This window comes from Sorex fumeus, unplaced genomic scaffold (genome assembly GCF_029834395.1).
Source record: "Sorex fumeus unplaced genomic scaffold, SorFum_2.1 ptg000008l, whole genome shotgun sequence".
In the NCBI taxonomy this organism is placed as follows: domain Eukaryota; kingdom Metazoa; phylum Chordata; class Mammalia; order Eulipotyphla; family Soricidae; genus Sorex; species Sorex fumeus.
Genome location: NW_026606065.1, coordinates 81,038,315 through 82,115,000, shown reverse-complemented (window position 1 = coordinate 82,115,000; position 1,076,686 = coordinate 81,038,315). Strand labels below are relative to the sequence as shown.

The 1,076,686-nt window shown below is 41.4% G+C and overlaps 4 protein-coding genes, 2 non-coding genes and 1 pseudogene across 7 annotated transcripts in view; 3 read left to right on the top strand and 4 right to left on the bottom strand.

Annotated features, from left to right (window-relative positions):
- The window catches only part of LOC130018322 (phospholipid-transporting ATPase IB-like), a 187,596-nt gene extending 56,029 nt beyond the window's left edge, over nucleotides 1-131,567 (top strand). Inside the window, exons 11-33 of the mRNA XM_056109025.1 lie at nucleotides 25,352-25,479; nucleotides 28,071-28,148; nucleotides 33,882-33,970; nucleotides 37,464-37,505; nucleotides 37,924-37,999; nucleotides 39,198-39,303; nucleotides 40,114-40,203; nucleotides 45,636-45,678; nucleotides 55,376-55,445; nucleotides 67,553-67,637; nucleotides 69,650-69,789; nucleotides 70,263-70,401; nucleotides 76,359-76,423; nucleotides 83,365-83,537; nucleotides 86,784-86,967; nucleotides 95,564-95,674; nucleotides 105,922-105,996; nucleotides 108,943-109,065; nucleotides 124,150-124,261; nucleotides 124,895-124,929; nucleotides 125,839-125,895; nucleotides 128,998-129,105; nucleotides 131,481-131,567. Coding sequence (XP_055965000.1) covers nucleotides 25,352-25,479; nucleotides 28,071-28,148; nucleotides 33,882-33,970; nucleotides 37,464-37,505; nucleotides 37,924-37,999; nucleotides 39,198-39,303; nucleotides 40,114-40,203; nucleotides 45,636-45,678; nucleotides 55,376-55,445; nucleotides 67,553-67,637; nucleotides 69,650-69,789; nucleotides 70,263-70,401; nucleotides 76,359-76,423; nucleotides 83,365-83,537; nucleotides 86,784-86,967; nucleotides 95,564-95,674; nucleotides 105,922-105,996; nucleotides 108,943-109,065; nucleotides 124,150-124,261; nucleotides 124,895-124,929; nucleotides 125,839-125,895; nucleotides 128,998-129,105; nucleotides 131,481-131,567 — 2,216 coding nt within the window. The remainder of the gene's footprint in view (nucleotides 1-25,351; nucleotides 25,480-28,070; nucleotides 28,149-33,881; nucleotides 33,971-37,463; nucleotides 37,506-37,923; nucleotides 38,000-39,197; nucleotides 39,304-40,113; nucleotides 40,204-45,635; nucleotides 45,679-55,375; nucleotides 55,446-67,552; nucleotides 67,638-69,649; nucleotides 69,790-70,262; nucleotides 70,402-76,358; nucleotides 76,424-83,364; nucleotides 83,538-86,783; nucleotides 86,968-95,563; nucleotides 95,675-105,921; nucleotides 105,997-108,942; nucleotides 109,066-124,149; nucleotides 124,262-124,894; nucleotides 124,930-125,838; nucleotides 125,896-128,997; nucleotides 129,106-131,480) is intronic.
- LOC130019259 (importin subunit alpha-3-like) lies at nucleotides 47,619-49,229 on the top strand (annotated as a pseudogene).
- A 65,122-nt stretch (nucleotides 131,568-196,689) lies between the features above and the next one.
- On the top strand, nucleotides 196,690-201,339 carry SHISA2 (shisa family member 2). Its single transcript, XM_056109786.1, has 2 exons — nucleotides 196,690-197,025; nucleotides 200,456-201,339. Exons 1-2 carry the CDS (start codon nucleotides 196,692-196,694, stop codon nucleotides 201,007-201,009), a joined length of 888 nt encoding a protein of 295 aa, XP_055965761.1. The 5' UTR covers nucleotides 196,690-196,691; the 3' UTR covers nucleotides 201,010-201,339.
- Nucleotides 201,340-210,022: 8,683 nt separating this feature from the next.
- Nucleotides 210,023-210,129, bottom strand: LOC130019441 (U6 spliceosomal RNA). The gene has a single exon (XR_008791771.1). It is a non-coding gene; the product is annotated as a U6 spliceosomal RNA (small nuclear RNA).
- A 10,233-nt stretch (nucleotides 210,130-220,362) lies between these two features.
- LOC130017871 (phospholipid-transporting ATPase IB-like) lies at nucleotides 220,363-908,594 on the bottom strand. Of its 2 annotated transcripts, none has more exons than XM_056108642.1 (37): nucleotides 908,154-908,594; nucleotides 805,924-806,068; nucleotides 756,267-756,366; nucleotides 755,771-755,869; nucleotides 754,775-754,820; nucleotides 754,324-754,364; nucleotides 748,621-748,694; nucleotides 746,724-746,793; nucleotides 745,548-745,675; nucleotides 744,230-744,341; nucleotides 736,061-736,226; nucleotides 732,996-733,123; nucleotides 731,983-732,060; nucleotides 731,484-731,572; nucleotides 729,900-729,944; nucleotides 728,043-728,118; nucleotides 720,268-720,373; nucleotides 719,085-719,167; nucleotides 716,496-716,545; nucleotides 714,900-714,969; nucleotides 712,562-712,646; nucleotides 711,043-711,182; nucleotides 708,714-708,852; nucleotides 698,070-698,134; nucleotides 611,753-611,925; nucleotides 510,809-510,992; nucleotides 506,136-506,246; nucleotides 438,120-438,194; nucleotides 427,368-427,490; nucleotides 425,047-425,125; nucleotides 411,265-411,326; nucleotides 410,359-410,415; nucleotides 407,658-407,765; nucleotides 292,326-292,414; nucleotides 284,715-284,819; nucleotides 227,099-227,190; nucleotides 220,363-221,189 (listed from the first exon to the last, which is right to left on the bottom strand). In XM_056108642.1, the coding sequence occupies exons 1-37, from the start codon at nucleotides 908,227-908,229 to the stop codon at nucleotides 221,092-221,094; spliced, it is 3,567 nt and encodes a 1,188-aa protein (XP_055964617.1). In that variant the 5' UTR covers nucleotides 908,230-908,594; the 3' UTR covers nucleotides 220,363-221,091. The 2 variants fall into 2 exon arrangements, with proteins under 2 accessions (XP_055964617.1, XP_055964624.1); XM_056108649.1 differs by lacking the exon at nucleotides 908,154-908,594 and adding an exon at nucleotides 851,944-852,004.
- On the bottom strand, nucleotides 714,166-714,376 carry LOC130019576 (small nucleolar RNA U3). The gene has a single exon (XR_008791870.1). It is a non-coding gene; the product is annotated as a small nucleolar RNA U3 (small nucleolar RNA).
- A 27,156-nt stretch (nucleotides 908,595-935,750) lies between the features above and the next one.
- CYSLTR2 (cysteinyl leukotriene receptor 2) lies at nucleotides 935,751-1,044,898 on the bottom strand. Its single transcript, XM_056109024.1, has 3 exons — nucleotides 1,044,848-1,044,898; nucleotides 1,044,608-1,044,699; nucleotides 935,751-936,789 (listed from the first exon to the last, which is right to left on the bottom strand). The coding sequence occupies exons 1-3, from the start codon at nucleotides 1,044,896-1,044,898 to the stop codon at nucleotides 935,751-935,753; spliced, it is 1,182 nt and encodes a 393-aa protein (XP_055964999.1).
- Nucleotides 1,044,899-1,076,686: the final 31,788 nt, after the last annotated feature.

The window sequence follows — 1,076,686 nt, the reverse complement described above, 5'->3', positions numbered from 1 at the left end:
GACAAGGAGCTGTCATTTGGGAAATATATACATATATATATATTCTGTCATATATATATTAAAGAAGATACTTTTTATTTTTATTTTTTATGTTGAATCACCATGAGATAGAGCATTACAAAATTGTTCATGATTGTGTTTCAGTCATACAATGTTCCAAGACCCATCCCTTTACCAGTGTAATTTCCCAAGACCACAAGTAAGACACTTGTTTTAATTGATTTTCTGTTTTTTGTTCTTGTGAGGGGGATATTTAGGAATGGATGGTTATTGAGATTTAGAAACATAATATTTCCTTCTGAAGTCCTTCATTTTAAATATTTATCTGCCATTTCACATAATTCTGGAATTTAGAATAAAAGAGAGAGGAGTCATGGCAGAGGCATGATGCTGTGTCAGATACTCAAGAACCATATCTTTGGCTCTACTTTAAACCCATTAAGAACAACTAGACAAGCTTAGTTTTACTTTTTTGTACCATGTATTCTTCATTTAAAAATATGTAAAATTTACTTCTTGGGTTCCTATAGTACTTTGTGTACAAGGAATGGTTTTTAAAAAATGAGGAAAAACAAGGGCTAGAGCGATAACACAGCGGTAGGGCGTTTGCCTTGCACGCAGCCAACATGGCCAACCCGAGTTCGATTCCTCCGCCCTTCTCGGAGAGCCCGGCAAGCTACCGAGAGTATCTCGCCCGCACGGCAGAGCCTGACAAGCTACCCGTGATGTACTTGGTATGCCAAACACAGTAATAAGTCTCACAATGTGACTGGGCCCGCTCGAGCAAATTGATGAACAACGGGAGGACTATGACCATAATGACCGAGGAAAAACAGGGATTTACTATTTATATTGACCATCTGCTAGTGAATGATATGATGAAATGCGCATATAGGTATTTGACATTAAAGTAAAGCATTTAAAAAAACTATGAAGGAGAGAGAGAACAAAAGGGAGTGCCCTGCCACAGAGGCAGGGTTGGATGGGGGGGGTGGGGGTGGGTGGGAGGGATACTGGGATTACTGGGGGTGGAGAATGGGCACTAGTGGAGGGATGGGTACTCGATCATTGTATAACTGAAACCCAAGCACAAAAAATTGTAAGTCTACAACTATACCTCATGGTGTTTCACTAATAAAAATTAAAAAATAAATAAATAAAAAACTATGATTTTACATATGTTCAGAGTAAATCTACTGTGCATTTCTCTGAGTTTCCCATTTTATCTCTTGAATGTTTTAAATCTAACCTACTTTGAAAGCAATCTGTTTCAGAGCACTTTAGAAACAAAGTACATATAGACTTGTTAGATTGTATAAAATCAAGAGTTCATTATTATTATTATTACTTGATCACTTGATCACTTGATATCCCGTTACTCATCGATTTGCTCAAGCGGGCACCAGTAACGTTTCCATTCATCCCTGTTGCGTGCTAGTGTAGCCCAATGGCATCTGCTCATTCTAGGAAAACGAAGAGCCTCAAACGGATCATTCAGATCAGACAAAGGAGTCTGATCATCTCGTAGGTGGGCGGCCATGCGATCTTTTGATGTTCCATGGAATCCAGTAGGTAATGGCTCTAGTCCAGCAGCTGTCTCCAAATCTCATTACGTGTCCAGACCATCTGATTTCGATGCCTTGGCAAACAAGACAGCGTCCCTAATTCTTGAGCATTGACAGAGGTCGGAACTCTGGATTCTTTCTCTCATTTGAGTGAAACGTGATACTCCAAGCACAGCTTTTTCAATTCCTCTTTGAGAGACCTGAATAGTGTTCTTGTCATGTTTGTGTAGGGCCCAGGTCTCTGAGGTGTATGTTAATTCAGGAAGAACAGTGGAATTGAAGAGATGTGCTCATAGCTGGAGGTTCTTCATCCTCTTAGTTATTTCTTCAACGCTCTTGAAGGCGTTCCAAGCCGCTCTCTTCCTCCTGCACAACTCAGGTGCCAGGTCATTCGTCATGTTGACTTCTTGACCTAGGTACACATGACTGTTGCATTCGGAGATGTTTGTTCTGTTGAGAGCGAATGGAATGTCAGGAATAAGACCGTTTCTCATGAACATTGTCTTTGTGAGATTCAGCTGTAATCCAACATTTCCTCACTCACGGTCGAAGTTGGTCAGCATTTGTGCCGCTTGGCTGATGTTTGGTGTTATTAGAATGATGTCATCAGCAAAGCAGAGGTGGTGCAGTTGCCGACCATCTATCTTCACTCCCATTCCTTCCCATTCCAGTTGTCGCATGACGTTCTCGAGGGTGGCACTGAAGAGTTTTGGTGAAATAGTATCACTCCGCCGAACCCCTCTCTTGCCATAGATGATCACTTCTTTGTAGAATGGTGAGATCCTGGTAGTGAATCTGTAATACAGCTCACTGAGGATCTTGATGTATTGAATTTGAATGCCCTAATTGGCTAGGGCTTCAATGACTGCTTCCGTCTCAACAGAATCAAAGCGTTCTTTAAATCAATAAACATTAGACAGAGTGGCATCTTGAACTCCTGAGAAATCTCAATGAGCTTGGTTATTGTGTGGATATGGTCGATGGTGCCGAATCCTTTTTGGAACCCGGCTTGCTCGCATGATTGTCCTTCATCTAGTGTTCTGCCAATCCTATTCAGGATGACTCGAGTGAACAGCTTGTAGATGACAGACAATAGGCAGATTGGCGATAGCTGCCAATGTCATGGATGTCTCCCTTCTTGTATAGTAGTACAGTCCTGCTGGTTTTCCAATGGATGGTTTCCATTATTAATAAATAATAATTTATTATTATTAATGATAATAATAAAATTATTATTTTTTAACTTATTTTTTTTATTAGTGAAACACCATGAGGTACAGTTGTAGATTTACAATTTTTTGTGCTTGGGTTTCGATTATACAATGATCAGATACCCATCCCTCCACCAGTGCCTATTTTCCACCACCATGGATAATATCCCCCCACCCCCATCCCCCCATCCCCCCCTGCCTCTGGGGCAGGGCAATCCCCTGTGTTCTCTCTCTACTTTTGGGTGTTGTGGCCTGCAAAAGAGGCATTGAGTGGCAAACATGTTCAGTCCATAGTCTACTTTCGACATGCAGCTCCCCTCCTGGGAGGATCCTCCAAACACCCTTTATTTGGTGTTCCCTTCTCTATCTGAGCTGCCCTTTCCTCTAGAATGCCCGGCTGGCCACTAAGCTATGGAGTAATCCTCCTAGTGCTGATCTCAGCTATTCTTGGGTATTAATCTCATATTTTGTTATTTTATATCCCCCAGATGAATGCAATCTTTCTATGTCTATCCCTCTCTTTTTGATCATTTCACTTAGCATGATACTTTCCATGTTGTACCACTTGTATGTAAATTTCATAACTTCATCTTTTCTAACAGTTACATAGTACTCCATTGTGTAGATGTACCAAAGTTTCTTTAACCAGTCGTCTGTTCTGGGGCACTCAGGTTTTTTTTTTTCCAGATTCTGGCTATTGTAAAGAGTGCTGCAATGAACAAACAAGTGCAGATGTCACTTTGGCTATACTTTTTTTTTGCCTCTCTGGGATATATTCCCGGGAATGGTATTGCTGGGTTAAATGGGAGCTCGATTTCTAATTTTTGGAGAATTGTCCATACTATTTTCCAGAAGGGCTGAACCAGTTGGCATTCCCACCAGCAGTGAAGGAGGGTCCCTTTCTCGCCACATCCGTGGCAGCACCAGTTGCTTTTGTTCTTTTGGATGTGAGCCAATCTCTGTGGTGTGAGATGATATCTCATTGTGGTTTTGATCTGCATCTCCCTGATGAGTAATGATGTAGAGCATTTTCTCAAGTGCCTTTTTGCCATTCGGATTTCTTTGAGAAGGTTTCTGTTCATTTCATCACCTCATTTTTGATGGGGTTGGATGTTTTCTTCTTGTGGATTCCACCAGTACTTTGTATATTCTTGATATCAACTGCTTGTCAGATGTGTATTCGGCGAATATCATTTCCCATTCTGTAGACTGTCTTTGTATTTTGGTCACTGTTTCTTTTGACGTGCAGAAACTTCTTAGTTTAAGATAGTCCCATTTGTCTATCTCTGTTTTTACTTGCTCGGCCAATGGCGTGGCATCTTTGACAATACCATTAGCCTCAATGTCATGGAGGGTTTTGCCAACTTTGTCTTTAATGTACCTTATGGTGTCTGGTCTGATGTTGAGGTCTTTATCCATTTTGATATTACTTTTGTACTTGGTGTTAGGCAGAGTTCTAAGCCCATTTTTTTGCACATGGCCGTCCAGTTTTGTCAGCACAATTTGTTAAAGAGGCTTTACTTACTCCACTTAACATTTGGTCCTTTATCAAAGATTAGATGATCATATTTTTGAGGGGAGATGTCAGTATATTCAACCCTGTTCCATTGGTCTGCAGCTCTGCCTTTGTTCCAGTACCATGCTGTTTTAATTATGACTGCTTTGTAGTATAGTTTGAAGTTTGGGCCATTGATTCCTCCCGTTTTCCTTTTTCCAAGAATTGCTTTGGCTATTTGTGGGGGCTTATTGTTTCATATGAATTTCAGGAGTGTTTGCTCCATTTCATTGAAGAATGTCAACGGTATCATTATAGGGATCACATTGAATTTGTACAATGCTTTGGGAAGAATTGCCATTTTGACTATGTTAATTCTCCCGATCCATGATCAGGGGACATCTTTCCACTTCCTCATGTCCTCTTTCATTTCCTGATGTAGCGTTTTGTAGTTTTCTTTGTGCAGGTCGTTTACTTCCTTAGTTAAGTTGATTCCTAGGTACTTGATTTTCTGGGATACAATTGTGAACGGGATTTTTTTTCATGTCACTTTCTTCTCTCTCACTGTTTGCGTATAGGAAAGCCATGGACTTTTGGGTATTGATTTTATAGCCTTCAACTTTACTATACAAGTCTATTGTTTCTAGGAGTTTCTTGGTAGAGATTCTAGGGTTCTCTAAGTATATTATCATATTATCTGCGAATAGTGAGAGCTTGATTTCTTCCTTTCCTACCTGAATGCCCTTAATATCTTTTTCTTGCCTAATGGCTATTGGAAGTACTTCCAGTACTATATTGAACAGCAATGCAGAGAGTGGGAATTCTTGTCTCATCCCTGATCTTAGAGGGAAGGCTCTCAGTTTTTCCCCATTGAGGATGATACTTTGCTGTAGGCTTGTGATAGATGTCTTTAACTATATTGAGGAAAGTCTCCTCTATACCCATTTTGGCAAGGGTTTTCATCATAAACGGTTGCTGGATCTTGTCAAATGCTTTCTCTACATCTATTTTATATGATCATATGGTTTTATCTTTTCTTTTGTTAATATGATGGATTATATTGATTGATTTCCGAATGTTAAACATCCTTGCATCCTTGGGATGAATCCTACTTGGTCATGGTGTATGATCTTTTTGATGAGTCGTTGGATTCTATGGTTGTTGATTCTACAAGTTGTTCACTCGAGTCATCCTGAATAGGATTGGCAGAATATTAGATGAAGGACAACCATGTGAGCAAGCCGGGTTCTGCAAAAGATTCAGCACCATCGACCATATCCACACAATAACCAAACTCATTGAGGTTTCTTGGGAGTTCAAGATGCCGCTCTGTCTAACGTTCATTGATTTAAAGAAGGCCTTTGATTCTGTTGAGACGGAAGCGGTCATTGAAGCCCTAGCCAATCAGGGCATTCAAACTCAATATATCAGGATCCTCCATGAGCTGTTTTACAGATTCACTACCAGGATCTCACCATACTACAAAGAAGTAATCATCCATGTCAAGAAAGGGGTTCGGCAGGGTGATACCATTTCACCGAAACTCTTCAGTGCCACCCTCGAGAACATCATGTGATGACTGGAATGGGAAGGAAAGGGAGTGAAGATAGATGGTCGGCAACTGCACCACCTCTGCTTTGCTGATGACATTGTTTTAATAACACCAAACATTAACCAAGCGGCACAAATGCTGGTCAACTTCGACCGTGAGTGTGAAAAGGTCGGACTACAGCTGAATCTTATGAATACAATGATTATAAGAAACAGCCTCGTCCAGGACGCTCCATTCGCTCTCAACCGAATGACCATCTCTGAATGCAACAGCTATGTGTACCTAGGTTGAAAAGTCAACATGACAAATGACCTGGCACCCAAGCTGCGCAGGAGGAAGAGAGTGGCTTGGAACGCCTTTAAGAGCGTCGAAGAAATGGCTTAGAGGATGAAGAACCTCCGGCTCTGGGCACATCTCTTTGATTCCACTGCTCTTCCTGCATTAACATACGCCTCAGTGACCTGGGCCCTATGCAAACAGGATAAGAACGCTATTCAGGTCTCCCAAAGAGGAATTGAAAGAGTTATGCTTGGAGTATCACGTTTCACTCAAATGAGAGAAAGAATCCGGAGTTCTGACCTCTGTCGACGATCAAGAATCAGGGATGCTGTCTTGTTTTCCAAGGCGTCAAAAATCAGATGGGCTGGTCACGTAATGAGATTTAGAGACGACCGCTGGACTAGAGTTGTTACCGACTGGATTCCATGGGATGTCAAAAGAAGCCAGAAGGTCAGACTTCTTCATCAAGATCATGAACGATCGGTTTGAGGCTCTTCGTGTTCCTAGAACGAACAAATGCTGTTGGGCTACACTAGCACGCGACAGGGACAAATGGAGACGTTACTGGCGCCAGCTCAAGCAAATTGCCGATTAATGGAAAGTCAAGTGATCAAGTGATCAAGCTGGATTCTATTTGCTAATAGTTTGTTGAGGATCTTTGCGTCTGTGTTCATCAGGGATATCGGCCTGTAATTCTCTTTCTTTGTGGTATCTCTGTCTGCTTTTGGTATCAGGGTGATATTTGCTTCGTGGAAACTGGAAGTGTGTTTGATATTTCAGTTTCGTGGAAAAGCTTAAAGAGTATTGGGAGTAAGTCACAAATATATTTTCATGATGATGAGTTTTCAGGAAAGTACAATTAATTAAAAACAAAAGAAAAAACAAGTGCCTGTTATAATGTCTAATTTAAAACTCTTTATTATAGCTTATGAATTTATAATAGTGTTGACTTTATGGTCTTGATGTACATAGTTACCTCATCTCACCACTCCTAATGTGTCCAAAACCCTCCACCCATTTTCTTTGTTACCTCCAGTCTACCTCACCATTCCTTCCTCTTTCTTTTTCTACTCTGTTGTCCACAGTTCTCTTTGGTATGCAGGTTTTGCCATCATTTGATGCCTTCTAGTTCCTTGTCTTCTCTTCTATCAGAGATGAGTGAGATCATCTCGCATTTGTCCTCCTCCTTACTTATTTCACTTAATACAACGTCCTTCAGTTCTCTTCAAATAGCAGCAGACTGCATGGTTTCATTTTTTCTTGTGACTGCTTAGAATTCTATTGTGACGTATGTGTCATGACTTCATTATTCATTAAAAATTCTTTTTTGTTAACAAGCGGAAAAATAAACATTTTAATTCAAAAATAGAAAATCACTGTTTTCAAATCGTTAAACTAACTAAAGTTACTATTTAAATATATTATGTGTAATTATTGTATTATATTTTAGCCTTAAAAATATGAGATAGGAAAATATCATTCTTCATTTTAATATGTACATCCATTACAATATTTTATTTTCATAATTTTTTCTAATAAAGTTATTTTAATGTAAGCACAACAATATTTTGACTAGATGTAAATACACTAGTTAAGTGTTATTACAGTCAAGCTTAATGTTTTAGTTCAAACATACAGGTATATAAAGAGTTTTTACACATGCTATTTAGCATACTGGTGTGCCAAGAAAGATGGAGAAAAAGCCTTCTATAGTGTGCACAAAAAGCAGTAGAAAAACTTCATCCTGTATTGTTACTTAATCTCAAGTATAATTTTGTTGAGTTAGTATATGTTTCTTAGCTTTTAAAACTAAATCTTCTATGTTTCATTCTACAATGACAGATTAAAGAATTGTTTGCAAAATATAATTTTACAAAGTTTGAAACATTAGCACTAACAAATAGAAAGTAGCCATTGATCCAAAAAAGTAAACCATATTAAGTTGAACACACAGTGATATTTTGAAATGATTATCTGTGTTCACAGGTTTATATTAATTTTTTCTAATTAAAAGTATACAATAGACAGTCATAGGAAAAGGTCACTCATTTTAAATTATTTTCCTGATGTAATTAGATATTATCTGTGGATTAACATTTGCAGGATTAAAATGCTTATTAGATAAGGTCATGTATTAAAAAGAAGCAAAGGGCATTTTACATTAGATTATATTTCTTTTTTTGTAAATTATTATTAGTGAAACACCATGAGGTACAGTTGTAGATTTACACTTTTTTGTGCTTGGGTTTAGGTTATACAATGATCAAATACCCATCCCTCCACCAGTGCCCATTTTCCACCACCATGGATAATATCCCTCCAACCCCCATCCCTCCCATCCCACCCCGCCTCTGTGGCAGGGCAATCCCTTGTGTTCTCTCTCTCCTTTTGGGTGTTGTGGTCTGCAAAAGAGGCTTTGAGTGGCAAACATGTTCAGTCCATAGTCTACTTTCAACATGCATCTCCCCTCCTGGGAGGATACTCCAAACATCCTTTATTTGGTGCTCCCTTCTCTATCTGAGCTGCCCTTTCCCCTAGAATGCCTGGCTGCCTCTAAGCTATGGAGTAATCCTCCTGGTGCTGATCTCAGCTAATCTTGGATATTAATCTCATATTTTGTTACTTCATATTCCCCAGGTGAATGCAATCTTTCTATGTCTATCCCTCTCTTTCTGACTCATTTCGCTTAGCATGATACTTTCCACGTTGTACCACTTGTATGTAAATTTCATGACTTCATCTTATCTAAGAGCTACATAGTACTCCATTGTGTAGATGTACCAAAGTTTCTTTAACCAGTCATCTGTTCTTGGGCATTCAGGTTTCTTCCAGTTTCTGGCTATTGTAAAGAGTGCTGCTATGAACAAACAAGTGCAGATGTCACTTCGACTATACATTTTTGCCTCTCTGGGATATATTCCCAGGAGTGGTATTGCTGGGTCAAATGGGAGCTCAATTTCTAATTTTTTGAGCATCATCCATAGTGTTTTCCAGAAGGGCTGAACCAGTCGACATTCCCACCAACAGTGAAGGAGTGTCCCTTTCTCGCCACATCCGCGCCAGCATTGGTTACTTTTGTTCTTTTGGATGTGGGCCAGTCTCTGAGGTGTGAGATGGTATCTCATTGTGGTTTTGATCTGCATCTCCTTGATGATTAATGATGTAGAGCATTTTCTCATGTGCTTTTTTGCCATTTGGATTTCTTCCTTGAGAAAGTTTCTGTTCATTTCATTGCCCATTTTTGGATGGGGTTGGATGTTTTCTTCTTGTGGAGTTCAACCAGTATTTTGTATATCCTTGATATCAACTCCTTGTCAGATGTGTATTCGGCGAATATCATTTCCCATTCTGTAGACTGTCTTTGTATTTTGGTCACTATTTCTTTTGAGGTGCAGAAACTTCTTAGTTTAAGATAGTTCCACTTATCTATCTCTGTTTTCATTTGCTCGGCCAGTGGCGTGGCATCTTTGACAATACCATTAGCCTCAATGTCATGGAGGGTTTTGCCAACTTTGTCTTCAATGTACCTTATGGTTTCTGGTCTGATGTTGAGGTCTTTAATCCATTTTGATCTTACTTTTGTACATGGTGTTAGGCAGAGTTCTGAGCCCACTTTTTTGCATGTAGCCTTCCAGTTCTGCCAGTACACTTTGTTAAAGAGGCTTTCCTTACTCCACTTCACATTACTTGCACCTTTATCAAAGATTAGATGATCATGTGATTGAGGGGAGATGTCAGTGTATTCAACCCTATTCCACTCGTCTGCAGTCCTGCCTTTGTTCCAGTACCATGCTGTTTTAATTATTACTGCTTTGTAGTACAGTTTGAAGTTAGGGAGGTTGATTCCTCCCATTTTTTTTCCCCCAATAATTGCTTTAGCTATTCGTGGGGGCTAATTGTTCCATATAAATTTCAGGAGTGTTTGCTCCATTTCTTTGAAGAATGTCATGGGTATCCTTCTAGGGATTGCATTGAATTTATACAATGCTTTGGGAAGAATTGCCATTTTGACAATGTTAAGTGTCCCGACCCATGAGCAGGGGATATCTTTTCATTTCCTCATGTCCTCTGTTATTTCCTGAAGTAGCGTTTTGTAGTTTTCTTTGTACAGGTCCTTTACTTCTTTAGTTAAGCTGATTCCTAGGTACTTGATTTTCTGGGGCACAATTGTGAATGGGATTTTTTTTTTCATGTCGCTTTCTTCTCTCTCACTGTTTGCATATAGGAAAGCCATGGACTTTTGGGTATTGATTTTATAGCCTTCAACTTTACTCTACAAGTCTATTGTTTCTAGGAGTTTTTTGGTGGAGGTTATTGGGTTCTCTAAGTATAGTATCATATCATCTGCAAATAGTGAGAGTTTGATTTCTTCCTTTCCTACCTGAATGCCCTTAATATCTTTTTCTTGCCTAATCGCTATTGCAAGTACTTCCAGTACTATATTGAACAGCAGTGGAGATAGTGGGCATTCTTGTCTCGTCCCTGATCTTAGAAGGAAGGCTCTCAGTTTTTCCCCATTGAGGATGATGCTTGCTGTAGGCTTGTGGTAGATGTCTTTAACTATGTTGAGGAAAGTCCCCTCTATACCCATTTTGTCTAGGGTTTTCATCATAAAGGGGTGCTGGATCTTGTCAAATGCTTTCTCTGCATCTATTGATATGATCATATGCTTTTTATCTTTTCTTTTGTTGATATGATGCATTATGTTGATTGATTTCCGAACGCTAAACCATCCTTGCATCCCTGGGATGAATCCTACTTGGTCATGGTGTATGATCTTTTTGATGAGTAGTTGGATTCTATTTGCTAGTAGTTTGTTGAGGATCTTTGTATCTGTGTTCATCAGGGATATCGGTCTGTAATTCTCTTTCTTTGTGGTATCTCTGTCTACTTTTGGTATCAGTGTGTTATTTGCTTCGTAGAAACTGTTCGGAAGTGTTTTTGGTATTTCAATTTCGTGGAAAAGCTTAAAGAGGATTGGGAGTAAGTCCTCTTTAAAAATTTGGAAGAATTCACTAGTGAATCCATCCAGGCCAGGACTTTTGTGCTTGGGGAGACTTTTTATTACCATTTCAATTTCCTTGATGGTGATAGGTCTGTTCAGATATTCCAGGTCTTCTTGGTTCAGTCTTGGGAGTCTGTAGGAGTCTAGGAATTTATCCACTTCCTCGAGGTTTTGATGTTCCGTGGCATAAAGCTTCTCAAAGTACTCCCTGAGGATCCTTTGAATTTCTGTAGTTTCTGTTGTAATGACCCCCTTTTCATTTCTGATTCGGATTATTTGGGTTTTCTCTCTACCTTTCTTTGTGAGTTTTGCTAGAGGCTTATCGATCTTGTTAATTTTCTCGAAGAACCAGCTCTTGGTTTCATTGATCTTTCGGATTGTTTTTTGGGTTTCCATCTCGTTAATCTCTGCTCTGAGTTTTATTATTTCCTTTCTCCTTCTCGGGTTGTGCTCCTTTTTTTGGTCCTTCTCCAAGCTGTTAAGCTGTGAGGTTAGGTTACTTATGTGTGCTCACTCCTCCTTCCTGAGGAATGCTTGTAGAGCTATAAACTTTCCTCTTAACACAGCTTTTGCTGTGTCCCATAAGTTTTGGTAACTCGTGTTCTCATTTTCATTCGTTTCTAGGAATCTTTGGATTTCCTCTTTGATTTCCTGTCTAAGCCACTCTTTGTTCAATAGAGCACTGTTTAATTTCCAGGTGTTTGATTTAGTTTTCTGTTTTTGTGTGTGATTTACTTCTAATTTCAGCGCATTATGGTCTGAGAAGATTGTTGATACAATCTCTATCTTCTTAATTTTATGGAGGCATGTTTTGTGGCTCAGCATGTGGTCTATCTTGGAGAATGTTCCTTGTACGCTTGAGAAGAATGTGTATTTAGCTTTTTGTGGATGAAGTGTCCTGTATTCATCTACTAAGTCCCTTTCTTCCATTGTTTCCCTCAGATGAAGTATGTCCTTGCTAAGCTTGAGTCTGGTTGATCTATCAAGAGGTGTCAAAGCGGTGTTGAAGTCTCCCACTGGTATTGTGTTGCTATTGATGTCTTTTTCCAAATCTATGAGTAGTTGTTTTAAGTACTTTATTGGTCTCTCATTAGGTGCATATATATTTATTATTGTAAGTTCTTCCTGTTGTACAGATCCTTTGATCAATAAGAAATGGCCTTCACTGTCTCTTATGACCTTCTTCACTCTGAAATCGATGTGGTCTGATATTAGGATGGCTACCCCAGCTTTTTTATGGGAGCTGTTTGCCTGTAGGATTGTTTTCCAGCCTTTGACTCTGAGTCTGTGTTTGCTTTGACTATTGAGATGTGTTTCTTGCAGGCAGCAGAATGTTGGGTTCAATTTTCTAATCCATCCTGCCACTCTATGTATTTTAATTGGTGCGTTTAGCCCATTGACATTGAGAGAGATTATTGTTATGGGATTTTGTCCCATTGTTCTGTTGAAATTTGGTGTATTTGAGGGGCCTTTCTTGCCTTAAAGTAGCCCATTTAGTTGTTCTTGTAACCATGGTTTTGAGTCTGAGCTGTTGTTTGTCTGTGAAACTGTGTGTTGTTCCTTCTATTATGAATGAGAGTCTCGCTGGGTAAAGTATTTTTGGGGAGGCATTTATTTCATTGAGTTTTTTCACTATGTCCCACCACTGTTTTCGGGCCATGAGGGTTTCATCAGAAAAATCAGCTGTGAATTTTAAGGATGCTCCTTTGTAAGAGATTTCTTTCTTCGATCTTGCTGCTTTCAGAATTTTTTCTCTGTTTAAGGTTTTCGTCATTTTGATCAGAATGTGTCTTGGGGTATTTTTCTTTGGATTTCTTCTAGCTGGTACCCTTCAGGCCTCGTGAATGTGGTCACAAGTTTTCTTCAGCTCTGGAAACGTTGTAGCAATGATGTCTTTGACAGTTTCTTCTTCATCAAGGTTTTCTTCCTGTCCCTCTGGGACTCCAATAATTCTTATGTTAGCCCTCTTGACTTCATCACGATCTTCTCTTGTCATCTGTTCCTGAATAGTGAGTCTCTTTTCCATTTTCTGCTTTTTCCTGGAGAGTCTCTGAACTTCATCTTCGAGCTCACTGATTCTGTTCTCAGTGGCTGTTACTCTGCTGCTGAGGCCTTCCACTATGTTTTTCAATCGCCTATGAGATTTTTCAGGTCTGACATTTCCGATTGCATTTTCCTCATTTCTGCCTTCAAATCCTCTTTTCTTTTATTGGCATTGCTTTCCATTGTTTCTTTCAGTTCCCTAAGCATCCTAAGTAGTTCCCTTCTGAATTCCTTGTCAGAGAGGTTGTCTAACACTACAGTACTGTTGATGTCTTCTGGGCTAGACTCTTCAATAAGAAAGTTTGGTGGGCTTTTGCATTGCTTTACCATTGTGACAAGTGTGGTTTAGTTCTTCACGTTCACTGTTACTATTCTGCTTGATATGCAATGTGAGTTGAGATAGGCTAAAGTGGCTGCGGCTCCAGAAAGGGTCCCTGCGCTGGTCCCGTACAGATCAGGGGGAAAAAACCGGCTGTCCTATGAGATTGAGCTAGCTGCACATGCCCAGAGAAGGTCCCAGGCCTTGGGGGCGGGCTGTACCTGAATGGAAGGGGGAAAAATAAATTCTTTTATTGGACATTTAGGTTGTTTCTAGGTTATGAATATTGTTAAGAATTAATAGAATAATTGTTAACAATTAAGAGAGGTGCATATATATTTATATTTTTTTGTATTTGGGTTTTGTTTTTTTTTTAATTTTGCAAAATTTCTATACTGTTTTCCAAAGAGGCTGCACATATAGTATTCCCAGGAACACTGGTGTTTCCATAGTTTTTATTAAAATTTTTTATTTATTGAATCACCGTGAGAACAGTCACAAAGCCTTTCAGTTTAAGTCTCGGTTGGTCATACAATGATCAAGCACCCATCCCTTCACCAGTGCACATTTTCCACCACTAAGAACCCCAGTGTACTCCTTCTTCCAACCCTCCCCCTGCCTGTGTGGCAGATTTCCACTTTACTCTCTATGTTGATCACATTCAATATTACTACAAAAGACCCACCATTATTATTTGGAATTTTCCCCAACAATCAGACCTACCAAAAAGACATCATTAGATAAGTTTTCTATTGCTGATTATGAAGAGCATATGATGCTGCACTGCTGCTATTGTGGCCACATGATTTGGATTTCTGATATTCTAGTAATAAGTCTGGAATGATTACTGCCAAAAGCCGCTGGGTTCTGAGATTGGTTTGTGTGCCTCTGTGATCATGGTTGTTCAGGAGCAGGAGGAGGTGTTCGTGGGTGGCAACTCTGGGCCTTCTCAGGCCCGGAGCAGGGCAGGTTCCACCCCCATCCCATGAGGCCCCGCATGTCTCCTCACTGCAGTCTCATATCTGGCTCTCCATTAGGCTCTGAAAGATGGTGGCCACCATGCCACTACCGCCAGGGGGAAAAAGCAGAGGGACAAACACCCTTCCCCTCCTGGGGTGGCATGGTAACGTAATTTAATGCACAGTCCAGTGCATTTCTGTTGGGCATTATATTTTGCTCGAATTTTCCCACCACTGTTTGAGGTACAGACGCTAGATCATTTACTTTCCATTGCTCACTTTCCATATCAGAAAAGATCATGCGGCTGTGTAAGCCTATTATCTTGGTGCCCACACACCGAACCCATGCTTGTAGAAGCTTATGGTCACTGGGTTTCCACCTGGAGAAGGCGGGGAGACAGCACCTGCTCCATCTGGGACCTCCCGGTGATATCGGCTTGGTATGGGGCCCGGAGAATTCTCCGGGTGTTGTGGTACCTGCTGGCCAGGTTTCTTCACTCTGTTTCCATAGTTTTGCTATATACCATTCTCACTGGTGTGAGATGACACCTCATTGTACTTTTGATTTGCATGTCCCTGATAACAAGTGATGATGCTTAATTTTTTTTAGTTTATTTTAGTTTTTTGGGGGTGATACTGGCAATGTTCAGGGGTCACTCCTGGCTCTGTACTTAGGAATAACTCTGCAAACTCTGAGGACCATATGGGGTGCCAGGGATCTAACTCGGGTTGGCTGTGTGAAAGGCAAGTGCCCTACTCGCTGTACTGTCTCTCCAGCCCCCGTGATGATGCTTCATTTTATGCAATCTGGATTTCTATACACTAGCTGCCAAAGTATGATTCAATCTTAAGGATTTTGGTGACATTTTAAAATAGAAATGATTTAAATTTGCTTATTTAATGTGAACATAGTTTTGAAGCAGATATAAAAACTATTAAAAGTTTGATTTTAATGTCTATAAAATGTGTCAAGTTCTCCACTATACAAATGATCTCAATCTTTCCTTTTTTTCTCTTTTCTTTTTAAAATTAAAAAAAGTTAATTATAAATTATAAAGTCACAACATTATTCATGATTGGGCTTCAGGTGTACAATGTTTTAACACCATTCAGTCTTTCCCTTCTTGATCCTGTCTTTCCTTCTTGATAATACTTCAGGGAAGAGACAACACTTTCTGTTTCCTTACCTTGTCATTCCTGTTCTCATTTCAATCATGCGTATGTTTTAATTGTTACTCAAAATTGTTGCTCAAGAATAAGAATAAATTTCTTTTTCTTTCTTTTTGGGTCACACTCAGAGATGCAAGGGGTTACTCCTGGCTATGCACTCAGGAATTACTCCTGATGGTGCTCAGGGGACCATATGGGATTCTGGGAATCAAACCCGGGTCGGTCATGTGCAAGGCAAATGCTCTATCTTCTGTGCTATCACTCCAGCCCCCCCACCCCCCAAATAGGAATAAATTTCTAATGATCAAACCCAGTGGAAATTGTGTTAGGGTTGGACCACACCCAGAAGAGCTGGGAAGGTTAATCCTGGCTCTATGCTTTTGGGTCACTCAGGCAGCACTAGGGGATATTATGTTGTTAGGGATTGAATTGGATTAGCAGTATTTGCTTTAATTCCTGTACCGTATCTCTGCTTCCTCCAGTGTGAATTTATTTAAATTGTTATTTAAGTGGACCTCTGCCACCAATGACTTTGAAAAATAGTATCAGGGCTGGAGATATAGTACAGTAGATAAGGCACTTTGCCTTGCATGTAGCCAATCCTAGTTTAATTCCCAACATCTCATATGGTCTCTGAAATCCTACAAGGAGTGACCCCAGAGCACAGAACTAGAAGCAGACTTAAGTAAAGCTAGGTGTGGCCTCCAAACCAGTTAGATAGGTGATAGATAACAGGGGATGTAGCTCAGTGTTGTTTGCTTTTCATGTATGAGAATTGGGTTTGATCTTAGAACTGCCCCAAAATGTATCCCTAACCCATTTTCTTCATAGAAACTGTGATTCTATGTTTAATTGGTGATTTTCAGGTTTCAGGGACTAGACAAGAATATCTGAAGTTGGGTTGAAATCTGTGGGATTTTGGGGGAAAAAAAGTGTGTGTGTGTGTGTGTGTGTGTGTGTGTGTGTGTGTGTGTGGTGTGGGTGTAGGGGGTTGGTAGGAGTGCCTTTTTTCAGGTTCATAAATGTCTTATTCATGACAATTAACCTAATAGATTTTCCCTACTCTAATAATTTAAACAGTCATCCACCAGCTGATGTCTTTCAAGTGTTTGTTTCCAGTCCAGCTCTCTGTACGAATTGTTAACTCATTATTGACAGCACATTACTTTCCAAATTTTAAATAGGCTTCTCACCTCAGCACATACAAAGCAAAATTCATCTTTCTCCCAAACAAGTTTCTATTTTTTATATTCTTTTCCATGTGTGCTAAAGGTACTGTGTTACAACCCTCATCAAAGGTAGAGACATAAAGATCATTACACTCACTCCTCAGTGTGTACTCTCCCAAAGTCTCACACCTCTGACCTTTATCACTTAGGAGTCTCAAAGTCTGTCTGATTCAGTTTTTTCAGTATTTTCTGTGTAAGTATTCTCTTCATTTTTGGACTACTGACAGTATCCTAACTTCTATCAGCCCTCAGTCAAGTTTCCTGCTAATTCATTCTTCATGTTTACTTAAGGATATACATAGAAGAGGCTGGACAGATGGTACTGTGGTTTACCTTGCACACAGCTGATACTGGTTTGATCCCCTGCATCCAACAGGGTCCCTTGATCCCCACCAGGAGTGATCCCTGAGCACAGACTCAGGAATAAACACTAGCCACAACTGGGTGTGGCCCAAAAATTTAAAAAAGGAAAAGAAAAAAGGACACACATAAAAAATTTTATGACTATATAACTATCTCAGTGGTTACAGAGTTGGCACACTTCTGGTGAATGGATCACTGTTTGTTTTCGTAAATAAAGTTTTATTGGCACATAGCCACACTTACTTGTTTACACATTGGTGTGACTGCTTTCATGTGCAATATCAAAGTTGAGTAGCTGAAATTGAGACTGTATTACCCTCTACCTCTGAGATAGATACTCTCTACCTGTTAGAGAAAATGCTTTCTGATATTTGATTTACATAGTCAAGATACACTTACTTATCATGGCACATCATATTCAATCGACGCTTTTGCCTGACTGATGTCGCTGTTGTCCCAAAATTTCGAACAGGATAGGACCACCGTCTCCTTCGTGCAAAATTCTACTTCACAGAGCAGGGAGAAAGGGCTGCAAAGTTCAAAAAGAGAACTCCCAGAATGACCACCAACTGGGAACTCTTTGGTACTATTGCGGCAACATGGGAAGATGCCATTGTTGACAACATCGACAAGGAATACGATTGACTGGTTCAGCACCTCCATGAATGTGCGAGGAACGCCAAGAGAGAGATAGCCACAAAAAATCGCCTATCTTCGAAAACTCTTGAGCTAATTCGCCAGCGTGGTTTGGCGCATGCCTCAGGCAACCGCAAGCTAATGTCCGAGCTCGCAAAGCAGTGCAGAGAGCGATCAAGGAAGACCTCAAAGAGAGAAGAGCAGAAGTACTGGTAGATGCGGCAGAAGCCGGGAAAAGTATTCGTAACGCCCGCCTGTCCTTCACCAACTACAAGACCAAGATGACTGCCCTCCAACGTCCTGAAGGATCCATCACATCCTCCAGAACGGCAATGGAGAAGATTATCCATGACTTCTACTCAAATCTCTTCGATAGTCATGTCCACTTGCCGACATACCAAATTCCACAGGATGGATATGTCGTTCCCAACGTTCTCCCTTCCGAAATACGACACGCCATTTCGTCGGTAAAGAAACAAACAGCACCTGGCCCAGACAAGGTCAGACCTGAACACCTGAAGAACCTGCCATCAGTACTCATCAATACACTGGCTTGGCTCTTCATTCGCTACCTGTCTGAATGCAAGCTTCCGTCCCAATGGAAAACCAGCAGGACCGTACTACTGTCCAAGAAGGGAGACATCCATGACATTGGCAACTATTGCCCGATCTGCCTATTGTCTGTCATCTACAAGTTGTTCACTCGAGTCATCCTAAATAGGATTGGCAGAACACTGGATGAAGGACAACCATGCGAGCAAGTCGGGTTCCGCAAAGGATTCAGCACCATCGACCATATCCACACGATAACCAATCTCATTGAGGTATCTCGGGAGTTCAAGATGTCGCTCTGCTTAACATTCATTGATTTAAAGAAGGCCTTTGATTCTGTTGAGACGGAAGCGGTCATTGAAGCCCTAGCCAATCAGGGCATTCAAGCCCAATACATCAGGATCCTCCGTGAGCTGTATTGCGGATTCACTACCAGGCTCTCACCATTCTACAAAGAAGTGATCGTTGATGTCAAGAGAGGGGTGCGGCAGGGTGATACCATTTCACCGAAACTCTTCAGTGCCACCCTCGAGAACATCATGCGACAACTGGAATGGGAAGGAATGGGAGTGAAGATAGATGGTCGGCAACTACACCACCTCCGCTTTGCTGATGACATTGTTTTAATAACACCAAACATCAGCCAAGCGGCACAAATGCTGGCCGACTTTGACCGTGAGTGTGGAAAGGTAGGACTACAGCTGAATCTTACGAAGACAATGTTTGTGAGAAACAGCCTCGTTCCTGATGCCCCATTCGCTCTCAATGGAACAACCATCTCCGAATGCAACAGCTATGTGTACCTAGGTCGAGAAGTCAACATGACAAATGACTTGGCACCCGAGCTGTGCAGGAGGAAGAGAGCAGCTTGGAACGCCTTCAAGAACGTTGAAGAAATAGCTAAGAGGACGAAGAACCTCCGGCTCCGGGTACATCTCTTTGATTCCACTGTTCTTCCTGCATTAACATATGCCTCAGAGACCTGGGCCCTACGCAAACAAGATGAGAACGCTATTCGGGTCTCCCAAAGAAGAATAGAAAGAGCTATGCTTGGAATATCACGTTTCACTCAAATGAGAGAAAGAATCCGGAGTTCTGACATCCGTCGACGATCAAGAATCAGGGACGCTGTCTCATTTGCCAAGGTGTCAAAAATCAGATGGGCTGGTCACGTAATGAGATTTAAAGACGACCGCTGGACTAGAGCTGTTACCGACTGGATTCCACGGGATGTCAAAAGACCGCGTGGCCGCCCACCTACCAGATGGTCAGAGTTCTTCGTCAAGATCATGAACGATCGGTTTCAGGCCCTTCATGTTCCCAGAGCGAACAGATGCCATTGGGCTACACTAGCACGCGACAGGGACAAATGGAGACGTTACTGGCGCCCGCTCGAGCAAATCGACGACTAACGGGAAGTTACGTGATTAAGTGATAATGGCACATGAGAATTTTTATAACCAGTTCTATCTCACGTTCCTTGTTATTTCAGCACATCTTCCTTAGCACTTCATTTCTATCATAGAGAAGTGCGTTTTGGTATTTTAAATTTAATTTAGTTTTACTTTTTGGTTTTGGACCACATCTAGCAATGCCGTGCTCAGAGATTTCTTTTGGTTCTGTGCTCAGAGATCAACCCCCTGTGGTGCCCGGGGGTTGATATGTGGTGCTGATATGGAACTTAGGTGAGTTATGTGTAAGGCAAGTGCTTTAACCCCTGTATGAACCTCTTCAATCCTTTTTGATATTTTTATTGATAATTCCATGGACTAGTTGCTTCCTTTTCTCTAGACTTCTGGCTTTGTGTCCCTTCTTCTTTAAATGTTCCCCTTTCTTGTATGGAGACTTGCTAATCCTCATTTGGACCAAAATGAGGCCTTACATCCTCCAGTTCCATTTCCTATGTCTTACTACTCCTTCTGACAATGTTGACGGCTTAGTCTTGATTCTGAGCTCAGGGATCATTCCTAGTGGGGCTCAGAGGACCACATGAGGTTGAACCTGGACTATCCATGTGCAAAGCAAGCATCCTACCTGATTTACAATTGTTCCATCCCCTAGGAACAAAGCTTTGAAACAATTTCAGAGTTAGAATAGAACTCTACAGTTTTTCAATCCAATTCCTTGTTTATGAATATGAGATAGGTTATATGTTGACTGAAGAGTATGGAGGAGATTAGTAGTTTGTTAACAGAATTTAGGCTACCAAAAAAGTAGACTAGTGAGAAGGAATCTAGAAATAGTGGTGGAAAAATACTGGTAGTCTGGTGGTGAATGTGGTGTAGTAACATTGCAAACATGAATCAATAATATTCATACTATTGTAAATAATGAACGCTATTATTTAAAAATTTGACTGGGACCAGAGTGACAGTACAACAGGGCATTTGCTTTGCATGTGGATGGCTTATATTCAATCTCTGGCATCTCATATGGTCTCCTGAGCTTTTCAGGAGTGACTTCTGAGAGCAAAACTAGGAATTACCTCTGAGCATTACCTGATATGGCTCCTAAAAAACCCATATTGATTGAGAAAAAGAGAAGTTAATGGATTGTTTAGAATAGCAACCCATATTTGTTTCTGGACTACTGCAAATCTGCCAAGTTATCTAGTTCAAAAGGAAAAGACATTGACTTATTAAAGTTATAACAACATTTTCAGTAATCAATTTGCTCGAGCGGGCCCAGTAACGTCTCCATTGGAGACTTGGTTGTTACTGTGTCTGGCATATCGAATACTCTCGGTAGCTTGCCGGGCTCTCCGAGAGGGGCGGAGGAATCGAACCTGGGTCGGCCTTGTTGGCCGCTTGTAAGGCGAACACCCTACCACTGTGCTATCTCTCCAGCCTACAGTAATCAATAAACTTTGCAAAAACTAAAGATTTTGTCTTCACTTCTCTTTGTATAAAATAGTTATAATATATGCCTCTGATTTTCTTAAAATAATTATAATACAAAGTAATGTTATAAGTATAAGAGCAATAGGAGTATGGGCTGGAGCGATAGTACATAGGGTATTTGACTTGCACACAGCTAACCCGAGCATCCTATGTGGTCCCCCAAGCAATGTCAGGAGTGATTGTTGAGTGAACACTCAGGAGTAAGTCCTGAATGAACCCTGCCACGTGTGGCTCAACCCCCTCCAAGCAATAAATCAATAAAGGTAAATTAGTAAACTTAAGACAATATGAGTTCAAAGAGATGTCATAGTAAAATGAACTTGGCTTTTAGACTGATGGGATTTAGAAGTATAGATGTAGCTACTCTTACAAGTATGCTTGCTTCTAAGAAAGATTAATATACAACTTTAATTCATAAAGAAATTATATTCTTTGTATTTTCCGTGTCTTTAAATTACTATTTAAAAGTTTATTTGTTGGCAAAAAGGCACATGAGAAAATGCTCTACATCACTAATCATCAGAGAGATGCAGATCAAAACAACAATGAGATATCATTTCACACCACAGAGACTGGCCCACATCCACAAGAACAAAAGGAACAGGTGCTGGCGCAGATGTGGTGAGAAAGGGACCCTCCTTCACTGCTGGTGGGAATGCCGGCTGGTCCAACCCTTTTGGAAAACAGTATGGACGATTCTCAAAAAATTAAAATTTGATCTCCCATTTGACCCAGCTATAGCACTCCTGGGAATATATCCCAGAGAGGCAAAAAGGTATAGTCGAAGTGACATCTGCAATTGTTTGTTCATTGCAGCACTCTTTACAATAGCCAGATTCTGGAAAAAACCTGAGTGCAAGAGAACAGATGACTGGTTAAAGAAACTTTGGTACATTTACACAATGGAGTACTATGTAGCTGTTAGAAAAGATGAAGTTATGAAATTTACATACAAGTGGTACTACATGGAAAGTATCATGTTAAGCGAAATGAGTCAGAAAGAGCGGGATAGACACAGAAAGGTTGCATTCATCTGGGGAACATAAAGCAACAAAACGGGAGACTAACACCCAGGAACGGCTGAGATTAGTACCAGGAATTTTGCTCCATGAATGGAAGGCCAGCCACACGTTCTAGGTGAAAAGGAAGCTCAGATAGAGAAGAGAGCACCAAATAAAGGGTGTTGTGAAGACCCTCCCAGGGTGGGAGAGACATGCTAAAAGTAGTATATAGACCAAACATGATTGCCACTCAGTGCCGCTCTTGCAAAACACAGTACCCAAAAGAAGAGAGAGAGAATAAGGGGGAGTGCCCTGCCACAGCGGCAGGGTGGGACGGGGGATGTGGGGTGGGAGGGATGGTAGGACCCATGGTGGGGGAGGATGGGCACTGGTGGAGGGATGGGTACTTGATCATTGTATGACTGAAACCCAAGCACAAAAATTTATAAGTCTATAATTGTACCTCATGGTGTTTCACTAATAAAAAATGATTAAAAAATTACTTTCTAGACATATTTAACCACCTGGTTATTAGCAATAAATTTGAAAAAAAATAAAAGTTTGTTTGTTAATTCTTTTTAGTTATAACCATCCTTCCATAACTCAGCTATGTAAATATCAAGGTTAATTTCAGTGAAATTGCGTTGAATTATTATTGGAAAATTAGTCTCAAACACACATACCTGTTTAAGAATGAATACATAACTGAACTTTACAGAATACATAACTGAACTTTACAAAGTATCACTAGCTTTCTTTTTTACTTTATTTTCAGCTTCTTTTCTTGAGTTTTAAAGATTGCATTAGTTCCCTCTTTGACTTCAAGCCTGCTGTACTTCCAGTTTAAATGTATTCGGGAGGGATACTGGGACCCGTGGTGGTGGGAAATGGGCACTGGTGGAAGGATGGGTATTTGATAATTGTACAATTGAAACATAAGCACAAATTTTGTAAGTCTACTACTGTACCTCATGGTGTCTCACTAATAAAAATTTGAAAAATGTATCCCTTCTCATTTTTTCCCATTGGTCTCCTACATTTTACAAACTTTTTTAATCGAATCACCATGAGATACAGTTACAAAGCTTTCGTGTTTGAGTTTCAGTCATACAATGATCAAACACCCGTTCCTCCAACAGTGCACATTTTTCCACCAACAATGTCCCCAGTATTCCCCCGCTTCCCAACCCTCACCTTGCCTCTATTGCAGACATTTCCCCCCATATTCTCTCTCTACTTTTGGGCATTATGGTAAGCAATATAGATCTGAGAGGCTATCATGTTTGGTTCTTTATCTACTTTCAGCACACATCTCCCATCCCGAGCGATCCCTCCAACCATCATTGACTTACTGATCCCTTCTCTATCCCAGATGCCCTTTCCCCCAGGACATGAGACTGGCTTCCAAGCCATGGAGTGATCCTCCTGGCACTTATCTCTACTGTCCTTAGGTGTTAGTCTCCTGTTATGTTGCTTCATATTCCACAAATGAGTGCAGTCATTCTATGTCTGCCCCTCTCTTTCTGACTCATTTCACTTAGCATGATAGTCTCCATGTCCATCTACTTATAAGCAAATTTAGTGACTTAATTTTTCCCAACAGCTGCATAGTATTCTATTGTGGATGTGTACAAAGTTTCTTTAACCAGTCATCTGTTCTCAGGCACTTGGGATTTTTCCAGATTCTGGCTATTGTGAACAGTGCTGCAATGAATATACAGGTGCAAATGCTATTTCTACTATGCTTTTTTTGCATGCTCAGGATATATTCTCAGAAGTGGTATTGCATAGTCATATTGAAGCTCAATTTCTAATTTTTAAAGAAATGCCCATATTGCTTTCCAAAAAGTTTGGACCAGTTGTCATTCCTACCAATGTTGAAGGAGTGTTCCTTTCTCCCAACATCCACGCCAACACTGGTTGCTTTTGTTCTTTTGAATGTGTGCCAGTCTCTGTGGTATGAGATGATGTCTCATTGTTGTTTTGATTTACATCTCCCTGATAATTAGTGATGTAGAGCATTTTTTTATATGCCTTTTTGACATTTGTATTTTTCTTTTTTTTTTCTTTTTTGTTTGCTTTTTGGGTCACACCTGATGATGCACAGGGGTTACTCCTGGTTCTGCACTCAGGAATTACTCCTGGCGGTGCTCAGGGGACCATATGGGATTCTGGGAATCGAACCTGGGTCAGCCACGTGCAAGGCAAATGCCCTACCCGCTGTGCTATTCCTCTAGCTCCCATCTGTATTTCTTTCTTAAAATACTTCATACTTCTGTTCATTTCTTCTCCCCATATTTGGATGGGGTTGGAGGTTTTTTCTTGTACAATTCTACTAATGCTTGTATATCCTGGATATTAATCCCTTATCAGATGGGTATTGGGTAAATATTCTTTTCCATTCCGTGGGCTCTCTCTTTATTTTGGTCACTGTTTCTTTTGAGATGCAGAAGGTTCTTAGTTTAATGTAGTCCCATTTGTTTATGAACAAACTTCTTTCTAATCTTTGCTCCCTCCCTTTTCTGCAGCCTTCTCGTGAGCCTTTCACTTTTTCTGTGGCTTCACTCTGTTCAGCCCTTTGATGCATATATTACAGCGTGATTCGGGTTTTATCTTGCTTACCAAGTCTACTTCCAAAGCACCCTGAGGCAGAGAGTGAAGTGTGTCTTTTTTGTTGATTTGATTTTGAGTGCCAAGTGGAGTGTGTGTGTGTGTGTGTGTGTGTGTGTGTGTGTGTGTGGTGTGTGTGTGTGGTGGGTGCTACTTCCAGCTCTGTGCTTGGTGGTAGCTCCAGGTGGTGCAGGCCAGGGTGGGAGGAGAGGTATACAGTGCCGATAACCGAACTACACTTCCCATAGCAAAGCAGTCTTTATCCTATTATAGCTTGTGCGTACCATACACTCTAATACATGGTTGGCACTTAATCTAAATACCATTTTTATGTATGTCCACTTAATTATACTTGTAATATATTCCATAGAAAAATTTCATGAAATTTAAATAGATTGATACAAAGATGAAAAAGTATGTCACCTGAAGCTCTGATAGGGTTCCTCTGATTTTATTCAACAGACGTCAAGAATCATGGCTTTGCATTTGACTTACTGGTATTTATTATCTTGTACCACAATCTCATCCCCATCAGTCTACTGGTCACTTTGGAAGCTGTGAAATATATGCAGGCCCAGTTTATAAACTGGGTAAGTATTAAAATAAGACAAATGTAAACAACAAAAAGCTTTCTCTTGAGTTCTGTCTTTTTTTTTTTTGCTTTGTTTTGTCTTTTGGGCCACATCTGTCAGGGGTTGCTCCTGACTCTGTTCTTAGGAGTCACTCCTGACAGACCTCGAGGGACCATTTGGGATGTCAGGGATTGAACCTGAGTTTGCTGGGCACAAGGTAAGCGCCCTACCCACTGTGCTATCTTTCTGATCCAGGGTCAGTTTGCTTTGACAGGTGAGTGTAGCACTGGGGTCACTGGTTCAGCTGTGCCTAGAACTTTCACTCTCCCTTGGCGGGCACCATTTTGTTGTATGCTTTTTATTTTTTCTAGCAGGTAAAAAAGATTTTACAGATAGTGGTTTAAAAGCAATTATATTGAGAGAGTTAATCTATTAAAATTTAAGACAGAAAAAAATAAAATTTAAGACAGAAATCTCAGCACACTAATAGATATTTTGATCTTGACATGACCAGAAATGTCAAAAACAGTGCCCTCTATAATTATTTTAGGAAAAATTTTGGGTCACCATCTGGTGACCATTGATAATGTTGAAATTTAATGACTTTTCCAATTTAAATGAAGGATTGCAGTAGAAAAATAATTTTTAATTTTTTTCTTTTTAAAAATTTAAGGCTTTTAGTTTATTTCACTTTTTTACTTTTTGGGGGACTATATATGGCTATGCTAATGACTTACTCCTGGCTCTCTATTCGGGGATCACTCCTAGTGAGGCTTGGGGGACCGTATGTGGTGCCAGGGATTGAACAGGGTCAGCCGCATGCAAGACAAGTGTCCTGCCCTCTGTTCTATCTTTCTAGCCCCTTTTTAAAAATTTCTTTTTATTGGATAGTTTAGGCATGTTTTAAATAGTGTTAGCATTTATAAAAAAAGGTAAAGGCCCTCCCGTTGATCGTCGATTTGCTCGAGCAGGCCCAGTAACGTCTCCATTGGAGACTTTGTTGTTACTGTGTCTGGCATATCGAATACTCTCGGTAGCTTGCCGGGCTCTCCGAGAGGGGCGGAGGAATCGAACTCGGGTCGGCCATGTTGGCCGCGTGTAAGGCGAACGCCCTACCCGCTGTGCTATCGCTCCACCCGTTAGCATTTATGGTATTATAAAAATTTACTGTACCCCTGCACTAACCAAGCCTCAAGACCATTCACCTTTGTCCCCTCTGCCCTCCTTAGTTTTATCTTCATTTTTCCACACCTCTCTTCCCACTGCTTATTAATCCGAGTTTTGTAATCCAAGCCCAAGAGTTTGTCAGTGATCAATGCTGTCTATTCCCTTGTTTTCTCTTTCTGTATTCCATAAATGAGTAAGATGATCTGGCCTTTATCCTTCTCCCCCTGACTTACTTAGCTTAACATGATTCATTTCAGTTGCGTTCATGTTGCAGCAAACTGCAAAATTTCATCTTTTCTTATACACAGAATTCCATTAGGTACAAGAGGTTGCAATTTTTTTGTATTGCCTTTCTTTGAAATAAAATTTTCGCTAGATGCCCCTTTAAAACTATTTTCTTAATATGCCAATGAATCACCATAAATTTTTTTGGGTTTGTTTTGTTTTGGGGCTATACTTAGTGAGGCTCTAGGGTTACTCCTGGATTTGCACTTGGGAATTACTACTGGTGATTCTTGGGGTACAGGAATTGAACCCAGGTCAGCTGTGTGCAAGGCAAATGCACAACTCACTATACTATTGCTCTGACCTTTTGAATTGCCATAATTTAAAGTCACAAAATGAGAAAAAATACTTTCAAATGTGTTCTCAATAATTTTTTACATTAGTGCTGAGAGATTTGTGCTACTGTTCTATGCTATAGTTGTAGCTGAGACACTTTCAAGACACTTTCAATTTGCTAATGTATTGATGGGCTAAAGAAATAGTGCTAGAATGGAACATAACTCTCTAATCTTCTAGTCCAACCTCTTGTGTTAGGAAGTGTGATCATTTTTAATATGTTTACAAAAATTCCACAGAGGAATATAATGGTGTCTTTGGGGTCAGAACCCATAATTGGTTCTGGACTATGTCACTCTGACTTGGGTATTGTTGACCCAAAGAAATGACCTGTGCCATTAAAACTATCAGGGTTTGAAAGCCAAGTATATTAATTCCAAGGGGTAGCACATTGATATTTTTTGTGTATGATATTTAACTTCTTTTAATTATTTTTATTATTTACTTATTATTTCATTTATTTGTTTATTTTGCTGAGGACACACTCAGTGGTATTTTGGGTTACTCCTGGCTCTGCCTCAGGCTTGAGATCTGGGTCTGGGGATTGAACCCAGGTCGGCCACATGAAGGCCACCTTACCCACTGTATTATCGTTTTGACCTTTAATCTATTCAAGGAAAAAATATGGAAGAAATATATCAATCTCTCTATTTATTGATAATTTTTTTCTGTGCCAGTTAAAATCTAACTATACTAGACTCTCCACTGTGAATTCTTCTACATGTGAGATGCATGGAAAGTAATTTGGCAATATAGTCTTCCTGGAGAAATTTTTAACCTAGTTCTGACTGTAGTTTGAATACTTTGTTCATTTCTTGCAGGATGAAGATATGTATTATAAAGAAAATGATGTCTATGCTATGGCCAGAACATCCAGCCTTAATGAAGAGCTTGGGCAGGTGAGTGGCCCTTCAGGGACTGGACATTTGATGCAGGTGGATTGAGAAGAGTTTGTACAAAGCTCAGATGCCATACCCAGCATGGGCTACAGTTCATATGACTCCTGTGGGTAGCTTTAGAAGAATGAATTTGCTTAAAGAGTTATGGCATTGCAGTAAGAATTTCAAATATAATAGATGCATTACAGATTATTATGTGTTTATGAAAGAATAAAAAATTAGTGGCAGGTATAAAAAGATGGTGTTAACTCTAGGGTTCTTGGCTTTCTCTCAGGAAACCTGGAACCTGCTGGTGGTGGCCATGTCCTGGTTCCCTAAGGCAGATGACCCATAGAGAAGCAAAGAGAGGTTGCTACAAATTTCCACATCCACCAAATCCATGCATTTACCCATAGTCTGAAAAGGGCAGTAATATAGTTTCTTTTTTCAATTTAAAAAAAATGCATTACTTTCTAAAAAATTTAAACACTGTGATTTACAAAGTTGTTCATAATACTGTTGTTTCAGTTATTCAATATTCCAAATCAGTCCCACCACCAATGTACCCTTCCCTCCACTATCATCCCCAGTTTCCCATTCACCCTCCAAGCCTGCTCCCTTAGCAGGAACAAATAATTAACTTTATATTGCCTTTTTACAACATATATCTCATAATGGTCTTGTTAAAGTTATGATGTGTAGATATACTGAGCTGTCAGATGTGAGTTGAGCCTTCTGTGTTATTGTTTTCACTCACTGAGCTTAGTGGGCTTCTATTCAGTTTTCCCATCTATTTTCTGTGCTTCTACTGGGTTGTCAGCTCCATGAAGTTTGGAGGTGCTGCGTGCATATGTGGCTGCACACTTCAGGGGCTTTGGAGCTGGGACGATTAGCTGCTGGTGTCTTTGAGATCAGTTGTGGAGCTGGGCCATTCCTTTGGCAGCACATGTGTGCAGTGGAGCACTGGGCCTTTGGCAAGGCAGAGACTCATGGCGGTCAAGTCTATCTGGAATAACTCAGCTGCAGATGTCTCTCCAAGATCAGTCCTGAAGCTGGGCCATTTTTCTATCCTCTCATGGTCTATTTTAAGGTCATACTGGAAAGTCCTATCTATCCAGCTTTCTAAGTATCTGAAGTTTTGTGGGTCTCCATTAGATATTCTTCATTTATAGCGTTCAGCATGATGTTCTCGAGGGTGGCACTGAAGAGGGCACTCAGGGCATTCAAGCCCAATACATCAGGATCCTCCGTGAGCTGTATTGCGGATTCACTACCAGGCTCTCACCATTCTACAAAGAAGTGATCGTTGATGTCAAGAGAGGGGTGCGGCAGGGTGATACCATTTCACCGAAACTCTTCAGTGCCACCCTCGAGAACATCATGCGACGACTGGAATGGGAAGGAATGGGAGTGAAGATAGATGGTCGGCAACTACACCACCTCCGCTTTGCTGATGACATTGTTTTAATAACACCAAACATCAGCCAAGCGGCACAAATGCTGGCCGACTTTGACCGTGAGTGTGGAAAGGTAGGACTACAGCTGAATCTTACGAAGACAATGTTTGTGAGAAACAGCCTCGTTCCTGACGCCCCATTCGCTCTCAATGGAACAACCATCTCCGAATGCAACAGCTATGTGTACCTAGGTCGAGAAGTCAACATGACAAATGACCTGGCACCCAAGCTGCGCAGGAGGAAGAGAGTGGCTTGGAACGCCTTCAAGAACGTCGAAGAAATAGCTAAGAGGACGAAGAACCTCCGGCTCCGGGCACATCTCTTTGATTCAACTGTTCTTCCTGCATTAACATATGCCTCAGAGACCTGGGCCCTACGCAAACAAGATGAGAACGCTATTCAGGTCTCCCAAAGAAGAATAGAAAGAGCTATGCTTGGAATATCACGTTTCACTCAAATGAGAGAAAGAATCCGGAGTTCTGACATCCGTCGACGATCAAGAATCAGGGATGCTGTCTCATTTGCCAAGGTGTCGAAAATCAGATGGGCTGGTCACGTAATGAGATTTAAAGACGACCGCTGGACTAGAGCTGTTACCGACTGGATTCCACGGGATGTCAAAAGACCGCGTGGCCGCCCACCTACCAGATGGTCAGACTTCTTTGCCAAGATCATGAACGATCGGTTTGAGGCCCTTCATGTTCCGGAGCGAACAGATGCCATTGGGCTATACTAGCACGCGACAGGGACAAATGGAGACGTTACTGGCGCCCGCTCGAGCAAATCGACGACTAATGTTCCAACACCCGCCCTTTGGGTGTACATTTGCACACCAGTGTACATTTTCCACCAGTTTAACCTCCTGCTAGGCCCCAAGAGCCTGCCTCCATGGCAGACACTTTTACTCTCTCTCATTCTTGCTCTCTTTCCTTTTGGGCATTATGGTCTGCAATACAGGTACTGAAAGGTTTGTCCCTTTACCTCTTTTCAGCACTCAGTCTTTGTCCAAAGCGATAATTTCCAACTATCATTGTTATTTAGCATATCAGTATTAAATTTTTTAAAAATTTTTAAATGAATCACCGTGAAGTACAGTTACAGACTTAAAAACTTTCATAGCTCATCAATAATTATTTGTCAATGATACTCAATAAAGCTGAAACAATACATAAAATAAGAAAGACTGTTATTTCCCCCTTATTGACTTTAATTTTTTTACTAGATAATAGTAAACTTTCCAAGCCTTGATTTTTCTCATCTGTAACATGAATATCATATCATCAACCTTAAAAGGTTTTTATGAAAATTAAATAAGAAAATGTATATATACAAGGTATTCAGCACCTAGAGAAGAACAGTTTTAATTAATGTTAATGATTCTAACCAGGAGTTGAAGAATATATATTTCTATGATTTCTCATCACATTGTCTAGTATCATTTGAATAGTATTTTCTCATCAGATATTTATTTAGGTTTTATTTTCTTTTGGACCATACCTGGTGATACTCAGAGCTATTGCTAGCTCTGTGCTCAGGGATCAGTCCTGGCAGAGCTCAGGGAACCATATGGGGATGCCAAGGATTGAACCCTGGTCAACCATGTGCAAGGCAAATGACCTACTCTCTATACTATTGCTCCATCAAGAGCAAGATTTATTTCAAAAGTTTTTTTTTTTTGCTGTTATTTCTGCCTCACCTGACACCCTCCCCCACAAGCATTCAAAGAACCTGGCTTTACTGGGGACGGGTATAACAGCTCTTCTCTCTCTCTCTGCTTGACTTCAGAACAAGCAGTTGGCTGCCCCGCCTCAGTCCCTTTTCAGCTTCTGGGTAAAAGAGAACCACTTTCAGACCTTTCTATTTTGCAATTAAAGATGAGGGATGGAAATCAGATCATCTCTGCTCATAACATCAGACTTTTTATCAAAACTTTACAGTGTTTTGTTTTGTGTGTGTGTGTGTGTGTGAAGTAAAGATTTGTTTAGAGAAATATTGGAGGGGGAGAGAGAGAGAGAGAGACAGACAGACAGACAGACAGACACACACACATGTGTTAAGGGAGAACATGGGCGCATGGGCATCTCCAGAGATGAAAACCCTCATTCACGTTGAAGGTTGAGGTGAGGGCGACTCTCAAGGGTGGAGGAAAATGTATCTAGAATGTACATTTTCTATGGAAAGTTGGAAAAAGATTACTTCACTCACCTTGCCTAGTAAATTGACACCCTTTAATAAAATTGTTGAATAGAATTGACTTTCTTACTCAAGCTTTGAATATTTACTGTTTGTGACGATACCATATAAAATTCAGAACAGAACTCCTTAAATTTTAAACCAGAAAAATGAAGAGTTTAATTAATTAATTTGGTTTTGGGGCCACACTTTGCACTGATCAGAGCTTACTCATGGTTCTATACTCAGAAATCACTGTTGGCAAGTGTCAGGTGACCATATGAGACCATATGGGATGCAAGAGATCAAACCCAGGTGAGCTGCGTGCAAGACTCACTCAGGTTTCATCTATTGTTCCAGCCCCACAACGAGGAGATTAAATCCAGAATATAGGAAGGATTCCTACAACTCAACACTAACCTAAAAATAGAAAATGAGGGCACTATTATGGCTCTGGGCTTTGCAAGTGTGAGGTTCTAAAGTTCTTCAAGTTTTTTTTTTTTTTTTTTTTTTTACTCTTTGTCACACCTGGCAATGCACAGGGGTTACTACTGGCTCTGCACTCAGGAATTACTCCTGTCAGTGCTTGGGGGATCATATGGGATGCTGGAGATTGAATCCTGGTTGGCTGCATGGAAGGAAAACACGTCCTACCTGCTGTACTATCACTCCAGCCCCATGAGGTGCTAAATTTCAGTCTCTGGGGTCACCCAGTGCAGATCGCTCTCCTCGGAGGCTCTGCTACTTGGCACCTTGGGTTGCTGCAGCAGAACACATGGACTTTGGCAAACTGGCTGGCATGTGTGAGGAGGACCTCAGGGAAAGTGTGCAGTTCCTAGCAGGCCTAGAGCGAAAAGATCTGAGCACCATGGCCCAGGAGTGCAGTTGTCTTAGTGCAAGTGTGTTAACACCACTCTGAACCCCAGCAAGCACTGCGACCAGAGTGTGTAGCAAATTAACTATGGAGAGCAGTTGCTAGCCTGGGGCAAGCCTGTGTGTAGGGTCCTGTCACAATTCCAACAACCACAACCATGAAAGGAAAGAGAAGAAATAAAATGTGTAAAATGGGTAAAAGGCTTGAATAGACATTTCTTCAAAGGAGAGAACTAATAACTAATAGACACATGAAAAAATGTTATTATCACTCATACTCAGGGAAAGGAAAATCAATGCCAAAACGAATTATTGTTTTAAAAGACTACAATGGATATTATTGAAATAAACATACAGTAAACAAGTGTCTCATGAGGATGTGGAGAACTGTGAAAATGCAGACTGGTGCTTCCCTTGTGGAAAACAGTATGGGGATTGTTCAAAACGTTGTATATAGAGTTAACACACTTGTATCATTTTTAAATGTACACAAAAGAAAGTACATAAAAGAATTAAAAGTACATCATGGGTCTTAGCAGCCATTGTTCACAATAACCAAAAGGTGGAAACAAGTCAAAAGTCCTTCAATGGATGAATGGATTAATAGAATGAGTATATGCATACAATAGTATTTTTTATTTAAAAACATGAAATATATTTTAATACATGAATGAAACTTGGAGATATTGTGTAATGTAAAATAATGTACCAGAGACAAAAAAACAAATATGTAATATGAGAGATACCTGATTACAGAGATAGAAAGTAGACTATTTGGGGGTGAGGGAAATGGAAGTTGTTGAATTAATATGAATATTAAGTTTGGTGTGATGACAGGGTTCTGGAGGTGGTTGGTAGACTCGTTACAGTGATCTGACATTTAAAATGATAAGTTTTTGCTTTATTTTGTTTTGGGGCCACACCCAGCTATGCTCAGGGCTTACTCCTGGCTTAGATACAGCAGGACATGGTGCCCTGAGCACTTCTGGGAGTGACCATTCCATAGAAAAAGAAAACAATCAGGCATTGTAAAAGTAAAAAGTAAAGGCCCTCCCGTTGATCGTCGATTTGCTCGAGCGGGCCCAGTAACGTCTCCATTGGAGACTTTGTTGTTACTGTGTCTGGCATATCGAATACTCTCGGTAGCTTGCCGGGCTCTCCGAGAGGGGCGGAGGAATCGAACTCGGTTCGGCCATGTTGGCTGCGTGCAAGGAAATACTCATAATAATTATTTCATTTTTTCTATGTTTAGGTAAAATACTTATTTTCTGATAAAACAGGAACACTCACTTGCAATATTATGATGTTTAAGAAGTGTACCATTGCAGGTATAATTTATGGGTAAGTTGCTTTTATTGTAATGTTTTTGAACTTTCTCATCTTTTTCTTGTAATCATTATGTTTATAGTGATTACTATGGTAATCACTATGTTAATCACTTGTCATGCCGTTGTTCATCGATTTGCTCGAGCAGGCGCAGTAACATCTCCATTCATTTCTGTCGCATGCTAGTGTAGCCCAATGACATCTGCCCGCTCCAGGAACACAAAGAGCCTCAAACCATTTGTTCAAGATCTTAACGAAGAAGTCTGACCATCTTGTAGGTGGGAATCCAGGTGTTCTTTTGACATCCTGAGGAATCCAGTCAGTAATAGCTGTCGTCCAGCGGTCATCTCAAAATCGCATTATGTGTCTGGCCTATCTGATTTTTGACACCTTGGCAAATGAGGCAGCATCCCTGACCTTCGATAGTTGATGGAAGTCGGAACTCCAGATTCCTTCTCTCACTTGAATGAAGCGTGATACTCCAAGCATAGCTCTTTCGATTCCTCTTTGGGTGACCCAAATAGCATTCTCATCCTGTTTTCATGGGAACCAGGTCTTTGAGCATATGTTAATACAGGAAGAATGGTGGAGTAGAAGAAATATGCCAAGAGCCAGAGGTTCTTCGTCCTCTTAACAACTTCTTCGATGCTCTTGAAGGCTTTTGATGTGGCTCTCTTTCTCCTGCACAGTTCTGGCGCCAAGTCATTCCTCATGTTGAGGTCTTGACCCAGGTACACATAGCTGCTGCATTCGGAGATGTTCATTCTGTTGAAAGTAAATGGAATGTCAGGGACTAGTCTGTTTCTCATGAACATTGTCTTCATGAGATTCAGCTGCAGTTCAACTTTTCCACACTCATGGTCGATGCCGGCCAGAATTCGTGCTGCTTGGCTGGTGTTTGGTGTTATTAGAATGATGTCATCAGCAAAGCAGAGGTGGTGTAATTGCTGACATCTATCTTCACTCCCATTTCTTCCCATTCCAGTTGTTGCATGACGTTCTCGAGGGTGGCACTGAAGAGTTTTGGTAAAATGGCGTCACCCTGCCAAACCCCTCTCTTTATATCTATGATCACTTCTTTGTAGAATGGTGAGATCCTGGTGGTGAATCCATAATACACATAATACAGCTCGCGGAGGATCCTGATGTACTGAGTTTCAACGCCCTTTTCAGCTAGGGCTTTGATGACTGCTTTAGTCTCAACTGAATCAATGAACATTAGACAGAGTGGCATTTTGAACTCTTGTGAAACCTCAATGAGCTTGGTCATTGTGTGGATTTGGTCGATTGTGCTGAAACCTTTTTAGAACGCAGCTTGCTCGCATGGTTGTCCTTCGTCTAGTATTCTGCCTATTCTATTCAGTATGACTCGAGTGAACAACTTCTAAACGATGGACAACAGGTAGATTGGGTTATAGTAGCCGATGTCATGGATGTCTCCCTTCTTGTATAACAGAATGGTTCTGCTGACTTTACATTGGGATGGAACCTTGCATTCAGACAGGTTGCATGTGAAGAGCTGTGCCAGTGTATTGATGAGTAATGGTGGCAGATTCTTCAGGTGTTTGGGTCTGACCTTGTCTGGACCCGGTGCTGTATGCTTCTTTACCGACGAACTGGAGAGTTGGATTTTGGAAGGGAGAACTTGAGAATGACATACCCATCCTGCGGAATTTGGTGAATGTGGCTATCGAAGAGATCCGAGTAGAAGTCGTGGATAATATTCCATTACCCTTCTGGAAGATGTGACAGATCCATCAGGAGATCAGACGGCAGTCATCTTGGTTTTATAGTTTGGTGAAGGACAGGTGAGTATTGCAAATACTTTTACCAGCTTTTGCTGTGTCAGCCAGCACTGCTGTTCATTTCTCTTTGAAGCCTTCCTTTATTGCTTCTCTGCACAGCTTTGCGAGATTGGATGTTAGCTTGTGATTGCCTAAAGCTTGTGCCAAACCATGTTGGCGAATGAGCTCGAGAGTTTCTGAAGATAGGCCTCTGTTTGTGACTTTCCCACTCAGAATTCCTCGAACAGTCATGGAGGCACTGAACCAGTCAATCGTATTCCTTGTCGATGTTGTCAATAACGGCATCTTCCCATGTTGCTGCAATAGTGCCAATGAGCTCCCAGTTGCTGGTCGTTCTGGGAGTTCTCTTCTTAAACTTTGCAGCCCTTTCTCCCCACTCTGTGAAGTAGAGTTTTACACGAAGGAGATGGTGGTCCGATCCTGTTTGAAATTTTGGGATAACAGCAACATTGGTCAGGCAAAACCATCGATTGTATATGATGTGATCAATTTCATTGTGGAACTGTCCACCAGGAGACTCCCATGTCCAACGTTAAGATTCAGTCTTCTGGAACTGTTAGTTATCATAGATGGTCTTGGTTGACATGATGAACTCAGACAGTCTCTCACCCTGTTCGTTCCATGGGTCCCGATGTGCAGTTCTTTGGGTGAACTTCTTAGTCCTATCTTGGCATTAAAAACACCAACAATGATCTTGTAGAAGGTGTGGTCTTCTTTATAGAACTTCTCCAGCTCCATGTAGAACTTCTCAGTTTCTTCTTCATCATAGTTGGATGTTGGTGCGTAGACAACAAAGATAGAAACTGCCGGCAATGAGTCACATCTATTCAAGCATCAACATCCGAGTTAGGTTGTTAGGTATTCGAATGAATTCGAATGCTCATGGCCAAGTTCGTGTTTACGAGGACACCAACACCACTGATGCCTCTACTGTTGCATGTTCCAAGGAATAATTCTTCTTCAGAGTCGAAAGTGGTGTGATGTGATTGATGCCTTCTCATCTCTGTCAGACCAATGATGTTGTGCTTGATCTTCTATGCTTGCACCATCAAGTCCTCACTTCTGAAGCCAGTGTATGTGGGTTGAAAGTACAGAGAGTCATTTTAGTCCTTCTTTGTTTTCGCAGCCTAGTTTGGCCCTGAGATTTTATCAGCCTCTCCTTGCTCATTTTTCTTTAAGCTGCCGTATATGGTTTACCACCTCATCATGGCGGGGGGTGGCAATGGTGCCAACCTACAAAGAGTGAACCAACAGGTGCTGCAGTTCGTTACAACATGCTTGCATTTGGTAGACGGAGCACCTGCAAGGGCGATTAGAGGTTGCCCTAAAAGCCTCTGTTCCTCTCGGAGAGTCTGGCAAGCTACTGAGAGTATCCTGCCCTCACGGCAGAGCCTGGCAAGCTACCCATTACGTATTTGATATGCTAAAACCAGTAATAATAATGGGCCTCATTCCCCTCACCCTGACTGAGCCCCCATCTTTTTCTTAATAAAATTAATTGGACTTTATTTGTGCAAAAAAACCTGAAAGCTTATAGTTATATATGAATAAAGTAGAAACTAACATAACCAGTATGAAACATTATTGTACAAAAATATGGTTTACATATGTACTTTTCATATTAACCTCAGAATTAGAATTCCAAAGGAGTTTTCTATTTGTATTCTTATAATTATTATATTTCCTCCCCCATTTCCCCTTAGAAATCGGCCATACCTAGATGATATTGACTTACAAGACCTAAGGTAACTAAGTGACCTTCTTTTCTTTTTTCTTCCTATTTCCCTGCATGTACATTTTTTAAAATTAGTATTGGAGCAGGAATGAATCGTAATCTACCAGTGATATTTCCCAAGAAACTCCTTTGGGCAGTTCTTGGCCATATGGAATTCAGAGAACACAGAACCTAGACTTTAATTTACTTTTTTTTTCTTACTCCATATCAAACTCCTTGAATCCATAGTTTTCAACATACATTTTTATGTGTTTCCTAACGCTGTATTGCAAACTTGAAGCACATAATTTAATAAAACTTGCAATTTTCAACTTTTTCAAATTTGACTTATTGGAAGCATAAGAGGCATGTGTTATGTTTGGCCTTTTGATTTCTGACTAGTGTCTTCAAAAACTTACTGTTAACATGAATTTTCTGGTCTTTTTTAGTTATTCACCTACTGACACTAAAGAATTCTCTGAGTTTAATGACCCAACATTGTTGGAAAACTTTGAGAGTAACCATGTATGTATATGTGCAATGTACATTTTAAGTCAATAAGATAATGCAATATAACTTTAAAACATAAATATGTTTTGGACATTATCTATCTGTTTATATCTATATCTATATCTATATCTATATATCTTTCCCCTAAAATAAGCCTAGAAAAGAAGGTATGGAGTTTTTGTTAATGTTAAGGTTGTAATCAAGGGATTTTATGCCCAAATAAACTGAAAACTGAGTTTTGAATTCTGAATAGATTCAGACATTATGTAAGATGCTTTACTGTGTAGTACTCAGTGTAAGATAGTCTCTACCTGCTTTAAAACTATTTTGTCCTATTACATATTACCAATATCTTTATCTATTTTAAGATAGATATTGATCAATTTGATTTGAAATCTTTTTCACCACCTGCTTTTTCTTTGTTGTTGTCATTGTGGATTACACATTTGGTTGCAGTTTGCCCAGCGCATACCCTGTGACACCCAGGGATGGACTCAGGGTTTTATGCATACAAGAAATGAACTGTACAATGGAGCCACTCTCCCCGGTCTTTTATTTGAAATATTTATTGTAAAACTAAAAAGAATCATTTAAAACATAAATCTGTACATATGCTTCCTTTGCATAAAAAGAATTTCCAAGGAAAATTAAAGCTTAAGATAAGGCCCAAACTCTTTACTGTGGTCTTCACTTCAACTGCTTCCTGTAGCATTGTTCCCCTACTTCACGTTGCTAAAATCAGATTTGCCCTGATGCTTTTAGCACACTGGACTCTTGTTCTTGCCTTGGGGTTTTTGTCTTCTTTTCATCTCATAAGTGACATCATCACTTGTCAACTATCAGCCTTACCTGATAGATCTTACATAAAAATCATTTCCTTGATTTTTTTTCTTAACCACCCTCCTACAATGCTTACCCTCCATTCTATGTCACAACCCAATTTGAGAAACTCTATTTATCCAGTGAGAATAGAAGCTCCAAGGGATCCCAGGTTGTTTTACTCTTAGTGGTCTCCCCAGTCAGTCTCTTGTCCCATTCTTGTCTTAGTCATCATGCCACAGGACATTTAGAATAATAAGGTGGCAGTTAGCTGACAATTGACAACTGCATATAACTGAAGTGACGTTTCAGTTGGTATGAATTAGAGGTTACTCATAAGTCATGCCACTAGTTCTGAAAAAAACTAATTTATTCTGTGCCTTTTGTTTTATAGCCTACAAGTGAATATATAAAGGAATTCCTCACCTTGTTAAGTGTATGCCACACAGTAATTCCTGAGAAAGATGGAGACAATATAACCTATCATGCTTCTTCCCCAGGTAGGTGTTGGATGCAGGATGAGCACCTAGCAGGAAAGAGCTTGCAGGAGTGATGCCAGCACTAATCCCTGGACTATTCCTACATCTCGCCTTTCCTTGAGTTTTAACTAAAGGCATTCATGGGACAATGCAGCTCCTTCAGCTCCAAGGATCCTTCTCCCTGTTCTAAACATTGCTGTAAAATGCTGGTGGGAGGTTTCAGGAGCCAGTTTCGGCAGCATGTTGGGTTACAATACAATCAGTGATAAGGCAGGAGTGAGCTTAAGGCCCTGCACATTTTACAAAGATGCTGCCAAATGGCTTGGAGAATATTCAATGTCATAATGATTACTATGAAGGAATTTCACATAGAAACTGATGAATTTATCTAAGCTTCACTGAAAAAGCCCTTCTTTAGCCAAATTTTCTTTCTTGAACATTATCTGGTGCCTAGGGACACACATAACTGGATTCAGATGAAAAGGTCAAGTTCGTTTTTTTTAATGACTATATTTTATCAGGAAACACAAGCCTCTCCAGAAAGGCACACACCTCCAAAGGCTTTGGGGAGAAGCGCTGTAGCACTGTCTTCCCGTTGCTCATTGATTTGCTCTAGCGGGCCCAGTAACGTCTCCATTGTGACTGTGTTTGACATATAGAATAAGCCATGAAGAGCTTGCCAGGCTTTACCGTGTGGGCAAGTTACTCTCGGTAGCTTGCCAGGCTCTCTGAGAGGGATGGAGGAATCGTAGCCAGAGATTGGAACTCAGTATGAAATTATTGATTCATGCATTTTCTCTAAATCCATTAACATGGATATTTTATTGACAGATGAAGCTGCTTTAGTGAAAGGAGCCAGTAAGCTTGGCTTTGTCTTCGTTTCGAGAACACCGTATTCTGTCACCATAGAAGTTGTGAGTAGTATCCTATGTACTTTCCAGCTGGGTTTACATGCCCGTGACTTCCAGAAGGAGACAGGTGTTGGTGATTAAGAACAAGATCTCCAGAATCTGAGTCTAGGGTTTCACCTGATCTCCTACCTTCTGTAGTATGTTCTCAAACCTTTCTGTGTTTGCTCAAGTTTTTTCATCATGCATGCTTGATAGTGATCTTTTTTGGGTTTCTTGTTTTTTTGTTCACTTGATTGTTTTGTTCACTTCTTGTTTTTTGCTCACTTGATTGTTTTTGATTCTTGGAGGGGGGAGGCACACTCAGTGGTCCTTAGCATTTGTTCCTGACTCTCTGCTCAAGGATCACAATTTGGTAGGCTTTTGGGATCATATGTGGTGCTGGGGATTGAACCTGTGTTGGTTGTATACAAGGAAAGTGCCTTACCCTCTGTGCTATCTCTCTGGCTTTAATAATGAGTTCTTTTGAGGATATAATGAATTAATATATGTAAGATAGTTGAAATTAGTGCTGGACAAAGATCAATGGTGTGGTGTAGCTAGAGTAAGAATCATCAAACTTTTAAGATATAAACTTTATTTCTATAATGAAAATACAATTTTTAAAGTTTTGTTATGTTTATTCACTTACATATAAGTATGCCTAAAATATATTTTATTATATAACATAGTACTTTATTGTTCTCACTTTATGCCCACTCACAAGACTCTTATATTATGGAAAACACTGATTTTTTTGTTCTTTTGTTTCTTCATTTTGGGGGGAGATAGACCACATCAGGTGGCATTCAGGGCTTACTCCTGGCTCTATGCTCAGGGATCACTCCTGGCATACTCAGGTGACCATATGTAGTGCTGGGGATCATACTGGGGTCAGCCACATGAAAGGCAAGCACATTAACCTCTGAACTGTCTCTCTTGTCTTGACTTTTAACTTTTGTTTTCGAGCTACACCAAGCACTGCTGGGATTACCTCACGCTTAGTGCTTAGGAGGGGTCCATGCAGTGCTGGTGACCAAGCCAGGTCTTTGGCATGCAAAGCATGTACTCTAGCCATTTGAGCAACGCCTTAACCCAATGCTCTGATTAGTTTCCACTTTAGTTGTAATGCAAGGGCAAGGATGTTTTCTTGACACTGAGTTCTTAGTTGAGTGGTTTTATTTATTCTTTATATCCATAGTCTGTGCCACTGGAGTGACTCTTAAAGTATTTGAAATTCTGCAGTGTCATATTGGTGATGCTGGGAAAGGTGGGAGATGTTCAAAAAATTGATCATAACTGGTTGATTAGGAAGTCAAGAGGCTCTTTTGGAAGATTTTAGAAAAAATGTTTAATTGCTTTCAAATTTTGTAGCATGTTTACTTTCTTTTTTTAATGTGAATTTTACTTTATTTTTATAAAGCAGTTCACAATATTTGATTACATTTAATATTCAAAAACTAGTCCCACCACAATTACATTTTCCTATCACCATCTTTTGGTTGTCTTCATCCCAAACCCCAACCCCTGCCCCAAAGCAGAACCAAAATGATTTTTTGTATTGTTTGTTATTACCACTCCATATTTAATGGGGTTCAAATATGGTATGAACCATAGGAACACCTGTAAGGGCGATTAGAGGCCGCCCTAAAAGCCTCCATCCTTTTCAGAGAGCCCGGCAAGCTACTGAGAGTATCCCTCCTGCACGGCAGGGCCTTGAAAGCTACCCATGGCCTCATTCCCCTGGCCCTGAAAGAGACCCCAATATGGCAGCATTAAGAAGAATGAGCAAGGAGAAGCTGATAAAATCTCAGGGCCAAACTAGGCAACCAAAACAAAGAAGGACTAAAATTACTGTCTGTACTTTCGACGCACGTACACTGGCATCGGAAGCATCCATCAAGGACTTGATGGTGTGAGCGCAGAAGATCAAGTACAACATCATTGGTCTGACAGAGACGAGAAGGAATCGATCACATCATGCCATTTTTGACACTGGAGAAGAACTGTTCCTTGGAACATGCGACAATAGAGGCGTCAGTTGTGTAGGTGTTCTTGTCAACACAAACTTGGCCATGAGCATTGATTCATTCAAATGCCTAAAATCCCAAATCAGACAATTATGCTTGAATCGGTGTGGCTCACTGCCAGCAGTTTCTATCTTCATTGTCTACCCACCAACATCCAACTATGATGAGGAAGAAGTTGACAAATTCTACATGGAGCTGGAGAAGTTCTATAAAGAAGACCACATCTTCTACAAGATCATTGTTGGTGATTTTAATGCCAAGATAGGACCGAGAAGGTTAGCCGAAGAACTGCACATCGGGACCCATGGCCTAGAATGGAACGAACAGGGTGAGAGACTGTCTGAGTTCATCATGTCGACCAAGACCATCCATGGTAATTCACAATTCCAGAAGGCCGAATCTAAACGTTGGACATGGGAGTCTCCTGGTGGACAGTTCCACAATGAAACTGATCACATCATATTCAATCGATGGTTTTGCCTGACTAGTGTCACTATTGTCCCAAAATTCCAAATAGGATCGAACCACCATCTCCTTCGTGCAAAATTCTACTTCAAAGAGAGGGGAGAAAGGGCTTCAAAGTTTAAGAAGAGAACTCCAGAACTTGGGACCTCGGAATATCACATTTCTCTCAAGTGAGAGAAAGAATCTGGACTTCCAACCTCCGTCGATGATCAAGATTCAGGGACGCTGTCTTGTTTGCAAAGGCGTTGAATATCAGATGGGCTGGACACGTAATTTGATTTAGAGATGACTGCTGGACTAGAGCTATTACGGACTGGATTCCATGTGATGTCAAAAGGATACATGGCCGCCCACCTACGAGATGGTCAGACTTCTTCATCAAAACCCTGAACAAACAGTTTGAGGCTCTTCGTGTTCCTGGAGTGAGCAGATACTATTGGGCTACACTAGCATCCAACAGGGACAAATGGAGATGTTACTGGCACCTGCTCAAGCAAGTTGTAGATCAATGGGATGACAAGTGATACAAGTGATTGATTGTTATGAATAAACCACTGAAAGTTCTGCAAAAAACTTTCTTTAGAGGAGAGTGTGTGAAGATTATTGTATTTTGCCCAGGGGCCATTACACCCTTCAATAAGAGATTACTAATATGCTGTTAAGGGTTGAGCCTTGTGTGTGTGTGTGTGTGTGTGTGTGTGTGTATGTAAAAATATATTTCTCTCTAAGATTGGTTACCTTCTACTTTAAACCCCATCAAATGTGGTGTAATATTGTTGGAGTGTGAGTGGTGTGAGTTATGAGATGTCCAGGTATAGCTTTACCCATGGGTGAGGCTCAGCCTGAGCATATGGAGAATGGCCATGAGCATGGCGGCAGTTGAGTTCTGGAAAGTTTTGGCTGCTGGGACTGGGTCCCTTGGGGCGGGGAGGGGCCTCACCCACCCCCCTCTGGGGTGCCCTGAATGAAAAAAGCCTGGTACAGGGTCAGGCAGCATGGTTATGGCAGTGTCATTTTATGTTTTTTTCCAAGAGAGGACGACAATGGGTCTCTGGATGGTGGCCGTTGATGAGATTTTCTGGCACTAGCCAGAAGTGGCTTGTGGGTGTGACTGCTAAAGTGCCGGAAACGTGGAGGAACGTGGGTGGAGGTCACCCAACCCTGGTTCCAATGAACCTGGAGTTTTGAGTCACAAGTCCTGCATACCTGGATTTTCTGCAGATTCACTCCTGAGGCTCAACCAAAGGGTGTGGAGAGCAGCCATGAGCATAGCATGTCTACTTTCTTAAATAATTTAAAAACTAGGATTTGGTTTTATCTGACTGGTTTTATGCAAAGACCTACTCGTTTCTCTAGTTTTGTATTCTAGTTGTCTATTTATTCGATGTATGCCTGCAATCTGATATTTTGTTTATAAAATCCCTAATAGTGCTGATTTTAGACTACAAAGGAAGGCATTTCAGTATCTAATCAGTGCTATCTGAAACATTTGTGCCCATATTGCCCAGGTTTCAAATAATGTTCTCACCAAAGAAGGTTACTATCATTTAATCAGAACATTTAATCCTTCCTTCCTCTCTTTCTTTCTTTCTTTCTTTCTTTCTTTCTTTCTTTCTTTCTTTCTTTCTTTCTTTCTTTCTTTCCCTCCTTCCCTCCCTCCCTCCCTCCCTCCCTCCCTCCTTCCCTTCTTTCTTTCTTTCTTTCTTTCTTTCTTTCTTTCTTTCTTTCTTTCTTTCTCTTTCTTTCTCTTCCTCCACCTTCTCCTCCTCCTCCTCGTCCTCCTCCTCCTCCTCCTTCTTCTTTCTTCTGCTGTTTTGGGTCACACCCAGGAATGCCCAGGGTTACTCCTGGCTCTGCATTCAGAAATCACTCCTGCTGTGTTTGAGGGACCATATGGGATGCCAAAGATTAAATCTGGGTTGACCATGTGCAAGTAAAGCACCTTATCCACTGTATAATCTCTCCAACCTTCTTCTTATAAACTTTAAATAATTTTATTTATATTTATTTTTCTACTTTATGTTACCTCATTTAAACATGTTGGTTTACAGAGTTGTTCATAATATAATTATTTCATGCATTCAGTGTTGCAACAACAATCCCACCGTCAGTCTGACCTTCCCTCCACTATTGTCCCCAGTTTCTCACCCACCCCTCAAGAACTTCCCCTTAGCAGGCACAAGTTAATTTATTTTACATTGCTTGTTACAATTAAGTGACTAATGGAATTATTAAAATTTCTTTAGTAAACAAAAATTTGTGAAAATTGTTGTATCTCACAATGGGGTCATTAAGGCATTGAGGATGCACTAAGCTGTTTTTTGTTGTTGTGCCATCTGTGTTATTGTTTTTATTTATTGAATTACTTGACTTCTATGCTACTTTCCCATTTAATTTGCTGTGCCCCTACTGGGATGTCAATATTGTGGAATTTGGAGGTGTTGCATCACTCCATGCCTAGCATGTGCTCTAGGAACTCCAGGATCGTAGTAGAACTGGGCAGACAAGTTTATATTCTGGTAGCTGTAGGATGTGGGTGTAGTTTCTGGGAATTCCAGAAATAAGGGTGTTGAGGGATGCTGATGATCTTACTCAGAGACGACCCCAGAGTTTTCAGTCTGAAAACTGGTGTACCTGAAATTTTTGTCTTTTTGACATCTCTGCAGAGATTAGTTATGAAGCAGTGGAATTGGGTCATTGGCATAGTGGTGGCTGCAGGTGGCGGTGTGGCTGCTAGGGCTTCAGCAGGGCAGCGACTCAGCCCGTTCCCTCCCCCCCCCCCACACACACACCCTCAAGGATGCCTCAGAGTTTCTAGCTGGTGTACCCATAAATTTTAGCAAATATTTTATTTTATTTTATTTTGGGTAGATGAAACTTGCTTGTAATTGGCAGAATGAGGGGTTTTGTAAGACAGATGCTTTTTTTCTTTAGGTAAGGCTATGCTGTCTTATTTCTTTGCAGATGAGAGAAAATTTTACATTTGAAATTCTCAATGTTCTGGAATTTTCCAGGTAAGTTGCCTTTTCATTCACTTGATGTGCTTCTAGGGCAATGTCTGACTATCCAATTAAGATTTCGCAACAAATAGTACCACTTGTGTGTAAATTTCATGACTTCATCTTTTTCTAAAAGTATCATGTTAAGCGAAATGAGTCAGAAAGAGAGGGATAGACATAGAAAGATTGCATTCATCTGGGGAACATAAAGTAACAAAATAGGAGACTAACACCCAAGAGTGGCCGAGATTAGTACCAGGAGGTTTGCTCCATGGCTTGAAGCCAGCCACACATGCTAGGGGAAAAGGCAGCTCAGATAGAGAAGGGAGCACCAAATAAAGGGTGTTGGGAGGATCCTCCCAGGATGGGAGAATCATGCTGAAAGTAGACTATAGACCAAACATGATTGCCACCCATTGCCTCTTTTGCAAACCACAACACCCAATAAGAGAGAGAGAACAAAAAGGAATGCCCTGCCACAGAGGCAGAGTGGGATGAGGGGGATGGGGGGTGGGAGGGATACTGGGACCCATTGTATAATTGAAATCCAAGCACAAAAATTTGTAAGTCTACAACTGTACCTCATGGTGTTTCACTGATAAAAATTAAAAAAAAGATTTTGCAACATAAACTAAAACTTTAATACAGAATCAAGACATTTGTTTAACTTCTATCTACTTTTGGATCTCAGTTTAATTCATAATTATTCAGATCTCCATAGGTCATATTGCCTTTGTAGTTGAGATGGATATGGCATACATGGCTCCACTTTCTGGCCAGTCTTGTGATTTTTGAAAATAGGCAATGAATCTGTTTATTATTTTACTCCAAGGAAACAATGTATATCAAAATCCTTCTTTACATTTATACTTTAGCAGACTTGCTGCTACAGCATGTGTGCCCAAGTCCCCACAACAAACTGTTATGATAAGGGTGATAATTTTACTCTAGGTTTCCCCTGAGACTGAGGAAGTCATTAGATCATCTGAGCACGGCTAATGTGATATCTGAAAAATAAGAAAAATAAATGACTTAATAGATCATTTATCCCCAGATGTCAGGGGGAGTGTCTGGGAGACTCTGGGTGACACTCAGTCAGGGGCACCTAATACTTTTCCAGCATTACTCAGCAAATAAATGAAAGCATCAGCATTCAAATTGAGGTCTATTGAATTGCCAAGTCCCTGATGTATTCATATCCCATGCTTACGTATATGAAAGGGAAGCTAGAGGATGTAAAATATTCCTTTTTTGTCTTGACAAAATTAAGCCTACACAGTAATAAGCAATTTTCAGCATCTTCTACAAGTCACTGCCTGCTCTGAAGTGACAATGCTTCTGAGAAAAGATGAGATTTTTCAGTTTGCTACAACTTGTTTGAAACTGGAGTAAGTTATGCTAAGTAAGATGAGTCAGAAAGAACAAGGCAAACTTCAGATGGTCTCACTCATATGCAGAGTACAAAGAAGTGAAGTAAAGACAACGTCCAGTGGAAACATCTGAGATATGGTCAATGGAATTGTGCCCATATTAGTGAAGGTGGAGGGAAAGGAAACTTGTACTAAAGGTGAAGGGACCGGGTACCCCTGTGTTAGATATAGTAGAGTAGCACTACAATGTAAAAACCAAACCAAGCCCAACCAAAACAAAGACAGAGGTGGAGGATCCTGGGCACTTGGGTGGTGGTGAGGTGTAACTTTGTATACATCTAGACCATGAATGCTAGTATTATGACAACAGCATTATCTATACCACAATAAAAATTTAAAAAGAGGCACATTCCGCCGCCATCGCGCCGGGGCAGGGCGCGGGGAGGGCACAGTGGGCAGGCGGGGGGGTGGGGGGGGGCGCGGGCAAGCGGGGGCGGCGGGGGCGCCGGAGAGCGCGGGTTGCGGCCCGGTTCCCGGCCTGTCAGCCTGGCGGTCGGGGCGGATCCCAGGCCCGGAGGCCCCGGCCTTGACGGACAGCGAGAAGCCGGACAACCAATGGCTCAAGAATTTCAAGAACAAAGGCCGGGACCTGGAGACTATGAGAGGACAAGGAAATGAAGTTGTAGTTGAATTAAGGAAGAATAAAAGAGACGAGCATCTCTTAAAGAGACGGGATGTGCCACATGATGAGATCTATGAATACTGCGATATAGATGGGGATTATAGAGGGCAAAACACCTCTCTGGTAGCTATTGTTCAAAATGCTTCAAGTGACAACCAAGGAATTCAGTTAAGTGCAGTTCAAGCTGCTAGGAAACTCTTATCCAGTGATGGAAATCCACCAATTGATGACTTAATAAAATCTGGAATATTGCCTATTTTAGTCCATTGTCTTGAAAGAGATGAAATCCTTCTTTACAGTTCGAAGCTGCCTGGGCCCTGACGAACTTCGGGTCCGGGACCTCTGAGCAAACCGCAAGCAGTCGTCCAGTCCAATGCTGTGCCACTTTTCCCGAGGCTTCTCCATTCACCCCATCAAAACGTCTGTGAGCAAGCAGTGTGGGCCTTGGGAAACATCATAGGTGATGGGCCACAGTGTAGAGATTATGTCATAAGTCTTGGCATCGTGAAACCTTTACTTTCTTTCATAAGTCCATCTATTCCTATAACTTTCTTATGAAATGTCACTTGGGTTATGGTCAACTTATGTCGCCACAAAGACCTACCACCCCCTATGGAACCGATTCAGGAGATTCTTCCAGCTCTTTGTGTTTTAATGCATCACACAGATGTAAATATCCTGGTAGATACAGTCTGGGTACTGTCCTACTTCACAGATGCCGGAAATGAGCAGATCCAGATGGTCATCACCTCGGGGATTGTCCCGCACTTGGTTCCGCAACTCAGCCACCAGGAAGTTAAGGTCCAGACGGCCGCTCTCCGAGCTGTGGGCAACATTGTGACGGGGACCGATGAGCAAACACAAGTTTTGCTGAACTTTGACGCACTCACACACTTCCCGGCGCTCCTGACGCACCCCAAGGAGAAGATCAACAAAGAGGCCGTATGGTTCCTCTCCAACATCACCTCCGGGAATCAGCAGCACGTCCAGGCCGTGATTGACACCAATCTTGTGCCCATGATCATACACCTTCTGGATGAGGGGGATTTTGGTACTCAGAAAGAAGCTGCTTGGGCCATTAGTTACTTAACGATTAGTGGAAGGAAAGATCAAGTGGTTTACCTAATCCAACAGAGTATTATCCCACCTTTTTGCAATTTGCTTACTGTAAAAGATGCATAAGTTGTCCAAGTAGTACTTGATGATCTAAGTTATATATTTAAAATGGCTGAAGATGAGGCGGAAACCATAGCCAATCTTATAGAAGAGTGTGGAGGGCTGGAGAAAATCGAACAACTTGAAAATCATGAAAATGAAGACATCTACAAATTGGCCTATGAGATCATCGATCAGTTCTTCTCTTCAGATGATGTCGATGAAGATCCTAGCCTTGTTCCAGAGGCAATACAAGGTGGAACATTCAGTTTCAATTCATCTGCCAACATACCAAAGGAAGGGTTCCAGTTTTAGAGTGATATTGTGGAGTCAGGTCCAATGCAGCACTGAGATACACATATATACATGAACATAAAGGTTTGATCCATCCTGCATGGCTCATGGGGTCTGCTGCTGCCTTAAATTGGGAAAGAAAATGTGAATATTTCATTTGGAATCACAGAAAATGCCCAAATAAGGTCAAGATGGCAAGTGGGTGTGAGTGAGAGTGAGTGGCAGAATGTAATAAAACCTTTACATGAATGCTTATTTAGGCTGTTCCAAGTCCAAAAAGGGCTACAGGTCATGGCTCTCTCATGCCTGAGCACTGTGCAGTGCTGTCATCTTCAAGCCTTGGAAGCATGAGAGAACAGGCCCACCACTGCGAGCAGGGTGAGGCCGTGCCTTGCTGGGAAGCAGTGTGTGAGTGACAACGCTGAGTGAATGTCCGGCAGTGCCACTGAGCCGGCTTACCTGACAGGGCACTACCCGGAGAGGCCGACTCTGGCCCTAGAGTGAGCGGCGGCACATGTGGGTGTGGTGCTGTATGTGAGCGCGTGCGAGCTTGATTGTCCTTCAGGGGCTGGCAACAGACCTGGTAGATCATCTGAGTGAGATGGCGAGTGTTCTGGACACTGGACACGAGAACCAAGGCCGCTTCAGCAGCAGACATCAGTTTCTCTGCAGCCTGGGCTTTCCTCTTCGCCACCCTTCCCGCCCTCCAAGTTCCTTTGTGGTTTTTGGTTTCTTTCTTTCTTTTTTTTTTATTTTAGTTTTTATTTACTTTACCTAGTATGGCTTTTTAGTTGCTTCCCAAGTCAGAAAACTTTTCAGGAAGGGTTCCCTGTGCGTTTGCACCAGATGAATGTTTGATGCTATAAAATGCTTTCCATATCATTAGAACTAATTTGTGTAGATTTTTGCATGAAAAAAATCATAAATTTCCCTCAAAATAAACTGTGTTGCAGTACACAAGTTGCTGTAACAGTATAAAACAGTAAAACGTGCTTTACAAAGCATCCTTTTCATTTTCACAGATAACATACAGCACATTGCATGAGGTAAAACTACAGCATAGTTCATTTTTAGATTCTGTTGAGTCCTGTAAAGAAGAAGAAGAAAAAAGTTTCAGTTGTGGTAGAATACCATGCTGTGTTTAAATATTACTTGTTTTCAAATTTTGTTTTCTATAAAAATGATATGGAAACTTCTAAAATGGAATTTGGTGCATATGTACTGCTGAATAAAAGACCGATGAAGAGGGTTGAGTAGATGTACAAATCAAGTAATGGTTTGAACACCTTCAATAATATGCCTAATCTGTTCAATTGTTTTAGACTCGTTTTACCTTAGATATAGGCAGCCATGAACAATCTATTTTGAGCCACTTTAGGGAGAAAACTTTGTATTTTTAAAACTTGCATAAAATTTATGCAAATGGTTTTTATAAATTGGAATAATACCTTAGTTTTGAGGTCATGCGCACTAAATTAAATGTGACATAAATGGATTTGTACAAAAGAACTCTTTATAAGGTGTCTCACTGTAGGAGACCCTGTGCCTTCCCCTTGGAGCACAAACGTTGCATGGACAGCAGTTTGCTATCAGAAACATCCCAGGTTAGCCACCATTAGCATCTAGATCTACTTTGTGTTTAAAAATCAACTGGTAATTCTGAAATACTGTAGAATGGATAGATTATTTTGTGATCATAACTCTTTGTTGAACTAGAGTATTTTTTCAGCATTCCTTGTCATCAAAAACATGGTTAAAGTTTAAAACTAGAAGCAGCAGAAAACTAGGCTGTAAATTTATCCAAGTAGAGTGCAGGCTAGGCTGTCTTGGAGAAATAAACATTGAAACTTAAAAACAAATTTAAAAGGAATGCGAGAGCCTGGCAAGATACCAAGAGTATCTCGCTCGCATGGCAGAGCCTGGCAAGCTACCCGTGATGTATTCAATATGCCAAACACAGTAACAACAAAGTCTCCAATGGAGACGTTACTGGGCCCGCTCGAGCAAATCGATGAACAACGGGAGGATCGGACCAGGACCGGACCGGACCAGGCCATGAAGAATACTGTCTGTGAACTTTAAACTCTGTTAGAGTGGAGAAACAGATTGTGTGCTTCTGTTGTTGGAGTCTGCCCTTAAGAGGCCTAGAGGCTCTTGTCAAAGGAAAGTGGCTTCAAGCCTCTGGCAAGCATTATGCTCAAGAGGGAAAAACTAAAAGCTTTCCTTCCCTCTAAAATCAGGGAAAGACAAAGGTGCTCAGTCTCACCACTCCTATTCAATATAGTCTGGAAGAACTTGCAATAGCGATTAGGCAAGAGAAAGATATTAAGGGCATCCAGATAGGAAAGAAAGAAATCAAGCTTTCACTATTTGCAGATGATTTGATACAATATTTAGAGAACCCTAAAGCTTCTACCAATAAGCTCCTAGAAACAATAGACTTATATAGTAAAGTTCAAGGCTATAAAATCAATACCCAAAAGTCCCTGGATTTCCTATATGCAAATAATGGGAGAGAAGAAAGCGATATGAAAAAAACAATTCAATTCACAATCATGCCCCCAAAAATCAAATACCTCGGAATCAGCTTACCTAAGGAGGTAAAGGACCTGTAAGAAGAAAATTACAAAACGCTACTTCAAGAAATAAAAGAGGACACAAGGAAATGGAAACACATCCCCTGCTCATGGATTGGGAGAATTAATTGTCAAAACTGCAATACTCCCCAAAGCATTATACAGATTCAATGGGACTCCTATAAGGATACCCATGACATTCTTCAAAACTGATCAGACACTCTGAAATTCATATGGAACAGAAAACGCCTACGAATAGCTAAAGCAATTCTTGGGAAAAAGAAGATGGGAGGCATCATCTTCCCCAACCTCAAACTCTACTACAAAGCAGTAATAATTAAAACAGCATGGTATTGGAACAAAGGCAGAGCCTCAGACCAATGGAACAATCTTGAATATCCTTACACACGCCTTCAAATTTCTGTTCAAAATCATCTAATCTTTGATAAGGGAGCAAGAAATGTGAAGTGGAGCAAGGAAAGCCTCTTTAACAAAAGGTGGTGGCAAAACTAGGCAGCTACATGCAAAAAAATGGGCTCAGATCTCTATCTAATACTATTCACAAAAGTAAGATAAAAATAGATTAAGTACCTCAACATCAGACCAGATCCATAAGGTACATTGAAGATAAGGTCAGCAAAACCCTCCACGACATTGAAGATAAAGGTATTTTTTCCCCACTGACCAAGCAGGTGGAAGCAGAGACAAACAAATGCGACCATCTTAAACTAAGATGCTTCTGCACCTTAAAAGATACAGTGACCAGAATACAAGGACAATACACAGAGTGAAAAAGGATATTCACCGAATACCCATCTGATAAGGGTTGATATCAAGGATATACAAGGTACTGGTTGAACTCTACAAGAAGAAAACACCCAACGCCAAAAGAAAATGGGGCAATGAAATGAACAGAAACTTTCTCAAAGAAGAAATTCGAATGGCCAAAAGGCATATGAAAAAATGTTCTTCATCACTAATCATCAGGGAGATGCAGATCAAAACAACAATGAGATATCATCTCACAGCTCAGAGACTGGCACACATCCAAAAGAACAAAAGCTACTGGTGTTGGCGTGGATGTGAAGAGAAGGGGACTCTCCTTCACTATTGGTGGGAATGCTGACTGGTTCAGCCTTTATGAAAAACATTATGGACAATTCTAAAAAACTTAGAAATTGAGATCCCATTTGACCCAGCAATACCACTTCTGGGAATATATCCCGGAGATGCAAAAAAGTACAGTAGGAATGACATCTGCACTTGTATGTTTATTGCAGCACTATTTACAATAGCCAGAATGTGGAAAAATCCCAAGTGTCTAAGAATAAATGACTGGTTAAAAAACTCTGGTACATCTACACAATGGAATACTATGCAGCTGTTAGAAAATATGAAGTCATGAAATTTGCATATAAGTGGATTGACACAGAGAGTATCATGCTAAGTGAAATGAGTCAAAGAGAGAGGAACAGACATAGAATAACTGCACTCATTTGTGGAATATAAAGTAACGTAATGGGAGACTAACAGCCAAGAATAGTAGAGATAAGGGCCAGGAGGTTTGCTCCATGGCTTGGAAGCTGGTCTCACATGCTGGGGGAAAAGGCAGCTGGGATACAGAAGGTACCACCGAGTAAATGATTCCCAGGATGGGAGATGTGTGCTGAAAGTAGACTATGGGCCAAATATGATGGCCACTTAGTACCTACAACACCCAAAAGAAGAGAGAGTAAAAGGGAATGTGCCTGTCTCAGAAGCTGGGGTGAGGGGGTGGGTAGGAGAGTGGCAGGAGGGATACTGGTAACACTGGGGTGGAGGATGGGCACTGGTGGAGGGATGGATACTTGATCATTGTATGACTGAAACGTAATCACGAAAGTTTGTAACGGTATCTCAAGGTGATTTATTAAAATTTTTTAAAAGAAAATTTTAGAGTGATATCAAAGTATGTAACATCAAGAATTTCCCAGATGAGTGGTGGTTGAGAAAAATGAAAATAACCATGGTGGGAAGGTGAAGTTGTGGTGGGATGGGTGTTGGAATAGTGAATGTAATAAATCATCACAAACAACTTCAAAAAAAAAAAAGGAAAATGGCATCAAGATAGAAGGAGGAATCTGTGAGAAGATATGAAGAGGAGAAGCACATCAGGCAGAAGTAACAGCTGGAATCAGACCTTGAGAGACATTGGCTTTTTGAGTCAGGAAACAGCAGGGACTTAAGTGCAGTGGTAGTGGAGTGGTAGTGGTAGTGGATGGACAGAATGCATGAGAGAGGCTTGTTGAAGCCTCTCTTAACAAGCTAAAGTACAGTTTGCAGGGTCTTTGTGATCTGTGCTAAGGGATTCAGATTTTTTTTCTGTATATGGAGCACGTTTATTAAGATTTGTTTTGTTTTGTTTTTGTTTGGGGCTACTCCCAGCAGTTCTCAGGGGTTACTCCTGGCTCTGTGCTCAGGGGTCACTGCAGGTGGAGCTCGGAGAATGATATGGGGTGGTACTGGGTGGGGAAGGGGGGCTGTCAAACCTAGTGTCCTATCTCTTCAGCCTCCTCTTAAAAGTTTTAAGCAGAGTCGTGTAATCTGCTTTGTGTGGGGAAATGATATGAGGAAGAAGTTCTATCTGAGGCAGTTTACTTTCAGTGTGTAGGATAAAGTGCAGAGGAGAGATTTTTTGGCAGCTAAGTAAGGAATAGAAGCAATGAGTGTAACTGTAAAAACCCTTTAACTGTAAATAACAACAACATGTAATTCTAGAGTACTTTGAAGCATAACTGTACATTAAGCAAATGCCATCATGTACTGCATGTATTGAGTCAGCAGCTTGACATTTCTGTCTGTAACAGCAAAACAGCAACAGGAAGATCTACATCAAGATTGAGATAACTGAATATTACATAGCTGCAGGGCTGTTTTCCCCTTTCTCAATTTTTAAATGATTGTGTTTTTAAATGTGTTAATCATTTAAAATGACTATGTCACATATATGACACAATCATAGTCACTCTCACTGTCACTTGTCCTCCTGTTGTTCATCAATTTGCTTGAGCAGGCTCAGTAACGTCTCCGTTGTGACACTTGTTACTGTGTTTGGCATATCGAATATGTCACGGGTAGCTACAATCAAAGTAAAATTACTATATATGCAGTAATTATACACTGTATATTTTAACATACATATGATATGTAAGGATTTTGTTATACATATGTTATATGTTCATACTGTGCATATATACATAATACACAGTGCATATTACCTTATGTTATATAAATTATTAGACAGTGTATCATATTTAAATAAAATATAACACTAATGATACAATATATTACACATAAAACAAAGTAATATATAAAATTAAAGTATACATTTGTACCAGTAATTCACAGGAAAGTAAATGATGAAACTGGGAAGTTGTAGTAAGAGAAAATGGAGATTTATAATTAGAATCTCAAATTTATGGAGCTAGGTAAAGAGAAGAAAGACTGGCAAAAAACATTTTAGTCTTTTCACTAATGATTGACTGAAGATTCTATTAGAATTTTTTTGTGTGTTTGATTTTGTGTGTGTTTGTGTGCCACATGCTGAGACACCACTGAAGACAATAGAAACTAACAATGCTTTAATATTATTTTAGCAATAGAAAAAGAATGTCTGTAATTGTCCGAACTCCTTTAGGAACTATTCGGCTCTACTGCAAAGGAGCTGTGAGTACTGGAATTAATTATTTCTATTAAACACTCTCTTTTCATAGTGACTTATCAAAATCCTTTAATAATTTCAAAACATTTTAAAATCTTTTCAATTTGTATTTGCTGTTCCCACAGGTTGTTGTTAGCATTATCCTTTTTTGTTTTTGTTTCCATTTATTTTGACTTTTTTTGGGGGGGGGATCGCACCCAGAGATGCTCAGGGGTTACCTCTGGCTCTGTACTCAGGAATTATTCCTGGCAGTGCTCAGGAGATTATATGGGATGCTGGGGATCAAACCTGGGTTGGCCGCATACAAGGTAAATGCCTTACTTTCTGTGCTATCTCTTCAGTCCCTATCCTTAATTTGTTAAGAAACCATTAAGCCAGTTATATCTTAATTTAAGGCATGGTTAGCTGTGTAAACTCAAAAAGAGCACAGCAGCGGCAGCAGTCTATCTGTTCCTCCACCAGCGTTTGGTAGTCTCATGTCGCTTCCCCCACCCAGGGGAGGTCGATGGTGATGGGCAGGTGAAGGAAAGAAACGAGGGCCAGGCTTGTTGGTCTTAGTTGCAGCTTATTCCAATCCTCTCTCCATCCACTCCTGTCTTTCTCCTCTGCCTCTCCCTTCCCCATGCTACTTCATTCTCTTTCTCATCCCCCTTCATCCTCCTTCTCTGGAGTCTGGATTCTGATCCCCCAGCCCACTCTTACAGTACAGTTAAATCCCAAAGCATGAGGAATTGGGGTAACAATTACACATAGGTGTGGTCACAATCAATAGGGGTAGAATTCTTTCCCTCAGGGAAAGCCGCTTCTAGGACAGATACTCTTTCAGCAGGACGACCCACTCTAGAGCGGAATCCCATGGGTGTGTTTCTCCTCTCCTTGTACAACAAACATATAAGTATTAAAAATATAAATCATTTTGTGTGGATACAGTAAGAAATGCCTTAAGCTTATAGAATTGCTCTTCTAGGGCCATCTCAATCTCAGACTACAGTGCTAAGGCCGGATAGTCTTTCCTATCCCTAGCAGGGTCCTCGTCTCATCATTACTGTTGGATCATGGTAGCATTTGTCTATTATCAAGCTCTTAACTTATAGTTAAGAATTGTGGCACTTTGGCCTGGCCCATTTCGATGCCAGGGTAGCTCACCGCTTTCCCTGGGTCCATTCAGTCCCTTGTCGGGACCCTGCTTTTGGGGTGCTAGGAACAAAGGGCAACTGAGGCTTAAGTCGAGAAAGCAGATGCCTGGGAGTGAATAATATTCAAAGCCAATTAAATCCTAAGTTACAAAGCATAATATTAATGGTCTTCCTGTATCTATACAAAAAGGACATTGCTTTAAAGTTAAACCATTCAAAAGACATAAGGAGAGGAGAAGGTAAAGGTAAGGTAAAGGCCCTCCCGTTGATCGTCGATTTGCTCAAGCGGGCCCAGTAACGTCTCCATTGGAGACTTTGTTGTTACTGTGTCTGGCATATCGAATACTCTCGGTAGCTTGCCGGGCTCTCCAAGAGGGGCAGAGGAATCGAACTCGGGTCGGCCATGTTGGCCGCTTGTAAGGCGAACGCCCTACCCGCTGTGCTATCGCTCCAGCCCAAGGAGAGGAGAAAGGCAATATTAACTTACAATACAATTTCAGTGTCCTAGAAGGATCTGACATTACAAACTAACAGATTCTGATTAGGGGAAAAAGCTGATTAACTGGTTGGGGAAGAGAGCAAAGAGAAGTGGTTACAGATAAACGAAGGAATGGGAGTGATTCGGGAGCCCTGTTATGAGTGTAACCTGATAAACCTAAGTTCCTTGTGGAGAAAGGGAGGAAAGACGAAGCAATGTCGGCTGGAGCGATAGCACAGCGGGTAGGGCGTTCGCCTTACACGCGGCCAACATGGCCGACCGGAGTTCGATTCCTCCGCCCCTCTCGGAGAGCCTGGCAAGCTACCGAGAGTATTCGATATGCCAGACACAGTAACAACAAAGTCTCCAATGGAGACGTTACTGGGCCCGCTTGAGCAAATCGACGATCAACGGGAGGGCCTTTACCTTTACCTTATCCTACAATTAGCCTTCATAATTTTCACCATTCTCAGAGGTTTTGCTTTAACGTTTGTTTCCAAGCTGTGATTGATGGATAGTGACGATCTTTGTTGGGGGTTCTTACAGACACCCCTACATTGTAAGGAAATATCGGAAAGATTTATGGGAATCAGAACTAAGACTAATTGCAGTGATAAAATAATTACACACCTTTAAATCAGAGGTAAAACAACCATAGTCATAGTCTGGGGATCACATAGGGAAATTGAAAACAACTCTTTACCAGCTACATTTGTAGTTAGCAAGTAAGGACTGCCTTGTAAGTATGGTTATGCTCTGTTTACTCTGCACCATTCGCTTATTTTCATTTGGTGAAATGTTTATTCATTCTTCATTGAATTGTCTTGGCACTTCTGTCAAAGTATCTGAACTTGCTACTTCTTTTATTGTTCTACTTGGTTATCACTATACTAATTACATGCTGTTTAGATTTGCGAGTGAAGAGGTCAAACACTTTATTGAATATAAAGCAGTCTCAGCCTCATGAGGAAGAAAATTACGAGAACTAAAAATAATGCAAACTAAATACCTGCATATGCCTTCAAACTCTCTTTCTCTCCCTCCCTCCCCACTCCCCCCACACACATACACATACACACACGTCTGTACACACACAGACACTCACACACATACACACAGACACTCACACACGGACACTCATCCAAGTTCCAATAGTAAAAAATCAAATTTCTTTTTTTCTCAACCCCAGTGATACTGTTAGACGGTGGTTCAAAGGTGAAGCTTTAAAATGTTCTTCCCCAGGGTCAAAGGTGTGCCTCAGAGATTGTTGGCGACTCACTCCACTGCCACACACACTTCTTGACTTGGATCTCCTTTGTGGCTTTTCAATGGAGACTGTGTCCCCTTGTTGACCAAGAAGCCAACAAGATATAATCGAATATTACTTTTTGAACATTGAGTTTTTTTCTTAAAGCCATTTTGAATGACACCATATTTCCATATGAACTTTAAATTGATTACCAATTTCTCCAGTAAAACTCAAAGATGTTCTGTTTGTCTGTTTTATTTGAATTAGGATTTTGTTAAAACTCTATTAATGGGGGCTGAAGCTATAGCACAGCGGGTAGGGTGTTTGCCTTGCATGTGGTCTACCTGGGTTTGATTCCTCCGCCCCTCTTGGAAAGCCCAGCAAGCTACTGAGAGTATTCCGCCCGCGCGGCAGAGCCTGGCAAGCTACCTGTGATGAGTTTGTATGCCAAACACAGTAACAAGAAGTCTCACAATGGAGACGTTACTGGTGCCCGCTCGAGAAAATCGATGAACAATGGGAGGTCAGTACTACAGTGCTACAGGATTTTGTTAAAACTCTATCAATGGGGGCTGGAGCGATAGTACAGTGGGTAGCACGTTTGCCTTGCATGCAGTGGACCCGGGTTCAATTTCCAGCATTTCATGTGGACCCCTGAGCACCACCTGAGTGGTGGTGCTCAATTCCTGAGTGCATGGGCCAGAAGGAACCTCTCTGTATCGCCAGGTGTGACCCAAAAAACAAAAACTAAAACTAAAACAAAACTATCAATGGATCATGTGGTTTGTTCTTATTCATTCTAGATAATTGTGCCTTTTAACTTTATTTTTATATTTTTGTTTGTTTGGGGGTCTCTACCCAGTGGTTCTCAGGGACTACTATGATTCAGTGCTTAGAAGATGCTCCCTGGCTTACTTGGTGGACTATGTGGTACCAGGGATTGAACCCAGGTTTCTCACATGTAACACATGCCTCAGGCCATTATGTTACCTTGACAGCTCTTAAAAGGATGTTTATTTGTTTTATTATTATTATTATTATTATTACTTTTCATTGAATCACCATGTCACTGTGATATACAGTTACAAAGCTTTCATGATTGAATTTCAGTCATATAATGTTCCAACACCCATCTCTCCACCAGCGTACATTTCCCACCACCAATATCCCCCATATCCTGCCACTCTCTTTCCCCCAGAGGCAGGCCCTTTTCTTCTCTCTCTCTTTCTCTCTCTCTCTCTCTCTCTCTTTCTCTCTCTCTCTCTCTCTCTCTCTCTCTCTCTCTCCTTTTGGGCATTATTGTTTGCAATACAGATACTGAAAGGCCATCATGTTTGGTCATTTGCCCACTTTCAGTACACATCTCCAATCTGGATCAATCCCTTCCAACCATTATTGTCATAATGGTCACGTCTCTGTCCCAACTATCCTCTCCCTGAGCCCTTGAGGCAGGCTTCCAATCATTCATCCTGGCCTTGTTTCTACTGTCTTCGGGTTAGTCTTTTACTATGTTTTCTTCTTCTTCTTCTTCTTCTTCTTCTTCTTCTTCTTCTTCTTCTTCTTCTTCTTCTTCTTCTTCTTCTTCTTCTTCTTCTTCTTCTTCTTCTTCTTCTTCCATTAAGACAAAGTATATTCAGACACCAAAGATTTTTTAAAAAGACAACAGAAGAAACACTGAGAACAAGTTTTAATTTCACATGTGAATCCATGAACAAACCCTCTGCATGAAGACTAAAATAGTACTGAATCTACAAATCCATGATTACACAGGTTTTACCGACAGGGTAAAAGGACCATGGTAAAATTACCACAAAAAATGACAACAACCTTCCCAGAGTAATTAGGTTTAATTAAAATATGAGGGAAATTTAATCCAAGAATGTTTCTCGTTTATACAATTTGAAAATGGAAGACAAAATAGCAAAGCCACCCTCCAACAGGTAAGTGGAACATGAAAGAGCACACTTAAAGTACTCTGGACTAGAAAAGGGAAATCCTAAGGATCTAATACTACATTTCTCCTCCAATTCTCAACTTTCAAATCTGCAAAACAAAAAGATTGACCAGCTTACCTCTAAATTCTCAACCCATTAGGAGAGATGGGAAAACCAAGAAGTGTTTTATAAACCTCTAAACCAGTATGTCTTTCTTTTTTCTTTTTTTTTTTGAATAATGTAGGAGTACTGCTATTTGTTCAGACATTGATAAAGTTGATTGAATTGGGCATGAACTCCACATTACATTTTTTATTTTATTGTATCACCATGAGATAGAGTTACAAAGCTTTCATGTTTGAGATTCAGCTATACAATGATGAAACACCCATCCCTCTACCAGTGCACATTTTTCACCACCAATGTCTCACGTATCATCCCCCACCCCATACACACATGCGTACACATCACAGTCCTTACCCGTCCTCTATGGTAGACAATTTCTCCAGTACTCTCTCTCTAACTTGGGGTATTAATTTTGCTCTAATTTCCCCACCACCATTTAAGCCTACCTGCCAGGGGAAGACACTAGATAATATATTTTCCATAGCTCTTTTTGAATATCCACTGTATTTACTGGTTTTAGCATATCAAATACACCACGGATAGCTTGTCAGGCTCTGCCGTGTGGGCAGAATACTCTTGGTAGCTTGCCAGGCTCTCCGAGAGGGATAGAGGCTTTTAGGGTGGCCTCTAATTGTCCTTGCCAGTGATCCCATGATTCAAACCATATTTCAGTGCAATCAAATACGGTGTGGTAATCTTGTATTAGGTGTTTTATGAGTCTTGGTCTGAGTGTCTGGAAAGCAATGGGTCTCATTCCCCTGACCCTGAAAGAGGCACCAATATGGCAGCATTAGGAAGGATGAGGAAGGAGAGGCTGATAAAATCTCAGGGCCAAACTAGGCTGCCACAATGAAGAAACACAAAAATGACTATCTGTACTTTCAGTGCACATACACTGTCATAGGATGCATCATCGAGGACCTGATGGTGCAAGCGTGAAAGATGAAGTACAACATCATTGGTCTGACCAAGATGAGAAGGCATCAATCACATCACGCTATTTTTGACACTGGAGAAGAACTGTTCCTCAGAACATACGACAATAGAGGTGTCAGTGGTATAGGTGTCTTTGTCAACACAAACTTGGCCATAAACATTGATTCATTCGAATGCCTAACAATCCGAATCAGACAATTACACTTGAATAGATGTGGCTCACTACCAGCAGTTTCTATCTTTGTTGTCTATGCACCAACATCCAATTATGATGAAGGAGAAATTGAGAAGTTCTACATGAAGCTGGAGAAGTTCTATAAAGACCACACCTTCTACAAGATCATTATTGGTGGTTTTAATGCCAAGATAGGACCAAGAAGATCAGCCGAAGAACTCCACATCAGGACCCATGGCAAAGAATGGAACGAACAGGGTGAGAGGCTGTCTGAGTTCATCATGTCGACCAAGACCATCCATGGTAACTCACAATTCCAGAAGGTTGAATCTAAATGTTGGACATGGGAGTCTCCCGGTGGATGGTTCCACAATGAAACTGACCACATCATATTCAATTGACAGTATCGCCTGACTGATGTCACTGTTGTCCCAAAATTCCGAACAGGATCGGACCACCGTCTCCTTCATGCAAAATTCTACTTCACAGAGCGGGGAGAAAGGGCTGCAAAGTTTAAGAAGAGAATCCCAGAATGACCACAAACTAGGAGCTCTTTGGTACTATTGCAGCAATATGGGAAGATGCCATCGTTGACAACATTGGACGAGGAATATGATTGACTGGTACCTCCACGGTTGTGTGAAGAATGCCGAGAGATAACCACAAAAAGACGCTTGTCTTCAAAAACTCTTGAGCTTATTCACCAACGTGGCTTGGTGCAAGTCTTAGGCAACCACAAGTGAATGTCCGAGCTCATAAATCAGTGCAGAGAAGTGATAAAGGAAGACCTCAAAGAGAGAAGAGCAGCAGTGCTGGCAGATGGCAGAAGCTGGGAAAAGCATTCGCAATGCCCGCCTGTTCTTCACCAACTACAAGACCAAGATGACTGCCCTCTGATGTCCTGATGGATCTATCACATCTTCCAGAAGGGCAATAGAGAAGATTATCTATGACTTCTACTCAGATCTCTTCGATAGTCACATCCTCCTGCCCACATACCAAATTCTGCAGGATGGATATGTCATTCCCAAAGTTCTCCTTTCCAAAATCTGACATGCCTTTTCCTTGGTAAAGAAGCAAACAGCACCCAGCCCAGACAAGGTCAGACCCGAACAGCTGAAGAACCTGCCATCCGTACTCATAAATACACTGGCTCTGCTCTTCACACACTACCTGTATGAATGCAAGGTTCCATCCCAATGGAAAACCAGCAGGACTGTACTACTGTACAAGAAGGGAGACATTCACGACATTGTCAACTATTACCCAATCTGCCTGTTGTCTGTCATCTACAAGCTGTTCACTTGAGTCATCCAGAATAGGATTGGCAGAACACTAGATGAAGGACAACCATGTGAGCAAGCTGGTTTCCGAAAAGGACTTAGCACAATTGACCATATCCACATGATAACCAAGCTCATTGATGTTTCTTGGGAGTTCAAGATGCAGCTCTGTCTAACATTCATTGATTTAAAGGAGGCCTTTGATTCTGTTGAGACTGAAGTGGTCATCGAAGCCCTAGCCAAACAGGGCATTCAAACTCAGTACATCAGGATCCTCCGAGAGCTGTATTGCAGATTCACTACCAGGATTTCACCATTCTACAGGGAGGTGATCATTGACATCAAGAGAGGGGTTTGTCAGGGTGATACCATTTCACCGAAACTTTTCAGTGCCACCCTCAAGAATGTCATGTGACAACTAGACTGGCAAGGAATGGGAGTGAAGATAGACAGTCAGCAACTACACCACCTCCGCTTCGCTGATGACATCATTCCTATAACACCAAACATCAGCCAAGCAGCACAAATGCTGGCTGACTTTGACTGTGAGTGTGGAAAGGTCGGACTACAGCTAAACCTCACAAAGACAATGTTTATGAGAAATGGTCTCGTTCCTGACGTTCCATTCACTCTCAACAGGACAAACTTCTCCAAATGCAACAGTTATGTGTACCTAGGTCAAGAAGTCAACATGACAAATGATCTGGCACCTGAGTTGCGCAGGAGGAAGAGAGCAGCTTGGAATGTCTTCAAGAACATCGAAGAAATAGCCAAGAGGACAAAGAACCTCTGGCTCCAGGCATATCTCTTCGATTCCACTGTTCTTCCTTCATTAACACATGCCTCAGAGACCTGGGCCCTATGAAAATAGGACGAGAACGCTATTTGGGTCTCCCAAAGAGGAATCGAAAGAGCTATGTTTGGAGTATCATGCTTCACTCAAATGAGAGAAAGAATCCAGAGTTCCGACCTCCATCAATGGTCAAGAATCAGGGACGCTGTCTCGTTTGCCAAGGCATCAAAATGAGATGGGCTGGACACGTAATGAGCTTTGGAGACGACTGCTGGACTAGAGCCATTACCAACTGAATTCCATGGGACATCAAAAGATCGTGTGGCAGCCCACCTATGAGATGGTCAGACTTCTTTGTCAAGGCCCTGAACAATCGGTTTGAGGCTCTTCGTGTTCCTAGAATGAGCAGACGCCATGGGCTACATTAGTACATGACAAGAATGAATGGAGATGTTACTGGCGCCCTATTGAGCGAATTGATGAGTAATGTGATGTCAAGTGATCAAGTGAAGTGATTTTGAATATTGTGAGAGCTCACATGGGTGTGATTGTGATTGTAAATTTCTAGATTGTAAATGGTTGGGTTTCAGAGACATCTCTGTATGGCACTAATCCATTTTGGTATTCAATTGCGAGCCTCTGGGCCAGGGCTGTTGGTGTGCTAAGATGGTGCCTGGAGGCTAGTTGTGGAGATGACAGTCAGTCTTCTGGGTGGGTGGGGACCCAAGGTGGGACAGCCCAGTCTCTCTGCTGCCATGTGGCCTGGAGACGTAGTCCTGGAACCTGCATACCTGGGCCTTGCTTGTGGAAGCTCTTGGTCACCTGGATTCCATCTGGATTAGGTAGGGAGATTGCACCTGCTCCATTTGGGGTGTCCCAGTAATATTGGCTTGGTATGGGGCCTGGAGAAATCTTTGCCACTGTGGTGTTTTCCGGGACCTGCTACTGTGTCTCTGGGCCAGGGCTGTTTGCGCACTAAGATTCACATTATGAAATTTTCAGCAGATTTTATCTTGGTGAGGTCCATCCTGAAATGGTGGAGTCAGGCTTGGGGTATGGCGGCAATTTTGGATTGTGGAAGCAAGTGGCTGCCGGGATCTCTGCTTGGGCGGGCACAGGCTAACCCGCCCCCTCCAATTTAGTCCGAACTGTTCAACCATGTATGGATCTGAGCTTAACTGTGGCTTCTGATCTCTTTTGAGATTTATTTAGGGGTCTCTGAGTCAAAACCAATAGTAGAGCTTACAGGGTGGTGCTGAAGTTGGTTCATGGGATGACTGCCAGTTCTTCCATGTGTATTGGGATGTGGGGGAGGTAACCCATCCCAACTCTGGGTGAGCTTGTATAGCTGAGCTATAGGTGGTTTGTGTGTGTGACTCCCACATACCTAATTTTTGTCCATTTAATTTCTTGGTAACTTGTTCCCAAGTTGTTGGGGTCTGGCCAAAGGCACAGTGGCAATTTGGGGGTATCAGGAAACCTGAAGGCAACATCAGGCTGCTGATGCACTTGCCCTGCAAGTACAGGTTGACCTGTTGGTGGCACTATACCCCCTTTTTTCTTCTTCTTTTTAATTTTATATCCCACAAAAGAGTGTAGTCATTCTATGTCTGTCCTTTTCCTTCTGACTTATTTCACTTAGCATGATACTTTCCATTTCCATCCATTTATAAATAAATTTCATCACAAGCCAGGTTTGATTCCTCCACCACTCTCCGAGAGCCCGGCAAACTACCGAGAGTATCTCACCCACGCAGCAAAGCCTGGCAAGCTATCCATGACATATTCAATATGCCAAACACAGTAACAAGTAACCTCACAATGGAAATGTTACTGGGCCCACTAGAACAAATCGATGAACAATGGGAGGACAGTGCTACAGTGCATTTTTCCCTAACAGCTGTATAGTATTCCATTTTTGTATATGTACCAAGTTTCTTTAACCAGTAGTCTGTTCTCAGGCACTCAGGTTGTTTCAAGATTCTGGCTATTGTGAAAAGTGCTGCAATAAACAAACAAGTGTAGCTGTCATTTCTGTGATGGATCTTTGCAGCCCAGCGGTATACTTCCAGAAGTAGCATAAACGAATGTTTAAACCAGCTACACAGTGTCCTTATTGATATGCTGGGTTTAAATACATCCTCTTGTTATTTATTTTTTATTTGTACTAGTTGATGCTTTTCTATCTTCCTTTTATTTCTGTCTCCTTTTAAAGTACTTGAAAAAAAATAAAGTACTTGAATTTGGTTTTCGTTTTGAGTCTACTCCCAGCTGTTCTCCAAGGCTTCCTCCAAGCACTGTGATTCAGAGGTCAATCCTGATTGTACTTGGAGGACCACCTGTGGGACTGGGAATGAACCAGAGTTGGCTGTGTGCAAACCAAATGATTTATCCTTTATACTATCTCTCTGTTGTTACTGTTTTTGGCATATCGAATACATCACGGGTGGCTTGCCAGGGTTTGCCATGCAGGCGAGATACTCTCAGTAGCTTGCCGGGCTCTTCGAGAGGGGTGCAGGAATCGAATCCAGGTTGGCCACATTCAAGACAAATGCCCTACCCACTGTGCTGTCGCTCCAGCCCCAAAACAGTAACAACATGTCTCACAATTTGTTGTGAGACGTTGCTGATGCCCGCATCAAGCAAATCGATGAACAATGGGAGGACAGTGTTACAGTGCTATCGTCTCTCTGGCCCCTTACAATTTATTTCCTTTTTAAAAAGTTTACTAATTGATTCAGGACTTGTTGGAGGAATCATTAGTTTATAGCACCTTCCTCCAAGTGTACTACTTAAAGTTCCTTTTTTCGCACTTCAAACAATTTGTTCATACGATTGTTATAGACTTTTGATGTCCCAATACTAATCCCACCAGCTGAGTGACCTTCCTCCACTACTGTCTCCATTTTCCCAATAGCTCCCAAGCCTGCCCTTTTAGCAGGAACACAGTAATTTATTTTATATCAGTTGTTAGAACCAGATGGCTAAAGGAATTATCAAAAATACTTCAATAAAATAAAATTTTGTGAAAAGTGTTCTATCTCACCACAAGGTTGTTAAGTCTTTATCTGAGGCTAGCTGAATTGCAAAATACTGTGGAATACATGCCAAAGTGATCCAGAAACTTCAGAATCTATAGAAATGGGATGAATCTACAGAGATTCTTAGTGAAGCTATAGTTAGTCTGTAAGCCATTGGCATGTTGATGGCAAAGGAGTGTGGGTGCAGCATCTGGGGCTTAGGCAGGGCAGGGACATGGTCCACTCTCCTCCCAAGGTCGCCCCGGAGTTTTGAGGGGGTTGTGTGAGCGTGTCTATGTTTTTAGCAGTGTGTTTTGCATCCCCTTGGAGATTTAGTTCCTGAATTTGAAGAGCAGGGTGGTTGACCCTTCTTCAAGTTACATATAAGAACATTGCAATCATTTTATTTCCATTTATCTCTCCAAATATGTACACTTAGAATCATATATTCTAATTTTACAAATGTTACAAACCCCACCACATTGTTATTAGTTTTTGTGAACTAACTTTGAAAACTAATTCACAATAAAGTTTTGTTCATCTCATGTCATTACCATCAGTGCTCTCAGCCCCATGTTTGCCTTTGTTATATTTCCTTCTGCCATAATTGATGGCATGCCTCTGTTTGTGATGGTATTTTTTAGCTAGTGTGTATATATTTAAAATCTTTACTTCATCTCTTATCCCACACCTTCATGCTGAAATAATTGTTTGCTGAGTAGTTTTTGCTTGGTGACATTTATTTTCCTTAAAGAAAAAACTATTTTGCTTTACGTGTGTTGTTGAAGTGAGAGATCTGCTTCTATCTTATTACTCCTCTCTACCTAATATATCTCTTTTAGAGTTGTATCTTCACTGGAGATGCTTGATTTCCTTCATATTATTATTTAAATATAACAATAAAATTGTAACACAGAAGATGTTATAGAGGTTAATATCTTTTTGGTTTTAGATTTAATCACTGTATCTCTCTCTTTTTTAGGATACAGTGATTTATGAACGACTTTCAAAAGATTCTCTCTTTGTGAATGAGACATTAACACATCTGGAATGTTTTGCTAGAGAAGGTAAGTAGAAATTGTTTAGAATTGTTCTCTCTTTGGCAATGCTGTTCATAAATGTAGCCTAAATGCATGACATACTTGCCACTGATACTTGTTGGGTACATGGGTTTGCAAAGGGGACCTACTTTGTGTGTGACTTTGCAGTGCCTTATGTTTGCTTAAAAGTTAAATGGGTCTCCAGTTGAGACATTAATATTTTTCATTTATCGTTCTCTCCAACAGTGTTATGTGTTTGTTTTATTTTGGGGTCACTTCCAACAATGCTCAGGGGTTACTCCTGGCTCTATGCTCAGGGATCACTCCTGGCACAGTGCTTTGGTGACTATATGTGATGCAGGGAATCAAACCTGGGTCAGCTGTGTATCCACTATACTATCTCTCCAGTCCCTATATAAATGTATTTACTGTAGTTCTTCCTTTTTGCCTGCAGACTAATAGACTAATGGTTTCAGTCTATTACTTATTTCTATTGGCTAAGTATTACCATTTATCAAGTCATACTAAGAATTTGATCCATAGTTGGAGAAAAAGGTGGGCTTTTCCAATACATGTTATATATTTTGACATTATTTTATGAAGATATAACTAAGAGTTGAGAGTTATTTTCACGTTATTCTATATTAGTCTTCTGATTTTAACATTGTCCTTTGCTTAAGGAAATATAATACCATGAGTAAGTATTTAACAAGCACAAACAACATGGACTAATGGATTTATAGAGGATCTGAAGAGTCTGGAATTAAAATATAATGTAAGAGTAAGCTTTTTCCCCTTTAGAGAAGCCATGTTCTCTCTTGAACATGTATCTCTCTTTCTATCCCCTCACATGTCTCTAAATTTCTTTTAATTAAAAACCACTTTGTTTCACTAATAAATAAAATATGAGTCAAGTTAATAAGACCTCAAAACTGGTACCTAATTTCTGCTTTTAGTTTATAAGCTGATGTTTTATACAAGCACATGTATCTGTTTTAAAACGATGGGTATTTTTCAAAGTTTCTCCTTTTTTTGTTTAATTCTCTTAAACTATTCTTGTGTTATAGGAAGGCTACAAAGGGTAAACATATATTATCATAACTATATTGTAATTGAAGTTGAAACAAAATAACAGGGGCTGGAGTTCTATAGTGGTTTGGGTTCTTGCTTTACGTGCGGCCTACCTGTCAGTACCCCAGCACTCATATGGTCCTCTGAGTCTGCCAGGAGTGATCCCTGAACTCAGAACCAGGAGTAATCCTTAAGAATCACCAAGTATGGCCCCAAAATAAAACAAAACAACAAAAAAACCCCGTAAAACAAAAAATTAAAATAACAACCCACAGCTCTTCTGTGAAGATTTAAGTTCTAGGAATTCAAAGTATTTAATGTTTTGGAGCAGTAGGTACCAAAATTTGGAGTCCTGTGCTGTTCAATAAATTTTCAAGCAAGTCTCTGCAAACAGAAATTTAAATTAATTTGTTATAACTTTATTTTGCTTGCTCTAAAATTGAAAAAATAAAAACCCATTTGCTCATTCATTAATTCAATAGTTAATGAGCATCTGCTGAGTGCCACATACTGTTCTAAACTTCTGAAGTAGAGGTATATATAAACAATTAGTAAAACATGCCCTCAAAGAATAAGTACTACTGCACACTTACTAAATATAACAGCAAAATTATGAAGCAATTAAAAGAGTATTGCCAGTAATACATATTAGTGGCTATAATTGCTGTGGATAAAAAATAATTAGGATAAGGGGAACACAGAGTCTTCATGATAGAGGAGGGAGAGGCAACAGCTGAATTCCAGGGGAACATTTGGATAAAGCTTAGAGAGGCAAGGATCTATGGTGAGCTATGAAGAGGGGGCAGGTGAGATCAGCAAGGCAGCATTGGGTAAGTCAGGTAGGGTCACACAGAGGACCCCACATTTGTATGAATTTTAAAATGCTTTTGAATATTATTTTCAAATTATTTTAATAATTCCAGATCACTAGTAATTTGATCAAAATATACTATATTCTTTTTTTTTAGGCTTGAGAACTCTTTGTATTGCATATACAGATTTATCTGAGGAAGAATACCAGAATTGGTTGGTGGAGTATCGCAAAGCTAGTACAATTGTAGAAAACAGGACTAAACATTTGGAAGATTGCTATGAAGCTATTGAAAAGGTAAACAGAGCCCATATCTACTCTACATGTCAGGATAAATATGTAAAGAAAATGCATTTATTAATGTCTTGCATTTTGCTTTAATTTAAAACTCAAATACTTTTTCTCTCTTAATTGTAAATCTGCCTTGTATTGAAAACTCATAATTTGTTGTTGTGTGTGTGTAAGGGGGTGAGGGGTGGTTTACTTGGGTCGCACCTAACTGTGCTCAGAGCCTCATTCTGAGCACATAATTCAGGAAACTATGTTCTTAACCATCATATAACACTGTCTCATATTGTGGTGTAAAGAAACAAATACATTGATGGGAGTAAAGGTGTGTGCATGTGTATGTGTATGTGTGTGTATATACATGCTATTTACATAACTACTTATTAGGTTATATATCTTTTGTCGTAATTTGATCTTTGTTACACCTTAAACATATTATCTTTAATTTATAACAAAAAAGTATCTCTTTCAAAAATATTTAGCAATTTCTGCTGCTTGGTGCAACAGCCATTCATGATCACCTTCAAGACCATGTTCCAGAAACAATAACAACTTTACTGAAGGCAAACATAAGAATATGGGTCTTGACAGGAGATAAACAAGAAACTGCAATTAACATAGGTAATACAAATAAATTGAATTTTAAAATACCTTAATATACATTGATTTAAAACACATTCTTTAAACTTTGGTACATCTACACAATGGAGTACTATGAAGCTGTTAGAAAAGATGAAGTAGTGAAATTTACATACAAGTGCTACTACATGGAAAGTATCATGCTAAGCAAAATGAGTCAGAAAGAGAGGGGCAGACATAGAAAGATTGCATTCATCTGGGGTACATAAAGTAACAAAATAGGAGACTAACACCCAAGAATAGCTGAGATTAGTACCAGGAGGTTTACTCCATGGCTTGGAGGCCAGCCGCACACTCTAGGGGAAAAGGCAGCTCAGACAGAGAAAGGGACACCAAATAAAGGGTGTTGGGAGGATCCTCCCAGGATGGGAGATGCATACTGAAAGTAGACTATAGACCGAACATGATTCCCACTCAATGTCTCTTTTGCAAACCACAGCACCCAAAAGGAGAGAGAGAGAGAACAAAGGGGAATGCCCTGCCACTGAGGCAGAGTGGGATGGGGGGGATGGGGGGGTGGCAGGGAAACTGGAATCAGTGGTGGTGGAGAATGGACACTGGTGGAGGGATGGGTACTCAATCATTGTACAACTGAAACCCAAGCACAAAATTTGTAAGTCTACAACTGTACCTCATGGTGTTTTACTCATAAAAATTTAAAAAATATATGTTCTTTACATCAAGAATATATAGTTGAACTCTATTCACATAATTGTTTTTCTGTTGCTGGAAAATGTAGTCCAATAGAATTTTGCCACCACATCACAAAGATGTTGAACAGACTAAATAAAACAACTTGTTCTGTCTCCTTCACATTTTCAAAACACAGAATGCAGCATTTTATTTACTGCAGAATACATTATAATGTGACTTCAAGTTTTGAAGTTATGGTATTGGTTTCCTATGAAGTATATCATTAGTATATGTATTTGTAGTGTCTATGTTTTTTCATGGTACTTTTTATTATTATGAAGAATATTCAGTTGGTAGATATTTTTCAAACTCCAATGTCTCTTTTTTATTGCCTTTATAGTTTTTTACTTAATTTTTATTATATTTTAGAATTAAGATTATCAGAAAAGGAGTTAAAAAAACAACTGTTAGCTGCAAATATGTGAATTTTGGTGGTGAAAGAGTTGACACTGTTATTTTTTCCTGTGATCATCTGGCTAAATGTAGTCAGCTCCAGATACATTACCATATATGATATGCTGACTATGCATGAGAAACTCTTTAATGTTAACCACATTGATTTGTTTAATTTATATTCATTAATTTAACAGTGTTTCTAAACCTTTTTCTGACCATGGCCACCTACTAATCTTCTTTACTTCCTATGATCCTCCCTGTCCTAGTAATTGCCACCCCCCTTCCCCCCCAGTCTCAGACTGTGATCCATTATTTACATGATTTTCACCTGTGGGCCCCTTGGAACGTCCTCGAAATACACAGATTCAGACAACTTCTAAATGAGAACCATTTGATTTAGTGAATATTGAACACTTCCTGTAATGAATGATAAATATTGAACACTAGTTGAGAACTGCTGATTTTTTAACTATTGAACACTTGATATATTTAAGGAAGCTCTAGAATGCAGGGATGAAAAATTGAAAAAGAAAGTCTCTGCCCTCAGGGAATGTATATTCAAGTGAAAAACATAGAATATTAATATACAATCAATGTGAACTGTAATATTCTGGTATAAAAACATAAGTCTGCTGGTTGATTGCAACTGGCAGCCTTCTTATTTAAATTTGAATATTTTCGGGCCCTACATTGAATTTTATTGTCTTGTCTTAGAGCCGATTCTGATGGAAAGATAGGCAGAAAGATAGTCTGTGAACTTTGCCTGCTATAAACTGAAGACATTGCTGACATAATTTGTTTTCTAGAGCTTTCTTGTAAGCTCTTTCTTTTTCCTAGAAAAGTATTATCCTTTGGTTAGCCATTTTTGTACTATCATGGTTCAATGGTTGGAGGATCGATATTAAAAAAGAAAAATATCTTTCTATGTCTATCCCTCTCTTTCTGACTCATTTCGCTTAGCATGATACTTTCCATATTGTACCACTTGTATGTAAAGTTCATGACTTCATCTTTTCTAAGAGCCACATAGTACTCCATTGTGTAGATGTACCAAAGTTTCTTTAACCAGTCATCTGTTCTTGGGCACTCAGGTCTCTTCCAGTTTCTGGCTACTGTAAAGAGTGCTGCAATGAACAAACAAGTGCAGATGTCACTTCGGCTACACGTTTTTGCCTCTCTGGGATATATTCCCAGGAGTGGTATCGCTGGGTCAAATGGGAGTTCAATTTCTAATTTTTTGAGGAACGTCCATACTGTTTTCCAGAAGGGCTGAACCAGTGGACATTCCCACCAACAGTGAAGGAGTGTCCCTTTCTCGCCACATCCACGCCAGCAACGGTTGCTTTTGTTCTTTTGAATGTGGGCCAGTCTCTGAGGTGTGAGATGGTATCTCATTGTGGTTTTGATCTGCATCTCCCTGATGATTAATGATGTAGAGCATTTTCTCATGTGCTTTTTTGCCATTCGGATTTCTGGAAAGTATCATGCTAAGCGAAATGAGTCAGAAAGAGAGGGATAGACGGGATAGACATAGAAAGATAGCATTCATCTGGGGGATATAAAATAATAAAATATGAGATTAATACCCAAGAATAGCTGAGAGCAACACCAGGAGAATTACTCCATAACTTAGAGGCCAGCTGGGTATTCTAGGGGAAAGGACAATTCAGATAGAAAGGGGAACACCAAGTGGAGGGTGTTTGGAGGATCCTCCCAGGAGGGGAGATGCAGGTTGAAAGTAGACTGGACTGAACATGTTCGCCACTCAATGCCTCTTTGACTGATCACAGCGCCCAGGAGGAGAGAGAGAACAGGGGGGAATGCCCTGCCACAGTGGCAGGGGGGGATGGGGGGATGGGAGGATGGGGGGGAGGGATATTATCCTGGTGGTGGAAAATGGGCACTGGTGGAGGGATGGGTATTTGATCGGGGTATGACCGAGATCCAAGCACAAAAATTTGTAAATCTACAACTGTACCTCATGTCGTTTCACTAATAATAATAAAAAAAAAGGGGCCATGTTTTAGTATACTATTCTATTCTAGGAGTAGTATAAATAGTAGAAATTCCCTATCTGAATCTGCTCACAGGATGATAGACCAGAGGCGGAAGCATGAAGTTAACACTTCCCAACTAACTTTCTCCACAAAGTTTAATATCTGAAGTCAGAGAAATAATTTAAAAGGCTCCAATAAGGATCTTACGTGAGCAAGACCCTGAGTTACATTCCTACCATCACGTGTCCCCACTGACCATAGGATGTAGATTTGGAGACCCCCCAAACAATTCCAGATATGGCCGAGAAGACAATCTGCTCTGTTGGACCCCACCAGCATCATACTGGTCCAAGCACTGAACTATCAGATTTTGTTAGCCAAGTATCATCAGGAGTGACCTCCTGGCACTTGAATATAGCTAGGACGTTTCTCCACTAGAAGTGTTTGGCATCTGAACTAGACAATATTAGTCATCATGAGGGAAAAACAATCTTGCAGCTATGGCTGTCACTTGTTGGAAGGCATCTTCAGCCAGAATGCACTTGTGTCAATTTTCTGTAAGGCAAAAGATAAACTCTGAATTTGGATTTTTCCAATGGAATACTGTGTTAGGAATTACATTGAACATTTGCTGTCTCATAAGTATAAACTTGCCTTTAAAGTAGAGAAAGATTTATTTCAACATGTGAAAATGGATAAATTATTTTTGACAAAAATACCCTAAAGACACATTTTCATACTTTCTAAAAGTGAAATTGTGGATGGTTTCCTGGAAGCAAAATATACTACATGGTGGGGTTTTCTTTGCTTTTATGTTGTTTCTCCAAAAGATTTCTCTAATGGTTTTGCATTGGACTGAAAAGTACATTAAAAAGGTTCAATATAAAAAAAAAGAAAAATATAAAGCTAAATTTAAAAAATTAAAGATTTAGAGAATTTCATAAATATGAGGCAGTTGAGGAGAAATATTTCATCACATTTGTGTCCTCCCTTATACGTCTCTTCTGTTTAATTTTGAAATGAGAATCAGAAAATTTTCAAGTTGAAACCCTGTAAGGTTTATTGTATAATAACATTGATTGATAGAATTGTTTAAACTGATATCTTTTGAAATATCTCATCTTATAAGCATGCTAAATATAGTGCCATTAATTTAGTGAGCAACGAAAATAATCTTCATCAAAGGCCTTGAATTATTATAAGGAATGAACATAAGCTCATCACAGAAAGATGTAAATTAAAACCCATTGACGTTTAAGAGCTTAGATGAAATCTCTTATTGTATATACCTTCAAAACAATATTTGTTTCCCACTAAAGGGCGTTTGCCTTACACGCGGCCAACATGGCCGACCCGAGTTCGATTCCTCCACCCCTCTCGGAGAGCCAGGCAAGCTACCGAGAGTATTCGATATGCCAGACACAGTAACAACAAAGTCTCCAATGGAGACGTTACTGGGCCCGCTCGAGCAAATCGATGATCAACGGGAGGGCCTTTACCTTTAAAATTAAAGTAAATATTTATATTTATTTGCTCCCTTCAGCCTTTTGTTCAGTTTTTGTGATGCACTTCCTAATTTGTTTTTGAGCCACACCCAGTGATGTTCGTGGGTTACTCCTCGTTCTGCACTCAGGGATCACACCTGTTAGGCTCAGGGGACCTTATAGGATACCAGTGATTGAACTATGTGTACCGTGTTCATGGCAAATGCCCTACCTACTGTACTATCATTCAGGATCTTGCACTTCCTAATTTGAAATGATAATAATGAAATGGACAGTACAATAAAAGAAAAAAGAGCACTAAATTTCACTGCATAATCATTGATGTTATTGCACATTTTTTTGGTAAATAAGCTGACTATTATGTGCAGCTTTTAAAAAATTGTGCCGAGGGGCCAAATCGATAGTACAGTGAGTAAGGTGCTTACCTTGCTTTCTGCTAACCTGGTTTGATCCCCGGCATCCTATATGGTTCCCTGAGTCTTCCAGGAATGATTCCTGAGTGCAGAGTCAGGAGTAACCCCTGAGCACTGCTGGATGTGGCCCCCCCAAACAAAACAAAACAAAAAATTTGTGCTGCAGTTACTTATAACACAGGGTATGATTTTTAAATTTTATTTATTTAGTATTGAATCATGTGAGATTTTTTATGTTGAATCACCATGAGATAGAGCATTACAAAATTGTTCATGATTGTGTTTCAGTCATACAATGTTCCAACACCCATCCCTCCACCAGTGTAATTTCCCAGCACCAATGTTCCCAGTTTCCTTCCAAATCCCTTCAAGCCACTCCTCACCCCAGCCTGCCTCAACATCAGGCTCCTCTCTTCTCTCTCTCTCTCTCTCTCTCTCTCTCTCTCTCTCTCTCTCTCTCTCTCTCTCTCCTCTCGTTTTAGGCATTCTGGTTTGCAATACAGATGCTGAAAGGTTGTCATCTATATCCCTTTAGGGAATGATTATTTTGTGGTGGCAACAACTCTGCCATGAAATATAATCACTGTTACTGTTACTGTCCTCCCGTTGTTCATCGATTTTTCTCGAGTGGGCCCAGTAACGTCTCCATCGTGAGACTTTGTTGTTACTGTGTTTGGCATATCGAATACATCACGGGTAGCTTGCCAGACTTTGCCGTGCGGGCGACATACTCTCGATAGCTTGCCAGGCTCTCCAAGAGGGGCAGAGGAATCGAACTCAGGTCAGCCATGTTGGCTGCATGCAAGGCTAACACCCTACTCTCTGTGCTATCACTCCAGCCCGTGAAATATGATACAAATAAATGTATTTTCAAATGAGCTCCTGAAAGGATTTGAGTCTTCAAATATTTGATATTTTTACTTCTTCCTTTGTAGCATTTGCTTGCAAATTGATTACAACTCATATGCCTCGTATAGAATTGAATACAAATACACTTGAGGTAAGTGGTTTTTAAAAAGTTATATTTTATATTTAGTATTACAGTAAACCACTTACTATTTGATGGTTATCCAATTCCTTTTAATCTTCTTGACTGTCGAATTCCTACTCAAGTCTGTTGGAAAGTCTAGATTTCTTCCAACATTTACCCCCAAAATCAGGAAATTTTGCTGATTTTCTGTTCCACATCACTTACAATTTTTTCAAACCCCTGTTTAAGGCTAGAACTTAATACCGTCCTGGAATCATTCCAAATCCAAGACTCAGTTCCTTGATCTGAAAACTGAAAGCAAAAAAAAATACTTTTGATGTATTTGTTCTTATCAAAATTTGGGAGGTTGCATTTACATTACAAGAATGATAGAGATTTAGGAGCAAATTACTGAACATCCTTGCCCATTATTTTTCTATTAATTATTTTTTAATATTCTTTACTTTATTTAAGCATCCTGATTTACAAAGTTGTTCATAATACAGCTGTTTCAGGCATTCAATGTTCCAACACCAAAATCACCATCAGTGTGACCTTCCCTCCACCATTGTCCTCAGTTTGCCACCTATCTCTAAGCCTGCCCCCTAGGTAGGCACAAGATTGTTTAGTTTTATTGCTTATTACAACACGCATTAAAAAACTCATATTAATAATCCCCTTTGCCATGGAGGTTGTTGCTTAGATGTGTGGGATGGCACGTGCATGCTGGCTCTCTGAGGTTACACAGGCATGATGACTATGACATCAGTTTGTCTTAGAATTATTTAGATTCCATCCCTGCTCTCAGTAGGAGTGGTAGCACCTGAAAATTCTTTCTTCTCTTATTTTTTCTTTTTAATTTTTTCATAAAGTTGTTCACAATACTTGTTTACATTCAATATTTTAACAGCAGTCCCATCACATTGCACCTTCCCACCACCACCCCAACCTGCCCATAAGGCAGATGTTAAATATTTTAATGAACTTGTATGGCAGAGCCAGAAGTGGTTTGTGGGCATGACTCCCACATACCTAACTTTTGGCCACTTAATATCTCAGGAAACTTAGTCCCAAGTTGCTGGGATCTGGCAAGAGGCACTGTGGCAATTTGGGGATATTAGGAAGCCTGAAGGCACCATCAGGCTGCTGATGCACTCACGCTGTAGGTGCAGGTTGACCTGTTGGCGGCACCATACAACCGAAGTATTTTTTACTGTGTAGTTTTCTTAGATTAACTTTTAAATACTTTTCAGTGGTTTCATTTACTTATTCTCTGACATGTTTTTAATGTTTTAATTGAATCACAGTGAGATACACAGTTCATGATTTGGTTCCAATCATATAATGCTCCAACACCATTCCTTCACCAGTGTTCATTTCCCACCACCGATACCCTCAGTTTCCCTTCCACCCTATCCCCACAACTCCCCACCTGCCTCTCTCTTCTCTCTCTCTCTCTCTCTCTCTCTCTCTCTCTCTCTCTTGTTTTGGGTATTAGGGTTTGAGATACAAATACTGAAAGGTTATTGTGTCAATCTCTTTAACTACTTTTAACACTCAGTTCTTTTCCAGAATGATTATTTATAACTATTATTATCATACTGGTAACTACCTTTTGCACCCCCACTTCCCCCCTTCCTCCACCCCCCTACACACACTTGTGGCAAACTTCCAGTCATTGACCAATCCTCTTGACTCCTGCTTTTCTTGTCTTTGGATATATATTTTTAAAATATTCCATAAATGAGTACAGTCATTCTATAGCTGTCCCTCTCCTTCTAACTCATTTCACTCAGCGTGATACATTCCATGCCCATTCATTTATAAACAAATTTTCTCTGACACTTTTTTTTAATTTTATTTATTTATTGAATCACTGTGGGAAAGGTTACAAAGCTTTCAGGTTTAGGTCTCAGTCATGCAAATATCAAACACATTTCCCTTTACCAATACTTATTTTTTACCATGAAGAACCCCAATAAAACCCCACCCCCCACCCCTCCCCGTCCCTGTGAGGCAGATGAATTCTAGTTAACACTCTATCTGCTTTGATTAGATTCATTGTTTCAATAAAAGATTCACCACTATTATTTAGAGTTTACCCGCCCTCCCCCAAATCAGACATGCTGAAAAAGCATTGTGAAGTGATTTGCTTTCTACAGCTGGGTTCAAGAATTAAATGTTGGTTTTGGATTTCTGCTATTTTACTTATTGACCCTGGAAGTATTTCTACTGAAAGTCAGATAGTTAAGAAATTGGTTTCTGTGCTCTGGAGTCGTGGCCGTGCTGGAGAGCCGCTCGTGGGGGGCAACTGGTGGCCTCGGTAGGGCGTGAAGGGCGGACCGAAACACCTCCCTTCCCATGAGGTTTTAGTTGCCCCCACACCCCCGGCTCATACCTGCTGTCCACAAGGCTCCCATGCGGCCGCCATCCTTCTTTCCAGAGAAGAGAGGGCAAATGGGGCAACACCCTTTCCCCTCCGGGCAGACATGATGGCCTGGATTAACGTATAGTCCGTTCACTTTTCTGCTCCAAGCTGCTGGGTTCTGCATTAAGTCCTTGTGTTTCTGGGGCTGTGACCGTGCTCCAAACTTAACTCTGATTTTCAGGGAGAAACGTTGGGTGGTTTACTTCCCATTGATCACTTTGTATATAGAGAGATGTCGCGCGGCCGCATAAGGGGCCACGCGGTTTTGAGGAAAAGTCCTAGTTCCTGCATACTCGAGCTGTGCTTGTAGAGGCTTCTGGTCACTGGGGTTCCATCTGGGGGAGGCAGGATGCGGTACCTACCCCATCTGGGACTTCCCGATGATCTCAGCTCTTTTTGGAACCTGTTTTTTTTTTTCCTCCGGGAGCTGTGGATCATCCCGCCCTCCATGTGGCCCTTCTCTTCGGCTGTATGCTGTAAAGATGGCGCTGGGGGGCAGGCTGTGGGCATGACTTCTGGAATCAGAGGTTACCTGGGAGCTGTAGTCCCGGCAGATTTGAGGAAAAGTCCTAGTTCCCGCATACTCGAGCTGTGCTTGTAGAGGCTTCTGGTCACCGGGGTTCCATTTGGGGGAGGCGGGATGCAGTACCTACCCCATCTGGGACTTCCCGATGATCTTGGCTCTTTTTGGAACCTGTTTTTTCTTTTCCTTCGGGAGCTGTGGATCCCGCCCTCCATGTGGCTCTTCTCTTCGGCTGTATCTCTCTGACACTTTTTAACGTTCTCTGCCACTTGGGTTTCTCCATCATATGATTTTTCTTTAAAAATTCTTTTTCATTTTTGAAAAGTGAAAATTTTTTCTCTATGTATTTATGAGCATTATGAGGATAGATAAAATGGAGGAGGGTTCATTATGACAATGATTTGGCAATAATCACTCTGGACAAGAACTCAATGTTGAAAGTAAATAAAGGGATATACATGAGAGAGAAGAAAAGTGCCTGTCACAGAGGCAGGCAGGGGTGGGGGTCGGAGTGATGGGAGGGAACCTGGGGACACTGGTGCTGGGAAATGTACACTGGTAGAGGGATGGGTGTTGGAATACTGTATGACTGAAATCCAATAATGAACAGCTTTGTAAGGGTCTATCTCACAGTGATTCAATAAAAAAGTTTAGAAAGAAAAGAATATACATGATAAGCTTTAAGCATCTGTATCGCAAACCATAATGCCTATAATGAGAGAGAGAAAGAGAGAGAGAAGAAAGAGGCAGGCTGGGGTGGGGGTGTCTTGAAGGGTTGGGAGGGAAACTGGGGACACTGGTGCTGGAAAATTACTCTGGTGGAGGGATGAGTGATTTGAAAGAAAGAAAGAAAGAAAGAAAGGAAGGAAGGAAGGAAGGAAGGAAGGAAGGAAGGAGGGAAGGAGGGAGGGAGGGAGGGGAGGGAGGAAAGGAAGGAAAGAAAGAAAGAAAGAAAGACAGGAAGGAAGGAAGGAAGGAAGGAAGGAAGGAAGGAAGGAAGGAAGGAAGAAAGGAAGGAAGGAAGGAAGGAAGGAAGGAAGGAAGGAAGAAAGAAAGAAAGGAAGGAAGGAAGAAAGAAAGACAATTTCCGGTGAGATTCAACCCTTTTACTCTGACAATGGAACTGGTATGGGAAAGGGGGCATATAGATGAAACAGGGGAAAGAGAGGGACCTAGTGAGGGTGGTAGGGTCATGTTGGCACTTTGGTGGGTGTGGTGTAATAATATTGTACTGCCTAACACATAGCACTAACAGTATTGTAAATCATATCATCTAAAAAAAAAAACTATGGGTGAACCGTGGGGGTATGGTGCTGCCAGCAGGTCAATCTGTACCTGTGAGGCGAGTGCATCAGCAGCCTGATGGCGCCTTCAGACTTCCAGATACCCCAAAATTGCTGCCGTGCCTTTGGCCAGACCCCCAAAACTTGGGGCAAAGTTTACCAAGAAAGTAAACGACCAAAAGTTAGGTATGTGGGAGACACACCAATAAACCACCTCCGGCTCAGCTATATAATTGGAGGCATGGCCTCTCTGGTTCCTGATTGAACTGCTTAATGGCCATGATCCCAGAGACTCAAACAAATCTCGAAACCCAATGGCTTTTGACAGAAATGTGTCTGGTCCCTGCAGTAGGTTACCGGTGCTGGGCCAATCCAGGTGGGAATAGGTTTCGTGCCTTGGCCTATTCCCCCTGGTGGCCCAGTGTCCGCCATCCTCCAGAGGCCACTGGACAGTCAGGTGTGGATCTGTAGTGACGAGACACGCAGGGCCTCATGGTATGGGGGTGGAGCCGGTCCTTTCCTCCCCGACCCAACGAGACCCCAAGTCATTGCCCACAAACGGTCTCTCTGGCTCCTGATCAAGTTGCTTAACAGTCATGATTCTAGAGACTCAGAAACAAATCTCGAAACCCAGTGGCTTTTGGCAGAAATGCGTCCGGACCCCGAAGTAGGTTTCTGTCACCGGGCCACCCAAGGGGGAAAAAGGGTGCTGTCCCTCTACCTGCTCCCCCTTTGGTGGCTCAGAGGTCACCATCCTCCAGAGGCCATTGGACAGTCAGGTTTGGGCCCGCAGTAACGAGACATGTTGGGCCTCATGGGATGGGGGTGGAGCCAGTCCTTTCCTCCCTGTCCCAACGAGACTCCAAGTCATCGCCCACAAACGGCCTCCCTGGCTCCTGATCAAGTTGCTTAATGGCCATGATCCAAGAGACTCACGAGAAAATCTCGGAACCCAGCAGGTTTTAGGCAGAAATCCCTCCAGATTTAAGTGTTAAAATTTCAGAATTTCAAAATTGCGCGGCCACCACTGCAGCCACGCGACATCATATGTTATTCATAACCAGCAATAAAACACAAATTGTCTACTGTTGCCTTTTCAGCAGATCTGAGTGTTGGGGTAAAATCTCAAATAATAATGGTGGGTCTGGTGTCAAGATATTGAATGTGATCAAAGTAGAGAGAGAGTAATGTGGAAATCATCTGCCCCACAGGTAGGGGGAGGGTGTGGGATGGGGATTTACTGGGGTTGTTGGGACTGGTGAAGGTACGGGTGTTTCATTTTACGACCGAGAGTTAGACCCGAAAGCTTTGGAAAAATTATAGAAAATGAAAAAAAAGTAAGGTGAAGTCATGCCCAATTCAATCAGCTAATCAGTGGCGGAATAAATAGCAGTACTCCTACATAAAAAAAAAAAAAACTAAAAAACTTCCTGACAGCTGTTGCTTGGGTATTTGAATGTTCCTAGCAATTGTAAAACTGAAAATGGTGTATTTAATTAGAAGAGCATCAGATTTTGGATTTAGTAAGCAAATAAAATATGGAGAAATATTTAATTCAAGAAGTTCAGTTTTGTCAGATAATGTTTGAGGGAGCATGTCAATTATAAGTCATTTGAGAGTATCGATGAGATATTTAGTTTAGTCAGCTGTGCAGATAAAGTAAAAGTGGAAGTGTTTAATAAGGTACACATATTACATTGCATACGTTAGTCATTTCATGGTTACAAATGTAAAATTTTTGAATTATTATTAGAATTTTAGGCCTTAGCAATTTGTGGATTATCAAATTAATGTTTTCTCTCAGGAGACACATTTATTGCATTTTAGGGAGCCATGAAAACCTTTTGAGAGAAATCGAGATAGAAATTACTTTCTTAAAAGTCTTAATGCTTGACATGCTTAAATTTTTTCTGAAGGTTGGGTTGATAATTCAAGTGATAGAGTACATGCCCGGAGTATGCAAGGCTCTGGCCCTGAGTATGACCCTTGCATCACATGCTGGCCTCCCCTGGCACCCCTTGTTGTAGTTCCAGTCACCTTGAGCACCATTAGATATAGTTCTGGTGGCCCCTAAGTACTACTGGGCATGAGCACCAAATCCCTGTGTTTACACATTTTTCTTTTTTTAGAAATCAGATCCTTTGTAAGAGTTTATTCCATTATTTTTGTTTACATTCTTTTTTTGTTTGTTTTTGCTTTGGGTTACATCCAGAAGTGCTCAGGACTTACTCCTGGCTCTGTGCTCAGGGCTTACTCCAGGCTCTGTACCCAGGGCTTACTTCTGGTACTGTGTTCAGGCATCACTGCTGGCCATCTTGGGAGACCATATGGGTGTTGAGGATCGAACTTAAGACACAAGACAAATGCTTTATCCACTGTACTAACTCCCCACACCCCCTTTAGATTTTTATTTCTCTATGACTTGTGAAGAGAACAATGAGAAACTCATCTTCCTTCATCTACCAATTTGACTCAGAATGTCTCTCATTTCTATTTAAAATGAGGAAAGGAAGAGAGGTGGAGAGCCAGCACAGGACTTAAGGTTTGATCCCCAGCACCAGACAGTCCCCCAAGCACTGTCAGGAGTGATCCCTGAGAAATGAGCCAAGAGTAAGCACTGAGAACCCTCAGGTGTTGCCATCTAACCAAAAAAATTATAATAAAGTGAAAAAGACAAAGTGATTCTCTCTCTCTCTCTCTCTCTCTCTCTCTCTCTCTCTCTCTCTCTCTGTTTTAGGCAACACAAAAAGAAATTAACCAAAACTGTGAAGATCTTGGGAAATATTTGGGTAAAGAAAATGATCTGGTCCTCATCATTGATGGTGCAACGTTGAAGCATGCCCTTCATCTAAAAGTTATGAAAAACTTCCTCAAGTTGGCTATGTCATGTAGAACAGTGTTGTGCTGTAGGTAAGACTACATCCACTAGTCTTCTCTCTTTTTACATAATACTTTTATGTAGAGAAAATACAGACTTGGCAATGTAAAGATTTGCAGGAACAAAGTAACTTAATGGGATAAGGAACACTTCAGTTGAAATGAAGGATCTAAATTTAATTCTAATCATTTAAGATTAAGAATTATTAGAAAGCAGTTTGTAATTTTTTAAAAAGATTTTTGAAACTTTATTTAAGTTTCATTATTTAAAAAGTTGTCCATAACATAATTGTTCAGATATTTAATATTTCAAAATCTAACCCACCTTCCCTTCACCAACCTCCCTAGCTGCTCTCTCATCCCATCTTCAAGCCTTCCCTTTTAGCAGGCACAAAATAATTTATATCACTTGTTAGAACATATATCTCATGAAGGTGTTACTAGAATCACTGTTAGTTGCTAGTTGAGCTGTGTTGTTATTATTATTATTATTATTTGCTTTTTTGCTTCACAGCTGGAAAATGCACAGGGGTTACTCCTGGCTCTGCACTCGGGAATTACTCCTGATGGTGCTCGGGAAATCATATGGGATGCTGGGAATTGAATCCGGGTGAACCGCGTGCAAGGCAAATGCCCTACCTGCTGTGCTATCGCTCCAGCCCTGCTGTGTTATTATTTTTTCTCACTGAACTTAGTAGGCTTCTACATAACTTTCCCCATCTGATTTTCTGCGCTCCTACTGGCCTGTAGTAGTGTGAGATTTGGAGATGTTGTGTAGCCACATAAGAAGTGGAGCTGGGGTGGTTTAGAAGCATAGCTTCTCAATCAGGCCGTTTATATGCCTGTGGGAGATGACTATTGGTGACGTGCTGGGCCTTTTGGTAGAGTGGAGAGGCTCTACAGTTGTGGGCTTGGATACCAGGAATACCTGGGCCAACTCAGCTACTGCATCTGTCCACAGTTTGTAATTTTTAGTGAGAAGTTGTTTATTGATAAAAGAGGTCATCAGTACAAATTAGCTTCACAGCTTAGAGTTAGAGACAAATCTGAAGAAAAATTCTACTATTCCCCACAGGAATACAAATTACTATGTTTGCACCATTCTTCTCTTTTTTCTTTTTGGACCTGAAGCAATAGCACAGTAGGTAGGGTGTTTGCCTTGCACGCGGCAGACCTGGACAACCCAGGTTCTTTTTTTCCACCCCTCTCGGAGAGCCTGGCAAGCTACCAAGAGTATCTCGCCCGCACAGCAGAGCCTGGCAAGCTTCCCATGGTGTATTTGATATGCCTATAAACAGTAACAACAAGTCTCACAATGGAGATGTTACTGGACCCGCTCGAGCAAATCGATGAATAACAGAAGACAGTGACAGTCATAGGGTCACACCTGGCGATGCACAGGGGTTACTCCTGGCTCTGCATTCAGGGATTACTACTGGCAGTGCTGGGGGGGACCATATGGGATGCTGGGGATCGCACCCAGTTTGAATGCGTGCAAGGCAAACGCCTTACCAGCCCCTAGTCCATTATTCTTGCTTACCTTCTTTATTGTTTTTTGCTTTGGGGACACACCCAAAGTTGCTCAGAGCTTACTCCAGACTCTGTGCTCAAGGTGACTGGATTTACAACTAGTGCAGCCAGAAGAAGGCCAGCATGTGATGCAGGGGACATACTCAGGGCCAGGTTAATTTAATACTAAATTAAAAGTATTATGCAGATTAAACATTGGTTTAAAAACACAGATCATCTGTATCATAGCTTCTTAAACTGTGGGTCTTGATTCCATAACGGGTCAGATGACTTAAATTTTTGAGGTTTTTTTTTTTTGTCCACACCCAACAGTACTCAGGGTTTACTCCAGGTTCTGTGCTCAGAGATCACTCCTGGTGGGCTCAGGGAACTGTATGTGGTGCCAGATGGAAGCTGGGTTGGCTGTCTGCAAGCAAGTCTTCTATCTGCTGTACTGTTGCTTTGGTCCAATATGTTAAAAATTTTTTAAAAAATTATGAGTTACTATCAGTTAATGTTTGATTAGTATATCTAATTTTTATAGCTGGGTTGCCTAAACATTTCTCAGGCAAATGAGTTAATTTCTCTGGTCATGAGTGAAGAAGAATAATTTAAAAAGCCCTGAACTCCAGCCACGATGATTGATATTGAGAAAATAATGAAAATATGCAGAACAGTTGTTTCTTCATCCTCAGTAAGAGTATCACATAAACCAATTATTAAAATACTTTGAGACCTGAAATTATAAATGAAATTATGAATATTTTCATCCATCATTGAGGTTCATTGAATACTCCAAACATTTCCTTTAAAAGTACTGTGATTACACTCATTCATTGTTTATTTATTTTTATTTTTTATTTTTTTGCTTTTTGGGTCACAACTGGTGATGCTCAGAGGTTATTCCTGGCTCTGCACTCAGGAATTACTCCTGGCAGTGCTTGGGGGACCATATGGGATGCTGGGAATCGAACCCGGCTCGGCCACGTGCAAGGCAAACGCCCTACCCGCTGTACTATTGCTCCACCCCCCCCCTTTTTTTTAATAATAAGCATCAATTCTTCATTCTACTCTTGCCTGTTACCTTTTTAGTTTAGTCTTTAGGATTTTTGTGACTTCAACTTTAATCAGTTAGGACTAAAGGGAAATGATAGAAAAGTTGTTTTTGTATTTTTTCAAGTTTGTTTGAGCACGGTTTGATTTTCAAGAGCAACTCTATAGTTCATATTCTGGGTTAGTGACTCCTTATAGTTTGTTTCAGAAAATAGTATACCTTTACTTCTTCCTCTCATGTAGATGAGTCCTATAATAAACCAATGTTGGAAAACCATAAATGATGGGGAAAGTGGAAAACAAAAGAGTTTATTTTTATGGAAACTGGACAACTGATGGTTCATCTCTTTGGGGATGTTGAGAAGATACTGTGTCAATTTATTTATGTCTTTCTCTAATTTTTTTTAATTGATTCACCATGAGGTACAGTAACAAAGTTTTCATGTTTGAGCTTCAATCATACAGTCATCAAACATCCGTCCCTTCACCAGTGCACGTTTTCCACCATCAAAACTCTCTAATTTTTTTATGTGGATGAGTTAAAACATTATATGTGAAAATTACATGTGAATGAGCAGTTTAATTAACAATAGGGAAACTTAGTAGCAACTGCCATTGAAATGTGGTTAGGTATATTTTATTATTGATTTATTTTAGCATGAAGTAAAATGGACTAAATCAAAACACAAAAATGATCCTCTTTGTCTTTGCTTTCAGGTTTTCTCCCCTGCAGAAGGCTGAAATAGTGACCTTGATTAAGAAACATGTAAGGGCTATCACTCTTGCCATTGGAGATGGTGCCAATGATGTTGGCATGATTAAGACAGCCCATGTGGGTGTGGGAATCAGTGGGAATGAGGGCATGCAGGCGACCAACAGCTCAGATTTTGCCATCGCACAGGTCAGTGGCATGACTGATTAACCAGACAGAGATTTTCAGAGACCTTTGTTGTCCAACAGTAAATGCTACCTAATTTCAGCGAGCTGCTTTCCATATGAAAGTACCAGTAAAATTGGGGCTCTCTTTTGTTTTGTCCTTATGGATTTTTTGTAGTGTCAAAGGTTGGCCAAACTAATGTCACAAAAAAACCTGTAGTCCTGCTGATATAATCTCTTAATCCCAGCCTCTTCAATCTGTAATTGTGTTTCTTAAGGAAGGCCCATGACTTTATTTCTTTTTGTTTTTTTACTGTTTATATTAGGGTACTATATAAAAATACTTTTAATACTAGTTTCAAATATACATTATTCCAATACCACACTTACCACCAGAGTGCCCACTCCTCACCACCAAAGTCCTAGGGATACCATCCCCCCATTCCCCCACCCCCAACTTAGGTAAATTTTGTGGAGAAGCTCTTTAGTTCTGTTGCCTTTGGCCATTTGTTGTCCCTTTCTATGTTTCTTTATATCCCATATATGAGAGAGCATTCTGTAACTAACCCTCTCCTTCTGCCTGACAACTCCTTCTGAGATTCACCACACAACAGCAAATTGCATGCCTTCACTTTTTTTTATACTCAACTAGTATGCATATATATACTACACATGTTTATATGTATGTGCATATATATATATACATACAGTGATATACATATGAATGCACACATATATGTATACAATGGGAAATTATATATATATATAAAACACACATATATATGTTTCTTTATCTTACCTGTTTTCAGAATTTAGTTACTGTGTTAGTGCCACAGTCAACATAAGGACAAAAATGTCTTTTTGAAATAATATTTTGTTGCCTTTGGAGTAGATGCTGAAATGTGGTTTTAATCTATTATAAGCACTATTTTTTTTAAATCCTCATTTTATTTATTTATTTATTTTGCTTTTTTTTGGTTCACAGCCGGCAATACACAAGGATTACTCCTGGCTCTGCACTCAGGAATTACACCTGGCGGTGCTCAGCAGACCATATGGGATGCTGGAATCGAACCCGGGTTGGCTGTGTGCCAGGCAAAAGTCCTATCTGCTGTGCTATCACTCCAGCCCCTATAAGAACTATTCTTATTTTCAGTTTTCTTAAGAAGTGTCCATATTGATTTTCAAAGAGGCTAGATAAGTCAGTATTTGCATTAGCTATGGATTAGGGTTCCTTTCTCCTCACATCCACACCAGTACTGATTATTATTTTTTTTATGTGTAGAATCTTCCTGTTTGAGGAAATGTCTGTTCATCTCTTCTTTCTATTTTGGTTTTAAAAGATTTTGTTGTTAAGTTTTGCATGTGCTTTATATGTCTTGGATATTAACCAATGAGTGAATGGTAGGCAAATATTTTTTGCCAATCTATGGGGTATCATTTAATTCTAGTTATCATTGCCTTTGTACTGTGTAAGTTTCTTAAACTTATGTAGTCCTATATGTTTATTTTTTCTTGGCTAATGGTATTGATTCACTGAAGATGCTGCTAGATTAGATTGTAAGTCATGAAGAGTTCTGCCTATGTTTTGAAATATTTGATAGATTGAGATATTATATCAAGGTCCTTAATCCATTTTGAATTGACTTCTGTGCAGAGTGTAAAATAGGGAACTGAATTCATTTTTAACATTTTTTCCAACCATTTATTGAAGAGACTTTTTGAGTTCTGTTTCACCTCACCCTCCTTGTTCTTTTGAAGATTTGCTGACCATTTCTTAAGGGTATATCTCTGACTCTGAGTTCTTTTTCATTGGTCTAAGAGTCTGCCTTAATTCCAGTACCATACTGTTCTGACTACTGTACCCCTCATCATAGCAGTCTTAGTGGGGAACAGGTAAGCTCAATAACTAAAGAGAATAGTCTAGCAGACTCTACCAGCTTCAACAGCTATATCGCCTCTCAGACCAAGATTTTAGAAATATTACAATGGAGATTTTTACACTGTCCTGTCACTGTCCTCCCATTGTTCATCGATTAGCTCAAGTGGGCCCAGTAACATCTCCATTGTGAGACTTCTTGTTACTGTGTTTGGCATGTTAAATACTCTCGGTAGCTTGCCAGGATCTCCGAGAGGGGCGGAGGAATCGAACTTGGCTCGGCCAGGCTGGCTGCGTGCAAGGCAAACGCCTTACCACTGTGCTATCACTCCAGGGGCTAGAGCGATAGCACAGCGGTAGGGTGTTTGCCTTGCACACAGCCAACATGGAGATTTTTAAATAATCTCAAAGAAATAATGGCACAGGCAATCATTAAAGCACAAGAATGTATGAAAGAGAAAATGAGAAAACTGCAACCAGAAATGATAGCATCAAGGACCCTGATCAGCAAAATTAAAAATTCAATGAAAGCCCTCTGAATTTGAGTTATGATTGATGAGAATTTAATAAATAACCTTAATGATATAATGCAGGGAATCACCAGAAAACAACAGAATATGGAAAACGGTTGGAGAAAAATGAACATTATACCAAATAATTAGAGGACAAGTTCAAGAAGAAAAATAGGAATTCCCAAGGAAGAAGAGGGAGCTAAAAAATCATAACTAAGCAATCAAGTTTAAGAAGCTTGATGTTCATAGTCAAAATAAACATGAACAGAAAAACCCAAGACAAATCATGATCAAAATGATGAAAAAAAAAAAACAAAGACAGGGATAGAATACAGAAGGTAGTGAGATCAAGGAAGAAACTTACATATGAAGGAACTCCCACAAGATTCTTATTAGATCTACCAAATGAGACTCTATAGTCCAGAGGAGAATGATGGGATATTATAAAATATCAAAAATAAAAGACTCAGTGTAATGAGCACCTCACCAAGAGTACACCATAACCTTCTAGTGAGGTTTAGAAAAGTATCATAGACAAGCAACAGCCAAGGAAGTTCATAGACTTGAAACCAGTGTTGTAATAAGCATTAAAAGAGCTTCTTTGAAACACAAGACAAACTTCACAAATGCAATTTCTTCAAAGCAATAGTAATGTATTCTTTCACCTTAATTGTCTCAGTGAATATCAATGACCTTAACTCACAAATCAAGAGGCACAGAATGACAATATGGATCAGAAAACTGAACCCAACTTCCTGAAACTTGTAAGACACACACCTGAGGGGTCAGAATGGTAGTACAGCAGCAGGTAGGGCATTATCCTTACACATGGCTAACCCTGGGTCAATACCCAGCATGCCATATGATCTCCCAAGCCCACCAGTAATGATCTCTGAGCATAGAATCAGGAGAAAACCCTGAGCACTGTGGAACATGACCCAAAATCAAACAAACAAACTAAACGACATACCTAAACAGTTACAGTAAACACAGGTTCAAGGTCAAATGCTGGAAAACGACTTAAAAGCTAACAGTATTCTAATAAAGGCTGGGGTAGTCATATTTTATATTATGCAACAAAATTCAGGTCTTAAAAGATTATAGGTGATAGAGATATTCATTGCTTAATGATCAAAGATTCTATACATCAGGAAGAATTTATACTTCTAAATAAACACAAGCCAAATGATGAACCATCGTGAGAGTTGAAGCAGGAGATGGAGAGATAATGAAGTGGGTAGAGCACTTGCCTCCCACCCAGCTGGTACGGATTTGATCCTTGTCACCCATATAGTTCCCTGAGCCTGCCAGGAGTTATTCCTGAGCACAGAGCCAGGAGTAACCTCTGAGCATTGCTGAATGTTCACCCCCTGCCCCCTAAAAAAGAGTTGAAGCAAATATTTAAAGACATAAAAAAGCTTTCTTTTGTTCTTTCTTTTTAAGAAAAGAAACATTGCTTTTTAGGAGTATTCCATTTTCACAGCAGACGAAAATTACGGAGAGTTCTCTTATATTCCCTACCCCTTCCGGTCTGCCCTCTATCAATATTCTTTACAGAGTAGTGCATTTATTATAATTGAATAGTACTATTATTACTCAAAGTTCATAGTTTATAATAAAATTCACTCTAGCACAGCAGTAGGACTTTCGCCTTACAAGCGGCCAACATGGCCGACCCGAGTTCAATTCCTCTGCCCCTCTCGGAGAGCCCGGCAAGCTACCGAGAGTATTCCATATGCCAAACACAGTAACAACAAAGTCTCCAATGGAGACGTTACTGGGCCCGCTCGAGCAAATTGACGATCAACGGGAGGGCCTTTACCTAACTTACCTATTGTACATTTTAGGGGCTTGAGCAAATGTATCTGGCATTAATCTACCATTACGTTGTTTTAAAGTATAGTTTCACTGCCCTGAAAATATTATGCTCCACTTTCATACCTCCCTCATCGAAACTAGTAATCACTGATATTTTTTACCATGTCCATAGCTTTCCTTTTCCAAAATGTCATATAGCATAAATTATACTATATCTCTTTATACTATATCTTTAATTATACTATATAATTTTCTTTTTTGTTTTTGAGCTCAAGAAGTCCATTTTTGTTCTATGTTTTCCATTTGTTTTATTTATGTGCCACGGTCACGGTCACGGTCCTCCCATTGTTCATCGATTTGCTTGAGGGGGCCCAGTAACGTCTCCATTGTGAGACTTTGTTGTTACTGTGTTTGGCATATCGAATATGTCATGGGGAGCTTGCCACGCTCTGCAGTGCGGGCGAGATACTCTCAGTAGCTTGCCAGGCTCTGCGAGAGGGACAGAGGAATCGAACTCGGGTCGGCCATGTTGGCTGTGTGCAAGGCAAACACCCTGCCGCTGTGCTATCACTCCAGCCATTTGTGGGAAATCATATGTTGTTTATCTTTTTTAGTATGTTAATTCAGTAAGCTATCATAGACCTATAGGTCCAACCATGTTGACTGCCAATAGTAGGATCAATCTTCTATTTTTTGAATAGCTAAGTAGTATTCTCTGTTCATATATGCCGCATCTGCTCATATGTTGACCAGCACTTGGGTTGTTTCTTGCTCTTACGTACTAAATATAATGCTTCTAGGACTGGAGCAATAGCACAGCGGGTAGGACGTTTGCCTTGTATGCGGCCGACCTGGGTTCAATTCCCAGCATCCCATATGGTCCCCCAGCACCTCCGGGTGTAATTCCTGAGTGCAAAGCCAAGAGTGACCCCTGTGCATCCCTGGGTGTGACCCAAAATGCAAATAAATAAATAAATATAATGCTGAAGCAATATGAGATGTATATATCTTATGCAATATGAGATGTATATATCTTCAATATGAAATGTATATATGCAATATGAGATATATGCAATATGAGATATATGCAATATGAGATGTATATATCTTCAAATTAGAATTTTTGTGTTTCTTGGTTTAAAAGCCAGAAATGGGGTAACATGAAACTTTTGCTTTTGTTGTTATTGTTGTTTGTTTGTTTTTTGAGCCACTTCAGTGGTGTTCATGGCTTCCTCCTGGCTCTACACTCAGGGATCACTCTTGGAGGGGCTTGAGGGACATATGGGATGCTGGTGATTGAATCCAGGTTTGCCACATCCAAGTCAAGTGCCCCAACTGCCATACTATTCTCAGATTCTCTGTTTAAAAATTATGAAGAAAACTTCACATTGTTTTCCACATGTTACTATTACACTCATAGTGAACAAGGCCTTATTTTTCCACATCCAAATAAAGCACATATTTATTCTCACATAATGATTCATTTTGATCTGCCTTTTCCTAATAATAAGAGCTGATATTTTTCTTTTTTTAATTGCCATTGGCATTCTATGCTTCCCTGGAGAAGTGTTTATTCAGATCTTATGTTCATTTTTGGTTATTATTTTATTATTTTGGGGGGGACGCATCCAGCTGTAATCAGAGCTTCTGGCTCTGTGCTCAGAGATTACTCTTGGTGTGGCTAAGGGGAAAATAGGATTATAGTCTTAGAGATTACAAATGGTTTTAATCTTCCACTGTTCAGCAAGAAGAAATGACAGAAATCAAATGTCCTGGGGTCCAAGGGAACGTTTATTTCTAATTTTTTCAATTATTTGAGTTGTGTCCTTCAAAGGTGGAGAGAAACAGAGAGAGGGAAGCAGAATTTTGTGAGTCTGTGTGGTGCTCCATACCAGACTTTGTCCTCCTATGCAGAATTTAACAGTCACCAATGGCTTCATATCTAAATCCATCCTGTCTATGGATGAAGTTCTCTTACAGTAGCTGCATTTATGATTTTGTAGATAGTATAGCCTAGGTAGAATAAGGTTTCTGGCTTTTTTCCTTCCGTCCTTACCCCTAAGTTTCCATGTGAAGACAATAACTATTGAAAGAGTTATATGATTCCTACTTTAATTCCTATTTGAATCTTGCTTTGGGTCTTACTAAAATGTTGTTTTAGGTTATTGATAATATTTTATAAGTGTGATGCAAGAGGGGTTGATCTTGGGTCTGTGTTCAATGGTGTTCAGGGCCATACATGGTGCTAGGGATCCAGTTGGGCTGGGTTGTCTACAAAGAAACTTCTTAACCCCTATTCTATCTCTCAGGCCAGACACCAGTGATTGAACTCTTAAATAGCATTTTTAGCTCGTCTTTTATTTGGAGCAGCTTTGTTGCAGCTTCTGTTTATGTATCTTGCTTTATTTTGTGCTGTTCTCAGAATAAGTCTTATCTACCATGTTGTAGTGGACAGTTTTTCATCTCCATCTACCTCTCACCCATATCTAGGGCACAGTGATGGGCCAGACAGCTGGCTTTTGTGTGGTCTTTTATTTTGGTATCCTCTTGGTGATGCACACAGTTTTCTTTTACATGGTATATCAGTATAAACTTTGTGCATAACACTTTCTTTTATTTTCTATAGTAAATCCTTTGCTTCCTATTTCCTGATTTCTCTTTCTCCCCCCTCCCTCTTTCTATTTTTCTCTCTCCCCCTCTCTTCTTCTTTCCCTCCCTCCTCCCTCCCTCCTCCCTCCCTCCTCCTCCTCCCTCCTCTTCCTCCTCCTCCTCCCTTCCTCCCTCCCTCCCTCCCTCCCTCCCTCCCTTCCTTTCTTCCTTCCCTCCTTCCCTCCCTTCTTCCTTCCTTGCCCGGGCCACGCTCAGTGCTGGCCAGGGCTTACTCCTGGCTCTGTTCTCAGGGATCACTCCTGGAAGGTCCAGGGGACCATATATTGAACTATATGGAGCTCTGGGGATCAAACCCAGGTGCTCCCATGCAAGACAAGCACCCTACCCACTATATTATCTCTCCAGTCCCCAAATTATTGATATTTTAAATAATCCCAATAAACCAAACTTTGAATTAGAATTTCTTTCTGTTTTTCTCTCCTGCAGATAAATACTTGTGAAACTAAAAGCTAAGCAATAGGAATATGCTCTTTAATGAATCAAGTTTAATGTCAAGTTTTAGGTAAAAACTAAAAAACATATAAACTGCCTTACCTCACTTATCTTTGGCTTAGATATACATTTTATGATTCAGCCACTTCCTCTCCATCCTGTCTCATCATGCTTCAAATTATTAAATAGTATTTATTAAATATTAAATAATATTTATCATCAATTTGTTCGAGCGGGCACCAGTAATGTTTCCATTGTGAGACTTGTTGTTACTGCTTTTTGGCATATTGAATATGCCACGGAGAGCTTGCCAGGCTCTGCCATGCAGGCGGGATACTCTTGGTACCTTGCCGGGCTTTCCGAGAGTGATGGAGGAATCGAACCCCGGTTGGCCACGTGCAAGGTGAACGCCCTACCTGCTGTACTATTGCTCCAGCCCTGGTTAAATAGTATTTATTGGTAGAATTATTTTTTCTTTTGTGTGTATCAAGTTCTGCCATTTGAAATCAGTATTTAGTTTTAGGAGTCACTAAATTATTTTATTGCCTGATTTAGTGGAATTCCTTTCCAAATAGTCACAACTCAGAAATATTCGTTGATTGCTTAACATATCCTAGGCATATTTCTTTATGTCTGGGAATGATCGGTGAACAAAGTAGTCAATGGCATCTTCATTCAAGGAGACATACATGAATAGTAATTATAATAATAGTAATTATAATAAATAATAAAACCTACCTTTTGTTAGAAGGTGATCAAGCACTGTGCAAAAGAAAATAGAAGATGATAATGAGACTTAAAAATGCTTTTTAAGGTTACATATTCCTTCTCTTATTTTGATGTTTTCATTTGCTCATAGAAAATAGGAAACTGACTCATATAAGATTTTGTTGCTTATACTTTGTCAATAGGAAAATCACTGATGTAAATTAGGTTCTTATTTTCAATATGCTGTTTCTTTAATGAATAACTCTTGACTCCTTCTCGTGAGTAAGGGTCTACGTTTGTATTACATTAGATTCAGAACCTTCTACACGAGAAGTGAAAGCGCAGACAGCATTTTCTGAATAAACAGAAGCTATGCTTAATTTTTCTTTTTAATAGTAAGAGAAGTTAGTTTTGTGAAGCTCTAAGAAATGCTTCTGTAGTAAAAAGCCATGTCAATTTGCCTGAGAAATAGATTTCATTCCATTTACCTTTTGTGCTGTCGTTGCGACAGAGGGTTAAATACTTGGAAAATGACATTCTGTGTGTTTGTTACTGATGATAATAGGTTTGTTTTAACTTGTTTTGACTATTGTTTCTTTTAGTTTAGGTATTTGGAGAAGCTTTTGATGGTTCATGGAGTTTGGAACTATTTCCGTGTGACCAAATGCATACTATATAGTTTCTACAAGAACATTGTGTTATATATTATTGGGGTAAGGAAGAAGATAAACTCTTTCATTAATAAGTTAAGTCTTTTCCTTGACATCACGATTTGTATAGTTTCTTCATTGTCTCACTTAAAACATCATCCCTAATCCTACCTTAAGGTTTTGCTTACATATAGTGATTCTGTGAGAAGAAGTTCATGTCAATGAAACTATGTTATAATACACGGTGATTTATTGACATAACTACAAAAAATATCCTATTGGGAAATGGAATAAATTTCTACCCATTCTAGATGCTTCCAGTGGTGAGAGAAATCAGAATTACTTGAACTTATTTATCTGCTCTGCGACTTGGAGATATCCTAAAAAAATTTTGGCATGAAGCTATTCTTGCCTTCCAAACACTTCCAGGAATAGGAGAAGGTCTTATTTATAAAGATGCCCTCTCTTTACTTTTCTGTGGTTTTGGTTTATTTTGTGGGGCTGCACTCGGTGATGCTTAGAGGTTGCTTCTGACTCTGCACTCAGGAATCACTTCTGGTGGTGTTAGGGACCACATGGAATGCCAGGAATCAAACCTGGGTCAGCATGTTCAAGGCAAATGCTGTACCTGCTGTACTATCATTCCAGCCCCTCCTTTTGTATTTATGATCTTCTTATTATTAGCAGCTAAAATTGTAGAGAGAAAGTTTTTGATTTATCTCCACACAATAAATTCATATAGAAACATAATACTTATAAGCCATACATCATATGTGAAACATATATATGCCTTATATCATTTGTTTCTCTCCTGGGGCTTCTGGGCTGTGGCTTCCAGCTGTTACCACTACTGCTACTCATATCTGGTTCTAATTCTCATTTTGAACATGATAGAGTTCTATTCACCAAGATCACCTTTACACTGAAAATGAACCAAAAAAAGATGTCTCTAATTGCACTTTTCACAAAATACATGTTTAGCATGCATTTGTTGCTTCAGAAAAGACATGTTACCTTATTTATTTGTTTGTTTGTTTTTTTTGGGTCACATCTAGCAATGCTCAAGGGTTACTCTCTGCTCTCAGGAATTACTCCTGACAGTGTTTGGGGGACCATATGGGATGCCAGGGATCAAACCCATGTCAGCTGCATACAAGGCAAGTGCACTATCCACTGTACACTCTCTCTAGCTCCAAAGAATGTTTCTTTAGTTTGGGTTTTGAGAAGCCAGAAAGATAGTATAGGGGTTAAGTCACTTGCTTTGCACCTGGTTTGATCTTTAGCACTGCATATAGTTCCCTAAGCCCCTATAGATGTGATCTTTGAGCACAGAGCCAATAGTAAGCTCTGAATGCTGCCAAGTGTAGCCCAAAAAAGCAAAAAAAATTATCTATCTGCATAGGCCTCCAATTTGACTGTGGAAATATATTTTTAAATAATACAAATTCACAGGAAGTTGAAAAAATTATTTATAGAAGTCCCATAACCTTTTACTCAATTTCCCCTAAAGATAATACCTTATATAATGATAGGGAAATATCAACTGCTAATTGATACTGGCACAACCTACAGAGTTTATTTAAATTTCCACAGCTCTTGGAGAGTGGGGGTGGAGGGGCTCTATGCACTATATATGTGTGTGGACTCAAATAACCTTCAGAGCACTCATGAAACAGATCTTTTCCAAAAACAAAAAATCCTAATCTGTTCTATGCCACAAGACTTTCCTTCATGCTACTACCCCTTGATGTTCACACATTCTTAATCCTTGCAGTGACTAATCTGGTGTCTATTGTTATCATTTTGTTCACTTATTTAGGATGAATACAATTTTGGGACCCGATGAAAAATATACATTTAATTTTGAAAGAAACTTTGAAACTATTTTCCAGAGTGACCTTTCCACTTTTAATTTCATCAGCAAATTTATTATATTGTTCCTCTTGTACTTATCCCATATCTCTATTATGTACTGTTCATTCATTTTTAAGACATTTTCCCATCCTCTGTTGTTTTCTAGAAGTTTCCTCCATTTAAATTTTCCTCCATCTCAAAAGATTGAGCTTCACCTAAGGGACTGCTCTGACATAGAATTCAGATGGAAAGTCATGAAGATGTTCAATCAACTCAATGAAACAGTCAGACAGACAGCCAGTAATACCACAGAAAAAATCGACAAATTACGCGAAGAAATGAGAGCAGAAATGTCATGATTAAAAGATTCCGTAGATGAAATCAGAAACTCAGTCTCTTCTCTTAACAATAGAATGACCGCAGCTGAAGAGAGAATCAGTGAGCTCGAAGATCAGCTGCACCAAGCCAACACGCAACAACAAACAGTGGCAAGGGACCTCAAAATAGCTCTACAGAGAATCAGAGTCCTAGCAGATGATTCCAAGAGGAACAACATTAGAATCATGGGACTACCTGAACCTCAGGGAAATAATCCCAACGAAAAAAACACCGTCAAACAAATCATTGCTGAAAAATTCCCAGAGCTCCACAATGCAGCCATTCAGGTTCAAGGAGCCCGAAGGGTGCCAGCTAAAAGAGACCCCAACAAAAACACTCCAAGACATATCATAGTTAGAATGATCCATGCTGCCGATAGAGACACAATACTGCAAGCAGCAAGGGCAAAGAAGGAAATCACATACAAAGGAGCACCCCTTAGATTCACAGCAGACCTATCAGAGGAAACCCTGCAAGCCCGAAGGCAGTGGCAAGATATAGTCAAAAAACTCACTGAAATGAATGCTTCACCAAGAATACTCTATCGGGCTAAACTCTCACTCAAACTTGAAGGAATGGTACACTATTTTCTAGATAAACAGCAGCTCAGGAACTTCATAGACTCAAAACCAAACCTAAAACAAGGCATAAAGGGGCTATTATAAGACAAGACAAACCCTACAACCACAACAGACCCTTACAGAAAGATGACACAAAACCCCATAACCATACTCTCTCTCAATGTCAACAGTCTAAATTCACCATTTAAGAGACACTGAGTGGCAAAATGGATACAGAGACAGAACCCAACATTCTGCTGCCTACAAGAAACTCATCTCAACAGCCAGAGCAAACACAGACTCAAAGTCAAATTATGGAAAACAATCCTGCAAGCAAACAGCTCCTTCAAAAAAGATGGGGTGGCCATACTAGTATCCGATAACATTAATTTCACGTTGAAAAAGATTAGAAGGGACAGTGAAGGCTATTTTCTCTTCATCAAGGGATACGTACAACAGGAAGAAATCACTCTTAAATGTATACGCACCTAATGAGGGAACAGCTAAATATTTAAAACAACTGCTAACAGATTTTAAGGAGGACATTGCAAGCAACACAATAGTACTTGGAAACTTCAACATAGCCTTATCACCTCTGGATAGATCAACAAGAACAAAACCCAGCAAGGAATTATTGGCTTTGGAAGAAGAAATAGAAGAGAAAGGGCTTATGGACCTATACAGGGCTTTACACCCCAAAAAGAAAGAATACATATTCTTCTCCAGTGTGCACGGAACATTTTCCAAAATGGACCATGTGCTAGGACACAAAACATACCCCAACAGAATCAGGAAGATAGAATTAGTATCATCCATCTTTTCAGACCATGATGCACTGAGGATAGAAGTGAATCACACAAAGACACGGAGAACCAAATCAAACACCTGGAAATTAAACAACTTGATGCCGAACAACGAGTGGGTCAGGAACGAAGTCAAGGACGAAATTAAAAGATACCTGGAAACAAATGAGAATGAAGACACAAACTAGCAGAACTTATGGGATGCAGCGAAAGCTGTATTAAGGGGAAAATTTATAGCTCTGCAAGCATATCTTAGGTCGGTAGAAACGATGCACATAAACAACTTGACCTCACAGCTCAAGATCTTAGAAAAGGATCAACAGAAAGAGCCTAAATCAGGCAGAAGGAAAGAGATCATAAAAATTAGAGCAGAAATCAACGACATGGAAAACAAAGAAACAATCCGAAAGATCAATGAAACCAAGAGCTCGTTCTTTGAGAAAATAAATAAGATAGATAAACCACTAGCAACACTCACAAAGAAACAGAGAGAGAGCCCTAATAAATCGAATCAGAAATAAGAATGGGGGTATCACAACAGAAACTAAAGAAATTCAAGAGATCATCAGAGACTACGTTGAAAGTATGTATGCCACGAAACACGAGAACCTAGAAGAAATGGATAAATTCCTGGATTCCTATCATCTCCCAAAGCTGAATCAAGAAGATATAGAGTACCTGAATAGACCATTCACATCAAGGAAATTGAAACTGTAATCAAAAGTCTTCCCAAAAACAAAAGCCCAAGCCCAGATGGATTTACTAGCGAATTTTTCCAAACATTTAAAGAGGACCTATTGCCAATTCTTCTCAAGCTTTTCCAGGAAATTGAAAAAACAGAAACTCTCCCAAACAGTTTCTATGAAGCCCATATCTCTCTAATACCAAAAGGAAACAAAGACACCACAAGAAAAGAAAACTACAGGCTGATATCCCTGATGAACACGGATTAAAAGATTCTCAACAAAATACTAGCCAATAGAATTCAACAACTCATCAAAAAGATCATACATCATGACCAAGTGGGATTCATCCCAGGGATGCAAGGATGGTTCAACATTCGGAAATCAATCAACATAATCCATCATATCAACAAAAGAAAAGATAAAAATCATATGATCATATCAATAGATGCAGAGAAAGCATTTGACAAGATCCAGCACCCATTCATGATGAAAACCCTTGCCAAAATGGGGATAGAGGGGACTTTCCTCAATATCGTTAAAGCCATCTACCACAAACCTACAGCAAACATCATCCTCAATGGGGAAAAACTGAGACCCTTCCCCCTAAGGTCAGGGATGAGACAAGGATGCCCACTCTCTCCACTACTGTTCAATATAGTACTGGAAGTACTTGCAATAGCGATTAGGCAAGAAAAAGATAATAAGGGCATCCAGATAGGGAAAGAAGAAATTAAGCTCTCACTATTCGCTGATGATATGATACTATACTTAGAGAACCCTAAAACCTCTACCAAGAAACTCCTAGAAACAATAGGCTTGTATAGTAAAGTGGCAGGCTATAAAATCAATACCCAAAAATCCATGGCTTTCCTATGCGCATATAGTGAAATAGAAGAAAGTGACATGAAGAAAACAATCCCATTCACAATTGTGCCCCAGAAAATCAAGTACCTGGGAATCAGCTTAACTAAGGAAGTAAAGGACCTGTACAAAGAAAACTACAAAAAGCTACTTCAGGAAATAAAAGAGGACACGAGGAAATGGAAAAATATCCCCTGTTCATGGATGGGGAGAATCAAAATTATCAAAATGGCAATACTTCCCAAAGCACTGTACAAATTCAATGTAATCCCTATAAGGATACCCATGACATTCTTCAAAGAAATGGAGCAAACACTCCTGAAATTTATATGGAACAATAACTCCCCACGAATAACTGAAGCAATTCTTGGGAAAAAGAAAATGGGAGGAATCAACCTCCCTAACTTCAAACTCTACTACAAGGCAGTAATAATTTAAACAGCATGGTACTGGAACAAAGGCAGAGCTGCAGACCAATGTAACAGAGTTGAATATACTGACATTTCCTCCCAATCATATAATCATCTAATCTTTGATAAGGGGGCAAGAAAAGTGAAATGGAGCAGGGAAAGCCTCTTTAATAAACTGTGCTGGCAAAACTGGATGGCTACATGCAAAAAAGTGGGCTCAGAACTCTGCCTAACACCATACACAAAAGTAAGATCGAAATGGATTTATGACCTCAACATCAGACCAGAATCCATAATGTTTATTGAAGACAAAGTTGGCAAAACTCTCCATGATATTGAAGCTAATGGTATCTTCAAAGATGTCACGCCACTGACCGAGCAAGTGAAAACAGAGATAGACAAATGGGACTATCTTAAACTAAGAAGCTTCTGCACCTCAAAAGAAACAGTGACCAATATACAAAGACAGCCTACAGAATGGGAAAGGATATTCACCAAATACACATCCGACAAGGGGTTGATATCAAGTTATACAAGGTACTGGTTGAACGCCACAAGAAGAAATCACCCAACCCCATCAAAAAAATGGGGCGAGGAAATGAACAGAAACTTTCTCAATGAAGAAATCCAAATGGCAAAAAGGCACATGAGAAAATGCTCTACATCACTAATCATCAGAGAGATGCAGATCAAAACAACGAGATATCATTTCACACCACAGAGACTGGCCCACATCCACAAGAACAAAAGGAACAGGTGCTGGCGCAGATGTGGCGAGAAAGGGACCCTCCTTCACTGCTGGTGGGAATGCCGGCTGGTCCAACCCTTTTGGAAAACAGTATGGAAGATTCTCAAAAAATTAGAATTTGATCTCCCATTTGACCCAGCTATAGCACTCCTGGGGATATATCCCAGAGAGGCAAAAAGGTATAGTCGAAGTGACATCTGCAATTGTTTGTTCATTGCAGCACTCTTTATAATAGCCAGAATCTGGAAAAAACCTGAGTGCCCGAGAACAGATGACTGGTTAAAGAAACTTTGGTACATTTACACAATGGAGTACTATGTAGCTGTTAGAAAAGATGAAGTTATGAAATTTACATACAAGTGGTACTACATGGAAAGTATCATGTTAAGTGAAATGAGTCAGAAAGAGCAGGATAGACACAGAAAGATTGCATTCATCTGGGGAACATAAAGCAACAAAAAGGGAGACTAACACCCAGGAATGGCTGAGATTAGTACCAGGAATTTTGCTCCATGACTTGAAGGCCAGCCACACGTGCTAGGTGAAAAGGAAGCTCAGATAGAGAAGAGAGCACTAAATAAAGGGTGTTGTGAGGACCCTACCAGGGTAGGAGAAGCATGCTAAAAGTAGTCTATAGACCAAACATGATTGCCACTCAATGCCTCTCTTGCAAAACACAGTACCCAAAAGAAGAGAGAGAGAGAACAAGGGGGAATGCCCTGCCACAGAGGCAGGGTGGGACGGGGGGCTGGGGCTGGGGGGGATGCTGGGACCCGTGGTGGTGGAGGATGGGCACTGGTGGAGGGATGGGTACTTGATCATTGTATAACTGAAACCCAAGCACAGAAATTTATAAGTCTATAACTGTACCTCATGGTGTTTCACTAATAAAAAAAAAGATCGAGCTTTTCAATCATTCACAGATGCTGTTATTATGTTGCTCAGATTTTCTACTGAGCTTTTAGCTTTTGTCAACTACCATACTTTCATTTTTGTCATTTATTATTGTAGTTTTCTCAGTTCAGCTCTCAAATTTTCTTGTGCATTGCCATCTTCTTTGAGCTCATTAGATAACCTTACCATGGCGTCACTAAATTCTCTGAGGATTTACAGAGTTGGTTGGTACTGGTTGCATGGTAAATAATGCTGAAATAAACATGGGAGTGCAAACATCTCTTTGATTCTTTCTTTGAATATTTTAAAGTAATTACCAAGGAATGGGTTAACCAGTGCTTATTGAATCTTTATTTCCAATCTTTTTCTAGAATCTACATCAAAATTTTCATGTAGTTGCACTCATTTACATTTCCACCAATACTATATGATAAAAAGTTCCATTGTCTTCACATTCTCTCCAACACTGTTGTCTTTTGCATAATATTCATCTCATATAGTATGGTAATATCATTATTGTTTTTATTTGCATTTTATGAAAAGTAAGATGCTGAGCATCTTTTCATGTGCCCATTGAGCATGTTTATCACATTTTTTAAAAAATTTTATTGAATCACCGTCAGATAGTTATAAGCTTTCATGTTTGGGTTACAATCACAAAATGATCAAACACCCATCCCTCCACCAGTGCACATCCCCCACCACCAATATACCTGGCATACCCCCTCTTTCTCACCCTCCCTCTCCCTCCATGGCAGACATGGTTCCCCATGATCTCTCTCTACTTTTGGGCATTATGGTTTGCAATACAGATCCCGAGACATTATCATGTTTTGACCATGTTTTGATCATATTTTGAAGAAAAATCTATTCATATTTTCTGCTCAGAAATTTTTGTTGTTTGTTTTTGTCTGGGGGGGTGCATACCTGGAGATGCTCAGGACTTACTCCTGGATCTTCACTCAGGAATCATTCCTGGTGGTGCTCGGGGGACCACATGAAATTCCAGGGATTGAACCTGGGTTGGCTGCTTGCAAGGCAAATGCTCTGTACTATCTCTCTCCCCATATTTTAATTGGGTTGTTTTTTGTTGAGTTTTATGAGTTTGTTGTGCATTTTTATATTATTTGCCAAATGTATGATGTAGAAATATCTTCCCCCATTCAATCAAATTTTTTCATTTTAATAATCTTTTCTTTAACTATGCAGAAGCTTCTTAGTTTGATGTAGTTCTACTTTATTTTTCTTTTAGTTTTCTTATGTTTGAAGTGAGTCTTCAAACACATCATAGTTTATGTTTCTTTTATATATTTATGGTTTTAGGTCTTATATATGACTTTAAACCACTTTGAATTAGTTTTTGTATAAGGTATTAGAGGTCTAGTTTCATTGTTTTCAATGTGGATCTTCCGATTTGCTAACAACATTTATAGAAGAAATTTTTCTTGTTCCAGTCCATGTTTTTGACTCCTTTGTCATAAATTATTTGCTCAAGCGTGTGATTTTATTCTAGGTTCTCAGTTCTGTTCTATCTTTATTACTGATGCTGTTTTGAATACTATCACTTCAAAATATAGTTTGAAGCTAGGGGATATTAAATTCCATTTTGCTAGAATTACCTGGTTCTAAGCTACTGACCTTGGGAAATGAGACTAGATTTGAAGTATTTTGTGTCTTCCAACACCTGGTGTGTGTGAGATCCACAAAACAATCTTGTTATGTAAGGTTGATTCCTATCTTTGATTAAGTTTAACTAATTGAATCACCAAGATGCTACCAAGATGCTACTAAGCTTGACTTTTACTTCCTAAATATATTTTATTGTTATATACAACTCATTTTAGGAAATATTTGAGGCATATTTTAAAATTAGTTATGTCTGATAACCTTGCTTAAGTAACAAAAATACCTCCTCTCAATGGTATCAATTGGCCTTGTAAGGATAATTCTTTTGTGTATTACTTTGCAAGTTGAAATTCCTATTGAGAAACCAGGCTTAACGAGCATCTCCATAGTTCACATGGTGGTGAGAGTTAGGAAGATATAGAATTGGGTTGTAAACCCTAATATTTCTGACTGCAGGTTGTATACACATAAAGACCAGCTATTATAGTTGCAAAAATAGGATTGAGATTTCTGTCTACAGGATGTTTTTTTTAAAAATTTGTATCATTAATTCTATGTGGAGTTCTATGCTTAAGGATAGGACACATTTTAACTCATCACTGTAAACATATAGGCTGATGATAGTGGACTGTGACTCTTATGGGCCTGAGTTTCAGGCCATTTAATAGCCTCAGCTGTTGAATTGCCTCAATGAATATCTCAATCTCTTGATCTTAGTTGCTATGACTCTTAAATACATGTAAGAGCAGTAATAATAATAATAATATTCTGTAATATTGTTGAGAGAATTAAATGCAATACAGCAACAGCACAGGGGCTGGGAGAGAGAACAGGGGTCAGAGGTACATGCCTTCCATTCATGTAACCCTGATTTTACCTCCAGCATCCATGGTCCCCCAGAGCACAACGAAAGTGTCCCTGGTGGATCCCAACATCACAGACCCAAGCAACATTGCAATCTTGGCTCCTAGTACTAAACCGTTTGATCTAGTTAACTGAATATCACTGTGAGTGGCTCAGAGTCTCCTACTCATTTCCTCTGAGACCTCCTCCCACACTGCAAAACTAAAGTAATAGCACACTGCCTAGTATACTAGGTTCCTAGTATATTATGCTTATTGATTGAATCAAATAGCTGATAAAGAATGTTTGTGATAACTGTACCCAGATATGACACAATCACCCCCAGTTATTTGTTTTGAAATTTATTTGAAAGTGGTCGTATTTGGCAAAAAAGTCATATTTGGTATACATATTATAATGTATAAAGTAGATATTTCAAAAATCAGAAATGTGATATTTAAAATTTATAGTTATGGTAGAATAATTATATAAGGCCTCCTTAGTAATTATTTTTCTAGTAGTTCTACCAATGAGGTATTCCATCTTCTGTCCTCTTTTAATATCTGTCTATATTTTTCAACCTTTAACATAGGAATATATTTAGGTCAACATCAATATAACCCTTCATTTAATTTTCTTCTCTTCAGCTTTGGTTTATCTTTGTCAGTGGATTTTCTGGGCAGGCTCTGTTTGAACGCTGGTGCATCAGCTTGTACAATGTGGTAAGCATTCTTCTTCTCTGATAGCAGGTTGGACTTCAGTAATGTTCTGCTACTTATGTCTGGAAGCGACCAAAGTCAGTAGTTATACACATAGCTGGCAATACAAATACAATTTTAAGGTTTTTGTTGCTGTGACAAATCTTGTAGGACCTTTAACTTCTCACATGTATATTCAATCACGTGACTACATGAAATTTATACCCAATACATTTCAACAATATATCTGATTTCTCTTTGTTGTTGCCTGTACTTTTTTTTTATTTCTTTAAATCAAGGAAAATTTGCTAGGCTGCTTAAGTTCATCCCATAATATATATAATTCATGTTTATTAAATTTGTGTATTTATAATTTCATGACTTTTAAAACCTTCAGGTAGAATGTTTGTCCTTATGGAAACATATCATGACATATCTATGCTAAATGATACATTTTAAAATAAATAATTCCTATTAAAATTTTTGTGGAATTTTCTAAAAGTAAATAATTCTATACTTAACTTATTCTAAAGTCATAACATAAGAGAAAATTAAGCAGTATGGTAAATGGCTTGTTAAATGCATGATATTTAAATTTTGTTTTATTTTCTTTGTATTATTATTCCACTGGGCTGGAGCTATAGCACAGCGGGTGGAGCATTTGCTTTGCACGTGGCCAACCTGGGTTTGATTCCTCCACCCCTCTCGAAGAGCCTGGCAAGCTACCGAGAGTATCTCGCCTGCACAGCAAAGCCTAGCAAGCTCCCCATAGCGTATTCGATATGCCAAAAACAGTAACAACAAGTCTCACAATTTGTTGTGAGACATTACTGGTGCCCGCTTGAGCAAATCCATGAACAACGGGAGGATAGTGCTACAGTGCTACAGTGCTATTATTCCACTATAAGGACTGTAAAACTTGGGAAACCTTGCAAAATAAACTAGGCTCCCAGAAAGTGGATCATGATTCCTCTCCTAATCTGAATTATTATAATCACTCTGTGCTCCAACTCCTAAAATTGTGCCTTCTACGAATTCAAATTGTGAGACATACCACATCAAAAGACACTGGGAAGCAGTTACTGAGTGTCCAGTATTATAGAAATGTCTCCTGCTATGCATACTGACAATTGTGTACACTGATGGTTTTTCAACTGCTGGTTGACAAAAATATTATTATTGTCACTTAACACGTGGTTGCCCTGACTTATGTAGTAGAGTGGAGCAGGGCAGTGCTCACAAAATACTGTTACAAACAATAGTTTTTATTTATGCCTTTTTGGTCCACAAAATATTTCTCCAATGTTTATTTGCCTGCGGATATAAAAAAGACTAGGAAGTCTTTTATGGGGGTGGGTGGGAGTACACCTGGGGATCCTCAGGGGTTACTCCTGGCTCTGCATTCGGGATTACTCCTCTCAGGGCTCAGGAGACCATATCGGATACTGGGGATTGAACCCAGCTCAGCTGTGTGCAAAGCAAGTGTCTCACCTGCTAAATTATTACTTCAGCCCCATAGAAGTTTTTGATAGCACTTCTCAGTTTCCAATGAACAGCCCAGGCGCTACTGTACTCCTAAGCGCTGTTGTTTATTTCTCTCTCCTTCTCCTTCCTTCACTTCTTTAATGCTTACTCTCCACTTTTGCCCCATATGATATATTGGCTATTTTAATAAGGTTCCCTCAGTGACAAGGTACAGAAGTTAAAAAATCATTATTATTATTACGTTTTGGGGGCACACCTAGAGGTGCTCAGGGCTTGCTCCTAGCTCTGCACTCAGGGGTCACTCTGGCAGGCAATAGGAACCATAGAGAGTGCCAGAGATTGAACCCGGGTTGGCAACATTCAGGGCAAATGTGCTACAGCAAGTTTTGTACTATCACTCTGGCTCCCAGGTCCAGGTCATGCATTTTTCATTTACTACAGCTGCTGACAAAGTAGCTGTTCAACAAGTAATCAAAGGACAAATGAATGGGAGAGATAAGCTCTTTTTCTGATGATAAGAATCAAGATAAAGAATTATTGTAATTTTAAAAATTAATCTAGCTTTTGGGCTGGAGTGATAGCACAGCAGGTAGGGCGTTTGCCTTGCACACGGCCAACCCAGGTTCGATTCCTCTGCCTCTCTCTGAGAGCCCGGCAAGCTACCAAGAGTATCTTGCCCACAGGGCAGAGTCTGGCAAGCTCCCCGTGACGTATTTGATATGCCAAACACTAACAAAAGTCTCACAATGGTGATGTTACTGGGCCTACTTGAGCAAATCGATGAACAACAGGACAGTGACAGTGATAGTGACAATCTAGCATCTCCTTTACAGTGTTTACTGACACCTACCAAGGGCCAAATGCCGGAAGTTACTATACTATAAGTCTAAGTATACTATACTGTACTGTACTATACGATACTATAGTACCATTAGCTCAAGTACACACTTAAAGCTCTTTCTTTTCCTCTCTCTCTCTCTCTCTCCCTCTCTCTTTATTTTTGGGTCATACCAATTGGTACTCAGGGCTTACTCCTATCTCTGTGTTCAGGGATCACTCTTGGTGTATTTGAGGGACCATATGGGATACCAGGAGTCAAACTGGGATCAACAGTATGCAAGCCCTACCTGCTGTATTATTGCTCTCACTCCTTAAAACTTTCTCAAAAAAATTAAAGTTAACAGGAATTATATATTATTGCTTTATATTTGTAATGCGACCACAACCTGCCCATAACCAGGATGCCAACATTCTTTCATTATTATCCTAAAAGACCCTTCCTCCTTCACTCCCTATCCCATGTACCTACATATACCCCCTCAGTTCAGAGATCAATTTTAGGTTGCTTCTATTGAAGTTTACCTAATCTTTGACTTTGTCTTTATACTCTGTGTGTGAGTGACATCATCTGGTATTTGTCTTTCTGACTCACTTCACTTAGCAGGAATGATTTGTCCCATGTAATGAATCTTATTTTCTTTGTAGGTTTTTACTTCATTACCACCTTTGAGCCTGGGGATCTTTGAAAAGTGTTGTAGTATGAAGAAATTGCTCAAGTATCCACAACTCTACAAAATGTCTCAGGAAGCACAAATTTTCAATACAAAGGTAAACAAAAAACTTGTTCCATGGCTTTCTATCCATGTTTCAAAGGTTCCATTGGAATGGTTCCATCCTTAAAGAGTGTATTTAAAAAACGCAAGAATGCACCCACAAACCATAACTTCGCTTCTTTCAGGGAACTGAAAGAGAACTGAGGTTCAAACTAGGTTATGTGGGAGAGACAAAAGTTGAGGAAAAAAAAGAAAGAAAGGTCCCACATATGGAAATGCAGGATATATGTTGTATAGAAAAGTCTGATGGGTAACTTAGTTCTATGTTTTATTCTGTTGGAATGGATTCTTCCAGGGATCATAGGATCTGAGATTGACTGAGACAGTCAAAAGAATTTTGCATATTGAGAGTAAGACCATCCCCAGATCTTTCTTTCTAAAGCTTTTCAAAAAGCAGATACATGGAAAGCAGCAACATCCTTGTAAAAGTATGAGACTCATTCAAAATTTTTACCTTTTAAAAATTTCACCTTCACTGGAAAATAACATTATAGATGAAGCTGATAGAAAATGTTTATGACTTTACTGTTACCTATGGTCTCCAATTGTTCTGTCAATTGTTGATAGTAACTGTGGTTATATATTCCATTCCCTTTGACATTCTAGCATTTTTACCTTCAATATTTTGAAGTTGTTATTGAGAAAATGTGATCTGTATAGTCTCTTGTTGAATCATGTTTTCATCATAAAGTGGCCTGGCATTCTTGGTAAGATTGTTTTATTGGAAATATACTTTATCTGATGATAATATAATATTTTCAATATTTTTACTTAAAAACTAGTGCATCAGGAGCCTGAGCAATAGTATAGCAGGTAGGGCATTTGCCTTGCATGTGGCCAAGCCGGGTTCAATCCCCTGCACCACATATAGTTCCCCTAACCGTAATTGTTATCCCTGAACACAGAGCCAGGAGTAAGCCCTGAATACTGTGGTGTGGCCCCCCCAAACTAAAATTTACATAATAATCTGCTACTCATGTAGTATGTGGAATTGCTTCATTACCCAATTTGATAATGCCTGATTTAATAAAGAATACTTAAGGCCTTTAATTTAAGCTGCTTATTGGTATATACATGTCTATATACAAACAGTTTTGAGGGGTCATGTCCAGCAGTATGTAGAGTTTATTCCTAGCTCTGTGCTCAGCAGTCATTGCTAGTTGCTCAGAGGATTTAACTCTTGTCAGTTGTGTCAGGGTAAGCATACATACTATTTCTCTGGCCCATTTCTATACATTTTTATTTGTCAAAACTTTATTGAATTTAGGTCTGTTTTATGAATGCGTTATTAGGTTTCATCTGGTGTAGTCCATTTTTCAATTGTTTTGTTTTCAAGACTACTTAAGCAGTGTTTATTTGCCATTGATTAATTTTTCTTCTAAAATGCTGAACCTGTGCTCCTTTCTGGTCTATTTTTTTTCTTGTCCAGTGCAATTTTTAATCTGTAAAATTGTATTTTCTTTGGGTATCTTTACATCTCTGAGTTCCCATGTATACTTCTTAACATAATAACTGACACTATAGTTGTCTACAAAGTCTTCTGTATTTTTTCTGTAATAAATTTGGATTGATTTACATACCAACCCATTAGGGCTGGTATCTTACTGCTTCTTTTGTATGCCTGATACTCTAAATTGAATAACAGATAACATGAGTTTTTCCAAAGTGAGTGCTGGATTTTTTTTTCTATTGCTCTAAATTTTTTTAGTTTAATTTTATTTATTTATTTTTAATGAATCACCATGAGGTACAGTTACAGACTTACAAACTTTTGTTATTACGTTTCAGTCATACAACGATAGAGTACCCATCCCTCCACCTGTGCCCATTTTCCACCACCAATGTTCCCAGTATCTCTCCTGCCACCCACTCCCCTTCCCACTCCCTGCCTCTGTGGTAGGTACATTTACCTCTTAATCTTTCTCTGCTTTGGGTGTTATGGTTTGCAATGCAGGTACTAAGAAGCCCTTGTGTTTGGTCCATAGTCTATTTTCAGCATGCATCTCCCATCCTGAGCAATCCCTCTAAGCATCATTTATGTAGTAGTCCCTTCTGTATCCCAGCTGCCTTTTCCCCCAGCATGTGAGACTGGCTTTCAAGCTGTGGAGAGATCCTATCGGCCCTTATCTCGACTATCCTTAGGTGTTTGTCTCCTGTTATATTTTATATTCCACAAATAAGTTTGTCTCCTATTATATTTATATTCCACAAATAAGTGCAATCATTCTATGTTTGTTCCTCTCTTTCAGATTCATTTCACTTAGCATGATACTCTCCATGTCCATCCATTTATATGCAAAATTCATGATTTTATCTTTTCTAACAGCTGCATAGTATTCCATTGCATAGATATACCAGGTTTTTCAACCAGTCATCTGTTCCTGTGCACTTGGGTTTTTTCTAAATTTTGGCTAATGTAAATAGTGCTGCAATAAACATACAGTGCAGATGTCATTTTTACTGTACTTTTTTGCATCTCCAAGATATATTCCCAAAAGTGGTATTTCTGGGTCAAATGGAGCTCAATTTCGAGTTTTTTGAGAAACACCCATATTGTTTTTCAAAAAGGTGCATTCCCACCAGCAATGAAGAAGAGTCCCCTTTTTTCCCTGCATCGATGCCAATTCTGGTTACCTTTGTTTTTTTTGGATGTATGTCAGTCTTTGTGGTGTGAGATGATATCTCGTTTTGATCTAAATCTCCCTGATGATTAGTGATGAAGAACATTATTTTCATTTGACTTTTGGCCATTCAAAATTCTACTTTGAGAAAGTTTCTGTTCATTTCATTGCCCTATTTTCTCATGGTATTGGATGTTTTGTTCTCGTAGAGTTCAACCAGTGCCTTTTATATCCTTAATATCAACCCCTTATAAGATGGAGATTTGGTCAATATCCTTTCCAATTCTGTGGACTGTATTTTTATTCTGTCCACTGTTTCTTTTGAAGTATAGAAGCTTCTTAGTTTAAGATAGTCCCATTTTTTTAATCTGTTTCCACTTGCTTGGTTAGTGGTATTTCATCTTTTATTTTTCTTTTGGGTCACACCCAGTGATGCTCAGGACTGACTCCTGACTCTGCACTCAGGAACCATCCCTGGTGGTACTCAGGGGACCATATGGGACACTGGGAATCGAACCCGGGTTGGTCACGTGCAAGGCAAACGCCCTACCCGCTGTGCTATTGCCCCAGCCCCGGCATTTCATCTTTGAAGATACCTTTAGCTTCAATGTTGTGGAGAGTTTTGATGACCTTTTCTTCAACGTCAGTAAAGAAGCAAACAGCACCCGGCCCAGACAAGGTCAGACCTGAACACCTGAAGAACCTGCCGTCAGTACTCATCAATACACTGGCTCGGCTCTTCACTCGCTACCTGTCTGAATGCAAGGTTCCATCTCAATGGAAAACCAGCAGGACCGTACTACTGTTCAAGAAGGGAGACATCCATGACATTGGCAACTATCGCCCGATCTGCCTATTGTCTGTCATCTACAAGTTGTTCACTCGAGTCATCCTGAATAGGATTGGCAGAACACTAGATGAAGGACAACCATGTGAGCAAGCAGGGTTCCGCAAAGGATTTAGCACCATCGACCATATCCACACGATAACCAAACTCATTGAGGTTTCTCGGGAGTTCAAGATGCCGCTCTGCTTAACGTTCATTGATTTAAAGAAGGCCTTTGATTCTGTTGAGACGGAAGCGGTCATTGAAGCCCTAGCCAATCAGGGCATTCAAGCCCAATACATCAGGATCCTCCGTGAGCTGTATTGCGGATTCACTACCAGGATCTCACCATTCTACAAAGAAGTGATCGTTGATGTCAAGAGAGGGGTGCGGCACGGTGATACCATTTCACCAAAACTCTTCAGTGCCACCCTCGAGAACATCATGCGACGACTGGAATGGGAAGGAATGGGAGTGAAGATAGATGGTCGGCAACTACACCACCTCCGCTTTGCTGATGACATTGTTTTAATAACACCAAACATCAGCCAAGCGGCTCAAATGCTGGCCGACTTTGACCGTGAGTGTGGAAAGGTAGGACTACAGCTGAATCTTACGAAGACAATGTTTATGAGAAACAGCCTTGTTCCTGACGCCCCATTCGCTCTCAATGGAACGACCATCTCCGAATGCAACAGCTATGTGTACCTAGGTCGAGAGGTCAACATGACAAATGACCTGGCACCCGAGCTGCGCAGGAGGAAGAGAGCGGCTTGGAACGCCTTCAAGAACGTCGAAGAAATAGCTAAGAGGACGAAGAACCTCCGGCTCCGGGCACATCTCTTTGATTCCACTGTTCTTCCTGCATTAACATATGCCTCAGAGACCTGGGCCCTACGCAAACAAGATGAGAACGCCATTCAGGTCTCCCAAAGAAGAATAGAAAGAGCTATGCTTGGAATATCACGTTTCACTCAAATGAGAGAACGAATCCGGAGTTCTGACATCCGTCGACGATCAAGGATCAGGGACGCTGTCTCATTTGCCAAGGTGTCGAAAATCAGATGGGCTGGTCACGTAATGAGATTTAAAGACGACCGTTGGACTAGAGCTGTTACTGATTGGATTCCACGGGATGTCAAGAGACCGCGTGGCCGCCCACCTACCAGATGGTCAGACTTCTTTGTCAAGATCATGAACGATCGGTTTGAGGCCCTCCATGTTCCCGGAGCGAAGAGATGCCATTGGGCTACACTAGCACGCAACAGGGACAAATGGAGACGTTACTGGCGCCCGCTCAAGCAAATCGACGACTAACGGGAAGTTAAGTGATTAAGTGATTAAGTGATTTCTTCAACGTACCTTATGGATTCTGTTCTGATGTTGAGGTCTTTAATCCATTTAGATCTGACTTTTGTGCATGGTGTTAAGTAGAGGTTTGAGCCCATTTTTTTGCATGTAGCTGTCCAGTTTTGGCAGCACCATTTGTTAAAAAGGCTTTCCTTGCTCCACATCACATTTCTTGCTCCCTTATCAAAGATTAGGTAATCATATATTGAGGCTGTGTGTCAATATATTCAAAACTGTTCCATTGGTCAGTGGCTCTGCCTTTGTTCCAATACCATGCTGTTTTAATTATTACCTTTGTAGTACAGTTTGGGGTTGGGGAAGGTGATGCCTACCATCATTTTTTCCCCCAAGAATTGCTTTAGCTATTCATGGGGGCTTAATAATAAATAAACACTCCTTATAAATTTCAGGAGTGTTTGATCAATTTCTTTTTTTAATTTAACGTAGGAGTACTGCTATTTATTCAGCCACTAGCTTTTAGCTGATTGAATTGGGCATGAACTCCATCTTACTTTTTTTTTCATTTTTTATAATTTTATTTATTGAATCACCGTGAGAGCAGTTACAAAGCTTTTGGGTTTAAGTCTCTATCATATAATGAAACACCTGTACCTTTGCCAGTGCCCATTCTCCACCACCAGAAAAGCCTGTATACCCCTATCCCACACCCTCCCCCTACCTGTGGGGCAGATGATTTCCACGTCACTCTCTCTCTACTTTGATCACATTCAATATTTTGACACCAGACCCACCATTATTATTTGGGATTTTACCCCAACACTCAGATCTGCTGAAAAGGCAACAGTAGACAATTTGTTTTCTATTGCTGGTTATGAATAACATATGATGTCGCGTGGCTGCAGGGTGGCCGCGTGATTTTGAAATTCTGAAATTTTAACAATTAAATCTGAGGGATTTATGCCAAAACCTTCTGGGTTCTGAGATTTGTTCCTGAGTCTCTTGAATCATGGCCATTAAGCATCTTGATCAGGAGCCAGAAAGGCCGTTCATGGCAGTGACTTGGGGTCTCGGGATGGGGAGGACAGGGCCGGCTCCACTCCCATCCCATGAGGCCCTGTATGTCTCATCACTGAGGGACCAAACCTGACTGCCCAATGGCCTCTGGAGGATGGTGGCCACCAAGCCGCCTAGGGGGAGCAGGCAGAGGGACAACACCTTTTCCCCCCTGGGGCGACCTGGCAACAGTAACCTACTGCTGGGTCCGGACACATTTCTGCCAAATGTCACTGGGTTCCAAGATTTGTTTCTTAGTCTCTGGGATCATGATCATTAAGCAGCTTGATCAGGAGCTAGAGAGGCCATTCATGGGTGGCAACTCGGGGTCTCATTGGGGTGGGGAGGAAAGGGCTGGCTCCACCCCCATTCTGTGAGGCCCCACGTGTCTCATCACTGAGGGCCCAAACCTGACTGTCCAATGGTCTCTGGAGGATGGCAGCCACTGAGCCACATAGGGGAGCAGGAGTGACAGCATCCTTTCACCCTTGGGGCGGCCTGGTGACAGTAACCTACTGCGGGGTCAGGACGCATTTCTGCCAAAAGCCACTGGATTTTGAGATTTGTTTCTGAGTCTCTGGGATCATGGCCATTAAGCAGCTTGATCAGGAGCCAGAGAGGCCATTCATGGGCAGCGAATAGGGGTCTCGTTGGGATGGGGAGGAAAGGGCCAGCTCCACTCCCATCCTGTGAGGCCCCACATGTCTCATCACTGTGGGACTAAACCTGACTGTCCAGTGGCGTCTAGAGGATAACAGCCACCGAGCCGCCAGGGGGAACAGGCCAAGGCACGAGACTTGTTCCCACCTGGAGTGGCCCAGCGCTGGTAACCTACTCCAAGGACTGGACGCATTTCTGCCAAAAGCCATTGGGTTTTGAGATTTGTTTCTGAGTCTCTGGGATCATGGCCATTAAGCAGTTCAATCAGGAACCAGAGAGGACATGCCTCCAATTATATAGCTGAACCAGAGGTGGTTTGTGGGTATGTCTCCCACATACCAAACTTTTGGCCATTTACTTTCTTGGTAAACTCTGCCCCAAGTTTTTGAGGTCTGGCCAAAGGCACAACAGCAATTTTGGGGTATCTGGAAGTCTGAAGGCACCATCAGACTGCTTATGCACTCGCCTCACAGGTACAGATTGACCTGTTGGCAACACCATACCTCCATTGATCAATTTCTTGAAGAATGTCATGGATATCCTTATAGGGATCACATTGAATCTGTATAATGCTTTGGGGAGTATTGCCATTTTGACAATGTTAATTCTCCCAATCCATTAGCAGGGGAGGTGTTTTTATTTCCTCGTGTCCTCTTTCATTTCTTGAAGTAGTATTTTGTAGTTTTCTTTGTTCAGGTTCTTTACCCTCTTAGGTAAGCTGATTCTGAGGTACTTAATTTTCTGAATAATGATTTCGATTAAGATTGTTTTTTTCATATCGCTATTTTTCTCTCTCATTATTTGCATATAGGAAAGCCATGGACTTTCGGGTATTGATTTTATAGCCTGAGACTTTACTACACAAGTCTATTACTTCTAGGAGCTTCTCGGTTCTCTTAGTATCATGTCATCTTCAAATAGTGAGAGCTTGATTTCCTCCTTTTCTATCTGGATGCCCTTAATATCTTTTTTTTTTTTTGCCTAACTGCAAGAATTTCCAGTACTATATTGAATAGATGTGGTAAGACTGTGCATTCTTATCTTGTCTCTGGTCTTAGATGGAAGACTTTTAGTTTTTCCCCATTGAGAATAATGCTTGCCAGAGGCTTGTGGTAGATGGCTTTGACAATATTGAGAAAAGTTCCTTGAATGACCATTTTGCTGAGAGTTTTCATCATTTAAATGGGTGTTGGATCTTATCAAATGCTTTCTCTGCATCTATTGATATGATCATATGTTTTTTATCTTTTGTTTATTGATATTATAGATTATGTTGATTTACTTGGCAATGTTAAACCATCCTTGCATCCCTGTGATAAATTCTACTTGGTCATGGTGTATAATCTTTTCGATTGGTCGATGGATTCTATTTGCTAATATTTTTGTTGAGGATCTTTGCATCTATGTTCATCAGGAATATCTGCCTTTCACAAATCACAATCACAAATCATCCTGTTATTCGTCAATTGCCTCGAGCAGGCCCCAGTAACGTCTCCTTCATCCTAGCCCTGAGATTATATTCAAGGCTCTTTAGGAGAATGAGACCAATCATTGTTACTGGTATTTGGCATATTGGGTATGCCACGGGGAGTTTGCCAGACACTGCCATGTGGGCAGGCTACATTCGGTAGCCTGCCAGTTTGTCCAAAGTAGCAATGAGATAATAAGATGTCATAATAAGATATCCGGGAGCTGGTTTTTATAGTCTCTGAGTCTTGGACGTTGATGGGATTACACGGCACCAGGGGGCCAGTTGGTGGGTGTGATCCCCGCCTACTGGAATTTGGAGGATCTGGGTGAAGGATGCTCGGCCCCAATCTGAGTAGGCTTGGAGATCTCGGCCCTGGAACCCGCGTGGCTTTGTCCCTCTGCCAGTACCTTCATGTGTGCAGAGAGTGGTCTCAGCATGGTGGTGGCTGGTCCTGGAGGTCTTCGGCTGCCGGAGCCCTGGTTGGGGCAGGGAGGAAAGCTCAACCCGCTCCCCTCCAAGGGGCCCCGGCGAGGACAGCCAGGCACGGGGGCAGGAGATTGCACTGTTCTCTTCCGGGAGCTGGTTTGTATATTCTCTGAGTCTTGGCCGTTGATGGGATTACATGGCACCAGGGGGCCAGTTGGTGGGTGTGACCCCCGCCTACTGGAATTTGAAGGATCTGGGTGGAAGATACTCGGCCCCAATCCGAGTAGGCTTGGAGATCTCAGCCCTGGAACCCGCGTAATTTTCTGCCTGTAATTTTCTTTTTTTGGTGGTCTCTCTGTCTGTTTTTGGTATTAGGGTAATATGTGACTCATAGAAACTGTTTTGGAGTGTTTCTGTTTCTTCAGTTTTCTGGAAAAGCTTGAAAAATATGGCAATAGGTCATTTTTAAATATTTGAAAGAATTCACTAGTGAATCCATCTGGACCTGGGCTTTAGTTTTTGGGAATACTTTTATTACTTTTTCAATTTACTTGATAAATTGAAATCTCCCAAATCTTCTTGGGAGATTATAGGAATCCAGGAATTTATCTATTTCTTCTAGGTTCTCTTATTTTGTAGCATATAAGTTTTCAAAATAATCTTTGATGATCTTATGAATTTCTTTGGTTTCTGTTGTGATGCCGCCATTTTCATTTCCTATTCAGTTTATTAGGGTTCTCTCTTTCTCTTTATTTGGAGGCTTGCTAGGGGTTTATCAACTGTTTATTTTCGCAAAGAACCAATGATTGGTTTCATTGATCTTTAGGATTGTTTTTGGGTTTCCATGTCATTAATTTCTGCTCTAAGTTTTATTATTTCTTTCCTTCTGCCTGGTTTGGACTCCTTTTGTTGGTCATTTTCTAAGATCTTAAGCTGTGATGTCAAATTATTTATGTAGGCCCTTTCTTTCTTCCTGAGAAATGCTTGCAGAGCTATAAATTTTACCCATAGCATTGCTTTTGCTGTGTCCCACAAGTTTTGGTAACTCGTGTCTTCATTCTCATTTGTTTCCAGGAATATTTTGATTTCTTCCTTGATTTCCTCTCTGACCCACTCATTGTTCAGCATTGAGTTGTTTAATTTCCAGGTGTTTGTTTTGGGTCACACCCGGCTTTGCACAGGGGTTACTCCTGGCTCATGCAGTTAGGAATTACTCCTGGAGGTGCTCAGGGGACCATATTGGATGCTGGAAATTGAACCCAGGTTGGCTGCGCACAAGGCAAACACCCTACCGGCTGTGCTATCACTCCAGCCCCTCCAGGTGTTTGATTTGATTCTCAGTTTCTGTGTGTGATTAACTTCTATCTTCAGTGTATCATGGTCTGAAAAGAGAGTTGATGCAATTTCTATCTTCCTTATTCTATTGAGGTATGTTTTGTGACCCAGCATATGGTTTATCTTGGAAAATGCTCCATGTGCACTAGAAAAGAATGTGTATTTGGTTCTTGGGGGATGAAAAGCCCTGTATACATCTATTAGCCCTCTCTTCCATTTCTTTCTTCAAACCCAGTACTTCCTTGCTAAGTTTTAGTCTTGTTGATATATCAAGAGGTGATAGGGTGGTGGTGAAGTCTCTGACTATGATTGTGTTGCTACCAATGTCCTCCTTGAAGTCTATTAGCAGTTGTTTTAAGTATTTTGCTGACCCCTCATTGGGTGCGTATATGTCTAGGAGTGTGATTTCTTCCTGGTTTACATATACCTTGATTATTAAAAAATAGCTTTTGCTGTCCCTTTTAATGCTTTTAGGCTTGAAATCTATGTTGGCAGATACTGGTGTGGCCATCCCGGCTCTTTTGAGGGAGTTGTTTGTTTGAAGGTTTGTTTTCCATCCTTTGATTTTGAGTCTGTGTTGCTCTGACTGTTCAAATGTGTTTCTTGTAGGTGGCAGAATGTTGGATTTATGTTTTAAATTCATTTTACCACTCTGAGTCTCTTAATTGGTGCATTTAGACCATTGATATTGAGAAAGATTATTGTCATGGGGTTTTGTGCCATCTTTAGAGATTTGTAGTGCTTGTAGGGGTTTGTCTTGTCTTACAAGCCCCTTTAGTCCTTCTTTTAAGGTTGGTTTTGAGTCTATTAAGTTCCTGAGCTGTTGTTTATCCAGTTTATTATTTCTTCGAGTTTGAGTGAGAGTTTAGTTCAATAAAGTATTCTTTGTGCAGCATTAATTTCATTGAGTTTTTTCACTATATACCACCATTGTCTTCAGGCTCAGACGGTTTCATCTGATAATTCTGCTGTAAATCTAAGGAATGCTCCTTTTTATGTGATTTCCTTCTTTGACCTTGCTGCTTGCAGTATTGTGTCTCTATCTGTGGTATCCATGATTCTGATTATGATATGTCTTGGAGTCTTTTTATTAAGGTCTCTTTTAGCTGGCACCCTTCTTGCTCCTTGGATGTGAAGGCCTGCATTCTCCAGCTCTGGGAACTGCATTCTCCAGATCTCAGCAATGATATCCTTAACCGTTGCTATTTCACTGGAGTTGCCTTCCTATCCTTCTGGTACTCCGATGATTATTATGTTGTTCCTCTTGAATTCATCCTCAACGTCTTTCATTTGCCCAAACGCTATTTTGAGGTCTTTTTTCCAGTATTTGTTGTTTCCTGTATGCTTTCTGCAGCTCATCTTCAAGCTCACTGATTCTGTCTTCAGTTGCTGTCATTCTAACTGTTGAGGATGGCCATTGAGTTTTTAATTTCATCTACTGAATCATTTACCAGTGACACTTCTATTTGTAGCTTTCTTATTTCTGCTCTCATTCTTTCCTGTATTTTCTTGGCTCTTCATTCCACTGTTTGTTTCATGTCCTCCTTTAACTTACTGAATGCCTGTCCCACTGTTTCTTTGAGCTCATTGAACATCCTCAATATTTCATCTCTGAATTCTTTATCGCAGAGATTGTATTTGTGGATATTCCCTGTAGAGACTTCAGGGCTCTTTCCTTCATCTATTCCTTGTGGTGAGGATCTGTGCTATTTCTTCATATTGCTGTGATAGTATGGAGATGAATCCCTCCTGTTCATTATCACTGACTCCCTCTTGCTGTAAGGGAGGATTCTAGATGGGCTTGGTCACTAGTGGTGTTCTTTTTCCCCCTTTAAGAATACTCCCTCTAGGCCGTCTGGCTACTCAACAAGATGCTTCTGTCATAATCTCAGAGACTCAGAAACAAATCTCAGAAACCAGCGGCTTTGGGCAGAAATGTGTCCAGACTCAGCATTAGGCTACCAGCCCTAGGCCACCCCAAGTGGGAATAGGTTTCGTGCCTTGGCCTGTTCCCCCTGAAGACCTGGAGTCCGCCATCTTCCAGAGGCCTATGGGCAGTCAGATAGGGGCCTGCAGTGATGAGATACATGGGGCCTATTGGGATGGGAGCGGTGCCTGCCCTTCCCTCCCCACCCCAATGAGACCCCAGTCACCGCCCACAAATGGGCCCTCTGGCTACTCAACAAGCTGCTACAGTCATGATATCAGAGACTCAGAAACAAATCTTGGAAACCAATGGCGTTTGGCAGAAATTCCTCCAGATTTAATTATTAAGATTTCAGAATTCCAAAATCGTGTGGCCACTACTGTGGCCGCACAATCTCATATGCTATTCATTATCAGCAATAGAAAACAAATTGTCTATTGTTGCCTTTTCAGCAGATGTGAGTGTTGGGGTAAAATCCCAAATAATAACGGTTGGTCTGGTGTCAAAATATTGAAAGTAATCAAATTAGAGAGTAATGTGGAAACCATCTGCCACACAGGTAGGGGGAAGGTGTGGGCTGAAGGGTATACTGGGGTCTTTGGTGGTGGTAAATGTGCACTGGTGAAGGGACGGGTGTTTCATTATTTTATGACTGAGACTTAAACCCAAAAGCTTTGTAACTGCTCTTATGGTAATTCAATAAATAGTAAGTAAAAGTAAGTAAAGGCCCTCCCGTTGATCATCAATTTGCTCGAGCTGCTCGAGCGGGCCCAGTAACGTCTCCATTGGAGACTTTGTTGTTACTGTGTTTGGCATATCGAATACGTCACGGGGAACTTGCCAGGCTCTGCCATGCGGGCGAGATACTCTCGGTAGCTTGCTGGGCTCTCCGACAGGGGCGGAGAAATCGAACTCAGGTCGGCCATGTTGGCTGCATGCAAGGCAAACGCCCTACCGCTGTGCTATTGCTCCAGGCCGAGTGGTCTAAGGCGCCAGACTCAATTCAATAAATAAATTTATATATATATAAAAAGAATACCCCTGCCCCTCTCAGAGAGCCTGGCAAGCTACTGAGAGTATCTCACCCACATGGCAAAGCCTGGCAAGATAACCATGGTGTATTCGATATGCCAAACACAGTAACAACAAGTCTCACAATGGAGACGTTACTAGGCCCGCTCGAGCAAATTAATGAACAATGGGAGGACAGTGACAGTAACAGAGACTCCCTCTTTGGTGCTCCTCTGTGCCTTATGTTGGGCCACTAGTGACGCTTTAGGGAATGTGTTCTGTTACATTAGGCTTATTCAGGTTCTTGTATTCACCATTATTTTGGTGAGTTTTGGGAGTATTTTGATTAGAATAGGCTAGTGGACTATTGGCCTAATGTGTTTGGGATAGCCAGGCTGTCTTCATCAGAAATAGGTAATGGAGGCTGAGATGTGAGTCCAAAGCGCTGGGAAAGGGAAAAATAACTGCAGCTGCCCTTGAGGCCAGGCCTACTGTGGGGGGAGGGGCCACTTTGGTGCCCCCTGGGGCTTGCAGTTCACTTCTGAAGCACTCCTAAGACTTGCAGAAATCCCCTTTGACCAGAAACTCAGAGGGCACCTTGTTTTTTTTTCCTTTTTGGGTTACACCCAGTGATGCACAGGGATTACTCCTGGCTCTGCACTCAGGAATCACTCCTGGCGGTGCTCAGGAGACCATCTAAGATGCTGGGAATTGAACCTGGGTCTGCCGTTTGCAAGGCAAACACCTTACCCGCTGTACTATCGCTTCAGCCCATGCTTTAAATTCTTGAGTTTTGTTCTGGAACACCAAAATTCACTGGAAACAATTTGATCTTTCAATTTGATCTGGCTTTCCCCCCTCTTCCTCCCCCACCCCACCCCCCCGCTCCAAGGTCTGGCTTTAAAAGTATGATAGAATAGGAAGAGTGTTGTACCCAGAGATAATTTTTCTCCAATTCTGACACAAGAGCTTTCTGTGTACCCTATTCAGTGTTCATGAGTCTTGAAGTTTTCCATTCTGGCCTCATTTTTATCCTTAAATCCATTTCTTACCTTTTCCCTTTACTACTTTCTTCCAAGAAATTTAGGTCCTAGGCCATTAAGATTTTTTTTCACACTTTCTTCTCAAATCATATCAACATTTTTTCTGTTTTTTTTCTAAAAACTAACATATTTAGAACTGAAAATGACGATTGCTTGTTTTTTATTATCCCTTACTGATGATGTTTGATTGAGCCCACAGATTTTATATTGCTGATTTTTCCCTTAGGAAAATTGGACATGGTATGTAAAATTTATTTGAACCAGAGTCAGAGTGAGGTATACTGATACGAAGTATATAATAAAATACTGTATGAAAGTGTATATAAAGAACTCTAATTTAAATATTTTATAATTAAAAATACTTCTGGTTTTATTTCACTGGATAACTTAAACACTTGAAATTTGTATAATAACTCTACCTATTCAAATTTTGTGCACTTATACTTTGTTTTAAAATATTATCTAATACAATTTTATAGTCATTTAAAGTTAGATAAAAGTGAAATTTTACATTTCCAGTGACAATTTTTTTTAATGTTTGAAATTTTAAGCACCATATTTTACAAAGCTATTTATAATACAGTCATGTAAGGCATTCAATACTCCAGCTCTAGTCCCAACACCAGTGTGGCATTTCCTCCACCAATGTCCCTATGTGCCCATCCACCTCCTAGCTTGTCCCCTTATAAGGAACAACATAATTTAATTTACATTTATTACAACAAATTATCTAACAAATTATCTCATAAAGGTGTTAATAAAATCATTGTCTGAGCATTTACTGAGCTGTTAGGTGCTAGCTGAGGCTTCTGTGCTGTTGATTCCACTCATTGAGCTTAGCAGACTTCTCAACTCGCCCATCTAATTTTCTGTGTCGCTACTGGGCTGTCAGTACTGTGCAATTTGGAGATATTGCATGGTCACTTGCTTCAGGAGCTGTGGAACTGGGATGATTCAGCAGCATGGCTTCTCAGCTGGGCCATTTATATGCTGATTGAAGTGGGTGTGGATAGAGCACTGGGCCTTCCAACAGGGCAGGTACTTAGTCTCCCCATCCCAAGAAGGCTCCAGAGATCTGGGCCTGGAGACTGATCTACTTGGTTCAGTTCAGATACAGCATCTTTCCAAGCATCTTTTGTTTTTATTCTTGTGCCACACCTGCAATTTCAGGGTTTACTCCTGACTCTGCACTCAGGGATCACTCCTGGCAACACTTGGTGACCATATGGGATGTCAGGAACTGAACCTGGGTTGATCATGTGCAAGGCAAGTGCCCTGCCCACTGTATTATCATGCTGGCACCCAGGAAAGCATCTTAGTTTGCTATTATTGCAGCTATACCTCACAGTGTCGTATTTTGAATTATCTTAACTTTTTTGCTTTCTTTTCTTTTAGGTATTTTGGTTTCAATGTGCATGTGCTTTGATTGACTCATTAATTCTCTTCTGGTTTCCCACAAAAACAATGGAGTATGGTAATGACTTAACTGTTTCAAATATTCAGAAAAGTGTATGCTATTTTCACATATATCAATGTATCTATGTGTGTGTTTATAAAAAGAACAGGATACAAGAAAATTTAGAAAAATAATGTAATCACATAAATCTAATATTAGATACTCGATGTTAACATGAAGTTTTTTTCCAAAACTGATTTGGGTCTAATACGTCCAGAAGTAGAAAATATATTTATGAAGTATTTTATATTGTAATGGATTACTTTATAAAACATAATCATTTTTCTGTAACTCCATTTAATGTTTATCTGATATTAAAGAAGAATATTATTGAACATATTTAAAAAAATAGGTGAGTCGTATGTTTATTTTATTTAAAAGACTGAATTAGTCATGGCAGTCTTCCTTCTAAAAAAATGAACAATATTTTCTTTATTAAAATGTTAGTAACTTTTAAAAAATTTTATTTTTATAAAGTTGTTCATGATGATTTATTACATTCAGTATTCCAACAACAATCCCACTACCATTATAACTTTCCACCCTATTATTTTCAATTTTCCCAACCACCACCCACGCCTGTCCCAATAGGAGACCCTAAATAATTTATTTTATATTTCTATATTCACTAAAAATGATCATGTTTTCTCTTTTCAGGTATAGTCTTACCCGGTGGTTATTCAGCAGGCTATTTATTTCTTGGAAATACCATTTATACGGTAAGATCACCTTTGTAAATTATGAAACATTGTAGACATGATGTTATCTAACTGGAATACATACTACATTAATAGACTAGAAGACTCAATATATACAGAAGTCAACTCTTTCTAATTTATAACTTTATTAAAATAATAAAAAGCCCATTAATTTAAGTCATTTCTAAAATATTTATATCGAATTTCAGAAGACCCAAGAATAGCTAAGTTGCCCCTTTGATTTATTATTTCAATATAGCTTGTTAAACTGTTTTATTTATTTATTTTGTTTTGTTTTCTTTTAAAATCCAGAGGCAAAGTCAATAGTAAAGTGTTTAGGGTATTTGCCGACACTCAGATTCCATTCCCAGCATTCCATATAGTCCCCCAAGTGCTGACAGGAATTATTCCTGAGTGCAGAGCCAGTAGAAAATCCTGGGCAACACTGGATGTGACCATCTCCTGGAAAAATTAAAACCAGAGGCACTTGGAGTTCTAATTAGAGTAAAATCTTCCATGATATCTGTAAATAATATAAATATCAGTGCCAATGACATGGATTTTCACTATTACCAATGGCTTCCTCCGCCCCTCTCGGAGAGCCCGGCAAGCTACAGAGAGTATCTTGCCCGCACGGCAGAGCCTGGCAAGCTCCCCGTGACGTATTCGATATGCCAGACACAGTAACAACGATGTCTCCAATGGAGACGTTACTGGGCCCGCTCGAGCAAATCCTAAACATAAACAAATTTTTATTGCAATGAACAATATTCCCCCCACAATGAAAATCTAAGAAAATGTTTACCAACGAGAGTTCCCAGACATGGAGGAGAATGGGGATGAGGGAAGGGATTTGGGTGGGATAGGGTGAAATGTTGTGAATCCTAATGGCAATTGTTTGATTTATTTTTCTAATCGCTTTCTTCCCAGTATGTAGTTATTACTGTTTGTCTAAAAGCTGGTCTAGACACACTGTCTTGGAATAAAGTGAGTACTCTTCAGATTTTTCTCTGTCCAGTCTAGTTATTTGCATGCTGATTTATAATTTTAACTTTAGAGGAGTAACAAGTATATTTATGATATCTATATTTTACTTTCTTTTGTTTTGCATATTGAAAAAATGCTTTAAACTAGTTGAAGATATAGAATCAATCCACTGTTTTTAGAATACTCATCTTCCTCCCATATATTTTAAATAGATTCAATTTATCTTGATATTAAATGAAACAACTCAATATTTTAATCAAAATATAGAATTAAAAATTAGCAAATATAGAATGAGAAAAATACATTTCTCATATCATTCAATGGCAATTATACTGCCATTTTTCAAGATTTTATTATTGAATATGAGATAGATCTTTACAAAGCTATTCATAATTTGGTTTCAGTCATACAGTGTTCCAACCTGCATGACTGAAATTCTTCCACCAGTGTACATTTCCCAGCATTTTTCTTTTCTCTCTTTCATTTCACTTTCTCTCTCTCTCTTTCCTTTTGGGCATTGTGATTTTCAGTACAGATATTGAAAGGTTATCTGGTATATCCCTTTGCCTACTTTTTACACTCAGTACTTGTCCAGCATGATCATTCCTAGCTGTCACTGCCATGGCCCCTTCTCCATCTTACACACTTGTGACTGATTCCAACCACTGACCAGTCCTCCTAGAGGACTGTTTTCCCTGGCTGTGGATATGTCATATATATATATATATATATATATATATATACATATATGTACCACAGATGATATGTCTCCTAATATATTTTTAATATACCACAAATCATTCTATGTCTGTCCCTTTCTTTCATACTCATTTCACTCAGCATGATATTCTCCAAGTTCATCCATTTGTAGTCACTGTCACTATCACTGTCCTCCCGTTGTTCATCATTTTGCTCGAGCGGGCTGGTAACATTGTGAGACTTGTTGTTACTGTGCTTGGCATATCGAATACAACCTGGGTAGCTTGCCAGGCTTTGCCGTGCAGGCAAGATACTCTTGGTAGCTTGCCGGGCTCTCTGAGAGGGGAGAAGTTGAACTAGGGTTAGCCGTGTCAGTCACGTACAAACCCTACCCTCTGTGCTATTGCTCCAGCCCCCATTTATAGTATACTGCCATTTTTATTTCTTTAATTTATTGTTTTACAAAAATATGGTCATAATGTACCTAAATTATTAAATAATTTAAATAAAATAATTAAAATAAATTGCTTAACATTTTAAATTTTTTTCTATGTACTTAATTTTTATACCTTATTTACTATATAATATTTCATCATCTAGACACTTATTATTTTTGTTTATTATTTGTAGAATAATTAGTTTTTGTAACTTTAAGCACTATAATCAATACTATTTTAAGCACACATAGCACTGTAGTACTGTCCTCCTGTTGTTCATCGATTTGCTCGAGCAGGCACCAGTAATGTCTCCATTGTGAAACTTGTTGTTATTGTTTTTGGCAAATCAAATATGCCACGAGGAGTTTGCCAGGCTCTGCCATGCAGGGAGGATACTCTTGGTAGATTGCCGGGCTCTTCGAGAGGGACAGAGAAATCGAACCCAGGTTGGCCGCGTGTAAAGCAAATGACCTACCCATTGCGCTTTCGCTTCACCCCACGTAAACTGTGTATTTACAGATATAGATATTACATTTCTTAAAATATTATTAAAAGTGGAACTTCCATAAATAAACTTGTTTTCCAACTTCAAATGAAAAGGTTTAGGAGAAAAAATGAATTTTTATTAAGTTTGTCAGTTTTTAAGAGCTAAGATTATGTCATGTTGACTTTCAATAACGTACACCTAAAATTTTTATTAAATGCAATGTCATTTTAATTTTAAAATAAAAAATCAGAATTAAAGATAAAAATGCACCAATAGAAAAACATTTAAGCTAGAATAAGAAGTTGTAGACAAAGGATTTATTAGCAATTCCTAAGGCATCCAAGTAATTATGTGTAGTTTCTCACATTAATGTAATATAAATATAGAACAATTATTTCCTATTTCTAATTTTTAATTATTATCATATTCTTTCCAGCAATAGTATATTTTTGTAGTTCTGGGGTTAAATCCAGAGGTGCTCAGGGGTTACTCCTGGCTCTGCACTCAGTCATAACTCCTGGTGGTGCTCAGGAGACCATATGGAATGCCGGGGATCAAACATAGGTCAACCACATTCAAAACAAGCACCCTAGTCACTAAATTATCACTTCGACCCATAAAAGTGTATTTAAAGAATTAGATTTCTTAGTGGACAGGAGCACATGCATTACATCCAGAAGACTCATTCAGTCCCAGGAACCTCATGGCGCCCAGAGTACTGCCAGTAGTGACCCCCCAGCACTGATCCAGGAATAACCCCTGAGCACTGGGTGTGGATCAAAACCAAACCAAAACAGGGTATCTTAGTTCCAAATTTATTCATACTATCAGCAGCAATGAAACTAATTTATAACTAAGTCGTGAGTTCACAGATAGAGCAGATATAGCAAAATGCAGAGATGTTGCTTCTGGTCTAAAAGGTAGACCAAGCTCTTGTTCTCCAACAAGAAAGGGTTTAAGAAGGAGCTTGAGATCTGGATCAGGAGAGAGGGGACTGGTTCTTGCTTTTGTTTCTCTGTCTCATAGCAAGGGCAGGGAAAGGGCCCAGTGCTGCTTCAGTGCAGCTTGTAAAAGGGCAAGAAGATTGTGCTGGAGAATAACCAGTTTCAGTACAAAGCCTGAACTAGGAAAGAGACAGGGTAACAAAATATCTTTCACAGTAGGAATAATGAGTTTGCGTCATTTCCAACAAAGACACACAAAAAAACACACAAAAAAACCCTCTTAGGGACTGAAGAGATAATTCACTGAACCCTAGCATGTGTTTTGTATGCAAGAGTTTCAGGTTTGAACCCTGGCACTGCAGACCACCCCCTCCACAACAGTTCTGCTGGGAGCAATCCCTGAGCAAATGAATCAGGAGTAACCCCTGAGCACCACTGCCCTACCTCCCGTCCCCCACCCCCCCCACCCCCCGCCACTCACCACAAACACAAAACCAAAGACTGAAGTGTTTCTATGATATTTTTCTTTCTGCAGTTTACTCATTTCGCAATTTGGGGAAGCATACTACTTTGGTTTGTGTTTTTTGTAATTTACTCTTTTTTCTGGTCCAACATTCCTCTTGCTCCTGATATGACAAGACAGGTTAGTTTTGCTGTCATTGGTGAGTATACATTTCTCATGAAAACTTATATTCATTAACAATAAAGCTGATGTTACTTACTTTCAAAAATCTTGGATAAGAAATAAAAACCAACTCTATTAGAAATAATTGGTGATGCAACTAACTTCTAATCAAACTGTTTGTGCTACCAATTCTTTCCAAATGTTTTTTTTTCTGTACACAACTTATAAAACTTAAAATAATTTATAAAGTATCTAAAATAGTTAATATTATAATTGCATTTTATGCAATGTATTCTGCCTAAATTGTTTGGAACTTAATAACACATGTATTAATAAAGAAAAAAATTGTATCCAAATTGTGTAGCCAAAATACACAATCCTTGAACTTCCAGAATCTTTAGCTTCTAAAGTATTTTAAAATTGCATGAAAGCTGTTGTTTTCTCTGTTAAATCTCAGAAACTATATATATTTTTCTTATTCACATACTTGCATGTTCTACTTCTTTCTAAATCTATTATGGGAGATTAAGCCTGAAAATGCTTATCATATGTATCACAGAGTTACACTTTTGAGTACTTGAGATAAACTTGGTCCAAACCCAATTTTTACCAAAGGAAGAAATCAAGTCCAGAATTGCTCAGCATAGTTTGTAGAAGACAACTGGGCGATCTTTAGCAAGCAGCCTGCTCATTAGTCTTCAGTTAATTAAGAAATTTCAGGGATAGTCTAAGGTAGAAACTGAAACTAATTAGAAAAGAACTTCCCAATCCTTAGAAAAGTACTGAGGAGATTCAGAAGACAAATATTAAGGTTTGGTACTGGACAGGAAATGGCCTCAAAGAAACCCTGGGCACTCAGTTCCAAAATCATTCTACTGAAGTTGGAGAGCTAATATAACAGGTAGGGCATTTGCCTTGCATGTGATCCCCCAGATTCAATCCCTGGTATCCCATCTGGTCTCCTGAGACCCATACCCGATATCCCATATGATCAAGGGTAATTCCTGTGTGCAGAGCCAAATAGTTCTCTGAGTATTGCTGCTGGGTGTGACCCCAAAACAAAAAGCAAATAGATAAATTTTTAAATCACCCCAGAGAATCAACAGCAAATTATTTATTTTTATAAAGTTGTTCACAATATTTGATTACATTTAATATTTGAACACCAATTCCACCACCATTACTACTTTTCACCACCATATTTCCATCCCGAATCCCAAACTCTGCTCCCAAAGCAGAACAGAAATAGTTTATGTTTTATTGCTTGTTATGAATAATCTGCTAAAAATGAGACAGAAAAGTTTTCTTAGAGGAAAGTGTGTGACGATTGTTGTATTTCACCCAGGACCCATTAAGCCCTTCTAAAAGAGATTAGTAAAATGTTGTTAAAGGTTGAGACTTGTGTGCTTATACCTATATCTGTATAAATATATTTCTCCCTAAGATTGGTTGCCTTCTAGTTTAAACCCAAGCAAATATGTGGTGTGCTACTCTTGGTATATTGGCGCGGTCCAGGAATACATTCACTCATGGGTAAGGCTCATCTGAGTGTGTGGAGAGAGGACGTGAGCATGGCGGTGGTTGAGTTCTGGACGTTTTCGATTGCTGGAACTGGCTCCATTGGTTCAGAGCAGGGCCTCCCCTGCCTCCCTCCAGCCAACAGCAACCTAAAAGTTGAAACCTGTTTCATATTCTTTCTGAAGTCAGGTGCCTCTATATTGGAGGCAGAAGAGAGGCTAAGGAATACAGTTTATAGTATATTTGACATACAACTTTGTGTAAGTTTTGTGTTAAATTGATGCATATTGTGAAATGATTTCCCCAATAAGGTTAGTTAGCAAATCTATTACTCCCACATACTCTCTACTATGCTAAGAACAGTGAAGGTAATTATTCTTGCAAATTTCAAGTGTACAGTATAGTTCTAAGGAGCTCTTATGCTCAATGTTAGGTCTCAGAATTTACTCGATGGACAACTGGAAGTTTGTGTCTCTGAAATTTTTCTTCCCATTTGCCTATTCCACACCAATTTATATGAAAATTTATCATGGGGAATCATATTTCAAGTTCTCAAATTACAATAGTAATTTGAGTTTATATCAGTTTAACTTCAGTGGCATACAAAAATTTCTACTCCTTTACAGAGTCTTATTGTTGGTATCAAAAATTGCATCTTCACACATTGTATGCTCAGAAATATTAGCTTATGTTTCTTTTAAATAAACATTGTCTCTAAATTGTATAGAAAACAAATGTGGAATTAGAAGTCAAAGGTACAATAGAACAATATTACTAGCCTTTATATTAACAATTGGCAGGGCTCTAAAGAATTTCCTGTAGGGCAAGTCTAGTGGCTAGACACTTCCTCAATTTTTATCTGTTTTCTTTGATAGAACTTTGCTTTTAGCTCTTTGAATTTAGTCCACTATTTTCTAGCCTCCAGTGTCTCAGATGGGAAACTTGCTTGTGAATCTTATTAAAGGCTATTCAATAAGAAATAATTAAATAATGTTTCTCTCTGCTTCTTTTTTTACAATAGACCTTATTTATTTATTTTTCAGAGTGTGTTTTTTCACACCTGGCAGTGCTTAGAGATTACAGGAATCACTTCTGGTGGTTCTCAGGGGACCATATGGGATGCTGGGATCAAACTCCAGTGAGCTGCATGCAAGGCAAATGTCCTACCTCTGTACCATTACTACAGCCCTTTTTCTCTGATTCTTTTGAAATTCTTGTTGACTTTTTAAAATTTTGTCATCATGAATTACGAGTTATTAAAGACTGGGTTTCAGACATACAATGTTCCAACACCCAATCCCTTCACCAGTATCAACTTCCCTCCACAAATGTTGCCCTCCCACCCACCAGCCTACCTTTGTGACAGGAACTTAAAAATAATTTTTATGGTGAAAAGATTGTATTTAGGATTAGCCAGCTGGACTGTTTAGATGATCCCAAGTTTGTTGGCAACATCCAAGGTGTCATAATCAGGAGCCAGTCGAACATACGCCTTTTTCTCTCCATCAGGCCTAATCAGGAACCTTGGCTACACCAATGTGATAGAGCTTCTTCACAGCCTGTTTAATTTGGTGTTTGTTGGCCTTGGTATCCACAATAAACATAAGTGTATTGGGTTGCCTTCTCAGCCACAGTGTTTTGGGTCTTCTGAAGGTGGTTGACTTGCAAATCTTTTTCTTTTTCTGGCTATGAACGTCTTTCAGCACTGCTTTCTTGGCCTTCAAAGCTTTGGCTTTGGCTTCAACCTTGTGAGGAGGAGGGGTTTCCTTCTTGGCGTTCAGCACCATCTTCGTAAAAAGGGTTTCTTATGGCTGTTCCCCAAAAATAATTTTTTTAAATAGAGTTTAGGCACTGTGGTTTTGAATACTATCACTGATAGTGTTTCATGCATAACATTTTACTGTCTTTGAGCTCCTTCTCCTGAATGATCACTTCCCTCCATAATTTTCCTCATACTTAGTTTCCTGTCCTAACCCCTTACCCTACCCCTCCGAGTGATAAGCTTCTTACTAAAAACCAGTCCTCATGTTCTTTATTTGGTATTTACTTTTCTCTTCCCCTACTATGCTTTTTAATAGCCCACATATGAGAGAGATCATTCTGTGTTGGTCTCTCTCCCTATGGTCAAAAGGCATATGAAAAAAATTGCTTTTCACCACTAATCAAGGAAATGCAAATCAAAGCAATAGGGAGATATTACCTCACACTAGAGAAACTGGTACACATTAAAAAAAGCAAAAACAACCAATGTTGGTATGGATGTTGGGTAAAAGGGACCCTCATTTACTGCTGGTGGGAATGTAGACTAGCCTATCCTTATAAAAGTAATGTGGAAACTCCTCAAAACAGGAATTGACACCATATGACCCAGCAATTCCACTTCTTGGAATATATCCCAAAGGTCCCAAATCACTATGCAGAACAAAACATTTACACTCCTATGTTCATTGCAACACTTTTCACCGTAGCCAAAACCTAGAACCAACCCAAGTGTCCAAGAACAGATTACTGGGTAAAGAAACTATGGTATCTATACATGATGGAATATTACTCAGTCATAAAACAGATGAAATCATGCGATTTGCTGTTCTGAGAATGGATCTGGATAGTACCGTGCTGAGTGAAGTTAATTGGAAAGAGAGGGACAGACACAGAATGATGTCTCATTGACTTTTGGAAATTTTATGATAATGGATCTCAACATGGGTCTTTAGCCACTTGGAAGTTTACTGAGTTTTCAGATGAGAGCGGGTGCATTCATGCTGGTATGGCCATAGACTACAATGAGTATTCAAAATGATCATGCCTTTTATAGCAGCTAGGAATTATTGAGCCATTGTCACTTTATGTCATGTTGTCACTTTATATGACCTGCTCCCTCATCTCTCTTCTTTGTCTGCTTGCTTTAGGCCATGCCAAACGTGTGTGTGTTGGTCAGCTCATTGGTATCCTGTAGGACATAAAATCTCTGCTTTTAGTCTTGTAAACATGTTTTGTTGTTGTTGTTTGTTTGTTTTTATGTTCCTCAGTTATTTCTATCTTCAAATTTGCTGTTATGTAGGTGGATCTGGGTGATCTATTGATTGCTGAAAGAAAAATATTAAAAATATTAGAAAAATATTAAAGTTCTCTACTAGTATTGCATTGTTGAGAATTTATTCCTTCAGTTTTGTTAATACTTCATTTAAAATTTAGGTGCCCCAGGGTCTGGAGTATAGTACAGATGGTAGTGCACTTGCCTTGCACACAGCTGAGCTAGGTTCAATCCCCAGTACCACATATGGTTCCTCAAGGCTTGCCAGGAGTGATCGCAGAGCAAAGAGCCAGAAGTGAGCCCTGACACTGTTTGGCATGGCCTAAATCAAGCAAACAAAAGTAGATGCTTTAAAGTTAAGTGCAATATTAACTTGATTAAATGACCCTTCAACACATCATACCATGACTTTCCTTGCCTTGCCTGACAAATTTTCACTGAATGTCTAATTTGTCTACATATAGGCATTCCTGCTTTTTTTTTTATGTAGGAGTACTGCTATTTATTCAGTCACTGATTAGCTGATTGAATTGGGCATGAACTCCACATTACTTTTTTTCCCCATTTTTTATAATTTTATTTTTGTATCACCGTGAGAGTAGTTACAAAGCTCTCGGGTTTAAGTCCTGGTCATATGATGAAACACCTCTACCTTCACCAGTGCCCATTCTCCACCCCCAAAACCCCAGTATACTCGCATCCCCCACACTCCCCCTACCTGTCGGGCAGATCATTTCCACATTACTCTCTTTCTACTTTGAATTTGTTTTCACTTCTGGTTATGAATAACATATGATATCGTGTGGCTGCAGTGGTGGCTGTGAGATTTTGAAATTCCAACTTTAACAATTAAATCTGAAGATATTTCTGCCACAACCTGCTGGGTTTCGAGATTTGTTCCTGAGTTTCTTGGATCGTAGCCGTCAAGCAGTTTGAACAGGAGCCAGTGAGACTGTTGGTGGGCAGCAACTCGGGGTCTCATTGGGACGGGGAGGAAAGGGCCAGTTCCACTCGCATCCGTGAGGCCCTGCGTGTTTTGTCACTGTGAGCCCAAACCTGACTGTCCAGTGGCCTCTGGAGGATGACGGCCACAGGGCCACCAGGAGGAACAGGCCAAGGCACGCAACCTATTCCCACCTGGGGGGCCCAGCCCCTCAACCCACTGGAGGGACTGAAAACATTTCTGACAAAAGCTGTTGGGTTTCAAAATTTGTTTCTGAGTCTCTGGGATCATGGCCATTAAGCAGTTCAATCAGGAACCAGAGAGGACATGCCTCCAATTATATATATAACTGAGCTGGAGGAGGTTTGTGGGTGTGTCTCCCACATACCGAATTTTTGGCTGTTTACTTTCTTGGTAAACTTTGCCCCAAGTTTTTGGGATCTGGCCAAAGGCACAGCAGCAATTTTGGGGTATCTGGAAGTCTGAAGGCACCATCAGGTTCCTGATGCACTCGCCTCACAGGTACAGAGTGACCTGCTGGTGGCACCCTACCCCCGTCCTGCTTTCTTTTGACAATGATTTGCATATAATAAGATTTCTACATCTTTGTTTTCAACTTATGGATGTACTTAAAGCTAATGTATCACTTTCATATTTTGAATATTCCTTTTCTTCTGCCAAAGACTATTTGAGGTACCATGATTTGGAATTCTGTTAATAATAGTTTTACACATAGATCATTACAGTGCTACACCCACAAGCAGGGTGCCTGCTTGGAATATTGTTCTTTTTTTTTTTCCCTTTTTTTTTATTAGTGAAAAACCATGAGGTACAGTTATAGGCTTACAAATTTTGTGCTTGTGTTTCAGTTATACAATGATCAAGTCCCCATCCCTCCACCAGTGCCTGTCATCCATCCCCATGGGTCCCAGCATCCCCCCCTCATCCCCCCCCCCCCATCCTGCCTCTGTGGCAGGGTATTCCCCCTTGTTCTCTCTCTCTTCTTTTGGGTACTGTGTTTTGCAAGAGAGGCTTTGAGTGGCAATCATGTTTGGTCTATCGACTACTTTTAGCATGCTTCTCCCACCCTGGGAGGGCCCTCACAACACCATTCATTTGGTACTCTCTTCTCTATCTGAGCTTCCTTTTCACCTAGAGCCTGTGGCTGGCCTTCCATTCATGGAGCAAAATTCCTGGTACTAATCTCAGCCATTCCTGTGTGTCACTCTCCCTTTTTGTTGCTTTATGTTCCCCAGATGAATGCAATCTTTCTGTGTCTATCCCGCTCTTTCTGACTCATTTCGCTTAACATGATACTTTCCATGTAGTACCACTTGTATGTAAATTTCATAACTTCATCTTTTCTAACAGCTACATAGTACTCCATTGTGTAAATGTACCAAAGTTTCTTTAACCAGTCATCTGTTCTTGGGCACTCAGGTTTTTTCCAGATTCTGGCTATTGTAAAGAGTGCTGCAATGAACAAACAATTGCAGATGTCACTTCGACTATACCTTTTTGCCTCTCTGGGATATATTCCCAGGAGTGCTATAGCTGGGTCAAATGGCAGATCAAATTCTAATTTTTTGAGAGTCGTCCATACTGTTTTCCAAAAGGGTTGGACCAGCCGGCATTCCCACCAGCAGTGAAGGAGGGTCCCTTTCTCGCCACATCCGCGCCAGCACCGGTTGCTTTTGTTCTTGTGGATGTGGACCAGTCTCTGTGGTGTGAAATGATATCTCATTGTGGTTTTGATCTGCATCTCTCTGATGATTAGTGATGTAGAGCATTTTCTCATGTGCCTTTTTGCCATTCGAATTTCTTCTTTGCGAAAGTTTCTGTTCATTTCCTCAGCCCATTTTTTGGTGGGGTTGGGTGATTTCTTCTTGTGGAGTTTAACCAGTACCTTGTATATCCTTGATATCAACCCCTTGTCGGATGTGTACTTGGTGAATATCCTTTCCCATTCTGTAGGCTGTCTTTGTATTTTGGTCACTGTTTCTTTTGAGGTACAGAAGCTTCTTAGTTTAAGATAGTCCCATTTGTCTATCTCTGTTTTCACTTGCTCGGCCAGTGGCGTGACATCTTTGAAGATACCATTAGCTTCAATATCATGGAGAGTTTTGCCGACTTTGTCTTCAATAAACATTATGGATTCTGGTCTGATGTTGAGGTCATAAATTCATTTTGATCTTACGTTTGTGCATGGTGTTAGGCAGAGATCTGAGCCCACTTTTTTGCATGTAGCCGTCCAATTTTGCCAGCACAGTTTGTTGAAGAGGCTTTCCCTGCTCCATTTCACTTTTCTTGCCCCCTTATCAAAAATTAGATGATTATATGTTTGGGAGGAAATGTCAGTATATTCAACTCTGTTCCATTGGTCTGCAGCTCTGCTTTTGTTCCAGTACCATGCTGTTTTAATTATTACTGCCTTGTAGTAGAGTTTGAAGTTAGGGAGGTTGATTCCTCCCATTTTCTTTTTCCCAAGAATTGCTTTAGCTATTCGTGGGGGCTTATTGTTCCATATAAATTTCAGGAGTGTTTGCTCCATTTCTTTGAAGAATGTCATGGGTATCCTTATAGGGATTGCATTGAATTTGTACAGTGCTTTGGGAAGTATTGCCATTTTGATGATGTTGATTCTCCCCATCCATGAACAGGGGATATTTTTCCATTTCCTCGTGTCCTCTTTTATTTCCTGAAGTAGCGTTTTGTAGTTTTCCTTGTACAGGTCCTTTACTTCCTTAGTTAAGCTGATTCCTAGATACTTGATTTTCTGGGGCACAATTGTGAATGGGATTGTTTTCTTGATGTCACTTGCTTCTCTTTCACTATTTGCGTATAGGAATGCCATGGATTTTTGGGTATTGATTTTATAGCCTGCCACTTTACTATACAAGCCTATTGTTTCTAGGAGTTTCTTGGTAGAGGTTTTAGGGTTCTCTAAGTATAGTATCATGTCATCTGCGAATAGTGAGAGCTTAATTTCTTCTTTCCCTATCTGGATGCCCTTAATATCTTTTTCTTGCCTAATCGCTATTGCAAGTACTTCCAGTACTATATTGAACAGTAGTGGAGAGAGTGGGCATCCTTGTCTCGTCCCTGACCTTAGGGGGAAGGGTCTCAGTTTTTCCCCATTGAGGATGATGTTTGCTGTAGGTTTGTGGTAGATGGCTTTAACTATATTGAGGAAAGTCCCCTCTATCCCCATTTTGGCAAGGGTTTTCATCATGAATGGGTGCTGGATCTTGTCAAAAGCTTTCTCTGCGTCTATTGATATGATCATATGATTTTTATCTTTTCTTTTGTTGATATGATGGATTATGTTGATTGATTTCCGAATGTTGAACCATCCTTGCATCCCTGGGATGAATCCCACTTGGTCATGATGTATGATCTTTTTGATGAGTTGTTGTATTCTATTGGCTAGTATTTTGTTGAGAATCTTCGCATCCGTGTTCATCAGGGATATTGGCCTGTAGTTTTCTTTTCTTGTGGTGTCTTTGTTTCCTTTTGGTATTAGAGAGATATGGGCTTCATAGAAGCTGTTTGGGAGAGTTTCTGTTTTTTCAATTTCCTGGAAAAGCTTGAGAAGAATTGGCAATAGGTCCTCTTTAAATGTTTGGAAAAATTCGCTAGTAAATCCGTCTGGGCCTGGGCTTTTGTTTTTGGGAAGACTTTTGATTACAGTTTCAATTTCCTTGATGTGAATGGGTCTATTCAGGTACTCTATATCTTCTTGATTCAGCTTTGGGAGATGGTAGAGATCCAGGAATTTATCCATTTCTTCTAGGTTCTCGTGTTTCGTGGCATAGAGACTTTCAAAGTAGTCTCTGATGATCTCTTGAATTTCTTTAGTTTCTGTTGTGATATCCCCATTCTTATTTCTGATTCGATTTATTAGGGTTCTCTCTCTCTGTTTCTTTGTGAGTGTTGCTAGTGGTTTATCTATCTTATTTATTTTCTCGAAGAACCAGCTCTTGGTTTCATTGATCTTTCGGATTGTTTCTTTGTTTTCCATGTCGTTGATTTCTGCTCTAAGTTTTATGATCTCTTTCCTTCTGCCTGATTTAGGCTCTTTCTGTTGATCCTTTTCTAAGGTCTTGAGCTGTGAGGTCAAATTGTTTATGTGCATCGTTTCTATCGACTTAAGATAGGCTTGCAGAGCTATAAATTTTCCCCTTAATACAGCTTTCGCTGCATCCCATAAGTTCTGCTAGTTTGTGTCTTCATTCTCATTTGTTTCCAGGTATCTTTTGATTTCATCCTTGACTTCGTTCCTGACCCACTCATTGTTCAGCATCGAGTTGTTTAATTTCCAGGTGTTTGATTTGGTTCTCCGTGTCTGTGTGTGATTCACTTCTATCCTCAGTGCATCATGGTCTGAAAAGATGGCTGATACTATTTCTATCTTCTTGATTCTGTTGAGGTATGTTTTGTGTCCTAGCACATGGTCTATTTTGGAAAATGTTCCGTGCGCACTGGAGAAGAATGTGTATTCTTTCTTTTTGGGGTGTAAAGCCCTGTATAAGTCCATAAGCCCTTTCTCTTCTATTACTTCTTTCAAAGCCAATAATTCCTTGCTGGGTTTTGTTCGTGTTGATCTATCCAGAGGTGATAAGGCGATGTTGAAGTCTCCAAGTACTGTTGTGTTGGTAGTGATGTCCTCCTTAAAATCTGTTAGCAGTTGTTTTAAATATTTAGCTGTTCCCTCATTAGGTGCGTATACATTTAAGAGTGTGATTTCTTCCTGTTGTACGTATCCCTTGATGAAGAGAAAATAGCCTTCACTGTCCCTTCTAATCTTTTTCAAGGTGAAATTAATGTTGTCAGATACTAGTATGGCCACCCCAGCTTTTTTGAGGGAGTTGTTTGCTTGCAGGATTGTATTCCATCCTTTGACTTTGAGTCTGTGTTTGCTCTGGCTGTTGAGGTGAGTTTCTTGTAGGCAGCAGAATGTTGGGTTCTGTCTCTGTATCCATTTTGCCACTCTGTGTCTCTTAACTGGTGAATTTAGACCGTTGACATTGAGAGAGAGAATGGTTATGGGGTTTTGTGTCATGTTTCTGTGCGGGTGTGTTGTAGTTGTAGGGTTTGTCTTTTCTTATAGTAGCCCCTTTAGGCCTTGCTTTAGGTTTGGTTTTGAGTCTATGAAGTTCCTGAGCTGCTGTTTATCTATAAAATAATGTACTGTTCCTTCGATTTTGAGGGAGAGTTTAGCTGGGTAGAGTATTCTTGGGGAAGCATTCATTTCCATGAGTTTTTTGACTATATCTCGCCACTGCCTTCGGGCTTGTAGGGTTTCCTCTGATAGGTCTGCTGTGAATCTAAGGGATGCTCCTTTGTATGTGATTTCCTTCTTTGCTCTTGCTGCTTGCAGTATTGTGTCTCTATCGGCAGTATCGATCATTCTAAGTATGATATGTCTTGGAGTGTTTTTGTTGGGGTCTCTTTTAGCTGGCACCCTTCGGGCTCCTTGAACCTGAATGGCTACATTGTGCATCTCTGGGAAGTTTTCAGCAATGATTTGTTTGACGGTGTTTTTTTCGTTGGGATTGTTTCCCTGAGGTTCAGGTAGTCCCATGATTCTAATATTGTTCCTCTTGGAATCATCTGCTAGGACTCTGATTCTCTGTAGAGCCATTTTGAGGTCCCTTGCCAGTGTTTGTTGTTGCGTGTTGGCTTGTTGCAGCTGATCTTCCAGGTCACTGATTCTCTCTTCAGCTGTGGTCATTCTATTTTTAAGAGAAGAAACTGAATTTCTCATTTCATCTATGGAATCTTTTAATCGTGACATTTCTGCCCTCATTTCTTCTCGTAATTTGTCGATTTTTTCTGTGGTGTTACTGGCTGTCTGTCTGACCGTTTTCTTTGAGTTGATTGAACATCTTGATGACTTCGTACCTGAATTCTATGTCAGAGAGGTCCCTTAGGTGAGCTGTATTGACAGAATGGTCTAGATTGTTTTCGTTGTTCTCCCCTTGTGTTGGAGATTTTCTTTGTTTCTTCATATTGCTGAGTAGGTTGGGTTACTAGATTCCTTGGGTACTAGGTTCCTTAGCGTGGGAAAACAACCTTAGCTGGAAATTAAGCCACGCCCACTTTTGAGGCCACGCCCACTTTGAGGAGGCCACGCCTCTACAGAACCCTGGGTTTGGGATGAGATGGGCGCCGCCGTCAGGTCAGGAGTGAAGAGGGCAGGGCAGACGCTCAAAACTGCTTCTCTTCAGGCATCACGGGGGACACCTGGGGTCCTGCAGGGAAAGATGGAGGTCCCAGGGTCGCGAGCCGGCAGCTGTTCTGACCTGGAATATTGTTCTTTTATCAATCCATTCAGTCATTATCTTTTCAGGGCCAAAAATCCCCAATAACAAAAAACACCCTAATCTATTGCATTTAAAGTAATCATAGATAGGTACAGACTTACAGACTTATGGTTGCTTTTAAAACAAAATTAACAATACCGTAAGTTCTTGAAATAGGAAGCATTGAACACGATGCAGAGTCATGTGGGAAAGATGCCAGTATAGTAAGGGGCCAAGAGGGGAGCAGGGAGAGCACTTAAGGCCATATTTTTTTTTTTACTGGGGTTAGCATAGGAAAGTTAAAGCAGTGCAGAGTGAATAATCTAGTATTGGCTAGTTTCAATAATTTTGGCTGACTGAGCTACAGATGTAATTTCTAGTTACCTTGCATATGACTGGGATGATTATAGAACTACTGATTCCTTGAATATGTTGGTCAGATAGAGGTGATATGGCTCTTAAAATATGTTGTCTTGCATATCAAGGAAATGTTTCCTCCAAAGAGCTTTGGAGTTTTAAGGAAAGAGGAACTGACTGACTTTGGAAGTACAGTCACTCCCTAGCTAGAAATATCCTTTAAGTTGTCACAGTATCTCTCTATCTATCTATACATACATTTATATATATGTAAATATATATGTATGTGTATATATATCCATATATATGTGAGTTTCAAGAAAAAAGCGTGGGGGCACGTGGGACCGGTGAACAGGGAAATAGGGCCCCAGGCTGATCAAGTCGTAAGTCTATTTCTCTCCTCCCCAGCATAGTACGATCTCTCCCGTTACAGCACAATCATAGTTGTAGTTTTGATGGTAGTCCCAGTCATCATAGTTCTATCATCCTAGTCTCCTCGTAGACCTCAAAGTCTTCTACCCCTCTGGCCCTTTACAGCATAGTTATATAGAAATCATGAATGGAGGGGTACACAGAGGTGGGGTTGAACAAATAATAACAAAGAATAATTTGTTATTGTAATAATAAACAGAGGAAGTTCAGCAGAAGTTCTAGGAGATTAACTCAAGGGCAAAATCTCATGTGAGCATTCAACACTCCAGATTACTAAGAGATCTACTCAAGGACATTATTTCATCCAGGGAGTATTGCTTTATCCTTTATCCTCAGGTAGTAATCCATTTAATGATCATAGTAAATTTACTTCTTATAATATTTCTAGTCATTTTGCATGAACACAGTAAGAGATATATTAAGCTTAAAGTTTGGCTCTTCCTAGGGACATCTTGCTATATATCCCATTCTACAATCCTCAGGCCAGGTTAGTTTTTCCTAACCCCTGCAAGGTCCTTATTCAGTTACTTCTTCTTGGGTCATGACAGAGTTTGTCCCATGACCATGCTCCTAACTTATACTTATGATGCTTAGCTTGCCCCCTTTTGATGCCAGGGTAGCTTACAGTTTGCCCTGGGCCCATTCATTCCCTTCACCCAGGCCCTGCTTTTGGAGGGCTAGGAACCAAGGGCAACTGAGGCCTAAGTGAAGTAAATATAGATGTCCAGGAGTAAATATTATTTTGGAGTCAATTAACACCCATGTTACAAAGAATAGCATGAAATATCTTCCTGTGTCTATACAAAAAAGGACATTGCTAAGCCATGCAAGTGATATAAAAGACAGAGAAAAGCAATATAGGATTATTAGTGCCTGAGGAGTTGGGTGTGCCTCAGGGTCACTGTTGTGGGAGTAACTCAATAAAACTAAAGCTCCCTGCAGAAAGAGCAAGGACAACCAATGTTATTCAACATATATCTATATCTAGATATAGATGTGTAGTAAAGAGCATCAAATAAGTATGGTATTAACTAATCAGCTATCCACTGGTTTGTGTTTTAGGCAGGATGAAAAGTGAATCTCCCAGGTTAATATGATGGTTGTAACATGGGCCAAAGAGATGGTACAGTCAATAAGGTCCTTGTTTTGCTTATGACTGATCATGGTTTGATTCCTAGCACTGCTCATAATTCTCCAAGCACTGGTAAGAGTGACCAGGAGCATACGGCCAGGTGCAAGTCCTGAGGGCATGGTTCCCCAACTACATATACAATTCTACACAAAACATCTAGCACTTCCACAAAGTTGTATTGCTGGGTTGTATAATATTAAACAATTCTTTAATTCCAGGGTGAAAATTTATTTGATCAAAGTACTATTTGACTGTGCAGTATACTATTCTGGTTATACGCAACTATGTTGATGCAGTAATTTCAAATTCAGTTGACTGAATTTATATTGTTTCTGTTATCTCCAAGAAGAGATTTTGGGGGCATTGGGCTAGAAACTGAAAGCAGCATTTTCTATTTAATATTGAGAAACTGAAAACGTGTTATTTAAATACTCTTCATTTTTGTTTACTTGCAGGCCAGTGTGATCCTAGCGTGCCCACACTTCTGGCTGGGTTTAATAGTCCCCATATTGTGCTTGATGATACATGTAATATGCAAATTGTAAGTTAAAAATGGGGGAGGGAGGCAGATACTCTGGTAGAAGGTGTGATGGTGGAATATTGTTCACATGAAATGCTATCATTAATAATGTAACATATTATGGTTCCTCAAATTAAAAAAAAAATTTTAATGCAGTGGTAACCAAAAAGTGTAATGTCATGGTTAATTGCGCTTTCCCAAATGTCTTTTAGATTAAACTAAGTACCACTTTATGAGTATTATAAGTCAGGGTGATTTTAATTTTTATTTATCATTGGAGGGCCATATTGGGCCTTTCAAATACTCAGCGGTTTCTCCCAGTGCTGTTCCCAGTAACCACTCTTGGGAGTGCTTGGAAGATCATGCAATGCGGCTCTCAAAGGAGAAAATACTACAACACTTTAAGCTACATACCTGGCTCTTGTGGTGCTTTTGTTTATTTATTTATTTATTCCCACTTTATTTATTTATTTTTTTAATTTTATTTTTATATTATTTAATAATATTTTATATTATTTATAAGCCCCTTTACATTTCTTTTAATTTCTAATGTAGGTAGCAAACATCAGTTCTATTAACAGCACCTTTGATTTTACTATTGGTATAAATCACATTTTAGCAAAATATTTTAGTTATTTAGATACCTAAAATATTATATTCATTACATCGAAAGCAAGTAGGGCGTTTGCCTTGCATGCAGCCCTACCCGGGATTGATTCGTCTGCCCCTCTCGGAGAGCCCAGCAAGCTACCGAGAGTACCTGCACGGCAAAGCCTGGCAAGCTATGTGACATATTCAATATGCCAAAAACAGTAACAAGTCTCACAATTTGTTGTGAGACATTACTGGTGACCACTTGAGCAAATTGATGAACAACGGGAGAAATGTGCTACAGTGCTACAGTGCTATTTTTATATTGCTGTTCACAATAATTTATTACATTCAACATTTCAACCCCAATCCCACCCCCATTACATTTTCCCACCACCATTATTTTGAATTTTCCCACCACCACCACCCAAGCCTGCCCCAAAGGCAGATGCGAAATAATTTATTTTATATTGCTTGTTATGAATAATCCACTAAAAATGATCAAAAAGGTTTCATTAGAGGAAGTTGTGTGAAAATTGTTGTATCTCTCTTTGGAGAGCCATTAAGCCCCTCTATAAGAGATCATTAACATGTTACAGGTTAAGTCTTGTGTATTGATATATCTTTATATATATATAAATATATTTAAGATTGTTTGCCTTCTACTTTACACCCCCTCAAATGTGGTTTGCTACTTTTGGTATATTAGTGGCATAAAATATGAGATATCATGTGACCACTTTCGTAGCCTCATGCTCCAGGAATTTTAAATAGGGTGCTAGAGTTGGAGTTAAACTTTTAACTGGATGGTGATTTTGGGGTCTGAAAGCACCTATGTAGAGTGTTGCTCTCTTCTGAGATTTATTTGTGAGTCTCTGGATTATGGCTGTTAGTGAGTTTATATCGCTCCCAGAGGTGGTTCCTGGGTGTGACTGCTCATTCCCGACTATGCAAGCTGGGAGATTTCAGTCACAAAACCCGCATACCTAGGTTTTTCAAAATATCCATGCTTAGGCGTGAGGGGTTTGTCCCAGGCCTCAGAAGATTGGCCATGAGCGTGGCATATTCCGACTTTATTTAAACACTGGGGTTTGCAAAGCTGTCCTGATGATTTGATATAGACATTTACTATTCCAGCACCAATCCAACCACCACTATTACCTTCCCTCCACCATTATTTTCATCTTTCCAACCACCCCTCAAGTTTGTCTCCGTAGCAGGCCCACAATAATTTATTTTATATTGCATGTTATCTTGTGGGGCTTTTAGAAGTAATGAATGATGTTTGCTTTATTTCACTGTGTATTTATCAATAAACTACTCTTTAAATGTTTTAATTTATTTATTTGGGCTGGAGCTGTAGCACAGGGGGTAGGGCATTTGCCTTGCACATGCCCTATCTGGGTTTGATTCCTCCATCCCTCTCGGAGAGCGCAGCAAGCTACTGAGAGTATCCCGCCTGCACGGCAGAGCCTGGCAAGCTTCCCGTGGCATATTCGATATGCCAAAAACAGTAACAAGTCTCACAATGGGGACGTTACTGGTGCCCACTGGAGCACATCAATGAACAATGGGAGGACAGTGCTACAGTGCTACTTATTTATTTATTATTACTATTTGATTTTGGGGCCACATCTGGGAGTGCTCAGGGTTTACTTCTTTTCATTTTTATTTACTTTGTTTTGGGGCTACACTTGGTGATGTTCAGGGGTTACTCCTGGCTCTGCATTCAGGTGCTTGGGGAACAATATGGAATGCTGAGGGTTGAACCTGGTTGGCTTTGTGCACTACCCACTGCACTATTGCACTGCCCCATCAGGGGTTACTCCTGACTCTGTGCTCTGGGGTCATGCCTGATGGGCTTGGGAAACCATATAGGGTGCCAGAGGTTGAACCTAGGTTGACTATGACCATTCCTTCACTTTTAACTTTTTAGGATCATGACTTATTTACCTTTCATTTTGCTTTGTTCGGGGCCACACCCAGATGTCCTCAGGACTTGGTCCTGTCTCTGTGGTCAGAAATCACTCCTAGCCTTGCTTCCGGGGACCACATGTAGTATCATAGAACAAACACAGACACACACACAAAAAAAGTTTTACTTGCTGTACTTTATCTGAAACTTATGTACCTTTTATGGAAGTCAAACCCTGAAACCAGATGATTTACAAATTAAAACCTAATAATAAAATAAGAAATTGAAAGGAGATGTTAAATTTAGAAGCATAGTTTCTCCAGAATATTTAAATATTTGATAAAATTGCTTTCTTTATTTACTAAATCTTACAGAATTTCCTTTTAATTATCACCCTGGGCAAGAAAGGTTGGGTTCTTACACTTTGGAGTATTTCACAGTTGAGATAAAATGAGTGTCTCCTAAGTTTACAATTTTTGTATGGCTCTGGGTCTTATCCATTTTTGAAATGTAAACATTTATGTCCTAACATAAAAATGTTTTCTCTACATTTCCACAAGTACAGTTTGCCTTCCAATTGATAAATTTTGTCATTTGAGGGGGAAAAAATTCTTCTAGTTTAGTTAATGTTAAAGCCCCAGCTTTATAGTAATAGTTCTGTGATTTTCTTTAAAAAAAACTTTCAGTATAAAAGTCTTCAAACAGATCATTTCCATTATTTATACCTTTAAATATTATTTCTTAAGACTGTCTTGCTCAAAGGTATTTGTTTCATACCAAAGTATTCTAAGGAGCAGAGCACAGGCCGTAAAGGAGGCAGAAATTTTTATTGACTTACAATTTTATTTAAAAATTTTTATTACGGTAAGTTTGTCTCAGAGTATAATATTGAGTATAATTTTACATGTAGAGTACTGTAAATAAACATCTGTATATACTACATTATGTTGTCATACAGTTGACCCCTTAAACCTCATTTCTGTATATTCCTGTCACTTTCCTGTTATCTCTATTTTGTACTTATAGTTGTTGTTTTGTTTATCCTCCAAATCTGAGTAAAATGATTCATATTTTTGAGTCATTTGTTTTACTTTTGAGTTATTTTTTGATAAAGGTGTTTGTCTTTTTCAGTCTGACATCTTACTTAGTCTAATATCTTATGAATAACTGTCATGTCAGAATTTTTTTTCTATCATTGAGTAATATTCCATTCTGTATATACACCATTCCTTTACCCAATTGTTCCTCAATAGACACTTAGGTTGTTTCCAACTCTTGGCTATTATAAAGACCACTGCAATGATTCTAAGGATGCATGTGTTTTTTTGACAACAGAACTGGAGATCCCAAGTTGGGGTAGAGGGAAAGGCAGTGATGGGGCTGACTAGCCGAGACAAAAGGACAGCGAATAGGCTGGAGAGATAATACAGCACAGCAGATAGGGCACTTGCCTTGCATGTAGCAGACACAGGTTTGAAGTTTGATCCCCATACTCCATATGGTCCCTTGAGCCCACCAGGAGTGATCCCTTAGGCAGATCCAGGAGTAAGAAGGTGTGGCCAAAAAAAGTGGTGGGTGGGGGGGGGGACTCTGAGGCGGGAAGACAGTGGAGAAAGTGCAGTGACTTTGTGCTCCAGAAGCATAAAAATTTAAACAAGTCTAAACTATGTTACCTCAATAATAATAAATTAAAATATTTTCCTACAACTAGTGAAAAAATTAGTACTTTCAGTACTAGAGATAAGTACCCCCAAGTGAAAAACTATATAATATGTAATCTCTGGAGAGGGATGTTTGTTTGTTTGTTTGGTTGGTTGGTTGGTTGGTTTTGTGGCCACAACCAGCTGTGTGTGGGGGATTCTCCAGTCTCAGTGTTCATGGATTATTTCTGGTCATGCTAAGAAGCTGTAAGCTGTGTTATGCTGGAAATCAAGCAAGTGTTCTACCACTGAGTCGTACCCCTCACCTGGGGAATTTTTATCTTAATTTTTTAAAATTTAATTTAAAGGTAAAAGGTAAAGGCCCTCCCGTTGATCATCGATTTGCTCGAGCGGGCCCAGTAACGTCTCCATTGGAGTCTTTGTTGTTACTGTGTCTGGCATATCGAATACTCTCGGTAGCTTGCCAGGCTCTCTGAGAGGGGCGGAGGAATCGAACTCGGGTCGGCCATGTTGGCTGCATGCAAGGCAAACGCCCTACCCGCTGTGCTATTTAATTTTTATAAATTTGTTCACAGTAATTGATTATATTCAATATTGTAACACCAATCTCACCACCATTACACCTTCCCACCATCATATTTCTAATTATTCCACCCTGATCCCAAAGCCTTCCCCCATAACAGAACCTAAATAATTTATTTCGTATTGCTTGTTATGAATAATCTGCTAACGATGATTCAAAAAATTTCCATAGAGGAAAATGTGTGAAGATTGTTGTATCACCCTGGAGCTATTAAGCCTTCATATAGAATATGAGATGTCGTGCAGCTGCGAATTCTAAGATTTTAAATAGAGTGATACATCTAGAATTAAATTTTTTTAACTGGATGGTGACTTTGGGGTCCATATATCCATTCGATCTTTCTAAGATGTCCACCACTATAATTTTTATAAGTGACACAGCTACCTAGCTCTACTACCATGATTGAAGTAAGAATTGGCAGTACTATCTGATACCAGAATCCTAGGCATCTATGTTCTAACACAGTCACCATGAAAGAAAGAACTTTCTGGAACCATGCCTTACTTCTATGCATCTTCAACTTATTGTCCAATTATGATCAGGCAGATTTGACTCCTCTGAATTGAAGCACAGGCACCCAGAAAGATCTATATAGGTTTTCCAGGAAGTTCTGCCTGTTTGAAGTGGCTAGCTGATACCAACCAGTTCTGGCTGGATCCTTCTGGCAATACTTCTCAGTTACTGGTAAAACAGATCCTTGGTTTTACATAAAGACTGGCCATGGTGCATTGCATCTTGTCGTGTTGTCTGTGACATAAGTATGTCCAGGAGATAGATAAAGTGCTTATAGTGTATAAGACTTACATGTTATGTTTTCTTTATCTTTCCAACGTTCTACAGGTATAAAAATATCTGGAAAAAAACTTTGCTAGAAGAGATTCTGGAGAAGGAAAAAAAAGAAATCGAAACACTTGAAGCTCCTCCAGGATTGGACGAAAAGTAAGACCCTTCTCTTTACCATGGTTTCTGTTTAACACCATTTTTTCCATTCTATTTCCATTCTATTTCCCATCAACGGCCAAGACCCAGAGACTATAAAACCCAGCTCCCGGAAGAGAACAGAGCAGAGTCTCCTGCCCCTGCGCCTGGCTTTCCTTGCCGGGGCCCCTTGGAGGGGAGCAGGTTGAGTTTCCTTCCCCGTCCCGACCAGGGCTCTGGCAGCCGAAGACCTCCAGAACCAGCCACCACCATGCTGAGACCACGCTCCACAAGCGTGAAGGTACCGGCAGAGGAACAAAGGCATGCTCGTCTCGGGGCTGAGATCTCCAAGCCTGCTCGGATCAGGGCTGAGCATTCTCCACCCAGATCCTCCATATTCCAGTAGGCAGGGGTCACACCCACCAACTGGCTCCCTGGTGCCGTGTAATCCCATCAACGGCCAAGACCCAGAGACTATAAAACCCAGCTCCTGAAAGCGCGCGGCCAGGAATGCGGATGCGCGACATCTTATTATCTCATTTCTACTTTGGAAAAACTGGCAGGCTACTGAATGTAATCTGCCCACACGGCAGAATCTGGCAAACTCCCCATGGCGTACCCAATATGCCAAATACCAGTAACAATGATGGGTCTCATTCTCCTAACCCTGAAAGAGCCTTGAATATGGCACTTTTTAAAAAAATCTCAGGGCTAGGACGAAGGAGACATTACTGGGGCCTGCTCGAGGCAATCGACGAAAGTCATCAAATCTTTATGGTACCGCAAAATAAAAGTCTGAATAAGAGACACATAGTAAACAGTAAAGAAGTTATGATTATCATCTGGGGGAAAATACCCAACAGAAAAGGGAGATAGAGGAACCAGAGAGATAGCACAGTTGGCAGGGCACTTACCTTGCCTGCATCTGACTGGGGTTCAATCTCTGGCATCCCATATAGTCCCCCAGGCCCATCAGGAGTAATTCTTGAGTGTAGAGCTGGGAGAAACCCTGAGCATTGCCAGCAGTGGTGCAAAAAAAGGCAGGTAGAAATTCATGGGAAAAGAAACAACATCAACATTTTATTAAAAACAACAAAAATATAAAATGGCAATAATAAATGCTCATATATTAATAATCACCCTAGCACAGCAGGTAGGGCTTTTGCCTTGCATGTGGCAGATCTGGGTTTGATTTCTCTATCTTTCTCAAGAGCACGGCAAGCTACCGAGAGCATCCCGTCTGCAAGGCAGAGCCTGGCAAGCTCCCTGTGGCGTATTTGACATACCAAAAACAGTAACAAGTCTCACAGTGGAGACATTACTGGTGCCCGCTCGAGCAAATCAGTGAACAATGGGAGGATAGTACTACAGTGCTAAATGTTAATGAATTAAATCAACCAATTAAAAGAAACTACATAGTTAAATGGATTTTTTTTAAAAATAAACTCTTAATAAGCAAAAAAAAAAGTGCAAAGTGTCCCTGGATAGGTCAGGAATAGACCTGTCTTACTCTCATGAGTCTATGAGTTTGATTAGTTCCAAACACCCACTTGATGTCATTAGTCCTGGTGAGGTGACCGTTTGTGCCCCAGCCACAAATGAATATCCAATCTAGAGCAAGCACCACAAACACGGGTGCGAGCATGGCAGCAAGTGTGTGAACCCTTGTCATCACAACAGCAACAAAGGGGAGGGAAGCAAGTAAAAAAATGAGGAAACATTAAGATGGCCTATTCAGAAAAAAGAAGTCAAAGTCTACACTGTTTTTCATTTATATCATTTATATCAGAGGTATATAATTCAATTTTTAGGTATTTTCCACCACACCAATTAATCTACCTGTCACTGTCCTGTCGTTGTTCATTGATTTGCTCGAGTGGGCCCAGTAATGTCTCCATCATGAGACTTTGTAGTTACTGTGTTTGGCATATCGAATATGTCACGGGGAGCTTGCCGGGCTCTCCAAGAGGGGCGGAGGAATCGAACTCGGGTCGGCCATGTTGGCCGCTTGCAAGGCAAATGCGCTACCCACTGTGCTATCGCTCCAGTCCAATTAATCTATCAATCAAGATTAATTCATAGTGGTTGAAGTCGAAACAATTGTTGCCTAGGGAGATTCTGTCTAGAAAATTTGAAGACGGAAACTTCAAACATGAAAGAAATATTCCTAATCTTACTTTGGGAAGTGGATATATATGTCGATATTTTTTGTTCGAATTCATCATGCTGTGCTTTTAGCATTTCATTATATGCAACATTAAACTAAAAAGAAAGAAAACAAAATATGAACACAATACATATATACCCAAAAGAAAGCTCATCATAACTATGCTAATCTAGATAGTGGTTCCAGAAATTAGCAAGACCATAAAACCATTTAAAAAATAGGCCAAGTATAAAGTTCACAGGAAGGGCTGGAGCAATAGAAGAGTGAGTAGGGTGTTTGCTTTATGGGCACCATATAGTCCTCCAACTCTTCCAGGAATGATTCCTGAGTACAGAGTCTTGCTGGGTGAGGCCTAAAAACAAATAATAAAAAAAGTGAGTAATTTACAATATTTTTCAGAAATACAAAGGTATATAACTCAATTTTTAGGTATTTGCCACCACGCCAACACCCCCCCCCCCCCACCCCCGCAAATTCAAGTATACAGCACCTAAGTTAGAAATTGCTGGTCACATTTGGAATAACAAAACAATTAGTGCAACCCCACCTGTGTTAAATTTATGTATAAGTTGCAATCCTCTTCAATTGTAAAAAAAATGAGCAGACCATATACCCAGAAATTTCTCCAGCTAAAATAAAATGCAGAACATCGGGACTGGAACAAGAGTAGGATGCTTGCTCTGCACACAACTAACCCAGGTTCAATCCCTGACATCCTATATGGTCACCACCTGGAGCACCACCTGGAGTAATCCCTCAGCACATAGCCAGAAGTAAATCCTGAGCACTGCCTGATGTAGATCCCAAAGCAAAATAAATAAATCAATAAATAATAAAATACAGAATGTTATTCACAACATGCAATCTTTAGTGCAAAAGCACGGGATAATAATAGTGTAACTTTGGGGAAAGGACTTTCAAGCAGTGCTCAGGTCATCCAAAGGTCACTTGACCAGACAGTTAAGTGTTATTGTCTAAAGATAAAGTGCTGCTTTGGTCCAGCTATCCTGGGGCCCAGCAGAACTATGCCAGCAGTGCTTCAGGATTCCCAGGGTCAAAACAAAGGTGTTTGGGAGAGGAGTCCAGTGCTTCATGAGATGGATTCAGTCTCAGGTTCTAGAGCATGCAAGCATGCATCCTGACCACAAGACTCTCTCCAGTGCCCGAAAATATTAAATTTACTTGTAATATACCTCTTGAAAATTATCTGAAAGATCAATCCTAGTGATTCCCAGTAAGGAATAGAGATGATGAGTGTAGAGTTGGAAATATGTGCACGAGAAACCATTATCATTAGTATCGTAAACCAGAGTATCAGTTGAAAATTTTTTGAAAATAATGATTAAAAAAACTTTAACAGCAAAACATATTTCTGAACCATGCAGATTTTGTCTGTGACACAGTTTAGAGAAGTGAATGGATAAAGAAGGATGAAAACAGGAAGCGTAAATTAATAAATGGATTCAGGAAACTCAAGGCCAAAAGCATTTCAGCTCCTGGATAGAAAAGCAAAAGTATAATCTGATTTATATTTTTTGATATCTCCCACCATCTCCCTGTTGTTCCAGAAGTCTGGCAGCCACACCCATGAACTGGTGCCAAATAAACTCATGAACTGACCATGACCCAGAGACTCATAAATAAATCTCAAAAGAGATCAACAAGTTGCAGAGATACTTCTGGACCCCATGCCAGGCTCTGTCATCCAGGACACCCAAATGACTTTGAAATGACCATTCAGTTGAAAGTTGAAATGACCATTCAGTTGAAAGTTTAACTCCCTCTGCACCACCCCATTAAAATTTTTCAATTAACAAATTTGAATTCCTGGAGCATGTGGCCACTAGCAGCCACACAACATCTCAAATTCTACACTACTGATAAACCAGGAGTAGTACACCACATTGGATGGGATGTAAAGGAGAAGAAAACCAATCTCTATTAAAAAAATATAAGCACACAAGGTTTAACCTGTAACATATTAGTAGTCTCTTCTACAAGGGCTTAATAGCTCTATCGTGATATACAACAATATTCACACACTTTGTTCTAAGGAAACATTTTTTAATCATTTTTAGTGAATCATTTATAACAAGCAATACAAAATAAATTATTCAATGCCATAACATGTAGAGGCAGGCTTGAGGGGTATTTGGGAAAATTGGAAATAATGGTGGTGGGAAGGTACAATGGTTGTGGGATTGATGTTGAAATATTGAATATGATAATCATCGTGAAAAACTTTATAAAATAAATAATAAATTTGAAAAAATGGGAAAATGCAGATGCAATCTGTCAGACAACTTTGAATAGCTTGAATCCCCCAAATATCAAAGTATGTGGCAAGTGCTAGGACACCCCAAAAGTGATGAAGTTAACTAATTTGCAAAGGTATTTTAAAAATTCCAGTTTTTAGCTTATAGAAAGGAAAAATAAAAATGAGAACTTCTCTAAATTTGTGACTATATTTATCCACAACAGAGCTATTCATAGAAGGGACAAAATTCATGCAATTCATCCATGTACAAGTGTGGTAACAATAAACAAATATGGGCAAGGGGAAGAGACAAGAGAAGGGAGGAAGGATGAAGGAGAGAGGAAAGGCAGGAGGAGAGATTGAGAAAATATAAGAAGTTAACCTTTCCTTTGATTCTTTTCCAGTAAATGCCATTGAGATTGGTTCCAATAATAAAGCCAGTCTGTGTTTGGTTCACTTGCAGAACAGAGTATTACCCTCCCTGTGAGATTTGTTTCCGGAGTAGTTCTGTTTATCAAGTAACTCCACGTAAGTAATGTGGGATATAGTGACTCAAAACACTGAGTGTGCCTCTGTTCACAAGAAGGATGAGTAATTAAAAATCAAGTAATTCTATTGAAAACAATCTGTGAGGTGAAATAATCCAGACACAAAATGACAAGTATTGTATGGCTCCACTGATATGAGTGAGGTACCTGTAGTGGTCAAAATCAGATATAGGAAATAAAATGAATAATGGTTGTTAGGTGTGGGAGTAGAGGAAATGCAAATATAGTGTTTAAAGTTTATATTTAAATGGAGTTTCAATTTGGAAAAATGAAAGTGGTCTGGAGATGGATGTATAATGTTTGTAGTATCACTAGAGTAGAGATGTAAGAATCATTAAGATATTAAATTTTTTAAAAACTGGAAGCCACCTATACCATTATTTATTTTTAAATTTTTTATTTTGATTTTGGGGCTATCCTCAACAATGCTCAGAGCTTACTCTTGGGTATGCACTTAGGGATCACTTCTCGAGGTGCTCAGGGGACCATATGAGGTGCTGAGGATCAAGCCCATGCAAGGCAAGTGCTCTACATGCTGTACTATTTCTCTGGCCCCATAATCTATTTTTTAAAGATAGGCTGGAGCGATAGCACAGCGGTAGGGCGTTTGCCTTACAAGCAGCCAACATGGCCGACCGGAGTTTGATTCCTCTGCCCATCTCGGAGAGCCCAGCAAGCTACCGAGAGTATCTCGTCCGCATGGCAGAGCCTGGCAAGCTACCCGTAACGTATTCAATATGTCAAACACAGTAAGAAGTCTCACGATGGAGACGTTACTGGGCCTGCTCGAGAAAATCTATGAACAATGGGAGGACCGTGACCGTGACTAAAGATAGGGTAGCTCTCATAGAGAAAAAGGGTTGAAGATATCATGTATTTTTAATCATGCATATAATTTTGTATATATAAAGGCTATTTATATATATGGGCTGGAGCAATAGCACAGCAGGTAGGGCGTTTACCTTGCTTGCGGCCAACACGGCCAACCCAAGTTCGATTCCTCCACCCCTCTCGGAGAGCCCAGCAAACTACTGAGAGTAACTCGCCCACACAACAAAGCCTGGAAAGCTCCCCGTGATGTGTTCAATATGCCAAACACAGTAACAAGTCTCACAATGTTACTGGGCCCTCTTGAGCAAATTGATGAAAAACGGGAGGACGGTGACAGTGATTTATATACATGGTGTATCCATCTAGACATCTGAAAGAATGCTTCATAAATGACGTGTTCTCACTGTATCAGTTTGAAGACTAAATGTGTATTTTATCCTCAAAATAATTTTTTTCTTTTTTATTTATTTATTTATTGAATCACCGTGGGAAAGGTTACAAAGCTTTCAGGTTTAGGTCTCAGTCATGCAAATATCAAACACATTTCCCTTTACCAATACTTATTTTTTACCATGAAGAACCCCAATAAAACCCCACCCCCACCCCCCCCAGTCCCTGTGAGGCAGATGAATTCTAGTTAACACTCTATCTGCTTTGATTAGATTCATTGTTTCAATAAAAGATTCACCACTATTATTTAGAGTTTACCCCCCCCCCCAAATCAGACATGCTGAAAAAGCATTGTGAAGTGATTTGCTTTCTACAGCTGGGTTCAAGAATTAAATGTTGGTTTTGGATTTCTGCTATTTTACTTATTGACCCTGGAAGTATTTCTACTGAAAGTCAGATAGTTAAGAAATTGGTTTCTGTGCTCTGGAGTCGTGGCCGTGCTGGAGAGCCGCTAGTGGGGGGCAACTGGTGGCCTCGGTAGGGCGTGAAGGGCGGACCGAAACGCCCCCCTTCCCATGAGGTTTAAGTCGCCCCCACTCCCCCCGCTCATACCTGCTGTCCACAAGGCTCCCATGCGGCCATCTTTCTTTCCAGAGAGGAGAAGGCGACTGGGGCAACAACCTTTCCCCTCCGGACAGACATGATGGCCTGGATTAACGCATAGTCCGTTCACTTTTCTGCTCCAAGCTGCCGGGTTCTGCATTAAATCCTTGTGCTTCTGGGGCCGTGGCCATGCTGGAGAGCTGCTCGCGGGGGGCAACTAGTGACCGCGGTAGGGCGTGAAGGACGGACCGGAACGCCCCCCTTCCCATGAGGTTTTAGTCGCCCCCACACCCCCAGCTCATACCTGCTGTCCACAAGGCCCCCATGCGGCCACCATCCTTCTTTCCAGAGAAGAGAGAGCGAATGGGGCAACACCCTTTCCCCTCCGGGCAGACATGATGGCCTGGATTAACGCCTAGCCCGTTCACTTTTCTGCTCCAAGCTGCTGGGTTATGCATTAAGACCTTGTGTTTCTGGGGCTGTGGCCGTGCTCCAAACTTAACTATGATTTTCAGAGAGAAACGTTGGGTAGTTTACTTCCCATGGATCACTTTGTATATAGAGAGATGCTGGGCGGCCGTGTAAGTGGCCGCGCGGTTTTGAGGAAAAGTCCTAGTTCCAGCATACTCGAGCTGTGCTTGTAGAGGCTTCTGGTCACCAGGGTTCCATCTGGGGGAGGCGGGATGCGGTACCTACCCCATCTGGGACTTCCCGATGATCTCGGCTCTTTTTGGAACCTGTTTTTTTTTTTTTTTTTCCTTCGGGATCTGTGGATCCCGCCCCCCATGTAGTCCTTCTCTTCGGCTGAATGCTGTAAAGATGGCGCTGGGGGGCGGGCTGTGGGCGTGACTTCCGGAATCTGAGGTTACCTGGGAGTTGTAGTCCCGGCAGATTTGAGGAAAAGTCCTAGTTCCCGCATACTCGAGCTGTGCTTGTAGAGGCTTCTGGTCACCGGGGTTCCATCTGGGGGAGGCGGGATGCGGTACCTACCCCATCTGGGACTTCCCGATGATCTCGGCTCTTTTTGGAACCTGGTTTTTTTTTTTTCCCTTCGGGATCTGTGGATCCCGCCCTCCATGTAGTCCTTCTCTTCGGCTGAATCTCAAAATAATTTTTATCCAAAAAATACACACACTTTTTGGATTTAAAGATAGCTTAGTCCTGAAACAGGTAAAGGGAAGAGAGAGAGAATGAGAATGGGAAGAAAAGTGCCTGCCATAAAGGCGGGCTGGGGAAGCAGGAGGAGATACAGTTGGAAAGGGTGGCCGGAGAGAAACTCTTTGGACACTGATAGTGGGAAATGTACACGGGTGAAGGAAAGGGTGTTGGAGCATTCTATGACTGAAACCCAGTCATGAACAACTTTGTAACTGTGTATCTCACAGTGATTCAATAAATAAATATAGCGTAGCCCAAGTTATACTTGAAAACCTTTTTAAAAGCTTCTTTCATTCTCCTGTTTCATCTAAGAAATCCATCTAAGCAATGCCTGGATGAAAGGTGTAGGCCCTGTGAATGCAGAGTGTGCTTTAGAGAGAAAGGAAAGAAGTCAAAAAAGAGATAAAAACAAAGAATTGATTAGTGCTTTTTGGGAATAAATTAATTGTCTCCTACTTGATCAAGGCATTCATTATAAGTTGTAGGAAATAGCAGTTGCCCAAGTATCTATTGTATTTTAATCTAAATATATTATTCAAGTGTATGACTGCTCTACTAGCTACCTGTGAAGGCCAAGAGTTAGAGAAGGAGGAAAATACTTGTTAGTCTTCTGTATTGTCCACTGAGTACCAGCACCATGTTCAGGTATGTTTCTGATTCTTCCAGGACCTGTGCATATCAGTGAATCAATTCACTGGGAATTTATATCAGTGGTCTTGCAATTCAACTCAGCCTGAGTAAACCACCTCAAACAGTTACATTTCCAACACTCCAGTTTCTTGTCCAAATTTAACATTAACATTCAGTGCTGCTCCATAACATGTTTTCAGCTTCATAAATTCCATTTTTCGGAGTTTCAGAAGTAAGTTTTAGTTTAAAGATTTGAACATTACTAGAGTCTCACCTCTTGCATGGTAATGGTAATGGGAAAATGAAGTCAGGGTCCCTGATGGTTACTGTTTGGGCTCCTTATGGCTTCTACAACACATCCATATAAATGGGCTCTATCTTTGTTGACCCTCCCAGCAGGCTGTCTCCTCTAAGGCAGAATTTTTGTGGAGAGTAAAGTGGCAATTTGGAAGCCCTGAGAGAACTTTAAAAATCACAGTGAGGCCAGCAAGATAGCTCAAAGAGCCAGTGTACATAGCTTTGTACATGGGAGGCCTGGTTTGATCCCAGGCACATCATAGTTCCCTGAGCACTGACAAAAGGAGCTCCCAAACTGGGAGTAGCCTCTGAGCACTATGAGGTATGACCCCAAACCCAAAAACTTCATTTAAAATCACACCTATATCCTATCACCCAGAAATAGGGATATTAAAGGAATCTCAAGATGGTTCAAATACGGTCACGTTTGCACACGGTTCTTCCCTCTGGCTGGTCTAGCCAATGTGGTCAGTATGTCCCACACTGAATTTCACTTTTCATCAGAGAACGTTCATGCATCTGATGACCCTTAATAGATTCTCCTGTGCTTGAATCTTGCAGATGGTTATTCCTTTTCTCAATCAGAGGGAAATATACTTACTATGGAAGAACTAGTCCGATGTTATGACACTACTAAGACAGACTGGAGAAACTCAACTTCTAGTAGTGAAACTCTCGATGACTAAGGTTTGAACAGTTGTGTACTGTCCTCTCACACCCTTCCCTGATGTGACTCTCCTGAATGAACACTCATGCTTCTGGCTCGGGACCATCTTTCTTGTATCAATTGGGTATTAGTAACTCTTGAATAAAATAACCCCGTTTTCCTTTTCTTCATTTGTCTTCAATATTTTACCTAATTTTCTGGGTTTTCTGTGGCTGTGAGACATTAATCTGTTACATCGAAAGTATTAAGTTTAAAGCCTTTTGTTTAACCAAAATTTAAATTTCAGTAAAAGTAGTTCTGAGGAAAAGGGTAAAAGGTGTCATATTACATAATAAATTGATCTTGCTTAATCACAAAAAGCTACACAGAAACCTCATTTTCAATACTCACAGATGAGGAGCACCAGACAGCACGTACATTTTACTAAGAAGAATTCCCTGTTGCTTTGTATCTTATTTTATTCACTTGAAATTTTTATAGTATTCTTAATTTCAGTGACATCACCTGGTGACAGAGATAGAAACACATTAATCTCAGACTTTAAAATCAGCTGTGCCCACACGTTCTAGGTGAGAAGGAAGCTCAGATAGAGAAGAGAGCACCAAATAAAGGGTGTTGTGAAGACTCTCCCAGGGTGGGAGAGTCATGCTAAAAGTAGTCTATAGACCAAACATGATTGCCACTCAATGCCTCTCTGGCAAAACACAGTACCCAAAAGAAGAGAGAGAGAACAAGGGGGAATGCCCTGCCACAGCGGAAGGGTGGGACGGGGGGGGGGGGGGGAGGGATGGGGGGTGGGAGGGATGCTAGGACCCGTGGCGGGGGAGGATGGGCACTGGTGGAGGGATGGGTACTTGATCATTGTAAAACTGAAACCCAAGCACAAAAATTTATAAGTCTATAAGTGTACTTCATGGTGTTTCACTAATAAAAAAAATGATAAAAAAAATAAAATAAAATCAGCTGTGCAAGAATAGATGTTTCAGTATTTTCTATGCATCATTTTATTTTATTTTATTTTATTTTTTTTAATATTTTATTTTATTTATTTTTTTTGATGTTATTTTATTTTTTTTTATTTATCATTTTTTTTATTAGTGAAACACCATGAAGTACACTTATAGACTTATAAATTTTTGTGCTTGGGTTTCAGTTATACAATGATCAAGTACCCATCCCTCCACCAGTGCCCATCCTCCCCCACCACGGGTCCTAGCATTCCTCTATGCATCATTTTAATCTCCATTCTGATTTCTCTTGGAAATTCAGTTGTAGAGCTAAGTAGAAACATTAGCCATTATTATTCTTGATTTTTAATTTTGTTAGGGTGTTTTTGTTTGTTTGGAGGGGCCACACCCAGTGATACCCTGGACTTACTCAGCTCTCTGCACTCAGGGATCAACTTGGGGTGCTCTGAGGACCAAATGAGGTGCAGGAGAATGAGCCATGGTCTCTCTATGAAAAGGAAGCACACTACTCTCAGCACCATTATCTCTCCAAACCCCTAGCCTTAAATATTCTTGGAACTTGACCTTGTACCAACTTTCCAGGGTTTCACAGTGTAAAACATTGGCACTGAGTTGTCTGCCCACATGGGTTAGTTATCACTAAGACACCTAATTTACCTTTATGCCAGATCAATGGAATTAGAATCCTTGGGAAGGCTGAAATCTCTTAAACCATTAATAATTCTAGTCACCAATGTTGATGTGTATGGCACAGAGAAGCTACACACACACACACACACACACACACACACACACACACACACACACATACACACGATTGTTGGACATAACCTGGATGCCCTACAATTTAATCAATGGCTGGGATATAGATAACATCAGATCACAAATGAGGGCTCAGTCTCACAAGACTATCCCCACACTACCTCCAGATACACAAACTTCATACACTAATTCAAATTGTTCAGCATGTTACCTATTCCTCTTACTGCCTGCTTTTTCACTTCCCACATTGGGTTTGATTCCTGTGCTACGGCAATTCACAGGATCCAGGAAACCCATTACTAGTTTACTGGTTTCTTGCAAAGGATATCATTTCACACCCAGATAAAGAGACACAAAGGGCAAACAAGCTCTTGAACAAAGGTGCCTCTGTGCTTGTGGAGCATGGACCACATGAAAGTATTCTGATTGAACAACCTGGAAGCTCTCTCGAACTCTTCCTCTTGGTCTATTCTGTTTTTGCTTCTGCAATGCTTGGAACTGACAGCAGACCCCCTACATACAAGGCCTGTGCTCTATCACTGACTGGGTCTTTTCTCTCTACCCTCCTTTTGCATTTTTATGGAGGCTTCCATGCATAGGCCCATTGATTAAATCATTAACCACTGGTCATTGGCTCAAATGGTAGTTTCTCTTCTCTCCTAGGAAAAAGAGTGGCTACTTTCTCTGATAACCAGCTCCAGCACTATCCCTAGATACTTTCTAAGTCTTCTCATTAGCACAAACCCAGTTGCAGTGGAAAAGGAATTTGTTAGGTATAAAAATACATCCATTTGATGGGTGCATTTTCAGGAACTGAAGCGTTTTTTTTTCCTCACTTGATGCTAATGTTAAGTGTGGGGCTACGGTGATGTAACAAATCTTGATGGAACAAATTATCTTTGAGATGATTAAGTGAAATAATAGGAATCCAATATTGTGGCTTTCTGGTAATATATTAGCCTAGTCTGACTAGTCATCTATTTGGTGAAACCACTGTTTTCCAAGTTTATGTTACTTGCAACCAAAATGAATTCCTAACATTCACGGGTTCCTAGATTCTTCTCATGGCTGCTGAATTATAAGAAGTGAGATTTGTGCTCACCATGTAAAGAGCTTCTCTTTGCTTAGATGTAATGGATTCATAAAACCTAATGACTTCTCTATGAAAGATTTAACATAGAGTACCTCAAGACCTCATGCAATACTCAATTTCTATTTATCACAAGTTTATCATTTGATCACGACTTCCCGTTAATCGTCGATTTCCTCAAGTGGGCCCAGTAACGTCTCCATTTGTCCCTGTCGCATGCTAGTGTAGCCCAATGACGTCTGTTCACTCTAGGAACACGAAGAGCCTCAAACCGATCATTCATGACCTTGATGAAGAAGTCTGACCATCTGGTAGGTGGGCGGCCACAAGGTCTTTTGACATCCCGCGGAATCCAGTCAGTAACAGCTCTAGTCCAGCGGTCATCTCTAACTCTCATTGCATGACCAGCCCATCTGATTTTTGACACCTTGGCAAACGAGACAGCGTCCCTGATTCTTGATCATCTTGATCGTCGACGGAGGTCAGAACTACGGATTCTTTCTCTCATTTGAGTGAAAAAAAAAAAAGCCTCTCTTTTCTTGAGCTTATTCGCCAACATAGTCTGGCGCATGCCTCAGGCAACCGCAAGCTAATGACCAAGCTCGCAAAGCAGTGCAGAGATGCGATCAAGGAAGACCTCAAAGAGAAAAGAGCAGAAGTGCTGGTAGATGTGGCAGAAGCCGGGAAAAGTATTCTTAACGCCCACCAGTCCTTCGCCAACAAGACTAAGATGACCGCCCTCCGACATCCTGATAGATCTATCACATCTTCCAGAACGGCAATGGAGAAGATTATCCATGACTTCTACTCAAATCTCTTGGATAGCCATGTCCACCTGCCAACATACCAAATTCCACAGGATGGATATGTCCTTCCCAATGTTCTCCCTTCTGAAATCCGACACGCCACTTCGTCAGTAAAGAAACGAACAGCCCCCGGCCCAGACAAGGTCAGACCTGAACACCTGAAGAACCTGCTACCAGTACTCATCAATACGCTGGCTCGGCTCTTCACACGCTACCTGTCTGAATGCAAATTTCCGTCCCAATGGAAAACCAGCAGGAATGTACTACTGTACAAGAAGGGAGACATCCATGACATTGGCAACTATCGCCCGATCTGCCTATTGTCTGTCATCTACAAGTTGTTCACTCGAGTCATCCTGAATAGGATTGGCAGAACACTAGATGAAGGACAACCATGCGAGCAAGCAGGATTCCGCAAAGGATTCAGCACCATTGACCATATCCACACGATAAGCAAGCTCATTGAGGTTTCTCAGGAGTTCAAGATGCCGCTCTGTCCAACGTTCATTGATTTAAAGAAGGCCTTTGATTCTGTTGAGACGGAAGCAGTCATTGAAGCCCTAGCCAATCAGGGCATTCAAACTCAATACATCAGGATCCTTCATGAGCTGTATTACGGATTCACTATCGGGATCTCACCATCAAAGAAGTAATCATTGATGTCAAGAAAGGGGTTCGGCAGGGTGATACCATTTCACCGAAACTCTTCAGCGCCACCCTCAAGAACATCATGCAACGACTGGAATGGGAAGGAATGGGAGTGAAGATAGATGGTCGGCAACTATACCACCTCCGCTTTGCTGATGACATTGTTTTAATAACACCAAACATTAGCCAAGCGGCACAACTGCTGGCTGACTTCGAACGTGAGTGTGGAAAGGTCGGCTACAGCTGAATCTTATGAAGACAATGTTTATGAGAAACAGCCTTGTTCCTGACGCTCCATTCACTCTCAACAGAACGACCATCTCTGAATACAACAGCTATGTGTACCTAGGTTGAGAAGTCAACATGACAAATGACCTGGCACCTGAGTTGTGCAGGAGGAAGAGAGCGGCTTGGAACACCTTCAAGAGCGTCGAAGAAATAGCTAAGAGGATGAAGAACCTCCGGCTCCGGGCACATCTCTTTGATTCCACTGTTCTTCCTGCATTAACATACGCCTCAGAGACCTGGGTCCTACGCAAACAGGATGAGAATGCTATTCAGGTCTCCCAAAGAGGAATTGAAAGAGCTATGCTTGGAATATCACGTTTCACTCAAATGAAATCACAAGTTTATGTTAAAAAAAAATAACCCATGGTTTTAGTATTATATACTATAGAGAAAAAAGGAATCTCAGAACAGTCTATAGTCCTCCCCCAAGATGGTATCAGTTGTAGTCTATGGTTAATTATTTAATAAAATTTTCAATTATTTCAATACATAGCTTATGTATGTAATATGAAAGTCCCATTTTCAGGCATTTATCCTATGAAAATAGTCTAGAAAAAAGAAAGCAAAGGAGTTACTAGGAAAAGATTTTTTCAAATTGTACTTTACTGGGGGCTGGAGAGATAACACAGCGGGTAGGGCATCTGCCTTGCATGCAGCTGACCCAAGTTCCATTCCCAGCATCCCATATGGTCCCCGGAGCACCGCTAGTAGTAATTCCTGAGTGCAGAGCCAGGAGTAGCCCCTGTGCATCGCCGGGTGTGGCCCAAAAAGCAAAACAAACAAACAAACAAACAAAAAACAACCCCCCCAACAAATTGTACTTTACTTAGATTAGCACTATTTTGTTTAGAATATTCAGTGAGGGTCAGAGATAGTACTAATTGGTAGGACGTTTGCCTTGCTTGTGGCCAATGCGGGTTCAATTCTCAGCATCCCAAATGGTCTCCTGAGCAGTGGCAGAAGTTATCCCTGATTGAAGGGGCAGGAGTAACCCCTGAGCATCACCAGGTATTACCCAAAAACCACTGTCACGTAGCACTGTCCTCCTGTTGTTCATCGACTTGCTTTAGTGGGCCCAGTAATGTCTCCATTGTGAGACTTGTTACTGTGTTTGGCATATCGAATATGTCATGGGTTGCTTGCCAGGCTTTGCTGTGTGGGTGAGATACTCTCGGTAGCTTGCTGGGCTCTCCGAGAGGGGCGGAGGAGTCAAACCCGGGTTGGCCAGGTGCAAGGCAAACGCCCTAACTGCTGTGCTATCGCTCCAGCCTTTCATCTTATGGGTGCCAGTTGTTTTCCTATTTCCCTTGCTGCATTTCCTAAATTGTTAGGCTATAGATCATGTCTGTCTTTCTTGTTCAGTAGTGTTAAAGCTTCTCAAGCTCAAGACTAGGGTTCAAGTTCTTTTCACAGATTGACACATCTCACTTTATAGGCTCAGGAACATTATTTTACTGTCCTTAATGTAAAATCCGTGTGAAGTGGTAATTCTTATGCACTTGTTCTCTCCATTGAAATAAAAACTGCATCAATGTATTGTAGTTTAGTGAAAAGAAGAAAAAAGATCATGTATACCATTGCATTTACTATTTCAAATATATACAATCTATTCAGACAACAGTGGATCCTGATCACCCAGATTGGTCACATCTAAAACTTTCACCATAGAGGGGCTGGAGCGATAGTACAGTGGGTAGGGCATTTGCCTTGCACACGGCCAATCCAGGTTTGATTCCCAGCATCCCATATGGTCCCCTGAGCACTGCCAGGAGTAATTCCTGAGTGCAGAGCCAGGAGTGGCCCCTGTGCATTGCTGGGTGTGACCCAAAAAACAAAAAAAAAAATCACTTTCAACATAGAAACAATGCCTTGAACTTCTTTAAATATGTTCTAGTGCAGTCCCTGATTGAAATAGCTTATTTATTGATATAATAAACTGTGGTACATATACACAATGGAATTTTCCTCATCTATAAAAAATTAAATCATTCTATTTATTGCTAGGTGGATGAATCTGGAGAGTATCATGTTGAGTGAAGTCGGAAGAAGAGAGTCATACACAGATTGTCTCTCATATATGAGATATGAAAGAACATATAAAGGGAGCAACAGTTGACCAAAGAACACATAAACAGAGCTGGTCTTTTTTTCAGTTAAATTTTTATTTAATTATTTTAACTTTTTATTTAAATAACTCTGAGATAGACCCTTTCAAAGCTGTACATGATTGGATTTCAGTCATACAGTGTTCCAACACCCATTCCTCCACCAGTGTACGTTTTCCAGCACCAGTATCCCCAGGTTCCCTCCCATTACCCTCCACCCCTCACCCCCTGGCTGTCTCTGTGGCAGGTGGTTTTCTTCTCTCTCTCTCTCTCTCTCTCTCTCCTTTTGGGCACTTTGGTTTGCAATATTGATACTGAAAGATTATCCAAAATATCTCTTACCTACTTTTAACCCTCAGCTCTTGTCCAGTGTGATCATTCCCAGCTATTGTTGTCATAGCGGTTTCTTCTCTATCTTACCTACCCTTATCCCACACACACTTGTGGTTAGTTCCAACCATTGACCATTCTTTCTAACCCCTGTTTACCCTAACATGGATATTATTCTTCCACTATATATATTTTTATATACCACAAATGAATGCAGTCTTTCTATATCTGTCCCTTTCCTTCTGGCTCATTTCACTCAAACTTAGTTTCTTTTGGTGATACAGTCTAACGTCTGTCTCAATCAATCATCAGGACAGCCTTAGCAATAAATTGTTTCATATTAAAGCAAAAGTAAGTCCAGGGATTCTGTAAACTGTAGCTCAATTTATTCCACTTTACCTAATCAATTACTTAAAAATAGTGCCAAATTACTATATTTGAAATAAGCATGTTACCATTTTCAAAACTTTAAACATTTATCTTGATGAAATTTAAGCATCATAACACAGGACAAGAAAACAAATAAGCAGCATAAAAACACCAAAGTCTAGGGGACAGATGATATCATCATTAATCATAGACAGGTCTTAGTTCTGCAGTCAGTCTAGATTACTATATGCTGATATTCCAAAGCATTACAATTATTACACGTTGTCCTGCAAAGGAAATTTATGAGAATACCTGAAAAAGACCATTTCTGTAGGACACTCTCTCTTGCCCAAGTTCTAACCCTAACATGAACATGTCAGCCATTGATTTTGCACTATCTTTCTGACCTTTACAAATGTTAGTAATACTGCAAGTCAGACCAAGGACACTAGGGGGCAGGGGAGACTTCTTTTCCTTATAATCAGCCCCACAGCCTAGTTTTTTTTTTTAATTTAATTTAATTTTTATAAAGTTGTTCACAATAATTTGTTACATTTAATATTCCAACACCAATCTCACCACAATTATACCTTCCCACCACCATATTTGGAACATTTCCACCCCGACCCCCAAACCTTGCCACCAAAGCAGGACCCAAATTATTTATTTTGTTTTGTTTGTTATGAATAATCCACTAAAAATTATCCAAAGAATTTCCTTAGAGAAAAGCATGTGAAAATTGTTGCATTTCACCCCGGAGTCATTAAGTCCTTGTATAAGAGATTACTAATGTGTTGTTAAAGGTTGAGCCTTGTGTTCTTATGTGTGTGTGTGTGTGTGTGTGTGTGTGTGTGTGTGTGTGTGTGTGTGTAGAGAGAGAGAGAGACAGACAGATATAGCTGTTTATATATTTTTTATTTTTACCCCTGAGATGAGTTGTCTTCTAGGTTACACCCCATCAAATATAGTGTACTACTCTTGGTACATCAGTGGTATAGAGTATGAGATGTTACAGGGATGCAAATGTGGTCATGAGCTCCAGGAATTCTAAAATTTTAAATAATGTTATAAAGCTGAGGCTAATTAAAAAAATTTTTAGCTGAATAGTGACCTTGGGGTCTGGAGGCATCTTTATGTCATATTGTTCTGTGTTGCTCTCTTCTGAGAGATTTATCTGTGAGTTTCTGAATTATGGTCGTTAATGAGCTTATATGGCACCTAGGACATGATTTCCAGGCTACCAGAAATACAGGGAGAGGGGGCAGGGATCACCCATTCTGACTCCATTAGAGCCTGGAGATTTTAATCACAAGTTCTGCATAGCTGGGTTTTTCAGCAGATTTATTCATGGATGAGGCTTGTTCAAGCCTGTGGAGATCAGCCATGAGCATGGCAGCCATTGAGTTCTGGAGGTTTTTGGCTGCTGGGGGTCTGTTGGGGCATGGAGGGAAACACACCTGCCCCTCTCGAGGTTGCCCCAAATGAGACAGCCTGGCATGGGGTCTGGCGCAGGTATGTGAGACTCGCAACTGAGCCCTCCAGGCTCTCACAGAGTCGGGAATGGGTGACCTCCCCCAGTCTCCCTGGGCTTCCCATAACTTGGCAGTCATACCCAGAAGCTGCCCGTAGCTCATCAACGGCCATGATCCAGAGACCCAGAAATAAATCTCTTTGAAGAGAGCAACATAGAATGATACACCATAGAGATGCTCACAGACGACTTTATAAAGAAAAGAACCCACCTTCAAAGTTGTTTATAGACTGGTGGGTGGGATGCAATGGGGGTGGGGGTGGGGGTTTGGTGGAGGGAAGTGGATACTGGTGAAGGGATAAGTGTTGAAATATTGTATGCCTGAAACCCAATTATGAATAACTTTGTAACTTCATGGTGGCTAAATTTTTTAAAAAGCTATTTGTAAAATTTTTATCAGTGAGAGTGGCATTTGTTTCTCAGTGTCTGTTTTTCCTGAATCTTTACTCGTGCTCTGTGTAAAAAATCTCATACTAACACAATTGATGAGCATTAGGCTGTGTCATATGTGTTGTACCAGAAGGAGTAGCTGAGCACATATTCTTGCTATTCATTCCTTGTCATATCTGGCTCCCATGTAGCCATGAAGGAGTCAAGGGTCTTGGCCACATCTTTGAAAAACCGCCTTCTGGCGCAAACAATCTTGGAGTTTGGAAACCCCAGATCTGAGTAATGACTTAAATCTAGCATGTCTATTAGATAAAACACTTTTTATTTCCCTCCCACATTTCAATTTATTTATCTTCTTTTTTATGTTTGATTTGTTTGGGGGCCACACCAGGCGATGCTCAGGGGTTACTCCTGGCTCTACACTCAGCATTACTCCTGTTGTTGCTCAGAGGATGCCAGGGATCAAAGTCAGGTCGACCACTGCAAGGGTTATTTATCTCCTTAATTTATTGAAGTAACATTTGTGTACAGAGGTATAAATGTTTATATGTTAGGGCCACCGTGTTGCTCTTGTACTCACATCAGGAAAGTGCCAGCAATCCTCCACCACAGCAACAGGTCCCTCCCTTTGAACTCTGCTGTAAATCCCTACACCCCTTTAAAGTGAACTCAGAGGTGTCAGAGTCTGGCTTTGCTTTCAGCGAGCACTGTTCATGTCTTCGCTTCTGCATATACCCCTGATGAGTGAGATCACTACTTTTGTTTTTCTTTCTAATTTACTTCCTTTAGCCTGATCCCCTGCCATTTATCTCAGATGCAGCCAAAAAAAAAAAAAAAAGGTCTATCTAGAAGCTGGAGACACATGGCGTCGCTAAATCCACATAGACAGTCCACTCCAGTCAAGTCTCACGTAACCGGTGCGGTGTCCCTGAATTTGCGCAGGCTCCTTTTTATCTTGTAATTCTACAATCCCTTAAATCCCTACAGATAAATGTCTTAAAACTGATTTCACAAGTCCCTTTGTAACAGCTAAAGTTTAGGCTAGTACAGCAACAATCCAATATACAAGAAGTTTAAGTATGTCCTACTTCCTGGCCCACCTTCTTCTGAGTGTACCATTTCAGAATGTGTAGGGAAAACATATTTTAAAACTGTTCCTGGACACAATATACAATCCCTTCATCTTTCATACACACTTTTTTTCTGCTACAATTTTAAAATAGCAAATACAGCTGTTGGTAGAGACTCTTCAGGGATTTTAAGGCCACTAATCAATTTCACAGCTGGAGGCAGAACTTTTGGCTGGGAAATATTTTTCACATGACATACAAGGTGCTTTGACCTTGTCAGGGCTGCCGTTGGGTAATGTTTGTGGGGCAAAGGAAGCAGAAATTAGAGAGCCACAGACAAGCAGAGCTCCTTGGCTGCTTTGTTTCTTCCGTTTTGTCTATCGCCCCATTCACAGACTAAGCCTGGGAGCAAGGAAATCCCAACTCTTGCAGTGTGAGCTAGGAAAGTTTTACCTGTCAGCAACGTGCCCACAGCCAAACTTGAAACAGTATAAAAAAGAAAAAAACTCTGGAGCTGGAAGGATAGTGTAGGGGGTAGGGCTCTTGACTTGCATTCAACTAACCTGAGTTCGATCCCTGGCATCCCATATGGTCCCCTAAGTCTCACCATGAGTGATCCCTGAGCACAGAGTCAGGATAAACCATGCGCACCACTGGGTGTGATCCCATAAAAAGAAAGGTACGGAGAGAGGGAGGGGGAGAGAGAAAGAGAGAAAGAGATAAAGTAAAAGGAAGGAAAGGAAGGAAAGAAAGGAAAGGAAGGAAGGAAGGAAGGAAGGAGAGAGGAAAAGAAAGAAAAAGAAAAGGCAAGAAAGCAAAAAAGGAAAGCAAGAAAGAAATAGAAAGCGAAGGAAAGAAAGGAAAAAAGGAAAGAAGAAAGTTAGGAAGGCTCCAAAGATTCCACTTCTGTTTTCTTTCTTTCTTTCTTTCTTTCTTTCTTTCTTTCTTTCTTTCTTTCTTTCTTTCTTTCTCTCTCTCTCTCTCTCTCTTTCTTTCTTTCTCTTTCTTTCTTGCATCACACCCAGTGATGCACAGGGATTACTCCTGGCCCATGCATTTAGGAATTGCTCCTGGCGGTGCTCGGGGGACCATATGGGATGCTGGGAATCGAACTTGGGTTGGCTGGGTGCAAGGCAAACACCCTATCTGCTGTGCTATCACTCCAGCCTCATGTCTGTCTTCTTCATAGGCCCTCCTGGTTCCTAACCAGCAAGTACCCTACCCGCTGTACTATCTTCTTTCTTGCTGGAGCTCAGATTAGATGCCACGTGAGAACGAGGATTGCAGCAGGATGGGACAAACTAGTTTGCCAGTCCCCAAGGTGTCCTGGGCAAAAAGTTCCTTTGAAGACAGCAGAAAAGTTACCTTTCATGGATATTTTCGTGGAAACCTCTCCCAGGAAAGAGGGAATTCACAGAGAAGGCAGAATTTAATTCTACATGCTTTGCTCCCTCCCTTTTTCATGACCTGCTAATTGACTTCAACGTCTAGGTGTCAGCTAAGGGATTTAAAGATGGTGTATAAGAGTCACTCGGTGTTTCTGACTCTCTGATTTTCATAGAAGGGAGGTACAAAAAGTATTAATACACTTCTCTTAACTTTCTATCATACTTTCCTGACTTAGTCTTGTTTGATCATTTGTCCAGCCCCTGAAGAACCCAGAGGGGTAGACGGTTATTTCTCTTGCACCCTAAACATACCTTCATGTTATGAAGACTGTTCTGAAGTCGGATAGGCCAAACTTGTAACTGAGTCTCCAAAACCCCATGAGCCTCAGTCGTATGCATTGTTGTATGCTTTTTGCTGTTGTTGTTGGTTTGGTTTACTTTTAGTTTTTAAGGTTTTTGTTGTTGTTATTGTTGTTGCTATTTTGTTTGTTTTTTGGGCCACATAAGGCAATGTTCAGTGGTTACTCCTGGCTCTGAACTCACTCCTGGTGGAGCTTCAGGGACCATGTAGGATGCCAGCTGCATGCAAAGCAAACACCTTACTACTGTGAGATTGTTTCAGCCCATTTTTTAAGTTTTTTTTTCTATCTGTATATGTGGGGGCGGGGAGGCAACCTGGAGATGCTCAGGGGTTATTCCTAACTCTACACTCAGGAATTACTCCTAGCAGTGCTCCAATATGGAGTGCTGGGAAATGAATCTGGGTTGACTGTGTGCAAGGCAAGCACTCTACTTGTTGTACTATCATACCAGTCCCAGCCCAGTTTTTTTAAGTTTTGGGTCTATACCTAGCAGTGATCAGGATTTACCATAGCTGGCAGAGCTCTGGAGACCATACATTGTGCTGGAATAAAACCAGGATTAACTGTGTGCAAGGCAAGTGCCTTAACTCCTGTACTACCATCAAGGCCTATATACAAGCATTTAAATTATAAATTTGAAAGAATAATTCTTACCTTAAAAAGAGGCATTAAATATATGCTTTGGCTGACTTCTAGTGGTCAGAGGTAAAGTCACTGGAGCCAAAGGCAAACATTGTCATTATAAGGTGAATTTCTAGAATTAAAGATATTCAATATTATTCTAAAAATTCATCATTAAATATATAAGTTATCTGTTGTCTTAACAATATTTTGTGAACAGTAACTGCAAAACTTAGCTAAGCATGTTAATAAACCTTTGTTTCACCTCTTTGTTTTGTCTAGCTGGGGGTTGTGCTGATTGGGTCCAGACACACAAAATCTCAGCTGGTTTGTGTCTGTGGGCTCATCTGGAGACCAGCTAAGGGCTGGCCAGTCTAGGATGTCATCATCTCTGACACTTTTCCCTGCTCTACATGGTTTCACATCTTGCAGAAGATAGCAGGGCTTAGTCTTAGGGCATAGCAGTGTTCAGAGTGAACATGGAGACTTTACACGTATGCAAGTGTCTAGAGGGTAGGCTTAGTATTCAGATATCATTCCCTTGTTACATTCTACTGGCTGAAATAAATCACAAAGTTGCCCAGTTTCGTCCTAAAAGAGACACCAGATTCTTATCTCCTTACTATTTTTATTGACGTACCGTTATTTACAATACTGTTAATTATGTTTTCATGTATACATCATTCCAACATCACACCCATCATCAGAGAGCCTCCTTGTCTCCACCACTGCCCCAAACACTCCTGCAACCCCCCCCCGCCCAACCTCATATAAGCTCAGTTCTGTAGAAAAAAATCTCCAATTCCAAGGCCTTTGACCATTTGCTGTTCCCTGTTTCTTTTTATCTCACATAGTAGAGAGATTTTTTTTTGGTGGGAGGTTATTCATACAGATGAATCAAGTTAAACTTTTAAAAGTCTACAAAATTGTAAATCAATAAGATAATAAATTTTTCCACCTAAAACTGTGTCTTTTTGAAGGTATATAAATTTTAAAAATTAATAGTATCAGTAATTCTATGGTAATGCATTTAAAAATTTTCACAAAATTGGAGACTGGAGAGATAGCACAACAGGCAGGGTACTTGACTTGCACACAGATAATCTGGATTCAACCCCAAACATATGGTCCCCCAAACTCCTTCAAGAGTGATCCCTAGGGGAGTGCAGAGCCAGGAGTAAACCTTCAGCACCACTAGGTGTGGCCAACCCCCCCACAAAAAATTACATAAAGTTGATAAATGCTACAAATATGCACTTTTGTAAAAGAGAGAAGAATTTTTTCTTTTTAAATTAAAGGAAAATCTAAATAAGCTTATAAACATATAAAGTGTTTTTTCTAAAAAAATATGAACTTTTCTAACATAAAGCCAATATGCTCTAGTAGAATTGTACAAGGAAAAAACCTCCAGCCCCATCAAAAAATGGGGAGAAGAAATGAACCGAAGTTTCCTCAAATTATAAAATTCTTCTAGAGCATTTTGGCTTTATGTTGGAAAAGTTTATAGATAATGCTTAAGTATCTGCATTAATAAGTAAAAAATCATAACAAAAGTCTTCATAGATATAAAAGTCACCTAAATAAACATAAAATATTCAACATAATTGAAACACTTATTCACTATTGATAAAAGTATAAAAACCCTTAGCAAGCTAGGAATAAACAAACCTTTCTTAATCTATAAAGAGGGCAACCATAAGTGCCATGAGTGCCTGCCACACTCCATGGCAATATAGTAAATTAAAATTCAGTGAAATGAACACCTCACCCACAAAACTAGTTAGATTATCATTGAGATTTGAAGTACTGATACACCAGATTTCGAAGGTGTATTAATTTACTTTGAAGCCAACCCCACCCTCCAGGAGTGAAACTGAAAAGGCTAAGAAAACAGAGCATTGAAAGTATATTTTTCCCTCAATGTTTGTAACAAAAACTAACGTGTTAGAAGTCTATTTTCTCCCCCAAAACAGGTAAAAAGTGGGGCTGGAGCAATAGCACAGCGGGAAGAGTGTTTGCCTTGCACGCAGCCGACCCGGGTTCGGTTCCCAGCATCCCATATGGTCCCCGGAGCACCACTAGGAGTAATTCCTGAGTGAAGAGCCAGGAGTAACCCCTGTGCATTGCCGGGTGTGACCCAAAAAGCAAAAAACAAAACAAACAAAAAACAAATAAAAAGAGAGATGTATTTGGAGTTTTTCTCTACTTGTTTTTAAATAGACTGGAGCCCTGAGATTACTCTCTGATATTCTCGGGATCAAGGGACTCTTTAAAAAGATGATTTCAGCACAGTGATTTACAATACTGCTTATGATCAGATTTTATATGTACAATGTTCCAAATATCTCATTCTCCACCAGAATGAACCCCTCAACCCACCTTCTCCCTGCTCCCCACCTGAACTCAGTTTCCACAGAGTTTTAAATTTAAACTCCTTTGTCTCAATCCTCAGAAAAATGCATATAAAACTAGAGAATTAAAGAAAGTCATTGTTTTCAGTCAACCTATTTCATTAGCATGATTTTATCATTGAAGTTTTTGTCAATCAAATGTTATACATTTTTTATTAAGAGGAAGAGACAAAAATTTTTCTTCCTTTAATTGTTGTTATGATTGGATTGGAGTTGATTTCTTAGGACACTTGAAAGCAATTTGTATTTTAAGTGGCAATGTTAATATAATGATTTTTTAAAAATTTTATTGAATCACCATGAGATAGTTATAAGTTTTCATGTTTGGGTTACAATCACACAATGATCAAACACCCATCCCTCCATCAGTGCACATTCCCCACCACCAATATCCCCAGTATACCCCCCATTTTCCACCCTCCCCCTGCCTCCATGGCAGACATGATTCACCATAATCTCTCTCTAATTTTGGGCATTATGGTTTGCAATACAGACCCTGAGACATTATCATGTTTGGTACTTTATCTAAGACGTTATCATGTTTGGTCCTTTATCTACTTTCTGAACAGATCTCCCATCCCAACCGATTCCTCCAGCCATCATTTTCTTAGTGATCCCTTCTCTATTCCATCTGCTTTCTCCCCTTTGCTCATGAGGCAGGCTTCTAGCTATGGAGCAATCTATCTGTCCCATGTATATACTATCCTTAGGAGTCAGCCTCATGTTATGTTGTTTTATACTCCACAAATGAGTGCAGTCCTTCTATGTCAGTCCTTCTATGTCACTCTCTTTCTTACTCATTTCACTTGGCATGATACTCTCCATGTCTATCCATTTATAAGCAAGGTTTATGACTTCATCTCTCCTGACAGCTGCATAGTACTCCATTGTGTAGATGTACCAAAGTTTCTTTAACCAGTCATCTGTTCTAGGGCACTTGGGTTGTTTTCAGATTTTGGCTATTGTGAACAGTGCTGCATTGAACATATAGGTACAGATGTCATTTCTACTGTGCTTTTTTGTATCCTCGGGATATATTCCAAGAAGTTGGATTGCAGGGTCATATGGAAGCTCAATTTCTAGTTTTTGAAGGACTGTCCATATTGTTTTCCAGAAAGGCTGGACTAGTGGGCATTCCCACCAACAGTGAAAGAGTGTCCCTTTTCCCCCACATCCATGCCAGCACTGGTTGCTTTTGTTCGTTTGAATGTGTGCCAGTCTCTGTGGTGCGAGATGATATCTCATTTTTGTTTTGGTTTGCATCTCTCTGATGGCTAGTGATGTGGAGCATTTTTTCATATGCCTTTTGGCCATTTGTGTTTCTTTTTTGAGGAAACTTCTGTTCATTTATTCTCCCCATTTTTTGATGGGGTTGGAGGTTTTTTCCTTGTACAATTCTACTTGTGTCTTGTATATCCTGGATATTAACCCCTAATCAGATGAGTATTGGGTAAATATTCTTTCCCATTCTGTAGGCTCTTTATGTATATTGGTAACTGTTTCTTTTGAAGTGCAGAAGTTTCTTAGTTTGATGTAGTCCCATTTGTTTATGTTTCCTTCCATTTGCATGGTCAGTGCTGTTTCATCCTTAAAGATGCTTTTAGTTTCAATATCGTGGAGAGTTCTGCCTTTTTCCTCTATGTACCTCATGGATTCATGTCTGATATTGAGGTCTTTAATCTATTTTGATCTGACTTTGGTGCCTGGCATTAGACAGGGGTCAGAGCTCATTTTTTTTGCAGGTAGCTATCTAGTTTTCCCAGCACCACTTGTTGAAGATGCTTTCCTTGTTCACCTTCATATTTCTTGCTCCTTTGTCAAAGATTAAGTGGTCATATGTTGGGGGTCTGTGACAGAATATTCATCTTTGTTCCATTGGTCTGTAGGTCTGTTTCTAGCCTAGTACCATGCTGTCTTAATTGCTACTGCTTTGTAGTACAGTTTAAAGTTGGGGAGGGTGATGCCACCCATCTTTTTCCCAAGTATTGCTTCAGCTATTGGTGGGGGTTTAATATACTGATTTTAAAAAAACAATTCAAAATGGAAGAATGTAAAAATAGTATTCCTACTTAATAATTTTTCTTAAAAATAGCACAGTTTAATGAGAATGTTATAAAATATAAATATAGTTCTTAAATGTCAATTTATTTAATGCTAGAAGTGCTAATATGCCAGAGCTAATCAGTAATCTATAATTATGATATAACCTATTAATCTTTAGTAGGTTAATAGGTTATGCCACTTCCTATTTAATTTCTCAAGAATGTTTATTGACTCGATAAAAGACGTGTTCTCAAGCTGACATGCTTCCTTTTACTCAGTCTTTATGACTTTTTCATTCTTTGTAGCATTACAATAATAATTATACATTTATGCTTGAGTTGACTGACAATTCTAAAATCAAAACTGTAGCACTGTAACACTGTCCTCCCATTGCTCATCGATTTGCTCGAGCGGGCACCAGTAATGTCTCCATCGTGAGATTTGTCTTTACTGTTTTTGGCATATTGCCACGGGGCGCTTTCCAGGCTCTGCCGTGCAGGCGGGATACTCTTGGGAGCTTGGCTGGCTCTCCAAGAGGGAAGGAGAAATCAAACTCGGTCGGCCGCATGCAAGGCAAATGCCTTACCCGCTGTGCTATCTCTCCAGGGATATCAAAACACATTAAGGAATTTTTTTTGTTTCATGTAGAAATACTCACCTATATTTGAAAGTAGATGTATTTCCATGTTAACAGATCCAAATGGAACATCAAGTATCTATTTGACGTTGTCGTCATTAGCATTATAACCTGTTCACATACATAATCTTTGCTCAGGAACACAAGAAAATACTGCAATAGTCAGTGTGGTCCAAAGCTCACTGAAATAGCTGATTTGGTATGGAAACAACTTGAATAGAAGCATATCTAACATGCATGACTTATTAGCTATAGCACAAGTTAGTGTACAAGGTTCTAGAACTGATAGGATGGTGTAACAATCTCTATGCATATTCAGTAGCTTTTCAGAAAAACTCATGTCTATTTTGGAGACGGAAAGGTAGGCAATGTTAAGGTGAGGAACATAATGTTATGTTGCATGTCAGGAAACAGAAAATATAAACCATCATTTGTGCATGTTGAGTATGGAAATGAGGACAGTGTCTGTGGGATGGGGGCTTTGCTGTCACCAGAGACCAGCAGTGTCCTGCTGGGGGCAGAGATCATTATTTTATTATTTATTAATTTTTAATAAATCAAAAGAGCTATGCTTGGAGTAACCCACTTCACTCAAATGATAGAAAGAATCTGAAGCTCCGACCTCTGTCAATGGTTAAGAATCAGGGACGCTGTCTCGTTTGCCAAGGCATCGAAAATCAGATGGACTGGAGACATAATGAGATTTGGAGACGATCGCTGGACTAGAGCCATTACCGACTGGATTCCATGGGATGTCAAAAGATCGCGTGGCCGCCCACCTATGAGATGGTCAGACTTCTTCGTCAAGACTCTGAACAATTGGTTTGAGGCTCTTCATGTTCCTAGAATGAGCAGACGCCATTGGGCTACACTAGCACGCAACAGGGATGAATGGAGAAGTTACTGGCGCCTGCTCGAGCAAACCAATGAGTAACGGATGTCAAGTGATCAAGTGATGAATTTTTAAATATTGAACACTATGGTTTACAGTACAATTACAGGTAGGATTTCATGAATAACAGTCCCTCACCACAACTTCCCCCAGAGTGTCCACTTCCCTCTGCCATTGTCCCAGTGTCCCCCCTCCATCCCCACCCCAATCCTAATCCCTGCTCCAACTCCTCTCTTTTACAGGCTTCCTACCAAAGACCAGTTCTGTTTATTTTGCCTTTGGGCATTTGTTATTCCCTTTCTATGTTTCTTTGTATCCCACATATAAGAGATACCCACATGTAAAAAGGGTCATTCTCTCTCTCTCTCTCTCTCTCTCTCTCTCTCTCTCTGATTAACTTCACTCTGCATGATGCTTTCTGGATCCATACATGTAGCAGTTAACTGCATGCTCTCATTTTTTCTTACAGCTGAGTAATATTCCCTTATGTTTATGCACCACAGTTTTTTTAGTCACATGTTCTTGGACATTTGGGTTGTTTCCAGATTTTGGCAATGTGAATAGAGTTGCAATGAATATAGGAATACAGATGTCTTTTCAGAATAGTTTTGGTGTCCTCGGGATATAAGCCCAGAGTTGGGACTGTTGGGTCATATGGAAACTCAATTCTTATTGTTCGTGAAATAGGAATAAACACTATATGACTGAGTAGTGTTTATGCTTTTTGTTTGTTTTGTTTTTGGGTGACTCCTGGTGATGCTCAGTAGTTACTCCTGGTTCTGACTCAGGAATTACTCCTTGCGTTGCTTGGGTAGTGAAACTGGCTTGGCCACATGGAAGGTAAGAGCCCTCCTCACTGTACTATGATGTCTTTGGCCTGAGAGTACCTGTATTGTTTTCCAAAAAGGTTGGATCAGTCCACATTCCCTTCAGCAGTGAACAGAGGTACCTTTCCCACACACATCTTCATCAACACTGTAGTCAGAGTCCTTATTAGTACAGAGGCATCCAATTCCAAAGGCTCTCTCTGGACCTCATCAAAGCAAAACAGCAAGGCAGAATGTCCCGGAGAGAATTTGTCACATCCTCCAAAGGACAAGCCTTGTGTCAGTGTGTTTTTGCTATCTTAATCCCAGAGTCTTTCCAAGTTGTTTATTTTGGGATGAAGGCAAGAGCAAAGAGAAGGGAGAAAAGTTTGATTATTTGGTTATGCCAAAGCTAAACAGCAAATTTCAGCTGAACCTTGAGATCAACACAGCACCCTGGGTGTGTCTGGACTCCCAAGATGAAATGAGATGCTGTGTGTTGACAACATACAGCACACAAAAAGGTCTTCAAATAGTGACAGGCGCTCGTTTCCACTATTTCAGCATTTGGTCAGATCTTATTGACCCCTAGTTAAACAAAGCAAGACTTTGTTGGGGGCATAAAAGAAATCATCCTCTACCTTTCTTTCTAGGTGGTGCTTTTAGGGACTGGACAAATCATCAAAGTGCAGACAGACTGGAAAGTGAGAAAGTAAAGACACATTTATCAATAACTTGTATACTTCGGTAGGGGAGCAGGGTGGGGGAGGAAGCAGCAAATCTATTTTTCAGTTTTAGCATAAAAACCTCTGCGTTAAGACGAAGATTGAGAATAACAAATGGCAACCAAGAACATGAGAACTGGGAGGACGGGGTGCTGAAAAGTGGTAAAGTATTATGTATGAAACCCTATCAGTAACAGTACTGTATACCACAGTGCCTAAAAAAATTTTTTTGTTGTTAAAGTCATAGAGGCAGTCTGATGGATAGGAGGGAAACTGGGGACAATGGTGGAGGGAGGTGGACACTGGTGAAGGGGTTGGTGTTGGAATATTGGGTGACTGAACCCCAATCATAAAAACGCTATAATTCATGGTAATTAAATTGGAAAAAAAGATCCAAATCAACCAACCAAACAAAAAAAAAACAGAGGTTGAGAGAAAGGGGAAAGTCAGCTACAGAAATTACCAAAAAGGATTTAATAAAACAAAAGTATGCATACTTAAATTCTACCTATTCTATCCAAAGAAAAACAAGAGGATTAAAGACCCTGTCCTGGGTGAGCAGCGGAGTAAGAGCTTCTTTTGAGTATTAAAATATTTTGTTAGAAAGTCACCTTGAAAAAGAGTGTCAAATATTTGCTCCCTACAATTTCTGGAGTCAAAGGAGACAGAAGGTCAAGGGAATATTTATGCCAAGAGGACCCAAACCCATGGAGATTGAAATTTAATGTTGTTAAATAAATAAGAACATGATTTTTCCAACCTTTCTACCCCAGCGGAGCTGCAGATTGAAAACCACTATTTTCAACACTTAGTGATTGCTAAACTGTAATTGTTCTTTCTTATTCCTGCAGGCCAGCATGGTCTTGCCACAGAGAACTTTCTCAGTGCCTAATTACTTCAATTAACCAAAAACTTAACCATTGTGACCGTTATTTTTACCAGTTTTTAAGTGACTATTGCATATATGACTCAAGCTAGATCAGATCCCTAAAGTGTGTGGAATCTGTATTCTAAAATATGAGGTAAAATATGAATTTATTAGAACTAATTCCAAGCCCTCCCAAATTGGAATTCTAAGGAGATAAATTTATTTTATTCTACAAATAAGTTAGGTTTCTGTAACAAACTAAAAATATGATTCATAAAACTATGTTTTGGGCTGCCAAAAAGCTATTGCGTTGTTATTGATAAAACAATGATGAATTACTTAATATTTATATTTCAGGTTAAACCTTTTGTAGTGTGTCTAATTATGTTAAACAAAAGTGAATAAATTTACTTCTCATTCTTCACTCATCCAAAAACAATTGTCTGGTCTATGGATAAAAGAAACACATGGAGTGGGAGATACATAGAACAGCGGGTAAGGCATTTGCCTTGCAGGTATTCACCCAGGTTCAATTCCTGGCACTATGCATGATTTTTCCAGTAGTGATCCCTGAGCTCAGACTCAGGAATGATTCCAGAACTCACAGTCATGAATCGGCCCCAAACATCGCCTGATGTGGCCCCCAAACTGAAACAAAACAAAAATAAGAAACAAAGATACAAATTGTCTAATGTTCCTGTCCTCAAGGAACTTTTTAGAGGCTGTGACTTGGTCAAAGGCTACCTAAAATTTAAATTTAAAATTAACATGATAAAGAACTGGAGGGATAGTAGAGCAGGTAGGGTACCTGCCTTGCACTTCGCCCACCTGGGTTCAATCCTCAGCATCCCAATGGTCCCTGGAGCCCTCTAGGATTGATTCCTGAGTGCAGAGACAGGAGCGAGCCCTGAGCATAGCTGGATGTGCCTCCCCACCCCGACCTCCCCTCCCCCATACAATTAACATGATAAGATGATTGCCATCGATGGTCTGCTCCCACAACCTTTTCTTCTACCTGCTTCCCCTTCAACATGGTCAGAAGGCTTAAATCTGAGCAGCTCAAATTTTTGTCCCAACAACAAAAATCATTTCAGTCCATCAAACATCTTTTTGACGTGGTGTATTTCTTTTTTTCTTTCTATATCAACTTTAATTTCCATATTTGTATATCCTTCAACTTTTACATTCACAAGACAATTCTGAACTCAGAACATCCTGGAAAAAAATTATTTTTGTAGCTTTACATTTTGTTTTTTTTAATTTTTATTTATTTATTTATTGAATCACTGTGGGAAAGGTTACAAAGCTTTCAGGTTTAGGTCTCAGTCATGCAAATATCAAACACATTTCCCTTCACCAATACTTATTTTTTACCATGAAGAACCCCAATAAAACCCCACCCCCCACCCCTCCCAGTCCCTGTGAGGCAGATGAATTCTAGTTAACACTCTATCTGCTTTGATTAGATTCATTGTTTCAATAAAAGATTCACCACTATTTTTTAGAGTTTACGCCCCCCCCCCCAAATCAGACATGCTGAAAAAGCATTGTGAAGTGATTTGCTTTCTACAGCTGGGTTCAAGAATTAAATGTTGGTTTTGGATTTCTGCTATTTTACCTATTGACCCTGGAGGTATTTCTACTGAAAGTCAGATAGTTAAGAAATTGGTTTCTGTGTTCTGGAGTCGTGGCCATGCTGGAGAGCCGCTAGTGGGGGGCAACTGGTGGCCTCGGTAGGGCGTGAAGGGCGTACCGAAACGCCCCCCTTCCCATGAGGTTTTAGTCGCCCCCACTCCCCCGGCTCATACCTGCTGTCCACAAGGCTCCCATGCGGCCGCCATCTTTCTTTCCAGAGAGGAGAGGGCGACTGGGGCAACAATCTTTCCCCTCCGGACAGACATGATGGCCTGGATTAACGCATAGTCCGTTCACTTTTCTGCTCCAAGCTGCCGGGTTCTGCATTAAGTCCTTGTGCTTCTGGGGCTGTGGCCGTGCTGGAGAGCCGCTCGTGGGGGGCAACTGGTGACCTCGGTAGGGCGTGAAGGACGGACGGGAACGCCCCCCTTCCCATGAGGTTTTAGTCACCCCCACACCCCCAGCTCATACCTGCTGTCCACAGGCCTCCCATGCGGCCGCCATTTTTCTTTCCAGAGAAGAGAGGGCGAATGGGGCAACACTCTTTCCCCTCTGGGCAGACATGATGGCCTGGATTAACACATAGTCCATTCACTTTTCTGCTCCAAGCTGCTGGGTTCTGCATTAAGTCCTTGTGTTTCTGGGGCTGTGGCCGTGCTGGAGAGCTGCTCGTGGGGGGCAACTGGTGACCTCGGTAGGGCGTGAAGGACAGACCAGAACGCCCCCCTTCCCATGAGGTTTAGTTGCCCCCACACCCCCGGCTCATACCTGCTGTCCACAAGGCTCCCATGCAGCCGCCATCCTTCTTTCCAGAGAAGAGAGGGCGACTGGGGCAACACCCTTTCCCCTCCGGACAGACATGATGGCCTGGATTAATTTTGGGGAGTGTATACATTTTTAGAAAGAACAGTGGAGGGTAGGGAAGAGTTAGGGAGATAGAATAATCCATAATGCAAAAGAACAAGTGGTTTATTTCTTTTGTCTGAAAGGACTTAGTCTATTTTCACTGCACTCTGTTTCTCTTTTATTTAAATCTAGTGCCTCCTGCAATATGAAAGTGATTGCAATAATCTTGTGTTCCCTTTCATTCACCGTCAGCTTTCAGCCAGAAGATGGAGTGCAAGAGTCAAAGGCAGGACAGCTGTGAAAGTTTGACTTTCATATATTTTCCTCTACAGCGAAAGCCTAAAATTATTGGAACTCAAAGTTCCAATTCGTAATATTTCGAATTAGTGAAACTGTTCAGAGTGGGTTTCCCCCTACTCAAAAATAATGTTTTAACTAGCATAAAGTTTAGGTTGAATAACATTTCCCTGTGGACAAAAGGGAAAAGAATTTGTTGAAGATATGTGGGCATCAGAAAGTGGGTTTTAACTCTGCAAGAATAGAGCATGATTGAAAATGTTGATGCTTTGTCTGCGTTCATGACTGAGTTTCAATCATACAATGTTCCAACACCCATCCTTCACTAGTGCATGTTTCTCATCACCAATATCCCTAGTTTCCATCCCACTCCCCCACCCCCCAGCTTGTCTCTATGGCAGACTTTTCTTCCTTCCTTCCTTCCTTCCTTCCTTCCTTCCTTCCTTCCTTCCTTCTTTCTTTCTCTCTCTCCCTTCTCTCTCTCCTCTTCTCTCCTCCTCTCCTCTCCCCTCCCCTCCCCTCCTCTCCTCTCCCCTCCCCTCCCCTCCTCCCCTCCCCTCCCCTCCTCTCCCCTCCCCTCCCCTCCCCTCTCCTCTCCTCTCCTCTCCTCTCCTCTCCTCTCCTCTCCTCTCCTCTCCTCTCCTCTCCTCTCCTCTCCTCTCCTCTTCTCTTCTCTCTCCCTGCATTATGGTTTGCAATATAAGTACTGAAAGGTTATCATGCATATCCCTTTACCTACTTTCAGCACTCAGCTCTTGTCTAAAGTGATCATTTTCAACTATCATTGGCATAGTGATTCCTTCTCTGCACTTACCCCCACCTCCTTCCACTTGTGGTAAACTTATTACCATGCATCAGTCCTCCTGGCCCTCATTTCTATTGTCTTTGAGTATTATAGAATGATTATTTTTGAGCATCTTGGTTCATTTTTATTTTACTTATTTATTTAGGTCTGGGGGCCATGCACAGGGGTGATCAGGGCTTACCCTTGTCTTTGCATTCAGGTGTAACTTTTGGAGGGCTTGGGAGACCATACAGAGTGCTGGGAATTGAACCTGTGTTGACCGTGTGCCAGGAAAACACTCTACTTGCTGTACTATTATTCTGGTCCTGCTTCATTTTTTAAAACAAAATCTTTCAACTTAATGAGCAAGCTTCTTGTTTATTCACTAGACACTCTAGTATAAATCCATTTCAGCACATGGAACTGCAGGTTCACCAAAGCCTTCAGCTTCACTGTAGGATTTCCAAACAGGACTAACCATAATGCAAAAAACATCAGTGACGATTCTGTTTGGAAGCCAGTAACCAGTGGTTTTTATTTTTGTTTTTTCCCTTTTATAATTCCTGGGAGTCTGGCTTAATCCTTTTCTTCCTATCAAGCAACATATGGAGTATATTTTCTTAAAAATTAGACTGTTTGGCAGTCCCATATAGGCTCTGGAGTTGTGTTGAATGAGTTCAAAGAGAAGTGTTTTTATGATTGTTTGTTTGGATGTATGTTTTTATGTTTGTTTTGTTTTTTAGCACCTATTATCCTCTCTCTACCATGAGGATATCAAAGACTCAAGTGCCTCTGAAATTGTGCTAAAGAAGTTAGAAGCTCAGTTTAAAGAGCTGGAAGCCCCTCTCCTGTGGCTTCAGCATTCAATTTCCCAACCACTGCTTCTAATCCAGTTGGCAAAATTTCTTCAAGTAGAGTGAGATATGCAGTCTATAAATATGACCATTTATTGGTCCCAACATATTTATGTTTCCATTCATTCGGGGCTCTCTTAAACTGTCCAATTTGCTTGACGCAGTCTATAAATGTAAATTGCCTACATCTGAAACCCACTCTGGATGGCATTTGAATGTGCAGGAGTTGGAACTGTCTGACTTATATCCACCAGACTAGGGCTCAAGGTAGCCCCATCAGCAAGTTACACTCATTCACACCCTCTTCCCACTCTCAAAAGTACTAAAACATACAAATTACTCCAAACCCTTGATTGAAATATTAAAACGAGATACTAGCTACATTAATAGAGGTAACAATCTTGTCTGGTTGTAAAATATTTTACTTGCTGGAGGAAGTTGGAATGTATGGCCAAATTCAACTGAATATATATGAGCCCCTATTTGCTATTTATTTCAGGCTAAAACTTTTTTTTTAATAATGCGTAATCAGATTCAAGCACTAATATGAGCAAGGAATCTTAAATTTTTAACTAATCCTGGAATGAACTCTTAGCACCCTTCTTCCTTCCAAGGCCAGAGGTTATTTAGTAAGTTTTTTGGTTTGTTTTTAATGGGTGGGACTCAACCAGTTGTGTTGAGGTATTATTCCTGACTTTGTGCTGAGGGATCACACTGCAGTGCTCAGGGTGCCATATGTGGTGCTAGACATTCAACCAGTTTCAGATACATGTAAGGAAAACTCCTTTACCCTTATTACCTATTGAGCCCAATTCAGTAAGTTCTTAAGGAATATATGGATTGGGAAATTTCATTGGCATTTTACATTATTGAATCTTCATCTACACTAGTTACAGAGTGAATTATATAGAATGTTTTGAATTTAACTCCACTTCTTCTAATCTGTCTTTTCTGTTCTGGAGTACCAAAGGCCTTCCTAAAATAATCCTTCATTGTTTGAAGTTTTGAAACAACCTTCTTCATAGAATTTCTTTCTGCATCACACCTCATCACTTTAAACCTTTCTACATTTCTCTGCTTTCCATTTTTCTACTTTCCTCTAGATCTTGCATCTCCAAAGAAAATTAACCCACTTCCATATTTAAAGTAACTAAAAATGTGTGCACCTTGTAAAAACCAAACCACAGTACTCCAAAAAGGAAATTGGTCATAGAAATTAAGAATGCCAGTGATTTATGAAAATTTTCCATGATATCTCATCTCATTCATGTAATATTAGAAAGCAATCCATTGAAAGTAAAGGCTGTGAACAGAATACTAGCAATTTCGCATTAAAATTAATTGGATTAATTGGATGACATTCCACATAGGTTGGACATTTTTTTTAATCTGTTAGGAAATTTTAGAAATGTGGATGAATTTTAGCCTTTTTTTGGTGTACTTAAAATATGTTTATTAGAAAAGACACCATAATGATATCAAAGAATTTAGCCGCAATGCCCGACGCCAATAAATGGTAATTATAAGCTCATTGGGTTATATTAAGTCTTAGAGTTGCTCAAGTACATTTTCCACTTAAAAAAATTCTATCTCAGGTCTATCTCAGGTCAGAGAGATAGTACAGGGATGCTTAGCTTGCAATGCAGTCAATTTAACTCTTTTCCTGTCACCACATATAGTCCCCTGCCAAGAATGCCCTTTCTCCTGCACAGAGCTAGGAGAAAGCCCCGAGCACTGCCAGGTCTGGTTCAAAGAAAACAAGCAACTCCTCCCCTACCCACTGTACACCCCCTCTGTCTCTCTCTCTTTCCCCAAACCCTCTCTCTCCTAGTTAGTTAATGGTGGCTAAGAAGTTGGATATGGTCCAGGTAACTGTTCCATCATATGAGAACTGAGAATATGAAGCAAGAAGTGTCCTGAATGCTGTAAAGCTGGGAAATGGTCAGAAACACTTAGCAAGTCTTAAAGTATTCTTGGGGCGCTACTATTTTTAGGGTCTGGAACTCATTAAACATTTTTCTGCTCATTTGAATACTACACAATGCATAACATTTTCCCTTTATTCTTTCAGTAGAGACATTTTGAGAAAATGCAGATGTGGGGTGCTACCCAAAAGCTTTTAAACAAATGTGAAGTTTAATTCCATTGTTTCCTGAGAGAGAGAGAGAGAGAGAGAGAGGGAGAGAGAGAGAGAGAGAGAGAGTTCTTGCAAAGGCCAAAGAAAATCTCTTACTAATCCAAAACGTACCAAAAACCAGAAAGGTTGAAGCCATAAAGGGGAGGGGTTGGTAAGAAAAATTAAAATATTTGGACAGGGATAATTATGAATGTGAAGCGGTGCTGTGAAATTCCATTCTTTCATTTTTCCTAAAATAAGTAGCAGGAAGATTATTTATTTATTTATTTATTTATTTTTAACTAGGGATGGGTAAGGTAGCTTGCCTGTCAAGGAAATTCAAAATCAAGGAAATTTCTACTTATATCAAATCTGAACACTCAGGATAAATGGATTTCTCTCTTTCTCTCTCTCTCTATCTCTTTTTTTAGCCATCAACACATCATATCCTAACACAATTACTAGTTACATATTATTAAATAATGATCTTACTATTAAATTATAAAGAAACTAAGATTCACTAGTGCCTTCTGAATGATTAGAATTTTAAAACGATGAATTAGGAACTGGAGAGATAGTAAAGTTGAGAGGACACTTGCCTTCACACAACTAACCAGGGTTTGATCCCCAGCACCCCATATGGTCACCAGGCACCACAAGGAGTCATCCCTGAGTGCAGAGTCAGGATTAAATACTGCAGGTTTTGAAAAAAAAAGAAAGAAAGAAAACAGGGAAGGAACAAGTGAAGTAATACACTGGGTACTGCATAACACTGCATAACATTTATTGTGTATGTAGTCCACCTTGGTTGGCTATTTGGCACCACATATGATTTTTGACTCTACCGAAAGTGATTTCTGAGCACAAAGCCAGGAGTAAGCTCTAAACACTGTCTTGTGTGGGCCCAGAACAACAACAAAAAAACCCCACAAACATGTAAAAAAAAATTTTTTTAAGTAAGGATGGAGCAATAGCACAGCGGTAGGGCATTTGCCTTGCACACAGCCAACATGGCCGACTCAAGTTCCATTCCTCGGGTCTGGAGAACCCGGCAAGCTACTGAGAGTATCTCGCCCGCACGGCAGAGCCTGGCAAGCTCCCCGTGGCATATTCGATATGCCAAACACAGTAACAACAAAGTCTCCAATGGAGACGTTACTAGGCCCGCTCGAGAAATCGATGAACAACGGGAGGACAGTGACAGTGAAGTAAGGATGGAATTATTGTGAAGGAATCTAGTTGATTAGTCAGTTTTTTAGCTTCATGAAAAACAACATCATTTCATATGATGTAACAGTAAGAGATGTTTCTCCATGTTTTCTTCCTTCGCAGGACCCATTCCACCCAACCCAGAGGCTCCTTTCGACTGTGGGAATCCCAGAGTGCTCCCATTTGCTTTTTGAACTAATCCTTGTGGGGACAAGAGGTAGCATCGTTTTCCTTGTGCTGAGTTTCCGCAAGGGCCTCCTGATAATTCTGTTCCCCATGGAGGCACTAACTGCCAGCCTGGAGGCAATATCAGGACTACCCAAAGCAGCACACAGTTTCACCAAAGTTTGTGGCACCAACACTCAGAGTGGCTTTGGCATGGAAACAACCAGCTGAACCTTTGGTGCCTCTTTCCTTGAAAAACTTCCTTACCTTAACCCTCAAATACAGGTCTGTCTCCGCAGGAACATGGGAGGCTAGAACTAAGTACTACTTTCCCTCTGAGCCCATTGTCCTGAAAGAAACTGAACTTCAGAACCCAGAGAGATAGTACAGTGGGAAGGGCATCCCTTATTGCCCCCTAACCCCAGCACTATAAGGAGTAATTCCTGAGTGCAGAACCAGCAGAAGACCTGAGAATTGCTGGGTGTGACCCAAATCCCCTTTCCCTGCTCCCTCCAAAGAAACTGAACTTCAGCTTCAAAGAGATAGTACAGCAGACAGGATGCTTGTCTTGCATGTTACCATATCAGGTTTGATCCTCAGCACCCCAGATGGTCTCCTGAGCACTACCAGGAATGATCCTGAGCAAGTGAGCAAGTCCTGAGCACCTCAGTTGTGGCCCAAAAATAAAGCAAGAAAAATAAAAAGAAAGCTGATAAACATGAAAGTCAGCAGCTAATTATGTGCATCCCCTTCCACAACCATTTGGCATCAGCATGCATAAATTTGATTTTCTTTTAAAAATTTAATATAGCATTGTAGCACTGTCCTCCCATTGTTCATTGATTTGCTTGAGTGGGCACCAGTAGCGTCTCCAAATGTGAGATTTGTTACTGTTTTTGGCATATCCAATAGGCTTGGGGAGCTTGCCAGGCTCTGCTGTGTGGAAGGGATACTCTCGGTAGTTTGTGGGACTCTCTGAGAGGGAGAAGGAATCCAAGCCAGGTGGGCTGGATGCAAGGCAAATGCCCTACCTGCTGTGCTATCGCTCTAGCCATATATATAAAACAGAGGTGTTGGGGGGAGGGCGACGGTGCAGTGGGTAGGGCACATGCCATGCCTGTGGCCGACCCATACTCAATCTCCGGCGTCCCCAAAGGGTCCCCCAAGCACCACTAGGAGTGAATCTTGTATGCAGAGCCAGGAGTGAGCCCTGAGCATCTCCGAAAGGGTAGCCCCCTCAAACCTAAATAAATATGGAAGAGAAGTTGGAAACAGCCTTTAGGTCGGGTGAGCATGGAAAGGAACAGCCTTTAGGGCAAGGTGGTCTCCCACTGGAGCAGAGAAGAGTGTGCGCTTTGGAAAGAGCCGGAGGCAGCAGGTCCTGTGCCGAAGCCCAGGCTGTGGTCAGGGGCTCCCACACGGTCCCCTTACAATGGACTCTGGGTTCCTACATATTTATTATATTTTAGATGGTGGCTTACAATAGATGTTCTCAAACTGTCTTCCAGCATATACACCGGTCATCTCAAGTCATCTTTACCCCTCATTCCTTTTAATGTCACTGTCCTCCCTTTGTTCATCAATTTGCTCCAGTGGGCCCAGTAACGTCTCCATTGGAGACTTTTGTTGTTACTGTGTTTGGCATATCGAATACGTCACGGGGAGCTTGCCAGGCTCTGCCGTGTGGGCGAGATACTCTCGGTAGCTTGCCGGCTCTCTGAGAGGAGCGGAGGAATCGAACTCGGGTGGGCCATGTTGCCTGCGTGCAAGGCAAACGTCCTACCGCTGTCCTATTAATGACTAATAAATATTTCAATTATTTGCATTGCTACCTTCCATTCCATTCATCTGTTCATTGGGTGACAGGCATTGAGTTGTTTCTCCTCTGTAGCTTTTACGAGCAGTATTGCTGTGAATATTTCCATACAAACTTCTATGTGTAATATACCCAACAGTGGAATGGCAAGGTCATATCATAATCGTGTCTAACTTTTTGGAGAAATATCAAACTGCTTTGCATAACAGCTGAACCAATTTATACAGCAATGAGCAAAGGTGCCAATTGCTCTATATCTTCTCCAATTCTTGCTATTTTCTGTTATTGTTGGTCTTGGCATTATTGCTATACCAATGAAATGGTATCTCAATGTGTTTTTCATTTCTGTTTCTCTAATAACTATTAACATTCGGATTCTGTTCATGTGCTTCTTGACTGTTGTGTATCTTCTTTGGAGAAGAGTCTATTTTAGTTCTTTACCTAGTTTTAAATTTGCTTATTTGTCTTTCTGTTGAATTGCCTATAGAATCTGGAAATTAGACTCATAAAAGATATATGAGTTGTGAATATCTGCTGCAGGATTTTGGATTTTATTTGATTTTTAAAATTCATACCATTGTTTCAGATATTCAGATATTATTAAAAGAAGTTCAGATGCTTTTACTTAATATCTCCAAATGTGTATAAATATATATATGTTTTATAATATATATATAAATATATAGCAGAGCTCCAGCAGCCCAAGACCTCCAGAACCAACCACAACCATGCAGAGACCACTCTCCACACGCATGAAGGTACTGTCAAAGGAACAAAGGCATGCGGGTCCCAGGACTGAGATCTCCAAGCCTGCTCGGATCGGGGCTGAGCATCCTCCACCCAGATCCTCCATCTTCCAGTAGGCAGGGGTCACCCCCACCAGCTAACCCCTAGCTCTGTGTAATCCCATCAATGGCCAAGACACAGAGACTATACCCAGGTCCCGAATTATTATCTTATTCTTACTTTGGACAACCTGGCAGACTACTGAATGTAACCTGCCCACACGGCAGAGTCTGGCAAACTCCCCATGGCATACCCAATATGTCAAATACCAGTAACAATGATGGGTCTCATTCTTCTAACCCTGAAAGAGCCTTGAATATGGCACTTTTTAAAATTTCAGGACTAAACGAAGGAGACGTTACTGGTGCCTGCTCGGGGCAATCGATGAACAACAGGATGATCGTGATCGTGATATATATATATATATATATATATATATATTTACACACACATATAGTAAGCACCAAGGTCAACATATATAGTAAGCACCAAGGTCAGCATTTAAAAGTCAATAAACTAGAGTTAGGGATGAGGATTGAAGAGGGAGAAAAGTAAGTCAAATGTTTAAGGCTAATAGTCGATGAGAGAAAAAATGAATTTAAACTATGGAAATTACTTTTCTGAAAGTTGGTATATCAAATCCAAGGGGGAGAAAAGGATGAAAGATGAAAATTTTTAAACAACCAGAAAAACTTTTCAAAAATTTTATAATCATTTTCATTTTCAGTTGAGGTTAGGTAGCCACAAGACAAAATGAAAAGAAATGTAAATTAGCATATTTGTTTGGGTTTGAGGTCTCATTTGATAATACAAACATTTTAGCTTAAAAGAACTCTTGGTAAACCAAATGTGACTTTCCAATACTACTCCTATTTAGAAGAGAGGAGGAAAAAAAATGAATGAGCCTAGTGAAAGCCATTCTTCCTAAACAGATTGCTGAGTGGTGTACAGATGGTTGAACCTTCCTGCTGAAATTTGCAGAAAAACACAGTAGATCTGGCAGCTTTTAGAACTGCCAGCCAAATGAAATATGATTACCTCCATATGATTTGTATCAACCCCAGTTAGCAAAGTTACCAGTAATGTTCCCATAGTTCTCTGGCTATTTGTACTACCGAAGAGATGTCAGATGTTTGTTTTTAAATCAATGGTACTTTATTCATACCAATAGACACAGACCAAAAGACAAAATAACCTGAAAATGTACTTCTGCAGTTAATGTCTGTAGAATGAGGCTTTTTAAGAGGGAGGAAACCACTCTTTCATATGTACTTAAATATTTTGGCAGACTGCCTGACATTTATTTAGTTTTTATTATAATAAATTATTGTTGCTAATACCTATGTGTTATTATTACCAGTTATAGTTTCTCAGATGACACTAGTGAAAGAATTCAGGCTGTCTGTTAAAGACTGGTAGTGAGGGAATTACTTTTTATTTCCTATGGAAAGGACAAGATCATCCTTATCTCTCTCAGTAGCACCTCCCATAGAGAAACTCAGTAAGTACTTCACAACTGACTTTATAAAATTTTAACTGCCAGACACTGGGGGTGTGATTCAGCAGTGAGGCCCTGGATTTCATCCCCACACTGCAAAAATGAATAAAACAGATATAAATTTAAACAACGAAGAGAATAAAATCACTTTTGAAGAAAAGCAATGCAAGGTACAAATTTAAATATCCACACAAAGGAAACGTGAAAATGATTTATGCTAAGGACTTCTGAGCATGGAAGTATCTATCATAAAAAGGCCTCGCCTTCCATTTTTTAATGTTTTAAATTTTTTGAATTATAGATGAACAATATGGTACTGGAAAAAAGGATAGATATATAAACAATGGAATAGAACCGAGAGTAAAGAAATTAAATTACATTAAAGGTGACCTGATTTTTTTTTTTGGCTTTTTGGGTCACACTGGCAATACTTAGGGGTTACTCCTGGCTCTCCACTCAGGAATTACTCCTGGCAGTGCTCTGGCTTGCCTATATTTTAAGGCATAGCAGCAATACAGCAATCAAAACTAACATGAATGAATTTGCTCAAAGCTTGTACTTCGAAGATCACCAGCTGTGGATCTGACTGTGAACCACTGGGGCAAATCATGTTTAGATGGCAGCACTCCGGTGTCACCAAGTGGATTCCAATAGGAAACATTTTTCATAAATAAACTGACAAATTGGGGGTGTTTAGAGAAGAGGATAAATTGTTAGTGGCAGGAGGGCATGTAAAGCTACTGTCTGAAGAAATAAATAATTCCCTGACTTGATCTTTTCCTGGGGGGCAGTGGGAGAGATAAAATATTGATCCTGAGCACCACCCAAATTAATTAATAATCCCACAGGGAAAAAAGAAGTGATAGCTAACCATTTGGTGACTGATAGAGTTTACAGTTAATCCTGGATTGGGGTCAGCTAGAACTGGCCACAGTGAAGGTAAACTGGTTAGTTCTCTCTGCCTGGACCATGCAGATTATCTAAAACGACTAAAATTAGGACCAGAGCAATAGTATAGTAGGTAGGGCATTTGTTTTGCATACGGGCAGACCTAGGGTTTGATCCCCCACACCCTGTATAATCCCCCAAGCACATGGGAGTGATCATAGAGAGCAAAGCCAGGAGTGAGCCCCAAGCACCATAAGGTGTGGCCCCCAAACCAAAATAAATAAGTAAATAAAATTATAAGAGAAATTATAACTTTCATAAGGTTGTTTTGAAGATTTTGGACAATCAATGTAAAAATTCTTAGCATTGTACTCTGCATATAGTATGCTCTTCAAAAACAGCAATTAGCTAGTAGTAGCACTGCACTGTCCTCCCATTGTTCATCAAATTGCTTGAGCGAGCCCAGTAACGTTTCCATTGTGAGACTTGTTACTGTGTTTGGCATATCGAATACATCAGGAATAGCTTGCCAGACTTTGCCATGCGGGTGAGATACTCTCAGTAGCTTGCCGGGCTCTCTGAGAGGGGCAGAGGAATCGAACCCGGCTATGCCGGGCCAGCCATGTGCAAGGCAAACGCCCTACCACTGTGCTATTAAAAATAATAATTAAAAAAAGAATATATTTCTTTTGAAAGCACTATACAAATGATAGAAATGAAGGAAATCATGTACAGCACAGTTTATGAACAATAAGAGGTGAAAAAAACTTGAAATTTATTCTGAAAAAGAAAATCTTATTTGATTCACTTTTATCAAAATGCTAGCATAATATCTTTGTACACAATGCACTGAAAAACAAACTTAACTGTAATAAATCTATACTACTAATAACTTTTTAAGTTGTTAACAATTTGGTGTAGGGGGCCCAGAGAGATAGCATAGCAGGTAGGGTGCTTGCCTTGCATACAGCTGACTGGGGTTTAAATATATTCAGGAATTACTCTTAGTGGGCATCCCATTTGGTTCCCCAAGCACTACCAGGAGTAATTCCTCAGTGCAGAGCCAGGACTAAGCCTTGCACATTGCCAGGTATGACCCCAAAACAACAACAAAAACCAATTTGGTGTAGAACCAACAAAAAACAGAAAAAAAGGTCTTAATGGTAGAGGTAAAAGAAGTCAGGGTCCCTAAGCCACCTTAGCAGATCTGGATCAAATACTTCTAGACTTCTTATTGAATAAGATACATAAAAGCTATTGTGTTAGGGGACCAGAGAAATAGTACAGTGGGTAGGGTGCTTGCCTTGCATGTAGCCAACTCAGATTTGATTCCCAGCACCCTGAGCCGGATGGTGCCCCAAGCCCAAGAGTGATTCCTGAAAGCAGAGTCAGGAGTAACCCCTGAGCACCGCAGGGTGTGGCCCCCAAATCCAACAAAACAAAGCAAAAAAAAAAAAACCCTATTGCCTTAAGAGTTTTCTGTTCATGCCAACAAATGTGCTTGCAGTAGATACAAATACAAAATTCTCACATTAAAATAAGAATTATAAAGAAAATCCTCATAATCTAACCACTTAAATATTCTAAAAAGAACCTCAAAACTTGTATTTTTTTTTTTAACCACGAGATGTCAAAAACCACATGATGATGAAAACTGAAGGGGGATGTTTGAGTGTGGTGACCACTCCAGAGGCTAATGCTAAACAAAAGTCAGATAAGGTTGCCAGAGGTGTCTCCTAACAAAACAACACATTCTGAAAAAACAGAATCTCACCTCAGCTCCTTCTGGTTTTAATTGTAACTGTCCTTCCTCTGATAATTTTTCTGGCCTTCCCCTTCTTCCCACTTCTAGGTTTTGTGCTTAAATTGTTCCAGTGCTTCACTATCCTTTTACCATACTTGCATTACCCGATTCTTTGTCTTTCTCAATTCTGTTTACTGGCAGAGACTTTATCTGTGTTGGCAGCACGGAGCCATGATGCCTGGTTTTTAAGTAAGTCCCCATTACCCCAGGGCAGAGCACTTTATATGCCACCCCCTTTGCGATGTACACGCTGATGGATAATTTGATATTAACATGTCAACTGACTCCGTTAAGATAATTTGGGGACAGGCTTATTTAAGATACATCATTTTATGTAGCTAACTATACCCCCCAAAGCAGTGAAACAAAGGGCAGTGCTTGGAGAGGTGTTTTGTGAAAAGAATTAAGGTAGTTGGGGGCGGGGGGAAGAGGCGTGCATAGAGTAATTTTCCCTCTGGATTTGGTCGTGGAAAGATAGCAATACTATCTGGCTGGCGCTGTTATGAGGTATCCAATTTGCACTTTTCTTTGCTGTGTCTGAACAATATTGCCGTGGGGTCTGCAGTGTTGCCCCGGAAGAAACATCATGGTGCTCACAATCTGTGCTCCGTACTGAAGACGGAGAAACCAACCAAGGTCAGCGAAATGCAAAGATTCTTTACTAGACTACAGTCAGGTCGGCTTCTGACTCCCAGATCCCGTCAGAGGGTCGCTAGTGCCTTTAAAAATAATCCCCGTTGCTTTAATAGCACCAGCACCTGTCGTCTCGGCTTCCGAAAGGGAAACGCTATTAATTTCTCCTTCATCAAAGCCGAATTTCGGGTCTGTCCGAACCATGTTTTCTTCCCAGCTGCAGCTGTCTACACCACTAATGCCAACACGTTGAACAGTGAGGCACCTTACCGCATGATTCCAGTAGGCCACCGCGCCCAAATACGCGAAGAAAGGCCAAACAACGTCAAGCGTTGTAGACAGCGGCCACATGGGTGGTGTCTTGGCCGACCTCTTCGCCGCACCTGTGGCCACGGCCTGCGCCTGGAAACGTATCCACGGAACTCCAGGCTCTTCCGAGGCCGGGCCTGAGAGCTGCCATCTGCAAGGCCTCAGCTACTGAAAGAGAGGGACAGTTGACCCGAGCGGTGACTTCCTTTCCTCTGGAAGTTTCCAGAAGCGAGTCAAGTGGCCCCGTGCGGGAGGTCTTCCACAAAGCAAGTTTTCATTCCCGCGGCGGTCGAGCAATGCCTTCTGCGCTCCCCTCCGCAGCGCCCATCCCGTGCACCCCCTTCCAGCGCCCCGCGGGTGGCTGCCTGGCTCAGGCTGCACCCGCGTCCCGCGCTCCGGGGAAGTCCAGGAGGGCGGGGAGTACGCAGCACGCATGCGCGCCCGGGGAGCCCCGGCTCTCATAAGGGCTCCCCGCGCGGGTCGCCGAGTCGGAGCGCGCTGCTGCCGGGCGCGGCGAGCGGGCGGCCGGCTGCCGGGCCCCGCTTCTCCCGTCGCCTGGAGGACGGGGACGCTCGCTGCAGAGCTGCCCGTGGAGCGCACCTCCCGAGGGCGCGGCGGCCCGGGGCGCAACGAGCGCCAGACCCAGATTGCGGGGCGGCCGGTGGGAGCGAGCAAGCGAGCTGCAAGCCCGAGAGGCGGAGCAGGGGAGTCGGGGCGAGCCGCCCGCCTGGACCCGCGCCCAGCAGCAGCCGCGGCGGCCGCCAGCCGCGCCGGCCCGAGGCATCGCGCGGGGTGGGGGCGCCCTCGCGGGTCCTGGACGGCAGCGTGAGCGGGGACAAGTCCCCGCGGCGGGGCTACACCGGCGGAGCCATGCGGACCGAGTTCGGAGCGGGCGAGGCTGAGCTCCGTGGATCGCTGCACTTGCTGCCCGGAGCCCTGCGCACGTTGCCCGCCTTCCCGGCCCCTTGGGACCGCCCGAGAGGGGACTAAAGGAGGGGAGTGGTGCGCGGCGCGGGACCCCGAGGTCGGAAGCGCAGCGGCGGACCTTCCGGAGTAGACGTCCCCTCGGGGATGCACGGGGAGCCCTGCGTCCTGGCTGCCGCCCCCGGGAACTGCGGGTCTGTTGCCCCGAGCACTCTCTGATCGTCCCCTTCCTGCGTGTCCCCGCTCAGGGCGTCCCCTACTGGGCACGCAGCCACCCGGAGGGCGGGCATGGCTTAGGAGCCCCTGGTCCAGCCGCGCGGACGTCGCGAACAGACGAACCCCCTAAAGAATCTTAAGCCAAGAGGTCGAGTTTGCAGGAAGCCCCCAGTCCGGGCTCGCCGGGTTCCCGATCAACCGGGGACCTCCCTCGGCGTGCGCTCCGGAGACACGCCGCCCGTGCCCAAGGTGGTGCCATGTGGGGTGGGCGCCGATCCTGCGCCGCCGCCTCCGGGAAGGCCTCCTCAGTCCTGCAGCTGCTGCTGGCCGCGCTGCTGGCGGCGGGGGCGCGCGCCAGCGGCGAGTACTGCCACGGCTGGCTGGACGCGCAGGGCGTCTGGCGCCTGGGCTTCCAGTGCCCCGAGCGCTTCGACGGCGGCGACGCCACCATCTGCTGCGGCAGCTGCGCCCTGCGCTACTGCTGCTCCAGCGCCGACGCGCGCCTGGACCAGGGCGGCTGCGACAACGACCGCCAACAGGGAGCCGGCGAGCCCGGACGGGCGGACAAAGACAGCCCGGATGGCTCTGCAGGTAGGGGGACTGGAGGCAGAGCTACGGGGACGAGAGAGGGGCACTGCCTGGACAGCTGGGAGGGTCCAGGAGGTGGTGCTGACGTTCTGGCCTAACCATGGGTTTCTGTCATTTGGGTCTCCAGTCTCCTGCCCTGGGCCTCAGTTTACCTCTCGGTCAGCTAAAGCGTGGCTTACTTTGGATCTTTGCAAAAACCCCTGCGTTTTGGACAGTGTGGACCTCCGGTCCGGTGACTTCTGCGTCCCTTCCCGTATCTCATTATTTCCATAGGGTTCACTTCTAGGAAAGTTTTATTATGTCTTGGGGTACCCGAGGAACAGCTGAGGGTGCACCCCCTGGCCAGAGAGCTGCAGAGTCTCTGCCACTGCAGAGGTGGCTGGTTCATGTTAGCAGCCTAGCCCCTGGAGGCATCCCTCTCTACTGGTGGCTGACAATTTGGCGGCAGGACCTCTGCCCACTGGACCACCTCCATCCAGCCCAGACTTGGTGCAACATCAGATCAGTGCCTTTGCAGGCTCTCTGTGGCTCTCTGTTCCCTCTAATTCTACATTTGTTCAAATTGCCCAAGAGTTAGCAAATCAAGCCCATCAGTGAATGCCAAACTCTAAAAATCTTCCCAACCTGCCTACCTCTGGACTGTGCATGTATATGTGGGTGCTGAGGATGTTGTCTAGGTGCTGTGAGGATAGAGGGTAGTTAGCAAACATGCCACCTAGGAGCACATCTTCCTCTTGTGCAGCTGGTGATATGAAGGCCAGAACTTTCTGCCAGTGGGCCTGCTGCGGTTGGCACTCCCTGGCGTCCATGTGGACAGAACCTCCCCAGGCCCTGGGAAGTGGGCATTGTTTTTTTCCAGTGCAGCTCTGCTTTGCTGTCAGAGCGCTTTCATTAGCTTGCTTCGCCTCTGGCTCCACCACCTTGTATCCGAAGAGAGGAAAACCGAGGGTAGTTCCCAGAGAAGGTGCCATCTTGAAATGCCTGCTCAGCTTTGCAGGGTGTGTGGTCGTGGCCTGAAGCCCAGAGAAGAGAGCCAGAAGCAGAAGTGCTGCCATGCCAGGGGTGCGTCTTAGACCTCTGAGAAGTTGGCAGGATCGTGGCCGGGTCTGGAGGCAGCCAGCTCCTCAGTTCTGTCTGCTGCGAGAGGTGCTGCTTCATCCTACCTTTACAACCCGCCCCCCACCCATATTCTGTTCTTAATCAGCTTCTCACTGCATTGGAGGACAGCATGCCCAATTAAGTGGTGCTGAGAGGAACCCCACATTCTTTACCCCCTGTGCAGCTATTTACGTCTCCAATTAAAAATCCTGGAAACAGAATAGTTATTGGCTCACCAAAACTCATTACATCGACTTAGACTTGTTTCAACTAATTTTTGGGGTTAGCATTTGGGGTATTTTTGTGTATTTTACTGGTGTTTTACTTTCTCGGCAGTATATTTGAAACTGGTGTCTTAATTGAGGGAGAGAAATCTTTATGGCATGCATGGGGAAAAGCCTCGCTCGGAGCACTGGGGCTAAAGGTAATGAGCCTGAAGTGAGAATGCAGCTGGAACCGGCTGCTGTCAACCCAGCTGTGCTACAAGCTCCATGGCAACTGTCTGCCTGTATGTGTGTGAGGTACATTTCCTTCTCCCTGTAGGATGGATTGTATCTAGGCATGCACACATTTCTGCTCTGAACACATTAAAAGTGAAGGAAATTTCCCATCTGCCTTCCATTAATCCCTTATTTTAGGGGGGTGTAGAGGTAGTACTCAGGCTTACTCCTGGCTCTGTGCTCAGAGATCCTCCTGACCAACCCTATGCAGGGCTGGAGAGCAAACTAGAGTTTTCTCCACTGTGCCCTCTCCAACCTCATGCCTCCTGTTCATGTGTTTGACTTAAAACACATTATAATTTCTCTGTGACTCCAGGTGGGATTGTTTTCTAAGATATGGCTTGGACACTATCAGAGCCCTGCTGGGAAGGTCACTGCCCCAGAGGACAGACAGATAAAGGACATTTCACAAGTCTGCCCTCGAATGCAGGCCTAGTTGGGCTCCTTCTGATGTCCTCCCATGACCTTTGTGCTGGGACTGTGATTTTCTAAGATCCATGAGCACCATTCCCTGGTCTTGCGCATTTTTCAATCAAATAGTCAAAAAGATGGGCAGGAACACATCCAAAGATGCAGGTTTTCTGGGAGTACCCTGCAGAAGTGGGGGGAGGTTTTCTTCATGCTCCTTCCCATCTGTGGTACATTTAACCTCTACAAACCCCATGTGCCAATCTCCACTGATCCCAAAAGGTTGCTTCTAAGTCACCACATTTTAAATGGGGTTCATTATTGATGGGAGGGGAAATTAATTTTTTTGTGGGGTGTCTCTCTAGCAATTCTTTGGAGGCTGGGATCCAGGGATCCTGTGGGATCCTGTCACACTTTAGACCTGCAGTGCTGGGGCTCCAAACATAGGTCTTAGGGGGTGCTTCTGATGCCTAGGATTGATCTAGGTGTCCAGTGCTTGCCAAGGCATCTTCTCCGGCCCTTCGAGCTGTCTCTCCATGTGACGTTTTTCTTTCCTTTATCTTTTATGATTTCATTTTCCAGAATAAACCTCACCTGTTAAAGCTCACTGCCATTGCTTGGCACTTTGCTGGCATTGCCTGCAGTACACAAGGAATCCATCTGGGATCCAGGTAGCTCACTCATGTCCACAACCCTGCTTCAGTGCCTTCCTGGCCTACAGCACGCAGCTTCCTCCTGGAACAATTGCCTCATTGCTGCCAGTGCTTCTTCTTAGTAGGTTGGTGCATGCTGAGCCATGGCTGGGATAGCTGCTGTCTGCACAGGCCACTTCATCTTGCCCTGCTCAGCACCCCATGGTGGGCCTCTACCACCCAAACACTGGCCATGAGCGTGGCAGGAGAATGTGTCTGATTGTTTTTTTACCCTTCTTTGACCTCTGTGTCATATAGACTCTTTGCAGATGGTTGTAGTCTGGTCTAACGTTTTAATCTATTTGCCTATCAAAGAAGAACACACACACAACACACACACACAGAGTAAAAGAAATTTGTAAGGAATGTAAATAACTCTCTGGAATAAAAAGAGGCTTTTACATAATGTAAGCTAATTTCTTTGCAGTGCTACAACTAGCTATTAGGGCAGACTTCAGTTTGGGCAATTCAGTAATTACAGGAATTTTACAACACTAGTAATCTGAAAACATGAGCCCATGTCTTTGCTAAATTGGTTATTAGCTCCAATCACTAATGCAGTTGGGAGTTCATTTGTAACTAGGAATGGTTTTGCTTGGAGACTCGGGGCCTACCCTCTGTCTGAGGCCTGGACAAAGGGTGATGCTTCACTGGGGGTGCTGAGGTCCTTGCATTGTGGGGTTGGTGTGCCCCACCACAAGAATCACAGTTGCCTTTCCTTTTCCCATTCTCTAGTCCCCATCTACGTGCCGTTCCTGATCGTCGGCTCTGTGTTTGTCGCCTTCATTATCTTGGGCTCCTTGGTGGCTGCTTGTTGCTGCAGATGCCTCCGGCCTAAGCAGGAGCCCCAGCAGAGCCGGGCCTCCGGGGGGACCCGCCTGATGGAGACCATCCCCATGATCCCCAGTGCCAGCACCTCCCGAGGTTCTTCCTCCCGCCAGTCTAGCACAGCAGCCAGCTCCAGCTCCAGCGCCAACTCCGGGGCCCGGGCACCCCCAACGAGGTCCCAGACCAACTGCTGCTTACCCGAGGGAGCCATGAACAACGTATACGTCAACATGCCCACGAATTTCTCCGTGCTGAACTGCCAACAGGCCACCCAGATCGTGCCCCACCAAGGGCAGTACCTGCACCCCCCCTACGTGGGCTACACAGTGCAACATGAGGCGGTGCCCATGACCCCAGTGCCACCCTTCATGGATGGCCTGCAGACTAGTTACCGCCAGGTCCAGGCCCCCTTCCCTGCCACCAACAGTGAGCAGAAGATGTACCCAGCTGTGACCGTGTGACTCAAGGGGCAGGTGGGGCTCGGACCCCTTTTCCCGATTTGGGAAAGTGGGGAGGATTCTCCACCAGGAAGAGTCCGCTCTCATCTGTGATGTTCACAGCATGATTCCTTTGGACTTCATTTGCCCCCGGCCTGTCTGAAAACATCACTCTCTGCATTAGTGTTTCTGGATCTGTTTCATATCCTCCTCGGGCATGACTGGTTTGTGTTGGAGATGCCCATTGCCTGGAGTTTTCTGTGTTGTTGCTGATGTTGTTCAACAGATATGCTTGAGCCTTTAAGTGCCCTTGAGGTATGACAGTCAAAACAATTTTTGTAAACTGATAAGGGTTTTTGTTCTCTCATTATTTCTTTTTGCCTTTTTACTGTACAAGACAAGAACTCTCCTTTCCCCATCCCCACCCCCACCCCCCTTTTTTTTTCCTGGAACAAATATTTTTCTTTTAATAAAGCACCCAAAGTTCAGGGGAAGACATAAAGAATGCAAATAGTATAAAAGGAAATTCAATTTTAACTTTATGAGATTAGACTTTGATCTCAGAATGTCACAGGCACATCTTAATTGCATTGTAGCATATATATGTATATATATATATATACATATATATAGCCTATTTTGTGTGCTTTTTGGGGTCTATTTTGTGCTTTAAAAAACTTGGTGAAGAGATCTTATTACCAAATGATTTTCTACATTGCAAAGATACTGAGAGATTGTATAGGTACTTAAATAATATGACATTTTCAAACTCTGGGATGATTTCGGTCTTGAAGTCGTGGGTGGTATAGTAATAAAACCAAGCACCACCTTCTTGACTGTGCTTCCAATCTTCTCTTTTACAGTGACATCTGGGAAGAAGTAATTTGGTGTTTTGTTTTTGTATTTTTAAATATTGAAAACATAAGCTAATCTGCAATTTCTTCAGCTTCTAATCGTCCCATGTGGTAGAGTGTGACATTTCTCTCTGTTAGTGTTCAGATACTCATGTCAGGACTCAGCACTGTATAGTACAGTAATTCTGGTTGTTATAAATGAAGATCATCATTTCAGTTTAGATTCAATAATAGCATTTTCTTGTTATCCCTATAAAAATTTAAAAGAATGTTTACATAATTTTAGTAGAGTTCTTCAGCAATAATCTGAGACTTGGGATGATATTTAAACCACAAATACAATTTGCTCTACAAATCATAAGGCTTTTTATGCTATCATCAAAAAGAGTTCATTTTCCGGCAGTAGGGACTCTTTTATTAAAGAGAGATGCTTTGCAAAGAAGTATTACCTTTCTGCCCCTGCAAAGTTCATTCATATTTTCCTCTCCTTTAGAGTCCTTACAAAACACTGCATCCATTACAGTGTTCTAAATTATAAAATTTAAGTGGATTTGTTTATTGTCAGCTTAAATTTAAGTATGTGCAAGTGAATTTCCAACTGCTAGCAAAACCAGTATTTCTAATTTAACAAACAGTTGCAACTATGGTCTGAGATATTTTACATATATATATATCTATAGTTTTTTTAATCTACCTTTCATCTATCTGTCTTGTGACTGAATAATGTAAACCTATTGTTGGCAATTGGTAGCAACAAAGATAATCATTTTTAAAAAAATAACCAAAGGCAGGGGGAAATCATTTTACTTAATAAATATTTTATGGTATGAATTCCTAGGGTACTTGGGTTTTTATTCATTTTTATTTGACTTGGCATTGATGAATAATTCAGATGGTCTATTATAATAATTCCAGCAGTCTATTATATAATACAGTAAAATCCCTTTAAAAAAATCACAATTATTGCTTTCTAGAACCAAGACCCTATCTTTAAAAGTAAGGAATATCTGGGAAGTTGAGATATATATTCTGTGTGTCAGTTTTATTTTATCTATTCCATGAGAACTATTGAAAACCCCAATGAGACTATTCTTTTGGGATTACTAGTGCATTTACAGGTTAGTGTGTGTTCCATTTATTTTCCTTGGTGGGTGATTCTGACTTATCTGAGAAGTAAAATTTCTAGAAACCTTGAGGTAAAAGGGACCCTAGAGATCACCCAGCCTATGGATCAGCCAATTTAATTTTTCTTTGGTAAAAAGCCAAAGAGTAAATACCGTAGGCTTTGCATGCTGTGTACTCTGTAGCCATTGGAGCACAAAAATAGCATAGGAGCTACGTGAACAAATGAGTATGGGCCATATTCCAATAATATCTTATAGAAGGAATCTGATATTTGAATTTCAGAGTTTTCGCATTTTCCAAGATATTCCACTTTTCATTTCTCCCACATAAATTTCACACTGTAAAGACTAAGCTCTAGAGTTGTCCAAAAAAATAAAAAAGGAGGACAGGTAGGGAGGCCAGGTTTGGCCACTGGGCCACAGTTTGCTAATTTCTCATCTTATCTGCTCTGACCACATAGGAGTCCTCTGCCACATTATTGAAGCCCTTTTAGAGGCAGAGAGATGAGTGCTCTGGGTTCTCTTCTACAGAGACAATGAACTTTTTCTTCTCTTCTATATGATCATTAAATGTTATTATTAAAAAATCCAGTTTAATAAAGGACTTTTTTCACTTAGTGAATTTTACTTTTGCTTTCCCAAAACATTGCATCATTAGAGGCAACCATAGATGTTTTGAAATGTGGTTAAAACTGAAGAAATTTCGCTAACAAAATAAAAACATGTTCAAATACGTGGTTTTTAAGTGAACCTTCATTAGGGCCCTGAGATTAGTACTAGTGTGATTTACATCTGGAAGAAATATTTCACTCTGTGCAGGAAACACAAATCCCTTACTAGTTAGGAAACTGCATGTTTTCTTCTGTGATTAAACATTCTGTATTGGTTGGTGATGGTTCCAGGTAGCTTCTGAGTCACTGTGTACAGGACAGAAAGTCAGACTCATTGGTTGTAAGAAAGAAGAAATAAACCAGAAAGAGCCCCCAAATTACACATTTCCGGTCATTTCTACTAGGTTGGAAGAGTTAAAATTTAACAAGAATACCAACATTCAGAGTGACAAGAATACATTATTACAAATACAGTTTGGTTTCACATACAGTTCACACATGTATTCTGCAGCTGTTTTTCAAGTTGGTTTTCCAGTCACAATATCTTCTGAAATGCTTGATTATATTTTATCTATGAAATCTACCATTAAGATCTCAGTGGGTTTTAATATTTTTTTAAATTGAATCACCAAGAATTGCAAAGTTACTCATGATTGAGTTTTAGGCGTACAATGTTCCAACACCAGACCCTTCATTTCTCTCCATCAATGTTCCCAGTTCACCTCTAGCCCCCAAACCTACCTCTATGGCAGATCCTTCTTTTCTTTGTTCTTTTCTATTTTCTTTTTGACACTGGTTTACAATACCGTTACTGATAGAGTATCACGCATATAAGATTTCAGTTTTGTGCTCCGAACCCTGCAAATCCCTCTTTACTTCACGTTTTGTGCTAAATTTGGCTGTAAGTTTCCTCCAGATCCATTTCCTGAAGAAACCATGAGAGCTAGAATAAAGTTGATGAGGGGTGCAAGTGTTCAGAAAGAGACTGGGCACAAAGGAGAAAGTGGAAACGGCAATGAAAATTGGGATTGAAAAGGGTTTGGAATGATTATTCTAGACTCTTGATTTTGGCCCTATTAGAGTAATACACATTTAATCCCTTTTTTTTTCAATGTATTGTCTCTGTTTTTAGGTTGACTATGTGACCACTCACTCCTACCACACCTACAGGGATTCATTTGAAAGGTTTAGATCCGAATTTCTGTAACCGGAACTAAACTTCTCTAACTGTGATGTTTAACTTCTTTAGCCTCATGTTGGATTATAGAACTGAGTGGGGGGTGGGTGCATGGGTGGGTGGGAGGACAAGAAAAATAGGACACTTGTAAAAGGTTTTTCAAGCACAATCACCAAAAATTCACAATCATCCACGGAGTGTATCCAGGGTGTCACTGGCAATGTTCATGGATGTTGCATTTCTCAGACAAAAAGGGATCATGCTTGTAAAAAAACATTTAAAAAGCTCTGGTTTAAGTCAAGAGTTTCCAAAGTGATCGATACCTCTGCTAGGGACAGAGCCAAATGGGGTGAGTGGGGGATGGTAGTAGCTTCTCAGATGCAATGGGGGTTGTTTACTGTGTGTTCCCTTATAAAAGGTTGATTTCCAGGAACACTAATTCTTTTCTGAAAAGGGGCAATAGGCCACATATATTTGGACACCTCTATGTACAAAATCAGCGTACATACTTATTTCTCATTGCTTCCTAAATCCTTAAATGGAATACCTGTTTCATTTCAGTGAACTTGTGAATTGAGACCATTTTAACTTTGCCTGGTCTTTCTCTGGTCAGGATAATCACGAAAATATGTGCCATGGATTTGACTGCCCTATTAGATGTCCAGTCTACTTGCAGTCTGTGCTTCTGGGGGTTGTGTGAGCTTACTGGCATTGGAAGGGGGCAGATAAATCAGACTGAACTTGTCACACATTGATTCACGGAAAGCAAGCTTCTCAGGCAACTTGCCAGTTGCTCCCAGCCAAGAAAACACTGTATTGGCACTAATGAAAAAATGGACTTTCTAGGATTTTGAATTAAATCAGATGCAGAATGATCTCTGTCATATGTGGGCTCTAAAGAAACAGAGTAAGAAAGCAACAAATGAGCTAAGGCCACAGAACTGGAGAGCTGATCCCCAGAATTGAGCTCGCTGCCTGTGAGGTGGTAAGGTCAGAGGGTCATGGTTGGATGGGTGGATGGAAGCAGACTTTCTGGTGGTGGGGTTGGTGTTGGACTGATGTATGCATGAGGCAATCTTTGATGGTATTGCAAGTCATGGCACATTAATAAAAATGAGGGAAAGAAATTAAAATGTTTTCAAGATTAGAATAAAATATTTTAAAAATGAAAATAATGTGATCATGTCCCCATTTTGCTTATTTCCTTTGTCTCTTAAATAGAAGGGGGAAAAATCAAAGCTTCTGTGCATAATTGTGTATAGAAGGAACCAAAGGCACAGAGGTGACTGAACTTTTTTTTTAAAAATCTAGAGAAAGTAAAGGCCAGAGAGATAGTACAGTGGGTAGGGTGCCTGCCTTGCATACAGCCAACCTGGATTTGATTCCCGGCATCCTGTACATTCTCCTGTGCCCACCAGGAGTAATTCCTGAGCTCACAGACAGAGGTAACCTCTTAGAATCACCAGATGTGGCTTCCCCCACCAAACAAACAAACCCTAAAATCTGGACAAGTCCCTGGGGTCTCCCAGAGAAGGAGCTGGAAGCCCACCCTATGGGAAGTGGTCTGGACTGGGCCGCTGGGAAGGGCACTCATTTTATGCTCAATTTTGAGATTCCTCTTTCAGTTTGAAATGACCCAGCCAAGGGTCAGAGAAAGAGAACAGGTTAAGTCACTGTCTTGTATATAGCCAATCCTGATTCCATCCCTCATATCCTATGATTCCCCTGAACCTCACCGGGAGTGATTCCACAACATAGAGCCAGGAGCAAGCCTTGAGCATTGCTGGGTGTGGCCCCCAAACATAACAAAAAGGAGCAGCTAATGTAATGCAGCTAATGTAATGTAGTACAAGAAGAAATAAATCATGCATACAAATGGGAACACCAATCCTCATCACTCAGCCTTAATCCTCCTTTTCTTTTCCCTGCTTACATGGCAGAGCCTTGAGGGTCGGTCCATCTAGGGAACTTCTCTCACTCTGTCCTTTTAAAACAAGAGCTGGACATCAGCTTTATTCACTCAGCCCATTCAGTCCTCAAATACTTAGAAAATGTCTTTGCCTTCTGTATTGTTTGGTCTGAATTGAAAACGTGAATGTTATTGTGATTCAAGTGCCTTTAAAGGGTTGAATAAATAAAAGATACTAAAGATTCAGCAATGATCAAGCTTTCCTGAAATTTACAGCAACGTGCTATGTTTCTCTGCATAGATTTTCATTCGCTTTCTTTACCCTAAGTTCTTCAGAATTGTTTGTCAGTGAAAAGTGGAAAAATAAAACTAGAAAATGTTCCCCATGTCCAAGGTGTTAGATATCATTTTAAATCTTATCTATGACCCACAGAATCCTCATTAAGTAACTCTGGGATGAAAAAAAAAGTTTTATGTCGGGAGTTGGCTGTGAGATTCATTTTGCTTTTCACAGTTAAATCTTTGAATGCTTCATTTATACCCACAGTTGAAAGAGCTAGACTCAAACCAAGAACAAGAAAATTGAAATTCATGCTTTTTTTTTTTAAAAAAAAAAGCTTTCAAATAAAAATTGATAAAAGGGCCATAAAGTTTATTACAGCAGCCTGAAGATTGAGTTTAAACATACAACTTCAGCTTAATTTTAACCACCTTGAAGTGTAGGTATTTCCATTTAGAAAAATCATAGGTTACATAAGACATTATTTACTCAATGGATATAATAACTGTCAAGGACTGATTGCCATCTGTAACATGTATATAAAATCACATATGTGGATACATGTGTGCACAAAATGATCACAGGAAAATTTGAAACAGAAATAACTTATATAAGCCTATCTCCTCCAAGATTGTTCTCAATTCTTTTTTTCTTTCATTATTTATTTATTCTGGTTTGGGAGGCATGTCTGCTGGTGCTCAGGGGCTACTCCTAGCTCAGTGCTGGGTTGGTGGGGGAATCACTCCTGTTGGTAGTTGGGGGACCATGTGGTGGCGAGGATTGCACTTTGGCCTCTTATAGGCAGAGTGCTCTCAGGCCATTGAACTTTCTGGCCAGTTCTGGTCTTAAGTCTTGACCCATTTTTTTTTGAACAAATTTTTGTTTGCAAGTTCAGGTTTACTTGATTCATTTGTGATTGGTTCCATGTCACTTTCTCTGGAAAAAAATGGCCCCAAGTTCAAAAAAGTATAGTCGAAGTGACATCTGCACTTGTTTGTTCATTGCAGCACTCTTTACAATAGCCAGAATCTGGAAAAAACCTGAGTGCCTGAGAATAGATGACTGGTTAAAGAAACTTTGGTACATTTACACAATGGAGTACTATGTAGCGGTTAGAAAAGATGAAGTCATGAAATTTACATACAAGTGGTACTACATGGAAAGTATCATGTTAATCGAAATGACTCAGAAAGAGAGGAATAGACATAGAAAGATTGCATTCATGTGGGGGAACATAAAGTAACAAAAGAGGAGACTAATACCCAAGAATGGCCAAGATTAGTACCAGAAATTTTGCTCCATGGCTTGGAGGCAGCCATACATGCTAGGGGAAAAGGCAGCTCAGATAGAGAAGGGAGCACCAAATAAAAGTATTTAAAGAGAAGTTATAAAAGTTAAATAAAGGGTATTGGGAGGATCCTCCCAGGATGGGAGATGCATGCTGAAAGTAGACTATAGACCAAACATGATTGCCACTCAATGCCTCTTTTGCAAACCACAACACCCAAAAGGAGAGAAAGAACAAAGGAATGCCCTGCCAGAGAGGCAGGGTGGGATGTGGGGGGGGTGGGATACTGGGATCAGAGGTGGTAGGAAATGGGCACTGGTGGAGGGATGGGTATTTGATCATTGTATAATTGAAACCCAAGCACAAAATTTGTAAGTCTACAACTGTACCTCATGGTGTCTCACTAATAAAAAAAAAAGAGTGGCCCCAAGTTAAAAGACCCCTTCTATTACTTAGGGGACAGTCTTCAGCAAGAACCCAAGTCTTAGTGCTATGGTACACTGGTCTCAGCAAAGGGGATTGATTACTCCCCACCCCACGGGGGTTGGAGGGGGCACAGAAGATGCCACAGAACAGTGCTAGTGACAGCCAGTCAACTTTTATAACCCACATCATTTAACTTCTCTTTAAATACTTTTATCCTATGCAGAGAAACACACAGAGTAAAAGGTAAAGGTAAAGGCCCTCCCGTTGATCGTCGATTTGCTCGAGCGGGCCCAGTAACGTCTCCATTGGAGACTTTGTTGTTACTGTGTCTGGCATATCGAATACTCTCGGTAGCTTGCCGGGCTCTCCGAGAGGGGCGGAGGAATCGAACTCGGGTCGGCCATGTTGGCCGCTTGTAAGGCGAATGCCCTACCCGCTGTGCTATCGCTCCACACAGAGTATGTTAATAAAATTTGTCAAATATGTGAAGATCCTTCTCACAGAACTCATGTAGGAGCATTTTCTTATTTTGTTTTCATTAACACATGAGTTTTCCCTGGATTAGTCTAAATTCTTTGTTGTTTCTTGGTTGCCTAGGAGAATAGTACGGAGTTGAATCACTTCTATTCTTGGTGTTGCTCTCAGTAGCCTGACTTGTGGCTGTATTTCTCTTCAGGGTTGCCTTGTAAATTCACAAGGCCAATCTATTGTGAATTTAATAAATTCACTTCTCATTGCTACTGGGCCTGGTTCTTTCTGTGAAGACTTTCTGTCTGCCCCAGACATTTATCTGAGCCAATTGGGAATATAAGTGGAACCATTTGGCATGCATTTTCTAACATAGATGGAACTTAAATATTCAGCCAGCTTAGCCATCATCCAGATCATAAGAGAAACAAAAAATCCAAATATAGAGGTCAGAGGTATGGTTCAAATGATAAAGCACATGTCTTATATGTGCAAGGCCCCAAGTTTGTTCTGCAGTGCCATATGGTCTCCAAACGCTACCAGCCATGGCTTTCACAATGACAAAACAATCCAAGTCAAATATCCAGTTATGGCTCCATGTAAAGATGAGTGTTCTTCTGATCCCTGTCCCATAAGGTTTTTTTTTGAGATTTGAAGTTTTATTTAGAATGAAGAAATGAAACCTTACATTATTAGAAACTTAACATATTTTCAGTGGAAGTATAATTAAAGTGATAAAATTAGTAAAACTAACAGAAGGAAGCAAAGCTAATAGAAGCAGGAATTAAATTTTGGATGTGTTTATGAGTAAGTGAAAGTCATGTTTTCCTAATCGAGGGGAAATCTAAGGACTTACAATTGGAACTGAAAAAGGAACAAGCTTTCCAGAACCTGCTCAAAAAAAATATGGAATGCTTCACGAATTTGCATGTCATCCTTGCGCAGGGGCCATGGTAATCTTTTCTGTATCGTTCCAATTTTAGTATATGTGCTGCAGAAGCGAGCACTGTCCCATAAGTTTTGAACACGCTGCCCACAAAGTCTCTTGCTGTGCCTTCTGGCCCTTGCATTCACTTGGAGTTATGACTGATGTGGGTGTCACAGTAGTTTCTTCTATTTTTGTGGTTTTGCAGTCTTCTATCATCTGAATGTGACTGAAAATGACTTACTTATTCTTCTGTGAATGGCTGTTGGGCTCATTTGGGTCTTGGACTATGACGATGAGTTCTCTTAGGAACTTTGGAAATATGCCTTTGGAGCACAGAAGTGCTTTGTTCTCTTGAGTGAATTACAAGAGTGGGTTGCTCTAGCTTAGGATATATCTGTATGTTTGTCGTAGAGGATATGATCATTGTAATACCAGTTATTCTCAACAGAGAGTATTTGTCTAAAGAATAAATAAAACAGGCATTAGGAACTAAAGCAGCAAAATGGGACAAAGATATCAGTTTCCCACCTCCAGTCAGAGGGATAAAGGGAAGAAACTCACAGCATTTAAATGTAGAAAGCAGGATTGGAGAGATTATATAAAAGTTAAGGCACCTGTCTTGCATACAACTGACCTCCCCCAGCACATCCTTAAGCACAGAGTTAGGAGTAAGCTTTCACCACAGTTACTGTGCTCTTCCCCTCTCATCCCTCAAAAGAACCTGGAAAGTGGAAGGAAAAGAGTGCACCAGAGGTTGCTCCTAGCAGTGCTCAGGGAACAATTCAGTGCTGGAGATCAAGCATGGGCATCCCCACACAAAGCATGCACTCAGCCATCAGAGCAATCTCTCAGGTCTCTTGACTAAATGATTATTTAGTCAACCCCAACCCCAAAGCTAGAGGCTGGAATTCTAACCCCCAAATGGCACTGGGGATCTTTGGGAGGTGATTAAGGCATAAGGGTGGAAATTTATAGGGTGGTCACCGTAAGGGAGATGGACCTTAAAGAAGGGCCTTCCCTGGGCATAGCTGCCCACCCTCCATTTCACCCTACTTCCACAAGTGTGAGAAGCCAGGGAGGCTGCTTGTAAGACTCTCTCCCCACCTCCATCACAGTATTTTGTTGGGATGGTCCAAGCTGTCATCTGTGCCATGGGACATGGTGTCAGGTGATTTTTGATTTTGCCTGTCCCAGCAGGACTGTAGCCCCACAAGAGTAGGCACTAGGTCCATACTGCACAGAGCATCTGATATCCCTGCCCCTTCACCCCTCCCCCTCCAAGCAGAAGCTGTCAGTAATGCCTGACCTTGGTGACACTGACTTGAACTGCAAAGCCAGCTGGGGCCTTTGCTGGGGAGCAGGGGCCTCAGCAGTGTTAGCAGAAAGGTTTCCGATTCTCAATCATTTGGCTTTCTGGGGGCTGCTTTGTCCAATCCTTTCGAGGAAGAGGAGAAACCATTTTCTTTAGAATGCATTGCTTTATATTTCATTCTTTCCTGTGCATGTGTGCATGCTCGTGTGCATGCTTATGCAAATGTGATAACAGCAGCCCCCTGTGAAAGTCTGAGGGGGCGTCTCCCTTGTCTTCCTGGTGTGATTGTGATTCATGGCTCCCTGAACCACAGCCGGTGCCCTTGGGGGCAAATCCCTGGGACTTCTCAATAGTCATATTGAAAAGTAGAAATCCATGGAAATGTTTGCCCATTAACGTAGCACTGTAGCATTGTCGTCCCGTCCCGTTGTTTATCGATTTGCTCAAGCGGGCACCAGTAACGTCTCCATTGTGAGACTTGTTGTTACTGTTTTTGGCACGTTGAATACACCACGGGGAGCTTGCCAGGCTCTGCCGTGCAGACGGGATACTCGGTAGCTTGCCGGACTCTCCGAGAGGGATGGAGGAATCGAACCCTCTAACGTATCCCATAAAATTTACCTGTTTTGTTTTTCTTGTTTTGGTTTTGTTATTCTGGGGCCTACACCTAAAAAACTCTGGTGGTGCCCAGGGCTTACTCTTGGCTCTGTGTTCAGGGGTCATTTCTGGCAGTGCTCAAGCAAGTGTTGGGATGGGAATTGGGATTTTTCCCATAAACATCTTTGTAGGTGATTGGCAAGCAACTTTCTTCGGACACTGGGAAAGGGAACAAGTGATCTGAACACCATTGTTTTCCAACAACACACTGACTCTGTTTCAGCTCAAGGTGGAGTCACTTGGGAAGACAATTAGCTCATGGGGTTACTCAAACCCTCTTTTAAGGAGGTATTTCAAAATCAAGGGTGACATCTTCCATCCCCAGTCAGTGTTAGGTCAGCAGGACTTTAAACCAAGCAAAATATAGGCACAAACACTGTCTTGAAATCTGTATTTTTGGGGGGATGAGGATAGGGAAGTCAGGAAGTTTCTGGGTAATGATTTTAAGGCTATTTCTCATCAATCACTCTCTTTAGAATATGGCAGAGAGTACAGATAACATTAAACTTTGCAAACAAGACTAATACAATGATGTAAAAATTCCTGGGAGAGACCATTCCTATCTAGTCTCAAGCCAAAGCAGCACTTGAAGGAGAGCTCAGTAAGCATCCATCGCTCTGGAATCTGAAGTCAAAGAGTTTGTTATAAAAAGAGGTAGACAGTTGTAGACGGAGCTTTGAGAGAACCCTCAATGGTTTTAAGTCCTTCTCTTTATGCATGTGGTCTACTTGAAATAAATGAATACTTCATGTCTGTAAGCAGGACTGTCTGTTTGGGGCTTCCAGCTCTTGTAGGTGGAGAAATTCATTTTGTACTTTGGAAACAGAAAGTCGAAGACACATACCCCTGCCTTTGCCACCACCATTACAGTCCTGTACAAACTCAGTTTGTTACTTCTGAAACGTCCTCTGGAAAGATTCTGATGTGGAGCAGAGTGAAGTCAGAAGACAGCAGAGGCTGGGGCAGGCTCCTGGCAAGCACCCTATTGCTTTGATATATATTTCAATCCCGCATATATATGAGTATAAACATTTTGAAAATAAATAGCAGAATCTGAATGTTGTTTCAAAGTATCCAAAGTATTTTTTTTAGGTAGCCAGTTATTTTAAAGAACATGGCTTTCGGCAGAAACAGAGAGTCCACACTATCTTCAGCTACTAATGGTCTCTCCATGACTCAAGTTTATGCTGCTGGAGCACCAATGAAGGATTTCATGAAGAAGAAAATCATGGTAGCAACAGAGGCAGATTTTGTAGATACAATCAAGAAATGGGGAAGATTAATATATAATTTTGCTGTTGATTGTGTTAAATAATTGTCATCTTAGGAAGAAGGAAAGAAGGAAAGAGACAGAAAGGGAGGATGGGAGGAAAGAAGAAAAAAGAAAGGAAGACAGAGAAAGAAAGAGGGAGGGAGGGAGGGAGGGAGGGAGGGAGGGAGGAAGGCGGGAGGAGGAGGGAGAGAAGAGAAGGGAGTAAGCAAGGAAAGGAGGAGGGAAGGAAGGTAGGAAGGAAGAAGGAAAGAATGAAAGAAAATGGAAAAAAGCAAGAAGAAGGGAAGAAAGGAAAAAGAAGGGAAAGGTAGGAGAGGGAACAGGAAGGAGAGGGGTGAGATGGGAAGGGTGATAGAACCATTGGAACCACAAAAAAACTTCTCTACTTCTTCCAGTGTCCCTGAATGAGGGTGTAGTCTCCAAAGGCACAGTAAACCCTGAATGGTCAAAATTTTAGGTCTACAAGGCACTATCTGGGAGGAATCCGAGTCAGTCAGGGACATTGCAGGAAACATGAGTAGGCAGTAAGGAGATTTGTCTGGTTCCAGAACCAGCCTGCAGGGCTGGTCTCCAGCAGGCTCTTACCCTTCATCCGCCATCCTCAGCTTGTGCCCCCGCTTCAGGCTAGTCTAGAGAGCAGGCTGGGACATACCAGAGTGCAGGTTGGCATCTAGCAAGGAAACTGTCACCACCACCACCACACTTACATGGCTGCTGTCTGGGGTGCCAGCCCTTCCCATCAGGCTCTGTGTGGTCTCAGCTCAGGGCCCCGGGCACCAGGAAGCCAAGGCAGTGGGCACTTCTCTCAGGAAGTGGGCTAGGCCAGAGGTCTCATATGCTCTTTAAAATAGTGTACAATACTTCAAGATCATAAAGGTTAGCACTATTGCAGATGTTATTTAAATTCAGATAAATGTTCACACCATTGTAAACACACACACACACACACACACACACACACACACAGGCATAGGAGGAAAACTGTCCCTCTCAGTTTCAGAGGTTGGCCTGAAAATTTAAGACAGAATAACAAGAGGAGCATTCCATTTTATTCTTTGTTTTTATGTATACAGGAGATCCTCCAAAGGAAAATGAAGAGCCCCCTCCCAAGAATCTTTGTACACAATAAGATAAATGTTGGGAGGGCTGAAGAGATAGCACAGCCGGTCTTGCATGCAGCTGACCCAGGTTTGATCGCTGGCACCACATATTGTCCCCTGAGCCCTGCCAGAAGTGATCCCTAAGTGCAGTCAGGAGTAAGACCTGCTGGGTGTACTCCCCTGCCCTCCACCATTTTTTTTAACTACTTATGGGTTGGGGAGATAGTACAGAGGGTTGTGTGCTTGCCTTGCACGTGACTGATCCAACTTCAATCCCTGCCACCACATATGGTTCCTTGAGCCCTGCCAGGAATAATTCTTGAGCACAAAGCCAAGCGCAATCCCTGAGCATAGGTGAATGTGACCCCTAAACCGAAATGTGAATACATGGGGGTTGGGCTATGAACAGTAAATTGTGGGTGGGTGACTAGTGGGGAGCTAGTGGGAGATCTGGAGTAGCCTATTGGGTCTGTTTGTCCAGGTCAACTGAAGCAGCAAAGCCCAGGTCCTGGTGACAAGTACAGCTCCTCCCAGTGTGGGGTCAAGTTTCTCACAGGTAACTGGACTGTTTACTGCAGGTAGCAGGGATGGAGGGAGACAGAGTGCCCATTGCAACAGCTCTTTTTCATGTGCCTGCAACTTAAAGGGATCATATGGGAAAGTGAGGTCATATGTTGGGTGGGCTATTTTGAGCTCCTTCTACAAGGATGTCATGAGTTCATGCTTGAAGGTAGAATTCAAATTCTCACCTCTCAGAATAACAGGAAACAGATGGACCAATGAGATGGACCAATACGCAAAGGGAGAAAGATGTCTTTGACATACAATTCTCTCTCTGCACCATTAATCCGAACCCTGTGTAGCCTCCAGACCCTCTTCTCATATGTTCTTCTGCAATTCAGATTCTCTCCTGCTACTTAACAGCATATATTTAACATTTAAGTCCTTGGCTCTCGGAGCAGATGGACAGACAGACAGTCTGTATCTGCTGACAAATCTCTATTCATGTCTGAAGTCCCTATGACAGTAACTGCTCATTACTGGAAGAAAAATATTTCAAAATAAAACCCGGCCCAACCATTTACTTTAACAAAACATTTATTTGAAACAGGTTTGTGTAGACATATACCCGTCAACAGGATTTGATCAAAGTCACAAATCACTGCATTTTCCCAAACCCTCGGAAAAAAAATACTGTTCAATGCCCTTCATTTGTATTCACTCCAGGAGGGGACTCAGCTCCACTATTCTGTGTGTAATTTAACAACCAGAGGACATTAATAGGACGTGAAAACGGTAACACTTGGGGAGGGAGGGAAGGAAAAACCCTCCACTCCACAGAAGCGCTTCACTGCTCTGCTGGGAGCCAATTAAACCTGCCCCACAGCCCTGCTCCCGCTGCCTAAAATCCCGCAGATTAAAACCTCCCTTCTGAGACAATATTTAGGCGAGCTGAGCACAGATGTGACAGCAGACAGTGGCGTGCGTGGTTCTGCCAGGGTGAGAAAGACACCCATAGATGCTGCAATTCAGACTGCCCGCCAGGGGCATGTAGGAATGAGGACCAGAGAAAGCCAGCCCCCGTGGCTCTGTCCAGGCAGGCCCTGGGGCTACCTCATCCCCCTGTCCCTCAGAGAGCGACTTAGTGGGCACCACAGTTGCTGAGTCACCACAGAAATGGGGAAGAGGGAGTGTGTGAGGGGAGAAACTGGGATTTTTTGGGGTGGGGTGGGGTGGGGTGGGGAAGGTGGTATTTGCTCATTTGTGGCTGTACACAAGTGAACTAATCTGTAGGACCAGCATTGACTCCAAGTTCGCCTGGGCAAGGTCCTCATCCTGTTTCTCAGACTTGTTCCTTCAACCAGGCCCTGTCTCCCTCCCTGCCCTGTCTCTGCACTCTTCAGAGCTCGCCTATAATAGACTCTTGATAAGCTCTCGACCTCTCGCTTCCTGGGTAGGCCTATTTGGACAACACTGCTCCTTCAACTTTTTTCTTCCTCTTTCCGTCAGAAATCAAAGCCACCTGACACTTTGTTCCTGACACTTGAAGCAAACAGGTCTTCTTTCTTCCTTTAGCCAGGTCAGAAAAAAATGCCTCCTGGCTAATCTTGGGGGCCTGTTTTTCTTGGTCGGATGCCCGGGAGAAAGAGCAGAGTAGCTATCTCTGAGGTGGCAGGGGCAAGAGACTGTCCCTTGAAAATGAGCCAGAGTGGGTATAAGAAGAATCCTTCTTTTGTCTGCCCTCAGCCAGGGGAGCTGAGGTGTTTGTCAGTGTTAATAGTGAAGGACTGTGTTTGGGGAGGGGAAATGTTGGGAGGGGGTGGATAACCCCTCTTTCCTGTTTCCATTTCTTTTGTTGTTTCACTTAGATAGTTGTTGGCTTGGCAGTCTTTTCTTCCCACTGAAAAACCACACTCCCAATTCACAAATCAATCACAGTCGACAATTAAGAGCATGCTTGAGGCAGAGTGCTGGTTAGAGGTCTGACATTCATTGAAGCTCTTGGGAGGAGGAAGGGAAGGGAAATGTATGCTCCTGGGCATTTATGGGGCACTGAGTGAAAATAAAGAGGCCAACACAGGGAGTGGAGGATCTCAGGTGTGTTCCTCCAGATCTGTGAATGCCAGACCCTCACCTCCGCCACCCATTAAGAACTAGTCTGTCTTCCCAATCCTTCAAGGAGGAAAAGCATCTCATGCAAGGTGAAACGGTCTCCCCCAAGGATTTTCTCAGAGAGGCAAGCACCACGCTCAAATTCGGTTGACAGGGTGGGGTGGGGGTAGGGGCTTTTTCTGGGTCTTTTGTTTATATGATCTCCATCACTGTGTGCTAAGTCAAGCACTAGTGCAGACAAACTACTTGATGAATAGAATGGGGTATGCCATCTTGTGACTTGGCCTGATAAAACCCATTCTTTGCCAAGTTATTATTCAGGCTCTGCTTGACCACAGTTTCCCTGTTCACATTTTTATGGATCCCCAGAGATGATGGCTACATTTCACATGCTGCAGCAAATCACTCCTTGAATTACTTTGGGACGATGACCCTGGGCAGTAATTCAAACTCGAGCCGAAATGTGTGCATGTCTTTCACAAGTTCCCAATGAACGCCCACCTTTCCCTATCACATACTTTCACAAACATTCTCATCTTGAACTTACAGTTCAAGACGTAAATCCCTAGGAACAGGAATGTGATAGAAAACTGTCTCTTGTGGTATTTTTTTTAAAATAGAGTCAATGCTATAACAAGTGGAGATTATAGACTATAGCTTTCTTTTAAAAAGTTCAAGCTTAAAGCCTGTAATATATACACCATATGCATTTTCAGTTACCCATACTCACTTTTTTTGTTCGTTATTCATGGCATCTTGACAAGTTATTACTGGTTTTCACTGCCAACTCCCTACAGCACAACCTGAAGCCTTGTCAAGAAAAAGAGTACATCCACAGAGTTCTCAGCTATGCTCTGCTGATGCCCGGGATAAGACTCCAGGAGTATTCAAGAAACAGCATCTCCTTTCTCTAGAGCATGGGTCATCACTGCTAGATGATCCCCAAAGCCTCACCACATGTAGCGTGTGTTGGGAATGGGGGAATGTAACACAAGCATGATGTCTGGCACACTTTGTGTGGAGACTGAACAGACACGTCAACTGAAGGACCTATACATACCCAAATGATTACCAAGCTTGTTTCCCTCAGCAAGAAACTGCTGGCCCATCCACGCGAACATAGTTGATTCTATATTCCTGCCTCCCAGGACTGATGGGTATGGAATAGCTATTCTATCCCTGGGAAAAGAAAGGCCAATGGGAGTTGTGCTCTGTGCCTGAGTGAATTCTGCCACTTGAGCCCGGCCCCTGAGACAGGCCCTGCAGGGCTGACCAACTACATCCTGCTCCTCTGTCTCTCACAGTGTGACTGAGTGACATGTCCCATGTGGTATTCACACTGGACTGACAGCAAGGGCATGTGACGTAGAGCAGTGTACTTTGCTCCCTGGGGAGGGATGGATGTGGCACTCTGACCTCAATTTAAAGATAGGACGGAGCTCTGAGAGGTCCCGTGATAAATCTGATCCCTTACATGCAGTGACAGTTGCTCCTTGAAAAGACCCAATTTAGTCAGCTGGCTACAGGAAAGCTTAGCCAGATGAGAATAAATAGTAAGACGTCCCTACTCTCATATTCTCTCCTCTGTGCCTATCTAATTTTTTACAAAGAGTAGTCTACTTCTGAACCACTTTTGGGAAATATACTTATATCTCAGAAAAGGTGAACTATATTTTAGTGTGAAAAAGAAAAGAAATGAAAGGCTCCCAACAGAAACACACTCTGTGGTTCAAATCCAACTCAAGAGTTTGAGAAAGTGTGATGTGTTTGACCCAGAGTCCAAGTTGCCTCTTTGCAAATAAGCTTAGTATCTGCATGGAATCTAAGAGCAGGGACTTGTCATGCATATTCTGCTCTCGTTTTGTGTCTTTTTCTGTATGTAGGCCCTATCTTTCTGGGTGCAGTAAGGACCTACAATGACTTGTTGGGTTAATTACAGGCACATGCTGGGGTCAGGGGTGGGTGGGTGTGAAAGTCAGTTAATGATTCACCTTGCTCTGCTCTTGTAGTATTTTTAATGTCTTATCACCCCAGGGAGGGGAAAATGGCAATTTTCTGAGCTTCCCCTGTTAACTTTCCCTGCTTTCCCTCAAGCCTTTTCTGGATCCTGGCCATGGCAGAACTGAGGTTTAGTTCTCTCAGTCATTACAAATCACACTCTAATTTTTTTCAATGCCCAGCGAGATGTGGGTGCTCTAAAAACATAACAGTCGGAAGCAAGGTGCATTACTGTCTCAGTTCCTAAGCTAGCCCAGCCATTCTTAGAGGGACTCTGCCATTTTAACCAGGAACAGCTGCCCAGAAGTATTTATGTTAAACCCTCCAAAAGTCTGGTCTGGCAACCACAGCAGAGAGCAGAGAATGTGCCTTGGGCTGGTCATTTATTAGGGGCCTCAGGTGCTTATATGCACGGCCCCAGGCACCCAAGGATCTGTCCAAATTTAGAATGTGTGACTTGGTAGTTCAAAAGTCAGTGACTGGTGGCTGATGCAGCTCAGCTGCATGGTGCACAAGCCAAGCACATATGGGGCCCTGGGTTTGATCCCTACCACTGCTCCCCCACCTTCTGTGCCTCCACTCAAAAGTCAGTGATTCAGCATTTCCCTTCCTCATTTAGATTCAGGGCACCTGGTATTTAGAGACATTCCTCAGTCTAACACTGACTGTGTAAGTCTAGGAAAGCTTGCCAGTATGAAAAAGAATGTTTCTCTGAAAGTATAGAATTCTTTTTCCATTAGCACTGCATGTCCCAATCTCTTTAAACCTTCATGATTTTTTTGGTCTCTAGGCCACACCCAGAGGTGCTCAGGGCTTACTCCCGGCTTTGTTCAGGGATCACTCCTGGTGGGGCTTAGGGGACCATCTAGGGTGCCAGGAACCTGGGTCTATATTCTATCTGCTGTAGCATCTCGTGGGCCCTTAGTTAGCTTCCAGTGGATCTCCACAAACATCATGGCACCAGCATGGCTTTCAGAGTTTTTACAGTGGAAATCTGGGGGTAATTATCCTCAGTGTCCTCCTCCCTTTGTCTCAGGGTCCTTGCTGCTTGCTTCCACCTTTGATGGTGACCCTTAGTCCCTGCCCTGCATTGGGCTTACTTGTGCTCTCTGTTCTAGAGCTACAGGACAGGCTGTGGATTCATTCCATGCCCACAGAGAACATCCTAAAGGTTCTCTGACTTCCAGGAAAAACCAGCATGAGTTCTAATTTACCTAGATAATAAAGGCCCAGAAGCTGAGAGAAATGAATGTTGGAGGGGCTGCCCAGTGCAGGGCAGTGAACGCTGGGCTCCCAGGACTGCCAATTACAAGTATGTGCAGCACAGGTAGTTAGTTGCCTCCAGAGACGGGGAGAACTCTAGCGTCTATCTGCACCTGCTGCTGGAGGGCCAGGGCCCATTTAGGATGTTGCTCACCTGCTGCCAGGCACTGAGTACAGTGGATGCAGGAATGCTGGCAGGAAGACGCCTAGGAAGATGTCAATGGGAATGTGTGAAGAAACAACTGCAAATTGACCACCAGCTAAAGAGCTTTGCGATTTCGCTGCAATCAAGGAGTTTATGTCAACCTCAAACAAACAAAACTGGAATCAAAGCAAGATAGCAACCTGTCTGATGGGACGTTTACATGCAGCTGGGTGGGCCTGATCTGTGCTAATAAAACAGGAAGTGAGTGTGCATTTATGAGTGCTCCTGATCCCCCTAATTATGCAAGATGGGTTTCTCATGCCAACACTAAACCTTACTGTTCTCCCAAATTCACTGGTGTTGATGTTTAAGTATTGGTGGGACATAACGCTTTTAATTTCACACCTCACAGAGCACAACTGAATGCTTCACAACAGTGTAAACAAAAATTAGGCCAAGCGCTGCAGACAGACTGGAAGGGAAAGAACAACTTCCCCTGTGGCATATGCTCCAGGTTTGTTAGGGAAGAGAGAAGAAGCAAACTACTGGGCTAAGGCCACTGAAAAGTGTCTTCCCATGTTTTGGCTGCTGCCACCAAAGCCACTTCCTACAAAGGTGTGTGAACCTTGGATGCAACAACCCGCCCTTCTTGGGTAGAAGGTGGGGGCGGTGTTCCCATGTTATTTAGTCTTCAGTTCCCTTTTGGTAGTGTCATAAGAACGGACTACTTCCTCCTGAGAAACAGCTCCGTGTTCTTCCTGGGAGAAGGCATATCCATCTGAGAGGGAAGCAGAAACAGGAGAAGCTGGTTAGTAAGGGATGCTGGAAGGGGTAGGGGGTGGGTGGGGCACAGTAGGAGGGCACACTGCTTTTGTTGGGGGGAAGACCATACTGCATTTCTGCACAGGGGCCCTATTAGCTCCAGGAGTTAGAGGCCTGAGACAAGGGGCCCGAGGTTGTGGGGTGCAATGAGGGCCGAGAAGATGCAATATCTGGATGCAGCCTGACCAAAAGGAGGCTCTGAGTGGTTCCAGCTGCTGATTATCCTGGTGCTCAGACAGAAGCTTGTTTGGAGGGGCGGAGGGCATCCTCTCATTTTAATAGGTAGGGATGCTGCTACTGAGCTCGAGCCAGTAAGCATAAACAATGGGTCACTGGTCCTTGTCTTTCCCACCACCAGTCAAGAGGAAAGGCAAGTTGTCAGACTCCGGAAGTGTCCCAATCTGTCTGAAGCTGGTTGGTTAACTTATGAAGCTGTAAACAGGCCAGGACACACACATCAGGCAGAGTGAAAGCTGGCAGGGCCATCCACCCAGTGCTGGGAGCATTCCTATTTCTAGATTGAACTAATTTGGACCAGCAATAAGAAATTGCAGAGAGTTTAACTTTGTATAAATAAAGAACAAGATCATAAGCTTAAGTCAAGAGCGACTGTGATGAGCCCTCTGGCCACAGGAGGGCCAGTTCCTGCACTTCCAATCATGATCACAGTGATGGCAATCATGATAATGATAGAATTGATGCTGGCCAGCAACTGTTCCGGGCTCTCAGGCCCCATTCCACACAGGCACACAGCACTGATAGCTCATTTATTCTTCCCACCAGCCCTCTGAGGTAGGCAAGTGCATTTTTCATACCTCACAGATGAAAAACAGAGGCACAGACTGATTCTTCCACCAAGCCCGAGGTCAGATGCCTTGGGAGAGGCAGAGCCATGAGCCAAGTGGGCAGCATGGCCAAGGGGCCACAGTCTCTTCTCTTAAGCACCTTCTATGCTTGCATCTGGAAACCCTGGCAAGGGCTATCAACCTTCACAAGGGACATCTGAAAGACTCCCTTTGTCAGCTAATGCTTCTGAGTTAGGGGTGTGTTGGGGACAACACAGACAAACAGCCCTGCTCATGCCATTTTGTCCATAAAGTGTGACAATCTTGCAGCTGAGCTGTTTGTTCCCTGCCATGGTCTGTGTGTGTGTGCGTGTGTGTGTGTGTGTGTGTGTGTGTGTGTGTGTGTGTGTGTGGTTGGGGGGAAGGGCATGCCTCAAACTGCACAGGGCTTACGCCTTGTTCTGCACTCAGGGATCACTCCTGGTGGGCTCAGGAGACCATATAGGGTGCCAAGGGTCGAACTCAGGTCACTCTGTGCAATGCAAGCACCCTACTCCCTGTACAATTGCTCCGACCACCCTGCTGTATTCTTTAAAGGGGAATAGTGAAAAGTCAGAAATGGTGCCCATGTGTCACCTCCTGCTGATTGGGGTGTTTCTTAGGCATGTGACAACAAAAGAGTTTCTAGAGTGTAGAGATGTCTCATAGCAATGTTTTTAAAAAATGGTCTTGGGCTGGAACCATAGTACAGAGAATAGGGCGCTTACCTTGCATGTGGCCAACCCAACTTCAATTCCCGGGATCCCATATGGTTCTCCAAGCACCACCAGGAGTAATTCCTGAGTGCAATGCCAGATGTAACCCCTGATTCCCCCTCCACCAAAAAAAGTGTCTTCATGGGGGTAGAAAAGAGGAAGAGATTTTAAAGGAGGGCACCAAGGCCAGAGACATGGCTTGTGGGAACACACATGAATGATGCATGAGGGATCCCCAGGTTCCGTGACCCTACACCATGTGGTCCACCAAGCACTGAGCTCTGTGCAATCTCTGGGCACTACTGGATATAGCCCCAACAAATAACAGTCAAGATGCCAATGTGACTCCTCTGTCCTGGGGTGCCTCCTGGGGTGTCAGAGAGCAGTGTCCCAGTGAAGCCTAAGGAAACCGGGCTGAGACTCAACCACCAGTGTGGGTCATGTGGCAAGGGGTCATCAGAAGCTGGAGGCCACTGCAAGGAAAGAGAGAACACACCCAGGGACTTACGGTGATTGACTCCCCTTCACTCATTTCTCAGAAACCCAAATCCACCAGCCTGTCTGCAGCTCTTCAGACCCCAGACCTGGGAGCCCCATGTTTCCCTGGGCCAGAGTAGGTGGGATTTCAGAACAGAGGATGGCCACAAGAAGCAGCAGCTGGGGGTGTGGGTACCTGTAGAGGCACCCCCTAATCACCACCCCAGACTGAGCCTCTTCCTATTTTTCTCTTTCTCTGAGGGTGGCCTTTGCACCTCGGGTCTTGAGAAGCCTCTTGGGCTCTGAAGGGGAAATGCCGCTTCTCACTGCTGAGTCCTCTGGAGCCTTTAGGCACTTGCCAGCTGCAATGGTGCTTCTGGGTGTCGCTGATGCATGCAGGAGTCACTGACTGGCTTTGTCCCCCTGGTGGTGGTGGTGGGGTGCTTCTTCAGCCCGTCCAGGGTAGCACCAACCCCAGGGATGACCCATGGCACATCTCATCTCCCAGGTAAGACCATTCTCAACATGTCTGACCAGGAGTCCCCCTCGGGGTTGTCTACCACTCTGTCTCCCAACTAAGCATGGCTCCACCTCACCTGAGACTGAAAAACAACTTTGCAACCCAGAAAGAGGGTTGCAAAAGGGGGATGAAGGAATGGGGTTACGTTGGGGGGCAGAGCAAGGATACCCCTCTTAGAAATCAGGTCTTTGGGAGTTCAGGGCTAACCTGGGAGAAGCGGTCATGGGATCATGAGGGACGATGATCATCCACTAACCTCCACCTGCTGGCCACCTTTGTCACTCATAGCCTGACAAAGACACAAGTAGAGCTTCCCCCTCCTCGCGCCCCCCCCCCCCCACTTCTCTGCCTGATGAGCCCTGAACTGCCATTTGCATCCTGGGGGAGAACAGAGGAAGCCTCCAGCTCTTTACATGCCCACATTCATTAATCTTGAGGAAATTCTGACAGCCAGAGAGCAGTGGGGCCCTGAGAAAGAGCTGAATGGACTCAGCGAGGGAACTTTCCCTGGCTGCCGTCCTAAAGCTTCTGCTCCCTAAATACTAGGGCCAAGCCAGAGTAGGAGGAAGGGGGAGCGTGTGTGAGCGTGTGTATGTGTGTGTGTGCATGTGTGTGTAAGGAGATAAAAGAGTGGGAGAATTTCTTATTGATTCTGTCTTCCTCTCGTATAACATTTGGTGAAGTCCAGGAAAACATGTCCTTTCTTTACACTTGGAAGAAAACTCTCCTTAAGTAGCTTTTGTTCAAATCTGAGCACCGATAACATCTCGATGAAAGTAGCAGTTTCCTGTCTGGGAAACAGATTCCTAATAGCTACAGCAGCGGGGAGGGCCATGGGGACAAAGAGAAGATCTGACTGCGGGGAAGCACAGATCTCTGTTACAAATAGTGCGTGCTGGTGGCCCAGACGGAAGTGAAAGAACTACCAACACTAGGCTTTTCTTTCCATTTCCTGGGAAGCCTGAGGCCCCAAACAGCTGGGGGACAAACCCAGGGGTCCCACAGATGCCAAGACAAACTGCATAATGTTGCTAGCTGCTCAGCAGCTTCTCCGTTAGAGACGGAAACATTCCAATGTGTTGATCAGGTTCTTATTAGGCATTCTGAGTATATAAACAGTGTTGTAAGTTGTCAAAAGCCTTTGGATTTCTTGGACTTATGATATATTTTTTGTCTCTCAAAATGTGGTGAGTTAAGAAACATGTTTAGTAGTCATTTGAAGATTATTTTATGACTCTGCCACAGCAGTTCTTACTTCTTTCTCACTCTCCATATAGATGTTTTGGTTTTTGGGTCACACCCAGCAGTACTTAGGGCTTACTCCTGACTCTGTGCTCAGGGATCACTCATGGAGGGGTTTGGGGACCATATGGGATACTGGAGATCAAACCTGGGAAGGCTGCATGCAATGCAAACAACCTACCCTCTGTTGTATTTCTCTGGCCCCCATTTACATATTATATTGTATATACCAGTGTGACTGTATGGAGAGAGAGATCATGTGGTCCTGAATCTCAGCACTCCATATTATACTGCTAATGATTTATATTATTTCAAAACATTTTTCAGAAGAGCAGTGTAGCTCTGTGGCTTGCATATTGTCATTTCAGAAACAAGCCCACATTTTTCTGTATCTGAATAGAGAAAGTGATTCCTATACACTGACACAGGATCTCTCACAAGGACCATAGGAGGCTGTATATTATTAGAATTCCTATTTTCCTCCCCAGAGGTGAGGAAAGTCTTCTCTGTATTTGTTTCTTTGGTGCCGGGGAATGAACCCAGTGCCTCTCACATGCCTGAGCCATGTCCTCAGGCTTCAGAAGAAATAGCATCTTTAGAGAAATACATGAGTTGCCCAAATTGCAGCTAGTGGCAGTATGCTAGGAAAATAAATACTAATATCTAACACTTATTGGAGTCCCTAAGATCAGGCAGTGTTCTAGGCACATTATGTACAGGATCTCATTCAAGCCTCCCAAAGACCCAGGCGTATTCTCCTCTCTTTGTCAGGGGCAGGCATACAAGGGACAAGTCGCTTGCACAACATCATAGGAAAAGATCCCAGGTACTGTGGCTCTGACTTCTCAGGGCTCACTCCTAAAATTTCCCCATCAAGCTCTTGGAAATTAACTTCCTCATGATCAGAGAGAGTTCTGGGCATCATCTACACTGTATCCACAGCTTTCTGCCAGTTATACCAGACTTGCCTCAGTCCTGCTAGGTATTCTGTGTCTGACATATCACCTGCCCCCTAGGCAGCAGGGGTGGAAGAATGGGGGGTTGTGTGCATGGGAGGGTATATGGGCTGGAGAAGGAACTAGCACTCTGACAACCAGAATGGGGGAGCAGATGACACGCTACAGCCCTTGGGTGCTGGGAGGCAGCCAGCACAGGGAAAATCCAGCCTCTGAGGCCCCCTTTGGGACATGATCTCCTGCTCCTCACTTCTCTGGGTCCAGGAGCACCCCACAGACTGCCTGGTGAGCCTTGCTCTGCAGTCCAGCATCTGCTGCTAAGGGGAGAAGGATCACAGCAGAGTGCGCAGAACTCCTGGGAAAGGCATAATGGACTCTCCCCCCTCCCCCTCCCTCCCAATGAGCCTCAAGCTTCTCATTCTCATTAACATGCTAATGTTAAACCAAGACATGCCTTTTGCTATCTTTATTTTTACAAAATTTTATTTCATTAAAGCACTGTGAACTACAAAGTTATTCATAGTTGGGGTTATGACATATAATGTTCTACCACCCATCCTGCCACCAGTGTTAACTTCCTTCTGTGTTCCTAGGTTTCCTTTCCTACCCCCTGCTCCAGCCTATCACCTTTCAAATCGGGTTATTAAAGCATGGGTCTTACCACTTTTGTTGACTCTGTAGTTTGGCTACTAAATAGCTAAACTCTCTCATTCCTTAACAACACCAATGTGCCTGAATCCCCTTGACCCCTGCCCCCATTGCTTCTTATCTCTCTTCTCCCCTCCCCCTGCACTCTATTTCTTGCTATCTTTGGAGGAAACTTTTTAAAAGGAGTATCACTCTAACCTAAGGAAAAATAAAGCCCTAATGGGAGGTGGAGAGAGAATCTTAACCACATCAGGATCTTAAATTTAAGGATTTTTGTTATTCAGTCATTTGACTGGGTCCCAGGGAATTACCTACATTCAAGCTGTTCTTGCCTCTGGCCAAGTCCATATATTCCATTTCCAATGTGGGACTCTGACTTGGTGGCTATCTCCCTCCCGATGAGCACTACCCAAGCTCTACTCACACCTCTGTGTGCGGATTGAAGGGTCCCTGGAACCTAAATGGTTCTGCCCTCTACTTACGGGGTACAGGCTGCTGGATAGAGCCAGTGCGGAAAAGCGTTGGGGGGGTCTTCCTGCTGAGTCGCTTCAACAGCCGGTCCCTCTCGTTCATCCTGCAGGCAAACAAAACAGCTTCAGTGTTCGGCTCATGCTCATACAATTCAAAGGTACTCGATGAATGACTTCAGGTCATAAAATAAAACAGACAGGGGTTAAAAAGTTTCCCTCAGCACAGAAAAAAATGTTCCAGTTTTGCAACTGCCCGTTATTTACAGTAGATGCTATCGTGACACTTTGAGTGCAGTGCTGGCTCTTCTCAAAGGAACTGGGCACACAGCGCCTCTGAACTCTGCCTTCCTCTAACGGAGGGTATTACAAGTGCTCTTTCATACCAAACGAACCCTTGGCTTTCCAAGACGCTTTGGCAAGGAGTCATCTGTCTGTTTCTATGGTAAATACTTTCAAAGCCTCAATCCCATCTGTAGCCACCTTCATCCTAGCCAGTCACCTGTATTCCAGGGCAGAAGCCGGACCCAGGATCCCGGCAAGAGATGGGTTGGGTTTTGGTGTTTTGTTTTGTGCGGAATTTGATGTGGTGTGTGTGTGTGTGTGTGTGTGTGTGTGTGTGTGTGTGTGTGTGTGTGTGTGTGTATGGGGCCACACATGCTGTGTTCAGGGGCTACTTCTTGCTCTGTGCTCAGGGATCCTCCTGGTGTTACTGGAGAATACCTTGTGCAGAGCTGGAGATTGGCCCAATCTGAGTTGGTGGTAGCATGTAAGGCAACAGCCTTAACTTCTGTACTATATCTTTTTTTTAATATATGTATTTGGAACCACAATGAAAATCATGATGTACCAAGAACTAGGACCCCCTTCCTAACTTCCCTGAAACAATTTCCTCCAAATTTACCACAACGAAGAAATACAAAGCTATCCTGGAAGGCAGTGACTGCTTATTGCTATAAAGTGAAGGTGGGTGGGTGCATGAAAATTGCCTAATTCTCACAAAGGACTCTGATTTATTTTTATGTTATTTTATTTATAATTATTTAGTCACCATGGAATTACAAAGTTATTCATGATTGGGTTTCAGGCACACCAATCCCTTCACCAGTGTCCACTTCTCTCCATCAATGGCCCTCTCCAACTCCCCTCCACTGCCCTGCACCCACCCCCTTGCCCCCATTTGCTTCTCACCCACCAGTCTGCTTTAACAAGAGATGATTTTTGGTAAATGTTTGCACTGTGGTTAACAGTACTGTTACTGATAGGGTTTCATACCTAACACTTGACCACCTTTCAGCACTGCTTCCACTTTGCTCCCAAAGAGACTAATGGTATACAGGAGTTTGCAAAAATACCTCTGTTGATGGGACAAAATGTTTCTCACAAATGCATATGTGGACAGATGGAAGGCCTCTCCACCCCCCCCAACCCCGCCCACCAGAATTTGGAGACAATATCTTTAAAGAGGTATTTAAGTTAAAGACCAAACAGGATGGCCACTCAATACCTCTATTGCAAAGCTCAACACCCTAAAGGAAAGAGAGAGAAAAAAGGAATTCCCTGCCACAGAGGCAGAGGATGGGGGGGATAAGTTGGGGGGGGGAGGGTTACTGGGATCATTGGTGGTGGAGAATGGGCACTGGTGGAGGGATGGGTACTCAATCTCTGTATAACTAAAACCCAAGCACGAAAGTTTGTAAGTCTACAACTGTACCCCATGGTGTTTCACTAATAAAAATTAAATTAAAAAAAAAAAACAAAAAAAAACCCCAAAAAATGAGATCATTGACGTGGACCCTACTCCAATATGATTGGAGTCCTTAACAGGAGGAGAATGGGGTAAAGACACATCTAGAAGAACCAGTTAGGAATACAAACCAAGATGTGGCCACTGTGTACCCACGGCAGAGACCCTGGGAGGAATCACAATTTGGAGTCAGCTCTGTCAACACCTCGACCTTGAACTCACAGCCTCCTAAACTGTGACTGAGTATATTTCTGTCCAGCCTCTGTCACTCTGCTATGGGAGTCCTGGTAATTGAACCTGAGAACCCAAAGGGTAGGAGCTGCCCTTTGCTCAATTCTAAAGCAGCTCTCCCAGCTTTACAAGAGAGTCAAGGCTGAGGGAGTGGTTCCTCTGACGACAGTCACACCACAGGTTCATCCAAGGACCTTCAAAAGAGGAGAGGCCCTGGGTACTATAATACAATGAGTGAAAATTCTATGAGCTGGGGTTCATTTTGTATTTGGGTTTTCAGAAGAGCACCTTTTCTGACAATCTTGTGGAAAGGATAATGTTTAATTCATCTTCAATCAATGATAAGTCTCAGCTAGCTGACCTTGCAAAATGTCTCATGAATGATGAGGAAAAGCACCAGTTTTTCCCATCCTTTCACAGTGGCTCTCCCAAGCCTTGCATTGTTGTCCATGGGACAAATTAATCTCATTGGGCCATGCTGGGCACCTGCTCTGGATGGTGAGCGTAGGAGTCACACTGCCCCTGTCCTAGGGTCACACTGCTATCCTATCCCTGAACTATGGCACCCAGAGAAAGTCAGGAACTAGCAGAGTGAATGTCTAGTAACCCACTAAGCATTAGCAGGTCATGACCTCTAACTTTGACCATATAATTCCATGAATCCACAATCCTGAGGTCTTCCTCCACATGGCAAGGGGTACAAGGAGACATAGGTGCCCAGAACCCAGTCTATCACCTGACCTTTAAAAATAGACCTAATAGGCTGGAGAGATAGTACAACAGGTAGTATGTATGCCAGGCTGACCTGGGTTCAATCCCTGGAATCTCATATCATACCTTCCCCGAAAGCCTTCCAGGAGTGATCCCTAAGTGCAAAGCCAGGAGTAAGTCCTTATGTGGCCCCAAACAAAAATAATTAAAAAAATAAAAACAGACCTGATAGTGTTTGTATACTGAGACCTGTGTGGGTGCTTTTTGCAGTGTGTGGACGGGTACATCCACACATGTGGACAGAGTTGGGGCTGGGAGGGACAGTGTGGACTCAGCTCCTACCCATGATGTCACTTTCTGGTGCAGACCTCCCAAATATCTGGGAATCACAACTTATTTCCATCTTTATGGAAGTATGAAAGGCACATTAATCAAGGGATGTGTGTGAACATATTATGTCATATATCTCTATCATATGTAAAGTTACATACATATGCTGTTGGGGAGACTTGGAACTTTCACATACTTGGGTGCAGTATATGGTTCTTTGTGTTCTTCCAGCAAGTCTAGCAAATTTCAGCATCAGGCCTAGATGCTACCAGTACTTCTGTTTTTAATTAGGAAGCAAAACTCAAATGTAAAATCCTTTACAATTCTCTGATTCCATTTTTTGCTTTCTACTATTACCACAAGATGATCTTCTATGTTTTATACTCTTGTTTTATATGCTTATACATTTCTACTTTATATGTACATGTTTTAGAACATAATTATGTTTATTAATTATGAATGTGTATACACTGACATAATTTTGAACATGACAACATATAAACTGTAAATGGATATATATTTATATTATGTACACACATATATGGGCTGGAGTGACAGCACAGTGGGTAGGGCGTTTGCCTTGCACAAGGTCTACCGGGCTGACCCAGGTTCGATTCCTTCGCCCCTCTTGGAGAGCCCGGCAAGCTACCCAGACTATCTCACCTGTGCAGCAAAGCCTGGCAAGCTACCCATGACGTATTCAATATGCTAAACACAGTAACAACAAGTCTCACAATGGAGACGTTACTGGGCCTGCTCGAGAAAATCGATGAACAACGGGAGGACAGTGACAGTGATAGTGGCACACATATCTATCTTTGCCATCTCCAAATCTTCACATTTTTCAATATCCTTTCTCCCTTTGGCTTTACCTAATGGTTTTTTTTAACTGACCACAGCATGCTTTAATTACTACCCTCTTCAAGTTCATTCTTATCAACTTACCTGTTCTTACATACAATTATATTCCTTAAAAATTCCCCATATTCTCATTTCATCAATATTTTGTAGACTTTTAAATGACACTTCTTGCATATCCAGTTGTTGGGAGCCAATAAATGTCCTTAGAAGTAAATGCCTCTTAAGAAGAAAGAAATAACTCTGTTTCATGGTGACTCCCTTATAATGTAAATGAGTTATGGACTTATTATTTATGATGATTTTTCTTATGTCTTTGCCAGGGCATTATGAATCACACCAATTTTTCTATTATTATCTTTTCTTCGGGGATAGTCCAAAATAAGAATTTACGGATAATAAGCTCTTCCCATTTCTAGTGAATGATTCTTTCTTCTACACATCTCCCTGGGAATATAGTATAATTCATTCATTGTCAATCTAGTGAGTACAGTATTTTTAGTTTATGTCTCACTAAAAACAAAGATCCTACAAAATCAGCAGCTTTGCGTATAATGAATGTCCTGTTCTATCTCACATGGGCTTGAGATTTTATGTTCTCTCCTCATCCATTCCAGAATTTTCAGCCTCAGAACCTTTATAAGGTCTCATACCCTGTTGTGGCCTTCTTGGCTCCAGCTCTCTCTTATCATGCAGGCTTTGATGTGTCTCCATTTCTGCTACCTAGGTCTCCTGGTCTTTCTTTTGAACTTGACTGTGAATTGAATGCCTTTCTTTGTTCATATTTCTTTCCCCCGCTATTTCTATACATTTGGAAAAGTTCTCTCTAAGTCGGCTCAGTCTACCGTATTGACTCTATCTGGTTTCCATGAATAATTTATATTTCCCTGACCCAATTACTGACATGATGGCTACAGAATAAGATCACAGAATTGTTCTTTCCCATGTGTTGCTGTCCTTAGAAACAACCTTTAATGGGAACTTTTAAGATAAGAATGGATATGACTGAGTTTCAGGTATGAAAATAATACTCCTGTTTACAAAACATCTTCCTGGAGGCACACAAAGCACTGACTTTTCCATGGACTCCAATACTAAAATGTCAGGAAACATTATTTACCAATTCCCTTTCCTCTTTGGGTAGAAAATATCACTGTAAATAATCATTGTTATAATTTCTCATAAACAAACGTGTTCAAAAAATAATGAAAACAGGTGATAAAACTAACCTCCTATACATTTACCTTCTATGGTTTCTGTCATTTATATGTTATCATATCTATGTACTCACAAAGGCATAGAAAAAAGGGTAAAGAGTGCCCAAATAGTTACATTGATATGAAAAATGAGAAAAGATGGAGAAAACAGCATAAATTAGTATTGGAAAGAAAAATTTGGGTTTATGAAAATTTTGTTTCAAACAAATAAGAAAATCTTCAACAAAATCCAGATAGATAAATTTAGTATAATAAAAGTATTATACATGATGTTACAATGTGAAATTTATCCCAGGAATGAGAGGATTATTAAAAAAGATCAATCAATTTCATATGTTATACTGATTAAGATAAAGGAAATATCATGTAGTCATCTCATTTGTTACAATCCAATACCCTTTTGTGATAAAAATACTTAGAAACAAGAGTGGAAGGGAAATTTTTCAACAGAGTAATTTCACAGGTAGTGGTGAAGACTGGTGAACAGCTAGACAAAGCTCCCTCTTTCATCACTTTTGTTCAACAAATTTATGGGTAACTGCAACCAAAATTCTATGGATTTTTTCTTTTGCATTAATGGAAACATATATCCAAAGATTCATATAGAATTGCAAGGGATTTCAAATCTTGGAAAAGAGAAGGTAGGAAAGTTTTCACTCCTTATTTCAAAGCTTAATATAAAGCTACAGTAATAAAAACAGTACTGGAATAAGAAAAGATGTAGAAATCAAAGTAAAATAATTCAGACTGGCCCTGACCTGCACGGGACGGGAACTGAGCCCCACGGCTCGGCAACAAAGCTGAAGGGGACCCCTCTCCTCCTTCCAATCAGGTACAGCTCGCCTCCAGAGTTTAGGACCCTCTCAGAATGCAGCAGCTAGCTCGATCTCATAGCACAGCCGGTTTTTTCCCCTGATCTGCGCGGGACGGGAACTGAGCCCCACGGCTCGGCAACAAAGTTGAAGGGTACCCCTCTCCTCCTTCCAATCAGGTACAGCTCGCCTCCAGGGCCTGGGACCCTCTCAGCATGCGCAGCTAACTCGATCTCATAGCATAGCTGGTTTTTTCCCCTGATCTCCGTGGGACGGGAACTGAACCCCACGGCTCGGCAACAAAGCTGAAGGGAACCCCTCTCCTCCTTCCAATCAGGTACCAGTGCAGGGACACTTTCTCTTACTACATATGCCCTAGGAACCATAAGCTGCCTTCTTAGATGGAATCTTCTCTATTTTAGCTCAGCCACTAGAAACACAGTAGCCAATAACTCATAAGCCTATCTCAACTCACACTACATATCAAGCAGAATAGCAACAGTAAATGTGAAGGACTAAACCACACTTGTCACAATGGTAAAGCAACGCAAAAGCCCACCAAGCTTTATTATTGAAGAGGCTAACCCAGAAGACATCAACAGTACTGTAGTGTTAGACAACCTCTCTGACAAGGAATTCAGAAGGGAGCTACTTAGGATGCTTCGGGAACTAAAAGAAACAATGGAAAGCAATGCCAATAAAAGACAAGAGGATTTGAAGGCAGAAATGAGGAAAATGCAATCGGAAATGTCAGACCTAAAAAACCTGGTAGGCGAATTGAAAAACTCAGTGGAAGGCCTCAGCAGCAGAGTAACAGCTGGTGAGAACAGAATCAGTGAGCTCGAAGATCAAGTTCAGAGACTCTCCAGGAGAGTCCAAGAGCAGAAAATGGAAAAGAGACTCACAATTCAGGAACAGATGGCAAGAGAAGTTCGTGATGAAGCCAAGAGGGGTAACATAAGAATTATTGGAGTCCCAGAGGGAAAGGAAGAAAACATTGATGAAGAAGAAACTGTCAAAGACATCATTGCTACAATGTTTCCAGAGCTGAAGAAAACATGTGACCACATTCAGGAGGCCCGAAGGGTACCAGCTAGAAGAAATCCGAATAAAAATACCCCAAGACACATTCTGATCTAAATGACCAAAACCTTAGACAGAGACAAAATTCTGAAAGCAGCAAGATCGAAGAAAGAAATCTCTTACAAAGGAGCATCCTTAAAATTCACAGCTGATTTTTCTGATGAAATCCTCATGGCCCGCAAACAGTGGTGAGACATAGTGAAAAAAAATCAGTGAAATAAATGCCTCTCCAAAAATACTTTACCCAGAGAGACTCTCATTCATAATAGAAGGAACAACACACAGTTTCATAGACAAACAACAGCTCAGGAACTTCATAGACTCAAAACCATGGTTACAAGAACAACTAAATGGGCTACTTTAAGGCAAGACAGGCTCCTCAAATACACCAAATTTCAACAGAACAATGGGGCAAAATCCCATAACAATAATCTCTCTCAATGTCAATGGGCTAAATGCACCAATTAAAAGACATAGAGTGGCAGGATGGATTAGAAAATTGAACCCAACATTCAGCTGCCTGCAAGAAACACATCTCAATAGTCAAAGCAAACACAGACTCAGAGTCAAAGGCTGGAAAACAATCCTACAGGCAAACAGCTCCCATAAAAGAGCTGGGGTAGCCATCCTAATATCAGACCACATCGATTTCAGAGTGAAGAAGGTCATAAGAGACAGTGAAGGCCATTTCTTATTGATCAAAGGATCTGTACAACAGGAAGAACTTACAATAATAAATGTATATGCACCTAATGAGAGACCAGCAAAGTACTTAAAACAACTACTCATAGATTTGGAAAAAGACATCAATAGCAACACAATACTAGTGGGAGACTTCAACACCGCTTTGTCACCTCTTGATAGATCAACCAGACTCAAGCTTAGCAAGAACATACTTCATCTGAGGGAAACAATGGAAGAAAGGGACTTAGATATATACAGGACACTTCATCCACAAAAAGCTGAATACACATTCTTCTCAAGCGTAGATGGAACATTCTCCAAGATAGACCACATGCCGAGCCACAAAACATGCCTCCATAAAATTAAGAAGGTAGAGATTGTATCAACAATCTTCTCAGACCATAATGCACTGAAATTAGAAGTAAATCACACACAAAAACAGAAAACTAAATCAAACACCTGGAAATTAAACAGTGCTCTATTGAACAACGAGTGGCTTAGACAGGAAATCAAAGAGGAAATCAAAAGATTCCTAGAAATGAATGAAAATGAGAACACGAGTTACCAAAACTTATGGGACACAGCAAAAGCTGTGTTAAGAGGAAAGTTTATAGCTCTACAAGCATTCCTCAGGAAGGAGGAGCGAGCACACATAAGTAACCTAACCTCACAGCTTAAGAGCTTGGAGAAGGACCAAAAAAAGGAGCACAACCCGAACAGGAGAAAGGAAATAATAAAACTCAGAGCAGAGATTAACGAGATGGAAACCCAAAAAACAATCCGAAAGATCAATGAAACCAAGAGCTGGTTCTTCGAGAAAATTAACAAGATTGATAAGCCTCTAGCAAAACTCACAAAGAAAGGGAGAGAGAAAACCCTAATAAACCGAATCAGAAATGAAAAGGGGGTCATTACAACAGAAACTACAGAAATTCAAAGGATCATCAGGGAGTACTTTGAGAAACTGTATGCCACGGAACATCAAAAACTCGAGGAAATGGATAAATTCCTAGACTTCTACAGACTCCCAAGGCTGAATCAAGAAGACCTGAAATACCTGAACAGACCTATCACCATCAAGGAAATTGAAATGGTAATAAAAAGTCTCCCCAAGCACAAAAGTCCTGGCCCGGATGGATTCAGTAGTGAATTCTTCCAAATCTTTAAAGAGGACTTACTCCCAATCCTCTTTAAGCTTTTCCACGAAATTGAAATATCAAAAACACTTCCAAACAGTTTCTACAAAGCAAATATCACACTGAAACCAAAAGCAGACAGAGATACCACAAAGAAAGAGAATTACAGACCGATATCCCTGATGAACACAGATGCAAAGATCCTCAACAAACTACTAGCAAATAGAATCCAACTACTCATCAAAAAGATCATACACCATGACCAAGTAGGATTCATCCCAGGGATGCAAGGATGGTTCAACATTCGGAAATCAATCAACATAATCCATCATATGAACAAAAGAAAAGATAAAAAGCATATGATTATATCAATAGATGCAGAGAAAGCATTTGACAAGATCCAGCACCCCTTTATGATGAAAACCCTAGCCAAAATGGGTATAGAGGGGACCTTCCTCAACATAATTAAAGCCATCTACCACAAGCCTACAGCAAGCATCATCCTCAATGGGGAAAAACTGAGAGCCTTCCCTCTAAGATCAGGTACGAGACAAGGATGCCCACTCTCTCCACTGCTGTTCAATATAGTACTGGAAGTACTTGCAATAGCGATTAGGCAAGAAAAAGATATTAAGGGCATTCAGGTAGGAAAGGAAGAAATCAAGCTCTCACTATTCGCAGATGATATGATACTATACTTAGAGAACCCAATAACCTCCACCAAAAAACTCCTAGAAACAATAGACTTGTATAGTAAAGTTGCTGGCTATAAAATCAATACCCAAAAGTCCATGGCTTTCCTATATGCAAACAGTGAGAGAGAAGAAAGCAACATGAAAAAAACAATCCCGTTCACAATTGTGCCCCAGAAAAATCAAGTACTTAGGAATCAGCTTAACTAAGGAAGTAAAGGACCTGTACAAAGAAAACTACAAAACGCTACTTCGGGAAATAAAAGAGGACATGAGGAAATGGAAAGATATCCCCTGCTCATGAGTCGGGAGACTTAACATTGTGAAAATGGCAACACTGCCGAAAGCATTGTATAAATTCAATGCAATCCCTATAAGGATACCCATGACATTCTTCAAAGAAATGGATCAAACACTCCTGAAATTTATATGGAACAATAAGCCCCCACGAATAGCTAAAGCAATTCTTGGGAAAAAGAAAATGGGAGGAATCAACCTCCCGAACTTCAAACTGTACTACAAAGCAGTAATAATTAAAACAGCATGGTACTGGAACAAAGGCAGAACTGCAGACCAATGGAATAGGGTTGAATACACTGACATCTCCCCTCAATCATATGATCATCTAATCTTTGATAAAGGTGCAAGTTATGTGGAGTAAGGAAAGTCTCCTTAACAAATTGTGCTGGACGGCTACATGCAAAAAAGTGGGCTCAGAACTCTGCCTAACACCAAGTACAAAAGTAAGATCAAAATGGATTAAAGACCTTAACATCAGACCAGAAACCATAAGGTACTTTGAAGACAAAGTTGGCAAAACCCTCCATGACATTGAAGCTAAAGCTATCTTCAAAGATGCCAAGCCACTGGCCGAGCAAGTGAAAACAGAGATAGATAAATGGGACTATCTTAAACTACGAAGCTTCTGCACCTCCAAAGAAACAGTGACAAAAATACAAAGACAGTCTACAGAATGGGAAAGGATATTCACCGAACACACATCTGACAAGGGGTTGATATCAAGGATATACAACATACTGGTTGAACTCCACAAGAAGAAGACATCCAACCCCATAAAAAAATGGGGCAATGAAATGAACAGAAACTTTCTCAGAGAAGAAATCCAAATGGAAAAAAAGCACATGAGAAAATGTTCTACATCATTAATTATCAGGGAGATGCAGATCAAAACCACAATGAGATACAATCTCACATCTCAGAGACTGGCACACATCCAAAAGAACAAAAGCAACTGATGCTGGCGCGGATGTGGTGAGAAAGGGACACTGTTTCACTGTTGGTGGAAATGTCGACTGGTTCAGCCTTTCTGGAAAACAGTATGGACGATTCTCAAAAAATTAGAAATTGAGCTCCCATTTGACCCAGCAATACCACTCCTGGGAATATATCCCAGAGAGGCAAAAATGTATAGTCGAAGTGATATCTGCACTTGTTTGTTCATTGCAGCACTCTTTACAATAGCCAGAACCTGGAAGAAACCTGAATGCCCAAGAACAGATGACTGGTTAAAGAAACTTTGGTACATCTACACAATGGAGTACTATGTAGCTGTTAGAAAAGATGAAGTCATGAAATTTATATACAAGTGGTACAACATGGAAAGTATCATGCTAAGCGAATTGAGTCAGAAAGAGAGGGATAGACATAGAAAGATTGCATTCATCTGGGGAATATAAAGAAACAAAATATGAGATTAATACCCAGGAATCGCTGAGATCAACACCAGGAGGATTACTCCATAGCTCAGAGGCCAGCCAGGCATTCTAGGGGAAAGGGCAGCTCAGATAGAGAAGGGAGCACCAAATAAAGGGTGTTTGGACGATCCTCCTAGGAGGGGAGATCCGTGTTGAAAGTAGACTATGAATTGAACATGTTTGCCACTCAAAGCCTCGTTTGCAGACCACAACACTGAAAAGGAGAGAGAGAACACAAGGGATTGCCCTGCCACAGAGGTAGGGTGAGATGGGAGGGATGGGGTGGGAGGGATATTATCCATGGTGGTGGAAAATGGGCACTGGTGGAGGGATGGGTATTTGATCATTGTATAATCGAAACCCAAGCACAAAAAATTGTAAATCTACAACTGTACCTCATGGTTTTTCACTAAAAATAAAAAAATAAAAAAAAATTCAGACTCTAAAAATAAACCCACAGAATTTATGGCTGATTGATTTTTGTCTGAGATGTTGAGATCCTTTATGATGGGAACCACAATCTCAAAGTCTGGCAAATAATTGAATTTCTATATGCAAAAAAAGAATAAAGTTGGATACTTACAGTCTATAATTAAACAATGGACTCAAATAGGATTAAAGGCCTAAATATAGGAGTTAAAAACCTCCACTGTTGTCAGGGAGAAGGAGCTGCTGCTAACTTGGCAGCTGTGCATCCTTCTGAGTTAGTCACCAGCCCTCTAAACGTGTGTGTGTGTGTGTGTGTGTGTGTGTGTGTGTGTGTGTGTGTGTGTCTGCATAGGAGACTCCAGAGGAATACGAGTTTCTGGAGCTGAGTACAATCCATTCCAGACACAAGCCCCTGTGGGAATCTGCAAGAGGGCATGTGTCTATAAAACTAAAGAGAGGTGAGTGCCTGGAAGCCAGCCTGAACCAGAGGTGCTAGAAATTCTGGGCTGGTCCTGGGGTTTGCCTCCAGGCAACCTGAGGCTCTCTTAGGTGGTTTGCGGCTGAACCTGCTTATCCGACCTGTGAAGATGATGGGGAGTGACCTGTTGTTCCCTTCTCCTCCAGAGACCCCTTCTGGTTCAGAAGCCAGAATTTCCTCACCAACTGACTTTACAAGAAAAAAAAATGGGGGCAGAAGGGGTCCATTCTACTGCTGCAAGGATTGCTGTGGGTTGGGGTGGGAGATTCTGGAAGGTTCCACCACAGGTATACTCTGTCAATGATGGACTGGTTGTGGTGGCTGGAGAGCTCAAGAACTACCCAGAGTGATTTGCAAAGTATATGACAAGTGATGGCTGAGGGTGAGGATGTCTTTACTCTGGGACAGCCCTCTATACTGTGCTGTGGGAGGTGCCACAATGATGAAGGCACCCTTGTTTGGGGACCTGTATGGGACCAGCTTTCCTGTCTCTACCCTACCACACTCATGTCCATGTGGGGTTACCTGGTTCCTTTGTTTCTGGGGGACAACTGCTCCCATTCCACCACTATAGTGCAAGAGAAAGGGGTCAACAAAATGCATGTTACTCCCGACACTGAACACCATCTGCCTCAGAATGCATTTGGAGACCAACAGGACCCCTATCCACACGCTGAACAGAGGAAGTGGGAGATATGATCAGTGAGACAAGCAAGGCATGTGGCCTCCACAGAACATAACCCTGAACCAATTGTGGTGGTTGCTCCCCTAAACCAGGATGCCTCTCCTGTTACCCTCAGCACCTTGGATGTCATGGAGAATCTGCAGGGGGTGCTGAGAAGATGCTCACTGGATGCAATCTCCTGTTCCTGGCTCTCTCAAAAGAAGGCCCTCTGTGACCTTAGTCACCTCTGCAGTTCCAATAGCGACTCCCTGCAGACCAAGTGACCTGTCCTGTGGTGGTGTGTTGGGTATGGGCTTCTCTAGTCAGGCCATTGAGATGACACACAGCCGTGGGCAATGTGCTGGTTGTGAAGGAGTTAAGTGGGAATGATAAGGAAACGCAGAAGATTCTTCTGGCTGAGGTGCAGCCATGTACTACCCCATAGAGCTTGGGTTTATGGATGCACTGTTCAAGGGCTGCGGTGGAAACAGTTTGCAGAGGACACTGACGGGGATCCTATCCCTTGACCACACAACACATAAGTGGGGCATGCCAAGGCATTGCCGTGGGATAGCCTCATTGTACTCACTGAGATCTGAACTCACAGCACTGTCCCATGCCTCACCACATTGGGTGTGACCAACTTCAGGGTGTCAAAGCTCCTCATGAGGTGAGGAAAAAGTCACTGAAGAGAGAATCAACCTCAAGAAGCAAGAAACAGTGGGGGAACGGCACCTGGCCCACAGAGCCTGAGAGAGGAGCTGGCTGGAAAGATCTCTGAGGAGACGGTGGGTGCCTTTGCTTTCTCTGACTTCCTCAGATCCTGACTTCCAGCACAAAATACAGGAGGTTTCTCTGCTTCATGTCTCCATGGAGTCACTGCACCTTCCGCCCCTAGCCTTCTTCCCCCGAAACGGGTTCTAGAGTGAAGTAGCCTTCTGAAAATGGGAGGAGTCCTCTGAGGGTCTGTCCCTCTCTCTGAGAGAGCTTTTTGCAAAGTCTGGGTATCAGGACCAGTCCATGAGCATGTAGCATGACCTACCCGGGACCAGCTCCCTGGACCTAGCCCAGTCCCCACAGAGCCGCTTCCACAGCCAGTACTGGTCTCTCAGCTCCTGTCTCTGCTGTGCTGTCTGGTCTGTCCATGGATTGTGGAGAAAGAGAAAGAGAAAGAGTGATAGAAAGAGAGAGAAAAGAGAAGAGAAGGGAGAAAAAGGAAGAAAGAAAGAAAGAAAGAAAGAAAGAAAGAAAGAAAGAAAGGAAGGAAGGAAGGAAGGAAGGAAGGAAGGAAGGAAGGAAGAAGAAAAAAGAAAGAATAGAGGAAGAAAGGAAGGAGGGAAGGAAAAAAGGAAGAAAGAATTATCGGTCTAGGTCCTGAGCCTAGAGGGATCTGCTACTCCAAACCCCTAGGGAATCCCAGGCATGGGATTCTGGGAAGCTTCTGTTTACACTTGTTGTGATCTCGACCTGGTGGCCTATCATAGTGAGGTTGCTTGTGTACTCCGTAGCCTCCACCCACCCGGTAAAGGACGATGGACTGGAGAGAGATGCATGGGGGTAAGTGGTCAGCCTGGGTTCAATCCCCAGCACCCCACTTGGTCCGCTAAGCCAGAAGTGATTCCTGAGCACAGAGCCAGGAGTAAGCCCTGAGAACTGCCAGGTGTGGCCCCAACCATAGGAAACAGTGGGGCAGAGATCCAGAATTGAGATGCTAGTGGGGTGAAGGCGGGAGTGGGAACCCCTACCCCCTCAGCGGGTTGGCTACATCCAGCTTCCACCTCTCTTGTTGCTATCTTCCAGTTCCTGGTTATGATTACTTATGGGAGTTGGGGTCTCACCCAGTGATGCTCAGGGCTCATTCCTAGCTCTGCACTCAGGGATTGCTTCTGGCAGTGCTCAGGAGACTGTGGTGACAGAGGTAGAGCTGTCGGTTCACCTCATGAAGGTGGACACCTTCACTCCTGCCCAATCTCTCTGCTAGTTGCAGGTCTTGCGCCTAAGTTTCAGGTACTAGGAAGTCCAAGCTGGGCTCCATCCACCTCAGCTTTCAGAGCTTCTCGAACCATTGGGCACAAATAAGATTTACCCCCTCCTTGATATCTGTGAACCTGAGCCATATCGTTCAGGGGAACAGGACTGGGACATCACTGCAATGCAGGGAGGTTGTACTGGGAGTGGGTAAGAGTGATCCAGAAAGACTATTATTAATATCGTTAGGGAATGAGACGTGAAATACTGTTCACAGACCTCATGAGTGTGGGATTAGATGCCGTTATGGGCCAGGATTTACTTGCTCTAACAGATCACACTCATGGGGGTTTGCAAGCTTGCTCTAGGGCTAAGCCCTGGACTTCCAGCAGACCAAGGAGAGCACTGCCAGGCTGCCTGTGTCCCAGCTATCCCCAGAGGTGGGAATGGTGAGCCTATCTGGGCCACTGAGCTGACCAGAACAATCGAACAGTTATCATAAAAATCACAAAAAATCAAGACTGGAGACAGGTACAGCAGGTAGAGTACTTGCCTTGCATGTGGCCAGCATGGATGATCCCTGGCATTTCATATGGTCCCCTGAGACCCACCAGGAATGATCCCTCAGTACAGAGACAGGAGTAGGTCCTGAGCACAGGCAGGCGTGTTCTCCCCTCCCCCAATATAATTACCCCCCCACCCCCGCCAAATGCTCCATTACTTATAGGTTGTAGCAGTATTACAGAAGTAACGCACTTGCTTTGTATGTGACTACCCTGGTTGGGTTCCCAGTACTGCATATGGTCCCCTGAGCATGGCGTGGAATGATCCCTGATCATAGGGTCAGGAGTAAGGTCTGAGGATTGCTGGGTATAGTTCTTTCTCCCCAAAATTACAATAAATCTTAGAAGAAAACACAAAAGTCAACCCATATAACTGAACTTGGCAGTGGCTTTTTCGATAGGACAACTGAGGCAACAAAGAAAAAAGTAAATGGACTTCATCAAAACCCAAAAATTTGGAGTCTCAGAGGACATTTTCAACAAAGTGGAAAGACTACCAGAAAATAAAAGAGTTTTCATGAATCATCTGATAAAATTTGAGATCCTGAATACATTAACAATTCTAACAATGCAACAGTACAGAGACAAATAACCTAATAAAAATGAGTGTAACAGTATGAGACTAATACCCAAGGGCAATAGAAACAAGGGCGGCTGGGAGGGTTGGTCCACTGTTGGAAGTTTGTCATAAGTGCATGTGTGGGGTTGCGGGAGAAAGGTTAGGATAGAGAAGGGACCATTATGACAACAATAGTTGGAAGCTATCTCTCTGGACAAGAACTGAATTCTGAAAGGTAAAGGGATATACAGGATAACCTCTCAGTACCTGTACTGCAAGCTATAATGCCCAGAACTGGGGGTGGGTGCAGGGGAGGAAGAGAGAGTGAGAGTGAGAGCGAGAGCGAGAGAGAGAGAGAGAGAGAGAGAGAGAGAGACAGATGCAGAGAGACAGAAAGAGAGACAGAGAGAGAGACAGACACAGAGACAGAGACAGACACAGAGACAGAATTGCTTGCCATAGAGGCAGGCTCTGGAGGACGAGGGGTGGTGGGAAGGAAAAGGGAAACTCAGGACATTGGTGGTAGGAAATGTACACTCTGGAGGGGATGGATGTTGGAACACTGTATGACTGTTGTATGACTTAAACCCAATAGAGACCAAGTTTGTAACTGTATTTCATGGTGGTTCAATTAAAAAGGTAAAACAATGTGTAATGAACTCAAATGGGGGTTGATCCCCCCCCCAAAAAAACCAAAAACCAAGCACGATGGCCAATAAGTACTTGAAAAGTATTGAACATCATTGGTCTTGGGAAAAACACAAAGTGACTATACATAGCACCAACTAGATGACGATAGAAACAAATGAAAACATAGAAAGGATTGGAGGAGATACGGGCCAATACGAAGCCCTGCACATTATTGGCAAGATTGCAAAACCCTTCAATACTATTCACTATAATTACTGCAACACCTAGCAATTCTACTTCTAGGTATAGATCCAAAAGAAGTGAAAATGGACTCAAACATATTTAGATGGAAACAACCCAAATGCTATCAAGCTATAAAGGGATTGCCTGCCATAGAGCAATCCCTCTGGACAAGAACTTTCTCTGTGATATCGCCATATTCAATGTTATATAGCCATATTCAAGAATATTAGTCAGCCCATAAATGGGATGAAGTGCTGACAGGGGTTACAGCATAAGGAACCTTGAAGACATTAGAATGAGTGAACAAAGATAGACCCAAAGGCCACATTTATATTCCATTTATATGAAACACCCCCAAACATCTCATTTCACATAAATAAGATTCCATTTATATTAAACATCCTGAATAGAGAAATATACAGAGACAGAAAGAGGAGAACTGGCAACCAGGGCTGCAGGGAAGAGGAAGTGACTGCTAAAGGCATGTGAGGTTTCCTTTGGGGAAGATGAAAATATTCTGGATCAAGACAGAAGATTGTGGCACAACACTGCAAATGTATTAAACTCTAATGAACTGTATGCTTCAAAGTGGTAAATTGTATACTATGCCAATCTTACCCCAATTATTTAAAAAATCAGTTAAGAAAACACGTGAGGGGGACTGGGTCATGACAATGAAAATTCCTTCCCACCACCTGACTGTTGGTAATTGTTGCAATGGTCAGTTGTGGGATGTTGGAATTAAGTGTTGGAATTAGTTTGATTAAATCTATCTTGAATTAAGCGTGTGCCAACTAGGTTCTATAGACAGGAAAGATGATATCTAACCAGAATTTGCCTGCAACTCTAGTACTCTCCTGAATTCCCAGCAATGATGGTGAAATCTGACTTCATATAAGACCCCAACGAACAGATTCTACTTAGAGGATGCTTAGTGCATGGGGAGATGCTTCTGGCTCAAATAATGAGTGGTGTTTAAGGAGAAGACAGCCCTAGCAGACCTGGGGAACAGTGAATTATGTTCACATTTCTATTATGAAGTTGTTCCTGCAAAATTCACACAGGCATAATTTCCAACTAGCAAAAAGATGGGGAATAAAGTAAATAACTTCAAATCTGACTTGTGGGCCTTGACCGTAGCTGCAGTTGGCAGGAGTCAGTTGACACTACAACAGAAGCCAAAACCAGTAAGTATTTTTAGAAAATTATTTTTAAATTATTGCTAGTCAATCTTCAAAACACAAATCTGACCATCTGACAGATTCCTTAAGAAAAAAAATCTGTTCCAAACTTGTCTTTCTGTTAGGTGAGGCCAGATATCCACCAATTTATCAAAAGCTAGTTTTAAGAATTCAGACAATGATATTTCAGACTGTGAGATTCTCACTGGTAACTTATTTTACATATTTTAATCTTAATATAAGGGCAACAGAACCTTTTGGGATACAGTAAATTCCAGATCTAATAATGTGCCAGAGATAGAGAAAAAAAAGCAAAACCAAATTTATTAATTTAACACAAAAAGCACTTACATAATGAAAGAGCATTAGAATACACAAAAACAAAATATGTTTTACAGTTTGGTGGCAGGGGTACTATGATGCAGAAGCTTTTCCTAAATTATTCTCTTGCATAGTAGTAATCTTCCATCAATACATACTCAACCTGTTTTAAAACATGATTTCTCAGGCTGGAGAGACAGTATAGCAGGAAAAGTACTTGCCTCACAGGCTGCCAGCCCAGTTCCATCCCTGTCAGGAATAACCTGGAGCCCTGCCAGGAGTAAGCCCTGAGTACCACTAGGTATGGTCCCCAAATCAAACCACAACAACAACAACAAAAAAAAAAAACAGAAAAACTTAATTTATTCATTGGGTCTCCAAACAGAATAGATATTGTGTGAGATTCTAGGCTGAAACAAAGTTGTGTGAGACCCAATCTCTGTGATGATTTCTCCACAGTGACCTGATGACAGGAAGTAAGAGGAGTCACTGGGGATCTCCAGCAGTAAAACAGGCAAGACCAGAGCCTCGGAAAGGGTCAGAAAAGCATCAAGAAGAGCTAGCACGAAAGCTGCATCCTGAACAGATGGGAATAGGCTCGGTTGGAAAGACCAAGAAGAATGAGACCTGTTGGACTTGGAGAACTCTGAGTCTCCAAGTGCCCCTGAGACCTTCAGGAGAGCAGCCGAGAGAGAGACATGACAGAGATGCCACTAGGGTTCCAGGCTCATGGAAGGCCAGGAGAATCAGGAGAGATCAAAACTGTTCCGTTAGGATATCAGAATGTATCAGAAGAGGGTCGATTCTTTCTGCTTGGGTCTATGTAAACACTTCTCTGTATTCTCCACATCATCTACCAGGGGCTGGACAAAGAGGAAATGGTGACTCCATAAAACTTCATGAGCTTCCCCCGAGCAATAGTATAGCAGGTAGGGTGTTTGCACACATCCAACATGGGTTTTGATCCCCAGCATCCCATATGGTACCCAGAGCCTGCCAGGTATTATACCTGAGGCAGAGCCAGGAGTAACTCGAGTACCACCAGGTGTGGAACCAAAACAAAAACAACCAAAAAATGACACTGGTGATTTATATTCACTAGCCTGGATCACAACTCAATGTCCTTTGTTTGGGGGTCACATGGTAGTACTCCTGGCTCTGTGCTCAAAGATCACTCCTGGTGGGGCTTGGAGAACCATATGTGCTGCCTGGGACTGAACCTGTGTTGGGCACATGCAAGGTAAATGCCCTTCTCACTGTGCTACAGCTCCAGCCCCATTACTCACTACCCTATTCTTGTGTATCCTTGTAATTTAATCCCGATAGCCTCTTTCTGTACCTTTGTCCACAACATCCAGCACTGACCCCAGGATTCAGTGACATATTTTTCACGAAGTTTCCCAACCAGGTGTTCAGGAGAACTCGGATGCCAACTGTTGATTCTCGGACAAGCAAGCCATCAGTTCAGTGTGAGGGTCAAGGAATGTAGTGCTGTTCAGATCCTGGAGTGCTGGTGGTACCTGGGGTGCTCTAGTAGTGTTCAGGGGAAACCTGGGCTGCACCTAGTTCAGGAAAACTTGTGGTGCTGGGAATAGTACTGAGCTTGGCTACACAAAGGCATGCATCTTAACCCCTATACAATGTCTCTCCACCAGGACTCAATGGGGTTTCTAATAGCAACCAAGAGCAATTCCTGTCATTCTTAAAACAATGATGAAATAGGAACAACGTCCCAATTCTTCTCCAGGGGAGGAAAGTGCACTCAAAAATCTAGAAAATAGTTGAGCAAAACACCTCTGGCTTTATAGATAGAGAACTAAGATATGTTAAGAAAGAACTCAGGCTACAGGGAAAGTTGGAGGACAGGTAGGCTGAGGCAGCTTAGAATTCAATATTAATAGGAACTCCACTCCCAAAAATAAAAGAGATGGATTCTTCTAGTTTCCTGGTTATCCAGTCTCCTTTAGCCATCAAAACTGGGACCTTAAGATAGGAAAACTTATATGAGAAGAGTGTGAAGTCTGTTCAACACAAAAGTTTTGGATAGTGGGAGGAAGGCCATAGGAGTGAAAAGGGTTATGTCATGATTTTCTAGCAGGACCTGGGAGATTTCCAGTAAAAACGAAGGACATTTCATCCACACTGTCTTATCCAATGGCTAGGTAATGGTTTTCCAAAGAAATTAGCAAATTCGTAGCCTCAGAATAGCTGGAATCTGGGATGTTCCTGGCTCTGCACTAAGGGATCACTTGTGGCAGGGCTTGGAAACCATGTGGGGTAACATGGATCAAACCTGTGCCCGTGCGTACATGACAAGCACCTCACAGTAGTACTATTTCTCCAACGACCTATCTAGGAATTCTTGAACTGAAAGAGACTTGGAGCATATGGGAAAGATTTAAAAACAAAAGGAAGATACATGCAATCCTTTGCCAGTGGGTTGGCTGGAGTAAAAAGTCAGTATCTCGTATCAGTGATAAGTAAAATAAATCAGGGCAGTCAGAAGAAATATTCAGAAAGTACTAACTGGCGTCTAGCAGCATACTGTCCTTACTTCAAAAACAGCAACTCAGGTGAAACCTGTAAAAATGACTTCTGCATTGCAATTACATCTCTCTCTCTCTCTCTCTCTCTCTCTCTCTCTCTCTCTCTCTCTCTCTCTCTCTGTATTTTGGCCATACCCAGCTGTGCCATAGGGGTGCCTGGGATTGAAGTTGGGTTCGATGTGTGCAAGGCAAGTGCCCTACCTGCTATACTCTGACCCCAGCATTTCCATTACTTTTTTAAAAAAATTTTTTATTAGTGAAACACCATGAGGTACAGTTATAGACTTACAAATTTTTGTGCTTGGGCTTCAGTTATACGATGATCAAGTACCCATCCCTCCACCAGTGCCCATCCTCCCCCACCATGGGTCCCAGCATACCCCCACCCCCACCTCCCACCCCCCCATCCCACCCTGCCTCTGTGGCAGGGTATTCCCCCTTGTTCTCTTTCTCTTCTTTTGGGTACTGTGTTTTGCAAGAGAGGCATTGAGTGGCAATCATGTTTGGTCTATAGACTACTTTTAGCATGCTTCTCCCACCCTGGGAGGGTCCTCACAACACCCTTTATTTGGTGCTCTCTTCTCTATCTGAGCTTCCTTTTCACCCAGCACGTGTGGCTGGCCTCCAAGTCATGGAGCAAAATTCCTGGTACTAATCTCAGCCATTCCTGGGTGTTAGTCTCCCTTTATGTTGCTTAAAGTCAATTTCAAACTTGAACATGCAGAAATGTGCCCAAATGCTCATGAAAAGTCTATTTACTCTTACCCAAAGATTCTCAAATGTTTGGTCTATTGCTCTTTTTTGTTCAGAAAATACAAAAATGTCCTTAGCTGCCCCAGCCTTGGAAATGTATCTTCTTCAAGTGTACAATAGAACATGTTCCCATTTGCCTCTGAGGCTGTTACTAGCCCCTGTACTGTTTGTGTGTATGTGGTGGAGGAGGGAGGAGGGCATTACCCACTTGGGGAATTACTGTTCTAGCCAAAGGAGCAGTAAAGGGGCAATCTCGGAAGACCAACCCTTTAGACCATAATTATTACCCTTCAACCAAATACTCCAGCAAATACATGGTCCCACTGGCACTCTTGCCAACAAAGTGCAAGCAGGGAGTCTAGAGTTCCACCCCTGCAAAGATACAAGAAAGTGACCCAAATCCTGCCTGGGGTGGTGACAGAGGTCACTTAGGGATCTGGAACATTCATCTCTGACAATTGATCATGAGGTCACTGGCCCCCCTGAGGGACTAGCAGAGGCCACAAGGAGAGACATGGGGGGCTACCGCCAATCAGTGAAACTGAGGCATTCCCCACCCTGCAACAGTTGCATCTTCTTGCTGAGTTATGGTTGGTGTCTGAAAACCTATCTGGATTTTCCTCACTGCCAGGTCACTGCAAGGGCACAGTCTTGCACCCTGATGGCATCCAGAGATCAGGAACTTTCATCCCTACGCAGAGGCTGGTAGACAGTACAGAAGATAACCCACATTACCCCTACCTGGGAAGAACAGGAGATAATTCAGATTACCCCTACCTGGGAAGAACAGGAGTTACATAAGAAAATGTACAGATTTCATCTGAAAATCACTTGTCTCTGTTTGAGTTGGGAAAATCTCAAATTGAATGTTAAAACCTCATCAATAGAAGCCAGTGCTAAGATGAGAGTGACAGGTGAAATAACCTGACCAAGAGTTTATTTATGGCTTTTGGGCCTGGTTCTCAAGACTTTATTCTGGCTCTGTGCTCAGGGAATGCACCTGGTGGGACTCAGGGGACCATATAGGGTGCAGGCGATCAAACTTGGGTCAGCCACGTGCAAGGTGAATGCATACCCACGGCTTTGGACCCATCCTGACCAAGAGTTTAAAGCATCCATAATATCTCAGTGAACAAAATGAACATGAATTGGAAGGAAAAAGGAAAGAGAAGATATAAAGGATTTACCACAAATATTAGCACATCCAAAATAGAAATAATTTAAATTACAAATCTAGTTTAAAGATTCCATTGCAAAATAGAGGGATAAATAAATAAATAAATCTGTTTTCCACCAAGAAAATAGAATAGCAGCAATAACCAATAGGAATAAAAGACAAACCAGGATGAAGGGGAAAAGGAAAATATTAGGGACCAGTGGGCATATAACAGAAAATGTAACGCTCATATCTGCAAAGTGCTAGAAGGAGAGAGAGAATGGGTCTTAGAAACCAGTATGGGGCTAGAGAGGTACAGTGGATAGGATGTTTGCCTTGCATATGGCCAACCTGGATCAGATTCCTAGCACCTCATATGGTCCCCAAAGCAGAGCAGGAGTGATTCCTGAGCACAAAGCTGGGAGTAAGACTTGAGTATTGCCTGGTGTGGTCACCACATGTTCCCCCCACCCCCCAAAATTCACTATGGAAATTCCTCAATAAAGTAAGAAAAAACATTCCATATGACCCAGCAATTTCACTCCTTGGCATCTATACCCCCACCAAACACAAAAGATTAATTTGAAAAAAAGTGTTCATTGCAGTGCTTAGTATAGTAGCCAAGATATGGAAACAACCCAAATTTACAATGACAGATGAATGGATTAAAGATGTTGTAGTATATGTACACATTGAAATATTATTCAGCTATAAGAAGAGATGAAATCATACAGTTAGCTTCAGCTTAGATAGATGGTGGTGGTGGACCATCGTGTCAAGCAAAATGAGAGTGAGAAGGATGAATAACACATGATCCCACTGATTTGTGACTTATAAAGAGACAAGATTTGAACAGTGACAAGCCCTGAGTCTTGGATTACAAAACTCAGATCATCAAGTAGTGGGGAGAGCATGGGAAAAAAAGGAAGAAGTGGGCTGAAGTGACATAGGACATTAGTGGAGGGTACTGGGCACTTTGGTGATGGTGGGGTACAGTAAATTTATACATTGATACTATAAACACTGTTGTTGTAACCATGTCATCTAAAGTATGATCAAATAAAAAAGGTTTGAAAGTCTGCCAAGAAAAATGCTGAAAACTTTCTAAATTTGTCATCAACTCTCAGATTAATGAAAAAGGTGAGAAAAGCTTTTCAACTATTTCTGAAGCTGAACAAATTCTAAACAGGTTAAAAATAAAATAAACCTAGCTAAAGATATATTAAAATTAAACTTCTGTAGATAGAACAGTGGGTAGAGCACTTGTTTTACTCCTGGCATCCCATTTTGTCCCCTGAGCACCATGCACCATCAGGAGTGATCTCTGAATGAAGAGCCAGAAATAAAAACCCCTGAGCACTGTTAGGTGTGGTACACCCACCCATTAATTACATTACCTTAAACTTCCTAACATTGAGAACAACAACAAAATAAAAAAACTGCATGAGAAACAACACTTCCCCTATAGGGGTAAAAGGAGTTTGAATGATAAGAACTTTAATTAGAAATCCTTGAGGCTACTGTAGCAAATGTTGCAAGAGCTGAAAGAAACAGTCAACTGTTGATTCAGTAACAAAAAAAAACCCAAACCTTTCCATGATGAAAAAAATCAAGACATTCTCAGATAGAAGAAAAAAATTTATCACTTCAAAACTTTACTAGAAGAATAGCTAAGTATATTCTATAAGCAAAAAGGAAATGATAAAGGGAGACCACTTGAAACATTTGTAAGAATACGATACACTACAATATCAGTCAATTCAATAGGATTTTCTTTTCTCTTTTGTGTTCCAAATTTTATTTCTCAAGTTAAAGCAAAATTTACAGTCTGACATATGTATCTAATGTATCTATGTAGCACTGCACTGTAGCACTGTCCTCCCATTGTTCATTGATTTGCTCGAGTGGGCACCAAATGTCTCCATTGTGAGACTTGTTGTTACTGTTTTTGGCATGTCAAATACGCGATGGGGAGCTTGCCAGGCTCTGCCATGAGAGTGGGATACTCTCAGTAGCTAGCTGGGCTCTCCAAGAGAGATGGAGGAATTGAACCCGGGTCGGCCACGTGCAAGGCTAATGCCCTACCTGCTGTGCTAGGAAAAGACATTCAAGTAAATAATATTATGAATGAGGTTGGGTAAAGAGAGGTAAAAGGAGGTAAGGTTTTCCATTTCACTCAAACTGGTAAAATAATAGCATCAGTAGATGTGATTAGTTATATAAATATATAATTATATATAATATAATAGTACAAGCAATAAAAATTTTATGCTCCATGAGACACTAAAAATACGATATATAAATTAAAATGTTACTCTAAAAATGTTTACATAATCACAAAGGTATATAAAAAGAAAATGAAAGAGTGTAAAAATAAAAGATAAAATGGTAGATACATGCTCCCACATAGTATAGCACTGTAGCACTGTCCTCATCGATTTTCTCGAGTGGACACCAGTAACATCTCCATCGTGAGACTTGTTATTGTTTTTGGCATATCAAATATGTCACAGGGAGCTTGCCAGGCTTTGCTTTGTGGGCGGAATACACTCAGTAGCTTGCCGGGCTCTCTGAGGGGGGCAGAGGAATCAAACCCTGGTTGGCTGTGTGCAAGGCAAATGCCATACCCGCTGTGCTATTGCTCCAGCCCCATCTTCTATAGTATAATAACTATAAATGATCTTTACATAATTGGCCTATGATTTGTAGTCTGTGTTGCCAGTCTGAGTAATTTGTTATAAGTTTATAACTCAGGAGAATCTCTTGACCCCACACCAGGCTGTCTTCACGAGGGCACCTCAAAGGGTTGAGTTTCCCTCCCCGCTCCAAGAAGAACCCTGGCAGCCGAAAACCTCCAGAACCCAGCTGCAGCCATGCTCAAGGTCATTCTCCACACGCTCAGAGAAGCCTCACCCATGAAGGAACTGACAGAGGAACCCAGGTATGAGGGACCTGTGGCTGAGATCTCCAAGCCTGCTCTGATCAGGACTGGGTTTCCACCACCCAGATTCCCAGTTTTCTGGTAACTTGGCAGTCACACCCACAAACTGCCCTGGTGCCATGTAATCTCATCAATGGCCAAGATCCAGAGGCTACAAAATAAAACTCCCAGAAGAGAGTGATGCTGTTTTCCTAAAGTACACGGCCGAAAATGTGGCTGCTCGACCTCTTATACTCTACCCTCTGATGTACCTAAAGTAGCACACATTTGTTTGGTTTTAACATACTTGCTTCTATTTTCTTATATACGGGCTTAAATAGCTCCAGAATGAAATACATTAACCTTCACACACTTCCCTCTTATTGTGGTGGGAAGATGCTCGCTGGTGGGGTGGGTGTTTGAATATTATCTGTAATGAACTATTGTGAACTAATTTATGAAAATAAAATGTATAAAAATAAAAAAGTTTATAACTCAGTTTATTATAATGATATAGAAAGAAAATAAAGGGAACATTAATCAAAAAAAGTAATGTTCCCTTTACTAGGTTAGCAGGCATAATGCTAATATCAACTGAGGTTGATTTAGAGTGAAGAAATAGGGACTGGAATGACAGTATAGGGGGTAGGATGCTTGCGTTATACATGGCTCCAATCTCCCTCCCCAGCACCCCAGGTCATCCCCTGAGCACTACCAGGAGTAATTCCTAAGCACAGAGCCAGGATTGACTCCTGTGTATCACCAGGTGGGTGACCAAAAACTAAAAAATAGAAAAGGCAAAAGAGAAAAAGAAAGAACTCACGAGATAGTTTAGGATGTCATATAATAATAAGACTGAGATATTCAGATCATGTGGCCATCACAAATGTCTGCAAAACTTCAACCTACGTGAAGCAAAAATGGATGGAACTGGAAGAACTAGTGAAATTCACAATTACAGCTGAATCCTTCAAATCCTCTCTCAAAAATTAATAGTATAGTGAGAACAAAATCCACCAGGAAATTAAAATACCCTAAGACATTTTCAACCAAAATAATCTAAATGACATTTATAGAATATTTCACTCCTTAGTATCTGATGATCTTGGCTAACACACAATCAAAATCTCCAGCCACAGAATCATGGGCTGGAGAAAATGGTTATGGTTTGAAGGGGGAAATCCCAGTTAGCCAATGAATATGCAGATATCACAAACCCAAACTTGTGACTCCAGAGTTATGATGGCCCATGTACACAAATATGTAGAAGAGCTTCAGTCATCATTTCCCCCCAAAGTGGAAACTAAGATATTCTTCAATAGGTGAGTGGTTGACTAAAGTGTTCCCTAAATGCCTCAAGCACAGGTCAGCAATGAAGAAACCTTTGCTACACACCAACAGGTTGGATGAGGCTCCTGATGCATAAAGAAGAAGAAACCAGGGATACACACTACAGGCTCTACCAGCCTCCAGATAATCAGGCTGAGGGGGAAAAGGTCACGACCAACAGGTTTCACTCTGTATGATTCATTTATGTAACATTCTAGAAACGACAAAACTATAGAGAAAAGAGACGAATGGTTGTCAGGAGCCAGGGAGAAGGTCATAAGTAGATGTGGCTAGGAAAACACAACGTGAGTTTCCCTGTAGGGAAGGAAATGTTCCGTGTCTTGGCTGCCTCCACATTGATTTCCTGACCGTGATGTTGGACGACAGCTTTGCAAGATGTTACCGTAGGGGGAAACTGAGTAAAAGACACAGGGGAATTCTATCTTACAACTGCAGAGGAAGCCACACAGATTGCCAAGCTAAAGAGACATCTCTCTCAGTTTGAACGCAATGTCCTTTTATTTCTGTTTCTCTGATGCTCCCCCTTTCCCAGTCAAGCTGCATTTTTGGGGGTGGGGGGGTGGGAGACACTCATCCGTCTCCCACAGACCTACTGCTTCAGGGAGAGCCCATCCACCACAGCCGGAGCCGTCTGCCCGCATTAGTGGAGCACGCACAGTGGAATCTGAATGACAGCCGCGGCACATATGGAAGCTATTACCTCATTCCACAACGTGAGATGAGGTAGTGAGACTCTTAAACAGGGCTGAGCCCTGGGATCCAGGCGGCGATCCTATGGAGAGGTCAGGCCGCAGTCACGGGGCTGTGAGGAACAGATAAATTAGCAGGGCGCCCAGTTGACCCAGAGAGGCCTCAGTGAAATGCTGTTCTGGGGGCCAGGAAAGCCCCAGGTGTCACAAAGCAAGGAAGGAATAGTCCCGGCTTTGTGAATTTCTTGATGAGGGCCTTCAGGGGAAGGGACAAGACAAAATAACATTGTGGTGGTGAACCCCAGGCTAATCAGGAACATGCGGCTTTACAGTCAGGAAGTTCTGTTCAAATTCTATTTCCACCCATTGGATGGTGTCATTAATCTACCCAAAATTATATACTAAGAGCAAAGACGCTTTGCTCCAGCCTTCTGAGCCACTTCTGGGATGTCCTAAATAGTTGCTGGTCACAGGGCCTTTGCATGTACTTTCTGTTTGGGATGTTCTTGCTGTGGGGGTTGTCTCCCTTAACTCACTCATGCCAGCGGACCAAAGAACCTTCCCTCCTCCTCAACCTCTACAACTATGCCCTGCTTTGTTTTTTATCATCATACTTTACACTGAATTTAGCTGTATGGAGGCTAGAAATACATTTTATTTATTAATTTTTTTAAAAAGCATACAACCATATGCCTGACTCCCAAAACACGGCCTAGTCATAGTAGATGCTTACAAACTATTTGTTAAAGGATTGAAAAATGAGGAGGTTAGAATAAATGCAGGCTGGGCCCACGAATAAAAACAGAGACAGAGACTGAGATGATGATGGCAGGACCCCCCCTTCCAAAGATTCCAGAACACATCTTCAGAAAAGAGGAGGAATGAGCTGGTAAACTGACTTTCAGCCTTCTTGTCACAAGGATTTGATGACTTGTCTCAAACCCATTTCCAGGGTCCAGGACTTACTACTAAGGATATTTTCTAATGTTGCCAACAACAATATGGAGACTTCTCAGACAGATAATCTGGTGGAAGTCTTTGTATAATAGAAACCACGTTTAGACCAAGATTCAAAGTTTGCATTGGTATACAGCCTCAGAGGTGAATTAAACATGGAAGCAACTAGACTGGGACTGGGGTGTGTATGTGGTGGTGGGGGGAGGGGTGTTCAATGCGAAGGGGGCCTTTGAATGCCTACAAGTTCTAAGCCCAAAGCAATACAACTGAAACTTAAGGCCAACTGGTTAGCTTTAAGATACAGCCAATCATTAGTTTCCTTATTATTCTCTGAAAGCTCCCATTGGTAGACTGCTCCTAACCGCTTCTAGTCTGTCATTGCCCAATTTGAATTAAATTTTGACTCAGACTCTTGAACATTTTAATATACCTAAATTGATTTTTTAACAAGGGTAAAGGGATGTGGACGTGTTAAATGAGGGAAGAAAAGAACTTGGGATTATGAAAAGGATTATCCATTCCTGGAAAAAAAAATTCAGGATAATGGAAAATTTTTGATAAAAATGTTTTAATAATAAATGTTTAGACACTATTTAACACTGTGGATATTTCCAGGTGAGCTAAATCACACGTTGACAGTATAGTACTGAATGTTATAGTTTCTGAATTGAAATATGTAGATGATCGCAAACTAGTATCTAGGAAGACAAATATTTACAAATACGCTCATTCTAGATTTGATAAAGTAAATATAACAGATTCTATGTCTCCTTCCAATGAAAATACCTAGAGACTAATAAGAGTCAATCAGCTCCCTATAATATGAATGTGCAATATTAAAGCATGATAAGCTAATACTTACATAAATATCAAACCAACAATTAGCTTACATATTGCCAATGTCTATCTAAGTATGCCAAGACGTTCTGTGACTAATCTCCCCAGTCTCCCCAAGTAAAAGGAGAAATCCAGAGGCTAAATTTCAACACTTTAAAATGACACGTTGAAAGACAGTGATGAATGCTGGTCACAGACAATCAAAGGAGGGAAAACAGCTGAGGGTGATAGAGATAAGCACAAGTTAAGCCAAGCATTAAGGACAGTGTTTCAACAACAAAGCATACTGGGATGAAATTGAACTTTCCACTGATATAGTTAGCAGCTTTCTCATATAAAACAATGAGAATTAAACATGACTTAGCATCTAATATATGAAGGCAAGAAGATGGAACTAATGTCTTATTAATACTTTTTGTTATTGTTATTTTGGGGCCACATCTGGTGGTACTCAAGGCTTACTTCTGGCTCTGTGCTCAGGGATCACTCTGGGTGGGGCTCAGGGGACCATATGTAATGCCAGGGATCAAACCCAGCTTGGCTCCATGCACGGTACTAACACTTTGGCCCTTACTAGTACTTTTTAAATAAAATTGCTTGTCTATGAATTATATGAAAAATAAATTGGCATTTGGGATTTAAGAAAATTTAGATCTGATTTGAAACTGTTGATAACTTTATTTTTTTCTTTAAACAAATAACAAACTTTCCAGTAGGCCCGTTAAGATTAATGACAAAAAGAATAAACTTTCCCTGCATCATCTCTCCTCGTTCCCTGCACTGGCTCCAATGCACACAGAGTACAAGTCTGGGCAATAAAGATCTGACCTTACAGATTCAAATAAGCATTCTAACAAACAGAATAATTTAAAGCAGGCTGCAAGGCTCCTCAACACAATTGTTGAAGGAATTAAAGAAAGATGAGCTTCACCACCAATTAACCTCCTAAATGCTAATTACAGATAATGAGGGATCAAGGTGCTTGGCACTGTCTGGCCTTGGGTTCCCCCCAGTTCACCCGAAGTCATAGCAAGACTCAGAGAGGAAAAGGATAAAGTGGATGCAGGTGCCCGCTTCACACTGTCTTCCTGGGGAAATACACAGCCCAGTCGGCCAGGAATACAGTCAGCTCCAGGAGCAGAAATGAAAAGCAGAACTGGTCTTCAGTAGGAAGTTTTCCACTGGGGCAGGGGTGGGGATGGGGCTAAATTAAAGAAGGGAGCACAAGGACATTGAGGTAGGGGAAAAGTGATGGCCACTGAGGCAAACTTGGGGGCAGGGGAGTGGCAGGGTGGGGGGAACTGGGGATATTGGTGGAGAGTAGTGAATGGATTGATGTTGGAATATGACTAAAACTCAATCATAAATATCTTTATAACCATGTAATTCACAGTGATCCAATTAAAAAAAGAAAAGAATCAGATAAAGGGACTTTGTAGATCTCTGCCCAGAGTATTTGTAGTGTACTTCTCTGGTCATGGGAGAATTTCTCAAATTTTATTATTTTTCTAGCCTATGGATAGAGGTAGAGAACTTCAAAAATTGTTTCTGATGGGCGGGAGAGATGTTCATAGGTTAAGATACTGACCTGGGCTTGGGCCCTGGCAACTCATACGGTCTCCTGAGCACCATCAAGAATGACCCTTGAGTGCAGAGACAGAACTGAACTCTAAGCACTGCTGGTTGTGACTCAAAACAAATAAATGAGTAAATAGAAAAATGTTTCTGATTTTGGTTTTTTTTTGTAGTTGTTGTCATCTTGTTTGTTTGTTTTTGGGCCATAACTGGTGGTGCTTAGGGCTTATTCCTGGCCCTGAGCTCAGGGATCACTTCTGGTAGGGCTCAGGAGACCACAGAGATTATTTGAGAATTTCTATGCCCCCAAACAAGAGAACCTTGAAGAAATATATAAATTCCTATAACCTTCCAAGATTGAAGCAAGAGAATTTGAAATACCTGAACAGATCTACCACTATCGAGGAAATTTAAATGGTAATCAAAAATCTTCTCCAAAACAAAAGCCCAGACCCAGATGGATTCACTAGCGAATTCTTTCAAACCTTTAAAAAGTACCTACTGCAATTCTTTTCAGGATTTTCCAGGAAATTAAAGAAATAGATGTTCTCCCAAGGAGTTTCTATGAGGCAAATAAACATCACCCTGATACCAAAAGTGGACAGAGACACCACAAAAAAAGAAAGAAAGAATTACCGGCCAATATCCCTCTGAACACAGATGCAAAGATCCTCAACAAAATGCTAGCAAATAGAATTCAACAACTCATCAAAAAATCATACACCATGACCAAATAGGATTCATCCCAGAGATGCAAGGATGGTTTAACATTTGCAAATCAGTTGACATAATATGCCATATCAATAAAAGAAAAAATAAAAAACATATGAACATATCAATAGATGGAGAGAAAGCACTTGACAAGATACAGCATCTATTCATGATTAAAACTTCCATCATAATGGGAGTTGAAGGAATTTTCCTCAATATAGTCAAAGCCATCTACCACAAGCCACAGGAAGCATTATTCTCAACAGAGAAACACTAAAAGTCTTCCTCTAAGATCAGGCATAAGACAAGGTTTTCCATACTCACTACTTCTATTCAATATAGTACTTGCCATAGCAGTTAGGGAAGAAAAAGATATCAAGAACAACCAAATAGGAAAGGAAGAAGTCAAGCTCTCACTATTTGCAGATATGATATTATATTTAGAAAATCCTAAAGATGCTACATAAAAACTCCTAGAAACAATAGATTTGTATAGCAAACTGGCAGGTTACAAAATCAGTATCCAAAAGTTCATGACTGTCCCCTATGCAAATAATGAAGGAGAAGAAAACTAAATTAAAAACAATCTCATTCACAATTGTGCCTCAAAAAATCAAGTATATCAAAATCCACTTAATTAAAGAAGCAAAGCACCTATACAAAGAAAACTACAAAATGCTTCTTCAAGAAATGAAAGAGGACACTAGGAAATGGAGATACATCCCTTGCTCATGGATCAGGAGGATTAACATTATCAAAATGGCAAAATTCTCCAAAGCATTATAAAAATTGAATGCAGTTCCTCTAAGGATACCTGTGACATTTTTCAAATGAATAGATCAAACACTCTTGAAATTCATATGGAACAATAACCATCCACAAAGAGCTAAAGAAATTCTTAGAAAATGAAGATGAGAGGCATCATCTTCCCTAACTTCAAACTGTATTACAAAACAGCAGTAATTAAAACAGCTTGATACTGGAATACAGGCAGACCCCCAGATCAATGGAACACAGCTGAATATCCTGATACAAGCCCTGAAATATATGATCACTTAATTTTTGATAAAGGAGCAAGAAGTATGATGTGGGGCAAGGAAAGTCTCTTTAACAAATGGTACTGGGAAATCTGAACAGGTACATCCAAAATAATAACTCAGACCTCTTTCAAACACCAGGCACACAAGTTAGATCACTCTGGATTAAAGACCTCAATATCGTACCTGAATCCAAAAGGTACATGGCAAAAAACATAGGCAGAATCTTTTATGACATTGAAGCTAAAGGCATCTTCAAAGATGAAACATCACTGACGAAGCAAGTGTAAGCAAAGATAAACAAATGGGACCACATTAAACTAAGAAGCTTCTGCACTTCAAAAGAAACAGTGACCAAGATACATACACTGCCCACAGAATAAGAAAATTATTTAGCCAATACTCATCTTCCACCCCTGTAATATCTTCTTTAAACCCCGTTGTTCCAGACAGTAGCTCAGCAGCATGCATTATGTTGTCTCAGAAAATTTATTTTTGTTGTTGTATGTTTTGGGGCCACACCCAGTTGTACTCAGGGGTTACCCTGGCTCTACACTCAGCAATTACACTGGTGGTGCTCAGGAGACCAGGGTAAAACCCAAGTCAGTCGCATGTCAGGCATTAACCTACTTATAAAGTTTCATATCCAAGATATATAAGATACTGGTAGAATTTTGCAAGAAAAAAAAATTCAACCCCATCAAAAAATGGGTAGAGAAAATGAACAGAAACTTCCTCAAAGAAAAAATACAAATGGCCAAAAGGCACAAGAAATAATGCTCTACATCGCTATCAGGGAGAGATGTAAATCAAAACAACAATGAGATATCCTCTCACAACAGAGTAAGTAAAGGGATATGCATGTTGACCTGTCTGTACCTGTATTGCAAACCATAATTCCCAGAAGGAAAGAGAGATAGAGAAAGGAGAAAAGTACCTGCCATGACCCCAGGCTGGTGAGGGGGAAGGGGGAAGATGGTAGGGGAAGTTGGGACATAGATGGTGGCAAATATGCAGTGGTGAAAGGATGGGTATTGGAACACGGTATGACTGAAATTCAATCATGAAAAACTTTGTAACTGTGTATCTCTTGGTGATCCAATAAAAAGAAATGTTGTTTCTGAGGGGTTGGTACGATAGTATAGCAGGTAGGACACTTGCCTTGCATGCTACTGACCTGGATTCGATACGGAACATCCCATATGGTCTCCCAAACAACACCAGTGTAATTCCTAAGTGTAGAACCAGGAATAACCCCTGATTATAGCTGGGTGTGACCCCAAAACGATCAACAAAATAAGAAATTTTTTGAAACAACAGACTCCTGAACTGCTTGGAGTCCTGTCTGGAACAACATGGGGTGGTTTAGAGAAGACATGGGGATGAATAAAGTCCTGAGTACGCTGGGTCTTGTCCTGCGTGACACAGTGGGAAGTATTTTCCCCTCATCCTTCTACCTCCTCCCATGTAGAAGAATGTGCTTTGAGTGATTAAGTCTTAGGGTTAGAAAAAGCCATGGGTGGGGTGGGGTAGGGAGAGAAACACAACAGGTCCCTAAAAATATTGTATCCAACATCATTTATTATATTGTTTGTTGATGAGAAAGAAGAAATCCAGGTTTTCACTACACAATATTACCTGAGGACCTGTTTTTCTTAGACTGTGTTTCACCTTTGACAGTGCAGAGTTTTCTCATATGTGGAACATAAAGAAACATAATAAAGGAACAGGAGGTGGATAATGCGTCAGACACTTAGAGCCAGTCTACAGAACTGAGTTTCCCAAGAGGGTGAATGGGAGGTATGTAGATACTGAGTGGAGGGTGTGGAGTTGGAACACTCTATGCCTGAAACTATTATGAACAAGTTCGTAAACCTCTCAGTGTCTCAATAAAATCTTTTTAAAGGCGCCGATTCTCAAAATGTGCCCTTACTGGGTGTCCAGATGTGTGTAGCCACAGTCACTTTACACTGGAGGCCGAGCATGCGAGCACATGGCTGCCATTCACGGCTGTCAGGAGCCAGGGCCTTTTCCCAGCTCTGGATCTAGCACTGCAGGGTACTAGCTGTGGACACTGAGGTTGACATTGTGCAAGCCAAGGTTGAGCACACATGAGAATTTAAGCTGGGTCTTCCCCAGCTCATCAATCTGTGACAGGATTTTTTTATTGACTCACTGTGATGATTTGAATTTGGACCAGATTTTCATTTTCCATGATCCAGTGCAGACACTTACAGCTTCAATTCCTATGACCAAGCAGTTGGGCTACATGTCTGAACTGCTTCTTAACACATATCAGCAGCATCCAAAATAAAGTGCACCCATTCTCATTAGCAGAAAGTAATTATAAACAGGGGCCTTTCAAATCAACTCTGGGATTTGAGAGCAAACATGTGGTCATTTTTCCAATATGGGCTGATAGCAGCAGAGTGAGAATGACAGGAACCACAGCACAGATGTCCTCTCTCTCTCTCTCTCTCTCTCTCTCTGTGTGTGTGTGTGTGTGTGTGTGTGTGTGTGTGTGTGTGTGTTGATCGTGGAGAGTTCAGGTATTTAGGCAGAGACAGTGTTCATTCAGTTATCCAATGTCATTTGAGGACAGTCCAGATGGTCCAAATCTGTATCCCAGATTGCACTGAGCTAAGAAACAAGACCCCAGTTCCATGAGGCTAGTGGCCAGGGGTGGCGCTCTTGGCATCTGTCTCAGACTCTGAGCTAGGTCCTCAGAGATGTGTCTTGAGGGTGGAGCTGAGGAATTAAGTCATACCATAGTTGTTCTCCATTATTTCCAAAGGAAAATAATGGAGTTTTCACTGCAAGCCAACAAGCCCAGGGACAGACACTGTTCAAGGGACATTTCAAAGGTCAGGACCTTTTTTTTTCTTTTCTTTTTTCTTTTGTTTCTGTGTTTGGGCCATGCCCAATGATTTTCAGGGCTTACTCCTGGGCCTTGCACTGAGGCATCATTCCTAGCGGGCTCGGTGGACTATGTGGGATGCTGGGGATTGAACCCAGGTCAGCCCCGTGCAAGGCAGATGCCTTACCCACTGTACTATTGCTCCTGCCCCAAACCATTTATTTCAAAGTCTCTGAATAAGATGACCATGCACAGCATTGCCTACTCATGCTTTCTAGTGCAGAGCAGAGCTCTCAATGAGAAGAGCATCTAGACTCTTTCATGGGAGGCTATTTCCAGAGGCCTAGGGGGACTACCTGGCTCTTGCTACCCAGCTACCTACACAAAGATTCCTTACAATTGATGTTGGAACTGTTTTGAAAACTGTTGGGGAGATCACTGAAATCCAAGCACAGAATGAGACTTTGCCTCTAGCCAGTCAGACTAAAAATTCTTTTCTCAGCTAAAGAATGACAGCTTTCAGGGTTCAGTGAATCTTCTAAAAATTGAGTGTAAAGAGGTCGGAGTGACAATGGGTTAGGCACTTGCCTTGCACCTGGCCCATCCCCAGCATCACAGAAGCTCTCTTAAAGTGGTCCCTGAGCACAGAGCCAGGAATAAGTCCTGAGCACCACTGGCTGTGCTCCCAAATCTAAAGGGAAAAAATGAATCTAAAGTCCACATATAGGAAAATGGAGCAGAATTTTCATAAAAACCTTCACACACGAAGCAGACACATTATGTTGCCACAAGTACCTAAGTCTTTTCCTCCATTTCAAGGAGACAGCAGAGGAACATGTCTCTGGATGATTCCATCCCATGGGGGAATGGATTCTGGTCCCCCGTGCTTAAACCAAGACACCAGCCATTGTCCTGACTTTCAGGACTGCCTTATTATTGTCCCATCAAGGGAAACAGGAATTGGTTGTCTTGGATAAATTCTCACTGCAAGATCTCAGGGGTGGGGTGGGGCAGGGATGGGGGAACTGTCCTGTGATCACACCAGGTGTGGGGGTGAGATGACAGTGAAAAATCCTGGGAGCCAAGAAAGGAGATGGCAGTTCTGAAGCTGTCAACCTGACTGACTGCAGAGCCCCGTCCAGACACAAGGGTTAGGGGCTTCTTCCAGCCTAAAGGGCAGAGTGAATCAGGGCCTCTGTTATTGCAACTAAAAGCATTCTCCACTGACACAAGAATTTTTGTTCCAAAGTAACAAAAGGCAGACTTGAAGGAAATGTTGAAGAATGTCTGCTCAGGCCTGGGAAGAGGGAGAGTAGAGCAGAGAGATAATTAGGCTTTTTATTCTTGGCCTTGTAAACTGTTAGTGATGATTTTTGTTTGTTTGGCGGGAGTGGGGGGTCATTTCTGGCTCATTTATGGATCTATAGGGGGTTTATTTCTGGCTCCATGCTCAGTGATTACTTCTGGAGGGATTCAGGGGAGCACATGGGGTGACAGGGATTGAACCAGGGTTGGTCACATGGAAGGTCTTAATAACTGCCTAATTCCAGAACCATCTCCCCAGCTGCTTGGAAGTTATTTATTTATTTTAGAAAGAACAATATGTCGGATGTAATTTCTAGTTGCTGTCTTGTATTTATCATCTTTTTTACTCATGAACTTAACAGACATTATTTCAACTAAATAAGCTACTCCTTAGCTATGTAGGGGAGGTTGTGTCTCCCACAGAAGCAGTGCCAAATCTCCACTTACAGCATCTTTTCACATGTGCACTTTTGATTGCTTGGAGCTTCTCAGTAACATAACTACTACGCTGCAAGAGAAAAGTGAGATCAGGGCTAGTGAGTTCAGCAAGTAGGACGCATGCCCTGCACTCAGCTGATCTGGGTTCAATCCCCCGCACCACATATGGTCCCCTGAGCACTGCCAGGAGTGATGCCTGAGCACAGTGCCAGGAGTTAGCCCTAAGCACAGGTGGGTATGGTTCAAAAAGCAAGAAAAGCAGAACAAAGAGGGGAAAAAACAAAGGAGAGAGAAAGAGACAGACAGAGACAGAGAGAGTTTCTCAGATAAAATACAAATAAACCAATACATCCTTACAAAGGAGAGGAACCTCAGAGGCATAAACTTGAGAGGGTTTCTCTTATTTCCTTAAGCGCTTGCTCTAATGACTGGAGTCCCACACCGTGTTTGTGTGCCCTAGCTCTGCTTGCTGGGGCTGGAAGGGGGAGGGGCGGGGTTTCTCATGCTTTAGCTCACGCACACTTTGGGAGTATCTGTTTTGGTGCTCACACTCCATTGCTTGGCTGTGCTAGAGATCCACATTTTTACTGTGTCGCTGAGACTTTGCTTAGCATGTGGGGTGCTGGGGGAATCAAACTCTAGGTCTCAGGCCTGCAAGGCAGGGATTTGGCCACTGAGCCAAACCTGTTTGCTTTTGCATAGACTAACTGCAAAAAACATCCAAGAAGAGGGGCCTAGTGGTTCTTTTGAATATTCTCATCAGCTTTCAATCTGTAACTCCAAGTTGAGGCTCTTGCTGACTCCCTGTGGCTTACAGAATAAAGTCTCAACCTTATCACAGGTTATATGAGTTGGCTCTTATCTATTTCCCTCGCTTCATTTGTTATCACCATACTGGATTGCTAGTCCACCATATTGAATTCTTCACTGACTTCCACCTCTGCTGACTCATTCTCTGCAGCTAGGATTCCCCTCCCTTGTTTCACCCCCTGGTAACAGAGTCTAATTTGCACAGGGCAGCACAAGCAGTTTCTCTATTGTTCTACTGAAATACTCTTCACATTGTATCCCCATTCTCTACCCATCTGACATCATTGCCTGACCCTCTTTTAAAAATTTCTTTACCACCCCAGTATGACCTCTGGCAAAATCTAAGCACTCACTACATGCTCTTGCCTGGTTTAGCATCACCATTCAGGATGACAACTCTGGTGCCTGGAGGGAGAGCATGCATGAGAAAACCCATGCCTAAAGCTTCTCTCAAGTCCTACTCTTATCCAAGTGACTCCTGGACACTAAGAAGAAAAGGCACCAAGCTTCCATAAGGGAAACCTACTTTTATACTAAATTCATCAAGGATTTGTTCTTTTAAGCTTTAAAAAATATATCATGATACTGTTTGCTCCACCCACCCTTCTTACCCAGTTTAACTTCACACCAGCATGCAGGACTCTTGGCCCATTGCATTGATTTTCCTTTGTGTGTGGAAAACTCACGTGTAGTAGAGATGTTTTATGCAAGAACTTTGTAAGTATTTGTACCTAAATGGTGATGGTTAAGGGCAAATTTAAGGCACGCTATGTCTTGTACTGTTCATTGAACGGTAGACAAAGTTTTAGAAGAACCAATGATAAGCTTTCCTATAAATTCTATGATCTGGGTTTTCCTGGTTGCTGTTTTGTCTTTTGTGGTCCTTGTGAGTGTGAAAGGAGACGAGAAAAGCTGTTCCTATAAATATGCTTATCTTTATCAGTTGTTAGAAATATGGTAACACTTGCTGCTGATACTGACATGAAAGAGGCTCCATCAAGAGCAGCACAGAAAATCGAGATGGATAGGCAGACGGCACACCTTGGAGCCTGATGGTCCTGGCGAGGTCAGCAGTTGGACAGGGTCCAAGAGAACTATAAAGGAATGGAATATAAAATAACATAATATGAGACTGACACCCAAGGACAGTAGAGACAAGGGCCAGGAATATTGCTCCATAGTTGTAAGCCTGCCTCATGAGCTGGTGGAGAAGGCAGCTGGAATAGAGAAGGGATCACTAAGTCAATGATGGTTAGAGAGATCGCTTGGGATGGGAGATTTGTGCTGAAAGTAGATAAAGGACCAAACATAATAGCCTCTCAGAACATTGCAAACCATAATGCCCCAAAGTAGAGAGAGAGTATGAGGGAAATTGTTTGCCATAGAGGCAGGGGGATAGGTGGGATAAGGGGTGGAAACTGGGGACATTGGTGTTGGAAAATGTGCATTGGTGAAGGGATAGGTATTCGATCATTGTATGACTGAGACTCAAACATAAAAACTTTGTAAGTGTTGCTCACGATGAATCAATTAAAAAATAAGAGAGAGAAAAAAAGAAAAGAATGGAAGTCTGATCACAGAAACCCTATGCTTGGCAGTAGCTTCTGTCTGCTTAAGAAAGAAGTTAAAGTGGGGGCTTCAGGAGTGAGATAACTCTGATATCAACCTGAGGGTCATATCCTGGGAGATGACTTCATAAAAAGGGAGAAGAGTAGAATGGGTAGGGCGCTCATCTTGAGTGTCGCTGATCTGGGTTTGATCCCCAGTATCCCATATGGCACCCTAAGTCTGCCAGGTGTGATCCCTGAGTGCAGAGCCAAGAGTAAGCCCTGAGCACAGCTGTGTATGTCCTTACACCCAATTTTTTTTTAAAAAGTACTGGAGATCTAACATATATAAGTAAGGATGTCTGCTGTGCCTAATAGAAGAATTCCCCCAAAAGCCTCAAGAAAATTCTTTTACTGAAATCAGATGGACACTTTGCTCATGCACACTTCTTACAGTAAGAGCATATACACAAATTGGCATTACTGAGGGTCTTTGAGTTTTCTTGTTTCCAAATGCTAAAGAAACTAAAGTGCAATATAGGTGAAAGAACAACAGAGGTGGAGTTCTCTGCTAGCTAAACTGGGACTGCATGATTTGTGGGATTTATGGATATTAGGGGGAGGGGTCAAAAAAAGGATTGGGAATTTGTAGCCACGGCCTTTCTTTCGGTTATCCACTCAAATCCTCACTTGACTCTTCCAAAAATTCACAGTGTCTTAGTTGCTCTTTAGCGTGGGATTCTGTCAATGTCTGCTCACAGGACACCACCAATTTGTCCTGCAACACAGTGACAACATGGCTCACAGGCAATCCAGCTTGTTGCCCCTTTACTTTTGGGGGCTTTCATGTCTTTCATCTTCTGGAGCGTGTGAAAGACGCAGCATGAATTGGGAACATGCAAAGGGCTTTGTCTCCAAGCCTGTGGCAACTTGGACACTTCTCCAGCTTTCAATAGATTTGTGGGGATGGTAAGGAGAGAATAGCTTGGACAAGGAGTCCAAAGTGCTCTTGACAAAAGTGCATTCAACAAGTTCCTGTCTTGGGTTCTTTGAAAAAACAAATGCTTTCTGAATAGATAGGACTTAGCCAAGAGGACAAAAGATCTGGCCAGTACACTGACGCTTTAATAAACCAACAACTATCATGCTAGAAATACCTTGAATATCTAATATTGCTTCCGTCCATCTGAAAGCTTGGGTGGTCTTTATGAAGTGACAAGAAGAAATATGTGTTACAATTAAAATTTTCTACTATTTTATTAATGAAAAGTGTTATTAACTAGTAAACTCAACTAGTCAAAATCTTTGCAATACTCTTGTTTAAACTATACTTAAAAATTTAATACTAGAAATATATACTACTCATTTTTTATTCCTAAACTAAGTTTATAAGTGATACAAAAATAATGTTTTTCTCTAAAAAGCACATTCTTGTCAAAGCTTCAAAGTTTTGTGATGAATATACAGAACTGAACATGTTTTCAAGTTAATCTGCTTCTGTAAAGATCTCACATGAAAGGTTCTTGTATTTTACCTTATGCTAATAGTTTGCTTATTAGAAAGGTTGTAATCAAATGCTGATATTTTACACAGCTTTATTCAGTGTTCATTTATAGAGTAATACTGGCAATTAATCTGTTCTCTGCCATGTGGACTGCCTGACTTACACTGCTGCTTGCATAAATCAGTTTACAATCAATTCCTCACATGAAGCTATTTTATAGAATTTCAGTGCTTACATAAGCCATAGATCACTTTTTTATAGGGCTTTATTTATGACAAGACACACAAGCACATTTACATTGCTTATAAATCATATATTATGAAATAGTACATATCTATAATATAGAATATTTTGGGGTGATTGTTATTTTATACATTGAAATGTTAATATAATAATTAGAATTTAAAGAATAGATATAGTTTATATTTATAAGGGGAACTGTCCAACATTGTTAAACTGGCAACTTAATCTTTGCACATAAGGGCTTTTCTCAGTACAATTTAAAAAAAAGTAGGAAAAATTGGATCTGGAGATGAAATAAGGCATCTGTTCTTCACAACTGATTTCATTCAAGATTTCAAAAAATAAGCTCATTATCACCACTCACTAACTTTTGTTTTAGTTTTGGGGTCACACCTGGTTAGGGATTACTCAGGGATTACTCTTGGCTCTGCGCTCAGGAATCACTCCTGGTGGGTCTCAGGGACAATATGGGATACTTAAATCAAACCCAGGTCAGCTGCATGCAAGGCAAACACTCTACATGCTGTACTATGTTTTCGGAACCACCACTCAGAAACTTTAAACTAAAAATGCCATTTTAAAATCAATTCATATGAATAAATGCTTTCTCTTTTACTTTTTTTTTGTTTGTAAATGATGTCAGAGATCGAACTCAGGGCTGCATACAACACAAGACATGTTCACTATCCCGTTTCTGCTTATCCTTTACAGCTGAAATGGGATGAACCCCATTTCACTTGACCACTGAGGTGGTAGACATGGCTGGCATATGGTAGGTTCTGGCTTTAGTACCCAGCACTGCAGACCCCTCCCCCCCGCAGTACTCCCAGGCACCATCACTATAACCAACTACAACACTATAGCACTGCACTGTAGCAATGTCTACCCATTCTTCAATGATTTGCTGGAGCAGGCACCAGTAATGTCTCCATTGTGAAACTTGTTGTTACTGTGTTTGGCATATTGAATACGCCACAGGTAGCTTGCCAGGCTCTGCTGTGCAGGCGGGATACTCTCCGGTAGCTTGCCAGGCTCTCCTAGAGGGATGGAGGAATTGAACCCGGGTCGGCCGCTTGCAAGGCAAATGCCCTACCCCATGTGCTATCGCTCTAGCCCACTACAACACTAGAAAATAAAATAAAATCGTGAGTACATAATTTAGAAAATGTGTCACGCATATCATGACCTCTGCTTAAGGGTCATGACTCTGGTGGCAGAAATCCTGACCCTTTACCTGGTCCACACCCCTTCGTCCTTTCTGACAACTTTCCCTCCTATTCTGTGGACACAATGCCACACTAGGCATGTCCCTGTCTTTTAGGTCTTCCCACTGGCTTTTTCTGTGGCTCTGTCCCAGATTTCCTTTTGATGGGGGGAATGGGGTGTTTTATTTAGGTCTTGGCTGAAATCTCATCTTGAGATATGTTGCTAATCACTCACTTCTTATCATCCACTCTCCATTATAAAATGACTTTATTTTCCTCAATAGTCCTCACTGATTCCTTTTTTTGGGGGGAGGGGTCACACCTAGCAATGCACAGTAGTCCTGTCTGAACTCAGGAATTACTCCTGGTGGTGCTCGGGGGACTATATGGGATGCTGAGAATCGAGCCTGGGTCGGCTGTGTGCAAGGCAAAGGCCCTACCCGCTGTAATATCACTCCAGCCCCTAGTCCTCACTGATTCAGATGAAAATTCATTTGTTTGCTCAGTGCCTGTGGCTCCGATTGTGACAAGCTCTATCACACAGTGGGAACTTGTCTCTCTCAATCTAGGCCACACCCTGACCTGGCATGATACAGTATTTTTTAATAGATATTTGTTGCATTGATGATTTTTTTTTGCTTTTTGGGGTCACACCTGGCGATGTACAGGGGTTACTCCTGGCTCTGCACTCAGGAATCATCCCTGGTGGTGCTAGGGGACCATATGGGATGCTGGGAATCGAACGCTGGTTGGCTGCATGGAAGGTAAACGCCCTACCTGCTGTGCTATTGCTCCAGCCCCTAATCACTGATTCTGTGTGCTATGAGGCCAACATGTCTACTCATCAGCAAGTGTAAATTCTCACTTACCATTCCTAAGGTTCCTTAAACCAATCTTAATTTCTAGAGAAAGGGAACAAAACGGTGAATAATCATATTGTCACTGGCTCCTTGTAAGAGAAGATTTAACTAGGATTCACTGACTGGCTAACCTCTGAGCTTGATGAAAAAGTGGTCCAGCCTCTCTTGCAGGGATGGGAAATGTTTGGCCTATGCTATGGGTCAAAAAAAGTTCATAAAATCTCATGTTCTGACCATGGTACACGACAAGGCAGACAAGAATGCTTTGTGTCTCATCTCCCCCTAAATATATGATCATCTAATCTTTGATAAGGGAGCAAGAATGTGAAGTGGAGCAAGGAAAGCCTCTTTAACAAATGTGCTGGCAAAACTGGACAGCTACATGCAAAACAACTGGGCTCAGATCTCTGCCTAACACCATGTACAAAAGTAATATCAAAATGGATTAAAGACCTCAACATCAGACCAGAATCCATAAGGTACACTGAAGACAAAGTTGGCAAAACCCTCCACGACATTGAAGCTAACGGTATCTTCAAAGATGACATGCCACTGGCCAAGCAAGTGAAAACAGAGATAGACAAATGGGACTATCTTAAACTAAGAAGCCTCTGCACCTCAAAAGAAACAGTGACCAAAACACAGAGACAGTCTACAGAATGGGAAAGGATATTTGCCCAATACACATCTGACAAGGGGTTGATATCAAGGTTATACAAAGTACTGGTTGAACTCCACAAGAAGAAAACACCCAACCCCATCAAAAAATGGGGTGATGAAATGAACAGAAACTTTCTCAATGAAGAAATCCGAATGACAAAAAGGCACATGAGAAAATGCTCTACATCATTAATCATCCGGGAGATGAAGATCAAAACAACAATGAGATATCATTTCACATCACAGAGACTGGCCTACATCCAAAAGAACAAAAGCAACTGGTGTTGGTGCGGATGTGGTGAGAAAGGAACCCTCCTTCATTGCTGGTGGGAGTGCCGACTGGTTCAGCCCTTTTGGAAAACAGTATGGACAATTCTCAAAAAATTAGAAATTGAGCTCCCATTTGACCCAGCAATACCACTCCTGGGAATATATCCCAGCGAGGCAGAAAAGTATGGTCGAAGTGACATCTGCACTTGTTTGTTCATTGCTGCACTATTTACAATAGCTAGAATCTGGAAAAAACCTGAGTGCCCGAGAACAGATGACTGGTTGAAGAAACTGGTACATCTACACGATGGAGTACTATGTAGCTGTTAGAAAAGATGAAGTCATGAAATTTACATACAAGTGGTACTACATGGAAAGTATCATGCTAAGCAAAATGAGTCAGAAAGAGAGGGACAGACATCGAAAGATTGCATTCATCTGGGGAACATAAAGTAACAAAATAGGAGACTAACATCCAAGATCAGCCAAGATAAGTACCAGGAGGTTCACTTCATGGCTTGGAGGCCAGCCGCACACGCTAGGGGAAAAGGAAGCTCAGATAGAGAAGGGAGCACCAAATAAAGGGTGTTGGGAGGATCCTCCCAGGATGGGAGATGCATGCTGAAAGTAGACTGTAGACCGAACATGGTTGCCACTCTACGCCTCTTTTGCAAACCACAACATCCAAAAGGAGAGAGAGAACAAAGGGAATGCCCTGCCATAGAGGGAGGGTGAGGTGGGGGAATGGGGTGTGGGAGGGATACTGGAATCAGTGGTGGTGGAAAATGGGCACTGGTGGAGGGATGGGTACTCAATCATTGTATAACTGAAACCCAAGCACAAAAAATTGTAAGTTTACAACTGTACCTCATGGTCTTTCACTAATAAAAATTTAAAAAAAGAAAAAAAATGCTTTGTTTCTGCTGCCTGACACCAATGTATTCGCCTGTGTGCAGGACTTGCAAGTGATATTATAAATACCCAAATGACCCCTGGCAGAAAAAAGGTCCTCCACCCTTACTTTAGGAAAATAGTATGGGATTTCTCAAAAAATTAGAAACAGAACTAACATATGTTCCAATAACTCCACTTTCAGGAACACAATACTAGGAAAACACTAATTTGAAAGGATGTATTCAGAGCTTATAGTTCACTGCAGGACTAAGTGTAATAGCCAGGATTTAGAAACAAGTGCTCTCAATAGATGAGTGGGTGAAAAAGCTGTATATATACTCACAGTGGAATACTATTTAGTTACAACATAAAATTGTCCCTTTTGCTACAACATGAATGGAACTGGAGTGTTTTGTGCTATGCAAAATATGTCTGGAAGAGAAAGACAAAGACAAGATGATCTTATTCATGTGCAGTAGACAGAGAAACAAAGCAAAAGAAGAGACAATTACCTAAGGTGGGGTGTGAAAGGAAAGGAATGAGGGTTGGTGTAGAGAAATATAGGCACTTATTGGTGGGTGTGATGTACATACTGCGCCTCTAAAACATATTAACACACTCCTTCAAACCAATATTCCCTTTACAAATACAAAAAAAAAAGGATGGAGGTGGGGTGGAGGGCATTCCTATGATTTGACCCTGGAATACAAAGATATACTCTCGGAGAACTTATATTGGACACACATTTTCCTGCCTCATCACTAGAGAATTTGCTCTGAGATTTTCATAAATCTATAGTTTAACACAGTATTTCCTTAAATCCTCTGGGTTTTCTCCATCATAATTTCAATGATGGGACAGTCACCTGTGACCTAATGGGCCTAAACTGGTTTTTCAAACCTCAGCTGTGCAGAAAGAAATGACTGCACTCATGATTAGGATGGACTTGGGATGTGGATGGATACAGTCACCACAGCCATCAAACAATAATTGTACACCTGGCTCTTCCGGTTCCTTTATTTTTCTGACAGTCTAAAATATCTGGAGTCAGCAATTTTTTCTATATGCAAGACAAAAACAACTTTCACACTTGTACATTCTGGGTGCCAAAAAGTCTACACCTCCTCCCCCCAGCCTCCCTGAGGATTTAGGAGTGGCTCACTCACAGAAATGAGCAAGAAAATTTGGCTGTTCCTGGCTTATGGCTAAGTGAAACTCAATTTCAGAAAGCCTGTGTTTCTGGTCTTGCCTTCTGCTCTGGCTGGAAGGTTTAACTCCCAGAAAATCCATCACAGCTGGAAGTCAGGAAGAAAAGGGAGTTAAACTGAAAAGGAAACAACTCACTGATAATGAAGTAGAAAAGTGATTAGCCCAAATCTTCTAGGAATCTCTTGAAGAAATAATCCCTGCTTGGAATCTGGAGTACCACTCATATTATGTGACCCATGCAATGGAAAAAATAGTTTTCCATCTATTTGCAAAATGCTTCTATTGTTGCTCAATCAGTTAAATAAAACAAATTTTGAGGGAGGAAAGGAGATTAAGCTATTTCACTCTACTTTTAAAGGGATGCACTGGTTACTCATTGCATTCACTTCGCTATAAGTAATTTTTGAGAAGGGTTTGATTGGCAACTAGAGAAAGTTGACATTTAACTCATAAGTCATGATTTTTTAAAAAAAGGATCAGGTTATCCATTATCCTGCAAATATAGTCTCAGGGCACTGCCTCACATGGAACCTGCCTCCACACCCATCACCGGAAGTGAACTGTTCCTTCCCAGGCATTTCTGGAAGACGCTGTGGTCCCTTCAGCACAGCAGCAGCGAGTGGCCTTGCTCCTGGAGACATTTCTAGTACAGCTGAAGCACCACTTATGCTGAGCTATAAGTCCTTTTCTTGCCTCATAACAAGTGATAAATGGTATTTATGAAAGATTTCATTTAGTTATCGAACGTCAGTGCATAACAACAAAAACAAATGAAAAAAGGCACTCGGGATTTAAAAATCCATAAAACAACAGAGAACCAATTATTTTCAGTTGACACAGGCGGCTTAAGCATTAACCAAATGCTAATTAGGCGTTTCACTTCCTTGGGAGTTTATTTTCCTCATCCTCTCCTTCCTGTGGCCAGGATACAAACAGTCCTGAGAAATCCCCACTTGGGTAATCCAGTCAGCCTTTCTGTAATTTCCTGGCCCATTTACTCCCTTTTGTCCCACTAATGCATTTCCTCACCTGTTCCTGAGTTTTTGTCAGCAAAGCTAGAGATTTAACTGGCCTCACTGGGGAGTGTTGTTGACTCTTCAATTGTTCTCCTAAGAAACTCCCTCTGTTCTCTATATTAGCTCCCTTTTAGGCCTTGGCCAAGACTCTTCCCTAAACAAGCTTAAATGCATTCAATTAATTTCTTGTATAGGTTCCTTTAAGGTGATTACGCCTGGAAATCCTCTTTCTCAGTAAGATGTCTCTTTCTTGAACCACATCAAAACAGCGAACACTTTACACGAAGCCCCTTCGCCTTTATTTGCTCTGAAGCTGTCATGTTGTTCAACTTCTGTATTCCATTAGAGCAGGTTTCGACATTTAAGGTTTTTGAAGGCAACAGTGAGTGTTTCCCAGCACCCCCTGAGTTCTCCCAGCTGGCAACTTTATCACAGGGCAGCCTCTTCACCCTCTCAGAGACCTCTGTCAGACTCAGCTGTCCAGACCGGCACTCCTGCAGGTCTCTATCGCCTTCCAGGTGATCTGACGGAGATGACACTCGAAGTGGAAGCATTTTGAGCTAAGCAATATCTCAGCTTGGTGGAAAGAGATCTGGGGTTGGAAACGGGTCCAGCTATTGTGAGGGACACTGAGCAGTTGACCCCACCTCTCTGAGTCTGCAGAGGAGGAATCTGCCTTTGTGGCATGTGGTGACAATCATTATTAGCAAAGCAACATGTGGCTCGTTTCTGTAAAACTGACAGAAAACAAGAAACCTCTTGAGCTTAAGAGTGACTTAAGTACAGCATCCAAACGTCACACTGGGGCCTTGTCTAGATCTCGAAAAAATAAAAAATAAAAAAGATAAAATCCACAAAAGACAGGGTGAGGCAATCCAAAAAAATCTATTTTAGGAATGGCTATTGATTGAAACCAAGGAATTGTTCATTTATTGCATTATATAGCAGGCATGGGAGTTACAGTGTTTATATGGAATAACAGTAACAGGTATACTGTAGATTGGTCATAATACATACATAACGTATTCTGTGATGTTTATAGCTGTAGGCTAAAGCCAGGATTTGCCTTTTATGCTTCAGCAAAGGAAAATCAGCTGCACAAAGGGGCTGCATGGAGCAACTCTGCACAGTCTGGCAAGCATTACTTAGGCACTGAGTTTATAGACGTCCATGGTGGCAAGCTGTCTGCTCCTGCTTGTGTACGCAGAGTTAAATCATTTCAAAAGCCTTTAACAATGCATGTGGTGAGAGAAGCCCAGACTGAAAGTGGTGCAATGTGGAGGCATCACAGACAATGGTGCAATGTCAAAGGGACATCTGCATGGGAAGCACTTGTCTCTAAGACTGCCCATCTCTTGTACGGCAGGGTCTGTCCCCTCTGTCCCTGAAACCCCAGCACTGAACTCAGTCCCAGCATCACCATATAAAACCAACCCCTGGAGAAGAACTAGAGCCTAAAGCAACAGAAGAATGAGATCATGCAAGGGGACAAGGGAAAGAATGCAGTGGCCAAGCACCACTATGGAAGGGAAGGGGGGCAGTGATCTGGTATGCACTGGGTTTAACAGGCAGATGGCCAGTGGTTTTGGATCTGCAGTGGGCAGGAAATTTGAGTACCATAAATTTGTGTTATTTGGGGTTCTGGTTTTAGGGCTACACCCGGTGATACTCTGGGCTTACCCCTGGCTCTGCACTCAGGAATTACTCCTGGCGATGCTTGGGGGACCATATGAGATGCTGAAAAACTGAACCTGGGTTGGTCACATGCAAGAAAAACACCCTACCTGCTGTACTGTTGCTCCGGCCTCATAAGAACCCCAATGTTTTGAGCTGGGTGAAGGCACAGGGACTAACCATGGGTTGAAAGGTGGCTTGATCACCCAGAGACACTCAGGCCTGGCTCCCCACCAGGCAGGAAGCTGAAAAAGGAAACAGGTGGGAACAACCTGCTACCTGGGGGGAACAGAGGAACCTTGAGGAAGGTATGGACGAGGTGATTCAAAAGGACACATTGGTGGAGGGGACACAGATTTGGGGAGACAGTCTGGCTAATTCAACTTTCTTCACAAATGAGAGCTGGCTGAAACCCAGATTCGAAGACTGACTTGGGAAACTGTTGGAGTTTTCAGCACTCCTTATACCCCCAATTCCAAACTAACTGTTCCTCTGAATGTAGGCTCGCTGTTCTTTGTCCAGTCTGTAAGGAGGGGCATTCTGATGAAGCGCAGCAGTAGGCTTGTCTGTAAGTGCTATCGAGGAGTCCCGAAGTATCTAAGGGGTCCATGAGTATCATTTAGCTTCAAAGGAAGAGGACACATGGATGACACATATTTTCCAAAATGTAGGCACATGTGACCTGGATTTCATAAGTATGATTTCCTTTAAATCTCAGAGCAAATTTGTGATGAGAAAACTGAAGTTCAGAGACATTATTAAGCCTGCCAAGGTCACACAGCTCAAGTATGTGGCAGGGGCTGGAATCCAACGCAGGTCCATCTGTCTACAATCTGCTCTCTCCTCTGCCTCATGTCACAGCAGTGGGGGAAAATGTAGCTGGAAGTAAAATAAATCTTAACCAGGTGTTGGAAGCAGGCACTTGCCACCTGGCCAGGAGAGGCTCAGAAAAATGATGCCATAATTTCTCATCCCTTTCATTAATAAAGAACTAATAAATAGTTTAGGGAGCAGGAAGACATACATTGCCAACAGTCAACATGATGAGGGAAAAGAAAAGCTGAAGTTGTCTAGCAAAAGCTCCCCAAAAAGATGTCAAGGGGATGGAGAGATAGTACAGAGCATACTATGCTTGCCTTGCATGATGCTGATCATTTTCCCACACCCCATATGGCCCCCCAAGCACAATTGTCAAACATCAGGAGCATTTCCTAAGTACAGAGACACCAGTAACCCCTGATCATCGTCAGGTTCCAGCGCCCCCTTTTCCTCCTTGCCAAAAAAAAAAAACCCAAGCAGAAAAAATCGCCCAGCTTAAGTCTCCATTTCAAAGGTCTGGCAGAGTGAGACTCTCTTTGCTAAGATAATCAGTTGTGCTCAGGAGGCTCTAGAGAACTCCCATTGTGCCATTCTGCCCCACAGTTCGGGGAACTGGTCTAGGCGCCCCTACCTTATCAGTTTGGCCCAGCAAGATAAGTATTCTATGCCTTTGTGACCAAAATTCCTAGAACTGGGGCTGAGTGAGAGTACAAGGAATAGGATGCCTGACCTGCTCACAGCAGAACCAAGTTTGATGCCTGGCATCCCATATGGTTCACTGGGTCATGCCAGGAATGATTCCTGAGCCAGGAGTAAGCCCTGAGTACCAAGTGGTCCCCAAACCAAACCCCAAACTAAACAACCAAAATTCCTAGAGTTGACCACACTACTACCTTCCTGGGATAAATATGACTGGCTCAGTACATTTTATAGTTGATCAAATATACTTGTATGCATTTTTAAATGCTTTTTACGCGATTTGCTTGGAATATTTATATTCAATTTACTTTTCCCCCCCAATTGGGTCCATGTCTCCTGTTACCCCTTCTTAGGACTAACTAATCTGTAGAAGGCAGAAGTTTCCCGCCTGGAGCAGTCCAGATAATATGTATTCCCTATGAATGCTAGATGGGCCTCTCTCTTTGGAGGCTCCGCTGTGTCTGTCTGACCTGTGGACTTTCTTTCAGTAAACTGACTTTATTCTGTCTGGACTGTCTCACTCTTGGTAAATTCATTTACTACTCCATGTCTTGGGCCCAGAGGAATCTGGGTTGGAGTCTCTCTTCCGAACCCCTTAAAACCTGTTTCTCAAAATGTTATAAAGTCTCGATTAGAGAAATAACCTATAATTGAACTGGTGGAGTTTTGTCGTGCCTTGGGTTCCTCTTTGACTCAGCTGTTGTACCAGTTCTGACTGGGAGATGTGACAGTGCCCAGCAGCTATTCCAACGTCCCCGCCCCCTTCCCTCTGTGGACATGTTTGTGGCTGCAAGGGATGCTGCTCTAACGCTGACATCCTGGCCTCTGTCCTGGGTGGGGGCTGCCCTCTCCAGCTTGGGGGCTCATGCACATCATGTGACACTCACATGACTCATGGAGGGTACCACAATCTTAGCTCTAGAGCTCGCACATTTGTCAACCATCGTACCCTTTGCTGTGGTGTGGGTGCTATTTCCACTCAGTGTCAAGGTCTACCTGATGCCTGTGCTGCAGGAACCCTGCTTCATATAAAGCAGGTTCTGGCACCACAGAGTCATTTCCCAGCCCTGTTAAATACTTGTTTGATGATCAAAGAAATCCTATGTAAGACTCAGAGACAGACAGTGAGGTTAGTGCTCCTTGCACAGTGGATGTGGGGGCCTTCGTGCTTTTTCCACCTACTTGGTGCAAACCACCAGGTGTGGAGGACTGAACTTTTGTTTGTTCATGCATCTTGCCTCTGTCTTCCAGGCTCTGTATTTTTGTTTGTGGCAAATGACTCTCCAGGGTACTTCTCGGATCACCGGCCCTGCCTGAACATAGGAAGCCTGGATGAAAGGGAAGCCCCTGAGAAGTGAATCTGGTTTCCCTCCCATTTCTCAAGCGGCCACCACGCTGTCTGAACTTTGCCTGTATGGTGTGTGCGAGTTCAGTCTCTAGGGTCACAGAACCCCAATGCATCAGAACACAAAACCAAAGGGCAGATCTGCTGATAGCTCACTGTCAGGTTATCCCCAGTCTCAGTTTCGGGCTGCATTTCCCAGGGGCAATGAGACATATTCAGGGAAAGCACTTAGGGGAAAGAGAATCCCCTCCACCTGGTTAGTGAAAGACAGGGGTAGGGGCTAGAACTCCTTGACCTTGAAACTGGAGAAAACCAGCCCAGGCCCACTGCCACCCTCTCCAGCAACTGTGATGAACAGTAAGGAGGTCTCCAACAAACAAGGACCTCCTTGTTGTTTACTCAACACCAAATATGACTGGAACACTAGACGCACCATCGGCCAATTCATTCACCTTTCTGGCTTGCTGTAATCTCTAAAATACCAAAACACCCCCATTAACCCACACTCAGGAAGAAAAACACTTAAAGGGAAAGAAGTTTGCTATTTTCCATGACATTTTAGTCCTCTGGATAATTAATCATTGTAAAGATATGTGGATCGAGGACAGATTGTCTTCCATTAGGGGAGAAAATTATATGAGGCCCACTTTTTTAATACAGAGAGGAAAAACTCACCAGAACAATACAAAAAAAATTATTCCTTTTCCAATTTTTTAGGACCACACAAAATAACAAGATTTTATTATCTTAAAATTGTAAGATTTTATCATAAGACAGAGTAGCCGACACCTGGTGTGTCAGGATAATCTCAGGATAAAGGATGCTAGGAATATGATTTTGGTGGAGGTATTTTGAACAACTAAAATATTCACCATGCCTGGTGTCTCTAAGGCATATGCACAACACACCAGGAGAAATGCTTTGTCAAGAAGACAGCAAAAGAGAAAAAGACAAACAACCATCAAGACAAACATTCATGTTCATTACCTGAAGCAATACATCTTACCATTCTTCAGTCTAACTTTCTGGATATCTAATTCTTCCATCTCCTCCTTTCTCACTGTCATGATCTAAGTCAGAGGAATGGGCTTATTTCTGCCTAAATTATGGCAGGCTAATTCTGCCAAGCCAGATTTGTCAGTGCAAAAGTGGAAAGGCACATGGAGAGAATTTGAGTGGCAGTTTACCGAACAGTGAAACAGTCTGGGAGTTGGATGCTATGAAGTAAATGCTATTTTTTTGTATGTTTTGAGGGCACAGAGGAACACTGTGGATCCCAATCTACCTCTCAGTGCATGATTTGGCACTAAAGCATGTTTTCAATATTAAAATGTATTAAGACTTTTTGCCCCATTCCTTATGAGTACACTCCTAAGGGTACCTACTAGAGTCTTTGCCAATGACTTAGACCTGGGTTTATGACTTGGCAGATGGTCCTTTTTTTGTTTTTGTTTTTTGGCTTTTTGGGTCACCCCCAGTGATGCACAGGGGTTATGCCCGGCTTTGCACTCAGGAATTACTCCTAATGGTGCTCAGGGAACCATATGGGATGCTGGGAATCGAACCTGGGTCGGCCGCGTGCAAGGCAAACGCTCTACCCGCTGTGCTATTGCTCCAGCCCCAGTAGACAGTCTCTTAACAGGCCCAAAGCAGGTTTTCAAAAAGAAGCTGCAAAAGGTTCCTTGGTTAGAGGTGCTGAGGAGATCTGCAGGGTGGATGCTTTGCCTCCACTGAAGGCACACTGGGCTGTGGGCCATGGTGGGTCGGGGGAACAACCTGCCTCTCCTGTTCATCTTTGTGTGGGGTGCGTGATGCTGAAGCCCCCAAGTCTCTCCCTCTTTGAATCCACCTGTACTATTTTTAAGCCTTGAGATAAGTGAGCCGCTAAGTGGAGGCCCAGCCAGTGCCTGCGTATCTCTGTGGGCTGCTGAGGCCTCAGCAGGAGCTTGAAGGCCAGGCTCTGGGGTCTGCACTGGCTGAATGTGGGCTCCTCACTGCCACTCTGCTGACATCTGCTGACATCGGTGCAGTCGGCCCTCAATAGGCACCTCTGAGGTGCCAGACCCCTAACTACACAGATACCAAAGTGAAAAGTACCAGACAGGGTATAATGAGCCAGAAAGTGTGAGGAGACAGAGAAACACTCAGGGTCTTGCACCAATGGAGACTGTAGACCTTTGAGTGGGAAACAGGGGACTGAATCACAGCCCCCCATGTAACCCAGTGCCAGAATTCCAGAGAATCCAGACAGGTGTAAAAGAAGTAAATAAAGGTGATCAGGGTACAGTTGTGAGGCTACTCTCCAAAGGTCAGGCTGGACAAAATCCGCCTCTGGCAGAGAGCAGGGCACCACCATTATCTACTCTGCAGATGGACCACCCAGAAAATCTGGGAGTAATTAGGAGGGAGAAAAGCAAATGCCGCCCACCCCCAGCCAAAATGATAGGAGGTGTGGCGTCTCCAAATTATCTTCTTCGGGAACTCAGTAAAAGCCGGGCAGGACACAGGGGCTAGGAAGAGGGAAGGGGGGCAGCAGAACCAGTGCGGTTATACATACACTCTCTCACACAATCCATCAGGTAGACCACATTGTGATAGACACAAAGTGATGAGAAAGACTATTTTAAAATGTAGCAGGCAGAAACACACACACACAGACACACACAGACATGCACAGACACACACGCACACACTTAACTGAACATTTAAAAGGGAGTTTGGAGTGTTATTTTGTTTTTTGTTTTTTTGTTTACACTTGGTGGTGCTCAGGGATCACTTCTGGCAGTGCTTGGGGGACCATATACAGTGCCAGGGATTGAACCAGAGATATGCTTTCTGCAAGATAAGCATCGTAACCTCTGTACTATCTCTCTGGTCTGTAAAAGTCAACTTTGAGTAGGATAAGTGAGTGTTTTCTTTTGTGGTTGTTGTTGATTTTTTTTTTTTTTGCCACATCTGGTGATGCTCAGGGTTTACTTCTGGTTCTGTACCCAGGAATTACTCCTGGTGGTGCTTAGGGGACCATATGAGATGCTGGGAATCAAGCCCTGGTTGACCGTGTGCAAGGCAGGCAAGCACCCTGCCATCTGTACCAACTCCCTAGAATAAGTAAGATTTTCAAATGATATTATTTTCTGCTTATTTGTTTTATTTTGTGGTTACAACGGTGATGCTCAGGGCTTACTCCTGGCTGTGCTTAGGGATCACTCTTGTTGGTGCCTGTGATACCATATGGGATGCCGGGGATCGAATCTGGGTTGGCAGGGTGCAAGACAAGCACCTTATCCACAGTACTATCTCTCTTGCTTTTGAAATTCTTATTTTTTTTTCTTTAATTGAAATTCCAGGACATACGCACAGTTACAAAGCTGTTCATGATTGGGTTTCAGTCATGCAATGTTCCAATACTCTTTTCCCCACCAGTGTACATTTCCCACCACCAATGTTCCCAGTTTCACTTCTGCTACCCCCCACCCCAAGCAAAGAGGGGTTCACAGTTGCTTCTAAGACAGCCCATAGCTCCAGGTGACACACAACATGCTGAAAACTGGGAGTGACAGCATTCCTGCCAAGGGTCAGGTCAAAGGCTGTGGGGTCCCATATTGTTTTGGAAACTCCAAATTTCTCTGCCCCACATGATCATCATTCTGTCTTCTATACTGAAACAGGGAGTCTCTTTCTACTCCAAAGGCCAGGCAGTGAGTCAAAAGCTAAAACAGAAGGTAAATGTGGCCTCCAGATCTGACAGAAAGAGTGGGGTTTCTCCCTGAACACTGTTCCAAGCCTTCACACATCTGTTCCCCTGTAGAAAATGCGTCCCCATCACTCCTGTCTCCAAATCCTGCACATCCTCCAAGTCCTCTTTTCCACCCATTTTCCAATGTGTGCCAAGTCTTGATTTCTCAAGCTAGGTAGAAGGGCTCTCTTCAATATGTCTTCTCTGCCACTGGGCTAGGCCTGTTTGCAGGACCCCTCAATTCCAGGGACCCACAACCCCATTAGAGCAAGCCTGGTCAGGTGTGTATGTTTGTGTGTGGTTAAGGCACAGTCTGTCAACATTTTCCTCTTTAAACTCTGAAAGGAGTTTTAGGACTTTTGCTTTGAAATGTTCACTTAGAAATGAGGGATGCTCTTTCAACAATACTGTTTACTTGCACCTTCTTGAAGTATAATGAATGTCTACAAGTTGTTTTTAACTATGATGAAACTTCCTGTGTTTATTAAGCTTAACAGCTATTAAGATTGGTGTGCAGTCTGTACTCTGAAACTTTCAGAGACTTCCCTTTGTTGCGGCTTCCCTCTATTTTTAGGATCCAAGAATATGATTTATTTATTTATTTTTGAGGTCTAAAACATGTTGAGAATCTTACAGGTGCCAAATATCTGATGGATCGAATAGCCCCATCTCAGGCCTTTATCATGTGCTCCCCTGTATAATGATTACACACAGATCTGTCATAGATCTTGATCTGGCCTGAAATCATCATTTTAAACTTATCAAAGGCCTGTTTTTTTTCTTGTCAATGTTTTATGATGACCAACACTTTGGCCATTCAATGAATTCTAACAGATTCACTTATTGAAAAATAAGAAATAAAAAGCCAAAACTTCAGCAATACACTCTGCAACCCTTTTCCTATAATACAAGTTATTTCAAATGATATTTCCAGTTGTGTAGGAATGAGTTTTCCTTAAAAATAAAGCAAGATCTCCACTGCTTTGAGAGATGGCACAAACAAACAATATAAGTAAAACACACATAGCATTTAATTTCTAGAAGTGTTGAACCTTCTGACTTTCATTTGAAATGATTTCCATTTAATTAGCAGTTAGCTAGTGATTTCCTTCTAAGCACTTTTAGCAGAGGTGAGCACCTAATTTTCAGACTTTCGGTGGAGTTATTGTCATCTGATCATCCTGCAGCATTCTTTTTCCCGTTTATCTTCTGCTAAATTTTGACCAAATGAGGTCTGATAACATTCTAACATGTGATTAACTCCCACACAACCATCTGGGGAGGAGGCGTAAGCTCCGTGGGAAGTAAGTGCATGCTACACAATTGTTTTCATGGCCTAGAGGGTTAGCTTCTGTGGAACTTTCTCAGTGCCAGAAGAAAGTAGTAATTCATTAAACAAACTAATCCCTGTGAGCTCCCCCCCCCCCCCCAAACACACCTCCAGAAGTGAGTAAAGAGGGCTTGGACAAGATTTCCATGAATAGTTTAGGACATTAATTGTTCAACATGTCAACTTACTTTGTAGATACTTCTTCACCCATAGAGCAATTGGGGTACCCATGAACTAGCTTTTAAACTATCTGGCAACACTGCTAAACCGGAACTTTTAAGATCTCGCTGTGAGTTTACCCAAAATGCTAAAAGCAACGAGCAGACCATATTCTTGCTGGAAAACTAAAAAGAACAAACGGAAGCCTGGGAGGAAACAGGGGAAGGTCTGAGAGCATGAGCAGGGAACGCTTCCTGAAGACACTCACCTCTTTCCATTGCTGCCCCGGAGCATCGCCTTCCCCAGCACTCTCGATTTGGTTTCCAGCTCCTGCACCTCTTCCAGTAGCGTTTTCCTGCAGGTATGCTTGGCTCTGTGTTACGAAGACAAGGCAAAGAAAGGAGGGCATAGGGTTAGCCTGGGCAGAGAGATCCGTCATGCCCCTCTAGGGTTCTATTCACCAAGATTGAGCTAGGGGTCTGGCCCCCAGGGGACAGTCTCAGGACAATTGTGTGTGTGGCAGTGGCACTGCTGTCATACTCTGGGGGGGAGGGGGGGAGGGAAGAACATGCACAGGGCATCAGAAGCTACCACATCTACTGTGGTTTGGATTGAAATATGCATGAAACAATCACTGTATTGTATTCAGAGCAGTATTAGGAATCATAGTACTTCCACAAAGATTTTTCAAAAGGGTGAAGAGGAAGAGGAGGAGAAGAGGAGGAGGAGGAGGAGGAGGAGGAGGAGGAAGGGGAAGGGAAAGGAGAAGAGGAGGGAGAGGAGGAAAAGGAAGAGGAAGAGGAAGAAGAAGAAGAAGGGGAATGGAAGGAAGAGGAGGAGGAGGAAGAGGAGGAGGAGGAAGAGAAGAAGGAGGAAGAGGAGGAGGAAGAAGAGGAGGAGTAGGAAAAAGAAAGGAAGGAGGCAGGGGGAGGACAAAGAACGGTGACAATGGTGGGGGAGTAGGAGGAAGTGGAGGAGGTGGAGAGGAACAACAGTAACAGCCCTTGTTACTGTCAGTCACTGGATTTGGCCCAGAAGGATCCAGTCACTCAGATCAAAGATGGGGCCTGCAGATATTTATGGGCCTGTCTCTAAGCTTTTCAATGTGGAACCTGAAGAGGCTTTAAATCATCACCAGAGAGAACACCGGCTGGTTCTTTGCCCCTCCTGTGATCAGGAGCCCAGTGTCAGCTGACTCCCTCCCCTCCCCCACCTTTTTCTTTCTTAAAGTAGAAAAACAGCCCTGGCTATAGCAGAAGTGGGATTTAGGGGGAGGGGAGGGTTCCTAGGCAATGCTCTGGGAATCCCCCCTTGGTTGCTGCTAGCAATACTTAGTTTAGTGCTCAGGTCTCAGCATGTGGAAGTTTGGACCGTGTGGTGATGGAAAACATGATGTCACACCTGGTAGCACTTGGTGCAAGGACATGTGGTGCTGAGGTTTGAACTCAGGTCCTGGGACATACAGAGCTTGCAATCTCTGGCCATTGGGCTGTCTCCCTGATCCCAGAAATAGGTTGGTTTTGTCTCTTTGTTTGGGCACCACACCTGGTGGTGCTCAGGGCTTACACCTGGCTCTGAGCTCAGGGATCTCTTGGGTTGAGGCTCGGGGAACCATATGTAGTGCTGGGGACTGAACCTGACTGCACAGGTTGGCTTTGCCCTATACTATTTCTCCAGCCAAGAAATGAGATATTTTTTTTTGCTCACTTTCATGCTCTTCATGTCAAACACTTGACCTGAAATTTGGGGTCAACACACATTTCCAGTACTCCCATCCTTCCTTCACAGAGACAAGTTAGGGCCCTCCAGTGCTATATATCATGGTGTGGAGCGACTGCAGAGAAAACTGGAAGCAAGCTGGCCTTCTCTGAAGAGTTTAAGAGATCAGCCCAGAAGTTTCTCACCAGATGTAGTTACACGTCCCTTTGTGCAATGAAACCAAAAGCAGTGCCTTACAATATTCAAATCATTAGCTGATCTCAAGTTCCTCCTAATCTTCAGACTAAAGGCAGAGTTGCTGGTTGAAAAACAACCTAGTCTATGAAGTAAAGGGAATTCACCAGTTTAAGGTAAAGGTTGAGGAAAAAAGGGATTCATTACTTGGCAATACAAGGCAAGTCTCCTTATTAGGACAAGCTCTGCATTCACTTGATCTCTAGAGAAATACATGGGAGGATTCTACTGTAGAATCAAAGAGAGAAGAACAAAAATCGAGCATCTGGGTAAGGAAGTCAAAATCAATGACAGGGGCATTCTGAAGACTAAGCTATTTCAGTGGAATCAGAAATTCCCGCCTCACTTCCACCTTCTAGAAAGAAAGTCTGTTAAGATAATATTACCCCATCATCCCTGAACACTTGGAGGTAATCAGTAATGGACTATTAGGACTGAGATACTGTGTGTGAGCCCACCAGTCCTTCCCCTCAAAGTAAACAAGGGAAGTGAACCCCAAAGCTCTAACACATAATACCTTCAACACATCAAAAGTGTCCTGCCACTCTGTGGAGATAACATACTTAGTTCAAAGCAGAGACGATGGAATTTTAATTGAAACAGCAAATAAGGAAATGTTTAACATTTTGCTGAAGAGAGTAAGAGGACGCTGAAATTTACACTGTTCAATGATATTGACTTACTGTGCCTCAAACTTTATGTTTCAGTTCATGGGTTTATGGGGCTATATTGATAACGTGCCAACTGTGTGCCAAGTTTAATCTTTATCAGATTCACTCGAAGGACAGAGCCCCCCATCCACCCCATGTCCTGCTAGTCTTGAAGGATGAATGTGCGCTCACATGTTTACAAATTGTTTCCATCCCACCATCACCCACCCTGCCTTCGGACTCCCCACTTCCCTATCTGCCCTCCAGAGCGAGTAGAGCTCAGTAACCTCTGGACAACCTTAGGGGGTACTTCTGGGATGGGCAAAGACAGTGACAGCAAGAAGAAGCTGAGATCAGGAGAATCTTCACCATTTGAAATCTATAAGTTATTCCTTGCCCCAATCACCCATCCCTCTATAAAAAATATGACCCACCACATTGTAGCTCTTAGTTCTTACTTGGTCACAATATTGCCTCTGTGGGAAATGATCAGAGCATATGCATGCTACCTGGCCCTGTGTCTGTGTTGCACGCAGATAAAGTTATGAAAGAATCCAAGAGTTACTAAGCAATTTTATAGTATTGCCTTAGGTGTGCTCTTATGGACTAGTCTGAGAACCTGAGAACTGAGCACTGGAGAACATGGGATGATACACGGGCTACAGCTACTTTTCCTGCAAACAACCCTGGAGTAGAAGGGGTGCTGTCAATTTATAAGTGTTTTCTCACCATCTTTACCTAACAGGGCTTCAATCTGACAAACAATGCTCAAATCTCCCCTGCCAAAGTCCTCTTGTGAACTGATTAAAACCCAAGACTTAAAGGTCTCAAAGGCCCATCTTCAAAAACTAGTTACTGACTAGTAATGTAATGTAAACCTAATGTAATTTAAGCTCTCTGATCCCTCTCCTCTATGGTGTGGGTTTGGTTTGTTTATTATTTTTGTTTGTTAGGTTTGGGGGGGTCATACCTGGCAGACACATTCAGGGGACCATATGTGGCATTAGGGATTTGAACCAGAGTTGCAGAGACATAGTCACAGGCCAAGCAGATGCCTTTCCTCCTATACCATCTCCCCAGACTCTGGTTTGGTTTATTCTGAATCATGACTGGGTTACTGCAGACTTTGAAAGGAAAGAGACTGACTCGGAATCTTGAACTTTTCTTTTTTCTTGTTATTGGGGTCATACCTAGCGGTGCTCAGGGTTTACTTCTAGCTTTTTGCTTAGGGACTATTCCTTCCATGTTTGGAGGACCATGTGGATTTCCGGGGCTCAAACCTGGGTCTGCCACATCCAAGGCAAGCTCCTTTCCCACTATGGTACCAACCCTGGCTCCTGAATCTTGAACTTTTTATATTTTTCTGGTTTCTGACCTCTTTTCCTGGACTCTCTCTTTAGCTGGGAAAGGTAGCAAATTAAAAGGAAATTCACATCCAACAGTGGAGAAAAATGTAGGTATAATGGGCTTCAAAAGCAATTAGTGTGGTTAGAGTGTTCTTTTACTTTCAACTGAGGCCCATTTGTATACAGAAATTTCTTATTACCTTTTCTTTCCATTTTACTGCCTAGCTGGGATTAAAATCAGGAAATGAAGTCATTCTGGAATTGCTGAATGTATTGTGTGATGACTGAGAGTGTGGGAGATACAGGCAGATAAAAGGAGCCGGGTTCGTGCATTCAGTGGCCTTGGGCTTTACATTCTTTTTATAAAGCAACACTAACAAATTTCTCCTTGATGAGTTTAAGTACATGGCAGCTTACCTAAGCGTTCTGTCATACGTAAACATTTTGGAAGAGAACAAGTGAGAGAATACTGAAATAGTTCTGGGAAATTTAAACCTTGTGCTTCTAATAAAAATACTCATTAGCCAGGTATTGCATATAATCAATCAATTATTTTAATAAAAGATGTGTTAGTTTGGCCCCTCATGCAAACTCTGGTCAATAGGATGACAGTAGCATTTTATGGGATCCAAATCAGATTCAAGGTAGTCTAACAATGGATCTTTAACCAGAAAGTTGATAGACTCCAGAAGAGTACCAAACTCAGAATCTTTTTTCAGTTCCAGATCATGAAAGGGAGAAAGACTTGGCAAAGAAGGGCAGAAAGATGGAGTGAGTTGCTTTCTTAAATTCTCATAGAAACATGTGAATAGGCAGGTCTGTCTGGTTATGGAATTAAAAAACCACTAAAATTCAGCCCCAAAAGTCCTGCAGATGGGTCTGAGGCAAGCCCTCAACCAGTAACACTATCACAGAATGTGCTCTGTGGTATTTTAATTCTTACTTCATTAAAAACTGTTCTTGGAGTTTGGGTGGATATAGTTCAGCACCAGAGTGCTTGAGTGGTATGTGTGAGACTCTGGGTTCCATACATGGTACCATATGCACCCAAAAGTTAAATAAAAAACAAACCAAGAGGGGCTGGAGAAATAATATAGATTAGGCAATTGCCTTGCATACAGCCTATCTACATTCTATTTTCTGCAGCCCATAGTCCCCTTAGCTCACCTGGATTGATCTCTGAGTACAGAGTTAGGAGTAAGCCCAAGATCACTGGGCGTGGCCCCACAACCAAAATAATAAATAAAATATTACAATAGAACATCAATCTTATTAGCAGTTCAAGCAGTGCATCATTCATTAAATATTTGGCAATTTGAACCAAATGGTGGGTGGCTGTGGATAACTGGAATTAGTATTTTTGCAGGAAGGAGAAAATATAGAACACTAAAGTTAAATTTGAAGAACAAAATTTACAGTTAAAATTTGGGACCTCGTCAGAGGAAAGCAGCTCATATGTGATTTCCCTTCCTGGGAGAAGCTTCTGAACTTGCTTCACTCAACAATGACTATTTCTGGCTGGGAGGAACAATAGGATAAAACATGAACCAGCCAGCCTCTGTGTGGCCCCAAGAGCACATTTCAAGACCCTTTACTCTTTCCATATGCTGGTGGTGGATGTAGTATCATTTGATTTATCCTTGTTAAAATGTAAATGGCATTAATTCAGTGTCAAGGGAAGACAAAATCAAGCCCCTGTTTGAGTGAACAGATAATTTGCCTCCGTGTGTCCAGAAACTTTTGCTTGGAAGGTGTTGGAAAAAACCAAGAAAATAGGCAAGGAAGAAGAGATGTAACTTGAGAACAATTTCTTTGATAATCAACATTTTTTACATTAACCTAAATAACTGAATTTAAAAAATGGATGAATTTATAATCAAAGTAATCTTTGATGTACTATATGCAATCATTATAAATTGAAAAGCAACCTGAATTAGCCAATACATTACATTTACCTAACTTGACAAACTAATTGATTATTCTTTATACTTGATAAACTATTGATTAAAAAATTATTAATTTTGCAGGATTACTTGATTATCCTGCAAAATTGAAGAAAGATTGTACCTTAACTGGGATATGTAGTATAAGAGCAAATTACAAATTCACACTTTATTTGGGGGGTAGGTATTTATTAAAGTAAAAAAAAATCTTTCTTGGCTAGATATGAGCCGGTGGTGACGGGGCAACTGCGGCTTCATGGGATGGGGGGCAGAACCGGGACGTCCTTCTTTCCCTGCCGAGACCACAAGTTGCCCCCCACGAGCAGCTCTCTGGCACGAACATGGACCCTGAGGCACACAAACCAATCTCGGAACTATTCGGCTTTTGGCAGAAATCCCTTCAGACTTAATTAGTAAAATATCAGAAATCCAAAATCATATGGTCTTCATAACCGGCAACAGAAAACAAATTATTTCACAATGCCTTTTCAGCAGTTCTGATTGTTGGGAGGAAATTCCAGATAATAATGGTGCATCTTTTGTCAAAATAATGAATGTAATCAAAGTAGAGAGAGAGTTAAGTGGAAATCATCTGCCTCACAGGCACGGGGAGGGTTGACATGGGGGGTATATTGGGGTTTTTGGTGGTGGAAAATATGCACTGGTGAAGGGATGGGTGTTTGATCATTGTATGACCGAGACTTATACCTGAAAGCTTTGTAACTGTTCTCATAGTGATTCAACAAGTAAATTAAAAAAAATCTTTACTAACTATAATTTTATTCCCAATGACTCTGATTCTGTTATTTACAGTACAGAGTTTTAACAGATAAAATAGAAGCTATGCCCAATCAAGACATTTTAGAAATTAGAATTATTTAATTTTGACAAATAGTTGCAAAAGTTAGTGAACAAAAAGAAATATCACCAATGAAAATTCTGTCTTCTTCTCTCTGAATTAGGTACTATCTACTGTCAAGATATTGCCAAAATGAAGATTTCCTCTCCCCACCCCCCAAAAGCCTTAACTGTCAGGCAAGAACAAATTTCACAGTGTAAGAAGAAGGGAAAGATAAAAATGAAATCTGATATATTTTCCTGGAAGGTTTGGATTAAAACCTCAGTTCTCTCCCTCAGGGTCCCCAGATAATTATGTTTTCCTCAAAGTAATGCCAATCCAGAAATCTCAATTTTCAGAGAAGTTGTCAACCACTGACAAGAGGCATCAGTCTTTTTCCACAAACAAACAAAAACATTATCTTATTTGTAGTGTTCTATCTTTTGTCTATGAATGAAATTGATACATTATCTTGGAACTCAGTTGCTTATTTTACAATGCTTACTTAAAATGTTTTTCAGATACTTATATCTGAATAAGAAGAAATTTGAAAACAAGAAATTTGGCACATATCAACAAAAATGAACTATGAATCACTTCCCATTCAAACTCATGTTAATGATTCCACATTTGTGATTGATATTCCCATAGAACTAAAAACTGAAGATCTAGAATCATTATATTTGAGTGATTATTTCAGTGAGGTACTTGGAAAAATGAAGAACATTCTTGTAATGTGAAATTATTCACAGCCATACAACCATTTCCTTTAAATGTGGGATTTAATGCCAGGCTACCTTTGTGATTACTGAGCATTAATGCCTAAGTGGAAGGAGAAATGGATTTTGAGTAACCTGGTGGGATGGGTCTGCACTTAGAACTTCTTTCTCAAGAATAGGCAACATCCCTATTGACCTTCACTGTTTTTCTTGGAGGCACTTTTTTTCTCACACCAAAGAGGTTAATAGCACAGGTTAATATCAAACCCACTGTCCTTTACAACCTATGCTGGTAGGTGGCAGGAGTATTTCTTTTTTAATTTTTGGCCAAACCTCCCATACGTATAACTGTGTGCATGAGGGAGAATGTGCAGGACAAGTGAAGGCATAGCTGGGTAAGACTTTTAGGGCTACGTAATTTTCCACTTACGCTCTCCAGGCGACATCTTCGATCAGACATGCAGTAGGAACCAAAAATAACCCCAACCAAAAGTATGGGGAGCTCAGGACCATGGTTGCCTGCAAGACATATAAATGATACATGTATTAGAGATTTTTCTTTGGAAACCAGTGAGATATAGTATAACCACTATAAAACATTCCATAACACAAAAGCAACAGAAAGCGTTGCATTCAGGGGTGGTTCAGGAAGCACATCCAGGATGCTGAAGGGGTGACATCCTCTCCACAATCATTAGCTCTTAAACCTCCTTTCAGCCTTGCATATAAGGATGCTGTCCTTTCTAGGGAAGTTCTGGCATTACCAAACTATAAAGTTTGGAACCACATGATTTCACTGGACTTCTCTCATTCACTTTATTTAGCCTCAGCTCACGTTCTTTTGATGCTTATTCATAAAACCACAAGAATCTCTCTTAATCTCAGAAGAGGAACAGATTCCAGAGGAAAACATTATAGTACATGTCTTGAAGGGAGTCAAAATCAGGTAGTATCATGTTGCTACATGAATGGCCACTTCTAGGTATGCAGTTCCTTAGAAAGGGGATTTTTTCAGTGTACACATAGTTTGGTTGCTTTTTGGCTACACTTAGGGGTGCTCAGGGCTTACTCCTGGCTCTGCTCTCAATGTTGTGCCAGAGATCACACCTGTGTTAGCTGCATGCAAGACAAGTGCTCTATCTGCTGTACTATTGCTCCACCCCGCAGTGTAAACATATTTGTAGCTTAGATCTACTTAGAAAGGTCTCCTTTCTCCACTGTGTGCAATTACTGTATAATCAAACATGAAAATGGATGGAGGTTTATTCTTTAATTTCTCAATAAAGCTAAATGACTTCACCAATAAAAATACATCATGGAGTACAATCTGTATTATGCAAGGAATCTTACATAGCACAATCCTATTTGATGGTATTTCAAAGGATAACTAGGACAGTGGGGAAAGGGGGAAACTTCTCAATGAATAGAGTGTGGGCTCTGCCAAAGAAGGTGGTCAGGATTTTAACAGAGAGAGAGAGAGAGAGAGAGAGAGAGAGAGAGAGAGAGAGAGAGAAGAGAAGAGAAGGCAATACTAGATGAAAGAGTGAAAGCTGGAGAGAGCAGTGAGTAGCTCAGCCTTTGAAGAGACTTCCTTATTCCAAAGGGTCTAAATGAAAAAAAAAACACGAAGCTTTGGGACCAAGTTAGATGTCAGTGAGAAGTTGAAAAGATAACTTAGGGCAAAAACCACAATGCTTGTCTGGAAAGATGGGCCACTTGGAAAAGTTTCACCAAAGTTAAGATTTGACTAAACATTTTCCATTTTCCAAATTTCACCAAAGTTAAGAATTGACTAAACATTTTCCATTTTCCATTCATTGTATTTTCCCTCCTAAAATCTTAGCCATTTGACAGTCCTTGAAGATAGATGCTTTCCTCTAAGTCATTACAAAGAAGAATAAGAAGAGCACAGGGGCTGGGACACAACAAACCTCAGGACCCTGATAGGGACCTGGGAAACCTGAATCGACGGGAGGGGGCAGGGCAGCCCTCTTGATACTGCACAGTAACCACACCACCTTGTTAGTTCATCAACCCCCATCTGAGCATGGCTTGCCTCTCAGAGCCTGTCCTGCAGTTTCTCCCTCTGCACCCCATGTGGCCACAGTTGGTCTCTCTAGCCATATCCAAGCCCAGCTGCATCTCTCTTGCTTCCGAGTTCCTTCCCACAACCCTATTTGGGTCATCAGAATTTTAGGACAGTAATACTGGGAAGCACTGAGGCTCAGAGTGCAAGAGTGGAATTCCAATCCTATCAGTGGAGAACTTGATTCTTTTCCCAAAAAGGAGCTGCAAGAATAACTTCAGAAGCATGATAAGCAGAGCATATCTTGCCCCATCAATTACATCTCTCAGAATTCAACCTGGCAGTAGTAAGGAAATGTGTAATGAAAATTAGAACATTCACAAGAATCTCAACTATTAAAGAAATTGAGCTAGATATCCAAAAAGGGGATTTATGAAATGTACTGCAGTCCTTATACACTATATGGACTGTGGTGCAGTAATTAAAGCAACAGCACACATGCTGACATAAAGATATATTGAATTCTATTGCTAATAGAAAAAATATGGGGTTCTATAGGCAACCTCTTACAGGGGTTGTGGCACAGGGAGTGTGGAAAGGAAGCACAATTGGTCCAGCTTTTGTCTTAAACTTAAGAGATGTATCTAGATGCAGTATACCCACAAGTTAATGCATCTTATAGTACTAATGATTACACATGTGCTATAAATCAACCTATAACATAATTTTTATAATCATGTTTTGAGATTTCCTCCTCTTAAAGACAATTCCAGGAGTGGATTGAGAGCCAAGTGGGTTGCCTTACATGATGCTGACCTGAGCTGGATCCCTGACATCCCAGATGGTCCCTTAAACTCTGCCAGAAGTGATTTCTGAGCAAAGAGCCAGGAATAAGCCCTGAACACTGCAGGCAAAAACCAAAGGACAATTTTATTTATTTATTTATTTATTTATTTATTTATTTTTATTGAATCATTGTGAGATGGAAACCACAAAGCTGTTCACAATTGTGTTTCAGTCATACAATGTTCCAACACCCATCTCTCCACCAGTGTACAGGGCTGGAGCGATAGCACAGCGGGTAGGGCGTCCGTCTTACAAGCGGCCAACATGGCCGACCCGAGTTCGATTCCTGCGCCCCTCTCGGAGAGCCCGGCAAGCTACCGAGAGTATTCGATATGCCAGACACAGTAACAACAAAGTCTCCAATGGAGACGTTACTGGGCCCGCTCGAGCAAATCGACGATCAACGGGAGGGCCTTTACTTACTTTTTACTTAATGTCCCCAGTTTCCCAGTTTCCCTCCCATCATCACCCCCAATGCTCCCTCTTCCAGTCTGCTTCTATGACAAGCAACTTTTCTCTCTCTCTCTCTCTTTCTCTCTTTCTCTCTCTCTCTCTCTCTCTCTCTCTCTCTCTCTCTCTCTCTCTCTCTCTCTCTCTCTCTCTCTCTCCTTTTGTTCATTATGGTTTGCAGTACAGGTACCAAAAGGTCATTGTGTTTATTCAGGGTGTTGACCATTCTTATCGGGAGGGTATATCTGGAGAAACTTTTTTTTTTAATTGGGTGGCAGCTTTGGGGTGTGGATATGAGTGGCGGGGCTTTTGGAGGTACAGCAGGTTGGGGAGAGGTAGCCCATCCCGACCCTGAGAAAGCCTGGAGATTTCAGTCACAAAACCTGCATACCCAAATTTTCAGCAGATTAATTATCTTGGTGAGGTCTGTCCCAAGACAATGGAGTCTCGCTAGGGGCATGGTGGTGATTTTGAACTGTGGGAACAAGTAGTTGCTGGGGGCTCTCTTTGGGCCAGCACCAGGCAACCTGTCTCCCTCTGATCTAGCCTTGCATGGAGTCCAACAATAATTGCGGCTTTTGATCTCTTTCGAGATTTATTCATGGATCTCTGAAGTGAGTCAAGTAGAAGCGTTTACATGGTGGTGCCAGAGTTGTTTATGGGGGTGACTGCCAGTGCTTATATAGGAAAGTGGGGGAAGGTAGCCCATCCTGACTTGAGAAAGACTGGAAATTTCAAAACATGCATTCCTGAATTTTCAGCAGATTATATCTCGGTGAGGTTCGTCCCAAGATGATGGCATCTGCCTGGGGGCATGGTGGCGATTTGGATTGTGGGAGCAAGTGGTTGCCAGGAGCTTTGCTTGGGTGGACACCAGGAACCCCCCATCCAGTCTACCCTGGTCTGTTCAGCCTTGCGTGGGTTCAAGGTTAGCTGCGAGTTTTGATCTCTTTCGAGATTTATGGGTCTATGGAGCAAAGCCAATAAATGGGTTGTATGGCTGAGCTGGAGATGGTTTGTGCTCATGGCTCCCAAATACCTAACTCTGGCTGGTTTTTGGAAAACGTTGTCCTGAGTCATTAGAGTTTGGCCAGAGGTAAAGTGGCAATTTGGGGGTGTCAGGAGGGCTGACGGCACCATCAGGTTGCTGATGCCCTCATTCTCCGTGTTCAGGTAGACACACCAGTGGCATTGTGCCCTTTGGGACCCAGTGGCAGCAGCAGCTCACATCCAGGCAAGGACTGGGACCAAAGCAAAGGCTGCTACTGTTCATGGGTAGGCACTCTGAGTAGGCTGTAGCCACCAGTCCAAAAGAACCTTCCCAGGAGGCACATGTCCCCATCCTTGGTCTCCAGATAGTTGGCGTTTAGGGAGGCCCTCCTTATAATATGCCACAGGTGGCACTGGTGCTGCAGGCTAGTCTGAGGAAGAAATGGTGGTGGGGATACCCTGCCAGTGGAGAGCTGCAGGAGTAGGTCTCCCAAGGTGAGAACCCAGGTGCCCCTCAACCCTGGGAGATGCACATCGTGGTAGTGCCAAGTCGGACGCTCCCCCTCACTCTAAAACTTTTGCTGCCAAGGCGGCTGGCTGCCCTTAGCGCCGAGAGCTGCAGTAGCTCTGTCAGCTTGGGAGCCTACATGGGTGCTGCCACCATCTTCACAAGTCCCACTCTGGTCGGTGCTCTACCTCAGGCACCGACTTGGTTCTCCTTTTTTTTTCTTTTTGTGTCACACTCAGTGATTCACAGAGGTTACCCTTGGCTCATGCACTCAGGAATTACTCCTGGCGGTGCTTGGGGGACCATATGGGATGTTGGGGATAGAACCTGCGTCGGTCAGGTGCAAGGCAAACGCCCTACATACTGTGCTATCACTCCAGCCCCTTGGTTCCACTTTTAAAGTCATTCTTTTTGAGAGAAAATACTTAAAGGGCACTTACATTTTTTCTTGCATAACTTTCATGACCCCATCAGCCCTGTTGTTCAGAGAGCTGAGAGCCCTTGCCACTCTGCCAACTCTCTTGCCTGCCGCCGTGCCACTGCCGCCTTCTCTCTCCATATCCCAAAGGACAATTCTAGCTCTCAGAAACAATGGTGTCACCCAGACCTTGATAGAGCAATCCCTTTACATTACCATATATATCTTTATCCATCTCTATACATTTGTAAATTCAGAAAAAAGCATGAAATGAGAAGTGTGATTGCTGTCTTTAATTTTTCTCTGTGGTGATTTCCACTCCCTAGATTTTTTTCTATAGAAACCACAGATTACTTACATATAAGAGAGCTCTAACTTGGCCCTCTCTCTTTCATCTGTTTCTAAACAAATGACAGGAAGTCTTCAGATGAGCCAGCAATTGTGCAAGCCCAGCCTCCTACTTCTTGCCCCCTTGGCTATCATGATCCCCAGCTGCCGAGAGAAGTGGGGGCATCTTAGGTGTTGCTCTCCTGGATATGCTTAATATGCTGCCTGGTTTACAGAATGAGGACTGTTCAGTGTCAGCTGTGTGAACAGCTCTGGGTCACCTGCAGGGTGTATTTATCTAAGACTACAGTCTTTTAAAGTACCTTCTTACAACAATACTATACTGTCTACAGACAGAGTAGCAAGCACAGAAGGATACACTTGGAACTTCCCTGTTGGAAATGTGAAACCCTAACCCAAGTTAACAAAGGTGATATGGAGACTTGGAAATGTTGGTGGTACCTTTTTAAACAAAACTAAGTTTTTGTGTGTATTATCAGAAAAGCATCTTACCTTCTTGATTTTCATAGGATGAATAGGCCCCAAAGTCCTACAATCTTTGTTAATGTCACAGGGTTGAATCATTTAAATTGCATTAGTGTTCTTGTTCTCAACATAACAATTAATGCTTACTGTGTTGTGTTAGGTGACAAATGGCCACTTAATTACTTATCAAGTACCAATAAAGTTTTTTAAATAATTATTTTTTATTGACTCACCATGAGATAGTTACAAAGTTGTTCATGATTGGAATACAGTCGTTATTCCAATACTCATCCCTTCACATTTCCCACCACCAATGTCCCCAGTGTCCCTCCAGTCACTCTCCCCCCACCCCAGCCTGCCTCTGTGATAGGCATTTCTCTCTCTCTCTCTCTCTCTCTCTCTCTCTCTCTCTCCTCTTTCTTTCTGGGAATTATACTTCGCAATACAGGTTCTGAAATGTTATAATGTATATCCCTTTAAGCACTCAGTTCTTGTCCAGAGTGATCATTATCAACTATCATTGTCATAGGATCCCTTCACTATCCTAACTGTCCTCCCCTCGCTCTTCTACTTCTGGCAAGCTTCCATCTGTGGGCCAGTCCTCCTGGCCCTTATTTATACTGTTCATAGGCATTAGTCTCATATCAAATGTAGAATTTTCTGATGTGCTAACAGTCCCTTTGGGGAAAATGCATCCCTCCCTTACCCCATCTTTAGATAGCAGTGATTATTAACCATTTGGGTGCTAAATGCATTACAACTCACTATAACAAACTGGATAGAAAGTGAGGTTAGGGTAGATCAAATCTTGTGCTAAATTAGCACCCAAACAGGTGGGCACCCAGATAGGACAGATGACTTGGCTGATTGTGCTGAGCTGTGTGGCAATCCACCCCATTCTCCTGTTAAATTCTTGAGCAGAGCACTGTCTAGGGATGTCTCTGAAAATTGTAGGTCTGGGGAGTAAGCATTCACTCGTTTGAGCATGCTACCAATTACACATATACTTCCCAGGACCACTATCAGCAAACAGGTGACAGATGAGAAAAGGGTTCAGAAGAACACTGTGAGAACCCATACTAGGTATGGACAGTTTGTGTTTCCTGGTGAGGGGGCGAAGGTGAGCCCATGGAATAAAGACCAATAAAGCAAATGCTCATCTACAAGAGGGAAGATAGGATTTCTTTGCCAGTCTTGTGCACCAGGCCTTTAAATTATGCATTCATTAAGCCTGCAGGGTCCCCATTTAACAGAAGAGAAGTTAAGACTGTAAACCCCCAGGATCTAAGGCCAGAGTAGGGTTTCCAGAATTCAGATTGATGCTGATTGAAAGTCTACTCTCCCCCCTTGAGTATGAGGAATGAGCAGAGTGAAAGAAAACTGGGAGACTTTGAAAAATTACAACAAATCAACTAATCAACAAAACACCACAAGAAGCAGGCTCCAAATCCTATGTGCCAGAAACAGTAGCACCAAAAGAAAACCAAACCAAATTATCACTCTGCCTTGGAAAAATACCTGTGCCTGCAGTCCTTCCTCTACTTGCTTCTTGTCACCCCTTCTTCATTCCCCTAAAACTGCTTTTCATTCAGCTTTCGTTTTGTTGGTGAGGTTCGCCTCTCTAAAAATGTGCCTTTCCATGAATGCATGTATGAAAAGCGAAATATTCTCCCCATATGGAGATTCCTCGGGGTGCTTGGTGTGTGGCGGTCCATTTAGGAGTTATGTCTCTAAAGTCTTGGTTGAAAGGCATGTGACAGTGGAGGAAGGAGGCAGACACTCAATTGGTGGGTGTGGTGCTGGAATGTTGTATGCATGAAACTCGTTCAATAACAGAACTGTAAATCGCGGTGCTTCCAATAAAATTTAAAAGGGGGGCAAGGGTGTGACACATGTGTACATCCACCCTCTGCAGAGCAGCAACTGCTCAGCAATCACAGAACAGACTGCACACACGGGTGCTAATTTATAGCAGCAGGAAATGCCACAGACAGATACAACTTTCGTGAAAACCACTTGCCACAGGAGGAAAGAAGCAAATTCCAGGCAGATATCAAGTTCTCTGGTTATCATCATTCCAGTTCACTCTGCCCTGCACAAAATGTCTTAGACCCTCATAACAATTGTAAGCTCAGGTTTTCTGAAAAGGGGGACGGCATCTCAGTTCACTGCCTTGGAACATCTTCTCAGGATTATTCTGCCAACAACTTATGCCAGGAATCTGGTGTGAAAGCAAATGCAGTTTTAGACAAATTCCAAGTGACAACTAAATTTTATCTCTGATAACTCACAAAGTAAGTAGTGCCTTGTGTGCCCAATCCTGGTAAGCACATGCCAGCCCAGTGGCATATTTGTTCCACCTGGGCACAAGGGATTTGAACTTCAAGTCTATGCCAGCATATATCACTAACAGGTCACTTAAGAATGTGGCTTATGAACGGCTCCGGGCACTCTCCTCATTCGAACAGGTACTGCCAGTGCCCAGGGCAAGGGACTCTTTCTGGGCATGCGCAGCTAGCCTGATTCCCTAGAACAGCCGGTTTTCCCCCTGGATCTGTGCGGGACAGGGAACTGAGGCCCATCTCACGGAAACAAAGCTGAACGGCTCCTGGCACTCTCCTCATTTGAACAGGTACTGCCCGGTGCCCAGTGCCAGGGGCTCTTTCCAGAGCCGCAGCCGCATTAGCGGCCACGAATTATTCTTCCACTACATATCCCATAGGAACCATAAGTTACCCTCTTAGATGGAACCTTCCCTAGGTTAGCTCAAACACTAGAAACACAGTAGCCAATAACTCATTAAGCCTATCTCAACTCACTATGCATATCAAGCAGAATATAACAGTGAACGTGAAGGACTAAACCACACTGGTCACAATGGTAAAGCAATGCAAAAGCCCACCAAACTTTCTTATTGAAGAGGCTAGTCCAGAAGACACCAACAGTACTGCAGTGTTAGACAACCTCTCTGACAAGGAATTCAGAAGGGAGCAACTTAGGATGCTTAGGAAACTAAAAGAAACAATGAAAAGCAATGCCAATAAAAAACAAGAGGATTTGAAGGCAGAAATGAGGAAAATGCAAATGGAAATGTCAGACCTGAAAAACCTGGTAGGTGAATTGAAAAACTCAGTGGAAGGAATCAGCAGCAGAGTAACAGCTGCTGATAACAGAATCAGTAAGCTTGAAGATGAAGTTCAGAGACTCTCCAGAAAAGAGCAGAAAATGGAAAAGAGACTCACGATTCGGGAACAGATGGCAAGAGAAGATCGTGATGAAGCCAAGAGGGGTAACATAAGAATTACTGGCGTCCCAGAGGGACAGGAAGAAAACCTTGATGAAGAAGAAACTGTCAAAGACATCATTGCTATGTTTCCAGAGCTGAAGAAAACTTGTGACCACATTCAGGAGGCCCAAAAGGTACCAGCTAGTAGAAATCCGAATAAAAATACCCCAAGACACATCCTGATCAAAATGACCAAAACCTTAGATAGAGACAAAATTCTGAAAGCAGCAAGATCGAAGAAAGAAATCTCTTACAAAGGAGCATCCTTAAAATTCACAGCTGATTTTTCTGATGAAACCCTCATAGCCTGAAATTAAAAGACACAGAGTGGCAGGGTGGATTAGAAAATTGAACCCAACATTCTGCTGCCTACAAGAAACACATCTCATAGTCAAAGCAAACACAGACTCAGAGTCAAAGGCTGGAAAACAATCCTACAGGCAAACAGCTCCCATAAAAAAGCTGGGGTAGCCATCCTAATATCAGACCACATCGATTTTAGAGTGAAGAAGGTCACAAGAGACAGTGAAGGCCATTTCTTACTGATCAAAGGTTCTGTACAACAGGAAGAACTTACAACACTAAATGTATACGTACCTAATGAGGGACCAGCAAAGTACTTAAAACAACGACTCACAGATTTGGAGAAAGACAACAATAGCAACACAATACTAGTGAGAGACTTCAACACCGCTTTATCACCTCTTGATAGATCAACCAGACTCAAGCTAAATAAGGACATACTTCATCTTAGGGAAACAATGGAAGAAAGGGACTTAGTAGATATATACAGGACACTTCTTCCTCAAAAAGCTGAATACACATTCTTCTCAAGCGTAGATGGAACATTCTCCAAGATAGACCACATACTGCACCACAAAACATATCTCCATAAAATTAAGAAGATAGAGATTGTATCAACAATCTTCTCAGACCATAATGCGCTGAAATTAGAAGTAAATCACACACAAAAGCAGAAAACTAAATCAAACACCTGGAAATTAAACAGTGCACTACTGCAAAACGAGTGGCTTAGAAAGGAAATTGAAGAGAAAATCAAAAGATTCCTAGAAATGAATGAAAATGAGGACACGAGTTACCAAAACTTATGGGACACAGCAAAAGCTGTGTTAAGAGGAAAGTTTATAGCTCTACAAGCATTCCTCAGGAAGGAGGAGCGAGCACACATAAATAACCTAACCTCACAGCTTAAGAGCTTGGAGAAGGACCAACAAAAGGAGCACAACCCGAACAGGAGGAAGGAAATAATAAAACTCAGAGTAGAGATTAATGAGATGGAAACCCAAAAAACAATCCGAAAGATCAATGAAACCAAGAGCTGGTTCTTCAAGAAAATTAACAAGATCGATAAGCCTCTAGCAAAACTCACAAAGAAAGGGAGAGAGAAAACCCTAATAAACCAAATCAGAAATGAAAAGGGGGTCATTACAACAGAAACTACGGAAATTCAAAGGATCCTCAAGGAGTACTTTGAGAAGTTTTATGCCACGGAACATCAAAACCTCGAGGAAATGGATAAATTTCTAGACTCCTAAAGACTTCCAAGGCTGAACCAAGAAGACCTGAAATACCTGAACAGACCTATCACCATCAAGGAAATTGAAATGGTAATAAAAAGTCTCCCAAAGCACAAAAGTCCTGGCCCTGATGGATTCACTAGTGAATTCTTCCAAATTTTTAAAGAGGACTTACTCCCAATCCTCTTTAAGCTTTTCCAAGAAATTCAAATATCAAAAACACTTCCGAAGAGTTTCTACAAAGCAATTATTACCCTGACACCAAAAGCAGACAGAGATACCACAAAGAAAGAGAATTACAGGCCAATATCCCTGATGAACACAGATGCAAAGATCCTCAACAAACTATTAGCAAATAGAATCCAACTACTCATCGAAAAGTTCATACACCATGACCAAGTAGGATTCAGCCCAGGGATGCAAGGATGGTTTAACGTTCGAAAATCAGTCAACATAATCCATCATATCAACAAAAGAAAAGATAAAAACCATATGATCATATCAATAGATGCAGAGAAAGCATCTGACAAGATCCAGTACCCCTTTATGATGAAAACCCTAGCCAAAATGGGTATAGAGGCGAGTTTCCTCAACATAGTTAAAGCCATCTACCACAAGCCTACAGCAAGCATTATTCTCAATGGGGAAAAACTGAGAGCCTTCTTTCTAAGATCAGGGACGAGACAAGGATGCCCACTCTCTCCACTGCTGTTCAATATAGTATTGGAAGTACTTGCAATAGCGATTAGTCAAGAAAAAGATATTAAGGGCATTCAGGTAGGAAAGGAAGAAATCAAGCAGAAGATATGATACTATACTTAGAGAACCCTATAACCTCCACCAAGAAACTCCTAGAAACAATAGACTTGTATAGTAAAGTTGCTGGCTATAAAATCAATATCAAAAGTCCATGGCTTTTCTGTACGCAGTGAGAGAGAAGAAAATGACATGAAAAAAAAATCCCGTTCACAATTGTTCCCCAGAAAATCAAGTATCTAAGAATCAGCTTAACTAAGGAAGTAAAGGACCTATACAAAGAAAACTACAAAATGGTACTTCAGAGAATAAAAGAGGACATGAGGAAATGGAAAGATATCCCCTGCTCATGGGTCAGGAGACTTAACATTGTCAAAATGGCAATACTTCCCAAAGCATTGTACAAATTCAATGTAATCCCTATAAGGACACCCATGACATTCTTCAAAGAAATGGAGCAAACACTCCTGAAATTCATATGGAACAATAAACCCCCACGAATAGCTAAAGCAATTCTTGGGAAAAAGAAAATGGGAGGAATCAACTTCCCTAACTTCAAACTCTACTACAAAGCAGTAATAATTAAAACAGCATGGTACTGGAACAAAGGCAGAGTTGCAGACCAATGGAACAGGATTGAATACACTGACATCTCCCCTCAATCATATGATCATCTAATCTTTGATAAAGGTGGAAGAAATGTGAAGTTGAGTTTGGAAAGCCTTTTTAATAAATGGTGCTGGCGAAACTGGACAGCTACCTTTACCTTTACTGTAAAGTGCAATGCCCAAAAGGAAAGAGAGAGAGAGCGTGTGCACACGAGAGAGAGAGAGAGAGAGAGAGAGAGAGAGAGAGAGAGAGAGAGACTGCCATAGAGGCAAATTTTGGGTGTGAGGGGATCGCAGGAGGGAAACTGGGGATATTGGTGGTGGGAAATGTGCACTGGGGAAGGGACAGGTATTGGAAGATTGTATGACTGAAACCCAATCATGAACAATTTGCAACTGTTTATCTCATGGTGATTCAATGAAAAAAGTGTTGCCCATGTAGCTTCATGGCAAAGAATAAACGAAGTGTTTGCCTGAGTGGTCATCCAAGAAGAAGAGGGATATTAACAACTTCTTTGTGTTCCAGAGCTTTCATTGCTTCTACAGGGGTGAGAGGTAACCCAAGTTCTCTAGGCAGATGGAACTGAACTACTCCTATAGAATGGGTGTCTATTTCTCAGCATAGAATGCAGACTTTGGAGTTGTTAGACCACAGAGAGCATCTTCCCATTCTTGGTTTTCTACAGACTGACTCCTGGGCAACAGGAACTGCAAACTAAAGACATTAGGCTATTACTTCTGATAACAACGATTTCTCCCACTCTGGGTTCAACGGGAATGTAAATGGAGATCCCCTGCCCATATCCCCATCTCCAGCAACGACTCACCAATCACACCCATAAGCCACCTCTGGCTGGCACCAGATAATTTTGTCATTGGCCACCATTCAGATCGCATGTCCTTCTCTCCTGGAAGGGAGCATAACACGACTCTCTCCATAACCATGATGCCGGAGCCCATGCCAGGCTGTGTCACTCGGGGTGCCCTACAGAAGGGCAGATGAGAACCTTCCCCATCCCAAGAGACTCAGCCCCAGCAGCTGAGTCTCCAGAACTCAACTGCTACCACACTCATGACCATTCTTCACATTCTTGGGCTGAGCCTTACTCATGAGTGAATCTATTTCTGAACTGCGTGGCCATTTTCGTGGCAGTGCAACACTTCATTGGAAACACCCTACCCATACTCCAAGAGTACCACACCACATTTGATAGGGTTCAAAGTAGTAGGCAACCAATCTTAGGGGTAAATATATATATATATATATTTTTTTTTACATAATATATTAAAGCACACAAGGCTCAATCTTTAACAACATGTTAGTGATCTCTTGTAGAATTGTCTTAATGGCCCCTGTTGAATCTTCACTCTCTTTCCTCTAAGGATACTTTTTTGTAGTATTTTTAGTTCTGCTTTGGGACAGGGATTGGGTTTTGGAATGAAAACATCCAAAATATGATGGTGGGAAAGTGTAATGGTGACGGAATTGATGTTTGAATATTAAACATAATCAAATATTGTAAGCTACCTTACAAAATAAAAAATTAAAAAACAAAACTTAACAAAATGACTTCTCCAACCCTGGTACTGGCCCCACAGGTTCTAAGACAAGCAGTCAACCTGTGGTCCGACAAGGCTGTTCCTGGGAAGGTCTCTTTACGGTTCCACCTTTCTGACTTGAAATCAATGGCAACATAAAGAATATGAGAGGCTAAAGCAATAATAGAGTGGGTAGGGTGCTTGTTTTGCATGAGGCCAACCCAAGTTTGATCTCCAGCAACCCATACAGTTCATCAATCCCCCACAAGGAGTCATCTCTGAGCAGAGTCAAGTGTGTCCCCTTTGCAAAATACAAAAACAAAAAACTCCTGAACTAAAAACTCAATAGAAAAATGTACCCACTACAACACATCTCCTAAATATGAAAGATTTTTGTTGAACTTGAAAGTCTTTATCAGCACTCTTTGGGTCTTTACAATACTTTAAAAAAATGCTAGCACAACTTAGAAGATTTGTGCCTTCTAAATTGGAATTGATTCTAATTACCAACGTGAAGACAGTTACATACAACTGCATGATAAACCAGATAGCTCTTCGGATCCTTTCTCGCCTGATGATATCCAAAGTACATCGTTTTGTGGGAAAATCAAGTGCATTTTCTGGGAAAATCAAGCGCATTGTTCACAACTGATTGGAATGATTGCATTTTTCCTACAACCAGAATATTCAGATCAAGATCATTTTGGAGCTGCAGGACACTGCATCTATCACAGAATAGATTTTCCAGGGGTGTGGTTTTCCTCTATGCCACTGTTAGGAGAGTTTTATGGACACACTGAAAGAGGGGGGCTAAATGGCCATAAATATCCATATCCGGGTATAAAAATAATTATGCATCTGGATGCCAATGGGCAGGAGATGCAGGCCTGTGCCTACTGGGATGGGAGAGGGACTAGGCAGACAAGGACAAGCCTTGAGTCTTTACAGCTTCAACCACATTAGGATGTTTTTTGACTTGGGGTACACCCGATGGTTCTCCAGATCACAGCTGAGGGAACCACGTAGTACCAGGGATTAACCCCTGACCTCCAACCTGCAAAGCTTGAGCTTAGTTATTTAAGCTCTCACTCACCACCTGCTCCATCACAAGTGTGCTCAGATGCCAGCTGTGCCTGACTCCTGGTCACTGCTGTAGAACAAGGTTTTGCAGCTCTAAACTCACTGGACTTTCTGGGGTGCTTCTCAAGCTCTATCTTAGAGTGGAGGCCCAGGTGAAGGAGAGAGAGACATAAAGGGGGCCGTGGCTGCTGCCCTGCACCTCACTAAGTCACAGGGACACTTCTCAGGAAAACAGCTTCTGTGGGCTCAGCGTGACAGTCATGGGTAAACTCCAGCTTGCCCAGGATTTTTTTAGCAGATGGATCTGGGAGCTAAGTAGAGAATGTTTTACTCGTATGGGAAGGTAACCTCTGGGTCACAGACTGGGTTTAGTCAAACAGGTTCATTGACCTGGCTGTGCCTCAGTCTCCCCTGCTGCCTTCCAGGTCACAGTGAGCCACCCTTAGACACATTCTGCTTCTCCCAAAGCCCAAGAAACCTGCGGCTCAACCTTCACCACTAAGCACATACTTCTTTCCAACCCTCCCCGCAAACATCTGCATAGTGCCTGCTGCGGCTCTCAAAACTGCTCTGACTGTGAAATGACTTAGATGGAGCAAATGAGCTCAGTGGCTGGCGCATGGCACCCGCTGTCTCAGCCTCTGCCAGCTGGCCTAGGTCCAGCCCTCAGCTGGCGTCCCTGGAGCAGAACAATCTGGGGACCCCTGCATGAGACACTTTTGCCAATGTTTTCTTTAACTCTGACAACTGCAACTGAAATTTAGCAGCAGCTTATAGCCCCCCAGGGATCCATCCCCTTCTGCAGTTTCTCTCTCTCTCCTTCTCCTTCTCTTCACCTTCTCTCTTCTCTCTATTTTCTCTCTTCTCTCTTCTTTCTCTTGTCGTGTCTCTCCTTCCCTCTTCTCTCTCCTCTCCTCTCCTCTTATTTCCCTCTCTCCTCTTATTTCCCTCTCTCCTCTTAACTCCCTTCCCTCTCAAGTCTCTTTCCTCTCTTCTTTCTTTCTCTTTCTTTCTCTTTCTCTTTTTCTTTTTCTCTTTCTTTCTTTCTTTCTTTCTTTCTTTCTTTCTTTCTTTCTTCCTTTCTTTCTTTCTTTCTCCTTCCTTCCTTCCTTCCTTCCTTCCTTCCTTCCTTCCTTCCTTCCTTCCTTCCTCCTCCCTCCTCCTCCTCCTCCTTCCTTCTTTCTTTCTTTCTTTCTTTCTTTCTTTCTTTCTTTCTCTCCTCTTTTTCCTCTCAACTGTTTATTTTTATTGTTTCTGCAAACCAAAGCTCTGATTTTAAAAAATATGTAAATGTGTTCTTGGGGAGAAAGACTTAATATTTTTATGATCACCAAAGGAATATAGCAAAGGAATATTCATTGGTCCCATGAAATGGATAAAGAAGTTAAAGCAGTGCTTTCTATTTTCAAAGCTGATTGCTTTCTTTCATGAGACTGAATCCATGAAGTACCAAGAAGTCTACCCGTTTTTTTTGCAACAGGGCTGAAGTGCTCATTCTATGTCAAACTTTTTTGGTTACTCTAGTAGACACAAAGCTGAATGTCACCTCCTCCTCCACTCCTAGGGCCTTGACCACGGGTGTTTTTGCACACTGACAGAATACAGCGTACATGATCAATAAATGATAGCATCATTCAAGCTACATAATGCTGGGCGCACCAAAGGACTGATCAGGCTACCCTACAAAGATTCTGAACTCCCCACAAGGGGTTCATGGAAAACATGCATGTACATGGTCTCAACCCAGCCAACCTCTCTTACCACTCCATAGCATTAATGACACTACTGGCTTTCAGTATCAAGCAGCACATTTTCTCTCTTTAATCCAATACTTCTTTGTGGGTTCACCGCATTAAGACTCACAAAATCCTAAGTCATCGACAGAGCTACTGATTATCCCATTTTAAAGTTGGGGCAAACAAAGGCTCTGATGATCAGTGGCCAATTCCAGCTCATATCCTGGGCTGAGTCAGAATTTGAATCCAGGTCTTTCTTACTCAAGCCAAGCTTTGAATAGACAATGGCTTTACTGTCTACTTAACTGATGAGTGTTTCCTTTATGTGCCAGCATTTAAAAAAATTGTTTTAATGAATCACAAGCTTTTAATTTGAAAGGTTATGTAGATCATATCATACATATCCACTTCCTTTGCATATGTCACATATAGAGCCAGCTTCCTCTCTTTTGAGCCGACTTTGTAGCCTTACTTTTTTGTACTTAAGTTCATTTTCTAATGACATTTTCTAACCTATGTCTTTTTCTTTTTCAGCTTCAAATGTAATTTTTTTTCAAATGTAATGTTTTTAAATGATAAATTAACTAGTCAATTTCTCAGGAATGTTATTATTTCCCAGCCCAATGCTGCCATGCTAATGGAGCAAGTCACCATCCAACTTTATCCACAAAAGCAAAAGCCACCATGTCTTGCTGCTCAGTTAACAAGGGCCATGGAGCAAAGTCATTCATAGATAGCTTAGGATCTAAATTGGCTGTGGGATATGAATGTACTTCATGGTTCCTCACTAAAAATCATGAAATAAGTCCTTGAGAGTGGTGCTTAGGACACACAAGCAACATCTTAGTATTTAAAGTATCCAAGAGGGCAGTAATATACTTTTAAAAATCATTTTTTAGGAACCAGGGTCATTACCTTGCATGTATGAAACTATGAGCTCAATCTCTAGCATAACCCCTCCACCAACACACACACACACACACACACACACACACACACACACACAGATTTTATAAAAGGGAGGTAGTTTGAGAGTTTGAGAGAAAAAGGAGGCCTCCAGGTGATGGCCCAGAACTTTCCTAATTACTTCCAGATTGAGAATACTTACGCTTAACTACATTGATACAACTATATTGATTGAGAGATTCTATATAGTACGTTCTATACCTGGTTATATATTCTAGGAAAACTCTTATGTGTCCACAAAAAGGTTTAGGAATATTTGCAGTAGCATTTTTGTTTCTTAAAAAAAAAGAAGAGAAAGAGAAAAGAGAAAAAGGAAAGAAGAGAAAGGAAGAAAAAAAACTTAGATGTTTATCAGCAGGAGACTAAATACTTGGCATATTTATATAACTGAAAACAGCATTAAAATGAATGAATTAATTACACTATATTACTGTGGATAACTTTCAAAAATAATTTTAGAAAAAAATCAAAACAGCCCAATGTTAAGGGAAAGGGTATATGTGATACAAAGTATATAAAGTTTCAGACTCCTGCCCAAATCAACACTGAATGTTGTTTTTATTTTTGATAGATTTAAACACTTAATATACATTCATGAAAGTAGCAAACATAAATCAGTCACAGAATTTGTATCTCAAGGGAAATGAGATTGAGAGAGTGCTAGAGGAGCTGAATAATATTTAATCAAATAAATAATTATTTATTTTAAGAGATATATAAAATAAGTGTCATGAAAATATGAAAACAGACTGGGTGCTTTATTCCAGGTCCATTCTCTCTGCATGAAATCTGTCAAGTGGGAAATTCCATTCTTTGTCCATGATGTCTGGCACTGCTGAGTGAGACACAAAACCAAGTGTGGATTCCAAAGGATGAATCTCCAGGTATGAATTTGCAAGAGTTCAAAGCAATGTGCTTTGATCTAGGGGTCACATGGGGAACTGGAGTTCAAGCAGCTTTTGGTCAGCACAGGAGATGCTGAAAGATCATTTTAAGGCAAAGTAGAGTAATATGAGTTCTATGAGAGAAATTCTTTATGTGCTTTTTGTAGGGTTCACCAAGATTTCATCCAATTGCAGGTAGTAACAAGGCATCTAGCCAGACAAAGAGGAGGGACAGAGATAGATGGGAGTACATTTTAATCACTTAAATCACTTAACTTCCCGTTAGTCGTCGATTTGCTCGAGCGGGCGCCAGTAACGTCTCCATTTGTCCCTGTCGCGTGCTAGTGTAGCCCAATGGCATCTGTTCACTCCGGGAACATGAAGGGCCTCAAACCGATCGTTCATGATCTTGACAAAGAAGTCTGGTAGGTGGGCGGCCACGTGGTCTTTTGACATCCCGTGGAATCCAGTCGGTAACAGCTCTAGTCCAGCGGTCATCTTTAAATCTCATTATGTGACCAGCCCATCTGATTTTCGACACCTTGGCAAATGAGACAGCGTCCCTGATTCTTGATCATCAACGGATGTCAGAACTCTGGATTCTTTCTCTCATTTGAGTGAAACGTGATATTCCAAGCATAGCTCTTTCTATTCTTCTTTGGGAGACCTGAATAGCGTTCTCATCTTGTTTGCGTAGGGCCCAGGTCTCTGAGGCATATGCTAATGCAGGAAGAACAGTGGAATCAAAGAGATGTGCCCAGAGCCAGAGGTTCTTCGTCCTCTTAGCTATTTCTTTGACGCTCTTGAAGGCGTTCCAAGCCGCTCTCTTCCTCCTGCGCAGCTCGGGTGCCAGGTCATTTGTCATGTTGACTTCTCGACCTAGGTACACATAGCTGTTGCATTCTGAGATGGTCGTTCCGTTGAGAGCGAATGGGGCGTCAGGAACGAGGCTGTTTCTCATAAACATTGTCTTCGTAAGATTCAGCTGTAGTCCTACCTTTCCACACTCACGGTCAAAGTCGGCCAGCATTTGTGCCGCTTGGCTGATGTTTGGTGTTATTAAAACAATGTCATCAGCAAAGCGGAGGTGGTGTAGTTGCCGACCATCTATCTTCACTCCCATTCCTTCCCATTCCAGTCGTCGCATGATGTTCTCGAGGGTGGCACTAAACAGTTTCGGTGAAATGGTATCACCTTGCCGCACCCCTCTCTTGACATCAACGATCACTTCTTTGTAGAATGGTGAGATCCTGGTAGTGAATCCTCAATACAGCTCAAGGAGGATCCTGATGTATTGGGCTTGAATGCCCTGATTGGCTAGGGCTTCAATGACCGCTTCTGTCTCAACAGAATCAAAGGCCTTCTTTAAATCAATGAACGTTAAACAGAGCAGCATCTTGAACTCCCGAGAAACCTCAATTTTCTCTCATTGAGGAGTACATTTTAGTAGAGAAAAAATGTGCTTGGGCTTAGGGCTTGAGTAGGGAACTCAGCCTGAAAAGGAAGGAAAGAGGACCTAGATTTCTTTGAGGAAATAACAAGGAAGACTCACAGAAGGCATTTGGAAGAAGAATATCAAACAAGATGACAGTTTACAGGGGTAATCAAAGTGAAGGCAGAAGCTGGAAGATCTAAAAGAGACTAGTGACATAGCCAGGACGACAAACAGACACCTGGCCTGGTAGGACAGACACTGAGAAGGGAGCAGCATGGAGCACCACCTGTTCTCAGACTGACTCTGACTTGTAGGGGTTCCAGTTCTGGAGAGGGGCTGGGCGATGTGGAGTTGGGTGTGGAGCTCATGATAAAAACGAACAAGTGCAGACGGATGAGGAAGCCCGTGAGGCTGAGCAAAGGCCTGCTCAGCCCTGGCCAGGAATGACCTCACTGCAGCCTCCCAGAAACTTGGCAGGTAAACACACTGGGATTCCTGTTTCACGGATGAGGTCACTTGAGAGCAAAGGGCAAGAAACTTGTCCAGAGTCACTGGTTGACATGTGGCAGGGCTAGGATTTGAATCTCTTGATTCGGCACCTAGAGGTTGCCTTCTTCCCTCACGGCGAGGAGTGACTCCCATAGACTTGGGGGTCATATTCCACCATGAGGGGTCCACTTGCAAAAACATATGATATCATAAAGAAAGGCAATACAAGCAAAGAAAAGACGAGGTGACAATCTGGGTGATAAATATATTGAGAGAAGGGAATTCAAAACAAAACAAGGGCTAGAGGATAGGGAATTTATTTGCCTTGCATATGGCCAATCCAGGTTTGATCCTCGGCACCCTATATGGTCCCCCAAGCCACCATGAGTCATTCCTGAGTGCAGAGACAGGAGTAAGCCCTGAGAACTGCTAGAAATGGTCCCCAGATTGAACCAACACAAAACAAAACAAAACTGGACTTCCATTAGGTGTTGTCGGGGAAAAGGAAGTGATGTTGAAGTGAGGACATTTTAGGGAAGATGTGAAGGAGAGAGGCTGAAAGGGAGCACAGCATGTGCAGAAGGACATGAGGATGAGAGAAGAGAGAAAAGGCACTTACCCAGAGTGACAAGATGGCAGTGGAGGATGTAGGAGGCAGAGAGAATTCTGAAGTGTGAAGTCATGAGGGACCTAGTAAAGCTCAATGGTCCCTGAGTGTCTGAACTGAAGGGTGAGCTAGAAAAGGTAGCTTTGGATGTCAAGATCAGTTGTGAACTGGAGAGGAGATTACTGCAGTGGTAGGTGGTGATTTGAAGAAAGTTTTGTGTGGCAAAGGGATATTGTTGAAATAAATGTTTTGGTTCCATTTGTTAATTTTGTTCTGTTTGTTTGGGGGTCCACACTCAGTCATGCTCAGGGCTTACTTCTGGCTCTGTGCTCAGGAATTATTCCTGGCAGACCTTATAGGGTGCTGGGAAATGGACCCAGACCAGCCATGTGCAAAGCAAGTGCCCTACCCACTGTGCTATCTCTTGGGTCCCCAGTTGAAACCAATGGAAGTGACCTCAGTCACCATGAATAAGTATACAGTATATACATAGCATTCTGGGGCATTTGGGAAGAGAGAAAACTTTAAAAATGCTGCTAAAACTTTCATGGTGCTTGGGTACTGCTACTTTGTATGTTCAAAGCCAAAATGGTGACAACTGTAAACCATATTACCTCAAGAACACTGTAGCACTGTAGCAAGGTCCTCTCATTGCTCATAGCTTTGCTCAGAGTGGGCCCAGTAATGTCTCCATTTTGAGACTTGTTGTTACTGTATTTGGCATATCGAATACGCCACAGGGAGCTTGCCAGGCTTTGCCATGTGGGCGAGATACTCATGGTACCTTGCCAGACTCTCCGAGAGGAGCGGAGGAATTGAACCCAGGTCAGCTGGGTTGGCTGCACACAAGGCAAATGCACTACCACTGTGCTATTGCTCCTGGGAAACCAGACAGGTCTTTCTGTTTTTGTTCTATTTCTGGGCAACACTGTGCAGTGCTCAGAGCGTGAGCACCAGCAGAAAAACAAGCAGTCTCTGCGAGTTGAGGGAGCCAGTTGTTAAGATCTTATAGATGACAGATTTCAGCAACCAGATGGTATAGAGATGTGATCTTGCCAAGTAATGGGTAGAGGCTATGGAAAAGAACTTGACAAGTGCTGAAAAGACCAGAGGACTGTAAAGACATGAATGAAGGAATGGTCCACATAGCTAGGAAGACCCAGATGACGGAGTGAATCATTTGTGCGCTGTAAAAGACTTAAATCTTTATGTTATTACTTTACAAGGGTTGATAATGCTACAAACTAGACACGTGAACTAGAAGAGCAAAGACCCGGGCAATTCTGAGAAAGAAGCAAGTAGACTCCTCCATCCTGGTCCTTTGTATGAAGTAAGAGGTATACTGGAATAAATACTGATATACTTAAGTTGACTTAGTTGGCTGAAAGTTCTGTAAGTTGACTGAGAAGGTGAGAGAACAAAAAGTTGCAAAGAAACAACCAGGTAGGTAGTTTGGATCCCTTAACAGGAAAACACTGTATTTGAGCTCCTGTAATGAGCTCTGTAAGAGAAAGGGATATACAGAGAAGAAAATTGGATGCCGAGCACAAAGTACTTAAGAGTTTTCGTGAAAGAGGCCAGTGAAAGAAAGAAAAAATAGGAATGGGGTCATATTTAAACCCAGTTGTCTTTAGAATGTGTTACATATACTTTCATGTTCTCAGGACAATCATGACAACAATGACTGAGAAATGTGTCTGCTTTCCTTGCTTCTGCAGTGAACATCACACTCTGAATCAAAGCCTGGCTGTTCCTCTGCCCTACTCCAGGGTGCAGGAGCAACCTGGGCTCAAGGGCTCCTAGAAGAAGCAGAAGGTTCATTACATGTCCTATCTGCACCTTTGTTCCCATTAAAACTGTTAATTCAGTGAAACACAAACACACACACACACACACACACACACACACACACACGCATGCATGTTTAGGCGTGAAAGTTAAAACCATTACAATACTATGAAACGCTGCATAGGTGCAGTGGGGTTAATTTATAGTTACTGTGGGATCCATAACTGTAATTTCCTGGCTTTGGTCAGTAAGGTTTTTCAGACTCAACATTTTATTAACTTTTTCTTTAAACTGGCTATCTGTCTTTTAGTGAGTATTCCCGCTTCGCATTAACTCGCATATTTCCAAGCTGAAAATCATGTTGTAAAAGTCTGTCCATTTCCTCTCATCTCCCTCAGTCTATCTATATTTTTTACATCGAATCTCCTGGGGCTTCACCTTTTTTTGCTCTGCAAATTTAATTAATGTGCTTTTGATTTTCTAAACCAAGTCACTGTTGAAGATTTACATTAAACAGATCATTTCCCCCTAACAAGCTCTAAAAGAATCTGTATTTCCCTTTTCCAGCTATATTTACCTTTTCTATATATTTCAATTTTATCTTTTCAATATAGCTTCCCTAGTTTTAAAATTCATAAATGCAATAAAATATGCATACCTTTTGTTTTTTAAATTAAGTCACCATGAGGTAGTTACATAGTTATTTATGATTGGGTTTTGGTCATATACATTTCCCACCACCAGTGTTCCCAATTTCCCTCATTCCACCCTCCGCCCTCATCTGCCACTATGGCAGGTACGTTTCCTCTCTCTTTGTCTCTGGCTTCCTCCCTCTCTTTCCTTTTGTGCATTATGGTTTGCAATATAGGTACTGAAAGGTTAACATAAATAACTTTTGTAGGTTGGTCAATCGATACTCTATATTTCTAAAATCATTCCATATTAACAGTGGGTTAAATATAAATAATATTTGATAATGGGTTCTAAATAAAATCTTCCATTCTGTACACTGTCTTTGTATTTTGGTCACTATTTCTTTTGAGGTGCAGAAGCTTCTTAGTTTAAGATAGTCCCATTTGTCTATCTCTGTTTTCACTTGCTTGGCCAGTGGCGTGACATCTTTGAAGATACCACTAGCGTCAATGTCATGGAGGGTTTTGCCAACTTTGTCTTCAATGTACCTTATGGATTCTGGTCTGATGTTGAGGTCTTTGATCCATTTTGATCTTACTTTTGGACATGTTGTTAGGCAGAGATCTAAGCCCAGTTTTTTGCACGTAGCTATCCAGTTTTGCCAGCACCATTTGTTAAAAAGGCTTTCCTTACTCCACTTCGCATTTCTTGCCCCTTTATCAAAGATTAGATGATCATATGTTTAAGGGGAGATGTCAGTATATTCAACCCTGTTCCATTGGTCTGCAACTCTGCCTTTGTTCCAGTACCATGCTGTTTTAATTATTAAAACAACAATGAGATATCATTTCACACCACAGAGACTGGCCCACATTCAAAATAACAAAAGCAACCTGTGTTGGCGCAGATGTGTCGAGAAAGGGACCCTCCTTCACTGCTGGTGGGAATGCCAACTGGTTCAACCCTTTTGGAAAACTGTATGGACGACTGTCAAAAAATTAGAAACTGAGCTCCCATTTGACCCAGCAATACCACTCCTGGGAATATACCCCGGAGAGGCCAAAAAGTATAGTCGAAGTGACATCTGCACTTGTTTGTTCATTGCAGCACTGTTTACAAAAGCTAGAATATGGAAAAAACCTGAGTGCCCGAGAACAGATGACTGGTTAAAGAAACTTTGGTACATCTACACAATGGAGTACTATGTAGCAGTTAGAAAAAATGAAGTCATGAAATTTACATACAAGTGGTACTACATGGAAAATATTATGCTAATTGAAATGAGTCAGAAAGAGAGGGACAGACATAGAAAGATTGCATTCATCTGGGTAGCATAAAGTAACAAAATAAGAGACTAACACCCGAGAACAGCTGTGATAAATACCAGGTTATTCACTCCATGGCTTAGACGCCAGCTGCACAATCTAGGGGTAAAGGCAGCTCAGATAGAAAAGGGAGTACCAAATAAAGGGTGGTGGGAAGATCTGCACAGGCTGGGAGATACCTGCTGAAAGTAATCTATGGACCGAACATGATTGCCACCCAATGTCTCTTCTGCAGACCACAGCACCCAAAAGGAGAGATAGAACAAAAGGGAGTGCCCTGCCCCAGAGGCAGGGTGGGATGGGGGATGGGGGGATGGGAGGGATACTAGGATTGGTGGGGGTGGAGAATGGGCACCGGTGGTGGGATGGGTACTTGATCACTGCATAACTGAAACCCAAGCACAACAACTTGTACGTCTACAACTGTACCTCATGGTGTTTCACTAATAAAAAAAAAAATTAAAAAATGTCTTCCATATTTTCTTTCCTTACGTCTTTGTACTCCTTAGTAGTTAAATACCCTGAGGATTTCTTTTGCTTATTTGGATCTGTCTTCTTAATTAATATTTCAATTACTTCTGAAGAAATGAAGATCTATCCAGAGAAAGTGAAAGAAAGTATATTAATTAAGCTTTATCCATTTTTTCAAAAATAAAACCAACAAAGTCACTTTAAGTAGCTGATTTAGAAAAAATAGCTGATTGATTAAATGAACAAGTTTTACTAATGTATTTGAGATTCTGAATCATGATATTTTTGCTGGTACCCATCTGTGGTTTTCTTTGTATTTTTACTTGCTTATTCATTATGACATTTAATGCTAATGGCATATAATTTCATGGCCCCCTTACCTATTTTTTTTCTTTAAAAATAATAGTAAGTTTTGGTTAGTTCCCTTTGTTCTCTATATTAACAATGTTTTCTAGTTACTAGAAAAAAACTTAATTTTTATTCCTGGAAGCAAAACAACATACAACTACATTATTGAATAAACAAGAACAAAAGAAAACAGAATCAAAACTAAGGCAGCAATGGTGAGGTTATATCTTTGCCTATCATTCTTCTACTGAAATCTTTAACAGGCTTTAAATAAGCTGGCAATTAAACTGCTGGAAGAGACAAATCTAAAAAAAATATGTTTTTTGAGTTATATCCTTAGACTTACTATGTAAATGTCTTATTTCTAAGCTGGGAAAAATTAGAGATTTGGAAGTTGAACAACATAGCACTAAAACTACAATTGGTCAAAGAAGTCAAGTCACAGAGGAAATGTAAGATTTCTGAATACAATGAGAATGAAGTCACCAGAATTATGAGACACTGCAAAAGCTGTACTAAGAGGAAAGCTCACAGCATTATAGAAGGTCATAAGAAAATAAGAACAGGTATAAAGAAACAATATAATCTCTTTCTCAAGAAACTAGAGAAAAATAACAAGGGGAACCTCAAGTAAGTAGAAAAAAGGAAAGAATAAAAATTCAAGCAAAAGCCATTGATATAGAAATAACAATGTCATCAGCAAAGTGGAGGTGGTGTAGTTGCCGACCATCCATCTTCACTCCCATTCCTTCCCATTCCAATCATCCCATGACGGTCTTGAGGGTGGCACTGAAGAGGTTCGTTGAAACTGCCGAACCCCTCTCTTGACATCGATGATCAGTGAGATCCTGGTAGTGAATCCTTAATACAGCTCACAGAGGATCCTGTTGTATTGAATTTGAATGCCCTGTTTGGCGAGGGTTTCCATGACAACTTCAGACTCAACAGAATCAAAGGCCTTCTTTAAATCAATGAACGTTAGACAGAGAGGCATCTTGAACTCCCGAGAAACCTCAATGAACTTGGTTATCGTGTGGATATGGTCCATCATGCTGAATCCTTTGTGGAACCCGGCTTGCTCGCATAGTTGTCCTTTATCTAGTGTTCTGCCAATCCTATTCAGGAGGACTCAAGTGAACAGCTTGTAGACGACAGGCAACAGGCAGATTGGGCGATAGTTGTCAATGTTTTGGATGTCTCCCATCTTGTACAGTACAGAGTACAGAGGCGTCGGTGGTGTCGGTATCCTTGTCAACACAAACTTGGCCATGAGTATTGATTCATTTAAATGCCTAACAACCCGAATCGGATGATTACACTTGAGTAGAAGTGGCTCACTGCTGGCAGTTTCTATCTTCGTTGTCTACCCACCAATATCGAATTATGATGAAGGAGAAATTGAGAAATTCTACAGGGAGCTGGAGAAGTTCTATAAAGAAGACCACACCTCCTACAAAATCATTGTTGGTGATTTTAATGCCAATATAGGAACTAGAAGATTGACCAAAGAACTCCACATTGGGACCCAAGGTCTAGGATGGTGAGAGAACAAGGTGAGAGACTGTTTGAGTTCATCATGTCGACCAAGACTATACATGGCAACTCACAGTTCCAAAAAACCGAATCGAAACGTTGGATATGGGAGTCTCCCAGTGGATGGTTCCACAATGAAACTGACCACATCATATTTAATCGAGGGTCTTGCCTGATCCATGTCGCTGTTGTCCCAAAATTCCAAACGAGATCAGACCACCATCTCCTTCGTGCAAAATTCTACTTCACGGAGTGGGGAGAAAGGGCTGCAAAGTTTAAGAAGAGAACTCCCAGAATGACCACCAACTGGGAGCTCTTTGGCACTATTGCTGCAACAAGGGAAGATGCTGTCATTGACTACATTGACAAGGAATACAATCGACTGGTTCAGCACCTCCATGATTGTGCGAGGAACGCCGAGAGAGATAGCCACAAAAAGATGCCTGTCTTCTAAAACTCTTGAGCTTATTTGCCAACGTGGCTTGGCACAACCCTCAGGCAACCGCAAGCGAAAGTCTGAGCTCACAAAGCAATGCAGAGAAGTGATCAAGGAAGACCTCAAAGAGAGAAGAGCAGCAGTGATGGCAGATGCAGCAGAAGCTGGGAAAAGCATTCGCAATGCTCGCCTGTCCTTCACTAACTACAAGACCAAGATGACTGCCCTCCCACGTCCAGATGGATCTATCACGTCTTCCAGAAGGGCAATGGAGAAGATTATCCATGACTTCTACTCGGATCTCTTCAATAGCCACGTCCACCTGCCCACATACCAAGTTCCACAGGATGGATATGTTGTTCCCAACGTTTTCCCTTCCAAAATACGACATGCCATTTCGTCGGTAAAGAAGTGAACAGCACCAGGCTTAGACAAGGTCAGACCTGAACACCTGAAGAACCTGCCGTTCATACTCATCAATACACTGGCTCGGCTCTTCACATGCTACCTGTGTGAATGGAAATTTCCGTCCCAATGGAAAACCAGCAGGACTGTACTACTGTACAAAACAGAACTACAAATTAAAATGCTTCTGCACTGTAGAATAAAATAAAAGCATGGACTACTGACAGGAAACATTTCTGCTGCACATGATTCATTAAAGCACTGATATACAAGATATATAAATCAATCACTAAACTCAACAACCACAACAAAAAACAACTCCATCAAAATATAGGGAGGGGCCAGAGAGAGAGAGAGAGAAAGAGAGATACATACATACAGACAAACAGAGACAGAGAGAGACAGAGATACATGCAGCTGATTGATTAGAAGTGATTACTGAGCACAGATCCAGAGTTCCAGAGTCACCCTTGAGTACCACCAGGTATGGCCTCAAAATAAAATAAATAAATAAGTAAACCAAGACAAGAATGGGGAGAAGAGATGAACAGACTCTTCCTCAAGAAAGACAACATCTTCCTCAAAAAAGACAACATCTTCCTCAAAGATGGACAATAGGCACATACAATAATTCTTGTTGATGATTATCAGGGAGATGCAAATTATAATGACAATAAAGTTATTATACTAGTAAAAGCTATCTATATCAAAAAGTCTGGAAACATTATATCCTTGTGGGGATGTGGTGGAAAGGGAACGCTCATTCACTGTTGGTGGGATTGTTGCTTGGTTCAGCCTCTAGGGAAAATGGTTTGGAGAGTTCTCAAAAACTTTAGAATAGAACTTCCATATGATCCAGCAATTTTACTCCCTAGAATCTACCCCAAGAACACATTTTTTTTAACCCAAAGTACATATGCACATCTTTGTCCATCACAACTCTATTCATAGTAACTGAGATCTGGGAACACTTCAGGTGTTGAACAACAGATGAATGGATAAAAACTTTGTGGCATATAGACACAATGGACAATTATTCAGCTATTAGAAGAGAATCTTGCAGCTTGCTGCAACTTGGGTGGAATTAGAGGAAGTCAAGCTAAGTAAAATGAGAAAGAAAAAGACAAATATTAGATAATATCTCATATGGGAAGATATTATCTAATATATAGCACAGCGGGTAGGGTGTTTGCCTTGCATGCAGCCATCATGGCCGACCCAAGTTCGATTCCTCCGCCCCTCTTGGAGAGCCCGGCAAGCTACGGAGAGTATTCGATATGCCAGACACAGTAACAACAAAGTCTCCAATGGAGACGTTACTGGGCCCGCTCGAGCAAATCGATGATCAATGGGAAGGCCTTTACTTTACTTTACTTTTATAAAGAAACAAAACAAGGGATTAAATAATTCCAAATGGAAATAAACCCTAAGATATAGTCAACAGAACTGTGAGATCCGAGGATGCAAAGTGGAGGGGAAAGATCTTGGGATAATAGGTACTGAAACCCTAGAGTGGTATGTAGGTATAGTAGTTCTGCAAGTATAAAACAACAATATCAATACTATCACAAAACGTAACCTCTCAATTAAAATAGCTGCTTTGAAAAAAGCCATGAGCATTAAACATTTTAAAAAACATGTCTTATTTATCATTTTTTCTGGTATGAACTTTAGTGACTTGATTCAAGACAAGTCTCATTATATCACACTGCTCTTTGTTGTTTTTTACATAATCTAATTTTTCAACCCATTTTCCACGTTGAAATTAGCCAACAAATTTTGGATTGCTACAAGTATCAGAATTAAAGCCCATTATATCTATAGAGGCTGGAGCAATAGCACAGCGGTAGGGTGTTTGCCTTGTGCCCAGCCAGCCCGGCCGAGCTGCGTTCAATTCCTCTGCCCCTCTTGGAGAGACCGGCAAACTACCGAGAGTATCTCACCTGCACGGCAAAGCCTGGTAAGCTACCCGTGACGTATTCAATATGCCAAACACAGTAACAACAAGTCCATGCCTCTCTCGCAAACCACAACACCCAAAAGGAGAGAGAGAGAACAAAAGGGAATGCCCTGCCACAGAGGCAGGGTGAGATGGGGGATGGGAGGGATACTGGGACCCGTGGTGGTGGAAAATGGGCATTGGTGGAGGGATGAGTACTTGATCATTGTATAACTGAAACCCAAGCACAAAAATTTGTAAGTCTATAACTACCTCATGGTGTTTCACTAATAAAAAAAAGTCTCAAAATGGAGACGTTACTGGGCCCGCTCCAGCAAATCGATGAACAACGGGAGGATAGTGTGACAATGTTTATATCTACAGAGGAGCACTGTAGCACTGTCCTCCCGTTATTCATTGATTTGCTCGAGGGGGCACCCGTAACATCTCCATTGCAAGACTTGTTGTTACTGTTTTTGGCATATTGAATATGCCATGGGTAGCTTGCCAGGCTTTGCCATGTGGGCAGAATACTCTCGGGAGCTTGCTGGGCTCTCCTAGAAGGATGGAGGAATCGAACCCAGGTCAGCTGCATGCAAGGCAAACACCCTACCTGCTGTGCTATCACTCCGCCCAGTGCTATCTATAGAGTACTAACTGAAATGCAGAAAAAAATAAAAAGGAAAACATTTTTTGATTAGGCTGATATAGGGCAGAACTATAGAAAGAGTTGAGGATTAAAGATGGGCTCCAAGTAGACACTAAAACTCAAAAAACATTTTCTACTACTAACCTCTCATTGCATTTTGGACACCAAGACAAAGGATAGATCCCATTGGTGGAACTGCTAGACAAAGAAACTCCAGGACAGCCTGAAGTAGTCAGGAAGGAAAAGCTTTCTGTATTATTGGGAATAAATGGAGCCTAGTTTTAAAGGAGTTTCCCATGAGACATGGGGGACAGCCAACCTTCCAATGCTCTGCACATTGTCTACGTATGACTCTCCACAGAATCAATCAGAAAAATGATATTCTGACAGGCCAGTGTCCCGATCCCGCTAATTAATTCATAGATTAGGACTTCCATGGAAATGTGAGGACTTGGGATTTCTCCATTCAGCTTGACTTAAGATGATTTACTCTTTCTCTCTCAATTAAAGAATACCAGGAAAACATTTTCTCCGAGTTCTGATACGTGGGTCCGCTGAGACTGATTTCATGCAGCTTCTCATTGAAGGTTTAGCAGAGCCTGTCTGGGTCTCCACAATGAATTACTTCCACAGACACTCAGGCCCACTGCCTCTCCCAATCCCTCCCTATAATCCCCAACATCTGTTCTATGTCCAGTGTTGACCAATGTGGAAATCTGCAAGCCCTGGCTGTCAGCATCAGCACAGATGAGCAAACATGCACACAGAGCATCAGCTGGCTCCATGGTTTAAGCTGAACACGCTGGACATAAGCAAGGATCTAGTTTAAAACATATATAACACAGAGGAAACACCTGTTTAGAACTTGTCCAAAATAAATGTTCGCTGAGATTCTGGTTTGGTGGCGGTAATTCAGATCACAAAACTCTGGGCATTAGGGTGCATTACACAATCCAAATTCCTATGGTTGATGCTAATATAATTTTGAACATTTTGACTGAATATGGTTTATCTAGACTTGCTTTGAGACTTGTTCTTTTTTCAGGTGATATGCAAAATTTCATGACATTCGTACCTTGGTTCTCAACCAAATGTCCCGTATTATCTTATTTTGGACTCAAGTCTAATAGCTATCATACCATCTAAAATACATATATATATATTTTCTTCTATATATATTAAATAGAATGCTAAGTTTCTTGGAGAAAATTATATGAACCAATATAAAAATGCATTATTTGATCACTACAATAGAGAATTACATCTCTACTTCTACCTCATTTGCTCCCCAGCCAGGGAAGGTGATCAAAATTATTCAATTCTGAGTATCAGCAGAGACAGTTTGTTTGTTGTATTGCTTTGTTACAGACACATAAGGTAGCATAATGGGTGAATATAAAACAAAAAAGACGACATGAAATATGAGACATTATATTCTTTAGGTAGGCTCCTTGCCTAACTCACTATAAATTAATATGATTAGTTTGAAGATCAAGTAACCAACACTTTGAGTTCAAGTTGAAACATCTATAAAATGAGGCATCCTTTGTTGGATGGCTGTTGGGCATATAAAAACCTATATTAACAACCTCCAATAAAGTACCTAGTAATGGAAATTTTAGCAGTTGAAGAATTTGGTAAAATATATGTCACTAGAATGGGGCTGGTGAACATTCAGTCTATGAAACATATAAGGTCTGTAAAATCATGTGGTCCAGCCCTGGTACATGATAGGACAGACATGTCTGATTCTTGTCAGCTGCCTGGTGTTCATCTACTGGTACTGTACAGTCTGTGGATGATGCTATAGATATCCCAGTGGCTCTTGACAGAAAACAGTTTGCTGCCCCTGTTCTAAAATGATATATATATTTTTTTATTTGAAAAGAGTGGTAATTTATTTAGTTCAATTCAAAACAAGCCATACTATAATAAATTAAAAGGGAAAATTCACATAATTGATATATACTTAAAAAGTTTTATATTTTAAAATATGCCATTCAAGTGAAAAAAGGACATCAGTACATTGCTTGGTGAATTAAATTAGAATAGCTCTACACTATTCATAGCAGAATACCAAGGATGTATTCTTTCACGATACATCCATGGCTTCTTCATAGGTTTTATTTAGAGTCAATATGATATGACTGTATTTTTAAAAATTTTTTATTAGTGAATCACCATGAGGTACAGTTACAGATTTACATGCTTGTGTTTCCGTCTTACAATGCTCGAGTACCCACCCCTCCACCAGTGCCCATTCTCCACCACCGATGATCCCAGTATCCCTCCCACCCACCCCCATCCCATCCTCCCTCACCCGGCCTCTGTGGCAGGGCATTCCCTTTTGTTTCTCTCTCTCTCTCTCTCTCTCTCTCTCTCTCTCTCTCTCTCCTTTTGGTGTTGTGCTTTGTGATAGAGGTACTGACTGGCTATTGTGTTCGACCTATAGTCTACTTTCATCACGCATCTCCCATCCCGAGCGGGTCCTCCAACTACACTTTACTTGGTGTTCCCTTCTCTATCTGAGCTACCTTTTCCCCCAGAATGTGAGGCTGGCTTCCAAGCCATGGAGCAAACCTCCTGGTACTTATCTCTACTATAGAATGATACTTTGAAGCCATTGAAGGTCATTCAAGACCTTAACCCAATCTCCCCTCTTAGCACCCTGCCATCCAGCCATACTGAACTATCTGCTTTTCTTTAGTTGGCTCTTTGCTTAACTGACAGTGCCCAACTCTGCCTCTGTTTTGTTTTCAGAGTTCTTTCTCTTTAAGATTCAGTTCATTTAGTACTTGGTCAGTTTCACAGGGCAAAATTATATGCTTCCTGTCTTGTGTTCTTCTGTAATGATCATTCCAGCACTGCCATTTTTGCATGGTTGCTATTTATCAGGTACTTCTTTTATCCACTTTGTCTTCTCATACATATGAGCTACAACAATAGACAACTTATTCTCCTTTTTATTATTGTGGAAAATTTGAGGATTGGGGATGTGGAGCATTTATCTTGGTTCAATGGGAAGGAAGAAAGGGAATGAAGGAGGGAAGAAGGGAGAAAGGGAGAAAAGAGTGAGGGAAGGAAGAAGAGAAGATAGGAGAGAGAGAAAGAGAAAGATGGGGGAGGGAAAAGGAGTGATGGAGGAAAGGAAGGAGGGAAGGAAGAAAGGAGGGAGAGAGGGAAGGCAGAAAGTATGGAGGGATGGCAGAAAGGAAAGTAGGAAGAAGGGAGGAAAAAAGGGAAGTAGGCAAGGAAAGAGGGATGGAAGGAAGGATAGATGTAGGGAGGGAGGAAAGGAAGGAAGAAAGGAAAGAGAGAAGTAACAAAGGAAGAAAAGAAGAAAAGAAGGAGGGAAAGTAGTTTCCAAGGTCATACTACTACCAGGACTAAGGATCACCATCTCTTCTAGGCCCACAGACCCAGAATACATGCTCTTTTCATTGTGCTATAGAATACTGTTCAATGTTATATTCACCCATTTGCTCATCTTCAGGGGACTGAAAAGTCTCCTAATGGCAGGGATGTTTTCCCCACAGCCAGGTCTCCATAGCTGGCTTCCTATGGAGGCAACGAAGGGGAAAATTCTACACATACCATCCATATACATTCCCTGCTTTGTTGGAGGTACAAAGACCAGCACACACATACCATCCAGGTAACACATGTTTGTAAGCCTTCAGCAAAGGAAACTACACAATTTTGTCTGGACTCCTCAGGACTCTTTAATCAGCATCAGGCAAACTTTTCCTCTTGGCTGACTTTCCTGCAGATATTCACTTAGACCTTCAAATGCCTACCTATGTCTTGGGATAATCACAATAATTGTTACTACTTACCGAATATTCAACCTGAGCCAGGCATTAAGCAAGTAGTTCGACATATATTCTTTTGTTGAATAAACAGTAAACCCTAGGATATTGATTCAACTTCCATCACCTTATCTCCATTTTGCAGATGGTAGAGCAAGAGGTAAAGAGATTAGGTTTACTTATGTAGAGTGGTATTGGTCTGAGAGACAGTGGTTCAAATCCACTGAATAAAGTGAGTGGTCTCAGGTCACACAGATGTCTTCTAGGTCAGAAAAGCTCCTGTGTTTTGAATCACTAGAATACACTGCCTCTCAGGCAACTCTGTGTCTTGCCATCCACGAGAAGTTAGAAAGGACTCCAAGAGCATGACTGTCAGATCAGGTAGGAAAAAGTGTGCTGGTGCTGCCCTGGAATCCGGTACCACTAGAAAGAGAAGCCAAGTCAGAGCTCATGGTAATGCCCTGGTAGGGGAAGATGAAAAGTCAAACTGGGAGGCATTAACAAGGGTTCTTTCCAGATCTAAACTCCATGACTGACTTCCAGAGAAGCCTCTGAGCAATCAAAACACTCAAGACAAATCCCATAAGCATACCTAATTAAATAATCCAGGTTCTGTTTGCTTGGATTTTTGAAGCATCAAAACAGTTCCTTTCTATGCTGACTTTGGCTCTCCTGCAGTTTTAATTAAGCCTCCCAAGACTCACAAGCATATTAAAATTAGGCGGAAAGAAAACTTTTAGCCTTTGATGCAGTGACCTCAAGGTGCAAGTCTTATGGTTTAATCTTTGCTAGAGCTGATGCTCAGAGTTGACCAAAAAGAGAATTTTTTGTTTCTTTTTCTTTGTGGAGGAGGAAGTGAAGGTGCAAATGTCGGACAGGTGTTGAGTGGGTTTCTTCTCTGGAGGAGAACTAGGTTGAAATGACCAAAGACCTATTGCAGTTCCACCTTTCAGTTGACTATTTCCAGGTCCTTGTCCCTTTTCGTATCTCTTTGATCCATAGTCAGGAAAACAACATCTCAGCCAGTCACCCTGCAGCTGGAGAGATAGTACAGTGACAAGGTGCTTGCCTTGCATGTGGCCAATTCAGATTCAATTTCTAGCACCCCATGGGGTTGCCCTGAGCCTACTATCAGTGATTTCTGAGTGGAAAGTCAGCCAGGATTAAGTCCTGAGCACCACTGGGAGTGACCAACCCCTGCGCACTCCTGACCCCAGAAAGCAAGTTCCTACATGATGGACTATCTCTGTCCCTAGGAAGAGGTTAAGTTTTGGTTAAAATATTAGCTCTCTTGTTTTACCCATTCTTTGATGCCACTCAGCATGTCTTAATTTCTTGGCCAAGGTGAGGAACTTCAAGTTTTTTCCCCCAATTTACCTAAACATCGTGCAGGCCTTTTAGTTAGAGTGCTCCGTTTCTTTCAATGACTCCACAAGTTAGAACCACCAGCAGCCTCAGCCCACCTGTTTGGTCCACACACTAGCAAGGATTTTGCACTCAGCAGGGTGCTGGAGATGTATGATTCTATACAAATTAATTCAAAGTGAAGCAAAAACCATAAAGCCATAAACCACATAAAAGGAAATAAAAAAGAGTAAAATATTCAATCCCAGCCTTAGGTCTTTGTGGATTCATCTTGAACAGCAAGGAAAACGAAGGCATAAATAAACAAACGGGACTATAACAAACTACAAAGCTTCCATAGAGAAAAAGAAATTATTACCAAAATGAAAAGGTGACCTACTGAATAGAAGATATTTCCATATCATGTACCCAAAAAGGTATTAATATGCCAAATATACAAGCAACACATAGAATAAAAAACAATACAAATGAAAAATGGGAAGAAAATGTAAACAGACACTTCAGTAAAGAAAACATAAAGATGTCAAAAAAAGATTTGCAAAGATGTTCATCATCACTCATTAGGTAAATGCAAATCAGAAGCTCAATAACATATCTTCTCATACCTGTCATTGAACAGTCTCACTGAACAGTCATTCTTCAAAATAGCTGCTATTTAAATGGCAAGAAAGGGGCTGGAGTGATAGCACAGAGGTTAGGGCATTTGCCTTGCACACGGCAGACCAAGGTTCAATTCCCAGCATCCCATAGAGTCCCCTGAGCACCACCAGGAATAATTCCTGAGTGTAGAGCCAGGAGTAACCCCTGTGCATAGCCGGGTGTGACCCCAAAAGTAACAAACAAATAAATAAATAAATAAATAAATAAATGGGCAATAAGTAAGTGTTGTCTAATTGGTGGGAATGTAAACTGATGTAGTCTCAGGCAACTCTGAGTCTGAATACCACTCAAAATATTAGTAATAGAACTAATAAAATATTAGTAATGATCCAGATGTTCCACTTTTAGGTATGTACCTAAATAAAACAAAACCTAATTGAAAAGATATATGCACTCATATTCACTGCAACTCTATTTACAATAGCCAAGATATAGAAACAACCTAATTGCCCACTATAGGGCACTGGATAAAGAGGTGGTATACATGCTGGAAACTAATCAGCTATAAAAAATTAAAATATTATCATTTATGAAACATGAACAGAACTTGAAAGGGCTGTGATAGGTAAAGAAATCAGAAACAGACAAATAGTTTAAGTTGTCATTCATACTTGGAATATGAACTCAGAAAGCAAATAAACCAACAACAGAAAATCCTTAGATATTGACAACAGAATGGCAGATACTAGAAGGGAAGGTGAATGGTGGGTGTGGGGGCTAGGTTGAAAAAATTTTTAGGGTTGAAAAATTTCTTGGTGAGTGACGAAAGTTAGACTTTTGGTGAGACCATGATGTAGCATATGCAGGTATTGAACTATGATGTTATATTCCTAAAATCTACATATAGATGTAAACTAATTTTACTTTGAAAAATTTTTAAATGACCTACAAGGCACTATGCTACTCCAGCATCTTACATTCTAATAAAGGAAGAGAAACACACAGAATTTCTGCATTGCCAAGGATGAGACTAATGACAGATCTAGCTTTGAGAGAACAAGAGAGGTAGATATGGTCCTGGTTGGGAACCATCCAAAACAAATCCAAAGATCCATAATGTAAACGGAGGGTTATGTATTTAAAAAAAAAAAAGCAATGGAAGGGAAGAACTCCAGACAGAAGCCCAGCAACAAGTAAAGCATGAAAGTAGGAAAAATGAAGAGCTCCATTTGCTCAGTTAAACATTACATATGTGAGTTTTGAGAAAGAGGCTATTAAGGTTGGCTGAAGTCAGAATCTAGAGGTTGAGAAGCCGAGCTTCTATTTTCTAGACTGTATTACTTTTTATTCATCCAAAAGATACATAATATTCATGCCTATGGTATGTGTAATATGCTGAGCTAGTTACTAGACGCACAATGTTAAAAAAAAAAACCCAGTAAGTCTCTTCATCTCAAAGCTCTCATACTCCAAAGGTAGTGAATGGAACTTTAAGTAGAACTTTAAACAACACAGTTAATATTTTTTTGTTAAAGGAAAAGAATAAATTTCCAGTCAAAACATTTTGTTGTCATTACAGAAAATAATAAGGAAGCCTAGAGATTTTCTTAAGAAGAATCATTATAGTTTATTTTAAAGTTGAGTTCAAAAGAAGCAGATAGAAATTGGTGAGAGTTTGAGCAAGAAATTTGGCATTCTATATACGGAAAGATCAACATGTGCAAAGGCTCTCGTAGGACAATCTTCAGTGAAAAGAAACGATCTAAAAGGTGAGTACACAGTATGGTCAGGTAGTGCTTTGTGATGAAGCTGACAAGATAGAGGGGGACAGATATATTTTGATCTTGCTTGCCACATAAGGTACTTCTGTTCTAAATAAAATTTCAAACCATGGCATTGAAAAAAATTGGAGGAGCAAAGTTTAATGAGCATCATTGAAAGAAATTCCAGTTACAGTGCAAGCAGAACAAAGAGGAACAAACCTAGAAGCAGATTACCAAGTTAGGGAGTTCTGTTATAGAGATGGTGGTGGCTTGTGTTAGGATGATGGCAGGGAACTGAGGGTAAAAGAACAAAGTGAAGATGTTTGGGAGGAATAATTACAGAACCGAGTGACAGACTAGGCATGGGAATTGGTGAAAGAGAAGTACCATGGTGGTGATCTTACACTTTGATAGACTGAAACAAAAAATCACTTAGCATATTTATATATTTAAGATTCATTATCCATACCTTGCAGGAAAGGTGTGGAAAATTTTGCTAAGAGAAAACTTTGCTTGGATGCAGTCTGAGGGAAGAACATGAGGAAGGTTCAAGATTGATTTGAAATAAAAATCTATAAGTTAGCATTGGAAAGACATTTGCTTCAATCTTGGAATGAATGGAATGGATATGAAAATTATTCACCTAGAACTAATATATGAAGCTGGATGTAGAGTAATTATAAAGAGAAATTAATAAGACAAATTATAAAGAGATAAGTATTGTTGATACTTGAGGAATTTCTGCATTTTAGGGGACTGAGAACTAAAAGAAACAGGAAGGTAAGAAGAGAACCAGTGATGCAAAATTCAAGACATGGGAGAAGATGACAGATTCATATGCAGTCAACAGATGCTGGATAAGGACAACAAATTCCATGGCTTTTGAAGACTAGAAAGGTTTTCATAACTTAGAAGAGAAAGTTAAGTAGTTAGTTTGAAGTTCAATGTAGGGAGTAAAAAAATGTGAGAGTACATGGTGGCTCAATTAAAAAAAAAAGAAATGTGAGAGAAGCATGTGAGATGTTATTTCTCTTTGGGGCTTACTTTAAAGTCATTAACAATCACTTCATTTCTACTGCTTTCCACGAGGATGCTGAAGAACAAATGTGGATCCCCAGCCTTCTTTATAGTTAGAAGCCAAGTGAAACCAGAAATGAGCTAGTGAAGGGATAATGAAGGTGTTTTTGGGAAGCTGAGCCATGTCAAGGGGAAATGTCAGTGAAAAGAAAGAAATGAAGTATGTGGAGCAAGTCCCAGAATTAGGCGAGTTTCTATATTGATGGGGAGAAAGGGTTAATCAGTCAAGTTGTCTGTGTGTGTGTATAAAGATACACATATAAAAATAAGAGAACCCTGGTGACCAGAAGCCTCTACAAACACAGTTCGAGTATGCGGGAACGAGGACTTTTTCTCAAATCTGCCGGACTACACCTCCCAGGTAACCTCTGATTCCGGAAGTCAGGCCCACAGCCCGCCCTCCAGCGCCATCTTTGAAGCGTTCAGAATAAGAGAAGGAACACATGGAGGGTGCGGGATCCCGGAGGAAAAGAAAAAAGAAAAAACAGGTTCCAAAAAGAGCCGAGAGCACCGGCAAGTTCCAGATGGAGTAGGCGCCGCATCCCGCCTCCCCCAGATGGAACCCTGGTGACCAGAAGCCTCTACAAACACAGCTCGAGTATGCGGGAACGAGGACTTTTTCTCAAAACCGCACGGCCGCTTACACGGCCGCGCGACATCTCTCTATATACTAAGTGATCAATGAGAAGTAAACCACCCAATCTTTCTCCCTGAAAATCAGAGTTAAGTTTGGAGCATGGCCACAGCCCCAGAAACACAAGGACTTAATGCAGAAACCAGCAGCTTAGAGCAGAAAAGTGAATGGACGATGAGTTAACCCAGGCCATCATTTCTGCCCAGAGTGGAAAGGGTGTTGCCCCATTCGCCCTCTCTTCTCTGGAAAGAAGGATAGCGGCCGCATGGGAGCCTTGTGGACAGCAGGTATGAGCCGGGGGTGTGGGGGGGCAACTAAAACTTCACGAGAAGGGGGGCATTCCGGTCCGTCCTTCACGCCCTACCGAGGTCAACAGTTGCCCCCCACGAGCGGCTCCCCAGCACGGCCACAGTCCCAGAAGCACAAGGACTTAATGCAGAACCCGGCAGCTTGGAGCAGAAAAGTGAAAGGACTATGCGTTAATCCAGGCCATCAAGTCTGCCGGAGGGGAAAGGGTGTTGCCCCATTCGCCCTCTCTTCTCTGGAAAGAAGGATGGCGGCCGCATGGGAGCCTTGTGGACAGCAGGTATGAGCCGGGGGTGTGGGGGCGACTAAAACCTCATGGGAAGGGGGGCGTTCCGGTCCGTCCTTCACGCCCTACCGAGGTCACCAGTTGCCCCCCGCGAGCGGCTCTCCAGCACGGCCACAGCCCCAGAAGCACAAGGGCTTAATGCAGAACCCAGCAGCTTGGAGCAGAAAAGTGAAAGGACTATGCGTTAATCCAGGCAATCATTTCTGCCCAGAGGGGAAAGGGTGTTGCTCCCTTCCGCCCTCCTCCCTCTGGAAAGAAAGATGGCGGCCACATGGGAGCCTTATGGACAGCAGGTATGAGCCGGGGGTGTGGGGGCGACTAAAACCTCATGGGAAGGGGGGCGTTCCAGTCCGTCCTTCACGCCCTACCGAGGTCACCAGTCACCCCTCACGAGCGGCTCTCCAGCACGGCCACGGCCCCAGAAGCACAAGGACTTAATGCAGAACCCAGCAGCTTGGAGCAGAAAAGTGAACGGACTATGCATTGATCCAGCCCATCAAGTCTGCCGGAGGGGAAAGGGTGTTGCCCCATTCGCCCTCTCCTCTCTGGAAAGAAAGATGGCGGCCACATGGGAGCCTTGTGGACAGCAGGTATGAGCCGGGAGTGTGGGGGCGACTAAAACCTCATGGGAAGGGGGGCGTTTCGCTCCGCCCTTCACGCCCTACCGAGGCCACGGGTTGCCCCCCGCGAGCGGCTCTCCAGCACGGCCAGGACTCCAGAACACAGAAACCAATTTCTTAACTATCTGACTTTCAGTAGAAATACTTCCAGGGTCAATAGGTAAAAGAGCAGAAATCCAAAACCAACATTTAATTCTTGAACCCAGCCGTAGAAAGCAAATCACTTCACAATGCTTTTTCAGCATGTCTGATTTGGGGGTGGGGGGGTAAACTCTAAATAATAGTGGTGAATCTTTTATTGAAACAATGAATCTAATCAAAGCAGATAGAGTGTTAACTAGAATTCATCTGCCTCACAGGGACGGGGAGGGGTGGGGGGTGGGGTTTTATTGGGGTTCTTCATGGTAAAAAATAAGTATTGGTAAAGGGAAATGTGTTTGATATTTGCATGACTGAGACATAAACCTGAAAGCTTTGTAACCTTTCCCACAGTGATTCAATAAATAAATAAATAAATAAATAAATAAAAAGAATAATAAAAATGTAAAAAGTGGAAAAAAAAAGATACACATATAAAGATACATATATATATATATATAAACAGTGGTTTATCTTTTTCACAGACTAGTTGTGGAAGTGGGGAGTGGCATTTCAGCACTGTCAAGTACCCAGGTGTTTTCCATCCTTTAGCACTACTTTCCTTGGTATTGGCACTCTTTTCTCTTGTTCATGGTCTCAGAGTCACAAGATGGCAGCTATGGCAACAGGCGCCATATCTGTTCTCAAGGAAAGAAGAGATGGTAGCCACACCCAACTTTACTCTCCTGCTAAAAGCCTCTATACAGCTTTCCTTAACTAGCTCATTTCTGGTTCACGTGGCTTCTAACTATAAAGGAGGATGAGGATCCACATTTGTTCTTCAGCATCCTTGTGGAAAGAGGTAGAAATGAAGTGGTTGTTAATGACTTTAAGGTAAGCCCCAAAGAGAAATAACATCTGATAGAAAAGAAATGGTTTTTGGTAAGCTTTTATGCAAATTCTATAGTTCATGAGAAAGAGAAGAGAGATAAAACAAAGATGTCTGGAGACGGAGAAACGTGAAACTGAAGGTGTCTGTACAATATAATACGTACTAGTGTGGGGCATGGAATTGGTCTGTGAGACAACATGAGAGGGACAAACTATATTCAGGAGAGAACTGGTGAACTTTGGAAATAATGCAGAGCAACATGAGTGAGAGTTGGTGATCCACAGGGGTTGACCCAAGTGTGTGAATCCTAGAACGATGTCTATTATTGAAACACCACTTGTAAATATATATTGAGTTTCTTGTAATTATTTGGAATACATCCTTTGATTTCCTTAAAAGGTCAAGCTTCAAAGGTGTGGGAAGTTTCTGCTCTAAAATCACTAAAATATCGAAGGAGCCAGTTGAGCCAATTTTAGGGACAGAAATAGCAACACAGTCTTAATGTAAAGAAAAAAGAGTTAGAAATATTTTCAGCCATTTTCTGTTGAACAAAGAGAAGTAAATTCAATAAACAACTCTTCCTTTGCATTGCTCAATGATGGAAATAGTATAATTTTAAGTCAACCAGAGGGATTCTAGTAGTACTACTTCAAAAGGAGCTCCTAAATATGCATGTCTACTGACTCTTTGCCTCTTTCTTAAAACAGGCCTCCCAGAAATATGCTCCAGGAAACCCCCCAGTGTCAAGTAGGTTGTTACTTTGGGCAGGATGGAGTGAATTTCCAACTGACGGGGGGAGGGGGGAGGACACTGGGTTTGTAGACCTTACCAATTGTTTTCTCTGGGGTTTGAAACCATAACATTTCCATTCAGAGGAAATAGTCTAGGATGTTTATTTTTTCAAACTTCATGAATATTAAAAGCACCATAATTGAAGCCAAAACATAAGAAAAATGAACGTAGTGATACCAAATGTGGGTGTTCTGCCTTCAAATTGGACTTCATCAATGTAGAATGTTTGAAGCAAAAGAAGATAAATGATATAAACATAAAACTAAACCAAATGCTGTTCTGGAGATGAAGTGATCACAATTTTATCTGGGGTTCTGCCATCCTCAATGATGGAAGGCAGCATGAGAAGGAAAAGTGTATGTATGAGCAAACTGCAGAGAATTAACATTTACCTACTGGAAATTTAACATATCAAATCTTTTTTAAAGGCTTAGATTTGTTCAGTGTGGGATATACCATGAATCTCGAAGGATTTACATATCTTTAATTTAATAGGAAGAACTAATAACCAGTGAGTGACTTAGATAAGAACTTATGAATATTCAAACCTTTTAAATCTTTGTGTGCCAAGAACCATTTCTCAACACAAACTCATCTACAACAGCACACTTTATATTATTTCTCTTTCAATATTGCTGATCCAAGAGTAGCCCCACAGTTGGAGAAATACTAGTTGGTATGATAATAATAAAAGCTCAGAATGCTCACAGAGAATGCTTCTGGTCTACATCGGGCCTGAGAATGATTTAAGTCTCTCCTCCTCCCAACTCAAATCTGGTTTATTATATTTTAAGAGTGAAAACATTGAGATCATTTCTGAAATGAAGAAGCCACTAACTTGCATTCAATAAAGGGAACAAAATAGAGAATTTAAACCTTTGTGTTAGAGATTTCTTTTTACTGTCAGTGTTGAACAGGAAAGGTGATGTCAATACAATGATGGTGGGATTCAGGATCACCAAGATTATGTGGTGGGGGTGGGGAAAACATAATGAATGTGCATGATGCACTTGCATTGAAAAAAATTATGTATGTGAGACATGAGGGAGGAAAGAAGACCAAAGAATGGACACATAGCAAAAGGAAAAGGAAATACACAGCAAGCACAGAGGATAAAGTGGAGAGAAGAGGGAGGCCAGGGGAATCTAAGAAGGGGGCACTGTCAATTGTTCCTGAATGATACTGAGTCACATCTCAATCTGTTAGTTCATTTCCCCCAACATTTCTGATTGTCAACTAAATACAAAATATATTAGCTTGACAATATATAAGCCCCCCCCCCAATAATTGGTAATGATTCATTTTTATTATCAACTTTAAGCTTACTTAAGAAATCACCCATAAATTATGTGTTTTGCCAGATACACTTATGCCTGAGATACAGACCATAATGGAAGCACAGTTCATGCTCCTCAGAGCCTCTTCACCACTGGAAAAGATATTAAATGAACAAGATGGATGCAATCAGGAAAAGACTCTCACACCCATCTCCCCCTCACCACTTTTTAGCAGAATCTCAGGAGGAAGGAGTAGGATTTGACTAGGCAAACAGGGGAGGAGGCATGTTATTAGAAGGAACAGAAGGCCCAGCTCTAAGAATGGGCAAAGTCCCAGAAGTTGGAGAGAGCCTGGAACATTCTTGAAAGTATGATGGGGCTGCAAGGGAGAGTTGACAGAGCAGAGTTAAGATTGTGGAGGGTCTTCTAAGACTTGTTAAGAATTCTGGACTGTAGCATTATGTCAACTTGAAATTTTTATAGGGTTTTAAACAGCAAAATGACACACTCAGACTTACATTTAAGAGAGATGATTTCACCAAGAAAATTTCTTATAAAAGTAGAGACTGTTAGCCTGAAAACTTGAACATTTTTTATATTTATAAATGTACTTACAATCACATCTGAGTCTTTTCTTTTTGATCTCAAACAATGAGGTGTTTCTCTTCTGATCCAAAGCTACCTTTATGTTCTGGACCTTGGTTCCCCTTCTTTTTCCTTTGTTTCCATTCATCATTAACCCCATGGGTCACTCTCTCCTCCTCTGCCTCATCTCTCATCTCTCTGATGTTATATAATTGATCTCTCTACTGACATGTTGTTTTATAGCTTAAATACAGAGAAAATCTATTTTTCTTCAGAATTCTGCTGGAGGAACTTACCACAATTTTAAATACTAGTGATACCTTAAGTAGATAGTGCCTAAATACCTCAGTGGTACCATAAGAAGTCCCTCAACTTGCCCTAGCAGCATCCTAAAGTTGACCATGACCATTTATAGTTTTAGATCATATATCCTACATATACATGTTATTCACAACATAAAACACGTTTTACTATATGTCACTAACTTTTTGACGATAATAACTAAGCATTTTATGTTTATAGTTTCAGAGCCTACTTCGACACCTGATTCTTTTCCCCTCCACTAATTCAATAAAAACATCAACATTTAGAAATCTTTAGGTCTCTGACCCTGGGTGAGCGAGTCTTCTATGAAATATGAAGACTGCCTAAAAAACATTTATTAAAAGAGAACAACTTAGTCTTTTATCTCATTGGTTTTTATTGAGGAATTATATACAGTATAGCACTGTCCTCCCGTTGTTCATCGATTTGCTCGAGTGGGCACCAGTAATGTATCTATTGTGAGACTTGTTTTTACTGTTTTTGGCATATCAAATATGCCATGGGGAGCTTTCCAGGCTCTGCCATGCGGGCAGGATACTCTTAGTAGCTTGCCAGGCTCTCTGAGAAGGGCGGAGGAATCGAACCTGGGTCAGCCGTGTGCAAGGCAAACGCCCTACCCACTGTGCTATTGCTCTAGTCCATATACAGTATAAACAAACAAAAAACCTCAACAAATTAATTAAAAATTAATTATGGAGCTGGAGCACTAATACAGTGGGCAGAATGCACATGGTCAACCTGGGTTCAATCCCTGGTACACCATAAGTTTCCCTGATCTCTACCAGGAGTAATCTCTGAACACAGAATCAGGAAGAAGCACTAAGCACTGCCAAATAGAGCCCAAAACAAAAGTAAAAAAACTAAAATATTATTATAGATTTGTCTGTGTTTCCCTCAAATTCTTACACTAAAGTCTTACACTAAGTTCCTGTACCTCAGAATGTGACCTTTTATGGAAACAGTCATTGGAGATGAATTAGTAAAGATAATATCATGAGGGAAGGCCATTGATCCACTGTTGATGGATTTCCTTTAACAATCTGGACACACACATGTACACAAAGGCTGCCACATGAACATTAAAGGCACATATTGGGGTACTACTCCACATTATCCAGGAATGGCAAGAATTTCTAGAAATCCTCTAGAAGCAGGAGACAAATATGGAAACAGATTCTCCTGTACAGTCCTCAAGAGGAAACCTGCCTTCCCTCTGCCTCATATTTCTGACCTCCAGATATGAGAGACAACAATTTCTGTGGTGTAAGTGACCCAGCAGTTTCTAACGGCAACCCTAGGATACAAATACAAATATTAACTGGTGGCCCTACTCTAGAGAATCTAGTTGCTCTTATGAAGCCTTCCATTGCTCTTCTCTGGATGAGAGAAGCACAACAGATAATTTGGGAGGAATAGAAGCTGCATTATAGTACATTCACTATGTCCTCTTTGACTTTTTTTTTTTTGACTCTTGTGGCTGGGGTGATAGCACAGTGAGTAGGGTGTTTGCCTTGCAAGCGGCTGACCCGGGTTTGATTCCTTCATCCCTTTCGGAGAGCTCGGCAAGCAACTGAGAGTATCCTGCCCATAAGGCAGAGCCTGGCAAGCTACCCGTGGCACATTTGATATGCCAAATACTGTAAAAAATCTTACAATGGAGATGTTACTGGTGCCCGCTCAAGCAAATTGATGAACAATGGGAGGACAGTGCTACAGTGTTTGACTCTTGCAAGAGAAAGTAGGCTGAGAGACAGCTGTTAGAATTTGTTCCCTTATTGAACTTAGAAAAGAACTACCCTTTGATAATCCATCAGTGAAAAAATCAATTCCTATAACAATGCTATCATATTTTTCTGTTTTGTCCTATGTTCTTAGAGCATAGCTTCACCAAAAATGCTATAATTATATAGTACTATGAGGATACTCTAAGGAAAATAAAAGTAGTCTGGATTTGATTTACTTAATTCCTTATCTATGGACAGAAGATTAAAAACACCATAATACCTTCCTATCTTGGATGAACAACATTTTTAAGGAGAATACTGCATAGCTCCTCCTTGTCCACAATTGTGCCCATAATGTCAAGGTATTGGAGGATTAAACATCATTCCTATTTTAAAGAATGAAATAAAGTCTAGAGGTTTAGGCATCACTAGGCTAAAATGCAAGTAGACGGAAAAACAGAATCTGGACTTGATCACTGGGATTTCAGTCTCAGCCATTTTTCTAAGAATGGTAGTTGGACAGACATAAAGAATAAGAGGGCACTTCGTCTGAATTTGGAAAATGGCAAGGGTAAAAGAAGAAAAACATTTCCCACATTATGCATTTCGTGTCTTCAGTGCTTGGTGGCAGAGATCTTAGTCCCCCACCACTCCCCCCCCACCACTCCCGCTCTGTTCTCAGTGCCCAGAGGGACAATGACTTGGAGCAGGCAAACAATAAATGTGCACTGAAGGTGAAATAAAAGACTTTACTCAAATATTATTTTAGAAGACTTCATGAACTGGCAAGTACATTGCAGCTGCTCTTGGCAGGGTTAGACCAGTGGATCTGGTTATGGGAAAAGTTGACTGCATTGTTCAGCCAAACAGGATAATTATGAACCTTTGCTGACTTGAGGGGGCCACTGCTTTTCACTGTGTGCTCCAAAACATGTGTTTCTTGGTTGTTCCTCTGCTTTTTAAAGAAAGCAGCGGTAGCCAAGTCTGGACCCGCTTAACCCCACCTGTCTTCTCTCTTCAAGCTGATAATAAAAAGAAGAGATTCCACTTCAGATGGGTGGACCAACACAGCACACAGCCCAGGAGGGGTTGCCCTGTGGGAGAAGGTAATCCCCAGGCTCCTTCTCAACCAGACTCTGGGTGCAATTATGGGATGAGGTACAAGGATTAGAATTAGCGCCTGTCACAGTCAGGGAGTCCGTCTGGCAGGCAGTTGCCTGAGAAGCAAACAGATGAGCAACAAATGTGCCTAGCAGAACCCTCTTAACCCCACCCCTTCTGGGGGGAGACCACACCCCGGTGAGGGATATTTGGACACAGGCAGGCATATTATATGTGGCAGAGTGATTCTAATAGCAGACCAAAAAGGAATGTGAGGAGTCACTAACCCTTCCGCATGATGCCCTCCAAAGGGGCTGCAAAAATTGCTTATTTATAACCTCAGAGCACTTGGTGGCCTTCTCTGCAAGGAGCAAGCAGCTGTCTGTAGGAAACCAACTACCCTGCCACTGACTGGAACCACATGTTTCTATCTGTCATCTGGGGGAAGAGTTGCAATTTCCTAATGTGAGACTTGTCAACTTATTTCCTACTTTTTGTGGCTCACTGAAATAACAGGATCTAAAGATCTCATCAGCCTGTCACTAGTCGCTGTTAATGCCTAAAACAATGTTGCAATGAGATGACTAATCATCCTTACTCTTGTCAAATCATCCTTTTATTCTAAACATTGACAAATTCACATACGGTCTTTCTCAGGTTTCACGCAGATCTGATTGCCAGAATTTTATGTTGAACGTTTAGAATGAAAGCGCTGCATAAGCATAATAAAATGAACACAGTGATCCTTTTAATTGCACATTACTGGCTGGAATAATAAGCTCATCTACTGAATATTAATGATGATGAACCCTTCTGATTGTGTGGTACAAAGTTCTACTTTCTTGTATTATATGCATAAATTCAAGTGTATCTACACAGGTATGTGTATATGTATATGTATAAGTATATATATTTAGATGTATATAACAGCATTTTCCTGTATCCTAAAACTCTGAAAATATGCTTCTTCTTTACACTCCAATATTAAACACAGTTAACTTTTAGTCTCCAACTTCACACCAAACAAAAATGTCACTATTTTTACATTTTACAAGTCTATGAAATAAACCATAGAAGGAAAATTATTCACTGCCTCAATAAATTATTTGACTTATTTCTGGCTCAGAAATATATCTCAGTTCACTGCTCATTTTTATAGCATTTGATCAAATAAACACTAAAAACTACACTTGAAACTAGAAATATTGTATGGTTCTATACTTCATTATATAATCATTGAAAGTAACATATCCCTGGAATCACAGGTTTAAGTTTTTCATCGCAGCCCAAGATTTTAAAGGTAAATAAATCAGACTTAATACATAAATATGAATCTACTTTCATTTCAGTTTTTCTAATCTTATAACCTTTTGCATCTTTTCAAGGGGAAACGTATTTCACAGTATGTTCTCCTTGATACTCACACTAGCTTCTTTTGTTGCAGGCAAAGTCCTTAGCCTGGCTGTTGACTTTGGTAAGCTGCATTCATCAGTCACTCCTTTTACCGTTATGTGATTTTGGGAAAAGGGACAGGGTTGTTCTTAGGCTACAAGGGAAAAAGGTTTTCTGCCTTCTAGATCTTGAAAGATTGGGGGCAGGCATAGATAAGTACAAGAAAAAGTCCTCCAACCCCATCAAAAAATGGGGAGAAGAAATGAACAGAAGCTTCCTCAAAAAAGAAATACAAATGGCTATAAGGCACATGAAAAAATGTTAACCATCAGGGAGATGCAAATCAAAACAACAATGAGGAGATATTGTCTCACACCCAATGAGATATCATCTCACACCAGAGAGACTGGCACATGTCAAAAATAAGAAGAACAACCAGTGCTGGTGCAGATGTGGGGAGAAAGAGACTCTCTTTCATGTTGGTGGGAATGCTGACTGGTCCAGCCTTTTCGGAAACTATATGGGCATTCCTTCAAAAACTAGAAATTGAGCTTCCATTGAGTAGCAATACTGCTTCTGGGAATATATCCTGAGGGTACAAAAAAGCACAGTAGAAATGACATCTGCACCTGTATGTTCATTGTAGCACTGTTCACAATAGCCAGAATATGGAAACAACCCAAGTGCCCTAGAACTGATGACTGGTTAAAGAAACTTTGGTTCATCTACACAATGAAATACTATGCAGCTGTTAGGAAAGAAGTCATGAAATTTGCTTATAAGTGGATAGAATGGAGAGTATCAAGCTAAGTGAAATGAGTCAGAAAGAGAGGGACAGACATAGAATGACTGCACTCATTTGTGGAATATAAAATAACATAATATGAGACTGACACCCAAGGATAGTAGATACAGGGTGAGGAATATTGCTCCATAGTTGGAAACCTATGAACTGGGGGACAAGGCAGCTGGAGCAGAGAGGGTATCATTAAGTCAATGATGGTTGAAAGGATCACTTGGAATAGGAGATGTGTACTGAAAGTAGATAAAGGACCAAACATGATGGCCTCTCATTATCTGTATTGCAAACCATAATGTCCATAAGCAGAGAGAGACTAATGTGTAAACTGTCTGCCATAGAGGCATGGGGAGGGTTGGGATGGGGGTGCTGTAGGGATACTGGGGACATTGGTGGTGGAAAATGTGCATTAGTGGAGGGTTGGGTGTTTGATCATTATATGACTGAAACTCAAACATGAAAGCTTTGTAAGTGTAGCTCATGGTGATTCAATTAAAAAAGTGTTAAAAATAAAGAGTGGACTTGAATAGCTAAGGATAGAATTTTGGTAGTTTTAGCATGCAAGCTACTAAAAAAGGAAGGGAACTGTGATCGGAAAGGAGAAAGATTGAATGGAAAATAAGGATCCCCAGAGAAGATGGATTTAAAGAAGCAAAGGAAAGATTCAGTTTTATTTTGTTTTGATTTTCAAAGTAACTACAGGCAGGTTTGTCAGAGATGGAAAATGTTCTTGTAATGTGGAATTAAGAGTTGGCTGCAGATTTGGTTGAGACTAAATTTAAGGAATGCTAGTGACAACAGCCATTTCTGACAGGTTAAGAGCTGAACTGAAAATGAGAAAGTGTGCTAGATCTAGGGGATCAAAAGTCTGGTGATGGATAGAAACTAGATTTTTAGTAGTGGTTGATATCAGGTACCATATGCAGATGTCAAATTATAAAGTTTTATATCTAAAACTTATAAAATGTTACAAAACAATCTTTACCTTAATCGACATTTATTAATAAAAAGTAAAGCAAAAGGAGGTCGTATAATAAGCTAAGAATCACACCAACCTAAAAGTTATTATTCTTGGTCGACAGTTTTAGCGTGATTTTTGTAATATATAATATAATATGTAACATTTATGTACATGTTATAACAAGTACGTGAGCATTTGAAGAAAAATCTTTAAAAAATAAAACTGAAGAGGCCCTTGGTTTGGTCCTTGGCACTGTAAACAAATAAATGTGTAAAAATAAAATTCAAATTATTATGAAAAATTTTTAATCAAGGTAACAGTCATGATGAAACCAAATACAATTTTATATTTAAAGTTGCTCCTTCAGAGGGCTGGGGATACAGTTCAGAGGCCCAGGTGCTGGGACTAAAGTTCAAACTCCAGCAAACACTGAAGTTCTGCTGGGTATAGTCCTGAGGCACCCACTCCAGCCTCCTGATCGGCCTGCTGGTCCCAGCACCACAGGATATAGCCAGGAGGAACCCCTAAATCCCCTGAGCACTATTGTGAGCCCCTCCCTACAAAAGTATTACTTGGCTCATTAAATTATATACATGAATAATCAGCAGTTAGTACAGAGCTGTGCATATAGGAGGTGCATTCTAGATTATCATTGTAATTGCCATCCAATCTCTGAGCCCTCCAGTTATTTGTCATATTAATCCAGCAGGATAGGGAGCAGCATTTCATGGGGGTCCTAAAGATCAGTTTATTGAGATGACTGCCTTTTATGAATATCTATATAAGTTACCAGTATTTTCTAGGAATGAACATATATATGCATATGTATCTAATGTCTATCAAAGATTATTTTAAAAATATCTAGAAAAAGTTTGAGTGATGTGGCATTATTATTGTCTTGTATCATACGATTCATTCTTGTTGCCTGTTGGCTTGGTGCAACTGATCTTCCAGCTCACTGGGTCATTCTACTATTGAGGGCACAGACTGAGTTTTTTATTTCATCTACGGGGAATCTTTTATTCGTGACATTTCTGCTCTCATTTCTTCCCGTAATTTGTCGATTTTTTCTGTCATGTTACTGGATATCTGTCTGACTGTTTCATTGAGATCATTGAAAATCTTCATGACTACATATCTGAATTCTTTGTCAGAGAGGTTCTTTAGGTGAGTAGCACCTACTGAGGCTTCTGGACTCTTTCCATCTTCGTCCCCACGTGGTGGGGATTTGCGTTGTTTTTTCATGTTGGTGTGTAGGTATGTGAACTGTGATGTTACACTAGATTTCTTGGTATGAGTAAACTACCTGCGGACGCTTTGGCGGTCGCCCGCCTTAAAATAGGCCACGCCCACTTTTGGGGGGAAACCATGCCCACTTCTGAAGAAGCCACGCCCCTACAGGACCCTGGTGTGTGGAGGGGGAAGGGAAAAAGCTGAGCGTAGGGGATGAAGAGGAAGAGTCTCAGGTCCGCTTTTGTCCCAGGGTCCTAGAGGACGCCTGGGGCTTTGCACTGCGAAAGCCAAGTCCTGGGTTTGAATACTGGCAGGCAGACTGACCTGGTTGGGGAAGAAGACGATCAGAGCTTTGGGGACGAAGAGGAAGAGGCTCAGGTCCGCTTTTTCACATACGATTCATTCTTAAAAGGTGTTCTTAAACTCTTCTGTTAATTTAAGGTTCAAGAGTAAGGACTCAAGGAAAAGAAAAATGAGTTAAAATTGCCATAATGCTGAATGATATGAGCAAAGATCATTTGTGTATTTCCCTCTAAAATACTACTGTGTAGCTTTCCAGTCTATGTCTTGACTATAAGCCCACCTGAACATTTCCAGTTAAGAATAATATGTTAAAAAAAGAATAATATGTTAAAAACAGAGATAGAAAAAGAAAGGTGCCTGCCATAGAGGCAGGCTGTGGGGAGGTTGGGAGCGGGAGGGAAATTGGGGACATTGGTCGTGAGAAATGTAGTGGTGAAGACATGGGTGTGGGAACACTGTATGACTGAAACTCAATCATGAATAACTTTGCAAGTGTGTATCTCATGGTTAGTCAATTAAAAAATTTAAAAAGGAGAAAATGTATCATATTGGGAGAGAATATATGGAGATAGTTTATTTTATAGAAAAATTGAGATGAAATATATTAATTATATATTATATATTAAGATAGCATATATTAAGAAAGTACAGCTTTATACGATATATATTCCTCTAAGTGTGAATTTCATTTAATTTCTAGCCAACATTTAATTTATGTTTCAAAAGTAATTCATTATCTATTGTTTTAGTTGTTTCTGCCCTCTGGGTATTAATAGTTTAAGGTCTCAAGCAACAGAGTGCTCATACAAACTTTGAAGAATCGTGTGTCTTAATATCCTGGTCTAAGAAAAACAGTTTTTTAAATCCTCTTTTCTACTGTTTCACTGCCATTCCCAAACCAAATCCAAGATAATTAGTAGCTTTCTTTGGGGGAGGGAGGGTTACACCCAGCAGTGCTCAGGGGTTACTCCGGCTCTGCACTCAGGAATTACTACTAGCAGTGCTCAGGGAACCATATGAGACGCGGGGCATGGAACCCAGGTCGGAACACTAATAGTCACTTTCTTCCTTTAATAACTCTTTAATGAAGAATCATAATAACAATTACAGCAATCCCTTGCATGATTATTACAAGGGGGAACCAAAATGAAATGACCAGGATGAGCTGCTGGGCATGATGGGCAATGATGTCCCAGGACTGTGCTCTTCTTGGCCTCATTGCACTCAGATTTGTACACTGATTCATAAATTTTATGGGGAGGATGGGACTACGGCTTCCACAGATTAAAGCCAATCTTTATTTTTTTTAAAGCCAATCTTTAAAATGAGCCATCATTATGCTTCATTTGCTTCCTTATGCAAACTTGTGCTATTCCCTTGCAAGTCAAGTGCCTCTCTGTTCTAAAAGTGGGTTCTGCTGCTGGTGTTTCCTGAGATACCACAGGGAATGGATATTGTTTAATATGTTCAATGTTGATCATTGTGCAACAAGGTAGACACTGCAAAAGTAACCGTGTAACTGGGACATCACAGACCTGGAAGCATACGCTGTCCCATCAGCCAACAGTAGGTTTTACCTCCCTCATTTTCTCTTACAAATTTGCCTCCTTCCTATTTTAGTAACTGGTGTTCTCCTTAGGAAATTCTCCTTCCATCAGAGTCCACTCCAGCATCTTGAAGCATTTTATTTTTATCAGAATGCTTAGGGAAACCTATGCTGCAGACTTCATTAGTGCCCATTCATTTCTGAACGCTCCTTATCCGGCCATAGGTTCAAGGACATTTATGTGGTTTGGCCAGGATTCCTACTTCATGAAAGATGAATCTGCTGAATCTAAAAACATATGTCCTTTTACAATCTGTACCTATATGTTCACTGCAGTACTGTTGACAATAGCCAAAATCTGGAAACAACCCAAGTGGCCTAGAACAGATGACTGACTGGTTAAAGAAACTTTGGTACATTTGCACAATGGAATACTATGCAGCTGTCAGGAGAGATGAAGTCATGAACTTTGCTTATAAAAGAATAGACATGGAGAGTATCATGCTAAGTGAAATGAGTCAGAAAGAGAGGGACAGACATAGAAGGGCTGCACTCATCTGTGGAGTATAAAACAACATAACATGAGGCTGACACCTAAAGATAGTAGATACACGGAAAGATAAATTACTCCATAGCTGGAAGCCTGCCTCATAAGCAAAGGGGAGAAGGCAGCTGGAATAGAGAAAGAATCACTAAGAAAAAGATGGCTGGAAGAATCGGTTGGGATGGGAGATTTGTGCAGAAAGTAGATAAAGGACCAAACATGATAACGTCTCAGGGTCTGCATTGCAAGCCATAATGCCCCAAAGTAAAGAGAGAGTATGGGGAATATTGTCTGCCATAGAGGCAGGGGGAGGGTGGGAAAGGGGGTGTTAGGGGAGGTATGCCGGGGATATTGGTGGTGGGGAATGTGCACTGGTGGAGGGATGGGTGTTTGATCATTGTGTGATTGTAACCCAAACATGAAAGCTTGTAACTATCTCACAGTGATTCAGTAAAAAATAAAAAGTCCTTTTACAGAGAACAAGTCTCTCCAAACATCCCTCTTCTCCTGTTTTCTCTCATCTTCTTTCTTGATGGTCTACAATTCTGAGGGAATGAGGTGTTACTATATCACTGTCACTGTCCTCCCATTGCTCATTGATTTGCTCGAGCGGGCCCAGTAACGTCTCCATTGTGAGACTTGTTGTTACTGTGTTTGGCATATCAAATACGTCACGGGTCGCTTGCCAGGCTTTGCCGTGCGGGCGAGATACTCTCGGTAGCTTGCCGGGCTCTCCGAGAGGGGCGGAGGAATCGAACCTGGGCCAACAGGGTCGGCCGCGTTCAAGGCAAACATCCTAACCGCTGTGCTATCGCTCCAGCCCTGGTTTTTGTATATAAACAATAAAAATATACTCTAATATTTATAACATTTTAGAACTAAATAAGTTATCTTCTATTATCTCTTTTATCATACGTTGCTATGATTCATCAGTTAACATCTAAAACAATACACAGCATTATAAAGACATAGTTTTTATACTTGACAAGGGGAAAGGGCGAGTTTATCAGCATAGTAAAATTAATTTTAAAAATTTACAAAGAGAGAATGTACAAATAAATTACTTATGACAACATTATTTAGTATTTATTCCTGACATTATAATTACTTATATGAATTCAGATTGGGCTGATCATACTTATCTTTTATATCATTGATTTTAGGCCACACCCATTGGTGTTCAGGATTTACTACTGGCTCTGTGTCCAGAGGTCACTTTTGGCAGTACTCAGGGGACCTCATGTAGTGCTGGGGATCAAAATTGGGGTCGGCCAAGTGCCAGGTAAGTACCCTACACTATATTTGTGTGCCCGATCGTGCATATCTCAACAGCATGACAGTGACAGTAATGCAGTGAAGTCAGTCAAATTATAAATAAAACCCAGTTTGGCATTTGGCATTTTAAAAGCTCAGTGACACTGAGTTATTTTTTCAATTTCTTTATAAAGTTCATAATATAGACAAGTGCAAAAGGATTACAGTGACGAATAGATACAATTAATGCAAAACAATTATTAGAGCATTGCATTTAAATCGGACACCTACTAACTTGTAGAAGGAAAATTAAAACTGCTTCTCTGCTTACTGATGTAATCTTTAATAGGGGAGAAGGTAGGGAAGGGTAGAAGAGGGAAGAAAGAAATGAAGATGATGTGATGTTCTAATGTGTAGCATTCAGGATCAAGTCTGATTAACTAATTATAATAGTGATGTCCAGAACAGAGGAGGCCACTGCCTGACCAGGTTTTGAACTAGAAGATGTTCTAAATGACACAAAAGTTCTAGCTCCCTAAAAGTTGCCAGAATATTCATGTATCAGAGAAACAGTAACTGTGAGTCTTAAGGATGTAGGAGAGAGACAGTAACTAGGATGACAATAAGGACACAGGTACTGGAAAATCAGGAATGTTGTCAAGAACTCAGAAAGTATTTAATATAGGGTCTGAACACAAACATAAACTAAGAGAGACATGTAACTGTGACTGTCACTGTCCTCCCATTGTTCATCGATTTGCTCGAGTGGGTCCAGTAACGTCTCCAATGTGAGACTTGTTACTGTGTTTGGCATATCGAATACATCACAGGTAGCTTGCCGTGCGGGCAAGAAACTCTCGGTAGCTTGTTTCAAATATAAATCAGTTAGAAATCAGAGAAGACAAATAGAGAAAATGCAAATTAATTTGCCAGTATGGATGATTTACTCTGATATTCTGTTCCAAATTAAGGTTTTAAACAACCCTGGGATTTAAGAGAACAAGGAATATAGGGAGTTCAGGTCATAGCCAGGTTGCTGCCACAATTGGGAGGGCAGAATCAGTGCCCCCAAATATGCCGCTTTTGTGATGAATTATTTGAGCTGAAGGCAGCCAAGACCCAGAAGACCCAGTTAAAGCTTTTCGGTTGTTTTTGTTTAGTTGGTTGGTTTTGGGCCACACCCAGCAGTGACAAGATGCTCAGGGTTTCATCCTGGCTCTGTGCTCAGGGATCACTCCTGGTGGATTCAGGGGACCATATAGAATGTCAGGGATCAAACCCGGGTTGGCTGTGTGCATGGAAAGTGCCCTACCCACTGTACCACCAGATCAGCCCCTAGGTAAAGCTTCTGACTTCTCTCTTAACCCCTACGTAAAACTTCTGACTTCTCTCTTAATCCCCTAAAAAATCTAGATATGGGACAGCATTTGGAAGAGATCAAGTTTATGTTTAGCATGGCACTCCTGTTGATCATCGATTTGCTTGAGCGGGCCCAGTAACGTCTCCATTGGAGACTTTGTTGTTACTGTGTTTGGCATATCGAATACGTCACGGGGAGCATACATAAGTTTTATCTTTAAAAGACTTATCTGGGAGTGGACAGTTTGCTTAGAAAGTGGAACATATACCTCCCAAGCCCAGGGCTCAAACCCTGGCACTGCATCATTACCTGAGCACACAGGGATGATCCCCTACTACCAGTACTGGACTGGAACAGTCCTATCAGCCCTGAATGTTAGACAAATATCCTCTTCTCATCTCTCTGTGAACTGTTCTCTTTCCTCTGATGCCCCAGAAGCCAACCCTCCTCTCCTTAGCTCTGGACAACATACACGCCTTGACTGCTTGATTTAGGCTTCCTTCCCCCGGGCTTCTGAACCTATATAACTTATTTTCTTTTTTGCCAATCAGCTTTCTGCTACTTTAAATCATTAGATTACTCAAAAATACAGAATAAAGAACAGAAAAGAATTGTCCTCCCCATTTCCATCAGCTCATACACAACTCTAACACTCCCCCCACCCCCACCCAAGGGCATGGACAAAAGGACTCCAGATAAAATTCCTCCATCTCTACTCAGCCATTGCCTTGAATTTCTTTTTTTTTTCCCTAGATTTTCAAGCTGTAGAGTAGATTATTTATTTGAGTTTTTTCTTTTTTCCTGATGTAAAGCTGTGTTGCTGGGACTGGGAAGATAGTACAGCAGGTAGGGCGCTTGTCCTGCACATGATTTCCACAATAAACACCTTCTCAGAGTGAAAGTTTAGAAGTGTTAACTTTAAGAAGTGTTAACTGTAAAGGCTAACACTGAACTAAAAAAGCTTATACTTTAATCAAAGTAAACAGATTCAAACTAAAAGAAGTTATAGAGAGAGAAGATGGACATTACATACTGCTTAAGGAATCAATACAACAAGAGGACTCAAGCATCATATGAAGGATAGCCAAGTTCTCAAAGAAAATACTAGCAGAAATGAGGAGATACATAATGGCAACAAAATAGTAGTGAGAGATGTTAACACTTCACTTTTGTAATTGGACATATCATATAGGAAATAAGAAAAAAAAAAGTCCTAAATGTTGAATTAGAAGAACTGGATCTAATAGACATATAAAAGCAACTCCACCAACAAGAAGCCAAACATACATTCTTCTCCTGTCTATGTAGAACATTCTCGAGATAGAACAGATGACACTGTACGAGTGTCTTTAAAGTCACAAAAACAAAAATCATTTCAAGTCTCCTCTCAGAGCACTAGGCCCTGAAGGTGGGAATCAACCATAAAAGAAAAGACTTAAAAATGTTAATTGGAAACTAATCAGCATGAGGCTGGAGAAAAAAAAATCAAAGAAAAGATTTTGAAAATTCCTAGAAGCAAATGATATTGAAGACATAATTGATCAGAACTCATGACACAGCAAAAGCAGGGCTAAGTGGGAAACTGATAGCAATACAGGTGGGTTTTTTGTTTTTTACTTTTCAGTTTCTAGGGTCCACACCTGGTGGTGCTCAGGGCTTACTCCCAGCTCAGTACTCAGGGATCATTCCTGCTGGGCACTTAGTGAGGACCATACAGGGTGCTAGGGACTAACTCTGGGCCAACCATGTGCAAGGCAAGTGCCCCGCTTGCTGTACTATCTCTTCAGTCCTAGCAACACAGGTTTACATCAGGAAACAGGAATATGCTCAAATAAATAACCTAACTCTGCAGATTGAGAATCTAGAAAAAGAGAACAATGAAATCCAAAGCATTTAAAAGAAAAGAGATGAGCAAAATAAGAGCAGAAATTGTAAAACAACACAAAGGATAACTGAACTAGTTTTTTGAATGACTAAACAAGAATGATAAACCTTAGCTAGATGCATGAGGGAAAAATGAAAAAAAAAATACTAATAGGTCAGATATGAAAAGGAAGAAATTACAATGGAAAACTCAAAATTACAAAAGGTCATAAGAGGTTACCATGAACAACTTTATCACACTAAGTTGGAGTTTAGAAGAAATGGAGAGATTTTTAAAGTCATACAGCCTCCCAAGACTGAATCAGGAAAGAGAAGAAAAACCTGTATAGACCAATTAAGAGTAATAAAATTGAAACTAAGAAGTATTCTTCCCCCCAGCAAAATTCAAGTCCATATGGATTAATTAATTTTATCAGACTTCCAGAAAAAAACTTAATACCTAAGTTAAATTAATTTTGCTCTTCTGGAATATTGAAGAAATGGGAAATCTTCCTAACAACTTCTAAGAAACCTCCATTAACCTTCATAAAGCAGAAATATATATATATACATATATATATATGCTAAAAATCTGAGTCAGGGCTTACTCCCGGCTCAGTACTCAGGGATCACTCCTGCTGGGTATTTAGTGAGGACCACAGGGTGCTAGGGACTAACCCTGGGCCAACCATGTGCAAGGCAAGTGCCCTTGCACTTGATGAACATAAATGCAAAGATCCGTAACAAAATCTCAGCAAGCAGAATTCAGCAACATATCAAAATGATTTGAATAGGATCAACTGAGATTATGTAGGAATTCAAGAATAATTCAATACAAACAAATCAGTTTATATGATTCCTAATAAAAATCAATCATGTCAATAAAGTTTTCAGTATGATTCAAAACCTATTTGGGATAAAAATTTTCAAAAAAATTGGGATAGAAGGCTGAAAAAATATATACTCATAGTTAGCATCATAGTTAATGGTGAAAGCTGAAACCCTTTCCTCTTAAAGATTATACCTGAGCCAAGAAAATGCACTCAACGTAGTATTTAAAGTCCTACTCAATTAGGCAATAAAGAGAAATCAAAAGCAATAGGCATTCAAGTTGGAGAAGTTAAACTATTACTATTTTCAGATGATATTATATTATACACAGAAGACCCTAAAAGCTCTCAAAATGTCTTCTAGAAGCATTAAAGCAATACAGTAAAGTTACAGGCTACAAAATCAACACACAAAGATCTGTTACATTTTGATATGTGATAAACTTACTTAACTTTAAGTAAGTTTGTTTTCTTTATTTCTTAAATAGTGTTCCAGTGTCTGGAGAGACAGTCCAGGATTAAGGCTCTTGCCCTATATGCAAAAAACTCTGGTTCAATCCCCTGCACCATAATATGGTCCCCCAAGTACCACCAGGATTGATCTCTGGACACAAAGACAGGAGCAAGCCCTGAGCACAGACAGGTGTGGCCCAAACTCTTAATGTCTCCCCCCAAAATAAGGAAAGAAAGCAAGAAGTGTGATAAATTATGAATGAAAATGGCAGGAATTAAAAAAATAATAGAAGAGTGTTCCAAATATCACATATTTAGGAATCTCAATAATGAATGAAGGCCTATTGAAAATTACAAGACAACTTTTAAAAGAATTCGAAGCAGATACAAATAAATGGAAGAATATTCCATGTTCATGGATGGGAGGAATTAACATTGTACAAAAACCCCACAATACACCCAAAGTCACATTTCCTAAAGCATTAATTAACATTGTACAAAAAACCCCACAATACACCCAAAGTCACATTTCCTAAAGCATTATACAGAGACAACGCAAACTGCAATTCCTCTCAAAATTTCAATGGCACTCATCTAGGAAATAGAAAAGAATTAACATTTTCATAGAACCACAAAAACTCTCTAAGTTGTCAATTATGGAAGGGGGGAAAAATGACTGAGGCATTGCATTTCCTGACTCCAAACTATACAATAAAGCTGTAATAAAATTAACACAGTGCAGTACTGGCATAAAAAACAGAATTGAGAGACCAGGAGTACAACCAGAGATATTTGAAGTGTTAGAGACAAGGGAGCTAAGTGCATTAAGTAGTGGACACAAAAACACCAACTTAAAGACATATGAAAATGCAGAAGTGATTTGCAATAGTCAAGATACCCCAAGTATCCCAAGACTTGGGTTCCTGAGAGGCTAAAAAGGTAGTTGTAACATACTCATGGAGCACTACTTTGCTGTATGAAAAGAAGAAATCTTGGGCTGGAGCAATAGCACAGCAGGTAGTGAGTTTGCCTTGCATGCAGCTGACCCGGGTTCAATTCTCAGCATCCCATGTAGTCCCCTGAGCACCGCCAGGGGTAATTCCTGAGTGGAGAACCAGGAGTATGTGCATTGCTGGGTGTGACCCCCCCAAAAAAGAAGAAAGCTTAATTTTGGCTACAGTATGGATAAAGCGAGAGGGGGCCATGTTCTGTGAGAGATGTTACAGTGAGGACAGATTCTTGATGATCTCACTCTAGGTGGTACACAAACAAAGCCAGGGGGCCCACAGTATCTAATGACAATAACCTGGGATTTTGACCCCAGAACCAAGGGGAGGTGACTCTAGGCAGGTTTGTGGTGCTGAAGGAACAGTTACTCTGCACACCAGAAACAAACACAACTGTAGTTTAGTTAAAGGAGAGAAAAAAAAGCAAAAGGGGAGGAAAAGGGACAAGAAGGGTAAGACTAAAAGGGTTCATAAGCAGAAGCATGGCCTCTGCTGAGTGCAGCAGCTTGGTGGCAGGCTTTAGTGCCTCTGTGGGGACAAACTTTGCTCTGTGGAATGTCTCCTTGAGGGACAATCACAAAGGCAGACAGAGGCCAACTACCCAGATATGTGCTCCAACCTTGCCTTTTGCCACAGGAAGCTTGGCACACCTAACGGCCCCTTCTGGAGGGTAGCCTGGCCAGATGAGATGGTTCGCAGGCCCCTTTAGCATGAATTATGTGAAAATTACCCACAACACCATCGCCACCACCTCCATATTACTATAGCAACATGAAGAAACAGCACAGATCCCCACCATGAAGACTGGATGAAGAAAAGAGCCCTGAAGCCTCAACAGGGAATACCCACAAATACAATCTCTCTCATAAAGAATAAGAGATGAAATGTTGAGGATGTTCAATGAGCTCAAAGAAACAGTGGAACAGAAATATAGTGAATTAAGGGAGGATATGAAAGAAACAGTGGAATGGACAGTCAATAAAATACAGGAAGAAATGAGAGCAGAAATAAGAATACTACAGACAGAAGTCACTAATAAAGAATTTGGTAGGTGAAATTAAAAACTTAGTAGGTGCCTTTGGGAGGATCCTACCAGGATGGGAGATGCATGCTGAAAGTAGACTATAGACCAAACATGATAGCCACTCAATGCCTCTTTTGCAAATCACAGCACCCAAAAGGAGAGAGAGAACAAAAGGGAATGCCCTGCCACAGAGGCAGGGTGGAAGAGGGGGGAACAGGGGGTGGGAGGGATACTGGGATCACTGGTGATAGAGAATGGGCACTGATGGAGGATGGGTACTCGATCATTATATAACTGAAAGCCAAGCACAAAAATTTGTAAGTCTACAGCTGTATGTCATGGTGTTTCACTAACAAAAATTTAAAAAAAAATACCCCCCCCCAAAAAAAAAACTTAGTAGGTGCCCTCAACAGAAGAACGAAGACAACAACCAAAGACAGAATCAGAGTGTGTGTGTGTGTGTGTGTGTGTGTGTGTGTGTGTGTGTGTGTATTTATGAATTCCCTCCCTTCCATTTCTGCCATCAAATACAGATTTTCCCTGGTGAACTTTAAGCTAGTTGATCTATCAAGAGGTGACAAAACAGTGTTGAAATCTCCAACTACTTTTGTGTTGCTATCAATGTCTTCCTTCAAGTCTATAAGCAGTTATTTTAAGTATTTTGCTTGTCCCTCATTTGGTGCATATATGTTTCTGAGTATGAATTCTTTCTTATGTATAGATCTCTTGATTATTAAGAATAGCCTTCACTCACTCATATCCTTCTTCAGTCTTAAGTCTATGTCATCTGATACTAGTAATGCCACCCCAGTCTTTTTGAGGGAGTTGTTTAAAGAATTGTTTTCTGTTCTATAACTTTGAGTCTGTGTTTGCTCTGACTGTTCAAATGTGTTTCTTACAGGCAGCATAGTTTTGGGTTTTATTTTCTAATCCATCCTGCCACTCTGTGTCTCTTACCTAGTGTATTTAGTCTACTGACATTGAGAGACATTATTGTTATATACCATTTTTCTGCAGTTTAGTGTGTTTCTGAGGCTTGTCTTAAAGTAGACCATTCATTTCTTCTTGTAATAATGGTTTTGAGTCTATGAAATTCCTGAGTTATTGTTTATCTGTGAAGTTGTGTATCATTCCTTCAAATCTGAATGAAAGACTGACTGGGTAAAATATCCTTGGTAAGGCATTCATTTCATTGCATATTTTATTTTCAGTATATTCTATCACTGTCTTCGGGGCCCAGAGGGTTTAATCTGATAAATCTTTTGTAAATCTGAAGGATGTTCCTTTGTAAGTAATTTTGTTCTTTGACCTTGCTGCTTTCATTATTCTGTCTCTCTCTGGTTTTTGTTGTTCTGATTAGGATGTGTCCTGGAGTATTTTTATTTGGATTTCTTTTAGCTGATACCCTTTGGGCCTCCTGGATTTGGGTGGATGCAGTATTCAGCTCTGGAAACTTCTCAGCAGTGATGGCTCTGACAGTTGTTTCTTCATCAGGGTTTTCTTTCTGCCCCTCTGGTATTCCAATGATTCTTATGTTGTTCCTCTTGAATTCATCCCAATGTTCTTTTGTCATCTGTTGGTTTATTCTTTTGTATCTTTTGCTGTTGTCTGGAGATTTTCTGCACCTCATCTTGGAGCTCACTAATTCTATCTTCAGCAGCTTTACTGCTGGGGACTTCCAGTGAGGTTTCATGACACCTACCGTATTTTTCAGATCTGTCGTTTCTGCTTTTATCTTCACTTGCATTTTCCTCATTTCTGCTCTGATATCCTCTTGTATAATATTGGTGGTGCGTTCCATTGTTTCTTTGAGATCCTTGTGCATCCTCAACTGTTACAATCTAAGTTCCTTATCAGAATGGTTATATAGTTCATTATTACTGCTTGGGCCATCTGGGCTAGCAGTTTCACTCACTAAGCCTGGTGGGTTTCTGCATTGCTTTACCATTGTGGTCTTTGCAGTTTGGAGTTGCTTCTTGTGTGCTGTTCTATGGTTGGGAATCTACAGTTAGGGCATCTTGGTATGTTTACAGTGTGTTATGGAGAGGTGAAGAAATGCACTGCTGCAAAGTGAAGGGGAGCGGCTGTGCCTTTGTGGGCGGGGTTAGCTCCCAACCTGAGGAGCAAAAACTGCCTTTCTGAGTTCTCTCCAGAGCTCCAGATACTATGCCTTGCCTGGTCTTTCTTAGTTCTCAGTGATCTTAACTGGGCTGGGCAGAGCCAAACCAAATAGCTGGTGGTACACCCCTCTTATGGGAGGGGTTTGTTCCTAACCTGGAGGGCAAACCTGGCATTTCTGAGTTTGCTCCACAGACCCTATGCAAAGCCTCACCTGGCCTTTCTCAGATCTCCTACACTGAGTCTCTTTTGCACTAAAATCTTTTCTACACCATCCCTCCCGTGCTCTGTTTCATAGGGTTTGACTCCTGTCATCAGTTTTTATTAATGTTTTTTTGCCATCAACCCAAGGGCCCCAAAACACTCCTTTGAAAAGACATTTGCACTCTCATATTCATTGCAAAAGTGGACTTTTGATTGATACATTCAGATTTGATCACAAATATTAGATTCAAGTGTTAGTATGTTCCACTGCTATCAGTTTATAAATTGTAATTGATGGGGAACAAAGAGCTATCTTCTGAACTAATACCATCTTACCTAAAAGCTCTCCTTTCCCAAATAGAAACTTTCTGGAAACAAGTAAGGTGTAGTTCTCTGTAGGGAAAATAATTTCCTAGGTACAAAGTTTAGAATCATCTTTCTGAATTTTTAGCTATATTTTCTGACCTACAGCATTTCCTGTTTTAAAAGCCAGAGATAAGCATTTGTTGGTGGTGTGGAAGTTTGGTCCAGGTCCTTGGCACATCGGACAAAGAACTGCATGTGTTGTGTGGGGTGAACAGTGTGTCAGAGGAACTGACCTGGAAGTAAAAAGTGTCCTCTGTAGCAGAGCCCAGCACAGAGTGTACTGGGAGGCCTGGTTTATTCTGGCCTGAGGGGACACCCAGGAGCCCAGGCTGGCTGCTGGGCGACTGGGACTCTAGCACATTCAGGCTGTGCTACTGAGCTCCCATGGGCCATGGACTCAGTTTTTCCATCTTCTGGCCTTGGAGTGGTTGCGTGGGCCATCAGAGAGTGTGTGCGTGTTCCAGCTGTGGCTACTGAGAAGGCCCGAACTGGCAATGGGCATAATTTCCACTGTTTTCTCCCCCTTCTCTCCTGACTACATTATGTTAATATTTCATTTTCCATCATTTTCTAGCATCGTCATTATTTTTCCTTAAACTCTGGGATGAACTGATGGAGAGCCATCCTGCTTTAAGATCGAATCCACCCCCAGTGGCATGAGTTGTATCTCTATCTATCCCTTGGTGGTTATGCAAACTAGGGGCAATAACTGTAACAGGGTTTACTTATTTATTTAAATTTTGATTTTTGTATTGACGCTGTTATTTACAGTAGTTATTCACAGTTGGGGCTGGAGTGATAGCACAGCAGGTAGGGCGTTTGCCTTGCAAGCGGTCAACATGGCCGACCCAAGTTCAATTCCTTGGCCCCTCTTGGAGAGCCCGGCAAGCTACCGAGAGTATCTCACCCGCATGGCAATGCCTGGCAAGCTACCCGTGACGTATTCGTTATGCCAAACAGTAACAATTGTCACAATGGAGACGTTACTGGGCCTGCTTGAGCAAATCGATGAAAAACGAGGAGACAGTGACAGTGACAGATTCACAGTTGAGCTTTAGACATGCAGTGTTCTACCACCAGTGCCAAAATCCCTCCACCAGTGTCCCTAGGCTCCCTCCCACCTCCAAGACTGCCTCATCAAAAGGCACATTTTTCAGTTTGGTTGTTTGGCTCCCCAAAAAACAAACCAAAATTAGATATCATAATCCAGAGCTGGTGACTCTGTGGTTGGGATATAAAGCTAGACCACTCTTTTACACCAACAATGTACCCAGGGCTTTTCACTCTTACCCTCTTTTTAATTCCCATCTACTTTTTCTTGTAACCCCCTAGATTTCTTAACATTGAGTGCTACAGTTTACCTAGTGAATAAAAGAATAGATAGAATTTGTTCATTTATCTTTTCAATAGCTTTATAAAGCAAACATGGGGAGGTCTGGGGCCACACCCTGAGGTACTCAGGGCTCAATGCCAGTGGTGCTGAGTGGGAGGAAGACATATACAATCCTGGGGTTTAAGCCTGGGTCAACCACATGCAAAGCAAGTACTACTTCTCAGCCCCATGAGGTAGTCATTGTTTATTATCTTGCCCATTTATTTTAAAGACAGAAAGTTAAGATTAAGCATTTTAGTGACTGCTTTAGGTCATGAAGGTTGAGTGCAGCTAAGTTGGGAGAAGGACCCAGTTCTCTCTGACCCTACAGACCACAGAATTACTTACTGTGTGTGCTATCATATTTCAGCGATTTCACAAGCACTTCCTACTTAGATGGAGTAGTTATCATCACTAATGTAAGCTCCATGGAAAATGCCAGGTCAGAGTGTGTGTAATTGATATTAGGGTGGGTGGGAGTGTGTTGGGTGGGTGTTCATATAGGTTAAAGATGGTTAGGAAAATGCAGCATTTTTCTTTGCAGAACATCCCACCTCTTCCTGTCCCATACTGACATGATGTTTTTTAAACACAAACTCTCTAAGAACTTTAATGACAGGGATAGAAGGGGAAAAGGCAGGCCGAGGCAAAATAGGAATATAGCCTTAAAGAAAGGAAGAAATAGTACAGAGGGTAGGACACTTGCCTTGCGTACAGTGAACCTGGATGTGACCTCTGGCACCACATACGGTCCTCCAAGCCCTGCCAAGAATGATCCCTGAGGACAGGATCAGGAGTAAGTCCAGAGCACAGCTGGGTGTACCCCCTACCTCCAGAAAAAAAGAAAAAAATTCTGGGAGCTTTCCTATATTCTTTTCCTTTGCTTTACATAAACTCTTTTCTGAGTTCAGCCACCCAATCTCTGGTCCCCTGCTTTGAACTTTGACTACTTGAGGGCAAGAGCATGAGCGCCTGCACCCTCCATAACATGCCTACCCGTACAGAATTATCTGGCACATGAAATGGTCTGTGATAATAAGAAAGGAGGTAATGCCAGGTTTAGGGACTCATGGAACCTATATTCACAATGCGCCTTTTGTCAAAGGGGGCTGCTGGGGTGCAGGAAGGAGATGAGCCTTGAGTTTCTGTGGGTAGAAGCAAATGTTCAGGAAGGAACATTTCCCCTTGTGCTGGCACCTTTGAGCCACAGCCCATGATTGGTCAGGATCCTCAACCACCAAGCTACCAACTCATTCCTTTATGCATGCCCACGTGATCTGGATAGAGTCTTTCAACATACATCCTTCAGGGTAAACCCAAATTAGTCTTTTCTTTTAAACTCCCACTGTGTTTCCTTGGTTCATCACAGCACATGGGCTGAGAAAAAAATCTTTTAGTCCTCACAAATCCCCCTCATACCTGCTACTCTGACAAGGCCAGTGCCATTATTTATTACAGAATAAGCTCTAGCTGATGTGGGTCAATCATTCCATTGACCAGGCATTACAATAATTCCTGGTAATTAAAAGGGGGTACTTATGTGAATCTGGATGCATATTGAAAGAAACATTAGTCCTTTTGTCAATTTGGCAAGTCTATTGTTCTGAGCTGGGCCCAACCAATTAACATCTTTTGCCAATCCCTGTCAGCTGGGGCAAGAAAGGAGGAGAGAAAGCAGGTCAGTCAGATGCTAATTTAGATACAATTGTGTCCGGGCAGCTTGGAAGGGGTCGGCTCTAGAGAAGCTACCAGAGTTTAATGAAGCAAACAGCTTAGGTCCCAGTGACCCTGCAGGGGTAATTTTAAAAAGACCCCTCTGTGTTCCTGTGCCAAATAGCAAAGGGGCTTCACAAGAAGCCCTTGCTTTAAAAAAAACAGTAAGAGAGGCATAATCATCCATTTAATCTGCTCATTAAACAAATCTCTCAGGCGGACTTAACATGAATTAGCACATCTCTTAAAAAGGTAAAATGTGACACACAGCAGCCGACGGTTCGGATCATCTGAAAGGTCACAATTCTTTATTAAAGGCTCAATTGTTGTTAATGTATTCCTATTGGATGATAATATATAGCGAAGACCACCTCCTTCCTTCAGACAAGGCAGCAAATCTGTATGTTTTGCTAACTGGAAAACAAAGTCCCCAACGCTTTTATCAGATTCCCAGAGCAGTGGAAGCACAAGCCACATCTAGAACACACCTGTTTCATGGTTTTTGACGAGGGTGTGTGTGTGTATGTGTGTGTGTGAGAGAGAAAGAGACAGAGACAGAGAGACAGAGAGAGACAGAGACAGAGAGAAGCAATCAGCACCACCCTGTAATTCCTTACTTGCTTACATGTAATGTGATAGCTAAGCCTCAAACAAATGCAGTTCTACAGGGAACTTCAAACTTCAGAAGCAGTGCAGGATGGCAGAGAACAGGATCAATCGTGTGTTCCGAGCCACATCATTGATGATGCAGGGTCTCCGTGGCTGGATCCCCCAGAAGGACTGTGAATGATAAGACTGGTAAGCAAACTTCCTGGAAAACAGGGGAATTGCACAGACATTTCACCCATCTCCCAGTCCTCCAGACCAACTTTATCAATTGTTGCTGCCCAGAATGAGTGTGTTGTTAAGCTGGTATTTACATAACAATGTATATAATTTTCTTTCTAGTCAAGAAGAAGAAGCTCACAGAAGCAGTATTTCATTTGGAGAGAGAGAAAGAGAGACAGAGAGAGAGAGATAGAGAGAGAGAGAGACCAATTGGGACCACTTCTAACAAACATGTTAGAAGAAAAATTAACTACTACTTCTCAAAGAGTACTTCCTATCATACAGAAAAAGGGAGGAGCGAGGCACATTTTAAGTGAAATCCACACTAAAATAGAATGAAGTCGACACTTAAATATGTATCTCAAAGTCCATAGCCACCTTATCACAGTAGCCCAAAAGTAATGATAGGAACCTATATCAACACATGAATGGAGGAACAAATGGGGCGTATGTCCTCCTGGACACCAACAACAGGAACTTCTCCAGCCATCTCCCCTGACGCTGCTCAGAGACCCTGTTGTGGGAGGTCCTTCCCCAAACCTGGAGTAAAGGAACACAGACTGAAAAACAGGACAGCAAGCCTTCTAAGCTCCCCCAGCTCTTAACACTCAGCTCAAGGCCGTCCTCTGATATTCTTCCTCTGATGTTCCTTTCACCATCAAACATACTGTGAAAACATCTAGGTTTAGCCATGTTTGGAAGCTTCATTTCCATAGAAAGATTCCTGTGTCCCATAAAACTTCGGTAAATTTGTATGTTTCTCTCTGTCTTTGTTCCTTTAATTTTCAGATCTAGTCTGAGCCGCTGAGGTTCAAGGACCATTTTCTTCTGCTATAAAGTATTTAATGGAATCATGTTATTACAGCAAAGAAAAGATGGGAGTGCATAAAAGGAAAGTACATTCTGACATGCTACAACATGAATGGGCTTTTAAGATACTTTTTCTAAATGAATTAGGATAGATACAAATTATACAGAGGACACATATATCACATAATTCCATTGATGGGAAGTACATCAATTAGGCAAACTCCTAGAGAAGGAAAACATACTAAGACCAGAGGGGTAGGGGGAAATAAGAGATTATTGCTTAATGAGTACAAGTTGTCCTTTTAGTATAAAGAAAACATTCTGAAAGGAATAGTGAAAATTACTACAACATTACAAATGAAGTCACTGAACTACTGTTTCTGCACTGCAAATAAAATGATGACCAGAATAAAAATACACCTCACAGACTGGGAAAGAATATTTGCCTACCACGGATCTGATAAATGGTCTATATCCAAGACATACAAAGTTTTGGTAAAAGTTTACAAGAAAAAAAAAACCCATATCAAAAAAATGGGGGGAAGAGATGAAGAGAAAGTTCCTCAAAGAAGATATATGGGGCCAAAATGATAGTACAGTGGGTAAGGCATTTGCCTTACATAAAGCTGACCCCTGTTCAGTCCCCCAGCACCCAATATGGTCCTCTGAGCCTGCCAAGAATGATCCCTGAGAGCAGACCAGGAGTAAACCCTGAGCACCACCAGATATGACCCAAAAACTAAAAAAAAAAAGACACAAGGACACACATTTTATTAAAAGGTTTATAAAAATTGCTCAGCATCATTTATTAAGGAAAATGCAAATCCAAACAACTAGGAGATATTACCTCACACCAGTAAGACTGGGGATATATCACAAAGAACAAAAGCCACTAGTATTGGCATTGATGTAAGGAAAAAGGGACCCTTATCTATGGCTGGCAGGAACATCAGCCAGCTGAACCTTTTCAGGAAACAGTGTGGAAATTCCTCTAAAAAACTAATAATTGGGATACTATATGACCTAGCAGTTGTACTTCTTGGCATCTACTCTAAAAGTCCACAAAGCCTTCCCAGGAAAGAAACTGTACACCTGTGTTCATTGCAGCACTATTCACAACAGCCAAAATATTGAAACAACCCAAGTATCCATGAAGAGATGAGTGGATAAACAAACTATTGGTACATATACACAATGGAATGCTACTTGGCTATAAGAAAAAAAAACAAAATTATGCGATTTTCTTCTACTTTGATAAATCTAGAGTGTACCATACTAAGTGAAATTAGTCATAAAGAGAGAGACAGACACAAAATGATCTCACTCATATGCGGGCTATAAAGAACCATATTAGGAAATAACAAATGGCTAAAGGCATTAGAAACTGAGAGCTGGCCTTCAGTAGGAAGCTTACCAAGGTAGGGGTGGGGGGTGAGGTTAGGATGCGGGGGGCACTGGGACAAAGGTGGAAGAAGCAGACACTCTGATGGAGGATATGATGCTGGGATGTGTTATGCACGAAAACCCTACCATTAACATTCCTTTAAATCCTTTAATTTAAAAAATTTAAAAAAAGGTTTGAGGTTAAAATGATTAAAGAGTAATAAAAATGATATTTGATGTAGCTAATCATATTATTTTACATCATAGTTATATTATAACAGGACCCTATATAGAGGGCTGGAGCGATAGCACAGCGGTAGGGCATTTGCCTTACAAGCGGCCAACATGGCCGACCCGAATTTGACTCCTCCGCCCGTCTCGGAGTGCCCGGCAAGCTACCCAGAGTATCTTGCACACGTGGCAGAGCCTGGCAAGCTCCCCGTGACGTATTCAATATGCCAAACACAGTAACAACAAAGTCTCATGATGGAGATGTTACTGGGCCCGCTCGAGCAAATCGATGAACAACGGGAGGATCGTGATCGTGACTGTACACCTCTTAGGATGAGCTAAATTATTATTATCATAACATAAACATGTATACTTTGGGAATTTCCTTTTCATAAATATAAAAAAATGAAAGATAAATTATAACGATTTCTCTAAGGGATGGAGAGATAGCACATGGACTAAGGTTCTTGCCTTGTATGCGGCCAACCCCTTGCATGTGGTTTGATCCCCAGGATCACAGAGCCATAAGTAAGTCCTGAGCACAGTGAGGTACAATCCCAAAGCAACCATCACCATCACCAAAACAACTCCAATGTAAATTTACAAAGCTTTTATACTCAACTAAAAAAAATCAAGTTTCAATACAATTACATGGCATTATTGTTAAATAGGAGTCCCCAAAAACCTAGGCTTTTACACAATCTACAAATTTAATGTGATACATTTGAAAGCCCCATCTAAAGTTTTTTCATATTAAAAAAATCCTTAACACTATTTTCACCTCTTCTCATTCAAATATTATTTTCTATTTTGTTGACTTCTTATTTAAAATTAGCTACCGCATGCCAAAATTACTCAAGAGCATTGAGTCCACTGTTCCCAGGAGAGAAAAATGCTGTCCAAGTAAAGAGAAGCAGAATCACAAATGCCCAGGGTTGCCCCTGTAAAATCAAGATTTTTAAAGAAAGCAGCAGTTGGGCTGCGATTGTAATGTTTTCTCTCTTTGGAGCTCCTTGCCTGTGCAGTAAGTCTTGTCAGCTTCAGCTCAGCCCCCTGGAGGCCTGAACTAAGCGAAGCCTGAAGTCGCCATTTAGCAACTGCAGCAGCCAGGGGCGTCTGGAATGTGTTGAGTGCACTGAGCCTTAAAAGGGAACAGCTGTTGTGGAATGCCGTTACAAGACACCCAGAGGGACTTGGGCCTCAGGCACACCCTTGCCTGTTCAGCACAGGGAGGCCAATCAGGGCTTTATTACTTTCTTACCAGACAAGAAGTTCCAAAGATGAATGGGTCCAAGAGCAGTGGAAGGGTTAATGGGAAAATCAGACCATGTGAGGCAACCTGAAGGGTGGAACTGTGTTCTACACACCTCGGTCACTGTTACTACATACCCAGAGTGCTGAGAATAGTCACAAGTCACACAGTGACTCTAGACTTACTGAAAGTACATGGGGTATGGAAGGGGGGTACACTTACATGAAAGGATCTGCTCTCATAGATGTAGGAATAACAAAAGTGCCAAAGGGGCATTTATGTACTATCTTTCAATGATAGTTCTAAAGTTTACTGACAATAAAGGAATTAATTATTTTAATGTGGATAGTCTGATAGTGGAGATACTGGAACATACAGTTGACCTTTAATTATTGAAACATCTAAAAAAATCTGTCAAGGATACAGAAATGGAAAAGGCTATCTAACAGGACATTTCACTCCTAAAAAGTATCTATAAGATCCTGCCTTTATTAAGAGGTATCTCTATCATTTTAAATGCATTATTATATCCTAGAATTCTAAGGAAAAAAAATCTTTTGTAGTTGAATCACTGTGAGATGGACCCTTACAAAGCTGTTCATGCTTAGGTTTCAGTCATACAGCATTCCAACACCCATTCTTCCACCAGTGTACAGTTCCCAGCACCAATGTCCTCAATTTCCAGTTTCCCTTCCATCACCCCCCACCCCACCCCGCCTGACCAGCCTGCCTCTATGGCAGGCACTTTTCTCTAAAAAAAATTCTAATGTGTGCACTTAAAGCTGTAGCAAGTTTAATAGCTAAAAACACAGGGTTCTTGTCTTGGGTTAGAAACTCAAGGAAGGAAGGAAGGAAGGAAGGAAGGAAGGAAGGAAGGAAGGAAGGGAGGGAGGGAGGGAGGGAAAGAGAAAAGTGAGAAAAAGAGAGAAAGAGAAAGGAAGGAAGGGAGAAAACAAGAAAAATGTCAGGCCTGCTAACAAAATCTATGTCATTTAAAAATGTCCAGTTAAAATGCCATGTCCAGTTTAAAGAAATTTTAGAAAGCAACATGTCTCCCTTGCAGTTCATGAAATTATAGTTGAAGAGCTGAGTCCATAAACCTTTTCATCATATAGATAAGAAAAACAAGAGAGAAAAAGAAATCTCAGGCCTCTGTCATGCAAAAAAACCCACCTAAGGTGCCAACATTCCAAACAATGGTTATAAGAATGGTCACCAGACTGAGAGTTTGATTTATTTTAATTTAGGTTCTTTCCAAAGTTATCACCTGTTGGAAAACAGCAACATGTCATTTCCGCTAATGTTTTCTATCCTATTTTTAGGAGGTACCCAACCAGTATGCAGTGGCTGCAGGGCCACTCTGGAAGATTCTCCATTAACCAGTCCCTTTGTTTCATGCTAGGGTCTGAACACATCACTCTGCAGGGTCTGTGGTGCTGGGGATCACAAGAACCACTCCTGGAAGTAGTGGGGGTGGGGGACCTCCAGAGCTATATCTGCAATTATTTTGGGGGAGAACATGGGACCCAGATTGAACTCAGGTCAGGCATGTGATAGCCATATATGCCCTAACCCCTTGACTCTCTATGCTGTATTGACTGTTTATTAGCAAATCACACTGATCTGCTCTCAGTACAGATCTAATCACCAGGGAGAAGCAGAGGGTGATCATGGCTCAGTCAGGAGAGAGGACAGGAATACAAGCTACAGACACTAGGACCTTCTTGCTTAAAGCTCTTATTTTTATCACCTTCACAACCGCCAAGCAAAGACCTGTCTTAGCAGCAAAGTCTGACATACTCACAAAGGAACACAAATGGGATTCTGAAAGGGCAGAAGAGGGAGGTGGAGAGAAGGAGGGAGAATATTTGCATGAGAAAAACAAAAGTATTTTGTGAGGAGATAGACAAGAATAGCAGCCAAGTGCTGGGAAACCCAGAAAGGTGGGACAGATGTGAAACAACCTGAAAATTGGCTAGAGTCTGTGGAAGAAAAGTAAAGGAAACACAGCAGATTTTGAGCAGGACCATCTGAAAAAAACTGATCTTGAGAAAAGTCAAGGTCATAGAGTTGTGTAGCCCAGAGGCAGAAGGCTGGAAACAGGAAGCAATAAAGGAAGTGCAGGTTTACACCAGGATGAGGAGGAAAGTCAGCAGGATACAGACTGAGTGGCTGTGAAAAGCAAGTGATAGTGGTGGGCAGTGGGATGATCAGAGGCCAGAGACACGAATCAGAGATGAAGACAAAACAGACAGAGAAGCGATCCAGTTTGAAGGGTGCGAGGGAGAGAAAGTATGACATCTGCGACCTGAGGAGTCCTGGTACGGGCAGCACAAATGAGGCAGAGAGGGAAAAGTGCAGACTGGTGCTGAGTAACCAGCAGCACACAGAAAGCTTTTCTTGAGGAGAGGTGACAAAGAAGGAAGAGAAAACAAACAAGGCCTGAGAACAAGACACAGGGCCTGCTGGATACTTGTGTAGCCACTGGTTTCCTTCCGGTAAGCTCTCTGGTGTTTGGACAACAGCCCAGTCAGGTGAAGACAGGTGAAAAAACAAAAGGCAGAAGTTGGCCCAAGCAAGTATAGCCTTATAGGACGCAAGTCAATGTCCTTCCGAGGCTGACACTATCCATCTGCAGGCAGACCAGACCAGGATGGAGAGGGGCACCAAGCCATAAGTTGGCTGTTCAGGTGCCTATCTCTGACCCTCTGTGTCTCTGGAGAAATCTGGTTGGGGGCCACTTGATGAAGCTCTGGGCAAAGAGAAGTGCAAGGAGGAAGGACGGTGAGCAAACAGACACTGGCACTCCTACCGATGAGGTAGAAGCAGTGAAAAGAAGAAAGCACCCAACTCAGCACAACTCAGGGGTTGTACAAGTTATTTGTTTCCTATAGTTCTTATTTTCTAATGCATAGATTGTCCTACTAAAAAGGCTGGGGGCCAGAACAATGGTTTAGCTGGTAGGGCACTTGCTTTGCTACTGGCCAACTCCAGTTCAATCCCCAGCACCACATATATTCTCCCAAGCACCACTAGGAGTGATCCCTGAGTGCAGAGCCAGGACAGTTGTGAGCAATACCAGTTGTGGCCAAAACTGAACAAGACACTGAAAGAAGTTGAGAAGGAGCGGGAGAAGGAATGGGGTGCAAACAGGATCAGGTGCAATGAGAAGTGGCAGAAGAGAGGATCAGAGATACAATAACTCCGAAGAGAACCAGGAAACCTTACCTGTGGGAAAGTAAATATATGAGAATGTCATTTAGAAAGCATTTCCTTAAGAAATCACCATTATAGAAGAAAAGAATCTAAGAAGGCCATCTGTTAGAGGGGAGGGGAGATTAGATTTAGGAAGAAGAGTAGCTGGGCAATCTACAGTAACAGGATGGTGGGTAATGTGAGCTCTCACTTCAGGATCAAGGGCTAGGGCTGGAAACACACTTCTTAGATGTGTGTGTAAATGAGGGGGAGATGGAGACAAACTACTAAATACTTAAATAACCCTCCTGACGCTGTCTTATATCACTAAGGTAATTTTTAATGTTGAATAAAGAATTATACCTACCAATATTTTGCAAGCTGATGAGTCTAACGTAACGGGTCTTTCCTATAATCTTTTAGGACTTTAGAACCTAAAGAAGAGCAAAATAATATAATGGACTATGATATGGATCGGAGCGATAGCACAGCGGGTAGGGCGTTCGCCTTACAAGCGGCCAACATGGCCGACCCGAGTTCGATTCCTCTGCCCCTCTCGGAGAGCCCGGCAAGCTACCGAGAGTATTCGATATGCCAGACACAGTAACAACAAAGTCTCCAATGGAGATGTTACTGGGCCCGCTCGAGCAAATCGACGATCAATGGGAGGGCCTTTACCTTTACCTTTTTATGATATGGATAGTCAGTGTGCTATGAAGATAAACATGAATGATTGGGACACTTGTGGAGAAAATACAGCATCAGGGAAAATGTGTGACATCTGAATCAAAATTTCCACCAGGAACATCCAGCAGATAGCAGGCCGGAGGCAGAGAGCATTTCAGCAGAGCAAAGGCTTGTATGCACATCACTTGATCATTTGATATCCCATTACTCATTGATTTGCTTGAGTGGGCACCAGGAATGTCTCCATTCATCCCTGTTGCGTGCTAGCGTAGCCCAATGGCATTTGCTCATTCTAGGAACATGAAGATCCTCAAACCGATTGTTCAGGGTCGTGACAAAGAAGTCTGACCATCTCGTAGGAGGGCGGCCACGTGATCTTTTCATGTCCTGTAGAATCCAGTCGGTAATGGCTCTAGTCCAGTGGTTGTCTCTAAATCTCATTATGTGTCCAGCCCATCTGATTTTCGATGCCTTGGCAAATGAGACAGTGTCCCTGATTCTTGAGCACTGATGGAGGTCGGAACTCTGGATTCTTTCTCTCATTTGAGTGAAGCATGATATTCCAAGCATAGCTCTTTCGATTCCTCTTTGAGAGAACCTAATAGCATTCTCATCCTCTTTTCGTAGGGCCCAGGTCTCTGAGGCGTATGTCAATGCAGGAAGAATAGTGGAATTGAAGAGATGTGCTTGGAGCTGGAGGTTCTTCATCCTCTTAGTTATTTCTCTGACGCTGTTGAAGACGTTCCAAGCCGATCTCTTCCTCCTGCGCAACTCAGGTGCCAGGTCATTCATCATGTTGACTTCTCGACCTAGGTACACATAACTCTTGCATTCGGAGATGGTTGTTCCGTTGAGAGTGAATGGAATGCATAGAGCAACTGTTTCTCATGAACATTGTCTTTGTGAGATTCAGCTGTAATTTGACCTTTCCACACTCACGGTGGAAGTCGGTCAGCATTTGTGCCGCTTGGCTGATGTTTGGTATTATTAGAACGATGTCATCAGCAAAGTGGAGGTGGTATAGTTGCCGACTATCTATCTTCACTTCCATTCCTTCCCATCCCATACTCTTGCACCTGGAGCAATAGTTCAGTGAGGAAGGCTCTAGACTGCACAGGTATGTTACCTGGCACCCCATATAGTCCCCCCAGCCTGCCAAGAGAAGATCTCTGAGCACAGAATCAGAAATGGTCCTTGAGAAGCACCAGGTATGGCACAAACAAACAGAATCCATAAAAAAGCACATACTCCTGCCTTCTGCACAATCTCCATGGCCCACAAAAAGGTTTTAGAAATGCCACCCAAGTGAGTCTCATCTATTTATTTTGATTTGGAGGCCACACCTGGTGGTGCTCAGGGTTCACGCCTAGTTCTGAGCTTGGGGATAACTCTTAGAAGGACTTGAGGGAACAATATGGGATGCCAGGAATCGAATCGGGATCAGCTTCATATAAGGCCAGCTCTCTACCTGCTATACTGTCTCTCCAGCTCTCATTCATTTATATTAAAATCATGTATGCAGATCATGTCATTTTAAGATGAGAAATCCAAAGTAAAATAGGTAAGAAATATATATAACTTCAGAAGGCTAATATATGTGGGAAGGCAAACATAAGTCATAAAGCAATACATTGAACCAGGAGCATAACTTATAAATAAAGCGTGAGCATGGAAAGATGGCTAAATTGGGTGTGCTGTGTAATATATATATTTATATCACATATCCTATGGGTATTGTTGGGGGCACTGTTGAAATCTGGTAAATGCCTCTAGGAGTTGGCCGTGCCAGGCCATAAGCTCCTGAGGTAAGAGGGCTAATGACAAATGGTCCAACCAGTTTTTAAGCAAGAAGATGAACTGAACATTGGGAGGATGATGACAAGTCCATAGTAGGAGGGAAGAATGTGTGAGGGGCACAGAAACAGATAGAGGTCATGAATAGTCTGGCACTTTCTAGAACTTTCCCTGAGTGAGGTGGGAAGGTGCTGAAGAGAAGGACGGGAGTGATTCAGGTTCTTAAAGAGTTGGCCTGCTTAAGAACAGATTTAGAGGAACCAGGATGAGAGCAGGGAGACCAGTTGGTGAGGAGGCTCCACAATTGGATCCAGATTGTAGAGAGAGCTGAAGTGAGGGGGAGGAAGAATCAGGTGTCAGCCTCCAGAAGGAGGTGGCTGGTACAACTTAGCAGGAAGATGATGAGGATGAAGGAAATGTTGAGCCCCAAATCAGGTCATCACTGCCATGCTTCACACTCTTTTTGTTTGCATTTTTTGGGAGTCACAGCTGGCGATGCACAGGAGTTACTCTTGGCTCTGCACTCAGGAATTACCCCTGGCGATGCTCAGGGGACTATAAGGGATGCTGGGAATCGAACCTGGGTCGACTGCGTGTAAGGCAAACGCCCTACTGCCCTATCTGCTGTGCTATCACTCCATCCCCATGCTTCACACTCTTGACAGAATGTGGAGATGGAGGAAAAGGGAGTTTTGGGTTCCTGGTTTGGGGTACTGACTTACAACCAAGATAATATTTATAGTATGGAATGATGCGTCCCAATTCTCACCCCATGTATAGTTGTGATACAAGCAAGTGAATGTATGTGTGTTACAGTACACAAAGTAAATATTTTGACATGGTAATTGTGAGAGGACTAGAGACTAGTAGACATTTAGAGGAAGTAACCTGTTGAAAAAACATTTAAGAAGCATATATCTGAGGAACAGAAGACATTCTGTCTGGTCATGGAATTGGGTCCAAAAGCAACGAGAGGTTGAAAGGTTGAAAGCCAAGAGTGAAGAATGGCAGCTGGGTTGTTTCAGGGAAGCAGAGCTAATTATCCCACAGGGGTGAAAAAGGCCTCACACACACATACACACACAAACACATAAAGATGCACACACAAATATCACTGCTGAAATTCCACAATGAAACTGTTGGAATTATTTTTCTTAAGATCGCCCGCACGGCAGAGCCTGGCAAGCTCCCTGTGACGTATTTGATATGCCAGACACAGTAACAACAAAGTCTCCAATGGAGACGTTACTGGGCCCGCTCGAGCAAATCAATGATCAACGGGAGGGCCTTTACTTTACTTTACTTTACTAAGATTGATGCTAGGGCTGGAGCGATAGCACAGCGGTAGGGCATTTGCCTTGCACACAGCCAACATGGCCGACCTGAGTTCGATTCCTCCGACCCTCTCAGAGAGCCCGGCAAGCTACCGAGAGTAACTCGCCCGCACGGCAGGGCCTGGCAAGCTACCCGTGATGTATTCGATATGCCAAACACAGTAACAACAAAGTCTCCAATGGAGACATTACTGGGCCCGCTCGAGCAAATCGATGAACAACGGGAGGACAGTTACAGTGACAGTTATTTACAGTGACAATATTGATGCTATAGCTATGATGTGACCCAGCAATTGACACGCTTATTTGAAATAAGCACATTCATTTCAAATGGCTATTTCAAATACTCATGACTCAAATCACTAATACCACACACAAAGTATTTATATTCTATTCTATGGATAGCATTTCCTATTTCAAAAATGCCAGACATTTGGACAAATAACCCAATCTATTTGTATAGAGAAATGCTCAGAGTCCCCCAAGGATTGGGGGTTGTGGGTGAAGAGATATTATTAAAGCTCCACCATGCAAGTAAAATATCCCTGCTAGACTGTTAGTATATCACTCTGCAGTCAGATACTGTTTCCTGCCTGGGATTGTATTTGCTTTTTGCAATGCAGAGATTGTGGTGGGAAAAATGGTTTCCTGTGGATCTAGTGAGCAATTTTCTGTTCCTGCTCAATGAACTTTCTCATCGTCCTTTTCTTCAATTCCATGTTCCTGTTTCATTTGATTGCCAGGATTTTTTGATATTGTTATTCTTTCCCATAAATACTAAGGTAGTTACTTAATAGATCCCAAATCTAGGTTAATAGAACTAAATTATTGTGAATTATCTTAGGCATCTTCCAAGTCCAAGGTGGATCAGCTCGTATTTATATGCTTGTACATATGATATTTTCATTCAAATCATCTGTATGCATGTTTAAAGGAAGCTGTTCCCCTGAGCATCCAGTGATGAGCTATTGTCAGAATGAGCAATGATCATTTACAAGTAATTACCATATCCTGTTTGGAGAGACTTTCCCAGCCAACAGGCTACAAGCCACCTCCTCTGAGTGACTATAGCTTAACTAATAAACTCAAGAGTGAAACTTAATCTAACTTTGAAAACTCAGCCAGCCAGCCACAGCCACTTCTTTGTTACTAACAGCAGTAAAAGTCTATTTGCTCATCTTAAAAACTGACTTCTGAAACCGTCTCTGCTGATGTATGAAAAGAATGAAAATAGGTCATTAAACAACCCTTGTCTTATCTAGTTGATTCAGCATTTCTAAACATCAGACTTAAGAGTATATGTTCACGATACAGAAAAGAATGTGTATTCATAGCAAGGGTGAATTCTTATATTAAAATACAGATTGTGCTGGAGATATAGTGCAGGGGTTAAGGCATTTGCCGTGCACACAGCTGAGCCTGGTTCAATCCCTGGCACTTCATATGGTTCCCTGAGCACAGAGTCAGGGGTAGCCCTCAAGAACCAGCAGGTATGATATCCCCCCTACCCCCCAAAAAACAAACAGAACTAAGTATAATTTAGCTCCTTTAAAGGTATACACATAGATATAAAACTTGTCAACTCTAAGTATTAGAATATTTTCATTTTCCCTGAACGCAACTGGACCTCCCTACTTAAGAAAAAGTACTTGGTATCAGAGAGAGAGAGAGAGAGAGAGAGAGAGAGAGAGAGAGAGAGAGAGAGAGAGAGAGAGAGCGCACATGCTTTGGCAAGTGAGAGGCCTGAGTTTGATCTCTGGTACTACATGGTCTTCTGAGCACAGCAAGGAGTGATCCCTGAACCAGTTATGCCCCACCCATGTCCCCACCTCCTCCTTATTACATGCAACCTCTCAAGGCCCTTGTAGTGTAGTGCATTTTACTTCTTCCTCTTCAAACCAGCTGTCAGCAACTCTAATCTTCATTTCTACCTAGAAAATCCCTTGGCCCAACACTGTTTGTCCAGGGCCACCACGCTGGCAGAAGACTCCAGAGCTGTTCCTCATCCATGTTCCAGCGAATCTCAAGAGTGTCACTGAACTGTCCACTTTAGCCAGTGTCTCTGCAGTCCAGGCACGATCACCACAAACCTGGGATCCTCCTTGTCCTCCTAATACATCAGTGGCGAGCTGTTCCCTGGACTTGACTCCTAAAATCACACTAAAGATCAATCTTACCCATGACACTAAAGGTCAATCCTACCCCTTAGGATGTGCCACGTCTTAAAAAGTCTTATCATCAAATGAGGCATTAGTCTACCCAGATCCAAACTTCAGGAAGGCATGAATACTCTTGCTATTCAGCATTTCTCCATCACTAACAACTGACATGGCCAGAGCCTTTTCCTTGGAGATCCTCTGCCAGTGTTTCCCATGAAGACTTATACCAAAAATCTACAAAGTGTCCTGTGTCCTTCTTTTTCCCAAAGCCTTTCATCCTATCCCAGTGCTCTGTATTCCAAATGCTACTGTCTCACTTCCATTCACCTACTTCTGATCCATTCTGACTCAGACTCATGGTGTTATTGGACCTGAACTGTAACTCTCCCCACTGCTCCAAATGTTTCCCACAGCAACCAGGCCATATTTTAGAGCAAATATCAGACTGGGCCATGATCTTTAAAACTCTTCAAATAATTTCCATCTTATTCAGAGTCAAATCTAAGTGTTTTTATCCTGTTTGAAGGCTCCATGGGCTGGCCAGTATTCCACTCTCTGCTATTCTTTCCTGCCACCCTCCCCGTCTGCACTCCCATCAAATCAACTATCTGTTTGTGCTTAGAGCACCCGCACACTGCAGCCCCTGCCCAGTGCCCCTATCCCTGGCAGGACCACCATATGCCCTCACTTGTCACTTGAATCTCTGCTTAGCACCTTTGAGACATTCATTTGCCACTGGGTGTGAATGAGGCCCCCAATCACATACACGTGTGATAACTCTGCATGATTCCAAGATTCTCCAACATAATCTATTCCCCCCCCCCCACTTTTTATATTATTCCTGTGTTTTTCCTTATTGATTTGAATGGAGGCTCCATGAGAACAGGAGCCTTAGTTCTACCCTGGCCACCTCCCCAAGCCCTTCCACAGAGCCTTGGGGGTATATCCTAAGCATGGACTTGATTTGTGCTTAATAATCATATCACAGTGTTTAACTGAAAATGATGCCAAGCTAGTTCTGGACAATTGATCCTAGGAAGGTAGATGAATCAAGTAAGAGGTCCTTTACCAAGTAGCTTTCATGGGCCTCGACAAGATAGCTTCATTTGTTTGCTCATAAAATCCTTCATAAATGAAGTCCCCAGTCTCTGCCCATCAGACATGCTTGGGAGGGGAGATAACTTATGGCGACTCACAGAGCATGGCACAGGCATGGCCAACAGCTTCTGAGGAGAAGCTCAAGCCACATCTCTCCTCTTCGTGGGCACAGAGTGGCATATGGCACCATGCCAGGGGAGTCCTGGCTTGCAGAGGGTGAGGGACTGAAGAAAACATGCTCTACCTTCACCAGACATGTAAGATAATACATGCTCGATGTGTCCAATCTGACAGAACTAGTCTAAGACTTTTGCCAATCTAGTGGTAACTGCCACTTAACACTGTCCTGCCATTTGCTGCTTTCAGCTCTGAATGGGGTCTGAAAAATGTTTTCAATCAGGGGTTAGTTGATGTTATAGCTATTTTCCTGCAAAAAACCAAAACCAAAACCAGTCCAGCACACAAACCACCACCTTTGGGCATCACACAAAAGGGACTTAGTGCTACACAAGTCCCCTGTGCTTTCAAACTGTCCATAACAGAGGGAGAGGAGTGAGAGAAGCTTCCAGGTACAGACAGAATGTGCATGGTCCACAGTATGCACTGAACTTCCTTTGATATCACCGTAGTGCAGGAGGAATAAGGAAGGGATGTCACTCAGAGAAAGGGTGGTGGGAAACACCATGCCAAGAGATACTAACTCAGGGGGCTGGAGAGCTAGTACAGCAGGCATGCTGCTTGCCTTGCATGTGGCTGACCTAGGTTCAATCCCCAGCATCCCAGCACCACATATGGTCTACTGAGCCCACTAGAAATGAGCACTGAGCACAGAGCTAGGAGTAATTCCTGAGCACAGCTGGGTGTAGCCTAAAAACCAGAGAGAGAGAGAGAGAGAGAGAGAGAGAGAGACAGAGACAGAGAGACAGAGAGAGAGACAGAGAGAGGAGAGAGAAGAGAGGGGTGCACTAAAATAAATGAGATAAAGACCTTAAAGGACACCCACCTGCATTTTCTAAAATAGTAACTAGTCCCCAGGCTGGAAGCTACAGTATAGTGTGTAGGGCACTTACCTTGCAGGTGGCTGACCCAGGTTCCAACCCCGGTACCCCATATGGTCCCCTGAGACCACCAGCAGTGATTCCTGAGCACAGAGCCAGGAGTAAATTCTTAGCAGTGGGCAAGGCCCCTAATCAACCCCCCCAAGAATAAGCAGCTGTCAAAATCAGCCCAGGAACAAAACAGCAGTAGTATGATCAACGTAAACTGTTACCTGGGACTTCTTTTCGAACTGCCAAACAAATACAACCCACTTCTGGTGTCTTAACTTATTGGCCTTTTCTCAAGTATGGGACACTCTGGCCCCACCTGGAGGGAGTGGAGAGCATGTAGTTTGGTCCTTCCACCGTGCCAAGAGCACTGGGCTGTATGGCTGTGCATATGTGTGTGAGTACAGACATGTAGCATATAGTTATGTGTGTCATATATAAATAGAAATACAGTGTAACTTCAATGTAGTCTATGAAAGTATTTATGTGTACACATTTCTTCAATTAATTGGGATGAAGGTGGGTAGTGGCAGTTATCCAATTCAGATCTGAAGAGCAAGTCAATTCCCATTTCATCCTGAAATCCGTATGTTTCTGGTGGAAATTTTTGAGTAGTGTAGCTCTACTTAAGAGCAGTGTCAAGTATACCAAATGTGCATTTAAAGAAGACCAGGAGTTCTCTTGAGCAAGGATCACATATCTGTCATTTGTCATGAAGCAATGGTGAATTCTCAAGACTAAATTGTGTCCGCATACTCCACACTGCTTTACCAAGTTGATTCAGGAAAGGGCACAGACAGCTTTTCAGGCTGTGTGGGCCTGCCCCTCCATCTCGGCAGCCCAGGCAGCACTCATGGCCCCCTTACACATGAGCCTTATCACCGCAGACTCTCGACTGCTGAGCTCTGCGACTTGTCAAAATGTGTTTCAGGTTGTAACTTGGCAAACATGACTTAACCTAAGAGAAATGCCTTAAAACAAATTTTCATAACATCTGCCATGTCATTTTTAAGCAATGCCTTCTGTTTCCACAGAACTTAAACACAGCTTTGTTTTGAAAGGCTAAATTTCATAGGTCTCTCCTTCAGCTCTATGGGATATGCACTTCTGGCAGTAAAAGGCTCCCACTAAGAGAAAATAAGTTCCCAAATGTTTTAGCCTGTCTGCTCCACGAACTCAAGTTTAGTCAGTCTGTCTCACAAGAACAGGAGAAAAAATATTCTTCAAACTGTCATCTCAATCCCCAAAATGCTTTTCACAGGATGGATGAAACTGGAGGCCTTGGTGAGAAAGAGGCCCGCCCACTTGCGAGGTTGGCTGTTGGTGATCATGGCAGAAGCATGAGGATGAACCAGGGACATAAACCACCTAAGATTGTTCTCTCAGCAACAATTGGGGGGGGCACATTTCATTAGAATTAAATTGTGAAAGTGAACAGAGAAAGAATTTAAATGTCTATCTGACATGAATAATCCCCCTTCACCTCCTGTTTGCTATATTTATTACATGCAGAATATTTTAAGCATTGAGGGAGATATGAAAGATAAGAAAATGATGAGTAAATTTTCATTTTCATTTTTATTTTCACAGTAAATTGAGTTCTAGGCTGCCGCAGGATAAGATACAGAGGGAAACCTTTTTTAAGAGGTATAATCGAAGCTTTTGGTATACATGATATAACCTAGGAAGGAAGTTTCAAAAATAAAACCCAATAAAGGTAGCTGAGGAAAGAATCCTTCAGATCAATTATCCTTGAAGGGACAAATCATGGAGGAGGCTAAACCAATGGAACTGATAAAGTAAGAGAAGAAAGAGGGGGGCAGAGAATTCTTTTTTAGAAGCAAAAGACAGAATTTCTAGAAGATATGACTCTTGAGTGCCGTGAGGGTGAGATTGACCACTGAAGGTTAAGAGAAGGTCATGGCAGCAGGGTTGGAAAGGAAATGGTATTGATAAGAGCCATGTGCAAAAAGCATGAGAAGTTGCATTAAAAATAAGTCTAGAATAACAAGCCTTCTTGTTATAAATAAAGAATACTTTATTAATTCACCACACCATTGAGCCTCAAGCAAGTGTGAAAAGTTATTATCTGACTGCATTTCAGAGACTTTTTAAAGAGAAGTGAAGGACTTTTTATTTTTCTTTTTGGGTTGTACCTGGTGATGCACGGGGGTTATTTTTGGCTTTGCACTCAGGAATTACTCCTGGCAGTGCTCAGGGGACCATATGGGATGCTGCGAATCGAACCTGGTCGGTTATATGCAAGGCAAACGCCCTAGCTCTGTTCTATTGAAATAATTCTTTTTTTAAAAAAGGAGTTCTCTAACCAAGAGACTGTGTGTGTGTGTGTGTGTGCGTGCGTGTGCGTGTGCGTGTGCGTGTGTGTGTGTGTGTGTGTGTGTGTGTGTGTGTGTAGGGTGGTGGTGGGTAATTTAAATAAAACCAATTCATCATATGCTCTACTATGGGGATGCTCAACTTCCTGAAACCATGAAATGTAAAGGTTTATTATTTTAAAATAATTTAAATAATTTTGTAAGATACATGATGCAAAAGAAAATGTGATCACAGTGAGTAGATGCTGGTTTCTGTTAGGGAATGAAGAGGATCAGGACTGAAGCATTAACAACAACTTTAATCAACCAGGTTAATCACTACCTGAAAATGGGATCCAAGTTACAAACATTTATTCCCTTGTGAAAATAAAGTGGATCTTAAGCCATTTTCTTCCTGGCAGAGTCTCTCATGCATCAGAGTTAAAAAAAGAAATACCACAATAAAGTAAAGAAGAGAAGAGACACTTAAGAAACAGTATTTTTATATGAACTTAAACAGTTCCTGTAAGCACATCAATAGGTACACTGTTCAAAATTTAATTCAATATGTATGTCTTCCTGAGATGTACATATTGAATGTACATCATCTTGAGATGTATGAATTGAATTAAATTTCTGCCTACAAGGATACCAAGTGGGCCTCAAATGCATCTCACCGGTGGGCAGGATCACTGAGCACCCAGGTTGAGGCCAGTTTCACTGAGGATAAGGTACTGCACACACACTTATATTACTGCTTCTACTTTCACTTTAATTTTTTTTTGAATTTTATCAAGAAAAAGAGAATAATTCTCTTTATTAGTAAATGAAAGTTATATATCTACATTAATATATACATATATACATATGCATATATATATATGTGTGTGTGTATATATATGTTCTGAGGACACATCTGGCGATGCTCAGGACTTACTCCTGGCTCTGCACTCAGGGATCATTCCTAGTGGGGCTCTGGGGACCCTGTGTGGTGATAAGAACTGAACCCAGGTTGGTCACATGCAAGGGAAGCACACAAATCACTCTGCTATCTCTCCAGCCCTAGGGGTTTATTTATTTTTTTGGTGTAAAATATTTATAGGCAGCTTATTTTAGGGATCTTTCATAAGAAACACTCATTTGCTACTACATTTTAGTAAAGTGCCAGGGAAGCCTAGTGCAGCTCAAAGCCACTTAACTCTTATATATAGAAAACAGGATTAAATTACTCACCGAACCTTTTCCGAGAGTACTCTCTCTAGCTAATTTGTGCTACCTTTGGACTTGTATCTGCCTTGTAAATGCCACTTATTTCTGAGAGGCTCTGGGCTCTGTGTGTGTGTGTATGTGTGTGTATGTGTGTGTGTGTGTGAGAGAGAGAGAGAGAGACAGAGAGAGAGAGAGAATGAGAGAGAATATGTGTGACTGTGTGTTCATGTGTGCATGTCTTTGTCTATTTACAATGAGCAGTACTCTCTCTCTCCAAAAATTCCCCACATTATGCATTTCTATTTTCTGGAGCGATAGCACAGCGGTAGGGCGTTTGCCTTGCACGCAGCCAACATGGCCAACCCGAGTTCGATTCCTCCGCCCCTCTCGGAGAGCCCGGCAAGCTACTGAGAGTATCTTGCCTGCATGGCAGAGCCTGGCAAGCTCCCCGTGATGTATTCGATATGCCAAACACAGTAACAACAAAGTCTCCAATGGAGACGTTACTGGGCCCACTCGAGCAAATCGACGAACAACGAGAGGGCCTTTACCTTTACCCCACATTAAAATGGTAGTAATTTTCAAGTCAGTAAACTGAAATGAAAATTTGAGATTGTTCATTGCATATTCATTGTCCCTGGGGGTGGGGGTGGGGGTAGGTGCCATATTAGGTAACTCAGAAAACGTGATGTCATTATTGGTGAGTTATAGCAACTGAAGCATTTATTCCAGTGCGGTCTGCTGAGGTCAGAAAAACATATTTAGGGTTCTGGGGATGAGGCTCAGTGGTAGAGGGCATGCCACGTGTGTGCACATCCCCTTGGAATTGATCTTTGGCACAGCAACAAAACAAAACTGATGTTCATATTTATATGGACATTATTCATGTTGAAAACAACAACAATAACAACAAATAAACTGCAAAGCAAATATGTGAGCCCCTAATAAGCAAACGAAACTTAGTAAGTAAGAAGAGTTAATTAAAACCAAAGAACCCGTAAGAGAGATATGAAGCAAGTTCTGGGTCAGGGTGCTGCAGGTGGAAACACCTATTTAGATTTGTCGACTTCTGCCCCTTTTCATTGATTGTTCTATTTTATTTTTGTTTTAAGCCACATCCAGGTGTGCTCAGGGCTCACTCCTGATTTTGTACTAAGAGATTACTCCTGGAGGAACAAAGAGGTGCCTGGGACCAAACCTGGGTCGGCTGTGTGCAAAATAAGAGCCCTACTTGCTGTACTATCTCTTTGGCACTGATTAAACTTTTTATTATTCAAAGTTGAAAGAGAATAACAGTTTTTCACTCTGCTCTGTAAAAAAAAAAACTTGTTTTTTGCAAACATAAGGCAAAATTTTCCTCTACTGCTGAGTTATATTCACCTATCTTCATTTTCTATGTCCGACTTTATAATGTAAACTTTTTATTGGAATAAAAAATATGTACGCAGATGTACACCACAATATAGCACTGTAGCACTGTCCTCCCATTGTTCATCGATTTGCTCAAGCAGGCACAAGTAATGTCTCCATTTTGAGACTTGTTGTTACTGGTTTTGGCATATTGAATACGTTATGGGGAGTCTGCCAGGCTCTGCTGTGCTGGCTGGATACTCTCGGAAGCTTTCCTGGCTCTCCGAGAGGGACGAAGGAATCGAACCCGGGTCAGCCATCTGCAAGGCAAACGCCCTCCCTGCTGTGCTATCGCTCCAGTCCACCACAATATATACACACTTCAAATAAATTTTTACAAAATTACCTGTAGACACAGCATTTGCATAAAAAAGAAGCTTTCTTATGCCTCCTCCATTTCTTACTCATCCTTCCTCTGACCAAGCAAGTCTTGCCATCCTCACTTCCAACATCAGAACTTATTTTTGCAAAAGTTTGGAAAGAATTTTTAGCTGCTCAAGAAGTACTCAGGAGACTTGGGGGCCACTCTCAGTGGTACCTGGCCAACTGGACCAGAGAGATGGATACTCCGGATGAGTGATATAATTCTTGGGAGGGCCCACAGTCTTGGGGATCACCTGGGGCTACAACTGGTGGTACAAAGAGGGTGTCACATGGCACCAGGGATTCAACCAGAGGCCTCAAGAGTGGAATCACTGTACTTCAGTCTTTTGAACTATCCACCAGAAGTGAGTTTCTGAAATTTTTACAAGTGTAGTTACACTTGTAATCGATGTTACAGCCTGGACGTTAATAGATAGCACTTAGACATTTATGTAGATAGCAGCTTGACAAAAAGGAAAATGTATTTGTGTGATGTCTGTTATCTGTCTAGGTTTCATTCATGTGTCTAAGCTGATTACTCTCTTCATTGCAAATCTGTTTCCAGAATGAAAAATCAGCAGTTCCAGGGACAGGGGCCTCTGAACCATTAAGGGGCCGAGAACTGGAAGCTTCATCATGTTTTTCTCATAAGGGTTCATTCACGTGCAGTAAATCTCAGAAGGCCCTAAGTCGCGGAACATTATTCCTAAGCGCTACTCAACAGCTACCAGATGGCACACAGAGGCTCTGGGCTGCCACCTGGCATGGACTTTCACTGGTGGCCCTGGGAGGCAGCTCAGCTTCATGGGGCTGAGGCCTCCGGGTGCCTCTTACTGAAGCTCCCAGCATATGTGTCATGTGTAAGGCTGATTGCAGCTTCAGCTGCATTTCACATTACTCATCTGAATTTTGTGAGCTGTCTACAAAAGGTAGACTGAGTACATGTAAAGACGTGACACCGATGGGTAGGCCAAAAAGGTAGGCAATACTCAAAAAGAACTACATATGATGCAGTCACACGAGAGTCCTTTCTCATGATGAGAACATCCATGACACATGCAGTCATAGCCAGCCACCATGAGGCACTCAGAATCTTTCAGAACAAAAGCTAGCTTATATTTATGACCTGGTACTAGCAACAAAATTTTTATTGTTTGTTTTTGGGCCACACCTGGAAGTGCTCAGGGCTTACTCCTGGCAGGCTGTTAGTACCATCTGGGGTGCCAAGGATTGAACCCAGGTCAGCTGTGTGCAAGGCAAGCACCCAACTAGCTGTGCTATTTCTCCAGTTCCTAAAACTGAAACTACCAAGTGGGGTACAAACCTACAAGGGCATACGTCCACTGGATTTTAATTTCAATGCCTTAACCATTGAGCAATCCCACCAGTGGGTACAACAAAATGTTTTCCCTCACCACTTTCTGTGTGTATGTGTGTATATATTTGTGTGTGTGTGTGTGTTGGGGGTGGTGGGCAGGTGCCATATTAGGCAATGCAGAAACTTAATGTTGTTATGGTTTAGGTATCAGATATTAAAATGTGCACTTATTGGGGCTGGAATGATAGCACAGAGGGTAGGGCACTTGCCTTGCATGAGGTCAACCCAGGTTCAACCCCCAACATTCCATATGGTCCCCCAAGTACCACCAGGAGTCATTCCTGCATTCAGGAATGACTAAGCATCACCAGATGTGGTCCCCAAACCAACCCACTCCCCCCAAACAACCTCAAAATGTCTCTACAAAATAAGGTGCCCACCACTTTAAGAACTAACCATTGTCATACTCGTGATGCAGAAGTTTCCTTTAAACCAAAGACTACTTAAACAGCAGAGCTTGCCACTTAAAACTCTCAAAGACAGTTCTCTTTATTCAGCCTCATTCCCACATCCTCTTTTAGCAGGATTTTCCTTCAAGTTTCTCTCAGGAATTCTGAACCCCAAATTCCCTCTGAAAAAAAATCCCTCCTTTGGTAGAATTCTGGCAACTGCAAGTTAATACCAGGTTACTGAGGGCCAGAAGGAACTGTGAGTCTAGATAAATAAACAGACCATTAAGGACTGATGGACACAATCCCCGAGGCTCAGCCGAAATGGGGGGAAGGCCCAGGCTCCGCAAACACCATGCTCCGATCAAATTCCCCTCCTCTTGGGCTGTGATTTAAGAGAAACAAGAAGACAGACTTGATAGCAAGGGGAAAGGCGTAATCAGAAACAGTGGGAGACAGATTCCTCTGCATTGGAAGGCATCATCTGAGTTCTTGGCAACTAGACTACCAGAAGCCTCCCAGTTGGGTTAATGAGGTGGAAAGGGGAGGTGATTTGCCTCAGACTGTTATCAGGACCCAGCTCTGCAAACCTCACCTCTTCAAGGAGCATGTGGTCGAAGGGCTAAAAAATCAGATACACAATGGAGCTCAGAGGCAAAGAGGTCAAAGAAGAGAGGACTCAGTCTGAGGTGGGAAAGAGGGAGGCAGCCCTGAGCAAAGCTGCAAGTGAGAGGGAGAGTGGCCTCTATGGAGAGCTCTCTCCCTCTCCACAAAGAAAGCAGAGGCAGGAAAGCAGACACACACAAGAGGTGATGAAGGGGCTTGGAGGGAGGCACCAGGGAAGGGGCCAAGTGCCTGCAGCAAACAGAGACACAGCAGAACTGGGCAAATGGAATGCTGTTTCTCCAAGGGCTCTGCTCTGGGCCCCTGTTCTCTAGACATCTTGTTTTCAAAGCACACTCAAGACTTCTCAGACCTAGGCAAGGAGTGAGAGCTGGAAAGCAGAAGTAACTATCTGCTGGCATCTGGGGAGCAGTGGAAAGGGAGGGGGCTTGGCTCCTGGGATCCGGCACATCCTTCTGCCCTCTTCTGAAGGAAGCCAGCTTGGCTTGCAGAGACAAACAAAACAGACACCGACTTTAGCCTGAGTTGCTTGTACACGCTACTTTCTGATCATCTGCTAGTGAGCAGAGGAAGCTGGTGGGGCAGGCGGGAAGGGAGAGCAGGAGTTTGGGAGGTGGGGTTATGTGTGTGCGGAGTGGAGTGGCTGCAATGTGCATAAAGGAATCAGACCCAGATACCTTGAAATCAGGGACATATATGAGTGACAGAAAAAAGATCCTTGAAATGGTGTTTCTCCACCAGCCCACACAACCTTTCTCCTAAGCCATCCTAGGATGACCTTAGTCCCTTTGCCATGCCAGAGAAGGACACAGAGAGCTGCTTGCCTGTTACTTGCTAAAGCCAGCTGTGGGCCAGACTCCCAGAGGTTCCAAGCTCAGCATTTGGAAAGGGTGCTAGAGGGATGTTGCTGCCGAGCCAGCTTCTCGGCTGGCTCCCTTGGAACGCACTTTCTCCTGGAGGGGAAAGCCAAGGGTACAAAAGGGACAGATGCAATAACTAGGCAGGAAGAGTGATCTCTCTCCTTGGCCAGAACCAACATCTCTCCTAAGCGGAAGGCGCTGCATCTGCTAATGCTGTTCATCAGGGCCTCAGTGATTTGCAAGAATTTTCTGCCCGTGTCCTAGGGCCCCTGGGTTCAGGTGAGGGAACAGTAACCAGGAGCTCCATATGGCCTCTGGGACTGGCAAACTGATGCTTTCTCCAGTTTTACCCAAATTGGCCCATAGGCGAGGAGGTGCCTCTAGCTCATTCATGAAGCTGGAGCCAAGCCAAGAGACAGGGCTCCCCACTCTGCCCCAGAATTTCACTCAGTGGAATTGTGGTCTAGTCTGATTCCCTTTGCACCTCTTCCTGCAGGGCCTGAGCAGTCGGGGGCGAGGCCGGGGGTGGGGCGGACCAGCATTCTGGGCTGTCAGCTTTCAGGAGGAATTAGTCACTGGCCACCTTCTCTGCAAATCCTTTGCCCCAAATTCCCAATGAGCCAGTGGGTGAGAGATGCGGACACACATTTAGTCTGTAATAATAATCAAATTCTTGTGTTCATAACAAAATTATGCAGAGGGCTCTCAGAGTGCAGGAAAGGTATGTTGCGCTTTGGGAGGGCACTGCTGGAAAGGGATTCTGAATAGGAGGTGGGGGTGATGCTGTATCTGGGAGGGTGAAGGCCAAAGCTCCCCTCCCCCCAGACTGGGTGAGCACGTGCAGATTTATCATCATCACTGAACCAAGGAGTCAGCTATTCTGTGCATCAAAGGTGACCCATCTTAGGAGCAGTGGCCACAGAGGCACGAAGGGAAAAAATTCCAGATAAAATGAAAGGCAAACAGAACTAACTCTTCTTGTCTACGGCCATTGCTCAGGGCACAGGGACAAGGAACTTGTGGTTATTTCTTAAACTGAGGGTCAAAGCGATAGTACAGTGGGTAGGACATTTGCCTTGCACATGACCAACTTGGGTTAGATCCCTGGCGTCCCAATATGGTTTCCTGAGCCATGCCAGGAGAGATCCCTGAGTGCAGAGCCAGAAGTAAGCTCTGACCATTGCCAGGCATGGCCTTCAAAGAAAACAACAATAACAGAAGAAGATAAATAAACGGAGAAGTAGATACTGGCCCCAAATCTGAGCAGTATCTCTTAATGGTTTGACAAGAGCCTTGGCCCAGCCAGCTCATGCGGCTTAATAAATACTAACTGGCGATGAGAGCTCAGTCCCAGCAAAACACTTAATGAACACGAAGTCCCCCAGAATCAAGCCCATAAACATTTTAAAGGTTCATGGGACAAAGAACTTGTTGTTAGCTTAGAGAATCTATGTTCTTGCCTCTGTTTCTTAGAGACTCAGTATTGTATGAGAAAGTGGATATAAACAGCATCTTTGTTTGAAAATGCTAATGGATGAATAAGATTGTGGCACTTTTCCTACTTGAACCCCTGGAAATCTGATCAGTATTGGTTCAAAAAAAAGAAGAGGAAACTGTCAAGTAAACATAATCTTTTCAAATTATTAAGATTGTCTACTTAGCTTGGCACTTGGCTCTGCACTACAGAGCTCCCCAACTAGCCACCATCACCCTGTCTTCTCTGTCATTATCTCAGGGTTCCAGGGGTCCCTCTGATCCCCACTCAGGTTTTCACGGCCACTGGCCCTTGCATTCTTGCTGGAGCCCTGCAGGAAACAGACCCTCTGCAGCTGCCAGCGTTTATTTACACACATTCCTGCCTCAAATTGAATTAATGAGTATGATTTAACTCAGGCACTGTTCTCAGCGCCTTCCTCTGCCCCACTGGCCGCCCTGCCCTCTCTTCTCCACCATGCTCTGCCCCAGAGGTGCGTCCTGGAGGGGCCTGGATGTGTCTTGGGAACTCCTGTATCTTTTTCATCTGCTAGGAATGACCTAGGCGTTGCTGGAAATGCAAGTTTGAATCCAGCAGTTCCAGAGGGGCAGAGGTCTGAGATTCAGTCCTTTTTCTGGTGATGCAGAGGTTACACAGCTGGGGGCCAGGACGCTGAGTGGGAGGTTTTCACAGGAGCTCACCTGAAGCTAAACTACCAGGTGATGTTATCATAGAACAACCAAAAGGCAAAAGAGAAAAGACAAAGAGCAAATGCATGATCTTTCTGATCAATCTGATCAATTCTGATCAATCTGAAGTAGCAGAAGCAGAGGGACAGGCATTCTATTTACCTCACCCACCTTGTCTGCATGTGCAGAAAGAACACAGGATAAATGAAACTGTAAGTCCCATCAGCCCCTAAACACAGTCCTGCACAAGTTCTAATGCCCAGGCGCTAAACTGAGTATGAAATAGGACAGCTGGGACCCTCATCTTTTACTGAGAAAGAAGAAGTAGCTCCACATAAGGAACTTCAGCGTGGATGTGGTTAAGTTGCAGGAGGTCTGTTTATTGCATTGGGCAGACCAAGGAGGAATTTCCTGCGTGTGATGCCAAAGTCAGAGTGCAGGGAGCTTTCTCTGAAGTTTCTGCAATGAAACCAGCAGATCTCTTGTGCATTTATTCACACATTGTATAACTCTGTTAGTTATCCCCAGCAAACCCCTCCCAGATTCTACCAAGTGAGGAAAGGTACAAAAAAAGGAAAACAGGAAGAAAAAGCATTCCACCTGAAACAAAAGAAAATTAATACATTTGAAAACCAGCTCAATGTGTTGAATTTTGTTCTTCCTGGACACAAATACAAGTAATACTTTCTTCCAGCAACAAATATCCTTAACCTTGGATCCAAAACTGTTTGCCTAGATCTATACAAACTCACTATTTGGCTGCTTGAATAGAGAATAGCTTTTATGTTGAATTTTGCACAGAAAAGTCAATTTGGGGTGTATTTTTTATTTTTGAGGAAAGATTGAATTTATCACAAAACATATTTCATCGAGAAAACGGTAAAATGAACCACCTTTTTACCCAAACCACAAAGACTGCAAATTCCTTTGCTAGAAAAAGTTGGCGGCTTCTGTTGAAAAGATTAACTTATGCCGAACAGCTTTTGGGGGGCACACAGGGATAGATGAGACTGCATTTTCCATTTGGGAAATATAACAAAAAATAGTTCCTGAGAGAGGAAAAATATGGAAGCTTATCAATACTACTTTCTTATTGTAAAAGTTCTTCTAGGAGATTAGCACTAATTGGTCTGAATGTATTCTGTAGAGTCTAACTGTTGCTACAGAAACAAAATTCATCTCAACCTTTCATTGCTAGTTAAGGGCTCACTGTAAGGATTATGGAGAGGGTAGGCAACTTCCTATGGCTTTAGGAACTGATTTGCTGAAGCTGAGACCATCAGAAAGCTTTAATAAAAGTGATAAACTAATGCCATCACCTCATTTTTTGGAGGGGGGGAGAGGGTGTTATTTCCAAGTTCAGGATACTTGACAGTGTCCAAAGAAACTTGTATCCTTTCTAATCAGATGGACTTAGGTTCAGGCCCTACTCATTGATCTGTGTTTGGGGGTTGTTTTGACCCTGTTGAGAGGACCATGTGCTGCTGGGGGAGGATCAAATCCAATGTCTCACACATGCCAGGCTCTCCCACAGAGTCACATTCTGGACCCCGGAATTACATGTTCAGTCTTCTTTACAAGAGGCAAGTTTGTCAGAAGGTAACCCTCTGTGGATTAACGCTGGGTTTTGTGGAAGCACTCTTAAATCCTTTTTAAATTGTTACTGAAAGTTCTGTAGACACTGATGAGTAACAGTGAATTGAGTTGATATGTTATTAATTTCTGACTGCAGGATTATTGGTATCAGAGTATGGGCTATAGTTCCTCTGGCTCCAACTGGCTATCCCATGCACAGAGCCCAAGGCTCTTGTCCAAGATGCCACTTCCTCTTCTTTAAACATGCACCAGGATCACATCTGCCAGTTCCCAAGCTCTGGTGGTCTGTGAGTTATTTTACTTGGTGACTCCTTCTCTGACTATGTTCAATCTCGAATAGGGTGCTTTGTTTGTTTATTTAAACTGGACCTCTTGGACTGACTGTAATTACCAGTGAAGTTAAGAAAATTTGTCTTGAGAGAAGCTGTTCGACACAATGTCTAGGATTCTTCTCTGTCCTCCTTTCTTAGGGCAGCCACACAGAAAATGTGTTTTCCTCCTGTTATTTGCAAGAGAATGCAGCCACTGCCAGAATCTCTCTGCAACACATTTGGGTAAACCTCTAGAAGAAACACTGCAAAAAAGCAATCATTGGGGCACGGCAGGAGACCTGGGCTTGTCCATCCATTGCTCCCGTCTGCACTTGGGGTACCTCCAGGATTACCCACAGAGGTGGAGTCCAAAGTCCAACGTTAGCAGAGGCACATGGCCAATGGTAGCAGTGCCAGCAAGATCTGACCACAGGTCCTGGTGTGACCTCCTCTGTGGGTCCAACCCGCTTTCTGAGTCTGGCTCTTTAAGCCTTTCCATATACTCTGTGGGCTTCACTATTGCCCTAGACAGATTCCTTTTCTACGTATTATGCCGAAGAGAGTTTTTTGGGTTCATTGTACCACGGCTCTGAACTGGTAAAATTAATTAATAAAGGTTTAGCATGCTTGGGTCTTGGCTGCAAACAGGCAAATTTAAGGCCAATAAAGCAGCCATTTTCCCCACAGGATCCCTCTACACTGGGGATATTTTCCTGGTTGCTTGGACGAGACTTTCTCAAGAGGAGAAACAAGCAGGGATGTATAATGTAGTTTTAGGCTATTCTTTCATAGAAGTGAGTCATGACCCTAACAGATAACATCCAGACCTAACTCTTTGAATTTACCAGTTTTGTCCTTGGTGGCAAATGCCCTGCCCTCTCTTGCCATTTAAATGTGTCTCATAGACAGAACATGTGTGCAGGCCACATGTGCCCAGGCCACATGTGCCCTCTTAGCATGAATAACCTAAACATCTGAGCTCAGCCCGGAGGCATTGTACCATGACTGCTGCAAGCCACAAGCACCAGAGCTGCATGCTTGAAAATGAATGATGTTGGGCTGATCTCTGGATTTTTCTAGTGGACCTGGTGTTAAGGGAGAGAGCAGCTAAGACTCAAAGGTTTACATAACAAGAGTTGGTGAAGAGGATGCTGGACAAAGAGCACATGAGGGAGTGTGTAAGGGAAAGGAAGACAATAAAGGGTTGTATTCTAGGCATCGAGGAACCTAAGGTGTTGAGACGCTAAGCTCTGGCTGCCATAGAATTAGCATAAATCATTTAAGTAACTACCCTAAAACATTTTATCATTGATAGAAACTCTACAACAAATAACACAGAGCCCAGCATGTCAGAGGAGTTTGTTGAAAGGTGGCTGGGAGGGGGAAAAAAAATGTGTGTGTTTTTTTTTTCCCACTACACAGTCTCCTGCAATATCTACTGAATTGTCTTCTATGTAAAGTGAATATGCTGGTCTTGAAAACTGTTTATCTAAAGCAGAAAAATCTTCTTATCTACTGAAATAACTAAAATATCGTTTTTCCTCCAATACTGCAAGAGGATCTAGTTGTCTAACTTTTGAAAAATAATCTATTTAGCAATTATTTTTTGGGAGGTGATCTTTTAACCTGACACATATGCTCCTATATTTGAGGGCTTTCTTTCTGGGTTCAGTAAAGTGGTTGTGTTAGAAAGTTAGTAGTAGGTCAAAGCAATAGTATAGTGAGTAGGGCATTTGCCTTGGTTCAATCCCCAGACTTCCATATATGTTCCATACCTGAACACTGCCAGGAGTAATTCCTGAGCACAAAGCCAGGAGGAATGCCTGAGAACTGCTGGCTATGGGGGAAAAAATTAAAAAAAAAAGAAAGGGAGAGAAAAGGAAAGAAAAAAAGAAAAGAAGTGGAAGCTAGTAGTAAAACAAGCATGTTCCCCTTTATGAGCAATTTCATGTAAGTCAATCCTCAATGAATCTATAAGAAACACACATACTTTCCAAGCCATGTTTGAAGGGCTGGGGTAATTCAGAATTCACCATGATCACAGTACTGGTAGTCAGCAGTTGTCAAGGGCTTTCAATAAATTTAAATCACTAGGGGAGTGTTAAAAAATGTGAAAAGGCACTGAGGGAGACACCCCAGAGAAACTACCACTGCAGGGGACTGAAGATGGAGGGGAAAGAGGTATCAGAGGAAAGATCAAACAGATAAAACTAAAAACCAGCATTAGGGCCAGGGTAATAGTGCAGCGAATAGGGTACTTGCCTTGCACATGACTGACCTAGATTTGGTCCCCCAAGTCTCATATGGTCTGCTAAGCAACCCCTCCCTGAGTGATCTTTGAGTGCAGAGCCAGTAGTAACCTGTGAGCACCATCTAATGTGCCCCCCCCCCACAACAATATTATAAAGGAAGGAAGCAAACTATCTAGAAAGCAAATCGACATAAACAACCCTTATGTGAAGGAAAGTACAGGGACATGGAAAATAACAATTAACAATTTGGAGGAAAAAAAGTGAGTTATGTAATTATATCATGGTGATTCAATAAAATTTTTTAAAAAGTGAATTATAGAGACCACCTGATCCCAAATTGCAGTTTTCTAGAAGGATAACCCCAATTGTGATAGGTAATTACTTTTATTTAAAAATATGAGTGGAGGGGTAGAGCAATAGTATAGCAGTTGGGGCACTTGTCTTGCATGCAATTGGCATGAGTTTTACCCCCTGAAACCTTATATGCTCTCCAGAGCACCTAGAAGGGACTCCTCAGCATAGAGCCAGGAGGAAGCCCTGAGCATTGCTGGGTGTACCCCAAAATACAAAAATGAAAAAAAAGAAAAAAGAAAAGAAAGAAAGAAAGAAAGAAAGGAAGGAAGAAAGGAAGAAAGGAAGGAAAGGAAGGAAAGGAAGGAGGGAAGGAGGGGGAGGGAGGGAGGGAAGGAAGAAAGGGAGGGAAGGAAGGAGAGAGGGAATGAGGGAGGGAGTGAGGGAGTGAGGGAGGGAGGGAGGGAGGGAGGGAAGGGGGTGGGAGGAAGGGAAGGAAAGAAGGAAGGAAGGAAGGAAGGAAGGAAGGAAGGAAGGAAGGAAGGAAGAGAAGAGGGGGAAAGGGGGGGCTCTATAAAATACCTGGAAGGTAGCAACCTATCACAAAACTGATCTGTCAGAGTGTTTTATAAAAGATTCAATGAGAGTTCACATTCATGATCTATTATTTTGATCTATTGCTAATCTATCACCATCTTCCTTAAGCTTATACCACTAAATTAGAGCCATTAAAAACCAGGAATTCATTTTTAAATTAAAACCAAAAAAATGGGGGGGGGGGTCACCTGGTGATCTTCAGGGTCTACTCCTGGTTCTTTGCTCTGGGGGCCCTATGTGGTACCAGACATTGAATTGGTGTTGGCTGCATGCAAGTTGCCTTAATCCTTGTACTATCCCTCTAGCCCAGAAATTCGTTTTTCTTTTTATCAAAATGAACAAGTTTCTGAGTTCAAAACTTGTAATAATCTAAAATTCCTCTTTCTCCCGACCCCTTGTTGTATTAAAATATAATTGGTGTATGAATAGTATAGAATTGAATACATGTGCAGATTAGAAAATGATTAATTTATATTATTACATATGATTATAATAATTAATATATTACATATTATTATATATGTAAATGTTTTATATAAATACACATTTTATCACATCTTGTGATAAAATATTTTATGTAAGAACTTTCAAGAACTCTTAGCAACTATCAAATACATGAAGCAGCATTGTTAACTTTTATCAACATGCTTGGAGAGCCCGGCAAGCTACCGAGAGTATTCGATATGCCAGACACAGTAACAACAAAGTCTCCAAAGGAGACGTTACTGGGCCCGCTCGAGCAAATCGACGATCAAGGGGAGGGCCTTTACCTTTTTACCTTTTTATCAACATGCTATATTCTATATCCTCATTTATCCTACCACTGAAAGATTTTACATAAAGTTGCTTCTTGACTTTGTATTTCCTATTCAAAACAAACTAGAATAAGCTGTTTTCTCAAATCATGGTCATTTCTAATTAAAAAAAATATCATTTAGAGTCACTGAGTTTATATTCCAGAAAATGACTGTAATGCTCTGCTTCAGTATTTACTTTCATTTGAATCATGAAAGGATATTTTTTAAACAGCCCAGACAAGAGCTTTAAAAAAGTTCATTTAAAATGATTTAGCAGTCGGGTAGGTTAACACAAAATAGCAGATATGCGCCCTCTATTTCCTTTTGTTTCTAGAAATTACTTTTCTCACATTAATCACAGGAAGTAAAATTCTGACTTTCCATGCTAGAGACCTTTATTCATGCTCAATCCTATTGTTTTTCTCGAGGCCTTATATGGGGAAAGATCTCAGCACCCTCTCCTTAGCCCCCCTCCCACACACACCTTCTCTATCACAGTGAGATCCCATCTTTTCAAGATGGAATTATGAATCAATCACTTCTCATCCATTCCTTACCTCCATTTCTGGTTTCACTAGAGTCACACAGTTCCTTCATTTGCTGCTTTTCTTTCTTTTAATTAAGATGCTGTTATTAAGAACAGAGTTTTCAAATTTTCATAATTTTCTCTTCTCGTAATATTGCCTGACTTGACCCTAAAGTTCTATGCCCCAAAGTGGTCTTAATGACATACTCACTCCTACTTTAAAACTTTTCTAAAGCCATTCCTGAGTCTGGAATGTGCCACCATCAGGCTGGGGAGCATTTAATCCCTCTATCCCGTATCAGAAACAGTTCATTGTTTCCATGAAGTCATCTCGGATCTAGCAGAAACCAGTTGCTAATGAAACTCTACCTAAGTCTGACATTTTCTTGACCAAGATCTCCTCTCTAATTATGTGCATATAGTTGAAACTTCAAAAATCACTGATCCCTTCCATATAATTACCAAATTCTGCCCAGTGATATGCTGGTTTAGGGAACTTAAGACATGTCTGCTACAACTATCTGTGACTATTATCTTCTTCAGTTTTATCTACCAGAACAAAGCCATCAGATAATTTAGCATAGAAGATCTTGAACTAAATATCCCCAAAAGTCTTGATTTAATGTTATCATTTCTTTAAAATCAGCTCCAAAATAAAATGTTTCCTATGAATTATACCTTATTTTTAATCTTTAACAAACATGCATGCCAATGAATATTGTACAAGAGATGCCACCCAAGTAGTTAAATTAGTTGAACTAAAATTTCAACTGGAAATATTCTAAGACAATTAAAAAAAAACTTTTAACATTTTAGAAAAATGCAAAAGGCCAGGGAGAAAGCTCAAAGGGGAAGAGCACATGCAATCCCCATGGTCCTCTGAGCACTGCCATATGCAACCCTGCAGGGCCCTAAGTATTTCTGAGCCTGAGCATAGAACTGCATAGAGCATAGAGCATAGCTGGGAGAATCTCCGGAATGACCTGGACACCCTGTGCACTCCTTGAAAGTCTAAAAGAGATTCTGGCTTCATCTGCTGATCATCTGTCCTGCACGCATAAAATTCTGATGGGAGATCCAGCAAGTAGATATGAAAGATCAATTGCACAAAGCCAGCAGTGTTACATAATTTTACATCAAGGGTATTTAATGTAATTATTCCTTCCATTAAAATATTTACTGAATGTCAGAAAAGACAGGCAGTCACTACCTAGGATATACTAAAAAGTAGTCACATTTTTCATATAACTTCTAATTGACAGGAAAACAGAGTAATTACAAAAATCACAGAACCAGTGTCTATAAAAAAAATTCTAGTTGAAAGAAAACACAGAGAACATAAATTGACCATCCTAGCCAATTTTAAGTGTATAATTGAGAATCGCTGACTTTATTAACATTCTGTGCAACAGATGTCTCCAACTTTTTCATCTTGCAAAACTGAAACTCCACATTCATTCCATTCAATACTACTTTCTCATTGCTCCATCCAGTCCACTCCTGGCATCCACCATCTACTTTCTATGACTTTGACCACTCTAACTACTATTAAAAGCAGAGTCACATCACATTTGTCTATTTTTGTGAGTGAATGGTTTAACTAAACCTTCATCCAGATTGAATCATATGGGAGGAACTCCTTCTTAGTCTGATAAATACTCCCCTCTAGTTTACGATTCTCTCTGTCAGTGGTCATTTCATCTGTTTCTGCCTTTCTGCAACTGTGGCTGCTGCTCGGATGACCAAGAGCTTGAAAAGATCTTTTAATATAACATGCTTTAAAATTTTTCAACATATACTCAGGAGTGAAATTGGTAGATCAGACAGTAAATTCCATTTAAAATTTTTTGAGCACCCTCCACAGCCGTTTATCACATACCACTTTATATTACCATTAATTGTATATTCTGGTTTTTCATATTTAATAAATTATTTTCTTTTTAGTTGTGCATTGAAGGAGAGATGAAGTGGTTTCAGTGTAATGAAGGAGAGATGAAGTGGTTTCAGAGGTAATATACTAGTAGGATTTAATGTAGTCAGAAGAGCAAAAGAGAAGGGAAGTTTCCTTGAGGTCTGAGTGAGAATAAAGTAGGTGGAAGTCAGTGGTTAGGGAACTCAGGAAGTTGGGGGGGAGATACAAATCCACTTTGGGAGTATAAATAGAGCACCCCCAAAAGTGAGCAGAAACCTGTGTGGATGGTAAGTGGTGAGGGGTGTCTGACTCTGGGAACAACATCAGCCTGAGAGCTATGGAAGTCAGGGGAACAACTACAGTCAATTGGGAATTTGAATGACTATATATTCTTTGCCACAGTAGATGCCAGCAGATTAGGTGCTAAGAAACTGGTTATAAGGCTACTGTCATAATTCAGAAATAATGCAGCATTGACCAACTGGACAGGAGCAGAACTGACTCGGAAGAGATAAATGCAAGACATTTTGGAGTGAAAAATGGTAGAGGTCTGAGTCATCTTAATAATGGGGGAGGGTTCTGAAATTCTAGAAGGTTCACTCAATCTTAGGCATTAAATAATAACCCTATTTAGAAACTGCCACTTATTGAACAAGACAACCATTTATTTGGAACAGATCAAATTTAATTTTTGGTGTTGTAGATTATTATTGCTCAGTTGGTTGCAGCACCACATAAATGGGCCCTAAATTTCTGTGTCCGGATCTTTCCTCCTGATTAAGGAGGAAGTGGCAGAGATAATAGCTAACACTCTGGACAAACTCTTTGAAGTCAGAAACACACTTTGTAACTTTTGGTTTACAAACTCTGGTTCAAGCAATTAATTAACATAAAATTAATGGCCCAGTTGCCCCAGAATTTATTTTTTAGAGAGTCTTGTAAAGAGTCAAGAGTCTTTTAATTGCAATAACTGAAATCAAAGTTGGGTAGTTCATATCCTCAGCATCATAATATTAGTTATTAATATTATTAGTATTAATTTATTGATAAAACTAACTTCACCTGTGTGGTTTTACTTTTCAAAGGGTACTATAAAGTGTTTAAAGTATTTTTGTTATTTCTTGGATGTGGGTGGGGTGGGGAGCAAACCTGGCAGTTTCCAGAACTTACTCCTGGCTCTGTGCTCAGAATCACTTTTGGCTGGGCTTGAAGAAACATGAGATGTGATCAAACCCAGGTTGGTCACAAGCAAGGTAAGTGCCTTATCCACTGTATTATTGCCCTCAGTACAGTGTACACATAATCCAGGTGTACACATAATACTGTCACCCCTCAGTTTTGGGTCCCAGTACTAGGAAATTTTTAAGGATTCCCATGTCTCCTGTTCAATTTCTTTTAGATCACATCAAGCAGGAATCCAACATGTCATTAGAAATTGATGACTGTGGAGAGCTGAGGCCTCTTCTGAAAACATTCTTATTTCCTTTCATTTCAATTTCAAAAATTTATCTTTTACTCAAAGTTGTCTTCTTTATCTTGTGTGGGAAGATCCAAAGGTACCACAGTGACTGAGCTGGAGAGACTGCTGGTAGGGAAAGTCCACAGACATCTTCCCCGGAAGTAAGGAGGATTGCCAGTTATCCAGAAAGCCTCTCAACCTGCTCCAGACTGACTAACATTTTGCGTCTGTAACTTGTAGATTCCTTTACTAAGGAGGACTCTTTTTCAAGAGTCCTCAGGATTGCCCAAATGAGAACACACACCGGCTTATGTGTGTCTGCAAGTTTGGAGAGGGTATGCTTTAGGTTGGATCCAGGCAAACACAGAATGCTATTACTCCTCAGTTCATCTTTCCTCTGTGCGCAGGTTAGTCCAGGTCATTCCAGGTACCCAGGGACCTGACCTGTCTGTGCTATCCCACTATGGTTCCAGGCTGACATCAGACTCGTACAACAAATGTGGCACAGGAGACACCACTGAGGCCTCCCTGTTCTGGACCTCCTCAGCAGACTAGTCCTGTGGGAAGGTTCCGACCCAGACATGAGGCAGACACAGGGGGTGGGGGGTGGGGGGAGCTGTTCTATAAAGGGAAAGGGAAAGGGTTAAGGTCAATAAGTGGGGGATCCCCAAATGAATGCCTAATCCTTATGACAGCTGGTTATCCCAGTTCAAAAAGCCTCCCTCCCTCCCTCCCTCCCTCTCTCCCTCCCTCCCTCCCTCCCTCCCTCCCTCCCTCCCTCCCTCCCTCCGTCCCTCCCCCCTTCTCCCTTCCTCTCTTTCTAATTTCTTCCCCTCCCCTTCCCTTTGCTGCTGTCATGACAGGGTTTGTTGCGGAGCTTTCTGCGGATCACCCACTCAGTGGTCCTGCAGTGCAGATCACACTCTAAGTGGTGGGGCTGGAGATGGGAGTCATGGCCTCAGACCTGTGAGTCAGATGCTTCACCTCTCACCTATCCCTGGCCACTGCTCTGTGCTCTTTTAAAGATTTTTTGGTGTCCATGGCAATGCGAAAAACCCCAAATCTCTCCACTTCATGTATGTTCACTCTTCTGGAGCTCCAGACACTGTCCACGCAGCTCTGCAGTATTGTTTACACCCCACAGGAAAACCATGCATGTGCCTCATTCATAGCATCCCATGTGGCCCTTGTTTTCTAGTCTCAGTTACACTGGTGGCATCTTCAATTGCATATCAGGTACCAACACCTGTAAACACACCCATGTTTTTGGTGGAAGGAGACAGCTGCGAGCACCAGCCAACCAGCCAAGACCAGCTCCCTCAGCGTGTGGTGGAGGTGGAGCCCCCTGCAGAGAATCCCAACTCCAGAGCCCTACAGCCACATCTCCACATGTCTGGGGAAAGGAAAAGTTCAGAACCACATCAAACACGCTCTGTGGCCGCAGAGCATAAATATTACAAACAAACAAAATCAGCATGTAATGCGTACTTCAATTTGCTGACAGATATTTAAAAAATTAACATCAGAATGAATGGCAAATGCCAACACCACAACAAAACCTTGAGCCAAAGAGAAAAATAACTCACAATCAAAGCTCATAATCAGCACACAGAATCCTGGAAAACAGGAGGCCAAAGGAAAATAAACTTCCACCAAAGAGAAAACCTGGTGGGGGAAGATGGAGTGAGGAGGGGCTTACAAAATAAGACATTCTCATAAAATGGACTTAAATTTTTTTTAAATGGCTTTAAAGGGAGTTTCTGGGTAGAATATTATAGCCCAAATGCAAACTATGTGTATCCCTCTAATTTGTTAATATTTGAAAAATTCTGCTACAAGATGAGTCACTGTCGATAATTCAATAATTATCTCCCCTTTCATTTCCCTTTTTTCTTTTGGTTTTTGAGCCACACAAGCAGTGCTTAGGGCTTATTCCTGGCCCTGCACTCAGGAATTACTCCTGTCATGGCTGAGGGATAATATGGGGTGTTGGGGATCAAGCCTGGGTCAGCCACGTTCAAGGTAAGCATCCTGTCAGCTGCTCTATCACTCCAGCAACTCAAAGCACATTTTAAAGGAGCATTGATGGGTATTTGAGGAACTGAGGGTCTATACTAGTTCTTCAAAGGCAAGCAGGTGAAGGAATTGCTAAGCCCAAGAGTGGCAGAAGGAAATCTGAAATCAACATGCTTAGCTTAGCTGATAATTTTAAAAACAAACTTTTGGGGATGGGGGCAGGTGGAGTTATGGTGCAGTGGTAGGGTGCTTGCCTTGCATGCAGACCTCCTAGATTCAATCCTGAGCATCCCATATGGTATTCCAGCCCCCTCCAGGAGTGATTTCTTGAGTGTAGAGCCAGGGGTGACTGAGCATTGATGGATGTTCACCCCTACCCCACCCCTGTCAAAAGAAATGCTTAAAAACAAACTTGGGAGGTGGTGGTGGAGAAATAGTACAGTGGTAAGGCACTTGCCTTGGGGCCAACATGGATTTGATTCTGGCATGCCATATGGTCCTTCTAGCCCCACGAGGAGTGATCACTGAGCACAGAGCCAGGAGTCAGCCCTGAGAAGCTCCAGGGGTAGCCCCCCAAACACAAAAAAAAAAACAACAAAAAACCAGACTTTCTCCTTTGTGTTTTCATCTGTTGCCTTAGATAAGGGCTTGAGGGCATAGACACAGAAGCAGGAAAGCATGGGAGGAATAGCCCTCTTCACACCTGCAGAGACCCCGGTCCCACTGGCCATGAAAAACATTCCAGCTTCAAAGCACAGATTTCTATTTCCACTGATAACTCAGCCCTATGATTCAAGGCAACTGTCCAAAGGAGGTTCCCCAAAGGCTGTTTAAAACCAGATGGGTGTTCCCACTGGAACTCCTCACCCCCATGGCTGAGCCATGTCACATCTAACACACATTGCTTGAGGAAGCAGGAACTAACTCCGTTCAGCATGTGGATGCCAGCGTGGCACCCCATGGGAATTATGCACATCCAAGTGTGAGCCACCAGGGGGATGCAGCAGTGCCAATATGTTTTAATCCTGCTGGACGAAGAGGGGGGTCCCAACACACTTTGCAATCTCACACTCAGAGTGTTTAGGGATAGTTCCTAAAACTCATCATTGCAAAGTGGAAGTGAGTATTCAGAGTAAGTCTATATGGTGACAGATTTGGGAAAGCATCGGTTTTCTTGGTTGGCCACAAATTGGTGAGTCCGGGAACAGGGGTATCCATCTGCCTCCCATCTGCATGTGGTGGAAGGGGGCATCCCATGCCCCTGCAGCTCAGAAGAGACAAGCGGTGCTCATAGAGGCAGAGTCCAGCTGACCTGATGCCAGGCTGGCTTTACTCAAGGTCTGACCACTCCTGGGAAGCCTCTCAGCCTGCTCTCTCTATTCTACCTCTCAGTAGCTGTTGCTGCTGGAGGGGCTTCCTCCTGGATGCCCCCCAGTGCTCTATTATGTACAAGAGAAGGCCATCTCTTGGATGAATTTATTTTGGGGGCATGGGGGGGACCAAGTGCCCTAACTCCTGACTTCCAAGATGGGGTTCTTTAAGTTGAAACCATGCTTCTTTTCCTGAGTCCTCCTCCCCTACCTCCTTTCTCCCTCCTACACACACACAACACCATCTTCAACAAAGGTTTCAGAATCATTCACAACAGCTCAGTAATTTGGATCAAGCACAGCCCTGGAATTATGGGGATAAAGGGCTCCTGTTTAGGATGCGGGCTGCTGCACCAGATGCGGAATATGGATATAAACTGGGTGTCTCTAGGAAGGGGCAGAGGAGGGGACTGGCACAAAGAGCCACCTCCATTCACTAGGGTAGTTTACCTGAGAACTTGGTCTCCAAGTCTATAAGGACCTTCTGGAATGGGATCATGAATGGATGGCAATCCGTACAACAGTTATTCCATCTCAACTTGCCTCCTCGAACACATGCAACCAGAATCCCAAATCCCTCTTTTTCTATGTCATGCTTGCTAAGGACCCCTGAGCCCAAGTTCCTACAGGCTGCAGAGTCAGGGGAACTCATGAATTGGGGAAGATGAAGGCCGAGTTGTTTTGATTTAACCATGGCAGTATTGTAGCCATTTCTCTCCCCTGTTTACTTTTGGTTCTCTGAGATTTTCATTGTGTATACACAAATGTGTGTATAAAACTCAAAAGTAAACCCATGTCTGTATTTTGGATTAAAAAGAAGAAGAAGCCCGCAATGTGCCAGAAGCTGGCTGGAACCCTGAGCTTGGCACAACACACAGAATTAGCAGCTTACGGGCTTTGAAGTATAAGTTTGTCCCTCTCTTTTTAACTTGCAGCACAAAGAACTTGAAAGGAAAAGCACCAGAGTCAGTGAAAAGTATTTTTCCATGGTGTACGATATAATGTCTTTGGGTAAATCATCTACTCAGAAAGCAAGATACTATGGCCACTGGCAGGACCTGCTAAGTTTCACATCATCATCATCATCACAGAAATGAAGATGGACCTGGATAATTTTCAACATGCCATTTTCTCCTGAAACCTAGCTTCTGAAAACATGGATCAGAACCCAAGAGGTGTTTGCAAAAATGAATGTAGGAGCTGGGGAGGGGGGCAGCAAAAAAGATTGCATTCATCTGGGTAACATAAAGTAACAAAATAAGAGACTAACACCCAAGAATAGCTGTGATAAATACGAGGAGGTTCACTCCATGGCTTCAAGGTCAGCCGCACATTCTAGGGGTAAAGGCAGCTCAGATAGAGAAGGGAGCACCAAATAAAGGGTGCTGGGAAGATCCAGCCAGGATGGGAGATGCATGCTGGAAGTAGACTATAGATCGAACATGATTGCCACCCAATGCCTCTTTTGCAAATCACAGCACCCAAAAGGAGAGAGAGAACAAAAGGGAGTGCCCTGCCACAGAGGCAGGGTGGGATGGGGGGATGGGGATGGGTGGGAGGGATACTGGGATTGGTGGGGGTAGAGAATGGGCACTGGGGGTGGGATGGGTACTTGATCATTGTATAACTGAAACCCAAACACAAAAATTTGTAAGTCTACAACTGTACCTCATGGTGTTTCACTAATAAAAAAAATCGATGTATGATTTATGATCAGTATTTATAATTGGTTTGATTTATATACCTACTTGATAGACCCAGAATCATGTAAAAAAGTCTCTCAGCCCCAGATCCTCAGGCCCTAGCATTGAAACACCAACTCAGTTGGCAGAGAGAATCACCAGGAGTGGTCCCCAGAACCACTGAGCACTGTTTGGAAGCCCCTCTAAAAACAGGAGAGAAATTTTCTTAGGCAAAAAAAAGGGTCACGCTTGGAGAGTTTAAGCAGGCCAATCCTAGAGGATACAGCACTCAGTAAACATTACAACTTGGATGCGTTAGTGACATGGTGAAAATTTTAAAGGGAAACACAGCCTAGATATTTATAAAAATCAGAAGCTGGATTAGGAGCAATAGTACAGCAAGAAAGATGCATGCCTTTACATGTCTGACCTAGGTTCAATTCCTGGCACTGCATATGGTACCCTGGACCCTGTCTGAGTGATTCCTGAGCACAGAGCTAGGAGGATGTCCTGTGCACTGTTTGGTATGGCCCCTAACAAAACTCAGAAAAGCAAATAAAGAAACAAAAATAAAGACTAGAGGCCTGACCCAGAGATTCTGACTTTCTCTCTCTATTCACTGTCTCTCTCTCTCTCTATCCTGCAAATATATTTTTGTGATGCAAGGCTGCCATTATAAAAGGCAACACTGACAATTCAGGTATAGGAGATCAATGGGCATATGAAACATCACAACCCATAAAATGTTAAAATTATTTGGTCAAAAGAATTGGAAATTTAAATCACAGCATTTCTATTTATAAAAGTTCAGTTGGGGCTGGAGAGATAGCACAGTGGGTAGGGCATTTTCTTGCATGTGGCCGACCTGGGTTCAATTCCTAGCAGCCCATATGATCCCCTGAGCAATGCCAGGACTAATTCCTGAGGGCAGAGCTAGGAGTAACCCTTATGCATTGCCAGGTGTGACCCAAAATGTAAAAAAAAAAGTTCAGTTATCAGTCTGAATAGTTACCAGTTAATTTCTAATTATTTCGTTTTCCAAAGAATACAACACTATCTGAACCTCTATATTCATCATGGCCTTACAACAAGCAAGTCTTGTAAAATAAAAGTTCTCATAGATATATGAATAAATAAATGAGTTGTGGTACATAACACAATGTATACTACTCTGCTATTAAAAATAAAAAATGGATTCTTGTCATTTGCAACAACATGGATGAATCTAGAAAGTATCACGCTGAATGAAGTGAGTCAGACAGGGACAAACATTGCATAAACCATCACTTGATTTGGTAGAAAACCAAAACAAATAAATTAACTGAACAAAATAGAAATAATTTTTTAACTGGAACATCAAAGAAGTAATTGGCATAAGGGAAGGGGGATGAGGTCACAGGCATCAATTGCTTGGTAAAAGATGGAATTGGTCTTTTAGTGATGACTATTATGTAGGATAGCAGTTTTCAGCCACTGGTCCACAGGGCAGTAGGGGTCCACAGGTAAAGAAAGATTGAAAATCACTTGGTCTGCTGCCTTCATTACAACTGCCAGTTTGTGGACAAGTATGAAGGACAGGTGTCACTGTTTCACAGGAGTAAAAAGGCTGAAAACACTGATGTGATATATACATAAATGCTGATTTATAATGATGCTTATCAAAAACTTATGCAATGTTTAATGCAAAATTACTTTAAAAAATGAAGCAAAAAGTAATTGCTCACTTCAGGAGAAAGAAAAGTATTCACACTTTTCATTTTTCATAGGTTAATTTTTTACTATATCTTTGCCTCACTGCTCTAAGTAATTGAAGTAAGTGATATTATTCTTACTTTGCTTATAAGGAGATGAGTGCAGGTGAGATGATTTGCCAGAGTTTACTGACGTTGAACTGAAGTAAAATAAGAAGGTATCCCTCAGGACACTCCTAAAATAAAATGCATACAGAAGATTTCCTGACCCAGTTTTAGAACAAGTTTTCTTCATGTATTTCAAAGCTCTACTTTACCCAATTAAGTAAGTAATTGGGTAAAGTAAGTCTGTTGCCTTCAAGCTTTGACATTTGGGAGATTTGGAGAAAGCCTTGGTTCTGCAATTGGGAGAAAAAAAAACAGGGTTCCCTGTGGAAAAAACATTACCACATCTTCCCTGCCTGAACCTGGCATCAACCAGGATGGGAATGACCTGAACTTTAAATTTCCTTTAAATCTAGCTTGGACCTAGGAAGAAAAATGGTAGACCTTAATATCCCACAAATGTTATATGTATATATATATATATATTTTCAGAAGAGGAAGTATACAGATGAATTCTTTGATTTCAACAATTTTCACTGGAACTTCCTGACTCTTTCATGTGCCACATGATGAGGTGCTTGAGGGGAGATAAAGACTCTTTGACTGGAAAATAATTCTCATTCTACAGCCTTGCCTTGCCTTTGCCCTTAAGGGAAAACCTGCATTCTCTTTCCCACCCCTATTCCCCCGTGGGAAAAAACTCCTAATAGACAAAACAAAGAAATATTTAATCAAATTAGTTTAGGAAACCCCAGCAGAAACAATGCATCTTTTGAATAGTTTAAGATGCTATGAATAGACAGAACATTTTATGTGTTGAGTCTGCTGTTCTGGCTCCTGGGTGAGAAATGCTGTTTTCTCTGAGACACTAGTTTTCTTCCAGAACTCAAAGTACACTGTTTATTTGCAAATAGTGTTTGTTTAAACAATTCAGTAGAAACATTTTGAAAATAATACAGATAAGGATGACCACTCAGCCTCTCCCCAGAATGCATCACTCATGCTTTCAAGAGGGGCCTTAGATTGGTCTATTATGATTGTACATTGACTACAGAAGTTTTTTGCTTGTAGTTATGGAGACAGAAGTTACATGAGGGTGCCCACATGCACAGTCTCTAGTGAAGGGCCTTTCCAAGTGTAAATACCTACCTTCTCTGTGATGCCCTCTTATAGCCACGAATGAATGAGCTATGTCCCAGGCACTTTGTAAGGGTGTTAATCATACTATTGACCTGATCACCTCCCCAGCATCCTACATTTTACCATCACACTGGGATTAGAGTTTCAACATATGAATGTAAGGGGAACACAAATATTCAGCCTGTAACATTGAGCCAGAAACAAAGGGGTAGAAACGCTCTACCTCTGTGTGGAGCTTCAGTAATTCTTTCCTCCAAAGAGAAACTCTTCCTGACATTACACCTAATCCCTTCTCTCTTTCTGACACCATTAAATTCTGGTGAAAGTGTTAGTGACTTATTTCTATCACTTGAGGTGAGTTTTAGCCATCAAAATTTTCATTTGTTTTATACTTCTCTATAGTGTTTCAAAGAAAGAACAAATCACTGGGCAGTATATACAGAGTGAAAGAGAATGAAAGTTGGCTTTCATGTTGCTTTCTTTTTTTCCTTTTTTTTTGGCTTGGGGTCTACATCCATTGATGTTCAGGGGTTACTCTAGGCTCTGCACTCAGGAATTACTCCTGTCAGTGCTCAGGGCACCATATGGGATGCCGGGGGTCAAACCCAGGTCCACCATGTGCAAGGCAAGAGCCTTACCCACTGTACTATATCTCCAGTCCCTCACATTACTTTCAGATAAGCAGTTCCTACTTATATCTCTTCTAGAAGAAAGAGGAGAAAGAAAAAATAGTTCTTTGGACAGATGGCAGATAATAAATTCAGAAATCTTTTGATGTCAAACTACATGGAACAACCCACTCTGTGTTTAATGGAAACTATGTGTCAGTTTACTAAATTCAATTCCCAAACACCACCACTTGCCTCATGGAAATGAACCAACCCACACAAGGGTTAAAACTATATTGTTTAATTAAAAAAAAATTTCATAATAGCACAGTGCGTTTGCCTTGAATGTGGCCGGCTAGGCTGACCTGAGTTTGATTCCTTCACCTTTGATTCCTCCGCCCCTCTTGGAGAGCCGGGCAAGCTACTGAGAGTATCTTGCCCACATGGCAAAGCCTGGTAAGCTACCTGTGACGTATTTGATATGCCAAAAACAGTAACAACAAGTCTCACAATGTTACTGGGCCCACTTGAGAAAATCGATGAACAATGGGAGGACAGTGACAGTGACAATATGTATTTAACATTATAATATTCTCGGACTTTTGTCTGGTGGGAAAGATTCCTGATTTCCTTTGAAAAATCCCTGATGATGGAAATTTCACTATCTCACTGAAACTTCTCCACAGGAAGGAACAATGTGAATTGGCAGGGTAAGCCAACATGGCTATCTAAAGGTGGTCTGACTCTTCTAAAGGTGGTCTCTGAAAAGGACCCTGAATCAGTGGCCAGTCTGGTAGAGACAGGTTTGAATTGTTTACAGATGAAACACAATCTGAGGCTCACATCGCATCTCTCTGTGGAGTCGGGGACTTGGGCAGGACCCCCATCCTGTTAGCTGTCCACTCCTCTCACTGAGACTGTGCACAGCAATCTGCCACAATTCAGTGCTGTAAAGTCTCCCCAAGATAAGACATCATCAGGTCACACCCATCTTTCACCTGCAGGAAGGGAAAGTCAAGAGGATGTTGGAAGCACCAGTGTCTTTTCAAGCCATCCTTCTAGTAGTACATCATGTCTATGGTCACTTAATGCTGGCTTTACTTGTACAGGACAGGTACCACTGATATCAAGTCTAACTGATTTCTAGATATTACCATATCTGTGTTCACCTGCATCTCAGCATGGGATGTATGATTTCTTTCTTTTATTTAACGTGGGATCCGTGGCTGTCTCCTTCTAAGAGAAGCCTGCGGCATTATCTCTTGAATGTATTATTCTTTCTCTCCCTCGCCTTCCCTCCTGGTATTTCTTAAATAAAACAGTTTTACTTCAAGAAAAAAAAGAGGAATAACTGATTCCTTCACATGTACAAAGTATCTTTGTTGGGAAACAATCATCTTCTTGTACAACAAACTTCTGGGTTTATTCAATGTCTTATTATTTCTGCAGACACCTGGATGTGTAAAGGAATGGAAGTGGGTGTCAGGAGAGTTTTTACATTCTCTCCACCAAGGAAAGAGGCCTGAAATGATGTACAAGTCCACTGAGACTGGCCACCTCCATTTTATTCAGCACGTACTTCAGAGAAGGTCCCGGACACCCTAGAGTGACTGCTTACTGCTTAACGCAGGGAAAAGCAAACCAAACCACCCCCAGATATATCCTATTAAAGCACCATTGAGACTTGGGGAGGCTCAAGTTTAGGCTCATTTCAACACAAAGAGTAGATATTCAACACAAAGACTTGCCCACAAATAATCCACAAGGAGGTGTCTTTGTAGCAGGAACCCCAGTCAAAGAAGCTGAGTTTTTCTCTTTCCATCCCTGGAACACCCCACAGGGTGAGTGTTGACATATAAATGTAGATGGGTCCCCATGAATCATCCAGTGGCCCACTCACATTCCCTGGAAATAGCTACCCCTGGGGGACCCAAACATGTGCCACTGGCCTATCTTTGGAGATGACTAGGCAAGCTGAACTAGGCACGTTTTGGCTATTTGGGAAGAAGATTCAGGGTGGAAAGGAGGAGAAGTAAGGGAGCTGGCTCTGTAAGGGCAGAATCCTCACTTTCTGAAGAGACATTCCGCAGAGGCCTCCTACAGAACACAGCCTGCACCACGGCAGAGCTGGCCAGGGGCTCATTCCAGGAGGGCATCACCCATTACAGCTTTATTTGTAAGCAAAGGAGGATTAAACTGTAGCACTGGCAAGCACCTCCCCAAACTGGGGGTTTTAACATGCCACTTGCCTATGTCTCAATCTCAAATCCTGAACAAAAATAGCACAAGAGAATTGAAGAGGAAAGAAAAGGTACAAACTAGAATAGAGGTCCCAAATCTCAGTTTTTTTGTCTGAGAAAAGAACAACGAGATATTCCCATAAATGAATGATCCGGTGAGTAGAGTGATTAGAGTTATCTTTCACAGGTGGCTATGAACGAAGCAGAAATAGCGCAACTAACATCATGACTCTGGTCACTTAATCACCAGAATGTGAAGCACTCAAAATAATTCCAGTTTTCCCGGAGACATAAACAGCCAAGAATTAAGAGTAATTCATCATGGAACCATGGATGCTGGGGAAGGTCAGAGGCCTCAGGTCAAACATTTTCACCAGAGTTAAACTTACTATCGCCACGTCCGGGAATTGGGTGGCCTCTGCCCATTTACTCTGCTTTGCTCTGCTTAGGTGTGTTTCCCCACCCCTGCTGAGCTCTGAAAGCAGCAGGCCACAGTGTCCACTCCTTGAAGTCCGCCATTGTCATGAGACATGGGACGGGATGCCCACTCACAGTTGTACTGACCTGTCCTTTCATATCTGGAGCGATGGGAATCGTGGGCCAGATGGTTGAGTAGACAGTGAAAAACAGTAGCCAGATCAGCATGCTCCCCCACACGGCCAGGTGACTGAACTGGAAGGAGAAAGGAAAAGACAGATTCAAGCAGGTCTTTACTGCTGGCCTGGGACTGTCACCCGAATGTCACCTGTGCCCAAGCAGTCCTTGTGTCCAGGCTTTCTTTCTTCATTCTGGAGGAAGTGCTCTGAAGGCTCCTGGTGGTGCCCAAGGACCACCATGCTGTGCTGCAGGGGCTGCAAAGCATCACCTCCAGCCCTTTGAACTATCTCCCTAGTCCCAAGCTACCTTTCTTTCTGAAAGGAGTGCTACGAGTCTCCATCCATTAGGGTTCAGAAAACCATAGTTTAGTCTCTCGATTTCTGCCTTAGAAGCTTTAATGAGAAAATCTGATAGCAGGGGACTGTAGCAATAGCATAGCTGGCAGGACGTTTGCGTTGCACACGGCCATCCTGGGTTTGATTCCCAGCATCCCATATAGTCCCCGGAGTATCGCGAGGAGTAATTCCTGAGTGCATGAGCCAGGAGTAACCCCTGTGCATCACTGGGTGTAACCCAAAAAGAAAAAAAAAAGAAGAAGAAAGAAATTCCGATAGCGGCCACAAAGGGCTCTGAGGTGAAGCAGTCTCCAGAAAGGATCCTGCTTCAGGGCCAGCCCAGGGTTTTAGCAGGTTTCCTGTAACATCTTAAAAGCATCTGCTCCATCGTGGAGCCGTATAAAACAAGGATTGTCATCATTACTTTGTAAGATAGAAATAAAACAGATGTTCTGAATCAACAAGATGCTTTTAGCTTTTGTTTTGAGAGTTCCAGTTATGTTTTCTAAAAAAAACTTAGAAAAATCTAGACTGGAGGGCTGGGGAAAATAGTATAACAGGTAAGGCCCTGGCCTTGCCTGTGGCTGCCCCTGGTTTGATCCCTGGAACCACCAATGCCGGGAGTGTTCCCTAAGCACAGAGTCAGAAGTAAGCCCTAAGCATCGCCAGATGTGGCCCCCAAACCCACGCCTCCAAAAGAAAATTAGAATGAGTATTACATGTTAATAATCTTTTAAGTAACTATAGAAATATTAAAATTATCTCATTTATCCTCCTAATATGACAGTCCCTGATTTCTTCCTTTTATGCCCTACTATCCAATCCATAAAGCTTGTTATGTTTTCTAAAAATCCACTTTTGAGCTCTTGCTGAAAATTTCTAGCAAAGTCAATGAAAAACCATGCAGCACATCTTGAGAAGTAGGAAAACATTGTTTTAGTTATGTTAGTGGACCCAGTTGAGCTAGTGCTCCAAAGCTGGGCCTAGAGGAAAATAGAGCACCATTTTGTAGAATATCTGATAAGGGATGGGCCATTTGCAGGCAGCTGGCAGGAGAGTATAGATACAGAAATTCCCAAGCATGTTGTTCTGCAAAGCAAAGTGTGGGCCACCTCAAGGACAAGAGCATAGTTGGAGGACATTCCCAGGTTACCAAGGTTACAAAGTGAGAAGACTGTGACCATATCAAGAACATACCAAATGCAATCCATGGTTATGTCATGTCTTCCTGACTCAGATAGATACCCTTGGCAAGTCCTATTCTCTGGTGTTATCCTTTAGTTAGGCTGTTTGAAATGTGGGGACAGGGGTCAATTTTCCTCATTAGGACCTCCTCTCACTCCCTCATTTCTGACTTCCTAGGCTAAGGTCCAGCTCACCTATACTCAGTATTACACATTCCCCAATCTCTTCCTCTGCCATTTCTCAGCACAAAATTAGGTAAAAGTGTTTAAATCAAAAACTCTTAAATGAACATGAAATTGTACAAAAGCATGAAGCACTGGCCATAATCCCCAAATAACCTAGGTTGTTAAAATTGAGGGCTGAATAAATGATGTGATGACCATAAAATAAAATATTCTTCGTGGATAATGACTTTGTAGAAGTATATTTTAGGGTGTATAAAATATTCATAAAATATCATTAAGTGGAAAAAGGTTACAAAATCAGCTGTTTTGTAATGTCCTATATTATTGGGTGGAAGGTTGTGAAGTCAACTGTTAAGAGTAACCATCTCTGGATGGCAAATGGAAGTTAAAATTTTTCATTTTTTAGGGGCTGGAGCGATAGCACAGCGGGTAGGGCGTTAGCCTTACAAGCGGCCAACATGGCCGACCCGAGTTCGATTCCTCCACCCCTCTCGGAGAGCCCGGCAAGCTACTGAGAGTATTCGATATGCCAGACACAGTAACAACAAAGTCTCCAATGGAGATGTTACTGGGCCCGCTCGAGCAAATCGACGATCAACGGGAGGGCCTTTACCTTTACCTTTAGTCTTTCATATTTTACAGGTGTGTGCATGCACATTTTTTACCATGCATTTATACATTTGAAAGGAGATAATTTTCAGTAGCTTAAGCTGTATTAAGTGCAAGCAAATGAACCATCAAGAAACTTTGGCTTGCAAATTTGCTCTGATAAAAATCAAACCACTATTTTCATATGCAAAATTTAAAATGAAAGAGCTAGATGTTACTGATTATTTTCCCAAAGGCAAACTGCTGTATGCCTGAAAGTTAGATATTCCAATGCAAAGCTTCATCAATTTTAAGAAGAAGCCATCATACTATAGAAACATTTACAGAGGAGAAACAATTCTATAGAATACTTACTTTAGTCCATGCTGTAGTTTCCAAACCAGCCTTCAGACAGACAGTGACAACAACATACTGTGAAAAGATGGAGTTTGGGGAAACAGAGAGATCTCAGTGAGCTATTTCTGTGCTTGTGAGAAATCCCAATCCCCCCATCCTGACCTCCTAGTTTTGGAAGACTTGGAAGCTGCCTTTTTGATAGCTAATTCTATAAATGTCATTTTTAGAAACATTCAGGCAGGTTTCCTTTTTGTTTTTTTTAAAGCCTAATTCTAATGTATGTCTAGAACAATTCTAGAATTGTTATTTTTGACACAAGTAATTGTTATTTTTGCCCTATACTACGCTTGGAGGACTGAGGAGAAATCACTTCCCTTGGTGGAATTTTTTTCACAGGAAAATGTGTCAGTGGTTATTTGACAGGGAAATTTGCTAATCCTTGTTCAGAAATCCTGATTCTGCATTGTATTTATTAAAAATGAAGGTAAGCATTTCACAATTACTAAGAGTATTTATGGAATTAATATCTAAAATACATAACGTTGGGGGCTAGAGATATGGATGGGGTAATTGCCTTGCATGTGGCTGACCCAGGTTCAATCCTTGGTACCACATAGGCCCCTTAGTTCCACCAGGAGTGCTCCCTGAGTTCAGAGCCAGGAGTAAGCCAAGAGTGACTCCAAACAAAAAATAAAAAGCATTAACGTATTGAAATAAATCTAAATGTACCATTTATTGAAATAAATAACAATAAGGAAGGCCCTTTATAACGGTCTTAGAGACATGCATTTAGAAACGGTTCACCAGGGCTGGAAACTTGGCTCAACAGTGGAGCTCTGAGCTCAAATGTATGAGGCTCTGGGTTCTATGATCCCCTGGTATTGGAAAAATCAAAAGGCTTGCTAAACAGGGAGATAAACTTACTGTATAAACAATATTTCCAACAAACAAGTAGTCTGTGGCATGACCATTGGACATTACAGCATCTAAAAAATAGAAATGTAATATTAATTTGCAAAGCACAGAACTGAGATCTACTTCATTCAGAATGTAAAACAATGTTTCAGAAACATTCATCAAAGTGGGAGGGGAGCTTGCAGTGGCAGCTTTTGTGACTCTAATGCCTCTTCTTTCTATTTTCTCCAAATGAATTAAATGAAATCAACAAATCAATCAAACACTCATCCTACTTGAAATGTAGATTTCTTATAAAGATTAACAGTTTTTTTTGTAGGGCTATAAAAGGGAATGAACAAGAATATATTCATCTATTTTGTTAATTTGACTTTTAGACATCAGACCTTTCCAAGTGCTCAATTATTATTCACTTTAAATTTTGCTACATTGGAAATATAAATCAATCCGAAGAAAATTATACTGTAGATACAAAATCGATTCATAATGATTTAGCTCTAAATTTTACTTTGTTTTCAATCTTTTTAATTGAATCACGGTGAGGTTCAAAGTTGTTTGTAATTGGGTTTCAGTCATACAATGTTCAAAATTTTAGAAAACTGTTTCTACTCATTGTCTCATCTGCAACTATGTAAGTTTTTGTTTTGTTTTTGTGTTTTGTCTTGTGTTTTCTGTTTGGAGGCCTCACCTAGGAGTGATTAGGGCTTAGTCCTGGCTCTTAGCTCAGGGATCACTACTACTAAACTCGAAGGACCATATGTGGTGCCCAGGATCAAACCTGAGTCAGTTGTGGGCAAGGCAATCACTCTTCCTGTTGAACTATCTCTACAGCCCCACAACTACTTGAACTTCTGGTTCTGTAAATAGTAGGGATGCAAATAACCCAATGGGAAACATCTAGAAAATTCAACTAGACTTTTCAAGTTGTAATTTTATATTTTCCACTTTTTTATTTTTAAGGATGACTCTATAATGAATGTAATAATTCCTAAGACAGAGCACTAACAGAATTGTCTAATTCACATCAGCTGCCTTTTACAAAGAGTCTAGTTTTCACTTGGAGGCATCAAGACCTGGTTTAATATCAGCAATGGAGTGTTTTTTAGATGCCACTGTAAACATCTTATTCATCTCTTTTTATGAAATTTAGATGTTACCCACAGGCCAGGTAGATAAAAATTTTTACATCCAAACCAACTCAGTACTTGCTATGTGCCCAAATTTGGGAGTTCACCAATTGACACACTTGCTTGTTGAATAATCTAACTTTATTAAAGAATTAAGATTTTTAAAGGGCTTAATTCTCTAAAATGCCATAATGATCATGTTGCATAATAGGTAGATAGTAGAATTTGGAAATCTTGGGTACCCAGTAACCCAGTTCCAGGATCTGTCCTCTCTCCGAATTTCCCTAAATAGAATGAAATACTTAGAAAATAAAATATATGACAGGACTAAGAACTGTGAGCATATATACTCATATAGGTGATAAACGTATATATAAAACACTAACATATTAGTATTAATAAGTAACATCAACCATATATAACACTCCTGTAAAATACTGCTATATGATAAAGTATTTTTTTTAATCTGCATGATTCAGAAGAGAAAATTGGTGCAACTAGGAAAAGTTAATCAGCGTGCAAAGGCCCCACAGCTAGGAAGAAACCGCAAACTTTTTAAGTAAGAGTTTGTTTTCCAGGAACCGAGTTAGAAAAATGAACCTGAAAAGAAGAAAAGAAGATAGCTTCCAGGGGGCAAATAATTAGATTTAGACATATTCCTCTGAAATATCAATGCTAATGGGAAGAAACTTTGCAGGAGAGAATCAAAGTAGACAGAAAATTAGATTCATTCTCCAGCAGCTTTACGGTACCCCAAGAAACACAGGAAATGTGCAGAGTGGGGAGCAGCAGGGCCCCGGGAGCTGAGTGATTCTAAATTGGCGGGGTGGAGGGCTCGTTTCAGTAGTGCAGAGTTCTTCAACCTTGGCACCAGGAACACTTCCCTCAGATAATTCTCAGCTGTGGGGAACTGTCCTGTTCTTGGCAGCATCCTGGCCTCTACCAGTAAGGTGCCAGAGTACACACTCCTTAGTTGTGATAATCCAAAGAGTCTACAAATTTACCAGATGTCTTTTGAAATTACCTGATTGAGACAAGAAAAGAAGAGGAACTGGAAAAGGGCAAGCTTACCCTGGAAAGTAAGAGGTCTAATACGATGAAGGGAAGGCTTTCTCTTTTGTCAGGCTAAGGAGGAGAAACTATGAAGAGATCTAACTGTTCCACAATCAAAAGTAAGAAAATGGGGGCTGGAGTGCTAGCACAGAGGGTAGGGCATTTGCCTTGCATGCAGCCAACCCGGGTTCGATTCTCAGCATCCATATGGCCCCTGAACACCTTGAGGAGTAATTCCTGAGTGCATGAGCCAAGACTAACCCCTGCGCATTGCTGGGTGTGACCCAAACAGGAAAAAAAAATAGAGAAATGGTGCACATTTGTACAGAGAGTGACAAAAAAAAAGAAGGTTTTCAGAGGGGCAGGCTCTCTGATCACCTCTGGATGGATGCTAACTAAGAAATCTGGTCATTTCCATGGGGACCCAAGAACACTATGTTGGCAATCTGACATTGAAAGCAGAAACATGCACCAAACATATGCACAGAAAAACATAAAGGACATTTACCAATGGCAGCTTTGAAGTTGTATAAAAGCATGGATTTCTAATTTGCCATGATAGTAAAATGCTACAGAGAGTACATGTTTTAACATTAAACAGTCAATTTAAAAACACTTAAGTGACCTGTTCAGGAAGACAGAATAAATGAAGTATTTCAGTTCCTCATTTTGGAAGGAGAACTCAGTTGTTTTTAGTTTTTTGCTTGGGAAAAAGTACCCCATCCCCTAGTGTAAACAGATTCTGCCTGGAAACAATTTATTCCTTTGGTGGAGAAATGTGCCACCAAATCTGAGATTCTGGGTTATGCTAAGAGCCTCTGGAAAGATAGTCTTTAAACAAGTCACGAGTCATTTTTCTCTACAGACCTTACTGGGGAAATTCCCATGGAACTGACTGTTCTCTTAACAGGCTGTATTTCAACTGTTTTGGAAGCAAATACCTCTGGGTGTCATTGAAGAACACACCTATTGGTATCATTCCTGGTTAAAACTTGCTAATAACCTTCTGAAGCAAAGACATACATCTTAAGAAACCATTTGTGGATGAACACATCCAGAAACTTCAGTCTGCTAACAATGCAAGGTTGGAAAGTCAGCTTATATGGTTCAGTCTATTCCAGAAACACGTATCTGGCAAGTTATTTCTTCCCATTTTGCTTAATGTCAAAAGCTTTGTTATGCTTCTACTACTCCACAAAAGGAAAACATCTTTATGGAAGACATTCTAGCTTTTTTAATTTTAGTCAAATATTAAAATTTATGGTAAGATATTTAAGATGTTAAGAAATTATTTCAGTTTTGTAAAAAAAAATAATCTTAGACAGATACTGAAAAATCTCAACTGAAATTCTTTAAACGGAGCAATTAAAACTCTGTGGTGCCCCACCATCCACTTGGATTGCCCAAGCTACCATTCGGAACATTGCTTAAATCTATGCTTACTTGCATAGATTTCTGTGCAAGTAATGGGAAGATGATTCCTCAGATAAAATAGCTTGGGTTAGTGGTGGTGGGTGTCTGGGAGGAAGAGGACAGGGAAAGGAGAAAGGACATTTCAGAAGGGAAATCAGCCCTCCAAATGACCCAGAGAGGGGGAGGGCAGCAGGAGTCAGAGTGCGGCGGTTTGTTCTATGCCGTAAGAGTGAGGTCAATAAGGATTCAATCAAGCAAGGCTATTAAAAAGTTCCTTTGAAACGAGAGAGGGGTTCTCACCAATTTTTGTCTCCCTATCCTACCCAGAGGAATGCTGAGTACTTCCTAACTCAAGATTTTATTAGTACACAAAGGCTCTTGACAGAACAAAGGAAGAGGTAGGAAGGCTTATGCTACTGATTACACCAGAACAGCTGGTATTTAATCACACAGGTCTAAGATCAGTTAGTCTTTCACAAACTGAAGATCCCATTCACTCAATGAGGGCTGAAGTGGGAGAGGAGAACCTTAGCTGCCACACACATTCATGAGGCCATTTTCACAGTCAAGAGTAGGAAAACTTCTCCATCTTGCTGTTGGATAGAGCATTGGATCACATGAGGCCATTTGCACAGTCAAGAGTAGGAAAACTTCTCCATCTTGCTGTTGGACAGAGCATTGGATCACATTTAGAATGGCTTAAGTGTGAATGCATGTGACATAAAACCTAGTCTTGGGATGGAGAGATAGTACAGTGGGTAGGGTGCTTTCTTTGCATTCAGTTAATCCGGTTCTATCCTCCAGCAGTGCAAGTAGTGATTCCTGAGTAGAAATCCAGGAGTGAGAGCACAACCACTATGGCCCCAAACCAAAAATAACACAAACAAAATCCTAGTCTCGCACTGGCGCCCGATTACTAACAACATCAAAGGTGTTAACAGCAAGACCAAGAAAAACACTGCTCTGGACAGCTTGGCCATTCTCTTCCAAGCCAGGACAGTGTCGTGGCTTCAAGGATGCAGTGACACACAGCAGTCGACAAGTCTTTCTTTCAAATCCATATTTCTTACAAAATCTATTTGGATTTAGGGACCTACACAATATAGGACCAGCAAATGAAGTTTCAAAACTGTCACTAAAACAGTTATGAACAAGTGAATGAAACCCAAAGGCTCTTTATATGAAGGCAACAGGCCCCAAATGTTGCACACAATAAGTTCTGAAAATGTTTGTGGAAGTACCATGGTTTGAAAATAACATGTACGTCTCATTTCCTAAACATTCACAACGATCAAGGAACTTATTTCAGAATATTCCAAAGGGCTAAGCTGATGACATTTTGTAAAGATGCCCAAGTGAGTGCCCATAAAAAATTGCATTGTTATCCAGCTAGCTCCCCCCTCCCCCGCCCAAAAAAGAGGAATGAATTTGGAAATGGCTGTGACACAACACAAAAAGAAAGATAAAGTCTATATGCAGCACTGCACCATCAGAAAAGGCAGAGTTCCATAATCAGAAAAACAGATGGGGTGAATTTCTCTGTGTGTTTTGAATGAAGTAGATTCCTGGAACACCTGACCTGAAAATCACAGGCATCTCACTCATGTAGGACTTGGTAGGGGAATTAGGGTGATGGACCATTTCTTTGACATCAATGCATTTGCCAAGAATTTTGGCTGAATAGCAGATACCAAGTTTCTCTTGCTTTCCTTCTCCCACTCCTCTTTGAGAACTTTGTGCAACACTGGTTGAGCAGTGCCGAGTCCAAAGTATTAGCAGTGTCTTCTTTCCCCACCTTAATCTTTGAGCCTCATAAGAGTCTGGAGGTTTGAAGGAGAACTAAGCCAAACAGTTACTATTAGATTAATACCAAGAGTGAAAACATATTCAGAATTTCAGATAACAGATTTACAAATAATCTTTTTGAGCTCAATCTGCTCAAATGTCTGTACTGACTGTTCTACCATTAAAACTGTTATTTCTGCTTCCAAAACTATGTATTCACAAGGATAAAATTTATTTTTTCCTTTCTCTGTAAAGAGTGGCTTAAAATATTGGAAAGCATTTATAAAAGGTGAGTTTATACAAGTGTTAGTGATTATAATTACATTCATAACCAGTGCTGGGTTACACCACATTCCTGGTTGAGTTAAGACTGGATTTTCTCCTCTTCACTGCCATTTCAGCTAGATAAAGTGAAGGGGTTGAAACTCAAATTTCAAATATTTTTCTTTTTTTTAACTCCGTTTATCAAAAATAGATTTTTAAGAAGGAATAAAAATGATAAAAATTAAACTCTCAGTCACCTAGTGAGCCTGCAGATTCATTTTGCTCAGGTGCACAGCTAAATGACAATCTCTAGTTCTTGCCTATGTGGAGCCTTGTCACTAGGCATTCTCACCAGTTAGACAAGAATCAAAGTGATGGATCACTTCCTGCTAGAGATGCTGGAGGGCAAGCAATCCTCAGGGCTCTCTCTCCACCCGGTGTCAAAGATGACTATGAACCCAGGGGCCATAGACAAAAAATAGCTCCGTTATGTTGAAATGGAGCTATGTTTACTTTAATCAGGTATGGAAAGATGTGCAGACATGGAAATGATTACCGTAAAGAAGGTTTTTTTATACTCACAGCTCCCTAGAAACTGGAGGCATGGGATACTCTGTAGGGAAAGACCACCATTGGTTTGGAGATGGAGAGGTCAGAGATGGAGGGCATGGAAAGGAGCCTTTGTGGGGATACTCATGGGAAGGAATGTTACAAGGCAGGGTAGGTGTGTTGTGTAAATAAGTTTAGGATTGGAAAGTCGGAACAATCTGAGCAGATTGTGGATTGTGAGGGTGACCCCTACCTAGTTGTCTCTTGTCTGGCCCTGGGGTGATTTAAAGTAGGAGAAATGTTGCTTTGTGTGTAAGGGTTTGATTAACAGATGGGTGAGAATTTGGGTTTGGTACTGATTGAGTTGTATACCAAAGTGATGCTGACCAGGGAGTGGTTTGCTCTCTAGAAATTATCTAGTTTGAGGAAAAAGAGGTAATTATTTCTACTAGCTCCAAATCATGGCCTCAAATAGCAGAGTATCAAGAGCACACAAAAATGAGAAAATAGCCAATATACCAATGAACAATGCACTCCTCCATCTGATGTGAATATAGTGAGAGAGAAAGCTTTACTGAGATAAGCTCCTGTGATGTGTGGGGAGCAGGGTTCTGTGCTACTACAGTGATTCTAGCCCTAAGTAATGCATCCCAATTTACATTCTGACAAAGTTATAAGGCTGAAATCTGGGAACTTTGGCTCATACTTTTGACAACATTATACTGAACCCAACAGTTTAAAATACATGTAACATAGTTAATTAAAAAAGATATGAAAACATAAGAAATATTTAAGTGAATGAAAACAAAGACCTTTCCAAGCCAATTCCATTTCCAAACAACATTGTTAAGTAAGGCTATACGTCTGAGAACATTTCTAGATCAATTCTTTGTGTTTCAAACAAAACTGAATAGTAAATATTTTCTTTGATTGGAAATCCTAGTTTCATTGTAAGTGCATTATAACAGTTGGGTTAGTAATTAGATTTTTTTTTTTTGGCTTTTGAGGTCACACCCGGCGATGTACAGGGGTTACTCCTGGCTTTGCACTCAGGAATTACACCTGGCCATGCTCAGGGGACCATATGGGATGCTGGGAATAGAACCTGAGTCTATTCCCTGGTTTACAAGGAAAATGCCCTACCTGCTTTACTATTGCTCCAGACCGAGTAATTAGATTTATAAGCTTCTAGTGCTTTTTCTGTTTCTGAGTGCTCATGCTCCACTTCCTTCATGTTTTGGCCAGGGGACTGAGAGATGCCCATGGTACCTCCCAGATATCTCGGGAGGGCTTAGCTGAGGCCAAGCTCAGCTATTGCTCCTGGCTTCTGTTCCTTCCATTTAGCACTTGTCCATTTCCATTTATTTCAGACCCTTAAAAAATCTATACACAGGATGGGTTGGAGCCATAGTACAGTGGGCAGGCAGTTAATCTGAGTTTAATCAATCTCTCACACCCCATAGGGTCTTCAGAGCTCTGCCAGGAGTCGTCCCTGAGCGCAGAGCCAGGAGTAAGGCAGAGCCAGGAGTCATCCCTGAGCACTGCCAGGTGTGGTCCAAACTCCAAAAGAAGAATAGCCATACACAGGATGGTCAGTGATGATCAGAAGGGAACAAAATGTCAGTGTATTCTTTCCATATATCTTACTTTAAGACATAATATTTTGTTGGTAAACTCTATGATTCCTGGTTCTTGCAGGTTTACAGCAGGGAACAATGAAGGAAGGATTAACTGACACAATATTGAGTCCTTCCAAGTCTACATGAGACTGTATGACCACCAGTCAACTAGAAGCCAAACTGAATACATGACTTTGCTTTCAACCTATCTATTGTAGTCAGAGAGATTGCATAGGGCCCAAGGTGCTTGCTTTGCATGAAGCAACGCTGATTTAATCCTCAGCACCACATATGGCCCTCACCCCAAGCAACACCAGTAGTGATCCCTGAGCACTAATAAGCAATAATAAGCTCTAAGCACCTTTAGGTGTGACCCTCAAACCAAAAGTTCTAACAAATGACCCCCCTTATCTATAGCTTCCATTAGATTTTTTACAATGGGCTCACAGTCCCTGAAGGGCCAGCAGATCTGATGTTTGAGTTTTTATTCTTATGAACCTATCGCAATATGTCTCACGACACTGCTATTTCCCCTCTTCCACTCTCTCATGCTTCCTTCACTAGCAACCAGACTCTCTTGCCCCCTACAAGTGCCACAACCTGAAATCCTGTTCTCTGTAATCTTCACTTTTCTTACTTCTATCATTCTTCAACTCTGTTTTCACAATGTCCAGAAAATATCACGTAAACCCAAACAGGTTAGCTTCCCTTGGCATGTATTCCATTTGACTTTGACCTTTCACTTTTGTAACTTTGGTCACCTTTTAATCTTGACCTTCTACATTTGTGTTCAAGTTTGTCTCCACTAGGAGCAAGTTCTGAAGGCAGGGAAATAGTCTTATGGCAAATTATGCATACACAGAAAATTCAGAAAACAGCATTGCTCTGGCTGGGGGACTAAACTCATTTTTTTTTAAATGAACAACTGAGTTCCCAAAAAACACTAGCTGTTTGCCCAAATTTAGCTTAAAATAAAAACTGCAAGTCATCATGAATTACCAGGAGCAGACATAGATCATCAATAGTTCAATCTAAAATGACTTGAAAATGCCAAGGGCATTAGTCTATGTTTCATTTTATACATATGCACTACTCTTTTTTGTTTATAAAATATGCCTGATGTTATAATAGCATCTTTATTAAAAAAGAGTAAAATATCCCTCTCCAAAAATGTTGAAGGACCCAGGGGAGATAAGTAGCTACATGGTATTTTCTTTTCTGAAAGGGGGTTGGGGTGGGGTGGGAATGATTTCCAGATTGTGAGGAATCAAGAAAAAAAATTATTTTGGTGGAATTTTGTTTTATTTTGATTTTAGTTTTTGGATCCTACCTGGTGATGCTAGGGGGTCTATGGAGTGCCAGGAGGTGGACAGGGTCTCCTAGGTGAAAACATGAGCTAGCACCAGTCCAGGGAGCCATCTCTTCTGCCCCTCTTTGGAAGTTTTATCTGCTGGTAGGTATATGATCATTCAAATTCTTCCCTCTTGAATTTCATCAAGCAAAATCTCCAAATTTCTGTTTTTTTTTTAAATCGAAACTGATTTTTACATTCCTTGGCTGATACCCACATTCCAAGTCAAGGAGGCCTGTTCAAATATGCAGACTGGATCCACTAATGGAAAACCCAGGCGTGGCCTACCACCAAGGCTCTCGATGGGTTTGCTTCCCTGTGAAGGAGACATCTCTGGTTTTAACTTCGAACTTTTCAGATCACAGGGTGGGAAGGGAAGGGTCCCAGGGGAGGATGTGGGAGGCTATAATTGCCGGAAGACATCTGAATTACGAAACTGATGAGTGGAAAAAAAATCCTTTTAAAACTCCCCAAACTTCACCCGCAAAGGAGTGCTTTGGAAACACACACACACAGACACACACACACACACACAGACACACACACAGACACACACACACACACCCCAAAGGAAAATTCTTGGAAGCTTTCTGAGGAATAGAACCCTCTCAAAAACATTTCTTCCCAGCAATTAATCATGTGCCTTAGGGGAACAGCGGAGAGTTCCCTAAGTCTCTCCTCACGAATAGTGAAGAGGATATTTCCCAGTAGAATTAACCCTCTTTGTAACATAGGCCACAGTGTCCAGTAAGAAAATGAGGTGACTCTAAGGGCCCTAGGCCCTTGACCCTGGCCCAACAAAAAGTCTTAGAGGGTTCTGGGGTGGGCAGCTATCTGAAGGACAGTGTCAGGCAATTCTTAGGGGTGAAGGTATTTTCTGGATGCTTTTCTGCTCCAGTAGGGTCCCTATGCTTTGCAGATGCTCCAAAAGGCCTCACATTGGTGTTCCTGTGCCTCTTAGGGGCAAGGAGAATGCATCTTTACAAAGCTCAATTCAAAGGGTAGTAAGAACACACTTGTATTTAAGACAGCAAATCAACTCCTGGAAACAAGTAATCCAATTACCTGCATATTCCAGACTCAAACTTGCATTCTTCCTTGGCTTCTACCACAACTATCTCCCCAACCCCTCCACTGAGGGAATTCCTACTGTCTCACCAAACACTTAATGCTTCTTCAATGAATGGTCTTACCTTCTTCAGGGGCTAATCTTAGGTTAGACTTCTCCTACCTCTTGTTTTTCACTGAGAAAAAGTCCGCTTCTGATTTTTGATCTGATCCTCATAGAACTACTCTGGCCCTCTTTTCAACCATGGCAACTACAATCGTCTGAACTAAGGGGTGCCATGGGTGGCCCCAGAAGAATGTGTGGAGATGTGTTTTGATCTCTAGCTGTGCAAGAACATGGAAAGGGACAATGTTCCCAAAATTTATTTCCGGGTCAAGGCTGCTCAATGCCCTGAGATGCTTATTGGTGTCTGAAAAAGAGAACATAGTTCAAGAATGGGGGTGGGCTCAGGAGTAGGTATATGAGGTTCTGGGTTTGATTCATAGCACTGAAAAAAAATAAAGTCTAGAGCTCAGATCCCATTAGAAATATATATGCCCAATGTCCCGGAGGTTCCTTGATCCCAACCAAGACCATTTTCCCCCTCTAATTTCCTCTACCTTGCCTGCCCCACCTGCCTGAAGACCCCTACTCATCTTTCAAGAGCTTAATAATCAGACTGGAGTGATAGTACAGTGGGTAGGGTGTTTGCCTTGCATGTGACAGATCCAGATTTGATCCTGGGCATCCCATATGGTTCCCCCAGCTCCATTAGGAGTAATTCCTGAGTGTAGAGCTATGAGTAACTCCTGAGCACTGCTCAGTGAGGCCCCGAAATAAAAAACCCAAACCAAACCAAACCAAAAATTTATGGGGCCAGAGCAATCATAAAGAGGGTAGGGCATTTGCTTTGCACACAGAAGATCTGGTTCAATCTCTGGTATCCCATATGTTTACCTGAGCACTGCTAGGAGTAATTCCTGAGTGCTAGCCAGGGGTAACCCTTGAGCATTGTCAGGTGTGCCTCCCTGCTCCTCCCCCAAATAAACAACAACACAATGACAACAACCATCAAAGAAAAAAGCATAATTGCCACTTCCTTGGAGAGGACTTTCTTAATCTGCATTATGTTTTGTCTTTGTATTATATCACTCCATAGGCAACATATAGAACTCAGCACACTGATAGTTACACAATTATGTTATTACCACTGAACTTTGGGCCTTATAGGCAGCATTTAACCCCACTGTAGTCAGTTTGGGGCTCATCATAATAAATGGTAATTTGCTGAATTAATATGTTCTACTCAAAACACGTGTCTTCTTCTTTAAGCACATTCCCATTTTCAGGATTTATTCTCACTACAATTCTCTCTTTGAATATCCAGAGAGAGAGCCAGTATACTGACCACTAGTTTTCTTCTACCTTACATGGCATAGTAGATGGATTTTTCCCAAATTGTTCTGATCACAATTCTCTACTTGGTCTAAATTCTACAATGACTTCTCATTGCCTAATCAAATCCAAATTCCCCAATTTTAAAAATCCCTTAATCGTTATTAACCTTCAAATCACATTCAAATCTTTTACAATCCAGCTTTCACTTGTCTTCTTAAAATTTTTTGCTATTTTCCATGCTGCAAAAGCTGAACTTCTCAGTTTTCTACACTGGCCCCTGAAATTCCTCACTTTACTTGGCTCTTTTGTTTTGTTTTGTTTCTACATACCTCAGTCCTGGTTGCATTTCTAGGCTGACTAAATGTTAGATTCTAAAAATTCCAAAGAAATCTATAATTTCCAATGAAAGTTTTTTCTCACTAGGCTCTCTGAGAGGTAAATGTAGGTTCTTTATCAGTATTTTACTTGAGACAGTTATTTTCCACTATGAAATAGCATAATTCACATGTAAATATAATCTCCTTACCAGAGTACAGATTATTTGAAGGTAAGAATCACACACTGATTCATGACTTTTCACTTCTAAAACCTGCCATAGTGGTTTGGACATAAATATCATGAGTGAAGAAGTTTAAGGAGTAGTAATACTCTGTATTAATAATTCAGAAATGACTTCTCGATTATCCACTAAACTTGTTAGAGGAAATCAACTAACCAACAAGAACACCAAGAGAGTCCTTATAGTTCTATGTAAGATGTCCCTAATATTCATATTTTTAAGTGTATTTGATTGAAATAGGCAAGTAAATTAAAATTCCGTAAAAGTTCTGGGAATCCAAAGGCAAGTGCTTTGGAGTTGAACATGGTGAGAAATCTTGAGGTAGTACCTGTGGTAAACATTCATATCACTTAGTCTATGTTTAAGTATGAAAGGTACAGTTCTAGGGACACTTGGGACACTTCCCTGTTCTGAGGCTCATCTGTCCCATAGCCTGTTTATCCTGTACCAATGATAGCTGCTTTTTATCACCAAACTGTCACCTTTTCTAAATCAAAATCAAATTCCATTCTTGTCTACTTAAAGACTCTTACAAAACCATGTCAAAATAGATGAAATCTATTACTGCATGAATATGAGTTGCAGGAAAGTTCAAAGGTGGTGATTCACTGGAATGACCCCATTGGGGTTGGTGCTAGAAGAAGGAAATTTTATTTTCTGATCTAGAGACTTAGGGACCCTTCAAGGGAATAGGTTGTCTCAAGAGATTGAAAGGCTAGGTCCTCAGGTAAAATCAATGGGCTGTGCTAACTTCTCTCTGTCAGATTTTAATAGGTTAGAGACTATTAGTGAGTGAGAATGAATCGATTTTGTTTGAAACACAAAACACACTGAAACAGAAAGAGGCTTGGAAACTTTATATTCTTTGGTTCTCTGAACAATAGGAGGCCTTGTCTAGTCAACATTTGGAGTAATTTTTCCCAAGGGGATTAATATTATTTATGAGGAATGAAAGAGAACATTCTCAGGAAACATCATCATTTTCTGAGACTAAACGACCTATCATCTGCCTGTCTTTTTAAAAGGTAACATTTTGTCTGTATTAAGAAGTGTGAACAAATACAGAATCTGCCACATCATACACATCTTATTCCAGCTATAAGGAAAACTAAAACCAACTGGGAGAATGAGTCCTCAAACAACCCATCGAAGTTTGTTTGAAAAGCTGTATGTCAATGAATGGAGACTCTTTTAGAAAACTAGGTGTAAGATGAAACGCTTACAAGAGTTATTCTGCATATAGGTATGTGAAGCTTGGAAAACAAGGAATTAACAGAAAATTTCAAACTTGTGGACAAGAGGCATTGATGTTTCAGTATAGTACACAGTGCTCTTCTTCAAGACTCCTGCCTCTAACACTTATGAAAAATCAAGTTGAAAATTTGTACTATGTAAATTCTATGGACAACTGGAAAGAAAACAGATCTTTAGAGCCAACATGGATAAATCCTACAAGCTATAAACTCTTAAACTTGCTCTCATTAGATTTTTAGGTATGTTTTGCTTCTCAAATTTGTTCTTGTGATTTTTAGTTCTGCAGAACTGGGGGCAAAAAAAATCATGAACCACTGGCACCAGAGGGGCTGAGAAGCTGCTTGCCGACGGTTGAAATCATGAAGCGTTACCATGCTCCAGCGCTTTCATGGGAAACCAGAAGAGGATGAGGGAGTGGATCAAGGCGTTGATGCAGTGACCCCAGAAAACCTAAGGGAAAACAAACCAAGGGAGTCAGGAGCTGCCCACAACGCTTGACCTCTGCGTAATTCAACAAATGCCTCATTGTGAAGGCGGCTGGCCGTGTGCTGCGCAGCTCCAGAAGGAGCGTATTATTCTTGAAGTTTAAAAAAATGATTTCCTCCTTTTCACACACAAGTGACTGGACTAGATCCAGACAATGTCACTTAAGTACAAAGACCAAATATATATACATATATATGCATATATATATTCACATATACATAGATCAATATACAATCTATCTTCATCTGAAAAGTGAATTATGATCCATTTTCTTTAGAACCATAAGAAAGATAACACAGTTTTATACTCATCCAGAAGAAGGCTACACTAGGTGAAAATAGCAAGAGACTGAAGCATTTTTAAAAGAAAGTATTAAAAACATTTTAAATGTATATTCTCACTTGGTATTCTTACCGTTTTGTTTTAGCCCTGAAAAATCCCTCCCATTTCACTTTTTAATGTTTATGACTTTGGTTAACATGATGCACATTCAGAAGTTCTCTTAACACTTGAAAGGTTAAACAAAGGACCACAAGGTTTAGTTCCTGCTGGTATAGCTTTATGAATGCATTTGAATCACAACTAAACCGTGGAGAAGACAGAACCAGCAAAGTCAGTTTACATTTATTTTAAAATCTGCAAATATTTCTAGGAGTTATATAGTTTGATTTTAAGTAGTGGTGGGACAACAAAATCGAATAAAAAATTCTAAGACAATGGAATATTTCCTGTCTTCTATACCAAAAAGTACATAAAAATTCATAAAAATTCTTCCATACCAAAAAGTACATAAAAATTCCTGCAAAGAAGTTTCAGAGTAGGGGCCAAAGTGATAATACAGCAGGTAGGGAATTTGTCTTGCATGTGGCTGATCCAGGTACAACCCCTGGCATCCCATATTTGTCCCCAGAGCACAGCTAGGCGCAGTTCCTAATTGTAGAGGTAAGAATAAGTTCTGAGCACTGCTGAGTTTGGCCCCAAAACTATAAAATAAAAAGAAGTCTCAGTGTAGTCTTGGCTTTACCACCTAGTAAATGGGTCAATTCCCAATTTACCTCTCATGTTACATGACTCTTTGAATTCAAACTGTGGGAAACTGATTTATGTAAAAAATTCAAAAAAGAACAAGTCACATCTTCCATAGATGGAATCGTAGTAAGCAAAGACTGAACTACATCTAACCAACAAGTCTCCTTATATGGAAGCTACTATGTCTAGCAACAGGATCATTTTAATTGCCTTGGTTTTAAACATGCGTTTGATGCCCTGCAGAATAAGGCAGCTCTTGAAGGATGATGGTCTATAATACCTAGCTCAAAAGAAGTCTTCAGAGATTTTTTTCCCTTTACTAAGTACTACCTGTGCCTCAATATTGATACACTAAGCCAATCAACCATGCACATAAATGGGATCCCATATTTTAACCTACCTGAGCAAAGAACCTTTTGAAATTTCTTAATCCCCTCCTGCCCAAGTCCTACAGCAGAATATGATAACGTAGGTGCTTTCAAATCTTTGCTTCCTCTGCCAAGTCAGGGAGCCAGGTGCATGCCCTTTCCTCGTGGGGCTGACTTTGAAGCTTGACCACTCTAGGTGGAACAGACAGCTGGGCAAGATCCCCTTTGCCATCCATGGCAGCAAAATTTCTAGGGCACCCAACCCAGCTTTCTATGTTTGGGTCATCATCTTAGGATGCCCACTCCAGGTTTTGCCTGGAAGCTTTCTCTTTTCTGAATCTCTAGAGTGGGGAAAAAAACCAAAACAACAAACTCCCATAAGCACTCAGATTTGGGTTCAGATCTGGCTGATTTTACTCACTAGCTAAAAGAAACATTTTCTTTTAAAGTAACATGGAAAGAGGACTCTGTTAGGTAAGCTCTTAGTCCACCACAATGCAGGGCCTTAGGAAAGAGCCATGGGAAACTGTGATCCTGAGTGAACTGTGCCCAAGGGCACTGCTGCTCACAGCAACATCCCGGGCCTGGGTGGAGTGGACAAAAAGAGGTAAGATGAAAGGAAGTGCTGAGTGCCAGGTGGAAACTAACTGCTGACTCCGCATTTCTTATCCACTGGGCTTGCACTGTTGGCTTTTCAAGAGTCCTTCCAAAAGCTTTCACTATCTCACAGGCAGATTAAATGGGGCTGGAAGACAAAAGGTAGGGGCCAGGCCTTTGAGGAGACGGCATGCTAATAACATTTCATTTACCTTTGTGTTGAAGCCTTCAGCATTCTGGGTGATTTTGTAGAGCTGTGGAAACCTGAGCATGCTCTCCTGAGTGCAAGACCTCTCAAAGATTCCCAAGGTGAAAGGTGGTAAGGCGGTGAAAATCTGCATGGAGAACAATGATCCATTAAGAGGGACATTTCCTCTTCACCTCGCACAGTGGAAGGGTTTTAGCACTACAGAATGATGACTTCATTTTCAGTCAAGTCCAAACCTGACAGCCAGTGATTCACCAGAACCCAGACACCCTCCCAATCCAACAAAATAAAGCAAAGACCATTTCCCATTGTGACTTAAAACAAGTATCAGGCATAAAACAAGTATCAGGACACACAGAAACAACATCATAAACAACTTGATTAGCCATGAAATCTTGTTAAATGAACAACCCCCTTCCTTTACAAATGAGAGTGGTGATTTAGGATCACACCACAGTCCCGCTGCGGGGGAAGTGTGTTTACCCTCAGTGCTACCATTTTACAACTTCCCCATCCCTGGTTGTATTCTTAAGTTTCAGGAAGCTCAACACACTTCATCCGTTCATTCATTCTGCAGACATTTATTGGGAATACATTAGGGGCCAGAATCTGTGATGAGCATCAGAAATACAGACTTTTAAACACAGAGGCAAAAAAAGGGGGAAATGCAGCAGGCGGCTGAACTCTGGGATTTCTACCTGCTGTAGATATGGGGAAGATGACAGTGGGCAAAAACCCAGAGGATTCTGCAAAATTACTCCTGGGGTGAATGCGGTTGGGATGGAAGAGACAAGAAATGAAGAAAGGATTACCAATTGGAGCCTATATGACTGGAGCGATTGGGCCTATGTGAAGGGATATGGTGATAGGGGTACTGAAGGAAGACTCCCAATGAAGAACTGCACCCCCTTGTAAAATTTTGAAGCATAAACGCATGACCGGCCAATCCTATAGGTCAGGCTCAGTTGCAAAGGTGACCAAACCACCTCTAGAGCAATTCTCAGGGAGTAACATTTTTTTCCCCTTCTTCTTTCCTTCAACCTGTTCACCACAGCAGTGTGGCAAGCTTTGAGTTTCAGAGGGAGAAAAAGGCTGGGAATAGGCATGCCAATTCAGCTAAGGGACAGATGGAAGATCCGTCTATTTGGTCTAAACCTTGATCACACAGTCAGGAACCTTCACTGCTCAGGAGAGAAAGGACGGCCAATAAAACTCTCAGGTTCCTCCAGCCTAGATCATACCCCTGGGGGCACAGCACACAAAGGGTTTAAAGGAAAACAAGAGGCACTGTTGGACTCAGTTATTTGTTTAATGGAAGAAGGGCTCTTCTCAAATGCCTCAGAACCGTGCACAGAGAGCACAGAAACTCACTGTTTTTGCTAAAATGCTCTTCTGCACCCAAGCCTTTTCTGGTCATCTTTTTCTCTTCCCTTATTATTTTAATCTTTGCGTTCTCTGCACTTCAAATCCTCCTAATTAGGCTAACAAGGTAGTGCTCCTATCAGATTTTTCACCCTTTTTAGTTCTAGCACACCAAATGCACATATGTAGATTATGTGGCAATCACATGTCCTACAAAAATAAGACATTATACAAGTTTTTCTTCATCATAGTTTTCTCACTAAACAGTATGTTATGTGAAGTCTTCAAGTTTGGCTTGGTTTTGACACTAATGCAGTCTTTATCATGTCCACAAAATAATTCATATCATGGATATACCCTCATCTTTTCAATCACTAATCTACAGAAAGGCATTCATTTTGGTTTAAGTTCTTCGTTTTTACCAAGAGTAGTTTTTTTAAAAAAAATCCATACTATCTTATAAAACATATACTTTCACTTTGTATGGGGAAAATTTCCCAGAAGTAGGGGTGATGAGTAAAAAGATAAATGTATTTTTAATTTCACTAGATGCTGTTTGGTTGCTTTCCAGAAAGACCCCAATCATGTATCTCTTAGGGGATAACTGTAATCTTTTTTCCCCCTTTCAATTAGTAATTTTATTTTAATCAATTAAGTTATAGTTAACAGTCTTCAGTTTTAAAACTTAAGTATATTAACTCTTAAAAATTATACTTTCAAAAATTGCCAGTAAATTTTAACGTATTTTTTACTTGACTTGAAATGTGCAATTCTATGAAATATCTAATCTGGTCCTTTGGCCATCTTTGTGTTGATTTATCCCTTTTATAAAGTTCTGCTTAATGGATACTGTCTATTTTATGTTATAAAACTTGGTCCAAATGTGCTTTGTCCATTGACTTTCTTTATGGTTTTCTTTGCCATTGTAAGGCATACAGTCAAGAAAAGCTTCTGAGTTTCAATATATTTATGGATGTTTTTGGGAGTTTCTTACAGTAATCTTAATTTTACATTTTACTTTAAATTTTGGGGCTGGAGCGATAGCACAGCGGTAGGGTGTTTGTCTTGCGCGCAGCTAGCCTGGCCGAGTCGGGTTCGATTCCTCCGCCCCTCTTGGAGAGCCCGGCAAGCTACTCTTGGTACAGCAAGGCCTGGCAAGCTACCTGTGACGTATTCAATACGCCAAACACAGTAACAACAAGTCTCAAAACAGAGACGTTACTGGGCCCACTCGGGCAAATCGATGAACAATGGGAGGACAGTGCTACAGTGCTACTTTAAGTTTTAATATATCAGGAATTTATTTATCTCTGGTTTAACATAGAAGCATTTTTTTTCTAATTAAAGCGTCAGTTGTAAGAACACATTTAATCCAAAAATTTTCAATAAAATAAAATGCCACTTTTGATGCTGATTAGATTATCCCATGGGCTGGAGCGATAGCACAGCGGGTAAGGCATTTGCCTTGCATGCAGCCAACATGGCGAACCCGAGTTCGATTCCTCCGCCCCTCTTGTAGAGCCCAGCAAGCTACCGAGAGTATCTCGTCCGCACGGCAAAGCCTGGCAAGCTCCCCGTGACGCATTTGATATGCCAAACACAGTAACAAGTCTCACAATGTTACTGGGCCCGCTCAAGCAAATTGATGAACAATGGGAGGACAGTGACAGTGACAGATTATCCCATATTATTAATCTATACTCTATAATTGGGGTGAGTTTCTAGAGTCTTTGGGTTAATTTTCAATTTATCACACATTCATTCATTACAGTGGCAATTTTCTATTACAGTCTGATGCTAAACATCTAGAAATCTATTCTCAGTATTGTTCAGTTTTGAGCATGTTTGCATACTTGTTCTCAGACATCTGATTATCCTATTTACACTTTAATAATCATTTTATGAACCTTCTTTCCTATGCTCCAATACCATCTGCTGGCAATATATTTGGAACCACATTAGCATATTGATTTTAAAGAAGTCAAATATTTTGAAATATTTAGTCTTTCCATCCAAAATAACTGTATGCCTTTCATTATGTTCAAGTCTTTTTTTGTATACTTCAACAAGATTTTGATTTTTTTAAAATATAGGTACTTGAAAATTATTTCTATGCAATATACAACAAATTGGAATTTTGAAAAGGATTATTAATCCTTTTTCATTTCTAAGTGTTCATTGCTAGAGTAAAAAAGACCTTACAGCTAGAGTTGAAAATTATTTATGAATGTATTTATTATAAATCAGATACTTTATCAAATTATATTGAAATTCTAGTAGTTGATTGGTTTCATCTAGATTTTCTAGATCTATTGTAGTTATATCAGAGATTTTTTTGCTAGTACATTGTATAAGCACAGAAATAGTTTATCTTTACACTACTACTTGAACAGTTATTTAATTTTCTTGGCAGTTGTTGACTATTTCAAAACAATTGAATTATATAGTGATGGCAGGCATCCTTGAATAATTTCTTATTTAAAAGAAAATGGCTTTAGGATTTTACCATTTATAGCAATATGCTACTGGTTTTACATAAGTTGTCTGCATTACAGTTAACTGATTTCTTTCTTTCCTATTTTACTTAGCATTCTTATTTTGGAACTAGCAGCTGAATTGCCTCAAATACTATGAACTATGTTTTGAACTATGTTTTTTTTCATTTTGCCAGTACAGTAATTTTTAGAAAGAATATTTCACCTTTCTTGCCATATTATTAAATTTTGTAGATATTTTTATCCATTTATTTATTTTTATAAAATTGTTCATGATCTATTGAATTCAATGTTCCAGCACCAATCCCACCACCAGTGCACCTTCCTACCATCATTATTTCCAATTTTTCTCAACCACCTCTGGGGCTGCTATTATAACAATCACGGTCACGATCATCCTGTTGTTCATCGATTGCCTGGAGCAGGCATCAGTAACGTCTCCTTTGTCCTAGCCCCGAGATTTTAAAAAGTGCCATATTCAAGGCTCTTTCGGGGTCTTTTGGATCGGGGCTGAGCATCCTCCACCCAGATCCTCCATCTTCCAGGGGGCAGGGGTCACACCCACCAACTGCCCCCAGCGCCACCCATCAATGGCTATTAAAACAAACAAGATAAAACAAATTATTTATTTACTTATTATTTTATTTTTCACTTTATTTATTTAAAAAATGTTTTATTTTGCTTGTTATAATTCACTAAAATGATCAAAAAAATTTCCTTAGAAGACAGTATGTGAATATTGTATCTCACCATAGAGCCATTAAGTCCTATAGAAGACATTACTAACATGTTACCTTGTGTTTAGCCTTGTGTGTTTATATTTTCTTTATTAGATTGGTTGCCTTCTACCTTATATCCCATCCAATGTGGTGTGCTACTCCTGGTTTATCAGTGGTATAGAGTTTGAGATGTCACACAGCTGCAAATGCTCCAGGGATTCAAAAATTTTAAGTGGAGTAATACAGCTGGAGTTAAATCTTGCTCTCTTTCAAGATTTATTTATGAGTCTCTGGATCTGGATTGTTACTGGTTAATGAGCTTCTTTGGCCTAGAGGTAGTTCATGGGCATGGCTGCCAGGCTTCTGCAAGAACAGGGAAATGGCGGGGGAGGTAGCCCATGCTCAACTCCATGAAAGCCTGGAAATTTCATCACGAGACCCACCTACCTGAGTTTTTTCAACAGATCAGTTTCTGGATAAGCTCATCCTGAGCAGATATGTTATTTAGAATTTTATATTATGCGTAGATGTGAAGATACCTCCCAGTTTTCTCCAAATTATGGATTGAAAAAATTAAAAAAGACAAATTTTCTGAAACAGTTAAAATAGTTATTTCTTCACTTTTTTTTAACTGATAAAATTCATTTAATCATGGTCAATTACATAAACCTTGGCCACTTTAACCTATTTCTATCCAGAAAATAAAATGATATAAAATTTTGACTATGAATAGGAGGAAAATCTAATTATATAGCAGTCACTTATCAGTTTGGGAGATTTAAACATTTTCAGTTTTTTATTTTTTGTTTTGTTTTGGGGCCACACTTGGGGCTATGCTTGGGGCGTACTCGTGACTTTGCACTCAGGAATGACTCCTAGTGGTGCTCAGGGGACCATAGGTGGCAACGGGATCAAGTATAGGTTGAAAGCATGCAAAGCAAGTGCCCTACCTCTGTGCTAGCTCTCGGGCTTCTTCAGTCAGTTTTATGTTACTTAATCTCTTATGAGAATTAAATTGAGGAATAATGGTTTGCTACCCTAGCTGGCCTCACTCAGAAAAAAAACGAGAAGAAAAGAAAAAGCAGAGGAATGAAAAAAATGTCAAGGGCATTCAACCCAGAAGAGGGGAATCACTGGCAGACACCTCAGACCCCACAGGACTCTTCAGAGTGATCCTAGAGTGGAAAAATTTACTAAACAGGAAATATTGCACAACAATGACAGAATTAGAATAAAGATAAATGTGGACCAGATAACAGTATAGTACCTATGTTATATTCTGTAATTTTGATCATTAACCTGAGGTTATGTAAAAAAATAGCAACTATATCTAAAGTATTAAGCAGAAATTGATATGATAACTGAATGTGTTATATTATTATTATTATTAATTATTATTATTATTATAGGGTCATACTTGGCAGTGTTCAGGGCTTAATCTTGGCAGTTCTTGATGGGGTGCATGTGAGGTGCCAGAGTTGAACCCAGGATGGCCATCTCTTTGGCCTCAACTTATTTTTAACTGGTTTAAAAACAAAGGGCACATGCATGTGTACCAGTGGGTACATATGTATGTATGTATATATGTGTGCGTGTGTGTGTGTGTGTGTGTGTGTGTGTGTGTAAAACACTGTCCACTGTCCTCCCATTGTTCATCGATTTTGCTTGAGCGGGCCCAGTAATGTCTCCATTTTGAGACTTGTTGTTACTGTGTTTGGCATATCAAACACGTCACGGGTAGCTTGCCAGGCTTTGCCATGTGGGCGAGATACTCTCGGTACCTTGCAGGGCTCTCCAAGAGGGGCGGAGGAATTGAACCGGGCTCGGCGGGCTGGCTGCGTGCAAGGAGGGTGCAATATGAACAAAACATCAATAATCACGACTCTGGGTACATACAGTTCTTTGTATTCTTTTTGCAGCTTTCCTCTAAATTTTCATTCATTTCAAGCAACTGTCACTGTCACTGTCACTGTCCTCCCATTGTTCATCGATTTTCTCGAGCGGGCCCAGTAACATCTCCATTGTGAGACTTTGTTGTTACTGTGTTTGGCATATTGAATACATCACGGCTAGCTCACCAGGTTTTGCCATGCGGGCGAGATACTCTTGGTAGCTTGCTGGGCTCTCCGAGAAGGGTGGAGGAATCGAACTCGGGTCGGCTATGTTGGCTGAGTGCAAGGCAAAAGCCTTACCCACTGTGCTATCGCTCCAGCCCATTTCAAGCAACAATTACCAAAAACAATTTCCATAAGGGAAAACCTCCATGTTCTCCAAAGGAGACCCTTCAGCATGATTAGCTCTGGAGGCCAATGATCCTTCTGACCCCATTTCACTAATATTTTATGCCTCAACTCTCTCTTACCATTTTCTGGTGTATCCCATAGAAATGTAGGGCTGTTCTACCTTGAAATTTGCTTCGATTCACAGTAGTCAAGGTCTGGAAACAACCCAAACACTCAACAACACAGTAGAAAAAGGAATTGTGGCATGTAAACATGACAAAATAATATTATTCTCTAAGAAAAGATGAAAGCCGGGGCTGAAGTGATAGTCCAGTGGATTGAGTATTTGCCTTGCCTTTGGCCAACCCAATTCGATCCCTGAAAACCTATATAGTCCCTGAGCACTGACAGGAGTAACTCCTTAGAATTCAGAGCTGGAGCTAACCACCCACCAAAAAAAAAAAAAAAAAAAAAAAAAAAGCAAAGATGAAAGCTTGTCACTTGCTAAAACATAGATGGAATTAGAGGAAGTCATGTTAAATGAAAATAATAAGGTAAAGGTAAAGGTAAAGGCCCTCCCGTTGATCGTCGATTTGCTCGAGCGGGCCCAGTAACGTCTCCATTGGAGACTTTGTTGTTACTGTGTCTGGCATATCGAATACTCTCGGTAGCTTGCCGGGCTCTCCGAGAGGGGCGGAGGAATCGAACTCGGGTCGGCCATGTTGGCCGCTTGTAAGGCAAACGCCCTACCCGCTATGCTATAGCACAGCGGGTAAGGCGTTTGCCTTGCGTGCAGCCAACATGACCGACACAGGTTCGATTCCCAGCATCCCATATGGTCCCCCGAGCACCGCCAGGAGTGATTCCTGAGTGCATGAGCCAGGAGTAACCCCTGAGCATCGCTGGGTATGACCCAAAAAAAGAAAATAATAAGAAGGAAGGACATATACCAGATACCAGATGATTGAACTCATGTGGTCTATAAGAAGCAAAGCAAAACAAAGTTAGAAAATTCACTTCTCTATTATTTTTTTTTTCAATTTTTATTCGTGAAACACCATAAGGTAGTTGTAGACTTACAAATTTTTGTGCCTGGGTTTCAGTTATACAATGATCGAGTACACATCGCTCCACCAGTGCCCATTCTCCACCACCACGGATCCCAGTATCCCTCCCACTCCCCATCCTCCCCCATCCCATCCCATCTCTGTGGCAGGCATTCCCTTTTGTTCTCTCCTTTTGGGTTCTGTGGTTTGCAAAAGAGGCACTGAGTGGCAATCATGTTCAGTCTATAGTCTACTTTCAGCATGCATCTCCCATCCTGGGAGGATCCCCCCAACACCCTTTACTTGGTGTTCCCTTCTCTATCTGGGCTGCCTTTCCCCCTAGCGGACAACAAAGTCTTTAAATATGAATAGAGAACTAAATGGCAGGGATGGGGGTGTAGAAGGTGGAAAAGAAAGATAGGGACTAAAAGTGGTGTAAAGGCAATAGTGAAGGGGCTTTTGTATGTTGTTGGTGTCAGTACAGCAAAATCCTACACCAAAAACAACTGTAACCATGTTACCACTAGTGATAATTAAAGGAAGAAGAAAAGGAAGCAAGAAGACCCAAACTTATATCTCTACCACAGTATTTTCAACTCTATTGTCTTGAGGATACAAATTTCAGGATACAGTCTCAATTCTAGAGGACGAAGATCATCTAATGTCAAACTCTACCATACCTAACTACCACCAGAAAAATCTTATTCAAAATGTAGTATTCCAGAGAAAATTTTTGTTGAATCAGGTTAGACTTAGAACTTGGCATCATAAAACAAATCCCGTTTCTTTTTTATTGTTTTTTATTGCCAAATACACACTTTTTATTTTATTTATTTTAATTTTTTTTTTACTTTTCTAATTGAATCACTGTGAGATAGACCATTCCAAAGCTGTTCATGATTGTATTTCAGTCATCCAGTATTCCAATACCAATCCCTTTACCAGTGTACATTTCCTAGTACCAGCGTCCCCAGGTTATTCTTAAGTAAGTCTTACTTAAGACCAGTTCAAAATTTTCTTTAGAGCTAATTAGCAGCATATGTATAGTAGGGCTGGAGCGATAGCACAGTGGTAGGGCGTTTGTCTTGCACGCAGCCAACATGGCTGACCCGAGTTCGATTCCTCCGCCCCTCTCAGAGAGCCCGGCAAGCTACCGAGAGTATCTCGCCCTCACGGCAGAGCCTGGCAAGTTCCCTGTGACGTATTCGATATGCCAAACACAGTAACAACAAAGTCTCCAATGGAGACGTTACTGGGCCCGCTTGAGCAAATCGATGATCAACGGGAGGGCCTTTTTACCTTTATTTGTATAGTAGGCTCTCTACACAAGTTTGCCCAAGTTTGCATGGAGGTAAATCCCAAAATTCAGCCCTCAAGCTTAAGCAGAAAAAGAGGGCTAAAATCTCTTCTGAGCATGTCAGGCAATCTGTATTCCAGTTCTGGTTTAGCTTGATAGCATTCTCTCAGGTCTTGGTTTTCTGACTATAAACTTTGTATGGCGGCATGGGTTTGTGTGAGTTAAGTCAACTCTACAACACCCTGGCCTTTCCCTGCACTAAACCATGATGAATCAGTCAGCATATTTCACCTAAACTACTACATAGCTTTAATGAACTTGAAGCACTCTACAATCCTGCAGAGTTAACAATCTGTGCTCTCTCTTTAGTAGATCAAGGGGTGGTCCCTAGTCCCAGTCTCTGTGGTGGGCAGTTATAACAGCACCTCTGCTAGCACAGGTGATAAAGGAACTAATTTAAGTCTGCTCTCACCACCTGTCACCTCTATCTCCTGGGGTATGGGGTTTAGAAAGGGACATGTTAGCAATGTATTTTGTGGTGAGTCACATCATTACTGACACAATTTAATATTTCAAATTTAAATTTGGTCTTAGTAGAACATTAGTCTGCACATCTGGCCCTCCTAACCTGTGAGGTACGTAGGCCACAAGTCTCGGCAACCTGTTATTTTCTTTATTTCTACCTAGTGCTTAGTTTAATGGCTACTCAAAAAAAAAAAAAAGAGAAGTGAGGTGGGGAGGGGAGTGCTTAAGTGCATGAATGACTTGAACATCCAGCCTTCAATGAAGATGAAGGCTATAAATATTTATAGCAACCCAATTGATATTATTGTATTTTTACCAACTTCCATCTATGAAAACTGCTCAGAGTAAAATCTCCCACAGGATAAAGAATGTCAGTTAAGCTCCAAAGGCACTGTAAAAGTGTTGCTCAATAAATGAACCAACTTGTAGATCTCTCTGTGAGCAAAACATCTAGCAGACTCGCCACTTAGTCATTTTAGGATAGTTTATATTTACTTCTGGTTTTTGAATTCATTAGTTGAGTAATGAAACAAGAACTCTAAAACCATGAAAAGTACCAACTAAGCTGATTACCATTCACCGCAGGAGCTGGCAGTCAGAATTCATTATTTTAGCACCAGCTGGGGAAGCAAACATCTTCCACAAGGACAGATACTCTTTTGTGGAGGACAAAAACAAAGAAAAGAAAGTACATCTGATCATAGACTAGATGTTGGAATCTATGTTTTAGAATTCTGAAATAAAATTATCAAGTGGAATGAGTTTAGATCTAGTTCAGAAATTTTCACTTGAGTAAAAACATGAAAATGTTGCCCAGGCATTTAGTAAGGAGGTAACAAGGGTCTATTATCAAGATATATGGGTTAATAATTTCATGGGGTTATTCAAGAATGATCTGCTATGATTGAAACCATGTGTGGGGAGTTTGGACTTCTGCAGGACATGTCGCAGCAACAAAGGCCCCAAAGATGTATTTGTGCTGCCTGCTATGTATACAGATGATTGACTTAGATACACTTCCCAGACATAAACAGTAAAGGAATGTCACTGAAGTCCCGTATGCTATCAGATAGAGATGAAGAATGCTTACCACATTGTACAAGCCGATGCACCAACGTTCAAATAAAATCTGTCCAGAAAATCCATTAACAAAGGCGAACCAAAGCTGAAAGAGAAGAAAGTTCATGAAGTTTTACATCAATATTGACCTAAATGTTTCTATTCGCTGCACAAAAAGTGGGGAATGTGGACCACCAACTGGACACAGCTGCTGAGGCACCCGGAACACAGGATGAGAGCAGTTGTTTCCTAAGGCAGAAATCCCCCACCTCCATATCATGAATATCAATTCTCAAAGAAAATTTAAATGTAAGGCTCACTTTGCTGTTAAGAAGTAATATGCCTGTATTTAGAGAAAAGCAATCATGTTTAACATATATCTAATATACTTGGTATCAATATTTTCTCACTGACTTGGAAGAGTCACAGTTTTTCTGAAAGTTGACTTGATATATGCAAAATCTTTGCAGAACTTTCAAAAAGTTAAAAAGAAGAAACAACAGGCACTTCTTGGTTGGCTACATGTGTTGTTTGCTCCTGTGTGTTCTTGGCTCAATGTATTGACCCTTCATATGTCAATCAATCAGCAAGGGTCAAGAGACAATGATAAGAAAGAAACATACTCAGATCATCCTCTGGGTGACATTGAGAGTAGGGACTATTATTAATGTCTTCAATCAGGCTGTGATTATCAATGATTAGCAAGACTGGCATAAAAATGAGCATAGAGCAGAGTGTCCAGATATAACCAAGGGACTAAAGTTATTCAGAGGCGGCACAGTCATTTAGGAATAATTAGGAGAGAACATGGAGAAGAGAAGATGACCAGAAAAGGGAAAAGCTATGAGATGTATGTGTGAAAATCTGATATAGACTGGAGCTATTACAGAAAAGGGGGTACAGAGTTTTTTCTATAAAACTCTGTAAAAGTATCTCATGTTTATCACAGCATTCTCCTTAGGGACAAATCAATTCTATTTATGGCAAAACTTAATGGCCAGAGAGAACAGTTATACCAACATAATAAAAGTTAAGACCAACTTTCCAACTTAGTGAATCATATTGAAAAAAATTAGATTTCTTGACTCCATCAGACTACAATTTCTTTTTTTTTCTTTTTTTTTGTTCTTTTTTTTCCCCTTTATTTTATTTTATTTTATTTTATTTTACAGTTGTAGATTTACAATTTTTTGTGCTTTGGTTTCAATTATACAATGATCAGATACCCATCCCTCCACCAGTGCCCATTTTCCACCACCATGGATAATATCCCTCCCACCCCCATCCCCCCATCCCCCCGTCTCTGTGGCAGGGCAATCCCCTGTGTTCTCTCTCTCCTTTTGGGTGTTGTGGTCTGCAAAAGAGGCATTGAGTGGCAAACATGTTCAGTCCATAGTCTACTTTCGACATGCATCTCCCCTCCTGGGAGGATCCTCCAAATATCCTTTATTTGGTGCTCCCTTCTCTATCTGAACTGCCCTTTCCTCTAGGATACCCGGCTGGCCTCTAAGTTATGAAGTAATCCTCCTGGTGCTGATCTCAGCTATTCTTGGGTATTAATCTCATACTTTGTTACTTTATATCCCCCAGATGAATGCAATCTTTCTGTGTCTATCCCTCACTTTCTGACTCATTTCGCTTAGCATGATACTTTCCATATTGTACCACTTGTATGTAAATTTCATGACTTCATCTTTTCTAACAGCTACATAGTACTCCATTGTGTAGATGTACCAAAGTTTCTTTAACCAGTCATCTGTTCTTGGGCATTCAGGTTTCTTCCAGTTTCTGGCTATTGTAAAGAGTGCTGCAATGAACAAACAAGTGCAGATGTCACTTCGACTATACATTTTTGCCTCTCTGGGATATATTCCCAGGAGTGGTATTGCTGGGTCAAATGGGAGCTCAATTTCTAATTTTTTGAGAATCGTCCATACTGTTTTCCAGAAGGGCTGAACCAGTGGACATTCCCACCAACAGTGAAGGAGTGTCCCTTTCTCGCCACATCCACGCCAGCATCGGTTGCTTTTGTTCTTTTGAATGTGGGCCAGTCTCTGAGGTGTGAGATGGTATCTCATTGTGGTTTTGATCTGCATCTCCCTGATGATTAATGATGTAGAGCATTTTCTCATGTACTTTTTTTGCCATTTGGATTTCTTCTTTGAGAAAGTTTCTGTTCATTTCATTGCCCCATTTTTGGATGGGGTTGGATGTTTTCTTCTTGTGGAGTTTAACCAGTATTTTGTATATCCTGGATATCAACCCCTTGTCAGATGTGTATTCGGTGAATATCCTTTCCCATTCTGTAGACTGTCTTTGTATTTTGCTCACTGTTTCTTTGGAGGTGCAGAAGCTTCTTAGTTTAAGATAGTCCCATTTATCTATCTCTGTTTTCACTTGCTCAGTCAGTGGCGTGGCATCTTTGAAGATACCATTAGCTTCAATGTCATGGAGGGTTTTGCCAACTTTATCTTCAATGTACCTTATGGTTTCTGGTCTGATGTTGAGGTCTTTAATCCATTTTGATCTTACTTTTGTACATGGTGTTAGGCAGAGTTCTGAGCGTATTTTTTTGCATGTAGCCGTCCAGTGATGCCAACACAATTTATTAAAGAGGCTTTCCTTACTCCACTTCACATTACTTGCACCTTTATCAAAGATTAGATGAGCATATGATTGAGGGGAGATGTCAGTGTATTCAACCCTGTTCCATTGGTCTGCAGTTCTGCCTTTGTTCCAGTACCATGCTGTTTTAATTATTACTGCTTTGTAGTACAGTTTGAAGTTAGGGAGGTTGATTCCTCCCATTTTCTTTTTCCCAAGAATTGCTTTAGCTATTCATGGGGGCTTATTGTTCCATATAAATTTCAGGAGTGTTTGCTCCATTTCTTTGAAGAATGTCATGGGTATCCTTATAAGGATTGCATTGAATTTATACAATGCTTTCGGTAGTATTGCCATTTTGACAATGTTAAGTCTCCCGACCCATGAGCAGGGGATATCTTTCCGTTTCCTCATGTCCTCTTTTATTTCCTGAAGTAGCGTTTTGTAGTTTTCTTTGTACAGGTCCTTTACTTCCTTAGTTAAGCTGATTCCTAGGTACTTGATTTTCTGGGGCACAATTGTGAATGGGATTGTTTTTTCATGTTGCTTTCTTCTCTCTCACTGTTTGCGTATAGGAAAGCCATGGACTTTTGGGTATTGATTTTATAACCTGCAACTTTACTATACGAGTCTATTGTTTCTAGGAGTTTTTTGGTGGAAGTTATTGGGTTCTCTAAGTAGAGTATCATATCATCTGCGAATAGTGAGAGCTTGAGTTCTTCCTTTCCTACCTGAATGCCCTTAATATCTTTTTCCTGCCTAATCGCTATTGCAAGTACTTCCAGTACTATATTGAACAGCAGTGGAGAGAGTGGGCATCCCTGTCTCGTCCCTGATCTTAGAGGGAAGGCTCTCAGTTTTTCCCCATTGAGGATGATGCTTGCTGTAGGCTTGTGGTAGATGGCTTTAATTATGTTGAGGAAGGTCCCCTCTATACCCATTTTGGCTAGGGTTTTCATCATAAAGGGGTGCTGGATCTTATCAAATGCTTTCTCTGCATCTATTGATATGATCATATGCTTTTTATCTTTTCTTTTGTTGATATGGTGGATTATGTTGATTGATTTCCGAATGTTAAACCATCCTTGCATCCCTAGAATGAATCCTACTTGGTCATGGTGTATGATCTTTTTGATGAGTAGTTGGATTCTATTTGCTAGTAGTTTGTTGAGGATCTTTGCATCTGTGTTCATCAGGGATATCGGCCTGTAATTCTCTTTCTTTGTGGTATCTCTGTCTGCTTTTGGTATCAGTGTGATATTTGCTTCGTAGAAACTGTTCGGAAGTGTTTTTGATATTTCAATTTCGTGGAAAAGCTTAAAGAGCATTGGGAGTAAGTCCTCTTTAAAGATTTGGAAGAATTCACTAGTGAATCCATCCGGGTCAGGACTTTTGTGCTTGGGGAGACTTTTTATTACCATTTCAATTTCCTTGATGGTGTTAGGTCTGTTCAGGTATTCCAGGTCTTCTTGGTTCAGCCTTGGGAGTCTGTAGGAGTCTAGGAATTTATCCATTTCCTCGAAGTTTTGATGTTCCATGGTATAAAGCTTCTCAAAGTACTCCCTGAGGATCCTCTGAATTTCCTTGGTTTCTGTTGTAATGACCCCCTTTTCATTTCTGATTCGGTTTATTAGGGTTTTCTCTCTCCCTTTCTTTGTGAGTTTTGCTAGAGGCTTATCGATCTTGTTAATTTTCTCAAAGAACCAGCTTTTGGTTTCATTCATCTTTCGGATTGCTTTTTGGGTTTCCATCTCGTTAATCTCTGCTCTGAGTTTTATTATTTCCTTTCTCCTGTTCGGGTTGTGCTCCTTTTTTCGGTCCTTCTCCAAGCTCTTAAGCTGTGAGGTTAGGTTACTTATGTGTGCTCGCTCCTCCTTCCTGAGGAATGCTTGTAGAGCTATAAACTTTCCTCTTAACACAGCCTTTGCTGTGTCCCATAAGTTTTGGTAACTCGTGTTCTAATTTTCATTCATTTCTAGGAATCTTTTGATTTCCTCTTTGATTTCCTGTCTAATCCACTCGTTGTTCAATAGTGCACTGTTTAATTTCCAGGTGTTTGATTTAGTTTTCTGTTTTTGTGTGTGATTTACTTCTAATTTCAGCGCATTATGGTCTGAGAGGATTGTTGATACAATCTCTACCTTCTTAATTTTATGGAGGCATGTTTTGTGGCTCAGCATGTGGTCTATCTTGGAGAATGTTCCATGTACGCTTGAGAAGAATGTGTATTCAGCTTTTTGTGGATGAAGTGTCCTGTATATATCTACTAAGTCCCTTTCTTCCATTGTTTCCCTCAAATGAAGTATGTCCTTGCTAAGCTTGAGTCTGGTTGATCTATCAAGAGGTGACAAAGCAGTGTTGAAGTCTCCCACTAGTATTGTGTTGCTATTGATGTCTTTTTCCAAATCTATGAGTAGTTGTTTTAAGTACTTTGCTGGTCTCTCATTAGGTGCATATACATTTATTATTGTAAGTTCTTCCTGTTGTACAGATCCTTTGATCAATAAGAAATGGCCTTCACTGTCTCTTATGACCTTCCTCACTCTGAAATCGATGTGGTCTGATATAAGGATGGCTACCCCAGCTTTTTTATGGGAGCTGTTTGCCTGTAGGATTGTTTTCCAGCCTTTGACTCTGAGTCTGTGTTTGCTTTGACTATTGAGATGCGTTGCTTGCAGGCAGCAGAATGTTGGGTTCAATTTTCTAATCCATCCTGCCACTCTATGTCTTTTAATTGGTGCGTTTAGCCCATTGACATTGAGAGAGATTATTGTTATGGGATTTTGCCCCATTGTTCTGTTAAAATTTGGTGTATTTGAGGGGCCTTTCTTGCCTTAAAGTAGCCCATTTAGTTGTTCTTGTAACCATGGTCTTGCAGACTACAATTTCTTGATGGTCATTCTCCCCTGACCTGTATTAATCTACCCAGTATGATACTTGGTACAAATAGGTACACAACAGTTCTCTGTGAGACCAAGTGAAAGACTTCAATTTAATTGCAAAAGGAGGTTTTTCTATCCATAGCTATCAAAATATAATTTCTTAGTTCAAAAAGTTCTAAGGGATAGAGAGATGGTAACTATAGCACATAAGGTGCTTGTGTTGCATGTGGCCAAACCAAGTTGAAATCCTAGCACCATGTATGGTCTCCTATGCCCCTACAAGGAGAGACCCCTAAGCAGAGAGGCATGAGGAAGTACTGAGCAATGTCAGGTATGGCCCCCAAAGCAACATAGGTTCTAGGAACACTCTTAAATCTGAATACTGACCTTCAAAAATCCTTCCATACTACAATTCACTCTTAATTCTCTTGTTACTCAGATTTAATATTAATGTTTCAGGCATGCAATGCCTGCACCTGTTACCAGAATAGCCATTTTAGGTTTAATTTTTAAAATTTTTACATTTTAAAAAATTGAATCATCATGAGATACAGTTACAGAGTTGCTCATGATTGGGTTTCAGTCATGCAATGTTCTATACCAGCCCCTAACCAGGGTTACATCACCCCCCCCCCACCAATGTTGCCAGTTTCTCTCAGTCTCTCTCTCTCTCCCTCCCCTTTCAGGCACTGTGGCTTGCAATACTATTACCAAAAGGTTATCATATATATTATATTACCTCTTTTCAGTTCTTATCCAGAGTGATCATTTTCAACTATCATTGTCATAGCGGTCCATTCTCTGTCCTAACTGAATCTCCACCTCCCCACAATTGTAGCAAGTCTCCTACCATGAACCAGTCATCCTGGCCCTAATTTATACCTTCATTAGGTATTATTCTCATATGATTTTATACACACACATATCTTGCAAATGAGTGTGATCATTCTGTATCTGCCCTTGTCCCTCTGACTCATTTCACTCAGCATGTTCATCCATGTTATCAGTCTGAAACTCTAACTATCTGCAAAGAGGTTCCCATGAAGCCTGGCTCTTCTCAGTGAAAAAATGTTGGTGGAGAATCAGATGTTTGTACTGTGTTCTACGGAATACTTTTTACAACACCTAATAAAATGTTAAGCAACCTTCAAATATCCATTTTAATAGGATGCCTCCCTACCATTTAAAGGCCATTGCAATCAATATTTCATCCAAACTTCTGGTGCAATGAGAACCTATTTACACATCATATTCAAATATTTTTTTCTATTTTATTTGTGGGTCTTAACCTAATTTTACCTTGTATATTACCCTTCTATTCAAGCAACTGAACACTAATAAATATCTAGTGAATATTAAACTATTTTACTGCTTAATCCAGTTGAGTTTGTCTTTTGTTGAAGGGAAAGTAGTAATACTTCTGCCTGCCATTCTCTAATATTAAAAGAAGTATGCTGAAAGTAGACTATAGATCAAACATGATTGCTACCCAATGCCTCTTTTGCAAACCACAACACCCAAAAGGAGAGAGAAAACAAAAGGGAATGCCCTGCCACAGAGGCAGGGTGGGATGGGGGGGATGGGATATTGGGATCAGAGGTGGTGGGAAATGGGCACTGGTGGAGGGATGGGTATTTGATCATTGTATAACTGAAACCCAAGCACAAAAATTTGTAAGTCTACAACTGTACCTCATGGTGTTTCACTAATAAAAATTTTTTAAAAAAATTTAAAAAATGAGATGTCAATTAAAAAAATAATAATTGGAAGTAGAAAAGAAATCTACGTCCTGGAGCAATAGCACAGTGGGTAGGGCGTTTACCTTGAACGTGGCCGACCCAGGTTCGATTCCTCCATCCCTCTTGGAGAGCCCGGCAAGCAACTGAGAGTATCCCACCCGCACGGCAGAGCCTGGCAAACTCCCAGTGCTGTATTTGATATGCCAAAAACAGTAACAACAAGTCCCAAAGTGGAAACATTGCTGGTGCCCGCTTGAGCAAATCGATGAACAATGGGAGGACAGTGCTACAGTGTTACAGAAAAGAAATCACTATTTTCAGTGAAATCATGAGATAATCTTAATTAAAATCACAACTGGCATAGTAACAGAATTGTGACAAGATTGGATAAAGTTAAGGGAGAATGTCAATCACAGAAAAATCAACAGAAAAATTTGAATGAGGTGCCTGGTTGAGTGCAATATAGCATATAGCAGGGATGGGAATTGAAGTGTTCTGCATGCTTAGAATCTCCCCTCTCCTCCAATTCCCTTTTCCCCGAGTGAGGAGAATGGTGAAAAGGAGGAATAATCTCCAATCAACTTGGATGAACTGACTAAGCTAAAAAAAAGTACATTTATATTCATCTAATAGAAAACCACAGCAAACAAAAATTTACTGTGAGCCACACAGCTCTCGCTCAAGAAGAAAGAGTTTATTGCTGCTAAGTGACAGGCAGCAGGGCAGGAGGAGAGAGAAAGTTTAATGAGGGAATATTCTGAGATAATGGTGATGCTCCTCTTTCCCTAGACATCATCACAAAGTAAGAAAAATAATTAATGAATATGTCCAAAATTATACGTAAAAATATACAGAAAGAACCACAAGGGTCACAGAGACTTCTGAATACTTCTGATGTTTCTAAAACAGTTAAAGAAAATATGACCGAGACAGAGACAGTGCAGTGCGGAGAGTGCTTGCCTTACACATGGCCAATCCAGGTTCAGTCCCCAGAGTAGCATATGGTTTCCTGGGCACCACCAGGAGTTATTGCTGATCAAGAGCCAGGAGTAAGGTATGAGCACTGCTGGATGTGGACAGAAACCAAGAGTTATAAATAGCAGGTGTAAGATATCAAAGGAGGGAACAGAGAAGAAAGGTCAGTGAAACAGATTAAGGAATCAAACCTAGAACTGGCACAGATGAAAATACTTTCAGGGATTGATAGAGCATTGATATTGAGGAAATAAAGGATAACCAAGAACGAAAGACTGGCAAGGGCTCATTTCTTGTTCTGTGCTTGGAGATCACTCATGATGATCCTGGAGACCATATGTGGTGTCAAGATAACTGAAAGCCAAGCACAAAATCTTGTAAGTCCACAACTGTACCTCATGGTATTTCACTAATAAAAATTAAAAAAAATAAATGTTTAGCAATAAAAATAAGAATAGAAGTAGGGTCAGCCACATACAAGGCAAGATTGGCTCAGCTTCTCTACTATTAAATTCTCTACTCTCTACTCTCCCGCCCACTGACACTGATTGTAAGAGAAGTCATAGTCTTTTGAGCAAGTTTTAAATGAGATGTCTTTATTTTATTATTGTTCAGGATGGGGAAGTTTGGGCCAAATAGTGCTCAGGGCTTAGTTCTGGATCTGTGCTTAGAAAAGAGAGTGTCTTTTTTTTTTTAAGCAAATAGAATAGGAAAAAATGTTCAAAATTATAATAAAAGAAAAAATCCAGGGTACTCTATAACTTTCATCAGTTCACAGAGAATGAAGCCCCAGTAAGCAAAACAATAGATACTATCAGACTGACATTCACACATATCCCAATATATAGCACCGTAGCACTGTCCTTCCGTTGTTCATTGATTTGGTAGAGCGGGACCAGTAACATCTCCATTGTGAGACTTGTTACTGTGTTTGTGTTTGTCATATCAAATATGTCACGGGTAGCTTGCCAGGCTTTGCTGTGCGGGTGAGATACTCTTGGTAGCTTGCTGGGCTCTCGAAGAGGGGCGGAGGAATCGAATCCAGGTCGGCCAAGCCAGCAGCATGCAAGGCAAATGCCCTACTGTTGTGCTATCTCTCCAGCCCATCACAATATATAAATTCATCAATTAATAATTATGTAAGATTGATTATTTAACATAATGAAGCAGAAAGAAACTAATCTATGAGGGGAAAATCAAGTTGGTCTCATATTTTTCTAAGAACATACAAAATAGAAGTAAGAAGTAAATATATACAAGTCTTTAGAAAAAGAAAACATGACAAGAAATTTAGCAAAAAATAAACTAAAGAAATATTAAGAGTTAAAAATTTTTTTCAAATGTGATGGGAAAAGTAATACTAAGTATGATATAAAAATAAATATCCAATGGATTAAGAAAAGGAAAAATATATACCATGTACAAGAGAATGTTAAACAAACATGAGAAGACATACTAGTTGAATAACATCTAATTTGTGCCCATTATATCCAAATCCCTACAGAGGAGGTCCCATCCTAACTTCTTACAACACTCTCCTCCCACACTAAGCTAGAATGAGTCTCTGTTGATTGCCAGGGGGAAACAAGCATGGATCCAACTTTATAATTCTTCACACAAATGAGGCAATTATATCAACAATGTTTGTTTAATAAGCTTGTTTGGAATGCCCTTTATTATATAATAAAATACAATCTAAAAATATTGTATTTTGGTCTTCATATACTCAAATTAATTATATATGGCTTGAATAGTTAAATATAAAAACACTCAAAGCACTGAAGAAACACTTAAATAGTTATTTCTTACTCTCTGTAAGACATTAAACCCAGAAATTACACAAAAAAAGAACAAATTTGAGGGCCTAGAGAGAGACAGCTCAGAAGGCACTTGCTTTGCATGTATACGAAATTTGCACAAGATGTATGCACACCTATAATCACTTCAGTGCTTAGTATAATAGCCAGGATATGGAAACAACATAAGTGTGTCCAATGACAGATAAATGGTCAAAGAAGTAACTCCTGTGAAATGGAGTATTACAAACTATAAGAGAAGATGAATCTTGCCTTTTGCTACAATGTGCATGGAAATAGAGGGAGTCCTATTAAGCAAAATAAGTCAGAGAAGAAGGACAAATCTGAATGATCTCATTATCTTTTGGTATATAAAGAAACCAAACATGGGAATAGATAGTATTGAACGATGATAAACACATGACCCTGTATTCCAAATGAAGATTGGCAATACGTGGGAGATGGAGGAGAGAGAAGAGCTGGACTACAAGTAGCGTAAGGACATTTGTGGAGGGTGCTGGGCACTTTGGTGATAGCCAGATGTAGTAACTACATCAAAACCATAAATGTTAACACAATTGTAAATCTTTTACCTAAATTACAACAATTAAATAAAAAAGATTTAAAGGGCATACCTGAACAATTAACTTATTTCATTATTAAATTGAAAGAAAACTGTTGCATGTAACAAATGTAAAGCAAAATATTTGTAACATCTATGTAAGATTTCTGTAAGGTAAAAATCTCAAATCTCATATATACATATAGTTTTGTGAATGAGAAATAAAATAGTCAAAAACTGTTGGGAAAATAGGTGAAAAATATATGAAGTATGTTTGTAGAGGAAAAAACAAATGACAAATACAAAAAATCTTGGGACATATGGTAGTACACTGGGTAGGTCATTTTCTTTGCATGCAACTGACCAGAGATATCCTTGGCATCCCATATGGTCTCCCAAACACTGTCAGGAGTGCAGAGTAAGGAGTAACCCCTTGAGCACTTCCAAGAGTGGCCCAAAAATAAAACAAAAAATATCTTACATTTTATAAATTAAACATATACATGTGTACATGTATACGTACAACATTCTATCAACTTTTTAATAATGAATGGGCAAACATTTAAAACGTCTGATAATATCAGGAAATAGCTACTCTCCTACTCATTGAATAATACAGTGTTATCTGTGACTATCACGGCAAAGCTTGGCAAGCTACCCGTGATACATTCGATATGCCAAACATAGTAAGAACAAGTCTCACAATGTTACAGGGCCCGCTTGAGCAAATTGCTGAACAATGGGAGGACAGTGACAGTGATCTGTGAATATATTTGAAGTACTTTTCATTTGATTCAGAAGTTCTATACTTTGTTTGTTTTATTTTCGGGCTATACCTAGCAGTGCTCGGAGCTTACTCCTGGCTCTGTGCTCAGGGATCACTCCTGGCAGGGCTCTGAGGACCATCTGTGATGGCAAGGATTCAATCTGCCTCTGTAACATGCACAGCAGGCACTTTGTCTTCTGTACTACCTCTCCAACCCCATTTCTATATTTTTAAAATAGTATTTTATTATCATAGTTTAAGTCACATTCTTATAGTACTCTTAATGTTTATGGTTTCTGTGCACAGTTACTGTGCATCTTCACCACCATAAAAGTGGTCAAGATGTTTCACCACTATCCTGATGTAATTTCTAGTCCACTTTTAGGCACATAGTCTATATCTTATCGATATGATCATGGTATTTACCATAAAAATACAAGGGCATTTATTGTGAAGTTCTTTGGAAAACAAAAAATTTAGAACCTGTATGTGCACAGAAAGCTGGTTAAATGAAATATTATTATTCATAAAAATGAAGCACTGTGCAGACATTTGAAAAAACAATCCAGGGCTTAGAGAGGTAACTCGGTGTTAAGAGTGCAAGTCTTGCATGTTTGAGACCATGAGTTTGATCCCTGACACTTACCCCACGTGGCAGCTGAGTGCCATCTCTCCAGTTCTGTAACCAAGTATATGAACATTGAAACCTGGGCACACCCTGGGCAAGCATAACGAGGCACAACTAAATATCTGAATACACTGGTCAATACGTACTACCACACCACCACAACAGTGATGGGAAGAAAAAATAAGATAAATCTTCAATAATTTTAATACAAAATACTGTAGATACACATTTTTAAAATGACAAAACAGAAATAATCTCTTGGCCGTACGATGCAAACTTTTTTTATCCTCTGCTATAGTTTTGTACTTTTTAAAATTTTTTTTCCTTTTTGGGTCACACCCAGCGATGCACAGGGGTTATTCCTGGCTCATGAACTCAGGAATTACTTCTGGCAGTGCTCGGGGGACCATATGGGATGCTGGGAATTGAACCTGGGTTGGCTGTGTACAAGGCAAACACCCTACCTGCTGTGCTATCACTCCAGCCCCATTGTTTTGTACTTTTTTTGGGGGGGGATGTTAGATTTTATTTTATTTTAATTTTTTAAATTATTATTATTTTATTATAATTATTATTATTTATTAGTGAGACACCATGAGGTACAGTTGTAGACTTACAAATTTTGTGCTTGGGTTTCAATTATACAGAGATCAAGTATCCATCCCTCGGAGTACTATGTAGCTGTTAGAAAAGATGAAGTCATTTTACATACAAGTGGTACTACATGGAAAGTATCATGTTAAGCGAAATGAGTCAGAAAGAGAGGGATAGACATAGAAAGATTGCATTCTTCTGGGGAACATAAAGTAACAAAATAGGAGACTAACATCCAAGAGTGGCCGAGATTAGTACCAGGAATTTTGCTCCATGGCTTGGAGGTTTTGTACTTTTAAAGCATATTGTGGCTGAAGCGATAGCACAGCGGGTAAGGCTGCTGCCTTGCACGCAGCCAACATGGCCAACCTGAGTTCTATTCCTCCACCCCTCTCGGAGAGCCTGGCAAGCTACCGAGAGTATCTTGCCCGCACGGCAGAGCCTGGCAAGCTACCTGTGACATATTTGATATGCCAAACACAGTAACAACAAGTCTCAAGATGGAGACGTTACTGGGCCCGCTCGAGCAAATCGACGAACAACGGGAGGACAGTGACCAGTGACAGTGACCAGTTGCTTATTTAGACAAGTGCTCCAAGTAGTAATTTTTTTTAAATAACTCTATTAAGTCATTACTTTAGTTACAGATATTCAATATTCAACAACCAATCCCATTACCATTGTAACTTCCCACCATCACTATTTCAAATTTTCCCAACCACCCCTTGAGCCTGCCCCCATAGCAGACCCTCAGTAATTTATTTTATATAGCTTGTTATAATAATTTGCTAAGAGAATGAACAAAACATGTTTCCTTAGGAGAAAGTTAGTGAAGATTGTTGTATCTCACCATGGAGCCCTTAAGCCCTTGTATAAGAGATTACTAAGGTTAAACCTTCTGTGTTTATATTTTGTTAACTGATATTGGTTGCTTCTACATTACATCCTATCCAATCTGATGTGTTATTCTTGGTTTATCTGTTACAGAATCTGAGAGGTTGTGCGGCCAAAATTGGAGCCCTGTGCTCCAGAAACATGTGTCCAAAATTTTTAATGGGATGATACAGCTGGAGTTAAATTCTTAACTAACTGACTGGTGACTTTAGGGTGTGTGCATGACTGCTGGGCTTCCGGAAGCACAGGAAGATGGTGGGGATGAAGCCCATCCCCGACCTCGTAAAAGTTGGAGTTTTCAGTCACAAAACCTGCATACCTGAGTTTTTCAACAAATTAATTTCTGGATGAGACTTGATGAGCAGTGGAGTTCAGCTGAGATCATGACAGCGATTGTGGAATGTGGAGGTTTTCAGTTTCCCAGGCTCTGTTAGGGCAGGTGTGGAGGTTCACCCGCACCCTTCCAGGTTGGCCTGGGATGATTCAGCCTTGTGTGGTATCCCAAAGAAATTCTCAAGTAGTAGTTTTTAACCACGAGACACTGTGAAGACAATGGACAATGCTCAGGACCTTTTGGAGGTTGCTACTGGCATTTAGTGAGTAGAGTCAAAGATTCTGCCAAGTCTCCCAAAATGCCCAGGGAAATATCCTACAGCAAACAATTATAAGCTGCAAATGTCAATGGTGCCACTACTGAGAAACTCTGTTCGGGTAAATGAAATTTATAGGTCATCCCTATAAAACTAGAGATTGTACTGGAACATGTTTGTCAGAAGCAAAATAGTGACATATGCTGTAACACTCTACACGGCAGCCTGGGTTATGTTTGTGTGTATGGGGTGTAGACTCAGAAAGCATCCCTTCTTTTGGAATAATGTCCCTTCTTTCATAATAGTGTCCCCTGTGGCCCTATTCTCTAGATGGGTTGGATGTGAATCCAAAACTTCACAAATTTGGGCCCCTAGAACAGAAACATATATTTATGAATTATTAATGAGAAATTACTTAAAAGACTAAGAATAAATTCGGTTTAACTAACACACCCAAGTTTTTTAAAATCACAATAAAGGGGGGGAGGGAAACCTAAGAAATTGCGCATCTTTTTCAGCATTAACCTTTGCTCGTATCAATTCTGAGCTATGCAAACATTTTCACTCTTCACTTCAGATTAACATTCTTGATTAGCTGAGTATGGGAATATGGCCTCCAAGCTGCCAGCATTCTTATTTTGTCCAAGTTGGCACAGACTTAGCCACATGATTCTTCAGATATTTTTTGATATGTTTGCATTAATTTTATCAGTTGCAGGTGCAGCAGCGTTTTACATATAAAAAATATATATATTAAATATAAACAAGCTCATTACCAACAGTTTCAATTCAGTTTCAATCTTTGTTCAAAGAATCCATCATTAAGTGATTAGACAATTTTTTAATCAAAACTTTTTATCTGGTCAAGAGAAAAACGTATATACCAAAATAAACCAAACCAAACAATCCACTTCCTAATTTTAAAACTCATGAGCTGTTTTCTTTCTTACACGACAAATCCTCAAACTTGATTTCATTCTGGCAAGATTTCTATAGGTGAAATGGAAAAAGTATGAGAACATACTGCATTTTAAAATATTTATACAAATGTATAAAGTTTCTACTTTATTGATTGATTACGACAGAAGGACATGATAACTCCTTGAGACAGACTTTCACAAAATCAATCATATGTATTGTTAATCCATACGCAAAAAGTGAGAAAGCACTGTTTGATTCTTAAGCAGGAATGCCATGTTGAGAGGTCCCAGTTCCACAGTGCAAAAACCAAACATCCGGCTATCTATACAGACACACCGTCTTCATGATGACGTGCAGTTACTTGCACTACAGCTTGCTTAGTGCCAGCCATTTTTCCTCTTTGGGACTAATGGGGGGCTCTATTCCTCTGCCTTTCTTCCCCTATTAACTAGGAATGCTAATAAACGAATGCAGTGGAGGCGGGAGAGCTGGGTTCTGCCTGGTTTCAGACTTGGTGAGTTGGGATGGAGTCTTGCCAAGCAGAGCCAGCGTGCCAAGCTCCTGGGGTTTGGGCCTTCACATGCAACTGCTGTTATGAGCAAATGGACTCAAACGTATTAAATAGCTTTTCCTTCTTGGAAAAAGATTCCTCTTTGCTTTAACGGCTGCCCCGTTGCCAAAAAGTTCAGTAACTGTCTTGGCTAATTGCTCAGACTCCGGTCTGGAGGCTCTGGCTGCCACGCTGCCACCCAACCCAACTCACAGCACACATACCTCACAGATAATTACTTGACTTAAGAAAGGGAGGGTCTATTCCTTCCTTTATTCTGCTCTAAGACCTGCAGGAAAGATCATGGTCACAGTCCTCCCGTTGTTCATCAATTTGCTCGAGCGGGCCCAGTAACATCTCTATCATGAGACTTGTTGATACTGTGTTTGGCATATCAAATACATCACGGGTAGCTTGCCAGGCTCTGCCGTGAGGGCGAGATACTCTCGGTAGCTTGCCAGGCTCGGAGAGCAGGAGAAAAATGAAGCAAAAAAGCAACCATGATTTATTGATCATACATAAAGTCTGTGTAGATTACCTGGCAATTTAAGGTACCTACAGAGTCAAAATGCTGCTATCATCTCTTTGGAATTTGATCTGGCAAAATAAATGTATTTGGATAAAAAATAAATAAGTATATATTCCACTGAAGAGTTTTACTTTTAGAAATTCATTTCTCATCTACCTGGGTAAAAACATTTCCTGTTGGGCAGTATTTTTATTAGAAGAAAACAAAACAAACAAAAAGCATGTGGTGGGTGAAGAATCTGAATTTTTTTATTCATAGATTGAATGGAGCCAAGTCAATGAAACATCAGTAGTTATCTCTTAACACATTCAACTTATTTATATGTAAATGAAAGGATGCATGCCAAGATAATAGTGTTAAATGAACTGAAGAAAATGGAAAACAAAGAGCTAAACTAATAATAGATAAATCAGAAATCAAGGGGATTAAAAATCAGGGATGCTATTATAGAGCAGGAGTTAACAACAATAGCAGTAGATGTTGCAGCTTTCACCGTTAAATCCTTAAAAGATAGCTCAAGAGGGGATCAGAAAAATAGTACAGAGGGTAAGGAGCTTTCTCTGCACCTGACTGATTGGTTCAATCCCCAGCATACCATATGGTCCCTGGAACCCACCAGAGCCAGGAGTAAGCCCTGAGCACAGGTGGTGTGGCCCATTCCTCCACAGCTCCAGTCTCTCCCCCCCAAAGAAAGTTCAGGTAGCTTTTGTCCATGAATTACGGTACAAAGGGCCAGCTATTGTAATGAACTGACAGGGCTTCATCTTGGGGTACACAGGTACACAGCAAACACCACCTTTTCATAAAACTGCTAAGGCATTTTTAAGAGTAGGAAACAAAAAAGTTACAGAGTAATGTGTATGGGATTCATCTTTCACAAAACCATACCAAAAGTCCCATGAAAATTACAAGCACTGTGATACAAAGGACAGTAAGGAAGGCTTCCTTACTGACATCTAAACAGAAACAGAGGCATTAAAAATTTTATTCATTTGCTGTATTAAACAAGTAAACATTCAACTTAAAAGAACTTAATGTAGAGAATTATGTAAAAAATTCAGAGAATGATGAAAAGAACTTGTTTTCTCCCTCACTCTACCACATGCTCATTTCTCTCTTGGTTTTTCATTTTCTATAATTTTTATGGCACTAATCTCTGTCTACCCCATCATTTGTAAGACATAGGCAGACAGAGATGATGGAGGTTCCACTTCTTATTAAATACCCCCAGCTAGCACAGTGCTTGGTATACAGATAGAGCGAAATAAACAAAACCAAAAGGTCACATAAAAGAGATCAGAAGACAAAACAGGGAATTGGCCAAACAGGGTTCATTCCTGTTTAAGCACTTAATTGCTATGTCAACACAGGCAACATCCTTAGAGACCCCTAGTTTCACTTAGCTTTAAAAAAGGAATATATAGAGGGAAAAAATCCCTTATATTGAAGATGTGTCATTGTTGTTATTTTTGAAGGCACTGATGAAAGCAAACATGCATTTAATGCTCACTTTGTAACATCAAAAATCTTGCAACACTCTAAATCTTACTGAAATTGAACACAGAACAAGGAGTACACCATAATCCCCTTCCCCTGAGATAACCTTTACAACAACCCTAACAAATATGCATTATTACCATAAGGCATAGAGATGAAATGCTTTATGTAGTTACTGGCAGTAGACCCTAAACAACAAATAATTTTTTAAAATACTGAAATTAAAACAATTCAGAATCAAAGTCATATGGATTAACTTGTAATATTGGTCATATTTTAATATTGTTACATTTCAAAAATACACCTACAGGGGTCAGAGTAATAGTATAGCTTTTCAGTTGAAAGGCACTTGACTTGCATGAGGCTAACCCATGTTCAATCCTCAGCGTCCTATATTGTCCTCAGAACCCTACCAGTAACTGATCTCTGAACACAGAGCCAGGAAAAAGCCCTGAGCACTGCTAGGTGTGGCCAACCAACCAACCAACCCCCTCTACCCAATTATAATCATATAATCAAAACAAAAAAAAAACTATAAGCATGTAATCAAAAAAGCAAGCATATAATCAGAACAACAACAAAAATTTTAGAAGCTGGTCCCAATTGTCAGCCTCAAATACCTGTAAAGAAGCTAAAAGATAAATTTTAGATTAGGGTATAAATTGGTTTTGAAAACAGGCTGCAGAAATGTTCCCATTTTAGTATGACAAAACTCAATTGCTGTGGTCTAAAATATTTTTTCTGCAATATTTTGAGTTAAGATGTATTTTTTTGCTAATAAAACTCACCCAGAAGACAATCAAAAATAAAACTTCTCACATCTCACTATCCTAGATATATGAGTTTTTAAAAAATCTACAAGGCATTAATAAAACAATCGGTTATGTTTAAAGAGGTTACAATTTTCAAAAGTACAAAACAGGAATTATTGCGTGCAAATAAATGAAGCATATGATAGGTACATATAAATTTCTTACTTTAATTTAAAATTTTTCTTTACCATTAAAATCTCAAATGATGCAAGAAACTGAATCTTATAGCTCAAAAGTTAAGGGCAGTCTGGTAAAAGCTTTAAAGTTTCTTTAATAACTATTTTTTTAGTACTCCAAACTTTCTTCAAAATTACATGCTTATACTATGGAAAATCAGGTAAATACAAAATAACCTTCCCCTCCCACAAAAGACCATAATGCCAACCAGATGGTGGGCGCACAATTAAATTGGTTTTTAATAAGGAATTCTTGGCACAATAGAATGTAATTGCTCCAAATTGTGTCAAGGACTACATTTGTTTTTTATAGCTCAAAGCTTAGACTCTGCACTTCAAATCCTGTGCTCCAGTGTTAGGGGACCAAACCGCTCTGGAGACCAGTAATGAAATAATGAGTCTTTCATCTGGAGGTCATTGGTTAGGATCTGCTATCCTTCATTAATGACACGGTTATTTCCAACCTCCTGGAGTTGCAACAGTGGCAGGGGGTTTATAATAGAAGGGGCAGCAGAAATATGTACAAGATCCTTTCATTTATGAGCAGAACCTATGGCAAATATTTGAGAACACGTGTTTTATAACCAATAAAATAATGCTGTTCACATGCTGACAGTAAGATTTAGTGCCTGACTCCACAGACTTAAGGTCCTAAGGAAAGAGCTGTATTTTGACACTATTCCACTCCCTCCATCAGCCACATAATACCTGTAGCCTGGGTAAGGTGTGAAATTTCTTTTTCTTATCCTGAGAAATGGGGTGAGAGGGTGGGGGGAGGGGAAGAAGTAATATCGGTTAGTCTACTCTCTCAGAGGAGGATTTATAAGAAAAGAATCGTATCAGTTGCCCAATTGTTTGCTAAAAATCTGCTTCATATTACATTGTAGTATGCAAAGGTGTTACATAGACGAGAACAGGAGACTGCTGAGAATTGAGTCTGATGGGGAATGGGCTTTGGATGGGTCAGAGATATGGGAAAGTTCTTTGAAAGAAACAGGTTCTGTCTATAGGAGTCAACACAGTTTATGAATGGGCAAGTGGAGAAAGGGCCTCAAAGGCAGAGGGATCAGCTTGTATGTAATTGCAGCAGAGCTGCGTTTCCAGGTGCCTAGAACAAAGGAAAGGAAGTGAGAGGAAAGAGGTGGGTTTAGACTGTGAAGGGCACTTGGACGTGTGTTCTTTAGATAAGTAAGCAGCTATGGGGGTCAGGTTGATTGCATAGTGGGTAGGGCGTTTGTGTTGCACGCGATCAACGTGGGTTTGATCCCTTGCACCCCATATGGTCTCCCAAGCACCGCCAGGTGTGATTCCTGAGTGCAGAGCCGTAAGTAAGCCCTGAGCACAGCCAGGTGTGACCCCAAACCAAACCAAAACAACAAACAAAAAGAGCAAGCAGCTATGTATATACTACTGAAGGAATTAGAAAAGCTTTCTCTCACAATGCAAGAGTTATATATACCTAGGTCGAGAAATCAACATGATGAATGACCTGGCACCTGAGTTGCGCAGGAGGAAGAGAGCGGCTTGGAATGCCTTCAAGAGCATTGAAGAAATAACTAAAAGGACAAAGAACCTCCAGCTACGAGCACATCTCTTTGATTCCACTGTTCTTCCTGCATTAACATATGCCTCAGAGACCTGGACCCTATGAAAACGGGATGAGAACACTATTCGGGTCTCTCAAAGAGGAATTGAAAGAACTATGCTTGGAATATCACAATTCACTCAAATGAGAGATAGAATCCGGAGTTCTGATCTTCGTCAACGCTCAAGAATCAGGGACGCTGTCTCATTTGCCAAGACATCAAAAATCAGATGGGCTGGACATGTAATGAGCTTTACAGACAACCGCTGGACTAGAGCCATTACTGATTGGATTCCACGGGACATCAAAAGATCACGTGGACGCCCACCTACAAGATGGTCAGACTTCTTCGTCAAGACCCTAAATGATCGGTTTGAGGCTCTGCATGTTCCTAAAATGAACAGATACCATTGGGCTACGCTAGCACGCAACCGGGATGAATGGAGACGTTACTGGCACCCGCTCGAATAAATCGATGAATAACGGGGATTAAGTGATTAAGTGATTCTCTCACTTTGCAACAAAATTTACCATTTTAACCAATTGAAGGGTACAGTTCTGTGGCATTAAGTACACTCACACTGTTGTACAATCATCATGTCTATCAGCCTCCAGAATTTCTTCATACCAAACCAAACGTGTCCCATAAATAGTATGCACTGCTGCCGTTGGGCACTCCATTTTATCTGTTTCACTCTAACTACTCTGCTTAGTGCATACAAGTAGAGTCATATAATACTTGTCCTTTTGACACTGTCTTAGACCTTTTTGCATGAAACCTTCCAAGTCCATCAATGCTGTAGTAATTATGAGAATTTTATTCTTTTTAAGTATGAATAATATTCCTGTGTGTACATGCATATAATATACATGCAATAAAAGTGCACATACAGAAATGCACAGTCATATTTTGCTTACTTATTTATCCCTGCATGGATACTTGTTTTGAGGTTTTTTTCCCACCTGCTGGCTATTAGGAGTAATACTGCTATGAACATTAGTGTCCAAATATCTAAAGATTTGAATAAACAAAAACACTGTCCTCCAGTTTTTCATCGATTTTGCTCAAGTGGGCCCAGTAACATCTCCATTTTGAGACTTCTTGTTACTGTGTTTGGCATATCGAATATGTCACAGGTAGCTTGCCAGGCTTTGCCGTGCGGGCGAGATACTCTTGGTACCTTGCCGGGCTCTCTGAAAGGAGCAGAGGAATCGAACCCGGCTCAGCCTGGTCCGCTGTATGCAAGACAAATACCCTACTGCTGTGCTATCGCTCCAGCTGTACAGTGGGTAGGGTGTTTGCCTTGCATGCAGCCGACCCAGGTTCAATTCCCAGCATCCCATATGGTTCCCTGAGCACCGCCAGAAGTAATTCCTGAGTGCAAAGCCAGGAGAAACCCCTGTGCATCGCCGGGGGTGACCCAAAAAGAAAAAAAAAGATTTGAATACTTGCCTTTATTCTTTTGGGCATATATACACATATATGTATATAAATACATACATATATATATATATATAGAGAGAGAGAGAGAGAGAGACATGGAATCGTTGGATCATATAGAGTAAATCTGTATCTAACTTTTTGGAAGGGGGCTACCCTAGCAATGCTTAGGAGGTCCAGGAAGCACTGTCAGTGGTTCTTGGTCAAGAGGGCCAGCAGTTCAATAAACTTGCCCAAGGATGCAATGCCACTTGTGTCCTATAGTGCTGGGGATACTCGGGCCACCCCAGCAGTGCTTGGAGTCTTCAGGGCTGCACTTGATGAGTTGTTACAGGCATTGAATATTCCAATACCAATCCCACCACCGTGATTTTACCTCCACCATTGTCCCCATTTTTCCAACCACCCTTCAAGCCTGCCCCCATAGTAGGTCAAAAATAATTTATTTTATATTTCTTGTTACCATTAAATGGCTAATGGAATTATGAAAAAATATTTCTGAAGGAAAAAAATGTGAAAATTGGTGTATATCATCATGGGGACACTAATTCCTTGTCTGAGGTTTTATTAAACTGTTGCTGCAAGTGACGCCTTCTGTTTAATGTTTTTGCTAGCCAACATTAGTTGGCTTCTAAATTACATCTCATCCAATCTGGTGTGCTTCCACTGGGATGCCAGTGTTGTGGAGTTTGGACATATCACTCCAGAAAAATTCAGAATATTTAACTGGACAGTTAACTGGGCAGTTAAATATTTAACTGGGTGTGGCTGCTGGGTCTTTTGGAAGTATGGGGAGTGGGGGCAGGTTGCACACCCAGACTTTGAGAAGGCCTGGAGTTTTTAGCCACAAAGATCCAGGTACCTGGAGTTCTGGCAGATTAGGTTCTCTTTGGCTTTCAGTCCCGAGGCAGTGGAGGCAAGGTGGTTGCTTTGAGGTGTGGAAGAGGCTACCAGGGCTTTGTTTGGGTGGGAGCTGGCTGGCCCCACTCAGATTGCTCCAAAGGTCTTGCCTGTGTCGAACTTCTTGATAATTGCTATAGTTAATTCCACAGTTGATACTCTGAAGGGAGTTTATTCTCCCATTAGAAAGAAACAAAATAGATTTCTCCACATCCTCATCAACTCTCATTAGTTTCTTTCTGTAGGTATGTCATATGGGACCCACCAATGGTGTGAAGAAGTAGCTAACGCTTTTGTGTTCATACACTTTCCCCTAAAGGTTAGAAATATTGAGTATCTTTGCATGTACATATTGAATATTGTCTTTGTAGTAATACCTATTCAATATATTCATCTTCTGAACGAGATTTACTTGTTATTGAAATCCTGCTTATATCATATCTTATATGGTCCTCATATCATATAAATTTTGATCCTTTATAAGATAATATTTGCAAATATTTTATTCGAGGGTTCTCTTTTAATGCCACTGATAATATCTTTTGATGTAGTTTGAAGAAGTCAAATTTATCTATATCGTTTTTGCTGCCTACATCTTTGGTGTAACTTTCAACAAATTACTGACAAATCAGACATGTTGATTTTTTTAATGCTTTCTTCTAATTCTTCTAAAGTTTTAGCTATGATATTTAGGTCTTTAACCCATTTTTTAGTTAATTTTTCCACATGGGGTAAGGTATGGGTTCAATTTCATACTCTGTTTGTGGAGATCTAGTTTTCCCAGTCTTTTTAGTTGAAAAAACAAACAGTGCTTTCTCCATTGAGAGGTTTTAGAACCCTTGCCCAGAATCGTTTGGCCAAACATGCAGGGTTTATTTCTGGGCACTCAATTCCATGGTCTATATGTGTATCTTTGTGCCAGTACCACATTGTTTTGAAATGGTTTTATAACAAGTTTGGAAATCAGGAAGTGTGATTCCTCCAACTTTGTTCTTCCTTTCCAAGACTGTTTTGGCTATTTTAAGTACTTAAAAAATTCCACACAAGTTTTAGGATAGTCTTTTCTACTTCTCAAAGATGCCAGTGGTATTTGGATGAAGACTGTTTTGAGTTCAATGCATCTTTAAAAGTAACATCATGAATAAAAGAAAAAAAAATCACCACAAACCAGATCCAAGTGGTACCTGGGAGAGATCCCAGGGCCTCACACATGGCAGACATAAGCTTTTCATTTGAGCTGTATCCCCAGCTTGTAACACTTACATTTTAGTGATAAGGTTAAAAAGTTTCAAATTATTGAATAATGTTATATCATTATATATATTGTATACATTGATTTTAAAAAACAGATTTGCATAACTCATACTTGTTTTTAGGGGCTGTACCCCGCAGAGCTTTGGGAGTCCATAACCATCCTTATGGCTCAGACCCCATAAGTGGGTCAAGTTTTTATGCTCAGACCTGGAGACATAGTGTTGTTATTAAGGTGTGGCAGCTCTTGAGGGCCACCAGGGACACACCAGATTGTGCTGGTGGGGGACATTGTCATGTTGGAGACTTAACTCAAGACCTCAAAAATGCTAAGCAGGGCCATACCATGGAAACAATCTCCCCAGAGCTGCATCACCTTTGAACTTAGCCACTGGACCCTAAATGCCACGAGTATCCTCACAACATATTTTAAGAGATACGTGAACAAACACTTCATCAGTTACAAACTTGACATGATTTGTTTGAGCTTACCATCCACCACACTAGATAGTTTAACCATAATTTAATACATTATTTTGGACAGTCTTTTTATTGATAATTCTATGACACTTGACAAATGGTGAAGCAGAAATCAACTTCCTTCTGTTATTTTTCTTGCAGTGCTAGGAGGTGCACTTGCTGTGGTGCTGGGTATTGCATGGAGGAGTGCTAGGGGATCCTACTGAGTGAAACGGGTATTTCCAGGGATTGAAACTCACATATGCAATGCTTGCACTCTACCACTGAGTCATCCCTGGGCTCTCCCCTTTTACTTTCTTGTGGCTTTGAATGATAGTTTACAATTGGTGGCACATGATCTATTAAAAGAGATAAATTTCATTTTTAATTTTTGGGGCATTTAGGCCATACCCAGCAATTAAAGGACTGTCTCGTGGCTCTGCAGTCAGTGTCACTCCTGGTGGTTCTCCAGAGACCAAACAGAATGTCAGGGTATTGAATCTGGGCCAACCATATGTATGGCAAGTGCCCTACCCACAGTACTATTTCTCTGACCCCAAGAGATATATTTAATAATTGGAAACACTGTGACATAAAATGTCTCTTAAGTAAGTAGAGCCAAATCCCATGCACTGTATTCTGACGACTAGTACATAAAAATTACCTTTTGTTAGATTAAAAGAGTTTTAAGGATCACTTCCAGTCCTACGGCTTGTTTTTATAGATATAAGCAAAAATCTACTTCCCATAAAAAGTTAGAATATGCATATCTGTTTGATATCAATCACTACTTTGTACTTCTGGTCCATGTGGCAAAAAAAATAACATAGTGTTCTCGTAGTAAAGTCATAGAAAATAATCTATAAATAAGCTCTACTCCCTGCAGTAGTTTGAAGGCCCAAGATCACTCTAGCCAAGCTCAGCCCATCCAGCTACTGGTATTTGGGTCATACTTGATGGTGCTGGGGTGGCTGTGGGGATGGGAAAGCTGAGATACCAGAGATGAAACTCAGGATCCAGGTGAGGCCTGCCTCTCCTTCATGAATAATTTCCGTAGCTCCTAGAAAGTTCTTTTTCAGTTTTCCAAATACCTGAAAACCAAAACCATTAACATGCAAAACAATTGGTTTCCTTACCATGACAATTTACTTCATTTCTGGGAAGTTTACCTAAAAGCTGTACTGAGACATTGTAAATGACTTTTCATCATTACTTCTATATTCTCATTTACAGGCACTCACCCCCCCCCCACCCCCAATAACAGACTCAGGAAGGTTTGGACAATATTAATTTTTTTTTCTCTTTTTTGGAGGGATCACACCTAGTAGTGCTCAGGGGTTGCTCCCAGGGGACTTAAGAGGACCATAATGAGTTAGGTATCAAGCCTGGGCCTTGCACAGGCAAAGGGTGGGTTCCAGCCCCATGCCCCCTAGTTTTAATATTCACACACTACTGCTGCAATATTATTGCTTCATAAACTATTTTCATCTTATCACACAGGCCTGCCATCCTCAAACTGTATTCTCTCTGCACAAATTCTCTGGGGAGATGACACAGTCCCACTTCATCACTTGCTATAAGTATCCTAACCAGTAGAGTTGCAGGTCTTACTTATTCAAGTTTTGGAAGCTTCATGCCATAAAATGTGCGTCTGGCAACACCTAACTTTATATTTAGCTGAAAAAATGAACCAGGAAGAAATTGTGACTTTACAGTCCAGTTAATATACAAGTTCTGAGTCCCATGATGACCAGTCTTTGCCTGTGTTTTCATCAGTGATATAGGTCAATGGGATGAACAGGGTCTGGCTACACACTGGGGGCCCCAGAGAACAGGAGGCACTGGCGTTCTTACTTCTCAGAGTATCTCTGGATAGACCTTCGGAAAAATGTCACTGATCATTGAGCCTGGTGTGGATAGAAGAAGGGTATCTTTTATTTACAAATCAATATCATCTCCTTGGCTTGTGTCCTTGAGGTGTGTGTGTGTGTGTGTGTGTGTGTGTGTGTGTGTGTGTGTGTGTGTGTGTATGTGCGCGCGCGCGTGCGTGCACATGCACTTTTTGGGAGTCAGATTCTGAAGACAGGAGGTACAGGATTTTCTATTGTGGGAAGCAGAAGAAGTCAACTGTGGAGAGGTGGGCAAGGAAGGAGACCCAGCTTACCAAGGAAGGGAGCAACCAGGAATGGATTCCCATGGCAAGTTTTTATAAGCTCTCAGAAGAACTCTTTACTCTAGAATGTGCTAGAATCTGCTTTCTCAGGGCAACTACATTTTGTCAGGACAGTGAGATGACTGATGGATGTGTGTGTGTGTGTGTGTGTGTATCTGTGTGTGTATAAATTTACCTAATAGTAATAGGTATGGGGGAGTCTTAAAAGGGAAAAATGTCTAAGGATTCATCTTCAGGTAATAAAATACTGAGAGATCCTGCTTGATCAGACTAATACTGAGTTGGCAACAAGGCTGATGAGCAAAGCTACAGGGAAGTCTTCGGGTTGAGAGGGCAAAAGACTGCGTTCATTTAGGAGGATTGTTAAAAATGCTATGCCTCTGGGCACCCCAGGAAGAAACTAAAAGGGCATGACTTTGTCCTTGATATTGGGGGCGGGGAGTTTTAGATAAGAAATAAGTGTTTGTGACATGAGTAAACAAATAGTGATCACATGATCAGAAATAGAAGCTATCAACTGAGGGAATCTGAGCTCAGTGACAAGGAAGGAATCCATGGATTTTTTAGCTTTGGGTGAAAGTAACATTTATAGGGTCAGGCATAGAAATCATAAAAGGAAGGAGTGTTCTTTGCAATACATCTTATAAAAGGTACTTAAGTTTTATACTTCGTTGGTTTTATCTGTAAGTAAATTCTTAATGAGTTCAATAATCTTGCAGAATTTAACTTAACACTCTACTCAAACTGGCCAGAACAAGAGCATTCCAGAACAATCACTGAGAACGGCAATTAGGAAAGGGTGATAGATGTGGTTGAGTCAGTCCCACTACCTCCCCTTCCCACCCGATCAAAAACTACAGGAGACTTTAAAAGTTAAAACCATGCCATGCATTAAAATGTTCCCTTCTCTACTCTCTGTCCCTGCTATTCTAGCCCTTCAAAGTAGCAGCATCCTCTAAGGCAGAGAGTTGGTTCAGTGGGCATAGTAAGATCTCTGGACAAATTAAAACATGGTTAACAGTTACCACTTTTCAGGGTCCCCACCATCTATCCGACCCTGGCCTTATACAGCTGTGAATATAGGGAAGACTGATAACTCAACCTAGAACTTCATATGGAAAATAATTTGTGAACACTTTTCTCTCTCCTTTACCCTTTTCGTTGGTCTTAGCTTTTATATTCAGAAGGAATAATAGGTCCTACAATAAATGTGTAGTAATCAAACTCTTATAACTATTTCACTTTCTTTTAATAATAGGATTAGTAACTAAACATTTAAAATAGAATGTTTTTTCTTTAAAATTAAGGACACTGATATATCATTTTGTCTATCTTAAGTATATTTTGCTATAATTTCAGAATAATTGTTTAACAACTAGTAGAACTATTTTTAAATACTGCTTGAAGGTTTGGTCTGTTTAAATATAGAGTATCAGCAATTGCTGAAGGCGCTAATAACAACATGCTATGTATTTATGAGTTAAATTCTCAGTTTTTCCCTTGCTGCATATACTAAGTCTTATAGCTCCATTAAATAAATCATTAATAATTCCACTTCAATATTATATGTAATACAATTATTAATAACTTTAAAAAATCCAGAATTATTCCAGAGAGTCATTATTATTCTTATTATAATCTTCTAATTATTATCCAAGGATGTATCTGTATGTTTACAAGTATATAATGGTGGTTCTTTTTATTGCATAAAACTTATCACAATAGGATTGAAAGGAGCAGGCATTATATTTGTCATCAAAATTTGGTAAGTTTGTCCTCAGTTTTTTCATGACTATTTTTGAAACTTCTTTAAATAGAGGGGGATATGTGATAATCAATGGAAAGAGTTGTAACCTCTTTATATAGGATCAAATAACTACCAGTGTACATCTGACTTCATTAGCATCTAAAATGTTTTGGTTAATACATTAGTTCAGCATCTCAAAACTAACATTACTAGATGAATGTTTAAATATGTATATATTTAGTAAAAGAGATCATTAAAGAAAGACTGAAAATGCATAGTGGAGCATCTAAGAATTTCAAAAACAAAAAAACTGGATAAAATGGAGATTTTCTAAAAATGTAACAAAGAAAAGTTTAAATAAACTTTTATTTTATTTCACATCCTCAGAGATGTGAGAAGATAATGTTTCTAAATTGAAATAATGATGCAACTACAAAAGTTCAAAAAGAGAAACTAAATAAAACATTTTCAAATGAAAAGGAGAAGTGTTACTAAAATGTAAAACAACACTTCACTAGTATGACTAGAGCATAAGCCAAGGATCTCCAAGAAGAAAAAATAAGATAGAATCAAGTTAAAGAACACAGCAGCAGTTTAGGTTATAAATCCAAGAAGTTCAGTACAGGACTAATCTATAGAAAAAGAAATTACAGGTAATGAGGAGGTGCATATTACCAAACAGTCACTGTCACTGTCACTGTCCTCCCGTTTTTCATTGATTTGCTCGAGCAGGCCCAGTAACGTCTCCATTGGAGACTTTGTTGATACTGTGTTTAGCATATGGAATACATCACGGGTAGCTTGCCAGGCTCTGCCGTGCAGGTGAGATACTCTCAGTAGCTTGCCGGGCTCTCTGAGAGGGGTGGAGGAATCAAACTCGGGTCGGCCATGTTGGCTGCGTGCAAGGCAAACGCCTTATCGCTGTGCTATCGCGCCAGCCCATACTAAACTTACTTACCAAACAGTGACATAAGAAAATGTTCCAGACTAGAGAAAATCAGTATGAAGATTGACAAGGCAGAGAGGGAAAGAAATCCATACTATTGCACACAAGTTTGCCCATTTCAGAATACTCCACATAAAGAGAAGATAGCACAACTTCCTGGAGGCCAAATACAAGGACTTGAGGCTCAGAAGTGACTGGGACTTCTTTTCAGACAACCAGAAGGAAGCCAAAGGACCTGTAGCCTTGTCAGGAAAAACAAATCCCAGCTTAGAATTTGGTACCCAGCCAACATACCCGCCAAACACAATCAGGAAATAGTTACCTTTGGTGTCCCATGCCTTGGTACTAACCCCAGAGCACTTTTTAAGAATCTGCCAATGTTCGCACCTCATAAACATGAGTGATAAAACTAAAAATAAGACAAGGAATTTAGTCAACAAATTTTGACAGGTAGCAGGTGGCATTGAGAAAAATTGATCTGGACAGGGCCTGGGGTGGTGGGGACCCCAAAGGGAGAGGAAGGTGAACAGGAGATTGAAGAAAATACATGAAATGACAAAACATCTGGAGATCATTAAGAGTTTGTGGAATTCATTTAGGGCAAGAGACAAAGAGAATGGCAATTAGGAACTAGAGGAAACAAGGAAGCCTGAGCAAAAAGGAAAAATAACTAACATATTTCTTGGCATAGCACAAAGAGACCATATTTACATAGCTTTAAAGAGGTTAACATATATTTATGAATTGATGTAAATGAGATATGTAATTATATTAGAAGAAAAAATGGTAAGGCACTAATAGATGTGAGAAATTCTCATCCATGGAAACAAGAAGCCCAAAGACAAGGTCTAAAGTGAACAAAATCAGTATGGAGCATAAGCAACTTATCTAGATATGTGAAGATAATTTCCAGAAGAAACCTCTAAGGGAACTTTTTTGGGGGAATTATGACTGGGAGAAGTGAAGGTATGATCTCTCTAAAAATATGTACACATACCTAATATGTATATGTACATATCTATGCCAATTTCCAATAAACTGCATGTTTTGTTTAGACAATCTTAGTGTAATTGACTACATTATCCAATACAGTATATTAAAATTATTGGCTAGGTGGTAACTAGTTTTATTTCTGCATTAACATTTGAGTTATAATTAGTATTTGACTTAAATCTCCTCATTGGTCACCTTCCAGAACAAACAGCTGCTTCTCCCAGAAGGGAGCATAAAATGAGGCCCCCATAACCATGCCACTGGACTCCACGCCAGGCTGTTTTCACTCGGGATGCCCCAGATTGGGGGGGGGGGTTGAAAGCCCTCTCCACCCCAAAGGACCCAGCCCTCGCACCCAACCTCCACCCCCAGTATCCAACTGCCACCACGCTCCAGGCCGCTTTCCACACGCTCGGGCTGAGTTTCACGCATGAGTGAAGTCCCATGGAACCCAGGTAATACAGAACTTTGTGGCCTTGGACTCTGGGCTTCAATGGAATCCGGGAGCAGAGATCCTCTGACTGCTTCTCCCAGTCTCCAGTAACCCGGGGATCATACCTAGAAGCCACCTCTTGCTGGCGCCAGATAATCTTCTCATTGGCCACCTTCCAGAACTCACGGCTGCTGCTCCTAGAAGGCAGCATAAAATGAGGCTCCCATAACCATGCCACTGGACTCCGTGCCAGGCTGTTGTGACGTGGGGAACCCCAGAGGAGGGCGGGTGAGAGCTCTTCCCATCCCAAGGGACCCAGCCCCGGCAGCTGACCTCCACTACCCAACTGCCGCCATGCTCCAGGCTGCTCTCCACATGCTCAGGCCAAGCCTCACATACGAGTGAATATATTCCTGGACACATCATAAGACACTCCAGACCCATAATAACCACACCATATTTGATGGGTTTCAGACAGTCCTTTCGGAGAGCCCAGCAAGCTACCGAGAGTATCCCGCCCGCATGGCAGAGCCTGGCAAGCTCCTAGTGGTGTATTTGATATGCCCAAAACAGTAACAATAACGTGTATCATTCCCCTGAATCTGAAAAAGTCTACAATATGGCAGCATTGGGAAAAACAAGTAAGGAGAGGCTGCTAAAATCTCAGGGCTGGGAAGAAGGGAGACATTACTGGCACCCACTGGAGTAAATCGATGAACAACGGGATGACAGTGATACAGTGATACAGTGATACGGTAATTTGACTTAAACAGAATACAGTCATTTCTTCTGATATTTGAATACTTTTTTTTTAAATTCTGGTACTTGAATCTCAACTTTTTAGAAAATTTCTTGGCTTTCTGAACACATGTATTCTCAGATTGGGTTTTTGGGTTCAAGAAATATTTTTTGTTTACAAGGTCATAAAGGCTACTAAGAATAAAATCACAGATATAAATTATAGATATTTGAATGATTGTTTTAAAAAGATCAAGTAGAGGGGACCTGGCATTGCTCAGAGGGCTGGAGCACAAGCTTAGCACATGGCAGTCCTGGGCTAATCCATGGCACTGCATGACTCGCCAAGCACTGCTTATGTGCCTCTCAAGGCAACCAACTAAAAATGAGCTCTATACACATATTTTAGGTATCTGGCTTCTTTGGGATAGCACAGCGGTTGGGCGTTTGCCTTGCATGCGGTCAACCCAGGCGACCCAGGTTCGATTCCTCCGCCTCTCTCCAAGAGCCAGGCAAGCTACTGAGAGTATCTGACCCGCACAGCAATGCCTGGCAAGCTCCCTGTGACGTATTCATTATGACAAATAGAGTAACAACAAGTCTCTCAATGGAGATGTTACTGGGCCCGCTTGAGCAAATCAATGAACAACAGGAGGACAGTGCTACTGTGCTACAATGACTTCTTTGGGAAGCAAGGATCAATTTGGAACTGGATTCAAGCAAGGGTATGTTTTATTTAGAATTCTCTAATTTCTTACCCGTAAATTTAGGCAGTTCATGATTTTAAAACACAGAAATATTTTTAAAGTATCAAGAGACACAATATAGTGTGCAGTGGTAGTTAGGCCTCTGCACTACACTCAGCCACCAGCTTACGGTGTAGAAGGTGACAACAAAACAAAAATACCAAAAGAACACTTTCCCTTTCCAGAGAGAGAGAGAGAGAGAGAGAGAGAGAGAGAGAGAGAGAGAGGAGATACAAGGTGATTTTAGTGATTCAGAGGTTTTGATGTTTTGCATTTTCTCTGTTGAAGTGTATCAGGGAAAAATGAGAGTTGTGAACAGAGTTTTATTTTTAAATGTAGAAGCAACAAACACAATGGAAGAAAATTATAACACCCTGTAAAAAAGGAAAGATGGCAAAACATTTACAACAACAGGGTTATAGATATTTTTCCATTCTCCATTTTCCAGACATATTTGTAACTGGAAAAAATAATCTAAGTACTAAAACATAACCCTCAGTGATTGAAGGTCCAGGGTAAAAAAGGCTATGTTGGCAATCATTCATCACATGTAAATACCTTTGAATCAATGTAAGAACTTAATGTCAGGTTTGAGGGTGAGGATCTCCCAAGTGCACTCAAGAGGCCCATCGACCCCTTTTTGTTAAATCTTGGCCAACTGGGTTGGTGGTTCAATGACAGGGTCCAAGGCTGTGGTACTGCTCAGACTCAGCAGTGCAGGGAATTATTCAAGCCATCCTGGTGGTGGTCTGAGTTGTTCAAGACTGTATCCAGTGGTGTTTGGGGGGACCAGAGGGTGCTTGGGAATCAAACAGTTTAGCTGCATCCATAATATGTGCCATCACCCTTATACCAGATCTCCAACTCCAGAACTTACTGTTCTAAGAGCTGGAGTATTCACCAACAATGGGGACTGGAGTGACAGTATGATAGTACAGTGGGTAGGTATTTGTCTTGCATGTAGCCGAAACAGATTCAATTCTCAGGATGCCCTATGGTCTCCCAGCACCACCAGGAGTATTCCTTGAGCAGTAACCCCTGAGTTATTGCCAGGTGCAGTTCAAAAATTTTTCTTAAAAATATAGAAACAACTAGTTTCATGGTTTCAAAATTAAATGTCATGTAACATTTAATGAATCTTTTTGTATTTATTTTCTGATTTCCCAGTAAGATTTTCACTACGGACTATAGAGATTTTATCCATATGCACAGTTTTTGATGTCAAGAATACGGAAATTTCAAAACTAATTGCTTGCTTTTGGGAAATTTTTATATTAGTCTTTTAAATATCAAACAAAAGAAATATTATATCATTACTGATGATAAAGGGCAAATAATAGAAATAAGCTACCTATATCTCTCCTTAAAGCAAACTCATAATTAATAGGAAATAAGGAAAAATATTTTTTAACAAAACTCTTAACTACAATTTTACAATTTAACCAAACTCCTAACTACAACTAAGCACCTACAATTCAAAGGTTAGCAATGAGGAAAACACAAGGTGGTAACTGAATGTGTATTGTTGGTGGGCTGAAGGGCTGTTCCCTTGTGCACTGAACCTCCCAAATGATTCAGAACCATTCATCAAAGCTAAACCTGAATGGCGGTATCTGTTCAACACTTCATTTTTCTCCTGAATAACCCTCTTACACATAAGCAAGCTTCTACATTTGCTTTAGTCCCCTTGGGTCAGGGTCATAATTTTTAAGTTCACAGAATTCATTTTTCTACATGCAAGTGAGAGGTCATGCTTCAGTAGGCCACCAAATGTAGGCTGTGGAGACTTGGGGGCAAGGCCACACAGTGTGGTGTCGTTTCCCAGAGGCTTTTGTGATAAAGCACAATGTCCGCACAAGTGGAATACTGTCTTCAATGAAAAGGGTAAAAGTTCATTTCATTTATTTATTAAAAAATTCATTTCATGGTAGTTTTCAAGTGTCTGGTATTGATGTATAAAGTTACTGATGTGAAAAAGTTCATTTGTGAAGAACTTTTCAGATTTAGATTGTATTTACAGAAGGCTCTTGATAATTTGGAAGTAATTAAATAACAATTGAGAAACAAGAGTTTCTCTCTATTTAACTGTTAAATTACAAAGTGAAAAATCTTATTATATAAAAATCTTAAATGTAACAGAAAATGAAACTGCAAGACACATTCAGAATATATTTCAGAGTAAAAGAAATGGATAAATTCCTGGATTCCTATACACTTCCAAGGCTGAATCAAGATTTTGACTACCTGAGAGGAGGAGGAGGAGAAAGAGGAGGAAGAGGAGTAGGGAGGGAGGGAAGGAGATGGAGGAGGAGGAGGAGAGAAAGAGAGAGACAGAGAAATAGAGACAGACAGAGACAGAGAGATAGACAGAGAGACACATAGAGAGACAGAGAAGAAAAGTACCTGCCACAGAGACAGGCGGAGGGAGGGGGGTGTGACACTGAGAAAGAAACTAGGGACATTCGTGGTGGGAAATATATGCTGGTGAAAGAAGGATGGGTGTTGGAAAATAAATAACATTTTAAAAATAAATAAAATTAGTTCCAATATTCTCTGTCAGAGCAGGTAAACATTTAAATGTGTAACTTTTCAAGTAGACTGTATCTTCACACTTCCAGCATAATATTTAATAATACTTATTCCCAACCAAAAAGTCTCTAAATCATTAAAATGAGCATTCTGCAAGTCCTCCAGAAAAAAAAGATTATAAATTAGAACAAGCATTTTTTTAAGTAAAATCTTTTTAATATCCTGGCAAAAACTAAAATGTTCTCTAAATGTTCATTTTAAATTAATGTATTATCATTTATGTAATGCGTTTTCAGTGGTCTTGGTGTACAGTTACCTCATCTCACCATCATTAAAGTACCCAAGATCTCCTTCCCCCAATTCCTTACCACCCTAGAGCCAATGGACCTCTGTTACATTCAGTCCCCCTACCTGCCCTCTTCCAATGGTATCAATCAATATTATCAATGCTCTTGTTTTGTTTCCCTACACACCCAGATAAGTGAGATCATCCTATGCTCATCCTCTCCCTCTGATTAATTTTCTCAGCATGGAACCCTCCAGTTCCAGCCAACCTGCAGCTAACTATGTGACTTCATGTTTTCGTCCAACTGCATAGTATTTCATTGTGTATATATGTCACAACTCCTTAATCTCTTTGTTGTTGGATATGATATTTGGGTTGTTTCCACATAGTTGCTATTGTGCTAAGTGCTACAATGAATAAAAGCATGAGCATATCTTTCGATAGAGTCTGAATATAACAGTGAATGACAGTTCCTTTCTTACCACATCTACACCAAAATTGGTTGAATGCAGTCTTTTAGATAAATGTCATTCTCACTGGTGTGAGTGCTTATCTTGCTGTACATTTTGATTGACTTTCATTTCCCTGTTGATAAAGTGACAATGAACACTTTTTCATATGCTCATTGGCCATCAACATGTCCTCCTTATGGAAGTGTCTGTTCATTTCCTCTCCCCATTTCTTGATGGGGTTACTGGATTCTCTGTTCCTTAGCTTTGTGAGTATTTTATATACTTTGGATTGCAGTCCTTTATTATATGCCAATATTATCTCACTTTAGCTGGAATTTCTTTTGTGACATAGAAACTTTTAAATTTTACATAGTCCCATTTGTTTATTTTTATTATTATCTTTGCCAGTAAGATCAAATCATTGAAGATACCTCTGCAGTTCAGATTCTGGATTTCTTTCCCTAAGTTTTCTTCTATGTATTTTTATGAAATTCTGGCCTAATCTCACTTTGATCCAATTTGAACTGTTGTGGATGGTGTGAAAAATGGACCCAGTTAGAGCCAATGGACCCAGTTGCCTTGGGAGCAATTGGGAGGAAATTTTCATTTGTTCACTTAAAGAGTGAAGGTTCTAGGAGAGCAGTGCCTGATTTGTTTTTCTGAAAAGGAGGCAATAGGCCAAAATTGTTTGGGAACTTCTGTTCTAGTCCTATCTAATTAGTTTAAAAGAACAAAACTTCCATCTTGAGTTCTTCCTAACATACATGTTAGCTTTCATGAATACCACACAACTAACTCCCTTACCTTCTACTCATGTATTTCATCACTCTCTGTAATAGTTTATAGTACATGGTTATAATAACTTGCACTAAAGTAAGGAGGTGACTGCTGAAGGAGTACATAGGAAGTAGTGAATGGAAAGAAAACTTCATTTCTCCCTTGCAGCTCACAGAGATAAAACTATAGCGCGAAAGGAGATTAAAGGTTTCCTTTTGTGATAATTTTTTTAAATCCATTTCAAAGTGTCACGTTTTAAAATCTGTACCTATCACCTATGCCCTCTAATTTACAAATAAATAAGAACTGGCATGCATACTGATAATAAATTCCAGTGGTCACTGCTTCCCAGATGGCTGTTTTCTACTGCTTCCCAGATGGCTGTTTCCAATTCAACTTGAGGAAAAGTATTATTAATAGTTTCCATCTCCCTACATGGGTAGAACAAGAGACTTCCTGAAAACAATTGCATTTTTGAATTAAAAATCCCATTCATATCTCATAATACTAAAATAGAGTTGTTTAGAGGATGGAAGGATAGTACTATGGTAAAGGCATTTTTCTTAAACATGGCCAATCTGGGTTCAATCCCCATCATCTCATATGGTCCCCCAAACACCACCACTAAATACAGAGCCAGGAGTAACCCCTGAGCATCACTGGATATGAATAAAAAACCAAACCAAAAAAAAAAAAAAGAAAACAGATTTTTAAAAAAAGGCATGTGTTTACCATGAAGTTAAGTCCTCCACAGTCCCACTTTTTTTTTGCTCCCACCCGAGGGAACACATTAGGACAGTTGGCTGGTGACCACTGAAGGCCCAAAGAAACCATCCCTTGTCCACTGAATTCCAAATCAGTATTTCACTACAATTAGTCATTGCATATATTTGTCAAGACAAGATCTAAAAATGCATATACTGGGGCTGGAGTGATAGCACAGCGGGTAGGGCGTTTGCCTTGCACGCGGCCGACCCGGGTTCGATTCCCAGCATCCCATATGGTCCGCTGAGCACTTCCAGGGGTAATTCCTGAGTACAGAGTCAGGAGTAACCCCTGTGCATCACCAGGTGTGACCCAAAAAGCAAAAAAAAAAATTAAAAAAAATGCATATACTTATCCTGAGCAGTCACTCTAAGGTAAGACAGATATTTAAAAAATTCCAGTCAGCAAATTAAAAATCTCTAATGTAGATTGCTAAATAGAGGACAGTTGAAATATTTCATCAAATGACATCTGTCCATATACAAATTCTTCAAGTTTGAAAGCAGATTGAAAACAATCTTCTGAGAGCAAACCTACGTATTCTGTAGCAAGAGAAAGAATGAACATCCAGAAGCAACTCCTTTGAAAATTCTGAACCATCTTGTCATCTTGACAAAGTACCACCCACGGCCAGGGATGTGGGAGGTAGATTTTATGAGCAGCACTGGATAAAGTTTACCTGTATGAGCTTCCAAAAGAGTTACGTGTTTGGCCAGTGAGCTAAAGGGATGGAGCAATAGTGAAGCCTTAGAAAATTTGGCTGGAAGCTTAGAAACAAGGGGGTTTTATTTGGGTCAAAACACTAACCCATTCCAGGCAAGCATGTCTGGACAGCCAGGGAGAGCAGCATGTAGCCATCCCTGGAGTGGGACCTTTCTGGTCCCAGTCAATTGGAAATGCAACCCCTAAGGGCATACACACCTCATTCAGAAGATTTAATCTCTTTTTAAGGCAGATTTCTTCTTTAGCTGCAATTTGTATACATCTTGCTTGGAGTATACCCTCACTCTGTAGATCATCCTCAGAAAAATGAGCAAGGCTCAGGCTCAGATTTCAGGGTCCCAGGTAAGTAGAATCTTACCCAGGGGTCATGATCTCAGTAATTCCTGGCCCTGAAAGGTATTTTCTGCTACCCCAAAGCAGGATTAATAGAGAGTTAGGCAACCAACAATTTTTAAGGAAGGTATTAGAATCTTAAGTTTCTTTGAACTTCTGACACCACATCCTAAAAAAATACCTATGGTTGTTCTTGCTGCTATTCATGGAGAATTTTACAGAGGTTAAATATTCTGAGTCTGGTTCCAGTGAAGAGGCAGGCTGGAGCAGAACTTGGAGATGTTAGATGTAATTTTATGGGGAGAGCTGAGAACTAATTTATTAGCAGAGAGACACAAACATCTCATCCTTTGTGAAATGTTCACTTTCTCAGCCCAGTAATTTCCTCCCCAGGGAGGTTGGGGTGTTTGTGGATATCTTTTTTTTAAGGAAAAATTAATATAGGGCCTCTAGGAATAACTCCCTGAGAGCCAAATAATGATTTGTACCTAACTAGTCAATACAGTTAACTTTTCAATCACACAGGGCTTCTGACTCCTCAAAAATTTAACAACTGGAGCCAGAGAGATAATACAGTATGCAGGTATGTTTCCCTTGTATGTGGCCAACCTGAGTTTGATCCCTGGCATCTCATATGGTCCCTTGAGATCCACCAGGAAAGATCCCTGGTTATGTAGAGCCAGGACTGAGGTCTGAGAACTGCATGGCATGCCCCCGAAACAGAACAAAAATTTTAAAAAACCATGTAATAATTGTTGATTGGAAACATTATCAATAATATAAAGGTTGAGTGATACTTTTGTTTTTCTTTTTTGGGTCACACCCAGAGATGCTTGGGCTCTGCACTCAGAAGTCACTCCTGGTGGTTCTCGGGAGACCATATGGGATGTTGGGAATCAAACCTGGGTTGGCCACATGCAAGGCAAATGTCCTACCCGCTGTACTATCACTCTAGTCCCATGAGTGATACATTTTTGATATGTTATATATTATTATACATAGTATGTTTATATATAATATAAAGTTAAGAAAATTATGAATAAAATGCATTTCCTATACTGTATTGTATAGCACAGCAGTAGGGCGTTTGCCTTGCACACAGTCAGCATGCCCAAGCCAGGTTTGATTCCTCTGCCCCTCTTGGAAAGCCTGGCAAGCTACCAAGAGTATCTCGCCTGCATGGCAAAGCCTGGCAAGCTCCCCATGACGTATTCAATATGCCATACACAGTAACAACAAGTTTCAAAATGGAGACATTACTGGTGCCCGCTTGAGCAAATGGATGAACAACGGGAGGACAGTGTGACAGTGTGATTGCATAAATACAGTATCTGCTTATAAGAAAATTTGCCTTTACATGAACCCAGGCAGCTCAAAAACCATGCTGCTCCAGGGTCAACTACAATTTCGGATTCTTTAAGCATTATCCTGTGCTCTAATCTGAGATTTTAAAAATCATGTATCTTTGACTATCATCTGCAGTTATTATCTTTGTATTTAGTAAATGAACTGAGCTTTGTTTGCACCAGGTCAGTCCATATGGCCTGTCCTTGCCCCCATGGTTCTCAAAGATATCTGTTGTAGATACAGGATATATAACTAATTTTTTACAATCAGAAAAGGTTGGTTTGGCCATTCCTTTTGTTTGTTTTGTTTTGTTTTGGAGCCACACCCAACAGTCCCCAGGGTTTACTCCTGGCTCTGCACTCACAGATCACTCCTGGAGGGCTCAGAAGACCATGTAGGAAGCCAGAGATGTCAGCCACACCAATGCAAGGCAAGCCCTTTCCACTGTACTATAGCTCCAGCCCTACTTGGTCATACTTTAACCATGAATGACTTCCCTCATTGGCAGGTGCTTAGCTTTTCTCAGTACAAAGGGAATAATAACAAGTGATCAACTTGCAGGTATTGTTAAGTAAGTTTAAATAAAAAATACCAGTAAGCATCATCTACTATTTTGACTGTGATCATTGAATATACCGAGTCACTGGAAAAATTTCTGTTTCAATTTTCCTTAGAAATTGTGTTACATTTTACTGAACATCTGGATACCCTATTGGAAATGTCCAAATTTTGCTTTCATGAGAGTCAGTTTTTGTTCTCTTAAGTCAAAGAAGTGCTCATTTGAGTTTTAACAGTGTTCCCCACCTCTAAAAAAGCTTCATCTGCAGCCAGTAAAAGCAGCTGAAACCCTTGAATCTGAAGGCTCCTTTGAGAGGAACAGAAAAATTTCTTGTTTCCGTGAATATTGTTGTGGTTGTGAGCTCTGGACCCTTCTCCAGACAGCCCTTCAGTCAACATAGGGAACTCCCTCCAGTGATGGAGACTGGCTTAAGATTATTCCCAAGCGTTAAACTTCTGTCATGTTCAATAGAATCATCTGTCAAAATGACTGTGTTTGGGAAAAGAATGCATTTAGGTATTTAGACTCTGGTAGGAGCTTGGATGCTAATATTATTTAACTGTCACAACTACTCTGAGATGTCAATTAAATATACCATTCCATAAAGAGGACACTGAAGTGCAAAGAAGATTATGCAAACAGGACTTGAATTGCCAGCCTCCTTTCTCTAAAGATCAGTCTTCAGAATATTCTTTCCCTTCAAGAACTGTCTCAATGAATAGCCAGTTGATATTGTAAACATTTAAAACTGTTTGTCACTGTCTTTCCTCATGAAATATGGAAAACCCATATTCACAGTTAAAAATAAAACCAACTATTTAAGCTGGAAGGCATGAGAAAGTGTTCGTTGTCACTTATTTTTAGGGAAATGCAATAAAAATGAAGATTATATCCCACAACCAAGGTCAACACAGACTAAGAAGACCGGAATCACCAGTGCTGGTAAGGATATGGTTGGAAAGGAACCCTCTGTCACTTTTGCCAGGAAAGTTGCCTGATTCTGCCTCAATAGAAAAAATTATGGAGATTCCTCCCAAGAGCAGAGCAGCCATATGACCTAGAGGTGCCACTTCTTGGCATCTACCCCTGAGATACAAAAAGCACTAAACCAAAAAGTTATATGCACACCTATGTTCACTGTAATGCTTAATCCAGGACATGGAATCAACCCAAATGACAAACTACAGATGTAAGAATAAAGTCATGGTATACATGCACACTAGAATATTACACAGTCACAAGAAAGATAAACCATAGCAATATACGGCAACTTGGCTAGAACTGGAGGGAATCATGTTAAGCAAAATAAGTCAGAGGAAGAAAATTAGTGCCAAATGGTCTCACTCATCTGTGGAATATATGAGAGACAGCAAGAGAAGACACAGTATTGAAGAATGACAAATGCTTAACTTTAGTTGAAAGACTGACTAACAAACAGTGGGAATGGAATGAAGACTGAGCCACGGTGGAGAGTCACAGGCACCTTGGTGGTTGTGAGGTATAGAAGCTTTGTTCATCAATCTCACAATGCAACCAGGTTACCTAAAATTTTGAATAAATTAGTTCAAGATCCTTATATAAAATAAAAAATCCATCTAGTAATACCAAGATAGGTAGACAGACATCAAGGAGGGGTGGGATATACCTTAATTGCCCTCGTCCCTAGATTGTAGAACTGAGATCATGTCAGGAAGGGGGTTAGGAGTGGTAGGAAGAAGCAGAGGGGAGGTAACAGGGTAGGGAGCAGTGGCCTTGGCTACATTGGCAGTGCAGAGTTGAGGTATATGTATATATGTGAGCCACAGAACCAACAAAAATGAAAGCATGAGATCACAACTATACAAACTAAAATTAAAATGAACCTGTAAAGGAGGCAGGCTGCCGTATTGGAGGGAACATAGAGACACTGGTGGTGGGACGTGGACACTGGTGAGAGGATTAGTATTAGAACAATGTATGCCTGAAACTCAACTATGAATAACCTTATGAAAAACAGGGTGTCTCAATATATATTTTCTTGGCTTTTTTGGGGTCACAGCCGGCGATGCACAGTGGTTACTCTTGGCTTTTCACTCAAGAATTACTAGTGGCATGCTCAGGGGACCATAGGGGATGCTGGGAATTGAACCTGGGTTGGCCGCGTGCAAGGCAAATGCCCTACCCACTATACTATCACTCCAGCCCCATCAAGATTTTTTTTTAATGTAACAAATGCAGTTTGATCAGTCTGGAAACCCAGGTCGTTATGAATCTCTAAAGCTTAAGGACTATACACAGAGGATGTTGGAGCCTCAGCCAGGGGGCCCAGGAAGAATGACACAGGGGTTGAAGAAGTACTGAAGTCAAATTAACCATGGGACACAGAAAGGGATTTGTTATAGTGGATTAGGTCCCATTGCATAAATCTTCAAAAATTCTGTTACTCATTTGTTTCTGTCAGGTTTTAGCAAGGTACCATTTCCTTGGATAACCTCTAATGCTTTGACAGAATTAATCTGCTTCCACAGTGCTTCTTCCTTTTGATTATATTTAAATAGTGATACCTTTATTTTTTGTGACTTCAGCATGGAATACTTAATAAAACTTTAACACTTCAAAATGCTATAAAGAATAAATAAACTTACATTGAAGGAGCTAATAGGTCCTGGGAGACCTCACACATAAATATCACTCCATTAAATACTTAGGTCCTCCAAAACTTAAAGATACAGCAGAAAAAGAATTTAAATTGAATAAGACTGCTACTAATTAAACAATGTATACCACATTGCTAGAAAAATATGCATACATGCTTAATAGTCTATATGATTACAGATAAAATATCGGTTCATTCAGGTTTGATAAGTTAATGCAAGGCTTAATTTGGACTCGGTCCTCTCTTACACACACTAATTACTACGACCAATTACTGCTTTAGTATAAACTTTTTAATATATAGTAAATGAAAAAGTAACTCATTAATAACAAGAAAATGAAATCTGACTGCAATAGAAGGTAGCTATTCTAGGGTACAACGTGTAAAAAGTGAAATAAAGTTCATGCCTGAGATAGAATTTTCAGTAGTTGTTTACCTTTTCGTGTTAAGTTTTTATTATTTGATTCATTTAGAACTCAATTTATACAAATTTATAAACTACTGAATGTCTATAGACTCTTGGACTGAGAGAGTGCAACTCCCCTGATAAAACAGTGAGTAAAGATGCTTGCTTTACATGTGCCTAAGTCACGTTTGAATCCCTGGTATCCAATATAATTCCCTGAGCACAGCCAGGGATCACTGCTGAGCACAGAGCCAGGAAGAACCCCTGAGCACCACCAGATAAGGTTCTTGAACCCAAACTTAAATAGACAAACATAAAAACAAAACGGAGCATTATTTTTTTTAAATGACATGATAGGATTATCTTCTACGGTGAACTACTTATCAACAAATAAATCAGCATTCCTTGCAAGAAAATAAATTGTAACAAGATTCTTTTTAAAAATTACCTTGAGATACAGTTACAAAACTGTTCATGATTGGGTTTCAGTCATACAATGCACCAACACCCATAGAGGCAGGTGCTTTTCTTCTCTCTCTCTCTCTCTCTCTCTCTCTCTCTCTCTCTCTCTCTCTCTCTCTCTCTCTCTCTCTCTCTCTCTCCCTCCCTCTCTCCCACTTCTTGGGCATTGTGGTTTTGCAAAACAGTTACTGAGAAGTTATAATGTTTGTTCCTTTACCTACTTTCAGCACAGTTCTTATCTAGAGTGATCATTTCCAACTATCATTGTCAGAGTGGTCCCTTCTCTATCCCAAATGCCTTCACAGCCCCCCTCCCCCGCCCCGCCCAACACTTGAGGCAAGCTTCCAACCTCAAATCAATCCTCCTGACCATTGTTACTACTGTCCTTGGTATAATTACACAAGATTTCTTAAGTGATGCATTTCCTACATAATCCTAACTTTCATTACACTGCTTAGTTACATTTTAATGTTTCTTTGGGGCAACTTTGTTTTTAACATGCATTTCAGTTAAACTTGTGAATTCCATTCTCCTGTACTCCCCGCTTCCTCCAAGCATCTACTCACACATGTACAAATTAAAATGACATTTTATTATAAAATCAACTTTAGAACATTAAAAGAAACTTATACAACTGGTGGAGGGATGGGTACTCGCTCATTGTATGACTGAAACCCAAGCACAAAAGTTTGTTAGTCTACAACTGTACCTCATGGTGTTTCACTAATAAAAATTAAAAAAAAAAAAGAAACTTATACATGTAAAATATCAACCACACATTTGCTAACTCAACTAAAAGTATGTTAATATAGTTTTTTTCCCTTCTTGTCCTTTTTATATACACAAATATTTAAACAGCTGAGTTCACATAAAATAAAAGTTTTCTTGATCACTGAAAAAGCTTTAAAATCATATTCTTAAATGAAGCTTTACAGTAGCACGGTTATTACCAGATTCTCTCTCTCTCTCTCTCTCTCTCTCTCTCTCTCTCTCTCTCTCTCACTCACTCTCTTTCTGTGTGTGTTGTTAAAGAACCATGATTTAGAAAGGTTTTAATAGTTGAGTTTTAGGTATATAAATATTTCAGACAAATAATATTTCAACATCAATCTCACTGCCAGTGTTAACTTCCCTCCACCAGTGTTACCATATTCCCTCTCTAGCCCAACCACCATCCCCTCCTGTCAACTTGACAGGCACATGGCAAAGTTCCACCAGTTGCAGCTTAAATCTCATGTTTACAGTGTTGCTGAGTTTGTGTTTTGGATATATGGCTATACCACTCACCCATATCAGGATAACTAAAGCTAATTCTTAGCTGAAGAAATGATTTTCTTTTACATTCTGAGGCCAAGGGTGCAACTTGACCAAAGAGCATTATTTGGGGGCAGAAGTGAAAGTACGAATTGCACTAGTATTTGCAGGTATGTTTTTAATAGTCTCACTATCGCATCCTCTTTGGATTACTTATGCTTGAGATTAATTTTGTGAGACTTGTCGTTACTGTTTTTTGGTATATCGAATATGCCACGGGGAGCTTGCCAGGCACTGCCGTGTGGGCAGAATACTCTTGGTAGCTTGCCGGGCTCTCCAAGAGGGATGAAAGAATCCAATCTGGGTTGGTCACATGCAAGGCAAATGCCCTAGCCGCTGTGCTATCGCTCCAGTTACTGGTGCCCGCTCAAACAAATTGATGAACAACGGGAGGACAGTGCTACAGTGAGATTAATTTTATTATTATATTTTTATGTTAATACTCAAGACCTCTTTTATTCCTGGAAAGTTCCATGGCAATAGTGCTCTGTCTCCAACTTCACTGAAGATGAAACAAAAAGCCTCCTACTTTGACAGCAACTTAGGAATTAGGAGTTGTGGAGCAGAGAAGGCGGAACCAGACACCTTATGACTGGAAGTCAACAATCCAGGTTGAGGATTCTAGACAACTGTTTCCATATTCCCATAGAATGTTTATGGATTGGCCTGGAAGAGTACGAAATGATGCTCCCAAGAAATCTACGGTTTGCACAAAGGTGGGATTGATTATCACTGGCAGCTATTATTCCCAGAGAGAAATAAAAAATGCTCACTCTTTCCATAAAATTTACTTTCTTTGTCAAGTCTATACTGGCTCTTTTTTCCTGTTCCTAAGTCCATGGTTTGAAAGGGATAAAGATAAGGGTCTTAACACACTGAATGGCACAGTGGCTATTCTTTTTCATTTGCTTGTTGGGGGCGAGATCTGGGGTACTCAAGGTTGATTCCTAGCTCTGCACTGAGGACTGAACTGGGGTCAGTCATATGCAAGGAAAACACCCTTGGTGCTGTCCTTTCTCTCCAGCACAATGACCATATCAAGTGAGTAGAAGTTTTCGTGACAAGTCTGATGGAGTATATTCAGATGTCAATATGCAAATCTTTACTCAAGAAACCATATGACATTATAGACCAGTGTATGTTGATTAAAAAATAAAGAGGAAATACATCTCATCAAAGCCATGCTGAAGATTTAAACAAACCAGATAGGAAGCATGATCAGAAAAATGGTTTTATACCTTGCAAAGCTAAAAACTGACAAAGCTAAACTTAGTCTCCATTAAGACAATTTAAACCAAGAAAAGTGATCCATGTACCTAATGAACACATATGTGAGGGCTATCATGAAAATTCCTTGAATTCTGTTATCTCATTCTTGAGAGGTTAGACACATCAAAGATATTGGTGCCGGAATTTTGATGTATTCGGAACTCCACTGAAGCAGAAGTTAACACTCTCTGCAGTTTGGAAACAACTCTCCTGCCTTAGGTAGTCCTTGTTAATACTGTACTTTGGAGAATCAGCCTGAGAATTCCTTATGTTAAAAGCGATTTAACACATCCCACATTCTCTCTCTTTCCAGTCTTCAGGGCTTGTGCACATTAAAGAGATGGTTCCAAATACCAAGAGGAAGGGAATGGTACAACCTTCATCTTGGAGAAGTTTTAATACTTCCAGGTGTTAAGTACAGTGTCACATAATTTAGTCCCTAATTTCAATCAAACACTCTTCATACAAAACAGGGGGTCTGATGATAATCCTTTGTGTTTCTTTTGTTGTTGTTTTTTGCTTTTTGGGTCACACCCGGCATTGCACAGGGGCTACTCCTAGCTCATGCACTCAGAAATTACTCCTGGAGGTGCTTGGGGGACCATATGGGATGCTGGGAATCGAACCTGTGTCTGCCACGTGCAAGGCAAATGCCCTCCCCACTGTACTACGGCCCCGGCCCCTCTTCGTGTATTTTTTAAATTTAAAATTTTATTTCTTTAAGGCACCATGATTTACAATGCTATTCATGATTGAGTTTCAGGCATATAATGGTCCAACACCAATTCTTTCATCAATGGGATGCCCAGACTTCTTAAAAAAGGTAAGTTGGGGAGATACTCTGTGTACTCCAGATTTTAATTCAGTTTAACAAATAAATGTGAAGAAATGCCCTTTTCAGATATCAAATTTTTGATTAGTTTCTTTTTCCAAACATTACATAAATAATATACTGTCATAAATTGCCACAATGATTATGAACTATTTTAAGTTAATTGCTCTCTGTGTCAAGTCAGGAAGACAGAGATGATTTTCATAATTATTGATAATATGATCTACCAGAGGCTAGAATTTTTTCATCAAATTCTAAACTATAGTATATTTACTTTTATAAAAACTTATTAAAAACTATGAACTGTTCTATTGGGACTGGGGCCTCCTCCACCCAGATCCCCCATCTTCCAGTATGTAGGCGTTACACCTACCAACTGCCCCCAGCGCCATGTAATCCCACCAACGGCCAAGACCCAGAGACTATAAAACCCTGCTCCCGGAAGAGAACAGCGCAGTCTCCTGCCTCTGTGCCTGGCTGTCCTCACTGGGGCCCCTTTGAGGAGGGTGGGTTGAGTTTCCCTCCCCACCCTGAGCAGAGCCCCAGCAGCTGAAAATTTTTGGTTCCAGCCACAGCCACGCTTAACACCACTCTCCACATGTTCGGTCGAGCCTCACGCAAGAAGGAACCGGCAGAGGAACCCAGGTGTGCAGGACCCAGGGCGTAGATCTCCAAGCCTGCTTGGATTGGGACTGGGGCCTCCGCAACCCAGATCCCCCATCTTCCAGTATGTAGGCGTTACACCCACCAACTGTCCCCAGCGCCGTGTAATCCCATCAATGGCCAAGACCCAGAGACTATAAAACCCTGCTCCCAAAAGCATTATTATCTTATTATCTAGTTATTACTCTGGAGAACCTGGCAGGCTACCAGAAGTATCCTCCCCACACGGCAGAGTCTGGCAAACTCCCCGTGGCATACTCAATATGCTAAATACCAGTAACAATGATGGGTCTCATTCTCTTGACCCTGATAGAGCCTCAAATGTGGCACTTTTTAAAATCTAGGGCTAGGATGAAGGAGACGTTACTGGGGCCTGCTTGAGGCAATTGATGAACAACAGGATGACAGTGATACAGTGATACAGTGAACTATGAACTAGGTTGACCATAACCCAAAATGAGATGTGAGGGGTATACTTTGACATGTGGAATGAGGGTCTTCTCATTAATGTATTTCTGAGTAAAGCTCACTTAAAAAGCCACTTATTCTCACTACAAATATACATCTGAAACAGCCTATGACAATTTGCTGACTGTCATTCTAAATAAATTTGTTCAGCTGTCAGAGTAGATATGGAAAAAGAATCAACTAAATATAATCAATGTGGGCACAGAAAGTTTTTACATTGATAAATTGAGCTTCATTATTTACTATTATGCTAATATTTTAAGGTCAAGGAAATATACAGAATATATACTGTTTAACAACTCAAAAAATAAAATAAATAAGGAATAGGAAGCACTGACAGCCTGATGGCAATTTAAAAATTCCTGTATCAACACCTTTGATGTGTCTAACCTCTCAGGAATGAGATAACAGAATGCAAGGAATTTCCATGATAGTTCTCACATATGCATGCATTCATTAGGTACATGGATCATTTTTCTTCGTTTAAATTGTATTAATGGAAGTTACATTTAATTTTGTCAAATGTCAGCTTTGGGAGGTATAAAACCATTTTTTTCTGATTGTAGTGAAACATATTTGTTTAATCAAAATTTGTCTAATGATATATAGATAATCCTTGGCTGGAAGAACAATAAAAAATATTTATTAGGAAGTGTGTGACTTCACAGAAAAGGGATGTATAGTGACGTGACAGGAAAGGGATGTGTGTTTGAGTGCTGGGGCAGAGGAGAGGAGAGGAGAGAAGGTCAGAAAGGATGATTTCAATGCCATAAAGGTGCTTTTTGACAGATATGGCTCTTGGCCTCATTCCAGGATCCAGAAAAAAACACTAAAACAAATATTTGTTTATTTTTTTCTTTATTTCTAGGGGCAATTTACATATATTTTACAGGCAAAAGCTATCTTTTTTCAGGGCTCTATGAGCCCCCTTCTGCTGTTCTATGAGTTTTGACAACTGCATACACTTGTATGTGGAACAGAAAAATCTCTAACTTTTCTGTCATCTAGAAACTCATGACTCTGTCACCACCAGTCCCAGGAGATGAGGAGACAGAAGGTTCTGATGGTAGAAGGTACCTTTCTTGGTTGATAAACTTTTGGCTGACAATCCTGATCACTTGATATCAATTTTTCATTTGTTTAAAGATCTCTCCTCTCTACTCAAAGGCGGCTGACTCAATGCAAGATGAACTGGCAGAAGGATACTTACTTTAGAGGGGACAATAACTAATTGTTTAAAATCATAAAAAGTGTAGCTATGTGTTCTAGTGACTGTGTTTGGATCAAACATCCTGTTCTGGAAAGCTAGTGTGAGGGTTAAGGCACTGGTCTTGCACATGGCCAATCCTGGCTCAAGCTCGATACATAGTTTTCAGAACACTTCCAGGAGTGAACCCTGAGTACAGAGCCAAAAGTAAGTCCCGAGTTGCACTGGATGTGGTCGAGACACCCTGGTTCCCCCAATGAAGTCACTCCAAAAGCTCAGAGCTCAGATTTTTTTAAACTTATAATTCAGGTAGCATGGTTACTGTACTATTAACCTTCACGTTGTGATATATAAAGCAACTGCACTTTCACCACTATCAGAGTGTTCAAGGCCCTCTATAACTGCCATTACATCTCCTCCAGGAGGAGCTCAAATCCTAATTTTGAAATTAAGTTTGCTTATAGATCTAGGTGGGCTCAGCAAGAATCACACACAGAGGTTCCACTGTTGTCAGCCAGAGGGTGAGGGTTGTGGGTGGTAGGAGGGTGGGGTACTTTCAGAGACATTCTGTTTCTATAGGAGAGACTGCTGAGCAAAAGGCCACTGGTAACTGGTACCTGTGACCTGGTCTCTATTCCCAAGGATAGAAGGTATACTCTAATGTCCCGTCTCAGGTGGTTACAAAGGTCTGCCCAGAATCCAGAGAAGAGGACACAGCCCTATTGCTCGGGAGGAGTGTCATGCTCTCCAGGTGAGAGACACAAGACTTAAATACATAGATTATAGCTCTTTTTGGAAATTAAAATATACTGCTCTGTAAAGAATCTTCAAGTTCACAGCTTCTGGAACGATCTTCCAGAAGCAGAAATCCCACTGCATCACTGTTACTGTTCTTGAAATGCTAAGACTCCCACCCATCCAAGGTTTCACTGATGTCCCACCAGTCAATTCTCTCACTGCATTTCCACACACTTCTTTCACATCCAGCCTTCAATCATTTGTAATATTTATCATTTTCTCAAGTTCGCTTGCATATCATCTTCCAGGGAAACATTCCTTTGCTTTTCTCTGAAGGCTCCTACCTATTTCTTTATAACACACTTCTCCTGACTCATGGCAGCTCTATGATGCTCTCCTTGGAAGCAACGGTCTACAGTTGTGTCATAAACCAGCAGAAATTATGGTTGCCTCCAAGCCTTGGTCCTTGGCCAACTGTTTGACATAAGATTAGTTTTTTTTTTGACCTGAGCCATGGTTCTTGTCCTTTTCATTCCCTCCCACCAACAGACCTCCAGCACACTCCTCAACAAATCTCCTTCAAGTCATCTCTATCTCAGAGCTGCCTTCTAAAGAACCTAACGGGCAATCTGCAATGAACAATTTAAGAGCTTCCCAGCCTTTAAAATGCCTACAATTCCTATGACAATGGACTAACATTCCCAAATACTAGAAGAAATCCCATACTTTTAAAATGATGAAAAAATGACAGCACTTATTGAGATCATAATACTTTTACCTGTTAACAAAGAAGTCTTTGTTATTGGGTAATTCTTGGGAATTTACCCAATATCTAACAATGCAGCATAATTTATTGAAGAAAAATAGAAACACTGGGAAAAAAACAAAGGTTCATTGATAGTGTATGGGTTAAAAAAACTATTTATCTAAGGGAATACTCTGCAATTAGAAGAAGAATAAGGGGACACTCTTATAGTGATCTGTCAAGATTCTTGGTTAATACTATATCACAAAGGCACAAGACAGGCATGATGTAGTCAGCTACCCCTTAAGGAAGAAAGGCACTCAGGTGGATAATCACTGCACAGAATCCAGTATCTGTGGACAGATGATCACAGCAGGTGTTCAGGTCACGTCTAGAGGAGCAATGAAGTGGATAGAGCCAGTTAGAGAGAGCAGTCGTTTTTACTGTGTTTAACTTTGGGAGGTGTTTTCAAGTACTATACCATGTAAATCCATGGCTCTTCACAACATGGAGATGCATTTTTTTTTAAATCTCCTTTGAAAAACCTAGCTCAAATGCATTAATTTTGATGACAAGAGTAAGGATTATGAATTAAATGCAATACTTTTGAAAATAGTTACCTATTGTCCATCATCATTTATATGATAGCTTTTATCCACATGTCAAATGCTAATTTTGATCATAAGCCAAATATCCTGCTGTATTTGAATCTATATTTAAATGTTCTATTTGGTTTCACGTCTGTCCATTCACAATCCCTAACTGCTTTTATTTCTGTGACTTTATACTATATTTACTGTATAAGAATCACTCAACACTTTTATTTTCAAAACTTCAGACCATTTTCACATGTATAGTTTTATATAGTCTTTAGTGGTCCTTTGTTTATTAATATTTCTGATAGTCAAACTGTGATTCTTATATACAGGTATGTACTCATATGTATCTACACATATTTATGCATGAGTGTCTGTGTATATCTGCACATTTATTCCTATTCACAAATGAAGCAGATCAGTCTATTTCTTCACACTGACTTTAACTGTGGTCATTTTCCCAAAGTTTTACTGCCCTTAAATTTGTGTTGAATAAAAATTTCTTTTTGGCCCATGTACATATATTTTTTCATTGTAGGCCAAAAACCAATTAAAACATTATTTTATTACTATCATTTAATGTTGACAATGCCAACTTAACTAGCAATAATAAAGACTTTACTTGATTGTTTTAAGTAAAATTTCAACTATTTCCCACTTTCAGGTATGGTGTAGAAGTCACTGATTTCTTTTTTCTTTTGGATCACACCCAGCGATGCCCAGGGGTTAATCTTGGCTCTGCACTCAGGAATAACTCCTGGCGATGCTTGGGGGACCCCATATGGGATGCTGGGGATTGAACCAGGGTCGGCCATGTTCAAGGCAAATGCCCTACCTGCTGTACTCACTTCAGCCCCATAAAGTCACTGATTTCTTGGTGGTTTACTGTGAAATACTATGACACAAAGCTATGAGAGATGTTACAGAAGCAGCAGTGAACAGAAGAAGAAGCTGCAGAATAACCCATCAGGGCATAAGGGGGTGGGTGGCAAGGAGGCATACTGGGGGGTCGAGGTTCAGGAGGCAGGAATCCCCAAGGCCTTCTACTGCTAGCAGTTTTCTAATAAGCTACAAAGACTGAGAGAGAAAAGCAAAGCAAGACCCCAAGTTCTTAGTTATTTATATAGTCCTGTGAATCCACTGCAGTGCTCATTGCAAGAAACACCACCAGAAAGAGGGGCCTGTCCCAGGCCATTCAGGTGGAGAGGGAAATCCACAACTGTTATTTGACTTTTCCACAATGGGTACTCCTTCAATATTTTTAGATACAACCAGGGTTGAGGTGACAAGATATTGGAAAGACAAACTGTGAGCTTTATTTTTTTATCCTTCCAGTGTACACTTCCCACAATGAATGTTCACAGTTTTTCTCCCACCCCCCATCCCCCCACCACTATGGCAAGAGGCACTATCCTCTCTCCACCTCTATGGCAGGTGCTTTTCTCCTTCCTTCCTTCCTTCCTTCCTTCCTTCCTTCCTTCCTTCCTTCCTTTCTCTCTCTCTTTCTCTCTCTCTCTCTCTCTCTCTCTCTCTCTCTCTCTCTCTCTCTCTCTCTCTTTCCCCTCCCCCTTTGGACATTAGAGTTCACAATAGTTACTGAAAGATTGTCAGGTATATCCCTTTACCTACGTTCAATATTCAGTTCCTGTCCAAAATGATCATTTCCAACTATTATTGTCACATTGGTCCCTTCTCTACACTACCCTCATCCCCATCCCCATATACTTGTGGCCAACTTCCAACCACTGACCTGGCTCCTGTTTTCCCTTACCTTGACTATTCCATCTACACAACAGAACACTACACATCCATTAGGAAAAATGAAGTCATGAAATTTGCTTCTAAATGATGGACATGGAGAGTATGCTGAGTGAAATGAGTCAGAAGGAGAGGGTCAGATATAAAATGACTGCATTCATTTGTGAGATACAAACATGAGCTCTTAACATTTTCAGCAAGAATGACAGTCAAATGCAAATTTGGCACTAACTAAGGACAATATGGACAGGTCAAATACAAAAGATATTCTAGAACCCTTCCATGTTCTGTCAAATAGCAAAGGAATTTCTGACAGCATTTCCTTTCTGGGTAAGTTTCTGACAGGTTCTCTCCATCAGCAAATGTCAACGTATATAAAATATGCCCAGCTTCTTTCATTGAAAATATATTCTGCGATAAGAACATCCATATAGTTTGGGAAAACATACAGTCTAGGAAAACACAGAAAACATACTTTAATAGGAACACACACAAGTGGCAAGAATTTGTCTCACTGCTGCTTGTTCTTCAAATGTACTGTTCTAAAGCAAATGAATTATAAAATTACACTACAGGTAGGTATTAGTCACAGAACTTTTGGGTACTTTAAGACTATACTATAGTAGCTCCAGGTGGGAAAACACTCAAATTTACTGCAGCTCTTGACCTAGTTGAGGGCATTAATTACCTTCACTGACAGCCTAACCAGCCCCCAACTGGTCTCTCCACTTCCAGCCATCCCCACTGCAGACTTCACACAGGGAAAAGGGAAACCGGTTTCAGGCAGTAAGTAGGTACCTAGAGGCAGCCCTCTGACTTTTGGCCTCTAAAACATTAGTTTTCGTCAACATGAACGAAACTAATTTTCATTTTTTTAAAAAAAAATCTATATATATATTTGGGGAGTACGGGAACAACTCTCCCATGAAGTTATTCCTCCCAACAACTTCCAGTGAATGGACTGATCAGGGGGCGTTTCATTAGTTTAATGTTTCATTCAAATATTCTTCAAGCAGTTTGGGCAACATACGTGAGTATCCAGTGCTCTAAGCCACTTAACAAAGACCTGTAAATACCGTCCTAGATTGGGGAGTTAAAGCTCTGATACTGCCAGATGTTTCTCAGTTACGAACATGTTACTTATACTACATTGGTGGAATCTGACTTTTTATGAGCACCCTCAATTAATAGCAAAGTGTAAACAGGAAACAAGCGAATGTCACATTAATCTAACATAGTGAATCATTGTTATTTGCATGGTAGCTATGTAACAAAGAGCTATGTTTATAATCTATTGCTGTTATGCAGCTGCCCTAAGATGCAGTGAGTGAAACCTTATCCTCCCTCATAAGGTTTCCAAGAGAGGATGTACAACTAGTTAGACGCTTACAAGGCAGCTTCCTGTACCAGGAGGAAGTCCTTACTTCTCAACCCCGTAACAACCCTAGGGTCCAAATATCTGTCAACTGGTAAGTATCACTAAATAAAAGATAAGGCTAACTTGAGGGCTCACTTTGTGGTTGACATTGTGGTCAAGACTCTCCTATATGAACTCATTCCATCCTTTTAACTACTTGATGAATGTACTTTACTATGTTTATTTTTCCACTGAAGAACAATGAAGGTCAGGAGGAATGCCCCTATTGATGTGGCTGGATGGGAAACAAAGCCCAAGAGAGCTTGACCGTGCTGCTCTCAGAAAACCACACGGCTCATGAGACAGCAGGTGGAAGAGAGAGTGGCGGGAAAGACACAAATGTCTGGGGGCTTTTGGTCTTTCTTCTTCCCCCAAAGGGTTTCCTGTAGTTTATCACCAGAAAAATTCACTCCTCTACCCTCCATGGTCTTGCTTGATGTTATAATCAGTGTTAATCATGTCAAATTTTACTCACCCCTCCCTTGGGATTTGAGCTCCTGATTTCCTTAGCTATGGAAATCCAATGCCCAAAATGCTTGGAGGCCAGGCCAATCACTCTTTGGCACAGAGGCACTCGAGGCACCCTTTCTGCTCGGCTTTTCCTTTCTGTAAGAAAGAGAAGGCAAAAGGAGCAGGAAGGGGGATGAACAATGCTCCTCTAACCCTGTCTTTCAAGATGGCCTATTCGTTTCATAAAATTCTAGCAACACTACAGAAACAATCCATACCCCGAACAATGTGGTTTGCTATCAAAAGGAAAACACGAAGGGGCTGGAGAGATAGGGCAGTGGGTAGGGCACATCCCTTGCGCAAGGTCAATCCAGGGTCAAGACCCAGCACCCCACATGGTACCGCCAAGGCCTGCCAGGAGTGATCCCTGAACCGAGAGTCAGGAGTAAGCCCTGGGCACTGTCAGGTGTGGTCTCCAAATCAAAGACCAAAATGAAAATAAATATTCATCTCATTCTACTTACTTATTTTTAATTTTTTGGCTTACAATACTTTTTTCTTTTTTATTGAATCGCTCTATGAGATACACAGTTACAAAGTTGTTCATGATTGGGTTTCAGAACTATTAGCAATGGTTTCTTGTGGACATTATTCCACACCACACCCATTTGATCATCTCATTTTATAAGTAGCTAGTGAGGCTGATGAGTGAGTGGGGATTGGTGTGGGGGTCTGACTACAATGGACTCAATAGGAAAATCTGGTGATATAAAAAGGCAAACTCTCTTAGTCATGCAGACACTGTTATACATAAATCGCAGGGAAATTCTGAGACTGCCTATTGTCAAAATATGCAATACTAGAAAATATGTATATAAATGGCAAGTATGGCTACAGAAAAAAGTTCAGTAGGGAATAAAACAGGTACTTTACTACTTTTAGGTATTTACTAAATGAAACAAAAATTTTAGTGGGCTTGAGGAAGGTCCTTGCCTTGTATGCAGCTGATCCTGTTAGAACTCTGGCACCCCATATGGTCCCCCAAGCACCACCTGAAGTGATCCCTGAGCACAGAGTCAGAAGGAAGCCCTGAGCACTGCCACTGAGGCCCACAAAGCAAAACAAAAAGCATAAACGATGGTTTATCCACACCATAGAATACTATTAAACAGTAGCAATAGTTTAAACTACGGATACAGTCCACAAGGATGGATCTCATATATATTATGCTAAGTGAAAGAAAACAGAATCAGATTTTATGCCTTATAATTCTATCCACATGAAATTCTGAGAAAGGCAAACCCACAGGTCTGAAAGCAAACCAGTCACATTAGAGACTAGATTTGGGAATATGGACTGCTGCAAAAGGGATGGAGGAACTTTCTAGAGTGGTGTCACCATCTTCTGACTATAATAATGAGGACACTACAGGTTTGTTAACAGTCACAGAGTCATCTATAAAAAGGAATATTTTAAATATATACTAATGATACTTTACCAAACAAACAAATTATATCTCACTATACTGTATTATATCTCACTCAAATTATATCTCAGGAGTAAATCCTGAGTTCAGAGCCAGAAGTTACCCCTAATACATCTCCAGGTGTGGTCCCAAAATAAAACAAAACAAATACAAAGATGATTAAAGGTATACATATCTATAACTCTATCTATACAGATACTATATATGTATATATATATATTTATACAGCAATTATACATATACTATATATAAAGATACATACCTATCACCTTTGCATTTGTAGTTTGGTTGAATTCATTAAATATATATGCTTAATGGATATAATGTGTTCAATTAATATAATATGTTTAATGACCACAACCAAAATGATACATTATCCTCCAAAAGATGAGGTCAACAAATTGAAAAGTAAACAAAATTTTCTAATACTTGGACAGTGTTTAGTCAACACAATTCATACCAGAAAAGATGCTAGATCAGAAAGACATTGTCTAAAATGAAGACAAGTACTAAAGTATACTATCTCATAAAACACACACACACACACACACACACACACACACAAACACATGCACAATAGAAAGATTGGAGCTATAGTACAGCAGGTAAGGTGCTTTCCTTGCAAACAGCTGACCTAGGTTCCATCCCTGGCACCACATATGGTTCCCTAAGTCCATCAGGCGTGGTCCCTGAGCACAGAACTAGGAATAAGCTCTGAGCATCACCAGGTGTGGCTCCCCAAACAAAACAACAACAAAGATAGATCATTAGTTATTGGTCACTACTGAATGTGTTCAGTGTGTTACCATCTGTTGAGCACTTGTGTATTTTGCCGTGCAGGACACAGGCACAGTTAACAAAAATAAGGTCACAGTGATCTACTAAACAGAAATAGGATATTCATCCAACAAGCACCCAGGACTGAAGCCAGTCCAAGTGTACAAAGTTTCTGCTGCAGGTTCCATTTCTATGAGCTAGAGGATTTCAAATAAGTCAGAACCTATGGGCATTCATGCGGGTGATGAGCTGGGCCAGGCAGCTGCAGGCTGACTCTCTGCTTCTGCAGCAGCACAGGGGAGGAAGAATGGGCATGAGGAAAAGGTCCAGCCTCACCCCAAAGCAGACCCTTCAGGGTTTCACTTAGGCCCAGAATAAGTCTAGCATTTTCTATAAATTTTAGTTTTTGCCATACACTTTTAAAACATAATTCCAGGAAGATTCAAATTTATGGAGTAAAGAAGCCCAAATTTTTAGCCTTCAGTGCTTTAATACAATTTTTAAAAAATAGCATTAAAAACATATACTGACCCATTTAGAAACAGTACACATCAATGTTTTTAAAGTGCCAGTGAATCTTTGGAATCCTCTAAATTGATAACATTTCTTGGCTTTATCAGTACACTTCACTGGCATCTCTCCCACTACACAGTTGCTAATGAGCTCCTAGTGCCACAAACCAGCAGCAACCTAGCTTCAGAGAACATTCCTGAGCTTCTGTCTAACTGGTTCTGCAGTCACCTTCTCTCTGAAACATAAAACCCCAGGAAACCGCACTTCTTCCCTGTTGTTTACGAAGGGCCCAGCTGCCTTGAGACATTCATCACAGAACTGGAATAAACAGAGTGGGTGAAATGGGAAAGACAGGTGCAGGCCTCTCTGGAGCACAATGACCTAACCCTCTCCTCACGGCCCTGTCACTTGATCAGCTTGTACGCATCCTTCAGATCTGGAGTCATTTCATCCTGGAAACCTGAGGCCATAGCCCCCCATGGCTGTAAAACAGCCCTTCTAAGAGTTTGCACTGCACACCACACTGTGTTATACTCACAGGACTTCATAACTGCATCCCCTACTCAATTCTAAGAACAAGGGCTTGGTCCTATTCATCTAATTGGCATGATTCAAGGACTGGAGCAAACATATATCAGGTAAGGTGCATGCCTTGTATGCAACAGACCTGGGTTCAATCCCCAGCATTTCATACAGTCCTCCAAGTACCATCAAGAGTGATTCCTGAACACAGAGCCAGGAGTAAGCCCTGAGCATTGCTAGGTGTGGCTCTAAGACAAAACAATACAAAAAAAAAAAAGAGAGAGAGCACTTGAGAGTGACCAAGGAGACAGGGAAAGGGTTTTGCAAAATCTTTCGATTTCTATTTAGGTCCTGGTTTTAAATTGCTCAGGGTGGATATACGTCTTGAAATAATTTTTCATCCAACACAGTACAACTTTAATTATTGCCCAAAAACTATCATTGCAAAGAGGGATTGCCCAGCTAAGCAGGGGCTCACTCGAAAGCTGGGATGCTCTTGTAGTGAGGAGTAGCCAGATGGGATTGTCGTGCCATCAGCTCTTTGATTGCTGTACTCACCTCCACCATCCAGTAAATAGGGAACTTTGTGGAATTTGTACTAGGAGCCCTGCTCTTAACATTCAGACCCTCGTAGAGTGGGGAATAAATTCTAAGTGATAACTTCTAATAGAAAGTCAACGATTTCTTTATTTTGTTTCTGGCCACACCTAGTGGTGCTGGGGGCTGTGTGTGTGAGGCAACTCCTGGCAATGCTTGGTGATCTATGTGGTGCTAGGATACAAACCTGGGGTTCTCACATACAAAGCACATGCTCTGTTTTTTTTTTTTGGAGTTATATCCTTGAGCCTTGTTTTGTCCTTGTTGAAGTCATAGCCTTTAGAGGAAGTCCATATGTTGTTGCATTCCTCATTTAATTTGTATCGATTATGATGCCAACATTAATTACCTGACTGCAAGCTAGTCCCTCAAATAATGAATCTCTATTGGGAAACACAAAGTCTCTTATGACAGGGCAGAAGATGAAATCTTCGCTTTGAGGAATTTTGTCTTTTACCAAAAAGAGACTACTTACCTGTCAAGAATGAAACATTTATTTTTGAGATGCATTTAAATCATACATTATGTCCAAATGGAGGGGAAAAAGTCACTGCAAAAATTTTGATCATGTTTAAGACATTTACTTCCTCTAGACTTGATCATTGTATCACTGTCCTCCCGTTGTTCATTGATTTGCTTGAGTGGACCCAGTAACATTTCCATTGTGAGACTTGTTACTGTGTTTGGCATATCGAATATGTCACAGGTAGCTTGCCAGGCTTTGCTGTGCAGGCAAGATACCTTGGAGCTTGCCGGACAGGCCGAGAGGGGTAGACTTGATACATAAGCAAATCTACTCCAAAGTCAGTGCATTCTATCATAGGTGCTAATGTAGCCGCTGGGGTCTGGGTACTATGAGAAGTATGTTTTAGTTTAGAATATGGTACAGACAAATCTGCAGCATCTCTGAACACTAACATTTTTAATTAAGGTTCCCCAAACAAAAAGCCAACCGGACTAGAAATATAAGAAGGGGTGCTTGACAAGCAATTTATATCTAACTATTTTGAAAATAATGACCCAGTAAATAGAGAATAATCATAAAGACTTCCAAGGACACAACAGAGTGTGGTAGGGGGGAGTGGAGGCGGCAAAACAACTAAAGAGAACACGTATATGGTTTTTGATAAAAACTTTTTTAAAGATTGCACTCATTTGTGTAATATAAAGGTAAAGGTAAAGGTAAAGGCCCTCCCGTTGATCGTCGATTTTGGTCGAGCGTATAAAGTAACAGAATGGGTGACTAATACCCAAGAACAGGAGAGATAAGTACTAGTAGGATTACTCCACAGCTTAGAAGCTGGCCTTGCATGCTGGAGGAAAAGGTAGCTCAGACAGAGAAGGGACCACCGAGTAAAGGGTGCTAGGAGGGCCCACTCAGGATGGGAGATGTGGACTGAAAGTAGACTATAGGCCAAACATGATGACCACTTAATACCTCTACTGCAAACTACAACATCCAAAGGGAGAGAGAGAAAAAGGGAATACCCTGCCACAGAGGTGGGGTGGAGTGCAGAGGACGGGGTGGGGGTAGTGGAAGGGATGCTGGGACCATTGGTGGGGGGAAATGAGCACTGGTGGAGGGATGGGTACTTGACCACTGTATGACTGAAATGCAAGCATGAAAGTTTGCAAGTCTGTAACTGTATCCCATGGTGATTCTCTAATAAAAAATTTAAAAAAAATTTTAAGCCAAAAGTACTTATCTACTCTTTTATTTATTTTTTAAAAAATGAGAATGCCAGTTTATATAAAAATCTTAATTTTTTAATTTCATTGATTTAGTCCAAAGATACAGAAGATGAAATGCTAACAAACACTTTCTGTTGCCTAGTATTATAAAATGTTTTTTTTTCTTTTGCTTACCTAATATGTACCAGATATTGACAAATATTAACTAGTTCTCTCTAGATTCTGTTAGTTAGATTTTATATTGGTTTCAACATTATTATGGTCTTAGAATCTCTACTTCTCAAACCTGATATTTCTAGCCTTCCATGTTAAATATACACTCCATTTCCTAACCTTCATTCCACTCTAGTTTAATGACCCCAAAGAAAAGATTCAACTGTCTCAAATATTTGAGAAATGCCAAAAATAAGTAGACACTCTAAATTGTCTATATAGAAAAATAGCTATATTTTCATATCAATATGAATAATTGGCTGCTATTCTATGTATTAGTCACTGATCAATCACCATAGTTTCATTTTTTTTCTTTTTGGGTCACACCTGTTGTTGCACAGGGGTTACTTTTGGCTCATGCACTCAGGAATTATTCCTGGCGGTGCTCAGGGGACCATATGGGATGCTTGGAATCAAACCCGGGTCGGCCATGTGCAAGGCAAATGCCCTACCCACTGTTCTATCGCTCCAGTTCTGATCACCATAGTTTCAAAGTCTCCTCTCTATTTCAAAAATGATTTGACCCATTTTCTTTATTATATCAATGTTTATTATATATTTTAAAATTATAGTTTAATGTTCCTATTATGTATTTGAATTTTAGCACTACTGAAGTTTTCAATCCATTTCAGATAACATTTAGCTAATTGTTCAGAAAGCCCATGAACAACTGCCCATCTTGTAAGACTTTAAGACACTGTAGCTAGGGCTGGAGAGATCCTACAGTGGGTTGGGCCTTTGCCTGGCATGCAGCTGACCTGAGTTCTACTCTCAGCACCACGTATGTTCCCTGGATTCTTGCTAGGAGTGAGCCCTGAGCACAGAACTAGGAGTAAACCCTGAGCATAACCAGTTGTGCCCTCCTTTCCCCCAAAAGAAGCTGCTCTGCTTTGAAAATGTAGCTTATTTAATATTCAGCCAATCCCAAATAACCTAGTTCTAGTTTTTGAAATAATGTATGGCTTTATAGAATTTTATCAAATATTTTCAGTAGGAATCACAGAACTGGAATCCATCAGGACTTCAAAACCTTAGCGCAATCCTTCCCTGACTTCTCCAGTCCCTGTTTGTGTATTTAAGCTAAATTCCTCCTATTGTCACAATCAAAAATTTTTTTAAAAATCAACTTTTCTGTTTATAAACCAAATTAGGAGATGGTTGCAGGATGGTGGTGATTTATGCTTCTGTTTAAAACTAAAAAATTACATTAAAGGACTCTACTTACTACCTGCCCTACATACTAACTCACACATTTTCTGAAATAGCTTTTAAAGTTGCTTATAACATGTCACTATCAGAATGGAAAAAAAAATTGAGTTTCCAATGGTAACAAACTGGTTATTCATATCATGTTTCTTGGTCACTTTTATACTGCCACCCAGCCCTAATGCCCAGTCTTTATAAACTGTAGTTTTCTCACCTCCCTACACACACACACACACACACACACACACACACACACACACACACGTGCTACCTTTAGCTGGCTGATAGGAATTCCATCTGGCCAACAAGGCCATGGAGTTCTGTGTAATCTAGCTCCAAATCTGGTCTCTCTGATCATAGTCACAGAACTGAAACCTTTAATTGGTTTGAATATGAAACGAGATGTTGGGTAAAGCTTGTTTTATGAACCTTCAAAATAAGCTTCCCACAAAGCAATTTACACATTTTTGTTTCCCTCAAGGTAACTAAAGTGGCAGAGTACTGTTGATATTTAAATATTTTAGACCTTTTAAAAAATCATATTAAAAAGAAACACGTAACAAAGTTGAATATTTGGGCCATTTTTAAGCACTCTGGTATCCAAACTTCTCCAGAACACACCCTGTGACATGCTAGTAATTGTTTTGGGCAGACAGACAGAACACTGCTAAAAAGTTTCCACTGATGAAAATCCAATTTAAGTGAAGAAGAAAATCCAACAAAACTGCAGGCCTCTAAAAGTCCTATCTGATTTTTTGGGGGGGAGATCACATCCACAGAACTGTGCTCAGGGGTTACTGCTGGCTTTTCACTCTGGAATGCCAGAGATTGAAGCAGGTTCGGCCATGTGGAGGCAAACGCCTTACCACTGTACTATTGCTCTGGCCCCCCAAAAGTTCTATCTTAACTACATGCTAATTATACTTCAATAAAAATGTGAGAAAGAATATTGGCAGAGGATATGAGTGACAATGGGGATGCAGGCCATGAAGGATAGGAACAGAAGGAGCAGTGGGGTGTTACTGAAGACACAGGAACACATGATGAGTTTGAAGAGAGCAGTGGCATTCATTCACCTGGTCCCTTTCAACCTTCTGGGAACCTGTTTCTGATACCATGCCCACTGACAGTGAACACCAGAAAACTGGCTGCATTATTCATGACTAAATGACACGGTTAAATACTTTTATTCCTACTCAAGCAAGAAAAAGTTGTAAGTTAGTTTATACTTTAAAAAGAGAGAGAGGGGAGAAAGGCAGGAAGGATGGAAGGAAGAGAGGGAGGGAGGGTGGGAGGGAGGAAGAAGGGAGGGAGGAAGGAAAAGAGAGAGAAAGAAAGAAGGAAGGAAGGAAGGAAGGAAGGAAGGAAGGAAGGAAGGAAGGAAGGAAAAAGGAAGGAAGAAAGGGAGGGAGGGAGGGAGGGAGGGAGGGAGGGAAGGAGGGAGGGAAGAGTGAGGAAGGAAGAAAAAAATGGGAGTAAAGGAGAGAGGGAGAAAGGAAGGCTGTACATCAACCAAAATGTTTCTAAGAAAAAGTCAGTAGCAGGATGGAGAGTCAAAATTATACATGGTTTCAATTTTACTTTCAACCAGGCCATTAGAAATCATTGATTGTTTTACTATGTTCTCAAAATCACTCTAACCAATGGCAACTTTAACCTGAATAAATAGAGTATTAGCATTTATCAGCAGCAGAGCTGAGGGTGGGTTTGTCAGGGCCCTACCGTGGAAAGGTCAAATGAGAGCAAAGTCATTCTGGTGGGACACTGGGGGTCTATACAGGAAGGAATCCTGACGCCCATAATACACTGGAAACGCTCTCACCACAGATCTAGCCAAGAACAGCAGCACAGTTCCCAAGCTATACTGCAAAGACAGGGCAGAGCAGCACCCATGGGGTCAAAGCGGAAAGATCTCTGAGAACAACTTAGTATAGAGCAGGGCACATCTATGCAGAAAAACTGATTTGTTCAGATAAACGAATCATCTCCATATAAACATCTCTGTAAGCACAGAGGGAAAGGTCAGAAAAGCATATCCAAGAAGGGATGAGGGATGGGAGTGAGGGTGATCTTCCGTCTGTGCTTCATGCAACTGAAGTATTAGCTGTGGATTCATCTTTCTAGATACACCAACGTTGATAGGTTCCCATGTACCAAGGAAGAAGAGTGTTTTAATCACAGACTCACTGAACTTCTAAACAAGCTTTTATGCAACACAGATAATGACCCTCATAACTTGTATAACTTTTCAAAAAAATTTACTGGGGACAGAGCGATAGTATAGTTGGTAGTTAGTATAGTTGGTAGGGCACTTGCCTTGCACACAACTGACCAAGGTTTGATCCCTGGCATCCCATATTGATGTAGGCAGGTAGATAGGGAAAGGTTCTCTGCAATGAAACAAAGTCTCATAGAAGAATTCTAGGACCGACCCACCCTGTGGAGACAGAGAATAAGGACTTGATAAGACCATCCCCAGACCCTGAAGATATGGGCCTCCTCCCCATGAAATTCCTCCTTTCCAAAAACCCCCTTTCAATCCGGTTAACTCCAGCGACCCAGCCCCAAGGAGATTCCAGGACATTCCAAGTCAGAAGATTCTCGAACCCCCTTTCAATCGGTTAACTCCAGCGACCAAGCCCCAAGGAGATTCCAGAACATTCCGAGTCAGAAGGATCTATAAGAACCAGCTCGAGAGCCCACTTGGCACTCTCTCCACCCTAGGAGAAGCCCGCGTTCCCTCTGGACGTGTTACCCTCTCTCTCTCTCTCCCCCGCTTATCTGCTTATCCCTTTCTCTCCCTCTCCAAAAGCCTCCAAATAAAACCTGTTACTTCACTGCTCGTCTACTCCTGAAATTCTTTTCTGCGAGAGAGACAAGAACCCCAGAAACCTCGGGTAAGGCTTGGGACTGGTCTCTCCTTTCCTGCAAAGAGCGAATTCTTGCCCCAGCTCGAGTCCGTGGCTCCCCGAGCAATCCGGTGGTGGGGATTAACTCCCGTGCTGAGAAGATCAAGCGGACTTCAGGTGTGGCTTGTCCTAGCCTACCCAGGGCCCCAGGAGACAGAGGCGGGTGGGGAGAAAGTGACTGTCTTTCTCCTCCCCACTTCACATAAGTCACCCGTGGGGCCCACCGACATCAATATGGTCCCCCAACCCATCAGGGATGAGCTCTGAGCATAGAGACAGGAGTGAGCTTAGAGTTCCATCAGTTGTGACTCCCAAACAAAGACCAAAGGCTTATCAAATGGCTCCTAGAGTGTACTATTTTAATGATAATTATATATAATAGGAAATTTTAGATGAAAATATGGTGGCTGCTGTTAAAGGTTTCTCCTTGAGATACAATAAAATAATTTCAGAGACATGCCATTTATGTCATTTACTACTAAGTAACTAAAGATAATCTTTAGAATGTTAAATTATTCCTTACAATTGAGTGAACCAAAAGCAGTAATCTTTGACCTTTCAGCTTAAGGTGCCCTAAAACAGCATGCAAAGTAGTACCTTTCTATTTTTAAAATGACATTTGAAGTGCCTTCATAGTCCTCGGAAATAACTGGGCAGTGGCAAGAGAAAGTCAACACTCTAACTGGGCTCCATCAAGGATTTTCATTTCTCTGTTTTCAAATCAGTAACTTTGAGAAATACTAAACAGAATTGGGCAAAGGGTATAGTGACTTCTGTTTCCTGATTTGTAGGGAAGAATTTTAAGAGGTTATTTATAGAAGGCCACTTACAATTTTTTTCCAGCTAGATTTAAAATCATTAAGTTAGAAACTCACTTAGCACTTTTTCAGGGCTTTGTTCCATATAGAAATTTTCAGAAAAATTAAAATTGCACCTCAGCCTGTTTGGATTTTTTTTAGGTAAGATAGTAGGTGTAAATGAGCAAGAAAGGGCCACAGGAATGATCTGGGAAGCTGGAGGCTTGGGGCTCTGTAAAGAATGTCTTGATAAGAAGGCTAGGAAGTCTAGACTATCTGAAATTTGCTGATTGTGAGGAAAGCCAGATTATTAAGAAATCTTGAGAAGGCAGTGTTTAGGCTTTTAAAATACATGTGGAACTTGGGATGTGGGAACAGAGATTCCAATGCTATGGTCACACGAATTATCTTTGACCCTGAGTGACACGGAGGAGTGAAACCTATCATGGATACAGAAGTTGTGGCAAGCAATAGGGAACAAACATCATTAGGGTGACAGGGGAACCAGAAGAGGACAGGAAGAAGAAAAAAAATGCTCTGATTGTTACAGAGAATATCTAACAGGGTTTCCTCGGAGTGGACTGAGTAACACAGAGCAAGATAAGCAGAGGCATCTTAGTTTTTTTTTAAACAATTGCTGTTTAACTTATTGAATAAAATAAAATTGAATAAAAAGGACATCCCCAAATCTCTCAAGATCCCACCACAGTAGGACATTATCTTCCTAGAGGTTCCCTACTTGCTGGTTCCCTATGGAGAGGAAACTTAACACTCAAGAGTCCTTTCAGAAGAAGAATGGGTCAGGCCTCAGGATTTCAACCTCTCCTGTGAGTGCTTCTTTAAGAATCAGGTTTCCTCAACCCACAAGATGCTTTTGTGCAAAAGGTAAGAGGTCTTTTGTCTGCAAAGGAAGCCACATCCTGCTTGAGCTAGTGTTCTGCCCTTTATGTAAATTAGAAGAATACCTCTCTACCCAGCCTCTTTTGCTTTTTTTTGCTGGTCAGCCTTGGGAAGTGAAGAATTTGAGCTACCACTTGAGAAAAAGTTTTCATTAAGTAATTTTAAGGGGGATAAGTAACACAAGCTGCTGTGTTTGTTCCCACACATGCAAACCTCTTGTTAATGATCTGAGCTGAGTGTGGTCCCTTAGGACCACATCAGTAAAAGCTGGGCTACACCTTGGTTATTGTTCTGGTCAAGAATGGTTGAGAAATGAGATGCAAAGTAAGTCGTAATAGAATGAAATACAGCCCAGACAGTATGAGATAACACCTTACATGATAAACATTGATTTTTCTATCTTTGTACACAGTTACTGTTTCTTCATTTCTGCATGCATCTGGAAATCTTTCTTGATATTGGGCCTTAAAAGTCACACCCTTTCCAGCAGAGCAGTGCTTGAAAAAGAGGGAGGAGTTGGCTGGTATTCCCTTTTAATTCAAACATAAAACACATTTCCTACTTTCCTCTGGTCTCATCTTTGCAGTTGGAAGGTAACAGAACAGGATTGTGAAAGAATTCCTTAAGAAAATTAATGATTAGAAAGGCAGGGCACTTTCAGAGAAGATGCCAGTGAGACTATACTCTTGAGCAGAAATCCCGAGTGAAGACGAAGCCCTGTGTTTTATCTGTGTGCCCATGTGACTCAGTCCTGAGAGTCAAGGCTGATGTCAGAGTGACAGCCAGACACTGCTAAGAAATGCCGTGAGTGTGCAGTTTCTTTTCACCCTCAGTCTGGGTCCTACTGATAATTATTCCCCTCAACATCTGGACCTTGTCTCATCCCCCTGAGATATTTTGAAGGCACAAGCAGAGGGGCGATTTCCCCACTGTGGTTGCATGACATGTTTATGCCTTGTATCTTCTTGTCTCCTCTATCCAACTTGTGTCTGGGAGTCAGACAGGACCATTTTACAATTGTCACCCCTTAGCCTCAAAATCGAGGCTTTTGTTACTCAAGAGTTATCACTCAATTCCTCCTGCTCTAATCCCGCTAGCAAAATGCTATCTTTTATTATAACAGAATCACGGCATCTTTAAAAAATGTTTGCCCACCAAAGACAAGCTCGCTGAAATATTTTTCATGACCTGACTGGCTCACACCCATGAAGCGAAGCAGTCCAGCATCCCAGAAGCAATGAATGATCACTCCTGGAACTCGCCCATTCCATGAGAAATGCATGTAAGCAGGCTCCAATCTGTATCCTAGCTAGTAACCAGGCTGTAGTCATTCCACGAAAGAGAAAATGTGGGGCAGATTGCCTAGAAATGTCTCAGTGCCATACAGAAAGTGGCGAACAGCTGCTGCCCAGACACTAAGACCCGCACCCCCACCCAAGGAAGAGGAGCTTGTATGCCACTGGAGTCAAGGCCAGGAGGGAGAGCGGAATCAAGAAGGCCTTTGTCCACCCATGGGGACAATGGAGAAGACACTGCAGTGTAGAGGAGCAAGGTGCAAATGCCTGATCTTGTTTATGCAATGTGGGGGAGATCAGGAAGGCGCCCTCAGCCTCCAAAATGCATGTGTGAAACGGATTTCAACGATGCCACCCTGGCACCTGTTCTTGAAGTCTGTGTTCACAAAACCCTACCTTGACATCACTGATCCTCAGTATCTAAAGGTGCACTCTGCAAAGGCCGTCCATCTTTCTCCAAAACAAAGGAAAGCCTTGCTCACCTCAATGATGTAGAGGACCACATTCTTGTAGAAGCAGTACAGGATGCACTTGGTCACCCGATTGTAGCTCCAGGCACCGTGAACCAGCAGGAGTTTCTCCAGGTAGGAAAACTGCAAGAGGAAAGGAGCACTGTTCAGAAGAGCCCAACGTCTGGAACATGGCTTCACAGCAGAGACAGGGGAGCAGAGAAGAAAGCCCAGTTCTGTGGTTCACCCCAGAAAACTGCTCCCTACATGCAGAGCTTCCGCGTCCAGTAAGAACGTAAGATTCCTAAAATAAATCTAGAAAGTTGTCAGTTCCCCTCAAACATGATGCTGAACTTTGCTTTATCCAAACAACTTCATTACCCCAAAGCCTCAGGGCCTTAACAATTGAACGGGAGTGGCTGAAGGCACTGTGAGATTCTGGATTCCTGATTCCACCACAGAACTATGGTGATAGAAGCAAAGGGCAGGAACACTCATGTCCTAATGTCCTTTCAAAGAAAGGGACCTCCCAAACTGCATGACTCATGATAATTGTCAGCCTGTTAATCTGTTGGTTAAAAACAAGTATACTGTGCCCGGAATGATAGCACAGCGGGTAGGGCCTTTGCCTTGCAAGCGGCCAACATGGCCGACCAAAGTTTGATTCCTCGCCCCTCTCGGAGAGTCCAGCAAGCTGCCGAGAGTATCTCGCCTGCACGGCAAAGCCTGGTAAGCTCCCCGTGACGTATTCGATATGCCGAAAACAGTAACAACTGTCACAATAGAGACGTTACTGGGCCCGCTTGAGCAAATTGATGAACAACGGGAGGACAGTGACAGGACAGTGACAGTAACTGTGCCCGGAGCAATAGCACAGCAGAGAGGGCACTCACCTTTCACATGGCCTACCTAGGCTTGATCCCTGGCACTAAATATGGTGGTACAAGCCTATTAGTAGTGATCCCTGAGCACAGAGTCAGGAGTAATCCATGTGCAAAGTTGGCTGTGATTCCAAAACAAAAATTAAAAAACCAATCCCCCTACCCAGAGACACACAGCAGAGAGACACAGACTCTTGCACGAAGGTTCCAAAATCGGTCCCCTCCCCCTCCCCTCTTCCCTCGCTGCTCCTCTCTCTCTCTCTCTCTCTCTCTCTCTCTCTCTCTCTCTCTCTCTCTCTCTCTCTCTCTCTCTCTCTCTCTCTCTCTCTCTCTCCCCCTCCACCCCTCCTGTAGTGGAGGCATGCCTGGCAATGCTCAGAGGTTACTCCTAGCTCTGTACTCAGGGATCACTCCTGGCACGGCTCAATGAAAAGTTTGGGTTGCCAAGAATCAAATCTGCAAAGAAAAAGCCACATGCAAAGAAAAATCCCTACTTAAGTACTACGGCTCTGACCCAAGTACCTCCTTTCTTCTTTTTTTCCCCACCCATCCTGAAAATGCCTGTGTTTTCTCTTGAACATTTATACATTTATGCTTCTGTTTTTCTCCTCTTAAACTTTCTAAGTAATTTTGCTTAATAAAACAACCTATCTTGCTTCACTAAAACAACAAAACCAAAAAACTCCAAAAGTATGAACATGAAGCTGGAAAAAGGAAAGGCTTGCTTTTTATCTGTGTTATAGTATTCTGCTTATTAGGGAAAATTCTGTTTAAATCATCGTTTCTATGCATTTAGTGAACTGTGTATTAGGTTGACTTTCCCTTTGTTGACTTGAACTAAAATTTTTCTTAAGATATGCTTTGTGTACTTTTGTCATTTATTAAAATATTCTTATCAAGATAATGCTGATTCCAAGACTGTTCATCTTTTAGTGGTGCAATTCCATACCTCTTCAAAATTATGTGCTACCATACCTCACTCACCAAAGTACACACTCTCTCTACCACAGTGTCCTGGCCCTCCTTCCGGCTTCGATCCCCTGCTTGCCTCCTTCTGTTAGCTTCCCATGCATTCAGAGTCCAGGTGTTTGACTTAGTTTGATTTGAACTAAAACTTGAATTCCCTGTTCTAAGTCACAGGCCAGTCCACAAGTTCAAATCTATCACTCTCCTAAGAAACATCTCCAGACAGAATTAAGATCATCAACAGATTCTAGAAACATTGAATCACTTTTGACATTAAATAGACAATCTCAGAGACTCTGAAAGTACATTATTATTAGCACTAAAGAAGGAGAATGAATAACTATGACCTCAAAGCTCCTCCAAAATGGAGAGCAAGGTCCATCACTCATCTCTGTACTCGGAAAGTCAAATGATGACCTCAAAATGGCAGAAATAGGGGCACATGGAAAAGTGAAAAGCCCCATAAAGACTCATTAAGGACACCAAAGGGGATAGGGGGAATCATAAAATAACTAGCTCAACACTAAAAAAGGAGGTTTGTGTTTGACCTGAAACCCCCCCCCCCCCATCTTAAACTTCAATGGACACAGAGGACATCTGTTGGAATCATCCTGAAAGCCTCCAGTTTACTGCTACAAGGATTTGTTTTTTGGGGGTGGGGGGAGGAAAGAAGCATCCTAAATCAAATGCTCTTTTCATGAGATCATTCAGAGCACATGGGACCCTTCTTTCCCACAAACAGGAACTCTAGTCTAAAGGGCCACAGCGCATAGACTCCCCACACATGCTACCCCAGGCAAGGCAGCAAAGTGGGGGCTGACCCCAGAGTAAAGGTCTTGGTGGGGAGAAAGATGTGGAAGCAGCATTCTATCTGTCTCACCAGTTTCCCAACGGGGCACTTTCTCGCAAAAAAAAAAAAATCAACATGTGCACATAAAAATACACTGATCACAAAGCTTTTTCTGCAACCAAAGACATTCATCATTTCATTGGAGGCAAAGTGGATGCTGATTACATGTCAATGGGAAGAGCGGGCTTCACGGAGGAGGAATACTGAAATGACACACTCTCTGCCTCATCACAAACAGGACCATGGGCAGGAGACACTCCAGCCTGCAGACACAGGGGGTCACTCAGCATGGCCTCTTGTCAAAGTGACTATGACACTTGGAGGAACACAAAAACTCCAGAGTTACAAAGTCCCACTCCCCCTCTCTGTTCTTCTTTGATGCTTTTAATTTGATGCAAGCACTGCTCCAGATTTGACATCCCATTAGTATGCAGTTTCAATAAAGCAGGCCATGGAATTGTCCTTCCCTAGACATTTTCAAGAAAAAGACAGGCAAATATTTGCCTGGAACTCCTAGGAAACCTCTAAAGATTCCTTTGAGCCCGATGATGCTATAACTCAAGTATTTAATAATGTTGGGGTGTATAACATCTACACTTGCTGACAGACTACAGGAAGCGCATTGTCCCAGGGGTCTTGGCCAGTCAACTTGGGGAGAGCCAAGAAGCAGGTGTGGGGGGCCCTTCTCCAAAGTCACGTGCTAGTCTGGAGCTCTGAGGCCCTGAACCCTCAGACCAGAGCCTGGCCCCCTCATGTGAAGAATCCCCACTTTTCTCATCTGTAAATCCTGATTTTTTTCTTCTACTACTTGAGCAATTGTCTTGAGAACTGATTTGAAATCCAGTAAGCCACAAGATGGATTTCCTGCACTTTTCAGAGTCCACTTCTCAGAGGACTTTGAAATTCCTCTCTGCCCTTGCAGAACCAGGAATGGGAGAAGATTATGGGAGATGATGTAAGGCAGAGGTCCCCTACCCCCAGGGAAATGGAGACTCAGCATGGCAGAGAACCAGCGTGCTACCCTGGGGTGTCAGCAGGAAAAGAGTAAAAGTCATTATTTCATCATCATTTCATGTTTATATGATTAAGGTTAGCACGTCATTTTTTTTCTCCCTCTCCTGGAAGACTGAAAATTGGAGAAGCAAGAGAGAACTCTAGCCGGTCAGCCAACAAGCAGGCATTTAATCACAACTTGCTGCAATCTGGGGATGGGAGGAAATGACTAGTGCTCATTGTAACATATCTATTTTTTGGAAGAGCAAAAGAGTCAAGTGTCTATAGTGTCTATAGGGTCAGAAGGTTGGTGATTCTCCTTCAGTTGAAGGCTGTCAATTAGAAATATCCTTTCTTTCATCCTTTCACCCCGAAGTGTAAGCCTATCAGCTACAAAATGAACCAGAAGCCCCTGCAGGCAAGGTCTGACCCAGAGAGGAATTAACTGAACTTGGCTGAACTGCAAGGGGTTCCTTGCTCCTGAACACAGAGCAGTGACAATCCAAGCCCAGTTCATGCTCTTGGCAATTCACCCCATAGCAAGGGTCCTAGGCAGCACCGTGGCCACCTCTATAAACTTTCCCTTGACCTTAAACCCCTGCGCTCCAGCCTTTGAGAAAGATGCAGGGTGAGTATTGCTGAGAATCCAGATGATGAACACACTTGCCCTTGGGAGTAACACGGCATAAGAGAAAGTACACGCAGCGATGTAGGAGCTAAAAGTAAGAGATTCCGATTCTCAGGGATCTACCTGTCAGGGATGAAATCTTTTCTTGGCTGACTCTAGAAAACTCACCCATATCACAAATGGCCTAAAGAAAGCCAACTTGCAAAAGAGGGCCTCCATAAATTGAAATATAAATCCAAATATACTGGTGCTTTGGTCTAGATAGCAGTCTTAAAATGAGTGTCAGAATTCTTTGGGTTAGACTTAAGGTCAAGCACCAACCAGCCCTTCACGGGCAGCTCATTTCTCATTCAATAGCCTGGGACAGTGGGCCCAGCACACCTCTGACCTGTGCAATGGCATAATCTGAGTTGTTGGTCGCCTGCATGCCCTCGTTTCCGCTGATTCCCACACCCACGTGGGCAGTCTGGATCATCCCGACGTCATTGGCACCATCCCCAATGGCGAGAGTGATGGCTTTTACCCTCTTCTTAACCACGTCCACTATCTCAGACTTCTGCAGAGGAGATACTCTGTAAGAAAAGAAAGGAAAAATTTGACTGTGGGGGTCTGGCTGGAGGAAACAGCTGTAGTCTACATTTAGCTGCATTAGAAGGGGCAGTTCCTGGATAATTTCCAAATTCAATACATACGTTTTCTGCTCTTGGGTAAAGAAGCTTTCAGAAAACAGTAGCTTGTGGCTTTCAAGTGTGTGCCAACCTCACAGATGAAATACACAACTCAAAACTAACTGAAAACACAGTCCATTTGTAATCACTCTGCTCAGAGGAAGCCATACATGCAAACTCAAACCCAAATCACTCAACTGTGCCCTTTGGAATGACAAAGGCCGTTAAGCAAGCTATAGGGGTTTTAGGCAACAGCTTCCCAATAAATCAGAAAACTAACCTAGACCCTGTTTTTGATTTGCTGTACATCATGCATGATGTAGGCTCGGCAAGGAAACTTTTCAATAAAATCTGCTTTGATAGAAGGGAAATAAAGTTGGCAGGGCGTGAGAAGTGCAGAAAGTGCACTAGAAGGAAGAAAAAGGAAGAAGAAAGAAAGAAAGAAAGAAAGAAAGAAAGAAAGAAAGAAAGAAAGAAAGAAAGAACTCTCCATCTGTAGCCCAGAGACAGAGACAGTGTTTGAAGGGCAGCCAAAGCATTATGATTTAGGAAGGGATGCTACAGAGGAAGAAGGTCTAGCTACGCTAAACTGCAGAATTCAGCTCCAAAGGAGAAGAGCATGGAGTCTTGAGAAGGATTGTTTCCAACAGAATTCCAAAGGAATCAAATAAGGTGGACTATTTTTCATAAGCCCTCAAGTTGTCTGGGGAAAAGGCCCAGCTAACATCTCTGAGGTGTCAACACCTGGCAATGCTCATTATATTTGCTTAGATCAGACAATAAAGGATGATACAATGCTTAGTACTTTATTTGCTTTAAGTCTTGAACTAGTATACTGATACTTGACTTGGGAGATAGACAGGCAAACTCTTGAAGCCCTTAAACACTGAGAGTAATGGAGCTCTCTGTGCTTCCCCAGGGTGCATAGACAGCACCCACCCATGGGCCTCACCTGTGGACTCCTTGGGGCATCCACAGACTCTGAGCAGAATGAGGGCCTCTCAGCTGGCTTCCCACCCACACAAATGCCTGCTTCTAGCACAAAAGTTCAATCAAACCTGACACTGAATGTGACCAGTTCTGGGAAAAGAAATGTATCTGGGGAGACAGCAAACTGAATTTCCTGTACAGGTGCTCGTGTCAGCTCGTTGCAATTTTTTTGAAGATATTAGCAAGCTGGGGAAACAGAACCTAAGGGCTGAAAGAGCTTTTGATCACTTCACTAAGATTTGTGATGGCGAGAAATTATTGCTCCGGAGGCATTTTCAAACACCCAACATTATTATTACTCTTTTGGTGCTGATAAACACACTTAAAAGCACCATTTCTGTTCTCTGGGCCACTCTAGAAAATATTCCTCAAACATTAAGAAAGCTGAACTGTAAAGACAATAACCACACCCTTCCTCCGAAATCCCAGTTTCTGCAGTCTGAGCACTCCCTGGTCTTTCAACTCAACTTAGCAGGCAAGTTCTCAACCTTAAAAGTAGCTTCCAATATATCAAACCTTTATCTGATGTGTTGAATGCAAATATTTTTTCCCACTCAGTTGCTGTCTTTTAGTTTTAGTCTGTGTTTCTTTTGCCATGCAGAAGATCTTTAACTTTTTGTAGTCTCATTTGTTTATTTTTTATTGTGTTCCTTTTGCCAGTGGTATTTGGTCAATGAAGTCACCTTTGAGGTCCAAATCTTAGAGCGTTCTGCCTCAATGTACTTTATAGTTTCTGGTTGGATTTCAAGGTCTTTGATCCACTTTGAATTGACTTTTGTGTGAGGTCTAAGATATGTGTAATAGAGTATGAAGAGTTCTCAGTAAACCTAGAATTAAATTGCCATATGACCCAGCAATTCCACTGGGCATCTACCCGCAGAAAATAAAATCACTCTCTCTAAAGGATATATACGCAACATTATTCATTGCTGTACTCAGTAAGATATGGAATCAAGCAAAGTGTCCAATGACAGAAGATTAGATTATGAAGATGTGGTATATATACACTATTGTATGCTATGCAGCTTCAAAGAACAATGAAATCATGCCATTTGATGCAACATGGTTGGAACTGAAAGAAATCATATTCAATGAAGTAAGCCAGAAAAAAACAAACACAGGATGATCTCATTAATCTATGGCATATAGAATACTAAAAGAGGAAATGTACTAGTAATAGCGGAATGCCTAGTTCACCCTTCAGTCTAGTGTTTAGAGAGAAGGACAGAGAAGGAAAGAAATCAGGGGGGTGAGGTAAAGAGAATGGGAAGTAATGGGTGAAGAGGCATCAGGGCCTCAGTTATAACAGTGATATGAGTGAGGGGTACAGTCACATATCCAAAACACAGACTTAAAATTGAAAAAATGAGATCTTAAGCAGTATCCACCGATATATTTGTACTATGATTGTCAGGTTGACAAACATGGATGGGATAGATATGGAACACTGGTAGAGGAAAGTTGACACTGGTAGTGGGATTGGTGTCTGTCACAGAGGCAGGGAGTGGGGTCGGTGGGGATGGAGGGAGGGATACTGGGGACACTGGTGGAGGGACAGATGTTCAATCATTATGTGACTGAAACTCAATCATCAAAGCTTTGTAACTGTATCTCACAGTGATTCAATAAATTTTTTTAAAAAAAGAAATATTATATGCTTAAAACTCAACTATCAATACCTTTGTACATCACAGTTCTGTAATAGAAAACAAACTTCCAGATCCAGAGGGAAAGTATGGTGGGCAAGGCACTTGCCTTGCCCATGCCCAATCTAGCTTTGCTTTCTGACATTCCATAGAGTCCTCTAAGGCCCTCCAAAAATGAATCCTGAGCACAGAGCTAGAAGTAACCCTTGAGTACCACGGGTGTGGCCCAAAAAACAAAACATAGCTTTCCCATTTGCTCTTCTAGATGACACAGAGGATAAAAGAACAGGACCACTAACTCCCTGCTAACAAACACTAGGCTTAACTTTCATGTAGCCTCAGATGTATTTAACTGGAAACTTTAGTGTTGTTATTTGTCATTGGGATAACACACAGGGATATAAGCTGCTATGTATCTATTTCAAGTTGATGTAACTGCCAGGATGGAACAGCCCTCTAAGCCAAGGAATGTTCCTGGCATTCCTCTCTCATTAAACATTTTGTCAGCCACAGTTAACAATTCTAATTTACTACAAAAATATGATTTCTTACTCCATTTTCTTTAGCTCCAAAGAAGTAGATAGAAAATGTAATATGGAGAACATAGTCTAAGATGCAAAGTTAAGTAACTGAATATTCCCTTGTCTTGTGGCCCCAGGATTTAAACAAGAGAAATAATCCCATCCCTCCTTTTACTTTTATCAAAGAACTGTGGACATTTCATCAATGAAATCAAGAATGATCCAACTTGTTGAGATTGTGGCAAGGTACCTAGGTACCTTGATTACTCTAGTAAAGTATAAAGAAACTTTTATCTTTCATCCCATTTGCAAAACTTCACTTGTTGGGTTGGGGTTCGGGGGGCAATTGGTCACTTCCGAGAAGAACATGTCATCTAACTCAGGTGCCCAAACTGTGTTTAGATGCCATAGGGTGCTACGGTGGGGAAATAAACATTTTTGTGTGGAAATAAAAGAAGTATCTTTTAGGTGGGACAAAATCCTAACTCAGAGAAGCTCACTGTATAAACTTCAAATCATGCTAGATTTCTCTTCTTGATACCACTTTCTTGTGGTTCCAGTTTCACGGCTATTCTGATAAAAAAATCAAATACCTTGTGAAAACTCAACATGAATTTAGAAATGAAATAGCAGCATCCATGGCTTCTCCAAGGCCCGAGAACATGAGCAGGGCTTCATGTGTGTATCATCCCTGACCACTGTAAGTGATTATAAATATTTAAGGGGAAAATAAATAACAAGCCTTACTCTCAATTTATGGACATTATTGTTTTAAATGTCTGCCAAGTTGTTAGAACATAAATACTTTGTAACACTTTTGACCTGGCCTACTTATTATTTCAAAACTGTTCAACTTTTCTTCTGACCTTGGAGATTTGCAAAGAAATTACGGAGACACCAGGGTACTGTGAATCCAGAGACCACTGGGAACTGCTACATTAATCACTTCTTTCCATGATTCCATTAATCACTCTTCAAAGTACAATTATTCACTCACCGAAAGGGACTCTCACCTCATTTCCATTTTCACATCACTTAATCTCCCTCCTCGTCTGCTCCCGGGACACTGTACCAGAGAGCATAGAATAGACATACAGGCAGCCCTGGGCAGGCTCCAGGCTCCACTCCTTGGGATTCTGCATGTCACTTAGGTCACCCAGCGAGTGGGCCTTTTAATCGGGAAACTTGACATGATTCAAACAGAAGGGGAGCCTGCAGGGGGCAGGCAGCAGCCCATGAGACAGAAAGCTCAGCCAAAGGCACATTATACTATGGAGGTGGGGGCATTTGTTTTGGAACAGGGAAGTTGTTCAATAAATCCAAAATGTTCTTTGAGGTTAAAGATGCTGGTAGGTGGTTAGAAATAAGTCAATATGAGCCAAGTACCAAGTCAAATAGACTTGCTCCATTTGCTACACTGGGAATTCCATCTCATGTGAGTTAAGTCCTGATACTTAAGGCTCATTAAGGTCCAATCTGTGAAAGTCTAACAGTTGTTCACCCTGCCCCTGCACCCTCCCCAACTGAAAACAAGGAGAAAAGCTAACTGAGGTTTATAAACTGAGGTTTATAAATGAAGTAATGCTGTCAGAGTTTTAGAAACACGAAACTTTCACCAGTATTTATTATACCCTTAGTGGGAATGTCTTGAGAAGAACTAATTCTGGCACATGCTAGGGTTCACAACAGAGCAAAGCGATAAAGTCTACAGAAATGAATAGATATTGCTACACTTTGACCATACACTGTTTTTAGTATATGCCAGTTATCATAGAACATAGACCCGTTCTCCTTTAACCTTAACTTGGGATCTGGAATCACAGGCCACACTTACATGTATTCTCCCTGCTCCCCCTTATAAAGTATTTAACCTGTGAAACAAGAATTCCAGACATAGGCATTGAAACACATCTAGAATCTAGTTTGGCACAATCTGAATACAAATATAAAATCAAAGCTCTTCTGCCCTCTAGAGAGGTATTCTATCCATTTTTTTCTCAGCTAACACAACAGAGTATCTTGTAAAATAAATAATAAGTTTGTTTTTCAAGATTTAAAACAATTCAGTATTCTAGGCTATTTCATTTGGAGGAATAAGTGTTTCTGAAATTAAAATATGAAATTTCTACAGGTATTTCAAATATAACATGCAAGTAAAATCTTGGTAATTGTTTTTATAGAGTATTTGATCTACAAAATCCACCATCATAGACTGAATTTCTAAATTATTGATCTTGCAATAGTATCTGAGTAACCTTAAACAAATCCCTTCTTTTCTCAGAGCTCAGTTGCTCTATTTCTGACAAAAAGGCTGGACCTTGATGATTGTTAAACTGAGCTCAATTAAACCCAGGGAGCAAGGAATTACACCTAAGGTAACTCCAAGGAGAGTCACAGTATTTATAATTAACCAGATACACTAAGTACTTTCACTAATCAAACTCCCATAGTTCTTTATTTCAGAGATAGTTCTTATGTCTAATAAGGAAGTTTGAAGACCAATGCCTAGATCATTGAATCTCATCTTTTATGCAACATCTGGATTGCCTCAGAGATGATAAAAACATGGACTGGAGCAACAGCACAGCTGGTAGGGCATTTGCCTTGCAAGCGGCCCACCCGGGTTCAATTCCCAGCATCCCATATGGTCCCCTGAGCACCACCAGGGGTAATTCCTGAGTGCAGAGCCAGAAGTAACCCCTGTGCATCGCCAGGTGTGACCCGAAAAAAAGGAAAAAAAAGAGAGAGATGATAAAAACACAGATAGGGCCAGAGAAATAGTACAGAAGGTAGAGCTCTTACCTTGCACATGGCTGACCCAGCTTCAAATCCTGGCACCGCTAAGAACCCCTAAGCCTGCTAGGATTAATCCCTGAGCACAGAGCCAGGAGTAATACATGAGCATTGCTTGGTATGCCCCCCTAAACCAAATCAAGCACTGTAGCACTATAGCACTGTCCTCCTGTTGTTCATCAATTTCCTTGAGTGGACATCAGTAACGTCTCTATTGTGAGACTTGTTACTGTTTTTGGCATATCAAATATGCCATGGGGAGCTTGCCAGGCTCTGCTCTGTGGGCGAGATACTGTCGGTAGATTGCCGGGGTCTCCGAAAAATATATATATATATAGTGCTAAATGAAGTCAAGCAACACTCAAGGGTTCTGAGGGCCACTCCTGGCTCAGGAGGTGGGGGGTCACTTCCAGTAATGCTCAGGGAACCAAGCAGTTAGCAGGCTCCCTGCTTTGCATTACTTTGTCCCTAAACTAGCTTTTCTAGTCCTATCTCACTTTTAAGTGAAATTTGTAAAACAAACCCAAGCTCGCAGATACAGTTAACAGACTAGTGGTTGCCAGGGATCGACAGAGAGGAGGTTAAAATGAGAAAAATGGATAAAGAGGGTCAAAAGGCACAAATCTTCTGCCATTCGTCGTTATTCGTCGATTGCCTCGAGCAGGCCCCAGTAATGTCTCCTTCATCCTAGCCCTGAGATTTTTTTTAAAAAGTGCCATATTCAAGGCTCTTTCAGAGTTAGGAGAATGAGACCCTTCATTGTTACTGATATTTGGCATATTGGATACACCACGGGGAGTTTGCCAGACTCTGCTGTGTGGGCAGGTTACATTCGGTAGCCTGCCAGTTTGTCCAAAGTAGGAATGAGATGATAAGATGTCGCACGGCCACGAATGTGGCTGCGCGCTTCTGGGAGCTGGATTTATAGTCTCTGAGTCTTGGCCATTGATGGGATTACACAGACGCCAGGGGGCCAGTTGGTGGGTGTGATCCCCGCCTACTGGAATTTGGAGGATCTGGGTGGAGGATGCTCAGCCCCAATCCAAGTAGGCTTGGAGATCTCGGCCCCGGGACACAGAAAAAAACCATCAGAAAGATATAGAAGAGGGTCAAGGTACTTATCTTGCAAGATGCCAATCCTAGATGGATCCCTGACACCATATATGGTCCCCTGAAAACTGCCAGGATTGATCCCTGAGCACTGAGCCAGGATTAACCCCCGACTGGGCAAGGATTAACCCCCAAGCACCACTGGGAGTAGTTAAAAAATCCAACCTGCTTTCTGGTTCCCCAAAAGTCATAGGTACATGATTGTAGTAAGGCATCTATAGTGAGTACTATTGTGGTGTATATTTGCCTTTTTTTCAATAGAGGCTGCCCCCAGTGATGCTACAGGGGCTCTCCTGAGAATGTTCAGCCTACAAAGGGGCATGGAAGTGTGGTGGCTGAGCTTGGCAGTGCTCAGGTGGTGACACCTGGTGTACTCAGTTGGTCATTGCCAAAAACCAAACTCAAGGCCTCACATATATTTGGCAGGTGCTCTACCCTTAGAGCTATCTGTCTAGCTCCTGCCCAGCATATCTTAATGTTGCTAAAAGAATAATCCAAACATTCATATCATAATAAAAAAGTAACTCTGTGTAGTAATTAATCTATAGATGGAGTGTCCATTTCTTAAGATGTACAAATAGTGAATTATTATGTTGTGGAAATGGAAACAATATAATACCTATGTCAAGAATACCCATAGAAAATAACAGATGGAGGCTGGAGCGATAGCACAGCAGGCAGGGTGCCTGTCTTGCACACAGGTGACCCAGATTTCAATCCCCTGCACTCCATATGGTCTCCTGAGAGCTTTGCCAGAATTGATCCCTGAGTGCAGAGCCAGGAGTAGTCCTGAGGACCTCTGTGTAATAGCTCAAAAACAAGCACAAAATGATAGACAAAGGAAGACATCACATATGCAAAGTATCCCCAATGTTCATTTCAGGTATTTTAAGTGAAAAAAGGTGGGGAGAGGTACAGTAGATAAGTACCACACACAGATAATCAAGAATGAGAGTTTCTAGCTTTGGTTGCTTCAGCAGAGGCTTTACCCTATCCCAGAATTTCGAAAATTTTATGAGTAAGGTATAACAGAAAAAGACGTGGGGAGGCATTACCCTCCCCCCAACTCAAACTCTACTATGAAGCACTAATAATTAAAACAGCATGGTACTGGAACAAAGTCAAGGCCGCAGAACAATGGAACAGGGCAAATATCCTTACACACAACCCCAAATGTATGAACATTTTATCTTTGATAAGGGAGCATGAAATGTGAAGTGGAACAAGAAAACCCTTTTCAACAAATGGTGCTGGCATAAATGGACAACCACATGCAAAAAAAAGGGTGGGGGGAGGCTTTAGGCCTCGACCTAACACCATGAACAAAAGTTAGATCAAAATGGATTAAAGATCTCAACATCAGGCCAAAATCCATAAGGCACACTGTAGACAAGGTCGGGAAAACCCTCCACGATATTGAGGCTAATGGTATCTTCAAAGACGACACTCTGCTGACCAACCAAGTGGACAAAGAGATAAACAAACAGGACTATCTTAAATTAAGAAGCTTCTGCACCTCAAAAGATACGGTGACCAGAATACAAAGACAATCTCCAGAATGGGGAAGGATATTTACCCAATACCCATCTGACAAGGGGTTGATATCAAGGATATACAAAGCACTGGTTGAACTCTACAAGACGAAAACACCTAACCCCATCAAAACATGAGGTGATGAAATGAACAGAACCTTTCCCAAAGAAGAAATCTGAATGGCTAAAAGGCACATGAGAAAATGCACTACATCACTAATTATCAGGGAGATGCAGATCAAAACAACAATGAGGTATCATCTCACACCACAGGCTCACATCCAAAAGAACAAAAGCAACTGGTGTTGGCGTGGATGTGGTGAGAAAGGGACCCTCCTTCACTGCTGGTGGGAATGCCGATTTGTTCAACCCTTCTGGAAAACAGAATGGACAATTCTCAAAAAATTAGAAATTGAGCTCCCATTTGACCCAGCAATACTACTCCTGGGACTATATCCCAGAGAGGCAAAAAAGTACAGTTGAAACGACATTTGCACTTCTATGTTCATTGCTGCACTGTTCACAATAGCCAAAATTGGGAAAAAACCTGAGTGCCTGAAAACAGATGACTGGTTAAAGAAACTTTGGTACATCCACACAATGGAGTACTATGCAGCTGTTAGAAAAGATGAAGTCATGAAATTTACATACGAGTGGTACTACATGAAAAGTATCATGCTAAGTGAAATGAGACAGAAAGGGAGGGACATAGAAAGATTGCATTCATCTGGGGTATATAAAATAACAAAATAGGAGACTAACACCCAAGAATAGATGAGATAAGTACCAGGGCGTTCACTCCATGGCTTGGAGGCCAGCTGCACATGCTAAGGGAAAAAGCAGCTCAGATAGAGAAGAGAGCACCAAATAAAGGGTGTTGGGAGGATCCTCCCAGGATGAGAGATGCATGCTGAAAGTGGACTAAAGACCGAACAAGATTGCCATTCAATCCCTCTTTTGCAAACCACAGCACACAAAAGGAGAGAGAAAACAAAAGAGAATGCCCTGCCACAGGGGTGGGGTGGGATGGGGGTGATGGGTGGGGGGTGAGATACTGGGAGCACTGGAGGTGGAGAATGGGCACTAGTGGAGGGATGGGTACTCAATCATTGTATAATTGAAACCCAAGCACAACAATTTGTATGTCTACAACTATACCTCATGGTGTTTCACTAATAAAATTTTTTTGAAAAAGATATAACAGAGATCTTCCTGTGGAAGGATTATTCTCAGTCTTTAGAAACGTCTAAGTCGTACTTGATTCTTAGACATAAAACTAAGCCACGTAAAAGATGCAAGTTTCCTCTAAGTTGCTATTTCTAAGCCGCTGCTATTCTCCCTTTGGTCTCAGCCATGTCTCATTAAGAGCAGACAGGGTGATGGGCCAGTATAAGGTCAGCAGGGTTGAGCACAGTTTCAAGAACTGATTTCCAAATTATTTTAGGAGTATGCTCATTTCTATGAATGTTATATGTAGCATTTTTATAGACTTTATTCATTGTCTATAAAATTCATTTCTCTCTCTGAGCTGCCAGAACGAAGATGGAGACTTCTCATTCACTTGCCATTCTTTCTTTTGCTCAACCTAATCTAAATGCCATGCAGTACAAAGTCAACAAGGTGGGACTATCAAAATCCATGATTCCAAGCTGTATCACTAACATTCTTAAAAATAGGAAAAAATAGCTATTTTAGTCTATTTAAATAAAAAAAACTGAAACAAGTAGACCCCTCTGGGAGACTTATATTTTGAAAGGAGAGTCACACTCAGTGATGTTCAGGGCTTACTCTTGTCTCTGCACTCAGGAATTACTCCTGGTAGTGCTCAGGGGGCAATATGGGATGCTGGGGACTGAACCCCAAGTTGGGCATGTGCAACACAAGCTCCTTAATTGCTGTGATATCTCTCCAACCCCACCTCAATTAAAAAAAATTAATTGACATGAAAACGCTGCCCTTTCCCTAGCTTCCAGGAATAGACATTATTTGCATTCCTCTATAAACATGGCAGTAGTCTTATTTTATTTTCTACTAATATTCTTTAAGGCTATCGGTGACAATTTTGAGGGACATACTGATAATATTCTTTGCTTCCCAGGGAAAGAGTGACACGTAAACATAGTCCCCCCCTCCCCATACCTTTTAATTTTAATGCTCTATTATAAACCATTGGTTGCCCCTACTTATCTTGCATATGTGCTTTGAGGTTCTTTACAGACACAGGATTGCGGACTCTTTACAAATGGTCTCAGGGAGGTCAGGTGACTCAAATTCAGTCCTATTTAAGCAGCTCATCATGTAGTTGTCTTTGCATAACAATATTACTGTTCTCTGGTGGAATTAGCGCTTAATTCTAAATAAAAAAGGATATACATTTTATATAGATATATTTCCAGCTAATATATCTATATAACATTATTTATAATGTGTTTATCATTATGCAAGAAAATATTGACATCAAATAGCCATGAACCCTCCTGTGACAATTAGTTTTAGAGTTCAGATGTATTAGTGGCATTAGCTACTTTGGTATGGCCAAAACACAAGTTTTGTTTGTTTGTTTATTTGGGGAGCATACCAAGTGATGCTCAGGGTGTACTCCTAGCTCTGGGTTCAGGAATCAGTCTTGGCAGTGCTTGGTGGACTGTATGGGGTTCTAGGGATTGAACTCAGGGTGGCGAAGTGTAAGGAAAGTGTCCTACCCACTCTACTATCTCTCAGACCCCATCACACAAGCATCAGCTATAAGGTTATTTCCCCTTAGATGCATGCTCTTGGTATATGATGCAACATATCCAGTAGTCAGGTGAGGTGAAAAGCAGGCAACTTGGCTATCTCATATTATAATTTGGAAAGTCTATGGGCATTTGAGAAATTAATTCATAGGATTGGCATATACTAAATTCAAATGGCACAAAGCATAAGTATGTCTATGGCATCCTTTAAATACAAAAATTATTTTCATCATGTTATAGAAAATAACTACCTCCACTACCCAGCCGCCACCATGCTCCAGGACACTTTCTGAACACTCGGGCCAAGAGACTCACGCATGAGTGAAGCCCCACAGAACCAGATAAGCGGAACTCTGTGACCTTGGACTCCAGGCTCAACAGGATCTGGGAACAGAGATCCTCTGTCTGCTCCCACCAATCTCCAAAGACCAAGGGATTAAAACCAGAAGCCCCATCCTACCCTGCCCTGTCTGCTTCCACCAACCTCCAGTGACCCAGGGATTACACACAGAAGACCCACCCTACCAGTACCAGATAAATACCTCATCAGCAGACCTCCACTACCTCCACTACCCAGCTGCCACAATGCTCCAGGACGCTTTCCGGACCGCACGGCCGCAACACATCATAAGACACTTAATACGCATCTTCCAAGATTACCGCACCGTATTTGATAGGGTTCAACTATGGTTTGAATCATGGGAACACCTGCAAGGATGATTAGAGCCACCTTAAAAGCCTCTATCCCTCTCAGAGAGCCTGGCCAGCTACCGAGAAAATTCCACCAGCACAGCACAGCCTGGCAAGCTATATGTGGTGTATTCGATATGCCCAAACCAGTAAATATAATGGGTCTCATTCCACTGACCCAGAAAGAGCCACCAATACAGCAGTGTTAAGGATGAGGTAGAAGGGACCAAGACATCCATGATAACTCACAGTTCCAGAAGGTCGAATCTAAACGTTGGACATGGGAGTTTCCCAGTGGTCAGTTCCACAATGAAATTGACCACATCATATTCAATTGATGGTTTTGCCTTACCGATGTTGCTGTTGTCCCAAAATTCCAAACAAGATCAGACTACCGTCTCCTTTGTGCACAATTCTACTTCATGGAGCAGGGAGAAAGGGAGCAAAGTTTCAGAAGAGAACTCCCAGAACGACCAACAACTAGGAGCTCTTTAGCAATATTGTGGCAACATGGGAAGATGCTGTTGTTGACAACATTGACGAGGAATACAAATGACTGGTTCAGCACCTCCATGATTGTGCAAGCAATGCCAAGAGAGAGACAGCCACAAAAAGACACCTGTCTTTGAAAACTCTTGAGCTATTCGCCAATGTGGCTTGGTGCAAGCCTCAGGCAACCGCAAGCGAACATCCAAGCTCACAAAACAGTGCAGAGAAGAGATAAAGAAGATCTCAAAGAGAAAAGAGCAGCAGTGCTGGCAGATGTGGCAGAAGCCGGGAAAAGCTTTCACAATGCCCACCTGTCCTTCGCCAACAACAAGACCAAGATGACTGCCCTCTGATGTCCTGATGGATCCATCACATCTTCCAGAAGACTAATGGAGAAGATTATTCATGACTTCTACTCGGATCTTCTCAATAGCAACGTCCACCTGCCCACATACCAAATTCCACAGGATGAATATGTCGTTCCCAACATACTCCCTTCCAAAATCCAACACGCCATTTCATTGGTAAAGAAGCAAACAGCACCAGTCCCAGACAAGGTCAGACCTGAACACCTGAAGAACCTACTGTCAATACTCATCAATACACTGGCTCAACTTTTCACATGCTACCTGTCTAAATGCAAGGTTCCATTTCAATGGAAAACCAGCGGGACTGTACTACTGTACAAGAAGGGAGACATCTACAACATTGGCAACTATCGCCTGATCTGCTTGTTGTCTGTCGTCTACAAGCTGTTCACTCGAGTCATCCTGAATAGGATTGGCAGAATTCTAGATGAAGGACAACCATGCGAGCAAGCCGGGTTCCGAAAAGGATTCAGCACTATCGACCATATTCACATGGTGAGCAAGCTCGTTGAGGTTTCTCGGGAGTTCAAGATGCCACTCTGTCTAACGTGCATCAATTTAAAGAAGGCCTTTGATTCTGATGAGACTGAAGCCGTCATCGAAGCCCTAGCCAAAGAGGGTATTCAAATTCAATACATCAGGATCTTCCATGAGCTGTGTTGTGGATTCACTACCAGGATCTCACCATTCTACAAGGAAGTGATCATTGACGTCAAGAGAGAGGTTCATCAGGATGATACTATTTCACCGAAACTCTTCAGTGCCACCCTCGAGAACATCATGCGACGACTGGAATGGAAAGGAATGGGACTGAAGATAGACAGACAGCAACTACACCACCTCTGCTTCACTGATGACATTGTTCTAATAACACCAAACATTAGCGGCACAAATGCTGGCCGACTTCGACCATGAGTATGTAAAGGTTGGACTACAGCTGAATCTCACAAAGACAATGTTTATGAGAAAGAGCCTCATTCCTGATGCTCCATTCGCTCTCAACAGAACGACCATCTCCGAATGCAACAGTTATGTGTACCTAGGTCGAGAAGTCAACATGACAAATGACCTAACACCTGAGTTGTGTAGGAGAAAGAGAGCAGCTTGGAACGCCTTCAAGAGTGCTGAAGAAATAGCTAAGATGATGAAGAACCTCCGGCTCTGGGCACATCTCTTCAATTCCACTGTTCTTCCTGCATTAACGTACGCCTCAGAGACCAGAGCCCTATGAAAACAGGATAAGAATGCTATTTGGGTCTCCCAAAGGGGAATCGACAGAACTATGCTTGAAGTATCACATTTCACTCAAATGAGAGAAAGAATCCAGAGTTCCAACCTTTGTCAATGATCAAGAATCAGGGACTCTGTCTCGTTTGCTAAGGTGTCGAAAATCAGATGGGCTAGACACGTAATGAACTTTGGAGACGACCGCTGGAGTAGAGCTGTTACCGACTGGATTTCACGGGACGTCAAAAGATCGCGTGGCCGCCCACCTACAAGATGGTCAGACTTCTTTGTGAATCGGTTTGAGGCTCTTTGTGTTCTTAGAATGAACAGACACCATTGGGCTACACTAGCATGTGACAGGGACAAATGGAGATGTTACTGGAACCCTCTCAAGCAAATCGATGAGTAACAGGATGTCAAGTGATCAAGTGATAGAAAATACTTTTTTTGAATACTAAATGTTTCCACCATCCAGAACAGACTCTCAAGATAAAGCTCTACTTTTAAAATCAGGAGCTCATCTCTCCTTTATTCACATTACACAAAGGACGGGGAAAGGGGCATGTATATGAAACAAGAAGACCAGGAAAGTTCTTTCAGAGCACTATTTATGTAAATGTGCCACAATAACAATATGATAACACAAAATCATTAAGTTCCTATAGTTTAAAAGTTCATTGAACTATTTTCTCTATGAATAATAATATATAATTTGAAGAAGTGTCTGAAGATCTCAGTAATATATACACACATACCACACTGAGCACAGCCGTGGTTCTCCCATCTCTTTATTGAACCTTAAAAAACCATCTTCCTAGTTTCTCTGTCAAAAATAGAATATAATGCAATGAACTTATATAGTAATCTTAGAAGGTTTACCTGGAGTATGAAGAGTTTCAAGATTTGATATTTTAGTCATGGAGTCACTCTCCATGGCTTCTAAAGCTTAAATTCAAATTCTCAAAAGTGCCTCAACCAAAATGCTAAAGGAAAGGAACCCAACAACTAATTGGGGGATAAAGCAATGCACTTATTAGTAATCATGATTAGGATATGATAGGTAACTGCCTCCTCTGTCCTGTGGGTTGGTCCCATCTCTATTCCACTGGGGAAGTGCAGATCAACGATGCTATGGTTGAGTCCAGGGGAAACTTGACACTCTTTATTAACGGAACAAAAACCCTTATAACCTGACCCTGTTCCATAGCCTTAAATGCTGTGTGCAGCTGAGGCTTTCAGAGCAGTTCTAAGAAAAGGGAGGGCATCCAGGCTGCACAAGATCGGTTTACTTTGCACATGAGAAAAGGCTTGCTTTGAAATCACTATACCCTGCTCGCAGCTTCAGAATTTATGCGTCTGTACTCGCGTGCACGACAATTTTATCACATGTCCAGGAAACAGAACAATAAATGTGGCACTCACATGAAAGTTCAGCTTCTGAAATCCTAACATCTTCCCAAAATGAAGCCGAGTGTATTAAGACCTGAGCAACCACATGTTATTCAAAAGCTCACGAGGCCATGGGTTGTGAATTACATACAGATTTATATGTGCTGAAATCGACTGGTTGGAGTCTATTTCTTCCTGTATCAGCTGAAAAGAATAGAGCAGTCTGGGAAGTTAAGTAAGAGACTGGAAACTTAAGTAAGAGATATTATATCCTTCTTGTCCTGGACTGAAAGACGGATTAGAATAACACATTTAAATACCTTAATGTTTTTAGCACAAAAAGCATTAATTCAATACCCTGCTTCCCTGAAATGCTTTAGGAAGGGCCTGAGACCCTCAGGAGTGTCTGTCTTCCTTAGGTTAACATACATTTATTGTTCTCCACTACAAATTTCACTTGTATTTCCAAACAGTGGAGCCAGCCTCCGCTGCAGGGCAGGTGGTAATATGAAAGAGAACTGAGGCAAGCTGAGGAGTGTTTGAATTTCGACATCTCAGTGTAAGTTGATGGCTCCTTCAGGACCAGACATTATGAGCTCATGCAGGACTGAAAATTAATGGCGATTGAGATGCTGTCGTAGGGCGATTTTAATCACACCTGCCCCTCACCTGTCACTGAGTCCAAGAATAAAGGTCATTTATTGCCAACCTGACACATAAACCACATACTCTGGGAAAAGTGAGGCCTCCTGCTGACCTCTGACCTTCACCCCATAGTAATCCAAACAACCAAAAGATCCAAGATCCACAGGACGGCTCACAGATAACTGCACCTCTTGTCTTTTCTGTTCCTTCTTTCCCCCTTTTAAATAGAAATGGGAAAGGATGTAAATAAAACAAAGCTCTTTCTTCTGAGTAGCACTCATTCCATTTCAAACATAAAGCTTGTAGGTGATAAGTGACTCATTCTTGACCTCAGTAACAGGAAAAGGTAGTGTCTTTCTATGCTACTATGGTAAGACTCTTTCAAAAGGGAGTTTCAGGGGACTAGGGTGATAATACAGCAGGTAAGGGCAACTGCCTTGCATGCAATCTACTTGGATTCGGTCCATCCCTGGCATCCTATGTGGTCCCTGAATACAGAGCTAGGAGCAAGCCCTGAGAGCATCGCCAGGTGTGGCTCCCTATGCCCCCCACCCCCACCACACACACACTAAGCGAGGGTGCATTTGTCCAAACCCACAGAAGGAAAGAGACCAAGAATGGTCCTACTCTGAACTATAGAACCTGATGATTATGACGCATCAATACAGCATCATGGATTAGAACCAATGTAACGCTGTTGGGTGATGCTAACGATGAAGGAGACTCTGGATGGAGACTATATAAGACACCTTTGCACTTACTCCCAATTTGGCCATGAACTGTAAAGCAGACAGAAGCATTCTACCGCTCCTAAAACAGAACATGAAAATGACTCCTCATGTTTTTCCCATCTGTTAAAATTCTCAAGAGCACAAGACGAGGTGCATAAGGCAGATGTGGCAGGAGGGCCTTGCAGCTGCAAGACTCTCATACTATGGGAGGGAGAACAGGAACCCCGAGGGTATGTGCCCCTGCAGAAGAGATGAGAATGGCCAGCACAATAGTAATCAGTTTAATTTGTAGTTTTCTATTCCAATTAATCAAGATCATCATAATCATTTGGATAACGTCTAAAGTCAAGCTGGCTATGTACCAGCCATAGTTGGGCTATGAGCCACCCAGTGTTATAGATTCATTTTTATTCACTTGAAAATTCTGTAGCAACAAGAACAATATATAATAAACATTTGTTCAATAACCTGTTAATGTTTCCTAAAGATTTTTAAAATTTATACGAAGCTTTTTCTCTTCCACTTTGATTATAACTGTCTCATTTTGTTTTCAAGGCCACACTTAGTATACAAGTTAATAATGACCTTTTTAAATTTTGATTGAAGACAGTGAAAAGCCTGTTTAGAGGAGCACAGATCTCAACTCTTGACATTACTTGGCTGCTCCATTTTTTTTCAGGGTATCTGAATCCCCACACAGCTATGTTTATCAGGTTACCATATTTGTTCTGTTGAGCCAATCGACTGGGTTGATCTGGGAAACAGAGTATAGGCATAAGATAATATATATTTCCACCACTCTGAGTTCCTTTATTCCTTGGCTCTACATTTTCTGCTTATTTTTTTTCTTTTTGGGTCACACCCGGTGATGCTCAGGGGTTACTTCTAGCTCTACACTCAGGAATTACTCGTGGAGGTGTTCAGGGGACTATATGGGATGCTGGGATTCGAACCCAGGTCAGCCGCATGCAAGGCAAATGCCCTACCCGCTGTGCTATCACTCCAGCCCCTACATTTTCTGCTTGTGATTTGGGGATATCACCTCAGCCTCCGCCTCAAGAGTTGGTTCTAATGCTGAACAAATGCTAAAGATGGGCAACCAATTTTGAAAAGTAGAAGAAAGAGAAATGTTATTTTCTATCTAGCTCTTTGCCTAAGAGTCAAACACCACTCCAGACCTCTGCACTGAGGACACTATGCAGGCTCGGAGATAGACAGTGGCTGGGAATTACTTTCTCCCATGGTCTACAGAGAGACCATGGGGGTCTTGGAGGGTCTTGGAGGATCTTGAATGTGGAGATGGGATGCGACACTAGAAGAAAGACAAGGCAATTTTGGTAGCTCTGATTGTTTGACTTTATCTTTCCTTCCCTGAAAGTCCTTTACTGGATTGTTTTCACATATAATTTTAAAGAAAACCTCTTTATTAACCAACCCGTGACACTGTTGTTGAATATTAACCCTAAGTGTTTTAGGCTTCATCAGTGAATTTCCCCTTTTCCACCTCCCAGAGAAACTTAGAGTGCTTTTGAGCGCACCCCTAATTCCTGTAGTCTATCTTTAACCTTTCCTTTATATTAGTTACTAAGTCAAAACCTCTGGTGAGCTCAAATACAGGTAATCCACTTTGTATTTTAAGTGGATTACCTTCTTTTCTATTTCTCCTATAGCCTTTTTATATTCTACTACAGAGTAATGTTCTTTGCTTAAACACAGAAAGATAATTAATGCTGTGCTCTTAATATCTGGGAGTTGATTGACTCTGAAATATATCTACTCCTGGGCATCCTGAACAATTACTTGATTCAGGCTTTGGTTGCTATAGTTCCTAACACCCCACAAAAGGAAGTCCTGCCACGGGATGAGGATGGAATTGAGGTGAGTGGCAACGCTACCCTAGCATCGAAATGGGACAATCTAGAAAGCATGAAAGCATGGTCTTGATGCAAGCTGTTATGACTTAAGAGACAGAACCTCCAGGGGGAAGGACAAGCTGAACCGACCAAAGGATCTAGTCTCTGATTTACTTTTACCTTGCTTGCCCTCAGAGCCCAGAGAACTAAGTTTTGGAATCTATATCTCTTACTGTGTTTATTCAAATAATTGCAAGGATTAATAAGAAGTAAACTTAATTGTTTAATATGTATAACTAAATGGAAAGAACAAAGCAATATAGATGTCCGTGGGAGACAGTTTCTTCTTGAGTTAACCACCTCCCAAGAGAATTGCCTGAGCCAAAACGCTTTACTTCTGTAAATGATAAATCACACCTTTGTGCAGTCCTATACCTCGAACCCCCTCAGATGTTCTGCTACAGCTCTGCATTAATGGGCCATTTTGACTTTCAGTCTGTGGTCCCCTGTCTCTTTGTTCCTCTTCTGCAGAGCCCAGGAGGCAGCTCTTGGCCACCAAACACACATGTTGTGCATCCACAATTTGAACTCACAACTGCATTATATAGTCACAATAATATTCATGATCATGAATATGAATATATGTAACAAGGCTACAAGCACTTGCAAGGTAAATATTGTGACTTCATGCTTTTTTATTAATTGCCTGTACATCCAGCCAAGTGCTTGGCATCCAGTGACACTTCTAAATTTGCCTACATGAATCAAAATGCGGAAACAACTGGAGTAGTTCTGATAAATGCTGTGCAGGAAAATGTGCATCTGGAGGGTTGTAGCAGAGAGAAAATGAGGAATAAAGAGGAATATTTTTATTTTTCTCTTTCTTCCTTTTCTGTTCTTTTTATGTCACTTGATCACTTGACTTCTCATTAATCATCGATTTGCTCAAGCGGGAACCAGTAACATCTCCATTTGTCCCTGTCGCGTGCTACTGTAGCCCAATGGCGTCTGTTCATTCTACGAACATGAAGAGCCTCAAACCGATCGTTCTGGTTTTTGACGAAGAAGTTTGACCTTCTGGTAGGTGGGTGGCCACGTGGTCTTCTGACGTCCAGTGGAATCCAGTCGGTAATGGCTCTAGTCCAGTGGTCATCTCCAAATTTCATTACGTGTCCAGCCCATCTGATTTTCGACGCCTTGGCAAATGAGACAGTTTCCCTGATTCTTGACCGTTGATGGAGGTTGGAATTCCGGATTCTTTCTCTCATTTGAGTGAAACGTGATACTCCAAGCATAGTGTAGGGTGACACTGCTTTGTCCTTCTTCCACAAAAAGCTTACGTTTATCTGGTTACACCCACCACAGTGCTCCTGAGGCACTTCCATTCCATTGTGTTTATCTGTAAACAGTCTTCCCTATGCTCTCCTCCCCACCCAGTTAATCAGCTTTACCCCAATCAGACTCTGTTAATTTGTAAGGTCAGATTCCCAGAAATCTATGATTTTATATGTATGAGTGAAATACTGCCTTTCTCCTCTCCTTATGCCTTATGGACAGTTTACTTTAAAGCAATGCCCTTTTTGTATAGATACAGGAAGACCGTTAACATCAAGCTTTGTAACTTAGGATTTGATTGGCTTTGAATATTATTCACTCCCAGGCATCTGCTTTCTCGACTTAAGCCTCAGTTGCCCTTAGTTCCTAACACCCCAAAAGCACGGTCCCAATGAGGGACTGAATGGACCCAGGGCAAGCGGTGAGCTACCCTGGCATCGAAATGGGCCAGGCCAAAGTGCCACGATTCTTAACTATAAGTTAAGAGTTTGATCATAGACAAATGCTGTTATGATCAAAAGGTAAGGACGAGACTAGGATCCTGCTAGGGGTGGGAAAGACTATCTGGCCTAAGCACTGTAGTCTGAAATCGAGATGGCCCTAGGAGAGCAATTCTATAAGTTTAAGATATTTCTTACTGTATCCATACAAAATGATGTATATTATATATTCTTATATGCTTGTCGGACAAGGAGAGGAGAGACACACCCATAGGATCCCGCTCTAGGGTGGGTTCTCCTGCTGAGAAAGGATCTGTCCTAGGAGGGGCTTTCCCTGAGGGTAAGAATTCTACCCTTTTTGAATGTAACCACACCTATCACTTAATCACTTAATCACTTAACTTCCTGTTAGTCATCAATTTGCTCGAGCGGGCGCCAGTAACGTCTCCATTTGTCCCTGTCGCGTGCTAGTGTAGCCCAATGGCATCTGTTCGCTCCGGGAACATGAAGGGCCTCAAACCAATCGTTCATGATCTTGACGAAGAAGTCTGACCATCTGGTAGGTGGGTGGCCACGCGGTCTTTTGACATCCCGTGGAATCCAATCAGTAACAGCTCTAGTCCAACAGTCGTCTTTAAATCTCATTACATGACCAGCCCATCTGATTTTCGACACCTTGGCAAATGAGACAGCGTCCCTGATCCTTAAAGTTCTATAAAGTTCTGACGGATGTCAGAACTCCGGATTCGTTCCCTCATTTGAGTGAAATGTGATATTCCAAGCATAGCTCTTTCTATTCTTCTTTGGGAGACCTGAATAGCGTTTTCATCTTGTTTGCGTAGGACCCTGAAGGCTTCACCGACATGGCAGCACTGAGAAGGATGAGAAAGGAGAGGCCGACAAAATCTCAAGGCCGACCTAGGCTGCCACTACGAAGGAAGACAAAAATGATCGTCTGTACTTTCAATGGACGTACGCTAGCATCAGATGCATCCATCGAGGACCTGATGGTACAAGCGCGAATGATCAAGTACGACATCATTGGTCTGACCGAGACAAGAAGGCACGAATCTCACCATGCCGTTTTCGACACTGGAGAAGAATTGTTCCTCGGAACATGCGATAAAAGAGGTGTTGGAGGCGTTGGTGTCCTTGTCAACACAAACTTGGCCAAGAGCATTGATTCATTCGAATGCCTAACAACCCGAATCGAACGTTTACATTTGAATAGATGTGGCTCACTGCCTGCAGTTTCTATCTTGGTTGTCTATGCACCAACATCTCATTATGATGAAAGAGAAATCGAGAAGTTCTACATGGAGCTAGAGAAGTTCTATAAAGAAGACCACACCTTCTACAAGATCATTGTGGGTGATTTTAATGCCAAGATAGGACCGAGAAGATCAGCTGAAGAACTTCACATCGGGACCCATGGCCTAGAATGGAACGAACAGGGTGAGAGACTGTCTGAGTTCATCATGTCGACCAAGACCATTCATGGTAACTCACAGTTCCAGAAGGCAGAATCTAAACGATGGACATGGGAGTCTCCCGGTGGACGATTCCACAACGAAATAGACCACATCATATTCAATCGACGGTTTTGCCTGACCAATGTCGCTGTTGTCCCAAAATTTCAAACGGGATCGGACCACCATTTCCTTCGTGCAAAATTCTACTTCACAGAGCAGGGAGAAAGGGCTGCAAAGTTCAAAAAGAGAACTCCCAGAATGACCACCAACTGGGAACTCTTTGGTACTATTGCGGCAACATGGGAAGATGCCATTGTTGACAACATTGACGAGGAATACGATCGACTGGTTCAGCACCTCCATGAATGTGCGAGGAACGCCAAGAGAGAGATAGCCACAAAAAATCGCCTATCTTCGAAAACTCTTGAGCTAATTCGCCAGCGTGGTTTGGCGCATGCCTCAGGCAACCGCAAGCTAATATCCGAGCTCACAAAGCAGTGCAGAGATGCGATCAAGGAAGACCTCAAAGAGAGAAGAGCAGAAGTACTGGTAGATGTGGCAGAAGGCGGGAAAAGTATTCGTAACGCCCGCCTGTCCTTCGCCAACTATAAGACCAAGATGACTGCCCTCCGACGTCCTGATGGATCCATCACATCCTCCAGAACGGCAATGGAGAAGATTATCCATGACTTCTACTCAAACCACACTTATGTGTAATGATTACCCCAACCCCTCATGCTTTGGGATTTAACTGTACTGGAAGAGTGGGCTGGGGGGGGGGGGGGGTCAGAAGGAAGGAGAAAGGGATTAGATGAAGGAAGAGAAAGAGGGATCAGAATCCAGACTCCAGTGAAGGGGGATGGAGAAGGAGAATGAAGTAGCATGGGGGAGGAAGAGGGGAGCAGAGGCAGAGAAGGGAGACTGGTGTAGATGGAGAGAGGATTCGAATAAACTGCGACTAAAACCAACCAGCCTGGCCCTCGGTTCCTTCCTCCGCCTGACCATCGCTATCGACCTCCCTGGGGTGGGAGAAGGGTGAGACTACCGAACGTGGGCAGCGGGAGAGATAGAGCTACCACCATTGTGTGTGTGTCCCCTTTGAGTGAGTTTACACAGCATAGCTCTTTCAGAGACCCAATACGGCCCAGGTCTCTGAGGCATATGTTAATTCAGGAAGAACAGTGGAATTGAAGAGATATGCCCGGAGCCGGAGGTTCTTCCTCCTCTTAGCTATTTCTTCAACGCTCTTGAAGGCCTTCCAAGCTGCTCTCTTCCTCCTACGCAACTCAGGTGCCAGGTCATTTGTCATGTTGACTTCTCGACCTAGGTACACATAACTTGCATTCAGAGATGTTTGTCCCATTGAGAGTGAATGGAACGTCAGAAACAAGACCGTTTCTCATAAACATTGTCTTCGTTGAGATTCAGCTGTAGTCCAACCTTTCCACACTCACGGTTGAAGTCTGACAGCATTTGTGCAGCTTGGCTAATGTTTGGTGTTATTAGAACAATGTCATCTTCAAAGCGGAGGTGGTGTAGTTGCTGACCGTCTATCTTCACTCACATTCCTTCCCATTCCAGTCATCGCATGACATTCTAGAGGGTGGCAATGAAGAATTTCGGTGAAATGGTATCACCCTGCTGAACCCTTCTCTTGACATTGATGATCACTTCCTTGTAGAATGGTGAGATCCTGGTAGTGAATCTGTAATACAGCTCATGGTGGATCCTGATGCACTGAGTTTGAATTCCCTTGTTGGCTAGGGCTTCTTTTTATGTATTGGTTAATTTTCCTCTCTGTTTTCTCTTTCTTTCTTCTAATTTTCTTCTCACTGTTCTATATTCTGTGAGCCTACTGCTGTTGGTGGTTTTGCCCCTGGGTGAAATTTGGACCTGAGCTGGGGAAGGTCAGCTTCAGAAGCTGGAACTGTAATATAGCCCAGCAGGTCTGCTCGAATGCATCCAGCTGAACTACTAGTTCAGTCTGTCCTCAAGCCGTCAACCAATGTCAGCTGCCCACTGGACTGCATTGTAAACAGAAGGAAAATGTGCAAGTATTGTAAGCATGCCTTTTTTAAAAAATTCACTCATGTATTAGAGTTGTGTTTCCCGTTCCTATTGATCGGCCCCCAAAGCAAATCAAAACCACATAAATAAGCTGGGATACAATCTGTGCAATCAGAAGTGGAGTTTGTAATCCATTTTATTCATTCTAAAAGAAAAAAAATTCCCGCAAAGTCTAGTAAAATAACATTGGTCTAGATTAATAAGCTGAAAACCAAAATGTTGACTGCCTCAAATAGCCATTTTCAGTCAAAATTCCTAAAGAAATTGTAATTATTCATTTATATCACAGCAATCTATATTGCTAAGGTAAAAATTATTCAAATCTAGAAAGTACTTTATCGTTTCAAAAGATTGGAGGGATTAAATATTGGAAAAAATAAATTAAAATTTGATTTTGGGCTTTATATTACTTGTATTTGAATTGATATTGAGCTAAGACTGTTTTTTTAACCTTAGACCATTCTCCAAGACACTCTTCATCAAGCTTTATTTGAGGCATGAATAAGTCGCTCTAAGTAGAGTTCTTCTAAAACTAAGGACAATAATTTAGAGACAAGGGAAAAGATTTTTCTGTGACTGAAAAGATAGTTGGTGTCCAAGGAGCTAGCTGCAGCCATTAACTCATGTCAGTAAAACTTTTCTTGAAAATAGGCCTTTTCCGATTGGAAATGTTTGAAAGCTAAAGTGAGTTCCCAAAGGCAGAGGTAAAGCTGGTGGTAGAGAGGGGCCCTTCCACACTCTGGTGGAAGGGATGGATTTGGAGCGCAGCATGTATGAAAACTTATCATTGGCAGATCACGAATAAACCATGGTGCTTCAAATTAAAAAACAAAACAAAACAACTAAATTTTCCCTAAGAAGCAAACAAAGGTGACTTCTTTCTGGAATGACAGTGGACTCCAGATCTAGAACTCAATGAGGTGACAAGCTTTCTCTGCTACACTCACTCACACATATTCTATTTTTCCCCTTTAACTTAAAAAATTGCAATTCCAATTTTTTGGAATCTATTCCCCAAACACAGAAACATTAATCCAAAAAATAAATATGCAGACCTATGTTCACTGCAGCACTTCGTACAATAGCCAAGATATGAAAACAACCCAAATGTCCAACTATGGATGAAGGAATCAAGAAGTTGTGGTATTATATACACAATGCAGCTTTAAAGAAGAACAAAATCATGCAACATGCAGTCACATGGATGGAACTAGAGGATATCATGCTGAGTGAAGTCGTCAGAAAGAAAGGGGACAGATCCAGAATTATCTGTCACTCATACACATTTTATGAACAGCATGGAACAGCAAGAGGATCACTCAGTTTCCTAAGGAATTGCTCTATTTTATCCATCCTCTTTAACATTTCTGGGACTGGATATCAGCTTATGATTTCAGATGATTAACAGAACAAAGAAAGCTGAACTTCACTCTCTAGCTACATGGACCATAGCAAACTTGTCAAACAAAAGAAATGCTAGAGACAACGAAGTCAGATCTGCAGAAATGGTCCCTGAGGTATTCCAGGGACAGAAGCAGTCAGACTATCAACTTGGGAGGAGTCTAAAGGCGTCTGCCAGGCATCCAGCAGCTCTTGGAAGAAGCCACACAGATGTGAGGCTAAATGCCAGGAATGTCACTTCTCTTCCAGTTTTGAAGTGAATGAAGAACAGAAAAATAAACATATAGGGGGTGGAGTAATAGTACTATATGTAGGGCACTTATTCTGCACACAGCTGACATGGGTTTGATCCATGGCATCCGATCCATGATTCCCTGAGCCCCACCAGCAGTGATTCTTGAGCACAGAGTTTAGAGAAAGCCCTGAGGACTACCAGGTTTGTCCCCTCACCCCTGGGGAAAAAAAGTAAAAACGCATGTTGGTCTAATGCACTTTAAAAGTGATTAGGAAAGAAGAAAGAACCATTGTCCATTTCTTCCAGATGCCACTCACTTTCAAGTCTAAGGGTTCTTCAGTTTTGCTACAGGTAACATTCTCTCTGGTGTGTACATCTACCCATCACACACTGAGGACCAAAGATGCCATAGCACTGTCAGGCTGTCAGCTGTCATGACATGCCATTGAGAGAGGAACTCAGAAAGGATAGCAGATACAAAAAACCCCTATCTATGAAGGATTCACCCATTACCCTCTGTAGCCCTTCCAGAAGGTAGCAGGCCAGCAACAGACTCATCACTTCACAGCATAAATCCAGTGCTCATCCCTGTGTCTTGCCACCTGGTGCTACTATGAGGCTATCAGCTGACCAGGCTGCCAAATGAGTCTCTAAACACCCACACATCCATCTAGCCTGCCCAAAAGGCAGAATATTGGAGTCAATAAAGGGAAAGGGAGTGAGTGACCCACAGCTTAAGTCAATAAGCAGACGAGACACTGAGGCAGGAGGCTGAAGAAGCTAGAAATGGTATCAGGTGTGTGGGAGCCAAAGGGGAGTCATGGAGGCCATTCCTGGGGCATCAGCACTGAGTTGGTGACTTCTGGGTGCAATGTTCAGGGCTGTGTGTGAGTCCACTTCCCAAAGGCACGTGGTCTTGGCTCCAGTATGGTCTGTTCTTGCTCCTGTTGGGCTGGCAAGGTGAGCCTCCCTCAAGCAGGGCAGGTGGCCCACGTGTGCCTCTCTTCCAGACTGCTCTCTCCCTTCTGGCAAATGAGCTGAAAGGATGGTGTTGGTGCAAAGTGCCAGGGAAGGAACAAAGACCCTCCCAGAGACCCAGCCCCATCCGAGAGAGAGAGAGAGAGAGAGAGAGAGAGAGAGAGAGAGAGTTTATGTGTCTCTTCTGCCAAGTGGAGCATGAAGCCATCCAAACCTGATGGCAAAACCAAAGACACAGTGAAGTCTGGGGAATCTTTAAGAAGGAAGAAAGTGTCAGAACTAAGTTAGTTCTGAAAGAACAGAATGAAAAGGGCCAGACTGACAAAGTGATACAGGGACAGGAGGGAAAACAGGGTGAGACTGGAAAGAGTATAGCCCCAGGGAAACTCTCCTCTGAGGAGAAATGGAAAGTCAGGAGAATGGATGGGCCCAGGATATGCAGACGATTATCCTTGCCCACATCCTGCTCTTCCCCAGTCCTTTTATCCTACCATTTTTCATACTTAAATCCAATGTAAAGTGCTCACCTATTCCCTTCATTAAGATAGCAAAGAAGTTTTCTTCACCTTTCCCTCACATCCAAGTTAAGAAAATCCCATCTCCAACTTCCCTGGCCTTCCCTTCCTTTTCTCAAACAAATGTTCTACGGAATTAATTTTGCCATCTCATCTCTGGTTCACCTATGCTAACAAAATTAGCAAAAAAAAAGCAGTTCATGGTACCGTAGCAATAGTATAGCGGATAAGGGACTTGCCTTGCATGTAGTCAACCCAGGTTTGATACCTGGCAACACATATGGTCCCTCGAGCACCACAGAAATGATCCAAGGGTACAGAGCCAGGAGTAAGCCTGAACATTGCTGGGTATGGCCCATAAATCCAAACTAATAATAGTTAAAACTGAAAAAAAAAAAAGAGCAGCTCAGGTGTAAAGAACACTTGGAATCAACAGTGGCCACAGAGTGATCACACATTCTCCTGATTTGTGGGCAACCAAATAATCTCATATTATACCACTGGCATCTGCCATACAGAACATGCATCTGACTCTACAGAATTTCTGAACAGACAACTTGACTTTAAGAGCTAGTGGTAAGGAAAAACATGAACAGACAAGCTCACGAGGAAAGCATAATCCAAGAGCATCAGGTGGCAGGTCAAAGTTGTATTTACAGGGATTGTGGACATGGGCACACTCTAGGCTGCTGAATGAAGACATCCAGTTACAGGACCCCACCCATTCATGTATGCTGTCATCACAACTGACACACAGGCAAGAGATGTGACCCAGGTATATGTGCAGAGATAAAGTTTCAGGAGAAACGAATTCAGAAAAGAGGTTATCTCTGAATTGATTGCATTACTGGACTCAGATATAATGTTCATTCATTTTGTTGTTTCACATGGTTAATATACACTGATTTTATAATGAAAGAGAACATTGTTTCTTAAAAAATGAAAGTGAACCAATGAATCTTCAAGGTTTCACTCAGCCTACAAGTCTCTTTAAACACTTTTTTTTACCATCATTGCCCAATTTCAGTCTTTGAACTGTACATGCCATTATTCAGTATTTATCATCTCATAGATGTGTCTCTGATTCCTCTAAGAAAGCCTGTGCAAAAGTTTTTGAAAACAGGATCCTGACGTTTCTCTGCCTGGTGTCTTTCCTTACAGGGCCACTGTTTCTGATATATGCTTTCAGGTTCTCTAAACATCTGTTCAGAAAGCTGAATTGAAAGGAAGTCAGGGGTGTGGGAGGTTAACTTAGTTACCTTCACCTAACCACAGCGAAGATTGCAGGGAATCAGGAAACCCACCGAAAAAATCACATTTATACAGTGGGCCAAGTTTCACCAGGAAACTGTGGTGTTTGTACCCTGAAGTAAGTGGTGCCCACTGCCAGCTCGCCCACACCCTGTTTTCCAATAGAGTGATGTAGGCCAGAACTGACTTCAATTTTAAACCTGATCCAAAACACAACTGCAAATACTCAGGCATTTAGAATAACACATTGCTAGTACCGGTTACTCTATTAAACAATTAACACAATCCAAATAAGACTTCTATTCGTTTTTTTTTTCAAGCGAGACCTTCAAAACTGAAATCTCACATAGGCAAATAGGAGCTCTTGACATGCAAATCATATTTTGGAAGTAAAGTTAGATATTAATGATTTGTATGAAGGAAATGTCATTACAATGATCTTTTGTTGCTTTTTGTTTGGGGGCCACACCTGGATTTACTCCTAGCTCTGCACTCAGGACTCACTCTTGGTGGTACTCAGAGAACCACATGGGATGCCAAGGATTGAACCCAGATCAGCTGTATGCAAGGCAAGCACTTTACCCACTATACTATTTCTCTGGTCCTACAGCAATCTTTTTTAAAAACAAAAATATTTTGGGGTCATACCTAGCAGTGCTCAGAATTTACTCCTGATTCTGTGCTCAGGAATTTCTCCTTTTGGGGTTTGGGGGACCATGGTGGTGGGGATGGAACTGGGTTAGTCATATGCAAAGCAAATGTCCTTACCCACTGTGCTATCTATCTAGCTCTCAATGTACATTTTTTGTATATCACTTGTACCTCAAGAAAACTTGAAAGTACAGGTTTTTAAACAATCTCCTCTGAGGAGAACATTATACATTAGTCCTATAACTTTCCTTATAAACATCTGTTTCTTTTTCCCTTTCTTTTAATTGCCTTATAAATTAAAGTAACACTTCAAAAGTTTCTCCAGCTTACTGAACCACTGTATTAAAAGATTATAAAATACCCTTAAATAAAGGGAAAGCAATGAAAAAGGAATTTCTAGAGCACTCTTGAAAAACACTCTCATTTCCTGACAAAACTCAATGTTTCCAAACAATGGTCAATGTTTATTGGGAGACCAAAAAAAAAAAAAAAAAAGAAAGAAAAACCGAAGAAATAACAAATAACAACCCCTCCCCGCCCAACTAAGACCCAGGGACCCACAATTTCACATTCATCAAAAATATTTCTAACTAGTCCTCAAATCGAGTTACACTGCAACCACGCTCCAGTGGCAAACAGTTTGATGGTGCTTATTTTAGTTTTCTAACTCTATAGAAATTCTGGCAGAGGGCCAAACTGGTTTCCATATTCTGACCTCCATGTATTCCTATTGAAATGCCTCTGGTATGGATGTGGTGACTTTTCATAAATAATAAAAACATTAAAAATAAAGAGGAAAAAAAAGAGAGATGTTTTGAAAAAAAGTTATAAGCCCAGGCCAGAATAACTGCTAATACAAACAGGCCCCTTCCCAAATGTAAGCGAGTTACAAGTAATGGCTCACCTCAAAGCAGCCGCAGCAACACTGTTTACTCTCAGTTTGGGGCTTAAAAGCATTTTAGTTGATGAACAGGCCCTGGAGCAGAAACATCTAAACCAATGCTAATGCCCAGCAGAGCAGTAACTTCTTTTGATTAATTTACCAGTACTGAAAGCACAAGAAAGAGATCAAACCACGTTCTGTGCTAAACAATTAAACAAGCAGTGCTGCCTCCGGAATGGTGTATGTCAGGATAAAAGCTGGATGGGGTCGGATGAAAAAGCAACAAATATCTTCCATTGATTAATGCTTATAGGATTTTTCCCCCCCTTAGCTGTCAAAACATTTCATTCAATGCGCACAGCAAAAGAGTTTATATAACATTTGGAACAGAGGAAGGTTCCAAAAGCTTAAGAAAATTCAGATGTGTGGTGAGGACAAAAATCAGGTCAGCGCTAGAGCCTTCACAACCGTTTGGCAGAACTCTGGCCGGTTTACCGAGAGACGTGCACCACGATACAGCACAGGGAAATTCTTATCACCTCCTTTCAATGAAACATAAGGTTTCTATGAGGAATGAAATTTACTTAATTTAAATGAGTGAGCACATTCACAATATGCCAGACTATCCCTACAGACCTTCTTAAAGGCTCAAAGCTAAAACTGAGTTGTCTAAATGCATCTCTACTTAAGATTTTAGTTGGAATTCAAACAAATTACTTATATTATAATGAACTATAATTGTAGTGATTAACCCCCATAGAATTTTCCAAAGGATACTTAAACTCATGTTTAAAACCCCAATGAGAGGCTGGAGCGCTAGCACAGCGGACAGGGTGTTTGCCTTGCATTCAGCAGACCCGGGTTCGATTCCCAGCATCCCATATGATCCCCTGAGCACCGCCAGGAGTGGATCCCTGAGTGCAGAGCCATGAGTAACCTCTGTGCATTGCCGGGTGTGACCCCCCCAAAAAAGCTTAAAAAAATAAATTAATAAATATTCCTAAAACAAAAACAAAAACAAAAAAACAAGCCCAATGAGTCTCTTTAAAACAAAATGCAACAAATCGATATGTTTATAGAAAACCAGTGGAGCAAAGTCAATGAGAAGTCAAAATTTGTTACTCTTTCTTATGAAGGCACCATGGTTTTCAAAGGTATTCGTAGTAGAGTTTCAAGCATACCATGTTCCGACACCAATCACACCACCAGTGTCAATTTTCCTCCACTAGTACCCTCGAGTTCCCTCCCACCCCGCAGCCCACCTCCTCAACAGAAAAATTCTTCGGTTTGGATGCAGTTTGGGTCTCACTTCGTGTTACTGACTTCGTGGTTTAGATGTACACATTCAACCCTCTCTACAGCACTGATGTGCCCAAGGCCCCTGCCCGTTCCCTCCCATCCTCCTCCTCTTACCTCCTCTCTCGACTTCTTTTCCTGTCCTTATTTAGGGTCCAAGGTAACCTAGGCGTCCCCTCTTGGATACCTTGCATTCCCCTGTCTTGTTATTCTAGAGACCACAGATAAGTGATTTCTTAGGTAATTCAAGATCTTTTAATAAATTTTTGGTCATGTTTCTGAGCGAAATATTGCTGCTCTTTCACATATGCTTGAAAGGAGCCCAAGATTAAAGAGACGAAGTTATAGAAAGCCCTCCCATGTGGCATCATCCTTCATCATACACACGCCGGTATCAGGCGGCTGCACAAACACCCCTGTGTGGCACATTCCTTTCCACCTTGGGCCCCAACCCCGTTTCCCTGCAGATCTTCCTGAAGCATAAGGCACCTTCACAAGCAACCCCAAGGGTAGAGATTATTCTGCAAGGGCTCTCTGGTATGTGGAAGACATTATGATACCCTTAACTGCTTCTGCCAAAAATAATTAAAATTGGAGCCCTTTATTAAAAAAACCTTTCATGTGGAAAGACCACAAAAATCTGGGAATGCGAAACTAAAGTGACTCTTGCACTGACCTCCCTACTCTTCTGTCCCTTGTTCGGAAGATCCTTATTGGGATCTTTGTTGGGAGGATCCTAAGAGCAAGACAGGCCTGGGATCCTGTTTAAACACTCAGACCCTGCTGGATTCCACCCCCTTATTCTTACTAATTGATAAATAACCCGGGTGCAAATGACCTGCATGCTGAGTTTCTCTGGCCCTCTCTCCTGAGTAGAGGAAAAGAAAAATTCGCTCTTCTAAATTTTTTCATATAGTGACATGCTTCTTTGCTAAAAGTTTGTCAACCCTTAAGTATGACCAGGAAACAAGGAAGAGGGAGCTCATTCCACAGGAAGAGAATATAGCGCAGAGGGGGTATCCCTCTCCAAGGTCCTCGGGGTCCCCAGACGGAGCCAGATCTTGCTATCTAAGAGGCTCTGTCACTGGGATTTTCTGAAAGCTGAGGCAGACAAGCTGGAGATGATAGAACAGTGCTTAAAAATTAGGGAGTATCTGTGAATTATGACATGCTGATCTTGGCTCTGGTTGTAAAAATATGCTTTAACCCTGATCCACTTCCACAGTACAATCTAGATGCACTTCTTGCTAAGAAGCCTCAGCAACAATTGTCAGACTCTCTGACAACTGTCAAAGAAATCTATGCTGGGATTATTGTTGTTGGGACCTATACATTTCTCGAGAGGCAGAGCCTTCCCTTCAAACCTCTCAAGTGCTCTTTTGGTACCTGATCGTGTGATGTACAGCAAATGAGCAAGAGACATAATAGATTCAATTCTTTCTTTTTTAAATTATATTGCAACTTCACAAATATCTGAGCACTCATAGCATACAAAGTGGCCGAAAATATTTTCCTACCAAAAATACGCTACAAAAAGAATTATTAAAAGTCTTCCCAAGTTCAAAACCCTTAACAGTTTTATTCTAAGGTTCTTCCTTTAGTTAGTTTATTTATTGGAGAGGGGTTGCCACACCAGCAGGCAGTGCTCAGGAGTGACCCCTGACAGTGCTTGGGGGGACCATTATGTGGTTCTGGGTATCCAACAATCTAAGATCCTTGCCCTTGCTCTCACTCTCACTGTTTATCTATATACTAGGGTTCCTCATTTTCCGTGTTAATTACCACAGAGAGCTCCACCCATGTTATCTACTCTGCTTTAAGCTCATGGCATTCTTAAATTCCTACAGGAAGCTTGAAAATGCTGAATAAGTTATTCCTTGTTCTCACTTGGAGATTGTGTTTGTTTTAGTTTTAATGCTGACTTCATCATTAGTTCAGTGAGAATGACATTGCCAATGTCACTGAACATGCCAATTTCAGCTGGAAAAAATGATGAAAAACCAGTTACTCTAATTAATATTAATGTCTTTTGTGAAAATCAGAGCATTCAAGGGAGATCTCTTGGGTACCGCATTTTATCAAAATGAGAGAGATCTATTCTTAGACCACTTCTCTCTGACTAAATGATCTCTCTAGGTACCTAAATAGATTGCAGTCATAGGACATGAAACTACTCGATGAAACTCAGGCATTTTTGCTTGACTAAAATAACCTGACTTTATAGAAGAATAAGCAGTCAAAGTTCTACTAGCATCAAGTATCAGACATCAATAGTGGTTCTTATTTCAATCATAAAATATTGATTCCCCCCTGAAGTATTACTTTCTTGGTGTATCAACTTTATCTTGACTGAACTGAGATTGGTTCTGCATATAAGCACTAGGCTCCTCCCCAGCACCAAAAAAAGACCCACACTTACTCCCATAGTATATCTCTGCTCAGCCAGTGTCTTGACTCTATAACTGCAATCACCACACCATACCAGACAGGGGTCACATTGCTGAATGTGGGGCTGGAAAGTTTTGTTTTAAAATACTTATAAGTAATTATCAGTGCATGTTTGATTTGTAAGCCCACTTCACACATCAAAGGTCATGTAAATATTTCTCAGGTAAGGGGATGAAGAGAAATACAGCAGGTAGGGTGCCTGCCTTGAATGCAGCTAACCCAGGTTTAATCCCCAGCACCATAGATGGTGCCCTGATCCCTAGCAGGAGCAATCCTTGAGAGCACAGAAAGGAATAAGCCTGGAGCACTGCTCAGTATACGCCCCCCCCCCTTCCCACACACACACAAAATAATAAATTTTTCAGGCAAAAAGAGGTCAAAAGTAAAAAAGATTCAGAAGCCCTGGTCCAAGATTCCAGAGAGATAGGACAAGTGTAGGGGTTCAGGAGTCAAGGTACATGGCAGGACTGAGCACCACTGATCCTTGGTTTTTGCATTGAACTGGCTGGCCAAGGATCATTTGGAGGAGTCCTGGACTTCCTTTGCACGACTGGTAAAAGCCTCCCCACCACTCCCCGATTAAAAAAAATTCAGAAGCCCTGCTCTGGATCATAGATGACTGAGATCCAGCAAATCAAACATTCCTAGCCCTCATGAGATAATCCTGGAGACAATGCCTGTTCAAATACAAGCATCTCAGGCTCTGTTTGGACGACCAAACTACAATATACATAAAGATGCATTCATTGTGAACTGATCTCATTTCAGTCTCGGACAACTCCCCTTTCACTGGACACTCTACTCCACATAGGCGCCTCTCAGCTTGCAGCATCTGCACATGGCTGGTCATGTTAGCCAAAAAAGCAAGTGGAAAGGCGAAGCAGCACCGTCAGAAACCACGCCAAGAATAACCCTTGATAACCTTTCAGTATCAATATTGCAAACCACAAAGCAAAGCACAATACCCAAAAGGGGGGGAGGGAGGGAGGAAGGGAGAGAGAGAGAGAGAGAGAGAGAGAGAGAGAGAGAGAGAGAGAGAGAGAGAGAGAACCGCCTGCTATAGAGGCAGGCAGCAGGGGGTGGGGAGATGGAGGATGATGGGAAGGAATCTGGGGACACTGGTGATGGAAAATGTACAATGGTGGAGAGATGGGTATTGGAATACTGTATGGCTGAAATCCATCCATGAACAGCTTTGTAAGAGTCTATCTCACAGTGAGTCAATAAAAAAGTTAAAAAATAAAAACAAAACACGCCAAATTCCAAAGCCAAACCCGAACAGCTGGGGACCTGATATACCGCACTTTGACACAATACACACGTTCCAATCATCAAACACAACCAGAAATGCATATCAGTTTTTTTAAAAGGTATTATCCCACAGACATACTGAACTATAATTCATATACAACACTAAGTCTAAGGCCTACAATGTGTTGGTTTAATACATTCGATATTGAGAAATGATTAGCACCCTAGCACTCACTAACACCTGCATATAATTACCATTTCTTTCTTGTGTGGTATCACAGATCTGCTCACCTAGCTAATTTGAAACATACAATACTCTATTATTAACTATAATTATCAGGCTGTGCATGAGATTTCCAGAACTTCGTTCACTTTCTAACTGGAAATTTACACCCTCCATCCAGCATCCCTCCAGCTCATGACTGGATGCCATTGCAGTCTTTGTTTTTATGAGCTTGAGGTTTCTTTATTCCACATGTAGGATCACAGAACATTTTCCTACCTTTGTTTGACTAATAATTTCCTTTCTATTTTCTGCAGACCTTCGGGCCACATCCTCTGAAAATACATCTAAGGAATGTTCTTCTGAAAATTCAACCTGTGTCTAGTTAGCAAAGGTAAGAAAACTTCATTTGTTTCTCCGGATGAATTCACTTTAATTTCACAGCATGCCTGTAATAAACTTTTTGTTACAAACTTCAACTGAGATTATTTCTCACCTCCGTGGCTTTTGAAAGTTTCACCAAGAAAAGGAATAAGCAGGCATGGAACACACAGTGTTGTCTAAATTCTCAATATAATTATCAGACAGTGATTACTTCCTAATTGTTTAGATCATCTGTCATGCTAAAATAATCTCAGAGTTTCAAAGTATGGAATCATGGTAGCACTGTAGCACTGTCCTGTAGCTCTGTCCTCCCACTGTTCGCCAATCTTCTTGAGCAGGCCCAGTCACACTGTGAGACCTATTGTTATGGAATCATGGTATAAAAATTAAATTCTCCTGGAACCTCCCTCCGATCAGTTGTTGTCATCATACAAATCCTTTTAAAGGGGATTTGGAAAGTGCATTCAAAATGAGATGTGCAAAGCATTCATGGCTTCTACTTCTTGTAGCCTTTTTGATCCCTGAAGGCTGCATATTTAGGTGAGAAAGACATTCACCCATCTGGGAGGAGGAAAAGAGCAAGGAAAAGGGTTAGAGGCCTGGGTCACAATTTATCTTACTAGCAATGCAACAGGACAGAGCCAAAATTATTCTACCTATGGGCTCTGGGTTAAATAAAGTCTACTGCACTAATACTGACTTATAAACTGAGAAACTGGAAAGAATTGAGCAATTGTCTAAGAAAATTCATGTTCAGGGTAAATGGATTTCAGCTTCTTCCTTCTTAACAAGATCAAGGCACATATGGGAAGAGGTTAGTTTGCAAAAATTACTAAACCAGACCCACAACAGAAGATAATTGATGGCTTTAAACATTTTTTGCTATACCAGCAGACAGTCTATACCTTTTCTTTCATAAGTAATAGATTTAGTCACAGGATTAGCTTACATCCTACAACATTTCAAAAATACTTTCCTTCTAACCTGAAGTACCCTTTCCAAGGACATTCCATCAATGAATAAATCAACGTTAACTGATAGTATGCATGTTCCTCAGAGGGACTTCACCTCATTCATCAATATAGATTTTCATAACTAATTAGCATTCTTGCTAAGGTTACAAATAACTCAGCAACAGGTGAAGCTGCTAGAATTGATCGACTTGTTGAAAGCTCGAGAACAGATCATGGTAGAACTTTCAGTGGTGCAGCCTCTACCTGACACCTCAAGAAACATTCGTCTCATGTTTCTTGAAGCTTTTCCCATCCAACATATCCTAGAACCTGATGTGACATGGATCGTTACGAATGCAAAACATGACCAGTGAATTCCACACGCAAGAGAGAAATTCTTTCATGACCTTCCATAAATGGAATAACGCTGATGTCTGCCTCACAGTCTCCAGCTACTTCTTTGCACCCCTTCTCCAGGACCCCACCATCCAGCACCCTAAAAGAACTCTGCCAGAGTGTCTCTGTCTTGAGGCCATCTCTTCTTGCATCTTTAAGGTTGCTAGAGCGCAGTGACATAAACTAAGGGCGCCCATCCCAAATGTGTTTTGTATGTCTTGTATGTCTGAAAGTGAAGCATCTGAAGTTGAGCCGTGCAGGTTCATCAGGAGGGCTGTCACGGGGAGTCTGCCCCTTGCTGCTCTCCTGGCTGCTGCTGGTTTGCAGAGGCAGAAACCCAATTTCTTCTCTTAGTGTTTTTCCCAGTGTACCCACATCTAAAGCTTCTTATTATGCAAGGACTGCGCCCCACCTGCTCCCAGTTACACTGGGTTCCAGAGTACCCTGAGGGCTTCTTCTACCTTTAATTGCATCTGTAGTGACTATTTCCTATGAAGGTCACATTCTGCATTATTGGAGCTTAAACATTCAACATAAAATTATGGGGCGAGGGAGTTCCAATTCAGCCTGTAAACTAACCCTACATCTTCCATCTCTTCAAAATCCCACACCTCTCAAACTGGCTTCTTTTGGAACCCACGATCTCTGAGTGCCCCAGTCCTTAAGTGCATTAACCCATACTCCACATGCTTAAGACAAAAAAATACAGCAGAGACCTTGTATAAATTTCCAAAGTCCATTTCCAAACCATGGCTCTGGCTTTGCTACTTTAAACCCTGATTAGGGCCTGAGCAACAGTACAGTGGGTAAGGTGCTTCCCTTGCAAGTGGCTGACCCCAGTTTGATCCCAGGCACCCCATATGATTCCCTGATTCTTATCATGATTCAAAGCCAGGAGTAAGCTCTGAGCACTGCTGGGGGTAGTCCCCAAATTAAAACTAACCAAAAAAACCCTATTTAGAAGTTACCAGTGCACATTCTTCTGACATGGTCCAAAACATCCAGATAGGGAGAAAGGAACGGGGAAGGAGGGAGGAGGGAGATTCAAAGATGCCTCTCTTGAAAATTTAAATTAACAGGTAGCCAATAGGTAGGGCAACACTAATGGTGATGAGGAGCAGAAAACACAGTTGAGTCTGATTTACTTTATCATAACTTATTTATGATCAAACATTTGTGCCTCTTATTGTTATGTGTTGAGGGACATGATCATTGCTTCCTCAGACAGTGCTCTCATATACATATATAAGTGAATCTCACATACCTCAGATACACACAGAGGAAGTGGGCTCAGCATCACCCATGACGATGGGTGCTGGGAGTTGCATCTACAGACAGCTACAGTTCTTGAAAGTTGACTACAAAAACAAAAGGTGCCACCTACAGTGTCTTGTTTGTACTTGTTTTTTGACAGTGCCAGGAATGGAACCCAGGGTCACACACATGCAAAGTACTCTACTGCTGAGACACATCCTCTGCCTGACAATTCTACTCTGAAAACTCAGCTTGTTAACCACTAATTACTATCAAGGCTGATCATCAGTGCCAATATTTAAAGAAACTAAGCAGGAGTCTGAGCCAATATCACAAATGAATAGCATCCTTAGAATGCCAGATTTTTATAAGGTCCAAAAAACGTTTTCCATGATTTTCTGAAATTAATTTCTGAACTTATTTTTTCAAGTATCTTCCCTATAAAAACAAAAATAAACTAAAATTTAAAAAACCCTAAAACTCAAAATTTTTGTTTTGTTTTGGAGCTGTAACCGGTGATGTTCAGGGCGTACCCCTGGCTCTGTGCTCAGGAATTACTCCTGGCAGGGCTTGGGGACCATAAAGGATGCCAGGAATCAAATCCAGGTTGGTTGAATGCAAGATAAATGCCCTACCAGCTATAATAGCTCTGGCCTCATAAAACTCAAACTATTCTTTAAAAGTTACCTCGTATTGGTCAAAGGGGTAAGGCCTTACACATGGTCAACCCTGGTCCCATCCCAGGCACTGTATATGGTTCCATAAGCACTTTTAGGAGTGATCCTTGAGCATAGAACCAGGAGTAATCCCTGAACACTGTCAGGTGTAGTCCATAAAAAGTTGTGTGGGGAGGGGGGAGGTGAGAAATTACTTATGTAGTTCTTAAGAGTTATACATTACACTACAGAGATAGTCCAGAGGGGAAGGCACTTTCCTTGCATGTTATTAACTAAGGTTCAATCTCTGGCACCCTATATTATTTCTGAGCACCACCAGGAGCCATCCTTGAGCACAGAGCCAGGAATAAGCTCTAAACACAGATGGGTGTGCCTCCAAAACAAACAACAATGAAATATATTGTGAATAAACACAGTATTATGAAAATTATCATGAGACTGGCTTCTGATGTTTCGGTCAAAGTGTCTGGTCAAAGTGTCTGAGATTTTCACTTTTGTTTGTTTGTTTGTTTTGTTTTGTTTTGGTTTTGGACCTAACCCAAGTTGCTCAGGGCATTCTGCTAAATGGACTCAGGGATCACTCCTGATGTGACTCAGGGAACCATTTGGGGTTCAGGGAACCAAATCTGGGTTGGCCATGTGCAAGGCATGCCCACTACCTGCTGTACCATTGCTTTTGTCCATTTTTTACATTCTTCTGGAATAAAATCCTAAAGGTCTACAGCACATCATTATTTGACATTTAATTTTAATCAGTAACACATCAAATTAACTGACAGACTAAATAACCCAATTGTACATAAACATTTATTTGCAAACTAGAAATATACAGATAAATATTCCTTTAATTCCTGCAACTCAACAAATAAACAAATGTGGAATTTATCATTTTTCCTGCCAAACCTGACTGTCCTCCAATAATTACTCTTTTGTGTGGTTCCAATGGCCAGCCACTCCTCCAAGCTCTGATGCTGGAATCATCTTCTACTTCTCATGAGATATATTTTTTAAAAAACAACTTATCAATAACTTTTTAAAAATATTTTATACTGAGTCACCATAAATCACAAAGAGTTATTCATGACTGAGTTTCAAGCAAACAATATCTTTTTTAGACCCCTCATTATCATAGTCTTAGCTCAGACCTGCCTCATCTCAATGGTCATATTCACATCCTCCCTAGTGATACATCAAATTCTACCAATGACTGTCTTCCAATGTTCTTACTTCTTTTAAAAAAAGTGAATTATGGCAACATAAAAAACCACGGGTCATCTTTATGCTAAACAAATCATCTCTTTATTGAGATTCAGCAACACAGGTGGCCCCTTATACTCATTGTAGTAAATCATCATAGAATCCAATAGATACTCCCAAACATTGCTATTCTTCGGAATTTGGGTACACATTTCTTTGTTTACATGAAACCTGCATTTGACATTACTTCTCCCCCAGCTGTACTCATATGTATTTTCCAAGCTGTGTCTCATTTTGTTATTTCCTGTCTATATTTCTAATCTCCTTAAGGTATAATTATAATATTCCCATCCTTCCAGATTTTTAAACTCTCTCCTGATTTGGAATCATCTGCCAACTTCATTAATATAAAGTTTATTCCTCCTAAAAAAAACCGCAAAAATCAAAAAAACGGCTATAGCACATAACTCCTCACAAGATGAAGCCATAAGCAGTGACCCTGCATTTAAGTTAACATTTATGTAGTCTTTCCAAAAGTTCCCATCTGGGTGGCTTTTCTCCAAGCCAAGTTGCATTTGTTTTTCTTCTTTTTTTGCAGTGGCTTAGGGTCAACAAATCACTGAAGCGGAAACAGGAAGGCAAAAAGAAAATGTCCTTGCGCACAACAGATGTCAAGAGTGTTCTTACCTCTCCATTTATCTAATTCATACAGTGAGCAGGATTGAGTCCACATTTCATGCATCAAACCTTCTGCTCCTGTGTCAATACAATCTGATGGAGTTAAGAACTTCTGTAAACATGAGCAAAGGGTGAACCAGCTCCATACAGCATAAAGAAGGGCAGGGGCAGGGTATGCTAAAAACCTGTGATAGCAACTGGCTCTGATGCCCCTTCACAGAAATGCTTGAGGACCTGATGCTTAGGAACTGCAGATCGCACTGCCCTGGAGACTCAGCATCCTGGCAGGGATCGGGCGCATTGCCTTCCCTCCTCAAACGCACGACGTGACTCCTGCAGCTCTGGGACTTCAAGAGAAAAGGAAAAACCTTTACTTCCCCATTTCAAACACCAACCTGTCTATCCATCCTGCCTTCCTTCTTCACTCACCATTAAGATCAGGGAAATTTAATTATGAAAAACCCCAATTACCTGCTCAATAGTTTGTTGTGCATTGTTAGACCCCTAAATTTTTGTGTTGTGTGTGTGTGTGTGTGTGTGTGTGTGTGTGTGTGTGTGTGTGTGCGCGCGTTTCTTTTTTAAGAAAAGGAAACCAAAATTCAGATGTTCAGCACTGGACGGCAGGAACAGAGGAGGCCTTATCTCACCACCTCATTAGAAGAAGCAAACAATCCCAGATCTTGTATCACATCCAAGAAGCTGTCGGCCATAAATAAAAGCTGGCCAGGATTCAAGCAGCATGCATCTGAGATTCCAGCTATTTGCCTGTGGTTCTTACATTCAGAAATCAAGCAGGCTGGAAATAGTTGTATTTAGGGTACAAAGACACTTTCGAGGGATCCTTATAGCCCAAGTCCCTATCCCACCCCTGCCCATAAATCCCTTTCTTCTTCCTTCTCTGTGGCCCTCCCTACCTGCAGCCCCACCTTCCTCCCATCTCAGCACATTTTCACCGTAAACTCCTGGCCAAGTTCCTAAGCTAGCCACTGCAGTGGTATACCTCAGAATGAGAAGACAGGGTGTAACAAAAGTCCTCAGCTCTACAACCTTTTTTTTCCCCCTTTTTGGGTCACACCCAGCAATGCACAGGGGTTACTCCTGGATCATGCACTTAGGAATTACTCCTGGCGATTCTTGGGGGGACCATATGGGATGCTGGGAATTGAACCCAGGTCGGCCGCGTGCAAGGCAAACGTCCTGCCCACTGTGCTATTGCTCCAGCTCCCTCTACAACCTTCTTAAAGATTGAGCCATTGTAGGTCGGAGTCAGTCATAGTATAGCAGGTAGGAGGAACCTACAATTTACCTTGAAATAAAACCCTTAAAGGTCTACACCTCATAATCTCTCAACATTTAATATTAAACAGTAACATACCAAATTAGCATACAAACTAAATAATCCAGTGGTATATAAACATTTATTTGCCAACTAGAAATTCCTACAGATTCTTTAGCTCCTGCAACTCAATAAATATGGAACCAGTAACCCTGAGTACTGTGGGGTGTGTGCGATCCCCCCACAAAAGATTAAACCATATCCACTACACAAAACAGAGGTAGGGTAGGAAGGAGACAGAAGACCACTAGCACAAAAGAAGTCAGAAGGGGAGGTTACAATTTGCAACAAGTACCAGTCAGCTAATGAGAAGTCACTGGGACCTAGGTGTGTGAGTGACTTAGCCACTTAGCCTGGGGGAGAGGGACAGCATGGAGTCCTCAGCTTGTTCTGGTTGGGGTGGCTAGGGTAAGAGGTGGGGATCAAAGCGTTTCTTCTCAAAGATATCATGGAAATAACACTTCTGAAATCAGAGGCCTGGTGAAGATTAAATGAGCTCACACATCTAATATTCTTGGCCCAGGGTAGGAGACTGTTGCCAGACTCAGCAAGTGGCATTATATTAATCAAAGGTGTCATCTTGGTCTCTGGACAGAAAAGTGATTATCTGCAGAAACAGGAATGGAGTTTTTTGTGGATTGATTTTACAAGGGAGGCTTTTACCTATGTTTTCAATTCTATGTCAACAGGTAGCAAATTCTTTCTTTGTCTAGTCGGAAAGGTTTCTTTTAACTTGGAATTAAAAATAAGTGTATGAGTTTCACCAAAAAATTTAAAAAATCCAGCCAAGTTGATAATTATGAAATTTTCTCGAGCGGTCCCAGTAATTATGAAATGAACTTATTTAATTAAACAGCCATATATAACACAGAGACAAATAACTGGACTTGAGTTTTGGCCAACATTTGAATAATTTACCTCTGTGAGAGTCTGTTTCTTTCTGTCTTAAACTTGGATTCAAATCTCACTTGCTTATTTCCTACTTGTGCCCCTTCCTTTCCACAAAAAAGTCCCTTTTGCCTAATGAGCTTCACAAAGTCATCTCAGCTTTGTGACAGCTGACTTCAACACACTTCAAACACTGGAAATTTCTTCCCACTTTGGCTTTTTCCAGTTGACAGTCACTTTATTTTTGTTTACTGGTTCATTTTAGATTGCTGGTTTATATTTCCTAGGCTTCTGTGTAAAACATATCCATAGAGTACATACCCTCATCCACAGCCCTGGCCCATACCAACTCTATGTTGATGGTGCCTATCTAGACCATAGATCAAAGGCTATAATTCACATATTAAAAATGACACAGGGGCAATTTTTTTCATTGGATCACTGTGAGATACACAGTTACAAAGTTGTTCATGATTGAGTTTCAGTCATATAATGTTCCAACATCTGTCCCTCCACCAGTGTACATTTCCCACCACCAAGTCCCGTTTCCCTCCCACCAACTCTACCACCGGCCATTCCCTGCCACCCTGCTCCCCACCAGCCTGCTTCTATTGAAGATACCACTCCCCCCGTTTCTCTCTCCCCCTCCACTCCTTTTGGGATTATGGTTTGCAGTACAGATACTAAGAGAGGTTATAATGTGTATTCCTTTATCTCCTTTCAGCACTCAGTTCTTGTCCAGAGTAATCATTTCCCTTCTCTATCCTAACTTCCCCCACCTCCCACCACTGTGGCAGTCTCCCAAACATGGACCAGTCCCCCTGGCCTTTGTTTCTACTGTCCTTGGATATTAGTCTCATACAATGTGTGTGTGTGTGTGTGTGTGTATATATATATATATATATATATATATATATCCATATATATATATATCCCACAAATGAATGCAATCATGCTACATCTGGCCCTCTTTTGATGACTCATTTTAGTCAGCATGATACTCTCTATGTCATTCCATTTATAAGCAAATTTATTACTTCATGTTTCATGGTGGCTGACACCACCTACTCTTATAAATGAAATCAGTGCCATTTTGCTTGAGAGAGACAGCTGAGAGATGAGCATTTAAATCCCCAGGTATCATTTACTCCTGGGGAAGCTTGGCCTCTACTTGGCCATATGGCACATGGCAAACAGTGTTCATTTCTGACTTGGCCACTGCTGGCTTGCATGCAGAAACAGCAGAATTTAGCTGCAGAGGGACTACAAATCCCAGGCTATCTTCTGGTTGACCCTTTATAGAGGTACTTGTGAATGCAGTGTCCCAAGGCACATTTGTTTTTGTGTCTCCAAGTCAATCATGTCAGTCTTATCGGCTCCTCTCTAGATGTCTGTAGGTGAATACTTCACCCTCTTATAATTTCACCCTTGTATCCAACTTAAACTTCATGGAAGTTGATTCACACGCAGAAATGCGGGCTTTATCCTTGTTGGAATCTTCTTTGACCACGTCCATTTGTGGCATAGTAAAATCACCTCATCTCCACTATCTAAATATCTCATTCTGTCCCTCTCCAGCCATTTGTTAAGCCCTTATCAATTCTATCTTGAAAAGATGCCAAAGTTGCCTGCTGTGCTTTCTCTCCTGATTCTTCCTCTCAGTCACTCTTTGCCTGATGTCAGTTTAGTTTTCTATCATAAACATTTTCAAATACGTTCAACATTTAAAAATTTTTTAAAACTTTTTTGTTGAATCACTGTGAGACAGACCCTTACAAAGCTGTTTATGATTGGATTTCAGTCACACAGTATTTCAACACCCATCCCTCCTCCACCATCACACACTTCCCAGCACTAGTGTTCCCAGGTTTCCTCCCATCATCCCCCCCATCCCTCACCCTCACCCCTGCCTGCCTCTATGGCAGGTGCTTTTCTTCTCTCTCTCTCTCTCTCATTCCCCCTGCCCCCCGTCATCGTTCTCTCCTTTTTGGGCCTTGTGGTTTGCAATATTGATATTAAAAGGTTATCAAGAATATTCCCTTACCTACTTTTAACCCTCAGATCTTCGCAAGCATGATCATTCCCAGCTATTATTGTCATACCTATCTTACCTATATTCTTCTCTATCTTCTCTATCTCTTCTCTATATTACTACCCTGGCCCCCCACACACTTGTGTTTAGTTCCAATCATTGACCAGTCCTCCTAACTCGTGTTATCCCTGGCCATGGATATTAGTCTTTTACTGTTTATTTTTTATACACCACAAATTAATGAAGTCATTCTATATCTGTCCCTCTCCTGACTCATTTCACTCAGCATGATACTCTCCATGTCCATCTATTTATAGGCAAAATTCATGACTTCATTTTCCCTAAAAGCTACATAGTATTCCATTGTGTAGATGTACACATAGTCTCTTTATCCATTTCATTTGTCTGTTCTTGGGCACTCAGGTACTTTCAACATTTTCTATCACAAACATTTTCAGCTTCTCAGTGAGCTCTACAATGTAGTCCCTAACTCTTAGGTTACACCTAAAAGCTCTTCCACCTTCATTCCCACCATTGTAACTAGCTTGGAAGCTGTTCCTGGAATCCTAGGATGGAAGATTCAGTACCCTACTGCTAGTGGACAGGCCAGAATCACATAACAAAACAAATGAAAGCACATTTCAGGTGTTGAGATAGAATCCAAGTCAACTATCTTTTCTTGAATCTTTACTAACCATAAGGTAGAATTGATCATTTGTTCTTTTCTGCCACCATTGCAGCATGATCTAACTTCGTTACAAATCATAATGTCTGTTGATTATTTGCTATGGCCTGTCCTCCCTTTGGGACCATGAGCTCTCTAAAGCTCTCTTAAAACAGTCTTTTAGCAACCCTGAAACTTTAGCACCTCACTCTCACCAATAGAAGACTCTTAGAAAGTGCTTGCTATGCCACAAAATGCTTTTGCAAAAGAGATGCCCTTTCATCAGCTGGAAAGAAATAAATTCGTTGTCACCTAATGTTCTGTGTTCAGCTTTCCATCACTACCTATCTTTCAGACATCTACTAGAGATGGGAAATTTTGGTCAAGTTGGTATAAGAATTTGGTCCCATCCTAATAAATGGCCCTTCCTCAACTAAAATGTGTAGTTTTATCCCTACGCCTAGCTGAGTCCTAATCCTGTCTGGACACGGGACCTATTGATTTTAGAAACAACAGCAACCAATAAAACAGAAATGACAATGCAAGTGAGAGGAAATAATTAGAAACAAGGTGATGCTTTATTTACACAGAAACACAACTATAACTCAAATTTATTAAACCAAACTTATTTAATGAGTGCATACCTCATGCTGGGCACTATATTTGTGGTGTTTATAGCAAACATTCCATGGCAAAAGAGGACTAAAAGGCAAAGTTTAATGTAAGGAAAAAGTCAGAGAAATATGATCTTGTCTGTATATTGGGAAAGGCAGTGTTACAAAAGAGGCTACCACTAACTCTGTTACAAATCACAATGTCTGCTGATTATTTGCTACAGCCTGTTCTCCCAACTGTACCTCATGGTGTTTCTATGACAAACCCATGGCAAGCAATATCCTCAATGGGGAAAAACTAAGGGCCTTTCCTCTAAGATAAGGGACAAGACAAGGATGCCCACTATCACACTTCTGATTAACGTAGAACTGGAGGTACTTGCAATAGCGATTAGGCAAGAAAAAGACATTAAAGGCATCCAGATTGGAAAGGAAGAAATCAAGCTCTCACTATCCGCAGATGCTATGATACTATATCGCGAGAACCCTAAATCCTCTACCAAGAAACTCCTAGGAAAAAAATACTTGTACAGCAAAGTCTCAAGCTATAAAATCAATGCTCAGAAATCCATGGCCAGTCTCTGCGGTGTGAGATGATATCTCATTGTTGTTTTGATCTGCATCTCCCTGATGATTAATGATGCAGAGCATTTTCTCATGTACCTTTTTGCCATTCGGATTTCTTCTTTGAGAAAATTTCTGTTCACTTTGTTGCTGCATTTTTTGATGGCTTTGGATGTTTTCTTCTTGTGGAGTTCAACCAGTACTTTGTATACTCTTGATATCAACCCCCTGTCAGATGGGTATTGGGCGAATATCCTTTCCCATTCTGTAGACTGTCTTTGTATTTTGGTCACTGTTTCTTTGGAGGTGCAAAAGCTTCTTAGTTTAAGATAGTCCCATTTGTCTAGCTCTAGCTCTGTTTTTACTTGCTTGGCCAGTGGTGTGACATCTTTGAAGATACCTTTTGCTTCAATGTCATGGAGGTTTTTGCCAACCTTGTCTTCAATGTACCTTATGGATTCCGGTCTGATGTTGAGGTCTTTAATCCATTTTGATCTTACTTTTGTACATGGTGTTAGGCAGACATCTGAGCCCTTTTTTTGCATGCATCCACCCAATTTTGCCAGCACAATTTGGTAAAGAGGCTTTCTTTTCTCCACTTCACATTTCTTGCTCCCTTATCAAAGATTAGATGATCATATGTTTGGGGGGAGATGTCAGTATATTCAACCTGTTCCATTTGTCTGCGGCTCTGCCTTTGTTTCAGTACCATGCTGTTTTAATTATTACTGCTTTGTAGTAGAGTTTGGAGTTAGGTAGGTTGATTACTCCCATTTTCTTTTTTGCAAGAATTGCTTTAGTCAACAAAATGGGAGACTAACACCCAGGAGTGGCTGAGATTAGTACCAGGAATTTTTCTCCATGACTTGGAGGCCAGCCACACGTGCTAGGGGAAAAGGAAGCTCAGATAGAGAAGAAAGCACCAAATAAAGGGTGTTGGGAGGATCCTTCCAGGGTGGAGAAGCATGCTGAAAGTAGACTATAGACCAAACATGATTGCTACTCAATGCCTCTCTTGCAAAACACAGTACCCAAAAGAAGAGAGAGAGAGAACAAGGGGGAATGCACTGCCACAGAGGCAAGGTGGGATGGGGGGATGGGGGGTGGGAGGAATGCTTGGACCCGTGGTGGTGGAGGATGGGCGCTGGTGGAGGGTTGGGTACTTGATCATTGTATAACTGAAACCAAGGCACAAAAATTTGTAAGTCTTTAATTGTACCTCATGGTGTTTCACTAATAAAAAAATAAATAAATAATAAAAAAGAATTGCTTTAACTATTAGTGGGGTTTTATTGTTCCACATGAATTTCAGGAGTGTTTGCTCCATTTTTTGAAGAATGTCATGGGTATATGCAAATAATTAGAGAGAGGAAAGTGACACAAAAAACAATCCTGTTCACAATCGTGCCCCAGAAAATTAAATACTTCGGAATCAGCCTAACTAAAGAGGTAAAGTACCTCTACAATGAAAAATATAAAACGATACTCCATGAAATAAAAGAGGACACGAGGAAATGGAAACATATCCCCTGCTCATGGATAGGAAGAATTAACATTGTCAAAATGGCAATACTTCCAAAAGCATTGTACAGATTCAACGCAATCCCTATAAGGATACCCATGAAATTCTTCAAAGAAATGGATCAAGCACTCCTGAAATTCATATGGAACAACAAACACCCATAAATAGCTAAAGCAATTCTTGAGAAAAAGACGTGGGGAGGCATCACCCTCCCCAACCTCAAAATCTACTACAAAGTGGTAATAATTAAAACAGCATAGTACTGGAACACTAGGCTGCAGACCTATGGAACGGGGTGGAATATCCCTAAACACAACCCCAAATGTATGAACATCTAATCTTTGATAAGGGAGCAAGAAATGTGAAGTGGAGTAAGGAAAGTCTCTTTAACAAATATTTCTGGCATAATTGGACAACCACATGCAAAAAAATGGGCTTAGACCTTGACCTAATACCATGCACAAAAGTCAGAACAAAATGGATTAATGTTCTCAACATCAGGCCAAAATCTATAAGGTACACTGAAGACATGGTAGGCAAAACCCTCCACGATATTGAAACTAACGGTATCTTTAAAGATGACACTTCTCTGACCAACCAAGTGGGAAAAGAGATAAACAAATGGGACTATCTTAAATTAAGAAGCTTCTGTACCTCAAAAGATAGCAGTGACCAGAATACAAAGACAATTTACAGAATGGGAAAGAATATTTTCCAAACACCCATATGATAAGGGATTGATATCAAGGATATACAAAGCACTGATTGAACCCTACAAGGAGAAAACATCTAACCCCATCAAAAAATGGGGTGATGAAATGAACAGAAACTTTTCCAAAGAAGAAATCCAAATGGCTAAAAGACACATGAGAAAATACTCTACATCACTATCATCAGGGAGATGCAGATCAAAACAACGAGATATCATCTCACTCCACAGAGACTGGCCCACATCCAAAAAAACCAAATGCAACCTGTGTTGGCGTGGATTCCCACCCCCTTCACTGGTGGTGGGAATGCCAACTGGTTCAGCCCTTTTGGAAAACAGTATGGTCGATTCTCAAAAAATTAGAAATTGAGCTCCCATTTGATCCAGCAATACCACTCCTGGGAATATATCCCAGAGAGGCAAAGAAGTACAATCAAAATGACATTTGCACTTCTATGTTCACTACTGCACTATTCACAATAGTGAAAATCTGAAAAATATCCGATGCCCGAGGACAGATGACTGGTTGAAGAAACTTTGGTACATCTAGACAATGGAGTACTATGCAACTGTTAGAAAAGATGAAGTCATGAAATTTACATAAAAGCGGTACTACATGGAAAGTATCGCGCTAAGTGAAATGAGTCAGAAAGAGAGGGACAGACGTAGAAAGATTGCATTCATCTGGGGAATATAAAGTAACAAAATAGGAGACAAACACCCAAGAATAGCCGAGATAACTACTGGGAGGTTCACTCCATGGCTTGGAGGCCAGCCACACATACTAGGGGAAAAGGTAGCTCAGATAGAGGATGACCAAATAAAGGGTGTTGGGAGGATCCTCACAGGATGAGAGATGCATGCTGAAAGTAGACTATAGACTGAACATGACTGCCACTCAATGCCTCTTTTGCAAAGCACGGCACCCAAAAGGAAAGAGAAAACAAAAGGGAATGCCCTGCCACAGGGGTGGGGTGGGATGGGGGGAGTTGTTGGGTGGGAGGGATACTGGGAGCATTGGAGGTGGAGAAAGGGCACTGGTGGAAGGATGGGTACTCAATCACTGTATAACCGAAGCCCAAGCATGAAAATTTGTACGTCTATAAGTGTACCTCATGGTGTTTCACTAATAAAAATTTTTAAAAAAGAAGCTACCAACTGTTCCTCACCACTGAAGTTCAATAAATAATGAAATGGGGTTATACTGTGTCATAGGCATTAAACCTGGGTCAAAAAATAATTTCTTGACATCAATTTTGTTAAGCACAGCAACTGTATATATGGGACATTTGAGAGGATTCACGCAAACCTACTTAAAGAAAGGCAATGGGACCGATAAATCTCAAGATATCTCTGAGCATGACTTTTTCTTTTTAACAAAAAATCAGGGCCCATAAATTGATTCATTGACTCAATACTCAATACTTGTAACTGCTGTGCTCCGTGCCCTTTGGATCCAGTGAGAGGGATATCAAAACAAAAAAGGTCAAAATAATAGCTAGTAAATCAGCGACACTTAAAAGGTTTCTGAGCAAAAGTAAATGCCTTAGGAGGTCTGCTGACCCAGGCTTCCAATCTCCTCTCAGCATTAAAAACTCTATGATGCTCAGAGTATCTCATAAATAATCGATCATACAGGTGCATGCACTTATAGTTACATGCAAATGAGTAGTGCTTGCAGGCTGTGAGCATAGGTTTCTTAGAATGGTGACATCATTCACGACTTCTATTCCCTTTGCTTTCTTCAAATTCTGCAGTAACTTGCTCTCGAACTTGTGCAAGGGCTAGGCTGCTCCCCTCCCCTCTCCGCCTGCCAAGAGGTTGTCTCATTTTGGGGGGCAATATGATTCTTCATGCCATTCTTTATTATGCTATAAACTGGGTTCTTTGTTAATCAAAACACCTGCAGTAAGTCAAATTATTTCCTGATTAGTCATTGAAGACTTCCATAACACACATCTCTCACTATCTATATTTCATCATAAAGGCATGTAAAATTGCTCTTTAACAGCTTATTATTCTTAGGTTCTACCCATTCCATTTTTTCATATGTGGGGAAATGACACCATTGAGATATGAGAAAAACCCCAGCCAATGATAATAATTCAGTATATTGAATGAGAACAAAGGGTGGGAGTTTTGCACTGCCTTTTCAATAAATTTTCAATAACTTCCAAATGTTTATGCTTTCCAGGTTTATTCACACCTGTGGGACAAAACAGCAATAATAAAGAGACTGATATATCTTTGTCAGCAAGAATCTAGTTCTTTACAGGGATAAATATGTATTTTTCCATAATTTTCATCTCCGTGAGGCCTGAGTGATCCATAAGACACAATATCCATTCTGCTAATCACTTAGTGTGTGAGACCGGCTTAGCTCATAGACAAGCTGAAACCCATTACCAGAAGACACAATGAAAACAAAACATTTTAAGGAAAATGAAATCCCATAGAAAATTTAAAAGTACTTCTTCAAATGATTCATTTACATCGGTGTCTATTCTTGAACATGAATTAAATTACATATTAAAAATAAATTGATGAGACATTTCGCTTCGTTTTTTCTGTTGTAGTAAAATTTAAAAACTAAGGTTTTAAAGTAACAAACAATACCTTGGAGATCATGCCGCCTCTCTCTTACTTCACAAACAGGAAACAGGGACCTAAAGTATACAGTTTGCTCGAGGGACTCTAGCTTGTTAGCGAGACAATCGCTCTGTGGCCACAATCCACATTCAAGTATCCCTACACATGCTTTCCCATGATGCAACACTACTCATCTCTGCAAGGATATAGGAAATAACTGTCCACAAGGGACCATTATTAGCACTTTCAGGCACTGTTTGGGAAAAACGGTTGTTACCTTTCTTAAACCCTAAGGGTTAGAGTAAAGATTCTTTCTTTTCTCCTCTTTCCTCCTAGAAAATCTTACTTTGATCTGGGCAGAGAGAGACTTGGTTTTACCTTGACATGAGGGAGTACTAAGTCTGAGATACGTAAGTACCAAAGGATAGTAAAGAGGGTCGTGAGGAGGAAAACCTAGTGACAAATGCTGAAACATGTGCAGGGGACCTCTCAAAAACATCCGTCTTGGGGCCAGAGATATGGTACAGCTGGTAAGGCACTTGCCTTGCATGTGGCCAAACTACATTAGATCTCTGACCCCCTACCCCCACCCCTACCCTGAGCCTGCCTGGAGTAATCCTTGAATAAAGAGCAAAAAGTAATCCCTGAGTACCATCATGTGTGGCCCCCAAACCAAAATCTAAACAAAGCAAAACGAACGGAACCCCCCTAAATACAAACCCTAGCGTCCTGAGAGACAACACATTGTTCAGCTACGAAAAAGCTGAGTTTCCTAGTTTTTTCATTGTCACCTTCAAACCAACTTTTTCCATTCTCAGAGTCAAAACTTTTCACTATATTGAACACAACAGACTCCAGATAAGTGAAAGCACAGCTGAATATAAATGATGTGGGTGTTAGCAAGTTCCAATGTAAACTGAGTAAAAGAACAAGTTTGTTGCTGCGTTATAATAATGTATTTTCCTGGTTCCCAGAGACACCTGTGGCACTTAATGATCCCCATTTCTTGTATGTGAAGTGTGTTAAATTTTGTCATACTTCCCTCCGCATTTTTTTTCCAAAAAATAAAGAGCATTATGTTCTATCTTCTGTGAATTTTATTTCACCACCAGGCACTAACCATCTGGGAGACTTTAACTATCATACATTATCTCTCAATGACTCAATACTTTCTCTCTTTTTATTTTTTGGTTTTTGGGCCACTGTCAGGGCTTACTCCTGGCTCTGCACTCAGGGATCACTCCTGGCCAAATATGGGAGCCATAATTTGGTGCCGGGGACCGAACCTGGGTCAGCCACATGCAAGAAAAACACCTCACATGCTGGACTATTGCATCAGGCCTCAATATTCAGTATTTTCATTCAGTACAAGACTTAAGTACAAGACTGAACTGAACAAGGTTCTCCAAACAAAATAAATCTGTGACCAAAAGAGTTTAGCAAGAGAATAAAAAAAAACATAGATACAAGATATTTTTGGTACAAGACTCCAATAAATATTAATATTTTAATTATGATTACTTTGCTATTTCCATATTCCTTCCCTTAGAAAAATGAATAGTAAAAATACGAACTCCTTAAAATCCCACTTTACACAGTTTAGAGGATGGGGATTCTACATTTAAGATATTTCCTTTACATACATGAAATATGAAAATTAGTATAATTTAGATCAACAACGAAATAAGAAGCTCAATTCATGAAGAGAAATAAGCACCTACTTGCGAGTAAGAGATATCACACCACTTACAAATTCTAAGGGCAGAAGCTACCTGATGATCCCTCTTCTGCATGTTTCTGACATTTTAAACACCAGCAGCAAAAACAAACACCAGTAAATGGGAGGTAGTTCTATTAGCCAAATAGCCAAAATTTCCATACCCCTATTCCCTTCTGTTCATTGAATTTAAAATCAATTTGATCTAGTTGAAGACAAAGCTGAGTGTTGAATTTTGGTGAATTACGTTGAATATGAAGAAAGACAATTTTGGAATATTTCCTTCAGACTCAAAGCACAGACTGGAGAGGGATGCGGGGAGCAGAACCAACCAACTTCAGCCACTGTGCTTGTTTGTACAGGAAAACACTTCCTTTCATTTGGCCATTAGCATCCTGGACACATTCTCCTAGCAATTTATGAAGTGCTAGAGTGAATGAATTTCTAAGTCTTTTGCAATATTTACATCACTGTTTTTAGCTTTTTCACTTTAACAAAGCCATCTAAGAAAAAGGGAGAGACAGTTAAAAAAAAAAAAAGAAGTCAAGTGAATGTAGGACAGGATCCACTGCATCAAAACCCTGCTAGGGGAGTAAATAATAACAGCAGTAATAATACCAAGAAAAAGATCCAGAAGTGACAACAGACTCCAAGAAGATGGAGAAGAGTTGAACTCTGACCGAAATCTGATAATTAACTATCTGTTGATGACATGCAGACAAAAGACTTAAACCCCAGTAAAATGTGGCTATCAAAGCCTGCCCTAAAGGTACTAATTAGACTTAAGTGAGACAACATACAAAAGCACCTACCACACAGTGCCTGGTCTGAGCACTCTGCAGGCACTACACAGGGTTAGTTACTCTGAAGCCTCTGTTCTCTGGGGGACAGAGGATCTAGGAGGGCAGTGCTGGTAAGGGAGTGAAATAGAAAACCAAGGTAAGGTCAGACACCTGGCTCTCGATCACATGGTAATTAGTAAACATGCTTAGGATATAACTGTAAAATCGTGAAACAGAGGATCCGATGCTAGGTGTAGACAGAGCAGTGGATATTTCTGGCACTTTGATCTCTATGGCTAATCAGCTATTAATGTTGGCCAGTACTGAACTGGGCACTTTACATTTGCATGAATCTGTCCCATGTCCTCTTTCATATAGAAGCAGCAGCACAAAGGATGTCCCACCGTGCATGGTGGTGGCAGACTCATAACCGAGTCCTTCATCACTATAACTCTTAAGATTGTTCATAACTAGAATGTCACGGTCCGCATCACAGTCCTCCCGTTGTACATTGATTTGCTCCAGCGGGTCCAGTAACGTCTCCATCACGAGACTTGTTGTTACTGTGTTTGGCATATCGAGTACGTCACGGGTAGCTTGCCAGGCCCTGCCGTGGGGGCGAGATACTCTAGGTAGCTTGCTGGGCTCTCCGAGAGGGGCGGAGGACTCGAACTCGAGTCGGCCATGTTGGCTGCGTGCAAGGCAAACGCCTTACCGCTGTGCTATCGCTCCAGCCCAACTAGAATGTAGATATATAAAATCCTTTCTTTTGGTTTTTGCGGTGTTGGGGATTGAGCCCAGCTTCTTCATGCTTTCAATGAGCTATCTGAATTGATACAACAATGCACTGTAGCACTGCCGTCCCATTGTTCATCTATTTGCTCGCATTGTTCATCTATTTGCTCGAGCGGGCACCAGTAAAGTGTCCATTGTGAGACTTGTTGTTACTGTTTTGGGCATATAGAATATGTGACAGGTAGCTTGCCAGGTTTTGCCGTGTGGGTGGGATAACCAACAATAACAAAAAAACTAACAATATTAAACTAAATAAGTAATGTAATATTAGTATATAATGTATAATATTATAGTACTCAAAATACATCAAGTCTTAACACTTGGTAGACTTTAAAAATTGATCTTGATTTTAATTAAATTTGACATAATAATTTTGTGTCAATTAAAAAATAATATAGAGGGATGCTGGGACCCGTGGTGGTGGAGGATGGGCGCTGGTGGAGGGATGGGTACTTGATCATTGTATAACTGAAACCCAAGCACAAAAATTTGTAAGTCTAAAAAAAAATATATAAAAATGTTTGGTTTTTTTGGATGACACCAGGCAGTGTTTGGGCATATTCCCAACTTTGTACTCAGGCAGAGCTTGGGGGACCACATGGAGCATCGAACCTGGACTGACAGTGTGTAAGTCAAATGCACAATCATCTCTCAGGCCCCTGAAAAAAATAAGTAAATTTATTTGGGAAGAGCAGAGCAATGCAACCTGAGGCATGTGAATTCTTGTGCACACACAGACAGCTTCAAAGAGAAGCGTGGTTTCAGCCACTTTCTGTGGGCTTTTGGAGGGTGCTGACAAAATGAATGTTCATGGGCGGAAAGTCCGCCGGGTCAGCTTCTCAGCGGAGGGGCTGGGCCAGGCAAAGAGCAATTCCCTTTTCCTTTACCCAGTCAGGTACAAGGAGGAAGCATGCAAAAAATGGTGAGGGAGAGAGGTGACCAGTGGGCTCCCTGTTTTGATCCACCCAACTCTGTTTCACCCAGCCAAAAAGGTTTCCTTTCCTTTAGTTCACATGTGACAGAGAAGCTGCTTTGTGCAAGAAGGGTTCTTGCAGGTGACACAGCCTTCACCGCTCCCGGGACACTTTATAGTCAGTGTTTTATTGTATTTCCTTGGGCACATCTGAAAAACGCCTCAGGGGAAGTTCCTTCCTTCCAGCTGAGGGCTGACCTGAGCTGTGAGCAGGGGCGGGCAAAGAGCCTCGACAGCAGGTGTGCGCAATGCCGGGCCCAGAGTAGAGGCCTGGCCTCTAAAGCGAGGGTCTGGCTAACATAAGATTTCCATGTGCGGCACTTTCCCAGATGTAGAGCTTACAAAGTTAATGTTCTGTCCATAGCTGGGTCCAATTGGTAGGAAATTACAAAGGGCAGCATATTCCCAGTGCTTTGTCATACTCGAGGAAATGAAAGGATTTAAGTATATATTGCTTGAATAAATATTTTGTCTATAGAAGTTAATGTACAATTAAATTTAACTTGAAATATTATATAGAAAAAAATATCCCACGTGTTTTAGTTGCTGGGGGACAGTTTTGAGTTTGCATTCTGTTATTGGCCCCCTGTGTGTGTATATTAGAAAAATTCTCTTGGGAGAAATTCATTTGGGTAATGGCCTATTTTAGTCACAGCATTTCCCATCAACTAGGAGACCAGCTCTCATGGTGTCCAACTTTGAAACGTTGGCTTTGTAATGTTGCAAATGTAGCTCAACCTTGTGGTGGCTCTTTTGGCCAAATAATCACACTGATAAAACCACTTGTTTCATTTGTTCAAGCCTTTTGTGGTAATTACGTTGCTATGTTTTGTTTTGTTTGGGGGCCATATTAGTGGTGCTCAGGGTTTACCCTTGGGGACATATGGGATGACAGGGATCAAATAGGCCATATGGAAAGCAACTGCCTTTCCTACTGTGCTATCACTCTGACCCTGAAAATCTGGCCTTCTAATGAAAAGGATTCTTCAGAATGGTTCAGAAAAGCCCTGTGGATTTTCAAATCTGCCTTCGTAGGCTGAATAATAGCCTTCCACATAAGTCCAGCTACCAACATCTGAGTCCTATGGGATATTACTTCACATCACAGCCAAGGAGGTAGCTCAGTGGTAGAATACAAGTTTTACAAGTATGGATTCTGGGTTCAAGACCTGGTAACTACTCCTAAATTATCTTACATAGTAAAAACAAAATGATCTGGAGGGCTAGAGCAATAGCACGGGAGGGTTGGGCACTTGTCTTGCATGCAGTCATCCCGGATTCACACCTTGGCATCCTACATGGTCCCCTGAACATCTCCAGAAGTAATCCCAGAGTGCATAGCCAGGAGTAAACCCCTGAATATCATCAAGTGCAACCCAAAAATGAAACATAAAAAATAAATTAAAAGGTAAAGGTAAAGGCCCTCCCGTTGATCGTCGATTTGCTCGAGCGGGCCCAGTAACGTCTCCATTGGAGACTTTGTTGTTACTGTGTCTGGCATATGGAATACTCTCGGTAGCTTGCCGGGCTCTCAGAGAGGGGCGGAGGAATCGAACTCGGGTCGGCCATGTTGGCCGCGTGTAAGGCGAACGCCCTACCCGCTGTGCTATCGCTGGAGCGATAGCACAGCGGGTAGGGCGTCTCCCTTACACGCGGCCAACATGGCCGACCCGAGTTCGATTCCTCCGCCCCTCTCTGAGAGCCCGGCAAGCTACCGAGAGTATTCCATATGCCAGACACAGTAACACAGTAACAAAAAATAAATTAAATTTTAAAAATGATCTGATACGCTAGACAAGATCACTGTCACTGTCATCCCACTGTTCATCAATTTACTCGAGTGGGTGCCAGTAATGTCTCATTTGTCCCATCCCTGAGATTTTAGCAGCTTCTCCTTACTCATCTTTCCCTAGACAAGATATGAGGGTTAAAAGTAGGTTAAAGGGATATTCTTGATCACTTCCAGTACCAATATTGCAAATTACATTGCCAATAGGAGAGAGAGAGAGAGAGAGAGAGAGAGAGAGAGAGAGAGAGAGAGAGAGAGAGAGAGAGAGAGAGAGTGCATCTGTCATAGAGGCAGCAGGCAGGGAGTGGGGGGGTGGAGGTGATGGGAGGGAGCCTAGGGACACTGGTGATGGGAAATGTACACTTGTGGCGGGATGGGTGTTGGAATACTGGATGACTAAAATCCAATCATAAACAGCTTTGTAAGGGTCTATCTCACAGCAATTCGATTAAAAAATTATAAATAAAAATGATCTGAGTAAATTCTAAATATAATCCCAAATTTCCACAGAACATGATTTTATAGTATGAGAGGAGACATTTCTTCCAACAACCCAATACGTATCAAAAGGAGTTTCTCTATACAGTCAACGTCAGTTGATCCACTGCGAGCCATACTGCCCCATGCACACCCTGGGAACTTCTAGGAGGGGTAGAGCTGAAAAGTCACTTAAGTGGTGGTGCCATGGTATGAGACTGGGGCTGGGGGAGACTGAAAGGAAACAAGGTTGAAAGGGGGCCTGCTGGGTAAAGATTGAGAAACAGCATTCCAGAAGATGGGTACAATTCAGTTTCTGGCAGATACAGTACTGAGAACCCCCATTTCTGTGCTGGCTCCATTCAGGGGCAACTTCCAGCTCATGGATTCCTTTTCACATGCTTCCCTCCCCCCAGTTCAGCTGGTAACAGCTCATCAAAATCCTATTCATGCCCTACCTGTGTCTGTTTCCCCATCTCTATTTTAAAGGGATTGTCTGATAGGCCAGACACACTTTTCTTAAAGTTATCTGTGCCATAAAACATAATCTAATGCAGAAATAAAATGCCCTCCCCCTGCCAAATTGACAATGTTATTGCAAAGAGATATAGGAAAGATGGGAAAGATGGAATAAGACACACCACACAAATGTTGCCTAAAAGAAATTCATCAAACAAAATTAATATTACATATGAGACTACCAGGCAAACTGCCATTGCTAAGAAGAAAGAATGCCATTACATTAGCAAGTAGGGAATTATAAAGTTGGAACAAGGAGGAGATAAGCCCTTTCAGACATGCAAGATTGGTAAGATTAAAACACCTTAAAAAAGTCTTTGGCAAGGAGGCCTATCTGGGAAATGTATAAAGTGCTGGAAATTAAGAATATAATTTTGTTATACTTAATAAACTTTAAAATGCATATTCCCCACCATTTTACTCCTAAACACTATACTCTAGAAAAACATGTGCACATGTGCACAAAGAGAATTTACACTTTTCTTAGCCAATGTTGGGTAATAGTAAAATTGTGGCAATAAGCCAAATGCCTATTGACAGGAGAATAATAAAATAAATTCTGTGATAGTTATACAATGAATCTTTGTGTAGCAGTAAGAATGAACACACTACAGCTCCATGAATTGCCATGTAGAAAACTCAAATGACTTTGAAGAAAATCAGCCATATTGCAGAACTATTCCATTTAGTCCATATTCAAATAGCTACTGCAAATAGCTATTTAGGAGCCAGGTTTTACAGTAGTCTTACTATTAATGCTTCAGAGACACAACATCATCACACCAAACCCACCAACATCCCTCCAGTACTGAATGCTCTCTGCTCTCCTCATCTCTCCCAACACTGCCACCCCAGGTAGTAAACCCACTTCTATGGACAAATTCTCATGGTCTGTTATTATTATTCATTAATGCCTTCCTGATTCCTTTATTTATTTTTAATTTTTGTGTCACACACAGCAATGCTCAGGGATTACTCCTGACTCTGCACCCAGGAATTACTCATGGCGGTGCTTAGGGGATCATATGGGATTCTGGGGATTGAACCCTGGTCGGCTGCAGGCAAGGCAAACACCCTACCCACTGTACTATCACTCAGGCCCCTCCTGATTTCCTTTAGACTCCAAATATGAATGAAATCATTTGGTATTTTTCTTTCCTTTGACTCACTTAATTCAGCATGTTATTCTCCAGTTCCAGTCAAATTTGAGTGAAGCATAAGACTCCATCTTTTCTTATAGCTGAGTAGTACTCTGTTGTATACGTACATACAGATATTGATTATTGTAAACATATTGTAAACCCTTTAAAGTATACTATTCAGTGGCATTAATTATAATCAATATGTAAGACAAACATCAGTCCTCTATACTTATAGAAAGCTTTTAAAATTTATTCAGAAACAGATCCAGAGCAATAGAACAATTGGTAGGCAGTTTCCTTGCAAGTACTGACACAGGTTTGATTCCTGGCATCCATATAGTCCCCTGAGCACCGCCAGGAGAAATTCCTGAGCGAAAAACCAGGAATAACCCTTGAGCACTGTCCTGTGTGGCTCAAAAACATTTACTCAGAAACATAGTATTATATAAATTGTGTAAGTTTAACAAATTCTCCATTTGTCTTTGATATATTCATAAACTGCAATATTATGAACACCATAGTACTAGCTAACAACTCCATTTTAGTACATAATATTTGTTTTTCTAGTGTGAATATATGAGACCCACCAACTTTAAAGCTTATAACATGGAACTTTCTGCCTATAATCACTATTTATTGTATTTTAGATAATCAAGATTTATTTATTAAATTATCTTGAATGATCAGTTTCTTGGGCTGGAGCGATAACACAGCAGGTAGGGCATTTGCCTTGCAAGCGGCCAATATGGCTGACCTTAGTTCTATTGCTCTGCCCCTCTCGTAGACCCCGGCAAGTTACCAAGAGTATCTCGTCTGCATGGCAAAGCCTGGCAAGCTTCCCGTGACATATTCGATATGCCAGACACAGTAACAATTGTCACAATGGAGACGTTACTGGGCCTGCATGAGCAAATCGATGAACAATGGGAGGACAGTGACAGACCAATTTCTTAAACAACATCTACCCAATTTTCATAATTCCCCAGTCCCTACTGTACTCTCTGCATTTATGAATGTCTTTTTTAAACTCCACATAAAAGTGATATAAATTACTTGTCTTACAATGAATTATCTCACTATCTCCATATAATGGCCTGCATGTTCCTCTATAATGTTTCAAATAATAGATTTTCCTTTATTCTAATGGCTTGGAAATATCCTAATGGATATCCAGAGTACAGTTTCATTATCCATCATACATTCCTTAGTACAGGTTGTTTTCCTATCCTGGATTTTTTTTCCATTTAAAGAGAAACAATCACTTCTACTTCAGAGCCCAGGACAGGCAGTTCAACAGGCCAGGCAGGCAGCAGCTGCCCTAGAAAAAAAATAAATTGTTCCCCAGGTTTGAGAAAGTTAATCATGCCAAAACAAGTTCATCAGGTTCTTTTCTTAGTGTTGTAAGTCGACTAATTGAAACAGGCAATCCCTGTAGGAGAATAAGTGCTGGGGAAGCTGTTTCATTTTGGATGGAATGAAGTGAGAAGACGTTCAAAATGAAAGCTTCAAGCCAAATCATGAAGTTTTTCTCTGGCAGTGAGTTGAATTTGTAAAATCTAATCTATTTAGTTGAGGGAGCCCAGGAGAAAAGAAATTCACAGGAACTGGACTAGTGAGCACTTTCACACAAGTTCTAATTCACAGAGGTAGAAGTAGGAGATGTTTTCTGAAGTCTGGACATACACAGAAAATGTCACGGGGTTCAAAAGCATGTATGTATGCTTGTACATATGAACAGATCATGCACTCCCTTTCCTCTCCCCTGATATTTTGCACCAATTTCATCTGTATTTCTGTTCATTCAGTTCAATTCTAATCATCACCAAAAGTCAGTTTTACAGAAAAAAAAACATTCCCAAACTTCATATGTCATTAAACAAAATAGTACATGCTTGTAAGACTTGACTTTTAATTAAGCTTTTAAAAATTAGTTTAAGATGATTCACTGTTGTTTTAAAATTTTATTGTAACTTTTGGCTCTGAAAAAAGAAACCCATGTTTTTCTTTCCCTGATTCACACATGTCAGGAGTCTGGGCCCTTGTATTGATTGATGATCTTAGCAGATATCTTCTAGATTGCTGCTCACTCCTTAACATTCTTCTAAATTAGTGGGTACCTGTTGAGTTTTGAGACTCACTGGGTAAAACAAAAACAAAAAGCCCATAATATTAAGACTCAACAGAAAAAAGACTCAACAGATTGGTACAAACAACAGAAAAAATTAGGCTCACAACTTGTGTACATAGTGTCCATAATCACAAGAGTGATAAGCAGGTAAAAAAACCCAAGAGATTAATAACAACAGGTCAATTAAAAAAGAAACAAGCACAGAGTATGATCTTTCAAAGAACAAGGAATGAGAACCTTGAAGAAATGGACAAATTTTTCTTTGTTTTCTTTGTTTCTCATTACAAACCTCCCAAAGATTGAACAAGGAGGAAATAGATTTAACATCCATTTATTATATAAAACAACAGTAAAACAAAGACAAGAAATATGAGCAATGTAGGAAAAGCTATATACAAAAATCCACAGCTAAAGCATCTCACATTATAGCTCATGGTAAAAAGCGGAAACGTTTTCTTCTTTCATTAGGTGTAGAACTAGGATGTTCATTTTCACCACTACTATTTATTCAACACTAGAAATCCTAGTGTTGAATCCTAGAAATTCAGCAAGAAACTAGTGAGATATAAATTGGAAAGAAGAAATTAAGCTATCATTATTTATTATTTATGTTTTTTTATTAAATCACTGTGAGATACAAAGTTGTTCAGGATTGGTTTTGGTCATACAATGTTCCAACACCCATCCCTTGACCAGTGTAAATCTCCTATTACCAATGTCCCCAGTTTTCCCACTTCTATCCTGATCCCAACAAGTCTGCCTCTATAATAGGCACTTTTCTTCTGTCTCTCTCTCTCTCTCTTATTCTCTCTCCTTCATTTTACACATGATGGTTTGAAATACAGATACAACACTTCACCAATTTTCAGCATTCAGTTCTTGTACAAAGTGATCATTTCCAACTACTATAGTCATTCCAACTACACTATCATAACTGCCCTCCCAACCTCACCCCTGCCATTTGTGGTTAGTCCTCCTGGCTCTCTACTTGGGTATAATCTCATACTATATATTTTTATATTCCACAAATGAGTGCGATGGTTCTATTTCTGCTTCTTTTCTTCTGATTCATTTGACGCAGTATACTCTCCATGTCCATTCAGTTAGAAAGCCAATTTCATGACTTCGTTTTTCCAGATGACTGTGTAGTATTCCACTGTGCAGATGGAATAGTTTATTTATCCAATATTCTGCTGCAGGGCACTGGAATTGTTTCCAGATTCTGGCTATTGTGAACAGTTGCAATGAGCACAGATGTACAAATGGCTTTTCTGCTGTGTGTGTTTTGGACCCCCAGAGTATATCTCCAGAAGTGGTATTACTGGGTCATATGGAAGCTCAACTTCTAATTTTTTGAAGAATGTCTATATTGTTTTACAAAAGGACTGGACCAGTCAGCATCCCCACCAACAATGAAGGAGAGTTCCTTTTTCCCTGCATCTGCGCTAGCACTGGTTGAACTTATTCTTTTGGTTGTGTGCCAGTCTCTGTGGTGTGAGATGATATCCCATTGTTGTTTTGATTTGTATCTACCTGATTATTAGTGACGTAGAGCATTTTTTTCATGTGTCTTTGGCCATTTGTATTTCTTATTTTGAGGACGTTCTTATTAATTTCCTCTCTTTTTTATTATTCTTATTAATTTCCTCTTATTATTTTTTTGCTTCTTGAGTCAGACCCAGCGATGCTCAGGGGTTACTTCTGGCTCTATACTCAGGAATTACTCCTGGCAGTGTTTGGGGGACCATATGGGATGCCAAGGATTGAACCCAGGTTGGCTGTGTGTAAGGCAAACACCTTACCCACAGTACTAACGCTCTGGCCCCTCTCCCAATTTTTTGATGGGATTGAAAGTTTTGTTTTTGTAAAGTTCTATCAGTGCCTTATATAACTTTGATATTAATCCCTTATTAGAAGGGTATTGGGTAAATAATTTTTCTTTGTACCTTGGTCAACATTTCTTATGAGATGTGGAAGCTTCTTAGCTTAACATAGTCCCATTTGTTTATCTTTGCTTCCACTTGCTTGGTCAGTGGTGTTTCATCTTTGAAGATGACTTTAGCTTCAATGTCATGAAGGGTTCTGCCTATGTCTTCCCTTGTGAATCTTTAGGATTGAGGTCTGATACTGAGATCTTTAATTCCTTTTGATCTGACCTTTGTGCCTGGCATTAGAAAGAGATCTGAGTTCATTTTTTCACATGTGGCTGCCCAGTTTTCCCAACACCATTTGTTGAAGAGATTTTTCTTGCTCCACTCCATATTACTTGCTCCTTTACCAAATATTATCAAATATTTGAGAGTCTGTGCCAGAATATTCAACTTTGTTTCACTGGTCTGCATGTCTGTCTTTATTTCAATGCCATGCTATTTAATTAGTACCACTTTGTATGACAGTTCGAAGTTGGTGAAAGTGATGCCGCCCATCTTCATTTTCCCAAGGATTGCTTTAGTTATTCATGGACGTTTATTGTTCCATATGTATTTCAGGAGTGATCAATATATTTCTTTGAATAATGTCATGGGTATCCTTAGAGGGACTGCACTGAATCTGTATGATGCTTTTTGGCAATGTTAATCCTTCTAATTCATGAGCAGAAGATATGTCTCCATTTCCTTGAGTCCTCCTGGACCTCTTTAAGTAGTGTTTTGTAGTTCTTTCTCTTTGTAAATGTCCTTCCTCTCTTTAGTTAAGCTGATTCCTAGGTACTTGATTTTCCAAGGCACAATTGGTTTTTAATATCTTTTTCTTATCTTTCATTATTTGCACATAGGAAAGCATTATTTGCACATGGTTTTCTGGGTATGGATTTTGTAACTGTCAACTTTGCTATACAGATCTCCTGTTTGTAGGAGATCTTTGTGGAGTCTAGGATTTTCTAAGTATATATTTATGTCATCTGCAAGCAGTGATATCTTGACTTTTCCTTCCCAAACTGAATGCCCCTGATATCTTTTTCTTGCCTTTCTTATGGTAAGTACCTCCAATACTATATTGTTATATTGAATAGGACTGGTGAGAGTGGACAACCTTGTACTGTGCCTGATCTTAGAGGTAGAGCATTTAGTTTTCCCTCACTAATAATAGTGCTTGCTGTGTGCTTGTGGTAGATCACTTTGACTATACTGAGGAATGTTCCTTTAACTCTCATTTTGTTGCAAACTATCATTATTTGTATATGAAAAGAAAACATACACAGGAAACCCTAACAGCTCCACAATAAATCTATTCTAGCACTTTCTAGCACTGTCTTCCCGTTGTTCATCGATTTGCTTGAGGAGACCCAGTAGCATCTTCATTGTGAGAGTTGTTGTTACTGTGTTTGGCATATCGAATATGTCATGGGTAGCTTGCCAGGCTTTGCCATGTGGGTGAGATATTCTCGGTAGCTTGCTGGGCTCGGGGGTGGAGGAATCAAACCTGGTGTCGGCTGGGTAGGCTGCGTGCAAGGCAAACGCCCTACCTGCTGTGCTATAGTTCCACCCCAATAAATATATTAGAAATAATAAATCAGTATAATCAATTAGAAGTTTCCAAGTATATTTATATATGCAAGGAACTCCCTAGGAGAGAAATAAATAAGAAAGACACCCATATTTTACAGCTGCATCAAAAAAGAATTAACGACTGGAAATTCAACTTAACCTTGGAAATAAAAGACTTAAACATCAAAAGCTCTAATTCATTGTTGAAAGAAATGAAAGAAGTCACAATAAATGAGAAAAATATTCTAAGCGCTTGGACTGAAGGAATTAGAATAGTCCAAATAGCCATTCTACCCAAAGCACTACACAGATTCAGTGTAATTCCTACCAAAAATTACAAAGCATTCTTTAATGTAATATATTCAGTCACAGTCACAGTCCTCCCGTTGTTCATCGATTTGCTTAAGCGGGCCCAGTAACGTTTCCATCGTGAGACTTATTGTTACTGTGTTTGGCATATTGAATACATCACAGGTAGCTTGCCAGGCTTTGCTGTGCAGGCGAGTTACTCTCTGTAGCTTGCCGGGCTCTCAGAGAGGGGCGGAGGAATTGAACTCGGGTCGGCCATGTTGGCCGCGTGCAAGGCAAACGCCCTGCTGCTGTGCTATTGCTCCAGCCCTATTAAACATTATTAAAATTTGTATAAAACCAAAAAGACCCAAATGTACAAAGCAATCTTGACTGCAAAATATAAGATATGCAGCATTTTGTCTCCTCACTTTAAACTATACTGAAAAGAAACAGTACTAACAACAGCTACATGCTGGAATAAAACCAGATGTACACACTAATGGAAGAGAATCAAAGTCCTAGAGATGAATTCCCACGTAAGTGAGTAGTTATGTATGACTAAAGAGCCAAGGGCATATAATGGAAAAGTTAGAGGATTGTCAACAAATGATCTTAGGGAAATTAGTTAGCCATATGCAAAAGAATTAAATCGGACCACGTTCTTGTATCATGAACATAGGTTAATTAAAAATGTATGAAAATCACAGTCAGATGTGAATCCACCCCCTTTTGGACCACAGGTACCTGCAGTCACACCTACCTCCTCCTACCTGCTGCCTCCTCTTCTCTCCCACCACACTTTCCATTCAAGGACCTAAGTATGTCCACCTTTGCTTCTCTCTCTATTAACTGGTCCTATAAAGCCCTGTACCTGGCTGTCCTGCTAGCTGAGCTCACAGGAATGTACTGTGGGCCTGGTCCCAGCTTGGGTCCTGGAATGGACCCCATTTTGTTCCAATAAGTCTTGTTGAGAAATCCTCGCAAGGCAGCCAGTGCTGTCAGAAATCAAAGGGTCATAAGCACTAGCCTGACATTGTGAAATGGAGCACTGGATTACTACTCAGATAGACCACTTGGAAATCAGAACTCCACTTTAGCACCCATAAAGTAATAGAAATGAAGAAAAGAAAATGGAGGTATTCAACAGTTTCACCAGATGGAGACAGAGTCCTAATCTTCAAGTAAGTCAGAACTTTTGACACTGCCTGAGGATGACTTTGGAGTAACAATTTTCTGGATGTTCACCAAACTGAGAAAATCATTGGAAGACCCTTTTGATAAACTTGAAGAAAGTGAGGGGGGAAATGTCAAAGAATTCATTAAAACTGAAATGAAGGGGTTAAAGAATGCTAGATTAGGACTTAGAAGCTGTATGAAAGCCTCAGAAAACTGAATCGGTGACTTCAAAGACAGTCCACACAATACCATAAATAAAGAAGAGACGACAGATAAGAGATGCTTTAAATGAAGAAAAATGAAGATATTTAATAGAGAACAGCAAGAGGAACAACGTATGAATTACAAATTACAAAATATCAGAAGAGTAAAGAAGGAAAGGCTGCTCTAATGGGCAATAACTGAGAACGTCACCAGTCTGAGGGGAAAGCCCAAGGAATGCCAGACAAAATAAACCCACGGAGAATACCACTAAGACACACCGTGGTAAACTGGCAAGAACCAAAGAAAGAGATACACTAATATGGCCAGAGAGAAACAAGGCCTACAAGGGAAACAAACAAACAAAAATTTACATCATATTTCTCAAATAAAACCATAAGCAAGAAGGAAATGGAATGGAACGATACATTCAAAGTACTGAATAAAAACTGCAACCAAGGATCCTCTACGCTGCAATGCTATCACTTAGATATTGATGGAGGGATCAAAGTTCTCAGATAACCACAGCTGAAGGCAATTACTGCATCCAAAACAGCTCTTCAAGGATTACAGAATAGCTTTCTATTAAAAAAAATTGAATGGCAAAAACAACAACATTCTCATATATAAACGGCAACAAGTTCCTCCATATCAATAATTACACTGTCAATGCACTGAATTCTTCTATCAAAGACACAAAATGGGGGAAAAATGGATTGGGGAATAAAATCCAACCTTCAGCTGTCTCCATTGAGACACAGCTGAATTCTCACAATAAAATGGTTCAGAGTGAAAAGATGGAAAAATCATAAATGCTGATGGATGATAAAATGGATGATAGATAAAATAGAAAGGGTCACGTTAAGTGAAAGTAGTCAAGGAAGAAGGAAAAATATTGGATGGTCTCACTCACTTGAGGTAGACAGGCAAAACAAGGGGATAGATCATATCAAATAATGACAAGCCCTTGGTCTTGGATTACAAAACTGAGATTATAAATCAGAGTGGGGAAGGCAGGGATGGGGATGAAAAGGTGGAGTAGAAGTGACATAAGGACACTGGTGGGGGGGGTTTGGGCAGCTTGGTGGTGATGAGGTGTGATAACTGTCCGTCTAAACATGTAAACATGTTACCTCCACTACAATAATATAAATGGATGAAAAAATAATTTTTGAAAAGACTAGATAGATGTTGGGGTCGGAATGAAAGTACAGAGGGTAGGGCATTTGCATTTGCCTTATGTGTGGCTGACCCAGGTTCTATCCCCAGCATCCCAAATGATCCCCCCAGGACCTTGTCAGGAGTGATCCCTGAGCATAGAGCCAGGAGCCTAACTGACTGTGGTTCCATACAGACAAACAAAAAAGACTTAGATCCGACTCTATAAAATCCACTGAAGAAAACAGCAAAAATATTCTCTGCTGTTGCCTCAAAGTGGTGTCTTCAATGATTCAGCTCCATCAGCAATGAAAACGAAGGAAAATAAAATAAAATTTTAAAATGGGATATATCAAACTAAAAATCTTTGTTCCGGAAAGAAACTAACAAAAAGGTCTATTACTAAATGGTAATATTCACACACATACATCTGGCAAAGGGTTTTTTAAAAAAAAATTTATTTATTTATTGCTTTAGGGGTCACACCTGGCCACACATTCAGGAGTTACTCTTGGATCTTGTGTCAGTGATTGGAGGACCATATGGGATGACTGGGATTGAACCTGAGTCAGCCGCATGCAAGGCAAACACCCTAACCACTGTACTCCGGCCCCTCATCTGACAAAGGTTTAATATTTAACATATTTATTTTAAAAAAATCACAAAATCGAACAATAGCAAAACCCGAATAACCCCACAGAAAGGGGGAGAATAACTGAGCAGATATTTCTTTATAGAAGATAAATTGAGGACTGATACATGAAAAAACTTATCATCATTGATTAGCAGAGAAATGCAAATATAAATGACAACAAGCTATTGTCTCACACCTGTCAGAATGACCTGTATCACAAAGGTCAGAAACAATAAGTGCTGACAAAAGTGCAGGTAAAAGGGAATCACCATTGATTGCTGATGAAGATGTAAATCAGTTCGGATTTTAGGGAAAACAAAAATAGAACTACCATATAATTGGGCAATTCCACATCTATGTATCTATTCCAGGAGCAAAAAACACTGCAGCACTATTGCAGCACTATTGCACTATTCCAGGCAAGAAGTGGATGAACCCCAAGTGCCCAACAACAGATCAGAGGATGAGAAAAGATGAAATATTGCAAGGGGTACAGCATGGGTGGAACTGGCAGGGGTCATGAATAGCCAAATACATCAGAAGGGAAAAAACAAATATTGTATGATCTCCCTCATCTGTGATACCCCAGGAAACAATGCAAAGGAGCACAAAATGCTCAGTGAAAATAACCCCCTAGACGCTGTAGCCAAAGCAGAGGCTTGAGGAGGAGGGGTGGAGGAGAATGGTTGAAAGAGTCTTTGACCCATGGTGGAGGGACTATGGCAGTTTGTTGTTGGGCAAAGTATGGTAACACTGCACCTCTGAAACAAACATTTACACTCTTGGAATTCCATGTTATGTATAAATTCACATTGAAAAAAAATAGCTGTAAGAAAGTGAAGAATACGGGGTGGAGAAGATGGTGGATAGGGTTGGGGAACATGCCTGGGCTCAATCCCAGTACCACTTGAAGAATCTCAGCATGGGGGTGAGGGACCCCAGCACTGCATCACTGGGTCCAAGCACTGAGAAGTCAGGCCCACACAGTCAAGTATTTCTGAGAGATTTTTTCCCCCACCTAGAAGCCCATTGAGTTACTATCCCAACATAAAAAAAAAATTTCATGCTAACTTAGAAGCCGAAAACTTTAATGGCTTTACATTATCTTACAGGCAGCTACGCAGGTGCCCTTTCATTGGAAAATTATGAAGAGGGTAAAAAGTTGACTCTGATTTCATTTTCATTTCATTTCATCATCCTGTTATTCGTCGATTGCCTTGAGCAGGCCCCAGTAATGTTTCTTTCATCCTAGCCCTGAGATTATATTCAAGGCTCTTTAGGAGAATGAGACCCATCATTGTTACTGATATTTGGCATATTTGGTATGCCACAGGGAGTTTGCCAGACTCTGCCCTGTGGGCAGGCTACATTCAATAGCCTGCAAGTTTGTCCAAAGTAGGAATGAGACAATAAGATGTCATAAAAAAAAAAAAAGGTCTGATAAGATGTTGCACTGTCAACGTTGTCAACGTTATCAGCATAACTGAGACAACTTGGCAGCTGTCACCAAAAGAAAAGGTTCCAGGACAGTATCCAATCACCCATGAATATTTGTTGGGACCTCACTCCATTTTACTCATTGGATGTGAGACAGAGGACAAAAGTGATGAAAAACAAACAAACCAAATCCTTGCTTTAATGGTATCCACACTCTATCAGGTGGAGATACGTTATCAGTAAGTAGGCAGAAGTGGAGTATTTCAGGCAGGTTAATATACAAAATAAAGCTAAAAGACTAAAGAGCATTAACATTTCTGGGATGACAGGGATCGCCTCTCTGAAAGGTAATAGTTGAGGGGAGACTGGCTGGGCCCATCTATATGCACAGAGGGTCATGGTCTGTACGGTGAAGTCTCTGCAGGCAGATGGGGCTGATGAATAATGGTACTGAGTCAGAAGTCCATGTGGACAACCAGAGGAACAGAGAGGGGTCCAGTGGGGCAGAGCCATAAGAAGGAAGGGGGAGCTGCACCTTCCTGAAGCCCTTTAGGCTTTTTTCTCAGATGAGAGCAAGGAGGTTCATTTTGTTTTGTTTTGTTTTGTTTTAATCAGAGAGATACAGAAATCTCTTTTCACCAGACTCTGAGGTAATTAAAGCTGACATTAAGGATACCCACAGAACTGCATCAATCTACAGCTCCACAGAAATTTTAAAATTTAAGAATCCAATCTAAGACCAAATCACCCACATACAGAAATACAAGGACCAAATGTCAAATCTATAACATGCAATCCGACAGTTTCTAGACCATGAACCCCATAGCAAAAAGGCTGTGCCAGGCTGGTTCTCCTGATTCTACCATGTGTCCAGAACAAACAAGGAGTCCTGGAGTGGGCTGGAAGGAAACAGTCTTAGAACACATTTCTTCAATCCACTCAGCATCAATGCAGAGAGGTTGTTTTGTTTTGTTTTTATTTTACAATTAAAAATATTTTTGTTTCTTTCTGTAAACTTTTTTTATAAAAAATTTTTGTTTGGTTTTGTTTGAGGGCCATACACAGCAACCTTATTACTACTGTCTCTGTGCCACCATACTCCTGGCTCTATGCTCAGGGATCACTCCTGGTGTTGCTCTGGTGACCAAAAATAGTGCTGGGGATCGAACCCAGGTCAGCTGTGCACGAGGCAAGCCCTCCCAAGTGACTTATATTGAAATAATCCTTAGAATATTTTTCCTAGTTGAAATATAAATTGGAAAAATCATGAATCACTAATAACTACTAGAGCTTTTATAGGGCTCTTCTAGACTCCTGACTAACCTCAGTTCAGGGAAATAAAATCTTGATTTTTCTATATAATGTCAACAAGACAGCTGTAGCAGTAAAAATGTTGCTTATTGGGGCTGGAGAGATAGCACAGCGGGTAGGGCATTTGCCTTGCATGCAGCCAACCCACGTTCGATTCCCAGCATCCCATATGGTCCCCTGAGTACTTCCAGGAGTAACTCCTGAGTGTAGAGCCAGGAGTAACCCCTGTGCATCGCCGGGTGTGACCCAAAAAGCAAAAAAAAAAAATGCTTATTTATTTCTGAATTTTGAAGATTAGTCTACTGAAAATTTATTTTAAATTAAAATTTTAAATTAATTTTAAAAGTTTTAAATTATCTCTTTCACTGTTGGTGGGAATGCCCACCAGTCCAGCCTTTCTGGAAAACAATATGGACAGTCCTTCAAAAACTAGAAATTGAGCTTCCATATGACCCTGCAATACCACTTCTCAGAATATATCCCGAGGATGCAAAAAAGCACAGTAGAAATGACATCTGTACCTATATGTTCATTGCAGCATTGTTCACAATAGCCAAAATATGGAAACAAACCAAGTGCCCTGAAACAGATGACTGGTGAAAGAAACTTTGGTATATCTACACAATGGAATACTATGCAGCTGTCAGGAGAGATGAATTCATGAACTTTACTTATAAATGGATAGACATGGAAAGTATCATGCTAAGTGAAATGAGTCAGAAAGGGACAGACATGGAAGGACTGCACTCATTTGTGGAGTATAAAACAAAATAACATGAGGCTGACACCTAAAGACAGTAGATACATGAGACAGATAGATTACTCCATAGCTGGAATAGAGAAGTGATCGCTAAGAAAATGATGGCTGGAGGAATCGGTCAGGTTGGGAGATGTGTGTAGAAAGTAGATAAAGGACTAAACATGATAACCTCTCAGGGTCTGTATTGCAAACCATAATGCCCCAAACTAGAGTGAGATTATGGGGAATCATGTCTCCTATGGAGGCAGAGGGAGCTGGGAAAGGGGGTTATACTGGGGATGTTGGTGGTGGGGAATGTGCACTGGTGGAGGGATGAGTGTTTGATCATTGTGTGATTGTAACCCAAACATGAAAGCTTATAATGATCTCACAGTGATCCAATACAATTTTTTAAAAGTTTTAAATTATCATCATTTCATACCTAAAAATAACAGTAGAAATGGATATGAAATGGTGATATTTCTAAGACAACTTTGCCCTATCAGAAAAAAAAGATTAAATGAGATTAAATGAGAATGATGAAATATTTTTACACAAAAGTATAATGATGGATTTTAAGTTAAAAAATGCATTTTTTTGCTTTTTTAAACATCAAACTAAAATATGGAATAAACTAACAAAGTTGGGATATTGAAAGAGAAAAATCCATACATCATTTTGGGATAGGATGGAATTCTATATAATAATCACTACCTATATTTTTAGGGATTAAGTTGCTAAACTTATTCTAAAACAAAATAAATCAAGTTAATCTTAGGAGATTTTTAAGGAAGATTAATATGGTAAACAATATAATAGTAAGTTTTAGATATCTAAAGATATTCTTTCATGGGGAATGACATAACTTACCCTTCATTGGAATGACACAGACATAAACACTATGCATTCTAGGATCTATTTTGCAAGGATATATATTTTAAAAAAATTTTTATTAGTGAAACACCATGAGGTACAGTTATAGACTTATAAATTTTTGTGCTTGGGTTTCAGTTATACAATGATCAAGTACCCATCCCTTCACCAGTGCCCATCCTCTACTACCATGGGTCCCAGCCTCCCTCCCACCCCCCATCCTCCCCATCCCACCCTGTCTCTGTGGCAGGGCATTCCCCCTTGTTCTCTCTCTCTCATCTTTTGGGTACTGTGTTTTGCAAGAGAGGCATTGAATGGCAATTATGTTTGGTCTACAGTCTACTGTCAGCATGCTTCTCCCACCCTGGGAGGATCCTCACAACACCCTTTATTTGGTGCTCTCTTCTCTATCTGAGCTTTGCAAGGATATATTTTTAAGATTATTATCTCTGACTCATACAGTTTTTCCCACCCATCATTCTCCAACTTGGAAAAATTCATTTTGCCTATCCAAACTCAGAATTAAGATCACGCTAACTGGTAAAAAATAACTATAAGTTTTGTATTCATTCGCTTGGATAACAATAAGCCCTAACCTAGTGTTTTAACTTGTACTGGCATAACCCAAACACAGTAGCATATAGTTCGGTGGCTTAATCAGGAAGGTCTTATAGAACACTGAAGGTACTGATTCAATTTCTGATAAGTGCCTATGGCTGCAGATTCTGCCTCCTCACTGTGTTAGTCACATGTCCAAGAACACAGATTAGCACATGCCATCATTTTGATTTCATTTTACCTCATTACCTCCTAAAAGATCTACTTATGGATACAGTCGTTAAGTACCCATGTACCCATGAGTCTGGGCCCCATGACATGATTTCCAGGAAGACACCAATTACAGCACTTAGCATCCTATTTATGTCACTACATTTACTTCCCAGGTAAAGTGGCTTACATGTCATTAACCATTTCCACGCATCTAGTCTCAGCATCTTTAAAGTTCTAGCAACTCACTGGACAGGTAACAGATGGATTCTCCCCTAACAGACTTAACTACTCAGCAAGCAAGTCTGGCCTCAGCGAAAGCCCTGCCTCGTGTTCACCTTGATAGACTGAATTATGGGGAAACCCTTTATTTTCCTCAACATTTTGCCCCCCAGCCCCACCCCCACCTGTGTCATCTCTTCCAGCCCAGTGTGACCCTGGAAAGAATTATTCCATGAAGCTCAGGGCACCGGAGGCAGCAGCACCAATCGATAAAGATCATCTCAATGTGCTGAAGAAGATGCTTATAGTTCTGTGCAGACCAAGAGGAGTTCAATACTTCTTTTTTCATTTGAAGCCCAGGGGTTGGGACACACTTGGTGTTTAGGGCTTATTCCTGACTCTGTGCTCGGGGATCACTCCTGGAGGGACGTCTATGGTGCCAGGATCAAATTCCAGTTGGCTGCATGCAAGATGCTTGCTCTACTCCCTGTACTATGGGCTCTGGCCCCAAGACTTCAAATGGAGGAATGCTTCAACCACTTTGGCTCACAAACTGAAAATCAACCAAAGCAGCCTAGCAAACACACCTGAGGTAAGCAAACAAGGTGATGCTGGAGTGCACACAAGTTTGAAGGGCTCATTATAGTTATTGCTTTATGCATCAAGAAAATCAAGACAGAAAATCAGCAACAATACCTTTACTTTTTTTTCTCCAGCAATAATAAGAAAAAGGTGACAGCTTCAAAACAGTGTGCTTCCACTGTGGTATGAGATGCCTCCTCTGCAAATCTTGCCCTTCTTACATCCAGCCTGTTTCTCCTAAGGGGTAAGCCCTTCCCCAAGTTCAAAACATCCATCGCCTTCTGCAAGATGCAAAAGGTACTCATTTCCATTTGAAAACTTCCCCTGATTAGGAAAAAATCCAATATACATGTAGGAACTTTTAGCTTCGTATTTAATTTTCAGTCAGTTCTAATCTTCCACGTGTGCAGTTTCACACATAATCTAAAATTTTGTTACATTGTATTTCCCCACCAGAATTTAAGCTAGGGAAGATTGCATTAAACCTTGAGTCTTTCTCTGATGTCATAGCAGCACTAATTTTCATGACCTACCCTGTCATCAGAATGGTTCCTAGAAGTGTAAAAAAAAATTTCTGCAGAAATATTTTGCAGCCACCAATCTCTGATAATGACTTCTCTGATAATCAGAACTCAAGACCTCCATGGTAGTTTGTATATTAAACAACCAGAACAAGTTGATTGGATTACAACCTGGGAGAACTATCACTATATAATTTTAATAGCAGTTCATATTTGCATGGGGCTGGAGCGATAGCACAGCGGGTAGGGCATTTGCCTTACATGCGGCCGACCCAGGTTCAATTTCTCTGTCCTTCTCAGAGAGCCGGCAAGCTACCAAGAGTATCCCGCCCACATGGCAGAACCTGGCAAGCTCTCTGTGGTGTATTCGATAATGCCAAGAAAAGTAACAACAAGTCTCACAGGGGAGATGTTATTGGTGCCTGCTCGAGCGAATCAATGAACAATGGGAGAACAGTGCTATAGTGCATATTTGCATAGAATTATTGGTATAATCACAGAAAAACCAATAGCATGTTTTGTGACTGAATCTCTAAATCCTCATGTAATCAGTATAAAAGATGTACTTCTTAGAGGATGATTTGTGTTTAGGTGTATTTTCTTCTGTTGTTGAAAAGAATATTTTAGATAAAGCTATTGCCTTAAAAAAATAAGAATGCCTAATCAAATCAGAGTATTCCATAAATACTGGCTATAAAAGAAATACAGAAAAGAGATAAGAGAAGGAACACATGGAGGGTGCGGGAACCACAGATCCCGGAGGGGGAAAAAAAAAGAAAAAACAGGTTCCAAAAAGAGCCGAGATCACCGGCAAATTCCAGATGGAGTAGGTGCCGCATCCCGCCTCCCCCAGATGGAACCCCGGTGACCAGAAGCCTCTACAAACACAGCTCGAGTATGCGGGAACGAGGACTTTTTCTCAAATCTGCCGGACTACACCTCCCAGGTAACCTCTGATCCCGGAAGTCACGCCCACAGCCCGCCCCCCAGCGCCATCTTTGAAGCGTTCAGCATAAGAGAAGGAACACATGGAGGGTGCGGGAACCACAGATCCCGGAGGAAAAAAAAAAAAGAAAAAACAGGTTCCAAAAAGAGCCGAGATCACCGGCAAATTCCAGATGGAGTAGGTGCCGCATCCCGCCGCCCCCAGATGGAACCCCGGTGACCAGAAGCCTCTACAAACACAGCTCGAGTATGCGGGAACGAGGACTTTTTCTCAAATCTGCCGGACTACACCTCCCAGGTAACCTCTGATCCCGGAAGTCACGCCCACAGCCCGCCCCCCAGCGCCATCTTTGAAGCGTTCAGCATAAGAGAAGGAACACATGGAGGGTGCAGGAACCACAGATCCCGGAGGAAAAAAAAAAAAGAAAAAACAGGTTCCAAAAAGAGCCGAGATCACCGGCAAATTCCAGATGGAGTAGGTGCCGCATCCCGCCTCCCCCAGATGGAACCCCGGTGACCAGAAGCCTCTACAAACACAGCTCGAGTATGCGGGAACGAGGACTTTTTCTCAAATCTGCCGGACTACACCTCCCAGGTAACCTCTGATCCCGGAAGTCACGCCCACAGCCCGCCCCCCAGCGCCATCTTTGAAGCGTTCAGCATAAGAGAAGGAACACATGGAGGGTGCGGGAACCACAGATCCCGGAGGAAAAAAAAAAAAGAAAAAACAGGTTCCAAAAAGAGCCGAGATCACCGGCAAATTCCAGATGGAGTAGGTGCCGCATCCCGCCGCCCCCAGATGGAACCCCGGTGACCAGAAGCCTCTACAAACACAGCTCGAGTATGCGGGAACGAGGACTTTTTCTCAAATCTGCCGGACTACACCTCCCAGGTAACCTCTGATCCCGGAAGTCACGCCCACAGCCCGCCCCCCAGCGCCATCTTTGAAGCCTTCAGCATAAAAGAAGGAACACATGGAGGGTGCGGGAACCACAGATCCCGGAGGAAAAAAAAAAAGAAAAAACAGGTTCCAAAAAGAGCCGAGATCACCGGCAAATTCCAGATGGAGTAGGTGCCGCATCCCGCCTCCCCCAGATGGAACCCCGGTGACCAGAAGCCTCTACAAACACAGCTCGAGTATGCGGGAACGAGGACTTTTTCTCAAAACCGCGCGGCCGCTTACGCGACATCTCTCTATATACAAAGTGATCAATGAGAAGTAAACCACCCAATCTTTCTCCCTGAAAATCAGAGTTAAGTTTGGAGCACGGCCACAGCCCCAGACACACAAGGACTTAATGCAGAACCCAGCAGCTTAGAGCAGAAAAGTGAACGGACGATGCGTTAACCCAGGCCATCATTTCTGCCCAGAGGGGAAAGGGTGTTGCCCCATTCGCCCTCTCTTCTCTGGAAAGAAGGATGGCGGCCGCATGGGAGCCTTGTGGACAGCAGGTATGAGCCGGGGGTGTGGGGGCGACTAAAACCTCATGGGAAGGGGGGCGTTCCGGTCCGTCCTTCACGCCCTACCGAGGTCACCAGTTGCCCCCCACGAGCGGCTCTCCAGCACGGCCACAGCCCCAGAAGCACAAGGGCTTAATGCAGAACCCAGCAGCTTGGAGCAGAAAAGTGAAAGGACTATGCGTTAATCCAGGCAATCATTTCTGCCCAGAGAGGAAAGGGTGTTGCTCCCTTCCGCCCTCCTCCCTCTGGAAAGAAAGATGGCGGCCACATGGGAGCCTTGTGGACAGCAGGTATGAGCCGGGGGTGTGGGGGCGACTAAAACCTCATGGGAAGGGGGGCGTTCCAGTCCGTCCTTCACGCCCTACCGAGGTCACCAGTTACCCCCCACGAGCGGCTCTCCAGCACAGCCACGGCCCCAGAAGCACAAGGACTTAATGCAGAACCCAGCAGCTTGGAGCAGAAAAGTGAACGGACTATGCGTTGATCCAGGCCATCAAGTCTGCCGGAGGGGAAAGGGTGTTGCCCCATTCGCCCTCTCCTCTCTGGAAAGAAAGATGGCGGCCACATGGGAGCCTTGTGGACAGCAGGTATGAGCCGGGAGTGTGGGAGCGACTAAAACCTCATGGGAAGGGGGGCGTTTCGGTCCGCCCTTCACGCCCTACCAAGGCCACCAGTTGCCCCAACGAACGGCTCTCCAGCACGGCCACAGCCCCAGAAGCACAATGACCTAATGCAGAACCCAGCAGCTTGGAGCAGAAAAGTGAAAGGACTATGCGTTAATCCAGGCAATCATTTCTGTCCAGAGGGGAAAGGGTGTTGCTCCCTTCCGCCCTCCTCCCTCTGGAAAGAAAGATGGCGGCCACATGGGAGCCTTGTGGACAGCAGGTATGAGCTGGGGGAGTGGGGGCGACTAAAACCTCATGGGTCGGGGGGCGTTCCGGTCCGTCCTTCACGCCCTACCGAGGTCACCAGTCGCCCCCCCGCGAGCGACTCTCCAGCACGGCCATGGTCCCAGAAGCACAAGGACTTAATGCAGAACCCAGCAGCTTGGAGCAGAAAAGTGAACGGACTATGCGTTGATCCAGCCCATCAAGTCTGCTGGAGGGGAAAGGGTGTTGCCCCATTCGCCCTCTCCTCTCTGGAAAGAAAGATGGCGGCCACATGGGAGCCTTGTGGACAGCAGGTATGAGCCGGGAGTATGGGGGCGACTAAAACCTCATGGGAAGAGGGGCGTTTCGCTCCGCCCTTCACGCCCTACCGAGGCCACCGGTTGCCCCCCGCGAGCGGCTCTCCAGCACGGCCACGACTCCAGAGCACAGAAACCAATTTCTTAACTATCTGACTTTCAGTAGAAATACTTCCAGGGTCAATAGGTAAAATAGCAGAAATCCAAAACCAACATTTAATTCGTGAACCCAGCTGTAGAAAGCAAATCACTTCACAATGCTTTTTCAGCATGTCTGATTTGGGGGGGGGGGGTAAACTCTAAATAATAGTGGTGAATCTTTTATTGAAACAATGAATCTAATCAAAGCAGATAGAGTGTTAACTAGAATTCATCTGCCTCACAGGGACGGGGAGGGGTGGGGGGTGGTGTTTTATTGGGGTTCTTCATGGTAAAAAATAAGTATTGGTAAAGGGAAATGTGTTTGATATTTGCATGACTGAGACATAAACCTGAAAGCTTTGTAACCTTTCCCACAGTGATTCAATAAATAAATAAATAAATAAAAAGAAATACAGAAAAGCATTTTCTATAGCTTCAAACAGATTGAAAGACTTACTGAGGGAATCTGGACTAGTGGAAATTTACCAACATCAGACCTCTGCAATCACCAGCTGCTGGAGAATATGTAGAACTGATACATCCTAGTATCTCCTGTATGATGCAGCCTATCTCATAATGAGTATTACCTTATCCTCATTCTGCAAACCCCAACTACATTTGGCCAGTCATTAGTGCATTCCAGAAAACCTGGAACTTTAGTCCTACCATTTCTTTGAATGAATACCTTTATGTGTCAAGAAACTTGGACTTCCTGTGCATCAGACACCACCACTATCTGATGTCTGTGTTGTTGATAATCTGGGGTATTATAAGGGCCTCAGACTTCACATATAAAGTCTATTGGAGCCTCCACATGGCTGTCTTTTCCTTACACACAAGCCATTTTGTTTTGTTTTGGGGAAGTGGGGCATACCCAGCGGTATTCAGACATTACTCCTGCCTCTTTGCTCAGGGATTACTTCTGGCAGGGCTCTGGAAACCATAAATGGTGCCAGGGATCGAATCCTTAGCTGCATTCAAGGCGAATGTCTTAACCACTACACTATAGCTCCATCCCCCAACAGAAGCAAATTTTATTACTTTTTCTTACTATTACTATTACTATTACTCTTAAAGTATTCTTTAAACAAGTTATCTGGAGGTAGACTTATGGGTTCAAATTTTGGATCTTCTCATTAGAATTATGGGACCTCAGGTAAATTTCTCTGGTACCCTCTACCCCATCTTAAAAAATTGCAAAATGGAGTGATAGCACAGCGGTAGGGCGTTTGCCTTGCACGCAGCCAACATAGCCGACCCGAGTTCGATTCCTCTGCCCCTCTCGGAGAGCCCGGCAAGCTACCCAGAGTATCTCGCCCGCACGGCAGAGCCTGGCAAGCTCCCCGTGATGTATTCGATATGCCAGACACAGTAACAACAAAGTCTCCAATGGAGACGTTACTGGGCCCGCTCGAGCAAATCGATGATCAACGGGAGCGCCTTTACTTTACTTAATATTAACAGCACCATCAATCACAACAACCAAAACATAAAATCAAACAGAATGCCCAGTAAAGAAAAATAACTGTATAAGGAAGTCATGCAATATATTCTTAAGGAAACACTAGTCTGCCAATAAAAATGATAAAATTGTTTATTTCTGGAGATTTATATCTGACTTTCTTAATCCCTAAGACATATGCACGCCTATGTTCATTAAAGCACTATTTATCACAGCTGGAGTTAATAACTGGAAACAACCAAGTGTCCAACAACAGATGAGAGGAACAGAAGCTTTCTCAAAGAAGAAATACAAATGGCCAAAAGACACATGAAAAAATATTCTACATCATTAATCATCAGGAAGTTGCAAATCAAAACAACAAGGAGATATCATCTCACACCACAAAGACTGGCACACATCAAAAAGGACAAGAGCAACCAATGCTGATGTGGTGCAGGGAGATTCTTCATTGTCAGTAGGAATGCTGACTTGTCCAGCCTTTTTGGAAAACAATATGGCTATTCCTCAAAAAGCTAGAAATTATGCTTCTATATGACAGAAAAAATACTACTTCTGGGAATACATCCCAAGGGCCCAAAAACACACAGCAGAAATGCTATCTTCACTTCTATTTCCTTGCAACACTATTTACAATAGCCAGAATCTGGAAACAATCAAAGTGCCCAAGAATGAATGAATGGAAAAAGAAATTATGATACATCTACACAATGGAATACTCTGCAGCTGTTAACAAAAATGGAGTTATAAAATTTGCTTATAAATGGATGGACATGGAGAATATTACACTGAGTGAAATGAATCAGAAGGAGATTGATTGGGGATTTATATAATGATTGGACTCTTTTGGAGGATACAAAGAAAACTCGATATGAGACCAATACAGTAGAAACAAGGCCAGGAGGACTGTTCCATGTTTGGAAGACAACCTCAAATGCTGGGGGAGAAGGCAGTTGGGATGGAAAAGGGACCACCATGACAAAGAGAGTTTGAAATGATCACTCTAGAGAAGAAATGCATGCTGAAAATAGGTAAAGGAACAAAATCACGGAGGGTTTTGCCAACGTTGTCTCCAATGTGCTTTACGGATTTTGGCCTCATGTTGAGATCTTTAATCCATTTTGATCTGACTTTTGTGCATGGTGTTAAGTCAAGATCTAAGCCCATTTTATTGCATGTGGTTGTCCAGTTATGCCAGCACCATTTGTTAAAGAGGCTTTCCTTGCTCCACTTCACATTTCTTGCTCCCTTATCAAAGATTAGATGTTCATACATTTGGGGTTGTATGTAGGGATATTCCACCCTGTTCCATTGGTCTGTGGCTCTGCCTTTGTTCCAGTTCCATGCTGTTTTAATTGTTACCGCTTTGTAGTAGAGTTTGAGGTTGGGGAGGGTAATGCCTCTCATCGACTTTTTCCCAAGAATGTCTTTAGCTACTCATGAGCGTTTGTTGTTCCAAATGAATTTTAGGAGTGCTTGATCCATTTCTTTGAAGAATTTCATGGGTATCCTTATAGGGATCACATTGAATCTGTATAGTGCCTTGGGGAGTATTGCCATTTGACAATGTTAATTCTTCCTATCCATGAGCAGGGGATATTTTTCCATTTCCTCATATCCTCTTTTATATTGTGGAGTAGTGTTTTGTAGTTTTCTTTGCAGAGGTCCTATACCTCCTTAGTTAGGTTGATTCCAAGGTACTTGATTTTCTGGGGCACGATTGTGAATGGGATTGCTTTTTTCATGTCTTTTCTTCTGTCTCATTATTTGCATATAGAAATATCATAAATTTTTGGGTACTGATTTTATAGCCTGCGACTTTACTGTACAAATCTATTGTTTCTAGGAGTTTCTTGGTAGAGGCTTTAGGATTCTCTAGATATAGTATCATATCATCTGCGAATAATGAGAGCTTAATTTTTTCCTTTCCTATCTGGATGCCCTTAACATCTTTTTCTTGAGGCTAACAGTTTCTTCAAAAATGACATGCCGCTGACCAACCAAGTGGAAACAGAGATAAACGAATGGGACTACATTAAACTAAGGAGCTTCTGCACTGCAAAAGATACAGTGACCAAAATATGAAGACAATCTACAGAATGGGAAAGGATATTCACCCAGTCACCCAATACCCATCCTAAAAGGGGTTGATATCAAGGATATACAAAGCACTGGTTGAATTCCACAAGAAGAAAACATCCAACCCCATCAAGAACGGGATGACAAAATGAACACAAACTTTCTCAAAAAAGAAATCCGAATGGCTAAAAGGGACATGAGAAAATGCTCTACATCATTAATCATCAGGGAGATGCAGATCCAAACAACAATGAGATAGCATCTCACACCACAGAGACTGGCCCACATTCAAAAGAACAAAAGCAACCACTGTTGGCATGGATGTGGCAAGAAAGGGACCCTCCTTCACAGCTGGTGAGAATGCCGACTGCTTCAGCCCTTTTGAAAAACAGTATGGACAATTCTCCAAAAATTAGAAATAGAGCTCCCATTTGACCCAGCAATACCACTCCTGGGAATATATCCTGGAGAGGCAAAAAAGTACAGTTAAAATGACATCTGCACTTCTATGTTCATTGCTGCACTATTTACAATAGCCAAAATCTGGGGGAAAAAACCCAAGTGCCCAAGAACAGATGACCCATTAAAGAAACTCTGGTACATCTACACAATGGAATAATATGCAGCAGTTAGAAAGGATGAAGTCATAAAATTGCAAACAAGTGTTCTACATGGAAAGTATCATGCTAAATGAAATGAGTCAGAATGAGAGGGACAGACGTAGAAAGACTGAACTCATCTGGGGAATATAAAATAACAGAATGGAAGATGAACACCCAAGAATACTTGAGATAAGTACCAGGAGGTCTGCTCCACAGCTTGGAAGCCGGCAGCATATGCTTGGGGAAAAGGCAGCTCAGATAGAGAAGGGAACACCAAGTAAAGGGTGTTTGGAGGACTCTCAGAATGCAAGATGCGTGCTAAAAGTAGACTATAGATGAAACACAATGGTCACTCAATACTTCCATTGCAAACCACAACACCCTAAAGGATAGGGAGTACAAAACGGAATGCCTTGCCATAGAGGCGGGGTGGGGCGGGGGTCGTGGGGAGGGTGGGAGGGCTACTCGGTTCATTGGTGGTGGAGAATGGGCACTGGTGGAGGGATGGGTACTTGATCATTGTATAACTGAAACCCAAACACAGAAATATGTAAGTCTACAACTGTACTTCATGGTGTTTCACTAATTAAAAAATATAAATAAATAATTAAAATAAAAAAGGAACAAATATGATGACTTCTCAGTACCTGCATTATAAAACAGAATGCCCTGAAGAGGAGAGAGACAGACAGTTATACAGACAGAGAGACAGAGACAGAGAGACAGAAAGAGAAACAGAGACACACAGAGATAGAGTGAGAAAGAAAGAAAGTGCCCACTAGAGAGAAAGGCTGAGTGGAGGGTGGCAAGAACGAAACTAGGGACATTGGTGGTGGAGGAATGGGTGTTGGAACACTGTATGAGTGAAACCCGACCATGATCAGCTTTTGTGAGGCAGAGAAATAATCACATATGCTCCACGATAGGCTGTACTTCAGCAAAACAAGCAGTAGGCCTAAGTTTCTGTTTCCCCACAAAGAATTCCCTGAGACTGTCCTTGGCTGAAGCTGGAAACCCCCAGATGCCTCTATCCAGATCTATGATAAGTAGGATATTTCTGGGTGCAGCTGGTGGACATGACCAATGAGCTCACAGATTTGTGACTGCTTTGTCCCAATTCTTGGGGAAACTGCCAATGTTGCTTATGTAACAATCACTGTATCACTGTCATCCTGTTATTCATTGATTTGCTCATGTGGGCACCAGTAACGTCTGCATTTGTCCTAGCCCTGAGATTTTAGCAGCCTCTCCTTACTCCAACGGTGCCACATTGGAGGCTTTTTCAGAGTCAGGGGAATGAGACACATCGTTGTTACTGTTTTTGGCATATCAAATATGCCACGGGAACTTGCTAGGCTCTGCCACGTGGGCAGGATACTCTCCGTATATTGCCAGTTCTAGGAGAAGGAGACATTCGAGGAGCCCAGGTGAAGACAGCCTGGCACATGGGCTAGAGACTCTATGTACACTATGACACATAATGTTCCCTGGAACTAGAGTTAGGGTCCTTGTCAAGACTCCACTGTGTTGGATGAGGCTTGGACCCTAGTTCAGCTTTTGCATTCCTTTGCTTTTGCATTCTCACTTCTGGAATTGGTCTCTCTGTGAATGGGAAACCTGGGTATAACTCTTTGTAACTCTGTAATTCACAGTGACTAAAAAAATTTTTTTTAAATTGTTTGTTATACATATACACAATGCAATACTGCTCAGCTGTAAGTAAAGATGAAATTCTGCAGTTAATGCAATATGGATAGAATCATAGGATATGCTAAATTAAGTAAGTCAGAAAGAAACAAATACCAGATGACCTTGTTCATATGTGGAATATAATGGAACAAAGCAAACAATTATAGATCTCCAATGGAAAATGAACCCTGAGATATTGCTAACAAAATCGTGAACTGAGGATGCAGATTGAAGGGAGAGAGGAAGAAACTGTGAGAAAGTGATGGAGGACTAGTGACACACTAGTGGTGGGAGTGGAGAAGATGTGCTGCAAGTATAAAACATAATATAGAAAGTTATGAAACATATTATCTCAATAAAAAAATTTTTATAAGAAACATCTATTTGGGAAAACAGGTGGAATTATTTTGGTGGGAACTCACATCTGGTGCTGTTCAGGACTTACTCCTGGCTCTGTGCTCAGGGGTCATTTCTAGTGATACTTAGGGGACAAAAATTTATTGTTGTTTTTTCTTTGTATTGGTGTCATACCCAGTGGTGCTTAGAGCTTACTCCTGGCTCTATGTTCAGGGATCACTCCTGGCAATGTTCAGAAGATCATACGCAGTGCCAGGGATGGAACCAAGGTCGGTCATATGCAACACCAGAGCCTTAACTTCTGTACTATCTCTCTGCCCCCCCCCCCCGCCTTGAACAGATATAATTTGGAAAGATTAAGCTAAGTGAAATAAGTAAATAAATTAAAAGCAACTACTGGCATAAGTAAAGTATAAACTAAAGCCTCGCCTGCATCAACAATGATTGGATAAAGAGAATATGGCATATACAACAGAAAAGAACCTAGAGAGAATACTTGGTAAAATAAATCAGACAGCAAAACATAAGAACCATATGATTTCATTAATATGTGGTGCATAAATAAAACAAATGAACAAATTAAATAGAAAAAAATAAACTCATAGATCTGAATCCAAGTAGTATTACCAGAAGGGTAGGGGAATTGAGGTGGGCAGACTGGGTTAAAGGAGTCAATTACTAAAGGATGAAAACTAGTCTTCTGGGGGTGGATACAAGATTTACTAATTTATAAATTCAGTGTATACAGACTTGAATCTATAATACTGAATGCCTGAAAGGCTATAAACTACCATCCATAAATGTTGTTTAAAAAAAAATATGTGACGGGGTGACTGAAACCTCATGGGAAGAAGGGCATTCCCAGCTCGTCCTTCACGACCTATCGAGGTCACGAGTTGCCCCCAACGAGCGGCTCTCTGGCATGGCCATGGCTCCAGAAGCACAAGGACTTAATGCAGAGCCTGGCAGCTTGCAGCAGAAAAGTGAATGGACTGTGGGACTATGAGTTAATCCGTGCCACCATGCCTGCCTGGAGGGGAAAGGGTGTTGCTCCCTTCTACCTTTTTCCCTCTGGAAAGCAAGATGGCAGCCACCTCGGAGCTTTTTGGAAAGCCAGGTATGAGCCGGTGGTGATGGGGTGACTGAAACCTCATGGGAAGGGGGGCATTCCAAGCTTGTCCTTTACACCCTACTGAGGTCACGAGTTGCAACCCATGAGCGGCTCTCTGGCAGGTCCATGGCTCCAGAGCCATAGAAACCAATCTCATAATTATCTGACTCTCGGCAGAAATACTTCCAGGTTTAAAAGTCAAGTAAAGTAAAGGCCCTCCCGTTCATCGATTTGCTTGAGCGGGCCCAGTAACGTCTCCATTGGAGACTTTATTGTTACTGTGTTTGGCATATCAAATACATCACGGGGAGCTTGCCAGGCTCTGCCGTGCGGGTGAGATACTCTCGGTAGCTTGCCGGGCTCTCCGAGAGGGGCAGAGGAATCGAACTCGGGTCGGCCATGTTGGCTGCGTGCAAGGCAAACGCCCTACCGCTGTGCTATCGCTCAGTAAAATACCAGAAATCCAAAATCACGCAGCCGCAATCACGGCGGAGTGACATCATTTGGTTCTTGTAACCAGCTGTAGAAAACAAATTATTTCACAGTGCCTTTCCAGCAGGTCTGATTTTGGGGTGTAGACTCTGAATAATCATGGTGAGTCTTTTGTCGAAGCAATGAATCTAATCAAAGTAGATAGAGTGTTAACTAGAATTCATCTGCCTCACAGGCATTGGGAGGGTTGAGAGGGAGTGGTTATTGGGGTTCTTGGTGGTGAAAAATAAGTACTGGTGAAGGGAAATATGTCTGATGATTGCGTGACTGAGACTTAAACCTGAAAGCTTTGTAACTTTTCCCACAGTGATTCAATACATATAAATAAATAAATAAATTCATAAATACATAAATAAAAATAAAGCCAGGACATTTGCTCTTTGTAAGGGTTCTTTAGGAATACTTGGAATTAGTGATGCCAAATACTTTTGGAGGTTCTAGAAACAGCAGTTAACTCTAAGTATCAGCACCATTATTATTAATATTGCCCAATGGACATTGCCTCTTGGAAATAGTAATGGTTCTTCTCCTCCATCCTCTTCCCACTGCTCACACTGTGAATTGTTGTACCATTTGTCATGTACCTGGGGTGGCCTTCTACACATAGAGCCCTCTTTGTAGGTAGAGGGTCATTCTTGATGATTACGCAGCAACTTTCTAAGTTGGTGACATTAGTGCCTGACAGTCCTGTGAGCTGAGTGATGGCAACACTCATCCACATTGGAAATTTGTTTATTTAATTTAAAAAAGAAAAGGATCAAATATGTCAGACAAAACAGATCTTAAGTGGGCCTAAAACATGTTGAAACATCCCCCTTTTCTCTACCACATTACCTAAATATGTGTGACATTTAATCCAAAGAAATCTTTAGCTTGAAACAAAGTAGAACTGCAGAAGAGCAGGTCTGATGATGGAATTCCATTGGAGACTTGGCAGTTGTTTCCAAATGAAGAAACATAAACAGGACCACAATGAACTTCTACTTCATTTCATTCATTTCTCTAATTATAAATATTTATGCACTTCATGAAATATCGGTAGCAGCCTGAATGCATTCATTATTTACTATACTTAAATAGCTGTATATACAGCTATAATAGAATATAAATTCTGATCTCAAATATCATGAAATTAAATAAACATCATTCAGTATTTACCCTCCTTTTTTAAAATTATGCAAATACACTCCATATTAATCTATTTTCTGTTCCAATATTTATCAGTCAATCATCATGGTTTGAAAAAAAGCACTGATTATACACCTCTATTATGTGTTCACATCTTACCAAAAAAGATATATTTGCTAAACATATTCTTTTAAAAATGGTAATTTTTTAATTTCAGGGGAAAATTAATTTCCATTCATCATGATTTTACAAAAATAATAAGCACTTAAGCTTCAATTATCTGTAAATAAGAAAAATACTGTGATAACATAGGACTCCTAATTTCTCAAGCTTTAATATTTTTAAACAACACCCATCCATTAAACAAATGGGAGTAAGGAAAAAAAAATGCAAGAACGATTGACAGATGGTTTTAACTTGACAATTGTATATTTGTGAAAGGATTATCTCCAAGCTGGTATATTTACTTTGGTCTTTAATGACTGGTGTGTCCAAGTGGTGAAAGGATGCTGCTAGAAAGGCTTGCTAATTAGCAGAAAAATGCAAGCTAGAAGTTTCTGGGATGACCCAGGAGTCAAGATTTTGACAGGAAAGCGGGGCAAGAGTTGCGGTCTGTCTGTCTGTCTACTTCACTCTCATTTGCCAACCTGTCAGGAAATAATCCACTGCAGACAGCTCAGCCCTGGAACTCTGAGAGACCCTGGTTAGCTGATGAACAAGAAACACCAGAAGTCCAATCTTTCACCAGAAGCTCTTAGTCTCTGTTGACCCAGCAAAGCTTTACAGATGACAATGGTAAAAACACTTAGAAACATCCAATCACTGAACTCAACCAGGCCCAGACTTCCAAAGTTTGAAGACCACAGTTAGCAATGTGAGTCTGACCTTTTCAACTGACCATCTACACACAGTCCTGAGAATAAATATCTAGTACTCAGAAACAAAAGGCATCAGTGTTTATCATTTGTGATTTGTTTCCACCCTGAAGTTAAAGTAGAAACTGAGTGAGTGAGGGCAGGGATAGAGAAGTCCAGAAGAAAAGTGTAATAACACTGAGGGACCAAGAGAAGTCAGGCCAAGAGCCTCATAAGAAGACAAACACCACTTCCCTGAGGCACTCAGAAACAACAGTTCAATGTATGGAGGATACAACAGGATTATGATTACGGGGCTGGGGGAAAGGGGGACAGGAAAATAGAAAACTGTTTTTCAGTGGGTATAAAATTACATCCATACAAGAGAACTTTGTCCCAGCCATCTGCTATAATCACGGTGCCTCAAGTCGACACTGAGGTATTATGAACTTAAAATTTGTTAAGAGGGTTGATCTCACACTTAGTGCATTTACTTTCTCACTTCACCAAAACATTTTTTTTTAATTATAGAATTAAAGGAACACAGAAAATTTTGGGAGGTGCTGGATATTTATTGCCTGAATGTGATGATGGCACAAAAGGTTTAGATCTATGTCCAACACAGTTAATTATATTTATGAATTATATCTAATTTCTGCATAGCAATTATATGTGTTAAGCTGTGAAGAAAAATAGCAGAAAAGCCTCTGGTGTGTTGTGGTGTGTGTGTGTGTGTGCGTGTGCGTGTGCGTGTGTGTGTGGTGGTGGCTGACTTGTAGACTTGGGGCTGTCTGTTAGCCTGGAGGAGTGGAAAGCTTCCAGAAAAAGTCTCCCTCATGGTTTTCAGAGGAGGATGAGGAGTTGGAGGAGGAGGAGGAATGCCTGTCAGAATCAGGAAGGGGAAAGCACAGATAATTCGAACTCTGAAAATTGAGTGAAAGGAAAATGGAAAACATAATTTTCTTTGGGACCAATTAACTCAAGAACAAATTTGCCTACTCTCATGCAAAAAAGATGCAAGTGTTGTCAGAAGTAAAATTCTTTTCTAATGAAAGCTAACAAGACTTGTATTAATGAAACACATTTTAAGGTACTTCAATGCATGTGTGCACACACACACATACACATACACACACAAACACATATTAGGCATAAATCCTATCACATGACAAGATCTGGGAACATAAATATTCATGACAGAATCCACATGTTTAATTAAGTCCTATTCATGAAATTTTCTGGCTTATTTTTCTAATAGGAAAAATGCCAAATAGTATGAGATTCTACTTCAGACTTTTGGACTTTTTTTGTTAGAAGCAAAACGTCACCCCATTTTAGTTAGAAGCAATTTTGTTAAAATGACATGTCCTACTGCATCATTTTACTCATGAAATGGAAAGAGGGGGAAAATAACTTGACAAGTAATATTTCTATGCACTCTCTCCTTCCTAGAGCTTTAGAGAGAACAAAGCAGATGGTGAGAGGCCATGCAGGCCCCACAACCATCATTCTTTGGTTATTGCTACACAAAGAATGCGCCTAACATATTATATCTGAACATCTGTGGAGAAAATGCAAGTCAAGTTCATTAGCTGAAAAGAACTTCTGCCATGCCAATGACTATTATGCAATGGGGGCCAGAGTGATAGTACAGCAGGTAGGGCATTGCTGTGCCTACAGCCCACCCAGGTTTAATCCCCAGCATCCCATATGGTCCCACAAGCCCTGCCAGGAGAGATCCCCGAGCAGAGTCCGGAGTAAGCCCTAAGCAAAGCTAGGTGTGGCCTAAACAAAACAAAGAAAAAGAGACATTGCAATGAGAAGTTTTACTATAAAATGAAATTGATACAATACTAAAACAGAAAAAATTTTCTTGTGATGAACTTCCAATTACATAATAAAACCCCATGACTAAGTGAGTCTTGGTAGTTGGTTCTATCATGTTATTATAGAAGATTTTCTTTAAAAACTACTTCCAGTATTCTCAATCTTATTACCAAAATAATCGATCATATTTTATTACATGTACTATATCTCCCAACCAAATTATTTTGCTGGTTTAGAAACATAAGCAACAAAACTGAAAGGTTAATTTATTTTCCCATTTCTAAACAAAGTAAGTCACATATGAATAGTTAAAATATATAGATTTTTCTCTAGAGGGAAATTTTAAAAATATCAGAAATATCTGCCATCAAAAGTAGATGTTGTATTATTTTTTACATAAATTATTTTCTGTGATAGCTTTAAAAATGAAATAGTTCTTTGTTTTCTAAACATAAACCACCATCAAATTAGCTCTGATTAAAAAAATTAATTTCTTCAAATCTAGTAATAATTACTTAGAAAGGGATTCTTTTCTCTAATACTTCTAAGTCAACATGTAAAATGGTCACATACATTATTTTTAAATTGTGGTATAAAAATTACATCAATCTAATATCCAGGAGGGAAATTTGGGACATTGGTTTGGGAAAGTGGACAGTTAGTCAATGCATTGGTTTTGGAACACTATGCTTGAAACTCAATCATGAATAACCAGTAACTCTGTTATTCACAGTGATTAAATAATTTTTAAATCTCATTTTCAATCTAGAGAAACATTAGGAAAACCTGTGAATGGAAAAACGTTTTTTTTAACTTTGGGCTCTTGATATTTGTTCTTATTCAACATCATAGAACTATTATGTCTGAGTATACTCTTCTTTGGCAGAAAAACAAGGTCAGTTAGTACCAAATAAAATTACTGTAATCATTCAGATAATAGCATTAATTTCTGGGTTACATATAGAAAAAAAACTGTCAAAAATTCTACCTTAATTGCATTTAATCAACAAATTGGCAAATAAGAGCTAGGCCATAACACAAACAATCTAAGGATAAGTTTACAATCTTGACAAGTTAATAATGCTCCCTGGAATAAAATGTCAGCTCAAGAAGCTGACTTATTTCTAAATATGTATGATGCTGAGAAATCACATCATGAAAGAAACTAAAGAAAAGTTTTATTTTTGCAAGTGTACGATTGGATCCCTACCAATATGGAGGCCAAACCAAACATAATGGTGGTACAATTCTAATTAGTCTGTTCAATTCTGTGTTGATACCATTTTCATGTGTGGTTTGCTAGCTGAAAGATACCACACACAAATGCATTATATTGAGATTTCCTATCATTCACCGTTCCTGGTTAATGTGGAATGCTTTGTTGGGGTGAAAGCCCAATTAGAGGGCCAATTCTTTTTTAAATAATCAAAAATTAGGACAGATGTATAGGATTTTGAATGCAGGCTGAACGACAGATTTAAGAGAAACGAGAAAAAAAAGATCTGATTGTTTTCTGGTTTCTGCTATGGAAATGTGTTAAGATATTTATTTTGTTTGGTAGGAAAGTCTGTATTGATAGCATTGCAGATTCTGTTCATAAATGTATTGCTAACTGCTAGAAACTTTCTAAACTTCTCCCTTTTCTTGGGAAACGCATGTTTACTACACAAAAGACAAAACACTAACCCCCTCAGGGAAGTAAGTCACTAATTACATGTTTCACATTCTTAGTCAAATAACTTCCCTCCTTTTTACAAATTGCTAAGATGTTTAGTCTTGGGCCCATTATTAGTTCATGGAAAAAAAAAAAAGCAAGTTTCTTTGCAAAGATTTAGCTACAAAAATTGTATTCCTCATGATTTTTTAGATGTGTTTGGGGGTGAGGGGAGACCTGCTAATCTGAATAATGAACACTAGAAAAAGATTAAATGATGTGTTTTCATATAATAAACACTATTAACCTTTATGAAATAACATACTACCACCTGACATGGAAATTGCGTATGAATACCATACTTCTACATATTGTGAACAGTCTAATTCTCTTCAATAAAACGTATTTTAACTGAATGAGGACTTGTTTTAAGTGCCAACTGCTAAGGAATGATCTCTAAATTGGGAGTAAATACTGTCTCCTCTCTTTTTCCTTATCTGCGTTTTCTAACAAGAGATCCATCACACTAAGAGTCAAAAAAATAAACTTGCCAAGTTTTTAGAAACTGTCATTGTACCTATGCTGACTTTTTCTCTTGACAGTCTGTATTTCTGTGGTATCACAGTGGGCTTGGGCATGTTTACTTCTGAATCAATCCTGAGACAGACATCTAAACACATTCAAGAAAATAAGTACTATCTTCTGAACTCTTGATGTTCACATCTCCTGAAAGCCCCTGCCATGGGGTTTTCTGTTCACTCCTCTCCTGCCCTAGACACCATCATCTCTGTGGCATGTGCATGGTAGACCACAAGCAACCCCTACTGACTGGTCCTCATCCACTTCCTCTGAAGAAGGCTGAGAGGATTCTCTCCTCATTCTTTTTCCGAGGCTACATACTAACTTTCAAAATTCCTGAATGCTCTCACATGACCAAAATCCACCTCCTCAACTCCTATCTCACTCAGTATTAGTCTCTTCCTATACACTTTACCTCCATTTTGATTAAAAGAGATTCAGAGAATCTGGGGGGAGGGGATGAGAAAATAAAAACGATGGGTAATTTTAAGTAAAGGAAATAGATTAGAAAGAACAAAGAACTCCTTGAATGTATTAAAATGGCTTCTATGGATTTTAAGTGGATTTTACACTTTAGAGAAAAAACAATTATTACAAAACTTTATACAAATAAGGATGAACATTTTCTACAGTTTGAACAATATGCCAAAAGCGAAAACTTTTTTATGAGAGTCTTATCAACAGTAATGAATGTCTGACTAGTGGTTGATATCACTGACCACATGATCTAAGGGCACAGGCCCATGGGATTTGGATCAGGTTATCACTAAGGTAATTTCCATTACAAATTGAACTTAGAGGCCAGACTATAACTTTTTCTGAGGTTTTTATTGCCTCATTACATCAACGAAAACAATGCTTGTCAAGGTCAACGAATTAAAACATGGCTATTTGATGTCAATTATAAATTTTGTGTATGTTTTAATTCCTATAAAAGTCCATGATATCCCAAAATGCAGTGGTCAACTGCTATGGAAAATTGGAAGAAATTAGAGAGGCACAGGTGACAGGCCAGTGACTAATTCCGTTAGTTCATTTGCTTCTAATTTTTTGGGGGGAAAGTAATATAACATTAAACCAGGACATTTTAAAGTGTACTAATTCATGGAATCATTATTAATAGCATTGTTAACCATAGAATCTCAATAAAAACATCTAAATAAATGAAGCATAAAAATTCAGAAGCATTTAGTATATTCACAGTTTCATCCATCATCTCTATCTAGTTCCATTTTTGTCACCTACCACAAAGGAACATCAGTACCCATAAAATAGTTACTACCCCTTTTTCTTCCCTTTGATTCACTCAAACATACCAGCAAACACTAACCTGCTTTTTTTGTGTGTATGGATTTACTTATTCTGAATATTTCACTTGCACAGTCATAAAATATGTGCTTTGTAACAATCCTTTTCACTAATATTTTCAAGGTTCTTTCACAATCTAGAAAGTATCTAGCAAGTATATGACCAAATAATATTCCACTGTGTAAGTATACACACTTTTTATTCATCCATCCATAGGCACTATGTGGTTAGTAGGTACAAGTTTATACCAGAATTTTTTTGAATAGTGTGATGTTGGTCTTGCTCTTGTTTTTGTTTTACAGGGGCCACCCCCTAGAGAAAGGAATCTCAAAGCTGCTGCCTGTGGCAAGAGGGAGGTTTGTCCTGAAGAGGTGGGCTCAGTCGGCTTTATTCAGGTCCTACTTCACAGACCTAGGGTGTAATGAAACTCAGAAGAGTCAAGGACTACTTGCGGGGGGGGGGGGGGGGGCCCTCCTGGGGATGCTCAGCCCAGTAGTGTGACCTCATAGTTCTGTGTGCACAGGTTACCAAGGCTACAACAATAGTGCTCAAGTGGGTGGGAGGGACCTGATTGTGGGTGCCAACCCCAGGACTTATACATCCTAGGCATATGATCTCTTTTAATCATCTGGTATGTAATACCCAGCAGTAGAATTGGGGGAGGGGAGGTTTATACAGTAGCTGTCTTTAAAAAAAATTTTTTTAAACATAGAAAAAACATTTTCAAAAACTTCCAGAAGGAAAAAAAAAGTCGGTAGAGAGAGAACTAGATGGTAGAAAGGGGTGTCATAGGAATAGAAGAGAATCCATGGGCAGACCTTTGGATTCTGAAAGGTTGAAGAGGAATCAAGAAAGGAATCTTAGGGCTGGATGGTATAGTGGGTAGGGCACTTCCTCACATGCTGCCCACTTGGGTTCAATCCATGACTTCCCATGTAGTCCCTGAGCACCTCTAGGAGTGATAGCTGAGCACGGAACCAGGAGTAAGGCCTGAGCAAAAACAGGCATGTCCTCAAAACAAATAAACAAACAAAACAATGGAACCCAGAAGCTGTTGCCTCTGGCATAAAGGAGGTTCCTCCTGAAGAAGTGAGCTTCATTCAGGCCCATTTTTCACAGATCTGGGGAAATGAGACTCAGAGAAGTAGAGAAAGTCGAGTATTACAAGTTACTCTGGGTGATTATTGGCACTAAAAAGGAAAAGACCATGTGCTGCTCACTTGTGACACTCAGGAATGTGCCCTGCAAATGTCAAGTTCTCAGTATAAACCTGATCAGCCTAAGCAGCTTATATCTTACTGGAGCAGGGTAAGGTTTAAGCTTGCCAGATTCAACTGTGAGTCTCAGCCGAGTATCAGTCAGTAGCTGTTCTTCTGGGCAGCCGTTAATTACCTTTCTGGATTTTAAATCAACTCAAAATATTTGGGTACACTCACATACACATCACAAAATTGTCTTATTCTAATCTCAGCAAATGTTTAACAAATTCTTATACTTCCCTCTTTCATTACCTACAAGGGCTTGAGCGATAGCACAGCGGGTAGGGCGTTCGCCTTACAAGCGGCCAACATGGCCGACCCGAGTTCGATTCCTCCGCCCCTCTCGGAGAGCCCAGCAAGCTACCGAGAGTATCTCGCCCGCACGGCAGAGCCTGGCAAGCTACCCGTGATGTATTCGATATGCCATACACAGGAACAAGTCTCACGATGGAAACATTACTGGGCCCGCTCGAGCAAATCGATGAACAATGGGAGGACCGTGACCGTGACATTACCTACAATAGGGCTGGAGTGATAGCACAGCAGTAGGGCATTTGACTTGCGTGCAGCCAGTCCAGCCGAGCCGGGTTCGGTCCTCCGCCCCTCTCAGAGAGCCAGCAAGCTACCAAGAGTATCTTGCCTGCACGGCAAAGTCTGGCAAGCTACCCGTGATGTATTCGATATGCCAAACACAGTAACAACAAGTCTCAAAATGGAGACGTTACTGGGCCCGCTCGAGAAAATCGATGAACATACGGGAGGACAGTGCTACATTACCTACAATATTGCTTCAATTTAAAAGTATTTATTCAATTTTATACATTACTGATCTCTGAATTGATAAAATTGATAGTGTTCAAAGACAACGCTTCATACTTTCACTGAAAAGTTATTTTCTGGAAAAAAAAGGATTATTTTATTATTAAAAGTTTCACAAATGTCATCTTTTAAAGATTAAAAAGTAAGAATTAAGGTCAACCTTATGTTTGCAATTACATATTAAATTTAACGTAAGCTAAAATTCTCAATGATTAGTGAGCACATTATAAGTACATGAGTGTTTTATTTTGTCTTTGCATTGTAAGTGAGACCAGCCAAGAAACATCTCTGGAAGAACTAAAGCAATGCATTTTCCGAGACTCCTTTTTTCAATTAGTGCTTCTATTTTGTAGACAGTAACAGCATTTAATTTGAAATTTCCTCTTTCTGTGCCAGCTCCAGTTTGAAGTCCTTCCTGTGAAGCCATTAAGTGTGAAACGTTATGCACAAAGCAGTCTGAAAGGAGCCCAAGGAGGAGAGGAGAAAACTTTTTTCTTTAGTATCAGCACCTGGCAAGCAAAGATCATACTGCTCTAAAGCCTTGACTCTCCCTGGAGAACCTAAATGGACCCACTTTGATTTCTCTTTGAAAAGCCATGAAGTTATAGGATATCTGCTTTGGTTTATAGTTGACCAGACTTTTCCATGTTGCTTCACTTAAGTTTCTTGTGCAAAAGCTCACCAGCCAGAAACTCCATCACTCAAAGTGATAAGTTCATTGTCCAATAACCCAACAGTCAGAAGGGAGAATGACCTCCACGAGGACTTATTTATGGCTCTGGGTGGGATGGGCTTCATAGAAACTAGTTCACACCCACTTAGCAACTTAAACAAAGACATAGGGGAAATTTTGACAAAGTTTGCCACCACCACTCTTTCTACCCTTCTTGGGATTTGCACGTGCTTGGTTTAAATTTTCCAAACTGATTCAGAAAACAAAGCATAATATTGGCTGCTTAAAATGTACTCTCAAATGACATCAAAACACCAGGGGTACAAGGAAGAAAATACTTCAAAATTGTGTTGCAAATAATATCCTCAAAAAATTAAAAGACAAAGTGCAGAATGGGAGAAAATATTTTTAAATCATTGTAGCACTGTAGCACTGTCCTCCCATTGTTCATCGATTTGCTCAAGCGGGCACCAGTAACATCCCCATTGTGAGACTTGTTGTTACTGTTTTTGACATAAGGAATACGTCACGGGTAGCTTGCCAGGCTTTGCCATGCGGGCAGATTACTCTCAGTAGCTTGCCAGGCTTTCAGAAAGGGACGGAAGAATCGAACCCAGGTCGGACACACGCAAGTGCCCTACCAGCAGTACAATCACTGTATTTGGTATAATAACTGTTTCCAGACCATAGAGAACTTGTAGCTGAATAATTAAAAGGTAACTCAACTGAAAAATGGACAAAGGATCTGAATCATTTATTTTGCTAAAAGATATTAATTTGTATGCCATGGAAGACATGTGCATGCCAATAGGCATATGAAAATGTGTTCAGCTTCACTAATCATCACAGAAAAAAAATAATCTAATGAGATACAAATTCACACCAAGATGGCCAGAGTGAAAAACAAACAGAAAAATCAGGCAGTCTTGGACATGACTCAATGGCTAAAAATGCTCACCTTGCAAGCATGAGATTTTGAGTTCACTCACTGGCGTCACCATCCATCAAGTACGTGTACTCTGATGCTCACTCAGGTGTGTACACACCATCATGTGTGATCAAGCACCACCACTAATGTGTGTGAGTACCTGGCCAGGAATTGAGACTTCTAGGCAATATGTGTGAACACCACAGGAACATTACAACCAGAATGTGCTTGTACACCACAGCTAAGTACCACACCCTCCAAGAGTACTTATACTAACAACCCACCTACAGTGTGTGCCACGTGATGTGCACTGTGGCTGGCTGCAAGCCTTGCAACCAGGTAGGTAGATGACCAGCAAGAACTACAGTCAAGTGTCTGAGTAGTGCAGGTGTGAACACCACCCTCCATCAAAAGCAGCAATAGAAAGGGAAGAAGGAAATAAAATAACAATATAAAATTTCAAAATTCGACACATCTAAAACTAAATATTCACAAGAAGGGTGCAATCAAAGCTCTTACAAACAGCAGGAAGGAAATGATAGTGGTATCACAACTTTAGAAAATAGTCTGGGGGGCTGGAGCGATAGTACAGCAAGTAGGGCATTTGCCTTGCAAGCGACCAACCTGGGTTTGATCCCCAGCTTCCCATAAGGTCCCCCGAGCACTGCCAGGAGTAATTCCTGAGTGCATGTGCCAGGAGTAACTCCTGTGCATCGCTGGGTGTGACCCAGAAAGAAAAAAGAAAATAGTCTGATGGTCCTTTAAGTCATGAAACATGGAACTACCAGATAAGCCACCAATTCCACAAGAGAAATGAAAACAGATGTGCAGATGGAAGCTCAAACATGAATCTTCATTAGTGTTACTTGTGATAATCAAAAGTTTAAATACGACAAATGTCGACCAAACTGAACAGATTGCATGTGTCAAGCCCATCCAGTGGAATATTACTCAGTTATATAAGGGAAAGGAATGAAGTATTGATATATTCTACAGAAGTGCCTGAACTTAGAAAATGTTGTACTAGGTTTAAAAAAAAGCAGAGAAAGAGTGCATGCTATGTGGATACATTCATACGGAAAATTCTGAATGAGCAAACCTTTAGAGAGGACCACAGAGAGTCAGTTATTTGGTCAGGGAGGGATTGGCTTCTAAGGGTAAGAGAACTTCATTTGCGGGAATTTAAAATATTCTAAAATTGGGTATAAAGGTGGTTGTAAAAATATGAATATACTAAACACCACTGATTGTATTATACATTTTAAATGGGTAAGCTGCATAGTACGTGATTTGACAGCTCAAAATAAACTGAAAAATAAAAAGATGAGAGTGATTCCAGAAAACCAGGAAGCGTGGCCTTTCATTTCCAGATTTTCTGGTTCCTCTTGCCTGTGGAAAGCTCATTGCAAGTATGCCTGACTTGGAGATGAAAAGTTTCAAACACATTCTACTGTGTGCCTCAGTCTCGTGGTCCTCCAGAACTGCTGACACAGGCCCGAAAGGACATGCCTTCCCACCTCACAGGCTCCACCAGCAGCCATCTAGCTCCCACTGAACTCTGCTGGCATGTACCAAATGAAGAAAAGGGATCATGTTGGGGAGGATGAGAAAGTCCCTGGTGACTTCAAGCTTTGCATGTTATGAGTCGCTGGGCTGAATCCTCAGCACTCTCTAAAGTCACCCAAGAGAAGCAGGGCAATAAAATAAACTCACAGAAAAACAACCATTGTGTGAATACAGAGTTCAGGGTTCTGCACAGAGAAATGGTGGAAGAGGGTGGGGCAGAAAAACTGAGAGGTTGCAATTGGTCATTTTAAAATCTTACTTATCACTGTTCATAGGGGTCTAAAGTAAGTGGATAAAGAAACCATGGTATTATACACAAAGGAACACAACTCACTTAGAAGAAAAGACTAAATCATGTCTTTTGCTACAACATAGAACTGGAAGGGTCGCCTAAGTCAAGGATGTCAGAAAGAGACAGGCAAATACTTGGTGCTCTCAGTAAAGTGTGATGAGAAACAAAGCAAGAGAAGAGAAAATGTCAGGTGAAGACAAATCCTTGGACTCTGAAGGCAAAACAGAAGTTACCAAGGTAGTGTGGTAGGGGCTGAAAAGGATGCTCAAACTATGGACAGTGCAGAGGATAGCAGCAATTCTGTGCGGGGAGTTGAGTGGTAACATTGGGTCCCTGAAACATAAACACCCACATTCTTAGAAAGCAATGTACCTCCAATAAATATACATATTTAAGAAAAAAAAAGCTTTCCATATTTCATGCTAAACCTACCTATAGAGAGTTCTGGCTCGATTTTAACCCAAAACATTGCAAAGCCTGCACCAACCAATATCCCTTGCTGACCATAAAGCAACACTCACCAAACCTGAGAAAAGAGGCATCCAAACTCAACACATCTGGAAAGCTGCACCTCAAATCAAAGGACCAATATAAAGTAGAGATGATTTTTCTGGGTTCCCACACCAGCTTGAGGTGCTTTTCCAATGGACCCCTCTCCACTCAAACAGGGTGAATATGACTGGAGGCTCCTTTCTTTTCATAAACAAAATCCCACCCCCATCCTCCAAACATAAGAACCACCCACTGCTGCACACAAAACCTGCAAATGAATAATAAAATTTGTCTTTTTATTTCACCTTAAAAAATTTAAAAACCCATAATCGTAGCTTTCACATGCACTGAGTTTCTCACGTACACACAGGATACAGACAGAGCAAAAGAGGATCACACACAGCTTGTGCATCCCTACCTGCAGCAAATGACGGCTTTACAGGAGAGCGCCAAGTCCAGGAAGCTTCTCCGAACTTCAAAGGAAAGTGCATACTTCAGGGTGTGGCCATCGATGATGAGGGCCACATCATTCTCCTTTCCCAGCAAATTTCCAAGGTCAGTGCAGTGCTGAGTAATGGCTTCCCTCGTGGCCTGAAACAAGAGTGGAGAAGGGGAGAGAGATTAAAATATCTGTTTAATATGCAAAGACTGAAAATTTAGTCTTTTTTTTTTTTTTTTGGTGATGCAGCACTCGTCACAATATTGTATCAGTTTCAGGAACATTCTTTTACATGCCCATATATGTGTATACCACACCACAATCACTACCAAAGTTTTAGCTCCACTGAACCCTCTCTGATACCCGCACCTCCTGTCCTCTTCCCACTGTCCTCTGATAACTATCATTTTATACTGAAAATATAAAAGATAAAAAACACCTAATATACATATTAAAACTAGAATTCTAAACTAAGTTCCCGAAAATGAGGATTCTTTCATGACCAGTTGGCTATTAGTATTTCTCTGTGTAAAATATGTCAAGTTCAACTAGGTGTAATTTATGCATCAAAATTTCACTGTGCTAGCCTCTAGATCTGTTTCATGGGTAAAAACATTCCTGTACTGATATTGACATTGGGTATGTACAATTATACACTCTGGTTACAGTCTATGCTTGATCTAGAGTACCCAATTTTTCTCTGCTGGACCTAAATTTCCTACATTTTTGCAACTTTTCCACTTCTCAATGATGTATTATTATTCATTTATTTTTCTCATGCTTTTGAGGAAAGATAACACTGCTAGAACTCAAACAGTAAATATTTCTTATTCCTCACAAGGCAATCTTTGAATCTTCCCAAAGTTATTAGGCAACATACAAGTAACACAAGTCTTAAAACACATTCTCTGATGAGGGCTTTGGGTGAAAATAATTTCTTACAATGTATCATCAGAATAATCGATGCACATTTTTGTTATTGTTGTTGTTGTTGTTGTTGGCGGTAGGGACAAACCCTACAGTGCTAGGGGTGAGTGGTATGTGGTGTGAGGGTAGGAACTCAACATCTCACACATGCTCTATCCCTTGAGATATATCCCAAACACTTCATGTTGAAGAAAATATCTCATCAAATTAACTGCCAGTACCTTTCAAACAGCACTACCAACCTAAGTAAGTGTCTTGATGTGATGTCTGTTATTAAGTTAAAGAATAGAACTACTCTTCAGATTTAAAAAACCAAAACATTGTTCTGATCTTCCCAGTGAATTTATGACTATGAATAGGATATCTGGTTCAAATATAAGAATGCAATTTTTGGCTCATAATAAAAAATCTGGTTTGAGTTAATCAAGGAAGCACAAAAGTCTGCTAAAATTATTCTGTCTGGACAACTGTCCTTTGGCTAGTAAAGTTACATTTGTATATAATTTATCATAGGATAAGATAAATTACAGTCTTAAAGAAATACATTGAATGAACAGAAATCCTCCTACCCATGGCTCAATTGTGGCTTAGCTACCATCCAAAAGCCAGAACTAAGTTCATGTGGGAAAAAAAAACAGTAAGACTTGGACAGTATCAGATATGTTTGAGAAGTACATAAGATGTATTTAAGGCCTTACTATTCTACAGAACCAAAACCTGGAGTCTTACTAATCTCTTAAAATTGCAGTTTTCTCGTGTGTAAAACAAAACTAGGAACTCTGATACTTTATGGCAGAAGCTTCCACGGTCTGGAAGAAGCCTTCTAAAATACTGCGGAAATGACTGTGACAGTTATGCACACAGCATAGCATGGATCGTGAGTGAGAAAGACAGAGATGACCTCTTGGAGCAGGTATGCAAGTGAGAATAGATGTGACTTTCTGGCTATCTTGAACTGCAAACTATAGACATGTGGCGGTGTCCTTTTCACTAGCAGGGTGAGTATCAAGCACCAGGAAGGAAGTTAAACCATGTCAATAAAAATATTCACCATATTCCACTGATAGGCATTTTCTCACATAGAGGCAAATGGTTTAAAACAGTGACAGTTTCCTTGTGCTTAAACTGACTACCATTAAACACCTACATGAGTCAAATTTATTATAATCAACCTATAATCAATGTAGGAGTACTTACCATGTCCCCATAGTAATTACAAGCAATAAAGAATATATACACACAAATACATATACATATATGTAGAAGTGTGTGTGTATGTGTGTGTTCTATATTGTTTCCCCCCACAAATCTAACAATACAGCAAAAAAGCTGAGACAGCAAATATTTTAAATTAAGAATAAAATAATTCAATTCAATCGATTTGCTCGAGCGGGCCCAGTAACGTCTCCATTGTGAGACTTGTTGTTACTGTGTTTGGCATTTCGAATATATCACAGGTAGCTTGCCAGGTTTGCCAGGCTTTGCCGTGCAGGTGAGATACTCTCGGTAGTTTACCAGGCTCTCTGAGAGGGGTGGAGGAATTGAACTCAGGTCGGCCATGTTGGCCCCTTACAAGGCAAACACCTTACCCACTGTGCTATCACTCCAGCCCAGATAACAGCACCATCATACCCTATCCTGCTTGCCTCATTTTTGTAGTTGTCTGGAATCATACTCAATTGTAGATTTCATGAAGGAAGAGACTTTCTTTGTAAACCTCTAATCATGCTAACCCATCAAAGGTTCTCCATAAATAGTAAATAGCCTGAATTCATAAGTATAATGTAGCACTGTAGCACTGTCCTCCTGTTGATCATCAAGTTGCTCGAGCGGGCACCAGTAACGTCTCCATTGTGAGACCTGTTGTTACTTTTTTTGGCATATCGAATACGCCACGGGGAGCTTGCCAGGCTCTGCAGTGTGGGCGGGATACTCTCGGTAGCTTGCCAGACTCTCCAAGAGGGACAAAGGAATCGAACCTGGGTCAGCCGCATGTAAGGAAAATGCCCTACCCACTGTGCTATCGCTCCATAAGTATAATATAATGTACATATATACATATATGTGTGTGTGTGTTTATAACAAAAGATCTATGCTCTATAGATGTATCTAAATCCTGATGCTAATATTTCATTTTAAGAGCTAAAGGGCATAAACCACAGGTCTTGGAGGTTATCTGTTGTCTACCCTCCTTATAGGCCACTCAGCAGTTCCAAGTATATGGTCACTGTCACTGTCACTTCTCATCCCACTGATCATCGATTTGCTAGAGAGGGCACCAGTAACAACTCCATTTGTCCCTGTCACATGCTAGAGTAGCTCAATGGAATATTGGGGGCTCTTTCAGGATCAGGGGAATAAGGTCCATTTTTATTACCGTTTTTGGCATATCAAAGTGTATGGTATATTTTGATTATAAACCTTCCTTATAAACTAATAAATTTAAAAATATGTTAATTGTCAATCCTTTTTTCTTCTATCCTACCCCTTTGTTTTCAACTTTTTCTGCCCCTAACCTCCTTATCTATTTTCCATCCTGTTCTTACTTCACTTTATCTACCCATATTCATACTCTTTTCCTCTCTGAAAAATTTTCTTACCACTAAAACATTCTCCAGATCCACACTCCCAACTCTACCCTTGATTCGTTTGCAGCTGCTACTTTGCTTATAATTCCTATGCTTTTGAGTGCCCACTTAGCAATAATCTTTGAAACAAACCCAGACATGCTGCTTTCACCACACATGTATGCCAGAATATAGGTCCCTTCTGCACAGTTCTCAGGAAAGCCAATATAATGCGTTACTATCACAAATAGTTCCTCATTCTCAAATGCAACATGATTCAAAAGTCTATTCATAAGACACTTATTGGGCAGTAATAATCCATTTTCTCAAAGAAATGATATTAAAAATGGCTGGATATCAGAGTGGGTTAAGACCTACTTTCTAGTTGATAAAATTTATAAAGGAGTCTCTTTCCCTTTTTATTTCATTTTGTTTAATTTAGGAGCCATGCCCAGTGATACTCAGGGGTTAATTCTGGCTTTGCACTCAGGAATTACTCCTGGCTGTGCTCAGGAGACTGTACAGGATGCTGGGGATTGAAACCAGGTCAGCTACATGCAAGGCAAAGGCTCTGCCTCTGTACTATTGCTCTGGCCCCTTAAAGCTGTCATTTTAATTTAAAAAAATTACTGAAAGCAACAATAAACTTAGCTGTTATGAGGGGTTCAAGGAATTGGGGTCAGGTATTTCATTTCTAGAAAGATACAGAAACATTCCTAAATCCTTAATTAGAATTTTCCTTTTGGAAATATATATATACGTATATATATTTATATATGCATATTATACATACATATGTATGTGTGTATGTATACTAAAAGAGCTATGTCCAATCTTTTACACAACTACAGTTTTGTTTTTCTTCATAATTAAATATATAATACAATATAAAAAGTGTGGGACCACAAGTGAAGACTTTTTTTCCATGCCAAATACTACCCTTGTCCCAGCGGTGCTATATTGTGAGTTCTGCATTTCTTATGCATAAGGACTTTCACCACTTTACCACTATTTGCAGTTTTTCCAAACAGAATTATATAAATGCCATAAGCATGCTATTCTGTGGAAATAGGCATGAGACCGCAGAGGTTCAGCTCATGGGCCCTGAAGTACAACCTGCCCGACTAAGAGCGGAAGGATTCAAAAGGAAATTCTTCTGTTATCACTTTGACTTTACTGAACAAACCAGGAAAGGTGGATTTTTCTAGAGCCTAGATGTATTTCTACCAGTTCACAGATGGGATATCTTTTCCCCAAATTCAACAGTGTCAGTTGGCATGCTGGGATCTGAGTTCAAGTTTCCTCAAGCACCTCCAAGGGCGAGCCCTGAGCACTGAGCCATTAGCAGCCCCCAGGTATCAGCCAGTGTGACCCCAAATCCAAACAACAGTAACAACAAATTAAATACTTCCGGTCCCACTGAAATCTGTCAAGGAAGGTGCTGTTCTTCCTTGGTGGCTTGGCAGTGTCATAAGGAAACTGGTAGATGGCAGCAACAGCTGGTTTAGCCCTCACTTTGATGTTCCGCGAATTCCAAAAGGCTCAGAACTGAGGATACTGAAAGCCAGGATGGCTTAAGTTTCACAATTAGCAATTAAATCAAATCACACTCAGCCTTCATGTCTCAGAACAAACTCCCTTCTCCTGAATTAGCCTTAAGCTAATGAAGATCTAATGAAAATGCTCATCTGTACCAGGCTCAAAACAGTTCTGTGATTTTTATATTTGACCCACTCATTTTCCTTTTCCCTTGTCAACTTCTGGAGGAAATATCTCTTGATTGGACTCTCCTGTTCTTCAGATCTGCTCACCGCCAGTTCTCTCATGCAGGGTATAGCTGACACTTACGTATACATGTTACTCCTTTCCTTATCATTTTACTTCCAAAACAATACACCTTTTTCTTGATGGCATCAAAGTTAATACTCTCCCTGCTTTTGCAATTATGGGCCTAACCATTTAAAACTTTGTGAACGTTTTTAAAAAAGAACAAATACAGCAATTTCACTACTGGCTAATAAAAGGAGGCCTTAGTTAAAATTACATTAATAGCACAGTTCTATTTGGAGCTGATGGTGTAAGTAGAGCTCGTATTTTTCTTATGCTGAATGTTGCTTTGTCCAATCTATGACTATCCTTAAAGTTAAATTTGTATGTAGATAAAAAGAATCGTGGTTAAGTGTGTAATGTTTCAAGACAGATGAGGGGGTATCCCATAGCAATTAAGCAAACATTATCAAGATTATCAAGCTCCTTGCCTTTAAGAACTGCAGTGTCTATCCGATACTGGTACCTCAGGGAACCTCTTAGCAACAACTTAATTTCTCTACACTGGTCATACTTACTGACAACAAAAGATTTCAATTCCTGATGATGAATACTTATTTTCTCAGAGTAAAATAACCCAATTCACGGAACTGTCAACAGCAGATAAATTTTTATAGAAAACTTCCTATTTCCTTTGGGGACAGCATTTAATTATCCTTAGTTATAAACAGCATACAACAAAGTACACCCATTTAAAGTGAACAATTCAAAGAGTTCTTCACAACCATGTACCTTCCTTTACAACCAAGATGTGCTACATTTTCTTTACCTCAAAACATTTTCTCTTTCCAAGCATAAAACAACACTGCCATAGTCATGCTGCTGGACCCCACGCCAGAATGTTTCATTTGGGGCACAGGGAAGGTGGGTGGGTGAGGCCCCTCCCTGCCTCAAGGGACCCAGATCCAGCAGCCAAAAACCTCCAGAATTCAACCTCCGCCATGCTCATAGTTGCTCTCCACAAGTTCGGGCCAACCTCACCCATGAGTAAACCTATCCCTGGACCACGTGGTCACATTTTTGGCCGGCGACATCTCATACCTCACACCACTCATATTCCAAGAGTAGCTCACCACATTTGAGGGGGTTTAAAGTAAAAGGCAACCAATCTTAGAGGGAAAGATATATATTTCTGCAAACACACAAATATGTATATACATGCAGACAAGGCTCAACCCTTAACAACATATTAGTAATCTGTTATAGAAGGGCTTAATGGCCCTTGGGTGAAATACAACATCTTCACACACTCTCCCCTAAGAAACGTTTTTTGGAGCATTTTCAGTAGTTTATTTATAACAAACAATACAAAATAAATTATTTTGGTTTGGCTTTGAGGCAGGGGTTGAGAGTTGGGATGGAAACATCCAAATATCGTGGTGAGAAGGTGTAATGGTGGTAGGATTGGTGTTCGAATATTAAATGTAATCAAATATGGTTAACTACTTTATAAAATAATAAAAATTTAAAAACTAAATTAGTTAAATTGAATTTTTAAAAAAGCATTTTCTCTTTCCACTCTGTATACCATCAATCTCCTCCTCTACTCCCTAAACCCTTGCAATTATTTGCAAACTTCTGTCACTAATTTTGCAACCTATTTACTAGCCTAACACTTGAAGAGTTGTATTTTCTCAAACATCACCATTTATTCCTTTTGTTGCTAAGCTGCATTCCAGTGCACAACAGTAATTCAATATGTTCATCCATTTGCATGTTATCATACATTTTCAATTTTTTTTTACAGATTAAGGATATTATGAAAAATTCCACTCTAAACATTTGTATAAGATGTTTTGTGGCCCATTTTTTTTCTTCTCTTGAGAAGAATCTATAGTTGGGATTCCTCAGCTACACCCAGTGTACATATCCACACTGAGGAAGTATGTGCATAACATCATAGAAACTGTAAGATGCTTTCCAACAGTCCTGTCTTACCAGTCCTGTCTGAATGTTCTAGCAACTGCTTATCCTTGTCAACACTTGCATCATCAGTCTTTTTACTTTTTGCCATTTAAATGGATTTAATAGTTATAATTTGCCTTTCTTCAAATGGCTGATAGTGTTGAACATCTTCTAAAGCTCAGTGAAATTCTGTATACTGGGACTTAAAGACATATAAGCAAGTGAAGTGGAGTAGAATATTTAAGGAGTACACTACGGACAGTTTTTGCCTAGGATGACAACAGCCATGTACACAGGCTAGTTCAGAGAATTCTCTCTCTCTCTCTCTCTCTCTCTCTCTCTCTCTCTCTCTCTCTCTCTCTCCCCTCCCCCCCACCCCCTTCCCTCCCTCTTCCTTCTCTTTCTCCTTGTCTCACATATCTGAAATACACATAGACTCTGTTTTTGTTTTTAGGCCACACCCAGCGATGATAAGTGATCACTCCTAATAGGGTTCAGGGGACCATATGGGTATCAAATTGAACCCAGGTCAGACATGTTTAAGGCAAGCATCTTACCCAGTGTACTAACTCCACCCGCTGAACAGACTCTTGAAAACAAAAAACCTCAATGTTAGAAGAGAGATCCAGGAAACAGAACACATGAAAGAAACCTGGTGGCGGCTATTAACCAGTGTCATTTTTAACAGTGAGAGAGAGAGAGAGAGATTATTTATTCACTTAGGCTACACAGCCTAGAAAGTTTGAAAACTATCAATCACCACTATTTATTGAAAGAAAGACTCACGAATAACTGTGACAGAACTCAAACCTCTGAAAGGAAAGAAATGTACTTTTTTCATATCTCAAAGGATATTAAATAACAGCCTAATATGTATCATTTCTTTTCTTCCTGAAAACTAGGTTTTCATGCTAGTACCACAATCTTCTTACCCACTCTACAAATATATTCCTGAATAGCTGTTTAGCATAAGATCTGAAAAATAATATACGGCGTTAGAAACATTTGCACTTTGAACCTCAATTACAGATCATTTCTCCCCACACACACACACCCTTTTTTTTAAGATGTGGAATTCTTCTGAAAGTGGAGAACCTTTTTCCTAGAGTAGACTTATTTCGAAGTGTGAACCTTCTACAAGAAGAATGTGAAGTCAGCATCACACAGCTGTGTATAAAATGAGCCTCTATAATTCCACAGAACAGTTGCTTGTCACACATTTGTCCAAATTAGAACTCTGAAAGTCACTGTATACTTTGGGAACACAACCGCTGCCAAATTTAATATTACCACACTGAGAGTGATTTTCCCAAGAGCAAAACAACCTGAGATCAATGATTTCATGTTCTGACCCCCAGGAACTTCAAATTTTTCATTCTAACAGAGCCATGATATTAGATATTAGAAGTTCTAAAGTCTCTATGATTCTTGGAAGGACATAAAGTGTCCAAACCTAACACAACAGTGATTGAGTTTACAAAGAAACCAATGCATGAAAGAATTTGGAATTCAAGTTATCCCAGCATGTTTTAAATAAGTTGAATGTTTAAGCAGGACATTAAATTTTAGTGGAGGAAGTCTTAAGTCTCTTTGTTTCATACCAAAAGTTAAGATGCCAACTGTAAACTAAAGATATACATGGGGCTAGGAGTAACAAATGCTAAAATCCATCATATCATCAGAGAAAGCACAACAAGGACTGTACAGATGCTCAGGCATTGCTGAGCAATGCTTCAATCAGCAACCAACAGCACATAAGACATAAATCCCAAAGGGCTAGACCAAATGGGTTAGCACGTCCTATAATACACCCCACCTTTAAGTGATACACAATGTTCTTACTTATTTTAAGATAAAAGCATTTCTTTTTTCATTCTTTTTTAAAATTAAAGAACTAAGATTTACAATAAATCAATTTCTTTTTTAAAAATGCTTTAATTTGGGGAACAGCTTTATAGATGCCATGTTGGGGAAAGAAAAATAGCCTTATTCAACTTTGCAACCTTAGAGAATTAAACTTTCGTTTTAATATTTTGTTAACATAGACTGCACTTACTACTTATAAAGTCTTCTTTAAGAGGAATCATGCACATGTCCAGACTGTGCAAACAACCAATGAAAGAGTAAATATATTTCTGAAAGTTAAACAGTAAAGGCAGATCATACCAAAGATTCTGAATGTATGTGTTCTGCAAACAGGCAATGGAGAGTGTAACTAGATGAGGGAAATGGTCTTTGGACTCGCCTCCAATAGCTATTGAAGCCAAAACATGAGACAACAAGGGCTAGGCCAGCTCCTACTCCCACGTTCCCAGGCTGCTGATGGAAAACACGCATCCATGGGATCTCTTTAAAATTGCCTTTTGTCATCAGGGTGGAAAGACAGACAGAGGGATGTGAAAGGAAAGCACAGTTCTATAGAAACCCTGTGCTACATAAAAAATATTTCAGGTCTCTGTGGAACACTGTTAGCATACTTAAAATGAGGAACAGGTAGGGAATTTGTCTTGCATGCAACCAACCTGGAATTGATCCACTAGCATCCCATATGGTGCCCTGAGCAACACATGGAGTGATTGCTGAGTGCAGAGCCAGGAATAGCCCCGAGCACTGTGGGGTGTGGCCCCCAAATAAAAATAAAATAAAATGAAAACCAGTTTCTAGATAACACTTTCTGGTTGGTAAAGGCGGGGCATACTCTTTATATATTTCTAGGTAAATAATTATTTTTTAAAAAGCAGTAGGAAAGGCACACAGCCGCAGAGAAGAAAGGCCACTGGGCGGCTCCACAGCTCCCGGAGAATGCACCAGGTCCCAAAAAGAGCCGAGATCACCGGGAAGTCCCAGATGGGCTAGGTGCCGCATCCTGCCTCCTCCAGATGGAACCCCGGTGACCAGGAGCCTCTACAAGCATAGCTCAAGTATGCAGGAACCAGCACTTTTACTCCAAATCGTGCGGGTGCTTATGTGGCTGCGTGACATCTCCCTACATACAAAGTGATCAATGGAAAGTAAATCATCCAACATTTCTCCTTGAAAATCAGGCTTAACTCTTATACAAACCACAAAACCCAATAGGAGAGAGAGAACAAAAGGGAATGCCCTGCCACAGAGGCAGGGTGGGTTGGGGAGGCTGGGGGGTGGGAGGGATACTGGCATCCGTGGTGGTGGGAAATGGGCACTGGTGGAGGGATGGGTATTCAAAATAAATTAAGTAATTAATAAAAGAAAGCAGGAAAGTAGGAAAGCAGGAAAGTAGGAAAGTAGGAAAGTTCTCATTTTCATTGGAGACTTCCACATGGGGTGATGTTGTGAAGTGAAGATCTCACCATATATACCAAGCTAGAAGGCTTCCCCAATTGTGTAGACTCCACAACAAATGAGGCTCTGGGCAAGGCTGGGATGTGCCTCACCTCTTTTCTACATGGACAGGCAAGACTCCAGTGTAGAAATGGCCACACACCCTGAAATTCAGCGCAAGAGGAATCCTTCAACTTTTACTTCACAAGCTTCTGGTGGTAAAGAGAGACAGAGGGGAAGGGGCACCTGGGGCCACCCTGGGCCTGGGCCTGGGCCACTGGACACTACTCTGAAGACAGAGCAACTCATAAACACTCAATCCATCATGCCCCACAGACACCCACAACGTTCCCGCCCAACATCCAGCCACTATTGCTTGTTCTTTGTTAATCACAGAATCTTCTCAATGCCACTGAAGAAGGTAAAAACTAAACCTTTGGGTCTTTTCCTTATCAGACCTTCTGGGAGAAAGAAAACAAATAAATCACTTAGTATACAGCAGGTGCTAAGAAACAAGGGATGCTTTCCATCCCTTGTTTGAGAGAATACCTGAGGCTTCCTGATCTTTGGACAATGGCCAGAACAAACCACTCACTGTCTGCTGTGCATCTTCTCTCCTCATACCTCTCTAGTCCCTTAATTGAACATTCACACATTCAGTGAGCAGTTGTAGAACACTGATGTGGGGGACTAACTGTGCCTGAAAATTCAAAGGCACATTTAATCCCCTCAAGGGACTTCCATTAGTGGATAGACACACAAAGACAAAAACTTTACACATGTATGTGTATGCGCCATAAGTGGACAAGAAGTAGGGCTTAGGAGATAGGAGTTCATAAGTTCATTAGGGGCTTCAGTCAATGGGATTGAGACTGACTTCCATGCCAACAGTTAATGCTTAAGTGGACAAAAGGTCCCAACAGTCCACTTGAATGACCAGTGCCATCAATTAGTTGATTTGGGACTAATCAATAGGTTAATCACCCCACATTAAAAAACAACACTGTCCTCCCATTGTTCATTGATTTGCTCGAGCGGGCCCAGTAACGTCTCCATTTTGAGACTTGTTATTACTGTGTTTGGCATATCGAATACGTCACGGGTATCTTGCCATGCTTTGCCGTGCGGGCGAGATATTCCCGGTAGCTCCCTGGGCTGTCCAAGTGGGGTGGAGGAATCGAACCCAGCTCGGCTGGGCAGGCTGTGCACAAGGCAAACTCCCTACCGCTGTGCTATCGCTCCAGCCCATTAAAAAACAAAACAAAACTTTTTTCCACCAAAATTTAAAGGGCAGAAGACTTCACATAAAAAATTCTGATATGCGACCTGTTTGAAATAAATGACAGTATCTGTGCACCCTGGTTTCATGTTCTTGCAAAGCAAAACCAGTTACACGTGACAAGTGTCTGCACCTGCTCTATAGCTGGCCATGGGGCCTTCCAGCCTCTACCACCCTCAAGAGACTAAGAGGCTGAATGCCACCAGTGACTAGACACTTGCTGCTATGTTTCTATGAACCCAAATCTACAGTAAAGGTGGGAGTGAAAATTCTAGGCAGGCCACAGGTTTCCACAGGACTGTTTTGGGGTCTCGCGTCCCTCATCTCAGCAAGCCCTGTGCTCCATTTCTTGGGACAGCCCTCACAACAGGGCTCTCCTCAGGGCTCTGACGAGCTGCTCTTCAGGGTTGTCAAGGGCTGTTCGTGACGGAGACACTAGGCCAGATTCAACCTCAGTGAGGATGGTTCAGCCTCTCAAACTAAATTAGCAATGTTAAGAGAACATACATGTTTTTCAGACTTGAAAATAGAAATGGTTGTCAGAATAATGAGCATTACCTATGAATTCTTAAGTTGCTTTTTGTGGAGACTTCACCTTTCATCTAAATACATATACTCACATGCACAACTTTTCAAATGCCTAACCAAGGACAAAATAATTTTTAAAAAAGGGATAACTGCTGTAGTTGTGAATAAGAATAAAGAAATAAACCTTTCCAGGGAAGAAATAAGAAAAAGAAGAAAATTAGTAAAAAAATATAGACAGTTTATATGCTCAGACCTTTACAGAAAAATATTAAAGTAAATTTTATTTTATTTTATTTTATTTTTGCTTTTTGGGTTTTTGGGTCATACCTGGCAGTGCTCAGGGCTTACTCCTGGTTCTGCCCTAGGATTTACTCCTGGCGGTGCTCAGGGGACATATAGGATGCTGGGAATTGAAACCTGGGTAGGCAGAATGCAAGGCAAATGCCCTACATGCTGTGCTATCGCTCCAGCTCCTAAAGGAAATTTTAATACAGGAAAACTTAATGGGGATTTGGGCTGAACTATGGGAACACCAGTTTAAAAAAAAAAGAAAAAAACAACTCCAGCAATCTAACTTAAATCTTCTACTCAGCTTCTTTCCACGCTACTGTCACTGCATTCAGTGGCACCAAACACCCACATGGGGCATGACTGCAAAGACCATAGCCATATTAGTTCCTACCAACACTCTCCCTGGTACTTGAGCAATAATTAGGCCATCCTATTTGTGGGATATATATATATGAGCATACTATGTGAATAATACCCCCAAGACAATAGAAACAAGGGCCAGGAGAAAGCTTGCCACAAAGTGGGAGGGGGAGTGCAGTTAGCACAGAGAAGGGATCACTATGACAATGATAGTTGGGGATGATCACTCTGAGTGCTGAAAGGCAGTAAAGTGATATGCATGACATCCTTTTAGTAACAGTATTGCAAACGACAGTGCATAACAGAAAAATAAGAGAGATTCAGAGAGAAGAAAAGTGTCTGCCATAGAAGTAGGCTTTGGAAATGTGGGGGTGGGGGCAGGGTGGACAGGAGGGAAACTGGGGACATTGGTGGCAAGAAATAATGAACTGCTGAAGGGATAGGCTCTGGAATACTGTATGACTGAAACTCAATCATGAACAACTTTGTAACTGAATATCTCATGGTGATGAAATTAAAATTTTAAAAATGGGCTATCTCTCTTTTCTTGGCGGGGGAGAGGTGGTGATTTTTGTTTTGTTTTCCGGCCACTTCTGGTAATTCTCAGGGGTTACTTCTGGCTGTGCACTCAGGAATTACTCTTGGTGGAGCTCAGGGGACCATATGGGATGCCAGAGATCAAACCTGGATCAGTCACGTGCAAGCAAACGCTCTTCCCGCTGTGCTATCTCTCTGACAATTCCTCTCTGGCACAGCTCACACAATCAGTCTACTGGAACACAATGTCACCTGCGCCTTGAAGACACAGTGAGAACTGGTCACTGCTCACCACCACTCTGCTGAGGAACCTTCCTTTCCTGAGCTGTCCCCACAGTCCATTAAACAGTTCCCTCCACTAAGCTTCCCCTGTACTTGCATCTTAACATCACAGAGATCTGGGAGCATATGAGGTAGAGCCTGTCACTGTATTCAGTTTCCCAATGTTTCTGTTCTCTTCCAAGTAAGACACTCCTTATGTTTTCTTTCCAGGGCAGAAGTAAACTTTTTTAAGCCTATTCATTAAATAAGGTATGCTAATGTGTGCATTAACAGATCCGAGCTTGTTGCAATGCAAAATCTCAGAAACTCCAGAAACTCCTTCAACAAAACTATTAAAGGTTTCTGTTCAGTCTAAATTGAATAAGCGCTAAAACTCCCAGGGGCCCACATTCACTAGGCAGATATGCTGCAGGTTCCATACACTCTACTTTCCTTCACAAAAAAGCAAAATTACAAAAGCCCCAAATATGCAGGAGACAATGAGCTGCCGAGGACCAAAGTGTCTCCAGTGCTTGGAACTAGCGTAGAAAAAGAGAGAAGTAGCTCTATTCTTCAGACTTGCATTTAATAGGTTCTAAATCCAGCACAGATTTGACCTTTGCTTTAAACAGATTTTCTTGGAGAGGAGGGAAGAAAACATTGATTCATCTGAGACTCCTGAATGACCTACTGTTCACATTACTTGAAATAAAGTCTGCTTTAAATCAGAATTCTTGAGACACAGAAATAAATATACCGAGAGGTTTCTAATTCTATGCTTTCACCAGCTGATTATTTTCATTCACAACAGTGGATGAACTCGATATGGTCTTTTCAGAAGAAGACCCATGACCACAGAGCTGAGAGCACAGAGGAATCAATCAGATCAATGCCATCCAGGCCCCCACTGCAGCTGGTCTTGTGATCAACACTTGCAACAGAGCAAATAAGAGAAGTATGTGAAATGGAGATGACTTTCCAGAGGTTTGCCATGATGGTCTTAATTTTGCAGCATTTGGTGGATAAGGAAAACTGAGGAGCAGAAATATTTCCAGTAAGATTGAAAAAGGTTGGCGCAGAATCATTCAATAAGAGGATTGTTCCCTCAGTGAACTGGAAACAGACAAACTTCCCCTCTGCTAAACACAGTCATTAAGATCAAGGTCACAACTTGAAGATCTAATTAGGAGATTAATATAAAATCCTGGTCCTAAACCTCCTTAATCTTTTCTTCAGCAGTTTCCTTTCTTTGCCAGACGTTGGAGTATTTTAACTTCACTTTTGTAGCATCCTCAGAAGACAGTTGAAGAGATAAACACAAATTTAAGCTTATTAGAAATTTGCCTATTGATCTGTTTCTCTTTAGGGAAGAAGTTCGAAAATGTGCTGTGAGTACCTTGTAAATAAATGACCTCAGGGCAACAGGCTGGGAAAAATCAAGGCACAATTGTGACTTTAATGAATGGCAAAGTCTGTGGCCAACTGGAAAGGGCCAGTGTCAGCTACAGACACTCAGAGCACTATCCAAACAAAACACTGCTGCAGGCTAAAGTTGACCCACTGGTCACAATTTGCCACCACAATTAAGCATGATGGTAGATGCACATTCAAGAAGGAAATTATTTATATACATTATTTTGCCCAAACTATGAACAACTTTGGCCAGATTTCACAGAAGCCACCAATGGCAGCTGTGCATCAGCTTCTATTCAGTTGGGAGCAAAGTGAGGGCCACTAGGCAATTAAGTTGCAAAGACAACACAGTCCTATAACCATTCACTTCAAACCTGTCCTAATGGCTAAAAACAATTGGATTTTTAGACTGAAACAAGGACTCAGTGATTAAAACCACAGCTTTACACACACACACACACACACACACACACACACACAACAACCCAGGAGGATGAGTTACCCTTGGCCATGTCATCTAAGATTGACCAGGGAAGGAACCAAGAGGCAGTCAGAGAGAAACGGCTAGCCTCGAGTTTGGGCAGACATGGCTCACCTTTGCACACAACTAAAACTTCACTTTGGGTGCTACTTATACCTTTGCAACCACACGGACCCACTTTGCATTTGTGCACTGTGCATTTCATTCTACCCATCGCGGCTGCAGCAACTTTTTTTTAAATTTTTATTAGTGGGACACCATAAGGTACAGTTGTAGACTTACAAATTTTTGTGCTTGGATTTCAATTATACAATGATCAAATACCCATCCCTCCACCAGTGCCCATTTTCCATCACCACGGATCCCAGTATCTCTTCCACCCCCATTTCCCCCATCCTACCCTGCCTCTGTGGCAGGGCATTCCCTTTTGTTCTCTCTCTCCTCTTGGGTGTTGTGGTTTGCAAAAGAGGCATTGAGTGGGAATCATGTTTGGTCTATAGTCTACTTTCAGCATGCTTCTCCCATCCTGGGAGGATCCTCCCAACACCCTTTATTTGGTGCACCCTTCTCTGAGTTCCCTTTTCCCCCAGCATGTGTGGTTGGCCTCCAAGTTTGACCTGTCATTTGGGCACGCCATTTTATTCTGCTCATGGTCTCTTGTTCTCTCTGTCTTTGAAGTGATACAGCAGAGAAGGATTGCATGTTTGGCCTTCTGTTTTATGTTTGACATGATTAGAACCTTCGGCCACTTAGAGTCAGTGGCCACAGAGCCTTTCTCTATATTAATAACGTCTTTTTAAAAACCCAAAACAAGTAGGATTGTTAGGAATGAAAGGAAGCCATAAAAACTGCTAGCCAGAAGGGACATGGATTATACCGCAAGAAGCTCTGAGCTCCAAGTCCTGTAAGAACACAAACTTATATCCTTGAATTAACTTAGCCATCTACCATGGGGCCAGAGCTTTAATGTTGCTGTAAACCAACCCATACATGTCAATCCTTAGGGCAGGCCTACCAGTGCAAGAACTTTGGGGAGAGTCATCCTGCAGCAGAGAACTGGGTTCACCACTCCTTGGGGTGTAACCCAATCGCCCAGCCTGCAGGAACTCCAAAATGACTGCTTTCAGAGGAAAGCGAGCCAGGAGAGTTCCAAAGGACCCCAGCCTCATCTCCAGCAGTATGCCCCCTGGAGATTAAAGACCCCCACAATGAAGAAGGTGGGGGAAATTACTCTCCCACGAGCTTTCAGAGTTTTCAGGACAGATAAAGAGAGCTGTAGCCATTTAAAGCGGCAAGACCAGGAAGACAACTGCTGAGTGTGAGCCAGCTGACATATTCTCCTCATTAGGAAGGGGACCAGAGCCCCCATAAAGGACTATGGGAAAGCACTTAGTCCCGATTACCATCTCTCAAAACTATAAGGTGTTTTGAGAGGATTGTGGAAGAAGGATCCGATTAATAACAGGAACCCATAAGAAATAGTGGAGAGCTGAGAAGAAAGACTTGAGAGATGGAGCATGGCAAACTGATACCAACTCTTCACTAAATCCTCTGTGAGCCACAGCAAAGCTGCACAGCTCCTCTTACTGGACTAGAGTCTCGCTTACAGAGAAAGACAATCACAGCTTTTTTTCTTTTTCCCCTCCAAACTCAGCTTTCCTTCAAGTATATTCTTATACACAGAGTGAAATAAAGAAACTAATTTAGTGTGGTTATGTTTCTATTGGACACATTTTCCTTCCACACATCAGCCAGGGACCAGAGTGTTTCTTTGGCCTGGACCGGAGTCAAGTGTGATCCGTGCTGCAGAGACTCACCCTTGTATCAACTGGAGGGTGAGCCAGACCACACCCCAAATCAGTGGCCCAAGTGTTTCTCTGTTCCCTTCTAGTTTAAGAGGTGCATGAGAAAAGGGGAAAACAGAAGTTCTGTCTCCTTTTCCCTTCCTTCCTTCCTTCCTTCCTTCCTTCCTTCCTTCCTTTCTTTCTTTCTTTCTTTCTTTCCTTCTTCTTTTGTTTTCTTTTTTTCTCTCTCTCTTTTTTTGTCTTTTTTGGGTCACACCCGGTGATGCTCAGGGGTTACTCCTGGCTCTACACTCAGGAATTACTCCTAGTGGGGCTCGGGGAACCTATGGGATGCTAAGAATCAAACCCATGTCAGCTGCATGCAAGGCAAAATGCCCTACTCACGGTGCTATTGCTCCAGCCCCTATTTTTTCTTTTGTCAGTATTTTAGATCACTGGCTTCACATGTCTTCAGCAAATAAATCATTACTGAGCTGCTCTCAGCCTTCTTTGTTTTGGTAAGGGGTTGGAGGGAGGTAAGAAGAGAAGAAATCAAAGACTGATATCCTAGACGACGGAACAAACCTGGCCACAAGTTCACAGTGGCATTATTTCGTCTCCAACAGGAACAAAGAGCCAACCCTGGAACTATTGGAAGCTGCAAGAGTAGCTTCCTGCTCACTTCCTGCCCCAGGCACAGACTCAACAAGACAGAGCACTTCTCCAAGCCCATAGTGGTCAGCACCAAAACACACAGGCCTTTCTGCTACCAGCCTTATGCACCTGACAACCTTTCAAAGAATTATGATGTGAAAATACTAAAGTAAACAATAAGTGAGGGGTACTGAAACATTTCATTCTGCTGCTAACAGAGAACTCTTCTGAAGCATTAGCACTAATCCCAATTTCTTATTCCAATGCAGAAGGCTAGGATAACAATTGAAAGCCACTTGTTCCCATCAGACCTGACGGAAGACATAGATTCATGGAAGACAAAAGCACTGAGCCTGCAGGCCTTTTGCTACCCACAGGTCCTCAAAATTAGCAAATCTTCTTGGGCTCAGTCCTTTGTACTTTTTTCTAAATATCTGCCCAGCCTCCAGGCTCTTTTCTCCAGAAAATCAACATAGAATTCTCTTTTCCTGAGGCTCTTCCTGAAAAGAAGCAGCTGTAAATTATATCCTTCTCTTGGTAGGGAGTCAGAGTGCCCAGGCACATTGGTTGTTTGCATTTGCTGCAACAGAGTCTCAGCAGAAAGTGGCTGGCACACAGGACTCTGATCTTTTATTTTTTAATTTTTTTAATTGAATCACCATGAATTACAAATGAGCAAGCACCATGAATTACAAATGTGCAAGGTTACTCATTATTGAATTCCAGGTGTACAATGTTCCGGCACCAAACCCTACATTCAACCACTCTCACTCTCTGCAGGTGGGAATTTTAACTGATCCAGCCTTTTTGGAAAATGGTCTGGTCATTCCTCTAAAAACTAGCACTTCATGGAGCTTCCATGTGACGCAGCAATTCTACTTATTGGATTGTACCCCAAGGTCCCAAAAACACAACGAAGGAAAAATATCTACACGACTACATTCACTCCAGCACTATTCACAGTACTGAAGATCTTGGTCTTATTTAGCTGACAGAGTCCGTGTTATAATACCTCTGAAAGAAACCAGACAGAAAAGAAACTAGTCTGAATTGCTCAGATGAGTCAAGCCGTAAAGCTGCTTCACAATTATGGCTCAAGTCCCTCACTACACTTTCAAAGAAGCAGGTAAAGAGCATTATGATGCTATGACCAGGTTTCAAAAACACTCCCACTTTCTCCAGAGACCCCCGATGCACTTTAGACCGTGAGCACTGCTGGAGGGCTCACACCAGCATGGACCCCTTCTTCTTCCTGATCTTTTGCCACTGTTCTTTAGGGATGCCAGAACTGCTCACATCAAATTAAAAGTATGCTCATAGTGGTCAGCCCACGAGACTAAGCGTGTGTGGGGTGAGGGGTGGAGGAGGCTTGGGCACATTTTTTTTTTGTTCTGGCACTTAACTCTCTGCTTGTCCCCTATATGCATGCCACCTCTTCCCTTTTCATAGGGACACTGGCTGTGCTGCATTGAAGTACCCCCTCCTCAGCTTGAGCTTATCTTAATTAACGGCATCAGCAATGACCCTATTAGCAAAGGAGATGGCATTCTAAGATACTAGGGGTGAGGGGGTGGGACTCTAAGAAACACATTCAACTAGTGAAAGCCATGAAGCTGGACCAATCATACAAGAGAAACTCAATATCAGAGTGCCCTTTCCATTTTTCTCTCACTTGTGGTTTGGGCCACCCTTTCAACACTGTCTCCCTTCCTTTCAAAGTGCGTTTTATTCTCTAAGTCACTGATGACTTGCTCTCAGATCTTTCTCTGCTTGACCTGCTTATCAAAACACTCTGGCCTTCTCAGACACAGATGCTATCCGAACCCCCTTGACCTTCTGTTATTTCTACTAGCCCTGATCCACAATCTCTATTTTCAGCTCACATTCTCAATCTACAGAGAGTCAAGGAAGAAAGACCCTAATCACATCAACTTGTCTCATTTACCATCACTTGACCCAGAACTGGCCCCGGGCAGTGAACCCAACAGCTCTGCCCAGATCTTCCTTCACAATGACCACCTTAGTTTCAGAGCACTCATTCATCCTAGAGAAAATGGACAATACTTATAGTGCAACATTACACAAGATTAATATAATCTTTCCTCCAAGAATGAAAAATGTCTGGAATCTGAGCAAGAAATGAAACATTGGTGTCATTACTCTGACCTGGAGATGCTGCATGAGAGGAATACCAAAGGAAAGGCAATGATATTCTCGCTGCCAAAAGGTGGCCTTTTGTCTTCCTCCAATGTCACACTTCAACTATGGTGATGGCTGGCATCTAATCTCAGACTCAATTTTTCCTTCACAACTGTATTTCTCCTCTTATCTCCCCTTTTTAAAGGATGTTACAGAGGTGCCTGAATCTGCTATGTGCAACATAAAAAAGTCACCTTGACTCCAGTCTTTCCATGCTCCCCCTCTAAATCTACCACCTCTCTCTCCAATCACTCAAATTCCTGATCACAGCATCTTTCACAGCCTTCCCTTTTTAACGCCCCTGACTCCCTCTTCTAGCCTAACTGGATTCAAAGTGTGACCCTAAAAGCTCTATTGGAACACCTTCCATCATTTAACTTTCTGCCCCCCTTTAATCTAGCATAGATTCACATTCTTCATTCATTTTGATTATAATAATGACATCTTCAACTGAATTAACCTCGCTCCCAAATCCATTTTAATTTTTTTCCTTCTGAGAGACAATTTACAAATAACTTGAATTTTACAGCTTATAAGACATTTCACAGACATAATTTACCAACACCAAAAAACTCATAGCATGAGGCATAGTAAGAATTACTCTTCTCACTGATGAAGAGGAAACAGTTTCAAGGGTAAGCAACTTGCCCCGAATCAGAGCAGTGGTAGAGCAACAATTCAATATCAGGTTTGATTTCAAATGCAAAACTCCACAGCCACCCTACTGCCAGGGAATATTTCTGATTCCAGGAAACTGCATGAAACACACCCAAGAGACATCTTCAAGAGAAGGCATCTAGCCCGCTCCTCAACTCAGTCCCCCAACCTTGTCCTCATGCCCCAAAAGGACCCCAGCACAGGGGCTGCTCTCAGACTGCAGCCAGCACAGGAGGCAAGGGCCAGAGCTGAACCAGCAACGTTTATTTTGGCACCCTGAATCCAGGTAATTCAATAAACTCAGCAACTCCCCAGTGGGTCTTTTTAATTCCATAAACTCAGCAATATTCCTGGCCACATCCTCCCCTTCCTGCCAGCCCAGTCACTGAGTACACCTCTACATTTCTCCCATCCCCCTTCATTCATTGTGGCAACTGCCAGTCTATATGAAAGTATGAGTAGCCCCGCACTCCACAACTACTCTATTGACTGGGCCCAATTGTCCACATGCAAGTAACAAATGTGGAAGAACCTCCATGGATTTGTGGAGGGACACAAGTTGAAGGCCCTGCTCCTATAAGCACAAATGACCAGTGCCCCCATTATCCTGTGCTCTGCATCCTGCAGAACTCAACAATTGCCGAATCTTTTGTTCATCTCAAACCTCTTAAACTCCTACACTCTTGCCATCACTCAACTCTGTCTTTATCTAAAGATAAAGCCACATAACCCTCTACATTTCTGCCTCTCCTGCTTTCCTTTCCTCACTTTCACATCATCATTTTTCAATAATCTCTAAAGTTCTAATTCCTCCATCATTGTCTCTCTTCTGTCTAAAGTCCACACTGACCATTAACACTTTCCCACTTTTTACAATGACTAAATCAACTCGTGTTAATGGATATTGATTAAAGATAGCTAAATTCAAACATATACAGAAGACTATAAGAAGACAACTTTCTATTCAAAACCCTAACAGAAAAACACAAGTCACCTGTCATTTTTCTGCTGCCCTTCATTTATCTCATACTTCCACAGACCAAGATATTCTATACTGCCCTAACTAATCTTCACATTTACACATTTCTCTAAAACCTTCTTCTCCCACTTGCTGTCTTCTGGATCACTATACAATCTTCAAAAGAAAAACAAATATTTTTTGTTCCATAAACCTCCCATGTGCTATATAACATATTAATTTTCCTGACCACTTTCTAATAAATTATGTTAAGTCTGTACAAGTAGCAAGATTTGGGGCAGTTCAGAAGCTAGGCTAAATAGTTTAAAGTCTTAGCCAGGAAGTAACTGTTAGGGGCATTAGACTAGCATTGTCCAATAGAATTTTCTGCGATGACGGACATTTCCTTCTGTGTGATCCACATGGGATTGTGGAGCGCCTGAAATATGATCAGTGTAACTAAGGCACTACATGATCCAGGGATTCTACTTCTTGACATCTATCCCCCAAACACAAACATATTAACTTAAAACACAGAATATGTATGCATACCTAGTACAATGGCCAGAATATGCCAACAGACCAAATGTCCAATGATAGATGAATGGATAAAGAGGTTGTGACACACACAGACTTGCAGCTATGAGGAAAGATAAAATCATGTGGTTCACTACAAAGTGGATGAAACTGGAAGCACAGTGTTTAGCAAAATAAGTCAGAGGGAAAAGGACAAATACTAGATGATCTTAGTCACCACTAGAATGAAGAGAAAACAAGAGGACCAGCCAGTACAGAACAATAACACATCCTGGGCCTTGGATTACAAGCAGTAGAGGGAAAGGTGGAGATAATGAAGATGGTACCAAAGGTAATAGAAGGACCATGGTAGAGGATCATGGGCACTTTGGTGATGAGCCGAACAGTAACTTTGTAGATCAATATCATAAACTTTAACATTATTATAACTATACTATCAAAATTATAATACATTTTTAAAACTCTACTTCAACAGCCATATTTGGTTTGATGTAAACAAAGCAGGCAAAAGAAAGATAGACTAAGTATATATGCCTTGATTGAAAAGTTTTTGAAAATAAGGAGCGAGATGCAGTAAGATGGAAGACAATATCCTGGGCAAGTAGTTTGGGGCATGCTTTTGCATTTACATTCATGGAGACATCAGAGAAGATTTCCTTTCTCTAAGAAGGAAAACAAAGAGATGTCTCTGTGTTATCACCAAGGCACTGGAAAAGAAACAAAAGAGAGTTGGGGCTCTCCTAAATTCCTTCAAGAACAAAAAGGCAGACAACAAAATATAAACTTTTTATTTGGGACTCTCAACTCTACCACTTTGATGGACCATTTATAAAAATGGTAATGTACCTGAGGACATTATGCTAAGTGAAAGAAGTCAGAGAAAGATAATACTCCAATATGTTCACAGCTTTACCAAGTCAAACACAAATACAGCTATGTTCTAGAAACAGTTTATGAAATCCAAAAATGGGCAAAGGACATGTAGATATTTTTCCAAAGAAAACATGCAGATGGCCAAGAGGCACATAAAAAATGCATTCAGCATCACTAATCATCAACAACATGCATACCAAATCAATGCTGTGTACCCACCCAACAGTTAAAAAGAGATAACAGTTAATAAGAATTTTTTTTTTAAAGTGTGGGGGGGGGCTCTGGAGAAAAGAGCATTGTGGATGAAATAGAAATTGGTGCTGTCACTATGGAAAACACTTTGGATGTTGCTCATAAAGGTAAAAGTTGAATCACAGTATGACCCATAAGTTTCATTTCTATTTATCTAAAGAAAATAAAAGCATGAATATACCCTATGTTTATTGTGGCAGTATTTAAAATACCCCAGACATGGAAGCAGCCTAATGCCCAGTGATAACAAAGGGATGAAGAAATTGTGGTGATGGGTAGACAGATATAGATACAGACAGATAGGCAGATACAGGCATATATCATATACTACATGCTATCACAAACATATATTCCGTGAAAGTAATTATAAATATATAATATTGTTAAGCCACAAGAAAAGAAAACACCACCATTTATAACAATGGTAATGTACCTGAGGACATTATGCTAAGTGAAAGAAGTCAGAGAAAGATAACACTGCATGATCTAACATAATCACGAAATCTAAAAGGAAAAAAAAGACAAAACCACCAAACTCAGATAAAAAGAATAGGTTGGTGGTGGCCAGTGGGGTGAGTTTATGTCCTGAGTACACAATATTCAGCATAGTAGTTAGCAGTACTAGGTTGTTTATTCAGAAGTTGTTAAGAGTTTTCATCATAAGAAAAAATATTAGTAAATATGAGGTAACGGGTAAGAACTAGATTCTTAAGTGTTGATTTTATACCATACACAAATAGGAATATTTTGATCATTTCTAACAAAAGAAATATTCTTGTTTTGGTTTTTGGGCCATGCCCAACTGTTCAGGGCTTACTCCTGGCTCTGTGCTGAAGGATTATTCCAGGTGGCTGGGGAACTATATAGGGTGCCGAGGATCAAACCCAGGTCAGAAGCAAGCGAAGTAAGCACCTTAATCCTTGTACTAGAGCTCCACCCCTAATAAAAAATTTAGTTTAAGCATGCAAAGCCTCTCTCCATGATGGCAATATACATACATCCTACCAGGGCCAGGACAACAATTTCAATACCCTTCTAAACACCCTCACTCTTGGGACGGGGTGTACTAAGTAGACATAAGAGTAGTAGTCACTCCCCTTTCTTCCCAGTATCTATTAAAAATATATACTTATAATTTAGTGCTTTATAAAAGCAAGGATTTATACTGATACATATCATTCAGTACACTACTCCCACCCAAATTTTTGAGGTTACAACTGGCTTTCTCTTTAACCAATACTAAACTCTGGGTTGCAAAAAAATAGTTCCAATTGTTTACTTGCTCAAGATGACAACTTAGGAACATCCCCCTACACACATACACACACATACACACACAAGCACACACACACGCACACACACATACACTCACTATCTCTCTCTCATACACACACTCACTCAATGCCACTGTCAATGCTAGGAGTACAAACACTGATTTATTGATTTTATAGAACTCAAAAAACAAACAAAATACCTTTCCTCTCATCAGAAACAAAATACCCAGGTATTTTCAAAAGTGTAAATGTGATATTTGAACAACATTTTCCTTTTATGATAAAACTAGTTAACATTCTATCAAAATCAAACAAAATACTGAGAAAAGGTTATGTCATCACATCTCCCAAAATATTCTTTTTAAAAAAGCTTACGTGATAAAATACATAATTTTTATACAATTTCAAGTGTCTGAAAACAACTGGAGGCAGTTCTCAAGCTACCACTCTGCACCTGGCCTCCCGTGATTCTGTCTGTCTCGTTATACAACTCTTCTATCCACTAGGCTTAATTTCAACAGTATGGATATCATGGATGTGTAAACACAGGATGCCCTCTAGGAAGAAGGAATGCTAGACATTTTTAAGTATTTAAAGATTGACAACTGCAAAGCAATGGCCTGAGAGAAATTAAACATGGTTCCTGCTTCGCCACCTGGCATCACATATCACACAATGCAAACCCCAAAGACAAAGCCAACACGACAAACCAGTGCATTGCTGCCATTCCAAGAATTCTGTCCTCTTAGGATCTGTCATCTCCAGGAGACCATGTTTACTTTGTATATTCACCTTCTTTGTAAAATCTGGATATCAACACACCAAGAAATGCATTAAGAGAAGTATCAGAATCTAGTGTTTTTGTTGTACTCCATATATCTTCATTTTCATTTATTTCCATGAGTTCATGTTATGTCTTTTGATGTGGGGGTGGTTTGTTTGGGGTAGGGAAGTCTCACATGCACTCTTCAGGGGCCGGTGGACCAAACCCAGTAATACCTAGCCACTTGAACTGGAAGTTTAATGATCAGGTCATATGATACTGGGGAACTCAAAGGCCATGAGAATGGAACTTATGTATCTCCATGAATTTTTCATTTCCGTTTATATTTCCTCATTGACCCTACAGTTACTAGCATGCTATTATATCTTCATATGTTGTAAGATTTCTTTTATGGTTGGTTTCTAATTTAATTTCATTGTGATTTGAAAAGACACTCGGATGACTTTGGTACCACAACTGCTTAAAGTGTGTGTCCCAAAAGGTAGCCTACTTTCCAGTTGTACTAAAGAAGATGTATTCAGATTTGGGAGTTTAAAAGTCCCCTAAGTGTCTCCAGCTCCTCCAGTTCCTCACTGATGGCTGTTGTTCCCATGTGGGTTTTCTATAGATTGATCTATTATGAAATTGGGATATTGTCACTGTTTTGTCACTGTCAGGTCCGTTAATCACTCCTTTTTATATTCTGATGTATCTTAACTTGGGACATCAGATGTTTCATTAACTGTTAAGTCCCCTTGCTATATTGACTCCTTAATCATTAATGTTCATTCCTACCAAACTAGTAATTTTAATTTTAGGTTACCATGAGGCTTGCATCTAAATATGCTAATAATAGCATATTTTCATTGAAATTCTCAAGTTTATAGCATATTTTCATTGAAAACAAGTAAATTTTTGGTTTAAGATTTTCTCTTTTCCACTTTTTTTTTGGTTTTTGGGTCACACCCAGCAATTCTCAGGGGTTACTCCTGGCTCTGCACTCAGAAATTACTGCCGGTGGTGCTTGGGAAACCATATGGGATGCCAGGGATCAAACCTGAATTGGTGGTGTAGAAGGCAAGGTGTACAAGGTCTATCCTCTGTACCCTCACTCCGGTCCCTCCCACATTTTTTAAGAAAAATATGTTTATACTTCCAAGTAGGAATATAGTGTTTATTTTCCTTAGGTTTTTTTTGGGGGGGGCGGGGGTAGGGGGAGCTCTACACCCAGTGGTGTCAATGATCAAACCAGGAGATCAAACCACATGCAAGGCAAGTTCCTTACCTGGTATACTACTGCTCCAACCTTTTATAGAAGATCCTTTAGTATTTCTTGCTGAACCATGTTACCGATGACAAATTCCTGGAAATTTTTTTATTAATCCTTCAATTTTGAGTGATAACCTCTGAGAGAATAACATTGGTTCTAAGACTTATCTAGTCAATTTGTAATGACCATCCTCTTCCATTTTGGCCTGTAGAATTTCGAGGAAAACTATACTTATAGGCTCAAGAGATTTCCCTTGTACGTGATCATTTGCTTTTTTCTGGCAGTGCTTTAGATACTTTATCTTTGGTTTTTGTCATCTCAATTATGTATTTTTTTTTTGCTTTTTGTGTCACATCAGGCGAACCACAGGGGTAACTCCTGGCTCTGCACTCAGGAATTACTCCTGGTGGTGCTCGGGGACTATATGGGATGCTGGGGATCAAACCTGGGTCGGCTGCGTGCAAGGCAAACGCCCTACCTGCTGTGCTCTCACTCCAGCCCCTCAATTATGTATCTTAGTCTGCATCTGTTTGGGTTTAATTTTTTTGGAACTCTCAAAGTCTTTCAGATTTGGGTGTCTTTCTTTGTCCCTAGCTCAGGTAAGTTCTCAATTCTTTTCTTTAAGTAATCCTTCCCCCTTCCTTCCTTCTCCTTTGTAACCTATATGTAACCTACATTACATGAATGCTGCTTATCTTGGTGTTGAGTCAAAAATCTCTCATATTATCTTCATATTTCATTAAAGTTCATTTTTCTTTTTCTTTTTCTGGTCTTTATTATGGCTTCCTCTAACTTATCCTCAAATGCACAAATTCCATTGTGACTTCTCTCATTCTGCTGTTGAGTTACCCTACTTTATTTTTCAGTTCTGCCATAATATTCTGTAACTGTGATTTCTATTTGAACTTTATCAAGTTTCCTCTCCATTATTGTTGACATTCTTTGTCTACTCATTCATGGAGCATCATCAGAACTGCTGCCTTGAAATCTTCTGCAGGGAGCTGTGCTTGAGATACTTACCAGGTTTTTGTCTATCTCCTTATTAGTCCTGGTGCCATGTGAAAGCCTGGGATGGAATTCCTGTTTAAGAAGGTGTAGGTGGCTATCAGGATTTACATTCACAAAACCCAGACATCAACTGGTTCCAAGTGTGTGCAGGCCTGAATGACTATGTGGAGCTCCTCGCTGCATGCTCCCTGCAATGGTTGAGCACCAGGTGAAACTGGCTTAGGTGGCAACCAGGGTTTTGTGGTCACTGTTGCATGTCGATGTCAAGTAGGCCTGGTTAGCGACTAGGAATGTAGAATTATATAATCCTCACCATAATGGAAATCTGAAATCATCCGTGTACTGGGAATCCATAATCACACAATTCCCAGTGTACTGGTAATCTGAAATCAACAGTGTATTGGGAACCTACAGTTCTGTAATTACTGGTGTACTGGGAATCCATAATACCATTCTACTGGGAACCCACCATCTTCAGGGTACTGGGAATCCACAATAACTCCATCCACAACATACTAGGAATGCATAATCACACAATCACCAGTGTACTGGGAATCCACAATCACACAATCACCAGCATACTGGGAATCTGAAATCACCACTGTCCACAATCACCAACATATAGCAGCAACCTTGACAATGAGGTCCCATGATAAAGGCACTATTCAGTGTGAATGGCTGCAAGGTCTATAGTGTCACAGTCAGTACGGTGACCATGCGTCAAGTCTGAGTGTTTGGTGGCACCTGCATGCCAAAATCTAGCGTGCCTGGGTGGTATAGTCATAAGTACCCAGCGGCAGCCAGGTGCTAAGTTCCAGTGGCCTGAGTAGCAATGAGCAGTCAAGATCATAAGTGCACTGGAACCACTAACCTGCCACAACTATACAGGATTGGGTGGTGGCTTGGGGATTGTTGCTGGAGAGATGGGAGAGATGACTGAGGTCTTAGTCTCAGCTGATGATGGAGCATGTACTCCTAGCAACAGAGATCAGAGTTGGTTGAGTCTGAGCCTGCAAGGGCACAGAGTGGCAGTATGTTTCCTCTGATAGCTGTCTGTGTTTCCGAAAGTCCACACAGAGCTTTCTGGCTATAGGCTATGGCTTGCTTGCTAGCATGAGTGAAGTCTTATATGAGTCATGCCTTGTTCTTAGCCAGAAGGAACCTTCCTTGATAATCAGCAATTTTACAGGGGTAACTTTGGGGGTTTCAATCATCCTTGATAGGGGTAACTGGAGAATATTATAAGGAAAATGAAGTTCAATATAGCCCCCATCTCAGTGCTGTCCACTAAGTTTACAAGATGTCACCAAGTTAACCTCTCCCAGTTACTCTGACCTCTATCTACACCCTACAACTTCCTAGGGGTGTTCATTAAAGTCTCTTTCTGCAACCCAGGTCAAGTTCCACCCCGTAGAAATCTCTGTGCCCTTGCAGCTTGCTGCCTCTCAGCCTGGTTCTTTCCCAGCCAGGGGGTTCCCAGTCTCTGTCCACTTGGGTGCTTTCCTGTTTAGACTCTGGTCTTTTGCTAGGGAAGCTTTGCTTGGGTTTAGATTGATTTCTGTATAGAATTTATCCAGGTTTTGTACTTGCTGTAATCATAGAATGCAAACATAGATGCTCCCTCTTGACCCCCCTCCTCCGGCCCAAAGTATGTAATTCTTGTTTCCCCTGTCCCAGGAGACACGTAAGAGCCAAGTGTTTTACCAATTCCAGACCCAATGACAATTTCAGTGCCTAAAAGTGGCTGGAATAAAAAAGTATTGTTTGAGGAGGTATCATTTATAAAAAGTACATAATGTGCAATCTTAAAGTTATGTGTGGACTAAAGATAGTGGTAGCAACTGCCAGTTGAATTAGTACTCAAGATCTTGGTGAAGAAAGACAGCTTTTGGGGGCATACAATGAACTCTCAATAGAAATTTCAGAAAAGTGCCATGACAAGAATGGAATTGTTCACAATAAGCTTCAAACGAACAAAGGTCCAGTGAACTGTCTGGGCTAAAAAGTAATAGCAGAAGTCAGATTTAAATTCAGGCAGTGTGTTGGAACCAGAAAAATAGTACAGGAAGTAGGATCCTTGCCTTGCATCAGAGAATCTGAGTTCAATCTCCGACACCCCCTCTGGTCCCCTGAGCTCCACTAGAAGTGATTTCTGAGTGCAGAGCCAGGCATAAACCCTGAGTATTGGCAGGTATAGCTCAAAAAACCAAAAACAACACAATTAAATGCAGGCAATGTAAGTTCAGAATTCCTTCCTTCCTTCCTTCCTTCCTTCCTTCCTTCCTTCCTTCCTTCCTTCCTTCCTTCCTGCCTTCCTGCCTGCCTTCCTGCCTGCCTGCCTGCCTGCCTGCCTGCCTTCCTCCTTCCCTTCCCTTCCCTTCCCTTCCCTTCCCTTCCCTTCCCTTCCCTTCCCTTCCCTTCCCTTCCCTTCTTCCTTTTAGGTGGAGGGTGGGATACATAGGGAAGAGTTCAGGGGCTACTCCAAGTTCAGTGCTCCAAAGTAACTCTTTCCAGTGTTCAGGGGACCATGTAGCATGGGGAAGAAGGGAGAGGATCAAACCCAGGCATTGTTCATGCAAATCAGTTGCTCCAGCCTGTTGCGCTATCTCTCAAGCCCATTCACACAAAATTCTTGCAAGCATCAATATCCTGCCTCAAGTGTTCTGGGAAATAAAAATGTTCAAAGTACATAATTCTTGTTTCACTGGTACTTTCATTTGTTTAAATGATTTCAAAGCTATGCACAACCATTTGAATAAACATCTGACCCTTTCTTCTCATTTTAAAATATGATGCCTTGTTTTAAAAATATCTTCAACTAAGAAAACATTTATGATGCCTTGTTTTAAAGCCAAATTCTAAAATATGATGTTTTATTTTAAAAATACCTTCAATTAACAAAATATTTATGCATTACTCACCCAGAATGTGCTTAATGACATGTCAGTGGCTTTGGGGATATTAGAAACTGGAGCTCTAAGTAGGAACCACCGTTCATAATGCAGATGTGAGATCTCACATCTTTACCATTGTGTTTGCACAGGGTAGCATCTCCAGAGCACTACAAATGGATCTAACACAGCATAAGTTCCTCATAATTTTTCTTCAACCATCATTTCAGTATTAATGGTGATGTCAGAAGCTAATGAGCAAGAGAGAAACATAAACCTTAAATACTCAATAAATAATAAACTCAAAAACAAAAATTGCCCAAATATCACCGAACTAGGTCCTAGAGGTCCCTAAGCACTGCCAGGGAGGCCTCCATAGTCCAGACATCACAGAGCATGAGAAAATAAAATTCTCTGGCCACAGTATTTGAACAAATGCTCTGGCTGGCCAAGAACCATAAGGAGTGTCTCCTGAAGTCTTCCAGCATCACCTTGGAGGCTCCTTGGAAGAGGCCAAAAAAAAAAAAAACTTGTTTATCTCTCCCAAAGGAGACCTGTCAATAGACATTGAAAAAAACAAATAATGAACATCACACCAATAAGTAAAGATACAAAGTGAAAAATCATGCTGGTTCCATGAATTCTCTGCAGCTCCATGCAAGCAGCCCAAGGCAGTAGCAGATTTTTCTAGAAATGGAAGAGTAGGAAAATAAATGGATGCTATGGTCTATACCTTATAGGTAAGGACAAGCTATTTTCTTATGTCAGAGAACCAATGTATCTTAATGGTACTGATCTCCAAGAAACTCACATTTCAGCACAGGAATGCAAACACCATTCATAAATATAAGTTAACTCTGTTTCTCTCATACTCACTCTATTGACTTATACACAAAAATAGCTATTATTGCAGACTCCCAGTTAACATTCATTTAAATAATGTAATTAACTCATACAGCAGCTTTAAGTAAAAAAGCAACCAGCACATGGTAAGATCTTAAAAAATCCTATTATTATAATAATGTCAATATCAACTTGAAAAATATATAACAAAGATATATGCCTATTTTCTGGGTCAAACACTTTATATGTTAAGAAGTATATATAGCTCCCTATAGTGCAAGTTCGCCACTTTTACCAGTTGCTGAGAATATGCTAAAGGAACTTTTCCTTTAAAGTTTCCACAACTCTTCACTGAAGAAAAATATCTAAACATCAAAAAACTTAAATATTACCAAAAAATTGCAAAATATAAAATAAAAAAAGAAAAAGAAACTTTGAACCTTATGTACTAAGCAAATGACAGTTCTAGCAAAGCACTAGGCCTAGATTACTTCTGATTTAAAAACAAAACAAAACCCCCCAAAAATAGTAAAATATAAAAACAAATTAATGACCTCTGTTGACGATCAAGAATCAGGAACACTGTCTCATTTGCCAAGGCATCAAAAATCAGATAGGGGGGTATGGTGCCACCAAGAGGTCAATCTGTACCTGTGAGGTGAGTGCATCAGCAGCCTGATGGCAACATCAGACATTCAGATCCCCCAAAATGGCTGCTGTGCCTTTGGCCAGACCCCAAAAACTTGGGGCAAAGTTTACCAAGAAAGTAAACGGCCGAAAGTTAGGTAGGTGGGAGACACACCCACAAACCATCTCTGGCTCAGATATATAATTGGAGGCATGGCCTCTCTGGTTCCTGATCGAACTGCTTAATGGCCATGATCCCAGAGTCTCAGAAACGAATCTCGGAACCCAAAGGGTTTTGGCAGAAATGCGTCCTGTTCCTGCAGTAGGTTACTGGCGCTGGGCCACTCCAGGTGGGAATAGATTTCGTGCCTTGGCCTGTTCCCCCTGGCGGCCTGGTGACCGCCATCCTCCAGAGGCCACTGGACAGTCAGGTTTGGGCCTGCAGTGACGAGACACCCGGGGCCTCACCACAAGGGGGTGGAGCCGACTCTTTCTCCCCATCCCAACGAGACCCCGAGTCGCCGCCTACAAACAGCCTTTCTGGCTCCTGATCAAGCTGATTAATAGCCATGATACCAGAGACTCAGAAACAAATCTTGAAACCCAGCGGCTTTTGGCAGAAATGCATCTGGACTGCATACAAGGTGGCCGCTGGCTCAGAGCTCATTGGAAAGCCAGGTATGAGCCAGCGGTGATGGGGCAACTGCAGTCTTATGGGAAGGAGGGCGATATCGGCTCGTCCTTCACGCCCTACCAAGGTCACAAGTTGTCCCCCACAAGTGGCTCTCTGGCACGGCCATGGCTCCAGAGGCAAAAGGACTTAATCCAGAACCCGGCATCTTGCGTCAGAGAAGTGAATGGACCATGCGTTAAACTACAGCGTCATGCCTCCCCGGGAGGGAAAGGGTGTTGCTCCCTTCCGCCTTTTTCCCCCCTGGCAGCAAGGTAGCCACCACCTCAGAGCTTATTGGAAAGCCAGGTACCACGGGTGGTGACGGGGCAACTGCTGTCTCATGGGAAGGGGGATGGTACCGGCTCGTCCTTCACACCCTACCGAGGTCATGAGTTGCCCCCCACAAGCGGCTCTCTGGCATGGCCATGGCTCTAGAGGCAAAAGGACTTAGTCCAGAGCCCAGTAGCTTGCAGAAGAAAAGTGAATGGACCATGCGTTAAACTACGGTGCCATGCCTCCCCAGGAGGGAAAGGGTGTTGCTCCCTTCTGCCTTTTTCCCCCTGGCAGCAAGGTGGCCGCCGCCTCAGAGCTTATAGGAAAGCCAGGTACGAGCCGGCGGTGACAGGGCAACTGCAGTCTCATGGGAAGGGGGGGTGGTACCGGCGCATCCTTCACGCCCTACAGAGGTCACGAGTTATCCCCCACGAGCAGCTCTCTGGCATGGCCATAACACGAGACACACAGAAACCAATCTCGTAATTATCTGGCTCTTTGCAGAAATCCAAAATCGTGGCCACATGACATTATGATTTTCATAACCAGCTATAGAAAACAAAATATTTCACAATGCCTTTTCAGCAATTGGTTGTTTGGGGGGAAACTCTAAACAGTAATGGTGCAACTTTTGTCTAAATGATGAATGTAATCAATGTAGAGAAAAGTTAAGTAGAAATCATCTGCCTCACAGGCATTTGGAGGGGTAGGAGGGGAGGTATACTGGGGTTCTTGGTGGTGGAAAATGAGTATTGGTGTATGGAAAGGTGTTTGATCATTGTATGACCGAGACTTAAACCTGAAAGCTTAGTAACTTTTCCTACAGTGGTTCAATAAATAAATATAAAAAGAAAAATAAATAAATAAATAAATTAAGGTGGAGTTCATGCCCAATTCAATCAGCTAATCAGTGGCTGAATAAATAGCAGTACTCCAACAAAAAAAATCAGATGGGTTGATCACATAATGAGATTTAGAGACGACCGCTGGACTAGAGCCATTACCGACTGCATTCCATGCAACATCAAAAGACCGCGTGGCTGCCCACCTACCAGATGGTCAGACTTCTTCATCAAGACCATGAACGATCGGTTTGAGACTCTTTGTGTTCCTAGAACAAACAGATGCCATTGGGCTACACTAGCACGCAACAGGGACAAATGGAGACGTCACTGGCGCCCACTCGAGCAAATTGACAATTAACAGGAAGTCAAGTGATCAAGTGATAAATGTTTTATAGACCCTGGGAAAAAGAATTTTCAGCAATGTACAAAAATTCAAAGCATTCCTTTCTTTAGTTTTGTAATGCTTTACTATCGAATAGCTCAGAATGTCAAATAGTTCTGTTTCAAATAACAGAATTGATTACTGAGTAAGGAAACATAATTTGGATTATAAAATTCTTGCTTTAATAAAAATCACTTAAACAGTGGAAAAAATTAAGTTTTCACAACTCAATTATTGAACATTTTTTACATATCCGCATAAACTAATTCAAACACTTGCATTTTTAAATACAGTGCTCATTAACCTATGATAGCAAATGTGAGGGCTTATACTAAGTGTTGTAGGTGCAAAAATCTAAGATTGTTGAAGAAGCCCCGCTCTCTGAGTGGTATGGACAATTTCAAGATCTTTGATTTGGCTTATTACTTCATATTTAACTACAATCTCTTCTTTCCTACTATGTTTTCTACAATTTGACAAGTTATTATCTTGAGTTAATCTGGAGTATCTTTTTTGAGCATTCTTTTTTAATTTTATAGTATAGAATCAAAATTCTTGGCTCCAAGTTGCTAGTTCTCTATACCAGTATCATTCATGAAGGGTCCTTCTACTTCACTGAAGAGTATAGCTTGCTATTAAAGTGATCCAACTTGCTAACTCCTTCTCGACATCTTTTGGGCTTCTATTATTTTATTTTATTTACTTTTTAAATTGTTATTAGTGAAACACCATGAAGTACAGTTGTAGACTTACAAATTTTTGTGCTTGGGTTTCAGTTATACAATGATAAAGTACCCATTCCTCAACCAGTGCCCATTCTCCACCAATAATGATCCCAGTATCCATCCCACACCCCTCCCCACCCCCACAACCCACCCTGCCTCTGTGGCAGGGCATTCCCTTTTTTTCTCTCTATCCTTTTGGGTGCTGTGGTTTGCAAAAGAAACACTGAGTGGCAATCATGTTCAGTCTATAGTCTACTTTCAGCATGCATTTCCCATTCTGGGAGGATCGTTCCAACACCCTTTATTTGGTGCTCCCTTCTCTATCTGAGCTCCCTTTTCCCCTAGCAGGTGCAGCTGCCTCCAAGCCATGGAGTAAACCTCCTGGAACTTATCTTGGCTACTCTAGGGTGTTAGTCTCCTATTTTATTACTTTTTGTTCCCCAGATGAATGCAATCTTTCTATGTCTGTCCCTCTCTTTCTGACTCATTTCACTTAGCATGATACTTTCCATGTAGTACCACTTGTATGCAAATTTCATGACTTCAACTTTTCTAACAGCTACATAGTACTCCATTGTATAGATGTACCAAAGTTTCTTTAACCAGTCATTTGTTCCTGGGCACTCAGGTTTTTCCCAGATTCTGGCTGTTGTAAACAGTGCTGCAATGAACAAATAAGTTCAGATGTCACTTCGACTATACTTTTTTGCCTCTCTGGGATATATTCCCAGGAGTGGTATTGCTGGGTCAATTGGGAGTTCGATTTCTAATTTTTTGAGAATCATCCATACTGTTTTCCAAAAGGGCTGAACCAATCAGCATTCCCACCAGCAGTGAAGGAGGGTCCTTTCAACGCCAAATCCAGGCCAACACCAATTGCTTTTGTTCTTTTGGATGTGGGCCAGTCTCTGTGGTGTGAGATGATACCTCATTGTGGTTTTGATCTGTATCTCCCTGATGATTAATGATGTAGAGCATTTTCTTATGTGCCTTTTTGTCATTCGGATTTCTTCTTTGAGAAATCCTCTTCTCTGTTCATTCGTCGCCCTATTTTTTGATGGGGTTGGATGTTTTCTTCTTGTGAGTTCAACCAGTACTTTGTATATCCTTGATATCAACCCCTTGTCAGATGGGTATTAGGCAAATATCCTTTCCCATTCTGTAGACTGTCTTTGTATTTTGGTCACTGTTTCCTTTGAGGTGCAGAAGCTTCTTAATTTAAGATAGTCCCATTTGTCTATCTCTGTTTTCACTTGCTTGGCCAGCGGTATGCCATCTTTGAAGATACCATTAGCTTCAATGTCGTGGAGGGTTTTGCCAACCTTGTCTTCAATGTACCTTATGGATTCTGGTCTGATGTTGAGGTGATTAATCCATTTTGATCTTACTCTTGTACATGGTGGTAGGCAGAGATCTGAGCCCATTTTTTGCATGTAGCTGTCCAGTTTTGCCAGCACAATTTGTTAAAGAAGCTTTCCTTTCTCCACTTCACATTTCTTGCTCCATTATCAAAGATTAGATGATCATATGTTTGGGGGGGGGGGAGATTTCTGTATATACGAGCTTCAGAACCACACTGTATCTGGGACTGGTGGTTTAAGATGAGTTCTAATAGGTGATAAATGAAATCTTCTTCTAAAACCTGTTGATATGAACTATATGACCAAATTTCTCACAAGTTTTATTTTCTTCATGAATTTGTATCATCAGAATGATGCTGATGAAAAATGCCATCTGTTTTATTTTAGAGAAAAAAAATCCAAATTGATGAGGCAGTCAAACATAGCATCAATGAAAGCAACATGAAGGTTCTCCCATTCCATTTAAATTAAGAAAGTAAGGAATAGGCCAGGGACATATTACAAAGGTTGCAGCCAGCCTAGTATCACTGTATGTAGCTCAGAGGCCTGAGCTCCACCACGCATCACCTTAGTGAACCTGAGCACTATTCTATTTGGAATGAGTGGAGTGGTTCTTAGCATCACTGAATCCAACCGGCAGTTCAGCATCCTTAGTACCTGGCAACAAACCACTCAACCTGGTTAGCAGAGAACAACAGAGAATGGCCCCCAGATCCACTGAAGAGACCTGGGAGGGTCCCCCAACCAATGAAAATAAAGAAAGGGTACTCTGTAGTGGGATTTTACAATTCTAAGTTTGGAAGTTGTCTTAAAAGGTCTGACAGTAAAAAAGATCATGAGTTCTTTTCTGTCTGCATGCTGTTACAAAACAACTGGCTTCAACTTGTTCTAGTTCATTAAAATTAAAAGGGTAAAAAAATGGCTAATAGCAAATTCAGGAGGGTAGCTTGGCTCAGTAATTTAATTCGAAATGTAATAACATGCTTATTAAAAATGGAAGGTCACTCTTCCAAAAATTTCCCTAAAGGCACAGATGCCAAATTGACTTCTGATCTAGTCTTTACAACGTTATTAATTCAATGACATAATAAAGCTGGCAAGGAAAAGGCTTCATGTTTGCCTCACAAAGGGAGATAGACAGCAGTGCCCCAGAGAACACCTTGCATATTCCCCCGAAAAAATGACTTAAAAAATGAAAGTCAGCTTACTTCTTTTTTTTGGGAAACTGTTCTAATAAAGGATGAAAAATGCTTTCCTTGTGCTTTAGGGAAAAGCTTTCCAAACTGGAATCTGCACTTCAACTCTCTCTACTTTTCTCTACCTTCAGCCATTGGCAGCAAAGTATTCTACAGCCAGTCTCATTGAGAGCCTATCCCAGGGCAAGGCTCTGGGATGTGGTCAGTCTGGACCATAGGCAGAGCATCCTTGATTGTTCCCCACAGCTCTGAGAGGTGACTGCTGAAAGGCACCTGGCATGGAAATCATGCCTAACATGATTTGGCAGAAAACTCTAATTAAACGAAACTTGACCACAAAATGCTCACTGATGTTAATTTGTCTAAAGTTCCAGACTTACTGCAGGTTGAAACCTGCTCTGATCATAAATCAGTATAATCTATTGCTTTTTTGAAAGAACTTTCTGTAACTAGGTTTCAAAGGGTCATCTCCTATCTGCAATCAAATCAAACAGCACCTGGCAATATGCTCACATCACAGAGGTTTTCCCATGCATTGAAGGGGAACACAAGTACAACCTTGAAAGCAAGATCGTGTGCGGAATAGCTTCTATTGAAATAACTTGGGGGATCAGAGTGATAAGACAGCCAGTAGGGCACTTGCCTTGCATGCAACCAACCTGAGTTCGCTCCCTAGTATCCCGTATGGTCCCCTGATCTCTACCAGGAGTAATTCCCGAGAACAGAGTCAGAAGTTATTGCTGAGCATCATTAGGTGTGACCCCCCCAAAAAACCAATGAACAAAGGGTTTTTACTGTTAGTCTTTCTTAGTAATCTTTCCTCCTTTGATATATCCTCTGTCTTCAATAGCTTTCAAGTCCCTCCACCCACTACAATGTAAGGAACTAGCTAATAATCTCATCCTAACAATGGCATACCTATTCATACCCTCTACCTACAGGTTCCTGAGAAATGGGCTGCAAGAGAACTACACTGGGTTCCAGGCCCACGATACCATGAAACCAACATGCTAGAAGGTGCTGCTGTGAGTCTTCAGGAGAGATGCAGCATAACCTTGTTAGAAATGTGACTTCTGTTAAACTTAACAATTCTTACCATTTTTTAAGTAATACAACATAGAGACATCTTCAAGAAAAACAAGTAGTAGTTGAAGTGGTCAACTCTCCCTCCCTGAGAAGAAAGTATGCACACCAATACCAGTCCATCAAGTGCCAAGTCATCCAATGCATTCAAATGTCTCTATCATGCACAGAATTTCCCTGAATTCAAGATTCCAAGCCATGAAATGGAACTTCTTTAGAAGATAACACTGTTGACTGTATGTGAAAGAGAATCAAATGTAGTTTTCTTTTAAACATTTTACTGAGGGGCTGGAGCAATAGTACAACGGGTTGGGCACTTGCCTTGCATGCATCAGACTTGGGTTCAATCCTGGGCAACCCATATGGTCCCCTGAGCACTGCAAGGACTAATTCCTGATTTCAGAGCCAGGAGTAAGTAGTCAGCATTGTCAGGTATGGTTCCCCACCATATTTTTTAAAAATTTATTGAATACATTGGTTTATAACTATATATAACTATAACTAATAAGTATACATGTATATACAATACATTACATTATGATCATCATCAAAATTCCAGTTTCCACCCTTCACCAAACAACTGACTCCCTTTTCATCTGTTTTTACTATCAATCAGCCTCATCTCCTCTGGTATTTACCATTCTGTTGTCAGAGAACCTAACAATTGGATTGTTTGGAAGCAATGCTTCCTGTGTCCAATTAATAAAACCCAAAAGGTTTTAGGTTTTTGCCTTTTACCTTTAAGAGATAAAACTATCTCACAAAGCGACAATCTTGCACTTGGAGGCCAGGTTTTTCTTGCAGAAAATTGTTACTTCTAAAGAGAAAACATTAACTAATTACATATTAACTCACAAGCAGGCATACCCTGAAGAATGAAAACCAGACACTATAGAGCAATTTTAACTAGAGCAGCATGTATCATTTAACTCAAAAAGTCGAGTCAAATCGCCTGCCATCTTCAATATCTGCGTGCTTCATCTATAGTGATTTTTTTTTCTCAATACAGAGTGCACAGTATGGTGACCTTAAACCTACATCTAAATGAAGTGCTGATCATCAGTTTCCAACATGTCAAATTTACTTCAATATAAACATACAGATGTGTCTTCTCTTGAAAAAGTGAGAGATTCTGAGACAGAATTGGAAGAACTGCCTGTGTGAAGAGAAAAGGCTGGAACTGAATAGTGGTCTCCCACTTTGGACCAGCAAATAGCGATGATGACTGCTCCGCTTGCCTGCCAAGGTCAACAACATAGGCATCTGGATGGTAAGTCCTCCTTTACACAAAGGGACACTAGGATAGAGTTGTTTTCCAGAATAGGAAGAAAAAAATTCTCTAGTGTATTCTCATCCACAACCAGTTTTGTTGAATTTTTTTGAGGAGAGCAATAATTTCTTAAGTGTGCCACCTCACACCTCACCTTCAGAGCCTATGATGGAGAAAGCAAACAGCACCCTCTCCACACCTCCCTTCCCTCCCAAAGCCCATTCCTTCAGTTCTCTCTTGTTCACCAGAACCTAAGTGACACCTAAATCATGCCAATCACATCTCCTCACTCTAACATTTAATAGTAATTCTCAATCCCGAATGAGGTTATGCACTTAAGGACAAATTTCCCTCTGTTTGAAAAACTGCAACAGATTTCTCTTGGCATCCTCTGTCCTATTCCACTCCCATCTCTAGATTGACAAAGTGACATAGCTAAAACATCAGTGTGCTGATTGTGTATTGTGTTCCTGCATAAGATGCTAGGGAGACTAACAAAAAGCCAAATCTTCCAGGTCCAGAAAGAAATTTCCAATCCACAAGAAAAAAGAATGAAGATGAGTGACTGCACTAATATATAAATAAGAAGATGCACTGCTAGGAAGGATTCAGAGGAGACCACCAAGTAATGGAGTCCCAGTGTAAAGTTGTTGGCCAGTCTGAAACCTGTCTTCGGAGATTAGCAGCAACAAGAGTAGAGGGAGTGACGGAGAACAGTGCATACAGAAGGAATGGAAGCACCATTAGGAAAACAGTTTAGGAACTGAAGAAAACTTTCACAGAGCCAAAATACAATGTATGCTCAAAAATTATACTTGAGAGAGATCAATGACTTATATACCAATAAAAGTCAGTTAAAATATTGAGGAAAAATCATGTTTTTACAAATTAAACTATGTAGCAATAAAAATCCACACAAAGAAGGAGAAATCTTAATAAGAAAGGAGGCATGTTAAGGGTCATAATGTGAGAGATCTGGATTTGAAGAGGAAAAACACAGTATGTACTTTGAATAAAAGATGAGATATGTTCTTAAAAATCAGAGTAAGAATGAGGGAAGATCAACCTTTAAGTACAGTCAAACATATTCTGCAAGCCTCATCACTTAGCGTATGAGGCTGGGATGATACTTGACGGTGAGGAGAACTCATAGGGTTGGGGGTCAATTTTAGTGTCAGTCAAATGAAAAAGGGACAATGAGACAAGGTCCAAAAGTTGGGGACAAGTCTGAAGCTTCCTGGGTGGAATAGAGTGAAGCTTGGAAAATCCCTGGACAAAAATGGATGACTGAGATCAACAAGATCCCTCCCACAGAGCATGCACAGACAGGCCCAGATTGAGTCCTCAGTACCCCCATATTCTTAGCCACTCATTAGAATGTAATTAGCATTGTGGTTTTGTCTCCACTTTAAAAGCTTTTCTCTGTGCATTCCACGTAATTGCAGGGGTATAAGAGATTTGGTTATTCAATCTGCACTGTCAATCATTCACCTAAGAAACACCAAAGATCCCATCTCCAAGTGATACGGCCCAGTGATTGTCCAAAGTGACTGTCATCCCCAAAGTGACAATCTACAGAGAGACCCTCTTTAGGCTACCTACAGCCAATCCTGCAGAGGTCCCTGTGCTCTTGGAAGTATACTCCCAGCTTATGCATGGGGGCTTCAATTATTTGCTGCCAGATACACATTGTGCCACCTAACCAGATTGAGGACATCTTCCACCTATCCAGACTGCCAGGTAATATCATGGTGATGTCCTGTTATCCCGGTGCCATCCCCATGGAAAAAAAATAGCAGTTTCAAGCACAGCCAAAAGTTCCACACACAACAGGAGTGCAATCTCAAACCAAACATGAAGAAAAGAGATTGTTTCCTAAATATCATGGGAGCAAGCAGGCACTTACTTGGAAAAATAAGTACCTTTCAATCAATGGTTCCCAACTTCACTGATTACACATCAAGAACTCTCAATGATTTCTTGAAAAGCACGTTCCCTGAGATCTCACTGATAGAGCACGAGCTGAGGTGTAGAGTGCCAGATCACTTGTAGCCAATCAGAAGGTAAAATGGGATGGTGGTGGGATCTGACTACGGATAAAGGGGGCCCAGAGAACCCGCTTGTGCCTTTCTTTCAGAAAACGCATTCCCTGGACCCATCTTTCTCTCTACGGGACCACAGGAAAGATATGACTGCATGAACCTGGGCAGGGCTTAATACAGGAGGGCATCTCTGGGCTAGGCAGAACCCAGACAGGGCTTGGACGCCCAGGAGGGGATAAAGTGCTGAGTTCAGGACTCTTACCCATGCGCACATAGTTGTACTCAGAGAGTGGGAAACCCGAGACTAGACAACAGGAGCTGCAGGGATACAGCTCAGAGGCCCACCTGTGGTATGAAGCATAGGGATCTTGGCCACATGGGCAGCTGGGGCCAGAGACTGGGAAGGCAGACACGGGATAAAGAGCAGTGCAGAGACAGGACCTGGTCATCTTTCCAGGGAGGCAAGCAGACTGCATGAAATAGGACAGGAAAGTCATTCACAGGACCGGGCATTGCCAGGGACAGGACCTGATCATCGTTCACAGGAAAAGGAGAGCCTGGACGTCTGGGCTCTACAATAGCCCAGACTTCATTTTCTATACAATAAACTTTTCTATACACTAAACTAACTTTCAATCTTGAGTTTTGTATCACAATCTTTCATACAATTGTCAAGAACGCACCAGCACAGGAAAATCGAGCTAACATCACCACCTGGTCCCAAGCCCCAGTTGAGAACTCAATAAATCTGAAAGTTGATTCCATATCAGTGAAAGATGCAATAATAATTTAGTTCAAAGTTGTTAAATCTTTCCTTTTTGAGAGAAGATGATTTTGTAAATTTAAACATTGAAGAGGGTTGGGGTAGAAGCCCAGTGGTACAGAGCTAGTCTTGTGTTTGAGAGATCCCAAGTTTTTTTCCTCCACATACCACACACACACACACACACACACACACACACACACACACGAGAGAGAGAGAGAGAGAAGAAATAACACAACAAAATGTAATTAAAACAAAAATAAAAGAAAATCAGAAAAAACAATTTACAATCATAGTTTTGTGAGATGATGGACATTTTCCATGAAAGAACACAATTTATAAAACTGACATGAAAAAAATATCATAATAATAGAAAGAAACAGACATGTACAATTCACTGCCCCACAAAAGGTTATCTAGAAAAACCAAAAGTCTGTTTTTTGAAATGTATAATAAATTACTTCAGTTACATTCCCCAAATAAATGAGATCTGAAGTAAATCAACAATATATAGAATAAAATGAGTTACTACAGTCATAGAAAATATTATAATTACAACAAATTCACTAAACAATACATTTTATGATAATAAATTTGAAATCATACAAACTCCCAGAAAAATATCTAACCTAAACCTGATATTCAAAGAAATAGGAATCTGCATTATCTAATTAATAATGAAGAAAAATGACTGGCAGATTAAATTCTTTCAAAGAAAATCTCAGGTCAATACTTTCAGGCATTTCAAAGACAAATTAATTCCAACTTTATCAAAACTAAGCCAGAGTTGAGGAAATCAGGAAGTATCTCTCACATTTATTACAAGTCACATAACTCTGATATCACAGCCCAATGAAAACAACACAGAAAAACAAAAGTTACAGAAAATTACAAATATAGATTAAAAAATTCTAAATATTTACAAACAAGAGTCAATCCCAAATTTAAAAAGATTACAATGGCAAGATCAACATTTCAGGAAGGTCAAATTGTTTGATGTTGGAAAACCTGTATCGTTCAAAACTTAAAATAACAAATAAATATATTATCTCAACACATACAGGAAAAGATATAACATCACTGAGGATCTTTCCTGTTAAAACAACAAAGCATACCTACTGAAAATCTACACTAAGTATCATTCTTAAAAATTAGAGCATGGAGTTTCACGAATAAAAATTTAAAAAATAATTTAAAAATTTTAAAAAAACACTATTTACATCCAAAAAAAAAAACAGAGCAAGGAGGCTAAAATGACAGTAAAACAGGTAAGGGAACTGCCTAGCAAGCATCTAATCCAGGTTAGATACCCAGCACTTTATATAGTTGCCTGTGCACTGCCCAGAATGACCCCTGAGCATAGCGTCAGGTGTGATCCTCTCCTCAAAAAGAGTAGAACATGAATAAAATTCATACCAGAAAACAGCAAGAGTGGTTCTATAATTTCTATCCAGCACCGTGCTGATAAGAAAGCTAAATAAACCCAGACTAGAAAAGTATATCAAAACAGTTATTCAGAAGTTATTAGCCTAAAAAATTCCAAAAGAATTTACATATTGAAATTCATAAAAGATTTTACCAAAGCTCTTAAGATAATAAAATAATGCACTAAAATAAATTCTATTTAAATATCCCAGCAATGTATAAGAAAAATTCAAAATTCTAAGTTATTATCTATCACTGCATAGAAAAGCATGAGGTCTCTAGAAACAAAGCTAGAGACACTAGAGACACCTGGGGATGTGGTACAGTCATGGAATAACTCTTACAGGCATGAGGTGTCTGGTTCAATCTCTGGCATCCCCTGCACCCCAACCCCCCACTCCTACACACACACACCATGAAGAATAGTCCCAGGGGATAGTGTTGTGATTAACAGTGTCCCACAAACAAGGCTGGGAAACCCCAACAAAGCAACAAGAACAAACGGAAGGAGGAAATACATAAAAGTATGGAGGAGGCGGTGGGGAGGGGGTATTAGAGGGAACCTGGGCATACTGGTAGAGGTAAGGGGACACTGGTGGTGGGACTGGTGTTGGAACATTTTTTAAACAAAACTTTTTTAAAACATAAAAGTTAGCCTGGTGTTCTTTTGGGAGGGGCGTTGGTTTGGGGGCCACATCTGGTGATGCTGAGGGTTTACTCCTGGCTCTGCACTCAGCATATATTCCTGGCAGTGCTCAGGGGACCTTATGGGATGCCTGGGATTGAACCCAGGTTGATAGTGTGCAAGATAAGTGCCCTACCCACAGTATTATAACTCTGGCCCACACCTTTAAAAAAAAATTATAAAATTTTATTTGAAAGACATTAAAAATCAGATTATGGCGAGTATGCTTTAATTATCACAAAGAAGTTATCTCTTCAGATAATGACCTATAGTTTAAATGTTATTTTTCAAAAATTATACAGGGAAACTATGAGCCACACCTGACTGTATTTAGGGCTTACTCCTGGCTTTGTGTTCAGGGCTTCCTTCTGGAGGTGATCAGGGTACCATATGCAGTGCAGAGGACTGAACTGGAGTGGCCACAGGCAAAACAAGGGCCTTATTCCCTGTACTATCTCTCTGGTCCTGTCAGCAGTAATCAGAAGAAAAAGATAAGTCGATCTTGCAAGAGCAACATAGGGTTCCTATGTCAGAGAACCTCAATACTTAACAGTAAAAAGAGTGAGATTATTTGCAAATGCAGAAAGAGAAAACAAACTAAGAAAAAGGCATATGAAAAGTTGGAACCACATTCACACATCTGACTGATAAAAGAGCTGATGATGATCACTGGTGAAAGAATGGATAACTATTCAATAAATGAAATTTGAACAACAGCTTCTGCCCATAGGGAAAAAATAAAATTAGACCACTACTTAACATCCTGTTTTAAAGGTAGGAATTTAAATCTTGAGTATGAAAGACAAAACCACAAAAAATATCTATAGAACTATATGTAAAACCACCTTTATGATTTCAAGAGAAGGGTTTCAAAAAGAAAACAATTGATTAAACTTCACCAAAATTATAAACTTTTCTACATAGCAAAAACAAAACAAAACAAAAAACCCAGGGAAATTAAAATTTGAAAAAAATTATTTGCCACACATCTGTAGCACTGTAGCAGTGGCACTGTCCTTCCGTTGTTCATCAATTTACTTGAGCAGGTACCAGTAACATCTCCATTGTGAGACTTGTTGTTACTGTTTTTTGGCATATCAAATACATCACGGTAGCTTGCCAGGCTCTGCCGTGTGGGCAGGATACTCTCCGTAGCTTGCCAGGCTCTCTGAGAGGGAGGGAGGAATCAAACCCGGGTCAGCCGCATGCAAGACAAACGCCCTACCCTCTGTGCTATCACTCCGCCTGCCACACATCTAAATAAATAAAATCAACAAAAATAGTTGTGCATTAAAAATAATAAAAAATATTTCCTATAGCACAGCGGTAGGGCATTTGCCTTGCACGCAGCCAACATGGCCGACCCGAGTTCGATTCCTCCACCCCTCTAGGAGAGCCTGGCAAGCTACCGAGAGTATCTCGCCCGCAAGGCAGAGCCTGGCAAGCTACCCGTGACGTATTCGATATGCCAAACGCAGTAACAACAAGTCTCCAATGGAGACGTTACTGGGCCCGCTCGAGCAAATCGATGATCAACGGGAGGACCGTGACCGTGACCGTGATATCATTAAAAAAAAAGCAACTAACCCAATAGTAAAAACAACAAAGAGCATATTAAGTACCACTTCAAAAAGGAGGAAGCCAAATGTAGACTGGCAAAAAAATTATAAATCATATATCTCCTAATAGCCAGAGAGGTTATTAGAGGTTATAATGTAATATATTAATATTACATTAATATATAATTTGTTACCACTTCTCTGAAAAGCAGTTGGCATCATTCTATGAAGCTAAATTAGCTCAAACATAATTTCCTGGCAATTCCACTTAATAGAGAGTCTACTGATACTACTACATTTTTTGAAAAATTTAAAAATATTTTGGAAAACTAAGAACACTTTCACAAATGCAAGACAGAGTAGACCCAGAAGTAAGAATGGACAAATTTTACATGTGATTAGGTTGTTTTAATGACAAACTCACCACAGGACTCTAACCAGTTTGAAATACATACATCAAAACACTAGCATTGTCCATTACAGTGGACAGTCATTAATGCCCTCTGCATAAGAACTCTGAATTTGACAAAGCACAATTTAACTGGAAAACTCATTCCTGGATGTCTACTCTATGCCTGGATGTCTACTCTATGTCCACAGAGACACCAAAACTTTAAAAATAAATAAATCAATTTTTTTAAGAAAGCCCTGCTCTCGGAATTTTTCACACTAAATTTCTCAAGACAATAGCTTTTGGAATTTCAAGATATCCTTTGCCTATCCTCAGAATTCACTCTCCAAATCCTGTGGATCTCTCCTCCTACATCTATCTGCCAATCACCACATCCTTGGCAAAGGATCAGTTCAAGATCCTGGCCCTGCCCTTGTCAGACCTTTATTATCTGTCCTCAAGGCATACAGATCAGGACAGAAACAGTGCTGAATCCCCACTGGCAACAGTACTCTTAAGAATCACCACCTCTTGGATTTCTGGCTTCACATTAAGCTGTGAGTCCCTGGAGGACAGGAGGACAGCCACTTCCTTTTATGTCTCTCCAAAGCCGAGAGCCCCAGTATAATTACAGGAGTTCTGTTTCTGATAGAGGATGTGAAGACACTAAATTTTTACACAAAGGAAAGACTGAAAATTGGAGTGATGCCTATAATGCTCCCTACAGCCTGGTCTTTGCCAAGCTTTCCAGCTACTCTTAAGCCTCCAGCAGACAGTATTCCCTGAACCGCTGAACAATAATCATTTTGTGGATTATTACAAAAATTCCAGGCTCAGCTAAGTCTGGAAAACCATGGATTAAAGCAATTGAAGTAGTTTTTTTGGCGGGGGGTAATACTAGACACATATTTAGTGCTGTGATTTAAGCATCTGCGAGAAGGGAATTTGAGATTCTGCAATCTTAAATTCATTTAGCCACAATTACTCTTTCCCATGGAACACCTATGTGATGCCTGCACTACAGATATTTAGAAGAACATTCCCTGAAGTAAAGCAATTTCTGTTAAGGAATTCCATCTCATGCTTTATTCCCCTCTGCCCTTCCAGCTTTCTCAGCACTTATTCCTGTCAGCTCTAGCCTTATGATTTGGTCTTGCACTCCCCTTCCCTTCCAGAGTGCTGTTATCCCTGTTTATAAAAAGTTTCTCTTTAACTTTTGAAATGTTTTGTCATACTTGTTCCCCTTGAATTGAACTCAGCAAACTTGTGCAATTGGGTCTTAGTCCCCAGAACACGACAAAAGCACAGATAAGTCTATTCCCAGTACTGCTTCTCTACTTTTTAAAGTTAGAAGGAACACTGCTCAGAGCAACTTCAGTACACATTTTGCAGCTTCTCTTAAAACAGATGCTTGCCAATGATCTGGTTATGGTTCTTATGGTTTCTTAGTCAACTGCAAGTCATTGGCGTGTCAACCTTTGTACTCATTAGGTTACCTTCTAAGTCCTAACTCCTGTGAAGTCAAGGCATGGGCAGACACTAAAGAGCTGAAGTTCAAATTCTGAATAAATCTGACGAGATTTAAATGAAACAAATGGAGAAATGCTTGGTACATGTATTGCAAATGTCTTCAAAGGAAAACACAAAACACGGCATGAGGAATAGGCAAAAGCAAACAGGAGATCTGTCAGAGTCTTGTCAGTGCCATTCTATGTACAGAACTGGATAATTTCAAAGAAAATCTCAACTCAAACTTCACAGGAGAATTTTAAGAGATTATTTAAATTATCATTTGTCTGAGACATGCATGCTGAAAGTAGACTATAGACCGAACATGATTGCTACTCAATGCCTCTTTTGCAAACCACAGCACCCAATAGGAGAGCGAGAACAAAAGGGAATGCCCTGTCACAGAGGGAGGGTGGGATGGGGAGGATGGGGGGGTGGGAGGGATATTGGGATCCATGGTGGTGGAGAATGGGCACTGGTGGAAGGATGGGTACTTGATCATTGTATAACTGAAACCCAAGCACAAAAATTTGTAAGTCTACAACTGTACCTCATGGTGTTTCACTAATAAAATTAAAAAGTAAATAAATAAAAATAAATTATCATTTGTCTTGAGACAAATGATTTTCCATTAAATTTGGAAGTCTCTATTGTTTAGTTTGAGACTGAGTTTACTTGTTATCACTTAACTTCTGGATGATGTCTTTATGGGACTAATAAACGCACACACACACACACACTCAATAGTATAGCATGCATATACTATTATAGCCCTCCATGCAGCTGGAACATAAAGTGGACAGTTTAAAGGACCTGTATTTGGAGTTACTATTTACTTTTATGAAATTATTAATATTCATGGGTCCAATTTAGCCAGTGCTGACTCCATTGGCAGCACCATTCCCTGTTGTAGCAACAGTCTCTTGAGAAAACCTGATGGCATTTCTGACAATTTATTCTGAGATGTTGTCTCCAGAAACAACTGTGACTCCAATAGACACAGCTCAGCTGTGTCAAACCTGACTGAGAAGCTTCTAGCCAATTTTGGGAGACAGCATTAAACTTTATTTCCCTCTGCCACCTTTAAGAGTTGTCCATCAACAAGACCTGAAAGGTACAAATATTTCACTCTGATCTTGATTTAATCCATGTTACTTCAGAACCAGACTACCTCACACCTTTGGGTACAGAACTTTTCCAACACACACACACACACACACACACACACACACACACACACACGGAGCTACCTCATCACAGTCACTGTCCTGATGAGGACTGGTTTGTTGTTGTTGAAATGGCAGAGTAAGAAATCCATTTGATGCCCAGATATAAGATATCTAAAATGATGAAGGAGCAAGCTTCTCAAACACACTCAAGAGAATTGTCTCTTTTGGCGAGGGGGGGGGGACTAGGAGGGTAGTGTGGGTGGGGAGAAAAAACAAGACTGAATTCAAATAAGTGATGATGAAGTTAATGATGTATATTAAACTCTTACATTCTTAGAAATCATACAATTAATTTGTTTAAAAACATACATGCTCAAGCGTGGTCAATGTGGAATATATAATGAATACTCTCAGAGGTTAGACATTTCTTTACTGGCCATTCCTGAAAAGAGGGTAATTACTATGTGGTCTACATGCTTGGAGAACCAAACCCTTGACTACAATTGGAAAACAGAGCACACTTGATCAGACTGTGTAGCTCTCATAAGGTTATTATAAAGCAAATCACCAAGCTCAAGAGACATCCAATTTTATTTTTCTTTGCCAATGGAAGTAATCTGAGGCTCAAAGATACAAATTAGCAGAATATTCTTTGTCGATACATTTGGAATCAGTGAAATGCTTCTTTGACAGTAAATACACTCCTGTGCCACTTTTGGGCGGGGGGGAGGGTCAAATCACAAATAGTTTTGTCACTTGAACATAAAAGCATGTCCCAAAGAGACTCCGTGACTTTGAAAGCACCCACTACAGCTTCTTACTAAATCTAAAACACTTGGAGAAGTAAGCAGAAGCCAGCCCTTTCCCAGAAGAGTAGCTTCTCATCCCAGTCATTCTTGCCAAACATCCTAGGCTTCCAACTCTCCTCTGGGAGCCACTCCAGTGCCATGCAGTTCATGGCCTGTCAGAGTCAATCCAGGTCCAAGGTGGCACGAGGAGAAAAGAGGAAGGAACTTCAGAGCACAAAACCATTTAAGTTGTAAATAACACATGGTAATATGAGGTTTGGATCTCACCACTCCTCTGCCTGGAGAGGTTTCACTTTCACTTATGACTCAAGCTAATCACATACAATTACTGCATGATTTACTGGTGGGAACCTACATTATAGTAATAGAAATATTCCATCCAACTGGCACTGTGGGAAGCACTAAGAAGCAGCCTGGGAACCTGCCATCCTAGAGGGCAGTAGTTTGCTCTCGGAAGGTTCCAGCAGGTGAGAGGGGAGGGGAAAACCCATTTCTCAGAGCAAAAGTTCAGAGCAGCTTTTGCGAAAATCAGGAGGTTTCAGGAACACAGATGCAGAATCTAAAAGGCATCTCACACTGGCTCCATTTCATGTCCAAATTTTCTTCAGCCCCACCTGTTAAACTAAGTGTAGGAAGAATCTCTTAGCAGAGCCAGTTTTCTGTCTGTTCTTACCTTTCACAGATCCATTTATGAGTCCTTATAAACAAGTGAGTCACTTTTTTTCCATCTGTATATAAACTTCTAGACCTCAATTACCTCCACCTTTTAATCAGTCATTACAATGTCAATCCATGTAAACTTCTGATCAATCAAGATCACTATAATATCAACATATAACATATGTTAAGCTTAAAGAAACAGAGGTATATCACCTACGTGGATGACAGTAGTACTTAAAAAATATTCCTTAAAAATACAGTAATAATGTTCCAAGAGTCGCTACATGGCAGGTGAGCATCAGCTGAGAAAGAATAATACAGGTATAACATTTCTACTCAAATGCTTACAAACAGCGTGGTTGTGCACAAAAAGATTATTTTCACCTACAAGCAGCAAGAAATTTCCTTTGGAGTCAACATAATCAACCATCAGCCAATACTTGAAAAATGATGTTGCATAAATATAAAGTCTAGATACCTTCAAGACCTTGAGCTTCTACTCAAACCAAGACTTATACAAAGTAAACCAAACTACATTAAATTTATTCTGAACCATTAGGTATAACTATCTACAATCTCTCAAAAGATCACTGTAAAATATATGCTATATGTATTGTCAAGCACACATATCACCTTACAATAAAAAATGAGATTTAAAATACAGTACTTAGTGGCACTAGTTACATGAAACTAAATGTTGTGGTTTTCAACAAAACAAATGAAGAAGAATCTTCAATGCAGGATGTGCAACTTAACAGTACAGTCACATTCTCGAGACTATCCTGTGCAAAAGTCAACATGTATGGTTTTCTCTCATTTCTCTTACTTAACAGTGACCTTGGGGACATTATTTATTTGCTGGGTCAGAAAATAAAAAGCAATTACACTGTAAAGTCTTGAAATCAATAGTCAACAACCCCAGATGCAAATACTGTAATTAAGCTATGACAATAGAGACGCCCTGGCATGTCACAGGTGAAACCACTGGCCTCTGACACAGCTTTTGAAACAAATTAAATCCCAAGAAAATACTCCAAGTCAGTTCTGGAAGCAGTCACCGCTCTAGTAAATTAAAATGAAGGATGATAAATAGGACCCCGAGACATTTCTTTCCCAATGATGATGCAACAGCCTTTGGTATGTCCAGCGTATTAGTAGAGAATAAACATCCTGTTCATTAGCCAATCAAATTGTTCAAGCTATCAGTCAGCACTCCATTTATCTGATTATCCTGAAAGTGTATGTGTTAAGAAACATATTTTACATGTATCAACATAAGGACTGTCTCAAGATTTCCTGTAGAACCATTCCCTCAAGGAGTATTTGGAAGAGTTTTCTATCATGAGTACATAAGCACTGGCAAGTTGCACTTAGCAAACCGCAGCTCCATCACTTAAAATGGTTAGCCTGAAGCCAAGCTTCATGGAGGAAATGATGAACACTGATGCATAAGAAATGAGGATTAAGGCTGGGGCAGAGTGGCAGGGAAAATTGACACTGTGAAATAAATGTCAAAGCAAATAAATGTTGTCATATCAAAAGAGGAAAGAGCTTAGTCTCTATTGATTAGTCATCTCCATGGAGATCAACTCTGTCACTTATTTTGGACACAGGGGAGTACCTGGATGGATTTGCTTGCCAACGGCTCTGTATTAGCTATACAATTTTCTCTGAACACATTATTTCCCACTAATTGCAAGCCAAACTAGAAACACTTCAAGGTCACAAAATTAAATCTCTGAATTATCTAACTTTGGGTTTATGTGACCATATGGTCTCAATTCACTTAGAAATAAAACATTAGAAGCAAGTCCAAAAAGAGAAAAATAAACAAAACAAAACAAAACAGAAAACCTACTAGGCTTGATTTCTCCTCCTAGTTCTCTGCTCAGGGAATAGAAAAAAGTGTCTTTAGCAGCAAAAGGATGGTGTGTGTGCTTAAGAAAGACTAATAAGAATTTCTCTCTTTGAAAGAAATTGTAACCCAGAGCTTTCAGTAGTATTAATACATCATTTTTTCAAAAGTCATGAATTTTGCCCTAAAATTAAATGAGGGCTGCCATAGGAAATGCTAAATTATATTATCCTTCTCCCAACATCTTAAATTCTCTCTCCAATATCAAACTTAAAAAAAAAAAAGATTGGGGCTGGAGCGATAGCACAGAGAGTAAGGTGTTTGCCTTGCACGAGGCCAACCTGGGTTTGATTCCCAGCATCCCATATGGTCCCCCGAGCACTGCCAGGAGTAATTCCTGAGTGCATGAGCCAGGAGTAACCCCTGTGCATCACCAGGTGTGACCCAAAAAAGAAATAAAAAGGATAATATACCCTGTCCTAGAGAGCAAGCAATTTATACTGTATGCTAGGTCAGTATTTCTTTCTCTGAAGTTAGGGGCTTTACACCAGAGAACAAGCCACAGTGACCAAAGAAGAAAATAAATAGAAGCAAGTTTATGGTTGTGGAGTGAGTGGGCAGTGAGAAAGGGCGAGAAAAAAAAGCAAGTGTCAGGGCTGGACCTATGTGTATATTTTCTCCACCACACTGCAACACAGCCTATAACTGTATGCCAGAAACTCAACTATGAATAACTCTGTAAAACACTAGGCCTTAGTAAAAAAAATACATTTCTAAAAAGAACATAGCTGCTCCAAAAGCTATAGAGTCACTGCAGTATTTGACCTGCATCATCTAGTCTAATGCAAAATACTTGGCAACTCTTCAAATGCCAAATGAAATCATGTAAAGGTATTTATGTTTTGAGCTATTGTTTCAAAATAAAAGAATATTCCTAAAAATAGAAGAAAATTTGTGAGAACTCTATCAACAAGATAAAATGATTAAAGAAAATGTTTCATCTTTTATGCCAAGAAAAGAGACATAGTGAATTTGTCTTTGTTATAATGTTTAATTAAAATATTTTCCAGGTCTATTTTCTTTTCAGTTATATGATTGGATATTTTAAAAAATGATTTTGTTGAAAAATAAACAAATGAAATTATGAATGAAAGTTTTTCATAGCAAAAGAAAATTGAGTTATAATAAGAAGCCATCTGATTGAATGGAAGAAAATATTTGCAAACAATATATCAGATAAATTCAAGATCTATAAAGCAGTCACAAAGTTCAACAGGAAAAACTCCAAGGACCCCATCCAAAAATCAGAGAGGAGATAAAAAGACACTTCACCAAAGAAGACATACAGGGAGCCAATAGACATATGAAAAAGTGTTCGTGGTCACTTACAGCTAGGTAAATGCAAATCAAAACAGCACTGAGATATCATCTCACCCATGACAATGACATATATCAAAAAGTCTATAAAGTTCTGCAGTGAAAACATTAACTGATTCAGCCTCTATAGAAAGCCATATGGAGATCTCTCAAAAATCACTGTCACTGTCACTGTCCTCCCGTTGTTTATTGATTTTGCTCAAGCGGGCCCAGTAATGTCTCCATTGTGACACTAGTTACTGTGTTTGGCATATCGAATACATCCCGAGTAGTTTGCCAGGCTTTGCCATGCGGGCAAGATACTCTTGTAACCTGCCGGGCTCTCCGAAAGGGGTGGAGGAATTGAACCTGGGTCGACCAGGTCAGCCATGTGAAAGGCAAACGCCCTACCCGCTGTGCTATCACTCCAGCCCTCTCCCAAAAAAATAGGAATAAAACTCCCATATGACCCAGTGATAGTATTTCTCTGTATCTATAACTCAAACACAGTAACATTAATTCAAAAGGATATTCATATTGATTCAAAAGGAATATACACACCTATATTCACTGTAGCACTTGGTATTTATAGCCAAGACATGAAAGAAACCCACAATCCCAACTATGAATAAATAGGTCAAAAGTAGTATAGATACACAATGAAATACTATGCAGCTCTAAGAAAGAACAAAATGATGCAATTTGCAGCAACATGGATGGAACTAGAAGATATCATGTTGGTAAAGTCAGTCAAATGGAGTGGGACAGATAGAGAATGATCACTATCATATGTAAGAGTCAAAGCTATACAAATCAATAAAAAGGGGTCAAAGGCAACAGAACAGCAAAGCTGATCCACAAAACTGAGTTAGCGTTGGTCAGGAAGGTGACTGAAACTGGCCTTAGGGGACAGAGAGTCAGCTACTCTGGTGATGGATTTGGTGTTAGAATTATGTAGAAATGAAACCATCATTAATAGTGTTGTAAGTCACTAGCCTTCAATGAATAAAGGTTAAAATTTTGTTAATTAAAAAGTAATTGTGTTGAGTCAAATTATGCCTCCAACTAAGAAGCCCACAGATAAGGTATCCACCAGACAATACCCGTGTGTTTTCTCTAGGAGCATTTTACAGGTACCCAGGTGCACCTTCATAGCTGATCTTGGTCCCTGAGCTCAAGGAGACTATGGGCTAATGAGAGTCAAGGCAAAGCTAGAGGATGGATATGATGGAAGAATTACAAGCCCAGTGACCAGCAGGTCACATCAAGAGCACACAGTCCTGCCAGATGATTCTGCCCAAGTATGCCATGAGAAGCAGGACATTAGCAATGCAAAGTTTGTAGGAGACTTGGGAAAAGCGGACTTGCTGGAAGCTGCACTGTGTCTCACAATAAAATAGAAACTGGAGTCCTAACCATGAGCACTCCAGCACGCGGGTCCCCTCAGAGAGAGTATCCTGTAAAGAGAGTCCAAAGGAAATCCCAAATCTATATGACAGGTGTCCTTATAAAATGGGAAATGTGAAACAGATGCATAGAGAGAGAAAGAATTGTAAAGGCATATCTGCAATCACCAGAAGCTAGGAGAGAGGCCTGGAGCACCTTCTCTACAGTCACAGAAGAAGATCTCTGTGGACACCCTGATCTTAGTCTTCTAACTTCCAGAGCTACGAGACAGCACATTTCCTCTGCCAAGGTCCTCCAGATCTGAGGACTTGGTCAGGGTAGCCTAAATTGAGGAAGGCAAATAATGTCATAGGAGACAGGAGGGAAAAGCGAGAGGTGCTCTGGCACAAGGAACGAAGGTGAGGAGAAATGAAAAGGAGCTGTGGACTGGAGGAACAGTGTCTCATTGTGGTGCCATAGTTTGGAGAGATTTTCTAGAAGCTGGGATTTGTTACCATAAAGAATCAAAGCAAGATTATGTGTTATGTTCTTAGAGAGAACAAATGGCTCTCGGGCCAGTGGGTCTGAACCCTAATTTGATGACAGGATGAATATTAATGGAAAGCTGACCTGTAGTTCAAAAAAAGGTTGGTCAGAAATAAAAGCTGAGGAAGATCACAGAGGTCAACTGCCTGGTGCCCCAACCATCACACAGGACGGTGTCTAGGAGAAGTCCAACCCAGCATTGCAAGAGTCTCAGAGCAGAGCCACTGCATCTGAGACTATTCAATGTTTACAAGTTAGAACAGAGTACTTTTGGGTCGTGAGTCTAGAACCTGCAATCAACCTGCTCAGAGACAGATCCTTTGGTCAGCCCAGGTCACAACCCATGTCACCTGACTGATGGAATTTTTCACTGTGGAATGTTACATTGACATCTGGTTAATAGAGCTTGTGAGCTAAGATGGCATCACCAGCCATGGTTGAGTCTGAATCCAGTAGAATAGGGTGTGTATTGGTACACTGAATTACCAGGTATTCACTCACGAGACCTCAGTACTGAGTGCATTGAGTATACATTCCGTCAGAGCAGAGGCCTTGCCCAGGGAAGTGGTGCATTTCCTCCAGGTTTCCACATAGGTCACTCGCAGTACTCTTCAGTGCAATCACACTGCATCTAGCATAGTCTTGTCCGTCTACTCTCTTCTGACTTCTTGACCTCATCGTGTTCAGGAGTTCTGATCAATATACTTCTTGGAGGTGAGGGTGATTCTGCCATTTCCTCTGTCCCACATACTCAAGTGGTTCTAAGCTCCTCATAATTGGGTTTCAGGTCACTTCTTTACAAAATATCCCTGACCATCCTATGGAAAATTAACCTTCTTCCTCCCCTAAATTACTCCATGATACACCACTTAATGAACTGTTGAACTCATGCTATACTGCTGATTCCCTTGTTTTGTCTATCTCCTTCCAATTCAACAGCGAGCTCACCTTCAGGAAGCTTCTATGTCCTTTTCACAAATTATTCCCATTGCCTAAAACCACAAATAGCACCCAGCTCAACAAACTTGTTGAAAAAGATAAAAACCTATTGTTTAGTGGACCTCCAATCTTGAGCTCCTAGGTTTGGAATAGCAAGTCAAAATCACTGTAAATTAAATTTGAACTGGAAAGAACATCTGAAACAATGGAACAGCTGAAGATCGAGTAAAAAAATACATTCATAGTCATGATTAAATTAAAAATAATAGAGTCCATGTACCAATGTGTGCTTCTGGTTCAGAAGTAGTTTTATATAACTTCTCATTATTCACAGATTTACACAGAATTCAAAATACCAGTCCAGTAATGAGACTTCCTTTTTAAAATATCCTATAAAACAAAGTATTGGTGAAATCTCCCTTCTCAAGAGGGAGCAACAGCCCATGTGGGCGACTGAATAGCAATTGCCAAGGGATACCCATTGTCCATTTGTCCCCCTGCTCCTTCAAGAGCATGAATGTTGGTTCCCACAGAAGGTGTAATTTCAATTATCTTGAATGCCTGTGTTCTGTATATTTGAAACCTCAAGGCTCAATTAGCAGCTAGAGTTCAGTCATGAGAGTAGTACTTTTAATTTTACACAATTGCTTCACACTGTAGAAAACATGAGATATAAAAGCGCTAGATTTTCAGTCCTATTTATACGAGGACATTGCTATACCCATTCAATCACTCATGGGTTTCAAAGACTGCCTATATTCATCCTCAAAAAGCCATCATAAATTTTTAAATAAAAATTTCTCTTATATAGTAGTACTTTTTATGCCACTTGATTATTGAACTTCAACTTGGGTCTTCTGATTTACAAGAACTGTCTCCAATTTTCTATTTGCTAAGACAAGCAGAGTCTTTATAAAATAGAAAAAAAATTAAATGAATCACTGGGAGATGTACAGTTATAAAGTTGTTCCAACAACCATCCCTTCACCTGTGCACATTTCCCACCACCCAGTTTCCCTCCTAACCACTTATTCACCCCACCCCACCAGCCTGCCTCTATGGCAGACTCTCTCTCTTTCTCTCTCTCTCTATCTCTCTCTCTCTCTCTTTTTCTCTCTCTCATTTTCCTTTTAGGCATTGTGGTTTGCAATACTGTTACTGAAAGGGTATAATGCATGTTACTTTACCTCCTTTCAGCACTCAGTTTGTGTCCAGAGTGATCTTTTCCAATGCTCATTGTCATAGGGGTCCCTTCTCTATCCTAACTGCACAAAAATCAAATCAAAATTGATTAAGTACCCTGACATGAGACCTGACACAGAGGAAAACTTAAGCAGAACTCTCCATGATATCGAAGCTAAAGGCATCTTTAAGGATGGCAAACCACTGACTAAGCAAGTAGAAGCAAATATAAATAAAAGCACAGCGGGTAGGGTGTTCGCCTTACAAGCGGCCAACATGGCCGACCCGAGTTCGATTCCTCTGCCCCCCTCGGAGAGCCCGGCAAGCTACCGAGAGTATTCGATATGCCAGACACAGTAACAACAAAGTCTCCAATGGAGACGTTACTGGGCCCGCTCAAGCAAATCGACGATCAACGGGAGGGCCTTTACCTTTACCTTATACATTAAAATAAGAATTTTCTGCATTTCAAAGGAAATGATGACCAGAATACAAAGACAGTCCATAGAATAGGGAAAATTATTTACACAACACTTATCAGATGATAAGGAGTTAATGCCCAAGACATACAAGTCACTAGCAGAACTTCACAAGAAAAAAAAGTCAAAAAAACAGGAAGAAGAGATGAACAGAAACTTACACAAAGAAGAAATACGAATGGCCAAAAGACAAATAAAAGTGCAAGACAAGTCTTAAGCCCACAACCTCTCTCTTAAGAACTCCCACCTTTCAAAGTACATTTTCTCACTGCTCACCTTCCCTACCTACATTTATGAATGTGACTACATAAATCAATCAAGTATAGTCATTGCCATAGTCAAGTTTTTCTTACACCATTAAAGAAAAACATAAATCAATTAGAATTTAGAGACAAATTCAAAGCAAAAAACTGTATCTCTTTCTGCTGGACACTTCCTGCAGATGGAAGTTCTTAATTTAGAATGGTAAGAGCTGAAAAATTCCGTGGAGCTGGAATGAAAGTGAAAAACTTAAGAGGATGATAAGCAAGAATCTTGTATTATCACTTTATTTGGATAAACTGACTTTCTGAAAAGCAATTCACAGAGACAAGACCACCCTCAGACAACTTGTACTGACCCATCTATTACAGATTATCACCATGAAAACACAAAACTGCATCTATACCCATCTGCCTCTACTGCATATAATTTGGTAAGTAGGACAATTGGTGCCTGGGAAATACATTTTCCTATATACAGGCAATACTCCACTTTATAGGTACCACTGAAAAGAGACACAAAGACCAAAATCAATTTTCTTGTTAAAATTAACTTGCTCTCTTAACAACATAAGCAAAATAGAAATTAAATTAAGGTGAAATTTTAAAAGGTAAAGCATATACTCACACAAAAATATAGCTAAAGTTATAACTTAATTAACCTGAGGCAGTTTCTATAATTTAATTTCCTATGAATTTCCCTCCTTTTCCTCTTTTATATTCATGAGTCTCAAGCTATAAATAGACGATAAAGTAACCGCAGACCCTTGCCTTAACCTATGGGTCTTTTCCAAGTCATAACGTCATATATCAAAGGATCATACAGACCAGCAAAGGTAAAGGTAAGGTAAAGGCCCTCCCGTTGATCGTCGATTTGCTCGAGCGGGCCCAGTAACGTCTCCATTGGAGACTTTGTTGTTACTGTGTTTGGCATATCGAATACATCACGGGGAGCTTGCCAGGCTCTGCCGTGCGGGCGAGATCCTCTTGGTAGCTTGCCGGGCTCTCCGAGAAGGGCGGAGGAATCGAACTCGGGTTGGCCATGTTGGCTGCGTGCAAGGCAAACGCCCTACCGCTGTGCTATTTAAATTTTAAAAAAAAAATTTAATTTTAAAAAAGAGGCCCTCCCTTTGATCGTCGATTTGCTCGAGCGGGCCCAGTAACGTCTCCATTGGAGACTTTGTTGTTACTGTGTTTGGCATATTGAATACTCTCGGTAGCTTGCCAGGCTCCAGCAAAAGAAAGAAAATTAATATAGATACCAACTAGACAAGTAGAGAAATAAAATAACAGATGAGTGTTAGAAAAAGAGAACAAGGGATTAAGATGCTTGCCTTGCACACTCCCGACCCTTGTCTGAACTCTAGCATGTCATAGGGTCCCCTAAGGCCTGCCAAGAGTGATCCCTGCGTACAAAGCCAGAAGTAACCCCTAAGCATGGTCAGGTGTGGCCCCCAAAGCCCAAAACTTACAAATGAAAGAAGCAAATCAGTTTTCTATTATAAGATACACTTGGAGCTTCCAGTTCAGTAAGTCTTAAGCACTCTCTATGGGCAAAATATTTTAAAGACTTCTAACATCAAAAAGTAGTGTGTTTAAAGGCTTTTGATTGTTTGATTTTGGTATAGGGAACAAACCTTGGGCCTCATAAAAAAAAGTGAAGTCTGTGCTTTACCACTGAGCTACAAGCACTGGTCCCCACACAAAGTTAAAAATGACCAAATCTGCAATCAACCAAGATGTCCAATGAGAGATAAGTGAGTGAGGAAGTTGTGGTATATACACATAATAAAATATCACACAGTTGTAAGGAATGATTAAATCATACAATTAATTCACTGCAACATGGATGGAACTGGAAGATATGATGTGAAATTACATTAGCCAAAAGAAGAAGGATAAACACAGGAGGATATCATTTATATGTGGTATTTAGAACAGGTAGATGAAGAAATGCAGTGTTTTAAAGGAGTTATGTTCAAGCGCTCATCAGGAAGGAAGAAGGGGCCCACAAAAATAACTTGATTTCACAGCTTAAGATCGTAGAAAATTACAGACAGAAGGAGCCCAAGTTAAGCAGGAGGAAGGAAATAATAGAATTTAGAGCAGAAATTACAAACTGGATTTAAAAGACAAAATCCAAAACATCAATAAAATCAAGATCCTGTTCTTTGAAAACAATAAATAAGATTGATAAATCACCAGCAAGACTCACTAAGAAAGAGAGAACCCTAATAAACTGAAACAGAAATGAAAGGGGAGACTTCACAACAGAAACCACAGAAATTCAAAAGATCATCAGAGATTACTTTTAGAGTCTGTATGCCAGAGAACAAGAGAACCTAGAGAAATGAATAAATTCCTGGATTCTTATAACCTCCTTGGATGAACCAAAAGATCTGGAATACCTGAACAGACCTATCACAACAGAGAAAATTGAAATGGTAATCAAAAGCCTTTCAAAAACAAAGGCCAGGTCCAGATGGACTCAATAGTGGATTCTTCCAAACCTTTAAAAAAGATCTACTGCCAATCCTCTTCAGACATTTCTAGGAAACTGAAAAACAAAAACACTCTCAAACAATTTCTATGTAGCGCATATCAACCAGATACCAAAAGCTGACACATATACTACAAAAAAAAGAGGATAATAGACCAATATCCCTGATGAACACAGAAGCAAAGATTCTCAACAAAATACTAGAAAACAGAATCTAATGACTCACCAAAAAAAATCATATAAAATGACCAAGTAGGATTCATTTCAGGAATGCAAGGATGATTTAATACTCGCACATCAGTCAATATAATACACCATATCAATGAAAGAAAAAATAAAAACCATATGATCATACCAGTAGACACAGAGAAAGAATTTGACAAGATCCAGCACCCAATCATGATAAAAACTCCCAACAAAACGGAAATTTAAGGAACTTTCCTCAATATAGTTAAAGTCATCTACCACAAGCTCACAGGAAGTATTATCCTCAATGAGGAAAAACTCAAAGCCTTCCCTCTAAGATCGGGCACAAGACAAGGTTGCCCATTCTCACTACTTCTATTCAATATAGTACTGGAAGTACTTGCCATCGCAGTTAGGGAAGAAAAAGCTATCAAGGGCATCCAGATAGGAAAGGAAGAAGTCAAGCTCTCACTATTTGCAGATGACATGATACTACAGTTAGAGAACCCAAAGACATTACCAAAAAGCTTCTAGAAACAGTAGATTTATATCATAGAGTAGCAGGTTACAAAACCAAAACCCGAAAGTCCATAGCCTTCCTACATACAAAGAATGAAAGGGTAGAGAGAGATATTAAAAATGAATCCTGTTCACAATTGTGTCTTAGTGTAGTATAATATTGGTAGGTACTTTCTGTCTTACCACAGGGTGCTTAGGTTTACTGGGTTGCACCCATTCACAATGCTCCCAAGGCACTCCTATTCCTCTGTATTTATCTGTAACCTCTTTCTTTGTGCTCTGCTTCCCCAACCTGTCAATCACCATTTTCTCCTAGTCAGACACAGTTAACTTGTAAATATTGCTTTTCTCTTCTCCTTATGTCCCTTATATAGTTACTTCAGAGCAATGTCCACTGGAAGACAGTTAATGCTATTGTAGCTTGGAAGTTAATTAACTCAGAATAATATTCACTTGGTAGCATCTGTTTTCTAGACTTAAGCCTCAGTTTAGCACCCCAAAAGCAGGGTCCCGATGATGAGGGATTGGATGGACCCAGCGCAAGCTGTGAATTACCCCAGCATAGAAATGGGCCAGGCCAAAGTGCCGTAGTACTTAACTATAAGTTAAGAGCATGGTCATGAACAAATTCTGTCACGGTTCAAAAAATTACAACCAGTTTATGACCCTGCTAGTGTTAGGAAAGACTACTCTGGCCTGAGCACTGTAGTCTGGATATGTAGTGAGATATCCCCCATGAGAGCCACCCTATAAGCTTAATGTATCTCTTACTGTGTCCATACAAAATGACTAATATTAAAATTGAGATGAAGGCTTAAATGATTATTGGACTAAGGATAGGAGAAACACACCTAGGTGGTATTTCACCCTTTGAGCTGGATCTCCTGGCTGCAGTGATCAGGAAGGGCTTTGATATGTTGATTGTGCTACCTGACCTGGGGGTGATTGCTACCACCCATTGCTGGGAGGTTAGAAGAGAAGAGAGAGACCTAGGCAGGGAGTGGGAGCACAAAGAGAGAGAGGAGCGAGGGAGACAGGAGGAGACAGGAATGAGGAGCTTAGTGAGACTGGAACAGGCATGTGGGGAGAATGGAATAAATGGCAATTGATCACCAACCAACCTGGCCCTCGTTTCCTCCTTTGTCCAGCCACAGCTTTGGCTGTCTCAGATGGGGAAGCAGCACAAGAACACCAAAGGCAGGCTATGAGAGAGAGAGAGCCCTAGGCTACCTGGTCATTTTGTGATTACACAACTTAGGAAATCAAGCACCTCAGAATCAACTTAACTAAGAAGGTAAAGGAATTTTATATAAAGAAAACTACAAAATGCTGTTCCAAGAAAAAAAAAAAGGAAATGGAGACACAGCCCCAGCTCATGGATTGGGAGAATTAGCATTGTCAAAATGGCAATACTTCCCAAAGCATCATACACATTCAATATGGTCCCTCTAAGGATACCTTGATATTTTTCAAAGAAATAGATCAAACACTCCTGAAATTCAAGCGGAACAATAAACCCCCAGGAATAGCCAAATCAATCTTCAGAAAAAAAGAATCTGGGATGCATCACCTTCCCCAACTTCAAACTGTACTACAAAACGGTAGTAATCAAAACAGCCTGGTATTGAATAGAAACGGACATGTACATCAATGAAAGGGAGTTGAACGTCCTGACACAGACTCTCAAATGTACAATCATTTAATCTTTGATAAAGGAGCAAGAAACGTGAAGTGGAACAAAGAAAGCTTCTATAAACAAGTGGTGCTGGGGAAACTAGGCGGCTACATGCAAAAAAATGAACTCAGACCTCTTTCTAATACTAGGCACAAAAGTCAGATCAAAATGGATGAAAGACCTCAACATGAAACCTGAATCCATAAAGTTTATAAAGAAAAATATAGGCATAACCCTCCATGATATTGAAGATAAGGGCATCTTAAAAGATGAAACACCACTGATCAAGAAAGTAGAAGCAAAGATAAAAAAATGGGACTACATTAAGCTAAGCTTCTGCATCTCATAAAAAAATGGTACAAGATACAAAGAAGGCTCAAAAAATATTATGTCTAATACCCATCTGATAAAGGGTTAATATCAAAGATTTATAAGAAACTTGTAGAACTTTACAAGAAAAAAAATTCAACCCCATCAAAAAATGGAGAGAGAAAATGAACAGAGACGTTCACGAGAAAGAAATACAAATGGTCAAAAGACACATGAAAAATTCTCTACATCATTAAGCATTGTGGAGATGCAAATCAAAACAACAGTGAGATATCATCTCACACCACAGAGATAGGCACACATTCAAAAGAACAACTTCAACCAGTGCTGGCACAGATGCAGGGAGAAAGACTCTTTTCTTCATTGTTGGTGGGAATGCTGACTGGTTCAGCCTTTTTTGGAAAACAATATGGCCATTCTTAAAAAAAAAAAAAACACTAGAAATTAGGCTCCCATTTGACTCAGCAATACCACTTCTGAGAATTTACCCTGGGGGACCATAAACAAACAGCAGAAACATCATCTATATGTTCATTGCAACATTATTCACAATATCCTGAATCTGGAAACAACCCGAGTGCCCAAGAACAGATCACCAGATAAGGAAACTATGGAACATCTACACAATGGAATACCATGCAGCCAATATGAAAATAAAGTCAAGACATTTCCTTATAAATGTATGGGCATGGAGAATATTATGCTGAGTGAAATGAGTTAGAAGGAGAGGGACAATTGTTGCATTAATTTGTGGGATATAAAAAATATTTATATAGTATGAAACTAGACAATAAGAGGTCATGTGGCCGCAAATGCAGCCATGTGCTTCCAGGAGCTTGGTTTTATAGTCTCTGGATCTTGGCCATTGGTTGGATTACACGGTAGTTGGTGGGTGTAACTGTCTAGCTACTGCAAGATGGGGGATCTGGGTGGAGGAGGCCCAGTCCCAATTCAAGCAGGCTTGGAGATCTCAGTCCCAGGTCCTGCACACCTGGGTTCCTCTCCAGTTCCTTCATGTGTAAGGCTCATCTCAGCATGTGGAAAGTGCTCTTTGCATGGCTGTGGCTGGGTTCCAGAGGTCTTCTTCAGCTACCAGGGTTCTGCTCGGGGCGGGGAGGGAAACTCAACCTGCCCCCCTCCAAGGGGCCTCACGAGTGGGAAGGAGACTCGACAATAAGAGGAACGACCTCTTATTGTCTAGTTTTTGCTCTCAGAGAACCCGGCAGGAAGTATCCTGCCCGCATATATGCCTGACTGGGAACACCTGTAAAGGTGATTAGAGGCTGCCCTAAAAGCCTCCATCCCTCTCAGAGAGCCCAGCAAGCTACTGAGAGTATCCCGCCTGCACAGTGGCGCCTGGCAAGCTACCCATGGCGTACTCAATATGCCAAAAACAGTAGCAATGATGGTCCTCATTCCCCTGACCCTAAAAGAGCTCCCAATATGCCATAAGGCTACACTAGCACGTGACAGGGACAAATGGAGATGTTATTGGTGCCCGCTTGAGCAAATCAATGAACAATGGGATGCAGTGACAGTGACAGTATAAAACTAATATCCAAGGTCAGGGAAAACAGGGGCCAGGAGGACTGATCCAAGGTTGGAATCTTGCCAGAAGAGTGCCTGGAGGGCAAAGGGAAGTTAAGGTAGAGAAGGGGCCAGTATGACAATAATAGCTGGAAATGATCATTTTGACAGGAATTGAGTGCTGAAGGTAGATAAAGGTATATACCTGACAACCTTTCAGTATCTGTATTGCAAACCATAATGCCCAAAAGGAGAGAGAAAGACAGACAGAGACAGAGAGAGAGAGAGAGAGAGAGAGAGAGAGAGAGAGAAAGTACCTTTGATAGAGGTAGGTGGGAGGTAGGAGGGAAACTGGGAATATTGCTGGTGGGAAATAAAATGTACACTGGTGAAGGGACGGGTGTTGGAACATTATATAACTGAAGCCCAATAATGAACAACTCTATAACTGTGTATCTCACTGTGATTCAACAGAAGGAAGGAAGGGAGAGAAGGAGGAAGGGAGGGAGGGGGGAAAGAGGAAGGAAGGAAGGAAGGAAGGAAGGAAGGAAGGAAGGAAGGAAGGAAGGAAGGAAGGAAGGAAGGAAGGAAGTTCCTGATTAACCTTCAAACCCACAGTACACGGAAGAGAAGAAAAAAAGAGTGGACTGGAGGTGGAGAAGAGACAGATGAGAAGTAATGGGGCCAGTTCAGGAAAATCAGGTACAAAGAAAGAGCCAGAGACTCGGCCACACTGAAATCAGGAGACTCAAACCTTAACAACTTTGTACATCACAGTGCTTTAATAAAAAAGAAAGCGGGTAACAAAATGGAAGACTTCATTAAACAATATCTACACAACACATCTGAAGAAGAAATTAGGTTACCTTTTAACAATTCTTAACATGAATTTGTTTTAGCCAAATACAAAAACCTACAGTTACTACATTGTACTTTTTAATAAATTGCAGAATCAAAAAAAGAAGTCTTTACAAATCAGCTTTTCTCTTAGACTAATAAAATTCCTTAGATCAAAGTAAACATCTGTAAACATTGAGTTCAGATTACTTCATGCTTTTTCACAATATGGGAAGGTGAGGAGAAGATGAGATCAGGATTCATTGTTTTCTTAGATCTCAAAAGATAATTTTCTACTGAGGTTTTTTTATTGCCACTTTTTCTTATTTTCTTTACTTTTGGCTTTCTGGCCACTTCTGGTGACGCTCAGGGGTTAGTCCTGGCACTGCACTCAGGAATTACTCCTTGTAGAATCTCAGGTTGGTCACATGCAAAGCAAGCATCCTATCCACTATACTAGTGCTCCAGCCCCACAACACTGCCACTTTTCCATCTTGCTTTTCTCCTTGCTTCTGCTCATGACCAATCCAAAGCTGTTGCTTCTCTCATTCTGACTTATCTTATTTCTTTTTACTCCTTCTCCTTAAGGAACTGAAACATGCCATTGCCAAAAGTCTGCTTAGTTCTTATGCTTCTCCCATTTGGCATATAAATCCCTCAAGGGTATTAAGGTAAAGGTAAAGGCCCTCCCGTTGATCATCGATTTGCTCAAGCGGGCCCAGTAACGTCTCCATTGGAGACTTTGTTGTTACTGTGTCTGGCATATTGAATACTCTCGGTAGCTTGCCGGGCTCTCCGAGAGGGGCAGAGGAATCGAACTCGGGTCGGCCATGTTGGCAGCATGCAAGGCAAACGCCTTACCCGCTGTGCTATCAAGGGTATTAATTTTTAAAATAACACATAAATTAAAAAATTAACTAGGCATAGTTGAATTGCCTCCACAGGACAAAATTCAGGGTCTACTATGAATTGTAAACACAGCAAAACTTTGGGGGTAAATTTTCTCTAGCTTCAGCATAAATTTGTTTTCTACAATTTGAAATTCTGACATTTCAATAATTCAAAAGAAAATAACCTCCAAGTCCCCAGAGGGAACTGTCACATAAGCAGTTCCATCCTCTACCTGATATACTCACACACTTTTTAAAGAAAAGTGGCAGAACTCTTCTTATGTATCTGGGACTCAGCTTGGTAAATAGCAAGATTAGCTATGATAAGAAAAAAAATCAGGAGCTGGAGCAATAGACAGTGGGTAGGACTTTTGCTTTGCACGTGGCCAACCCAGGTTCAATTCCCAGCATCCCATATGGTTCCCTGAGAACCACCAGGAGTAATTTCTGGGTGCATGAGTCAGAAGTAACCCCTGAGCATCACCGGGTATGACCCAAAAATAAAAATAAATAAATAAATAAACAGATAAAAATGACTTGCCCTACAGAGGGAGAGTGGTTTAGGATGGACAGCAAAAAAATATGAAATAACTATAAATAATGCCTCTAATTAGGAAGAACATGGGTTAGAGAATAAGCATACTTTGTTTTTAGAATGCACTGTTTTACTTAATAAATATTATGGATAATTTACTCATTGCCATATGTATACTCTGATACATTTCAGATTTTGAAACTCTCCTAGTAGGATTCCTATTAATATATTTTCCACAAGAGCTGAATTTATAATTAAGAAATATTTGTCACATGGATGAAATTAAAAATAAATGCACAAGATGACAGAGAAAAAGAGAATTACTTTTATTTTTCTCGTCTTTTAAACATAAATATTAAAACTTCATGTGCACATGTCTTGCAATGCTGGAATAAGAATCAGTGTGGTGCATTTATGGGGATTACATTTCTATAAAAGGTATGCATTTAAGAAAATGGTACTTAAGAGAAAGGACTTAATCATTCAGTTCCACAAAGTACCTTGAGAATTTCCAAGAACAGAATTTATAAGCACCAGCCTATTTTTAGAAAATCATTTTTGGTCCACACCTGGCGTTCTCAGAGCTAAGTCCTGGCTTTGTGCTCAGGGGTCACTCCTGGGGTTCTTACGGTGACCATATGTGGTGCTGGGCCCTGGCTGGATCAGGGCCAAACAGATGAAAGGATAATGCCTTAGGTGCTGTACTATCTCTCAGGTCCCAGCCTAAAACTTTTAAATGAGTATATTTACCTCTTAAAAATTAAGATAATGGTATAGAAATACTAAGTAGCAGAAAGGGTTGAAGAAAATAAAAACAAAAACAATAAAGTGAATCAAATAGTGACTAAATGTTGAGGCTCATCTGTACAATGATGCCATCAACACCCATCCTAGAACATAAAATGGCCTTTGACCCACTCACATGAAATTCATACATACTAAAATATAAAAACTAGTTACAATTAGGACATTTCTCTTTTTAATTAAATATTCTTTTCTTTGACTTATCTCAAGATATCTTCTCAGACAACTGGAAAAGATAAAGGATAATACAACATCTCGGGGAATAGTGAGTATAACAAAAAGAACTAGACCCGTACTCCTAGTAAGCATGGAAAATGACAGAAACCAAACAGTGAGATTAATTATGTATCTTTTCCTATTTGCAAGTACACTCACTGCTCAATACTTTGGAGGGGGTGGTCCTCCGAAGTTACTCCTGACTCTGCACTAATTGATCATTCCAGGCAGTGCTTGGAGACCATATGAAGTGCTGGGAATCAAACCTGGGCTAGCTGTGTGCAAAGAAAGTGCCCTACCTGCTGCACTATCACTCTGCCCTGCTGCACAGATCTTAACTTAAGCTTCATTAAGATAACTTCTCATCATAATGACCACAGTGTTACTGAATTTTTAAAGGATTTGTTGAAGATACAAAGAATTGTGGTCTCTTGTCCTCTGGTTTCATATAATCTTATTGGAGGAAAACATCACCCCTTGGTTTATTGATTTCCATGTGTTCCCCTTAAATATATCTTCCACCTTAGGTTATTTCCCGTCTGTGTAAAATGTAACCTGCAGAATATCCTTGAATGAGAATCAACTGGTATCACTCTCAGTTTTAGCTTTTTTTGAGTATTTTGTTTTGTTTTCCTTGGGCCGCACCCAGTGATGCTCAGAGCTTACTCCTGGCCTCTGCGCTCAAGGAGCATTCCTGGCTGGCTTTGGAAGCCATATGTGGTGCTGGGAGTTTAACCCAGGTCAGTTATAGGGTGCAAGTTCTGTGCTCTAGTGCTGTAATGCTATCACTTGGCCCCTTTTCTTTAGGTACTTTGATTTGGGACTTGTTCATTGCTCTCTCTCTCTCTCCTCTCTCTCTTTCTCTCTCCCCTCTCCTCTCTCTCTCCCTCCTCCCTCCTCTCTCTCTTTCTCTTTTCCCTCCTCTCTCTCTCTCTCTCTCCTCCCATTGTAGTTGCTATTAATGGTCCTGCCGCTCTGCTGCTACTCTTTTTGGTGGTACTCAGTGGTCCCACCCTATACATGGCTGCTACTCAAAAGCTGTAGGGAAATAAAAGAAGTCATTCACAAAGTCTAGAGTATTAGTCTCATTCCTAACATTTTTCTGCCTAAACCCTGCCCCAAGCATTACACAAATTTAATGAATTCACAATAAAAATAACCGTGACATTTTAAAAAGACATAGATAAAATTCTGTTGAAATTTGTATAAAATAATAAACCTTCGCAGAATAACCAAAGAAATCCTAAGGGGCAAAACATGGGAGGCTTACCCGTCCCCAATTTTAAATTGTACTATAAAGCTGTAGTAATTAAAACAGTGTGGTACTGGGATAAGGACAGATTCTCAGACCAATGGAATAGAATTGAAAGTCCTGATAGAGATCCATAATATATGGACAGTAAATCTTTGACAAAGGATCAATATATATATATATATATATATACACACATATGAAGTGGAGCAAGGAAAGTTGCCTCAACATACCAAAACCAAAACAAACAAATAACAACAACAACAAAAAAAAAACCCTCAAGCCCATTTCTGACAACATGCTCAAAAGTCATATAAAAATTAATTAAAGATCTTTATATCATACAGGAATATGTGAATTATACTGACAAACATATTAGCAGACCTCTTCATGACACTGAATCTAGAGGCATCTTCAATGATTCAATGAGATTGCAAAGCAAATAGAAGCAAGGATAAATGGTACTACATCAAATTAAAAAGTTCATGCATGGCAAAAAGAAATGATGACCAGAATAAAAATACACACCACAAACTGGAAGGAAAATATTTGCCAACCACACATCTGACAAAGGGTTAATGCACAAGATATATAAGGCCCTGGTAGAACTTAACAAGAAAAAAAAAAGCAACCCCATCAAAAAACAGGGGAAAGAGATGAACTGATATATCCTAGGAGAAAACACACAGGTGACCAAAAGATACACTTAAAAACTCTCTGCACCACTTATCATCAGGGAAATGCAAGTCAAAGCAACAGTGAGATGTCAACTCACCCCAATGAGACTGGCACACATCACAAAGAACAAAAACAACCAGTGTTGATGGGGCTGTGTGGAAAAAGGAACCCTCATCCACTGCTGGTGGGAATGTCACTCTCAACCTGCCAAACTTCTTTGTTTGTTTGTTTGTTTGTTTCATTGAATCACTGTGAGATAGACCCCCTACAAAGCTGTTCATGATTAGGTTATAGTCATACAAGGTTCCAACACCCATCCCTCCACCAGTGTACATTTCCCAGCACCAGTGTTCCCAGGTTCCCTCCCAAAGCCCCGACCCACCCCTAGAGGCAGGTGCTTTTCTTCTCTCTTTCTCTCTCTCTCTCTCTCTCTCTCTCTCTCTCTCTCTCTCTCTCTCTCTCTCTCTCCCTCTCTCCCCTTACTCTCTCCCTCCCTTCCTCTTTATCTCCCTCCTTCCCTCCCTCTCTCCTTCCTTCCCTCCTTCCCTCCCTCTCTTTCTCCTTCCTTCCCTCCCTCCCTCTCCCTCTCCTTGTTCTTCTCCTTCATCTCCCTGCCCCATTTTGGGCACTGTGGTTTGCAATACAGCTGATCCTGTTTTAAAATTTAAAGTAACTACAGTCCAAAGTAGTTATTTTTTGGAACTGTGGTGCCAGCCACCAAGAGAAAGTTTATCACATCTAAGGTCATAACACCCTGAACGAACCCAATCTTGTCTGATCTTGGAAGCTAAGCAGGGTCGGGCCTGGTTAGTACTTGAATGGGAGAGAGTTCATCAGAAACTCAAGTGAAATAAAGCATAGGGATTTATACCATCAATATCTGAGTTCTTGGGTACACTGAGAAACTGCCTTTCAATGTGTCGCCTAAAATACTCATCCATGTTCATATGGTCTTTTACAGACATACTAGGACATCTAGTCAAAATCCTGGGCCAGAGAAATAGTATAGTGGTAAGGCATTTGCTTTGCACGTGGCTGACTTGTGTTTGATCCATGGCACTATATGTGGTCCCCCAAGCCTTCCAGGAGTGATCCCTGAGTGTACAACTAGGGGAAAACCCTGAGCACTGCTGGGTGAATCTCCCAAACAAACAAAAACAAATCCTAATGCTGCCTTTGTAGATGTACACGCTTATAGGTGAGCAAAATGAGGGAAAATTTAACATTCAATTATTAATTCCTATCAAAAGTATGGGAACCCATATGTAAGTAACCTGCCACAGGCAGCAGAGATAAGCAGACTAAATATACAGAAAAGGCATATTAAATTAAAAATACATATATATAAATAATAATACATATATATACATATATATATAGCACATCACCTGTTGTTAGTGATACTCTGAAAAATAGTAAGAAGCTCTCTCCTTTCCTCACCCATAAACACTGGTCACTATCCAATTTGTGTGCTTTAGACATAGATATTAAGACTGATGAGGAAAAATTCAGAGGAAAGAAAATGTCTTAAAATATTCTCACCATGATAGTGTTGCAAAACAAAAAATTTCAATTTTAGACTATTCTCATAAGAATCACTTTATTCTTCTGTTCTCAGTGATAAAAAAAACAGGAATATATATGTAGATATACATATACATAGGAATATGTGTATATACGGCACATTTTGTGATAGAATTATGACAAAAATGATAAATTCAACAAATTCATATGCAAACAAAACCATAACAAACAGCAAAGTAGGAAACACCAAATAAGAATTAGATTAGCAAGTCAAGTGTTATTTTTTTTGTACCAAATTTAAGAAGTTTTTGTTGGTAAATTGGTATTTTGTTTAACTCTGCCAAGCTCTTCAAGTTATTTCCTATTTATAAAACCATCTTGACCATTCTTAGTAAAGATACCTTATGTAATAAAAACTATTTATCTCATATATCCACTTTACAAAAATACCCCCCAAATTTGAATATACTGGAATATAAAGTTTTCAAACCCTAAAACTACAATCTAATATCACCTTCTGAATATGCCACATAAATAACAGAGACCTTTAATTTAATCTACACATGATATATAAATGTATACAGTTGTGAAATAATAACTCCACATACTCATAATTTTTTTTAAAAAATGAACTCAGGAAATAAAATTGTCTGGAATTATTGCTTTGGTATTCTCATATAACTACAGAGTTCCAGTCCTACTCGAACCTCCTGGTGGAGATTTATCAATTGAGTCTTGTCTACTACTAAAACTATAATTAAACTGTACAGTAAGCTATTTAAACGTCTGCAATAATTTCCTTTGCAAGATACACCAGACTTCAGTTTCATTCTGCAAAATCATCTTCAATTACATATTTAATCTCCGTATTATTGCTTAAATTACACACACACCATCCTGGCTGGAGACCCTGGCAGCAGCTGCCACACATTTCAAAGGGTTATTATTATGTTCAATAGGAGCCACATGTGCCAGTCGCCACAACAATTTGTACCCTATGACCTAATGCAACCTATCTGGGATTTTGTTAATGTTTTTCAAAAGGTACAAAGGGTGATTCCTTTACTCATGATTCAGAAACTGAAAAGATACATTCCAGAAGGGAGACAGGCAAGAACTATATAGTTTTCTCTCAAGCTCACCAAACAGGTAACTCTTCAAGGATTTGAAAAACCTGACAAGAAAAAACCATAGCAAATATTGTTCTTAAAATTTAGAGTTCATTGAGGTCGCTGGAACATAGAAACAATAAAATAGTTCATGTTCATGCACCTTGAACCAAAATATTGTTCTAAAAACCATAAAAATTTTTAATAATTCAGGGTTGGGGCGATAGTACAGCGGGTAGGGCAATTGCCGTGCACACAGCCAACCCAGGTTCGATTCCCAGCATCTCATATGGTCTTCCCAAGCACTGCCAGGAGTATTTCTTGAGTGCAAAACCAGATGTTACCCCTGTGCATTTCTGGGTATGACCCGAAAAGCAAAAAAAAAATTTTTTTTTAATAACTCTTTTTCCCAGTCCTAATAATTTTTTTTTAACCACTGACTTACTGGTTTGGTGGAATTTTTCCACAAATGTGAACAGAATGGTAAGAAAATCTCTGAAATGTTGTTTAGACTATGATTTTAGAACTTTTAGAGTCATTCCTGAGCAACTGGAGTGCTTTGTGCCCCCAAATGCCTCACTGTTCATCCATAAACCACCCCCAGCACCAAGTAATCTCATTTGTTTGTCTCTGGATAATTTATTTATGATCATAAATAAAGAAATAAAAAAATAAAGAAATAAAGAAATCTTAATAAAGATCATAAATAACTCTCAAAAGAGACAAACAAGTTACAGAGATTCTTCTGGGCTCTGTGCAAGGCAGAGCCATCTGGGCAACCGGGAAGGATGAGAGTTGGCCCAGTGCCTGCCCAAACAGAACCCCAGCAGTTGAAAATGTCCATACTCCACAGTGGTCACCATGCTTACACCACTGCTCAGGGCCAGCTTTACCTAGAAATTTATCTTTTCTTATAGGCAGTAATATTCCACTGTGTATGTATATACGTACGTATATACACATATATATGTATGTATATACGTACGTATATATATGTATATACGTACGTATATACATACGTACGCTGGCATCTGCTGCATCCATTGAAGACCTTATGGTACAAGCACGAAAGATCAAGTACGACATCATTGGTCTGACCGAAACGAGAAGACATCAATCCCATCATGCTGTTTTCGACACTGGAGAAGAACTGTTCCTTGGAACATGTGATAAAAGAGGTGTCGGTGGTGTCGGTATCCTTGTCAACACAAACTTAATCACGAGCATTGATTCATTTGAATGCCTAACAACCCGAATCGGATGATTACACTTGAATAAATGTGGCTCACTACTGGCAGTTTCTATCTTTGTTGTCTATGCACCAACATCCAGTTATGGTGAAAGAGAAACTGAGAAATTCTACATGGAGCTGGAGAAGTTCTATAAAGAAGATCACACCTTCTACAAGATCATTGTCGGTGATTTTAATGCCAAGATAGGACCAAGAAGATCAGTCGATGAACTCCACATCGGAACCCATGGCCTGGAATGGAACGAACAGGGTGACAGACTGTCTGAGTTCATCATGTCAACCAAAACCTTCCATGGTAACTCACAATTCCAAAAGGCTGAATCTAAACGTTGGACATGGGAGTCTCCCGATGGACGGTTCCACAATGAAATAGACCACATCATATTCAATCGGCGGTTTTGCCTAACCGATGTTGCTGTTGTCCCAAAATTCCAAACGGGATCAGACCACCGTCTTCTTCGTGCAAAATTCTACCTCACAGAACGAGGAGAAAAGAATGCAAGGTTTAAGAAGAGGACTCCCAGAACAACCACCAACTGGGAGCTCTTTGGCTCTATTGCGGCAACATGGGAAGATGCCGTCATTGACAACATTGATGAGGAATACGATCGAATGATTCAGCACCTCCATGATTGTGCAAGGAATGCCAAGAGAGAGATAACCACAAAAAACCGTCTTTCTTCAAACACTCTTGAACTTATTCGCCAACATGGCTTGGCACGTGCCTCAGGCAACCACAAGCGAACGTCCGAACTGGCAAAACAGTGCAGAGAAGCCATCAAGGATGACCTCAAAAACAGGAGAGCAGCAGTACTGGTAGATGCAGCAGAAGCTGGGAAAAACATTCGTAATGCCCGCCTGTCCTTCACCAACTACAAAACCAAGATGACTGCCCTCCGACATCATGATGGATCTATCATATCTTCCAGAAGGGCAATGGAGAAGATTATTCATGACTTCTACTCAGATCTCTTTAATAGCCACATCCACTTGCCCACATACCACATACCACATGATGGATATGTCGTTCCCAATGTTCTCCCTTCCGAAATCCAACATGCCATCTCGTCGGTAAAGAAACAAAGAGCACCTGGCCCAGACAAGATCAGACCTGAACATCTGAAGAACTTACCATCAGTACTCATCAATACATTGGCTCGACTCTTCACATGCTACCTATCTGAATGCAAGGTTCCATCCCAATGGAAAACCAGCAGGACTGTACTACTATACAAGAAAGGAGACATCCACAACATTGGCAACTATCGCCCAATCTGCCTATTGTCTGTCATCTACAAACTATTCACTCGAGTCATCCTGAATAGGATTAGCAGAACACTAGATGAAGGACAACCATGTGAACAAGCTGGATTCCAAAAAGGATTCAGTACCATCGACCATATCCACACAATAACCAAGCTCATTGAGGTATCTCGGGAGTTCAAGATGCCGCTCTGTCTAATGTTCATTGATTTAAAGAAGGCCTTTGATTCTGTTGAGATGGAAGCGGTCATGGAAGCCCTAGCCAATCAGGGTGTACAAACTCAATACATCAGGATCCTTCGTGAGCTCTATTGCGGATTCACTACCAAGATCTCACCATTCTACAAAGAAGTAATCATCCATATCAAGAGAGGGGTTCGGCAGGGTGATACCATTTCACCAAAACTCTTCAGTGCCACCCTCGAGAACATCATGCGACGACTGGAATGGGAAAACATGGGAGTGAAGATAGATGGTCGGCAACTACACCACCTCCACTTTGCTGATGACATCGTTCTAACAACACCAAACATCAACCAAGCGGCACAAATGCTGAACGACTTTGACCGTGAATGTGGAAAGGTCGGACTACAGCTGAATCTTACGAAGACAATGTTTATGAGAAACAGCCTTGTTCCTGACGCTCCATTCGCTCTCAACGGAACCACCATCTCCGAATGCAACAGTTATATATACCTAGGTCGAGAAATCAACATGATGAATGACCTGGCACCTGAGTTGCGCAGGAGGAAGAGAGCGGCTTGGAATGCCTTCAAGAGCATTGAAGAAATAACTAAAAGGACAAAGAACCTCCAGCTACGAGCACATCTCTTTGATTCTACTATTCTTCCTGCATTAACATATGCCTCAGAAACCTGGACCCTACGAAAACAGGATGAGAACGCTATTCGGGTCTCTCAAAGAGGAATCGAAAGAACTATGCTTGGAATATCACGATTCACTCAAATGAGAGATAGAATCCGGAGTTCTGATCTTCATCAACGCTCAAGAATCAGGGACGCTGTCTCATTTGCCAAGACATCAAAAATTAGATGGGCTGGACACGTAATGAGGTTTACAGACAACCGCTGGACTAGAGCCATTACTGATTGGATTCCACGAGATATCAAAAGATCACGTGGACGCCCACCTATAAGATGGTCAGACTTCTTCGTCAAGACCCTAAATGATCGGTTTGAGGCTCTGCATGTTCCTAAAATGAACAGATACCATTGGGCTACGCTAGCACGCAACCGGGATGAATGGAGACGTTACTGGCACCCGCTCGAATAAATCGATGAATAACGGGGATTAAGTGATAAGTGATTAAGTATGTATATACCACAATTTCTTTAACCATTCATCTGTTGTTGGGCACTTTGGCTATTTCCAGATCTTGGCTACTGTAATTAGTAGTTAAAAACAGCATTACTCTGTGGCTGAAAAAATAGTACAGAAATTAGAGCATTTACTTTGCATGTGACCAACCCAGGTTCCATCCCCAGCACCACATATCATACCCTGAGCACCACTAGAAATGATCCCTGAGCAAAGAGTCAGGAGTAAACCATGAGCACAGTTGGGCGTGAAGCCTGCTGCCCCCCACTCACCTCCACCCAACAGGAGCAGTATTTATTAATTTGTGTTCCTTTTCAATAGAGTTACTTACCAAAAATAAAATTCAGTGGTTGAGTAAGTTTGGTTATCAAAATGTGAAAGATTCACAGTGCAACTTGCATAAAACTTGCATAAAACTTACAGATAAACTTGCATAAAACTTGCATAAAACTTACAGATAAGCCTGTGTAATTTGGCATTACTCTGTGTTCCCAAGTTAGGCACAGATTCCAATTTGTTATCACTGTCACTGTCCTCCCATTGTTCATCAATTTTCTGGAGTGGACCCAGTAACGTCTCCACCATGAGACTTGTTGTTACTGTGTTTGGCATATCAAATACGTCATGGATAGCTTGCCAGGCTTTGTTGTGTGGACGAAATACTCTCAGTAGCTTGCTGGGCTCTCCGAGAGGGGCGGAAGAATCAAACCCTGGTCAGCCGCATGGGCCGCATGCAAGGCAGAAATCCTAGCCGGTGTGCTATCACTCCAGCCCTCCAATTTGTTTAAAAAAAAAACATTGTTTAGGAAGATGCAACAACTGAAGTCTATGGAATTAAAACTGGATCCATTTTGTTGGACCAGGCAGATCAAGACTCAACAAATAAGGGCCAGATGGTAAATGGCATAGACTCGAATTAGAGAAATAGTGCAACTGGTAGGGCACTTAGCTTGCACATGGCCGACCCAGATTCAACCCTTGACATACCATATGATCCTCCTGCACCAACAGGAATAATTCCTAAGTGCAGAGCCAGGAGTAACCTCTGAACATCACAGGGTCTGGCCCCAAAACGAAAAACAAAAAAAATAGCATAGACTCTGTGGGACACTTCTCTGTGTTACAAATACTCAACTCTACCAACCTAGCAGCATCCTCAACTCTACAACCCAGTAGTGACAGGAAATATATAATTACATGTGACTATGATGAGTTAAACCTCATTTACAAAAACAATAGTCAATGAAATTCACCCCCAGAGTAAGGGTTTGTTGATCCATACTTCAGGGGCTAAAAATCATTTACATTGTATTTTCTAATAAGCCACATAGTTCCTTAAATCAAGGGCTGTGCATGAACTGTGAAAAGATTGCAGGTGTAAACAATTGAAAACCATTTGTGTAAAATACTGAAAATTTACAGCTCCTAAACTAGTTCCGTGTCACATAAGTAATAATCATTTGTGATAGGACTACATCAAATTAAAAAGCTTCTGCACAGCAAAAGATACTCAAGCTAAAATAAAACAACAACCTAGTGAATGGCACACAATCATAAATCAGATAGAGCTGATATCCAAGATCCATAAAGCATTCACAAAACTTAACAACAAAAATCCAACAATTCCATCCACAAATGGAGCAAGGGGATGAAAAGACACTTTTGCAAAGAATACATACAGATGGCAAATAGACATATAAAAAAGTGCTCACCCTTGCTTGTAATTAATGTAACAGTGAGGGAAAAGCAAATCAAAACAACATTGAGATATATGCATGCCAGTGAGAATGGCATATATCAACAGCCAGCGTTGGCAGGCTTGTGGTGAGTAATGAACCTTCATTCACCATTGGTGGGAATGTCTGGTTCTATCTCTATGGAAACAATATGGTGGAGTTATCAAAAAAGTTAGGAATAGAACTCCCATATAGCCCAATGATAGCACTTTTGGGCATCTATTCCCAAACACAAAAGCATTAATTCAAAATTATATATACACACTATGTTCATCACTGCTTTCTCAGTACAATACCTGAGATACGGAAACAACCCAAATGCTCAATTACAGGTGAATGGATTAAGAATTATGGTGTATTTTCTATGCAGCTCTAACACAAAATCATGTAATTTGCTCTGACATGTATTGAACTAAAGAATATCATGCTGATCGAAGTGACATCTGCACTTATTTGTTCACTGCAGCACTGTTTATAATAGCTAGAATATGGAAAGAACCTGAGTGCCCGAGAACAGATAACTGGTTAAAGAAACTTTGGTACATCTACACAATGGAGTACTATATATCTGTTAGAAAAAATGAAGTCATGAAATTTACATACAAGTGGTACTACATGGAAAATATCATGCTAAGCGAAATGAGCCAGAAAGAGAGGGATAGACATAGAAAGATTGCATTCATCTGGGTAACATAAAGTAACAAAATAAGAGACCAATACCCAAGAACAGCTGTGATAAATACCAGGAGGTTCACTCCATGGCTTAGAGGCCAGCTGCACACTCTAGGGGTAAAGGCAGCTCAGATAGAGAAGGGAGTACCAAATAAAGGATGCTGGGAAGATCCGCCCAGAATGGGAGATGCATGCTGAAAGTAGAATATTGACCAAACATTATTGCCACCCAATGTCTCTTCTGCAAACCACAGCACCCAAAAGGAGAGAGAGAACAAAAGGGAGTGCCCTGCCACAGAGGCAGGGTGGAATGGGGGATGGGGGGGGGGGTGGGAGGGATACTGGGATTGGTGGGTTTGGAGAATGGGCACTGGTGGTGGGATGGGTACTTGATCATTGTACAGCTGAAACCCAAGCACAAAAACTTGTAAGTCTACAACTGTACCTCATGGTGTTTCACTAATAAAAAAAATTTAAAAATTTATAACATATTAAATATAATATCTACTCAAAGGATTTCAACTCTATAAACAGTATCGGGGAGGGAAAATTTCCAAGAAGCTTCCGCAGTTTTAGCCATCTATGGTAAATATTTTTTTTTAATTTTTCTATTAGTGACACACCATGAGGTACAGTTATAGACTTACAAATTTTTGTGCTTGGGTTTCAGTTATACAATGATCAAGTACCCATCCCTCCACCAGTGCCCATCCTCCACCACCACGTAAATATTTTAACTCAAAAAAATTACAGAAAAGTTTTAGTATTTATCTGAAGCTCATGGAAGAGTACATAACTATGTATACACATGCTATTGTTTGTGTACTCTGATGAGCATCTCCACCCAAAAAGGTTTCATTTCTCTAGACCTAGGATTCTTACAGGAATTCACTGAAAGGGGATAAAAGTGGAAAACAAATATGCTCCCTAAGATAATAAGAAACAACCACAACCAAATATTAGTACAGAGTTTAATAAACCATGAAAATACATAAAATGGAAATCGCTATCTCTATAAAAGGGGTGAAAATAAATTTATTGACACATATAGAATCCAGTCAAGAGAGAAAGAATAGGTTAATAAGAATATCTTCTATGCATAATTTCATTTTTTAAGTAGCTACAGATACTGTAGCAATGTCCTCCTGTTGTTCATCCATTTGCTTGAGCGGGCCCAGTAACATCTCCATTGTGAGATTTGTTACTGTGTTTGGCATATTGAATACGTCATGGGTAGCTTGCCAGGCTTTGCCATGCGGGCGAGATACTCTCAGTAGCTTGCCAGGCTCTCCGAGAGGGGCAGAGGAATTGAACCCGGCTCGGCTGGTCTGGTTGCGCACAAGGCAAACACCCTACCACTGTGCTATCGCTCCAGACCCAGCTACAGATACACAAACATTTATAGCATATGCTTATAGTTGCACTGTCAGTGTGAAAAAAGGCAAAACTACAATCATATAATTAAAGTTTAATGTATAATTTTATATTAAAATGTTAAATATATAACATACATGTTATTGTTCATACATATATGAATATATGTAAGTTATGATACATATAGCTATTTTGAATATAAGACAGTTAGAAATACATATTTTGTACAGAAGATATATAAGTATATATAAATACAGATATAAAATATATTCCTTTACTTGCAACAGAAACTAAATTTCCTTGACTACTGACCAAATCCTTCATTTGTGGTGTTTTGAATAATAAGAGCCTAAGTAGTTTTTCTTTTTTTCTCATTTAAATCTACATATTCCTGCTTTCATTGAATATGAATTCTGAAGAGGTTCAATGAGGTTTAAGACTATTAGATTGCCATAAAAATCTAAATTATCCCTAGAACAAAGCTCGATGGCTACATTCCAATTAATCAAGTGAAATAGGTCCACCGCTTGTCCCAGACACGTCTCACAAGTCCTTCCCCACCAAATATGCCCAGGCCTCCACAGGTCACCACGCACAGGGACAAGAGTGCTCAGAAAAGTCACTGACAAAGGAATCCCACTGACTCCAGCTCCCAACAGAAGAATCTTTTCTCTCAGAATTCCCTGGGTTCCTTGGAAGAGCAAGGCAGGTTGTTTGCGCGGCCTGGGAAATGCCAGTTGTTGACGTCAAACATCTTTCACGCTATTCCTCCATGGCTCACCCTGCCATCACTGGTCCTCTTCCCTGAGGAAGCAGCAGCAGTGAGGGGTGTGAGGATTCTGTCAGGTGCCTGTCACTCAGTGCAAGCAATGCTTCTAAGGACACCATCAGCCCCGCATATAGACCAAATGCTGGCCCAAGGCCCATGCCTTAGTCAAGGATCATTTATCACAAATAAATCGATTGGATTATCTACCACAAATAGACCTAATATATGGAGATAATTTTCTAAGTAACTACAGAAAAACAAAAACTACCACCAACTCTGTGTGTAGGAAACAAAAACATGACCAATACATTATAAAAAGTGTAGTACATAGAAGTTTTAAGTTTCCCACTGACTCAACTCATTAAGTTCAAGTTTGAATTACAGTGTATCTCACTTTAATTCAAAAAAATATGTAAGAAAAAAATTTGGAGAATTCGGTAACATTTATTTTTTACAAAGGAATTACAATAAATATTATTAAAACTCCTAAGCAGTTTTCTATGTTTTACAATAATGAATTAAAATTTCTTCTCAGGAAAAATATATCCTTCTTTTTGTGACTTGACAAGAATACTGTGTAATTTATACAGTAACATGTCAGAAACAGCTGAATTTCATGGAGATATGGAATAAATATCTTATATTTCATAATCTGTCCAACTACTTGTTGCTTTGAAACTCTAGAAAGATTCTCAGTAGGTCTTCCATACAAATTACAGTGTTATTTTCTCTATAGTATTTCAGTAGGACAAAAAAGCACTTCCCAAAAGTCTGTATACTTTTTTTTATCTTTTATCAACAAACATCACCAGTTAATAGTGAAATTGTTGAGAGTATTATAGTCTTTAAAATAGTGAAATTTTAAACAGTACCATATTCTTTTAATGTTATGGTTTTTATAAGTTGCTGATCAAATTATAGCTTTTATTCTCTTGTTCATAAGTGTTAGTTTTTAAATTCCAGCCAATTCTGATAGTTTCATAGTATCACTTTTAATATTGCAAGATACCAGATGTACTTGGGGAAAGAGTCATGATTAATGATAATAGCTTTGTGGGTAATTTTTAAATTTATTTAACTTGTCAGATCTTATCATTGATTGAACTCATCAAGTTGCCAAAGAAAAGCTTGAACTAGCACACACATGTCAAACAATGCTTTACTGTGACTTTCACTTACACTATTGTTAACCTCAATTTCTCTTTTTTTTTCCCTTTTTTATAGGAATCCTTTTAAGGGCCATTTGATGCCAGTCAGTTTCACCAAAACTAAAAAATAGTCCTGAATAAATCCATTTAACCAAAACAAACAAATGGCCACATTTCTCTAGAAGCTAAATGAGACCAAAGTGCAAGAATCCCTGCACTGGGGGGTGGGGAGGACGGGGGGGGGGGGAGGAGGAGGGATAGCACAGCAGGTAAGGCCCTTGTCTTGCAACAGTCCACCGAAGTTTGATCCCGGGATTCCATATAGTCCCTCAAACTCATCAGGATTAATTCCTGAGCACAGAAGTTGGAAAAATTCCTAAGTACCACCCTGTGTGGCCTCAAAACAAACAAAATAAAAGAATCCCTGCACTGCCCCTCCTCTGAGGACTCCATTCTCCCTTCTCCTGCTCATTCCTCCCACGCTCATTTCTTGAGAATATGCCAGAAATAAAGAACGAATATGCCAGTTGAAACTCATATGTATTAGCAATAAAGGTGATATTTCTTACTACTTTTTAACACCCCAAAAAGAAAACCCCCTTTTCTTCTAGCATCTGAACAATTATATAATGCCTTTCTGGGCTCCATGGTTGATCCCCCAACACAGTGAGGCTTCCTAGAACTCACTAGCTTATCTATTTCATGGAATTTAGCTGTCATTTTGGCAACAGTTGAGTGAATGAGAGAGAGAAAGAGAGATTTTCTAATCATTCATAATCATCTGGAGCATTACCCTTAAATTTTGATTTGCTCAAGTGAAGAAGATGGGTGCCAGCCAATGGATCTTCACGGGAAGACATTTATTTCCTCGCACTTTCATTGAGATAAAGCAGTGGATGCCAGGCCTAATGATTCTAATTCTTTTTTTTTTCTTATTTTATAAGGCAATAGCACAGCGATAGGGCATTTGCTTTGTGTGCAGCCAGCCTGGTCAAGCCGCGTTCGATTCCTCCGCCTCTCGGAGAGCCTGGCAAGCTACCGGGAGTATCTCGTCCGCACGGCAAAGCCTGGCAAGCTACCCGCGATGTATTCAATTTTCCAAATACAGTAACAACAAGTCTCAAAATGGAGACTTTACTGGGCCCGCTCGAGCAAATCGATGAACAACAGGAGGACAGTGACAATGACAGTGATTTTATACGGGGGTTAGGATGAGGGCGCATCTGGTCATGCTCAGGGCCTACTCCAGGCTCTGTGCTCAGGGATCACTACTAGTGGTTGCAGGGGACCATGTGGGAATCAAACCTGGGCCGGCCATATGCAAAGCCAGTGCCTTAATTGTTGTACTATCTCTTTGGTCCCGGTTTCTAGTTCTTCTACCACTTCCTGTCTTCCTTTCTCTTGTTTGCTTTAACATCAGAGCCCTAAAGCCTTAAAAGCTCATCTCAGGACAGCCACCAAGGAGGCACATCTGTATATACTGTACTGCACAAGGATGCATTGTACATCTAACTGACTGCTTTTATTCTACCAAATGACATTAGAGTGAGAAACAGTAAAATAACTTGAATGCAACTAAAAGAATGAGAATTTTTAAAAATGGGGAGCTGAAAAAAGAGAAGAGGGAGGAGAATGCCAGTCAAAAATATGGAGTGTTTTTTTCATTATTATAAAACAACAACAAACAGAAAAGGAAGCTATTCTCAGTAAACACTGAAACACACAAAAATTAATCTTCTTCAAAGCTGGATAAGAAAGAAGCATTCTATGGTTGGGGGTAGGAGGGAATTAGAAGTGTTAGGACCACATCTGGCAGAACCAAAGCTTATTTCTCACCCCTGACTTTGCTAAGGATCAAACAAGGTACAAAGTAAGCACTTAACCCCCACTATACTATCTGTCCACCCCAGATGAAATATTTTGAACAATGACTAAGTAAAGTCAGACACCATCCATAAAATCTTCTCAGTTTGTATTAGAAATCACTCTTTGGAATAAGTAGAACAAAAAGCTCAAGTTTACTGCAAGTCTTATAAATACTATTTAGAATAAAAGTCCATCTTTGCTTTGTAGGAAATAAGTTGCCTCCAAAAATGAAGGCTTATTTTAAGTTTGTGGATGCTATGGAATTATGAAATTATCAGGAAAGAAAGAAGCTCCAGATTAAAAATTCACTATTTTATTCATGCAAACACCAACAAGCTAGCAAAGTACTATCTTGCTATTAAATATTCCACTTATAAACAGTCATATTCTTGCTCCATGGATCTTACATTTATTCTAAGGAACTCAGGAGAGATATACAAAACACACACACACACACACACACCACCACCACCACCGCCACCAACACCACAACCTTATCGTCAAACCAAACTATTTCCTGGGTCACTGAATACCCTCCAAATCAGCTTCCACCTCTGTTCTTATAAGTATCTTAAGCCACTATGGGGTAGATAAATGTAAGCAGAATGTTCAGAGAGCCATGCTGCTCAGGTCACCATGAGCTAGTAGCATTGGAATGTTGGAGCAATAAGTGCAAAACATCCCATCACAATATTAATTTAAACAACTACTGTCACTTAAAGTTTGTACTGAAAAGAATATTCTAAACATCTCCTTTATAACCAAGGCTGGAGTTAACTATTTATCTAATAACATCGTGGGATGTTAAACCAGATTCAAACTACTCATTTTTTTGTTGGAGGAACATTGATATTTGAATAGTGGCTGTGATATGGTAACAATACTTTGAGAAGATGTGAAACTATACCTCATCCTAAAACACACACAATCATATAAACTGTTCTCAATAAAAAAAATTAAATCACATTTGTATGTATAATTCTAAGCAAGCAAAATTAAGGGAGTTTGTTTGTTTACTGAATCAGGGTGAGATACACAGTTACAAAGTTGTCCCTACACCCATCCCTTCACCTGTGCACATTTCCTGCTACCTATGTCCTCAAGTTTCCTTCTTGCTGCAAAATAAAAGTTTTATCATGAAGAGATGTTCTAAAATTGTTATTTTCATGTCGAATGATAAAGATAAAACCTTTGAAAAGATACTTACATCCAAAGAATCCTCCTTCAACAGGATAAGGGCCATATTTTGTGATACCAACCGGCAGGAATATCCTGAGGAGAAAGAAGTATCCACAATTGTGAATTTGCCATCCCATCCATGAATTCAGAAATTTTCAGTGGTTAACTTAATTCAGCTTCACTTCTTATATTTTCCTAATTACCACCTTAAGCCCAGTAGTTTATTTTGAGAAAATGGGCAAGAGTGAGGGATAGGAAAATTTAACACTGATTTTGATTCTTACAAACAACTTGAACTAGAACTGATTGGAAGATTTTCAACACTAAAGGCTAAAACCAATTATTGACAATTTTTCTTTGGCTCTTTATTTTTTTTGTCATATTAGTATAAGCCTTGTATTAGCCAAATAACATAAAACACTTTTGGAAGCCAAAAGGTTGCTTGAATTAGCATATGTATAAACTATACTATCAAGATCATTTCTTTACTGTTTTAAAACAGAAGAGAGGCCTCTTCCAGTTCGTCCCCTAAACAGCACCTGGCTTTCTCCTCCCGAGGTCAGTCATTATTTGAACCCGGGACTCCGATTTCCTCCCACATACGCCCCAGGCATCCTCTAGGATCATAGGCCGCCCTCTGTCCCTGAGCCTCTTCCAGTTCATCCCCAACACGATGCCCGGCTTTCTAACTTCCCCAGGTTGTACCCCCGCCACACACACACACACACACACACACACACACACACACACACACACACACACCCCAGGTACCCACGGGGGCGTGGTCTCTTCAGAAGTGGGCGTGGACTAATTTTGGGCCGGTGGACGCTGAGGCAGCTACAGGTAATTATTCATACCCAGCAATCTCGTGTAATATCTCAGTCTCCATACCACCACAACAACATGAAAAAACAACGCAAATCTCCACCACAAAGAGAGGACGATAAAGAGACCAGAAGCCTCATTTAGGTGTTACTCACCTAAGGGAGCTCTCTGAGAAAGAATTCAGATATGAAGTAATGAAGATGTTTGATGAACTCATGAAACAGTGAGACAGATATCCAGTAAATTAAATTAAGACATTAAAGAAACAATCGAGAAAATACAGAAAGAAATGAGAGCAGAAATTGGAAATCTACACACAGAAATGTCACGAATAAAAGATTCTGTAGATGAAATAAAAAACTCAGTCTGTGTGCTCAACAGTAGAATGGCTACAGCTGAAGACGGAATTGGTGAGCTGGAAAATGAGCTACAGGAAGCATACAGGCAACAAAAAAACAATGGCAAGAGACCTCAAAATAGCCCTAGAGTGAATCAGAGTCCTAGGGGATGATTCTAAGAGGAACAACATCAGAATCATTGGAGTACTAGAAGGTCAGGGAAACAGTCCCATTGAAAAAGCCGGAGTGCCAGCTAAAAAAGGCCCTAACAAAAACATTCCAAGATATATCATAGGTAGAATGATGGATGCCACAAATACAGACACAATACTGCAAGCAACAAGGTCAAAGAGGGAAATCACATTCAAAGGGGTACCCCTTAGATTCACAGCAGAACTATCAGAGGAAACCCTCAAAGCCCAAAGGCAATTGTGGGATACAGTGAAAAAAACTGAAATGAACGCTTCACCAAGAATACTTTATCTGGCTAAACTCTCACTCAAACTCAAAGGAACGGTACACTATTTTCTGGATAAACAACAGTTCAGGAATTTCATAGACTCAAAACCAAACCTAAAATAAGGGTTAAAGGGGCTACTGTAAGACAAGACAAACCCCCTACAAGCACAACAAATCCTTACAGAAAGATGACATAAAAAAAAATCCATAAAAACAATCTCTCTCAACGTCAATGGTATAATTCACCAATTAAAAGACACAGAGTGGCAAAATGGATTCAGAGACAGAACCAAACATTCTGCTGTCTACAAGAAACACAACTGAACAATCAGAAAAAATAGAGACTCAAAGTCAAAGGACAGAAAATAACCCTGCAAGCAAACAACCCCCTCAAAAAAGCTGAAGTGGCTTTACTAGTATTGGACAACACAGATTTCAGGTTAAAAAATATTAGAAGGGACAGTGAAGGCCGTTTTATATAATCAAGGGATAGGTACAGCAGGAAGAAATCACACTCCTAAACGTATATGCACCCAATCAGGGACCAGACAAATACCTACAACAACTGCTAACAGACCTTGAGAAGGACATTACAAGCAACACAATAGTACTGGGAGATTTCAACACCGCCTATCACCCCTGGAGAGATCAAGAAGATTAAAAATCAGCAAGAAAATAATGACTCTGAAGGAAGAAATAGAAGACAGAGAACTAATAGATCAATATAGGATTCTAAACCCCCCCCCCAAAAAAAAAGAATACACATTCTTTTTCAGTGCACATAGAACATTTTCCAGAATAGACCATGCACTGGGCCACAAAGCATACCTCAACAGAATCAGGAAGATAGATATTGTATCACTTTTCTTCTCAGACCACGATGCACTGAAGATAGAACTTAATTATGTACAGATGCAGAAAACCAAATCAAACACCTGGAAATTAAACAACTCAATGTTGAATGAGTGGGTCAGGAAAGAAATCAAGGAAGAAATAAAGACACCTGGAAACAAATATAATGAAGACACGAGCTACCAGAACCTATGGGATGCAGCTAAAACCGTGTTAAGGGGAAAATTTATAGCTCTGCAAGCATTTCTTAGGAAGGAAGAAAGGGCCCACATAAATAACTTTACTTCACGTCTCAAGATCTTGGAAAAGAACCAACAAAAGGAACCCAAACCAGGCAGAATGAAAGATATCATAAAAAACAGAGCAGAAATCAACGACATGTAAACTCAAAAAAAAAATATCCAAAAGATCAATGAAACCAAGAGCTGGTTCTAGAAGAAAATAAACAAGATAGATAAACCACTAGCAAGACTCACAAAGAGAGAGAGAGAGAGAGAGAGAGAGAGAGAGAGAGAGAGAGAGAGAGAAACACTAATAAACCGAAAGAGAAATGAGAAGGGGGATATCACAACAGAAACCAAAGAAATTCAAAAGATCATCAGAGACTACTTGAAAGTCTGTATGCCACAAAACAAGAGAACCTAAAAGAAATGGATAAATTCCTAGATTCCTATAATCTCCCAAGACTGAATCAAGAAGATCTAGAATACCTGAACAGTCCTATTAATATTAAGGAAATTGAAACTGTAATCAAAAGTTTCCCAAAAAACAAAAGTCCAGGTCCAGATGGATTCACTAGAGAATTTTTCCAGACATTTAAAGAGGACCTACTGCCAGTTCTTCTTAAGATTTTCAAGGAAATTGAAGAAACAGAAACTCTCCCAAACAGTTTCTATGAAGCTCATATCTCTCTAATACCAAAAGGAAACAAAGACACCACGAGAAAAGAAAAGTACAGACCAATATCCCTGATGAAAACGGATGCGAAGATTCTCAACAAAATACTAGCAAATAGAATTCAACAACTCATCAAAAAGATTATATACCATGAAGTGGTAGGATTCATTCCGGGGATGCAAGGATGGTTTAACATTCGGAAATCAAACAACATAATCCATCATATCAACAAAAGAAAAGATAAAAATCATATGATCATATCAACAGATACAGAGAAAGCATTTGACAAGATCCAACACCCATTTATGATGAAAACACTCAACAAAATAGGTATAGAAGGAACTTCCTCAAAATAGTTAAAGCCATCTACCACAAGCCTACAGCAAGCATCTTCCTCAATGGGGAAAAACTGAGAGCCTTCCCTCTAAGATCAAGGATGCCACTCTCTCCACTGCTGTTCTATACATTTTCAAAGATTTTCAGGTATGGAATTTTGGCAATAGTGGTGAATAAATAAAAGACATTCTCAAAATGTCATAGGTTGGACTGAAATAACTGAACTTTAGCTTTTTCATTGAGTCCTGAATAGAGAGTATATTTTATTTTCATTTATGAGAAGGGGGGATTGCAACTTTGAATATTTATCTCCGGTTTATTCCTTCTTTATCCCTAGAGACTCCCAGCAACTTCACACAATACAGACTCTACAAATTTACTGTAACAAATGCAATAGGATTTTCCAGTGGTTTTTCATTTGAACAACAGCTTCAGGAGCACACTTGTAACTTTCAAGTCCCAGCTTGATGTTTTATGTTATATTTTTCAATTGGAGCAAAAATGCCACTTAAGAACTGAAGTTTCACAAATATATCATGGAAAAATTCTCTTTTGCTAGTCACTTGAGGGGAGGGCAATAAATAAAACTACTGGCACCTTAATGAATTTCAATATACAAAACTAAATCTTTATGAGAAAAAACAGGTGGGTATATTGTTTTTAATTTGAATAATAAACTGAGATTTTTACTTCAATAATTATCACACAAACTCTTGCATTAGACAGATCACGGAAGTCTAACACAGACTTCAAGTTAGTTGTGACTTAACTAAGTCACAGTTAATTGTGACTTAACTAATGTGGCAAATTAAATTATGTCAATCCAAGTTGGGTGTGCTTGATTTCTAGTGTTTTTGGATAAAATGAGATCAACTCTTGGAAAAGGTCCAGGTCTGAAATGTCAACCCACACTTGTAAATTGAGGCTAGTTCTTTAATCTCTAATCTAACAAGACGACCATAAAATGACTGAGAAGAACCGCTGGGATTTCACTCTTTACTGCAACTAAAATTAACAGCACACTATAGAAGTGTTTAGTCTTTATACTACCTGAACATAATCAACATTCAAAGAAATAAAAACATTACACAGTCTATGGTACTTAAGGCAGGACTTGATTTTAATAATTCTCATGAGAAAATATTGCCACACTAAGTATCTCAGATCTTGAAATCACTGGTTTTTTTAAAATTCAAACTTTGGTTAAAATAAAGTTCTTTTTTACTGTCTTAAAATCTTTTAATTGCAATGCTCAAGGGTCATTTCCTGACTCTGCCCTATTCCTGGTAGTGCTCAGGGATGTCAGGGACAGAAAACAGGTCAGTCATGTGCAAGGCAAACACATATCTACTTTACCATTGCTCCAACCCCTATAATACTATTATTAATTGTTTTACATGCATATAACTCTGGCATTCTGACTTTTCTAAAAAAGCAAACTTAGGGACCAGAGTGATAATATGGTGGGTAGGGTGTTTATCTTGCATGTGGTCAACCTGGGTTCATTCCCCAGCACCGCATATGATTTCCCCAAGACTTCCAGGAGTGATCCTGAGTGCAGAGCCAGGAATAAGTCCTGAGCGTGGCTGGGTATAGCCCAAAAGCATAAAACAAAAAAAGCACGCTTAGTGAGTCAACAAAATCCATATTTCTTTGAAGATATTTTTGGAAGGGCTAAAATGGGTCTCTCCTTACCTGGGATACATCCTAGAATCTAACTAATAAAACTACTACCCAGCATTGGAATTCAGTGTGATTCCAAACCATCGGTGGTTATGTTCTTGGTTCTACATCTCTTTGTTGTTGTGGCTTCCGAGCCACAGCCAGCATGCTCAGGGATCACTCCCAGAGAGTTCAGGGACCACATGTGACACTGGAGGTCAAATGTGGGTTGGCCTCATGCAAGGCAAACACCCTACCCATTAGTATCACTCCAGTTTTCATTCTACTCTTCTCACAGATGGTTACGACCTGACTGTAAGTGTGAAACATGCCTCAAGACATCAGCAATGGATGATGAAAGGTGGTACCCAATCTATTCTACAGGGAATCGAAGAGACTATTTAGAGTCTTTCCTCATTCACCAATGATGAGACAGAACATGGATGTGAAAAATCCTTCATAGATCCACTCACAGGACCATTTTTTCACTCCAAATTTCTTCTGACCTTCTTAAAGGTGCTCTGTATGTGAAAAAACCACCTGTTTCAGACTTACTTTGCCATATCCCTCAAAACCAGGCTACCCTAACCCATCCTGCACTACTTTTTTTTTAGAGAAGAAAAATCTTCATGAAGACTCAAGTTTTAAGTCTTTTCCTAATGGTAAAGACTTTGCTGTTCTCTTCCAGATGCCATATTTTCCTTCTGGAGACTAAATAGCAAGTGTCAGAAGTACATGCTCAGATTTTCAGCACCTCTATGACTTGAGTTACATTGAACATAGAGGCTTGATCACCTGACTTGAGTTACATTGAACATAAAGGCTTGATCACCTGATCTTCCTATGACTCAGCTCTGTCATGAAGAAAGCATGTCACGTGTTCTCTGGGTGGAAGCTGAAAGTGAACATGCTGGATCATATGGTTAGATCTATTTTTAATTTTTAATACTGTTTTCCAATGAAGTTGAACTAACCTACATTTTCACCAACAGCATATGGTTTCTGGACATTTTGATGAGACCACTGTCATTGGTGTGAGATGTTAAGTCACTGTTTTGATTTGCATTTTTCTAAAAATTAACTATAATGGGCATCCTGTCAGGGGTCTCTTAGCCAACTATATATCTGATTTAGTAAAGTGTCTATTTAGCTCTTTCACCCTTTAGGGGTAGGGCTGTTTGTTTTCTTGTTGTTAAGCTTTGTGAGTTGTATATATATCTTGAATATAAGCCTTTGTCAGATGTATTTTATGTGAATAAATATTCCAGAGAACAACAAAACACTAATTCAGAAAGAATATGGCACACCTATGTTCAATGTAACACTTTACAATAACCAAGATTTGAACAACAATAACAAATGGGTAAAGGTGTGAAGGGGCTGGAAAAAAGAGTATGGTACCTCATATGGTCCCCCTGAGTATCACCCAGAGTGATCCCTGAGTGAAGAGCCAGGAGTAAGCCCGCGCACCAGCAGGTGTAGCCCAAAATAAAACAAAATAAAAAGATGTTATCAATAGATAGATAGATAGATAGATAAGAAGAAAACAATGCAGCTATCAAAAAAAAAGACAAAATATTTTCTTTTGCAATGACATGGATGAAATTGGAGGGGAACAGACTTAATGAATTAAAAGGAAAAAGAGAAATACTGAATAATGTCATATGTCATATGTCACTCATATGTGAAATAAACAAAAACAAGGTAAGGGAACAAAGTCAGACAAAAACAAACCCTTGGACCCTGAACATATACTTGAATTTCCCATAAGGAGAAGAGGCAGGATGACCAATGTGAGGAAAGGGGAATGAACTGCAGGGCAGGGCAGGGGGGAATATTGGCACTTTGGTTAGGGATGGAGTGTGGTAACATGTACTTTGAAAATGTGTGAGGTTGTACTCCTAAATATACCATATAAGCCATGATGCTTTCTCAATTTAAAGGGGGTAGTGAAGGGGAAAATGAGGGGGTCACTATCTCAAAGGAAATTAAATACAAAGACTTACATAGAGGACTTTACACACTATCACTGAGTATTATAGGTGCCATTTTTAATAAACAGGCTGTATAATTCTAACTTTCTCATCTATTTCATTCTCTTGTTCCATAATTAACTCACTACTCCCCAAATTGGGGCATAAGTTCCCAACTCAAGGTTTACTTCTGGTAGTGTTTGGGGGGGATCATATGCAATGTCATGATCAAACCAGAGTCAGTTGTGTGCAAAGCATGTGCCTTAATCTCTGCTCTATCTCTTTGACCCATAAGAAACTAAACTTCTAAGACTATAAGAAGTAATTTAAACTGTAGGAGGAGAAAAACAGAATTCCAATTCAGAAATGTAGTGCAATGAAAGTTGTTTAAAATGGACTATGCATCAGAATTTTGTTCTCACTTTTTCTTTATCCATTAGGGTAAAAGTTGTAGGCCCTAAAAACTTCAAATCTATTGTCTAACTATTTAATACATGTTTTTAATACATGTAATAAGGAAATGACAACCATACAATTCACAAAAGTCACAGCTGAAATTTCACTTTAGACTACCTGATGTCAAATCTTGAAGCTGATGAAGAAATCTGCCAGCTCCTTGAAACACAGCTAGTTAGCATAAATTCAAGTACAGAACACCAGAGTCTTGGCATTACACCAGCTCAAAACCATCTAGACCCACAGATGATTGTGCCTGCATAATACCTATAGGCTCACAAATCTTAGAACTGAATTTGACCAAGTATATTTACAAAGTGTAAACCAAAGTTATACCTTAAATTTTAGTTCTCAAATTATAATAAACATTTAGAAAGCTCATGTGCTAAAGGGAGACTACCAAGCATTAGGGTAGCAATGGAGAAATAAAAATCAGACTAGTGAGACACAGACTAGAGGTCATGGATACTTTGTTGGTGGGGTGAGGGTATGGTAACTGTGTACATCTATACCATAAACATTCAAATTATTGTAACATGTTACTTAAACTACACTGCAATAATTTTTTAAATAATAAAAATAAATAACAACCCCAGCATTTCTGGAAAACAATATGGGCATTTCTCAAAACACTAGAAACTGAGCTTTTATCTGACCCCACAATACCACATCTGGGAGCATATCCCGGGATAAAATAAAAAAAAAAAAGCAGAGTAGAAATGACATGTGCACCTGTATATTCACTGCAGCACTGTTCACAATAGCCAACCAAAATCTGGAAACAACCAGAGTGCCTGTGAACAGATGACTGGTTAAAGAAACTACGGTATCCCTATACAATGAAATACTATGAAGCTGTTAGAAAAGATGAAATCATTAAATTTTTTTATAAGTAGATGGACATGGAGAGTATCATGCTAAGTGAACTGCGTCAGAAAGAGAGGAACGGACAGAATGAGTGCACTCATTTGTGGAATATAAACTATCATAATATGAGACTGATAAGGACAGTAAAGACAATGGCCAGGAGGATTGCTCCACTGGTTCGAAGCCTGTCTCATGAGCTGGGGGAGAAGGCAGTTGGGATAGAGAAGGGACCACTAAGTCAATGATGGTTGAAGAGATGATGCAAGATGTGTGCTGAAAGTAGATAAAGGATCAAACATGATGGGCTCCCAGTATCTGTATTGCAGACCATAATATTCAAAAGTAGAGAGAGAGTAGGAGGGAAATTGCCTGCCATAGAGGCAGGGGGTGGGGTGGGATGGGGGTGGTGGGAGGGATACCGAGGACATTGGTGATATAAAACGTACACTGGTGGAAGGATAGGTGTTCAATCATTGTATAACTGGAATTCAATCATGAAAGCTTTGTATCTGTATTTCACGTTGATTCAATTTTTTTAAAAAAAGAGAAAAAATCAGGGGAAAAGATAACAACCCCAAATATTAAACATATCATATATAACCTCTAAATATATTTTCCTTTGTTCTTACTATATGTAACCACTAAGGAAAAGTCAATGAAGACTGGAAATCAATCCAATTTAAGGATGTCAAAGCATTCTAGTTTCAGGGGCAACAGAATAGAAGCACAGTGTGTCTTTGGATTATTATTGGCTCTACTTTTCTTATATCACCTAGAATTACTAATTCTAGGTACTTAATCATCTTTCCAAACATCTTTGGCATATCCTAAAAAACATATAAAACATAGTAATTTTAGAGAATATTCTATGACCGGGGCTGGAGTGATAGCACAGAGGGTAGGGAATTTGCCTTACAAGCGGCCAACATGGCCGACCCGAGTTCAATTCCTCTGCCCCTCTCGGAGAGCCCAGCAAGCTACCGAGAGTATCTCACCCGCACGGCAGAGCCTGGCAAGCTCCCCGTGACGTACTCGATATGCCAAACACAGTAACAACAAGTCTCATGATGGAGACGTTACTGGACCCACTCGAGCAAACCGATGAACAACGGGAGGACCGTGATTCTATGACCATTATGTGGAAATGACCAATGATAGCTCACATGGCCAAGGAGAGGAGGAATACATGACTAGATGCCAGGACTGCAATACATATGGTGTCTACCCCAGACCGCTTACCCATGATTTGACATAGATAGATAGATAGATAGATAGACAGACAGACAGATATAAAGAGATAGAGAGGAAAACAATGGCTCCTGGAGAAACCTATCAACTGCTAATATCATTAAAATGGATGTAATTATAAAAAAAATTTAAACATTTAAACTTAGAGAGATCGGGCGCGTTCAGGGTGGTATGGCCGTAGACGGGCTGGAGCGATAGCACAGCGGGTAGGGCGTTCGCCTTACAAGCGACCAACATGGCCGACCCGAGTTCGATTCCTCCGCCCCTCTCGGAGAGCCCGGCAAGCTACCGAGAGTATTCGATATGCCAGACACAGTAACAACAAAGTCTCCAATGGAGACGTTACTGGGCCCGCTCGAGCAAATCGACGATCAACGGGAGGGCCTTTACCTTTACCTTTTACCTTAAACTTAGAGAAAATATGCCACTAATTTCTTCAGTTAAAAATCTGAAGAAAAAGAAATTTAAAAAAAACAAACCTCTAAGTTGTCAGTGCTTTAATTTTATGTTCTATAAAAAAGTGCTTCTAACCTTCCAGGAAAATGGAAGAATTTTAATGCTTATAAAAATCACAGTGCTAATGCCAGCACTTCATTTCATTTGGTGAATGTTTTTCTTGATCTTGTGATTGAAAAAGTCTTACAAAACATCATCACTGGGCAACACAACTGAGGAAGCCACAGGCTTGTCAACAATACACTTTAAAGACAAAATAAAATACAAAACACCACACCGAAAAATAACTTTGAAATTAATTACCTATATTAATTGCAGTTTCTTGTTTGTCTCCCGTCAACACCCAAATCTTAATTTCTGCCTTCAGCAGAGTTGCTATGGTTTCTGGAACCCCTGCCTGAAGGCGATCTTCTATGGCTGTAGCTCCCAGTAGCAACAAATTCTAGATAAAAAAAAAATAGCACTTTCAATTAAGGATAGGGATACAATCCAGAGAAGCATCAACAACACAACCCTGGTGAAAGAAAGGCAGTCAAAATTTCCTGACAGCTATTTCTTCTGCTTTAAAATTCCAGAATAATCAATGCTATCTAGGTTGTGGCACATCAAAACTATTTCAATATGAGAACTACTCCTTCTACCCACATAAGTCAATATTAACTTTGTTCTTGGTGCATGAATATGGGACAGAAGAAGTGCATGGCAGGTGAGCAGATAGATGCTGATCTTTTGGATATTAATAGCCCTACTCTCTCACTTGTCTCATGAGTTGAGTTTTGAGAATCAAAGGATGGGAAAATCTGATTTCTGTATGTTACACTTATTAAGCAATATAGGACCTAAGAGCATGCAATAATGACTTTGGCAGAGAATAAAAACATCAAAGCACCTTAAGACTGAGGAACTATGGGGCCAGTAGGGCACTTGCTTTTGCACACAGCTGACCCAGATTCAATCCCTCACATCCCATATGGTCTCCTATTCCCTCCATGAGTGATCCTTGAGTACTGAGGCAGGAATATAAATCCTGAGAATAGCCATTGTGGTCCAAAATACTAAAAACTAAAAATTTAAAAATGACTGAGAACCTATAAATGCTGCCCCTGTAAGTCCTTTCCACGGTGTAAAAGGCTCAGTTCACACTAAGGTGGGCTGTGGATAAACAGAGTCTGGAGTTGCTCTGCCTCGTGCTCAGCAAGACAACAAAGCTTTGCCCAGAGGGCCTAGTAACCATATGGCCTCATAGGGAGTCTCCAGGATAGAGAGCTCAGCCCAGTTTGGTCAACCAACCATGGGGAAGAGCCCAATTCCCACAGACCCTTACATGCTCAGGATTGCATGCACAATCAGTCTCTGTCTCTGTCTCTCTGTGTCTCTGTTTGTCTCTATCTCTTTCTGTCTCTGTCTGTCTCTCCCTATTTCTTGCCACACCTCTCTCTCTCTCCACAACTGAGCATTTATTCCAACCTAAATTCTATTAAAATGGCACAAAAGTGAATATAAAACTCAAAATAAAAATGGATAATTAAAAAGTGAAGGCCATTTTTAAAGCACACATACAAACAAATGTGAAATGGGAAAAAATAAATGGTTGATTTTTTGAGTTATAGAACTGGAAATATCTGGACCAATGATTGCTGACACAAAAAAGTCGAGGCTGGAGCTATAGTAAAGCAGGCAGGGCATTCACCTTGCATACAGTTGACCCAGGTTCCATCCACAGAACCATCTGTGGTCCCCTGAACATTGCCAGGAGTCATTCCTGAGAGCAAAACCAGGAGTAACCCCTAAGCATTGCCAAGTGTGACCCAAACATCTCCCACTCCCCTGCAGTAAAAGGAAAAGTCAAAATCCAGCTCCCAATTTCAATACTCCAGTACATAGCAAGTTACTGGATACTTTAGGATAAACTGCAAAGAACCAAGATAAAAAAAAAAAAGCTGGCAATCTGGGATAGCATTAGCAATGCTGATAATATTCTAGCATTATCAGAGAAGTGTGAAAATTCCATGTATGCACAATATCCCACACCAGTTCATGCATTCTGATTCTGATTCTGATTCTGATTCTGATTCTGATTCTGAGTGAGTTAATCTCCTCAACCTTATCTCAGGCAAACCCAGAAAGTTACTGATTCCCTTTTTTTAAAAAAAAAATTTTATTAGTGAAACACCATGAGGTACAGTTGTAGACTTACAAATTTTTGTGCTTAGGTTTCAATTATACAATGATCAAGTACCCATCCCTCCACCAGTGCCCATTCTCCACCACCACTGATCCCAGTATCCCTCCCGCCCCCATCCCCCATCCCACTCTGCCTCTGTGACAGGGCATTCCCTTTTGTTCTCTCTCTCCTTTTGGGTGCTGTAGTTTGCAAAAGAAGCATTGAGTGGCAATTCCCTTTTTAACCTCATACTTTCTAAGACATCACACTGATGTGGCTAGAGTTTTCAGATCGCCCTTAAACACAAAGCCTTTCTTAAAGCAAAGAATGATGCCAAGCTAATGGTAAATTAAAATACATAAAATAGAGCATCACTACACTGCAAAGGGCTTTCATGTTCACAAGCTATGCTGAATGGCGCTAGGCCCCTTCTGGGCACAAAAGTCGAATGCAGTGGGTGGTAGTTACCTTCTCAATGAGCTCGTAGCACTCCTCTACTCGCTGGACCCTGTCCTTCAGGATGGTGCTGGCTTCTTGGTAGACCTTCAGCCAGTCTTCATATTCATTCTCAGTGAGGTCCGCATATGCCAGACAGAGAGTCCTCAAGCCTGCAAAGAGTCTGAGTGAATCCCGTGACACTGCGACAAGGAGCAAATGGGGGAGCTGATCATGGAGGGTACCACATGTGGCTCATTTCAGACCTGCTTGCTCCAAAACAGTCCAAGAAACCACCTGTCTTTTTGGTCAGCCTATTTCAGCTTCCATGCCTCTGCAAAGGTAACTTCAAAAATAATTTAACTACACTTGGATATAAACCACCTCTTATTGTGGGGCTGCAGCAACGGTACAGCAGGTAGAGCACTTGCCTTGCAAGCGGCCAATCTGGGTTCAATCCCTGATAGCCCCTATTGTCCCCAAGCCCCCCCAGGACTGATCCCTGAGTGCAGAGTCAGGAGTAAGCACTCAGCACCGCTGGTCAGCAATAAGTCCTGACTCCAACAGAAAGCACTGTAGCGCTGTCCCCCCGCTGTTCATCGATTTGTTCAAGCGGGCCCAGTAATGTCTCCATTGTGAGACTTGTGGTTACTGTGTTTGGCATATTGACTACGTCACAGGTAGCTTGCCAGGCTTTGCCGTGCAGGTGAGATACTCTCGGTAGCTTGCTGGGCTCTCCGAGAGGGGCGGAGGAATCGAACCCGGCTCGGCCAAGCCGGCCGCACGCAAGGAAAACACCCTACCACTGTGTTATGGCTCCAGACTCCAACAGAAAACAAACAAAAAACCCAACCATCTCTTATATCAATCTGAGAAGCAGCCCTGAGTATGGATTCTCCCAGAGCAAGTTCTGGTACAGCTATTGGGAGGGGCATGGGCAGTGGTCAGCAACAGAGGCTGAAAGGACACTTTTGAGTAAAGGGTGAACGTCCAATGTGCTTCCATGTGAAACACTGGGCATTCCAAACAGCCATGCCTGGGGACTTAGGGTGTTGTGATGTGGGTCTGTATATCTGTGTGCCTGTAAGAAGACACAAAGGGGAAGGAGAAGCAGTGGACACTTAAGAAAGGTTCTAGCTTTTGTCTTTCTCACAGGGAAATCTGATGCAATGTTTAGAGCCCTTCAGAGAGGGCCTTCCTGGATCTACATGGGTTCACAGCCTTCAGCCACAGATGGAGCAGGGAAATGACAAAGTGAGTGATCCCAAGGCAAGGAATGATAACTACAGGATGATTCGACCTACTGTGAACTGACCTGCCTTTTCCTTCTATACCTCTGTCTAGTTAGAGAGTCTGGACTTCGCCTTGCATTTTGTCAGTCTCATAGATTCGTGGGGGCAGTGCTAATCCTAGTAAAGTACATTCCTATAAAGCAAGTCAAGTACTGCACAAAAATTACCTGCCTGTGCAAAATAGGAGGGCTGACCAGATCATCAACAGTAAGTACGTGACCATATAATGGTTAAGAAGAGTGTTGCCAAATTCCACCTACCTTCAGTGGCAAAATATTCTAGGTGGCATAATGTTTCCTCCATGTATTTTGAATCCTTTGAAAGTCTCTCAAAAATGACATTATCCTATAATACAGGGAAAGAGTGTAAGTGGCCAAGCCTGCAGAAAACCCCGTGGCCAGATTCTAAGCATAGCTTTGTTGCAAAGTGTTAATCAACTGTACAGGCCCACTTGAGTGGGCAAGTGGAAATGTAGCTCTTGGGGAGATTTGTAAGTTTGGAAAACAAACAAGGCATAGATGGGTGCAAACAGATACACATTGAGAAGGACCTCCAATACCACGCAAATAATCAGGGAGAGGACAGTGCCTTTGTTTTCCCGTTCTTGTAAAGGTGTCAGAGTCCATCATATTCATCTGCAAAAATGGAAAGGTGAAAAGGCACACCCTACCTTCCTCAAATGAACTTGTTCTTCCCAGTACTGCAGAAACTCGTGATCAGGGGAAGGGCTACACTCTGCCTTGACCCAGGTCAGCTGAGCCACACTCGGCTGTGACCCCAGGTGTCCCTCTATGGCAATTTTCCTGAGGGAGAAGCAGGCCAGGCTGGATGCCAGCAACCCTCCATCAAACTTCTGTTTTATGACACTATTTTTTTTTCCTCAGGAAATCTCATTTTATTTGGAGAGGGGCAGGTTGAAAGAGAAATACGTCTGAAGAAAAGAAAAATGCACTATAGGAGATTTTTGTGTGTTTACAACTGTTCTACAGTCAGGGTCTTCCTCTGTGATTCTTAGAGTAAGTACCAAACAAACAAAAAAAAGTGAAAACTACATCATAGCAGAACATAAGTTAGGCAATCCTGATTTGTTGCTATTTTAAACACAAAGTTCTTGAATGAGCTGTCCAGACACAATGTGTTTGGAATTCATAGGCATTATCTATGAATGCCTATAAAGTCATAGGGGGCTCCCAAGCAGTGCTCAGTAGGATGAGAGACCAGGGTCTGAGGATGTGCTGTTGCTCAGGCCCTGCAGTGCCAGGATCCTCGGGACATCGTGGTGGTGCTTGGAGGTATTCAAGCCTGCACCCAGCAATGCTTAGGGGACCACTCGGTGATGGAAATCAAACCTAGGTAAGGCATGTGTCAGATAGATGCCTTAACCGATTTACTATCTCCCAGCGCCCCTACTTTATTCATTGTGTAAATCTCTTATGGTGTACAAACAAGATCATACTTCTTTCAACCATTAGTAAAGGGTACTAAAATTTTCCACAAATCACTGATTCTCAGTAGAGCTTCCTTTGCTTTTCATCTCTAATTTCTTTCTGGTTTGGGGTTTGGGGCCACACTCACAGCAATCCTAAGGAGCTGGAACCAGAGCATATTTGAGGGTCAGTCCTGGAGGTACTCTGGGAACAACGCACTGCCAGAAATCAAACCCAGGACTCCCCCAGGCAAAACATGTGCTCCAGCCCTTTGAGCCTTCTTCCTTCCTAGCCCTAGCTACTTTTCCTTGACAGAGTCTCAAAAAATGAACTAAATTCTTTCTCCCCTTAACATTAAAGAACACAACAATGTAGAATTTGCAAGTAAGACTACAACCAGTAACGTCTTTATTACAGAGAAGGCTTTTTTTTGAGAAACCACTCGACTCCATTCTTTTCCTCATGCCACCAAAAAAGTGGCATGAATAGTCAACAATGGCAAAGAGATGTTGCAAAAACAACACTCAAAGCCAACATCCCACTCAGAAGAGAACTTTTTATATCCTCCTTGTGGTTTCTGGTGCTCTACACATCAGAGAAACTTCTCTAGTAAGTAACCACAGACATTATTCCTGAAGGTACAATCTGGATAAGGCATTTTAACTCACTGACTTGGTCTTAGAACCAAATAGCTGAGCTATATAACTAGCAAAAGTAGTCAGTAATAACACTAGTCAACTCACACCTCTGTGTTAATAAGAAAATAGATGACAATAATGGGATAAGTAAGTAGTAAGAGAACCAATTTTAAAACAGACTACTTAAAAGATGATGAGAACATGTCAATACAAATTACCCAACCCAAATCACAACCCAATGGTTACAACACTGGAATAGTAACTCATACTCTTCAGGATTCTACAAAACAGATCAAGTTACTATTCCTGAACTAGTGGCTAAAAGCATGCTTTTTATTGACTATCCTGGCCATACTAGCTTAAGCCAAAAGGATCTTCAGTGAGAGTTTCCTAATAAATCTATTTTACAGTCATCTTGAATGATCCTTACAAACTTGGGGGCTGTGGGTGGGGGGGAGGGAATGGTAAGGAGAGGGTTTAGGAGCAGCAGCAGAGTAACAAGGCAGCCAACAGGGGAACCAGGCAATACTTACAGCCCCTTTACAATAGAGTCGAAGTTGTCCTGAAGGAGTTCGAACAATCACAGACATTCTTTTTCTGTCACTGCAAGAGTGAAAATATAAAGCAAAAATAAGTAACTGTCACTGGTCAGTTTCATAGACCCCATCACCTGTGAATAAGCACTGAAAAAATCAAAATGCTGTCTAGCTGTCTCTGGATGACCCAACACCCATTTTTCTCTTCCTTTTCTTCAGGTTAAGACTTTCATTGAAACTTATCTCCAATTCAATATGCAGTGGACAAAAAAAAACCACTTTCCCTTTCTGGCCTTGGAGATTCAATACCACAGCTATGTGCAGTTGCAAGTCTGAGGTTTACAGGGTACATCTATTTTACTTCTGACAATGTGATAACATCTTATTCCTTGTTTTACAGGTCAAAAATACTAAATGAACCATGTGGTAAGTAGCAAAATGTATGATTCCATGTAAATCTACTCAAATGATCTTCAGGCCATCTTCTTTGATGTACAATAGAGGGAAATGACAAATCTGTCGTGATCTCTAGTTGAGCTTTAAGACATGTTTTAGTGCTCTTCCCCCCACCCTGCCAAGTCGGCCTCCTTATTCATCATGGCTCTCACTCACTGAGCTGCCAATCCTGCCCCCCTCCCCCCAATAGATTCCTCTTTGAGTTCTTTTTAATCCATCTCTGTGGACTTGCTTCCTTTCCCACCCAACCCCTGCCAGCATCATTAGGTATCAAGTATACAAATACAGGAGAAACTCTAATGGCCTTCTCCAGTCCTTTTATTCCATATCTCTAGACAAACTTTATCCCTACTACACTGGCCCCAGACAACCTATCTCCTTGGCCTTCCACTAAGGTGATTACCAATAACAATCTTGGACTGGAAGCTCATAAGATTAGAGAGCATTCTCTTTCCAGCCTTATAATTAAATTCCTGCCTTCTGACCCACAGCACTTTTATCAAACCTGGATTTTAAATTCTCTTTCAGCTACATAGTTGCCAAGTAGTCTCAACAAAATTATATACCCAGTATTTCAGGTTCTGAATGTATAAAGCAATGTTGTCACCAATTACATCAGAGGCCTGCTGTCAGGATTAATGGCCATGCTGGCTTAAGCCAATAGATTTTCCGCTGTAAAAGGATGAGTCAACTGAAGTAGCAGAACAAGAAATACAATCACAATTGATCTCTTTGTTCCCTCTAGCTTGATCACAGACTTTAATATATATATATATGTATGTGTCTATATCTACATATCTATATGCTCTAACTGTATTTACCTATTTTGAATCTAGCTTCATTTTCTCCTTCTTGTCCCTCCAATAACTGACATCCCATTTCAACAAACCAAGAAAAATTACTTCTTTTGCTGTCTTTAACAAAAGTCAATTTCAGGGAGAAGCAAATTTATGGAAATTTATCTACTATATTTAGTGCTTAAGCACTATTTAATCATATTTAATCACTACTTAATCATACCATTCAAGATGCAAACACTGATCAAGATATTAGATATACTTATATATGAGTCTACATATATGATGGGTACTGATTTATGCATGTACTGTATTTCAAGCTCATGAAAGAAAAACGTACCTAGAAAATTCCAAGACATTAAGGATTTCGAACGTCTGCTCCTGTCCCAACTAAAGGAAGAAAAACAGGTTTTTAAAGTGAAGTATAAAGTATTAAAATTTTATAATGACTGCCATTACAATGTGGACGGGTATACAATAGATGACAGACAGGCAGACAGATAACTCCTACATTCCCCCCTGTACCCCTTCCTCTTTCTAAGTGCCTTGCATAGGCAGGGTGCCAGAGATGAGTCTGGTGGAGCCCTAGCTCCCCCTTCTGGTAGAAGCTTCTCTTTTTTCTCTGGTGACCACTGCTACCAGAGCTACTAGCTGGTGAGGTCTCTTTTCCAAGACTTGAAGGAAAATGAAACAAGTAACACAGCTCCATCCAAAACCATCAAACTATTAATGATTCTGAAGTCAGAATTTTACACATATCACAGCGGTGTATGCATGTGCCATATACCTAACATCCATATGAGGCTTGGAACACAACATTCATTTCATTTGTTTCTGCAAAATACAGGACTTCACATTGAGATTCACGTTCATGTCTATAAAGAAGCTCCTATTCTCCAGATACAAAGTGTGAACATAATGGACATGCTAAGCTTTCTGCATTTGGATTTAGAACTACTGATGAATTCAGAAACCATTCATCTGCTCCAGTTTTTGTGTAATTTAATCAAATGACTTTTCAGATTCTTCAAGTTTCATTTTTCCCCCAGAAAAATTCCAGAATACGTGTCCACCATTTTCCAAACCTTATGATCTAACTTTCTTTCTACTTCCTTGATATATCAGAGGAAAGTCTTTGGGCTGTGGGCTTACACAAACAGGGAGTCCAAAGCTGGCTTCTGCACCAACTGTGGCTTTCTTGTGGACTATGACAGAACCTATACCCTAGGTTTCAGAGGAGGAGAGTAAATAAAGAAAAAAACTCAGATCACCAAGTGTACTCCTGATACTCAGTAGTTCTGAATAGTCTGTTGCCCAATCCCCAACTCCTGACCCCCTTCTCTTCTCTTCACTCTCTGTAACCATCAGCTCCCTTGCGCCCCACCTGGCCCCATTCAGAAACATGCCCACTGCTGCCACACTCCTACGCACATGGGCTGTGAGCACTAAGGACGAAGCCCTCTTTGCACCCCTGTTACATGAATGACTCCCTCATACTGTTCATCAATGATACTAGGACGACCAACAAGGACACTTGACATAAATGTCAGATAACTGACTTAAGTACTCCTGAACTGGTAAGTAGGATTTTACAAGTTGTAATTTACTAATCTTTTCTAACCATGGGATCTTTAAATTTTGCTTAGCTGAGTAAGAGGTACAAATTCATGTTCCAGATCAGTACCTCCAACACTGCACTGACTCCCAAGATGATACCCGGCAAGTTCCTGCACAGCCCACCTCGACCCGGTTCGGGAAGGCAGAGCAGCTTCTCTGGCTTCTCCCACTGGGCCCCGTCCCTCCACACCACACTCACACCCCACGTCCGCAATGCAGAGAGAAGCACAGCAGCATCCACACCACTGAAAACCACAGTGAAGGTGGAATAGCCCCTTCACCTGGGGGAAGGAGACCTCATCTGTGAAAAGCTCCATGCTGGAAACGTCTCTGTTCAGTTTCCGGTTTCAGTAACTGCACACTTCCCTAAGCTCAATTCCCTATGTTTGTTGAAATAAAAAGAAAGAAATGTTATCTAAATCTCTTGTTCGATTAGAAAAGAACTGGAAATGCAAAAACAAACAAACAAACAACCCCACACACAAGCATTTTAAAGAAAAGGGTAACATTTTGGACATTTTGCAAAGAAGCAAAAGCAACTACCAAATTAAAAACAATATAAGGATAAGCCTGTTGAAAATGAACCTCAAATATACAAATATATTAAAGAATTTTATGGATTTGTTGTCGTTGTTGTTGTCTTGGGAACATACCAACATGCTCAGAGTTTACTCCAGGCTCTCCACTTGGGAATCACTTTTGGCATTGTCTGGGGGACTATATGCGATGCTGGAGATCAAACCCAGGTCAACTACATGCAAGGCAAGTGACCTACCTGCTGGCTACTGCTCTGGCCCCAAGACTTCTAGAGATTTAAGGGCACAGCCCAAACATGTAACAATCCACAATTCCTGTCCAACTTGGAAGAGACAGCGGAGAAAGCAGTGGCGACCAGGCCTGCCTACTTTAGAAAACAGGGGTGCTACACCTTCTCTCTGGCCATCATTCCACAGCAGAGTCTGGCAAGTCCTGACCACCAGTTGCCCCCACTGACAATCTTAAGGGGCACAATTCAATCATTCCTATTTACATATTTTCCAGTCACCAAATTTCACCCACTGGATCTGTTCCTGGCTGCAGATACTCTAATGCCAGTAGATGGTGGGGAAGAATCTTCACGAGAGGGGTAAGTACTGCGATGCAGTGAAACAAATGATAAACCCACGGGGTTCCATTAGTCTCCGTTTCTTCCACAGGCCTCCTTCCCCACCCTAAACAGGACCGAAATTTAGTTCTGTTTCCAACAGATTCGCTACTTCCCATGGAGCCCGCAGCAGGGAGCCGGACCTAAGAGCCCAGGGCCCTCACTTACCGCCTCGATGATGACCGAGTATGGAGTTCTGCCTGTGAAGACGAAGCCCAGCTTTTTAGCTCCTTTCACCAAAGCAGCTTCGTCTGTCAAGAAAGAATTGATGAAATACTGACTCATTGATGGGAATGGCAGAACTGTTTCCAAGCATTATTTTTCAAATTAACAAAAGCCACATGTGGAAAAAAGGCCTGGACTTGGGGGGACAGGGCGAAGAGAGATAATATATAGTGGGAAGGTGCTTCTCTTGTATGCAGTCAACCGCTACTCGATCCCCAGACCACACAGGGTCCACTGAGCACCACCCAGAAGTGAACTCCAAGTGTTGAGCCAAGAGTGAACCTTGAGAGCCACTAGGTGCTGCTCCAAAACCTACCCCCTCCCCACCGCTGAAAAAAACAAAAGAGAGAGAGAAAAGACCAGACTGATGTGCAGAGTATCAAGGGCTAGGGATGCAGAGATCTCCAGCCCTTATGATCTCTTGCTCATTCTGCCCCCTGGGCCCAGGAGTCTGGGAAGAGCACTTCTGTCAGACGGGGAGGTGGAACTAAAACTCACTGACCCCAGGAGAAAGATGATATATATATATATATATATATATATATATATATATATATATATATATATGCCAACTGCTCATTGTTGGGATCAAAGTCCTCTGATGAACTTAAGAAATGCTTCCATGACTTTCTGGGTTTGTTTGGTTTGGCTTGGTGTTTGAATCACAAGCAGCAGTGCTCAGAGCTGACTCCTGGTGGGCTCAGAAGACTCTATGGGTGGCCAGGAATTGGAAACATCAAATTCAGGCTGGCCACATATAAGGCAAGCACCCTGCCTGCCTTACTATCACTCCCACCTGCTTCCATGACTTTCTGATGGAACATCAGAACCAGGTGCTTCAGGAAGACTGGGGAGGTCATGGAGCACAGGAAGTGCAACCCTTGAAAACTCCCATGAACTCCATGAGGAGTGGAAGGCTCTGTCTGGCGCAATGACCATCCCTAGCAAAAGCAAGATGGCCCAGGGGGCTTTCTGCATTCTGAGTGCGATTGGAGAGGGACCCAGGTCAGCTGGTCACAGCTGTGATCGATCTCTGCCAGCAGCACCTGAGACTGTGAGGTTCCAGCAGGACACACCACTCTGACAAGTCACTGCCGATGCTCAGCTGTCCAGGGAAGGGGCTCACCCGGGGAGGAGGCCTGGTAGATGATGTCGTCTCCTTCCTTCTCGGGAACGACTGTGTGACACACGGCCAGGAGAGTGAGAAACTCCTGGATGCAAGGAGCTGTGGGCTACAAACATGGGACCTCGTTAATGGGGTGGCTTTGGTGTTCAAAGCCCAGAAGGGCTTCCTCTGCTGTTAGAGCAGAGGTGACGGGGTCCAGGTCCTGCATGAGCCACAGTCGTCCCCTTCCAGCCCCATTCTCTGCCACGCACAGCCCTGTCTGCCTATACAGCCTCGCGGATGTGCAATCTGCCTGTGACCCTGTCCTGTTTGGAACAGGGAAAGGGCAACCTTTCCTGGCTTTTATCCACTTCTGTGTGTTCATCCTCTGAGCTTCTCTTTAACAGCATTCCTACTGTGCTGCCCCGCGTGTCAGGTAAGAAGCAAGGGGCACCTAGGGACCCCTCCTCTGACACTGCCAGCACCTCGCTTCACTCATGTCTGATACTTCCAACACTCCTGCCACATGCTGGGCACTGTTTCTCTGCTTTTCTGAAACCCAGGAGGGCAAGCAGGCCACCTAGCTAAGCTGCGCTCAGGTCTGGCCAACAGGAGGTGTGCAGAGCGATGTTGACTCAAACGAGCAGGACTGACCTACCAATTGCTGCAGTTATAGATGAAACATGTATTTCTTCTCTACCTCGCCTGTTCTTCAGCTTTATAATCCTTTATAACCGATAGCAGACAGGGCTGCACGTGGCAGAAGAGGGGACTGGAGGGGCACAGCTGTGGATCGTGCGGGACCTGGACCTGTTCTCCAACTTTATAATCCTTTATAACCCATAAGGCCATTTGTCACTCATCTAGGGCCTTTTATAAAAATTTTCTTGGGCACATATTTTAATACATTTCCGTCCACCCTGGCCACACAGACACAATCCTTACTTTTCATTGAGATTAGACAACGAATCAGTGGAGAAATGAGATCGCAATACTATCTACCCATCCGAAAACACATCTCATTTATTAAAAAGTTCTAAAACTTCTGTATTTAATTCACAGCATATTTCCTATTCATTTTTTATTTATTAAAATAATCTGTGTGCCTACTATATATGGGAGGCATTATACCTCAGGTATTTTATATACTGACTTATCATAACTGAAATATACTATATTTTACAATAAACTTATTGTTCAGAAGGCACTAAAACCTTTGCATTTTATAAATAAATTAAAAATCCAATTGAAACTGACTTACTAATTCTCTGAATTTTACTTGTTCCTACTGGGTTTTCAAGGAAGACAATTCTATCACCCACAAATGATAACTTTTCACTTTTCCCTTACAATAAATAAGGGGGAAAAGACAAACTTAAACTCTGAACTATTTGCAATATTATTTTAGACAAGTAAAATTTGAAAAAAACCTTTTTTCTGTCGCTTTTCCAAAATGCATTTTTTATGATGCTGAGAGTCAAAACCAGGAGCAGAGACATGTGAAAAAGGTACTCTATTGCTGAGGTATAGTCCCAGTCAAGAAAATTTTTGTCACTTGAAGGAACTGATTATTTATGGAGAATTTATATGTACATGTATACACAAACATGTATATAGGCATATGTGTATATATGTACAAGTTTAGAAGTTGAAGCTTTATTATTGTGGGGAAAATCTTCAAATAATATATTAGCCATCATTTAAAATATAATTTATTGATATTAAAGACAGACACAGAGTTCTGTATGCCAATCAGCATTAACTATCAAATTTTTTTTATGTTTCTGACACTATATCCATTAAACAACCACTCCGCCTCTGCCACATTCTCCCGTTTAGCTAATAGTAACCTCCTATTCTCTTTCTTTTCTAGATATCTCATTATAATTAGTATAACTAATTTGCACAAAATATTTTATGTATATTCTAGAAATATTTTCAATTCATTTAAATGCTTGTCTAAAATCATCTTACAACAAACTGCAACTATTTAGCACTGTTGTCCCATTGTTCACTGATTTGCTCAAGTGGCACCAGTAACATCCCTGTCGTGTGCTAGTGTAGGCCAACGGCATCTGCTCACTCCAGGAACACGAAGTGAGACTTGTTGTTACTGTTTTTGGCATATCAAATATGCCACAGGGAGCTTGCCAGGCTCTGCCATGCAGGCAGGATACTCTCAGTAGCTAGCCTGGCTCTCTGACAGGGAAGGAAGAATCGAACCCAGGTTGGCCTCATGCAAGGCAAACTCCCTACCTGCTGTGCTATCACTTCAGCCCTGCAATTGCAACTGTAAAGTATCTGCTATAAAGATGCAAATGGTGTTTTCTTGAAGTACCCAAGTTCAAGTTCAATAACTTAGATGTAATGATTTAAAAGAAAGTTTTGTTTTTCCTTGGAAAATCTTAGGAGGAAATTATCACACAAATAGGAAGGAAGTCCCTGGTTAGCCATGCAATCAAGACACTCATTAATTTTCCATAGGCTGTTTCACTGACTGAAAGGCAAACTACATTACGAATATCTATCCATACAAGCTTTACAGTCTTAAGAGGCCCAGAAAATCAGAAATGATGATCAAGGAAGAAAGAAAATCTGTAACAGCTGTGGGATCTTCCTGGGAAGGAAGACTGGGTTTTCTCTCCTCTGAAGATGCCCTTGAGACCACATATGACCAAGGTACAAACATTTCCCTTGTTTGGATGGCCAAGCAGCACAGTCTCCAAGACTCCCCTCCAATGTGGCTCTGACTTGGAAACTATGCACTCAGTAGGGAAGAGGTATGTGGCCATAATGCCAGCATTCAAACTCCACTCACAGGCCCCAGTCTCAGAAGTCCCACAGGCATCCTGGAGCCCTAAGCATTCCTTGGTGTTTGACTCTCACAGAAAACGCTACAACCATTTGTGCAGGCAGCAACCAGAGCTGTGACCTCTGTGCTTATTCTCTGACAGCACCATAGGTTTGATGCTTAACATTCAAAAATGCTGGGAGTTGAACTGATGTGCATTGTCCTCTGGTAAGAAACTGGAACTGTAGGATAACATTGGTATGTCTTTCCTCCCTTACCACAGGGAGCTTAGATATACTGAGTTACACACATCACAGTGCTCCTGAGGCACTCTCATTCCTCTGTGTTTATCTGTAACCTCTTTCTTGTGCTCTGCTTCCCCAACCAGTCAATCTCCTTTATCCCCTAATCAGACTCTGTTAACTTGTTAGGTCAGATCCTTCTAGGACACTCAATTTGTATTTCTAAATTGCTTTTCTCTTCTCCTTAAGTCCTTTGCATAGTTACTTCAGAGCAATGTCATTTTTATATAAACACAGAAAGTCAGTTAATGCTACGCTTTTGTAACTTGTGAGCTAACTGACTCTGAATAGTCAATTCTCCTTCCCCCGATTCCCCTTCATTCTCCTCCTTGAATCCTCCTAGATTCTCCCCTCTCCCACTCTTGAGTAAGTAGATTCAACTTACTCAACTTAAGCCTCAGTTGCCCTTAGTTCCTAGCACCCTAAAAGCAGGGTCCCAACGAGGGACTGGATGGACCCAAGGCAAACTGTGAGCTACCCTGGCATCAAAATAGGCTGGGACAAGCACCATAATACTTAACTATGAGTTAAGAGCATGGTCATGGACTAATTCTGTCATAATCCAAAAAGTAACAACTAGATTAGGAACCTGCTAGCGTTAGGAAAGACTAATGTGGCCTGAGCACTGTAGTCTGAGAGCCATCGTGAGATGTCTCCAGGAGAGCCACCCTACGAACTTAATGTATCTCTTAACTGTGTTCATACAAAATGACTAATAATGTTAAGAAGTAGAATTAGGATGAATTTTTAAATGGTTGCTGGACTAAAGAAAGGAGAACCACGCCCATAGATGGTATTTCGCCCTTAGACAGGTCTTCTTGCTGTATGAGTTTGTCCTGGAAGAAGCTTCCTCTGAGGGAGGGAACTTACATCCATTAATTGTATGATCATACTTATGTGTAATTGTTACCCCAACCTCCTCATGATTTGGGAGATAACTAGGCCTGAAGAGTGGGAGAGGGGAGAATCTAGGAGGATCCAAGGAGGAGAATGAAGGGGAATCAGGGGAAGGAGAATCAGGAGAGAATGGAAATGAGACTGGAATAAACTCTAATTGATACCAACCAGCCTGGCCGTTGTTTCCTCCTTCATCTGCCCATTGCCATAGGCCACCCCGGGACAGGGGAAGCAGCCCAAGACCACCGAACACAGGTGGTGAGAGAGAGCTGTGGGATTCGTATTCATTTTTTTGCATACACAGGAACTATTTCTATGAGAAAGAGGATTGATTTCCAGGGGTTTTATAGGATTCCCCACCCCTTCAGGGTCACCTACGTTCTGGGAATGCAGCCTCATTCTTCCCTTCAGTGCTTTCTATTCATCTTTTCTCCTAGTCTCTAGCAAGAATTTGTATACAGCCTAGGCCCTGAAACCATCGGCAAATGAATGAATGAATGATCAAGGTTAAGGACCGAGTCACAGGTCCAAACAGGGACGCACGCAGTCATCTGTGCTTGGTCGCCATCCCCACCTCACTTCCCCTGCTGCTTTGTACAACTTATCTATTCGGAGAAGGCACAAAAGCAGTTTCTAAAGTTGACATCAGCTTTTAGTTGTCCCCTTTCCCACTCACTGTTCTAACTTAACCAGGCAAGCACAATGGGTGAACTGCCTTCATTACGGCCCTCAGCCTAGTAGCTCCCTGAGGATGACTGCGTCCTCTGTGGGGCAAAAGAACCCCCAGTACACTTGTTTTGTTTTTATGGCACCTTTGGTTAAACAACTCTCCTCCTGGGCAACTTCCATAGAGCTGCCATGCTTCTGCTTCAAGAGCCTTCAGCCAAATAAATAAACCTTTCTCTTTTTCTATTTGTTTGATGGGGAGGGGGGGTGCACATTTGGCAAAGCTCCTTTATCTATGCTCAGGAATTACTCCTGGTTATGCTTGGGGAACCCCATGGGAAGCTGGGGATCAAACCCGGGTTGGCCACATACAAGACAAACACTCTATCCTACTCAAACATATCTCTAAATAAAATTTTGGAAAGATAAAGTTTTAACTTTGTTCAGGTTTACCTAACCTTAAAACTTAAGTTTGAGGGACCCAGGGGGGATTGCTCAAAGGGCGGGAGCACAGGCCTGATGTATGATAGGCTCCAAGTTTAATTCATAGCACTGCGTGTCCCGGAGGATCCCAAAGAACTACCAGAGGTGACTATTGTGGCCTCCAGCACTGCACCACTAGGCCCAAGAAACACCCAATCAACCACACACCCAATCAGCGGATCATCAGGAGTGGTCCCAGGGCCCTGAGTACTGCTTAGAAACACCCCTTCCCCTTCCCCTGCACTCCACAAAACCTAACTAAACTTTTTCAGGAAAAAAGAAATCATATATTGCTACTCAATGCCTCTTTTGCAAACCACAGCACCCAAAAGGAGAGCATGAACAAAAGGGAATGCCCAGCAACAGAGGTGAGTTGGGGTGGGATGGGGGGGTGGTAAGGGATACTGGGATCCATGGTGGTGGAGAATGGGCACTGGTGGAGGGATGGGTATTCGATTACTGTATAACTAAAACCCAAGCACAAAAATTTGTAAGTCTACAACTGTACCTCATGGTGTTTCACTAATAAAAATTAAAAAAATAATAATAAATAAAAGTAATAGTGGTGGGATTGGTGTTGAAATATTGAATGTAAATAATTATTGTGAACAACTTTATGAAAATTTTTTTTAAATTTTTAAATAAAAGATTCAATGCAGAACGGTAGGGCGTTCACCTTACACGCGGCCAACATGGCCGACCCGAGTTCGATTCCTCCGCCCCTCTCGGAGAGCCCGGCAAGCTACCGAGAGTATTCGATATGCCAGACACAGTAACAACAAAGTCTCCAATGGAGACGTTACTGGGCCCGCTCGAGCAATGCAGAAAAAAAATCATATTTAGTGCCATAGAGGTAGTCTAGGGTTGGGGGAATTTGGGAGAGTGGGAGGGAAACTGGGAACATTGATGCTGGGAAATTACACTGGTAGAGGTGTTTGAAAACTGTATGACTGAAACCCAATCATAAAATCATGAACAGTTCTGTAATGCTCTATCTCACAGTGACTCAATTAAAAATAACAATAAATAAATAAAATGTGAAAAATATCATATTCAATCTAGTTTATATTGACTAGAGTGACTGTAAAACACTTTGGTTGTTGAATATCTTCAAATATTTTTACAGAGGATCCTTTACAACAAGATGAATTCTTGGGATCTTATAGTCAGTTTCAGTTTGTTAACAATAGCTGAGATGGTGAAGTCACCGCAGGAGTGAAAGGGTGGAGTTCTGGGTGAATTGAGTTGGTCACTTAAATCTCACCCAACCAACAGGCAGCAAATCAGAATAGAAAAAGGAATGGTGGGGAGTGGGAGATGGCACCAGATAAAAGGAAGCCTGCCAGCCAGGCCTGACTCCTTCTGTTCCCCCTTTTTTCTCACCTTTCCTACCCTTCACCCCTTTCTCCCAGACAGAACCCAGGATCAGGATGGGGATGTCATGCACCCAGACAGAAGGCAGGATGAGGGAAAGCTCATAGGCTGAATCAGATGGCAGTAATGGGCAGGGGCCTCAGGCCCAAAGAGATGGCAAGATCAGGAAGGGGCTGAATTAGGCAGGGGTCTGACACTCGGACAGACACCACGCTGGAGACTTCAATGAAGCCAGGACAGGATGACAGGGAACCACTGGAGTATGGTCCAAGAAAGGCTCAGGCACAGGATATCAGACAAAAGAGCATACAGTGGACAGAGAGTGGCCCAGGGACAAGATCAGGTCATCATACACTGGAGGTGAGCAGACAGCAAGGAACAGGTCAAGGCAGCAGTACATGGCACCAGGGCAGTGCAGGGACAGAATAAGTGACACCATACATGGGTAAAGGAGAGGCCTGGTGTTTGGAGAAGGATCCGGACCCATCTACTAAACTGTACTATAAACTAAGCTCTTAACCATTCAGGTTTTGGATTGCAAATCTTTCATTCAATTCTCAAGAACCCACCAGTGCAGAAAAATCCACCTTTGTGCTAACAGTGAGACAACATAACTTAAAAACCGAATCATCTTAGGTCTGACTCCCATTTCTATATTTATTTGCTGGGTAATTCATTCTTACTTAGTAACCCGTCCACCTCCTGAAGGAGGCAAATACCACAGGAAAATCAGTCTGTCCAACACACAGGAGAGGGTACGTATATATTCTTATGTCTTTTGCTTTCCAGGTTATCCGAGCCAAAGGACATTTCAGTGACTCTTCAAAATGCCAATACCCCTTAAGATTCAAAACCATGAAGAAATAGACTCATAGGAAAGAAATCAACAAACCATACAATGCAACAGCCATGGCAAACTGCTACAGAATCACACAAAAGGTTGGTCTGAATGTTCGTGTGCATTCACCCACATATTTAAATCGAGTTGTACATCCACTTAAATTATTTGCTGGAATAATTTCCCTGAAGTAGTAGCATACAACACAAAAAAAGATTGAAACTGCATCTTGTCCCTGGATTCCGAAACTGTATCTTTCCAAGCACTACACATCTACCTGACCACAAGTGTGCCAAAAGCTGTGAGAAGCACACTGTGCTGCCCAGAGAGGGGGATATTACCCCTGCAACCCCACATGCAGGTAATTTCTGTCTGTCGACTTAAGGCAGGTTTCCAATGAGTAACTGATCTTTTACCCAAATAAGTTTGGGAACTTCTGTCTTACATGTTGGTCCTCAATGTTCTTCAAGAGCCTGGGATCTTCAAAGTCACATGAGTCACAAGGGGCAGTACACATCCGGCTGGAAGAGAGAAGAGAAAACATTTATTCAATTCAGAAGTTCCTTTAAGAAGCTGAAGAGATAGTACAGCAGCTAGGCACTTGCCTTGCACGTGGCTAACCCAAGTTCAATCCCCACCACCACATACACAGTGAGCATCCCCACCCCTGAGCACAGAGCTAGGAATAAGCCTTGAAAACTGCTCTGTGTGGCACAAAATTTTTTTTTAAAAATGCTATGACAGTGAACAGGAAAATGACACAGTGTACAGTACATGACAGTCATGTGCAAGGCCCAAAAAATTTCTATTACATTATGCTATCCAAAAGCACCGCCAGGATTACCCCTTGTGGCCCTTAAGCACCACTAGGACAGCCCTGGTGGTACCCATGCACTGCTGGGCCTGACACCAAACAGGCAGCCCAAACCAACCAAGTCAAGTATCACTGGGAATGACCATGGCTATTCCAGCACTTCCGGGGACATAAACTGTGGCCTCTGTAAAAATATATTCAAAATGACAGTTTTAAATGGCAAACTTGGTTAGGTTTTGCTGTTTATTTTGCCATTTGAAATAAATCTAATAAACATACAGTTAATTATCACCAGGCTTTTGAATAAAATTTTATCTAAAACACAATAAACAAGCAAAACACCAGGATAGAGGAACTGCAGTGCAGAGAGGGTAGAAGAGAAGAAGCAAAATCCAGGGTATAAAGACAGGAGAATGCTTCTGAAAATTGAAAATGATATCAAATAAATATTGGACGGCAAAGGATAGAAAATAAGAAAATAGAACAAACACATATGGAAGGTGTGACATAATGATAAGCAAACTGGACACTCAAAAGGAGGTCAACCACACATGCTAGGGGAAAAGGCAGCTCAGATAGAGAAGGGAGCACCAAATAAAGGGTGTTGGGAGGACCCTCCCAGGATGGGAGATGCGTGCTGAGAGTAGACTGTGGACCAAAAATGATTGCCACTCAATGCCTCTTTTGCAAACCACAGCACCCAAGAGGAGAGAGAGAACAAAAGGGAATGCCCTGCCACAAAGGCAGGGTGAGTGGGGGGAATGGGGGGTAGGAGGGATACTGGGATCATTGGTGGTGGAGAATGGGCACTGGTGGAGGGATGGGTGTTCGATCATTGTATAACTGAAACCCGAGCACAAAAATTTGTAAGTCTACAACTGTACCTCATGGTGTTTCACTAATAAAAATTAAAAAGGAAAGAAGGAAGAAAGGATGGAAGGAAGGAAGGAAGGAAGGAAGGAAGGAAGGAAGGAAGGAAGGAAGGAAGGAGGAAAAAATTGGATGCTCAGAGTCTTACAGGAGGTCCAGTGGGACCTGAGAAGCAGGAGGAGGTAAATTCTCTTGCTGTTAAAACAGGGACATTTCCAATACTTAATAAGGAAAGATGTTCAGGCAGAAATGGCCCTGTAGAGACCCAAGGCCATTGAGACCAAGGCATTGAGAGGGGTGGGAGGGGGGGATATACTGGTGTTCTTGGTGGTGAAAAATGAGTACTGGTGAAGGGAAAGGTGTTTGATCATTGTATGACTGAGACTTAAACCTGAAAGCTTAGTAACTTTTCCCACAGTCATTCAATAAATAAATATAAAAAGAAAAAATAAAATAAATAAAAAAAATTAAGGTGGAGTTCATGCCCAATTCAATCAGCTAATCAGTGGCTCCTACAAAATAGCAGTACTCCTACAAAAAAAAAATAAAAAACATAAAAGAAAGGTGCTAATATGAAATTATTCTTAAGTATTTTTCATTAGAGCATTTAGAACTTACCTGAAATCATCTGAGGACGGCTCTCTTGCCAATTCTGGAAAATGACTGTCAGAAGGAGAGAGAAACAGAGTGGTCAAAAAAGTGTAATCAAATGAAGTGGAGCAAGGAAAGCCTTGTCAGCAAGTGGTGCTGGCTAGACTGGATAGCCACACACACAAGAAGAAAAAAAAAAAACTTTATCCAATCTCACACCATGTTAAAAAAAAAAAAGTTAACTCAAAGTGGACTGAAGACCTCGAGATTAGACCAGAATCCATAAATAATACTGAGGAAAACATAGGCCGAACTATCCAGAATATGGACCTCAGAATTGTCTTCAATGATTTGACTCCAGAGGCAAAGAAAACAAGAATAAATGGGACTATATCAAACTAAAAAAGGCATGGCAAAAGAAACTTGGGCATAAAACAAAGACACCCTACTTAATGAGAAAAATATTTTCACACCATACACCAGGAAAAGGGCTATTATCTAAGGCACATCACGTATCCACAAAGCTCAACTGCAAAAAGCAAAAAATGGCCCATCCAAAAGTGGCGCAAGCAGTTAAAATACACATATCTGAGGAAGATATAAGGATGAGCAATAGGCATATGAAAAATGATGGCAAGTAGGCATCATTACTTATTATCAGGAAAATGCAAATCAAAACAACAATTTAGTATCATCTCACACCAGCAGAACTGGAATTTATCAAAAACAGTGAAATGGTGTTGGCCAGGACATGATGAAAGAGGGGTTCATATGCACTGTTGGTGGGAATGTCGCCTGGTGCAGCCCATAGAAAGCAGTGTGGAGGTGTCTCCACAACATAAGAAAAGAACTCCCATATGACCAAGCACTTCCACTTCTTGGGTATGTGACCACTGAGCAAAAAAACATTCATTTGAAAATATATGTCTATGCTTATGTTCATTGCACAATAGTTGGGATATGTTAACAACACAAATGTTCAGTGACAGATGAATGGATAAAGAAGTTGTAGTCTATACCACAGTGGAATATTACACCACTGTCAGAAAAGATGAAATGCTCCATTATGTGAAATGAAATAAGCCAGAGGAGGAAGGACACGGAACCAGATGATCTCATTCATCTGTGATATAGAGAGAGAATACAGGAAGAACAATGTTGATGGCTGACAAACCCTTGGCTTTGGGGTACAAGACCAAAATAACTAAGTAACTAAGGGGAGGGGAGAAAGACAAGGTGACATAAAGACAGTGACAGAAAGACTTGGGAACACTGGTGGTGGTGATGGTATAATAATTTTGTAAAACAAAACCATAAAATTTACTACTACAGTGACCAAGTTACCTAAAAAAGAGATCAAAACCAAATCATGAGTCAGAACTTGTTAAGTGAAGAAATATAAATGTAGAGTTTTCTGACATTTCTCACTAGGTTAAAGTTGCAGAAATAAACCAGATTTTAACTGTTCAAAGTTTTGAGGGTCTTACACTTCAATTAGTTTGAAAAGTGATTACAAGCCTAAGGCCCTTTGAATATGCTGTCAAAATACTGTCCACTTTTTGTTGCTGAAGAATACAAATGAAATTTTCAGTGAAGGATAAACACACATACCCATAGGTTACTCCAGCAATGCTGCACTTCTTAAAATTCATGATATTGCACGTAAGGGTTCCAGTTTTGTCAGAAAATAGGTATTTTACCTAAATTAAAGAATAGAATAAATATACATCGATAATAATATGCAGAGATAAATGGATGGAATGCCTTCAAAAGTTTCTAAAATGCACCTTTATTTTAAAATTAAAATCTCCTGCAGCCAAAGAAATAGCACAGCAAGTATGGCACTTGCCTCACATATGGCTGAACCAGGGTTTAATCCCTGGCACCCCATATGGTCCCTAAAGCCCCACCAGGAGTGACCCCTGACTGGAGAGCCAGGAGTAAGTCCTGAGCACCACTGCCTGTCCTAAAATAAACAAAAATAAATGAAATTAAAATATCCTTAATAGAAGCATAATAATTACATTATTACAAAAATATTCACTATTTTAATGCTCAAACTACTTAAAAAGCTTGTCCCCTTTAACAAAGTCCCCAGAGAGGCACTCGCCTGTCCCAACTCTTCATTAAGGTTCGATGTCCTGGCCATTGCTGGAGTATCATTTACAACATAATACATATCTGTGTCCTGAAAGAGAGAAGGAGGTGGGGAGAGGAATGCACTTCAGGAAACTGTCCCACCAAGGCTTCATTCAGACTAAGCACAAAATAAAGTAAAAGCAGATACAATGGAAATGCTTGCTTTTCATTTAGAGGTAAAAATGCTGACTACTGTGTAGGAAAAAACTGTAACATGAAGTTTTCAATTACATACAGAAGAATTGCTTCAAGATGATCTTTGTGGCCTAGCCAAATTCACACTTGGCTAATCATTGGGAATCTCAAATAAATGCACAGGACAGCATTCAGACTACGGTCACCAGCTGCTGAAGACCAGTGCTGAATGGCCACATGGATCCCCAGCACTTCCACTTCCACTCTGAGAATAGCGTCCAAGGGTGCTATAGCATGAGATCTGATGTGTAAGGAATCCTAAAGAACACATGCACAGCTCACCTTCCTCAGAACTGGCACTCAAAGGCATGAAAAGCACTTGGGATTATGTCAGCCTAGTCATCCTCACCAAAACACAAGCATCTCTGGAGCATTTCGCCTCTGTAGCCTCACTAAATCCTCCCAAGAGCCCTTGGAATAGCCACATCTGTACACCTGGCCCCGTGTCATACAGCAGGAAGTGGAAATACCAAGGAACAAACTGCAGAAGGCAACTAATTCACTAGGAATTCCTGGCTGGCTGTCTTCTGAGTGTGAATTGGGTCATATACCAAATTCTCCCTATTCCTGGAGTCTCATTAAATGACTAAGAGAGTACTAAAAAAAAAAAACAAAAAAAAAAAAACAGGGGTTAACATTCCCTCATTTAACTCCCTAAGTGGGTCATGGAACAACCTCTACCTTTCTTGCAGTTTCACTAAATGACTAAGACTTCAAGGAGAGTATTAGAAAACAGGGGTTGACAATTCTTCAGCAGCTACAACTCTGAAACACTACTAGGATACTCACCCAGTTTATAAAAAGGGCTTGAGTATATTTCACAACCTCCAGAGTTACCAGTAGGCTAATGGGAATAAGATTGTTGTACAATATAATGAATGTCAACAAGTCGTATCCAAAGTTATTAGAGCTTCTTTCTGTAGGAGAAAAATAGAAGATTTCTTTCTGTAGCTCAACTCAGAGACTTCGGTTTCTTTGAATTTTATGATTCTGACATTTTTCCCAAAGGTGTTTTCAAAATATAATTCTTATTGCATATATTTAGGGCTTTGAATTTAATTATTGAGCAGTACCTACTATGTGGGCTGGAGCAATAGCACAGCAGATAGGGCGTTTGCCTTGCATGCAGCCAACATGGCCAAGCCGAGTTCGATTTCTCCGCCCCTCTCGGAGAGCCCAACAAGCTACCGAGAATATCTCGCCCGCACAGCAAAGCCTGGCAAGCTACCGTGATGAATTTGCTATGCCAAACACAGTAACAACAAGTCTCACAATGTTACTGGGCCCACTCGAGCAAATCAATGAACAACGAGAGGACAGTGACAGTGACAGTGACCTACAATGTGACATTAATGGAATAGGAAGCCTATTAATACACCATCCTGTCAGAACCAAAGTACACTCATTTTTGGTGTGAACCAACGTGCAGCCATTTTAGTTGTTAGTAGCCATTTTGCTATTCTGTGTGATTATGTAACTGATAGCTGAACTGGGCATGAACCCAAGACCACATTTTGGGAAACGGAACAGAACAAACAAAATTTACAATGCTTGCAGATAGTGCCAGTCAATCAGTAAAAGGAAGGAATCTAGTGGTCGACCAAGCATGGAAAGTCTAACAAAGGGGCACCCACAGGTGGCACTAACGAAAGTGGTTTTAGAATAAACCCTTCCACACAGTTGGTGGGGGTCATACCCCAACCATTTTTCTATGGGGTGCGGCCCTGGCCTGTCAATCTGTAATACTCTACAGTTTCTGTCTCTGTCTCTGTCTCTGTCTCTCTCTCTCTCTCTCTCTCTCTCTCTCTCTCTCTCTCTCTCTCTCTCGTCTTTCTCTCTCTCTTCCTTCCTCCCCACTCTAACAAATCTCTTTAATAAAATCTTTGAACTCCTCACAGGTGCCTTGTGTTCAAATTGTGGGGCCTAACAGTCCCTTTTAATAAAGACCTAGCTTCTGCAAAGAGGTTACAAGGAGGTTACAGGGTACTGCAGACACGGGACAAAGGGGCTTATGGGAAGGAAGGATCACTGCCATGGGAAGGCCATGATGAAGAGCAGAGGCTTGAGTCTAGTTCTGGAAGGCACAGAGGAAAGAGCTTATTTTAAAAGATGCATAAAGGAGGCAATTAAATGGTTGTAAGATGCTTTTGCAACCACACTGAGGTGTAGGGACTGGGGAACACTCCAAAGAGTGGGTGGGCTGGGAGAATCTGAATAAAGAAGTATGGAAGACAGGGAGGCAAACAAGAAGTCCTACACCCATTTTCTGAGGGAACAAGACCCAGGGCATGTAGATCAGAGCAGAGACAGACCCTGTTGGACAGGATGAGGAGCTGAGAGAGGAGTAGGTACAAGATCTGTGGGTATTGATGGGGTAAATGCTTTTCTGGCGAGCATCATATCCCAGATAAAAAAGAGAGCAACAAGAGCTCCATAATTTAGTAAGAGGTGAGGGATAGTTGCAGAGACAAACAAAAGGTGTTACTGGTATTATAAAGATACCACTGTTGAAGCAGAATCAAAGCAAAGGGCCAGAATGGGAAATGAGTATTTATTATGGCTTCAAACTACAATTACTGAGTTTTCCTGCAAGAGATTGAGTCCAACATGGTAATTTGGTTTAGAGTTAAAGTTTGAATTTGTGATAGAAAAAGTGCTGATAAAAGATCAAGGTACATGCTAGCTAGTTAGCAAGTAGTTTTACTCTTCTGCTTCCATTTTCTCCGCACTACCAAGTCTCCATGTTCCTCCCTGAATCTTTTTCATCCTGACAAGTGATCTTTATCTTTTTCTCCTATCACATTCAGCTAAGTAGGATCTCCAAGTATCAATAGTTAACAGTTGTCCCTGATGTGTAATCCAAATTTAGGAAGATCTGCCAAAAACAAGTATAAATGTTTGTGCTCTGAAGGCAGGCCCAAAACCATCATAGATAGTATCCGTAAGTGGAGTACATTAAGGGGAGATTATACCCAAGGCTGATGAGGACCCCAGAATGTCTCGGGAAATGGAAGAGATGCAGAAGGGAAGAAGAAAAAGGGATTATTCCACATGCAGGGAAAGTCAGGCAAGCAAAACAAATCCTGTGAAGCTGAGCAAATACAGAAGCTGCTAGGAAGGAAAAACAGAAAAATATCAATGGCAAATCTGCATGAACAAGAAGTAGATTCAGAGGCCAGAGAGACAGCACAATGAGTAAGGCACTTTGCTTTGCACAAGGCCAAGCACATTTCGATCCCCCAGGCTGGCTAGGAGTGATCTCTGAGCATAAAGACAGAAGTAAGCCCTGAGTTTTCCTGCAAAAAACTGATTATAATCTTGCAGAAACAAACAAAAAAAGACAAAAAGCTAAAGTAGATACTAAGAAAGTAAGATCTATAGTAAAAGTCCTAGAACAACCACTGAGAAAACAACTCGACAATTAAAATGAAAGAAATAATTTAGATTATGAAACAGAAAGGGCTGGAGCTATAGCACAGCGGGTAGGGTATTTGCCCTGCATGCAGCTGACCCGGGTTCAATTCCTCCGCTCCTCCCAGACAGGCTGGCAAGCTACCCGTGACATATTCGATATGTCAGAAACAGTAACAACAAGTCTCACAGTTTGTTGTGAGACATTACTGGTGCCCGTTTGAGCAAATCAATGAACAATGGGAGGACAGTGCTACAGTGCTATGGAACCGAACCCAAGAATGCCTATCCTCACTTCATCACAGAACTCTGAGTCTTTCTTCTCTCCTTGAAAGACTGGTTTCTGTGCCACTGGGAAAGAGGATGGTACTGCTGCCACACCCAAACTCTACTTGGAAAGGTTTTCCACAGATGGTTTTGTCTTCATCTACCTTGGTACTTACCCATCTTCGTGATGTACCAGTTTTTTCCACCTCGAGATCCGTTCCAGTACCAGGCCCCCACAGAGCTCACCAAGGCCATGACCAAGAGGATTCCAAATAACACCAGGATCTGCACGTTGGTCACTTTCTCAACATTCGATCTCTTGAGAGGTGCTTTGGTGGAATTCTGCGTAACAGCAGTGGAAATCAGTAAGGATCAAGAACTGACTTGGAGGCAAGGAAAGGGGAGGGAGGAAGGAAATTAGACAAATTTGATAAACAAAAAAAATCAAAAGACTATGTTTTTTTTGTGCCAAATAACCAAGGAAATCAAAAAGTGTGCAAACTCCTGACTTAACAGCTTAGTTTTAAATAAGGCAGAAAGCACAACTACCATTTCAAATAAAACATTTCACTTCAACATTATCCTCACAAATATATTTGCATAAAATTGTGTACTAATCTACATAAGAATAAAGTAGGTGATAAATAGTTAAAATCTAGTTTAAAAGAAAGCAGGGCATCATTCATTCAAGAGAAACTTTAAAAGATTCTAAACTGTATAGACCACATAGCTTCCCTGGCACCCATTAATTTATCTCATTAAGCAAAATAAGATTCTGTGAAGTACGTATTTTTCCCCCCAGCAACCTGAAATTTAATTCAGGAAAAAGACAGACACAAACACATACACATAATAATGCAAAATAGAACATCAAGAGGTGCCAAAATAAATGGGTGGGCAAAAAATTCATTTGAAAATTGTGAACAACAAAAAATGCAGGAACAGTTGGAAGTTCTAGTGGCTGGGGAAAGAGGGGAGGGATCTGAATGGTATCTGGAATCCAAAACAAAAGTAGAAACCTGAGCTAGCCCTTTGTGAATGAATGGGTACAGCCAGGTGTCTCTCTGCTGGTAAGAAAACCAACCCTGCTACAGGACAGGCCAGTGCTGGGAAGGGAGCTCAGAAAGATCCATTACCAGATAGAAAATATGGGACTATATCCTCTCGGCAGTAGAAAAGTCTATAGAACTGTTTGCAATAGGCAGTTACATATCTGGTCAATTTATTTTAACATTGTCCTACGGTATCTGAAGTGTGTAGACAAATGTTCCCCAACACACACACACATACACACACACACACACACACACACACACACACACACACACACACACACACACACCTTCTTGTTCTAAAATCTGAGTCCCATGACTGTTACTTTATATAGTTAAATCAACTTCAGAGAAATCATTAAATTAAGATACCTGCCTCAGGCAGACAGATTATTCACCCAATTGAAATGCATGTTATTCTTAAAACAGACATAGGAGGAATACTTCCCTAGCCACCTGGCTACCTATAGAGAAAGAGGATGAAAGAACATCAGTGGGATGCAACATGCTGGCATTAAAGACAGAGGAAGTGGTCAAAAACACTTCAGGCCGTCTTGAGAAGGTGGTAGAAGGCAAGTGGCAGACTCTTGAACCTCTTAGACACCCCACCAGCATCTTGCTATGGAGGATATTCATATCATATTTTATTTTTTGTTTTGTTTTTGTCTGGGGGCCACACCTGGTTATGTTCAGGGATTACTACTGACTCTGCTCTCTAGGATCACTCCTGGCAGGGCTCAGGGGACTGTATGAGGTGCCAGGGATCAAATTCAGGCTCTAAAGTAATGCTCTACCTGTTGTACTACCACTCCAAGCATTCATATCATATTTCTAACCTAAAGAAGTATAAAATAACAATTCTGTATTATTTAAGGTCATGAAGATTATGGTAATCTGTTATGGCAACAATAAGAAGCTATATGGCATACATAGTGGTTAGTGACAATCTGTTTCTGGAAGTGAGTAATCTTGGATTAAACAGGAAATCAGGAATATACAGGGGAGATGAGTGCAGAGTCTTCAATCTGCAAGTGCCCTACCATGAATCTGTATCTGGTCTCTTCGAAGGTAACATTAAACTGCAGACATCAGGTGATTTGAAAGTTAATGAAGCACTAAGCGTTAACAAATAGTGCTTCTTCCCTCACAGTCACACCCATGAACTGCCTTCCGAGCCAGAAAGAGATCCACAAGTGACAGAATTTTTCCTGGACCCCATGTAAGGCTGAGTTGTCTGCTCCAGAGGGGAGCAGGTGAGCACAGTGCCCACTCAAACAGAGCCCTGACAGTCAAAACCCTTCACACTCCACAATCACCGCCATGCTCCCAGTCAGACTCCACTGTTCAGACAAGCCCCATTCAGGTATGTTGAAAAACTCAGGTATGCATGTTTTGTGACTGAAATCTCCAGGCTTTCACATAGTCGGGGAAGGAGTACCTCCACCTATCTTCCTGTAGTTCTAGAAGCACCGGCAGTCACACACACCCAAATATAGCCACCACCACCCAGTTGAAAATTGAACTCTGGCTGTAACACCCCATTAAAAATTTTGGACTTTCTAAAGTAACATTTCAAACTCTACAACACTGATAAACCAGGAGTAGTACACCAGATTAGATGGATGTAATCTAAAAGGCAACCAATGTCAATTAACAAAATATAAACATAGAAGGCTTAACCTGTGGTTAAGCCTTAGTAATCTCTTATACAAGAGTTTAATGGTTCCATAGTGAGATACAGTAATCTCCACTAACTTTCTTCTATGGAAATATTTTTTGATCATCCTTTTAGCAAATAAAAAACTATTCTTTTATTTATAACAAGCAATTTAAAATAAACTATTTACTTAAGTCTGCTATGGGGGATAGGCTTAAGTAACAATTGGGAAAACTGGAAATAATGGTGGTGGGAAGGTGGAGTGGTGGTGCGACTGATGTTGGAATAATGAATGTCTGTTACTGATGACTTAATAAAGTTATAAAACTGTAAACTGATGACTTAATAAAGTTATAAAATTTTGTAAGAGGTGTCTCAAAAATGTGGTGATTCTGATAAGTCAGCACTTCCTTAACTATTCTCAATGTTTTCAGATCATTAAAAGAATAAAGATAATCATGTTTCTCCCAAATAAGAAAACAAAGACTTTGCATGGAAACAACACCAAGATGAGATGAGAGGATATTCATCCTCTTATAGAGGGGGCTCAGAGCGATAGCACAGCGGTAGGGTGTTTGCCTTGCGCACAGCCAGCCCAGCTGAGCCAGGTTCAATTCCTCAGCCCCTCTCAGAGAGCCCGGCAAGCTAACGAGAGTATCTCGCCCACACGGCAATGCCAAACACAGTAACAACTGTGTCTCAAAATGGAGACGTTACTGGGCCCGCTCAAGCAAAATCGATGAGCAATGGGAGGGCAGTGTTTGTTTGTTTGTTTGTTGTATTGCATAGAGAAACTTCTATTATGTCAATGAAATTGCTATTTGAATTCCATAACCAAGCCCAGAAACACAAAATTCTGGTCATGATTTACTGTGGGGGTAGGGAGCTGGAGAATTATTATATTGGGGACCTGGAAAGACTAGTTGCTTTCACAATGTAAGCAGCACAGAAACATTTTCCTTGCTAAGCTGTTAACCCCTGAAAAACATGGTGGCTAGAGAAACAGACCCAGCCCCAAAATCCATAGAATTTTTGACTCCCACAAAACTTAATTACCAACAGCCTATTGCTATGGAGTTTACTTAAAATATTGAAAATGAATATGATTTTTTTAAACAATAGGGATTTGGGGACGTGACTCTATAGTATAGCATGTGCCTTGCATGTATGAGACCTAGGTTCAATACCTGATACCGCCTGATACTGCTAAATAATAAACATAGAGAATAGAAAAGACATGCACTGTACTATATTTGTCAATACTACAATTTCATATCATTAATTTATATGAAAACTTGAGTATAAATGGATGCATGCAGCTGAAATCCATGTTGTTCAAGAACCAGCCATACACTCTTATTGCTCGGTTACTTTTGCTTTTCTAAAGTTTTCTTTTCCACATAGTATTTACAAGTTTCCTATAAAATCTAAACGCTAAGTCATGACGAACAACTGGCCAACCACCAATCAAGTATCATCTAAAGTTTCATGGGGAAACATTTCAACTCTGGCCTTGGGGCAAGAGCCGACACAGGTTCCAAGAACACTTACCACAATCTTTGAAAACTAAAAATCACAACCTTATCATTTTAAATAAACATTCACTGGAGGCCCTAGCATAAAAAATATTAAAGTAAGCATAATTTCTATAGCCCCCATTAGTTAACTGACTTCTGATCTTTTCCAGTGGTTAAATTCTATCCAAGTAACAGGATTATGGAAAGTTATCTTTTATTCAACACAAGAACAACAGATGAATGACCCTGAAACTTTAGGCTTCAATACATGAACTCTTTGGAAAGTCAAGGTCTGTCTACTCAACTCTAGTCTCCAGAAAACATCTGCATGTAATGATGAGCTTGTGATTTTAAGTTCCTACTGATATTCGATATGCCAAAAACAGTAACAACAAGTCTCACAATGGAGATGTTACTGGTGCCCGCTCGAGCAAATCTATGAACAACAGGAAGACAGTGCTACTGTGCTACTGAAATTATAAATCTTTCCAGAATTATCTGTGGAAACACAAACATTTCTGAGTAGTGGAAATCTATATAGAAAGAAGTAAAAATGTCAGATTTTGAAAAATACAAATTTTATGTGGATATTACTTATGTTATTCCCTCCTGAGAAAGCAGTCAATATAGTCCCACTAGAATATGGACTTGGGAGCCAGACTTCCTGGATTTGAAGCCTACCTCTATCTCATTACTAGCATGTAACTTTGGAACACTGCCTTAGTTTCCCCAGCTGGAACAGTAGTAGTTTTTTCCTCATAGAACCACAAGAAAGAATTGGTTAACAACACATGTGCACATCTTAGAACAATGCTGGGGGCATGGAACATAATGTGATAATATCTGCTCCATTAAATCAAGCAACAAGAACAGCCCATGCTGAAATATTTCTATGTGTAACTACGCTAGGTATGAAATGAGGAAATCTTGAATAGTGAAAGAGGCATGGAGATGAGAGGTCACAAATGAAAAAAGGGAAGAAATGAAAGCAGCTGTGTTTCCTCTCTATGGCCAAGTAGCACAAGTACAGACAAAAAAGTGTTATTTCACAAACAGGGTGGTTTCCAGCTATGTGTATCACATGATATTTTCTGTTCATTTGTTTGTTTGTTTTTGGAACACTCATTATTTTTGCTTTTTGTTCCAGCCCTAAAGGCACAGTGACTGTAGCTAACACAGATGCTTTGGGAATTTCCATTAAGCTGCATTCAAACAGTCAACAGGAAATATGCCTTACAAAGATATTTGCTCATCTAGGAGCAAAGACAGGTGCTCATCCAACACTGACCAGATGCAACTCCTGAGTGACCTCAGTGCACCACCTACTCTCTGCAGAGATGACTACAAGCTTTCAAAGTGTAACCTAAGTATCCCTTTGACCTTGGCTGCAAAGCTGTATCAACAAGGTATGATCTGGAAAAAAAACCTGAAAAGGCCACAAATAGGGACCAGAGCAATAGTACATCAGGAAAGGTGCTTGTAGCCAAGAGTTTCAAGTGATGGCTACCTACTGGAGAAGTTAGAGGACACCAAATAAAAGCTTCACATGCAGCTGCTCTGAAACAATACACTTTAAACACCATGGTCAGTGCTTCTGGACAAGTGAAGAACACCTAAGGGCTGCTGTTCAATTGCTATACACACATTCATGCATGCATGTGTACATATATTGACAAACATATGTATACATGTATACATATACACACATGCACACTCATATATACTGCCACACACATATACATACACACACTGACACATACTGACACACATGCACACATATACACTCACACATACACAATATTCACACGTGTATACACACTCACATACTTATGCACACTCACATATACACACTGGCACACTACTATACACACGCAACCACACATTGTTGTTTCAGTCCACACATACACAACCTCTGTAACCACTACACCACACCTGGCACCTACCATTCCAGGACCAAAATTTCTCTGAGTTCTTACCCCCTTTCCTGCTCAGCTGAGGGCACACATTCCGTGAAGACCTCATGAGCCTCTTCTGAACACACTTACCCTAGGATTCTGTAGATAGTACAGACTGAATGCCTATGTGACACTGGGCCGTCTGACACTTTAATCCTCTAAAATCATGCTTCAAAATCAACTTGTGAATTCACTTGTCTAGTGCCTTTCTGCCTCCTCCTCAGCAAATATACCAGCCTCTCAGTTACTCCCTAAGTCTTGGGCAGCTGGCTTCTGATGTCCACCTCTCCCACAGCCTGGACATTCTCCTAGCTTCAGTATCCTAACACAATTCATCAGTTTCTGATATAATTCCTGCTGGCTTCTTAACTTCACAACATCAAATGGCTTCCTACAACTCTGCCTCTGACTTCCAACTTTCACAGCACACACCGCAGTGTGGCACCCTACAAGCCTTTCACTTCAAAACTCAAAGACCAACATCCCACCCTGATGACCAGTTTCTTCAACTCCAGCGAGTCGCTCAACCCTTCTAATCCCCCTGAACCTCTCCTCTCCAGTTCCATCTCCCAAATGTGCTTTGTTCCTAGTATTAGTCGTAGTATCTAGTCAACGGACAGCCCCAGACCTGGCTTGGCTAAACCATCTACAGACTGTAATGACACCAGCTACAAAGTATGTGATTCCCGTTATTCCTTGGCCTCCATAGCTCCTTAAGGGTAAGATTAAGCCTTTCAGTCTTTTATCCACATGACTTTCTACATGCTGGTCACAAAATACACTTAAATGAAGAAATGCAGACAAATGAGTACATCCAAAGTTACACAAAAGGGCATAAAACTAAAAAGCCAACTCCCCTTAATAGTGACCATTCGCAAATTAATATGGCAAGTGAGACCAAAGAAATGTGAGGAATGAGAGAGAGAGACATGGATTCATGCAGAATTTCACACGCAGTCTAGCAAAATATGTTATAATATACATGCCCTGTTATTATATGTGGTCTATAAATGTACAGAGTCAAAAGCATAAAGGGGTGATGGGAATGAAAATAAGGATTAGGGCACATGCACCCAGCCTGGGTGTGATTCCTGGCACCAGACAGTCTCCTGAGCATCACTGGACGTAGTTGTGATGGGGCCCTGGGCATCCCCTGTGTTCTGAAGTCCTAGTACAGAAGGATACAAACAGCACCACATCCCTGAGTCCCAGCATGGAACCACTAGCCCAGCTGATTATTACTGGAAGGACCCCAACAATGTCCCCCTCTCCAAAAATATGAAAAAAGTCATTTTTTGTTTGTGCTTTTGTTGTTGTTATTGCTGTAGGTCACACAAAGTGGTGATTGGGACCTACTCCAGCTCTCTGCTCAGGGCCTCACCCAACAGAGACAATGTGGTACTAGGGAGCGAATTCCAGGCGCCAGCAGGCAAAGCCTGTGCTCAGCCTTCTGAACCATCTCTCCAGCCCACAAAATCATTTTACCATAATATTTTTCTTTCATGTAGGAAAAACATTTTAAATAAAAAATAACTGATTTTAAGTGGTATAAAATTTGGTTTTATATCTAGTTCTTACTCTGGAGAACCTGGCAGGCTACCAAAAGTATCCTGCCCACACAGCAGAGTCTGGCAAACTCCCATTGGCGTATTCAATATGCCAAAAACCAGTAACAATGGATGGGTCTCATTCTCCTAACCTTGAACGAGCCTCTAACGTGGCACTTTTTAAATCTCAGGGCTAGGACGAAGAAGATTTACTGGCGCTGAACAACAGGATGACAGTGATACAGTGATAAAATTTGGTTAAATAATTCGGATAATTGGCCGTAAAATTTTAATGGGGTGAAGAGAACATGAACTAGAGAAGTTAGCAACAACACCCCAACCCCTTTGTGCTTTCAGGAGACAAAATTAATTAGAAGTGATTGTCTCTCTCGGTGTGTATATAAAAATCACTGATACTTTAGGAAAGTGGTAATGAATGTCTGACATAATAACAGAAACCCAGAAAGAAAATATCTACAGAATGAAAATAGAGGCACTGCCCTTTCAAATGTAAGTTGTTGAGCAACTAACTTCCTGAAGAGTCTACTCCATAAAAACAGGGAAATGGAAAGGAAGGTACTAAAATAAGCATTGTTTTCAGCATAGAAATGTTTTACCTGCATGAGTTTGGTGTCGTGTCCAGTATATACAACTATGCCAAAGACCCACTGAGTGTTTCTAAGCTGTGTACCTCTTAATAAGATCTGGTCAGGCCCAAGGGAAGCCGGGCTAAAAATAAAAACAACATTTATGTTTAATGATAGTCTGACAAATGAACATGAGCTTTCCCCTTAAACATACACCCACAGATTCTATTTTGTCAAATTTACCTATTCCACTGAGAAATTGGTTACTCTGAAAAAGGATTACTATTGGTTCCAATCACCAAAGCAAAACAAAACAAAACCCAAAAACAAAGCCATCCACCCAAAGTCTCTTACTCATTCATTACTATAGGAAAAAAAATAATCAAAAGAATAAATTAAAAAAAGAAAATTATGTCTTTTATAAGTCTTTTATAAAATTCAACATCCATAAAGAAATCCCAAAATCTCATTTATTTGAGAAATTCAGTTTATTTTCTAGACTAAAGGTGGGGGGGAATCAATGATACTGTAACATCAAATTTGATATGGATGACTTCATGATTAATTAAAGCCTAAGTGATAAGTTAAAAATTCAAAATAGGGTATCTTCTGGTGGTCCTTCATACCTAATGTAATCCACGAAAACAGTCACCCTAGTTCCCATTACTCTATGGGGTGGATTCCATAACTAGGCCCTTCCCTTTGGGTCTATTTAAAATATAAAGTGGGAGAAGCTTTGGAAATAAGCAGGTAAGATAGGGGGAAGAGACAGAAACTGAGCCACAACATAATGACAAAAAAAAAAGTGACTCTCAATAAAGAAAATACAAGAGGAACATGACAACAGAGGAAAGAAGACAGGACAGTGGAGAAGAATTACTTACTCTATTTTACTGGGAAAAAAACACTGCTTAAGAAAACACTAGCAAAAGAATACAGACATTTCTCTAATACGTATTTCATCATTTATTCACTTCAGACACCTCTTCTGCTTTTGTGGACAAATTTGTATAGTCAAGACTCTCTCCCCCTCATTGGCAGGAGATACATGCAGAAAAAAATAACAACAACAACAAAAAAAAAAAAAAGACCAGTGATGAAAGCCTTATCTCAGCCCCCAGTTCTTGACAAAAATAAGTTTTCCTTGTACATTTGGGACAATTTAAATGGATCGAAATAATATTTCAAGAAAAGCTCATTCTCTCATCCCCCACTGTTTAATAGTCTTTTCCCTCATAGAGTATTTCATGGGGCTGAGTCTAGAAAACACAGGGATGCTTTCCAAATCTCCAGTAACTCTTAGTCATGTTTTTAGAAAATAAAACACTAAGAAAAGGGAAAGTGGTACCTTTGCCCATCTAAGTTTAAGTTTCCAGTGAAGTCGTACAGGTGGCGATTGGGCCCTTCACATTCTATCATTCCAGATAACTTCATCAATACTTCCCTTGTCTGCATGTCAGCAGTGAGGCTCAAACCCTAAAATGATAAACCAAAGAGAAAGTGGAAGAGAACCTAGCAGGTTTGAAAATAGTATTAATAACCCCCACTATAAATGGAAAGAAAATAGTGAACTGAAATAGAACAATCTTGGGGTATAAGGGCTAAAGAATAAATCAACTTCTCACAACAGCCTTTACAGACAAATTTAATCACAGCAACCCAATGTAAAAGTGTCCCAAAACTTCGATGTCACTTTTAGGAAGATTCCACCACCATGCTATAAACATCATAGACAGGTAATAATTGGTACTCAGATACCTTACAGAAAGCATATCCTAATAACCATGCTCAACACTCATCACAAATATAGACTAGAGTATCTCTTTGGTATGATGTAGTATCTACCAAACAGTAACAGAAAAAAAAGGTTAACTCAAAGTCTAATGGAAAAAGAAGAGAAGTGGGCATAATAATAAAATTTAACTTTATAGCAAAATATCTGTGTGGAAATACTTATTACTTATTAAATACTTAATTTTTCGTTGAAGACTAATTTCCATAGTTATAACAATAGTACAGTGGGTAGGGCATTAGCCTTGCATGCAGCCAACCCGGTATGAATCCCCAGAATCCTATATGGTCCCCCAAGCACTACCAGAAGTGATCCAGGAGCACAGAGTCAGGAGAACCCCTAAACAATGCAGAATGTGGCCAAAAATATAAAGACAAGTTTTTCATCCTAGAGTTAAGTCATGTTAAAATAACCTTATTTAAAGCATGGAATTTTGTAACTACTATATTAATCTCTGGAATTAAGAGTTACAGTTGAAACACCAATATACACTAAAGTATCCAGAGCTGGCCTACCAATCTCTCCACTAAAAAATGAAGTCCATCCCAGCTAAAGACCTCTCTCTGCACCCACACTAATACTCAGAGAGTAGTAAGATATAAGTTAGAATTTGACTTCTAGTTGTGAACTTAATGTAGTACATACACAAATAATCCCCTACAGCAGAACTGGTGGGGACCAGATTTGCAGTTTGGCCTCCACAATAAGAGAAGTCCTAGAAGGTGACTTTACCTGGCGTATTTTGAGGTTTGTCTCCCCATCTAGATTAGCTGTTTCAACATAACACATTGCTTGAGGTTCACTACAGAGAGAAAAAAAGGAAAGCCGGATTTTAGTAATATCCCCACCACAAATTCAAAGCTCATTAGTCTCTATCTGGGAAAGTATATCTGCTATTAGACCTTTCAAAACAGTGCTACGAACAGCCACTTTAACAGTCATAGTAGGGATCAATTAGAAAGACACATGCTCCTCCCTGGCTCAACACGGACCAAGATGCTTGTCCAGTATCTGCCCTTGTAGGCTCCACATCAGAGGCATGGCATCAGGGAAAGAAGGTAACAGGAGGACCAGGAGCATGAGGGCTGTGTGGGCCGGGTTAAAGAATATTCCAGCCAATGCTCAGCCACTGTCTTGGGTGACCCTGAAGCCTGCAATGTGGCCTCCTCCTGAGCTCACCCAGGCAGACCCAGGACAAACTACATTTGAACAAAATCACAGTCCAAAAGGGGAGTTAGTCAAGAGTTTTCTTCCTGTACCTTTCACTAAGTACATGAGCAGCTTTAAACTTAAATCCCAAATTTTAAGGACAGAAATCCCCAAAAATAAAAGTAAGCAAAGCAGATACTATTGTCTACTTCTGACCTTCCAGCTGAAGTAGCACATACAGTTAGTGGTTAATAGACCCACAGCCCAGCAGTTAAGTTACTATCCTCAAGTTCTACAGTGTCCGGCTATGCAACCCTTGAAACGTGTTCAATATCCCTGTATCTCAGTTTTCTCATATGTTCAGCAAGGATACCTAGGGGAGCTTGGGGAACATTAACACATTCTGCAGGCTGCATGGCACAAAGGACAAACTCAAACATAAATGAGCATCCAGAAAAATGCACGCTGCAACTCAGTCCAATGGTCTCATGTTAAAGTGTATTGTTTGGGGGAAGGGGGTGGAGGACATACCCAAAAGAACATACCCCAAACTATCAGATAAAGCTTATTTTACCATTTCTAAGAGTTTCTCTATTCTATGCTACCAAAAAAAGGGAGGAAAACATAAATCCAACTCCAGGTAGCTAGTGCCCTTACCACTTTACAAGCCTGGGCTTTTTATTTTTAGACCTTTCATCTCAAGCAGAAAAATTCATGTTACATCTTCAAATAAGGGAGTGATCAAATTCCACTAAAGAAACACTGCAATGAAGCAGTGTAGATATCTGTGACTCCCCGCAGTACATAAATACAGACATTTTTGTCTTAACATCATTTCATTTAATCTTAAACTTAAGAACCGAAGTTCACCTTAACCCTAATGTTGACCTTTCCTCTTTGACATAGGCTGGCATGAGTGCAGCCTAGGGAGGTTATCTAGACTGTCCATTATTTATGCCACATGGCGATGCTACCTTTCAAGTACAAAGCTGCCTGCCACACATGAACTTGGGCAAACAGGGTACCTACGGACAAAGGATTGGAGAACACCTTCCTCAGGTCACGACCATAGAGGAAAAATGGCGCAGATCTCTTCCTAGTCATAGAAGGCGCTGGGCCTTGCAGGGAAGCCTGAGAGCTGAGCCCCTCGGAGGCAGGGTCCGAAGCCTCAGTCCACTGCAGGCTGAGTCCCTGAACAACTGTACCTTTGGTTTCTGAATGGCTCCTTAAAATGAGGAATATCCCAGGAATAACAACAAGACTAAAAGGAATCGATCCATGTCAAGATCAGAAAATGTGGGAAATGAAAGAAAGCTGAGGCGGAAATGGGGGATGGCAGATGACAAGTAATTGACAAACAGGCTGGACAGAAAGATGGTGACTCAGAGGGGAGCTGGAGATGTCCACCACCATTGTTTAATGTTTTTTTCTTTGTTCTTAGCACGTATTTCAAAATCATGTGCCCACGCGCACACCTGACCTGGAGGACAGTAGGATCATGTCTGCTGGGAGATACTGCCCATTGATGACCTTCACAATGTCTCCCACGGCCACCTAGAAAACCAGGACAAGGACAGAGAAGCATGAAAGAAAAGAAAACACAAACAGCGATAAAGGGGGTTAAAATACTTGAAGGAAGATTACTATACCACTAAGCCACAGGGTTAGGACAGAAAAAAACATACTGCTTTCCTTACCAAGAACTAAAGGAAAATGTTTTGGTACAGTCAAATGGTGATACTACCCGTATACACTGATGCTGAATGAAAAGCAAAAGGTGAAAGAAGAAAATCAGAGACAGAGAGATGGGTCAGAACTCCTCTCAAGCTGTCATTTCCTTATGACTGTTCGTTCATCTGTTTGCCAGCAATGAGCCCTTTCTCTATCTCTGTGCAGTAGCACAGAGTGGGGAAGTGTCGAGCCCATCTGAATACCTACATTTGAATGACCTCAGGACTCCTTACTAGCCATGAATCAACAGCAAATTATACAGACTGTTAGGTGCTTCTCCTTTCTCAACTCTAGAGTGAGGTCAACAGAACAGATTTCATGGGGTTTTCATGAAGACAGAGAGCTAACACAGGCAAGTTTTCTCAATTTTTACAAATGGGGAAACCAAGGCTCTTGATCACATCATGAGATAACGTGACCAAGGCCACAGAGTCAGTGAGTGTTAGAAAAAGGGTTCAAAACTGAGCCACATGGCAAGCGTGCTGATTAAATGTCATACGCACCAGTGAACATTGCGTCTAAAACGTTCATCCACAGCCCAAGTGTCCAGAAAAAGATGAGGGGGAAAGAAGTTGTGGTGTGGGTACATAATGGAATAGTATTCAGCTTGGAGAAAGGATGACACTGTGCAATTTGCTGCTATGTGAATGGATCATGCTGTGTAAAGTCATTCAGAGGACAAGGACAGGCACATAATGGTCTCTCTCACAGGTGGATATAATGAAACTTAGTAAGGGAGCAACAAATCACTGTCACTATCCTCCCATTGTTCATCGATTTGCTCAAGCGGGCACCAGTAATGTCTCCATTCTGAGTCTTGTTGTTACTGTGTTTGGCATATTGAATACGCCACAGGTAGCTTGCCAGGCTTTGCTGTGCAGGCGAGATACTCTCGGCAGCTTGCTGGGGTCTCCGAGAGGGGTGGAGGAATCGAACCCAGCTCAGCTGGGCTGGCTGCGCTCAAGGCAAATGTCCTACCACTGTGCTCCAGCCCAAGGGAGCCACAAATAGCCAAAGGTATTAGATCCTGAGACTTGATTTACAGAATCGAGCTTACCAAGGGCGAGGTACAGAGGAGTAGGTAGGAGGAGACCATGGGGCACTGGTGGAGGCAATGGAACAAATACTCTTGCAAAAGGTGTGATATTAAAACACTGTATACATGATACTATCATTTCAATGGGAGTGTAAATCACGGCACCTTCATAAAAACCAAAGGGAAGAAAAGTAATAATGAAAATAAAAGGTTCCCCAGAAACAGACCACAGAAAACATAGAGGGCCCTTATAGACTAGAACTTTCTAGGCAAAGAATCACAGCAAAGTCAGACAGCACCTTGTAAGAAAACCTTCACCAGACAGAAGATGCCAAATTTTGGACATTGGCCATCACCCATCAAATGTGAGCACAGTGGCCAGGGGTCTGCAAACCCTTTAAATCACATCACATAAGCACCCAGGTGAAGCAGTCTCTGCTCAAAATCCAGTCTCATACATGCACCAGCCTAGGGTTCTGGCAAGCTCTTAGCCTCCTGAGCTCACCGGTAAGATGGAAGATATCCCCACTGACCTGGTGGACTTAGTGAACTCAGGAAGTGCACACAAGCACCTGGCAGAACACATGCATAGGAGATGGGTCCCTCTATACCAACATGAGGGGAATTGAGTGGACACCTGAAGGGCAAAAGTTAAGAATGGCAGAGTTGGGGCCAGAGCAATAGTATAGCAGGTAGGATGTTTGTCTTCCACACAGTCGATCCAGGTTCAATCCCCAGAATCCCATATGGTTCCTCAAGCTACACCAGAAGAAATTCCTAAGTGCAGTACCAGGAGTAACCCCTGAGCATCACCAGGTATGACCAAAATGCAAGGAAGGAAGGAAGGAAGGAAGGAAGGAAGGAAGGAAGGAAGGAAGGAAGGAAGGAAGGAAGGAAGGAAGGAAGGAAGGAGAGAGAAAGAAAGAAAGAAGGAAAGAAAGAAAGAAAGAAAGAAAGAAAGAAAGAAAGAAAGAAAGAAAGAAAGAAAGAAAAGCAGAGTTTCCTGATGGAACAGGAGAAAGGCCAACTCTAATTCACTAACAAAACTCAAAATGGACATGCTAGGTTCTAAATCCTCTTATGACCCATTTGCTATTCTAGAAATCAAACATTTCAGGATCAGAGATATAGGTCAGTCAATGGGCTGAGTGACTGGCATGCTGAGAGCCCAGATTCAATCCCCAGCACCACATGGTCTCTGAGCACTGTTGGAAGCAATCACAGAGCACAGAGCTGGGAAGACCCCCAAGAGCTTCCTGGTGTAGCTCACCCCCTATATAAATATATATATTTCAAATATTTCAAATACTATAATCTTATGAAAGAATAATAAATCTTAAAAGTTGGAAGAATTGTGCTAGCAGGTGATTGTGTTTAGACTTTTCAATTAGAAAAGAAGAGGTTTTAGTAAAAGACAGCCTACAGTGAGCCTTCTGGCACTCACTGAAATTGCAGGGACTTGGAAAACATAGAGTTGAAATGGCAAAAACGAAATTCCAGCATTCCAAGTGAAATGGTAAAAATATAACTCCAGGACCTTTGCAAAACTAATGTTAGCATCCAAAGAATAAAAAGGTACACAAAGTATATTTCATAATACATAAAAATTAAAGAGCAAATGCTGCAGCTACAAAAAAAGCAAAGGTGAGGATGGAAAGATAGTATAGCAGGTAGGACATTTGCCTTGCCCGTGGCTGACCCAGGATCAATCCTTGGCATCCCATATGGTCCTCCAGAAATGATTCCTGAGCACAGATATAGGAGTAAGCTCTGAGCACAGCAGGTGTGGCCCAAAAACTTAAAAAAAAATTACAAGATGAAAATTATTTGATAGCACAGAAGTAGGGCGTTTGCCTTACGAGCGGCTGGCATGGCAGAGCCAGGTTCAATTCCTCTACCCCTCTCGGAGAGCCCGGCAAGCTACCGAGAGTATCTCGCCCACACGGCAAAGCCTGGCAAGCTACCTGTGATGTATTCAATATGCCAAACACAGTAACAAGAAGTCTCACAATGGAGACATTACTGGGCCCACTCGGTGAACAATGGGAGGACAGTGCTACAGTGCTACTTTAATTTACGGGCTAGAGCAATAGCGCAGCGGGTAGGGCATTTGCCTTGCACACAACTGACCCAGGTTCGATTCCTCCGTCCCTCTTGGAGAGCCCAGCAAGCTACCGAGAGTATCCCACCCACATGGCAGTGCCTAGCAAGCTCCTCGTGGCATATTCCATATGCCAAATACAGTAACAACAAGTCTCACAATGGAGACGTGACTGGTGCCCACTCGAGCAAATGGATGAACAACCAGAGGACAGTGCTACAGTGCTACTTTAATTTACATAGAAATCAGAAGCAATTAGCTTTTAAAAAAATAAATGGGGGAAGAAAAATTAGTCATGTTTTCAAAGAAAAGGGGAGTAAATTTTTAGCCCATAGTAGGAGGACAAGGAAAATTATAGCTTTTTCCCATTTTATTTTATGAACAAAGAAACATCTAAATCTCATTAATATAGTTCTAAGAAGTTTTATGACATAAAAAAACTTCGAATTTTGTTTTACAATATATAGGTTGTACTGTCCTAGGTGTCCTGAATGTGTAAAACTACCTACCTAGTGAATCATCTTTTGAGTCGGGGTAGAGGGACAGCATCCTGATAATAATTGGCTTTGCAGTACAGACCTGAGGGCTCAGTACTGAGATGCAGTTTTTCTCAGTCCTCATAGTGCTGGGGGCCAACAGCTGGTGTGCTGGGTGCTGCTGGGTTCAACCTTACAACCTGGTACACACAAGACATACACCAGAGGCCCACTAAGCTAGCTCCCGGGCTCATACAAGAATTCTGAAGGTGGTATAGAGCCTCACTGAATCCTGGAAACTGCTCTAGCCTCAGAGGATCTCTCAATTACTTTAATTTTCAAGACCCAGCTCAAAGGTCCTCTTCAAAGCCAATTACCCTGTTGTGATTCACTCAGGACCCACAGCCCTCTCAGCATTCAGCTTTAGTGCTGGCTTTATAGCGCTTGGGGAACCTCAGAAAGAGGAAGATCCCCTTCTCTACACCTCTGGTCTCTGTTAGCACAACCCTCTCAGCTCCTGCCCCTCCTGCATTCTGAGTAATGAGGATCTAATTGACTTGCCTGAACACCTGAGGAGCTCACGCTTCACAATGACCTGGTGAGCAACTGAGACTGAAACTGGGGGCTGAAACCGATTACCTCCTGCTAATCCTTCAAAAGAACTCACATTATAGCACCTTGTTAAGTAACACCTTGTTTGAACTATATACTATTCATTCCCTACTATTTTATCTATATTTTAACAATTCCACTTATATTGCTTAGTTTCAGGTGAAAAAAAAAACAGTGATAACACATAAAAGAAAAAGAAAAAAACATGTAGCCCAACATACTACTGTCTAGATAATTTATATATCATCAATAACATAAAATCCTGAGCAGGGCCAGTGTGATAGTACAGTGAGAAGGGTGCTTGCCTTGCACAAGGGTGACCTGGTTTTATCTCCAGCCCCAAATATGTTCCCCCAAGCTCTGCCAGGAGTTATCCCTGAGCTCAGAGTCAAGGGAAAATCTTGAACACCACCAGATATGGGCCCCCCAAAGAATATCAAGACAAAACAAATATCCACAGCTTTCTCAGCCCTCCAGAACACATTTCTCAAGGAATGTGGTAGGAAATCCTCCCAGTCAATGGAGAGTGACAAGCACACTATGGGTCATGCTCAACCAGCCCTGCTTCAGAATCCAAACAGGGAGCCAGAGAGATAGTACAGCAGGGTAAAGTGCTTGCCACCTTACTGGTTCAACCCAGGTTCGACCCCCAGCATCCAATATGGTCCCCTGAGCCTTGCCAGGAGTGATTCCTGAGTATAAAACCAGGAGTAAGCTTCGAGCATTGCTGGGTGTGCCCCCCCAAAAAAACAAACAAACAAGAAAAAAAGAACCCAAACAGGTGTTTCCCACCCAATTCTAGCACTTCACACCTATAGATCATCATGAACCCAAAACTCTCCACCAAAAATGAGAGAAGGGAGAATCTTCAAAACTACTTAACTGCGAAAATTAAATATGAGTTAATAGAACCACAGAAGACCAGGTAACGTGCTTCTGGCAAAGGAGTAAGGAAATTAGAAAATGTTTGGGGGTTTCAGAAATATCCAACAAGAACAACAAATGTCACCACTATGAAGAGACATAGTGAGCACCTTCTGGAAGATGAAAAACAGAAAAGCAAGTACCATTTCTAAGTAAATCTTGGGAAATTTCACAATGTTAAAACGCACAGGAAATGAAGATGATTTATGTTTTAACACAAATTTTATACTACAATCAATATTAGCAATCAGTTTCAAGTCTACAAACCAAAGTTTTCTGTTTTATCCTTAAATTAGTTTTTACCTCTTTCCACATAATGGTCTGCCACATACCATTTCTTAACACTGAAAAAAGCAGGAAAAAGAATGCATTGATTAACAGTACTAATAATCAAAATAAAATCAATTTTCTAATACCAGTTCCTTTGAAAATTCTAGAAAGCAGTGCCAGGAAAAGTACAGAGAGATAAGAAACTATTATTCGGAAGAATGTGCATGCTTGAATTCTTATGGGTATAAAAAATATGTCTAACCCTCAAAAATTATAAACTTTTCTAAAATTTTGAAATACAGAAATTCAAATCATAAAAGCCAGGGCTAATATGTTGTTGAATTTGTCTTTTTCCTATTTCTTTGAGCTATTTTATTGACTACTTCCCCATTAACTCACACCATTAGCTACTTATTATAATTCCTTAATGCAGGCCTTATCCATAAGTTTGACAGTAGAAAAATGATTCATCCTGGTTTCTTACCTATTGTTTTCTTTTTATTAACTCCATTGTCTGCCTTATGTCGCTTCTGTTGCAGAAAGGAAAATAGTTGTTAGATTCGAAAGTTCCTACTGAATAGCTTTAATAGTTATAATAAAAGTGAGGGAAAAGGATAAATGGGGATGAGAAAACTGTCAACAATGGGATTGTTGCAAAATTCCATTCAATTGTCTGGTCAGTGTTACTACATTTAAAAGTCTAACACAATAAGTATAGATAGAGTCTACCCTAACCTAGTATTTGATTCTAATAACTAACAAGTACTTGGAGGTATAAAACTTTTCATTCCTCCTATTTTCAATCAAACTAAAGGAATAATTTCATTTCATAAATCCAATAGCAAGCAACTGAGTTTTTATTGGCAGTAAATTGGTGGGGGGGGCAAAATAACATATCACAATCATTATCCTTCGTTAAGGTTATGTGTGAAATAAGCTTGTCAGTGTGTAATGAGATAGAAACTAAGGGGTAAAGAAGGGGAGAAGGAAAAATGAAAGAGGGAGAGAAGGAAATTGATAAGGAGAGTAGAGATGAAGGAAAGAACCCTAGAGAGGAAAATGCAGAAGAAAGAATGTGAATATGGCCATACCCAGTGATACTGAAGATACACTTAAAGTGGTACAAGGTGAATGTTCATCATTCTTAGCTACAATATAATATTCCATTTTCTACCCAAAGTGCAAGCTCCAAAGGAGAATATAAGGGACATCAGTGACTAGGACAAAGAAAAAAGAAGAACTCAAAGTTGAGTCCAGAGACCTAATATTAGAAGGCATGGTTGGAACTATTTCTGTGTCACTGACTAGAAATTTAAGATACTGTTTATACATGTCCCCTATCCCAAAATAACATCATGAATCTTGAGAGACCAGTTAAGCTACAAACAATTTTTGTGTTAAGCAAGAAACCCAAAACAAAAAATTAAATTGTAAAATGTCTTCAAATACAATGTTTTTTATGTATAAAAGCAAAACTTACATAATCTTCTACAATCTCTTTGATGCCAGCAATTGTTAAAATAATGATCAATGGCACCAGGGTGGTATATCTTCCTGTTGGAGATACATCTGGAATTTGCTGCAAGAAAACAAGAGAAGTAGGCAAATTAACTTCCTCCTTACAAAAAAAGAAAATATGATATGCTGCACTTACTTCTTTTCAATAACATCTCTGATGCACCAAAACAATAATTCTACTTTAAAAATACCAATGCCTTCTGCAGTTTTTAATTTTTAGCCAAAATTTTATGTGTTTAGAACAAATACAGACAAAATTAATGCCCTTGAGCCATTTTTCAATGCTGCTTTTAATAACCAAGGTTTTCCTTAATACCCAAATAAGTCTGTTTGCTCAAACAATGACTGACTAGAGAAGGCAAACTTCATTAAATTTTTTTCAGTTCAGTGACCTTTCTAGAAAATTTTCATTTCGCAGGTAATTAAGAATTAGAATCTTAAATTTAAGGGAAAATTACCTGTAATAAGGCAATGAAGAGGAAGAAGGCATTCGCAGCTCTTCTAATCTGCTCATACAAGAACCGAGGTAGAAATGTCAACACACTGTACTTGGCTGTACTGTAGGTAGGAAGAAAAGTGATGCTATCATCAGTTCTGGATGTGAGGTCAAAAAAAAAAAGTAAACAAGTTAACAAAATCTTTCAAAACTTAATCACTGATTTCAGAAAGAAGAAAGGAGCCATGCAGTGCTGGTACAAATGTAAACAGACAGCATGTGGAAAGCAATATGGGTATGCCTCCAAATATTGAAAAAGAGAAATTCCACATGATTCAGGTATTCAATTCCTGCGTGATGACCTGAAGACTACAAAAGCATTCACTTGAAGAGACAGATGTATCTCCTCTGTGTTCACAGCAGCATGACTCACAATAGCCAAGACTTAGAGACTACCCAAGTGCCTAGGAATAGGCCATTTAGTAAAGAGTGGTTGCAAACACTGAAAACAAGAATCTAAGCTGCAGCCACCACCAAACTTTGAAAATGCCAGGTTCTTCAAAAACTAGAAATTGAGCTTCCATATGACCCCGCAGGACCACTTCTGGGAATATATACTGAGGATGCAAAAAAGCACAGTAGAAATGTCATCTGTACATATATGTTCATTGTAGCACTGTTCATAATAGCCAAAATCTGAAAACAAACCAAGTGCTCTACAACAGATGACTAGTTAAAGAAACTTTGGTACATCTACACAATGGAATATTATGCAGCTGTCAGGAGAGATGAAGTCATGAAATTTTCTTATAAAAGGATATACATGTATCACACTAAGTGAAATGAGTCAGAAAGAGAGGGACAGACATAGAAGGACTGCACTCATTTGTGGAGTATAAGACAACATAACATGAGGCTGACACCTAAGGATAGTAGATACATGGGACAGATAGATTGCTCCATAGCTGGAAGCCTGTCTCATGAGCAGAGGGGAGAAATCAGCTGGAATAGAGAAGGGATAGCTAAGAAAAAGATGGCTGGAGGAATCGGTCGGGATGGGAGATGTGTGCAGAAAGTGGATAAAGGATCAAACATGGTAACCTCTCAGGGTCTGCACTGCAAACCATAATGCCCCAAAGTAGAGAGATTATGGGGAACCATGTCTTCCATGGAGGTAGGGGGAGGGCTTGAAAGGGGGTGGGGGTTATACCGGGAATATTGGTGGTGGGGAATGTGCACTGGTGGAGGGATGGGTGTTTGATCATTGTGTGATTGTAACCCAAACATGAAAGCTTGTAACTATCTCATGGTGACTCAATAAAATTTTTTAAAAGTTATAAAAAAAAGAAGAAAGAAAGAAAATGTCTGTCAAGATGGCAGATGGGATAGGAGGGCTTGGGGGTAGGAGTGTGGGAACACTGGTGGAGGGAAGTTGACACTGGTCATGGTATTGATGTTGAAATATTATATGCCTAAAATTCAACTATCAATGACTTTGATAGTTATCTAATTAGGTAAAATGTATTTTAAAAAGATAGTAGTTGCAGTACAAATGTACAACTGAATACAATGGTTATACCATTTTAAAATGATACATGGCCAGGGATGCAGCTCAGTGGTAGACCTTATGCTTACCTCATGTATGAGGCCACTGGGTTCAATTCCTGGCCATACACTCCCAAGGAAAAAGGTAAAATTCTGCCATTTGCAAAACATGAATAAACTCAGAATGTATTATGGTTAATGTGATGTTCAAGACAGAGAAAGATAAACAGGGTATTATCTCATTCATATAGAATAAAGAAAAATATGAATAAAGAAATGAAACAGAAATAAACTTAATTATAACACAAGATTTTAAAATCACCAGGTTTCCAAAAGAGGAGAAGGTTGAAAGAACTACAGGGGCCAGTTTTATGGTGAAGAACCATGCTGAACTATTAATTATAAATTTAATGTAACAAACAGAAGTTAATTTTTAGTTATGTGAATCCAAACTGTATTATGTTATGAATACTACAAAATTATGACAGTAAGAATAAAATTTAACTTTGAACAAAAAAATGTGGAGAAATTTGCCCACTTTCCAGAGATTATGTGCAATTGAACACAGTAAGTATAAAGGAAGATAATATTTCCACAGATAACAAAAGAAAAAGGATACACATTAAAACACAGGAATTCTGAAGTCAAGAGTGAGATCAAGGAATTAGTCAGGAAACTCACATGAAAAAGATAGAGTTATGATCCTATTATTTTTTATACATAAAATCTTATTATAAAGCTACCAATTCAATGCAGAACCCATTTCTGTAAATCCTGGATAGCTAGTGCTCAGGGTATACTCTGAGATATCCACCAGATATGGTCAACCACACTAAAATGACCCTCACCCTTCAGAATACTCTTTATTTAGTCATCTGTGCTCACACTTTTCTTGCACCTGGAATATCCTCTTCCTTTCATATTATCCATAACAAAAAATATCCTTTCCCTCTGACTCTCCCCATCCACCATTATATCTTTTTTCTCTTTTTTTTGGGGGGGGTCACACCCGGCGATGCTCAGGGGTTACTCCTGGCTTTGCACTCAGGAATTGCTTCTGGAGATGCTCAGGGGACCATGTGGGATGCTGGGAATCAAACCCAAGTCGGCCGCATGCAAGGCAAATTCCCTATCTGCTGTGCTATCACTCCAGCCCCCCAACATTTTATCTTACATTAGGTTTCACTAGTTTCACAACAAGTCTTCCTCCTCCAAGACTACAGTGTGGAATTTACATCGATGTTATGCAGACTTTGCTTTACCTGGCATTTTTATAGATGTTCCCCAAATTAGGTTGTGGGAACAATGAAACTGTTTACTTCAATTCTGTAAGTTGTTAGCACATAACAATCAGAGGACAAAGAAAAGAGACAAAGGCATAAACTGAGAAAAGAAAAGAAGTCAAGCTCTATTTGTGGATATGATACTATACTTAGAAAACCCTGCAGACAACAAAAAAAAAGCTCCTAGGAACAATAGACTTGTAGAGTAAAATGGCAAAATCAACATACAATAAATCCATGAGTTTTCTATATCCAAAAAAATGTAAAAAAAAAATCCCATTCACAAATCAGAAAATTAAATACCTAAAGATGAAAGTTCTATACAAAGAAAACTGCAAGTACTACTAAAAAAATAAAAAAACACTACTAAAATAGACACAAAAAATCGAAACAAATCCCCTGCACATGGATTAGGAAGATTAACATTGTCAAAATAGCAATACTCCACAAAGCAATACACAGATTCAGTGCATATCCCATAACGATATCCATGACATTGTTAAAGAAATGGATTATCATGAACAGCTTTGTAACGCTCTATCTCGTGGTGATTCAATAAAAACAAAAAAGTAAAAATAGACCAAACACTCCTGAAATTCACATAGAATAACCTTGCCCTGCACCAATTGTCAAAACAATCCTAGAGAAAAAGAAGACTCTCCACAACTTCAAACTATACTACAAAGCTGTAGTAATTGAAACAGCATGGTAATGTTCTGCCAGATCAATAGGATAAAATTTAAATCCAGAGACAGATCCTCAAGTATATGGACAATTATAAAAGAGCAAAGAACTATGAAGTGGAACAAGGAAAGCCTCTTTAACAAGTAATACTGGAAAAACTGGTCAATAAAAAAGGAAAAATTTCTTTCTAACAACATATATAAAATTCAAATCAAAATGATTAAAGACCTTGATATCAGATCTGATTCCATAAGGTACATTGAGGAAAACGTAGGTAGAACTCTCCATGACACTGAAGTTAGAGGCACCTTTAAGGAGTTAATGCCACTGACCAAGAAAACAGAAGCAAAAATAAACAAATGGAACTAATTAAATTAAGAAGCCCATATAACATATTTAGCAATGGATTTTTTGGGTCACACCCAACTCTGCTCTGGACTTACTAATGGCTCTGCACTCAGGGATCACTCCTGGTGGTGCTCAGGGGACCATTTGGGATGCTGGAGATAAAATCCCAGTTGGATGCATGCAAGAAAATGTCCTACCCACCGTAACTATTCCTCTAGCCCAAAATTCAGTAATAGAGACAGACGAAAACTGTCAATGTTGTGATTCTTTACATCACTTTACTATGCGTCGCATGGAATGTTTTGATCTATTCTTATGACAACCAGTGAGAAAAAATGGACTATATTATATTCTCCTTATCAACATACCTCTATACAAAAGTTTATAAGTCAGAGATTACCTTTATCTAATTTCTATTAAATAGAATAAGTTCCCTATTCCTTTTGTATTTCTAAATTTCTATTTTTTTCTTTTTTTATTAGTGAAACACCATGAGGTACAGTTATAGGCTTACAAATTTTGTGCTTGGGTTTCAGTTATACAATGATCAAGTGCCCATCCCTCCACCAGTGCCCGTCATCCATCACCACGGGTTCCAGCATCCCCCCCACCCCCCATCCCCCCCGTCCCATCCTGCCTCTGTGGCAGGGTATTCCCCCTTGTTCTCTCTCTCTTCTTTTGGGTACTGTGTTTTGCAAGAGAGGCTTTGAGTGGCAATCATGTTTGGTCTATAGACTACTTTTAGCATGCTTCTCCCATCCTGGGAGGGTCCTCACAACACCCTTCATTTGGTGCTCTCTTCTCTATCTGAACTTCTTTTCACCTAGAACGTGTGGCTGGCCTTCCACTCATGGAGCAAAATTCCTGGTACTAATCTCAGCCATTCCTGGGTGTTAATCTCCTTTTTGTTGCTTTATGTTCCCCAGATGAATGCAATCTTTCTGTGTCTATCCCGATCTTTCTGACTCATTTCGCTTAACATGATACTTTCCATGTAGTACCACTTGTATGTAAATTTCATAACTTCATCTTTTCTAACAGCTACATAGTGCTCCATTGTGTAAATGTACCAAAGTTTCTTTAACCAGTCATCCTGGGAATATATCCCAGAGAGGCAAAAAGGTATAGTCAAAGTGACATCTGCAATTGTTTGTTCATTGCAGCACTCTTTACAATAGCCAGAATCTGGAAAAAACCTGAGTGCCCAAGAATAAATTTCTATTTTTTAACCCAATGCATTATTCAATAAATAACTCTGGGCACAAAGCAATTTATTTCACACAGCAATGTGAACTTAGAAGAAGATGAGAGAAAATAACATTTTGAGCACAGAGCACACCACCAGGCAAGTCTCCCAGGTGGATCATTCTTCAATAAACAGTTCCAAATGCAAGACATTGGATGCTGTTAGCTACTTTCAATGGGCACCACTAAAGAGTAGGTTTAATTCCATTGCTTTATAAGAAAGCCTTTAAACTTTATGATATAAAATCAAATGGAGATAATTCCTGACTCTTACTCAATTTTTCACCACAAAGCTCAAAGGGTCATTTTTGGTGAGCTTTTCCATCTTCAGTGACAACAATAAATTTTTACTATGAAGCGATCTGAACCTACAGACAAGCATGCAGAAGAGGAGTCAGAATTCAGCCCTGAATATACCGTGGTCCCCAAAGAAATCAAAAGCAGATAAAAGTCTATTGCATTGAATTACACCTTGGCCCTTCACTCAGAGTTCACCATATTCTCTGCAAACACAGGGAACTATATCACCAAAGAGAAAGTTTGAGACTGTCCTACAGCTGCCTGCAGCAGACCACACACTGAACTCTGATCAGAAGTGCCTGCATTGACTCTGCTTGGAACGTCAATGTTCTAAAGTCAAGAGGGCAGCCGTGTAGACTACTCAGAAGGGTCACTTCGATAGATGACAGTCCAGAGTCTCTGACAGAGAAGCCAATCTAAAGGGACCCTAGACTCAAGTGGACAAGTGAGAGATGAGCAGCACTCGTTGTTCTAGAGTACAATGTACAAAGGTGTCCCTTATGTCTGTCTGTGGAGCAGAGACCATCAGCCCTTCATGCACAACAGCTTCCATTGCTCACAGATATAAAACACCATGGGGGGAGCCCTGTCCTTTGAGCTTGGTGAGTTTCTTGTGTGATTGTCAAACTGCATCCAATACTTTCTCAATGGAAAGTTTGTTGTCAGGCATTGCACAGCTTCGCTTTTTGCGTAATTAAGGGTGGAAAGGTGGATGCACAGATGAGCTAGCTCAATGGGCTGGAGCATAGGCTTTGCATGGGGGAGTCCTGGGTTGCATCTCAAGAACTTTAGGTCCTCCACACTGGCCAGGTACTGAGCAGGGAGTAGCTCCTGGGCAACACCAGGTGAGGCCCCAAACCTCTTTGCCTCCCAAGTTTTACAGCTCAAATTTTTGTAAAGTGAACAGACCCATGTCATGATGACTAGAAATTGTTTTTTCCCTTTATTTTTTTATTTATTTTTTTTACAGTTGTAGATTTACAATTTTTTGTGCTTGGGTTTCGATTATACAATGATCAGATACCCATCCCTCCACCAGTGCCCATTTTTCACCACCATGGATAATATCCCCCCACCCCCATCCCCCCATCCCCCCCTGTCTCTGTGGCAGGGCAATCCCCTGTGTTCTCTCTCTCCTTTTGGGTGTTGTGGTCTGCAAAAGAGGCATTGAGTGGCAAACATGTTCAGTCCATAGTCTACCTTCGACATACATCTCCCCTCCTGGGAGGATCCTCCAAACATCCTTTATTTGGTGCTCCCTTCTCTATCTGAGCTGCCCTTTCCTCTAGGATACCCGGCTGGCCTGTAAGTTATGGAGTAATCCTCCTGGTGCTGATCCCAGCTATTCTTGGGTATTAATCTCATACTTTGTTACTTTATATCCCCCAGAAGAATGCAATCTTTCTATGTCTATCCCTCTCTTTCTGATTCATTTCGCTTAGCATGATACTTTCCATATTGTACCACTTGTATGTAAATTTCATGACTTCATCTTTTCTAACAGCTACATAGTACTCCACTGTGTAGATGTACCAAAGTTTCTTTAACCAGTCATCTGTTCTTGGGCATTCAGGTTTCTTCCAGTTTCTGGCTATTGTAAAGAGTGCTGCAATGAACAAACAAGTGCAGACGTATGACTAGAAATTTAAGAGACATAAGAACTTAAGGCAGGGGCTGAAGCGATAGTACAGCAGGTAGGATGTTTGGCTTGCACACAGCCGACCCAGGTTCAATTCCCAGCATCCTATATGGTCCCCTGAGCACCACCAGGAGTAATTCCTGAGTGCAGAGCCAGGAATAACACCTGTGCATCGCCGGTGTGATCCAAAAGGCAAAAAAAAAAAAACCCCTAAAGCATTAAAGGTAGGATTCTGATAGCAATAAATTCTAATACCTAAAGGGTTCCAGGGTTCTGATTCCCAACTGAACAATAGACATATGCGTTTGTTATTCCTGCTCACTTAAACTTCTCTGAAGTTGTAGGAGGGAATATACACATATACAGCCATGTTTTAAAAAATTTAAAAAAAACTAGGGAAGGAATCATCAGCAATGGAAAGCTTTCCCCTGAAATAGAACCCTTCCTGCTCTGTGCAAGAGAGATGTGGATGTGTCCCTAGAAAGCATATGGGTTGCAACTTCAAAAAAAAAAAAAACCCTGCAGATGTGATCATCATCTAAGGGAGAAACCTGGGCTCTGGACAGGAAGAACAGGATCTCCTGTCAGAAACTGTTCCAATTACAAATGGCTAAAAGTCATTTGTAAGAGAGTGATGCAATTTTAGGGAGAGGGTCTCTGTATTATCAGAATTCTCCAGTAAAACAAACAATAGGACATACAGGTAAGGCAAAAAGGATTTTGCTAGAAACAGCTCACAGGATTCCCTGTCTGGCAAGTCCCAGGATCTTCAGACAGCAAATCAGAGGCCAGGATGTCTCAGGTATAATTCCAGTCCAACGACAAGAACAAGATGATGCCCCAAACCGAAGGCTGTGAGAACAAAGGCGGTCCAGCTAACTCAGCCTCTTGTTCCATACAGGTCTTCAACTGAGGGACAAATCCCAAAAAATGGTGAGGAAGGCAATATGCTTTGTGCATTCCGTGATTCAGATGGTAAATGCTCTAATCGTCCCAGAAACACGCATAGTGACATTTAGTTAGATATCTGTGAGATTCTGGAGCCCTGACAAGTTGACACAAAAATTAACCATTCACTGAGCAGGGTCGCAGCAGAAACATACTTGCCGCGAAAGGGGGGGTCTGTGGAGACACTGGTGATAGAAAAGCGCCAAGGCCTAGATTCAAAGTTCAGGGAACACTGAGAGTTTTCACTGAGGGGCTAAGTCAAAGTTAAGAGTCTAAAGAGAGTGTAAGGGAGTGTCAGTCCACTTACATTTAGCTATTTCCAGGAATGAGCATCTGTAAAGAGCTATTTCCTTAGAATATGAAATGTAGCTAAAGGTGATACGTTTTCTATTACCCCACATTACAAAATCTAGTATCTGCTCACAGCAGCTATTAACCCATTAGGTCACTTCCTTCTGCCAGAGAGAAGTGGACCTGGGGTCATGAATAAGTGGTAGGGAAATTCCAATCTGCCCTCTAAGCCTCTAACAGGAAACAAAGATCAAAACAGAATGGCACCCAGGGTACAAGACTTTTATACAGCCATTCTCTGAGCTTCAGCACTGAACTCAACCCACAGAGGAAAGAAGAGTGAAGCGCTTCCCCCTGAAATCAAACGCACTTTATTCTTAAGAGTATTCATTCTTATGAGGTTCATGTGCTTCCTTTAATCCTATGCCAAACTCTTAGAACATTCTCCACTCTCTTCTCATCATACCATGTCCTTTTCTTCTGAGCCAGATGCCCAAGGCCATCTCTAGCACGCTTATTCCTGCCCATGTCTAGCCTATGAACAGTCTCTGACCCATCCATTCCTCTCAAAAGTCTTGTCACTAATAGACAAGTGAATGGAGGCAATTTTTCCTCCTCTTACACACTCAATTCTAAATTGGCATCGTGACACGTTTAATGTCCTAATCACCCTGTACAGATGGGAGTTTCAGACACACCTCGAAGGGCAGGATAGTGCCCTCTGCTGGTAATAGTTCTGCTCTGCAAACCTTGTTTGGAGCAGCCGCAGATCTGACCCTGAAGATCTAGCCAGATTTTCTAACACAAATCCCAGGACAAGCAATGTTTAGAGATGGACTTTAACACATACTTCACTTTGATAACTGACCCTGTATATGCACGTGTAGTAAACTAATCTAAAAACACAAAGTGCTGAAGTTCACCTCTAATCCAAAAATACTGTTCACGGTTTCACTTAACTTACATGTTTGAAAAAATATATACATATGCAAATACTAATTATAAATAAAGATAGAATGACAAATAAATTTCATACAATATATACACACTACATGGATCCTGCTTTTAAAAAATTACCAAATTACAAAAAAAAACATGGAGTATAAAAGTGAATACCCATAATGAGAAAAATATCACAGCATAATATAAATTCATGAGAGCCAAAACAGAATCACATCGGATAATTGAGCATTTTTATTAACTATCTGGTATCCTGGTATCCTAAAATGCCTTCGCCTTATTTTTTGTTTCATGTGCTTAAGTCACATTTTACATGACAATTCTGTAATCATTTTCAGATAAAGGATGAAAAGCCAATTCATACTTTCCTCTGGAAAGCTTTTCACTGATATACTGCTAAGTTTTTCAGCTTCACAATTCATGAATTATAGAATCATGTAAATTCATATAACTAATGTAAAATTCATAAAATATTTCTGACAAATTTCTTTTTTTTTTTATGAATCACCATGAGGTACAGTTACAGACTAACAAACTTTCGTGCTTACATTTCAGTCATACAATGATCAAGTACCCATCCCTCCACCAGTGCCCATTCTCCACCACCAATGTTTCCAGTATCCCTACCACACACCCCCACCCCCCGCCTCTGTGGCAGATGCATTCCCTTTTACTCTCTCCTTTGGGGAGTTATACAGGTATTAAGTGGCCATCATGTTCGGTCTATCAGCACACATCTCTCATCCCGAGCGGGCCCTCCAGGCATCCTTTACTCGGTGATCCCTTCTCTGTCTGAGCTGCCTTTTCCCCTAGCATGTGAGGCTGGCTTCCAAGCCGTGGAGCAATCCTCCCGGTCCTTATCTCTACTACCCTTGGATGTTTGTCTCCCATTCTGTTAATTTCTATTCCACAAATGAATGCAGTCCTTCTATAATGAGACAAAATCTAGAAGATTTTCTTGCAAACTATTGGTCCTATGCATGTAAAGCGTTGCTTTTCCAATAACTCACAGAGAATATGTATGATCACACTGGGAATTTGACACTTCTAATCCTACACTGTAACATCAAAACCCAGGTGAGGCATTTCTTATACTTACTCCTACCTATGTGAAACAGTAATAACTGATTCACAAAAGTGATGGTACACCTCATAAATATGTACCTAAACATAAGTAAAATATTTCCAGTTTTCCTTCATTCAGATCCCTAAAAGGCATTCCAATGCCATTTACCAGGAAGGCTGCATGGGAATAGGAAAAACTGACTGAAAAGAGTCTTACCCAATCAGGGTTCAAGGTTATTTCACAAAGTATACAATAATGAATTGCCATATAAATATAATGCAAACAAAATTAAAGCTTGGTTTCAAGTCAGTCCACCTTTATGGGTTTACACACAACCAATGCAAACAAATGTGTGACTTAGACATGTTATTGTATCAATAACAAGCTGTATCCCTCCCAAATTTTCTCCAAATAGAGGTAACCTGAAACAGATAAGCATACATAGTCACACGTTTAAGGAGAACTGTCAACATTTTATAAAAAGTGTGTGGAATTTTTAATTTTCACTTTTCTCTCAACATTACAAAATCCCTGCAAGTCAATGGTACAGCGCTAATTCATCCTCTTTAATGAAATACTCCACATTTTATTCAGTCATCCTCCTGTGAGGGGTATGTGCTTTACTGCAAGATTTTTATACTATAAAACATGCCATAAAGACCATCAATGTCCATATGTATAAATACTGATGAGTTTTAGTTCTGTGAGCTAGAAAGCCTTAGTAACTAATGTCCACACTTTATTTTGCTTTCCTAAGTTTCCTCTAATGTGTTCTTCTGTTCCAAGAAGATCATAAATTCTTAATTTTGATAGATGGCAGATTACTTCCCAAACGCATTTAAAAATTCATATTTCTACCAGCAATAAGTGGAATTTCTGCATTTGCATAGCTCTGCCAGAAATAGGTATTAATAATCTTTATAGGATTCGGCCTTATCTATGCAATAATGTCACTATATTAGCTGAATTTTCTTGATTTTAACAATACTAAGCATATTTTTATACACTTTGGTCCTTATGAGCTCTGTTTCTCATTCACTTTGACCATTTTCCTATTGGTTTGCTAGATTTTTTATTATCCATGTCTATGAAGCCTTGGTTCTGCTTAACTGCAAAATCTAATTAATATCAAAAGGTTTTTTAACTTTGTAAATCAAAGTTCTTTAATAAAATAAATAATTTTTAAAAAGACTCTTTAGAGCAGCATTTCCCAACTGGGGGTCACCTGGTTCCTTTGGAGCCCCAGGATATTCCAAGAAGGGCATGGGTGAAAAATCATATAAATGAGGAGCCACAGCATGAGATCCGGGTTCAACCAGTAGGATGGGGCAGGAAAAAGAACAAGAAGGAAACAGAGTTGGAAGGGGGCCATGGTCAGAAAAAGACTGAGAAAATTTTTCTGAATGTGTCATTTGTATGTTGAACTTTTAAATACCTTTGAAATGGGAAGAAGTATTTGGTAGTGAAAATGTCATCCCAAAATTCAGAGCACCTTGGTTTACTATTAAGAAATGCTTCTATAATAGGGGCTAGGAAGACTGGTCAATGGTGGAAGCTTGCCACAAGTATGTGTGTGGTGAGGGGGGGTGTAGCGAGGGGGGGTGGCGGAGGGCAGTTAGGATAGAGAAGGGATCAGTATAACCATAATAATTGGAAATGATCACTTTGGACAGGAACTGAGTGTTGGAAGTAAGTAAAGAGATATACCCGATAACCTTCAGTATCTGTACTGCAAACTATAATACCCAAAGGAGGGGGGGAGGGAGGGAGAGGGAGAGAAGAGGGAGAGGAAGGGAGGAGAGAGAAGAAAAATGTCTGCCATAGAGCATAGAGGTGTGGGTGTGGGGGGGATGGAGGTAGGAGAGAAACTGGGGACATTGGTGATAGAAAATATAAAGTGGTGAAGGGTTGAAACATTAGACCCAATCATGAACAACTTTGTAACTGTCTATCTCACTGTGATTCAATTTTAAAAATATAATTTTTCAAAGGACTGGAGCGACAGTACACAGGTAGAGCATTTGCCTTGCACAAGGCCCACCCGAGTTCGGTTCCTCCACCCCTCTCGGAGAGCCCAGCAAGCTACTGAGAGTATCCCGCCTGCATGGCAGAGGCTGGCAAGCTGTCCATGGCATATTCGATATGCCCAAAACAGTAAAAACAAGTCTCGCAATGAAGACCTTACTGGTGCCCGCTCGAGCAAATCAATGAACAACAGGAGGACAGTGCTACAGTACTAATTTTTCAAAAAAAGAAGACAGACAGAAAGAAAAGAAAAAAATAGAAATGCTTTCATATCGTTCCAGTATCTATATGACTTTGTAAATTTTTTTAATTCCTTTAATTTCTGCAATCAGAATATATATATATATATATATATATATATTTTTACATTGACATAGGATAATGTAGGATAACATTGCTTTGTCCTTTCTCCCTTTCTCCACAAGGAGCTTAGGTTTATCAGGTTACACCATCACAGTGCTCCCAAGTCACTCCCATTCCTTCGTTTATCTATAACCTCTTCTCTATGCTCTCTTCCCCAACAAGTTAATCAGCTTTCCCCCCTAATCAGAATCTGTTAATTTGTAAGGTCAGATCCTTCTAGGACACTGAAATTGTATTATAAGCTAATATTGCCTTTCTCCTCTCCTTATGTCTTTTGAATAGTTTACTTTAAAGCAATGTCCTTTTTGTATAGATATAGGAAGACCATTAATATTATGCTTTGTAACTTAGGATTTAATTGGCTTTGAATATTATTCACTCCCAGGCATCTGCTTTCTCGACTTAAGCCTCAGTTGCACTTAGTTCCTAGCACCCCAAAAGCAGGGTCCCAACGTGGGACTGAATGGACCCAGGGCAAGCGGTGAGCTACGCTGGCATTGAAATGGGCCAGGCCCAAGTGCCACGATTCTTAACTATAAGTTAAGAGCTTGAACATAGACAAATGCTGTCATGATCCAAAAGTGACAGTGAGACTAGGACCCTGCTAGGGATAGGAGAGACTAGGACCCTGCTAGGGATAGAAAAGACTATCCGGCCTGAGCACTATAGTCTGAGATCAAGATGGCCCTAGGAGAGCAATTCTATAAGTTTAAGGTATTTCTTACTTTATCCATACAAAATGATTTATATTATGTATGCTTATATGTTTGTTGGACAAGGAGAGGAGAAACACACCCAGGGGATTCCACTCTAGGGTGGGTCAATCTGATAATGAGAATCTGTCCTAGAAGCGGCTTTCCCCAAGGGAAAGAATTCTACCCCTATTGATTGTGACCACACCTATGTGTAATTGTTACCCCAACCCCTCATGCTTTGGGATTTAACTGTACTGTAAGAGTGGGCTGGGGGATCAGAATCCAGACTCCAGAGCAAGAGGAGAAAGGGAATTGGGATCAGCATCCAGATTTCAGAGTCAGAAGGAGGATGAAGGGGGATCAAGGAGAATGAAGTAGCACGGGGGAGGGAGAGGCAGAGGATAGAGACAGGAGTGGATGGAGAGAGGATTGGAATAAACTGCAACTAAGACCAACCAGCCTGGCCCTCGTTTTCTTCCTTTGCCTGCCCATCGCCATTGACCTCCTGGGGTGGGGGAAACAGTGTGAGACTACCGAACACAGGCAGTGGGAGAGATAGAGCCACTGCCACGGCTGTCTTTTTTGAGTTTACACAGGATAAGGTCTAATTCTGCCTTTATTCTGACAATCATGTTATTTAACAAATGTTATAAGCCTAATTATCTATTACACTTAAGTGAAATACATCAGAGACTATAAAAAACCAGCTCCCGGAACCGCGCGGCTGCAAACGCAGCTGCGCAACATCTTATTTTTTTTTTGCCTATGACCTTATATTTTATTCATTTTATATTCATATTTAACAGTCTTCTCTGAAATTTGACCTCATGAATTTTTTATTTTATTTTATTTTTATTATTATTAGTGAAACACCATGAGGTACAGTTGTAGATTTACAAATTTTTGTGCTTGGATCTCGGTCATACCACGATCAAATACCCATCCCTCCACCAGTGCCCATTTTCCACCACCAGGATAATATCCCTCCCCCCCATCCCCCTCATCCCCCCATCTCCCCCTGCCACTGTGGCAGGGCATTCCCTTTTGTTCTCTCTCTCCTTTTGGGTGTTGTGATCAGGAAAAGAGGCATTGAGTGGCGAACATGTTCAGTCCAGTCTACTTTCAACCTGCATCTCCCCTCCTGGGAGGATCCTCCAAACCCTAGAATACCCGGCTGGCCTCTAAACTATGGAGTAATCCTCCTGGTGTTGATCTCAGCTATTCTTGGGTATTAATCTCATATTTTGTTATTTTATATCCCCCAGATGAATGCAATCTTTCTATGTCTATCCCTCTCTTTCTGACTCATTTCGCTTAGCATGATACTTTCCATATTGTACCACTTGTATGTAAAGTTCATGACTTCATCTTTTCTAAGAGCTACATAGTACTCCATTGTGTAGATGTATCAAAGTTTCTTTAACCAGTCATCTGTTCTTGGGCACTCAGGTCTCTTCCAGTTTCTGGCTACTGTAAAGAGTGCTGCAATGAACAAACAAGTGCAGATGTCACTTCGGCTACACATTTTTGCCTCTATGGGATATATTCCCAGGAGTGGTATCGCTGGGTCAAATGGGAGCTCAATTTCTAATTTTTTGAGGAACGTCCATACTGTTTTCCAAAAGGGCTGAACCAGTCGGCATTCCCACCAACAGTGAAGGAGTGTCCCTTTCTCGCCACATCCGCGCCAGCAACGGTTGCTTTTGTTCTTTTGAATGTGGGCCAGTCTCTGAGGTGTGAGATGGTATCTCATTGTGGTTTTGATCTGCATCTCCCTGATGATTAATGATGTAGAGCATTTTCTCATGTGCTTTTTTGCCATTCGGATTTCTTCTTTGAGAAAGTTTCTGTTCATTTCATTGCCCCATTTTTGGATGGGGTTGGATGTTTTCTTCTTGTGGAGTTTAACCAGTATTTTGTATATCCTTGATATCAACCCCTTGTCAGATGTGTATTCGGCGAATATTCTTTCCCATTCTGTAGACTGTCTTTGTATTTTGGTCACTGTTTCTTTGGAGGTACAGAAGCTTCTTAGTTTAAGATAGTCCCATTTATCTATCTCTGTTTTCACTTGCTCAGCCAGTGGCGTGTCATCTTTGAAAATACCATTAGCCTCAATGTCATGAAGGGTTTTGCCAACTTTGTCTTCAATGTACCTTATGGTTTCTGGTCTGATGTTGAGGTCTTTAATCCATTTTGATCTTACCTTTGTACAATCTCATTCCTACTTTGACAAACTGGCAGGCTACCAAATGTAGCCTGCCCACACGGCAGAGTCTGGCAAACTCCCCATGGTGTACCCAATATGCCAAATACCAGTAACAATGATGGGTCTCATTCTCCTAAAGAGCCTTGAATATAATCTCAGGGCTAGGATGAAGGAGACGTTACTGGGGCCTGCTCGAGGCAATCGACGAATAACAATCTGTGAAATACATCCTTCTCATACACAGGTACACATTTATTTACATGGATACGTTTGTCAATTTCTGTGTGAATATCATATTGATTACAGTAGCTTTATGTATGTTCTGATCTTAGGATAAGGTAATACTCCACTCAATATTGTTATTTTAATGTATATACATATATATTTCTAATACCACAAATAAAAAGAAATGCCAAAGAAACCTATTATTTTCCATATGTATTTAAAAAACATGTATTTAAAGTTATTGTACCTCTGGGCATATTGTACCACTTAATAAAATAACACAAAACATGGTTTCATCTTAACCAATTTTAAAGATTTTAAGTCAAACAAATACAAGCTTTCTTCTAAATACACAACTTAAAAAAGAAATTTTTAAAAAATTACTTAACTTTCATTTTAGAAAAGTACACATAAAATGCATTTTTATTTTTTGCATTACTATTAACTCTAATTATTAGTACTTCTCTGATAAAATACAGTTTGGGGAATGGAGCCTATTATAAACTTGTAGCAAAATGACCACACAAGAGTAGCGTTTTAGGGAAAATAGTATAGCAAAATAGTATAGCAGAAAAATAGTATAGCAGGTAAGTAGCTTCTTTTGCACAACTGCTAAACTGGGTTCAATCCTCAGCATCCCATATGATCCCCTGAACCATCCAGGAATGATTCTTGAGTGCAGAACCAGGATATGTCCCCTCCAAAAATGATAGTTTTTTAAAAAAAAAATAAAAGACATCAAACTAAGACATATCCACAGTATCTGTACAGTATTTCTCTATTTTATAGATTTTCTATTTTATAGATTTTATAGATTTTCTCTATTTTATAGATTTTATAGATTTTTAATAAAAGCAACTAAATGCCATTAATATGAAAAAAATTTTTACTGAAATCCAGCAATAATTATACTGAAAAAAATCAAAAGTCAAACCTGAACGTATGTGGAAGGAATTCTCAGACAAGTAAGAGTTAGGTTAGAATAAATCATAAATTGAATTCTATTTCTTAAACACTCATCTAACAACCTACTCACTGGGGGTTATTTTCATTCCAGAGGCAAATGATGTGGCAGCCTCACAAATGACAGTATCTTAGATGTCTTCTCTCTACCCATCATTCTCTTTGTCACACACATTATTGTCACAAATAGCTGGTCCACACAGGAAGAAGGAAGCAAGGAAATGGAGTTTCTCCTGAAAACCCTCTGCTCATGTCTTTTAGGCCATTTCTGTCATCTCTCAGCATTTCTAGTAACAAATATTTCTAACTGAACATAACTGGAACAAAAGTAGGGTGTAGGAGTTGTCATAGTACCTCTTTCTGGGGTAAGCAAATATCTGAGCCATTTCACTGTCTCCAGGGTTTCTAGGTCAGCTATATGGCCCCAATCCATACCCCCTAGGAGACTCAACCAGGACAGAAGAATGGAGTTGGGCTGAAACTATTTGTACACTGGTTCAATTAAGAAAGAAAAAATGTATACAGAGATGAACATAAATCTGTACGTTCCCCTTAAATGAGCACAAAACTAGAAAATAACTGATTTTCAGAGATGAGGGCAAGTAATTCTCTGGACCTTATAATTAAGTAGCGTTAATGATGAATACAAAATTAGAGTTTAAGCAAATTGAAAACGAATTGCCCATTATATTGAGAAGCAAGCAAGCATTATCTAGATCTAATTTCCTCTGACTAATGAAAGAAAACACATAGCCAGGGAGTATATATAATTGGAATAATCTTTTACTGAACTACCCTGACATTATTACATCAAAGACGTTTCAGAGGTGCAACAGTATAAATCGACACTTACTACATACCAAAAGTCTAATTCTATCTTTCACCATTAACTGATGACTTTACCCCAATCACTCATTACTTTGGTAACCACTTTTTTGGCTTTGTAATCTATCTACATGGGTCTTCTGTTTGTTTTATTTGGTTCATTTGTTTGGTTTCTCTATCCCTAATGAGTAGAATCATATGAGGCTGGATGTTTTCTGAGCGTTTTCAATGATCATAACTCTCTAGCTCTGTCCATGATGTTCCAAATAGCAGAATTTCATCTTTTTCATGTAGTTAAGTACTAGTCCATGGTGTGCTTATATCACATCTTTTCTTTTTAAATCTATTTATCTGTTGTTAGGCACTTGGGTTTTTTTCAGCTCTTGGCTATTGCAAACAACTCTGCAATAAACCTGAGGGTGCATACAACTGCTCCATCAGTTTTTCTGTATTCTTTGAGTCAACACCCAGAAGTAGGATAACTGGATCATGTGGAATGTACAGTTGCAATTTTCTGCGTAGAAAACATCTTTCTAATATCCATTCTGGTACACACTCATCAGTTTAAAAGAATATTTTTCTTACCCTTATAGCACAGCGGGTAGGGCGCTTGCCTTGCATGCGGTCAACCCGGGTTCAATTCCTCTGTCCCTCTCGGAGAGCCCGGTAAGCTACAAGAGTATCCTGCCCGCACGGCACAGCCTGGTAAGCTCCCTGTGTTGTATTTGATATACCAAAAACAGTAACAAGAAGTCTCACAATGGAGAGTTTACTGGTGCCCACTCGAGCAAATCGATAAACAATGGAAGACAGTGCTAAGGTGCAATATGTCCTAGGTATTAGAAAAATACCGCTAATCTATAATGAGAGGACAAGAAAAAACATGAGAACAGAAGAATGCAAAAAATAGCAAGTGTGTGTATGATACAAGCATTAGTAATTTAATGATAATACTGTAATAGTATTAGATTAGATGGCCTAGCACACATTGTATAAAGCATTACGGTTTAGACATGAGCTGCAACAGCAGAAGCTAACTGGCAATGGGAATGAGAAGAAACTAGATAGGTAGATAAAAGAATATTGAAGTTTAGAAACCCTAACTACAAAGTTAGAATATTTATATGACGTGTGTTTTTAAAAGGTCTTGAGATTAGCAACAAAAGGTGAGGAATGTTTTCATACCAATATGAAATGGCTTCACATTGAGATTGCATGACACAATGGTCAGAGAGTGAGTTTAGGGCTTACACATAAGTAAAGGTTTGATTCCCAGCACCTGAACATCATGGGGTATATCCCTGGAGGTACAGAGCAGCATTTCATCCTCGAGTCCTCATACACACAACCAACCCCCACTCAGCCAAGAACTCAAGAATTGCAGGGAAGGGCCAGCACCAGACTTCCTAGGCACCACTTAGAGATCTCCGCAAAATGAAAGAAAAACACTTTATGATGAAAATCAAGGAAGTCAATTGTCAATGGGTCCAGGAAATGGAGTTATAATACAGCAGGTAGGGCATTTGCCTGCATGTGGCCACCTGGGTTTGATCCCTGGCACTGCATATGGTCCCCAAGCATCATCAGGGGTAATTCCTGAGTGCAGAGCCAGGAATAACCCCTGAGAACTTCCAAGTGTGGTCCACAAATCAAAAGAAAAAAGAAAAAAATCAATAGTCCATAAAAGAAAATTAATCAAGGGAAATTCTATGGTTTCAAGAAAGAAAGAAAGAAAAAAGAAAGAGCACATTTCAAAATGTTTCTTTAAAGAGATACAACCATTATTCAATAATGAGAAAAGTCATCAAAAAAATCTAAAAGCCAGGTCACCTCCCACAATGCCACCATGCTGATGACCCACCAGCCCGATTCCTGACTAAATCTCCCAGTATATGCATGAAGCAACTAAAATTCATGAAGACACTAGTCCCCAAGACTGCAAACTCTGGGGCACCCTCAGGATGTGAGTGGGCAGAGTCCTGACCCTGCCGAAGCCCTGGTGGCCAAACCCACACCAGACCACTGCAGCCATGCCAATGGCATCACTCCACTGCTTCACTAATACTCTGCGGAGACCAAACTGTAAACAGTTTAAGGTACCCCAGTGCCCTGCTGAGAACTCTGGGGTCTTCTCAGAATCGGAGTGGGCAGCCTCCCCAATGCCCATACTTTTGGAAGCCCCAGCAGCCACATCCACCACCATCCCCCGACCCAGCCGCATATCAACTCACTGGCCCAGACCACAGATCCTGAAGTCTCTGGACTGTGCAGCCAAGGATAGGGCCATAAAATTCCTCACTACTGAAATTCCAGTAGGAGCACATCAAATTTTAGGGGAAAGTAACACAGCAGCCAACTAAACTCAACAACCAAGAACAATACAAAAGGCTGAACTAGCAACAAACTTATCACTTAATCACTTAACTTCCCGTTAGTCGTCGATTTGCTCGAGCGGGCACCAGTAACGTCTCCATTTGTCCCTGTCGCGTGCTAGTGTAGCCCAATGGCATCTGTTCGCTCCAGGAACATGAAGGGCCTCAAACGGATCATTCATGATCTTGACGAAGAAGTCTGACCATCTGGTAGGTGGGCGGCCATGCGGTCTTTTGACATCCCGTGGAATCCAGTCGGTAACAGCTCTAGTCTGGCGGTCGTCTTTAAATCTCATTACGTGACCAGCCCATCTGATTTTCGACACCTTGGCAAATGAGACAGCGTCCCTGATTCTTGATCATCGAAGGATGTCAGAACTCCGGATTCTTTCTCTCATTTGAGTGAAATGTGATATTCCAAGCATAGCTCTTTCTATTCTTCTTTGGGAGACCTGAATAGCGTTCTCATCTTGTTTGAGTAGGGCCCAGGTCTCTGAGGCATATGTTAATGCAGGAAGAACAGTGGAATCAAAGAGATGTGCCCGGAGCCGGAGGTTCTTCGTCCTCTTAGCTATTTCTTCGACGTTCTTGAAGGCGTTCCAAGCCGCTCTCTTCCTCCTGCGCAGCTTGGGTGCCAGGTCATTTGTCATGTTGACCTCTGGACCTAGGTACACATAGCTGTTGCATTCGGAGATGGTCGTTCCATTGAGAGCGAATGGGGCGTCAGGAACAAGGCTGTTTCTCATAAACATTGCCTTCGTAAGATTCAGCTGTAGTCCTACCTTTCCACACTCACAGTCAAAGTCGGCCAGCATTTGTGCCGCTTGGCTGATGTTTGGTGTTATTAAAACAATGTCATCAGCAAAGCGGAGGTGGTGTAGTTGCCGACCATCTATCTTCACTCCCATTCCTTCCCATTCCAGTCGTCGCATGATGTTCTCAAGGGTGGCACTGAAGAGTTTCGGTGAAATGGTATCACCCTGCCGCACCCCTCACTTGACATCAACGATCACTTCTTTGTAGAATGGTGAGATCCTGGTAGTGAATCTGCAATACAGCTCACGGAGGATCCTGATGTATTGGGCTTGAATGCCCTGATTGGCTAGGGCTTCAATGACCGTTTCCGTCTCAACAGAATCAAAGGCCTTCTTTAAATCAATGAACATTAAACAGAGCGGCATCTTTAACTCCTGAGAAACCTCAATGAGCTTGGTTATCGTGTGGATATGGTCGATGGTGCTGAATCCTTTGCGGAACCCGGCTTGCTCACATGGTTGTCCTTCATCTAGTGTTCTGCCAATCCTATTTAGGATGACTCGAGTGAACAACTTGTAGATGACAGACAAAAGGCAGATTGGGCGATAGTTGCCAATGTCATGGATGTCTCCCTTCTTGAACAGTAGTACGGTCCTGCTGGTTTTCCATTGGGACGGAGCCTTGCATTCAGACAGGTAGCGAGTGAATCGCCGAGCCAGTGTATTGATGAGTACTGACGGCAGGTTCTTCAGGTGTTCAGGTCTGACCTTGTCTGGGCCGGGTGCTGTTTGTTTCTTTATTGACGAAATGGCGTGTCGGATTTCGGAAGGGAGAACGTTGGGAACGACATATCCATCCTGTGGAATTTGGTATGTTGGCAAGTGGACATGGCTATCAAAGAGATTTGAGTAGAAGTCATGGATAATCTTCTCCATTGCCATTCTGGAGGATGTGATGGATCCATCAGGACGTTGGAGGGCAGTCATCTTGGTCTTATAGTTGGCAAAGGACAGGCGGGCATTACGAATACTTTCCCCGGCTTCTGCCACATCTACCAGTACTTCTGCTCTTCTCTCTTTGAGGTCTTCCTTGATCGCATCTCTGCACTGCTTTGCGAGCTCGGACGTTAGCTTGCGGTTGCCTGAGGCATGCGCCAAACCACGCTGGCGAATTAGCTCAAGAGTTTTCAAAGATAGGCGATTTTTTGTGGCTATCTCTCTCTTGGCGTTCCTCACACATTCATGGAGGTGCTGAACCAGTCGATCGTATTCCTCGTCAATGTTGTCAACAATGGCATCTTCCCATGTTGCCGCAATAGTACCAAAGAGTTCCCAGTTGGTGGTCATTATGGGAGTTCTCTTTTTGAACTTTGCAGCCCTTTCTCCCCGCTCTGTGAAGTAGAATTTTGCACGAAGGAGACGGTGGTCCGATCCCGTTCGAAATTTTAGGACAACAGCGACATCAGTCAGGCAAAATCGTCGATTGAATATGATGTGGTCAATTTCGTTGTGAAATCATCCACCGGGAGACTCCCATGTCCATCGTTTAGATTCTGCCTTCTGGAACTGTGAGTTACAGTGAATAGTCTTGGTCGACATGATGAACTCAGACAGTTTCTCACCCTGTTCGTTCCACCTCTAATCACCCTTGTAGGTGTTACCATATTTGAACCCTATCAAATATGGTACTACAATTCCGGAAGATGGGTATTTAGTGTCTTATGATGTGTCGCGCGGCCGCAAAGCGGCCGCACAGGTCCAGAAAGTGTCCTGGAGTGTGGTGATGGCTGGGTAGTGGAAGTAGTGTCGATGACGATAATAGTGTCGGTGGACGATTCCACAACGAAATAGACCACATCATATTCAATCGACGGTTGGGTATAGAAGGATTATATTGTCAGCTTTGGACTCTGGTGTCAAGCTTGCAGTTGATAAAAAATTTTTCATTTCTTTAGTTTTTAAATTAAAAAAATTATTTTAGTGTAGACAAAAGCCACAACTGTTGATAGAATTCTAGAGTTGAAATTGATTAGATAACAAAGCTCCAATCTTAACATCAATAAGAATAAAACTCTCTCTTTTTTTTTGTTTTGGTGTGAAAATTGTTATACCTGATCAGGGGTTGTTAAATCCTTGTCTAAAAATTTATTAAGCTGTTTGTTGCACTATTTCCACTACCCAGCCGTTGCCACACTCCAGGACGCTTTCCGGACCCGCGCTGCTGCTTTGCGGCCGCGCGACACATCATAAGACACTAAATACCCATCTTCCGGAATTGTCGTACCGTATTTGATAGGGTTCAAATATGGTAACACCTACAAGGGTGATTAGAGGTCGCCCCAAAAGCCTCTATCCAGTAACTACAACTGGTCTCATTCACCTGACCCTGAAGGCTTCACCGATATGGCAGCACGGAGAAGGATGAGAAAGGAGAGGCCGACAAAATCTCAAGGCCGACCTAGGCTGCCACTGCATAGGGGTCGTAAATGGCATCCGGATGTTTCCCTATATCAAGGGAAGATGAAATGAAGAGTCGATTCCTCAATAACTAAGGAATAACTATCCATTCTTATTGGAAACATGATTCTAAAAACACAGATCAGAAAATAATCAGTGTTTTCACTTAGTTTTCCAATGCCTTACTCCTTCCACAAGCAAATTCTATCTGGAAATCAATGCTGAATTCTGATGGATTCAGGCTCAGAAGTACCAGGCTAGCATCCACCCTGGTTATCATACCCAAAAAATTACGATTTCCATAATCGTTGAGAAAAATACTATCTCATGGTTCATTTGCTAACACCGTACCAACCATTCTCATCACCCTAACACAGTAAGGTTACATCTGAGAATCACTCAGATTCTCCAAAGGCACTTCCAATGGATTGATCACCAATGTGCCCCAACCAATACCCAGCTCTGTAGAAGGAGCCCCTTGAACGGGTCATGAGACTAACTAAAATAATTATTCTAGGTCTTGTCGGGGTAAATCACTAATACACACACACACACACACACACACACACACACACATCATGAGGTTTCCAAATTCCTTTATCTCTGTTTCAACACTACAGTGGAAGCTAAGCCAACTGGCTTCTTACATCTCTTCCAGTTCTAATGCTCAGAGAGCTGCTTTCCTCCAGACAGCCTGGACACAGCCAGCCAAACCTGACTATGGCTCCATGCAGTTTCCACTGTAACAGTACCCAACCTGTACAGCCCAGTCTGGGCAGCTCTCGCCAGCTAAGAGCCCAGCCTAGACATCCCATTCAACAAAGCTCCTCCAAGTGAGACGGCAAAACAAAACCCATGACACAACTACTGTAAATGCACACCATACTCATCTGAAGTGACAGGGTGAGAACTGCAGCCACAAGAGCTTATGATGCAAGATACATGAGGAGAAAGTTGCATCGGCGCCCACAGGCCAGGAGGGGGTAGATTCATCAGCCATGTGGGAGAGCACCACCCCACTCTTCAGCAGTTACTATTGGCAGTTACCAGTTCCCTCCTCCCCACTCATGAAGGAAGACAGACACATGATTGCAAAACCGAAGTCTGCTTAACTGCCAGATTCAAAATGACTTTGGCTGGGCTCTAGTCCCCTTTAGGAACAGATGACAATGACAAATACCCCTCCATGAAAGAGGAGACAGCAGGCAAGGCTTCTCATCTGACAGTGAATATAGTTTGTTAGTAGCCTTATGGTGATATGACAGTGAGGTCAAAACCTGGGTTAACTATGCATTCCCACCGCAGTATCTTAGAAGCCCTCACCATCTTCCTAAATAATACCCCTGCATGCATCTCATACAATGACTGCTTTCTGATTACACACACACACACACACACACACACACACACACACACACATATTTGAAAACACCCCATGAGTAATAATAGCACGTGGGCACTTTTTAAAGTGATTTGCTTCTGAGAATAGGTCTGGAAACAAATCCAGAGATGCTGGGTCTAATAAATCCAGAGACGCACTGCTAATCAATTCACGATGTCTCTGTCTGAGCTCCTAGGATTCCGCCTGAAAGGTTCCACTGTTCTGCTGGCAGACACATCTCTCTAATGTAATGGCTTAGCTTAGCTTCCACTGTAGAGGTGAAACATCCCTCCAGTACACCTGGCTGCGTCCTACACACAGCACATACACAGTCCCTACTCCTGAACTCAGCACATTCACATCCCTCTTTACTTGGGGCTAGCCACATTCCTCCCACAAACACTCTTGCCGATTTTACAAACCTTAAATCCCAGCCCCACATAAAGCCCAGGACACAAACCACCCCATCTTGGATCTGGGAGAATTCTGCCCCTCCAAAACCGAATTCCATGCTATCCTCCTCCACTGCATGTTATTCCTGCATTTGTGTTTTGTCTAAAACTAATTATAGATTAGTCAAGACTGCCAGTCAAGTAGTAACTTGATGTTTTTATTTGCCCTGATCGTGAAGGTGTGGCATCTGTGGGCATCCCTGGCCCCTTCCAGTGAAGAGCATACACGTCCTATGCAAAGCCGGCGACCTAAACCCCATGCCCTCACCCCACTCCTGAATGAGTCCTCGCCTGCCTGCATGTCAGGCAACCAGTGATTACTGGAATGACTCAAACTGTGCCATCCTAACTCCACCTCCTCCATGCAGGAGCAGCCCAGGTGGCACTGCACAGCTGGTCTGTCCTCTGCTGCTAGGGACCTGTTAGTACAAACTTGTTCCTCAAGATAGTCATTTTGGAGATCAGAGCAATAGTACAGCAGGTAGGGTGCTTGCCTTGCTTGTGGCAGACTTGGGTCTGGTCCCCGGCATCCCATAACTGCTAAGTTATGCCAGGAACTGCCAAGAACTGCCAGGAGTAATTTCTGAGTGCAGTGCCAGGAGGAACCCCTGAGCCCAAAAACAAAAACAAACAAAAAAAGACAGCCTATGTGTCTGTCTATGTGTAATATATGTGTATGTCTATGTGTCTTACCATATGCTAGTTATACAAATCTTAGGCACACTGTAAGACACAAAGGTTCTATGACTTTTTTATGCCTAGTTTGCTAAGTAAAAATGACATCATATGCATAGAGTAAAAGTCAGCCATGCCAAAGAAACAAATATTGTAGCAAAATCAGCATTAAGCAGATAGGAACAAATACACAAAGCATGAGATATAAAATAAAGATACCTGGAATAGATTTATATGCCTCATAAGAAGCAAAATATAGGGCTGGGGAGAGCTCAGCCAGGTGAGCACATGCCTTGCTGCAGGAGGGCCAGGATTGGCACCATATAGTCCCCAAGGGATTCCCCAAGCAGAGGTCTGGGAGCAGTTCCTGAGCACTGCTGGGTGTGGCCCAAACACATACAAAAGGAATCAAAACATATACACTAAAAATTTAATGCCAGACAGAGCAAAAGCATAGCAGGTAAGGTGCTTGCCTTGCACATGACCAACCTGGGTTTGATTACCAGTACCCCATATGGCTCCTGAGCCCACCAGGAGTGATCCCTGAGTGCAGAGCCAGGAGTAAGACCTGAGCTCTGCTGGGTAAGACCCAAAGACCAAAAACAATATAATATCTTGTATTGGGCCTCAACATTCTGTAACTTTATTCATTTTTCTAGAATAGCCTGATAATTTCACACAAACATTTGGAGCTGATCGAAGCTCACAGTGTGACACATTTTATTTTTCACAAAACAATTTAAATCCCTTCTGAAAATCTAACCATGTTGGGTTTTTTAATGAGATAACTGAGATAAAGCACATATACGTGTCCTATGATGCTAAACCTGAATATTTCTATTACACTTACACAAACGCTGTCATAACATGATTAAGTTCACTTGGGTTCTCTAAGGACTTGGATGCCATGGTAATTTTTAATGAGTTAAGTGGCATCTAGTTTACACTATGCTGCCTTTTCAAGTTCAGGGAAATAAGAATTGTTTACTTTTTTTTTAACTTTTACCATCCTGCAAAGCAATACAGAATCAGGCAGTACAATGTTGTTGAACACTCTGATATATTTTATAAGAATTTGTAAGAAACCTTGTTTGCTCTTCCTCACTATGATGAATATTCTTTGGTAAACCCTAGAACATTCATTTGGGGGAAGTTCTGGTCTCCTGCCCTAGACTATGGGACTGTGAGTCCCCTCAGCAGCTCTGATGAAGACAATGATTCCTGATAACCATCACCCAGAGGACCTGGGAGGCAAGCTCCTTAAAATTATCCTGGGTAACATCTGACAAAAGGTTAATTTTCAAGACATATAAAGCACTGGTAAATCTGAACAAGGAAAAAAATGAGGAAAAGATGAACAGAAACTTCTTCAAAGAAGACATGCAGATGACCAACTTACATTAAAAAATGCTTTGCATCAACTATTACCAGGGAAAAGTTGCATCAACTATTACCAGGGAAAAGTCCATAAAAACAACACTTAAATCATCATCTCACACCAGTGAGACTAGCAACACCACAAAGAACAACAACCAGTGTTGGTATGGGTGTAGGGAAAAGAGGGCTCTCATTCACTTCTTCTACGAAGGTCAAAAGATCCAGAGACACTTCTCAAAAAAAAAGAGACACCTAGAAGTTGAGTTTCAAAATGACCTAGCAATTCCACATCTAGGCATCTACCTCAAAGGCCCAAAATCTCTATTCAGAAAACTTATACCATTGTGAGTTATGTTCTAGACTGCATTTTCCTTTGGGGATTGTTTTTGTTGTTTTATTGAAAAATACTAGCCTTTGCCCATATGTCATTATATGTTGGACTCAATTCTATTAAGCCTCCCCAAAAAGCACAGCATGCAAAACAAACAAACAAACTTGAAAGCATAAAATTCAAACTGCAACAACCAAACTTAAAAATAATGCCTAGCAAGGAGGCAAGCTGTACGGTGGGAGGGACACCAGGGACACTAGTGGAGAGAAGTTCACTTTGGTGGTGGGACAGGTGTTGGAACACTCTATGCCTGAAACAACAGAGTTTCAGCAACAGACCCCCCCCAAACAATCCAAAGAATTCAAATATTTGCTTCAGCACAACTGGATGTAAAAAAGAAAAAACATGGAAAACTAACTTAATACTGCCTAATATTATCCTACGAACTTGGCTAATAGTAATTAAGTAATTCTGAAAAATCATCTTATTGCTCCTACATTACAAACCCCATCCTGTTGAACTTTGAATTTTCAGCCCAGAAAATGATGCTCACTGGGTCAAAAACAAACGTCCCCTAAAATGTACTATTAATGCATGTGGATTGTTTTCAGCTGGAGGCAATTAAGACTCAAGAACAAACTTTTGCCTTTCCTTTAACTTAAGGAATATATGTGGAAAGAACCTTGTCTGGAATGAGAATCAGAATCAGAAATAAATTTTCATGAGCTATCTGTGTGGCAGGGCAAACATCTAATTCCCAAACATCTGCCCTCCTCTTCTCATCCATCCCACAACAAGATGTTGTCCTCCTGCCCTCGGCATCCCCCAGCTCGAGTCTTCATTTTAGCTCAGTAAAGCATATATACCTCTCATTGACCCTCTCATCTTTGAACCACGCATGTTCCTGGAGGTCAACACACAGGAATCAAAGTTTGCTGCTCTTCTGTTAAGCTGCTGTATCCGTTGAAACATGAGACCAATAGAAAGGAATATTCTACCTCTCCAACACTGACTGGCCCACAGAGGACACTCAACACGTTTGTATATCATATATATAGTCAAGTCTAGGACAAGAGAAAGGAGTGGGGATTGGGGTACAGTGCCAAAAACAAGTGAATGATAAATTTTTTGGTTACTACTGAAAGTGCTTAGAACAAGTTGAGCCAGGACATGCCCCCTTAACAAGTGGATTATTTCAAACTAGAGGTAACTGAGGCCCTGGAGGTTCATGAGACACTCTTATCATGGCCTTTACCAACTAAAAAGTGAAAATGGTGCCTTCCTTAAAATCAGGCTCCTCCCCAGAAATGATCTTTGTATATAGTTACAGAGCATCTGTGTTTTTTCATGTGAGTGCCCTTGAAGTCTCAGGTCTCAATCTTATTCCTTAATATATATTGTTGTCACCCTACTGAAAGTAGAATCCTCCCAATCTCTGCAGATCCCCCATGCCTACCGAATGAAGCAAACCTTTTCCTCCTCCTGACATATCTGATGCTGACAGATACTTGATTACTTCACTAGCCTGCTAGGGAGAGACAAGAAAATGTCATCTCTGCCCATGTATCTTCAAAAGAAAATGTAAACTAGAAAAAAACTGTGGCCCAAATAATAGCATAGGCTTGCGCTAGCTTCATATACTCACAAATTCTCCCTCTGAAGGAAAAACAAATACTATAGAACCAAGTAAGCATCTGTTAGACTTCATTTAGAAACAACACAAACATCTTAAATTTGAATAAAGTTTAGTTTGAAACAATATTATAAATTAATTTTCCATCAGCTATTCAAGTTTTCTTCTAAATAGTAAGAAAATTGGTGAACAATGAGTAGTAAGAAAACTAACATTGCCTTAAGTGACTTAAAACCTTTTAGGTTTAAAAAGTAGCAACTTTAGTTACTCCATATTTGATTCAGCATAAATAAGTTAGATTGAAACATAAGGCCCACAAGTTTTCATGAAATGACAGTTCCTTCCATAATTTAACTCATGGTGTTTCTACCATGAGAGCATACTATGCTCTCGAGTTTTTTTCATTTTTTATACCAATGACCTGCCTCAGGGGTCAACAAAAGATGAAGTCTCATCACGCACTGCAGCGATCTCCACCTCTATCTATAGACATCAGACTCTCTTCCAAGAGGGGATCATTCAAGGGATAGGCACATGCCTACCAGGAGCAAGGCCCTGACTTGGATCTCTAGCACTGTTGATTGTGGTTGGAACAATACCATGCCTGAGTCCAACTGGGTCCAGCATAGAAGGCAGTGGCCCAAGGACACAAAAACTACTCCTGTGGAGAGTTACCAGTGTTAACCCATCACCTGAGGGATACACACTTCCCTGAATATAGAGTGAGTGGGGATGCGTCCCTACATCTTGGCTTCCTAGCAATTGTGTTCCCAAGTCTTAATATTGGGTCGAATGGACACCAATGATGTCCCAGATGGCTTCCTATGCAATGGTGCAATGAATGCATCAAATCAAGGGAACTGATGACAAAGCTGAGACTAACCATAGACACAGAAATCTATTAAAATGTGATTCAAATACAAAGGTTAACTTGACAGGTGCCTGTCTACAAGAATAAATTAATAGAGAGTTCCCTAAAACCATATCTCTGGTTTATTTTAAAGACAACAAAATGAGATTTTCAAAAATGGGATTTTATTCAGAGAACTTTGTTGATCATATCACCTGGTAATTGTCAACTCCCACTTCACAGGTAATAAGAAAACACTAACAACTAAATTTTCAGATTATTCTTGGTTTAGATCTGTGTATTTCTTTTTCTGCATCTATTCAAAAATCCCTTCACAGGAGATAACAATTTCCTCATTTTCTTTGGTGAGGAAGAAGAGGTCTATTTAAATAACTCAGCTTTTTTTTTTTTAACTTTTCTTAATTGAGAACAGTTCCTCTCAAGATAACTAACGTGAAAGGGAAACACATTCCTCCATTTTAATATATTTCAAGTAGGCTTTGAAATAAGCCAGAAGTAAGAAAAACATGATTCTGTTGTCCAATATTTAAATGGAAGATGGCAAAAAATTGGAAGATAGAAGGAAAATTAAAGCAAATTAGATACACAGTTTTCACAAACTGCTTTCATTTGCTAAAATAAGCTTTCAATCCCTCTCCTTTAGCCCTCTTTAAAAAAAAACACTATTCAATGACAAAAACGCATTCACTGTAGAATTGGCCCTTTATAATAAAACTTAATAAAATAGTCTAATATAAATGTCCATGCACACCCTCACTCCCTCCATAGGCAGCAATTTTCAAAGATATTAAATGATACAGTTAAGATTAATCTCAAAAGGTTCTCAGGGGAGCATGCACAGCAATAAAAAAATCAGTTTTGGTGGATAAACTGCTACATGATTATTGTCTATTGAAAATGGACAAGATGAATTCAGAGAGTTGAGAATGCTCAAATACAGAAGGGGAGATCAAACATTCAGACTCAGAAGCTTGAATTGTGCAGCTTTGATTAAGGTACACCCAACATGAAACCGTGTCTGAACTTGGCCGTGAGAAGCAAGAAAGAGAGCTCAAGAAGTAAAACAAACAGGGTGGGAAGAGGAGGAGCTAATGGGGAAGACAGAGAAAGAGTTCTAAACTTCATTCTGTGCATCCATCTCTCTGAGCTGAATCAACCCTTCCGAGAAACAATCCCACCACAACTTAAAGAGATTCAAACCTCTTTGTGAACATCTTTTTTGTTCTTGTTGTTGTTGTTTTTGGTTTGGAGGCCAAAACCGGAGGTGCTCAGGGGTAACTCCTTACTCTGCAGTGAAAAATTATCCGATGGGCTCGGGGGACCAAATGGGGTGTCAGGATGGAACCTAGGTCAGCCACATTCAAGGCAGGTTCTGTCCCCATAGTACCAATGCTCCGGTCTCCACCCTTGTGAACATCTTAAGCTTACGTCAATTCTTAGTTGATGATGACACAACTGGGTCTTTCTTTATCAAAGATGGGGACAGGTAGATTTAGTCAGATGAACCCCACTCTTCAGGGTGGAAGAGGAGGCTTATGACTGGAACATTCTGAACTTCATACTTTTGTTCTGTTGACCCAAATCTGTTTCCAAAAGGTCCCTACAAAACCAACCACAAGAAGAATCACCCAGGTACTACATGTGGGAGTCAGCTACAGAGAAGTCTAAGGAGCCTCTAACTCCATTTAGGGGATATGAAACAGGTTGAGAAGCAAATGCTGTGAAAGAAAGAAGACTGTAAATCAAGGACAACAGTGAGGCGACCGGAAGAAGGCGGTGGAACTGATGTCAGTATGAGTCAGCGAACAACCTGTGACAAAAAGAATTGTCAGTGTCACACCTACTCACCGCTAGAAGAAGTAAAGACAAAGAATTTGGATAGAAGTTTCCTGGAAGAATCATTAAGAAGACATAGTTAAAGGTTGGAGTACAGAAGGTAGGGCATTTGTCTTGCACACCAATGACTTGGATTCGATCCTTAGCACCCCATATGGTCCCCCAAGCCTGCCAGGAGTGATTCTTGTGTAGAGTCAGGAGAGGAGGAGAGGGAGGAGGAAGAGGGGAGGAGGAAGAATGGGGAGGAGTAGGAGGAAGAGCAGGAGAAGGAGGAGGAGGAGAAAAAGGAGGAGGAGGAAGAGGAGGAGAAGGAGGAAGAAAAGGAGGATGAGGAAGAGGAGGAGGAGGATGACAACAACAACAACAATGATGACAAAGACAAGGAACAGCAATTGTGTGTGTTTCTTAGGCCTCTCTCTGTGCCTGGAGCCTGGGTAGGCCCTGCCCCAATCATCTGTTCCCAAATACCACCTAACCCTTACACTTGTGCCTCTCTGCACATCATGGGGTAAAACTGAAATTTCAGAAGGACTTTTCCTTGACACCCACAACATACCAGCCAGCTGAGCCCTTCCCAGCTAGTTTTAGAAATATAGCAAATCTCTCCTCTCCTGACCATGCCATATTTCTCCTGGACCCTCCACCAGGACCCAGAACCATCTCTCCTACCCACTCCTTTCTCCACTGTTTAACTTTGACCTGTCAACAAGCCCAAGACACTTTTTAACAGACACTTTTTCCCTTCCCAATACTTCTTTCTTTGTCTCTCTTCACTAACCAATGATCTTCAAGAAAACAACTGTTTAATTTCATTGAATTTTAATTTTTTGTGATTCCAGGGATGAAACCCAGAGTCTCATGCATGCAAGAAATGCTCTACCGCCGAGCAGCAACCCAGCCCCAAAAGGACAATTCTCACTGGTCATCTTTCTAATTGCTCACACAGTCTCTGATCTGGCTTCAGATGCTCCTATTACCTGAATCCTTCTGACCTGGCAGAGTAGAAGGGTATGATCTTCATCTGATACCACGTGTCACTTCCCTTCTCAAAGAGCAAGCCCCAGACTCCTCAGCTTCCTTTCCTGCCGCAGGAAGCTCTTCCTTAGTCTCTTCTAGTGCCTCTGACCCCACTGACAGACGCTTAAACATGGCAATTCCCTGAGATTCTGTCCTTGGGCCTTATTCAACAACTGAACCAGCTTCTCCTCTCTCATGGCTTGAAGTGTCTCAGAGTCACCAAATTCACCTCCAGCCTGTCCATGGCCCCATCCTCTGTCGACTAACAATTTTACTGGTCTGAAACACCTGTCAACCTCTCATTCAGAGTCCTCAAGGTCAATATAACCCAAACCGGTGGCCCTGTCTCTCAATTCCCATAATTACTTATTTAGTAATCCTGGGATAGTCTCATTAACCCAACTGAGAAAAAAAGACAAGAAAACAGGAATAATAAACATGAAATGAGCACCTGTCAAAAAGGAGAAGTTAAGTGGCCCCTGCTGAGTGGGAAAACTTTGGAGAAATTCTTTCACTACATTCAGAAATACTCAAATCAAATTTATAAGTAAAATCAGACAACACAACCATGAGTCAAAAGTTTTGAGTAATATGAATGCCAAAATCAAGCTAAACATCAAATTAATATATAAGCATAAAACAAAATATATTATAGGCAAATTAATACCAATGTGGCAAATTCAATGTGTTAGATGTCACAGTCAAAACACAAGTAAAGCAAAAACCACAAGCAAGTGTCTGAAACTTTTGAAACAGAAAAATTAATGCCATAATCAGGCTTGCAGTTAAGAATTTTTAAAATGTAGATTTAAAAATATGAACAAATAATAATTGGAGTCTGCAGAGAATATATTTTCCTTCCAAGCACAGTGAAAAGGCTGGTATAAGGTCTTTCCTCTTGGTCATAGGGACAAAAGCAACCATGACTCCTTGGATCCTTCAACTTCTTTCAATGACTAAGAGATACCAAGTCCCCCTGGACAGGTACTTGGGGCCAGCAGGAGTGTGGTCACAGGAATAACTGGCCACAGTGCTAACTGGAACTCTGTCCTAACCATGCCAAGCCCTGGGTGAGGATCTGCTCAACCACAGGACTGCAGAGCTGGGGGAAAAAACTGTAAAAATCTACTCTACGTCTTTCTCTCCTAGAACTCCTCTCATAAGAGACTGAAAAGACTGGGGGTAGTGGGCAAATAAGCACAGCCATGGATAAACACAAGGGACATCAAAGTCCTTTTGAATCAAACCTACACAAAGAAGTAAACAAGGAAGGCATAAAAGAACAGTAACAAGATGACTAGAATCCCACGACGTCTTAGTCTTCCATCCTCACCAACATCAAGCAGAGTGGCTGCTGTGTACTTAGTACTTAAACTGGGGACCCAGGGGGATAGAGATTGTAAGTAGATTAAAGTGCTTGTTTTGCACAAGCACCCAGCTCATAGCTGACCCGGGTTTGATTCCCAGCACTGCAAATGATCCTCAAGCAGAGCTAGGAGTGGTTCCTATGCACAGATGCAGAAGAAAGCTCTGAGCACCAATCAGTGTGGCCCGAGCACCAAAAAATAATTAATAAATAAATAAAAATAAACTTGTCAAATGAACAAATTTTAAACTTCAAATGCTATAAATGCCTGAGGATACCAAAGATCACATTAAATCCCAAAGGTTCCTCATCTGAGGGCAGACATCAATCTATTAAATCTGAAGAACTGACACTAAAAGCATTTAACTCAGCAGACCCCTTTATAAGTGCTTTATATATAAAAGTCCAATATCAAAACCACACAGTACATCAATTTCTGAGGCATAAGTGATTTCTTTGGGGGTTCTGCTTCATCCAATAAGCAATTAAGTGTGAAGGAAAGTCTTAGGACAATGTGTTAAGCCAATTCCTATCTTCTCTGCAGTTCTGACCTTTACATGCAGAGCAAAGTCACACAGTAAAGATTTTCCACTTCCTATTGGCCCGGAACTCTGCTCAGTGCTGGGGAGAACGCAAGAGAAAATAGACTTTGACTACAAAAGTGCTGCATCAGGGTGGGAGAGCCCAATATAAGAATCAGTTATATAAGGGGTTAAGTTACACAAAAGACAGGACTCTGAAGAAAAGAAAAGGGGGGATTGGCTCAGTTTTCAAAGGATGGGGGGCATGGTAAGAGGAAAACTTCTTGTCTTCTTATAAGGTAAGAGTCCTGACCCTGAAAGCGAGCTCTTTATGCGGGGGGGAAACACTTTAGTGGACAAGAGAGCATTCCAGAAACCGTTCCCTGATTCAAGCCCTAGGGAGTAACTCAGAATCCAGGCTGAAAGGGAACATGGAAAGATGGAACATTAGCCTGAGAGAAAGAGTGGAAATGGCCTGTCAATGAAAGACAAGCGGTCATGGCCACAGAACAGCATGAATCCCAATACTTCCACTACTGTTGGAAGAACAACCACACAGAAGGCAAATGGGTATAAATAGTAAAAACCAGAGTCTCATCAGTATAGGAGAAATGACCTACATGACCAAAGCAGGTCAGCTGGAAAACCCCAGGTGAATCCCACCAAGCTTCTTCCTCAGCCCTTGAACTCTCACTTAGTCTTCATCCTGGTCCTGGAATATTCCAGCTTTTCCAGGATCAACAGGGGGAAAGGGTGTGGTAGAGTTGGCTCTCTACAGAGATGGTGAGACGATGCATTGTTAGTGCATTCCTTCATACCTCTTCCAAACACTCAGAACAGGGCTTCCCCAAAACATGTCACTTTATTGTTGTGTTTTTCTGGAGGATGAGAGGGTTTGGGAGCATCACCCAGTGATGCTCATGGGTTAGTCTTGGCTCTAGACTTAGGAAATATCCTGGTGGTGTTCAAGGGAACATGGGTACCAGGGACCGAACCCAGGTTGGTCACGAGTAAGGAAAACTTCCCACCTGTTTTACTCTCTTTCTCTCCCCAAGCATGTCATTTTAGCATGTGGAATATGTCAAGCTGGGATCAATTGAGGCACCTGAGCTACTCTGACCACTACCTTAAAGAATGAAAATCTGGGGCTTCACCCAGAATTAGTGTTATCACCAGAAAGTCTTCCTATGGAAGAAAGCGATGAATATGCCAAAGCAAACATCCATGAACAGAGCACCTGGATTTCATCTCATGAGTCATCCTATTCTTATCATGTCTATTCCCCTTCTTGAGGACCAAGGTCCCTGTCCTATTCCTCACCTTGGTTGCTATAGCCCCCACAGTCTCTCAATGGCCTTGAAATCCATAGCTATGAAGATTCCTCACATCATTTCTCCTGCTAATCCATCTGATGTTATTTTGATTAGCAATCCAGAGAGGAACCCAGGACAGGGAAAAAGTCCTTCTCCTCCCTGACACTATTTTTTAAACAGCTCTTTATTGTGGTACACAGTAAGGCAGACGACAAAGTGAAGATTTCAAGAACAGATATACCATATAAAAGGAATTCTCGACAGAGTACCACAAGTGTCTAGTGATATAGAATTGCCATTTTCAGGAGCAACAAGACTAAATAAATCTGACTTATATAAATAAGATAACAAGAGTAGTCAGATTCACAGAGTCAGAAAGTAAACAGCAGTTAGCAGAGCCTGGGTGGTGGGGAATAGGGGATGGTTCAATGAATATGGAGTTTCAGGACCTGGAGAAGGGGTCTTTGGTAGACAACCTGCCTGGCAGGTGGTGATGCCCCAGTCTGGATCCCCCACAGGACCCCTCAGGCATCACCCAGGGAAACCCAGAGGGACAGTGCCATCAGAATTGAAGGAGACACAAGAGTGCTAGGTTGTGTAATACAGCCTAGTAAGAGCAAGTACCCAGCCAAGTGCTCACCTCCCAGACACCACCACTACCACCATGGCAAAAGGTATAGAAACGGGCGAAATTAAGTCGCCATGTGGGTGGCTGAAAAGGTTCTGGAAATTTGTTGTACAACCACATGAATGAACTTAACATTGCTGAACTGTGCAATGAAAATAGCTTAATGGTAGCTTTTTACACCATAGGCATTTACCAAAACTGAAAAGGAAAGGAAAACAAAGAAACAGTAAGACTATCTGACATACAGTGGAAAATGAATTCACAATGAACTTGGAAACTATGTTCCAGAGTTTTCACATGTATAACTTAGAATTGTTTCACAAGAGAAGAAATATACCACCCAACTGATAAATGAGGAAATATGGACTCAGAAGGATTGGTAAAAGGTTATTCAGCTAGTGAAAAAGACAGACAAGACTGTATACCAGCTTCTTTGCCCCCTTTAAATGACCTAATTACCTTCCCTGACTATTCATAAAAGAAAATCTGAAAAAGACTTTGCACTGCTAGGGCTTTTTTTCCCATTACCATTTTTCCAATATATAATTTAAAATTCTCCATCATGAAGTCAGAAAAAATGTTCAAATTAATCTTAAGTATCACAAAAATAGAAGGTTTGTACTTTGTTTCTCAAAAACACGTATCCTACAATAATACCACACCTCACCTTTCAGTCTCTACTAGTGAATTCATTGGTAGAGATTAAATCCTGCTGGTGTTTTGATTTCCACATTTTTCTTTATCAATTTATGGCCATACCCAGTTCAGTACAACTTTCCTGGGAAGTTTTATTTTTGCTTTGAAATGCCTTGATTTCCTAATACCTACAATGACCAGACTGCAAATGTGAGTAATCTAAGTCAAGACCTCTATTAAAGAATAACTGCATAAACAAGCATGCACGTGCGCGCGCACACATACACCCCACTGGACCAGTGAACAATATGTTGTTGAGGTACAAGTGTCAATGAAACCTAGTGACAGCTGGCAGGCGTCACAGGAATGCTAAATGTTATCAATGTTTCTGTCTGCCCTTGGCAGAGTCATGAAGTGGAAATAATTCAATTTACCAGGATAGATCAACACAAAATGATTAATGAACTCCAATTTGTAAAGGTAACATTAAAAATTAACATGAGACAGTTTGAACAAAGAGAATACTGGGGAAGTAATTATGTTACTACACAGCAAACAATCTTCCTGCTCTAAGAAGAGCTCTATTTTTAAATTCTCAGAGCTTGGTAACACATTTCATATGCTACACAATAATACTTCCAAAACTTTCACTCTTTATTGGAATAAAAATGAAGAACACTTTCGATTGGACAATTTTCCCCATATGAGTGGGGAAGGGAGAAAAGGGAAAGTGTACTCCTTGCTCTAAGGTCACTGACTGGTATTCAATAATTTTTCCTTTTATTTCCTTATTAAGTCTTGGGGGGCTTAGGGCCAGGGCTGTGTCTGCATGTGGAGGGCATGCCCTCCACGCCTGTGAGTGCAGGCAGCGCCACTAACTGTGATCCCTGGCACTGTAACAAATACAGCACCCAAATCTCTCCAGCCAAATGTGCAAGCCCTGGTGAGCTATGCCACAAGGGCTGCATGGCCCCTGGTCATCACAAAGAGAAGAGAAGGTGGTTTGAGAATATAAGTAAAAGATGTGTTTTGCTTCTCTTGTATCCCGAATTCCTTCCCTTCTCCCCTTCCCCTTCCCTCCCCTCTTCCTTTTCCCAGGGCCGGCTGTGGCTGCAGGTAAGGCAAGCACTTAAAGCCCTGCACTATCTCTCTGGCTATTAATTTTCTATATTTAGATATATGTGCATGTATTCCTATCTTATTGTCTCAAGAAAATTTAAACAAAAGCAACGAAGCCTGTTTTGTTCTCCCAGCATTAATCAGAAGCATTAAGTCTGCAAACCAGGAAGAGAGACCTCGCCATCACCCAACTGTGATGCAGCCTCGTCCTGCACCTCCAGTGTCTAGACCAGCGACAATATGAAATCTCACAGTGAAGCCAGGGAGGCATCATCTGGCATTCAGAAATGACTAAGGGAGTCAGAGTGGTACCCCACGCACCCCTCCACCCCCACACCTGCCTATTCTCACTGGTTCCGTTGCTGTCTAGGTGGATTGATGAGTTCTTTTCTCTCATTTCAGCTATGTTAATCTCCTCCCCCCCTCAGGAAAAAAGAAATCAGGTAGTTTAATAACCACACAATGAAATAACTCACAGATGGAAATCACTAAGAAAATTACAAGAAAATTATCAGCAGAACTGCCATTTCTATTCTTAATTTAAAAAAATTCCATTGAACTAGGTTAAATGAATGGTAAAATAATAGAAATCAAATGGAAAGTGAGTCAAAATTAATCCAAAAAATATCAAGTAGGGTTGTAACCACATAGACTTACTTCCATAGTTTTTTTGGTTTTCTTTTTTAAGCGCCTGTTCCAGTGGCGTTCAGGGGTGGAGGTGGGGGGTAGAAAACGACACTTAATTGACAAAATGTCGCCACAGGGTCCCCTGCTTGGGCATGGCATAGCAGTGCTGCTCAGCTGGCTGGTTCTGGGGTCCCCAAGGCTACACCCAGCAGTGTTTGGGGCACCATGCAGAGCTGGGGGCCAAATCTGCCATGCAACCCCTGTGCTCCACACCTTTAAACTCTCCCCCAGGCACTTCATTCAAAACCTGCAATTCCCAGTCTTGGTAGCCACATGTCATCATGCCCTCTCATATGTGTTTTAACTGTGGCATAATAACGACCAAGACTGCTTTTGAAAGCATTTTGTGAAGCTGTAGAAATAAACCTCTCCTTTTCTATTTAAAGTTTAGGCTTTTTAAAATATCTTTGATATTAATGCCTATTAATACCTTTAGAACTCAGTATATTCACTTGTGAATGATTAATGCTGGGAGAACAAAACAGGCTTCTTTGCTTTTGTTTAAATTTTCTAGTTTTCTTGAGATAATAAGATAGGGATACAAATACAAATATCTAAATGTACAAAATTAATAGCCAGAGAGATAGTACAGGACTTTAAGTGCCTGCCTTACTTGCAGCCACAGCTGATCCTGGGGAAAGGAGGAAGGGAGGGGAGGGAAGGGGAAGAGGGAAAGGGAAGGAATTCAGGATGCAAGAGAAGCAAAACACATCTTTCACTTACATACTCAAACTACTGAATTACTTCCCTTATTGTCATAAGTGGGAATCACATAGATGTCTCTGGCCAAATTCAAACTGCAAGCTGCATATCCGCCCACACAAGGGTCAATTTGATGGAGAAATCACCAGGCTGTCTGTTCTAGGCAGCTGCTGTTTCCTTAGAAACATCAAATATGAAACTGACCAAAGGTCAAAAAGCTTTGTTTCTAAAGATACATTTCCAGAAAGCTCCCATACTCGGGTTTCCTGAACTGCACCATACTGAAGGTGCCCCAATTTGAATATCTGTATCTGCAGGATTCTTCAAAAGCCTTGTCTAAAAGTATCAGCCTGATAAAAATGCTAATTGAAAGAATCCTCTACAGACATTCCTAAGTATATTTGGCCTACAGTCCTCTTTGCTGGGAAAAACTCACTCAGTGCCCCCTGGAAACAGAAAGCACAACCTAATTGCACCCGTGCCACACTGCCACCTCCACCTCCACCCCTGCAATTCTTTCAGCAGGTCCTGGTGAAATGCCTACTGTCCACTTTGGGAAATAACTGTTCTATGGCATTAATGGTTGCTGGTGTGTGTTAAGGGCTCTCAATACGCTACGAAATTCACATTAAGAAAAGACAGTGCCACGGATGTGGCAAGAAAAGGACCCTCCTTCACTGCTGGTGGGAATGCCGACTGGTTCAGCCCTTCTGGAAAACAGTATGGACGATTCTCAAAAAATTAGAAATTGAGCTCCCATTTGACCCAGCAATACCACTCCGAGAATATATCCCAGAGAGGCAAAAAAGTATAGTCGAAGTGACATCTGCACTTGTTTGTTCATTGCAGCACTGTTTAAAATAGCCAGAATCTGGAAAAAACCTAAGTGCCCGAGAACAGATGACTGGTTAAAGAAACTTTGGTACATCTACGCAATGGAGTACTATGCAGCTGTTAGAAAAGATGAAGTCATGAAATTTATATACAAGTGGTACTACATGGAAAGTATCATACTAAGCGAAATGAGTCAGAAAGAGAGGGATAGACATAAAAAGATTGCATTCATCTGGGGGACATAAAGTAACAAAATAGGAGATTAATACCCAAGAATAGCTGAGATCAGTACCAGGAGGATTACTCCATGGCTTAGAGGCCAGCCGAGCATTCTAGGGGAAAGGGCAGCTCAGATAGACAAGGGAGCACCAAATAAAGGGTGTTTGGAGGATCCTCCCAGGATGGGAGATGCATGTTGAAAGTAGACTATGGACCGAACATGATTGCCACTCAATGCCTCTTTTGCAGACCACAACACCCAAAAGGAGAGAACAAAAGGGAATGCCCTGCCACAGAGGCAGGGTGGGATGGGGAGGATGGGTGTGGGAGGGATACTGGGATTCATGGTGGTGGAAAATGGGCACTGGTGGAGGGATGGGTATTTGATCATTGTATAATCAAAACCCAAGCACAAAAATTTGTAAGTCTACAACTGTACCTCATGGTGTTTCACTAATAAAAATTAATTTAAAAAAATTAAAAAATTAAAAAAAGAAACTTTGGTACATCTACACAATGGAGTACTATGAAGCTGTTAGAAAAGATGAAATCATGAAATTTACATACAAGTGGTACTACATGGAAAGCATCATGCTAAGTGAAATGAGTCAGAAAGAGAGGGACAGACATAGAAAGATTGCCATCATCTGGGGAACATAAAATAACAAAATAGGAGACGAACACCCAAGAACAGCTGAGATAAATACCAGGAGGTTTACTCCATGGCGTGGGGGCCAGCCGCACATGCTAGGGGAAATGGCAGCTCAGACAGAGAAGGGAGCACCAAATAAAGGGGATCAGGAGGATTCTCCCAGGATGGGAGATGCATGCTGAAAGTAGACTACAGACTGAACATGATTGCCACTCAATGCCTCTTTTGCAAACCACAGCACCCAAAAGGAGAGAGAGAACAGGAGGGAATGCCCTGCCACAGAGGCAGGGTGGGACGAGGAGGATCGGGGTGGGAGGGATACTGGGATCCGTGGTGGTGGGGAATGGGCACTGGTGGAGGGATGGGTACTCGATCATTGTATAACTGAAACCCAAGCATAAAAATTTGTAAGTCTACAACTGTACCTCATGGTGTTTCACTAATAAAAATTTTTTTAAAAAAAAGAAAAGAAAAGAGAAGAGAAGAAAAGATAAGACAAGACAGCACCAGGGTCAGAGAAATAATGAAGCAGATAAAGAGCTTCCCTCGCATATAGCTGACCCGGGATCACTCCTGAGCACCCCATTATGGTCCCCCAAACCTGCCACGAGTGATCCCTGAACAAAGATTCAAGAGCAAACCCTGATTACTGTCTGTTTCATTCCCCAAACAAAATAAATAAATAAATAAATAAGAAAAGGCTGTGCCAGATTTGGAAATTACCCAAGAATATCTGTCTCTGCATTTTAAAAAAAGTGAATGATAACTATTAGAGGAGATATATATTGCTTAACTTGACTAGATAATCATTTCACTTTATATCAAAGCATGATATGCATCTAAATACATGCAAATTTTATTTTTTAAATATTTTTTAAAAATAAAAGTAGAAAAATTATTTTTAAAAATATATTAAAATATTTTAAAGAATTTTTAAATATATTTTAAATTTTTTAAATATATTTGTACAAAATAAAAGTATGCACATCAGAAAACCTTGAGGCTGGCTGTTTTAGAGTGAATGGAGGTGCCAGGGAGATAGTTTGGGGTCAACAGTGCATGCCTGGCATTCACAAGGTCCCTGATTTCATTCTCCATCACTGTATCCCTGAGTACCCCCCAGAAGCAGCCCTAGAGGCCCTAAGCACTGCTGGGTCCAAAAATCACTGTTTCTCCAGGCCTGAGTATTGAACAGTCCTGTCCACCTGACTAAGTTTCATAGGGGTGAGGGATGGGCAGGTGGACCTGGGCTCCCTGATTGGGAGAGTCCCCCCCACTCAAAAAAAAAAAAAGTATGAAGAACACTTTCAACATTAGCAATTACTCCTAAGAATGACTTTTATGCACTTTTACAATTTCCAGACTTAACAAGGATACATAATTTGTCTGAGATGTCTAAACCTCAGATTTTAAAATAATGATATTTATGTGAATCAAAAGGGAGAGCTTATTATTTCTGAACTCTTGATAGTCTTCCTGATTAAGCTGTCAGCAACTTCAGTATATAGCAGAGTCAGATCCTACCTAAATACTTAGCAGAAGAATAGTTCCCTACCTAAATTCTGAAGCTTAAAAAAAATCCAGAGAATCATTTGTCCCTACAACTCTCATTGGTATTAGGTCCAGTACTATACATTAATGATGTATATCATACATCACATATATCACTACTATTCAAATAAAAACCTAATCTCTGAAGATAATTTTAGTACCTACATTCCTTAAGACATGAACAGCTCTCAGTCATTAGGATCCCAACACTATATTATATATACGTATGTGTATATATGTATATATATATATATATATAGTTTCTTTGGGGGTCACACCTGGTGGTGCTCAGGTCTTACTCCTGGTTCTGTGCTCGGAGATCACTCCTGGAAGGTTCAGGGGATCATTTAGGGTGGTAGGGATGGAAGCTGGGCTTGCTGTGTACAAGGCAAACACCACTGTACGGTCTCTCTGGCCCCCAAATATTTTAAGAATAATCCTTAAAATCTACACAGTGTTCGATTCCCTTTTCTATAAAGTCAAAATTCTATTTTAAACTTATCTTGGGCTGGAGCGATAGCACAGCGGGTAAGGCGTTTACCTTACACGCAGCCAAGATGGCTGACCTGAGTTCCATTCCTCCGCCCCTCTGGGAGAGCCCCTCTCGGAGAGCCCGGCAAGCCACCAAGAGTATCTCGCCTGCACGGCAAAGCCTGACAAGCTCCCCTTGATGTATTCGATATGCCAAACAGAGTAACAAGTCTCACAATGTTACTGGGCCCACTCGAGCAAATCAATGAACAACAGGAGGACCTTGCTGTGAAACTTATCTTGGCAACACTAGCAAAATGTTTATATAAAGTAACTGTCCTTAAGGTGAATCTGAAAAAATGCAATAGCTCAAACTGAAGTTGTTGCTTTATTTAATGAAGATTTTTGTAGCAAAAACTCCCACCTGAAATGAATGACTCAGAACTATCTGTAAATATCCCAAGGTCCTTTCAAACCTCATTTCAAACACAACCACCTTACAGCCTTGAAAATCACTATTTCAAATGAACTGCTGATTACCACAAGATTGTCTATATCTGATTAATCAAATGTTGCTCCATTACTTTATCATGAAATAACTTTAAAAGATTTTCTAGGTGAAAAACAAATTTAGTTTTAATCATTTTTGAAAATTTAGATACACAAAATTAAGATTCACCACTAGTTTCCTTTAAACAGTGTGGGCTGGAGCGATAGCACAGCGGGTAGGGCGTTCGCCTTACAAGCGGCCAACATGGCCGACCCGAGTTCGATTCCTCCGCCCCTCTCGGAGAGCCCGGCAAGCTACCGAGAGTTTTCGATATGCCAGACACAGTAACAACAAAGTCTCCATGGAGACGTTACTGGGCCCGCTCGAGCAAATCGACGATCAACGGGAGGGCCTTTACCTTTACCTTTACCTAATATTTAACTTAAAATACACCTCCAGGAGTGATCCCTGAGCACAACAGGGTATGGCTCCAAAACCAGTAATAATAATAATAAAATAAATTAAAACATTTCTATATAGTGCCCTGAACAGAAAAACAGAGAGGGAAAGAAAAGTAGACTTTTAGGCTTGTAGATTTGTGGTCTCTGGGAGGAAAATAAAGGGAGATGAGAAATAAAAGGCATGAGATTTCTTCTGGAAGTGATGAAAATGTTCTAAAAGTAACAGTGATTAATGATACAGAATTCATAATATTAAAAACCATTGAATTGTACACTTCATATGTGTGAATTATGTGGCATGTAAATTATATCTCAAGTTGACAAAATATTTAAAAGGAGTATACATTTCAGGAAAGTTAGTTGTTAGCTGGATATACATATATGTCCAATTTATATACATACATAAAGCACTGTCCTCCCATTGTTCATGATTTGCTCGAGCAGGCACCAGAAACATCTCACAACAAATTGTGAGACTTCTTGTTACTGTTTTTGGCATATCCAATACGTCACGGGTAGCTTGCCAGTCTTTGCCGTGCGGGCTAGATACTCTCGGTAGCTTGCCGGCCTCTCTGAGAAGGGCGGAGGAATCGAACTTGGATCAGCTGCGTGTAAGGCAAACACCCTACCTGCTGTGCTATCGCTCCAGCCCATATATATTATATATATAGTACTATACATGTGTATGTATTCCTCAATATTCTATTCCTCAATATTCTATTCATTACTATTACTATTCATTTCCACAGGATCGGACAGATTATTGTCTTCAAGGTCAAGCCCTGACGTATCAATACCTAGGGTGAGACAGAATGACTCTGCTATATTTCTCCATAATTATTTATCATCACCCCAATTTACTGGCTTCAGTAATAGAAGATACCTTTTGGGGGGGGTGTTGGGGTGATTTGGACCACACCCAGCTGTACTTAGGGTTTACCCCTGGCTCTGAGTTCAGGAATAACTCCTGGAAGCCTCAGGGGACCATAGGAGTAACAGGGATGAAACCCAGTTGGCCCCATGCAAGGCAAACACCCAAATCACTGTATAATCATTTTAGTCCCAATTCTAACAGGATCTGATCAAAGACTGCTATTATTTTTTGGTGATAAGAACAAGAACAGGGTCTGTGGAAACTAACACTGATGAGACAAAAAGTCTCCCTGAAATTCAAGCAATTGCAAGGAATGAGAAGTTACCAGGCTGTGATCCCCAAACCCCATAGAGATGCCAATGCCACAGACAACTGCTGGTGACCCTCTTCCTCTGACATACCAGGCTCAACCTCTTTCTTGGACATGTAGCTCAGTCTCCCAAAACTTTTCCTGTCATGAATGACACCAGGATCCCCGACATCACCCTCCCCACACACCACATTACCACAACAAACCTCAACAGCTTTCCTGAAGTCCAAGTGCTACTTGCTGTGAATGATCAAAGTCTCCAAACCAGAAAGGACCAGGAATGAGAAGGAAAGGGAGGTGCCCCTGGGGTGCACAGCATCCACATAGACCTCTGCTTTTGCCCCAGGACTCTGCGATATCATGAGGCTCCTTTTTTACATAAACCTTCACTTAGATGTGAGGGAAATAATTCATTCCACAGAGGCTCCAGGATCAAAAAAAAAAAAAAACAACTATGAACCAGAGCTGGAGTAATTGTAGGACATTTGCTTTGTACACAGCCAAACTAGGCTCAATTCCCGGATGCCCATGTGGTCCCTTGATCACTGTGATCCCTGAGTGCAGAGCCAGGAGTAACACCTGAACATTTCCAGGTCTGTCCCCCCACCAAAAAAACTATGCATAATTCTTCAAGAAAAATTCTATTAAGGAAAAAGCAATCCTTTATCAGCTACCTTTTATGAAAATATTCCTTTGACTAGCTCTAGTAACTTTTAGCAAACATTCATAGGCCAAAGCAAAAAGTCTTATTTTCTTATAGATTTTTTAATAGACTTTGATTTCAGCAATGCTAAATCTGCTAATATAATGTGGCTGGATGTTTTATAAGCCCTTTAGCTATAATGCCTAGAAACTTTATAATCAATTCCTTAATGAGCTGCAAGTCATTATCACCATCAATAATTATGAAGTAACATATTCAAAAACTATTTTATAGAATAGAAAGAAGCTAATGTTAATTTGTAAGCTGTTCACTGTATTCTGAAATTTATGCTCATATCCCATAAATTCAAAAATGTGTGCATTTTAGTACTTTTTTTAGTACATAACTAATTAGTACACAACTAATTCTATTATATACTTAAGCAAGATTTTACTGAGAGAATAGTTGGTATCTATCTACTTTATTCCTATGTGATATTTTTATATTTTTCTCTCCCCACCCCTAAAAAAAGTACATATCAAACTCCATAATTGGTAACCAATTACAATTTCTCAAATTGGCAGTAAAATTAGCTTCAGTAAAAGTCAGCTTTTAGTCTTGATTATGGATACTTAAGGCATTAAACATGCACAAAAGAACGCATCGAGTTACACACATATTATCAAGGCTTTAAGTCTTTGTATCCCATAAAAACTAGAAAATTTAGGAATAGGAGAAACAGTAAAGCAGATAAAGCACTTGTATGCCGCCAACCTGGATTCAAGCCCAGCATCCCATAAGGTCACCTTAGCATAGCCAGGAGTGATTCCTGAATGCAGAACCAGGAGCGACCCCTAAGGATCACTTGGTGTGGCCCAAAAACCAAAACCAAAACAACCTAGGAAATTTAAACAAAAACAAAAGAAACTGTTCTTCTATCATTAAGTATGCACAAAGAAATGCATTGAGTTACACACATCAATAAGAACTAAGTGAAAATAGCATTTGAAAGCATCCGAAAATTTTAAGTGCCCATTTCCTTATCTCATACAGTATTTAAGTAATTTTTATCATTTAAAAATAATTCAATTGTGGGCTGGAGCGATAGTACAGCGGGTAGGGCATTTGCCTTGCACATAGCCAATGCGGGTTCGATTCCCAGCATCCCATATGGCCCCCTGAGCACAGACAGAAGTAATTCCTAAGTGCAAAGCCAGGAGTCACCCCTGTGCATCACTGGGTGTGACCCAAAAAGCAAAAAATAAATAAATAATTTAACTGAAACTTGTACAAATAAGAGGGTTGCTGGGTCAGAGAGAGAAAGAGAGAGAGAGAGAGAGAGAGAGAGAGAGAGAGAGAGAGAGAGAGAGAGTACGGGGATAAGGCAATTTTCTTACATGTGATTAACTGTAAGACTACTAACCATTCTGATCCTTGACACCAGATGTGGTCCCCTGAGCACTGCCAGGAGTGATCCCTGGACATAGAACCAGAGTAAACCCTGAGCACTACTATTTCTGGCCCTCAAACCAAAATAAGAAAAAAGAAAAAAGAGGGTCTGAAAAAAACTGTATCAGCAGCACAGGGTTCCAAATAGCTTTAAATATATTCATGAAGGGTCTAGAGAGATGGTACAGAAGGTTCGGCACTTCCCTTAATGTGACCAATATCAGTTCAAACTGCACCACCCTACATGGTCCACCAAGCACCGCCAGCAGTGATCCCTGAGTGCAGAGCCAGGAGTGAGCCTTGAGCACCACGGGATGTGCCCCCCCAAAAAAACAAATCTTATCAAGCAACAATAATGTTGAACAGTCAGGCCTTCCTAAATTAAAAAAGTCTAGCCTGATAATCAGTATGTTGTACAAGCGCTACACAGCAGTGACGTGCTTGCTTGTATCTATCGCTAATAAAGTTTTAGTCCAAGCATTCAGAAGAACCACTGGAGACAGATGCCAACAAGTGGTATCGCTAGGTCATATTCCTATTTTTTTTAGAAATATCGCCATATTGCTTTCCATAGAAGTTAAACCAAATGACATTCTCACCAACAGTGGACAAGGGTTTCTTTCTCACCACAACCCGGCATCACTGACTATTTCAACTTTTTGATATATGCCATTCTCACTAGTATAAAATCTCAAAGTTGTTTGTATTTTCCTAATTATGAAAGACAGTGCTCACTTTTTTCCATATGCCTGTATGTCATATTTTTGGAAAGTGCCTGATCAGGATCTGAGTTTAAAGTAGGGGATGGGAGAATGCTGAACCAGAGGGACATTCAGGAGCTTGGGGGAGGGAAGCGGGAACACTGGTGATGGGTGTGATGTTGGAATGCTAGAATTACATGCATGGGAAAACACCATTAGCAGTACTGTAAATCACAGTACCTCAATCATTTTTAAAGTTCTTTTAAAAATAGAATCAAAATTTAAAAAAAAATAAGAATACGAAGTTAGGTTTGTCAGCCTACAGCATAACCAGTCTCTTTGCTTCTCTGCTGAGCCACCCAAAGAACTGCATGTTCTGAAGTGACTCCCAGCTATAAAACTGTCTCAGCCGGAAAGTTTAATAAAATTCAAAGAAGATACAGCAGCCCAGGACCCTAACGCTCTAGCTCTGCACAATGGAAAGAAACCAGGGCACATCCAAAAGCCGAGAGGATTCTCCTCCTCTCCTGGCCATTTAGCATCATAGGACCACAGGGCCATCAATGACCATCTTTGTCTCGCTTCGCAGATCTGGAGGCAATGACCCAACCCTTCAGAGTCCAGTTGAGTGATGAGCCTAGATAAGGCCAGAGAAAGGAAGCAGCTGACATTGGGCAGTAAAGAGACTCGGATGTGGATTTCCATTCCTCTTTCTGCTAACTCTGAGGGACAGAGTTTACCCACAAATAAAGACGTCTTAAAATGTCCTGGACCTTTTGGATGGAAGGACCCTCCCTATCACCCGTCACCTTTCTTTTTTTGTTTGTTTGTTTGTTTGTTTGTTTGTTTTATTAACCTGTGGACTCCTTTATGCAGCACTTCCCCACGTCAGGGGCTGCAAATCGCCACGGAGAGAAATCCATTGACTTAAAACTGGACTAGGGGAATTCTTGGAAGGCAGTTTGGGATTTAAAAAATAATAACAAAAGACCTCATTTTCTGTAGCGAGGTAAGCTTCAAAACTTCCTGTGACAGACTAGTTGCAGAGTGCACGATGCTAGGAGAGAAAGCCTGGGTGACGGCTGTGTTCATTCCACGCCTGGCTGAGGTGTGGGGGTGGGGTGGAGGAGGGGAGGGGCGGGGCGGGGCGGGGGAGGGTCCGGGGGATGCCCAGAGGCCTGGGGACCGGCCAGGTGCGTGCAACCGCCGCCGGAGGGCGACGAGCCTCACCGCGCGGCCGAGGAACTGCGGCGGCGTCTCTCCGCCGCGTTCTCTTCCTACCTGATCTGGTTGTCACAGAATTTGTTGAGATGCGTTTGGTTGAGGTAAATGGTGCGGGCTGGTGCCTCCAGCTGGTCGTCAACAGACGTGGCCCGGGACATCTCATCCTCTGCTTTCTTGTAGCCCGAGGAAGAACGCGCAGGTCCTGCGGAGAAGCGCGCGCAGAAAACACAACACAAAGAAGTCACGCCGGGAAAGAGGCGGCGGACCGGGGCGGGGACCCGCGGGGAAAGGATGCTCTGGGCGAAGCCCCGCCGCCTATGTACCTAGGCTCCCCCCCAGGAGACCCGCTGCCGCTGCGGCTCCGGGCTCCGCCCAGTCTCTCGGTCCAGAGGGTCCCCGGGGGCTGCAGCTCAGGACCGTCCCCGCCCGGCCCCCGCCCCTGCCCCGCCCCTTAACAGGCCCCGCCCCTCGTCCCTTCCGTCCGGACCTCCACGCCCGCGAGTCTCCGCCCCGTGCCCGCCCCCGACACGCCCCCTCCCGGGCCCCGCCCCGGTCCCTGCGCGTTCCCTCGGCCCCTCGGCGCTAGCTGAAGGCCGGGGCGCGGCGGCCCCCGGCTACACACGGAGTGGCGCGCGGGGATGGAGGCGAGCTCCGGCTTAGACGGAGGACAGGTCTCGGCTTCGTAGGTGATGTTTAGGAACCGAGCGAAGGCCGCGAAGGGGACATGCCCGGCTCTGAGGTCGCCGCTGAAACGCGTGGCGCACGCACTTGTCCGAACCCTGCGAATGAAATTCCCAGGGCTCAGTGCGCCGCCCTCGCCGCTCGCTCCTGGGGAGCCGTGGGTGCGTTTTTCTGCGGCGGCTGCGCTCCCCGGCGCGCACCGCAACCCGAGCCGGGGCCACGCTCGGCGACCCCCGGTCTGGACCAACGCGCGCCTTCCGTCCCGAGCACGGCGCAGTGGCCAGACTGAGCGCGACAGCAGGTTTTAGCCCTGCAGCCAGGCCTCCAGGTGAGGTACGCTAGACCCTGGCACCCCGAACTTAAGAGACTGGCTTAGAAGACGCCAGGAGAGGGAGGCAACGGTGGGCTACCATTCGGCGCGCACGCACTCCCAGGCTGGGCCACGCCTCTCACGAGACGCAGCGACCAGGACTGGAATGAGCCACCGTGGAGGGGCCGTAGGAAGCACTGCCTCACACATGACGCTGCCTCCTTTTTCTTTACTATGTACACACGCAAAGATAAATGCCACACTTTCCAGGATCAAGCTGCCTGCTACTTAAACAGAATGGCAAAAAAAAAAAAAAAGTTTGAAAGAGGAAGTTTGGGTACATGTGTGCCCCGTCGTTTAAAGCTGATGAAACTCCAACTAGAATTAACTCAAAACGCCACCCTCTGCATGCAGGAGGTCCAGGGTTCCATCCAGGGCACTGCCCTGTTTCTCAGACCACCCCTAGGAGACGGTCGTGTCCACCATGCCACCCCACCCCTCAAATCCCGGAGTACTGAGCACCGCCAGGTCCCCAAACCAAAAATAAAACTGATTACAATCTTGTAATCCGTATCATAAAGATCAGATCAAACTAAACAACCAACCGGCTGAGGGCTGACATACTCTCCCTAGCAGAGCTCATAGCAGCCCTGATCACAGCACACGGGTGTGCCCACCACACTCGCTGATCCCCCTAACAGGGAACCCCACGCTCAGAACCCCCTCTACTTTCCAGCTTCCCTGAACACAATATGAGTGCCTGGATCCTGGGGCGCTGTGTCCCCCCACGAAGGAGCTGGCTTGGAGGAGGAAGGGCTGGGAAGCGTTTGCTGATTGAAGGCAGGCTGGGGATATTTTTGAAATTTGCCTATGCAGAGGACTACTCCGCTCTCCCATTTAAGCACTATGTCTTCGCTCAGCGGCATTTCTCATCCTTACCTGACATTATTTATAGTCTGTCTGCCCATGGCCAAGATAGAAACCCCAGGCTGAAGGGGCATGCTCGTTCCCTGCGGTGACCTCAACAGCCAGAATAGTGCCTGGCACATGGTGGACACTCATATTTTCTGGCTGATTAAGTCATTTTTACTCAAGCCTTATAAAGGGTGGTTTTCAGTTCTCTAGGAAGCAGAGCAAGCACAGTCGGCTCTGGACCCCATAGAGTGGTCTGGGTTGAGACAGCTCTTCACAGGACTAAGTTCCCTTGGTGGCCAATTCTCCTACTGCACAAAATCCCCATTGAGCATGCTTGTATAGTGGTCTTGTTTCTAAGCCCAATGCCACAAATCTTGACTTGTTTCAACTTAGTCTACAGCTCCTGAGTGATACTAATGGGCTGTCACAGTTCAATGCTTCTAGGAAGATTTAAAAAAAATTAAATCTTCCCATGCCTAGATCGGAAATGCCAGAGCTTCAGCCAGGTTAGGACCAAGCACCAAAGAGCACGGCAGAGGGAGCTAAGGAACCTCAAGGCCTCAAGGACCAGCAGCCTTAGGACAGGGACTTGGTTCAAGCAGAGCCTCAGAGCTGGGGAGAAAGTCAGGAATTAAGACACTTATCTGAAAATGGATGGTCCTGATTAGAATCTCCGACACCACCCAGAGTGACCCCTGAGCACAAAACAGAATCAAATACAAATAAGTGAAAACGAGTTTCAAGACAGTTTTACAGAATGAGTAAAGTTTCTATTATGAAAGTGGAGATATTCTGTATGATGGCAAGAAGCAATAAAAGACAAGGCTCTTATGGCAAGGCTCATATGGCACTTGGGGGGGGGGGGGCAGGTTAAAAAGAAAAAACAAAAACAGGTCTGAAGGGCCACACTGGGAAGGAGCAGAGAGGAAGCGTTTCAAAGCAAAGCCTGTGAGACTAAGGAGATGGCTCAAATAGCAGAGTATGTGCTGGGCACTGGCAAGAGTTTTGTTTGATTCCAGTACTACCTAACACCCCAGCATGGCCACCCCAAACTCCTCTGGCTATGTCCCCAATTAAAAAAAATAGCTTGTGGCCGAGCCATGGGGACCAAAATGCCAGGTAAAGAAGCTTTAATGTCATCCTATAGGTCACATGAAGCAGAAGGCTTGTAAGCAGTTGAGAAGAACATTTGGCAGTGATAATCGGGGAGGAGCAGAACAAGGGGAGAATTAGAGAATTAATTCGACAGTCCAGCAGCAAGTTGGCAAATGTATGAGTCAAGTGAAAAATGAGCACAATCATGGACTTGAGAAACATCTCAAAAGAAACTTCCACACACCTTTTGTTATAGATGACAGCAGCACTTGGTTAAGTAGGATTTGAAGAAGGGAACACTTGAGCAATAAAATGCAAGTCCCCTGGAAAATGGAATGGAGACAAGCTATTCCAGACAAAGATTTCAGTTCTGGATTAATAAATCATGTGGGGGGGGGGGAATACTGCCACAAATAACAACGGTGGCAAAACAAAATCAACTAATGTGTTCCGGATCCCTTCCCACCTTAGGTCAGCTCATCCCTCCTGTATCATGAGCTTGATCTTTTATTCCAGTCAGAAATAGCAATAGTTTCTCCCTGTATCCCTCCAAAGACTCAGATCATTTTCTTCTACCTCAGTGGCCTCATCTTGACCCAACCCTGCTTTGGAGACAAACATCACTATTTTTAAAAATAACACAAATGTATTGGAACTGGATTGCCTAAGAGAAACACTACACCATCTAGAGCCAAGCACAGAATGGGTGACTAAGGTTTCAAATTCAAACTCAGGAGATAAAGCACAAGTTAATGCATTTTGAAAATACCACCAGAGAGAGAGAGAGAGAGAACACATATGCTTCAATACCCTCTACCCGACCAATTGTGGAGTCAGCTAAGAGTGGGAGTTTAGTAAATAAGTATCTATGAACAAAAGAACCAAAGTCCAAAGGAAATATTAAACAGAGCAAGCAAATGGACAAGCATCAGGTTTGGGCGCTGTAGAATGGATGCAGATATCTGCCCGACCAAGGCCTGGAGAGCAGGGACTTGTCCTGTTCACGACTGCTCTCCTGCCGTCCAGAATAATGCCTGACTCGGTGGAGACATTAATGAAACATCAAATGGATCAGAGAATTGCCCATACATGCCCAGAGGCCCGCCAGCATTGTGCGATTCCCACGCCTGCCACTAGGTGTCTCTCCTGAGACACCAGCGCCCTCGGCAATTCGGGTTCAGCTTGGGGTTCCAGATGCCCAAAGGCACCCCAGGTCTCTCGAGGGCCATCTTCTACCGACCCGGTAGTGAAGAAGCAGAGGCTTCTTTTGTGACAAAAAGCGCATGTGCAAGCCTCAGAGATTGTCACAGGGGCTATTTTGGATGCTGGGTCTATTTTTGTCCCAACAGACCAGTGTTGGCAGCCGTTGGGGTGTCAAGCCACCACTCATAACTAGAAAACCCAACCCACACCTTAGGGAAGCCCAAGATACTGAGCTTTCCTCATAAGACAGATGAACAAGTAATGCTAAAGAGTAAGGGCAGCTAGTTGTTCATGCATAACCCGTTTGTGCATGCAAAAACCATGACAGGACCCACCATGTCGAGGTCTCTAGCATAGGTACTACTGGACACCGCAATTCTGTCCTAGACCTGGTGGACCTTACAGGAGAGTGTCTTTGGAGCAACAATGTGCTGGTTCGCTAGTCTGGATGAAGCCCAGAAAGAGCTGGAAGGTGATTGGCTAAATCAATGAGCGACCCACTCCTCCTGCCAGAACTTCTGCACAGGACTGGAAAAAGATGAGAATTTTAAGGAACCAGAGATAGATGTTAAAGACTGTTAATCAAGAGAATGTGAATAAGAGAACAGGTTGCTTTAAAAGAATTGGGGGGAAATGGTTCAATAGGAAGATACTTTAGTTTCCTCCCTAAAGATGCCTCCTTCATAGGAATCTAGTTCTATGTGGTGAGGATTGAATTTTCTGGTTCTTCCCCAAGGGAAAATGAAATTCACAGTCTCCAGACCCCTGCCACATCCTTTAGGAAAAAATGGTTTCCTCTTCCTTTATCTTGTCCTCTACTTATTCATAGGAACATTTCATTGGGTTTTTTTTTTGGGGGGGGGGCGGGGGGGGAGTGTCAGGGTGCTGAGTGCTAAGCCATTTGACCACACTTGGAGGGGCTCAGGGCTTACTCCTGACTACACTCCGGGATCATTCCTGGTGGGCTGAAGGACCATATGGGGTGCTGGGGCACAAACTCGGATAAGCAGAGTCAAGGCAAGCAATACTGTTCCAGCCCTAAGAAACTTTCACTGTGAAAAGGGGTATTTTTTGCCTTGTCTTTCTACTTGCCTGAGGAGATGCTCTCTTGTCAGGACTGTTTAACAAATCCAATTAGATCTTTAGGTTTTTCAAGAGGTGAAGAGGAGCAGAGGGACCAGGGGAATGATCACACATACACACACACACACACACACACACGCACACTCAAATGCTGCTGACCTACAGCAGCTGAGTGGGGTTATGGATCACAGAGACACACAGGAGTAGCAGCTCCCCAGCTCCCACCGCTCACAGGTCTTGGCCCTTTTGGGGCTCTGACAGCCTGGTCATCCCTGTGCCACTCACTGCAGTCATGTGATGGGGGGAGAAGTTTCATTTCAGCGCAGGACCCAAGTTCCATATTTCACCTGATTTAATAAATCAAATGACCATAAGGTGGTAGATGCCGTGGGGAACCATGCGAAACCTCCCTCTGGCAGTGGAGAAGAAAGAAATGTGGTAGTCCCTCATTTCTCATCACTAAATAAATCCCACAGAGATGGTTTGGGGAAAGAGAGGAAAATCACCCCCAACAGGTTTTTGAAATGTGCGTAGTTCTATCTAATGCGTAGTATTATCTAATACATAGTTATATAGTAATATAATAGTAAGATAAGTGAAATTGACAATTGTAGAACTAAAGGAAACAAGTATTTGCATAAGCTTATATTTCAAATATAAGAAGGCCCGGAGAGCTAAGAAATTCAGCTTAGTGGTATGTGACCTGGGTGAGGTCCTAAAGTGGTAGATCTGACCACCAGCATCTCCCACATGCTTAGTGCAATTCCTAGGCACTGCACTAGGATCCACTGTGATGCCCAAAGCCACAACAAAGTAGCAAAGTGAGTGATCTCTGGCCAGACACAATCATGAGCCTGTGAGCAACCAAGAGTGAGCAGACCACCAAACATTTGAACACCTTGAACAATAAATTGTGTGGCCCCCACTGTGGCAACTACAACAAAAGAGAAGGAGAGTGGGAAGGTGAGGAGAGAAACTTCAGACAAAGAATTAAACACAGACAGTAAGTTACCATATCTGTTGAACTTTCACCAAGCCTATGATTGACTTCACAGAGACACAAAATTCTTCACTCTAAATTGAACTATGTTTTCCACGATTCAAAAAAAAGTGTTCAAAACTCAAAGGAAAAAAAACTCATGAAAATGGACTTGCCTTATCTAGCCCATTTTCATTGCAAAAGTCTCACTAGTTCATAGAAATAAAAATCTTCTGGTCTTCCCAAGGCAGATGCATATGACACTTCTGCAGCACTACTGTAACTAGCTTTGAGGGCTCCAAATAGTGGGGAGTCTTGGCCACTAAACTACAATAGAGAAAAGCCTCCAGTAGGGGGCTCCAGTTTTCTCTTGACTTCCAGTAGGGGGAAAGAGGGAAGGAATCCCATACCCCATGGAATTTTCCACACCGTCCATCACCGTCCTCCCGTTGTTCATTGATTTGCTGGAGCGGGCCTAGTAACGTCTCCATTGTGAGACTTCTTGTTACCGTGTTTGGCATATTGAATACTCTCAGTAGCTTGCCAGGCTCTCCAAGTGACAGAAATCTTTGTTATTCATAGTGGGCCAGTGGCACAATAGCAGATAAGAGGTGACTTTCAGTGGTGTCCTACAGTTTCCGAGTGGGAGCTATCAGTGCTAAAACCAACAAACCAGCCGGTGATTCAAGCTTAGGGTTTGAGCCAGTTGATAGTAGCCTGACAAGAAGAGAGAAGGGAAAGGATACTAAGCTCAATAAAGTAGCCAAAGATGCAATTATTAATGATGATACAATGAAATCCAAGTAAAAATGCTAAGGTTTGGGTGAGATTCCCAGGACAAGTGATCGGACATCAGTATGCCAAAAATATAACGATGTCCTAAGGACACAATAGCTTTATATTTGAAACTCCCTATCTTGCCCAGCATTATCTCGCCATTTGGACTTGATTTATATTGACAATGATCAAACTGCAGTCATAACATCAGTGCTTTCCTAAGCTCTCTGAGTTGTTCTAGCTGAACCTGGAAACTGTAGCTGAGGTCTCACAGGAGGGTGGTATTGTGGAGAATTCAGCTTTTAACCTGTAAAATCTGAGTATCTAGAGACAGAGTTTGTTGCTATGGGGAAGTACAGTGTTTCTGTGAAACGTTTGATAAGTCAAAAATGGTATAAAACTAAGAAGCCATTTCTATTAGTTTATTTGGAAATGGTGGGGCAGCATCTTTGGGGGTCATTTCCAGTGGTGTTCAATGCAGTGCCAGTAACTCAGGTTACTGAATGCAAAACCTGTGTTCCAGCCTCATCTCCCCCATTCCTGGAGATGTTTTTGAGCATATCCAGGTCCCCCTCAAGCCTACCAAATCATAATAACACGGAAGGCCTAAGATTCAACTAACATATAGTAAAAGCAGGAATGTTGTGGCAAATATTCAGCCTGTATAAAACAGTTCCTGGGAGAGAGCTTACTTGGGGCTTCAGAACAGCTGCTATAAAACCAATGCTGGACCCTATTTTCATTTTTTTCCTTTTGTGGCAAAAGCAAAAAATTTCTTCAGCTTTATTTTGGTTAAAAAGGTACACCTGCAGGCCTTTAAAAAAGATTTAACTGGAATTTTTTGAAAAGCAGGGGATACCTGCATTTACTATTAAAACTCCAGTGTTGACATTACTCTGAACTCTAAAATGACAAAGCCAACGGGGAAATTTTATTAACAATCAAAAGATCATATTAGGTCAAATGAAAAATAGAAGGAAAAGCCAGATCTGCAGAAACATGAATCCAACTCGCCTTCCACTAGAACATGCTGCCTCTATGAGCTCATATCTGAGTCTTGGTTTCTTCATCTGCAAAACAGAAATCAATGAAATAAATCAAGAGTTGGCAAACACTTTCTACAAAGAGTCAGATAATAAATATTTTAGACTTTGTTGGGGCTATAGGTGGCCACTGTCTCTTTTCTTGTTGTTAACACAAAGTCTTTTCAATTATAAAACCCAGAGCCCAGGAAGCTCAGTGGCAGAGCACCAGCTTTGCAGGCATGAGGCTAAATCCTGATCCTGCTATCACCACCATCCTAAGGGGCCAGTTTTACCCCAGGAGCACTGCCTTCAGGATCCCTGGTGCCACAATACAAATGCATGATTTCCAACACACCACAACCAAGAGTGTGCAAGTGCCACAACTCAGTATGCACAAGCACACGAGCAATTCCCAGCAGGCACTCCCCATACATAAAAACTTTCAAACCTATTTATGTCATCCAGCCCATATTAACAAAGATATCTCAGCATCCTTCAGAACACATAAAAAGCAGGTCAGTGGCCAAGGATACACCTGAGAGATTATTTTTTTCCTGATCAGGCAAACACTCAGTGAAAACACTGTGCAAATGCAAAGTATGATCACCCTAACCTTGGCAGATGCAGTTTGGGGTCTTCTCTAATGTCCCCATGGTTTAAACCACACCTCTCCGAGTAATGGTATCTGTGATCTAATTTATTCAAGAATTAAAGAAAATAAATAAACACACAAAGAAGTGGCACCGAGGCTCAAGGTTTGGAATCACTACAAATATAAACTGGTCTCTCTTTCTTAGGGATAGGGGAAAACAGAAAGGAAGTAAGAGGTCAACAGTATTTTTTGCTTAAAATATTGCTGGACACAGAATTCATTCCCACAGTTGAGTATATCCAATGTAGAGGTGATATGGTAGGTAGTGGAATGCAAACAGCACACTGATTAAGGAAAAAAATTATACATATGTAGAGGGAATAGAAATGAGAAATCAAGAACTGGGAAGTTCAGAGAACCAAAGAGACAGCTAGTTTCTCCTAGATGCATAAATACCAGAGCAATTTCAGTAAGGACACATTACAACCAGGCTCAATATATAGCACAGAACAAAAACAAACAAACAAAACAGTGTTCCAAAAAAAACAGAGGCAAGCAAAGACACATGCCAGCAATACTTTATTTACAAGCTGGTTGGCTCCAACAGGTGTGAGAAAGGTGAGCCACGGTAATGTGAAGCTTTTTTTTCCACTTAGAGCAGCCTTACTAATTGGCCTTCTGTTCCTCTGTTGCTGGAAACCACATCTGCACCTCAGATATATTCAAAATCATCACTTAATTTAAGTAAAAACAAATGTGCTTTTAAAAAAAGATAAAGGGATTCGGTTTTATTTTGGGTTTTTTTTTTTTTTGCTTTTTGTTGGGGAGGGGGTGTGTATTTCCTTGGTTTTTCTCTCTCACTTCTTTAAAGAAAAAAAATTTATGAGACTATCATAGTTTACACCAGAACTGAAGTCACTGTTTTATAGTAGAGCTGCCACACCAATCACACCACCAGCATGTAAAGAACCTCCACCACTGTCTCATGGTCCCTTACCCTGAGCCCTTAGCCTCTCAGTTTCCATTGTTACTGACCCTGTCTCAGGGTTTGTTCCCATCAGGAACAAAGAAAGGAACATATTCCTTTATTTCGTCATACTCAGCACATGAGCAAAATGATTTGATATTTTCCTGTCATCTTCTAAGTCGTCTTCATTCAGTACGACTTTTTTCTATTTCAAACAAGTTGCAGCAAACTGTGCATTACATCTTTATTCATAGATAACTGGTAGTGGAGTACACACACAATTTCTTTATCAACTAAGGTATTTCCAAATCTTGGCTATTGCCAATAATGCAGTGATGGACACAGATGTGTCTATATCCTTTCAGATTAATGTTTTTGTATTCTTGGGGTAGGTGCTGAAGATTTCTGAGTTGTATGGAAATTCTTTCCCATTCCAGTCGTCGCATAATGTTCTCGAGGGTGGCACTGAAGAGTTTTGGTGAAATGGTATCACCCTGCTGAACCCCTCTATTGACATGGATGATTACTTCTTTGTAGAATGGTGAGATCCTGGTAGTGAATCCATAATAGAGCTCACGAAGGATTCTGATGTATTGTGTTTGTAAGCACTGATTGACTAGGGCTTCTATGACTGCTTCCATCTCAACAGAATCAAAGGCCTTCTTTAAATCAATGAATGTTAGACAGAGCAGCATCTTGAACTCCTGAGAAACCTCAATGAGCTTAGTAATCATGTGGATATGGTCGATGGTACTGAATCCTTTTCGGAATCCGGCTTGTTCACATGGTTGTCCTTCATCTAGTGTTCTGCTAATCCTATTCAGGATAACTCGAGTGAACAGTTTGTAGATGACAGACAATAGGCAGATTGGGCGATAGTTGCCAATGTCGTGGATGTCTCCCTTCTTGTATAGTAGTACAAGAAGGTTTTCCATTGGGATGGAACCTTGCATTCAGACAGGTAGCATGTGAAGAGCCGAGCCAGTGTATTGATGAGTACTGATGGTAAGTTCTTCAGGTGTTCAGGTCTGATCTTGTCTGGGACAGGTGCTCTTTGTTTCTTTACCGACGAGATGGCATGTTGAATTTCAGAAGGGAGAACATTGGAAAGGACATATCCATCATGTGGAATGTGGTATGTGGGCAAGTGGACATGGCTATTAAAGAGATCTGAGTAGAAGTCATGAATAATCTTCTCCATTGCCCTTCTAGAAGATGTGATAGATCCATCAGGATGTCGGAGGGCAGTCATCTTGGTCTTGTAGTTGGTGAAGGACAGGCGGGCATTATGAATGCTTTTCCCAGTTTCTACCGCATCTACCAGCACCACTGCTCTCCTGTCTTTGAGGTCAACCTTGATGGCTTCTCTGCATTGTTTTGCCAGCTCGGACGCTCACTTGTGGTTGCCTGAGGCATGTGCCAAGCCACGTCGGCGAATAAGTTCAAGAGTGTTCGAAGAAAGGCAGTTTTTTGTGGTTATCTCTCTCTTGGCATTCCTTGCACAATCATGGAGGTGCTGAATCATTCGATCGTATTCCTCATCAATGTTGTCAATGACGGCATCTTCCCATGTTGCTGCAACAGAGCTAAAGAGCTCCCAATTGGTGGTCGTTCTGGGAGTTCTCTTCTTAAACTTTGCATTCTTTTCTCCTCGTTCTGTGAGGTAGAATTTTGCACGAAGGAGATGGTGGTCCGATCCCATTTGGAATTTTGGGACAACAGCAACATCGGTTAGGCAAAACTGCCGATTGAATATGATGTGGTCTATTTCATTGTGGAACCGTCCACCGGGAGACTCCCATGTCCAACGTTTAGATTCAACTTTTTGGAACTGTGAGTTACCATGGAAGGTCTTGGTTGACATTATGAACTCAGACAGTCTGTCACCCTGTTCGTTCCATTCTAGGCATTGGGTCCCTATGTGGAGTTCATCGGCTGATCTTCTTGGTCCTATCTTGGTATTAAAATCACCGACAATGATCTTGTAGGTGTGATCTTCTTTGTAGAACTTCTCCAGCTCCATATAGAACTTCTCATTTTCTCTTTCACCATAACTGGATGTTGGTGCATAGACAACAAAGATAGAAACTGCCGGCAGTGAGCCACATTTATTCAAGTGTAATCATCCGATTCGGGTTGTTAGGCATTAGAATGAATCAATGCTCATGGCTGTTTGTGTTGACAAGGATACCAACACCACCAACGCCTCTTTTGTCACATGTTCCAAGGAACAGTTCTTCTCCAGTGTCGAAAACGGCAGGAAAGAATGGGAGTGAAGATAGATGGTCGGCAACTACACCACCTCCGCTTTGCTGATGACATCATTCTAATAACACCAAACATCAGCAAAGCGGCATAAATGCTGACCAACTTCGACCGTGAGTGTGGAAAGGTCGGACTACAGCTGAATCTTACGAAGACAATGTTTATGAGAAACAGCCTCGTTCCGGATGCTCCATTCGCTCTCAACGGAACCACCATCTCTGAATGCAACAGTTATATATACCTAGGTCGAGAAATCAACATGATGAATGACCTGGCACCTGAGTTGCGCAGGAGGAAGAGAGCGGCTTGGAATGCCTTCAAGAGCATCAAAGAAATAACTAAGAGGACAAAGAACCTCCAGCTACAAGCACATCTCTTCGATTCCACTGTTCTTCCTGCATTAACATATGCCTCAGAGACCTGGGCCCTACGAAAACAGGATGAGAACACTATTCAGGTCTCTCAAAGAGGAATCAAAAGTGCTATGCTTGGAATATCACGATTCACTCAAATGAGAGAAAGAATCCGGAGTTCTGATCTCCGTCAACGCTCAAGAATCAGAGATGCTGTCTCATTTGCCAAGGCATCAAAAATCAGATGGGCTGGACATGTAATGAGGTTTACAGACAACCGCTGGACTAGAGACATTACTGACTGGATTCCATGGGACGTCAAAAGATCGCGTGGATGCCCACCTACAAGATGGTCAGACTTCTTTGTCAAGACCCAGAATGATCGGTTTGAGGCTCTGCATGTTCCTAGAACGAACAGATGCCATTGGGCTATGCTAGCATGCAACAGGGATGAATAGAGATGTTACTGGCACCCGCTCAAGTAATTCGATGAATAACGGGGGATCAAGTGATCAAGTGATGGAAATTATATTTTAAATGTTTTGTGAAGTCTCCAAACTGTTTTTCAAGAAGGCTGCGTCATTTTGATTTCTATTTCCCTGATAATCAGTGAGGATGAACACTGAGAAATTGTCTGTTCATCTCTATTTTTTTATGGGATTGGGTTTTATTTGTTTTTGTGTAACTTTGAAAGTATTTTACATTTCTAGGATATTACCCTTTTGTCTAAAGTGTGACATGCATATATTTTCTCCCAATCCGTGGACTACATTTTAGGATTCATTTCTTTCATAGCACAAAAGCTTTTTTTGTTTGATATAGTTTCATCTGTTTATTTCTGCTTTTGTTTCCTTTGCCAAAGACATTGCACTTTTCAATTTTGGTTTTTATTAAAGCGCCATGATTTACAAAGTTACCCACAGTTGAGTATCAGACCTACAGTATTGCAGCAAAGATCCACCACTAGTGTCAGCTTCCCTCCACCAATGTTCCCAGGTTCCCTCCTACATCTCCCCTCCACCTCCAGCTTGCCCTGTTGACAGGCAACTAAAGGTTGGGTCTCTTGATTTCAGTGTTGTTGACTCTATGGTTTGGATATTTCACTCTATCATTCCTTAATACTGCCTTTGTACCTTAATCCTTTTATCTGGCCTTGGTTGCTATTCATCTGTCTCTCTCCCCATCCTCCCCTCCCCCCTCCCACCAGTATTACTTTCCTTCTCCTCCCTATATTCTGGGGCCAAGGTGGAACTGGAAATCCCCCATTTGCATCCCCTTTTCCAGTTATTCCAAATTTTATATATAAATGATATCATCCTGCATTTATCCTTCTTCTTCTGGCTTACTTCAAAGAGTTGTATTCCTAAAGACTCTTCTGAGGTTAAGATCCAGAGGAGATCTGGCTATATTTTTTTACTCAATGTTTTTATAAAAACAAGTTTTATCTCAAGGTCTTTAACCCATTTTGAATTAATCTTTGTGTACAGTACAATTAGAATGATCTAATTTTATTTTTCTTTTGTAGTTGGCTACCCAGTTTTTCCAGCATCATTTGTTGAGGTGGCTTTCCTTCCACTTTTGTCATAAATTAACTTCCCATACATCTGATAGTTTAACTCGAGGATCTTAATTCAATTGCTGATCTGAATAGAATCTTTGTTCCAGTACCATGCAGTTTTGATTACGACAGCTTTGTAGTATAGCTTAAAGTCTGGGAATACTGTGCCTCTCACCTTCTTTCTCGGAATTGCTTTGGCTAGTAAAGGAGTTTATGGTTTTATATGAGTTTTAAAAGTATTTTATCTATGTCCTGAAAGAATGTCATGGGAATTTGAGGGGTATTGTACTGTATCTGCAAATTCTTTTGGGTGAGATGATCATGTACTGATGTTGATTTTACTGATGTTCAAGGATTCTTTCAATTCACTGAAATAATCCAAGAAATATGTTTCCATTTTCTGTGTTCTTTTATTTCTTTCAGAAGTAATTTCACTAAATAGTCCTTTTACCTCCTTTACTAAATTAATTCCAGTTTACTAGAAGTTTCTTGACATGAATGTAAATCGTACAGATTTCTTTTAAAGCTTCTTCTTATGTACATTGATGTTTACAAATAAGAATGCAACAGATTTCTGAGCATTGTTTTGTAGCCCAGTGCTTTACTCAACAGGTTTAGTGCTTCTTGAGTTTTTTCTGAGTCTTCTAAGTTTTCTATGTACAATATCAGGTCATCCTCAAATACTGATAGTACGACTTAGGAAGAATAAAGAGTTCATAAAGAGAACAATAAGCAAAAAACACACAAAAATTTGTTTTAAATTTCAAATATTTCATTTCAAATATTAATTTTTCTATATGGACTGGATTAAAATGCAAGGCCAGAGCCTTCTCTTTAGCAATTCTCTCTGATGCTAGGATCATCTCCATCACTCCTGGGACCTCAAAAATGGGCACATAATCAGGATATCAGGTTTAATTTTCCATTGCTGATTCAACCAGCATGTATTAGAACTGTTAATACTATTAAAAGTGAAGCGTTCTTTAAATTTCTAGTTTTCCTGTCCTACCTGTTTTGAAGACTGACAACACCTTGGTCATATGGAGGGACCACATCTGGTATCAGCCAATCCACTTCTCTAGGCCATTAGTGGTCCAGCCCTCCACTAGAGTGGCCTTCTCTCTGCTCCTCAAAAGACATCAGTTTTGCCTTCCCTTCCACATAGAATTTTATTCCCCTAGTCATTGTTGTATTGACTCTGTCTTATCACACAGACGTCAGCATAAATAATCTACCTTCAATACAAACTCACTGACCACCGCACCTAAAGAATTCTCCTTCTCTATTATCTCCCAGCACTGATACTATTTCCCCCATACTTCCCACTTCATAAAATGTGCCTGTTCGTTTTCTGCCTTAGAATGCCTGGTAGCAGTTCCACGAGAGCAGAACCATACTCAGCTCTTCACCTCCATGAAACAGTGACCTGCACATGGAAGGCATTCATGCAAGTGAATCAAATAAACAAGGTCACATTCTGTCTTAAGTGGGCAAATAAAAATGTATCTTCTGAATCCGAGATAGAATACAGGTATGAGGCATTTATTTGCTCTGCACATGTCTGATCTGATTTGAGTCCCAGCACCCCATAAGTTCCTGAAGTTCCCCCAAGTACACCAAGATTGGCCCCTGAGAACAGTCAGGAGTAAGCCCTAAGCATCATCAGATGTGCTCCCCCACCACAAAAGAGGGTGTGTGTGGAGAGATAGTATAGCGGGTAGGTGCTGGCCTTACATGTGGCTGGCCTGGGTTTAATCCCTGCATCCCATATGGTCCTCCAAGCACTGCCAAGAGTAAATCCTGAGTGCAGAGCCAGAAGTAACCCATGAGCATCATCCGGTTCCCCAGCCCCTGAAAACAAGAAAAATGTAACTCACTACACTTTATTTATTTTTACTGTTTCACTAAAAGTCTAGGACTTTATTTTTGGCAGTTTATTTGCTTCTCCCAGCCCCCATATTCCACAGATCAGTGAAACCAGTAATTTTCTTTCATTTCCTTACTTATTTCACCTACTATAATCACTCAAGTTCCATCAGTTTTGTCCCAATAAGCACAATGTTGTTATTTTTGATAGTAAAGTAGTATTCTATTGAGGATATGTATCACAATCTCTTTATCCTGTCATCTGTTGATGGATATTAAGTTGCTTTCGTATGTTGGCTATTGTGGAAAGTGCTGCTATTAATACAGAGTTTCAAATCCTTTTGAATTAGTGCTTTTATATCCTTCAGATAAATGCCTGGGAGAGGTATTACCGGCGCATATGCAACCTCCATTTTCTCTCTCCTTTTTAAGCTTGACAACTGAGGCAATCTTTTCTTTAAGGGTGAGGTGACTCACCTAGCTGTACTCAGGATCCCTCCCTCTGACACTTGGGGGACCTTGCAGTATCAAAGAACAGACTGGGTTCAGCCACCCACAAGACTGCCTTAACCCCTGTACTATCTCTCCTGCCCTTTCCTTTAATCTTTCATGAGACTTCCCTTTCCTTTCCCTCTGCTGTTATTTCAGCAAACAAGGCCACACCCTTGATTGTAGTGTACAAACAGGGTTTTGGTGCTTATCCGGGTCATCAGCACACTTAGTTGCTCTGTGCCTCTGTGCCCCGGGTAGCACATGTTGTACCATAGGGGCCAGCACTGGCACTGGGGAATTATACTGGACAGTGGAGAAGAGTGCCTGGCTGTAGCCTCAGGCATGTGAAATTAGTCAGCACTCTCTCACTATGCCACATCTCATTTTTATGTTCTTAATGTACCTCCATATTGTTATCTTTTTCTCTCTGTCTTTACTTTTTTGGGGGAGAGGGGAGTCAGCACCCAGTTATGCTTAGTGCTTACTCCTAACTCTGTTTTCAGGAATCACTCCTGGTGGTGCTCAGATACCATACACCATACATAGTGTAGGTGTCAAAGCCAGGTCAGCTGCTTACAAGACAAGTGCCCTATTCCCTGCATCATCTCTCTTCCCCTCTCTATATTGTTTCTATAGAAGTCATATCACTTCAAATTCCCACCAACAATGTACCAGGGTTCATTTCTCTACACATCCTTACCAACACTTGTTTTTAGCAGGAAGCAAGGGTGGGGAGGTGGGGCAGAGGGGGGGAAGAGGGGAGGGATGGAGGGGTGGACGGAGTGGATATCCCAATGGGATATCCCAAGTGGTGCTCAAGAGGCCCAGGACCTCTCCTGTAACTGACAGCCAATCAGTCACTGCAAAGGCCACAAAGGCCCAAGGATATGGTGCTGCTCAGATCCTGCAATCTGAGATTACTCGGGCTACCTCAGCAGTGCTTGGGAGTCTCTAGAGCTGCACCAGGCTAACCTGGGGGAACCATGTGGTGCTGGGAATCAAAGAGGTACCAATGGCCTGCAAGGCATCCCCTTAACCCCAATACTTTCTCTCTGACCCACCTTTTTTTAATCAGGCCCTTCTCTTGGTTATGGGGTGATATCTCACTGTGGTTTTACATTTCCCTGGTAAGAACTGGTGTTGCTCCTGTTTACTCATGAGTCCGTGGGTCTTCTGTAAGTCTTCTTTGCAGAAGTGTCCATTCAAGACTTTTGCTCATTTTTTGGCTTAATTCATTTATATCAAGAAAAATTTGAGTGGACAGGCAGGTGGTTTGTTAGAAGCTGTGGATCAAATCCAGAGACTCATAGATGCCAAGCATGTGTTCCACTACTGACCTGCATCCCTTAGGTATATGCAACTCAATAAATTTAAATTACAACTAATCTGACCCACCTCCTAAGACACCACCTGTTAGCAAACTTTAGAAAAAATAGAAACGGTTGGCTTTGTCAAGTGCCAAGCCCAATTTTGTCACTTAAATGTTTACGAGAGTAAATCTCCAGTAAAGATGCTCTGGCTCCCAGATACTTGCATGCTTTTCTTGTTTCTCTCCTTAATGATGGCGCTGGATAAATACTGGGCAAGGGTGGGTCATGAAGAAGATCGTTGGGCACAAATGCCTCTCATGTTATCTAGTCACTCTGTTGGCATTTGTGGCCTGGCAGCATTGGTTCTGGCTTGACTTTATTAGTGGAATTTTTCTTGCCTGGATGGTTTTATCTCACCTGTGAAGACCTCAGAACCTGCCATTTATGCTATACGTGACCTCTGGATGGCAAAATGGCTTCACTATAAGCAGAGAGACCCGAGGAGAAACATGAGTGGGCAATTCAGGAAAATGCAATCTCCAGAACCCTAGATGGTCCCCTGAACTCCCAACAGGAGTAACTCCTGAACACAGAGCCAGAATTAAATAACGGGCACCACCAGTGTGGCCCATTTTTTAAAAGTTGTGTACCAATTTTAACAGTGAGGAGGCCAGTTAATCAAACTTCTATTCCAAATTCCTCTGGGAAATAAGCAATTCAAATGTGATAACTTTTCCTGACATTCGTGTTGGTCTGGCATTTTGTGTATCCTATTTTGCCACCCCCCCCCCCCAGAAATAGAAGTGAGAAAGTTACAAATATAGAAAAAACTTTCAAGGGAAGAGTGATGCCAAGAAAATAGAGATGAAATTGGTTGAATGCCAGTATGCTCCACCAGTTCAGTGGTGCCAAATCAACAGTGCCATGCACTGGAAGGAGTGGGGTTCAGGAGTAAAATTTTTTTAAAAATAACTATCTTCTGCTGGGCCTTGCATTTTGCACATCCTTTATTTTTCACACCAATAATCACCATAAAAATAAAAAGAAGAGCAAGCTCCTCTGGAGAGTATAAAAATGTGGAGAGGCAGGCTTCCAACTATGGAGCAATCTTCCTGCTTCATGAGCAGGGGAGAAGGCAGCTGAAATAGAGAGGGGATCACTAAGAAATTGATGGTTGGAAGGATCAGTCGGGATGGGAGATGTGTGCTGAAAGTAGACAAAGGACCAAAAGTGATGGCCTCTCGTTATCTGTGTTGAAAATCATAATGCCCAAAAGTAGAGAGAGAGTGGGGGAAATTGTCTTCTAGGGAGGCAGGGGGAGGGTGGGAAAGGGGGGTATACTATGGAGATTGGTGGTGGGAATGTGCATTGGTAGAGGGAATGGGTGTTTGAACATTGTATGATTGCAACTCAAACATGAAAGCTTGTAACTATATCTCACGGTGATTCAATAAAATAAAATTTTAAAAAATGTGGAGAGAGTAATGAAGCAACAAGCTCAAGTATGCATAAATGGAACAGTCTGAAGCTAGATATTTGTGCATAAGTCATTTACATGAACTGTTTAATAACTTATAGAAAGGGGTCATGGGGTTTCCCCAAATAGTAAATATCTGTTGACTAACTGAATCTTTTATTTTAAGTATGCTTGAGTCTATTTTTTCCCCTAAATAAAAGTATACTCTGTTACTCCCATTTTTAAAAAATTTCACCAAATTCCAAGTTCAGAGTTTGCATGATGGCAGTGGATGGAGCACGAGCAGATAAAAAGACTAAGTCCTTAAACTGGGGAAAGCAAGCTCCCTTACCAGAGAGTCAACTGTTAGAACACCAAGGATTAATATAATATTTTTAATTACTTTATTTTATTGTCATTTAGGTATTACTGTAACCTAATACCTAAATTTATATGGTATTAATGTATAAAGTTACATTAATGTATAAAGTTACTACACACCATGACCTTTAAGGTATCCAAAACCCTCAACCACAGTCTCTAGCCCCTTCTGCATTTCCTCCACATCCCTCTGCTTGGTAATCAGCTTTGTAATCCAACGCCAAGAATTTTTCCTTGTTCAATACTGTCTATTCTCTTGTTCTGTTTCTTTATGCCAAAGATGAATGAGATCATCTGATATGTGTTCTTCTCTCTCTGGTTTTACATTTAATAAAATTCTCACTAGTTCTGTTCAAGTTTGCAGCAAGATTTCATCCTTTCTTATAGCTGCAAAATATTCCATTATGTAGATATGCCATAACTTCTTTATCCACTCATCTGTCATTGGACAGTTGAGTTTATTCCATATTCTGGCTGTTGTGTAAATTGTTGGGCTGGAGCGATAGCACAGCAGATAGGGCATTTGCCTTGCATGCAGCAAACATGGCCGATTCGAGTTCGATTCCTCCGCCCCTCTCGAAGAACCTGGCAAGCTACTGAGAGTATGTCGCCCGCAGGGAAAAGCCTGGCAAGCTACCCGTGATGTATTTGATATGCCAAACACAGTAACAAGTGTCACAATGGAGACGTTACTGGGCCCACTCAAGCAAATCGATGAACAACAGGAGGATAGTGACAGTGACAGTGTAAATTGTTGCAATGAACATAGCACTGTAGCACTGTCATCTACAGATTTGCTGGCGCGGGCACCAGTAACATCTCCATTCATCCCTGTCGCGTGCTAGTGTAGCCCAATGACATCTGCTCACTCCAGGAACACAAAGTGAGACTTGTTTTTACTGTTTTTGGCACATTAAATACACCACAGGGAGCTTGTCAGGCTCTGCCGTGTGGGTGGGATACTCTCGGTAGCTTGCCGGGCTCTCTGAGAGGGACAGGGGAATTGAACCCAGATCGGCCAGATGCAAAGCAAATGCCCTACCTGCTATGCTATCACTCCAACCCATACAATGAACATAGGTATACATATATCTCTTTGAGTGAATGCTTTTGTGCTTTGTGGTTAAAAGCCCTGAGTGAAATTTCTGGGCCGTATAGTATTTGTAGTTTTCCTGTTTTGAGACATATCCACACTATTTTCCATAGAGGATGACCTTCCCACCTACAGTGAATGAGGGTGTCTGTTTTACCATGTCTCTGCCAATACTGTTTTTTTCCATCTTTTTGTTAAATGCCATTCTCACTGGTGTGGATGTTTTGATTTTCACTTTATTATTGTTTTGATTTTCACTTTCCTAATTATAAGTGAGATGAACAGTTTTTCATATGCCCATTGGTATTAGCATGTCTTCTTTAAGGAAGTATCTGTTCAATGCCTCTCCCCATTTTGGGATAGGTGATTAGATTTTTGTTGTTGTTGTTAAAATGTATGAGTGCTTTCTAGATCTTAAATAATACCCTTTTATCTTATGCACTGTGTGCAAATATTTCCTCCCATTTGGTAGCTGTCTTTTTATTTTTGCCATACAAAGCTTCCTGTTTTGATATAGTGCTATTTTTTGGTTTTGTTTTTTATTATCTTTCCTTCTGAAATCAGATCATTGAAGACACCTCTGAGGATCATATCCTGGAGTATTCGTTTATGTTTTCCTTAATGTATATTGTATATAAGGGTTTACTTTAGAGACAGTAAGATTGGAACATGACTAAGAGGAAATGTCTAAGATATAGGGATGCCTCTGGGGCCAATGGAAACAGGTTGCACCTGGGAAACACCTGATGGAAGTTCAGGACCAGAAGCAAAGCAACAGGGTCTTTCTCACTTCACACATGCACTCAGGCCCAAGTCATGTCCTCAGTTAACCCACCTCATTAACAGCTCATTATAAGAGGATTAGCCTTGCAGCATTGCCCTCCAACCCTAAGCATTATGGGCTTTTCTGTATGGATTATGGGGCGTCATGTGCACAAGTATAGTTATATCAACCTACAACTGTCAATCATCTTCCTAAATCCCATCTCTATGTGATGTTGAGACCTAATCCACCCTCTGCTTAGGCATATCTGGGTCAACTGCCTTTGGTTGTTGACCCACTCGCCTTCAGAATGTTCTGCTCTTAAATAAGTTGACTTGTTTTGTATGTGTGTGTGTGACCTTCAGTGTTTTGCTGATTGTAGACAAGAACCAATAACTTCTCATCAGCCCCACCCCCGCAGTTCACCAAAGTACTTTGTGATGAAACCTGTGACACATCTATCTGGGGACATACAGAGGGAACACACAGAAGTTAGTTTGTCAGGTAACCAGGTTAAGGTCAACAGGAAGGAATATATGTACCCAAAGTTTGTAACATTCCATTTACAAAGCACACAAATTAAAGCCTTTTCCTTGCCTACACAGAACTTGTGGTGTTGCAGGTCAAAAGACCAGTGCAAGTAATAGAGTCTAGTAAGTGAAATGATTCCTGTCTTCTGGCAAGTTTTCTGGCTGCAAATAACTCATATTTCACCTATAGCGATGGTCTCTGTCCTCCTAGAGGTCTTCCCTCATCATACACGCTGGGCTAGAGACCCACTTCACTTAACCTCAAGGAAGAGGACAGTCAGGTATAACCAGGCAGACTCATTCCAGGGCACACAAACTGTACAACTGCCTGCAGCGGCTTGTGTGTGCATTTACATAGTATGCCTATCCTCAATATGTGTACATCTATGCCACAGAGATGCCTCTGCACCCCGTGCCAGGCTGTCTTACGTGGGGCACTCCAGAAGGGGACAGGTGAGTCCCTCTGCCTGCCCCAACAGCTGAAAACCTCCAGAACTCAATTGCCACCATGCTCATGGCCCATCTCCACAGGCTAAGGACAAGCCTCATCCATGAGAATGAATCTGCTGAAAAACTGGAGTATGCAGGTTTTGTGACAGAAATAACCAGGTTCTCGTGGAGTTAAGAATGGGCAACCTCCTCCATCTCCCTGTGCTTCCCAGAGCCTGGTGGTCACACCCACAAACTGCCTCTGGCACCATATAATCTCATTAATGGCCATAATCCAGAGACTCATAAATAAATCTCGGAAGACAAAGAGAGCAACACGCCACAGAGATTCCTCCATACCCCAAAGTCACTATCCAGTTGAAAAATTGACTCTAGTTGTATTACCCTATTTAAAATTTTAGAATACCTGAAGTGGGCAACCTCATTTTCAGCCACACAACATCTCAAACTCTGCCCCACTGGTGTACCAAGCATAGCATACCACATTTGATGCAGTATAATGTAGAAGGCAACCAAGAAGCAATCTATAACAACATGTTAGTAATCTCTTATACAAGGGCCTAATGGCTCCATGGTGAGATACAACACGCCAGACACTTTCCTCTAAGGAAATTTTTTGGATCACTTTTAGCGAATTATTCATAACAAGCAATACAAAATAACTTAATTAGTACATGCTTTGGGGGCAGGTTTGGGTGGTATTGAGAAAATTTGAAATAATGGTGGTGGGATGATGCAATGGTATAGGGATTGGTTTAGGAATAGTGAATGTAATAAATTAATGTGAACAACTTTAAAAAAATAAACATGTGTGTATTTCTGACAGAAAAAGGTATCCGACTAGAAAAGTGTGGTCCACTATTTAATAATCTAGCCCCAGCATTTACAGGACAGAAAGAAAAGACAAAAAGAATTAGGAGTTTGTGTCACCTAAGAGAAAGGTGATGAATTCCATCTGGGAAAGAAAGGGAGGAGTATAGCAATTCCACTTTTAGGACATATACCCCCAAGATAGAAAAAAAAAAGTTCAAAAGGACATAGACACACTATTATTCATTGCAGAACTTACTATAATAGCTAGGATATGGAATTAAGAATATAGTCTAGCCCACTGATATACCTAAAGAAGCACACATGTGTTTAGTTTTGATATACTTGCTTGTATTTTCTTATATACATTCTCCATCCCTCTCGGAGAGCCCAGCAAGATACCGAGAGTTCCCACCCCCACAGCAGAGCCTGGTAAGCTCCCCTTGGCGTATTCGATATGCCAAAAACAGTAACAATAATGGGTCTCATTCCCCTGACCCTGAGAGAGCTTCAATATGGCACCATTGGGAAGGACGAATTAGGAGAAGCTATTAAAATTTCAGGGCTAGGATGAATGAAGACATTGCTGGCACCCGCTCAAGCTAATCGATGAACAACAGGATGACAGTGGTATAGTGATACAGTGATAGAATTAAGATAGGTGTCCAACAGCAGGTGAATGGATTATGAAGATAAGGTATACAATACATACATGTTGTATGTATACATACACAATGGAATACAGCTGCAAGGAACAATGAATTTTCATTTGCTGCAACCTGGTTGGAACCAGAAGGTATCATGCTGAGTGACAAAAGCCAGAAAAAGGACAAGCATAGGATGATCTCACTTATCTGTGGTATAAACAATAACTGGACAAGGAAATGTAAAGCAGTAAAGGTTGGGAGGAGAGGGACACACAGAGATTACTCTAGCCCAGAGTATAGGGAGGAGAAGGACAGAGTAGAAGGAAATCAAGGGACGAAGAAATAATATGAGAAAGAGGAGTACAGAGAAGCAAGGGTGAGGGGTCTTGGGTATAATGGTGATATGGGAGAGTGGTATAGCTATATATCTAAACCAACAATACTGAAAACATGAGATATAAACTACAACCACCACTCTTTGATATGTGCCTGTCAAGGTGCCTGGGGAGGGGCCATGGAGATAGCACAATGGATAGGGCACTTGCCTGGCAAGTGGGCAGCCCAGGTTCAATTCCCAGTATCCCATACTGTCCCTAAACACCACCAGGAGTGTTCCTCAAGTACTGATGGGTGTGGTCCCAAAACAAACAAACAGAGAGGGGAGGGGGAGGATGAAGCATGGGAACAGTGGTGGAAGAAGTTGACACTAGTGGTGGGATTGGTGTTGGAACATTGTATGCCTAAACTCAACTATCAATAACTATAAATCTTAATTCTTTAATTGTTTTTAATTTTTAAAGAAAGGGAGGGGTGTGTTTTTGTTGATTTTTTGTTTTGGTTTTTTCTTTTTTTCTTTTTTTTGCTTTTTGGGTCACACCCAGCAATGCACAGGGGTTATTCCTGGTTCATGCACTCAGGAATTACTCCTGGCCATGCTCAGGGGACCATATGGGATGCTGGGAATCGAACCTGGGTCGACCGTGTGCAAGGCAAACACCCTACCCTCTGTGCTATCACTCCAGCCCCTCCTGCTGTTGTTGAAATGAGCTTCAGGCACATCAGTGTCTCCCAAAGGGGGTGAGCATCCTTCAGGGAGAACTAGAAGGATCTGTGGGAAGGATTTGGTAGGAAGGAGCATTAGGTGCAATTAGAAGAACATATTCTCTTTGCTTAATGAAAGCAGAGTTCCAGGAAACCATTGAGTATTTTTCAAAGGGGGAGGTAGGCCAAGTAAATTTGAGAACCAACCTCTGGTCTAAAGGATCAGCCTGAAGGAGAACATGCCCCGCCCTCCATCAAAGTCCCGGGCAAATATGCTCTGGGCCCAGCCATCATGCAGCTGCTCTCTCAGACCCTCCCTCCTCTCTGTCTTTTAGGATTTTCTTTGCTTCCCTCACACCTACAACAGAGCACAGCAACAGCTCCTCCTGCTTCCTGATAACACTATCTGAAAACAGGAGCAAATACCATGAAATGAAAAGACACTTCCACAGAGCTAGGCTAAGAGGTGAAATGATCTAGTGGTAAACACATTGCCCAGAGGTATTGAGAAAAGCTGGGCCAGAGAAACACAGCAGATACGGTGCTCAAGCAGGGTCTGGAGCACAGAGGGGCAGCATCTGACTGAGAAACCAAGCAAAGGGATTCATAGAGCCTTGTAGTCGACTGATGGCAAGTGGCAGAAAGAGGAAAGGTAGAAACTTGGCAGTGTCGGATACTCTTCTTTTACCCATGAAGTTTTGATCATCAAAGTAATAAATCACCTTCCTGAGTGAAACGGATTTCACATCAAAGGATTATGAAACTGAAAAAGTTATGAGCATCTAATTCCCTGAAGAGGAGGGCATTTGAGGTCTAAAAAAAGCACATATACTGGTCCGAACAAAAGTTCACCAATGCAATTGATCCTTGAATATTACAATTTTGAACTGTCTGGGAATGCTTAGACATAATTTTTCCCCTATCGATAGAAATGTCTCATTAAGAAAGGAAAAACATTAAACTTGGAGGGAACCAAAAATTATTACTTAGATCTCCAACTGTACCAGGAATAAGCACCCCTAACTCCTTGTGTTGTGCAAGGGCCCATATTACTAACAAATGGATTCGGTATTACTGAAACTGTCAGAACTGCTCTAAGCTCTCAGTGATGTCTGAGAGGCAGTCCTGAATGTTAGCTACATTTTTGTGGCATGCTCCACTCTGCACACCTTTGCCAATGCACAGGCATCTAGGGTGGTCACAACTAGTAAGCCTATGCTGTTTTCAGACCTTCAAGTCAATAATTTTTTTTTCTCAACAGTTCTATGGCAGGATGGGGGAATTTAAGGATTGGGAACATCAGCCAAGGAACTTCAAACTTTCAGGCCTTAGGGCTTGTTTGTGGAATGAATTCCACTCAAAGACGAAATGGATTTACTTCTAAATGTAACAGGCCAACCGTTCGAAAAGACAGTCTTTATGTGCAATGTTCCTAAAATTAGTGTAATTTCTTCACATAGCCAGGAGATGGTTAAAAGGGCTGTAATGTCTTTAAGAAAATTCACAGGGGCTGAAGAGAGTATGGTAGGTAGGGAGCTTGCTTTACATGTGGTTGATCTGGGCTCTATCCCCAGCAACACATACGGTCCCCTGAGACTGCCAGGAGTGATCCCTGAGCCAGGAGTCACACTTGGGTACCCCTGGATGTGGTCCAAACAGCCCCCCAAAATTAAATAAACAAAATGACTTATTATGAAGTCTACAGAAAGTTTTATGGAACCAGAAGCAATTGCACAACAGGAAGGGCACTTGCATTGCATGGGCTGGCCCAAGTTCCATCCATGGCACTCCATATAGTCCCTAAGCCCAGCAGGAATGATCCACGAGAGCAGAATCAATAAACCCTGTGCAATGCCAGGTGTGGCCCAAATTAAGAAAAAAAGATTTTATTAATTATATTAAAACATCTCTCTATTGACTCTGTTCTCTTATTGTTCCAACTCTCAAAGCTGAGACTGAATCCTTTGGCAGTTAGTTCTCTCTGTACTTTGATAGATGCAGCTTCTACCTGTTTCTAAATATGGATAACTCTCCGCAATTCTTCAAAACTCCACTGAAACAGCCCCTTTTCCATCTACCTCATGGAAGTGAGGCAAACTACCTGGTAGCACCTCTCTCCTGTGTGGAGCTTCCCTTAGTCTGCATCAAGGTATCAGTCTGTGTCCCACATATGCACACATACTTCCCCAGTAGGAAAGCAGGCACCTGCCACCAGAATTTCTGTTCCAGTTGCAGGGGAAGCCAGTCAGGACACCAAGAGGCCCACACTACCCAGTGTTCAGTAGCTGGATAGCAATGGTATGGGTCAGGGGAGGCGATAAGGCGAAAGGCTGGAGGAATCTCGAAGAGTGCTTAGCAGCTAACTACCCACAGAGTGGTGCTAACCTGACTTAGGACAATGAGGACCCCCACTGAATCTCTACTTCTCTCTATCAAGTCTCTTGCTTGTGGAAACCAGGGAATGCAAGCACAGGTCAGCTGTAAGCTGCAAGTGAGCTCTATCCAGCTCATAATCTCACACGACTTGAACCATTCGAAAATCATGCCCATGTCGGGCTGGAGCAATAGCACAGTGGGTAGGGTATTTGCCTTGTATGTGGCAGACCTGCGTTTGATTCCCAGCTTCCCATATGGTCCTCTGAGCACGGAGAGGAGTAATTCCTGAGTGCAGAGCCAGGAGTTACCCCTGTGCATCCCCAGGTGTGACCCCCCTAAAAAAAACTTAAAACAAAAATCATGTCCATGTGATTCAGGCCACATGGCTGCTTACATTTACCAAAGTAACCTTGAGACTCCAAGCAATCCCCAGTCATTCAGAGGGGTGAACAGAGATACCAAGAGAATGGAGAAATCAAAGAGCCCATAGCCTCACACAATTAGGGCATCCAGTAGTCTTCCTCCCTTGGACTCCCACTCCCCGCACAGAAGCCTGTGCTTCCAATTTCTTAAGTAAATGCTCACTTTGAACTCTGCTCTCCAGCAAATCTTGCTTGGGGAAACACAGGAACCAAGGGACCAGAGCTGTGTGTGCCCTCAGTTTTAACACTAGCTCACCCAACCATGAGGCCCACCTGCCATGTTTCATTTCTATAGTATTCTTTCCCCCTAAGCTTTCTTTTTTTCAGATGTACTACTAACTTCTCAAGACTTCATCCTTCTTAAAAGGTTCAGAATTCTAGTAAATAAGCAACACAAAACTCCCACATCTTCCACCTGATAAAAACTCTAAAGGACAAGTCAATCAATAAGCTTTGAACTCTGGTGCTTGGAATGGGAGGGTTCCTCATCAAAGTTCTCTCGATACACCTGGGTCTGTGAACTGGGAGAAGAGTCAAGTCCCAGAACTTCTGGACACTGTGTATCAGAGCAGAGCTTACATGGCTGCAAGCATCACCCTGAACACAGCATTTAGAGGACAACTCTGTGGTATCTGGTAATGCCTTTCTCCCACCAAAAACTCATCTGACTGGGATCATGGCCTCTGTGCTCCTGGCTGATGGGGCATCATATTTGAAGATGCACAATAAATACAAGTGCTAACATTTGTTGTAATGTTGTTCATTCTTCACTACACCAACAAGAAGGAATTCAGAAAAGTCACTGGTCATAAGGGCAACAAACGCACTTATTCCTATTCTCCTCCATTCTCAAAAGGTACCTCTTTCCTGGACACTTTCTCAGCCAAAACTTCTGCCTCTTCTTGCTCTTTCTCCTCTTACTAGGATACTTACAGAGCATTCAAAAAGTTCTATTGGGTCAAAGAATAGCTTAGTGGTAAAGTTGTGCTTTTCATGTATGAGGCTCTAGATTTGATCCTGGAACCAAACTTTGAAACTGTATCTCATGGTGATTCACTTAAAAAAGAAGTAAATAAAAAAATATTTAAAAATTTAAAAACTCACCTTCTGCTGTATTGCCTGCCATAGTTCTTCCCTTTGGTCATTATCAGTCTCTGCTTTACTGTCCTTAGAGTGACATATCAAATATCATATATTTATCTTTTACCTATATATTTCTACTACAGTGTAAGCTGCTTAACAGTCTTTTATTTTCTGTTTTCCCTTTGGTAACCAATATTTGCTTGATACTTGCCTTCTGAATAACCAAATGAAGAAATCTGCTTTAGCAAGTCTTAGCAAACAATCCATTCAATTTAGTAGATAATGTTCATTAATATATTCATAACATATATTAGTATTAATTTGATATAAACAGAAGTACTACACATCATCCCTTCTTATTATAAATATATAAAGACATTTGTGCTTTTTTAAGAGTCTAACCTTCCCAATTTCCTCAAATTTATGATATTTTACCTATAATTTAAAACTCTGAGCTTTTATCGATTTTACTGAAAGATGATAATATCTACTTTCTTTGTCTAATAAGAAATTTAAGCTAAAATGAAACCTTGAATTAAAAAAAAGTTATGCAAAGCAAAAATTTATATAATAAAGTAAGGAACTATTGTAACTTTCCAGGATATAGAGATTAATAATAGCTTTACACTGACAATTAAAATCCCATTTCTTATGAACTACTGCCTGCCAGATGCCCTCCACACAAATTAGATTCAATTCATAATCATCCTATAAGAGAAGTATCACCACCCTTTGCAGATGGGAAAATTTAGGACCCATGGTATTAAGTCTTGTGGAAGAAATTATGGTGTGTGTGTGTGTGTGTGTGTGTGTGTGTGTGTGTGTGTGTGTGTGTAAAGGCTCAAAACTGTGTGTGTTGTGTCTGGTTGCACTGATCAGACTTTCGGGAGGGTCACAAGTTGTCAAAGCGTAAGATACTCTGATAGAGTCAAATCTTAGAACTATAATAGCTGAACATAATGTGCCATGGCATTTTACTTGGCCTAAGAAACATAAAATGAGACCTAATTCCTGCTTTTAATTTTATAATCATAAAAATAGCTTTATTTATTCATTTATTTATTTTGTTTTTGGGGCCACACCTGGAGGCACTGAGGGGTTACTCCTGCCTCTGCACTCAGGAATAACTCATGGTGGGCTCAAGAAGATTCAAGAGATAGAACCTGGGTTTTCAGCATGGAAAGCAAGCCCCCTGCCCACTGTACTATCTCTCTGGCCCTATATCTTTAAATCATAGATTTAAAAAAATGGTGTTACATAAGTTTAAAAGTTAGAAGCCTTAGATTATTTGAAAATAATCTGTATTATAGGATGATGAAAATTACTAGACTCAGTTCCCCAAAAGAGTCCTTCGAAGAGAATAACAGATGTCACTGTCACTGTCCTCCCATTGTTCATCGATTTGCTTGAGTGGGCCCAGTAACATCTCCATTGTGACAATTGTTACTGTGTTTGGCATATCAAATACATCACGGGCAACTTGCCAGGCTTTGCCGGGCTCTCCGAGAGGGGCGGAACAATCGAACTCGGGTCAGCCATGTTGGACACTTGCAAGGCAAACGCCCTACCTGCTGCGCTATCGCTCCAGCCCAACAATAGATGTAAGCACATGAAATATACAACTCATTGCCAAACAACCTCACCATCTGAAATATATTTACCTAACTCAATGTTCCCACCATCCTCTTTGACAAGGGTGTACAAGCACACATCAGCCAAGCAACAACTCCCTTAGAGTAAAACTGTAGCCCTGCAATTTAACACTCAGAGGACTCTGACAGCACATAGGCCTGGCTCTGAAAATACAATGATCTCACGGCAGCTGTTACACCAGATATCACTATAAACTCTAAAGAAAAATCATAATCCCACCCCCAACTTAGATAATAATAAGTCCTCCCAACTCCCAAACACCTCTCTTGGGAAGTACTATACATGGATAACAATACATATTCTGCGTGCCAAGTTTTCAATTAACAACTTTCCTAACATTTGGGACAAATGAATGGAGCTTTTTCAAAGACATAAAGGAATAGAAGACAATTATTGGATGCTTTCATGCATATGTGGGTTGTGAATTAGTAAAGCAAAAGGAATAGGCAAGAAAAAAGTTCCTAGACTCAGTGAAAATTACAGTGATTACCGTGTACAAAAGTAAGATCAAAATGGATTAAAGACCTCAACATCAGACTAGACACCATAAGGTACATTGAAGACAAAGTTGGCAAAACCCTCCATGACATTGAAGCTAATGGTATCTTCAAAGATGCCACGCCACTGTCTGAGCAAGTGAAAACAGAGATAGATAAATGGGACTATCTTAAACTAAGAAGCTTCTGCACCTCCAAAGAAACAGTGACCAAAATACAAAGACAGTCTACAGAATGGGAAAGGATATTCGCTGAATACACATCTGACAAGGGGTTGATATCCAGGATATACAAAATACTGGTTAAACTCCACAAGAAGAAAACATCCAACCCCATCCAAAAATGGGGCAATGAAAGGAACAGAAACTTTCTCAAAGAAGAAATCCGAATGGCAAAAAAGCACATGAGAAAATGCTCTACATCATTAAGCATCAGGGAGATGCAGATCAAAACCACAATGAGATACCATCTCACACCTCAGAGACTGGCCCACATTCAAAAGAACAAAAGCAACCGATGCTGGCGCGGATGTGGCGAGAAAGGGACACTCCTTCACTGTTGGTGGGAATGACGACTGGTTCAGCCCTTCTGGAAAACAGTATGGACGATTCTCAAAAAATTAGAAATTGAGCTCCCATTTGACCCAGCAATACCACTCCTGGGAATATATCCCAGAGAGGCAAAAATGTATAGTCGAAGTGACATCTGCACTTGTTTGTTCATTGCAGCACTCTTTACAATAGCCAGAAACTGGAAGAAACCCGAATGCCCAAGATGACTGGTTAAAGAAACTTTGGTACATCTACACAATGGAGTACTATGTAGCTCTTAGAAAAGATGAAGTCATGAAATTTACATACAAGTGGTACAACATGGAAAGTATCAAGCGAAATGAGTCAGAAAGAGAGGGATAGACATAGAAAGATTGCATTCATCTGGGGGATATAAAGTAACAAAATATGAGATTAATACCCAAGAATAGCTGAGATCAGCACCAGGAGGATTACTCCATAGCTTAGTGGCCAGTCGGGCATTCTAGAGGAAAGGGCAGCTCAGATAGAGAAGGGAACACCAAATAAAGGGTGTTTGGAGGATCCTCCCAGGAGGGGAGATGCATGTCGAAAGTGGACTATGGACTGAACATGTTTGCCACTCAATGCCTCTTTTGCAGACCACAACACCCAAAAGGAGAGAGACAACACAGGGGATTGCCCTGACACAGAGGCAGGGGGGGATGGGGGGGATGGGGGTGGGGGGGATATTATTCATGGTGGTGGAAAATGGGCACTGGTGGAGGGATGGGTATCTGATCATTGTATAATCAAACCCAAGCACAAAAAATTGTAAATCTACAACTGTACCTCATGGTGTTTCACTAATTAAAAAAAATGAAAAAAAAAAGAAAATTACGGTGATTATCAAAATGGCAAAGGGAATAGGTCTGGAGGAATAAGCAGAGGGATCTTGGTGGTTAAATGGCCTTGGAAATTTGGTAGTAATCAGTCCTAATTCAATAGAAAAAAGTCTTTAATTCAATACATTGCTATGGTTCTAGCAATCAAGTGAAAATGTTTAAATAATGTAAAATTACTTGTTAACTATCTAAACATCATTTTTCTCTGTTCACTTATTTATCTCCGACCAGAACTCTTCTGCCTGCTTTACTTATGAGTCTGTTTTGCACTTCAGATCTCAAGGGTGATCTACATGCCCAAGTCTACCTTCAAGCCATGTCTCTCCTATACCCTCAAAATCTAAATTAAATCCCACCTTTTCCTTGACAAAAAAATAATTTTTACTTACACAACTAATTCAATGAACATTTTCTCCAAGTCTGTAATAGCAATTCATGTTGGAAAGCAGTTGCTATTATGTTGAAATCATCCTTCAAGTTTTTACCACTAAGAGACAATGCACCACAAGCTTTCTGATTACGTGGCCCCAGAATAGTCATCCACAGCAGAGTACTAACAAGTATTGCAATGAATAACCAACACAAGGTTTATTTTGTTTTAACTATCCAAAATACATTTAAATGGGTATTTTTGAAGTCAATACTTAAATGATACTGCAATTTAATATGCACAGGCAAACATTTTTAAAAGGTATAAGAATGAAAATCATTATCATCTGGGATTAACAGTTCCTTGTCCAAGATGATAGCCAGAGTCTGGCCATATGAGTCTGCTGAGTACCTGAAGTTAGAATTTAAATGTAAGTATTGTGAGTATAATACTATCATGCAGGTACATGCTGTAAGTATAAATATACCATGTATGTGCTGTAAGTAAAACTATATAAGTATATTCTGTAAGTATAAATACATCATGGATTTTGAATTATTGCGAAAAGATTGCAAAATGCCACAATCTTTTAAATTAGTTACATGCTAAAATAATACTGGGAATATGGGTTGAGTAAAATATACTATTAAAGTAATAATACACATTTCATACTTCATTTGGCAGTGTGCCTTGTAAGTTTTTATTTCATTATTAATCATTATTTTATCCTTTACCTGCTTCTTATCTGTTAATATTTCCCATAGACCTCCCAACCCTTCAATTAAGCCAATTATCTAAACGAGGAAAAGCACTTTCAATACTTTCCTAAGGGAAAACCAAACAGAAAAGACATATCTGTAAATAAAACCACTATATCCTTTTTTTAAACAGATTTAGAAACTTTCGTAATTACGTTTCAGTTATACAATGATCAAGTACCCATCCCTCCACCAGTGTCCATTCTCTACCACCAATGTTCCCAGTATCCCTCCACCCCCCCGCCCCACCCCCACCTCTGTGTCAGGCACATTCCCTTTTACTCTCTCTCCTTTTCGGTGTTATGGTTTGCAATACAGGTATTAAGTGGCCATCATGTTCGGTCTATAGTCTACTTTCAGCATGCATCTCCGATCCCCAGCGAGCCCTCTAAGCATCCTTTACTTGGTGGTCCCTTCTCTATCTCAGCTGCCGTTTCCTCTAACATGTGAAGCCAGCTTTTGAGCTGTTGAGGAATCCTTCTGGTCCTTATCTCTACTATCCTTGGGTTTTAGTCTCCCATTCTGCCATTTTATATTCCACAAATGAGTGCAGTCATTCTAAGTCTGTCCCTCTCTTTCTGACTCATTCACTTTAGCACGATAGCATGATACTCTTCATGTCGATCCACTTATATGCAAATTTCATGACTTCATCTTTTCTAACAGCTGCTTAGTATTCTATTGTGTAGATGTGATTTCTTTAACCCTTCATCTGTTCTTAGGCTCTTGGGTTTTTTCCAGATTCTGGCTATTGTAAATAGTGCTGCAATAAAGATACAAGTGCAGATACTGTACTTCTACTGTACTTTTTGCATCTTCGGGATATATTCCCAGAAGTGGTATTGCTGGGTCAAATGGGAGCTCAATTTAAAATTTTTTGAGAATCGTCCATACTGCTTTCCAAAAGGGCTGAACCAGTCGGAATTCCCAACAGCAGGGAAGGAGAGTCCCCTTCTCCCCACATTCACACCAACACCGGTTGCTTTTGTTATTTTGGATGTGGGCCAGTCTCTGTGGTGTGAGATGATATCTCATTGTTGTTTTGATCTGCATCTTCCTGATGTTTAGTGATCAAGAGCATGTTTTCATGCGTCTTTTGGTCATTCAGATTTTTTCTTTGAGAAAGTTTCTGTTCATTTCATCATCCCATTTTCTAATGGGACTGGATGTTTTCTTCTTGTAGAGTTCAACCAGTGCCTTGTATATATTTACTTGATACTAACCCCTTATCAGATGAAAACCACTATATCCTAAAGCTTTGATTCACCAACAAACACTTTGCTTCACCAAAACTTTGCCCTCTGCAAACTCCCCATATAGCAGTAATTTGCTGATCAAGTTGTTCATAGAGAAATGCAATTGATAAGAAAGGTTTTCACTAAATAAAAAAGATTTTCTTGTAAATGAACTTTAAGCTTGTCTTGGAATCAGCAAATCTTTTTATTTTTTGTCTTTGCTCCTACTAAAATTATAATCTACATACAACTTTACCACGCATTCGAGACTCTACAGTCAGAAAACCAGAAAGATTCCTAGAGTCAGGTAGACTATTTGGAGTCATAAGGAATAGCTGACAGCAAGGTATGATGAAGAACTAAAAAACACAGTCTACCCACACAGCTACCCTGAAGACTGGAGTTAGAGACAGCGCATAGCACTATGTCCCACCCACAATGAAAATCCTAAATAGGCAGCAAAAACAATCACTAATGTTCAAAATTGCCACTATGAGTCATTAAGTTTGTGGAACACTTCGTACACAATGCTGTGGATACAGCTCCTATGGTCCCCATGATTTTCCCGAAGTAATTTTCATTTAAGGTTTTGAATTTTACTTATTTTTCAGTACCGGTACTGAACCCAGGACCTCCGAGCATGCACTCTCCCGCACAGCTACATCTCTAACCCTAGAGTTATTGTTAATTCAAAAGCTGCTTCTTACATTTTGATGATCAATGTTTATCAAAATTGTATTTTAAAGTATTAGCATTAAATAAATACTTAATTTACTATTTATTGATCAAGCTAAAGAATATAATTGCTGCTTTAAATATCTTCCTGGAAATATAAAATGTCTAAAACAATATAGTCTATCCTAAATATATCTATCTATAAATGCTTTTATCGTCAGTGAATTACTACTACACACTTAATACAAACTTAAATAGGATTATCAATCTTTAAAAGCACCCCTTTCAAGCATACTACGTTGATGTGTGATTTATACAAAATACCATGGCCAAAAGTACATAAAATCAGCCATAGGTTTATAAAGAGAGAAAATCACCTAAATTGAATTGAACGTTTTTAGTGAAGAAAAATAATCAGGATAATATTCTATGGCACCTAAACACAGAATATCCTAACTGTACTTCTACCTCGTGATGCCAGTAGGCAGAAGTGAACTTACAGTAGCACCTACTTTCTACCCTCTGTGTGATGGACAGGAAACTAGGCTGTTCTCTAAATTCTCCTAACTGCGAATTTTCATAACTCCATGAAGACACATTTGCTTACATAAAATAATCTCACCTAACTTTTGAAACCATTTCAAACATTGAATTTTTGATAATTGCACCAAACATGAGGCCTGTCTTGGTCAAGGCTGACTTTTCAAAACCGTTCTTTTCTCTCTCTCTCCCTCTCTCTCTCTCTCTCTCTCTCTCTCTCTCTCTCTCTCTCTCTTTCTTAATGAAATCACATCTCTTGATCTGTTGGGAGTTTTGGGGTTTTGGTTTTTTGTTGTTTTTTTTTTTTTGAGATGCACATTTTGTTTTGCTGGAGCGACAGCACAGCAGTAGGGAGTTTGCCTTACAAGCAGCCAACATGGCCAACCCGAGTTCGATTCCTCCACCCCTCTTGGAGAGCCCGGCAAGCTACCAAGAGTATCTCGCCCGCACAGCAGAGGTTGGTAAGCTACCCATGACATATTTGATATGCCAAACACAGTAACAACAAGTCTCATGATGGAGACGTTACTGGGCCCGCTCGAGCAAATCTATGAACAACGGGAGAACCGTGATCCCTGATCTGGACTGTGAATCATTGTGAGATACACAGTTACAAAGTTACAAATCATTGTGAGATACACAGATACAAAGTAACAATAGCAATAATAATAGTAGTGAGAAAATCCTAAAACAGCAAGAGAAAAGTCTATATAAAAAAGGATTCCCCATAGGAATATCAACAGATTTCTCCACAGAAACTCTACGGGCCAGAAGGGAGTGGTGGGGTGCATATGAAGGGCTGAACAGAAAAGTCCTCCCAAAAGAATACTCTACCCAGCATTAAAGGAGAAGTCAAGAGCTTTTCAGCCAATAAGGAGTTAAATGAATTCACTGCCATCAAACTGGTCAGGGCTGGAGCGATAGCACAGCGGGTAGGGCGTTTGCCTTGCACGCAGACAACATGGCCGACCCAAGTTCTATTCCTCTGCCCCTCTTGGAGAGCCCGGCAAGCTACCGAGAGTATTTGATATGCCAGACACAGTAACAACAAAGTCTCCAATGGAGACGTTACTGGGCCTGCTCGAGCAAATCGATGATCAACGGGAGGGCCTTTACAATTTTCAAGTTGACTGATTCTATATGTAACACCTTCAATGTGTTATGTTTCTTTTTCAAATTTGAATTTCACATAGTATGTTTTCTAGCTCTAAAATTTGTCTTTGGTTCTCTTTACATAGAACTGATTTTTTCTGTTGGAAAACAACACTGCAAGGTGACTATAGATGCAGTATTGTTTTCTCATTCCAGAAAGGTAAGCCTTGGGGTCAGTGAAATAGTGTAGCGGGTATGGCTTGCCTTGCATGCAGCCTATCTGGGTTCAATCCCCGGCATCCCATATGATTTGCGGAGCACCAATAGGAGCGAGTCCTCAGTGCAGAGGGAGGAGTAACCCCTGAGCACTGCCAGGTGTCCCCATAAAACAAACAAACAAACAAAAGAAATGTAAAACTGAGCGCTAGAAAGGGGAAGAGTGCTCATGTAATCCCAGAGCAGAAGCACTGCCCAGTCTATTTGCTCAGGTCCCTTAGAGGACTAAGCCCACTTCTTCCTTATTCTTCAAGCATTCACTCAACAAACTCTGAGAGAGGGATGACTCCATGCCAAGCACTGAAGACAAGCAAAGGCCTTTACCTAATGGAGCTTATAGTCCAGTGGAAAGTATCAGAAAACTAACAAGGATTATATGTGTAAAAAGCTGAATTGAGTCAGGAAAACATTACAAAAACATTTCATTACTTGGTTTATTTGAACTACCAAGAGACTTTTGAGCTGGCCAGAGCAACTCTTTTAAGGAGCCATTAATCAATCTTTTAAAATATCATCCAATCATGAAAACTGAGGAACATGGACTTTCAGCCTGAAGAGAAACAGTCAATTCTTTTTACATCTTTTCTAGAGAATCAATACCAATTATATAGTTGTTAATACTATTAACTTTTTTCCTTTAGTCAGTTACCTCAGATTCCTTTTGTCCTTCCAAAACAAAAATTTTCCATCCTCGGGACACATTTTATCTTTCCCACCTGAACCTATATACCTTGAATTATATGAATTATAGTACAATTCTTCAATTCCAGCTATATAACTGTTCTCTTTTAAAGAAATGATAAGCCTAAACTTCCAAGTTTTATAGAATACAAAGTCATTCTATATGGTAGCTGTAATCAAGACTCACAACTTCATAAGATTCAGCATCTTTCAAGCATCTATATCATTCATGGATGAGACTCTTAAATCGTTTTTTTACATTTTTAAATATTTTTTTAGTTTTGGGGTCACATTGGCAATGCTCAGGGCTCACTCCTGGCTTTGCACTCAGGAATCATTCCTGGCCGTTCTCAGGGAAGCCTTAAGAGATGTAAGATATCGAACCCACGTCAGGAACATGCAAGACAACTACTGTACTATCTCTCCAGCCCCCTGGTTCTTAATTCTTTAAATGTCTTCACAAAAAAATTTCAACATAAAAATTTTCTTTTAAAAAAGATAGTTAGGAAATAGGTCTTCTTTGAAGGTTCAGAAGAACTCACGAACAAATCTATCTGGATCCAGGCTTTGTTTGGGGGAGGGCTTTTGATCATCATTTAATTTCCTAGTTGGTAACTAGTCTCTTCAGATGTTTTACTTCTTCCTAACCCATTTCTGGGAGGTTACAGCATTCCATAACTTCTAGGTTCTCCAATTTTTTGGCATAAAGATTTTTATAGTAACCTCAGATAATCTTTTGAATTTCTGTGGTATCTGTAAACTTTTCAACCCTTTCACTCTGATTCAGCTTATTAACTTCTCTCTCTTTTTCCTTGAGAGTCTTGGAAATTTTGTCATTTTTTAAAATTCTTTTGAAATACTGACTCTTGGTTTCATTCATCTTTTGTAGTAATTTTCTGTTTTTATTTTTTGTTTCATTGATTTCTTCTTTAATTTTTATTTATTTCTTCCTTTCTGCTTATTCTGGGCTCCCACTTTTTTTTATTTTTTATAATTTTATTTATTGAATCACTGTGAGAGCAGTTACAAAACTTTCGGGTCTAAGTCTCGGTCATACAATGAAATACCCGTACCTTCACCAGTGCCCATTCTCCACCCCCAACAACCCCAGTATACCCCCATCCCAAACCCTCCCCCTACCTGTGGGGCAGATGATTTCCACATTACTCTCTCTCTACTTTGATCACATTCAATATTTTGATATCAGTCACTGTCACTGTCACTGTCCTCCCGTTGTTCATCGATTTTCTCGAGCGGGCCCAGTAACGTCTCCATTGGAGACTTTGTTGTTACTGTGTTTGGCATATCGAATACATCATGGGTAGCTTGCCAGGCTCTGCTGTGTGGGCAAGATACTCTCGGTAGCTTGCCGGGCTCTCCGAGAGGGGCGGAGGAATCGAACTTGAGTCGGCCATGTTGGCTGCGTGCAAGGCAAACGCCCTACCGCTGTGCTATTGAGCAGACCCACCATTATTATTTGAGATTTTACCCCAACACTCAGATCTGCTGAAAAGGCAACAGTAGACAATTTATGTTCTATTTCTGGTTATGAATAAGGTATGATGTTGTGTGGCTGCAGCAGGGCCACGTGATTTTGAAATTCCGAAATTTTAACACTTAAACCTGGAGGGATTTCTGCCAAAACCTGCTGGGTTTCGAGATTTGCTCCTGAGTCTCTGGGATCATGGCCATTAAGCAGCTTGATCAGGAGCCAGAGAGGCCATTTGTGGGTGATGACTTGGGGTCTCGTTGGGGTAGGGAGGACAGGCCCGGCTCCCCCACCACCCCCATCCTGTGAGGCCCAACAAGTTTGGTCATTGTGGGCCCAAGCCTGACTGTCCAATGGCCTCTGGAGGATGACGGCCACCGAGCTGCCAAGGGGGAGCAGGTGGAGGGACAACACCCTTTCCTCCCTGGGGTGGCCCAGCGACAGTAACATACTGTGGGGTCTGGATGCATTTCTGCCAAAAGCTACTGGGTTTCGAGATTTGTTTCTGAATCTCTGGGATCATGGCCACTAAGCAGCTTGATCAGGAGTCAGAGAGGCCATTTGTGGGCGATGACTTGGGGTCTCGTTGGGGTGGGGAGGACAAGACCGGCTCCACCCCCATCCCGTGAGGCCCTGCGTGTCTTGTTACTGGGGGCCCAAACCTGACTGTCTAGTAGCCTCTGAAGGATGGCGGCAACTGGGCTGCCAGGGGGAACAGGCCAAGGCACAAAACCTATTGCCACCTGGATTGACCCAGCACTGGTAACCTACTGCAGGGACCGAACGCATTTCTGCCAAAAGCCACGGGGTTTCGAGATTTGTTTCTGAGTCTCTGGAACCATTAAGCAGTTCAATCAAGAACCAGAGAGGCCATGCCTCCAATTATATAGCTGAGCCGGAGGTGGTTTGTGGGTGTGTTTCCCACATACCTAACTTTTGACCGTTTACTTTCTTACTAAACTTTGCCCCAAGTTTTTGGGGTCTGTCCAAAGGCACAGCAGCAATTTTGGGGTATCTGGAATTCTGAAGACGCCATCAGGCTGCTGATGCACTCGCCTCACAGGTACAGATTGACCTGCTGGCGGCACCATACTCCCTGGGTTCCCACTTTTGCTTTTTGTCTAGGTAGTTATGTATTTTGGTTACTTGGACCTTTTCTTCTTGATAAATTATTGCACTGCTATTAATTTCTATCTAAAAAGATTAAAAATTGAGAGTCCATATGAGCCAGCAATTCCACTTCTTGGCATCTACCCCAAGGGCCCAAAAACACTATCTTGAAAAGACATTTGCACATCTATGTTCATTGCAGAATTAGTCATAATAGCAAACAAGATCTGGAAACAATCAAAGTGCCTAGTAACAGATGAGTGAATAAAGAAACTCATATATATATATATCTCACACATATACACACACATATATATACACACACATATACACACATGCACAATAGAATACTATTTAGCTAAAAGAAAACTGAAATCATGCAATTTGCTGCAACATAGATGGAATTAAGGGTATCACGCTGAGTGAAGTTGGTCAGAGAAAGAGAAACGAATAGAGAACAATCTCACTCACAATAGACTATCAAGAAACATGGTATGGGAATAACTAGTGGCCTACAGCATGGAGCTTGCCATGGAGATAGGATGGAGATGGAAGGAAACCCTGGGACATGGGTGGAGGGACACTGACACTCTGGTGAAGGGTGTGGTGTTGGAACATTACATTCACAAAACTCTATTATTAACAGTACTGTAAGTCATGGCTATGGAGCAAAAACTAGAGAAGAAAATTAAATTGGTTGGACTGGAGTGATAGTACACTGAGTAGTGTTTGCCTTGCACACAGCTGATATGGGTTCAATCCCTAGCATCCCATTAGGACCCAGAGCACCACCAGGAGTAACTCGTGAGTGCAGAGCCAGGAGTAAGCCCTGAATATCTCTCACAAGCGGGTGCATATGATAATTAATACATAATATATAAACAACCAGTGCCCAGGAAAATAGGAAACAATCAGTGTAGGAAAAGATTATGGTAAAAAAAAAGAACCCTCATTCACTGTTTGCAGAATGACATCTGGTTCAGGATCTATGGAAAATAGGAAGCTTTCCTCAGCTCTCTAGGAAAGAATCTCATTATACCAGGTGATCCAATTCACCATCCACTGAAAGGAAAATATGGGTTCCACAAAGGGCATTGGGACAACTGAAAGGTGACTTCCCCACTACAAGAAAAAAGTTTGCCATCATGGAAAGTTTGGAAATAATTTTGATAGAACTTAACTTCAAAGAACAGCAGCCTCAAATTTAACTAGCCACTAAATCCTAAATTAAGACTACAAAGTAAGTGAGGGGATGATAAAGTGGACTAGTTGTAAGAACAAAACACCATAGGCAAGCCATTCAAGTTTCCCAACAGGCACTATATTCAAACATCATCATATACTCTGACCCAGAAGATCACAGCTCTACCTATGGCATTATCAATTAGGAAATGACATAATAAAAGCTTATGACAGAAAGTTCACAAAGGAAAAGTGAGAGGCAAAGAGGAATAGTTAACTCAAACAATTTTTGGTCGTGAGAGAAGAAAGGTCCTAAGAACAAAACACCATGGGCAATTCTTGGCACTTGATGCCAAGTGATGGTCAGATGCAGTAACTGTGCACATCAAAACCATATGACCTAAATAGCAATTTTTGAAAAGTTATTCAATTTAATAAAAAAGTAGACATAGAGCTCCCTAGTCCTGATGATGAGATCTCTTATTTCTTCTCTTTTTGTTGTTGTTTTCTGGTTTGGGGCCACATCCAGCAGTACTCAAAGCTTATTCCTGGCTCTGTGCTCAGGGATCACTCCTGGTGGGCTGGAAGCACCATATGAGATGATATTATCCCATATAGTATGGGATGTACTATCGCTCTGGCCCCAATGGCAAGATTTCTATCAGTAAGGACTGTTTTAAAATGCTAAATCAATATCTAACAATACCAGGAAAAATATATGTTTTAAAAAGTTATATTTTTAAAAAACTATATAGATTTTATCTACACTATTTCCTGAAGTTGTCACAGATTCAAAAGCTTCATGAGATATTTTATAGGCCTTTGGTCTTATTAAGATTAGCCATCATATTTCTAAGAATCAGAGGGATGTGTGTAATTATCCTTTCCCTTTCAGTAGAGTATTCTTTCATTCTGCTGATGCTTTCTTCAATGCATAGAAGCTTTTTAATGTGATGCAGTCACAGTTGTTTATTTTGTTTTTGTTTGTCTGACTGTTGGGGTAGAGTCCCCAAAGTCATCTCTAACACTGATACTATGAAACATACCATCTGTTTTATGGTTTTAGATCTTACATCCTGTATTCAAATCCCTTTTGATTTTGTTTGGTTGGTTGTTTGTTTTGAGGCCACATCTGGCCATACTCAAAGGTTACTCCTGGTTCTGTGCTTAGGAATTACTCCTGGCAGTGCCTATAGGATAAGGGATGCCAGGAATTGAAACTAGGCTGGCCTCCATATGCAAAGCAAGAATCCTATCCACTGTACTATCACTCCAGCCTCTGATTTTTTTTTCATTTTTTTTAATTATAGCACGGTCCTCCCGTTGTTCATCGATTTGCTCGAGCGGGCCCAGTAATGTCTCCATCATGAAACTTGTTGTTACTGTGTTTGGCATATCGAAATACGTCACGGATAGCTTGCCAGGCTCTGCCGTGCAGGCGAGATACTCTCAGTAGCTTGCCAGGCTCTCCAAGAGGGGCAGAGGAATTGAACTCGGGTCGGCCATATTGGCCACTTGTAAGGCAAACGCCCTACCGCTGTGCTATCACTCCAGCCCTTTTTTGAATTAAAGAACTGTAATTACAAAGTTATTGCTAGTTTAATTTTAGGCATAAAATAGTTCAAAACCAATCCCAACACCAGTGTCAACCTCCCTCCACCAGTGTTCCCCTGTAAGTCTTCCCCACCCTCATCAAATTTAATTTTTTGAAGCTATTTGTATGTATTAATGTCAGACCAGAGGTGGCAGAGGGTCAGTCATGGAGGATCATGGGCACTTTGGTGGTGTGGGGTGCAGAAACTTTCTACATCATTCAATCACATATGGTATATTAACAATATTAACTTGTATAAACAATTAAAATTACATTAGATAGTATAAACAAGTTATGCTTGTTTAAAGTATTAAAAAGTATTAAAAAGTTCTTTCCTTTGGTGTATCCACATGCTCAAGTCACTACTACAAACTAAAGCCTTATTTGTCTCTCATTTATCTCTCAAAACATTCCAAATTATCCTCATTCTATCCATCATTCATCCCTAACATACCATTATGTCCTGCTACCATCTTCCAACACTTTTCTTGGAAAGACGACTGACAACTTATATTGCTAAACCAAACCACCCTCATTCCTTCTCCAACAAAATCTCCCTGCAGCACTTGGCCTCATAAAGTATCCCCCGCTTCTTGGAACAATCCCATTTAAGAATTCTAGAAATGCTGGCACCAGTTACCTTTACAAGTGACATTTCCTTTCCTTCCCACCCCAGTGCCCCTGCTCTGACCATCCACTGCTGTAGTTCCCTCTTCATGTTGCACCTTTGCCCAAGGACTCGACTACCGTTTCCACATTATCCTCACCGCAGACCTCATTCTCAGACCTAACTAGCCCTGTGACATCTCTGCCAGAGATCCCACACACTTCTCCAACTCTCTAACTCCAAACTCAATCACCTTCCCTTGCTGCGTGAATATTCAGTCAGTCGGAGGTGCCAGGCACCAACATTTCCTCATTGAACCTACTTATCAAAGCTTTCAAACTACCAAGTAAGAACCATCACAGATTGTTCCTTGAAGGTACCTTAGTGGGTTTCCTCTCCAAAAGGTGGACCTTCCTCACAGTCCCCTCAGCTGGGCCTCCCTGCCTGTTTCCTCAGTCTGAACCACCATACCCCTCTCACACGTGCCCACACCATTACTACACCTGACCCCTCTCTCCAGGCATCTCACCAAGACCCCCTAGGCCCAGAAAGATCCTGAGCAAGTCACACAGCCAAAGAGGCTTCTCCTGGCTCATGATTTATTTTTCTCCCTCCCAAACAAACAAGCAACGCACACAGACCTCCGTTGGTTTCCACATGTTATGCTGCAATTTGTGACACTGAGTGCCTTCTTCAATGATTAACGCACTTGAGGGGGAAACGTTCTTAGGGCACAGGAGCTTGTATGGAAAAGAATGGTCCATCCATTTGGCTATCTGGTTTTCCTCCTTGAAGACAACTACAATGCAGGTTTGGAGGAAAACTTTCAGAGAATGGACACCCTCCATGTAGTGCTCACACATCTCCTGGATGTTTCCCAGAGGAGCCTCACTGCCTGTCAAGCCTGTGAGAACCAGCCACCTTAACTGGGACATCCTCAGTCCCAGCTGCCGGAAGCCAGGCCTGTGCCAGGATCTTCTGAGGTAACACAGGTCAGCGGCCTCATCAGGGTGCCGCTTGTTCTTCTCCTCTGGCATCCCTGGCTTGACCCAGACACGCAGGCACCTCAGAAGGCACAGGGGAAAAAATAAGACCTGCTGAGGTGAGTGACCTGCGGCTGCTTCCAGACAGCATAGCACAGGCCTGCATCCGAGTCAGTCCACACACCAGAGCTGGGTTACAGCCTTACCCCAGCACACGCAGGCCCTGTTCCTATCTCACCCCAGTAGTGGGCTGGGGCCACCCTCTGCACTGCCGGGCTGCTGTCACACGGACACTGGAGCAATCGCTCTTCTGAATCCACAGCACCAGTCACTTCTTTAGAGAATGGTAACACAGTTCTTTCACTGGGACTGATGTAGTTCCATGACTCCTGCCTCTCAAGTCCCAGACCAGCATCTCAGGCGAGATGACGCAGCTACCCCCATGTGTTTGACACCACCCAGCACACTGCCAAAACTCCATTTATTTATCTGCCAAATCTACTGAGCTCCAAGCAGCATTGATCAGTGCAGAGAGCATGGGAGAGCGTGCCCAGAACTCCATGGGGGGCAGAGATCAGGAACCAAGTTCCTGTCTCATAAATGTCCTGGTCACAGAAGACTATTAGGGTTCCCAGCTCTTGCGACAATAGTTCTAGGTTTACAGGAAGGTGAGAAGAGAAGACAGAGCTCCCGCAAGTCCGCTCAGCTCCCCTTATTAACAACATCTACTCTTAGGGGGCAACACCGGCTCCAACCCAGGAAGAAGCCGCTAGATGGTAACAACCAGAGTTGAAGGTTTCCATGAGGGTTCACTCAGGGATGGTTACAGATAGAGGTGTCTCACAGTGGGGGCTGGGGTGGGGAGATGGTGGCTCTGGGGGTCTGAGACTTTGGTGCTCACGCTAACAATGAAGGGCTGCTGGAATCCAACAGTGCTGGGGACCACTAGGGCAATGATGGGAGTGGTGGAAGTGAGGGGTGAGGAATGTGGGGGCTGGGGGTAGGGGTCCACAGCATGCTTTGAAAATACTGGACATTCTAACAGCTTATCAGTGGAGATATCACTTCATGGCCTGATCATCTCTGTCCACACAAACTATGGAATATAACATTATGTTTAGAAAAGAAAGCATGCGGGGGGGGGGGGGCGAGGGGGGATAGGGGGTAGAGGAGGGGAGGGAGAGGGAGATAGACATATGCAAAAAGGCAAGATTTATCTTCTAAAGGATCACTTAAGAGAAAAAGAGTGTCACAAATCCAAATCTGGACAGCCCGAGCCAATTGTTTGTGCGCGTTTGTTACTGTTATTGCTGTTTTTAAAGACAGCAAGAGAATGAAGGTTGAGTGCATGTGAAAAGACAAAGGAAAGTGCAGGGAAAGCTGACCCACAATGCTCACCTCTAGCAGAGTCAGAGGAGGGAAGTTCAATCATCTGAGCACTGTGCAGGGACCAGTGGAGGAAGAGCAAATGTGAAAGGACGTCACATCGTTTTAAAGCGTCACTATTAATGGGCAGTTTAGCTTAGTTTTTTTTTTTTTAGGTTGCAAAAAAGGGAAGACAGAAGGGACATTTGTTGACAGAAGGCTACAGTGACAAGAGGGTCTAGAGTCATTGGTCTGACTAATTTTCTTTTGATGCTGCGAAGACAAACTGCTCCCAAATCTCTAAACAAAGTCCAGCCAAGCATGAGATGCCTGTGCCTTTAAAAACTGACCTTCTTTGGGGACAGAGAGATAGTACAGTGGGTGAGCGGCTTGCCTTGCACCACCAACCCGAGTTTGATCCCGGTACCCCATAAAGTCCCCCAAGCTCACCAGGAGTGATTCCTGAATAAAGAGCCAAGAGTAACCCCTGAACATTGCCAGGTGTGGCCCCCAAACTAACTAAATAAACATTCCTTAATCTACTGAGCAAATGTTCATGCCAAATATATTAGAAAGATAAGTAATACATGCTTTCAGATAGCTTCCAGAAGTATTTAAGTCTTTAAGGACATCTTCATATAACTCACTAGACTCATAGTGTTTTACCCACTTAAGCAATACTATAGTTATGGAACAAGCCAGAAAACAAAAGACAATCATATATTCAAAGGCAATCGTCTCTGAAAACCAGAAAATAAGGTGCGATCTCCCATTCAACCTGCATTCTGTCACTCTGCAACAATTGCTCATTATAATGATTTTAGAATGGATGAAGGTGGGATAGAACCAGGAAGAAGTAATGGGAGGAATCAGGTAGATTTCAAGAGGCAGAAAAAAAGAATGAAAATATCCTCAACCAAATGTTGACTCTGTGAACTCCAGAGTTCAGAGTTCAGCAAATACATACACGAACATTGCTTCATCTCTGGAGATTGCCACAGCAGTAAACAGAGCCAGTACAAGGTGACTGACCAAATTCCACTTGTGTTATCTTTGCTCTGCCATATGTACAGCACAGACCTGTGCAGGTAAAAGGCAATAGTGACTCACGTATGTCTGCTCTTGTTATATGGTTAACTCCTCCTTTAGAAGAAGAGAGACCATAGATTATAAGTAACTACCCAAAATGGATAAGGTATTGTTACTATGCTTGATATAGTGAGATATGAGGAACTCCAAGGAACCCCAAAATATGTGACCTAAGTTCTGGTTCCCCCACCATAATGTCAGAATATTTACAGGAATATGCTATGTGAAGTAGGACTTGGCCCGTGTATCCCATGCTAGGATAATTCAGAGTACACAATGTGGGGTTCATTTTCCCAATCTAGCTCTATTCCACACTTAACACAATAGACAAATTCCTAACTATTTTGCATTCAATCCTGACACTTTAGTAAAAAGTCCTGGAAATGAGGGATTTTTCCTCTGGAAGCAATTTTAAAACAAGGGTTTGCACGGTTTAAAATTGCTTCCATGCAATTTTAAAACAAGGGTTTGCACGTGCAATTCTCTAACACCTAATTCATAAATTTGTCACCTAAAGTCTGAATTTTACTAGGAAAACGAGACCCCAAAGGGGATCCATGGTCACAATTACTAAGCACAGACCTTTATAAACTGAATAGTAGCACGCTGACTGCTGGCTTGGCCCACTGGTGAGTGACTCTAATGAACACTAACTATATTACCAGTCTCCATATGTCAATCCTATTTCAATCGTCACCAAAAAACATCATTGTACCCTCACTGCAATTGTATCTGACAGGATGTCTGGTGTTCATTGTAAAAGTCTTTGGCATATCATGTTCTGTGATGATGTTTCTAAAATGTTAACATGAAGCACCCAAACCGTGCCTGAGCAGCCTGGCATCCACCTTAGGCACCCCCGTACCTCACCCTTGCCTGACCCTGTCACTCAGCCGGGCTGCAGTCCTGTGGGGCTATGGCCTCCCTGGGCAGATTTTAATTCAAAGGGGTTCTTTTTGAAAGAGTGAGGGTGAGTAGACAACTAAAGTGGCTCTCTTCAAATGGTTCTAAAAACACAAAGAAGTCAATAAATTATGCAAGCAAAGAACTAGGTCTAAAAGCAAAGGGTGACCTCCGCCCTGGGCCTGCTCCCCCTCTTTGATGCCGCCACATCCTGAGATGCGCCAACTCCATGTGGTGGCTGCTTGTGTGACAGAAATCATTCAACAGGAAAGCCTAGAACTCTGGAAATGGCCTTGATTCCTCCTGCTGATGCGAACACATGCAATTTCCCTGTGTGATTTAGGTCTGTTACCCTTTTCTAAAACAAGTCACACAAATGCCTTGGTTCTCGGCTCCCCTCCACTGCCAGCAGAATCCCACCCACGATGCCCCTGTGAGAAGCTGAGCCCTTTCCAGACCCACCCGCTCACGTAATCCCTTGCCTGTATTCCTTCTGTACTCCTTGCTGAAGGTTCCCTTAAGGAACTCAGAGAGCCTTCAGATGTTAGGTAAGTGTCATGGCAGTTCTCCAACTATCAAGGGATATGGCCCTCTCTGGACACCTTCCCGCTCTGCCCCACTAACCCATGGCCTATGAGCACCAAGGCAGTGGACCCCAGACAACTGACAGCAGAATGGGGGCTGTTAATTGGGATTCAAATTCAAAAATCTTCAGAGATAAGTGACTAGAGTCACTGCCTCGGCAGATAACAGGACCCTAAAATGTGAGCCCTACATCTCTCTCTGTCTCTCTGTCTCTCTGTCTCTCTGTCTCTCTGTCTCTCTGTCTCTCTCTCTCTCTCTCTCTCTCTCTCTCTCTCTCTCCCCTCTGCCTCTCCCTCTCCCTTCCTCCCTCTCCCTCTCCCTTCCTTCCTCTCCCTTTCCCTCCTTCCCTCTCCCCCCCCTCGGCCCTTTGAACTGTTTCTCCAGCCCTCTCTGGTCCTTCTTAGCACAATAACCTAAATGAGAAATCTCAAAGTAGTCCAATTCTGAATAAATTTCCTCCCATAAACACAAGTGCTTAAGACCTAAGTAGTAGGGAGCTGGGCTTTAGTTGCAGGCTCTGACTCACTGAGCTCATACCTCCCAGGTTATTTGTTCCTAGCCTTTTGCCATTGGGGGCGGTGGGGAGCTTAGTGAATAGTAGAAAAGTGTAGAAAACTGAAGGCAATACAGATTAGAAAGTCTTTTCTTTCTTTTACTCCATTTACTTCCTCCCTTTGCACCCCTAATCTTGAGGAAGATGGTAACTTTGCCTCTTTATATCTATAAGTGTGTCTGTTCTCTGGATTATGCTTTGAACTGGTTATGCTAACTTTCCAGTATCCTCTTCAACACTACCTGTAGGAACTAGAGATTTGATTTTTTAACTATTTTCCTTGAACACAGTATAGTAACAGATCTAGAGGCAGGTAGAGCTACCCTGTCCCGAGGAGACCAGAACTGTTCATAGAGGTCTGACAGTTGCAAGGCTTAAAGTCCTGCTCTTTAACTTCTGTAAAGTTTCACAATTTCTACAGAGAGCATTAAAGACTACAAAAGAACCTCCAGCTGATCTCCGTGAAGTCAATAGGCCCTCACATGTGGTTTGTGGGAGGTGGAGAGGAGAAGATGGTCACGTTCTCCTGATACACCTCTGCCAGTCCAGGACCATCTGGGAAGGCTCTTTGCAGAAAAGGAGAGTCAGTCCTACGTCTTAGCCAGGGCTTCCAGGTCTGTCCTTGTCACAGAAAAGAATTTCAGGAGTAGACAAAGCAATGAAGTAAAAACAGATTTTATTTGGAGGTTTTTTGAGAAAACAGGAGGGAGAGAAAAGGAGAGAGCTCCATGCTCAGGAGAATGCAGCTTCTCCAAAGATGGAGAGAGCCCCAGAACACCTCTCAAGAGGGGAGATGTGGGCACCACATGTGCTTGGGTACCACATGTGCTCGGCCACATGGACGCAAGCAGCACATGGGTTCAGGTAACATATGCACCCCTCTCTTTAAGTTGGTTTTTATAGGAGTTTCCCAAAGCTGCCCCACCTGGGGTTTCTAGCAAGTAAGAGTCCGTTGCTAGGGTGGTTTCCTAAGGGGTAGAGTTGGCAGAGATCAATGGTCCTCTTTAAAATTCCCTTCCTGGAATGCCCTGCCACAGACGCAGGGTGGGATGGAGGGGATGGGGGTGGGAGGGATATTATCCATGGTGGTGGAAAATGGGCACTGGTGGAGGGATGGGTATTTGATCATTGTATAACCGAAACCCAAGCACAAAAATTTGTAAATCTACAACTATACCTCATGGCGTTTCACTAATAAAAATTTTTAAAAATAAAAAAATTTAAAAAAAAATAAAATTCCCTTCCTGACCTTTGTTCCTATTGCAGCTTCTCTCAGAGGTGGGTCCAGCCTTCTCTGGATCTGTTGGGGATACGTGAAGTCTTATCAGGCTTCGATTCCTGTGTGTGCAAGGTACTTCTATTGCTATGGGGGCCCTTTCCTCTCTACCTGCCTACATCACCTGGGTTCTGTGAGTATAAAAAATGCATTACTCTAGAAGGGTGGGGATTGTTCTATGTAGTTCTTCATCTTTCCACATTTGAGCATTTGCATTCATGACAATATGTAGGTTCCAGGCAGAGGCATCTTGGTGGGAAAATTGCTTAGCTTCCTGCACCAAGGTCATTGAAGGAGGTGGGCTAAGAGAGGTGAGTACTGGGAGGAAAGAGACAGCATTTGGGCAGTGTGGATAGTGCGAGAAGTGTGTGGGTCAGGGGATCAGGAAAGAGACCTAAGAGCAGAACACAAAAAGCTCCAGTTCCTAACCCCCTCTCAGGCTTGCAATTTACTGATTCCACGACAGAGCAGAGCTTCCCATTGTGTCCCCTGAGTAGGCTGTCACCCGTTTACCTACACTGAAATGTTCTCATTCCAGTCAATACCACTGGAGATTTGTTGTCCATAGATTAAGTCAATAAACACATGATGAATGTCTATAGTATGTCAGACGCAATACTAAAACAGAGGGAAGTCTTTCTCATAGAGCAAGAAGGAGGCCCTGATCCAAATTGCCAGTTTCTTGTTAGAAATGAACATTTCTGGGCTCCCTCTAACTAGTTAAAATCCCCCTTTTAAAAAGCCTTCTGTATACTCACCCGCATCTGACAATCACTGAAATACAACGGTTCTAATAATAGCCTAAGCTGAAGAAACAGAATACAGAATCATCAAATTTGTGCTGTTGGAAAGAGTTCCTAGATAATCAGTACCATGGAGATAATCTTGTCTCCTGGAGTTAATCACATCTCAAAGGAGAATTATAACAATCAAATGGAATAATGCATATGAAATTGTTCTGTATGCTGCAAAAGCAAATATCATTATCTAGCTACCAAAACTTCTTTGAGACAAATTAGGACATGAACCAGGGAATAAATGAACCGGTGATAAGCTCTCCAGTGTTTGAAAAGATAAGATTTCATAAACAGCTTCTGAAAAATGAATTTAGTTACAAAACAGTTAATACAACTGTCGTGTCTTACATATGAAGAAACTTACTGCCAAGACATTAAAGTAATTTGGCCAAGATCACAGAGAGAGACTAGGACAAAATTTTGAACAAATCAAAAAGGAAGGAGTTGGGCCAGAACGATAGTACAGTGGGTAGTGAGCTTGCCTTACATGTGGCCGACCAGGGTTGGATCCCTGGCACCGCATATGATCCCTGAGCACAGAGCCAGGAGTTACCCCCTGAGTATTGTCAGTTGTGGTCACTACTAAACAAAACTTAGTATGTAGTTAGGACACAGTTTCATTTATAAGGTAGAAAGGTAGAAACAGTCTGGAAATAGAAGGAAATCAGCTAACCTGGAGTAAACAAAATTACATGTGCCACCAAAAATGCCAAGGAGGAGTGAAAAATGGGGCAAGGGAAGACCCCAGGGAAAAAGACAGAATTTCAAACAAGTCGGGGAAGGAGATATCCTAACACTTTGCCTAATCTGGATACCAGTTTCTGGGGGCTGGGGTCAGGAACACCTTTCATAGTGGCCCATATTTTAACCACAGGGACATTCGAAGCAGCAGAAGGACTCACAAATCTTATCAATTATTTTTTTAAAAAATCACATGACCCAAGTACAAAATCCGACTGTGGTTTCTGCTTTACTCAGACGTCTTTAATTTGTGCTCCTATATTTGCAAACTGAAAAGAAGATAAGTCGCTTTTAGCTTCTCCCAGGAGAAAAAGGAAGAAGAAAGCTCTCAAAAACATTCAGAGCTTCATCATAAATATTAATAAAGTTAGTCATCCTGGAAGAACTATTGACAATTTATGCTTCTCCTGGGCAATATATGTGATAAAAAAAATAGTGACAGTAAAGGTCCACAGCTAATGTTCCCTAAGAGGTTTAGAATTTGTTTATTTGATGAAGAGTGGGGGAGAGTAATGGAGGTTTGACAATTTCTATAAAGGATTTGCTCGCATAAAGGCCCTCCCGTTGATCATCAATTTGCTCGAGCGGGCCCAGGAACGTCTCCATTGGAGACTTTGTTGTTACTGTGTCTGGCATATCGAATACTCTCGGTAGCTTGCCGGGCTCTCCAAGAGGGGCGGAGGAATCAAACTCGGGTCGGCCATGTTGGCTGCGTGCAAGGCAAACGCCCTACCCGCTGTGCTATCGCCCCAGCCCATCATAAAGCTACAATAACAAAAATAGTGGTGCTTACTTCCAAATAAACATAATGAAACAAATTAGGAAGTGCAGAAACTAATGCCTAAGAAACTAATGGAGCGATAGCACAGTGGTAGGGCGTTCACCTTACAAGCGGCCAACATGGTCGACCCGAGTTCGATTCCTCTGCCCCTCTCAGAGAGCCCGGCAAGCTACCGAGAGTATCTCGCCCGCACGGCAGGGCCTGGCAAGCTCCCCGTGACGTATTGGATATGCCAAACACAGTAACAACAAAGTCTCCAATGGAGACGTTACTGGGCCCGCTCGAGCAAATCGATGATCAACGGGAGGGCCTTTACCTTTACCTTATAAAGGATAAACACTTGGACATCAAAGCTGCCTGGGACCAGGTAACAGGTAGAGGCAGGCTCGGTGGATGGAGAAAACACAGATAGACTCGTGCTTTCTAACTCTGGTGCCATGAGCCAAGCTGGAGTCTTCTAAGAGATATTCACAGAGGTTTCCCTACTCCCCTGAAAGTACAGCAAAGCTATGCAACAGTCCATAGGCCAAAGGTACGTGGGAAATGTTTGAGCATATCTAAAAACAAAACAGCCCACTCAAACAGCATACAACCCACAGTAACACTAGCATCATCCAAAGCAGGACTGATACCAGTGTAGAAAGTGGTGCTGCAGAAAGGGGCTTGGTAGTGCTACTCTCTGCGTGGGGTGTTGCCACCTTTGTTGTAGCTACTGAGAAACCAAAGCTGAGACTGTTCCCTTTACAAAAATTATTTTTTCCTTTTGGTTTTGGGGCCACCCCCAGTAGTTCTCAGGGTTTATTTCTGGCTCTCTGCTCAGAGATCACTCCTGGAGGGCTCAAGGGACATAGGGTACTGGGGATCAACTCTGTCAGCTGCATGTAAGACAGGCACCCAACCTGCTGTACTGTCATTCTGGCCCCTTCTTTACAAATTTTGATATCAATCACTTAATCCCCATTATTCATCGATTTATTCGAGCGGGTGCCAGTAATGTCTCCATTCATCCCGGTTGCGTGCTAGCGTAGCCCAATGGTATCTGTTCGTTCTAGGAACATGCAGAGCCTCAAACCGATCATTTAGGGTCTTGACGAAGAAGTCTGACCATCTTATAGGTGGGCGTCCACATGATCTTTTGATGTCCCGTGGAATATAATCAGTAATGGCTCTAGTCCAGCGGTTGTCTGTAAACCTCATTACGTGTCCAGCCCATCTGATTTTTGATGTCTTGGCAAATGAGACAGCATCCCTGATTCTTGAGCATTGACGAAGATCAGAACTCCGGATTCTATCTCTCATTTGAGTGAATCGTGATATTCCAAGCATAGTTCTTTCGATTCCTCTTTGAGAGACCCGAATAGCGTTCTCATCCTGTTTTCGTAGGGTCCAGGTCTCTGAGGCATATGTTAATGCAGGAAGAATAGTGGAATCAAAGAGATGTGCTTGTAGCTGGAGGTTCTTTGTCCTTTTAGTTATTTCTTCAATGCTCTTGAAGGCATTCCAAGCCGCTCTCTTCCTCTTGCGCAACTCAGGTGCCAGGTCATTCATCATGTTGATTTCTCGACCTAGGTATAACTGTTGCATTCGGAGATGGTGGTTCCGTTGAGAGCGAATGGAGCGTCAGGAATAAGGCTGTTTCTCATAAACATTGTCTTCGTAAGATTCAGCTGTAGTCCGACCTTTCCACATTCACGGTCAAAGTCGTTCAGCATTTGTGCCGCTTGGTTGATCTTTGGTGTTATTAGAACGATGTCATCAGCAAAGCGGAGGTGGTGTAGTTGCCGACCATCTATCTTCACTCCCATGTTTTCCCATTCCAGTCGTCGCATGATGTTCTCGAGGGTGGCACTGAAGAGTTTTGGAGAAATGGTATCACCCTGCCGAACCCCTCTCTTGATATGGATGATTACTTCTTTGTAGAATGGTGAGATCTTGGTAGTGAATCCGCAATAGAGCTCACGAAGGATCCTGATGTATTGAGTTTGTACGCCCTGATTGGCTAGGGCTTCCATGACCGCTTCCGTCTCTACAGAATCAAAGGCCTTCTTTAAATCAATGAACGTTAGACAGAGCGGCATCTTGAACTCCTGAGAAACCTCAATGAGCTTGGTTATTGTGTGGATATGGTCGAGGGTACTGAATCCTTTTCGGAATCCAGCTTGTTCACATGGTTGTCCTTCATCTAGTGTTCTGCTAATCCTATTCAGGATGACTTGAGTGAATAGTTTGTAGATGACAGACAATAGGCAGATTGGGCGATAGTTGCCAATGTCGTGGATGTCTCCTTTCTTGTATAGTAGTACAGTCCTGCTGGTTTTCTATTGGGATGGAACCTTGCATTCAGACAGGTAGCGTGTGAAGAGTCGAGCCAATGTATTGATGAGTACTGATGGTAAGTTCTTCAGGTGTTCAGGTCTGATCTTTTCTGGACCAGGTGCTCTTTGTTTCTTTACCGACAAGATGGCATGTTGGATTTTGGAAGGGAGAACATTGGGAACGACATATCCATCATGAGGTATGTGGTATGTGGGCAAGTGGATGTGGCTATTAAAGAGATCTGAGTAGAAGTCATGAATAATCTTCTCCATTGCCCTTCTAGAAGATGTGATAGATCCATCATGATGTCGGAGGGCAGTCATCTTGGTTTTGTAGTTGGTGAAGGACAGGCGGGCATTACGAATGTTTTTCCCAGCTTCTGCTGCATCTACCAGTACTGCTGCTCTCCTGTTTTTGAGGTCATCCTTGATGGCTTCTCTGCACTGTTTTGCCAGTTCGGATGTTCGCTTGTGGTTGCCTGAGGCATGTGCCAAGCCACGTTGGCGAATAAGTTCAAGAGTTTTCGAAGAAAGACAGTTTTTTGTGGTTATCTCTCTCTTGGCATTCCTTGCACAATCATGGAGGTGCTGAATCATTCGATCGTATTCCTCATCAATGTTGTCAATGATGGCATCTTCCCATGTTGCTGCAACAAAAATCCTCTTACAAGAGTTCTAGGAAGCAGCTCTAGGGCCAGGGTCTCTTACCCTGTGCAAGAACCTCCCAACCAGTATTGGGTGGGCACGAACAGCCTTATATGGCCAGATCCCTGAGCCCTAACACCAATCTGTACTGGTGCTGGCTGGCCAATACCAGCACAAGTGGTACTGAGCATCATTTGGGAGTTCCTGCCCCCAAAATAAAGAACAGAATGTTAAAACCCTTTAAGATTTTGTTCAGTTAGAAAAAACCCAATACTAATGTAAAAGCAAAGCGGCATACTGCAGACTCTGGAAAAGCAGAAAGCATCTACAGACAAAGATCCCTAAAATAAATTGGGGGTGGGAACACCACAGTACAAATGAGAGGAAAGATCGTTTTGCTTTACAAGGATGTTACAGTCCTAACAGACAGTAAAGCTTTGAGCTTTAATGGGACTTTTAAAAAATGTAGTGGAGGTCTGAGATAATCCCAATCATTTACGAAACAAGTTTTCTGCAGAGAAACATATCACGTGCACTACATATAAATGCATATATACTATGTTCTATAAAGAAAATGAAGGGGGCAGTCAATTTAATTGACTATTGTGAGGCGAGAGGAGATTCTAGAAATCAAACCCAGGGCCTCATATCTAAAGCACATGTACTCTACCACAGAGCTCCTTCCCACTTATATAGAGTCAAGATGGGTCTTTGTGAAGAGCGCTTCTGAGAGCGATGGGAAATGAACTGGTGAAAGAAGCACCTCATCTATGGAGAGAGGCCCCGTACAGACAAGGGCCTCTTGGTGCATGTGAGGAGAAGCAAAGCAACCAGGGTGCCTAAAATGCAATTCAAAAAGAGGAGGCGGGGGAAGATTTTGGGGGTGCAGCCCTAGAGGACCCAGCACTGCCACTGTGGCTGGAATAATCCCTGGCACCTTGGTTGTAGCTTCATTGAGACGTAGACCAGGTTGTTTAAGAATACCAGTGGGGACCCCAGACCTCCTAAGCTCCACTTGGGAAGTCCCCATTCCCAACCCACCCTGAAAAGGGGGAGGCTAAACAGACATATGAAACTCATGATTTGGGAAGTGTCAAAACAACACTGAGATATCATCTCATGCTCGTGAGAATGACACATATCAAAATGTCTGGAGACATCCAGCCAATGTTCCAATGTTGGTGGGGATGTGATGATAAAGAAACCTTCATCCACTGTTGGTGGGAATGCCATCTGGTTTAGCCTCTATGGAAAGCAATGTGGAGATGTCCTCCAAAACTAGGAACAGGACTCCCATTTGACCCAACTATACCACTTCTTGGCATAGACCACCCACCCACCGCGCCAATACAAAAACATTCATTTGAAAGATATGCACACCTATGTTCATCACAACACTCAGTACAATAATCAAGATATGGAAACAATCCAAACGCCCAACTACGGATGAACAGATCAAGAAGCTGTGAAACATACACACAATGGAACATATACACTATGCAGCACAGCAGGGATTCAAGCCAGAAGTACCTCTCAGCACTGCAGAGTATGGTCTTAAAAAAAAAAAAACCTAAATAAATAAATAAATTTCAAAAATCCTAATTCAAGCACAAACATAATATGATCTGATTAGGTCATCAAAGGAGCAATATAACTATAGAGAATAGGCAGTTGGGAGGAAGGAAGGGGGGAGTTAGGCAACCAATGCCAAGCCCATTCATGGAGATGGAGGCTGAGGGCATAGCCTCCGTACAGGTGGAGAGATAGGGCTACCAAGGACATGTTTCTAAGGCAGTGTCAGGACTTGCTAATGGGACATAGGGTGGGAGAAATACCACAAGATTTTTAACTTCCATCATGACATCGATGATGTTGCCATTGGCCACTATGAGAATATCTGAGGGTGTTAGGGGGTGTGACTTCATGTCCCTGTAAGACTTTGAAAGAGTTCAATATACTTCTAAAAGGTAGACAAACAAAAGTCAATGGCATTCTGTATGACAACATCTATTACAATAGAAAATGTGAATCTAATGAGAAACTTACGAACATTGTAGTTGTCAGATTCTATTATTTGCTTACAGCACCAGCTTTCTTCCCAAACCATTCACTTTTCTCCTCGCCTTGATCTGTAAGAGTATAGTATTTCATGTTGTCCCTGGCAAATTTGAAATGGGGACGTTCTCCTGGTTAATTATTTACACAATACCTGCTTGACAGGACGCTGTACTAGCAGGAACTGATGGAAAAATAGCCAAATACAAAGATAAAATAACAGCTGGGGAATGGCCAGGATACAACTGGGGGACAGCAGAGTGACAGGCCCATGGCAGTTCCTGGAGGATAAAATGTACATTAGGAAATTAACCAAAAGCAAGGCAATGAAATATAACAGCACCTGTGATTCTGAGAAATTCCACCTTGGAATTAATGATGCGACTAAAGTTATTAATATGTAGGAAGCCTCAATTAGCCAGATGGGATAGGATACTGAATTGACAGAACAGAGCCATACATGACTCCATGGACTGGTAGGAAATATAATTCAGACTATGTCCTGGGGTACAGAAGATTCAGCACGATCTCCTAAAATATAATTTTTACTTCTCTAGTGTAACAAAGAGTGGATATTTCTGTTTAGACTTAACAGTCCTTACAATAACTGTAGAGGGCCTCGGGGTCCCATGCTGAGTTGTGATCCCCTCACCCCCCTTCTCTTTTATCAGTCTGCAAATTCAAAGTCAGCCTTGGTGGTCAGCAAGGTCCCTCCAGTGTTCACAGCCCATGACTCAGGTCCAGTCACACTCTTCCCACAGGGCAAACACCAATGACCCTCCTGTTACTTCACAGAGCCCACTGGGGCAACTTCTAAAAAAGTTTCATCTAAGGAAAATCATGTACCTCCTCCTTTATCAGAGAAAACCAAATGAAAACAAGAGTCACTGGAGCCTGAAAAGAGAGCCTCCTTCTTCAGTAGGAAGCTGTCAGTTGGCATGGGTGGGGAGTGGGGGTGGGGAGTGGGAAGGGTGGGGATTTAGGGAAGGGAAAGCTAGGACAGTGGGGGAAGGGAAAAGTGCCTGCCACAGAGGCAGGCTGCTGGGCTCAGAGGGAAACTGGGGACATTGGTGAAGGGACTGATTGATATTGGAACATTGTATGTCTAAAACTGAATCATGAGTAACTCTGTAAATCACAGTAACTAATTTAAAATGTTAAATTTTTTCAAATGTGATAGATCCATCAGGACGTCGGAGGGCAGTCATCTTGGTCTTGTAGTTGGCAAAGGACAGGCAGGCATTGCGAATGCTTTTCCTGGCTTCTGCCACATCTGCCAGCACTGCTGCTCTTCTCTCTTTAAGGTCTTCCTTTATCATTTCTCTGCACAGTTTTGCCAGCTCGGACGTTTGCTTGCGGTTGCCTGAGGCTTGCGCCAAGCCACGTTGGCGACTAAGCTCAAGAGTTTTCAAAGACAGGTGTCTTTTTGTGGTTATCTCTGTCTTGGTGATCTTCGCACAGTCATGGAGGTGTTGAACCAGGCGATCGTATTCCTCGTCAATGTTGTCAACCCATGTTGCCGCAATAGTGCCAAAGAGCTCCCAATTGGTGGTCATTCTGGGAGTTCTCTTCTTAAACTTTGCAGCCCTTTCTCCCTGCTCCGTGAAGTAGAATTTTGCAAGAAGGAGACAGTGGTTCGATCCCATTTGGAATTTTGGGACAACAGCGACATCAGTCAGGCAAAACCATCGATTGAATATGATGTGGTCAATTTCATTGTGGAACCTTCCACTGGGAGACTCCCAAGTCCAACGTTTAGATTCAGCCTTCTGGAACTGTCAGTTACCATGGATGGTCTTGGTCGACATGAAGAACTCAGACAGTCTCTCACCTTGTTCATTCCATTCTAGGCTATGGGTCCCGATGTGGAGTTCTTCGACTGATCTTCTCGGTTCTATCTTGGGATTAAGATCACCAACAATGATCTTGTAGAAGGTGTGGTCTTCTTTATAGAACTTCTCTAGCTCCATGTAGAACTTCTCAATTTCTCCTTCATCATAATTGGATGTTGGTGCACAGACAACAAAGATAGAAAGCGCCAGCAGTGAACCACATCTATTCAAGTATAATCGTCCGATTTGGGTTGTTAGGCATTCGAATAAATCAAAGCTCATGGCCAAGTTCATGTTGAGAAGGACACCGACGCCACTGATGCCTCTTTTGCTGCATGTTCCGAGGAACAGTTCTCCAGTGTCAAAAATGGCATGATGTGATTGATGCCTTCTGGTCTCAGTCAGACCAATGATGTCGTACTTGATCTTTCGTGCTTGTACCATCAGGTCCTCGACTGATGCATCCGATGCCAGCGTACGTGCATTGAAAGTACAGATAGTCATTTTTGTCTTTCTTCATTTTGGCAGCCTAGTTCAGCCTTGAGATTTTATCAGCCTCCCCTTTCTCATCCTTCTTAATGCTGACATATTGGTAGCTCTTTCAGGGTCATGGGAATGAGACCCATTGTAATTACTGGTTTTGGCAATTGAATATGCCATGGATAGCTTGCCAGGCTCTGCCGTGCAGGCGGGATACTCTCAGTAGCTTGCCAAGCTCTCCGAGAGGGACAGAGGCTTTTAGGGTGGCCTCTAATTGCCCTTGAAAGTGTTCCCATGGTTCAAACCATATTTGAACCCTATCAAATATGGTGCTGCAATCCTGCAAGATGGGTATTAAGTGTCTTATGACTGTGTGATGCGGCTGCGTGGTTCGGAAAGCGTCCTGAAGCGTGGCGGCGGCTGGGTAGTGAAGGTAGTTGAGGTAGTGAAGGTAAAGGAGGTCTGCTGGTGAGGTAGTTATCTGGTACTGGTAAAATGGGTCTTCTGTGTGGAATCCCTGGGTTGCGGTTGGTGGAAGCAGACAGGGCACGGTAGAGTAGGGCTCCTGAGTTTAATCCCTTGGTCACCTGAGGCTGGTGGGAGCAGGCAGAGGATCACTGTTCCCGGGTCCGTTGGCCGGGAGTCCAAGGTCTCCAAGTAGCGCTTGCCTGGTTCTGTAGCGCTTCACTCATGCTTGACTCTCGGCTCGAGGGTCCGTAAAGTGTCCTGGAGTATGGATGATGTTAAAAACGTCCTGATGGATCTATCACATCTTCCAGAATGGCAATGGAGAAGATTATTCATGACTTCTACTTGGATCTCTTAGACAGCCACGTCCACCTGCCCACAGTCTACCTGATGAATATGTCGTTCCCAATGTTCTCCCTTCCGAAATCCAACACGCCATTTTGTCAGTAAGGAAGTGAATAGCAACAGGCCCTGACAAGGTCAGACACAAACACCTGAAGAATCTGCTGTCGGTACTCATCAATACATGGGCTCGGCTCTTCACATGCTACCTGTCTGAATGAAAGTTTCCATCCCAATGGAAAACCAGAAGAATTGTACTACTGTACAAGAAGGGAGACATCCACGACATTGTCAACTATCGCCCGATCTGCCTATTGTCTGTCATCTACAAGCTGTTCACTCGAGTCATCCTGAATAGGATTGACAGAACACTAGATGAAGGACAGCCATACGAGCAAGCCAGGTTCCGAAAAGGATTCAGCACGATCAACCATATCCACACAGTAACCAAGTTCATTGAGGTTTCTCGGGAATTCAAGATGCCACTCTGTCTAACGTTCATTGATTTAAAGAAGGCCTTTGATTCTGTTGAGACTGAAGCAGTCATCGAAGCCCTAGCCAATCAGGGCGTTCAAACTCAATACATCAGGATCCTCTGTGAGCTGTATTACAGATTCACTACCAGGATCTCACCACTCTACAAAGAAGTGATCATCTATATCAAAAGAGGGGTTCGGTAGGGCAATACCATTTCACCGAAACTCTTCAGTGCCACCCTCGAGAACGTCATGCAACAACTGAAATGGGAAGGAATAGGAGTGAAGATAGATGGTCGGCAACTACATCACCTCCGCTTTGCTGATGACATCGTTCTAATAACACCAAACATTAGCCACGTGGCAGAAATGCTGGCCGACTTTGACCGTGATGTTTATGAGAAACAGTCTCATTCCTGATGTTCCATTTGCTCTCAATGGAACAAACATCTCCGAATGCAACAGTTATGTGTACCTAGGTCGAGAAGTCAACATGACGAATGACCTGGCACCTGAGTTGAGCAGGAGGAAGAGAGTAGCTTGGAACGCCCTCAAGATCATTGAAGAAATAGCTAAGAGGACAAAGAACCTCCAGCTCTGGGCACATCTCTTCTATTCCACTGTTCTTCCTGCATTAACATGTGCCTCAGAGACCTGGGCCTACAAAAACAGGATGAGAACGCTATTCAGGTCTCCCAAAGAGGAATCAAAAGAGCTATGCTTGGAGTAACCCACTTCACTCAAATGATAGAAAGAATCTGAAGTTCCGACCTCTGTCAATGGTTAAGAATCAGGGACGCTCCCGTTTGCCAAGGCATCGAAAATCACATGGGCTGGACACGTAATGAGATTTGGAGACAACCACTGGACTAGAGCCGTCACCGACTGGATTCCATGGGACGTCAAAAGATCGTGTGGCCACCCACCTACGAGATGGTCAGACTTCTTTGTCAAGACCCTGGACGATCGGTTTGAGGCTCTTCATGTTCCTAGAATGAGCAGACGCCATTGGGCTACAGTAGCAAGCAACAGGGATGGATGAAGACATTACTGGTGCCTGCTCGAGCACATCAATGAGTAATGGGATGTCAAGTTATCAAGTGATCAAATTTTTTAAAATGAATTAAGAGAAAATGATAAATTAAAAGAAAAATAAAATAAAGTAAAAAATTTTCAAATTATATTAGAGAATAATAGAGCAGCCTTTCAGAAAATGAAGGACTCTTATTCCCAAAGAGCACTTCCTCTCTGATCAGTGACAGAGGAGAAAGCCATCTCCAGAAGGACATCATTTACCCCTCTGTGCCTGCTCCCAATCACATGAGCAAGGACAAGTTACAGGGATGTCTGGACTCTATTTACTCACTGAAAATAATAAAATGAAAAAAATTTAAAAGAGTGAGTATGACTCCACACTCTCTAGTCTGAATCTGAAACAGTATTCAGTATTTGATTTGGTTTAGTTTTGGTTTGGGGCCCCACCTGGTGGTGCTCCTGGCTCTGTGCTCAGGGATCACTCCTGGTATGGTGCCCTGGGAATCGAACCTTGGTCAGCCACATGAAAAACAAGTGTCCTACCTGCTGTCCTATACCTCCCACTTGACTTACTTTTAACACTGATGACCACAGTACTAATCAGGATGTAGATCTCTGAGAACTAGCTCTGATTGCAAGTTTACCAGATATGTAATCCTAACAACTCAATCAAGTTGTCAGAGTATGACACACAAAATCAAAATCAGATTTTCTGTATGGGTTTGCAGAAATGAAACAATTGTCTCCATTAGCATTATGAAGGTGCACCCAGGCATGTGGGGTACAGAGAGGACAAGCTGGTGGGTGAATGTTTGACTCTACATCCCATAGGCCTCTAAAGCCCTCTACCATTCCAGCTACACTTCACTTGGGGTGCATCAGCTCTGCCTTTTGCTGTGACATGAAGACTCTTCTAACATACATGTATATGTAACCTAAATATACATTTGTATATAAGTAGACTCGCACCTTTTTAACACAGAATAGAAACCTGAAGGTCCCTCTTATAAGCCTCAGTAGCCACCACCGAGCCAGCAGTGATATGGATATAGAGTAAGCAGTTTCAGGAAACATCACCTCTAAACAACCAGCTCATGTCTTTGGGGAAATCAAGTCAGTATGTGACAAATAAACTCCCCTTCCTACCAGCTACAGTTTTCACACAAGCTTTGGGGTGCTGCTTTATGCACACTGCCCATCCCGCAGTGACCCTGCCTATGCTGTAGTCCATCATGAGACAAACCCATTGTGTTGCTGCCCTTCAAGCACCCCTTTAGAAGAAAAAGCCCCAAGAAGCTCCACCCAACTACCAGTCTCTGTCCCAGAAGATCCCTGCACACTCCACTCAACATTCTCTGCTAATTTAGCTAGAAACAAATCCATAAGGCCATTTTGGTCCAATTCAGGAAAAGAAAATGCTTTTTCTGCACACAAAACTTATGTTTTATTCAAAAAGCAGAATGAATAGAGGGTTTGGGCTGGCTTTACAGTTATCTGTATAATTTGTTTTAAATGCAGCAGGAGAAGCACAAGACCCCCCCAAGTCTCACCCCCCCACCCAGACACACACACAGATTTCCACCATTTAGAGCACTTCAGAATCAGAAATGAAAATTCTGGATTCTCAGTTCACATGTACTCAGTGCCCCGGTCAGCAACCACCCCTTCTCTAAATGCATGGACACATGTCTGCACCAACACACAGGCCTAAGCAAACACAGACACTCTTCTCTCTTCACACATGGACACATCTCTGATAGATCCACACAGAGCTGTGCAAACACAGACACTCTCTGCACACATGGAAACCTCTCTGCACAGAGACGTGCAAACACAGACAATCTTCAGCATGAAACAAAGTCACGTGCTTGCCTGTTGAAGGCACCTTCTGCATGTGTGCCAGCCTCGTACAGACTTAGCAGCCCACTGCAAGAAAACATCTTCATGGTCAAATTACTCTTGACAAACTTTTAAAAAAATTTTTTTAATTGAATATCCATGAAGTAGCCCATTAGAAAGCTGTTCCTGATTGGGTTTCAGTCACACAATGATCCAATACCCATCCCTCCACCAGTATTCATTTCCCAGCACCAATGTCTTGTTTCCCTCCCACCATCCCCCAAAACCTCCATCCCATCCTCTCCCCAGCCTGCCTCTATGGCAGGCACTTTTCTTTTTTCTCTATCTCTCCTTTTGTGCTTTATGGTTTGCAATACAGGCACTAAGAGGTCTCAGTGTTTGTTCAGGGCGTTCAGTATTTTTGTCGAGTAGGTAAGGCTGGAATAGCTTTTTTTTTAATTGGGTGGCAGCTTTGGGATGTGGACATAACTGCCAAGGCTTCTGGAAATACAGGGGGATGCAGGAAAAGTAGCCCATCCTCTCCCTGACAAAGCCTGGAGATTTCGATCACAAAATCCGCATATCCAAATTTTCAGCAGATTATATCTTGGCGATGTCCATCCCAAGATAGTGGAGTCTAGCTGGGGGCATGGCATGATTTTTGGATTGTGGGGGCAAGTGGCTGCCAGGGACTCTGCCTGGGGGGGCACCAGGCTGACCTGTCCCCCTCCAATTTATCCCGCACTGTTCAGCCTTGTGCCCATCCTCCCTACCCACCCCCAACCCGCAGCCAGACTCCACCATCTCAGAACAGACCTCACCGAGATATAATCTGCTAAATATTTTGGTAATGTGGGTTTTGTGACTGAAATCTCCAGGATTTCTCGGGGCCAGAATGAGCTACCTCCTCCCACTTCCCTATACTCCTGGAAGCACTGGAAGTCACCCCCATGAACCAACTCCAGTGCCACCATGTAAGCTCTTCTACTGGCCTTACTCAGAGACCCATAAATAATCTCAAAAGAGATAAAAAGCTGCAATTAATCTCAGACCCTCACAAGACAGACCAGATTGGGGTAAACTAGAGGGGGGCAAGTCAACCTGGTGCCCACCCAAGCAGAGCCCCCAGCAGCCACTTGCTTCGACAATTCAAAATCTTGTCAAATGGTGGTAAAAAGCATTTTTGCTGACAATCTCAGAAACTCTCTTTTAAGACAGACAGGAGCATCCCACTGTCCCCACTTGGTGTGTAAGAACGTGAGGCAAAGGGGTTTGAGTGACCTCTGATGAGTCACAGAATGGGATTTCACAGTCGATCTGTTAGTTGGGCCCTTCTCGGCAGAAACTCTGCTCATCACCACAGCTCTGGGAGCAGATGCTGGCCTTCTCAGGCTGACCAGAACACAGAGGGAGTTGTTGCAGGAAGATCCCGAGTCTTTGTGGGGGTCGGGGAATCTCATTCCTTAAAATGAGTGACTAGGACAGAGTTAACAGAAGGGTGGTGGGTTTTTATAAGTTTGACATTATAAGTAAGCAATCTGTCCTCAGCTAATATGGCCCTAGAGGGCAGCTCTCAAAGAAAGGTTCAAGAATGATCTAAGTGGGAAATGAGATGTCCAGAAGTCAGAAGGCAGTGTCTGCTGACCCAGAGATGCAAAGAACAGAGCAGAACAAGTAGATTCGCCCAGCAGGCATGTATATTTGCCAAGGTACAAACATTAAGAACAAGGGACAATGATCCAAGATAATAACAGAACCTGGGGACAAGCAGCAGGCAACGAGGGAGATGTGCAAGCCAGCTCAGGGAATTTCCCAAAGTAGAATTCCTGAGATGAGACACGCCTCATCAGCTGCCAAGAGAGAAATGTGAAGCAGTGACAGTGATGGCCAGAGAGGGCAGGGAGCGCCAGCTGGTGCCACCCACTGTGCACAGGTCAGTCCTTATTTTTTTTTTAAAAAATGATAATTTTTAATGTAACTTTTTATCAAATCATCATGAATTACAAAATCATAAAGAGTCATCCATTTTGGATTTTAGGCACATATGAATGTTCCAATTCCTTCAGCAGTCCCCAGTTTGGGGCTACCAAAGGCCATCCACCAAAGTCTCCAGCTTCCCCTCCTGCCGCTCAGACTGCCTCTATGGCAGGCACAGTTTTCTTTTTCTTTTTTCCCTTTTAGGCACTGTGGTTTACATTACTGTCACTGATAGGGTATCATGGCTATCACTTTCCCTCCTATCTGCACCTCCTCCTCCTCCAGAGTGACCACTTCCCTCCACCAAGGTCCCTGTGTTCTCTTTGCTGTCTTATCCCCACCGGCCCCCAGGGGTAAGCTTCCTACCAAAGACCTGTTCTCATGGGGTTTTTTTTTGTTTTTATTGCTTTTGGGCATTTGGTTTTCCCCACCTATGCTTCTCTTTTTGTTGTTTGTTTTGGTGTTTTTGAATCACACCTGATGATGCACATGGGTTACTCCTTACTCTGCACTCAGGAGTTATTCCTGACAGTGCTCAACAAAACATATGGTGCGCAACAAAAGATATGGAGTGCGAGGGATCGACCCAGGTCAGCCGCACACAAAACAAGTGCCTTAGCCACTGTGCCATCTCTCCAGCCTCCCCCCGCCCCCCTTTATTTTTATTTATTTTTGTTTGGTTTTGGTTTTGTTTGGGGGGCATATCTGGCGATGTTCAGGAATTACTCCTGGCTCTGTGCTCAGGAATTACTCCTGGCAGTGCTCTGGGGACCATGTGGGACGCCGGGGATCAAACCCCAGTAGGCCACGTGAAAGGCAAATACCTTACCCACTGAGCACCACCAGTGTGGCCCCAAGACCGATGTTATCTGTATATATTTTTTTCCACTTCGGGAGTCTAGAGAAATTTTAGTGGTGAAGAGCTACCTTACAGGAGTGAGGTCAAAGGTTTATTACCTGGCACTGTCCCATATGCTGAGTGGGATCCCTCAGGAAATGCTGGTTGGATCCCTAGCACCATAACACAGTGTGCCAGCTCCAGGGCACTACAACCAACTGTGGGAACACCAAGTCAACCTGAGCCTGATACCAGCTCCCAGAAAGCACAGCAATCAGTTGAAACCTCTGGTAAACACTACAGTCAAACTGTGCACACACAAACACAACAAAAGTGTTCAAGCGTGGCCACCAATGTATATGTAACACACACACACACACACACACACACACACACCCCTCACAACAACAACAAAGGGGGAGGGAATAGGAAAGGCAAAACACAACCTTCTAACATTTTCCATTATTTACCCCACTGATGCACTCTGTTTCAGTGGTGAGACCCCATCTGATTCAAATTTCATGGTGCATCATATTTGAGGTTATGATTAGTCTGTATAAAAAACCTAAAACACAACATTATCACTGTCTTGTATCACTTTTTCCATTTACTTGTCCAGATTATCTATTTTGCTTTCTCTTCCTTATTTCAGCTGAACTATTGGCTATGGTATTTGTAATTTTTCACTGTAGATCTTGATTCCCAGATGTCTGTCTGAGATCTGATCTTCTTGCTTTATATGTTTCTGCTTTATAAATATCACGCTTGGAGTGATATACAAATTTTCATAAATATCTCTGTCCACCCCAAAAGAAAACAAAGCCCAGGAAAATAAAAGCCCAGAAAACAAAGCCCTGTTCTGAGTAGACACAATAGAAATTATTATTAATTCTGAAGATGTTCGGTCAATACTTCAATAGACAGTGAGAGTATCGTGGCAAAACAGGAATGAAAGCCAATCTGCTGCTCGAGTAGTATTATTCCCAGAAATTGTTGTTTACAGAAAAAGAGAGCTTTACAGGAAGACTAAAATGACAAAGATATGGATTTATTAGTGTGAGGGGTGACTTAAAAATAAAGAAAACTGCCAAATAACTTTCATGAGATGAAATATGAATTTTCAAACTACAAAGGCACTAAGATAAAGCATAACCACATTGCTTTAATTCTCAAAATGTTATTACAATTCTTTGCTTGTTTGCAGGAAGTCGATTATTTTCATTTTTAAGCTGTTCCTTCTATAATACTCCAATAAGATCACTGTTCTGCATCTATGATCAATAAAGCCATTGTTTTTAAATTCCTTTCCCAGAATTATTTAATAATCAAAGAACAGTGAGAGCTGCCCCAAAGTATAAGAGAAACGAGGATTCCCTAATTAAAGTTTTTCAAAATAATGCCAAGTACCATATGATTTCACTCATATGTTAAAGAAACAAAATAAATTAATGAATAAAATGAAACCAAAACAAAGTGGGATAGGAACAAAACAGAGGTTTCCAAAAGGAAGAGGGAAGGAGGGTGAGAAAACTGGTTAAAAGATCGATTTTATGGTGATGGGTATTGTATGTCACTTCACTTGGTAAGTAGATGTTTAGATACTTGAGAGTCTTTGATGCTTTATTTCTCCATATTGCTTTATTTTCTTATTCTTAGGACTTTTAATAACACTACGATCCTCCTTTTTTATTTTATTTTTTTTAAAAAACCCATCCCTTCTCTAGTGCATTTTCCCACCATCAATGTCCGCAGTTTCCCCCAGCCCCTACCCCCCATGATCCTTGCCAGCTTCTGTGGAACTCGATATGGCTGGTGAGTGCCAGCATGATCCTGCCTTGGTCGCTCTCACGTTGAGCCCACCCAGCCAAACTCCCATTCTATTCATCTCCAAATGTCACACCAATCACATTGTGGAACATGAGTCATTCAAGTACTTTGTTGAATACACTGATGAATGAATGGGTCCTGATCCAGCAGGCCAGGAGTCAAACGGAGAGAAACAAGGTGGATGGAAGTAAAGAATGGCTTAAGGCAAAGGAAGGAAGGTTGTATATCTATGGATAAATCCACTTTTCCCCAGTTCCCCACACCTTCCCTGGCCAGAATATGCACTTAGAAGAATGAGTCACCACAAAGACCCGTGTTTTTCCACCTGTTTACATCTGTGGACTGCCACTAGTAGATAGATGAGCAGCTGGAAACCACTGTCCATTAAGCAGCAGTAACATTCTCTTGAACTGGCAGGAAATTTCTACCAGTCAGCCCAGTTCTCAAATCAGCAGTTGAAAACCTCTGACCCTGGCGATAAAAGACAATCGTGACATAATGCTGTGTCCTGACTTATTTGCAACACATGGTATTTAGGATTCTATTCAAAACTCGTGACACAGAGGGTGCAGGCCTGCAACAGTCTTCTCTGTGACTGTGTTCACTGTGGGGGGAAGCTGACTGAAGACAACCCTGACAGGTTCTGGGCACAAAGAACCTGGTTTCATGGATATAGAAGGGTCCCCAAAGCCCAGTGTGCCAGCAACTCACAGCAAAGTGACTGCAGCTTGTGGGAGGAAATCTGAGAGATGAGGTAGCCTGGGAGAAAAGGAGAACTGGGGTCTGGCATGAGAAATGACTAAGAGGACCTGGGTTTGACTGATCCCAGCTGAACTCCATATGGAAGTGCATAACCAGTCCTTATACAGTAGATAACAGAGCTTTGATTTCTGTGGTGCCCCTCACTTGTCAACAATTCTTCTAGTCCTCCTCCCCCATTTGCCTTGAACTCCTGGGAGTTCTGTGGCATAATACGCTGAGTTCTTCGAAAGCTACGGGCAGGCTGTGTGGGCTGTGTGCTTACTAACTTTTCCCCCATGCTGTACCACTGGAGACTGCAATCAGCATCAATCCAGTGGCCAAGGAGTTGCTCTTCTTGCAATCTTCAACAACCTCTTTCTGCTAAATCCAAAGACTCCCACAGCTTCACCTCACTGGGCCCAACTGCTCTCCATCTGAAACCCAGTGCTGCTGGGAGTCCCTGTGGAGCTTCCCTTCAAATCCTCCACCCACTTCACAATGGAAGTTTTCCTCTTCTCTGCCTGTTTTTGTTGTTGTTTGTCTGTTGGCTTAGGGGCCACACCCAGAGGTGCTCAGGGGTAACACCTGGCTCTGCACTCAGGGATCAATCTTGGTGGGCTCAGGGGACCATCTGGGATGCCGGAGATTGAACCGAGTCAACCTTGCCTGCTGTACTATCACTCCACAGTCCACCACCACCACCACCACCACCACCCTCTGCCTGTTTTACAGGTGCTGGTGTTTAGAGTTTTGTTCAGGGCATGCTCTGCATCACTCCCCAGGGTTCTTCATTCTTGACCAGAATGCCCTTTCCCACGAATGCCATTGAGGATTTGGACTCTTGCCTGAACCCAATTACTTGCTCTTCATCACTTCATGGGAGTTCTCAACACACAGGGCTAAGATTAACAGAATCACTCACCCTCCTCAAGTCTCCTTCCTGCCCCACCCTAACTTGCATGAAGGTCTCTTCTCTCTCCTCCACCCCCATTTTTTACCACACTAGCCACCTTCTTCTGCTCTCACATGCACCCCCTGGGATTCATTCCCCACTTTCCCTCTCCTGTAAATGGAGTCCTTGTCATCATCTCTCTCATCTCCAAGCCCGTCCTTCTCCTTCAAGAGACCAATATTTCCCAGAGCAAATCTCAAGTGGTGTTTTCCCATCCTCAGAGGATTCTCTCCCTGCTGGCAAAGGAGGTTCACACACTGCAGCTTTCCAATCAGTTCTGCTTCCCTGGGATGAAACTCTTGCAGCTCTCCACACAGGCTCACTTTCCTCCCCTAGATTCTGTGTGTGCCCTGGACACTCCTGCCGGTCACTGACCCCTTCTTTGCAGAATCACAACTTTGTTCAGTCTCAGAAGCTGCCTCCTCCAGGAAGCACTAGCTGCTTCTCTTATAGGCTTTCTCTAGACTCCCCAGGGGAGCACTAGCCAGAAACTCCACAAGAGCCTGTCCAGCTGTCTGTTTATTTATGCCAGAAGGGCATAGCTTACTTGTCAGCATAACTTCAGCCCAGAGACAACCTGGCACAAAGTAAGTGATCAATAAACATGTGAATGGAAGGATGTGTAAAGAATGGCTTCTTTTCAGAGGACTCACTCCGTCCTTATGGCCTCTAGGGTTCATCTCACCTGTGATAAATAAAGTAAATGGATCTTACATGCAGAGCAGAGCATCATCAACATGGGATTTTATCCTATATTCTTTACTCAGGTGCTTAACTATTTTAAGCTCCCAAGTTCCAAACTGCCGTGCCTGTGACTGACTGCTGGATGAACCAGTCAGTAGGCAATATTCCATTAAAACTTTAAATTGTCCAAACCATGTGTTCCTACTGGGCACTAAGTCTCACACACAAAGGCACCCTTCTGAACAGCTCACATAAAAGCTGGCCCCAACAAAAACTCATGATACAAAAGGATTGGTCAACAAACTCAAGAACTGACCCAAGGAACAGACACCGTGTTACCAAAAAGACTCCACTGGGCCATTAGAGGGCAGTTAAAATTCAGAGCTCCATCTCTCCACTGGACTTGTTTTGTTTTCAGTTTTTTGGGGGGCACACCCGGCAACGATCAAAGCTTACTTCTGGCTCTGTGCTCAGGGATCACTCCTGGAGGTGCCTGGGGGACTATATAGGGTGCTGGGGATTGAACCCAGGTCCTCCACATACAAGGTATGTGTCTTACCCACTCTACTATTGCTCTGGCCCCTTCACTGGACTTTTTCATTGGTGCCCATTACCTCAGCCACTCCCCACTGAAAGGCAAGGAAACGATATGATCAGAACAAAGTCTTGGGCTTACTGTGATTCAGACCCAGGTGCTAGCCCCAAGTCAGTTCATCAGACAGGAAAAAGAGCAGACTGTTTTGAAAGAGACCTGAAAAATAATCTTGCCCTGTGCCCCCTCAGAAGGATATATTCCCCTTCATAAACTCAGGGCCAGAGGCCATGAAGTTTGTGTGACCTCACGCAAACATGCTGTTCCTGCTTCCCTGCCACACACACACACACACACACACACACACACATACACACACACACACACACACACACACATCACCACCACCACCACTACCACCACCAAAAAGCACTTCTCTGTTACTCACAATCTGGCCCAAATTCATTGCTGAAGACAAAACAGTTTGAAGCAAGAATAGCAATGAAAAATGGCTGAGCTTTGGGTTTTGTTTTGGCTTTTACTTTTTTTCTGGGATATAAAAAAAGGTTTTCACTGCTACTTAGAGGAAAGATGAGCCTCCATACTACATCCTGAGCAAGCAGTGGTTATTAATATTACTGCCAACACTCCCTTTTTTTCCCCCTCTATAATTTGAGGAGCACATTTGCTCTAGTGTACGGGGCTGAAAATATCTGAGAAAAGCACCATTCTACTTTCCAGGAAGCCTATTTTGGAAGAGTGGTTTGGAGCCAAGCCTGGAAATGCTGGAGGTTACTCCCAGCTCTGTGCTCAAGGGGTGCTGGGTTCTACATAGGACCATGGATCTAACCAAGGACTACCTGGCCCCAGAGACCCTTTTTCTTTGGGGGCAGGGGGTGGTGCTGAATGGGGTGGGCCACAGCATGTACTTGGGACTTGGGGCTATTCCTGGCTCTGTGCTCAGGAATGACTGCTGGCTGTGCTGGTGGGACCATATGTAGTGCCAGACTGAGCCTGGGTAAGTGGGTGTGCAGGGCACGTGCCTTACCTCCTGAACTATCTCTCCAGCCCATGATTCTATTTCTAACACTTTCAGTTAAAAGAGCCATCTCTTTTGTTTGCATATCATGACTGCAAATGTGTTTTGTACAGTTTTTCACTTTTATTTTCACTGCTCCGCAATGTTGGAAAGGTAAGAACGTAAGTCCTAACTAGGTGAGGACTCTACCTGATTTCCCAGCTGGGCAGTATATGCCCTGTGTGCCTGTATCACCTTAGTACAAAACCCAGAGCTCTTGGCAGGGGTTCAGTGAATGGATAACAATCCATAATTAGGACAAGAGTGATAATACAGGGGTAAGGTGTTTGTCTTAATTTCGGCCAACCCTGCTTCAATACCCGGCATTGAAATTGTCCTTGGAGCATCACCAGGAATTATCCCTTAGCACAGTTGGGCGTGGCCCAAAAACAAAAACAAAACAAAACAAAGAAGTAATAATGGTAGCTGAGAAAACTACCCATTATTGAAGTAAGAAGTCACAGAAGTAAGAGCCTCACCACTGCTGGAATATGGAACTGCTTCTGTGTCAAATGGTTAAAAAAAAAAATCACCTTCAAAACCTGACTTCTTTCTTAGACCCTCTCCAAGCCTTTCTAAAAATTAGGAATCTCCAGGTCAGTGCCCAGCAAAGGGAGGGACACCAGGCCCTTTCTCCAACCTCTACCTGGAGGCCTGACCCCTGCTGTTCATTGTTAACCCATTTGCACATCATGAGGCAGGGAGGGACAGAAGCAGTAATGGCTGTGATGACCAATAGTTCCCAGGTTTTTTAAGATTTTCAGGAATGAGAATACTGAATAATAAAGATGCTCAGACTGAGATTAGAAAAACTGAATTGAAAAGTAGAAGAGAAAGGAAGTTCCTATGAGAAGGAAGTTAAGTTAGGTTCTTTGTATGAATATTTTATAGGAAAATTGAGTTTGTGCTTCTTATCCAGCAAGACAGGGCTACTAGACAGTGTCAGAGGATCCCCTTTTTTAATTTTTAGTTTCTAAGATTAACATCTCACATTCCCACCTAAGATGGTGGGGCTGTCTAAGGCCTTGTAGGTTACCTTATATGACCATTTGCCTGTTACCTCTGGTGCAAGGCTTGGGGCATAATTCAGTCTTTAGTAAACCATGGGAGTTCCACATTGTTTAGAAAATCCCCCAGAAATTACAGAAATATTTAGAATATGGAATGGTGACTATTTAAAATTTAAATTGGTGACAATTTAAAATAGAGCCACTCTGTAGCTGGCAAGGGGGAAACTGAATCTTCCTCTTTCCAGCACTACAGGGTATAGTCCTCAAGACCCTCAAGCACCAGCTGAGTAACTGGAGCCCCTGAATAACTCCTGTGTTACACAGCACCACATCCCTGAACATAAGCAAGGAACTCCCTGGCCCAGTGGGCCATGTATAGCAGAGAGTGACCCTGGGTTCCCTGACCATTGCCTGGGGGGTCTAAGTATGAGACTTAGCACTTTGCATGAAACATAATCCAATAGAGATCTTCCTCCTCCTCCGAATTCCTCAAGAACAGAAGCCAGATTGCATCTAAACTTGCTTTCAGCAAAGGACAGTTTGTCTGTGCTTATGGGTGACCAGCTACTGCATGCCAGAGACACAAAAATGAAGCAGGAGAGAAACAGGTTGTCCTCAGTGGAGACAATGAGATAGTCCTACACATGACCATAGAATGATTAATTAGAAAAGAAAACTGAAGGGTGATATGATGCAAAAATGAGCCCTGATTGTTATGAAGTGTAAGTATCATCCCAATGTTCAAACCTAGTCCCTTGATGTGATGGTAGCAGGAACTGTCGTGGGCAATACCTGAGGTCATGAAAACTTCCATGATGGAATCAGTATCCTTATAAGAGAGAGCTATAGTGGACAAGTGGCAGAGCACAGATCTCACATGTGTGAGGCCTTTGAATTGATCCCCAACACCACAAAATAAAAAGAGTGATCACAGCCTACCCCCTGTCCACTATGTGGCAATAGGGAGGTGACTATCTACCTGTCAGGATATGGGCCCTTACCCAGCAACCAAATCTTCAGCACCTTGATCTTTGATTTCTCATCCTCCCGAACCATGAAAAACAAATGGCCATTGTTCATTCGACCCAGCCTCTGATATTTGGCGATAACAATTCGGGCTGACTCAAGAGCAGCACTGAAGAGAGAAACTGGTTCTCAGAAGTGGAATATCACAGGGGTGAAGCAAAAGCTGAGTGCATCAGGGTAGTACAATCATCAAAACAGTAAAAGCAATATTCAGTGATAACTCTCAAAACCAATGTGCACATAGTCTAGTTGCTCTCAATAACTGTGACAAGATTCATGGTTTTTTGTAAGAAGCTGGGGTGAGTCTGAAGGTTTCATAGTTTCCACAGCATCCCAAGACCCGCATCCAGAACTTCTGCCTCAGCAGGACTTGACAAAGAAGCTGAGACTGCCCAACTAAACCCATTTGCCTTAGGTGAGTGAAGGGCAGCTGACCTGCACCTCAGAATAGACTTATTTGATATAAGGATTATTTTAAGCTGACATTTTCTTTTTTTGGCAACTGCAGACACAGAAGAAACTCTGGAGAAAAAGTATATTAGTTACTCTTTTGTAAAGGCTATTAACACTGGAAAAGGGCCATTTTCTCAACTACAAATAAGCAATTAGGTTTGGCCCAGACCATAGATCCTGAAGAGGGACACCTACTAACTCCTCAATACTGAAATTCCAGTAGAAGCACACAAAGTTAGATGAGAAAGTTAACATAGAAGCGAACTAAGCTCAACAAAAACAATAACACAGATGGCTCAACTAGCAATAAACAGCAGGTAAATCCTCAGATGAAGACTTAACAACTCTGTGATCAGATATAGCAATATTCATGTACATTTATTTTTTATACTTAATTTTAATATTGGGCTGGAGCAATAGCACAGTAGGTAGGGCGTTTGCCTTGCACGCGGCCGACACAGCCAACCCGAGTTCAATTCCTCTGCCCCTCTTGGAGAGCCCGGCAAGCTACTGAGAGTATCTCGCCCTCATGGAAAAGCCTGGCAAGCTCCCCCTGATGTATTCGATATGCCAAACACAGTAACAAGTCTCACAACGTTATTGGGCCTGCTTGAGCAAATCGATGAACAATACGAGGGCAGTGACAGTGACAATTTTAATATTGCAGCTTTTTTTAATTTTATATTTCAATTTTAATTTTAGAATTGTATCAACAGTTGTGGCTTTTTTTTCTCCATTAAAATAAATTTTTTAATTTTTTTAAAAAATAAGCAATGAGGAAAACATAACTGGTGTGTATTGGACTCTCTCTGAGCCCACATCCACTCAATACAGCCTGCTCAAGGTGCCCACCTCAGATGAATCTTCTGCCCGGCACCCCAACCAGGCAAAACCTTCAACTGATCTCTGAAGTGGGTTTCTCTTCCTCCACATTAGGGGGTGAAAACTAATCCAAGAATTTCAAACTATTTACTTTTTACACTTGATGAGCTCTTAGTATAGTAAAAATTATTCAAGGCTCTTGGCTAGAGAGCTAGTCAGGAGTTAAGGTACTTCCCTTACAGACAGCCTACCTGGTTTGATGCCTGGAACCACATCTTGTCCCCAGACATCAGGGTGCCAGGCCCTGCTCACCACCAGGAGTGGCCTCTGAGCACAGAGCCACTGCCATTATTCTGCCGCTGAGTCATCCCACTTAGTGTTTCATCTCACCTCCTAAACTCTTCCGTTCTGTCACTTCTGGTGGTAGTGTTCTCATTTCCTCTCTCATACCTTCTTGCACCTGTACCACTGTTTCCTTCAGTTCATTAAAGATTCTCACCACTGTATCTCTAAAGTTGTTAGATCGGAGAGGTTAGAGAGTTGGGTGGGATTTTCAGGGCCTTCAGAGAATTATCTTCACTCCCTGATCTTGGTGAGCTTCTCCTCTGAGTCCCTTTTGTGGCCTGGGGGTGAATCTTTACAGTTGACTCTACACCCCACTAGGGAGCTCTTAGAGGGAATGAGGTGACTGGATCTCTTTTGCCTTCCCTGCTGTGCCCATCCCAGCAAATCTGTATTGTTTCTGGTTTGCTGCTTTGAGCATCTGGTGTGGATTACAGGACAGCTTTCAATGTCCTCAGTAATTTCTCTCCTCTGGCTGCAACTGACAGTTCTGTGATCTCTTACTGCCACCACAGCCTTGTGAGGGTTTTTCTCTAGAATGGGAGGACTGAACTAGGAAGAAGCTACTAGGAACATGAAGTGACTGGGGGCAACCAGTGCACCCAAGAGCTGGAGGATTCACTGTGGGAGGTCTAAGGCATGTCCTGTGAGGTGTGAGGTAGGGAGATATCTGGAAACCCCGGGAACTATTCAATCTGGGACAGAGGCAGCATCAGGAAGGCAAGATCCTTCAGAATGTAAATGAGTGGGGGAAGGGAGAAGAAAGGTGGGTGTTAGGAGGGTGTGAGAAGGTGGGAGATTCAGTTGGAAGGTGAGCCTGGACTTCTGACATGGAACAAAGGAGTGTCCAGTGAGCAGGTTTCTTCTAAATATGAGGGCCCAGTGTTTGTAGGAGGGAGTGACAAGGAGGTGTGGAAAAGCAAGAGGTTCAGAGTATAAAGAAATAGCAATAGGGGTCTGAAGAGATAGTACAGTGGGTACTAGCTTGCACATGGCAGACCCTATAAGGTCCCCGATGTACCACCAGGAATGATTCCTGAGTGCAGAGCCAGGAGAAACCCCTGAGAACCACCACCAGGTGCCCTCTCCCCATCACCCGCACCCCCCAAAGATGGCTATCGGGTACTACCTCTAACCTGGGACAAAGAGGCAGCATCCAGTGGGCATGATCCTTTAGAAGATGTGAGTGCAGATATTGGAGGGGGGAAGGAAAGTGGGGGGCTCAATAACTGAAGCGGTATTATAAGCTTTCATTTAACTCAGCACCTGGCACTTTGAAGCTCTTTGACAAACATTACTAAATTATGGATAAACAGAATAAGTAAACAGATGATGGAAGGGCAGATGGATAAATAATGGATGCTGGGCAAAGAATTACAGATAATTGGACCTAAAATAGGAAGAAATTACTACTGGGAGAAAAGAGGGAGAAAAAGATTTGAGCTGGATTTATTGAAATTAATATGAAGACAAGCCCTTGCCTGCAGAAAGTGTCCTCTCGGATTTACTAGTTCCCAGGGTAAAATAGATCTCAGAAATGCATTCTATTCTACCTCGTGCCTCTCCCCTCCAATCTCTCCCCACCATCTAAATCTACATGTGCTTCAAAAACTAGCCCAAAGAAATGGGGAACGGGTAAGCAAATTATGGTACCTCCACTCAATAAAATACTAACCAGTAATGTAAAGACATGAAACTGCAGGCATGGATGAAATTCAAAGCAGTACAGTGAATGAGAGAACCAGACAAGGTTGTGTCTGATGAACTATATAGGTCCAGGCCTGCAGAACACACAAGGTTGCATGCACATGTTTCCCTTGGACCAACACTCTGGAAAAGCCACCACTAAGGGACAGAAATCAGATCAGTGACTGTCAAGAGCTGGGAGACAGGAAAGCTTTACAAAGAACCTGAGAGAAAGAACTTTAAGACATTGAATGCTGTTTCTTGATTGTATGCAGCTAGATACATTTATCCACATTATCAAGTCATCTGAAAAAGGTAGAGTTGATTTACCTGGCCAACATAACTTACTCTGTATGTAAACCAAACTTACTTCAAAACAAAAACCAAAAAACAAATTCAAATCCTCCTCTTGATAGCTCCCCACGGCCATTTTTGACTTCAGTTGCTTATCACCCTCATTATTCATTCAGCAAGTAATTAGGTCTTGTGGTTCTCTTCTCTATAATAGTCTTGATACATTATTTATTTTTCATTTCCTTTTCATAAGTGTTATCTTCCCAACCAGACAGAACATTTAACATTTTTTGATAAAAGTAGCCATGTAGTATAAATCATCTTTATCATCCTTTATTCAAATGAGAAACTATGAGAATTGTTCAATAAATACTTGCAGATCTGAATAAGGGGAAAAAAACAGCTATTGAAGATATTTTCAGCTAACTGAATAGTTTGGACAATTCTCACTCCAAAGTAGAGTGTAATAAATAATCTTACCAATGCCTTTTTCCCTTAGTCACCAGACACATCTTTTTATTCAGCCTCCTAGCCTGTCTAGCAACCATTCCTGTATTTCACCTTCAGTTAGCTTCATTTCCAAATAAGCCTGGACGAAGCAGACAGCGCCTTACAAGAAGGCCTTAGAACAGGTGCTGGTATTTCCTCTTTCATGTTATTCCATTTCCTTTGCTGATGATTATGACTTCATATGACCTATATAGTTTATCAGGCACAATAAAATCATATTCCTATTTTAACATTACAAAATTCAATCCTTTGATTCTTTATGCACTACAATGCTAAAATCTCCTCATTCCAAACCGGCCCGTTTTCAATTCCTGAAAATAAATTCCCTCAATTTCATTTAGTGTTACTCTTTTGATTAAGCTGGTATTTGTCTCATTGAATTCTTTCAAAAGTTTGATCTCTGCCAGTCTCTGTCTGGGGCAGGTAGCTGTGCTCTACTAACTTAACCCCTGGGACTGCACAGTGCTGTTTGCCGCTCACTTTCAGATAGCATCTCTTGGATTTCTTTTCCTCTCCTTGGTGAATCTATTCTCCACGGAACCGATGCATTTCTTTTAGGCACACTTCTACATGTATACCTATCTACACACTCCTTCTCTTCCATCCATTACACTGCAGTTAGCTCATTTTGTGTCTCCACTGGCTTCAAGTGTCCCTAACTTCCCTCTAGCCATCAGATTTTCAGTTTTCCTTTACCCTTCATTCCTTTCTTTCTTTCATTTTTTTCTTTCTCCCTCCCTCCTTTCCTTCTTTTCTGACTTAATTTTGACATCCAATAAGAAAGACTATTTGAGAGGGCTTAAGCCATAGTTCAGCAGCTGGGGCCCTTGCCTTACATGTGCCATACCTGGGTTCAATCCACAACATCCATATGGTCCCCTGAGCAGTGCCAGGAGTAATTTCTGAGCATAGAGCCAGAAGTAATCCTCCAGCACCACTGAGTGTGGAAGGAGGAAGAGGAAGAGGAAGAGGAAGAGGAAGAGGAAGAAGAAGAAGAAGAAGAAGAAGAAGAAGAAGAAGAAGAAGAAGAGGAAGGGGAAGGGGAAAAGAGGAGGAAGAAGAGGAAGAAGAAGAAGAAGAAGAAGAAGGAGGAGGAGGAGGAGGAGGAGGATCACTTTAAGGAACAGAGGGATTGTACAGAACATAAGGTATTTGCCCTGTACTAGGTTAACCCATATACCATCCCTGGCATCATCTATGATTCTCTGAGTGCCACCAGGAAGTGAACCCTAAGGACAGATCTAGGAGGAAAATCTGGGGGAAAAAATCACTCAAGGACTTGGAAGATTAAGGGCACATGCGATGGTCAGGGGTTAAGGGCACATGCCTTGCATGAAGCTGTCCCCAATTGGATCCTTGGCTCATGATCCTCCAAGAATTGACAGGTGTAGACCTGGAGGTCTTGAGCACCACCTGTCTGGTCCTAGAGACCCCTGAACACCCCCAGGTGGCCTGGGTAAAGCCCAGCCCCAAAGGGTCTGAGCAGCACTGTGTCACATTGAGCCTCTGCCCTTAGGCAGAGAATAATCCTGGAAGGCACCTGACTACAAAAATATTTGGAAACAGTAAGTTTCTTTAAAAAAAATACTAATATATAGAAACAAGAACACTATATTTAATGAAATAAAATAAATAATAAATAATAAAATGTAATTCTTCAGATTATCAAATCTTTAACAAAACTCATTAACAAAAACTCATAATTACAAGGTTATTTTTAGACCTTTAGGAAATTAGAGTTCTAAGCACTGTCCCCATTTCTTCCACAATTCCATTCTTCTAGAGGCACCCTGGGTGAGTTGGTGACAGGGTATGTTATTTATAACCACTTTAAAGAGCAGTGGCACCAGAGAGATAGTACAGGGGGTAAGGCGCTTGCTTTGCATGTGGTCAACCCGGTAACCCCACCAGGCAGGATGCCTGAGCAGAGAGCCAAGAGCAAGTCATGAGCACAGTCAGGTATGCCCCCTTTCCCAAAGAAAAGAATGATGAAGCCGTGGTGGTGCCTGCCAACGTTCACCCAGGGCTCTGCAGGTGACTCTTTGGGAGACTCCCATAATGCTCTCTTCCCATCACCTCATGACTTCACCTTCCTGGAGTAGAAAGATGCTACAGCCAAGCCAGTCTAACAACCCACCTCAAAGTGACCTACAAAAGCAGACTCAGGGATTGGAGTTATCAGGGAGATGACAACTCAAGTGGTAAGGTCATGTGCCCAGCATGTTCAAGGCTCTGAGCCAATGGTCCCTGGTATAGCATGGTTACCTGGACTTTGATAAGACCCTATTTATAACTAAAGGGGAGGGCAACCTCCACCCAGTCTCCAGAGCCCATCCTATGAAGCATTTACAAACGAATGTGTATGAACAAGTGAGGAAAGAGAAAAGTGTAATATGCAAAAATCATACCTATTTAAGCCCTGGCATTCAGAATCATCACAGTTTTAATTCCCCTGAAAGACACAGTTGGTATGGACTCTCACAGCTGCCCTGAGACCTTTCTCATGGCATCCTAGAAGAACCGTTCCAGCAAGTTTCTCGGGGGAATCAGTGCCTGAGTTTCCATCACAGAATGAGCCTATTTTATTTTATTCCCAACACTTGAAGGAAACATTTTCTTCTAAAGGTGCTGAGAGACAGTGACTTCATCCTGTATTTATAGGATCCACTGAGAAATGAGGACTCTCTGAAAGATGTGTTCTGGAGTGGGGAATGGATGGGAGGAATCTAAGTGGGAGGGTAGCAAAATTGAACTTGTTACTGAGTCTTGGGGCTAAAGAGATAATGCAGCAGGTAGGGTACTTACCCTGCCTGTGGTCGGCCAAGATTCGATCCCCTGCATTCCATATGGTCCACCAAGCATTAAGTAACCCCTGAGCATCAACAGCTATGCCCCATAACAAGATCAAAATTGTTACTGAATATGGAGTTCATGAGGTAGTCACATCTTTCATCTTTACTGAAGAGAGGAAATGATAACTTGGATTCCAAGAGGAAAAACTTCTATCTCTGGGAGCAAAGAGATCAGTACAGGGATTAAGGTACTTGTCTTGCATGTGGATGACCCTGATTTGATACCCAGAATCACATGATACCCCGAGCACAGAGCCAGAAGTAGACCCTGAACATCACAAGGTGTAGCCCCCCCCCAAATTCAAAACACAAAAATTTAAAAGCTTCCAGGTATACAAATGCCCAAATTACTACTCAGTTAAGCATAGTTTGGGTTAAGGAATGAAAGCTTTCTCAACACCAATAATCCCTTCAAAAAATGGGGAGAGGTGACAAACAGACACTTCACAAAAGAAGAAATAGAGGAAATCAACTAGACACACAACAAAGTGCACATCATCACATATTATCAGGGACGTTCCCATCAATAGAACAGTGAGACACCACTTCATAGACATGAGAATGACATCTACCTTAAAGACTTAAATAGTGTTGGCAGGGATGTGGTAAAAAGGAACTCCTTGTTCACAACTGGTGAGAATGCCTTCTGGTTCACCCTCCATGGAAAAAATTATATGGAAATGTCTCCAAAAAGTGAACAGAGAACTCCCATATGACTCAGTGATTCCACTTCTCAGAACCTAACCCAAGAACACAAACACAGCAAGTGAATAAAGAAATTGCAGTACATACTCACAATGGAATACTATGCAGCTATAATGCATGATGAAAAACTTGCAGTTTGCTGCAATGTGGATGGAACTAAAGGGTATCACATTAAGTGAAATAAGCCAGAGGGAAGACAAATTCCAGATGATCTCACCCAGGTTACCAGACAGTGGGGAGCTGTGGGGAGGAATAAAGAAGGAAGAGAGTACTAGAACCCTTTTCCAACGAAGCAAAAGTTTGCCAAGGGTTCGAAGAACTGCCATGAGTGGCCTAGTGGCCAGAGCAGGGTTGTGCACTATCTCTGAATTCTTCTAAATTTAACAAAGCTACATAATCACAGCAAAAGAAAGTTTTATTTCACAGGAAGATGCAAACTCCCCCATGCATTTGCTGATGTGAGCAATATTTTGAAATGCTCTTTAAAAATAGTCGACCACAATCACTTTGACTTTCCAAATAGATCTGTAGCCATATAAAGCAAGGACATAATGCAAAGAAAGAAGTCCATGGTCTAGTTACAAAGAGAAATGGGACAGGAAAGTGTTTATGTTCCTAGTATATTATTCATGAAATAATCACATTTTAATTATCAGTTTTCAAGTAGTAATCAAAAACACTCAGCCGAGGCTATAAATTTCTTTGTATTTATTACCTTGTTTTAAGTTTCTCAAGAATCAATGAAACAGGTGACATTTTCACTGACATTTTACAGACTGAGAGAGGAGGTGCCTCTCCCTAAGGGCACCAAGCAAGGATGTTTTAGGGTCAAAATTCAAAAGCAGGTCTGATTATACACATTTGGCTCTGTTCTACCTATAGACAGGATTGCATCCAACTACACTGCCTTCTACTAAACTACAGCACAAATCAAATGAGAAGAGTGCTCTGGCTTTCCTCTTTGCCTCACATACAAGCATTTACGCAAAGACAGAGAATAGTAAGATAGACCCCTCCTGGCTGAGAAGGGGTCCTCAACACCTAGTTAAGTTAAACCTCTGAAATACAGGACTTTTGGAGATTGTTTGAAAGTTTTCCTTAGAAAAGAACTGATCATGGGACAGAGCTACTTATGGGGAAATAACAGGAGCTGTTTGACTCAGCAGCAGAGCACAGAGGTAGCCCACCTGTTCATTTTCCCACCTATCAGAAAAAATATTTTTATTTTTTAGTAAGTTCTGTGATCACAAAGCACCTGGGTTCATAAACACCACGAAAAGAACAACTAATCTACACTCAAACTGGTAGACTTTGAAAAGACTATCAGAAAAGGCTATCAGAAAAGTAAATGTATTCATAGTCTCCCCCCAAAATGAGAACTGAACACATCATGCAAACCTAGGAGAGATTGAAAAAGAAGAGAAAACCAAAGTGGAAGTTTGAATTACAGTGCTGCAAGACCACTCCAAGAAGCTCTTCTCCCAGAACCAAACATCAGAGGAAAACTTAAGAAGCCTGCAGAGAGAGAACAAAGCATCAAGAGAAATCAGACTGAAAAGGCTGGTGGGGGCAAGAGTGAACACAAAGGGTGGGATGGGGAGCACTCAACAAAGCAAGACATGAGAATCCTCCCCTAGAAGAAAGATGTGATTCTTGAACTGAAAACAGTGCCTCTTGGTTAGCATTTAACTAATGGAAGAAAACAGACTTTGCACACCACGCTGAAATCTGAGATCAAGGATAAATATACCATTAAAAACTAATCAACAAGAAAAAATAGCTTACTTGCAAAGGAACAAAAATCAGACTGACATAATGTCTTATCAGCAAGTCTGGATAAATGAAGACCATGAAATGGCACCCTTCAAATACTGGAGGAAACAAATATTTTAGAATTGTACATTCAGCACAACCATGTGTTAACTGTCAGGATGGCATTAGAGTAATTGCAGAGACACAAAAATCTATTTCCACACAGTTTGCTGTTCACAGAGTTACTAAGATCCTCGGGAGATGTATCTCAACCAGAGGAAAGGAGTTTAAGGAACCACTGGTGAGTACAGAAATTACTTAAGCTCACCTTGTCAATATTCTGGGACCTACTCAGGTGATCTTAACAAGGGAGTGAACAAAGGAGGAAATAAAGCTGTGCCATGGCTTTATTTTTCTTTTTGTTTGTGAGGCAAAGAGTGGAGAAGAAACGGGTATCATTTAATCATTCAATATTCTCTTGTTAGGGGAAACTAAGTAAATGTGTACATTCATAATTTTAAAACATAGTCAAAAATAACTTTATGTTTATAAGTTTCAAAAAGCTAAGAAAAAATATTATCCAAAATATTGGAAGCACCAAAAGTATGATCCATCAAAAAATTAACAAGCTATATTTTATTAAAATTTTTCATCTGTGCTCTGTGAAAAGCACTGATATGGAGTAAACAGATAATCCACTATCTGAAAATATGTCTGATTTTATCCAAAATCAACAAAGAACTCTCAAGACTCAACAATAAGAAAAACAAGATGATTGGAAAATGGGCAAAAGATATCTTGACAGGTGTCATTCCTCCACCATCCCCCATCCCCACCCCCACAAAAACAAACTATACAGATGGCCAACAAGCCTATGGAAAGATGACCAGTGTCATGTACTGCTAGAGCACACAGAAGCCAGCAGAGGACCTAGATCCAGAACAATGAGCACACGAAATGCTGGCGAGAATGTGTGGCAAAAGGAATCTGCCATCACTGCTGAAGAGAATGCCAAACGGTATGGCCAGTTTGGAAAACCACTTGGTAGTCTCTTACAAAACTAAAGACACTCAACATATGACCCAGCAATCATGCTCTTTGGTATTAACCCGAAGTCACTGAAAACACATTCACTAAGACCTGTATACAAGTATTGATAGCAGTTTTGTTTCTAATTGCCCCCAAGAGGAAGCAACCCAAATGCCCTGCAGTAAATGAATGGACTAAAAACTGGTATAGGAGCTGGGAGCTGTAGCTCAGTGGTGGAGCACTTGACTTGCATGTGTGAAGAAGTCTGGGTTCAAGCCCCAGGACCAAAAACAAACTGGTATAAACAGCCAAGGGAGAGGTTCATTTAAGGATTATATTTTATTGTCAAGTTGTCAAGTCACAAAAAAAGACATGGAGGAACTTTGAATGCTTTACTGAAAGCAGCTCGTTTGTGAAAGCTACAGTCCGGAAAATCCTAAATAAAGATATTCTGGGAAGGGTAAGCCAGGACTCAGGCAGAATGAAGTGGCAGGGCACAGGATTTTTAGGGCCCTGGGACTCTGTGTCGTCTAATAATGAATACAGGTCCTCAGCCATCTGTCACAGTGTGACTCAACAGTGCTGACCTCACACTGCTGCACCACAGCACTGAACTCAGTGGCCCTCACATCTAAGATGTCATCTCCTACATCTCAGCAGAACACTGCAATCATTGCCGATACACAGTCCAGCAGCAAGGACCTGGATGATATAGTCAATATTATGGAATACCTCCCTTCCCCTGGGTATCTTGGCCATAGTCTGCACCTGTTCATCAAGCCAAGGAGAGTATCACGAGACTAATCCAATGAAACACTAGACCCACTGAGAAATATCATACACTCCAGACAACACAGCTCTTCATTATAAAGATTCACAGACTGGGAGTCAAATCAACTAACTTAACATGAATTCCTAAAGCATCATAATGGCAGACTTGACCCACACAATTGAGTTAGGGGGATGGAGCCTGAAAGGGAGGGAGCTGGGGTCCATGGGGGAGGGAGGGGTACACTGGGTGTGGTGTTGGAATTACATGCATGAGAAACCATTATTAATGGCATTGTAAACCAGAGAATCTCAATAAAAATATATTTTTAATAAAATTAAAATAGCAGATTTCATGACATAGTCTTTAATATATTGAGAAGTCATCTACTACCACTGTTTAGTATGGCTAATAAACACGCAAATTATTAGAAAAATGAATAAAAACAAAATAAAATGGATACCTAACAAGTCAAAGTGTGAATGGTCTGAAAGCAGGGAGTTCCTGGCAATAAAAACTTTTTGTCTTTGCCACAAGGCTCAGCATGCTGTTTCATGGCATTTGACTACCTCCTACTTTATTTTTTTCCCCATGATTCTTCCTTTATATTTTCTGCCATGTTCTGGGACACTCCTTTGAGAAAGTCAGACATCATAAAAAAAAACATACAGGACAAGAGAAATGTTTCATAAGAGTGTAACGTAAAAAACAAGTCCGATTGTTTTTTAACTGGCCTCTGGGAAGATAAAACCACTAGAGAGAAGCCCACTGGCTCTAAAGGAGGTCATTACATAGCTGATAAAATTTTCCAGGTAAGAACGTGATGCTTTAGGAAAAAAACTTGTCAGCTGCTCCTCTGAGACTGCACGTGGTCAGAGTTCGATTCTTAAATTGTAAATGCACATATTTGAAACCTCTCTCTGCAAACATTGTCTGATAAGGTTCACGCAAGTAGACTGGGGGGAGGCCACACCCAACTGTGCTCGGGAGCTATTCCTAGCCTGGAGTTCATAGAATGCCAATCATCAGAGCTGAGAGCTCCCGCACGCAAAGCATATGTCTCCACAGTCTCCACAATTAGAACCATCTCCCTGGCCCCAAGCAACTAGATTTTCTTCAGAGATTGAGTTCAAAGAAATACAATAGAAGCCCACATTACCATAACCTACTTCATTTTCAAAATTAATTTAAAATTGTGCCCAAGGGGTGTTTTCTCTCAAAATGAGAGGAGGACAAAACAATCCTGGAAAGAACCCCCAGAGGAGAGTGAGGGCACACACTAACTCTCTGTGCTATCCCCACAATGGGGGCCAAGTCCCAAAATAAACCCCCTCAACAGCCTTAGTGTCCTATTTAGAAAAAATGAATTTTAGGCTACCAGATAACTTTATTTCTCAAAGTCTGCAAATTGGGGGCTGGAGCAACAATACAAGAAGTCTGGCACTTGTCTTGCACCTGGCCAACCCTGGTTAAATTTGCAGCACCCCATATGGTCCCCCTTCAGGAGTAACCCCTGAGTCCAGAGCCAGAAGTAATACACCACTGGGTGATTTCCACCCCTCCCTCGTGCCCCCCCAACACACCACAGAAAATAAAAAAAACGAAAGTCTGCAATTCCACCATGAAGTTGCAAAGAACAATGAAATCATGTAATTTCTGCAACCTGGTCAGAACTGGAAGATATGTTGAGTGAAGTAAGCCAGAAGAAGAAAGATAAACACAGGATGCTCTCATTTATCGGTGGTATACAGAACACTGAACAAAGACATGCATGCAGTAAAAGGGAGAAACCTAGATCACCTTTATTCACCCCAGTGATTAGAGAGAGGGGCAGGGTAGGAAAGAAACCCAGGAGGGTGAAGAGAACAAGTAGTAGGTGAACAGGCATCAGGGCTCCAGCTGTAGCAGGACTATGGGTGAGTGGTATAGCCCTCTATGCAAAACAGACTCAACAACACTGAAAACAAAGGATCTCAGCAGCAGCCACTGGAACTTTGTAATGTGCTTGTCAAGCTACAGGCGGGGATGGGGTGGGACAGGGTGAAGAGGGAATGTGGAATCACTAGTGAAGGTAAGTTGATACTTACAATGGGATTGGTGTTGAAATATTACATGCTCCAAACTCAACAATCAATAACTTTGTAAATCTTAATAAAAAAATTAAAATAAATTTTTAGGTCGGAAATTCCATGAGTAATCAATAAAAATATTTTGGGAAGATGGTCTATTATGTATTATGAAACAGAAATGTAATGTAAGATATATAAAATTTTCTGGTTACCACACTAGAAAAAAATTACTGAAATCAATTGCTATTACTGTATCTTTGACTTAAAGGTCACGCTGACTCTCTAGAAGAGCATATGGGTGGCCCCGTGAGACCCTGGCTTCAATGTCCAACACCACATAAAAAGCATAAAACAAACAAATAAACAATTTAACCTGACATAGCCAAAACATAATTTTAACATGCAGCAAACATACCATAGATTTATTGAAGTAATATCATCACACTAGGTGAATTTCAAGTGTGAATTTTCATAGTTCGACATCTGTATGAACTACTTTAAATTCATCCCCAAAAGTCTGAGGCTATTCATCACAAAATTGACTCTTGAAGATATTTATTTTTTCAAATTTATTTACCATGAGTGCATCGTACATGAAATCCCATGGGTTTTGTTCATACCTCTTTTGTGTCTATTTAATTTGCCACATCTACTACCATAGGTTCTACAGGCATCCCATCAAAAGACCCCTTTACATGCCCACACCTACACTGATAACATCCACAGTCTTTTCTTGGGTTTAAAAATTAGTTCCATTCTTTTTTTTTGCAAGACTTGTTTGCTTTTGTTATTTATGTTCCATAAATGAATGATACAAAGTGGTAATTTTCTTTCACTTCCATATTTCACTTAGCACAGTCACCTCCAGATCCATCCATTATTTTCCCCCAAAAGGCATGATTTCTTTCTTTCCCCAAATTGTTCGTCAATTGCCTGGAGCAGGCCCCAGTAATATCTCCTTCATCCTAGCCCTGAGAACATTTTAAAAAGTGCCATAATCAAGGCTCTTTCAGGGTTAGGAGAATGAGACCCGTCATTGTTACTGGTATATGGCATACCAGGTTCGCCACAGAGAGTTTGCCAGACTCTGCCGTGTGGGCAGGTTACATTTGGGACTCTGCCAGGTTGTCCAAAGCAAGAATGAGATAATAAGATGTCGCTTCCGGGAGCTGGGTTTTATAGTCTCTGGATCTTGGCCGTTGATGGGATTACACGGCACCAGGGGGCCAGTTGGTGGGTGTGACCCCTGCCTATTGGAAGATGGAGGGTCTGGGAGGAGGATGCTCTGACCCAAATTGTATCGAGCTTTATTAAAGATACTTTTCATAAATAATCATGGTATTTCAGTCAAGACATGGGTGAACAATCATGCAAACAATAGACAATAACTTCCAAACCCCCTTCTTTAATGATCTGCTAAAATCCAAAAGTCACTCTAAAACCCAGTGACATCTTGATTTGATGCTCTGAACAGGGACAGTTTAGAGTTAGGCTTGACATTTCACATTCAGAGTGTTGTTTAACAACTTTTCACAAGTCAACACAGACTCTCAGGAAACAAAAGGGAAATGGCAGAATGATCCATCTGAAGCGCCACAAACTAAAACAGGAACTATTGCTCTTCTGGGGGCTGCAGGAAGGTCTGTCTACACAAACATGAGCTTAGAGCGGAATCCACAGCGTCTATTTCTATTACTCTTGCCAGGACACACCAAGAGCACTGGTGACTCTAGAAGGTGACTCTGTGGAGCAGACACAATCTCTTACATTCTTGGCAATGGCTCAGCTAGGAAAGAGTCTCCAGAGAATCCCAGGAACAGAACCACTTTGTTTGCTAGCTGTATAGCAATTGCTTTGAGAGAGTGAGAGATTAAAACAAACAAACAAATAAACAAAACATATTGTTTTAAAACCAAAGGTTCGCTTCCTCGTGCATCAGCATAAAGAAAACAGAAGAGTCTTAAATAAGGATAATCGTCCTGTGGCTAAATATAGTCGACAATATGTCTGCCCCTGTGGCACGCTGACCTGAATTTGCTGTACACCGAGTGCCCCCTTGGAACAAGAATCAACTCCTCACAACATACAGCCGTCATTTAGGGCCCCGGGGGAAAGCTGTTATTTCTGAAATTCATATCTAGGGTGAGATTACAAAAGGTCAGGCTACAGAAGCACTTCTCTGCACAGTGGCCTGCTTAATTATCCTAGTCTCTCAGTAATGTGCTTAAATCTTGCTGGTAATCCCGGGATCCCAGTGCGGCTAGCGCATCATTTCTAGAAAGAAAAGGGAACACTGAGCCTGGCCTCTTCGCTGAAATGTCTGAGATGTGACCTTCACTTGCTGACATCTTATGAAAGTCTGAGGAACACGCTTGGAAATGTAAATCCTCCCAATCAAAATTAACCAGAATTAGATCACATGCAAAGATGACAACCTGATCATATATCAGACTCTCATTCTCTCCCCCACAACCCCATCCTGGTCACCAGCCCCCTCCCTTCCCTCCACCATCACAAGGACCTGATCACCAGGGACTCCTAACGAAGCACCAGGGATACAGTTCATGACCTCACGCTTGTGACCTAAGCCACTGACTCCCCTCTTGGTCCTTTCTCACTGGTGTTCTTGAACAGCACAGCAGGACTGACAAAGCGCTGAGGGGTAGCCCCAGGACTTGAACTCACAACTTGAGCATGTCAGACCAGGGCTTTAAACCATGAGCCATCTTCCCAGTCACCAGGTGATGTGTGATTCTTATGCGGAGGTAAGAGACAAGCTGTCAGACGAGAACTGTGCAAGCCAGCTAGCGCACACGCATCTTTGATGATGCAGTGACACAGAGAGCCCCCGCTAGTGAACAGACATGATCAGTCAAGCTCTCAGACATCCACTTTGTGCAAACAGACTTAGTCCCATGGGCCTGCATTCCTATATGCTGCAGGGTGTATTCTAGGCAAAACCAACTGTCCCCACTTCGAAACAACTTCATCTAGGCCCTCTCGGTCCCTGGTCTGTGCTTGTCCTTGATGTGGCTGGGGAGAAACTCCCAGGGCCCAGATATGAGATCACTTTTATTTTTAGCCTTTCTTAATGGTTGTTAACATTTGCTCTGAGCACTTTTGCTGGCCTAAATGGATGTAAACAACATCTTAGCATCCAGCGTGGTATTGATGAGAGAATAAATTTAGTAAATGTAAAGATTCAAGGAGGAAAGGTAGAAACCCCATCTTTAAAGGTGCTCCATACACATCCTCTCATAAATGTTTGAAAGCCTTTTTGGAGAATAATTTTCACTTAATCCATTTGTCTAGCTGGCACCTCTGTCAGATGAGGGTTTAAGATAAAATGTTCATTGTGAAAGCAAAACTTAATGAATTATTAAGTCACTGAAGCCATCGATGAAGATGTTTATTAGCCACCTGTAGGGAAGACGGTCTTGAAGATTTGGCTACTTTCAACAGAGGGAATAACCTTCAGACATGAGAGGAAGAAGATTGCATAATCAGAGTCTACTGGGCAAACACATGCACTTGGATATTGGTAGGACAAAAAGCTCCAACAAGGCCTTTCTGCAGCCATCTAGTTAGGGACATAGCCAGTTACATCCAAAGATAAATATACTGATAACAGAAGGCTTTTCCAGGGTTGGAGCAGGAAGGGCATTTGCCTTATATGAAACCGACCAACCCGGGTTTGATTCCCATATGGTCCCTAAGCACCACCAGGACCACCAGGAATGATTCCTGAGCACAAAACCAGGAGTTACTCCTGAGCAAAGCCAGGTGTTACCTCAAAAACAAAACAAAATAAAAAACCAAAAAGAAGATTTTGCAGCTCTGCTCTTCAAGGGCTAAGTATCCAGATGGGAGAGCTGACCTTCTGTAATGACAAGGAGTGTGGGAAAGACCCAGCAAGCCTTCGATATTAGATGGATTACAGCATAAAGTGCTCCTAATGTGTCAAATAATCTATGTGCGTGCTCCATGTGCTTCCACACACGGCATGGCCCCATGGAGCACACAACTTATTTTCTTCCTCATTTGAGACAGAAGCTAAGAAAGCTTCTTCAAACAGGAAGCCAATGCCAGTATGAAAACCTGAATCCAATTTGCTCCAGTCTTCGCTAATTCAAAAAGCCCCCAAGCATATCTTAAATCATTAGACCAAGTCCAAAAAGAGACCCCAGAAGACTTCATGCAAATCATTCTTGGGTACCCAGAAATAAGGTAATAACAGGAATTGGAAGCAGGACAGAACAGATGGGCTCTTCTTTGCCATTAAGGGAATAGAAAAAATATGGAATGATTGATAATACTCTGACCAGCTTAGGTATGATTCTAAAATGAGAGGCTGGAGATAACAGAAAGCACACTGTGAAAGCAAACTGACTGGGAACTGGCTGGTTCTGCCACAAACAATTTCTCTTAATTTTTCTTATCTGTGAAATGATGGGCTGAATCTCATCTAGCCCTGTGCTCTAATATTACCGCTCTTTGCCCTTTTATCTGTCCCAATTCACCTTAAAAGACAGGGCAAGTTGTTGTGAAAAAACTAGGTCCATCAAAAAATCCTTCTCTCTCTCTCTCTCTCTCTCTCTCTCACACACACACACACACACACACACACACACACACACACACACACACACCTCTTTCAATTCCTTTACTATCAGGACACCTCTTGTTGCCTTTCCATCTTCCCACTTCTGAATCGCTTTCACCCCAGCAACCACTAACCTATCTCTCTCTCTCTAGCATTTTTCATCATTCCATGGATGCTATTTAAGCAGAAATGAACAGGAGGTAACTTTGGATATTGGGCTTTTACTCTCTAGAGATTCATGCAGGCTGCTGTTTGCAACCAGCATTTGAATTCTGTTTTTGCATTTTAATTAACAAACATCACCTTTGGTGATGAGGAGAGAGCAGAAGAGATGCAAGCATGGGTCAAGGGTGGGATTTGGAGGATACTGGAAACATTTTCTGGAAGATCTAAACACTGTCAGCTTTAGAGCAGGTCTGGGTATTTACAATTTTACTGCTCTTCACTGTTGCTCTCTTACCCTTTAGTCAAATCCACGAATTTAATAAAATAAGGAGGCAAGTTATGCCCTAAATATTATGAGGTCATCGTCCACAGAAACTAATGTTTACTTCCTTTCTTCGCTCCACTCATACACACACAGACATACTCACTTCTGTCTCCCATCTCAAGGAAAAGCCCCCTCTCCACCTGGGGCAGATCACAGACTCCACAAGGCAACCTGATGGTCCTTGTAGTCCCATAGCCTGATAAAGATGCCTGAGATGCACAAAATGCATCGTTAGAGAAAAGTAGAACTGACAAAAGTACAACTGAAATGCCAGATGGAATCTGAGTGCCCGAGAACAGATGACTGGTTAAAGAAATTTTGGTACATTTACACAATGGAGTACTATGTAGCTGTTAGAAAAGATGAAGTCATGAAATTTACATACAAGTGGTACTACATGGAAAGTATCATGTTAAGCAAAATGAGTCAGAAAGAGCGGGAGAGACACAGAAAGATTGCATTCATCTGGGGAACGTAAAGTAACAAAATGGGAGACTAATGCCCAGGAGTGGCTGAGATTAGTACCAGGAATTTTGCTCCATGACTTGGAGGCCAGCCACACATGCTAGGGGAAAAGGAAGCTCAGACAGAGAAGAGAGCACCAAATAAAGGGTGCTGTGAGGATCCTCCCAGGGTGGGAGAAGCATGCTGAAAGTAGACTATAGCCCAAACATGATTGCCACTCAATGCCTCTCTTGCAAAACACAGTACCCAAAAGAAGAGAGAGAGAACAAGGGGGAATGCCCTGCCACAGAGGCAGGGTGGGATGGGGGGGATGGGGGATGGGAGGGATGCTGGGACCCACGGTGGTGGAGGATGGGTGCTGGTGGAGGGATGGATACTTGATCATTGTATAACTGAAACCCAAGCACAAAAATTTTTAAGTCTATAACTGTACCTCATGGTGTTTTACTAATAAAAAATAAATTAAAAAATTTAAAAAATTTAAATTTATGTTGTAGTACTAAAATAATAATAATAATAACAACAACAACAACAACAACCCCAAGTCTTGGGGACAGCTCAAAAGGCTCAAACATATTCTTTTTCGTGCAGAAGGGAACCCCAGGTCAATTGTCAGCACAGCATGGGCCCCTAAGTACCAGATCAAGTAAGTTGAGAATTACTCCCAACCACCTCTGGGTGTGGCAGAGAGAAGGAAAGTAAGAAGGCAAGGAAGTGAGGAAGCAAGGGAGCAAGGGAGTGAGGGAAGGAAGGAAGAAGGGGAGAAGGAAGGAAGGGAGGAAGGAAGGAAGGAAGACGGGGGAGGGAGGAAGAGAAAGAAAGAAAGAGAGAAAGAGAGAAAGAGAGAAAGAAAGAAAGAAAGAAAGAAAGAAAGAAAGAAAGAAAGAAAGAAAGAAAGACTGCTGGACCCCATACCAGGCTGTTTCACTCGGGGCACCCCAGAGGGTGGCGGGTGAGACCCCTCCCTACCCCAAGGGACCCAGCACCACTAGTGGAAAACTTCCATAATTCAACCGCCACCATGCTCAAGGCCACTCTCCACACGCTCAAGCTGACCCTCACCTACGAGTGAACCTTTTCCTGGACCATGCAGCCGCATCTGTGGCCGCACAACACTTCTTAGGATACACCCTAACCATACTCCAAGAGTACAGCACCACATTTGATGGGATTCAAAGTAGGAGGCAACCAACCTTAGAAGGAAATATTATAATATTTTGGTTCTGCTTTGGGCAGGTATTGGGGTTTGGGATAGAAACACCAAAATATGGTGGTTGTAAGGTGTAATGGTGGAGGGATTGGTGTTTGAATATTAAATGTAATCAAATATTATGAACGACTTAATAAGAAAGAAAGAAAGAAAGAAAGAAAGAAAGAAAGAAAGAAAGAAAGAAAGAAAGGAGGGAGGGAGGGAGGGAGGGAGGGAGGGAGGGGAGGGGAGGGAACGGAGGGAGAGAAAGAGGGAAGGAGGGAAGGAGGGAATGAAGAAGGGAGAGAGGGAGGAAGGAGGGATAACAGAAAGAGGTCACATATAGTTGCACCAAGAGACCAACCACGAAGTTAAAATATGATTCAACAGAAAGAGAGGGATAGACATAGAAAGACTGCATTCATCTGGGAAACATAAAGTAACAAAATAGGAGACTAACACCCAAGAATAGCTGAGATAAGTACCAGGAGGTTTACTTGGCTTGGAGGCCAGTCACACATGCTAGGGGAAAAGGGAGCTCAGATAGAGAAGGGAGCATCAGATAAAGGGTGTTGGGAGGATCCTCCCAGGATGGGAGAAGCATGCTGAAAGTAGTCTATAGACCGAACATGATTGCCACTCAATGCATTTTTTGCAAACCATAGCACCCAAAAGGAGAGAGAGAACAGGAGGGAATGCCCTGCCACAGAGGCAGGGTGGGACGGGGGAGATGGGGGGTGGGAGGGATACTGGGATCCGGGGTGGTGGAAAATGGGCACTGGTGGAGGGATGGGTACTCAATCATTGTATAATTGAAACCCAAGCACAAAAATTTGTAAGTATACAACTGTACCTCATGGTGTTTCACTAATAAAAATTTAAAAATAAATAAAATAAAATATGACTCAAATGTCTTCAATGAAAGGATATTACAAAGTCTAACATGCAACAATTCACTACTTTCTTCTGATGAAAAATTACCATAGTTTGCATTTTTTATAGTTTTTTTTTTCTTTTTGGGTCACACCTGGAGATGCACAGGGGTTACTCCTGGCTCTTCACTCAGGAATCACTCCTGGCGGTGCTCAGCGGACCATATGGGATGCTGGGAATCAAACCCGGGTCGGCCGCATGCAAGGCAAACACCCTACCCATTGTGCTATCGTTCCAGCCCCTGCATTTTTTAATTAAACAGTGACTTTTTGATCATTTCATATTCACGTGCACTCATTAGAAATACTATAGTTTGTGTCTAGTTTGCCCCAATTCTAACATCTTCAAAACTAAAGCATATATAAATGGGTGGACATGGAGAGTACCGTGCTATGTGAAATGAGTCAGAGAAATGGCATAGACATAGAATGATGGCACTCACTTTCAGTATATAGAAAATATAGTATGATACTAATACCCAAGGAGAGTATAAACGAGGGCCAGGAAGACTGGTCCATGGTTGGAAGCGTGCCACAAGTGGAGACAGCAAGTATAGTTAGGACTGAGAAGGGACCAGTAAGACAATGATAGTTGGAAATGATCACTCTGGACAAGAACTGAGTGCTGAAAGGAGGTAAAGAGATACACATGATAACCTTTCAGTAACAGTACTGCAGTCATAATGCCCAAAAGTAGAGAGAGAGAGAGAGAGAGAGAAGAGAAGAGAAGAGAAGAGAAGAGAAGAGAAGAGAAGAGAAGAGAAGAGAAGAGAAGAGAAGAGAAGAGAGAAGTGTCTGCCATAGAGGCAGGCTGGGAATGGCAGGAGGGAACCTGGGGACACTGTAGGTGGGAAATGTACACTGGTGGAGGGACGGGTGTTGGAACATTCTATGACTGAAACCCAACCATGAACGACTTTGTTACTGTGTATCTCACAGTATGATTCAATAAAATCAATTAAAAAGAAAAAACTATAGCACAGTCTCATGTCCCAGACATTGAGAATAGGTGTGTCCATACAAAACACCAACTCGACTACCAGACTCCCTCCTGTTGTCCTTCCATCTTCCCACTTCTGCATATCCTTCACTCCAACAACCACCAACTCATCTCTAGTGTTTCACCATTCCATGGATTTTACTAAGCAGAAATGCACAGCAGGTAACCTCTGGAACTTCCGTTTTCCCCACTAGAGATTCACACAGGTTTTTCCTTGCAACCAGTATTTGAATTGTTTATTGCTGAGTAATATTCCATGGGACAAGTATAGCTCTTATTGGTGTCATCATTCAAGATTGAAAGGCACAAAGTTCTTGGCTATTATGAACAGGGCTGCTAGAAATATTCACATACAAGTTTTTCTGTTCAGACATAATAAATTGTTTCTCTGAAATAAATGCCTCAAAGTAGATCTTTGTTATGAGGAAGTTGCACATTTCATGTTTTCAGAAACTGCCCACCACCCTGCCAAAAGGATGCATCTCTTTGTATCAGCAGCAGCAATGCATGAGTCATCCAATTTCTCTGCATCCTTGCTGGCATTTGGCAATATCGCTAGCTGTTCTGGTTGATAGGTGTGCAATGACTCACTTTTTCTTGAACACAAAGGTTGGCAGAGGACAGGGAGGACAGGGAGAAATCCCGCAACCAGTCAGCTGTCTTTAATAATTTTCCTACTCCCTGATGATTGTCTTAAGGTGCACAATAAAATAGTACCTGCTCCTAATGAAGTACCAGGTAAGAACAGAAAAGTACTTTCTTTGTACAGAATAGCTACTAAATGCCAACCAGAAATACCATGCTCAACATAAAATTCTGGAAGTATTGACTTTCATGTTCTGAGACAAAAGAAAACTTCTATTAGTGGAACAAGAAATTATAATCAAATAAGAATAAATAAGAGCTATAACAATTTAAAGAAAGATACAGAGACTGAAGAAATAGCTCAATGGGCTAGAGTATAGGCTTTGCATGTTGGAGGAATGATTTCAATCCCTAGCACGGCATGGTCCTGTGAGCAACGCCCAGAGCAACCCTCAGACTCCAAGCCAGGAGTAGCCTCTGAAGATTGACAAGGAAAGAAGGAAGAAGGGAGGAAGGGGGGAAGAGAGGTAGGAAGGGAAAATTAACTTGTAGACAATGAGAATTGTTAATCCCCCCAAAATAACAAAATTCATGTATTATGTCCTAATTTATATAATAGCTCACCAGGTTGCTGGATACACAATCAACAGTTAAAAACTAAAGCTTCCCTAGGTACCACACCAACTGACTAAAAATGTAACTTTGAAAAGTCCATTTATTGTAGTGCCAGTGACTTGGAACAGATATTTTAAATGCATGAAAGTTTCATGAAGAAAACTATAACACTTTGATTTTTAAAAGCATTTTTAAAACTATATGAGATACCACATTTTTAGGTAAGAATCGACATTCTTAAAAATGCATTTTCTCTCCAGATGAACCTATAAGCTGAATGAAGACTTAATCTAAATTACAATAGGACATTTCTCTGTTTTTTTTCAATAAGAGGCTTTTTAAAAACAGAGTAATCACAGTTTGAAGATTCTCAAAAAATTAGGAATAGAGCTTTCATATGCTCTGCAGTTCCAATCCTGGGTATCTTACCCAAAACACAAAATCATTAATGCAAAGGCCATATAAACATACACTTATGCATCTATGTTCATAGCAGGATTATTTATAATAGTCAAGATCTGGAAATAACCCAAGTACCCAACAACAGATGAGGAGATAAAGAAGTTGTAGTATATAAGTTGTGGTATATGGCTAGAGCAACAGTACAGCAGGTAGGATGTTTGCCTTGCAAACCCCAGTTTGATCACTGGCATCCCATATGGTCATCTCTCCACCCCCTATCCCCCAGCCCCAGCACTATCAGGAGTGATCCCTGAGTGCAGAGTCAGGGGTAAGCCCTGAGCATCTTCTTCTGTTTTTGGCATTAGGGTAGGGGCACACCCAGTGATGCTCAGGGCTTACCCCTGAAATTTTGTAGTTTCCCACAAGTTGACTAGAACTGGAGAGTGTCACGCTAGGGAAAATGAATCTGAAAGAAAACAACAAAACACCAGATGATCTTGCTCATGTGCAGAGTATTAAAGAAACACAGCCAGACGCTAGACAACCCCAGTGGAAACAAACCCCGATATGAGGTCACAAATATAACTGTGATCTTGAGGACTTGAAGCGGGGCAGGCAGGGAGATGGGATCTTGGGGTAACTGGGAGGAACCTTGACACTGGTGGTGGGCCAGGTGTCACGGCACTGCAGTATAAAGCAATAGCATGGGTGGTATTGCAATTTTTTTTAATTTTTTAATTTAAAAAATATTTAAAGAGTTTTGAAAACCCTATGCATAGGGGCTGGGGGATTGCTCAAAGGGCTAAAGTACATGTTTTGCAGTTGGGAGGCCTGGATTGGATCCTACACAGGGAGCAAATTGCAAGCACTGGGCCAGGAGTAGCCCCACAGCAATGCCAGGCGTGGTCTGCAAATCATACCCATTTGGAGGACATAATTCCAAAGGGACAAGATATTTCTCAAAAGGTATGAAGGTGCTCAGAGCTTGGAGAGCTGGTGCTGCGGATGGTGATGTTCCAGTCCCGGCACCACTACATTTGAATCAAGCAGAAGGAAGATTCCAGAGCCTAGGGCACTCCTGAACTAGCAAGCCTCTAGAATCTAAGCAGACCCTGTCACTTGGAACACTCACTGCTCCAGCCCTCTGCTAGGTCATCACCATCTAAGCCTAAGAGGCTTCCCCCAAGTTTGCACACATCAGACCCAGGAGCTCCTACTCCTCAACACAGCAGGAATAGACCCGAAATAGTCTCACGGCTCTTAGGAGCCTTCTTTCTTTCTTGATGACTTCTACTCCTGCAGGCCTGCAGCCCGCCCTCAGTGAGCTCTCTGCATCCAGGGGCAGAGAGGCTCCCTGGGGGCCTCTTCCCTTTGTGAACCAGATCACTGTCCCTCCTGTCCCTCCCTGCACACCTGCAATATCAGCATTAAATGCACAGCTGTTATAGTAGCACTAATTGCACAGCTGCAATAGTAATGCAATATAATGCAATATATAAGTTCATATACGATATTAGAATTAACTGCACACCTGCTATTTTAGCTTTAACTGTACATGTACAACATTGGCATTAACTACACCTGTGCATTATCAGCCTTAATTGTGCACGTGCAAGATTAGTCTTAACTGTACACCTGTAATATTAACATTAACTGTACATGCAACATTAGTCTCAACTCTGCATCTGTAATATTAGCATTAAACAACCTCTCTTGAACTCATCTCCTCCTGCCAACACGCAATCTGCTTTCCCAACCCTTTCTTCCAAACTCCCTAAAGAGCTCCCTGTACATGCTGACCACCCCCCATTCCGTCTACTGAGTCCCTCTAGAAGCCCATCCATAGATTTCTAGACATTTTTTTATTCTGTATATGATTACATAAAAAACAGCCCTTTCCAAGGTCACTAACTAATCATCTCCACAATCGAGACGACATGGGGTGTGTGTGTGTGTGTGTGTGTGTGTGTGTGTGTGTGTGTGTGTGTGTGTGTGTGTTGGGGTCACACCTGGCAGTGCTGAGGACTTAGGCCTGGCTCGAGCTTAGGGAGGGATCAGGGATCATCCCGGAGAGGGGGGAGGGGGTAGTGCTCTGGAGACCTTGCTGGGGGGAACTGGAACTGGGGAATGTCCGGATGCGAGGCTCGTGTCCTAAGTCATGTCCTAAGCCATCTAGGCCCCAAAGATCACGTCTTCCCTGACTCGGGATTCCAGGATCAAGCAGCTCAGCTGGTCCTCATCTCTCTGACCTTGACGGCGATGACAACGCCTCCTTCTTGCCACGTGACACACGCCGCTCATGCCATTGGGCCAAGTCAGTGGGGGAATGGGAAGGGCAGAGTTTCCCCTTTTCCAAAGCCAGGCGAAGCGTCCAGAAGGGCACATCTTCGCCAGGAGTAGCCCGGGCAGCAGCGGGGCTGCGCATTCAGTGGGACGAAGACCCCTGAGAGCCTGTCTGGGCACACCCAGCTCTCATGGTCTTGGAACTAGAATCCAGACCCTCCTCCCTAAGACAGCGGGGGGCGGGGTGTGGTCCACTGTTCTCCCTACCCCAGATCTCTGCGCCTAGGCCTCACGTCCACGTGCGGGGACAAATCCTGTGGGCTGTGCCCACCAACCTGCTGGACCATTCGCGCCGGCCCACCAGCGCCCCCTGACTGCACAGTGGGGCCTCCCGCAGGAAAACGGCCGATGCTCTCACAAGGCTCAGGCTCCTGGAAACCCGGACATGAAGACCCGACGGACTGCGACTTCCCCCGCAGGACTCTCTGACACCCGCAGGACAAGTCCAGGGGGATCAGGACGCACCTCTGCTGGGGCAGAGAACAGGCGGGGCGAACCGCACCGGCCCCCGACAGCACAGGAGCCCCGAAGGGGTCTGGGTCCAGCTCGCCCCTTTGGCGCCCGAGCACAGTCGTGTGCCATCCTCGCAGAACCCGGCGCGAAACGACGTGGGTCTGGGGGCGGTTATGGTAGTGACAAAACCCGGCGTCTAACCTGAGTGGGCGGGCGGGCGCGGCCCTGGAGGTCTGGGTGTCAAGGGTCTGGAGCCCCACGCAACCTGGGCGCAGGCGGGGCCGGCCGGGTGTACCAGGCGTCTCGGGTCAGCCGACCTGGGGGCACCTGGCGAGGGGTCGCGACCTAGCGCGCCGCTGCGGCCTCGGGCCTTGGCGGGTGACCAGTGCGCGCGGCGACACCCCTCGGCCCCCTCTGCGATCTGCAGCGGACGCCTCCTGGCCTAGGCAGACGACCACCTGGGAACTGACGCCGTCTCTCCGCGCCGGCCAGACGGGGCCACCGCGCCCGGGGCCGGGCGGGCACCGCGACCCGGGTCCCACCCGCCGCCTTGGCCTCGCGTAGGCGCGTGGCGCGCGCACGGGCGCAAGCGCACACGGGCACGTGCTGGCACGGGCGCGCGCGCAGAAGGACCCGAGCGCGAGCGCGCGGACCGGGAGACGCGCTCACATGGGCACGGGCACGCGCACGGACCTTGGGACGCGCTCACATAGGCACGGGCACGCGCGCGGACCTGGGGATGCGCTCACAGGGACATGGGCCCGTCCGCACAGAACAGCGCGCACCGTGCGTGTGCACAGCTGGCCCAGGGGTGGTCCCGGCGTGTGGGGTTGGGTGGGAGGGGATCTCCGCCGCGCCCCGCCCCGCTCGCGGGAGTTCGGCGTCGCAGGTGCAGCGGCGCCCACCCCACCCCCGGGATTGCGGCCCCGGGAGAGGCGGAGGGCGGGGCGGTGTCACATAACGGCGCGGTCCCCCCGCCCCCCGCCGCCGCCCTCCCGCGTCTCACCCACGGACGAGCCGATCCGCGACCTCCGCGCCAGCGGCATCCTCAGCGCCTGGTCCAGACCCGGGCCGGTGGGCATCGCGCCGCAGGCGGGCGGCGGCAGCAGCGCACGGGACGGGGCGCGGCGGCGGCCCGAGGGCCATGGGTGGGTGCGCGCCGGGGACAGCGGGCTGCTCGGGCCACCCCGAGCTCCGGGTCGCGGCCGCCGCCCGTGTCGCGTCCCTGCCGCAGCGGCCAATGCGGCGGCGCGGGGGCGGGGAAGCGGCCCCGAGCGGGGAACGCGGGAGGAGGAGCGGCCCGGGAAGGATCTGGAAGGCTGCGCGGGCCCCGGGCTCCGGGGTGGCGGGGAGAGGGTTCGGGGGCCCCGCCGGGACGCGCGCGCCCCGGGCTGCTGTGTTCTGTCTGTCCCCACTCTTGCCCTGCCTGTTTACCTCGGTCAGGACTTCACCTGTCACCTGCCTTGAGCTGCAAGCGGGGCAGGGTGTCTTCCGAGAATAGATCAGCGCCCCAAACCTGCCTCTTTCCTTTTATATTTTGCGCGTCATGGGTGGTTAGGCAGGAGCGATGACAGCGGGTCTCTGTGTTGGTCTCTGTGTTCCTAGGGGTTCGGTATTTTCAAGAGTGAAAATAGTGAGTAAGAGAGATGCTCAGCGTTGGTATCAGGTTTATCGGAAAGAAGAAGGGTAAGGAAAAGAAACTCCCTAGCTGGGAAGGAACTTCGGATAGGACTAAGTTAAATATGACTATCTTATTTGTTTATTTGTGTAGATTTTTATAGGAAAACTGAGCCTTGGTTTTACTTATCAAGAGACACATAATGTTTACGGAAAATCCAAGAATTACACTGGGTGGTCCGGCTAGCTCCAGGCCTCTTGGGTTATCTGTCTGGGCATTGACTTTTGGTATCATCCATTGTCTGTTTTGATGAGCTTAGGCCTGGGGCAGAATCTTTGATCCTGGGGAATTGTTAACTTTCAATTTATCAGAAAGAGCCCAGGAATTGGCAGCAGTTCTTAAAATGTAGAATGGAAAAAGAAAAGAAAAAAAATGAAGGATGGAGGAGGGGTAGTCAAATATGGGACTGCTCACCGCATCTGACAAGGGGAAACTGAGTCTTTCAGTGGAATTTGTGTTGGTTTTTCCCAAGAAGAGTTTCTCAGGTATGTATAACTGCAGCTCAGAGATTTCACATCCCTACCCCTTTAACCCCCCACTAACTGCCTTGAATTTTAACTAGCAGCATTTTAAAACTCTTAAAAAATTACCTAGGGGGCACTTACCTTCCCTCCACCACATACACACACACCCCCTTCCATAGACGGAAAGTCATTTCAAGGTGGGATGACTTGTTCCAGATCACTTGATCGGTTTTGTATCATTTTCATGCCTCCTTTTGCATTTAAATTATGATTGGTCCTCCTGGGGATAGTGCCCTAAATAGTAACAACAGCAACCAAAGAAAAGCCTTTAAGTTTTTTAACATCAGATGAAATTCTGACCAGACTAAAACAAGGTAAAGATTGGGATAAGAGTCAGATTCTTTGACCCTTATTTGCTGATGTAAATGTGAACTTTAAGGTTCATTTTGCATAAATCAGAAAATGACACAAGGTCGACACAGAGCAGTAGCCCAGGAAGGCTGAGGCTAACACCAAAGTTCCAGTCCAGGCTCCTCTGACACCCATTGGTGGGGGCAGGAGGTGGTGGGCAAGGATGCAGAAGGACTTGCTTTGAATTTTTAGGCTGGAAATTTTTTTCTTTATTCATTTTTTTCTTTTTTCTTTTTTTTGGGGGGGAGGGTGGGTGGGTGGGTCACACCTGGCGATGCTCAGGGGTTAGTCTTGGCTCTGCAGGGGTTAGTCCTGGTTTTGCACTCAGGAATCACTGCTGGCAGTGCTCGGAGGACCATGTATGATGACTGAGATTGAACTTGGGTCAGCTACATTCAAGGCAAATGCCCCAGCTGCTGTATTATTGCTCTGGCTGATAATTTTTAGCTTCAAGTAAGGTTCTTTCCAACTTTATTTGGGTCCTTTAAAAAATTGTTTCTATGATACCCGTGGCATATTCAATATGTCAAAAACAGTAACAACAAGTCTCACAATGGAGATGTTACTGGTGCCGGCTCTGAGCAAATGGATGAACAATGGGAGGACAGTGCTACAGTGTTACAAAATCCAAGCTACAACCATCAAACTTTATAATGTGCCTGTCGAGGTGGTGGCTGGAGGGGGAGGGGAGGCACTTGGGAACACTGGTGGGGGGATGTTGACATTGGTGGTGGGATTGGCAATAGAGTATTGTATACTTAAAACATAACTCTCAATTAACTTTTAAATCATGTTTCTTTAACCTCCCCCCTCCCAAATAATTAAGAATAGTGTTTCTACATTGAATGGCTAAAACTAAATCATGAATAACTTTGTAATTTAGAAATTCAAAGACAATTTCCAAGTTGTTGAACTGAGATCCATAATGAGGAAGATATTCTTGGTGGGTATCCCAGGTTGCTCAGGGCGGAGCTAGTTTCAGTGGTGGAGGGAAGAGGACATTGGTGGAGGGTGTCGTGCTGAACTGTTGGATGCATGAAACCCCATCACTGACCAGTATTATAAATTATGGTGCCTCTTTATGTTTGTTTGTTTTCTTGCTTGTTTCTAAAGGGAGTTAATCCAGATCAGGAGTTTTTCAAAAATGTTGCCATTTATTCAAGAGTTCCTATGAATGATAAACCCTAGCAAAATTCAAAGGGACTGGAAACAAGGCTTTTTTTTTTAACCTCAAGCTTTAAGATATGCTTTTTTAAACTAATGAGAACAAAGTAGAGAGGTATAATTTTTTGCTTTTAAAAAAGAAATGGACTATGCTAATATACAATTGTCTTCACCACCATAAAACTGACCCACCTTATCTTATGTTACCCACTGAAACGAGGTTATTGCTTTTATATCTGTGTTTATCTTCTGGTAACCTAAACTGTCCTGACAACACTTACGATGTTCTGGCAGTTTAAATGGCAAATCCTGAGGATCGAAGCATAGACACAGGGAGGCATGGAATAGGAGATCTCACTTGAACTCATTGATTGCCTTGGTTTGTTCCCCAATCCAACTGGCTGGTTGGTATCCTCTTGGGAAATTTGAGGTTTAGGATGGTATTTTTCCACACAATCCAGATCTCTTTAAGATCTTCAAGGAAAACACACACACACACACACACACACACACACACACACACACACACATGCTAGCAAATGATCTAAATGTCAGCCTTAGATTCCAAATGCCTGTATGAATTACTCAGTGACTTATGTCTGACTTTTCAGAGAAATCCTTATATATTATAGTTCCAGAGTAATAATACAATGGCTCAGGTGCTTGCTTGCACACATCCCACCTGGGTTCAATCCTGAGTACCACATATAGTCTTCCAAACTCTTTCAGGACTGATCTCTGAGCACAGGGCTAGGAATAAGCCCTAAGCACCACGGGTATGGCCCCAAAACAAAGGGCAGGGAAGGACAGGGCAGGAATTCTTTATACCCTTGCCAGATGCTACAGCCAGGGAAGAAAAAGAAGGCTATATAGGACCAGAGAGAGAGAGCTCACTGATAGAACACATGCTTTGCATGTATGAGGCCTTAGGTTTCATCCCTGGCCCTCCATGGCCCCCCAGTACTGCCACAGAACAATAACAATAAAAAATTAAACATTAGAAGAACAGAGGTAAAAACACAAACAGGGATAGTCAGAATCATTTTTGTCTCTACTTTCATGCAAACATTTCACAAAAAGGAGAGTTTGCATCAATGTCCTAAAATCATCAGCCTAGACATTTTTCTTCCTTGTTTTTTTGGCCCTCACCCAGCAGTGCTTAGGGATTACTCCTGGTTCTGAGCCCATGAATCACTCCTTGTGGGGTCAAGGGACTCTATGGGGTTCCAGGGAGCAAACCCAAGTCAGCCTTGTACAAGGCAAGAGCCCTAACCACTCTACTATCTTTCCAGTTTGAGCCCAGACATCACTAAGTCAGGTGATAGAAACAGTTTGCAAAAGAAAGAACCTATTGAGGAGATGCTCTAAGGAGAGTAATACTATGCCCTAGGACTATGGGTGAATAAATAATATTGGGTTGAGCTGGAGTGAAGTTGGTGGGCCCCAAAAGGTGGCTTATGTGAGGCAGAGAGGAGAGAGATGGTCACTTTCTCCCAACCGGGCTCTCCTACCCCTGGACCAGCTAGGAAGACTAGAACTGATAAAGTCTGTGATAAACCCCTGCTGGGCACTGGACAGAGCCTCACCATCAAGCCACACTTGACGTTCACTTAACCTTCTCAATAGGGAAGTTAATCCCCACCACCCAATTTCTCTGAGAGTCTTGGACTCAGGCTAGAGCGAGGAATTGCTCTATGCAGGAAAAAAAGTCAGTCCTAGGCCTCACCCAGAGATTCTGATCTTTGTCCTATCTCACAGAAAAAAATTTCAGGAGGAGACTACTAGTGTGGTAAAGAACAGGTTTTATTTGGAGGCTTTGAGGAAGGAAAAGAAGGAAGAGAAAGGGAGAGAGAGTAATACACTCAAGAGAGAATCGCGGGCTTCCCCAAGGATGGAGAGAGCCCCAGTACACATCTCAAGAGGGGAAAGGTGGGAAACACATGTGCTTGGGCACCACAAGTGCTCAGCCACATGGGCACAAGCAGCACAAGAGCTTTGGCAGCATATGCATGCACTTCCTTTGTTCAAGGTCAAGTTTAGAAGGTTTTTCCCAAGGTGACCCACATAGGGCTTTTACCTAAGGTAAGAATCCATTGCTAGGGTGGTTGCCAAGGGAGTAGAATGGGAGCCATTGGTCTTCTTTGAAATTACTTTTCTGGCCTTTGTTCTTGCTGGAGCTTCTCTCAAGGTCCAGCTTCTCTGGGTCTATTGGCACCTGGTGAAGTCTTATCAGTTCCCATGTCTGCAAAATGGGCCTTTTGCAGCCTTGGGCTATTGATTCTATTGATTTTATTACTCCCTAAGAATTCCATTACCATGGGGGCCTTTTTATTTTTTTATCTACCTGCCTTCATTAGGTGCAACCCTTTTCTCCCTTACAGCATAGTTTTGTTTTCCTGAGAGTAGATTGTTTGAGGTTTGTGTCCTTAAGCAATGAGATTTGTGTGGACAGACCAGGTCACAGTGAGAGGGACCTAGTCCTCAGATGTGGGGACATTTTCTCAGTGGCATTTTCTCACCAGCTGTCCAAGAAGGAAAAGTCCAGTCTCTTGGCAGTCCCCGCGTGGTCAGATCCCAGAGCTTTTCAGCAGTCTTCCATTGGCATCTTCAGTTTCTTGTTTTAGCATAAAGCCCCTTCTTCAACCACATTTACCTGCTGACCTGTGCACAGCTGGAAACCTTTGTCTTGTGTCCTGCTGACGAAGTTCTCTCACACAAATGCACACTTTAAACTGTTTCCTAAGCCCTTCCTTTGCTCTAAAACTGCATTCCCTGGGAAAACTGAAGCAATAGTACACCAGGTGACGCACTTGTCTTGTACCATGTATGGTCCTCTGAGCCCACCAGGAGTGATTGGACTAAGCACTGAGTGAAGAGTAAGCCCTGAGCACATGTAAGTGTGACTCCAAAAATAAAATAAAATCACATTTCCTTTGTACAACACATATACATATCTACATATACATATATACCTTGTATGAATGTATGCATGTTCTGTGGAGGCATATATGAACTTTGTTTTGGGGGTCTTTTTGTTTTGTTTTGGGGTCATACTTGGATAAGCTCAGGGCTTACCCCTGATTCTGCGCTCAGGAATAACTCCTGGTGGGGCTCAGGGAATCATATGGGAGCCTGGGAATCAAACCCAGGTTTGCCACATGAAAGGCAATTGCCCTGCCCACTGTACTATATCTCTGGACCCTATATGAACATTTTTTAAAGGAAATCATTTATATATCATGTAAAAAATAAGAACAGACAAGCATATAACTATAATCCAAGTGTTCCCCAATTATTTTGCTTTTTTTTGGGTGGGGTCACACCAGGCATTGCGCAGGGGTTACTCCTGGCTCTTTACTCCGGAATTACTCCTGGCGGTGCTCGGGGGACCATATGCCATGCTGGGAATCGAACCCGGGTTGGCCGCGTGCAAGGCAAACGCCCTACCTGCTGTGCTATCGCTCCAGCCCCTCCCCAACATTTTGAAGCACAAGTTTCTTCCTTAATCAATGAATTTCAAAGTGCCTCACCTCTATAGGAACCCCCAAAGTCCCCTGGAAACAGAGCCAGGACCCAATTATGTATCTCATGCAGTTTGCATCAGCCCATCCCTGAAGGATGGCTCCTCAAAGTAAGCACTTGTATTCTGGAAGGTGTTGGAAGAACAGAGAGAGAGAGCGAGAGAGAGAGAGAAGTCAAGATTCTAACTTAAGGGGCTGGAGCAATAGCACAGCGGGTAGGGCATTTGCTTTGCATGCGGCCAACCCGGGTTCCGATTCCCAGCATCCCATATGATCCCCTGAGCACCGCCAGGGGTAATTCCTGAGTGCAGAGCCAGGAGTAACCCCTGAGCATCGCCGGGTGTGACCCAAAAAGGAAAAAAAAAAGATTCCAACTTAAGCAAAGCAGCTCTCCGTGGAGCGTTGGGGAAACAAACCACGGGGCAAACCAACAGAGATGAACACAAGACTTGGGGGCCACTCCAGCACTCCAATGAGCTACTTCTGTGAAAAGGGGGAAGAGCTGTGAGGCTGCTTGAAAGGGACTAGCCCGAGCCGCAGCAACCCAGCACACCACAGGTACCAAGCTGAGCTACAGTGAAACTGGGATGTCAGTCTTACGCAGCTGCACACTGCAGAGAACTTCTCAGCAGTGGGATGTGTGCAGCCCAGACAGTCCTGGGGTTGTCTGAGTCCCAGCAGTACAAGGCTTTGGGGATACAGAGTCTCCATAGCTCTAGAGATCTTACCACTGAGGAGGATCTATCTGGCCACAGGAGGCCGAGGAATATGATCCATCAACAGACACAGCATGGCAAGTAGAGCCCCTTCCCTGGTGACTTCAAAGTTCAACTGCAACCAAGACTGGTGACAGAATGTTTCCCCAGGATTCCAGGAAACTCCCTCACATTCACACAGTTGCCTGCAGCTGATACTAAACCTAGAGAGGATTCATGTGTAGGTGCAGTGGGAAACACAGTGAAGACAGTCTCCAGAGTTAGCTACTAAAGGCGACAATACTCCAGAAGGGTCTGGGCGAGGACCACAGACATTGACCTTGGAAGATTAAGGGTAGGGTCATAAGAGAAAGAAGAACATCAGGGACTTTGTATCTAGCCCTTCCCACCTCCCCACTAAGAATGTTGAATGAAGAAAACCATGACAGATTAATTCCTTGCCCCCTGTACCTCTCAGTGCTTTAAAAACAAAATAGGTGGGGGTGGGGGTACGGGGGTGGGGGAAGGAAACAAACTGGGGACATTGGTGGTGGGGAATGGACACTGGTGGATGAGAACACTGTAAAACTGAAACCTGATCATAAACAACTTGGTAATGGTGTATCTCAATGGTGTATCATTCAATTCAATAAAAGGTCACGGTCACGGTCACAGTCCTCCCGTTCTTCACCGATTTGCTCAAGTGGGCCCAGTAATGTCTCCATCGACGTTGAAGAGACTTGTTGTTACTGTATTTGGCATATCAAATACATCACCATCACAGGGAGCTTGCCAGGCTTTGCCGTGTGGGTGAGATACTCTCGGCAGCTTGCCGGGCTCTCCGAGAGAGGTGGAGGAATTGAACCCAGCTCAGCCAAACTGGCTGAGTGCAAGGCAAACGCCCTACCACTGTAAAAAAAAAAATTATATATATATATCCAAAGGAGAGCCATAGAGCCTCCTACAGGAAAAATGAAGCATATGCACTTGCATATATATATGTATATATATATGCATGTATGTATAATTTGACTGAATGAATATGAAGAAAAACCTGAGAAATCAATCTAATGACATTGATGCTGGTGGGTCCCCAGGTGACCTAGAGAGAAAAGAGACACCCACTTTGTCCCAATCCACCTCTGCCACCCCTGGGCTGGTTGGCTGGGAAGTCATGAAACTAAAGAATCAGTTTTAAATAATTGGTTATTATTATTTTTATTATTTGACAAAATAAGAAATTTTCAATAGACAATTTAAAATAACTGTTACTGAAACTGGAGAAATAGGATGGAAGGTAAGACACTTGCTTTGCACACAGCTGATGGAGTTCAGTCCCTGGCACCCCATGTAATCCCCCACTGACCGAGCTCCCTGAGCCAGGAATAAGCCCGAGCACAAACAGGTGTGCCCCCCCCAACCACTCTGCCCCCTCCGGAAAGGAAGGAAGGAAGAAAGTGAAAAAGAGAAAAGAAAAAGGTGGGTCGGAGGGAGGAAGTGATGGAGGGAAGGAGGAAGGAATGAAGGAAGGAAGGGAGGGAGGGAGGAAGGAAGGAAGGAAGGAAGGAAGGAAGGAAGGAAGGAAGGAAGGAAGGAAGGAAGGAGCAGTTTCTCCTTTTAGTGTAAGTGCAAGCTTGGGCTTAAGGCACAGAGATTAAATTCTATCTACCTGCAAGAGAGAGATTAACTCAGGGGCTGTTTTGCTAACAGTGGTGTCGACCAATTCATTGCCAATTGCTGAGTACAGGATAAAAGGAACGTAATAATGTGCCGTGGGTTAAGGGTGGAAGGGTGAACTCTTGAATGTTCTCTGGAAAAGTGACAGACCCGTCTCCCCCTAGTGGCTAGTGACCTTCTTCAGTCACCAGGCTGCGGATTGCAGTCACCCTCCTGTCCGGGAGGAGGAAAAGGATGGGCCCTCTCTGCTCCTCCCGGGGCTCACAGCTTGTACTCTTGGTTCTGCAGGGCTGTGCACCCAGGAGCTCAGGTTTTTCAACACATGGTAAAAAAAGGTAGGTGCGGGGTGAAAGCACCGGGGATAGGAACACATGTGTGTTGTCAACCCATGTACTTGGTGTCTACACACATATCACACCCCCATCTCCCCTGTTGAAATGTGTATTTCATACTTTAATGCTAGGATGTGTACTGGGGCTCTCTCTCCAGAACTGAGAAGCCAACATTCTCTCTTGACTGCATCTCTCTCTCTCTCTCTCTCTCTCTCTCTCTCTCTCTCTCTCTCTCTCTCTCTCTCACACACACACACACACACACACGCTCTTCCTCAGATCCTCAGGACTTCCAAATAAAACCTGTTTTTACTTCGCTGCTCATCTCCTCCTGAAATTCTTTTCTGCAAGGGAAAGGAGGACCTGAAAGGTCTGGGTAGGATCTAGGATTGACTTTCCTTTCCTGCAAGGAGCAAGACTCACCAGACTCTCATCAGTCTTAACTTCCCCAGCTGTTCTCTGAGTGACAGGACTGGAAAGAGAGAAAACAGCAAATTCCCTCCTAGAGGCTACCACCCCTCTTTTCCCTACTTCACATTAAGTGACTGGCATCCAGAGGAAATAATAAGAGCAAACATGGGGGATGGTATCAATACACACATGCTCTCACCCGGGTTGGGTCTGGAGGAATCAGAGCCTGCCTCTCTATCTCCGACATTGCCTAGAAGCTGCGAAAAGCAGGTTCCTTCTTTGACCACAAAAGACATGCTGCCAGCACACGCCCACCCGGGAATTCTGATCCCTCTCGGGAGGTCTTTGCTGCTCCCAACCTGCGCCCTGCACTCCTAATGGGAGCCCCAGGACAGGTGCATGGAAGTCAAGCCCCACCCCAAGACAGTGTGGGCCATGAAAGGCAGGCGCTGGGCAGGAGAGACAGGACAGGGTCTAGTCACCGGCCTTCCATGCCTACAGCTCAGTTCCATCCCTCATCCCACAGCATGGCCAGGAGTGGTCCCTGAAAACAGAGTCAGGAGCAATCCAGAGCACAGCCAGGTTGGGCTTAGAAATGAAAAAGGAGAAGGGAGAGCTCAAAGCACAGAAACACAGAGGCCTGGATTGGTCCTTAGAACCCACATGGTCCCCTGAACACCACCAAGAGTGACGCCAAGTTCACAAGCCAGGGATAGCCTCTGAGCATCTCTGAGTGTGACAAAAAAAAGTTAAAAAATTTTCTTTTTATAATAAATGACAGACCTTATACCTTACAATTAATACGTCTTCTCAAATTACTGGGAAACTTTCCTTTGATGAGTAACACAATGCTTGTTTCTAATTATGTATCTAGAGATCAGGTGCTGCCTATTCACTATTCTGAGAGAGTGAATAATAATGAAGTCTATAGAGTCCAAAAGACATACTTCCACCCAAGGGTGAGGGGTTCGGGGGAGAAAACAGCTCTCGGGGTTGGAGAGATAGTATGGCAGGTAAGACACTTGACTTGCACACAGTTAACCCAGGATCAGTTCCCAGATTAAAAAAAATTTAATCTAAAGGGACATAGGCATACCATGTTCATCACATGTTATTTACAACCATGAGGTCATGTAAACAGCCCAAGTCCCCAACAATAGATGATAAAGAAATTTTGGAATCAAGACTGGACACATAGCACCAGGCAAAGTGCTTGTCTTGCATGAGGTGGACCCTAGTTCACTCCCAAGCACCACTATGAGTGACCCCTCAGCACAGAGCATAGAGTAAGCCCTGTGAACAGCCAGCTGTGGCCCAACCCTCCTCCCCAAATAAATAGAAACTTTAGTGTATATACACAATGGAATACTACTCAGTTCTGGTCAAAGATGAAATCTTGTAGTTTGTTGCAACTTGGATAGAACTGGAGGGTATCAATGGATATGAGTTAGAAATTAAAAAAAGACAAACACTGGAAAATTTTATACATATGGGAAGTATAAAGAAATAAAACGGGGCTGAAGCGATAGCACAGCGGGTAGGGCATTTGCCTTGCAGGTGGCCGACCTAGGTTTGATTTCCTGCATCCCATATGGTCCCCTGAGCACCGTCAAGAGTAATTCCTGAGTCAAGAGCAAGGAGTAACCCCTGTGCATCGCCAGGTGTGACACAAAAAGAAAAAAAATAAAGAAATAAAGCAAGGGCCTGGATAATCCCCCAGGTAAACACACCTGGAGACAGGATCAGGAGACTAGAGAACAAAAGAGGTGGGGAGATCCTGACTCTGTGGGGAGGGATGGAAGGGTAACAGCAGCGGAAAATAAAACAAGAATATCATAAGTTATGTAAACCATGATACCTTTATAAACTGGGTTGGGTGGCAAGGGAGGAATAGAGAACCCAAACACCTTTTTGGCAAACTGAATAGTGCAGGCTGACTTGCATGAACAGAATTCCAAGACAATGTTTTGAGAAGGTAAAGTTTGACTTTTTTTCCCTTCTCTACCAGATCACTTCTAATGGGTTGAAATAGTCTAGAAACATTCATGTCCATGTCACATGCCTCCTGAACAGTGCTTTTCTTCCTGTGTTCTACATTCTTGCTCTGACTTCTAAGAGGATCAGTGAGGACACACACAAGCTTTGCCTGAATCCTTTAAGAGCTTGAAGGCTTCAGGTCGGGCTGTATCTGGGAAAGGGGACAACAAGGAGAAAAGGAACCCTGGTACATCTACACAATGGAATACTGTGCAGCCGCTAAAAGAGATGAAATCATGAAATTCTCATATAAGTGGATGGACATGGAGAGTATCATGCTAAGTGAAATTAATCAGAAAGAGAAGGTCAGACATAGAATGACAGCACTCATTTGTGGAATATAGAGTAGCATAATATGAGACTAACACCGAAGGACAGTAGAGATAAGTGCCAGAAAAATTACACTATGGTTTGGAAGCCGGCCCCACATGCTGGGGGAAAAGTCAGTTAGGCCGTAGAGGGGACCACTAAGTAAATGATAATTGGAGGGATCACCCAGGTTGGGAGATATGTGTTGAAAGTAGACCAAGGACCAAACACGATGACCTCTTAGTATCTGTATTGCAAATCACAATACCCAAAATTAGAGAAAGAGTAAAAAAAAGACTACCTGCCACAGAGGTAGGGAGGGAGTGGGGTAGGGTGGGGGTGGTGGGTGGAACACTGGGCACAATGGTGGTGGAAAATGTGCACTGGTTGAGGGATGGGTGCTCTAGCATTGTTCGAATGAAACGCAATCATACAAGTTTGTTACTGAATTTCACAGTGATCCAATAAAACTTGTTTTAATTTTTAAAAAAAGAAGAAGAAAGAAAGAAAGAAAAGAAAGAAAGAAAGGAAGGAAGGAAGAAAGAAAGAAAGAATGAGGGCAGGGACTTATGAGCTCGCTGCCCAACGTGGATGGAGCCCACCGAACCACCAATAGGAAGTTAGCGTCAGCACTGAGAGGGGGACCCCCAGAGGATAGCTGGCGCTGGTGCATCCCTCTGTGATGATTGAGGGAAGCGTTTCACAGAGCAGACCAGAGTCGACAAGGCCCCCGCACGCTCACATCTCAGGGTATGGGTCCCCGAGGACCAGAAGGCAGGAGGAGTGCAACGAACCAGAGTCGTCCCAGGTCAGTATCTAGCAAAAATCAGGACCTTCCCCTCCTCCCACCTGCCCCGCGCTGTAGGCGCGGGTTCCTCCACGCACCTGCCCTGCGCGCCCCGCAAGCCGCTCCCGCGCCCGCCCTTGTCCTGCAGTTGCACCACCCGTTCGCGCCCGAAACCCCTGCTTCCAACGCCCGCCCCTGGGGTCTCGGTGCCTCTTTGCCTGCGTTCCTTTACCCGCACCCCGAGTTCCGGACCAGCAGCTCCAGCACTCGCCCCTGGCGAGGGCATCCCCGCAGGGCCAGCGGTCAGTCCCGAGCTGGACCAAAGCCCCACGGGAAAACTCCCCCAGCGGTCGCGAGCGCGTAGCTCCAGCTGCAGTGTAGACCGTTAAAACGGGTGGACCGGAGCCCTCGGCTCGGCCGGGGGCCGGGGCTTGGCAGTCCCACAGCGGTGTGTTCGGATCCTGCCGTCACCCGGGCCCGCAGCGCGCCTCCCCGTGGATCCTGGTGCAGGACCTCAGCTCCGAGACCCGAGAGCGCGCAGCGTCCACGGGCGCCGCAACGCAGTGCCCTCGCGTGGACGGGGCAGAGAGCTGCACCCAGACGCCGCCACCGTTGTGACCCTGGAAACGCAGACCGTGGTTCTCTGCACTTCTGGGATTGAAATAGTCCTTAAAAGGCTCTGCTTATAAAAATCGCATTTCAGGTGTTCAATCGTCACCTCAGGAAGTCCCAGATTGGGGGTGGGAGGGAGGTTTCATATTTCTTTGCTTACAAAAGATGAACATCCAGGTCAGTGCGGAACGATTACCAGATCCCCACCCCAAACCCCGAAATGAAGCAGGAGATCAAGCAAGCCTATAATTAGATCAGAGCATCCTAGAAAAATCCCAAAGATTATAATTTCTCTCCAATGCATGAAATATTTCCCGTTTGTTTATTAATGGTCTCACAGATAACAGACATACAGTGAGCTTGGGGTGTTTTCTGGTCCCCCCCCCAGTATTATTATGTTTGCATTCTTAAAATATTTTCCATTTTATAAATCTTGTTTGATGAATAAGTTTGATGGGGTTCAGGACATGCTAGCCTTAATATTAATATTAATATTAATATTAATTGCACCTGGGTGCTTGACTGTTTTAAGGAGGGATATTGGGGAGAAGCATGAAAGTTCGTGATTTTCCACTCTTCTTCCCAGAGACAGATCATAAAGCGTCATGTAGAGTGTGCTTTCCTCCCAGCTACAGGAAGGACCATCCTCCTCTCTTAAGACAAACAAATTCTGAGGAGAATCCAAACAAAAAGGATTTAATAAATTCCCCCAGTCTCCCACACTTACCTCATTCTCTTTCACTGTCTTATTTCTGCATAACTGCCCATTCTTCATCAAAACTAGCACAAAAACACTTAGGTTAACTGTTTCTGCTCTTTGTTTCTTTATGAAGTCCTCTGTGTCAGATAAGAACATTTGTGTGTTCTTCTCCTTTTAATCAGTACTAATGTGTGGTTTTCCCAAGCACCATTAAGCAATTAATTGGGACACCATCTCCATGAAGTTAAGGTAAGATCCCACAGGTGAAAGGTCCTGTAAGACAGCGTCTCCCTCACTGTAATCCCTCACATCTGGATTGTTTCTGTCCTTCTGACCAGATGTAAATGAAAGATTCTCATGGAACCCCTCTTTAAGTTTAGTTGATTTAGCAGAGCAACTCACAGAGCGCAAAGAAACATTTCCTTGTGTTTACTCGTTTATTATAAAGGACACAGATCAAGTGAGTTGAAGAGGTCCATGGAGTATGGACTGGAAGGATCCTGAGCACAGGAGTTTCTGTTCCCAGTACACTGCCCACAGGGGGAGAATACATTCAACCAACCAGAAGCTCAATTTCTGTTCAGCATCAGCAAATCAACTAAGCTCAGCATTTTTCAGAGAGCTTCACCACCCCTTTCGCAGGGATGGGGATGAAGGTTCCAAGTTCTCTAACTGACTGATCTTTCTGGTGATCAGCCCCACATCAGGCTATCTTAGCCCCTACACACCCACCCCCAAGTCACTCCAGTTGGCATAAACTCAGGTATACTCCAAAGGAGGTTCTTAGAAATAACTGGTCATGCCTATCAGGAAATGCTGAGGCTTATAGGAGCTCTGTACAAAGAACTATAGATAGCTCAAACCCAAATATATTTCTTATTATACCATAGCTGTTTTGTCAGTTTAATTTTCAGACCCAGTCAAGGGACCTCAAGAGGGTCAAAGAAAACTTTCTTCTGAATAAATAAAGTATGGTACATATACACAATCGAATATTACTAGGCCACAATAAAAGATGAAGTCATGTAGTTTGCTGTTACATGGAAGGACATGAAGACTATTATGCTGAGTGAAGTTAGCCAGAGCCAGAGAAACCAACACAGAATGAGCTGTCTCATATGCGGAGTATAAGGTAACAATGGGGGAATAACAAATGCCCAAGGACAATGGAAACAGAGAACATCGGAACTGGTAGTCAGTTGGAAACATCCCACCTGAGGGGTTGGGGCTTAGGACCCAGAGGGGGAAGTGACTGTGGTGGAGGGAAGATCAAACAGGAGGAGGAGCTGGTGCTGAGAGATGGTAAAGTGTTATGTATGAAACGGCAACAGTACAGTAAACCACAATGCAAAAACATATATTTTTAAAAAATGACCCTTCTAGAGGGAGACTGGTAGGAGGCAAGTTGTGGGAGAGAGGAAATTGGCAGAGGAAAGTGGGCATGGGTGAAGGGATCCTTGTTGAAACAATGTATGTCTGGAATCCAATCATGAACTTTGTAATTTCATAGTAACTAATTTTTTAAAAAAAAGGAAAACTTTTCTCTTTTTGTGTTTATTTGTTTGGACCACGCACAGTAGTTTTCTGGTGATGTCGCAGTGCCTGGTATCCGACGTTCAACGTCGGCTTCCTACATGCAAAGTGTGCTCTTGGTCAGTATCTCTCTGGCCTCGGGGACACGTTTTTCTTCCTTAGAGTCTCCCATCAAAAATAAGCAAGATTTGTTGAGTAACACTCCATGACCAGCACTTCATCAGTTGAATTTGTAAGTTCTACTTCATTTAATACTTTTTTGCTTGTTTCTCCATTTGGGGGGTCATTTTCAGCACTGTTTGGGGCTACTTCAACCTCTGTGCTACGGGGGATCACTCCTGGCCTGTTCAGGGGACTGTGCAGTGTGGGGGTATTGAACCCAGAGTTTCTGCATGCAAAGCATGTACTCTATCCTGTGAGGTATCTCTCCAGTCCTTAACAACACCATGAGGTAGATTTTACCATTTTAAGGCACACAGATGAGAAATTGAGACTCTGAGCAATTGCCTGCTTTGCCTGAGAACTTTGGAGCTGAACTTCAGTCTTAGGTCTCCCTGCAACAATAAACTGTTTCCCAGAGTCATTGTCTAGCATTTGTACAGACCCGCTGTCCAGTGCTCAGTGTTCTGTGGCTATTGCTTTCCTACAGCCCTGTGAAAACAAACGAACAAAATAGGAAACTGGTAACTGTGCTGCAGCTTATAGATCTCAACCTTATGTAAAAAACAGGTAGAAGTGAGTTCAACCAGATTTGTTTACTCTCGACTTCCTAGCACTCAGCTTTGATCAATAAATTGCCTTTGAGAGGGTGGCTTCATTTGCATGGAAATTACTAATCATAGTTATGTAAAAAGCTATTTATAGGTGTCTGAAGTTGAGAGGTTATGGGGACCCAGAGCTTTAAGTCATAATGGATTTGGCTTTCATAGCACCACTTTGTGCACAAAATGGATGAAACTCATTTGTTCCCAGGACCCCTAGGACCTTCTGGAGGAGTCCCAGAGTGTTTGCTTGCTGCTCCTGACAAGGGCAAGCGCTGACTTCTGAGCTCCCTCCGTCTAGCACTGGGCACAGAGCCCAGCAGCACCATCACAGTCTTTTAAGTAGGAAGATGATGATGCCTTATTCTAGAACACTCAAAATAGTAAAACTCAAATACAAAGTCAGGACCAATTAGGGACTGGCTCATCACAAAATAAAGATTAGCTAAAGATTCGTTTGTGTGACAGAATCCCCAAGGATTTTCAAAATGTAATTTGATTAATAAAAATTCCATTTCTGTAAAATATCTAGTAGCAGGTAACACCTTGTATCATTGCGGGCTTCTATAGATTTCAAAAGGACTTGGCATTTATTTACATCATTGATTTTGTCCTCAGGACTAGTTTGCAAGGTGGGACGAGTATGGTCATTCCCATATTTACAGAGGAGAAAACAAAGGAAAAGAGAGCCAAGTCTTCTGCCTGTACTAGCATAACTGGAAAGTGTCAAACTGAAGAGAAATTTCAGCTCACTTGTCCAAACATTCTTTCTTTTATAAACATACTTCTTTTTTCAGATTTTCCTATAAATGGAACTCATGTACTTGGAAGCTACTTCACAGTATATTCCAATTTATTTTTATTTTTTTTTTTTTTTGCTTTTTGGGTCACACCGGGCCATGCTCAGGGGTTACTCCTGGCTCATGCACTCACGAATTACTCCTGGCGGTGCTCAGGGGACCATATGGGATGCTGGGAATCGGACTCGGGTCGGCCATGTTGGCTGTGTGCAAGGCAAATGCCCTACCCGCTGTGCTATCGCTCCAGCCCCGAGTATATTCCAATTTAAATGGAGAAACTTTCTAAAAAATTTTTATTAGTGAAACACCATGAGGTATAATGACTTACAAATTTTTGTGCTTGGATTTCAATTATACAATGATCAAAGACCCATCCCTCTAAATGGAGAAACATGTAAAAATAAATCACTTGATTCTTTTCAAAGCAGATAATTGGAGATTATAGGGTTCTGAAGAGGACATAAAAATATACTCTGCCAGAATCACTAGTTCTTGTATTTTGGAAGTTCATTTAAAATAAATCATAAAGCCATTTCTTAAAGTCTTGCTTGAGAAGAGATGAAATCCTTTTCAATTTTTCTAAATTGCAACCAACAAAAGAAGTTGGGTATCAGTTGCTGATGGGTGCTTGAGGAAACAGCCCATACCCCTGAGATTGGGAAAGGAAGAGGCATCAGAGGAAAGATAAACTTTGTCAGAGATATAAAGCTGATACAAGATATTCATGAATGTCACTGTCACTGTCCTCCCATTGTTCATCGATTTTTGCTCGTGCGGCCCGGGCAGAGGAATCGAACCCCGCTCGGCTGGGCTGGCTGCGTGCATGGCAAATGCCCTACCGCTGTGCTATCGCTCCAGCCCTTCAAGAATGTAGAGAGAGAAAAATCTATAGTGATGTGAAAACCTGTTCCTACTCATTGGCATCACTCATTACTTGGTGAGTGAAAAAAGACAAGCTGTCAAAAGCAGAGGTTGGCAGAAAGTGAGCAGAAATTGGGATCTCAAAGAAATAGACTGAGATGGCACTTGATGAATGGATCAAAAAAACAAAATTCAATCTGCATAGATTTCTAAATCAAAGCTTGATAGGAGTACTAGAGATGGGGCAAGGGTGGACCAGAGATTATAGTGTTCCCCAAGAATGAGTTACAAGAGTAAGTAAAAGTCTGCTGTATCTAATACAAAAGAGCATGGGAGTTACGAAAGGGACCGTGAGGTTCGATGATAACATCGTGCTTATTTATGACTTTGGCAAGGACAGGTTGAGTACAAGATGGAAACAGAGGTTGAATGACAGGGAATTGGAACGTGACTGGAGATAGGTGTTTCTGTTAAAAAGGCATGCCATGGGTTCATGCCAAATTTGAAATGTAATCCTATGTAATGCAGAATTTATTGTCTTTCTACAATGAAGCTAATTGCTTAATTGTTTGACAGTATGGAAAAAGATTCCCTCAAAAGGCCAGAGAGATAGTAAAGAGGGTAAGATGCTTTTTTCACATGCAGCTGATCCAGGATGGAGCTCCAGCACCACATGTGGTTCCCTGAGTACAGCCAGGAGTGATTTCTGAGCAGGAGTAAGTCCTGAGCACTTCCAAGTATGATCCAAAAAAAGGAAACAAAAAGAAAAGAAAAATGTATTCTCCCAAATTTTGATCAAATCAAAAATTGTATAGAATCTTTGGTTTTTAAAAATAAGGACCAGGTTGCATCTTTTATTGAAACAATGAATCTAACCAAAGCAGATAGAGTGTCAACTAGAATTCATCTGCCTCGCAGGCATTGGGAGGGGTGGGGGGTGGGGTTTTATTGGGGTTCTTCGTGGTAAAAAATAAGTATTGGTAAAGAGAAAGGTGTTTGATATTTGCATGACTGAGACCTAAATCTGAAAGCTTTGTAACTTTTCCCACAGTGATTCAATAAATAAATAAATTATTAAAAAAATAAATAAAATAAATAAATAAAAATAAGGACCAGGGTGGTGGGAAATGGGCACTGGTGGAGGGATGGGTATTTGATCATTGTATAATTGAAACTCAAGCACAAAATTTGTAAGTCTACAACTGTACCTCATGGTGTCTCACTAATAAAAAAATAAAAGATAAAAAAATAAAAATAAGGACCAGGCCCAGTAGTGCTGGTTATTGGGGGAGCAGGGGCCACTCCTGGTGATGCTCAGCCTAGTGGTGTAGTAATCTGTTTGGAGGAGTGGTGCTCAGTTCCAGCAGTGCTCTGGGCCACACCACATTGGTGCTCAGAGGAACAATGTGATGTCAAGGATTGATGTGCTAAATGTGTGATCTACCAATTAAGCTATCTCTGCAGCCCTGGAATCTTACTTTCTCATTATATTAGAGTAACGAGAGAGAAAATTCAGAGGGTTTAATACTAAATACACATGTAAACTCTGAAAAGGGAGTGCCAACAACCACTCTCACCCTGAAACCACCAGGGCACTTTGTTGATGCTTTAATAGTTTCATAGAACAAGGAAAAATAGTGATGAAACCTAGCTCTTAATATGGAAAGTCTAGAGGACTAACCGGCTTGGCCCTTGTTTCGTCCACCATCTGCCCCATGACCTGGGCTGCCCCGGCTGGGGAAGCAGTCTGGGCCTACCCTGAACATGGACAGCGAGGGGAAGAGCCATTCGGGGGCCTTCCCTGGAAACCCCTAAAGAATTTATTCACAGAGCCACGAGTAACTCCTGAGCATGGCTAGCTGTGGCACAAAACCAAAACAAAACAAGACAAAAACCAAAAAAAATTCCAGCCTAGCTTCAGGAGATGAATTAGATTCCATTCTTTTACTCCCCTCTCCCCTGTTCCCTTCTTAATTGCTGTTTGCAGTGGCTGGGGTCTCACATACACCTGACTGATGCTCCAGCATTTCAGTTGTGTTGCTTGCTGGGGTTGCACCAGGCTCTGGTGCTCGCATGCTCGGCCACACTGTTCTTTGAATGTTCTTATTTTAGTGGTGGAGCTTGAACACATGCACACAGGGGGTCAACCTTTTAAGTTGTGATCATGTGCATGCTGATGGTAGTGCTCACCAGGGATCACTGTGGTACTCCCATAATGCTCTTCACAGTTGCATTTTCTGTCCAGTGGTGCTCATTGAGGATTTCACTCTTTTCGGTTGTGTTGGTCTCTCTCTCTCTCTCTCTCTCTCTCTCTCTCTCTCTCTCTCTCTCTCTCTCTCTCTCTCTCTCTCTCACACACACACACACACACACACACACACACACACTCACCCCAGTCTGCACGATGGCTGGAAATTACTTGTAGCCCAGGAATCCCAGACAACAGAGCTGCCAGAACCAATGAGCCAAGCTACTAGAATCAGAATCACACATGTCCATCAGGGAGCAAAGTGACCTTTTGCTTGTGAGATAGGTGACGTACATTACTGAGCCATCCTCCAGGCCCCAAGAATCTACTTCTTGATGTGATAAACAGCATGTACTTACACTGGAGAAGGAATCATCATTCTGGAAAATATGTACTAGAACTCTAAATAAAACCGAGGCTCTGCTCCCAATACAAAGGCATCTGAAAAATAAACAACACACAAAAGAAGACAGAAAATAGAACCTCTACATCACGTAGAAGTGGAAAATTTCTCTCCTGAAAATTTTGAATTAGAAGCTGGTTCTTGGGGGTAGAATATAGGGTGATAATTTGTACTACCTATGTAGTCTAAAAAATTAATAAGTAGATTCAATTTAATATGGTCCAGGATAGTAGGAATTCACACACTTGTAAGAAATAAAATATAAAAACTTTCTAGAGGAAAATAAGCATAAGCCTAAAAATATTTCCTCTGATGAAATTCCAAAAAGCAGGGGTTTAATGTCAGAAGTCACAAAACATACCAACTTACCTGAGAGAGAGTATAAGTGGTAAAGAACAAAGTCAGACTGGCAAAGATTTTGTGATGATATTATTAGAGGATAAATTATTATAACACAAGAGACATGTAAAAGAGACTTGAAAAGATTAAGAGCATAAAACTATAAATTACAACAGGTCACTTTGAGAATATTACAATTCTAGATATGAAAAGTAAGATAATTGAATTAAAAATGTAGACCATGGGTTTAAGAGGGAAGTAAATATGGATGAGTTCAAATGAGGATTATAGATAAGATATCAATATGTTATAGTAGTATTTCCAAACACAAAAGACACAGTAGAAGATTTTAAAGCCAACTGGAAAGGAAATCAGCAGATCTCTGAAGCAGGACCACACCACAGTTTGGTTAGAGTGACTGTAGTCATAAAGACCTGTTAAACTAGAGAATTAAGAACAGGGGAACACTTTCATTTATTTTAATTCGAACATTTTATATGAACTATATTGTGAGAAAAGAAAGCATCACACTTGCTTTTAAGAAAACTACATGAAACTTTTAGTATACATAGCAGGAACTTGTGGGGAAGTCTAGTCTTTGCCATTTATAAAACTGACAAATAGCTCGTTGATGTTCCTTAACTTGAGAGTGTATCAATATCCTGAGGTCTTACGTAACCCTGAAGCTCCAAGAGGCCCCTCTGGACCCCAGCCACTGGTCCTCAGTGGCGTACCAGCCCAGGCTCCTTTGACATCCAGCTGGTCCTGTCTGTGTACTCCACAGAGAATGCAGGGTCTTTGCAGACTGGGCAGAGGAATGGGGCTGGAGGTTCCTGGAGAAACATTCAGTCTTCCCAACTGAACTTGCTTTAGAGATGGCCCTGGACTTTGCAATAGGACCTTTCTGTTGGGCAGTTCCAGAACGGGGGTGTGGGTGGAGGAGGGCGCAGGTGCTGTTCCTCTGCCTGCCCTTTAGGAGCCCTGGCAGCCGCTATTTTCTAAAAGTCAGACACAAGCTCCAGGTACAAGTGGCCGTGGCTGCAGATCCCAGGCCTCACGGGACAGGGGAAGAGTGGGCCCTTCTCCTTCCCCCTGCTTCTATGGGACTCTGAGACGACATCACATCCATCCACCATTGACTTAAGCTCCCACACAGCCATGATCCAGAGACACACAAAACAAATCTCGGACCTGAGCAACTTGCTGCAGCGATCTCTTCAGACCCTAATTATAAAAGTTTTAGAATTCCTATAGATCGCTGCCACGACATTATATTGTATCCATAACAAACAATACAAAACACATTGTCCAGCATTGCCTTTTTGGCAGGTATGAGTGGTGGTGGGACTGGTCTTAAAATATCGAAAGTAACTAAAACAGGGAAAGAGAGTGTTTTGTAAATTGTCTGCCACACAGACAGGGGGAGGTGTATAATGTGGGGGGCGGATACTGGGGATTTTGGTGGTGGAAAATGTGCATTGGTGAAAGAATGAGTGTTTGATGACTGTATGATCGAAGCTCAAACCTGAAAGCTTTGTTACTGTACCTCACGGTGAATCAATAAAATAATAATAATAATAGTAATAATAATAATAATAAAGATTCTGAGAACTTTCCAACTTCCTGTGAAAAATTAGCTCACATCTCCAAGCTGGTTCCTTAATCTTTCAATGAATTCTTAAGCCAGCCTGTACTTTTTACTCTTTAAAACTTTAAAACACTTTGTCACAAGTCCTCTCATCATATTTTTCCTTATGGCATCTATTGGCCTTCAATAGCTGCCTCTATCTGCTTGGGGACTGAATATTCTCCTAGGAAGGAACTCCCATAATCATGTATTCAGGATTACCCCTCCCTGCCTCATTTTCCCCTGACAAGGTCTCTGCTTTCAAGTTCTTTTCCAAGAGGAGTGAATTCCCTGTAGAAAGCTATATAACTTGCCTTTCTTTTTCTTCTAATCCTAGTTCTCTATCTCAGAAAAAATGGCAAGGCCACTGAATTAAATGAAAAACAGAAAATTGGCTGTTTAAAATAATTACAAAATAATGATAGTTGCTTCTTAGGTCTCGACTTAAAAAAAAAAACACACAATATCAGCATCATAATCTAACAAAGTTTACAAACAAAATCCTTTCTCCCAGTGGAACAATCTATGTACTTGCTTGAGAAGATACTTAATCTCTCAGATGAAAAGAACTATATCTAAAATCCCAGGACATTCTTGGCTTTTGCTTTGGTAAACAGGTTTCAATCTTTCTTTCTCTCTCCTCTCCCTTCCACCCTCCCTCCCCCTCTCTCTTTTACACACACACACACATACACACACACTTAAATACCATATAACCTACAATCCCTCCATCATTTTTTTTTCAAAACTCCTGGTTTGAACATTACTATGACATTACAACATAAACTCATTTTTAAATTTTCACTCTGACTCCCCAGTCCCATTTTCTCTTCCACCTTCCTAAGCTGCCTAGCTTCCTAATTATCTAAGACCGTGCCCAGCATGTTCCCTGACTCTCTGGAAGTTCCTTTTCATCCTCACTTACAACGAAGAATTAAGCTGTGTTCTCTGCAAACCCTACTTTATTTCTGTCCCAATGGAAAGTTCAGCAAGTCATACTCCAACTCCACTTCAAGTGCAGACTCTGAACATCCTCATCCTTCTTTGCTTCAGTTTAGGGGCAGGTATTTTTGTTATCTGAGTAGGTGCTATCAAAAGCAAACACACAGCTTATACAATGATTTGGGTGGCAGGTACCCTAGTCCTTTGGTTACAGGTAAGGAGACAACATAGCATGACTACTTGCTATGTTTCCAGGAGGAGATACAGTCAAAGTACCAAATTGCTACCCAGAGAGGAAGACTCACAGGGTCCCTGGTTGAATAGAACTGGAAGTCCAAGTTCCCTTTGGATATTGCAGTTAGTTGAGATAGTGGCTGTGTAAGCCACCTGGAATTGGATTTTTTGTTACTTGCAACTACAAATATTCTGACATTCAAACTGCCTCTGACTCCAGAAACTGTTTGTTCTCCCCCTTCCCATGGCAGAGTTTGGTGGACTTCTCTTGAAGATCTAAATCTATATCCAGTCCTTTTCTGTTTCCAATTTTTCTGTGAATTCAATTTCTTCCCTTTCTTTTGTCAGTTTCTGGTGGTCTTTCTTTCCATCTTCATTAAATAAAAGTCTTAGAATTCATTTTCATGAAAAAGTTTAATTTAAACTTAGCTTTATTTTTATTTCAACAATACATTTTTTAAAAATAAGATAATAATTCTTAAAAGGAAGAGCAGTATATACCTTATCCTCCCGCCCCAATTCTCCAGAGACAATCTTCATCTGTTCTCTTTAGTTTCTTCTGGTGTTTACCACCTGTTACTAAATACCATTGTTACATATCACTCACTCACTTTAGCTATTAAGCATTTTTCTGTGATAGAATATGGAGACTTACATTCTTTTTTTTTTATTAGTGAAACACCATGAGGTACAGTTGTAGATTTACTATTTTTTGTGCTTGGGTTTCAATTATACAATGATCAGATACCCATCCCTCCACCAGTGCCCATTTTCCACCACCATGGATAATATCCCCCCACCCCCATCCCCCCATCCCCCCTGCCTCTGTGGCAGGGAAATCCCCTGTGTTCTCTCTCTCCTTTTGGGTGTTGTGGTCTGCAAAAGAGGCATTGAGTGGCAAACATATTCAGTCCATAGTCTACTTTCGACATGCATCTCCCCTCCTGGGAGGATCCTCCAAACACCCTTTACTTGGTGCTCCCTTCTCTATCTGAACTGCCCTTTCCCCTAAAATACCCGGCTGGCCTCTAAGTTATGGAGTAATCCTCCTGGTGCTGATCTCAGCTATTCTTGGATATTAATCTCATATTTTGTTACTTTATATCCCCCAGATGAATGCAATCTTTCTATGTGAGACTTACATTCTTATGTCTCTCTTTCCCACATACAGATCTTGTTCCCACACTTTCTGAGAAAAGTTGGATTGGTGTTCTTGTCACCTATATTATTCTCTGCATAAATATTATCGACAACTTAGCATGTCTTATAATAAGTTTTTTTTCTTTTTGGGTCACACTCAGCGATGCACAGGAGTTATTCCTGATTCATGCACTCAGGAATTACTCCTGGCGGTGCTCAGGGGACCATATGGGATGCTGGGAATTGAACCTAGGTTGACTGCGTGCAAGGCAAATGCCCTACCTGCTGTGCTAATGCTCCAGCCTAGTCCCTTATAATAAGTTTTTATTTCTTCCCTACAACAGTATTTCTTTCCCTTTTGAATAATTGTATTAAATAAATAAATTTTAATTTATTAGTGAAAAAAAATTTTTTTTCTAATTTGCTCGAGCGGGCCCAGTAACGTCTCCATTGGAGATTTTGTTGTTACTGTGTTTGGCATATCGAATACGTCATGGGTGGCTTGCCAGGCTCTGCCGTGTGGACGAGATACTCTCGGTAGCTTGCTGGGCTCTCCGAGAGGGGCGGAGGAATCGAACTCGGGTCAGCCATGTTGGCTGCGTGCAAGGCAAACGCCCTACCGCTGTGCTATTCATCTTTCTCCTTTGTGGTACTCATTATTTTCCACTAGATGCTTTCACCCCCTACCTTGGCTTAAACTCTTATTTTGAAGGATTCATTCTCTAGCAGTTCTGGAAAAATGAACATGAATGAGATCTTTTGTACTGAAAATGTCTCTATATACTCTCATTTTCTTGTTTGTTGTTTTTCACATTCAACTATTACCCTCCAGTATGTAAAATATGTGGTGACTATTTATAATTAAGAGTAAAGCTCCGATAGTTTATTTCTGTGAGAAGAAAGGATTAGTTGAATTTTGGAGTTCACAGTCTAATATGTAAAAGGGCAAACACTTGAAAATTGTTGGAAAATTCCCCAACCAAAATTTTGTTGGTCTTTCCTCTTGATTGGGCACTTTCCCCATTGGAAGATCCTTTAAGACAAAGCAAGTCTGTCTGGTAGCATTCTAGTAGTTAGATAAAGGAAGGACATGGGGTAACTATGAGACTTGCATGCTGTCCCTCCTAAGCATCAGATACTACCTTCCTACCACCTTCCATTTCTCTCTGCCTGAAGTCAACAGCCCTAAAGGGAACACCTCAATATTACAATGAAAAGGGGTAGGTATCTAGTGGATGGAAGGATTTCTTATTTAGACTTTCAGCCAGTCTTCCTGAACATGTGTTGGAGGGGAGTGCCGTGGACAGACTTCAGTCAACACTTTTGCACAGAAGTTTTAAACATTCTTACTAGCTGAGTGAACTTAAACAACTTTCTTAATTTTTCTCAGTTTCTTTACCTATAAGATGGTAATGCTGAGCTTTGGTGTGAGGGTTAAAGGACTGTGAAGTGTCTGGCACAATCTGTCACACCCAGAGAGTGCGCTCAGCTCTTGGCCCGTTGGTGGCCATGGTGTCAGTGGTTGTTTGCATCCTTTGCCCACAAAGGGCCCTTCCTGCTAGCCATGCTCTTCTACTCTCTCAAGAGGAAAGAGACACCATTTTCTGGGTACAGTAACCTTTGCGACTTGACCTGCACCGGATTCTGAGTATGCAACCACACCTTTAGAGCTGCCTCTTTCACTCTGGCCTCTATTCCAGTAGATGGAGGCCTAAGAGAACTGCAAGAAAGTCAGTAGAAAACCAGATCTCATGAGTAAAACTGGCCTTTCTTTTCTCTTGCTGCTTATAGGGTCCTTTTACTGCCTGTGAACATACCTCAGGTCCCCTCCTGCTCTTCTTGACCTGTCTATTCCCCTGGCAAGAGGCCACAGGAGACTCCTTTGCCCTCAAAGCACTAATCCTGCTCCCATGGTGCAAAATGAAGTTTCCTTTCCTCTCCCTAAGTATTAATCTCTTGCCCAACTCCCACTTTTACTTTCCCAGTTCTTGCGTGGGACTTGACTCTGGTTTGCTTGAAGACAACCTTTTCCTTCACAGTCAAAGTCTTTCCCCTCATATTTTAAGATGCTTTTCTTTTTTTTTTTTCTTAAATTTTTATTAGTGAAACACCATGAGGTACAGTTGTAGACTTACAAATTTTTGTGCTTGGGTTTCAGTTATACAATGATTGAGTGTCCATCCCTCCACCAGTGCCCATTCTCCACCACCACTGATCCCAGTATCCCTCCCAACTCCCCATCCCCGCCATCCCACCCTGCCTCTCTGGCAGGGCATTCCCTTTTATTCTCTCTCTAGGATACTTTTCTTATCTTCCCTGAGTAACTTTTTGTTAATTAATTGTAATTTGGGATTTGGGTTTTTTTTTTTAATTCTTTTGGTTTTGGACCATACCTAGCAGTGTTCAGGGTTTACACTTGGCTCTGTACCCAGGGATCACTTAGTGGACCATATGGGATGCTGGAGGTTGAACCCTGGTCTGCCACAAGCAAGAAAGTTTCCTTACACATTCTACTATCTCTCCTGTCCAGTATTTGGGGAGGTTGAAGAGAGTGGAGGAGCAAAAGAAGTTGGAGAATTTGGAGTTATCTTAAAGTTGAGAATTTAGAATATCTTGTATATTCAAAGATCTGATGAAAATCAATAGCTCTTTGTACCCAGTCTGAGTTTTATATTAAAGACTCTAGTATGGAATAAAAAAAAAAGACTGTAGTATGGAATTTTTTTTATCCTACGTTCATTCTCACTTAGATTTTTAAGACAGAAAACACATCAAAAGAAAAATTTTAAATGCACCTTAATTTTTAAAAAGTCATGTCAATGAAATGTTGGCAATAGCCCTCTGTTGGATATTGAACAAACACATAGTCTTTTGGAAACTGTGTTAATGTAGATGGACACAGGACACCTAATACCCCTTATACTGGTGTTTCCTTTTTCAACCACGTACAGACAGAAAATCTGTAATTCTTCTTCTGTGTATAAAATTTTCCAAGTGCAGACCTTAGTCTATCCTTAAAATTTTCCCCAGCAAAATAATAGAGAAAGGGATTCAAGCAGCTGTTAGCTGCAGCCAAGGCCAGAGTGATAATCACAGCTTTATGCAGCCTCTCTGCGCATGCATCCTCTTTCCACGCCAGCAGGTGGAGTGTTCGCAATATGTGATAGGGCAGGAAACACAGGAGGAAGATGATCAGGGCGATGATGATGGTGGTGAGAGCCTTTTTGTGAGAAACCCGCAGCCCCGAATCTGGAACTTCCACCTTTAACAGGGCTCGGATGATCAGCAGGTAGCAGACGCTCAGCGTGCAGAACGGCAGCAGGAAGCCCACTACTAAGGCGACGTGGTTCATGGTTTGCAGTTTAACAACTTTGTTGATACTGAGATCTAAGCAGAGGAAGGCATTGCCCTTCTGCTCGGAACCATGCTTCAGGAGGATGACTGACGAAGCCATGATAAGGATCCATATGATCCCGCATAGAGTCCAGGCGCCCCTGGTGCTGGTGACATGGAGCAGCCGGAAGGGGTGGACAGTTGCCAGGAAACGCACAACACTCAGGACAGTCAGGAAATAGATGCTGCTGTACATGTTGACGTACAAGGAATAAGACATAATCCTGCAGGCCAGGTCCCCAAATATCCAATTGGAGCCTCTCAGGTAATAGTCAGCCCTGAAGGGTAGCGTGCTTATGAACAGGAGATCTGAAATGGCCAAGTTTAGCATGAAAATATTTACAGATGTGGACTTCTTATAAGGCTGCAGGAAAACATATATGGAGAAGCCGTTTCCCAGGACGCCCCAGACGAATATTGTCAGGTACACGACGGGGTAAAAGTTCTGCTTGAAGTTTTGAATTGTGCAGTTTCTGCCACTGTTGTTGCTGGTAAGGGTGTCGTTGGACTCGATTTCTGACATGGAGCTGGATGGCGGCAATGTTATAAGCTTCTTCTCTATGCTGGATTAAAAGAACAACACACAAAAATTTACTTGCTGCTTACTTCCCCGATTCTAATGAAACAGAGAAACACTATTTTTTTCTGGAAATTTTAGTAAAGAGAAGATGAACTAAGTCTTTATTATAATCTCTATTACATTTCATGATACATTTCTAGAATGCAGAATAAACACTATTCATTGTATTGAAGCTAAAGCCTTAAATTTGGGTAGCTCAATACAGTGACTACATCTAATTCTACTGGATAGCAGATTTCATATCGACATCTACAGACAAATGTAAAGTCCTTAAGCCAGAAAAATAATATTCTTCATGTATGGATGGAAAAGGAAAACATTCTTTGATGACAAAAAGCAAAGAGAATACTGGGACCTGTGGTGGTGGAAAATGGGCACTGGTGGAGGGATGGGTATTTGATCATTCTATAATTGAAATACAAGCACAAAAATTTGTAAGTCTACAACCGTACCTCAGGGTGTTTCACTAATAAAAATTTTTTTAAAATGGAAGCATGGAGGTATTAAGCACTCACAAAGATTTGCATCTCTTAATTTTTTTCCTAATTGTTTCTCATAACAGAGGCTTTTTTCCCTTAAATTTTCATTAGTGAAACACCATGAGGTACAGTTGTAGACTTACAAATTTTTGTGCTTGGGTTTCAGTTATACAATGATCAAACACCCATCTCTCCACCAGTGCCCATTCTTCACCACCACTGATCCCAGTATCCTTCCCACCCCCCATCCCCCCATCCCACCCTACCTCTGTGGCAGGACATTCCCTTTTGTTATCTCTCTCCTTTTGAGTGCTGTGGTTTGCAAAAGAGACATTGAGTGGCAATCATGTTCGGTCTATAGTCTACTCTCATCACGCATCTCCCATCGTGAGAGGAACCTCCCACCACCCTTTATTTGGTGCCCCCTTCTCTATCTGAGCTGCCTTCTCCCCTAGCATGTGCGGCTGGCCTCAAAGCCATGGAGTAATCCTCCTGGTACTTGTCTCGGCTATTCTTGGGTGTTAGTCTCCTATTTTGTTACTTTATGTTCCCCAGATGAATGCAATCTTTCTATGTCTGTCCCTCTCTTTCTGACTCATTTCGCTTAGCATGATACTTTCCATGTAGTACCACTTGTATATGAATTTCATGACTTCATCTTTTCTAACAGCTGCATAGTACTCCATTGTGTAGATGTACTAAAGTTTCTTTAACAGTCATCTGTTCTTAGGCACTCAGGTTTTTTTCCAGATTCTAGCTATTGTAAACAATGCTGCAATGAACAAACAAGTGCAGATGTCACTTCGACTATACTTTTTGCCTCTCTGGGATATATTCCCAGGAGTGGGATTGCTGGGTCAAATTGGAGCTCAATTTCTAACTTTTTGAGGATCGTCTATACTGTTTTCCGAAAGGGCTGAACCAGTCGGCATTCCCACCAGCAGTGAAGGAGAGTCCCTTTCTCACCACATCCACACCAACACCAGTTGCTTTTGGTCTTTTGGATGTGGGCCAGTCTCATAACTGAGGCTTTTTTAATGATGAAGGCAAATAAATATTTAGGTATGCTAAGCTATTCCTAAACAAACAAACAAAAAAAAGCAAAGAGAATTTGTGGACAACAACAGATCTACCCTAAAAGCATGACTAAGAAAGGAATCAATAAAGAAGAACAAAGAATGAGGAAAAAATAAGAAAAACATGAAAAAGGCCAAAGAAATAGTACAGGGGTAAGAGGCTCTTCTTCTATCTGGCTGACCCTAGTTTAATCCCCAGCACTTTATAGGGTCCTCAGAGCATCGCCAGTAGTGACCGCTAAGCACAGAGCCAGGAGAAATCCCTAAGCAGTGTTGAGTGTGGTGGAAAGAGCAAAAGATAAAAGAATATTAAAAGATTGTATGACTGAAATCCAATCATGAACAGCTTTAAAATGCTCTAAAAAATTTAAAAATTTAAAAAATATCAAGATATAAAATAATATTAAAAGATAATTATAAATGAGTCAGAGTAAAGGGACATAAAAGAAGGAAGATTTCTGCATTTCAATTGATATCAATAATAATGGCAATAGTCTATGGTAAGTATATCTATATAAATGTAAGTACACTTATATAAAATAATTGTTTATATAGATATACTTAAATAAAAATTCATGTCAACACTTTCCACTGTATTTTTCAGCTGGTTATCTGAAATAATTGTCAGATAAACAGTTTAAAACAAAAAACAACAGTATAAAACAACACTTAAAAAGAGGTGAAGACAGAATAAAACAAAACACTGTAGACCAAATCCTTGAAGAAAATGGATGCTAAATTTCTCAGTAAAATAATATCACTGTAGCACTGTCCTCTCGTTCTTTATCGATTTGCTCAAGCGGGGACCAGTAACGTCTCCATTGTGAGACTTGTTGTTACTGTTTTTGGCATATTGAATATGTCACGGGTATCTTTCCAGGCTTTACCATGCGGGCAGAATACCCTTGGTAGAATACCCTAGGCTCTCCAAGAGGGACAGAGGAATCAAACCTGGGTCGGCCACGTGCAAGGCAAACACCCTACATGCTATTCTATCGCTCCAAGTCTAATTTAGAAATATATATATATTAAAAAAAGAACAATAAACCATTACGAAGTTGGGTTTAGTCTATAGATTCAAGGCAAGTTCAAGATTTTAAAAACAGTTGATGTGATTTATACTAACAACCAAAATAAGAAGAATCACATGATAATATCAATGTAAGAAAAGTATTTAAAAGAAAACTCTAATACCCATTTATGAACTCATAAGAATAGTTCTCTCAATTTGACAAAGATAATGAACAAAATCTCTACAACTATCATTTTTCTTAATGATAGACTGAATGCCTCTCCCTCTAAAAAGGAAGATGAATATTTTTTTAAAAATTGAAAAGATAACCTGCTTCAAATGAATATGAAATTAACACTGATAAAGGGGGTAATTATGGCCCCTAAAAAGAGAGAGGGAACAAAGCTTATATGTAGATAAAGAAATTTTTATATATTTCACAAAGAAATGAGTAACACTAGGGAATGAGCTTTCAGTAGTACTAAAATTTTTTGAACTAGTTTTGCCCTTTGGATAAAGTTTGCATCAAGTCACCATTCAATAGTTGGGAGAAGGACTTCTCTGCCTTATCAGTTACCCTGAGAACTGCTTTGCTTAGTTTTCTTTAGTACTAATTAGAGACAATTGGTCTCCTCAAATTTCAGACAGAGAGAGACTGAGAGACAGAGAGAGATAGACACACAGAGAGATACCACTACCCTACTAATGTAGCTTTTGTAAAGTCCTGAAACTCAACCTAAACCTCTGCTTCTTCTAGGACTAAGTTCTTTTCTCTTTAACTTTTCTTAATGTATGGCAAATGTGTGTGCTTATTTCTACAAATGGCACCATTTCCAAAGGGACAATTTGGAATTTAGATGACAACTTCAAAGAAAATTTGACATTAAAAAGATTGCTTACTTCAGAGGCACTTAAGAACAAAAAATGGGGGGGCTGGAGCAATAGCACAGTGGGTAAGGCATTTGCCTAGCGCACGGCCAACCCGGGTTCAATTTCCAGCATCCCATATGATCCCCCTAGCACCTCCAGGAATAATTCCTGAGTGCATGAGCCAGGAGTAACCCCTAAGCATCACCGGGTGTGACCCAAAGAGCAAAAAAAAAAAAAAAATTCTAAACTATATGGGAGTACAGTGCCACCCTAAGTCAACCTGTTCCTGCAGAGCAAGTGCATCAGAAGCCTGATGGTGCCGTCAGGCTTCCTGATATCCCAAAATTGCCGCTGTACCTATGGCCAGACCCCAATAACTTAGGATCAAGTTTACCAAGAAATTAAATGGCCAAAAGTAAGGTATGTGGAAGCTACACCCAAAAACCACCTCTGGCTCAGCTATGCAAGCCCATTTATTGGCCTTATTTCAGAGACCCATAGATGATCTTGAAATAGATTCAAAGCCACAGGTAATCTCAGACCAGCACATGGCTGAACAGACTGGGTAAATCGGAAGAGGGTGGGTTGGCCTGGAAGTCCACTCAAGCAGAGCACCCAGCAGCCACTTGCTTCCACAATCCAAAATTGCCACAGTATGCCTGGCCTGACTCCATTATCTCAGGACAGACCTCACTATAGCACTGTCCTCCCGTTGTTCATCAATTTGCTTGAGCGGGCCCAGTAACGTCTCCATTGTGAGACTTGTTGTTACTGTGTTTGGCATATCGAATACGTCACGGGGAGCTTGCCAGGCTTTGCTGTGCAGGCGAGATACTCTCAGTAGCTTGCCGGGCTCTCCGAGAGGGGCAGAGGAATTGAACCTGGGCTGCTTGCAAGGCAAATGCCCTACCCGCTGTGCTATCACTTCAGCCCCAGGTCAGACCTCACCAAGATATAATTTGCTGAAAATTCTGGTATGTGGGTTTTGTGACTGAAATCTCCAGGCTTTCTCAGAGTTGGGGTGGGCTACCTCCCCCCACTACTCACTACACATGGAAGCACTGGCTGTCACCCCCACGAACCAACTCCAGTGCCACCCTGTAAGCTCTACTGCTGCCCTTGCTTCAGAGACCCCTAAATAAATCTCAAAAGAGATCAAAAGCCACAGTAAAGTTCAGACTGTGCACAACTGGACAGACCAGGGTAAATTGGAGGGGGGTGGGTTGAGCTGTCCCTGCCCAAGCAGAGCCCCCAAAAGCCACTTGCTTCCACAATCTAAAATTGCTGCCATATCCCCAGTCTGACTCCACTGACTCAGGATGGACCTCACCAAGATGTAATCTACTGAAAATTTTGCAATGTGGATATTAGCACTCCAATAGCCATGACCCAGAGACACGGCAGCAAGTCCTGGAAGACACCACAGCACAGGAGATCTCTCTGGGCCCCATACTGTGTCAGTTTCACTGGGGCACCCCAGATGGAGCAGGTGCAGTCTCCCTGACTACTCCAGATTGAATCCCAGTGACCAAGAGCTTCCACAAGCAAAGTCCAGTTCCAGGACTAAAATCTGAGACTTCTGGAAAGCACCACAGTCAAGTATGTATGACCCCGACAAATTAAAGAAACAATTATTTAGTCACTGTTCTTCATTCTAGCACTTATATCTTACAAGATAAATTAAATGTATCGCCACGAGCCAAAAAAAGCTGTAACAAGCCTTGTAGAAGCATTAAACTAACTTAGTTCTTGGGTCTTTACTAAGCTTAATTGTTTTCTTTCTGTACTTGTTCCTTATTGATAGAAATAACTTGGGACTTGTCAGCTAATTACTTAAACTCCCATGAAATTTTGTTGGTTTTCTTCAAGCCTCACCATCCATCACTATGAAACTAAAAGCCCGTCAACCTCCTTACCTCATCTATAGAAAAATAACCCTGTAATTAGATCCTTCTGTTGGGGACTACCATATCTTTCACGGACTTTATAGTCTTCCCTAGGATGCCCTTGATTTAGTTTTTGGGGGTTTTAATTCAAACTTAGGATAAAATAACAAATATGTATGCTGTATAAGGTTCATAATTCATCCATGAATTCAAAATGCTTCAGAAGTAAATTTCCTGACTATAAACCCCAAATAAAATGACAACTAAAAAAACTTTGAACTTGAATTAAAGCAGTTTGCAAATGTGCTTCAGGATATTACCTACAGTGGCAGAGATAACTGGCAATAATATTGTTGGGACAGTTTTTTTTTATTTTATTTTGTTGAATCTGTGAGATATAGTTACAAACTTTCATGTTTTAGTTATAACCATACATTGTTAAAACACCCATCCCTCCACCAGTGGACATTCCCCATCACTAATTTCCTAGTACACCCCCCTTTCCCATCCTCCCCCTGCCTCCCTGGCAGACAATTTCCCACATATTCTCTCTCTACTTTTGGGCATTATGGTTTGCAACCCAGATACCGAGAGGCCATCACTTTTGGTCCTTTATCTACTTTTTAGCACACATCTCCCATTCCGACAGATCTTTCCAACTATCATTTTCTTAGTGATGTTGGTACAGTTTTAAGTTTATTGCTAAGGCTGTGCCAAAGTGAACCCTCCCTACCATCAACACAATCCTAGACTGTAAAAATAGAATATGAACAATCAAAGTCTTGAGATTCCTTTGACGTCACCATAATGTAAATGATTATATTTTGACCATAGTTTAATCTCATTGTGTGTTGAAAGACTTTTCTCTGTTGGGGAACTTTGGCTATAACGGTAGGGAAAAATGCTTTATTTTACAATCCCAACTTGTCTTCCTAGTAATAGTCTATTACATGTATTTTTTAGAGTGTCATTAATCACAAAACTGTATCTTTCAGTTAGAAATATCACTGCTGTTATCCACAAACATCAAGAAAAGTAACAAGAACTAATGGATGTCTCAAATCTTAAAAATTCAAGTATTTAAAAACTCAAGTATATTAAAAACTCAAGTATTTCCTTCCACTGGCCTGTGCCAAAATAAATCTCCTACAAAATAGCTCCTGAATAAATGGCAGGCTTCTAGTTGCATTTTGGAATCATCCTCAATCCTTAGTTTATTTTTATTGAAATCTAGTATGCTTGTTGCAAGAAAGATGTATTTCTAAAATATCCAGCATAGAAGGTTTTGTGTGCTCTAAAACCTAGAAATCTGGTCTTTTGCAAAAGACATAAAAGAGGGATCATAAAGATAGTATCTTGCACATGACCAACTCAGGTTCAATCCCCAACACTCTGTATGGTCCCCTAAGCACTGGCTGGAGTGATCCCTGAGCAGAGACAGAAGTAAGCCTTGAGCACTTGCCCTCCCTGCAAGTGCCCTCAACCCCTCAAACAAACAAACAAAAAAAGATAAGAGAAAAACGGTTGCATCTCAATAGAAGAAACTTATGGAAACCCATAACAAGGACACAACATTAAGACTCCAATATTTTAATCTTTTGAGGAATGATTCAAATTCTCCAACCCTACCCCCTCAAAGATATACATGGCTTCCCTTCAGTTATTAGAAGCTATTTCCCATAGACATCAAACAGAAGACTTTTAGAAATGCCCCAGATGTTGTTGATTTACACTGATGAGGATGTGCAGCTTTTCCCCCAAACAGTGGGAAACAACTAATGGCAGAAGAATATGCCCTTTTGTTGAGGACAGAGTGAAATTAATTTTCTAATTCCTTTACACTCTCTTCATCTACTTTATTCTCCTATCAATTGTACTCATCACTGTACTTTGGTCCCTCTGTTAGCTAATGAGCTCTTCCTTATCTGTATCCTGTGACTGACTGTGGTCTTCTATCATGTAAAAAAAATCAATTTTTCTGATATGCTTTTCACAGAGTGTAGCTAATGTTCTGAATTTGACTGATAACTCACATTTAGTCACATGAAAAACTCACTTTGTAAGTAAGTTTCCCACTATGTATCTCTTCTCATGCTTTTCCCCTTTGAGATAATTTGCTCGAACTGATCTCAAAATTTTGTTCCTATAAAAAATGTACTTTATTCCTTTATCAAAAAAAATTATTCTTCTTTGGGTCCCCTAAAATTATCAGCAAAACCTAACCTTTTAGATGAGGGTACAAAGTTTGATGCCTTTTCTAAGTAAAAATGATTTTTTCCTCCTTCAGAGACAGTCCAGCCTTGCTTTGCTAGACCTACCTGATACCGCTAAAGGAATCTATCTGCCTCAAGTGACTTACTACCCAGCACGAGTTGAAATAAAAAAAAGACTCATTCCTTTTGTAATCAATGATTTCTAAAGCCTACTCTTTGTCCCACTAATACACTTCTTATGGCAACACCAGGTTTATACCACCTGTCATGGTACTAAACTATCCTCTGCTTTCAATATGATTCTTTTTGAATGTCAGATTTTTCAGGCTACTGCTACTCCAACAAATCATGTATCACCTCTCCCCACCCCCCCCCAAAAAAAACAACAACAGGGGAGTCAGCAGAGAACTCAAGTTAAGGAGGACATATCATACTTGCACCAGGACCTGGGTTTGGCCCTCGGCATCATATGGTCCCCCAAACACAGTGCTGCAAGTTAAGATCCCCAAGCACTGCTGAACCACAGTAGAACCAGAAGTGACCCCACAACAATTTTTAAAAAATATAGAAACTTCTGAAAGAAGAAGCAAATACTGGCTTGTGGCTGTCTGGAATGCATACCATGTGAGAAACGGTCACCAGAGTTGGGTTAATGTGACTGGAAAGATTATCCAAACATCTCTGACTCTGGTGAATATTATAACTTCTACAACTTCTCTTCTCTAGAAACTGAAAAATATTCTTTCCTTGACCAAGCTCTGGCCAGACTCCTCCATGGCCTTGCTCAAGTAGCTTCCCATCCTGTTCTCTAGATTTGAAAAAACACTAAGTTTTTCACAGCTCAAGGCTACATTTCTAGGATGAACACACTCTTCTCTTCTACAATCTGAGAAAACCCAAGAATTTACTGTTTGTTCCTTCAACCCTTGATTGGTTCCCCTGCCTTCCAGCTTCTGTAGAGGATATAATTTCTTTCGGTACCAATTAGCAATTTAGAGGACTTTCACTTGGACCAACTTCTCTTCCCACTACTCTATATTTTTACTTCTCTGACTCTCAACCCCTGCCCACCATGGAGCCATGGGGTTAGAAAGATAGTATAGCAGGTAGGATGCTTGCCTGGCTTGCAGTCAAACCAGATTCAAGCCCCGGCTCCATACGTGGTGGCCTGAGCACATCCATGAGTGATCCTATAACACAGAGCTAGGAATAAATCTTGAGCGCAGTCAGTATGAAACAAAGCCAAACAAACAAAAAACAACATTCATTCACTTCTGTACAAATTAAAGTTGCGTTCATTTCATGCTGAACTCACTTTTCCCCTAGTGCTATTTTATATTACTGATTAAAATCAGTTCTTTTGTGCCTGAGAGCAGGCGACTGGTTAAAGAAACTTTGGTACATCTACACAATGTAAGACTATGCAGCTGTTAGAAGGGAAGAAGTCATGAAAATTGCTTATAAGTGGATAAATATGGAATGTATCATGCTAAGTGAAATGAACCATAAAGAGAGAGACAGATATAGAAAAACTGCACTCAGGTGTGGCGTATAAAATAACATGAGACTGACAACCAAGGACAGTAGACACAAGGGCCAGGAAGATTGCTCCATAGCTGGAAGCCTGCCTCATAAACGGGAGGAGAGGGCAGCTGGAATGGAGAAGATCACTAAAGAAGTGATGGTTGGAAAGATCAATCGGGATGGGAGATGTGTCCTGAAAGTAGATAAAGGACCAAAAGTGATGGCCTCTAGGTATCTGTGTTGCGAACCATAATGCCCAAAAGTAGAGAGAGAGTATTTGGGTAATTGTTTGCCAGGGAAGCAGGGGGAGGGTGGGAAAGGGGAGGTATACTGGGGAGATTGGTGGTGGGGAATGTGGCGGAGGGATGGGTGTTTGAACACTGTATGATTGTAACTCAGACATGAAAGCTTGTAACTGTATCTCACGGCAATTCAATAAAATAAAATAAAAATATTTTAAAAATAGGTTCTTTTCTCTTCAACTAGTGTCCAGCATTACCTTTGACTATACCTTGGTTTGAATTTAAATTTACAGGACCCAAGGATGTGACAGTGCAGAGCTCCTGCTTTGCATGCACAAGCCTTGAGTTTGGGTACCATTCTACATGCTGAGTTTGTGATGCCAACCTCACCATTAAGTGTTGACAAAAGCCACGATAAAGGAAAGGGGGGAAACAAATAAGATGAATCTTTTTGTTTTTGGCTTTGTGGTCACATGTGCTAAGGCTTACTCTTGGCTTTGTGGTCACAATCACTCATGCTATGTTTGGGGGACCTGTGATGTCGTCCACATGTAACGCAAGTCGTCCACATGTAACGCAAGCACAACCCCTATACTATATCTGCCCCAATATTTTTTTTAAATCTAACTCATTAGGCACAATTTTCAGGGATAATCACATAATCCCTATTATTTCTTGGCTAACCAAAGAAAACTTTATGCTAGAGTAAAATTACTTTCAGCATATATTTGAATACTATAGATCAGCCGATAGGCTGGAGCAATAGCACAGCGGTAGGGCGTTTGCCTTGCACGCAGCCAACATGGCCGACTCGAGTTCTATTCCTCTGCCCCTCTCGGAGAGCCCGGCAAGCTACCGAGAGTATCTTGCCCGCACGGCAGAGCCTGGCAAGATACCCGTGATGTATTCGATATGCCAAACACAGTAACAACAAAGTCTCACAATGGAGATGTTACTGGGCCCGCTTGAGTAAATCAATGAACAACGGGAGGACAGTGACAGTGACAGACCAGCCATGGCTAGGGAGGAGGCAAGGCAATCAGAAATGGCCCTTGTGTGTTTAGAAAAAAAAAAGTGGATTTGGGGGACAATAATTCCATTTCTGGATGTCACAATCTAGGTATATTTGGGTAAATTAACACTTCTCAGCATCTGTTACTTCCTTTATAAGATTGTGATTGTGTTTATTTCCTAGGGCTTCCTTAAAGCAGCACAGTCTCAGAGACTTAAAATAACAGAAATATCTAATCTTATAGTCCCAGTGGCTAGAATCAGAGTGTCATCATGGTCATATTTCTTTCAAAGAGGCTAGGAAACAATTGTCCCTTGCCTCTTCTGTCTTCTGGTAGTTACCAACAGTCCTTCTGTTCATCTTCAGTTCATCTCTTGACTGTCACAGTTGTTTTCTCTGTAGCTTCACATAATCTTCCCCACTATGTTCTGAGAATCTGTGCCTTTTTTAAAAAATTTTTATTAGTGAAACACATGAAGTACAGTTGTAGACTTACAAATTTTTGTGTTTGGGTTTCAATTATACAATGATCAAATACTGCCTTCTTATAAGAACATCTATCATTGAGCTTAGGACCTACCTACCTCTGTATAGCATCATCTTAACTAATTGTATCTGCAAAGATTTTACTTCGAAAAAAGGTCACATTCACAAGAACATAGGATTAAGACTTGGACATATATATATATATATATATATATATATATATATATATTTAGAGGGCAAAAATTCACTCACAACAGGGATAAGTAGCATCCAATGTCATAAAAGGTATTTTAAGGATTGAAAACAAAGTAGAATGTGGTTGGCACTGGGTATGCATTGCCTACTTTCTCCACTCTCCTGGATGAGAATGTTTCACTCCTACATCTATTTTCCACTGACCACAAATATGGTTTGGTTATCTCAGTTCTCACATTCATAAGGATCTTAAAATAGAACCCTCTGGTGGTTGTTAGAAAGACATTATCTACAAAAACACTGATTATTTCCAGTTTGTTATGACATCTTGGTGATTAAAATCTCTCAAGAGTACTTCATTCTTTTGCTCTGAGTATAATCCTGAGAAGAAAATTTCTGATAGCCTATTTTCTTAATTAGGCTTTGCTAAAAGAATAAACTGGATCATGACATAGAAGATTCCAATAATGGGGAAATAGAATTCCCCATTATAAGTTCACAAATCAGAATTCTGGGTAAAACAGAGTCCCCTGTGATTATGGTTTGTATAAGCTGTTCCTTGAGTCCCAGAAATGGATTGAAAAGATAGAATTGCTTCTAAACAAAAAAGAGGGTTACACCTATTTTTGAGACGATCCCAGGGTCTCAAACCTGACTACAAGTAAAGCAATTTCTTAAAAACGTAAGATTTTAGTTTGACCTACAAGAAAAATGGCAAGACTGTAACATAGCTGTAACAATCACAATCATCCTGTTGTTGGTCAATTGCCTCAAGCAGGCACCTGTAACGTCTCCTCAGACCGAGCCCTGAGACTATAAAAAGTGCCACATTCAAGGCTCTTTCAGGGTTAGGAGAATGAGACCCATCATTGTTACTGGTATTTGGCACATTGGGTACACCACGGGGAGTTTGCCAGACTCTGCCGCATGGGCAGGCTACACTCAGTAGCCTGCCAGGTTGTCAAAGCAAGAATGAGATAATAAGATGTCGCTGGCATCTGCTCTTGATAGCTGTAACATGATGAGGAAAAGACACTTTAGAGCTCAGGAAAGCTACAAATATAGTTCAGGCAATAGTTACACAATTGCTGAAAGTTTGTAAATGAATCAAGAAATGTGGTACAGCAGGATGAGAAATCTAGAGTTAGTTTTTTACTCTTAGATATTTAAAACTTCTACTGATTGGCAGGGCCAGGGAAGAATAATCAAGTCCCAGGCAATATGCACAAACCAAGTCCAAGAAGTCAAGGCAAAGTTGGATTCTCTGTTACAATAACGTGTCAATTCTGAACCAGGGTCAACACAGAGTCTAGGGCACACGGAGACACAGCAAGGAAAATAAGATCAGCCAGAGAAATTTCCATACAAAGATACTAAAATAGCACTGTCCTCCTGTTGTTCATCGATTTACTGGAGCGGGCCCAGTAATGTCTCATTGTGAGACTTGTTGTTACTGTGTCTGGCATATCGAATACGTCACGGGGAGCTTGCCAGGCTTTGCCATGTGGGTGAGATACTTTCGGTAGCTTGCCAGGCTGTCCGAGAGGGGCGGAGGAATTGAACCCACTAAGATACTATAATGAACCATCGGTTTGAGGCTCTTCGTGTTCCTAGAGTGAACAGACGTCATTGGGCTACACTAGCACACGACAGGGACAAATGGAGACGTTACTGGCGCCCGCTCGAGCAAATTGATGATTAACGGGAAGTCAAGTGATCAAGTGAAGATACTATAATAGATGGTCTTTTTAAAATTACTATTATTTAAAAAAGAGGACAGAGTCCTATCCACAGAGTCAAACAGAAGTACTTCAATCTTAAAACACTGTCTTTGGAACCAGGAATCTGATAAAGTCTTGGGGAATGCTTTGATCTAACTAGGGAATGCTTTGGTCTACCAAAACAAAACCGAAATAAACTTATTTTTGGAGATTTAAGGACATTTAATCAAGTCCTTAAGTGTTCTGACCTTGTAGATCACCAGTTCTCTAAGCTTAAGATCAATAGGGCTTGTGAATCACGATGAAACTGAGAAGATTTGGGGGACCCAGACCAAGGAACACAATCAGCTGTATAGGTGCTGGGAAAGTGTCTCATCACAGGTAGAACATTGAATCCAGTATTTATGACAAGAGACAAGAGTCATTGTTGGACGGTGGCAATAATTGGTTGCCCCTGGTAGTTGAGTGATGAGAGGAGAGTAGAACTCTTGAGAGAGGGTGGTCTGAAAGTGACAAGGCCCCTTTCCTGCTAGACCAAGGCATCCCTGGTTGTAGGGAAAGAATAACTACAGAAGCTGGGGTTTTTAATTTTGTGTGTTTTGGGACCACACCTGAATGTCCTCCTGGTTCTATGCTAAGGAATCACTCCAGGTGGTGCTCTGCAACCCTGTACAGTTCCAGGAATTCTGAGAGGTTCCAGGAATCAGACAAAGTTAGCCTCAAGCAAGGCAAATGCCTTAAGGACTGTGTATCTCTACAGTCCCTCAATTAGCATCTTAATCCCTGAAAAACTTAAAGAGAAACACATAATGGCCCTTTTAGTAGCCTCATTTTGCTAATAGACACAAGCTAACCCTGAAAGAGCCGAGAATATGGCACTTTTTAAGATCTCAGGGCTAGGGCGAAGGAGACGCTACTGGTGCCTGCTCGAGGCAATCGAGGAACAACAGGATGATCGTGATCATGATCGTGAACACAGGCTAAAATGAAGAACAGCTCAGAGTTGAAATTCCATTTTTCTCAATATTTCCTTTTAAGAAACCTTTACAACACTTTGATTATTCTTCTCTGCCTATATAAGACACATTTGAGGGGCAGGAGAGATAGTACAGTGGGTAAGGAGCTTGCCTACCATGTGGATGGCACTAGTTCAATCCCTGGCACCTATGCATTGTCAAGAGTAAGCCCTGAGCACAGAGCTTGGAGTAAGCCCTGAACATTGCCAGGTGTGGTCCAAAAGCCAAAAGTACTGTTTTTTGAAATTGAAAAATCAAGTACATTTGACTTTACCACACTGCAAACATTGTTTTTAAAAAAATGATATTGGTGATGGTGTTGGAAGTGGAATAGTTGATCATAGACAAGAAGCACTGTGGCACTGTCCTCCCGTTGTTCATCAATTTGCTCCAGCGGGTCCAGTAACGGCTCCATTGTGAGATTTGTAAGTTCCTGTGGGACCCCAGGGAAATTTCAGAGCTAAACTCTGCTAATTAGTAACTCTTCCTTACCTGCCCCCTCCCTAGTAAAGCCTTGAGATGTAAATCCTGCCCCCCCCCCCCCAGTAGAGCCCTGAGCTCCACTGTTGACTCTTCTTAATGGGGATGTAAATTCTGCCTCTACTGTTGAATCTTCCTTATCTGCCCCTCCGCTAGTAACTCTCCCCTCATCCCATTCCACCGGAATGCAGGTGTCCTGAGCTGTAAATCACGGAGAGCTGGGGGTAGACATGGAAGATAACCAGATGTTTGAGTTACGAGATACCCACTAACCACAATGCCCATGTACACAAATGCTGATCTTTGAATCTATAGGCTAAGGAGTGATGTGCTTTTAAATGGATTGGTTCAAAAAGTATATGTTGTTACAAATCTATTGGCCATGAAATGCGTGAGCTCTACTGTAATGGCCAGTGAAGGCCTGCATAAGATCCCCTTTGAAGAAGTTCGAGGTCTTGCCTAACCTATCGGACCTGTGTGTCTGTGTAGGCGGTTTGACCCTGGCTAGCCAGTCTTACAATAAACCTTGCTTGCTGTTTGCAGTCTCTGGAGTCTCTTTGTTGTTAAAGGGAGATCACGATTCGCGTCCTAACATTACTGTGTTTGGCATATCGAATATGTCACTGGTAGCTTGCCAGACTTTTCCGTGCAGGTGAGATACTCTCGGTAGCTTGCCTGGCTCTCTGAGAGAGGCGGAGGAATCGAACCCGGGTTGGCCCGGTTGGCCTCCTGCAAGGCATACGCCCTACCGGCTGTGCTGTCCAGCTCTAATAGGCTAAATGAGGCTGTAAAAATCAGCCAGATCAATTAAACAGGAAGCTGAGAAATGTTAGGAGGTAAATTGACAGCCTAATTCCCATTATTTTAGAAAATGAACAAGTGAGCATGCACACGGCTTTCTGTATTAAAGTAGACACTTGGAAGGAAAGAATTAAAGCTTTGTGTCCTGCAGCTTTCTTGGTAGTAAGGCAACAAAGTGAGGGAAAGCACCAGGAGAGTTCATACTTAGCTGTGAAGGGAACTAAGCGTGCTCATGACCAGTTAAAACCGAAATGAGAATAGCACTTGGACTTGATGCTCAGGATTCTTTGGGGGCCATGACAAAGCTGTAGCATTCAAAAATCTCACAGAATCTCCTCTCACTGACTGGAAAGCCACATGCTGTGATGCGGTCCCACAGTTTCACGAAAGCGCATCACAAGGTCTTCCTGCCTGTCAGCACCCATTGTACCCTCTGGTGTGCTCACCTTCAGTTCTCAGCTATGGGTCTGTGATTTGCCCTCAGAACCTAAACACCCAGCCTCTCAGGCACTCTGCCATGGACACAGCCTGAGCATCATCAAGGGAGGAGCAACTAAAGTACCAGCTGTTGGGACACTGTGCTAAACAGCTCAAGAGCAGACTGCCTTCTGCAGAATAAGGGTTGGTGTGACTTGCATATTCTTTTCAAGGAATTGAAGATGGGATGTTATACAGAGCAGCTGGGAGAGAGAGGGCAATGGAAGCTAATGGTTAGCTTGGAAGGACAATTAGAGCTCCCTGCCCACAGTGTCTTGGATTGCCACTAGATAATAACTATTTTGAATCCTCTGGCCACCATCTCTTTGCCTTATAGCTCTCAAACTGAAAGTGCTTCTAATATATTGTTACCAGTGCCCTGGTTTCTTGATTGCTTTGTCACTGTCTCTACTTCTCACTTTGACACACCCAGCTTTGGTCAAACCTGCCTAGGGAGGGGTTGGAGTGATCCTACAGCAAGAAGGGGCTTGCCTATGTGCAAACAAAACTGACCTGAGTTTGATCCTCAACACCCCATATGATTCGGGGACCAGCTGCCAAGCTGCCCTGCATGCATCTTAACTCAATTAATTTTAGGTACCCTGAAATTATTATTTTATAAATGAGAAAACCCAAAATGCAGAGCATGGGAGCTTCACAGCCATCAAGTTAGGGGTGGGAAAGTGCCTGAACCCAGTTAGTTTTCTGTCATGATGCTTTCTTGTCTCTTTTTGAACCACATGTACCAGGCCCTATGTAATCTGAAGGAAAGCTAAAAATGCCTTGGGAACTTGTGGGTGTGGTCCCAGGTGGTCTTGGGAAATGGGGAAGAGTTTTTATTAACATATAAGGAGAAAAGATGGCTGTGGGCAAAGGGAGTTCCAGATATAGGTATAGGAGGCACAGTTGCTTATCTATTGCTAAAAACACACAGCAAGCTTGAGGAACTGCAGGTAACAATATAAATGAAACCCCAAAAGGAGGACAAAGTTGGGCTATTTCTGATTCTGTGCTCAAGAGTATCTCCTGGCAATATTCAGCGGACCAGATGTGGTGCCAAGGATCAAACCAGAGTGACAATCCAAACAGCCATAGTCAAGGCAAGTGCTTTGTCTACCATCTTATCTCTCTGTCCCCCTATCTTTACTTTCTTGTGTATAGTCACTGTTATAATCTAGAATTTTGTTATAATTTGGAAATTCTAAGCATTTTTTCCTTACTTGTTACCATCATCATATTAAAATAACAAAAATGTCATTTTCATTTCACTATATGCTATATTGGCTTACCAGATCAAATGTGAACTTAACTAGAAATATAATACCTTCTCCCTCATGTTCCAGCTGTACCTGAAGTCTCATCTATGGGATTTAGCACCAGCTAGAGGGAACAAGAAGTAAGGTGAACAGTGGCTGAAAGATATAGATTTGGGTATCAATCTGCCACTTTCTAGACATGTGGCCTCTGATGGATACATCTCTTAGCTTCTTTGGGGGAGGTTTATTCTTTTTTTTTCTTTTTGGGTCACACCTGGTGATGCACAGGGGTTACTCCTGGCTCTGCACTCAGGAATCACCCCTGGCAGTGCTCAGGGGACCATATGGGATGCTGGGAATTGAATCCGGGTCAACTGTGTGCAAGGCAAATGCCCTACCGCTGTGCTATTGCTCCAGCTCCGGGGGAGGTTTATTCTTAAATTAGGATAGTGGTGTGAGAGTATCACAACCCCACATGTGAAAGGGCTCTGAGAGAGCAAATGTAATCCTGGGGTGTAAAAACGCTCTGAAAATCTTGAAGCTGGTATGATTGGCATACAATTACTCAATGCCAAGCAACCCATTTGCATAGAGAAAATCCAGTATAATTACCTGGATTTTCTCCATATACGTTCCTGCTTCTACCTTTCTTCTCTTTATTATCTCCTTTGCTTCCTGATATGAAAGGTGCCTAACTCTTTTCAAGTCAAATCCTCTTCTTTAAAATCTTTGCGCAGGTCTGGAGCAGTGAGTAGGGTGTTTGCCTTATATAATGCTGACACAGGTTCAATCTCCAGCATCCCATATGGTCCACTGAGCACTGCCAGAAGCAATTCCTAAGTGCAGAGCCAGGAGCATCAGTGGGTGTGACCCCAAAAAACTACTTTGCCTTCTACTCATCTTCTTAACAAACATGATATTTCCCATGAACCTCTCTCTCTTTCTCTTTCTCTCTCTCTCATCATTTCAAGAACATTTGCAAATAAAATCTTGCAGTATGAGAACAAATCTTCTTATATATTGCTGTTAGGGATTTTGAAGGGAGTCCCAAAACAATGCTCAGTGAACTCAGGGTTTACTCTACAAGCAGGCCATACAGTTAAGTGCTTGGACCCAGAGATGCCAGCTTCTCTGGCAGGGCTGGGCATCATGTGGCACTAGAGATTGAACTATTGAACTCTGGGTCTCATGCACACCAGACATATGCACGTTGAACTATTTCTCCAGTCCTCTTTTGATAGAGGATTTTATCCTGCTTAATCTTCTCATCTCTTTCTCACACTGATGTCTAACCACCATGTCACTGTGAGTTTGAAGTTCCCCTTTAGACATCAGCTTTTGTCAATGGAATCTTTGCCTAAACAACCCATTTTGCAATGCAAAATACCCCCATAGTAATCCTTTGAGTTTTATCTAAGAATTTTAGAGCATAATTTGAATTTTAGCTTCGTGGCACACTACATACCATGGAAAAATAGGACTTTTTTTTGATAGTTTATAGAAAGGCTCAATGGATGGACTTGGTGGAAAGTAATAGAACCAAATCTGCCATTAACAAGTGTAGGGATCTAGGCCAAGTGACTTATCTTCTTTGGGTCTCAGCTTTCTTTTCTGTAAATAAAATAATAAATAGGAAGTATCTCATACTGTAAGTTCCCAAACTTGCCCTACCCTCTCTCCCTCTTCAGAAAAAAAATTTATTCGGGGTCCCTGGAAATCTACCTTCTTTAATTGAATGAACAGAAACTGCCCCCCCACCTGCCTCCCTCCCCCTCCCCTGTGATATCCCCACCCCCAGCCACAGATACACTGAGGAAAAAATAGAAAATTCCCCTCTGCATTATTCTAGTGTCCCCCTTGATGGGATTAATCGCCAACTCTGAGAAACACTGTCAGAGATGGCAAGCTTACAGCATCAGAAAACTTGATTAAAATTTACTTGATTAAACCTCACGTTTGGAGCTTAGAGAAATGATCCAAGAGGCAAAAAAGATCTCAGACCATCAGTGAAGAATAGTCAAGAATGGGCTGAGAGATGATTGTTATGATGCGAAGTTGTGAAGGAGCCAGAGACATAGTACAGGGGTAAGGCACTTATCATGCATGCAATCTACCTGGGTTTGTTCTTGGGCACCACATAGGGTACCCTGAGCACTGCTAGAAGTGACCTCTGAGCACAAAGCCAGGAATAAGCCTTGACCACAGTCAGATGTGGCCCCTCCAAAGAGAAAGAAAGAAAGAAAGAAAGAAAGAAAGAAAGAAAGAAAGAAAGAAAGAAGGGAGGGAGGAAGGGAAGGAGGGGGAAAGGAGAGAGGAAGAGAGAGGGAAGGGAGGGAGGAAAGGAGGTATGCAGGGAAAGAGGAAAGAAGGAAGGGAGGGAAGGAGGATGGGAGGGAGGGAGGAAGGAAGGAAGGAAGGAAGGAAGGAAGGAAGGAAGGAAGGAAGGAAGGAAAAATCGGTATGAATCACATGAGAATGAATCTGCTGAAACACCCAAGTATGTGGGTTTTGTGACTGAAACCTCCAGGTTCACATGGAGTCGCAAATGAGCACCTTCCCCCATCACCCTGTGCTTCCAGATACCTGGCAGCCATGCCCACAAACTATCTCTGGGAATCATATAAGCTCATTAATGACCATGATCCAGATACTCACAAATAAATTGCAGAAGAGCAACATGCTGCAGAGTCCCCTAAATCACCATCCAGTTAAAACTTTAACTCCAGCTCAAGTACCCTTTTAAAAACTTTAGAATTCCTGGAGCATGTGGCCATGTGACATCTCATACTTTATGGCACTGGTATACCAAAAGTAGACCCTCATTTGATGGAGTGTAAAGTAGAATGCAACCAATATATAAATATAATATAATATCACTTGATCACTTGACATCTCATTACTCATCGATTCGTCCCTGTCACATACTAATGTAGCCCAATGGCATCTGCTCATTCTATAATATAATATAATATAATATTATATATATATTATCACACAAGGCTTAACCTGTAACATCATGTTGCTGATGTATAGGGATTCACTATACGGGGACTTAATGGCTCCAAGGTGAGATACAACAATTTTCACGCACTTTCCTTTAAGGAAAACTTTTTGGATCATTTTTAGTGGATTATTTGTAAAAAGCAATACAAAATAAATTATTTAGCATCTGTCTTTGGCGCAGGTTTGGGTGGTGACGGGAAAATTAAAAATAATGGTGATGGGAAGGTATAATAAAAGGTGGTGGGCTTGTTGTTGAAATATTGAATGTGATAAATTATTGTGAATAACTTTATAAAGGTAAAATTTATTTATTTTTTAATTTTGTATTTTGTATTTAATAATTTTGTATTTAATTGTTGTATTAATTACAATAAAATGTCTTTTAGTCAATAAATAAACAGGAATTCAAATAGCACTGACATAACTATATTATACTTATAAATCATTAGAAATTAATCATTAAATTAGTATAGTCTTCTTGTCTTCAAAAAGGACAATATATATTGCTTGATTTATTTTTTTTTATATTTATTTATTTTTTAATAGTGAGGCACCATAAGGTACAGTTGTAGACTTACACATTTTTGTGCTTGGGTTTCGATTATACAATGATCAAACACCCATCCCTCCACCAGTGCGCATTTCCCACCACCACGGATCCCAGCATCCCCTCCCCCTCCAGCCCCTATCCCACCCTGCCTCTGTGGCAGGGCATTTCCCTCTCTCTCTAAAGGTAAAATTTAAAAAAAAGAAAGGTGTGAACAATTGGTCTCTGTTATGGATAAGAAGTAGCACTAAACCAGTTAAAAGCACACTCTGCGGAACTGGTCTTCAGTAGGAAGTTTACAGTAGGAGGTAGGTGGGAGGGAAGGTGATACTTGGAAAGGAAGGAAGGAAACAAGAAGGTGGAGGGAAGAAGATAGTCTGGTGGAGGGTGAGAAATGTTAAATGCATTAAACCCCACATTAACAGTTCTGTGAGCCATGGTGCCCAAAATAAAATTTTTAAATAAATAAATAAATGGGACATCTTTGAATTTATTCCTGGTTCCTTCACTCCCTAGCTCTAGGACCTTGGCCAGTGACCTTAATCTTCCTGTGCCTAACTCACTTGTCAGCTAAATGAAGGTAAAATAGTAATACTAATAGTCCTTACTGCACAGAGCTGTTGTGAAGATTAAGCTGATGCACGGAAGATCTTTAGGTCAGAGCCTGGACCCGAGAAAACAACACATGTTAGACACCGTGACTGCAAAGACTCACAAACTTAGCTCTCCAATGATGCACAATGAGTGTAGGACACTCATTATTGAAAAAGAACAGAAACAACCAGTGTTTGCATGGATGTGGGAAAAGATGAATCATATCTACCGCTGATGGGAACAATGAGTTGTCCAATATTTTGGGGGAAAGTTCTCAAAAAAAATTCGGAATCAAGTTTCCATATGATCCAGCAATTCCACTTTGGGGAATTTACCTCAAAGGCCCAAAGACTTTTTTCAGAAAAGACATATGTGCTCCTATATTGATTGACCACTCTTCATAATAGCCAAACTATGGAAATAATCCAAATGTTTAAGAACAGATAACCAGATAAAGAAACTGTGATGATCATAATCATAATGATAATCTTTTCTTGTAGAGAAAAGATAAAATCTTGCAATTTACCTCTCTATGGCTGAAACTGGAGAGTACCATGCTGAGTGAAGCTAATCAGGAGAGGGATTGCATGGAATATAAAGACATAGAGTAAGGGAATAACAAATGGCCAAAAGCAAAAGAACTGAGAACTGGCCTACAGAACTGAGTTTACCATGGTAGTGAGACTTGAGGGCAGAGGGTTTGGGTGTGGGGGAGGAGGGGAATCAGGGGCTGGAAGGGAGAGGGGAATCCTGAGTCAATGGTGCAGAGCAGACTCTGATGGAGGCTGTGCTGTTATATGCCTGAAACCGTATGACTAATATTGTAAATCAGTGACAAAAATAAAAAAGACACAACAGAGTCCCTCAGAGCTGCAGAGACCCCAGAGTACTGACTACATGACCCCTACCCGAAGCAAGGAAATTGAACATACTCAATCCCAACACTGCAAGTTCAGCCAAAGTGTGACAGTCTCAAACAACAACAACAACAAAAATCATGCCAGAAACAAAGTTTCCTAGACCTGTCTTAATGCCCAGAAACAGTTTTGCACTTTTAGAATTTGTCCAAGGGGTTAAAGTGAATTGAATTTTTAGAGAGAAACTAGAAATGCAAATGAAAAGACTATGATCAAATGTTTACTGAATGTGGAACTAATCTTGTCTATAAGCTTCTAGAATAAATGAGGAAGGAGAGGCAGAAGGGTGAACAAAACAAAGGCCTGTTTCCATTGAGTCAGCACCTCAGAATATGCTGTTTTCTCCACTCTAGCTCCACAAAAGTGCCCTAAAGTGCTAATATCTCTTTGCCTTTTGAAAACAATTTCCTTCTCCAAACCTCATGGTCTCAGTCTGTTAAAAGGAATGTTGCCAGATAATAAGACAGGAGGCATTAAATACACTTATGACTCTGGAAGTATCTGTGGCAAAAAGCCTTCAGTTTACTTCTGTAGTGATTGTCTTTTAATAACTCTGGGGTTCAGGAATTTCTCAGTTTGGGTCCCAGGTCCCCATCTCCCACCCTGATGTATGACTGAGGTTTTCCTTTTGGTGACTTTGTTTCATTTTCTTCATTTTGTTCTCTGCTTAGAATTCCACTTTGCATTTTGGTTTAGTTTGTGAGGGATCAAATGTAGGGCCTCATACATGCAAAGCACATCTCTACTTCCAGCTCTTAAGGCCTCCATATTTGGAAGATGGCAAAGCTCATAGGACCAGTTCCTCAAAAATCCCAACGAAACTGTGCCTGACTCACCTGGGTTCTCAGCAGAAAGAAAATTTGATGTGTTTCTTAAAGAATTTCCAGGGATTCCTAGACTAGTCAGAAGTCCCTGAGGTACTTAGTCTTTGGAATTGGCCTGTGTTCTGTCAAGGTGAGAATGAGTCTTTATAGAAGAGTTGAGAAGGCCATTGTCACAACTGGCACAGAATCTTTGAGAACAAGCATGCTGAGCACCTTCTCACTTGGAACGGCCCCATCTGATGATATTCTAAGAGCAAACTCCTTCGGCCTTCTTCATCTCTCCTCAGACTTCTTAGAATCCACCAGAACTGGGCCACTAAGAAAATGGGGCTACTGATGATTGGTCCATCCTCTGACCTGCCTCCTAACTACCATGATATTCAGAGAAAGGTCAGAAATTCTCTTCTGTTAAGCTTCTGAATTATCTTGACTTCCTACTTTAGCTTTAATAAACAAACATACCCTCTGACATTAAGCTTTCACATTAGAAAGTCATGGTCATTGGGATGTCAAATTTTCAGTGATTTCTTGCAACTGCTGATTCATAGGTGTAGGATAACACTGGCTTGTCCTTTCTGCCTTGCCACAGGGAGCTTAGATTTATTGGGTTACTCCCATCACAGTGCTCCCATTCCTCTGTGTTTATTTGTAACTTCTATCTTTGTGCTCTGTTGAGTTGTAAATATTGTTTTTCTCTTCTCCCGAAGTCCTTTGCATAATTAATTCAGAGCAATGTCCTTTTTGTATGGACACAAGAAGACAGTAAATGCTATGCTTTTGTAACATGGGAGTTAATTGATTCTGAGTGAAATTTACCCCCTGGACATCTGTTCTCTCAACCTAAGACTCATTTGCCCTTACTTCCTAGGTACCCCCAAAGCAGGGTCCCAACGAGGGACTGGATGGAGCCACGGCAAGTGGTGCGCTATGTTGCTACCCTGGCATCGATATGGGCCTGACCAAAGTGCCATAATGCTTAACTATAAGTTAAGAGCATGGTCATGGACAAATTCTGTCATGATCCAAAAAGTAATAACTAGATTCGAACACTGCTAGGCTTAGGAAAGATTAAACTGGTCTGAGCACTGTAATCTGAGTCTATGGCAAGATGTTTCGAGGAGAGCCACCCTAAAAGCCTCTATGTATCTCTCTTTTTTTTTTTTTGCTTTTTGGGTCACACCCAGCGATGCATAGGGGTTACTCCTGGCTCTGCACTCAGGAGTTACTCCTGGTGGTGCTCAGGGGACCATATGGGATGCTGGGAATTGAACGCAGGTCGGCCGCGTGCAAGGCACACACCCTACCCGCTGTGCTATCTCTCCAGCCCCTCAATGTATCTCTTATGGTGTCCATACAAAATAACTAATATTAAGCTGTAGAATTAAGATATTAATCAAGATGTTAATTAGGGTATTGGACTAAGGAGAAGAGGAACACCCCTAGGTGGTCTTTTTGCCCTTGAGCCTGATCAGCCATCAGAAAGGGCTTTCTTATCTTCATTTTGCTGTTGGACTGGGTGTAGTGTCTGCCCCCAGGGCTGGGGAGTGAGAGAGAGATAAGGGAGTTGGAGAGAGATGAGAGCGAGCAGGGCAGCAAGATGGAGTATGGAGAGATGAGCAGGGGAGACAGAAGGAGACGGGAATGAGGAGCAACGTGAGACTAGAATGGGGAGCTTAGTGAGACTCGAACAGGCGCATGGGAGAATGGAATAAACAGCAATTGATCAATCAACCAGCTTGGCCCTCGTTTCCTCCTCTGTCTGCCCCATGGCATGGGCCACCCCATCTTGGGGAGCGGCCTGAGGCCCCCTGAACCCTGGCAGGTTGCAATGGGGAGAGCCACAGGGACCTTCCCTGGCTGCCCTGGGAGATTATACACATAGGTGCCCTCCAGCTTGTATTGTATGTTTCCCTCTCCTTCTAGCACTTTCTCAACCTCCCAAGAACTCATGGAAATTTCCAGAAACTTCCTTGCTTGGACTCTGCCTCAGGATGCTGGGCCTTCTTGAAGCATTGATGGAAAGACCCAGGTTGGAGTGGGAGGAGTAGGCAGCAGAGCTTGGCTGTGACCTTACTCTAGGAAAGGAAAAACTTCACTCACACTACAGGATGTGTATTAACATGAAAACCTAGTGATGCATAACACTAAGAGGTGCTTTTGGGACAAAGAGCAGCACAGGTGAGAAAATGACAATTTGGGCAGTGTTCATGTGACCCAAATGACAGCCCCTCTCAGTACCTCGGCAGTGGGGTTAGCACAGGTTGCCCTTTTTATCATTTGCTCTCTTTATCTTTCCTTCCACCCCCCACCCCTGCTGACATTTACTGTCTTTATTAGTAAGTCTGCTCATTTTTCTCTGAAGCTTCTTTCTTTAAAAAAACTTAAATATATATATATATATATATATTTGACAGGTAATACTCTATTAGTTAGGTTATGTCATGCAATGTTTGTTTACATTGTAAAATGACCATTACAGGTTTAGGTAGTGTATCCCCATAAATAGCTACCCAAAAATATCATTCTTATGATGAAGACATTTAATATATACGCTCTAGCAAATTTTTGACTTGAGAATCACCCTGTAAAAAAGGGACCAATTGTTGCCTACATATCTGTGGAATCCACGCATTTAAATTGTTGACTTTTCACAACTTCATTCTTTCTTGTGTTATTTTGAGGAGTCAAATGCTCCAAGAGGGCTATTTATCCTCAAAGATGTTGTAAGGATTGGGAATTCCTAGCAGGAAGTTAGCATCTGAGCCAATAAGCTTCTTGGTGTTATTTCTGACAGCCCTCATCCCAACCCTAACTTCTCCAAATTACATTCCTCAAACACTAGTTTATATTTCACATTCTTCTGACACTCAGCCACCACAGTAAACAAACACAAATTCAACACAAAGAAAATTTAACATGTAAGAAAATCTTGGAGTAAGAACATGTAAGAAAAGTTTCTTGAAGCTAAGGCTTCATTTTTTTTAAAGTGTTCTTTTAGGGTCGGAATGATAGTGCAGCAGGTAAGATTCAATCTTTGGAGCCTCTTATGGTTCTCTGAGCCCTACCAGAAGTGATCCCTGAGTAAGGAGCCATGAGTAAGCCCTTAGCATAGCTGGATATAGCCCCCAAACCAAAATAATAATAATAAAAATTTAAAACTATTATTTTGACAATATTTTTAATAATTTTCATCAGTTCTTCTCTTTTGAAATAACATGTAGACCATTATGACACAAGAAGTGCTATGATACAACATAACATATAGACACGTGATGTTTATTAGGAATTTAATGTTACGAAGTATATGAACAATTTTTTGTAATTACTAATGCACTGTGTCAGTACATTAGAGAATCTTGAATGGATCTGTTATTAACCCAATATCTGGTTTTAATAAAGTTATAGCATATTTCTGCACCTAAGACTGATTTCTAAGACTTCTGATTTCAAGGATTGAAGTAGAAGAAGACAAGAGCAATGAGTATTATCTCAGCAGCCATTGCCCTACTCACTCCAACAACTTCCTAGGAATTGTGTGTGTGTGTGTGTGTCTCTGTCCACAATCAAAATCACTAAATGGCTTAACTCTAGAACTCCCCCCCCAAATTCAATAATGCAAATTAAATCTCCTTATTTTTCTTCCTTCCTATCTATTCTATATTCTACCATGAAGTGCATTTTTTTTGTAGAGCAAGTAGTGATTTGCAAAGAGAGTTTGTTCACTATCATGTGTTTCCTGGAAAATTACCTTACCATGTGAGACCTCTGGGGCTAAATATCAACAGGACGCAAAATCTGGCTGTGCCCCATATTTCTGAATGAGCGTTAGCAAGGAGCAACCTCAGGGGCTTTGGAGAGGACAAGGTAGGCCACGGTGGTGAAAGCCTCTATCACAGCTGCACTGAACCTGACAGTATCTGGCACACAATCATCTTTGTAACAGCCTTGTTAATGGGGGCAGGGAAAGTCTTAGGAATTTTCAGTATGCCTATCTAAGACAGTAAGAAACAGAAAAAGAAAGAGTCATATGGCTGGGAAAATTAAGTGCCTAGGAAAGTGATAAGTTTCCAAGTGACAAAAGAGAAATAAAAGAGAAAAAAAAAGAAAAGCAAACCTTGGTCTTTCCTCCTCACCCAGGTTACCCTGTTGCTCTGTGTCTTCTCTAAGGCAGACTGGCTTCATGATCCACAGGCTTGGCAGCCCCCTCCTTCCCTCATGTGGGTCTACCCAGGGCTGAACTAGTAAAAATGGTCCCCCAGCACACCTAGACACAGACACCGTCTTATGTCATCTGAATGGCACACTGCCCTCTCTCTCACTGCTCTCAGTCTGGCACTCCACATAGTGCCAGAATGATCTTTCCAACATGCATGCCTGCCCATACCACTCTTCTGCTGAACAGCCATCATGGCTTGCAAATAAAGTTCAACCTTGGGTGTTTCACAATATAGACCTTGTCTCAAAGCATCTTGTAACAGCCTTGTTAATGGGGGCAGCGAAAGTCTTAGGAATTTTCAAGGGTGCGGGGTACAGAAGTAGATAAGAGGGTGTTTCACAATATAGACCTTGTCTCAAAGCATCTTCTCTTGGTTCTGTCCCTTCCCCCACCTACGGAAATTGCTATATTCTCCAGTCACAACACTCCAGTTTTCATTTCTATTCACTCTGAGTTCCAGCTCATCACCTGAATAGCTCTTATCCAATCTCAGCTTTCTTTCCAGACATTAATTCTTTGACAGAGAGAAAGAAAACCTTCTCTGACCCCATCCGTGTCTTGCCTTGCTGCTGCCTACATGTGTCTTTGCACCCCCAGGACTCTGGAACTTCACGTTATGGACAGGAGACAGCAACAACCTCTTCACTCTCACCCACTCACCAGATTGCTCATGCACTGCGAGGATGTGGTCCCTCTTATCTACTTCTGTACCCTGCCCCCCAGTTCAGGGAAGTCTGTGGTACACCAATGTCCTCAAATAAATGACCACGGAAAGGGTAAAAATGATTATTCACTCTCTCATTTTATCTTTTAGGATAAATATCTTCTGGAGAAAGATTGTTCTTTCTCTTCTGAAGTTTCCCCGATGGTCTTTTACAACAAAGTGAAATTTGTGTATTTTGCCTCCTAAACGTTCCGTTTCTGAAATGTAAGTGTAAGCTTGAGGCAGAAATACAGAGCACGGGGACAAAGGGGCAGCCTCAGAATGGACCAAACTGGACCAAAATCTACCAAACTCCATTCTCAACATCATAGGAAATGACCCTTCTTCCGTCTCAGGGCTACATGTTGTCTTTCCCACTCTGGATTCACGCATGCTCAGAAGCCTATAATGATCAAGGGAAACTACCTTTAAGTCTCTACAGAACTCACAAGATACTAAAGTTGTAGCTATGGTTAAAAAAAAAAAAACCCAGGGACTGGAGAGATAGCATAGCGGGTAGGGCGTTTGCCTTGAACGTGGCTGACCCAGGTTCAATTCCCAGCATCCCATATGGTCCCCTGAGCATCACCAGGAGTAAGTCCTGAGTGCAGGGCCAGGAGTAACCCTTGTGCGTTGCCGGGTGTGACCCAAAAAAACAAAAAAACAAAAAAAACCCCTCCACATTAAAATAAAGCACTTTCCTCGAAATAATTCTTGATACCTCTAAGTGCTCTGTAGGCAACTCGATTTTCTTAAGTAGAGGTTCAAAGTCTACCAGTAAATACTGTCCCAGCATCATAAAAGAAGAGACTTCTATGAAGAAGTCTTGCTTTTAATTGTGATTTAAAAGTTCTGTTTTTAATAATGTACAATAAAAGTAATAATGGTGAATTGAGTATTTTTTAATTCTCCCAATCAAATTACCTTAAAGCATCAGGAGCAAATAAATTCTCCTCCTATTCCCATCCCTCCTCTTTAGTCCTCTTCCAATCCCTTACACAACTTTTTCCTCCCCTCCCCTCTCTTTGTGTGTGTGTGTGTGTGTGTGTGTTTGTGTGTGTAGTTTTGGGACTACATCCAGCTGTTCTCAGGACTCGCCCTTGGCTCTGTATTCAGGGATCACTCCTAGCAGGACTCTGGGACCATATGTGGTGTCAGAGATAGAAAATGGATCAGGACCGTGCAAGGTAAATTCCTTACCTACTGTGCTATCGCTCTGGACTTTTCTTCTTCCTTTTTGTCCTTTTCTCCCCCACCCCCATGTCCCCTGTCACACACACACACACACACACACACACACACACACGCACACACACATCTTTTTTGAAATCTCCCCTTGAAACACTAAAGATGCAGTTAGAAGTTTCCAGGCCAGTCCCCTGCTCTTCTCCCCACCCCCCCACCCATTCCTCTACTCTTCTCAAATGTACTTCTAACTGGAGATTCTTTGCCTCCAACTCACTCCTCAGAATACCATTACTTTCTCTACCAAAACATTAGAACATATTGCCATGAAATCATAATTCAATAGAAGAATACTTCCTTTAAATATTGGCAAAAATTATACTATTTATCCACGGGCAAAATTAAAATATTAAGAAATTTAATAGAGATAATTATAAGTTGTTAACTAAAGTCTATAATTCATTGGCAATTTTATTCTTTTTTAATTTTTTTTTTGGTAAATTAATTCTTGTGGACCAATGTTTGTCCAGGGATTCTATCTTCAGACTTTCTTTGTGCAGTAGAATGAATCTAATCCACACACAAATAACCCTAGTATAGAGAAGCTTGGAGTGGCTTCATGAGCAAGTTAATAGTATTGAGGTTATTCTGATAATGATTTGATAAGTGAATTTATAATTTCATTGCAAAGATGAGCAACCCATGTCTGACTGCACCAAATCTCGTTAGGTTTTTATTCTTCAGGCTTGACCTTGGAGCTCTAGCCTACCTCAGATAGCTGCTGTGCAAGACAAATTATAATAACAAGAGAGGTCTATGAGTCTGAAAAATACACAAGATACCAAAAATGCCCAAGGTGATTTTGCAGTGAGTACATTGCAAAAAATATGTCATCATCTTTCTACATCAGGTGTTGTTTAGATGATGAGTGAACCCTTCTCTATCACTGACAGACTGGGAGTCAGGATGGCAAAATGAAAGAAAACACATGTTTTGGTGTTAAAAGGGCATCAGTTCTGAGAACTCCACTCTCAGTCACCCTTCTTAATCCCCATCCCCTTCAAAATCTCTCTGGTGTAGATGAGGAAGAACAGGAGGGAGCACTGAAGAAGAAAATGGATATTATAGCATTAGCTTGATGCCAGATCTTGGTACCAGACACTGATCCAGCAATTTTCAGTCCCTGGTGATTAATAATATCTATGACAATTATGTACAAAACTCACAGGGAATTAAATAGAAGACTTCATTATGGTAAAGTAAAAGGACTTTGGAAAAGTGTTTGGAGATTAAGTCAGATAAGTGGCAACAGGAGTCTACCAAAAGGACATAAGCAATTCTATTTAATTTATTTTCCATGTTTTATTGCACAGGCTGGAGCGATAGCACAGCAGGTAGGGTGTTTGCTTTGCACACAGCCGATCTGGCAGACCCGAGTTCAGTTCCTCCACCCCTCTCAGAGAGCCCAGCAAGCTACCAGTACTGAGAGTATTTCACCCACACGACAAAGCCTGGCAAGCTACCCGTGACGTATTCGATATGCCAAACACAGTAATAACAAGTCTCACAATATTACTGGAGCAAATCGATGAGCAACAGGAGGACAGTGACAGTGACAGTTTTATTGCACAAGTAATGCATGTCTGTGATTTTTCTTTTTAAATAGAAATATGAGATGATCAGACCTATGGCTCTGTGGTACAGTACATATGAGTGTGTGAGGCTCTGGAATCATCTCTAACACCCAAAAAATAAAAGACAAGGTAATGTAAGTAGAAATAAGGGTAAAACTTTATCACCTTCATGCATACACATCTTTTAATCTTCTTCAAATACACATATTTCAACAATAAATAATGCACTTTCTAGTGCTGCTTTATATTCTACTTTTTCTTTATTACTGTATCATTTTCTATGACAGTTAATAAATACCAGGGTCATCATTTATGTAACAATTAACAGAAATTATTTCAACATAAAACAATTTGTCAATAAATTGCAGGGGTAGATCTTGGGGTTCAGGAATCAAACCAGGGTCTCATACATGCAAAGCATGTTCTCATTCTTTCTCCCTCATGCTACATAAGCCCCTGCCTGACATGTTTTATAACTCACTGTTCAGATTGTTAGAAATGAACATATGTCCTGGGCTCGACCAGATTAGGTGACATATTGGGAAAGAGTCTATGTTCTCTGGACTCACTTTTACCAGCTCTAAATTAAGAGTAAGCATCACCAACATGCAAAGCTATTACTTGGACCAAACGAACTACTCAGTGTAAGTGAATTTTGTAAACAATGAGGTGCTATATGAACACTATGTTGGAAAGCAACAAGATCAACACAAATGCTATTGTTTATCTCCATAAGTTAATTTTCAGTTGTTGGGTGTGACTGGTTCATCTCCACAAGTTAAATTCCTGTTGTTGGGTTATTTTCTATTCTCCAAATTGGGTGATTCTGACTAAATGTGCAGACAGAGTTCTGAATCACTGATTGGAATCCCAAGAGGGTGGAGAAAAATACAAGTCCATACTTTCTCTCTTGTGTTTCCTCTCTGTATCTTTGGATAGAACCACTAAAAATCTACATTCCTAAACTTAAGCTTCACTCATCTCAAAAGAACAAAATCCGGAATGGAAAAAATAATTCTTACATAATCAAAATGACCAAATCTATGAAAAATATAAAAGGTAGTATACCATAAAAATAAAGAAAAGTTTTATTAAGTCCAGAAAATTGATGCAGCAAGTCAAAATTAGAATGATGAAAAAATTATCATTTGAAAGAAAACTTATAACCTAATGTGGAAAATGGATATAAAACACTCACTGTATAAATAAAATAAAATCAAACTAAAATTATATGCACAGACTTAAGAAAGAATGGAAAATACTACCCTAAATGTGAATAAAAGCTATCTCAGCTTTGGTTTTTATACTTTTCCAAAATTTTCCAATATTGTTTTAATACTTCTTATAGTAGATCAAAACTAACATTTTTAAAAACTATTCTCATGACCACGATTTGACAAGCAAGGCATAACTCTCAATAATTAATTATAAAGCACAGATTAAAATGCTTACCTGAAACTTTCCATTTTATAGCAATTTTATCTTCTGTCTCCTATCTCTCTTCAGCCTCCCTCTTTCAAATAATTCAGTTCTCTCGTTTAAAGAAAAGTGAAACAAAAAAATTTTGTTTTATGAACAGTATTAGCTAAGAGCAAAAGTATAAGGAACTTTGACAGTGGGTCATCTAGACTTTTTAGAATTTGGTATGGTTTTGGTGCTAGCTTCCTTTTCAGAAAGCTTTCTGGATACTGACTGCATCCATCAAAAAGAGAACTGAATTGGCCCTGCCCCTAACATGACCATTATGTCAGCATTTTTCCAAGCAGATTAAGGGGAGAGCAGGAATAGCAAGAGCGAGAGTCAAGGGTTTTTAAAGGCTGTTAGCTATTCTAAATGATTTTTTGTTGCCATGGCAATAGTAACATTAACACCGTCTTTTGAACACGGCACTTTAGAGATGTTTAGAGTACTTCCCGTCATTCACTTGCTTTTTCAGCTTGTTTACATTTAGGCGGAGGTCTTGCTCATTCTGCTGAAAATGCTCCACTGAAGGCTTCTGGTGACAACCTCACTGTTCCTATAAAAGGCCCCTTCTCAGTTCTCACCTTCCTTTCCCTAGGTGTTGCACAGATCATCAATGCCATTTTCTCAAAATTTTCTTGATTTTTTTTTCTCTGACTCTTGTGATTCCCCACCCCATCTATTATAATCGTTTTCATTTTTATCTACTCCCTTTAGGTGTTTCTTTTCAACTCCTTTTGTCATTGTGGTATGCTCCAAAAGTCTTCTGACCTTTTCCTTTCCTCTTCTTTGTTTTTATAAATTCCACAACTGTCACAAATTTGGTATGGCCTAAACGAAGCTTTACTTTTTTTTTTTATTATTAGTGAAACACCATGAGGTACAGTTGTAGATTTACAATTTTTTGTGCTTGGGTTTGATTATACAATGATCAGATACCCATCCCTCCACCAGTGCCCATTTTCCACCACCATGGATAATATCCCTCCCACCTCCATCCCCCCATCCCCCCCTGCCTCTGTGGCAGGGCAATCCCCTGTGTTCTCTCTCTCCTTTTGGGTGTTGTGGTCTGCAAAAGAGGCATTGAGTGGCAAACATGTTCAGTCCATAGTCTACTTTCGACATGCATCTCCCCGCCTGGGAGGATCCTCCAAACACCCTTTATTTGGTGTTCCCTGCTCTATCTGAGCTGCCCTTTCCTCTAGAATGCCCGACTGGCCACTAAGTTATGGAGTAATCCTCCTGGTGCTGATCTCAGCTATTCTTGGGTATTAATCTCATATTTTGTTACTTTATATCCCCCAGATGAATGCAGTCTTTCTATGTCTATCCCTCTCTTTCTGACTCATTTCGCTTAGCATGATACTTTCCATGTTGTACCACTTGTATGTAAATTTCATGACTTCATCTTTTCTAACAGCTACATAGTATTCCATTGTGTAGATGTACCAAAGTTTCGTTAACCAGTCATCTGTTCTTGGGCATTCAGGTTTCTTCCAGTTTCTGGCTATTGTAAAGAATGCTGCAATGAACAAACAAGTGCAGATGTCACTTCGACTATTTTTGCCTCTCTGGGATATATTCCCAGGAGTGGTATTGCTGGGTCAAATGGGAGCTCAATTTCTAATTTTTTGAGAATCGTCCATACTGTTTTCCAGAAAGGCTGAACCAGTCGACATTCCCACCAACAGTGAAGGAGTGTCCCTTTCTCGCCACATCCGCACCAGCATCGGTTGCTTTTGTTCTTTTGAATGTGGGCCAGTCTCTGAGGTGTGAGATGGTATCTCATTGTGGTTTTGATCTGCATCTCCCACGAAGCTTTACTTTTGCTCTTCAATCCTACACTCCCCCATCTATTCCATTTAATTCATTTTTGATATTAGAAGTCACTCTTACTGTCTCTATTTCTCCTACATACAACAGCCAAGTCAATCAATCCCTTTTGTCTTATCTGCAAAACATGTTCCCTATTCAGTTCTTTCTCACTATCCCCATGAAAGCAATTACATTCAGAATGGCATCATAAAGAATAAAGTATTTAGGTATTAATTTAAACAGGTGGTGAAAGACTAAAACTAAAATGTTAATGATATCAAAAAATACACAAACAAATGGTAAGACAATCCATGTTCACAGACTGGTGGACTTAGTATTTCAGTGGTCAAGCCAGTCCTCAAATTCAACACAATGCCTATCAAAGGCTCAATAATTTTTTGTTCAGAAATAAAAATTCCATCCCAAAATTCATGAGGAATGTAAAGGGACCTTTAAATTCTCAAAACCATCAGAAAAAAGAACAAATTAGTATAACTGACAATTGATTAATTTAAGACTTACTACAAAATTATGGTATTCAAAAAATAGCCTTAGCATATGGACACACACACATATATAGCCTAAAGGAATAGATCAAAGTGCTTAGAAACAAAACCTCATATCTATGGTCAAATCGATTTTGAGGAAAGTGCCTAGACCATTTGTGGAAGTGAAAGCATTTTCAATAAATGATAGTGAGTAAACTAGAAGTACAATTGCATAAGAGTGGAGTTGGGGTGCCTGAGAAACAGTACAGAAGATAAAGTGGCTGACCCAGGTTCAATTCCAGCATGATATACATTCCCCTATGCACTGCCAAGAGTGATCCCTGAGCACAGAGGCAGCTTAAGGTCTGAATACCACGAAGGAAGGAAGGAAGGAAGGAAGGAAGGAAGGAAGGAAGGAAGGAAGGAAGGAAGGGAAAGAGGGAGGGAAGGAGGTGAGAGGGAGGGAGGGAGGGAGGAAGGGAGGAAGGGAAGAAGGGAGGAAGGGAAGAAGGGAGGGAAGAAAAGAGGGAGAGAGGGAGGGAGGGAAGAAGGGAGCGAGGGAAAAAGAATATTTTTACCCTTATCTAATAAAAATTAGTTCAAAATGACCAGAAATATAAACATAAAATCTAAAATTATGAAACTTTTAGAAAAAGAATCATGGAAAGTCTCATGGATTTGGTAATGATCTATTGAATAAGACATTAAATGCTTTAAAATAAAAAATAGACAAATTTGACTGTCCAAATTTAAAAATTTGATTCCCACAAACAAAAAGTATGTCAGTTCACAGAATGAGATAAAATATTTCAAATCAAACAGCTTATCTGTGATTAGTATATAGATTACATATAAAACTAAAATTCAATGAAACAAAATTTTAAATGGGCACGTGACTTGAATAGACTTTTCTCCAGAGAAAGTATACAGATGGTCAATATGCACACGAAAAGATTCTCAACATTCACAATCATCATAGAAATGCAACTCAAAACCACAACTGAGATACTATTTCATACCCATTGTAATGGCTATTATAAAAACAAACAAGTATTAGAAATGAAGAAACTAAACTCATGTGCTTTGCTGAACAGAATATAAAATGCAAATTTTTTACACACAATAGCCAAAAGATGGAAGTAATCCAAGTATCCCCTGATAAATTAATAGGATAATTTAATGTGACATACACATACAATAGACTGAGCATCTGCTTTGCATTTGGGGGACACTGCATGATTCCCTGGGCACTCCTGCACAGTGACCTCCAAGCACAGAGTTAGGAACAGCCTGGGAACTATAAGATGTGGCCTCAAAACTAAAATCAAACAAACAAAAAAATAAAATAAAAGGGTGACTTGCATATTATGAACACTTTACCACATTTCTAAAAATCAATAAATTGAAAGAATTTAAAAAAAAAAACAGAGTTCTGGCAGCTGTCTGCCAAACTGTCCTTTTCCTTCTACTCTTACTCTTCTATAGTTGAGTTTTTGAAGATAAAAAAAGATCAGATAATGACATTTTATTACTCAGAATTTAATGTCTTCTAACTGATCACTTAATCACTTAATCACTTAATCCCCGTTATTCATCGATTTATTCGAGCGGGTGCCAGTAACGTCTCCATTCATCCCGGTTGCGTGCTAGCGTAGCCCAATGGTATCTGTTCGTTTTAGGAACATGTAGAGCCTCAAACCGATCATTTAGGGTCTTGACGAAGAAGTCTGACCATCTTATAGGTGGGCGTCCACGTGATCTTTTGATGTCTCGTGGAATCCAATCAGTAATGGCTCTAGTCCAGCGGTTGTCTGTAAACCTCATTACATGTCCAGCCCATCTGATTTTTGATGTCTTGGCAAATGAGACAGCGTCTCTGATTCTTGAGCGTTGACGAAGATCAGAACTCCGGATTCTATCTCTCATTTGAGTGAATCGTGATATTCCAAGCATAGTTCTTTCGATTCCTCTTTGAGAGACCCGAATAGTGTTCTCATCCTGTTTTCGTAGGGTCCAGGTCTCTGAGGCATATCTAACTGATCACTAAATAAAAATTTTTGTTTTAAAATCTATTAAGGTATGATCTGATTGGCCCATCACACATCTATGCAATTTGATCTGTTGCCATGAACTTTCCTGGCACCTGTGAAGAATGGCCTGTTCTCTCATCCCCTCATTTCACTCAACTCACTGTTTAAATACCACCAGCCCAGAATTGACTTCTCTTATCTTCCATTCCAAAAGAATGCCACAAACACACTGTGACACCTTGCCTAACTTAATTTTGTTTTCCAGAGCTCATCAGCATCTCTACTTCTTATAGCTAATAATGTACTGTTCGTAAGTTGTTGGGAGTATATGCCTTGTAGGCTGCAAAGTGCTCATCTCAGAAGCGCTCATCAAGCTTGTAGTTGCCCTTGCTCTCTCCTGCTCTTATGTTTATGGATACTCCATATGCTGCAAACAGCCATCCAGGACATGGAGCTACACAAATCATGCTGAGATACACCAGAGAAGAAGTTACACATGGTCCTTTGTCACCTGGGGGAATTCCCAGTTACCCTGAGTATATGACAAACAGGAAAGGCTGGAGGAAGACAGGTTTTTCCAAAAGGGTCATGGTCCCTCATGTCCACATCGACAAGTGGTTCTGCTGTCATGGTACCAGGTCACGTTACCATTAGTTGTTCTCTCCCATTCCCACGGTCCAGCTAAACCAAACTATTTGTTCATCTCTAAAAATAAAATATCCTATTTTAGATCCTGAGTGGAGTACCACGTAGGAAGTAGATTTTGTTGAATGAAAATGAACAGATACTTCCTTGAAAATAAGGAAGGCATATTTCCTTCCTTGGAAATAAGGAAGGCTTTTGTTTGCTTGTTTTACTTTTCTGGAATCTTAATTACCCCTAAAATCCTCAACAAGGGCTGGAGTGATAGTACAAAGGGTAACATGCTTGCTTTGTATGTGACAGATGTGGGTTTGATCTCCCACCAGGAGATTCCTGAGCAGAGTCAGGAGTAATCCCTGAGCACTGCCAGGGGTAGCCCAAAACACCCCCCCACACCCCCCAACACTATCATCATAATCATCTCATCATCATCATCATCATCATGACACATATACAGAAACTGGTTGCAGTTCATTCCCAAAACACAGCTAATGACTGTCATAAGTCTAGAACCCAGGGGCCCAGCCTGAAAAGCTTCTAGCTGTCCATGATGCAAACTACCCTACCCCACTCCCCTCATGTTTGTGCTACCCACAAGGCCATAGAAAACATCTTGGGGTCTAGATATTCCTAGAGTCCTTCTGTACTGGAAACAGCTGACTTTAACATGCTGTCCCATTCCTTCCAGCCTAACCCTAACTGGTATCAAGAGCTAAACCTGGGAATTCCTCCTCATCCCACCTGTAGCTCCCAAAGTGAGAAGAATATTCAAACATGTAGGAAGTGAAAATCAAGCCTTACTTGAAAACTCTGGCATGATGCTGCGGTCAAGACAAGAAGAAGGAAGTTCCCAGGACCACTGGCTAATGGATCTCCAGTAATGACTATGGCTTAAAACCGTTTCGGGCTCTGGAAAGAAAGATGGCGGCCGCACGGGAGCCTTGTGGAAAGCAGGTTTGAGCCGGGCTCGGGGGAGCGGCGGGGACCTCATGGGAAGGGGGGCTTTGTGGGCCGTCCCCCACGCCCCACCGAGGTCGCCAGCTGCCCCCCACGAGCGGCTCTCCGGCACGGCCACGACTCCAGGGCACAGAAACCAATCTCTTAACTAGCTAACTTTTAATAGAAATTCTTCCAGGGCCAATAAGTAAAATAGCAGAAATTCAAAACCAAGTTGTAGAAAGCAAATCATTTCACAACGCTGTTTCAGCAGGTCTGATGGGGGGGGGGGGGGGGTCGTAAACTCTAAACAATAATTGTGCATCTTCTATCGAAATAATCTATCTAGTCAAAGTAGATAGAGTATTAACTAGAATTCATCTGCCTCACAAGAATTGGGAGGGGTGGGAGGTGGGGGTCTATTGGGGTTCGGGGTTAAAAATGAGTATTGGTAAAGGGAAATGTGTTCGGCATCTACATGACTGAGACCTAAACCCGAAAGCTCTGTAACTTTTCCCACAGTGATTCAATAAATAAATAAATTATATATAAAAAAAAAAAGACCGTTTCGGGCCATCTTACAGCACACAGCAGCAAAGAAAAAAAAACAGCTGGAGGGTTCCACAACTCCCAGAGAATTCTCCGAGCCCCATCCAGAACTGATATCACCAGGAGGACCCAGATGGGGTATGTGCTGTCTCCCCGCCTTCTCCAGATGTAATCCCGGTGACCATGAGCTTTTACAAGCATGGCTCTGGCATTCAGGTATCAGGACTATTTTCTGAACCGCACGGCTGCTTACATAGCCACGCGGCATTTTCTGATATGCAAAGTGATCAATGGAAAGTAAATGATCTAGCATTTGTCCCTGAAAAACAGGCTTGAATGGTGATGGGAAAACCTGAGCAAAATATAATGCCCAACCAAAATGCATCTGAACCGTGTATTTAACTATGGTGCTATGCCACCCTGGGAGGGGAAAGGTGTCTGTCCCTCCACCTGTCCCCCTTTGCAGTGGCGGCATGGTGGCCTGCATCTTTTAGAGTCTAATGCACAGCCAGGTATGAGACTGCATTGATGAGGCACATGGAGCTTCATGGGATTGGGGGTAGAATAGGTCCTGCTCCCTGCCATGACAATGCTCCAGGTTGCCACCCTCAAATACCTCCTCCAGCTTCTGACCGGCCATGAACCTAAAGGAACACTTACTAATTTCGGAACCCAGGGACTTCTGGCAGTAATCCCTCTAGGTTTTTTACTAAAATATTAGAATTCCAAATTCACGTGGCCACTATTGTGGTCACACAACATCATATGCTCTTCATAATCAGCAATAAAAAACAAATTATCTAATGATGTCTTTGTGGCAGGACTGAACGTTGGGGAAAATTCCAAATAACAATGCTGGGTCTTTTGTCATAATATTGAATGTGAACAATGTAGAGAGAGAGAGAGTAAAGTGGAAATCTGCCACACAGGCGGGGGGTGGGTGAGAGAGGGGGTATACTGGGGTTCTTGGTGGTGGAAAATGTGCACTTCTGAAGGAACAGGTGTTTGACCGAACGAGACTTGAACTGAAACTGAAAGGCTTTGTGACTGTTCTCACGGTGATTCAATAAATAAATAAAATAAATAAATAAAATTTTTTTAAAAAGATGGTTTTGTGATCTAAAACTGCAGTTCACAGGACCAGAGGCCAAGGCAGGGTTGGTCTCTATGCTGATTTTGGTGTATTTTAGTGGGAGGGGAGGGGGCAGAGGAATGCAGAGAAGAGACTTAACCAAGACTCCCACTCTGGGACTTGGCCTCTAATATTTGGTTTTCCAAAGTAGATATTCACAGGGTAAGAATATTATGATGTGGGTATTCTCACCTTTGGAAGCAGGGTAGGAAACTTAGAACATGTATATGAGCAATCATGGTAGGTTTTCATCCCCCTCCTAAAAATGTTCAATAAATTAATTAATGTCCATCTGTCAAACAATTTTTAAGTGAGGGACCAGAGTCATAGTACAGCACGTGCGGCATTTGCCTTGCATGTGGCTGACCTGGATTCCCTCCTTGGCACTACATATAGTTCCTGGAGCCCCACCAGGATCAATCCCTGAATTTAGAGCCAGGAATAAGCCCTGAGCATTGCCACATGTAGCCTCTGCCCACGTATTTTAAAAGTGAATAATTCAATTATAAACTACCAGAGCTAACTCTTAACCTACTTGGTTTCCAAGAAACACAGTAAGAATTTTTGTCAAGAAAATTAGAAAGATAAGAATGGAAAAGCCTCGTTTCCCCCTTCCCTTTGTCCCTGTATATCTGTAGGAGAGCAGAAATCTCTTCAAGACTCTCTTTCATTTTTAGAACAGGGTAGAACTTTTTAACCATGCCATTGGCAGTACCTTTACAAACAAGTACATCTTAGATGCGTTCCTTGTCCAATTTGTCTAGTGACATACAAGATGAAATCTTATTTTAATCAGATTTTCACTGATTGAGAACAAAGCCATTTGTTTAGCTAGGGAAAATGTTTTGGACATATAAGGAAAAGACTCTGAGTAGCACAGAAAATTTTCAATATATTTTCACATTTATTTTTCCTGATAACCTTGAGAAAAAGTAAAAATGACCACATGGTTAAAGCCACAGAAAACTTTGAAACTCTCACAGGTCTGCAGAAGTCATTAAGAAATGAAATTCAGCTCTGAATTTAGAAGCTCTCTATTTGCTCCTAGATGATTAAGTGAATTAAAAAAGAATCAGGGTCAATTTCTTGCTAATACACTAATGGATTAGTCACAAAGTTGTTTACTTAGACTTCTTTAGAGGCATAAAATTAATCTTACAGCTTTTTTGTTACAAATTCAAATGTGGGATTTATTTTCATGAATTTTGGGCCACACACAGTGGTGGTATAGGGCATAGGAATTGTTGCCAGTGTTGCTTGGGAGACCACACCATCCTGGGGATCAAATCTAGAACTTCTTCATGCAAAACATGTATTTCTGTTCTTTGAACCATATCTCTGGTGCAAATCAGGAACTTTTTTAAAAGATCGCTACCATTAAATTGTTAGAGAATCAGAGAGAGTATTTTATTCTCATAATGATAGACTAAGCACCAAGAACGAAGACAATATGAGTCCTATTTCTTTAGGGGCCATTAACAATAGGAAAGAATGGAAACAGTTTGAAAATGCATGGATTTTAGAAAAATACCCGCTTTTTGTGCATTATGGCCCAATCGGTGATAAGAAAAATGGGAAAATTTCCCACTGTAGGACAAATGATGGCATAAAAGTTATATCCACATCTTAGTCCCAGAATTTATGTTATCTTAGATGACAAAAACTGTGTTTCAATAATCCATCTACCATGGATTATTCAAGAGGAGCCCCAAAAGCAAACATGGTTCTTTAGAGGGGAGGAACGCAAACACATGGAGAAGGGAATGTAAAGTAGTCAGTATGATAAGACCACAAGCCAAGGAATACCTGAAACCACCATAAGTCATAAAAGTCAAGGATTTCTACCAGAATCTCCAAAGAGAGCATCACCCTGTCAACACCTTGAATTTGTACTTATGGGATCCAGAACTCTGAAAGAATGAGCTGCTGCTCTTCTAAGTCACCAACTTCATAGTAATTTGTTAGGGCAAGATTAGAGAACCCACAAAGACATAATTCAGAAAACACTGATTGGTTAAACTAATTCACCAAATGATAGCATCTGTCTTTCTCATATGCTTTACCTTTCAATCTTGCGGGTTTAATTCTTACTTCAGAACAACTTAGCTTCCCAAGAAGAGACAGAATCAGTTCTCCAGAAAGGTATAACGGCATAAGAAAAAAAAAGGTACAAAGGTTGGAATGTTAAGGGACTCTGCTGTATGTTGGACATGTGATACTTACCTTCACTAACCTCAGCCCCTGCCAACAACAAGACACACACTTGTGCTTTTTTCCTTTTTGATGATCACCAGGGATACCACACCCTTAGTCGCTGTGCATTTTTGGAGAATGTATGATTATATATATTCATATGTGGAATATATGGAGAAGATTCATATGGAGGCTAAGATGATTCCCTTGCATGCAACTTATCTCAAGTTGCTCCCTGGCAATATGGTCCACATATGGTCCCCTAAGTATTGCTAGGAGAGACCCCTAAGCACAGAACCAGGAGTAGCTTCTGAGCACCACCTGTTGTGGTGCCAACCCAACCCCTAAATAAAATTCTTCAACAGTTACTGAGCACTCTCCATGTTCCAGATCAATGCCAGGTGCTGCTTATCACTTATCTCATGCCATCCTTGCATTGTCTCTCTGTTAGATATTATTCCTGATAATGCTGAGAAATTATGCATCTTCCTACCATTAGCAAATCCCAGATATATAAAACAGCAACCTCTTTGACATTATAAACATATTAAAGAATATCTACTTACAAACAAACTAAGGGCTTCTTTTAGTGACATTCCTATAGAACATTTTTGGGAAGTGAGGTCATACTTGATGTCACTCATGACTCACTGATTAGGGATCATTCCCAGCATGCTCAAAGGACTATGCAGTGCCAGGGATTAAACCCAGGCCTCTTCCTGCATGTGAAGCATGTGCTTAGCCCACTGAGCTATCTCTCCAGTCCAAGATTTCTTAATGGCTTTAAAGATAAAGGTGTTTTTTAAATTGAGCATATTTGATAGAATGGGCACACCTACTAGCACAAGAAAAAATAACATATAATGGATCATGCATTTAAATATCTAAAAGTATTTTGCAGTTGCTTTAGTTCCCGGAGACCAGAATTCCACAGAGCCCGGGACATTGCATTATTTCATCCACGTCATTATGCTGGTCTCAAGCACCAAGCCACTTAGGAACTTCCCAGAGGAGCAAATTCATTTTGCTTCTCAAAGATGAGCCTTGAAGTTCCTGTTGATGCCAGCCCAGGTCATAATTAGCACTACTCTGGCTCTGATGGAGAGCAGCACCTGGGGGAGTAGGGATGCTGTGGGAGCAAAACAGTTCTTCCTGGAAGACCAGCCTGGTTCCATTCTGGTACAATGGAGAAAGGGTTTGCCAAAGGGGTGGGTAATGGGCCAAAGAAAACAGATGGGAAACAGCAGAGAGCGAAGCAAATTCTAAAATTTGAATTTCCCACACTCCTGAGACATCGTGTTTATAAATTCTTTTTTTTTCCTTTTTGGGTCACACTCGGCAATGCACAGGGGTTACTCCTGGCTTTGCACTCAGGAATTACTACTTGCGGTGCTCAGGGGACCATATGGGATGCTGGGAATTGAACCCCGGTCAGCCGCATGCAAGGCAAACATCCTACCTGCTGCACTATCACTCCATCCCCAAATTCTTTTCACTGTAAACATTAAAAGATTCTTCTGTTTGGGACATGTTAAGTAATTAGGCGCTTGAAAGAATGAAACTCTACAACATTAATTTCTTCCTTTCTACATCATTCTAATCAACAGAGAAATGCCTTTTTGCCCATAAAATCGAAGTAAGCCTTAATACAATCCATTTTAATAAATTTCTTAACTTTTTCCTTATCGCTAGATAGTCCTCCATTTCTCTGTCCTCTTACCCAAGAGCTTGTCTATCTTTCTCACTCTATTTTCTAATCCTCTAGTTTTTACACAATCCCCCTAACTAACCAGGCTTCGGTCCTTATCAATTCACTATCAACACTGACTCTGAGCAATATCAGTGACAAATATTTTGTCAAGCCCAATGGGTAAGGGTCAGAGAAATAGTATAGCAGGTAGAGTGCTTGCCTTGCACATGGCTAACACGGGTTCAACCCCTGGTCCCCAAGCATTGTCAAGAGTAATCTCTGAATTCAGAGCCAAGAGTAAGCCTTAGGCACTGCTAAGTGTGGGCCCCCCAAATAAATCAAAACAAACCCAATGGTTAGAATTGGGCAGTTCTCTGTCCATATCTTTATTTCCCTCAGTAGTACTGGCCATTGGCCATCTGTAAAATACATGCTTCCCTAAACATTAAGATGTTGTAATACTCTAGTTGCCATACTATTTGAGTGATGACTCCAGTATTTTAACCCTTTCATATTTAGAAAGTTTTCACTATTATTTGAAGTTTGTTTCTTTACCAACGAAATGGCGTGTCGGATTTCGGAAGGGAGAATGTTGGGAACGACATATCCATCCTGTGGAATTTGGTATGTCGGCAAGTGGACATGGCTATCGAAGAGATTTGAGTAGAAGTCATGGATAATCTTCTCCATTGCCGTTCTGGAGGATGTGATGGATCCATCAGGATGTCGGAGGACAGTCATCTTGGTCTTATAGTTGGCGAAGGACAGGCGGGCGTTATGAATACTTTTCCCGGCTTCTGCCGCATCTACCAGTACTTCTGCTCTTCTCTCTTTGAGGTCTTCCTTGATCGCATCTCTGCACTGCTTTGCAAGCTCGGACGTTAGCTTGCGGTTGCCTGAGGCATGCGCCAAACCAGGCTGGCGAATTAGCTCAAGAGTTTTCGAAGATAGGCGATTTTTTGTGGCTATCTCTCTCTTGGCGTTCCTCGCACATTCATGGAGGTGCTGAACCAGTCGATCGTATTCCTCGTCAATGTTGTCAACAATGGCATCTTCCCATGTTGCCGCAATAGTACCAAAGAGTTCCCAGTTGGTGGTCATTCTGGGAGTTCTCTTTTTGAACTTTGCAGCCCTTTCTCCCTGCTCTGTGAAGTAGAATTTTGCACGAAGGAGACGGTGGTCCGATCCCGTTCGAAATTTTGGGACAACAGCGACATCAGTCAGGCAAAACTGTCGATTGAATATGATGTGGTCTATTTCGTTGTGGAATCATCCACCGGGAGACTCCCATGTCCAGCGTTTAGATTCTGCCTTCTGGAACTGTGAGTTACCATAAATGGTCTTGGTCGACATGATGAACTCAGACAGTCTCTCACCCTGTTCGTTCCATTCTAGGCCATGGGTCCCAATGTGAAGTTCTTCAGCTGATCTTCTCGGTCCTATCTTGGCATTAAAATCACCCACAATGATCTTGTAGAAGGTGTGGTCTTCTTTATAGAACTTCTCTAGCTCCACGTAGAACTTCTCGATTTCTCTTTCATCATAATGAGATGTTGGTGCGTAGACAATGAAGATAGAAACTGCAGGCAGTGAGTCACATCTATTCAAATGTAAACCTCCGATTCAGGTTGTTAGGCATTCAAATGAATCAATGCTCTTGACCAAGTTTGTGTTGACAAGGACACCGACGCCTCCAACACCTCTTTTATCGCATGTTCCGAGGAACAATTCTTCTCCAGTGTCGAAAACGGCATGGTGAGATTCGTGCCTTCTTGTCTCGGTCACACCAATGGCCCAGACAAGGTCAGACCTGAACACCTGAAGAACCTGCCGTCAGTACTCATCAATACACTGGCTCGGCTCTTCACTCGCTACCTGTCTGAATGCAAGGTTCCGTCCCAATGGAAAACCAGCAGGACCGTACTACTGTTCAAGAAGGGAGACATCCATGACATTGGCAACTATCGCCCGATCTGCCTATTGTCTGTCATCTACAAGTTGTTCATTCGAGTCATCCTAAATAGGATTGGCAGAACACTAGATGAAGGACAACCATGCGAGCAAGCAGGGTTCCGCAAAGGATTCAGCACCATCGTCCATATCCACACGATAACCAAGCTCATTGAGGTTTCTCGGGAGTTCAAGATGCCGCTCTGTTTAATGTTCATTGATTTAAAGAAGGCCTTTGGAGTAAGTCCTCTTTAAAGATTTGGAAGAATTCACTAGTGAATCCATCCGGGCCAGGACTTTTGTGCTTGGGGAGACTTTTTATTACCATTTCAATTTCCTTGATGGTGATAGGTCTGTTCAGGTATTCCAGGTCTTCTTGGTTCAGCCTTGGGAGTCTGTAGGAGTCTAGGAATTTATCCATTTCCTCGAGGTTTTGATGTTCCATGGTATAAAGCTTCTCAAAGTACTCCCTGAGGATCCTCTGAATTTCCTTGGTTTCTGTTGTAATGACCCCCTTTTCATTTCTGATTCGGTTTATTAGGGTTTTCTCTCTCCCTTTCTTTGTGAGTTTTGCTAGGGGCTTATCGATTTTGTTAACCAGCTCTTGGTTTCATTGATCTTTCGGATTGTTTTTTGGGTTTCCATCTCGTTAATCTCTGCTCTGAGTTTTATTATTTCCTTTCTCCTGTTCGGGTTGTGCTCCTTTTTTTGGTCCTTCTCCAAGCTCTTAAGCTGTGAGGTTAGGTTACTTATGTGTGCTTGCTCCTCCTTCCTGAGGAATGCTTGTAGAGCTATGAACTTTCCTCTTAACACAGCCTTTGCTGTGTCCCATAAGTTTTGGTAACTCGTGTTCTCATTTTCATTCGTTTCTAGGAATCTTTTGATTTCCTCTTTGATTTCCTGTCTAATCCACTCGTTGTTCAATAGTGCACTGTTTAATTTCCAGGTGTTTGATTTAGTTTTCTGTTTTTGTGTGTGATTTACTTCTAATTTCAGCGCATTATGGTCTGAGAAGATTGTTGATACAATCTCTACCTTCTTAATTTTATGGAGGCATGTTTTGTGGCTCAGCATGTGGTCTATCTTGGAGAATGTTCCATGTACGCTTGAGAAGAATGTGTATTCAGCTTTTTGTGGATGAAGTGTCCTGTATATATCTACTAAGTCCCTTTCTTCCATTGTTTCCCTCAAATGAAGTATGTCCTTGCTAAGCTTGAGTCTGGTTGATCTATCAAGAGGTGACAAAGCAGTCTCCCACTAGTATTGTGTTGCTATTGATGTCTTTTTCCAAATCTATGAGTAGTTGTTTTAAGTACTTTGCTGGTCTCTCATTAGGTGCATATACATTTATTATTGTAAGTTCTTCCTGTTGTACAGATCCTTTGATCAATAAGAAATGGCCTTCACTGTCTCTTATGACCTTCCTCACTCTGAAATTGATGTGGTCTGATATAAGGATGGCTACCCCAGCTTTTTTATGGGAGCTGTTTGCCTGTAGGATTGTTTTCCAGCCTTTGACTCTGAGTCTGTGTTTGCTTTGACTATTGAGATGCGTTTCTTGCAGGCAGCAGAATGTTGGGTTCAATTTTCTAATCCATCCTGCCACTCTATGTCTTTTAATTGGTGCGTCTAGCCCATTGACATTGAGAGAGATTATTGTTATGGGATTTTGTCCCATTGCTCTGTTAAAATTTGGTGTATTTGAGGGGCCTTTCTTGCCTTAAAGTAGCCCATTTAGTTGTTCTTGTAACCATGGTTTTGAGTCTATGAAGTTCCTGAGCTGTTGTTTGTCTGTGAAACTGTGTGTTGTTCCTTCTATTATGAATGAGAGTCTTGCTGGAAAAAGTATTTTGGGGGAGGCATTTATTTCATTGAGTTTTTTTACTATGTCCCACCACTGTTTTCGGGCCATGAGGGTTTCATCAGAAAAATCAGCTGTGAATTTTAAGGATACTCCTTTGTAAGAGATTTCTTTCTTCGATCTTGCTGCTTTCAGAATTTTGTCTCTGTCTAAGGTTTTGGTCATTTTGATCAGAATGTGTCTTGGGGTATCTTTATTCGGATTTCTTCTAGCTGGTACCCTTCGGGCCTCCTGAATGTGGTCACAAGTTTTCTTCAGCTCTGGAAATAAATGGGGCAATGAAATGAACAGAAACTTTCTCAAAGAAGAAATCCGAATGGCAAAAAAGCACATGAGAAAATGCTCTACATCATTAATCATCAGGGAGATGCAGATCAAAACCACAATGAGATACCATCTCACACCTCAGAGACTGGCCCACATTCAAAAGAACAAAAGCAACCGATGCTGGCGTGGATGTGGCGAGAAAGGGACACCCTTCACTGTTGGTGGGAATGTCGACTGGTTCAGCCCTTCTGGAAAACAGTATGGACGATTCTCAAAAAATTAGAAATTGAGCTCCCATCTGACCCAGTAATACCACTCCTGGGAATATATCCCAGAGAGGCAAAAATGTATAGTCGAAGTGACATCTGCACTTGTTTGTTCATTGCAGCACTCTTTACAATAGCCAGAAACTGGAAGAAACCTGAATGCCCAAGAACAGATGACTGGTTAAAGAAACTTTGGTACATCTACACAATGGAGTACTATGTAGCTGTTAGAAAAGATGAAGTCATGAAATTTACATACAAGTGGTACAATATGGAAAGTATCATGCTAAGCGAAATGAGTCAGAAAGAGAGGGACAGACATAGAAAGATTGCATTCATCTGGGGGATATAAAGTAACAAAGTATGAGATTAATACCCAAGAATAGCTGAGATCAGCACCAGGAGGATTACTCCATAACTTAGAGGCCAGCCGGGTATCCTAGAGGAAAGGGCAGTTCAGATAGAGAAGGGAGCACCAAATAAAGGATGTTTGGAGGATCCTCCCAGGAGGGGAGATGCATGTCGAAAGTAGACTATGGACTGAACATGTTTGCCACTCAATGCCTCTTTTGCAGACCACAACACCCCAAAGGAGAGAGAGAACACAGGGGATTGCCCTGCCACAGAGACAGGGGGGATGGGGGGATGGGGGTGGGAGGGATATTATCCATGGTGGTGGAAAATGGGCACTGGTGGAGGGATGGGTATCTGATCATTGTATAATTGAAACCAAAGCACAAAAAATTGTAAATCTACAACTGTAAAAAAAAATAAAATAAAATAAAGGGAAAAAAATAATAAAGAAGGCCTTTGATTCTGTTGAGACGGAAGTGGTCATTGAAGCCCTAGCCAATCAGGGCATTCAAGCCCAATACATCAGGATCCTCCATGAGCTGTATTGCGGATTCACTACCAGGATCTCACCATTCTACAAAGAAGTGATTGTTGATGTCAAGAGAGGGACAACCATCTCCGAATACAACAGCTATATGTACCTAGGTCAAGAAGTCAACATGACAAATGACCTGGCACCCGAGCTGCGCAGGAGGAAGAGAGTGGCTTGGAACACCTTCAAGAACATCGAAGAAATAGCTAAGAGGATGAAGAACCTCCAGCTCCGGGCACATCTCTTTGATTCCACTGTTCTTCCTGCATTAACATATGCCTCAGAGACCTGGGCCCTACGCAAACAGGATGAGAACGCTATTCAGGTCTCCCAAAGAAGAATAGAAAGAGCTATGCTTGGAATATCACGTTTCACTCAAATGAGAGAGAGAATCCGGAGTTCTGACATCCGTCAACGATCAAGAATCAGGGACGCTGTCTCATTTGCCAAGTTGTCGAAAATCAGATGGGCTGGTCACGTAATGAGATTTAAAGACGACCACTGGACTAGAGCTGTTACCGACTGGATTCCACGGGATATCAAAAGACCGCGTGGCCGCCCACCTTCCAGATGGTCAGACTTCTTCGTCAAGATCATGAACGATCGGTTTGAGGCCCTTCATGTTCCCGGAGCGAACAGATGCCACGCGACAGGGACAAATGGAGACGTTACTGGCGCCCGCTCGAGCAAATCGACGACTAATGGGAAGTTAAGTGATTAAGTGATTAAGTGATTATTTGAAGTGGGACTTGTACCACACCTGGCAGGTTCATGGTGACTTCTGGCTCTGTGCTCGGAGATCATTCCTGGTGGTGTTCAGAGAATCATATATGGTTCCAAGGATTGAACTGGTTCAGTTACAAGCAAGGCAAACTTCTTAATGCCTATACTGTCTCTACAACCCATTCTTTAGAAAAAATTAAATATGTGTGAAAGTAGAATAATATCATGAACATTCCTACATTCAGTTTCAACTCATGACCCATCTTTTTTTTTTCCTTCTTTTTAAAAAATTTTTATTAGTGAAACACCATGAGGTACAGTTGTAAATTTACAAATTTTTGTGCTTAGGTTTCGATTATACAATGATCAAGTACCCATCTCTCCACTAAAGGTAAAGGTAAAGGTAAAGGTCCTCCCATTGTTCATTGATTTGCTTGAGCAGGCCCAGTAACGTCTCCATTGGAGACTTTGTTGTTACTGTGTCTGGCATATCGAATACGTCACTGGGAGCTTGCCAGGCTCTGCCGTGTGGGCAAGATACTCTCAGTAGCTTGCCGGGCTCTCCGAGAGGGGCGGAGGAATCGAACTCGGGTCGGCCATGTTGTCCGCGTGCAAGGCAAATGCCTGCCGCTGTGCTATCGCTCCATATATGAATCTCTCCACCAGTGCCCATTCTCCACCACCACTGATCCCAGTATCCCTCCCACACCCATCCTCCCATCCCACCCTGCCTCTGTGGCAGGGCATTCCCTTTTGTTCTCTCTTTCCTTTTGGGTGTTGTGGACATGACCCATCTTGCTTCATCTTCTTCTTACACACTTTCCCCGTCCAAATAATTTAGACATAGTATTTCATTTCATGAATATTTTAGTAGTTTTCTCTCAGTAATTTTTTATAATAAACGCAAGACTCTTTAAGAAACATAAACACACCATCATTATAGCATCTTAAAAGATTAACAACCCTGAAGAGATAGTGCAACAGGTAAGGCACTTTCCTTGCATATATCAACTCATGTTTGGTCTTAGACACCACATTTAGCCTCTGGACACCACCAGCAGTGAGCCCCGAGCACAAAACCCAGGAATAAGCCCTGAACACTGTCAGATGTGGTCTATGCCAATAATAATAATAATTAATAATAATAATAAATTTTAAAGAATACTAAATTCCCTTGTATACTTTCTGTTCATTTCTTTTGCTGACTCCCCTCCTCTACCTGACCTCTAAATGTTGGAGACTCAAACTGCATCCTTTATATTTTTTCCATGTCCTTTTTAATCTTTTGTTTCCCTTAGGTGGGTTCATCTAATCATAGAGCTTTAAGTATCATCTGTAGTGAAAGAATCCATATTAGGGCATCAAATTTTTGTGTACTTTAGCTAACTTGCAACATTGCTTTCTGTAAAACTGCTTGGCTGCTTTGCACCTGGGGGAGAGGGGACTTGGAAAGTGAACAGGGCATAACTTCTTTCTAAACCAAGTGTGACAGGATTCAGGTGTATTTACTGTCCCTGAAATGTATTGTCTCAGTAAAGCACCCTGCAGATTTGGGTAAAGGATAACTCAGGATGCGGGTGGTTGGGGGAAATTGCCCTTTCCTGGAATGTATTGTCTCACTAAAGCACCCTGCAGACTTGGGTAACTCAAAACGAGGATGGTCAAGGGAGATTACCTAAGGCTTAATGATTACAGCTATAACCTTGCTTGTGCTGACAATCGATGTAAATGCTGATCTTTGAATCTATAGGCTAAGGAGTGAGGTACTTTTAAATGGATTGGTTAAGAAAGTATATGTTGTTACAAATCTATTGGCTATGAAATGCGCGGGATTTGCTGTAAAGGCCAGTGAAGGCCTATATAAGATCCCCTTTGAAGAAGTTTCGGGGCTCTCAGCCACTGCCCATTTTTGGGGTATGCTGCAGAGCCCCAGCATGCTGGTCTAAATAAACCCCGTTTTTACTCCTGCAGGAATTGTGTCTATCTGGTCTCTCCGCGCCTCCCAGGGCTAGGGAACTCCCGATCCCAACAGTATGTTTATGACTTTCCTTAGTTCCAGTTTTATTGGCTAGTAGATTAACTTAAAATTCTAATAAAAAATCCATTTTCATGAAAAAAATCCATTTTAATATGGCAAAACAAAGTTTTCATTCTTTCTCACCCACCCCTAAGTGCTTAACTTCCAGTCTTATTTATCCCAGTAATTGATGTGTGTGTGTGTGTGTGTGTGTGTGTGTGTGTTCTGCTTGGGCAGAAATGTGGTCTTTAGCCTCAGTTTTTCTATTCTACTTCTAACTCATGTAAAAAGACATTGTCTCTACCGTCCAATGTTCCTTTCTCCCATAGTAATACATTTCCCACTGGGTATATATGTGTTCAGAATAAAGACAGCACTTCTCAATATGCCTTGTAGTTAATTGTGGGTTTGTGACCTATGTGGGGAAATTGGGTAAAGTAAGTAAGTAAAGTAAAGGCCCTCCCGTTGATCGTCGATTTGCTCGAGCGGGCCCAGTAACGTCTCCATTGGATACTTTGTTGTTACTGTGTCTGGCATATCGAATACTCTCGGTAGCTTGCCGGGCTCTCCGAGAGGGGTGGAGGAATCGAACTCGGGTCGGCCATGTTGGCTGCGTGCAAGGCAGACGCCCTACCTGCTGTGCTATCACTCCAGCCCTAGGGGAAATTGGGTATATATGGAAATGTCAAGGTGATGTAGGCAGGTAGACAGGGAGGGCCCCCTCCCGAGGCAACGACAAAAGCCAGCCCTGCAGAAAATAGGAAAACAGGAACTAAGACTTGATAAGACCCTCACCTGGCTCCAGCAACAGACCCAAAGAAGCTCCTCTAGGAACAAAAGACCAGGAAAGGAATTTCAAAGAAGACCATCACCACTCCCATCCTCCCTGGCAACCTCCTTAGCAACAGGACATTTACCTGGGAAGAAGCCCCACATGGGGGCAGGTTGGAGGAACACTATAAAGGCCACCTTGAACAAAGGAAGCACGCGCATTTGCTGCCCAAGCCCATGTGCTGCTTGCGCCCACGAGGCTGAGCACATGTGGTTCCCGAGCACACGTGTCGCCTGCATCTCCCTTCTAGAGATGTGTACTTTCATGCTTTCGTGTCTAACTTTACTCTCTCACTCCCTCTCCCTCCCTCCATACCTAAAAATCCTCCAAATAAAATCTATTTACTTCACTGCTTGTCTACTCCTGAAATTCCTTTCTGCGAGGCGAGACAAGAACCCAGCAAACCTGGGTCCCGAGTGGCAGAGGCGAGTGGGGAGAAAGTGACTGTCTTTCTCCTCCCGCTTCACATAAGTCACCCGTGGGGCCCACCGACATCAAAGGGACCACCTTTGTCTCATTTTCATTATTTCTTCTTCCTTGATGTCTTGATTTCAGGCGCTTTATTGGTACACTAAGCTGCTAAGGTGTATAAAATTTAGGTTCCAGTCAAAAGAGAGAATGTGTACAGGCAACATTTAATGTAAAGTATTACTGCTTATACAGCATTTGCTACTGATTAGAGAGGATATAAAATAACTAAAGAATATCTGCCAGGGGGCTGGAGCAATAGCACAGCGGGTAGGGTGTTTGCCTTGCACGTGGCCAACCCGGGTTCAATTCCCAGCATCCCATATGGTCCCCTGAGCACAGCCAAGGGTAATTCCTGAGTGCAGAACCAGGAGTAACCCCTGTGCATTGCCGGGTGTGATCCAAAAAGGAAAAAAAAAAGAATATCTGCAGTTGAGGAAGAGGACTCAAGGAGAAGCAAATATTAATGAGGGATCTCAAACCTTGCTGGAAAAAAAAAAGTGGCCACATTCCATAGGCAAGGAGTTTGCTAGGCTACCTTTGACCCAGTTATCTTAAAATGACTCACAGCTGTTTGAGGGGTTCTTGAACTGAGGTTGTTGAGCAGGAAACTGGGGGACAAAAACTAGACAAGGGGGAGGAGATGCCCCATATGCATGACACCAAAGAGGCAAGAGAAAAAGAAAGAAGGCTCCTTCCTGTGATATCCTTCAGACACTATCTACTGACAAAGCTCACAGTGCACCAATTGGCAAAGGAAAACATCTTCCAGGGGCCAGTTCAAGTGAAACAAACAAGACAGTTAACAGCTAATTTGGAGGTCAGTGGCAAAAAAACAAAGTTTGATGGGAGAGCTTTCTTAACAAAGTATCACAAAGGTTGGGTGGCTTTCACAACATACTTTTCCCACAGTTCTAGAAGTTGGAAGTTCAACATCACATTGTCTATTTATCCTAAGGATTACGGATGAACACCTTGTTGCATACATTTAATTTCTGAATGTGTGCACACCCCAAAGTGTCTCACCCTTTTCTTGTAGGGCACATGTCATATTGGATTACCATAATTACTTCCTCAAAGCTCCAAATTCAATTATACTGTGGGTTAGGGTTTCAGTTCATGAATCTGGGGTAAACACACTCAGTTAGTGGCCTTCTACCTTTTCTGACTTTCCAAATGCATATCCTCACATTAAAATACATTGGCCCCCATCTCAACAGCCCCCAAATATTAACTCACTGAACTGTATATCCAAATTGCCAACTATATGTCATGTAAATCAGATGTGGGTAAGACTCTAGGTCTTATACCTTCTACAAAACAGTTATACTTTCTACAAAACAGTTCCTCTCTAGTTATGATACTCAGCAAAACAGATCAGTCATCCAGATCCGAGGGTTTGATGCAGGGTGGGGAGTCGGTGATGTGGCCCAGCAGTGCACAAACCAACCACCTGAGCCTCCCCCCTCCCCCGAACCATGTCCCTGGCCCCAGTGTGATGCTTATTGTGTAAATACCATCATGCTATTTCCCTACACAAATCTTCGTAAATGTATTAGAATTATTCACAATTAGAATCTAAAGTCCTTTAAGGACTTGCATAAACCAACCTATGCACCCACTCTCAATCTATCTCTTGTCTTCCCGTTGCTCTACCTTAGCTCACATCAATTTCTAGGAATCAAGATCATTCCAGCAAAGGGACTCATTACCTGGAATCTTTCCCTAAGATTTTCACATGGCTACCATTTTCTTAATCTCTCAGGTATCACTTTACTATGGAATGTATTACTCATTTTTTCATGTTAAGGGAAAAGAGAACACGTGTTTGATGAGAGTAAGGATGAAATGATCTCTGCCTGCCCTCACCAAGTCCCAAAATAAACAAAAGCATTAGATCTTGCCAGTGACATTTGAACCTGCTTTTTTCCAGTTCTACCCTTTTCCTTCTTTGTTTCATTCCCAATACTTCTAACCACAAATACTGCTGCCAAATCCTCTCGCTTATTTAGTAATGGTTTGTACAGCACAACGGCTTCTCCAATAGAATCCTTAACTACATCATAAACCACAGATTTGGCCCCATTTGAATGCCAAAGCTTTGTGTATATGTGTGTGGAGGTTTATAAACATCAAGGCAACAAAATGGATCATGATTTTAGAAAGTCTACATGGAAGGAAAATTACAGTTATCTCGCCATCTTCAGAAGCACTGTTTCTTTACTATATTCATTTGATGAATCTGGAAGTAAATATTTCAAATGTGACATTTCAATCTTTCTCAGGAGCCAAGAACATCAATAACAGCCCACAAACATTTTCCCAGCACCTAATAGTTTATCTTGGAGTGAGACTTACTCACCAGAATCTCGCAAAATAAAACATTGCTCATTTTAGTATTCCAGGAAGGTTAAAGGTTTGTTGTTAGCTCTGTGAATATTCTGTGTACTAGTAGCTGCCATATATTGAGCACCAACTCAGTAGTTCCAGTGTTGCTATTAATCCTTTTTGATTCCTGTTTCACTTACTTCTATTCCCAGCTTTTATGCAGCATCCACAACCTTATAAAAGATGATACCCACTATCACCACCACCACCACCACCATCAATATTTCTAAGAGTCTCCAGAAGATCTCATGGATGTTGAAGTCCCATTAGCTCTCTGTCATTTTTAATTTTCATCAACCCCTTTCCAACTTCCCCTTTGCTTTCAGGAAGGCTTTCAGGTGCTAGCAGTATGTGGGGATTGGGCAAAGGTATGGAGACTAGCTCTCTCTGAACTCTGTTAAAGGAACACCAAACAATGCTGCTCTTGTCCCAGTGCCTTAGTTTTCCATGTAAGAGTTCTTTCTGTTGTTTGTTTGGTTTTTGGGAGGGTGGCTGGTGCTAAACCTGGTGATGCTCAGAGGTAACTCCAGGTTCTACATTGAGGAATTACTTCTTGCAGTGCTCAAGGGATCATATAGGAAGGCAGGGATTGAACCCAGGTCGGCTGCATGCAAGGCAAGTACGCTACCTACTGCACTATTACTCTGGCCCCTGGTTTTTGGTGTCTGTGTTCCCTCTAATCCTGTCCTCATCTTAATCAGTTCATCAGCCCTGAGCATGGGAGGCAGAACCACAGGAAAGACACTGTAAAAGGAATTGCATTTCTTTCCGCTTGAATAAGGGATTTGTGCTCACCTAGCCTGCTTGTGGGGAGTTCTATCGAGGGAGACTAATCAGTCCCTTACAAATCAAATGCAAATGGGAATGCAATGCCAGGTTTTCCAAACAGACTTGCATGTTCTGTCTCCCAGTGGTAAATAGAAATTAGTGTCCTTCTAAATCGAATCATACTCTATGCTTAATTATGGCCTTTTCTCATAATTAAAGACAGGCTTGAGGACATGGAGAGATTTGCCCATGACTCAGTGCCTTAATTCATTCTAAATGTAATCTTGTCAATACCATTTTGTAGTAACAAGAGATTTCAAAAGTGACCATGAAGGAGCACTGAAGTAAGGGCTGGGGATTTACTCAAGAGATTTGGGTGTTGAATGGGGTCGAATTGGTGCCAACTCCAAAGTGACCTCTTGTCATGCAGGCAAATTTTGCAGAATGAATTTCTGTAAAGGACAAAGCTCTGAATAGGGGTGGAGAGATCATACAGTGGATAGGGAACTTATTCTACATGTGGCCAACTCAGATTTGATCCCTGGTACCACATATGACTCAAGCCCCACCAGGGGTGATCCAGGAGTACAGAACCAGGAGTAAACCCTGAACACAGCTGAGTGTAATTCATAAACCAAACCAAAAAACTCTGGGTTAACTCTGCTGGCAGAAATCCAGTTTGACTTTTCTTTTCATTTTCAGTACAGAAGAATTGCTCTAAGGGAGAGCAATGAGACTTTTGATTTTTTTTTGAGACTTTTGCTTTAAGACTGAAGATTAACATGCGGACTTTGTATCTAAACTGCATGTCCTCACGCCTGCACTAGCATGAGGAAGGATGACTCTCAGGCAGTCTGTGAGAACCAGTGTGGCAGCTCCCAAGCTGTTTTTAAATAATGATTGAAGTCAGAGAGAACTTCACCACTCCTCTTCTGATTGGAGAACAACAGAGCATAGGTACGTGAGGAAAGAGAATTTTAGGTAAAGAATACTGAAAGTAGAAAAGTTACTCAACATCTTTCTGATAATAGCAGAAAATCCCAGAAATAGGTTTTGGTTCACTCATGCAGAGGGAAAGCTGTCAAAAAGCAAAGGTAAGCAGGCAGAGTCAGGAAGGCTAAAGAAACAGAAGAAAGACAAGAAGTAAAGACCCCATGTAGCCGCTGAGCCCTGCAGGATCATACCTCAGGGCAACCTGGTTGGGGCACCGCTGCTGCTAGCCCCTCAGAGCCCTGCACAGCCCTCGCTGTCACCACCACAGCCACTGCATACTCCATGCCCACCCCAGCCATAGGTCCCTGGACAAAAGAAACCATTACAGTCAACAGAGCAGAAGCTGAGCTCTCCTTGCTGGTTTGCACCCCTCAGCCCAGACTAAATCCTTGCAGTGTGCTCCAGGAACTCAGTTGGGCCATGAACGCCTTCTGTAGCTGGGACGGAACAGGAGAAGCAGCCACCTCTCTGTTCACCAGAGGGAGGGGATGCTCACCTATTTCCAAAGATCAGCTCACTTGACAGGAGACAGTGGTGCTTCAGATTGTGGACAGCCTCTGCATGGTTTGCTCAAGCCACCAGGACACAGAGGCCATTTAAACGACAGAAGTTCTTCTGGCACAGTTCTGGGAAAACCTCGATCAAGGTTTCACAAGTTTTGGTTGGTCCTGGGGTCTCTTTCCTTTTTTCAGAGGCCTCATATGGTCTCACACCTGTGCAGATAGATGCCATGGTGCTGTTGCCAAGAGTGTCCAATCTCCCCTCTATAGAAGGATTCCAGGCAAGTTGGACTAGGACTTGCTCTAAGATCCACATTTTTACTTTAATACTTCTCTAAAGACCCCCCATCTCCAAATACAGCCAGATCTGGCAGTATTCAACATGAGAAGGCTTGAACAATTCTATTCAAAACATCCTCCCAAATGTAAAATCTTTACTCCAGTGAATTAAAAAAAGACAGCATACAAGAACCAAGTCAAATGTGTGTTCAAATAGAAGTAGGACAATTCCTTTGACAGAAGCACTGCAGGTAGAAAGAATAATCAACAGCAAGAATTTCTGGAATGTAGCTTCCCAGTACAACAGATGTGAGCATCAGCATCACAGGAGAGCTTTAAAAATAAATCTAGGTGCCACTCTGCTCTCCTGAGTAAGGGCTGCACTTTGGTTGTATGCCAAGTTTCTTTTGCACATTAGGGTTGAAGACCCTCTGCCCAGGCAATACTTTCAGTAGGATTTGCTTTCATAAGCCTGCCTCATGAGCTGGGGAGAAGGCAACTGGAAGAGAAGGGATCACTAAGTCAATGATGGTTGGAGGAATCACTCAGGATGGGAGATGTGTGCTGAAAATAGATAAAGAACCAAACGTGATAGCCTCTTTATATTTGTATTGCAAACTATGATGCCTCAAAGTAGAGAGCGAGTATGGAGGAAATTGTCTACCATAGAGGCAGGGGGAGGGTGAGATGGAGGGAGGGATACTGGTGACATTGGTGGTGTAAATGTACACTGGTGGAGGGATGGGTGTTCGATCATTGTATGACTGAAACTCAAACATGAAAGCTTTGTAACCGTATCTCACAGTGATTCAATTAGGGAAAAAAAGATTTGCTTCCATAGAAGATGAAGGGCAGGTTCATGAGCCTCTGCAAGGCTACCTGAATCCCAACACAGATGCCATAGTCAGCTGCAGGAGCTACTTGAGCAAGCCCAGTGGTGGAGCAGGGCCTGACCAGTGTTTGAACAGGCGCAGAAAGCCCTCATTCAGGGCACCATGACAAGGGTGGTTGAGATCTTCCCAAGTCTGCTTCCAAACCAGGAGAGACAATAGTGTGATACTTATTTTTAAGTTGTGTGGTGGAATTTGAAGAACTCTGTGGTTTCAAACCATTTCCTTGGACAAATTTCCTAAGCAAGTTTATGAGTCCCTGATGATCCAAAAACAGAGATAATAGCATCCTGCTCCTAAGGCTGACAGAGTGTTAAATGAGTTCATCTTCATAAATCAGAGAACAAAATACAGCACAGGGCTTCTACTAATATTTGTATTTTAGGAAAAGTAAAAGAAGTGCCAAGGCCTCCTTTTTGGCTTTAATTTATTCTTATATATAGTTAACATACAACCAGAAAATGTATTCCCTATGACCCATCTGTATATCTAAATTTTGTGCCAGAACTTAAATTATCCACTAATTATTTTCCAACTGCAAAAAAAATTCCCTCATTTTATTGACCAGTTTCTGCAGCTATTCCATTCTGGCTGGTGTATAAATTTACATGAAAAAATTAGGTTACTGCAATCAAACCTAAGCCCTAGTCTGAGGGAATAGAAAATATGGAGGCTTGCTCCTTAGAAGAGAGAACACAGAGGAATCCACACTGACTGAGATATAATAATGCAAAACATTTTGTATTTCCAGTGATTTTGTCTTCCTTAGCAAAGAGGGAGAGCCAGAGACAAAGAGACGAAGATAAAGAAAAGAGCTTTAGAGCAGAGACTGAAGAAACAAAAGACATTTCTGCTAGCTGACACAACAAAAAGGTTAAAAGTTACATGTTTACCTCAGTTTAACATGGAAGCTTTGTGTCCATCCTGAAGACTACAAAATATGCATTTGACAAGATCAGAGATATGGCTCAGAGGCAGAACGCACGCTTTACATTTATGAGGCCCTGGATTTTATTCCCACCACACACACACACACACACACACACACACACACACACACACAAAATAACTACAAAATTGTCTCTATTCACCCCACAGGGGAGAACTGTGCACCTCCAATCCAGGCTACATGAAAGAGAGAAAATATGTTTGGTAGAATTTGTTTTGCTTAAGTTTACCTCAAGCTCTGAAACTGCAAAGTAATGAGGTAAGATAAGTCCACAGACAGGAAGACCTAAGCCAGAGACCCAGGAAGTAGATGGTGTTCCCAAACTCTGTGTGAGCAGTCTTCTTAGGATAGGTCTGGACATGGGGGCTTCTCGTTGTGAGGAGACGTTTGCCACTTTAGACATAGAAAGAATCTCTACCTAGTAAACATGATCTGTGATTTTTAGACTCACGAAGAAATGTGTAAAGAAATCCTTAAGATCTCAATAAAATACTAGATAAAAATGTTTTAAAAGAACTTCTAAGTATGTTCCTTAGAAAAACATGTCCTCAAAATTCTATTAAGTAGTCATAGTGTCAAGTACAGTTATGAAGAAAGGATGCTTCTGACAGAAATGAAAAATGCAGTTAAACTCACCCAATGTCTATAGGAACACCTTAGATATTCATTAATCAGGAGTCTAATCTCAACCAGAAAAGTCTGACTCCCTTCTTGTCACCCCATTCTCAGGCATGTGCTCTGGCTACTTCTGCTTTCACTTCCTCTTGTTGATGTCTGCTTTGTGGTAATGAGTCTCTTCAGGGCTGCTGAGGGGCCTTGAGTGGGAGAGATTTAACCCACAAAAGAAATCATTGGCGCCTGGTTCACAGGGTCACTCTTGGAGTGAGCCTGTTGGAAAAGAAAGAGGAATTACAGTACATTCTATGGAGAATGTACTGTACCTTATGTCATTCCAACACAGAAGACCTCGTTGCATAACATCTTTTCATAGAGAATTCAAAAGAAAGCGGGAATAACTAACAGCTGGCTCTCTTTCCCCAGAACTCCATGTGACTGCAAGAGATCACATTGACCCCTTTTCCTCCCTGGGGAAGGTCAAGTGCACGGAGTGTTAGAAAAATTCCTTCTGAAAAGGAACAATGACCACCCTAAGAAGTTTATAATCAACCAACTCCGAAACATATGCTTCATGTGCTTATTGTGTGTGGGAGGGAAAGAGGCTTTTTTGGCCAGATCAATAAAAAGTTCCTTGAGACTGAGCATTATGTGTTTTAAAAGGATAACTCAATCTATCAACTCAGAATTCAGTGTTACAATTCCTGAAAAGAAACTCAAACTAAGAGACAGTGAGCAAGCACAATGAAAAAATACTCCTTCAAAAGGTTAGTGTCCTAAAATACAAAGACAGACTCAACAATGAGTGTAAAGACTAAAGAGCTGTGACAAGGGCTGGAGTGATAGCGCAGCGAGTAGGGCATTTGCCTTGCACACAGCCGACCTGGGTTCGATTCCCAGCATCCCATATGGTCCCCTGAACACCACCAGGGGTAATTCCTGAGCGCAGAGTCAGGAGAAACCCCTGTGCATCGCCAGGTGTGACCCAAAAAGCAAAAAAAGGGATAAAAATAAAGAGCTTTGACAGCTTACCATAATGCACAGCCCTGGAGTTCATTCTGCTGGGGTTATATATGAACATTCCTTACATCTAGAACACTGAAATACTTAGTAATAAATGGCTACTATGTCTGTGTCTTACTCTTTTGGGGGGGGTCACACCAGGCGATGCACAGGGGTTACTCCTGGCTTTGCACTCAGGAATTACTCCTAGTGGTGCTTGGGGGACCATATGGGATGCTGGGAATCTGGGAATTAAACCCAGGTTGGCCGGGTCCAAGGCAAAGGCTCTACCCGCTTTACTATCACTCCAGCCCCTGTGCCTTACTCTTAAAGATGAATAATCAGTTGTGACTTTATTCTCCATGAGTAAAGTCATAATTCTAAAGTCACACTACTGGATGGAAGGAAAATAAAAATGAATGTTGGATTTTTACAGCAAGCACACAGATTTAATAAGGTGATTCTTTGTTACTGAAAAATTAATGAGGTAAATTCTGCCCTCAACTATTAAAACGTTATGGATATATCCAACAGAATGTTCAGTGAAAATTTTCCTGGACATACCCAGAAATATTAAGCATCCAACATTCGGAGAGCTACCACAGTTGGAGTTAATTATTTTATGTAAGATACAAGAACCAGTCAGAGCTAATTTTATTTCCCCCTCTTTTACTATCCCCACCCCCACCACACCACCAGATACTATATAAGAAAAAACTTGGAAGGCAAGGGGTATTTTTTACTTCTAAAAAGTTCATGAAAAGAAGCTATTCTCTTCACTCTCCAAAACCAAGAGGAGAACATAACTGAATTATATTTTCTGGTTGAACAACAGCTACTCAAGTAAACCTCTATTCCTCCCTGTTACTGAAGTTAGAGAAGAAACTGTAAGAATGGCAAGCAGAACTTACACACAGACATCAGAGAAGGCAGAGATACACACCTTCCCAACATGTGAAAATAAGTTTGGATCATGTTGCTGAAACCAGAAGAGTAACTATCATGAAAAGAGAGCAGCAAGAGGGATAGACCTTCCTTGGTGAGAGTAAGGCATTGAGATGTGGGAAGGGGAGTTATTACAACGTACAGAACCTCATTGTCTGGAATGCTAGCCATTAAATCAAATCTGATCTTGTGAAGGACTTTTCAACCTTTTATCATCAGATCAATTTTTATATATCATAACTACAATTGTCATATTAATTGTCTTTCAAGTATAGTGTCTGTGAACATAGCAGGGGAGATCACTATGTATATGTTCCTATTTTCCAATTATTTCTCTAGCTCAAAGTATCCCTAATTAATCACAGATTAGTAAATTCCTACTCAACATCTTCACTTAGATGTCGATGCATTAAAATGAACATGCTCATTTGTTTATCTCTGTTTCCACTTGCTTGGTCAGTGGCATGTCATCTTTGAAGATACCATTAACCTCAATATCCTGTAGGGTTTTGCCGACCTTGTCTTCAATGTATCTTATGGATTCTGGTCTGATGTTGAGATCTTCAATCCATTTTTTTTTTACTTTTGTGCATGGTGTTAAGTCGAGGTCTAAGCCCATTTTTTTTGCATGTGGTTGTCCAGTTATGCCAGCACCACTTGTTAAAGAGACTTTCCTTGCTCCATTTCACATTTCTTGCTCCCTTATCAAAGATTAGATGTTTATACATTTGGGGTTGTGTGTAGGGATGTTAAACCCTGTTCCATTGGTCTGAAGCTCTGCCTTTGTTCCAGTACCATGCTGTTTTAATTATTACTGCTTTGTAGTAGAGCTTGAGGTTGGGGAGGGTGATGCCTCCCCACGTCTTTTCCCCAAGAATTGCTTTAGCTATTCATGGGCGTTTGTTGTTCCATATGAATTTCAGGAGTGCTTGATCTATTTCTTTGAAGAATTTCATGGGTATCCTTATAGGGATCGTGTTGAATCTGTCTGATGTTCTTGGGAGTATTGCCATTTTGACGATGTTAATTCTTCCTATCCATGAGCAGGGGATATGTTTCCAATTCCTTGTGTCCTCTTTTAATTCACGGAGTAGAGATCCTTTACCTCTTTAGTTAAGCTGATTCCGAGGTATTTGATTTTCTGGATCACATGTGTGAAAGGGATTATTTTTTTCATGTCACTTTCCTCTCTTTCATTATTTGCCTATAGTAAGGCCATGGATTTTGGGCATTGATTTTATAGCCTGCAACTTTACTGTACAAGTCTATTTTGAATTAAGAAGCTTCTGCACCTCAAAAGATACAGCGGCCAGAATACAAAGAAAATCTACAGAATGGGAAAGGATATTTACCCAATACCCATCTGATCAGGGGTTGATATCAAGGATATACAAGACACTGGTTGAACTCTACAAGAAGAAAACATCTAACCCCATCAAAAAATGGGGTGATAAAATGAACAGAAACTTTTCCAAAGAAGAAATGGCTAAAAGACACATGAGAAAATGCTCTACATCACTAATCATCAGGAAGATGCAGATCAAAACAACAATGAGATATCATCTCACACCACAGAGACTGGCCCACATCCAAAAGAACAAAAGCAACCAGTGTTGGCATGGATGTGGCGAGAAAGGGACCCTCCTTCACTGCTGGTGGGAATGCCGACTGGTTTAGCCCTTTTGGAAAACAGTATCGTCGATTCTCAAAAAATTAGAAATTGAGCTCCCATTTGACTCAGCTATACCACTTTTGGGAATATATCTCGGAGAGGCAAAAATGTACAGTCAAAATGACTTTTGCACTTCTATGTTCATTTCTGCACTATTCACAAGAGCCCAAATCTGGAAAAAAAACTCGAGTGCCCGAGAACAGATGACTGGTTAAAGAAACTTTGGTACATCTACACAATGGAGTACTATGCAGCTGTTAGAAAAGATGAAGTCATGAAATTCATATACAAGTGGTACTACATGGAAAGTATCATGCTTAGTGAAATGAGTCAGAAAGAGAGATCCTCCCAGGATGGGAGATGTATGCTGAAAGTAGACTACAGACTGAACATGATTGCCACTCAATGCCTCTTTTGTAAACCACAGCACCCAAAAGGAGAGAGAAAACAAAACTGAATGCCCTGCCACAGGGGTGGGGTGAGATGGGGGCAAAGGGGGTGGGAAGGATACTGGGAGCACTGGAGGTGGAAAATGGGTACTGGTGGAGGGATGGATGTTCGATCATTGTATAACTGAAACCCAAGCACAATAAATTGTAAGTCTACAACTGTACCACTGAGAAAATGGTGTTTCACTAATAAAAATAATTTTTAAAAAAACGAACATGCTCAAAATTGAACATCTAATCTTTGGGTCCCAAACTTGCACTTCCTATTGTCTTTCCTATTCTTGTCACTGACAGCTTTAACCTTCCAAGTTCTCAGATGAAAAAACTTGAAACATCCTCAGTGCTTATATTGTTGGCCTTCAACATGTCACAAAATACTGTTTATTCAGATTTCAAAATATAACCAGTCAAACCACTTCTCACTTTTCTGGTACTACAAATTAGGCTCAAGCTACCAAAGTCTCTCACCTGGACTGCTTTTGCTTCTTCAGAGCTGAGCTCCCTACTTCCACCCTTGACCCCTGCTTCATATTGAATTACACCCTCCACAATATACATATATGTTAATGTTCTAATATCTGGTACCTGTGAATGTGGTTAATTTGGAAATGAAGACATTGCACAGAAATTAATTTACGGAAAATTAGGACTGTATAAGGAGTCTAATGGTTGGTGTCTGTACATGCACCCAGAGATTTAGAAACACAGAAAGAAGGTTTGCAGTGACTGACTAACTTCTATCTCAGCTCCATTTTACAATGACCAAGTGTCAAGGAAAAACAAGCAACTTCCAAAAGCCGGAAGAGGTTGGGGAAATGTATCTCTGGAACCTATAGAGGACACATGACCCTGATGACATATTGGCTTTAGACTTCTCACTTCCCAACTATAAGACAACACATGTCTGTTGCTCTAAGATACCCACTCTGTGATCTTTTGTTAGGGATATTCTAATTATTCCCTATAATTCATATTAACAGAGGCCCAAGAGCGGTCCTTTGTAAAAGTGATTCCAGAGCTAGGGAAAGAGCTCAGAGTTTACTCTCTGACACCCACAGACCCACCTCCAGCACTACTAGAAATAGCCCTTCTGCCATCCTGAGTAGTAGTAGATGCCCTAGCACCAGATAAGAATAATCAGGGGTGTACCCTCTGATCCCAGATGCAACACCACTCAGGATGGCCAGAGATTAAAAAAAAACAGCTAGTAAAGTATTTGCCGCGCATGCAGCTGACTCGGGTTTTATCCCTGGCATCACATATGGTTTCATACCTGGTTGTGCACTGAGTACAGCTAGGAGAAAGAGAGAGAGAGAGAGAGAGAGAGAGAGAGAGAGAGAGAGAGAGAGAAAGAAAGAAAGAAAGAAAGAAAGAAAGAAAGAAAGAAAGAAAGAAAGAAAGAAAGAAAGAAAGAAAGAAAGACAGACTCCAAGACCAGATGATTCAAAGTTTGGAACACATGGTGGTATGGTGCCTCCAACAGGTCAATCTGTACCTGTGAAGTGAATGCATCAGCAGCCTCATGACACCTTCAGACTTCCAGATACTCCAAAATTGCTGCTGTGCCTTTGGCCAGACCCCAAAAACTTGGGCCAAAATTTTATCAAGAATGTAAACGGCCAAAAGTTAGGTATGTGGGAGACACACCCACAAAACACCTCTGGCTCAGCTATATAATTGGAGGCATAGCCTCTCTGATTCCTGATTGAACTGCTTAATGGCCATGATCCCAGAGACTCAGAAACAAATCTCGAAACCCAGTGGCTTTTGGCAGAAATGTGTCCTGTTCCCGCAGTAGGTTACCGGCGCTGGGCCACCCCAGGTAGGAATAGGTTTTGTGCCTTGGCCTGTTCCCCCTGGCGGCCCGGTGACAGTCATCCTCCAAGGGCACTAAACAGTCAGGTTTGGGCCCGCAGTGATGAGACACGTGGGGCCACATGCGATGGGGTGGAGGTGGCCCTTTCCTCCTCGTCCCAACAAGACACCGAGTTGCCACCCACAAACGGTCTCTCTGGCTCCTGATCAAGTTTTACAATGGCCGTGATCCCAGAGACTCAGGAACAAGTCTCAGAACCCAGCAGGTTTTGGAAGAAATTCTTCCAGATTTAATTGTTAAAATTTTGGAATTTCAAAATCATGCGACCACTACTACACATGACATAATATGTTATTCATAACCAGCAAGAGAAAACAAATTGTCTACTGTTGCCTTTTTGGCAGATCTGAGTGTTGGGGTAAAATTCCAAATAATAATGGTGTGTGTGGTGTCAAAATGTTGAATGTAATCAAAGTATAGAGAGAGTAATTTGGAAATCATCTGCCCCACAGGTAGGGGGAGAGTGTGGGATGAGGGTATACTGGGGATTTTGGTGGTGGATAACGGGCATTGATGAAGGTGTGGGTATTTCATTGTATGACTGAGACTTAAACCCAAAAGCTTTGTAACTGCTCTCAAGGTGATTCAATAAATAAAATTATAAAAAATGGGGGGAAAAAAGTAAGGTAGAGTTCATGCACAATTCAATCAGCCTAATCAGTGGCTGAATAAATAGCAGTACTCCTACATAAAAAAAAAGTTTGGAGGACAGGCTTTGTGTGCCAGCCAGGGTTCAATGCTAAGCACCATGTGGTCTCCCAAGTATCAGGAACCACCCCTGAGCAAGATGCCAAAAGTAGTTTCTAGCATCATACCATCTCCACTCCAAAAGTGACTCTGATCATCATGCTTCTAGTTAAAAACCTTGCATTGAGGGACTGGAGAGAGAGTACAAGGATTAAGACACATACCTCTCTGTTGGGAGGATCTTCCCAGGATGGGAGAAGCATGCTGAAAGTACACTATATACCAAACATGATTTCTACTCAATGCCTCTTTTGCAAACCACAACACCCAAAAGAAGAGAGAGAACAAAATGGAATGCCCTGCCACAGAGGCAGGGTGGGATGGGGGGCATGGGGGTGGGAGGGATACTGGGACCCGTGGTGGTGGAAAATGGGCAATGGTGGAGGGATGGGTATTTGATCATTGTATAATTGAAACCCAAGCAAAAAAGTTTGTAAGTCTACAACTGTACCTCATGGTGTTTCACTAATAAAAATTAAATTCAAATAAAAAAAAGACACATACCTCTCACAGAAAGCCCAAGTTTACCCCCAGTGCCATAAAGTCCCCTGTGTATTGACAGGTATAGCCCTGGAGGCTCCTGGGCCCCATCGGTGTGTCCTGGAGGGCCCTTACCCCAGCATTGTAGGCCCAAGCAGCACTGTATCCTTGGGCTCTTGTATTATACAGATTACTGCCCCAGTTGGTTTAGAATCCCCAGTGAGGGACTCCTGGTCTCCTGAGTACCACTGAGATCACACACGCACACACACACACACACACACACACACACACACACACACACATTAAATCCTGCATCAATCAATCTTCACTTCATATCAAAGTTTTTATAGTTTCTGCTAAGGTCCTCTATAAACACCTCTTCCTACCATCTTCACCTCTCTCACTTTCTTCTATCACTTTCTCATTTATTCGGCATGTTAATTCCCCTGTTACTCCTCCTTCCTTGCACAGATCCCCTTGCCTTGGTCCCGAAGGTTCTGCCTTAGTGCCTACAATCTCCCTTCCTTGCCTACATGAAGTCTGTTCAGCTGTTGCTGTTCAGGTGTGTCCTCAATCTCTAGCTACAACCTACTCAAACTAACAAAGCACCCCCAAACCTCTTGGCTCTTCTTTAATTTTGTTCACTTACATCACACCTTAGTATAAATTATATAAATCTATTCAGTTTTCTCCCCAAGCTAGAAAATAAACTCCACAAGGGAAGGGTTTCTGATTGTTTTATCCATTAAAGCTACCACTTAGTAACTAATCCTTGAATGAATAAATGAAAATAAACAAATTATTCTCTTGGGATAAACTGTTATTCCTTAACATTAGGCATCTTCTAAGGACAGATAATCCTTCTTCCTGGCTTGTCAAAACTGTATTCTTTGGTTGTTATCTCTTTGGTTGTTAATGCAAATCAAACTTAAGCTAGACTCTATGCAAATTAATCAAATGAGAATTAAATGGGAAAAGTGTATGAAAATTTTTTGATACTTCTAATACAACTGATATTAAAAATTCAGCTAATATTTTTCAAGAACAGAATCTATACCTTAGTGTTTTCCCCCTCCCTTTCTGATAAATATAAGATTTCATTATTCGAATGGAGAGAGTCAAGAAAGTCTCTAATGAGCCCTTTTAGTGACAGACAACAGATCTTCAGCCACAACATTAGATGTAGCCTGGCACTGACACAAAAAACTGTTCTTCTAGACATGTGGGTAAACAGTAACATGACAACATGACATAAAGGTAGAGTCAGAGCTGTCTGGGGAATCGAGACTTTTACGGGTAAAAAAGTCCTGTGGAAAGAATATTTGCTAGTAAGGATGTACCCATTGTCAGCACTGTCCTTGGGTATTTTATTTCAAAGCACAGGATCAACAGAGAATACCAAGAAGAAAGGAAACGTGGTTTTGTTTACCACCACTCCACAGGAGCCTGGCACTCTGGAACCCCAATCCACAGGACTTACCTTCCCAAGGAACAGAGTCTCTGGGGGATGGCTTTCTCCAGCAGAAGGAGAGACTTGATAATTGATATTTGATCTCTTTTCTTACTCTTTTATTTCAAGATCATAAAGGATTTCATAAAATTCCTTTTAAATCTCTTTGTACATTGTCATAAAGTCAATGAAACATAAATCATACGTGAAAGGCAGTATTTGAACCAACCATTTGAATATTTCTTCTAAGGGAAGAGAAATTTTGAATCTACAAGACTTTTTTTGCTCTTATTTATAGTGTCTCATGGTTAATCCTCTCAGGAAGTACGCACATCACCTCTTTATAGAGGAGATGACTGTGTACCAGATAAGTTCAGAAAATGACACAAGGTTGCTGCTGTATTAGTTTCCAGGCATTGTCACCAAAAAATACCTCAACGTTGGTGGTTTGAAAACAGAAATGCATCCTCTCAAAGCATTTAGAGCCACAAGTCCAAGATGTATGCAGGGTTGGTTGTGTGGAGCAGGTTGGCAGAGTTCCTTATCTTTTCCTGACTTCAGGTGACACAGCCACTGGCACTGACCTTCAGGCATTATTTGTGGAGGCATTCAGTCTCTGCCTTCATGTCCACTTGGTCTCCCCTATGTGTGAAATCCCCTTAGCTTTCTCCTATCAGTGTACCAGTCATTGGATTCATGCCCCACTCTAAGTCCAGGATAAGCTCATCTCTGGCTATATCTACAAACATGCCATTTCCAAATACGGTCACATCCACAGAAACTAGGAGTTAGGTCTGAGAGTATTGGAGCAGAGAAGGGTGGCATAAGAAAGAAGGAGACACACTCAATCTACAATGGTCACAAAGAATTTACAAAGCTATAACACCAATCCAATTCTATTTTTTAGAAGTTTTTTAGAAGTTTTTTAGAAGTTTTTTTCTGTCTTGCCTTGTCCCAAAGGAACCAGCATTAGCCCTCTGCACTTGTAGTTGGCTTGAATTCAAGTCCCTCACAAGTGGTCTACTTTTCCTAAGAAAATAAATGTTTTATTTTAGGTTTTAACTAAAATTGACCTTGGTCCAATGAAATATAGTTTCTAAATTCTGAGAATTACTTGGCAAACATGTGGGAGACTAAACTAAAGTTTGCTGTTCACCATTTTCCCTTCCTATGATGGTTTTGGAGTTGCTATGAGTGGGAAGATCAACATTTGCTACTACAGATCATCTAGCAACAGAACATAGGTGCATATTGCATTTCTAGAGATACTTCTGACTTAGGAAAGGCTGCTTTATTTATTTTTTATTGAATCAGTGTGAGATAGAGCATTACAAAATTATGCATGATTGATTACATTTCAGTCATACTCTGTTCCAAAATATCCCTCCACCAGTGTAATTTCCCAGCACCCGTGTCCCCAGTTTCCCTTTTACCTGGAAGGGCTGCTTTAGATTTATTTGCAATATCTATATTTTTTAAACAAGAATTTCTTCAGCAGTATTCTGCCCAGAAAAGGGTTAGCTCAGAAAATGTGAGATTCAAACTTTGCACATTTCATAGAAAGGTTTGACCCTTGCTCAGTTCTAAGGAGACAAACTAATTCATTAAAATAAACTGCCAGATAAAATGTCCTTATGTATACAAGGATCTTGAATTAGATAGTTTATATTAACATGTGGCTTTTTAAAAGTTTTTTTAGAGTCAATGGTTTATGATGGTATTCTAATTGTTTTATGTTTTCAGAGCTATCACACCAAACCCACCACCAATGTCCATAGCCCTCCACCATTGTTCCTGTCCCTTCTCTACCACATTCTTATGGCAGACTCAGTTCTCTGTTCTGTTGGCAATATCTCAGAGTTTTTTTCCACTCGTCATTGACTATTCATTTCCTTTGTTCTTTTATATTCCCTTCCTTTCTTTCTGATATCAAAAGCAGAAATGACAGAAGGAATAGATTTTTTCTATCGCTCCACTCCTTTTTAAAGCACACCATTAAAAACATAAATTCTTGTGTATCAAAGGATATTATAAAGTACAAGGATCACATAATATTTGCCTTATAATATTTAAACATCATATTTCTGTAAAAAGACTTGTATATAAGATAAATAAAAGTCTTATGACACAATAATTAAAAATTAATTTAAAAATAGAAAAAAAACACTAGAAATTTCTTCAAAGAATTTATATAAATGGCCTATAAGCGCATAAAAAAATTACCCACCAGCCATCAAGGAAACACATATCAAAACCAAAAACAAGATCCTTCACACCCTCTAGGAAAGCTAGAATAAAAAAAAAGTCTGGAAATAACAGGTATTGACAAACATGTGGGGAGATTGGAATCCTCAGACATTAGCGCCAGGGATGCAAAATGTTAGAGGTGCTTTGGGAAACAAACTTCAGAATTTGGCAAATCCTGAAATGCTAAAATATAGTTATTCTATGTTCCAACCATTCTGTTTCTGGATGTATTCCCCAAAGAAACAAAAACACTTTTTACACATGGTCAAAGTCACTGAAACTAAAGATTTTGTTTTATAGAACTAAACTTAGATGGTGGGGGTTGGGAGTGCCCTTGGGACACTGGTGAGGGAAGAAGGCTCTCTGCTTAAGGGTGTAGTGTTGAGACAATACATGCATGAAAAGTGTGAGTAACAGTATTATAAATCTTGGTATCTTAATAAAAATGATTTTTTAAAAACATGTCAGTTTGGGCTACTGAAGAAATATCATAAACTGGATGATTTGAACAAAAGATGTTTATTTCACCTGAATCTGGAAACAGGAGATCTGAGCTCAGGAGACCCATGGTTGGGTGCCACTGAGCACCCTCTTCTCGGTTTACAGTGGTGCCTTCTTGCTGTGACCACAAAAGGTGGAGCTCTAGAGTGAGAGAGATTGGCAGAGAGGGAGAGAGAAAGTCATACAGAGGGGCTTACAGAGAGAGAGAGAGACAGAGACAGAGACAGAGAACACTGGTTTCTTTCTCTTCTCTGAAGAGCACAAATCCAACACATAAGGGTTCTAACCTCAAGACTGGGGCTGGAGCGACAGTACAGCAGATAGGGTGTTTGCCTTGCACTCAGCCAACCTGGGTTCAATTCCCAGCATCCCATATGGTCCCCAAAGCACTGCCAGGAGTAATTCCTGAGTGCAAAACCAGGAGTAACCCCTGAGAATTGCCGGGTGTCACCTAAAAAAGAAAAAAAGACAGAGAGAGAGACTAATTACTTCCCAAAGATTTCCCTTCTGGTCACTTTGGGAGTTAGTGCTTTGGGCATGTGAACTTTGGGGGAACACAAATCATAGTCAGTCATTAGCAACACACGTTCACATAAAATCTTGTGCACAAATGTTCCTAGCAGCATCATTATTAATGACTACAACATAAAGACACTTAAATTTATCTGCTAAAGAAATAAATAAAGAATGATACAGGAGTCCCGCCTCATATAAATCCTCACCTTATGAGTTATCAATTACCCTATCAGCTTGAATATGAAAATATTATGTTCTAATATATTTTCTAACAAGAAATATGATATATAACAAATCATTATGCATGAAGATATTTTGAGAGAGGATCTAGAGAGATAGTACAGTGATTAGGGTGCTTGCCAACCAGGGTTTGATCCCAGCATCCTCTATGGCCCCCATCACCACCAGGACTGATATCTGAACACAGAATCAGGAGCAAGACTAGAGCACTGCTGGGTGTGGCCCCAACAAGCAAAAGGATCTTTTGAGAGAGAACAAATTCAAATTCCTCTTACAACATACAATGTACAGTTTATATTGTATATAGTGGAATTGTAATAGTTGCATTTTATTACTAGCTATTATTGTTCATTATACTATACATATATTATATATTATATACATATAATATATATTACATATAATATATATAAAAATACATATATATATATTCTCCTGGAAGAGAACAAGGCAGAGTCTCCTGCCCCCGCGCCTGGCTGTCCTCACTGTGGCCCCTTGGAGGAGGGCGGCTTGAGTTTCCCTCTCTGCCCTGAGCAGAGAACCGACAGCTGAAGACCTCCAGGACCCAGCCAAAGTCATGCTGAGACTGCTCTCCACACACTTGGACGAGGAACCGGCAGAGGAACCCAGGTGTGCTGGAACCGGGGCTGAGATGTCCAAGCCTGCTCGGTTCGGAACTGGGCCAGGGCTGTTGGTGCACTAAGATGGTGTCTTGAGGCAAATTGTGAGTGTGACAGCCAGTCTTCTGTTTGGGTGGGGACTTGGGAAGGGACAGCTGAGGTCCTCTGCCACCATACAGCCTGGAGATTTAGTCCTGGAACCCGCATACCTGGACCTTGCTTGTGGAAGCTCTGGTCACCAGGATTCCATCTGGAGTAGGTGGGGAGACTGCACCTGCTCCATCTGGGGTGACCCGGTGATACTGGCTCTGTATGTAGCCTGGAGAAATCTCCGGCGCTGTGGTGTCTTCCAGTACTCACTGCTGTGTCTCTGGGCCAGGGCTACTGGTGTGCTAAGATGGTGTCCGGAGGAAAATTGTGGGCATGACAGCCAATCTTCTGGGCGGGGGTTGGGGGGGGGGACTGGGGAGAAAAACTGCAGTAAGTTATTTAGAATAAAGGTAAAGGTAAAGGCCCTTCCGTTGATCGTAGATTTGCTCGAGCGGGCCCAGTAACGTCTCCATTGGAGACTTTGTTGTTACTGTGTCTGGCATATCGAATACTCTCGGTAGCTTGCCGGGCTCTCCGAGAGGGGCGGAGGAATCGAACTCGGGTCGGCCATGTTGGCCGCTTATAAGGCGAACGCCCTACCCGCTGTGCTATCTGACTGGGAAATTTTGACATTATGGGGCTAGCTCTTTTCAAAGGCTGATCATTAGTTGTTTGTGTATGGAAATTTAATCTTGCCAGCATTGGGGGTTACCTTGAGCTAACCAAATTCATAGAAGATCAGAATTCAGTTAATTAATTTTTGTTTGCCAAGCGGGATTGAATTAACTAATCAACCATTCTCTCTCTATGGAAAAATATCATTGGAAAGTCATCCATTCATTAACTGCAAACCCCAGAAGACTGGTCTTTTATATTTCAAGCATTGTGATTTGCTTTTACTATTAAGTTTTTATGCATTAGAGACTCCAGCACCACACTCAACACCAGCCCACCAAAGTGTCCACTTCTCTTCACCATTGTCTCAATGTGACCCTATTAACTTATCCCTGAATCCTCTGCTGTGGTAATATTCCTACTAAATACAAATTCTCAGTTTCTGTTGTCTTTGGCTATATGCTGTTTCATTACTATATTTCTTTATATCCCATATATGAGAAAGCTAATTCCGTGTCTGACCCTCTCCTTCTGCCTCACTTCACTCAGCATGATATTCTCTGGATTCATTAACATAGCAAATTTTATGTTTTGTTATATTTTTGTTTTTAAATTATAACTGAGTAGTATTCCACTGCATATATGTACATAGTTTCTTTGTTCATTCATCGGTTCTTGGACACTAAGATTGTTTCCATATTTTGGCTATAACAACACATAAACTTAATCACATGACACCTAAAATAATACAATAAGGAAAAAACATAGATAACTAGTGGGTGATGAGTAAGAAAATTAGAGGACCTGTATTAGGAAGTACAATATCTGACTAGTAGGAACTCAACTTAAAAGAGCATAGGAACATTCAACAGGGTTAAAAGAAATTTAACCCTAGGTTAAAAAGGGTACACCAAATATTCAACATAATAAATGTAAGAGACAGCTTATCACCATGATTTTTAAGTATCCCTAGAGTAGAGAGAATAACTTAGGGAATTTTGGGGAAAAATCATAATCAAACATAAAGAACTAAGAATCAGAATGACTATGCATTTTCCAATCTAGTAATTTAAAAGTAGAATTAAGGCATTTCCAGATGCACACCACTTTAAAAAAATGTGTTTCATGTGTGCTTTCTCAAGAAGCTACCAATTAAAAAAGTAAATATGAGAAGAATGGAAAGAGTGTGGGGAGGGGCAAAACAATGATTTCTGAAAAAATGAGCTATTTCACAGGAAAAAGGTCCAGAGGAATCCCAAGAGACCACTAGTAGAGAATGTGAAACTTCTCCATTTTCCAGCAGAAAAGATAATGGTTCCAAGAAAGAGGAAATAAAAGAACAGATAAATTCCTGATGCCTTTAATCATGATTTAAAGATTACTTAGACATTTTAGGAAGAATTAAGGAGTGTTTAAAAAAAATAAGCTAAGATTTCCGCAACGGGCTCCAGCCCAACTAGTTGCTGCCCTCCCCCGGGTCTGTACCTGCTTCTGCGTGCCCCCTCCCCACCCAGACCCACTCCCCAAACACCAGCCGCTGGACCCTGGCCTGGGGCACCTGCCTCGAGTGCCAGCCCAACTAGTCCCCACAGCCCCCAACAGGTCTGTGTACTAGCATCCAGACTGGCTGGGGGCATGGCCTCCACTGTAAGGGGCGTGGAGTCTTCAAAAGTGGGCGCAGCCTTCTGTGAAGCTGGCGGCTGTAGCAGTTATATTTTCCACTCCTAGCACTGTCGACTCACATCCCAACCTTCATCACTTAATTCTGTAGAAAACGTCCTGACTGCCTCAAACACAATACAACAATAATCCACTGGCCTACTCCCATTCCAGCAAAAGACATTGTACCCAAGAAGCTGTACAAGCCCAATATAAAAGAGCATCTCCTCCAACACTGCACTCGATGCCTATCATAAACCAGAGAATAATGTCTGAGAGGAAGGACATATTCTAGAACGGGAGAAGGGTGACCATCATTAACCGGCTTAATTCAGAATCCTTTCCCACAATAAGAAGGAAGAGTGCTAGTGAACTTGAATTTTTACCTCTGTACAACCACAATAGCATGAAGAAGTAGCGCAAATCTCCACTACGAGGAGAGGACGAAGAAAAGAGTCCCGAATCCTCAACAGGGGTTACCCACAAATATGATCTCTCCAATAAAGAATTTCAAGATGAAATGCTAAGGTTGTTCAAGGAATTCAAAGAATCAATGGAGCAGACAACCAGAAAATTAAAGGAAGAAATAAAAGAAACAGTGGAACGGATAGCTGAGAAAATACAGAAAGAAATGAGAGCAGAAATAAGAAAGCTACAAAAAGAAATGTCACAAATAAAGGATTCGGTAGATGAAATTAAAAACTCAGTGGGTGACCTCAGCAGTAGAATAACTACAGCTGAAGACAGAATTAGTGAGCTTGAAGATGAGCAACAGAAATTGTACAGGCAACAACAAACAGTGGAAAAAGACCTCAAAATTGCTCTAAGGTGAATCAGAGAGTTAGGGGATGATTCCAAGAGGAACAACATTAGAATAATAGGAGACCAGAAGGACAGGGAAGCAACTCCAATGAAAAAGCCACAGTTAAAGAAATCATTGATGAAAAGTTCCCAGAGTTAGAGAAAGCAGACATCCAGATCCAAGAAGCCAGAAGGGTGCCAGCTAAAAGAGACCTTAATAAAAACACTCCAAGGCATATCATAGTCAGAATGATGGATGCTGTGGATAGAGACACAATACTGCAAGCAGTAAGGTCAAAGAAGGAAATCACATCCAAAGGAGCACCCCTTAGAGTCACAGCAGACCTATCAGAGGAAACCCTCCAACGCCCGAAGACAATGGGGGAATATAGTGAAAAAACTCATGAAATGAATGCCTCATCAAAAATAATTTATCGAGCTAAACTCTCACTCAAACTCGATGGTAAGATACACCATTTTACAAATAAACAACAGCTCAGGAACTTCATAGATGCAAAACCAAACCTAAAAGAAGGACTAAAAGGGCTCCTGTAATTTAAGAAGGAAAACACCCATAAATAAAACAGACCCTTAAAGAAAAGGTCACAAAACCCCATGACAATAATCTCTCTCAATGTCAGTGGTCTAAATGCACCAATCAGAAGACAAAGAGTGGCAAAATGGATCCAGAAACTGAAACCAACATTCTGCTGCCTACAAGAAACTTGTCTGAACAGACAAAGCAAACACAGACTCAAAGTTAAAGGATGGAAAATAATACTGCAAGCAAACAACTCCCTCAAAAAAGCTGGGGTGGCCATACTAGTATCCAACAACATAGATTTCAGGTTGAAAAAGATTAGAAGGGACAGCGACAGACATTTTCTATTTCTCAAGAGATACATATAACAGGAAGAAATCACACTCTTAAATGTATATGCACCTAATGGGGGACCAGCTAAATACTTAAAACAACTGCTAACAGATTTTAAGGAGGACTTTGCTAACAATACAATACTAGTCAGAGAATTCAACATTGCTTTATCACCTCTGGGTAGATCATCAAGAACAAAACTCAGCAAGGAAACACTGGTTTTGAAGAAAGAAATAGAAGAGAGAGAGCTAACAGACCTATACAGGGCTTTACACGCCAGAAAGAAAGAATACACATTCTTTTCCAATGCACATGGAACATTTTCTAAAATAGACCATGTGCTAGGTCACAAAACATACCTCAATAGAATTAGGAATATAGAAATTGTATAAACTATCTTTTCAGACCACAATGCACTGAAGATAGAAGCGAATCACACACAGACACAGGGAACCAAATCAAACACCTGGAAATTAAACAAATCAATGTTGAACAATGAGTGAGTCAGGAAGGAAGTCAAGAAAGAAATTAAAGATACCTGGAAACAAATGATAATAAAGACATGAGCTACCAGAACCTATGGGACGCAGCTAAAGCCATGTTAAGAGGAAAATTTGTAGCTTTGCAACCATTCCTCAGGAAGGAAGAAAGGGCCTACATAGATAACTTGACTTCATAGCTCAAGATCCTAGAAAAAGAACAACAAAAGGAACACAAACCTGGCCCAAGGGAAGAAATAATAAAACTTAGAGCAGAAATTAATAACATAGAAACCCAAAAAACAATCCGAACGGTCAATGAAACTAAGAGTTTGTTCTTTGAGAAAATAAACAAGATTGATAAACCACTATCAAGACTCACAAAGGAAGAGAGAGAGAGAGAGAGAGAGAGAGAGAGAGAGAGAGAGAGAAAACTCTAATAAACCGAATCAGAAATGAAAAGAGGAACATCACAACAGAAACCAATGAAATTCAAAAGATCATCAGAGACTACTTTGAGAGTCTGTATGCCATGAAACAAGAGAACCTAGAAGAAATGAGTAAATTCCTGGATTCCTATAATCTCCCAAGATTGAACCAAGAAGACTTGGAATACCTGAATAGACCCATTCATATCAAGGAAATTGAAACGGTAATCAAAACTCTTCCCAAAAACAAAAGCCCAGGCCCAGATGGATTCACTAGTGAATTCTTCCAAACATTTAAAGAAGACCTGTTGCCAGTTCTCCTCAAACTTTTCCAGGAAATTGAAAAACAGGAACTCTTTCAAACAGTTTCTATGAGGCACAAATCTCCCTAATACCAAAAGCAAACAAAGACACCACTAACAAAGAAAATTACAGGCAAATATCCCTGATGAACAGGGATGCAAAGACCCTCAACAAAATATTAGCAAATAGAATCCAACAACTCATCAAAAAGATCATATACCACGACCAAGTGGGATTCATCCTGGGGATGCAAGGATGGTTTAACATTCGGAAATCAATCAACATAATCCATCATATCAACAAATATAAAGATAAAAACCATATGATCATATCAATAGATGCAGAGAAAGCATTCGACAAGATCCAACACCCATTTATGATGAAAACTCTCACTTCTGTTCAACATAGTACTGGAAGTACTTGCAATACCAGTTAGGCAAGAAAAAGATATTAAGGGCATCCAAATAGGAAAGGAAGAAATCAGGCTCTCACTATTCGCAGATGATATGATACTATATCTAGAGAATCCTAAAGCCTCTACCAAGAAACTCCTAAAAACAATAGACTCGTATGGTAAAGTCGCAGGCTATAAAATCAATGCCCAAAAATCCATGGCCTTCCTATAGGCAAATAATGAGAGAGAGGAAAGTGACATGAAAAAAATAATCCCTTACACACATGTGCCCCAGAAAATCAAATACCTCAGAATCAGCCTAACTAAAGAGGTAAAGTATCTCTACAATGAAAACTACAAAACACTACTCCATGAAATAAAAGAGGACACGAGGAATTGGAAACATATCCCCTGCTCATGGATAGGAAAAATTAACATCGTCAAAATGACAATACTCCCGAGAGCATTATACAGATTCAACACGATCCCTATAAGGATACCCATGAAATTCTTCAAAGAAATAGATCAAACACTCCTGAAATTCATATGGAACAACAAACGCCCACGAATAGCTAAAGCAATTCTTGGGAAAAAGATGTGGGGAGGCATCACCCTCCCCAACCTCAAACTCTACTACAAATCAGTAACAATTAAAACAGCATGGTACTGGAACAAAAGCAGAGCTGACCAATGGAACAGGGTTTAATATCCCTATGCACAACCACAAATGCATAAACATCTAATTTTTGATAAGGGAGCACGAAATGTGAAGTGGAGCAAGGAAAGCCTCTTTAACAAATGGTGCTGGCATAACTGGACAACCACATGCAAAAAAAAAAAAAATGGGCTTAGACCTTGACTTAACACCATGCACAAAAGTCAGATCAAAATGGATTAAAGACCTCAACATCAGACCAGAATTCATAAGATACACTGAAGTCAAGGTCGGCAAAACCCTCCAGGATATTGAGGCTAATGGTATCTTCAAAGATGACATACCACTGACCAACCAAGTGGAAACAGAGATGAACAAGTGGGACTGTATTAAACTAAGAAGCTTCTGCACCACAAAAGATACAGTGACCAAAATATAAAGACAATCTAGAGAATGGGAAAGGATATTTACCCAATACCCATCCCATATGGGGTTGATATCAAGGATATACAAAGCACTGGTTGAATTCCACAAGAAAACATCCCACCCAAAATGAGGTGATGAAACGAACAGAAACTTTGTCAAAGAAAAATTCAAATGGCTAAAAGGCACATGAGAAAATTCTCTATATAATTAATCATCAGGGAGATGCAGATCAAAACAACAATGAGATATTATCTCACACCACAGAGACTGACCCACATCCAAAAGAACAAAAGCAACTTGTGTTGGCATGGATGTGGTGAGAAAGGGACCCTCCTTCACTGCTGGTGGGAATGCCGACTGGTTCAGCCCTTTCAGAAAACAGTATGGACGATTCTCAAAAAATTAGAAATTGAGCTTCCCTTTGACCCAGCAATACCAGTCCTGGGAATATATCCCAGAGAGGCAAAAAAGTACAGTCGAAGTGACATCTGCACTTGTATGTTCATTGCTGCACTGTTCACAATAGCCAAAATTTGGGAAAAAACCTGAGTGCCTGAGAACAGATGACTGATTAAAGAAACTTTGGTACATCTACACAGTGGAATTCTATGCAGCTGTTAGAAAAGATGAAGTCAAGAAATTTGCATACAAGTGGTTCTACACGGAAAATATCATCCCACATGAAATGAGTCAGAAAGAGAGGGACAGACGTAGAAAGTTCGCACTCATCTGGGGAATATAAAGTAACAGAAGGGGAGACGAACACCCAAGAATATTTGAGATAAGTACCAGGAAGTTGACTGCACAGCTTGGAAACTGGCAGCAGATGCTTGGGGAAAAGGCAGCTCAGATAGAGAAGGGAACACCAGGTAATGGGTATTTGGAGGACTAGCTCCAGATGTGAGATGCATGCTGAAAGAAGACAATAAGACCGAACACAATGGGACACTCAATGCCTCTATTGCAAACCACAATATCCTAAAGAAAAGAGAGACCAAAAGGGAATGCCCTGCCACAGAGATGTGGGGGGTGGGTGGGATGGGGAGGTAGTTGGAGGGCTACTGGGTTCATTGGTGGTGGAGAATGGGCATTGGTGGAGGGATGGGTACTCGATCATTGTATAACTGAAACCCAAGCATGAAAGTTTGTAAGTCTACAAATGTACCTCATGGTGTTTCACTAATAAAAAATTTAAATAAATAAATAAATAAAATAAGTCAAGAAATTATAATAGTGAGACAAAGATTAACTTCAGGACAATCTAAATATTGTATTAGAAAGGAAATGTTTGGTGTATGGTGCCGCCAGCAGGTCAATCTGTACCTGTGAGGTGAGTGTATCAGCAGCCTGATGGCACCGTCAGACTTTTAGATACCCCAAAATTGCTGCTGTGCCTTTGGCCAGACCCCAAAAACTTGGGGCAAAGTTTACCAAGAAAGTAAACGGCTAAAAGTTAGGTATGTGAGAGACACAACCACAAACCACCTCCGGCTCAGCTATATAATTGGAGTCATGGCGTCTCTGGTTCCTAATCGAACTGCTTAATGGCCATGATCCCAGAGACTCAGAAACAAATTTCAGAACCCAAAGGCTTTTGGCAGAAATGTGTCCTGTTCCTGCAGTAGGTTACTGGCTCTGGGCCACTCCAGGTGGGAAGAGGTTTCGTGCCTTGGCCTGTTCCCCTTGGCGGCCTAGTGACCACCATCCTCCAGAAGAAGCCACTGGACAGTCAGGTTTGGGCCTGCAGTGACAAGACACGTGGGGCTTCACCAGATGGGGGTGGAACCGACCCTTTCCTCCCCATCCCAGAGAGACCTTGAGTCGCTGCCTACAAACGGTCTCTTTGGCTCCTGATCAAGCTGATTAATGGCCATGATCCCAGAGATTCAGAAACCAACCTCGAAACCCAGTGGCTTTTGGCAGAAATGCATCTGGACCACATACAAGGTGGCCGCTGCGTCAGAGCTTATTGGAAAGCCAGGTATGAGCCTGCGGTGACGGGGCAACTGCAGTCTCATGGGAAGGGCGGCGGTACTGGTTCGTCCTTCGTGCCCTACTGAGGTCACGAGTTGTCCCCAACGAGTGGCTCTCCGGCACAGCCATAGCACCAGACGCACAGAAACCAATCTCGTAATTATCTGGCTCTTTGTAGAAATCCAAAATCATTATACGATTCTCATAACCAGCTATAGAAAACAAAGTATTTCACAATGCCTTTTCAGCAATTCTGATTTTTGGGGGGTAAATTCTAAACAATAATGGTGCATCTTTTGTTAAAATAATGAATGTAATCAATGTATAGAAGAGTTAAGTGGAAATCATCTGCCTCACAGGCATTGGGAGGGGAGGGAGGGGGGGTACATTGGGGTTCTTGGTGAAAAATGAGTACTGGTGAAGGGAGAGGTGTTTGATCATTGTATGACCGAGACATAAACCTGAAAGCTTAGTAACTTTTCCCACAGTGATTCGATAAATAAATATAAGAAGAAAAATAAATAAATGAAACTATTTTAAAAAAAAGTAAGGTGGAGTACATGCACAAATCAATCAGCTAATCAGTGGCTGAATAAATAGCAGTACTCCTACATAAAAAAAAAAAAAAGGAAAGGAAATGTAACTACTGACTCTGCAGAGGTTATTTTTATAGTAATGTTGTATAGTAAAGTACTGCTAGGAATAGTAAGAAAAGAAGAAAGGAAGAAGGAAGGAAGGAAGGAAGGAAGGAAGGAAGGAAGGAAGGAAGGAAGGAAGGAAGACAGGCATGGAGTAACATACAGAAAAACAAAAGGTTTTAAGGTGATTGCTTAAAAGGAACTGAATAAGAAGCTAGAAGGATAGAAATGTGAAACAAAGGACCACTATTATTTTTCTTAATCTTTTAGTATTATTTGCTTTAAAATGTGTGTATGTGCAGCACCACTGATTTAAAAGTTTAAAACTTAGCACAGATAAGTCTAGAGCATGTGATTCAATATGGAAACTTTATTTAAGAGTTACTATTATTGGGCCAGGCAGATATTATAATGATTAAGGCATCTACCTTGCATGCATCTGATTTCTGTTTGATATTCAGCACTTCCAATGGTCACCTAAGCATTGCCAATAGTGATACCTGAGCACAGAGCATGGAGTAAGTCCTGGTGAGGCCCCTCCAAACCAAAAACCAATAAAAAATTACTATTGTCAACAAATCTCTCCAATGGATTGATGACACAAGTTTTAGGTCTTGGAAATAACTCCCCCATAGAGCCAAGTAATTGCCTTGCATACTTCATACCTGGGTTAGATCCCGGGCACATAAAAAATGAAAATGAGATTTTTTTAAAAGTAGATCCAAATTACAGAGTCAACAAAACTGACAACATGAGATCCAAGCTACAACAACCAAAGTTTTAATTGTTCCAGTCAAGATGACAGACTGGGAGATTGGGGTTGGGAGGGAACCTGTGGACACTGGGGAGGGAAGCTGACAGTGATGGTGGGGTTGATGCTAGAATAATCTATCACTCTGTCACTGTCATCCCCTTATTCTTCGGTTTACTCAAGCGGGCGCCAGTAATGTCTCTATTCGTCACAGTCATGAGATTTTTAGCAGCCTCTCCTTACTCGTCTTTAACAATGGTCGGAGGCTCTTTCAGGTTTAGGGAAATGAGACCTGTTATAGTTACTGGTTTTGGCATATCGAATACGCCACGGGGAGCTTGCCAGACTCTGCCTGTGTGGGCGATATACTCTTGATAGCTTGCCACGCTCTCTGAAAGGCATATATATATTTTTTTCTCTATGATTTGTTGCCTACTGTCTAAACTCTATCAAACATGGTGTGGTAATTATGGAAAATGGGTATGAAGTGTCTTATAATGTGTCCGGAAAGTGGTCTGGAGTGTGGCGGCAGTTGGGTAGTGGAGTTTGGCTGCTGGGGCTGGGTACCTTGGGGCGGGAAGGGCTCCCGCCCACCCTCTCTGGGGCGCCACGAGTGAAAACAGTGTGATGCGGAGTCCACTATCAATAACGTTATAGTTATTTACCTTTGGTATTAGTTATTTTAGGGTCCCATTGGGTTGTGTTCAGGGCTTACTCCTGGCGCTGTGCTCAGGGATCACTCCTGGCTGTTCTCAGGGAGACCATATGGGATGCCAGATATCAAACCCAGGTCAGCCATATACAAGAGCGCCCTACCTAGTACTATCGTTCCAGCCCCCAAAATCACAGTTCACTAATGAAATTTGTTTAAAGTATTATAAAATTCTTTTTAAGAAAAAGAAGGAACAAAAAGAAATCTACTCTCTGGTGGTCCCCTCACTATTGCACCCTTTGCCATACCCTCGATCTCTCCCCAGAGACCTCCCTTTATTTTTTTTTCATTTTATTAAAAAAACTTTTTATTGAATCACCGTGAGATACAGTTACAAAAATTTCACGTTTGAGTTTCAGTCATACAATGTTTGAACACCCATCCTTTCACCAGTGCACATTTTTCTATCACCAGTGTCCCCAGTGTCTACCCCCCCCATCCCAACCCTCCCCCTGCCTCTATGGCAGCCAATTTCCCCCATAATAGCTCTCTATTTCCCCAATAATAGCATTATCGTTTGCAATACAGATACTGAGAGGCTGTCATGTTTAGTCCTTTGTCTACTTTCAGCACATATCTCCCATCCTGAGCGACGTCTCCAACCATCATTGACATAGTGATCCCTTCTCTATTCCAGCGGCCTTCTCCCCCAGCTCATGAGACAGGTTTCCAACCATGGAGCAATATTTCTGTCCCTTGTATCTACTGTCCTTGGGTGTGGTCTCATATTATGTTATTTTATATTCCACAAATGAGTCAGAGGCCTCCTTTTAGACTACCTTTTGTTACCTAGCAAAGAGGGACTGATTGTGCCAAATGACTGGCACTAAGGATTTTCTCTTGAAAAAATCTATTCCTTTCTGCAGCTGATGAAGAACTCCTAAACCCATCGTGGACTCAGCTCTGCTGCCCTTTTCCACACGGCAGCTCAGGATGGGGACTTTCTCTCTGAAGTCAATTCCAAAACCTGCATTTTGACTTTGGAATTTAAAGGCACTTTTGGCTTCTTCCTTTTTTAAAAGTTTTTAATTATATTTGACAACTGTATTGGGATAAAGAGTAATATAGAATAGAACTGGATTCATTGTTCTGTATTCATTTTTCCCCCTAAAGTTTCCAAGAGAAAAAAATTCAAATGTGATTTGTTAAACATATTTGTACAGCAGCTTCCCCCAATAAAAAAGTTAATTATTAACTTAAAACAGAGTCTGTTAAGTTTTTTTTCCCTTTATTTTATTTTATTTTATTTTATTTTTTTTCCCCCTTTATTTTATTTTATTTTTTTTAAAGTTGTAGATTTACAATTTTTTGTGCTTTGGTTTCAATTATACAATGATCAGATACCCATCCCTCCACCAGTGCCCATTTTCCACCACCATGGATAATATCCCTCCCACCCCCATCCCCCCATCCCCCCTGTCTCTGTGGCAGGGCAATCCCCTGTGTTCTCTCTCTCCTTTGGGGTGTTGTGGTCTGCAAAAGAGGCATTGAGTGGCAAACATGTTCAGTCCATAGTCTACTTTCGACATGCATCTCCCCTCCTGGGAGGATCCTCCAAACATCCTTTATTTGGTGCTCCCTTCTCTATCTGAACTGCCCTTTCCTCTAGGATACCCGGCTGGCCTCTAAGTTATGGAGTAATCCTCCTGGTGCTGATCTCAGCTATTCTTGGGTATCAATCTCATACTTTGTTACTTTATATCCCCCAGATGAATGCAATCTTTCTATGTCTATCCCTCTCTTTCTGACTCATTTCCCTTAGCATGATACTTTCCATATTGTACCACTTGTATGTAAATTTCATGACTTCATCTTTTCTAAGAGCTACATAGTACTCCATTGTGTAGATGTACCAAAGTTTCTTTAACCAGTCATCTGTTCTTGGGCATTCAGGTTTCTTCCAGTTTCTGGCTATTGTAAAGAGTGCTGCAATGAACAAACAAGTGCAGATGTCACTTCGACTATACATTTTTGCCTCTCTGGGATATATTCCCAGGAGTGGTATTGCTGGGTCAAATGGGAGCTCAATTTCTAATTTTTTGAGAATCGTCCATACTGTTTTCCAGAAGGGCTGAACCAGTCAACATTCCCACCAACAGTGAAGGAGTGTCCCTTTCTCGCCACATCCACGCCAGCATCGGTTGCTTTTGTTCTTCTGAATGTGGGCCAGTCTCTGAGGTGTGAGATGGTATCTCATTGTGGTTTTGATCTGCATCTCCCTGATGATTAATGATGTAGAGCATTTTCTCATGTGCTTTTTTGCCATTCGGATTTCTTCTTTGAGAAAGTTTCTGTTCATTTCATTGCCCCATTTTTGGATGGGGTTGGATGTTTTCTTCTTGTGGAGTTTAACCAGTATTTTGTATATCCTGGATATCAACCCCTTATCAGATGTGTATTCGGTGAATATCCTTTCCCATTCTGTAGACTGTCTTTGTATTTTGGTCACTGTTTCTTTGGAGGTGCAGAAGCTTCTTAGTTTAAGATAGTCCCATTTATCTATCTCTGTTTTCACTTGCTCGGCCAGTGGCGTGGCATCTTTGAAGATACCATTAGCTTCAATGTCATGGAGGGTTTTGCCAACTTTGTCTTCAATGTACCTTACGGTTTCTGGTCTGATGTTGAGGTCTTTAATCCATTTTGATCTTACTTTTGTACATGGTGTTAGGCAGAGTTCTGAGCCCATTTTTTTGCATGTAGCCATCCAGTGATGCCAGCACAATTTGTTAAAGAGGCTTTCCTTACTCCACTTCACATTTCTTGCACCTTTATCAAAGATTAGATGATCATATGATTGAGGGGAGATGTCAGTGTATTCAACCCTGTTCCATTGGTCTGCAGTTCTGTCTTTGTTCCAGTACCATGCTGTTTTAATTATTACTGCTTTGTAGTACAGTTTGAAATTCGGGAGGTTGATTCCTCCCATTTTCTTTTTCCCAAGAATTGCTTTAGCTATTCGTGGGGGCTTATTGTTCCATATAAATTTCAGGAGTGTTTGCTCCATTTCTTTGAAGAATGTCATGGGTATCCTTATAGGGATGAGTCTGTTAAGTTTTAAACAAGCATGATTAGTAAGGGAACATGTACTTTCATTTATTGATATTCATTTTATAATTTCAGCATCTATGACTAATTATTTATATAACTTATAAAAATATTGAATATCCATGAGATAAATCATTACAAAGCTGTTCATAATTGAGTTTCAGTCATACAATGATCCAACACCCATCCCTTCACCACTGTACATTTTTCACCACCAATACCCCCAGTTTCCCTTCCACCAACCCCTACCCCCAACTCCTCACCTGCCTTTATGGCAAGCACTTATCTTCTTTCTCTCCTTTTGTGTATTATGGTTTGCAATACAGGTACTGAGAGGCCAACGTGTTTGTTTAGGGTGTTCAGTATTTTTATCAGGAAGGTAAGGCAGGAGTAGCTTTTTAAACTGGGTGGCAACTTTGGGGTGTGGACATAACTGCTGAGGCTTCTGGAAGTATGGGAAGGTGGAGGGAGGTAGCCAATCCTGACCCCCCCAACCCCCCCACACACACAAGAAAGCCTGGAGATTTCAGTCACAAAACCTGCATAACCGAATTTTCAGCAGATTATATCTCTGTGAGGTCTATCCCAAGATGGTGGAGTCCAGCCGGGGGCATGACAGCAATTTTGGATTGTGGGAGCAAGTAGCTGCCGGGGGCTCTGCTTGGGTGGGCACCAAGCTGACCTACCCCCCTCTTATCTATCCCCATCTGTTCAGACTTGTGTTGGTCCCAAGATCTAACTGTGGCTTTTGATCTCTCACGATTTATATAAAGGTCTCTGAAGCAAGGTCAATAAATGAGTTTGTATAGATGAGCCAGAGGTGGTTTGTGGGCGTGGCTCCCACATACCTAACTTTTGGCCATTTAATTTCTTGAGAAACTTGGTCCTGAATTGTTAGGGACTGGCCAGAGGCACAGCAGTAATTTGGGGGTATCAGGAAGCCTGAAGGCACATCAGGCTGCTGATGCACTCGCCCCACAGGTACAGGTCGACCTGATGGCAGAACAGCACCCCCTGTTCTATATTCATTAATGTGTTGTCTATCCCTATTTTAAGGAAATTTCAACATTTTAATGAGCCCCTGGTGCTGCCTTTTGTACTGAATGGAGTAAATCAGCCCTGAGAACCAAGTCAGGAAGGAGCAGGTGACTAAAGGACTCTACCACCCTCTGCAGGCTCTGAAAGAAAAGTGTCAAAAGCTAAGAAATAATAAGCCCAAATGAAACAAAGCTGAGAGCACACAGGAGGTGGTATTGGTTAAGCAGTTATTATGTGCCGTGTTCTAACCAATTCCAAATACATCTGATTGCATCCCACAACCTTCCTGGGAGGTCAGCCTTGTGTCCACTGTTGTCCAGTGCTCCAAGAAATTAGTCCCACCCAAGTTCACCCCGCGGGTAGAGAAGTAGAGAGCAAAGGGTATGTGATGGGTGAGGTCACAAGAGCCTGGAGGAGAACAGAAAATGCTGCTAGGCTGCCGGGTGGTGGGGCTGCAGCCAGGCACCAGCCCTAACATGGGAGTAAAGAAATGTCCCTGGCAAGATCTCTCCCTTTAGCTACCACCAGGGGAGCACACACAGGTCAGTCCTAGGTGACTGCTGAGACAGCTCTCGCTCACTATACAGTCATAATGATACGTTAATATCCCAACCATCACAATACTTTAATATCCCAACCACACTGGGGCCAAGTCAGCTGGCCATTCCCATGACAACCCTGAAAGTAGCCAAAGATGGTCAGAAGCGCAGATTCCACCTACTGGGGGAGGAGAGTGGGAGGGAAAAGGAAAGGTGAGAAGGCCGAAGCCATCAAAAGAGGCAAAAACAGAACCTGAGAACTGTTTTGCAGAACTGAGCTGACCAGGGGGCAGTGTAGTTTGGGAGGGGAGGGCATTTGGAGGGGCCCCTGAAGCCATCGTGAGAGTGGTGGAGGAGGTGGTATCAGAACATTGTACACATGGAATCCTATCATTAACAGTATTGCCACTGTAGTGCTTCCAATGAAACAATTTTCATTTAAAAAAAAATAACAAAATGGAGACACACAAAAGAATTTTAGAACGGAGCAGCTTCCTGCAGAGATGCCTCTGGACTTGGCAATAGGTCGATTTCACCGGGCTACTCCAGACGGGAGCAGGTGCTGTCCCTCCACCTGCACTCTAGGAATCCCGGCGTCCACCATCTTCCAGAACGCAATGAGAAGTCCAGGTACCCAGGAGCAGTAACGGCAAACGCCCAGCCTCATGGGATGGAGGATGGCCTGGTCCCTCTCATCTCCTCCTCCTGCACCACCCCAATGGGACCTTGAGATGATGCCCATGAACTGCTTCAGTCAACTACTTAAGCTCCTTAACAGCTGTGATCCAGAGACACAAAAAGAAATCTCAGAACTGAGCAGCTCACTGCAGAGATCTCTCCAGGCCCTAATTATCTAAAATTTTAGAATTCCAGGAGCACATAGCAGCTCTCGAGGCCACGTGGCATCTTATGTTATTCATAACAAGCGATACAAAATAAATTGTTTAGCATTGCCTTTTCGGCAGGCTCGAGCGGTGGTGGGAAATTTTAAATAATAATGGTGGGACTGGTGTTGAAATATTGAATATAATCAAACTAGAGGGAGAGTATTATGGAAATTGTCTGCCACACAGGCAGGGGAAGGGTTGGGATGGGGGCTGGGTAGGATACTGGGGATACTGGTGGCAGAAAATGTGCATGGGTGAAGGGATGAGTGTTTGGTCATTATATGATCGAAACTCAAACATGAAAGGTTTGTAACTATCTCACAGTGATTAAAAAATGAATAAATAAATAAAATTTAAAAATAAAATCTTAACAAATAACCATAAAATTTTAAAATAATAAAATAGAATAAAAAGAGGCCAAACACAGAGTGGGGGGCCCCCGGGATCCCACTCCTTGCATTTGTGGAATTGTCTTTGCTTCTTTCTCTTCCTTAAACACGTTATTCCTGCTGAGTGTTAGCTGCTTCATCTGCCTTCTCTCCTTTTAATTTAATGCTTGCTTTAAGAGATGGTATAATTAAGACCCTTGCCCTGCATGCAGCTGATCCCAGTTCCCTCCCTGACACCAAGTGGTAATCCCTGAGCAGAGAGGCAGGAATAACCCCTGAACACCATGAGGTATTACACCCCAAACCAAAAGTAAATTAGTATTTTATGGTCTCTGTGAAATAATTCTTGGGATACACAAAATTTGGAGCTGAGAAAGGTATGTCTGTCACCCCTTCACGCTTTATCACCAGAGTCCAGGCACATGTGAGCTTTGTGCCTCGTGTCCAGGGCCTGTCAATCATACTGGGGGCCATGAGACTACAGGGGTTTCCTCCCTCTCGTCCCTCACCACCCATGCTCTGTCTCACAGGAAAATCAACATCAGATTTGAGACTGTGAAGTCCGAATCAGATAAGTTTATCCTTCGTCTTTACAGAGACCAGAACATCATTTCCTTCCATCTGAGAGACTTTCCCTCTTCTGTTGCAGGCATTGACTCTTGGTTGCCTTGTTGGTGGTGGCCCAGACTCAGGGTCTTTCCCGGATGGTTCCATTTAGCAAGCGCTGGACTTTGCTGGTGGCATTTGCACAAGCAATGACATCTCCCGTCCCTACACCGCCATTCAGGTGAAGTTACAGTTCGCAGGTCACTTGGATTCCACCTCCTTTTCTACAACTATTACTGACATATTTCTGTGCCAGAGAGGGATTCTGGAGTGCATGGTATGGGGAGGTGGTAATTTGCATCTATATGGAATCCTAACTTAAATGAATTAGTCAAAACACTAAGCTACCTCAACAAATCCTTTTGGGAAAGCAAGAAAGCTAAACCTTGGCATGCCTTGTGGTTAGAAATAATGATTTAGGATCCAACAAATCTCAGCAATGGGCCACTTTTTTTATTATTCAAATGTATTTATTTTTTAATTGAATCCACAGTGAGATACACAGTTGCAAATTTGTTCACGATTGGATTTCAGTCATATAATGTTCCTTTTATCAGTGTACATTTCCCACCAACAATGTCCCCAATTTCCCTTCTGCCCCTGCATACTCTAAGGCAGGCACTTTTCTTCTCTCACTCTCCCTCTCTCTCACTCTTTCTGTCTCTCCGTCCCTCTCTCTCTCTTCCCTTCTCTCTCTCTTTCTCTCTCTCTCTCTCTCTCTCTCTCTCTCTCTTTCTCTCTCATTAAGGTTTGCAATTCAAATAGTGGAAGGTTGTCAGGAATATTCCTTTACAACTTTCTATGCTCATTTCCTCGTGTCCAAAGTAATCATAATTAACATTATTGTCATACTGGTCCCTTCTCTATCCTAACTGCCCTTCACCCCCACACACTTGTAGCAAGCTTCCAGCAATGGATCTCTTTAACTTCACAACCCATCACCTGTAGAAATGATTCTCTATAGGAAGACTCCATTTTATTCCAACAAGGTGATTTTTTCTTTCCACTTTTCCTAACCACCACAATGCCAAAGGAAAAACACCACATGATTTAAAAAAGAAAAAGTTCCCAAAGGCAAAGCTGCAGACCTATGGAACAGGGTCGAATATACTGACATCTCCCCCCAAGCATATGATCATCTAATCTTCAATAAGGAGGCAAGAAATGTGAAGTGGAGCAAGGAAAGCTTCTTTAACAAATTGTGCTGGCAAAACTGGACAGCTACATGCAAAAAAGTGGGCTCAGATCTGTCCCTAACACCAAGTACAAAAGTAAGATCAAAATGGATTAAAGACCTCAACATCAGACCAGAATCCATAAGGTACATTGAAGACAAAGTTGGCAAAACCCTCCAGGATATTGAAGCTAATGGTATCTTCAAAGATGTCACGCCACTGGCCAAGCAAGTGAAAACAGAGATAGACAAATGGAACTATCTTAAACTAAGAAGCGTCTGCACCTCAAAAGAAACAGTGACCAAAATACAAAGACAATCTACAGAATGGGAAATGTTATTCACCGAATACACATCCAAAAAGGAGTTGATATCAAGGATATACAAAATACTGGTTGAACTCCACAAGAACAAAACACCAAACCCCATCAAAAAATGGGGTGACGAAATGAACAGAAACTTTCTCAAAGAAGAAATCCAAATGGCTAAAAGGCCCATGAGAAAATGCTCTACATCATTAATCATCTGGGAGATGCAGATCAAAACAACAATGAGATATCATTTCACAACACAGAGACTGGCCCACATCCACAAGAACAAAAGCAACCACTGTTGGCACGGAAATGGCGAGAAAGGGACCCTCCTTCACTGCTGGTGGGAATGCCGACTGGTTCGGCCCTTTTGGAAAACAGTATGGACAATCCTCAAAAGAATTAGAAATTGAGCTCCCATTTGACCCAGCAATACCACTTCTGGGAATATATCCCAGAGAGGCAAAAAAGTATAGTCGAAGTGACATCTGCACGTGTTTTTTTTATTGCAACACTCTTTACAATAGCTAGAATCTGGAAAAAACCTGAGTGCCCAAGAACAGATGACTGATTAAAGAAACTTTGGTACATCTACATAATGGAGTACTATGCAGCTGTTAGAAAAGATGAAGTCATGAAATTTACATACAAGTGGTACTACATGGAAAGTATCATGCTAAGCGAAATGAGTCAGAAAGAAAAGGACAGACATAGAAAGATTGCATTCATCTGGGTACATAAAGTAACAAAATAGGAGACTAACACCCAAGAGTAGCCGAGATAAGTACCAGGAGGATTACTCCATGGCTTTGAGGACAGCTGCACACGCTAGGGGAAAAGGCAGCTCAGATAGAGAAGGGAGCACCAAATAAAGGGTGTTGGAAGGTTCCTCTTAGAATGGGAAATGCGTGATAAGAGTAGACTATAGACCGACCATGATTGCCACTCAATGTCTCTTTTGCAAGCCACAGCACTCAAAAGGAGAGAGATAACAAAAGGGAATGCCCTCCACAGAGGTAAGGTGGGATAGAGGGATGGGGGATAGGAGGGATACTGGGACTGCTGATGGTGGAGAATGGGCACTGGTGGAGGAATGGGTATTCGATCACTGTATAACTGAAACCCAAGCACAAAAATTTGTAAGTCTACAACTGTGCATCATGGTGTTTCACTAATAAAAATTTAAGAAAAAAAAAAAGAAAAAGTTCCCACTAAAAAAGGGGTTGTTCCAGATGTAACAAGAAACCACGAAAGGAGAGACAGAATACCAAACTTCTTGCAGGTCAGAGCCAACCCAGCAATAATGAATGGACCCCCAGCTCGCAGGCCTTGGGCTTCTCACAAAGTGGGAAGCAGGGAGGAAAGTGTCTCGGTAAGGAAAGGGAGCCTAGAGCAGAAACTCGATGAGACAGAGAGCATCAAGAAGAGAACAGCCACAAGGACTGCAAGGCAGGCAGGGTGCCAGAGCGTGTCACAAATGCAGGCATCTCCACTTTGTTAAATTAAGACCAAATATTTCTTTTACCGTACACACCAAAAGGATTATCAATAACCGATAAAGATTCTGGATTGTTCTACTTTATGAAAGTGTGAGCACCACACACAGAACATACTCCCTGGCACTGCTGCCACTCCCAGCCTACATTTTTACCTTCAGATGGGTTTGGCAGCCCAGAATCCCATCTTGAGAGAAAGATTTATCTAGAGCTTAAGTGATTAGTTTCAGTGATTGCATAAAAATTAACTACAGTCATTTGAAACCTCAAAAAGGGATAGAGAGAGGGAGAGAGAAAGAGAGAGAAAGAGAGAGAAAGAAAGAGAGAGAGAGAGACCCGAATCAAAGCACTGTAGCCCAGCTTTTACCTCAGACTCAAATGGGAAATGGAGGAAATAATACTACTACTTAAAAGCTTCTAGTCACAGCAGAAGGGGATAAGTGATGAAAGTGGCACATTTTCTTTTTTTTTTTAACCTTTTCCTCACCAATTTAATTCTTTGCCAAAAAAAAAAAAAAAAAGCTAAAGCCTGGTCAAACTAGACAAACACAGCCAGAAGGGAGAAAGGAGGATGGCAAAAAGGACCTACTGACAAAAGGCACAGATCTGTTGTGCTCATTCAGAACAAAGCAGTCATGAATGACTGCCCAGTTTCAGTCCTGGGCAGTTTCTTCCCAGATTTGAACCCAACTGGCATGGCTGGGCAGGCCCAAATGAACACGACCCAATTGTATCCAGGATCTGCCTGGGGTCTGACTTTGGTTTTACCAAGGCTGTTTGGTTTCATTTTGTTTTCCTTGCAGTTTGCTTTAAATCTCTCAGTTTATCTTAACTTGATGTAGTATGGACCGATTAATGTTATACCAATTCTTTAAAACAGAATTGATCCATTTTTATTCCATTTTTCTTTTCTCTTAAGCAGTGTGAAAACTACCAATCCTGAAGAGCTATCCCAGTAGACAGGAGAAGCTGCTGGCTTTGGTGAAGCTTACAGAGTCCTGGATGTTTCACAAAGGTATGATCACACTCATTATAGATAATGGTCAATGTGGGAAGAACAGCACTTACCCTACACCCCCACTCAGACTCAGAGTAAGGCAAAAAGAGGGTCACAAGCCAGTACACTGAAGGGATCAGGCTGCTCCGGATGGAGAAATTGTGCTGGCACAAATCAAAATTCAACCATGGGAGTACCTGTCTATGGATGACCTTCTGTCTTCCAGAGATCTTCTAAAATCTTCAAAGTCAATCATCTCCTGAGAGTATCCTTTCTACTTTCCTCATCCCTCACCCCCAGGGGAAAAAACACTGACAGCCACAATTCACTCAGTGGCAGCTCCTCTAGATAATGTCATAGAGATGTGGGGTAGGGACACTTCCCTGAGCCAGACCCAGAACTCAGTTCAACAAATGGATACTGACTGTGAGGAATCAACTTAAGATGTCCCTAGTCACAACAATGAGCAACTTTGCAAGAATCACAGATATTTATACTTTCTGCTGCTCTGGGGAAAATGTGTTCCATTTTCAAATGTCAAGCCCTGATATATTAGCTTCTGTGATAAAACTTGTACGTATGGCATTTAATCATCCCTATGTGAAAGAAAAAATGGCTGAGCAGACAGTCCAGATTGTAGTGGAATACATGCTTCTACTCAGTACAGGAAGTATGTTCCTGAAAGGAGAGCTCTGCCTTCTGAGACAGATGGAACTGAAGACAAAACTGAGTGGTCAATGTGTTCTGTCCTTGAATAAGAATAGGAACAGGATTTAAGTCCACAGGTCATGTTTTGAGGTAGACTGATTTATCAGTGGAAGTGTCTGACAAGTATCAGTAACAGTCTGGATCAGAAATGCAGGTTGTGAAGCTTGTCATTGAAATATCATGAAACAGCTCTCCCAGTTCCATGCATCATAATTACCCTAGAAACCTCCTCATTGTGGTTTTTCTCAGAGAAAAAACAGAAGCAAACTCAGCCATCAACAAAAAAATCAGCCAACAAAAACATCAAGAGACCATGTATTGCAGCAACATCGAAACCAGTTGGTTTGTTTTTTCCTTGCAATCTTCCAGTTGGATTTTTATGGTTTTTTTTTTTTAAATCTCTGTATATGGTCAAGCTATAGAATATTATTTCATTAAAGTCAAAATATGTTTCCTTACCATGCCAGTCAAACTCAACTTCAGACAGACAAGTGTGTTCTTGTAAGCAAATCATAAGTGGGGTTGGAGGGGTTCTGTGACCACAGATCATAAGGTTAGAGAAGAAACTAAGGTGAAAACTCATGTTTCTGCCTTCTGGTATAGGCTCTCTCCACAGTTCTGTTGTTTCTGAGTCCAGAGAAAATTTAGGGGGAGTTTCCTGCTCAATGTCAGTTTCTATCACTTGGCCATTATACACAAATCCATCCATCCAACCATCCATCCATATATCCATATACTTACCTAGTCCAAAATCATATATAGACTGAATATAGAGAAATACAACAGGTGTTAAGATATTTTCCTTGCATCAAGGTGACCCTTGCTTGATCCCTGGCACCACCTATATTCCCCCAACAAGTGTTAGGAGTGACCTCTCAACACAAAACCAGGGGAAATTCAGATGTGACCTGAACCTCCCCACAAAACAAATATTTACTAGGACCCATTCTGTTCCAAATGTTCTAAGAATCAAAGCATTGGAGCTAGGAAAATACATAAGAGGCAACTGCTGCCCTTAGATGTTCATAACTCAGTGGTATACAAATCAGGCCCATACACAATCACCTGTCTGCCAGACTGAGATTTGAGCTAACCAGAATAAGGGCTTGGGAAAAATAGATAATAGGGACAGAATGGGAAGGGGTGTGGAGAGAAGAGGCCAATCCAACCAGAGGCATGAGAGTAAAGCACCAATGGTTCTCTGGAGCATGATGAGGCCACGTTGCCTGGTCCCAGCAGCATATATAGTAGATGGGCTGGATAACAGAAGGAAATCAGCAAAAATATCAGATTCTGGTAGCCAGAAGATACTACAAGAGAAAAGGCACCTGCTTGCATGTGATTAAACTTCTTTCAAGTTCTTGACACCACAAGTAGTCTCCTAATACGATCGTCAACAATAGTCTCTAAGCACAGAACCAGGAGTAAGTCCTGAACACTACTGGGTGTGGTCCCCAAACGAAAAGTAAGATTCTGTATTTCTGTGACCCCTTGGTTGATCCCACCCCTCAGCAAATAAGAGATGGACTGGCTAAGGACATGAAGCTGCCACCAGACTTGGAATGTTGGGATACTCCAAGAAATGCAAGAAATAGCTCTTCTGTCTGAGCTGTGAGTCAATTCAGTATAATTTGTATGATCGACTCCCTTTTCTTGTGTGTTTCTGAAATGCTCCTTCTGTCCAGTCTGCTTCAAAGACCTCCCAGGGAGTTCTGCCTCCTCCATCCTTCAGTGTGTTGGGGTAACATCAAAAAGCAGTTAATGTTGTTGTTGTTGTTGTTGTTGTTCTTACAATCTTCCAGTTGGGTTTTTATGATTTTTTTTATCTCTGTTTGTGGTCAAGATATAGAATATTATTTCATTAAAGTCAAAATATGTTTCCTTACCATGCTTCAAATGTGCTTATCTCTGATTATTCACATACTCTTCTGTGATTACACCTTCCTGCTGCTCCTTCCCATGAAATTAATCAGGAATACATTTACACTTGATAATGATCTGCTTTGTTGGCTCTGTGACTCCTGTTAATGAGATTCCTGTTGCCTCCCAACATGTGACCCAAGCTCATATTAGCCCTAGAGATGGTTGAGTTCCAACTCAGACCCCACTTAAGACAAAGGCTGGACACTGAATAAACTCTAAGGAAAGTCCACTGTGGGTAGAAAGTTATGAGGAAAATGTTGTGAAGCCTCCATTGCTGATTTCCAAACTAAACCCCTGATTACTGTATTAACTCCCAGAGTGAAAACTATGTATCCAAATGTTAACCCTAAAACTTTAAATTCATCTTTACTTCATTTAAGTGCTATTTAGTGGCAAAACAGGGTTACTGTGGGTATTCATTTTTTTAAAAAATATCTTTTATTTCTTTTTGTATTCTTTTTAAAAAATTTATTCAGTTACTGTGAAATTGCAAAGTTATTCATGACTGAGTTTCAGAAGTACAATGTTTCAATCTCTTCACCTATATCCACTTCTCTCCACCAATGCCTGCCCCTCAACTGTTAAGAGTTTTGAATTCAAAACTCATGGAATTCTGTAACCAACGTGGGTAAAGAATTTGAGAACTGTTGTCCGTTATATCTGAAATGCCTGAAATAAAGAGTTTTCTTTTTCATTTGAGAAAGTGGAATAAGTAGTAACAGGAATAAGTAGCCAGTAGAAACAAAGACATAAAGAGATATACGCTAAAGAACACTAGTTAGAAGTATCAGAGAAGAACATAGGGCTGGAGAGAGAGTAAGGGATTAAGATCCCTGCCTTACACATGGCCCATCCCTGAGTAGTGCAAGATGTGATCCCAAAACAAAACCAACCAAAATCAGAAAAGAGAAGAGATGATTTATCTGTGAATAGTATACCTATGATATAATGTATTTTTTAAATTCTGAGGGATGGAAAACGCATGCTTATCTTGGTGAGTAAAGTAGTTCCAAATTATGAATTACTTAAAATAAATGGAAGAAACAAATTTTTTAATGGCTAAGAACATGAGAACATTTTAAAATCCCTTATGGATTCCCTAAATAAAATACAAGATACTTAGTTATATTTTATTTTAGAGATATAGCAAACAGTTTTTTAGTGTAAGTGTATGCCCCAGATATTGTATGTTTAAGATGTATTTATTGTTTATCTGAGGTTCAAGTTCAACCGGACATCCTGCATTTTTAGTTACTAACTCTGACAAACCTACTATTACAGGAATAATGAAGATTCTCATCAAAATTGGCATGGGAATGGCATTTGAAACATAAGAGAAAGGTCAATGAAAGGTCATCCAACAAACACCACAAAGGGTTTTTATAGAGGATGTTGGAAAAACATGCTGTAAAGCTTTAACTTCTCACTCCTATGAAAGACTGGCTTTGTTTCTCAGCAGGCTAGAGGCTGCCCTCACTAACCTCAATTCATAGTCAAATTGGAAAACTCCTGGAATAGAACTAGTTTCCATGGGAACACTATGGTTGCCAAACACTCAAGTGCCTGAGCTCAGAACAGGTACTCAGTGAAGAAGGGCAGGTTGGGAGAAAGGCTTGATAGAAGAATTCTCTAAACTTGGATAGAAGTAACATACGGACTTTGATGGAGAGTCTTGGGCACTTTGGTGGTGGTGAGGTGAAGTCATTTTGCACCTCAAAAAGTGTTAGTTAACACTTTTGTAAACACAATACCCAAACTATAATAATTAAACATTCTAATGAGTTTGCCAAGGGATATGGGGCCTTGACAGATTGGTGAAGGCACTCTGACACTGCTCATGTGTATCGAGTTGAAATATCATATGCCTGAAAGTCAATTATTAACCATATTACAAACAAGTGCCTAAATAAAAACTGGGAGTCAAAAAGAAAAAAATATAAAAGGGGGGGAAGAATTAAAATTTTAAAATTCTGAGCCCAGGAGAAAGTACAGGGTACCCTGGTCCAATTCCTGGTCCCATATGATCCAACAAGCATTGTCAGGTGCCGCTTTGGAGATCCCTAAGCACTGCTGGGGTGGCCCTTTTATTTCCAGCTCAGCAGAGTCTAAGCAACACCAGCTTTTTGAGGTCTTTCATTGAATAGATGACTGTGGGCTGAGAACTGGATGCTCAGGCATTTTGAATACTGGTTGGGAGCCTCCTCTCCTGCACTGCCAAGAAAAGAGCAAATCTGCAGGAAAAGTCACTCAATCGGTTCACAGCAGAACTGAGACTTGCTAAGAAATAGTTGTGTTTCGCTTTATGCCTCAGCAACATTTCTATACGGTATTTTTTTTTTGGTGGCGGGAGGTTAGCTCATGGAAAAGCACCTGTCTTGCAAGTGAGAGACTGCCAGCTTAATACCTGGCCCCACCCAACATTATCTGAATATGATCACTGATATCACTGCCCACAGCCATTTCCAGAACCACAGCAGAAGATGCAATCCTTCATTTTTGTGAACATATCAACTAATGTTTACAATACTCCCTGCCACCTCAAGTGTGGGTGTGAGCATTGCAACCCAGTGCAGCCCCTGGGGAGCAACACAACTAAAGGTTCAAGCACCATAGGCAAGTATGTGCACCCTCAGTCACTGCAACAAGGCAAGAAGGAGGAAATAAGAATTGTTTTTAAAGAATTTGTTTTTCTGTGCCTGCCATAGGGGCAAGCTGGTTGATGGGAGTGGGGAGTGGCAGGAGGGATATGGCGGATATTGGTGGTGGGAAATGTATACTGGTGGAGGGATGAATATTTGAACATTGTATGACTGAAACCCAATCACGAAAGCTTTGTAACTATATCTCACAGTGATTCAATTTAAAAAAAAAAAGTCTTACAAATCACAAAACAACAGCAACAAAAAAGAATTTGTTTCTCATTAAATAGCTAAGGCTTTCATTCTTACAGGGTAACATAAAATCACATTTTAGAGAAACATCATTCATTTGGAGGGAGGAGAAGGGGAAGTGAGGTGTGGCCACACCTGCCTGTGCTCAGGATTTAGTTCTGGTTCAGGGACTACTCCGGCAGTGCTCAGAACATCGAACCTGACACTCCTCACCTGTCTTTCCAGCCCAGAGATGTAATTCTTCATGCTTTGTGTATCATTTATATTAGCCCTTATTTCTTAATCCCTTTCATCCAAGTTGGCTTGTTTTAGAAAACCACTAAGCTACAGACCCAATCCAACTTTTTTCCTATTTATTTTTCAGATTTATATGTATAAATGAGCTTGATTTTTGCCAGTTGAGGTATAATTTAGATGGTACATGGCCACCACTTAAATCTCAGCTACACATCTAGAAGAGATTAGAATATGCTTATGGAAGTTTTTCTGCTTATTTTATTGTCTTTGTGTCTTGGATAAAATTTGGAAGTAACCTGGTACATTTTAGAGCTACCCAAATCAATAAACACTCAAGGTCTTGAGCATATTATTTTCTCAGGAGAGGAAGTGAAAGGAATGCATGAACCCAGACAAAGTTTCCTGCTTTCTCTTTCATGCCCAGTGCACCACTGCTGAACTCAGTCTCTCTTTACTAGAAGGCCTCAGACCTTTAAAAAGGCCACCAAAGTATCCTCATCCATGTCAAAATCCCTGATCACACTCCTAACTCCTTTTTCCTCACTGACACCTTTTGCTGTAACTTCAACAAAAGCTACCAAGCTTCAGAAGTCGTTCTTTCCCTTTGGATGTGTGAAGAGATGCTCTGATCTGAGAAAACTGAATGTATGTGTACTTGGAGAGTGTAAGTTATAAATTCACATAGCAATAGGATGGGGTGGACCTGGGGTCTAAACTGCTTTCCAAATATTTCTACCCGCTCCATACCAGATATTGAACTAAACAATTGGTAAAGATGGGGTGACTTTACTTCTCTATCCTCGAAGGGCATTGTTAAAAATCAACAACAACAAATCAAGAACTAACTCAGGCTAGCTTGCCTTGCATATGTGAGGGTCGTGGTTTGATTCCCGGCATCACACTTTCCCCAGAGTATTGCTGGGAGGGATGCCTCAGCACTGTGCAGAATACCCCCCCACACACAAAAAAAAATTTTATTATGCCTCCTGGGTGTTTTATATTCATCTCATTCCACATCTTCAATTTCCGTGTGTGCTTCCTAAAATTGGTGGTCTGAGAATGTACCTGTGGGACTCACTCCATAGGTGGCCTTCATGTCCTGTTCACACTTCCCTATGAGAACTACCCTTCTTAGCACAAGGAGGATCTACATCTCTTACCGTCCCACATCTCCTTGCAGCTCCTGTGTGTGTTGGTGTGCACCCAGCAACAGCATACTGAGGACAGTTCAGATCTAAGAGAAAAATTTCATATCAGTGAAGCAAAAGGAACGTTCTCTAAGGAAACCCTCACAGGCACCCATGGTTACCTATAACTCTGCTAGCACACACCTGCTGCAAACTAGGATGCAAAGGGCACAAATGCTGCAAGAAGAAGAAGAAGAAGAAGAAGAAGAAGAAGAAGAAGAAGAAGAAGAAGAAGAAGGAGGAGGAGGAGGAGGAGGAGGAGGAGGAGGAGGAGGAGGAGGAGGAGGAGGAGGAGGAGGAGGAGGAGGAGGAGGAGGAGGAGGAGGAGGAGGAGGAGGAGGAGGAGAAGAAGAAGAAGAAGAAGAAGAAGAAGAAGAAGAAGAAGAAGAAGAAGAAGAAGAAGAAGAAGAAGAAGTCTTATTTAATAGAAAGAAATCAAGTCATATTTCTTTCTATTACATTTCTATCTAGTTTTTTATTGGTTAGACAAGACTAGTTTGCTCACAAATTGACAGAAGGCATCTTTCATAAATTAGATGAGTTCAATCTGTGACAAAGGCACAGGTAAAAATATGGTAAAGGTAACTTTTTATTGAATGAATTGTAAGTCATTTCAATGTAAGGGCCAGTAAGATAATACAGCAAGCACATAGAACACTTGCCTTGCACGCAGCAGAACTAGATTCCATCTTCTGCACCCCATAGGGTCCCCTGAGCCCACCAGGAGTGATCTCTGAGTACACAGCCAGGAGTGAGCCCTGAGCACCGCCAAGTGTGGCTCAAAAGCAAACAAAACAAATTTGTTATATGTAAACCTGAAAATGTGTAAGTGGCCAGGTCATTGTTCTCAAGTATCTTAGGAGATGTGGGACTAATTCTGAAGACCTTGAGCTGTCACCATCTCTTCCAAGTAACCAAGTATGGTGTGTGACCAACTGCTGAGCTGAGAGTTTCCCTGCAGGGGGCAGCATTGGTAAAATGTTACAAGCCAGTAAAAAAATTTTTTCACCCAGTTGTTTTCTAAACTTTCCTCTGCTGCCTGCAAGCAACGTTAGTTAGAGCAAAAATGAGCTTCAGCAGTTTGGGTCTTGAAGTGAGAGTAGCTGCTTGTCGAAAGCAAAAACACTACAAGGACCTATTTGTCAGGTACCCAGGTTTTAGGATCAAGGAGTATAATTTTCTGCTTTTTAGTTTGTTTGCTTTTAGGTTTTGCTTTGTTTTACCAATTTTATTATTTCCGAGTGTCTATTTATCCCAGCACCAAGCGAGTATCCCCAAATTCTTTGTTGGATGAACAGCCACAGTGATTTCCAACAGCACAGGGAAGCTTTCGTTTGCACATATACAGGACAACTGCAGATCTGCAAGACTCTGTGTCAGGGCACACATTGTCCCTGAAACCCGCCTCCATCAAACTGCTGAGCCTGCCAGTCCTCCGAAAGGGCAGGCACCATCTAGAATTAAAAAGGACTTTGGCATTGGCTGCCATGAAACAATCTGAATATAACTGCAGCTGTTTACCATTCGCAGTGGGGCCAGGAAATCATGTCCTGATGCCATTTCATGAAGAAAAATCGTAGCATTTCCTCCTAGCGAATTAATCATTGACAGTCCTTGAATGAGTGGTCACAGTTTTACATGTAAAGCGCAGGTTAAAGTTCATCACACTCCAAGGTTCACAAACAGCACTGTGGAGGCAGAAACTGGGAACTTCTCTACCAGACACAACAAAAGGGAGACAAGGTTGAAAGAAAAATCATGAAGTCATGAGTTTTGAGCCGGGCTACCAATTCCCCTTTTCCAACAGTATACCAATTCTCCTTTTCCAACAGTATATCAACTCCCTGTGGAATGCCCTCTCAAGGCGCCAGTCAGTGGCTTCACGCTTCCCCTTCTGGATGGAAAACCGCCGTCAGGCAAATGTTAACATCTGGGGTGTGTGTGTGTGTGTGTGTGTGTGTGTGTGTGTGTGTGTGTTTGTGTGTGTGAGTGTGTGTGTGTGAGAGAGAGAGAGGGAGAGAGAGAGGGAGAGAGAGACAGAGAGCAACAGAGAGAGATAGAGAGACAGAGAAAGACAGAGTAAGAGAGAGAGAGTTTGGGAGGGGGAGTCCTTGGAAATTTGAACATTGATTTCCTTGCAATGGAAAAATAAGGTTCTAGAAGGCATTACAAAGTCTTGGAAGGAGACAGTTTTCAGAAGGGGGTGCTTTGCAGCTGCTGCTGAGCCTGTCAGGCTGGTGTGAAAACAGCATCAAAAGTTCCAGCCCACCCTCCCCCCAACTTGCCCTGCAAGCAAAGTTGGTGCTTTCAAAGGACTGAAAGCTAGAGCTGCAACATACATCAACAAAAAACAGAAGGTTATTTTTTACCGCCAGTCTTCTTGCTTCTTCTAGAATTGGAAGTGTATCAGAGTACTTATATACGTACATGTGAGTATATCATACATACTAATAAAATAAGTAATAAACAACATGTAACTTCCTATACATGATATGTACAAACTATCAGTATATGAATTATACACATGAGCTATCACATAATTAACTACTAATGTAAGGCTTATTGTATCAGGAATCAGATATCATCTGCTAGGAAAGAATAACCTCATCATTACAAAGGCACAGTGTTATTGACTAAAATCCCATATTCGCATAACATTTTCTAGAGCAGCAAATACCTCAAGGGTGTGGGCTCTCCTACAGAGGCACAGGCAGACTAGTCATGGGAAGTGAAGGCTGGGAAGTAGGCTAAATTGATAAAGTCAATAACGTCACTTTGCAGTTGAATCTACAGCAGACAAGTGTCCATGCTACATGACATCAAGACTTTAACCCTATTACTTCTTATTCTCAGGGACACGGACTAATCATATTCCTGATCCACTGGAATCTAAATTGATTATTCAGTCCCTGGAATATTCCAGATGAAACCACTGGCTTCCCAGATCCTCCAGAATTTAACACCAAGACCCTGATACCAACACTCAATGTACTCTATACCCTTCACTCTCATCCCTCCACATCATATGCTGAAATGATAAGCCTAGGCATGATGGTTTTTGGACATGGAGCCTTTGGGAGCAGGCATTTTTTTTCTGCATGGCCATAAAAATGGAACCATCATAAATGTTATCTTTTTTAAAAAAGAGACTCCTTCATCCCTCCACACATGATGGCAAAGTAAGAAGCTCTTCTTTGAAGAAGTAGAAAGCAGGGTCGGAGAGATAGTATGGGATAAGGCACTTGTCTTGCCGGTGGCTGAATTCAATTCCATCCCAGCAGCACATATGGTTCTCTGAGCACTGCCAGGAGGAATCCCTGAACCAGAGCCCAACAGAAAGCCCTGAGCACCACTGGGTATGACCAAAATCATACTGAAATAAAGAGGCAGACTCTCTCCAGAAACAAGATCTGCTAGCACCTTAAAATCTTCAATTTTCTAGCTTCCAGAACTCTGAAAAATAAATTTCTTTTGTTTCAGTCATACCACCTAGGGTATTTTTGTTTTAGCGACCCAAATGGAAGAAGACAGAGGACAAGGCAGAGTTTAATTTATGCACAAGCTTCAGGGCTCCAGAAATTAATTCTGTCGTATTTGTTCATAGTACTGAAGAATATGATACTGAAGGCAGCTACCAGGAAATGGGAAAACTGGCGGTTTAACGGAAAGTTAGTTTACTATTAACTGGAAAACATATCATCAAAAGGAGGTGCTGTGTGGGTGGTTTGTAAATAGGGCAGATGCAAGGAAGGCCCAAGGGGAAGCGGCTTGCATCCGTGTTTGGTGATATTGTTACTGATTGTTACTGACCTCCCTTACAGCTTGTGTGTGTGTGTGTGTGTGTGTGTGTGTGTGTGTGTGTGTGTGTGTGTGTGTTGCTGGAGGGGCCTGTAGTGTCAGGGGCTTCCCAAGCAGCGTTCAGAAGGTCCCAGGCCCCACCAGCAAATTTCAGCCTATTAGGCTGTCAGTTCGATGCAAGGGTCTGAGGATGATGCAATGCCTGCAATGCCAGGGGTACTCATACCACTCCCGGTGGGCTGAGGGCCTCCAGCACTGCTGAGGTCATGCTCTGGGGAACATGTGGTCATGTGGTTCTGGGAAAAAGAACCCAGACTGGGCACTTGTTAGGCATGTCCCTCAACAGGGGCACTTGGTCCTGGCCCCCTCTCTTTCTTTCCTTACATTTTTTCCCCTCTCTTACTTTCTTACCTGGTCTCCTTATAGTCTCAAAGAAGTCTGAAAATCACCCAAATTCTTAAAATAAAAGCAATTTAATTGTAACATCCTTTAGAAAAGTGATACAGATCTAACAATAATTTTAGAAGGCAGCGAGGATTTTTCTCAGCAAATGTTAACAAAGTAATTTAATTCACCAATGTCCAGTAATCACATAATATGATACGGTACACATTTATAATTGTGGTATATAAACAAACATTCTATAAATAACTATAAAATCTGGAGAGAGAAAACATGCTTATGAACAAGACCTCCAGTTACTCCTAAGCGTTTCCTATATGTATGTTACATCATTCATTTTCTTAACAGTCATGTGAGAAAACCATGGCTGAGACAAGGATTGGCTGATGTCCGGATGCAAATAAGATTAGACGGGATAAATTTGAATCTGTTGAGTCAGAAGCGTGTGTCTTTTGCTTACTACCTCAACTTTTCCCTGGATAGGTTCAGTAAATGATTGTTGCTGTTTTCACTTCCATGAGATCCACAACCATCCCCACACCCTCACCTTCCCCTCACACACACACATAAAGGAAAGAATAAAGTATATCATATCCTGGAACCGTGCATCCTGTTGGTATCAGCTCTTGCAAATAAATATCATTGGCAAATACAATACATCATGGTTATAAGTGATTTATTGCAGCAGGGTCTTAAATAACAATCTTTCACTTAATCTTTTATTTTGCAATACTGCAGTGAACAAGGACAATTCTGGTAGATGTTGAACAGAAATGACCGTGACAACAATTTGAAGACTTGCTTTTATTAGATAGTTTCCTCTTAAAGTTCCAGTTTCAAAGGACCGGTTGATGACAATAGATGAAGACATACTGTATTTCCATCTGTGAGTTTCCTTTTGGGGGAAAAGGAAGATAAAAAGGGAGAGAAGAGGTCAGTAGCTAAAAGGACTTTGAAATCTTTGACATGTGTCCACCTCTCCCTTGTTTAAAGTATGTTCAAAGAGAACATGCTTTGGGGAGAAAAAGCCAGCCCCAAGCCTGGGGGGGTTACTTCCTTCAGAGTGACATATGATTTCCCTACTCATGGCTTCAGAATTACAAGTTCAGGTGGTCTGCCTCATTCTGGAGACCCCTTAGCAGGACAGCTGTGTGAAATAATCCACTGTTCTGCAAAGGTAGAGAATTTTGAATGTTGGCCAAGCTCACACTGAGTTGCTTTCCTCTTTTCCGGCAGGGTAACTAAGTGCCCTCACTCCGGGGATTCTGATAGAGTGGCTTCCTGGCCAGATGTTTCTCATCCACACCTGTGGACCTAAGGAAATCAAATATGATCTCAACAGGCGTGGACTTCACTTCCTTCCCATCATTGCCCTTGAGATGTGAAAATTGAATGATTATCCATATCAGCACCATCCACCAAAACAAGCAAGTCAGGGAGGGGACCTTCCTCACTTTTTGATCACCAATTCATATGAGTCCCTTCCTGGCATGCCAGCTCAAAGGAAAGGTCACCCATCAAGGGAAGTGCTTTCTTACAGTACAGGGCGCTTGAGTTTCTATCATAATGGCTTATCCAGAAGTAGACAGTCTTCATCCTTTAGGGAAAATCCCAGAGTCTGTGGCAATGAAGCCTGTACTCTGTAGATTTTGGAATTAGTTTATCCCAGACCATCAGAAAACTGCCTTTGCAAGCTACATTATCTTTGTACCCTACAAAAGTGCTGTTTATAAATTACTTTCTTACAGGCTGCTTTTTTTTTCTTTTTGGGTCACACCTGGCATGTACAAGGGTTATTCTGGTTCTGCACTCAGGAACTACCCCTGGCAGTGCTCAGGGGACCATATGAGATGCTGGGAATCGAACCTGGGTCGGCCGCATGCAAGACAAATGCCCTACCCACTGTGCTATTGCTCCAGCCGCAAGGCTGCTGCTTTTTGCATACAGGAGCATTATATCCCCTATAGAAGTGTTTGTATGATAGCAAAAAACACTTCGATAGGTGCAACAGAGAATGTGGCAAGAGCAGATGCAATTACTGATATTTTTTCTCAGACCCCTTCATGTGTATTTCTCCTGAGTATTTTCTCTTCTGAGTATTATTATGACACTTGTAATATACAGAATTCCTCTTGGCTTCAGATTTAAGATGTTCAAAGCCAAAATTGTTGCCCCCTTTCATCGACTTCTTCTGCAATTTGTAACTTTAATTTCTCTACTTCCTGCATATTATTCTTTTATTTTCCTACCCAAGCTTTTCTTTTTGCCCTGGTTGCTTTAATTATAAATTATTTATCACATTGAATGTATTCTAAAGGATCCCTATAATATTTTAAAGTATCTCTGTATTATTATAGCATCTAATTGAACTTAAATATAAGTCCAAAACTCTCAATAGAATAAAATTGATCTCTCACTTATCTGAACTCAATGCTACTTAATGATTGCCTTGCAAGTGGGAAATCTATGAACCTAAGTTCTAAGACCTGACATCCTCAACATGTGACTATGAGAGGTACAAAGGTAGTAAGCACCTCAGATATTTAGCCTTTTCAATCTGGAAACCACCCCCACTGTTTTCTCTCACATTCCTAGAATTAGTAACCTACATACAAAGTTGCTGGTAAATTGTTCCCAAATGGGCAACCACTGTCCCAAAGCAGCCCTACCTGGGAGGAGACCATGAAATCTTGGTGGTCAGCTTCTTCTCTGCCACACTCTCTAAGGCATTTCTTGGAACATGAATATTTAACTTAATAGACTTCCAACAAAAAGGACAAAAAGGACTTCTTCGGCTATTCTATCAAAGAACAACTTTATCAAACTGTAAATACCCAAATTCTGAAGCTCCATGGCTGAACTCTGTGGTGGGTATTGTATGTATTGCAGAAGTGAGTCATAGTTCTCACCTTCAAGTTGATGACCTTGTCCTGGATATATCTTCCACACTCTGATTTCATGGTTCAGTAGCAATGTGGCAGCCTTCAGAACTGCTATGTGGTAAAGATATCAATCTATCAGGTTCTTTCCCTGCCCCCTCAAACACTGCAAAGGGATGTATCAAATGCATCAAGAGCTAACTCAGTATATGTAATAGAAGAAATCACTTATGTAACTACCTTTAGTGTTCCCAGTGGAAAACAAGAATTCTTCATTTCTCATATTCACACAAAATGGCCTTGTATAAAGAATATAATTTCCTTTTGCCTTGACTCCTAGCCTATGAATTGGAGATAATGATATTTTCTTACCTAAATTGGTTATTTCTTAGTATATAGAGGAAAGGCCTTTTGTGAGCAGAGTGCATCACCATCATCCCAGCCTTCATCATCATCATCATCATCATCATCATAATGTTTCTTTCTTTCTTGAAACAACAGGGCCCACACCAATCGCCTCCCCCCAAATTTTGCTAGAAAAATCCCAAAATGTTATGTCCATCTCCTTGCATTTTGCTTTTGCATAGGACTGGTTTGTTTGTGGGGCTGGGGATTAGGCTCCAGGCTAGGCTGCATGTCATGCCCTTAACTCCTCACACCCCAGATTGTGAGGAAAGCCCCAAAGTTCTCCCCTATCTCTGTTACTTGTGTCTTTGGTTTGGACTGTTGGGTTGAAAGACTGTGGGGCAGGCACTCAGGGGGCTGCAGTTGTGCCTCTTGCAAAGCTTTGCTCGCAAAAATTGGGAGGGGAAAGGCACTAGTGGAGGCCCATGGCTGCTTGCTTGCTTGCTTTTTCTCTTTCTTCATTACTCCTGGCGAGCACTCTTTACCTAGTGGGTATATGACCCTGACCGTCACAACAACATTAACAGAGAAATGAAGGATGAGGAGGAAGTGATGAGACATAGAGTCAGTCTTCCAGTGCCCAATATAGCAATTTCCTTTTTTTTCTAAACTGCTCCCACCAAAGATGGATAAATTTTTAACTATAATTTTTATTTAATTGTTGGGCCATGATTTATAAAGTTATTAATAACTGAGTCTTAGGCATACAATATTCTAGCACCCATCACCACCAGTGTCAGTTTTCCTCCCACTCCCCCTGCCCTGTCCCCTCACCTGCCACCTTGCTGGCACACTTCAAAACTCAGTGGTTGTAGTTTAGATCTCATGTTCAGTATTGTTGAGTCTGTACTTTGGTTATATAGATATACCAACATGGATAACTTAATTTCTATTGTTGGTGAGAAAATTAAAAAGTAAAAAAATACAGAGAGCTCTTTTCATCCAGTAATCTTAGAATAGATTCATGCAAACAAACATTAATCTAAGCAGGGAGATAGCTTCATGATCTGACGTAGGCTTTGTATTCAGGGACCCTGGTTTCAAGTACCAACAGCCCATGGTTCCTTGATGGAACCAGTCACACTGCTAGGAGTGACTCTTGTGTATTGACCCAGGAGTAACCCCCAAATACCAATAGGTATGGCTCCAAAACAAACAGAAATATTAATGGACTTCATGCTTTTTACAAAGCATAAATAATAAACTTAATTATAAAAGCCAACCTGTAAAATGATGAGTCATAAGTCCCAAGTACCTACAACTGTTCTTGGCATAGAGTAGGTAGATTTATATTCTCTATAAAATATAATCACAATTCTAGCTATTCCAAAAAGAAAAGACAGAGAAAACAGAAAGGAAATAATCTATGGTAATTTCCAAAACTGAAGAAAATATCTAAAGATACAGATAAATGAAAGAGAAACAGTCTCACAAAGCATGTTGTTTAGAGGTGCAGAAAACCAGCAATAAAAAGAAGGTCCTGCTGTTGCCGTTAGCACCATTTCTACACATTGGCCCAGGATTTATCATGCCTGATACAAAGCTAACCTCCAAACATTGATGATTCCTCTGCAGATCTAGGTCCCATGTTACCCGCACCCACCTGTCCCAAACAGGCAGCAGCTGCATACAGAGAAGCTTGAAAACCCTCAGACTTTTGCCCTTCATGCTATTTTTCAACCATAGACCTGGGACCCATATGATGCAAATCTATAGTCCAATTCCAAACTGTAGGTATGTGTATCTACCTATATGCAGGTATTACTGCATGCATATCTCATGTTAGAACATGTGAGATGCAACACTTCTAATTCTCAAACAATATGCACCCATAAATCTCAGATAACTCAACAAAATATCTAGTTGGAAATTCCCTTATCATTCTCGAATAGCATTACATGGGGAGGAAAAAAAATCTGAACAACAGAGGTATTATTAGTAGCCTCTGGTATAAATAACTGAACAGATCAGTACTTAAATAATTGGGAATCTAAACCTCCACCATTAACACCCATAAAACCTGGAAAACAACGAGGAAACAAAGGAACTCAGCTTTAGGGCAAATAAGGATAGAAACCCAGCAACATCCTCAAACCTATCAAACTCTCAAGCCCAGTTGATGAGGACCTCAAATCAATGCTCACTGTATTGACAACAGAAATTAAGCAAGGACTGACAAGTGAAACTTAAGCAAGAAATTCAATCAGCTCAAAGAAGAACTGTTTCAGATGATGAGACATTTCATACAAACGGAATTGAAGGAGCTAAAGAACACAATAGCAAGCCATAGTAGCAGATTTCACAGGGGGAGAATCGATCTTCAATGAACTTGAAGAAAGAAATACAATCTAACATTGATAAAGTGGTCCTGTCACTGTCCTCCTGTTGTAAATCAATTTTCTCGAGCAAGCACCAGTAATGTCTCCATTGTGAGACTTGTTGTTACTGTTTTTGGCATATCAAATACATCAGAGGTAGCTTTCTAGGCTTTGTTGTGTGGGTGGGATACTCTCAGTAGCTTGCCTGGCTCTCTGAGAGGAGGGAAGGAATCAAACCCCGGTTGGCCGCGTGCAAGGCAAACACTCTACCCGCTATGGATGAGAATGTAAGTTACTTAACGAAAGACAAGATGAATAATCTTCAAATTATAGGAATATAAGAAGGTGAGAAAAAAGGGGAAAGGAGGAGAACAGATCAGTCGAAGAGATCGTAGCTGAGAAATTTCCCCACTGACTGGAAGGAGCTTGTTGCACAGATTCAAGAGACCCAAAGAGTCACAAACAAAACAGACTCAAACAGAACAACACCAATACATGTAGTAATCAAAATGGCAGAAAACAAAGGAAGAGATGAGCTTCTTAAAGTAGCAAGAAAGATAAAAAAAATGAATAAAAATAAATTTTAAATATAAGGGAAATAACATAAGAATCACAACAGATTTCCCATATAAAACGGTACAGGTGAGAAAAAAGTAGAATGACATGTTCAGATTACTGAAAAACTTTCAACCTGGAGTCCACTACCCTGCAAAGCTCTCATTTACATGGGAGGAAAGAATAAAAACATTCTCAAACAAAAGCTGGCAACATTGTGATAACTAAACTGTCCTTGAAAGAAATACTGAAAAGTTTCTTATATAAAAAAAATAGCCAATTGTAGAAACAACAACCCCACACAGTAAAAGGGCAACACAGCCCTCTGTATCAGTAATAACCTTGAATGTAAATGGACTGAACTCTCCTATCAAAAATCATAGAGTAGTAAGATGGATCAAGAAACAAAATCTGTTCATTTTCTGGTTACAGAAAATATATCTAAAAGTACAGATAGACACAGTTTCAAAATGAAAGGATGGAAAAAATTATACAAATCAATGGAAAACAATTGGGCTACACTAGCATGCGACAGGAACGAATGGAGACATTACTGGCCCCCGCTCGAGCAAATCAATGAGTAACGGGATGTTAAGTGATTAAGTGAATGGAAAACAAACAAAGAAAAGCTGGGACAGCCAATTTAATAACAGACCAAATTGCATTCAGTCTGAAGAAAGTAATTAGAGACAGAGATGGACACTACTTATTGGTCAAGGGACCAATAGGCTAATCAATAAATATGAATCAAATGTAGGGTAAGCAAAGTTTGAAAGGCTTTTGCTCACAAGCTTAAAGCAACACAAAGATGGAAGCATAATAGCAGTGGAAATTTCAACACTCCACTGTCACCAATGGGTATATCAACTAGATGGAACAGTAAGAAAGAACACAAGAGCCCTAACTGAGGAACTAGAACAGCTGGCACTAATGGATATATACAGGCCTTCCATCTTCAAAAAGACAAAACATGTTCTTCTTCTTTCATAACATGCACATGAAACATTTTCCAAGATTGATCACATTTTAGGACATAAATCTAACTTACATAAATTCACAAACAAAAATTACACCAAGCATCCTATCAGACTACAACGCAATGGAGATAGAAATTAACTATAAAAAGAAGTAGAGAAAAGCTAACATCCAGAGACAACAACACTCTGCTAAATAAAAGTTAGAAATAAAAGAAGAAATCAAGGAATAAATAAAAAGATTCCTGAAGCTAAATAATAATAGTAATAATAAATATAATACTTCTTCATCAAGATCATGAACGATCAGTTTGAGGCTCTTCATGTTCCCAGAGCGAACAGATGCCATTGGGCTACATTGGCACGCGACAGGGACGAATGGAGATGTTACTGTCGCCTGCTCGAGCAAATCGACGTCTAACGGGAAGTTAAGTGATTAAGTAATTAATAAAGAATCAAGTTGTCCAAATCTATAGGACACAGTAAAAGTAGTACTTATGAGGAAATTTGTAGCAATACAAGTCTAGATTAGAAAGTAAAAGAAAGATAAAATCAACAACTTAAATGCACAGTTAAAATATCTAGAGAATCAACAACAAACGAATCAAAAAATAGCCAAAAAAAGGAAATAATAAAAATCCAAGTATAAATCAATAACATAAAATTCAAGAATACAATGCAATGAACCAATGAAAACAGGAGCTGGTTCTTTAAAAGAATAAAAAAGATAGAGAAACCTCTGGCTACACTCATAAATTTTTTTTAAATGTTCAAATAAATAAAATCAGAAATTAAAAGGGATAAATTACAACTGAATCCTCAGAAATTTAAATGAGAGCTTAGTATGAACAATTCTACTCTTGTAAACTGGAGAACTTAGAATACATAGACACATTCCCAGAAACATGTAATCCCAAAACTGAATGAAGAGAAGTAAAAAGCTTGAACATGCCAATCATAGACAAGAAAGTTGAAACAGTAATTAGGAATATCTAGAAGAACAAAAGTCCTGGTCCATCCAGATGGATTTAGCAGTGAGCTTTATCAAACCTTCAGAGAAAATTTAGTGCTGTTGATCCTTAAGTTCTTCCAAAACTTTGAAGAAACAGGATCCTTCCTAACCCCTTCTATGAAGCTATCATTATACTAATACCCCAAACAGATAGAGATAATCTTAAAAACAAAATTTTTAGACTAATCTCCTCGATTAACATCAATGCAAAATTCCTCAATAAAATTTAGAAAACTGAATCCAAGAGTACATAAGAAAATCATCCATCATGATCAAGTGGGACTCATCTCAGGTTGCAAGGATAGTTCAAATATATGCAAATCAATTAACACCACATTAGTTAAAGGAAAGATAAAAATTATATAATCTTATAAATTGATGCCGAAAAAGCTTTTGACAAGATTGAATATCCACTTAAGATTTTTAAAAACAAAAGCAAAAAAAAAAAACCCTCAACAAAATAGGGGTGGATGGAACCTTTCTCAAGATCGTAAAGGTTATCTATAACAAACCTACAGCCGATATTATTATTAATGGTGAAAAACTGAAAGCATTCCACTGATATCAGGTACAAGGCAAGGATGGCCACTGTCTCCACTCTTATTAGATATTCTATTAGAAACCCTAGCAAGAGCAATCAGGCAAAAAAAGAGAAATCAAAGGGATCCAAATTGGAAAATAAGAAGTCAAATTATCTCCATTTGCAGGTGACATAATATACATAAAAGACCTTAAAGAGTCCACCAAAAAGCTCCTAGAAAGCAATAAACCCGGCAATGACGGGGCAACTGCAACCTCATGGGAAGGGTTGTGTTCCCAGCTCATCCTTCACGCCCTACCGAGATCACAAGTTACCCCCCACCAGCGGCTCTCCAGCACGGTCATGGCTCTAGAGCCACAGAAACCAATCTCGTAATTATCTGACTCTTGACAGAAATCCCTCCAGACTTAATAAGTAAAATATCAGAAATCCATAATTGCATGGCCGCTATTATGGCTGTGCAACATCATATGGTTCTCATAACCAGCTGTAGAAAACAAATTATTTCACAATGCCTTTTCAATAGTTCTGATTGTTGAGTGTGAACTCTAAACAATAATGGTGCATCTTTTGTCGAAATAATGAATGTAATCAAAGTAGAAAAAAAAGAAAGCAATAAACCAATACAGCAAAGTGGCTGACTATAAAGTCAACGCACAAAAATCAGTTGCATTCTAATATACAAATAATGAGTCAGAGGAGAAAAAAAAATCAACAATCTGTCCCATTAAAAATAGTGTCTAAAAACATCAAACACTTAGAAATCAACCTACTAAAACGAGGTGGGAGACCTATGCCATCAAACTTCAAAACACTTAAGAAAGAAATAGAAGAAGACCTTAGGAAATGGGAATAAAACCATTCATATTCCATGCTCTTGGAATCAATATCAATATCTTCAAAATGACCATCCTACCTAAATTACTATATATAGTCAATACAATATCTATCCAAATTCAGTCAACATTCTTCAAGGGATTAGAACATTCAACAATAAAGTTTGTGTGGAATTATAAAAGACCCAGAGTAGCCAAAACTAAGCTAAAGAATAAGAAACTGGGGGAATCTCATTACCTAAATTGAAATTGTACTATAAACCACAGTGGTCAAAACAGTGTGGTACTGGAATAAGGATAGACTCTCTGACCTAAGGGTCAGAATATAATATTCAAGAATAACCTACCATATTTATTACTGTCAACATATTTTTACAAAGGATCTGAGAGCATGAAATGAAATAAGACAGTCTCTTCAACAAATGGTGCTGGGAAAACTGGATAACCGTATATAAAAAATTTAAAGCTGGATTCATATTTGACATTTTACACAAGAGTCAAGTCAAAGTGGAACAAGAACTTTGGGTCAGAAAGGAATCTATAAAATACATTGAGGAAAATGTAGGCAGAATGCTCTAAGATCTGGACCTCAAAGGTATCTTCAAGGATATGATACCATTGACAAAGTTTACAGAATCAAAAATAAACAAACTGAACTACATCAAATTAATGAGTTTTTGCATGGCAAAAGAATCACAGGCTATGGGCTGAAGCAGTAGTACAGTGGGAGTGGGTAGGGTGTTTGCTTTGCGTGAAGCTGACTTGGGTTCCATCCCCAGCATTCCATGTGGTCCTCCAAGAACCACCAGGAGTAATTCCTGAGTCACCAGGAGTCACCCCTGAGCACTTTTTCATGTGACTCAAAAAGCCACACACAAAAAAATCATGGTCTAAGTACTCACAAAGATAAACAACAACCAATCCAAAAACCCCATCAAAAAATAAGGAGAGGGAATACCAAAAATTCTCAGAGGATCCAATAGATGGTCAATAAGCATGTGAAAAAAAATGGTCATCATCACTTATTATTAGGGAAATCCAAATCGAGATGACAATGATAAATATCATCTTACATCAATGAGAATGGCACATATCAAAAATACTGGGAAAAATCTGTGCTGGTGGGTATTTGGTGAAAAAGGATGCTCATCCACTGCTGGTGGTAATGTTGTCTAGTTCAACTTCTGTGGAAAACAGTATGAAGTGTTGTCAGTAAACTTAGAATTGAACTGCCATATTATCCAGCAATTCCACTTTGGGGTATCTACCCCCAGGGCAGAAAAACATTCATTCAAAAGGACATATGCACACCATTATTTATTGCAGTACTTAGTACAATAGTTAAGGAGTCAACCTAGATGCCCAATGACAGAGCAGTAGATCATGAAGATGTGTCATATATACAATAAAATATTATGCAACTATAGGAAACAATGACATCGTGCACTTCATTTGCATCATGGATGGAACTAGAAGATATGTTAAATGAAGAAAGACAAAAACATAGGATGGGGGTTGGAGTGATAGCACAGTGGGTAAGGAGTTTGCCTTGCACGCGGCTGACCCTGGTTCGATTCCCAGCATCCCATATGGTCCCCCGAGTAATTCCTGAGTGCATGAGCCAGGAGTAATGCCTGTGCATCACCAGGTGTGACCGAAAAAGCAAAAAAAAAAAAAAACCAATAACATAGGATGATCTCATATATATGTGGTGTTTAGATTAACTGAGGGAAGAATGCAATGTTTTAAAGAAGGGATGCCTATATCATTCTTGACCCTAGAATAGGAATGAGAAAGACAGAAAATGAAAGAAAACAAAGAGAGATGGGAAAGAAAAGATAAACAGGAAGCAATGGGGGTCAGGGACCAAGCGTCAAGAGGATTCAGAGACATTGGTAGTGTAAAGGAATGATGTATCTAAACATCCAAACTACAGAATCAGTGACAATGAAATCATGAGTGAATCCAAACTTTAACAACCAAACTTAATAAAACATCTTTCAAGATGCAGGCTGGCAGTAGAAGGGTAAGGCGGATGTGGGAACACTGACTGATGAAAGGAAGTAAACACTGGTTGTGGGACGGACACTGGAACACTGTATTTCTAAAACTCCATTATGAAACACTTTGTAGATCATGATGCTTTAATTTTTAAAAAAATCCTGAAAATTCACAGGGAGAACTAAGAGGGAAAATATTGGATTTCTCAACAACATCAGATGATAGAAGATGAAAAAAAAAAGTTTTCAGAATTTTGATGGAATGCCTTCTAACCTAATATTCTATGCCATGCTAAACTACCAATTAAGAAATAGTAAGTAAAATAAAATGGTAAAGTAATGCTATTTTCAGAAAAAAAAGTTTTTATTTTTAAATTTTTATAATTTTGAAGAAAAATAGTCTTTAGTGAAAGAAATTCAGAGAGAGATGAGGGGGGGAGAGAGAGAGAGAGAGAGTGAGGAATCAATATTCAAGAGAGAACACAAGACAGGCAAAGATTTTTCAATTTTCCTCCATCTTTGTTGTTGGAACATTATATGCATGAAACTATCATTAACAGCATCATAAACCATGATGGCTCAGTAAAAATTGGAGGAGAAAAAAATGAAAATGCTGAAAGTTTGTAAAAAATAAAATTTAAAAACCAAAATTGGGGATCCAGAGAGATAAAGTGGGTAAAGCACAAATTATTGCCATTGTCTGTTTATTTCTGGATCTTAGGGAAAAGAACATTTTGGAGACTCTGCTTTGTGACTCCATGTTATTTTCTTTAATCCTCACAATCAGTTTCAGAGGTACTGTTGACTGCGTTTTGCAGATAAGAACTCAAGTCCATAGAGGGAGATCAAACAAAGGATAGAGGCCTATCTAGGAAGACACACTCTCAAAGGCTGTTGTCTCCCGAGCCATGCTTTGCTCTGCCCCTGCTTAATCACTGAGAAAGGTCGGGGTCCTTCCTACCAAAGAACTTGTTATCTACACTTGTGGCACTTTAGGCATTTGTATCTTGACAAAGGCAAAGAACCTAGTGTGACACTGTCCTTGTCTTTTGCAGGGCTCCCCAGGATACACTGAGTGACCCAGACAGCTAACACCACATTCCATTATTTTTCTCAAGAAATACCACTGTCTCCAGGGGCAAAACCTCAAGCAGGAAAGTCTGTGGGAAATTTACTTCAGAAGTACTTTTAGGTGCCTGGAAGATGCCTTTAAGATGGTTTAAGGCACTTGGTCCTGAGTTTCAACCCCAAAGCAACCACATACACTATAGCTGTCAGGACAGACTGTGGTAAGAAAGGGTCCGAAAGATGGTTCAGTGACGTAGAAAGCTTCCAGAGCCAGCATGTCTTTTTGAGTCAAATCCCTGGTGCCACATATGCACCTAGGCTGGAGTCCCCAGCAAGGGAAACAAAGTGTACTGTAAAATTCCTTTTTACAAACTGTACACTAGGGCACAGAGAAGGTTAACGCTGAGTCAGATGAGGTTTGGTGCTTTTTTTTATCTTTTTTTTTTTCTGAATCATTATAAACATATAGAGGAATGTTTTCCACTCTCGACCCCTAGGAAACAGCCAAACATTTGCTTCCTCTCTGAGTTCATGTGTCTGAAATGAAAGCTGATATTTCTGGCTTGCATGCCTGGTGGTTGTTTCAAAGTGAAACCAGAACATTCCTGGCCTTCGGGCAGCTCCAGTCTTACCAGCAGTTGGAAATTCTACAGGAGCAGGTTAAGGGGAATCTCCCAGCTGCTCCCACACGAATATGGGGGTGTGCCTATTTTTATCAAAATGAAGCACTAAATGAAGACTCAGAGAAAGATGGCTGCAGTTCTAAAGTGAAGGACCCTCCTATTTTCAAGTCTGTTGTTCCCAGGGTGGGTGGCCAGGTTCACAATTTTGACCACGCTCTAGAGATGTTTCTCAAAGGATAAGCGGACTCGTTTTCTCAAAAAAAAAAAATTTTAACTTAAAAAAATTACAGCAGAAAATGGTGTAGTGGCTTAAGACTCGCACCCTACATGTGCAAGGTATTGAGTTTCAACCCTAGATCTTCTGGACTACATGTGCTTCTGCTCCTTGGGACTCCTGGTGATAAAAGGCTCAGGGCAAGCATGAGGCAGAGCATAACCCTCAGTATCAACACATGCTCCATAGCGAAGCTGACAGCCCCACGGTTGGCAATGCCCAGGAGGGGAAAGGCAACATGAGACATCCTGCAGGGAATGGAGACCATTGCTTTCTCTCCCACAAGGACAGATAGATGTTTGAGTCTCTGTGGAAAGAGGAATCTTCTCACTGAATGTGTAATGGCATTAAAAAAAATAATAAAAAGAGGTGATCCCAATGCCAGATAACTTCCTGTGACTCCAGGAGTCATAGCAAGGGGATCACCTTCTCACAGGAAACCCAGAGTGAGTGCCTGATCATTCATCCTGAGCTGCTCTGAGCGGACTCATTTTCTCAAAAAAAAAAAAAAGTTATAAGTCTATAACTGTACCTCATGGTGTTTCACTAATAAAAAAATTTTTAAAAATTTTTTAACTTAAAAAAAATTACAGCAGGAAATGGTGCAGTGGCTTAAGGCACGCACCCTACATGTGTAAGGTGTTGAGTTTAAACCCTAGATCTACTGGACTACATGTGGACTACATGTGAAAGAGGAGTCTTCTCACTGAATGTGTCATGGCATTAAAAAAAAATAATAAGAGGTGATCCCAATGCCAGATAACTTCCTGTGACAACCACATGTAAGGTGTTGAGTTTAAACCCTAGATCTACTGGACTACATCTGCTCATTATGTGCAGAGCTTTGTGCATCTGCTCCTGTGTCTTTGTAAGCCCCCTTGTGCCCTCTTAAGTACTCTCTCATCCCACTAGATGCCCAAACACTCTCCCAGAACTCTGCCTTGAACCCCTAGAACCCCCAAAGCCGCAGAACTGGTTACAGCTGTGTTACTGCCTCTCCCGGTCTCACTGGGGAGCTGTTTGAATTGCCTGCGGAAGCAGCATCCCTGTAGGCTCTTTGGCACTGGTGGGCCTATTTGCTCCTGGTCTCACTGGGCAGAACTTAAGTTTGCTGCTGATTTGCTTGTGGGGCAGACCTGGAGCCCTCCCTGGGCCTTTTTTCTCCTTTGTGAAATGAGGAATGAAGCACTTCCCAGAGGTGGCATACAGAGAAGCCCATTCCAGGGCTACCCTCTGCCTTGCTCCATGACCATGTGGAGCTGGTTTTCAAGCTCAGGTCTTGCACATGCCAGGCATGCAGCCCTGATTACTGAGATATTCCACCTGGTCTCTCCCAGACATTTTTTTTTATTCTTATAGTTTGCAGGTCAGGCTTCTACAATGGTTTTCCCTAAACTAATACGAAAATAGTGGCAGCTCTAGAGGAGAATTCACTTTCTTGCATATCCAGCTTCTGCCTTTTCCTGGCTCATGGCCTGCACCATCTTCAAAAGCAACAATCAGTGGTCAAGTCCTTGTGTCACATCACTCCAGCCTCTGCTTCTATCCGCACAGTTCCTTCTCTCAAGTTGACTTATGCTTTCACTTACTAAGTCCCCTGTAATTACATTGGGTCACCAGATAATCCAGAATAATCGCCCCATCTCACAGTCAGCTGATTAGTAACATTAATTCTATCTGCAGCCTAAATCCCTCTATTCTAACGTAACAGGGCCTGGGAGAAGATGTCTTGCAGGGGTGTGGAGCATTGCCCTACCCATTAGACAGCAGAAAGGACTTGTTACTGTGCTTGGCAAGTAATCAGCACCCCAACAAACAGTAACTGTTTTTTTTTTATCATGGTAAGAGACTCAGAAGACAGCCTGTGTAGGAACAGAGACATAGACTGGTGAGCTTTGTGTGATGAAATGACCAGGGCACTTCCCTGTAGTTCTCTGGGTCAGCTTGTCTTTGGCCCCTGGGATGATACACCCCTTGCTGGCTAAGGAGCACCCCACACCCTAGCATGCAAAAGAAAGTGGCCCACCCAACACCATCCTCATCTAAAACTTGTGAACTTTTATTCATGCGTAGTTAAGTGGAAGCCTGACAGCGCAGTTGCCCGATCTGCTGACACTGCCCTGCTAACTTTTCTCTCAAACGTTATCTCCCTTGTATCTCATTCACACACATTCCTTCAACAAATACTGAGCACCGCTCCTACACAACCAGGCTCAAAACACAAGGATGGGCAGTTCTCTGTGTCTTGAATGAGGTCTAGCTCCCCGCAGAAGCATTTCCGTTGCTGCCAACAGGATTCTAACGGATGCCCAGAGGCCCTGGGTCCTCCACGCCTCACTTCCACAAAGCATCTTCAATTCTCTTCCGGTTCACATTCTGGGTCTTGGGAGAAGATTTTGTTTCCAAAAGGAGTCTTCACCACCTGGCAGGCTGTGGACACCCACAAGAAAATTAACGTCCAAGGATCTGAAAGCCTCTGGACTTGGAGATGCAGCTCCTCTCTCAGCGGAGCCCATAGATTGGCGGCAGCTGGCCTGGCCTCTTCTCTCCTTAACCTAGAAACTTCAGTCTCAGCTGTGCAACCTCACATGAGGCCAAGACATCTGCCTTTCCTCATCCTTGGTTCTTAATCCACTTTCTCTCTCTCTTTCCACCTGTGGGCCACATCTTTTGGTTAACCTTGGTGGATTTTCTGGAGCACATTCTTGGCCTCTCCTACCATCTTTTGATTGCCTGTTGCTGAATTCCTGGTTCATTATCACTTGCATTCTCAATACTCCAGTGAAATATCTTGGTTTTTCTTTTTGAACTTGATGCGATTCAGCTTTTCCCTCCCCCCCCCCCCCAACACACACACACACACACACACACACACACACACACACACACACACACACACAACACCTGCCACATTAACTTGGGAATGAGAAGAAAGTACAGCCTCTTCTGTCAGGCCCTGCCCTCTCTCCCCTCATCACAGGCCAATAAAAATATTTAACACTCTCACCCAGCTCCACTCACCTGGAGGCATTTGAAATTAGCCACATTAAGCTGTCTCATCATTTACTTTCAACCACTTCTAATAACACCTTATATTTATAGTTCTTTAGAGTTCACAAAGCTCTTTGACTTTATCGCATTTAATTTGAGCCTCAAACGCCCCTATGAGGTAAGCAAGGCGGTGACTTTTAGTCTTGTTTTGCAGAGAAGGAAATAGAGAGGGCCTATGCTTTGCCCAAGGCCACGAGGCCCAAAGCCGCAAAACCAGCCCCAAATGGAGATTTTGCCAAGCCCAGCATTCTCTGCGCTCTGAGTGTGGTCCTACTTCCAAAGCTTATGAAGGTGCAGGGCCTTTCTTTCTTTCTTTCTTTCTTTCTTTCTTTCTTTCTTTCTTTCTTTCTTTCTTTTTCTTTCTTTCTTTCTTTCTTTCTCCCTTCTTCCTTTCTTCCTTCCTTCCTTCCTTTCCTCCTTCCTTCCTTCCTTCCCTCCCTCCCTCCCTCCTTCCCTCCTTCCCTCCTTCCTTCCTTCCTTCCTTCCTTCCTTCCTTCCTTCCCGTCTTTCTTTCTTTCTTTCTTTCTTTCTTTCTTTCTTTCTCCCTTCTTCCTTCCTTCCTTTCCTCCTTCCTTCCTTCCTTCCCTCCTTCCTTCCTTCCTTCCCTCCCTTACTTCCCTCCCTCCCTCCCTCCTTCCTTCCCTCCTTCCTTCCTTCCTTCCTTCCTTCCTTCCTTCCTTCCTTCCTTCCCATCTTTCTTTCTTTCTTTCTTTCTTTCTTTCTTTCTTTCTTTCTTTCCTCTCTTTCTCTCTGTCTCTGTTTCTTTCTCTCTTTCTTTCTTTCTCTCTCTCTCTTTATTTCTCTCTTTCTTTCCTTTTTTTTTTTAGGAATAGATTTAGCAAAAGAACAAGACAGTACAGTTAATCCTGGCACAGCTACTGGAAAAATGAACTGTGCCCTCCTCATGTTAGCTGGAGCTGAATTTGGAACCTCAAACAAAGGAAGGCAAGAGGAAGACAAAAGAAGGCTTCTGTGCACACTTCATTTGGTTTCCCTTTTTTTATAGAGAGGAAAGAAGCAGGAAACCTGCATTTCTCTCATTGTTTCAGCCCGTTAATTATGCAATGTCCCTTGACAATTAAGCCAGCTTTGTTACAAGAAAACAATTCTCCTTTGATGAAATAGGGCCTATAAAGACACAAAGTTCAGCTACATTTTAGATAGCACACCCTTGGCCTGCAAGAGGATAAAAGGATCATAAAGATGTTTTATTTAGCTATCTGGTACCTGAAATACAACTCCCTCTACTATTTGCAGGAAACCAGATATTAAGAAATATAAACGGAGGTGATTAAGTGAAGTCAGAGTCAGCCAGCTTGATTTTGCTTTCCTTGCCTTGGTACAATTTGACTGTCCTCAGAACCTTAGAGGTTCAGGAGGTAACTTAGGAGTTTTGAACGTGTTTTCTGTTCTAAAAATGTTCTCAAAGAAGTACTGTATACAGATTGTATCCTCAGGCAAAAGAGCGCACAAGGACTGCTTGGGAAAAGCAGTTACCCATCTCAAAAGCCTTCAGCTTGGTTTCCACTCTCACTCAAGAGCAGAATAAACAATTCCAAACTTGACTACAAACACGAAACACTCTTCATGAGGTGACACAGATTTGAGTTAATGAATGCAGAATCTTTTTCCATCAAAAGAACATTGTGGTTTTGGATTAGGAACAGAGGATTCAGAGTGATTCAGCCATAGCTTCAATAAACATGTTGGTGGTCTAATAAAGCATGTAAAGATGCTGATTTGTATGCTATATATCTAAAACCTATATAATGTTATCAACCATTGTTATGTTAATTTTAAAAAGCTTAAAATAGATTGTATATATTTTAACTCTCTGCTAAAGGGGCCTTGAGGCAATAAACATATCTTGTGTCTAGATAGTGGATTCTAGGACACATTTCCGCTGAGATCCTTAAGAAAAGCAATTGTTTCAGGGGTTGGAGAGAAAAAGCACAAGATAAGCAGGTACTCTACCAGAAAGTAGGAAAAGACTTATGTGAAACTCAAAGGTAGATGTAAAAATTAAAAAAAAAAAAGTTCTTCAAAGAACTTAGTTTTACATACATCTTTCTACATGAAGAAGAAAAGTTATTCTTAAAGGCTTACATAGTGTGTGGTTCTACTCATATTACATTCTAGAAAAGGCAAAACTATAGCGATGTAAGAAGAATAATGATAGCCAAACATTGGGATGGGGAGAGGAGTAAAAAACTAACTCTGCAAAATTAAAAATAATTTAGGAGTTCAGAGGATGCCAGAGTAGAATATAGAATGCAACTAGAATCTAATTATATTACAAGCAATAAAATGACCTCTTTGAAGGGGAAAAGAAGAAGGTTTAAACAATGACATTAAGCAAAACATAGGGAAATCTGATTCAAGTAAAAGTCTCACTGGGCTATGAATTTTAATAAAATATATAGACTGAGATTTTCATCTTGACACATGTATTATATTAGTGTAAGATCTTAGGAATAGGAAAAACTAGGCATGGATTAGAGGGCAAATTTCTGTAACATACTTGTGATGTTTCTGTAAATCTGAAAATAATTCTAAAACTAATTGTTTTCTTTTTGAAAAGGATATAAGAGGCAGAGTAAATGGAGTTTCCACTGGACAAAACATTAATGGCAGAGGTAAATGGTTACATGCTGAATTTTTTAAAAACTCTATGAGGTCATTGAAAACCTGAAAATTTATAAAGTATTAATAGAGTAGGAAAAAGCAAACTTTCTTTGTAGAATAGTACCAATGGACAATGTTAGATGTAGAAAAATGACCATTTCAGAGCCACAATAGTAATCACTGATTCCAGTAAGAATGATTATTGATGCTAAATTATTCAGTGAAGTAAATCCTAAAGTGACAGGCAGCTTTTTTTCACATGTGGAAATACACAAAGTAAATGAACTAACACATCACATACCAAAAAATAATATTCTTTGGCAGTGAAAAACTTGAGGGGGAGAAGGACAGGGAATGGGAAGAAAGGGCAGATGGCGCCAATCTGCTGTGGGAGGGCATTAGAGCTTTGAGATGTGGGGGGTACATATGCGATAGAGAGAATTATAGCATGTGTATGCTATAAGTCAATGTAGTATTTTTGTTTTGTTTTTATTTTTTGTATGGAACTTGATTTAAACACCATGATTTATAAAGTTGTTCACAATACAGTTGTGTTAAGTGTTCAATATTCCAACACCAGTGCCATCACCGATGCGTCCTTCCCTTCACCAATGTCCCCAGATCATCAGCCCCCCCAAGCCCTATCCACCCCAAAGTCTGTTCCCTTAGCAGGCACAAAATAATTTACTTTGTATTGCTTGCTACAATGTATATCTTATAATAGTGTTGCTAAAGTCATGGCCTGAGAATTTACTGAACTGTTGGTTCAAGTTGAGCCTTCTGTGTTTTGTTTTGCTTTTTTTTCACTCATTGGCCTTCCTGGGCTTCCACTCAATTGTCCTGTCTAATTTTCTGTGCTCTTATTGGGCTGTTGGCTCTGTGAAGTTGGGAGGTGTTGTCAAGCTAAATACTTCAGGATCTTTGGAGCTGGGACTATGAGTTGCCAGAATCTCTCTGACTTCTTTCTGAGATCAGTCACGAAGCAGGCAGTGGTGGAAGACAGATATGTGTGAGTAGAGTGCTGGGCCTTTAGCAGGGCAGAGACACAGCCTACCCCCAACCTGCTAAGGCCCCAGAGTCCTGAACCTCGTGGTGGCTCGGCCTATCTGTGCTAATTCAGCTATCAGAGTCTCTTCGAGATCAGTTGTGAAGCTGAGCCCTCATGTAGTATCACTGTCCTGTATCACTGTCCTCCCGTTGTTCATCGATTTGCTCGAGCGGGCCCAGTAACGTCTCCATTGGAGACTTTGTTGTTACTGTGTCTGGCATATCGAATATGTCACGGGTAGCTTGCCAGGCTCTGCCGTGCGGGCGAGATACTCTCGGTAGCTTGCCGGGCTCTCCGAGAGGGGCGGAGGAATCGAACTCGGGTAGGCCATGTTGGCTGCGTGCAAGGCAAACGCTCTACTGCTGTGCTATCGCTCCAGCCCAGAGTCAACTATATGTATATATATATATATATATTTTTGAACAACTTAGCTACAGTAACAATGTAAGCTACAACTGTTTTACTTCCTTAAATTATATTTCTGCTTCTTTTAGACAAGTTTTTTAGGGAATATTTATACGGCCCCTTTTCTTACCGTATTACTTCATAGAGTTTGCTCTGCACAATTTGTTTTCACTTTCTTTTACCTAAAAGGAATGGAGCCAAGTTTCTGATAACTGCCAGTTGCAGAGTCAGTAATTATAAAAAGCTCTCAAAGAGCCTCTTATCAATGTTATGAGGGAGTAGACCAACAGCCCCAGGACAAAAAGACAAGGAAAGATAGCCTTTGCAAACTGATAAACATCTTTCTTTGTCATAGTCTCTTACTTTTACTTTGCTGCACTAGCATGAACATATTGAGCTTTTTTTTTCTTTTCCATTTGCTCCAGAGAAAGACTAACACCTATTTCTTTTTCCTTATTTCTACAAACAGAAAAAACTTGAGGACATTAAATTACCTTCTGCCTTTCTGGTGGCAACTGTTTTTTCAATCTGTCCAAGATGCTGGTTGGCAACTCCATATCATGTGTTCCCTGGGAACTCTAATCAGCAAACAGATTAAAACACAAACAGAATCAATTGCTTTTGTCTTCCTTGTGAGTCACACAGTTTATTAAAAATATATCAAAGCCAGCACAAGATTGGATGACTTGATAGTTAATGAAATAGACACAGGAAGTTTGTTTAATTAAATGAAGTCTCACATGGCCTTATATTAAAGTTCCTTTGTACACAATGCTTTGTACTTCAAACACATATTTTAAATGCGATAATTACCCTTAAATCAGTCAAGCAATTCAAATTTGCTTACAAAGAACCAGAAAAATGGAATTGATCATTGGAAAGTTTAATAAAGAAATAGGGGAAGCTTACTGTCTTGTGATACTCCATAGAATGAGGAAAGTTAGAAGAGATGGGGACTTTGAGGGTTATATAGGCCAGTTTTTTTTATTTGTGGATGAGGAAGCTAGGAACCTTGGACTCTAGTGACTTATCTAATGCCAGCAGCTAGTTGAGAGACAGAGTAGTCTTATTCTGATATTTTTTCTATTAGACTATTAATTTAATTTTTTAGACATTTTATGATAAATGTTAATTGCATCCTGTAATGCTAGTTGTAATGCTTGTATTATATGTATCCCCCCAAAAGAAGTTTGCAATGCAGATATGTGGACAGAGAATGCAAGACTGGAGTCCTGAAACTCTGTTTTCTGGGAACATTTAGCTATTAAATGTACTTCGGTTCAGTAATGATTCATGAGAAGATAATCAAGTTCAATGTTTTCTGATTTCATATTTTTTTCATTTTTTATTCAATCACTGTGAGATAGACTCTTATAAAGCTGTTCATGATTAGGTTTCAGTCAGTTTTCCAATACCCATCCTTCCACCAGTGTATATTTCCCAGCACCAGTGCCCCCAGTTTCCCTCCCACCACCCTCCACCCCCCACCCACAGCCTGTCTCTATGGCAGGCACTTCTCTCTCTCTGTTCTGTTTGTTTTCATCTGTTTGTTTCTGTTCAGAGTAAGCTCTAAGAACTTCATAAGGAAGAATAAAGAATAAAATATATATTTTTTAATGTAGGAGTACTGCTGTTTATTCAGCTATTGATTAAGCTGATTGAACTGGGCATGAACTCAGCATTACTTTTTTAAAAAAATTTTTTTAATTGGATATCCGTGAGATAGACCATTACAAAGCTGTATATAGTTGGGTTTCAGTCATACAATAATCCAGCACCCATCCTTGCACCAATGCACGTTTCCCACCACCAATGTCCTCTGTTTCCCACCACCATCCCCCAACCCTTGCCCCCTACCCCAAGCCTCCCTCCATTGGAGGCACTTTTCTTCTTTCTCTCTCCCCTTTTCCTTTTATGCATTATGGTTTGCAATGCAAGTGCTAAGAGGTCATGGTATTTGTTTAGGGCATTCGGTATTTTTAATGGGACAGTAAGTCTGGAGTAGCTTTTCAACTGGGTGACAGCTTTGGGGTGTGGATGTGGTTGCCGAGGTTTCTGGAAGTACAGGGAGGTGGGGAGAGGTAGCCCATCCAACCCCAAGAAGGCCTGGAGCCCTCAGTCACCAAAACCACATACCAAAATTATTAGCAGATTATATCTTGGTGAGGTCCATCCTGAGACAGTGGAGTCAGGCCAGGAATATGGTAGCGATTTTGGATTTTGGAAGCAAGTGGCTGCCAGGGGCTCTGTTTGGGCAGTCCCCAGACCAACCCGCCCCTCCCCCCCCCTTTGATTTACCCTGGTCTGTTCAGCCATGTGCGGGTCTGAGATTAACTGGAGTTTTTTTTAATCTTTTTCTAGATTTATTTATGGGTCTCTGAAACAAGGCTGGTAGTAGAGCTTACAGGATGGTGCTGGAGTTGGTTCATGGGGGTGGCAGCCAGTGCTTCCATGAGAATTGGGAAGTGGAAGGAGGTAGTCCACCCCAACTCTGAGAAAGCCTAGAGATTTCAGTTACAAAACTCACATACCAGAATTTTCAGCAGATTATATCTTGGTGAGGTCTGTCCTGAGACAGTGGAGTCAGGCTGGGGGGATGGCTGCAATTTTGGGTTGTGGAAGCAAGTGGCTGCTGAGGGCTCTGCTTGGGCGGGCCACCAGGCCAACCTACCCCTTTCTGATTTACCCCAGTCTGTTTAGCATTGCGAAGGTCTGAGATTAACTGTGGCTTTTGATCTCCTTCAAGATTTATCTACGGGTCTCTGAAACAAGGCCAATAAGTGAGCTTGTATAGCTGAGTTGGAGATGGTTTGTGAGCATGGCTCCCACACACCTACTTTTGGCTGTTTAATTTCTTGGTAAACTTGGTCCAAAGTTGTTGGGGTCCGGCCAAAGACACAGTGGCAATTTTAAGGTGTCAGGAAGCCTGAAGGCACAATCAGGCTGTTGATGCACTCACCCCACAAGTACAGGTTGATCTGTTGGTGGCACCATACCCCCTTTCTGATTTCATTGAGGAATAGATTGCAATAGAAGAAACCTTGTTAGACAACTAGATAGGGAGTCACGTTTTTCTGGGGATGTTTATCTGGCAGTTGTTTTGGGTTTCAGCTATATTTTTTTATGTATTTATTATAGTTTAGAAAGTCACAATAGTGTTAAAATATATGCTACTGGTATACAAACTTACAAGACCCCCTACATACGCACACCAAAGTGCCAATGACCCTCTACCACTGGTTTCAGCAATCTTGATTTTGATACTGCTGAAAAGGAGGTCAAAGGGAAGTATTTAAGACAAATAAACCATTGTCATTGAGAGGCCTAGTTCAGAGATTAAATTGGCACATTTAAGTTACTTTCGTTCAAAAGAATAGTGGACAGAAGCCATCATTCTGCTCCTTCTGTTTCTCAGTTCCAACAAAATCCCACCATATAATTAGCCTACTTCCTTTCATTACACCACTCACAATAGTTTCCCTCTCCTATTGCTCCAGGTAAGAAATGACTTTTTAAAAAATTTTTGTTAGTGAAACACCATGAGGTACAGTTGTAGACTTACAAATTTTTGTGCTTGAATTTCAATTATACAATGGTCAAATACCCATCCTTCCACCAGTGCCCATTTTTCACCACCATGGGTCCCAGTATCCCTCCCACCCCCCCAAACCCCCAATCCCACCCTGCCTCTGTGGCAGGGCATTCCCTTTTGTTCTCTCTCTCCTTTTGGGTGTTGTGGTGTGCAAAAGAGGAATTGAGTGGCAATCATGTTTGGTCTATAGTCTACTTTCAGCATGCTTCTCCCATCCTGGGAGGATCCTCCAAGTGCCCTTTATTTGATGCTCCCTTCTCTCTCTGAGCTCCCTTTCCCCCTAGCATGTGTGGCTGGCCTCCAAGCCCTGGAGCAAACCTCCTGGTACTAATCTTGGCCACTCTTGGGTATTAGTCCCCTATTTTGTTATTTTATGTTCCCCAGATAAATGCAATCTTTCTTTTCTTTTTCTTTTTCTTTTTTTTTTTTTTTTTTTTTTACTTTTTGGGTCACATCCAGCGATACTCAGGGGTTATTCCTGGCTCTGCACTCAGGAATTACTCCTGGCAATGCTTGGGGGCCAGGGATTGAACCCAGGTCGGCCACATTGCAAGGCAAACGCCCTACCTGCTGTGCTATCGCTCTGACCCCTGAATGCAATCTTTCTATGTCTATCCCTCTCTTTCTGACTCATTTTGCTTAACATGATACTTTACATGTAGTACCACTTGTATGTAAATTTCATGACTTCATCTTTTCTAACAGCTACATAGTACTCCATTGTGTAGATGTACCAAAGTTTCTTTAACCAGTCATCTGTTCTCGGGCACTCAGGTTTTTTCCAGATTCTGGCTATTGTAAAGAGTGCTGAAATGAACAAACAAGTGCAGATGTTACTTTGACTATCCTTTTTTTGCCTCTCTGGGGTATATTCCCAGGAGTGGTATAGCTGGGTCAAATGGGAGCTCAATTTCTAATTTTTTAAGAATCGTCCATACTCTTTTCCAAAAGGGCTGAAGCATTCTGCATTACCACCAGCAGTGAAGGAGGGTCCCTTTCTTGCCACATCTGCGCCAACACAGGTTGCTTTTGATCTTTTGGATGAGGACCAGTTTCTGTGATGTGAAATGATATCTCATTGTTGTTTTGATCTGCATCTCCCTGATGATTAGTGATGTGGAGCATTTCTCATGTGTCTTTTAGCCATTCGGATTTCTTCTTTGAGAAAGTTCCTGTTCATTTCATTGTCCCATTTTTTGATGGGATTGGATGTTTTCTTCTTGTGGAGTTCAACCAGTATTATGTATATCCTTGATATCAACTCCTTGTCGGATGTGTATTCGGCGAATATCCTTTCCGATTCTGAAGATTATCTTCGTATTCAGGTCACTGTTTCTTTTGAGGTGCAGAAGCTTCTTAGTTTAAGATAGTCCCATTTATCTATCTCTGTTTTCACTTGCTTGGCCAGTGGCATGACATCTTTGAAGATACCATTAGCTTCAGTATCATGGAGGGTTTTGCCAACTTTGTCTTCAATGTACCTTATGGATTCTGGTCTGATGTTGAGGTCTTTAATCCAATTTGATCTTACTTTTGTACATGGCGTTAGGCAGACATCTGAGCCCACTTTTTTGCATGTAGCCATCCAATTTTGCAAGCACAATTTGTTAAAGAGGCTTTCCTTGCTCCACTTCACTTTTCTTGCCCCCTTATCGAAGATTAGATGATCATATGCTTGTGGGGAGATGTCAGTATATTCAACCCTGTTCCATTGGTCTACAGCTCTGCCTTTGTTCCAGTACCATGCTGTTTTAATTATTACTGCTTTGTAGTAGAGTTTGAAATTAGAGAGATTGATTCCTCCCATTTTCTTTTTCCCCAGAATTGATTTAGCTATTCGTGGGGGCTTATTGTAAGGAATGACTTTTTGTGTGTGTGTTTACACTCAAAGTTTTTTATTCTGTTATTATCTCCCATAATTTTCAAACTTGCTTTTTCCCACTCCAACCCTTTATTTCCTCTTCTTTTTTCAATTGTAGTGTAGGTATCATAATTATAGTGGTTTTAACATTTATGGCTCTCTTATGTACAAAGTTACTCTATGTTCAGCACCACTTAAATACCTAAGACTCTTACCACTATCCTTAGGTCACCTCTAGTCTACCTCCTCAAGTGATCCTACGACTGTCCTTCCATAATATGAGTTTTGCAATTCAAGGCCAGGATTTTTCATCATTCAATACTGTGTTTCCTTGTTTTTTTTCTATATACCACATATGAGTGACATCATACAGCAGTCATTTTACTCCCTCTGACTGGTTTCCCTCGACATGATAACTTCCAGTTTCCTCCAAGTGCAGCAAACTGCAAGATTTTGATTGAATGAGAGAAAATATTTGCATAACATCTAGCAGATAAGGAATCAATATACAAGATATATAAAGTACTCACAAAGTTTAACAACAACAATAACCCCATCAAAAAGTGAGGAGATAAAATGTGCAGACACCTCCCAAAGAGAGCACACATATATATCCAATAGACATATGGAAAAGTGTCCATTTTCACTTGCTATCAGGGAAACGGAGAATGGCTTACATCAATAAAAGGCTAGAAACAACCCGTGTTGGTGAACATGAGGTGAAAGGCAATACTCACTTGCTGTTTGTGTGAATGTTGTCTGGTTCAGCATCTATGGAAAACAGTATGCAGACTTCTTTACTGTGTAAGAACAGGACTTCCATCTAACTTAGTCATCACACTTCTTGGCATCAATTATCAAAATATAATGAACCATTTTTAAATGTGTTGGTGTTCTTTTACTTTGTCCAAGTTTGTGCATGTAGTAAGCTCTTAATTTCGATTTTGTGACTTTAAATTTTATGTGAATTATTTGGTTGATCTGGAAAAATTAACCCTAGTTTCTGTCTGCAGTTTGTGCCCATAAGGTCTATGGCAGAAAAGAAACCCATAGTGGGAATCTTCCAGATTGTTGAAATGTGAAACCACACTTGTGAATAATTATATCTGCGGTTCAAACTCAGTTCTCACTGCCTCTTACCATTTTTCACTTGACAATTTTCTCTTCCTGTTTTTCAAAGGTCAGTGGTGCTTCCTGCATAAAAGTAAGATACTAAATATATTTCTTGCCCTATACAAGTAACATTTAGCAAAGGCGATATTGGTCAACATAAACTCTATTTGCATTAGATTTTGTTTTTGATTTATCAACAACTGTAGTGTAAATTGGTTGTCACCAGCAGATTTGTGAGTACTTTGGTTCTATAAATGCTTGCCAGTGAACATTTGCTGAACACTTTCACTGAGTGCTCTAGTCTGACAAAAACTGTAGAAAAGATGCTCTTTTTGGCAATAGCACCTACTTCGTTTAACCCTCCTGTTACTGTACTTTAGATGTTTTCTGGAAATTGCTTACTTATTTTCCTTTTTCCAAAACAGCAGAGCAGTAGAAGGTGCCAACATTATTAAGTTAATGTTTATGTATCTTATTCTCCTGTTCAAGAGTCTTTAAATAATACAGGGGTTAAGGCACTTACTTGCATCTGCATACCCTTGTACGAATCTCCAGCACCACAGATGCCCATGCTGCTAGCACCACCAGAGGTCACCCCTAGTCAGAAAGCCAAAAACAGAGTTCATCAATTTAGATTCTAGTTATGGGCCTGTGTTATATGATTTAAATAAGTTTGAGAAAAGTAGTAACAACATTAAACAACATTTATTTATTTTTTTTTTGTGAAGTAAGTTTTTACTGAAATTTATTTAGGAATAATGTGAGGGAAGAGAAAGAGACACATATATTTGAAAGAACACATGCTTCTCCAGAGTTGAGGACCAGGTAAGCCAAGAAACAGAGACAAGCAAGTGAAATATGTGTTCAAGGGTGAATAAGGGCTTGAAAGTAAGCCATCAATATTAATCAACATTCAACTGATACATCCCTTCCTTGCTAAGATTTTTAAAATATTAGGAAGGAAAGATCAATGAAACTGTAAAAACTTCTTGAACATTGCAGTTAGACTTTTGAAATCTTAAAGGAATAAGGTCTGGGTTATCAACACAGATCTTTCAAAACTCAAGGTGCTTGGAGAAGAGCCAATATTATAATGAGTTTGAAGCAAATTATCAAATTAATCCTGGTTGATGCAATGACTGTCCTAACTTGTGAAGCCACCTGTCTTCATTTGAAGATGTCAACATCAAAAGCGAAACATTATCTGGTGCCCACAATGCTCCAGGCAGTGAAGAGGAAACCAAATGAAAAGCCTCACCCCAGTGAGCTTATAATTACAGGGAAAGTAATGGGTAGGGTATTTTAAGGGAGAAATAAATAGAAATAACAAGATAATACTGAGCAAGAAAACATTTTAAGATGAGCGCAGGAAAATAATTCCTATCAAACTTCTCAGGATAATCACTGGAGCCATTATACTGTATAATGTTGTTGGGGCTATTAGTATTAATAATAGTAATCATCATTTATTATGAGTGCAGCAAAGAGAATAATTCTGCAATGGTAGGAAGATATGTAGATAGACTTGAAGAGATATATCTCTTCATTCACATGAGGCTGTGGAAAATCAGAATTCCAAGAAAAATTATCTTATCCACTTTCTTATAAAAATAGATATTTTAGTAATTACAAACCCCAGTGCCTAAAAGGAAAGGGAAACAGAGGAAGAGAGACAGAGAGAGAGACAGAAAGATAGAGAGAGAGAGAGAGAGAGAGAGAGAGAGTGATATTTTAAAATATCACTGCCACTGTCCTCTTATTGTTCATTGATTTGCTTGAGCAAGCCCAGTAACCTCTACATTGTGACACTTGTTACTGTGTTTGGCATATCGAATACATCATGGGTAGTTTGCCAGGCTTTGCCATGCAGGCAAGATACTCTCGGTAGCTTGCCAGGCTCTCCGAGAGGGGCAGAGGAATTGAACCTGGGTTAGCCAGACCAGCCACGTGCAAGGCAAACTCCCTACCTGCTATGCTATCTCTCCAGCCCATTTAAAAATATATTTTAAAAATATTTGGGGTTCACACTTGGCAATATATTCAGGGTACACTCAGTGCTGGGTATTGAGCCCAGACCACCCACATGCAAAGTATGTACTCGACCTCTTGAGCTCTCTCACTCTCTAACCTGGATATGTTTTCATTTTTTTTTATATTGACCACATTCAAAGCAAATGTCTATTTTACAACTTTATTAACAAAAGAAGATGACTCAGCCGAAAAATACTAGGCTCTAACATAGTCTATTTACTGGTTACTAGTTGACAAAATGTTTATCCATATTATTCTTTTCTTTCCTCTTTAAAAAAAATCTAGGGACCAGGGAAATAGCTTCAGGGTCTGGGGTGAATACTTGCATGGTCAAGACTTTAAGATCAATTCCTGGTACCTCTTGGCCACCTGAGGACTGCCAGGTAAGACCCTGTAGGTCCCTGTGCTCTGCCAGGTGACCCTGATGGTCCTGACACCACCAGACCCAAGCACTGAATTGTCTGTCCCTACAGGCTAAGTATCACCTGACCAACCCTCCTACCCTGAATGCTGCTTGTTTCCCATCCTTCAAAATGAAGACAATGCACAAAATATATTTATAAATTATTTTCAAAAAACAGTCAAAGGATAAATAATGAAACATCAGTGGAAAAATTAAGGAAATTTTTATTATTTGGCAAAAGGTTTGTGGGGAGCCAAGCTTGGAAGGAGCCAAAATTCTCAACTGACTGGCCTTGTAGTGCCAAAGATCAAACTCAGGTCAGCTACCTACAAGACAAGCTCCTTACCCCCTGAATACTATCTCTCCAGCCCTGCCAATTGTTTTTTATTTTAGTCATTCTAGTGGATGTGCACCTTATAGAGGTCTTATTACCATATGAGTACCTCCCTTTTATTTTCATTAATTTTTAATTTTGTTGATGATCCACGTTGGTTATTAATCCAAAGGAAAGAGTTACAGTAAATAATTTATACAAAAGACCAATAAATCTCCAGCACTAGAAAAAATGTTATAAATTAAAATCTGTAACAATTAATTTCACCATATTTATTTAATTATAAATTAATGAATATATATTCTGTTTTCTACTTATTCTTCAGAAGTTCCTATGTATAGAAATTCCTATGTATAAGGATTTCCTACATATCAAAATTCCTATGTAATTCCATCAGTAATAAACTTGTTTTAAGAGAAGATTCGATTGGCACACTCATTTCTATTTTTTCCCTTTTTCCTTTGCTCCTTATGGTTTGTGCATGTGAATTTTTTTTAATTGTGCTCTAGTTTTACTAATATAAAAGAAAACTAGAGCAGTCCTGCAATGTAAATGATTTTTAGTGTAACATTTCTCTTCCCTAATTTGTTTCATATTATATCTGAGAATAATCTAAACTTCTTAGTTATCTTGGATTTCAATAATCTAAACTCCTTGGTTAGCTTGAATTTCAAGGTCTTCTCAATGTGCCTTCAATATAGCAAATGATATCTCTACTGGTTATCAGTTAAAATGAATTAAACTACAGTAAGCAAAGAACTCGTGTCTTCTTAGATACAAGCTGGTAGGATAATTCTGCAATTCTCAGAAAACTTGGCTCCTTCTGTTTCTCTCCCCTCCTTAATAGGTGCCTTCCATCTCATGGTCCCCAGAGGCTACTGTAGACAAGTGTTTCTTAACCTTTTCCTGACCGGTACACACTTTCAACCTTATTTCCTTCCTGTGCCTTCCGCTGACCTACCAGATGCTCACCCTTTACACAATTTTCACAGGTGGCCCCCACCCTTGAAATATTCTGGTTAGTAATCCAACTGTATAGCCTCTGGCTGAGTAACCCTCCTCTGGATCCTGTGGCCACATTCATGGACAAGAAGGAGAAATTGTATCCCAGATCTCTGGACACTTTGAGGAAGTTGTACACATCTTATGATTGCATCCACTTGTACAGAACTAAACTACAAGCTATCCCTAGCTTCAATCACAGCTGCAAGCTGTTGTTTTTATTCTAAGAGACCAATGTCTAGGCTAAATGTGGGAACTTCTATTACTGAGGAAGGAAAGAACCAACACTATAGAAATCAGGAATAGCTGCTTCCACACCATCTTTTACCTTTCTTCTTTTTTTTTTTTCTGGTAGCTGTTCTTTTTTTCTTTTATTTTAAACACCCTCCCTCTTCTCCAAATGAGGAAATACTAATCTAACTTCATAATGTTGGCTGAATTCTGCTTACTATATGGCAGTTAGAACCTCTATAGATTGAATGGCCTCATACATGAACGAATGAATGGATGTTCTGCTTCATTTCTTCTTTAATGCAACTGAATTGATAAAGAGATTCAAGTTTGGACTAATAGATTATCCAAGCATCTTTGCCTTTGGTCTGTTTCTCTTTGAGTAATTTACATTGTACTCGGGGCAGCAATTTGACTTTTAGCTTGCCTGGGGTGTGGTTTGCAGGTAGATGCACACTCCATGGAGTGAGAGTGGATAAGATGCTAGATTTTACTTTGCCAGAGAGTCCTTCATTAAGAACTAGAGGTCTGAGGAAAAGTAATTCTTAAAATAAAATAGATGCATTGGTTTTCCAAAGAAAAAGTACTTCAAATAGAAGTCAGAAGCTCCAGGGAATGGCCAAATGATCACAGGTACAAGCTGAAGGAGTCAAAGAGACCAGCAGCAGTGAGATAGAAGACTCAAAAGAAAATCACCTCCAGCAGAACTAAAAAGTAGAAATGAAAAGTTCAATGGAAATTTGTGGATTACATATTGATCATAAGCCTTTGTAGTCTTCTTTTTTTCTCTTCTATGACATATTCAGCTAGTTTCACATTGCTCACAGTATAAAATGCTCCAGATCCACATATTCCCAGTTCAGCAACCCCAGGAGGAGAGGGATTGGCTCTTTACAATTGTGTATTTTTACAGAGGAGGATTCTTTCTGCTCAATATCTGGCCATTTCTTGTCAGTCAATATACCAAAAGTATAATGGACCATTGGCAACCCTGTCTCATTCACATGACTATCCCATGCTGGTTAGCCTGACTGACAGTGCCTTCCTGACTGCATGGAGTTGGGAAAGAGTTTCCCAAAGGAAGCCGGGTGTTGTGACCAAATGTGCTCTGTAAGTGGCAACATAGCAACTTTCTTATACCACTACACTGTTTTCCGTCTTTAGGTTATATAGCTGTGTTTTATTTTATTTTTTTAATATGTAGGAGTACTGCTATTTATTCTATAGCTGTGTTTTAGATGAAATCCTACTGCAGAGTTCACTGATCTGTATACTACAAACTGTCAAGCACTGAATGCATAGTGTGATAAAATAGAAGTTGACCTAGAAGATTTGAGAGTAACTTCTCTGAGTCAGAGGGAAATTATGGAAAGAATTGAATTTAGCCTGATAGCTTTTACAGGGGTGTCCAAATCATGGCAGAATAGACTTCTGAAAGTAGGATAACATGTCAAAATTCAAATTTAATGAATTAGCAAGACTAGCACTTCAACACAGAGAAGAAGTTACTGTGTGTAGATATATCAGCGGCATATCTAAGTGCCTGCTCATCCCATCCTCATAATGCCAATAGGAAAATATAAATTAAAACATAATAGAGTCAGGAAATAGTACAGTGGTTAAGGCATAGACTAGCATAAACCAGACATGGATTCAAAGTCTGGCACTACACAGACCCCCAATATCCTCAGTGCACTCCTGGAGGTCTCTCTGCAGAGCTGGAGCTGTCTGGGTTAACCCCAGCCTTGCTGGGGCGGAGCAGCATCTCATCTTCAGGTATTATGTTGAACTGACTGCCAAGTTAATAGAGAATCGCCAGAGGGGCCCTCAGACATCCCAAGCCCTGTTTGGGACCCCAACGCCCCTGCAAATAAATAAATAAATAAATAAATACCATAACATAGCAAGGACCAGGGATTGGCTTGTGTGTAAGGCCCTGGGTTTGATTCCAGAAGTGTCTCATCCCGACCAGTTTTGGGAATGACCTTGCTGAAACCTGAGCACCCCTAGCTGTAGCCCACTCCCTCCAAGCTCTGCCAAGTGTAGGCCCCTACAACAATAGTAACAACAACAATGACACACATCTAATAGTACATATCTAGAATGTTTAAAAGACTGACCATATTGAGTGTTGATTAAAATAGAGTGTTGATTAAAATAGCAGAGATAGTGTAACAGGTAGGGGCCTTGCCTTGTGTGTCCTGCGTTTGAACCTCAGCACCACATATGGTTCCCAGAGCCCTCCCTGAGTGATCCGTGAGTATAGAACCTGGAGTAAGTCCTGAGGACTACCAGGTATGGCCTCCTAGAAAGCAAATAAACAACAAAAAAAGAAGTTGGAGAAAGGTGAACATTGCTTATGGAAAAGTAAAATGGTCCAGTCACTAATGAAAAGATTTTAACACCTCTCAATATGTTAAGTATACACTTACCATGTGATTTAGCCATTCCCTCCTAAGCAATTTGTGTAGAAAAGAGCAATAAAAAGAAATTAAATACATGATTACATGGATAAATTTCAAAAGCATTATGCTGAGTGAATGGGATTAGTTTCCCTAATGTGCATGCTTCCTAAATATTTATGTAATGTTATACAAATATTACTTACAATAAAGTCTACACAGTACAAATGATCAAAAAGTGATCAGTTCTTTTTTGAAAGTTAGATAGTGAGGAGTGGGAGGATACGATTATAAACAGGCATGAGGAAACTTTGAGTAATAATCTATTCATTATGCTGATTATGGTGTTAGTTAAAAGGGTAGTTTCAATGTCAAAATTCATCAGATTGTGGGCTAGAGAGACAGTACAGCAGGTAAAGTTGCTTACCTTGCTAGTTTGATCCCCAGAACCCCATATGGTCCCTTGAGCAACACCCAGGAGTAATTCCTGAGCACTAGCCAGAAGTAACCCCTGAGCAATACCAGGTGTACTCCAAAAACAAAACAAAAGTAAAACCTCATCAGATTACAGTATGTTAAGTGTATGGCTGGAGCGATAGTATAGTGGGTAGGGCGTTTGCCTTGTATGTGGCTGACCCGAGTTTGAATCCTCCATCCCTCTCGGAGAGTCCAGCAAGCTACCGAGAGTATCCCACCTGCATGGCAAAGACTGGCAAGCTACCTGTGACATATTCGATATGCCAAAAACAGCAACAACAAGTCTCACAATGGAGACATTACTGGTGCCTGCTCAAGCGAATCGATGAACAATGGGAGGACAGAGTTACAGTGCTAAGTGTAGTGTTCCTCATTAAAGCTATAGATATATTATATAATTCTATATGTTGATAGCTGCTTTCTATCATTACAATGTCTTAATAAAGAAGTTTGTTTATTTTATCTATATGTAATTATCTGCAAAAATCTTGAATGCTTGAGCAGGAAAGGTCGTACAGGGATTAAAGTTAAGAAGGTCTTGACCTGCCAACCCCAGTTTTATTCCTGCGCTTAGAGTCAGGTGTTGCACCAGAGCACCACTGGGCATAGCTCAGAGCCTGCCCCCTTCCCTTGTCAAAATGAAAGCTTACCATACACCAGGTACCATTCTGAATGTTGGAAATTCATA

Coding starts and splice junctions, on each gene's coding strand:
- SHISA2 (XM_056109786.1), top strand. CDS start 196,692: ATGTGGGGTGGGCGCCGATCCTGCGCCGCCGCCTCCGGGAAGGCCTCC. Junction 197,026..200,455: donor CAGCCCGGATGGCTCTGCAG/GTAGGGGGACTG, acceptor CCCATTCTCTAG/TCCCCATCTACGTGCCGTTC.
- LOC130017871 (XM_056108642.1), bottom strand. CDS start 908,229: ATGCCCACCGGCCCGGGTCTGGACCAGGCGCTGAGGATGCCGCTGGCG. Junction 733,124..736,060: donor CTGGTACATCACGAAGATGG/GTAAGTACCAAG, acceptor TTTCTCCTACAG/AAAGAAGCTCTAATAACTTT. Junction 427,491..438,119: donor GCATCGGCTTGTACAATGTG/GTAAGCATTCTT, acceptor TTCTCCATGCAG/ATTTTCACCGCCTTACCACC.
- CYSLTR2 (XM_056109024.1), bottom strand. CDS start 1,044,898: ATGAAATCAGAGTGTGGAAGATATATCCAGGACAAGGTCATCAACTTG. Junction 1,044,700..1,044,847: donor ACAAGGTCATCAACTTGAAG/GTGAGAACTATG, acceptor TTTTGTTGGAAG/TCTATTAAGTTAAATATTCA. Junction 936,790..1,044,607: donor ATTTCATGGTCTCCTCCCAG/GTAGGGCTGCTT, acceptor CTTTTAATCCAG/CATAGAGAAGAAGCTTATAA.